General features: G+C 42.7%; 3 protein-coding genes, 7 long non-coding RNA genes and 1 pseudogene across 18 annotated transcripts; 6 read left to right on the top strand and 5 right to left on the bottom strand.

Moving 5' to 3' along the window:
* The first annotated feature begins 426 nt into the window (after window positions 1-426).
* IGSF5 (immunoglobulin superfamily member 5) lies at window positions 427-44,321 on the top strand. 4 transcript variants are annotated; one of them, XM_038581527.1, is made up of 9 exons: window positions 440-813; window positions 4,160-4,238; window positions 10,660-10,977; window positions 15,810-16,109; window positions 26,627-26,767; window positions 29,489-29,513; window positions 33,019-33,119; window positions 34,353-34,426; window positions 43,499-44,321. In XM_038581527.1, exons 2-9 carry the CDS (start codon window positions 4,181-4,183, stop codon window positions 43,592-43,594), a joined length of 1,113 nt encoding a protein of 370 aa, XP_038437455.1. In that variant the 5' UTR covers window positions 440-813; window positions 4,160-4,180; the 3' UTR covers window positions 43,595-44,321. The 4 variants fall into 4 exon arrangements, with proteins under 4 accessions (XP_038437456.1, XP_038437457.1, XP_038437455.1 ...); XM_038581526.1 differs by having other exon boundaries at window positions 450-920; XM_038581528.1 differs by lacking the exon at window positions 26,627-26,767 and having other exon boundaries at window positions 427-920.
* Window positions 44,322-91,255: 46,934 nt separating this feature from the next.
* Window positions 91,256-145,959, top strand: PCP4 (Purkinje cell protein 4). Its single transcript, XM_038581530.1, has 3 exons — window positions 91,256-91,402; window positions 118,242-118,293; window positions 145,554-145,959. Exons 1-3 carry the CDS (start codon window positions 91,394-91,396, stop codon window positions 145,679-145,681), a joined length of 189 nt encoding a protein of 62 aa, XP_038437458.1. The 5' UTR covers window positions 91,256-91,393; the 3' UTR covers window positions 145,682-145,959.
* Window positions 145,960-192,872: 46,913 nt separating this feature from the next.
* Window positions 192,873-198,222, bottom strand: LOC119867024. The gene is made up of 3 exons (XR_005382019.1): window positions 197,016-198,222; window positions 193,326-193,434; window positions 192,873-193,233 (listed from the first exon to the last, which is right to left on the bottom strand). It is a non-coding gene; the product is annotated as an uncharacterized LOC119867024 (long non-coding RNA).
* A 1,277-nt stretch (window positions 198,223-199,499) lies between these two features.
* Window positions 199,500-233,697, top strand: LOC119867072. 2 transcript variants are annotated; one of them, XR_005382414.1, is made up of 4 exons: window positions 199,500-200,014; window positions 207,344-207,491; window positions 224,051-224,194; window positions 232,688-233,697. It is a non-coding gene; the product is annotated as an uncharacterized LOC119867072 (long non-coding RNA). The 2 variants fall into 2 exon arrangements; XR_005382413.1 differs by lacking the exon at window positions 224,051-224,194 and having other exon boundaries at window positions 199,588-200,014; window positions 232,688-233,691.
* DSCAM (DS cell adhesion molecule) lies at window positions 230,049-959,507 on the bottom strand. 3 transcript variants are annotated; one of them, XM_038581531.1, is made up of 33 exons: window positions 959,394-959,507; window positions 841,400-841,717; window positions 823,516-823,662; window positions 535,337-535,483; window positions 527,478-527,756; window positions 523,396-523,671; window positions 515,646-515,942; window positions 514,614-514,889; window positions 491,756-492,034; window positions 468,054-468,173; window positions 448,433-448,606; window positions 367,252-367,448; window positions 366,140-366,236; window positions 365,328-365,456; window positions 355,669-355,836; window positions 347,723-347,793; window positions 329,564-329,804; window positions 327,844-327,990; window positions 321,453-321,608; window positions 310,198-310,331; window positions 291,817-291,970; window positions 289,228-289,345; window positions 287,764-287,927; window positions 286,031-286,129; window positions 282,301-282,489; window positions 280,792-281,082; window positions 277,190-277,366; window positions 265,080-265,110; window positions 257,916-258,031; window positions 254,242-254,391; window positions 245,958-246,155; window positions 244,337-244,639; window positions 230,049-231,011 (listed from the first exon to the last, which is right to left on the bottom strand). In XM_038581531.1, exons 1-33 carry the CDS (start codon window positions 959,434-959,436, stop codon window positions 230,659-230,661), a joined length of 6,039 nt encoding a protein of 2,012 aa, XP_038437459.1. In that variant the 5' UTR covers window positions 959,437-959,507; the 3' UTR covers window positions 230,049-230,658. The 3 variants fall into 3 exon arrangements, with proteins under 3 accessions (XP_038437459.1, XP_038437460.1, XP_038437461.1); XM_038581532.1 differs by lacking the exons at window positions 230,049-231,011; window positions 244,337-244,639; window positions 245,958-246,155; ... (5 more) ...; window positions 282,301-282,489; window positions 286,031-286,129 and having other exon boundaries at window positions 287,794-287,931; XM_038581533.1 differs by lacking the exons at window positions 230,049-231,011; window positions 244,337-244,639; window positions 245,958-246,155; ... (11 more) ...; window positions 321,453-321,608; window positions 327,844-327,990 and having other exon boundaries at window positions 329,629-329,804; window positions 355,669-355,745.
* Window positions 238,719-253,236, top strand: LOC111093435. Of its 2 annotated transcripts, XR_005382416.1 has the most exons (4): window positions 238,719-238,826; window positions 241,743-241,933; window positions 249,712-249,830; window positions 251,654-253,236. It is a non-coding gene; the product is annotated as an uncharacterized LOC111093435 (long non-coding RNA). The 2 variants fall into 2 exon arrangements; XR_005382415.1 differs by lacking the exons at window positions 238,719-238,826; window positions 241,743-241,933 and adding an exon at window positions 246,585-249,198.
* Window positions 643,020-659,316, bottom strand: LOC111093436. Its single transcript, XR_005382420.1, has 3 exons — window positions 659,248-659,316; window positions 657,261-657,411; window positions 643,020-643,372 (listed from the first exon to the last, which is right to left on the bottom strand). It is a non-coding gene; the product is annotated as an uncharacterized LOC111093436 (long non-coding RNA).
* LOC111093434 lies at window positions 887,501-924,521 on the bottom strand. The gene is made up of 3 exons (XR_005382418.1): window positions 924,429-924,521; window positions 888,690-888,844; window positions 887,501-888,042 (listed from the first exon to the last, which is right to left on the bottom strand). It is a non-coding gene; the product is annotated as an uncharacterized LOC111093434 (long non-coding RNA).
* LOC111093536 lies at window positions 924,603-934,861 on the top strand. Its single transcript, XR_005382419.1, has 3 exons — window positions 924,603-924,726; window positions 927,559-927,688; window positions 934,075-934,861. It is a non-coding gene; the product is annotated as an uncharacterized LOC111093536 (long non-coding RNA).
* An 88,975-nt stretch (window positions 959,508-1,048,482) lies between the features above and the next one.
* Window positions 1,048,483-1,080,084, bottom strand: LOC106558093. 2 transcript variants are annotated; one of them, XR_005382422.1, is made up of 4 exons: window positions 1,079,993-1,080,084; window positions 1,067,717-1,067,907; window positions 1,066,887-1,067,111; window positions 1,048,483-1,048,882 (listed from the first exon to the last, which is right to left on the bottom strand). It is a non-coding gene; the product is annotated as an uncharacterized LOC106558093 (long non-coding RNA). The 2 variants fall into 2 exon arrangements; XR_005382421.1 differs by lacking the exon at window positions 1,048,483-1,048,882 and adding an exon at window positions 1,058,594-1,058,949.
* Window positions 1,080,085-1,149,776: 69,692 nt separating this feature from the next.
* On the top strand, window positions 1,149,777-1,150,248 carry LOC119867026 (annotated as a pseudogene).
* Window positions 1,150,249-1,153,433: the final 3,185 nt, after the last annotated feature.

The raw sequence follows: 1,153,433 nt of genomic DNA on the forward strand, positions 1-1,153,433 counted from the left end.
TGTTCTTGACCCCGAGTCCCCTGACAAGCTGAGAACGCAGTGCGGGGAGAGAATCCAGATGCTCCGAGAGAACCCCACGAGAGCACACAGTTCCGCGCCGGGCTGCGCGGTCCCATTCTGGGCGGTGGTCTTTTCCAGAAACTGCCACAGCGCTCCGAGAGGCCAAGGTCCTCTGTTCACGGGAGCGGCCGGGTGTGGGCGTGGGAGGCCGAGGAAACCTCTCGGAGGTCATCCTACAAACGCTCCCCCGGGGAGGTGAGGCCGCATTCCAGAGGGCTTCATCATCAGGGCTTCTGGCCTTTCAGGGAAGCACCTGCGCTTGGGGATGTGCAGGTGCCTGGCCCGAGAAGGAACCGGCTGGGCCGGACCCAGGCCTGCGCTGACGCCAGAGGGCGGCGAGGCTGTCCAGGCCCATGTCTGCAGCTGGGAAGCCCCCACCCCCACCCCTGGCCCGGCCAGACGACCACTGGCCAGGCCAGCAGGGCCCAGGCGGGGCTTGGCTCTGTGGGACCGGGAGAGAGGCCCAGAGGAGGAGCCGGGTGGAGGCTGGGGGAAGCGGTGGTGGCCCTGTGGCCCGGTGGCCCTGCCATCCTCAGCCCCACCACCCTGCCCCGGCTGCTGTTTGGGGCTGGCTAATGATTAGCAGGAAAAAACCATCACTCCGGGGCGCGCACACCTTCCGGGAGCCAGGGGCCGGTGCAGGCAGAGGCCACCCCTGTGTTGATGGCCCGGCCTGTGACGTGCCACAGCCATTTCGCGAGGAACTTCCTGTTGACTGGTGACGTGGGTCGGGATTCTTGGGCGGCCACACAGGTTTGTGTCTGCGTCTGCGTGGGGCGAGGCGGAGGACGGTGGGCCAGATGCCTCTGGGATCAGAGGACCTTCTCTGAAGCCCCAGGGCGGGGGCTGTCGTGCTGCAGGTGAGCCTGCTCGGGCCGCGGCCGGGCGTCTGTCCAGCGGGCTTGTCCCCAGGCACCTGTCTCGGGCGAGGGGCGGGCCGCCTGGCCGCAGGCCTCGAGCTGCTCTCCCAGGAGAAGCGGCTCGGGATCAGACACATACTCTTTGTTTCCCAACTCCCACAAAGTTAAACATTAAAAAAGGAGGCTGCTCTGGGAGTTGAGGAACTCAAGATGGTTTTAAGAGAGCCCCCTTTCACGGGGCGCTGCGCTCCGGGGTGCGGGGGAACCCGAGACCCCGCTGGAGTTTGGGAGGTCAGGGTTGCAGGGCTGGAAAATCACCGTGGCCCCGTTGCTCATTCCGTGCACCTGCCAACGCCGTGTGTCCTCCCCCGTGGGAAGGAGAGCTGCTCCTGAAGCCTCCGGAAGCCCTCCGAGGGCCCTGAGTCGGGCAGGCAGGGCAGCCCTTCCGGAGGTCGGGGTGCAGGGGCGGGTGTGTCCGAGGGGAGCTGTGCTGGTGCCCATTTATATCTGCGCACAGACGTGTGCAGGCAGCCCCTGGCATGGGTTTGGCTGCAGCTAATTCTCACCCACCCTGACACGCACTCGTCCTTCCTTTTGGGATTCGGCTTCGTGGCGCGGCCTGTAACAACGGGACGTTTGCAGGCGCCTTCGGATCTTAGGATATCACGCTATTTCCAGGAACCCAGAAATGTGCGTGTGAGTAATTAAGGGAGATGATCACATCAGCCATCTCCTTCCTGAGATCCCTCCTCCTGTTTAACCCTTGTAAGGAATTGGTTGGTGGTTAAATCCCATCTATTTAATACAATTTAATAAGGTGTCAGGTTTTAAGACTTTGCAGTTTTTCTACTAGAAGCAGGCACTTCCAGTCTCCAAGAACAAAATGAATGAGAAGTCAGTTCCATCTCAGGGATGACCTCAGACCACTCTCTAGGGGTACTAACTTGCAAATTACCTGCCACAGGTCCTCATTTGATTAAAACAAAGGGTCTGATTTCAGTGAGAACCTGGAATCGGCTTTCTGACAGCTCTTTCCTGCGTGCACCCTTCACACCCGGCCCGGCACACATGTGCGTTCGCAGCAATCCTGGCACGGGGCTCCTGCAGCTCTCGGGGTGCTCCTACCCCGTCTGCCCTGTGGGTTCCGCTGGGCTCTTTGGAAACCGAGTCCCTTCTTCTACGGAGAATAAGCCCGACGGCGGCACAACCGAGCCCGTCGTAAATGCAGCACTCTGGCCCCTGTCCCAGGCCTGACTCAGCTCCGTTATCAGGATTCCCCAGGGGACCTCAAGCTGCCCCGGCAGTTTCAATAGCGCTGGCTGCGCAATTGTCATTTATTGCTTTGGGGAGAAGGTGCAAGCTTCGGCTTCTCCTCCAGCCGCGCCCGGGGAGCAGCACGCTGGGGGCCCGGTGCAGGGCCTGGTCAGCCGAGCTGCTGAGTCGTGCTCGTCGAACCCTGAAATCAGTAAATGATTCATTCGGTGCTTCCTGGCTCGGGGTCTGGAACGGGGCTGGGAAGGAAGGCTGAGATTTCAGTTTGGTTCGTGTGCGGCTGCTGAGGCCCATTTGTGGGGGTCTCTGGCCTGTTTTAGATTCCTGCAGGGCTGACCCCCCCCACCCCCCCACTGAAGACCCCCGCGCCGGGCAGGTGGCTGCAGCACACATATTGTGAACCTTACCTTATGCACATGAGTGGCTACAGTTTTGCACACATGCTGCTTTTTGCTTTCCCGGCACATCAGAGAAACAAAGGGGTGGGAAGCCCGTGTTCCTCCTCACGAGCTCTGAACACCCAGTATCTCACCTGAATGGGAAACGGGTTACAGGCCCGAGCATTTTCCCGATGCTTCACACCGTCACTCAGTTTTATTCAGCCACCGGGATGCTGTGTGCTCCGCAGACCAGACCGAGGCGTGGCGGTTATTTATCGGTGCCCTGCTTCACGTCTTGTGTTTCTGCGTGTGTGTTGCCGTGGGGTCCGCCTCTTTCGGCCTGAATGAGAAGAAAGGAGAATGAAGCTCCGCGTAGGTGCCAGCTCGTTACAAAATCCCAGGGTGGGGGTAGGGGGCGGTCTCTGGTGGAACCGCTGCCCCACATCTTGGAGGGTCCGGGTGGCTCCCTCTCCACCTGCTGATGGGGCTGGGACATCTGTGCGGATGCCAAAGCCACAGAAAACCATCCCCTGGTTAGGGCGCCGTGTTCCACACGGCGGTGGTGAAGCACATGTGAAAGAAAAAGAGCCTTTTTCTGAGGCTAAAGGGCTGTCATTTTTGTGGCCAGTTCCCAGCATGGCCAGTGAGTGACTTTCCGCGACGGCATCGCATAGGTTGGGCGCGGGGAGAAGGAGAAAATAAAAAGACAACATGCGGGGCTGGAAGGTGAGCAAGAGGCTTATCCAAGAACAAGGGATTGGCAGGAAGGGCCAAGACGTGTACAGGACAGGACCCCTGCCAGGGGGCCAGCAAGGCTTTACTGCATCTACCCTGACCTCCCCTAGCTCTGACCTGTGCTGCTCTCCCTCGCCCTGCCCTAGCTGCAGAGCCCTCTCAATCGCATTAGCACGGTCCCACCCCAGGGCCTTTGCACCTGCTGCTCCTCTGCAGATACCTATGCGGCTGCCCACCTCCCTCCCCCACTGTTCACAGAGCACCTTCTCGGGAGCCTCTCTCTGACTTCCCTAGAGGTAGTCATAGCCAGCCCACTCCACACGCACAACCACTTGCACACGCGCTGCTGTTCTATGTTCCTCTGTATGTTTGGCAACTTCTAATAAGCTTATGTTCTAGTTCTTCATTTTATTGCCCGTTTTCCCTTTTGTTCATGTGAACCTGTTGCGGGCAGGATTTATTTTTTTCCTCTGATGAAAACATCACGTTTGAAAGGGTGGGCAGTAGGCCCCTGCCCCTATGGCGCAGGGAGGGCTTCCGTGGAAACGTTGTGCCATCTGCAGTCCATGATTTACATATGGACTTGGGAGTAAGATCATTTAATACGGCGATTCTCGATCTTGAGCACGTGCCAGAAGTGGCTCCTTATTTTATTGCTTAGACAGATTTCTGGGCTCATCCCTGGATTTTCTGATCCAGTGTTTGGGGGAAGGAGCCTGGTGCTGCTGACCCACACTGAGTGGCTCTGACTAATCCATCCACAGGCACCCACAGGCTGGTAGGGGCCCCGCGTCCTCTGAACAGCGAATGCTCATCATGATGGGCTGTTACCTGCCTGCTTTATTTTCCCAGGACTGAAGGAAACGTGTGGAGATGGACAGTAGCTGGAAAGGCATCCCGGCCGTGCTTGTCGTCCTGGCTGGGCTGGCAGGTAGGGCTCCTGCGAGCTTGGTGGAACGAGCCTGGGCATCTGCTTGAAGTGGGCGGAAGGGAGCCCAGCGAGGTGGCCTGGACATGTGGCTGCCAGAAGCTTCTTCCTCGGGCCCTGCTCACAGCGGAGTCTCCTCTATGGGGCCCATTTCCTGCTCTGCTGAGTGGTGGGGGTGGCCCTGCCTGTGCCCTTCATGTGCCTGCAGCCCACCACTCCTGTTCCTTGGTTTGTCCCTGTTGTGGGCATTTGCCCCCCCGCCCCCCGCCCCCGTCTTTCCCTATTACTCATGGCTCTTGTTGAAATGTCCCATCATCTGCCCAGTTTTCTCTTCTTCTGTTTATATCCGGCCTTCAAGGACGGTCTGATCCTGGCATCACTGCCTCCCTGAAGCCCTCCTGACCTGGTAGTTTTCAGGGTCATAATCCCAGCTCCCATTTATTGACAGGGAACAGGTCCACTGCCTGTGAGGCCTGCCATTCCTCCCATCAGCTTCTCCTTGACCCTCATCTCCCCCCAGGGAGCCAGTCGGAAAGGACTCCAGGGTGTCCAAGGCCAGGGTCTCCGGATCAGACTCTGCTTTACAGGAGATGGAGCGAGCAGATGGCAGGGTCCTTGGGGCGGCCAGAGTTGGCTTCCCCAGATTACGTCTTGTCTAGATTTCTTTGCTTCAGGTGTATTTATCTTGTTTTCCCAACTAGGCTTTATTTTTTTTTTTAATTTTTCATTTTTTAAAGATTTTATTTATTCATGAGAGACAGAGAGAGAGAGAGAGACAGAGAGAGAGGCACAAACACAGGCAGAGGGAGAAGCAGGTTCCACACAGGGAGCCCGACGTGGGACTCGATCCCGGGTCTCCAGGATCACCCCCTGGGCTGAAGGTGGTGCTAAACCACTGAGCCACCGGGGCTGCCCCCAACTAGGCTTTAAACCCTAGAGGGTACCTGTCCTGTATTCCTCATGCAGCAATTTTAAGGCACTGCACTGAAGCATAACAAACATATAGAGAAGTGCACAAGTCATAGAGGTCGAGCTTGATGAATTTTCACAGATGGAACACCTTCTTGTATCAACAGTGAGACCAAACACCTTCCACAAATGCCCCCTTTTGGTCACCCTGATATCCTCTCCCCCAATATTCAATATTTATTGAGAAACTAAAAAGGCAAAAAAAAAAAATAGGATAGGGACTATCAGAGTGTGTTATGGGCTGTAAGGACTGTTCTGTAAGTTTTGGTTGGGGTACACGTGGCCACAGTAAGCCCAGGGGCCCAGGCTGTGGTGTGAACATGTATTTTGGGGGCAAAGATGTTCGGAAAGGCCGGCTTACGGCACGTGCAGTGAGAGGTGTTTAGTAGGTTGCTGCATAAACGTTTGTGTGCAGAGTGGACAGCGAAACACCGTCCCTGCTCGTGGAGCGTAAGGACTTGTTGTGGGGCCAGCAGGCCACGCTCAGCACACATTTTAGGGGCAAGGCTCCAACGCGGCTATTTCAGCCACAGTGGCAAAAAGTCTCCTAGCAGCTCAGCGGGAAAGGGATGTGCTATGGGGCCTACCATTTTCCTGAGATGTTTTTCCTGAAGCTCTGTTTTGAATGAAGGGATGGCTCTGGTTGAGGCCCGGGGATGGCTGTTCCAGGAGGGGAGAGGGTTACGGGCTGCTTCCAATGCCCCCCCCGGGGGCTGGGGTCCATCACAAAAGCCTGGGCCCCTGGATGTTTCATCTTGGAAAGTCTTGGGGCAGGGACTCCTTCATTTGTAGTCTTGGCTTTGAATTAGCTGTGAGCAACCTTCATAAGCATCCAAAGGGTCCCTGCCAGCTCTCTCCTCTCCACCTTGTCCCCACGTAATGGTTTATTTAGAATCTGACACCCTTATTTATTTACTCAGTGAATATTTCATGTAGGACCTATTATGTGCTATTTAGTTGCAGGCACTGGGATGTGGTGATGGGCAAAGCCAGGCATAGTCCCTGCTAACAAAGAGCTAAGAGCCTAGCTGGGGAATCAAGTGTTAGTTGAAAAATCAGTATAAAATCACTATTGTGATGATTGCTTCGATGCTTTGAAAGCCTGTTATAGGATAATAGGATAATTCAACCTAAAGTGGAAGTCTGGGGAGGCTTCCTCGGGGAGGAGACAATAAGACTGGGAGCTGAGGAAGGAGACTGGCGTGCCAGGCTGATCACTGCCTGTGCAAAGGCCCTGGGGCCAGAAAGAGTTGATGAGTTGGGTAAATTTAGGAATAGCCTGGTAACTGGAGGGTGGAGTTTGGGGCAAAAGGAAGTTGATGCAATACTAAGTAGGGTTCTAAGATGTGATAATGTTAGGGGCTATCTGGTCTTTATCCCAAATGGATGTGTTTAAAATATTTAAACAAAGACTGAGTGTGGGGGTGGGAGGTATCTGCTCACACCGGTTTGCTGAGAAGGTCCCCCTGGGTGGTGGTTGGCGCAGGGGTGATGCTGGGGCCTCCTGCCATCATCAGTGGGACCTGCAGGGGCCTCAGGATCCTTCCCTCCCTTCTCAGTTTGCTTCTGACGGTCCCAACCCCTGACGTGTTCTGATTCCCGTTTTCTTCCTCAGAGCAGCCACACTAAACCGTTTCTCTGCTGCCAAACCCCTTGCACTTCCCTTTCTCCCTTCTGCTTTTCATGGTCTGCCTATTTCTTTCCTGTGCTAAGTGAGAGATTGGCGATGGTGAGAGTTGTGCAGGTGCAGCGAGAGTGGCCAGAGGAGAGTGTCTAACCCTCTGCCAAGAGGGACAGCCAGCTGCTACTCCAGGGAGCTGAGAAAGAACCTCGGTAGAGGGGTGACAGGGTCCGCCTTTGGGATCAATTTATGGACGGCTCGCAGGAGGCCCAGGAGCAGGCAGAGGAGCGACTATCTGAGTGATCCCCATTTTGCAGATGAGAGGGTGCAGCGAGTCGAAGAGACACTTTTCGGTCCCAGCTGCAGCCAGTGGTTCATGGAGATGCCTGGTGGGCTGGGATCCTAGGCAGGGGAGGAAGCGAGAGGGTGGCGCGGGACCCTGAGTTGGGTGGTCACCACAGCCGGCCGCCGGGGGACACTGGGAGGGGGACGCTGATCTTTCCCGTGGCTCTGCCCCGATTGGTCTGTTTGCTCTGCAGAGTGAAAGGGGCAGCAGAGGGAAAGGGAGGATTTGTGTTTGATGAAAGGTCTTATTTACCATTTTCTCCTATTTGCTCTGTGCAGGGCAGGGTTGCACACACCACAGCCGATAGGATTGAGGGAGAGGAAGGAGGCCCCGGGACCTCACACTATCAGGATCCAGCTTCTGAGTCATGAGGCAGGGCTGAAGGCCAGTTGACTCATGGTGGGAGCCGAGACCGCAGGTGATGCTGTCAGGGGAGCAGAGGGCTCGGGACGGGGTGCCTCCCGTTTGATGCAGGGGTCAGCTTCAAATGCAAAGAGCTCCCACTTGGCCTCCCGCTGCCTCATCTCCCACCTGTAAGGTAGGGTGTGTGCTCTGCACGTCTTCTTGGTCACACACGCAGTCTGCTGGCTTGGGGCAAACAGGGCCTGCAGCGAGAGGCTCTCCCCACCTTGCACCAGGGTTTCAGGTGGGTTTGCGTGTCCTGCAGGAGCTGCCTAGATGGGGCTCCTGGCGGAGAAGCCTGGGTCTTGGTCATCCCGGCACTGGCCACATCCCCGCCGCTGGGCTCCGTCCACGGGACCCCCACCGAGCTGCACCCCGAGTGGGGGCAGAGCGCTCTCGACACCCTGCCGTGGGGAGAGCCGTCTCTCCTCGGGGTGGAGATTTGGCTATTTCTCTTCTTTTGTCCTTCCTCGTAAGATGCAACTCGGGGCTCGTGGAAAGAGCCAAGTTGGCACAGCGGCTGTGGCTTCCCTGGGGAATCATTTCTGACTTCCCTCCTCAGGCCTCTTTTTTTTTTTCTTTTTCTAAAATCCCAAATCAGAGGGATCCTTGGATCAGAAAAACTGGTCCAGGGATAAGGGAGGATTCCCAGTAGGAGCCTCCCTGTCCCTCTTTTCCTGCCATGCCCAGACACAGGAGTAGTCTTAGCTGTTTCTGACTTTTCCCCAGTCCTGCCTCCTTGACCCAGGCCCTGGCTGCCTCTCCCCTGCTCCTGCTGCCTCTGGGGCACTGTCCATGCAGCAGTTCCTCGTCTCCCATCAGCCTGCCTCTGTGGCAGACAGTGCATTCTGGGTACTCAGGTGGCGTGTTAGTGTGTGACCACGGTGTGGTCTTTCCCCAGAAAACTTTAGGGCTGTAATGAGATTCCTTTGGGACCTGTCTTACAAGTTGACCTTATAAGGTTGGAAGGAGAGGGGGCTGCAGTGATTTGGGGGCATCAGTGCATATGGCAGGCTACCTCCTGGTGACCTGCTAGAGTCGTAAGGCTCCAGAAGGTAAGAGGAGCCTGTTGTAGTCTTATCGACATGGGAGGCAGGGCTGAGGAGGAACCACGGATGTGGTCCACCAGGAGGTCTTTTTGCTGTCAACTGAGTGAAATCAGAGGGAAAAGTAGGAAAAAGTGGGAAGGTCTGAGTTTGGGTCCCAGCTCACCACTGTGACCCCAGGTCCTGAGGCTCTTCTGCTTTTCATTTCTTCATTGTTAGACAAGAGGCGGTAAAAAATGAGTGTAAGAGATTTCGAAGACCATCCTTTGCTGTGCAAGTTCTACTTTGGGTCATTATTACAAACGTGGGAAGGTCTTGAAAACTTTGGCCGCCAACTGGCTCCTCTAAGATGACTAGAACATCAGTCCTAGATGGCCAACAGATTTCTTGGGCTCTTCGGGTGTAGAGCATGCTCCACCTCAGGTGATCATGACTGAGTTCGCGGGAGCTGGAGAGGCCCTTGAGGTATATCATGTGGAAGACCAGTCAGAGGTGTCACTCCAGTTAAAACCAGTGTCAGGGTGCATCTGGTGAGTGGAGGGTTGAAATGTTGTGAGAAGTGTGAAGGAAACAGTTTTACTTAAGTCTGTGGCATTCTTGGCTTGTTTTTATAAATCAACGCATCCCATCTTGCAGGTCAACACAATCCCTTCCTTTTTTTTTTAATGATTTATCAATTTACTGTTTTTATTTTTATCTATATATTTTTATAGAAGTTCAATTTGCCAACATATAGTATAACACCCAGTGCTCATCCCATTCTTCTCAAGTGCACATAGAATTTTCTCCAGAATAGACCACATACTGGGTCACAAGTCAGGTCTCAACCGATACCAAAAGATTGGGATTTTCCCCTGCGTATCTTCAGACCACAGTGCTTTGAAACTAGAACTCAATCACAAGAAGAAATTTGGAAGAAACTCAAAAACACTGTCTCTTCTTGCACATCACATAGTGGGGAATGTTTACTGTGTGCTTGAGGGTCATGTGAAGGGCTCTCCGTGGATGATCATATCTGGTTTTTGAAACAAATCACGGTGGTACTAGAGTCCCTGCTTTGTAACTGAGAGGAGTGGGGCATGGAGAAGTTGAGACAATGTGTCCAATGAGCCAGGAGCCTCACCTGAGAGTCCCTGGCCTTAGGCTTGTGAGCCACCTGCCTGTCTGCTGGAGCTTTAAACCCAGCACTAGATGTGGTGAGACTTGCACCAAGCTTCCTTCCAGAAGCATCGCTTGATGGTTCTCATGAAGAGAGTCTGCTCTCCTACCTCCTTCTACCTGTTTTCTCTCTCTTTATATCTCTCCCACTCATGTCCCTTCTTGTCCTTAAGAGGAGAGGCATGGCCTCAATGACAGTACAGTTCTCATGATACTTGGCGTCTGACTTTCCTATCACTCCATGACCGCGTACTCAGAATACAACTGTTGTCTCTCTCCAGCTGGATTCCTTCTCTATCAACCTTGTTTATCCACCAGCCCCAGACATTGTCCTAAGTATCCCATTTGGGGGCTCTAAGGGTGCAGGGGCGTGCAGTGGGCTGTGATTACTGTATGCTGGTGTCCGTCCCCATTCTCTTTGTGAAGAGAAGCTACTTTCCACCTTTGCCTCTGAGCCTTGGGATTTCCATACAGGTGGGAATCAAAGATCCTTCTCATTTTACTGGGAAGATAACTCTCATGTCATAACGAGGGTGAAAAATTGCCTTAAATAACACAGCTGGGTTAGGGAAGTGCTCTCAGGGCCAGGCTGGGATCAAGTATTCAAGGTATCATTCTTCTGGAGATAGAAGAACAGCACTTTTTTTTTCTTTTGGCCCCCAATTTTGCCGGGAGTGCTGAGAACTGTGGAAGGAGGGATTGGACATGAGGGATGGTTGGCTTCCTGTCCACTGGGGAGGCAAGGTGAGGGACTAAGAAGACATAGAGTCTGATCCCTGGCTATCCAGAGGTCACAGCTGGTGAACACAGAAGAGTTAAACTGTGTGGTTGACTCACGTAGGTCCATTCACTTACTGCCTTGAAAAACTGGTTGCCTTCCAGCTTCTGGATCCAGCTATCAAATCATAGAAGGTCCCAAGAATGCAACGGTGCTGGAGGGCTCGGAGGCTCGCTTCAACTGCACCGTCTCACAGGGCTGGAGGCTCATCATGTGGTCGCTGAATGGCACGGTGGTGCTGAGCATCACTCCCACGGAGCCCATCATCACCAACGACCGCTTTACCTCTGCCAGCTATGAAGAGGGCGGCAACTCCATCTCGGAGATGATAATCCATGACGTTCAGCTCGGTGACGCGGGGATTATTAAGTGCAGCCTCCAGAACAGTGACCGGGATGCCTCTGCTTTCCTTTCTGTCCAAGGTGGGTACACAGGTGCCTCTGAGGGGAGCAAGTGGAATCCTCTGGGCAAGACCAGAGCAAAGGAAGGACCCTCAGAGTTCATGTCATGTGTGACGATGGGTCTGCCCTCAACTGGAGCTATTAGAATTATTCCAAACCAACGAATACCTGTTGTTTTGCTATTTGTGATTTCTCACCCCCCCTTCCTCATTGATTCCCTTCCTACTTCCCTTCTTTCTGCTTCTCCTATCTCTCTTCCCCTTTCCCTTTTCTCTTTTTAAAATTTCTTTTAAAAAGATTTTATTTATTTATTTATTTATTCATGAGAGACACACAGAGAGAGAGGCAGAGACACAGGCAGAGGGAGAAGCAGGCTCCATGCAGGGAGCCCGATGTGGGACTCGATCCCGGGTCTCCAGGATCAGGACCTGGACTGAAGGCAGCGCTAAACCGCTGAGCCACCTGGGCTTCCCTCTCACTAAAATTCTTCAAGACAGGTCTTACAACTTTCCCATCTGGTCCATGTCCGTACTGGTAGCTTTTGTGGCATATACTCTACATTCTCCCCTGGCCAGTTGCGGTCACTGCTCTTTGATTTAGGGAGAGTTGCCAATCTTTGCCTTTCCTCTAGTTTTTTTTATACACTTGACCCTGTTTCTTTGCCTTACGTCATGTATGCACTTTGAATCATGCTTTACCCTTTACCTCTTTCCAGCTGAACTCGCTCAATCTTTTTTTTTTCTTTTCTGCCCTTAGCTGTTCTTAGAGTCAAAGATGTGTGTTCACTAAATATACCACCTATTTTAGAGAAAAGAGCAAATGAAATTTGTCATAATGGGTAACTTATTTTTCATTCTTAGAGGTAATTGTGAAGTGCTCCCAAAATGCTATATAGTGAAAAAAAATAAAAGGATGCTTTACAAGAATTCAGAATATCTTTATCAAAGATAAAGATATTTATCTTTATCTTTATCTTTTAATCACTTTGCATTCCTTATATAATTATATGGTATTTATAGATGCATTGGAGCTGATTTCTATGGCAGCATTCCTTACAGCAGACTGCGTCATATTTTTGAAATTTTTTTTTTATCTATTTATTTGCTTGTCTAGGAGAAATTTCCAAACTTTTGATTTGTGTTAATGTTGCATCAAATCTAGCTTGATAACATTTGGTAGACATGCATGTCTACTTACTTCTACTTTTTTTTTCTTCTTCTTTTTTTTTCTTAGCCAAATTGTTGTCATTTTACTCTTACGTGTCTTTAATTTTATGAGGTTTAATGATATTTTCTAAATAGTGATTTTATGAGACTTCCTGGATTATTGGCTTAGTTTGCATGACTAGATTCTTATTTTAATAATTTGTGGTATATGGGAAAGAACACAGGAAAAATAGAGTCAAAGACATGAGTTCTGGTTTTGCTTTTATCGGTTACCAACCTGGTGACCCCCAGATTGTCTCAACGTCTTCATCTCTTAAATGGGGATAAGGGTCCCCTGCCCACCTCACAGGTTTTCTGTGAGGATCAGATGAAACAATAACTGAGGATGGTTTGAAGACTCCAAAGTCCTGTCTGTTTCAATTCATCACACATGCAATTGGGAGCCAGAGTGGTCTAGTGGTTCATGATGCAGGCTTGGGAGCCTGAATGCAAGGTTCAGATTCCGGCTTTATCACTTACTGTGTATGTGACCTTGGCCATGTTATTGAATGACCTCATGCCCTAGTTTCCTCTCAGAGGGTTACTGTGGGATCACATGAGTAGGTTCATGTAAAGCCTTTAAAACAGCACCTGGGTCCTAGCAGTCTCCATACAGCCAATTGCTATTATTTATTGCATTCCTAATAGAAGCACACCTTTGTGTCAAGCATCTGAAAGGGGGACTCAATGATGAATAGAATAAGACAGAGTCCTGTCCTCAAGAGCCTTACATGAAGAGTAGATAATGCATGAATGATGTTCATGCCTTAGAGAGACTGGCAAATACCCTGAGATGGAGACAAGCTCAGGTTTGACTTGGGAAGGGAGAAGGGACAATGAAAAAAGCCTTCATGGACAACTCCATGGTGAGATGCCCTTATGTGCTCTCAAGGTCTGGGAATGATAGGCAAAATGGAGAAGCAAGAAAGGAAGAGGGACCCCTGAATCAAAGAAACAGATTCAAAGGCATGACTTACTGATATGTCTATAACATTTCAAATTCATAAACCCATGTGGTTTTATAGCAGCTTTTCTCAAAGCTATACATTTATAAAATTGTCTGAATATGCCTAAAAATGCTTTTTAATATGTTGATAATTACTATAACTTTTGATTTTAATATGGATGGAAGAATAAGCATCTAGAGGTGTTAAATTCTTTCCCAAGGTCATGCAGAACGAACCCATAGGGCAGGGACTAAACTTTGTCATATTACCAGGTTGCAATGGTCTGAATGGCACTTTGTTCCTAGAGGAACAAATGTTCTCTAAGCAGCAGGATCTCTTTCAAGGGAAAAGAATTTTGAAAAAAAGAGGAAACATTCATTTTATTTTTAAAGTGAATTATCCAAAGATTTATTTTTTCCTCCTGGTGTATCAGCAAGAAAAATAAAGACAGCTTACATAAGTCCCATAGTGAGTCATCCAAAATCTATGTGAATGTTCTAGTCATCACCCTTGTATAGAGTGTTTGTCGTGCTACTCAACAAGATTTGTGAAAGCCAATGTGAAAAGTTGAAGCATAAATATATATAGAAAAAGGAAATGCTTCAGACTGCTTCACTAGTCCATCCATCATCCAATCTACCAATGAATCATATACCAAACTCTAGACCTCTTGTGTTTGTGGGCCACTAGACTTGAGTTCAAGATCATCCATTATTAATTGAGGCAATTCCATTACTTCCAGTTTCTATCATCTGAAAGCCCTGCACCAAAATGAAACAACGGATGGAGAAAAAGGAATAAGGACAAAACCCTTTAGCTTTGAGGGACAAATCCATTCCCCTCTCATTGTTGAGTTTACAATAATCCTTGCTTTAGCAAAGGTACTTTATTTATTCCAAGAGACTATTGAGGAAAGGAATAATTGAGAATGCAATATTTCAGAGAAAGAAGAGCTTTCAGAGCTGATCCAGTTCCATCTAGTTTGGGAACTCTTGGGCATCCCCTACCCTAGATCCTTTCAGAGTCTGTGAGGTCACAACTGTTCCCATAATAATACTAAGATGTGAGTTGCCTTTCCTACTCTCATTTAAGTAGTGCACAGAGAGTCTTCTACTGTATTTTAGGAAGGTCTGTGTAGCTTAGTGGACCTGCATTTCTTAAATGACCAATGTGTGATGATACAAAGTCTTGCAAGAGTGAAAGATCAATCAAAGATAGAGTGATGGATTTTAACGTAAAAGAGAATGAAAATTCCTTTATATACTTTCAGTTTCCACAGTGCAACTAACCTGTAAGAAACCACTACTGGCCCAGTTTGGGAAATCAGAGTATCCTTGATTATCTGAAAAGCCTTCTCATTCTTCCACCTGCATATCCATGCGGGGTCAGATTTTTTTGTATACTCCAAATAAAGCAATATATTGTAACAGATTGAATGCAGAAGCTGATATGAGAATCCAGCTGGGTATTAAAGAGATTTGCATAATTATAAAGCAATGATGTTTTTCTTGATAATTTATTTTGGTTTAAAAATATAGGTATTTCCTCATAAACATATGTTAACTTGTAATGGGTTATCATTGTTATTATAAAATAAATATTTAAAAATAAACGAATACTTAATTCTAATTTCAAGTTTGGTAAATATTGGTAGATAGAATCCACATAAACAAAAGGTCTTTGGAGTCCTCATGATTTTTAAGATTGTAAAAGGTCTTGAAACCTAAACATTTGAAAACCCCAATTTAGTCAAACTGTTTCATTTGACCAATGAAAAACAGAGAGCCTGAAAATGTCAATGACTTGCTCCAGGTGATGGCAATTTTTGTAGGAAATCCAAGATTGAGAACAGAGTTTTTGATTCTTGGTCCAGTGTTCTTCCCATTATATTATGCAGCAGGGAGGATATTTTAACTTGGATGTTCCAACGTTTATATGTTTCACTAAGGCTATGTCTTTATTGGAGCCAATCCTCAGGTTATTTTATTAATATTAGCAGACACAAGGACTATTTTCATATGGGTTTTTTACAATGTTCATACTGGCATATGCCAATATATTAAGGTGGGTCCTTAATAAAAACTTTAAAATAATTTATCTGAGTATTCTATTCTGATACATGATTTAGGGCAAATATTTTTATAATTAGATTTTATTTTGATTTAATTTATAATTGGAAAAGTATTTTAAGGAAATATCATAGGAAGTTATGTTTAAAAATATGTGACCCATAAAATAAATAAAATGAATTGGACTGACCAAAGGCCAGGAAAGACTTGCTTTCCATAAGACCTTGAGATGTCTTCCTACAATGGAAAGAACGCAAAGGTTTTTCCCTTTTTGCTTTGGCTCCCAGAACAGCCCAGGACAACTTTGTAACTCCACTTCAGTGGTTGTGTAGCCTATTATGGCAGGCGCATTTACCTTCTCCTTCCCATATAATTTATACTTTCCTGGACCCTGATTTTTATTTATTCATTTTTTTCTGGAATTATAGATTTTCTGGTGAGCAACCTCACCTTCTTTCAGGAAACTGGCAGATAAAATAAATAAAGACACAGATAAAACCTGAGTTAAGACTCTCGATATAGACATAGCCAGTTAGCACTCATGAAATGTGATTTGAAGGAAAAATTAAAGAAAATTTGGAACCAAGAGACGCATGGTCAGTCCTTCAGAACATTTCTCTTTTCTTCTTTAGTTATGGGGGAGTTGCTCATTCCCAGAGGCAACCTTGTAGTCACTGAAGATGAACCCTGTAATGTGACTTGCTGTGCATTGGGCTGGATCCCACTCCCAGATATTTCCTGGAATATCGGGGTTCTGGTGAGCCAGTCAAGCCATTATTCTGGTCCGGAGCCCAACAACCTGCAAAGTGCAGTGAGTGTCCTGACTCTTACGCCTCAGGGCAATGGGACTTTGACTTGTGTGGCTAACATGAAGGGGTTGCTTGCCCACAAGTCTGTAACTGTCAATCTTACTGTGGTTCAGCCTTCTATGGGTAAGTGAAGACATTTTACTTTATATAAAAAAAAAATTATTGTTGCATGCTTATATTTTATATGTGGTGCTCTTAATCAAGAATGCCTAGGAAAATTGTTTGGTGACCTTGACTTTGGATGGGGATGGTAATGGAGACAAATCAGCATCTGTTTAATGACCCTGTGATTCCACTTTCTTTTAAATTTCATCTTCAAGTGTCTTTCTTATCTACTTACTTATGGAAACCATTAAGAACCTTGACAATTATTTATCTCAAAACACCATCAAGATCAGTGATAGGGATCCCTGGGTGGCGCAGCGGTTTGGCGCCTGCCTTTGGCCCAGGGCACGATCCTGGAGACCCGGGATTGAATCCCATGTCAGGCTCCCGGTGCATGGAGCCTGCTTCTCCCTCTGCCTATGTCTCTGCCTCTCTCTCTCTCTGTGACTATCATAAAAAAAAAATATCAGTGATAAATACCTGAAGTCAATGTTCCTCTGTAGCTTTTATCTGTTGTTCCAGTTTGATCCCATACCCTGGGCCAGTATGAGACAAGTTCTTCTAATATTTGAGGAGGGTGTACAGGTGCTCTTGGATTTCTTCCAACCTTAGTAGAATTATAGTTTCATTTTTTTAATCTGGCAAATCCACAATGTATTTGAAAGTACCTAACTAAGTGACATAAATAAGATGAAGTTGGAGAGGGAGATAAACCATAAGAGACTCTTAACTCTGGGAAACAGTCTGAAAGTTGCTGGAAGGTGGGGGAGGGGTAACTGGGTGATGGGCATTAAGGAGGGCACCTGATATGATGAGCACTGGGTGTTATATGCAACTGATGAATCACTGAACTCTACCTCTGAAACTAATAATACACTGTATGTCAATTAATTGATTTTAAATAAAAAAAATAAAGTTTTCATCCCCAAGAGAACCTACTGTAGGGTCCTTGGCATATTCAAACCTCAAACTACACAACCTGCAGGGCTGCAGAGCCTACTTAAGCTCTGAGTCAGCCCAGGCCAATGAGAAAACATGGGGCCCAGAGCTAGAGATTGACTGACTCCTTAATTTTACAAACTAGGACAGAAAAGGAGGCCCAGAGAGGTGCTGTGCTCTATTTCAGGACATGCATCAGGTTGGGGTGGAACTGGGCCCAGAAGTCAAGAAATGGTTCTCTCTTGACACAAAGATTTTCCCTTTATTCAAACAGCTTTATTTAAAGTTCAGAACAGGGGCACCTGGGTGGCCCGGTTGGTTAAGCACCTGCCTTCGGCTCAGGTCATGATCCCAGGGCCCTGGTATTAAGCTCCAGGTTGGGCTCCCTGCTCAGTGAGGTGTCTGCTTCTCCCTCTTCCTCTGCCTCTCACTCTGCTTGTGCTATGTCTCTGTCAAATAAATAAAAAGTCTTAAAAATAATAAATTTCAGAACAAAACTGCAGCCAGAGCAAGACTGATGAGGAGGAAGGAAGATGTGGCAAAGGAGGAAGAGGAGAAAGCTGAAGGAGGAAGAGGGGGGGAGGGAGATGGAGTAGAGGAAGAAACAATGCTTCACAGAATTTGCCAAGTAAAGGGTCTATTTTAAGTGCTTCTCTGATATTAACCAAATTAACGTGCACAACAGGTCCCTGAGTGGATCCTCATCCAACTGGATGTCTGAGATCAAGATGTTGGTAGAGTTGGTTCCTTCAGAAGACTATAGGGGAACAATCTCTAGGCCTCTCTCTTAGCTTCTGGTATTTGCTGGCAGTCTGGTGTTTCTTGGCTTGTAGAAGCATCAGCCTGAGCTCTGTTTTCATCTTAATATGGTGCTCTCTCTGAGTGCTTGCCTGTATCCAAATTTCCCCTATTTATTTATTTTAAAGATTTTATTTATTTGACAGAGAGAGTGAGAGAGCATGAGCAGGGGGAAGGGCAGAAGGAGAGGAAGCAGGGAGCCCCATGTGGAACTCAGTCCCAGAACCCTCAGATCATGACTTGAACCGAAGGCAGATGTTTAACTGACTGAGCCACCCAGGCATCCCCAAATTTCCCTTTTTTTTAAACTAAGGACTCAGGTCATATTGGATTAGAGGGCCCATCCCATCCAGTATAAACTCATTTTAATAAAATTATGTCTGCAATACTTTATTTCCAAATAAAGTCACATTCTGGGAGTACTGGAGGTTAGTACTTTAATGTATGAATTTTAGGGGGGAACAAAAGTCAACCCATGATAATGTCTCCACGAGCCTGTAAAAAGCCATTCAGAGTCTACCTTGTGGTCAGTACAATGATTCTGTGCTTTGCACTATAGTGATTGGTCCTCAGTGCAGTCAGCCCAAGCTTGCTCCCCTGTTGTTAGGATTTTGCCTCCTGTCTCTGACTCAGATGCCCCCAGAGACCAGGCAGACAACAGAAATGAAAGCATGAGTGAATACATGTGTCAGGTAGGAGGGGAGTGGAGGGGCCCATTGGGAACCAGACCTAATGCTCCATCCACATGGAGCAGCCATACCAGCACCAGGTGGTTGTTGCCAACAGGAAAGGGGATCCAGGACTGCCAGATTTTTGATGTGGATCTGGTGAATATCAATACTTTTGAGGGCGAAGGACACAGAAATCTGTATTTCTTTTTTTTTTTTATTTCTTTGGTTTTAAGTCAAGATCAATTTATTTTAGTTAATTAAATTTGGAGGAATTCAGCTTATTCTCTATTAAGACTATATAAGAAGAAAAAGCTAGAATTCAAACCCAGCTTACTTTTCTTGCCTCCAGTTTATTATTATTATTATTATCATTATTATTTAAAGATTTTATTTGAGAGAGAGAGAGAGAGAAAAAGAGAGAGAGAGAGAACACAAGCAGGGGGGAGCAGTGGAGGAGGAAGGAGAAGCAGACTCCCCACTGAGCAGGGAGCCCGATGTGGAGTTTGATCCCAGGACCCCAGGATCATGACCTGACCTGAAGTCAGATACTTAACCAGCTGAGTCACAAAGGCACCCCTCCAGTTTATTATTTTTAACAACAAAAACCTTTAGAAAAGTTGCAAGACAAGTGCAATGAATATCCATGTACCTTTGCCTAGATACAACAAATATTAATATTTTGTCATCTTTGCCTCTTTCTCTCTCATTTTTTTTTCTGAACCATTTGAGAGTTGATGACACTTTATCCCTAAATACCTCCGATATGTATCATAAGAATGAAGGCATTCTATTTAACCACACCCGATGTAGTTGGCAATCAGGAAACGTACTGCTGACACAAGACTGTTATATAATATACACTGCATATTCAAGTTTCACCAAGTATCCTTTATAGCGATTTTCTTCTCCAAACCAGTATCCAGTCAAAGGCCATGCCTTGCCTTTGGCTGTCAGGCGTTGCAGTCTCTTTCCCTTACTCTTGAATGGTTCCCTTACCTTTCCTGTCTTTGCTGATTATAAACATTTTTGAAGGGTCCAGGCCATTTTTGCAAGATGCTCTTCAATTTGGATTTGTCTGAGGTTTTCCAACATCCTTTGATTTGAGGCTGTCTATTCTAGGCAAGTCAAGGGTAATGTCACATGGGCTCATGATGTCAATTTTCTCTATCAATGGTAATAAGTTTGATCATCTGGTTAATGATTTCTCCATTGTAAAGGTCCCTTTCTCCATTATAATTAATATGTAATCAATGAATACTGTATGAATATCTTATTTCCCAGCGGGCTTTCACCTAATAGCTTTTGCGTTCATCAATAAGTCATTGCCTGACTCTGTTGTTTCTATGGCGGTTGTAAAAGAATGATTTTTCTGGCTCCATCATAATTTTATCTTTGTTAGTTGGTAGTCTTCTGTAAAGAAGAGCCTTCTTTCACTTTTTCTTTTTCTTTTTTTTTAAAAAACAGTTCAAATATGAACTCATTTTTATTCAATACTATAATCTACTCCTGTCATTATTCATCTTGATGCTCCAGATTGCTCCAGGTTTGGCTAGTGGGAATCCCTTCCAGCTGGCTCTGGTGTCCTTTTGACATGGCCCTATTAATTTTTGAGCACTTGGCCCAATAAAATGTTCTGAACTCCCTTTGCATTTTCCTTATTCTATCCTGGAATCAGCCATTTCTCCAAGGAGCCAATCCAGCTGGCTTTGAAGCTATTTAAGTATGATAAAGAGGGATCCCTGGGTGGCTCAGCAGTTTAGCACCTGCCTTCGGCCCAGGGCGTGATCCTGGAGTCTTGGGATCAATTCCCACATCGGGCTGCTCCCTGCATGGAGCCTGCTTCTCCCTCTGCCTGTGTCTCTGCCTCTCTCTCTGCGTGTCTCTCATGAATGAATAAATAAAATCTTAAAATAAATAAATAAATATGATAAAGTATGGTCCAAGCTTTGAAATGGAAGATTTTTTTAAGAAGTCCTATTAGCACCAAATAGAATGAAATCGACTATTTAAAGCACACATCTTAACAAGGTAACAGTGCAACAAGGAGCTCTGGTCTGACTGATGATGCCCCATATAAATGGATTTTAGAGATTCACTTGCCTGCAAAGTTTCTCTTTTGTAGGGGAAGGGCAAGGGACACATAATTTCCCTTGATCGGGTTTAATTCCGTGGAGTGCTTCCCTCGTCAGCTAGGACTAGGGAAGTTAGCGGCCTTAATTATGGCAGCTGGAGTCCCTGCAGCCTCAAAGGGAAGCACAGTGGGTGCCTTGCAATGAGTCTTACTTTATTGGACTCATTTGGAAAAGGGTAATTTGTTCCTAAATTATTCATCAAGATTCAGAGCAGCTGGTGGCTGGCTGCATGTTGTGTATTTTATGCAAGTTTTAGTAGCTGAAGGCCTCATTACAGCCCCGGCTGCTGGTGTCTGGGAGGCTTCTAGGAGCACAGCCAGGAGTGTGGAACACCCAGAATGCACCCTCCTGTGCGCTGTGCAGGCTTCTCCAGGAATCGATAAGCATCATCATGTCCCGCCAACCCATTTCCTCCTAAAAGTGCAAGGAGTCTCTGTTCATTGTGCTCATTTCTGGAGCAGTCCCTGTGAGTCGTTGCAGGAATGACAATGGCAGTTTAGGAAGGCTAATTAGTTCAAGCCAAACAATCATTGAAAGAAAAGCAGGCTGAAAAGGGTACTGCTCATGTTTCTTTTTTTTTTTTTTAAAGTTCAATGTTCTTGATTCCAGAAGCAACGCAGCCTTCAAGCATTGCAGACAGGTGTTCAACTGGCAGGTGGAAGCACCTCTCATGCACGCCTTGAGATAAGCACTGTCCACCCCCTGGGCATCCAGCTGCGTGGCTTTCTCTGTTTTCTCGTTCAAGTGTACAGACTGCGAAGCATTAGAGCAAAGCGACATTTTTAGGACAGAGGTGCACCTGCTAGAGTGTAGTGACTCCAGGTTATAGCCTTAGTTTTGTGAGGAGTGGCAACTTTGAGCACAGACCGAGGGGGGGCAGTGACAGTCCTGGGTCACAGTGCTGGCTCTGGCTGTGAGTCTCTGGGCAAGTCACTGACCTCTTGGGCTCAGTTTTCTTGCTTATAAAAAGAGAGAGGGAGAAGAATAGGACAGGACCTCTCTCTCCCGGGTTGCCCGTTAGTCTCCAGGAGCTTTAACGCACAGGATGATGCTCAGGCCCCACGCCAGAGGTTCTGATTGAATTGCCTGGAAATTTGACATTCTTAGGGAAGCTCCCAGATTCCTGGGCAGTCAGACCGGGGACTACAGAAGAGGGAAATCCCGAAGAAGGCCTTGTCGCCTGACCCAGCCTCATCAGGGGGCCACTATCCACACAGATTGCCTCTTCCTTGCTGTGTGGCTTTGGGCAAGTTACTTAGCCTCTCTGTGTCTCAGTTTTCTCATCTGTAAAACTAAGATAATGATAATATCTACCTCACGGGCTTGTGGTTGGTGTAATCAGGAAGCGGGTTACCATGTCTGAAGCACTCAGGACAGTCCCTGCTGCAAAGCCCGCAGGGTGGGAGAGGAGGCAGTGGCTGTCACTTGTTTCACTGATTCAGAGGTCTCCTGTGTCCCATCCAGTCTGCACAGGAGCACACTTTGCACATGACGCTGATGACATTTTGTTTCGAGAAATTCTATGTGGCCTTTTAAAACTCTGAGCATTTCTGTGAGAGCATCTGGGAAGTACTAGCTTCCTTTTCTGCACAGATGGGAGAAGGACAATCTGGAAGTTGTGATGAAAAGTCGTGCAGTAAACTCGGTAATGTGGTCCTGTGTGAGGGAGCGCAGGGAGGAAGGCCAGTGGGGTTGAGCTCGGAAATCCTCTTCCTGGGTCGCCTCATGCACAGACGAATCCCTTCCAGCAACTCTGCTGTTTGCCTTGAACCATTATGGCCACAGCCTTCGCTAGGGCCCAAGTCAGGGACCAACGCCCAGCGGGACTCCCCATTTCCAGTAAGACCTGGGCTATATCTTCCCAGAAGATATTCCAGGTCGGACACACAACATGAGTTTGAAAGACGAGAGTCTCAGCCCTGGGTTGTTGTTGTTTTTTTTTTTTTCTTTTCCCTGTTCTGAGTGCCCTTGTCCAGTTCACTGAGCCTCTTTGTCCTGTGTCTTATCCACACAATGAAGTGGTTGGATTGTGGACAAGGTCATTTCAAGATTCTGGGCTTTCTGTCCACTGTCATGCTTTTTATCAATATATGACCATTATTTATTTTTCTTTCAGTCCACTATAAATGTGCTTATTTAAAGATTAGGGATGGCTGCATGGTGTGGTGGCTGAGTTGTCTGCCTTTGGCTTGGGTTGTGATCCTGGGGTCTTGGGATTGAGTCCCACATCAGGCTCCCTGTGGGGAGCCTGCTTCTCCCTCTGCCTGTGTCTCTGCTGCTGTTTCTGTGTCTCTCATGAATAAATAAATGAAAATCTAAAAAAAAAGAGAAAAATAAACATTAGTATCACATTGAAGTGTTTATAATAAATACGCATGTATGTTTTCATATATATGTCATATGTGATAAATTAAAAATCATTATTAAAATAAGGAAGGTTCTTTTTTTAAAATAGATTTTATTTATTTATTCATGAGAGACGTAGAGAGAGGCAGAGACATAGGCGGAGGGAGAAGCAGGCGCCCTGCAGGGAGCCCGATATGGGACTCAATCCCAGGACCCTGGAATCACAACCGGAGCCAAAGGCAGATAGATGCTCAACCACTGAGCCACACAGGTGCCCCAAGGAAGGTTCTTCTGTGCAGCTCCAGTAGCAAATTACACCTCCTCATGGTGCATACACCATGCTATTTTGGGGAGCCCTACTGAAGTAGAGAGAGAAGGTTAAGTCTTCCCCCGGTGTGGAACTCTGGGGGAGATTTGACCCCCAGTAGACTGTGATCACAGCATATAGGAAGCAAAAGAAAGAGCCTTGTGGCTTCTGAGAGCAGTTGCTGTTTTGATGAGAGTTTGGGGCTTTTAGGTGAGAGCAGGCATCAATTTGCTAAACTTGGTGGTTAAATTAAGAGACAAGAGAGTGAGTGAGGTCACAATATCACCTGCTCTCTTCCTTGGTTTGGTCACCGAATCCGGTGAGGTAGCTGGTCCCTTCCTTTAAAGAGCTCCTCCCTGAGGATAAGCAGATGTTTCTGTGCTTCATCAGAGGAAAGGTTGTCACGTCAAGATTTGATAGACAGAAGCTTGGCACACTGAACATTTTCTTCAGCAGGGGAAGAAAATGCCCTGATAGAGAATGTTTAAGTCAACAATGTGTGTTGACTTTTTCCAGTACAAACTCCAAGCCCATCTCTTGAATCCTGAGTCAGACCTTAATGTTTAACCCCAGCTGTCTCCCCTATTAAGAAAGCTGCTAATATTTGCAAACTTCAATTTGTAAAAAGTTCATCAGACTGACTTAGGGTGACGTCAGCAATCTTGAACGCGTGTGTTGTACCCTACGGTGTTCTCAGCACTTTCACATACATCCCGAGTCTCTGAACACCTTAGGGGAGGGAACGGGGCAGGAATCCTTGCAGATGAGTGAGCCAGTGGCCAGAGGGAGCACAAGGAAAACAGTGCCCTTGAGCTTTCACTGGATCCATTGACATGAAGCCCAAAGCTTCTTGTCAGTCGCAAAGCTTCCGCATGGTGATCTGAGTTTAAACTCCAGATTGTGATTATCATAAATGTGGTTTTGGACTTAATTTTTTTTAATCATATCCATAAGAGGAAGGTTATGGGAACATTCTGTAATGTGGCAGTTTGCTTAGGAAGTGTTTCCATTTTGGGCGTTTTCAATGTGTGGATCACCAACCACCTGTGTCAGGATCACCTGGGTGCCATTCCACACCCGCTGACCTGGCACCACTGGGGATGGGCTTGGGATCTGCATGTGTAACAGGCATTCCAGGTGATGCTGGGATTTTGCTCTCTGTGTAGCAGCGGATAACTTGTATCACTCTCTGGATGTGTGAAGACATTGGCTTGTTTTAAAGCTTGACTTCTGGGGGTGCTTGAGTGGTTCAGTTAGTTAAGCATCCAACTCTTGGTTTTGGCTCAGGTCATGATCTCAGGGTTGTGAGATCCAACCCTACCCCAGACTCTGTGCTCAGCATGGAGTCTCCCCATCCCTCTCCCTCTGCTTCTTCCCCCATGTGTGTGTGCTCTCTTTCTCTTTCTCTCTCTTTCAAATTGATAAATAAATAAATAAAAAGAAAATATTAAAACTCCAATTCTGGGGCTGAGGAGGGGTGTTATGAGGAGAGTAGAATCCTGTCCCTACCACCTCCACCTTTCTCGGAGAATTCTTTTCCTATTTCTGTCTGTCACAAATTATCTCACAAAAATGGTGGGTGATGTGAAGCTCCATCCATACATCCTCCCTCCCTCCCTCCCTTCCTCCCTCTGTCCCTCCCTCCATTCCTCTGATGTACCCAATATGTGCTAGGTGCTTGGAATATAAGAAAAATAAGACACAGTCCTTGACCTTGAGGGGACTAAGTTTAGTTTAGATAGTAGCAGATGTGTAAGAAGAACTGGAAGTGACAGCCATCAATTTCACAAACATTTAAGGTGGCAATGAACAGGAGATGTTTTCAAAAAATGAAATAAAAAAGAAACATTGCAGGGAATGCAAAAGCTTTGCATGAAGAGCAGAAGACAAGTATCTTTTTATATTACATAATTCTTCAAAGCACAGAGGTCTCTGAATTTTGGCACATGCTCTGAGATCAGTCCATGTATTATTTTTCAGTGTGATCCTTACTTGCCCACGAGTCAGAATCCAGGTGGTTGATGATTGTAGAAACCAGAGCATTAGTGATCATCTCTAACCATTCCTGCAAGGTACTCTGAACATTTAACTTTGACCCAGTATTATCAAATTATGATTTCAAGGTCAATTTTCATGGATGACTTTAAGGAATAACACCCAAGAACTGTTTTTCCCACTATAACCTATGGTTCCAAAAAGCTGGAAAGGCTGTTGTTTTATAAACTCTATCTTCCTTCATAGAAAGTCTACTGTTTCAGTATTTTCTGATGACTCGCATTTAATAAAATAGCATTTGTTCACAATGAGAGTCCAACCAAGCACTCAGGACTGAGTGACAGATTTTATTGAGTAGCAATTCACATTTGAACAGATCAACTTAAATGTGGTTTGACCTCAGCCTTGTTCAGGAGGGGAAGTGCGATGGTGGGTAAGAGCTCCCTCCAAGACCTTCTGGTAGTTCCCACAAACCCTTGGCTGGGCAGTGCTGTCCAACAGGGCAATGCTGTGATGAGGGCAATGCTCTACACCTGTTGGAATCAAGCACTTGAAACGTGATCAGTGCAACTGAGGAGCTGAGTATTTAATGGTATATAATTTTGGTTAATTTAATTTCAATTTAGATAACCGTGTAAAGTGTGCTGGACAGCTCTTCCTAAGACAGGATTGCCCTACCTGGTATAGCTTTCTCTTCTCCCTTTCACTCCCTGCTGGCACTTGCCTATCTGTTCTCTTTCCCAACTCCATGACTACTGGATACAACAAGAGGGCAAAGCGGATCCTAAGGCTGGTGGCTCTTGAGAACCATGGAAAGCAGCAATTATCAGATGATAAATGAGTTCTGTGGGTGTGGTGTGAATTGGCCTGACACTTCTTCAGTGTGTCCTCAGTTTTTCTGGACTCTGGACCCTTGATGGGTGGGAACATGGGAGGGAGAACCAAATGCTAGTCTTTGCAGTCTTGACCAGCAGTAGCTGCTCAGTAAGTATTCTTTGGCTCAATAAAGCATGTTAGAGTGTGGTAATTTCTACTGCAACCGGGGAGCTGTTGCCCCTTGCTGTCTACTCCCCCTCTAGGAATGATAGAGGTGCTAACCAATGAATACTGGGGCTGTGTTGCTCAGTGGTATTTATTGGCAGCAGTAAGTATTGTAATGGAAGATCCTATAGAGTACTGGACATCTGTACATATTGAAGAGAAGTTGGCCTATGACACCCAGCTGTAATGGGTGGAATTGTTATAATATTATCAGAAAATAAAATATAACTGAATTTTGATTACGTGCCCTACACAGTAGCAAGCACCACTAACTACAATTTTTTTTTTCTTCTTTCAACCTTATAGGTAGCATTGATAAACCAGGTACATCATTGCCTACCTGGGCCATAGTTCTGCTTGCAGTATCATTGTCATTGCTTTTGATCCTGATAATTATTCTGATTATAATATTCTGTTGTTGTTATATCTCCGGGAAGGAGAAAAAAGGTAATTTTTTTTGTTCATATAGATTCATATATATTTTTGAACTTTTGGCACAAGCACTTGAATTTCATTAGTTCCTCAGCTCTTCCGTAAGGTGCATTGGCCTTCAGAGTGTACTTTACTTGAAACTGGACATGTGAGCTTCAGAGAATGAAAGGACTTCCTAAAGAAGGGATACATTCCTTTTGGGGGCATACTGAGATCTTCACACTTTTGGGAAGGTGAAGAGACAGCACCTTTCTCAGCGAAGACACTGACTGTTTGAGTTTTGTGCATATTTGTGAGGTTGTAAGGGCATTGTAATCTGCCATTCAGATACTATGCTTTTTTTCTAGAATAATGACTACCTATCTGAGCACATTAAAACAATATCTCCTATTTTGTGTAATTCCAAATTGCCTTTTGTAGGCAAAATGTTGTAGAGGTAGGAAAAAAAGAAGGTCTTCTGTCAGTAAAAATAGAATAGATAAATTAATAAAGACGATTACACATTTCTTCTGAATGATGTCTTTAGAGATACTCAAAAGCAGTGGCCTTGTTTGGGAGCCAGGCTCAACATTGGGGTGGGCTTGTTGTAGAATTGAGCCGTTTGTGACTCTAAAAACCAAGGATCTTTGTCATGTAGTTGGCTCAGGACTTTCCAAGTGCTGAATGTGTGCCCAGCCTTACTTTTCTTTGTCTCATAAAACCTCACTTATGCCTATTTGAATATTTTCTACAGTTAATTTTTCTTAAAATCAGACTTCTGATATTAGGCTACATGTCAGTTTAATTGCATTTAAAATTTTATTAATACTAATTGCCCTTTGATGAGCACTTTTTGTGGATGTGCCAGGCACCGTGTTTATTATCCTACAGGGAATATCTCTCTTAGTGAGATATTCTGTGTAAAGTGCATAGTTAAGCCGTATCTAGGCTAATTGTCTAGCCTTAGCCCCTGCATGGATTTGGTTTGGGATTGGGAATTAATTCCATGATACAACTTTATTCCCTAGGCAACAGCACATGAAAAGTAGTAAGCTTCTGTTGGCCCAGATTTGGTGGGAATTTGCTTTTACCTGGGAGTTACCCTATATGCCACAGATGGGTTACTCAAACAAAATACACTGGATTTTAAATGAAAACTATTGGATAATTTAAATTTTAATTTAGAAGTGACTAGGATTGTTCAGTGCCTTCAGATTAATTGTTTTCAATATTATCTGTTGTGGTGTCATTGGAGGACATTCTGGTTATTTGGATTTCTGCTTCTCTAGCCTGGTAAGAAGACTTGATGGTTGGTGGTCCATGTAAGATGTACACCAGGGTGACTCTGATTCTTAGCATCCTCATTTACAAGATGAGAATAAGTACCATCCTATAGATTGGTTGTGAGGATAAAATACATTGATATGTGAAACTTCCACCGTAGATTTTATCCTCTATTTAACTTTGAGATGAAAAGAGTACGCTGTTTTTATTGCCCTGGTTTGTAACAGGCCCAGGTAGGTGCTATGAGCAGGGCCTGTGACACCTCTCTCACAAATGCTACCCCATTAGGTGGAATTCACAATGGACACTGCACTTCACCCTGACATAAATGTAAAGGATGCAGAGTGGTCCTAGATTTCCCCATGACAATTATTTCCATGCTTAAAGATAATGCACATCAAGTTTCTTCAGAAGTACTTTCTGGCACTTTGCTTTACTGGTGCCTGGAAAATTCTCAGTGCTCTGACCGGTTAACTGGGCACTGACCCCACTCAGTGTGGCCTGAGGGCCTTGGGATTGCTTGTGCTAATAGAACAGAGAAACCAAGCTCCCATCTTCTGGAGTCCATCTTTTATGGGAACACTAGTGACATATCAGACTTTCAATTCAAGTAAGATTGCTTCTGAGGTTCAATTTGGGATGTGAATTGGCAGATGTTACTACAACTGAAAGTAAGTGAGAACATTATCTAAAGATAAGGAAGGTGAAAACCTTTTAGATCTCAGTAAAGCTGGATGAATAGAAGGCCTTGACAGGACAGCAGAGTTGCAAAGTGTTCTTTTGAGACAGATGATTGGAGACTGGTTTGTGGCTCTGTTACTATTTCAGGTTCTAAGTTCCTTTTAGTCTAAGAATCCACTGATTAAAAACATTAGTACTTTAATGACAGCTTCTGGGGGTGAATGCAACTCTGCATTGATACCATCGCTACATGTTGATTGAAAAGGTATCTTAGAATTAAGGAAATGCAGAGCTTAAGCGATGTAATTCCTTATTTGTTAAAGTATAGTAATAAAATATAATAATGTCTAGTTTGTTAAAAATATGATGACACTAACACCTACCTCTTGGGTGGTTGTAATGATTAAATGAAATAATATTTTGCACTGTGCTGGCACACAGTGAATACTGAGTGAATGGCAGTAGGGACTGGGAATGCAGAATGCCTCCTCCTGGTGAATGGAGTCTTTGTATCTCGCTAGTCAAATTCAATACTCATTAAATACTTATTAGGTACCTGCTATACTTCAGGTATAGTAATGATATGATAGTTAATAGTGAATTCTACTTTCCTTATGCTTGAAAGTCATTTGGTAATTCAGTATGGGGGAATTTAATAATACTGAACGGTCACAAATACTCAGCAATGTATTTAAAATGAGGGGGTCTATAAAATTGATTAGATTTTATTTTCAGAATAATTATCCTCATTTTGCTAATGTGATTTTGTTCCCCTTCCCCCCTTTTTTTCAGAATCTAGTTATCAAAGTCAAATAAGGTAAGTTTGAAATCACATCAATTTTCTGAAAACAAAACCAAAAAACTGAAAAACAACCAAGCAACACCAACCCTACCACCATTAACACACACAACTGTGGGGTTTCAGAATTGTGTTAATCAAAATTAAGTACTGAAAATGGACAGCTCCGAAAAACACGTATGCCAAATGCAAACTCATATGGTAAAATTAATTGTAAAATAAAATAGGGGATGGAGCTCCTGCCTACATTTGACTTGCCCTGGCTCACTTAGGAAAATAGATTTTCTGCTTGGTGTCTGGCATTTGCAACTCTTTCCACAAGAGGACAGTATGCACCGTGACTGTTGTCCCTCCTGTTTTGAGTCCATCTAGGGGACTTGAGGACCATTTTAAGAATAATAAAGAACCAGGCGGAGGTCCTGCTGGAATTTCTGGGGCAGTGGAGAGCAGTGAGGAAGCCAGCTGGATGGCTGCCGGCACACGAAAGCTGACCAGGCAGACAAATTAGGTAGCGTTTACTGCCTGTACCACTAATGGGGGAGGGGACAGAAAAATCCTTGCCATTCCCACAGCTGTCCAGAAGTAGCTGCAAGCAATTTTAAGGTAGCTACTATGTCAAGGACCTACAATAATACAATAACCAGCTGAAATGTCTGCAATATTTACACAAGTATAAATGCACTAAAAGGAGGGATTTTTAGATAGCAGTGACTTTGCTGGAGGTGTTATAACAAAACCATATCTAATTTTCAGTATTTTATTAGACAATTATAGTTTTTGAAATGCTGTGATTTTAAAATACCCTTTGGCTACACGTGGTGAATGAAGATGTGTGTCATCATTGTGTAACAGACACTGGCTATTTTCCCTTTGACCCCAATCGCTCAATGGTGATAATGTGGTGTTAGGAGAGGTGGCTGTGGTCTCTCTGAGGACACCATGAAGCAGCAGTCTGAAACTACACCTCCTTTGGGGCCTGACTTAGGGCAAGAGGAGAGGAAGGCAAATGGACTCCAGTAATTGTTCTGGCATTTCTCTTGATTGCTGTCATCAGAAGGAAGGCAGCTTGGATTCTTCTATTCACCATTATTGACTTCACAACATCTTTTATTTCTATTTTCTAGGATCTTAGATGATTTCAAAACATAGTACAGTGGTCAACAGCTATTTGGAGTCAAGTAGAGAATAAGAGGAATAATGACAAGAGCAGCAATAAAATGACAGTAGTGATGACAATAGCTAGTATCCGCTGGGTGCCGAACATACATTAGGCCTGGGAAGGAAAGACAGGGTGACTCACTGGGACCCCTGTACCCTACCTGCTTTCCCTGCACTGTGCTGGCTGTGCAAACTCCAGCTGCTCGCAGGTTCCTTCTGCAGTAAAATGACATGCATATGTCTTCCTATAGAATCAATGCATGTTTATTATAGAAAAAAATTAAAAATATGCTTTTAGGAAATGATTTTGAGGGACCTCTGGGTGGTACAGTCAATTGTGCCCAACTCTTGATTTCTGCTCAAGTTGTGATCTTAGGGTCTTGAGTAAGCCTCAGATTGGGCTCTGTGCTCTGTGAGGAGTTTGCTTGTTACTCTCTCTCCCTCTATCCCACCTCCCCTAAAAATAAATGGATAAATCTTTAAGAAAAATAGAAATGATTTTGAAATCTCCCCCTAATTCTATTGTTTAGAAGCAGGTATTATTATCAAAGTATGTGTCTGCTCACACACATATGCATTTACATAGATACACACATATGCATTTTGTGTCACATAGATACACACACATGGATTTTGTGAAATTTGGATCATAGTAAATGTTATTTCACAGCTTGCTTTCTCATTTGGCACTATTCTGAAGATTATTTCTGTTAACAAATTTCTATAATAAATAAATTTCTTTTAATGAAACAAAATATTTGTTTCATTAGCGTAATAAAAATACCTTATTGAAGTATAATGTAAATCCAGAGAAGTACACAAATCATAGGTGTATAGCTTGATTGCTTTTCACAAAGCATATGGACCTTGAGTGGGGACATGCAGAACTAGAACATTCCTAGCACCCCAATCTCCTCATGCCTCTCAAATCCTGTCTGCCCCTTCCTTAGGGTCATGTCTTTTTAAAGTTTTTTTTATTATTGTTATTTAAAAAATTTTTTTAGAGGGAGATTGAGAGAGAGGGACCAGGGAGGGGCAGAGAAAGAGGGAGAGAGAGACTCTTAAGCAGGCTCCATGCCCAACACAGAGCCAAACTCAGGATCTCACAACCCTGAGCCCAAATCAGGAGTCGGATGCTTAAGTGACTGATCACCCAGGCATCCCAAAGGTTATGTCTTCTGACCTCTGTCTCTCCCCACATCCCCAGAGATTAGATTTTAGATTAATACAAACTTTATATAAATGGAATCATATCATATATACTCATTCATTTTGGTTTTCTTAAGTGTCACACTGTGAGATTGGTCCATATTGTTCAATGAAGATGTAGATGGTTTATCATATAATACCACACTCTGGGTATATATGCAACTTATTTTTCCCTTACATGGGCATTTTGGATAGTTTTGGGGGTCATTATGAATTCTCTGGCACTAAGCAATTTGATATGGATCTTTGGAGACAAGTTCATAAGTACTCCTTCCTGTTTGTAGTAGGTTGGGTTTATATCTACCAGTGAGATCTGGGTAGTAGAGTCAGAGTAGGTAGGGCAGACAGCATTGCCATACAGTTTTCTGAAGTGGGTGTGTTAGTTTATACTTTCACCAGCAGTGCATGAGAGCTCTCACCTGTAATAATTCTTACAGGTGGCATGGAATTTCATTTTGAAGATGTATTGTCATGTATTTCACTAGTCCTCAGTGGTGAGGCACTAGGCCATTTGCAGTATTTGCTGTTATCAATAGTATGAATGAACATTCTTTCAAGTAAATCTTTGCACATACCTTTGGTTATTTCCCTATAATAAGTTCTTAGTGGTCATGCATGAATATTATTAAATCTTTGGATATCCATTGTCAAGTTTTCTTCCCCTGGGGTGTTGCACACATTTTTATTGTATTTCAGAGATTGGCACACATTTTCTATAAAGGGCCAGATAGTAAATATTTTGCTTTTGCAAGCCACGCACTCTCTATCACAATGACTCAGTTCTGTTGATAGCTATAAATAATATGGAAGCAGACGGGTGTGGCTGTGTTCCAATAAAACTTTATTTATAAAAATAGGTGGTGTATTTGCCATGTAGGTCTTAGTTTGCCAACCCTGTTTAATTTGGTCACTGGCTTCTGAGGATTGATTATCGACTGGGGAATGGAGTCCATGGGGCTATCATGATGAAGTTCCATCTCTCCCCACCTCAATGGGAGCATGAGAGACAGATCAATCACACAGTCTGCTGGTGGCTCTGAGTGTCTTTCCTGATGCTGTGGTAAGTTCAGCAGGCACGAATGCTCTGGGTGGAGCAGTGTGAACTGAACGTCCACTGCTGATTAACATTTGGCTTTTTAAAATGGTCTAATTCCAGGAACTCTGCAAGTATGAAGACAAACAAAGAAACTTCTGAGATAAACTTAAAAAGTGGGAGTGAAAACAGTGCCTATAGCCCAGATGAACCGAGGACAGCAAGTGAGTGGGCATGTGGGGCAGTCAGAAGACCTGGGCATGTGCAAGAGGGGCTGGCTGCACCATGCAGGGGACTCAGCCCTTGTGGGTCATTATTTTTTGAGTAACTTTCAGAAGAAGGAAAAATTTCAGGACTAGAAGTATTCTAGGAGCAGAGAAACAGTAAAAAAAACCCACCCATTTGTCCAAAGTTTAAAGTAAAGTGGGATGAAAATTTAAAGGCTTTTAAAATAAATTTTCTGGTTTCTTTTTTTTTTCATGCTTTCTCTTTTGTAAAAGCCTTCTATCTTTAGTAAAGCATGTGAGGAGGCATTTTAATACATTGAGGGTCACTTGCCCCAAATGTCAAATAAAACTGAAACTCAAGGAGAAATCTGTTCCTACTGAGCTCTAGAGGGTGTGGGAGAATCAAAAAAGGAAACCCAACTTTGAAAAGTCTTTGTAGCACCTGAACATCTTCCCTTTCGAGGACACAGTCCTCGTGGGGGCATCTTGGATGGCTTGGCCACCAGCAAGCGGCAGGGGTAGGATTTGATCTAAGATCCTTCTGGAAGGCAGATGAGAGAGGAAGGGAGTACACATGGGTAGGAGAGGGAGACCCGGCCATTACAAGTTGCCTGGCAAAACAAATTCCATGGAAAGGTGTTTGGTTAGTTAGTTCTTGCTGAGAGGCTCTCCCTCAAATTGTTCTTACTAAGATTGGGGCTGCCCTCCATGGTCATCTCTCCCCCTTCACCATGGGCACCTCCCATGTCCATTCCAAATGGCTCACTTCAGCTTCCACAAAGCATGACCGTGTCCTTTCACATTCTGACCACAGCTTACAAAATATCCTATGGGCAAATGTTTATTTATTAGTGTTTCGAGCAATTAATCAAGTAGCTTGACCAGAATCATGGCCCAAACCAAACCTCTTTGTCTTTTTTATCCTCTTGTGTTCTGTATTTATTTTCCCTTTATTTATTAAAGCTACGGATTCACCTTGTCTCTGGATGAGGCTAATGAGTCAAGGAAGGACTTGACTGTGAGTTTGGCATATTTTTATTTCATTAGAAAGATAAGATTTGAAAAGTATATGACCTCAAGGGAATGCTAAAAACAAGTCTGTCTGTGGTTAAGGATTACTTTATGCTAGGGCTACTACCTAAGAGCCAATGTGTTTCTTTATAAATCAGAATTGCTTGGATGTTATTTGGGTTTTGTCACTCACACTCTAAAATCATTCTTCTCTTGCAGAGCTTGCTTCTCTCTCACCAGAGTCCTCCGAATCCAGTGCTCTGGAACAACACAGAAACAGGCAACCACATCAGGTGATTGAGACTATTTTCCCTATTTGGAGATTTTTATTTTTAGCCATTTAAAAACCCTTGCCTGTTGGTAGGTGATTATAAAATAGTACTTGCTTTATGTTCAGGTTGGAAGAATGAGGCCTTTGCTCACTGGTCAACCTGCTAGCATGGAGGACATGTAGTGCCTCTTGCACAGAAGTGTAGGTGAGAGCTTGTAGATCTTGGGGTATCTCTTACACGCCCACATAGAGATGCTGAGTGGGCAGTTAGATGTGAAGTCTGGAGTTCCAGCTAAGGAACACTAGTTGTAGATATTTTTGGTTGTTAGGCAAACTCTGGTGGGTTCCATCCTTCCAAAGAACATGAAGAACACAATCACCCGGGACCTATGAGGACACGGTATGTTACTTTTGTGACACAAAGCAGTGTTGGTTGCCACAGATGAGTGAACTGCAGTGCATACACAGAAAATGTGATTCTTTATATCCACCATTGTATTAGGCAAAATATGTATTTTCTGACCTCCACAATGGTACCTTCTAATGAGAAGCACTTTGATATGACTCTGTGATGCTGTCCCGATGTTTATGGATATCCTCCTCTTTAGCTCTTGGAAAAGGCTCACTTGCAGATTGGGTTCCTGACAGGACGTGAGATCTGTGGTCTTGGCTGTGTTCTGCCTATGAGTCCCTATTAGTCTGAGGTGCTGCTGTGGGGAGTGTCTTCACAGACCATCATTCTTTCTTGGGGGCAGATATTGACTTGGGTTGCTGGGCAGCTCCAGGCCATAATATTACTCCCCATGGTTGGGATTGAGCTTAATCCATATATCTTGTCAGTGATGTGTGCCTCCCAGGCCTTTGTTGGGGAGGCGAGCTTTGATTGATGCTCAGCCATGTATCGGGGGATCTAACTGATGCCATTAGTGGAAAACAAGTGGTAGCCAGATAGTAAGACATATGAGGGGTCTATGGCACAAGAGAACATTGGCATAAGTGACAAATTGTTGGGTTCCTGGTACAAATTCAGGCTATGTCCTTAGGCTGGGTGTCAGGAAAATGGAGAGGTAAATTTCTTTCCATCACGGCTGCTCTCTTTGGCACATAAATCTTCTGATGCATTCAATCTGGCCCAGGGAGAGATAGCTAGGGAGGTATAACAGGTTCTCTTTCAAGGGGCCATCTCTTGAGTAAGGTGTGACTGGCAAAAGGGAGTAATCACCAGGCTGTGAAGGATGTTTCCTGTCAAACCTCCACAACTGGACCTGAGTGGGAGCTGTGGGCTGATGGAAGAGTTCTTTTCACCCAGAACAAAGCATGGTCACCCAAGAACAAATTTCCTCCAGCCCTTATTTCTGCGACTTTTCTATAGTTACCTTTTACTGTCACCTGTCTTTCCACCAGACAAGCCAAAATGCTTATGTCTGGAATCGGGGGCATGAGGTAGGCAGGGAGGGAGTCAGAAAATATTATGTCAAATGATCCCCCCACTGAAGTAGAAATGAAGACAAAGGGGAACTCTAGATGCATTTGGATACAGGAATGGAGAATGATGTTTTGGAGCTAGGAGTAGATGCTTCTTAGGCTTGAATGTTTTGAAAATATGCAGGGAGAGAAACTTAAGAAGTCTTTGCTACTTAAATATGTAACCAACTAAATAATCTATTGGTGGAAAAAGAACAGTGGCCTGAAGGTGCTGGGCCCTGGGGGATGGTCACCTGTGTTTCTTGAAGTGTCTGTCAGGCTTCTAGGGGAAGGTGCATCTCAGCCCAGAGCATTAGGGTCCCTATGAAACCAAACAGAATGTAAGGAAGAGGAGCTGCTTTTGCCTGGGCTAGAAACTGGCAGAGAGCTATTTAATCAGCTGTATTCTTCTACTTAGAGTGTGAGAGCTTTAGTGCAAGCACAGTTTTGAAGAGTTCCATCTCCGATCATTAACCAAAGAGTGCCTCTCAGGTATGGGCTTAGGCCCTGTCTGCAGGTTGCCAGACAATCCGGACTCAAGATGTGGTCTACGCTTTCCATGAGCATGTAGTGAACGGAGGGAGCAAGACAGATGGCAGAGGGAGTGGTCTGGCCTTGGAGGATACAGGCCTGCATGTGGGCAACTGGCCACTTGAGAGCTGCCAAGTGGCCAAGCCACTTCTTATAGAAGCAGGTCAAGGTGACCTGTGGCACAAAAGTCCCTTTTAGAACTTCTCAATGCCAGCCCTGCAGCCCTGCCTGGTCCATGGGGCCATGTTCTTGATGTACAGGTGGAGGAGGACCTTCCTCAGAGCTTGTTAGGACTTGGGGCAGGAATACTTGAACCTGTGCTTTCTTGTCTCCTAGCCTTTCTCCATTCTGTAGTGAGCTTTGACAGTTAACAGCCCGGGAGAGGCAGCTGGGAGCTTCTCAGACCCTCTTCATCTTTCTTTCATCTGGGCCTCCTCCCCACAGGCCTCAGTATGACTCTGGCCCATGACAGAGCCACCCATGCTGTTATGGGGTGTTTCCATTCCCAGGGGCTCCTCTGGGACTCCTGCCCAAAAAGCTGGCTTGTTGGGAGTTTAGGACTGTTAACTCCAGACTACACAATTGTGCAGAAAATCTGTACTAGCCTCGGGTCCTGAAAAATCCTTAGCTCCAGCTGAGAGATTTCCAGCTGGGAGTCAGCCTGCAGCAAAGGCTTTTCCCATTCCCCATCACCATGGAGCTGGTGGGGGCAGATGCACATCTTATCCATGGAGGCATGGCGTACACATCAGCAGCCAAGGCTCCCATTTTGTATTAATAGATCTCACAGTGGGGTGATCTTGGCTTTGCCGACAGCACAGCTACTGTTGAGTACATGCTCTTGTTTTCTCTTCATGCTGGCTTTCTCGTCTGCTCAACCCGCTGGTCTTATTTTCGCTCAGCATTTTCAGATCTTAACTAATGGGTGGCCATGGACCACATGCAGTCCAGCACAGCATTCCCAGGTGCTCATTAAAAGTTATTTGTTGGGATCCCTGGGTGGCGCAGCGGTTTGGCGCCTGCCTTTGGCCCAGGGCGCGATCCTGGAGACCCGGGATCGAATCCCACGTCGGGCTCCCGGTGCATGGAGCCTGCTTCTCCCTCTGCCTCTGTCTCTGCCTCTCTCTCTCTCTCTCTCTCTGTGACTATCATAAATAAATTAAAAAAAAAATTAAAAGTTATTTGTTGAAGTGCAGAATGTCTTCCATGTCTCGCATTCTGGTGTCACAAGCAAGGAGATACAAGGAATGTATGTACAGTAGAGATGGTCCCCATGTGGATAATCACAATCTGGTCATGACAAGCTATATTATTACACTGGTATAAATTAGTATGCTTTGTAAAAATATTGTGTTTTGAGTCATTGAATAAAAGTGAATAATTCCATGTCAGATTGCCACTTTAATACTTTGCAGTCTTGGGCACTTTGGTTTTCAAGGGTATCCTGTTCAAACACCAACCAAAGAAGGGGAAGCCTGAAAGGCTAAGGGCTGCATATAGGAATTGTTAATGTGGCCTTTAGGATGACCAGATTTTTTGGTCCTACCTGTGGACCACCTGGCTCAGTGGACTTGGGGAGCAGCCTGAGTGCATCTGAGTTTTAAGACAACACGAGGTAGTTGTCTAGGTGGCTGGGTCTAAGGGCAATTAGCTACCTTATAGCAAGATGGAAATGGGTGGCTGCTGGAAGGGACAGTGGGACATTGCCACCAACCAACTTGCCTATCTGCAAGTTGTATCTGCAAACCACCCATGGTTATGATTTGCTAGTGTCCCAGAGCATTCATAATACTCATGTTAAGTACACTGGGTAGGGGTTGTACTGGACTCTTTTCAGGGGTGGAGGGTGCTGTGCCCTTATTGGAATCATGCGGATCCCTTGCAAGTAGAGGAGGGGCCAGCCCTGAGCCTTGAGTGTATATCTGGCTTAGGGACCAGTGAAGTGCTCTGAGGAGCAGTCATTGTGTCAGGGTCATTCACATCTTCACCTTCAAGATCACAACTTTCAGCTCCACCCAGAGTCCCATGTCTGATCTCCAGGTTGTGGTGAGCCTCCATGCATTGCATCCTCAACATGCAGCACCAGCCATGATTTTAATTACATCCTACACCCAACAGTTACTAAGACAGGAAGCTGGAATTTTAATACTTAGGATGTGCTACAAACCCCATTTGTTGCTGTACCAGCTTCCATAATCAATATCCTTCTGATTGAGGTCCAGAACGCCAGAGACCCACTGGCCTTGGAGAAGATCAGCCTGAGATGTCTTGAGAATCCTCTTTTTCATATCTCTTATTATGTCCAGATGCTTTCAGTACTGACAGCCCTGAGAAAGCTTTGGAGGGGGGAGGGCTCTGCTCAGGGACAGGCTGACATGAGTCAGGTGTGTTGGTAACTCTGGGCTGTAAACACAGGAAAAGGTACCTGCTGTCTGCCTGGAGCTCTCCCCCTTGCTCATCCCCACCTCTAAGCCCACTCCCCTATTAGGATCTCCCTTGAACATGGGACTTTTCACTAGAGGTTGAGAGATGGGGGCAGTCCTTGTTCCTACCATCAACTGGCAGAAAGGAAGGATGTGCCCAGTATCCTGGATCCTAAGAAATTCTTGCTGAGGAAGGAGGTTCATCCAGCACCTGTAAGTTCCTGCATCTTGGTACCTTGCTGCTCCCTTGGTAAATCTCAGTGGAGCAGTATACCAGAAGCTCTTTGGGTGTTTGTTAAAATGCCAAGTCCTGAGTCTCTTCCAGCCTTTCTTGATCAGAATTTCCAGGAGATAGGGTCAAAGAATGGGTGTTTTAACCATGTTCTTCAGGTGATCTGCTTCAAGGATGATATTTTAATGACTCAACATAAAAATGTAATGGACGTGTATAGCGCTGTTCCTAAGGGCAAGTCATCACGGAGTCCTGGGGTTTTCCTTACAATCATGCGCTGGGAATGACTTCAACTTACCAAAAAGCATGGAGAGGAATTGAGGTGCTGTGTGATGCTGTGATGAGTGTCAGACGGAAGGGTCTCGATGCTGAGGTTCTTGACAATCGAAGTTCTTCACAATCATGGGGGAACACTTTTTTTTTTTGGGGGGGGGAACACTTTTTAAACCTCCTGTAGTTTAGGTGGGTCCTAAAGCATACTGCATTCACTCTACGTGAAAGAAAAACAAGATTTTAGGTTGTAGAGCCCCCAGAGCATGTATTAAATTGTAGGAAGGATCAGAAAGGAAAACAAGAAAGTGATGTTCAAAACTGACGTATACCAAAATGTGATGCTTCTCTCCACTGATGATCCCTATCCAGGCTAGACTTAGAGTTGGGATACATCATTCCGACTTTATTTTCTAGAAAGGAGTTTCTGTTGGTGAAGTACAGTAAACTCAGGCACAACTGCCCATAAAACATGTGAAGACAAAACTAATCAATAAAATTAGAAATTTTGACTAACAATTATAGCTAATGGGAAGGGTAAACACCCTTTATTTATTTATTTATTTATTTATTTATTTATTTATTTATAATAATAAATTTATTTTTTATTGGTGTTCAATTTGCCAACATACAGAATAACACCCAGTGCTCATCCTGTCAAGTGCCCCCCTCAGTGCCCGTCACCCATTCACCCCCACCTCCCACCCTCCTCCCCTTCCACCATCCCTAGTTCATTTCCCAGAGTTAGGAGTCTTTATGTTCTGTCTCCCTTTCTGACATTTCCCACACATTTTCTCTCCCTTCCCTTATATTCCCTTTCACTATTATTTATATTCCCCAAATGAATGAGACCATATCATGTTTATCCTTCTCCGACTGACTTACTTCACTCAGCATAATACCCTCCAGTTCCATCCACGTTGAAGCAAATGGTGGGTATTTGTCCTTTCTAATGGCTGAGTAATATTCCATTGTATACATAAACCACATCTTCTTTATCCATTCATTTTTTGATGGACACCGAGTCTCCTTCCACAGTGTGGCTATTGTGGACATTGCTGCTATAAACATCGGGGTGCAGGTGTCCCGGCGTTTCATTGCATCTGTATCTTTGGGGTAAATCCCCAACAGTGCAATTGCTGGGTCGTAGGGCAGGTCTATGTTTAACTCTTTGAGGAACCTCCACACAGTTTTCCAGAGTGGCTGCACCAGTTCACATTCCCACCAACAGTGTAAGAGGATTCCCTTTTCTCCACATCCTCTCCAACATTTGTGGTTTCCTGCCTTGTTAATTTTCCTCATTCTCACTGGTGTGAGGTGGTATCTCATTGTGGTTTTGATTTGTATTTCTCTGATGGCAAGTGATGCAGAGCATTTTCTCATGTGCTTGTTGGCCATGTCTATGTCTTCCTCTGTGAGATTTCTCTTCATGTCTATGCCCATTTCATGATTGGATTGTTTGTTTCTTTGGTGTTGAGTTTAATAAGTTCTTTATAGATCTTGGAAACTAGCCCTTTATCTGATACGTCATTTGCAAATATCTTCTCCCATTCTGTAGGTTGTCTTTTAGTTTTGTTGACTGTATCCTTTGCTGTGCAGAAGCTTCTTATCTTGATGAAGTCCCAATAGTTCATTTTTGCTTTTGTTTCTTTTGCCTTCGTGGATGTATCTTGCAAGAAGTTACTAGCCAATAGGATCCAATAGTACATTAAGAAAATTATTCACCATGACAAGTAGGATTTATTCCCGGGACACAAGGCTGGTTCAACACTCGTAAAACAATCAATGTGATTCATCGTATCAGCAAGAGAAAAACCAAGAACCATATGATCCTCTCATTAGATGCAGAGAAAGCATTTGACAAAATACAGCATCCATTCCTGATCAAAACACTTCAGAGTGTAGGGATAGAGGGAACATTCCTCAACATCTACAAAAAGCCCACAGCAAATATCATTCTCAATGGGAAAGCACTGGGAGCCTTTCCCCTAAGATCAGGAACAAGACAGGGATGTCCACTCTCACCACTGCTGTTCAACATAGTACTGGAAGTCCTAGCCTCAGCAATCAGACAACAAAAAGACATTAAAGGCATTCAAATTGGCAAAGAAGAAGTCAAATTCTCCCTCTTCGCCGATGACATGATACTCTACATAGAAAACCCAAAGGCCTCCACCCCAAGATTGCTAGAACTCATACAGCAATTCAGTAGCGTGGCAGGATACAAAATCAATTCCCAGAAATCAGTGGCATTTCTATACACTAACAATGAGACTGAAGAAAGAGAAATTAAGGAGTCAATCCCATTTACAATTGCACCCAAAAGCATAAGATACCTAGGAATAAACCTAACCAAAGAGGTAAAGGATCTATACGCTAAAAACTATAGAACACTTCTGAATGAAATTGAGGAAGACACAAAGAGATGGAAAAATATTCCATGCTCATGGATTGGCAGAATTAATATTGTGAAAATGTCAATGTTACCCAGGGCAATTTACACGTTTAATGCAATCCCTATCAAAATACCGTGAACTTTCTTCAGAGAGTTAGAACAAATTATTTTAAGATTTGTGTGGAATCAGAAAAGACCCCGAATAGCCAGGGGAATTTTAAAAAAGAAAACCATATCTGGGGGCATCACGATGCCAGATTTCAGGTTGTACTAGAAAGCTGTGGTCATCAAGACAGTGTGGTACTGGCACAAAAACAGACACATAGATCAATGGAACAGAATAGAGAACCCAGAGGTGGACCCTGAAGTTTATGGTCAACTAATAATCGATAAAGGAGGAAAGACTATCCATTGGAAGAAAGACAGTCTCTTCAATAGATGGTGCTGGGAAAATTGGACATCCACATGCAGAAGAATGAAACTAGACCACTCTCTTTCACCATACACAAAGATAAACTCAAAATGGATGAAAGATCTAAATGTGAGACAAGAGTCCATCAAAATCCTAGAGGAGAACCCAGGCAACACCCTTTTTGAACTCAGCCACAGTAACTTCTTGCACCCTTTGTTCTTATATAAACTCATGGGCTTTGCAAATGTTTTGCATCTTGATGAATAGTTAACACAAAGAACCCTCCTTCTCGTCTCCTCTTTCCAGGCCTCAACTCACTGCCAGTCCATTTTTCTGTTTATTTTGGGAAACTCTGTTTCTTTCTCTCCTGAGTCTGTCAGTTTTGAAGGGTGTGCGCATGAACGACTTGAAATGTGGATCAAGTCTTCCCCGCTAATCACCACCCTCCTGAGATAAACAGAAATACACTCTTGGTAAATTTAGAAAACGGCAATGCTTTTGTGCAGCCCAGCCGGGCAAACAAAAGGCAAACAACAACTGCAAAAATGTCAAGCATATTCACAGTGGAAGCCCAGTTCTTAAAGCATGTTGCTGAGGTGGCTCCACCAGCTTCCTGTTCTCCCTGTAGGACTGGGAGTCACTAAGTTAAGACCATGTACCAGAGTGATTCTATCCTCAAGACTTATTGACATTCTATTGCAACTTAAATAATGCATGGTGCCCAGTTACATTATTTAGGGTGTGCAATGCAGCTGCAGTGCTCTGGAATCTGAGCCGACAGTCTCAGGACTGGCAGGAAAACATATTGCATGTTTTGCAATATGGCAATACTCTTCAGCAGGCATTAGCCCCTCTGGAGGAGTATGTGATTTGCTTGGGATCACATTTCCCAATGAGAATGGCAAAGACTACATTTCTGAGAGGAGACAGCAGCACGGCTGCCTGGGGGGACAGTGGGGTGACCTGTACAGGGGGTTGTTCAAATTTGTCCCTTGCCTTTAGAAGGAAAGTATGGTTTTAAAGAAGGTTAGAAATATTTTATATTTTCATACAGAAGTTAGAATTTCCATAGGAAGAGTTAAAAAAAAAAGAAAACAAATTGGAACAATGCATCTTTGCTATTAATTTGCCTTCATACAAACAAATATTGGGTTCTTTGAACTGCATTGCTCATTAGGCCCTGAACTCAGAAACTTCTAGAGTGTGTGGTCATTGAAAATAATGAAATAAAGGAAGGACGTGTGTTGACATTTTGGTTCCTCTCTGGGCCCTCACATTTCATCTTATCTGATGAGTGGAGCTTTCTGCTCAGGTGTGCCTTTTACATTCATCTCCATTGATTAAATCCATCTTCTCTTTGTCACCAGGGACATGACCATCAGCGGCCAGGCCCGGTAGGTCGCCCACAGGTTTCCTTCATCATGACCAGTCCTAGGACTGTCAGGAACGTGACTTTGGTCTAGTGAAGATGTCCCTTCAGTTCCATTTTGCACGAGGCTGATGACCTGCATCAACAAATATAGTCCTTCCTCTCTGCCCCAAGCGTGGGCTCCCGCTCTGCCAGTGGTACGAGGAAACAGTGAAGCCGGAGTAATCTGAATGGACACTTCATAGTGAGAAAAGGATCTATTTCCTCACCTTCCAAAGTAGAATTTGGCTTTCAAAAATGTTTCAAGATTTTAGTGAATTCCACCAAGTAACTAAGTAAAAGCTGCAAATTCATCATCTTAATTTACTTATCACTCAACACTCCTTGCTAATCCAATAAATGCAGATAAGCCTATATCCTACCATGACTTTTAAAATATTTTTTTATTTTAAATCATATAAAGATGATATTTATGTATGTTTAATATATGGGGCATTATTGTATATTATCCATGAAAAAAGAGCATACACATTAGGATCAAACAGAAATCTAGGATTGCCTGGAAAATCAGAACTTATGGGTTAGGAGTAAGATTAAAATCAAAGCCGATACGCATATTGTGAAATATTTCATCATTGGATATTTATATGAAGACATTCACTTTTATCTGCTCCTTATCAGTCTTGCTCTCGTGTTGTCCGATGGGTTAGATGTGGATTATACTTTGTGGGGGATGTACCTTACATGTTACAAATGCTGTGAAAAAACTGGAAGTGGATAACATGTTCTTTAAGAAATAAAAGAGAAAACACTAAGCCGTATGTATTGCCTTTCTTAATTCCTTACTATTCAGGTAATAGTTTAAGGAATCATGATATTTAGGAATCAAGCAATTCTAAGAAGTGAAACCAGAGATGTCTGTAAATAAAATCATATCTTCATGTTAGTCTTTGATTACATTTGCCTCATAAAGTTAATATGAACGTAGTTATGAAGAATAAAATTACTGCATTTTCTACATATTTATTTTGTGTGTAGATATTGTCAGTGCATCTCCTGCCCATCTCTTCATGTTTACCCCAGAGGCAGGACTATTATTTGGCTGAGTGCTATGCCAGTTGGTACAGATTTCTATGATGCTTAGTAATTAGAGACAGTAATTAACAACACGCCCAATATGGTCCTGCTAACATGGAATGTGACTTTTAAAATGTGTTGAGATTTTAGTGTTGCTTTATTTATTTATTTATTTATTTATTTATTTATTTATTTATTTATTTATTTTTAGTGCTGCTTTAGAGTTAGTATTTTAAGTTTTTTAAAAAATTTTTTTATTTATTTATGATAGTCATACACACACACACACACAGAGAGAGAGAGAGAGAGAGAGAAAGGCAGAGACATCGGCAGAGGGAGAAGCAGGCTCCATGCACCGGGAGCCCAACGTGGGATTCGATCCTGGGTCTCCAGGATCGCGCCCTGGGCCAAAGGCAGGCGCTAAACCGCTGTGCCACCCAGGGGTCCCTAGAGTTAGTAAGTATTGATGACAAGAGCTAGTATATGCTGGGTGCTGAACAAACATTAGGTCTGGGGAGGAAAGGCGGGGTGGCTCATCAGGACCCACATACCCTACCTGCTTTCCCTGCGCTGTGCTGGCTCTACAAAAACTCCAGCTGCTCCCAGGCTCCTTCTACAGTAAAATAATATACATATTTCCTTCCTTAGAATCAATGTTGTTTATTATAAAAAATTAAAAACACAGTTTTAAAAAATGGTTTTGAAAGCACCCCTAATTCTATTGTTCAGAATTAGGTGTTGTTAGGTAAGTATGTGTCTGTTCACACACACGTGTTTGCATAGATGCATACACATGTGCATTTTGTGAGATTTGGATCATCATAAACCTTATTTCATAGATTGCTCTTCTCATTTGACGTAATCCTGAAGATTTATAATTGCCTATGACATTTTAGCTTTATTTGCTTAATAAAAATATTTGATTGAAGCATAAGTCCAGAAAAGCACACAAATTGTAGGTAATATAGCCTGGTTACTTTTCACAAAGTATATGAGCCTTGAGTGGGGACATGCAGAACTAGAGCCCCTTAGAACCCCGGCCTCCCCATCCCCCTCAAATCACTATCTGCCCCTTCCTCACAGGTCACCTTTTGCCTCCAGATGTGTTAAGATTTTAGTGATTCCTTAAATGATGTGAATTCATCAGGGTGATGTTTCTTATCACTTAACACTCCTGCTTGCTAATCCACTCAATGATTAACAAAACTATGTACCACCATGATTTAGAAAATATTTTTATGATCTTATACATGCTGCCTCTACCCTGAGCCCCCTCTTGGAATTGGTTATTACTAATTCCAGGGCTAATTGCTGGCACAAATGGGGCTGTGGCTGGTATCTCTTCTGACCCACGGTGCTCATAAGTATCTGTTCTGAGTGGCTATTGTTCATGTTGTACTGGTTGTCAGATATTTTGAATATCACCACTGCTTGGAGGATCCTGAAAAAAATGTCATGTCTTCTAGGACTATGTCCCTAAAGTGAGGGAATTGGCTGCCTATTTTCTCTGAAGTAGAGCTAAAATACAAAATTTCTAAAACCCATGATTATTGCTGAGTCACTTTCTTAAGGTAATTTATATGGAAAAAATTGCTAATTCACTTGCTTAAGAATGAGTCTCTTGCTTAATATAGCTTCTTCTTTACTCTTTTGTCTCCCACCACTATCCTGAATGGGTACAAGTCAAGAGGAAAGACAAGGGTCCTGAGACCCTTTGGGCAGTTCAATGAGTGAACACCATACTTTTCACTTCATGGTTTGCTCTCCTTAAACCACCACAGAGCCTAGATCCCAAGACAAGGCAAATATCATGTCATCCATGACTTTTGTAACCTTTACAGAAGCTAGCATTCTGTAGGCATTTCGTAAATATTCAGATCAAACAGGTCAATATTGAGAAAGACAGTATATCGAAGTGTAACGAATATTCGCCTGCTATAAGAATCATATTTCTGTGGTTATTTTAGGAGTCAGCGGGAGTTGCATGTAGAATATGCTTGAACTTTAAGTTTTGAACTCTGCAGACCGGTGCCAAATGAGTTTCATGGAATTGTCTCCGACTTGGTTTGTGCGTGTTGAATCACCCTCAAAATATTTATCAGACTCTGGGAAGTTTTTCTGTGTTTTTCTACTTTCCTACAGTAGCTTGTTCTGGAGTAAGGCTTCTTAAAGGGATCCCCAGCCAGTGCTTACTGCACAAGAGGTGGCAAGTTATTTGAACAGAGCTATCTGTAGCTCCGCTGTCCAAAACCTTAGCATGTGTGGTTATTTACATTTAAGTTATTTGAAAGTAAATAAAAGACAAGATCCATTTTCTTGCCACAGGTGAAGTACTCAGTCGCCGTGCATGGCCAGTGGCTACTGGGTTGGACAGTGTAGATAGAAGGTTTCACTGCTGCAGAAAATTCTATAGGACTGTGCTGACCTGGAGTTAGCTACTTAGAAATGACCTTGATGGGCCAAGGGTGGCCTCTTTTTACACAAACACTCAATCGGTGTTTTCTGTTAGTGTTATGTCTGTATACTTGCCAGCTTCTATTTAGGAACCCTGTAAACCCCAAGGCAGCTCTCAACTGAAAATGGTATTTTGCTGATGTGGTAAATTCATCTCTTACTTCTGCACTGCTGAGAGCTGAAGCAAGCTCAGGGGGATGAGGTGAGAGGGGTCCGTCACAGCAAAATGTCACGGCCAAGGGTGTTCCTCAGAAAGGCAGATGGGGTGACTGCTAAGGGGTGGCTATGAGGTGCAGGTTTACTTTAACTAGTATCTCTCACAGGTGTGTGTCATAAATCCTAGCAGTGCAAAAACACTGTCCATCCTCCCAGGCATCTTTGACCTTGGTCCCTCTGTCAGATTCCAAGCCTGCCCCTGAACTCAGGGACCTTCCACAGTTTACTTAGAGTAGGGCCTAAGTGGTAACATCAACACATGGAAAGTGATTGGAGGGATTGAATAGATGCACTTCCTTCGCTCTGTGTGGCCCTGACCTTGGACACCGTTAGAGTTGCTGAAGTTGCCTTGCCAGACCCTGAGAGTCTGATGACCAAAAGGGTGAATGGGTGCTGCCAAGCATATAGGAGATGCTGTGTCAGCAACTGAATCATGCCATGTAAGTGCTCAGGATGTCATGAAGGGGGATGTCGCTCCATCCTGTGTGAAGGGGGAGGACGGCTCTCCCTGTGAGAACTTGCAGCAGAGATGAAAGGGATAGGGGGGACAGGATGGTAGGAAGGGTTGGGGTCAGTAGAATGGAATAGACAGGGTGTCAAGCAGGACTGGAGACAGAACATGAGACTCCTAACTCTGGGAAACGAACGAGGGGTGGTGGAAAGGGAGGTGGGCGGGGGGGTGGGGGTGACTGGGTGTTGGGCACTGAGGGGGGCACTTGATGGGATGAGCACTGGGTGTTATGCTATATGTTGGCAAATTGAAGTCCAGTAAAAAAAAAAAAAAAGGACTGGGGCAGGACCTGAGGAGCTGTTATTATCCATGGGGCTGACAGGACAGGGAGAGGTGGCTAGACTGGTCTAGAGAAGGCCTCTGCCAGTTGCTGGGCCTTAGATACAGGGTTGCTGCCAATTAGGAAACTTGGCAGTGGAGAGTGAGGTGACCAAGACTCCTTCTCCTCACTCTCCTGCTCATGCCTCCCATTGACCAAGCACAACCAGAGCCGGAGGTCCATGGGGTCAGCTGATGTCATCCATACAGGATGGAGAAGGGCAGGAAATGAATGTGGATGGAAGGCAGGTAGGAGATACCCTGCCTGGAGCATCTGGCAACATTTATGAAACAGAGATCAAGGAATGGAGAATGTGTTTGTAGAGTCATGGGCAAAGACCCACGGCTGAGCAACATTCCACTTTTTCCTTTCCGTAACACTGAATCCATTTACCAAGAGAGGACACCACTGGGGGGAAAGAGAGGAATTTGGCTGCACTAAACCTGAGAGGGTCACGGCTTTGATGACACATCAGTAGAACAAAGGGATTGATGGGCTCCTGAAGTCTCTTCCTGGTGCCTACCTTCAGAGAGGTGCTCACACACGCATGCACACACACGCACATACACACCTGCCCCGTCCTCACCTGACATGGCCCAGCTGTTGGGACCAAAGCTCCTCTCATGTGAGTGTGTGCAGACATCCCCCGTCCCTGCTGCCTGGGGAGAGAGCTGTGCTCATCTGCAGATGGTAAGTATTTAACTCTCACCCAGTTCGGCCTGTAAATCACACCACGGCCCATGGCCTCGGGTGAGGCACACCCTCCAACATTTATGAAGCAGGCGCTCCAGTGTCTCCCCGGACCTGGGCGAAATGCAGAGTGGGAAGCGGCAGGCTGGGTCCTGGGCTGCAAGCCACCTCACATTTGCCTTCCTTCCTTCGTTGGTGGAGGCATGTTATTTCTAGCAACACAATGGGATTTGGAACCCACGGACTGGTGGGAGGATTTGTGAGAATTACTGCCCAGCCAGTGGCTTCAGACTGAGAGATTCATGACCGGCGTCTAATCCTACTGGGCTGACAGAGCAGAAAATGAGTGATTCCAGTAACGCCTGGGGGGAGAAATACAGCGCAGAATGTATTGATTATATTTATGTTCAGGAAACTTAAGAAAGTATGGTATTTTATAGGGTAACTTAATTTGAGAACAATTGGTAATATTATGCTTCAATTTCATGGCTAATAAAATCTGAGGTAGTTCAAATAATAGCAAATTATTGTCTAAGTCAAAAACTGATTCTAAACATTATAGTTGGTCTAGTTTTTTTCCTTAGAAAATGCAAATAGAGTGGGAATAGGTGAAATGTGGTTAGCCTGAAGGCTTGTAACCTGACAGTAGCAGGTGTTGGAAGAATGTGCCCATCCCTTCTGCATCTTCACAGTTGTGTGGTGCGTGTGTGTGATGTACATGCGTGTGTGTGATATACATGCATGTGTGTGTGCTATGGTTGTGTTTGCATCTCTCTGTGTGTGGTATGTGTATGTGGTGTGCATGTGTGGGTATGTAGTGTGGATGTGTGTGTATGCATGTATGTGGTGTGCATGCATGTGTATGCTTTGTCTGTGTGTGTTTGCAGCTCTGTGTGTGTGGTATGTGTGTGTGTGTTGTGCATATGCATGTGTGTGTATGCATATATGTGCTGTGTCTGTGTGTTTCCGCAGGTGCCTGTGTCATGGGGGTTAGGAGAGCTGGGAGAAAGGCAGGGGTCCCAGTTTTTCTTCGCAGGTCCAAGTTTGCATCCCTGCGGTCCCAACTCTTCTTGCTGATGGCAATGACTACAGGCCCATCCTGGATGCAGAGGCAGGAGCTTGCCATGGACTCCTCGTGGGCTTCGCCTCATAGTCCCTGGTTAGTGATTCTCCTGATCCTCTCACCTTCCCCTTCTGGGCCTTTACTTCCCCAGCGTCTCCTATGATTGGGTGAAGTTGAGTCCCTATAATGAATCCCTTACTCTGTGTTACTTGGAGTGTTGTGCTTCCCTGATGCAACTCTAACAAACCTACTCCCTGTTGGGTTGATGCCTGGACTGCGTTAACACATCACCTTAGATGTCTTCATTGTGCTACCTGGTGACATAATTGTTTGTATAACGATTTGCTGAATGCCTCCTTTCCCATTAGATTCTGTGAGGGTGGGCAGCTCCACATCTGCCTTGCTCCCTTGCAGCCCGGGCACTAATTCCACCAGGGCAGGCACATTCCATGGGGGTCCATAAATACCTGCCGAATGAATGATTTATTCCAAAAGCAGTGAGGGCACATGAACCTTGATTTTGTTTTTAGGCAATTGTTCACATGTTTTTGAAATCCCTAGGCTGTCAAGGTCCATGAACTGATGCACGTTAGCAGCCACTTTCCACTCACTGTCTCACCTGATGCCACAAACGAAGGAGGCACAAGCATCCACCTACTGCTAGAGACACACACTGTTAAGGTAATCACCATGAGTTTTCTTGGTCAGAGGGTCATTGTTGAGTGGGATTTTTTCTTTTGGAGGCCTGGAGGCTCCTAGCAGCACGATCCAGGTGAAACAGCTAGAGAGAAGCTTGCTGCGCAGGTGACTTTGGGAATGTCACCTGACTCGTGTGAGCTAAATCCCATTGGTAAAAAGTGTGAGCATGGTTGGGTGCTTGAAGTTCTTAATGATTGACAGGTCCAGTGGCTTCCAGTTGAGGGCAGGTTTCTTTAAAATGATAGTGATAGATCTGTTTATATGAGCTTATGTTTCGCTGTAAATGTGTCACAAGAAGTAAAAGCATAGAATGTGTTTGTTGTGCATCTAAGGAACCAAATTTTCCACAAATGCAATGACCTTGGAAAGACTGTGGTTGGCTTTGTGAGGAGCTTCATCCAGGGCGGTTTGCCATTTTGGCAAACTGCATCACCAGCAGCACCACCACCTGCACTATCTGAGCTGCTGTCATGAGACCCAGCGATCGCTCTAGAGTTATAGCTGCCGCATTCTGGTGATTCGCAGTGTGGAGGCAGGGATTTGACTGTCTCTTGTGTCCTACATGGAGTTCCACTGAGCATTGCATTTTGCTGTCTTATAAACAGCTTCCCTGTTAAACCTCTTTTATACCATATACAGGGCGTTATGTTGGAGTTTTATTTAATCTTGAAATTTAGGTATACAGGTAAGTTATCTATGAATTTAATTTCAGAATGGTAAAACAGGCATTGCAGAATAATTGTTATCAAACTGGTGTTGCATTCGAAAGGGCAAGAGCTTTTCCACTATCTGTCAATGTCCTTCTAGCTTCACGGTATCTCTGCATCTCCCCCATTCCCATAGCATCACATTTGACTTCCGGAGGAGGTTTGGCAAAAGCCAAGAAGAGGAAGCCTCCAAGTTAGCATGTTCAGGTATGGATTTCTTCTCTTTCCAGCTGTGTTCCTTTTACCTGGATATTTACACATTTTTTGAAAATGTTTTGAGCGTTGGAGAATTATCAGTGACATCAGAGTTTCACGGGAGACCTTTATAGCACTGCGCTTGACATTGTCTATTCGCAACTTCTGGTGCTGAATTCAGTATTTATATGCAGCAAACTGGCTGCTTAACATTGGAGAGGGGCTCTACTTTTGCCTGGGGTGTAGACAGCTGGAAAGAACGTCACTCAGACTTCAGTGAGAACATGCTGGAGAAAGTACCAAATTGTAGCTTTTCCTGGAGCCATCAGAAGTCAGAGAGCTCAGGGCAACTGAGTAGCCTGAAACCCAAAGGGACAGAGCCCTTCCCCTCCAGCAAAGGCAGGACATAGCAGTTGGCAGAGCATAGGAGGAAGCCCCCTCTACTAGAGAAGTGTTTCAAAGAAATCAGCTAAAATTTTAAGTAACTACACCTGGCCCCAGGATGGACTCCAGCGTGTCAGCCCAGAGACCCTGGGAGCAGCAGATGCAAGAGGATTCACATGCACTCACAGACTCTGTTCCTTGTACCTCCATCAGGAACTCTCCAGAAAGACCAGGGTGGGAGGCTGGAGAGACCTTGAGAGGCCACCTTCTCCTTGCATCCTCACATGGTTGTGCCTCTGTGCATATGCATTCTTGGTGTCTCTTTCTCTTCTTATAAGGACACCAGTCAGATTGGATTAGAGTACACTCCTTATGACCTCATTTTACCCTCATCATTTCTGTAAAGGTCGTGTCACCAAATACAGTCACATTCTGAAGTGCTGGGGTAGGGCTTCAACACATATACTCTTGGGGGGAAATAATTCAGTCCATAATGATACCAAGAACTAAAACAGCCCAAACCCAGTTCCATCTTAACTAGATTTACTCAAGCCTCCCCACTTAAAAAAAAAAAATCACCTCTCATCCTATTATAAGTGTTTCTCCATTGCTGCAGTCACTATGGTTGCCATGGTTAAAGATTACATAATAATTCTTAGACTGGATTTGTCATTCTTATGTCTTTTCCTGCTGTTGCACATTTTAGGTTAGTTCCCCTATTTGTTTTTTTTTTTTGCAAGGAAGATTTTTTTATGCATGTATTTTCGATAGTTGAGAACAGGACATTAGGATAGATTCTAAAAAGAGAAATTAGTGCATGGAAGGGGATGACCTTTTTCATGTGCCGAATTGTATTTCCTGCAAATTCATGTATTGAATGGCATTTGGAGGTGGGGATTTGGGGAGATAATTAGGGTTAAACAGGGCCATGAGGGTGGGCCCCTAACCCTACAGTGTTCTTGTAGGAGGAGAAGGAGGCGCCAGCTCCTTCTCCCCACCCTCATCCCCAGCGTGTGCCCACAGAAAGGCCATGTGAGCGCACAGCCAGAGCAGACCACTACAACCCCTTTTACACATTACACATACATTAATTATCCATAAATGCTCTTGCCCGTAATGAAGTCACCTACATTTTCTTCTGGCCATTTACACAAACTTCTCTGTATGACTCCCTCTGAATGACTTTTCTGTCATCTATAAACAGGATATTCAAATGCACTCCTTCATGTAGATAATTTATGCAGATATATGTCGGATTTTAGCACTGATATCCTACAATTAAAATTCATGATTTTTGTATCTTTAAGCTTATCAATAACAAAGCAGTAACTGAATTCAGACATTTCCTTCTTTTTTCTTTTAGATCAGCCCTTTCATGTACATATGACCACATGACTAAAACCAAACTGAAACCCAAGAAAGCCCAAAACCCCTCAAACTAAAAAACCCCTGGAGTTATAAGAATTTGTGACTAAACCCTATAAATATTTTAGCAGACATTTTCCCAAAGTATATTTTTCTGTGTCTTTAATACACAAGGAGTATTCTCTGAATACTTATTGCTTTCACTAGATTTGCATTAGTTTAAAACACAGAGAGGAAAACCTCAATGCAACACTTTTCTGTCATGTGTGTTGGCAAATATGAGGAGTGAAAATTATGTAAATATTAAAAATGAATAGCCAAGGAGAGATTGGCTATCATTAGATGATCCGACTTTGAAGATGAACCCTTGGTTCCCCCTGCGATATGGCTGCTCTGGGACCACGGGAGTATCACTTGGATGGAGGGTCAGATTTTGCTTCAGAGCCTTTGTTGCTGTCTTCAATCGAAGCTACAGTCAGTCAATGAACATTTATTGATTTTCCAAGGTTTCTTAGGATGCAAAGAATAAGGTACTGTCTGCATGGACTTTTTGAATCATTGGTTTTGTCAAAGTGCTGTTCTAAGGCTGACTACTGCTCATGATGGTACACTAGGGACTTGCCCCTGGGTTCTCACATGAGTTACATCATCTGAAAGAGAAATACATCTCTGCTTCTCAGGTTTGTCGATGTTTCCTCAAAGACTGGCTATATTGCAGTCAATGTACAGATCAGGACTTTTAGAGGGAATAGGGAAATTTTCAGATGATCCAAAATTGTCATTTAATGTTAAATTGGCTCATGAATCCAGTTACCTCCTTGCCCAATTTCCTGACATATGCACATAGCAGAATTGATGGGGGGGGGAGGGTTTTAGTTCACCTGTAAAGAAGGTGATTTCAGGAAGCAGAATTTAGGGAGTAGGGAAGTGAGGTAGGGAGGGGGAAGGTAGAGGGTATGAATGTTATCCATAATACACACAAGCCAAAAGGGCTTGCAATTGTGACGTGAGGGCCCAGGCCCAGGCTGCTCCTGCAAGGAGCATGGGTACCCCCAGAAAGATTCACCTGAAGGACAGCAGGTTTATTCATGCGCTCCATTCCCACTGACTGGGGACATTAACGTCTTCCTCCCTTCCTCCCAGCTGCCAAGAAAATGCTGGGGTGCAAATAGGGGAGGCTCAGGTGCCTGCCTGAGATGGGGTGCTGCACAGTGCAGGATGAGTTTGAGTGCACTGGGAACTCTTCACTACATCTGTGACACTGCTTCAGGGAGACAAGATTTGCAGTACCAGGAGCATTGGCCTCAAGTGACTTTGTCTCCCCCTTCCTTTTCCTATCCGACTCCATAGCCAAACAAGCCAAGATCAGAAGAGAGTAGAGGGAGGACTCAAGCTTCTGATCTCAAGACTCCCATAGGACTCCCATAGTCTAAGTCTTGCTTTTTTTTTTTTTTTTTTTTTTTTTTGGTAAACTGTTGAGAAAGTGTGCAGTCCTTGCAGCTGCACTTAGATCATGATAATTATAAGGAAACAAATTAATGAAGAAGCCTGGGGGCATTGACGAGCATTCTTCCATTGTCATGGCTATGCAAGCAGTTCTCTTAAAGACCTATAGGACTAACTAGACTTAAAAAGTAATGAGGGTAACATGTTTTAACTCATATGTCTTTTCAGAGAAAACAAGGGCAGGTGCAACCGCAACCTGAAAAATGCAAAATTTAGATCCATTCTCTGGAAAATGCACAATTCTGAGTTTCAAAGACCAATGGCCAATTGTGGTGGAGGGCATCTGCATGGCTACTGTTGGTCATGGCTTAGGATAGCACCAACATACCCTTGACTTTTTATTTCATCATCAAGATAAAAATAGTAACATCTGTCTGAATGTGATACTACATAATATAAAGCTATGATATGTGGCTTCTAAAAGCTTAAATATAGAAGACACTACTGAGGGGAGAGGTTAAGTAATGTAGAGTCAACCAGGAAAACAGTTAAATGAATGTTTAAAAGAGTGAGCTATTAGTGTCATTACCAAGTGGTAAGGTTGTGAGTGTGGTTACGAATTCATGTTTAGGGGAGGGTGGCTGGGAGATTTTGCTGTTGTTTTCCTGTAATGGTGAATTCCTGGGTTTCAAGGACTTCTTGCTTTTAGGAAGAGATGATGATAAGGGAGAGCATCCATGGCTAGAGTGGGACTCCAGAGATGACTTGGAGATGGAACCATGGCCAACGCTACACTGAATATGTTTTCTAGAGAAGAACACACATTTTAGGCAGCTTGAAAGATTTGTTGTTGGAAGGCAGGATTTTAGCCATGTTGGAGGAATGGATAAAGAGACATAGTGTGTGATGTGCATAAGCAGAAGGGAAGGATGGAAGACAACAGCAAAGTGGTGGGTTTGTACTGATTTACTGTGCAAGAGAGGAAGGGCACCATGGGAAAGGAGTCACTGGAAGAGGAAGTAACATTCCCAGGGGTCAGAGGACAGTCCAAGAGAAGTCTAAGCAGCAGACAGTGGACCAGTGAAGAGCAGGTGTCAGTGAGGAGCAGGGTGGAACCCAGAGTGGGGAAGGTGGGAAACGTTAGGAAGGACCTACCCTTGGCTGGTTCTTCCATAATTAGTGTGTGATGGTTCCTGGGGATCTTCTGAGGGAGGCTTTCTGAATGGCCAGATCCTCTTTGGAGAACTTTGACCATGAATCATCTTCCATTGTGTAATCAAAGTGCTGAGTTTCATTCGCCTTTCATTCTCCTGGTGGTTAAGAGCAGGTTGCTGGTGACTTGGACTGAGTCTGATGGAAACAGGCCACCTGGTAGGAGCCCCTCAGTCCTGGCCAAGTGCTTAGCCAGCGATTTCTGCAAGTGACACTACATGTCTCTGCCACACATCTCATTGCAGCAATTAAGGGGGAGGGGCGCACAGGGCATGGCAATCCTAGCAAGACCTCCCCTCCCCCAGCCTCCCTGCTTGAGATGAAATGAGAGCTGTTTACCAAATTTCTCCTAAAAGACCAACAGAAACAATCTTATCACTCAGTATGCATATCTCTCTTTAGGTCATTCTCCACCAGAGCCCCAAGACTTTTAGTGATCTTTTCCTATCCTGATTTGTGCCTCACAAGATTCTTTATATCTTTTGAGAGGACTCAGTCTCCCACCCCTTCCCTACCACTCAAAACATTCTACTGTGTCCTCTGCAATGTGATCTGGCACAGCAAGATTTCCTGGACCTTCAAGCTCTCAGGAAGTTTCCTTCTTTCTCAGAATGAGATCTGCTCTCCCCCGGGGACACTGTAGTCCTTTTTATCGTTGGCTATTTCTTCTCATTCTCCGTGGAGCACAGGACTGGGAGGAGGGTGGACATCCTTTCTGTTTCTCATGGCCTCTTCCTACCATTTTCTTCCTACTTTCCTCAAAAATTCTGGCCTTGTCAGATAGCTTCCATTACCATATGTATTAGGCTGGGTTTTCCAGAGAAACAGAACCAACCTCCTCTAATAGAAAATATTATTATGTCATATTAGAAAAAAAATATGTGATACATTGTCTACATATTTGCAGTAAGGAACTGGCTCACATGATTACGGAGGAGTCTAAAATCTGTAATGGGCCAGTGAAGACCCAGGAGAGCTAAGGGTGTAGTTCTAGTTTGAGTTCAAAGACTTGAGAACTAGGAGAGCAAATTTGTGTAAAATCCTGTCTGAATCGGAGACTGAAGTCAGGAGAAGACAAACGTCTCAGCTCAAAGACCACGAGGCAGAGAGAAAAGATTCTTTCTTATTCTGTCTTTCGTTCTATCTGAACCCTCAACGATTGGATGCAGCCTCCTCTAATGGGAGACGGCATTCTGTTTTACTCAGCCTACTGATCCAGATGTTAATCTCATCCAGAAACCCCCTTACAGACATACCTAGAAGAAAGTTTAACCAAATATTGGGATGCCCTGTAACATGTACAACCAGTCATCACACCATACTGTCCTGTCACGGTCCTCTGCTCGTCTTCTGGTCACTTTTTTTTATGGAAACTTGGACACTCCATCGTTATTATTATCTGGGGAACTGTAGAGAAAATATTTTTATGTTTCTGCACAGTTAGAGCATTCTGAGCAAATTTTATTAAACTTGAAGCCTGGGCTAAAAGAACGAGCCTTGAAGTTGAAGTGTGATTAGACAAGGAGAACTTTCCGGAGAGATTTGCCTCCCTGGAAGTGTATGTTTACAGTTCAAGGTGGGGATGAGACCCAGGGCCATCCATGGGTTCTGAAGCCGGAGACACTAATCTCTTCCTCTTGGAATCATTTATTTACATTCCACAGGGTAAGAACTCAGGATCCTTTCCAAGGAGAATTTATTTACACTAGGGAGTGACAAAGATTCTTTGCTTGACCAAACGTTAGTCAGGCTCCTGAACCTTCTCCCAGACCAGTCTGTATACTTCCTTGTAAAATCTAGTTTTAGCAAGAACCCTGCCAAGTCAGTTTAATCACAGCACCCACCCTCGATGTCTCCTCAGGTTCCTCATCCTCACCTCCCACCCCAGGTGGAGTCTGATCACCTGACCTGCTTTCAGCAAGAATCCTGTCAGGTCAGTTTTGCCAGAATCTGCTTTAGCCCTGAAAATTTTTTATCTACTCTGCTTAGACATGTTTTATCCACTGCCTCACAACCTGCTCCTTGACTATAATTTCCACTTGTCTATGCTGTATCAGAGTTAAGCCTGGTGTATAGTAAAGTATTTTTCCCCCCATCCTAATAGTTCTGAATAAAATCTGTTTTTACTATTATAACTACTGTCCAACTCTGGTTTTTCTTAGGCAGGAAATAAATTTTATTTTCCTTTTTCAGAACAGGAGGAGGACTGGGACACAAGCCATTCTATGTAGCCACTCAGATTTATATTTTTATTTGTGGACCACAGTGTGTGTGTGGGGACATCTGACGTAGCTCTAATTGCATCTCATTGTATTACCGCAGGGGCAACTGGGGGATGTGAGGAAGGAGGGTGGTTATTAGAAGTAATAATTAGTCTGTCTTTGTTCTGGAAACTCACATCAACTTCAACTGAATGTGAGCAGCCATGGATTCTGAACACAGAACATTGTCTTCAACACTGCTCCGGTTCTTGGTGATTGAACACTCCTGTCAAACCACCACACTCAGGCTTCTTGGGTCCTTCATTTCCTCACTGTGCATACACATTTCTTCTCTACTCTACTCCCTACCCATTGCTTTGATCATTTCTTAGACGTCCAAAATTTAAACTCTGAACATATTCTGCTCAGACTCCCCACTTCTTTCTTTCTTCTTTCTTTCTTCTTTCTTTCTTTCTTTCTTTCTTTCTTTCTTTCTTTCTTTCTTTCTTCTTTCTTTCTTTCTTTCTTTCTTTCTTTTTCTTTCTTTCTTCTTTCTTTTCTTTTCTTTTTTTTTTTTTGAAGGAGGGGCAGAAGGGGAGGGGCAGAGAGAATCTCAAGCAGACTGCCTGCTGAACAGGGAGTCTGACATGGGGCTTGATCTTATGACCCTAAAATCATTATCTGAGCTGAAACCAAGAATTGGATGCTTAACCGACTGAGCCACCCAGGCTCCCCTCTTATCTTCACTTATTGTAGTCCTTCTGCTCCCATGATCCTTAGTCTTCATTGGGACCGCCAATGTATTAGCAGTCCTTCTTCACTCCTCATGACTCCTTTTTTCCACCCAGTTTAGAGTTCATGGACCTTAAATATAACCATTCCCTTACACACACCCTCAGCTCCTTGACCTTCCTGACATTGCTCGGCAAAACTTCAGCCTTCACTACGGTAGATTTTCTGAGTATTTCACACCTGCTTCCATTGGCAGCATGTGGTGCTAATTGTTTCTGTTTTGAATTCATCACACAACCTCACATAGCTCTTCAGCACTGCCCAGCTATCCTGCTACTTTCTCTTGTCATTTTTTCCCCTCACCTATACAGAGATAATTATTTCATACTTTCTCTTCTCTCCTTAAAATTGCTCATACCCTTATGTATTAGACAGTTTTTGCTCTGTAACAAACAAGTACAAAATCCCAGTGGCTAGGAATTTGTGACCATACTTATAGGTCTGATCAGCCAGGCTGCTTGTTCCATGTGTCCCTCCATGTGTCCTACCATTATCCTGGTAGTAATTGGTGGCCAGGGGCCACATTCTTCTCATGGCAATAGCAGAAGCAAAGGGGCCAAGACCAGGTGGACTAGGTCATTTTGTTTCTCTGTTCACCTCACATTCATTCACATTCCATTGGCCAAATTAAGTCACAAAGCCAAACCCCCCCTCTCTGTGATGGGAAAGTCTACTCCTCAGATGGAGATATTGGGAGAAGGGAATGATTATTGTTGAACAATAAATGCCCCCAGGCGATGATATTGTTTTATTTCACTGAGTAATGAAAGGAGAACCACCTTATGTTTCCCCTGCCAAATTGTCAGCCCAACATCAGCCTTGGTCTGGCTCATGCACCCTACTTCTCTTGTGATAAAAAGCCTACTTTCGCTGTGCCAACTGCTCCAGTGTGACTTGGATCCTGTCTTCTTTGGCCATGCCAGTTGGCTTCCCTGCGTGGTTGGCTTTTCCTTCTCTCCTGAATCATTCTCATTAGCTAGCACCACTCTATTGCCTGCACTGAAACATCATCCTTGTTTGTTTGACCCTCTAGTCACTAACCCCATCTGCTATTCTCTATAGTAAAACTCTTCACAAGAGTTGCTCCAAATAACAGTTCCCATTATCTCATTTCCCAAGTCCAATCAAGATTTTGTCCTCCACATTGAGATCATGCCAGTCAAGGCCACCCTTGACTACCATCTTGTCCAACCCAGTGGACATTTGGCACTCTCCATCATGCTTGACCCATTGGTGGTATTTGACATGGTTGATTGCTTCCTCCTTGAAATCTCCATGGTTTCCCTGAAGCTCCATTCTCCCCTTCTACCGTATTAACTTCTTCTATGTTTTTTTTTTTTTTTTTTTTGTTCGTTCTTTGGGATTCTCCTCTTCCTGTGATGTTTAAATCTTGGTTCATTCTGAACTGAGTTTTAGATTCTCAAGGTACAGTCTCTTTCCAGATGGCTTCACATTTCACATTTCATTAATCTCATGGCTGATAGTTCCACATTTTATATTTATCCTTGACCTCCCCCTGAATGCCACACTTGTTATCCAATTTACTATGTGGCATCTCACTGGGATGTTGATCACATCAAATCTGCATATCAATACTAGATTTCTCTCTGACCTCAATGCTCCACATGTCAGAAATGATACAACCTATTGTCTGGGCACATGGCTTTGGTACTCTTCTTCACATCTTTCATCCAGTGTCTTATTGGAAATATCCTTTAGACACATCTGGAATTCACTTGTCACCACTTCTATGTTAGGCAGAATAGTGATCCCCCTCAAAGATGTCAATTATGTAATCTCCAGAACCTATGAATGTCACTTTACATGGGAACAGGGGCTAAGCAGATGGGACTTGATCACAGAGTGTGAGGGGGAGATTATCCTAGATTATCTGGGTCACAAAAGTCCCTAAAATGGAAGAGGGAAGCAGAAAGATGGCGTCAGAGAGATATGATGTGGGTATGAGTCAAATGCTGCTGTTGGCTTTGAATATGAAGAAAAGGAGGCCATGAGCCTAGGAATGTAGCACCTTCTGGAAGCTGGGACAGCCTTTACTTCACAGCCTACAAGGACACAGAATCCTTTGCTCTATAGCCACAAGGAACTGAGTTCTGACATCTTAAATGAACAGGAAACAGTTTCTTTCCTGGAGCCTCCAGAGAGGAATGCCACCCTGCCAACACTTTGATTTTAGCATCGTGAAACTCTTCTGGACTACTGACCTACAGAGTTGTAAGCTAATAAATTAATGTTTCAAGGCACTAAGTTTGAGGTAACTTGTCACAGCAGCAGTAGGAAACTAAAATACAGCCTCTGTTACTATCACCTTGTGGAAGGCGCTATCATCACTCATTGGCAATAGTTTCCTATTTATTTCTACTCCACAAGATAACCAAAGTGATATTTTATTTTTTAAAGATTTACTTATTTATTTTAGATGGGGAGGAGGGGAGAGAGCAAGAGTGTGCAAGTAAGAGGAGGGGCAGAGAGAGAGGGACATGGGGTTTGATTCCAGAACCTTGAGATCATGACCTGAGCTGAAATCAAGAGTCGGGTGCTCAACAAACTGAGCCACCCAGTCACCCCTTAAAGTGATATTTTAATATATAAATCAGATCATGTCATTCTCCTGTTCCTCTAAAAGCCTCTCAACACATTTTGAAAAAAGCCCATTTTTAGGGATCCCTGGGTGGCACAGTGGTTTGGCGCCTGCCTTTGGCCCAGGGCGTGATCCTGGAGACCCGGGATGGAATCCCACATCGGGCTCCCTGCATGGAGCCTGCTTCTCCCTCTGCCTGTGTCTCTGCCTCTCTCTCTCTCTGTATGACTATCATGAATAAATAAATAAAATCTTTAAAAAAAAAAAAAGAAAGAAAAAAGTCCATTTTTTAAAAAAATCTGGGTCCTCACATCTCTTCATGCCTAATGCCTGTGTAACTTTATGATCTTGAATTCTTCCAGGCTCACTCCTTCCTTCTCATTTTGCTCCAACCACACTTTCTAAATTGTTCCACTGCAATTTCTAAAATACACCAAGCTCATCCCTGTATCAGAGCTTTATCCTCGCAGTGCTCTTTTTCTTGAATCCTTGCTTTTCTCCCAGATATTCACCAGGTTATCTCCCTGATTTCATCAGGTCATGCTAACATGGTATCCCTAGGGGCAGGACCACTCTGTCAGCCGTATTTATAATTGGCCCCTGTCCTACTACTACCTTTATTGCTTTGCCACTGTATTATTCTTGGTAGTATTATTACTAGAACTTGAAATGAGTATTATAGACTCATTCCTTTGCTAATTTGCTGTTTGTCTCTGCCACTGGACAATAAACTTCTTGAGAGCCCCTAAAAGTATATCTTGTATATTACTGTTTTGTGTGTTGCTGGTTAGAATAGATTCTGGTATATACTAAGGTTCAATATATTTTTGTTGAATGAGTAAGTGAGAGACAGTATCTGAGTCTTTGATTTTATAAATCCATTTCTTCTATACCTTAAGCACTAGGAGAAGGAGTGGAGAAAGATATTCTCAATTTTCTGTGTAATTAATTCTTTACCAGACAGAGTAACATGTCATCAGGCTCCCTGGGTGAAGGGTCTTTGTATGGCCATGGAAGGCAATGGTGCTGGATTGGGCTGGCATGTTGCACATCTCCCAACACAGCAGAATCAGAGCCCAAGGGGCAGATCAAACAAGGGAGCATTTGATGGAGCTAGTCAGCTGCTGCCTCAGGGTGCTGGGGCTCAGAGGGGCAAGAGGTCACAGCATTTTGCTTGCTCCTTTGGTTTTCTGCTGAACTTACAGAGTTTTTGAGGATAATGATGGCTGGAAGAGGGTTCTCTCCTCCTCCTGTGTACAAAATGAGCTGGTACCATGCTGTCACAGCCTACAGGAAAGGTCACTGAGCATGACCTTCCAATTAAGTAACACATCTAGCATCTCTCATTTCTGATGACATCGCTGAAGTGCTGAGACATCAGGGCATGAGATATTTTAAAAAAAAATCCCAACTTATTCATGGAACAACTCCTTCACATGGGGAGGAAATTCTGGCAGGCGTGTCCTTGGGTCTATGTGACCAGCAGAACTCCTATATGTCACCATCCACTTCCTTCCATCTATGCTTTGGGACCCAGTGACACAGCAGGGCTCAAGTTTCTGTAGCCTTCTTTGTGTACATCATGAGTTTTCTTATAGTTTTGGCCATTTTAAAATTACAGTTGCAAAATAGAAATTTACCTTTATCTATTAAAAATAGTTATTTTGTCCTGGTCAAGTTACTCTGCTATTTACTCTTTTTCCTGGATGAAGTAGCAATTTGGCATGAGTGTTGATTTTCATATTTCTATCGGTAGCAATCTACAACTTCAGAGTCACGTGGGGCTGCACAGGAGACATGCCTTATAATGGATAATGATATGTGATGACATTTAGTAGAGCTTACGATGTGCCAGGCTCTGTAGTAAGAGCTGCACTTTATATGTATAGTCCCTCATGTTCTATTCTTCTCACTTCAATCCAGCTTCTATCCCTAGGACAGCAAGGAATCAGTTCATGTCAAGGTCATCAATGACTGCCATCTTGTTAAGACCCAAGAGAGCCACACCAGTTCTCTCACTGGTGCCTCTTGGCAGCATTTGAACCCACTGACCACTTTCTTCTTCTGAAACATTTTTCTCTTTGGCTTGCATGTTGTTTCATTCTCTTGATTTTCCTTCTCCTTTAACTGCTTTCTTTATTGTTTGTTATTACCAGGTTTCATGTTGGAGAAACCTGGTCCATGGTCTTTTTTCTTCTGCTGCTTACATTTTCTCTTTAGGTGGTTTATTATGGTTCTACGCCTTTACGCACCATCTATATCCTGATGATTTATACATTTATCTTCACCCCTGACTTCTTCCCTGAGCTCTAGTTTCATATACACAACTGTCCCCTTGGCATCTCTGTTTAGATGTCTATTATGCCTCTCAAACCCAAAAGCCCCAAATAGAACTTTTAGTGATCCCTGCCATAAAATGAAAAAAAAATCTAGAAGCAATTCTTGATGCATCTCTTTGCATTATTGTAACATCTGAATACATTAGCAGGTGCTGCCATCTCTATCTCCATAATATACTTCCCCAACTCGTCCACTTGGCCCATGCTTATGGCTGTCACCATGGCCCAAGCCACTATTACCTCTTGTCTAGATAACTACCCTAGCCTCTTACTGGTTTTCTTAGATAAATAAGGAGGAAGTGAGCCCAAGATCATTTTTGGCAATAGCAGCAGAGCCCAGTAACAGAACAACTAGATGCTGAATAAAATGAAGAGGGAGTCTGTGAAATTTGCTATGCAGGCAAGAATAAGACCTTACATCATTATACACAGATGACAAGATCAGGACTGCAAAGTTAACCTGTTCTCCTCAGCTAGGAAGGTATTGTGTGTTTCCTAAGGGCATAATATGGACGTGAGAACCTAACACATACTTGTATATGTGGTTAGCACATACACTTGATTTAACAGCTTAGCAAATACCCCTCAACCATTTGTCACAGTGTGATTGTGATTCTCAAGTAATTCCTTTAATTTGACATCACCATTAAAATAATCCCAGTGGGTATTGGCTGAAGTAGAAATACTTGAAACTGGTGAACAACATTGTCACAGGACTGGAACCAGAAAAGACAATGGGACTAATAATAGAAAGAGTGAGTGTATCAGCTCTTCCATTAGGTTGCTTAGATGTTCCTTTTGGGTGATCTCTACCTCAACCTTCTTGGGAGAGAGAAAGACAGAAGATCCTTATGAGGTGGCCCAAGAAAGAGGTTTCTTACATAAATGCACTCAGATATCAGCATAATCTTTTAGAGCATGTACTGAGTTTAATAGCTTCCTCCCTGAACTTATGTCCATCTAGAACCTGTGTATGGGACTTGATTTGGAAGTAGGGTCTTTGCAGATATATCCAAGTTAAGATGAAGTCATTAGGATGGGCCGTAAGTCTGCAATACCTAATGTCTTTACAAAGGTAGGAATTGAACACAGAGATGCAGATGCACAGGGAAAACGGTCAGTGAAGACAAGCAGAGACAAGAGTAATGGAGCTAAAAGCCAAGCTACTCCAAGGACTGCCAGCAACAACCAGAACTGGAAGAGACAAGTAAGGACTTTCTGCTAGTGTCTGCAGAGGAATCATGGCCCTGTTGATGCTTTGACCTCAGACGTCTGGTCTCTAGAACTGTGAGAGAATACATCTCTGTTTTTATAAACCATCTACTTTGTGGGTACTTGTTAATGGTAGCCCCAGGAAATGAATACAGAGCATCTGAATTGGTCACTTTCAGATGCTCAAAATAAGTAAAAATTCCCCATAAAACAGCTTATTTTTATTTTGAAAGTGGTTTCTAAAGATCTACATGGAGAGACAGTATATTTACATGGTGCTCAAATGAAAAATCAATCTGAGAATGTGTGAAAAGCACCCCTTCCTTCCTCTGCTCCCACTTCCCCTCTTCATAGGCAACAATTTTTATTAGTTTCTTGGGTATTTCTCCAGGACAATCTTGTGCATATACAAGCAATTCAAGGACACTATTTTCCCCCTATTTAAAAAAACAAATCATAGCATACTATACACTCTGCTTTGCACCTTGCTTTTTTTTCACTCAATTATTTATCTTGGAAAACTTTCCATATGAATATATAAAGAGCATCTTGATCCATTTTTATAGTTGCAAAATTTTCCATTGTGTGCTTGGAATGATAATTTACTTAGCTGCTCCTCTCATGATTGCTTTCCAATATTTTACCTCCCCTTCTCCAGACCCTGGAAACCACCATTGTATTTCCATCTCTATGAATTTGACCACTCTAAGGGCCTCATATAAGTAGATTCATATAATACTGTATATACTGTGTCTGGTGTATTTCATGAGCATGAAGTCTTCAAGGTTTTTCCATTTTGGAGCAGGTGTCAGAATTTTCTTCCTTTTTAAGACTGAAGAATATCGCACATGTATGCACAGACCACATTTTGTTTATCCATACGTCCGTGAATAGATGTTTGGGCTGTTTCCAGCTTTTGGTTCTTGTGGATAATGCTAGTATGAACATGGGGGTACAATATATGTTGAAATCTCTTATTACAGTTCTTTTGGGTAGATAATCAGAAATGAAATTGTTGGATCATTTGGTAATTCCATGTTTTTTTTTTTGAGAAAACTCTCACAGTGGCTGTGCCATTTTACATGCCCACCTATAGTGCACCAGTGTTCTAATTTCCCTACATTGCCACCAATACTTATTTTCTTATTTTTTGATATCAGTCATCTTAATGGATATGAAGTGTATCTCATTATGATTTTGATTTATTTTTCTCTAATGGTTAGTGATATTGAGCATAGTTTCATGTGCTTATTGGCCATTTGTATATAATCGTTGGAGAAATATCTATTCAAGCTCTTTGCTCATTTTTAAACTGGGTTCTTTTTGTTGCTGTTAAGTTCTCCATAATTGCTTTTTATGTATTTAAACACCACCATACTTTGTGTTGTTTTTGATAAAAAATGTATAACAGGCAGTAGTTGCAACATAACTACTTTTCTGCTTCACATTGAACAGAATTTATCTTTTCCTTTCCAACTCAGAGATGTCTTGCCTCAGTGACTCCATTGGTTGGAGTACAGGGAAAACTGGAGGTGTCAGCCATGATACAAACTTCCAGATTGTAGAGCCAAAACTTCTGACTTCTTGGTGTAAGATTTTTAGTTCACATATTTAACATTTAATAAGGACTTGCTATAGTGAGCACTGTTCTTGCAGTGGACAAAACAAAAACAAACTAGAAATTATCACTGTCTTTGCAGAACTTGCAGATAGATAAACACATGATTGTAAGAGAGGGTGGAAGAGCTGTAGGTCTTGGGCATCTAATTAGGAATGTCTTTGGCTCTATCTATCTATGTGTCAGAAGACTAAGAGAACTGTTTCTTTATCAGATAATCATAAATTTGAACCAAAGTCTCTTTGCAATGTCTCCATCCGAAACTCATCGCATTCTCATAGGCTCTTCAACTACAAAATGGGACAAAGGTAGGGCATGAATTCATAAAGTGAATGTTATGAGAGTAGAGGCTAGTTGATCTAATTAAATTTTTCTTGAGCACCTACTGGATGCCCAATATTGTACAAAGGCAGGGTCAGAAAATACTTCTCTGATCTTCTTCATGTCAGCCCTGTAGTAAGTCCATCTCCTAGGGTGAGACTGACAAAAATATGGCATATGGCCCTTATGGTAGACATCACTAATTGTGGGTTTTTTCTCACTTAGCCCAGTGATGGCTTCCCAACCCATGCCCACCATTCAATAGGGTCTCCATTTGGGTCTCCCAAATTTAGGGGTCTGTATTAATGTCTGCTCCTTAGAGGAGAGGAAACTTTGGTGCTTCAGGGAATGAAGCCAGAGAGGCTGCTCCCCTCTGGGCCTAGATCCTGGTGAGTCAAGTTTGCTACCTCTTTTTTCCTCTTCAGTTTATAATTTCTCTTAAAAAATATTGTGTTTAAGAGAAAAAGCTGAAATATACTGGTCCCTGAAAAGAAACAGTCATTGTAGGCTTTCATTTGACTGATGTGCTCACACATTTGTTTGCATCCTGTTCGTCTGTGTATCCTTGGCTCCTGCTGTAGCACTTGGGACATGATGGGGATCAGAGAACATTAGCTGGATGGATGACTGAATTTACAAGAAGCCAAAGACTATAGGACCATACCAAGTTACTGCTTCCCAGGTAAGCAAGGAAGCCTTCAGATAGTAAGTCCTATCTGAGGGCTATAGGATTACTACTTGGGAGCCATGTATTCAGGTACTCACTCATGCATTTATTCACTGTGTATGTGTTCGCCTCAGGTACTTGGGAGAGACCAGGAGCATGATCCCCAACCTCATGGGACACCCAGTCTAGTTGAGGTGACACACTTTAGACAAATAGAGAACTAGAAACTGATAAATACTAGGAGAGAGAATGCAGGAAAGATGTAGTTTAGATGGGGTATAAGAGTTGGCTGGTGAAGAGGGGGATCGAGCTTGGCACTCAGTCTTTCACCTGGAGGTCTTCTGTGACTTGACATATGCCCCCAGTATGAATGACCAAGAGGCACGGTGATCTGCTGCTCTTGTTGCATCAGGGGCACCTGGTTCTTAGAGCAAACTATTCTCCTCCACAAGTACACAGTCTGTTATCCAACATGCTCTACTGGTGGTGGGATCCGAGTGTGCTTTCCAACATCATTAAAATTTTAGCTTCTCAGACTTTGATTCCAAAGAAGCAATAAACTAAATATTTAAGAGGCCCAGGATTAGTAGACAACCCCCCAAAAGTACCCTACTTTGTAATTATAAAAATTAGCATAGTTTCCACTTCATAAAAATGTGCTCTTGCAGAGTTTATTGGTTTTCACTTTATGGTGGCTTAACTAAATCTGAGCCCTCAGAGCTTGGATTTTTAAAAAATATTCCATAAAAATAGAGACTTTATTCTGTTCTATTTAAAGCTTTAATTTCTTTTCTCTATTTTATGAAACAATTTTAATTTTATGTCAGATTTCAAATCCTGGTAAGACTTTGGAATGCTTATTCTATTTGATGGCTTCATTCCTGCCTCCCTTTTTCCCTCCTCTCTCTCTTCCTATCTTTCTTCTTTCTTCTCTCCTTCCTTCCTCCAATCCTTCCTTCCTTTGTGTTCTCTATCTTTGAAAAATATAGAATTTGAGCTTAAAGCCCCCCTAAAATTAAGCCTTAAAAAAGGTTAAAACCCATCTTCTCTTTATTAATACATTCTACAAAGTTTTCTAGTTATCTCTAGGGTAAGATAAAGGAGAGCATTTTAGAACCATCTCTACCAATAAGGATATTATAAGAAACAAAATCTTTAAAAATTAATTGTTAATAATGCTCCCTTCATGTGACCATATTCAGGGATTTTTCCATTCGCTTGTGTATAATCAAGTCTTCCCACTATCTATTTTTCCTCCCTGGTGTCTGATGTTTGGGGCCACTCTCTACTTCCTTGGCTGGCATAGTGCTTCCTGAATGTCCCTGTAGCAGTGATCTTTGTAGCAGAGGGACAAGATGCATGTCCTTGGGGTTTTGGGGATAGCCCAAGATGGCTTGCCAAAAGCGCAAGGCTTTTGTGTGATCTCATATTTTGTTTCGTATTTTCCCTACATTTGCATTTTTGTTATATTCCTACTTGTTTTAAAAATGTTTATCTCTCCAAACCTTCAAGTAACTTTGATGCTTTTGGATGCTGTCTCAAGCATATGTGTCCTACAGCTGTGTGTCTGAGGAATAAGGGCTACTTGGCCCAGATGAGCTTCACGGTGTCTGGGTATGGGACTCATCACAAGGTTTGTTGAATGCTCCAGGCAGTAGATGAAGACCGAACCTGGCCTTCTCATGTTGCCCCAGGAACCAGCAACCTGCAGTCCTGACTAGTTCTGCTCCCACATCTCCCCTATGTGGCTTCTGGAGTGTGTCCACATGAGCCAGCAAGAAACTGGAGAGAGCAGGACCATCTACTCCTGGCCTAGACAGGGCACAATTTGCATTTTTAGGGAATATCTCTTTCCTGATAGAAGGCACCAAATGCAGCTTTTTCAATATCCTTCCATGTCTCCAAAGGCCATCTCCTGCCTGAGGCTTCCTTCATTACCCCTAGCTAGAGTTGGGATCCTCTCCTTCAAATTCACATAGCAAAAGAAAAGTGGAACAAAACAAAAGGAGGAGAAAGAGTTAAAGGGAAAGTGATGAAATTAGAGAATCATTATTTTGTCATTGTCATTAATTGAGTTAGGTGAAAACCATGGGAAGAAAAGTTGGGGAACAGGGACCTCACACTGCCTCAGAGTAGCACTCCTGCAGGCTATTCATTAATCACAAGGGGAAACTTCCCTGTCCAGCCCAGCCACCTGTCAGCATCAGGGTCACAGGAGAAGCTGACATCATGGGCTCTTGCTCTGATGGAGGGAGAAGGGCACGACATCAAATATTTAGCATTCCGGTCCAACACGTCAAACCTGAATCTAATAATGAAGACATACTCAGACAAAATCAGACTGTTCAACATTCTACAAAACAACTGGCCTGGACTCTTAAAACATATGTTGCTAATGAAAATAAAAACAGAGGATCTATCTGTTCTAGGTAAAAGGAAACAAAAGAGGCATGAAGATTAAATACATTGGTCCCTGTTAGGGTCTTGGATGACTGGGACATTTGTGTACAGACTGTATATTTGATAATATTATTTATCAATGTTAAATTTCTCAGGTGTGACAATGGTATTCAAGTTATGTAGGAAAAATATCTTTTTTTTAGAAGAAATGCTTGGGGAAGAAACTTGAATTCACTTCCAAATAAATAGATAAGGATAGAGTGGGGGTGGGTGGGCAAGCTAATGTTGGAGGGATGTTCATAGTTGGTGAATTGGTGTCAAAGGTATGGGAACGTTGTTTGTATTCTTTGGTAGGTTTGAAGTTTTTAAAACTTTTGCAGGAAAACAAAATCCACACAGAAGCATACCTATCTACAACTCTCATTTGGCAAATTTTATTTTATTTATTTTTAAATTTATTTATTTGGGAGAGAGCAAGAACACAAGCAGGAGGAGGAGCAGAGGGAGAAGGAGAGAGAATCTTAAGTGGTCTCCATGCTGAGAATAGAGCCTGATGTGGGGCTTGACCCCAGGACCCTGAGATCATGACCTGAGCTGAAACCAAGAGTCAGGTGCTCAATGAACTGAGTCACCCAAATGTTCTTCATGTGGCAAATTTTAAATTTTGTGCTCCAGTTGTTTGTGGGTATTCTACTCTCCTGATGAGATGTTGACTCTTCTCTCTCCTACATTCCATGAGCACTAATGGGGATAATTTATGGCTTTACACACAATACATGTTAAAAAAATACATGTTCAATGAACATCACTTGCATGAATGCTGTGTATTAATACTTTGAATGAATGAATGAGCTTCTCTCCTCTACTCAGCCTGGGACAATGAAAGGGCTCAGTCTCTGTTGCAAAAGGTAGAGAATTTTCACCTTTGTGAGTCATGAGGATTTTGTGTGTCCTTCCAGCATGCAAGTCCCAGGTTAAAGATGCTGGACTTCATGACCTTGAAGGCCTCACCTTCATCTATAGAAGATGATGGGAGATTTTGTGCGTAGTGGCTTGTATGTGGGAGCTATCCAAATAACCTGAAAGTAATGTAATAATAAGGCTTTTATAATAGAGGAGAGATGAGGCACCAAGTTTCAGATGATAAAGTTTTTATGAAGTTATGTTTTAAGGTCAGAAGCATGGATAATAGAAAGGAAAAGTACATTTAAGTCAGAGCAGTCAATTTTTTTCTGAATAATATATTTATTCAAGGATCAGGAACCTTGTATTTTTTTTCTTATTCTCACGTGCCTAGGGAAGCATTGGTTCATTTTATAAAGGGGCTCAGTGATAGTGAGGAGGGGCTCTTAACCTTCACATCAGATCTCAACAAGTCTTGGGACTTTCATAATATTTTTCTTGAGTACTCCATAGTTTGTCGCTTTTCTGAACCCATCCTGGATGGAGATGGAAGCAAAGAGCTTCTTTACTGAAGAGTCAGGTTGATAGTGGGGGACTACTTCTCTGCTCTTAGGAAGAAGGGGTTTTCTCCAGTGGGGTCCCCATTGAGTCTTGAATTCTGAGGACCTCCAGGTTAGGATCGATACTAATGGGGAGACTCTTACTGCTGCCGAGGCTCCAGGTGGAAGGGTCAGCATTATTCCTGGGGTGCACAAGAAAGCAGACGCCCATCAATAGTTCAGCCCTATTATCAGTCAGAGGGCCAGCTGACTGCCTTCCTAGCTCACTGGCAAAGCAGGCACACCTCGCCAAAGTAAGTGCTATTTCTTCTTGGAGACAACACAGTTGGTCTCACCCAACAAGAGGGATGTTGCTCCTATTACATGACCTCGTTGTTGCCTCCTTGCAAAGCAGTAAACCCTGGCATCACTGTGCCCAGGAGTGTTTGGCTTCTTCCCAGGACCAGCTTCCATTACAGGAGCCTCCTTGCTGGCTATGAGTGGATTTGTCTTTGTCTGTAGGGAGGAGGACACTATTCTAATGAGATTGTTTTGCCTCGAAATCTTTCCCAATGATTGAAACAGTGGCAGTGGTTCCCAATTCACAGGCTTGTAAGCTATTGGGGATATAGTAAAATGAGACCATAACTTCACACTAAATCCTATACATACATACATATATATATATATATGAATTTTGATTTCATATGAATTTTTTGATTCTAGTCTGGGACATGGAGAGATTCCCCACTTATCTCCCAGTTTCATGGACCAGTGGAGGAGATGTGCTGGTGGGTGTATTCACAGGGCACACTGTTGTCTCTCTTATCCTGGGTCCCCTTGTGTCCCAATGATTGACCTATTTGAATGTTTGCATTTTACCTCATATTAATTTTTTGAATAGGAAATACATTTGAGGGATGCCTGGGTGGCTCAGCAGTTGAGCGTCTGCCTTTGGCTCAGGGCATGATCCTGGGATCCTGGATCAAGTCCCACATCGGGCTCCTTGCATGGAGCCTGCTTCTCCCTCTGCCTGTGTCTCTACCTCTCTCTCTCTCTGTGTCTCATGAATAAATAAATAAAATCTTTTAAAAAGGGAATACATTTGCAAGGCTTGAAGTTCAAAGCAATGTGAAAAGTGCACACAGAGATGTTTCCATCCATCCCATCTCCCACCCACCTGGAGCTGTGATTCTTCACTTGCCCTCAATGTCCCTTCTATGCTCTCTTCTCCCCACTGAGCCCAGAAACTGCCCTATGAAGTGCACTGATTAAGCTTCTTGGCCATCAGCCAGGGGGAAACGTTGACAGGGGGTCGTGCAGAGAGCTGTAAGGAGCCTGGGAGGCATATGCATATAAAGTATTACTCCCCTTCTTAGAAAAAAGGCAGCACACTTTTCACTGGACAGCATATCCTGGAAGTTACAGTATATCAGTGCATAAAGAGACTCCTTCATCTGTTCTCCCTCCTTCTTTTTCTTTTCCTTCCCTCCCCCTCTCTCTCCTTTTTCGCTTTCTTTCCTGCTTCAGTCCTGCCTGAATTAATGAAGTTTTTGTTCACACCTGCTGTGTGTGTGTTGGGGTGGGGGTTGGGGAAGGTGTGTTGGGTTGGGGAATGGGTGCATATCCCATGGTGTGGTCCCACTGAGTGGGAGAGGGAATCTGTAGTTGGGTTTCAGTGTCACCAAATCCACCTTTAGCACCAGGCTATTTGAGAGCCAGAAATTAAAAAAAAGATTTGGGGAGGGGGGGCGGAATTCCTGGGTGGCTCAGTGGTTGAGTATCTGCCTTTGGCTCAGGGTGTGATCCTAGGGTCCTGGAATTGAGTCCTCCATCAGGCTTCCTGCGAGGAGCCTGCTTCTCCCTCTGCCTATATCTCTGCCTCCCTCTGTGTCTCATGAATAAAGAAATAAAAATCTTAAAAAAAAAAAAGAAAAGGAGAAAGATTGTGGGAATTTCAGGGGGGCTAAAAGTTGGGGGGCAGGAAGGGTAAAGTGTCTTTGACCACAGTGGGTCAGCACTTCTGCTTCACCTTTGCAAATCTTCCTCCTTAGCCCTTTGGTCTATAAGGTGTGAACCCTGGGGAGTCCTCAGTTCTGTGACCTCAATAGGTGCTTGTGGTCCAAAGGAGGAGCTAAAAAGCAACCTGCATTAGGGTCTATCAGATGAAAAAAATGTTTTAGCTATATTTGACTCAGGTTTTAATTTATTCATGGGGCTGAAGGCCTCCCAGCATGTTGCCCATCTGGCATCACTATCTGGGAGCACTATTTAATCTGAGGAGCTGAAAGCCTTTGACCTCTTTCTATTTTCCATTCCCAGTGGCTGACTTACTTACTCTTATCAAGTAAGCGTTACCAGTTCAATTTCCCTTCCAAGGAAGGAAGGAAAGAAAATGGCCATCCTGGAAAAAAGTGGGAGGCTATCCTAGAAGAAGGTTTTGGAGAAGAAGTCACAAACAACTCAACAAGAGCAGTGGAAAAGCATTATATTTCACAGGGAAGCTCTGCCAACACAAGAACTGTAAGGTCACGAGAGAGGAGAACCCCCTTGTTTTCCCACCTGGGAATGTTTTTCTTTCAGCCTTTTGAGTGTGCAGAAAATCCATGTTGACTTGGAAATTAGCAGCACAGCCATTCCTCTCTGCTTTTGGAGAGCGAGGCTCTGTCAGGGACAAAGCAGACACCAGCTTTGGGAAAAAAACAGTATAGAAGGGGTTCTTGGGCAGGATCCAACTCCCCAAGGTGACCAGCTAGCTTGCTAGCAGCTTCCTTTTCCCCTGGGGTTAGGTGCCTTTCCTCCTTGAAGTTATTTGGAATGAAGGCCCCTAAATCTAGAGCCCTGGCAAACAGGTGTTGGGAATGGCTGCCCTTGCACCAAGTGTCTTGAAACCAGAAAAGAAGAGTGGAGGCAGAGGTATACTTTTATCATCATCCTTTCTAAACTGCAAGAAATAATTATCGAGGCCTTTTTTAAACACATTAATTCCCTTGTCTGAATAGAGATTGAAATTTGTTAACTGATAATTTTTTTTTTTTTTTTTTTTTTTTTTTTTTTTTTTTTTTAAATTTTTTTTTTTTTTTAAATTTTTTTTTTTTTATTATTTATTTATGATAGGCACACAGAGAGAGAGAGAGGCAGAGACACAGGCAGAGGGAGAAGCAGGCTCCATGCACCGGGAGCCCGATGTGGGATTCGATCCTGGGTCTCCAGGATCGCGCCCTGGGCCAAAGGCAGGCGCTAAACCGCTGCGCCACCCAGGGATCCCCCTGTTAACTGATAATTAATGTCTTTTTTACCTTTTAATTAAAAGTTAACTGCCAGTGGAAAGTGCCAAGGAAAATTCTTGTGCTGTACCCAGTCAGTTAATGCTTCTGTGCTTTCCTGACCTGTGGCCAGTTGGAGGGCCAGAGGGTGGCATCTGTTTGCAAGTGACAGGTTAGGGACTTGGGGAGCTTGAAATTAAAGTTATTTCTTTTATGCAAAATTATGCAAAAGGTAAGGCTGAAATAATTAAAAATGAAAGGCATGTCCAAGTCCATAACCCCTTGAGCTACCAATCCCAGCCTGGCTTCCTGCTTGCTGGAGAGGAGAGGAAAGCTTTGTTTTGTCTTCCTGAGGATGACTGATGAGTCATCGTGGATAATAGCTTTCTCCAGTATCTTCCGTAAGTGGAGGACAGTTGGCCACCATACTCTGAGTCTCCATTGGGATGATAGCTCCTTTTTGCCCTTCCAATTGTCATGAGCTGTCACAGATGGTGTTTAAAATTTCCCCAAAGGGTACTTTCTTTCCACCATTGTTTATACCTTAGTTAATGGCACGTGTTATGTTCTGTCCAAGGTCTGGGGTGAGGGGGGGGGGGCACAATGTTCTTATCTAGAAGTTATTATTCTTACTGTATTTTGCACAATCCAAGCTTAACTTACATCCTTGTAGGGTTCATATTTACCATTTTTATTGGCTCTTGTTATGTGACCATCACCATGCTAATGTCCTGAAATGTTGGTTCGAACCCTGTGAAATTGCAGATATTGAAGTTTTTGATCTATAAAACTGGGCATTTCCTATATGGTTGCACCAAATACTTGATTTCATCTAATCCTCACAATCAGTCTAAGGGAGAGGTATCATTTAATTCACCTTTTGGATGGTGAAGAACCCCTGCTTGAGGGAGGTTATGGTATTTGCTTCAGGCCATGTGGCTAGTAGGCTGGCAGAGCCAGCTGTCTTATTCTAAATAGCTTGTGCTGTTTTCACCTTGCTCTGGGCCTTGGGACCCACACCTGTATGTTTCAGAAAGATTGGATGAAGATTCAAGGCTTTTCAGCAAGATGCAGTGCTATTCTCTGAAGAGACATTTAAAGGGGGCTGGTTTTGTGTTGCAATGATTGGAGAGGGGGCCCTTTTGGCATTTACTGGGTAGAACAAGGGTACTAAGTATCCTCCAAAGTGTGGGAGGTCCTGAATAATGATCAGTCATTCTGCTCCAATGCCAATTGCTTTCTTTTTAGAAACATGGCCCAAATGAATGCCAGGTTTCTTCAGAAAATAGAATCTGAGCCTTCAAAGCTGAGAATTTCTGTGTGTTAGCTGATAGACTGGCTATCTGACCAGTCCCTTTCTGAGGATGTGCCGGGTCTACCAGTGTCAGGGCTAGCCCCTGGGGCCATGTTTCTTTCATGTGTCCATTTTTTCCAGGCATAGTCAAGCCATCCAGGGGTGGGCACTTAGCCAAGCAAGGCTAATTTCTGGGAAATATGACCACATGTACACAAAGAAATCCTATGTGGCAGGAACCACACATGTGAACTTTGGCTTGTGGGGGGGTCATTTCTAGTCATATGTGATCTTGAGTAGCTGGGAAGGTCACTCTGTGAAGAAAGAGGGTAGAAGCCAATCATCAGTACCTCCTGGATCCCTAGGGGCCTCCAGGTCCTGGGTCCAGCCTTCCTTGTTGATCACCTGCCTTCTTGTCCTTGGGTCCTAGGAAGGAGGCTGCTTCCCTACAATCAGTCATTTTCTTTGGCTTAAGCCAGTTGGAAATGTCTGCTAGTTGTGAAACTAAGATAAGCCTAAGCCAGAGAATGGTATCTGCCCTACCTTTGCACACACATGATAGGATGTGTAAGATGAGCCATGCTGCAGAGTCCCTCTTTAGAAAATAAAGTCATACTTCATGCAAATGAGAAGATGCTCATCTTAATTTGACTCCACAGGAGGTTAATATTTTTGGAGTAGAAAAACTTAGCTTTCATTGTTCAAGGTGAATTTTCCATAATGAAAAAGGCAAATTACCTGTGAAACTGGCAGCTGTTATTAATTAAACAATTTCCAAAGGAAAATTTCCTGGTTTCCCTACTTAAAAACCTTTTTTTCCCTTGAAATCCTTCTTTGAAATTGGTCTCTCTATTTGTCTGGAAATTTATCCAATATTCAGGTATTTATTGTGTAGCTAATTTTCATCAAATGGAAATGCATTATAATAATTGAACTTCATTTCAAAGTGAGAACATGGGTACTTGCCACATCAAATAACTATTGCCTATAAATTCTGTTCTGTGGGGTTTTTGTGGGCAATAAGAACAGCTATATTGCTTGTGTTCAGCTCATCACTGCTTAAATATTCCAGCTTAATTATCTTGAAAGTTTTATCTTCATCAAAGTCACTGAGCTACTTGGAAATAATAGTTCCAACATTGGCTAATAGAATTATGTGTGAAAAAATCCCATCCTTAGATGTTGAAAGGAACCATGACAGCAGTAGACTTCTATACTGCTCTTTTATGTTTATAATTACAAGTGTTAGATCCCATCATTATGGAAAAAGAATATACTTCATTTTATTAAAAAAAAAAAGGGGAATGTGCCTGTTACATAATAGAAGTGATTTTCAGCATCCCAGGCTTGGGGAAATTCTTTATCTGAGAATTTCCTGGATTTCTTTTCTTTCACTAGAGTCCACTGTCCAGGTGACTCATCAGGGTCCTAGCTAATTTCTAATATTTTGGACTATAGTCCAACTCCTGAAAATCCCCTGGATGCACCCCAGGCTTCAGTTTGGATTATTTGTGTTTGAACCCACTTCACTCATGTATCTTTGTTCACGCCTTAGGGGGTGAGAGGGCAACCTGTTGAGTAAAGTCAGAATTTCTCATGGCTCAAAGGTTCATGATGGCAGTGTGTGTGTGTGTGTGTGTGTGTGTGTGTGTGTGTGTGTAAAAGAAAGAGAGAGAAAGAGAGGGACAGAAAGAGAGAGAGTTCAACAGAATAATGACTTCTGCAAGTGTGTCTGTGTCTTAATTACTAGGACATGTGAATATGTTACCTTGCATGGCAAAGGGACTTTGCAGATGTAAATTAAAGATTTTGAGGTGGGAAGATTTTCCTAGATTATCTCCATGGGCCCAACGTGATCACAAGAGTCCCCCAAGATCTCACTAAGACAATTCATGGAGAAGATGGTGAGACTCTGGAGATGATGGTATAACTTGTGGAGAAGATGGTGAGGCTCATGGAGATGGTGAGACTCATGGAGAAGATAATGCAGTTCACTGAGAAGACTATGTGGCTTAGGGAGAGGATGGCGAGGCTCATGGAGAAGATGGTGCCGCATGACAAAGATGGTCTCCATGATCAAACTCTAGTTAGGCCCTCTGAGCCCTCTTTTCAACTAAGCCTCAATATTGACTAAAAAAAACTACAGACTTTCAGCACAGATGATTTCGCTTCCCACCCCACACTAAGAGACTTAAACAAACACTAACATAGTTTCTAACAGCTCAAGGCTATGTCCCTAGGTTGGATTAAGTGTCCCTAGGATGATGACTGCACTCTCTTCAGTCCTGTTCAGGAAAACTCAAGGCTGCCAAAACCTAGTGATAGGCAAATAGGCCTCTGTACTACTCATAGAGCTGTTACTTTAGAAAGCTTGCCATTATAAATTCTTCCCCTGCCCCTTTGAGATATAAATCTTCTATCACACAGAGCTATCTTCTCAAGGGCCCCAAAACTGTCCTGGAGCAATGTTCAAGGGATAACTCTTTGCTTGCTCTTATTCCCACTTCCTGTGAGAAGGTAAGGGCCTAACTTTAGTGGATACCATGCTCTAACGTGTACCAAGGCCCTCGGTCCCAAAGACATGTGAAATTTGTTTCTCTGTGAATAAGCACCAATGAAAAAATCCAAATGGCCTAGTCACATGAACCAACCCCACTTAATACTCTTCCTTTTAGCATATCCAGGCCTTTAAAAAGTCTCCTGATTTTTGTCTTGGTGAAGTTGAGTTCAGTTCTTGCTAGATCCTCTTCTCTGTTGCAATAATTATTACTGAATAAAACCTATCCTTACCACTTCTAGTGTCTAGCTTGTGTACCTCTGACAAGCACATGGCAAAGACAGTGCAGTTCTTTTTACAGCCCTCAGGCCTCTAGACCATCAGAGATCCATTGCACCAGAGAGGGACAGATTCACACCACTTTTCCATCCAGCTACCATCTTTCCTCAGCCCCTCCTCATTGCATGAAATATGAAGCCAAAGCCCCTTCACAGATGGATGAGGTGAACAAACTTAGCCACTGTTGAAGGGAGGCAGTGATGAATGCAACCAGGCAAAACCTCTTAGTTGCCCATGCCTCTGGGTCCAGACTTAGAGAAATACTTCTTGTCTTCTCTGGGAACTGTACTATGGTTTTCCTGACTTCTTGAGGTGAATGACCCCCTGATGTCCTGGTCCAATACAATAAGCACACTGTGCATTCACCAGGAAAGGCACAATGGCCAGTAACAGAAGGTGCATTCCTGGCAGATGTCCCTTGGGTTAGCTCTTAGTCAGCCAGTACTAGTACCCACGGATTCCCTCCCAGTTAACCTACCTGTTAGTTCAGCTCAGTTTCCATCTGTAAGAATTCTCCATGTGTAACAAGTCAACCAGGGTCTCATAAGATGCAGCTCTTCCTCGCCAGCCAATGTCCAGAATTACCTCCCTTCTGTACCTCGAGATGCAGCCTGGCCTCCTGGCTCCATGATGCTGACCCAGCTGGCCCTGAGTACCTCCACTCACTTGAAACGTGATTCACTTACTCATCATCTCAGGCCATTTTGATTCCCTGGCTCTGGACCTCTCTGTCTCCTACACTCGGAGATTCTTTGGGAGACCTCCAGGAGAACTTCCACTGGGCCCTCCCTTCCTGTGTTTTGACTCCATTCTCTCCTGTGTCCTCTGGTCTTTGGTCCTCCCATGCCAAACTGCATGTGGTGAGTGTCACTGGCCTGCCACGGAGCCACTATCCCTCCCTACTGTTGGGCCCCTCCCTTCTCCCAGGGGTAAAGCTCCTTGCTGTAGCTATTCACCTATTCCCTGTATCTCTACCCCCCTAGGCTGGTATTCTTACATGTTTCTGGCTGTTCTTCCAATAGTTCAAATGCCTTATGTAGTTCTAGGTATCTTTCTATGGCACCAGAGATCAAAGGATACACAGGACCCTGAAGAATTACTTTTCTCCAAGGATCTTATTAAAGGTATTACTGGGATGCTTGGGTGGCTCAGTGGTTGAGCGTCTGCCTTTGGCTCAGGGCATGACCCCTGGGTACTGGGATCAAGTCCCACATCAGGGTCCCCACAGAGAGCCTGGTTCTCCCAATGCCTGTGTCTCTGCCTTTCTCTGTGTCTCTCATCAATAAATAAATAAACACTTTTTAAAAAAAAATGCATTACTATATATAGGGGAAGGGAGAAGAAATGTGTGGGAAATATCAGAAAGGGAGACAGACTTAAAGACTCCTAACTCTGGGAAACGAACTGGGGGTGGTGGAAGGGGAGGAGGGCGGGGGGTGGGGGTGAGTGGGTGACGGGCACTGAGGGGGACACTTGACGGGATGAGCACTGGGTGTTATTCTGTATGTTGGTAAATTGAACACCAATAAAAATTATTTTATTAAAAAAATAAAAAAATAAAAAATGCATTACTATTATAGCTAAGGGCTATGTGTTCATGCAGGAGTGGGCAGTGATCTTGTCCATACTACAATGTTTTGTGTAAAGATGTTACTGTAGATGACATTCTGGCTCTTAAACTGTTCAGGTGAAAATTGGGCCACTGAATGGGATGTTATCACCCAAAATGTTTTTGACTTGTAGATACATGGTTGCAGAAGCTATATTATTTTATTATTATTATTTTTAGAGAGAAAGAAGTAGGAGAGGGCCAGAGGGAGAGAGAGAGAATCTCAAGCAGAGTCCCCACTGAGTTGGAGCCTGACACAGGGCTTGATCTCAAGACCTTGAGATCATGACTGGAGCCGAAATCAAGAGTCAGACACTTAACCAACTGAGCCACCCAGGTGCCTCTGTAGAAGCCATTTCTCAGAGGGGAGTAAAGGCTCTTTCTGGTTAATTTCTCTATATGATGAAAATGGCCTTGCTTTTTGAGATCCTAGTATATGATGGCATTTATGCATTTTTAAACTTCATTCGCCACAATTATGCTTTTGTCAAAATATCTCATTATGAGGCTAGTAAGTCAGGCTGCTCTGGTGCAACATTGTGCTTGCTGCCCCCACCCCTCAGCTGCTTAATTAGGGAATTAAATTTTTCTAAAGACTTTTAGTTCCCTGAGTTTAATTGACTGAGATTTTTCCTAATTTTACAATATTGGTAATAAGTTTTTCAGCATGATTTAGCATTTGGAATTATTTAAAGCAAGCACTCATATTAAATGGAATGAACTTATCACTTTCTATGCTAATGTTTCATAGTCTTGAAAGAACCAAAATGACATGAAGGTTTTGCAGATTAATCTTGTGCATCATTTTTGCTTTCATTTGGAAAGATATTAGCACAATTTCCCAGCACGCTGTTGACACATGCATTAGGTCCAGATAGCGGTGACATTATATAAATTTTTTCTTTGTTACTCATTTAAATGCTGTACAATTCAGTGCAGCAGAGGGTGCCACTGGGAATATATTGTGGCTGTTTACTTTTTGTCTAGCCCTCTCCCTAGCTTCCACCTGACACACACACACACACACACAAACACACACACACACACACACACACACACACACACACTCCGTATCTTGGTCCTATTTGTGCGGCATAACTCCTAGTACAGGGAAGACTAATAAAAAGCAAGAAGAAGAAGAGTGACATCTACTGTGTTAATACACCCCCCCCCAAAAAAAAACACTGGGATGAAATTTTATTTTATTTTATTATTTTTAAATTTTTTAAAGATCTTATTTACTTATTCACAAGAGACAGAGAGGCAGAGACACAAGCAGAGGGAGAAGCAGGCTCTCTGTGGGAGCCCGAGGTGGGACTCGATCCCAGGACCCTGGGATCATGCCCTGAGCCAAAGGCAGATGCTCAACCGCTGAGCCACCCAGGTGCCTCACCAGGATCAAATTTTAAAGTTTGATCACCATACAAACTATTTTTATTAAGGGAAAAGAGTTGGGACTGTCTGAATTCAGGGACCTGGAAGTCAATACTGTGGGTAACAATAGCTACATTACCCATTTCTCTGGTATTTTAATTTCCAGATCACTTGGAGATTCTCGCGTAGACAGTGAGATGCGAGACTCATTTCCTTCAGTAGGACCCACGTAGCCTTTTCTGGGACACTCATGAGATCACGGACTGACACTGATCTTTATGAACGCTACTAGTCCCTCTATAGTCTCTGAATGGACAGTTCCTTTGATATCAGTGAGTCCAAGCATATTATCAGACATGCTGCCATGCAGTCAAGCACACAAATTTTGCAGCCAGACTGCTTCTTTCTAAAAATAAGACTTCACAGTTACTAGCGGTGGGACTTGGGGCAAATTACTAACTTCTCTGAACTGCATGTTCTTTGAAAAAACAAGATTAATAAAATTGCCTATCTTGTTCAATTTTATGAGAATGAAATGTAATAAGGCACCTACATCAGGGTCTAGGGAGGTAGGGTCATTAGGAGGCAGAAACCACACTGGTTTTTGTCCAGATGAGAGTTCATAGAACAGTTAATAATGAGCTATAAAACTGCTAAATGGCTGACCAAAGGGGCAAAAAGAGGTGTCACAGAAGTGGCAGTTGAAGGCGGCTATCCCCCTCCTCCCCGGGGCCTGGGGAACAAAGGGAAAAATTGGAGATTATTAAAATTCAGAAGCTTAAAGGAAGGACCTCTGGGAGTTGAAGTTCAGACCTCTGGTGTGTCTGTGGGGAGTGTGGTGAGGCTGATCCTGCAAATTTTGGGAAAACCATAAACTAGATCCAGAGGAAGTGCCCCTCTCAAGGTAAGAAGCACTGCCACCAATGGGAATGGGGATCAAACAGGAAGGAACAAGAAGAAAACAGGAAGGAACACACTGGTCCTTCCTCCTCCTTCCTCCTCCAGCCTTGCAGAATCCTGACCTACCCTGCTCTCTCTTGGCTGGTCCAGAAAGGAATGGCTGGCCAACCTGAAATGTGGTTTGCAGAATCCTGAATACAGATCATAGACTGGGGATTTATAAAAGAGACATTACCAACTCCATCATCTCTGCATTTCGTTTACACGAAATGAACAGATCATATTTTCCTGCTTTTTTGGATGCCTGGCAATTTTTGGAGGCCCAACATTATGAATGCCATATTGTGGGGCACTAGATTTGACCGTATTCTTTTAAAGAGTGTTGGACTGTTTTCCTGGCCTATAATTAAGTAAACTGTGGGTCACTTTGAGTCTTTTGAGGCTTGGTGTTAGGCTCTGCTGTGGCGAGCCAAGAGCAGCCTTCATTCTGGGACTAACTGAGCTCTGTTCCTAAGACAAGGCTTCAGTCCAACACCTGTATATTTTAAAGGTGGCTCCAGGAATGATCCCGACAGGAATGATTGCCAATTCCGTGGGATCTCCGGGAATTGTCCAGGGGCCCTTTCGCCAGCATTGAGAAGTTTCCTCCACTTTGGCTTCAGAGAGTACCTTTTGCACAGATCAGTATTCAGTCAAAGGCACAGGGGAACCTTCTGGGGTGCTCTCACTGCAGTAACCTCTCTTCCCGCAGGTCTTGCAAACCTTAGTCTCCCTGGCGCCCCCTGGTTAAAAGCAATGCCCTCCTTGTGCTTTTCTGACTTCCAAGGTCTATCTACTCCAGCCCTTTATCAATGAATGAGAATATAAATAATAGTGAAAGGGAATATAAGGGAAGGGAGAAGAAATGTGTGGGAAATATCAGAAAGGGAGACAGAACGTAAAGACTGCTAACTCTGGGAAACGAACTAGGGGTGGTAGAAGGGGAGGAGGGCGGGGGGTGGGAGTGAATGGGTGACGGACACTGGGGGTTATTCTGTATGTTAGTAAATTGAACACCAATAAAAAATAAATTAAAAAAATTAAAAAAAAATAAAAAAAAAGAAGGAAGAGGACACATTTGCCAGATCAATGACCACATACCATCAACCTGAGGCTACATTAATCTCCTCTGGTAGAGATATCATGTCTGGCACAATAGTTGCAACCTTGGTCTTAGCTGGTTGGGATTGTGCAACTCTACTGACATCTTCCAGGGTCTGTCTGGCTTCTGTAGTGACCAGACTGGTGAACTAAGTAAAGATAAATTGGAAGCCACCAACGTGCCACCCTTTCACTCTTTAAGGGTGGCACTGACCTCTGCTATTCCATCGGAATGTGATATTGTCTTCTATGATCATCTTGGCTGAGGTGGGAATAGCATCAGAGCTTTTACTTGGCTTTCCCCACAAAGGAAGCTCTTGCGCCACAGGCCATGGATCCGTTGTGGCAATTCTGCCCAATATGTCTATTTCCGGTGGACCCACTCTGGGTTGCATCTACGCCAGGATCCATGTACAGTCAGCTTCCTTATACTCCCACTCAGGCAGAGAGGCTGGTGCTTTGAGTTCCTAGTTTCCACTTGCACCTGTATTTGATAGTCCTTAAAATTTCCAGAGATTCTCTTTTTCATAGTACAGTCACTCAAGAAAATGGCCATGGACCCTTCTGAGGAATAACTGGGATGATTAGCACTATACCCTACGGCTATGATGTTGGTGGGTCCTTTTCTCGGGAGACCTGGCCACCTTTTCACGTGATTGCTTCTGAGCCTGAAAGCTGGTTCAGATTGAAAACTGGGCAAGGAATCCTGACTTTTTTATTGGGATGTCTGCCCTCAGCCTCTTGATTATTCACCTTCCGTTTCTCGTGCAGAATTGTGTAGATCCTCATCTAGATGTGTTTATATAGATTCAGGTTTCTCATCCTCAGCACATTTTCTCCCAGGTGATTCTTTGTTGCAGGAGACTGTTCATAATATTGTAGGAAATTTAGCAACAACTCTGGTCTCTGTATACTAGGTGTTGTAAGACTATCCCTGACCCAATCACAAATATTTCCTCCCAGCTGCTATATCCCGAAAAGTCTGCAGACATTGCCAGTGTTTCTTGGGTGTGGAGGGGTGCCCTTACCCCCCTTTGAGAACCACTAGTATAGACTGAGCAAGGCCCTCCCTTTTGATGCCCCTCTATGGATATGTGTTCTATTAATATCAACACAGTGCTCTGTGAGTCAAGCCCACTGGCTGCCCTCAGACTTTTCCATTCATTTTGATTATTGCACCCACATGCTTTCAATGATTGAGTGTTGCCACTTGTTATCTATTATTTCTGGATCCCTGTTGCTATCAGGAAGCCTGATTCTGTATTGGCTTTCCCTTCCACCAATCCTGGCTTGAGAAGGATAGAACCACTGAGCCACTCAGTGATGCTGTCGTCCCTCTCATCAGCACATTCCTTGTTGCTTTGGTGAAGGCAATGTCCTCATTGCGTGTTTGTTCAGAATTACATGGTATATCCACTCTAGCATGGCCTCATCTCTGAGCCTTTTGATCCCCTCTTCCACTTTTTTTTTACCATAGCAATTCTGGCATTTCTACTTCAATCTGTGAACCACCACTTTCTGCAAGGTTCCAAAGCAATCCTAGCAGCTTATTGGAACCATCTCTTGGGGTCTTGCCTGGAAAGTGTTATGGCATAGGTAGGTTTCCCATTATCAAGAAACTTTCTCTTGTCCAACTTTATTTTCTGCCCCCCACCTGTGGCTTTCGTCCTGGATCCAACACTCGGAACCCAGCCACATGGTTGGGCTGGGTTCTGCCAGTACATGTTGGCCAAGCCCTGTAGCTCCTTTGGGCTCTTCCCTTACCAGGCTTGACGCTTGTGCCAGCTTTTACAATGATTCAAACGTAAGTATGAATCTGACAATCAGGAGGGGAGGTGGGCAGATCTGGGATAGGCATGCAGTGTCCTGCAAGACGGAAGCCTCTGTACCATCTTCAAGTACTGAGTGCACCCAGCCTTCAGCAGGTAGGAGGAGGTCAGTTCTGTAGGCCTGGAATGATCCAAGGGATCTGGGACTTCAAGATATTCATGTGCATCTACCATGACTTAGGATCTTTTCCCCTCCCAACCAGACCCTGGCTTTGGCATTGATTAGGAGAAATTGCCTTCTCTGGGATTTGGCAACATATGGTCAGTCTTGGGTCTGTTCTTCAGCTTTTTCTGCTGCAGCCATAAGACATGAAAATTTCTGCATGTTGCTCAAGAGGGCCTGGGTTTCACACTTAGTCTTTAGTTCCTAATCACTCTCAGCCTTGCCTTATTTTCCCCCAGCAACAGCTCAAGTAATGGAAGCCGAAGACATTCCATTGTCCTTATAATGGTTTTTTCCTGGGCTGGTTTCCTCTGGGGCCTCTCTCCTTGGCTTGTAGATGCTGCTTACTCCCCGTATCCTCACATGGCTTTTTCTCTTGGACGTGTATCCCTAGTGTCTCCTCTTTTTATAAAAGTACCAGCCCTATTGGAGTAGGGTCCCACCCTTAGGGCCTCATTGAACTTCAATAACTTCATTAAAGGCCCCATCCCCCCATATGGTCACACTGGGGGGTTAGCACTTTGAGGTGTGAATTTGGAGAGGCATTATCAGCCTATAATACCAGTCTGGCTTTGCAGAATCATTGATTTGAAATTTTGGGAGGAGTTGCTGAAGAGTGAATTGGAGTTCACCCGTGTAGGGAGTAAGCATAGGGGAAATAATTAAAATCTCAATAAAGCAAAATTCTGAGAGCTATCAAGGCTGCTGAGAGCGGAGAGCCCTTCAGCGATGGGTCTGGAATTGAGGCGTCCGAGACTCTGAATGCAAACACTGCTGACCTTTTCATCAAAAGGGGGATCTGCAGAGGGTGACACGTGGCTCTGGAAGCTCTCTAGGCAGACCTTATCCCCAGGACAGCCTTGGACCTTTAATTGAGCTAAAAGGGACTGCAGATTCTAAGATGACCTTTCCATCCATAAACAGGGAGTAATTTAAACCTACAGAACAGTAGCAGCTTCTGGTGAGACTGTAGCATTTGACGTTGGAAGATGAGACGAGACAGGTGCCCAGAACCATGGCAGAGAGATTGGACCTGCCCGTGTCCATCTCCCACACCATTCTCTCTTCTCTTCTAGTGCCTGGTGAGTTTTTAAAGAAAAGGTGACCTCACAGAGTGCCAAGATGGGATGGAAATTGCACGCTGTTTTAGGAGAGTGTGAGACATGGAGGGGGAGGAGAGAGAGCACTCGAGAAAAACGAATTTTCAATACCTCTGAGAAGTAATAAAATGTACACATCTGTTATGCAGAGTACCCAGTTAAGGGTGACGGAAGAAATGGGGGAAACACGTGTGTGGGATGGGAATGAAGAGGCGGCCGCAGAACAGCAGCTGTATAATCTTATTTGCTAAAACCCTGAGAGGCCATAGCCTAATATTTCTGTTAATCTATTTTCTCCTTAAAAAAGTCAAAAAAACACAGTCATCTAGGTTTAAAATAGGTCTATTTTTCCCAAAATTTTAAAAGTTCTTTTAAAAAGCTGGTTTAAAATCCGACTACCTGGAGATTGTTGAAATATCCTTTTTTCTCATTTTTAAAAGAGAAAATTCTTCTACGTTGGCTTTTTTTTTTTTTTAAATAGAAAAAAGACAAAGAGTTTTCCTTATACAGCAGCCTCCACACTCGGTGGCCGGTAGGAAACTTTCTTGTTTGGAAGTGGTTTTGAGAGCTAACGTGGTGCCCACACAGGAGATGGGGGAGAGAACAGGATGGGATGGCCTCACCCTCTTTCATGAGCCTTAAAGTCCAAGAGGGGAGAGGCAAGCCTTGTGCAAGCCAGCTCACACCTGAATCAGTCATTGGAATAAACAGATGCTACTGGGAGAGGTCTCTAGAATCATGTTACATTTCTACATCTGTAGAGTGGCTTCCTGGCTCTGGGCCACGTGGCATCCAGAGGTTGTCAGAGAGCTAGAATCTGTAAAGGGGATTAAAATTAATTAATTAAAGGCAGTAGGAAGCAGGGTGGGGAATCAGAGGCAGGAAATTATTAGGTCCACCCTTTAGGGTGAGGAATGCTGAGCCTTTGGGGTAGGGCTGCCCAGGGACTTCAGGGGTCTTCTGAAGGGTGACAGTGAAGGCAGAAGGGAGGCAGGGTCTAGCCACTGATGTTGGGTCATGAAGACTCCATCCTGGGAGAAGGACCACATCCTCCCTTGGGCCAAACCTTCGAAGTTCAGGGATGAGGCCTGAGCTGTGCATGCACATGGCAGCTCATGAAGCATTAGAGAAGCAAAGATGGGAAAATGCAGCAGGAGGTGAATTTTTAAAAAGCCTCCACATCCCCTGAAATTATAGGTAAATGATGCATTTGGTATAAAAGTCTGATGAAAAGCCTCAGGTCATCAATATATAGTGGCCCTATAAATAACCCTAAAGGAGGATTTTGAAAGATTGCTTGGCTCATGTCTGCACCTTTGGGCAGGATCACATCCCCAAGAAGTTGAAAATAATCTATCCACATTACATATATTTTTTTCATAAATTATAGAACCCCATGTCTGTATCTTAATTCAGCAAGGTTGAAGTATTCCCCAGCATCTAATATATGAAGCTATAGATCTAATTCTCCTGAAGTTCTTTCAAAATTTATTTCTCAGCTCAATATATTTGTTGTGTATATTCTTGCTTAGGCTGGCAGATGCAAGATTTTACTATTTCTATATCACCAGCAGAGGAGATGAGATACTGAGGAATGGAAAGGCTTTGCCAAGGTCACATGGAAAACCATAGTTCATATCAAGGACTCAAGTCCTAAGCTTCTGGTTCATGACTCCATCTACCATATAATAGAGTGTTTGGGTGCTATGAGTCATATGATAGGGCCACACGGATTCTAAAAGGAGCTAGAGAAAGGAGAATCGGCAGGAGTCAGGAGGAGGCCTGGAAAGCTTGGAAGGAGTGAGTGAGGTGTGTATGTGTGTGTGTGTTTTATCGCTGTTCAAGCAACGACTCTCAAACTTGACTGCTTATCAGAACCAACTGAAAAGGTTTACCATCTTTGTCCACTTATCATCCTTGTCCCTTGGGATCCCAAGATGAGGTTCAGGGAGTCCTTGCAATCCTTGACCTGATGGCTGGTCTTGTGGGGGCACCACTCCCCCAAGATGAGGGATGGGGCTGGGAGCTGTGTACCACAGGCCCACCTTCTGAGAAATTATGGGAGTAACACCCAGTACCCTGGTGTCCATGCAGCTGGCTCCCAAGCAGACATGGAACCAGAACTATGTGGCATGCACCCCCAGATGCATCCCGTGTAACCTAAGGGTACTGAGTTCCCATGGCTGCTCAGTTCTCTCTCTGTGGCCATGCTCACCTTTGCTTTGTGTTTGAGGCAGATAGCTCCCTGACTCATTAATAGCAGATAATGGTGTTATAAAAAGTATCCTGGGGAAATTAACGGGGTTAGTTGCATGTCACATGGCAGATACTAATCACATTTGCTTTAAGATCTTTCTATGCTTCCCCTAAAAGTCTTCTTTGGCACTTGCTATGGCACCTGTATTAGTTTGCTGGGGTCACCATAATTAAGTGCCTCATGCCAGGTGGTTCAAACAATGGAAATTAATTCTCTCACAGTTCTGGAGGCTGGAAGCTGGAAGATCAAGGTTTGGTTTCTTCCAAGGCCTTTCTCCTTGGCTTGTAGATGGCCATCCTCTCCCTGTGTCTTCACAGGGTCGTCCTTCTGTCATAGTTCTGTGTCCTAATCTATTAATCTGTGCCAGTCCTATTGGATTAGGGTCTACCCATATGATCTCATTTTAGCTTATGTACCTCTTTTAAGACCTCATCTCTAAAAGCAGTTGTGTGCTCAACTGGATGCTCAAAATCCCCAACTAGGCAGGCTTTTGCTGAGAAAGGAGTCGTTTTGCTCTTCACACAGAGAAGTGAACCCTGCTCCCTTTCCTCTGGTCTGAATAATAAATAAATAAATAAATAAATAAATAAATAAATAAATAAATATTCAATTCAATATATATTCAATATATATATTCAATTTCTGTTTTTCTGTGAAATATTATAACGAATACATCTATCCTTCCATTGAAAGGAATATTTCTCTACAGACATTCCCATGTAAAGTGGCTATAAATTAAGACGATTGGTTCCCACAAGTCTTAGGAGTCTTATGCTTCTGGCTGCCTCGTGTTGGTGCTTGCTCATGTGTGCAAGCAGAGACCAGGGGCCCCTCCATGGGCAGCCTGTACTCGCTGGTACCAATTTGGGGATATATGGCCTTCCACTCATGAGGTAGACCCAAGAAGGGAGTTGAAAGGAGAAGCCACCATAGCAGTGGCTGGATAGAAGCCAACGGAAGGAATGAGAGTTGCGTCTGAGCTTAGCGTTGGTTTGTCACACAGCTGTTGACTGAGTCTCCCCACGTGGAGTCATGGGTGAGGCCTCCCAGGGGGGCATCTGAGTAGCAACTACCCACTTTCTCATGTGTTTATCCATGTGAGCTACTTGGTAGCTGTCACTTGGATATGTTTATATCTCCGGTAGGTCCTTTGAGGAGTTGTCAGTCATCGTTTGTAGTAGCCAGGATGGGGCCTCACCGTTCTCCAGCTGAGGCTCCTGCTTGAACCTGGCGCCGAGCTGAAGCTGGTGAGATGTAGAAGGGCGTCCTGACCATCCTTGGGCCAAGCAGATGGGCAGTGACATGTACCTCATTCTCTGCATCGATCACGATCCCGGCTGTGAAAGTCAAGGCTTCACTTGGCTGCTGGGAAAACCCTTCAGCGTCTCCTTAGTCCAGGTGAAAGGACCAGACCTCTTTACAGAGAGACAGCACTGGCTGCAGCAATGAAACCGCTGGCAGGTTCCAGGGTCCAGCCCACATCCTCTTCCTGCTGCTGGTGAGGTTGTGACGTCACAGATAGGGCTGGGGCCCTTCTGTCTCATTACAGTGGGGCTCTCCAAGCCCATGTCCCAGACCTCCGATGCCCTCCCGCCAAGGGAGGAAGTTCCCGGGGTACAAGCAGCCTAGCAGATTTGGGGGCAGGGTGGGGGACAGTGGAAAATGTTCCCCTGAAAGCCTGAGATTTGTGCCATGGAGAACAGGGGAGGAGGCTGCAGCTCTTGGGAAAACCAGCCGGGAGGAGAGCTCGGGCTGCTGTTCCCAGAACTGGCCTTGCTTCAAAAAAACAAACCTTCTTTCCATTGATATGGAACACGAATCTAAATCCTGCGCCCTTGAACTAATAAACAATGGCCAACCCGTGGGGGATCTCTGTACCTCTGACTTTGACCTTTCAAAAAAAAAATTAAAAAGAAAAATATCTAGCCTTTCAGTCTCTGTCCCTGGTGGAATCTGGAGCAGAGAGCCAGCAGCTTCCTGCTGCCTTCCGCTAGGTGGCACCTCGTGCTCTCAGATGCCCGCGCGGCGTGTGGACAGGTGAATGAATCTCATTGGCTTACGGGAGGCATGATGCCACCGGGCAGCCCTTTTTAAGAGAAAAGCCAGGACCGGTGGAAGAGCCACCCCTGAGCAGAGGTTTGGGTGCTGAGCACGGTGCCGAGCACAGGGATCCCGGAGCTGCAGTGTCAGAGCAACATGAGTGAGGTGAGTGGCGCTGCTGCTTGCAGACGGACACTTGGGGTGAGAAGGGACCTGGCCACAGTTGGGCTTGGGGAAAAAAAAATGTGAAGGGTTTCCGAGTGGTGATGAAGAGCAGATCAGCCCCGTAACTATTTTCTCTGAGGGTTGACACTCTCGACAGCTTGGCTGGCACAGCAGGTGCAGACACCTGACAGGTTAAGTCTGCAACTTTTAGAAATCTGCCTTAGAAAGAGAAAGGGGATTAACCGTCTGCTTCCGATGTCATTGGGACTTTGGAAAGTGCTCTGGGTTTGAGACCTCCGGAGAGAAACCGATTGGCTCAGTGTCTTGGGAGGTTTGCACTGCTTCCCGCTTGTCCTCACGTGTCCGCTTCGGGGGCCCTGGCAGCAGGTTGGCAGGCAGGCCCGCTGGTGACAGTCAGCCCTGGGAGAGAAGCGGGGGCAGGATCTCACGGCCCAAACTCTACCTGCAGTTCATCAGGGCACTGGCGAAAGGGGCAAATGGTGTGAACCGTGCCAGCCCTGTGTGCGCGGCTCGGCCTGGAAGACGCTTGGACAGGAGAGCAGCGACAACGCTCGGCTGCAAGTCCCTTCTCTGAATATGTTCATATAGAAGATACCTTGCTGGGGCAAACTGAGAGCTCATTTTATTTTAAGACAATCATGTTCTCTTGCTTTCTTTTAAATGAAGCAGGTTTGGGGTTGGTGTACAAACCACCCCCTAACTCAGCTCAGTAATTGGGACAAATCCATTTTCATGTCTTTTCTGGTCGGCACGTAAATAATGACTTTTAAAGATCTTTTATCTTCTCTGTCTTTTTTTTTTTTTTTTTTGACAGATGGGGGATCCTTTTTTTTGGAAGTCTAGAGTAAAATTAACTTCAGAAATAAGTTGCACCTTCACTGCGTTTCTCTCTCTCTGATGGGTGACTTTTGACATACACAGGACAGGAAGGAGGGGGCCAAGAATGTAGGGTTTAGGGATGGGGCTTGGGACGGAGCCAGGGGTTCGAGTGAGGGTAAGGGAGTGCGGGAGGAAGATGGGAGGGCTGGAAGCCTCCCCGCCACCCACCGAGAAGGCTGGGGGGGCTCCAGTAACACCCCGAGCTTGCCTGTTCTCGGCCCTCAGCTCTGCGGCCCCGCGCTCCACTTGTGTTGTCTCATTTGCCTTCCCAAGTGCTGTGAGGTAGGTGCTAGTGTTATTCCCAGTTGACAGATGGGGAAACTGAGGCACACTGAAGTTCAAGGTGAGCTGGTTCCATGTGGGTGGCTGGTGAAGGGCAGGACTCAGGCTGTGGGGCTGGCAGCCGGCCGCCCAGTGATCTCAGGGTCCGAGAGCACATGGAGGTCTCTGAGCCTTGGGTGCCAGAGAAGGAGGAGGGGGAGGAGGAGGAGGAAAAGCAGCTTGGGCCTGAAGCAGAGACGGGGCAAGAAGGACCAGGCCCCTGGGCTTTCTGCTGGAGCCCACGAGACTTCGGGGGCCTCTACCCTGTGGCAGCTCACCCTGTTCACCACGAGAAGCGCAGGCTTTGGGGTTGGAGGTCTGTAAATATACAAATTAACAGTCTCATAGAGAAGGAGTCAGGACACAGTAGAGCCCCCGGGGCCCTTCTTCCACACTTAGCTACCCTGGGTTTTTCTGGAGTGGTGGGGCTCCTGCTGGCTCCCCTCGGGCTGTCACCCCATCTCCAGCCGGGGCGGTGGCCAGCATCACACACGTGAGCTCTCCAGAATGCCTCACCTCCGCGGTGTTCACCTAACTGTGGGTCCCCAGGGAGAGAGCAAACGTCCCAGAGCTCAGCCCATGATTAGGGTCACAACCTCGTTTCTGCCAAACGTGAAATTAGGGCAGCTGTGCAGCTGCGCCCTGCCCCATCTCTCCCCCCCCCCCCCCCCCGACCTGTTCCCCATTCCCTCAGACCCTAGCAGGCCACTGCAAGGGCTTCCTGTGGTGCTGAGAACATCCTGCAGGATGCACATCTGGCTCCTTTGCCGCCCTGTGCCCCCACCACACCGCTTCCAGCTCCCTCCTCCACCTTTGCCCCTCCTGTCCCTCCTGCACCCAGGCCCCCCTCAATCAATCACCTGCAGCGCCAGTCTTCTGGCCACCAGCTGGGTGACCAGCTCTCTGGCTGGTCCCCAAGTTTCCGGTTGTGTGTCCCTCAGAGGGTGGGAATTTGTCCTTTCACTAAAACTTAAATCTGCTTAAAACATTTAATAAAGTTGAACAGAAGCTCCTTTCTGGGTAGAGAACTGAACCTCTCCCCACCCCAAAGCCTTTCCTTAGTTGGATGAATTACATGTGGTTTCTTGTTTTAATAGCTCTCAGGCAGGGATGGATTTCAGATGATCGTTTACTTACTCATGTAACTAATGACTGCAGAGGGCCGAAGCAATGGATTTTATCAGGCTTTCCTCTGACTTCGGGATTTGTTTGAGTCTGGTGGGCAAACAGGGCCTGCTCCAGCTGGCAGGGTTTAGGGCTCGCTGAGCTTACAGCTGCTCCCTTGGGCTGTGCTGGAGCTGGGCTGGGGGGAGAGGCTCCCAAAGGGCCATGTGCTCCCCAGGTGGGCACAGGGGTACAGCCCCGGGGACTGAGCTGGCTTTCAACTGGATGGCGCCACGACACAGTATCTTCTCCATCCCCTGTGACAATGCTTTTGGTGGAGGGGGCATGAGGTGATTGAAAAGAGCAGCTCAAGTAAAGCAAGGAAAGTCAAGTCCAATTTTAGGGCACCGAGAGAGTGGAGGTGGTTTGTGGGGGTGTCTCATTTACATTTCAGGATTAGAGTATGTCAGATGGGCCTGGAGATAATTTAATAGGAATCTAAGTGCAGGGTAAGGTGTATTAGCTGCCTTAGAAATCCTAGCCACCAAGGCTGAAGTGTACAAAGTCATTCCCTTCTCTCTTCAACTGGACCCCCACACAGGAGAAGAAAAAGACCTCTTTTGAGCCACCATACAGGAGTCCAATGAACAATAACAGTCAATCCCATTTTCCCCATGCAGGTTTGCATTTTTAAGTTGCTCTTCAAAAGAACTTATTTAGGAGGGCCAGGAGCAAGATTTTAATGCCATTAAGGCAAACATTTGGAGAAGCAATTTAAAAAATGACACCCACCCTCACCCTATTTGCAGGGGGTGGGGAGAGCTCCCGTTGCATAATGCATCAGTTGACAGTTATTAATTAGACCCGGGACCCCTTTGAGAAGGCATCCTCCCGTCTCCACTCTTTTCTTGCATAAGCTTGGATGGGATGTTGCAACTTGGCACCAGAGCTATGAGCCTTTCTTTCATCCAGACACTGCCGACAAAAGGATCATGCCTCTCAGAGGCATGGTGGGAACACACTGAGGACATTTAAGGGCAAATCTTTAGACCCACATGCCTGTCCTTAGCACAGAATCAGAAGCTACTGGCTCTGCAGCAAATCTCTAAAGAAGGAAGAGGACAGTGAACAACATTGTCTGGAGAGAGATTTGCAAGGGGAGGGTAAGCTCACTTAAATCCTGAGGTGGGTCATAGAAAGGACGGGATTTTTTTTTTTTTTTTTTTCAAAAGTAGCTGTTGGTTAAAAAATATCATAGGACACTTGCTTGGGACTTACCTGGTCAGCCATCAGGGTAACCCACTGCTGAGACAAATAGTAGGAAACAGAACTGGAATGAGATTTATCATAGTCGTGTGCCTCATATGACGTCATGGTGAGCTACAGCAAATGCTCACGGACAGATGATCGGGTTTGCAGAGAACTGTGTGGTTTAGACCAGTTAAGCACAGATGCTGGGGGTACTTGCATAAAATGGATTTTAAAATTGGCCCCGGAGGCCTAGCAACAGAAGGCCAAATGGCAATTCAGTTTTTTTCTGTAATGTTAACCTCATTTGGGGGGGCGGGTACCAGCAGCAGGGACACAGAAAGATCCAGAAAGATCCACATGGTTTTGCTGGATCACAGCAGGGTAGGCACTCTTTCTCTCCTCTCACTGGGGATATTAGGTCTAGAAAGATACCAGTTTCAACCTTGGGTTCTAAGTTCAAGTTTTCTGGAGTGGGAAGAGGTCACAGTTCAGCCTGGAAATGTGTTTGCTGGGCTGATGATTGTAATGGATTGCCATAAAACTCATTCCCCCGATCCTGCATTTCATTAACAAATGACGTGTGATTAAGAAGCCTCACTGTTTTCCTCTTTAGAATTCTAAGAATGACAGAATGCAAGATGTATTTTTTTTTTCAGAAAGAAAAATTGAAGAAATGACTCACACTCGGTTTTATTAAGGGTTCAGTTGAATAGTGTGATCGAGATGAAAAGGAAATACAATTTTCTGTCAGGGGAAGTGCCTTGAATTTATGATGAATACGTTGTTTGCATTATTATTTTTTTTAATTATAATTTTTACCTCGGTTTTTCATTAGAGGTGTTGTCACAGGAGGAAGGTGTTCACCATTTGTCTTTGGTCCTCTGTCCTCGGTGTACTGGGTGCATGGTGCTACTTGAACCCCTGAATAATATCATAAGCTCAAGTCCGGGGCTTTTCACTAATTTAGAATGGCTTTCTAGAACGGGCTTCTTGCTGGAGGGGGCAGAAAGAAGGACTTTAATTTGCACTGATTTATGTTATATTTGGCTGATGGTTTTCTAAGACACAGCGTCAAAGCTCATGCTATTGTCTTCATCTGTTTGGGCTACTGTAAGAAAGTGCCACAGATTGCGTGCGTGCCTTATAAACCTTGGAAATTTATTGCTCACGGCTCTGAAAGCTGTAAATCCGAGATCAGGGAGCTGGGTTGGTCGGGTGAGAACCTTCCTCCTGGTTCATAGACACCTGTCTCCTTTCTGAGTCCTCACATGGTGGAAGAAGGGACAGGGATCTCTGGGGTCTCTTCCCTTGGGGTCTCTTATGCGAGGTCACGAGTCTCATTCATGGAGCGCCCCCCAACATGGCCTAATCGCTTCCCAAAGGCTCAATGCCTTCAGCTTGCGGGTTAGGATCTCAGCACATGAATTTTGAAGAAACACAAACGTCCAGACCCTAACAAGTACTACGGGTTGCATTTTATTTATTGGGATTATCCCACCTGGACCATAAGCTTCCTGAGGATAGGAACAACTTTACACTGTCCCCAGGACCTGGCTCCTGGTCTGGCACTTGGTAATGCCCCCTTACTGGATGAATAAATGGATTTCGGGGTGTGAGTTTATCGGTTAAAGTGACCAACAGACCTGACACCCTCTTTTCTAAATGTTGAGATTTGGGGTCCAGACAGGTTTGGAGAAGTAAAGTTCTATCTTTTTTTTTTTTTTTTTTTTTACTCTGGGTTTGAAATCTGGGTTTGTCATTTGAATCTTTTAAGTTGGAAAGGATACATTTATATGCTTTCAGGACAGGCAAAGAAATAAGAGAAACTGGAGAGAATCTGGACAGAAAGAACTCTTGACATTTGGAAAAATGTCAAGGAAACCAAGGGAGCAGAAGGAGGGACAGAGAATTCTAATATCCTATAGTTCGGGGGTAGTCTCCACTGGGACTATTTCACTTCAGATAAGCTCTATGAAATTCAAACAAAAGGAGCCGTAGCCAGAGAGGCAGAGCCCGTGAATGCCCTACAAAACGGTTTGCTGTATTGAAATAGAAAACCAATTTGACTGTGCTTAGGGGGGGATCAGAGGGAGCCTGAGCAGATCTTTAGTGAGATAACTTCTGGTGCCGAATCACGGTCCACCAGCCTGCAAATCCGGGCATATTGTTGGAGGCAGAATGGATCTCTCACACAGGAAACGAAATTGCATATATTCGAATATTTTAATTCATATCGAAAAATTAGCCATTGATGTTTATAGTAATTAACCAAGTGTTGTAACTTCTGGTTGCATATTTAAATATTTTCAGTTAATTGGTATTTAAAATAGGAATATACGACAATTCATACACAGAAAGATGCATTTGCCTGTGTTCTCCTGGGAAGTCAGACACTGAATTGTGTGACCGTGCCCCCATGCAGCCCAGCAGGCTCTGACTCTATATTCCTAACACCCCCAGGTATCCACTGTTTGCCATTCTTCATCCGATCCTTGGAACGAAGTGAGGTCTAAGTAATGAGGAGGAAATATTTTCCATTCTGTTTGGTACAGGTGCCTTTCGAGCATGGATATGAGAATGTTCTACAGATCATTGTTTTGTGCCATTAAGCCAAGCAAGCTTGCCACACCTGCCAGTGGCCCAAACCTATAAATCCTACATCCATTTCTGGGCTGTTTTACATGAACAATTCAGCGTAAGGTACACATTCCAGGCATCAATCTGCTTGAATATTGTTAGTGCCTTGCAAATAGCCCGAAATTTATGCTTCGGAATCTCACTGAATTACTTCTCATTCCATCCCTGAAAGGGAAACGCTTGGCCATATTTATAACGTTGCCGGTGGAAAAATCAATCACCCACTAAATGCCATTATTTTACATTTTACTCTTAAACTGCCACCTTATAAATAAAAGGAAGACAAATTAGAATCATAAAGCAGGAAGGTAATCACCCACAAATTGAAAAAAACTCCTCTGCAGAACATCTAAGGGAAAAGAAGCCAAAAAGTGTGAATTGATAAGAAGTATTGAAATGAGGCAATTTTCATATCACAATGGAACTAGAATAGAGAACAGGAGAATCCTTTTTCCTGGAAGGTCTCTGCTCCCAGTCTGAGGAGAGTCAGGGCTTTGCCAAGACGGAAGTATCTCAAGTCCTCCGTATTTTGATCCTTCACCCAATGGTCTAGAGTGTCTTTTGAATGTTAGTTTTTAAATATTTGTTTCTGACTATTTGAAAGCTGTTTGATAGCTGAGGTTGTAGCTGGATTGGCTTGAGATTATGCTTTCCCCGCTATCACAATCCCAAACTGTGGAGGAGCAGCAGGACGAAGGAAATGGTCATCTGATCCTCATAACCCCACACCTGTGGCTTGGCCGAGGTTCTAACAAAGTGATCAGTTATTTTAATTTTATACAGTGCCTGAAAAGAGGACCCCGGGGGTTGACAATACTCATTAACGTTTGTCTTAACCAAGCAAGACAGTAAAATGTAACAAGGAAATGTCTTTATCCTCAAGATTTTTAATTTTTTTTTGCCAATATACTTTTATGTCCATCAGGTACTAAGTCTAACTATTTAAAAATTAATTAATATATTACATCTGTTTTTATCTTATTTTATTATTATTATTTTAATCCTTAAGCAATCTGTCTGCCCGACAGGGAGCTTGAATCACAACCCTGAGATCAGGAATCAGTCACACGCTCTGCCGACTGAGCCCGCCAGGGTCCCCATACCTGTCTTTACATGGAAGATTCTTTTTTTTTTTTTTCATGGAAGATTCTAACATATATAATTTCCTTATTAAGTAACATCCTTCTTTCATCAGGGATTATTAGGGAAGCATCACTTTTCTTTTCCCGAGCTTGGCAAAATGACACAGTGTACCTGTGCTTTTCTTTTTCACATTTCCCGACAGTTGTTTGATCTGCAGAGAAATCCCCGACGCCATGAATTGGTCCAGCAGGTTCGGTAGCTGTGCTTCTCCAGCCTAATCTGATGGCCGTGGGTTCGGAGCTCGCATGGGTGCTCGTGAAGATACTCTAGCAGTCGCAGGGGGGGTTGGTGCCCTCCGTGCTTCCTTGTTACTTTTGCTGACGGCGTTAGCATTCTTTTCAATCTGTGAAATTGTATGCACAATGTTTAAAAATTGGGGTAAAACGCATATCATCAAATTTGCCATCTTACCCATTTTTAAGTATATAACTCAGCAATGTTCAGTTCTTTTACCTTATTATGAAATAGCCCTGCAGAACTGTTTCATCTTGTCAAACTGGAATTCTAAAACAAAACAAAACAAAACAAAACAAAGACAAAAAACTAGAATTCTATACCTATTAAACAAGTGCCCTCCCTTTTCCCCTCACCTGGTGACCGCTTTTCAACTCATTGTCCCTATGCATCTGACTACTCCAGGGACCTCGTATATGTGCACTCAGACAGTATTTGTCCTTTTGTGCCTGGCTGAGTATAGTCAGGATGATATCCTCAAGGTTCCCCCATGTTGTGGCAGGTCACTATGTAAGACAAGTTCACCTACACGTAGATCCATAAATCGATAAATGGATTTATGGATCATCGATGATCCATAAATCGCCCTCCCAGAGCTCAAGCAACTGCCGCACAGCACACGGTGATATTCTGAGAGCAAGTGAAGAGTCGTGGGATTCCCACTCTTTCCCACTCACCCAGATGACAATGTCGGTATCAATCCTGTTATTAGCTACTGATAAAACCTTATTTTGTTCCTATTGATCTTTGATCTCAGAGAGACATAAAAAGAAATTGTAGAGTTTCCTTCCCTGTGCGTGGTTATGACAGTGAAGCACCTTACATCCCCAGAGATGCCATTCTTTTCCATAGTCTATATCACTGGTGATCCCTGGGGTTGTGCTGTGTGCAACCTGTGCAGCTGAACGTGGTGGCCTTGCCCTTTCCTGGAGTGTAGTCACCCTGCTCAAAGACCGCTGACCTAGAGAAAGACTGTCATTTCCATGGTCCTACTTAGAATTCAGAGAATTGAAGCAGACCACTGTTGTCATTTCATTCGAAGTAGTCATTTGAAAATAGGGAGCTGAGTGCCTGAAGGCAAATCTTGCTCAGAATCACAGAGCTTCTTGAGGAAAATCCAGTGTCGGTTTCCCTTACACATTTCCTATTCTATTAAATTTCTCACTTTCTGTCATATCCTAGATACAACCCACTTTCTTTTACACCTGCCCCAGTTCCACTTAGGACTTGGATGTGAAATACTTGAAAAACAATATTGTCCTGGATTTTTTTTTATTAGCCTGAGTAAAAAAAAAAAAAGCAGCAACAGAAATCTTGACAAAGTCATTCCTTCCTCCCCCAGGTCTTCCACTTTGATTCTAGAGGTTCAAGTGTACTCTCTGAGCCTCACCCCCATCCCAATAACACAAGGAGGGATTGGTGAGGTGAGCGTCAGGGAATGGCTGCCGTGAAATCTCACTGAGATCACAGTTGACAAAGTCTTTGCCTCACCTGGCGGTTTCCTTGACTTTGACTTTATTTACACCAATCCACCGTCATTTCTTGCCTTATTCCCCAAACCCTGGCTCTGTTTGAGTAAGAAGAGCATTCTGGACCCCTCAAATAAAACTTTTTTAATTTTTTAAACCTTTGCTCAGGGAATGGCAGCATTTTGAGTGGCCAGATCCACTACGTGTATAATCAGTAATCACATATCTTGTTGGCCACGTTTCCTTCTGCCTTCTAGATTAGGGAACTTTGAAAGACGGAGACTGGCTCTTCTACACTGGCACATGCCCTTCAATGCACATTGATGGGGAATCCATTGCATGCTGTACGTTGTACTAGGTGAAGGAATAAGATGTGGTCCCCACCCCTCCAAGAGTTTAGAGGCTAGTTGGGGAGACAGAGTCACATAAAATTAACCTGACTTAAGGTCTATTCACTGTACAAACGGATGGAAGCACTTGACGAATGTCATTGTTGCAGGCCTGGAAAGGAGAAGAAGGGTGTTCTCAGGGAACCTTCCTCATGGAGTCAATGCTTCCAGAAGTAGGGTCTCAGGGGATCCCTGGGTGGCTCAGCAGTTTGGTGCCTGCCTTTGGCCCAGGGCGCGATCCTGGAGTCCCGGGATCGAGTCCCATGTCGGGCTCCCGGCGTGGAGCCTGCTTCTCCCTCTGCCTGTGTCTCTGCCTCTCTCCCCCTCTCTCTCTCTATATATATATCATAAATAAATAAATAAATAAATAAATAAATAAATAAATCTTTAAAAAAAAGAAAAAGAGGTAGGGTCTCAGTACACATTGACTGAGGAATATCGACCATGACTAATAGATATTCAGTCTAAAAAATCATGAATTTCAGAACCACATGACAATTTAGCCATCTTCATGTCCAAGGGACAGGTACATATCTATGATGATACTACAGTTGATTTCTGCCCCTCGCTTAGTGATACAGATTGCTTCAAATGTGTCAGACATCTTCCCATCCTTATCAATGAATATTTGGGTTCTATTAAATTATCATGTCTTCTTTAAAAGTGCCAAGTGAATAAAGTCTCTTTAGTACATTGGAAGCTGATGACATGAGTACGGTCAATAAGACTTTTGGAATTGTGCAGATTGTCTCATTTTGAAAGTTCCACGTTCTACTTGTGAGAAATGCCTGAGTGAACTCAGATATGCCCGTAGCCGTCCTTCTGTGCGAGTATTAGCGTTTGTCCAGGATGAGCCCTCCCTGCTCATGTTGTGTCCCAGAGCCCCGGGTGGCTTCCTCACCATTGTTGGTAATTTCTTCTCTTTGGAGTTTGTTCAAGGCATGGGCTCATCCCTGTATTTATAACTCTGTTCTCACATATGCATAAATCCTGTCAAAATATAGAGATAACACAGCGCCACATCGCAAATATTATTTCTGGCAATGTTCTATACCTCAGAAATGTGGGCTATTTTACCTATTCTGGAAGATGACTTCTTAAAATAGATGTAACAATGTGTCAAGTCCCTCCACCAAGTACCTCATGCGAGTTTACTGTTGTCTTTTCATCTAGATTTAATCCATCCCATCTTCAAAGCGGATTCATTCTGGGGGCACTTTTTAGTGAATTTCCATGCCTTTTTTTGTTTTGTTTTGTTTTGTTTTGTTTTGTTTTTTGCCCAATTCTTGCTGAGAGCCAGATTTGGCTGAAATTCAGGTGAGAGCTCCCTGATAATTGAACGTTGGATGAAGATTTTGAATTCTCACAAGACGAACGCATAAAGGCAGCGTCGTGTAACTTTAGCGCTACAAGCAGTGCCCTCAGGGGACCCCACTCTCGCTCTTGTGTCCCTTGCGTATTTCAACAAGGAAGCAAGAGGGGGACTGAAGAGACAAGCAGATCTCCATCAGAAATGCGGTGGTTCCAAGACAAGCAGCAGCTCTGTAATTGTTGGCTCCTGCCCGCCTCTGCACGAAATGTCTTTTAAGGTGATGGTTGCTCACATGGAGCTGGAAAGTCCTGGGAAAGCCCGTGTTTGGATGGTGGGGCAGGACATGTGTGGGGCCCAGTGAAAAACAGGCATGTGGGGCTCCGTGGAAAACATTATTAAGAATTTCAAGACTGTGATGACAAAGCATTAAACCAAACTTGGGGCTTTTCTGAGCCAGAGGCCCCTGTGTGACTGCGTGGGTCATGTGGCCATGAGGCTGGTCCTGCGTGGAACTGGAAGTGGCCTGATTGCTTTTTAGTGGAGAGAAACAGAGAGAGAGCGAGAGAGCAACAGTGCCCTGATGAAACATTGCTATCCCTTTGCAATGTCAGGGGCCTTATATATATATTTTTCCCTCACCCAGAGGAGGTTTTCAGAATGGCCCATGCCTGACCATGGGAGCAGGTGGCTTGAGGGTCTTCCCTCTGAATCAGATGGAGCATCGAGGTGGCTCTGAGGAAGTCCACCTAGCAGCTCGCTTATGCAAGAAATCAGATGACACTGGCTGACCCTGCAGGGCTGCTCTGAGGTTGGGGTGACAAAATTGATTAAAAAGCACTTGGAAAGCATTTTTAAAAGGCCATATACATGCTAACTTGTGACCCCAATGTGACAAATTCCCTTCATTCTGATTCAATGATGAGCACTGGGTGTTATTCTGTATGTTGGTAAATTGAACACCAATAACAAATAAATTTATTATAAAAAAAAACACATAAAACGACCTTACCCAGTGTGGGCTGTTGATTCAGATGAACATTGCAGGCAGCCTGCTGGCACCGAGGTACCTCCTACATTCTCGTGTTCTTCCCTGGAGGGCACCCTACCAAGAGACAGGGAGAGCAGGTGTATGAGGCTTGTTCAATCCGCCTGGGTGGCTCAGTGGTTTAAGCGCCTTCCTTCATCCCAGGGCATGATCCTGGAATCCTGGGATCGAGTCCCACATTGGGCTCCCTACATGGGGCCTGCTTCTCCCTCTGCCTGTGTCTCTCCCTCTCTCTGTGTCTATCATGAATAAATAAATAAATAAAATCTTAAAAAAAAAAAAAACAAAGAAAGAAACGTTTCCTGCTTGGGAAGTACAGGGTTCTCATCAGAGCAGGAACCAGGGTCAGTATGGACAGGTACAAGGCTGGCATGAGTGTCAGCCCTTCGGATCAACCCTGACCCAAGAAGGCGACCTTGACCGACGTTACAGCTGGGTTTGTTTTCCAGCAGATTACATGGGTCTGGATCTTGGAGGGATTTGAAAATAAGATAGAGAGCGAATGAATATCCACCGTGAAGGAGGCAGAGCGTGAGACGGAGCTGGTAGCGGGTGCTGGTGCTGGTGGTGGGCATGCGTGCATTTTGTTTGCAGTGGGGAGATTGCTGGAGTTTACACCTCCCCAGGGTGCAGCTGATCAGATGGCCCATACAGCTTCATCTGGTCTCCTAATCTGTCTCAATTCACCCCTTCAGCCGTGACAGCTGATTTATGACAAAGCAGTCAGTCCCCTTGCTTCCAGAAGTATACAACCTCAGACTTCTACGTGTTCCGAAGCTATTTTCGTTTTAGTCGAGTGGGGGAGAAAAGCTGGCTGCTTCCTTATTACCAAAAAAGAAAGTCTCCAGCTTCTGAAGCCTCGGAACACCCCCCTTGGGGAGAAGCACTCTGAGCAGCGCGGTGCCAGGTTAACATCTGAGCTTTATCACAAGGAGCCAGCACACGAGCACGGAGCTTCAGCTTCCCTAGGAGGGGCGCATGCAGAAGAGCCCACAAAACTAGTTTAACGTGTGAAAAATAAATCGGGACACTCGGGCGGAGGGGATTACCGAGCAAGATCCCCACTCTGGTACCAGATGGGTCGAGGCATAAAATATCTGTGCGGTCGATGGCAGAGGAGCCATCAAAACCATCAAAGACAGGTCTTCTGTCTTCCAAAGCCAATACCTTCCCCTCTAGACAGGCAAGATGAGGTGGCAGGTGTGCAGACTTCCAAACCAGTCTGCCGACCTTCAAACGCCAATCCCTTCCACTTAGCAGCTGTGAATCCTTGGGCAAGTCACTCAATCTCTACCCCAGTGTCTCAAATTTTATATCCATCAGATGAGGGTGATTGTCCTATCCGCTTCACAGGACGGTTGGTTGCTACAGACGTGTTACCCTGTCGCTTTGCAGGGACGGAGCCTGCTGCCTTGGTGCAGAGAAAGGAAGCCCTTGCCAAACTTGGAAGCAAGATCATTCACTCGGCCCTCAAAGTGGCTTCTCTTGGGGAACAGTGGATTTGGCTGATGTTCTTTCCTCTCCTGCACACTGTCTTGTTCACTTGATGAGGAAGTTGAGCGCAGCAGTAGATCATGATCGGCTCAACCATTAGAGGAGCCGTGTGGCCGCGGTGAGCGACCATTCAGTGCCCGGGATGGGTGGCTGTGTAAGGCCCAGCAGGGCAAAATTCCCTCAGCTATGGGGGCATTTTCATTCTGTGGTTTTTGGCCACCCTTTGCCTTTCACTTGATGACACCTGGCACTGCATTTTATTAGCCATACTGGGGAAGGGATGGGGGAATGAAATGCCGGTGTTACTGCTGAAAACAAAGCAAAGAGGTCTTTTCCTGTGGCCTCTGTAATCTGGGGGAACGGGGACCTTCTGGCCTCACATCAGCTTCTCTGGCCTTTGAAATATAAAAGTGCCCTAAAAATAACATGACTATAGGAGGGACAGGCAGGCTTGGTGTTTTCACAGTGATACCAGTATAGGTCTCATTTCGTTCCAGAAAACTGGCCATGCCTGTTGGTTTATCCCCATCATCTGTACAAGGTCGATTTGTCCTTTAATGAGTTAGTTTATAGGTTCATCTCAGTGTCTGCCTTTACATTTATCTTTTATGGACGCTTTTCCACCTCCCTTCTTTGTCGTGGCTTTGGGTTGACTGGCTGTATCTCCCGGGATGGGGAGCAGAGCAAATCTCTGAGGTCCCTTTCTGCTCTGCGTGGCTCTGGCATCTTCTGTTACACTGAGAAATAATACACGTTTGGGTCTCTGTGTCTTTGTCTGAGAGCCTACTGTTGTCTGGTCACGGCAGCTGTCGGAGAAAGCATCTGCTCTTTACGCCGACAACCTTTATTCTGAGGATATTCTAAGGAACCTACAGAACTTTAGGAGGGCAGAGAAGGAAGCGGGGCAGACGGAGAAGCATTTCTTTGGGTGCAGTTCAGATGTGGAGGGTGGATGATGACATCTGCATTCAGGGGTCGTGCTGGCACCTTACAGATCCATGGGGCTTCTAAGGACAGCTCAAGGCAGGCTTGTTCTACTCTTGCTGGGGTCCGTGGAGGGGGGTGTGTATTGACTCAGGCTTCTTTTTCATCTTCAGCTGTGCGGGGTCTCTGCAGATGGGTCAGCTGGACACACACTGCCCCAGGGCCACTCCGGTGTCCCCTCTTCCTTCCCCACTCTTCCCTTGGTCACCATTCTACCCTCTTCCTGTGTCTTCTCTTTCTGGAAAAAAATACAGGCTGTCATTTGTATCGACACACAAAATAATCCACCTTGGGATGAGAGGCCCAACTGAAATTCGTAATAACTGATAGGTAGAGACTACCTACTTTGTGAAAAAAATAATCACAAATCCCAATATTCTCTCTTTAGATTCTCATAATAGCCACGTGAGCTATAGGTTTAATAATTTAATTTAATTTAATTTAATTTAATTTAATCCTTCATGGAGAAGAAACTGAGCAGCAGAAGAAGCCAAACTCTGAGGACTGAAATCACTTATTTGGGGTCATTTTGCTGCATGTCAGAGCTGGGGTTTCTCCTGGTCCCCAAGCTGCTGAGCACAATGTGCTTTCAGTATCTTAACTTACTGCAAATCGAACACAATGGAAGCAATACAGGCAGACTTCTTTTGAAGCCTGTTTTCCCATTACTTTGCCGTCTGGTTCCTTTTAGGGACCAGATCTGTGCACTGAGACCATTTTCATCATGTGTAATTCTCACAGCCTGATGAAGCAGGTGCCTTGTCCTAGCTTTAGAGAAGCAGAAACTGAGGCCCCAGAGAAGCCAAGTGACCTGTGCAGGGTCACACAGCTGCTAAGTGGCAGGGCTGGGAGGGTCTGGACAGTCTGAACCCAGGATTGCAGGAGACTGTCCTTACTTCTCTGTTTTCTTTCTTTCTTTCTTTTTTGGTCATATTTATAAAGGTATAATTTGTGTATAGTAAAAGTTACCTTGCTTAGTTGTATAGTTGATGAGTTTTGACATGATCAGTCTTATAATTGAGACACAGACTATTCAATCACTGCATAAATTCTTTGTGTGCCTTTAGCGTCAGCTCTTTTCTCTGCCCTTAGCTCCAGAGCCTACATTCTTTGCCATCACATCCTAAATTAAAATAATCCCAATTTATGATGTAAGCTATTCACACTGCCTTGAGAATACCGTGATCACCGAGGCCTGCACAGGTGCTTCGTAACTGACAACTGAAGCATTAGAAATGTAGGAAAACAATCAGGAGAGTGAGGACAGTTCTGGTCCTCGTATAAATCACTCCCAAATCTCAAACTGCAGAAGGGACGTTCAGTGATGGGGGCTCTTTTGCTTTTTTTTTTTTTTTTTTGGCTTAAACAACAAGCATTTATTCCTCATAGTTCTGAAGGCAAGGAAGGCGCAGATTCAGTGTCTGGTGAGAACTCACTCCCGAGTTCATAGATAGCCATTTTCTTGCTGTGTCCTCACATGGTGAAAGGAACCAGAAAGCACTGTGGGGTCTCCTTTATAAAAGCACTAATCCCATTCATGAGAGGTTCACTCTCATTACCTAATCCCCTCCCAAAGGCCCTACTTCCTAATACTATCACATTGGAAGTTAGGATTTCAACATATGAATTTGGGAGTTGGGGGAACACAACTCTTCAGTCCATAATAGAGGCATACAACATCAGATCATCCCATGATTAATTATTTGATTGTCAGGTTTAGGTGGTGACCTCCAGCTATCATTAAGGTACAGTTATGCTATATGTTGGCAAATTGAACTCCAATAAAAAATTAATTAATTAATTAATTAATTAAAACAAAACAAAACAAAACAAAAAAACCCAAAAGACTATGGGAGACAACTTGAAGAGAACCCTCTGGTCAAATTTGGAAGAATTTGAGCATCAAAACAAGAATGAGTATAATTGTTTATAACACATCGATTTCTTAAAAATCTGTGAGTCCATTGTGATATCTCTATCACATATATATCTCTCATTTATCTAGCTACCTCTCATCATCAGTTGTAATCTATATTTATATAAAGGAATAGCAGAGAAAAGAAAAGCTCTTCTTCATAGTAGAATGTCAAAGAATATAGAATTAGAGATATCACTATTTTATAACAGTTGATGTAATAATTGCTGACTAGGTCAGGCAGCAATCAACGGTGTATTTTAAAAACATCAGATAAAAGGTTGTTAGGAAAAAGGCATATTCATATGGTGCTGAAGAATCACTCCACAGTTTACTTAGTAATTGCAAAAGGAAAACTGTACCTTTGCTTCTTTTAAATGGGTTTCTGTTCTGCTCCCTAAATGGACACCCCACCACCTGCTCACGGGGACTCTTCAAGCCTATCAGGCAGAGAGGCAGAGAGGGCAGGGAGGCTTCCTTGCCAGCTAGCAAAGAAGTGAGTGCCTCCGGGCCAACACAGGTCCCTACTGTAGTCCCGTGATCTGCTCTGCATCTCTTCCCCCCACCCCATCCTTGCTGGTGGCTGGGAAACCCATGGCTCTGGGCTGGACACGTGGTTTAAAGAGGACACTTATCTTCCCTCTGGCCCAGGGATAGCATCCTGCCTCTGCACATTGAGGTTCAGGAGGGAATTCAGCCCATACCCATAGAATCAGACGCCCCATGGAGAGCAGCTACCCCAAGTGGTGTGGAAGGAGGACACCCTCCTGTGTGCTCTCAGCAGCGGAGGCTGGGGGTGCCGGCGTTTTGCTCTGAGACCAGAGTTGGGGGCATCCTGGACGAGGCCAGTGGCAGAGCTTGCTCTGTGTGCATCTAGGTTTCGGCCCAAGTGCAGAACCTGTGCTTTCACATGTTGCTGTTGGCATCACTGGTCTTCCAGAGATGCCCTAACAAGTCACCATGGTCCAGTTGGCTTAAACAACAGAAATATATTGTTCCACAGTTCTGGAAGCTGCAAGTCCAAGGTCAAGGCATCAGTAGGCTGGTTCCTTTGGAGGCTGTGCATGAGAATCTGCTCCAGGCTCTCTCCTTCACTTACAGATGGCCGTCTTCTCCTTAAATCTTTCCCTCCGTGCATGTCTGCATCCACTTTTCCCCTTTTATAAGGCCTTCAGTCTTATCGAATCAAGGTCCGTCCTAAGGACCTCATTTGAACTTGATTACCTCTGTCCAGACCTGGTGTCCTAATAAGGTCACTTTCTGAAGTACACTCAATTGCAGGAGCACGTGGTTCAACAAGTAACACTGCAAATGTTGTGGTGAATTCCCTCCGATTTGAAGGACCATCCAGAACCTTCCCTGCCACCCATTTTTAAGGAGGATTGACATTAACTCACATCTTATCATGACTCCTTTTTTTTTTTAAGATTTTATTTATTTATTCATGAGAGATATGCAGAGAGAGGCAGAGACACAGGCAGAGGGAGAAGCAGGCTCCCTGGGGGGAGCCTGACATGGGACACGATCCCAGGACCCCGGGATCACGACCTGAGCCAAAGGCAGATACTCAACCACTGAGCCACCCAGGTGTCCCTCTGACTCCTTTTTGAGCTGAGTTGAATAAACAAAGCAAAGTGATTTTCTTGACATAACTTGAGATACGTGGATTTGAAAATTTAGAGGTATTTTCTGTAGATAAATTTAATAGGACATGAACTCATCCTACTTTGAACTCATAAGATAAAGCAAATCTATAAACTTAGAGGATCCACACAAGAGCCGTTAAAGTGTTCTTACATTTCTAGCATATACCAGTTATGGAATTGTATGTGTGGTATGAGGCGATTTTTGTAAAATGGAGACTATATGCATCTCCACACAGAAAAATGATGTGTAAGAAATATTCTAGGCTATTTCATGAAATATTAACGAAGTTTAACCCTGATTAGTTGGAGTATATGTAGTCTCATGCTTTCCTCCTTGTACATGTATTTTCTGAAATTTTCATAATGACCATATCCTAGTTTTATAAATAAAAAAAGTGTTATTTTAAAAAATAAATTGGCACAGGAAAGGTTTTTAAGGGTGAAAAATACTAATTAAAAAATATGGCTGTAGGGGCGCCTGGGTGGCTCAGTCGGTTAAGCATCTGCCTTTGGCTTAGGTCGTGATCTCAGGGTCCTGGGATTGAGCCCCATGTCAGGCTCCCTGCTCAGTGGGGAGCCCGCTTCTCTCTATCCCTCTGCCTTTCCTTCTGCTCATGCTCTTTCTCACTCTCTCTCTTCCTCTAATGAATAAATAAAATCTTAAAAAAATATAGGCGTAGGACAAAGCATAATGGGAATTTCGGTAAGACAAAGCACGCATGGATCCCTAAAAATGAGGATCCTTTTATAAATGGTCTGCCCTAAGCACAGCAATGCTAATTATTTCTATTACCATAAAGGTCAGGATAACAAGGGTAGGGGAAGAACTTAGCCTCTAGGGTGGGATTTCGGCCTTTGGGTCTTTCTGGGGTGAGGGCAAGCACAAGGAGGGGAATGAGGATGAGTTTCAAAGGTTAGAGCCCTTGTCTGTGAAGATCCCACCACTTTTTCATTTAACCAACTTTTTTTTTTTTTAAACCCTTCCAGCTGAAGTTCTCTTTGACATTAGTTTCTACACCTTTAGGGATTAAATTAGCAGCATTTTTAATGCTCCATTTTCGGAATGGAGAATTATAGGTGATTTAAAGTATCAGTGGCATGAAATTAAATCTATTCTATCCTTATCACATAATGTTGGCATGAAAGTCTCTTCCGCGCTTCAGACAAATTCAGGAACTTTGATTTGGGAGAGGCTTTTAATGATGTACCTTTGATGTTCCCAAGAAGCCACCTGTTCAGTTGATCTTGGTGGCCCCAAGCAATCATCAACTGCCTGCTGGCTCACCCAGCCACCCAGCCCACTGCACCATGCCGTGGCTGTGGTTTTGCTCCACTGTACATTTTAAGTCTGATATTTCGGGTTGCCTGGGTGGCTCAGTGGTTGAGCATCTGCCTTCAGCTCAGGTCGTGATCCTGGGGTCCTGGGATCGAGTCCCACAAAGGGTCCCCCACAGGGAGCCTGCTTCTCCCTCTCCCTACGTCTCTGCCTCTCTCTCTCGGTGTCTCTCATGAATAAATAAATAAAATCTAAAAAAAAATGAAGTCTGATATTTCATCCAAGAGACTTGCGAAACTCTGTCAATAAAGTGTTAAATACCATGGAAACACACATTTGTTTCTTTATAAACACGGTAAACAAAAGAAAACACAGAAAAGGTGCTGGGTGGGAAGGTGAGATCTTCGGGGACAACTCTCATCTTGACATCTCTCCTGTGCAAGGCACTGATTCTGGGAAGAATCTGCAATATTCGAAACATCATGGTCCCTGAGCGCAGCCCACACCACAGACAGGCAGATTCGTGTTTTTCCGCTTATTTAGGACCCATCTGAGAAACTGCTCGTCACGATGCTACCATTTCAGGCAAGCTGGAAACCCTGAAACCATTGGAAATATGAATATCAAGAACACTACAAAAGGAAGATAGCACCGAAGAGAAAAATTGCTTGGGAGCAAGTGTATCACCAGGGGATAGACGGCGTTAAGTAGCACTTGCTAGCAAGAGATTCCAAGCCATTATGGGAATAAGATGGATTTTTCTTTCCTTCTTTTGCCAGATCTCTGCAACTACTTGGTAGACAGAATCCAAGAGAGGCTAGATGTTGGAAACTGAGAGCAAAGTGCTTTTTAAACAAAACAAAACAAAACAAAACAAAAAAACAAAAAAACCACAACACCTTGAAACAAGTACTTTCCCTTCTTTTGATATAGAAATGCCAACCACTTGATATCGCCGGGTAGCATGGTCTCTGGACTACATGATAGTTGATGGGCAGGAGAAGCACGCTGACCCCCTGCCAGGTCCCAACGTGTGGCCAGCAGGAGCCAGAGGTTATGATCTTTCCTTCTCAGAGGCGGGAACAGAGACTCCAGGAAGGGCTGTCCCCAGCGACGCAAGGCTGGTGGGGGCGCTGTGACTTGCACTGATCCGCAAGGGGAACAGCCTCCTTGATTCCCAGTCCTGGTCCCTCACCTGTGCCCCCGATCTTAGTCATCGTCGGGGAAGCTCTTAACCAGCTCGTCGAGATGATCAGGTCGTGAGCCAAACAAAGTCAGAGAATGTGTCCTTCTCCCAGGGACCCTCAGGGCCCAGCCCAGTGCCTGGCTCACTGGAGAAAGTGAACAGTCCAGCAAGGAGTCTCTCCCCGGGGCTGAGTGCTGGCCTCTGACCCTCAAACCATAGCCTTCACTGCAGATGGTCTTGCACATTGGTGAATGTGCCTAATTTTGACAATCTGTTTTTGTAAAGAATCTTTATTTCTTAGCCTGGGAGAGATCAACATTCTTTAAGTATTTTTCTCCTACAGCAGCAGTGAGAGGCTGATGCCAAGGCAGTGAATCTCTTGTTTCCCTTCCTCCTGGATGGTTCGATAACAGGACTGAGAAGCTTATGCCTTTCTGAGCCATAGGCTTCTGTGGAGCCCCTCTGTCCTTTGTCCCCCGTGGACCTAGCTCCATGAGGCTTGTTGACTTTTCTCCAGCGTTGCCAAAGCAAATGCATTGGCATGGAAATCTTTCCATTATTTGGTGGCAAAATGGATGATGCTTTTTGGGAGACTGGGGAAGAAGGGGTGGAGAGTGGGTAGGACCCTGGGGACTCTGGGGATGGCCTGGGACATTTACTTGAGGAGGCTCTTTGTTCCCCAAGCCTTTGGGAGTGGTGACCCTCTAGTCAAATCATATGTCACTAAGTTAAGTATCAAGCCAGTACAGATGCAATACAGATTTATACATTTATTTTTATTTATTCATTTAACTTTTAGTTTCGGGGGTAGAATTTAGTGATTCATCAGTTGCATATAACACCTCATTACATCAAGTGCCCTCCTTAATGCTCATTGTTGTTACCCCCTCCCTCCATCCTCCTCCCTTCCAGCAACCCTCAGTTTGTTTCCTAGAGTTCAATGTCTCTTAGGGTTTGCTTCCTTCTCAATTTTCATCTTACTCTATTTTTCCTTCCCTTCCCCTGTGTTCATCTATTTTGTTTCTTAAATTCCACATATGAGTGAGATCATACGATATTTGTCTTTCCCTGACTGACTTGTTTCGCTCAGCATAATACCCTCTAGTTCCATTCACATTGTGGCAAATGGCAAGATTTCCTTCTTTTTGATGGCTGAGTAATATTCCATTTAAATGCTACAGGTGTAGCTTCAGAAAATATTCTCGGACTGTCACTTGGACCTTAAATTTAACCTGCTCAAATTCATTTCACTTTCCATTTTCTTCAAACGTCTGAAGTGAAGAGTAAATATCTTATAACGGGAACCTGTGTCTTATCCTGAAGATGAAACTCTGTGCACTGACTGAACCATTTTCAAAGGAGACATAATCTGTCTGGTGTTCTGAGTTTGCACTGATGAGGAAGGACATTTTGGTAATTCAGTCTTATCTACAACATATGATTAACATAGTCAACGTTATAGGTATTGATGGCAAAGTACGAAAGTCGAGGCCCCCCCCCCCCCCCCCGCCACTTCAGTATTCTGGAAGTTGCATAATAAGAACTCATAGAATGATAGCCCAAACTCATAACTTATAGTCATGGCCCATGAAAAAGCTGCAAATGGAAGTTGTCAAAGACTTTATTAAAATAATTTTCCAAATCCTTGAAATTACTTAATTTCTTGAAATTTTCACTTACTTTGGAGGAACGCTGGACCGGTGCCTGGTGGAGCTGCATGGAGCCTGAGGCAAAAGGAAATGTCAGTAATACTGGTCGATTTTGTCTTTGTGGACCATGTTGACATCTTGTTTATCATGACTTTTTACAGTAATTTGATTTTCTAAAATAGTGCCTTAAAACATTTTTTTTAGTTGTATTGAGGTATGATTGACAAAATTGTAACATACAATTTTGATGATGGTTTGATATATGTGCACATCGTCAAGGATTCCCATCATTGGGTTAATTTCCACATCCCTCACCTCACATACTTACCTTTGTTTTTTGGTGGGAGCATGTTAGTTCTACTCTCTTAGCAAATTTCAGTTATATAACATTGTGTTACTAATACAGTCATCATGTTGTACATTAGATCCTTGGACTTTATTCATCTCACAGCTGAAAGTCTGTACCTTTTTACCAACCGCTCCCTAATCCCCCACCCAGTGCCTCGCAGTCACATTCTACTGTTTCTATGAGTTTGTCTCCGCTTCTCCAGCTTTCCCTCCCTCCCTTCCTTTCTCTCCCTCTCTCCCTTTTGCTTGCTTTCTTTCAGATCCCACATATAAGTGGATCCCATGCAGTGTTGGTCTTAATCAATGACTTTTTTGGTGCCCACTTAAATTTTGTGTCTGAGGTGAATGCCTCACTCACATTATTACCCAACGGTGGCTACTTCAAGAACACCAAGATTCTGTAGTAGATCGCATGAGGAAGCCTAGAGGACTGAGGAGTAATGTCGTCGCTCATTCTCAGAGAAAGAGTGAATTTTGCAATGAGCATGCAGTAAGGTGGTTTCTGAGGATTGGGACAGCACCACCTATTCTGTTTAGCTGGCACTCTGAGGACATAGGTACTAGTGATATGTGCACGCCCCTAGATGTAGCATACAGATGGCCAGGCATATCTTAATCTCCATGCTGAGCTCAAAGTGTAGGAAGAAATGGATCCAAAGTCACTTATTTACCAGAAAGTAGGTATGACCTATTCTATCGTGGAGTATCTAATATGAACGGGTTGCCCCTGATTGTGCAACTTGGTTGAAAGAGTCACCCAGACAAATTGATGTGCTGAGTCAGACACCTTTTCAGATGTCACTTTAGACTCTCTCAGTGAGGACCTCGTGGGTGGCCAGCTTTGCGTGGGCTCCACAGGCTTCAGGCAGGTATGGATTGACAGCATGCACCTCCTGGCCACACCACGTGTCTCCACCTCTGCATCTCCTGCCCTGACACTTCCTGGTAGATGCCAGCTGTGAGACATTGCCCAGTCTGGAGGCATCAGGAACTGAACTGGTGAGTGACAGCAGCTGGTGGCTTATCGCTGATCTTTTCCCATGGGGGTCCACTGGATTGCACCCCTCCTAGAGGGGGCGAGGTCAGTGTCACCCGGTAAGCCGGCTTGGCGATGAGTCCCTCTTTGCTCTTTTGTCCCTCATCCCAGGCGCCCTCTCTAACAAGGTTGTAGCACAAACAGCATTTGCCTCTGTGTTCTGGGAAACCAAATGAAGACATATTCTTTATTTTCCTGTAGCCCTTGGTGCCATGGGACTGTCAGAAAATTACTTCAAAATTTATACCTTTAAATACCAATCCTGCCTTTTTATGGATACATGGCATGTACTAGATTTTCAGAAAGAACTGTATATACCACTCTTTATTTGGGCTCCTTTTATTTGGAAGCTTATTAAATTCTGGAATGCTGCCTTTTTATTACTTAACATCACCGGGGAAGGGCGCCTCTCTTCTGAGACCCATGTGAGTTGCTTGGCAAGTGTTCAGGGGTTGAGGACAGTCCTCTCTGGCAGCCGTTCTACCTTGTTCCCTCCCATGTCCTCCCTGCTTGTCTGCAGCCTCCACAGCAGGTGTGCTTGCTCACCACCAGCTCATGCTGGAAGAGGCTCCTTCAGTGCTGCAATCGGAACTTCTCGTGTTGTATCCTTGGATGGCTATTTAGCATTTCCTAATGGCAAATGAGGACAATATAGAAAGAGATAATTTTCAAGAAAATGCATCCATGTTCTAATAAGCTGAGTAGCTTTTGTATTTGTGATCGTAAATAGAGCAGAATGCGCTTTCCCACATGAGACCGTCTGCCCCCTGAAGAGGTCTTGGGGATGGTGACAGGGATGCTGTCTTGACATGTTGGAAAAGAGAATGCCATTGTGCCCGAGGAGGATGGACACAGAGCTGGCTTGAGCAGCAGGATGCTGTTTTCAGATGGCTGAAGAAGGAAGGGACTGTTATTCCTCCAGACACTTAGGAAAGCTTGGGAGAAGGACTGGGTCTGTAGTGGGACGAGGTGTAGTGGAGGGTCCCAAACAGGAGTGTCATATGAACGTGAAGCTGTTCAGGTGGGGCTGGAGCTGACCAGGAGAGGACCTGACTGAGAACATGTGCCAAGGGCCTTGACAAAGGCAGACGGCAAGAATCATGGTGATGAAACAATCAGGGGTGATGACCACTATAGACCCCCAGAATAGGGACACTCTCTCTCCCACTGCACTCAGACTTCCCTTAAAAATGCTGCAAGATCTCAGAGAAGTTTGAAATGGGAGACTCACAGTGAATAGTTCTTTTTTGCCAGGATCATTTTTCTGATCTGAGACGCCGTCTCCTTGTGACATCTCTCAGTGTTATTTTGCCTCCCTCAAATAAGACCTGACACAAAAACCCTGTCTTAGAAATCCTGAAAAAATGAGCTCCTTTTCCCCTCTGTGCACATTTCATGTTGGATTTCCTCGGGTTTCTAAAATGTGATATTTTACGGAACGAGGTATTCATGACATTTGAAAGGTGTCACTGTTTAAGGTTGTTAAAGACAGTGAGGGTTGAATGCGCTCCTATTTTGCATTTGTATTCTGCTTAATTTTGACTTTATTCAACTCTACAACCCTGTCCTTTTATTCTCTGAAATTCGCTTTCTTCCTCTGACCCGTCTGTGGATTATATGGGGGAAGGATGGAGGGTGTAAACACTGGAGTGTCTAACAGCTGCCATGCAGCTGGCTGGATCCTCTGTCATGCTGGTCTGATTCTCTTCAGTGCAGCCCACTTAACCAGCCCTACAGTGGAAGAGGGAGACTCAAAACAAGCACGAGAAGAGAAGGGTGTTTCACTTGCAAATCTACTATATTTAAGAAGTGTGCAATTTATTTAAATGGAGATGATGTGTATTCCTGGTTGACTGCTTAGGTAATGATGCCATGACACAGGATCTAAATGAAGTTTGTAGAGCAGTTGATGTCTGGCTAAGAACTGCAGATGCTCTCTGTGGGAACACATGGGCAGATCTAGTGCTCCAAAAATTCAGGATGTTCCAAATTAGATGTGAAGAAAGGGCCCACATTCATACAATCTTTCTAAGTGGCCTCTCCTTCCACTTCCACTAGCCCACAGAGAACTGGGTTATCCTCCCAGAACAGGACAGAGCACCTCTGAGCAACATTTGCACTTCATGTTGACTGGGATGGGGTGTGTGGTGGGCTTGGAGAGCACCGGGACACTTGGCTTTGTCACATTCTCTTGAGTTATCATCTGCACAAGGCAACAAGAGTACACGGGGATCATTAACTTGGTTAACATGAGTCTTTATCATTCACTCTATTTATTCATACTAATCAGAACCTGAATTTCTCATGACAAAACCGAACACTAATGGGAACTGATAATTAAGTGATACTGTTTTTATTTTTTATTTATTTTTATTTTTTAATTTTTTAAATGATACTGTTTTTAGGCTGCAGTCCTGGACACAAATTAAATTTTGAGGACATCTTTAACCCTTCCTGAGAGTCACCTATAGTGATTCCCTCCTTGTTCAGAGCTCTGCCTCTCTTCCCAGGATCCTATTCGAATAGTTAGGTGACCAAGACAATCCCTGCAAGTCTCTAACCTCTGGACACAGAAGTCCTGTGAAGACTAGAGGTCTAGTCTTGACTGTGTCACCAACTAGTTCCTGACCTTGGACAAATCAGACTCACTCCTGGCTGCATTTTCTTCACCTGGAAGTTAGATACTTCATAATCTCTTCAATCTTTTTCAACAGGATGCATATTTTCAATAACAACCAGAAAGTTGGATTGGCAATAATACTTCTCTCTCCATGAACTAGAACAATTCTGAGCATCATATTGTTTTTGTTTTGTTTTTTGTTTGTTTTTGTTTTGTTTTGAGCATCATGTTCTCTTAAAGATAGTAGTTGGATAAGCTTTGAGGAAACATGCTTGAATGTTGACATGTATAATGTGTTTCACATAGCTCCCCAGACCTCACAGCCAGAGAATCTTGCCCAGTGATCCAAGATGAACCATAAAATTCTCATATTTTGGTCAATCTGGTGAAATGAAAATGTACAGCATAGGGTTACACAATGACAGACACAATGACTCAATAATAGGAGAAACTCTGACTACAACATAATATTTTTTTAGTTGATTAAAATTATTTTAATCTGGACATTGTGATTGGCATGAGAATACAATGGTATAGTGGCCATCGTTGACAAAATGACGATTCTCATCTTCCCACTGAAAACTATGACTGTTTTCCTCATATTTCAGATGGGGTTTTGGTCTGTCAACAATAGCTTCCCATCTGGTGTTCCTTGGATGTGGGTGAGGGGGGCAGTCTGTGCAACTTGAACGGATCCTTTCTGGGGTTGACCCTTCTTCCTTGGCCTCATGAGCACCATGCTTTTGCCATCTGAGCTCAAGTAACATGATATAATGAAACATGATATAATGCAACAGATATTTAAAACACTAGAAGAGTTAAAAATAATCCTGAATATATCTGATAACAATTTCTTTCCTTTTTTTTTTTATGCATTTAGCGACAAGGTGCTGGGGCAACCAATGGAAAAGACAAGACATCTGGCGAAAATGGTAAGATGACACGAGTAGTCCAGATATTTACTTGTATCATGTCTACAGCCTCGCACATGTGGCAGGCATGGGTAACGCCTTCTGTGCAAACCTGCTTACTATACGTGTTTATGCTTCGGGTTAGAGTGGATTTGAGCAATTCACAGTGAGCACCATGGTCTGGTGTTACAAAGAAAACCAAGCTCGCTAAATGCAGTGATAAGAACAGTTTCCTTCCCAAAGGAGGACTCCCATTTTGGGCAACACGATAATTACAATGCAAATATAGTTCTGTGCTTTCTTCATTAGGGTTGGTGAGAATCATCAGAGTTGTTGTGAGGATATAATGAGATCAAATGAGATAAGCGCTTGGAAAGCTGTGAAGTGCTCAACTCCTGATGGGAGGCTCTACAGTCTGCTTCAGCCCTCCCGAGGACAGGACCCAGAGCACAGCACTGGAGGTCTGGATCAGGGAGTGTTGACAGCGTGGTTGCCAGCGAAAATGTGGTAGAGGCCAGAGCATGGGCATCCTGGCAGCAGTCTCCACGCTGGCCTTGAATTGTAGGAGCATCATCATCATGGTCTTTGTGGATGGGGCCTGAGGCTCGGAGAGGGGCTGCTGGCTGTGACCACGAATGGGAAGAGGGTGGACTTGCGGGGAGGCCCAGCTAAGTGTAAGCCTGGCCCCCCAACTTTAGCAGCACAAAGGGGAGGATGCAGATTAATGAGGAGTAAAATATGCTCCTGGGGAAGTTCGATTCTCAGCCTTCTTACTTTTTTGTTGATTATGAAATGAACTCACTTTTGTGGGAAATGGGCCCTATGTCCTCCTGGGTGGGGTTCAGGCTGTGCCTTCTCCTCCCATCGTGGGTAATTCCACTGCAAAAAACCCTGTGGAGGCCTTCAGGGTGCTCTGCTGGGTCTGTGCTAGGGCCTGAGCAAGACTCAGGTCCTGGAATGTTCCTCGGTGCCATACTCCTGGGGAGCCTGCTGACTCATCCACCTGTTTTGGGGCATCCTATTGGGCAGAGTCATTGTGTGAATGAGCAGAGTGTGTCCTGATCAGAGCTGGGGGCTCTTCCTATCTTCTCCATGTGAGTCGGGGGTGGGCTGTTAGCAGGGAGATGGGGTGGGGACAGGCAACAGGAAGCTGAGCAAGCACAGTGGAGTGGAGGGCCCCCCAGCAGCTTGCCCATCTCCCTGGTTCGTGGGTTCATAGCCATCTCCTTCCTGGCACCTTCTGCTGGCCTCACAGCCTTAGGATCCCAGGGTTTTACAGTCAAAAGACTTCTCAGTGACCCACCAGCACCCAAGCACAGTAGTTGTGCTTTTGTTCTCACAGCTACTTTCCATTCGTAAAAATGCTCCAAGACCCCAAAGAGCTTTGTTTTTGTTAGTTAGATCTGTGGTTGGTTCTCATAGAAGAAATTAAAAAGGAGGAATTATTTTTTTTTAAGATTTTACCTATTTGTTCATGAGAGACAGAGAGAGAGAGAAAGAGAGAGAGAGGCAGAGACACAGGCAGAGGGAGAAGCAGGCTCCCTGCAGGGAGCCCGATGTGGGACTTGATCCCGGGACCCCGGGATCATGACCTGAGCCAAAGGCAGACGCTCAACCACAGAGCCACCCAGGTGTCCCTAAAGGGAGGAATTCTTAAAAATGTTTACGTATCAATTCAGTAAACTTAAAGCAATAAACCCATGACATGTTCATGTAAGTAACATTTTCAAATTCAAAGTAATTACATTTTCCAAAACAGAAAAAAAAAAATACTATTTAGCAAAAGAATAGCAATGTCCTACATTTTGGCAAATCTCTTTAATGTCTGGGTTTAATAGAAGGCAGCGAGCTGCCTCTGCATTCCATCCTGTGGCATCGCACCTCGTCTCGGCTCAGGGATATTCCACTGTGAGCTCCTGAGGGAACGAGATTTTAAAAAGCAAGTCATAACCTAGTACTACAAAAAATAATTCTGATCTGAGCGCTTTCTCAGAGGAGGGCTGCACCTCCCATCCCGAGTACCTGGTCCACACTCTGAGCACTGCTGCTCCTCTGTGATTCCCCGTGTCATGTGTGAGGGGCCTGGACTCTGAAGATAAGGGGGTCATTGCCCAGACAGGCCCAGGTGCCTCGTGTTCACTGCCCCTGCCCGTTGGCTTTCCCCTGGCCTCCGTCCCATCCATCCTCTGAAGCATATCTACACCCTCAATACTTTGCACCAAAGAGCTGCTGCTGAAGACATGACTTTCTGCCATTCTGAGGCATGAAATTTCTTTCAGCCAAAATCCGATTTCTTCTAGTGAAAACCAAATGTGTCTTTACTGGAAGTATGGAAGTCAATGGAAAGAAAAATTCAAGATGCTATGGATAAAGCTTTCCTTTCCATAATTCTAGATATTAGAGGATAGTCACTTCTGAGTAGAAAAAGGGATGTTTAGAATTAGAGATCATTCAATAATCGTAGAACAAAGGTGCTGTATAAATTTAAACCATTAACACGCTGCACTTTGATTTCAGACAAAACGGCTCACACATGCTACATGTCCATGACATTTTATTATAATTTGAGTTTGTGCTTTGCCTCTAAAAATGAACAAAGACAAAAGTCAGTAACAAGCCAACAATGATTGGGGTAAAGACTTGGTCTAAAAGATGTTTTCCTAAAAGTCTAAGCCACTTAATTCCTTGTTCTTAAATTTGTCATGCGAGAATATCATCTTGGAATTTGTTTTAACCTATTATTACATCCCATTGAAATTCAAATTATTTTACTCTGTCATCACAGGTGTCTCGAGAGATCTTTTATCTGAATGTGTATTTCCTGTTACCACAAATGAAGCTGCCCACATGTGTTGAAGGAGTAGGGACCCATGGGAATGGACGTGTGGGGCAAAGGGCATCAAACTGTTAGGAGAGTTAGATAGTAGTCAATTAATCATGAAATGATCATTCCCAAATTTCATTAGATGTCTACAAGTTGAAGGTGTTCTTATTTCAAATATTATAAATTTACTTTAGGTCTCTAACATTTAAAGCAATGAGGACTGTGGCAGTGAGTTATGAGTCCTTCCAAATTCTAATTCGGATCATAGAAGACACATCTTGGATACATTAAGACTCCAGAGGGATCTAAATCATTAGCTCCGCTGGAATTTTGTTACGTTAAAAATTATCTCTAGAGGGCCATTGATAGAGAATCCGGATTCTTGTTATTCCAAGATTATTTTTACTGACAGTGTTGTTGCTGTGGTATTTATGGATATGAAATATGATATTTATCCACTCCACACCCAGAATGCCCCTGAAATCTTCCTCAGTCAGTGGGATGCCAACCTCTGGTTATACAACCCAGCAAACCCACATCTGTAGTATGGAGACAGATTTTTTTTTTTTTTGAGATAGATTTTTTCAGAAATTTTAAGGTTATTATTTTTTTTTTCATTAAAGAATGAATTCATTGGGATCTTGTTAGTTCAGACATTTTCATTCTTGTAGGAACCAAGTACCTTTGTTGTTTGATTGGTTTAGGCCAAGAACTTCATTTGTTTCCCTCCTTGAGTGAAACAATAGTTCATAGCTCCAGTTACAACTCATCTATTGTGTTAAACTCAGATACGATTTTTCGCCTCCAATCACCAGTATGGACACAAACAGAAGGTGTTTTGTTTTTTTTCAAGATAGTAATTTTCCTCGATGTCTTGATCTGTATCTTGATACTTGTCATCAAGAGAGTCTCCAAGAGTTAAAATTTTTAGTGACATAGAAAGTAGGAAAATACTGGAAGGAGAGTGGCCACTGGGAGGCTTCCAACATGAAGGAAAGATTTACGAATAATAAACCTCTGGCAGAGCTTACTTTCAGAGCCTGGAGGCTTACCCAAGCTAAATTGAATTTCCAAAACTGGAATGGATTTCTCTGGATTTAGTGAGCTGTGATACATTTGTTTCCAGAAAGCTCTGTCTTTGGAGGTGGAGGGCATGGATACACTTGATCTAAGAAGAAGATCCTCTCCCATCTAGGTTGTGGGTAAATGCCCAGAAGGGAGGTATTATTCTGCACCACCTGTGGAGCTCACTGCAGTTGTAATTTCTGAGCAAGAACTCGGCATCATGGTTGAATATGTGTGCCCTTCTTTGGGAAAGAGTTTGTGGCTTGAGAAACTTCTAGTAGGTGTGGGGATATGCTAGGACCAATAATGTTCAGTTTGCATTGATACGATTATATGATTGCTAACAATGAATAAGATAAGACATTGTCTTGGGTGTTCTCCTCTCCTTGTTTCAAAGAAAACCTAGACCAGGGCAATTTAAGTTTATCTCTCCTTTGGATTTGAGAAAACACACACACACACACACACACACACACACACACTGAAATTTTGTTTTTTCTGCTATCAGGTAGGTGGAGGGAGATTGAGAAGGATTTGTGCTCATAGATAGACATACAGACTACCATTAATCTGCGTGTGATTGTTCAAATAAGACATGAAATTCAAATATTTATCCCCAAAGCAGCCCCCTGTCAGCTCCAGATCGCTTAGTAGAGAGCAGCATTTTTCCTTTTGGTGTTCTCTTAGGGTATGATCATCTTTCAGTACCTATAAATAGACATGGGCAGGTGTTGCCTGGGACACATCTAACTTGCCAGCTCTCCTGGTTTGTGGAGATGTGTAGAGTGAGGCCTGGTGTTCGAGGGGGGATGGTGAACCGGGAATAGGATGGGTCCAGGAACAAAGGATGACCCAGTACTCAGTAGAGAAAAGGTCAGTCTGGCAGGAGGTGCTGCCGGCGGGTCCTGCTTTTGTGCAACAGGACGTTTGGACAGAAGGCAAGATGAAGAAATGCAATTTCTAGAAAGGCTACAGAGACATCGCACCATGCAACCCCTAAAGCAGGGAGGTGACCTGGTTCTTCTTCAGATGCAGAGTACAATAGACCAGAGTTCAGGGCCCACAAGGAGAAGGCCCCAGCCCATAGCCTTTGAGATTTGCGGTGTTCCTATAGGCTGGTGTGTGCAAGCATTTGGAAGCCGGGGAATTGTGAAGCTCTGCTCCGCACGGAGATCTAATATGCCAACTCTGCATAAATCTCAATGGGAGTTTAGGTGGGAACTTGCCATCCTCTGCAAAACCTCTTTGAAAAGGGGAAAAAGAGAATTCAGAATGCCGAGCAGCAACATGTATCAGAAATACACTGTTTAAAAATTTTATAGCCCGCACCTGGCTGTGGGAAAAGCACCTCCCCAAAGTTATCAATCTCTAAGGTGTGCAACGATTACCAGGCCAGAAAGCTCTAAATCTGTCTCCGGCTAGTGTAATCAAGCCTCGAGCTGCATGAAGCCCAGAATTCGCCTGTGCTGACATACTGCGAGCGCTGCCATGAGCACCACAGACACATGAAGCTTTCAAGGAGAAAAATCAAATGCCTCTGGTCTCCATCTGGGGCCTCTTGGCCCTTTCTCTTTCTTTTTCCATACTCGGAGCAACCAGAGGGGGAAATAAAAATCAAATCAAGGGTGATAAAGCACTAACACGGGTTTCAAATATTATAGCAGGATATGCCCTTCTTTGCTGTCAGCGTGCAACACTCTGAAGATCTATATTCCAGGAGGAAGGTAATGGGCACACAAGGTTGCTTCTGATATTGATCCAGAAGGAGAAAGAATGAAATTGGAATTGCTGATTAAGCCAGGCCTTTCGACCGCCAGAGTTTTCACACAAACCTGGTCAGTGGGTAATATTGTTCAACAAGTGAGTTGATTCTGTGTGAAGGTTATTTCAGGGATTAATGCTGATGGGAAATTTATTACTGCTAATCTTAGCTTTACCCTTGATTTTTTTTTTTTTTTTTTTTTGGCCTTCAGATTGAGCATTATAATGACTTCAGTGTACAGGTCCTACCTTGGATAGATAATGGTGCTTCAAATCCACTGTCTTTGGGGTAAACATACCTGAAGGGTCGTCAATGGGAGAGGAGATTTGTATCTGTGCCCAGTCTCTACATCCGTATGCATTTGCATCGCTTAAAATGCTCTCATGCATGACCTTCTGTTTGATTCCCTGGCAGCCTTGGGAGGTGGGTGAGGAGGCTGTGTCAGGCGAAACTCCTTGTGTTGGTGATTTGTCCAAGGTCACATGAATCACAAGAGGAAAGTTTTGGTCCTCTGGCCAGCAGCTCAGACACGCATGTCTGCATGGACACTCGGTCCTGGGAAGCTCATTACGTGGACAGCCACATTAATTTTTAAAATTAACACATTGAGGCAATATGCTAATTTACCTCTTCCTTCCTTCTTTCCTTGTGAGATTGAACATTGGATAACTTTAGACCAGCCGAAGATAGAATTCTGTTTCATATCATATGGAGAAGGCCCATATGCCTCAGTGGAAACCTGAGGGTATAAATAAGGTTGAAAGAATTGTCATTTAAGATCTTTTTAAGCCCATGAAGCAGCTCGGACCAGGAAAATTGGCGATCCTTCTTTTCTTTGGAATCCTGCCTTAACCAGGACACAGGAACACCTCCCTTTCTGCTAATCAATTATTCGTATGGAAATAACATTTCTCAAGTGCTTGAAAACATTTTGCTCTTTTAAGCATGTGAAACACTCCTAATTTTACTTATAGAATTAATTTGCACAGCAAGCAGCTTTTCGGAAGACAGAACCGACTTGAATCTCAGCCTGGGCTCTCTGATAAGATGGTTTAAATTTGTAGGTTTCGTATTAGTGAGTTTGTCTGTGATTACAGACGCATGTGGCAACGCTAATGTTCCTGCTTGAGAAAGGGTGTTCTTGGTAGATAGTGGGCTGAACTGTCTTCAGAAACTGAGCTCCCGCTCAGGCTGGCCCAGCCCTCCCAGCCGCAGGAAGAGGAAGCCTTGGTATCCCCTGTACCTGTGTCCCTGCACCGGGCATCCTTACAGCCAACCCAGATCTTGCTTCAGACCCAAGGGCAGACGTCGCCCTGGGTCTCCCAAGAAAGCCCTCTGCCACGGGTTCTAGAACACAGCTCTGGGGAGAGCCCCTGGGGCCTGTTGTGAGCTCATGTAAATTCTACTCAACACTAATTGATGGTTTCTTCCAGCATTCTTCATCAGTAACGAGTGGGAGTTTCTGATCAATACTAATTAATTGTGATGATTTGGTCTAATTTGAGCCATTCAATCAAGAAACAGCACTATTTTGTCCCACGTACGACTTTTATTCTCTCCTTAGTGGGCTTTTCCTTGTTTTCAGGAACTGACCGGTTTTCATGAAGTTAGGCAAGCTGAGAACAGATTTGGCTCTGAATGCTCTTTTTAAGAGTTACTTCAAAATGTGATAATGGTTTTTCTGTTTTGCTTTGTTTTTGGCTTTGGTTTTTTTTTTTATTTTTTTATTTTTTTTTTTTTGGTCCTCCACTAAAATTTAGGATAGCAGACTGGCCAAGCACTAAGGTAGAGGGCAGGTGGTTTTGGCCTTGCTTTTTTGAGGAGTCAGGAGAGCAAACGTGACCAGCTGTTGCACACCAGTTCATGAGCCACCCGGCTCTGGAAGACAAGATCTAGCAATCTCTTTCCTGATTGTTTTATGATTGACACCTCCTTGCCTTTTTTTCATTCTCTGTGAAGGATGGGGCCGCCACTCTCAGGGTCTAGGGAAAAATGAAAACATGGCCTCCTTGTTAAAAAATTGTTAAGCAGAACATAAATCACCCTGCTGAGTGTGGGGCCTTACGCATGTTGCCTGGCTGTGAAACCAGCCTCTAAAGGTGCTGGATGCAAACCTTTTTTCTTTAAAAGTATTAAATATATACCATTCACTTTATAACACATTTTCTATCTGACACTTTCTAAACTGCTGTCCTGGCTGAAGCACAGCAGATAGATAATTGGAAACTTTTTAGGGTGTGAAAAATTAATTTGAATTTATAAGGAGCACAAAACATCCCTGCTCTTTATACTTTCCTTACTGTTTAATGGACTTGGCGAATGAATCCTCCTGGATCACTTTGTATGCTGGTTGTAATTTTGTATGAATTCTGGTTTTGCATCCTATTTTGTAGAGGAGTACAGATAACTCCAAGGTCTTTGGCCCATGGAGAAGGAGTTCTAAGTCCCCTTCTCTAACATCGGGGCAAGTGCGACTTCTCAGACCAGCAACACACAGCACAGGGGGTGCGTGGGGCTTCTGGGCCCAGACCTAAAGGAACCTGCAGCTTCCACTTTTTCTCTCTGGGAATGTTTGCTGTGGGAGAAGCCCATTGCCCCGTGAGAAATCTGATACCCTGTACCCATCCTGTTGTGAGGAAGCCCGAGCTAGCTGTGTGGAGCAGAGGCTTGGTGAGAAGCTTGACCAGCCAGCGGCGGTGCCGCCTCTCCCAGCCCCACTGCCAGATGTGCGGTGAAGATCCCCTGGGTGACTCCAGTTCCAGGACCATCTGGCTGCCACACAGGGAAGGCTCCATGCAAGAAGTGCCCGGCTGAGCTCATCCACCTGTAGGACCAGTAGGCAAAATAATCACTTCCTGCATTGAGGCTATTACAGTTTGGAACAACAGTTACCTGTTACATACCTAAACCTCTTGTCTTTACTAACCTGTCGGTTGGTTCCCTTCTCACTCCATCCCTCCTTCAAGTGCATCCTGGAACATCCTGAACATTCTGTTCTTGCTGGTAGGAATGTAATGTTTAGGTTCTTAAAAACCAGGAAAGGGATGTTACGAAACAGTATCAACTCTAGCATTTTTTGCTCTTTCATTTAAAAAGTATTTGCTCAGCACCGACTCTGTGCTAGGGATTGAAATCAGAATGGAGAGTGGGGCCGGATGTCCTCAGTGACAAATATGTGGGCCATGGTCCTGGGAGGGATTGGAGGGCACACCCCATCCCTGAATAACTTGAAGAGTTAACTACAATGGGACTGTTTGCAAAGATGTGTGTAGGGCTTAGGGAAGCCCACGTAGAACATCAAGGCACCTCAGACTAGCGATGGCAGGGCCTGATGGGAGGCACCATCCACAGAGGATGCTGTCTGGAGAGATAGCCCGATGGGGGCTATGTTCTTTGTTGATGGATATACCCGAGCTGCAGCAACTGTGCAGATTTGTAAGGTTGTCAGATTTAGGAAATAAAAAATACAGGATGTCCAGTTAAATTTCAGCATCAGATAAGTAATAATAATAATAATAATAATAATATTTTAAAAAAAAGTTTAAGTATGTCCCATGCAATATTTGGGACATACTTATAATAACTATTTTTTTTCATTGTTTTTCTGAATTTGAATTTATGGGCAGTTGTATTTTATCTGCAACCCTAGCAGAGAAGAAGGCAAGGGAATCAATACCCGGATCTCTCTCATTCTGTTTTCTGATTGCCTGTGGTAACCCATTGGAGGAACACAACCAAAGCCACAAAACAATGGTTAGGAGAAGCAGGAAAGATATGGACAGCAAATCTGAGCAGCAAAGGTTGAGAAATGGCACTGTGTCTTGCCCATGCACTTTCCTCACTGAATCTTGGGGCCAGGTCATCCACTACCCCTCTCAATCTTCACTGATTAAAAAATGTAGCTTATTGTACTGTAAGCAATTGCAGCCTTACACAGACAAAGCCGGCAGGAATTTTGCATCCAAATTCTGGATTGGTTTCAGAAAAAAGCACAAGAGAAAGAAAGAAATGCCATTTATGAATATTATCCTGTTCTTTTACCTGTGTAGTGTCATTGGTTGGTTTAATATTTTTAAAGGAAGGAAACCTGTCAGATCTTCTTTTGAAAGAGCAATTAGGCTGTCCGTGAAGGTTTGTGTGTCTCCCAGGCAGTCAGTTTAAGGCCCCCAGACACTCTTAGGTGTCATTCAGGAGCAAAGGGAGGTGGGCGAAGGCTGGGGAGGGGTATTTAATAGGAATGCAGCCAGGCTGGTGTGTGTGTATATGTCTGTGTGCGTGCATGCGTGCACATGCAGAGTGGTGCACATCTCAACCTGGTCTTTAGGGAAACCCTGATGGAAGCCCAGGCCAACTGGGAAATGGGTGTGTGTGTGTCTGTGTGTGTGTGTGTGTGTGTGCAGAGCGGGCACCGTCACTCCCTCCCAAAGTCAGGTTTGTCAGGGCAGGAGGGAGGGCCTGCAGTCTCAGCCTCCTGGGATTTGGGGTTACCAGAGACCAAACAGAGCTGGGGCATGGTGGTCCGGCACCCTCTAGTGATCTGGGTCTGGAAGCCACCAACTGAAGGCTTCCAGAAAAGCTGCCTTCTGGTGGCCCACTGCACTTGTGGACGATGCACCCAGCTCTCCTGAGCCACAGGAAGAGTGAGGAGAATGAGGGCTACCAGTGACCCCATGTGATGCCCTGGAGGGCTGCCAGCCTAGGGCTTAGGGGTCGGTCTGGGAGGGATACAGCACTGGGCTCTCCCCGGACAGCATTTCAGACAGGAGATGCTGAAATTTGCCTTCACGGTCCTGGAGAGGGATTAGGTTGTAGATTGGAGTCCTTCGTTTCAGAACCTTGAATTAAACTTCAAACTTGTGACTGCAAGATCAGCTGCTTAAGACATACGAGAAACAACCATCTCTTTCTTTTCATGAAGTGCAAACCAGAACCAAAATCTTCATCCCTCTCCTTCCCTACACAGCCAGGGGAATTGTTCATGTGGGCATGTTGGGGAAGATAATTTCCCACAGAAATGAGGGAAAGTTCAAGAGGAAAGAAGGATAACCATAACCAATATTAGGGGATCACTGAATTTGCAGTGTAATTATTTGTAGACTTAGCTTTTTCCAAAATTAATTTGAAGGTGTATTTATTATTATTATTTTTTAAAGATTTATTTATTTATTTGATAGAGATAGAGTGCATACAAGCAGGGGGAGCTGCAGGCAGAGAGAGAGGGAGAAATAGGCCCTCCGCTGAGCAGGGAGCTTGACTTGGGACTTGATCCTAGGATCCTGGGATCATGACCTGAGCTGAAGGCATACAGTCCACCGACTGAGCCACCCAGGTGCCCATATTTTTAACAGAAATTGTTGCTTGTCATGATTGAGAAGACTAATTATTTGCATATCACTAGATTTAATTTACTGAGACATTTAAAAACAAATTCGATTTCCCTTGAACGTTCGTTACCTGCCTCTGCCAGAAAACGAACTGGCTAGTAGAAGCTCCAAATCTGGGATTCCTCTGAGTTCTTGACAGAGTGCTCTTGTGCCAGGTGCCACTTTCCTTTTTCCTGTTGGGATCATGGACTCGAGTAGACCAGTGATTGGCTGAAAGATGTATTGATTTCATAGACCCAGCCGGTGGAGGGTGGAGGGGAGGGTGGAGGTGGGAAGTGGGAAGTTAGAGACACGGCCTCCTTCACGTTTATGAGAATACTCCTTCCCGTAATTTACGATTACTCGAAATGGAAGCTTGCTGCCATTTTCGTTTTTGGCAAGTGGCCTCTTCAATATTTCTAAAATGCATTCTTCTTTTGCACCTGTCCCAGACCCTGAAGATAATTGAAAATTGAACTGTGCTCCAGCATTCATTTAGAAAGCAAAGTGTCCTTGGATGTCAGAGAGAAGCTTTCCTGGCTAGGTGCTGATGTGAGCAAAAGTAATTTCCACTTTAGACTCCTCTTCCCATCATAATTAGCTCCCAGGCCTAAGTGCAACAGGATCGACCTTTGAACATGGCAGATCTCATTACCCGCAGCACAGAATTGCTAATTGCGCTGATCACAATGGAAACCCTGAGTCTTCTTGCCTCTGACCTTTCTTAGGTCTGGAGTTGCAATGCAAACGTAAACCTTTTGGCAGTTTGAATTGATATGCACTCACCCAAATTCAATTTCCCACCGGTCCATAAAGCAAGCATTTTTACAGCGTGCATTGCAAATGGGCTGGGTCGTCAGAAACAGCCCTGAAAACATGCGTTGTAGATTATAATGCATTTTCTGGCCACAAACAAGTTCTCCAAATGTTCCTCCCAGGTAGTGGCTCTCCGTAATTATTTCATAGGAGTTTCAGAAGAAAATTAAAAAAAAATGTTTAGCATCAAATTTTTGCTGTGTTCATTCACAGCAATAATTTCCCACAGAAATGAGAACTTGAGGCCCTTTAACATAAACCATACTTCGAAAGTTCAAGAGGAAAGAAGGATAACCAATATTATGGGATCATTGAATTTGCAAGGTAATTATTTGTAGATTTAGCTCTTTCCAAAATTAATTTGAAGGTGTATTTATTATTATTATTTTTAAAGACTTTATTTATTTATTTGATAGAGATAGAGTGAAATAGCTGCCACCTACATTGCCACCTCTGCAGTTATTTTGACATTTTTAGCTAGTTGTTTTAGGATTTTCTTTGCTTTTCGGCTTTTGCCCTGATTGCAGTACCACTGAACCTGCTCCGCTGGCTGTATGGTCTGGCAAGAAAACCATGTCTGAGTCTCTGTTTGCTCACGAAGAGGCAGGTGAAGAGTAGATCCTGTTTCTCATCCCTTGCCCTTAGTGGCTTGCCATTGGCTGCTCATTCACCTGTGGTCAATCATTTCCTGTCTTTGGGGCCCCATTCCTCACCACGGAGCAATGTCGCATCTCGGCTTTTGCTGAATTTTGATGCTTTATGATCCCGTGGCTGTCTCTTTCTGGCACACTATAGGATGTTTGACTTCTTTGGATTCAATCTTCTGCACCTATCGAGGGAATATTGCCTGTGAGTCTGAAGGAGAAATATGATGCTATTTCTTGGTGGAGGGAATGGAGGGGAAAGAAAGTACAACTTGTAGAATCTGAAAAGGATTGTCACCGGCTGTGTTAACAGATATAACCATTTCAACAAATTGGAAAATTTGTTCCTTTAGTTGGATGGACTGCATTTCCCGTAGCTGCCTGCAGAACACGGGCAGGGGCTTATTGCCCTGGGCTTTCCGTGGTATGCATTCGGGTGTGTAGCAGGGCTTCCTGACCAGTGACTGGCCTCCTGGTGTGGACAGGTGTCGGCAACAGCAGTCCACTCATCACAGGAACACAAAAGAAGTGGGCAGCCTGGTAGGGCTGAAATGTGCACACCTGCGCACATAAAGAGGCTGCTGTCAGCCCTCCTGCTACCCCTGAAATTAAGTTGTTACTGCAATTTTGCAGCCAGAAAATATCCCAATTTTCTTTTCTTTTCTTTTCTTTTTTTTATATCCCAATTTTCTTTTGAAACTTTGTAACCGTGGGTTTGGGCAATGCTGCCCCCGGGGTGCCATGCTCTCCTGGAATCATGCAAGGGGTTGCCAACGAGGGCCCCTCCAGATCCTGGCAATTGAATCCTGAGTTATAGCTACTTGTTGAAAAATGTCTCGCTTGCATTCTTTTATAGACCCAGCCCATGGGTACTTTAAATTATGGAAATATGTGGGGGAGTCGAACTATAATTTTGAAATTATGAGCCAGATTAGTTGGTGGAAGGTTCGAACAGGGCCTTAAAAGACTCAGCGAGCTACCTGCAGATAAAATGAGCAGTCTTACTCTGTTCACACATCTCAGAGTCGAACAAAACCGTGACATCCTGCCAATTACATATCTGGGATGGAGGTAGACTGTTAGGTCACCCCGGCCATCTGCAGCTGGCAAAATATATCCCTGGTGTGCATTTCCTCAGTTGAGCTTAAAATGGCTTTAGTGAAAGGTCGGATGCCACAGCTCCGGGGAACACTTCCATTCTCTAACAGAGCGATGTTAGACATTTTCCCCTAACGTCCTACCTAAATTGGTTTTTCATATCAGTTTCTTAATATCAGCCTCTATTCATGTTCCCTTGAGCTCCTGCAACCAAAAATGGATATTTTATCACTGCTTAAATTTTTGATCTAGACGGAAATGCTTCTATTACGTCTGTTGATCATCATAATGCTTCAAGGGATGCTATTTCAATGCTGGTCCTTTGAAAAATGATTTTTTTTTTTTTGAAAAAAAGCTATTTAGAAACAGAATACATTTGGATCATGTTGCCTGACACTGGAAATTTCTCTGTTTTTAGAATTCTTAAGATAAAAATACGCTGCTTTATTTTTGATCTGTAAGGACTTCTGTGTGTGTGGGTGGGTGGGGTGGGGGAAAGGGCTTTGATGGCTCTCCTGTCAAAGTGTCAGATAAAAAGCCTAGCTTAAACAGTGGGATGGCTCTTCAGACCAAGCACAGTTCACATCTGAGTTTTTCCCAGGCGCTGGCCCACCTTAACCAGTAGGACAGACGTCTGAAGACTCAGAACTTCATCACTACCTGGGAAAGTACTTCTTACTCCATTTCTTCTTGAGATTAGTTGTGGAAACATTATTACTAAGTAGTGCTTTAAACTAAAACAGAAGCTCTACCATTGGCTAGTCCTTCTGGGTCTAGGTACTAGATGTGGTTCACCTACCGAGTCCAGAAACCCCATAACCTCATTCCTTCCTGAGCATTTGATTTTAGTCTCTTTTAACAATACGTGAACCCATCTTCCTGGTAAGTAGGATAACTATTCCAAAGCTTAAAATGACTCCCCTTTAGGAAGCTATTTCTAACAAATCAGTGCGTACTTGACCATGAGCTCTTAAGACAGTGCCATTTTAAAAAAGCAAATGGAAGCGATGTGCCAAACATGGGCAGAGAAACGTGGAAGCAGAGGCTTGTGGGGTCAGGACAGCAGCCTGCATGGAATTTAAACCCACGGCTGGCAGTTCCTGGAACCTAATGCATCTCTTTGTTTACACATTTACAACAGAGGCACACACCTGTGTGCAAAGGTCCTCCCTGTCCTTGGGATATTCCAACATGGAACACATGGTCACGTTCAGGAGGTTTGAAGGGTATTTAAAATACCGGGAAAGTCGTGGACACGAGCAGTCTCTCTACTTCTGCTTCTCTTTTTCTTCTTGCTGTGAATGAGAGGTGCAGGTGCAGAGGGTGAACGGAAGGCACCTGATGCGTGACCAGGTTTGGTGGCAGCGTCACGTTTGGGATTTTAAGCAGCAGCAGTGCTCATCAGCCCTGACTGCAGCTGGACCTGGCACACACCTGACTCTGGCTTCGCTTCACAGACCCCCTTTCCAGGTGTCACCCAGAGCGTGACCCCCAAAGTCAAAATCTGTATACACAATGGATGCATCTGCCCAATAGACCTGCGCATCTAAGGAAGCTTGTAATCCCTGAAAATCCACATAGGAAAATGCTTGTCCGCCGGGATTAGAGGCGCGGGGCAGAGAGCCAGAGTGGGAATGTGTCCATAAGATAGTGCAGCCCCCCTGCTGGGCCGCAGGGGTCCAGGAGGAACACAGAAACGTCTGCCAGGGCAGATGGCACAGGGCCGGGGGAAGGCGTCCCTCGCCAGGCAGCGCCGCAGAGCAGAGGGAAGGAGAAGAGGTCTGCAGCCCAAAGTCTGAACACAGCCTCAGTCCCTTTCTGGTGCACACGTAATGCTTTTTCTATCCACACTGCTGCTTCCCCCCAGCCCGGGGATCCTCTGGTCTGTAGGCCTAGGAGCCTTTCCCTTCCTCCCCCATGGAGTCTGGAAGGCAGTGCACTTGCCTCTGCTCCTCCATCCCTCCTAAAGGCAAGTTTTCTGGAATGATGAGCAAGGGGAGCTACAACCCTCCCTGGGCTCAAGTCAGGTTTCTGTATTAATGACTGGAGCTTGTGCTCCTTGGAGGCTCCTGGATGATGGCCTGTCATTACGATCGCATTTTCTTTCACTTTAAAACTGGAGAACTTTACAAAATTCTCCACGGTGCTGAAGTCTTCCGAGTTTAATCCTTCAGAACTTTGAAGGTTGGCAGCTAGGGGCAAGTAAGTCCGGGAAGATTTCACCCTTCTGAAACCTTGTGAAACGGTAAAACCAGGTAAAGCATAAGAGGAAGGGAAAACCGCTAATATCCCAAAGCTCTGAAAGAAGAGAAAACGAACGAAGGGCAGAATGAAGGGAGGATGCTGAGCCCTGATTAAAGAGAACTCATATTCCTTTCCTGTATTTTCAAGCATTTCAAGCTTCAGACTTTCAAAAGCTGGAAGGGGAAGGCTGTGGGGGCAGAAACCCCAGTAGGGAAGCCGGAGAGAAATGCTTGCAAAGGTTACCGAATATACAGGAGATATTTCTATCAAAAACCTGAGGTTTTAAAAGTATTAAGTGTTATAAACAAACGGCCATCGATATCAGATGTACATATCGGAATAAATGTGTGGGAAATATCAGAAAGGGAGACAGAACATGAAGACTCCTAACTCTGGGAAATGAACTAGGGGTGGTGGAAGGGGAGGAGGGCAGGGGGTGGGGGTGAATGGGTGATGGGCACTGAGGGGGGCACTTGACAGGATGAGCACTGGGTGTTATTCTGTATGTTGGCAAATTGAACACCAATAAAAAATAAATTTATTATATATAAAAAAGAAAAAAGCTCATGTAGTTAAGGGAGGAAAATATAGCCATGCCCTGTATGGTGATAGATGTTTGAATTTATGTTATCAGGCTGATATGAATTCAAATGAATTATATGCTTATTGTAATTTATGTGTAAATAGATGAGGTTCATCTACAAGAAGCTGAAACTTTAAAAAAAAACAAAGCTTAAACAATAAAGTTATTTCTTTCTCATATAAAAAGTAGGTCATTGAGGGCAGTCAGGATAGTGCTAAGGAGCATCCGGCATCCGTATTCCTTTGTGCCCCCCACAGCATAAGACTCTTAACTTAAGGCCCAAACCGGCTGCTTGAGCACGAGCCATTGCATCTGCATTCTGACTAGCAGGAAGCAGATAGGAATAAGGAAAAAAGGACAGAGTGCCAGCTTACGTTTAAGGAGATTTCTTTTAAGGAGATTTCTTTGATCCTACCCACGTCATAGAACCTAGTTGTGTAACCACACCCAACAGCAAGGAGGCTGGAAACCTAGTTCTGGGTTTGTAACTAAGGAAAAGAGACCAGGAGCAGATGCGGCCACCATCCATTTCTGCTCATGGAGTTTCTCGAGCGCTTACGTACCTGGCTGGCTTGCGTGGAGAGGGCTGGTCGAAGGTGATGGATGACTCCTTTGTTCTCTGTCCTCCTCACCAGCCTGAAGTCGTTTTTCTTTGTCAGCACGTGAGGGAAGGCAAACTGTGGCTTCTCTGAGGGGTGTGCTGTTAGGGAAGTTAGCTGCTGATTTGGGGTGTGCTTCGAAGAGGGAAAGAAACCTTCGGTGTATTATCCTCACCTCTGAAAGGGTTCTCCTTTGTCTACTTTTATTCACTCTGTTCTCCACTAAGTACGAAAGAATTCTCTATGCACGTAAAGTGAAAGCCTGCTCTCTGATCCCCAGACACACGGGGGGGGGATGACCCCCTTTCCTTACATAACAGCCCTGTCCCTCCCCTGCACCCCCTCCCATATAAGCTAGGCGTGCCTGCAGCTGATGGGGGCATGGACAACACAATCCATGCACGCTTGCTGGATTCCATGGAAGGGAGTTATTATAGGGTTATCTGTGCCTTACAGAATTTCTGAGAGGCAGAGAGCCCAGCCTGGACCATGCACAGCCGGGATCAACGCATCCAGAATCACCTGACCACGCACAGGTTGTTCTAGCAGAAGCTCCACTGCTGCTGCTGCTGCTGCTGTGTGGCTGTAGCACCGGGCAAGGCCAGTCCATGTCCCTACAGCTGCCCCAGAGAAGCCTGATGCCTCGGCCCCTGTGCTTTTGCCAGAGACGGAGTCTTCCTGTGTTTGCTGACCACCCCCAGGGCTCACTTCTGCTTCCTCAGGTCCTGCCACGTTGCACCTGCCTGGCTGGCCCTAAACCTGAGAAGCAGGATCCTCCTTCCAGGACATCTGGGAATGGGTTTCCTCCAGCCTGTCAGCAGCATGATGGAGCGAGCTGGTGGAAGGAGAGGCCATGGGGTGAGCCGGTCTGCGTGCCCCCGTCTCGGGTAGCATGCATTTGTAATCGCTCTGGATGCGCCTCAGAGCCGGCTGGCGCACACCCTCTCCTCGGCCCTCTAAAGTTCTTGAGAGGCAAACGAGTCTCGATTCCTTAGCATCCCCCATTTCAAACACAGCAGAGCATTTGAACCTCAGAAAAGCAAATCTGACCACACTCGATCAGTTGGAACTTGAATTTGAGCTTTCCCTAGTGAAGCTGCTTCTTCATGCCTCATTGCCCTGTCTTCATTTTTTTTTTTCCTCTAAAAGGAAAAAAGACATTTCCTCAAAATGTAGGCATTTTGGCTAGTGCTATGGGCTGAATTGTATCCCTAAACCCAACATTTGTATGTTGAAGACCCAAAGTACTTCAAAATGGGACTGTATTTGGAGACATAGTCTTCAAAGAAATGATTGAGGTCAAATGAGGTCATTAATGTGGGCCCTAATCCAAGACGGCCGGTGTTCTTATATAGAGACCCATATATTATAATAATATATTATAATATTATTATATATAATAATAATAATTAATATATATAATAATATATTATATTATTTGGTGTTAATATATAGAGGAGATCAGGACCCAGATGTGTACAAAGGATGACCGTGGGAGGACACAGGTAGAGGAGGGTGTCTGCATGCCCAGGAGACGGGCCTCAGAGGAACCAACATGCCAACACCTTGATCCCAGACTGTGAGCAAATACATTTCTGTCATTTAAGCACCCTGCTGGTGGTACTTTGTTACCAGCCTTTGCTGACTAATAAAACTGCGAACAATTTTGCCTTTCCAATAGAAAAATTAGTTTTTTCTTTTTTCTTTCTCTCTCTCTCTCTTTTTAAAGATTTTATTATTTATTCATTAGAGACACAGAGAGAAAGAGGAGCAGAGACACAGGCAGAGGGAGAAACAGGCTCCCCATGGGGAGCCAGATGCAGGACTCGATCCCAGGACCCCAGGATTGCAACCTGAGCCAAAGGCAGATGCTCAACCCCTGAGCTACCCAGAAGCCCCCCAAAATTGTTTTTTTCAATGATATTTATATCTCTTGTTAACATGGTCTCTTCCCGTGCTTAATGAATTTGGGGGAAAATATGATCTCAGCAGCACATATGTGCACCCATTTGGTTACCTAAACGGCCCAGCCCAATGGTCTTTTTTATATGAGGAAGGTGCATGTAGAAAGGGGCCAGAGCAGCAGCATAATGGAAGCAGAGGACTCAGGAGCTGCAAGTAAGCCGTTGCGTTCGGGAGACCAAATTAGGCCCTGGCATTAACAACAACCCATTTTGAACAATGGAGACTGGGGGTTCAGAACGCCTCTATTTTATGACAACAGAGAATTTCTCTCTCTTTGGAGAAGCTGTAAGAACCAGAAAAGTGCAAACTTGGTGTGTGTGTGTGTGGAAAGTTAGAAGAAGTGGGAAATGTGTGTTTATCTAGCATGAGGACACAGGAGAGGCAGAAAGGCCCCTCGCCTGCTGCCGCTAATGCCCGGCCTTGCTCATTAATCTCCGCCCGCCGCTTAGCCAAGACCTGGAAAATTGCAATTCTCCGCACCAGCAGCCCCCATTCAATAAACCCTGAGCCAGTGGGCAGGAACGAGAAACCGGTTGGAGCTCAGAGCTCGGAGGCCAGCTTGTTGGAATTCCATACTCCTGCCCAGCCTTGGGGGAATGCTCTAACTCACCACCAACTGGGCTTTCCCCGGCTTTTTATTTTTATTTTATTTCATTTTAATTTTTTTTATTGGAGTTCAATTTGCCAACATATAGCATAACCCCCAGTGCTCATCCTGTCAAGTGCCCCCCTCAGTGCCCGTCACCCAGTCACCCTGTCCCCCTTGCCCACCTCCCCTTCCGCTACCCCTTGTTCATTTCTCAGAGTTAGGAGTCTCTCATGTTTTGTCACCCTCACTAATATTTTCACTCATTTTCTCTCCTTTCCCTTTATTCCTTTCACTAATTTTTATATTCCCCAAATGAATGAGACCCCAGCTTTTTAAAGAACGGGCAGTCATTACTTTTCCTAATTAGCATTTTATAAGATAGATGCTTGATGCCTAGCATTTTTTGGAACAAGGCATACAAATTTATCTTTATTATTTCTAGGGTGAGGGCAGCGGACGGGGGGTGGGGTGGGGAGGACACGACCTCATCCCTAACACTAGGTGCCTTGTTCTCTGGGTATATTTTGATTCAGTTTGAGGCTTAAGAAATAAAAATGCCAATCTTTGCTTGTTTTTCTTGCTTGTCTCTTTGCTTTCCCTGCCTTAAGGGTCTGGGTTTGGGTCCTTATGAAGAAAGCCACGCTGCTGGCCTTGGCCAATAGGTGGCCCTGGCGCGCTAGAGGGCGGAGAGCCAGCAACGAGGCCCCAGGGAGCCCCAGGTTGCCCTGTAGCAATTAGCTTAAGTATATCAAGGGCAACACGATGGACAGATGTTAATTTTTTCCAAGCTAGTATTATACTCTGAAGGCAGGTCGGGCATTCTAAGGACTTCAGTATTATAATACCCCATTTGCAAGGCATACTTAAGTTAAATGATTGCTATTTCTTTATGGTGTGCTAAAATTTAGGTCTTTATGATAGGCTCTGTGCTGTGCCTCCGAATCAAGGCAAACTCCTACTCAGGACAATTATATCCCAATTTACTGCTTATGCACAAATTTCTGATCTACAGGATTAGGACTTAGGAGGTAATTTTGTTTCTATAAAATAACTCTTTAACGTATGGAGAGTTGTAAGTATGTAAAGGGGGTGTGTGTGCATGTGCATGAGTGTGCACGTGTGTGTGTGTGCAAGCCCCTATATTCATGACTTATTGCCAGTACCTCTAGGCCATGACCCTATATCATCATAAAAGCAAATATATCTAAGAGTTCCTTCCATCAGGCATGGGGGTTAATATGATGTATTTTTGAATGATGCTGAGTCTCAAACTTTTTATCAGATCTTGGGCTTCACAGGCCTCCAGGAATAGCTCTGTTATGCTCTGGATGACTACATGTCTGTTAATTTCTAAAGGATTTATGCTAATTATTTGAAGTCTGCTACTTAGATTGTGAATGCACGGATGGAGAATAGTTTCTCAAAACGTGTTGTTTCTCAGCAGCGGAAGGCCCCTGTGTCCTTCTCCCCCGGGCAGATGGGTCTTAAGCTGGTTTTGGGGATAGGCCTCCTCTCCTGACCCTGTCTCCCTCCCAGAGCCCTTACCTGACTTCATAACACACACACACACACACACACACACACACACACTTTATTTTGGGAACTTATGAAATTCCATTACTTATTTGCATTTGCTTATTTATTTATTTATTTTCCCTGGAGAGAAGGGGGCTTTGGGCTTGTTCTTCCCTCTCTCTCAGCCTCTAGGACAGGGATGGATCCGTACTAGGCATTCTTGACCATTTGCTGAATGATCGCATTTGGTGTAGGTTCTCCTGGACTGCCCAGTAGACCAGCAGATTTTGCAAGCTGGTCGACTGTCTCATGTGTTTAATTTGGGCCATTTAAGATTTTCTTTTCCCCTAAGCAACATTAACCGGTCCATAGGAAAAACTGTCATTTCGGCCTCTAAGGATCTGAAAGCAACCCAACAATGTTGATTAAAATCCAGATTTCGAGCAAAGCTGGGCTTCCGACTCAGCCCTTGGCCAGCGCTCACCAGATGATCTCAAGCAAGGCATATCATGGTGTCTGTGCCTTTGTAAAATGGGAACAGTGGGCATTTCCTGCCGCTCTCGAGAATGCAGAAGCCAGACAAGGGACAGAATACAAAGCTACTTTGAAACCTATAGAGCCCAAAGTTAGTTTAGGTTGAATTGTGTCCCTCCAAATTCGTATACTGAAGCCCTGATCCCCAGTGTCTCAGAATGAGGCTATATTTGAAGATAAGGACTTTAATGAGGTGACTGAGTTAAATCGAGGTTTCTTTGCGGTGTCTGACCAGTGTCCTTATAAGAAGAGGAAGAGGCACCAGACCATGTGAGGACACAGTGGGGAGGCGGCTGTCTGCAAGCCAAGGAGAGAGGTCTCAGAACAAAAACCAAACCTGCTGCTCTGTTGGTCTTGAACTTCCAGCTTCCAGAACTGAGGGAGAACAAGTGTCTGTCATCCAAGCTGTCTGGCCGGGGTACTTTGTAATGGCAGCCCTGCAGATCCACACAGGGGCCCAGTAAGAACCTGTTGATGGGCTGTGTAGCCCTGATTTGATGACCACCACTCTAGCGCCAGCTCCGTGTTTGTCAGAATAGATACACGCAGACAGTATTCTAATATGTCAAGCCATTTTCCTATACGATAGATTTTCATGAAAGCATCAGAGACTTGCAATATTCACCTGGGATTAGCCTGAGCTGGTGGTAGTAGCTCCTTCCTTTCATATTTATGATTCTCTATTTTACATTTGCCATCAAATGATCTGTAAAAGAAAATCCACTTAAATCTACGAGGGAGGACCTATTTAATGCTCAGTGAAGGGTGGCTCTTATTACAATGACATCTTTAAGAACGGCTACCTGAACATCTCTCTTATGGCGTAATAAAATCCAAAGCAGCAGGGCTACTTCCCATCTCAGTGCCTGCAAGGCAAGGGCAATATTTCAGGAAAGCAGCACAAGAGATGTCTACAGGAGCTCGGAGTATAAATCTGAATCGCACCGGCTTCCTTCCAGGGGGGCAGGTCACGGCAGCACTGAATCACCAGCCTCCCGGGCCTGGGGGAGCGTCGTGGCTCCCGTGCTGCTGGCCCGCAGCGGAGCTCTGGGTTGCGTCTCGGTTGTCTGATGGAGTTTCTGCCTGGGGAGAAAAGTCTAATTGCTTGGGACTGTTTTGCAGCTGTCCTGCTGGTTCTGAGAGCGCAGTGGGGGAGAGAGGATAGGATTGCGGGGGGGTGGTGGCAAATAGAAGGCAGGTGGATGATGTAGTAGCTGGTAATGGCTCAGACTGCCCTGTGCCTTCGAGAGCAGGCCTGCTAGGTAAGGGACCCACAAAGCTGGGTGCCATCTGAGGGACTCGTGGGGGCTCCCAGCCGACCCGGGCTCCTTGGACATTGCAGTTACGGGGGTGCCCCTTACACCCCCGGAGCTACACGGTCGGGAAGCCGGGCTCCTTCCCGTTCTCCAGGGGACTTGGCAATCGCTAGCTTTTTATGACTTTTTTATAATTGGTATGAATAGCATCTTGACAGTTGTCCTGGTCGGCTGCAGAATTTCTTCACAGAGGGATGCTCAGAAATGATCAAATTCCTGTGCTCCAGAGAGATGTGAATAATAACAACGGCCTGTGCAGCAACGGGCAGGTTATAAAGTGCTCGCTTAGGCTGGTGGAACCAGGTCTCTATGCCCTTTGGCTCCTGGGATCCAGGATACAAATGTCAGGTAGAGAGCCCACCCTGCCCGGCTGCAGGCCCGCAGGCCCGCACGCACCTTTATGAAGTGACAAGTAGAAGAATCTGGGGAACGGCTAGGCGGGGTCTGGAAGTGAGAACAGCTCACGATTTCCCTCTGCTCATTTAGATCTACTGTCCCTCCTGAGACAGAAGCCACCTGGACACAGGGCCCCAGGCGCCTTTAGTGCCTCCTAGCGACCGTGCCTGGGGACTGCCTGGTTTATTTTCACATGACCTGTGAGGCCTCGTCTGCACCTGTCTTTGGGTGTAGCCTCTGGGCCTTGTGCTGCTGAGCAAGGATGTGAAGTCACAAGCCCAGCAAACGCCACCTGCCATCCCAAAGGCTGGGGAGGGCCTGACCCCTCAGCGCTGCTGATGGCCGTGTGGCTGGCCCTGCTGGAAAGCAGTCATTTCCTTCCCCCACACAGCAGGCCCCAAGCACCTGAGAGTCTGAGCAGGTGCAGGGCCCGGGGGCTGGGGAGCCATGGGACTGCTCACACCCCCTTCCACCTGCTTTGCCGCTATGGCGTGTCTTGCTCAACACCACGGGGCCAGTGGTTCGATTTACAGCATGGCCTAGAGCTGCACATCACACTGGTATCTAGGTGGAACCGGCTTTTGAAAATAATTTTGCCTCTCCATTTTTGAGACGAGCACACTGAGACCCAGAGACGCTCCGAACCTTCAGGAGAGTCACAGAGCAGTAGGACACTCCCCCAAACCACTGTACCTGGTCTCACAACCCCTGCTTCTGCCAGCTGCCTCACTGGGACCAGGAGGGAGTCAGCCTTAGCCCCGAGAAGGCTGGAGGATGCTTGCCTGCCGGATGTGAGGCTGCCTTTCCTTTATTCCTGGCCACGTGCTGATACCAGGCACTGTTCTAGGCACAGAAGGGCTTAAAAGCCCACCCAGAGCTCACCATCAGGAGCTGTGTATCTGAAGGTGCCTACCTTTGGACGCCTGTGAGTCCTTCCTCTCTACCCAGGCCCTGACCTTTCCCTGTGGCACGCCCCCCTCCCCATTAAATGATGCTTCCTTATATCACTCCAACGTCGCCACATTTTGTATTGTGTTCACCAAGTTGTCTGTGGATAGTGCCCCTTGGCTGGCCCCACAGAGGCTTTGCCATGACCCCCAGCCTCCTCCTGCTGAGTCTGGGGTGCCTCGAGCCCTGCTTTCCTACTCTTAGGACCACACCCTGAGCCATCTGCAGACCCTTGCATCATTTGCGGTGGACCCTGTGCCACCAATTTGGTTTTTTTTTTTTTTTTTTGAAACATATATATATATATTTTTTTGGAGTTCAATTTGCCAACATATAGCTGTGTCACCAATTTGAATAGTTGTCTCTTCTCTACCACATTCTGGGTCCCTCTCCTCTGCTTTACAAATCCCAGTGAGAGGAGTCACAGGGTCAGATCTTCCCCAGGCAATGCTGGACTCTGCCAAGTAAACAGAAGGTAACGATTCCTGAACTATTAGTGCATTCTTTTTTAAACATTGTAATATTTTTTCAACGAGGGAGGAATGTAGAAATCACTTTTGTCTGGAGATATTAGTTCCAAATATGACTGTAAAATTGTTTTTTATGACCCATCCTTACAATCTCATATATTTCTGAAATCTACATAGTTTTCTAAGCCCTCTTGAATCATTTGTCAAAAAATAATATTGCTGTTTTCTTCATTATTATTAAGGGGAAAGATGAATCAGGCCATTGAAAGCCTTCAGGTTGCAGCAATATTTTACATCTAAGAGAAGTTTTCTGTGTCTCCTTGAATGACAGATGGCCTCCCCTTTTGCAATCGGATGCAGCTGGGCCTAGCTCAGGCTTGCTAGACACTGTCCTATCCCTGTCTCGCACAATAATGCTAATGAAACATGTTTGAGGTCCTGACCCGGGAGTGTCCGGGAGCTCCTGCCCCACCCAGTGGCCCTATTCCTTATTGATTCCCTGCAGTGCCATGTAAAATGTGAATGGCTACCGGATGCAGTACGAGACAAACCCAATGTGTTCTCCATATCACCTGGGCTCTCAAGGGTTAGGAAAAGATGGCCCTCAAATATTCCCCGGACATTGGGACATTCAAACTTCACTATTCTTATGGGCATCCACAGCTCATATCCAGGATAGAGGAAAATAGTTCTACTGATTTAGGTCACAGACGCGTCAGTCTGGCAAGGCTTGCCGAGCCAGTGTCCTCTCCTCCCAGATGGAGGTGTGTTTGGAGGGATCTAGGTGGAACCAGCTTAGTCTCTGGGAAAATTGATAGGAGCCTCCTTAAGGGTCTGCAAAGGGAATGCCATGCCAGCAGATGCACCTGAAGGAAGGGGCAACTCACATATATTTATATTCTTATCTCTGTATCATCTCTCTATGTATCTACATCATTTATATGTATCTATTTACCTATCATCTATCAATCTACTATCATCTATCAATCAATCATCAATCTATCATCTAATATCTATCTATCTATATTTATCATCTATCAATCAATCATCTATCATCTATTATGTATCTATCTATCTATGTATCTATGTATCTATCTATCTATGAAAGAACAGAGAAGGCAGGAGAGAACAAGCCTGCCTCACTTGAAAGTGATCCATGGTCTCCACCTTCTTTGTGAGGGTTGCAGCTGAACATTATCACCCAAAGTCTCTGAGAGAGGAAGTGAGTGAGTGACTAACTCAGGCAGCTTGGTGACAAAGTCAGGTGTAGAGACCTGTCCCTGCCTCAAATGTCCCTGACATTCCCATCCTGGGCTCGATATGCCTTGCACACTTCTGGGCTCCAGGGCACACTGCTGGGCTCCAGGTTCAAGTCTGGGTTGCAGTGAGGCAGTGAGGTCTCAGCCCAAGTGCTCCAGGGTGGGTCCTGTTCCCAGGTGTGCTTTGAGCTAACTCTAGGGTCTTATTTGGTGCCTTTTCCATAGACAAAGTAGCTGAGTCTCAACTCTGGCTGCATCTTGGCATCATCTGAAAGCCTTTTATGAAAACAGGGCTGTCTGGTGCTGCCCCCAGGGCTGCTGATTCATCTGACCTGCTCTTGCTACCAGGAGCCCTTCCCAGGGCAGCCCTAAGCCTGGATTGGGGCCCTGGGCCTGTATGTTTTTTTAAAAAGATGCTTCGGTGATTATGAGGATTAGCGTTCACTGGACTGAAGGAGCTGTAAAGATGCTTCCCTTTTAAGACTAGAGGATTTTACTTATTTATTCATTTTAATATTTGACGAGAAGTCAGCTGATGCTCAGTGAAGAGGGACACTGAGCACGTGCTTTCACTTTGGCTTATATTCTATTTTCTATAATCGTTACAGTGTGAATTAGTTAAATACTTCCAGTATAGCAAACATATTGCTAAGCCTCCCTCATCGGAACAGACGTGTGGAAGTTTAGCCAAATTGTGAAGGTCAAATGGGGTCATCCATTGGTGACAATGATAAACAGAAACCCTGATCCAATCAGCAATCTCGCTGGCAATAAAGAATACGTGGAAACCCAGTGACTCCCCCCCCCAACTCTTGTGAATATCAGTCCCCCATTGGGTCAGTATCTGTAGCACTATTTAAATTGTATCTCTATGAGGAAAAAGTCAAAGCACAGCTAGTATTATTTTTTTTAAATTGGAGTTCAATTTGCCAATATATAGCATAACACCCAGTGCTCATCCCATCAAGTGCCCCCCTCAGTGCCTGTCACAGCTAGTATTTTTAATACCATGTGATACATGACCATGAGACATAGAAAATTATGTACGGAAAGTATCTGAGTGGTTGGGGCTATGTCCTTGAGTTTCATGGTCTCTTGCAAGTGTACAGTTTAGGCAGCCAGAGAACAACCCATTCTGGGCTCTCGTGGGGGGTCAGGACATGCTCTACTCTGCACACCAGGTCCTGTGCTGGGGGTGGTGAGTGCGCGCTGCCTGGCGGACTGGCGGCTGTCTGTGTTTTTGCTCTCAGCTCAGTGACAGCTTCATGGGTGTGTTTTTCTTTTGTTACAGATGGGCAGAAGAAAGTTCAAGAAGAATTCGACATTGACATGGATGCGCCAGAGACAGAACGCGCAGCCGTGGCCATTCAGTCTCAGTTCAGAAAATTCCAGAAGAAAAAGGCTGGGTCCCAGTCCTAGCGGGCGAGCCCCTTCATAGTCTTCCAGGAGACACCGGATTCAACCATCATCTGTCAAGAAATTAAAAGAACAACACCCTAGAGAGAATTCATTTGCACATGATACACACATGCACACCTGTCCTGCAATGCATGTACAGAGACCCATGATATTTATTCCCTGCTAGGAAGGTGTAGACACTGCAACTGTGGGTGGCTTAATCTCTGTTTATCTCTAGTATCATTCCTCCTGCAACTATTTTCCTTGATGTTGTAATAAAATGGAGTTACGATGCGTGATTCAAGCGTCTGCTTTGTCTCTCCCTTTAGATTAACCTGGGAAGTGACCAGTGTCAGAGATGACTACAGGTCAGGTGTGTTTTTTCTCCTTCCCTTAAGAGTTAGAGCTGAAACATGGTGCTTCTATGAGAAGCCTTTCTGCTACGAATGAGAGATCTACTCCTTGCCATGCCTGTCTCATTTGAAGAGTATTAACTGCCAACCGGCAATGCATTTTTCTCTTATGATGGGAGTAGAGCCCTGTATCCTGGGATGTCAAAGAACCAGAAGCTTCCCAGAGGAATTATGACTCACTCAGGAGAACAAGAAGGGGGAGGGCGGTGCATGGATGTTTGGCGCATGTCACTCAGATGTGCTCAGCAGGTGCATTTCATGACTCCAGGGGGACGCCCCCACCGCTGAGGCCATTCTCTACACCTGTATGGCTCTAGCGGGAAGGTAGCTCTATGGTCCTTCCCCTCCCACCTCCCTGAGCTCCTCACACTATGATTTGCTACTTGCTGAGATCATTCACCACAACCTGCAATTCGAAGAAGCTGTTTGGCTTACCTTTCATCACATACCTTGAAGGTATGTGGTTTCACAGACTCCGAAGGGGCTCCACAGACTGGGAGGAGAGATTGCCATGTGGAAAGGATGCCTCACTGAGTAAGGGGCAGGGGGATTGGGTGCTTGCCTTGGGACCCCAGGTGGCAGGAGCCCTGAACCACTAAATCTTGCTGGTTTTGAGCTTTGCCACTTGAGAAGCTGATATGGAAGTTACATCTTGTCTTCAGCATCCTGAGGTGCTCTGTGACAGCACAGTGGTCCACTGAGGGGTACTTGATTTCTTTCCTTAACTAAGTATTGAGGTGGAGCATGAAGAATGGTGGAAGGAGGAGAGACAGGGCTCTGTGTGTGTGTGCTCACACTTGTGCTTGGGAGTGCAGGTATAAAGTAAGGTGGAAGTGGGCCAGGTGATGGCTGGGGTGGAGCTCACGGTGCTCCTCTGGTGGGGGTCCCATGTGGTGCCACAAGGGTACGGACCAAGAAAGATTGGCATCCTTGGAAAGATTAACTGTTTCAAAAAGTCCATTTGAAAATGTGTCTAATGTGTTTTGTGGGGAAATCCCTCCTACTGAATAATTCTCATGGGATGGGCTCTGGGGCTCCTCTAAAGGGTTTCTAATCAGAGAAGTACTCAATAGGATCGCTTCAGTACCAGCAAACAGCCAGGGCTTCCTAGGGGTCCTGGCATCTGTGGACCACTGCAAACAGGACATCAGGTTGAGGGGACACTCCAGAGCAGGCTTCCTGAGACAGTAGAGCAAATGCCACTAAAGTCAGATGGGCTGCTCTGTAGTCTCTTCATGGAGGTAAAGAGAGTTGGGAACATAATTCAGATGAATTCCCTCTACATCTGATCCTTTTGGTGACTCCTTTGTCCTTTCATTCTCTGAATATTGTCACACAGAGGTAGTGGCCTCCTTACTGAATGTGTCTGGCCCTGATGGCCTGTGTGTAGATCTCCTCCAGCTCCGACTCACCTGAAAGCAAATCTGGTTTTACAGTGAGGATTCTCCCCTTACCAAGGACTCTACATGCAAAGCAGAAGAATCTGGGGAATGTTCTTCCCCAGTGTTCCAAAGGGATGGGAAGCCATCCTCAGGAATAATGCCTATTGATGCAGAAGGAGGAGAGGGGGCTGAGGGCTGTCATGTTTGGAGAGGTCCCTCAACAGCTCTGATATACCTCCCTCATCCTGATCACAAGACAAGGGTATGTCTGGCCTCCTTTGAGCCACAGGAATAAATTTAACTTTTTATTTCCCAGGTAGATTCATAAGAGCGTCAAACTCTAGGTAACAGCAAGGGAAAGACTCTAAATGTGCCTCCCTTTGCATGGGATTTGGGTATGTTGAGTTTATGACCTCATGGAGACAGAGGAATGAGAAGGGACTTATGGCTCCAGGCTTTCTTTTTCTGTGGCCTGCAGTGTTCATCCCAGAGGGCAGAAGGGAACTCCCCCAGGGTGTGCCCAAGCAGGGATGCATAGAGTGTCAGCAAGCTGGACCATCATCAATTCAATTCCATTTCACACATATTTATTGAACTCCTACTATGTGTAGGTACCAGTGCTCTGGCCATCCCTTGTCAACGTGCTGGCAGGCTGGTGGAGAAGAGGCTCAGATAAACAGAAGATAAGATGGAGAGATTTGTGCTTGGGTGCAGTTTATCCAGGTTTGGAGAATCACTCAAATCTCCCCGAGGAACTGCCACCCCAGCAATGATGGGAAAGATGATGGGGGTCACTAGTTATATAAGATGGGTGGTTGGGGTTGGTTGGTTAAGAAGGGTCTGGGTGAGGCAGACAGGATGCACCTACCCAGCCTAGGGCACGTAGTTTGTCACCCACACTTGGGCAAGCCAGGAGGCAGGACTCAATGCTTGAGACTTGGAATTGGATTTATCTTTGACTGCAGAGAAGTTACCTACTGGAGCAGCAGTTTTTCTTACCATCAAGGTGATGAGAAGGTGTACTTCGGTGGATGGGAAAATGTTAGGAATTTAAAATGAGGTAAAATACTTGAGTGTCTTGCTCAGTGTAGGTATCCAATACATGAAAGGCAAGAATGGCAGACCCATGTGGCAAAGAATCTATCATTACTTCCAGCAGCAACAACCTTTTTTCCTGACTCAACCCAATGTAGAGTTCCATGGGACTCTGCTTCTCTTGGTGACAGCCAGTTGGGCCAGTGGTGGGTTCCTGGCCCAAGGGGTGGGCCCAACTAATCAGAATCCTTCTCTCTTGAGTCTAGACTAATGGTCATGGTCACAGAGCTAGTTAATGGGAAAGAGATGTTGAGTTGGGATCAAGGCTGGTATTATGGCAGATAAAATCTGCAAAAAAGCTCTTCACAAAAAAAGCAACCCCCCTCCTTTATTTATTTTTTAAAAAAAGATTATTTATTCATGGGAGACACAGAGGCAGACACATAAGTGGAGGGAGAAGCAGGTTCCCTGTGGGGAGCCCAATGCAGGACTCAAGCCCAGGACCCCTGGGTCATGACCTGAGCCAAAGGCAGATGCCCAACCACTGAGTCACTCAGGTGCCCCCCGCCCCCACCTCCTTTTTTAAAAAAATAAGTAACAAAAACTCATTTGGAAAGAGCTGTAGGGGGGTGCCAAGAGGATTTGAGAGCCAAGATATATGGGCCCAGAAGAGACAAAGGGTAGCTTAGGTTGAGTTAGTCATTTTGTTGCAATGAGCAGAAATCCATTCACATGAACTAAAAACAGAATTATTCAGGTCTCACAGACATCTAAGAACAGAACATCTTAAGACATCTGACAAAAGAATAGGATCCCATAGGCAGATAGAATTACATTAAATTTATAAATAAACAGGGGATGTGGTGGAGGAAGAATTGACATCTTTATATTACTAACTTTATAGCATTTTATGACTTTCAGTGAAGTTTTATAGTTTTCTTCATAAACGTCTTCTTGTTCTATTTCTAGGTATTTCCTGGTTATTTTTGTTCTTCTAAATAGAATCTTTCACCAAAGCTTTTCTGGTTGGTTTTGCTATTATCTAGGAAAACTGATATCTGTGTATTTAAGCTTGCAACCACTCATATTACTGAACTAGATAACATCTGATGGTTTTTCAGTGGATTCTTCCGAATTTCCCCGTAGACAGTCCTATCATCTGCAAAGAACAATAATTTTTCTCTTCTTTCCCCCTATTTTTAGCTCCTTTCTTTTTCCTTGCCTTCCTGATACTTTGTCCTTGCACTCTGGGGGAGCCTCGGGGGTTGCATCAGCCTTGGGTGACAGTGACAGACCATCTCTAGAGGTGTTTTCCTCACAGCTCATCTATTTTGGGTTGACAGAATTGAACATCAGAGGGTCATGTATTCTCAAGTCCTGCAGTCTTCTTGTCATACCTCTGAGGGAAGAAATTTTGTACACACTGAAGATTAGCTTGGATAATTTAGCAGAATTGTAAGGGAAGAGTGAAGAGGAGAAAGAGTTTAGGCTTGGAACTTATATAGGGTTTGTGTTTAAGGTGAGGATTCACATGGAAGGCATGTTTAGGAGATTTCACTTGATTCTGATTCAAAGCACATAGATCATTGAGGTGGGGTCCTTTGGTCAGTCTGCAACATCCAGTCTTAGTCCACTCGGGCTTCTGTAACAAAATACCACAGACTGGGTCGGGGTACAACAGACATTTATTTCTCACAGTTCTGGAGTAGGGAAATCCATTATCAAGGTGTTGGCTAATTCCTGGTGAGAGCCCTCTCTCTGGTTTGTAGGTGGTCTCCTTTTTGCTGACTCTTCATATGGTGTAAGAGAAAGAGAGCCTGTGATGTCTCTTCTACTTCTAAGGGCACCAAGCCCACCAGGAGGATCTACCCTCATGACCTCACCTAAACCCAATTATCTCTCAAAGGCCCCATCTCCTAATACCATCATATTAGGAGTTAGGACTTCACCATATGAATTCTTTTTTTAAAAAAAGATTTTATTTATTTATTCATGAGAGACAAAGAGAGAGAGAGAGAGAGAGAGAGAGAGAGAGCCAGAGACATAGGCAAAGGGAGAAGCAGGCTCCCTGTGGGGAGCCAATGCAGGACTCCATCCCAGGATCCGGGGATCATGCCCTGAGCTGAAGGCAGATGCTCAACCACTGAGCCACCCAGGTGTCCCCACAATACGAATTCTGGGGGGACACAGATATGCAGTCCATGACATCTGCCTTGCAGGAGTAGGAATGGTCATTGACATAGATGTCATTGACTGTAATGTGATCAGACTTACACGTTGGACTTTATTCACAGACCTACTGATTTACTGCAGGGCTGGGATTTGTAGCCACTGCCTGATTCTGTGTTGGCTCTCTTTCCCTGATGGCTGTGACAGTGGACTCTGTTCAGTGCCACATTGCCCTTTCGGAAGTAGTTTGTTCTTTTGCTAACAGATGCTTAATTGAATAAGAAGTAAGGCTGAGTGAGATGCTGCTATGTTTTCTGTGACCTCCCCGGGAGGTAGGGGTCCATAAGGCAGGGATAATGATGGGTTTGGCAGGGCCCTACCAGGCTTCCTGAATAAAACAATCAGAGGATTGTCAAAAAGCAGAACCACTAACCTTGTTCTCTGTCTGCTCTTTGCCCTGTAAAGCTGATCTGAATATGGAGATTTTGACCGCCTCCCCTTCCCCCGAAGCTAATCATTCTCATTATTTCTGCATGCCTCTGCGGTGGGGCCTCTGCCACCTGAGTGTTTTAAAAGCTGTCATCACATGAGTCATGATAGTTCACAAAGGATGGAGAAGTGCTTCTCTGTTAGAGGTTCTTGAGCTTTGGTTGGGGGTCTTCTTCCAGCCCCCACAACTCAAGACCCATTTCCTAGCTCACCTGCAAGACATAGAAGACCTTCAATTAGATGATTGTTTTGTCCAAAGCCAGGCTGAGTCCTTGACTAGTGAGATGGATTCCTGCACAGAAACACCCAGCACAGGTGAGACCACCATGCAGTGCTCCATGAGACTGGGAGGGGCCTTAGCTTCCCTGCTGGGTTTCTCATGTGTGACTGCATGTTTCCCTCTGGTGCAGCCACAGCCACTGGTGTCCCCAGCCTTTAACCAATTACTGTGGTTACAGCTGTCACAGGGCATGCATCTAGCCTGAGAGAGGACAGCTTTGGCTGACTTGTTAAGTGGTGACTGGTGGATAGAGCTAATTGTAGGGAGAGCCTGTGTCTTTCCACACTAGGATCATTTCAGCAGTCACTCTTCCGATTTCTCTACTCTGTACCCACTTTCTTCTTTCTAGTGCATTCCTCTGTGTTGGTCGATCATTTAAGAATGCAAATTGAATCATGTCATCTTTTCCATGTCTTCCCACCTCCAAACTTAAAAATCCTTTGAGGATTTCACTGTGTCTCAAGAGAAAGTCAACCAATTTCCTTGACATGCATGGCCTGTGACGACCTGCGTGGTGCCCTGTCCCCTCACTTTCTCAACCTTGAGCCTGCTCCTCTGTCTTTGCATCTTTTAGTTCTGAGCTGGTATGCTACTTCCTGGAGCAGCTGAGATAAAACTACCTACCAGGAAAATCTCTAAATTCTGGAGGCTGCACCCCATAAATTTTATTACTCACTCACAGCCCAGCTTGATGCATGTGTTCTCAGTCATGGCCATTCTCCACGTGGAAGATGGCATTAAAGGTTTGTAATGGCCTAGACCTAGAGGTGACCTAGATCAATTATACTGGCCAAAATGCAGGCACACATGAGGTCCTGTTCTTAATGGCACTTATTACAGCTTTAATCTCACATGTGCTTATGTGATTCTTTGGTTAAGGCTGGCCTTCTCCACTCAGCTCCATGAGGTCAGTAACAATCATTTTATAGGCAATTTAGTTGCCCAGGAAATACTCAACTTGAGCATTAATGAATACACGTGTCCAAGTTTGTTGCATGTGCTTTACAGAAAATGTCTCCCCCAACATATTTGAGGGCAGAGGGACATAGATAAATCCTGTACTTTCATTTAGTGAACAGCCAAGAAAGATCATGATTTGGTCAGAGTTCAAAGTCAGCTTGTAGTCTTTGGCTTTACATTTTGCTTTTGAAAGAGGGTCTCAGAAAGCCAGCCTGTGATGGATTTTCTTGTCACCCCAGTTTATGATGGATAGACACACACTGGAGTCCAGCACAGATGGACACTGAGACATAGGTACGTTTCTATCTGTCTTATAGAAAAAAAACAAACTATTCCCCAAGCTTGTGATGGCCTCAAAGGGCAACAGTATTCTGAATACTGCAAATCCAGGATCCTATTTATCATGTATATATTTTTCATGTCATTCCTTCCATATGGAACATAGCCCTTTCTTTCCACTCACCCTTCCTAGGAGAGGAGATGTCCTTGGACTATGGTCAGTGGAGCCAGGCTTTGGCCTGGACCCAGTCACTATTGGTGTTATACTGTAAGCACTATAACTTCATCCTGCCTCAGTCTACCCCTCCATAAAGTGAGTATAATAATCCCCCAGTGTTCTAGGGAAGGAATGGAGTCTTTTCCATGTGTCAGCCTGAAGCAAGATACTGAGCACTGTAATCTTAGCAATATTAGAAAGTAGGTACTTTATACCCATTTTACAGACAAAGATATTGAGTCTAGGAGAGGATAAGGAAATGCTCAAGGTTGTGCAGATAGTGAGGGGTGAAATGGAATTTCTTATCCAGGTCTGACTTGAAAGCCTGTGGTCTTTGACACCTACATCACTCAATGTGAGGCACTGAATACCAATGTACCTTGTAACTAATGATATTTCTTATCCACATAGGGCATCATTCAAGTTCTATAGTCCTCAGTGATGCTCATGGTGTCTTCCTCATCCATTATATTCTTAGGGGTCCTCTTGATTCTGAATTCTGACAGTGGTGGTGGCAGGTAGAACAATGGCCCCCAGAGGTACCCACGGTCTGGTCCCTGGGACCTGTGACTACATTGCCTTATATATAGTGAGTTAAGTCAAGGATTTTGAGATGGGGAGGAAGGTTATTCTGCTTGTCTGGGTGGGCCAATGCCATCATGGAGTCCTTATAACAGGAAGACAGGAAGGTTGTATCAGAAAACATAAGACTACCAAGCTACATTGGAGAGATGGCCTTAGAAGGTGGGAGGAGGGGGTGGGAGCCAAGGAATGTGGTGGCTTCTAGAAGCTGGAAAAAAGTAAGGAAGCAGATCCTCCCTTGGGCTTCCAGAAAGAACTCAGCCCAGCCAAAACTTTGACTTTATTCCATAAAACTCATTTTGGAATTCTGATTTCCACAACAGTTACCATAAATTTGTGTTGTGTAAGCTACTAGATTTTGGTAATTTGTTGCAGCCACAATAGGAAACTAATACGGTGGTATTTTCTTATACCTTAACACTTGGTATGATCTTGTAACTAACTATTATCCATGTGTTAATTATTATCACCCTGGCTGTGAAACTAGGACAGGGGAGACCATCCTCTCTGTAAGGTTAGTACAGACACAAAAGAGGGCTTGTGAAAAAATTTGTTGGGTCCCAAACCAAGGCCCAGTGTTGAGGCCATTGAGAAGGTCAGCAGATCACGGTGTCACTGGGCCTTGTCTCTGGGGTGGAAACTGTACAACTTCATCACCCCATGGTCTCTGTAGGACCCCCTCAGACAGGGATGTGTTGATGGTTGAAAGGAGCCAGCAGTATTATGGGGTCTGCAACTTCCAGGACCAGACCACTGTGGCTGAACTCAACACATGGTGGTGCCCTGCTTTGGAGGTGGGCCAGTGTTGGCTGTCACTAACAGTTCACTCATGGTTCAAGTATAGCTCAGGATCTTCTGTGTGATTTGTTTGCAACCAAGCCAGCAGCCTCTGCAGCACCAGGTCCCCAAGCCAAGCTGATGAACATAGTGGCCACAGAATGGCTTTGCTACTGCAGTGCTTTGAGCAGAGATGGAGCAATGCAGGCTCTGCACCACTTGTAATATTCCTCTGGTGTTCCATCCTCCCACAGCAGTGAAGCTCTGAGCAAAGGAAGATGTATATCTCCACCGTCCTCCTGGCGTAGGTTAACAGCAGGGTGAGATAGCTTTATTAATTTGATAACCTCCTAGGTGGGCATTCAGTAGTGAGGGACCTCCATGGAGCTGTTCATGAAAGGGTTGGGTTTGGCTTTTATGATTATCTGGGGCTAAATGAACAAAGGCATTCTCCAGCTCTCTAGGGTATCACTGGGCTTTCAATCTACTTCTTACTTATTCACGACAACCCCTTATGTGCTTTGTGCTCATAAATCAAAGAGCGTTCAGTGCTGCAAATCACTGTAGGGATGTCATCCTCCCTGAATTTTATAAACAAATAAAGCAAAGCTTGGATAAATGGAGTGTCTTGTCCATGGCCACATTGCCAGGCCCTGGACCAGAGTCCTTCAGGGATGGTGTGTCATCTCCTGGAAAGCATAGACCACAAACAGAGCTGATGCAGCCCATCCCACCTTCCCATCAAACATGGGAAGCTGCACTTGTCCATACCCTGGCCCTTAGAATCTCCTTGCTGGCCAGGTTACAAAATCTTCTGCTAACATTCCCTGGGAATGGAAGTGGGGGGAAGATCAGAAGCAAGCAAATAGTGGGCTACCCCACAGCTATTTTAGTACAAACCCTGGAAGAGTGGTGAGGAGGAAGTGTGGTTGTCAGGATAAACCCACTGCTTTCACTAACATCTCAAATAATAATGGCTCCAACAAGAGCGTTGTCTCACCTGAGACAGTCTTCATTAAGCATTCCGGGGCCGTGTAGCACCTCCTGATATCAGGAGCAATGTTTCTACCAACTTGCTCTTCCACCATCCTCAGGTCCTACCCTTTCCCCCCTGGTCACTTGGGTCCACATTCCAGTTCTAGGAAGGAGATACGAAGACGGATGCCTGGGAGGATGGATATAGAGGGACAGCACATGGTCTGTGCCACATGGGTCATCTTGTGGTCTAGACTATGGAGATGGATATGTATATGCCCCAAGTTCTTCAGACAGTTGGCATCTGTCCACTTCTCTTGGCAAGTGTGTGACTGGGGATGTGTGACTGATATGGTTGGTGTACCAGATGTTCTTAGTGCCTGCCCAGTGCTCCCCAATTAATGTGACAGCCTCCTTTTCTGAACCTCTGTGACTCCCCTAGGGCTTCTCCCAGCCTGCATGCAGGGCAACTAGGGGTGACAGGGTGTCATTGCCACTCAGTGCAGTCCCCAGCCAATGCCTGATAAGGGCTGGAGGACAACCATTATGGTTCTCTCGCTCCTTGGGCGAGCTCACTCCAGCACTGTTCCCTGCACACAGAGCAACCTGCTTGATGCTGCACTCTTGGTTAGCTTTGCTCCTTCCTATGTCATGTCCTCACTTCCCTCTCCATGCTCCCTCAGATAACCTCCTAGATAAACCACTTGCATTTCAGTCCTTGCCTCAAAGTTTACTTCTGGGGGAAGCCAACCCTAGACATATGGTGAGGGAGATGTGTGGGCATTTTTAGCTAAAACTCCAGGTTTAAGGATTCTGGACCATATGTTTTGTTTACATCCTATTTTTCATAATCTCTTTTTATTAAGAAATCAGCCTCTTTGGATTAAAGTGGGCAAGAATTGGTTTAGTGTTTATACATCAAGAGTTGTTTTGTCCCTTTCCTTGAAGAAAAAAACCTGTCGGGGAGAAGGAAGGTGGAATGGGATGGTGTAACCAATCTGCTTTGTGTTGGGCTCTGGATGAATCTCATAATACAAAAATGAAGGATACGTGGCCTCTCCATCCCCCACAAGTCTTCCTCCAGTAGAAGATTGAAGATGTAAGAATGTGAGGAAGCAAGTAAGGCAGAGCATACAAACATGTCACGTGGAGCTCATGTTTATGAGAGAGAGAGTGTGTGTCCTCGAGCAATGGAGGGGTCTCCATGGCCAGGTTCAGAGGCAGAAACTTCTCGAACTGGAGAGATAGAAATGGGAGAGAGGATGTCTGTGATAAGACCACATGTTCTTGCATCCACTTCACCTATTTGATCACATGAACTTCAGCCAGGAAAATCTCCCTCTGTTCCTTGGGAATTGCAGATTAACTTACTCTTGGCTTTTCCAGCTTAACTGAATATGCATTTCAGGTCACTTCAAGGATGCTTCTTTCTTCATTGATTCCTTATGACTTGATGCTTACATCTCTGGGATATGCTGACATCTTGGGTCTGCTTCTGCATCACAGGTTCAAACAGGGATGGTGTTCTCTACTTGTGTACCCCCATCCCTTCCCCTAGTGTTGTTATCCACTGCCCACTCTCTCTGTTCTTCCCAGATGTTCACTCACTTGTTCTTTGTCAAAGCCCCCTTGACCCCCTTATCCTCTGGACCATTTTCAAGAAGGTCCTTGCTCCCCCAAGAATAACTTCTTGTGTTTGGTCCCATCTTAGTTTCCTCAAGGCTCTCTGCCTGAGGGATAATTGCTTCCCAGGAGGATCCCTGATGCCTCTTGACATCACTTCTCTGATGGACACAAACTCTCAGTGGTCCTGGCTGCAGAGAAGCTTGAGTTGGTAGCTTGCAGAGAACTGAGCCTCTCTCCTGGTACCAATGCTATTCTAGAACTATGAAAAGCTACTCTAGTTAAAATCAGTTCAGTTTGGGATGAGACTGATTGCACTGTGGTCCCTCAAGATTTTCTGAGTCCCGTCTCTTCACTTTTTTTCTGTTATTTCTAAGCCCCAGGCTATGGCCTTCCAGTTTTCTTAATGGGAAAACTAACACAATTGTCTTCCAGACAGATTGTAACATCTCTATCTTGCTTTAAACTAGATGCCTGACCTGGATTGAATCAGTCCTGTGTACATCTTTTGGCTTCCCCTGGCCTGGGACCACACTGATTCCCAATGTGAGAGCTCCCTAGGAAATCATGTCAGTGTCTCTATGTGGGGTTTTTGTAGTTTAAAACATGGCTTTCTATTAAGTGGTCTGACTTGGTTCTCTGAGTTAAAAGTGACTCTAGTAGGTTTCAGGGATAAGGTCTGACTAGCATGGAGTTGTGTGCGTTTCTATTGTGTCAGTCATTCTATCCTGGGCCCATATACACATGAAAGATCCATAACTCAATATACCATCATGGATGAGGATGTGGACTACTTCTCTCCTCTTCTTCTCACCATTCCTGCTATCCAGGTTGCTCTTCTTTGCTGTCTCATCTAGATTTCCACTTTAGATCCCTTAATAATAATAGCTATTACTTAGGATAATTAATGCTAGCTGCTGTAATGAACAACCCCACATCTCAATGATTTATTGCACAAGAGGTGAGTATCTACCTCCTATGAAGTCTGATGAGCATTGTGTAGCTCTTTGGGGCAGTTCTCCACCCAGGGGGTGACTCAGGGACTCAGGATCCATCTCTTGGGTGACTGCTATCTTGGGTCATTTGTTTCTGAGAGGAAGAGCTTAAGGGATTATATGGTATATTGATTTTCTAGGCCTTCCATAGCAAATTGCCACAAACTGGGGGCAGATGACAATAGAAGTTAATTGTCCACAGTTTTGGAGGCCAGAATCCAAAATCAAGGTATTGACAGGGTTGTTTTCTTCTGGAGATATGGTGGGAGAATCTGTTCTATGCCTCTCTCCTAGTGTCTCATGCTTCTGGAAACGCTTGAGTTTCCTTGGCTTGTAGACATACAACTTCAATCTCTGCCTTAACTTGTACCTCTCTGTTTCTTTTTATAAGGACACCTGTCATTTAATAAGGTCACCTTCATAGGCTCCAGGGGTTAGGATTTGGATGTATCTTTTAGATGAACACTACTCAAGCTAGCACACACAGTTTGTTTTATTGTCAGTCCTAGAGAGGCAGACAAATCTACCCACATTCCAGTGGCCAGAACTAATCACACAGTACAGCCCTAGTTGTGGGGGAGGATGGGAAAGATAGTCTTCTAGTGTGTCTAGAGAAAAGAAATGGAGGATGTAGACACTTGGCCAGTCTCTGACATTGGCTAACACTCAAGGGGCACTTACTCTGTGTCAGATGTCCTGCTAAGGACTTTGCAAGGATAATTGCATTTTAATCATTTTCATCCTCACAAGAAACCTTTGAGGTAAATACTCTCAAGTTAGTAAACAGAGGCAGAGAGTCCTTTGAATGATTTCTCAAGGTTATTTGTAGGTGGTGGAAGCACTGTTTTTGTCTAAGCAGACTGTTTTCAAAGCCTGTCCCTTTGGCTCCTGTATGAGATGGCCCCTAACTACACTGACCTGTGGCTATTTGTCCCTGTGGGACACAATTGTTATCCTTCCTTACATGTCCTCAAGCTTGTTCTCTGACTTTCCTTTACTCATCACTGGGAAACCACCTGGGTGGAGCCAAGTGCTTTTTTTTGGGTGCTGCCTTTCCTAGGAAATGCTCATCCCTTCACCCTTAGAAGTCTTTCAGCTTTCTTTCCCTCACAGTGACTTGTTCAAGGACACCTCAATGGACACCAATGAAGCAGCCAAAGTAGTCACCTGCCAGCCCAGTAACCGGATGGAACCTACTGGCAGGAAGGACAATGCGGATGTCCCAGATTGATTGAAGTAATGCCGACAAGTTCATCTGCCAAAGAAGAGGAACTGGCAAGTAGAGCCTGATGAGTGGCCCACAAGCACAATTATTGACTTTTGAGCTAGAGGATACTGCACATTTATTTCTGTTTTGGCCGCCCACAGGACTGCATTTCGGCAGCTCTAGCATAACCTACATCAAGCTACACAACATCAATTGGCTGCTTGTTTGAAGTGGATCCAAACTACCTTGTCTGAATAGAGAACACAGCATATTTGTAAGCAAGAAGGCCTTGGATTCATGGTGTGTGAGGAGGAGGAGATCAGGGTTACTTTCCTTCTCCTGCTGCCCCTTCTGTTCTGGAAAATTTTCTGCTGGCTCTCAGAAGTCCAAGAAGGAAAAGATGCTTGTGTAATTTTGGATTTCATTACTGATTTTTGATCCAGATCTGGGTGGTACACACAGTAGAAAACAATATTTTTGTGAAGAAATGAAGTCCAGGAGAGGACTGAGGTTGGTGGAGGGGTAAGACAAAGGAAGAAAGGAATCAAGAAAAGGGAGAGGAGCAGGAAGGGGGGAAAAAAGGAACAAATAAGCAGGAGGAAAGATTTCCCTCTAGCTTGGTTTTGAGGTAAGAAAAAATGTTTCTCACCGTGCCCCTGGCAAGTGCATAGTCAGGGTATATACATGCCTGCTAAAAGTTCTGTGAATTCTCTGTCTGCAGATGCAGTAGGCTCCATTATGGGAGCTGGAGACCCGTGTCCAGGCCGTGGATGTGGGGAGCACCTGAGAGCATGATCTGGCACCAGTTCACTTTGCACTTGCTGTGTAAAAGGCATTGTATCAATTCTGCAGGGACACAGAGTGAACGATGCAATTAGTTCTCACAGTTTGCTTTGGTTAGGCACAATGTTAAGGCATGACCATATATCTGCAAGGAGCTTGCTTTTTAATGGAGGTGATAGAAATACTCACAAATAAGATAAAATGTCAAGCTTTTTGGCAGATAGATGAAGAATGGAAGGGAGTTAGATCAATTTCAACAAGAGAATGCTTCATGGAGAAATACGAATCTTGAAAAAAGCATAGAGCTTAAACATGTGGGGATAGGGAAAGGGACATTCCTGGAAGGTCAGATACAGAGGCAAGAAAACACTTGTTTGGGAGAATAGTAGCTGTTACAATTTGGGAAAAGCACAGGATCTTGGAGTGGTATGGTGGAACCAAAACTTAGAGAGATAGGTTAAGGCCAGGCCAGATTACAGATGGCCACTGTGGCAGAGATGGCTAGTAGTATACCAGCCTGTCTCCGGCTTGTCTTGGAAACGCAACCATTTTACACTTCTCAGCTTTTTTCACAGTTATATGTGACCATGTGACATGTGAACCCCAACCAATGAGACAGGGACAGAAGCCATTTACCAGAAAAGATGAGTAGACACCATGGGTGGGTGGAGGGTGAATCTGTTCAACTGCACCCCCACTTCTTACCATTCCAGTTGCCACCACCACCACCATTACTATTACTACCATCATCACCACTGCCATTACCATCACCACCATTAATACAACCATCAACCCCCCCACTAACACCACTACCAATACCACTTCTACTATCACCATTACCGCCACCGCCACCATCGCCACTACTGCTACCTCCACCACTATCACCACCACTGCCACCGTCAATGCCACCATGACCATCACTATCACCGCCACCGCCACTGCCAGATCCACCATTATCACCACTACCATCATAATGCCATTACCCCTGACAGGAGAATCAAGTACACATGCTTATGCCAGGTGTTGTTCTAAATATTCCCACATCTTACCTATCTCATTTAACCTTGACGTTGACCCTATGAAGGGGTCATTATGATAAACTCCATTTTGAATATATCTTTTAAACCACTGGTTGTGTTCTAAATTTCAAGAATTTGAGCCCATCTATGCTTTTGATTTTCTTTTTTTGAAGTCAATTCTTAAATCATAGTGTTTAGGTCACACATGTTTTAGGCTTTGTTTTCTTAATCATGCTCACCATGAGTCTTATAGTCTTTTAGTTAAATTTGAATAGTAGACCAGGGTTTTTAAATACAAGCACATTCAGTGGCAGATGGAAGAGTTTCCAGCAAAGTACTATAGCATATAAACGTTTAGTGTTATATTACTCCTTAAAAATTGGGTAGCAACAGCCATTGCCTTGATAACTGTCCTTCACTCTTATTACTCTTGCTCTGTTGATGAAATTATATAAAACAAATAAAATTAGGTGTTTAGAAATTTAACCTACAGTGGAACAGAAAAGTGATGAAGATGGGTTTTGAAACAAAATGGCCTGATCTGAGTGCTTAATCCCTCTGCTACCTCCATTGATTCCTTCCACCTCTCTACAGCTGCCATTATTTACTGATTTTGCTCTTTATCCATGTCATCATCCATGCTTCTAATTGTTCTACTTTCCTTCCAGCCACCTCCATCTCACATTTTTTTTTTTTTAGCCTTCACCTGGATCTCAGCCATTTCTCAGAGTACACATTCCCTCCTCTCTTTATGTGTTACCTGTGGTTTTTAGTTAAATTTTACCTTTAAAAACATTGCATAGTCTTGCAGTCGTTTTTTTTTTTTAAGGATTTTATTTATTTATTTATGAGAGACACAGAGAGAGGCAGAGACATAGGGAGAGGGAGAAGCAGGCTCCATGCAGAGAGCCTGATGTGGGACTCAATCTCAGACTACAGGAACACGCCTTGGGCAGGTGCTAAACCACTGAGCCACCCAGGCATCCCAGTTATACAAGTCTTATAACAAAAGCAGCATGTTCTATTTCCCAAAGGAAACTCTTTCAACTTCTTCAGATGTTTCTTTGAGGATTTACCTCTGTATTTCTAAAACATGCTTAACATAACTCTTACTATTTCAGTTTCAGATGTTATATGTGACTTTCTAAATCAAATACAAGGATTTACCACCCTCTCAATCTTCCCCTTCTATTCTTCCAATAGAATTATGTTTAAATCAGGTTTGGTATTGTCATTATTATGTCTATGTTAATATAATCTTAGCTGAATCATTTAATGTACCCTCCACTGAATTTTCTTTCCCCAGAGTTAATAATTGTCTTTTTTTCTTCTTAGGTTTTAAGTTCTTACTCCTATTTTAATCTCAAGTTTTCCACCCTCAATGTATCTGTCCCCAATACATTCAAATACTTCAAGTAATCTGTAGTTTCCTTCATTCTTGACATATTCCTCCATCCTCTTGCTTCACTAGGACTGCAGCACAGCTTTCATACTGGACTGTGACACTGGAGTGTCTTTCTGTCTATCCCTCAAGCAGTCACTTAATTTGTCTCCTGAGTTAAAGTTCTGAACTTCTGACTCTCATATGGCCCTGTTTCTTGGTTAACTCCTTCATGTTGATGGGACATATCTTTGGGTTATAAGAAAGAGTATCTGGAAGGTGTTTTTTTGAGATTGTGCATTTTTGAAGATGTGTTTTTCTTAACATTTGCAATTGAGTGACAGTTTGGCTAGGTATAAAAATGTAGGTTGTGAATAATTATTTTCAGATTTCTTATACTGCATTTTCCCCAGCTTTACTGATGCATAATTTACAGATAAAATTTATTTCTGAAAAGTGTGTATTTTTTTTATAATTTTGGTAATATATATAATTGTGTAGCCACAACTACAATTAAGATTTGGATAGTTCTATCATTCTAAAAAGTTATCCTTCTACAGTCAGTCCTCAGACAACTACTTCCCTGTTTTGTGTCACTATAGTTTTATCTCTTCCAAAATTTCATATAAATAGTATCATACAGTTTACAGACTTTCGTGTTTCTCATTTTTCACTTAGCATGATGTTTTTGAGACTATGTTGCATTAATATTTTATTCATTTTTTATGGCTGAGATGTATTCTACAGTATATATGTACTGCAATTTGTCCCTTCACTATTTGGTTTGTATCAGTTTTAGGATTTTATTTATTTATTTATTTATATTTTTAAATATTCATTTATTTATTCATGAGAGACACACACACACACAGAGAGGGAGAGAGAGAGAGAGAAAGAGAGAGAGAGAGAGAGAGAGGCAGAGACACAGGCAGAGGGAGAAGCAGGATTCTTGCAGGGAGCCTGATGTGGGACTTGATCCTGGATCCTGGGATCATGCCCTGAGCCAGAGGCAGATGCTCAACTGCTGAGCCACCCAGGCATCCTTGGTTTTAGGATTTTATTAATCATCCTACAACAAACATTTGCATGTAAGTCTTTGTGTGTACATATATTTCTATTTCATTTCTTTCTCTGTGAGTGGGTGAGATTTCTGGGTCACATGGTAGGTTTGTGTTTTGATTGGTAAGCAATGGCCGACCTGTTTTCCAAAGTGGTTGTGCTATTTTACATTCCCACCAGCAATGTATGGGAGTTAGACTAATCTCATCTTTGTAAATGCCTGGTATTGTTTCCTAAGGTTTTTAAGGGAGATTTTTATTATGTACCATCTCCACTGTGGCTGAAGAGAAATTACATATCATTCGGATGTTCAATCTTTTTTTTTTTTTGATGTTCAATCTTTTATCTGTGCCTTAATTTTTTGGTTATGTATTAAGCTTTTATTCTGATTCCAGTATAGTTAACGTATAGTGTTATATTAGTTTCAGGTGCACCATATAGTGATTCAACACTTCCATACAACACCTGGTGTGCATCACAACAAATGCCCTCCTGACTCCCCATCACCTATTTCCTCCATCCCTCACCCACATGACCTCTGCTGACCATCAGTTTTTTGTTAAGAGTCTTTTTCTTTATTTCTTTCTCTCTTCCCTTTTCTTATTTGTTTTATTTCTTATATTCCACAAATGAGTTAAATAATATGGAATTTGTCTTTCTCTGACTTATTTTGCTCAGAATAATACTCTCTAGCTCCATCCATGTCATTGCAATAGGTAAGATTTGCTCTGGAAACGTCAAGGTTCTTCTTGGCATCCCAGTTTTCTAAAAATTTATGGTGATGTGCTTTGAGATAAGTGTCTTTCATTATTCTGTACTGATTATTTGAAGCAGACTTTCCAACTAGAGCCTCATGTCTTTTAGTTCTTGGAAATTTTCCTAAATTATTATTTTTTTTTGTAATTTATTCCCTTCTATTTTTCTCTGAACACAGTTTTTAAAACCTCTATTGTTTGGATGTTGGCTTTCAAGATCAAATCCTTCCATTTTATTTACTTTTCTTTCCTACTTTCCATTTCTCTATCATTTTATCTTACTAGCTAGAAGACTTTTTTCAGTTTTGTCTTTCAATACTTCTATTGTGCTTTCCATTTTGCTCTCATACTTTAAGTTTCCAAGATTTAATTTTGTTGCTTGAATGTAATTTTTTAAAATCATACTCTATTGTTGATTTCTTAAAACACTACCTACCCATATCTATCAGGATATTAATTGTAGTTTCTCCCCCTAAAGATAGATTACTATATTTGCTTCATACTTGCTTCCTTTTCTCTATTTGTTTTGGAATTTGTTTTTCTTTTCCTGTTAGATCATGATTCTCGACAGGGCAGGTGTGGGCAGAGGAGAATGTGAAGAGGCAGGAGAGGGAGGTGAAAAAGGAGGAGGATGATTTTACTTTCAGGACATATTTGGCAATATCTGAAGATATTTTTGGTTGTCACAGCTAGGGTGGGGGAACCACACCTTCTAGTGAATAGAAGCCAGGGATGTTGCTAAGCATTTTACAGTGCACAGGATGCCCACCTTCTTCTCTGTGACAAACAATTATCCAGCCCCAAATGTCCATGACACAGAGATTGAGATCCCCTGTGCTACTGAATGCTTTTGTCAAATATCTGCTGGTCCTTGGCTGTCAGTTCATATTTAAAGTGCAATGCAATAAAAAGTATCTATTGGCAGAGCTTGTTGACTGATGGATCCAACATAGAGAAAAGTGGCTGGGTCTTTTCATTGCGTGTAGATCATTGGCAGAGTTGAAGAGAAATCCTTAACTCTCCCCAGTATGAATGTGTAGGAGGCAGAGTAAGGAAGGCAACCCATGTGCTCCCCACTGAGGAGGGAGAGGGGCCCAGGGGTCTCAGCACTATGTGTGTGAACTTATTTAGAATTAAATAATTCTCATGTTTCTATTTATTCCCTGACCCCAGCTCTGTATACCCTACCTCTGTCTCAATCTCTCCAGAGAATAAACCTCAGCCTTCTGCTGGGTCCAGGAGGATCACTCAGGACTCACACAGACTTCTGAACCATGTTTTGCTTTAGGTGACATCTGGAGACTCTCATTGCTTCCCTGAGCTCTACCCTTGGTCCAGCCTCCCTTGGGCTCATTTGCTCTGAAAGCAGAGTTGCCACCTGCTGCTTTTCCATAGCAGCTGCCCTATATCCTGAGAGCTCTGCATAAATGTCCACCCTACTGCCAGCTGTTCCCTGAATTCTTAGTGGATAATCCCACTCCCCACCTGACTTCTCAAACTGAAGCTGTTCTGATGTTAACCCTTGATTCCATGCCCCTTATGGGCAACATTTCTAAGTTTCACCATGTCTCTTCCTTCTGTTTAGAAGAAATATGTATTTCCTTGAAAAGATCCACCATTGTCCCTGGGTGGAATCAGCCCCTTCTGGTCCTTGGGAAAGATGCCCCACACTTCCATTCTTCCTTGAATCCTTAGTTTCTCCCTCATCATAGCTTCCCTTTTCTCTGAGATAATATGGTTAGGAGTTTAAAAATGAAATCACCCCATGACCCTGGTATTTCCTAAGACTCCTATCCTTCCCTCCACAACCAAATTTATTTTTACAAGTTGTCTACACTTCTTGAAAGCACTTAGCCAACTGGCATGTGTGGACTGGCCCTGACTTCCATCACTCCACATCCCTGGTGATAGTCTTGCCTTGTACCCTCTGAGATAGCCCCATGTTTCTCCTTCTTCTTGCCATTGCTCCTTCTTTTTTTCTGGATTCTTGCCATTGCTCCTTCTTTTTTTCTGGATTCTTCTATCCTCTCTACTGGGTCTTCTTCTTGCACTAGCACTAACCAACATGTACGGTAACACTAAAAGTAACCCTAGGACAATCTTATTTGTACCCATGGCTTCTGTTAGTTGGCTTTCAGATCTCCATCACCAGCTCAGACTCTATATAAAGTACATTCGAGGGACGCCTAGGTGCCTCAGCGGTTGAGCGTCTGCCTTTGGCTCAGGGCGTGATCTCGCAATTCTGGAATTGAGTCCCACATGGGGCTCCCTGCATGGAGCCTGCTTCTCCCTCTGCCTGTGTCTTTGCCTCTTTCTGTGTGTCTCTCATGAATAAATAAATAAAATCTTTTTTTTAAAGGGCACATTTGAGAGAAATAACCCTTTTGTTCTATATTATCTTGGGGGGAAGAAAGATGGTAGCCAAAATATTGCTGTAATAGCTCTATACATCTGGGCAGAGGACAGCAGGCCATCAACCTGCTGGGCTCACTCTAACATGGGTGGAAGTAGCCTCCCACCTCAGCTAAAAAGCCGGTATTTCTGCTTTTCTTCTACATTAAATCCTTACTTATCCTGCCTTAACTTGGGACCATTTTAACACCTAAACTATTCATACTTCTGTTTTCCAAATTATCCTGAAATGACTTTTTGTAGTACCTTCTGTAGCTAGACCAAAGAACTATGGTCTTTCATTCTTTTTAAGTTCAAAATGAAAGCATAATTTTGTTTATTCTGTGACTTGGAGCAGAAAGGAGTAAGGCGAACCACCTCTGAAACCTACACTCACTCACACACTCATTATGCTGACCCTGGATTGAATCTTGCTGCTTAGGTTCTTGGCCCTGGCTCACACTGTAAACGCCTGGGGAGCTTGTGAAGAATGCCATTGTTCAAGCTCTACCCTAGACCAATTATGGGCCTCAGGCATCAGTACTTTTACAAAGCTTTTCATGTGATTCAAATGTGCTGCCAGAGCTGGGAGCCACAGTTTCGGTTGTTTTTTTTTTTTTTTTTTTTTTTTTTTTTGCCCAGCTTTTATTCTCTTTTGGCCAACACTCAAATCTTACTTTTGTGGCTCTCAAACTTTTTTTTTTTTTTAAATTTTTATTTATTTATGATAGGCACACAGTGAGAGAGAGAGAGGCAGAGACACAGGCAGAGGGAGAAGCAGGCTCCATGCACCGGGAGCCTGATGTGGGATTTGATCCTGGGTCTCCAGGATCGCGCCCTGGGCCAAAGGCAGGCGCTAAACCGCTGCGCCACACAGGGATCCCTGTGGCTCTCAAACTTTAGTGGATGTTAGAATCACCTGGAGTGCTTTTTAAGCCAGATTTTAAAAATTATTTTATTTATTTATTCATGAGAGGCAGAGAGAGAAGCAGTTTACCTGCGGGGAACCCAGTGAGGGACTCGATCCCAGGACCCTGGGATTATGATCTGAGCCGAAGGCAGACACTCAACCACTGAGCCACCAGATGTCCCTAAGCCAGGTTTATGAGCCTTACCCTCAGAGTTTCTGATTCAGTAGGTCTGGCTGGGGCTCAATAACTTGCATTTCTAACAAATTCCCAGGTGATCATAGTGCTGATCTGAGGACCACACTTTGAGAACTACTTCCTTACTCTGCCTAAGAGCATTAGTCTTTTAGAGTCTGCTTCTCAGAGTTAGGGTAACCTGTAGTCTCCATGTTGGCACTAAAAGTCCCACATCATGGGAAGTGCCTCTGTCCCAGTTTTCCAAAAAGATATGTCCCCATCCTAAACCCCAGAATCTGTAAATGTGATCTTATTTTGGGGGGAAACATGATCTTTTTTAAAAAAAGATTTTCAAAATTTATTTATTCAAGAGAGACATGGAGAGAGAGGCAGAGACATAGGCAGAAGGAGAAGCAGGCTCTCTGCAAGGACCCCGATGCGGGACCTATCTGGACTCTGCAATCATGACCTGAGCCAGAGGCAGATGCTCAACTACTGTGTCACCCAGGCATCCTGAAAAAGGGTCTTTATAGATGTAATTAAGAAGAATCTTGAGATGAAGAAATAATACTGGACCATCTGGTTGGGCCCCAAAGCCAATAACAAGTTTCTTTAAAATAATGAGATGGAGGAAGATTACAGACTGAAGAGAAGACCATGTGGCCACAGCAGCAGAGACTGGAGCAATTGGCCACGAGCTAAGGGATGTCTGGGGCTACTGGAAGCTGGAGGAAGCATGGAATAGATTCTTCCCTAGAACTTTCTCTAGAAGGACTGAGTGTGAACCTGTTGATTCCTTAATTTTGGACTTTTCTGGAACTGTGAGAGAATACATTTCTCTTGTTCTTAAGCTACGAAGTTTGTGGTAAATTATTACCGTATCCACAGGAAATTGATAGAGTGGCTCTAGCCACTGCTCTTCTACTGGGTGGTGTTTCTTGTCACTTGTGCTTATGAAAAGTGAGCTATTCTGAAAAATAGATTGCCTCCACAAAGACTGGCTGATTGACTAATGAGTCTGTAAAAATGCTTCCCAGAAAGAATAGGCTAGAAGCCAGTGGATTGCAGCTAATCTGATATATTAAAAAGTTCTGAAGATTATCTATAGTAGGTCATTAAACAGCAAATGATGTAAATAGAAAATCTATTAATATTAAATGTGCCACTTTGTTATGCAAGATATGGCAGCCCAACATTGTAGGCGTCCTGTCAGAAATGTTCTGGAGCAATTGTGCCTGGGAACAAAAAAGAGAGCACGTGGAGAGACCTGGAGAGTGCCAGCATGTCCTCAGCCAGTGGGAAAGTACTTCAAGCCCAGTCAGAGACAGAAGGGTTTTCTGTGTTTGAGAAGGTATTGGCACCTTTATATCATCAGGCCACACAGAGACAGAGCCCAGGTGAGAGATCTAGGCCACTCCCAGGTCATATCTTGTCAACTCCAGGTCACTTCTGGGGCTTTGTCCAAAATGCTTGGAAGAGGAAGGCTAAGATATACCTAGAAATCTCCAGGAATGGCAGGTTTTCTTGCAACCATCTTTGCATCCCATGCCCTGGGCTGGTTCTTCCTGGGAAACCAAGTGTGGATCTGTGTGGGGCCCCCTGGCTGGTCTACTCTGTTTTCTTCATTTCTTCTAGGTGTCCACTGGCTGCTTCTGAGGGGTATTTGGCTCCTACATCCTTGCTAAGGTCTGCGACATGGTTTTCCTGATATTTGACTTCTGGACTATTCTGTGAACCTTACCACTGTATGAACTACCTTGTCTGGGTTGCCCATACTAGTGTATGTCTAGCATATACATACTTTTTCTTGATTTTTTAAAGATATCCATCAGTTGTCTCATGTATACTCTTTTGCACGCTGTGATTACTAATTATTTAAGAACAATCAGGCCATCTGCTTTTACTTACTTTTGAAGCACCCAGATTTGGCACCAGCACACAGTGGGATCTTACCTGACATAGATGCATTCATAGTCCCTGCTATTTTTAAATTATTATTACTGAATCTGGCTCAGCTGTGAAATAAATGGGGGCCCCTGGGATGGGCCTCAAAATGTGGCTAAATGATCTAAAACACAGGGAGAAAGGATCAACACAGCAGGCGGGGGAGAGGATGATGGAGCTAGGGGCACAGCTTAACGCCCAGCATCTTTGCAAACATTCAGTGACTATTTATTGAATGAATGCAGCCTGAGGGAATTAACAGTGTCTAACATATTGTAACAGAATACTTTGTGGGTGTTTTTGCATCAAGAGAGAATCTGTTTGGAAACTCTGCAATGCCTGTTCTTACGGGACTGACTTATTTTCTAAGACCGCAGAGGAGAAACTCTGTTATATTTAGCGTCATGTTCAGCCCAAGACATAACCAGCCCAAAGGCCCAAAGTCTGTTTGAAAGCTGGTATTCTAGCCTAAAAATTCACAGGAACATCCATTCTAGTCTCCAGTGTTTGCACTGTAAATTGTACACTGAGGAATATAACCCATCTTTAAGGAAGATGTGTCCTGTGTTACTCCATTTCCAGATCCTTCTGAATCCTGAGGGTTAGGGTCCTCCTGCACCAACCCTTGAATATGACTGGCCCAGGACACAACTGTAAGGAATTGTGTTAAAATAGTGATTTTATTTTATTTTATTTTTTTAAAGATTTTATTTATTTATTCATGAGAGACACACAGAGAGAGAGGCAGAGACACAGGCAGAAGGAGAAGCAGGCTCCATGCAGGGAGCCTGATGCGCTACTCTATCCTGGGACTCCAGGATCACGCTCTGGGCCAAAGACAGGTGCTAAACCACTGAGCCACCCAGGGATCCCTAAAATAGTGATTTTAAAGAGGAAGTGATTAACACAGTTTGTAACATGGAAAGATGTAAGATCCAATACGTAGCTCTCCCAGCCAACTCTACAGCTAGTTTTGCAGCATGAGCTCACAGAAAACATAAAGTGCTTCTTGCTAAAAATAGAAGCAATTTGTCCAGATACAATAGGCTAGTATGACAGGCTTTGCAACCTTTCTTCCTTTTTTAACAACAACAAAAAATTGTTAGTAAGCTACAAGACTGTGGGTTTTTAATTTGTAGGTTTGCTATTGAAGTTTTTAATTTGGGAAGGCTGACATAAAAAAAAATGCTTGGCTTGCAAAGCTTTCAGAAATTTAGGTGATGTTTTCTTTGGGATTTATTTACTGATTTCATTGAGAGTTTGGAGTACAGGGAAGTGAGGGTAACTGGTTTTGAGTGTGGTTGAAATTATACTACACAAAGGCTCTAAACTGGAGAAATAGAACAAATTATCTCCTGTCAATGGGAAGATAATTATTTCAAATACTAACAATCTTGTATTAGTCGCTTTGGGAAAAAGTTAGAACAATTTTTATGTCAGTTCCTTGTAAATTTTAACTGGAATTGTTATGGGACTTTATCACTAGGTCCCAAATCCAAAGTGAATTTTGTAAAATGAACTTACTTATGCTAAAAAAGAAAAAAAAATGTATCCAAGGATAGTCAGGCGTCCTGCTGATGAACACTGGCCATGTTCTCTTAGCTATTGTTCTGTACTTCTGAGCTACTTCTATAAGCTTACTAATGTCTTTGAAACTTGGAAGCACAAACCAATGTCATGTAAATGAAATTCACCCCAGGAAAAAGTTTCATTCTGGTTTGAGCACTCTCCATAAACACTGAAAAATGGATTTTTAAAAATAAGTTCTGACCTTGAGGAGTTATGGTATGTGGTAGGATAAAACCAAACAGAAACAGTATAAAAATTATGTGATCCTGCTAACTCTGTTCTGGGTTTCAACACACAGCATGTTTAACCATCAAGTCCAGGTCAAGGGATGCCTTGACACAAGTACCCCTTTTGCATTTTCTAAGTCACCCTTTCTCCAAGTCATCCCCCCAAACTTGCTTCTATCAGTGCTCTTGTTTTATGGATAAGCTGAGCTGTCAAGTTATGTTGGATGTTCTTACTTGCTTCTTTTTTTGAAACATGCTGACCTGATGTTTTCCACCTTGAATTTCAAGAGCCAGGTGGATTTTTTTTGGGGGGTGGGGGGAGTTCAAATTCTGTAAGTGTGTATGTTATCTTTAGCTGGGGCTCAAAAAGAAAATAGGAAAGCGTTTATAAAAGGGAGACTTTTCAAAGAGTATTATTTCTATACTTTTATTTTTAACAGTTTGAGGTAGACATTTAAAAAGACTGTTTCATGTCAGCAAGGAAGCTTACAGAATAAAACTTTTCTTAAAAATCAGAACTTTGCCAAAAATCCTGGAAAAAAAACAAAACCAAACCAAACCCATTTTCACTTAGGGCAGGAAATGGAGGAGTGGAGATGAAGTATGGGAGAAAGGGAATGGATCTGACTGGATTCTTTCTTCAGATCTAGAGAAATCAAGTAATTTTTGGCTTTGATTTTCAACCTTTTTGTTGACTGTTTCTTTGGCTGTGCAGAAGCTTTTTATCTTGATGAAGTCCCAATAGTTCATTTCTGCTTTTGTTTCCCTTGCCTTCATAGATGTATCTTGCAAGAAGCTGCTGTAGCCAAGTTCAAAAATGGTGTTGCCTGTATTATCCTCTAGGATTTTGATGGATTCTTGTCTCACCTTTAGATCTTTCATCCACTTTGAGTTTATCTTTGTGTATAGTGTAAGATAATGGTCTAGTTTCATTCTTCTGCATGTGGCTGTCCAATTTTCCCAGCATCATTAATTGAAGAGACTGTCCTTTTTCCAGTGGATAGTCTTTCCTGCTTTGTTGAATATTAGTTGACCATGGAGGTGAGGGCCCATTTCTGGGTTCTCTATTCTGTTCCATTGATCTATGTGTCTGTTTTTGTGCCAGAACCATACTGTCTTGATGACCACAGCTTTGTAATACAGTTTGAAATCTGGCATTGTGATGTCCCCGGCATTGGTTTTCTTATTCAATATTCCTCTGGCTGTTCAGGATCTTTTCTGATTCCATACAAATCGTAAGATTATTTGTCCGAACTTTCTGAAGAAAGTCCATGATATTTTGATAGGGATTGCATTGAATGTGTAAACTGCTCTGGGTGGCATTGACATCTTCACAATATTTATTCTTCCAATCCATGAGCATGGAATGCTTTTCCATCTCTTTACGTCTTCCTCAATTTCTTTCAGAAGTGTTTTGTAGTGTTTAGGGTATAGATCCTTTACCTCTTTGGTTAGGTTTATTCCTAGGTATTTTTTTGTTTTGGGTGCAATTATAAATGGGACTGATTCCTTAATTTCTCTTTCTTCAGTCTCATTGTTAGTGTACAGAAATGCCACTGATTTCTGTGCATTGATTTTGTATCTGGCCACATTGCTGAATTGCTGTATGAGTTCTAGCAATCTTGGGATGGAGTCTTTTGAGCTATCTATATACAGTATCATGTCATCTACGAAGAGGGAGAGTTTGACTTCTTCTTTGCTAATTTGAATGCCTTTTATTTCTTTTTGTTGTCTGATTGCTGAGGCCAGGACTTCTAGACTATGTTGAATAGCAGTGGTGAGAGTGGACATCCTTGTTGTGTTCCAGATCTTAGGGGAAAGGCTCCCAGTGTTTCCCCATTGAGAATGATATTTGCTGTGGGCTTTTCACAGATGGCTTTTAAGATGCTGAGGAATGTTCCCTCTATCCCTAAACTTTGAAGGGTTTTAATCAGGAATGGATGCTGTATTTTGTCAAATGCTTTCTTTGCATCTATTGAAAGGATGATATGGTTCTTGGTTTTTCTCTTATTGATGTGATCTATCACGTTGATTGTGATTTTCAACCTTCTTAACATCAGCAATTTTTATTTTCATTTCAGAAACTGTCACTCATGGATCTCCTTCTGGATCTTACAACCTTAAAGAGGGAAAATTCTTCACCATGGCTACAACCTTTGGTCTTTCCCACTGCTTCCCTTGGAATGTTCTTTTTCTACCAAACCAGTAGTCCTGTAACTAGCAGACTGCTTTTCTCCCCAGCCATCTCTCACCCAGTTCTCCCTGTTGGTCTGGGTTAGATGACCAAACATTCCAACTGTTCTTTCACTAGCATTGTCAGTTTCAGTATCTGCTTGAATTTCCTCATCACTTATGTAATTTTTGCTTAACATGGATCAAATTCTTGTGTGTATGTATGTGTCTCTATGAGCATGTGCAGGTGTGTGTGTGTGCCTGTGAACATGCACGTGTTTTTATAGCCTTGATGTTATAATTTCAGATGCTACTGGAGAAAGATACTCATTATTCTCACTACAAAATTGTTTTATATAACCCCAACTGAAGCCTTCTGGCTACTTTATATTTCTTTTTTTTGTTTGTTTTTTTTAATATTTCTTATTATTTATCTATTGTATTTTTTCAAAGATTTATTTATTTTTAATTTAATTTTTTGAAGCTTATTTATTTATTTATTTGTGAGAGAAAGAGAGAGAGAAAGAGAGACTGTGTGTATGTATGTATGTGTATAAGTGGGGTGGGAGAAAGGCAGAGGGAGAAGCAGATTCCCAGCTGAACAGGGAGCTGGATATGGGCCTGGATTCCAGGACCCCAAGATCATGACCTGAGGTGAAGGCAGATGCTTAAGCAACTGAGTTACCCAGGCACCCCTTGTTTATTTTTTTAGAGAGAGCGAGAGAGATTGAGAGAGAGAGAGAGACAAGAGCACATGTGTGAGTTGTGGGGTGGAGAGAGAGAATCTTAAGCTGATTCTCTGCTGAGAGTGGAGCCCTATATGGGGCTTGGTTTCCCAACCCTGAGATCATGACCTGAGCCAAAACCAAGAGTCGCTTAGCTCACTATGCCACCCAGGCACTCCTTATCATTTTTTTTTTGGGGGGGGGGTTAATTCCCTAAAGAATTGCTCACAGTGGCTAATCTATCTCTTTTCTATTGTATTATTCGAGTCTCAAACTTATTCCTTAAAATTCGTTCTCTGATGGTGAATATGTCCCGCCCTTCTAAGAAGGTAAGGTTGTATAAACCTTCTGTCACTCTTGGCTCCTCACACCTGGATATCAGAGTTGTTTCATCTTCTACTGCCTTCTCTTCTGCTAATATTCCAGAAGATGAAATAAATCTCCTCCTTTTTCACTATTAGAAAATTCGTAGCCATTGTCACTTTGATAATGACTTCTGCTCACTTCCCCTCTTCCTTCTCCTCTTGGGGACACAAGCACAGGAATGGTGGGATTTCTGAGAGTATCCCATGTGTCATTTAGCTTCCTGACTGTTTTTCCCACAATTTTTTTTTTCTTTCCAAATTTGGGTGGATTCTACTAGCTCTTTTTCCAATGTGCTGATGCTATGCTCTGTGTGTCCAGTCTGCCATTAAACCTGTCCACTATTATCCCAACCTCAGATATTATACTTTTTTCAATTTTAGATGTTCATCTGTTAATTGATGAACTTAAGGTCTTCTGCAAAATTCTCCACCTTTTGGTCTATATTATGATTATTTTCTTCATTTAAAGGAACATATTAATCAAATTAAATCCTTTTTTCTATCTCTAATATGTAGCTTATCTGTTTCTATTTCTATTGAATACTTTTTCTACTGATTATTGGTCATTCAGTCTCCCCTCTTTGCATATCTAACTTTTAAATTCATACCATATATATTATCTTCCACAAAAAAGACTTGTTCTTTCTTTTCTTGGGCAGAGAGAATAAGAGACTGATCACCTTTTACAGTCAGGATTGAATGAATTGTTTATTAAGTGGAAATTGTAGCAAGACTCAGTTTACATCTGATTTATCACTGTTTCAGGCTTTGATTGAGAGCCTACTTGGTCTTTATCACAGCCTTGAAAGATAAGAAAGTTCAGTTTTGCCCTTCAGAGATTTTTTCAATTTAGCTTTTTAACCTCACATATATATTAGTTATCTCTTTCTGCAAAACACATCACCTCAAACATAGAAGCTTAAAACAACAGACATTGTTATCTGAGTTTCTATGAGTCAAGAATTTGAGAGCAGCTTAGCTGGGCAGTTTGGCTGAGGATTTCTCATGAAGTTGCAGTCAAAATGTTGGCTGGGGCAGCCATTGGGACAAAGACTGAACTGGGGCTGGAAGATTCTCTTGCAAGCTTAGTTACATGGCTGCTGTGTCCTTTCCTCCTCTCTGGCTGTTGACCAAAAGCTTCATTTCCTTACCTGTGTGGCCTCTCAATGGGGCACTTGTGTGTCATTATGACATTGCAAGTGGTTTCCCCCAGAATGAGTGATTCAACAGAAAGAACAAGTTGGAAGTCACATGTCTTTATAATCTGGGCACAAAAGCCATTCTCCATCACATCTACCTCATTCCATTGCTTGGAAGTGAGTCATAAGTGGATCCCACACTCAAGGAGAGGGAATTAGCTCCTGAAAGGGAGGGTATGAAAGCATTTGTGAACATATTTTAAACCACTACACCTCCACAAGCATCTTTCAAAATCTGGCACATGTCTTGAGGGAAGATCTGCCTTGTGTTTGAGGTAGACTCTAAAACTCCTTGCTTTTTAAACATCAAGAGAATGCAAGAAAATTCATATTGTTGTCTAGAGTTTGTGCCCTGCTTCCACAGTCTCCCACAGGGTCCAGAACTCAGACGATGTCCCGAGGCCCCTCTCTGTTCCTGTTTGTCATTACCACAGACTTGTGTGCTGCTGGAAGCTCTGCTGTTTCTCTTTCTCCTGATGGAAGCCCCCTCTGTGGGTCCTGACCCTCCGCGGCCCCTAGGAATGAGGAGTCCCCTGGGGGGAATAATGGACATCACTGTCACATCATCTCAGAGTGGCTCCCCTGTGTTTAGAATCTTTGTTCATTAGTCTATCATATTGCTTCCACGGTTCTCTGATGCTTTCAAAACATAATTTTCTAATTTATTCACTTTTTTTGTGGTTGTTGCATTAGAAGCATTGGCCTGCTGTGACTGCTACATCCTACCCTAAGGCAGAAGCTGATCTCTTTCTTTAAAAGAAAATGTCTCCATTTGTTTTCTTGTTTCTGAGTCCTCTGGGGTCCTGCTCCATGAAGTGCATGTTCTTTCCCTGGAATCTCTCTTTGCTCCTGTTGTTTGCCAACAGCATCTTTATGTCTTTGCTCTCTTGAATAAGTCTAGTGTTTTCAACACTGGTACCTCTTCCAAAACAGCCTCCTGTTCCCCTTCCACTCCAGCGTTGGAGTCACCTTCTTCTGGTCTCCTACTTGGGTCCTTATTCTCTGATTTCTGAAAATCCCCTGTAAGGTCCTGTAGTGACTGGCCTAGTGACCTTGTGACAAAGCCCAGAGGCTTCTTCTCAGTTGACCCTGTACCCAAACATGCAGCAGCTTCCGTTGAAACCTCTGTTATTCTTTAGCATTTCCATTGAGGCACCCTGTTTTGGTACATGTGTTGCCACTTGCTGTGCTCTTTTCTCTCATTACTAGATGTTTCCTCTTAATTACACTAAAATCCAGGGCTTTACCTTCCATTTCTATTTGAGTGATCCCCAAATTTTCTTCTGTAATCTCTTACCTTCCCTTGGGCAACAAGCCAGTTTTCAAGTGCTTATTGGACATCTCCTCATGAATGGACCATTATTACCCTAAAAACAGTATTTTGACTTGAAATTTTGTTTTCATAATCTCTGTTTATTCTCCAAGACTCAGATCACACTGCCCATCTGCCTGTATCTGCCTGTGATCCCATAGACTGCATGATGGTGTGGGATGGGATGGGTTTCTCTGTGCTCCTCGTGAGTCTCTGGCGTGGCATTTACACTCTGCACCACATCAACTGCTAGCTGTCTCTATTGCCTCCCTAGAGCACTGGTTCTCAACTGGGATGGGGGGCTCATGCTATTCCCCCAACCCCAAAGAAATTTGACAATGTCTGGAGATGTTTCATGTTGTGACTATTCAGACACTGCTACTGGCATCTAATGAGTAAAGGTCGGGGATGCTGCTGAGCATCTTATAATGCATAGGCCAGCCCCACAGTAAAGAAATCCACTGTGTAGTACTGAGCAGCTGCGTGACACTTTCAGCCTTTCAGAAAATAGTGATGGGTTTTCCTGCCTGTGAACCTACAGTGCTCAATGCACTGTGTGTGCTGAATAAATGTCTATTAAATGTCTGAAAGAAAACAAACTCATTTAATACCTCTGCTGCCTTATCTTCTTTTCTAGATTGGGTAATACCTTATTCTCCTTTTGTTTACTAAATCTTTTTTTTCTACTAAAATCTTATGCATGATTCAGCTCAGATACTAGGAGCATTCCACAGGGTCTGCCCCAGCCCCTTGAGAGCTTCTCTCTCTCTCTCTCTCTCTCTCTCTCTCTCCCTCTCTCTCTCTCTCTCTCTCTCGTGCACCCACAGCAATGCACCTGTGGCATTCATCCCTCTTCTGGAGAAGTACATTTATTTGCTTTCATTGTCACCTCCCTCAGTGATTCCTAAGTCTCCTGGGAATACTATTGGCTAACTGCTGTTTTTAGAATTCTCCCAGGGTCCAGCACTGTGGTCTGGAGAGTGGGGCTGTGTTTCATCGTGAATAAATTGACTCGTGCTGCCAAATGGCCCTCAGACTCTCCCAATCCAGATCCTTCTGGGGTACCAAGCTGCATCCCCTAAAATGATGCAGAAACCAATGGATTATTTGAATCTCCTCTGTTTTCTGTTAATAAATGCCTAATTGGGAACTGATAGGCTGGTAATGCCTGATAGTATTTATTAAATAAATTCCAATAAAAGGACTCCCCATAACATCTTAACAACAGCATCATTGGATTATTCTATAATGATGGACAATTTTCATTTTAGTATATAAATATCAGTATGTTTGCAAAAAAAAAATAATCAAGCAAATCACTAAACAGTCATACCTGGATTACAGCACTGAAGGGTAGCAGAATATTGCCACCCCAAAATATGTTACTTTGGTGTAAGAATTATTTTGAACTGAAGACAGAACAGATATAAGAAAAGCTCTCTGACCTTGCCCAGTTGTGTAAAAGCAGGGCATACATTTGTAAAGATGTCTCCTTCTGCACTTGCTATGAGGAAGGACAGAGGTCAATTCCTGGAGACAGCTCTGGACCTTTACTGGCCCTGAGACAGCCTCAGAGGAATCTACGTAGCAAGTTTTACAAGCTAGCCCTATTGTCCTTTGGTTTCTCAGTATGTTTACTGTCCCAGAATTTTCCACCTCCAGAAGCTCAAGTCCTTTTCCTGTGTCTTATCACTTCTCTGAGAATGTGTTGTTCTTTTGTTAAGATGCCATATATACCCAAGTTCTAACGATCCCATCAACTTACTCATCACTGGGCACCCCATGTGTAAATATGTGGCACATGTTAATAAGCTTCTGTCTCTTTCTCTCCTGTTAATCTGTTGTTTTTTTTTTTTGTTTTTTTTTTTTGTCAGTCTAATTTACAAAATTCCAGCCAAGGAACCAGAGGAAAAGGTGCCCCTATGGTACCTCCAAACCTTCATGTACAAGTTTGGAAGTATGGCCATTTATTCAATAAGCTCTATGGGCTGGCACTAGGCATAGAGTAGTGAGCAAGATGCTTTTTCAAAGACAGACTCATCCTCACTGTTGCCAAATTCTCGCTCTTTGATGGTGGGTTTGAATTTCTGAAATTGTCTGAAATCAATCAGAATTGAGAATGAAGAGCAAAGAGGGGTATCCCTGTGCCCTCTCTAACTTGCCTTTCAAGTTAGAAACAGGGCTTAGATAAAACATTGAAACCTGTATTTCTGAAAATCACTTATAAACAAGTTCAGAAAGTTCCAGAGACACCAGGTGGCTACTCAGAGGGGCTCAAACTCATGTCGACATACAAATTCTGTCATGGTCTCATTATCTGTTAATCACACCTTGTTTTGAAACTGTGTTTAAAGACCTTGTGAAGAGACAATGGGTCCTACTCTATTAGAAAAGAATAGAATATTCAGAAGTTTGGAGGAAAAATAACATTCAACATCCTTCTTGTGAATGATTCCTTGAAATACTCTTATAACTTTAAATCATGTTGTCTCTGTTCCTGCCGTTGGCTAGGAAACTTCCAGAAATCTTAGATTAGGTTTTCTGTGCTTCCAACAGAAGCATATCATTGGGGAGCTAAATTACATTTAGAAGCTGCGTTTTTATTTTGATGATATATAGTTGATTGACTTTGCACTCAATTTAATAGAGTAATCATCTCGCTCCCGAGTGGCTATGACATGCTCAGTGCCCGAGGCCACAAGCCAGAATCTAGATCTGTTATAAGAAAGTCATCAAACTCTTTAATAGAGAAAAGAAAGAGAATAGATTCTCTGCTCCACACCCTCCAGCCCCACCAGCTGTTTTGAACTCATTTTCACTGGGATTCCAAAATGTTTTTTGAAAGATTTTATTTATTTATTCATGAACACACACACACACACACACACACAGAAAGAGAGAGAGAGAGAGAGAGAGAGGTAGAGACACAGGCAGAGGGAGAAGCAGGCTCCATGAAGGGAGCCTGATGTGGGACTTAATCCTGGGACTCTAGGATCACGCCCTAGGCCAAAGGCAGGCGCTAAACCATTGAGCCACCCAGGGATCCCCTAGGATTCCAAAATTAATGAATTGTCTTTTCTAAAACAGTAATACCAGTTTGTACAAACTGATGTGTCCTGAGTGGACAAAATAGGTGCGTGTTTGTTTTGAAGTGGGCAAGGTAGGGACTGTAATGTTGCATACTTGGTTTCATCTTCCTTTTCACAATACACATACACATATAAGACAAATCACAATGAAAAATTCTGGAACATCGAATTCCACAGTTCTAGGATTGGATTACAGTGGACATTATGGTTCTGCCTGGACTCATCATTTACAACCCACATCTTGCATTTTATTTAATTTTCAAACCAATCACCAAAGAGGAAGTAACTCACCAGAAATGAGAATGTGACAGGCTGGGCTTGAGAACCAGTCTTTGAGTCAGGTCTTCTACCTGCTTCATTATGAGAGTGTTGCTCAAACTCAAGTATTGGACAGACCCTTGTACATATCATTGTGTAATTGTGAGGACTAGCAAGTCTGAAATCTGTAGGTCAGGCCAACGGACTAGACATTCAGGTGAGTTGATGTTACAGTCCTGAGTTCAAGTCGAATAGCGCAGCAGGCTGAAGTCTCAGGCAGGACGCCTATGATACAGTCTCAAATTTGATTTCCTTCCTCTCTGGGACAGCCCAACATTTGCTTAAAAAGCATTCAACTGATTATATGAGACACATTATAATCTACTTTATTCAAAGTCTACTATTTAAATGTTATTCATATCTACAAAATATTTTCACAGCAGCATCTAGGCTAGTGTTTGACCACAGAACTAGGCACCACAGTCCAGTCAAGTTCATACATAACATTAACTGTCACACCACTCCCTGCATGACTTGGCTCCATAGGACAGGCCACCCTGAGTCTGGAGTGTCTTTTCAGGACACCTACTGACTTCTAATTATCAAGCATCCTTTCTTGCGTTCCTTTACTCCAGTCTGGGAAGATTTAATAATTCTCTCATGGGAAAAACTATGACAGGAAAAACTGGCTCTCACTTTATCCCATGTTCTTCCAAATCTATTGTCTGTGGTGTAAAATATGTTTCCTTGGGTCCTTCAGGATTTTGGTTTCTGATAGTCAAGTGGCTTTTTGTGTCAACTCTAGTTTCTTCAGTGAGTTGCAAAGGTTGTTTTTAGACTCAAAAGCAGAGCTGATGCCCTGGTTCTGCTGTGTCATCACAGTAGGAAGGGGTCACATAGCAAAGCACTCTGTGATATCCCCCTGCTGCCTGACCCAGGTAGCAACACAGGGCAGGAACAGAGTCTCAGGGGTGGGAATGCTAAAGCCAGACCATCAACACGTCGGCAGCTGCATTTCTACCACATTGCCTGACGGACCATGTATGTTGATGAGATCATGTTTATGTTAAGTGCACCCGGACCAGAACCTTCTTGGTGGCCACCTCTGCAGGTCATTCATCCCACACCTACCCTGGAGTTGAATGGAATGGAAAGAAGCTTCCAATTTTTTCTTGTACCGGATGACTATCTGAGACAGGCCAGGGAGCTGAGCAAGTTTAGGTTTCTTTAAAAGAGAACTGGGATCTCTTCATCCTCCCTGGCGGGTGCTGTTCTTTAAAATTGTTGAACGTTTTCCACAACCACTGAGACCTAGGGCTTCATGAATTTGTGCCTCCTGCGGTTAGATTACAAGGCCAAGCCCATCTGTTTTGTCACTTTGGTCAATTATTATAATTGCATTTTGGAAAGTAAGACTTTTGAAGAGCAGACATACAAGGAAGATCTAACCACATCATTTATAGCTAGTCCTCTGTGTCCTTGAATGTGTTTCTAGTTTGTCGCAGAAAAAGCTGGCTCTGTGAAATATGGCATATCTTTTAATTGCTGATTAAGACCTACATAAATCTAAGGCTATATTTCTCTGTTCAAAGGCATACTACCTTATATAACTAGCACAGAGGAGGCTCTCAGTATTATTTGTGGAACAAACAAATACATGTTAGTAATATAGATGTTCATATAGAATGTAAACTAATCATTGAGTCACAGGAGGGACACCTGTCCATGGCCTTGAGCTACCTGACATTGTTGGCCAAGGTATTACCACGTCCATTTCCCATTTTGAGGGCCATTATGTCAGTGAGTTAATTGTCAAGACCTCTAGGGTGAACCAGGGAGGAATTCACTGGAAGTTTTCAGAACCGAAGGAAAGCCTGGAGAATCTGGCTCAGAAAAGGGCAGTGTTGGAGTCCAGAGGTCTCCAGTCTGGATGTTAATGCTGATGCTGTCACCACTCCTAGATATCTAATGTCAGACCTGACATGGCCCAGGGGCAGAGGCTGCGCTGGACATCTGTCTCTGCGTGGCAGGCACCATGAGCAATTTTTCCTCCATCCCAGCATCTTTGGGTCACCCTCCTCAGGCAGGAGCTTCTTGTTGGTTGAGTGGAAGTCACAAACCCACTTGGTAGCACTCAGGGTGGCATGCCTGGCCCTGCCATCTACCAAAATTAATGCAATGTGGGAATTTCCCCCAAAGAGGACTGTGTTCAAAAGCCTGGTGAGCAAACCCCCCCAATGATGTTCATTGCTGTGTTGCAATGACTGTTGAGCAAATGTAGTTTTACAGGAATGAAATCAGCTTAATACCAAAGAAAGCAAGATTATGTTTGTATGGAGCCACTTAGCAGAGAGTTGGGCTCATGACAGACATCATTATTAATAATAGGGATTTGCTTATATTTTTAAAATAGTAGGTAATAACCATCCGTGAAATTGAGTGTAGCAGGGGAATTTTGTCTCAGATACCCCCAACTCCCTGCATTTTCAACTCTCTCCCATCCACCTCCTTTCCATCCCCAGTCTTTCTGTGCTGCTTGATTCTCTTTCCCTATGCCTCAGGGTCGTCTTTGTTGCTGGTGGTCAACTAATTTTTTTTGAAGATTTATTTATTTATTCATGAGAGACACACAGAGAGATCAGAGACATAGGCAGAGGGAGAAGCAGGACTCCTCCTCTTCGCAGGAGCCCAGTGCAGGACTCAATCCTGGATCCTGGGATCACGACCTGAACCAAAGGCAGCTGCCCAACCGCTGAGCCACCCAGGTATCCCAACAAATGTTTGTTAAAGTAGTTTACACTGAGAAGGGCTTAAATGCAGGACTATTTATATTTATACCATGAGCTTGTGAAGATCTTAAAGTTTGCAAGGCCCAGTGAATGAATCTTTAATGGTGACACTTACTGCCATTCAATAAAGTAAGCACACGTTACAGGAGTACATGTTGAGTGCAGACCAAAATGCTTTGAATGGACTATCTCCTCTATGCATGTCACAGTCTTTGAGGCAGCTATTACTGTTATTATCCTCCTGATTTTCAAGTGGGAAAACCAAGGTTCAGAGTCAACTAACCCACAGCTCATGCTGGGGGCTATGGATCAAACTAATGAACCTTCCATCTAATAGCACATTCTTCCAGTGCTGGTTCTTGAGACTCCTGCCCACTCAATGATAAGGAAAATAACTTGAAGACTGTCGAGGAGTCCTGTGTTAATCAAGATTCTCCAAGGAAACAGAACTATTAGGATGTGTATATGATTGGCTTATGTCATTATGGAGGCTGACAAGTCCAAGATCTATAGTCCTCAGGCTGAGCACCCAGGAAAGCTGATGGTATTGTTCTACTCCGAGTTCAAGTGTGAAGACAGAAGACTAGTGTCCCAGGTGCAGTCAGGAAGACAGAGATGTTCTCTCTAATGTAGTCTTTTTGTTCTATGTAGGCCTTTAACTGGCTGGAGCAGACCCACCCATATGGGCCAGGACAATGGGTGATACTCGGTCTACCAATTCAAGTGTTGATCTCATCCAGAGGCATCCTCACAGGTACACCCAAAATAATGTTTGACCAAATGCTGGGTACTCGTGCCCCAGTCAAGTTGACCCATAAAATTAACCATCAGAAATCTTAATCTAAAGTGTTTTGAGTTCCATGAGGCCAAGAACTGTTTTTATTTTTTATTTTTTATTTTTTTTTAATTTTTTTACCTGTGACTATTCAGTGCCCAACTAATTAGGCTGAACTGAATAAATCTTTACAAGACCTTAGTTTCAATACGTGGTGGGAGGGACAATCTGAGGGGTTATAGTAAGGATTAAGTGCCCAGTAAGCACAAGGTGTAGGAGACAGAAAAGCCTGATTTCAAGTCTTGTGTCTGCGAATAAGCAAGTGATTCAAGGTCTACAAGTCTGCAGATGGGAGATCACAACATCCTGCTTCCTGGAGATTGGAGAGAGGGCAGGGGACGTGCCAGGCACATAGTGGGCCCACCATACACAAGTGTCATTGTATTAATAGTGGAAGAAAACAAAATCAATTTTCTTGGCAAGGATCAAAGATGGCAGCTATCTACTGGCTGTGCCCAGTAGATAAGAAGTTTTGGAAGAAAGAAGTTCTTCCAAAAGAAGTTTCAGGAGATGATCCTCCCCAAGCCAACAGCCATCAACTGGCCATTTAAAGATTTTCTCACAATCTCTCCTGAATTGCTTCATTTAAAAGACACCCAGCATGCCTCCTTTTAAAAGATAAATCACTGAAAATGTGACCTTTGTGTTCTAAAGCAGCTTTTATCTGGTGCAAACAAAAATCTCTGAAATGCCGAGAAAGCCTTTTAAGTGAAGACATTTGCTGAAGACTGGCATCATCAGGGTAGATGACCTTTTAATTGATGGTTTAATGAGCTCTCAGAAATCAAGTTCAAAGTTAATTTGTCGAACACTGTTTCTTTAAGGAACTGAGAGCCATGACTTCTTTCTTTCTAATGACACAGCATAGGGGTTTTATTTTTTTAGCAAAGTATTTGCTCCCTTTTTTAACATCTACCCTCTTCCCCCAGCATCTCTGGGGCTTGGACAGAGAAGTTAATTCTCAGTGGGTTAGGGCCTCTGTTGAGATAACTCAGAGAAAAGGAGTAGCCTCCAAGACTCCACAAAGACTTACGAAGGGTTCCCAAAGAACTAGAAGGATAAATGTTGGGTCTGATGTTGCAGGTTATTTTGGAATTATGGTGCTGTTGAGACTGCTGATTCTGCTGAATTCCCTTTTGGTGTCTTCATGGAATGCAACGGTAAGTTATGGCTGTTAGTGGAAATGCTTGCCCCTGGGGGGAGTGGGTCTAGGTACCTTCTTGGACTTGAAATAGCCTTTAACTCTCTTACATTATTTGGTCAAGCCATCCCTTTCAACCTGATATTCTTTCATTTTGCCCTTTCCCCTTTGGACATCCTGGGTGCCATGGCTCCCCTCAGCCATGCCTGTGAGCTGATTCACAAATCTCTCTCCTGATGGGGTAATTTCTATTCCTTTCCATCACCAATATCTTTGCAAAGATTCAAATTTGCTTAGTTATGTAGCCTGTGCTTAAAAAAATATCCAACATTAGTTTGGATGTGTGTATTTCTAGAATGTTCTATGTACTCTTGAGTTTGTTATCTACTCCCACTTTCTGGGAGTCCTCATTTGCCTCAAATACATCAATGTCGCGAGGACAGCTGGCTTGAGGTTTGGCCAGCAACCTCATGTCTGTCCAAAGGGTAAATCCTAAAATGTTTGCCATTCAAGGCTACCTATATAGCCTGGAGCCACACCTTTGATAAACCCCAGACCACATCCATCTCTCTGAGGAGAGGGTCAGCTTCTCTTCAGCCCTGTAGCTCCCTCCCTTTGAGCTGACCCACTGAGTCAGGAAACACAAATGCTCTTGCCTTTGTACCTCCCCCGCCTCCCCACTAAATGCTCCTGACCAGAAAGCCATTCCTGAGGGTTCCACCACCATTTGAAAACATGCACAGTCAACCTCAGGCAGAAGGAAACTGCTGCAACCTAGCATACTTTCAGCTCAGGGTAGCTAAGAGCCGTGGAATGCTGATTTATTTTTCATTTTTTGCCAGCAGCACGTAACTGCCTCTTTAAATTATTTCAGCTAACTTCCATTGATGGTCTATGGATAAACAAAAGTGCCAGTTGCACTGAATTTGTGGGGTGGTTGATTTCACATAAAAGAGGCATGTGCTAAGTGGGAGATCTGTGCTCTAGAGCATCTAATTAGGAAAACCCAACAACAGCCTCAGTAAATGTCTCCCATTTACTTGCATCTGGGCTCGGTGCATCAATTGCAAATTAAAGATTCATAGATTTTGTGAATCATTAAAAACTATGTCACAATCATAAGGCACATTCAGCTCTCGGGGAAAATTGAAGGCACCATCATGGATTTAAAAGTCATTTTTCATCTCACGTATGTGTATATGAGTGTGTGTGTGACGCAAACATGTCCAGTGGGTGACCTTCATTTCATATGCCTCCTGTCTTGGCCTCCACCAGGCACCTGGCCTCCACCCTGTACTCTGTATTTCCCCTACAGGCACTTATATGGGATTTCATGTCTATGAGTTATTATTTTGCTGGCTGTCATGTTGGAAGACTAATATCCACTAAGCTTTTTAGCATCTTAAGCGATTTTTAAAATATGTAGCTTCTGAAAACTGAAAAACTTTCAAAACACACAAGGACTCGTGTCAAGTAATGGCATGTAGGTTTCCTGAAGAGTAGATGGAAAGATGGTTGTGGTCAGAGGTGTCTTCTGGCTCCGTCTGCTAGTGTCCTGGGGCTGCTGTAACAAAGGATCTCCAGCTGGGTGGTTTACACCTGCAGCACTGTATCCTCTTGGTTCTGGGGAAGAAGTCCAAAGTCAAGGTGTCAGCACAGCCATACTCCCTCTGAGGCTGTAGGGGAGGATCCTTCCATACCTTCTCCGGCTCCCGGTGGCCTCAGTGTTCCTTGGCTTGTGGCCATGTACCACCAGTTTCTGTCTTTACGGTCACATAGAGTCATATGCATTTTATTAGTCCACACATTGACCATAAAAGATGGGGCAAATTCTTCATACTGGGCCAGAGGGGAAAGTTCATCATGGTTAACCCATGCGTATGCTCTAACTGCCTCAGAGACCCCTTCCCTTGGTCTTTTTCCCTACCTTCCCTGGACAGGCTCTTCCTGGAATAAGGTAGCCAGATGGCATCCGACAAAGGGAATATGACAAGAAATCAGTGGTGATGGCATGACAACCCACTTAAGAAATCTGTGTCTTTTCTCCAAGGGTTTCTGAGTTTCATGTTTCTTATTCAATCTTTCTATGTTCTGAACTTGCTGACATGCAGTGACTTTCCTTTGAAATCGCCGCAGCATGGAGCTTCTCTGGGCAAAAGTCATCTTTTGGAGCTATAAAAATCTCGGCAGAATCCAACAAACTCACTGGTGGTCCCAGTGCATCTCTAGGTGATTGCTCTACTGAGTTATAGGAAACAAACAATTTGGTCCAAGCTCCACTGACTGCTATTACGGAGTTGGGATATTATAGAGTTCAGAAGTCTAAAGACCCTGGGAAATCAGGGAGAAAGAGTAATTCCCAGATCTTCAGCGTAACAACTCCAGTAAATGGATACAATCCTGCCTCTTATTGTGAGCTCAAAAGATTAACTTCAGAGATCTAGAAGTTTCTGTTGTTGATGCTACTTAAAAGTGGCTGGTTCCAAAATCCTCAAGTGCTCTGTTTGTAGAACAAATGAAGTTTTAATGGCCTGCAGTGCCATTTGAATATTCATGCTAATAGGTATTTTCCATTTAGGAAATAAGTAGAGTAACCAAGAATTAATTTCAACGGCTGGCAGTTGTTAAAGGCAACTAATTTACGCTGATTCTTGACTAGAAGAAGCAAATTGCCACATCCATTAAGGACATTAAAGAAAGCTATTCTTTTTTCTTTCACCTGCACCAGCCTGAGGGCACCCTACATATGCCCAGCATCCAAATGTCTCCCAAATGTGTTTACCACTTTTATTCCAACCATTAAGTGCTCTGTTTTCTATTTACTGCTATTCAGTTAACAACAGAGGAACCCAATATGAAAACCTAGGCTAGATTTGAAGAGTCAATACTTACAGCACATTAGGTCCTTTAGATAAGAAGCCCTGCAGGTGGCCAGAAAATCTTGTAGGTCATGGTTCTGCAGATCAGAACTGTGGATGCTGCTTCCAGTGAAATATGTAGATTTCAAAATGTATAGAACTGATGGGGTGAAAGCACTTAGATATTCTCCTTTGCATAATCAGACCAGCTAAAAAGAAAGTGTTCTCAAGAAAGGACAGGATGGTCTATTTATTTTCCAGTCTTCAATCAGGACTGTAAGGATCATTCTTGATCTACCAGCCTTCTCTCAAAATCAACATGATAGATGTCAGAGCCTCTGCTTATATATACAGCTTGTCTGAAAATAGTAATTTTTCTTTCTTTGGAGAAGCATCCCTTGAGTGTTCCCTGCTTTCTGTTTTTCTTTTCTCTTTCTTTCTTTCTTTCTTTCTTTCTTTCTTTCTTTCTTTCTTTCTTTCTATCTTTCTTTCTTTCTTTCTTAAAGATTTTATTTATTTATTCATGAGACACATACACACCGCAGAGAGAGAGAGAGAGAGAGAGAGAGAGAGAGAGGGGCAGAGACACAAGCAGAGGGAGAAGCAGTCTCCATGCAGGGAGCCTGATGTGGGACTCGATCCCGGGACTCCAGATCACACCCTGGGCCAAAGGCAGGTGCTAAACCATTGAGCCACCCAGGGATCCCCTGTTTTTCTTTTCAACCAAGACTTATAGTCTTAACTAAGACATCCTGGACTGAGAATCAGCCTATCTGGCTCTTAGATCTGGTTCTGCCTCTAACTAGTTGGTGAACTGCTGAAAGTCCTCTAATTATGCTGAGCCACAGTGTCCTCATATCTGTGGTACAGACATTAAACCAGATCGTTTTCAGGGTGTGTTTCTAGCTATTTATTTATTTTAAAATATTTATTTATTTGTTTATTTATTTATTTGAGAAAGCAAGCGAGCAAGAGCACAGATGGAGGTGAGGGGCAGAGGGAGAGGGAGAGAGAATCCCAAGCAGACTCCTCCCTGAGCATAGTGCCTGATTCCAGGCTCAATCCCACAACCCTGAGATCACAACTTGAGCTGAAACCAAGAATTGGATGCCTAGCTGACTGAGCCACTCAGGCGCCCCTGTCTGTTTCTATTTAATACTCATTTAGACCATGGAATTCCCCATTAGTGGAAGCTCATACCACACCAAGCTCAAAAAGACCCTTTGAGTACCCTAATAAAAGAAAACCAAAAAAGAGCAAGGTTCTAGGATCTTAAAGGGGAACTGAAATATCCTAGACATAGAAGTATACTTTATACACTTTAGCACAGAAAATTTCCCCCAGGGGTCTTCCCTATGTAAGGTTCTGTTATATGGAGAGCCACCTCTGCCTACTTTGCCTATAAATGCACAACTTTGGGATAGATGCACATGAATTACTCCAAAATGTTTGAATTGTTTTTACTAACTGCACTCTGACACCAAATCTGTGGGGGTTTTCCACACCATGCAATTCTTCAGTTTTCTGAGAAAGCCAGCAAGGTGTCCTAAATTCAATTCAGTTCTGACACTAACTATCCAGAGTTAGGGTTAAACCCTAAAACTAAGAGTTCAGCACCACAAGACTGCCTCTATTTCAGACTTTGGTTCCAAGTCCAGGCCACTGGTACTTCTTACTGACCAGCTGTAAATCAGGGGTTCCTTTGACTCCTGAATTAGATCTGTCATTTGCTAGAAGGGCTCACAGAACTCAGGAAAACATTTCACTTCCATTTATTAGTTTATTATAAAGGATACAGTTCAGGAACAGCCAAGTGGAAGCCATGGACAGGGCTAGGTATGGGAAGCTTGTGTGAAGCTTCCAAGCCTTCTCCGGTTTTGCCACTCCCTAAGCACCTCCATGTGGATTGTACTCACATACCCAGATGCTCATCACCTCATTCATGAGTTCTTACAGAGCTTAATGTCCAACGCTTCAATCCCTTTCCCAGAAATCTATGTATGGAACTATAAGTTCCAACCCTCGAATCACTTTCTGGTGACCAGCCCCTCACAGGCTATTGAGGGTGCCTGACATAAGTCACCCCTTTAGCATAAATTCTGCTGTGATCAAAAGGGCCTTATTATGAATGAAAAAAGATTCTTTTCACTCAGGAAATTCCAAGTGTTTGGGGAGCCCTGTGCCAAGAATAGGGGCAAAGACCAAATATATTTCTTATTATGCTGTATCTATACTTCTTGGCTACAAAGTTGAGGGTTCCTATAATTCCCTGTCCCTTTCCAGTTCAGTGATTTGCTAGAATGAGTCACAGAAGTCATGAAAACACTTTTCTTACAATTAATAATTTATTATAGAGGATACCACTCAGTCAAATTAAAGAGATACATAGATATGAGGAGTGTATGAGGACACAAGATATGAGGAATGGGGTATGTGAAGCTTCTATGTCCTCTCTGGGCATCTTACCTTTCTAACACCGAGATGTGTTCCTCAACTTGGAAGTTCTCTGAACCCCATTGTTTAGGGGCTTTTATGAAGGTTTTCTTACATAAGCATGATTGATTATGTCACAGGCTATTGGTGATCAAACTCAACCTCCAGACCCTTTCCCTTCTCTTAAGGTAGGAGTGGGATGGGGCTGAAAGTTGCAACCCTCTAATCATGTCTTGGTCTTTCTGCTGCACAGACCTGGAGCTGTTGTGGGTCCTCCAACCACCAGTCATCTCCATAGCACACAAAAGACACTCTTATCACTTGGTAGATTGCAAAATTTCAGGAGCTGTGTGCCTGGAACTGGGGACAGAGACCAAATATTTATGTTTTATTACATCACAGTGATCTCATATTATTTATGAGAAGACATCTTCATATTGCATGGATCATGATCAGTGAGATGATTAGTCACGTTTAGGTTCTATTTCATAAATGTATCTTCTCTCTAAAATACATGTGTTGGGTGTATAACCATTGTTCACTGCTATATTGTTACTGCCTGCATGTGGCAGGTAGTGAACAAATATTTATTGAATGTGTAAGTAAATGAATGAATATGGTTTTCCTGTATGCCATGTGTTGTTGGGCACAAAATATTTAAGAGTAGTCCCCTGATCTGCCATTCCTGGGGAGGGAGATTAAGATGATTCTGACATTATGACACAGGAATATGCACATTTTCATCTTACATCCTAGAAGTAAGTAACTCTTTCAACTGAAGGGTGTTTACAGAATGACCTCCAGTGCCACCAAGGATAATGATGCCAATTCCAGTGGATGCCTCCAAAGATACCATTCCATCAGAGAGCTTTGTTGTCACACATTGTTCCCATTCCCTGGAAATATAAGCAGGTTGGATTTTGTGCATGAAGAAAAGCATTTCATAAGATTTGGTTGATGAGACTCAGATCATTCTTCCATTTAATAGATCTTTTTAAAAATGTGTCTATGGGGCAACCCTGGTGGCTCAGCAGTTTAGTGCCACCTTCAGCCCAGGGCCTGATCCTGGAGACCTGGGATCGAGTCCCACGTCAGGCTCCCTGCAAGGAGCCTGCTTCTCCCTCTGCCTGTCTCTCTCTCTCTCTCTCTTTCTCTCTGTGCCTCTCATGAGTAAATTTAAAAAAATCTTTTTTTTTTTTTTTAAATTTTAAAAAATCTTATAAAAAATGTGTCTATGTGTCAGGGACTACCACTGTACTCTGGGGGTAAAACATGATTAAGACAGGGTTCCTGTTCTCAAGGTGGGAGGAGGCCACCCATTACACACCCTGTTTAGAGTGTCATGACACAACTATCCAGCTATATTGTGGGAGTTTATCCTCAACTTCAGATTGAGATTTGGGGCCTAAGTCTTCTTTTTTTCTTAGTCATCAGTATCTGTTTTTTAATACCACATGCCCTCTGTGCCAGTGGTGATGCAGTAGATCTGCTAAGAGTGATCAGCAACTGTCTCCAGATTTTCTGCGAGTTTTAATGCTATGCTTACCAGGATGGGTCATGGAAAAATTTCTAACTAACAATGGTACTTACTTCCATCACCAAATTATCCTTAACAAGTTTATTGGATAAAACATCAAAGAGAAAGAAGAGGGCATTACTTTGGAAATTCCCTAATTTCCTCATAGGACCATACAGAAGAACTAGGACAACAAAACTAAAAGCCCATGGACACCAACTACCATGGAACTTGGTGACAAGATAGTCCTACAAATTCCAGCATCTAAGTAAGTCTGAAGTCCACGTCAACAGGTACAATCACCTCACTCCTTCTGCATTATATGCTCTTCATGACTTGTCATGATCTTTGTATTCCTTCTCTCCTCCCTCCCTCCCTCCCTCCTTCCTTCCTTCCTTCCTTCCTTCCTTTCCTTCCTTCCTTCCTTCCTTCCTTCCTTCCTTCCTTCCTTCCTTCCTTCCTTCCTCTTTGTTTTCTGAAACTGAAGTCAAAAAGAGAGAAGAGAAGCTAATATGTATTGGACTACTACTCTCTGCCCACCAGGGGTACACACTGGACTCTTCCCAAATCTCCCCAAACACACATGTTATTTTCCAGAATCCTTATGTTTTCACATAATTTTGTTCATTTCAATAAAGTCAATTTGCTAAATATACATGACTAAATGCTATTTTTGTATGCTTGTAAAACTTCTCATAAATAAATTCATAAATCATAAAAAATTCTTGTTTCTAAATGCGTGCCATGATTTTGCTTTGGGAAATACAATTTTTAGAGATGACACAAAGGGACAAATTTAAATTGAACAGCTGGGGAAACAAGCTAGAAAAAAATTTCAGCCTCTAAGTAAGACAGAAGGATATTATGGTGAAATGCAGTTCAATGAAAGTTGAAATAACTGCATATGAGATTTCATCATGTTGATTTGTGTTCCTGAGACATGATCCAACTATGGTTAAAATTTACTGTGTGCAATGCACACGCAATGCTATTGGGTGCTGCTTCTGTGTTTTGCTGGCCCCTTCTTCGATGGCCCCACTTGCCTGTGGAATACACACTTTCTTCCAGGTTCCTGCCACAGCCTGCTGTACTTCCTTCTCCCTCCCATTCCTGGGGGATGTCTTTAGTGCTCACAATTTGTGCAATTCTGGGCACTCCCAAGTGCTCTTCTCCAGTCCTGGACTAGCCTCTGGAATTCAGACTAGAATTTTTCAGCCTGGATCCATAGGTATTTATGGATCCATAGGAGTCCAGGGATGATGACAGGATGTCTGTGTGCACTTTTCTGAGAAGAAAGTATGTAGGTTTTATCAGACTTTCAAAGTGGTCCCCAGTGCCCCCTTCTGTCATCACAGCTAATGTTTAGTGAGTGCTTACCTTGTGCCTGGCATTGTTGCAAGTACTTTGCTTGAATTGTTGCTCATCATTATTGCAGTGGTCTGCTGAGGTGGGATGTGTTAACATCTCCCATTTCTGTGTGCAAGAACTGGAATAATAGTGAGGTTGGTAAGTAGCCAAGCTTATATCTAATGGATGTCAGAGATGAGGTCCAAATCCTGACACCCCCATCCTCTGCCCACCAAAGGTAAGAATTCTAAGCCTAAAACCATGTTCTCCACTGGACATGGTTTCCTATCACTATCACCTACCTAGTCCTCTAAACTCCCCTCTCTTTCACCTTTGCCCAGGCCTGGATTTCGTTGTTGTGTTTTTGTTTTCTTGTAATCTGTCTCCCAGATGTCTCTTATAGCACCTACATGATGCTATGAGATGTATCAGGCCCCAAACCTGATGTCTGAGTTAAGGCACTCCTCACCAAAGATGGGATTATCATCCCCTTGACCTTCATCCCTCCCCCTTCCACCCATCTACCACCTGCTGCCCTCATTGTTCTCAGAAGTATTGATTGGCTTGATAGGATCACATTCATCTGCTCAGACATGTTTGTGGCCCCCTAAGATAAAATCCAGCTTTTTAGCAGGAAGTCATACTTCATGATCATGGTCACTCTGACCTTTTCAGTTACAGCTCTGACTGGTTCCTACACGAAGTACTTACACACACACACACACACACACACACACGCCGTGAAGACATACACATTACACATACACATCATACACATTACACCACACAGACACACACCCAGACACACACACCCTACACTGTGCAGACACAAAACATCACACCACATAGATACATACATCCCACAGGTAGATACGGACATCATATGCCTCATACCACACAGACACATGCCCACTCATACACCCTACACCATGCACACACATGACACCACAAACACAGATATAGACATTCCATGTGTGGATATGCATATCACATACATCATACCACACAGACACACATACCATACATGCTGCATCTGACCCAGGCCCTTGAATGACCTCTCCACTTGGAATGTGAACTTTTTTTAGATGGCCAAATCTTTTAAGTGATTTAAAAGATTGGTTGGTGGGGTGGGTGGGGAAGGAGTGCTGAGGGGGATTTGTGCTGATAGAAAGTTTGGGAACTCTGTCTGAGAAAGCAGAAACTCTACCACTCCTGTCAGGTCCACGGAGGGAGGAAAGCATTAGAAAGAGGAGGGAGGGAGCTGGGCAGCCCCATTCATGAACCACCCCATGTGGAATGTGGCACCCTCATCTTCCTTGCCCTCAGAACCAGGCAGTGATTGGCTCCATCCACCCCTTGAATGCTAGCCCAGGAAGCATGTGGTGGTAACCCGACTACCTGTACTGGGTCTCAGCACGTCTGAGATTCTCACAGACAAGCAGGAGAACATCACCACCTCGTCTTGCTTTTTGGTGACAGTGGGTAATGGAGATGTTGCCTCTCTTGCTCCTCCATGCCCCAGGGAGACCTGGGCACCACCTGACTGTGTCCCTTTGCCATCTTGTACTCCACTTTATGTCAATTCCCCCTTCTGTTGCTTGCTACAGCACTGCCGTTTGTTTCTGAGAGGTATTTTCCCTGGATGGGCTCCAGGGAAGCAGGTATGAGGCAGAGGGAATGGTGGACCTATGTGATCCACAGGGAGTCATAGGGCCTGGGGTGGTACTCAACTTGACAACCTGAGGCAGGGAGTCTGGACCTTAACAACACCCTGCAGTGACCTATCATTGGATGTTAACTGTCCCTGGGGAGGTACAGAACAGCCAATGAGAGGGTACTCATCAGCTAGATGCTTTTGAGATCTTCAGCCACCAACACTCTCAGCAGCTGGGAGAAAGAAATCCTCTGTCCTGAAAAGGGTTCTGGGCAACCCATAGGTCATCTACCACACCTTTATATTTAAAACCCTTTGACATTCCAAATACAAGAATCTCACAGCATCAGTAAGGGAATGAGAGACTCCCTAGTCCAAATGCCTTACTTCATATGTCAGAAAAAAAGAGGTACAAGGAGAGGTAAAATGTCTACCCAAGTCTGTGGTGACATAGCTCCTCAGTGGCTTAGCTAGGACTGGAACCCACTGAATCTGCTTGTGAGTCCAGTACCCTATCTACATGTAACAGTGAACTTCCCTGCTCTCCTTCTCCGAATGGACACCTCAGTTGCCTCTGGATGATGGGGAGTATGCTCACATTGACCAACCACTGGCAGCCAGTTTGCAAGTTCCTTGCTATGTCTCTGCAAAGGCAACCATAGGAAAGACTACAGAATGTCTCCACAAGAAATGCCAGGCAGGCCAGAAGTGTTTGTGGGATGAGCAGAAGAATTTTGAGCTACCTCCTAATCTCTGACAGTGATGCCCAATGGCCTATAAAGTCCTGGAGGACAAGATCCCCTCACCCCATCATGGGTCCCCCTAACTCAGCACAGACTTGACACAAAGCAGGGAACACCACGGCCTCTCTGAACCAATAAGCCACTTTACAATGGCTCGCTTGCTCATCCAACCTGCTGAGATAGTTTTCCTTCTCCAAAATTTCCTCAGAAATTAGCATTATCTTCTCAATTCTTATCTATACCTGGTCTTTTGAAAAAAAAAAATCTCTAAAATGAATGTTATGATCCCATTGTAACCCAATTTGCCAATCTGCTGTCTTCCCACTGGGAATATCATGATTTAGCATCTAAGGAGTTCCTCGGCAAGCAGGTCTAATGGAGACAGTGTGCAGAAGACTTCCTGGGGCATGTCCTGGGGAGCGGCACCTGCAAGGGAGTGGGCAGCAGGCCTACGCAGAGGGAGATGATGAGCTGAAGTGAAGTTGCAAGAGGCCTCAGCCAGACTCACAGGGGGTTCCTGAGTGAGGCTGCCTTCAGAGTCCTCCCGAGTGAAGGCTGAAGGACCTTGACTTGGATGCCAGCACGGACCAGTCCTTGGATGCCAGCTGGCGAGAGAAGGGGTGTCATCACAGGCCAGGCAGCTCCTGCCCCAACTACGGCCAATCCTGGAGAGTATCTCAGCTGTGAGCCATGGCTTTAGTTCTCAAGGGGGATCGGCGGCACACAGTGTCCTTTACATTCTATAGTTGGTTAATCTCTCTAGATATGGCAGATAGACTCACCATGGTCCCAGCAGCCATCAGACAAAGGATTGATATTCCCAGCCTGTGTTGGGAGTTGTGGTGTGGCCCATTCTATGGATGTCCTGTGCTGCCTCTGCTCTCAGCCCACCCTCAATCTTTCCCTCATTCTCTTGGATATTTTCCAAGATTCTGTTTGAAAGTTCAAGACTCCTGGACCTTTAAAAAAAATCCCTTTCCTGATGTCCATCACTCTGTAGCAAATTTCTCTCCCTCTCATCTCATCCAAACTCCCTTCAGCAGTAGCCTGTGTTTCTTGATGCCACTGCAGCACAGACTCTCCCTTTAACCATGAGAAGAGCCATAGGATGAAGAGGACTAGGTGGGAGGGGCCTCTTACCCCAGACACAGAAGGTCACAGTAGAAACTCAGAGCCATAACAAGTTGCCAAATCATCTATGGAGATTTTGAAACATGGGTCAGGATCCAATTTCATGCTATTTTTCCCCCAAAAATGACATAGTTTTCATTGAGATAGGAAGTGCACACCTAGCATACCTGCAGTATTGGGGTCACATCATACCTGTGTCTCAGCCCACTGCCATCTGGCTTCTTGGTCTTCCATCAACTGAGTCAGGTTCTCCAGTGGTCCCTGGGGTGCTGTACCCCATGGATAGTCCCCTCCATTTCCTCTCAGTCCATTTGCTGGAATCTTCTTGCTCCTATGGAAGCTCCCCATAGCTATTGGAGGCTAGACTTTGGTTCCCCTCATACCTCATCTACCATTCTGTCTTTTGCCCTCAGATCCCTCTTTTCTGGTTGCCTATGAAAACATTACTTCTTCCCTCCTCACTTCATGTTTTTCTTCAGGATGGTTCCATCCACCCCTATGGCTTCAAATGCTATCTCCACATTGTTGAGGCTCAAACTCTCTAGCCTGGATTTCTTAGCTCCAAACCCTGGATCTAGAGGCATGTGGGGCCTCAGACAAATATACCCAAATGCAAACATTCTGTTGCTAAAAATCAGCTCCATCCTTTGACCAGTGCTCTAATCTAAGGCATCGACATGTGTAGCTCTTGCACCTGGACAAGGGCCCAGCCCATGAGGAGCTGCACAAACACTCAACTGGGAATTGCCAAGGCTCATGTCACTGTGCTCTGGCACAGGCTGCAGAACTGGCCTCACACTGCTATCCACACACCCTCACAAGCTTATGCACACTCTCAAGGGCATGCAGTCCTAATGTGGCAAGTGTGGAAGATCAGCGTGTTTGCTGAAGGTTTCTTGGGAGGACAAGAAGGACGCATGTCACACATCACCCAACACAACTTCCTTCATGTTCTCTTTAAATGCCTCCTTCTCTTCCTCATTGGCTCCTCTCCTGGGACACCCCACATCCCTTTCCTCCTCCTTGTTGGTCTCTCTCATCCTTGTTCTTCCAGCCTCTTTCAGGTGTTCCCCATTTTTGCCAGGTAGAGACATCTGGTCTTTTCTTGTCTCCTGAATTTCTCCTCTGCCCATCACCTCCTTCAGGGACACAGCACGAGTGAGAAAAGCAAAGAACTGCTCCTGTTTAGTAAATGCATTTGCTTCCTGGGGCGGCTGTCACAGAGTCTCACAGAAGTACCATCTCACAGTCCTGGAAACCAGAGTCTGAAATTGGAATTTCTGCAGGTCAGCTCCCTCTGAGGGCTGTGGAGAAAAATCAGCTCCAGGCCTCTCCCATAGCTTCTGGAGGTTTGCAGGTAGCCTTTGGCACTCCTGGGCTTGTAGAAGCAATACCTGGACCTCTTACTTCATCTTCACATGGCGGTGTCCCTGAGTACCTGTCAGTGTCCAAATTCCCCCCTTTATAAGGACACCAGTCATATTGGATTGGGGTCATTTTACTCTGGTGTGACCTCATTTTAACTAATTATATCCTCAATGACCCTATTTCCAAATAAGGTCACATTGTGAGGTTCTAGGGGGCTAGCCCTTCAACAGAGGCACACAACTCAATCCATAGCAAGTAGAGAGGGGAAAAGGGATTGTAAATATTGTCATATTTACAATTTCATATATTTTCTTCCATTTCCTGCTCGAGTAAGTCTTAGAATCCTCACTGACCCTGTATATAAGTGATGTAAGAGGGTAGATAGAGATTCTTGGTGGTGGCCTCATGGTCCCTGGGCCAAAACGGGCTTTCCAGCTTCTGTAATGAAATAAGTCCTGGAAACTTCTTTAAAGGGCAGAACTCTGTGAAGCAGACAGAGGTTGGTCCCTTGGTCTCTGGAGGAGTGTCTGCTTTTTCAGTAGAGCATGTGATGGCCTGAAGGTCAAAGGCTGGTGAGGGGCACCTGTAGCTGTGGCAGCTGATACAGTTTATAATTCTTTATTATTAGTAATCAGTCATCATAATACCGATTCTAACATTTATTGCACTTTCCTACGTGCCAGGCGCTAAGCCAAGCATTTAACATGTATTAGTTCACTTTTGTTAGTTGAGGAATGCAAGGCTCAGGGAGGTTAGGACATGTGCCCCAGCGGTGCAGCCAGTAAATGCACTGAGCATCAGTTGAACAGTAGCAGGAGGGGGTTTCCAGAAAGACCAGGCTCACCATGTGTGTGGAGGAGCTGCCTGCAGAGAAGCGAAAAATGGAATCTGCCTCTGTTCTATGCACACTGCCCTTGGGTGTCTTCACAGGTGTCCTTGACCTGCTCCCAAGGGGACACCATTCCTATTTCCTCCCTCTGCCACTACTATCCAAACCAGTGGTTCTCAAGGCATTATGAGCATGGAGTGCATGGGTAAGCAGTTTCCACATCAGCTCTTGTTAGCAATGCAGGGTCTCGGGGCCTACCCTAGATATTCTGAACCAGTTGCTCTGGATTCAGAAATGTGTGTGTGTGTGTGTGTGTGTGTGTGTGTGTGTGTGTGTGTATGTGTTTAAGCCCTCCAGGTGATTCTGATCTACTAAGTCTGAGAATCACTGAACTTGACCATTTTCAAGGGTTTATAAACCCTCTACCAAATGTCAGTTGAGAGGAGTTGGGTTTTTGATGGGAACGGACTTCACCTTGAGCAGAGACCACCTGCTTTGCCCCATGGCCACAGACACTCCTGGGGAGGGGCAGCCCTGACCTGGGGTCCCACACCCCATCCAAACCCTCTCTGCCCTCTTGTCTCACTTCTCCTGTAGTCCATGCTTCCACAATCTTACAGCCTGCCTGTTCAACAAACAGTTTTACTTTCCATCTGCAACCACATTTTAATTTTAGCAGTGAAATTAATTTTAATGAATGGAAACCCCCGAACGCCTTGTTATATGCGCGCTCATGTTCCCAGATAAGTGTCAAGTAGGAATGCTTATGGTGGGTGAGTCAGTTAACATTTCACAGTTAATCCAGGAAGCCCAGATTCTAAACCCCTGACTCCCCAGGGTGCTGAACACATCCCTTTCTGTAATTTATCTAGAGGGAAGGGAAAACAATTTCGACATGTGTATTTTATTTTGCCACATGAGGAGTACCTCCCCAGCCTGTAGAGTGGCCTCAACCAGCTGCAGCCCACTGGGGAGCCCCAGACCACCCGAGCAGGTAAGAGGTGGCATTCAGGGGTGAGCACTGGCAGGGGTGCAGCCCGGTTCTGCATCCCAACAGAAGCTGTTTCTAGTTCTCAGCCCACTCTGTACTTTGTTGAGTAGGAAAGGAGAGAGCCAGGGTGTCAAGCTCCTGCCCTACTGTGACGTTGCCAGCCCACTATGCTGGGGAAAAGGGTCAAAGTTAAGGGCTGCCCAGCGTTGGATACTGGTGGCAATAATTTCATTTTGAAACCAGATGCAGTCAATTTAACTGCACTATTTGATTGGATTAAATGCGCTTTTGTCCAGCAGGGGGGGGGGGGGGGGGCGGGGGGCTTTTGTTTGAGTGACATGAGGTCTTATATTTCCCCAAACCCTCAAGCTGAATGTTGGAACCTGTGCAGGGCAGGACTAGAGCCATCAGAGGGTGGTGTGTCGATTGCCAGAAGGAGGGGAGTTTAGGACAGGCAGGGTCACACATTGGTCAAGGGCATTGACGCTGGCCCCGCTCTTGTGTGTACATGCCGTGTCCTTGTCTCTGGGCGCGCTCCTTCCCCCTCTACGATTTGGTTTCCTCATTCACACACTACAGGTGATGACAGTGATCCTGCCTCACAGAGGAGTCCTGGGGAATGCATGGCTTAATTTTCATAAAGTGTTTAGAACAGTGCTGGGTAGAACAAGCCTTATGGGTAAAAATAAAGGGTGAATCAAGGCTACTGATGTGTTTTCATATATATTTTCCCCCTAAAAACATAAGATGGAAAAATCATTCTGGTTAATAGAAGCATTGGAGGGTTTTGGAGATGACCATTTATATCAGCTTCCTGGGGCCACTGTAGCAAAGTACCACCAACTTTTCTGGTCTCACAATTTGAGGGGGCCAGGAGGCTGTGAGGGAGGATCTGCTCCAGGCTTCACGCCTTGGCTTGCAGATGGCTTTTTGTCACATCCTCTTTCCTCTATGAGTCTCTGTGTCCAAATATCCCCTTCTGCAAGGACACCATCAGATTGGATTAGGGTTACCATAGTGGCCTCATTTAACTCAATTTTCTCTCCGCAGACCCAATCTCCTAGTAAGGTTCATCCTGAGGTACTGGGGACTAGGACTCACACATGTCTTTTTGGGAGAGCCCACAATTCAACACACAACAACATTTAACTGTTGTTCTGGTTTCTGTGCTCATCTCAGACGATTTGGAATTAGCCCAAAAGGGTCTTCCTTTAGCCAGCTCTTCCTTCTCCAGTGTGGGCCATTTACATTCACGTCTGTGCTTGGAACCCCTTTGGCCTCCTGTAATCAGGAATCCTCAATGCAATCAGCTGCTGCTCACTGGTTTTTACAGGACAGCTGTACTTTGAGTTTTGAGGTCGTCTCAGAGAGGTTGTGCTTTATTTGCTTTATTTTTGCTTGTCTGGCCAGAGTGCTACAAGTGCTTGGCCTTCTGGATGCAGTTTTGGGATGCTCAGATGTACGCAGCAGGCCAGGATCTGGCCCGTGTGCAGGATGTTACAGGTTTGGAGATCAAGCCTGTCTATTAATAACAATTATCACAGGGTGACTGCTCAGAGTCAATGTCATCTCCAGAATCGTTATTCTCTCCAGCATCTGTTCGCTTGAAATACAGGCGTGGGATTTTAAAAAACCAAATATTCAGAATATGCTTCTCTTCTCCCGGTTCTGAGGAGCTCAAGTTATTATTATTTGCTAGATGTAATGTGACTCCTTGCTTCTCATGTGATTTCACGATAATGTGGTAATCTGATGTACTGGGAAATCAGGTGTAGGTATATTGGGGCTCCGGGGGCCTGGATCGACTGGTTCATGGGCAGATGCTCTGCAGAGCAGTGACGATCTAGAAAGAGGGATGCCAACATTTCTGACTCTTGGCCCTGTGTTCCAACTTTTAGCCCTACTCTGTCTAGGTTGACCAAATTTGGAGACACCTGTCACTGCAATTTCAGCGTGTCCGTGTTTTCTCTGCCTGTCTTGCATGAGGCCTTCAAGGAATTTCACTTGGTGTGCTTTATATTATCCATTGCTGCCCTGGAGCACACACACACTGGGTTTTCAAAACCTTGACATTTTGGGATTGGCCCTGCTGTTGAACAAGTTGATTCCAGGGATGCCTTGTATCCAAGATCTAGATGTGCAGCGGGCATGGTGGGTCTGGAGGTCGTTTCTCATTCCAGATAAGACCCACTGTAGCCTTGAACTAAAGAAGACAAGACATGGAGCTGCTGGGAGAGGCTCATGGGATGGCGGTTTTCCTACTTATGAGCTTCTGCAAGTGAGACACAGATATGACAGTGAGGTCTGCAAACCTCTTAAATATGTGCTTTTTAATGAGCAAAGTTTAAAAAAAATGAACAGAAAATAACCTAGAACCTACGTAATGCTGTGTTAGTTTCCTTGGGCTGCTGACACAATGTACTACAAGCTGGGTGGTTTAAACAACAGATAGTGATTCTGCCCCAGTTCTGGAGGCCGGAAGCTTGAGATCAAGGTCCTGAAGGGGCTCTTCTCCCTCTGAGACTCTCAGGGCAGGGATGGGCCACTCCTTTTGCCTCTTCCTAGCTCCTGATGCTGGTCGTTGCTCTTTGGCATTGCTTGGTTTGTACCTGTGTCACTCCCCATCTCTGCCTCTGTCATTACATGGTGCTCTCCCCGTGTTTAAATTCTGCTTTCCTTGTAAGGACACCAGTCATTGCCCACCTGCCCCCCCCCCCATCCAGTATGACCTCATGTTGCCTTGATCACATCTGCAGAGACCCTATGTCCAAATGAGGTCACCTTCACAGGTATGGGGGTTGTGACCTCAATGTCTCTTTTTGGAAGTAGCCATTCAACCCAGGCCATGCTCGCACGTGCTCATCTGTCTGCTTGGTTTTCAGAAACTTTATCCGAAGAATGTTAAGTTCTAGGATATATTGAAAATGATCCACCTTGGGATATTGAAGTTAGGTTTGCAGTGACCACTTGTCTTCATTGATAGGGGGATAAGAAAATAAAATTTGCAACAATCTTTGGTTTTTAGGGATCAGGCTAGCTGCCCAAAAGACACCTTCAAGCTGATTTATCTTACTGTTGCCATCAGATCTGGTAACGCTAACTTCCTTGGTCCGGACCCACTTAGATCCATGGCCATGTATTATGGCAGTGGTGTAAACAGATTCCCTGTGCTTCTGTGTGTGATGAGAGAGCATGGGCAGGACCAGCACTCAAGTTAAACAGTCAAGCAAAAAGCACTGATGTTTTGTTACCAACATACTTTAGCTTTCATTGGGAGTTGGGAAATTTTATACAGAAAAAACAGAATAACTTGCATGGTGCTTCACATCTACCATTTTCAGGAAGTGACTGTCTATTGTCCAGAGTCACAGCCCAAGGCCAGGCTGCAGAGTTTCTCTATGCTCTTTACATTGGAGAAGTAAGGGTGATGGCCCCTCATGACCTCACTGTGTTAAGAAGTCCTCCGTGTGGATGCTAACCTGGCAAGACCACCAAGAACATATCCATTTCATCCTTTGAAGTACCTGCTTTGTGACCTTGGGCAAAGCAATTGGACTCCCTCTGATTTGCTTCCCTTGTTGTGAAGGGGAGCTCACACATGAGAAGGAAACTCACACAAGAAAGGCTTTGCTGAAAACAAAACAAAACAAAACAAAACAAAACAAAACAAAGAAAGACCTTGCTGTATGTCAAAAATAAATAACAGGACCTTAGAGCAGCTTATTGGGGTCTAATGTGAATGACACTATAGGTACTTCTCACAGTGAACCTTTGAGCATACTCATTAATGTTTTAATGCCAAGGTGCCAAAGCATTATGGAGTAAATTGCAACTTAGTCATAAAAAATGAAATATAACCGAAAAAATTATATAGATCATCACGTTTTTTTTTTGGTGAACTTTTTTTTCTACAGGTAATTGGGACTTTTTGAATATGTGGGCCATAATGATTCCCCCATTCAAGTAATTCTCCCATGATTAAAGTACCTAAAATGGCAAGTCCTGAAACCTGCCTTGTAGCTAGTGGTTGAGTTTAGAGGATTCTTATTTATATAAATACAGATTTTTGCATATATATTTAATGTCTTTGTAAGGTAAAAGCCATGTTCACCAAAACGACCATTGTTTGAGAATTTTCTCTCAACTGAAATTGAGGTTGCTGTGAATGAAAGAAAATAACCCTTTTTGGGTCATTTTAGACTAGATCGGGTGCGTTCAGGGTGGTATGGCCGTAGACTTGGGTCATTTTGGAACTTAGAGACACAACAGGGGAAGGGGAAGAAGATAGCATTATGAATTATATATCTTAGGCTCTTATTACCAAGCCAGTGACTCGTTACTTGTTCTGTCTTATTCCATGATAAGACCCACCTGTGATAATATTGACTAAGTTTGAGCCATGGGTTTATCTACAAATTCAAAATTCTAACTTTCTGAAATGTGAACACATCCATTTGCTCACATTTGCAGTGGAATTGGTCTCTTGTGAAGTGTCAGTGTGTTGGGATGATGAACAGGAAACCTGTAGTTTTATTTTTCCCATTAGGCACCTTCTGAACTCTCCTTTTCTCCAAGCACAGCTCTCTGAATACAATTTGCATGTCTGTGTCAGCCCCTTTGGTTCTTAGAACAGTCTCAAGGCTCAGTGTTGTTCCTTTGCAGACATTGCTCTCAAGATGTATTTATGCCTCTCTTCTCCCCACAAAGCAGGTCACACATCCTCCTCACATTCCTCCCCTTCATCTTCCTCCTCCTCCCTCTTTCACCTCTAGGCACTGGATTCTCTGAGGATGGGCAAGAGGTTGGGAGAAAAAGGCAAATTTCTCCTGGTTTGAGTAGGCGAAAGGGCAGTCTGTTCTGCCGGCTATTGTTGCCTCTCTGGCTGACACTGATGACCTTTTGTGTTCTTCTTCATCTGAGAATTCAAATGCTTGGGCTCTCATGGGGTAGACACTCAGGTGTCCTCAGGTGGTTCTTTGGAGGACCCTATGGATCTCTCTCTCTCTTCAGCCCCTACTTCAGGAAGTTTCATCCTCAGACTGTCACTGCTCCAGGGGCAGATCCTCTCTTGATTAGATCTCCACAAGTCATTATAATGTTGAGGTGTTTGCTCAACCCTCAGGGAACTCCTGGATTCTTGCAACATCAGATGCTACAGGTTCAGATTGCTCCAAGTGCCCCATCTTGAACAGTCCTCCATGGTCATCATAGAGGAATGGTGATGTTCTGCTTGAGTTGGGAAGAGTGAGAGGAGGTGACACAGTAGCTGTGCTCATGAAAGAGCTCATGGACTCATCTTCTCACCCTGAGGAAAGCCTATGAGGGAGCAGTGGGTAGAGTTGGGATGGTGAAGCCAGCAGGCTGCTCAAGAAAGAGATGGAGGCTTCCAGGTGAATCTCCTGACTGGTTGCGGATAGTCATTCTCATGTGAACTACATGGTTTTTGTGTCCATCATCAGCCTTGAATAGAAATATGCTATCTACCTAAAATTGCTTCTCACAGATATCCCAATAAGACTGAGAGGGTTGATGTCCTCAAGGTAAAGATGAGAGAACATCCCACACATTTGTGTATCTTTACACACTTTCTACCTGTCCTCCTACTGAGACAGAAATAACAACCTCTTGAAACTTCCCATGATTAGCCTGACCTTTATGGTCTTTCCTCCTGGATACTTAATTTGGCACCTGGTTTAATCTGTTTTCATCCTATTTTATCTATCAAGTATATTTGTCTTTTTTCCCTCACACGATGGTGAATTATTTGAAGATGAGAATCACATCTTCTGAGACTTACACTCTCTTTTTAATTGACTAAAAAATGCTAGACGTTTAGTAGGTACCTTAAAAATATTTCTTGATTGACCCAAAAAGGCAGCCTGCACTAGTTTTGGAAGCTTGGATTACTCACGTAATTCCTTTAACTCCTTTTTATGGACAACTCTAATGGCCTTGAAGAGACCCATGATGGATGGATCCTCCCATCACCTTCTTATCATTCTATTGATAAATGAATGACCTTTGGCAGATTGAACCAAAGTGAGGCCCCATTCAAATGCACAAGAGGAGATTCCCTGGCCCATGTATTCTGAGATCCAGAACCTGCAAATCATAGCTGGATGTTTTGTTCTACAACTCCTTAATCTCCCTGGAAAAGGCTCTCTCATCAGTACCTTATAGAGAAATCCAAGGGTATGGTTGAGAGGAACCAACACCATAGTATGGAAAATGTATATTTACATTTATATATTAATAAGCAGGAAATGTCAGCTCTGATATGTGTATAAAACCCTATGTAGTCATAAGAACAATCCCTTTCTTGTTACTAAGCACAAACGTAGTCTCCCCTAAGCATTGGGGGAACGTGAGTGACTTCACCTCCATCCCATTCTTGCTGCTACTTCCCTACATTCAGCTCTGTGGTGACCCTGCTCCTCTTTCTGGCCCTTCACTGAACTACATTGGATGGGCAAATACTTGTAGTCTGGCTGATATAAAAATGGCAGCAAGGCCTTCATCTAGCCAGGAATTATGGCTTAAGATACTGACTTTAAAATATAGAGTTTTCATGAATTAAACGCCCACCACCATTTGTGCTAAGGTAGAGGTCCCTTGAAGAAACTGGAAGAGGCATAAATCCCCCAAAGTTCCGCACAAGGTCCTGACTGCTCCTTCCCAGGAATGGCTCTAGTTTTCTCCTCATGATTTAAGTGGCTGAGTTCTATAATCCACTCTGGTTTTGGGACAGACAAAGGCAAAAATTGGGATCAGCTAGACATGGATTTCCCATCTCTATGATTGCTTATTAATGGTGGGTCAAGTCATCTTTGGCCAACTCATCTGATCTCACAATGTCTTCATACAATTTCTGCCATTGATATCTTTGCATACATGCAGAGGGGATATGGGTGCTGGAGTGCTGACTTATCAAAGGTTCTCCAGCCTGCAGCAGCCCAAGAGTGGGTGAGGGGAAAAAGACTGCTGTTGTTTATGTTTTGTGCCCTCTTATGGTGACTCACATTTGCACAAGAAATCAAAAAGTTGTGTTGCTCCATCTGATGCACACATCAAAATATTGATGCTGATGATAAGAAAACCTGACTAAACGAACAAACAAACAAACAAACAAAACCCTGGCATTTGTATGCACAATATTTTCCCATGTACCATTAATTGGATTCTTTTTTATTATTGCTGAGTTTTTCTGAGCGTGTTTGAAAATGTTTCCACAAAAGCATTCTGATTGACATTTATGAACTTAAACTTACTCCTCACTTGAGTTTGTAGGGAGACCGGAATGTAGTATCCCCGTGACCTCTCATTGTACTCCAGATGCCATGAGCCCTGCCTTTGTGGTGAATCTGGTGTGGAGACTAATTGCGTTGCCTTGAATGCAGAGCACAGAGAGTACCCAGTCGTTAGAAAAGGAAACTGAAGGCATGCCAGCTGTTAGAAGAGCTTAAGCCATCCAAGGCCCAAGGTAAAAAGGGGGGGAAAAAGTAAAACCATTTAAAAAGAACTCATTAAACCAGAGGCATTTAAACAAAGAAAATCTTAATCTTTCACAAATTGCTCATTTGAGTCTCAACTTAAGTGCATCCTTTGGCTGAAAATATCAACTTGAATAGTTACTTGAAAGTCATGAAACATTAGCAGAGAAACTTTAATTAAAAATAGCCATTGCTTACTGCTTTGAGAGAATTTTCCTCTTAGGGGAGGGTCTTTAAACTGCTTGCAGTGTCAGATTTGCTTTCATTCTAATGATAAGCCTTGACAACTGAGAACAATAGCCACGTGAAATACTTTATTGGCATGCAAGGCTGTGCCCACAGAATAATCTCTTCTGCAAAGGGACCTGTCACCCCAAGAAGCACTGCATCTCTGCAAAGTGAGGAGCGGAGTGGCGTCTCTGTAGTGCATCAGCCCCATTTCTGTGAAATCTTTGATCATATATTCCTCCCTCAGTAAAATGGGTATGAATATCCTTTTGATTAACTGTGCACTGCTTTTCCTTGTGCATTAAGTTATTGACCCTCTTCAAGGTTGAAGAGACCCCCTTGAGTTCATAAACAGACTTAAGTCTTGCTGGCTAATTTCTATCACTCAAATCCTGAAAATGATCCCTCGGTAAATAACACCCTGCTGTCTTCAAAGAGCCTTTGAGGAGCTTGTTTTAGGTGAGTTAACCCTGACTTTGCAATGGATCTTATTGCCTAGCTTCCCATCTGGAGCAGGTCCTGGCAGCCTGCTCCAGCCCCTGCATGTCAGCTCAGCAACTGGTATCGTGGCCAGAATCCAAGCTGTGCAGTCACACTTCCTGCCCTCTGCCACTTGTCAGCGGTGTTAGAGAAGTTGCAGCAACTTTCCACACCTCTGTTTCAATATCTGTAAATCAAAGATTCCTGTCTCATAGGGTTGTCAGGAGGATCACAGGAAGTAATGCCTAGGAAGGGCTTTCTAGGTGCCTGGCACACAAGAGGGACTCAATCCACAATAACTGTTTTATTGTTATTTTTATTCCACAAATCTTTGCTGAGATCCTACTATGCTTCAGGTGTCAGTCTAGGCCACTTGGGATATCAAGAGGAAATGATGAGTCCCTTGGTCCTAGAAGCTCACAGTCTGAAAGGAGTAGACAAATATGTGCACCATGAGAGATCAGAGTGATCCCGACCTTGATGGAGGATTCCTGGGATATTTGGGAGCATCTGCCCAGATGTGGGCTCTGAGGGAGACACCTGCAAGGAATTCTGAAGGCTGGGTGAGAGGTGGACATAACAAAATGTTTCCCTTGACAGGGAGAGCTTGAGCAGAGGCCCTGAGGTTTGGAGGGGCATGGAGGGGTCTGGAGTCACTGACGCTAGGTAGGCAGTGAATGTGTCCAATCAGAGATGGTGTCCAGGGATAATGGGAAGTCACCAAAAAATGTAAGGAGAGGAACTATTTTGATGATATTTTTGTCTCAGGAGGATAGGTTTTCCACAAGTATGAGGAAGAGACTGGCTTCCATTGTGAATTTGGGAGGAACACCCCATGGAGAGAGTGAGAACCTCTTGTTTTTGTGAAAAATGGGCTCCCACAGGGGGGTGGGGGCTGGGCACGTAGGAAGAGACCACAGTGATAGGAGGTTGGTGTGGACAGAGCTAATAGCACTGAAGGTGGGGGCGGAGGTGTCCAGAGGAGAGAAGGGGGAGGACAGGAACATTGGAATTGGTGGGCATGGGCACTCTCATTGTGCAGCATGGAGTGAAGCCCTCCACCTGTAATGGTGATTAGGAGAAAGAACAACTCTGAGGGGGTTGAGGTGTCTGGCTGCCTGAAATCCCACCTTCCACTCTTTATAGTCTCTGACCTTGACCAAGTGACTATCTGCAAGCCTTGGTTTTCTCACACTGAACTGGGACTAGTAGCACCTTCCCCTGGGCCATGTGGGCATCTAACAAGGGAATGAGTTTGCAGAACAAGGCACCAGGAGCCTGAGGTTTGGTCAGGTGGCCCAGACTCAGCCTGTGGCAAGGGTCATCAGAATAGTGTGAGGCCATGTAAATCAGGAGGGGTCCTATTTGAGGTTTTGCCATTTGTAGTTCTGGGTCCTATGAAAAGAGATGCTGGGCTTTGCAGCCAGGAAGAGGATTTGAATAGATCCTAAGGGCATTCTGATCCTATCCAAGCTGCAGAACTAGTTGCTATGAAAGTCACCCAGATAAAGCTCAGTCCCTTGGCTCAGGGACCTGACAACTGGGGAAGGAGCCCAAGGTAGAATCCGAGAAGTCTGGCTACAACACTCACCCTGCTGCTCCTTCCTACGTCACCACCTTAGGCAAGTTTCTCACCTTCCCTGAATTGTGGTTGCTCACCTACAAAATGGGGATGATGATGCTTACTTTCTGGGGCACTAGAGGAGGTTTAGGGGTGACACATGGCAAGAGGTTGCAGGCAGTGGCTTAATTATCATCAGGGGAGGTGCAAAATAATTTCAAATAGTTGTGTAGCACAGAATCAGGAGCACTATTGGGGAAGGATAAGGTGTTAAGGATAAGGTTCCCAGGAGGAAGGGATCATTTTCAGCTGAGATAATTAGGAGAGCCTTCCCCTGTAGGACATGGGACTTGCTCTGGACCTGGGGGAAAGGCGGGGGTTGTATGGTGGCTTCACCACTCTGACATGGCCAAGTGGCAGCTGTTTCCCAGGATCCAGCTCCATGTGTACAGTCGAGTTAAACTGGGCCATGGGGCATTTCCATGAAATTTTGAAGGTAAAGAAGAAGCAACAACCATGTTATTTCAGCCTTTGGGAGGTCAGTAAAGTATCCAGGCACCACTTGTTTACATTGTCCTTATCTGCTGGCTTAGCTGAGGTGGCTTCCACTGAATGTCCACTCTGCTTTTCCAGCTCCTAGATGGGAGTGGGCTTGGCTCCATCACAAAAAGTGCCACCTTTTTCTGCAGGATACCCTGCCACCTGTTACAGACAGGGACAGGGCCTATCTCTCACCCCTGGGAAAACACAGGAGGGCCTCCAATGGCGTAACTGCAAACCTGCCTCCCCATTGTGCTCCTGTGGATAAGGTCCCCTAGCTAAACCACTCTCTTTATCATGGGGACCAGGCAGAGAGCCTGCTCATTGCTGGCAGCAGGATTTAGTTCCCTGCCAGCCTGCAGAATTACTCAAACAAGCCAACCATGTCCTCCTGATCCTACAAAGCCTGCTCACACAGCCCTGGTTGTTCACTCTGTTCTTGAGTGTAACCCTCACGTGGCCCTGCATGGTGTGTCGTGTCATCCTCCCCTGGCTGTGAGGGTGCGTGACTAACAAGCTGCTGCCAGTCTTACCTGTCTAGTGTCAGGTGCTATGTGTTTGATCATCCCATAACCCTGCGGTTGTATTCCTCCCCTCACCAGTGAGGTAAAGAAGCCGTGTTCAAAACAGAGATCCACACAGGTTCCCATGTTCTCATGGATTCAGGTTCTAGCATGTGGGTTCCACTTGTCCTTGCTCTCTCCCATCTGATACCAATCCTTCCTTCCCCACTCACGGTCTTCTTCCTTGTGGATGTTAAGGACCAGCATCAGACCAAAACCCATAGCTTTTCAGGGATCAGTTTCCAGAACTGCGTGGATCAATGCATGGGTCATATAACTTACTTTGTCTCCCTGGAGGCCCTTTTCTGCCAGTAGCAAAAACATAATCTCCCTAATTCACAGTAAACACAGTGAATATTCAGGTTCCTTTCCTCTCCAGTCAATCAGGAGTGGGGGTTCTGTGAGCTGACCCTGTGCTCTTAGGCTCAGCATTCCATGCAGATGGGCCCCCACGTCTCCTCAACTCTCTGATCCCCATCACATCAGAGGCTACCTTCTCCCCTTGGGGCTAGTTCTGGGGTGGGTTCATGACTCCTTCTCAGACATCTTGTACACATCTAATTATTTTCCTTTCCCATCTCTTTTCTGGTTTAAAGACTACTTTTCTCTCAGGAAAAGCAAGTATTTTTAAAATCACTTCGTTTTTTTCCTGGAGCTATTGCTTAAAAAAAAAAAAAAATCGCTCTCAGATGTTAAGAACTTGACATCTTTCTTATTTCTTTCCGAATGACCTGTGACTTTGTTTTGAAGCAATGGCATCCTCTAGTTCCAACTGCAGACGGCTATGGAGCCAGTGGGGAAGGAGGGCACACATCACATTCTAAAATCCCAGATGGAGGTCAAGAGAGATGCAGAACCTAGTGTTATGAACTAAATATCTGTGTGTCCTCAAATCCATATGTCAAATCCCTAAGTTCCAATATGACGATATTTGGAGATGGGGTTTTGGGAAGATAATTAGGTTTAGATGAGATCATGAGGGTGGAAACCCATGGTGGGATTAGCACCCTTATCAGATTAAGAATGGAAACCAGAGGTCCTCATGCCTGTGTCTACTCACTGAGGAAAGGCCATGAGAGGACACAGCAAGAAGGAAGCCAGGAAAGGAGGCCTCACCAAGTATCCAATCTGTGGGCCCCTTGGTCTGGGACTTTCTGCCTCCAGAACTGTGAGAAACAAGTGTCATTTAAGCCACTCCATCTGTGGCATTTGCATGGCAGCTCAAACATACCAAGACAACAGGTGAACCATGGGTGAGAGCTGATTCCAAAGGAGAGTCAGGGACAGGTGCCCCTCTCCAGGTGGTCAGGAAGGCTGGGCCTTGGGAAGGCCATTTGATGCCACACTCAGGGATATTTCCTGACCTTCAAGAGAGTGTTTTGGGGAGGATGTAGAAAGAAAACAAGATTGTAAAGGGCTGGGAAGTAAGCAAGGATCAGGAATATGGGAGTGCTGAGTGTCAGCCACTTCTACGAGATCTTACTAAATAGAAGTGGGGACAGATGACAGAAGCTTTAGGGCCTACGGGGGACATTCAGAATCTAGCAGCAGGAGGGAAAGATATGTTTAGGCCAGGGAAACTTGAGCGTTTTGGAACACAGAGGAGAAAGACCCAAATAAAGGGAGAGATTTCCACACTCAGAAATGAGAAACCTATTTTGGAATATTGGCTATACTTTTTGGTAACATGGTGATCTTGGACAAGATACCAAATCTCTCTGAGCTTCATTTTCTTCATTGTGTAACTTCTGAGAATGATAAGTGTATCTCGCAGGCTTGCTTTGAAAGGTTTTACTATTAACTTAAAAGGACTTTGCATGATATACAGCTACTTCTGTAAGTAGGGACACATATATGGTACTTACTGTTTGTCAGGTCTTACTCTCCACTTAAATGCATATTAACTTACTGAGGTGCATGTACTAAATGCCTTTCAACTTAATTCTCAAAGCAACACTGTGAGGTGATTAGTTTTATTATTTTCATTTTACAAATGAGGCTCAGAGATGCTAATAACTCACCCAAGAACACAGAGCTAACGGTTGGCTGGGAGACTGGCTCCTAATCACCATGCAACCCTGTCCAATGCCAAATGAGTTTTCAGGATTAAAATTGATTATGTGGTTGACTGATTAGGTGGACAGAGAAAAAAGAAAGGATAATTACTGGAAGTCAATAGTAAAGAAGGAATGAAAGGATGGGATCAATAGCCCAAGTGGAAAGGCTGACCTTTGAAGGATGAGGGACAAGAGGAGAAAAAGACAAAGTTGCAAGGTGATACTAAGTGTTTGAGAACCTGTACCCAGGCTCTCCTAAAGCTGATCGGATCCATTCTCCAAATCTTGACTTGAGCTAACGAATCTTTTTGTCACTTAAATCAGGATATGTTTGTTGCGTGTTCACTTACTTGAGTCTGAAGGATGATAACTGAACATTCATGGAATTTGGAGTCTGGTGGTGGAGAAGAGAGGTGGAGCAGGCTGTCACTGTGTGGTAGTGACCAGACCCTGTCCAGCTGTGTATATTGGTGTCCTCAGGTTGCCCTAATAAGTTGCACCAACTGGGTGGCTTACATCAACAGAAATTTATTCTCTCAAAGTTCTGGAGGCAAGAAGTCTGAAATCAAGGTGTTGGTAGGGCCATGTTCCCTCTGAAGGCTCTGAGGGAGAATCTATTGCTTGCTCTTGATGATTTTGGTAATCCTTGGTGTTCTGTGGCTTATAGATGCAGCACCCCAATCTTCCTCCAGCATCACATGGTTGTTTCTCTGTGTGTCAGTGTCTAAGGAGAACAATCATATTACACTAGGGCCCACTCTAGTGGATTATGACTTCAATTAAATTTGAGTCTGTTTTGAAATAAGGTCACATTTAGGTACCAGAGTTAGGACTTCAACATATATATATTTTTTGACTTCAACATATTTTGAGGGGGACATAATCTTCCCACTCTACACTTACACGTGGCCATATGTGGCATAATATGATTATCTTGATATTGTCCTCTCCATTCCTCCTGTCTTTCCACAAGTGTTCAGGCAACTTTATGTCTCTCAGATTTCAAGGGAGGAGGTGACGCTGTCTAGCATAAAGGCCAAATTTTTTTTTTTAAGGCCAAATTTTTTACTTGGAGTTTCAAAAGTGGTTCTTGAAATTCACTGTAAAGATAATATCTTTACAAACCAAGGGATTTTTGATATGTAAGAGTTGGGCTTTGTTGAAAAACAAAAGGATTTGTGAGTTTGGGCAGGAAAGCTTGGAGGACCGAGTACAGAGAGAATAAAATAAGCCTGATTTCTGTAGAAGACAACAGAATGTAATGCAAAGGCCACTCCTTGCAAAGGAAAGTAAGCATTCAACAAGCAAGGTGCTTTGGAGGCAACGAGATTAGAACAGAGCTGTTTGTAGCTGTCTGAGAAGACTCCTGGAGGCAATTTTAAACTCTAAAGAGGCAAGAATCATGCACAGGGGTTTGAGGATCCCGATAAGAACAATCTGGAAACACTGCAAACAGATCCTAAATAGATGACCTAAGGTTGATGCAGGTATTTAGCCAGATAGGTCCCAAGGCAATCTCAAGGTCCCGCACATTCCAGGGAGGGGCAGGCCCCCAGGGGGACCAGAGTGCCCACCAAGTCAGAACAGGGGAACATAGTGGCTGTCGCAGGGACCATGGGCCTTAGCACTCACTGGCTGTCAGCATAGAACACCGAAAGACCATGAGGGGCAGCTTCACCGAGATCTAGGTTGTAGCAGGGGCTGGAAGCCAACCCTCACCCCTGCTAGCCTGTCCTGAACTTCCTCTCCCAGAACTTAGGTCACCACAAAGACACAAAGAAGGGGCAGGAAGGAGTCCTTCATTTGGATAACTACTTACCCCCAACAGGCTGAGTCCTAAATTGGAAGTGGCTAATTTCCTTGGAATGAGTTTTAATTTTTTAAAGATTTTATTTATTTATTTATTTATTTATTTATTTATTTATTTGAGAGAGAGAGAGAGAGAGAGAGAGAGAGAGGGAGAGGGAGAGGGAGAGGAAGAGGGAGAGGGAGAGGGAGAGGGAGAGGGAGAGGGAGACTCCCCACTGAGCAGAGAGCACAACATGGGGCTCGATCCCAGGACCCTGGGATCATGACCTGAGCCAAAGGCAGATGCTTAACTGACTGAGCACCCCAGGCACCCCCAGTTTTAATTTTTAATCACCAATTTAAATGGAAGCTGAGCTCAGTTATGGAGGAACAAGATAGTTACATCTGTACATAGCTGAGGCTTCTTAATATGTGTATTAGTTACCTCTCACTGTGTAACTTAAGCGGCTGAGGACAATGCAGAGTCATAGTCTCATGGTTTTTGTTAGTGAGAGTTTGGGGTGGGAGGTAGCTGGGTTCCCAGCTTCAGGGTCTCACCAAGCTGTAATGAAGGGACTGACAGGACCTAAGATCTCATACAAATGTTCTTTGGGAGAAGAAAGCATTTCCAAGTTTGTTCAAGTTTTTGGCAGAACACATTTCCTTGTACCTACAAGACTGAGGACCAACTGTTGGCTGGAGGCTGCCCTCAGCTTGCAGGGCCTCCCCACAGTCCCCTGTCATGCAGTCCTCCCCATGGGTAGTTCACAGCATGGCATCTACCTCCTAAAGGCTGACAGGAAAGTGAAAGCGAGGTGGTGAGCAAGGTCAAGTCTTAAATGACCTAATCATGGGAGTGACCAATGATCACCTTTGCCACATTCTGTTGGTAGAAAGAACATCACAGGTGCTGGCTACACTCAGAGGAAGGGGATTGCACAAAGACATAATAAATAGCAGAAGGCAAGGGTCAAGGGAGGTGGGGCACCTAAGGGTCTGTCTGTGACTATATGCAAATCTTCAAATTTGCTATACATGCACCATTGGCTGCATACAGCTTTCCTTCTAGTGTATGAGGTCAGTAACCACTGACCAATGACTTCAGTGAAGTCTTGCCAGTTTTGTAAAGTTCTTTTAAAGGTTATAGGAGTTATAGAAGCTCTCTGTGGAACTTCACATGGAAGCCCCGTAAATCCTACCTCACTGCTGAAAGATGGGAAAGGAAGCAGGACTCTGAGGAGGCTGCAAGAAGGAACGAGTTCCAAGTGGGTGTGCTGTGACCGTTTCATATGCCGCCAGGGTCCAAATGGATGCTTATATGTGTTTAGTCAAGCATTACTCAATATAATTTGGCTATTAAAGGAAAGATATAACATTTGAGAAACAAGAACTTGTTTTTGCTACTTTTATTAAGAGTGATAAATAAGAAAATACAGGAGAACACATAGCTACATGACATTAATGACTACTTAAAATTTTTAAGCATGCTTCTTTTAGAGTGATAGTGGAACAGTTTCTTTTGAAGTTTAACCCCATAAATGCTGCCGTTTATACATTTTTGGTAGACAACCTTTAAGAAGTGGCTTTAATTAGCTTCTCTTTGTATCCCTCTCCAGCCCCTCTACAGCCTTCTCCCCTCCTCCTTCTTCCTTAATATATGTTGATATAATTAGTTTTATGAACCAAACTGGCTCACATCACCAGAAGACATGATATAAAATTGAAAAGGCACTGCATAATTAAACATTTAAACATGATTAAGCACACTTACATATATGCTCTTGGGCTAAGAACTGATTTCAGTACCATGGACATTCACCAAATAGAAAGCTCCTGGGAGTGTTTGCCTTATGCTGTGTATATATATATACACAAATATAACAAAATGACCCTTCTCAGTCCAAATGTTGAAATAGTGTTTGGAAATGAGTGGGATGCTTGTTGGGACGTTCTCCATTGACAGATGTTACTCGGCATCCATGGTCTTATATACGTGGGTCAAAGGAATAATTAACCACAATTGTAAACACTTATTAATCACCTATACATGCCAAACACTTGTTCTGAGCCTTTTAGATGTGTTAAATCATTCCATACTCCAACATCCCTGAAAGAAGTTGGTATTATTTTCCATGCTTTACATATAATGAAATTGAAACATGGGAAGAAACTGCCCAAAGGTTACAAGCTTATCCATGGTTACAAGCTGCCCAAAGGTTACAAGCTTATCCATGGTAGAGTCCAGAATCAAATCCAGTAATATGACTATAGATCTCATACCCTTAATCACTATGTTTTAAGATTCCAGGAGGGTTAGTGCACGTGTGCAAGTCAGTGCAAACTCAGTCTTTGGAATGACCTAAAGAAAAGTAAGACCTCTTTGAGCTATTTCATTAAGTCTCAAGATTAACTGCTTGATGTAAAGACCCTGGTGTGCTGTGCGCTCAAGCTTTAGTGGTTTCCATATGTATAATGGGGCAGGTTCTAATGAAGCCCATTTTCCTATATTTACTATTTTTGGCCCAAAGCCTAGCTCATGATAACGTTGTGTGAAGTGGCATCTTTTTTGGCCCTTTTTAAAAATATTGTGCTCAACTCAAGTCAACAATCTCTTGCCCCATGTGTTAGCAATATTGAGTTTCTCTTAGCAGGGAGCTGGAAGGATGAATCAGCCACAAAGTGGGGTATTACAAAAGAAGCCTTAAAAAAAAACCAAAGTCAGATTTCTGGAAATGATGTTAAAGGTTCCACATGTATTGCAAGACCTATAAATATCTCATCTTCTGTATTTGAAAACCTTTACTGTTGGTCCAAATGTTAATCCTCATTAGGTTATAAACCTGGAAAGGATTTTGTTGTCAAAGATAAAAGACAAACTATAAAATTGGATGCTTCCTAGCTGAGTCCAACCCTGCTGAAGAAACCAATGACTTCTCCTTGACTTCAAAGCCCTGACTGATTTACCTATTCCTCAAGCCTATCAATCCAAATGAAAAATATCCTTTGTGGAGTTTCTGCTTTAGCAGTGTCTTATCAGTTCTTCATCTGTGAGAAGGCCTGGGCCAGGGTGGTGGGGGGGTGGTGAGGGGTGATGGTGGTGGTGGCAAGATTAATGCAGAACAAGCTTCCACCTAACTTTCTATTAGAGACAACATCATTGGGCTCTCACACTGGTTCCCATTTGCCTGCCCCAGGCTCTCAGGTCAGCTTCGGAGCAGATTCTCCAAAGCTGACTTCTGTCACCTTAAGAATGCAGAAGAGCATTTTACATTTCAGAGAGTAAATATGGTGGCTACTAGGGAGTGAAGGGTAGGAGTTAAGATTGATGACCTTTGGGCAGCCCAGGTGGCTCAGCGGTTTAGCGCCCTCTTCAGCCCAGGGCCTGATCCTGAAGACCCAGGATTGAGTCGTGGGGCTCCCTGCATGGAGCTGCTTCTCCCTCTGCCTGTGTCTCTGCCTCTCTCTCTCTCATGAATAAATAAATAAAATCTTAAAAAAAAAAAGATTGATGACCTTTAAGGGTGCAAACTTGTAACAAGTACTCAATAAGCCATATACTCAATAAGCCATAAAGAACTAATGTATGGTATACCGAATATAGATAGTAATATTGTACTAGAAGTACATAATGTGACAAATATTACAATGGCAATGGAATGTATCAAATGTACAAGACATAAATGTATCACATGCTGTACATCTTAAATTTACACAATGTTACATGTAAAATTTATTTAATTAAAAAAAGAAAAGAAGGTAAAAATAAAAGAAAATAAAAGGATTTGAGCTTATGCTTTGTCCTTTACTTTTGGCCAAGATTTACTTGCATCACATGTGGAAAAGTTCAGAAAGCAATCAGCAAACTTCTCCCAGGAAAAATCATAATAAGATTAATCATAATCATAATTATAATTATAATAATATTCCTTAATGAAAATAATAAGAAAAAAGGTATTAACATCTGTGATGCTACCTATTCATTTATTTATTTTTTTTTAAAATTTTTATTTATTTATGATAGTCACACAGAGAAAGAGAGAGAGAGAGAGAGAGAGGGGCAGAGACACAGGCAGAGGGAGAAGCAGGCTCCATGCACCGGGAGCCCGACGTGGGACTCGATCCCGGGTCTCCAGGATCGCGCCCTGGGCCAAAGGCAGGCGCCAAACCACTGCGCCACCCAGGGATCCCCTACCTATTCATTTATATCTTTATTGCCCAATATTTATTGAACATGGACGCTTGGGTGGCTTGGCGGTTGGGGTGTGCCTTCGGCTTGGGGCATTAACCCTGGGGTCCAGGATCGAGTCCCGCTTTGGGCTCCCTGCATGGAGCCTGCTTCTCCCTCTGCCTGTGTCTCTGCCTCTCTCTCTCTCTCTCTCTCTCTCTGTGTGTCTCTCTCATGAATGAATAAATAAATAGAATCATTGAGTATTGAGTATACTTGAGTATACTATACCATTGAGTATTTTTGACTCCCTTGTCAAATATTATTATTATTTAAAAGATTTTATTTATTTATTTATTTATTTATTTATTTATTTATTTATTAGACACACACACACACACACACAGAGGCAGAGACACAGGCAGAGGGAGAAGCAGGCTCTATGCAGGGAGCCCAATGCAGGACTCGATCCTGGGACTCCAGGATTGCTCCCTGGGCCGAAGGCAGGCACTAAACCACTGAGCCATGCAGGGATCCCCCCCAAAAATATTATTGAGCATGTAATACATACTAGGCACTAGGATAGGTACTGGGGTAGAACGAAATATGAGACCCGGCATTAGGTATGCCTTCCTAGCAATAGAACTTGGGATGTAAATTTATATGCAAAAAATTTATTACAATGCTACCAGAAGAAAGCAAAGCAAGAGTGGGGGAAGGAAGTTGGAAGAAGAAGCAGTGATATCTGGCAAAGTCCCAGTTTAGATGGTTTCATGGAGTTTTGGAGCATAAACTGCAGTTTGGATTTTGCTTCATATGGAGGCAAGGGAGCTGGACTTCCATAGTCCTGTGCTTGTTGATCACTGGCTAAATTCTTTCTAGGAAATGTTAATTTCCAGGCATGTTGATTCTCTGTGCTTGTAGGAAAGGTAATCCCAGGAGCTCAAGAGCAGTGCACTGATAGAAGTTGTAGGGGCTGCCTCTAGGAGAGCAGCCCACCAAAGCTGATGTGTGGGCACTTGGAAAGATTAAGAAGATATTTGAGGAGTCTAGGTGAAGCGCCAACATGTCCGTATAGTCCAGCCCATATTCTGTCTAGATTTACTTCCTTTTCACGTTACATTCCCTCCAGCCTATCATGGCTTCTTCAAGACTGGGACTGAGTTCAATTTCTGTGGGAAACCCTATAAGAAGAGAGTTAGTGGGACAAAATGTAGCCCCTGCTGCTGTAGGTGATCCCAAAGCAGTATCTGATGTTTGTTATCTATTTCCTCTGGCATCCATTCTAGATAACCTTTGCCATTGGCTATCACTTCTGCTGGACTGGGTGGTTTGTTTAGCGAAGTCACCAAGACACTCATCCCTGAGGATGGAGCCTCTGGTGACTATCGCTGTGGTTGTTGTAACTGCCCAAGCACAGTTAAAAATGGGCACGGGAGCACCAAGAGATGCCCTAGTGAATCAACTGCATGGTGAATACATCCCTTTCTGCACTTGGGACATGAAAACCCTGCCTCCTTATGATGATCAAGGTCAAGTACTGCTGATCTGCTGTTAGAGAGAACCTCAAATGACTAGGTAGCAGCTATGGCTTTAAGTTTAACATGGCTTTTACTATGTCTCCTGTTGGAAAGAGCTCTCCTCTGGTAAGTGGCCTCTAGATCTGTAGAACCTAAAGTTTTGGGGATAAAATCACAAATTCCCTTGTGAGTTGCTGGAGGTGATGGTCAGTAAGGTCATTCCTTCCAAATTTTGGTTTCTGGATCCATGTCTTTTACCACTGGGATCTTAGTACCATATAATGACTGTTGGTTTAAGATATGTACTACATCCTGGAGGACCACAGTACCCCCAACTTCATAGGGTGTTGTCTCCATTCTAAAATCTTAGCCACATCTTCAAAATACCATTGTCATGCTCTATTATTACTTATACACATTGTAGGACCAGTAGACCCATCATCATGTGCCCAGTGTCACACTTTCTTTGCCATTAGTGGTCCCTTCTTTCTATATGTTTATTTTTTTAAGATTTTATTTATTTATTTATTTGAGAGAGAGAGAGAGAGACAGAGAGACAGAGAGAGACAGAGAGAGAGAGAATGAACATAAGTAGGGGGAGCAGCAGGCAGAGGGAAAAGGAGAAGCAGGCTCCCCTCTGAGCAAGGAGCCCAATGTGAGTCTCAATCCCAGGACCCCAGGACCATGACCTAGGCTGAAGGCAGACACTTAACCAACTGAGCCACCCAGGCACCCCAGTAGTCCCTTTGTTCTAGACAATATTTTGTTACTTGGGACCCCATGTTGGTACATTTGTTACTCCGGCTCTCTGATCTGTGGACCTCAGCATTGGGGCAGGAAGAGCAAAATGATGTATGTGAATCTTGATCATGATTCACTGCCCTTTCCAAGCTAGAAAAGAATAAGGAAGATGTGAAACACATTATACTTCAAAGTCCTGCGCTCAGACTTTCATCTCAGAGAGAACTGAAGGGTAAGGTACAGCTTAGCAGGGTAGTTGTCCTGCTCATAAGCAAGGCACTTTGGATTCCACACCCTATGCCAGTCAATCACTGGTAAGGTCTCTTCATCCCAGAACATAAACTCCCAGGCACCTCTTGCTCTCTTCACTTGTATGTAAAAAGTGGCTCCAGCAACTAAAGAGAGTTCTTCCAAAATGAGTCACATGTACAGATATTTGAAGCCAGAAGATGGGCAGAGGACTTGAGTAAAAGAGATGTGAGGAGTCATAGATGAAGTGCAGACAGTGTTTGCTCATGGCTGAGAAGAGACACAAACCCTAAGCAAACTGTTATAATTCAGAGTGGTAAGTGCCATAACAGAGGCAAAGGCAGGCAATTCCAGGGTCAGTGAGCCTGTCTCTTCCTTGGGCTCAAGAGTGTGAGAAGAAAAAGGAATAATTATGTACCAGGAGGTGACCTCTGAGTTGAGCTGAGCTCATAAAGATGGGCAAGGATTATTCAGACAAATGGAAAAGGGGATAGACAGGTTCCAGGTAGACAAACAGGCATGTGTAAAGTCATGAGGATGAGAGACTCATTTCAAGTATTTAAGAAACTGAAAGAAAAGTGTGTGTGTGTACGTGTAGGTGTAGAGTATGGTGGGAGATAAAGGGGGTGTTGATAGAGATGAAAGAGTAGTCTAGTTTAGGCAGACTACACTAGATGAGAACCAGATGATGAATGGTCTTAAATGCCATACTGAAGAGTTTGGATATTTTATTCAAGGCAATAGAAAATAATTAAAAAATATTAAGCAATAAATTTCTCAATGAAAATTGCATGCTAAGAAGGCTAGTATGGCACTGGTATAGAGGGTGAGATCCGATAGTGTATAATATTGGAGATACTAAGACCTATTCCAGGAAGTCATCGCGATAATCCATGTGAAGAAGAACAGAGCAGTTGTGGAGAGATTAAGAAGCATGGGGGAAGTATGAGAGGATAAGAGACATGGTTAGTAGCTGTGGAGGTGAAGGAGAGTCCTGGATTGGATGGTAAAGCTATAACTGGGATAGGGACTCAGGATGAAGGGAGCCAGGAGGAGTGAGGTCATACATAGTCATCAGTGTTGAGTAGACTGATTTTGAGTTTTGCATGCTACGTCTAAATGGAGATGTCCAGGAGGCTGCTGGATGTGGACTGACAACTCAGTGTAGAAGTTCAAGCTGGAGAAATAAATTAGGAATCAGTAGAATGCAGATGATAATTAAAGCTATGATTGCAGATGGGATACTAAAATTGTCAAGGGTGAAAAAATAAAATAAAATAAAATAAAATAGTCAAGGGTGAGAAATAAATGCACAAGGGTGAGGGTGGACATCTGGGAAAATACACTTTTGAAAGGAGCTTTGGAGAATGAGAACCTCATCAATAAAATTGAGAAGACTTATCCCAAAATGCAGAAGAACCAGAAATCAGGAAGAAATTTCTCCAGTGCTATGGAGGAAGTTGACCAAACTGAGGGGCCATGGGACCAGGGCTCAAGGAAGTCTTCTATGTTTTTGAGGAAGTCAACTTCAGGGTACGAAAATAGGTGGTGAGGGCACGTGACGTTGGTGCACACTTCAAGGTGCTTCATTGACAAGGAGAATGGGGACAGGCAGTGCCTATAGTGAGTGGAGAATTGAAGGAGAGATTTTTTTTTCTTGATGTGAAAGACTTGAATATTTTTACATATGAAAACGAGAAGAGATAGGACTGAACAGGGGAGTGTGGGTCTTATAAAGGTGGGAGAGTTTGAGATCCAGACTACAGATGGATAGATGAGCTGCAGGTAGGAGGGGGACACTTTTCCTACTGCCCTAGGAAGGCAAGAGTAAGGGTGGGTGTAGGCTCAGAAGAGTTTGGCGGTGTGTGTAGGAAAAGGAAGCTTTTTCTTGGTTGCTGTCTGCTAGAAGTGAGGGCAGGAGATGGGATAGGGGTTTGGAGAAGGTCCTGATGGTTTGGCCTGACCCAGGTGGAACTGGGGTAGCATCAGAAGTGCTGGCCTTCTAGGAGCCTCAGTTACAGAACACTGGTGTACATTTCCAAGAGTGAGAAATGTGACGTCCTGGCAAATATGAGTCACTGGGGCTGTACCCACCAAGGACATACAGACACCAGCCTTGTTACCAATGGTGGCAACAACAACAAAAGTCAATTTTCTGTGACTCTCACAAAAGGGTTACCAGCACAAACTTAGAAATCTGCTAAATGTAAAAAGAAACTTATTTAGAAGGACCTGAGGGAAGGTCAATCTCTTCAACATCAGTATGCGAGATTTTATGCAACATGCAGTGAAGTCGCTGTTACCTGAAACCTTCAGAAGTGGAAGTTTTGATGAAACAGTCATATTCTCTTGTCACGTGGCCAGGAAGTCAGAATCAGGCTTCTTTACTTTCCCCTCCCCTCAGGATAGAGAGCACACACACACAATAATTAGCTGAATTTAGGAGTTTATTAAAAAGGTTAAAATCTGCCTTATACCCTGGGCTTACACATATTTAGAGCACCCTTTTTGAATTTTACAAAACATCTGCACATCTACATTCACTTCATAAACATCATTTAAAAACATTTACTGGTATTGGCTGATGCCTGGGCTGGATGTAGGAGTTAAAAAAAAAATAAAAAGAATGTAATGCAGCCCTCACCTCTCATACACAGTTCCAAAGAGCTCAGATATTTACCCAATGAGATTGACACCAAGAAGGATCATCTCCTTGTTGAGCTGGAAGGGCCCTGGAGAGCTGATCCAATCAGGTCTGTTTGCAGATGTCTAAACCAGATGGCCAAGCACAAGATCTCACGGTGAGTTCCTGGACTTGTTGGTGCTACAGCTGAGTCTCTCTGCACAATGTTCTTGTTATTATACCACGTGCCTTGCCAGCCCCAAATCCTCCTATGACTCAATACCATTAAACATACAAAATTTTCATGTTCAGCAGAATGGACACATAGGGAGGCAAAGTGACAAAGGCATCTTGAGAACAATTTTTGGCTAGAATGGATGCTGGAGGGTTTCCGGTTAGCTCTATAGCCGCTAGAATGTCCCCTTGCTGCTTGCTCTGGTAACCCTTATTGGAAGCATCTTCATTATGCTTGGTTTGACACAAAAGACTCTTAACTACTCTTAAAGGAAACATAATCTCCTTGATGTTGAAGGTTAGTTCTTGCCACATGATTGAGCTGAATGTCTTCACCAAGGTCCACCATGCTGAAGATTATGAGAAAAGTTAAGTGGAAGTTTTAGTAGAACAGGAATGTTCTTTTGCCATGTGGCCAAGCAGAAAAATAGGTAGTGTTGGCCTAACAGTATGTCTTTACTTAACTTGTGCTTTGCTCTGCATGTGCAGAGTGCATCTGTTTGGACTGTCAGCAGATTCCTTTCCTGGTCAATGGCAGGGCAAGTTCCCACCTTGACGGGAACATAGATGTTGGAGTTTGCTGACATGGTGTGTGTGATATGTTTTATCTGTGTGTTATTGGGTGTGGGCACAGTGGTTGCATGGAAGACTGTGCTCTCGCTCAGGTCAAGGGTTGAGTGCTAGATCAGCATGCTGGCACCATTATTGCTCCATCTCAGAAGCTGAACTTTGTAAGACACTTAAAATTTTGGATCTGGAAACAGGAAGTGTCTTTTTAATAGATTGCTAAATATTTCTTCCTGGTGTGGCAAAAGGAGGTCCCATCTTTTTACTAAGGCATTCAGCCCTTAGGGAAACCTCAGAGAATGACAAATTAAGACAAATACTGAATTAATAACTCTTTGAGAACCTAACTTTGTGCCCACATTCAGCATGAATGGAAATGCTGCCTTCCCTCTGATTGTGATGCCCAGGTGGTCTTGGTAACCCCTCTGTGGTAGCATAGCCTTGGGCCCTGTCATCTCAAGGACATTTCTGAGCACCTTCCCTTTATTACACACAGGATTGTATATCTCAGTTGTTTCTCTCTCTGTGGTAGGGTTTTCTTTGAAGCAGAACACAACCCTCTCTGGGGAGGCACAAAGCCAGCGACAATAAACATTGCCTTTTCTTCTTACAGTTGGCTTGAAGTTTCTGGAACACAAAGAGCTTTCCAGCTTTGCCAAGCTTGTCTTGGGAGATGAAACAGACACTCCTTGCCATGTGCTCAAAGTTACTTTTCCCTAGCTTTCCCCCTTTCTGAAAGTGAGATATTGAGAAAAGCAAAACAACAATAACAACAACATTCTCATCAAATTGCAAAAAAAAGTTGTGACTGAGTGGATCACACCCAGAAGCCTAAGCTGCAGGAATTCTGTTAGGGAGTAGAGGAGGCGGGCACTCTCCATGTCTAGTTTGCCATTGTCAGGGATCTGTAGAGGGTACCATACTCAAAAACTAACAGGTTGGCTCGCCACAGTTCCATGGATGCTGGAAGAGGACATGAGTCTCCTGTCAGAGACCCAATGTAGTATTACAGCACAGTGATTGGCAAGAGTGCCACACTCTCATCAGTTCCCTTGTGCCCTCAAGGCCCACAGGGTAACGCAGAGGTGCTAGGTAGACTCTGTGCACACAGTAAGTTTGTGTCACAGTTGATGAACCATGAAGTTGAGAAAAATTGAGCATCTTTTCCATTTCAACAAATATTTGTAGGGTGCCTACTGTGGACCAGGTGCTGATCTAGGAATGGAGGACACAATGAGAAAAATGGAGTTCTGTCCTTGCGTGGCTGACTTTTTTTTTTAAAGATTTTATTTATTTATTTATTTGAAAAATCCAAGGACTTCTTGGATTTGGATGAGAGATCCAAGGATTTGGATTTGGATCCATTTGGATTTGGAGAGAGAGAGAGAATGAAAGAGAGAGAGAGAGAGAGAGAGAGAGAGAGAGAATAAGCAGGGAGAGCAGAAGGCAGAGGGAGAGGGAGAAGCAGACTTCCTGCTGAGCAAGGAACCTTAGGATCATGCCTTGAGCTGAAGGCAGATACTTAACTGACTGAGCCACCCAGGCACCTCTGTAGTTAAACTTCTTGTTGGAAAAGACAGATAGTGAAAAAGAACCATTATAAATAAGTAAATTACATAGTAAATCAGAAGATGAGAAGGGTATGGACTGAGAGATACAGAAGATGTGGGAGCAGGAATGCTGGGAGGGGGCTGGATACAGTATAAATAGGGTGTTCAGAGAGGGCTTCGCTGAGAAGATGAAATTGGAGTGAAGATGGAAGAACATGAAGGAACCTGCCTGAGGCCATGCAGACGATCAGGGAAGCTTGAGGATGTGAATGCCTATGTTTAATGCCTAGGAAACTTTAAACTTAAGAAAGAATTTGCTGGCAAACCTGTCAAATTTTGCCTTGGAGGGAGACATTGTTTTTATTATCTCAGTCAGCACACAGATCTGCCTTTTGCCCAGCAGGGAGATATAGCTCTATCTTCTGAAGCTATCCTTTATGCAGATAGTATCCTTGAAAAGATACTACAGAACAGAATCTATTAATACCTCTACTCAGAAGACATGCACAAATGCAAGAGAATCATGAAAGATTGTTTCTCAGCAATTATTCTCCACTCTCATGCTTGATGATACTTGAGTGACCCAGCTAACTAACTGAGGTCCCTCCAATCCTCAGTCCCAGTTTGTAGAGGGGAGAGGGGCTCAGTCAGGACCCCGTCCTTAGTTACTATCTAACTCCATCCTAGCCCTGGCTGGCAGGCTCAGAAATTCCTGCTGAGAACTCAAGAGCTCTACTATCACAAATCTTCTCCTCAAATAACATACAAGAGCAAACAGACACAGTTCTACATAAACCTGAAGATGCCTTGACTCATACCCTAGTTAAGATTGCAACAGCCTGGTTTCCAAGAGCTGAAGAAGACTTTTCTTTCACTCCAGCTTCATTCCTCTGACTCTGCTGTTTGACAGGTCACTTTGAGCCAATGGGTGGAATAGCATCATGGGGCTCAAGGACCTTGGGATATTAAATTGTTGATAATCTTCCCAAGAGACCTTTGGAGAGCTGATGATACCCTCCAGACCACATTCTTTAGGTAACTGAGAGAGGCTTTTGAACATGAACATACCATCAGCATCCATCAAACTTTCCAGGGCAGGTGAGTATAATCAGCTAGTCCTTGGATTTCCAATCCTAGTCCTTGAAGGCTGTCCACCTTTGCTAGAAATAGATTTATAGAGTTCACATTTTTTTTGGAAGGCTTCAGTCATTTCCTTAAAAATCACACGAAGCTTTTGGCTTATGGAGAATCAAGGTCCCAAATCAGAGAGACCTTAAGTGAGTGTTATCTCCTGCTTAAGAACAATTGAAGCAACCGTATGTTTTTTTTTTTTTTATGTCTTTAAGTATTATCAAGATTCTCTGTGGTATGTGTACAATGATGATGGGATGAGAGCTTATCCAGTCTGACCTGTGATAAGCTTTGTATCATTTTACTCCTCCATCTTTCCCCACCTCCGTTTCTCCGCTTCCTTCTCCTCATGGGTGGTCATGGCAGATGTGGATACAAGAAAGTGAGCTGACGTACATGTGAACTGAATGGAAGAACCAGGGTTTCTGTAGGTGTATGAGTACTGAGGGCTGTGTGATTTACTGGGAATTTATTACAAAAAGGCCTTGCTTGCTTTAGGAAAGTGGGCATTTTTCAGACTGTTAGCTGAGGGATGCCTTAGAGGAAACTCAGCCCATTGACCCAATAGTATTGTTCATTGACTCTGTACCTATTCTCCATCAGCCTGCCAACTATCATGCATTGACCCCATAACTATTCTCCATTGACCCCAATGGCTATTGTTCATTGACCCTCTAGTTATTGGCAGAGGATAAAGAACTTATCAGAGTTCCAGTGCTCTAAGATACCGCAGTCTGGTTTCAGACTTAGCCTAATAAAATGACCTCTCAGAAACATTTTAAATCAGGTTAGAGACAGGCAAAGGTCCAGAGGAAAATTAATCATTATCACTCAATAATGGTTGTTTTACTACACAGTGCCCCCTTTAATCTATAAATCTGGATCTCTTTGTGGTCATCAATACTGGACCTCTTCCTGAGAGGTAGGGAATTGGACTTTTTGATACAAGGCTTGTGTGTCGAACTCATTTTAATGAACATCACGAAAGCAGAGTTATTGAAAGTAATCCATTACAGAGGCAAGCATTATGTAGAATCTTTATTTTTGCACAGCTTGAGAAAAAAAGAAAATATGGTAAACTTCTAAGTTTGGGAAATATAGGAGTTTTAAACTGATGAAAGATAGTTTTAATTTTTCCCAGAAAGTAGCATTTAATTTCTTTTGCATACAAAAGCAGTCTGTGAGGATCTGTGAGGGTGCAGACAATAAGCTGTCGACATGTTTCAAATTCTGAAACCATGGCAAGAAAACACACACACACACACACACACACACACACACACACACTTCAGAAGCATAGAGTCATCTACTATTCATGCCAGCAGGTGGTCTTGACAGAGTCCTGGCCCTGTTCTGCAGGTGCTCAGTATCACTGCATCTATGTAGGCAAATGTGCCTGCCTGGAAAACAAATGGAAAGAAGCAGTGATAGGAAAGAAGGAGGTAGGAGGGAAGCAGGCAGGGAGAGAGGAGGGGAGAACAGGAAATACGTTTCTGAACATGTTCCCATATGGTAATAACTGGCACCCGTCTATGCTGGTGACTTAAATGGGAGCCTGTAGAGAATATTAAGAGAGAGGAAAGTACTCGGGTAGTCTGTTACCTGGGCCACTGAGCTGCTATGGGCATTTGATCAAATTTTCTGGTGAATTTCAAACTTCTGTGGTGGAGACCTAAGAAAGTCTGCAATGGGGTGCAGGTGCCATGGGAGGATGATGTGGTCTTTCTAAAACACACTGTGTAAAGGTCATGGGGCAGAAGAATGCAGTCCAGGGTACTTAAGAGTACGTTCTCTGTTAGGATAAGCCACATGATAAATAATTTAAACTTGAAAGAAGAAGAAAAATTTAGATTTCAGAGGACATCACTTACTGTTGGCTGGTTTCCCTCCTGGTACAGAGAAGTGAACCAGAGGCAACATATACTAAGATGGTCTATTGCAAATTTAGATACCAGTCATGGCAGTGACAGGACAGGTCTTAGAGGGTAAGAGGCATGGAATTCCCTGGTCCTCTCTTCTTTTCTCCAGAAAGCTGATGCTAACTGTGAGACTCTAGAGTAGGGGTCTGCAAACTTTTTCTGTATCGGGCCAGATGGTAAATATTTTCTGCTTTGCAGGCTATACCATTTCGGTTGTAACTATTCAACTCTGTTGTCATAGCACGGAATAGCCATAGGCAAAATGCAAATGGTGCACATGGCTGTTTTCCAATAAAATATTATTTATAAAAGCAGCGAGTGGGCTGGATTTGGCTCATGGGCCATGGTTTGCTGACCCCTGGTCTAGCTAGAGAGTGAGGTGCTGTGGAGAGGCAAGGAAGGAGCAGAACATCTGGGAGGCTTCGAGTACCTGGCCAGCCCCTGGTTATGGTCACGACCAGCTGCATCATCTGTGCTCTTCCCAGCCATTCCTGAGGAGCTTGGAGTGTTGGTGTCCTCTCTGGTTTATTCAACTGGGCTCTGGGTTCAGCCCTCGTGTTTGCAAACACAAGCATCGGGAGGAAGGAGGACCCAGCAATCAGTGGGAGACGAGAGAGGTAGACATCGAAATAAAGGCAGACCACCTTTTCTTTTTTATTTCGCTTAGACAAAATGCAAAGAGTGTCTCATTAAATTAAAAAATAAACAGAAAAGAAAATCAAATTGATTCCCCCCCCACCCCTTCACTGACGGCACTCATCCTAATTCACAACAGAAGGAGGTCAAATTGAGGACCCAGTTTCTAATGGGAAAGAAAGGTGTGCAAACATGACTAAAGTCTCCCCCCTGCCCCCAAATCAATGTTCCTTTTAAATTCACAAAGAGGGTGATTTTTTCCCCATTTTCATTCTTAAATCTTGTGTGATAGAACTTCCAGTCAGAAGGTTTAGTTAGTCCCCCATGCACTTTGTAGAAAATCAGTAAAAATGCAATAACCTGTGAAGATCATAAAACTGGACTTCTTTCCCAAAAAATCAGATGCCCAGGCAGATGGAGCTCACACTCAGACAGAAAAAAAGCAGGAGAGTCTTTGCACTGTCTGTGGTTTCAGTATTTTCTCTTTTTTTAATATATTTTGGCAATTTTCTTTAATTATAAATATTGGAATTCCGTAAAAAAAAGGTAGCTTTGATTGAATTTTTTAAATTGTATTTACAACTGCTGTCCAGTCATGCTGTTTGTTATACCAGGGTGTAGGATTTTGCGTAGGGATTGTTTCCTTTCAAATGGCCCCGAGAGTCGAGCAGGGATTCTTGGGAGCTGCTCATCTTAGCTGCCTGTCCCAGCTCTGCTCCCTCTCGCTGAGGTAATGTGGCCACAGTCCCTTGCTGCCACTGCTGTCCCTCTCTTGTGGAGGACGTGGAGGAGGAGGCCTCCATGGGGATTGGCTCAAGGACCGTGGGGCGCTTCAGGGTCCGACTTTTCTGAGGTTCCAAGCACGCTTGCCCTAAACTCAGGTCCCTGCTGGTGCCTGCACCGCTTCGGTTTAACAAAAAGTCCATTCTAAGGTATGGAGGCAAATGTATGAGGTCACCTGCAAAGAAACACAGAGCAGTTAGTTGGCTTCCTCACTTGCTCAGCAGGTGCCGAGTGCCCTTTGGGGTTCAGAGCTGGAGATGTCACTGTACCTGGCTGTGCTTTGTGAGACCCCTTGTCAGAGCTCACCGCAAAGGCAGGTGGAACCCTCCTCACACCCGTCCCACCAGGCATAAGATGAGCTGGCTTTCCTACGGCACATTAACTTAGGCTTTTAAGGGTCATACTTCAGCCAGAGAAAGAGCAGTAACAAGATCCTTCAAAACCTCACAATGGAAAGAAAAGCATACATCAAAGGCAACAGTGCACCCCCAGGTATAAAGGGTGATGGACCAGACCCCGTATGTGATCGGAAGTGCTCAGGGGAGCATAGGGCTCGAGGAGGAAGGCAAGGATGCCAAGGAAGCAAGGGTCAAGCTCATTGGCTAGCTCAGTGCTTCCAGTCTTCTCCACCCCAAGACACATGCAGACAAGGGAGCGTTTGTGTAGCAGCAAGCTGGGTGAATGCAGGGGGCTCTTCCCAGCCATCTGGGGATTGAGGAACTCACTATTTTGGCTCACTTGTAACTCCTGGGTGGACAGCTCTGGCTAAGAAATGGGCTGCGGGTGTGCCGTCCTCAAGCCAAGAGACCAGGAAGGAGGATGTGCAGGTTGGGGGAGGCATGGTGATGGCCTGAGCTCAGAAGACATCCACAGAATGTCAGAGGGAATGTAATGGTGAGGCCTAAAAAGGGGCCCAAGGATCATGGTTTCCGAATGGAGGATAGTGGGAGGGTGACAGGGAAGGATGTGTGGCTTTTTATATATCCAGGTTCCTAAAAGTGATGACCTGACCTTATTCTAAAAACTTTAATAAGCAAATTATATTAATTTGCTCTTTTATTTACTCACATGGCTATTAGTCTTTAATTGTTTTTTTTTTCTTTTTCACATACCCGAGAAAACGTGGAATTCATTTACCTCTAAGGTTATTTTAAAATGTAGGTCAAGAGTGCCTCATGCTGTTTCTGAGACCCAACTAAATCTTGAAACTTGACATATTTGTAATGTGTTGTAACAGATTTGGGAATGAGTCTCTATCCCAGCAACTCCCCACTGAATGAGCAGGGCTTATTAAGCCTTCAAAAATCTATAGCCTTTTGGTCCCAGCTGGATTACAGGATGCTCAGGTCCTAGATTAGGAGGAACAAATGTGTTTGAAATCAAAAGACAAAACCCATGATAGCTGCCCTCTGCCTGCAGGGGCTCTCACATTAGATTTAGTGATCAGGAGGGTGAGGGTAGCTGAGAAAGGTGGGTGAAAATGGAAAATCCTTAATAACGGAAACAGTCCGGCGCCCACATCTTCATATAGCAGGGCTACTTGCACTTGCATACTGCAGGTCTGCCAACTATCTCTGAATATCCAATGTCTCCGGGCGATCCAGTTTTTCAGGCAAAGCTGAATTAAGTTGCATGATGCTCTAATTAGCCCTTTTGACAGTGCGAATGCTGCAAATGTGTCCTCTTAATAATTCATGCACTTATGTGGAAGAAAGCACCAGAGTAATCGGTGGTGAACTTGGTTTATTAAAGGCACTTTATGTCCATTAAAATCCCACCCCATGTGCTGATCCAAGTACCACTTGGGAAACTGGGCTATCTAATCATCCATGCATTTTCTATGTTCTTCAGATGCCTACAGATCCAAGGCAACTTGTGTGCTTATTACTCCAGCGAGAAAGAAGAGGAATGGAAACCGTGGTGACAGTCTGGATGTTGGCACAGCTGCTTTTCTCAGCCTCCCGCCTTCCATCTGCCTATTCCCACGGAGAACCTAAACAAGGATTCTACTGGTGGGGATTAGGAGTAGAGGTCTGGAAGGCATTGCCTGCCTTTAATCTAGGCTCAAGTCTCCTCACTCATAAAAATGGAAATAATACTAGAATCTACCACATAGAGTTGAAGGTGAGGATTTAATTAGGTAATGCATGTGAAATGTTTACTGTCAGACACCTCCCTTCTCAGAAGGTCCATTGTTAGGAGCTGGACCAGCCAGGGGAATGAGCCTGGGAACTCTTCTTTCTACATTGGTTTCTATCTTCGGTGGGTTGATTACAGTCCACCCCTTCCAAAAGATATGTCTGTGTCTCAACCCTCAGGACCTGTGAACATGACCTTAGTTGGAGAAATAATTAAGGATCTTGAGACGAAATCATTAGGACTCAAGGTAGCAGGTGTCCTTATAGGAAAAGAGAGAAGGAGGCTGGAGACAGAGCAGAGGGGAGAAGCCATGTGAGGATGGAGAGATGCAGCCACAAGCCACAAAATGCATCCACAAAAGGATGGAGCTGGAGGAGGCATGGAAGGGATTGTTTCCTAGAGTTCCTGGAAGGACCACAGCCCTGTTGACACTGGATTTTGGAATTCTTCCCTTAGAACTGTGAGAATAAATTCGTGTTGTTTTGAGCACCCAGTTTGAGGTACTTTGTTATGCCAGCCACAGGACACTCACACAGATGTCCTTTCTTCTTGGCTGGGATGCCCTGGGTACTTCATGTGAAGCCTCTCTGAATACTCCTACTGTCTGGGAACAGTCTCTGCTTATACCAATTACAGGAAAGGAGGGAATTTCTCTTTAGAGACCAGTAACAGCAGCCGACATAGTTGTGGTTTGCGGTGTTCCCACCCTGTGCTCTGACCCGTCACCCACCTTTCCTCCTTACAGAGACCAAGGCAACACCTCTTCCCCCAGTTCCCCTGCTCTCTGGGAAAGCACACACCTGTCCAGCTGGCTCTCAAAGCCCCCGCTCAGGGAGGCTGGCTTTCCTGGGGTCTCCCTCACAAGGGAGCGGAAGCCTCTATGAAGGCCTCTGTCTCCACAGGGAGCAGGTCTCTTGGTTCCTCATAGTCCAGCCCTCCCCAGCCGACCCACCCCTGGCCACCTAACCCTCTCCATGCTCTGTGGAGCAACATGCCCTGAAGCTAATCCACCAGGAACCCCTGGAGTTATCCCATGTGTGAGAAAGTAGCAGTGATCCAGGAGTCATTCAAGGATCTTTTTCACTTTGAGCTCTACGGTCACCTCTGTCGGCACACACGGCCTTGGTCTCCTTGTGCGTAAACCCACCATTGCCACAAATATGGGCAGAGCCAAAACCTGGCCTTAGTGCATTTCCAGTAAAACCAGTTACAGTGGAGTTCACCTCCAATTCCAGCAAGGATTTAATCATTTAGGTTCCCTCTTTTTGCTTTACTCTGCGTTACCTCTGCCCTTTCTGTCTTTCTCCTTGTTTTGTTTTCCTTCTGCTGACTCTCTCCTATGTGGAATACAAGGTGGAGGAAAGAGATGAAACAGACAGTGTGGGTTGGAGAGGGGGTAAGGAGATGACAGGCAGCAACCAGGGCATGATGTCAAGGAGAGTGTGGTATGTGTGTGTGCGAGTATATTCATATGTCCCTGTGTATGTGTATTTGTTCATGTGTGTATGTGTGTCTGTGTGCATGTGTGCACATGTATTTGTGCATATGTGCGTGTAAATGTCTGTGTGTGCACATATATTTATATTTGTTCATGTGTGTATATGTGTGTGTGCATGTGCACATGTGTTTGTGTATATGTGTTTATGTGTATGTGTGTACATTTATGTGTGTGTGTGTGTGACACAAAGACAGACGGAAGGAAAACCCACAGGTTGGGGGAGAAGCAGACCCCACAAGGAGAAGACAAGGTGCGCAGGAGAAAGGCACAGGTGTCAGGAGGACCTGGGCTCACATTCAGATGCTGGAAGGGAAAGGATCTGGGGACTCCCTTCCATGCCTTCCTTTTGCTCTGCTTACCTTATTTCTCACATTTCTAGCACTTTCCTAGTTAGCTAAACCCATTAGCTACTTTCCCAAATCCAGCATGAGTGAAACATGGTGACAAGGGGCTAAGAGTCCTGATAGGCCTTAGGGGCACACTCCACTTGCTGATTCTTGTGGTGCTTATTCACACAATTGTGTGTCATGAACAGTCACCCGCTGTGCTCTGCCCCTGAGGCCTTGAGTCAGAAACATGGGGTGAGGGCGAGGGTGGAGGGGCTGAGACACCCACAGGAAGAAGGGGCTCTGAGAAGCTGAGCTTAGGGGCTGAGGTGCTGGACTAAACCCGAGGCAGAGGGGCTGAGATGGGTGGTCAGGGAGGGGCGAGTGGGAATGGGGCTGAGAAGGGCAGAGAGATGGACAGGGAGACAAGAGAGATTAGAGAGACAGAGAGAGACACAGAGACAGAGAAAGAGATGTCAGAGACAGAGAGAAATGGGGAGAGGTGGAAAGACATAGAGAGATGGAGAGACAGAGAGACAGAGAAAGAGATAAAGACAGAGACTGAAAGAGACAGCTGTGAGACACACACAAAGACAGAAATGGGAGAGACAGAGATGAGAGAGATGGAGGGAAACAGAGATAAAGAGATGAGAGAGAGAGAAACAGAGAGGGATAGAGAGATGAGAGACAGATCTGAGAGACACAGAAAGAGACAGAGATGAGACAGAGAGAGAGACAGAGTATGATGGAGAGACAGAGACAGAGGGGAGATGAGAGAGATGGAAACACCTACACGGGGAAGCGGAGGGAAGCAACACAAGACATAGGACTGGGGGCGAGGTTGAAAGAGGGAGGAAATCTCCCATGAAAATGGGAAACAAAGAGTCATAAAGAGAGAAAAGCAGATAGGACTCAGCAGAGGAGTGTGGGGAGGATACTGCCACGGGACCCCCAGGGTGTGGATCATGAGTAAGGATATGGCCCTGTCCCCTTACCTGGCCACCACCCCCGTGGTCTCTGAGTCCTGAGTATTTCTCCCTCTTTGCCTCCTCAGCCTGCAGCCCCCAGATCACAGGCTGGCCCTCCCCTGTGACTCCCACCTGGAGGCACCATGGAAGGTCATTATTCAATATTATTGAAATCACGGCCCATTCCTTATTTTCCTGTCACCGCCCCTGGGACTTTGGTGCCCCTAGTATCTCTGAAAGTTCACACTAAACAAGTGTCATCAGTTTCTCCATCTGTCCCTAACCACCTTGCTCACTGGTGCCCTCACAATTCCTCGCCCCCAGACTCCCTGATCCACCAGCAGACATCCACCAGCAGGTGGGTGCTCAAAGCTTGCCATCCTCACCAACAGGGACCTGCAAGCCATGGTTGGCCCAACTGTGTCAAAACTGCTCTAGTAAGAGCACCTCCTGCAGGAGATGCACCTTCCTATTAGGAAAGCAAAGTTTCCCGAACTTTCTCAGTATACTCAGAAGCACACAAAGTTTGAATGCACTTTAGGCTCGAAGAAGGATGGCAAAAATCGATATTAAAGAAGAGCAAGAATGCATCCATTCAGAAAATCTATAATAGATGTGCATCCATGAATCTATTCTCAGACGATGCTTCCTGCCATTTGGTGTGCACACCCTTGGGGAGGAAGCATCTAGAGTTTAGCAGTAGTTCTCAGCAAAGAGTGATTCCGCCCCCAGGAGGCATGTGTCAATGTCTAAAGACTATTCAGGTGTTACAGTTGGAGGGTAGCTGCTCAGTAGCCACCAGTAGCCTTTACTGGACACAGGCTAAGGATGCTGCCCAACATCCTATTAAACACAGAACCCCACAGACCCTCCTCCCCTGCCTCCAATCCTTCAATGCTCATTGTGTTGCTACTGAGAAACCATAGCTTAAAGGGGCCAATGTTCACTATTCCAAGTGGGCCTTTATTCTACTTTAAGGAACAAGAAACTATTGCCCAGCTTCTTCTAGTCCACCAGGAGTTATGACCTCAGATCCTGGGAGAATGTGAAAGATGTATCCCATGGAGCAGTGGTCATAAGGTCTTCTTCCAAGTTGGTCTGATGAGGTTGGAGCTTAGGATGGGGTAAGAGCATGAGTTAGAGTCTTCTAGGCTTCCTGAAAAAATTCTGCTTTTACCTCTAAATGGTTCTGTGACCCCTTCAAATTTTGCATCTTTATCAAGTGAAGGGGGCAAGGTTATTTCTAAGGGCATCTTCAAGTTTGAAAGAGTCTTTCTTATGCTCTTTACCATCTCACCTGTGAAAACTGGAGGAGCACAATGTATTAGGAATTTGAGGATAAGTATGAAACGAATGCATTTTTAGGAGCCTAAAATTCTGAGGCATATTGTAATAGCCTTCTTCCCCCTCTTATGTAATACTTCATTAGCACCTGTGAAACCGTGCATATGCTTTCACAACAAAGTCCTGGAGAGAAAGCTAATCAGAGTCCCTGGGGATTAGCTCTCCTCTGGGGCCATATAAAAAGGAACTTTCATCAATTTCTAATAAGGCTTCACATCTATGCTTGGATGGAGCTGGGTATTGATGCAAAGGTAAGAAGCAAAGGATGCTTACCTTGACTTCTAGCAATTTCAATAAGAACCACACAGATCAGACTTGTAATGATGGTTACAGCATCAAAGAGCTAGTTACAAAGCGAGAGTATAGAGTCTGCCCATTCTGGAGGCAAATGAGATCTAACACTTTTTTAGTTTAATATTAATGCTGAAGCAAGGTAATGAAACCTTGTAAATGAACCTCTTTTGGTAAATGAATCTTCACTCCCAAATGGCCACCAGGAAAACCCCTAAATAAATAATGTGAGATTGATACCAGAGGTCTGTGTATGCGGATTCTATTACCATTCTTGGCTTGTACTTAGGAGGCTTCATGCATTTTTAAGAGCGCATCAATATTGTCATCCTCCTACTCACTGGTGAACTTTAGCAACTACACTGAGGTATGAAGTGGGGCTTTGAGTTTGTTGCTGCTCACAATTCTTCTGAAATAAAATAGTTCTGTGTGAGAAACAGGATTGGAAAACCCAGCACTTAGGCCAGGGTGGAATCACTTGGCAAGGCATTTGGAGCACTCAGTGAGGAAAGGTCCATGAGGCTCAAAGAACCTCCAGCTCCCACATAAGACTGACAAGGACACACACACTGGGGACCACTGAGGAGGAAGTGTGGTTGGGTGCCTGTACCTGTTCCCTTGTGGGGCTGGCAGACCTTTCTCAACAACCCTGTGCATCTTGACTCATCTCGTAGAAGGACTTAGTTAATCTGGAAACGAGAAGATTCTAGGCAGAAGGAATATACATTTGTGGACTTTAGGAACCCAGAGAGCAAGGGTCATGACCAGTAAGGAGACAGGGCTGGCTTCTTGAAGCCCTATGAGTCTCTATCCTGAGCAGTGGGCATCTTCACAAGGGATTTCAACATGAGAGCGTCAACTACACCACTTGAATTTAAAGTTTGTTGGTTCCCAGTTTGGGATATAGGATGCATTAGAAGTTGGTGCCAGCTGTGTTCACACAGGACCCCATTGAAATATGATGGTCTTTGCTGTCTTTTTACCTTTTTGCATATTCCTAGCACCGTCGGGTTGGTCATGGCTTCATGACATCTTACTGGGGTTTGTGTGTGTGTTGGGGAGGCCTCTGTCTTCCAGAGCTGGATTTTTTTTTTGCCTTGTTTCCTGGATTTCCTCATTTATCTGTCTTGTGTCTTTAGTGCCGTTTATGATACTACATGGTATTCTGATGAATTAAGGAGCCTATGGGAAGTGTTGGTTTAATATATTAACAGTTTTAAGTCTTAGGATAATACCTGGTATTTTTTTTTTTTTACAGAGAAGATATTCAATAACTATGGGTTAAATAAGTGAGTGCAATAGATTTGTGTTTTCACAGGGTCTTTCTGGAGATGCAGTGAACTTTCACTATGATGAGCCTTTTTGCTCATCACCCTTTGCACTGGAATCTAGAAACTTCCTTCTGGCCACTCAACAGGACACAGGTGGGCTTCCTACTGCTCCCTTACAAGTTATCAGGCACAGACCTCTTCCCTACCTTGTACCACCCATGAGCTCCCCAGCAACTAAAGCTGAAGTCCAATAAGCCAACCAAGGAAAACAGTGAGTTAAGGGGATAGGAGTCAGAGAAAAGGCAGTCAGAGCAAAAGAATGCACTTAGGAATTGGGGGACACACATAACAGCAGCATCTTTGAAAAATCCTTAAGAACACTTGGAAAGGTAAGAAGACTCAGGCACCTGGAATCAATGACAGAAAGTCACTGTCAGAGACAGAAAGGAGAGGAAGTTGGTGCAAAAGTCAAGTGGGCTTTGAATTCCAAGTTTGGGACTCTTTGTAATAAGTCCTACCATCCACTTCATGTGTCCTAGAGAGATCAGATAAAATAACAAGACGGTCTTTAAGAAGATGAAATCACAAATGTATGTCAAAGAGATCAGTTTCCGAGCAGTGAGCCAGGACAAGCATGGTGAAATCTTTAGGTTTACTCAGGGCAGGTGCATAGCAATATGTGGAGGTGCTGTTAATGGCCTCTGGGTCCTTCAAACTTTATTTATTGATTTTTCCCAAAGATTTCATTCATTTATTTGAGAGAGAGAGAGAGAGCAAGTGTGCATGAGTGGGCAGGGGTGAGGCAGAGGGAGAGGGAAGAGCAGACTCCTCACTGAGCAGGGAATCTAACACAGGGATCCATCCCAGGACCCTGGGATCATGACCTGAGCTGAAGGCAGATGCTTAATCCACTGAGCCACCCAGGTACCTCTCTAACTTTAATTACTATGGGAATATTTGAAAGTTAGTCAGTTCAGAGTGAGCTCTTGCTCCATGTGGTGAATGTGAGGCTGATTCCAATCTCCTGACTTTGCTCTCCCCTCTCCCCACACCACTGTGCCTTTAGGATGTCTACCAGGCTTTCTGCCCCATCTACCACTTAGATCTCAGCCCACATCTCATTGCTTCAAGAGGCTTTCCTTGACCATTCTCCCCAACTCCCAATCTCTGCCAGACTTGATCACCTTCTCCAATTACTTCTCTTCCCAGAACTTACCATAATCTGAAACTGTGTTATTTGCTTATTTTCTCCCATCAGGAATATAAACTCCCTTAAGATGGGGTCTTTGTGGGTCTCATCTACCATTGCATCTCTAGCTGTGAGATACAATGGGAGTGGGATCTCAAAAAAGACATGCTGATATTAGAAAGCAAGCTGGGAGGCTGGGAGGCTGGGAGGCTGGGAGGGAAGAATCAGGAGCATCTCTAGAAGGATGGAGGCCAGAGAAACTCAGTGTGCATGTGTGTGTGCGTGTGCATGGTGTACACATGTTCTTGTGCATATGGAAGTATCAAAGATACTTGTGCTTTAAAGGAGACAATTTCTATAGCTCTTAGAATAACACTCATGATAGAAATTTCAAAATCTAATTGTAATGAGTGCAAAAAAGAGGAGAAGGATGCAAACCTGAGGCATGCGGCCCCCATCACCGACCCTAAGAAGTGAGGGGAAGAAGGACACAGAACTGCTTGAGAGGAACCAAGTGTGGTGCCTTGGGTCAGGAGGAGAGAGTCTATGTCAGGTGACCTGCTGGGAACAGAACTCATGTCCTCAGGTGGTGAGGGAGATGCAAGTAGAACACAGCTGTGGAGGGGGATTCTGGACAGTGAAAACCTCCAGAGTCTAATTCTGATTCAAGAGCCAGCATGAAAACCACATGGGCTTCAGGGGAAGCAGTATGTTCAGAGTGATAGCTGAGAACAGGAAGAACAGACTTCACTTGAGGGCACCACCAGAGCAGAGGTCAGCAGGTCCTTCAGGTAAGCACCTCTCACTCCACGCTCTTCTCTTTGGTTAAATGCTCACATCCAGGAGGGCACGAGGGATGGCATGAATGGATCCGAAAGCCAAAAACTGCTTTATGTAGCTGATTGTTCAGAGAACCAACAAGTTGACAGTAGGCAGTGACCATTGCCAGCTGGAAAACTTCAAGTGTGTTCATCACGAGAGGGGCTGATGTGTGTGTATTTAAGGCTGGTGTCCCAGAGTGTGAGTGCAGGAATCTAAAGGGGCTGACCCTTCTCCTACTCTTCATGGGGCCAGGATGCACTAGGCTGCATATGTGAAGTTTTAAGTAGCTTTGTGCGAAAGCATTTCTTGATTGCATAGGATAAACTCATGAATAAAGGAGGAGCAACAGTCCGAGAAGGTTAAAAATCAGTTCAGAATGCTACCTGAATCCAAGAACAGGTATTGTAATCAAAGTATTGGAAATTGCTTTGACCAAGAGGGAAAGAAGTTGTTAAATCTTCCCTCTATTTCTCAGAGGAAGATAGAGTTTTATTTGTTTGGTTTGTCATTTGTTTCTAAAGATGGAAATAACCATCCCTTATTGGAGAAAATAAAACCATAGCACAACTGGCATTTTATTTAAAATCAAAAAGCCCTAAAAATTCAGTACATTCAAAAGTCAAGTATTATTAAACATCTAAAGCGAGATTCTGATGTTTGCCTTACGTGCGAGCCATTACAGTTCATGAGGAGCTCCCCTTTATCTGTGGAAGAGATTGCTTTTTGATTTGTTGAGAGCAAGAATAGAAAATGAATCACTGCTGGAAGATGGGGTAGACTTAAGTGTTCTCTTATGTTTTACTGACAACTTCTAATAATAGTAATATTTTAACCAATTGGTCAGTCTTATCATTATCACAGCTATGATATGTACATTCATTCAATATATTTATTAAGCACCTACTATATGTGTCAGACACAATGGTAGGAGCATATATTCATTCACTAAATCATTTAAAATATTTCTTGAGCACTTACTGTGCTGCCAGTTATCTGTTAGACACTAGGAGAGAAGTATGAAGGCAATGAAGACATATTTTCTATCTTCCTGGAGCCAGGATCTGGCCTAGTTGGTTTAACTGGATCCTGACTTGAATCTATGGAGTGTTTAAAAGGTTTGGATCACAAGTGGAGGAAAGACCATCAAACAAGAAGACCCGATAGTAAGGAGAAATATGTACAGAGACTTGGAAGACTTCATGGAGACACACATTGATTGACCGACACCCTCTAGAGCTACGCGACACAGGTTAAGAATGAGGTTTGAAAGGCACAGCTCCAGGAACTGATGATTTTGACACAGCCTCCAGTCAGCAAAATACTAAATTGTCACCTTGGTTTTTGTGCCTGGTCTTGAATTTAGTTTCATTATAAAGGGACAAGAGAAAGGTTTTCCTAAAAGCATATCAAATATTCAATAATAATAATGCAGCCATCCAGGGTGGACAAAACAAAGTTTATATGCATTAGGACTTGTGTTGATTTAAAAAGTTACTCATACTTAAAGTCATAAAATCATTTTAGTCTTTTTTTTAAATCATTTTAGTCTTAATAGCATTTTAAGACTATACTACTTCACTTAGTTGTGATCTTTCAGTTGTTCTGATGGATGCAGGCAACGATGTCAACGATGTCATAACAAAAGTTCAAACTTTTTTTTTTAATACGAGCCTAACAATAGGAACAACAAGACATCAGAAAGAAACTCAAGCCTTTAATTAATTCAAAGCTTGCATAAATAGGACCATTACTTCACCAGGAACTCCTGTATGCAAGGGAAGATGGTTGCCAATGGAAGCATGGCGTACTTAACTAGGTGATATGCAAAGAGGCAGATGCTTCCTGGGGGGGGGGGGGGTCCATGGCCACTGAAGGGAAATAAAAGAGGGAAGGAGAGGAGCCAGCGCTCATCTGGAGACCACATTGGAGTCACTATGAGAATCCCAACAACAGCGTCAACAAGGCAACGACAGAAGCAACTGCTAACCACTTCACCCAAATTATGCTACACACATCTTATACCAATGTCAGGTCCATTTCAAAGATGGGGCACCTGAAGGCTTCAGCAAGGTTAAACAACATGCCCAGAGGCACATTTTCTCCTTTCCCATCTTCCTTCCTCTCAGGCTTAACAGCCACAAAGAGCTTATGTTTTGATCCTATGTTTTTCTGCATTCGCTTTGCAAATAAATGCCAACAAGAAATGCTTGAAATAAAAACACCCACAAATAACAGCTCATCTTCTCCCCGAGGAGGTAGACAGAATGAAAATAAATGAAGCCATCATTCTTTATTGTATGCTGGCATGAGTCTTGACTCAGTTTGGAAGATTAGTTGCTGGATAGACAATTCTTATTTTATATATTTTTATGCATTTATAAGGCTCATTTCAGCTGGGCTATACGCCATAAAACCCAAGGGAATTGCAGTAATTTAACAGTGAAGATAAATTTTTGAAATAGGGCTAGTATACTGGTTCGGAAAATGGGAAAAAAGGAAATAAAACTGGATTCGACAAGAATGGAGGGGCTGGTCCGCAAAGGAAAGTCTACAGGCAGCTATTTAAGGGTGAAGAAGAAGAAGAAGAAGTGATTCTTCACATGAGAAGTACCACTCGTCGCCATGGCCGGATTCAGTATATAGAGTGTTTGTTTGCCCTTGTACAGTGGTTTGCAAATATCTGACCCAACACTTGAAAACTGTGAGTCTTCATAGAAAACCAAGATTTCTGGCTTCTCTTGAAAGTCGCTCATACTGGCCCCCCATTTCCACTTGGGATTAGTTGGTGGGAACATGCTGGCGTCTCTCCCCTCTAGATAGTCTTTGAACCCTTAAATTGTTCATCCTGCATCATCTCCCTGCTCTGCAACCTCTTCACTAATGCATGCCATCTGCCAGGCCCTGAGGCCTTAAAACCCAGAGCTGCCATCCACATACCCAGTCCACTCTCACACGCTCAAGGCAAAGCCCAAACCAGTGGCTGACCAAACCCAAGCCAGTCATTGTCACTTTGGGTAGCTCAATGAAACCAAGGCCCAAGCACTGGCCCACCAGTAAGACTTCTCTCCTTTGGAAAACCCTCGGTACAGCAGCTTTAAAACATAAGCCCCCTGTCTTTGAGCCTCCTCTCCTCATGTGTTGGGGTCTCCATCTCCAATCTGAGCTCCTTGGGCTCTTTGACGATTGCACAACAGAATATAGTAAGCGATGTGTCACTTTCCAGGCCCACTCTTAATAGACCAGATATTTCTGTTTGCCTGCTGGGAAGCTTGCTTAGAACCAAACTGCCATGATATGAAGAAGCCCAAGAACCTGGTGGAGAAACCCACCCCAGGGAAGGACATGGCTAGTGCCAAGCTGCCAGGTGAGGGAGCCATCTGGGAAGGCTCCTCCAGACCTAAGGGAGCCTCCTCAGCTGACCCAGCTGGAGAAGAGAGGAGCTGTCCTCACTAAGCCTTGACTAGATTTCAGATTTGTAAATAAGTTAAGTGATTGTCACTGTTGGAAACCAATAAGCTCCAGAGTGGTTCATTACACAGCAACCTGTAAACAGAGCACCGAGTCCAAACACCAGGATGGGCTTTCTTAGGGCACGGGTGTGCCTCAGGAAGACGAGTCTCCTAAACAGTGGCCCAAGCATTGCTTTCCTCACCTGGCCGGTGTGCCTTTGGAACCGCCATGTTCATCACTCGACCTCCATCCTGAGGTTTGGGGGGAGATGCAGTGAACCTGCAGATCCCCGATTCTGAAGGGGTGCTGGAGGTCAGACTGTCTGTGTACTCGTTTGTCCCTGCCGTCAACTGTTCAGATGATGTGTCTGATATGAAGCACTCTGTGATGGTGAACTTGGCGTGCCTCAGCTGCTCTTCCATCTTGGCGTGCTCGTAGGCCCTGGCCAGTTCTTCGTAAGTGGAGGAGGCACTTTCTGTGGAGACCATGCTGCTTCGCGCTCGATCTGCAGTGTGAAAGAGAACAAGATGGATAAATGATTGCCTTGGGCATGCACCCAGAGAATGGCCATCTCTGGCTTGTGGCTGTCTCTCCCAGATCCTTATGCAACCCGTCAGGGGTCCTGGGTCTTTGACTGAGAACTGCCTTTGTCACTATGGGGCCCTATTTCTGCACCTCTGTAAGGTGGGCTCAGGGAACTTTGTTTCAGCTGAATTGTTCACAGCCTGGGACACTTTGGTAAATCAGCAGTGCTGAAGAAGTCTGTGTTTAGTTAAAATGATCGGGAACACAGTGAAAATGGACAGCAGTGTCTACCCCCTGCTCTGACTTGTCAGTCAGTCTGTTCCGTAGAGACTCTAATTGGCACGAATGATTTGAGCTCTGCATTCAGCTTCCTCCAGCCCTAGCTTGGCAATGAGGTTGTGACAGCGGCTGGAAATGAAGCTGCAACGTTGCATGAAATTGGCCAGTAGGAAGAATGGCCCCTGGTCCTTCGGACTTATCTTTTTGTGACTGCCATCCTTTATGGGTCCCAGAGAGTAGCCAGGACAAAAGGAGAAGCATCTTGGTCAGAGGAATCTCTATTTTACACACTAAAAAGTTTTGAATCACCTCTGTGGAACTCTGAGACTCTTCTAAGAGAAATAACAGCCATAAAAATAAATGTACAGGGTAACACTCCACCTTTAGAACACTATTTTTAAAGTATATCATCCAGAACAAAAGAAAATGAGTATTAAAATTTCCTACAGCTATTAGATTCAGATATAATTTCTTTTCAAAAGTTAAGGTGGGGGGATGGGGCAACCTGGTGCTATTCATAGGCCCTGTCTTCTCTCAGAAATGAAATCTAAGTGGTTGATGGCACAGAGTAGATGACTTACCTTATAATCAACTCCTGTTTAATTGTCAAAAGGATCAGCCTATGCTCCCTATAGAGGGTGCTATGACCTTGTCATGAAATTTCAAGTGTAGCATCTTAAACCCAGAGATGATAGTGGGTCATGTGCCCTCAGAGTATAATCAGGAACTACTGCAATCGTGTGGGTAAAAATTTTGAAGTATCTGTGTTTCTCTCAGCGGGGTAGGAACTAAAACAAGAGAGGAGCATGAGTATGAGATTCAGGACACCTGCAAAATAGATGCCTTTCAGTTCTGCTTTACAAAAATCATTGGGCCCTGGATATCATCATATTGGTACCTGTTAGATAAATGCCTGAAAATTTGAAAGTGACCTTGAAGGAGCATGAGTAGAAGCCTCTGAGGCCCATCTGTGGGCCACACTTGTCCCCAGGGTTGAGGAGGAGGCGTGCAGACCCTACCTGTGTCTTGTGAAGGGCTGACACTGTAGCTGTCACTCTCCTTGTCCATTGATCCTGCAGCCCTGGGCGTCGGCAGCCTCCAGTCTGTGGTGAGGGTGTGTGCTGAAATGGTGGGGTGGGGTCTGTTGAGGGTCCACTGGCTGGCATACCGATTTCTTGCTGTGGGTCCTGCCTTTGCATTCCTCCTGGTGGTAGGATCTGTGAAGAGCCAAGAATAATGTTTGTCTTAGTCCCTAGGGGTATGGCTAGTTATGATCAAAGTGTTGAGAGTGGTTCTCTCCACCCAGTCCTAAGACTCCATCCTGCAGGACTCATACTTCCAGGAAGCCTTCCCAGAGTGCCCCTATCCAGAGCATTCATTTCCTTCCTCTTATGGCCTGAGATATTTATGTGATACTTAAGCATTTTAAAAAGTCCTGTGAGAGGGATCCCTGGGTGGCGCAGCGGTTTAGCGCCTGCCTTTGGCCCAGGGCGTGATCCTGGAGACCCGGGATCGAATCCCACGTCGGGCTCCCAGTGCATGGAGCCTGCTTCTCCCTCTGCCTATGTCTCTGCCTCTCTCTCTCACTGTGCCTATCATAAATAAATAAAATAAAATAATTAAAAAAAAAAGTCCTGTGAGAGAAAGAACATTAGATTTGGACTCAGGGATTATGGACTCAAACCTTGCCGTTTGTCCTTAAATGTTTCTGTGAATCAACACATATCACTTAAGCTTCCAGAGAATAACCACCATCTTCCATGCTTGGCCAAATATACTCTAACATGGCCTCTTTTTTATAGGTCTCCTATCTTAAGGTGTTATTATGGGTTAGATCATGTCCCTTCCAAAGATATGTCCACATCCTAACCCCGAGTACCTCAGAATGTGACCTTACTTGGAAATAGGGTCACAGCAAATGTCATTAGTTATGATAAAGTCAGATGGGAGTAGGGTGGCCTTCAATCTAACGTGACTAGTGTTCTTATAAGAACAGGAGACAGACACACAGAGGGAAGACAGCCCTGGACCAATGGAGGTAGAGATTGAGGTGCTGCAGGTGTAAGCCCAGGAATGTCAAAGATCGTCAGCAGCAACCACCAGAAACTAGGAAGAAGTGAGGAGGGATCCTTCTCTACAGGTTTCAGAAAGAATGTGACCCTGCTCATATCTTGAATTTGGACTTCTGGGCCCCAGAACTAAAATTCTGTTAGGCCACTGTAGTTTATGGTATATTGTTATAGCAGTTGTAGGAAACAATAAGTGTTATGGTGGTTTTGTATTTACTCGTTTCCTTGAGTATGACTGTTTTACTCATCAACTAAATTGTATGTTCTTAGACCAGAAGGATGATTTTTTTTTTGTCTAAAGACTCTCTTAGTCCTTTGCATATGGTAACATATCTTTTCAGTAGGATTGTCTGAACTTTGTCAAAGACACAGGTCATTCAATGCGGAGTACACACAGTTAATGATATCTGGATTTTATATGTCTGCTGTCCTCAAGAATACAGAAATTTACATACATAGAGGCCGGTGCCAGGTGGGTTTCATTTTTTTCTAAATCTGGAACCAAAAGCAGCAGGTCAATGGGGTAGGCAGAGTTCTTGGTTCAGCTCTTTGGCTGGACACTGGAGTGGATCACAAAACTGTCTTTTCTGGAATTCTGTGGAATAGGGGAGAGGCTCAGTGACCTGGAGTGATTTTTCTCGGGCTCAAGCCTGAAGGCAACACAAGGTCCTAGATGGGCCTCATCCACCATTGAATTCTCTGCTTCTCAAAAAGGAATTTTAGGCAGTTATATTTCATAGTGGCCTGGCCCTTTCTAAACACTGCAGTCTATATTTATGGCTCAGGACTAATGAAGCAGTATTAAAAGATCAACACTGAGAGGGCCAATCCTTGGCATTGTGACAATGACTTACTTATGTGCTTCTGTAGGCCTGGAAGTCTCTCTAAGGAAAGGGTAAGGGTAAGGGCAAGAGTGTTCATCCTTGGGTTCATTCATGGGGTCTACAATAATTTCTGGTACACATAGTCCCCTGGATGAATACAGATAGCCCAGGGTCACTTTATGGATGAAGCAATGGAAACTCAGAGAGGATAAGTGGTAAAAATGGAGCCCAAGACTCCATGGATTGGTTCAGAGATTGCCCAGCACTTGACCACCCTGGATATCTAAGTATCTAATACAGTGTCCCACGACACTGGCTCCTTTTTAATGCCAGGTTGGATCATTTGAAAGTGGCGAAATGAGTTTCTTTTTAAATGGAGGATTTTCCTCTTTGCAAATTCTAGTTATTGGACTTTGAGCCTAATCCATCATTCTACAATGCTGGAGAGAAGCATTAAGATGGCAACCAAATCGATATGTTTTAAGATTTCCTGGGTCATCAAAATGCTTCATCTTGGTACATATTCTTTGGGGCATTGATTTTTAAGACACATTTTATCCCTACTTGCAAATTCCACAGCAGACTTTGTCGGAAGATATATTTTTTTGGCCTTAATTAGAATGTAAATGTGTTATGCTCGAGTGCCAACCCCTCTGGACAGCAAGGTGTGAATGATAATTGTGTTTCTCCACTGAAATGCTAGGAGAGAGGTCCTCAAAGAGATAGAAAACTATTCTCACAGGTAGGAGGCTAAATATCTTCCAGGTATGATGGACTTCCTAAATAGAGCTTCAATAAATGGAGCTTGTTATTATTTTTTTTGGAGCTTGTTATTTAAATGCTAATGAAACCTTTCCCCCCAAAAATGACCCTGTCCCTTACATAAGATTTGAGGGTTCTTATTTAAAAAAATTCTTCAAGGTTCTCATTTTTATTCTTTATGTTTCTTGCAACTACAACTATGGATCAGATTTACTCCTGGCATGGATGCTTGGGCAGGGGTGGAGGGTGGGTATCAGTTTGATCTTCCCACTTCAAGGATCACAATTTCTTCAAATATCCAACTGCTCCCCTGTGTTTCCTCCCACTGACTTGCCCACCCACAGTGGGGCAAAGCTGTAACCCCTTTCTCACTGAGATCACCCCAATGTGGAAAATTTCATGGTCACGTTGTGCATATCAGCCTCTATTCAAAGCCAGAACTCTTTTCAAGTTAATTTTGTTCATTATCCTTTTTTTTAGATGAGGACAGTTTTACCAGTGGCCTGATAATGTTAGAAATATAGGTCATGATATTACTTTCCTTGAACCACATCCTGCAATTCTGTTCTGCTCTAAGCAAGCATCCTAGAGGCAAAATTATCTCGGTAGGTAGAATATTGGGGTGGTTGACACATTTTTTAAATAATCAGGTTTTGGGAGCTGTTTTGTACCTGAGTTGAACTCTTCTGTATGATAGCTCCTAAGATGGCAGCTAAAATAAAAACTTGACTTGGATTCCAATTGGTAGCCTCCTTGGTAGTCCTTACCAGGTAATCTACTAAGGAAATAAATGTTGAGATTTACTGCCCCTGCATGGAAAGCATTTTATTTGACTCTCCAACATTCTGATATATATACAACTGAGTGACGAGCCATCACACTTGCTAAACAGCTAACAAATTACAAGGTAAGTGATACAAATCACTCTTGGCCTTTCAACACCGAGTCTGAACCTAAATTAAGCTTTTCTGCCCATTGAATCAAATTATTTTAATCATCCTGAACTCAGAATAAGAGAGGATTTTTGTGGCTAATAGGGTTATAAAACATGTCATGTGCACTGTGATCTGGGTATTAATCTATTTTTATTCTCTGGCATTCGATGTCCTATCTTGTAGGTGCTGTGGCCTTAGCTTCACGTGGTGATGATGCTGTGGGGCCTGAACATTCCCATCACATAAGGAGCATACATTTATCAAGGGCTCATTGTACACAGGACACTCCTCGCCTCCATCAGGTATTTTCCTGCAGTGTGATGTCGAATACAATTCTGGGTGATGGAATGTGAATTTGTTTTCAAAGTCCCAACAAAAAAAAGTCAGTCCATGTTATAAACTTTTCAGTCCATGTTATGAACTTTATATATATAAAGTCTGCTCCGTCCCTAGATGTCCTCTAAGAAGCATCATCTCCACTTAACAGCAACATGGAGTGGTTGAGTTACGTTGCCTGCCTTTGACCCAGTTCCACTACTTGCTGGCTGTGAGCTCACCAGACGTGTCCATTTCCCTCATCTCTGAGAGTGGGGTTATCACCTCACCCACCTGTACGGTTGTTGTGACATGTTGGGGGGCTCAATAGATTTCAGGGCCTGGCCTGTAATTCCTGAGTGACAAACACCTGGTAAGAGTTGGAACACATTGTGCTTATTGGAAAGAGGATTGTGGAGATTTAGTAGATTGATCAGGAAGGCTAGAAATTTAGACAATTTGTCAGAAAAAAAATACCGTAAAGCATATACCATTTGGTATTTTTTAAATACCAAAAAAATACCATTAAATATCATAAAACTGGATCCTGGAGAGTTCCCACACTGCAGAAAAGAGCTGAAGAATTGAGCTGGTAAGGATAGGTGTGCATCGTATTCATGCCCAGTCTAGCCTGCTCTCATCAAGGGCTCTTGTAATGCTCTTGGCCCAGGTGGGTATATGGTGACAAAGGAATGGCTTCCAGGTAAATACAACCCAAGAACCCAGGTCAAGTCTAACATTGTTTGCTTCATTTGTCCTCATACCTTTGTACAAGAAATTTGATTTAAGTTCTCCTGTGACAATCTCATTGGTACGTCTCCAAAAAGTGTCCTGGGGAGAGACCGTGTACATACTTACAAACCTCTAATCAGCTGGCATCCAGACACCCAGCCTATGAGATGTTGCAGAAAATGGAGAACAAGGAGAGGTGCCAAGTGGACTGCCCAAGTCCTGTCCAAAATGCTAAACATTCTTTCTTTTCCACTCCTTTTACTGTGATTTCAGAACTTGGCGTGGATTGATATTTAAGTGTATTTACTGAGTGCCTACTGTGTGTCAGACCCTGTGGCTAGAGCCAGGGGTTGGGGAATACAGACACAGACACCAACAGAGGCCCCAATTTCAAGTGTACCCTAATTCACAGGAGAGACAGGGAAGCAAACAGAGCTGTAGACACAACCAAGGCATCTGTTTCCTCTGGTTGAAGAGCTAAATAGCCAATTATTGGTATTTCTCCCATCCTCATAATGAATCTTTGCTGCAACTCTGGAAAATTAAACAAAGAAAAAATGTGCCTAGAAACATAGCTTCTGTGATGCAGCCATGATAGTGTGCAAACAATATATCATAGATGCTCTTCTTAAAACTGAAGAGCGCCCACACTGAGGACATGGTCCTAGCATCATTAGGACAGAGTAGCAATGCCATTTGCAGTTGAGGAAACAGACTGTCTCTGCAAATGCACCATGCTACAGTGTGGAGAACCCACCACATGGGCCTGAGATGACACAGGTGCCCCATGTGTGCACCAATGATAAACTCTGGGGTGCAGGACCCAAGCAGAGAGTTGGGCTTTGGAAAGTTCCCAGAAAGACTTCTGCGGGGGGTCATCTGCTGGGGTGGGGGGCAGATGTTCATTGTTTCTACTTCTAAATGAAAAACAAGATTTCTTAGTCCCTCATAATGTGGTTCTAGAAGGAATATTTAATAATGAAAAAATTATCCCAAAGATCTTTTACTAATAGAGAATGTTGTGCAGATGCTAAATGAATCTCTCTCTCTCTCTCTCTCTCTCTCTCTTTGGAACTAGAGACTGATGCATGTATTTGAGTAGATTTGCCTAATGTTTGTAAACAACTGTTGGATGAAGTTCATCACAAATGAAAGAAGCTGCGTTCTGGAAGCTGTGGTTGCTTCAGTGTGATGTGATCATCAGGCTGAACCCTGGTGGAGCATCCCAACATTCTCAGGATGAAGCACAAACTCATGAGGCTGGCCCAGGAGGTTGGCCAGCTCTTTCTCTGGCTCTCCCCCTCCCCCTTTCCCTGTCACCCACTGCATTCTGTGATGCTTCTGCCTCAACAGGCCTTAGGAGGTTTTCCTTCCTCTTTACTCGGCCTGGCAGGCCAGCTCCTGACCACAACTCAGGTTTTCTCCTCAATGGTGGTCTCCCCAGACTGGCATCTGAAGGGTCCCTCCCATCATCCCTCTCAGACCCCTGACTCACCATCTCATCACTGTGTCCTATTTTTCCCTAGTTCTTTTAGATAAAGAAAAATGCTTGAGTTCTTTGTTTGCTGTATGATTCCTGCACTAAGATGAAATGAAAGTCTTTTTGCATCTTAGGATGTACCCCCATCACTGGGCCATATGTAAAGCAAAATCTTAGTAAATATTTCTGAGTCTGAAAGCACGAATCCTTAAATTTCCCCAGTTATGCTTCCAGTATTCCAGGTGTGAGAGACATGGACCTGCTGCTCCCACTTGCCTCTTGCTGGTTCTAGTTTATGCTTGTGATGGACATTCACATCTCTGCTGATATTCTGAATGTCATTGAATCAATGCTTCCATGAGTCGGGGGGTGATCATGCAGTTGGGAGGTTCCCAGGGCTTTGGTCTAACTATTCCCTCTCCCCTATTTAAGGCTGGCCTCTTTGCATCTCTCTGCCAGTTGAACATTGAAAAGGAGGTAGGAATGCTTGCTTGTTTTACTTGGCAGAAAAAAGTTATGTGCTGTGAGTGTGGCAAGGTTGAGAGGTCCTGTCCCACTGCACTAAAGGGCAGGGACATAAAACCTAACAACTGGGGAAGTATTTGTCAGTGAGGGCTCCAGACAATCAGCATCAGAATTCCCCACAATGCTTGTTTACAATGCAGGTTCCTGGGGCTCTTCCCTAGGCCAAGTGAATCAGAACCTCTGGGGATGGAGCCCTGGATGGGTGTTTTGAACAGACATCCTGAGTGATCCTGATGCACATGAAAGTCTGCGAACTACTACCTGGATATCTGTCCTCTGCCTCTTTCTTATTTTCCTGCTAATGTTTCCATGTTTCCTGGTGATGGGAGGAACTCTGAGGTCAAGGATCCATCCATTTCAGTCCCCCTGGGTCTACAGTCTTTCCTTCACTGAATAGCAATCAGTGGCTTAGAAACCCATCAATACAGTGTCCTGAAGTATCCAGAAGCTCAACCAGGCAGATGATGATGGGGAAACCAGTAGCTAGAGAGAATATCAAGGACCATGAAGCAGTTTCTAAGAGCAAGGCTCTTGCTCCAACACCCTTGTGAAAAGTTAACTCTCACTCATGGCTCGTTTGTATCTTCAGTGTATGCTAATGTCATCAAGGAAGGAAGGGGTTGAGGTTACACAAAAGCGAGAATAAAAGATTTCTTGAGCATACATTTTTTTCAAATGAATTTCAGTAACACTTGAAATTATTTTCCCTCAAATGACAATGTTATTAGGAATCAACTGGTTTGCTTCATAACGCTCGGTGCATTTCACAAGTGCCTTTTGAGTCAGAACTTATGAAAAACAGCTCCTAACGTTGTAATATTTTTCTAATTATAACACTCCGAGAATGTAAATTTTTGCAAAGTTGTTAGAGATTTAAAAGCTAGACATCAAAGCTTCCAAAAAGATAATAATCAGGACATCAATTTCTCAGTCTTTAAAGAGATTTAGAAACCATTTCAATTATGAAGAAATGAGAATATCTAATTAATAAGCTCTAGATACATATTAGGGGATTTAATTTCATTGCAGTAATTAATTCCCATATATTATGGATGCAGATATTAATAACCAAATCACACATAATCCCCAGATTAGCCAGGACTACAATTTTTCTCAAACAGCGTGTACAGGAGAAGAGCATAAGCTCCAAGGATGGACAGATCTATGACTAAATCTTGGCTTCACTACACATTGTGTGTGCGACTTTGTGCTGTTTACCTAACTTCTCTGAGAACCCATTTTTTTTTAACCTGTAGAGGCTACATATCTTTTCAAACCTATTATAAGTAGGTATCTGGCAGGGTTGCCTTACAGATAACATACATGACATTACCTTTTTATCCTAATCCTGGCACAGAGTAGATACTCACTAAAGTCAATTACCTTCCTCTTTTCCTGAGTCATCCAAATTAAAAAAAAATACCTTGACCTGAAATTTCTAGCCCTTTCATAGTGAATCAATACCAAGGGCTTCAACTGACACAATTTTAATACCAGCTTAGCTCAAACACTAAAAACTCAATGTCCCAATGAAAGATCCTATCATATTGGCCCCTTAGGCACGGGGCCAATGAGCCCCACTTCTGTTTGATGGGGACAGAGCATCAGTGTTTTGTCAGCATTGATAACAGCCACACAGTTTGTGTTGTTTGACTACTTACTTGTTCCCGGTCGAGCGTCCGAAACATCTACCAGGGGTCCGGTGGCCTGTGACACCGACTGGTAGTGTACCGTGTGTGTCACTGTCAGGGACTTCTGTTTTGCTGCCTCCCCAAAGTCAGCATCCGTTAACAGGACCGTGGAGCGATCATCTGCAGAACAGTAGGAACACAGGCAACCAGACACGTTTACCCGCTTTCAATGGCTCCCTTGCCTTCTCTTCCCTAGGTCCCTGTGTTATTGTTGATTACAACAATTACGACTTCATCTAAAGAAGCAAGAACAACTAGAAATTCAAGCACTGTGTTAGAACCACTGTAGGATGCTGAAAGTAGATTATCTTTAATGGTTGGCTTTCAGAGCATGAATGAAAGAGAGTGACCACAGAGAGAGGTCTTCTCAAGAAGCAAATGCTGGGATGCCTGGGTGGCTCAGTGGTTGAGCATCTGCCTTCGGCTCAGGGCATGATCCTGGGGTCCCAGGATTGAGTCCTGCATCGGGCTCCCTGCATGGAGCCTGCTTCTCCTTCTGCCTGTGTCTCTGCCTCTGTCTCTCTCCTCTCTGTGTATTCTCATGAATAAATAAATAAAAATAAAAAAAAAACAAATTCATAAAAAAGAAGCAAATGCTGATTTGGGGAGACTTGTTGCAGCTACCTGTTTATAATAGAGTTTGGGAATTCTGTGTTTGTCAAAAGCTCACCTGAGATGTCACCAGAGATGCCAGCATCACTCAGCGATGGGGCTGTCATTGCAAATAAGCTTGGTGTGCAGTACTAGAAAAGCTCTGCCACAGCTGTCTACACTTGAGTGTCTCTCATGCTGAACTTGGCAAATGTTTGGGGTTGGGGTGAAGGGAGGGGAAGAGGGAGCTGGTCTTCAGAGTTTATTGATTCTTCTATTTTAAAGGTTCTGAGGTACGTTCCTTTTCTTCCCACCTCTTCTGAGCTTTAATTACTCTAGAACATCCTTTAATTGATTTTTCAAAATGACTCACTTGTCAGATTTCCAAGCCCAATTGGCGTTTGAAGATTGGAGAAGCAGGAGCCTGGGTTCAGATGAATTTAGAGCATTTTAGTGCTTGGAAAGGAAGCACTTGGTTGAGCTGTGTGTCATTATTTGGTTGTCTCAAGGTTTTCATTACTTTGTTGTGATACTTTTCACACTTCCTTAAGAGCTTTTTTACTCCAAGGGAAACTTCCGTTAGGATATATGGATAGATTCATACATTTTCAAGCACCGCAGCCTGGGATGCTGTTCATATGAGTTTATCAGTCAGCCGGGACCACGTTACAGCGTGCCTTGACACGGAACGGTGATGTGAAAGTCATAAACAACACAGCTAGACTTCTGTGCCCAAAAAAGGCTCTGAACAGAATGAACCTTACAAAATCCAATTACTCAGGCTCTGGCAGGAGAGGAAAGCCTCTTGAAGTTAGAATAAAATTTCTTGGCAGAGAAATAGAGGAAAGACTGCCAAGGTGTCTGCTGGCATCCCAGCGTGTGATGCAGTGCGGGTTGCTACCGCAGCAGGAGCTGGGGTTCGGCCTGGGGGTCAGTCGCAGCCTTCGCTGGCCCCCAGATTGGGCGGCCTTTATGCAGAAACAGATTCTTACAATTGGACCTGGTATCCGAAGCCTGACACTGACGTGTTGTGGTTTCTAACATGTAGCCCCGCTGAGAGCACTCCAGATAATCTTTGGGGCTATGCTACGATCTGTGGGGCTAGGTCACAAATTTTTAATGGGAAATTTCAGGTGCCTGTCAGTTTGTGAGCTTAATCATTCATTCTGGCTAGAAACTAATGGCACTCTCATATTGCATTGTTTTAAAGCATCACATTTCTACTTCCCCCAAATTAGAAAATGCCATCGACCAGCTGTCAGGCATCACCAGGAGGTAAACGATTCCTGGTGATAGATGATCCTGTGTAGAATAAGATGCACCTTTGACTAAGGGCAGTGACTATGGACAGAGGATGGGCAGACCTTTCTCTGGTCTTAGGTCAACAACGACTACCTATTTATTTTAACCACTGGAGGTACAATGATGAACAAGCCTGATGAGGAATGTTTACTAAATGTTGAAACTATATTATAAGGGCAAATTATGTTTTTATTTTTGAAGTAGTATTTCAAAGGAAGTTTTGGTTTTAATGCCCAACCTATTGAGTTTAATAAAAGAGATGCCAGCTATACTACTGAAAGATAATGATTATTAAAAATGAAGCATGGTGTTTTTGTCCTGATGTGAGCCAGCTAATAAAATCTTGTATATTTTAGGAGTGAGCCCTCGGACAACACGGGTAGTATTTAACCGAATTTGGTTGATCGAGGGCCACACTGGGCTTGACCAACCTTCTCCAAGTGCTATTATGCTTGGACCAAATTTGAATCCAGCAAGACCATCCCAGGCCTTAGGACTTTGAAGCCTTTAAGTCAAGATGTCTCTGCTGTTCCATTAGAACATAATCATGCAGGGTGGGGGCAAGGAGCAATGCAGATGTTTTGCCAATTTGGCCATTTACCACTTTTTTTCTGGCAGGAGGTTTCTAGTTGCCAGTGTAGTTGCCAGAAGTTGGGTAGTTTTAGCCAAACCACAGGATAGGGTTGCCCTGGGACCAAGTGCCAGCAAACACCTTCCAGAACAAATGCAGAGCAAAGTTTGTAAAGGGCCAAATTGGCAACCTGCCTCAGATTCTGTTTCCATGGATACTGGAAAGCTGAGTGGTATTTCTAAGGTGAGGGCTTCTGGGAAGTAGCTTATTGATATGGAAGCAAGTGGTGACAGTTACAGGAAACTAAGCTGGTGGCTGGGTGGGGGCCCTACCTTGGTTCTGCTCTAGTCTATGTGACCTGCAAGCTATGTAACTTCTCAATGCCCCAATTACAAAGTAGTATCTTTTTCCTATGTTGCTTGGGTGGGTTGAATGAAATGATGCACATAATGTGCTTTAAAAAGTAGGTGACATTAAAGAGCCCTCAGTAAACATTAGCTATTCTTCTGATCATTATCACAATGGAAATATAAAGTATCTGATTCTGGAATAAATAGACCTGTGTCAGAAGGCAGTGTGGAATGGTGGATTTTGAATGGAAAGGGCTGAAAGGAATTAAGACAATGGGATTCTGGATAAACCAGCCAAAAAGCTCTCTGGGTAGAACAGGGATCTTGGTGTTTCCCAAAGCACTGCCAAGGAACCCATTCCAGGGTGTCTATAGGATGCTGGGGGATGCAGAAAAGGCAGCCCGTGCAAAGACACTTGTTTGTTAACTGCTAGGTAGAGTTTAAATGTTTGCTTTAATGAAGGCCTTTCTGGAGCTGAAGAAGAAAGCACTGAGTGGATTTCCAAGATGGGGCTTTAGTGTATGGCCCTTCTAGGTTTATTTGATTACAGGTGTTTGTTCTTTGGAGAGGCACCAATAATCTCCCCAGAAAAGATCCAGCATGGATCAAAGTTGGGGAACTCCTGTCTCAGGTGACCTTGGAGGTACATATAATTTCATTCTCCCCCCACCCCACATTTGCTGGTATTCATTATTCTCCTCAATAACAATTATCTACCTTCTACCTTTGCTTGTGTAGCACTCAAGATGTTCCCATGTCTAAAGGGGTTTGGGCTGAGAGGACATGGCTGTAGCAGCCACATTGTGTGAAGCCATAACAGGGTACCTTACCTATGGTCTCCATTGTGTCTCTCTCTTCAATCAAAAGCTGAGCCCTGGGTATGTCAATGTGCATTCTCAAGGTTTGTTGTTGCTTGCTCAAGGTATCCGAAGTCCGAGTATTCTTACTGGGAATAAAATAGAGGGGATGCATGAGCAAATGCAGTTCAGAGTCACATTATGCCAACACGTGCTTGTATATCAACTGGGTTTAGTACCTAATTATTTGAATGCCTTGTGAGCAGGCAAGGGGGAAAAAGCAATGAAGGAAAAGGGGAAAAGGAAAAGAAAAAATATTTTTCCTTCATTCAAATGATATTTACTAATATTAGGTTTCAGTAGTTAGTTGTGAGGTTCACAGAAAAAAATTGTCTATAGACATTGGTTCCATATTGATAGAACCTTTGGAATTTCCCCTTTTCTGTGTAAAGCTAAGTAAAACAAAAAAAAAAAGTGGTTTCTAAACCCAACAACACTTTTGTTTGTCAGATATGAGATATTCCAGTGATGGCAAGGGAGGAAGCATGTGTGCTGGCTGCTAAATGGGTGGGGTTTCTACTAATGGATTTGTATTTATATCTGGTGTCATTTTATTTTTGTTCTGGTAACAAATCATAAACCTTGTTAACTTTCTTGACACTAGTTTATCCTGATATCACATTTTAGAATTAAAAGAAAAACCCAACTACTGTAAGAATTTGTGTACCAGAAAATTACTCTTAGAGCAAGCTGTCTTCTAGAAGTAAATGAAAATAGGTAGTAAAACGGCATGGGATCATCAAACTCAGTTACAGCTGATAGCAAATAAAAAAAATCTGTGTATTTCACAAAAACTCAAAAAAAGTCAATAAAGGCTTTAATTAGAAATCTACATTGCAGAAGTGATTGTTCAGTCTTTGCACAGTTGTAAGAACTTAGATGATTTCAAAATATGTACAGTTGACCCTTGAACATCAAGGGTTTGAACTGTATGGGTCCATTTACATGTGGATTTTCCTTGATAAATACAGTCTAGTACTGTAATATTTTCCCTTCCGTATGATCTTCTTCTTTTTTTTCCCGTATGATCTTAATAAGGTTTTCTTTTCTCTAGCTTATTATATTGTAAGAATACAGCATATAAATCATAGAATATGCAAAATATGTGTTCATTGATTGTTTATGTTAAGGGTCAGGCTTCTGGGCAACAGTATACTATTAGCAGTGGAATTTTGGGGAAATCAAAAGTTGCATGTGGATTTTCGACTGTATGTAGAGCTCAGTATCCTTAATGATTACATTGTTCAATGTAAGTTCTATTGTTCAAAGGTCAGCTTTATATGAAAATAACTTCTAATGAGCAACAAAGATTCAGAATAATACATCAATGTGATAAACTATGGCATCCATAAATCCAGCTCAATAATTGACAAAATCTACTTTGAGAAAGATTTCTGGAGCCTACTTCACTCAATGATTTTCCTCTGTGTTTGTTACTTTTAGTAGAGAACAACAAAGAGGGTATCTATTCTGGATCTTAAATATTTTTCTTCCCAACTAAGCATTCACTAAGAGTCCTAGATCCTTTCTTGTTGATGAGGATTCATCTACTCTTGAACCCTGTAGCTGACAGAATGTTAATAATCTGAAGGTCAAGTTCACTCAAGAACCCCTGTAGATATTTGCATGTTGAAGTCTGTGTTAATATTCTGAATATTTTGTAATTGCCCTTCCTTCATTTGAGTATAAACAAAACAACCTACAAAAACAACAGCTTCTGAAAGGTGCACCATTCCTACTTAGGACTTGATCTTGAACCAGATTTCTTGCTCTGCAGATGAGTAACTGGGTTATGTAGCTAGATCATGCTAATTATGCAGAGCCCAAATTCAAACATTTGGCCTGAATTTTTCACATGAACTGCATACTTTAAAAAATTATTTACTTATCTATGTTTTCACTTTATTTGTGTGTGTTTTTTAAAGCAAAAATTCAAATACTTGTATAAAGTGAAGAACATTTTGGTGACTTGGGGGGCTGCAGTTATGTCATGTTTAGACAAGCTCTATTTCCTCAAAAACAGATGGGGAACTACTCCTCTGTGAGTATCCTGAAAGGTCTGTTTAGAAACTCCACTAGGGACTTGAGCTTGTCCTTGCACCAAAAATAGAAATGTGAGCTAGTTCCTTCTGCTCATCATGAATAGTTATGAGGCAGTCAGCGGCTGCTCTATTAAACACTATGAACCCAAGTGCAAACTATACTTAACAATAAGGGGTCCACTGTCAGACTGACACAGGAAGCATGCTAAATAGCTACTGTGCACCACTGCCATTGGCATGAGGACTTAGAATATGATGGAACTTCATTAACAAAGGACAATGAAAGCTGGAGGTAAAACTTTACTTCCTCCTTGAAGGATTGCATGCTGTCAAGCCCTACAGTGGGAAGGCGAGAATGTGGCCCAACAAACCTTGAGATTCAGGAGCTAATTGTTCCCTTCTCCCTTGGAACTTGCTGTTCTCTTTGCTTAGAAGAATGTTCCCTAGCCCTATCCCAGTGGCCATGTGACTGGCTCCCTCCCTGGCTTCAGGGCTTGATGCAGGTGGAGTCTTTTCAATGGAGCCAGGTTGGCCCAGCTATGGGCACTGCTGATGTTCCCCTCCCCATCCTCTGGTGAATTTTGTTTCCTCAGCACTTAATACTCAAGCACATGTTTAATGGACTTATCTTGTTTGTGATCGGTCTCTTCCACTGGAATAGGAATTATATAAGGAATAGTTCCTTCTGTTTTGTACCCTCTATATCCCTGGAATTAGAGCAGTATGTGACTGAAGTAGGAGCTAAATAAATATTTGTTAAAGCTTGTTGAATAAATCATGTTGTTTTGGGGGTACAGTGGTAGTGAGTGACATGTCCCAGAGGCACTAATACTCTTCTCATTTTAAAAGATTACTAGGTCTCAACTTTCTTAATGAGGCTGCCATATTCTATAATCTATTGTTATAGGAAGGCTGATTCTCTAAAATTATAACAATTGGTCATTAAAGCAGCAGCCATCCTTCAAAAAAAAAAACTAGTTGAAGAAACCTCTTTTGTGAAAAGGTTCTGTATATTTCACCATACAAAATTGCATCTTTTATATGATATGGGAGCATGTTAAATATGTTAGTTATTATTGAAATATAATCTTCCGCCATCCATTTGCCATTTGGTTGTCTGATTATAATGACAGAGAGCTGACCCTCATTCACAGAGGATGGTATTTCCCAGCTTAGTCAATAAATTACTTGCAGTTGTTAAAACTCCTTAAAGTCTTAGTATTTTCTTAAGCTTTGTGGGGAGAAAAAACTAATGAAAAAGTGTGTACACTATCTATCTTCCGAAATGTGCTATGAAGCATTCTATAAGTTCAGAATAATTGTAGGGTTATCAGGACCATATTTCATTATAATAGCTGAGTGGGTTTTTTTTCTATATGTCTAAAGATATGAACATCAAAAAAAGCTAAACTTATCTAAATTCTCAATTTGACCCTTCTTCATTCTTTTCCACTTATAGCTAGCTCTAAATAATATTGGTCTTTGGATATTAACCATGCATTGGCTAGTGCCTTAAAGCAGGCTAGTTTTACTCTTATATAGCTGGTATATTTTTAAAAATTATTTTCACCTAATCATAAAAAAGGAAAATCCTTTCTATCTGGTCATGGTGAGTGAGGTCTCTTTTCTCTCTCTCTCTCTCTGTGGGGGGTGATTTGCTTGGGTAAGATAGATGAGTGGGCAGAAGCACGAAGCCCAGCGAAGGGAGATGACACCGTGTGGGGGTACCCTGGCACCAGCTTATCTGTGTTTGTCCTACAGTAGCATCTGCCTTTCTGGCCCTAGAACAGCTAATCCCAGTAAAGTATGCAGATACTTTTTTGTGGAATGTGGTTGGAAAATAACGTTACCTTCACTAAGATCACAGAATGATAAATCTAGGAACAATTTCAAATTATTATTTTTAAATGAGAAAAGTAGGGGAGTGCTTGGGTGTTTAGCTGCTTAAGCACCTGACTCTTGATATCAGCTCCGGTCATGATCTCAGGATTCTGAGATCAAGCCCCCATCAGTCTCTGTACTTAGCATGGAGTCTGCTTAAGACACTCTCTCCTCCCTTGGCCTCTGATCCCACTCAGGCTCGAGAGCGTGCAATCTCTCTTTCAAAAATAAGTAAATAAATCTAAAAAAAAATGAGAAAAGTAGGGAATACAGAGGGAAAATGACTTGCCCAAGATCACAAAACCAGCTGGGGGCAACTTGAAGCCTACAACATAGACTTGCAGTTCTCTATGCTCTTACTGCACCAGGCTGCTAAGTCCTCAACTTCCCTTGCAAGCAGCAGCGAAGGTGAGAGATAGTGGTTCTGTAGCCTTCTCTGTACCAGTGGATATATGACTTGCCTAGGTTTTCCAAGCCACATTTGAAATATGGTTGGCCCTTAGATCTCCAGGAAGGTGACAGAGTCTTTGGTTGTTAGGCTTTGTTAACCAAACTCAGATTGAACTGACCCTTCATGATAAAAGCATTGCTTTTATTTCTAAATTAATCCATAAAAATCCACCTATTTGAGAAGCTTGGAAATTCTCTTCCTTTTCAATCACTGTATCCTCTGGAGGAAAACCACCTCAACTACCTTAAGTGGGAGTAATTACTAGCTTTAATGTTCCTAATTTCATGTTGGCAACTGTTAACCTCAAATACCACTATTAATGCCTGCTTTCCTCAACAGGTGGTTTTTCAAGCACAGTGATTGGCCTATTAATGTAGAAGATATTTTTGATGTCTCGCTTGGGGCTAATGAGAAGGGGGAGGGATGCATTCTAGGACATCAGAGAAGCTAATAGAACTCATCCTAACCGAACAAATGTTGAATATGTCAGAAAACACAGATTCCAGTGTCACGAGCTTTGAGCAGAGGCATAATCTCTGAAGGAAGTAGCCAGAAGATCTCTGAGATGGCTGCGGGACCCAGGCTGGGTACAAACCAGTGAAGCAGACTGGAGTGGGGATGGGGATGGTGACTTTTTATACAGAGCAAAAAAACCTACCATTTACTTTGATGTGGATGGAACTGGAGGGTATTATGCTGAGTGAAATAAGTCAGTCAGAGAAAGACAATTATCATATGGTTTCACTCATGTGCGGAATATAAGAAAGAGTGTAGAGGACCATAAAGAGGGAGAGGAAACTGAATGGGAAAAAATCAGAGAAGGAGCCAAACCATGAGAGACTCTTAATTCTGGAGTTGCTGAAGGAGCGATGGGTGGGGAGATGGGGTAACTGGGTGATGACATTAAGGAGGGCATGTGATGGGATGAGCACTGGGTGTTCATCACACAACTGTGAATTATTGAAAACTACATCTGAAACTAATGATGTACTATATATTGGTTAAATGAATTTAAATTAAAAAAAATTCACACCCAGTCTAAAGGGAGCACTTCATGTAGCTCCAGACAGCCATAATCTCTAGACTGTGCCCAGTACGGTCAGAGCATTTTCAAGAGAAGAAAGCAAGCCACAATCTTATATGAAATCTCTTGATTTCATGAATCATATGAATTCATATTTTTAAGTCAACATTAGAAAATTCATTTTGTTTCGAAGTTATTATAAATTGAAAGACTCTGGTTTGTTTTTTGTTTTCTAAATATTTGCCAGATTTGCTCTGCACAGGTGCACATGTGTCTGGATACCTTCCATGACCACAGAAATGTCCTAATACTTGCTTAGCAAATAAGTACAGATTTGCATTAGAGCATGGATTCAATCTTCTATAAAAATATAGATTTTTATATTCTTCTCATGCAAGTTTGACCTAGAAGGATGTGGCTAAGTTCCTATTATGGAAGATATATTTTACAGGCCATTTGCATTTCTGAGTTCTCTCTTGGCTCTAGATTCCTGCTACCAGCTATTCGACACTTGGAAAGCATCCCAAATTCAACATGACCCATACAAGTCTTTTCATTTCCATCAACATTCCCTTTTCCCTGTCCTCCAAAAAAAAAATAATAATAAAAGTCTGTACCCTGCATCTACCCTCCTAATTCCTAATCCTAGCAAATGACACTTATGTTTATTTAATTGCTCACTCCAAATTTTTTAGAGTAATCTTGAGTTCTCCATATCCATTACTTATAGTACACATAGTTTTAACACATACTATTGCAAACAAAGATGTCTGTGGAAAATGTAATTCATGGGCCAATGGCAATTGATCTCTGTCTTAGGTCTTCAAAGATACTGGTGATATGGGTTATGGGCTCTTTGTGAATAATAAATGAGCACCAATTTTATATGCAAAGATGGGGAAGGAAGTTAAATCCAACTGTGGTGGGGTGGGGAGTAGGCCCCATACCCATCTTCTTTTTCCCCTACAGTAAATATCCTAAAATGGCAATACTGTCAGGATTCTTGACATTTATCTTAATCTGATTTCCAGACTCTGATTATCCTTTTTCACTTCTGGTTTAATCATTACAATATAAAAGGCTTAAACTGCAAATACTGAGGTGTCTTCTACAGCCTTGAAAATTACACTTACTCATTCAACTACCACAACTTACTTATTCATCTACTATAGTTCTGGTATTTTTAACATGAGGACAACATATCAGGCTATGACCTCTAAGACCAGACAGTGAATAGATAATTGTAGCAGAAATTGGTGAGTGCTCTAGTGGAGGGGTGCTCAGGATGCCATGGCTGCTGAGGACAAGGGGAATCTTTCTTGATCATCCCATCTCTTTGGAAGGGCACAGTGCACAGTGCATTTCCTTTTCAGGTTTTCTTTTCACTTGCCTAACTCTGCTAAAGTGAAAGTCTCAACCTCAAAAGTGGTATATTTGGGTGGAAACAAAACCAAAGCTATTTACTTATAATGTGCTTTTGTATTCCCAGCTTTATGGGAAACATTCCACTGGTTGAGTCTGATCGACAAGAAAACAATCTATGGCATGTACAGAAGTATATTATTTGCTATCTATATATCCTATTAGGCATAACATGGATATTTGGTACACAGAATGAAATTTATGTGTCAAAAATAAAATGTGCTATCAATTTCAGACAATCATTTAAAAAAACATCAAAGCAAGTTGGAAATTATCCTTTTAAACATGATATATAAGATAGTAGGTTTTGTTCTTACCTCATGAGCATTTCAGCTAAACTCTTTGCATCTGGGGAAAAAAAGTTAATATTAGTACATGATAAACAACTCATTAACATTCACTTAGGCATTTATGACCAATATTCTACAGAGTCAGATGACAATAACCACTTTAAAATGTAACTATCATTCCACATATCACTACTAATAACCAAAAGTTTAGTGGATTCCTTATTTCTTCTACACATATGTATGTGATATTCATGCAATAATGTTGTATATATGCAATCATATGTCATATATATATATATGGTGTGTGTGTGTGTGTGTGTGTGTGTGTGCATATATATATTACAAAAAGAGCATAACTCTCTGGGACCATAACATTTATCAGACATCTGTTAAAGTCTTCTTACAGTGTATTTATTTGCCAATTTTTGAAAACCCAATTTTATTTTCAGTAGTCAGAAAATTAACATTTTGAAAGTAGTTTATTTATGTAGTATATATTCTACTTGTTTTATCAAAATATCAAAATTTAAAAACTTATGACACATAGATGACTTTAAGAAAGCATTATTACAGAGCTCTGAGTCCCCTAGGTTGATCAAAGAATTGTATAAATGACATATCATTGTGTCTCGAAACTCAGATGCTTGTTTCAAACCCCAAAGTAAAAATTTTCTTTATATTTTTTTTTGTCTCTGAAAACATTGTTTATCAAGTCTTGGTTACCACTCCTGACAAAAGAAATTCTGCCTAAAAATGATGTAGAAAAGAAGTCTACATTTTTGGTGACATTGCTTTGAAATTCTCATCTCCCTTAAAACATAATTTGTTTTTCTTTTTACACATTTTGTCCTGGCAAAAAAAAAAAAATGAATGTTTTTTTTTCTTAGAATACAAAAGCCTTCTTCTTGCTTCCCCCCCTCCCCACACTGCTTTCTAAAAAAATCTAGATGTTAAATGTAGTATTCAATGAACAGAAATTTCTGGAAATGGATTCAGCTATGTGGCTGGCTCTATAGTGGAGAAAAGAGTATGTTGAAGCATTTTCATCTCATCTTTCATCTTTTAGAGGCTGACATTTAAGTGCAATCATTGTCAAGCCGGGGAGCAGCATGGTATTATTGAGGTGCTCGGGCAGTCACAGGGATAACCACCCATGGGCTGGCATCTCTGTAAGCCGAAGTTCAGTTATTCAAATCAGCCACGCCAGCTCCTACTGGTAACCTCACACATTCTGTGCACAGATGGGTTCAGTCTGGGAAACGAAAACAGCTCCTTTCTACCCCACTCATATGGTGAAGCAAAGAAAGCAAAACAACATTTAACTTCCTAGTTCATGTCTTTCTCTCCAAAGACCAAGCAGATATGAATTTCTTCTCTTCCTGAATGATTTAACACTTGCAAAGTAAATATATATATAAAGTCAAAAGCGTGGGATTAATTAGCTCTATGTAACAGCCAAGCAGTGGCTAACTCAACGGTCTAAAAAAGAGGGGGAAATTTAAGGAGTACACACTGTACTTCAGCTCATGATTGGAAGGTAACTCAGTCCCCAATGTCTTCAGAATGGACCTGGTTTCCTCGTTTTGCTCATTATCATCACACTTTTTCTGTTCCTGAAGTCAGCACAGTTTTCTGTTCTGTGATTTTTTTTTTCATATCCATGTGCTAAGGAATTGTGGCATCCAACAAGTGAGAACAGAGTTCCCCTCAAATATCGGCATGCTCTAACAGCAAGTTCTCTTCATCTACAATTAGCAGGCATCTTTGCTGTGGTTAAGCTGGTCTACAGCTGTGGGCACCCTGAGCCATTTTGGTCCACACTTCCCTATGCTTATCATCTTACAATAGATCCTTTTCTCTTTCTATCTAGTTACTATGTCCTCCTCCTGATGTCATCTGAAATTGTGAGAAAAATGATATTAATTGAAATTCACTTCTGTGAATTCTCCTTTGAGAATCGCTGGTGGAGTTTTACAGCACAAGTGGCACCAGGGACTGTGTGTGAATGTCTTCTGGGAGCAGACACAAGGTGGGCTGCAGTCACAATGGAACATGTACTAGGAATCTGGATTGTGCCAGTCTCTACCTGGGAATTATTATGTCTTCTTTCAGAAATCAGGAAATTGGGACCCAGATATGTTCAGTAATTTCTTACAGCTGAGCAGGAATTCATAACCAATGTCAGTTGGTTCAAACTTCTTTTCCATTACTACTTTTAAGGTTCTGTATACATAGAGTGGGATTTGTGTCATAACTTCAGGGACATAGGGGTACAGACACCTGGTACCTGCTGACTGAGGGAGATGATCCCAGGATCACCTGTTTCAGGCTGAGTCAATCTGGGAAATATCCAAGACTGCCCTCACCTTAAAAGGAGCATGGGACTTGGAGAGCATAGACTCCAATGGTAAGAGAGCTCCATGACACAAAATTAGTGTGTCCTGTAATTTGAGCTCCTTTAGGAAGTATGGAGTAGGTCAGTTTGACTGGAGAGAGGTTTCCAGGAAAGGTTGTGAATTAGGGTTGGTCAAGGCATACAGAGCTAAGAAGGTGTGACTTTGGGTTACTGGCCATAATATGGACCAAGAGGAGAGGAGGAGGGCAGAGGTAGTGGTGGGTGGGTGTAGGTGTTGTGTACTAGCATCAATCCATCCGGAGTACATGGAATGGGGGCTGGGGACAAGGAGTTGGTGGTGAAGGTGAGAGGCTGGGATGGTTGGCTGCAGTGAACAGGGGGACAGAGAGTGTTTGATGCTATAACAGATTGATGGTATCTGCAAGAATCAGGACCCACTGGGTATGGAGGGTCTGAAGGGAGTCCAGAAAAATGACAAGATTTAGGATATTCAGGGCTGGGTATGGTAACACAAATGACAGGAGTCTGGAAGGACACAGAAGCAGCAATGTGGGTGGAGCCAAGGTGCTTGGCTTCAAACCTACTGCGGTACTCCACCATATTAATATAGGCTGGGGGACATGAGGTGAGGCTGTTCAAGGCAGATTTGGAATCAAGTTTAAGAGAGATGTCAGGACTGAGATGGGGTCCAGGGTCTTCTTCATATTCATGTAGGGACAGTGAAAAGAGATGACAAAATCTCGGATATACTTTTGTTTAGTGGTGAGAAGAAAATCTGGGGCAAGTGAAGAACATTTTTAAAATCATGAAATCATAGAATCTTAAGAGCATTAAAGACTCTTCAAATCATCCCTGCAGTAAATGTTTGTCTCCATGCTACAGTGTCTTGGGCAGATGTTAAAATGAGCTGGGCTACTTAGCACTCTGGGGAGAGGGGGGTCCATGCTGTCGCTACCACATAGCACCTCTCACTCTCAGGTCTGATTTGATGTCAAGTCTGTTGATATGTCACCTCAACACGTCCCCATGGGACCTTTGCTTTTTTCTTTCTCCTCAGTTCGAATCAAATTACCAGGCAGCAGCCCCCTCCCTGGCCTCCCCACCTCCAATGTGTCAGTCCTGTAAGTGACATCCACCTGCGGGAAGGGTGATGGATCTGAAACACACCCCTCACTGTGTCACAACTGTGCTTTGAAACTCTCGGAGGGACCTCCCTGCCAACAGGACTCAGCACAAAGCAAGAGCCTGCTCATGCTGGTCCCAAGCTGTCTTTCCAGCCCTCCTGCCCCTCATGTCTTGCCTCCAGCCCTCTCTGAGGTTCTTGCTATTGCATTCTCTGTAGACCCCATGATATGGCTCCTTTGTCGCTTCAGTGTACGCAGATGCGACTTGCCCTGTGCACTCTCCCAAGCCCCGCCAGGTGAAGTTGGTGCTTTGGTTCTCTGGACTTCGCACACCTCTGCACAGCATCCAGCATACCCTTTCCCACTTCCCATGGTGGTTTCCTGTCCCCATGTCCTCTCTCCACTGGCCTGAGTCATCTGCCTCCCCAGCTTCAGCCCAATCTCTGCTCCATATGGAGGTCGCACAAGCTTTTCTTGGGGATACATTTAATTGTGGGAAACATCTCTCTGCTCTTGTGCTGAAATCCCTTGCTGTAATTTCTACCTGGACATAACGAGGACACCTGGAGTCATTCATAGGCCATGAGAATATCTCCATGCAGCTGCCTGCCACCTGTTTCTTTTCCAAGTTGAAGTTTCTAATTTTCTCAATCCCTCCTCAGATGGCATAATTTCTAGGTAATTCTCTATCTGGGACTCTTCTATGAAAGACCTGTGATTTCTTATTGTCCTTTATTAAATGAGGCCGAGCACAGAAACTGGTCATTTTTTGATATTCTCTTTCTTGCACACCCGTGAGGACACAATGCTCATTATGTGTGTTGTAAATGAATTTTTACAACTTATATAGAAGATCTTACAGTTTTCCCTATTACATTTTATCTCTTTGGTTCCAGCCTTTCAAAAGCTCTTCAAATTTGGATTCTTCCCACTAATACATTAGCTTTCACCCTTGGAGTTGTGCCACTTCCAAAATGGCTCAGCCTGCTCTGACTTTAGCCTCAGCCTGGTATCCCATAATCAGTCAGCCCTGTCCAAAGGGAAGTGAGATTTGTCTGGGCCTTTGCTCATCCCTATAATTTCCCGATTGCTGGCAAAGCATCCTTTCTATAACCTAAACTACTTTATCTCAATCTGTAACTTCTAGAATTTATTGTTTTTGAAAATGGGTATGGAGTGTAACTATTTTCCTATACCTTTGATTGTTCAAAGATTATCCACAATTATTTTTGGGATTATATCCAGAACATCTTTGTCCAGAATCCTAAGACATCATCATTTGGGGTCTAGGAACCAGTACCATGTGATATCCTTCCTAATATTTCCTGTGGGGGGGAAACAAAATCTTCCCCTTTAGTGTATTATCGTAGCATTTATTGGTGCCCATAGTATGGTGCTTATCATTTAGAATTTGTGTAATAGTTAGTTGTAAATATGCCTTCCTCCTCACTAGCAAGATATCAGAACTATTATTTTATGCGACATCCCATCTTTTGCTCCCATAATGACTGGAACATAGTAGGCTTTGAAAGAATAAGTAAATTTAAATGATCAAGGGCTCTGGTTATTTTCTTAAGCTCTTCCTTCCTTCCTTCCTTCCTTCCTTCCTTCCTTCCTTCCTTCCTTCCTTCCTTCCATCCTCCCTTCTTTCCTTCTATCCCTGCTTTCTTTCCCTCCCTCCCTCTCTCCCCTCTCCTATCCTCCTTCCTGCTCCCTCTCTGTCCTTTCCTTCCGTTTTTATAATTCTTGTTCCACATTTTATGATTTGAATAGCACTTCTCCTGGTGCACATCAAAGCAAAGCAGACATTGAGTCGTTCTTTCTACCTGCCATCTGTTAATATGAGAACATCATCTCAAGGCTTGTTCTTGCTAAACAGCCTCTTGTGTTGCCTGTCACATTTTTTTCCCCACAAATTTCAGCTCAATCTGAGATTTAGACTTTGTGACACCTTTCCTAAAGCCCTTTGCTACACCTACATATACATCCCTGGCTCTGTGTTTCCCCGTTAATCTTGGGAGTGATAGAGAAATAGTGCCAGGATATTTGGAAAGAAGGGGTTTCAAAAAATAACATTTGCTAACACACTGAATTGTAAAGTGTCCTAGAAAATGGTAACTGGAAGGAGAATTTGGTGATCAGAAGGTAACTGGTCATCTGCCTTCAGGAGAGCATTTGGTGGGTGGGGGTGGAAGTGAGACTGTGAGGATTCAGGAGCCAGTGAGAACTGATGCAGCTGAGTATGGAAGTCTTTCAATAATCCAGTGAGGAGAAGCAGTAGAGAAAAGGGTGGTAGGTAGAAAATATGCAAACAAGAAAGAATCTATATTTTTTAATATTATGGGGAAGGTAGATATATCAAATATAGAGATAAAAATGAATAAACCAAACATTTTCCATTGGAAAAAAATAAAATTATGAAGTAGTTATTGATTCTGTGTTAATATATTCTTCTGACTCCATGCTTCATTGACAACCCTTTCAAAGCCAACAATATTGATGGGATGTCCTGTTTCTTTATCTGGGAGTCCCAAGTCTTAGGCAGTTTCATGGAAAGAGAACAGGGTATGGCAGCAGTGATCAGAGCTCTTTCTCTAGCCTTGTCTTGATATGTGATTTTTGGACAAGTTCCCTTAAGGTTTCATGTCAGCAAAATAGGGTATAATATATATCAAGTTTATAATCTACCTGTTTGCATGGCTATGGAGAGACTAAGACAAGGCAGCATAGAGTAAAGCATTATGAAAGACAAGGGCAGTGCAAAAGTAGAAGATATGAGTCCTCTGTTGATTACTGCATGATACAGTGGGCTCTTGGGAAGAGGCACCCCTGTTGGGTAACTAATATTATAGCGTGGTCTCGCCCAGTTCCCATGTTCTTTTTGTAGATCACTTCCCATCCTGGAAGAGTCTCATCCACCAGGCAGTGCTATCACGGTGTGTCAGGGGAGCACAAGGCAAATCTCAAGAACAGCAGCTGTGCCAACTGAGAATCTGAGCTGTTTCCCATTTTGCGTGCCCAAATGTTTCATTAAAAAAGAGAAATCTCATTCATAGCCACATGACTACACTTTCATTTCTGAAGTTTCTAGTTAGGTAAAATGGAATATGTTTAGGTTAATACTTCTGTTGGGCAGCTACCTGCACATACCCACAAAAACAAACGAACGAACAAACAAACAAAAAAACAGTTTGGGAGTAGCAGATTTTGCCTAGCTTTACTATCTATCAAGTGTTCTTTGCAAGCTGCCTCACAACAATCCCTGCTTTTCTGTGGAATTGAAATGGGACTCGTAAAGTAGCTATTTTTGTGAGGGTTATGAGCCTGCATTTATGTTTTTACCAGATGACAAATAGGACTTCCAATCATCAGCATGCTATGAAAGCTGATCCGAAAACTATGACTAAATAAATAGTCAAAAAAGAAAATCTATAACCTTATCCAGGAGTCCAGAAGTCACATTTTGCTTGTAATCATGCCCTGATTTTTCTGAGAAAATCTGAGAAAACTGCAAGTACAAATATGGACCAAGTAGAACACCCAGGCAGGGCAAAGCACCAGGGCTGACGCCAACTCTCTCCCTCCGGACTCTTTGTCCTCACTCTTTGTCCTTTGCTCCACTGGCTGCCCTTGGCTTGGCCCTGCCACCATCCTAATGTTCCTTTGCTCTCCACTCTTTGATATGGAGGCCACTTTTACTCAATCCTTCCATTGCAAATTTGGAATTTTAAAAGAATAGTTTTATTAAGAAATTAAGGTTTGAAAAAGAAAAAAAAGGAGGGAAGGAAAGAGGAAGGGAAAGAAGGAAAGAAAGAAGGAAGGAAACAAAGTATAGAAATGAAGTTTCAGAGCATATGCTTATGATCTCCTATTGGAGGAGATCCACAACTGGGCATTTATTAGCTTAATTAAGAAGTCTCTACACTATTCTTCCTTTAGATTATTAAAAACCAAGCTAATATTTAGTCCTACAAATAAGGAAAGCTTTTAGCTCATTTGCAGAAGAGATGAATGGATGTTAGAGCTCAGTAGATGATGATCATCCCTCATAGCCTGCCCCTTCTTCTGTGCCCTTGTAGAACCATGAGGCCACATACTCTCTGGGAATGGCCTTCTGTAACTGATTTGTTTTTATAATATTAACACATTTCAAAGCATGCTTAAAATAACCTTGCTTCTGTTCACGGGAAGAAAGGCATTTTGCCACAGAAGCATGGTCAAATTTTATATCATCCATTGATTTTTATCTTTAGCTTATTTGAAGTGCCAGAAGTAGCTTTTAGGCTTGGCATGCCAGTTGACCCAACTGGCTGGTGCCAACATTGCACCTTCTTGGGTAGACTCACACTAAAGAAGGAAGTTTTTAGTGATACTGGCATTGATTACTTGACATGGGAATCAAATTTTGTGGTTTTTATAAGGTTGGGGCTCCTGAGATCATGGACCCAGCCAGGGATTTGTTCTGTAACCTTGCACTTTAAAGGATTTAGAAGTGGAGAAAAATCAGGGCATGATTACAAGCAAAATGTGACTTCTGGACTCCTGGATAAGGTTATAGATTTTTTAAAAAACATACCACTTGCAGACAATTTAGACTTTAGGAGGTCGCTATGCTCTAAAATTAGTAAAGTTCTCAGGAAGGAAGAAATATAAGTTGCTAAATTGCTTGAGTCTCATATTCTTTCCTTCCTTCTTTTCTTCTTTCCTCCCTCCCTCCTTCCCTCCCTCCTTTTTCCTTCTTTTCTTAATTTTTACATAAAAGAATGTTATGTTATATTCACCTAACTAGATTGCTTGTCTACATGGTAAAACATATCTTGCTTATAAACATTTAGTAGTTTCTAGCAATCAAACAAGGTCAACAATACGAAATTGACCTTAAATAGCAACTCTAACAGTATCCATTAGAACCCTCACAATGTTTTTCTATAATCCAAATTTTATTTCCAGTTTTGATCCTCATTGGTGGTTGTTCAAGCAACATTGACATATTATTAGAAAGGTCCTTATTTGGGGCAATAAAAATATTGTATGAAGCAACTCTTCCTGTTGAATCTGTAAATATATTTGAACTCATTTTAATCCAGGCACAGGATCTGTATCTTATGTGGGTCAGGTTGTAACTAGGTGATTCTACTGCTGAGTTCTGTTTAATAGGTAGGCACCTACTACATTAAGCTCTGGCTACAGTTTTCCTCTATGAGTGAGTTGTAAACACTTTTTTGTCATTAACTAACATTTTGGGGGCTCTGCTGGACTACAAGAGAAAGATGTTTTGGGGGCAAGATTTGGCCTTGTGTGGAGGTTCCTCAAAGAGTTAAAACTAGAACTGCCCTACAACCCAGGAATTGCATTGCTGGGGATTTACCCCAAAGAAACAGATGCAGTGAAACAGCAGGACGCCTGCACCCCAATGTTTATAGCAGCAAAGTCCACAATAGCCAAACTGTGGAAGGAGCCTCGGTGTCCCTCAACAGATGGATAAAGAAGATGTGGTCTATGTATACAGTGGAATATTCCTCAGCCATTAGAAATGACAAATACCCACCATTTGCTTTGACGTGGATAGAACTGGAGGGTATTATGCTGAGTGAAGTAAGTCAGTCATAGAAGGACAAACATTATATGGTCTCTTTCATTTGGGGAATATAAAAATAGTGAAAGGGATTATAGGGGAAAGGAGAGAAAATGAGTGGGAAATATCATAGAGGGAGACAGAACATGAGAGACTCCTAACTCTGGGAAATGAACGAGGGGTAGTGGAAGGGGAGGTAGGCAGGGGGATGGGGTGACTGAGTGATGGGCACTGAGGGGGCACTTGATGGGATGAGCACTGGGTGTTACGCTATATGTTGGCAAATTGAACTCCAATAAAAAAAATATATAATTAAAAAAAACTGTTATACCCAGCACATGGCAGGTGATCAACAATGGCTTGTTGAATTAAATTTACTTCTGTGATCCATACACATTAAAACTTATAGTGAAAGGGAATATAAGGGAAGGGAGAAGAAATGTGTGGGAAATATCAGAAAGGGAGACAGAACGTAAAGACTGCTAACTCTGGGAAATGAACTAGGGGTGGTAGAAGGGGAGGAGGGCGGGGGGTGGGAGTGAATGGGTGACGGGCACTGGGGGTTATTCTGTATGTTAGTAAATTGAACACCAATAAAAAGTAAATTAAAAAAAAACTTGCTGTTAGAAAGAGGGTGGAATTGGGTTCATGGTCCTTTGCATTCTTGCTGCATTTGTCCAACCTTTACAAAGCACGTACAAAATGCAAGACTGCAGACACTACTGTACTCCGGCAAGGTACTTCCCTGGAACTCTTTGCTCCCTGACATCTTGCGTAAATATGCCCCCTTTCTCACAGTACTTGTTTTCTTCCTGCTGAAACCTTTGTGCCGGATCTGTCTTTCCTCATGCACAAAGAAAACAAAACCGTTTCTGGGGAGGGAAAGGCCCTGCTCTCTGATGTGATGTATTGCTTTCTTTATCAAGATTCACCCTGAAATACTGGTGACTAGGAGTAGAGATGCCCACAGTGATAATGCCAGTCCCAGGATATTTTCTGGCCAGAGCGCTTGCAAAGCAACCACTGAATCACCCGACATGGTTAAGAACGACAAGAAAGGGTCCATGGGCCCGCCATTGGTCCAGCGCATTATGTTGGTAAGAACAGCATCTTTAGCATCTTTAGAGGCTGAGGTGCTTAAGTTGTAAGTAGAGTAGGGCAAATCAAACAATAGCTGGGAAGGAAGGAGTAAGCAATAGGGCCAGGGTGAGGGGAGGAACGGTGAATTTGGCAGAAGGTAGTAGAATGCTAGGAAGAGTGCCTTCATGTTTAATGCATTTGCTGCCAAACCCTTGTGATCAAATGGAAATTATTAATAAAAAATTACTGCTGATTTTATACGATGTTTTATGAACAACTGGATAGCCTTTGAAATGCAGCTAGTTAGATCTGGCTGTCTAAACGCAATAAGGACAGACCCTTGCTGGGTCTGTCAGTTATTGGCTCCTCAATAAAATTGCCCCTTGCCCCTAAAGACCTGGATGTGGGATTTTGTTGTCCCTGAAAGAGTTATAAGGACATCCTTTGGTCCTTATAGTGATGAGCACTTGTGGATGTAATCCAACACAATTCACTTTATGTTGGATTTCTCAACTTATTAAGCAATATGTTGCTTTTTCATAGCTCTTAGACGGCCTCCCCTTCTCTCCACAGTTTGGATTAATTGCTCCCTCCTTTGTGCTTATGTAGGATTTGTTTGAAGCCCTATTTTAGCATTCATGACATTTTTGTTCTTTTCCTGGTAGATGCTCATGTGTCTGCCTCCTACACTAAACCTAAAGTTCAGAAGGTTCTTTCTCTTCATTTTGATACATCAAGCACTAAGCATAATGCTTAGAATATATAGGATTTACTAAGGTAAGTCTGCAAAACTAAATAAGTGGTTAATGTGATTTAGGAAGGATATTTCAATGAGATCGATGGCTCATATGAATTATGGGGCTGCAGGAGATTTGAATGGAAGCGCTATTAACGTGTACAGATGGAACATGATGTACTTCAAATATTTTAATTTGTCAGCGAAGTGGAAGCAAATTGATAGGAAAATGTGTTAGGGCCACATAAAGAGAAATGCTTCCCATAAGTGCAGACAGGAGAAAGTATCAGCATGTTCTGCTGCTCTAATCAGATTATAGCCAACTGAAGTGTTTGTAGAAGATGCCAATGTTTCAATATCCCCACAATGTCTGGGGTATATCCCAGATAAGTACTGGGGACAGGGCTTTCAAACTTGTCCCTAAGATGTAACTCTGAGGAATATGCAGGATGCTGCATGACATTACTCCACACTGGACTGATTAAATGCGAACATTGTGTTCGTGCATTTTATCAAAAATGTGGCTTGGTTAAATATCCTGACGGTGAAAAGCAAAAGACTTAAAAATACTCTTCCTGCGTTGAGTTTCATGTTGGAAAGAGCTCATTTTCCTCACACTGCAGGGCAAGGGCAAAGGCAAGGAAAGGCTCTAGCCAGAAGCTGGAAATAGCTTTGTCACCAGGACCTCACAGAGCTGGACATTATAATAATGGTGTCTGCTCACAATGGCTCTCGTCTGGCCTAGGCTCTTGTCTTCCATGGTTTTTTTTATGGTTTGAGTGAAACTCTTACACTGGGCTTCAGCTCAAACTTCTAATTTGGGAAAGTGTGTGTTTTCTGTCTCACAATGCTTTACCATAAGCCCTCAATTTCCGCTTCCCGGCAATAAAATAGTTCTCATTGCCACAGCAAATGTGATAGATCTTTTTAAAGGAAGTCGTAATTGATGGCACTGCTGGAATGGTTAGAATTAAAGAGAGGGGGGTTGAAAACCCATGAGAAAATCATTTTCTTTGCCTACGATGTCTAGGATTTAGGAGACCTGTGTGAGGTTGACCCTCACTCAATTTCTGATGGTGTTGAGTAGTAGCATCTGTGTGACTCTTCCCCTAATGCTCTGTGACCCTGATGAAGGCACAGCACAGAGTCAGGCAGCTGGAAGACCTGGCCTGGAGAGTAAAAGCCCTTCTCTTGGGGGTTAGCTCCCACCAGGCTGGCTGTCCAGCAATGGTGGCACGAGCAGTTGACTGTGGGGCCACCACTCACCTCTCAGCCTCTTCAGTCTCTGCTCCCGCCTCCTCCTCCGTACCACGAGCAGGAGCACAAACAGCAGCAAGACCCCCACCAGGATGCAGGAGATGGTCACCAGCATCTTGAGCCCTTCGTTGGTTGTCAGCCCTTCTTCACTTTGGACAACTGACTTAATGAGTGGAGGGATTGTACCTGAAAGCAGGGTCCGTGGTGTTAGATGACTATTAATGAAGACAGCATGGCGGAGGTTTTAGGGATGACGGTTACAAGAGGCACATTGTGTGATCCAAGGGTGTCCAGGGTGATGAGCAATGAGAGGAGTTCTTTATCTAGGTCCTTGCTAATTTATTTATTTTCTCACACCCCTCCTCTGCCCAACTTGCAACTTACTTGACAGCACATCAAATCACGATCTGCACAAAGGGTGAAGCCCATTTCTTTGAAAGGGACTCATTTTGCAATGTACTGCTGGGTGCAGGCACTTGAAAGCACAATGTCCAGGCTAGTGCTTAAAAAAGCCACATGCATTTAGCTGGAATTGTCACCTATAGTACAACTTATAGAGGCTACTTGAAAAACCTGCACATCAAAGAAGGAACAGTAGGTCTGGCAAGTGGACAGGAGTCTGCAGGGAGACTGTTCCAGATACACTGGTTTAAAGAAGCCTAACGTCCCTTTCTGTTTGGTTATTCACTTGCTTTTTATCTACTTTAGAAACTCTCATTTTAGGGTGTAAAGACTGAAGATAAATTTTCAAAAAGGAAACATCTAGGTCTCCAAAGCACACTCCTTAACGATCAAGCATTATTATACAGTGTTATGAAATTCAGATTATTTAGAATCATAAGGAAACACCTAAGTAGACTGGACTCTGAGCTATATTTGAAGCTGCTGTCTATGCAGAGGCTGAATATAATGGGCACAGAGATTCAAACATGCATCCACACTTTTATGGGGCACGCATATTGGCACCTTCCATTATGTAAGAAGCTCCATCTCACTATATTTTTCATGTAAAACAAGGGCCAGGAAGTCAGTGGTTTAGGAAAAATAATGCAAAAATAATACAATTTCCCCCCTGAGCAAAAATGGTCTTTATCCTGCAGTTAGTAAGTAGAGCAGGGATAATAGAATCCCAGTGCCCTATGTTATCTGCCCAGGCCAAGAAAAGTGTTCTTTGAACTGTGCAGTGTTTTCAGCTGGAAACCATGTCTGTGGTTGCTCAGAACCCACATAAGGAGATGCAGGTGAAGCTGGTCTGCAAAACCAAGGCAACACAAGGATGCATGCAAACATTTTGCCAAGGAAATGGCAGAAGAAAGAGTCAAAGACACAGAAGAATCTGAGACCTGACTGGTATAGGTGTGAGGCTGTCAATGTTTGTTTCTCCCAAAATGAAAGAAAAATCTTCAGTCAGATATGATAAAAGAGATATTAAAGCTATATATCTATGAGATCAGTTCCAAGAAATCCACAATCCTTTTCAATGAAAATGCAAATATGTATTTTTATATCCTAGTGTAATAAAATCATTTCAGATTTCAGAAATTTAAATGTAGCTCACAAAACTTTTGCATGATTATAACCTAAGATCCAGGATAAAATGAGAGCATCATTTTTTTCTTTTTTCCTTTTTTTTTTAGAAGACAAGCACTTAAATTCTGCAGAGTGCTTTGTAAGTTTGAATTACAGTTTCAAATTTTGCCTGTGAGTGATTTCTCATTAAAAGATTAGCATGACCATATCATCAATATGCACAGTGAAGCCCAGTGCTCTGGCACCTACACAGATTATAGAGAAGCTACATGCCAGCATGTGATTATTGTAAGTCAATTAATGTAAGCCAATAAGCTAAAGTAAGAAATATGCTTTCTGCCCGAATATGTACCTGCTAGCAGAGGACTTTGGGGGAACTCTTAAATGCAAAGTAAAGTTTGGTAAATCAAAGTCCTTTATTTCATAAGATCAAAGAATTAAATCATGTTGGAGGAGAAAGCCACGGGGAAGGGCTACTCTGACTATGGTTGGTACTTGGGGTTGGGACACCCTTGAATGACATTACTTGCAACTGAGGGCTAGAAAGTTAGAGGTGGCCCACGAAGAGCATCAGCTCTTGAGCAGAAGGGTTACAATCCAGTTGCTGAGCTAGCCATTCCAGAGCCATGGCGCAGAGTACACTGCAGTTGCAGAACCCCAGGCTGGAGTAACCAATACCAGGAAGGCTTCCACCTAAGGCCCTTCCTACTTTCATGTGCCCCAGGCCTGAAATGCTGGAGGCCAGATAGGGTGTTGGCTGGGGAAGACTTTGTGGTGACATGGCCCTGGACAGGAAACTTAGGAGTGGGTTTCCAGTGTGCCAGAGCAGAAAGAACTCATTCTGGGTCATCCATGACAGTCTAGGAGAAAATGACCAAATGAGGATCCCAGTCAACATCACCTGGTTAGCTTCCTTTAGTTGTTTATGAGAGTTCTTGGGTTCATGGATATTCTTGTTAGGATTGTAAAACCTGTGCTCCAAGGAGGTTCTTGCTGGAGCTTTAATTAAGCAAGATCCCAAATACATACAGGCAGAAGAGGGAAGACCCTTTAGCCTGCCTACTGATGATGAATAAAGTATGGGTGGTGTTTGCTCAGGTACACACTTCCTGGGCTAAAGCCATCCAACACTGTGGTCTGACCTGATCAATGGCATTGGCCAGAAGACTCGGAGGGGTGGGGGATGCTAACTAAGCCAGGCGCTCCCAATATCCTGATGAACTGTAGTGGGTCTTACCTTGTGTTTGAGCAGCTAACTCAATCACTGCTTTTCCCTGAGTCAAAGTCACTGCAAAGCTGTAGAAATCAGCACCAACATGCTGTTTGAGACTTTCTAAAGTTCCCTAACTGCATAACCATCAATGACCCACTATCTTTCACCTCACTGGGCTGGACATTTGTTCAGATATCAATAAATAGCCTTTGATACAAGTTGTAGAAAAAAAAAGGATAAAAATCTGTATCATTTATTTTTGGTTCACCAACCATCACAAGATACCTTGCCTGGTTTTCAGAAAGTCCATGCAAATTGCATGTGCATGTGTGTGTGGGGTGGGACACATGCTAATATCCTATGATATACCGCTTTCATCAGTGCCTGCATTTCTGCTTAGGGACTGCCATAAGCTCCTTTACCATGAAGACTGTTTTGGCACATGCAGTCTAAGGGCTAAATGAGAGCAAAGGCAGAGTTATGTGGGTTGGGATGGGGTGGGGAATGGGTAGGGAGACAACAAAAGCAGTGTTAGCACATAGTCATTGACAAATGCACAGAAGCACATGTTTGGTAAGTGAAGGTAAAGAATCCTTCAGCCCAAAGAGAAACCACTTCTGCACCAAGAATCCCTAAGGAGATTCCCATTAGCCCTCAGTTCCGTATTTCTGGAACAGAGCCATGGTCTCGGGAACACCGTGAACTAGGGAGCCCCACAGGGAGCCGACTGAATGGCCCCGAAGCCTAAAGGGATCTGTGAGCACTGGTCACTCTGTGCCAAGGATGAATGTTGCATGGGAAAGGGACAGTAAGCACATGCACATGTCCTGTGACACAAAGAGGAGGGCCATAAAGCCAGCCAGCTTACTGCCATCGTAGTTCAGCGTGGCGAAGTTGGCCTGCTTCTCTGCACAGCCGGCACTGTTGCACACCCTCATCTGTAGCTCATACCACGTGGCTTCTTGCAGGTCGTACAAAATGTACGACTTGGAAAGAGAGGTCCGCTGAGCTGTGGTCCAGACTGTGGTCCCAAAGGGTCTGTACTCCAGTGTGAAGGAGGTGATGGGACAGCCGCCATCATTCCAGCCAATGAGGTTCAGCCTCACGCGCGTGGTGTTGATGCTGGCAAAGAGTTCTTGCTCCTTTGAAAATTGGGGCTCTGTAGGAGAGTGCACAGTGGAGGTCAGCTCATGGGATACACAAATGAAGGCCATCTGCATAGTCACACATTTCCTCTTTGGCTGCTTTCCCCACCTGGGTAAGGAGCTCAGTCCAAGTCTTGGTCATAGACAACTCCCAATTTGTCCACTATTTATTGGGACCTATAAACCAATGGGCAATCTCCAACTATCTCCCTACGTAGGTACTAGAGGGAAAACTGGGTGGGTAGAGGCTATCTTTGTGTATGTCAGAGCTCTTGAAGAACAGTGCTACTTTCATGTATGCATTTCCTTGAGTGGTTCTGAAGGAACCAGTGCTGTGTGCTGAGCTGACCTGTTTCCACTCTGGGGTGGATGGACCTGACTCAAGAATAGCCTAGTTGGATTTGGGAAGTACCAACGGGTGTCCCTTGCTATCTAAACAATTCCTACTGGAACCCAGGGATCTAGTGGACATACTTCTGCATAAATAAATCCCTCATCCTCTGAAGCCTTGCTGCATCTTATCCAAAACTCAGGTGCCAGGTCCAGGTAGCACCTTTGCCTTCCCATCTCTCACTCTTTGCTGCTATCCAGTGTGGCTCCATGCACTCGATGAGAGTCAGACATGAGAAGGAAGTTCCAAAGACCCTCTCTTCACTGCCTCACTCACTCTTCTGTGCCACTGTGCTCCTCCCCTTATTGGTGTCCCCAGACTACAATTTCACTGCTGAGCACCTGATCCCTCCATCCCCAGTGGTTCATCTCCTCAAATATTCATGTTTCAGATTAAAAATCAATTCACATTAAAAGTCAACAGTCTATATCAGTCACTTCTCACCTGAAAAGTGGGGCCTTGGAGGCAAAATGCGAGTTATGGATAGAGGGGGCATCGGGCGACGGAGAGGGGGAAGATCACAGTAGAAGAAGGTGAGGGGTAAATGTCATATTTCATGGTGACCCAGCTGGGGCACTTTATGTTGGCACTGAAACCCTTGATTTGCAAATGGCACTTGTCTTTTTCACAGCAGGTGAGATAACGAAGGAAGGGAATCAGGATATTCTGTGAAGATGGGCCATTCCTCTCATTGCACCGCAACACTTCTAAACCCGTTTTGGGAATAACAAAGTTCAAACTCACAAACAAACATGCAAATATAATGACATCTTCTGTGGTTCCAGTCCCCAAATTAAATCTGGAAAGTAGAGGAAATGTAGACACCAGGAAGCACACATACCTTTCCCCAATGTTTTTGCTTCTATGATTTCACTTATGCGTCCCGGTCCCACTCCATTTTGGGCAGTAAGAGTGAACTTATACCAAGTACCACACTTCAGATTTTCCAAGCGGTAAGAACGTTCACTTGGGCTGATTGGAAAACTTCCCCACTGCTCACTGTTATCCTCGGAGTACTGCAATATGTATCCTACAGAGCACAAGACATATTTGAAAGAGTCTTATTTCCTTTCTACTAAAAGTTGGTGGACGTTTGTATTTTGTAGGGGATGAGAGTTCTCAGCACTCATGCATCTTTGGAAGAAAACAGTTAAAGTCTCCCTGATGCCAGGAAATTGAACCCAGGCTGGGAGGAGGGCTATGATGATGTTTTGATTAGTATTTAGGCCACACCAGACATTACTATGGTGTATTGCTAATTGGTGTGGTGAAAATAAAACCACTTTCTCCCCATTTCCTTTTAAAGGGTGTAGCAAGCAGCAGGGAATGGACACTAGGTCTCTAGATATTGGCCCTCAGGGAACACATGCCTGAATCCTTGGGTATCAGCATGCTCTGAAGCTGACTTACATTTAAGAGAACTAAAGCTCCAGAAAAGGGGTATGTTATCAAGGGGGTAGGAATCTCCTCAACAACCCCCCACCCAGGCCATAATCACCAAGGGAACTGGCTCTAAATCCTGTATTCATTCCAACATTTCCATGGTGACCTGGCCTCTCCTTTGTCTGAAAAATCCCTCCAAAAATTCATTTCTGTACATGACCACTACCACCTGTACTTCCACTAGCATGAACATTAACTGTCCATTTCCTGAGTGTTCACCATGTGCCAAGCACCGTCCTCAGCCCACTAGGTTCATTACTTCACATAACCCTAGAAGATAGTGATTTTTATCCCCACAGCACAGAGCAAGACACTGAGGTCCAGAGAGGTTAGGTGACCATTTGACGGCCCGCTAAAGTAAGTGAGATTCAAACCCCACCTTCAGAAACTGAAGCCAGCACTCTTGGCCCTTGTGATCATTGAGACATTCCTCCTTGTTATGGCCATCATCCTGTTACCCCAATCACTTCCTGGGGGGCAAACAGGTCCTGTTTTCTCCGTCCCTGTCTCCTCCACATTCACACCCAGGCAATCAAGGACCAGCCTGCCTGGTGCATGGTGTCCTCAACCCCCCCCCCCCACCCCTGAGTGGACTGCTATCCTCCGGGCTCCATTTTTGACATGGGCAAAGCACTGCAGAGACTCCCAAGCCCACACAGGCAGCATCAAGTGTTTTGCGGACCTCTCACATGGAGGTCATCTGTCCTTGATTCCTCTTCTGTGGTCAGGGTCCACATCTTCCCTACTCTTTACTCCTTCCCTCCCCTCTGGGCCTCTGCTGCCTTGGGGTCCCTCCTCCTTTCCGAGACTCATTTTCTCTTTGAGCATTCCTGATCTGCACGTCTCAAAGCTCCTACAGCACCTGACAGATGGGTGACGGATCTGTGTTCTCCATGCTCCCATGTCATCTCCTGGCTTCAACTCCAGCTCTGCCCAAACCACCTCCCTGCTGCTCTGAATGTCATGGGGAAGAACACTTTCCTTCTAATTTCCTCCACCCAAATCACATCTGGGAAGCTCCTCTAACCCTTGGCAATAGGAGACCCCATGCCAACAGCTTTGGCTACCATTGTGTTTCAGGGACAATCAGGGGATTGTCTTTGCTTAGAAACCCTTCATTACTAAAATTGGCTTCACCTTCATGACCTTCTGCTCTGACACTTCCTGTACCACCTCTCCCAGGCTCTCATACTTACAGAACCAAAACTTTATTTCATTTGAGCCTGAAGTCCTAGAGTCCCTCTAACTCTCCCCTCAATGCCCCATTTTTTTTTTTTTCCATAACGATGTTCTCTAACCAGCCTAGAACCTTCTGTAAACCATTTCCACCAGGAGCCTATTTTCACTCACTCCTCTGACTTTGGCCACACTTATTCTTCCAGTCACCGGCTCTGGTAACCTGTGATTCACTTTTTCTTCCAGGTGTCTGGCACTACTTGACAAAGTCATTAAACTGGGAAAACTGTGACCACAATTTAGGCAATTTATATGCAGCTGGGGCCTCGCTCCCTCTTGGCAATGACTTTTTTCCTCTATTAATGACTCCCTGTGCATTTCACACGGTAGCTGTTACAAATCTTCCCCATATTCCTCAAAACTACAAGCATAATTTCACCTCAAGTCAGCCAATTATTTAAAAATATAATCTCGCCTTTTTCTCTCCCCCTTCCCAAAAAGGGAACATCCTCCCATTTACTCAGTGAAGGGTAATAAATATTCACCAACTGATTGTTAAAAAAAAAAAAAAAGTAGAGAGGTGCCTGGGTGGCTTAGTTAGTTAAGTGTCTGCCTTCAGGTCAGGTCATGATCTCAGGGTTCTGGGATTGAATCCTCCATTGGGCTCCCTGCTCAGAGGGGAGTCTGCTTCTCCCTTTTCCTCTGCTTCTCCTCCCTGCTTTCTCTCTCTCTCCCTCTTAAGTAAATAAATAAATAAATAAATAAATAAATAAATAAATAAAATCTTAAATAAAAAAGAGCCCTGACCAGTAGCATTTCTGATTTTTGGTGTGTGTGACAATCCCTAGCCTGGGTGCAGTCACTGAGTTTAAGGCGGGGAAGAGATAGGACAGTTTGCTCTCATGAGCTGGAAGGAGCTGGCTCCAGCACACTGCTGGCTTCACCCTGAAATGGCTCGCTATTTCTGGTTGTCTATCACCCTCCTCACTCAGAAGAAGGAATGTCCTCTCTCTTTGGAATTCCCCGCCCATGCTCTAGGACCAAGCCCCCATCCCCAACTCTTTTTTTTTTTTAATTTATTTTACTTTTTTAAATTGGAGTTCAATTTGCCAACATATAGCATAACACCCAGTGCTCATCCTGCCCAGTGCTCATCCTGCCCAGTGCCCCCCTCAGTGTCCATCACCCAGTCATCCCAACCCCCCACCCACTTCCCCTTGCACTACCCCTTGCTCATTTCCCAGAGTTAGGTGTCTCTCATGCTTTGTCACCCTCACTGATATTTTCACTCATTTCCTCTCCTTTCCCTTTACTTCCTTTCACTATTTTTATATTCCCCAAATGAATGAGACCATATAATGTGCATCTTTTGTCTGTTGCTCTGGATTCTCTCCCTTTCCTGTGGCCACAGCTTGCTCCAACTCTATGCAGAATTATCATGCTATCTCATTCCTCAGAACAGACTTCCTTTATTCTTTTCTGCTATGGACTACTTTCAAAAGCTTTGTACAAATGGATCATTTCTCACCTAAACTCTAGGTTCTCCATCTTTTTGTGCTTTAAAAATTATAACAGTAACTGCTTAATTACTAATTAAATTAGTAATTATTAATTATTCAAATGAGTGATTGAGTAAAGGAGTGAATGAATGATGGAGTGTTGACAACATGGGGAAGAAGAATCTTGGGGGAGGGAGGTTACCAAATTCTTTCTTTCCTGCCTTCATTAATCTTCCTCTCGGGTTGGATGCACAATGGTAATTTTGTGAATGGGATGCCTTGGATGAATGATGGGTTTCGGTAAAATACCATAAAAATAGACGCGTGGCTTGCTGTTTAGGTGGTGGGACCATTAATTATAATTGACACATAACAATTACTTGATGGAGATGTGTCACTTCTCAGCCTGAGGATAGTGACAATCAACTACTGTGGGCACCTATTGCTCATTACCTCTGATAGAACTGCCCCCGTTGTCTCCAGGGAGCCATGAGAGCGTGATGGAAGAAGATGTTGTTTTGGACACTGTAAGCCGAGGCTGATCGGGTGGAACTAGATAGGAAACAGTTTTTAGAAAACAAGAATTAGTTTTTCACATCTTTAATCTGCCTTAACAGCCATTTACCAAATCATTTTTAACAGCCATTTATTAAATAAGTGTTTTAGGTTGCCAAAATATGCAATTCACTTCTGTCAAAATGTCTATTTAGTTGAGGTCCTTGGTTAAAGAGACAGAGCAGAGTGAGTCTATTATTTAATGAAAATTCAACTGCATTTCTCCTTGGATTTATGTCTAACTCATTTCCTCACTGATTCCTTGAATTTCTGAGTCGTTCATCACTGATTGAAATCTTCTTTACGCTTACTGAGGATGTGTGCATTGCTCTGAATTTCAGCCATGATCCAAGGGAAAAAGATAAATGGCATCCACTTAGCTGTTCTGTTCCCAGGGATGCGAAGGGGGAGGAGAGAGTAGGGGAGGGAAGACTGGGTGAGGGAAATTTAAGGGAGGGGGAGTGGGGGAGGGCACAGTGGCTAGTGGGAAAAAGAATAGCAAAAATTTTCACTTTTTAAGCTACTCCCCCAAGATGCAACACATACACACACACACCTACACACAGCTCTGAAAATCAAAGGTGTGCCATTGGGTGTCTGCACGTGAACTTGCACACTCATATGAGGTTTTGAAGAATACATACTTCTAACTAATGGGGCTCAATATTATTTTGGATCAGAACCGAGGACAGAAACATTGAAGGATTTCAGAATCAGGTTATCCAAATTGTATAGAAACTTCCCATAAAATGCTCATCTCTTTTCCTCTGAGAAAGGCCCATATATATTAACCCAAAGGTGGGAAAACCTGACCTGTCTGTTAGAGTCACAATATCATGCCAATTTTCTGAAACACAATGGAATTCCCTCGACTCCAATTTACTTGGAATTTCAGACCAATATTGCATTATTTTTTAAAAAATATGGTTGTTCTCCTCCTCTTCCCTCGCAATACCAATTTTATTTTTACTCTCTCTGATTTATTAATGTGACAACACTTAAGTCCAAAGAAGCATACATACCCTTTGATTTTTCTACTAATAAAATATGGCTGTGCACCCAAACATGAACCCGCTCAATGGTCATTTGGGATTTTAGGTACAATTTTAATTTAATTATCTTGAATTTGTCACGTGCTTTTTCTGTTTGATATCAAGAAAAAACCACATATGCTGTATTAAAGATTCAACTAATTGTTATAGCAATATGCTTAGATTTTCATCTGATGACCTCTTAATGTACATTACATATAAAAGTTTAGTTACTCAGCAGATAACAGACTTCAGTTCAGACTAATTTTTTTTGTGTGTGTGTTTTCTGGGTTCTACTGACACATATGTAGACTAAACCGTGCAATTAGCTGAAATTATCAAGAACTTAGCGATGCACACATAAAGAAAAATGAGACTAGGCTCTCTATGCACAAAAATATGAATAGTGTTATCTTTCGGATTATGAATGTTTTTTGATTTGCTGCGTTACATTTTCTGAAATGAACATGTTTTTTTTTGTAATATGAAAATAGCAATTAGCTCTTTAGAAAGGCTGATTTTTAAATTTGTTCAATTTTACTCTTTGCATATAGGCATGCATATAAAAATATCATTAAGAAGAGTCCCCAATTATTGTACCTTGTACTTGTAAATTTAAAATAATTTCATCAGATCCCCAGTTGTTATTGGCAATGCAGCTATAATAGCCAGAATCTTCCGCCTTCACTGTACGGATAATGAAGCTCCCGTTGCTGAAGATGCTCCTCCGCCCATCAATCGTTACTAGGCTGGGTGTCCCGTTACTACCTCACAGGAAGAAAAGGGCACAGATTAAAGAAATTACAATCCAAATTAGCTGAGGCTGGGGAAAAGCATAAAGACTCTCTCTGAGGTAAACAACACATTTGGAACTAAATTGTGATTACATGACAAAAACAATCAAATAGCTGAATTTCATTCATTGTAAAACACGCCATGTGGAGGGTAGATTTGTGCCAGGGGCTTGGATTCTGGCTCTCACATATGGCAATGTTCGTCACATGCTGAATGGGCCTCTCCCTCCTCCACCATATAGGCACCAACCACTTCCTCTTGGGAATTCCTTCTGGGACAGAAGTGCCATTTTGACACAATCACATAGGGACAACTAAATGTGGGAATCTCCTGTAGACTTGCTTAGATCTACAGTTGTTAATGATTTTGACCCCATGAACCATGGTCTCTCAAGAGGGTGATGAGTTGGTCCTAGAATAAAAAGAGTTCCCTCGCCATTGTAACTGCAGCCATGGTGGCAACTGTCCAGCCATCCCCACATTAGGCAGGATGCCTGACCTTGGGAGCTTATTTATTTCTTTGGATAAACTGATTTTAAAAGAGGAGAAAAGTGGTCCCTGGACCAAGACTGTTATTTCAATAGTTTATGTCTTTTAAGGGCTTTTGTTTAAAATAGGCACTCCTCTGAAACCATTTTATATCAAATCTCCATGCTCATTAGTGAATTGTCAGCCCTTAATTTATATCCTAATTTCTTCCTCTGAACATAGAGAAAGCACTTAGAAAAGTTATAGGACAGAATACATCTCACCCACTTTCTGCCTCCTATCTTGGCTGCGATTATTCTAATAATTACTATTGAGTATGCAAAACCAGATTTTATGTTAGCAAAGTCCTAATGCATTCCATTTCTTGACATTATTTCTCAGAGCATTTGAGGTAGGGTTGGTTGAACCATTATCTTAGAAGGAGAAAGATAGTTGTCAGGTCTCAGGTGACATTGGCCTTCTTTATCTCAGTTATATGGGAAATTCACATGATAAAGTACAGAGATGATTGGATTGGTCAGACTATTTTCCTTGCAAGCGTTCTGTTGAACTTAAAGGATCTGAATTTATGGAAGATTGACACAAAATGCCAGACCTTTTTAGTGCTAAAGTCAAGATCCTACTCCATGCCCACACCTCCTCTTCCATCTCAGAAGATTTGGTGTTTCCTGGAATTTTCATGAGTGTCAATGGATAGAAAATTAGACCACTAGACCCAACTTGGTATGTCTGATGTAATCTCTAGAGTTTCACTAAAGGCATACATTAGGTTACTGGTTACCTGTCTTTCATCCACTTTACTGCAGGAGAAGGGTCCCCAACAGCTTTACAAGGCAAGGCGATGTCCTTCATCCATGGAGTAGTCACTGTGCCACTGAAGGTCAGGATTCGTGCAGGAGCTGGGGCACCAAACACAGCAGAAACCCAATTATGCCACAGCCTCATCTATACAAAAGCCAAAATGACCTTCCCCCATATAGTAACACTCCCAAAAAGGGTGAATGCAGCATAGCCAAATAATGATATATGTAAAAGAGGTTTATTTGTTAAGAACATACAAATAGCTGAAAATTTCTATTGTGGCATTTCCCCCATCTTTTGACTAAACTTGAGGAGCCCAAATTAAATATTTGGGTTTTCATAAGCCTAGCAGCCCCAAGCTGTGTTTTCTATGAGCCCAATTATTTGTCAGAGCACTTTATTAAGCAATTTATCTTAACTCCAAAAATCACACATTAAAATATACTTTTAATATCTGAGAGAATAGACTACACAAAGTATAAAGCCCCAAAAGATGGAGAAGTAAAACAGGAACAGCTTCTATTTATCAATTTTGTGGAACTTTCCTGACTTTATTGAATTAACTTGATCTTCAGCACAAATGTTAAGAAAAAATGAATGTTTTCTGAACAGCTTCTTCTGAAGCAACTGTTTGCTTGGGATAGAGATTCAGATACTCCAACAGGAGCATTGGCCTGAGACATGTGACATCAGCACAGTCCCAAAGTAGCAGGAGCAGAGAGGAAAAAGCCCAGGTGGACCTTTGTCAGCAGGGTTCTCCTTGAAGACTGAGAGGCCTGGAACTGACAGGTTCTTAGAGCTACCTTCTTAAGGGAGACATAAAAGCTGACACCAAGACACAAGTCCTCCAGAGGCAAAGCAATGTGCCCCACCTTTGCCATACATTGGGATACTGTCTTCTGGGACATTCCCTCTGAAAGCGTAGCCAGGCCAGATGCAGTCATAGACATCACATTCCAAGATTGCAATTTTACCTCTAAGAGATCTTGATAACATGCTTATTAATGTGATAATTAAGAAAAGGTCAGAATACAATAGTGAGGGGGGAAAAGAGAATGCTGTCACAGTTTTAAACACAAATGCAGATAAAAAGTAAATATATTGTTGGCAAGTTAAATAAATTCACGGATCTTTTTTTGTTTATTGGACTCTTTGATTATGATATCCAGCCACCCTGAACACACACTCTCACATTTAGAAAGCAATGATTATCAATGAGCATAAGGATTGTATCATGGGATCAAAGCAAACCAGCAACATGTGCTTCTCCCTCCCCAGAGCAAGCTGATACTCCTCAAAACTACTCAAGGACTTGACTCTATTTCCCAGGTGGGTTCTTCCCAGATGGGTATCTGGGTGCTGACCCCTCTCCATATCTGACTCCTGCTGGAGGTCTCTTGAGAAAAATGACTTTCCCAACTGCCTGCCTGACACTCAACACACAGAAGTAGAGACGAGGTAAAGCTATTGCCTAACCCTGCATCTCATGCTGCTGGTTTGCTTTGATCCCATGATACAATCCTTATACTCATTGATAATCACTGCTTTCTAAATGTGAGAGTGTGTGTTCAGGGTGGCTGGATATCATAATCAAAGAGCCCCAATAAACAAAAAAAAAATCCATGAATTTGTTTTCCTTGCCAACAACATATTTACTTTTTATCTGCAATTTTGTAAAAAAAATGTGACAGCATTCTCTTTTTCTCCCTCACTATTGTATTCTGACCTTTTCATAATTATCACATTAATAAGCATGTTATCAAGATCTCTTAGAGGTAAAATTGCAATCTTGGAATGTTCTCTTTTCTCTTTTAGGCACCTAGCAGCCTTGTTAGTAACCAATTGCCAATGTGGTGTATTCCAAAATCAGGAGGCATCTCCTGCTGGCCTGGAATTATGATGTTAGTATATTTACTAGTGAAAACTGGTAATTTAGTGGTACCCTAAACACTGGGTGGTAGCAATTAACAGAAGTAGAATAAGAATATTCTGTGCCTATACGTGCTTTTTAGGACCAGTATAACATTTCAGTGTGCTGATTCAACATTAATTTTTGGGAACTTTTATTCTTTGGTGACTTTGACTTCCCACTGTTAATTAAGGTCTTTTTTTTTATAGCATTCCATCAATGGAAGAAGAGCCAAAGATTTTCTTATATTCATAAATTTCCAAATTCCACAGACCCTAAAATAAGCACTTCCTCTTTAAGAAGTATGATGATTGCTTTTGATGAAAGTAGAATTTCCTTGGGAAGTTGGTATGTAGTGATTTTCACCCACCCAAGGGGTGAGTGGAGGCTCTTTTTCCTCACTTTCCTTAAGACACTTTGAGTTGTAAAGCCACTCACTCTCAGTGCTATGTTCACTTCTAGAAGGATTCTTTTCTGATTTGCATAAAAGCCCAGTGCTAACTAGCAGCAACCTTATTTCTTAAGCTGAAATGTGATAACACGTGATGTTCTGATTTTCTAGTGATTTTTAGGGCATTGTAAGCTTTATTTCTGGTAGAATAGGGATTTAAACACAGTCCAATTAGAGTGGGAAATGAGGTCTTTACTACAGTGGCACACCTTTAGCTAATGGCTCCACCATGATGATTTCACTGCTGTTGCCTCTCCCAGCCGAAGTCACAGCTACCACCCAGACGCTGTACTGACGGTTCCGACTCAGGTTGGGAATTCTGTAGGAAAATGAGTCAGGAGAGGCTTCAAACTCGCTGATCACCTGTGAGAGGAGACATAAATGTTCCCACATTCAAGGAGGTAAATGGCACACATGGATTTCCTAAAGGCACAGTTATTAACATATTATCTACCAAAAGAAACAAAAGACACAGCTAATCTTTTTCCAAAATGCAGGAATATATCAATATCAATATCGACATCTCATATATAGAGATGTCATATGTAGAAAGTTTATATTTCTCTGTGCAGCAGCTTTGACAGCTACCATGAAGTAGCTTAACCTTTTTAATTATGGGTCATGGTACATCTGTTTTCTGTTGAAATAGAGTCACAAAAACAAATTTACCCTCCTACCCAAAATGACCTAAGAACACATGGAGTATATGAAACCACAGTCTCAAAGGCATTGTACATCAGGTTATGAAGTACAAGGCCCTCTGAAATATGGGAGACAAATGAAATAAGCTTATTATTGCAGGGCTTTTACATTTTTTTGTGAGAGTCTCCAGGCCCTGGCACAGAGAGGGAGCCCAGGAGGAGGCCAGCAGCTTCCCTGAGTTGAGGATTCACACCTGAGAGACTGGGAAGAAGCTGGAGCTCATAGGACAGAGTTGAGAATTCACACCCAAGAGACTGGAAAGAAGCTGGAGTTCGTAGGACAGAGCTACACACAGAGAGAATGCTGGGGATCTGAAGAGCATCTCACATGGGTATTTAGCCAAGCAGATCTGTGCACGCATGGTGGGAAGCTAACAGAAACTAGAGAAAGAACTAACTGAATGGATAGGAAGTCACAGTGCCCAACATTTACACAGGGCTGGGGATAGTGCCTGTCCTACCAACCAGAGTGGAAGACCTCAAGATTCATGGAGCATTGGATACAGTACATCAGGGTCTTACCTTGGTGGTGGGGAATAACTAGGCCTAGATTGAACACCACAGTGGTATTGCCTAACAAATATTAAAAGCAAAATTCATATAGATGAAATTTTCACTAAGGAACTGCACCCCAGAACAGAAGTCAGAATATTTACAGGAGTAAAAATATCCAGTACTCAATAAGGTAAAGTTCATAATGTTCTACATCCAATAAAAATTTCCCAGATAAGAACAACCCAAATATCCATCAACTGGTGAATGGATAAACAAAATGTGTTGTATCCATACCAGAGAGTATTATTCAACAATAGAAAGAAATGGAGTATAATACATTTTTAACTTGGATAAATCTTGAAAGTATTATACTAAGTGAAAGAAGCCAATCATAAAAGATTACATACTTATTCCCTTTTCATGAAATTTCCAGAATAGGCAAATCCAGAATCAGAAAGTAGACTAGTGTTTCCAGGGGGCAGGGTGGGGTTGGGACAGAATGGATAATGACTGCAATGGGGTATAAGGATTTTTTGGGTGATGATGATGAATGTTCTAAAATTAGATAATGGTGGTGGTTGTGTAACTCTATGAATATACTAAAAGCCATTGAATTGCACACATTAAAAGCATGAATTTTATCGTATGTAAATTAAACTTCAAAAAAACTGTTAGAAAAAAAATTTCAAGAATGCAAAAAAAAAAAGCCCAGAGAAGCATTTCTTTCATAAAGAAAATATAATTCAATCAATCATATTTGACCTATAATTGACACAGATATTAAATTTAGCAAATATGGGCATTGTAATAGTTATTATAATTGTATTATAGCTGTTTATAACTATAGATCTTCAAGAATTTAAATAGATACATGAATGATATAAAAAGACCCAAGTCAAACTTGAGGTGAAATTACAATATGTGAAATGAAATATACACTGGATTAGATTAATAGTAGACTAGATTTTCAGAAATAAAAGGTCAGTGAGGGCAGCCCGGGTGGCTCAGTGGTTTAGCGTTGCCTTCCAGTCTAGGGCGTGATCCTGGAGACCTGGGATCGAGTCCCATGTCGGGCTCCCTGCATGGAGCCTGCTTCTCCCTCTGCCTGTGTCTCTGCCTCTCTCTCTCTCTCTCTGTGTCTCTCATGAATAAATAAATAAATAAATCTTTAAAAAAAAGGTCAGTGAACTTGAAGATATATTAATAAATGAATCACAGGGAGAAAAGAGAGTACAAAATTTAACAAAGCTTTAGTGAGCTAAAGGACGACATGGAGCAGCCTCGTACACATGTAATTAGAATTGCTAAAAGAGGGAAAGGAGGCACAATAGAAAAATGTTTGATGAAATAGTGGCTGAAATTTTTCCAAATTTGATGAAAACTATAAACACAGAGAGCCAAGAATCTTAATGAATTTGAGCCACAAAAATATGAAGAAAACCATACTAAAGCATATCATAATCAAATTGCTCAAAACCAGTGATAGAAAATCTTAAAAGTAGTCAGAGAAAGGACATGTTATATGTGGAGAAACAAAAGAAATGATGTTAGCAGACTTCTTGTTAAAAACAATCCAAATGCTAATGAATGTTTCACCATAATTTGTACACTGAAACCTAATCCCCAAGGTGAGAGTATTAGGAGGTGGGGCCTTTGGGAGGTGATTAGGTCATGGAATTAGTGTTCTTATAAAAGAGACCCCAGAGAGCTCTCTTGCCCCCTTCCACCATGTGAGGACACAATGAGAAATCTGCAGCCCAGAAGAGGTCTCTCACCATAACCCCACCATGATGGCACCAATGTCTCAGATATCCAGTATCTAGAACTGTGAGAAATACATCTCTGTTATTTATGAGCTACCGAATCTATCATATTTTTGTTATTGCAGCCTAAGCTAAGATACTAAGTAAGAAGAGAGTACAACAGCATTTTTAAAGCATTGAAAGAAAAAAAAAGTCAACCTAGATTTCTACACTCAACAAACAAATATTTCAAAACTAAGAAATAAAGACTTTTTCAAAATATAAACAGCTAAAAGAATTAATCATCAGTAGAACCACATGTGCTATAAGAAATGTTAAGGAAAGTCCTTCAGTCAGAAGGGAAATGATACCAGATAGAAATATAAATGTCCATAGAGGGATGTAAAGTACCAGAATTGGTAACTACATAGGTAAATATATGGTTTTTTCTTCTTCTCTAAATCCCATCAAATTATTCCATTGATAATCAAAAGATAATGACGTAGTGTGAGATTTGTAACATATAAAAGTATGTTACAAAAGTATAAAATGTATGACAATAATTGCACAAATATTGAGAAGGGAAAAAAAACAGGCATAATATTATAAGGTCCTTATACTATATGCACAGTAAAAAATATCACTAGAAAAAGTGGAAAGTGGTAAGTTAGATATATATGCTTTTAATCCTAAAGAAATCACTGAAATTACAAAATAAGGAGTAAAATGAATCTAATGGGCCAGCCAAACAAATAAAATGGAATTATTGGGAAAAAATGTTCAATTAATCCAAAAGAGGCAAAAAAAAAAAAAAATAGAAAGGAAACAAATAGGACAATAAAAAACCAAGTAGCAAGATTACAGATTTAAACCTGTATCAATATATCAGTAACTATAATAAGTGTAAATGACCTAAAATCCTCATTAACAGCATAGATTGTAAGAATGAATATAAAAGCAATACACAGCTATATGCTGCCTATTATAAATCTTTTTCAAATATAAAAATACAAGTAGGTTAGAAATAAAAGGACAGAAAAGTTATCCCACACTAATATTAATCACAAGGAAGCTCGAGTGGCTATATTCATATCAGACAAAATAGATTTTTGAGGAAAGAATATTGTCAGTGATAAAGAAGGTAATTTCATAATGATAAAAGATCAATTCATCTTGAGGACATAACATTCCTTAACATTTATGAGCTTAGTGACAAAACTTCACAATACATGAGGCAAGAACTGTGGAACTTCAGGAGATGTAGATTCAGACAGGTCACACCTCTTAAGGAAGCCATATGATATTGGTAGGCTGGTATCAGATCCATTTTACAAATGAGGAGTATTATGGGTTGAATATTTGTTCCCCAAAACTTCATATGTTGAAGTACTAACCTCTAGTGTAATGGTATTTGGAAGTGGAGTCTTTAGGGGATTAGATTAGGCCATGAGGGTAGGGCTCTCATGATAGAATTAATGCCATTCCTTATTAAAAAAAAAAAAAAGGAAGAGACACAAGAACTTTCCCTCTCTACCATGTGAAGACACAGCAAGAAGGTGGCCATCTGTAAGCCAGGAAGACAACAGACACTGGATCTATTGGACCTTGATCTTGTACTTCCGGCCTTCTGAGCTGTGAGAAATAAGTGTCAATTATTTAAGCCAACCAGTGTGGTATTTCATTACAGCAACTAGAGCAGACAAATACAAAACTTAGTACTGAGAAGTAGGGTGTTGCTGTAACAAGCACCAAACATGTGGAAGTGGCTTTGAACTGGGTAGAAGTAGGGAGAGTTTTGAAGTTGATCGCAAAAAAGTTGAGATCCCATGAAAGAACTGTTACAGGTGATTCTGATGAGGGCTTAGGAAGTAGGGGAGAGCTGGAGGGAAAGCCTCCCTTTCCTGAAGAAAACATATAAATGACTACTTATAGAATGTCACTAGAAATATGGGTGGTAAGAGCCATTTTAGTGAGGCCTCAGATGGAAATTGGGAACATGGCATTGGATAATGGGAAAAGGCAATCCATGCCAGAAGGTGGTAAAGAGCTTGCTTGAACTGTCTTTATGTTCTAGTGTTTTGTGGAAAGTAGAATATGCAAGCGATGAAATTAAACATTTTAGCTAAGATTTCTAAGTGAAGTGTAAGAGTGGCACTGTGGTTCCTCCTGAATGCCTATGGTAAAATGCAAAAAGAGAGAAGTAAATTGAAGAAGGAATTGTTAAACAAAGAGAAACCAGAACTTGAAGATTTGGGAAATTCTCAGCCCGTCCATTGCAAAAACAGGAGAAAGTGTGTCTGAATCAGCCACACCAGCAGGAGCATTGCCAGTTTGCACTGAAGGACACTGAGATGGGATAGAGTTAAATGGGGTTCTCTGAGTCCTTAGATTCTATAGGACAGGATGACTGAGCTATTTGGCCCTGAACTCGTGCTGTTCTTCAAGAAAAGGGAAGAATGGCTCTGAAGGATATTGAGATCATCAGGGTCACCACCACCAGGGTTTCAACAGGTCAGACAGCCTCCACTTGAAGCCCTGAGGGTAGGACCTCCGGAAGCTGAGTCATGGAGACCCCTGCTTGGTAGAGCCCTGGGGATTCTACTCTGCCCTTCAGAGTTGCAAAATGGACAAAGCCTCTGTAGAGAGCTGTGGGGTGGGCTGACTCAGTAGTCTGGAATACACTGCAATCCCGAGGGGTCTTGAGGGCAGAGCATTGAACCAAAGAGGATTATTCCTGTGCCTTAAGATCCAGTGGGATTTGTCTTGCTACGTTTTGGATTTACACGGGAGCCATCAATCCTTCCTTCTTTTCTATTTCTTCCCTTTGGAATGGGAATGTCTCTCCTATGTGTGTCCCACCCTTGTATTTTGGAAACATAACTTTTGTGGGTTCACAGCTGCAGAGTATTTTGCCTCTGGATGAATGTACCTGGAGTCTCACCCATACCTAATTCAGCTGGTACATAGATAAGACTTTGGGCTTTGGAGTAGCTGGCGCAATGAGTTAACACTTATGGGGCTATAGGGATGGAGTGAATGTATTTTGCACTTCAGAAGAAAATGGATCTTGTGGGGCTAGGGACAGAATGGACTGAATGTCTGTGCCCCCCCCCCCCAATGAATGCATATGTTGAAATCCTAACCTCTAATGTGATGACATTAGGAGGTAATTGGGTCATGAGGGTGGAGCCCTCATGAATGGGATTTGTGCCCTTATAAGGGGATGAAAAGACCGGAGGTCTCTCTCTCTCTCTGCCATATGAGGATACAATGAAAATCCAGGAAAAGGGTCCCCACCAGCCACTGGGTCTGAGGATGCCTTGATCTTGGACCTAATTTCCTGAACTATTAGAAATAAAGATCTGTTGTTTAAGCCACCCAGTGTGGTATTTTGTTATACAAGTGGACCCACACAAGGAAACTAAGGTATAGACTATGTGACTCACTGGGGTCAGAGTGGCAGGCGGGTGAGTAGAGGCTCAAGCTCAGTGCCTCTGGTTGGAGTCCAGCACTGCTCCCTCACACTTCATGCTGGCAGTTACAAGCAACCAAATGCACAAAAGGCTTACTTTTACCCTTCCAAGCTGTTAAATAAACCTTGTGTAGGTCAGTAGGCTGCATGGGCTGCAACACCAGCTCTACAATTAATCAGGGGGTGCAAATGTAAACTATATCCCTTTGTTGTCACAGATCCCATATTCCCTAAGTAAAAAATAAAATCAGAAAATTTCCCATTGTCAAATATCCAACTTCTGTATACACAGTGTCAGATGATTAAAGGGAGACCATAGGGCCCTTGCACAGATTCCCCAGGTGTGCATATATGCTTTAGAGTTCATGAGCTCTTGTCACCGTACTGCCCCTTTGCCACCTCCACCCTCACTTATACCAGTCCTGTCCTGTGTTCAGAAAATCATGGGAAAATCTAATCCTTCTAGAATTTCAGAGGGAATTTGGCTTGCTTCCTAGCAATCTGAGGAGACAATCCCAAGACTGTGTATATTTGTATTCTGTAATGTTCCAAGGCTGTGTTGTTGCCAAATTAATTTTACAAAGCTTAATGATGTGCAAATTATAACAATTGCTCCTATTGAACATTAAGCATCAACAGAGCATTAAAATATATTTACAAACTAAGGATTTTCTGTGAAGAGTACATAGCTTTTTGTTAAAACTTAATAAGCATCCTGTCTATTAGGTACAATTGGTCTTTGACTACCTCCAAAATAAGCATTTTATGTAATTTTTACCTGCCACCCAAGGCATGCTAAAATCAATGATAAAAATATAATTTCTTCTGCAGCAACCAACATTTGTTTCACTGTTTATATACGAGATCAACCAAAAGCCAAAGTTTTTGTTTATAGAAACTTACTCTTTTTGGAATGACATTTCTCTATAGATTAGGATGAGAAATAATAGTCAAGCTGTCTAGGGGTTCCTGTTGGTTATTTGGGAAATTTAGTTGCCCTGGTGTTATCACCCTCTGATGCCACTCTAGTCCCCTGATGACTGCCATAATTAGGCACCATTTTTTGGCTCCTGGAAGTGTAATCAGAAGGTTGCCAACCAAACAACTTAAACAATAGAAGAGTTTATTTGTTCTCTTCATAATATATGTAACTGGATATTAAATGTGACTTTTTTGTCTTAAAGTTTTGGCAATGGGTTTAATAAGTGAGAATAGTCCCAATGATGCTGGTACCTTCCTTCCTAATAAAAAATGTGAGACCACCTATGCAGGGCTTTCTGATGTTTTGTCCATCATCCATCTCTGGGCCCCATAAGAGGCTAAGTCAGGAATAGGATATTCTTGTTGAGAGCAGTCTGTGTGCATTTCCACATAGGGATGCTAGGGAGTTCTGAGCTCTAAGAAAACCACTGGAAGAGCCTGAAGTCTGGAAGAACATAGTGAGTCATAGAGTTGGTGAGGAAGCCAAAGGCTCTGCAGAGTGGCAAAGGCTAGCCCTGCTCCCAGCAGGAGAGCAGGCTGTGTTGGGGCTGGCTGTCACTTCTAGTGTGGTAGGTTAGGAAAGCTTACACGTAGGTGCTACAGAGGAGGGCATGATTGGATGTCTCCAGAGGTGTGAGATGCCTCCTACAGAGGCGTGTACTGTGAATCCCATAATCACTTATCCATAGATGGTGCCTAATTCAAACATTATTAACAAGTTCAAGAGGTGGAAATGGTAAGAGAAAAAGAGATAAATGGGAAAAAAGATAATCAGAAGTTCATGTGAGGTAGTGAAGCAAATCCATTTCTTTAAAGCTTTCCCCTTAATGCTCAGCCAAAAACGCCTGTTCTCAGAAAGAGGATGAATATTGCTTCCTTATGAAACATTTTCCTCAATATTTTATATGAGCTACAATAACTGACTATATTTACTTTTCATCAATTGTCAATTGCCTTTTTATTGGATACCAGATTCTCCAATACAATGATCTAATCCTGTTTGAGCTGACTTGCTAATTTCTATGTGCACCCTATTATGTGTCACTCCCTCCCAAACCCTGGTCAGTGAGAAGGGATCGATTTTATTTCCAGGTTTCTCCTGATACTTCAGCTGCACTGGCGCATCAGAGTCTCAGAAACGTTGAGAATATGTAGAAAAGAACAGGAAAATTCCTCCTTAAAGGGCAGCAAGACAGAAAATGATAGCCTGAGGAAAAACACACACCAAATGTGGGTTCCTAGGATGAATGAATCCTAGGGAAAGTGGCAAAAGAAGACATTGGTAGGGAGGAGAGAGAGACACTTTTCTCAATATTTAAATATTTAAATCTCTAAATATTTAATTTTCTGCAGGCAGATCTATAACTCTGTCGTCTCATCTTCAAAGTTAAGACAGGGATATTAGCCACTCAAGAAGATTTGATTATGCCTACGACGTGAATTAATCTTGAATGGATGGCTATAACTAGGCTGATAAGGGATGGCCAGAGGAAGAGGGCACGTGGGGACAGCCATATAATCTCATTGGACTACAGATTTCTCCTTTGGGTCTTGCAAAGAAAATGTATGCGAGGGCTCTTAGCACCATGCCCATAATGAGAAACAGTCATAAATAGTTGTTGTGTTTGAATTCATAGGCATTTACTGAGTTCCAGTCCAGTGCATAGACCATAAGGTAAGGTCCTGCCCCCAAGGGAACAAGAAATGATCATAGCTTGGCAAATAGAGGATTAATTAAATGAGGCAGAGTAAAATTCTGACAAGTTCTGCTAAAATCTAGAAATAAAAATCATTTGAATTCCATTTCTAAAACGACTCCAGTTGTAGTTGAGGACATGATTAATATTTACAAGACACCTAGGAAAATAAATAAAGACTTCATGTATTTCGTTTAAAAAATATGTATTGCAAGTTTCTTTAATAAAACTTCAGACAGGGAAACGAACTAGGGGTGGTAGAAGGGGAGGAGGGCGGGGGGTGGGAGTGAATGGGTGACAGGTACTGGGGGTTATTCTGTATGTTAGTAAATTGAACACCAATAAAAAATAAATAAAAAAAAAACAAACTTCAGACATGTTGGCTTCCTGAAAATTGTACCAAGAGTAGAAAAAACAGCTCATGATATAAACCCTGCAATGCTCAGACCAGAAAGCTCACATTCACCTCTTCTGCCTTTCTTACTAGTGCTTTAGGTCTGGGTGGCATAACGGATTTCTGAGGAAGTCAACAGTATACTCCTCAAAAGAATGTAGAGGTTGCTGGAAGGTTGGCTTTCTCTTGGTGCTTCAGTGTCACCCCCCAAAAAGCCTGAGAACAGGGTCTGCTAGATCTACTTTCACCACATAACTATTTTTCCTTGTGGTCTTGATGCAATCATCTTCCTTTCATGTTTAAGACACTTTGTAAGAGTAAATAAGATAAAATTAATCACAATGAATTACTTTCAATGCTCTTTAATGATTTCTATAAAACTGGATTTTCCCCATTATTTTCTGGATTCATTCCCAAACCCCTCATCCTATTTAGCTCCATGGGTGACTTGCAAAGCCTTGTAGCCTTCTTTCAGCCCCTCCCCGTTGGGTCCCACATCTGCCCTTGGTTTACAGTCCTGATCTTTATCCCCCTTTGGATTACGGTCTTGCATGTCCTTATCACCTCTCCCATGCTGGATGGAGTTCAGGCTCTCTAAGGACTCCCTCTCTGATTCCCCGGGGATCTTAGGTCCCAGCATTAGAGTCAGGACCCAATCGCCACTAACCAGAACACCTGTTGCATTAAGTTGACTAATGACCTAGAAATTATTTGAATACAATCGAGAATAACTATGTAGAGAATGACTATGGATTCACAGGCTGCTCAGATCAAATTATTCAGTGTATCTCATGGTTATAAAAAGAATTCCACTTAAAAAATTTCAATTAACTTTTTAATGAAAAACTAATTCTGTTAAAGAGGTATCATGCTTTAAAAAGCTCTAATATCTAATTATTTAAAAAAAAAGCCTCGAATGTTCTGATTTTATAGATAGCATGTTCACAGCAGTGATTTAAAAAACCTCCCCCAGAGCAGAATAAGCAAAATAGGCAGCTCTTTTAATTATGGGATAACGACACTTTGAGGACATATAAAACCTTTCTGTTTAGTGGCAGAGAAATGACCTGGATTACGTTAAGAATAAGGAGTTAGCTGGATCAATTTAAGATTTGTCTTTGTTCTTTAAATTCTTACTTATAATACATTATGATCTGGTTTTCATTTTATTTCACTATTTTCACTTCTAAAAGAAGATAATGGGGCAGCCTCGGTGGCCCAGTGGTTTAGCACCACCTTCGGCCCAGGGCGTGATCCTGGAGTCCCGTCGGGCTCCCTGCATGGAGCCTGCTTCTCCCTCTGCCTGTGTCTCTGCCTCTTTCACTCTCTGTGTCTCTCATGAATAAATGAGTAAAATCTTTAAAGAAAAATAAAAGAAGACAATGGATGGCGAAGATCACCCTGCAGGGATAGACTGGGATGGTCAGCGTCCTGAGTGGGAAGAGCATATTCAATCTACTTGCTTTATCCAAGTCAATTTTGGTGGTTTCCTTTGTACTTTCCTGAGATGACTGTAACTGCTGTTGTATTTATGCCTGTTGGCTACTTTTAAAAAAGTCTTCTAAACAAAATATTTTGGCTTTCCAAATATAAAAATTATTATTTTGCAAGCACATGTAAGTTGATATCCAGAAAAGGTACAGAAAAAGCTAGTGTCTCCATATTACTGTTTAGAATCAGCACTGTCCAGTTAGCCAGACTGGCATCACAGGGTCGGTCCTTACTTTTCCCAACCTTTTTTTTTTTTTTAAAACAAAATTGCCTCTATTCACTACAATTTTGCCTCATTTCTTCTCTGCTTTCATCCATCTGCTGTGCAAATGATCTATCTGTAAAAGTGCTTTATTAATCTGGCTGATTGCTATCACTTATTTGATGATGGACAAGTAATTCATTGTACATGTGCAAATGGAACAAGCCCATGCATTCTTAGCCAACTTTTGGCTGCTCCATAATTTCTAGCTTTGCCATCACAGTAAAGAGAGATCCACCATCAGGCCTTTTGGATGGAACTATGGGAGGATGATTTCCATGTGAGTGATTTAAAAGCACAGGCATTTTATCTAATTCCTTGTGAGATCAAAAGCATCCCCAAGTATATAAGATACTTTCCTGCCTCATGAACCAGAAATTTCATTATACAGTTTAACCTCTATTGGATGACTCACAGCCACTATCCATAAAATTTAATTTAGACAACATTTGCTGAACATCCACTATTTCAGCATAATACCAGGCTTTCTAAAGTCCGAACAGTGACTAACTGGGTGGCCTGCACTTAAGCTGACAAGCCACCATGGGGGCCCAACTATGTCCTCATCTGACAATAATGCAAGAGGTTGTAGTTATGCCAAAGCAAGGCTTAAAACCAGTTCTGGGGCCTTTGAGATGAGATGGGAGCCAACTTCCCAGGAAAGACTGCAGGATGTCAGGGTAAAAGGCCTGGGCTCTGAGCTCAGACAAGTGGGATGCAGCCCCTGCTTTTACCTTGCAAACTGCATGGTCCTTGTCAGACAGCACATGCTGCTCCATTTCAGTACCACTACTGTGAGGTCATAATAACCCCACCTGCATACGGTAATCAAGAGGATTAACTGATAAAAGCCAGTATTTTTAAAGTGGTGCGTCATAGAAGCAATTTTGTGAGTTATGACAATCATTTACAAAATAAAATGGAAGAGAAAAAAACCTAACAGAATGGGAAATATCAGAGTGCATCATGTGGAACAAGTGTAAATGTTATGAAGCTTTTATTGTGTGGGTCCTGGATTATGATTGTAAGATATATTCCCTATTGTGAGTCATGAAAAAAAAGTTTGGAAACCATAGTCATAAAATGTTTAACAAATGGTGGCTAGAATTTGGCCAATGTTCAAAAATGGTGGAATAAACAATAGAGCATTTAAGTTGAACCTTTAGAATAAAGACTTTAAGTGGGAAAAGGATGAGAGAGAAAAGGCAAGGAGGACCCAGACACACGAGACGTGATATGGTTAAAGAGCTAGCTGGGTAGGGTAATAGAACAGGAGATAGGAGACTGGACAGGAGTTGGAGCTGGATGGTGGAGATCTGCTTAGGTCATCTTGAGGATTTTGAACTTTGTTTCAGGTTAAAAAGGGAGAAGTCATCCAAGAATTTGCCCAAGTGAGTGATATGGTCAGATCTAGAATGTGAAAGAATGATTATGACAGCAATGCAGACACTGGACTGGCCCTTAAGACTGGCAGTGGGAAGGCTTCTGACCTAGTTTGGTTCCCCAGCTGAAGACCTGAACCAATGCAGTGGTGGTGGGTGTGAAAAGAAGGAAGAGGGTTAAAAAGATATTGTGGAGACAGAATTCTCATGACACAATGTCACTTCACAGATGCTGTTTCCTCTGGTCATAATACCCTCGTGTCCGGTAAAACTTCTCCACCTATAAGGCAGGGCTGTGTGTACATCCCAAGAAATGGTCTCTGACCCTCTGTTTGAGTGACACCCCCTTGCCTGTGCTCCATGTCATTCTGTACTCTACATACCCCGGCTGTGTCCCTCACCCATCGCAAGAACAATGACAATCTCTGGTATTTTCTTCCCTCCCTAGAACCAGGAACTTCTCAAGAAAGGCAGACCCTCTATCCTTTATCACTGCAGTCCTGTGGTGGCCAGGAGAGCTCTTCCCCAAGTTGCTCTGGTTTTCCTGTCTACCAGGTATGTGTTGGAATTCTGCTTTCTGGTTCCCCTGTGGTTGGGGGAGGCCAGGTTATGGGTGTGTCACACCCTCCGGAGAGGCACAGAGGGTATTGTTAGATCATTAGCTTGGCTGGGAAACAGGGAGAGAAGAGGAACAGGAATGAATTTGGTTCTGGATACACTAGATGCAGTGGAGTCTCCATGGACATGGATGGAAGAAGTTGTAAATACGGGTCTGATTGGTCCTCTAAGATGGTTGGGTTTGGAGAAACACATTTGACCTTTGTAACCTCAGGTATACTTAAATTATAAAAACAGATTCAATGATTCATGGAGATAATAAAGAACAGGAAAAGAGGATGCAGGGAGAGTGTTGAGGAAGGCGTACATTTAAGGGTGGGTGTCGAGCTGGAGGAGACAACAGAAGAGAAAGACTAAAGAGAAGGGAGGTTGAGACAGAAAGAATATTAATGCAGATAGCAGTATGACAGCATGCTACGTGGCAGCAGAACCAGGGAGAGTGCTGCTTCCCTCGGAGGCCATGGCCTCGTACATCCAGGGGGTCCACGGTGGCTTCAGAGACAGGAGCCGAGGCCAGTGAGATGGACAGCATTATAAATATGGATGTTCAGGTTGACCACACTTGATGATTCCATCACAGCACCATTGTTTGACCTGAGACTACTCAACACTTCTGGATTTCTGAAGCCGCTCTCCCTCGTCCTCTGGCCCGTGATTTATTGAGTATAGGCCCCCGGGTCAGGTGGGTGGATATGGGGCAAACGCACACTTGCTACCTTGGCTTGGAAGTTACCCAGACCTGGCCAAGATTACTTTCCTTGTTTCTCTGCAGACTTGCTTACTTCTAAATTGTGGGCTACACTGTGGGGAGTCTAGTTGCTGAAAGTCACCCTCCGGAGAAGAAGAGTACTGGAACATTCTCATTTGCTCATTCAGCACCATCGACCGAATACCTGTCACATGCAGGGACTGGATCACAGTATCATCAGAAACTGGGATGTTTGATGTGGGTCATAGCTCATTGATACCATTATTGTAGGCCTTCTGATTTTGCTCCTAATTGCTGAGAAGTCTGTGCTGTCTTAATTTCACATTTCTGAGTCCTGTCTCAATCAGCTTAGCGCTGGAAAAGGGACACACGTTCCTTCTCCATCCTCGTGCTTCGTTAACATATGGCATTTCCCACGGGCTGGGCTGTGTTTACACAGGGAGGAGCGCTAGAGAGGAGATCCAGCCTTGCTCCTTTCTCCCTGGGACCGTACAAGTGTGTGAATTGATTGTTCAAATCATCACATGTGAAAATTAATAGCCACGGCCCAAGCATTATATGGATGAGCTCCTGAATCAAATGATTTTTAAGATTTTGCTGTTAGAATCTCTGTCTGGGGAGGTTGACATCTCAGGGCATCTGCTGGACCTTTATAGGGAGACTCGTGTTTATCCAGCACCACCAGACTTTAGATGAACTTGCAGTTTCTTGTCTGGCCCAACATGTGAAATTTCCAATTAATATCTTTGACTAAGCTAACTCAAGAGAACACAATGAAATAAGTACCTATTATTAGAAAATGGGCTTTACCCATTAGAGGGAAGAGCCTGGGGCTTATAACAGGTCCTTTCATGGGGGTCTAAGGGGAAATTTATATCAGCGAGGAAGTCAGCCAAGGGACTCCCATACAGAGCAACAAATTACAGAGTGTGTTGTGTCCTCATTTATCCTCCTATGTTCTACATTCAACTATGAAATCATTTCAAAGAAAAGAAAAAGTTAGATAGCGGAGCAGCAAAAATATACAGAGCTTGCACTGCCCTCTGGTGTTTATTTGGCCGCATAGGCAGAAATGTAAAAGCCTCACAAAAGGGGACAGTCTCGTCTTGTGACTTAACGTCAAATTACAGAAAATCGAGATGGAAACAAAGTTCCTCTTTCCAGTAATTTGTACTCCCTTACTAATTCCATGTGAAAAAAACCCCAAAATAATAGGTGGTATTTTCAAGTGTTTCCCTCCAAAGGGAAATATATTAATTAGTCCTTTCTGATCTTTACCTAAAACGGTATTATTTTATTTAAAAAAATAGCCCTTGTATGGGAAATCTCTGTACCTCCCACTCCGCTTTCTGTCACCCTAAAACTGCTTTTAAAATAAGGTCTATTAAAAAATCTTGGCCTCGTGGTCTTAAGTGATCTTTGAAGTAGATGAGCAGCAATGGAATGAGCCTAATTCTAGAGATGGAATAAGCCTAATTCTGGTTCACTTCACTTTATTGAGGACAGCTCTGGGATTCTGGACCTTCCTTGCAAAACTCCCATGGTGCTGCCCTGAAGACCACTGGCACCTTGTAATGATCATATTTCTGAATCTATATGCTTTTCAATATAGTCAAAGGCAGCACAGAGACACCCAGGTAGTGGCAGTCAGACAGTAAGTAGGTGAAAATTTTGGTTCTTAATTCCCATCTTTTCTGGTTAGTTTGATAATAGGATTGTCATTTTTGGAAGGGTCTTGTTGGGGAGGTACTAGGTGGTCAAACCTCATTGTCCTGTGCATGGAGACGCCGTGGAAATCCCTGGGCACATCTTCTCTTCTCCATCCTGCAGATGGTTTGATCACAAGTTCAGGATTGTAACTCCCTCTGTTCTATTGTGTGTAATTCATGGGCTGGGAGGACGGGAACCATCCTGGCCTACAGCATCCACAAGTGGGGCTGTCTTACTCAAGTATGGATCTGTTAGGACCAATTGCAAATAAATAATCCAGGCTGGTGTTTGTGGGGTTTTTTTGTTTTGTTTTTGTTTTAGCTTAGAGACAAAGAGCAGATTGAGGGGAACTGCTGGCGTTCTGGGTACCCTGCTAGTCTCTTCCTAGGTTGCTGCAGTCAGAACAGCAAATGTGAGTCCTCCAGCAGATAGATGGATGAATGAGTGAGTAAAAACAAAGAAACATTTCAAATCCCAGTGGAACACAGGTATTTTTTACTTTAGCGGTGATTTTGTCTCTCTTTGGAGGACTGGCTATATGTTGGGGCTAATGAGAGAATCAGGGGCCACACAGGGGTCCTCCGTGAATCCCCTCTCTGAGTAGCAGAATATGACTGTCTAGAGCATCATCCCGGCACTGTGTAGCATGTCTACACTTCGACGGTAGGATTTGGCAGGTGAGAATTAACAGCATGGGTGACGGGCACTGAGGGGGGCACTTGACGGGATGAGCACTGGGTGTTATTCTATATGTTGGCAAATTGAACAACAATAAAAAATAAATTTATTTATTTTTTTTATGGGACAAGTTTACTAGAGATTTATATATTTTTTTAATTTACTTAACCATTTTATTATAAAGTTAATACAATGGGCTGTTGTATTACTATGATTACTTTTGTTTTTTTTTTTAATTTATTTTTTATTGGTGTTCAATTTACTAACATACAGAATAACCCCCAGTGCCCATCACCCATTCACTCCCACCCCCCGCCCTCCTCCCCTTCCACCACCCCTAGTTCGTTTCCCAGAGTTAGCAGTCTTTACGTTCTGTCTCCCTTTCTGATATTTCCCACACATTTCTTCCCCCTTCCCTTATATTCCCTTTCACTATTATTTATATTCCCCAAATGAATGAGAACATATAATGTTTGTCCTTCTCCGACTGGCTTACTTCACTCAGCAAAAATAAATTTATCATTAAAAAAAAAAAGACTTAACAGCATGTTTGAAACCAAAGAAGGAACCCACAAGAAAGTTCTGGAGCTTGACTCTGACCATTTACGTGTAAATCTTCACTTCAGCTCCAGAGGGGCGGCTGTTGACATTCTCCAGCAGGGAGGCAGACCTCCGTGAGCTGAACACGTGCTCTCTCCTGTCTCTCCACCTGCCACTGTTAATCATGCTCACTGCCTGGGGCACTATAAGGCCTGGGGGTTCCCTACAGACTCTAGACTTTGGAAAATGTATCACTTTAATTAGATAATTAATTAATAAATAGTTGGAGAATATTCTTCAGCCTTCAAAAGGAAGGAAATCGGGCAGCCCAGGTGGCTCAGTGATTTAGTGCGGCCTTCAGCCCAGGGCGTGATCCTGGAGTCCTAGGATCGAGTCCCATGTCGGGCTCCCTGCGTGGAGCCTGCTTCTCCATCTGCCTGTGTCTGTCTTTCTGTCTCTGTCTCTGTCTCTCATGAATAAATAAATAAAATCTTTTTTTTTTTTAAAGGAAGGAAATCCTGACACCTGCTACAACATGATGACCCTTGAGGACATTATGCTCAGTGAAGTAAGCCACATGCAGAACAACAGAAGCTGTATGATTCCACTTATAAGAGGTCCCTAGAGCAAGTCAGATCCACAGAGGCAGACAGAAGAATGGTGGCTGATAGTGCTGGAAGGATGGGGAATGGGAAGTTTCAGTTTGGGAGGATGAGAATGTTCTGGAGGTGGCCGGTGGGGATGGTTGCAGGACAGTGTGAATGTACTTAATGTCACTGACCTGGACACTTAGAAATGATTAAAATGGTAAATTTTATGTGAAGGTATTTTACGATAAAAACCAACATTAGTCCATGTACTCATGTCACAGATACTTCCAGAATGACTATGCATGACTATGCATGTCTCGTTCTATGCCCAGCTGGGGCACAGAAAGAGGGCTACGACACGGTGCCAACCTCAGAAAATGCCTTATATGTTCCTGTGAAGATATCGCGAATTTTGCTGTATCACTTTAGCTTTCTTTTCTCTCATATTTCCCTTCTGGATCTGCTTTTGTATCTGGTCTAAGGAACAGTGTAGCTCTATAATTATGACTTGGTAGTAATAATATTAATGAAAATAAATACAGCATTTGGAAGTATTAATTACCCTAACTTTTAATTTTGTCACAATGAACAAGGCGGACCACGTAATTGTCAGGGTCACAGATCCTCAGTAGAGGTCCTCGTGTCCGGCCCCACAGGGGCTTGCCTCCTCTCCCTCAGTGGAGGATGGGGCCTGGCAGGAAGAAAGGGTGGGAAGTAGGAGCACAGGAGGGAGGGCGGAGGGAAGGAGGGAGGCAGGGAGGGCCTGGGGTGCATACAATGACGCGTCCAACAGCAAAATCAATAGGTGTTGTCCACTGACTACCAATTAAGGCACAATTAAGAGCTCTGGGTTTTGGTTTTGAGAAGGCTGCTGGCAGTTTTGTGGGAAGTCATCACCCCATAAACAATAATTCTAGACAATTGTGTACCTTACAATGATTCAGATGGGTACTTTCAGATGAGGTATAAATGAGGATGTAGCTTTGTGGCGGAGACAACGGGAGAAAAATAAAACCACTGGAAAGACCCAAGTAGGTGGGAAACAAAGGAACAAAACTGTCCCAAATGAGCACTCGCAGCTCATTTCTCGAAGGTGCTTGAAAGGCACTTGGTTATTTACCAACTTACTGTGGGGTAGGGGTGGGAGCAGAATACAGTGTACTTTCGGATGATGCCGTTCAGCTTGAGAGGGGGAAGCCAGGAGACGAAGACCATGGAGGCTGAGGCCGCAGCTGCCTTCACTCCTGCAGGAGGACCTGGAACTAGAAGAGCCGTGCATTTAGTCACAGAGACGGGGCTTCCGACCAGGCGTGTAGGCCCACGCTGAGCAACATAGCTCAGCCCCTCACCCCCTTCGCTGGGCCCAGCCACTGTCTTGGGTCCGTTCCTCAAGTATTGGGGCTGACTGGAGATAGGGCTCACCTGAGTCCCCTCAGAATCTGCATGTTGAAGCCCCAACCCCCAGAAGCTCAGATTGTGACCTTGTTCGGAGAAGGGGTCTCTATAGAGATGACCGAGTTAAGCTGTGGTCATTTTTAAGTTTTTTTTTTTTAATTTTTATTTATTTATGATAGTCACAGAGAGAGAGAGAGAGAGAGAGAGAGAGGCAGAGACATAGGCAGAGGGAGAAGCAGGCTCCATGCACCGGGAGCCCGACATGGGATTCGATCCCGGGTCTCCAGGATCGCGCCCTGGGCCAAAGGCAGGCGCTAAACCGCTGCGCCACCCAGGGATCCCAGCTGTGGTCATTTTTGACTGGCATCCTTATGAAACAAGGAGCAATGTGGACACAGAGAAGTGCTTAGAGAGAAGACAATGTGAGGACACGGGGAGCAGGTGGCTGTCTATAAGCCAAGAACAGAAGTCTGGAACAGACTCTCCCTCACAGCCCTCAGAGCGAACCAACTTGGCCCACACCTTGATTTTGGATGTCTGGCCTCCAAACCATGAGGCAATGCATTTCTGTTCTTGGAGCCCGCCCCCGTCTGTGGTACCCTGTTGTAGTAGCCCTAGGAACTGACAGAGTGACAGAGTCTGTCTTGGACGAGTGACCTGCGAACCCCACCAGCCCTGTCCTAGGCATGTCCTCTAAGGGCCCAATTTTAGCAAGAATCCTGCTAAGTCAGTTCAGCCAGAGTCGCCTCAATAATTGGTCACCCCTCATACATAATCAATGTCTTCATTCTCTACCATACCCCACGTAATATCCGATCATCCTAGTGTGCCTTTAGCAAAAGTCTTGTTCGATTGATTGAGTCAGAGTGCCCCTCATCCCTGATGTCTCCTTTTCAAAATTTTCCACCCAGGGACCCCACTCCGTTCCCTCCACTCCTTGGCTATACATTCCCACTTTCATTTGTTGTATTTGAAGTGGAGCCTAGTCTCTCTCCCTTACCGCAACCCCCCACTGAGGTGGTCCCCACACATACACCTCACAGCAGGCCCCCTGAATAAAGTCTGCGTTGCTGCTCTTTAATGAGTGCCATGAATAACCGTTTCTGCAACAGAACTCATACATTCAGTTCAAGTCCCTGTCTTCCTGGGAGCCTTCCCTACCCATTTCTGTCCCTCGTGATTTCCTGCCTCTGAACAGTTGGAGAATTGAGCTTCTTGTGCTGTTCTAGTGTCTGGCTTTGAACAGGCTGGGGATGTACATCTCGCCTTGGAAGAATGAGAGCAAACTTCCACAGCCTTCAGGGACCACTCTTCCTTGCCTGCAACACTTTATAATGGCACCCTTTTTGGCTGAGGGGAGGTAGAGAAACACTTTTTTTTTTTTTTTTTTTAGAGAAACACTTTTTATGAGAATGGGTTTTTGTGTCAATGATTCACAGCTCGTGTGGACAAAAACACTCTTCTATATAAACCAACTAGGAAGGCAGGAAATGCTAACAGCATTAAGCATAATTTGGGAGTGAGACTGCATGTACTCTCTCCCTGTCTTTCTGATTTCCAGGTTGAAGAGGGAGGATGGAGTGAGGTAGGAAGACTACACGGAGAAGGGAAAAGAGCATTAATGTTGCTACTCAGTAAGCTTTGAGGATCTTGTTTTGTTTCTCTTTGTTCTGACTGTCCACGTGGAGGATGGTTCCCACCTTGATAGAGGTCTTCAAATTCTAACCAACATTAAATCCCTTGTGAGCCCCCTGGAGGTATCTTTGAGTGTCTTCTGGTTCCAATAACAACAGAACCGCTCAGTAAATATTTTTGGAGTTGAATGTGTGTCTCACAATTGCCATCTGAACTCTTCTAGGTCAAAACGACAAAGCCAGCAGCCACGGTGAGAGCTAATGTGGGTTGGACATCATCAGCACTTGAAAATATGAAATCTTGGGATCAGTTTTTGGCAAGTCCCCCTGGCAGCAGAGGGTCTAGAGAAGGGGGCACACGTAAGCGATGACACCTGAATTTCTAAGTCCTTAGGAAAAAGGCACTGTTGTCCCAAGCATGGAGGGCATTTATTTTCCATCGGTGAGGGTTTCAGTCAAGACATTCACTGACCTGCAACCTGGTTCAGACCCATAAGTGTTCCTCCTGAACACCAAGGGTAGAGTGGACATTTGCTTAACCTTTACATCCTAACGGATGCTCCACATTTGCCAACACTTTCCATTCTTTCTGTAAGGCAACCACCTGGCTGGTGTTCACCACACCCAATACTCCCTCTGGACAGCTTCCTTCTAGAAGCCCAAGTGCTTGGGCAGCAACTACCCGAGTGGCTGCTTAGCAAAAGTCAGTCATGCTTGTTTCTACTTTGTTTGTGATAATTATACTTGTCATGGTAATACGATTTAATTCATTATGTAAACCATTCAACTATGAGTGCCGAAGAAAGCTGTTTCCATGACAGTTAATGGGACTTCTTTGGCAAAGCTTTCTCGAAGGTAAGTTAAAAAAAAAAAAAAAAAGTTTGGCTAGGTTCAGGCCAAAACCATAGAGAAAAATGATACACATGGGGAAAAATCAAGACAAATAGATTTAAAAAAATCTAGCAAAGAGATTATCAGCAAATGGCAACAGGCTTTACCCCACTATCAGGAAACGAAAGCTGGAAATGGCAGAGGATCCATGATGGAAACAGTTCATGGAACCGATGACATAGAGATCTCTTCATCCAAGACTTAAGGAAATGAGACTACATTATTTACTTAAAGAATGAATAGAGAATCAATCTCTATTTGTAAATTTTAACTTAAAATGCAATATTTAAGGTACATCTGTTGGTCACTATAAACCTTAGTGACTCCTTGCTTTATTTGGTTATTTCCATTAATTTGTCTTTTTTTTTTAAGATCTGATTTTTTTTATTCATGAGAGATATACAGAGAGAGGCAGAGACACAGGCAGAGGGAGAAGCAGGCTCCCTACGGGAAGGGGAACCTGATGCAGGACTCGATTCCAGGACCCCGAGGTCATGACCTGAGCCGGAGGCAGACGCTCAACCACTGAGCCACCCAGGGGCCCCTCATTAACTTGACTTGATTATATCAGATCAAAGGGCTTTCACTGCTTTTACTGTGTAAATTCCCATCTGACTCCTCACACACTGATGTATGATCTATCTTGTGCAGTCTTTTCTTCTAAATTGGGATTTTATACAACAAAGGAGTAAGTACACAGAAATTTTGAGGAACAAAACATTCTGGAAAAGTTCTCAATCACTGAGCAGTACCTTAAGATTATAATTTAAGGATGAGCATTGGGTGTTATTCTGTATGTTGGTAAATTGAACACCAATAAAAAATAAATTTATTATAAAAAAAAGGAAACACAAAATGCAGTGATGGAAACACTGAAAATACAGATTTCCTTAACTTGTGTTAAAAAAAAAATTGTAGTGGTTTGGATTATACCCCAGTGGTGGAAGGTGTGAGCCCTGCAGTCCCACTGAGGGCTTTTGTTTAGCTCTACCACTTAGTTCTCTGCCCTGGGCAAATTCATTACCTTCTCCAACAAATCTTAGTCTCCTCATCTATGAAGCTGGAACAATAATTGTACCTGTTTCCGGCTTTGTTGCTAGGATTATGAGTGATAATTCATCTAAAGAATATATATGGAGTTTTGCATACAACAGGCATCAAATAAATTCTAGCTATCATTTTTAAGGGCAATCTTCATTTTCTTACATTTCACATCACTCAGGGATCCTAGCCTTTCCTTTGTGACCCAGCATTGAACTATAAACACCAGATGTTGAGAGTTGCAGAAAACAGATGGCATAGGATGGTCTGTCTAGAACATATTTTCTTAAAACATTCTTAGTCATCAGATTACATTTTGGTAATCTGATTCTTTTTTTTTTTAATGAAAATACAGGCAAGTTTAGGTTATTTTCATGAATTCCTACCAATGTGGAGTGAATTTCTGACTTCAGATCTGATTGGTTGAAGTAAAGAACACAGCATAGAATCATCTCTTCTACGGTTCCAATTTGCCCACACCTCCTTACTGTATTGCAGAAGCTCTTAGAGATCACATATCCAATTGTCAGAGATCTCCACTCTGTCTGAGATCTCCACTCTGTCTGAGATCTCCACTCAGATTCACGGGTGCCTTAGACCAACCATGTCCCAAACTGGGATCATCATCTTCCCTTCCAAACTTCCCCATCCTTCTGTACCCATTATAGGTAAAGGGACAGCTATGGCCTTGGTTGCAAAAGCCAGAACCTAGAATTCTCTCCCTGCAGCTACCACCCCACAGGGGATGTGTAAGGTTAGTGAGCCTTTTAGACCTCCACATAGACACAGTTAGTAGTTGGCCTCTCCTTCTAGCTTAGTGTTGTTCTATAACATCAGACCACTTTTTAGGTCTCTGGAAGTGGCATGCTTGTCCCACTCCAGGACCTTGACACAGGATGACCTAGGGTCCTTAGGTTCCTTTTGTTTGAATCTTTTCCTACTCTCTTTCTTTTCGTTGGCAACTCTTACTCATCTATCAGTTTCTATTAAATATCACTGAGGGGGGCACTTGACGGGATGAGCACTGGGTGTTATTCTGTATGTTGGCAAATTGAACACCAATAAAAAATAAATTTATTATTAAAAAAAATCACTCCTTGAGAAAATCTTCCCTGACCACTAGCCTAGATTAAGTCAGGGCTCCCATGTTCTTTTTTAAGACCCTTCTCCTTCATGGCAGGATGCACTTAAATATCTGTCTTCTCCATCAGCCTACAAGCCTCACCAGGCCCATCCTGTTCTCTACTGTATCCCCAGTGGCTGGAGCAGTATCTGGAACATACTAATCCTCAATGCAGATTTTCTAAGTGCATAGAAAAATGAGTTTATCAGCTATTGTGTAGTAGGAAGAATTCTAAGATGGTGCCCAAGATTCTCATCTTTTGGTATACATACCTGTATAACTCCTTCCCATTGAATACAGGTGGTAACTGTCACTATAGATGGACGGATTATTCTCATGATCAGGTTATGTTATGTGACAAAGGTAAAGGGATTTTGCAGATATAATTAATGTTCTAATTAGTTGAATTTAAGTTAACCAAGAGAGGGGCAGCCCAGGTGGCTCAGTGGTTTAGCACCGCCTTCAGCCCAGGGTGTGATCCTGGAGACCCAGGATCTCGTCCCACGTCAGGCTCCCTGCATGGAGCCTGCTTCTCCCTCTGCCTGTGTCTGTGCCTCTCTCTGTGTCTCTCATGAATAAATAAATAAAATCTTTTTTTTATTTTATTTTTTTAAAATTTTTATTTATTTATGATAGTCACAGAGAGAGAGAGAGAGAGAGAGAGGCAAAGACACAGGCAGAGGGAGAAGCAGGCTCCATGCACCGGGAGCCCGATGTGGGATTCGATCCCGGGTCTCCAGGATCGCGCCCTGGGCCAAAGGCAGGCGCTAAACCGCGGCACCACCCAGGGATCCCGTAAATAAATAAAATCTTAAAAAAAAAAAAAAAGTTAACCAAGAGAGGAGTATTCTGGTTGGGCCTGACCTAAACAGAGGAGCCCTTTAACAAGAGGGTCTAGGAGGGTCAGAGAGGCAATAAGTCAGAGAGATTTGAAGCAGTAGAGATGCTCTCCCATTGGTCTTGAAGAAGCAAACCATCTTGCTGCTATAGAGAGGCTATATGGCAGGTAATGGCAGGTGGCCTCTGGGAACTGAGGAGATGGTCACCAGTCCTACACACACAAGGAACCCAACCCTGCTGACAACCAGTGAGCTTAGGAGAGGACTTGACCTCAAACGAGCCCGCTGCCCCAGCCAACACCTTGATTTCAGCCTGTGAGACCCCCAGCAGAGGGCCCAACGGACCTATACCTGGACCTCTAAACCATGGAGATGGTGAGAGAATAAATTTTTGTTAATTGAAGGTGCTAAGTTTGAGGTGATTTGTCATGTAGCATAGAAAGTAGAAAATGAGTCCATACAGTTGAGGCCTCTAATGATATATCGTTTTTTTTGTTTGTTTGTTTTGTTTTGTTTTGCAATCTAATGATATATCTTAATGTAAAACATCAAAGTCAGTGCTTTGAAAAAATACTGCTTTGGTTTGAATTATAAGCCTGACCAGGCACACACACAGATACTTCATCCAACTTCACTATTGTCATGATCATTTCTCTGGTCTTCGGTGATGAGGTATAGGCAGGGGTATGCATGTGTGTGCATGCGTGTGCATGCGAGCCTGTGCCTATGTGATCTGCCATGGTAGCCAGACCTACCTGAGCCTAATGCTGCCCCTGAGGCCCCCCTAAGACATGTGCAGACCACATGGTATTAGAAGGAACTGTCCACAACTGTCATCACGTTCATACAAAGCACACGTCTTCCCCATTTCCACAAGATGCTGATACATCTGGCCTTTGCTCTTACAAGAGAGGTATTTTTTAGACATTCTTTAAAGTAGACAATTCACTATGGCATCATGCGGTGAACCAACAGACAAGCACAAGGGGATGTGGAGTGGACTCCTCTTGAAGTCCAGTGGGCAGTGTGGAGCCCCCCACGAGGCATCTCTGAGGCCCTGCCTGAGAATCACTGCAGGGGACGGAGCCCTGACATCCTCATGGTGGGAGGCCTTCTGGGATACTCTGGTCTGTGTGCCGTTGGTGTACCTGCTACCACACAGAGCCCAGCACCACCATGTGCTCAGTAGCTGTTGGGCTGAGGAGGCTGAGGAGGCTAACAACCACTTTTGGTGGTTAGGCAAATAGACATGCACATGGAGTCCATTGCTTTTACAGCACGCTGAGGTGTGGTCACACAACCATCTGAGAACAGATAATCCGTGCCTTCAAGAGAATGTATGGCTCAAGATTTGGAGGGTCTGAGGGTTCAGAGACAGCCTGATGTCTGTTCACTGTTCCCTTGCTCTTAGCTATGCTTTCAGACGCACATCCCCCTCCCCTCAAAGACAGTGCTAATCACGGGGCAGGTGGAGCAAAGTTCATACCCTGCACCTCCCCCTGGCCGCCTTCCCATATAAAATGATTTACAGAGTTATGTGCCTTAGTAATGCACTCAGCAAATATTTGAATTTAAACACAACCATCAATATTTATACATATACAATGTTGACTTTTGCAGAAAAGGGCCAGGGTTGTAACTACGCTACGCCTGCAGAATATAAATAGCAATCGAAAAATTAATAGATTGTGTTTTGTTTGTGTTCTCTTTCCCCCAGGCCTTGCTCAGATTACAGTCTCAGCAAACAAAATGGCATTAGGATCTCACAAACCTTTTCGAATTCAGAATTAGTTGTCTTGTGTTCAAGAACAGAAAGCCAGATCAGCAAATAATCTTTTGCGTTCTTGCAGAGTAACAAAGGTACACGTTCTGATTGACGGAGCAGTCCTGGGAAGAGAATCTGAAGCCTGAGCAATTCTTGAGGACCCCAAGAATATGTCCACGGACCTGGGACGATGTCTGCGGGTCCAAGATTGTGTAGTTTATGGACCCAAGACTATGTCTACGGATTTAAGAATCTTTCTCCTGGCCCAAGATTCTTTATGGAGGCTGAGAAACTGCTGAAAGGCACAGAAAACTTGTTCTCTGAGCAAACATTTCAATTGCAAATTATCTCTGGCAGAAGTAAACTTCTACAAAATGTCTTAACTTTTGATTTGATGTATTTATTGTATTTATTTCTAGTTACTATTTTATTCTATTGTTGTGTGTTTTATTAGCAGCTGATACATTTTCCCTTCTTAAGATGACCAGTGACCAAACAACACTGCTTAAACTCTAGACCTCCTGACACTGGGGGTTTTAGGATCTTGTTTAAGAAATGTACTGGGCGGGGCATTGGGTGGCTCAGTGGGTTAAGTGTCTGCCTTCAGCTCAGGTCATGATCTCAGGATCCTGGGAATGAGCCCCTGTCCGGCTCCCTGCTCAGGGGAGAGTCTCCTTCTCTCTCTGCCCAGTCTCTACTCATGCTTTTTCTCTCTTTCTCTCTCAAATATAAAAATCTTTTTTTTTAAATTTATTTTTTATTGGTGTTCAATTTACTAACATACAGAATAACACCCAGTGCCCGTCACCCATTCACTCCCACCCCCCGCCCTCCTCCCCTTCTACCACCCCTAGTTCGTTTCACTGTTGGTGGGACTGTGAACTGGTGCAGCCACTCTCAAATATAAAAATCTTAAAAAAAAAAGAAATATATTGGGCATAGAGGACCAGATTGAATGCTTGGTGTCAATGCACTAATTAATATTTCTTTCCCCATGAGAATATCAATAAACTCTGAAACTTCAATCTGTGCCTAGACTAGTGCTTTCCTGAGGAAGAATTTAGTGAATGTTGGCAATTAGTATTTTACTTGAATTTCATCCACAACCTTACATCATTTAATTGAATCTGGCAAGTTAATCCAAACTTGCAAACCGTAAGATTTTGCAGAAGTTCAAACAGGATCTATATTCTCAATTTGAGTAAGCACTCCTTCTATGATAATTAGCCTTGCCCCTTCTTCCAATTAGAGACAAACTTGCATTCAGTTCTCTAAACTGTTCAAATGCCTATTTGCATTTGGTATTGAGTTTAGAAAAGTGGCTAGCACAATTCTTCACTGTCTCATATTGGTGAATTTTTCATGTGGATCTGGGAGATAAGCTCATTATTATACCAGTTTTTCTCTACTTCCCCCTAATCTCCACTCTGCTTCTTTTTGAAAATGCTGATGATTTATCCCAAGTAAATACTGACTTTCGGTTCTGCACCGCTCTTTGTGATGCACACCAGCATAAGTGGGATTCTCCACCTCCTTCCCAGGGAAACTGTTAAGACCTAAGGTGGGGTCATTCACCATCAGTGGCATCTCCATATATCATCAGCATTGGATAGGAAAGCAGAGAATAATTGATTGACAAATTAGACTTTAGGCCTCAGGGTCAAGTTTTGAGGGAGAACCCCAGGATTTCTAAAAGTGGAGGATTAATTAAAAATTGATCCCAAATCACCAGTCAATAAGCTGTGGAGAGCCTTCCCTTCTTCATGGATTTCTGTACATTCATCTGAAAACTGCAGGTGTCAAAATTTATGTTGCGGATCAATTTGCTCTTTAAATAATAATTCTAGTGACATTTGTGTTATTGCTTAGCAATGCAAAAGAATGTGCCACCCCCACTCTGAAGGAGTGGAGATCAAATAATCAAATATCTAGTGTCAGGAACCAACCCACTATGTGTCAAGTTAGGTGTTTGCACACATCACTTGACTTTTTATATCTTAACTCTGTGCAGTCTGATTATGATGGCACTTTTGTACGTGAGTTCAGTTCAGAGGTTAGGTAAGGTGCCCAAAGTACCCTGGGCAGCAAGTAACAGAGCCAGCATCTCGACATGGCTCGTTGTTTATGGCATTTTTAGAAACTAAATTATGACCACCTTCACTTAGGGCATAAATTTGTAGGTCTCTCCATACTTTTTAATGGCATTTCATTTTGCCTTTAGATTTCCCTAAATAGCCTAATTTCTTTGATCAGAATGGGCCGATACCTGCACATTCCTGGGAAGAATTAATTGTGTGTTCTGGAAAAGCTAAAGCCAATGAGGATGAATTTGTGTGCACCCCCAATGAAGCAAGAAGGGCTCCAGAGACAAGGAGAATAATGTGTGAGAGTAGATGGAAGAGACCGGTTGGGGGAGGAGGGAGGGCTGGGTCTGCAGAGGTGAGGGCAGAGAGTAGGATGGGACATAGTATGCTATGGGTGTCAGAGAAGCCTTGTCAGGGGTCAGATCTCTGAGCCTGGATCCCCAGCTTTGCTTCCAGAGGATGGATATGGGTGGAACCATTGTGTGTTTGGTACTCTGTGTAGTGAAGGAGGTTGCATAAGCAATGGGAGGTCATAAGAATGGGTAGCACTTCCCCCCACTGTGCTCTGCCCAGCTTCCTGGGAGCAGAATCCTAGAAAGAAGACAGAAGGTGTGGAGCCAAAATCTGCACAGAATTTAGGGGCACTGTTATCTCATCTCAACCCAATTTTGTATAATTCTGTGCTCTGATTTGGAGAGTCCCACATGGGTATCATTTAATACCAGTTGTTTAAGGTGGAGACGGCTTTTCTCACTTTGCTATATTTATCAGAACTTAACAGGTTCAGGGAGGCAGGTGGGGGCATGGGGTGACTGGGTGATGGGCATTGAGGAGCACTGGGTGTGATACTATATGTTGGCAAATTGAACTTCAATAAAAAATATATATATAAAATGTAAAAAAAAATTAACAGACTCAGATATGGCACCTCAGAGTTTCCCTTAGAATAATACAACACCTCCCCCCCCCAACACTTGCCATATAGTTTTTGCAGGTTTGGGAAATAGTCGTACAACCAAGTTGTACAACCATTTTGCTGACATGGCACAGCAAAAATTAATGGTCTGAACCAAAGTGAGCTGCAATTTAAAATGTTACTAAGTTGTTATGAATTCCTCTAAGAAATTTTAAAAAATCAACATGAAGCCCTCAAACTAAGGTGATTCTAAAGCTGGTGTAGAATAACATGACTTAGACCGTTAGGTAATTTTACAGTGGAGGATGGAACTACTCTGAGCCTATATACTGACAGCTGGAGTCACTGGGATTATTCTGATGGTAGGATGTGTTACACCTCTGCCATAAAAGGCATTTTCAGTTAAATAATACTCTGCCAAAAAAAATTTTAAAAAGAAGAAAAATTCTGGGAGGGAGGATGGACGATGGATACATCGAGCAAAAGCGACATGGGGTAGATGGTCTCAGTTGTGCTGGAATATTTTGGGAGGACAGCAGATGGTTTGCCCGGAGTGAAGTCAAGGTCAGCCCGATGAAGGGACATCAGGCCCTAGGACCCGGCCCTCCCAACAATAGCTTCTGCCCCAGGTGCTGTCGCTCGGTGGGGCCCTGCAGGTCCCCTGGCATCCGCCCCACATTTGCCCCGTCCCTCACCATCCTCTTTGGTCCGAGTGAAGATCTGCTCACTCCTGACGCCGTCCCCGGCGCGGGTGAAGGCCAGCACCTGGATGCTGTAGTTGGTGTACTTCTCCAGCCCGTCCAGCTCTAGAGAAGGCTGCGTCGTGGTGACATTTTTAATCTCGCCCAGTTCTGGAGGGAGGACAAGAGAACACGATCTGGTGACTGGCTGTGAGCACCCTGTGCCCGCTGTCCATCCCTGAGGCTCACTCTTCAGCCTCCACACCCTGAAGTCCCTCGAAGGGACTCATTCACACTGAATGGCCACAGGACACCGGGCAGAAGGTTGGTCTGAAAAGCAGAGCAATTCACTCCGAGTTAGGTGTGAAAACCCAACACCAACTACTGGGACCCAAGTCCCCCAGCCGCCAATCCAGCGTGCCCCCCACCACACACTCCGCTGCTGGACCCGGGGAGCTTGGGACTGCAGGGCTCATTCTGCGGTGCATTTCTTCCTTTTTTTTTTTTTAAGGTTTTATTTATTTATTCATGAGAGACACACAGAGAGAGGCAGAGACACAGGCAGAGGGAGAAGCAGGGTCCCTGTGGGGAGCCTGATGCAGGACTTGATCCCATGACCCCGGGGTCACACTCTGAGCCAAAGGCAGATGCTCCGCCACTGAGCCAGCCAGGCATCCCTGCAGGTGCATCTTTAATTGCTGATCAAGAAATGACTGGAAGGAGCCAAGATGCCCATCAGCAGATGAATGGATAAAGAGGATGTGGTCTATATATAAAATATTACTCAGCCATCAGAAAGGATGAATACCTACCATTTACACAAATGTGGATAGGACTGGAGGGTATTATGCTGAGTGAAATAAGTCAATCGGAGAAAGACAATTATCATATGGTTTCACTCATATGGGGACTATAAGAAATAGTGAAAGGGGTTATAAGGGAAAGGAGGGGAATTGAGTGGGCAAAATTAGAGGGAGGGGAAACATGAGAGACGCCTAACTCTAGGAAACAAACAAAGGGATGCAGAAGGGGAGGTGGGTGGGGGGATGAGGTGACTGGGTGATCGGCACTGAGGGGGGCACTTGATGGGATGAGCACTGGGTGTTATAACCAACTGATGAATAACTGAAGACTACATCTGAAACTAATGATGTAGTATTTGTTGGCTAATTGAATTTAAATTAAAAAAAATGAAACTTCTGCAAGTTGAGTTTTGTTTTTCTGTTAAAAATAACAAACCCTAATGTCCGTGTATTTCTAAAGTACCTAGGCTCTTGGGTATCTGAACTGAGATGAGGTGGCTCAGCAAACTGCTCCTCTTACCTGGAGTGAACCCCTCCCCCCCCCCCAGCATCCTTGCTGAAGTGACATGCTGATGTGTCAGAAACTTGGCATTAGCTAAAAATGCTTCAATTTCTGGAGTGGGATCAGCTAATAATATTCAAAGACGGAATGTTATGCTCTCCCATCTTAGGCATATGAGACAGGGCAATTTGAGAAAACTTACAGTGAGGTGTTAAATGCCTCCATGGGTGTTCTGGATTTTGAAATGAGCCACCTACAGAGCAGCTGGAGCAGGAGAGAGAGGCGTGAGGACTGCTCACCTCCGGGCACAACTATCCGCAGAGTGTTGACACTGCCTGCAAGCCTGTGTGCCCAGTTACTAAGGGGACTGACAGGGAGCAGGTCCAGGAGGGATTCCTCATTGGGTGGCTGGCTATAGTAAAGGCCACCTGTGCATACAGTTAGCGAGAGGTAGGGCTGTCTGTCAGTTTCTCTCCCTCTTGCCTTGGTACAGACAGCCACTTGCATGCTCACTTAAGGGTCAGCATCGTTCTGGGCTCAAATGCTAACTTATTTAACCAGCACACCAAGCCTACAGGCTTCAGGCAAGGAAGGTGGTCCCCAGAAGGTGTCTTTGGCCTGGGGTCAAAGGGTGAAGACTTTTTGGGGCCACAATTTGGAAGCCTCAAGAGATGGCTTTCGAAAGTAAAAACACATTTGCTCATGTGTGGGGTCGCTGCACGTTTAGAAGGTGGACAGTCATCAGGCCTGATGGGTTAGGAAGTCTCCCTTCTGAAGTGGGGGGGGGGGTCCACCACTGACCACCAGGGCTCTTTGCATTATATTATCTGCTTATGATGTTCATTTTCCTGAATAGATCTAATATGGATCAAGTGGATTAGGATAAAAAACTCAAGTGAAAATAGAAGAAATTTAAGTATAGATCTCAGCAAGATCTTCTCATATTTAGGAATTTCTACATTGGGTCAAAGATCACACACACACACACACACACACACACACGCACACCAGGGAAAACAGGGTTCCACAGGGCTGCGTGCCAGCAGCTAGTTATGATGCTTTGTCTAAATCATTTGACCTCTGGGGACTCTGGGTTTTTGCTTTTGTTTTTAAGTATTTATCTTTAAGAAGGGCCCAGAGATCTCTCCCTCCAGGAGAAAGTAGGCGCCAGTCCTTTGCTGCAGGAGGAAATGGTGCTGATTCATCAGGGCAGTTCCTGGATAAGACACAGTGATGAGGAAGAGGGTGGCTACAAGGGACAAAAGGAAGTGGACCATCCCCTCTGTTTAAAGAAAACAACAATCAACGCAGAAGAATTCCATCTACTCATGAAGCCCGATACGGATCAGAATGAACACTTGGATGTTTACTCATCTTGGGGTTCATATTGCTTTGATGAGCTGATTTATTCATGAACCAGGAATACCACTGGAGTCAGAACCCCCACTCATGATTACCCCCCAGAGCTTCCTGATGGTCCAGGCAGCTCTTGTGCACTCTGCTCTTACTGATGGAGGGGCATTTTCCTGGCTGGCAGATACTTGATGCTTAGCAGATATGGAGAAAATAGAAAAGAAAATAGAAAAATTATGACAAAAAGCCCAATCAAAACATCATGCTTCATTTGCCATTCTTTAGGGCTTTTTTTTTTTTTTTATGGCTTAAGCAGGATTTCTATCATCTACCTTTTACAGCCTCCATGGGGTTATTAAAAAAAAAAAAACAGGAACTAAAGAATGATGTTCAGTTGAAACCATGAATAAAATAATGTGAAATGAATATATAAAGTAAATTTAGACATATTACTTCTACTACAAATTTTTTAACTTTCTGTTTTGAAACAAATTATTTTACATATTCATACCTTTCCTCATTCTCAAAGGGTCTCAAGGCAAAAAAGAGGGGTGCAAATGACATTTCTAAAGTACTGCCAACTGGCCCACCACCAAAGCAAACATCCAGTTAGCACTAAATGCTGACTCGCTTCAGAGGCACCGCGTCATCTTGGGGAAACACAGAAGAAATGATGAATAGTTCAGATTCAGATGGTGATGTGCCTTCAAAGTAGACAATAGTCTAGCAATCACGGATGAATGGCTTTGTCAGGCCTTGAAAAGTATTGACCTTTCAGATTATGATAAAATTCTCAGAAATTTCATCAAGATATTGTATGGTGAGCCTGCCCTATTAGCCACTTTTATAGACCCCATTAATAATGACAAAACGCTTTGCTACATACGTATTTGAGGCAATTGCTAATCATAGTGGTAGTAACAATCTGTGTCTCTCAGGCTGTGAGTGTGTGCCTGTGAAAGTGAGTGGATGTGCGTGTAGGGTTGTGTGTGACTCTGTGAGTGTGTGTGCCTATGAGTGTGCATGAGCAGATGTATGTGTGAGTCTGAGCATGTGTGTCTGTGAGAGTGACTGTATGCATGTGTGAGGGTTGTATGTGAATCTGGATGTGTATGCCTGTGAGTGTGTACCTATGAGCATGAGAGGATGCATGTGTGAGGGTTGTATATAAGTCTGTGAGCGTGAGGGGATGTATGTGTGAGGATTGTGTATAAGTCTGTGAGCCTGAGGGGATGTATGTGTGAGGGTTGTATGTGGATCTGTGAGCGTAAGGGGATGCATGTGTGATGGTTGTGTGTGGGTCTGTGAGCATGAGGGGATGTATGTGTAAAGGTTGTGTGTAAGTGTGAGCATGAGGGGATGCATGTGTGAAGGTTCTGTGTGGGTCTGTGAGCGTAAGGGGATGCATGTGTGAGGGTTGCATGTGGGTCTGTGAGCGTGAGGGGATTATGTGTGAGGGTGTGTGAGTCTGTGTGTGTGTGTCCTTGAATGCGTGTCTGAATGTGTGTGTGTGTCAGTGTGAGAGTGTATGTGTGGTGTTTTCTCGGGATCAGTGGGTCCAGTCCTTTACACAGTCACATGTTTTCCGTCGGTGGGAACCTCAGGGTGGCAGCCTGTGGAGTCTCCGTGGAAGCTTCCAGTAATCCCATGGAATTACCTGCTAATTCATACCTGTCACTTTTTATAAGTAGCAGGTGAGGCGAGAGCGTTCATAGCAGGCTTATGTCTCCACGGGTTTCTTTCTCACCGTTTAGAGACTACATGTAGGACTCCTGCACCAGGCATTAAGCACATCACTCGGATCTTCCTACAGTGAGCAGAGGATCTTTAGGAACTGTATGCATTTCTGAGCAGCCTTATGTGAAGACTTCCGTGTTTTTGAATATTCAAGTTTTTAAAGCTTTGAAAGCATCGAGTCCGAAGAACTGCATTAACCACGTTACCCTCCGTACAGCTCAGGTGTTGGTGGGCAGCATTAGCAAGTATGAGTGATGTGTGAAGGTACGGATGACACAGATGAGGAGCCGCCACTGGATTCGGGAAATATTTCCAACAAGAACAACAGAACAATTTCAGTGTCACGTTGCCTCTAGGTGAGTGAGCTAAGTAAGGTGTTTGGTTTCACCTCATTCAAGACGCGGAGGAGAAACCAGAATAAAACACACACGGTGATATAGCCTGGTATCGGGTCAATAAGAGGGACATTTTACCAATTTTCATTGCTGCAGTCTTTATGTCTCTGGGGTGTGTACAGGCTTTTGGGGGGCACAAGAGGGTGGAGCTGCCAAAGAATTGTCTATGTAGGTCTGTCCGTCTCTGGGGCTGGCTGTGCGTTATTGGGCTTGCGGCTCTACATTCACGTGATTGTCCCTCGCTCACTGGTCTCAAACACCCAAGAGGGCAGACGCTGCATCCTCTGTGTCCAGCATGAGCCCAGCACAGGGTAGGTGCTCAGTTAACGTGTCTGCCTCGGGTCAAGCCAGTGAATCTTTACAGAATGGCTCTAGTTGCTGGGTGCTGGGTGAGGAGCTACACTCAGCATCAAGAGGAACCAGGTCTGGTCCTCAGCCTTGAGAAGCAGGTGGAAGCCTCCAAAAACTGCTCTTTGTTTAGCAGATGAAGCTTATTTAGCTAAGTGTCTTTCTTCCTTTGTTCTGGCCATTATTAGAGCCCTATGTGTTCTGTTTACCTGGGTGGGGACAGCCACCTGCTTGGAGGGCAGACTCAAGTGGCCCGAACAGGGGTGGGACATACCTGGGCCTCTGGCTGTGTTTGCCCAAACTCAGAAGTGAGCATGCACCAGGAGGCCACATGCAGTCAGAGGGGTTGAAAGAAAGCCCAGGCGGGAGGTGAGGCACGGCCCCCGGAGCAGGGGTGCAGGAGGTACCTGGGGACAGGAAAGGGGGTGTGGGCTATGCAGGTGTTGGGATGCAGGCAGTGAGCCGACCTCCACAGCTTCCCTGTGCAGGCCGCAGTAGGGGGGGTGTTCCTATCCTGCTCACAGAGGGGGGCTCAGTCTGGTTCAGGAGCACCCACCACCTGAAAGGCATCACCACCCTCAGACACACTCTCCCTGAGAAACTTCTGGCCCCAATCTCTCCACGAACTGAGAGGATGACACTCTCACTCATTCTTGCCCAAACAGACAGAAAGATTTTGTCCTATAACTTGAAACAAACAAACAAACAGAGAAGCAAGAAGGAAGAAAGAGAAACAGAAAGAGGGGACGGAGGAGAACAAGACAGAAGGAGACAAAACAGAGGGTCTGGGATTGAATGGCTCCTCTCGAGGAATAACAATACTCCTGGCGAGGTGCTCCTGAACCCTCTCATGGGTCAACTCCAGGGACTGAGCAAGTTTCCCTGCTGAGTTTTATCAGGAAATTGGAAGAGGTCAACCTTTTAGGATACACATCACATAGAACTTTCTAGATCTTGGTGTGGCCTGCAGAGGCTCTGCATAGATACTCCTCTAGGAAAGCACATCTATGCCTACATATCTCAAATGCCACCCCTCTCCGATGCCTCAAATTGCTTTTTTGAGGATACATGATGCTTCAAGCAGCTGAATACACCTGTGAGCACATAACATGACAGGTAAGAAGAGAGAGACATGGGGAGAGTGGGCAATTGTCCATTGATAAAGATGTGCCCTCCACACCCTGAAACCCATATTAGGAGCGGGGCTCTGCTAATCCCACCAGGCATCCTTTGGGGCAAACTCATATGCCTTGTTTTCATCCTCTTACCTCCATCCATCAGGTTGGCCCAGTAAATGACTCTGAACCCCTGGAGAATTCCATTCAAGGCTTCCTTGGAAAGCGTGGACCAGGATATGGATATGCTCTCTGGCGATGTTGCTATGGCTTGGACATTTTCAGGGGGGTAACTCGGCACTGAAATTAAATAATTAGAGTCTGTAATAACTGCGGGTGGTTTAAGTGGCAAAGCAATACCGAATAGGCAATATTAGTTTAACACGTCGATATGCAAGCAAAAGAAAAAAGTCATACTCAATCCACAAAATTAGGGAGAAAAGGTGAGTTCCACTTCCCTATACAAATAGTATGATAACTCTATAAGGTAACATGAGTTTGCACATCTGTCCTAGTCTCTCTTTCCAGTTTAACTGGCTCATGTTGAAGAAGGCTGTCCCGGGACTGAGTGGAGAACACTTCTGATCTCAGGGCAGGCGTAAAAGGCCTTTACCACTCTTGTGACTGTTGGAAGTTACATTTGCTTTATGGAGGACTATGCCCTCTGTATTTCGTGCTATCCGGCACATAAATCGGAAGCCTAGCTATTGAAAGGTGTTGAAAAGCAGACAAGAAGTCGTAGCTTACTCACCACCCCCACCCCGGTCAGCCCCTCTTGCAAAACTGTCACCCTCTGCTGGAGGAAAGAGAGCAAATGGGCACAATGGGGGCTGCTTGTTTTTCACATCGAGTTTATGCAGATCTTGAATGCTGGGGCTCAGAGAAGAGACCAAATAACAGCAGAACCACACACACCAATGAAGAATGAGCACTGAGGTGAAAACCAAGGCAGATGTGATCATGATGGCAGAGATCATGATGCTGGACAGAAAACCCAGTGTTCAGGTTTCTGGTTTTCTAAGGCTTCTCTCCCTGTAAAAATGGTCACAGATTATGGAGGCAAGTCACCCTGTGCCCCCTCAAACCTATGATCACCTGGCTAACGGCACACGAGGTCATTGTGGTGCAAACTGGCTGCCTTAAAATCTACACGCAGTGCTGCAATGAAGCAGGTATCTTATCTCTGCCCCTAACGTGGGGTCTCTGGACACAGGGCTCTCCTTTGCTTTTCAAGCACAGGATCCTGCACGTCATGGGAGAAGGTGAATTAATTCCTCGTGGTCACTAGGCGGCGCTCGGTCACTGTGAGATTTGCTCCAGGAAACCTGCTCATTCCTTGCTCTTCTCCAGAGTGCTTGAAAATAGAAAGCATTGGAAAGAAAGGAAGGATGGAAGGAAGGAAAAAAGGAAAAAAGGAAAAAAGGAAGGAAGGAAGGAAGGAAGGAAGGAAGGAAGGAAGGAAGGAAGGAAGGAAGGAAGGAAGGAAGGAAGGAAGGGAGGAAAGGTTGGTTCTCCTCCTTAACATGATTTGGAGAAATTCTTAGAAAATCAGATTTCCACATTCTGGTCAGGCTTCTGCAGTCCTAGGGAGAGACTTGGATGCACTCGGAGAAAAGCCCAAATCTCGTGCTTGGAATAAATGAGATGCTGCAGAGGGAACGGATTTGGGCTTTGCAATCAAGCTCTGTCAAAGGCGAGGCCCACTCTGTGCAGCCGGCGAGGGAATTAAGACACACTTTCCTGGAACCCCCATCCCCCAGGCCTGGCACTTTTGTCACTGCACAGCCAGCACGAGCCAGGCTGTGGGGGGCCAGAGGGACATCAGCAAACCTCTGAGGAAGGAGAGGCGCGAGCGGCGGCCACCAGAACCTACCATCCTCGAGGGTGGTGGTGATGATTTCCTGAGAAGAAGGTCCCGTCCCGGCCCGGTTGCAGGCCTGCACCACCAGGCCGTACTGGGTGAACTTATTGAGGTTGTCGAGGGTGTAGATCTCACTGTCCCCAGTGGTGTCAATACTGATAATGTTGAATTGGAAGTTGCCCCCAGTGCTGTACTCGCGGTAACCTATTTGGTAGCCACGGATAATCCCATTTTGCAAATGTTTCTTGGGAGCCTAAGGAGGAAAAGAAAAGCAGACAGTAAGGAATTCTCGAGCAACACCAGGACGGGAAGCAGCACCCACTGCCTCTCAGGGAAGCAGAATAAAGTGAGATGGTCATGGAAATAGTAGCAGGAGGTGTCCTAGTGGGCGTAGAGTCAGGGCTGCTAGCCATGAACCCAGGCACAGCTTGCTGTTGGCCAGGTGCTCTCCCTTGGGAAGACTGAAACACCGGGGGCATTCATGTTGCCTCAGGGACACCGGCCATCATCCAGGGACACTGCTCTTCACACCTCACCAGCAAAATCTCCTGAGTTAGAGCTACTCTGCCAGCTTGTTCGAGGTGAGGGGGGAGCAGGAATGATTTTTTACAAAAGGGTCCCTGCCCTTGTGGAGCTTACACTCTAATGGAACGTTCCAGAATAGAGTTGTTTCCAGTTGAAAGCTGCATGTGGAAGGAGTCTGCCACTGACATGAAGGCAGAAATGATTTTGGAATCATTTCATGGTGATCTAAATGGGGCAGGGGTGAGGCTATAGTCAGCTGCTCTCTGCTAAGGACAAAGGGTCTTCTCAGTCAAAGACAGAATACTTTAGCCGGTATCTTGGACTTTTAAAAGAAACTTTTCAAGTATAACACAGCAGCAATGCTCTAAAGTTAATAAATGTTTTGTAGACTTTCAGGCAGTCAAGAGGTATGTGTGTGTGCAAGTGTGAATGCATGAGTGTGTTATGGCTGTGTGCGAGTGCATGTATGTATGTGTGTGAGCAAGTGTGTTGTGTCTGTGCATTTGTGAGTACATGTGCAGATGTGTATGTGTGTGTTATGTCTGTGACATGGGTGTATGTGTGTGAGCAAGTGTGTATGTGTGTTCTGTCTCTGTGTGCATGTGTGTGAGTACATATATATGTATGTGTGTAATGTGTTATGTCTGTGTGTGCATTTGTGAGTACATGTGTATATGTATATGAGTGTGTGAGCATGTGTATATGTGTGTCGTATCTGTGTGCATGTGTGTATGTGAGTGTATGAACATGTGTATGTGTGTTGTGTCTGTGTGTATGCGACTAAGCAAGTGTGCATGTGTGAATACGTGTGTATGTGTGTATGAGCACGTGTATATGTGTGCTGTCTGTGTGTGCATGTGTGTAATACGTGAGTGGGTGAGCAAGTGTGCATAGGTCTTATGTCTGTGTGTGGATGTGTGAGTACATGAGTGTATGTATGCAAGTGTGCATGTGTTACGTCTGTGTGTGCATGTGTATGAGTACGTGAGTGTATGTATGCAAGTGTGCATGTGTGTTACATCTGTGTGTGCATGTGTGTGAGTACATGAGTGTACTATGCAAGTGTGCATGTGTGTTACATCCGTGTGTGCATGTGTGTGAGCATGTGAGTGTACGTATGCAAGTGTGCATGTGTGTTATGTCTGTGTGCATGTGTGCGAGTATGTGAGTGTATGTATGCAAGTGTGCATGTGTGTTACATCTGTGTGTGCATGTGTGTGAGTACGTGAGTGTATGTATGCACGTGTGCATGTGAGTACGTGAGTATATGTATGCAAGTGTGCATGTGTGTTATGTCTGTGTGCATGTGTGCGAGTATGTGAGTATATGTATGCAAGTGTGCATGTGTGTTACGTCTGTGTGTGCATGTGTGTGAGTATGTGAGTGTATGTATGCAAGTGTGCATGTGAGTACGTGAGTGTATGTATGCAAGTGTGCATGTGTGTTACATCTGTGTGTGCATGTGTGTGAGCACATGAGTGTACTATGCAAGTGTGCATGTGTGTTGTCTGTGTGCATGTGTGTGAGCACATGTGTGTATGGACGTGTGTGTCTGTGTTTCACCGCAAACCATGGATTTGGATCTCTCAGAGCCATGAAAGGCTTCCTCTGCCCGGGAAGCGCCAGGCGCCCATCTGGAAGGGGGTTAACCCCTAGGAAACCACAGAGAGTCTCGAGTGTGCAAGCGTCCGGCTCCGGGCAGTGAAGGCGCGGACAGCCAGGCAGTGGCAAACTCAGCGGTTGGAAGAGGCTGCCCCGTGGGCTTGGAAGCGTGGCCAGGGCCGGCGACTGGGAGGTGGGCAGGGCGCGGGGGGCCTGCAGAAACAGCGGGGGGAGTGGAGGGTGCCCGGCACACAGCCCTGAGGATCGGGAGCGGCTAACAGACAGGGCAGGGCTGCCGGATGGGCACGATTCGAGCCAGCGGGTCCACACAGGGGGCAGCAGAAGGAGGCTCCAGGCAGCACTAATGAATTTCAGCCAATATTTATGCATTGCCTAATATGCCCCCCGCCCACCCCCGGGGATCAGATGGCGCCCGCTGTGTTTGGGTGTTTGTTGGTCTGAGCTGTACAGGAGCAGGAAACTCACATTCTTAAAAGCAAGCTTCTTCATTTCTGGTTTTCTTGGATTGGAACTGCTTTCAACAACCAGTCTGACTTCACGCATGTACACGGGTCCAGTGGGGATCCATGAAACAGTCCCGTAAATCATTACTTTCTGCGTCAAGTTGGCACTGTTACACCCTGACATGACGGCTTTTCTCTTTTTTACAAGCAAATCTCTATGCAATCTTGTTTTTCCAGTGATGAGTTATGACTTTTCACTTTGTATGAAATCAGATCTAAAGATCTTAGATTTGGGGGGTACCTGGGTGGCTCGGTGGTTGAGCACCTGCCTTGGGCCCAGGGCGTGGTCCTGGTGTCCTGGGATCAAGTTCCATATCAGGCTCCCCGCAGGGAGCCTGCTTCTCCTTCTGCCTGTGTCTCTGTCTCTCTCTGTGTCTCTCATGAATAAATAAATAAAATCTTTAAAAATTAACAAAAAAATTTCAAAAAATATCTCAGATTTTGAAAATTTGAATTCCGAGGAAATTGTTTTACCACAACCACTGAATTTGCATTTATGCCATATAATTAATAAAATTTATTTCCCTGCAAGACTTATCTATAAGTCAAATTTAAAACAGATATTTTTATGTATTTAGTTTTAAAGATTTTCTTTATTTATTTGTGAGACACAGAGAGAGAGAAGCAGAGACACAGGTAGAGGGAGAAGCAGGCTCCCTGTGGGGAGGGGAACCTGATGCAGGACTCCATCCCAGGACCCTGGGATCACGACCTGAGCCAAAGGCAGATGCTCAACCACTAAGTCACCCAGGTATCATGACATTTTTCTTATTTCACATAGTTTTTAAAATTTAAATACAGTGACCCAAATATAAATGCTATATCTTTTTTAAGATTAGTTTATGCCCATTAAATATTCTAGTTTTTCAACTGGCTCCCTGTATAGCGTTAAGATCCTACTAAGGATCACAGTGTGGTGGTTATGGCATCAGGTCAAGAAGCAAGTGAAGGGGGTAGATGCAAATGCCCATCAGAAAATGTTCACATAAAAAAATTAAAAAAAAAAGAAAATGTTCACATAGAGCAGCAGCTAATGTAGTTAAATCTTCCACAAGGAGAGGGACTGCTTGCTGACTCCTAGCATCTTGGGTTTGGGGGATTAATGATTTGATCTGGTTGCACACGTAGGGTGGAGAAGACTTCTTTTTTCCCCTCCCACGGGTGAGAATACATTCTAACTGGCTTAATTATGATGGACATTTTTAACCAAAGAAACATTTAACAAATCACATGAAGAGAAAGTATTGTTTTTGTGCACAAAAACAAGTCAAAATTCTAACTATGTCAGGCAAAGTTTAAGTTTTATTATTATTTTGTCGGCTGGACAGATTTCTACTTAGGGATGTGTTTACATTAAAGAAATCCTTGAGAACATACTGAAAACTCAGATTTCTTTTTAAAAGTACATAAATAGAGGAGTTTTATACATTCAGTATAGGGAATTTTAGGGACTGTGGCACAAATTGCAAAGGGTTTTGAGAGTGACCCTGGAGACTGTCTCTGACTTGAATGGACAAGAAACCAGCGGTGACAGGGTGTATGGAGTAGTCTGGCAATGGGCCTCATGTCATCCCATGGGTATCTTTTACTTAAAACGGGTTTTAGATGATGCTTTAAACATCTGTGCCTTGGAGTACGCACTTACCTGGGATAAAGGTAGGTGTGTGTAAGGGAGAGATCCTAGTGGGGAAGACAGTTTTAGAATACAATTCTCTAGCCGTTAAACAACATCAAATTGTGACTGACACAATGGGTCAAAAATAATTATTTGTTTCATGAAACTAAATGAATGAAATTAATAGTGGAGTAGGAAGAAAAGAAAAAGAGGAAATCTGGTAGAGATCCTGAAGATACTTTGAATCTGGGTTGCAGATACCGGAGACGGCTAATGTCCTAAGAAACCACTTCAATCACGCCCCCTTCTCCCCACATCTCAGCAGTAACCATTGTGAGATTTAAGCCTGGCCGCAGTCTTTCCAGGGAAATGTCCCTTGGATGTTCCCTGGTGACCTAGGATTCTCTCTGGCTGCTTCAACAAGCATGGAAGTCCCAACTTTCTTGTGTTTTCCCATCTCATGAAAGGCCTCATCAGAGACTGCCTTTCTTCCTCCTCTATCAAAGCCCAACGCATTCTTCATAGCCAGCTCAACTTCCAGCTCATCTGCTTCCTTCAACTGCCTGCATCCAAGGAGTTCTCTATCCTCCAGGACTCCGCCTGCACTCACTGATTCACCATCAGCTCGGCAACAACTGACCACTTCCATCCTTTCCTGTCGCCACTATTCCATATTGAATGTCTGCTTTCCGAGGACTTGATTGCAAGCTCCAAGTGCCTAAGGATTCTCACAGATAGGTTTGAAATCTCACCCACTCACTTGTCCAAAACAGGCCTTCAGCACAGTGGGCATTCTCAGAAAATGTTACTGTAGATGCAGAAAAGAATGGTTTTGAGCATATATGGGGCACAAAAATAGTGATGGGTAGAAATGACATCAGTTGCAGGTTTATAATCTGGGTACAGGGCTAATGAGAACAGTTTGAAGATAGAAGAGATGCCCAGACTCCAGGCCCATGATGTAGCTGTTGGTCAGAGGCCTGGACTAGCCAATACAGAAGGATCTCTCAGGGGTACCGTGCGACTCAGACCCAAATTGAGAGCTGGCTTCCATGTGGTCGCTCAGCATGGCGGCTCATGTGTCAGGATGAGAGACACAGGCACGACTTAGAGGGGTCCAGCTTCATTTCTCAGACCCCATCAAGGGAAGAAAATAACACCTGGAGAGCCAACTTACTTGGACAATGTCATCCTTTTTCTTTTCCTTTTTAAAACAGTGATTCTAGAGTTTGTTCACTTGTTCCGGGCAGCTCATGGGTTACATGTTTTTTAGAATAAGGATCATTTAAGCCAGACTCACAGATTGACAGCAAATCTCACTTGGCAACCAGTCCTCTTAATACTTAATAAAGGAAGACTTTGGAGGGTAAGTGAATGGAAAAAAGAAAAAAAGAAAAAAAGAAAAAAAGAAGGAAAGTCTAAAGTTCACTGTGTGTCACTGAATTCAACAATCTGAGGCCCTTTCTTTGCTGGAAGATGCTGTTATTTACAGACCACTCTGATTCACGCATGTTCTGTTTCTATCTTCTCTCAAGCCCCTTCGAGGGGACTACAGTTCTGAGAAAAGCCCTTCTCTATCCACTATTGTGTTTCCCATGTAGGGGTTAATTATTTTTCTGTGTTGAATACTACTCTTCCTTTCATTTACCTTTGGATCCGGTAATGAGCCTGGTTTCTTTCCATTTGTCTCATTGATCTGCCATCTGGGGTGCTCTCTCCCCTGTCTAGCCCTGGCATTTTTTTTTCCTCCTGTAGTCTCTCTAAACAGCCTTCTTTCATCCCTTCCAAATGTCCTTCCACCAGCCTCTGCCCCCCACCCCCCAACTCCCACTCCCTTTAAGAAACTGTCTCTTTTGATCTCCATGACAACAGCAGCACCACATCAGTGTATGTGCGTGGTGTGCCATTGCCTGCATTGCATGTGTCCGTCCAAATGAGCCTTGGAGCTGCCTGTGGTGGATACAGAGGTCTTTAAAAAGTTGGTAAAAACAGGGGTGTGGGAACGCTCACAGCACCATCAAGGACCTGAGTGATTAGAACAGGCCATCTCTTCTTTAGGAAGCCACCGGCCAGGTCCTGTTTCTGGCACACTTCCCTCCCCCCTGCCCAGCACAGGTGAATGGACTGTGCTCAATACCAGGATTTGCCCGCTGACCAACCGGGAGAGCACAAACCTCGACTGCAGGTTCCTGCACTCCAAGAACACCCACCATATTACTCGGTCATGTTGAGTAACTCAGGTGAAAAATGAATTGAACATTTTCCTCTCAGGTTCCTCCAAATTCACTTAAAATGTAACCTGTCCTCATTCCCCTTTTATTACAGGGGGTTGTGGACTGTCTTTCTTATCTCTGTGTACTCCCTCCACCCCCGTCCCTGTTCCCCAACATAAATAGCAGCTACTTGGTAAGCCGGCTCAGGGAACAGGATGCGTTCAAGTGAGCAGTATGCACAGGTGCCTGTCCTCTGCAAGGGGAGGCCTGAAAGTGAACCTGTGATGAAAGTAGAACACGGCGCTTGCAGGGCGGAGGGCTGGCACAGGGTAGCATGGAAGGGGAAAGGGGCAGGTGCCTTTTCCCCTTGTGGCAGAAAGATTCCCAGAGAAGGGGCACTTCATCTGAGCCTCTAGGAAGAGCAGCCGTTGCTGCGGAGGGACAGCCTCACAGGCATGCAATCAGCCTGCCCCACAGCACTCGGGCGAGATAACTGGAGATGCCACTAGAAGGAATAGCTCCAAGTGAGCCTTCAGAAGGTTTCAGCGGTGACCGTGGGGGTGGGCATAGAAGGTGGTGGGTGGTGGTGTGCAGGAAGCTAGGGAAACCCCCGGGGGATTCTGGTGCACGCTCAAGTCTGAGAACCACGGTTACCATCTTGGGGCGTCATTACAAGGTTGAGTATCGGCCTCACTTAGGATGGATGACGTAGTCCAAAGCAACAATTGCACGTTTCCAATTTTTCAGGTCACTAATAACCCGTCTTCCTGGTCTTTTTTTTTTCAGAACAAAAAGGAACAAATGCAATGACTAACAGACCTTCATGGTCCTATGAGTGGCACAGCAGTGAAGGGGCTGTGCTGCGGGGGGGGCCCGGTTGGGGGACGAACAGCTGCCTTGCTGGATGGAGCCCTGGTGGAGCAGCTGCTGCAGGTGCATGGATGGTGGGTTCTGAGGAAGCGGCGCCGGAGTGGAGGGTGCTCCCATCATTGCGCTGGAGCATGTTTGCACTCCTGGACCTGCCCTTCGGGCTGCACTAAATACAAAGGCCACACCATAGGTCTCCTCTGAGGGGCATGCACGGCGACTGTCCACTGAGCGGCCAGGACAGAGTGAGGGGCCACATGTTATGAAATAAAGTGGACGGATGATCTGACCATGAGACGTGCTCAGAACACAGCAGCTACTGAGCCCAGGTCTGAGAAATTAAGGAGGAATGATGGAGCTTTGAAAGATGCACACTAGTGAGAGGCCAAGAAGTTGACTCAAAGCTGGTAGTCACTGTGTTCTAGTCAGATCTGGCAGCTGGGGTGGAGGCGGCGGCCAAGCGTGTGCTTGGAAAACACATGTAGAATTATAGAAACAGGCTCTCACAATTTTATGGGATGAAATTGAGGTTAACTATTACATAACAGGACTTTATTTAATTTCTAAAGTGTGGGGTGGCTCTCACTTTATTCATTCATTCATTCATTCATTCATCCAACCAACCAACCAGCCAACCAACCAACATGTGGAAGAGCTACTCTTGCTGGGCGTCCTCTTGTTTCTGAATTTCTCTGTTCTTTGCATCCCACACTGTCTGGTAACCACACACCAGCATTTCTCAGCAGCCTTAAAGCCTTATCCAGTGGTTTCTGCCAAAGACCTAACAAAGGAATTCATAGCACATACATAGACCCTACCTGGTGTTATATGTAGCAGCTCTGAGAGCTGGTCTCCTGAATATCTCATATTTAATGTTCAGAGCCTCTAGATGTCTCGATGTTTCTGAGAGACAGAGTTGGCCAGAAGAGTGATGGCCCATAGTGTCCCAGAGTCTGGGGGTGGAGTACAATGGAGAGAAGTAATGCAGAGAGTGGAGGTGCCCAGGTTCGGGGCAAGGAAAGAGCAGGGAGACAGTGGGAGGAAGACCTTTCCACAGGCCAACAAGAGGTGTAGGCAGGGCCCAGCCAGGAAAGAATGCACCTGGAGACTGTGTAGTTTTGGGAGACAGTCTCACCTGTATGTCTAGACACTGTGCAGGCAATAGGGATGTGGAGGGAAAGCGGTTTGGGTTAGGATGCCAAGAAGGATGTATACTAGTCTGTGAGCATAAGGCTGGGATCCCAACTGTTTAGTGGTAGCTGAGTGATCTGAAAAGACTTGGTGCCTCCTATGCAGACTGAAGGACACAACCTACAGTAGCTTTTACTACGTGGGGGATGGCAGGGTGGCCATGGAGATCTGGGGGGCACAGCTGGTCCAGATCTGCTAACCAAGTGCAAAAGGCAGTGTTTTCAAAAGTATTAGAGTCTTTGTAAAGGAATGGCCTGCCTCAGTGGTATGAAGAGTTGCTGCTGTCATTGTCTTTGTAACTTCTGAAGGGTAAGGTCTGTCCTGAAGGACCGAAGAAGATCTGAAGTTCAGAAGGAACTGCTGAATGAAAGGAAGGCTTTAACTTCACGCCTGGAAAGAGCCCGTTGGTGCTTTAACTCTCTGTTCAAAGAGCCAAGTAACAGGAAGCTCTTTGTGACGTATTCCAATTGCCCGTGGCCGCTTCCCGGGTGTTGTCGTGTTCAGTAAAGCATGGTTGACAAACTTATGGTCCCAGGGCCAAGTCTATTTGGCCATGTCTTCTATATGGCCCTTAGCTAAGGAGGTAGGACACAGTGTTGTAGACTGAATCAACGAGTAGGGTGCAGGGTAGAAATTCCTGGGGCGGGCTGGGGTTGGAGGTGGGGTAGGTGGGAGGTCAGCAAAGGTGGAAGGCGAGGCACCTCCATGAGCGCAGAGTCAGATGGAGGCCAGGGTTTGGGCTGGGTGCTTGATGGCTGTAGTGCAATTCTTGCTGGGATGGCAAAGTTCTAACCCCTGTTCTATCAGAAGAAGACCCGCAAGGCCTGCATCAACGGCAGACTTTTGGTCATGGATTTACTATCTACCATGTACACTTTATGTCATGATTGAAGCCGAGAGTGGCATTGTTTCCATGGAGCTATTTACCTTTGTCTCTTATCTGTGCTTGGGTAATGAAAAGCTTTAGCCCCAACTGAAGGGATTTCAGGCGTGAACACTCATGAATGGATAATGGAGGAGAAGAGCATTGAGGGAATGTCCAATAGGATAGGTTCTTCTGTCAGAAACATGCTATCCTGGACATGAGATACCCCAGGGAGCACTCTGGTTCTCAGAGAGGGGATGTGCCTGACACAAGCCCAAATGCAGAGAGAGCCTCAGGTCCTGTACAGAGCCCCGGGGGTGACACTGCTCATTCTCTGCCCTCATACCTTCCTCTCTTGGATGACTTCCAGACATTCATAGCAATATGCCTCCTGATTTCTTCTGTTATTTATATAAAAAATGGGGCTCATTGCCAGCTTCAGATTGTAACTTTCAGGGAAAAACAAAAATGACAATATATCTTTAAAAGGTAGAATTGTTTAGTTTCCTATATTCCTACGATTACCCTAAGCACACGGCACTTTTATTTCACAGCAGAAGTTAAAATTTTCAAAAGAATGTGCTCACGGGAGGAATGCATCGCAAGAGTCACAAGAATGTAAAACTAGTTTTCAAAGATTTTAATACAAAGAGGAGCTGGCTTTTAAAAAAATTATGGGGGACACCTGGGTGGCTCAGTGGTTGAGCATCTGCCTTCGGCTCAGGGCGTGACCCTGGGGTCCTGGGATCGAGTTCCGCATTGGGCTCCCTGCATGGAGCCTGCTTCTCCCTCTGCCTGTATCTCTGCCTCTCTCTCTGTGTCTGTCATGAATGAATAAATAAAATCTTAAAAAAATAAAATAAAAAAATTATGGGAGGTTACCCTGAGGTAGAGTTAGTTCATTACATCTTAGTGCATTAAGTTAAATGCATTTGTATTGGTGAAATGAATCTGAAAGCATACGTTGTGTTTTTTCTGTTCTGTTTCATGTTACCATGAAAACAGAATGTGGAAACTAGATGCAGAGAAGTGTCCTACAGCAACTGGCTCATGCTGTCCTGGCTGGAGTTCTTCCTGAAACAGACCACAAAGAACTTTGTCCAGCCTGGTTTTAAATGATAAAGGCAACATCAGATTTCTTCCTTTGCCTTAGGAGACAGGTCCATGATGTAACAGGTGTCATCTGAGGTCTATGACATTCTTGGTTGGACATGTTTTCCTTTATTCGTTTGATTTTTCCTTCTAACACCTGTGCTCATTTACTAACTTATCTACCTTATTTGATTTCTTTGATGAGAAATGTGTTATCAGCAAAATGGCTTAATGAGTGCTCTCTAGGAAAAGGAGGCACATAAAATATTGTGTTTCTACTCACTTGCTCACTTGATGGATGCCAATCAGCTCATTTATAATACTTCGCTCCAAATTCACTATAACTTGAATTTCTGGTTTGTTCTGTTTAAAATGGAGTTAGCATTTCATGAGAATGAGTAAAACTACACCTGAGACAGTTTTATGAGTATTTTTCTTAAAATCACTACCTGCCCATCAACTATTAGGAATTAATCAATTATTTAAAATAAAATTTTTATTTATTTATTTATTTTTTGTCAGACAAATTTCACAATATTTACATTTACTGGGGTGTACTGTTAGCAGGAAGGGCTGTGTCATCCAGAGCCACCAGGGTGCCAGCATCCAGGATGAAGATCAAAATGAAGACTGTCATTCAAGGGCCCAACCTAGAGATGCTACAGTGCCCTGATGTCCTTCATCCTCTCTGTTACCCAGTCAGTGCTGAGAGATGAGTGGGGAACATAATACTCAGGCATTTTTGGAACAGAACTAGTGTAAAAGGGTTTGAGTTTCAGTAAAGACTAACTTGCTTGGGGTCATTTCTATTAGGTGTAGAAATGGGAGTAATATCTAATTTTCCTAAAGTCTAGGGGCACCTGAGTGGCTCAGTAGGTTAAGCATCTGCCTTCAGCTCAGGTCACAATCCCATGGTCCTGGGATCAAGCCCTATGTCAGGTTCCCTGGTCAGCAAGGAGCCTGTTTCTCCTTCTCCCTCTGACCCTCCACCTGATTGTGCTCTCTCATTCTCTGCCAAATAAATAAATAAAATCGCAAAAAAATTTTTTTCCTGAAGTCTACTCCAGTACTTTTTATATTATTTTATATATTATATTATATATTCTTATTATGTGTAACTTGTAGATACTTTTAACTTATGTTGATCCTACTCAATGCATAATGAAGTGTTGTCCAGTGATATTTTTGTATATACTCTTCATTTTTCACTGAAAGTATTATATATTCATATATATATATATCCCCATAAGATTTCATAGCAAAAATTATGCACAGTGTACTTAATAAGTAATCTTCAATATTATTCAATCATGAGCAACTTTTTTCCTGATGTCCCAACTTTAGGATGTAATTCACTTGTAAAATGTGATGTTGATGTATCAGACAAAGAAAGACCCATGACTGGTTACCAGTAAACGTCCAGAATGCTCTTTTAGTTATGACCTCACAATTCTTACGCATTGTTCTTATTTGCATTTTGACAATATGTTCTCTGTCAAGGCAAAAATACCATCCATGCCTCCTGACTCATTGTAGCCTAGCAGTTTAGAATCTAACAGCTCTGAAACAGAATCACGGAAGTGCCTGCTCTCTGACGTCTTGCATTGTCAGCTTCATCCAGGCTCAGTGTGAAGCTTTCAGAACAAACCATCTGAAAGGACTTCCAGCTGATGGATAGAGATGGCCTGGGTCCTAGTCCTTAGTCCAAGCCCAATTTGTGTCCTGTCAGGGTCAATTAGCTGGAGCGCTACACTGGGATGTGCCTCCTATGCTGAGTCCAAGCCAACCTCTCCAGCATGCCTGGTGTCAGACCTGGACCCACACTCCTGGCGGCTGAGCAGCCTTTGGAAAGGTGGCCAGCATCCTTTTTTCTGTCCTCAGGGGTTGGGAACCAGGAGAATTGCCTGCTTAGGTTGGGAGGCCAGCCAGGACCCTTTGGGCAGGCTGGCTCTGCTCTGGGAGAGATAACTAGGGTCACTGGTGAAAGCCAGTCACATGGCTAAACCAGGAGGGCTAATCCAAGGGATAGATGGAGAGAGATGAGGAATATATGTCAAATGAGGCAAATAAGCAATGAATGCTTTTATTAAAGGGATTTGTATATTTTATACATGCACAAAAAAGATGGGAATTGAATCGGAGGGTTTCCAAAAGAAAAGGTAGCCCCTCTTGATATGAATATTTTAACATGAATGTAAACAAAATAAATACCTCGTGTATTCATTTAACAAATATTTAAATATACTTCTGGGGATATAGTGACCAAACAAAAACAAAACAAACAAAATAAAAATATGCCCTCTACTCTCATAGAGCTAGTCAACTGTCAGGAGAGAGAATACTCCTCGGATATGTGGATGACCAAGAGGTTTTGAAATCAGTTTGAATTTTTCTTCTCTTGTTAGAGGGGAAAGAGGCTGCCGTGTTAATATGAGAAGGTCTGACGGTTCCTTAAATATTTGTAAGACATGTTGGTCACTGGGATTTTTTAATAAAGCTGCTGTAAATCCAGCCCTAGAACAAATTGATTAAGAAATGTAAATTTTGTAATTTTTCCTAGCCTGAGGATTAAAGTGAGAGTCAAGGAATGAAATAAAATTAATTTCAAGCCAACCCTTTTGAGTTTCAACGGCTGTTGGAAAAAGGGATGTTGACCTACTACTCCAGCTATGCCAAGGTTAAGTTTACATTTGGAAAGAAAGAGAGAGGAGGGAGAAATTACATTTTTTTCCTATTTTCTCTAATATTAAAGTTGAGTAAAATTTATAACATGAAGTTAGAAGGAACAGGACAAGATACTAATATTGGTTGAACTTACTAAGCGCAAGCCACAATCTTGGCACTTCATGTACCTTAGCTTATCGGTTGCTTAGAAACTGGTCAGAAAACCTCGGAGGGTCCTCAGTCTGACAGTCCGAAGCCCCCAGATTTCAGGAAAATCCCTCCAATGTCAGGAGTTTGTACAAAACCCGGTATACCCAGTGCACAGATCTAATGGCATAATGTATGCAAAGTTGAGTACCATGCCTGGCTGGGGGCAAAAACTCAGAAAGACTGCTTTCCCAGGGATCCCAGCCAGGAAATACTATTCTAGAAGACAGTCCTCTTCCAATGTGGCATGCCATTTCCTGGGTAGAGGGATTTATTTATTTATTTTTATTTATTTATTTTTATTTTTATTTTTATTTATTTATTTTTTGGGGGGTAGAGGGATTTAGATGCAGGAGTCAAGAGGAGCCTGCAGTTTATTAAATCATTATGATGAAGGTCACTGGCAATAACGCAGTTCTGTTTTTAAATGACAAGCTAAGCCACTTTCCCACTGTAAGAGCTCATCTGGGAAACATAACATATTGCAATGATGCCTCAATTAGCTGGAATTACTGGGGATTGTGCAGATGTGGTGTTTTAGTTAAAAGTAATCTTTGGATTACTTAAATTTAATTAAATCCCTAAATATGCAATGTTCAAATTTTATGGAAATAGGTATCCTTTGGCAACATTGCTCATTTTAAATAAAATCCAGCCAGACGGTTTGATATAGAGCGGCCAGAAAGTGGCAAAATCATTTTCAGGACTTTCTCCGGAGTCATCAGTCGGACAACCATTTTTAGCACTGGAATATTTAAACAATTGAGAATTTCATAGTTTTGGGATAGTGTATGGCTCTAAAAAAGACTCCTTATCTAAAACAAAAGGAAATATTTACATCAATAGGAAAAAAAAATCTCTGCCTTAAATTGCATCCTCTTTAGAAATGTTTTGAGATACTTAGTAATGTTAAATATTTCGGATACTTAAGGTTTTATGTTATGACCACATGCAAATAGCAAGCAAACTGCCCTTCATTTGTAATAAAATGGGATACATTGATTCTGAGACTGAGCAGAAGAGAAAGTGGCAGACACTGTTCAAAAGAGGCTTGTTCTATCAATATTTTGACACTTAAGGAAATAGACCATAATTTTCTGAAAAATCAAAGAATTCTCCTTTAGTTTTACAATTTACATGTATGTAAACAGATATATCATCAATAATCAGTAACTTTAAGTATTGTTGCTGATTTTTTAAGATTTTGTTTATTTATCTGAGATGAGAAGCAGGGAGCAGAGGGAAAGGGATGAGCAGACTCTCCACTGAGCGCCAAGCCCAACACGGGGCTCGATCTCACAACCCTGAGATCATGACTTCAGATGAAATCAGGAGTCAGACACCTAACTGACTGAGCCACCCAGGCACCCCCATATTCTTTCTGATTCTGAAATAATCCCTACAAAAACGACAAGAAATTGTATTTGCTTATGCAAACCCTTCTATTTTTCAAAGAGGAGGAACAAGAGCTAGAACATGAATCTTTATTATTATTTACTTCCTTTTTATTTATTTAGAACCACTTATGTTATCTCTCAAGTTCCTGTCAAGGCACTGTTCAGCATTTTTATTTCACTCCAAAGGCATAAAAGGTATTAAAAGCCCAATTTAATATGGCACTGGATCTTGGACGTCCTCCTGAAGGCTGACATTTGATGTGACATGCAGAGGGCCATTTCCTCTGACACTTATCACAAATTTTTTGAACCATTACTGTCATTTATTTTTCGATAAATTACAGTAGAAAGCCATATGTAAAGTGGTTCATCTGTGTGCTCGCCTGAGTGGTGATCACAGCTTTGGGCACCCACCAGAGTAGGCTCCGGGGAACTTCACTGGAGGATGAGAGAATATTACAGCCTGGGGTTCAGAGTTCCTCAAAGCTGGGTACCTTCTCTATAGCCGTGTCTGAAAGACCTAATGCTTCAGAGGCTACTGTGATTTGGAACACTTGTGCTGTGGACCTCATCATTCTCAACTCGCAGATGTCCTCACCCGATCATTTGTTCCCTCATTCATTCATTCTTTCATTTATGCCAACATGCCAGCTATTGGGGACCAGAGATGAACAATACTCCCTGATCTTAAGCAGGTCACAGAACAACAGAAGAGGTGCAGGCAAACAGAAGATAGAACCCATGTGATGGGGGCCTCACTGAGCTGTCCCCAAGAGTGAGGGTCCCACAGAGGCTCAGACAATTACTTACATTTTGGAGATGCAGCACACATCTTCACTGAGAGTCATGCAGCACAGGACAAGGGGGGAGTGTTACCAATGGTGTTGGCAATGACAGCAAAGGAGGAGGGGGACGCCAGCTGTGGGCACGTGAATGGCCTGTTGTAACAGGGGCAAGGTGGGGGTGACAGCCTGCAGCCAATACTGAATGGCCTCATGAGACCTATGGCTCTTGGTCTACATTCAGTGGGCCACAGGGAACCTTCACTAGACTTGAAACTTTAAAAATTTGAATCTTTTCTATGGTGAAGGGTACGGCTAACATAAAAAGGTAAAGTTGTGTTGTTTATTTTATTCAACAGAAGGGGAATGTCATAGAAGTGTTGTTTATACAATAATTAGGCAAACAATATCCAGGTCCAGTAGGTCACCAACATGCCCCAGACCTTTAAGAGTTTGAGAGTCTAAAACGGCTGTCTTGCCACCAAAGCCCCAGCACTGTTCTCCCCACTGTCTCCTCTCTCCACTTAGTGCACATTTTACTTCTGTCAGTTGTCCTGTGACCCTGAATGAGTTTCCAGCTCCGTCCTCCCACAGCTCCCGTATTTCTATCCTGCTGACGGGGTGCGGGGCTCCCTCTCTGGGTTAATGTGATTTCTCTTTCTTTCTTTATTTCCTTCTCTCTTGCCCTTTCTGGTCAGTCTCCTTACACAAAATGTAAATCTGGGACTTTAACACCATAAAATCAAGACATATTTCATGCAACATATTGTCCTTTGCAGATCCTTTGGGTTGTAGATAAAAGCATACAGTTTAGTTGAATCAGTGACGTACTTCCATTACATAATCAGGCCAATGTGAAATGATGAGCCAGCAAACGGCGGTCCTTACCTCATTCAGTCTGTTAAATCACCTGTACACCTGTCTGCACACTGACAGGCCACACAACATCTGCCCGCTGCTCCGAGAAAAACCACTGCTCCATGAACCATGCATTACAATTGGCTCATGATCTAATGGAAGCAAGGCTTTCTTTTAATAGCCCACAACATGTTCATTCTTTTGGCAGTAAGAAGAGATTTAACTGCAATTTACTGACTTTTGCTTTCCTCCCCCCCCCCTCTGGAGACAGAAAGGACGTCATGCCTCTAAAGTCTGGAAAGTTTCCATTTTGAGTTGTAAGGCCTCTGTGAATAGATACCTTTCTCATGCAGAACCCAGAAAGCTTTAGGGGCCACCGGCATAGCTGGCCTTTTTCAGTGGCAACATGTGAGACTGTGCAGAGCCAGTGGATAAAGCTCACAGAGCCTTTAATTTGAGACAGAGTGAGTCAGCATTCCGTCTGTAGAGTGGCCGGGATATGTGCAGGGTTATGGCTTGCTGCGTGCCTTTTATGATACAGTGTGTGATGCTCTCAGCTGGTGGATGTGCTCACAAAGGCGAACGCCACCCCTCCCACACTGCTTGGCCTGCACTGTCTGTGCGGCTAAACAGTCCCAGCCTGCTGTCCGCCGCAGCCGCTGCACCGGCTGGGGTATAGGAGCGCACACGTAGGGGCTAAGGCATTGAAGAGGGTAGCCACCCCGACAACGAGGATCCTTTTTTTGTTACAGATGCAGTTCACTTTACAAAAGAGCTGGAACCCGAAGAAAAGCACCAGTAACGGGTGTGATGAGTTAAGTCTCTAATGGTTTTATAGGCAGGCCACTTGAGGACCCCACAGAGGTTGTTGACTTCTCCTCTGAGTGAGAATGTAGGGAAAGGGTGAGAAGAGAGGAGAGGGAAACCCAGAACTGGAAGAACCAGTGCAACGTGCACAAGTTTGGACCCAAGAAGAGCATTCTAGGTAAAAGGGATTGGGCCTCTTATCATCAACTGCAAGAGCACATCCAAGGATGACTAATTCTCAAGACAGTTTCCGCCACCTGGGTTAGTGACCTCAAGATCCCTGGGACGATGGCACCTGACCTGCTGCTTGTGACCAGCTTGCTCCAGCACGTAAACCAACACTGCTTCCCTCACCAATGGCTTTGCTAGGAAAAACATGGCAGCTGGAAGAAGCTGTGCCGTGTAGTTGCCTTGTAGCTCAAGGGGTCTCTCCCAGTGACTGGCAGCAAGCCCTTGGCTGACCAGCGGCCAGTCCACATTTGTGGCCACATGCGAGCACCACTGCCTGGGATGGTAGCTGGCTCCAAAGGCCACCTCACTGAGGAGGAAATGAAGGGCGTTCTCCAGGACACTGCTGGCTGGTGGCACAGGGAGGGCGACAGTCCTTTCTGGCAGCTCAGTGGACTATCTTCCATACTCAGACTTGCAGTTAGAAAAAGCTTCAAATGTGCCCGGTGCGTCTGTTTCCACCATTTGTACAAAAACCAGCTCTCAGGACTCAATCAAATGCAAAGAATGAAAACAAGACCTAACAACTTCGCTCTCTGCGCATATCGAATTTGCTGTCAACGGATTCACAATGTGGACACATATACCGGATTTTAAGAAAGGGGCTTTTAATCTAATTTTGCAAAACAAAAGCTTCACCAGGTGTTAGTGCCTTGGCATCATGACTCTTAACCTGAGTGATGTGCTCACCCCATGAGAATAGCGCCAGGAATACAAGCGTTGGTTTGGTTTACCTTCCAGGTGACTCTGATGCTCTGAGATGAGAGGGGCTCCAGGTGGACTTCCTGAGGTGGGCCGTCAGGAGCTGTGAAGACCAAAACCCACAGGCCGGTTAGCACCGAGTTCCAGAGCAGACTGAAGTCTACACAACACACAGGCCCAGAAGGCAGTCCCCCAGCAGTGCAGAGAAGCGTGTTAGCCACTTCAGGGAACAGACCATGTTGGCCGCATCGCTGTGGACTGCATTTACCCTGTGCAGGGTACTCAGGGTACCCTGAGGTACCCTGCACATATTTACTCCCTCCCGGTAAATACGAGCCTTGAGGACCTGTCCTTGTGTTCTTCTTCACCATCCCTTTGACAACGTGATTAACAAAGTTCAAGTCTGAGCAACTTCATAGGTAAAGTGGGAAGGAGAAAGACAACATTTCTTTTGTGAAACCCTGCGATGGCTGTCAAAGACCCTTCCCTTTTCCTTGGAAGTCATGCTTAGTGACCTGGCATTAGGGTCACTCAGGTTGCTCGGGGTTATTGGGGCAAAAAAAAAAAAAAATCAGGATTCTTCTGCTTTTGAGTCCCTTTGATGGCTTTGGGTTTTCACACTTTCTGATGTAAAACTCTCAATACCCAGGGGCTATAGCCTCAGAAGGCAGAAGCAAAGAAGAGTCAAAGCATACAACTCACACCACCCTATTTCCAATGCTTGTAGAGATTCCAATTATGTTCCAGTTCCAGTTGCTAGCCCTAGACACGCAGTGTAGAAGTGGGGGGAAAATGTTTCTGCCCACCCAGAGTGCACGTGTTCACCAGAAAGCACAATGCACGCGCCGGGAGAAAGACCAGCCTACTGCGTGGCGGTTACTCAAACATCTTCCGAGAAGTGGAAGCACCTGGGAACTCAGGATTCAGAAGGAGAGACCCCTCTGGGTGAAAATATGCTGTGGGATTGACACTTGTGTGACACCCATTTCTGTGGATGCGGAGATGCCAGCTGCAGAAGGGGGAGGGGCACACGGCAGATGAGAAAGCCGAAGTGGTGAACGTGAACTAGTTCGAAGGGTCTGGAAGTCAATGGAAGGGTAAATAAAGCTAAAGGTCGGATTAGGGGAAGAGGCAAGGTCAAGGGAAACGTGATCTCCTCGGTTCAGGAGAAGAAGTTTTGAGCAATACCTGTTGGTGATGTGGCTAAGTTGATGGGTGTTTCAGTCTTTCTGCCTGAGTTCAAAATTCTGGCTCTCTCACTTAGCAAGCTGTGTGGTTAACTTCATTTCCCTGGGTCTCAGTTTTTTATATAACAGGACAATAAAATGCATGCCACAGGATTGTAATGAAAATAATATACTTGGTAAACACAAGTAATAACAATTATTATCATTGGGTGTTTGATGTAAGGGGAGGTAAAAGAGGAAATTCATACAATGACAAGAAAAGGTACCCTTGAAATAACGATGTCTGAGCACAGATGCAAGGGCACTAATAGGAACAGAGGTGATGGAGACCAGAGACATCCGAGCAACCATCTCTGGGGTGGGAGGAGGGAGGAAATGATGGGGGAGTTTCTGGTGGACTTGCTGGTTGAGGGAAGCAGGCTCAAACCTGTTTGTGTTTTCTTAGCAAAATAATAAGAGGCAAGGTCAGGGGCACCAGGGTGGCTCAGTCAGTGAAGTGTCTGCCTTTGTCTCAGGTCATGATCCTGGGGTCCTGGGATGGAGCCCCGTGTCGGGCTCCCCGCTCAGCAGGGTTCTACTTCTCCCTCTCCCACTGCCCTCCTCCTCCTCATGTGTGCTCTCTCTCTCTCTTAAATAAATAAAATCTTAAATTAAAAAAATAAGAGGCAAAGTCAGGAAGTCAGAATGGGAGAAGGAAGGAGGGCCATGGCTTTAGGAACACAAGGGCTTGGGGAATGGCAGTGGCCTATGGAAAAGTGTGCCTCGCCCAGCAGAGAGGAGCACGGAGCCCCGGCTTGGCATGTGAACATAACATGGGGAGAGGCCCGCGTGTGGGCCTTCGTGAAGGCACCGACAGGTGTAGGCAGAGTACGCAGGGGGACTGGGGTGAGCATTGATGCTGGGCAGGAAGAAGCAGGTGCCCAACTTCTACTGGAGGAGGGGCAATGGGATCCCCTGGTTCCCTACATGAGGAAGAAGGCAGGGATGGGGGTGTGGGGCTGACTCCAGAGGCCAGGGATGGCGGGGCCAGGGGAGAATGAGAATGCTAAGAGAGGAAGCCGAATTGCCTGGGAAACATGGTTCATTATGTTTTACGAATATGAACTCGAAGGGACTCGATATTGGAGCTGGAAATGTTTACAAGGGCTGGGAGAGCAAGAGGAGAGTCGAGTGTGCAGTTGGCTCCCTTCTCCACGCCTCGTTCCATCCTGCTAACACCGGCCCTGACATCTAGTCTGCAAGTCCCGTGCTTGGCCTGCTGCTGTGCCCACCGAGGTTCTCAGCCTCCCCCGACAGCCTGCTCCAGCCCCGCATCAGTGGCTCATGCCGGTTTTCATTTGGTTCCTAAACACTGATTCTGGTCTCCACTTTACCCCTCTTAAAGGGGACATGGGCCCAGAGCACCTTTCAAACTGCTCACTTATCATACTAATTCCCCTGTGTTTGGTGTTCTGTGTCCTGCCTCCCTCTGTACGCTTCTGTTCTGCACCCTGACCCCCCCATGCACCCCCTGCCCCAGCCGTGGCCAACATCTCAGTGGAACCCAAGCACACGTGAGGAGATCTGACCTTTTCCCTCCATCGGCATTGCCTGCCTCCACCGTCTACCCGTTGGTAGCATGGGGACCGTGGGGACCCCGACAATCACAGTGGTGCTGGGCACTTGTGCAGAGCTACCTTTGCACCGGGCTGTCTTCCCCCAGCTGACCCTGAGCTGCATGGCCTCCCAATCTGGGTCTGGAGCAAGTGCCCACTTTGAAGGGTAAAGCAATGTGCCGACTGAAACGCAGAGCACACCTCTCTCAGCCCGGCAGGTCTGGGGACAGCTGGCTTGCTGTGGGTGCTGCAGCCTCTTGCACCCATCCATGATTCCCCAAGTGAAAAGGCTTGTCAGCACTGAAGCCGTCTCCAGAGCAGGGACCAGGGGAGGGGCTGGCATCCAGCTACCTGCTGTAATGGACTTAGATCTCTGTACCTAATTTCTGCTCACAGGATCATGCCCTTAATGTGGGGGCCTTTTGATACAAGCTCCAAAGAAAACCCATGTAGCAGATTTCTCTCACCCTGATAATTCTGTGGTCATCAAGAAGTATGTGGTTCATCCACGAAAATCCATCTTGAAAAAATGATTCTGTGGTCTGACAGCTATATTGGTCCTTAATTATTTTAATTGTGATAAATGAAAGATCCTGTGTGTGAGGAACAGGAGGCAATGTGGGGGCAGGACCTCACCCTGCATCCTCTGGGTGTGTCTGGGCTGTGGCCTTTGGTGCTGCCTTCTGGGCAGGGGGGAGGCAAGCTATAAGTATAGCTTTCGCATCCTTGGTGAGATATAGTCAGGCTTGAAAACAAAGATATGAAGATAGTGTTTACACAATGGCCTTGATTCTATCAGAAAACATGAAACCAATGATGTAGTCATGAATTGGGGAGAATTTGTTTTTCCCATCCGGTCTGGTATTTCTTGAAGGCCGCCAGTCCCTATCTCCAGGACAGACCTGACCATGTTTACACAAATGGCACTTTCTTTTTTTTAAGATTTTATTTATTTATTCATGAGACACACAGAGAGAGGCAGAGACACAGGCAGAGGGAGAAGCATGATGTGGGACTCGATCCCAGGACCCTGGGATCACGACCTGAGCTGAAGGCAGATGCTCAATGGCTGAGCCACCCAGGTGCCCCAACACGGCACCTTTTTTACTTGGCCTATCAATACTTCAGTAGTTTGCTAGTAATTAATTTATTGGTCTGCGTGTTCTCTGAAGTGAGTGGATTCAGATCTCTCTCTTAAGAATAAAGTGATAGAAACAATGTCAAAGACAAACGCCAAAAGGATATAATCTATGCTCACACACGAGAGTCATGCCCAATATAATTAGGAAGTGTTTTTGTTTGTTTGGGCACTGAATTTTCCACTCTAAATTTTCTAATGCATTATAGGAAGAACCTTTTAAAACTATATATCTAAAAAAAAAAAAAAAAGAGTCTGCTTTCACAGCTATCATGCTTCCCATAAAAAGCTCCTGAGCCATAATTATTCCATAGGTCCTCGTATCATAGCAAACAGACAATTTCTGTAAAATTTAACCTAAGGCAGACTGAATTCTCAAGAGCTGAAAGTCTTCAAGATCAACCATTAAGTACTCATTTATTTAACTAATTTTGAAAATTGTATTGACACTTGACATTTAAGAATATATTTACATGCTCTTGAACTAAAGCTATACTACACATAGAAAGCATAGTTTCTTCTTCCGTTTTTAAACCAGAATATTTTGCTTTTTCTTGCAAGAGGAGAAGGCTAGGAGGTAAGGATTGATAATGAATGTGATTTTCTGAAATAAATAATCTCTGCGTTTCTCCAGAAGCCAAAACTGTTCAATCTGCAAAACAGTAGTAGTTGAAGATGATATTTACAGTTCCTAATACTCTTCCTAATTCTGTTTGGCTCAAGACACAGTGATCCTAACTGCCAAATGTGCAGACCTCTGCTCTTGCTTTTTTCTTCTGGGCACCAGGGCTGGCTCTGCATCCCTACCTCCTAAGCTGGCTCCTCTCCTGCTCCCTGCTTCCCTGACAGTCACTGTCAATGGATCGTCTCTATGGATGGCCCTGTCTCTCACTTCCAATAGGTGAACACAAGACTCCAGCCTCAGCACTTCCCTCTGTGCTCTCGAAATATCCTCTCCTCCAGGAAGCCATCTCCTGGCTTTATGCCACAGCATCACCCAGGACACCGGGGTCCATGGAGAAAGGAGGCCATGCCTCAAAGGCAGTTGTCTTAGTGCTACTTAGTGCTGGGGGAGAGGCACTAATGTCATCCGTGGAGATAGGAAACTTGGGAGGGTCTTCCAGACACAGGATGCAGCACACATGCAAAGGACTGGGGCCAGGGAAGGGCTGTAGGAAGTCAAGTGTAGCTTCAAGTGGAGAAGGTGGGAGAAGACCCAGACCTAACCATTCCAGAGACACATTTCCAGTTGAGTGCTGAGAGATGTTCCCTGATGCTCGAGATCTGGACACTGTATTATACCCATAAAAGTGAATGGGTCTACACCTTCCAGAAGCTTCCATCTGAGAGAGATGGCCTGCTTGAGAGTTAGTGTCTTTTTTCCTTAGGCAAAGTGGCCAATAAGGATGGAAAAAGGTCACCTTGAGATGATAGCCGTTCTCAAAAGACATGCCTTTGGGTATCCCTGCTGGGAAGCGGCAGTGGCAATCCAAGGCCACTGTAGGCAATTCTAACGAGAGGATCTTTGGTCAGGACAACTGCTCTTCATTCTACATGAGTCACGTTGTAAGAAAACCTGATTTTTTTCATTGCAGCCATAAAACCTATGCACCAGGGCAAAGACAAATTCTGTTTTGGAGCTTCACTTTGCTCTACTTGTTCCCTTCCTTGCATTTTCCCCTAGCTCCTCTGAATAGTAAATCAGAGAGGTGCTGTGGGGCCACCAGCAGCCAGCGTGCAGGTAAAATCCAGGGGTCCAGCCCCAGCAGCCCAGAAGGTGGCTTCTGCATCAGACTGTCTACAGAGATGCCAGGGAGCGGCACTGCAGGCCAGCGACCGGGAGTGGCTGTTCACCTGGCCTCCTGGCTGGGAGAGAGACGCTGCCATGGCAACTGCCAGCTGCAGAGGAGGCCACAGAAAGCCAAAGAAATAGCAACAGCAGCAGGAGTCATCGTGGCAGTCGGGAAAGCAGCCACCAAATGCACCACCAGAAAATACAGTGGTCCTGAGAAGGATGTGTGGATGGGGCACAGTTAGAGCAAGGGTTAAGAAGGAGAAGTTTGAGTAGCGCGTCAAAGATTATATTTTGGGGGCAGCGTATCCTCCCTGAATATACAACGTAATGAAATTCCAGGAAGTTAGTGGGTTGTTTAAATATTTAAATAAGATTCTATTTCTGCAGGAGCATGTTGACACTCATTTCTCACTTGTTTCTGAGAAATACAAAGTACTTTTAGAGCTTGCATTTTTTCCCCTCAATTATCCAATGTGTTTGTGACAAGGAGGGGAAAGGCATCCTTATGTCCATTTTGCAGATGAGAAATCACGTCACTTCTAAGCAACAGAAATGGCTCATCCTCAGACACTTAAGCGTATCCTATCACCTGTCCTTAAAAATAATTTTCAAGAGCCGTTGTGTTCCCGGGTGGAGAATTAAGTGCTCATCCCCAGTGCAGGAAGGATTGTCGGTTTCATCCTATTTCCTTGTGGTCAGTATTGACTATACACATATCAGAAGAGTTAAGTGTTTGCATTTGTTTTGCTCTAGCAATCTTACTGCTTGGAATTTAACCCAAGAGAACAATCCAAAGTGGCGAAAGATAGGCCACAAAGGATACTCATCACTGTGGCATTTATAGTAATAAAAAATGGAAAACCACAGACATGTCTAATAGATTGTGGATTTGTTAAATAGATTGTGGAAGGTACATTATGAATCACAGACAAGTACTTAAGGGGTATATAAGAGTGATGTGTTTTTGGAATGCCGTTCATGAGGGTCGAAGAGAGGTGGGTGGAGGGAAGGAAGTCAACAACAACTCTAATTCCTTAGCTGAAAGCTGAAACAAACCTCCTGTGGACTCTCACTCATTTGGGGATGATCACCTTTAAGCCTGGTTGAAGAAGGGATCTGAGACTAAGTTCCCAATTTCACCTTTGCAGTAGATAAATGGCTGATTAGCTCTGATTTCTGGCAGGGAAAGAAAAGCTGGGTTTGGAGCAGGACACTCCTCCCAAGAGATGAGCCAGGCTGCTGCCTTCCTTCTCTCCTGCCAGGAGGTGGATTGACAGCCAGCCTTCCCTGGCACTGCCTAGGCTCAGACCTCTACAAACCAGTCAATTCACCCCCGGTAGCCATGCGTGCATGTGTGTGTGTGCATGGGTGCATGTGCATGCATGTGTGTGTGTGTGTTCCTGCGTGATGAATGATTCAGTAGGTGATATCACCGTGCCCACAGGTAGCTCCAGGTGGTGGGATTATGGAAACAGTTTTGCCTTTTCCCTTCTTCAAAATGCGTATCTCTATCTTCTAAATTTTCAACTGAATATGAAACTCTTTGTAATAGGAAGGAGAACAATAAAGTTTACTATAGAAGTATTGACATTTCGGGGGATCCCTGGGTGGCGCAGCGGTTTGGCGCCTGCCTTTGGCCCAGGGCGCGATCCTGGAGATCCGGGATCGAATCCCACGTCAGGCTCCCGGTGCATGGAGCCTGCTTCTCCCTCTGCCTGTGTCTCTGCCTCTCTCTCTCTCTCTCTCTCTCTGTGTGACTGTCATAAATAAATAAAAAAAAATATATTAGAAGTATTGACATTTCTAGTCAATAAAATATCCTTGCCCATTGTCCCCCCAGCTCCTCACACAGAATATTCTTGACATTTCCTAGCATCATTTGATGCTCCTACAACTGGACTGCTTAGGGCTTGGGCAAGACCTACACTAGTGGTTTTCCTGTCCATGTGGATTCCAGGCATCCAAACAAAGGAATTGAAAAAATGGCCCAGCTCCTTCAATATCACCAGATTGGTAGTTTCCTAGGTCTGCCTTTTAATTCTTATATATGAGAACCCTAAATGAAGTCCTATTTGAATAACAATGCCCTCAAAGTAGGAGGCGGAGTGCTGTCTGCATCCCTAACAGGGCATGGCACAGTGGAAGGTGCTCTTCAAACAGCCTCCACCAGGTGCAGGCAGTGGCCTGATTCTATGTTAGCCATCTGAGCCCTGAGGGCCAGCTCCGGGGCTCTGGGATGGGGGCCTCGCCCGCTCACACGCACCTGCCTCATCCGCGGTGATGGAGAGCTCGTTGCTGGGCTCGCTCTTGCCAATCCGGTTCTTGGCGTACATGCGGATGCTGTAGGTGGAGGAAGGGTGGATATCAATGATGGTGGCCGAGTTCAGCTGAGGGGAAACATCTTTGGTTCTCTGAGCGGAATCCCAGGAGTCTTTTGGGTTTTGTTTTTCAAAAAAGAAGAGATAGAGACGTGAGTTTTTTTTCTCTGCCTCTGAAAGTTCACAAGTGGAATTAAACACACACACATACACACACACACACAGAGGAAGGAAGAGGAAATAAAAGAATAGTTATAACTCAAAGTGAATTCTCAGAGCGGTGCTCCCAGTGTGCCAGTGGGCTGGCTATCAGAGGGGGACATCACACACTCATTACCCATGCTGAGGGGGATGAGGGCTGCATATAGTTGAGGTCCAAGGGGACATCTGAGGCAATGCAATGGGTGCACTGATGGACGTGTCACTGAAGGACATCGTGTCAGTGAGGTGTGAAACAGCCACATCGAGGCACTCATTGTACGAGACAGTTAAAGGAATTTTGGTTTGGATGCTCCCCCCACCCCCTACAACCACCTCTGATTCTAAAAGGTACTTGAAGACCAGCTGAACCTCTAGCTATGTCCGATCCTTCCTTCTCCAGGAGCATATTGATAAACATACTTACATAAAAACATTTAGTCTCAAATGTTTTATTGTAAGAATTATCTTCAACCACAGCTACTTAACAAGAGCACATGCCTCATATGAAGAGATATCATTGAATATGTGACAATGTATACCGGCCGAGTTTAGAGCTTCAATCAATGAGGAATAAGTGGTTCTTATTTCAGAAAGAGGGTGGGTGGTGGCTAATCAGGGGTGAGGGGCCAAGAGATGATGTCAGTTGTGGGAGCACAAGAAACTAAGGTGGTGGACAGAGATGATGGTTCTACACTCCCACAGTCCCCCATGTCCTCATAGGTGGCATTCACCATGCCTGTAGGAATCTCACTGAGATTCTGTGTTCCTTGCTAGATTCTGAGCTCTATGGCAGCAGACAGCATGCTTGCAAGTGCCTCGTCCGTAGCAGACAACACATAAGAAATGCATGTTTAACATATGAATACACAAATGACAAATACACAGGCCTCTGAGGCCTGGGAAGGGTTCCCTTCCCTTTCCACATTAACCATGAACATGAAGCTTAGAGGGCTGGTCTGCCTAAAAGTAACCATAAATATAAGAGGTCTTCTGGACTTGTACAAAAATATGTCTCTTCAAGGCTGCCTTGGAATGCTGTGACTAATCAGGGAACAGGGCATAATAAAGACTGACAATGAATATTCCATCAGAAAGGAAAAGTATCCCTTGAGTCAAGAAGATTGAAGGTTGAAGAACACTGACATAGAAAGAGAAGATGCTGGGATGCTGGGTGCCTCAGCGGTTGAGCGTCTGCCTTCAGCCCAGGGCGTGATCCTAGAGTTCCGAGATCGAGTCCTACATTGGGTTCCCCACAGGGAGCTTGCTTCTCCCTCTGCCTGTGTCTCTGCCTCTCTCAATGTGTCTCTCATGAATAAATAAATAAAATCTTCAAAAAAAAAAAAAAAGAAAGAGAAGATGCTGCAAAATCACATGGTGGAAGAGGAGAAGAATGGGATCCAAAGTGGTGGGGGATTTAGTACCAATTGACTGACACATAAATATGGACCCTGTCCCACAGGAGAAGGCCAATACTTCTGGAGAAGACATCTAGGACAAGAGAGGAATTCTGCGGCACTGCAAGGTGCAGAGAAAGTGGTTAACCCGTCCCAGGTGGAAGCAGGTACTTGTAGTGGTTGATGGCTCTGCCCAGCGCCATGGGGACGTTTCTGGAACTGCCAGGTCCATGAAGACGTGGCCATCTTCATTGAGTGTGTCTGGGAGGCAGCAAAGGGGCCCAAGGAGGCATATTAATATCCACTGACCAGCTCTTCCTCCTGTCAATCAACTCAGGACTAGCCCATGGGGGCGTGGCCAAGGCAGGGGTGTGGCCAAGGTGGGGTGGGGATGGGGGAGGGGGTAGGTTGGGGGAACAGTCAGGAAGGACAAGGTGCTCCAAGAAGGAGCCGTGTTTTTAGCTTCTTTCCTACAGTTATCACACTTTGATAGAAAAAGATGATGTCAATGATCATGATTATTAGAATAAGGTTCAAAACAACACAGGATGGATTTTGAGCTAAAGGTCAAGAAGATGAGAAAGAATGTTTTATCCCGGAGGATTTGAAAGTAACTGAACGGAGAAGAAAGTCGAGTTAAATCCCCAGACACCCTCTGGCAAATGATAGAGCATCAAAGGAGGAATAAAAACAAGGAGGTGACTACCCAGGAGAAAAGAGTCGGGACAGGAATTGGAAATACTGCTTCTGATCTCAGATGCTGATGTGCAGACAGACAGGTAGGACGTGGATTATTAGCAAAATGTGCTGGAAAATATAACACCGGGCATTATGTGCAAACAATTATAGAGCGATCCTGACACTTGAGAGGATGCAAATACAGATTGAAACGCAAGTACGCCTGGGAAGGGCATACCACAGACAAAATAAAGAAACTTAGGCATATGTCCCAAACAGAAATGCATGTTTGGGAATCTGAGGGCTGGAGCACACATGGAGAGTGCTGCAAAGGGGGAAGAAATGAAGTTGTTGGGGAATTTATCACAGGTCCCCTTGCCCCATGTTGGAGGGAGAGGGTGCTTTCCAGATGCAGAGAACGAATGAAAAAAGTGTCAAGGAGGGTTTATAAGTCACACCTGGAAGATCCTTCACAAGGGGACTATTTACTGAGGTGTGGGCTGGGTTAGAGGAACTTGCAGGGGATGCTGAGGCTCTGGGCATCTAGCAAGAGTGGGGAGATGCTCCCTCTGGGGTCAGCAGGGCTGAAGGGAAGGAAGGGACAGTGTTGCCAGAGTCCAGACAGGGCTGGGACCTCAGAAGAGGAACCCTTGACGAAGCCACACACACAGAACCCAGCCGCTGCCAGGATCCTTGATCCTGATTCTGATTCATTTTGCATGTCTGCTGCTGCGCGAGCCCAAGGGGAGGTCAGACGGGAAAAAAGTCTGTGTGTTGCAGGAGATGTCAGAAGCGGAGTTCAGCCTCCCAGAGAAAGGCAGACCATGGATGGGTTTGCGGGGTAGGTCAAGGCAGCAGCCAGAGAAAACCCCGCAGCAGAGGGAACTCACGCTTGTGGAGTGGCGTCTGCTCACCCGGTGCCGTGCTAGGCATTTTGCAAGCACGACTCCTGCAGTCCCCAAATGTGTGGGCACATTAGAAACACCCCGGAGCCTTTCGATAACGGCATTTTCAGATCTACTGAATCAGAATCACTGTGTACTGGGGCCCAGAAACCGGCGCTTTTAAAAAGCCTCTCTCTGGGTCATTCTGATGCACAGCTAGAGTTTGGAGCGCTTTATCTGATTGAATTATTACAACATCCTGGTGAAGTAGGGATTTTTATTATCATCGCGAAGGTCAAGAAACTCAGGCATGTTACCTGGCCAGCGTGGAGTGGGGCTGAGGTCTCACCTCACCTGTGTTGTCCCGGAGTTCCAGGTCATTCTCCTGTAGCATGTGACCTCTACATAGTCTCCGCAGGACACCTAATGAGACTGGATTTCCCTTTTCCAGATATCTCATATGTTCAGATGCAGACTTTCAGACAAGTGCTTGACTCGGCTAAACTCGACCAGGAGTTTAGCCAAGTGCAAGGGAGGGGAACTATGGCCAAGAATGATTGTAACACCTATGAGCATGTAGGAACGGAAGTGGGGAGAGCTGTGCGTGCTCAGACTTGGACCCTGGTTTAGAAAGGAGATGTCAGAAGCATTCCCTGAAACAGTTGGCAGGGTTCTCCGACGTGCCCCAGAGCGACAAAGGTGGTGGGAGAGGATAGAAAAGTTCAGACTCTCATTCATGCCTCTGAAATGCCAAATAACCTCGTGGGAAAGGACTGAGGGAGCCGTTGGGGGCCAGGGTGGTTGTAGTGGGAGCCCTGCTTGGGGGTCTGACACCCCAAGTCAAGGGGAGGGCAGATCGCCAAGGACAAACATGAAATTTTGATCTGAATTTGATCTGAAGAAGCAGTTAGATGCCAAAGACCAGGAGGAGTGAGGGTGACCAGATGGGTGTCCTGGAGGCAAAATGACTCTAAAAGTTTAAAAACTAAGAGGCAGCTCAGAGAAGGACCAGTTTTTACGGCACTGGCTACTAGAAGGGAGACAGAAGGGCACGGGGAAAGCCCCTTCTGCTCTGTGTGCTCCATGGAGGAGATGGCGAAGGGAGGCTGGGGAAAGAAGGCTCTGGAAGACAGCACCCACCTGCATAAGAGAGGCTGTGCTTCCTGGCTGGATGGTTACGTTCCGGGACTAGAGGGTGTGCCGAGGCCCTGGAGCCCACTCGGCGATCTGTGGGGTCCTAAGGAGGAGACAGGTGCCCGGGAGGGGGACGTGGGCACAAGGCCGGCTGTCCTCCAGAGAGGGGAAGGAGGCGGATGAAGCAAAGTGCGGGATGGAGCCAGCGGCACAGACAGGGTGGGATGTGGAATAGGATGGCAAAGGGGGTTTTGTGTCCATCTGGAGGAGAAGCAGTGGGCGCCAGGAACAAAGCTACATGGCAGCCAGAGCAGCCCATGGAGCCATGGGCCACAAGAAGGGAAGTCGATGACACTGGCAGGGCCAGGTCGAGAGGGCCAGGGGGTGGGCATAGGAGATACAAATAAAGGGACTTGGGGTGTCACATATTTCCTGGAAAACAGGGAGCCGGGAGAGTCCTCTGTCTTCAAATCCTGGGAGGAGGGTCATAGGACCAAAGGTCTTGGGGGTGGGGAAAGGGACCGCCAGATTCAGGAAGGTCTGTTTCAGGGCGAGAAACGTTGTGACAGTCATGGTCGGCCCAGGGCAGAGTTGTGCTTTCCTGGGGCCAGTGAGTTTGCATCGCAGGGATAGTTCAAGCACGGACCAATGACCCCTTGCAGGGACCCCGTCGGTTAAGAACGCCAAGTACAGCAATACCTTACGCTCTTGGCAAACGAACAAAGAGTAGATGGATGTGTCTTTGGGGCACGATTTCGTGGCTTAACAAGTTCACAGATGTGCATTACGGTGTCCGGTGTGTGCTGCTTACTGGGGGATGCAGGGTCATTGCATAGGGCTCCTCAGGCACGGTCCCTGCCCCGAGTGGTCACTAGAGCTTCCCAGTAGGGGAGACAGATATTGACCATCTTCCCAGTAGAGGATCCGGGTTATTGAATAAGCAGTCACAAGCCCACCAAATGTTCCAGGGAGGGGCAGGATGCCAGATGCACAGAGGAAGGGGCACGCCCTGAAAAGGGTGGTCAGGGAAGGCTTCCTGGAGGAAGTGACATTTAAGCTGTGATTTCAAGGATCGGTTTTCTATGTATACAGCCTATAAGCTGCACTAGCTTAAATTATAGTTGTCTTTTTTACCCACCCAAAACTTATTGAGGAAGCAGCTAATACATGAACAGACTGACCCAATTTTTATGGCAGTGAATACAATGACTGCCTGCTACCAGCGTAGCTCCTGCTGCCCAGGCCTTCCAAACCAAAAGCTGTGGAGGGGCTGGAGGGCCCTGCTGGAGACCTGAGGTCATGGACTCAGGCCCGCCTGTCCCATGGGCTCTTCCCCAGTGACTCTCCTGGAACTCATTCTAACTCCAACTGGGTTGGACTCGCGGGTCGTGCAGAGCCCGATCAATTTAGAGTTAGGCAATGCTGTGGAGATGATTCTTAGGTGTTTTTTTTTTTTTTTTTTTTGATTCTCAGGTTTGGATCGCAGGTACATTCAATGCCACAAGTAGTTAGTGAGGTGCTCCTAACTCGGCAGGCACTGTGCTAGGTGCTGGGATCCAGGGCCACACGACAGCAGAGTTCCTGCCTTTGGGGAGCCCACAGGCAGTGCTGGGGGGTACTGAGGATTCTCCAGTGGGGGATGCAGATGGTTTTCGAAGCATTTTATTTATAAGCACTGTGCACACCAGAGTGATCCTCAGAGCTGTCATTTAGTAGATATTTGCCCCAGACCCTGGGGGAAGCGCTTCAAAGCAACTCTCTTGTTAAAGAGTACCCACCCAGTCGGAGAAGGACAAACATTATATGTTCTCATTCATTTGGGGAATATAAATAATAGTGAAAGGGAATATAAGGGAAGGGGGAAGAAATGTGTGGGAAATATCAGAAAGGGAGACAGAACGTAAAGACTCCTAACTCTGGGAAACGAACTAGGGGTGGTGGAAGGGGAGGAGGGCGGGGGGTGGGAGTGAATGGGTGACGGGCACTGGGGGTTATTCTGTATGTTAGTAAATTGAACACCAATAAAAAATAAATTAAAAAAAAATAAAAGGCAAAAAAAAAAAAAAAAAAAGAGTACCCACCAAGCGCACATTGTGTGCCCACAGAGTGCTGGGTGCTATGCTGGGTGCTATGCTGGGTGCTGGGGGTTGGGGAAAAGTAGACCTGATAACACAGGAACGTTCTACCCAGTGGAGATGACGCGTCGATCAGAAGTCACAAGCGCCGTGGCCCTATTTTCCCCAAAACGGTCACATTCTGTGGAGCCAGGGCTTAGAAACTTCAACGTACCTTCCCGGCGGACACAATTCAACCCACGACAACGTCACAAAGATGTCAGCTCTCCCTAAGTTCATTAACAAATTTGACGCAATCCCAATAAATAAAAAAAAAAGCCAAGAGTGTTTTTATGGAGTTAGACCAGTCGCTCCTAAGGATCGCGTGTGGAAAGCTACAAAAATACGGAAAGGAAAAGTGGGAAGGGCAGACGAGCCCTACAGGAAGCTGGAACATGATGAGCGCAGGCTGGTGCTGAGGCGGTCACAGACAGACAAAACGATGGAATAGACTGGAACGTCCAGAAATAGAGGAGCACATAGGAAGCTGATCGGTGATAGAGGTGGCATCTGACACCCCCGGGGAGAGGTGGACTTTTTTAATGAGTCACGTGAGGGCAGCAGGATTTCCGTCTGGGAAAAGATCGGACTGGATCCCTACCTCCCAGCACACACAAGAATCAAGTCCAAATGGATCAGAGAGCTAAAGGCAAGAGCGAGATAGAAATACAAATAGAAAGCAGGGGGGATTCCTTTACAGCCTGGCGGCAGAGAACAGCTTTCCTAACTTGACTCAAAATCCAGATGCGATAAAAGAAAATGTTGAAAAAAAAAAAAAAAAAGAAAATGTTGATAACTTTGGAAAGAAAAAAAAAAAAAAAACCCCAATCACAAGCGCAGGAGTAGCTCTACGATCGCCCGTGATGGTCCAGCCGGGAAGGAAGGGAGGTGATGCTGTAGGAGCACGTGATGGGAGGCCTGGCCTTGGGTGTGGGCCAGGAATATGATGACAGGAAAGGTGACATCTAAGGACCAGGTGGTGGTAAGCACAGGAACCGGGTGGCCCAGGGAAAGGGGGGCTTCTCCAGCCTATGGGCAGCTTGTGGCCTTTGAGGGATTCCTGTCACAGGGAGATGCTATGGTACCCCATTTCACAGAGGGGAATGCTGAGGGCGGGGGGCCGATGAGGGCACACGGCTAGTTAGAGCAGGGCCAGCACAGGGTCGGGACGGGTTGTGCAACCAATGGATCATCACCAGCACCCGGAAACGATCGATGGCCCCTGAAGACAGGGAGGCACTGAACTGTTCCCCTGAGAGGCCCCCCTGACCGCCCACCCCCGTGGGCACAGAAGCCACAGGTCCTGCAGTCCGTGCTCAGCCAGGGACGGTCAGGGCCACCCGTCCTGGGGCCTCTGGGGACTGTCCCCATGATGCGCGTCTGCATTTCTCTGGGGTTCTCCTGGTCGCCACCGGTTCCGGGCCATTCCCGGCCAGCACGTGCTTGCCTCGCCTAAGAAGCACTTCCTCCACTTCATGACGCACGTCTCCGAACTTGGAATTCTTTGGCTCCTTCCCCACCTACGTCTTTAGAACAAAGGCAGGTGTCCTCTCTTCCCTTTGGCCCTGGGGAAGCCCGTCTGTCCTAGTTCCCAAAAGAGCCCTGTTTGGGCCCGCACTATCTTCAGCTTGTCACGGTGCACCCTGCCCCCAGGCTGCCCAGCTGTCCCATCCCCTGGTGGCCTTGCCACTGGCAGCCACTGCACTCCTGGTTCCAAGCCCCGGGCCCTGGGCACGCATCCTCGCCTCGCTGCTGGGCCTGTCCTGACTCTGGGCGAACCAGCCTCTTTTTTTTTTTTTTTTCTGAACCAGCCTCTCTTACGTGCATTCCCAGTGCAGCTGCGTATTGCAAGTCTCACATGCTATTTCTTCTTTCTTTCTTTCTTTCTTTCTTTCTTTCTTTCTTTCTTTCTTTCTTTCTTTCTTTCTTTTCTTTCTTTCTTTCTTTCTTTCTTTCTTTCTTATTTTATTTATTTATTCATGAGAGACACAGAGAGAGAGGCAGAGACACAGGCAGAGGGAGAAGCAGGCTCCATGCAGGGAGCCCGATGCGGGACTCGATCCCAGGACCCCGGGGTCACAATGCCCTGGGCTGAAAGCGGCTAAACCGCTGAGCCACCCAGGCTGCCCATCACATGCTATTTCTAAAGCCACGATTCTGGGTGTGAAGCGTATTCCTTCGGGTTCACGCTATGCTCCTGGGACACTCCACCCTCCGCAGTCCCGTCCAGCTCCTGCCACTCTCTTGTCCTGCCCCTTGCACGCTTGTCCCGAACCACGCCCTCACTCAGGGCCTGCCTCCAGCTGCCTAGAGCTTCGTTGTCACTATGGCCTCAGCTCAAATATCCTGAATAGGTCACCGCTGTGTAACCTGAGTAAAGAAAGTATGGTGCCCAGGAGGTGAAAAATAAGGCTACACGCATGGTCCCTACACATCCTGGTGCTGCTCTGATTCCTCATCTCTTTTATGAGACACAGTCCAAGTCCCGACCAGAGGCCACAGGGGTGGCTTTCTACCCTCAGCCCGACGGATCCTAAAGTTCCAAGCAATGCTGGCATTGCCACCTTAAGGGGACAAACAGACACACCTGCCGTGATCCTGACTCCTGGGTCTATTTATGGTGCCTCTGCTGACCTGGCCACCTGTGGGCCCTGGGGAAACAGGTGATGCTCCGAGCGGGAGCAAGTGCCTCTGGCTCGGCCCTGGGGCACTTCCAGGACTTCGCTGAAGGGTCAGTGCCCGTCTCCACAAGGAGCAGCTCTCCTGTCTCTGCACAAACTCGCCCTACAGACTCTGAACACAGCTGAAGTCCAGGCTCTAGACAGAAGTCCCTGTCTAGAGCAGCCACCTGGCTGGGGAAATGGGACACGAGGGACAGGGTGGGGGGCAGAAAGCATAACACCGCTGGCCAGGTGCTGCCAGGAGCTGCCCACCTGCTGCTTGGTGGCAAGAAGACCAGCGTGGCGGGTGGACAGCAAGCCTAGGGGCTGGAGGGAAAGGAAGGAGGGCTGAGGCAGAGACAGACCCCACCCCACAAAGGACCCATGCTCTGAGCAAGAAAGGAGAAGCTGGTAGAAAGAGCCCCCTCTGAGTCTCGGGGAGCCCAGGTTTACTCTTACAGGTAGTCATGAATAACAGAGGAAAACAATGAAAGGGCTTTTTGAAGTGAGAATAAAGCTGGGGGAAATAAAAGACTTACCTGATTTATTTTTGCATTCAATATCGTAGCCCGTGATGGGGCTGTTGCCGTCAAACCCCATGGTCCACCTGAGGGTGATTGTGCGTGCTTTCACGTCTTTGATCTCAATTTCGGGAGGGTCTGGGGGCTCTGTGCAATCGACAGGAAAACCCGGGCTTAGTTCAAACACGGCTCAAACAGAAAACGCAGGTGGAAATGCTGAGTATGGCTCAGAAGAGCTTTGTCAGCCTTCAACGGTGGCGGACGCGTTTGCCGGGAAGCATTTTTTAAAAATTTTTTATTATTTTTTTTTTTTCATTTTTTTTTTCCTAATCGCATTTCAGGGAGTAAAATTGCACTTTCCCAAACTGCAGGTGTTTACAGCAGGGGCATATGACAGGCTTTTGTTGTGGGCCTGGGCCAAAGAGGGATATGGATTAAATGTCACTCTTCTGGTTTGGAATCCATAACTCCAAAACTATTTTGGCTTCAGAGGTTAAATTTCTCTTCTCATTGGGATGGACCAGCATAAGGATTCCTACCATTCAGCTAACTAAGCAGGTGCACTCCTCCACTTGGTACAGTCTCTGGGTCTGCGGGGTCATCTGACCCCATTCCCTTCAGGACTCTGTTGCCTGTGTTGTCGGGCTGCCCAGTGACACAATCATGCACACTGCAAAATACAGTTTTAACACCAACTTTGAACATATTCAAAGTTTTCTGGGCATCGGGAGGTGTTACATAGCAAGCTTAGCGCACACAGAGGTCCGAGCCTGGGCATACACTTACTGTCCTAAAAGCCGTGTTTTCCCCCAGTTTGGTCTCCTTCCTACCTTGCACTGTGAGCTGAATTATTCCACGGTCCTCCCCATAAGAATTGATAGCATGACAGGAGAAGAAGCCAGAATCTTCTCTAACAGTTGGCAAAATCTATGTGCAAAGCAGAAAGAAATCCATCTTATCCAGTAGCATGGAGCGAGAATAACTAAAAGGGCTTTTGTCTGTAAACACATCTCTCCACTCCCACCCTTCCTACACCCCCAGCGCGCGTGCACACACACACCCCTGAGAGCAAATTATTTCAGTGCGATTGTAAGGGTGTGGATGGACAGGTTCGATGTACGTTATCACTGTCAGCTGCCAGGTCATTAAGTTGGATGTGTAATTTATGTAGGATGCCATGGTCAGGTTGATGTATATTCCACATACACATTTTTTTTTTCCTCATGGTGTGCCCTTAGAGCATCCAAAGCAACCCTGCCCAAAGAAGATCTATAAATCCTGCAGTAAATGCTTGGTCCTGCAGGACCCTCATTAGAGCTCTCTCTAGAAGGACCCCAGGATTGGACCTGCATGTGAATCAATACCGGTGTTTCAAACACAGGGACTGTTTTCCCATGTGTGCTGCAGCATCATTTCTCCCCCACTAAAAACACCACTCAGTTAACTACCAATAGTACTAAAAAAAATATGGGGCTATAATAAATTTTTTTCTAGCTTTTGTGATCCTATATGAAGGACAAAAGCTTTTATGTTGGTTGGATTTTTCCAAAAAAAAAAAAAAAAAAGCCAGACATTTTCCCTTCTAAAGCCCATCTAATTTTTCTTTCTGCAGGATGTTAAAACAGGTGCATGGCATAGGATGTTATTCCTCCGGGATTAACTGTCATTAAGACATTCGATTCCTCCCATTTTTTTCTATTAGAGTTGTGTTCCCTAGCATGTTCATCATCATTTTATTCTTAATAACACTTAATATCAAGCACTATTTTTGCCGGCTACTCAGTAACATTGTTGTAAAGAGCCAGAGAGAAATGGTTGTTCATAAATAAGTTCTGAAACATTATTTGCTGTTTATCACCCACATGCACCCACTTAGGTGAAAGGACAGGGTTATGCTGCCAATGAAGTTAGATTCTGATCTTCTGTGTTCACCGCGTTTTACCTGCAGAGTAGAGATCACCTCCTCTCCCACCTCCTTGGTGGACACGAGGTAACGGGCCATCTCGGGGTTAATGATCCGGTCCTCCTTCTCCCAGCGGACTATGATGGGCTTCTCGCCATGGGCTGCACAGCTCATTTCTTTCTTCTGACCCTGAGTGGCCAGGGTTGTGTTTGGATAGGACGTGATCATCGCAGGAACTGAAAACCCAAAAGGGACACGACTTATTTGGCAAAGCAGCATTCTTGACTTCCCCACCATAATGCTTAAAGAGGTGTTTCTCTGAAATAAAATGTATTCAAGGGACTGCTGAGTGGGAATCATGAACAAAGTAGAGGGAAGGTGGCAGAAAAGTGAAACCTGATGCAATGAGCCCTCAGCTCACTCACTCAGAAGTTGCTGCAGGATTTCATATCTGGTGTGTGTGTGTGTGTGTGTGTGTGTGTGTGTGTGTGTGTGTGAGTGTTTATGTGTTCCCAGCCCACTGCGGGCATACGTGGGTCACGGAGCATAGCCCATGTCCCCCAGGACACATAGGAAAATGATTTTTCTTCTGAATAGACTGGAGAGGGAGCTCCCATTAAATGACAGTTTCTAACTATCATTTTCAATTGTGGGGCTCTGAAACCTTACTAATCAACTTAGGTTGGGGCTCTGATCTCTGCTGATGACTCTTTGAGGTGACTTCGAGATATGCCCATCTTCCACAGTTGTTACAAACTATCACAGTCAACTGAAGACCTCAGACCCACCCTTCTCCCATAACGTATGGCAAGGAACCTCAACCCCAATTTACCAAGAAAACAGAAAGCTTTATTTGTGAACTTCTCAAGTTCCTGCTCTTCCACTTCAAAATTAATTCAAAGACTTCCATTCTTGGCATTATGCTGGATGACATAAGGTCCTGCTCCATTCCACACACCACGTAGAAATGCAGGGCAGCACAGAACGAGCATCTTTTTAAACGCACACTGAGCTTATAAGAAAGTGAGGGAAATCCCAGGAGCCAGAAACAGAAGTGGATGTTCAAAGACCAGAGGTATTAGGATATTGGTGCCCTGACTACCTGAGAGGCAGGGAGTTAAAAGTGGGCCCTTCAAACCAGGCTCCTCAAAAAGCTCCATCTCCAGAGCAAGTACTTGCAACAATTACAACAAAATCCACACTGGCAAAGGGAGAAGCAAACTGCCTTGACTTGTGTTATGAGCGAAGAAGAAAAGGTCTCCCCTGAGAATCCATAGCTGGGCTGACTCTACATAGATTTGGACTTGGTGTCCTGCTAAAGGTTCAAGATGCTGGTGATCCTACTTTGGCCACAGGCCTGAAGATCCTAGCAAAACAAACACAAACACTCTCCGGAGGGAGGCAAACTCCATCCAGGCTCATTGGAATTCTCCAAGATAAACATCTGCTGAACATGAGCTAACAAACCAAAAGTGTAAAACACACGAGAAGACAACCCACTGTGACTGGGAATCAGCCCAAGCACTTCAAATGCTAGAATCATCAGACAGAGACCATAAAATAATTATGCGCAAAATGTTTAAAGAGTTTCAAAAAACACGAGAAGAGAATAAGATGCTCTCAAAAAGGACCGAGGGGATTTGAAAAATAACCAGAATCAATCTATATGTTTTACCTGTTTTGTGCCTCATGTCCACCATCATGGGAAGAAAGGCCCTGCCTGATTTCTAAATCAAGCTCACACTTGTGTGCTCTCCACTGCTCCTTGGGCAGGTGACCAGAGAAACACCATGAAATCTTTTAAGACTGGCATGCACTGGGTCCTGTCTTCCCCTACAGAGGAGTGGAATGGTTTGAGACATGCCATAACGAGTAAAAACATCTCCTAGCTCTGTAGCCTGGACACCCACAGGAGAACCCACACCGTCAGCAGGTCTGTGGCAGAGAGGAGGAGGCACAGAGAGAACAAACTGGGGGAAAGCAGCACTGTGAGTCCCATGTTTTATCTATCTGTGGTATGATTCCTCTTTCAGAACAACTGAGAGGCAGCCAGGCTGGCACCAGTGAGACCAGTGAGCCCCAGCCTTTGGTCCTGATGACTCACTTCCTCTAGCTGCTTTGAGAATAAGTTTAATTTTGATCAACAGATTTATTGAGGTCTCATTTACATACCATAAAATACACCTGTTTTAAGTATATAGAGCTGAATAGATTTTAATATTGTGTTAGTTTCCTAGGGCGGTCATAACAGACCAGGGTGAGCTGGGTGGCTTTCAACAACAGAAATCTGTTCTCTCACACTCCTGGAGGCCAGTCCAAAATCAAGATGATGGCAGGGCTGTGCTCCCTCTGAAGTTCTAGGGAAGAATCTTTCCTTGCCTCTTCTGGCTTTTGGTGGCTCTGCTGCTGCTCCTTGGCTTGTGGCTGCATCAATCCCATCCCTGCCCCTACTTCATATCATGTTCTTCCGTGAGGGTTTTACTGTCTTCATATGGATTTCTTATAAGGATACTAGTCATTGGACTTAGAACCTACCCTCATGCATTATGACTTCATGTTAACTAGTTATAGCTGCAAATAACTTATTTCTACATGAAGTCATGTTCTGAGGTTCAGGTGGGCATGAATTAGGGGGGGCAACACAAGCATATTTACATTATCCAACACACATGCATGCATACACACACTATTACAACCCAACCCAAGTGTATAGAGTTGTATGATTACCACCACATCAGGTTTTAGAGCATTTACATTACCCCAAAAGGATTCCCCTGCCCCTTCATAGTCCTTTCCCACTCCTGTCCCAGGCAACCACTGATGGACATTCTCTCCTTTTTGATTGGCATTTTCTAGACATTTTCTATAAATGGGATCCTGCAGTAGGTATTCTTTTGTGTCTGTCTAGCTTTTTCTCACTGAGCATATTTTCCAGGTTCATCCATACTGCAGCGTGTATCAGCTCTTTGTTTTGTTGCTGAGTCATGGGATTTCCACGTTTTGCTTACTCATCCATCAGTTGGTGCACACTGGTATTGTTTCTGTTTTGGGGATATTATGGATAATGTTGCTAGCAATATCTGGGTGTGGATTCTTGCAAGGACCTATGGTTTCACTTTCTCTGGGTAGATCCCTAAGGGAGGAACTTCTGTGTCACATGGAGATTTTATGTTTCACATTTTGAGAAACTACCACACGGTCTTCCCAAGTGGCTTCACCATTTTTACAATCTCTGTGTCAGAAGACTGAGCACAGAAGAGGAAAGGGGAGGAGTGGTTAGGATTCAGAGTTTATGGTGCGGGAGAGGAATGTTCCCCTACAACCACATGTAGGGTAAAGCTGTGAGGTGGGCACCAGCTTGATACCCCATGAAGTAGAAACCCCATGGCCACCACAGTGCTGCCCCTGCAGAGGAGCGGAATGGTGGTGAGGAAGGTTCCAGGAGAGGTTGACACGTGTCATCTTAGAGGATTAAGCAAACACAGGGGCTGAAGCCCTTCCTTCTCTGAGATTGAACAGAAGACTTCTTGTGGCAACTGAGGAGCAGCACGAGAAGGGTCCATTGAGCTGTGAGCCTGGGATGTCAGATGGGGACTTTTGCAATGTATTCTTATCCCCCACCCCACTGGGGGAAGGGACTAAAGCCCCCCGGAGTTCAAGAGCCCCATTAGCTGCTCCTGATAGTCACCCAGAGAGAAGGCTGAACGGGCACTCCATTGGGGGGGGCAAAGGGAGACATGGTGTCCCTCTCCAAGGGCACCCTTTGTAGGAGAGGAGGCCGGGGAGTCTCCGAGGGAGCAGGGAGCAGAGTAGACCACTCCCCCTCATCTGATACTCTCACCTGCAACTTTGCACCATCCACCATCAAAGGGTTCTAAATGCTGCTGAAAACCTTTGAACAGGAGGTGTGGGGTGCGAACATCCCATGTGTGGAAGGGACAGCTGAAAGAGAAGCTCACACCTTGACCAAAGGGGGGGTAGACAGGAGCACTGAATACTTGTGCCCTGGGGTAGTGGTGGAACATTTGCTTTCTTGCATGGAGCCTTGTGTGTCATCCCCCCCTGTCCATTTCACTGTGATGCACACTCATTATGGCCCTGGGAACCACATTCCTGAACACAGTTATGGGGAGAGGCCAGACCAACCTGTGAGGCTCTTCTGATACATCTCCTTATCACTTTCCCTTTAAACATAAAGTGAAAATTTTCTTTAGAGTGGCATTTCTTTCCTGAGTAACCTCAACTGTAGGAAACATAATTATGGGAATTTCTCTGTGGGAAAGATGAAGCAATCATAAACTATGTCTAAGAAATCCAAAGGAGCCCTAAAATATCTACCAAATGCAAACATTTTAGCAGTAGGAGAAAGCTTTAGATGCTCTCTCAAAGTTGCTTCCTGTTTATATGCAGGACAGATGAATATGGTTAAATTGCTTCCCCGCCAATGGCAGATTAAAACCTACCCTGGAGAGAGCAGCAGGCTGCCACAGTGGAGCCACCAAGAAAAGCAGAAATGCCAGAGAGCCCAACATGGGAGAAGATGAGGGAACAATACACACCTCAAGATCATAGTGGCCAGGACCGCTTGGGGCTGGCAAACACAGAGTCCCTCTTCTCCTCACCCTGCACTCATCATTCTCCACACCCAGAAGACCATCATCATGGGTTTTCAAATGATGATCCTTAACCACTGAGAAAATGTTAAACTGTCCTGGTGTGGTTTGTTTAATAAGAGATAGAACCTATTTCAAGTACTTGAGAAGATCTCTTTCCAAAATGGCTAATAGAAAAAAAAAACACATTTTATGTGTCCAAGAGGGTAAGAGAAGTTGGTTGTGTGGACATTTTATTCATGTGAAGGTGTGTGATGAACTCACATCTCTCCATTGTCTTCTCTTAAAAAATATCCAAGTAAGGAAGGTGGTAGTGCCGCTTTCCCCCAAGAGATTTGGAGAAAGAATCAGGGGCACCTGTTGAATCCTGGCAGGGCTAGCAGTACATGGACTCTTGGCATGATGTCCTCAGGGGTGGGGTACTGGCTACTTAGAATGTATTCAGGTATGCTCAATGCATTAAGTTCATCGAAAGGCAATTAAAGTCTTTTATGAGAAGGAATTGGCTCTATGGAATTGATGATGCTGAGTATATTTTATTATTTGTACATTTTTTTGGAGATCTGGTGGTTAAACATTTCCTAGCATATGGTTGGATGTATCCAGAAAAACCTGCAGACCAGAAATTAAAACAAAACAAAACAAAACAAAAAACAAAAAAAACAACAGGAACATCATTAAAAAAAAAAGTGAGGTCCTAGCAGTCAAAATGGGCAGGTGATTTTGGGAAGAAATGCCCCCTGCTTCTTATGCTTCCATGTGGGGGGATCTTCTATTAAAGCAACACTCCTGACCCCTCTCTTGAATGGAGGGGCAGTGGCTAATCTTATTTGGGAGTTGGGGAGGAACTGGTAAGTGTGGCAAGTCCCTCCCAGTTATCTGTTGGCCGAAGGCACATATTCTGATCTATAAACTTCTTGTAGTGGAAGAGGATGCCCCCAAGCAAGAGATGTGTGTGTCTCCAGCTCTGGCAGAGACTGGGTGGCTAAGCTTCCTTAATTATAGAGTATAGCATCTGCAAACACACAGTCTCCAGAAAGATAAGATCAAACCATCCTTCTCCTGTGTCTATCTCTTGCTTGATTCTGAATTCAGGGTTATTATTTATTGGACCCTTTGAAATGCAGACAGTAGGTATGGATTGTTGTCTGAGCAGAAATCTCCAGTTGCCTCTGGAAGCCCATTTTCCATTTTCCCCCAGTTTTTAAGAAGAGACATTATTAAAAATATACCTGAATAAAGGAATGTGTTTCCTAGTTTTTCTTATAGTTGACTATTGACAGCAAGGCAATAATGCATCTACGTCTCCTGGGAGGCAAGCTCTGCTAGTTGGAATCCCTTTGGGCTTTCTCTAAATTCCTCCTGTGCCAGCCTGACATCAGATCTAATACCTGAGTGCTAGCTGTCATCTCCGAATATGAGATGACTCTGGAGATGGGAGTCTGGGTCCTTGGTGACACCACGAAGCTATCATGTACAAACTGGCCTGCCTCACTCCAGAAAACATTTATGTGAGAAGGAAGTAAACCATTATGTTTCTTTATTATTATGTTTGCTTTTTCTATACTAGGAGAGTAAGAATTGTTTTCAGCTGACCTTAATCATAGGTCTTGGCTCTTTGGGAGAATATGGCAGATGGTCTATATTGGAAAAAGAAAAAAGATTTCTACTGGATGGCTTTGCAGAAAAAGATATAATGTAAAGCACATCTAGTTTCCAAAGTGATCCCCAGTTGCAAAATTGTTGTTGTAGGTTGGGTTATCATCAGCCTATATAACATGCTAGTTGCCTGAGTGTGAATCTTAGACATGCTGCTTGCTCACTATGTGACCCTAGTCACTTAACCACTCTGTGCCTCCATTTTGTTCTTTGTCACAGGGAGATAATGATTGTTGAGAGATTAACGAAGCCAGCCGACAGCACAAAGGCAGGGCCATTAAGCATATACTGATGGCATCTCCATATCTCTGATGGCAGGGACTTATCTCTTCATGGCCTGAAGGTAGGTGGCATCTTCAGATGAGGAACAAATGTGGACTTTAGTTTGGGGTCTGTGGTCTGCTCAGGATTTGGGGCACATCTCCTTCATAAAGCTTCTTTACTAAAAACATTTTCAGTTTGGGCTCAAATCCATTAACCAAGATTTTTTTTTCTCACAAGAGCCAAGTACTAAATCATGATAATTAAAGATCCCACAGCCACCAAACGTGACCTTGCAAAACTGTGAATAAATCTGCTGTGGGTCCAAGAAGAAAAATATACTTACTTCTCATTTGTCCTCTCAGAGCTGGGGAACATGAGTTAGAAACTGTGAAACTCACATATAATTGAGCTTTGAAACATGACCCCCCTATTCCCATCAGTTAGGAGCCTGATTCCTGCTGCCTCCTGAGAAGAACACAGAATGGAGGAACTCTGGTGGCAGAGATGGGTTCTAGAGACCAGTTCATGCTAGCAAATCATAGTGTCTTGGGTGTGTAAGGGCTACAATGGGGAGAGTTTGCTGCCAGGCAGGAAAAAGAAGTTGGTAAATTGGCAGAGAATGAAAACAGAGAAGGAAACAGTCGACAAATCTAAAAGGCAACCTACAAAATGGGAGAAGAAATTTGTAAATGACATGTCAGATAAAGGGCTAGTATCCAAGATCTATAAAGAACTTATCAAACTCAACACCCAAAAAACAAATAATCTAGTCAAGAAATGGGCAGAAGAGAAGAAGAGACATTTCTCCAAAGAAGACCTACAAATGGCCAATAGATACACGAAAAAATGCTCTATACCACTTGTCGCCAGGGAAATACAAATCAAAACCACAATGAGATACCAATTTACACCAGTGAGAATGACTAAAATTAATGAGTCAGGAAACAACAGATGTTGGTGAAGATGCAGAGAAAGAGGAACCCTCTTGCACTGTGGGTGGGAATGCAAACTGGTGCAGCCACTGTGGAAAACAGTGGAGGTTCCTCAAGAAGTTAAAAATTGAGCTACCCTACAACCCTGTATTTGCACTACTGGGTCTTTATGCCAAAGATACAGATGTAGTGAAACGAACGAGCACCTGCACCCGAATGTTTATACCAGCAATGTCCACAATAGCCAAACTGTGGAAGGAGCTGAGATGTCCTTTGACAGATGAATGGATAAAGAAGATGTGGTCTATATATACAATGGAACATTACTCAGCCATCAGAAAGGATGAATACCCACCATTTGCACTGATGTGGATGGAATTGGAGGGTATTATGCTGAGTGAAATAAGTCAATCAGAGAAAGACAATAATCATATGGTTTTACTCATATATGAAATATAAAGAATAGTGAAAAGGACCATAAGGAAAGGATGGGAAAACTAAATGTGAAAAAATCAGAGAAGGGGACAAACCATGAGAGACTTTTAACTCTTGGAAACAAACTGAGGGTCACTGGAGAGGAGGTAGGTGGGGGGGTGGGGTAACTGGGTGATAGGTGTGAAGGAGGGCACATGATGAGATGGGCACTGGGTGTTATACACAGTGATGAATTATTGAAAACTACATCTGAAACTAATGGTGTACTATATATTGACTAATTGAACTTAAATAAAAAAAATAAAACAGAGAAATTTCCCATGAGGACTTGGCAAGTCCATGGTATTTTATCATTTCTTCTTCTGAGAGTGAACCCATTCTGAAATAATGGGTTTTTGCCCTACCTTATACTACGTGAGGGAGCAAATCACTATGTACTATGAAGGATGCTGTTGGCCCAGAGGTAACTTCCTACTTCTTTGAAAACAATCCACTGGAAGAATATGTTATTGCTCCCTAAGAAAAATGCAGTGTTACTCTGAGGACTTTTTTCCTGTTCTTTCCTTTTCCTCATAAGGAAAAGCTTAATTGCATTCCATATGGGAACCATGCCATGAAATAGTCAACCTCTGGCTTGTTCGTGGTTTGCCCATCTTACACTGCAAAAGATGCTTCTCTTCCTACTCACATTTCTCCTTTGGAAGAGTGTCCCACCAAAATAGGTCTGGTGAAAAAACTCAGCATTTGGTCAGAAATGTGCTGACCGGCCCTTGTTCTATCCCACCCAAATCTTTTCAGCCCTGTAAAGAAATGGTCGAAAAGGCTTTTTAAAAATGGATCATTATCATGGCTCCTTGCAATGTTAATGTTTGACGGTATGACTTTTCCACTTGTCATGGTCATGGGTGCTGAGAGATGACATATCAGCAAGCAGGGCTTTTTGCAAGGATTTTGGAAGCATGACAAATGGATGGGGTAATTTAACAGGGATTGGTACCATGCAGAGGCTGTGGGCAAACCCTGCTGGTGGGGGCAAAGGAAATCTAGACCAAGAGAGCTTTGTTCAGAGACTGTGTGCTGTGTGCTTCCCCTGCAAAATTACCCGCTAAGGAAGGTGCCATTTTATATCACGATAACACTGGTTTATAAATTTCCTTCATAAACCATGATTATCATTTAACAGTATCTCAATGTTCAGGAAATCTGCGTTCTTATGGCTCAAGGGAGCATCACCTGACCTACTTTCTGCAAAGTAGAAAGATACAGGGGTGTAGTGCAGCCACTGCCACAGGCCAGGGAAAGCTATGAACACTGCAGCTCAACACACACTCATGGGATGTGACCTATTTAGCATGAAATTGGCAACTGTGGAAGGATTTACACCATAGACATTGGCAAACACTGCAAGTCAGGGCTCTCTTCCCTCTCTCCACCCCCCAACAGGTTTTGCTGTTTAACACTGATCAGAAGACAGCATAGGGGAGTGTGTCACCATATGGATGCTTTTAAGGAGTGTTGTCATAATACAGGGACACTGAGAAGGTGGTGAGTTCACCTGAGAGCCATAACCACTTTAATGCATAACAGTAAACTCTATGAGTGTGAACAGCACATCACTGTGTGTTTCAGTAGGTGATTTGGTGAAGAGGGGATGCATATGTTGCTTTCTCAACTCAGGGATATTGGAGGGTGGACATTTATATTAATAAACCACTGATATTCAAGATTAGTTCCAAATATTACTCTTGTCTTTTAATGGCACAAAACCGATTCTAATACATTTTTTCTTTTTTAAAAAAAATTATTCATAAGAGCACAGAGAGAGGCAGAGACAGAAGCAGAGGGAGAAGCAAGCTCTCTGCGGGGAGTCCGTTGTGGGACTTGATCCTGGGACTTGATCCCGGGACTCTGGGATCACTACTTGAGCCAAAGGCAGGAGGAGCTCAACCACCGAGCCACCTAGGGGCCCTTATTTTTTTATTTCTTTTTTCCCTCCCCAGCTGTGCTGAACTAGCATAGAAAAAGAAGCAAAACAAAATACCAAGCGGCCTGGATAATCTCTAACTAGACAACCTGCCCATCATGATCACCTGTTTCAATTCCTTCATTTTAAGAAGAGAAAACCCAAATAGAGAAGTGGGTGTCAAAGCCCTTGGAAATGTAGTCAACCAGGATCTGACTTAGATTTGAATCCTATCCTAAAACCACCATTACCATCATCAATATTGATCCTAATAGAGAATGGCTAACCTTCCCGATGGCCTAGGACTTCCCATGTTTGAGCAGGCAAGCACTGCCTCCTGGGGAAGGGGGAGTCCCTCAGTCTTTCACTCTGTCCAAACAGAGGCAGCAGAAGAGGGTGTGGTCCAAGGATAAAGCAACAAGGTTGCCCCAAAGCCCAAGCTGGAAAACAGAGGCAGGGGCAAAGGGCTTATGGTTGGGGGGGGCCAGGGAGGTAGATGTTCTCAGACATGAACACATGTTTCAAACCTACTTTTTCAAATATTTCTTTTTTCTTTTCTTTTTTTTTTTGAGAGAGAGGTGGGGAAAGGGCAGAGGGAGAGAGAATCTTAAGCAGATTCAGTGCTAGAGGTGGAACTGCCTATTGTGGGGCTCAATCCCCAAACCCTGAGATCATAACCTGAGCCTAAATCAAGAGTTGGATGCTCAACCGACTGAGCCACCCAGGTACTATTTTCAAGTACTTTTTCCTACAACTCGCCCCCTACATTTGACTGGAAAAAATTTCAACCATATGGAAAATTGAACAGCCATATACCCACTGCCTGGATTCCACAATGAATATTTCATGCACAGATTTGAGTCTAAATTTATTTCAGTGTTTCTCATCAGCCAATCAAAATGTACTGAATGCAGAATCTTCATTATTTTATCTTAAAATAGACTGGCTGAAAACATGAATCAGTGAGCATCCCGAAGCTCTCTAAGATACTAAGGCACTAATATGGCAGCCCTCTTCCTGAATTCCGCTGCTCGGGGTGGAGACCCACTGCATGTGCTTTCCTGTGGACTCTGCGGATACAACTTGGGGTCTGGTGCCACTCTCACACATATCATATCAGAGGGCGACATGTGAGGGGACTCGGAGCAAGGAGCCTGGACCCCAACCTCACACCATCCAGGACATGCTATGAGTGGGAAGACCACTGACTGCCCTGGGCCTCTGTTCTTTCCTGACTCCCTAGAGGGGGCTGAATGGGACCAGACACTCTCAACCTGGGCTGTATCTCAGGAGTAGGAATCACTTGAGTAGTTTTAAAAATAGACTAGTGCCCAGGTCCTACCCCAGACCAACTGAGTCAGAGTCTCTGGGGGGTGGGGTTCAGGAATTGGTTTATTTGAAGCTCTCCAAGTGATCCTAATATACAGCCTGGGCTGCAACAATTCTGTGGGGTCAGCTCTCGAGCCTTTGAGAGCTCTCATGCTCCTCTGCATTCCCTGTCTCTTTCCTTCCCATTCTGCCTCATTATTCCCCTTTCCACCTTCCTTCCTTAATTTTCTCACTTTTTTTCTCTCTCTCTTTCTCTAGCAACAACAACAACAACAACAACAACAACAACAACAATAGCTAACCTGTGTGAGTGCTGACCTTGTGCCGGAAACTTTCTCATAAGCCCCACATGTATTTAACCCATGTAACAACCTGATGGGATAGACATTCTGGCCATAGAAATGACCCAAGATCTATTTGTAAGTTTCATTTTAAGTAGATTCTAAATTTTGCTATAAATATGTGTGAGAGATGTAGAAATAATATTTTTAGCATGTTCATTGGATTTAAATTTATATTAACAGATGCCCATGCAGATGATCCAAGAGAACCATACACAAATACCTATCTTGAATTGGGAGAAAATAAAGTGGAAGCAAATGCTAAGATTCATTTAATACCTAGCATCTTCTCCCCTTTATATTTATAAGCAAGGACACAGAGAACCAGAGGGTTTAAGGCTGATTACACTGGAATACATGCCCTTTGCACTCCTTTCCTACCCATAATCCAATGATCTATTTCATCTTGTAGGATTTTTTTTTTCTTAGAAAGCATCTTCAAGTTTTTTTTATTTAAACTCAATTTATTTAACATACATGCACCCCGATGTTTATAGCAGCAATGTCCACATCTTGTAAGATTTTTAAAACATCAGTTTCACCATGAAAGTAATGCAGCAAAGTTATCTTCTTAATATCTAGCATAAACAGTTTTCCCCACCCTGCCCTCCCTGGAATTCTTAATTCCATTTACCCATACTAAAAGAGGATTGGGCAAGGGACGTAATAAGCCTAGAGCCATGCAACTAGGAAGTAAGTGGGAAATCCAAAAGAGGACCCTAGATCTCCTGAATCCAAGTGCAAGGTCTCTCTGTCCAGCCATAGTGGAGAACCAGAGGCTGGCCCTCTTCAGAACACAAGGTATGAGGCAGCCAGAGCATCCTTGGAAGCCCCTGGATCTGGGAGATCCAGATTGGGGGAGATTCATTTGGGGGAGACTCTCCATTTGGGAGAAACTCTCCATGATATCTTTGATGGTTCCAGTTCCTCAGCTGTAAAATAACATCCCTCCGGTAAGCCTACTGTATTTTTGAGACTGCTTGGCAGGACTGGCTACATGATTTCTGGACTCAGAGCAAAATGAAAATGTGGGGCCCTTTGTTCAAAAAGCAGGAAAAAGGTGGCATTCAAGTTCTAAAATATAAAGCTTTTTTCATTCTTGTGTGGTCTCTCTCTCCCACATGTCATAATGGTTTACGTTTTCTATTTAATGTTGTGTTCCCTTGGGCTTGGGGCTGGCTGAGTGCCGGCCTTCCCAGGCATCTGGATAAAGCCTGGGACTTGGCATGCATATGTGTGCACCAGACCAGCTGCCAGGTCTACCTTCCACCAGAATGACCATCATACTTGGATCTGGGAAGCGTGATCCTGACGGTATTCTGAGTCACCTTCTGAAAGCTCCTTGTTGCCACCTCCAGGCAGGGAGGGAATGGAGATGCTCTAAGGAGCCTGACCTTGATCTTCCAACACACCCTAAGGTCTCCGGGTGAGGAGGACATTGGGGATTGTTAATGGGTGATAGTAGGAAGGGATAGCCTGAGGCTCAGAGAATGGGAGAACCAGGAGATAGGTGGCAGTGGGAGGTGGATGATCCTGGAGCTGAGGTTCTAAGTCCCCAGTTCAAGCTCCAGTGTTCCATCAGACTTCACATACAAACACAAATGTAAAGACAAAGTATTAAGAATCTCAAGAGGGCAGCTGAAGAACATTAAACCCCAAGTATAAGGCTCTTGAGAGCTCATGGGCTCATGCCACTGAACTTATCAACGTACCCAAGATGCTGGCCCTGCAAGCTGATGTGTACTCAGCCTTTTAGGCAGCCGCTGCTGTTCTCTAGTCACCTGATGGGAGAAAAGAAGCTGGAAGGAGGCAGTCTCTTGGGCAAGATTTGGGCATAACCAGCCACAGTTTGGAAGATGTGCAGCCAGCAGCCTTCTTTTTTCTCTATTGCTATGATGAAGGGCATGCACACAGGGCAAAGCCTAACGAGAAAAGTGGTTAATCCCTTCTGATACAATACAACCCGACAACATTATCTTTCACTGTAATTTGTGTAATTATGGTTCCTGTCCTGGCATCACCTGGAGCCATCAAGGAGCCCACAGTCACACTTTCCAGCCACAGCAAGCACATGTCCTCCCAGCACACCTAACATCAAAGTTACCATCTTTTTTTTTTTTTTAAGATTTTATTATTTATTCATGAGAGATACAGAAAGAGAGGCAGAGACACAAGCAGAGGGAGAAGCAGGCTCCCTGCGGGGAGCCCAATGTGGGACTTGATCCCAGAACTCCAGGGTCACGACCTGAGTCAAAGGCAGACGCTCAACCACTGAGCCACCCAGGTCCCCCAAAGTTACCATCTTAACCACTTCTAAGTGTACAGGTCAGTGAGGTTAAGTACACTCACAGTGTTGTGCAACCATCACCAACGCCTGTCTCCAGAACTTTTCCATCTTCCCAAACTAAAAGTGGGTCCCCTTTAAAAACTAACTCCTATTCCCCCCTTTACAGCCCCTGGCACCCACCATTCTCCTTTCCATTTCCATGGATCTGACTCCTGAAGGGACCTCACAGAAGTGGAATCCTGCAGTATTTGTCCTTCTGTGACTGGCTTATTTCATTTAGCATAATGTGATCATGGTTCATCCATGTCATAGCGTGTGTCAGAATGTCCTTCCTTTTATAGTCTGAGTAACATCCTATTGTGTGTTTATGCCACATTTTGTTTATCCGTTCATCCATCCATGGACCCTTGCACGGCTTTCACCTTTTGACCATTGCGAATAATACTTCTGTGGTCATTATTCTTGAAAACACCTACAGCACTTTGCAAGAGAAAATGGTTTCCAATTCTGTGCCCGTTTCTTCTCAAGGCTTTCAAAGGCTGAGTGGCTTTTTCTCTGTCTGGGGTCCCTGCCTCTCAGCTTCATCTCCATTTCTTCATCTGTAAGAACAATGAGACCTCCAGCCTCCTGAGGCTGTGATCAGGATTAATGAGATTATGTTAGTGGAACCCACTGAGTGTGTCAGAAGAAAGGCCCCGCAGAAACACAAAGTGCTATTATCACTGCTGCAGAATCAAAAATTCCTCCTGTCCAAATACTTATTGTTCATAAAAGTTTTAGCAAGTAAGGCTACCTACTGGGCAGCTCTAATCCCCATAAAGAAAATGATTTCTCCAGCCAGGAATTAATAAGTTCTTAGCACATACTAAAATATCTTCTTGGCTGGGTTATTACGCTTACATAATGAAGTTACTTTGATTATAACCATTAATCAAATCCGTGTTTCCAAGCTACAGTGGGCTGTATTTGATGTTAAACTTTAACAAGAGTGGCAACAGCTCTACTTCCTGGCAGCTTGGCCAGGGCCTCATGACATGATTAAATGTGTCAGGGCAAAGATAGAAAACATTTAGGATTCATATTATAGTCACTCTGAACTTGTTTCAAGTGACATTATTAGAAGAAAGTTGATTTACTTTGCATGACAAGTGTGAATATTAACCAAAAGATATTAAAAACAGTATTCCTCCCCACCCCCCCACCAATTCACAGAGAGATAGGCAGGACATTTCTTCCCTTTTTTTCCCTCCTGTCTGGCCATGTACACAGATGGTACATTCTACCTAACAAAACTTCCTAGTAATTAGGTAAGAAGAAGGACAATAGTAAATCGACTTTGATTTCCTGCTGACAGTGATGGTATAAAGTAAATCTAAAAACGTAAGAAAATAGGTTGTGTTGCCATGCAAAATGGGATGAGGTCTAGAATATTCATGAGAAAAAAAAATCAGTGGTGTTGGGTATCCGCCAAGGTGATTCCCAGGGATCCTCACATTCTGGTTTGCAAACGCTTGAATAGTCTTTCCCATATTTTACCAGGGTCCTTGGTCCACGTGAGCAGTGGTATCTGGCAGTAGGACTGGTAAATAACTCAGATTAGATTATAGATGGAAGCTTCCATCTTGGGCACTGGAGCACCTGTGTATATGTGTGTGTGTGTGTGTGTGTGTGTGATCACTTGCTCCAGGGAAGCTTGCCATCACATCACCAGGACACACAGGTGGCTGCAGAGGACCACGAGGAATGGAAGTTTCTGGCCAACAGCCTGAAAAGATCCTAGGCCGGTCAACAACCTGGGTGGGAGCTGGCAAACAGATTCTCCACCACTCAAGCCTTTCCTCTTCTTACATATTTGGACACGGTTCTTGGAAGGCAAGATGTCTCCATGGAAACAGAACCAGCTGCTTCCGGTGGCTTGGGGATGGATACACAGAATAGTTGGGTCCAAAGCCATGTTCTAACTTTTGAGCAAATGTTTTATGTTCAGCTGTTTTTCATGGAGACAGAGAGGCACAGAGAGAGAAGATAAGCCATTATTCCCACCAACACTCTTGGTGGTGGCCTCAGCCACATTCTGCCGCTATCAGCTGCAACAGCATATTGCCTTGTGGCTCCCTGGAGTGCCGGCCAGTGTCCCCTGGCAGTGGAGATCACACCTCCTCCCTCTCGAGGGCACCCCAGGGGCTTCTTTCACCTAAAGATTCTTGTCTGAGACAGGCCAATGCCCAGGACCTCAGTCTTGCCTGTTGACCCTGCAATCCCCACCCTGTTTTCAATTTGTGATGTTTTGCCTTTTCCTTGAAGCCATTTTCTCTTGTTTTTCTTTTTAAAGATTTTATTTATTTATTCATGAGAGACACAGAGAGAGAGAGGCAGAGACACAGGCAGAGGGAGAAGCAGGCTCCGTGAGGAGCCCGATGTAGGGCTTGATCCCAGGATCCAGGGATCATGACCTGAGCCCAAGGCAGACGCTCAACCGCTGAGCCATCCAAGTGACCCCCTTGAAGCCATTTTGACCACTTGCTCTTCATCCTGTGTCAATGTCCATTCCCACAGAACCCTCTTAATTGGCTCCTAATGTATGTTTTCATTTGCTTGCACAAATAGATATGTGTTTTTGTTAACTTGATTATCTGGATTTGGTTATAACATTTTTTTTTTCTTTTGGTTATACTTTTTTTCCCTGTGTGTCTTTTTCACTTGTTGTGTTAGTATCAAGGACATAAAATGCCCTTTGAAAAACATCTGGTGTAATAAAGATGATGATAATTATAGCTAACATAGATTAAGCCCTATGTTGAGAATTTTATCTGCTTTTCACTTTTACTGCAACCCTAGGAGGTAGGTGCTATTTTTACCCTGATTTTTACATGTGCAGAAACTGAGGCAAAGACAGGCTGAATGACTCATTCAAGGCCACACAGGTAGTAAGCAGTGGAACTAGAATTACAACACAGGCAGCTTAGACTATTCCCACCTGGTTATGTATCCAGGAACAACTGAATTAATCTTGCTTGTTCTTGAATTGTCTATACAATAGGATCACACCATCTGTACTGTTTTGTGTCTCCCTTCTTTTATTCTGTGTTAGTTTATCTGGTATCTACAACATATAGAGAGAGCCTGCAGGTGTTTTCATTACTGTATAATATTTCTTTGTATGAATATTCTATGGTTTATTTATTTCAGAAGTTTCAGATTCTACATGACTGTGAACATTTCTGTATATGAACCCTGGAAATCTATGCATGAATTTCTTTAGGGAATGTATACAGAAAGCTAAGGTATGCGTATTTCTCTAGGTTTATGAGACAATACAAAAATAGCTATACACATTTGCAGTCTCACTATCAATCTTTGTGATTAATTTGTCGACAACGGTGGTTCTTCAAGAGTGACTCCTGAACCAGCGGCAAGAACAGCACCTGGGAACTTTCTAGAATTGCAACCCTAGGGCTGGCAGCCTGAACAACTGTCCATGAGATCTGGCTACATGCCAGAGTGTGAGAACCACGATTTTAGAGCTGTCCTTGGCATGGCCCCTGAACCTCCATCACCCAGAGCCTTACTGTAAGGTCTTGTGAGAGTGTCGTGCAGAAATAGCACAGGATTTGGAATCAGAAGAGCTGACTGAGTTCTGGCTCTGCCAATTTGTGAACTATAAACTTCCATGCATGTTTATACTCTGAGCCTGATTCCTCAGTGGGTACCATGGTGATGCCTCCTCCGTACAGAGGAGCTGCAGAGATCAAACACACGGGAAGTCCTTTGTAGATTGTAAGGGCTTATAATGTTAGTTATTTTTTCTCTAGCTAATATTTGCATTCGTGACTCGTTTTCCTGCCTAGATTTACATTCCACCAAGGCTGAAGAGCAGTTCATATATACGTATATAGGCAAGGACCAGAAGGAAAAGCAAAGCAAAACAAATCCCCATTAGGGTGCTGGGATTATAGAGATTTTAAAGAGCCAGCCATGTCAACGTGGTTTTCGTAATGTCTGAGCAATAAATGAAACATGTTTAAAAATAAATTTCACTTGTATAGGTTCTAAATGAAATATTAATGGATTTGGTAAATAATATAATGGCTGTGTCCATCACATTATCTAGAAATTTGACAGCATAGGTTAAAAAAAAAAAAAAGGAAAAGGAAAGTGTTTTCTCAGTGCTAAATTCTGATCCCTTGATAGGAAGAGAATGGGATTGATGGCTTGCTTCCTTTCCAAGAAGAAGGTTTTGAGTGTTATTCTCAAGGGGATTACTGCCATAGGTGGCTAGAAGGGTCTATATTTGTGTATATGTGTGCATTCACGTGTACTTGAGTGTGCCTGTGTGATTGTGTGCATGTGTGTGCATTCTTCTACAGGTGCACAGTGTGCATACATGTGTACGCACACGTGTGTGTATATGCACACCTGTATGTGTGTGTGTTGGAGGCATGCAGGGCAATTCCTCAGCCACCGGAGAATTTGAATTACCTTAACATTCTTTCACCCAAATTTTCTATGAGAGCCAAACTCACAAGCATTTTTCATAATGTTGATTAGAAAATAAATATGCCATTATATAGTCCTCTCTTAAGAGCTTTCTCTTTCATAAAGAAAAAAAAAATAAAGGGCCCAGATGGTCTCTTGCCCTCTTTTTATAGGTTTGCTAAAGCAATGTCTGCTTGGAAAAAAGCAGAATAGCACCAATGACTTTGCAGACAGAAAAAAACACCTTTTCTGAAGGAACCAGCAGCAGCGCTAAACACGGCCTTGTGGGGACCTGCACCCGCCACCTTTCTTTCTTTCCTTCACTCAAGGCAAGGAAAATTCTCTCCACGTACTGAACTATAGGGTCGATGATGCTGAAGGGTGGAGGTCACGTCCTAGCTCACGAGCCAATTCTAGGATACGCGAGTGCACACGCACACACACGCACATACACAGCTCACATCAGTGCTTTTCCTTGTTCTCTTGCTGTGGACTTGGGAGTCCGATCCAGGCACAAAATCAGCCAGCCCTCACCCGGCTCGCGGCTCGAGGGGGGGATATTTTCAGCGTCACTGCTGGCAGGCGGCACCTCTTGGTGTCTTCTGTTTATGGCAGTTGATAAATCTTACAAAGGAAGAAATGGAAAGGAGCAAGGGATGCTTGGCAAACAGCGCTGTTAATCAGGAGGTATTTTATGACCGAGCAGCTCTCAGGGGGTTTTTAGATTTCAGAGGCCTGTGAAGTGAAATGTGTAACCGTCCCTCCCAGGGCCGGCGAGCAGGCTCTAATTGAGGTATTGACGGCTCTAAATGAAGCAGAAACCCGCTAGGAAGGCTCAGCTCCAGCGAAATGAGTGCTGCCAGCGGTGCAGGCCAGGACGTGAGTGGTTTTCACTCACTGCTTGTTCATGCAAGCAAGTGTGCGCTGCGGCCCGCAGACCCGGTCTCTAGCAGCCCCCGCCCTGGGCTCCAAGGCCACAAGGTCACCAAGGTGCTAACAAAGCTCTCCTTTAGGGTTTCCCCAATGTGCTGTCCTTGCAGAAGGATATTTATACTGTGTGTTTCCCCCAATTCATGTAGAAAACAGGTACAGGAAGTATTTCAGCCCGTCACAAGATACCCAGGCATGTTCAAGAGCATTTGATAGCTCCCCATGAAGGAAGAGTATAGCGGCATTCTCTGCATCCCATCCTGCTGGGAGAGCATTCCCGCAACAGGTGCAGGGGGTTACCTCCGTTGACTTCTTATATTTAAGGCGGGAGCATCATGTCTGCAGACGCTTCTTGGTGCTGGCAGAGGCACCTGCTTCCTCCTCCATCCAGAGAGCCCTGGATGCCCCAGGAGGAGGGATTGTGGGTTCTGGCTCAACATTCAACCTTGTCTTTCTGAAATCCGCTCAGAATAAGTAATGTCAGTGCACGTATGTAACGAGCGCTTTCAAGCATGTGTGTGTTTGTCTGTGCATATGTCAATAGCAAATGAGCCACAAGGAAAAGCCCTCATTCAAGTGGATGTGTCCCTAATGTCAGGGATAGAACTGGAAGGTTTTAAACCACTGGGTGCTGCCTGGGAATGCACATGAAGTCCCAGGGAGGCTCTGTCTGCAGCAGCCAGAGCAGCGGTGTTCAGGCTGGAACCTGCTTCTGAGTCAATGGCAGGTGTGTAGAAGCACAGATGACCTGGCCTCGCTGAGTGTCTGATCCTGCAGGTGTAGAGAGGAGTCCGCATGTCCCACACATTCCCAGTGACCCCACGTGGGGATCCACTGGCCCAGAGGATTGGGTGACTCTAGCACCAAACAAATCCTACGCACTTTGGCATGGCTAATTGGACGTGCTACATCAAAAAGTATAAATACTGTTGTTGTTTTTTAATTCCAAATAATGGTGTAGCAAACATCCTTAACCCCTCCATTCCCCTTGATATTTACTCAGAAGAAATTTAGGTGAATTTTTTGAGAAGAAGAAGAAAAACATGTGTGCATGATATCCAAGCCAGAAACTGTGCCAGTAAAGCTTAGTAGATCCCAGGACACAACGATTTAAGAATTCTTTCTACTGATAAGCAAGCAAACCACTGAGCAAAACAAAATGAAAGGAAAAACGGCAAATGGGAAGAGATACCGTAACATATACCAGAGAAAGGATCCTCCCTTGATAAATATCGAGACACAGAACATTGGAAAAAAAGTGAAAATCATTTACAAAGAGAAATCACTTACAAAGTAGAAATGAAAATTTCAGTAAGCAGATATCCAGATACTCAACTTCTTTTGTTATGAAATTAAATGATCGCTTTTGCCGACAGATGCAGAGCAGGTTAGAGACTCAAAGTGTCTGGTTGACTAGGAGGTAGGGGCGCTAGTACTTAAACCCTGCAAACGGAGATGCTGGTTGGCGTTGCCTTTTGGGAATCCAGTCTGGCCACGTGTGACACAATTTCTCAAGAACACATCTTTTGACCCTGCAACTCCACTTCTCATATTTTACCCTGTAAAAGGATTTGGTATATGTATACGTACACGGATGTTTCTTGCGACCTTGCTTATAATAAAAACCTTCAGGCACAATGTAAATATTCACGATTGTTTAAATAAGAGGTTACATAGCCATAGAACAGAATACGATCCAGCCCTTAAAACAGTGAAAAGATGCCTCTAGTAGTTTGTTTGGGCTGCCAGGACAGTATACCACAGACTGGGTGACTTAAATCACAAAAATGACTTTCTCACAGTTCTAGAGGCTGGAAGTCCAAGACCAAGGTGCCTGCAGGTTTGGTTGCTCCTTGGCTTGCCAATGGCTACCTTCTTGCTGTGTCTTCATAAGACCTCTGTGCTACATCCCATGGGCCTCCCCCTCTTCTTAAAATAACACGAGCCCTACTGCATTAGAGCCTCACTCTTTATGACATCGTTTAACCTTAGTTACCTTTTTAAAGGTCTTATGCCAAATGCAGTCACATTGCGGGTGGGAGGGGGGGGAGCGGTGATTAGGACTTCAAAATAAGAATGTTTTTTTGGAGAGGTGTACAATTCAGTCCATAACAATCCATTATCTATTGAATAAAAAAGCCTATAAGCCATAACTACTTTTGTTCTTAAAAATGTATTTAGGGGCACCTAGGTAGCTCAATTGGTTAAGCATCTGACTCTTGATTTTTTTTAATGATTTTATTTATTTATTCATAGAGACACAGAGAGGGGGTGGGGAGAGAGAGAGAGGCAGAGGCACAGGCAGAGGGAGAAACAAGCTCCATGCAGGGAGCCTGATGTGGGACTCGATCCAGGGTCCCCAGGATCAAACCCCGGGCTGCAGGCGGCGCTAAACCGCTGTGCTACCGGGGCTGCCCTGACTCTTGATTTTGGCTCAGGTCGTGATCTCAGGGCCATGAGATTGAGCCCCGTGTCAGGCTCCATGCTCAGAGGGGAGTCTGCTCGAGGTTCTCTCTCTCCCCCTTCCCCTGCCCCTCACCCCACTTGCATACTCTCTCTCTTTCTAAAATAAGTAAATACATAAAATCTTTTAAAACTGTATTTAAGAACCTCTCTCTCTTTCTCATTCTCTCCTCTCCCCTCTTTGTATGCAAACAAATCTATATATAGGAATAAAAAGTTAAATGTCCTAAAAAATCGTAAATATATTAATGAGAGGAATGTTAGGTATATTCACTACATTTATTTCTTTATTATCGCATTATTAATATATTTCTTTGAATCATTTCTAATAAACATATTTACTTTTATGAGCAGAAAACATTTTATTTTTTTTATATTATGAGCTTAATGGCTTGAGTTTAAGGTCCCATTACAATATCCCAGATTCAAATGTGGGCAGCACAGAGATCATCTGGAAAAAAAAAAGTGCATCAAAATGTCTTTAAGCCCTGGCTGAAGACTCTTCCAGAGGCAGCACTGCTGGGCTGAATCAGGCCACATCCATTGTCAGACAAATGGCAGAAAATATCAAGAGGTCTCTGGGTGGACACACAGACTCTCCCACTGAGCTCGTGCCTTGTGCCTTTTTTCCAAGGAGCTCAAACATGCCCTCATGTTCCTAAAAGGTCAGGAGTTCTCATCCAGCTGGGAAAAAGGAGCAATGTTTCCTTTCCATCTTGCATATGAAGGAGCATTTTGAGCATGGTGAGAACACGTAGAAAGTTATCCTGAGATGACCACTCTCTATAGGCAGGTCCAATTTAGCACCAGCTGAAATTCTCTTGGGTCACACAGCCCAGATATAGGGAGGCAGCTGCAGCCTCCCATTTGGAAACTTTCCTATGTGTCCCCTTCCTCCTTCCTCTTCTCACCCTCTTATTAAAAAACAAACAGCAACATAAAACGGGCTGCCCTGATCTTCTAGGGAGACCTGAGAAATGTTTGCTATTGATGGGAAGCATCCCTCCACCTCCAATGAAGGAAAAAGCCCTCAAAACAAACAGCCCCCCAAACAAGGTCTGAGCTATTGTGATTTCTTTCTGGAAGCTCTAAGTGCAAGGGAGCTGGCAGCTAAATGAGGGGGTACAATTCTGAGAACTTGCAATCAGGATTAATTGTGGAGACGAGGTTCTGTGGGTTTAGAGAGGCTGCCTGTAGCCACTTGGACAAAGAGCGATTTTCCCCTCGTCTCTGGCATCGGGGACGCGCAGGGCTGGTTGCTATGGCTGATGAAATGCACCTGACAACAGCCTGTGGCAGGAGCTTGTTAAGGAAGTGGTGGGGGCGAGTGAGCGGGTTATTCAGGGGATGCAGCCAAGCCTGGACCTGTCTAGGATGATGGCAGGCTTTGAACAAAATGACAGAAGAAGAAGAAGAAGAAGGTGAAGTGAAGAAGGGTTTATTTATTTTCTAGACTCTGTAGGGGGATGTCTGCATGTGCAGGGGCTTCCACCCCTCTCTCCTACGCTGTCCCCTCTCCTGTCCAGGCTCACCCTTGCAGATCCCACCTGCGTGGGCTCTTGCGATGAGTTATTCTGAAGCAGTGACGCACCTGTTTTCAGCTTCCATCTCACGACTCTGAAGTCATCCAGACATTTGCAAATGGATGGCACGGTACCCCCTCCACACGGACAAAACAAAATGTGGCAACTCTCCCCCCCGAATCCTTCCCTCTCTCTATTACTGCATCCCAGGCTCAACCTTGGACTGGCTTTAGGTCCCCACGCTCATCGGTGACCTGATTCTGTGTGGCGAATGTTCATAGCATCTTTCACACCAGATGTGTCCTTGGTGGTCTCCCAACTGCCACCTTGGTCCAAGCCTTAATCTGGAAGCCTGCGCTGGGCTGTGGCAAGTGTCCTAGTCCCTTTGCCTGCCCCTCTCTATCTCGCCCCACTCCGATCTACTCCAAACCTCTGCCCAGTTCAGCTCTGCAAATGCCACTTCTAGTATGACAGTGATTTCTCACTATCTGCTCTGTTTCCACAGCTTCAAGTCTAAGACATTTGGAATCTTGTTGAAGCCTGTGTTTCCACCTACCAGTTAATTCCCCCTTTAACCAAACATCCTGCTCTTGCACTCAAATTCACTTTATGCGTTCCTCTACCTCTCTGATCCCATATGGGAACATCCTTTCCCTTCTTCCAGCACAGCTGGCTGGCACTGCTCTGCCTTTCCCCAAGTCACCTCCGTGTCTCCAACCTGACTGCCACCCATCCTCCCTCGTTAACTCACATTCCATCTCCCACCCCAAAACCTGCCCTGACCTCACTTCCCCAAGATGATCTGTCTTCTCCTGAACATCGTCACATCTATATCCCATATATTCCACACATCCACCTTCTGTCTTTCTGTATTTGGTATTATGTATTGAGGGGTATTACTTATCAAAAACTACTTATTTTGAGATACAGACTCACAGAGATTTGTAAAAATGGTATTGAGTCTTATGTGCCCTTCACCCAGCTTCCACCAATGTTGAGATTTTACGTAACTGTGGCACAATATTAAAACCAGAAAACTGGCACCGGAACATTTCTGTTCACTGAAATATATACCTTATTTGGTTTTCACCATTGTTAAACCCACGTGAGTGTGTGTGTGTGTGTTTGTGTGTGTGTATAGCTCTATGTAACTTTATCTAATTAGAGATCCACGTACTTATCACCACAGTCAGGACAAGATACAGGATGGTTCCCTCACCACAAAAGAAGTCCCTGTTGCTACCTTTTTGTATTTGTATCTGGCCACACCCCAACCTATTTCTCTGTCTCCTAATAAATTATTCTCTATCTCTGTAGTTTCATTCTTTGGGAATATTATGTAGATAGAACCTTTGAAGACCAACTATTTTCATTAAGCTTAATTAAACTTACCTACTTCTTTTCCCCTACTCATCCTATGGTACAGAAGGACCTCCAGTGGAAGTGCTCCATCAGACTTTAATGTGTCTGAATCCTAGCAGTTGACGTAGTAGGTCAAAGTGACCTCCTGTTATTCTGATTATCAGTGAAGTCCTCACAGTTCTTGGTATACCAGATGTCCATCTGTAAGCTCACAGCTCTCCTACAGACCAGGTAGGCTTCCTCCCTCTGACTTGTTATGGTGGGAATGTGAATGATCACATTTTCCAGTAACAGCACAAACACTCAATTTTTTATATTGAATGCTGTTATATGTACTCTTATAATTTATTAGGAAATATTTCATTCCAACAAAGAAAAACAGAGAATAATGAATGAATTTCTGTATGCCTTCATGGATAAACATTGCCATCACGTGGCCCCAGGTCACTGCTCATCTCTACTCTCCTGACCCTCGGTTCCTACTGGGACATCAGGGCCATTCAGTCTGGAGGCTATCCAGTGACAGGCAACTGCAAAATTTATTTATTATTGTAATATTGTCATATGCTAAGTTTTAAAAAGAGATTTTATTTTTTAGAGCGGTTTTAGGTTTACAATATAATTGAGATCAAGGTACAGAGATTTCCCACATACCTCTTGCCCTACAGTTGCCTAGTCTCCCCCATTATCAACATTACTCACCAGAATGGTACATTTTTTTTTTTAGCAAGGGGGAACCTGCATTGGCACATTGTAATCACCCAAAGTCCATAGTTTACCTACAGGTTTACACTTGGTGTCGATGAGTTTGAACTAATGTGTCATGACATCCATTCATCATTATAACGTCACACAGAACATTTTTTCTGCCCCCAAAATCCTCCGTGTTCTCTCTGTTCATCTCTCGCCCTGCCCACCCCTGGCAACCTCTGAATTTTTTACTGTCTCCAGTAGTTTTGCCTTTTCCAGAATGTCATAGAGTTGGAATCATATAGTATGAAGTCTTCTCATATTGGCTTCATTCACTTTTAAGGTTTTTCCATGTCTCTTCAGAGCTTCATAGCTCATTTCTTTGCAGCACTGAATCATATTCCCTTGTCTGGTTGCACCACAGTGCATTTATCTGTTCACCTACTGAAAGACATCTTGGTTGCCTTCAAGTTTCGGCAATTATGAATAAAGCTTAACTACACATCCAAGTACAGTTTTGTGTGAACATAAAATTTTCAGCTCCCATGGGTAAATACAAAGGAGAGATATTGCTGGGTGGCATGGTTAAGGATATTTTTAGTTTTGTATGAATATCTCATATAATATATGGATGTTTCCATTCCTCCACATCTCTGTCAGCATTTGGTATTGTCAGTTTTCTGGATTTTGTCCATTCTAATAGGTGTGTAGTAAGTAGTATCTTGTTTTAACCTGATGACACATGATGTAGAACATCTTTCTATGGGTTTTATTACCATGCGTAGATATTCTTTGGTGAAGTATCTGGTAAGATATTTGGCCCATTTTCAAATTGGGTTGTTTGTTTTCTCATTTTTAGGTTTTAAAAATTCTTTGTAGGGACACCTGGGTGGCTTAGTCAGTTAAGCATCTGACTCTCAGTTTCAGCTCTGGTCATGATCTCACAGTGGTGCGATCAAGTTCCATATCAGGCTCTGAGCTTAGTGTAGAGTCTGTTTCAGATTCTCCCTCTCCCTCCTGCTTACACTCTCTATCAAATAAATAAATAAATAAATAAATAAATAAATAAATAAATAAAATCTTCTAAAAATTATTCTTTGTATATTTTGGATAACAGTTCTTTATCAAACGTGACTTTTGCAAATACTTTCTTGTGGCTTGTCTTTTAATCCTATTTATATTGTTTATAACAAGTTTTTAACTTTAATGAAGTCTAGCTTATTAATTAATCACTTCCATGGATCATGTCCTTGCTGTTGTTATCGAAAATGTCATCACCATACCCAAGATCATGTAGGTCTTCCTCTATGTTATCTTCTAGAATTTTATAGCTTTGAATTTTACATTTAGCTCTATGACTCATTTTGAGGTAATTTTTGTGAAGGGTATAAGATTTGTGTCTAGATTCCTTTTTTATACATGTTATACCTCCAGTGGTTGTAGCACCATTTGTTAAAGAGGCTATCTTTGCTCCCTTGTATTGCCTTTGCTCCTTTGTCAAAGATCAGTTGGCTGTATTCATGTGGATCTATTTCTGTGTTTTCTATTCTGTTCCAGTGATCTATTTGTCTGTCTTTTGCCAATATCACACTGTCTTGATTACTGTAACTTTATAGTAAGCCTTGAAGCCAGGGAGCATTAGTCCTGCAACTTTCTTCTTCTATAATCTTATGTTAACTATTCTGGGTCTTTTGCCTCTCCATATAAATTTTGGAATCAGTTTGTCGATATCCATAAAAGGACTTGTTGAGATTTATATTGGATTGCACTGAATCTGTAAATCAACCTGAGAAGAACTGACATTGCATCTTCCTATCCATGAACATAAAATATCTCTCCATTTATCTAATTATTTGATTTTGCTCATCAGAGTTTTATAATTTTCCTCATTATACATGTTGTATATATTTTGGGATATTCATATCTAAGTATTTCATTTTTTGCATAGTAATGTTAATGACATTATGTTTTTAATTATAAATTCTGGTTGTTAATTATTTGTATATGGGAAGGTAATGACTGTTGTATAATAACCTAGTATTTTGAAGCCCTGCTTTAAACACTTATTAGTTTCAGGAATCTTTTTGTCCATTCTTTGAGATTTTCTACAGAGATGAACATGACACCTACACACAAGGACAAATTTATTTTCCTTCCCAATCTATATTCCTTCGTTTTCCTTTTCTTACTTTATTGCATTATCAAGGACTCCCAGGACAGTGTTGAAAAGGAGTAGTGAGAAAGGGCATCCTTACCTTGTTCCTGATCTTAGGAGGAAAGCTTCATGTTTCTCACCATTGAGTATGATGTTAGCTGAAAGCTTATTTTATAGTCTTTATCAAGTTGAAAACATTCCCCTCTGTTCCTAGCTTACTGATTTACTGAGAGTGTTATCATTACTTCATGTTGAATTTTGTCAATTTTTTTCTCTGCATCTGTCCATATGATCATGTGATTTTTCTTTTGTAGCCTGCTGAAATGATGGATTACATTAATTAATCTTCAAATGTTGAACCAGGGATAAATTTCATTTGGTCATGGAGTATAATTATTTTCTTTTAAACTTATTAAGATTCAATTTGCTAATATTTGTTGATGACTTTTGTATGTATTTCGCGAGTCTCAGTTTTCTTTCCCTGGAATATCTTTATCTGATTTTGGTATTAGGGTAATGCTGGTCGCATAGAATGAGTTAAGAACTATTCCCTCTGCTTCTAGTCTCTGAAAGATATCGTAGAGAACTGGTATAATTTACTCTTTAAATGTTTGATGTAATTCACCAGGGAATCCCTCTGGGCCTGGTACTTTCTGTTTTGGAAGGTTATTATTGATTCAACGCCTTTAATAGATACAGTCCTATTCAGATCGTCTATTTCTTCTTAAGTGAGTTTTGGCAGATTGTATTTTTTAAGAAAATGGTCCATTCCATCTGGCTTGTCCAGAGAGAGCTAAACTAGAGTGGGCAGGAGCAGAGAGAACTGATGCTACTTTATGGCATATGCTCAAATCTCATGGCCAGTCTACATGATGAACATGTATTGCACATTGATGGTGAGTACAGTAATGAAGTGTCCATACTTATCTATTTAGAACTCTGTGAAAGGTTCATGTTTCCACAATGTTCTTTCCTAAAATTATACCTAGGTCTTGCACTATCCTCTCGAAAAAAGAATTTAAGCTTCCTTTCTTCTATCTCCCACACTCCAAAGTAAACTGTAAGTTTATTAAAGTAAAGTAAGTTTATTACTTATACAAGTAAGTAATAAAGTAAGTTTATTAAATGTAATAATTTACATTTAATTAGTAAGTTTATTAAAGTAAACAAGTAAGTTTATTAAATGTAATTTATTTTAATTTATATATCTAACAGTCAAAGGGGAACTACCATTTATAGTTCTTCGTCTTTGTCTACTTGTAGAGGGAGTATATAGGGCCAAACATAAAGGGTCCCAAGAACCAAAGAGATAAGGCACTTGTACAGCAGTCTGTGCTGGCCTAGAGCAGAGATACTTATGGTAGGAATTCTTAGTCAGGGTTCCATGGGTCCTTAGGGGATCATAAATGGAACTCCAGTTTGTATATACATGTATGATTTTTCTATGACAAGAAGCCAGAGCTATCTTCTGATGTTTAAAGAGGTCCACGATTCCCAAATTTCCAAATGTTTGCTTTAAAGGCAAAGATTACCCCAGAGCAGCAAGATTTGGCTATGACCTAACTATACCTATAAGGAAATCTAGAGAAAGAAGATGTCAGTATGAGGGTGTTCACAGCTATGGAGGCAAAGAAAAAAGAGCAAATGGAAGCATGGAAGGGGCTTTCTATGTTCCTTCTAGAACAGAGGAAGGAACAGAGGAAAGCTTGACCCCAAAACGTCAAGCATTAGGGTTGGATTCGCAGAGCACCCAAAGTGTAAGGCAATGGAGAGCAGCTCTGCTGGCCAGCAGTATATTTCTGGGATGTCTGGGTGGCTCAGTGGTTGAGCATCTGCCTTCAGGGTGTGATCCCAGGGTCCTGGGATCATGTCCCATGTCAGGCTCCCCACAGGAAGCCTACGTCTCCCTCTACCTATGTCTCTGACTCTCTCTATGTGTCTCTCGTGAATAAATAAAATTTGAAAGAAATAAATATATGTCTCTGTTTCTAGTGTCCCCTATTTTGATTCTAGTCATGCCAAGCCCTTTCTGGCAATCCTTTGGCTTCTCATGTGCCTCCATCTACTGGAAGGGGGGACAGCTCCAGTTCTAATTAGTCTCGTGTATTGGGCTGATTTGAGGACAAACCCATTATAAATGCCCAAATGCAGTTCCGAGCTGAGTAGCAAGTACCATGGCAATCTCACCAGGGCATTGGATGATGCCCTGTGGGATTTCTTGTGAGGAGACACTATCTACAGTACTTGGATCACTGTGGAGTGAGCACCTTTTCTAGAAACTTCAGTGACTGTGTAACAGCCATGGGTGCTATATGGTGATGGTAATCTATTACTGTTCATAGACCTGACATTCACAGGGATCTTGTAATACATGACAATGTATTTCTGGAGATCAGAAACAGAGATGCCTCCATAAATGCACTGCAAGCCCTTCTGTCATGCTCTCCCAACAGTATCCTAAAGGCAAATCAATCCTGCTCATTTTTCCAATGAACCTAATGCAGTTAAATTGCTCAGACAGTCATCACGGTGCTAGAAGGGAATAGACAGTGAACTAGGAAATAAGGCTTGAAAATATCCCCCTTGTTCCAGCATTCTGAGTTGGGTTTTTAGGATGCCATCCTTGCTGGGAAATGCTTTTAGAATGGCTACTGTTGCTTTTCTTCATAAGCCATGCGAATGTGTATCACTCATGGTAATGAGATAACACATTACTTTGCACATCCCAAGCTGCTTCTCTGCTTTCCCACCATTCTCACACACCTGCTTTGTGAGTCCTCCCTTGGATACTGTGACACTGAGACATTTATACATGCTTGGCAATAAAACAATTCTTCTGGAGGGTCAGTATTCTCCATTTTAATTTTCATCCTTGCAGTGGGTTGAGTTGTGAGCCCCAAAATATATGTCTATATCCTCAACCCTGGATCCCCCGAATGTGGTTTTATTTGGTATAAGGGTTTTTGCAAATGTAAATAAGGTATGGCTCTCCAGATGAGAGCATCTGGGATTAGGGTAGGTCCTAAATCCAATGAAGAGTGTCTTCATAAGAGACAGAAGAGGAAAAAGACACAAGCGATGCAGGAAAGAAAGCCACACATGGTCAGAGACATACTGAAGTGATGCGTCTATGGGCCGAAGACCACCAAGGATTGCCAGCAGATGCCAGAAGCTAGGAGAGAGGTAAAAATGAATTCTCCTTTGGACACTCCAGAAGAAACCAACTCTGGTGACATCTTGATTTCAGACTTCTGAATGGGAAGTCTGAATAAATATATTGGAGACTATATACAGAGAATAAATACATCTCTGTTTTTTTAAGCCACCCACTTGTGGGAATTTGTTCTGGCAGCCCTATGGGATGAATGCAATCCCTAAATTTAAATAACACATGAAATTTCATGTCATGAAAGCTTTACTTACTATTTCATGTTTTTTAAATTTCATATTATATATATTTATTTTGTGTATCAAGGTTTGTGAGATATATTTTTCTCAACCTAGGATCATGAGCATTAGCAGATGGGCTAAATAGTGTACCCTGAGCCAGCAATGAAGTGAAGAGTCCTACTGCTTCTTCACAGCCTCTGCTTCCCCGTGTACTTCCCCAGGTTAGAGTCAGGCGTTGCTGTTAGTTGGCTAATGAAAGTGCATGAACAAGGAAGCTTTAGAAACAGCTTTTAAGTTGCCACCAAAATACATCTTAAGATGTTTGTTTCCACCATACATTTCTACTCATGTACATATCTATCTATCATCCATTATCTATCTATCTCCATATAGATACATACTATGTACAGACATATCTAGCTAGCTAGCTAGCTGTATCTACCTATCTAGGAGGCATCTTACAAGGCCATTACAAATCATTTCTAGAAGCTAAGAGACACTGATAGGTCTCTGGAGACAGAGGGGAGGAGAAGGTAGGACAGAACCAGTTAAAGAAGAAATGGAAGGATAGACTCCTTGTCCTGAACATACGCTGAGACAAAGGATGGGCATAAGGAGGCCATCTCCAGGAATGGTGCAGGGTTTCTCCCCTGAAGGGATAACCTCTGGGTCCCTACCTTTCAGCTTCTGTTCTCTAGGGGCACCTCAGGGCCTTCACCTGGTCATTAGGGGTCATTGCAACCTGCAGCTAAGGGAGGGCAGTGTTGGAAGACAAAGTCTCCTTAGCAAACTCTGACACTGCAAGCACCCAGCCCCAGCAACTCCAGCCTTCAACAATAGGGCACAATGCTCTTTCTTTTCCACTTTCTTTCCAGAACCTTCCTTTAGGCAGAGATAGATGGAGGGGACAGAGGGAAGCACCCCATGCTTCCAATTAACCTCCAATCCTTTCTTTCTGTGACTCACCACACATGAGCCAGGAGGGTTTGGACACTGGGCTTGCTTTTGACTTTAGTCTGAGTTTCTTGGTCCTATATCTACTTTGCCCCAACAGTCCAGCTACAACGTTCATCCCAATCCTGATGCGGGAGTCATCTTCCTCTTACTTTTCTCATAATTAGCACTGATGGGCAGGGTAGTCCCTCTACAAACTTCCTTTGAGACTGGACTTCAGATATGCAGATGTCATATGGGCCAAAAAGATATTCTTGTCTCCATTAAGCCACTATTGATAAAGATTGTTTTAATAGCTACCAAACCTGTGTCCTAGTTTTTGTGCTACTACCTGTCTTCATCTTGGTTTTGCCCCAGTTTTTCCAGGGTAAGAGCAGAGAAGCTTCTCCTCTGAATACCTCGCCCCTGCCTCTGGGGGCCTCCTGCATGTGTCTTTCCCTTATAATGTGCCAGAGCTCTGACCCTTCTCTTCACACTGCCCCCTGTAGATGTTCTAGTTTTTTATTTTGGTTTGGGTTCAAATGCTTCTCTGGGCAGCTGCTTGGCCTCCGCCAGCACGCATGTGCTGGTGTGCATGGGCTCACTACTGGTCATGCCCTCCCTCATTTTTAGCTAGTTAACTCATTCACTCACTCATTCATTCCTTCAATTTTACAAATATTTATCAAGTGCCCACTGTGTCAGGCACTGTACCAGGTGTTGGCACCAGGGCAGTGATCAGGATCATCAGAGTTACTATCTCTCTACAGCTTCCCTCTCTAGACAGACGATAAAACAACCAACACGCACAGGGTAAGGTGTAGAGCAGTCAGTGATACCTGGGTTTCTAAAACAAAGCCTCCCTTCCTCTCCTGCTCATAATGCTTTTCAGATAGTTTTCTGCCCAGCCCACTTTGGCTGAATAAACACTGCCTTCTCTCCAGCCAGTCACAACCATCAGCCAGCCTGGCCACCTCACAGCCATCTCCCTGCAGGGACTCCTAATTTAAATACTTTTAGCACCGTCTTTTGCTATAGATTTTTAAATAGACCATAAACCACACTTCATATCTTATCTTATCTACATATCCACTCTCTTAAGTCTTGCCTTTTGGCAAGACTTTTGGAGCAAGAGCATCCTCAGAACCATGAGTAAACTCATTTAAATAGTTTATCAGAGGATCACAGAATTTTGTGACAGGCAGAGAGGGCTTGGCTTATGGCACATCATGGATGATGCCCAGCAGTGCAGCCAGGGGGCCATTCGTACAGATGACCAGAACAGCCCCAGCCCGTGGACGAGAAGGCGGCATGATGCCTGATGTCTCACCTGGAGCTGCTGCCCTGCACCTCGGCAGGGCTAAATGACAAATGACTCTTCCTGGCTGAGAATTTAATGTCATTTGCCTTATTCTTTAAAAGCCAGTTTCCGTTAGTGGAAAACAAAGATCACTGGATCTGAAAAATTGAACAGAACTAATGACCCCCCTTTGTGTGGAGAAAGGCCCAGTGGATAGATTTTTCTCATCTGACTATAAAAAGCATGCTGACTTTCTACAAGAGAACATTTCTTCTCCCTTTCTCAAAAATTTTATGAGAAAATTTTTTATCATTTTATAATTTCAAGATTATTTCATTTCCAATGATCTGGAGGACAATGCATATTTCATAATATTTTATTACATTTCTTGACTAATTTTCCCTGATGGCCGACTAGAAGTTTGATTTAGAAAATTTGGAAAATGCAGAAAAATATAAAGAAGTATGGCCTACTTTGGTTTGCCATAAAAACAATACCATAGGCTGGGGGGATCCCTGGGTGGCGCAGTGGTTTAGCGCCTGCCTTTGGCCCAGGGCGCGATCCTGGAGACCCGGGATCGAATCCCACGTCAGGCTCCCGGTGCATGGAGCCTGCTTCTCCCTCTGCCTGTGTCTCTGCCTCTCTCTCTCTCTGTGACTATCATAAATAAATAAAAATTAAAAAAAATTAAAAAAAAAAAGAATACCATAGGCTGGGTATTTTAAACATCAGAAAATTATTTCTTACAGTTCTGGAGGCTGGGAGTCTGAGATCAGGGGCCAGCAGGTTTGAGTTCTGGTGAGGACTCCCTTCCTGACTTGCAGAGGGCCACCTTCTCATCACAATCCCCCCTGGAAGACAGGGGGAGCTCTGGTCTCTTCCTCATCTTATAGACCTGTATTCTATTGTGGGGATCCCACCCTCCTGACCTCCTCTAAACCTAATTACCTCCCACAGGCCTCACTTCCACATACCATCAGGCAGAGCTTCAACACATGAATTTAGGGGGGCACATTCAGCACAAAAATATATCATCCATAGTTGTGATCCATAGAAATGACCATTTTTAACACTGGCATTTCCTGCTCATCTTTCTCCTGTACTTTTCCTCCCACTGTCAAGATTATACTGTTTATATATTCTAGATCCTGCTTTTTAATAATTTAGCGGTATCATATGACTTTCCCCTACATTAAGGAACCTTTTAGAAGCATCATGTAAAATTATCACATACTATTCAATTAGGTTGAGGCACTATAAAATTCACACATGCATTCACTTAATTGGCTATGCAAAGAGAAGTTTTTTATTATATTATTATAAGGGGCGATGTTGACTCGTTTTGCATAAATCTTTGACTGCACACTTTATTTCTTTGGTATGGATAATTAAAGTTGAAATTAGTGGATCAAGAGAGATGAAAGTTTTTATGGCTTTTGATATATGTTGTCAAATGTCTTAGAGAGTTTGCTACCAAATGGCATATCAGAATGCACATCTTTATTCATCTCTGCCAGCATTCTATTTCACCAATGTTTTGTTTCCCTATATGTTTAGTAATAAAGCCAATGCTCAGTAAGTTGTGAAGTAAAATTCATTTTTAGATAGTACTCAACTTTTTAGATAGTATTCAACTTCATAAACAATTCATCTTTTGAGAATTAATATGTATCAATATGTTTAAATCTGGCATTTGTTTTATTTTGTTATATATGCCAAATAATATTATTTTGGATATGCTGGATACAAATCAGACATAAATTTTCTTTTTCTCCATAAAAGATCTGTATAGTTCTGGGGAAATTAGCTTTAAGCATCTATGAAACAAAAATCTCTTATAAAATCACTATAGTATTAATGCATTATGATCTCAGTTATGGGTAGCAATGAGACAGAGCAAATTAGAATCACCTGAATCTAAGGAGTTAATGAACTTTTCTAACATCTGTAAACTGTTTATGTTTGGCAGGTTTAGATTCTGTCTTCATCATCTTCTTCTTTTTTTTTTTTTAACTCTCGCATGAAAGACTGAGCAACATTAATTTGCCTTTCAGTTTTGCCTCATTTCTTCAGTCCCACCCACTGGACTCCTGTGGGCAGGTACTGGAAAATGTGGACATCATGTGTTTAAGCAAGGGTGGACTAGTGTTTCTGTGCAGCCAGCTATCTTCTTTCTCTGTAACTAACCCCGGGTGGCTATTTTCCAAACATAGCAGGACTCCTGTGGGCAGGTACTGGAAAATGTGGACATCGTGTGTTTAAGCAAGGGTGGACTAGTGTTTCTGTGCAGCCAGCTATCTTCTTTCTCTGTAACTAACCCCGGGTGGCTATTTTCCAAACATAGCCAAGAATCAGAGAAGTTTAGAGTGAATTTAATTTAAATTTATTTAATTTAAAAAATGTAAAATAAAGATGCTGAATTGAGTGCAAAATAAAATGTGAACTCAAATCATCATTTTCTCTTCTCTAAAAGTATTGTGTATTTGTAAGCATGGTCTTAGCCTGAGTTTTGAGGTTAAGGTGTTTGGTATTCAAGAGAGAAATTAGCTAGTTCTACCTGTTAATTAAGATTGTTTTTTCCATGATATTTAAATTGAATTATAAAGGAACTTGATGCCTTGCAAGCTCTCCTGTGATAAACTCTAATACTTCAGAATCCTATTTATGAAAAATCTCCATAATCTTGGTGTCATGCAATGGTGAGAAAGTATGACACTCTCCCCAAGGAAAGAGGTGAAGCACCCAATTCCTCATTCACACACCAAAGTTGACAGGGGTGTTTGTGCATAGAGCGAAAGCTGAAGAAAATGGAGCATCCCTCACTTATGGGCCTACACCATCATCTAACTAAAAGGTGACCATCTGCCTATGTTCCTTTCTGGGCTCACTGGACCATGGGGCTAGAGAAGACAACTTTTATAATATGTCTTCTGAAGACTCTCCATCAGAGGATTTTATATCTCATTCATCTTCAAACAGTCCTAGGAGTTAACTATATTATCTCCATTCCACAGATACAGAAACTGAAAGGTCCAGACACATGCTACATACAAATCACACAGCTGGTGAGAAGCCAAATCAGGATTTCAATGCATTTTTGTTTGATTCCAAAGCCTCTATTCATTATTATGCAAAAGGATGCAATCTCATTAGTGTCACAAGAATAATAGATAGATCCCTTCAGCACTACACTACCTGCCTATGGCACCCCCACCCTATACCCTGCAGGGAAACCTGAAATCCAATCTGGTTGGAATACTCAGATTTGAGATCTGTATAAACTGAAAAAATATTAAAATATATATATATAGGATGCCTGGGTGGCTTAGTCAGTTGGGCATCTGCCTCTGGCTCAGGTTGTGATCCCAGGGTCCTGGGATGGAGCCCCAGGTTGGGCTCTCTACATGGTGGGGAGCCTGCTTCTCCCTCTTCCCTCTGCCTCCCACTCCCCCTGCTTGTGCTCTCTCTCTCTGTCAAATAAATAAATAAAATATTTTAAAAAGTTAAAAATTTTATCTCTATAAACACACACACATAAAGTAATCATAGGATTACTATGATTACTGTTACTATCAATTGTTCTCAGATGACTTTGGGTATACTCAGCACATACCGGGCATCCCCAAGAATCTTTCAGGGGACTTGTGAGATTAAAAGCTATTTTCAGAATAATACTAGACAGTATTTATTAAAATGGACAGTGGTTTCTTCAACATGGATGGAACTGGAGGGTATTATGCTGAGTGAAATAAGTCAGAGAAGAACAATCATCCTATGGTTTCAATTGTGTGTGGACTATAAGAAATAGTGAAAGGGATTATAAGGAAAAGGAAGAAAACGGAGTAGGGAAAAATTAGAAAGGAAGACAAACCATGAGAGACTCCTGACTCAGGGAAACTAACAAAGGGTTGTGGAAGGGGAGGTGGGCAGGGGGTTGGGGTAACTGGCTGATGGGCACTAAGGAGGGCACTTGATGGGATGATCACTGGGGATTATACTATATGTTGGCAAATTGAATTTAAATTTTAATTTGTTTAAAAATTAAACAAATAATAAAAAGAACAGTGGCCAGGCTGTTGGAGTGTTGGTGTGATTCGGGTGGTGGTGGTCACCTGCGCTGATGGCCTGTGTCCTCACCATCATGCACTCACAGCAAAAACAAGCACATCAGTTGCCAGCTCCACTTAAGTATGACCTTGACAGAGTAGTAAAAACCATTTCGTGTCGTTCTGTTTTGACTCTTGAGGACATGTCCCTTTAATATTTCATGTGACAGAGTGGCAAGCATGTATAAAGTGCATACATATGGGTGATCAAGAGAAAGTACTGTTGTGTGACTCGTTAGCTGCTTTCTTCATGCAACACCATTTTTACTGAAGGAAAACTGGTAAGTCATTTCTGTTTGGTTATTTGACAAACATTTTCTCGAAATGAATGAAGTGAGCCGTCACTTCAAGGAAAAACAGTGATGTGTTTGTTACCGATGAGAAAATCTGAGCTCTCACGTCAAAATTTGATTCTGAAAAACTAGTACTCTCCATCATGCACATAATACAACTTCCTAACACTTAAAAGACTTTTGGATGATTTTAGTGGTGATATTAAAAACTGTGCTTTAAAAAATATTGTGTAATGAAATAGATCAATGTCTGGAATACCCACACAACTAAATCAATGTTTTTCAAAAGCTCAGTGCTGGGTGTTGCAAAACCATGCATGTGCAAAAGATCCATTCAACATGAAAAATAGCCAACAGATTTTAATGTAACAATATAAATAAGGCCATTGTTACGGTTTCTGAATCAGTGCAATTAACCGTTAAAGACTGCCTCCTGTCAAATTTTGGTGTAGTATTAGGAGGAGAAGCCACAACCATCTTACGAGGCAATTATTGCCCCTTCCTTTTCCAGCTACATCTTGCTGTGCAGCTGTTTTCTCTTAACATACATAACATAACTCCAATCAAAATAACATGTCACAGCAAATTGGATTCAGAAGCATCTATGCTGCCCAGCTGCAAGCCAGACATTTAAAGAGACTTCCAAAAATGTAAAATAATACCTCCCTTCTCATTAAACTTGTTTCATTTTGGACAATAGAGGATTTTTCTTCTTTAGTGATTTATTTATTTTTTAAAATTTTTTAGAGAGAGTGTGTTCATGAGCAGGGGTGGTGGGGGAGGAGCAGAGGAAGAGGAAGAGAGAATCCCAAGCAAGCTTCACATCCAGTGCACAGAGCCCACGCCGGGCTCAATCTCATGATTGTGAGATCAGGACCTGAGATGAAACCAAGAGTCCATTGCTTAACTGACTGAACCATCTAGGTGCTCTTTTAGACAATCTAGTTAGTTTTCATTAAAAAGTGGAATTTATAGTAACACGTCTGTTTATTGCTGTCATTTAAGGGTTTTAAAAAATTCCTAGTTGAATTTCTACTACAATAAATATAGATAGATATTTATATATGATAGATAAAACTCACATAAATAAAAGCACTTGGGGTGGAGTCCTCAGCAATTTTTAAAAGTATAAAGCCATCCTGAGACCAAAACATTTGAGAAGTGCCCTTCTATATAATTGAGAAAGTTTAAAAATTCAAAGTCTGTTTTGATGTGCTTCCAGGGCTTAAAGTCTGGTGGATGTTTTTCCAACTCAACTTTAATCCCTGGGAATGTTCTTTGTTCTCTCCAAGCAGGCCACCTCCCCTCCCCTGTCTCCAGGTCCCCACCCCCTGTAGCTTTGTTAGTCATGTTCTCCATGCTATGTGTGTTAGCTGCAACCTCTCTGCTAGGGCCTCCAAGTCTTTCTCATGCCTCTCCAGTGTCCTTAACTCTGGCTAAGAGTCCAGGGCCATACTGCTTGTCCCTGTTCCCCAGGTAGCACCTGGGTATTGTCCTTTATCCTGAGGCCCAGAGCCCTGCCCATCATCAGGGCCTGATAGCCTCCTCAGCCATACCACACCAGCTACCACCAGTTTCCAGCCAGCTGCTCCTATTGGAACTGATATTTTTAGCTCTTAGAGACTTTTCCACCTTTCTTGCCTTGTGACATCTTGGTTTCACAGAAACAGGTCAAAAACTCAAATCAGCAAGGACATCTAAGCTCAGACCAGAAGGACATTTAAAAAAAAAGCTTCAACCAACATCCAAATCACCTATATTATTGTCACATCACACTTGCATGTTATAATCAGAAACGCATTTGCAGATACATCCATACATCTATTAGCATGGATTGTATTCCTATCTTTGACACCTTCAAGAGTGGTTGTCAGCGTGACTTAATAAAGTGCCTAGGCAAAGTCTTTTAACAGGAAATTTTAAAAAGTGACATTAGGAAAAGGTTACACTTATGTGTGAAGATCAGAAGGGTTTCTGGCTAAGAACATGACAATGGGTGAACACACATAGAGACCTCTCTGCAACAGGTGAGCCTCAGAAAAGCCACACTTCCCACCTGTTCAGACCAGCTGTGGGCATGAAGGATGGTAAGTTTCAAGATGAACCTCCCCAACACACACACACACACACACACACACACACACACACACACACATATGCTGGGGATCCCTGTGCATATCCTAGATTTCAGGTTAAAGAAGAAAGAATGACATCAAGAGGAAGCATTCATGGACCTTTGTATATTATATTATATTATATTATATATTATATTATATTATATTATATATACTGTGGGTCACTTAAATATTTGATCTCAAGCATAGTTGAACATGTACTCTTGATAACATAAATCGGATTGACTCAAAGCTGCAGGGTACATGCTATCATGTGCTGGTACGTGACACACATGTATCATACATACATGACACACTCAGTTGGCTTATTGAAAAATGATGAGAACTCCCAGCCCAAGGGGGTCTGGACAGGTCAACTGCATGAAAGACACTGCCCATTCTCTAACTCAGACCTTCCTTCACATGCTGCCCATAAGAAATCTAAGTGCATATATGTACATATATGTTTTTCTCTTTTATTTACTGTCTTTTGTCCTGTTTGTTTGGTCCCTGACTACCTGGCCTTCATCACCACTCGGTGGCCCTTTGGGGTAAGCCAGAGAAGCCTTCGTTGGTTTGGTAGCTCATCTCCATTCAAACCTCTTCCCTCCAGTCACCCCTAGGCAAAGTCCCTCAACATCTCACAGCCACTCCCAGTGTTATTCCCCAACACCTCACAAGTCCTCATTTTCCTACCTTCCACTTTCTCACCCACACACCACCTTCTCATATCTTCAAAATGTCAAAGACCTACCACATGGGAGGGAAGCTGTGGCACCTTCTTTCCTGCTGTTGTTTGTGTGTGAGCTTGAAAGCCACCTCCCACGTCCCTCAATTAAGAGACCACACATCAGCTCTGATAAAATGCAGAACTTGGGGGTAAAATCTCTGCTGCTCAGGAGGCAAGCTGCTTCTTCCTCCCCGATCCCTATGCCGGTGGGGTCCTCCTCATCTTCACTTGGACAATGGAGAGAGACAGAGATAGTGGACCCTTTCATCGACCTCCAGAGGCTCTACCTGTGCCAACACCTTTTTTGGAATCAGAGACAAGTATGCTGGTGCCACTCCATCAGCCATGAAACCTCAGCCCCATTTCATCATATTGATGTATTCCAAATTTGAATGATGCTCATCTCAACATGAAAGCACATCCTTTCTTACATGGGTGTGACAATAACCTCTCACATGTCAGTAGAACCTATCTGCTAAGTGCTTCATGTATATTTTCTCTCGTATATCCACCCATCAATCCAATGAGGTAGGTTCTCACTATTCCTGTTGTAGAGTAGAGGGAACTGAGGCCGGAAAAGTTAATACATAATAGACGTGGTATCCAGAACCCAGGCACTTTGGTTCCTAGGATCTGTTCCCTTGGCCATATCTCAAAATGATGGTTACCTGTGAAATTAGGCATGCAGGTAAGATTTACAGAGAATTGGGGAACAGAATATCAATAAAAATGTGGAACACGTTATTTTGCTTACTATTTGGTAAATAATCCTTTGTAATTTAGTGGGTTGTCCATACTTTCTTGGGCTGAAACAGAAATTTCTGTCTTGAATACTGACTTTACGATAGCTCAGTTCACTGTCTCACATTTCTTTAGGGAGCCATATTTCACTGCTGAGAGAGGTAATAAGCAGCAAAAAAGATGTGATATTAAAATGGTACTGATTATTCCACTTTGCTATAAAATGAAAGAAAAACAGCTGCATGCTGAATGTAGGAAGCCTGCAGGCAACAAAATGTTCCAAACCCATGCAGCCATCCACAAAGATCCAACTGTGCCAAGTTGTAACACATGAACCCAAATCATACTCAAATGTTGGGAAGCTTCTGTGAAATGCAGAATATATTTTAAAAGGTGGACTTAGTATCTTTCATGTTTATGTAATCTCTCAGGCTTTTTGGAAGGGAAGAAATCACTTAGGAATCAAGGACTCATGTTTACATGAGTTGGGGGTAATGAGCAGAGGCTCCATCCCTGAAGACTCAGTACTCAAGTGAGTGGGGGCTTCCAAGCTTTTAGAGAAGACTGACAACCACAGTGCATGGTCCCCAATTCCCGCTTTCCTGAAGACAGTGGAAGGCAGCTCAGAACGTTTCAACCAGGTCTTTGGCAAAAGGTCATCTTTGTGGCTCCTCAGAAACCTGAAGTTTATAGGAGGGGCTGCTTTATAATACTAGACACATCTAGGGCAAACTTTTCCTAAATGCCCAATATTTGTGCCCAGGTCATTGTCATTCTCTCAGAATCTGAAATGCCCCAGCTCTATCCTGAGATCAGAGAGATGTTTTAAAAACTGTAGCTAAAAGCGCTTCTGTTCTCCCCACTCCCACCTGCCTCATCCACTTGGGGAGAATTCCTCCTCTTTACTGACTTTTTTTTTTTAGGTAGGCTCCATGCCTAGCATAGAACTCAACATGGGGCTTGAACTCATAACTATGAGATCAAGATCTGAGCCAAGATTAAGAGACAGACATTCAACCAACTAAGCCACTAAAGTGCCCCTTTGTGCTGGCTTTTTAAAAAATAGGGATGTCTGGGTGGCTCAGTGGTTTAGTATCTGCCTAACATAACAGGGCATGATCCTAGGATCATGGGATCCTAGGATCGAGTCCCGCATCGAGCTACCTACCCTCAGGGAGCCTGCTTGTCCCTCTGCCTGGGTCTCTGCCTCTCTCTGTGTCTCTCATGAATAATAAAATCTTTAAAAAATAAACTTTACATTTTAGAATGTACTTAGATTTACAGACAAGTTGTGAAGATAATACATGCAATTGCTCATATACATAACACCCAGCTTTTCCTGTTATATACATCTTACATTATTTAATGATTAAATGGCTCTTGACACATGGTTAACTAATGTTCATATTTTATTCAGATTTCCTTAATTTTAATTCACCTTTTCTGTTTCAATATCTCATCCATGAGCCACATTATATCTAGTCATCCTGTCTCCTTGTGCTCCTCTTGGTTGTTAACAGTTTCTCAGATTTTCCTTGTTTTTAATCACTAACAATTTTAAAGAGTGCTGGTCAAGTATTTTGTAGAATGTCCCTCAGTTGGGGTTTGTCTAATGTTTTTCTCATTATCAGACTGGGATTTTGAGGTTTTTGAGTAGGAGGCAGCAGAGGCACAGTGCCATTGTCACCACTGCATGTCACGTGTCCATACTATCAATGTAATTCATCACTCTTGGTATTGACCTGGGTCACCTGGCTGAGGTCATATGGGTTGGGTTTGCCCACTGTGAAGTTACTGTGCCCACTCCATTTCCCATCTTGTGCACTTTGGGAGAACTCACCATGCACAGAACACTAGAGTGAGAATCATGCAATGTCTTTGAGGCGGTGTGTCTACATAAATTATCGGGAATTCTTCTGCCAAAGAAACTTGTTTATTTATTTACCCATTCAATCATTTATTTACATCAGTGTGGACTCACAGATATTTATTTTACACTTTGGATTATAATCCAACACAACTTTAGTTCCTTGCTCAAATTGTTCCAGAGTTAGCCACTGAGCACTCTCTAGGTTGACTCCTATGTCCCTCTAACATACTAACATTATTATCTTCCCTTTGTCCTTTATCTTTTCTCTCCTTCCTTCCTTTGATGGTTTATGATAGCACGTGTTTATAGAATGATTGAATTTCCCCTCTTTGTATCTGCAACCTATACACTGGGAGTCAGACAAAGTCATGCACTATGCACTAGACATTGAATTATACTTGTTAAGACCCTAAAGACAGAAGGTATATGAAAATAATTCAAATGTAATAATAGAGTCAAAATGCATTTGTTGAATCAAATCAAGTTAGCAACCTAAGGGTTAGAGACCTAAGGAGTGGAGCCATGGAATCAGACAATGAGTTACATGACTTTAGGGAGCACGGAGTATGGCAAATCCCATTTGAGAAGCCATGATGCAGCAACCATAGAACAAGGTGAGATTTAGTTTCAAAACTAGAACCAGCCACTGTCTTTACAAGGGGCTTCCCTGTTTAAGAAAGTTTAGTCCACAGGGGCACCTAGTTGGCACAGTTGATTGAATATCCAACTCTTGATTTTGGCCCAGGTCATGATCTCGGGGTTGTGAGATTGAGCCTCAGGTCAGTCTCTGTGCTCAGTGCAAAGTCTGCCTGAGATTCTTTCTCTCTCTCCCTCTTTCTCTCCCTTCCCCCTGCACATGCTCTCTCTCTTTCTCAAATAAATAAATAAATCTTAAAAAAGAGAAAGTTTAGTCCACTGAGATAATATGTGTGAAGATGCTCAAGAAGCTGCCCTCTCAAATTTTTGACATGTTTCCTCAGCAGATAAATATCTCTGGCTCCAGAAAGATTTAGAATACAGTAATGTTTTAGAGAAGAAAATGCAAATATTATTATTTTTACAATACAAGTGCAGTTTAAATGTTTATGAGATGTATTAGTGTTCCATACCAGATTTGTAATTCCGATTATAATGTATAATGGAGTAATTGATTTAGATAGTTAATAGTAGGTGTAACTAACTCCTACTGAGGTTGGATATAATAACATTTAAGCAATTATAAGACTAACTAAATTTACTTGTAAGTTTAATATACTTGATTTATAAAAGCTATTTATAAAAGTTATTTATTAAATACTTTTGTTAGATAATTGGAGTACTTAAAAGGAAATCAAGTGTATTTAATTTATAAATATAGTTTAGTCCACAAAGATGAAAAATGAACTAAGTTTGTACATGGAACACATATAACATTAATCAAAAGTAGCTTAAAAGTACTTGTTCAAATTTGCTAGATATATACACAGCAAGATTTTTCAGTTGAACTAAAAGTGAAAGGAAGATAGAGAGGCTTTGCATTTATACTTTAATAAATGGCCACATTAATTATTAAAGGCAAAGTAATAATTTAAATGGTTTTTTCTTTATTCAAGCTCCCAGGTGAGACACACCTGCAGTCCATAATCATGTAGTACCTGAAGACTGTCTAACATATGGTTTCACTCATAGGTAGAGTTTAAGAAACAAAATAGAGGATCATAGAGGAAGGGAGGGAAAAATAAAAAAATTTAAATCGGAGAGGGAGACAAACTCTAAGAGACTCTGAACTCTAGGAAACAAATTGAGGGTGGCTGGAGAGATGGGGGCAGGGGAATGGGGTACTTGGGTGATGGGAATTAAGAGGGCACTTGATGTGATGAGCACTGGGTGTTGTATACAACTGATGAATCACTGAAACAGTTGTTTCCTGTGTTATTAATATTAGCTGTTGGTGGGAATGCAGACTGGTACAGCCACTCTTGAAAATAGTCTGGAGGTTCCTCAAAAAGTTAAAACTAGAACTACCGTACAACTCAGCAATCGCACTACTAGGTATTTACCCAAAGGATAAAAAAGTACAGATTCAGAGGGATACATGCACCTGAATGTTTATAGCAGCAATGTCCGCAGTAGCCAAACTATGGAAAAAGTCCAAATGTCCATCAACAGATGAATGGATAAAGAAGATGTAGTCTATATACACAATAGAATATTACTCAGCCATCAGAAAGAATAAAATCTTGCCATTTGCAACAACATGAATAGAACTAGAGAGTATTATGCTAAGCCAAACAAATCACTCAGAGAAAGACAAATACCATATTATTTCACTCATATGTGGAATATAAGAAACAAAAAAGATAAAGATAGGGGAAGGAAAAAAAGAGGAAAACCAAAAGAGACTCTTTAACCATAGAGAACAAACTGAGGGCTGATGGAGGGAGGTGGATGTGGTGGGGAGGATGAGCTAAATAGGGGATGGGCATTAAGCAGGGCATCTGTTGTGATGAGCACTGGCTGTCGTATGTATGTGATAAATCACTAAATGTACACCTGAAGCTAATATTATGTTATATGTTAACTAACTGGATTTTAAATAAAAACTAAATAAACTAAACTAAAATTCAATCACCTTGAAACATTACTGTCAAAGTTTGGGGGATCATACTTTTACAGCCCTCTTTATATATATATATAGGCACACATGTGCACACACACATTTATAGAACTTGTATAACATACAAGTTGTGCCTTGTTTGCTGTTTATCTAATGATGGGCATTTCATTTCTCTCTCTCCCTTCCACAGGGACACACTCTCTCTCACCTCTGCCCTCGGGAGACTCTGTTATGACTTCAAGTGCATCCTTCTATATTTTTCTCTGTATTCGTACAATCCTCCCGCCAAACGCGTTCACAACACATATGTGCACAGTGCATAGATTTTTGATCATAGTTCATTTGATAAAAGGGTATCTACTATACATATTTCTCTGCATATTAATTTTCTTACACAGCAATAGCCCCTGGCGATTCCACTTAGCCTGGTACAGTTCTGATTCCCTTTTATTCACTGCTGTGTAATATCCCTTACAGGTTAAGATGCCTCCAAATGGGCCAACAACTGACAGCCTCAGGGAAAGACTGCAGAATCCTCTCTACCTCACCCTGGATGCTGTATGATCTATTCTTGCCTGTCCACCTCTTCATGCCTCCTATCTCAGCTCTCAAGCGAAACATACCCAAACTCCATAACCAGAAGGCCCATCCTTAAATATCCAGAAGCACAAAACAGCCCTTGCACAAAGTCAGCCTGCAGAGCGGGGGAGACCTAAATGTGGCTGTGCTCCCATAGCCTCATATTTGTCTCATGATCTCGATTTTTATTTATTTTTCCATTTTAGGCATAAAGTAAATTTTGTTGTTGTTGTTGACTTAAGTGTTAGGGGTCAGGGCAAATGAGGTTATCCTGCTGATTGGAATCCAGTCAAGTTAAGTTGTCCAGGTGAGTGGTATAGAGGGTAGGCTTTGGTGTCAAATCCAGTCTGCAGTACAGAACAGCTCCATGGCTTTGGTCAGCTTGCTCATCATCTCTGAACCAGTTTCTTCATCCATAAAACGGAGGTCATGGGCACATCCCACCTCAGAGGCTGATGGAAGGATGCACAGGTTAGATGAGCAGAGCAGTTCCCACTGGGCCCGGCTCTTAGTGGACAATTAGTAAATCAAGCTATTATGTGCTTTTCCATTCTTGGTAATTTTGGTGTAAGATGTGGCTTGGTAATTTTGGTGTAAGATGTGGATGTGTTATGGCTATCTTTAACTCCTGTTTGTTGTGGCCTTATTCCTTCTTTTCCTGCTTCCTTTCATTGTTCCTTGCTATTCCATGATATTGTCCATGATCTGGCTCACTGCTACACTTTTCTCTCAATTTTCTTTTTTTTTTTTTTAAGATTTTATTTATTTATTCATGAGAGACACAGAAAGAGAGGCAGAGACACAGGCAGAGGGAGAAGCAGGCTCCATGCAGGGAGCCTGATGTGGGACTTGATCCCAGGACTCCAGGATTATGCCCTAGACTGAGGGCAGGCTCTAAACCGCTGAACCACCCAGGGATCCCTTCGCTCAATTTCCTGCAATGTCATGGTCCCTGTCATTTTCCTGGCACTTTTAAAAGCATTCAACTGGCAATTCTTCAAGTATATATGTGTTTTTATTTTTATGTGACACTACCTCTTATATCCTGAACCACACCCCTGAGTTGTTTTTTCCTAAAATGCAATGAGAATAAGATGTGTCCATAAAGCCCAGGATTGGAGGCAGGTTGCTAACCCCAAGTGCAGGTCTTCTCCTCCTGTCTCAAACAACAGGCTTCAATCTGCTCAACTTCTCCATCCCCTTCCAGCTCCAAACCTTTATGTGGACACCAGGGATATGATGACTTCATTGTCTTAAGTCTACAACAATGGTAAACTTTGTTAATATAATCACCATCACCTGCCCATAGTCATATGAAACTGGCTTTTTCAGAAATGTGATAGTGTTAGGGGTAATATACATGCCTGTGTGGCTGGAGAACCTCTGACAGACTACGCACAGCAGGTTGGGTATTTTCATATTGCTCTGTGGCAGGGGTGACCCATTACTATGCAACTGTTCCCCTTCTGCAGGACACATTTGGAAGCCAACAGTGGCCACAGAACCAAGACATACATGAAATCCCAAAACAGCAGCCTTATGTTCCACAATTAACCATCTGTAAGAGCCACCACAAAGAAATGCATCCACTTATGATGCAGGAAGACACAAGAGAGAAAAGTGGCAGGTTTGAAAAAATATGATGTATTTTCTCTCATATTTAATTTGGACAATGTTACAGAAATGCCAATAATTATGACTGAAAGACCTACCACTTAAAACTATGTAAGGAACCTTCTAAAAAGAAAAAGGAACCTTCTGATCTCTTCGTTCATCTTTCCTTTTCAGCCAGAGAGCTCAGTCAATGAGATGGGAAATAGAATTCAAACTGGAGGGAGGAAATGGTACCACCTCCAAGAGGGTCCACCACTGTCTTCCCTCAAATATCTTTTCTTCCCCTGCTTACAGACCCCCTCATCTGTCACTTCTTCAAATATGTTCATTCACAAGCAAATGTAGTTTCACTCTGGATAACAGTGCAACAAAAAAAACTAATGATAATGCATCAGGCTTGCATTTCTTTTCAGGAAAACAAAAATCAGATTTACACCACCCTAGAGGCCATCATTATTATATATAAGAGCTCTATCACTTTAGATAGTCTAAATGAATGTTTGTATCATGAATGGAACTAAAAAAAAAAAAAGCTCACTATTGCATGGGTAATTTTTCCATTACTCAAAAGGAAGGTTGTTTTGCTCAAATAAAAATTAACAAAGCTCTGGGTAATGAAGTACCATGGGGGCTTTATTACCAAGCACAATACTGGGAATGAAACAGCGCTATTCCTCTGTACATCTACTCTGATCTGCACACCAAGGTAGAAAATGACTTGTTTCTTCCTACACAACTGCATATGTTACAAGGAGATTCTAAGCCTTGATCTTGGCTGCCATGTTTCCTGCCCACGTTCTAGAAACAGCTTCCTCTTCTCTATGTATTGTACGCATAGAGCCCAGGGGTTGGCTCAAGTGGAGACTCAACCAATACCTGATAAGTGGATAAATCAAAATGTGCTTCCCCAAGTGTCTATTCTGAAGAGCACCAGAGCATCTGGCATCTTCCATCATGTTATAAGATCACCTGAGCTAATGGCTTTCTGGCCCTTTTCTATTCTGATGATTATCTGTGGGTGTAGGGTAGTTTATCATTCCACACTTTTGCAGAACTCCCAGTTATGTAGGGTATTATTCCAGTGGGACAAAGATGGGGAGTAAGAACCTAGACCTTCTCAGTCCCTGTGGCTCAAGGAAGGAAATGCCTGAGCCTAGCAGGGATGTAGCAAATGAGGGTTCAGATTGAGACCCCCGAGAATGTGCTGCTCAGACATGCATACTGGCTCTGCTTCATACAAGCCTAGTGGTCTTAGGTAAGTTCTCTGGGTCTCAGTTTCCTCATTTTTAAAGTGGGAGTTAATTGTAACTACAACATCATGATGGAATAGTGATTCAACAAGTTATATTGTTAAAGGGCTTGAGAGAATGGTACACAGGAGGCATCAAATAAGTGTCCACTGAATTATTCTCAGATCAGTGAGTCACAGATGCTCCATCTTAGCAATGTCTGAAAGGAGACAACGGCCACCAATGCCACTGGGCTAGGCATCTGGGAGACCTGAATGGGAAGCCATGGGGCAGCTTTATTGTAGCAGTGCCATCAAATATCTCACAACAACTGAATGTCCAACCCCCGTCTCAACACCTGGAGTCCGGGAGCCCCAGTGCCCGTCATTCACTCCCAGAGCTTGCATATTGTCTGTTGCATGAAGATATTCATTGGGCTTTGCTAGAAATAATGTTGCAAAAGTGCTACAGTGTTGTATTAGTTTTTTACTGCTGATGTGAGGTTATCACAAATATAGTGACTTAAATCAAATGTATTCTCTTACGGTTCTGGGGGTACGAAGTCTAAAATCAGGATGTCAGCAGGGCTGTGTTCCTTCTGGAAGTTCTAAGGGAAAATCTGTGTCCTTGTTTCCTCCAGGTTCTAGAGGCACCTGCATTCCTTGGGTCATGACCCCTCCTCCACCTTCAAAATCCCCAACTCCAAATTTGCTTCCATTGTAACATCTCTTTCTTTGACTTTGATCCTTCTACCTCTCTCTTAGAAACACCCCTGTGATGGGACACCTGAGTGGCTCAGCAGTTAAAGCGTCTGCCTTTGGCTCAGGGCATGATCCTAGAGTCTCGGGATCGAGTCCCACATTGGGATCCCTGCATGGAGCCTGCTTCTCCCTCTGCCTGTGTTTCTGCCTCTCTCTCTCTCTCTCTCTCTCTGTGTCTCTCATGAATAAATAAATAAATAAATCTTAAAAAAAAAGACCCCTGTGACTACATTGGGCCTACATCGGGCCCCCCAGATAATCCTGGGATTTCTCCATATCAAGACCCTTAACTTAATCACAGTCATGCGAGGTGACATATTCATAGGTTCCATGGATTAGAGCATAGACATCTTTGTGCAGGTCGTTACTCTGTCTACAACAGAGGTTTTGGAAGTTTGAGAGAAAAAAATCAATTCAGATGTGGGTCTCTGTGTGAGTAAGCAATGGAAAGATGAGGTTTTGGGACAGAACTAACTCAGTGAGTTAGTTCTGTCCCAAAACCTCAATACAGAAAAAGCACCAATTATTGGTGCATCTGCAGGTAAAGGTCAACATGGGCACAAGACTCCTTGATTAACTCAAAGTCAATATGATGACTGAGAGCCAAGGTCCAGACTTCTTCCCTAGGAACAGAGGAATTGAAAGATTAGAGAAAATGAAGGAACTAGGGTCAAATTAGTAAAAACTGGCAGTGACCTCAAGGGTCAGGTTCAATAGAGAAGCCAAACAATGAGAAGAAAGGAGTGAGAAGGAGCACCCAGGAGACATTCATGACTGTTTGAGCAATATAAATCTGTACACCTTTCATTAACCCAATCTGGGTATGTATGGTCAGCAGTCCCTGGAATTTCTCTTATGGTATTAAATAATTTGGTAACTTGCTTTATTTTGTATGTTGTAAATGTGGCAGGCCCATCCTAGAAGGGAGGTCACAGCTCCTCACTGTAGCAAACCAGGAGATTAATGGGAAAAAAAATGGATCAGGAGCTTGGCACAGCGCAGTATAGTGGGTGGGGAGCCCATATGTCAAACCATACTTTTGTTCAGGAGTAATTATTAAGAATTGGGGTCAAGACCTCAAAGGAATACTAAATTGATTCAAATACATAGCTTCTCTAGGAACAAGAGGACCTTGAGCAGTTGATAGGATGATCATCATGGAATCTCCGTCAACAAACCTGGCATGGAAATCTGACTTTGCCTCGTGGACTGAGTGACTGGGAAAATCACATCATCTCTCTGAAACCTGGTTTCAGAGGTAATGCACTCAAGATAAGCCTTATCATATAATTTCTGTGGGTTATTTTAAAATATATATATGAGGATAAAATGCCATCAGCTTATAAAGCCTTATCTTAAAGATCCATTGGGAAGTGACAACTGCTCCTCTCCTGTGTTTTATGTTCATTTGACCTTAGGGATACCTCAGTGGTTTGGAGCTGTAGGCCTCTCAACACCATCATCTTCTAGAGACTGACCCTCAGGGGATCCTCCTGCTTAAGTGGTACCCCACAGTCCCTGCCTCTGGGGTTTAGAATCAGGTCGGTGGGAGAGCTGGATAGCTTCTGGGGACATTGGGTCTAACACTGAGCAGGCAAGAGGGTAAAGGTGTTTAACCCCCAAACTCCACCTGCAGCTGGGATAAACCTGAAACAGGTGAGCCTGGCCTGGTTGGCCCCTAGGAAGAAGAATGAGTGAAGTGCTCCAAGTGGATAAATTTTAGTTGTTTCTCCTCCACTCCATGGGGTGCTTTTGTGGCAGCAGGAAGACAGGAAAATCAACTCATTTTTCTATTGTCTAAATTAACAATGACATGGGTAGCATGTCCTTCCTTTTCCATGCCCTAACTAAATATAACCTGTGGCTTTGCGTGTACTTAATGGAGAGATATTGTTCTTTTTTATGAGAGCCACCAGAGGTGACAGTACAGTGTCTGGGAAGAAATGGAAGCACTTCCATGATTTTCTAGAACCTTACCCCATTCTTTCTTTTATTTTTCTCTTCTCTTCTCTTCTCTTCTCTTCTCTTCTCTTCTCTTCTCTTCTCTTCTCTTTTCTTTTTTCTTTTCTTTTCGAGCATAGTTGACACACAATGGTACATTGGTTTCAGGTGTCCACCAGCAATATGACAAGTCTATATATCATGCAACACTCACCACAAGTGCAACTGCTCTCTAGCACCATACATGCTCTTACAATACCATAGACTATATCCCCAATGCCAGACTTTTCATCCCTGTGACTTAAGCATTCCATAATCGGAAGCCTGTATCTCCATCACTCATCATCAGGGAAATGCAAATCAAAACCACAATGGGCTATCACTTCACACCTGTCAGAATGGCTAAAATAAAGAAAACAAGAAATAACAAGTGTTGATGAAGATGTGGGGTAAAAAGGAATCCTCATGAACTTTTGGTGGGAATGCAAACTGGCGCAGCCACTGTGGAAAACAGTATGGACGTTCCTCAAAAAATTAAATGTAGAATTACCATATGATATAGTAATTCCACTCCTGGGTATTTACCCAAAGATATAGAACTATACCACCTTCAAGTGGGGGGAATTACTGTCATTCTCACCTGAGCCTCTGGCAGTGAAATAAGCCCCCATACCAGGTGATTTACCCACTTCCCTTGATGTGAGAGGAGCAGCCATACATTTTCCAAAAAAAGAGTGAGTTTTAATGTGCTCATTACATGTGCCATTCACTGTCTAACTTATAATCCTTTAAATTCTCCCTAAGCATGACCTCAGATGTGGAGAACAGTTGTGTGTCCAGAGGGCAGTCAAGCAAGTATGATGGGTTTTCACTGATTTCTACATCTCTAGAAGGTCTATTTCAAACGTCTTATCTGGAGAATTGCAACCTTTCAAGAAGTCAAAATCCTAAATGCTAATAAGATAGTTAAGATACTGAAAGATCATTTTGGCTCTAGTAGAGGAGAGAGAAATTAGCCTTTTTCCCAAAGTGAGGAGAAATAACAACAATATATATTGGAAACAGAATTTTTGACATCACAAATCTCTCAGGAAGAGAGCCAATAATGCTTTTGCTTTAGATCAAAAGGTGAAGAAGGGAGCCTGTTTCATATGAGTGTTGGAGGTACACTTTCTTAAGTATGACTTAGTCAACTTTTCTGCAGGATGAAACCAGCAAATAGCAAATCTGAACTAAAGGACACCATCTAAGTTTTTAAAGGAAATAAACTATGGAGAAGAAACAAAATGTAATGCTTTTTTTCAGCCTCAGGTGGATTGTATTGTTTAGATTAGGTAGCTGTCCTCTGCTGGTAAGAAGTTACATAACTGAGCATAAGTGCCTAAATTCTTACAGGAAACTTCCAAAGGCACTTAATTTGGGGCAATATGACTGCTTCCCTTGGAAGTGGCATAGTCAACGAGTGTATTAGGTAATGCAGCTCTGAGAGAGTCCACAAGCATCTAAAAGTTGGTAATTGCAAATGGAGAAGGACTTAGATACTTGAGATATTTTAATAGTGACCTTGAGTGCTCTTATACTGGCCACTTTTTATGTGTTTGGTACTTGCCTAATCTCTGTCAATTTCAGGGGCCCATCTGCAGGGCTCTGGTTGTACTTCCCCAGGTTGATTGTATTAGGGCTCTCCGGAGCTAAGGAAGGTTAAATGCAGTCATAAAGGTGGGCTCCAAATTGATAGCATGGTGGCCCTATATGAAGAGGAAGAGGAAGAGAGCTCTCTTTCTCTGCACACATGTACACACAAACATGCACTGAAAGCCATGTGAGGACAAAGTAAGAAGATAGCTATGTGTGAACCCAAAAGAAAGCCCTTACCAGGAATTGAATTGGCCAATGCCTTGATCTTGGACTTCTAGCCTCCAGAACTAAGAGAAATAAATGCCTATAGTTTAAACCTTGTCTACAGTATTTTGTTCTGGCGCACTCAGCACACTAACACACCCTAGCTTCCCAGACTTCGATGCACCCACAAATTGCCCAGGGACCTTGAGAGAGCACAAACTCCTGAGCTCCACTCCAGGATAATTTGCAGAGCCCAGTGACACTGATGCTGTGGATCCTCAGACCACATCAGGATTAAGGCTCAACCTGAAGAGGTAAAAGTTAGCCACCTCCTATCCTGTGAGATGTGCCTATACCACAGGGACCTCTACCTCCCCAAGGTCTGTATCTCCATTGACACTCCTACCTCCAAGGAGACGTTTATCTCCTGTGATGGTTAGTCAACTTGGACCAGATTAAACATCACCCAGATTAAACATTATTTCTGAGTGTACCAATGAAGTTTTTTCCAAATGAGATTAGCATTTGAATCAGTGGATTTAGGAAACTAGATTGCTTTCCCCAAAGTAGGGGGCATCATGCAATCCAGTGAGGGCCTAAAGAGAACAAAAAGTTGGAGGAAGAAGGAATCTGCTCCTTTTGCCTCTCAGACTGGAATTGGGTTTCTTGGGTCTCTGGCTTGCAGATGTCAGATAGTGGGACTTCTCAGACTCCATTATGTGAATCAACTTTGCATTATCTATCTATCTATCTATCTATCTATCTATCTATCTATCTATCTATCTATCATCTATCGATACAGATATCCTATTACATATAGCTATTCCATATATCTACATCTACATCTATATATCCTAGTGATTCTGTTTCTTGGGAACTCAGACTAAACATGCAGGTGATCACCTTCTAATGATTGCTGTGTTTTGTGAAGTTCCACACTACCTGTAACTCCTCCCTCCCTCTTTCTTTCTTTTTTTTTTTCTATTTCCTTCCTCCCTCTTTCTAAAATTGAATAGGCCAGTTGGTGCTTAGAGTCTGGACCCAGGCCAGATCTAGAGCTGCCCTCCATGGGTGCTACCTGTTTCCCTTCCCCCCTTCTTGACTGATCACTCTCATTCCTGCTGACCTCCCCTCCTGAAAGCTCTTTTTACAGCTAAAATAGCTTGTTTTCTAGCATCTACATTTTTGTTCAGGCTACTCTCAATGTTAGAAATGCCTTCCCCATCCTCCTTATCTCTGCTTATTGCAACTGCATACATTCTTAATATGCAGCTTTGATGCCACTTCTGTGAAGCACCCACTGATGTCACAAAGAAAATATATTGGCTTCCTCCTCTCAACTCCCATAGAAAATTGCCTTCATGATAGACATGACATTTGTGACACACGTCATGGCTCTCCTCCTCACAACGTATGTGTGGCTCCCCCAACAAACATGAACTCTGGGTGCAGAGATTCTGAAGATTCCATCAAGATTTAGCATGACATCCTACACACAGAAAAAGACTTTGTTAGAGGGACTCCTGGAATTGGGGATGGAGGGAATAGGAGGATGGAGGGAGGGATGGAGGGATGGAAGGATGGACAGAGTAATGGATGGATAGATGGTCAAAACAAGCAAGTAAAAAAGTTGTACTTTAGGCTTTGCAGGGGTCATGAATGCTGTTCACCACAGGCTTCAGGTTTTCTATCTTCTGAGCACCTAGAAGATATGCTTTTCTTGGTCCCTTGTGGTTGGCAGTGGCAGGAAGAGATTAGTAGGTGACTAGATATGGCCAATGAGTTGTGAGCAAAAGTAACACGTATGGCTTCCAGGTGGGACTATCTACTTGCTAGGACAAAACCACTGAGAACACACTTGCCCAATGACATTGTGAGAGGCAACTCTAAGACAGTGCCTGCTTCATTGTCTGGGAGCTTGAGAGAGCCCCACTACAATAAGCAGGCCCCCACATTCTCCCTACTGTGTGCATGAGAAATCAAGAATTCTGTGGTAAGCTGCTGAGAATTGCAGGCTGCTTGTTACTAGGGCATAACCCCTCTATACTCACTGGTATGGGCCCCCAGGCCTCTCTTCCACCCTGCTTGTTTCCATCTCTTGGTTAACCCTTCCAGCCATAACCATATCCCTTTCTTCCACCTCTTACCTTGATGATGATCCCTCATCACCATCCTAGTTTTGTAACCTAACAGCACTGTCCCGTGTCTAAAGCTTTACATCTTATTTTCTGTTTACAGCTAATGACCTCTGGGCCCACAGCTCACAGCTGGGTCATCTGTGGGCCCCAACTCTGGGATTACCTCTAATTTGAATGTGCTACATATGGCTAATGTTCTCAAATGTTCATGCCAACTTTGGAACACTGGAGCTCAGGAGGAAAGGTCTTTCTGCAAGAGTCCTTGCTACATTTTATAGTTTAGAACTAAAGCAAGTGAACAAATCATAGAGAAAGAGAAAAAAAGTAATGGAGTGTTTTTTTCAGAAAGGAAAATAAATCTTTGGAGGAAGAGATTTTGAGGGGTGGAGGACACTGGGTTGGTTGGCTTATTTTGTTCTAGTAAAGAAGACCCAAGGCTTCTTTTTATTTTTTAACTAGTGAAAGGCAGTGAAGGAAGAAAGAAATTAATATCTTTAAAAATGCTAGTTTCATATCTGTTAGCTATAAATGTGAAATTTACAGGGCTCAATGCAAAATGAAAATGTGGACTCCCTTTTTCAAAAATTACTAAGAATGTCCGAGCAGTCTTTTTGATGGCTAAGTAATATTCCATTATATATATAGATATATATGTATATATACCCCAATATAAACCAATTGGTATATATATATATACCCCAATATTATATATATAAATATCCCACATCTTTATTCATTCATCTGTCAATGGACATCTGGGTTCTTTTCATATTTTGGCTATGGTGGACTTGCCATTTGCAACAACATGGATGGGACTAGAGGGTATTATTGCTAAGTGAAATTTAGTCAGAGAAAGACAAATACCATATGATTTCACACAAATGTGAAATTTAAGAAACAAAACAGATAGAATTTAAGAAACAAAACATAGGCAGGAAAAATAAAATAAGATAAAAACAGAGAAGGAGGCAAACTGTGAGGTGCTGAAGTCTAGGAAACAAACTGAGGGTTGCTGGAGGAGAGGGGGTTGGGGGGATGGGGTAACTGGGTGACAGGCATGAAGGAGGGTATGTGATGTAATGAGCACTGGGTGTTATATGCAACTAATGAATCACTAAATTCTACCTCTGAAACCAATAATACATTATATGTTAGCTAAATTGATTTAACTAAAAAAATAAAATAAAACATAAAAAGATAAAAGCCTTAGACCTATTCTGTCCAATATAGTAAATACTACTAGCCACTTGAGGCTCCTAAGCAATTGAAATACAGCTACTTCAAATGAAGATGTGCCATAAGTATAAAATACATGTAAAATTTTAAAGAATTAGGACCTCCAAAATATAAATATCTCTGAAATAATGTTATTTCTGATCGCATATTTATTTATTTATTTATTTATTTATTTATTTTAAAAGATTTTATTTATTTATTCATGATAGTCACAGAGAGAGAGAGAGGCAGAGACACAGGCAGAGGGAGAAGCAGGCTCCATGCAGGGAGCCCGACGTGGGATTCGATCCCGAGTCTCCAGGATTGTGCCCTGGGCCAAAGGCAGGCACCAAACCACTGCGCCACCCAGGGATCCCTCTGATTGCATATTTAAAAGACAGTATTTGGAATATATTGAGTTAAATGATATATAATTTTGCCTATTTACTTTTTTTTTATATCACTACTGAAGTGTTTAAATTATATACGTGATTCACATTGTGTTTCTTTTGGACAGCGCTGCCCTAGAACATGAATGATATTATGGAGTCACTGCACCACTCTTGCTTGTGAAAAAACATAGATCTTTATTAAGTTACTGTCAGATTATCAGTTTCTTGCAACCAAAAGCACTCCTGGCATTACACAAGAATCCTGAAAGTGGAGTTTCAGGATGGGTGGATATTTAAGAACTCCGTTTAACTTTGGGGGAGCCAAGAACAGAGATCTCAAAGTCGAGTGTATGCTGAGGGGGTGTAGAAGCTCCCGACAGCCTCATGGAGTAACAATCATAGAGAAGAGAGAAACATCTACATATGTGACCCTGGATCTCCATGGTCCCCAGATTGCTATTGCTATGCAAGAGTATCCAAAACCTTCCCAGAGCCCAAATGGTGCTCAAACGTAAGCTGAGAGAGGAAAGGAACTGCCTGGACTATAAGATCATCCTTCAGCCCAGACAAGAAATGACTACAATGAAAGATCTGACACGGACCTGCTGTACTCCAGGACTGTTGAGGATGAGGCCCCATCTCTAAAGAGGGGAAAGTAAAAAAAATAAATAAATAAAAATAAAAAATAAAGAGGGGAAAGTAGCTGGAGCCAAGTCAGGGCCTTAAGGCCAGCGTGTAGGCAGGGAGACCTCTGATGTAGAATGTCATGCACAAGATGAAAAAGCGGGCACCCCCTTTGCAGTGCTGCCAAAGTGGCATTTACACAAGCTTCAGCTAAATTCATTAAAAAAGCAGGCCATTAGACTGATGTGACTTTAAACCCATGATGTACCTACAGAAGCAAACCAGAATCTGAGCCTGAAAATGTGCCAAGGTTACAAAATCAAAATGCTAAGGGCAATCAAACACAAACAGCCATCCGGACTTTAAGCTGCGGTCAATCAAATGACTTCCTTTCTTTGCTTCTGCACCTTCTCTATATATGTCTTTCCCCTGGTTCCTTGTCCACAGAGCACTCCTAACCACTTCTGGTTTGGCACTGCCCCCATTGGAATAAATTTTTGCTCAAATAAACTCTTAAAATGTTTTTTAAAATTAATTTAATTTAATTAAAAAAAAAAGAATTTCCAAACAGTGACAGCAAAGCTTTGACTCAAGCATGAGACCTTTCAGGGCTCCGGGCACTTCCCTTGCATTTAAAAACCAGCCCTGCTAATAACAGAGAAGCCTTGCAAGACTCTAGAATACCTCTGACTCTCGCACACTTTGTTCCGTATTATAGTCCATAACCACGGAGAGTGTGGAGTTGCAGCACCCGAGTTAGACCAGCATCTCTGGAGGAGAAAGGGATGCTGCAAAGAAAGTGAGGAATCCTCCAGCCCATCAGCCACCATTCCTTGTCATCCCATTCATGCCCTGCAGTGTCACAGAGAAGGCCTGCAGTGACAGGGGTCCACGCAGGCAGCAGAGGGAGGGACCTCTCAGGGGTCCACCTCGCAGTTCCCATCTGGGACATGCATTGCAACCCTGTCTACCCCAGAACACACAGCTAAAGGAAAGCAGGAAATAAATGTACCTCTGTGCCCAAATGGATTCTCCTTTCCACGTTGAGACAACACGGTGGGGGATTGGGTGTGGAGGCCATTCCTATACGGTACTCAGCCGTAGTGCTCTAATACCCCGCATCTTTTATCACATGGGCAGCAGCTGAATAGCTGTTATAATTCACAACCGTGCTGCCATTGGCTATTCTGTGCTTAATCATTTTCTTAAGACCTTGTGCCTGTTTTGCATCTCATTTTTCATGATGCAGACCCAAGAGGTCTCAGAGATAAATTCCCAAGGGATGGTGGGGGGGCTGCAGGAAAGCTGCTGGAGGTGTGCTCTGTCAAAGCTCGATAAGCAGGAGCCTGGGCTACCAAGGAGCACCTAGAGGTAGGTGCCTTACTCAGGTGGGGGTGCCCTTAGGTGGGAAAAGCCAGGCAGGGAAGCCCCATAGTCAGCAGACATGCAGTTTGTAACAAGCCTCATTTTCCCCCAGCAGCCAGCAGTGGGGTGGATGAAGGCAGGGTCATAAAAAGCAAGAAAGCTCAGTGCTGTCATAATTTGCATGCAGAAGTGCTTGAAATTCTGTCCTGGCAATTATTTAACAAAACAGTGCTCATTTCTGCTAATTGCTAGCTTGACCTCCCGAGAGTGCAGCCCAGAGGAAGGAAGCCAAGAGAGAGAAAGAGGGCTACTTCTTTCCATGGGCTCCCTTGAACCCACCCCCTTCCCCCGCCGCTGCAAAAGTCGCTGTGTTGTCTTGACAATGGCCGAGCTGGTTGCTCCAGCGACTTTCAGCGCGATTTATTGGCGCCTATGTCTTGCGGCTGCTGCCGCCTGTCGGGCTAATGACACATGATGGGTGATTAAAGTGCACGTCCTTGAATCAAAGCTGTGCTGATGGTCAGAAAAGGCAGCAAACAGCCCTGGGAGCTTGCTCACCCCTCTGAGTGGGGGGACCATTAGGAAAAAAAAAAAGAAAAGAAAAGAAAAGAAAAGAAAAGAAAAGAAAAGAAAAGAAAAGAAAAGAAAAGAAAAGCCTGCTATCCTAACAAGAGCGAGTCCTGTACCTGGAAACCTTCTTGGGTTTGTAGATTTACCTGAGCTCCTGGCCTGTGCATGAGAGAAAGGGAGGAGAGTCAGCCACAGCTTGCTGGGCATTAGCATGGCTTTGCAGACCCCCTCCTTTACCCCCACCCCGCAGAGAGGCCCCCAGGGGAGAGGGGACACAGGACAGGAGCAGGTAGGGAAATTTCCTGGGGGCCGAAGCAGTGGCTGAAGCAGTGAAAGCAGTGTCCCCTTCTCTGTTTCCCTCCCTTTCAGGTTGGTGCTGCCAGGGAGGGTGGCTTGAACAGGTGGAGCTCATCACGTCCCCTTTCCCTTCATCCCAGGGCTCAGTGAGTGAGGAAGTCATCTTCTGCAGGTCCCTCTGAGCCAGGTTAGGGAACATCTAGTGAGCTGCAGGCTCTAAGCTTTGTGGCATTCTAAAACTGGACCGACCACTGAGGCTTTCTGCTGCCATGCTGGTGTAGCCAGGGGGAGGGACTGGGGCAGCAGAGGAAGGACAGTCTCCAGGTTCCTGATCCTTAAAGTCTCATCAAGAAGCATGTCCAGGGGGCTTGAGTGAGCATGAGCAAGGATCCCTGACCACTTCCCAAATGCCTAGCAAAGACAGGGATGGCCAAAACAGTGGCCCCAGCAAAACAGGACTCTGCAGTGGGTGACATGTCCTACTCAAGATGGAGCGGCAATGGAGTCAGCACAGAGGGAAAGCGGAACAGTGAGCAAGACAGTAAAGAACAGAATTAGAACAGGCCATACATTCATGGTATGTGGCCTGGACGAGCAAAGGTTCACATCTCAGCTCCTGAACTTCCTCTTGTGAGGAATCCCCAAGATGCTAGATTTTTCACGCTAAAACTGAGAGTCCCAGGCAAACCAGGACGGTTACCCTATATGTGACCTTGAGTCCATCTTTAACCTTGATGGACACCAGTTATATCATCTGAATCATGGCAAATGCCGTGACCCAAAGTGCAGTGTTGTTGTGTATTAGCATGTAAGTGTATCGTAAGTGTCTGGTGTGTTTCCTAGAGCAACACATGGGTTCAGTAATAGTATTATAAAAATAGTTCATGATACTTCAATTAGAATAAGATGCCTCTAAAAGTAGTAAGCTCTCTGTCAATAGACACATACAAGCCAAGGCCAGATGAGACCCTTCCTGTGTTGCTGAAGGGAGTTGAAGCCTCATGTTAGACCAGGGGACCAGCTGAGGTCCTTTCCCTCTGGAGAGTCCAGGACTTCCAGGAAGGAAGTTCTGCAGCACTATGAACAAGGACATGTATGAATATTCCAAAAGGTTCAAGGATGTTGTTGGTGATGGCAGCTGTTGCTCTGAAGTATGAGATGAGCAAGGTTTCCAGGCATGGGGTTAGATAGAAACACTCTTTGTAGCCTGGATGCTGGGGTTTAAGTTTAGGGGAGCACAGACTTGAGGTGATCATGATCCCTGACATGGGAAAACCAGTGGTTGTGTGCAGCCAGGAAAGAACAGAACCATCTCCTCCACAATACATGATGGAGGTGGGATGGGGGCAAGCAGCTCCAGGAAATGGGGGGCTTTGAGGCCTATTGTCTGCTGTGGTGAGTGAGCCCCAGGATGGCCTTGGCTGGTGCGCAAGAGATTCCTATGCCTCTGGAGGCTGCATCCAGGGACTGTCTTCTCGGAGACAGACCGTGCTGGACTAGGCCACTTGAGTGAGAGGCCCTCACGCCAACCTGGGTCTCAGTTGGGAAGAAAGGTTTTGAATAAATGCCGTTGACTTTTAAGCCCAGTACATCATCGCCTTGTGCTGCTTTTGAAGAGGTTCTGCTCACAGTGACCTTGACTTCACAACCTTTGAATTTAAATCCAAGAGTGTTCATGTACTTGGCTGGGTCCTGCAGTTCCAGAGTTCGGGTGGATAGACCCATAGAAGCCTGGGGATTCATGGGCCCCGTGGCAAGCTTAATCCATGCAGCACCTTATAATATCTGCAAAATATTCCTGCAAGAGTAAGGAGTTTTACAGAGAAGTCAGGGGCGTGGGTCAGGTGCGTGGGGAAAGGGGACAAAGGCTATTACATTGGAAGATGTCAGGGGGAGGGATGGGTAGGAATATGGTGCTGTGTGGGAACTGGGAACTGAAATTTTAGGCTAACTTGATGCATCTTCTGTTGTTTGCTTGAAATTGTTTTATTTTTTTGTTTTTTTTTTTTAATTGTTTTAATATCCCATGTTCACAGTGGACATACGCGATGCTGTGTACACACGCCTGCTAACGTAGTGCAAAATGCAGCTATTTTCCATTTCCTCCAGAAGGCTCAACCCTGAATTCCTGAATCCCCGGACAGCCTCGCTACAGCCTCCTTTTATCTCTGTGGCTAATCAGTAAAAGGGCAACACTCACGTGATGACACTGCTGAAGTGCCCTCGCCGGCCTGGTGACGGCCACCATGCTGCACTGGGTGCGGCTGACGTGTCCAGCCTCACTGCTAATGAGACTATTTGAAAGATTACTGACATGCCGTGTCCACAGAGGCTGCCAGAAGTAATTAGGTGCTGCTTCAATGAAGGGTTACAAGAGTACATCTAAGACCTGAATGGTGAAAGGGTGAGGGTGGGGCCATGGGCACTGTTATCTGCCCCAATGTCTCTGAGACCTTCTCCTTCCAGGCACCCTTCCCTGCCCATCATGCCAGTTCCAGGGGCTGCCGTGGCCACTGAGCACCAGCTCGCTCTCCATCTCGTGACATCCTGAAAGGTAGTACATTCTGAGCTCCCATGTCCTTGTTCTGGAGTGTGTGATCAGTGGAATATGTGCAGGCTGCCATGTTGTTGAGGCGGCTTGGAAATGGTATGAAGCCACAACCAAACTGGCTGCCAAACACAGGTCCAAATAGACACAGGGCTAGCATGTGATGGAGAGTGGACATGACTATGAACCGCATATCAGAAGAATGCTGAATGGCAGAAAAAAATGATGGCCTCCAGTGACACTGCCTCTAGTTAAGTCTGTGCATCACTACATGAGGAATAAGGTGTCCATAAAACAAAGAACTTTTAAATGCCCAAACAGTAACAAATAAATAACTTTTCTTGCTGAACTTACATAACTTACAGAATAGACTCCATCTGGTAAAATGCAACTGACTCGGGTTTTTTCGCATGCAAATCCTGCAGGTGGCAATTTTTCAGACTGCTTTGCTATGAAGAGCTATGTTGCCTGCATAAAACCTCAATGGAGAAGGCTTTGCATTCAGTGCCTGTCAGCTGATGTTCATATCAAAGAAGTGAGAAACAGGATTTGACAGTGAAGAATGTCCTAAACTGACAACCACTGGCCAGCATTCCTATTGGAAGCATTTCTTTCTCGTGATCCCTTTTCAATACCCCCATGGAATCCCTCCCTCTTGAGCATGGGCAGGGCCTGCTACTCTAACCAACAGAGCATGGCAAATGTCATGGGATGTTGCTTCTGTGCGTAGGTTACATGAGACTCTAACTTCCATCTTATGACTCTCTTGCATGTTTTGGTAAAGCAAACAGCCATGATGGAGACATCTTCATTGCAAGGAATGGAGGGCAGGCTCTGGCCAATAGCCAAGAAGGAACTGAGGTCCTCAGTCCAATATCTGGGGAGGAATGAATCCTGACACCAACTACATGAAGTTGGAAGCGGGGCCTTCTCTAGGTGAACCTTCAGATGAGACCTCAGCCATGTCTCACACCTTGATTCCAGCCTTGAGAGACAAGACTCAGGTAAGCTGTGCCTGGACTCCTGACCCATGGACACTGGGAGATGATAAATGTGTGTTGTTTCAAGTTGCTAAGTCTGGGATAATTTGTCACAAAGCCATAGAAATGAATATACACTTCCGTGCTGTAAGGTACGCATGGTGGGTCTATGCTTTGGTGAGGCACAAAAGCTGTCAGGAGTCTACTCTTGCTTAGGACTGCCTGGGTGAGTCTATTGAATTCCTGGCTCAAGTTAGGAAGTTCATTTGCCCCCAGATGTAAACATCCCTGTCTCAAATCAGTTTTATCAGCAATGAATGATATGCTAATATTTGATTCCTTTTCTTTTTCACATTTTTCAGATCTTAGGCAGGAAAAAGAGAAATACTTCTAAAGGGCCTCCTTTAAAACACTCTATTTGAAAGTTGGGATCAGGGAAGATTTTTCTACCTTTTCTCTTATCACACAAATTTCAAAAGATCTAGGAACATATGTAATCATTATAAACAGAATTTTTTTTTTTTACCTAAAGGGCCAGCTAGGTTGCCAAGAAAGTACAAGTGGGTGCTGAGAAGGACTTTTACTATTACCTCAGATTTCATTTCTATGACTCGAGGTTGAGGATTAAGATGTCCTGTCCTTCAATTTTCAAAAGAATACCAGGACCAGATTCCCACTAAGGACTTACTAAACTTTGCTACTTACAACCATTACGTCAGGCCCCATTCTTTCCTACTGCAGAAAATAAAGTTGGGGGAGAGAGAGAAGAGAAAACTGTCCTAAGTTATGAGAGAGTGTTATGGCTTGTATCACTTGCCCCCCTGCTCTGAATCCAATGGAAGGAACCTACAAGAGAGACTCAGAGGTTGGGAGTGCCAAACCAGTGGGAGAAGGCAATTCATACTCCCCAGGTGCTACTTTCTTTCTTTCTTTCTTTCTTTTTTTTTTTTGCTACTTTCTTCCCCATTCTGCCATATGTGAGTTTATGCTAATGAGGTGACCCCTGGTGAGCTCTCAGGTAGCTTGAGGTAGAGACTGGCCATGCCAGAAGGACAGAGTGTAATTAGAGGGTCCAAACTCTCACCCCCTGACCCCCAAGGAAGAGAGGGCTGGAGATTGAGTTCCATCATGCTCTGACCAATCATGCCTCAGCAATGGAACTTATTTAAAAATCCTTAACAGCAAGGCTTGGAGAACTTCCTGATTTTGAACACCTCAATGTACTGGGATGGTGATGTGCCTCAGCTCTACAGGGAGAGAAGCTCCTGCACTTAGGACTCCTCTCAATCTTGTCTATGTACTCATTCACCTGGCTGTTCATTCCTATCCTTTTCAATAAAACAGTAATTTTTAAGCACAGCGCTTTTGTGAGTTCTGTGAGTCATTCCAGAGAACTCCTGAAATGGAGCAGGTTAGTCATAAGAAACCCCTAATTTGTAGCTGGCCATGCAAAAGTATGTGGCCTGGGGACTACACTCAGTGCTGGTATCTGAAGCTAGGACAGTGAAGGACTGAGTCCTTTAATTTCTGGGATCAGACACTAACTGTGGGTAGTTAGCATTAGAATAGAATTGAATTATAGGACACCCAATTGGGGTCAGAGAAAGGTACTGGAATGTAGGCTACAGACTTTGATGGTCTCCAGTCTAGATGTGGCTGTGAAGGTATTTCTTAGATGTGACTGACATTAAAATCCATGGTCTTTGAGTAAGTCAGATTTCCCTCCATAATGTGGGTGGGCCTCACCCAATCAGTTAAAAACCTTCAGAGGGAAAAGATTGGGTTTTCTGCAGCAAGAAAGGATACTGCCCCCAGGCAACCTTCAAACTTGAGCTATAACATCGACTCTCCCCTGGACCTCCAACCTGCCCTGCAGATTTTGGACTTGCCAGTCCCCATGATTGAGTGAGCCTGCTCCTAAGGTAAATCTCTCTATCCATGTATCTATCCCATCGGTTCTGTTTCCCTGGAGGCCCCTGACTGATACAGACTTTGAAGCAGGTGGCCTGGATGCTCAGGAAGGATTGTATTTCCACACACATGCCTTGCAGTGCTTACAACCTAAACATCTCCCCCCACAAAATCATGTATCTTAACATGCCACGGAAATTCCATATTGTTTACTACGAGTTGGAACTGAGAATGTTCTCTCTATGAATACTCAGGGTCTGCTGCCTTTTAATTTGACAATACCCAGTTTTAAAAATTCAAGTCAGAAATATCTACTGGATACCTACTGTCTTTGTTCTCTCTGGCAACCATAACAAATTACCAAAAACTAGACACAATGGGACACCACTGCCTAGCCAAGTTGACATGTAACATTAATCATCAAAGTCCACCCCTTGTCAATGGCACTCACACACATTCCTTAAACCATACTTCATCCCCAAATAAAGGTGACAGCAAAGTCATACTTTCACCTAACATGATGCAACTATCCTGTGTAAGAATAAGAACACTAATCCCTCCTCTAAAAGAGAATGTCAAGACCCTGGAGGATGTTCACTCTTCTCTTTGCTATCCCATAGATGACACACTATGATATTAACTCAATGCATCCTATGTCGTATGATGAGGGGGTAAGAGAGGGAAGAAAACAAAGGTCATTGCTGTGTGTGTGTAGACGAATAGATATGTGTATATATGTGCTCTGTGTGTGCACGTGCACATGTGCCAAACTCACTGCCTGGCCCCTGCCTCTCCTGGGGAGATGAGCCTGCATGAACCAAAGGAACTCATTAGATAACACTTAACACACTAACACCAATACCCTGTGAGGTAATTATTACAGCAGTTTTTATAGCTGTAGGCACGTGGGAGAGGCAGGTTCATAGGAAGTGTCAGGAAGTAATCCTGGGGACACTCAGGAAGCATAAATTTTCTTAATGGTCATATATGTCCCCAACATTGCTAAGGCAACATGGCACTGGCGGCATGGTGTGATGATGGTGACAACAAGCGGGGTACTTACTAAAGCATTTTAGAGTCAGAGAATGCCTCATTCTCCTCTTTCTCTTCACAGAGGGACGAGTCCACCTCTTGGAGCTGATCAGTAGGCTTTACCTCAAAGTGCCTTCCCTCCCCTCTCCTGCTCAGAATGAAAGGCTACAGACTCAGAATGCAAGTCACTTTCTGGAGACTCTGTTTCCATTTCCCAGCCAAGGGCCTTTTCTGTATCATATCTATAAATGAGCCACAGAAGATGAGGCATTTGTGCTGCATGTCTGGGGGAAATACTGTTCTCTAATAGCACTCAACAGTATGCAAAATGTGCAGAAAACCTGAAAACACATATTCTGAAACTCCCCCCAAGGGTCTTCCAAGCTCTGGTTTCAGCTCCCCTGCTCCCTCTATCCTGCACCCTTCCTGCTGCAAGGAGTGGTGAGAACCTACCACCTAGGGCCTGGAGTAGGTCATTCTCAAAGGACCTGAACCCATGAAGTTGTTTCCATGCTGAATGTCCACTAAGAGATAAATTGAGCCACACAGTGAATCAGGGCGCACCATTAGAAGGAATAAACAGGAGCTATGTGTAGCTATCTCGAAAGACAACTGGGATATGTTATTAACTTAAAAAATTGAATCAACCAACATATGTTGTGTGCTTTAATTTTTTTTCAAAGAGGAAGCTGACACATACAGATGCACCCACTAGAAGAAAGAGCAGAAGAGGCTGTGCCGCTAACCCAGACTGCAATGTCATACCCTTGATGCTCTGTTGTAAGGGCTTTGTCCCCTCTCTGCTGAACTCTGTTCTTTCCACCAGCAGCATCACTGAAAGGACACACCAAGTTCTCTCCCACCTCAGGGCCTTTGCACTGGCTGTGACTTTTTCCCAGAATATACACAACTTCTTCCCTATTCACTAAAGACACCACTCTGAGCAAATACAGAAGCTAAGTAATAAAAAGCAGGAAGCACGATGCGGACTTCTCAGTACAGACCAGATCCCACAGCACTGCCCAGCAATAAGAATCAGGTCACACCAGCAGGAAGTGGTGCCTCTGGCTCCTAAGCTAAGGGTTCTCTCTATTTCCTTAAGGCGAAGACTCAAATTAGAATTAGATGAATACTATTTACCTTAGAGTTCTCTTTGGAGAGAATAAGAGTACAGAGACAGCTATTCTCAACCAATGCATCTGAGTCTGCCATGTGTATAAGTTACGTATGGTCCTTTGGTGTATAACCTACAACACTGATAATTACAGTCATGCTCTGGGGCCCAGAATGAGTTAAAAATCAGGTGACCTTTTCTGATGAGGTGATTCCTTTTGACCTGTGTGTATATGGGCTGTACTCCTCCAAAATGGGCCTTAATGTCAGTAGGCAGATGCACACACGTGGATACCTAGCTTGCAGCGTTAGAAACAATCGGCTAGGCATGTGGGAATTTAAATGAATAGGTGGGGGAAATAGTATATTCAGAGACCCACTGCCAACCTGGCTCCATATTTCTGCTGCAGCCCTAGCTGGAACTGCAAAGAGCAGATGGCTGGTCACTGCCCTGGTGGTCATGGGCATCCTGCCATGACCTACCATTGCATTACAAGCATTCATCAGCAAACTCTTCTCTAGGGCTGTTGTCCTTTGGATGCGTCCTAACATGAGTAGTTCAGATTGCCCCCGCAGAGGGTCAAACCTGGAGTCCTCAAGAGAAAAGTGAGCATCAGAGCCCAGACACCATACTCCACGTAGAATAAATTATCAGAGGGAAGTCTTCAAGCCTCACATTTCTGTAAGCTCATTTCCATGTACCTGTTCACAAGGTCCATGGCAGATCAGATGATTTCTGAGCTCATTGCAGCTGAGCTTGCAAAAAAACTGGCCCGTAGCTCTTGAGGACATTTATCTGTAGCTGCTTTCCTTTAGGTGTGCTTAAACAAAACTACCCATTACCTTCTGAGTCCTTTTCGAGATGAATTACATTAAAACCAATGAAGTGATAGCAATGAGGAAGAGAAATGAGGAACAGAAAAGCAGTCCCTGATGTCCAGGAGCTGGCTAGGAACTCCCAGGTGGGCCTTAGTGTTCTCTTCTTAAGAGTAACAATTTCACAAAATATTGACATCAGACCAAACCACTCTGTGGCTGAGGTGGATCAAGATAAACCACACCCACTCTATTGTGTTTGAACACAGTCAATAGCATGAATGCTGTTGAAATAAACCAAGACATGGCTAAACAACCACTACCCTGATGAATATGAGTGGCTGCTACATCTTTATTAAGCTTTGGCCTGGTTTCATCCCTCCCCACTTAGAGATAAGATTCATTAAAATACCTAATCATAGAACTGCCCCTACTCCCCACAGCAACCAGTCTAGAGCCAAATTCTGCTTCCTTGACCCTTTGCCCAAATCACCTAACAGAGACCCAGACATATGATACATCCTTTCTGGTACCATCTTATGGAGACACCCCACTGGCACCCTGTGTTGTGCATCCTCTCCTATGTCAAGAATAAACCCAACATGTTCCTCTACCTGTGGCTGGTTGGCTATGGCTGCAGGGCATTGATAGAAAGGAGGTGGGAGTGCAGAGGTTTGGGAATGTAGATCAGATGCTTGACTGATTCCCTAGCACCTGGCAGGAACTCAGCAAATGTTTGCTAAATGAATGAAAGCAATGACTTTAACTATACAAATAATAGGGGGAGGCTAAATAGTGCTTTAAATGAGCAATGGCTTTAACTCTACAAATAATAGGGGAAGGATATATATATCATATGGACTTCAAAATTTTGTGGGGAAAAATATTAAAGTATGCCTTGGTCCCAAATGGGAAAAAAATTGTGCACCTCCAGTAAGGGACCTACAACCAGAGAGAAGGAAGGGAAGTTTCATGTTTCTTTCTTGGGAGGCCTCAACATTAAACAGATGTGGGTTCCCCACCCTACGGAAGAATGCACACGAGAGCAGAACAAAGACAATTTCAAGTAATGGCAAAGGGAGAGGGCTGTAAGTGGAGGGGTCAGAGAGAAACAGGGCTTGTGCTATCACACATTTAAAATATTATTAAGATACAATTATGTAACCATACGACGTGGATATGGGCATAAAAAAACAACAACAGAGCTACAGGTGCCTGGGTAGTGCAGTCAATTGAGCATCTGACTCTTGGTTTTGGCTCAGGTCATGATCTCAGGGTCCTTAGATTGAACCCCCTGTTGGGCTCTGGGCTCAGTGTGGATTCCACTTGAGATTTTCTCTCCCTCTGACCCTCCCACTCATGCACTCTTTCTTTAAAAAAATAGATAAATCTTTATTTAAAACAACCACAAAAATCTATGTACACATATCAAACCATACATTTTAAAACATGACTTTCATGTATGTGAATTATACCTCAATAAAGGTATAATTTTTTAAAAAAGCCAGAATATCTAGCAACTTCTAATGGGCCTGCGTAACAGTTGTTAAGAGTCTGGGTTTTGAACTTAGGCAAATTAGAAATTCAGCAAAGAAACAGAATATATGAAGAAAGGAGCTAAATAAAATCCTAGAACTGAAGAGTGCAGTAACTTGAATAAGGACTTGAGGGCATGGGCTTAATACGCACTGTAGAGAGCTGGAGAAAGGATCAGTAATGAAAAAAAAAAAAGATTTAAAAATAGGCAATCTGGGGGCACCTGCAGGGCTCAGTCAGTTAAACACCCAACTCTTGGTTTCAGCTCACGTTGTGATCTCCGGGTCATGAAATCAAACCCCGTGATGGGCTCAGCACAGAGTCTGCTTAAGATTCTCTCTCACCCTCTGTGCCTCCCCATCCTTCCTCACAATAAATAAATAATTTAAAAAAAAAGCAATCTGGGGGATCCCTGGGTGGTTCAGCAGTTTGGCACCTGCCTTCAGCCCAAGGCATGATCCTGGAGTCCCGGGATCAAGTCCCATGTCGGGCTCCCTGCATGGGGCCTGCTTCTCCCTCTGCCTGTGTCTCTGCCTCTCTCTCTGTATATCTCTTAGGAATAAATAAATGAAATCTTTTAAAAAATAGGCAATCTGATGACAGAGGCAAAAGAATGAAGAAAAATTGTCTAAGTATCAGAAACCTTAGTCCTGGGGCAATATCAAGTAGACTAACATATGTGTCCTGGAGTGGCAGCCAAGAGAGAACAAAACAACAACAAAAAATCACATGAAGAAGTAATAGTTGAAGACTTTTCAAAGATCCAAGCAACTTCTCAATTCAAATCAACATAAATACAAAAGAAACAACATATAGGTGCATCACAGTCAAACTCTGAAATCCCAAGAGAAAGAAAATCTTAAAAGCAGCCAGAGAAAAGGGCCCCATCAAGTGTAGGGATGATAACCCTGGATGGACGCTGATTCTTGGAAAACCAAAACACTACCCTGGTTCTCCAGTCAGGGGCTTATATAGGTCAGGGGGCAATGCATATTGGCTCAGGTCACGTTTACAGAGGACCTGGTGAGTCTTCAAATCCATTCTGTGGTTATTCCCGCAGTTCCAGAATGTGGCACTTGGTAACTGGTAAAATGGCCACATGGTTCTCAAACCATTGAGTGAGGGCTGTGATGACAGGAAAGGCCAAGTGGAAGTCAGGAGAACTGCCTCCAAAACAAAGCTACATTCCTGGAAGGACTGCAGAGATCAGTGCTTTGGGGAAATGGGTGGTGGTGGAGGTGGAGACGAAGAACAGCAGGGAGCTAGTCACTGAGGAGGGTCCCATAAAGGAGCCCTGGGCTTCACAGGTTCAACATGGGGGCTGGAGGGATCCTTTCTAAAAGGCAGCCTTTCTAACCACAGACCATGAGAAGCAGAATCCAAGTAAATCCTGGAGCCACAGGGGCAGATGCAATCCCCCCAGTCTCCTGGGACTGCCCCAAGACTGCCACCTGCTCTGCTGGCCAGCTCTCCTGCCTCCCTGAGCACCTCCCAATAAGTCAGATGTAATAGAAAGTTTGGAGTGTGTCAGAATTAGACAATACTCTTGTTTACAGCAAATTGCAGCTATCACTGTCATAACACTTTTCCTCTGCTCAAAATCCTCCAATGGTGTCTCATCATAACTGAAATAAAGTTCAAAGGTTGACCATGGATCTAGCCCCTTCCTAGCTCTCTTGGCTTCATTGCGTACCTTGCGCTTCAAGCACATGGCCTCCTTGGGGCTCCTCAAACGTAATCGGTTTCTACCTGGAGCCTTTGCACTTGCTATTCCGTTTGCCTGGAATGCTCTCTCCAAGCATATGTTCACCTTATTTCCTCCCTTCATTCTGTTCTCTGCTGGGCATTACATTATATACCGATGCACCTGCCGTTCTCTCTATGGAAATGCATGCTCCATGACAGTTAACCAATTCTGTCTTGTTCGATCAATACAGAGTGTCTAGAACTATCCTGGATGCTAGTGGACTTCAGTGGATACTGCTGACTGGTGAGTGGACAGATACCACAATGGTAGCCTGAGGACCAAAGGGGGGGGCCTCTAGGCAGTGGCCCCACAGACAGGAACCAGATAGGAATGCAAGCATCTCAGTAAGTGCCAGCGTGGAGGGTGACAGCTAACCAGACTCAGAACACTGATGCCAACACCCACAGAAGGCCGTGGGGGAGGAAGGTTCTTAAATCAACGGAGAAACCCTGAAATAGCTGAGATTACCCCTAAAAAGCAAAAAATAACTTTTCAGCTGCTGGGTAGAAGGGAGCCTTCAAGCAGAAGGAGGAGAAAGAAGAATCAAATAAGCAAAAGAAAAAAATACACTTTCTTTTTCTTGGAGGAGTGCCAACCATCCCAAAAAACATTTAAAAAAATTTTTTTAATTTAAATTTAATTTGTCAACATATAGGATAATACCCAGTGCTTATCACATCATGGGCCCTCCTTAATGTCCATCATTCAGTTACCCCATATGCTATCTCCTCCCCTTCTGAAACCCTGTATTTGTTTCCCAGAGTCAGAAGTCTCACAGGGTTTTCTTCTCTAATTTTTCCCCACTCAGTTTCCCCTCCTTCCCTTAGGGTCATCTGCACTATTTCTTATATTCCACATATGAGTGAAACCATATGATAATTGTCTTTCTTTGAATTATTTTAAAACTCATTCAAAACTTATTTCAAACTCAATAGCCTCCCGCTCCATCCATGTCAATGCAAATGGTGGGTATTCACCCTTTCTGATGGCTGAGTAATATCCCATGGTATACATAGACCACATCTTCTTCATCCATTCATCTGTCAAAGTACATCTCCGCTCTTTCCACAGTTTGGCTATTGTGGACATTCCTGCAATGAACATCAGGGTGCAGGTGCCCCTTCCTTTCACTACATCTGTATCTTTGGGGTAAATAGTAGCGCAATTGCTGGGTCATAGGGTAGCTCTATTTTTAACTTCTTGAAGAACCTCCATACTGTTTTCCAGAGTAGCCGCACCAGCTTGCATTCTCACCAACAGTGCATGAGGGTTCTTCTTTCTCCACATCCTCACCAACATTTGTTGTTTATTGCCTTGTTAATTTTAGCCGTTCTCACTGGTGTAAAGGAACATTTTTTAAAAACGCTGTTTGAATCTGTCATCCTTCCTCCACCAGTCACTCCCTGCTCTGGGACACCAGACATTCTCCAGGCCTGCACATTGTCATTGACTCTCAAACGCCCTTCCTCTCACAGACCTGTACTACCCCCAGCCTAAAGCATCATGCTTTATGAATCTCTGTAAGGGATGAAGGAGATTCTAATGGCTGAGTAATATTCCATTGTATACATATACCATATCTTCTTTATCCATTCACCGTGGATGGAACTAGAGGGTATTATGCTGAGTGAAATAAGTCAATTGGAGAAGGACAAACATTATATGGTCTCATTCATTTGGGGAATATAAAAAATAGTGAAAGGGAATAAAGGGGAAAGGAGAAAAAATGAATGGGAAATATCAGAAAGGGAGACAGAACGTGAGAGACTCCTAACTTTGGGAAACGAACAAGGGGTGGTAGAAAGGGAGGTGGGCAGGGGTGGGGGTGAGTAGGTGACGGGCACTGGGGGGGGGCACTTGATGGGATGAGCACTGGGTGTTATGCTATATGTTGGCAAATGGAACTCCAATAATAAAAAAAAAAAGACTTAAATAAAAAAAAAAAAAAGAGATGAAGGAGATTGAAACCGGAGTTGCCAACAAATTACAGCTGCTCAATTCATCTTCCCATTTTACAAATTCCTTATTAACCTCAAAGAATCTTCAGCTCATATAACTTCAGGTTTATTTATTATTTTTTTCAGGTTCATTTAAGAAGTAAAATGTAAATGTTTATGTGGAATACAAGATGCTCTACCTGGAAGGAGCCACCATCCACCATCAGCATTATAGCCATGGGGGTCCTCCAATGGCTAACAGTTGCCCCCCACACCGTGTTTCCATTTTTACATTCCCATGATTCTTCCCATCCTCTGCTTTTGCACCCAGACATTCCCATGAAAACTGTAGATATGTTTGACAGTTGGACTCCAGAGGTGAAGAGTGGGGGATATAAGTGTGTACATATGTGTTAGAATAAATTGGAGTGGAGGCTGGTATATGCTAAAGCCATGAAAATGTGTCAACTGGGTGTTTTTGAGTCAGGGACACCTCATATTCTATCACCGACACTAATTTGTCTTGTTTGGGGTTAGTCATAGACTGTAACTCAGAAATGATGATGATTGTAACAACAGTACTGACATCAACTACAACAGGGGCCACCATTGCTCTGCATCAACTGGATGTCAGGAGTGATGGCTCATGTTAGCCTAACAGCAACCCCATGAGAGAGGTATTTTCACTGTCTCTAGTCTACAGAGGCCTGGTGAGAGGATAAGTTGCTTGCTCTGGGTAACACAGCTGGGAGGGGATAGAGCCCAGACATCGTGAGTCTGAAGCCTGACTACAACCTGAGTTACATCATTTTCACTCATTTATGTCACATGTGGCATAGGACTGTAGTAAGAGTGCGATCATGAAGGGAAGGTAGTGCAATATCAAAACCTAGTCTTCAACAGAGTCCAGTCTGCTGCCTGATTTATGGTTATTTACCACTCCTTATCCCCTTGTATCCTCTCATTTTGTGCCTGATTTCTTCCAGTCCAGTGCTCTGATGGGTGGGGGCAGGTGGGTTACAAGGAAAACACAATAAGGACATCCAGGGTATGATTTTCCAGAACAGTAGTTCTTGGCCTTCTTTCCATCATAGAACCCTTCGAGGATATATGAAGGCCAGTATTTTCTCTCAGAAAAAAAATATTTTTGCACATGATATCAAGAACCCTCATGGGATAACCACAGCCCACAGGAGCCCATGAGTCAAAGCTTGATCCAGAAGCTCCTGAATTAAAATATCGGGTAAAATAGCATCGGTGTAAGACTCACTCCATTATCTTGGTAGTTTAGGAAATAAAACAATTTAAATTTAGTAATGCTCATATTCAAACTCTCTTTCCAGGCAGCCCCTGGTGGCACAGCGGTTTAGAGCCGCCTGCAGCCCAGGGCGTGATCCTGGAGACCCGGGATCGAGTCCCACGTCGGGCTCCCTGCGTGGAGCCTACTTCTCCCTCTGCCTGTGTCTCTGCGTCTCATTCTCTCTCTGTGTCTCTATGAATAGATAAAATCTTAAAAAAAAAAAAACAACAACTCTCTTTCCCCCTCTCTGTAAGAGCAAAACCAGCCTTCATCTTGTTCTTAGAGGAAAGGGTATCCTGTAAGAGGGACCATGAGGAGACCAAAAAGCCTCTGTGGGTCTGATTAAGGCCATCAAAGCTTCATGGAGCAGCAGCATGGGTCTGTGCTCCTTCCTTCTAGGTGTCTCACAGAACAGCCACCAGGACTAGAGGAGATTTTTATTGAGATAACTAGGTGTGGAGTAAAGGTTTGTGGGTCTCAGGAGCAGAGTATGAAGGCAGGAAGTCCTGAAGGTTGAATTGAATATCTAGGGGTAGATTCTCAAAGGTGGTGGTAGATTAACTGATGCCATCTCCAATATATTCTCCCTGGAAATGGCAAGACTCGAGTGGCCTGAGGTTCCATCCCATCACCAATGTCTGTCCAGAAATGGCCAAGGTCCTGGGACCTGACCAAAGCTGACAAGGCCTGTGTGCCTGAATCCTGGCCGCAAAGAGAGGTGGGGCTGGCACCCAGGGACCTGCCCAGGATGAGCCTGACAGAGGGAGGCCCGGAGACCACGGCCCCACTGGAGCCTGTGGGGTGGTTCTGGGAGGCAGGGGTGTTCACTGGATTCTGAAAGTACCACCTCTCCAGGGACATTCCTACTCCTGTTTGATAAGGGATGCTCTTTTCATACTGTATGCAGTGACAGGAGAGGAGCTGCCTATGCACTGGGGCCTCAGATCCATTTGGAATTCAGTGTTCCTGGGAGCACACAGGCCTGGAGGCAGAAGGCTGTGAGGGGAGGGTGTAATTTTGGCACCTAGGAGAAACATTAGGGATGACAGCTCATCGTTTGAGAGACCTAGCAGTTTGGGGGAGCTCTTTTCTTATCACAATGACCAGATGCCCCAGAACCCTCATGGTCTGGGTATGGAGGGAAGAGTCTCTGTAGCCCCTGGTGGCCCTGGGGTGGGGGGCTGCAGTGTTGTCCCAGAGGCCAAATAAGATAAAAAATAGAGCTTGGTCTCTGTCTTTTCTGCCAAAGTCTTTAACAACCTCTGAGGTTTTGAGTCTCTATGCCAGGGATGAGTTTTGGTAAAAGCTAAACTATAATTGAGATGATATTCACATATGAGTGAAATCATATGCTAATTGTCTTTCTCTGATTGATTTATTTCACTTAGCATAACACTCTCCAATTCCATCCATGTCGATGTAAATGGTAGGTATTCATCCTTTCTGATGGCTGAGGAATATTCTATCATATGAAGAATCAGAAGCAGCAAGACCAACAAAATCGAAAGGATTTGCTCTAGTTATTTTCCTATCCCACTGATTGCTGCCCCTGATCACTCGTCCCAACTTGATTGCCTCATCTCTGCCCACAGACTCCTCACATCTGATTTTGAAGATGTGTGTGTGTGTGTGTGTGTGTGTGTGTGTGTGTGTGTTGGGAGGCTTCGCTGTCCAATCACTCTACTATTGCAAGAGGCTCAGCCCACAATAGATGGTTCCCCGCATCTCCAGTGAGCCCCCGACAGCATGCCCAGTTGAGAGAGTTCAGGTAATTAAAATGTGTATAAAACCCAGCACCAGCCATCCTGGGAATCCAGATCCCTCACCTGAGAACCTGCATCCATTTCCTGACATCACTTAATCGGGCAAAGTTCTCTCCTATTAAATTCAGAAATATTTGCTGCCCACTTCTTTTGTATGATTTACAGAAATGAGAGAATTATCATATTTTTATTTAAAGCCATGAAATTTCCTTTCTATCAAAATATTTTTCTTTCAGTTTGAAATATCTATCTATCTATCTATCTATCTATCTATCTATCTATCTATCTATCTATCTATCATTGATTTGTAAACAAGTGGAGTTAGGAAAAAGATGCTGGCTGTCTGAGTTTCTGAAGGCGCCACTCCCATGGATCAATATCACATGGACAGTGAAGCTTCTTCCCCCTGGATCTTGGAAGTCATGTTTCCTCTTCTTTCTTATGACCCTACAAACTTTTAATTTTCTCCTTCAGAGTGATTTTTTGGAAATACTCCAGCACGCACCACCATCAGCACCTTTGATTTCTTTTTCTCTCCAAACAACGGGATCACCTATTATTTGTATGTACTGGAATAGACACATACACGGAGTGCTTTCCGTTTTATGGTGAATCTTCACAGATTTTGTCCCATTTAATTTTCTTCCCCCGAGGAAGGTGTGATTCTTCCTATTTTGCAGGTTCAGAGAAGTAAAGCATTTTGTCCCAGATCGCTAATGAGAAGTGGAAAACCAGAAGAACCAGGCTGCTGTGGGGTGCAACCCCAGGAGTCTTTTCACCAAACCCTGGGCTCCCTGTTGATTATACTGTGCTTCATTCTCTACCCTCATGTCCATCTCACATAGGCTTTGATGAATTTACTAATTTTGACCCAGAACTTAGGGTTCCCTGCTTTTCCCCAATGGGGTTTTCAGTTAGGGGCTACTGCGTGAGGGTAGTCAAAATAGTGATTACCACCTCAAAGTAGACTTGCTACCAGTTTTATGTAATAAATTCCAACAATACTGAGAAATTCTTTAGTGTCTGAAAGATTGTAATCAACTGTTTGGGGAAAGGGGGAGGAAACTTTGTTTTTTCTTTAGTGATCCCATGCAATGGTTTTCCCGGGGGTTGGCCAGTGGTGTCCCTTGGAATAGATAGTTTTAGTTCATTTGGGATGATTTTTCCATGTTTATATAGAATTCTGTGTGTGTGTGTGTGTGTGTGTGTGTGTGTTCATGAGTGTGGGTATATGCCATATTTAGGGCCTTATTAAGAGATTAAAATAAAGGGTGCCTGCGTGGCTCATTGGTTAAGCATCTAACTCTTGATTTTGGCTCAGGTCATGATTTCAGGGTTGTGGGATCCAGCCCCTGCATCAGGCTCCATGCTGGGTGTGGACCCTACTTAAGATTCTCTCTCTCCCTCTCCCTCTGCCATCACTCATTCTCTCTCTCTCAAAAAAAAAAAAAAAGGAAGAGAGAGAGAGAGAGAGAGAGAGATTGATTAAAATACAAGATAATGGGATGATGGTTTCTTCCACTTCTTCTACCTGAAAGGCATCTGGGTTTGGTGTGTACACACTGTAAATTGACATGAGCATGTGGATGTGTGTCTGCGTTTTAGTGTGCCCCTTCTCTCATCTACAGACGTTAACAATAAAACACTAAAGAAAGTGCCTGATGAAAGTCTGGTTACTGTCAGATGAGAAGAGCCCAGAACCTGCCTTGCTGTGGTACCAGGTATAATCTTGTTCCCATTCAGAGGGGCATTAAATCATCCGGGTATGCTCTATGCTTCAACTTCCTTCCTATTTTCTTAGTAAAATAGCTGTACACCAAGCAGGAGGATCTCCCATTACTATTTGTGCTGCCTCCATTCATCCACTTTAACCCATTTAATGGTCTGGTCAAACAAATACAGGCAAAAAAGCAAAGTCATTCCCCTGTTTACTGCTGTTGTTTGAATGCTATCATTTGAGAGATAGACCTATTTACCATATATCTCCTGTCTTTGTGCTTCTATATCTCTGTCTCAAATCTTTTTTTCCCCCCCCCAGAATTTAAATATTATGATTATAAAGGGCTAAAAAATACCAGGGATTTGACGCTGAACTAATTGTAAAAGCACCAAGGGTTATTAAAAATTGGTAAAATTGACTCTTCTATAAATGCCCGTCTCTGCTAATAGATGGTATGGTTTGAGGGAATCTAAAATTGGCCAACTCTAAAAACCATTTCCCTTTGATGTGTGCTCACTTTAACCATTTCCCTATCTAACTTCCTCCTCCATGTATGAGGTACAACATTCAGACAAAATTACCAACAGGTAAACAGCCTTGGGAGTTTTATTTTTATGTATGTAGGTAGGTAGCTATTTTAAGTATGGTCCATGCACAGCATGGAGCCCAATACGGGGCTTGAACTCATGACCCTGAGATCAAGACCTAAGCTGAGAGAGTCAGATGCTTCACTGATTGCACACCCACGTGCCCTGCCTTGGAATTTTGGTTTCTTCTATCTGCTCTCTGTTCCCTCTCCCTCATGCTCCTGTATTTACCCTCAGAGACTGTACCTATTGAAATCCACTGTATCCTCTAGGACTATGTTTTCACTCTTCAGTCTCTGATCCTATACACGAACATAAATCACACATTTGTCTGTGCACCTTAGTGTTCTGTACTTTTTTCTAGTGGATTCTACTAGATAGGAGTTGTACACAATCATTCCTGATCATCCCACAAGAAAGGAAGTTCACTAAGGGCAGAGAGACATCTTTGTGGTCCCCCTCCATGCTCTACTAGTAGCACTAAGAGTGTGGGGAGAGGAAATATAGGGAAAGTCAGCTTCTGCATTTTTTAAAATTCCACCCACTTGTAAAGGATTTTTTTCCCATGAAGCTCTCCTTAATCCCTTCAAAATGACAGTTCTATCTTCCTCTGAAAGGCACATCTATGGCACATATTATATTATTTTCCATTTTGCATTAATATTAGTAAGCTCTATATTCTTCCTTGTTATCTCCTCTTCTAAAACCTAAGCTCTTTCATTCATGAGGGTAAAGCCCATGGATGATGTTTTTACATCCTTTATAGGGTCTTGAATCTATTAGAGCACACCTAGGTACTTATGGAATGGAAGGATTTTTATAATTTAAAAATACATCAAAGTTACAAAAATATAATCAAATTTATAAATCAAATAAATGGATTAAATATAATCAAATTAAAAAATAGATTTACTGTGGGAAAGATGGATCAATATTGGTTACCATTGGCTCTCACCTCTTGATTTCCCTTAATATTTCATTAATTTGTTATTTTTTAAATTACTATTTCAACTTTGGACTTAAATAATATGATATGATAATTTGTCTTTAGATTCTTGCAAATCAGTTCCTCCAGACTATAAAATTTAGAAGTCAAATTTATGAGCTGGATATCTACGAAACATATTTTAAAGCAACCCTATACCAGAACTGTGATTTTTTTCATGATGTAAAAGTATAGCAGATAAACAGCTTGATGTTTTCATTGTTATGTTGGAAATAATGGATTAACTAGAATAAATCCTTAGTAAAATAGAATAGATACTAATCTTTGTGCAGCCAGCTTAAATCTCTCTCTCTCTCTCTTTCTCACACACACACCTATACACACCACTGAGTTTCACTTTTAAATTCAATACCCCTAAAAAGTGAAATGGTAGAGGTCCTTTCCAGCCTATCAATAATACAATTAAAATAAAAAAGAGAAAGGTTGATCAAAGCCTTGTCAGTAAGAAATTACAATTTTTCCAACAAAATTATGTACATGGACAAAGACAAGTCATTCGCTGAAAACTAGATGCACACCCATTTGCTAAAAAGCAGTACCCAGTAAAAGTTGGCCCACTCTATGTCCCTTCTTTGGTGGTTCAGTTCCCAAAGTATAAAAATAATTTCATTATATGTTGCCCTCTCCTACAAAATGGGTCAGTAATATGGACCCTAGGTATAGAGTTACGTGTTTCTGTTTTATTGTAGTTATGTTTCTTTGGTAATAAGGTTTCCGGTTGCTTGATTTCATAAGGATCTTTAAAAGGAAACCTACGGACAAGCCAGCTTGCAAATAATAAAATGCATGGAAACAGACCTTGGGAAAGAGCACATTTTAGAACACATGTTAGGCTTTTCCACAATAAAAACAGAGTAGGAATGCGGGTGCTAAAGGCAGAGGCCCACTCACCTGCTAGGTTGCCCAGAGCCTGTACCTGACCATAGGACCCAAAAGAGGAGGAGCACGTGGCCCCAGATACTGGGACACAAGGTCAGGCTATTGCAACTGGCTGGATTTTTGCCCTCGCCTTCAGCTGTGTTCCTGGGAGAGCAAAACCTCAAACCTCAGCTATAGCGAACCAATGTTTTGTTTTGTTTTTAAACAAGTGTGTATGGAGACAATTGCAAATTTAACCACAAAAAGACCTATTTAGGTAAAACAAAGCATTCTTCTTCCTTACTTTTCACCGTGAGGTACATGGACTTGCTGACGTCCGCGCCCACATCGTTGCTGACCTTGCACAGGTAGTAGCCGCTGTCTTCCTCCACGACATGCTTGATCAACAAGGACCCGTTGCTCAGGACCTGAATTCGGCCATTGAGGGCAATTGGTTGGAACTGGGGAACCCCAGCACCTGGAGTACAATAGAAAGGAGGGAGAATTATGCAATGTGAGCAAATATGGGGAGACGGTGAGCTCAAGTTCACCAGACTAGTAAAGAGAAAGGAGAGGTATTTAGCAAACAGAGGGCAATCATGAGATCCACCAATTTTTTTTCCAATGTGGAAATTCCTGTTTACAGAGAAATACATTTACTTCAAATGTACTATTTCAAACCTGAGAGAAAGTGTAAGAGACCTTACAGGTAGTTTCTACATAAAAAGCCAAGTGTGATGAGTGTTAAGTAGCTGATAAATTATTCAAAGGCATCGCTGTGGAATGAGCACAGAAGTAGATGTCTCTCCTGAGACTAAATAGAAGCCTTGTGTCCCCAGGGAATTAATATGAATGTAAACAAGGAGTACTCCAGGGACACGGCATTTGAAGACTTCACTTGCTGCACACACCTGAGTCTACAGGAGAAATAAGTATTGAAGGTTTCTCTTCTAAGCACAGTCATATATTTCAGTCTAGAAACATATGCATGTTAAGTATCATTTAGAGTTATTTAAATAAATAAGTCAGGTCAGGCCACTAAGATAGCACAGATTTAAAACATCACTTTCCTCTGAGTATTGCACTCAAGGTGATAATTCTGTGGTCATAGATGTGACATGACTCATAGGGGAGATTCTTATGAAACTAAATCTTTTAGAAATAATGAAAAGTAGGACTATGGTCTGGGAAGAGTTCAGGGAAGATGATGGTTTCAATTTACTTATTATGTTGCTTGCCCCTGTGTGAGGGGCATTGGGTGGTACTAGGAGGACATGATCCAAGCCTTGAAGAGCTCACAGAACCTCTCTATTTTGTGACCTGAGTGTGAGGATTTGGGGAGAGGGTGCAGGGCTGAGGACCAATTCTATCTTCCTGGAGAAAACCCATAACATGAGCCAGGCATGTACTCTAGAAATGGCCTGTTGGTCTCCATGGCCCCAGATCCTGCATGGAAGCTAAGCACGTGCCTTATCACCATATTCCTCATGCAGGAAACTTCAGACTTCACATCTGGGGACAGGAGAAGGAGACACTTCCTCCTGCTGTCTCTACACCAAACTGACCACTTACCTATTGGTATGTCTCAGTTCACAGTGGCAGAGACTATGGCTGTGATTTCCCTTCCCTCATTTCTACACAAGGAATCCCAGCCCCAACAAAGAGTCAGGGGAATTTATAATGTATCAAGGGGACATTTTTTTCACTAAATAAGGACAAGTAGAATCCCTATGACAGGTGGTTTCTATCAAAACAGAACTGCTACAGAGGACATATGAAAACTTGAATTAAAAAAAAAGAAAGAGTTCCACTACTGCTAAGTATAGAGAAAGACACAAAAGAATGTCACATCCATTCTAACAACAAAGAAGAGAGCCTGTTAATCTACAAAATCATTCTTTGAAGAACACAGAAAATTGAAGTCACTGGTGACTAGGTCAACTCAACTCTTGCAAAGAGTTAAAAGCCCTGCAAGGAGATGTGGAGTACATAAAAAATTCCATCTTTGGCATAAAACAGACAAGAAGTGAAGAACTGGAAATAAACATAACCTGCCACAATCTCTACTTTTCTTTTATGCACCAGTGCCAGAATTCAATAAAATATTAAGAGACACACAAAAAAGCAAGAAAGAAGAACCAGAGAAAAAAGTATCAACAGAACTTTGGCATGGAGCTCTCAGACAGGGACTTTATAATATAATAATTATGATTAACATCCATAAACAGGTGAGGGTTCAGAAAGAATCCTAAAACTATAAAAGAGGCAGAGTGATAAAAACAAAAAAAAAACCCCACAATATTAGATGTGAAGAAATGCTTAAACAAGCTAATTGGGAAAAAATAATGAATTTGAAGCTAGGTGGATGGAAAACATCCAAAGTTCAAGAAAAAGTGCAAAAGGGTGAAAAATACAAAATGGATTGTCCTGCAGTTCTAAAAGTATATCAAATGCTCTAACATTGAGAATTATAGTTTCAAAAAGAGAAGAAAGGAGCAAAAGAAGAAAACTTGAAATACAGAGGACTTGAATACCACTATTTATCGATTTGACTTAACCGACATTTACAGAACTCTGCATCCCACAACAGCATAATACATACTGGGTTTTTTTTTTTTATAATTTAAAAAAATTTTTTATTTATTTATGATAGTCACACAGAGAGAGAGAGGCAGAGACACAGGCAGAGGGAGAAGCAGTCTCCATGCACCGGGAGCCCGACGTGGGACTCGATCCCAGGTCTCCAGGATCGCGCCCTGGGCCAAAGGCAGGCGCCAAACCGCTGCGCCACCCAGGGATCCTACATACTGGTTTTGAGGGGACATTTGACACTTATCAAAATAGATGATATTGTTAGTCATAATACAAATCTCAGTAGATGTTATGAGATAAAAATAAAACATGTTAGGTTCTACTTTCATAGCAAAACTAAAATTGAAACCAATAACAAATATATCTGGAAAAAACCCAAATATTTGAAAATCAAACAACACGTTTGTAAATAACTCATGAGTCAAAGAAGAAATTACCAAGTAATTAGAAAAATACATATATTTTGAGTTGAAAAATTATAAAAATACCATAACAAAATTTGCGGTATGTAGCTAAAAGCAATACTTAGATGGAAGATGGTAGTATTAAATTATTGTATTAGAAAAGGAAGGAGATCACAAATCAACTATCTAAGCATCCACCTTACGTTATTCCGAGAAGGACAAGGAAAACCCAAAGTGAGGAGGAGGAAGAAAATAATAAAGAGGAAAATTGAAATTGGCGAAATACAAAACAGAAAAACAATAGAGAAAAATCAATAAAACCAAAAGTCAGTTCTTTGAAAAAATAAAAACAATATAATTAGTGAGCTTCCAGCTGGACAACTGATGAAGAAAAGACACAAGTTACAAATAACCATAATGAAAGAGGCCATCACTACAGCACCTACTTGAATTAAAAGGATGATAGCAGCATATCAGAAATAACTTTGTGCCGGTGAATTTGATAAATTAAACAGATACATTTCTTGAAAGACACAAACTATCAAAGAGCACTCAATAAAAAGTGGGTAAAGTTAATAGTCCTATATCTACAAATAAATTTAACTTATAGTTAAGCCTTCCACAAATAACACCCAAAGCTCTGGCAGCTTTGCTAGTAAATATTACTTAACACTTAGAGAAGAAATACAACCAATTTTACACAAACTCTTACAGAAAATATAAAATCACTTTACAACTGACTTTATGAGGCAAGCATCCTCTTGGTACCAAAGTCAGACAAAAACCTTATGAGAAGAGAGAACTACAGACCAATATTCCTAATGAGCACAGACATAAATATCCTTAGCCAACCATTACCAAATCAGATATATCAACATACACACAATAATGTATCAACCAAATGAGATTTACTCCAAGAATGTAAGGTTGGTTTAAATTCAGAAATTAGTCAATGAAACTCACTATATCAACAGATCAAAAAGAAATACAACGTCACCAATTGAATACACACAAATTTTTTTTTTTACAGAATTCAACATCATAATAAAATCTCATAGCAAACTAGAAAGAAGATGAATTAGCCTGATAAAAGGTTTCTACAGAAAACTTGTAATGAAATCGAACCTACAAATAATTGCTAGAATCATAGTGAGCTTAGCAAAGTCATGGGATATATCAATATACACAATTCAGAATTAATTTTGTTTATACATATATTAGTAACAAGCAGTTGGAAACTGAAATAAAAATAATACATTTGCATAAAAGATTAAGTGTTTAGAGATTCATTTGAAATGGTATGTACAAAACTGGCCCATAAGGATTACAAATGTTCTTGCCAACAATATATTTTTTTAAGGATTTTATTTATTCATTTATGAGAGACACACAGAGAGAGGCAGAGACACAGGCAAAGAGAGAAGCAGGCTCCATGCAAGGAGCCCGATGTGGGACTCAAATCCTGGGAATCCAGGATCATGCCCTGAGCCAAAGGCAGCTCAACAGCTGAGCCACCCAGGCATCCCATTGCCAACATTTTTAATTTAAATTCAAATAGACAACATATAGTACATCATTCATTTCAGATGTAGTGTTCAATAATTTCTCAGTTGCCTATAATACCCAGTGCTCATCCCATCACGTGCCCCCCTTCATGCCCATCACCCAGTTACCCCATCCCCCCACCCACCTCCCCTCCAGCAACCCTCAGTTTGTTCCCTAGGCTAAGAGTCTCTCATGGTTTTTCTCCCTCTCTGATGACTTCCCATTCAGTTTTCCCTCTCTCCCCCTATGATCCTCTGCACTGTTTCTTATATTCCACGTATGAGTGAAACCATTTGATAATTGTCTTTCTCTGATTGACTTATTTTGCTCAACATAATACCCTCCAGTTCCATCCACATTGTTGCAAAGGGCAGGATTTCATGCCATTTCAGCCATTTTTTTAATGGCTGAGTAGCATTCCATTGTGTATAATATATATATATACCACATCTTCTTTATCAATTCTTCTATTGATGGACATCTGGGCTCTTTTCATACTTTGTCTTGTGGATATTGCTGTTATAAACATTGGGGTGCAGGTGACCCTTCAGATCAATACATTTGTATCTTTGTACATCTGTACAATTATCCAGCGGTGTAATTGCTGATCATTGGGTAGATCTATTTTTAACTTCTTTAGGAACCTCTCTACTGTTTTCGAGAACGGAAAGTAATGAAGACCCAATCAATGAAGCATGACACCATGCTCATGGATAAAAATTCTCAATATAAACAATAGGAGCAAATCTTTTTCCAGAAAGGGCCAAATAGTAAATATTTTAGGCTTTATAGGCCACACTACTACAATTACATACCTCTGCCACTAGAATACAAGAGTAGCTGCAGAAAATATACAAACAAAATAGTGTAATTGGGCTCCAATAACATCTATTTAGAAAGACTGCTTGTGGGCAGGATTTGACTCATACCCTTTATCTAGCTGACATGTGGTTTCAAGGTGTGTAAGGAACACACAGCTGTAAGATAATTGTAAAGTTGGAACTTGGAACATTATAAAAATAATATATATGGATTAGTTTTGTATCACATATCTGATGTATGAAATATCATAACAAACATAACTTAAGTGGAAAAAAATTTAAATTTATATTGCTCTTAAAGAATTCAAAATTAGGGATGAGAAGTTCTAAAGACATAATAGTATTTTTCTTTTATAATTCCAACATGTTGCTTTCTATAGTATCAGCTACTGAATATTTTCCGAAGTGAGACAAAATGAACAAAACCAATCTTAATCCATTCACCCTTTGGGAATGGAGAAGTTGTCAAAATGTAGAAAATGTAAACTTAGAAACATGTATAAGATGTATCCTTTAAAATTAATTCACATAAAATTCACAGAAGATTTTAACAAATATTTCATGAATTATGAACATGTCAGTAAACCAATGATTGCTTTTGAAAAAAAATAATTAATGAAAGCTACCTGCCAGCTTACCTAGTATGGTATAAAACACGAGAATCCCATATTAGGGATCTGAGAATTTTTGGTCAAAAATTCAAACAGTAAAAAGTAAATGTCCCTTTTTACTTCCTCATGTCCCCAATCTCATAATTTTTCTTTCCTAGCATTTAGTAAGCCCATATAAAAATATGCTATGTTTTTACATAAATAGGATTTATTGTTCAATTACTGAGCACCTTCTGTGGAGCAGATACTGAGTGTAGCTATTCTCACAAAAGACTGTTTCCTCTATTTCAATCCTTCTCTCTCTCTGAGGCTAGTGGCCTCACTTTGGGGAATGTGAGCTACCCTATGGAGAGAATCCAATAAGGGTGTCCTCTAACCAACAGTCTTTGAGGACCTGAATCCTGCCACACAGCTCAACAACCACATGAGTGGGCTTGGGGGGAGACTCTTCCCAGGTTGAACTTTGACATGACTGCCTCCCTGACCAACACTTTAATTGCAGTGGTGGGAGAGACCTTGAACCAGAGGACTCAGTTAAGTCATACACAGATTCCAGATCCACAGAACATATGGAGAGAATAAATGTGCTTTATTTCAAGCCACTAATTTTGGGGGTAATTCGTTATAGAGCAACAGATCATCAATACACTGAGAAACTAGATAATAAGGTAACCTTTTGGTTGCTCAGTGTTCTCACCTGTAGAAGTGGAGATAATACAGAAACTCCTTCAAGGACCCTTTCTACTTATCAGTCAATCCACCAATAGAATGGTAGGTGATCTCTTGGGTTAAGGACCTGGAGTGGAAACTCGCTTGTTTATGGTTGAAATACATGGCTAAGGTACTTACTGAAAGATACATCAGTTTCATTTCCATCAGTGCTGGCTGAAGGTTCATTTTTTCCTCATGCATGTACATGATTGATCTTTTTGATCTTCAACAATAAAGTATATATCTCATTTTAATTTGCACATTTTGACTATTTTAATATTTTTCTTTGTTTTTGAACATCTTTTCATGAATGTATTGGCAATTTGTACTTCTTTTTTTTTTTTTTTTGTGAACAGTCCATCCACAGTCTTGGCCTAGGTATCTACTGGACTTTCTTTTTCTTCTTTATTTGCCAAAGCACTTTGGATCTTAAAAAGTGTTTCTATGTTCCTATTTTACATAAATGTATTGTTATTCTTTTTAAAATCAGAATTAGATGTCAAATATTATCATCTATCTTTTATTATCTATTGAAATGATCATGTGCTTTTTATCCAATAAAAGTTGATTGTATGTTTTAAAAATTTGGTTTTATAAATTGTAAAATTCCTTCTTATGGATAACATTTTCTTTAGGGTCAGTATAAAAGGATATATTAGAACTTAGAATCAAAGAAAAACCCCGTAATGTTTATTTAAGAGCTTAAATTTGGTCCACATTTTGAAAATCTGTAATGGCTATTGATGCCTTTCCCAAAGTTAACTGTAAGAAGAGAGCTAGATCTAGTTCAAAACATGCAGCCTAAAAATTCAGCCAAATGTAGGATTTAAAGAATATATCCATAAGACAGAAAACCAGGAAATCTGAAGATGCAATGGGATTTGTAAATTATGTAAAACTATGTACAAGACCCTAAAAAATCTAATGAAATGCTGATAGAGAGTATGAGCTGGTTATAGGATCATTCATGTAAAAAACGTTAGTTTTCCTTTCCTTGAAGAATTTTCAACAGAAAAATACTTGTTATATTTGACACATTTATACCAAAGAATTACAATATAGGATTTAACTATGTTGCTAAGATGTCTAAATTAAATAGCGGACAAGGATTATCTATTAATTCCTATCTAGACTGAAAGAAGCCTCTTCATTACTAAAAGGTCTTAACAAAGACAGAAATAAAATATAAATGCATTTGGAAAAACATTAAATGTTTTTTTCATGAGGAAATGAACCTCACTTGAAGGGTCACACAATTTATAAATCTGATCATACTTACTAAACAGAATAATAGTGAACCAATTCATCTACCATAAGTACAGCAGTCCAAGGGTTAGTATTTGTTTAATTTGAGGGAAGTAGACTTTGTCACAGTTTGATACAATTATTGGTCATCCACTTTAGGTTTATCATTATTTTATAAAGAGCAAAATTTTACACAGTGCATACAATTTTCAAAATTCTGTAATCTTGTTGGCATGAGGCAAGCACTCTGGATAATTAGCTAGAAGATACACTATAGCAGCCAGAAGTCATTAATTAAAAAGCTGTCAATTTTCTGTGGATAGCTGGGGTCAAGTGGGGACAATTTTAATGCTCTATTACACGAAAGGAAAATGTTAAAGCATTATGTAAGGCACATACTGAATTACTGGGGGTGTTAATGCTGTGTGACCTTACTTATTTATGGAAAGATATGCTTAGCAGTGTTTCCAAGGACTGAGGGAGTGGGCACAGGGTGAAGAGAACCCACTTTGTCACCAAGGGAACCCACTTTGAAGACAACAGTGAAGATGGTGATTGAGTCACCTTTTCTTCCACTCTTGAGTTGTTGCTGGTCTGTAACAAGAGCACTTGACTAAGAGTCAAAAGAACTGGAAATTTACAAACAGTGCCCCTGAGAAAGTAGCTTACTCTTTCTGCACCCTTAATTTCATCTCATATGAAACGAAGAACAATGCATTTCCATGCTCTATAGATTGTTGTTCACCAAAGAAGGCAAGGGTCTATGAATGTGAATATAAATACCCACACAAGAACCAAAGAAGTTCGTCAAAGACCACATGCAGAGAGTCTCTCCAGAAGGGCCGAATAACATTGATTTGAAGTCAAACTGAACCATGGATGGAAGGAGATCTCTCTACATTCCCTGGTCTGTAAGGCTAGGAGCACAGCCCTCTCTACACCAGGGAATCAAAAACATAATCTCTTTTATCCTTATGGAGAGGATGGTGTTTCCCGGAGGAATGAGTTTGCTTTGCTTGCACAAGGAGGTTTTCCTTGTCTGGGAAGAGTTGGTGGGTTGCAGGAATGAGTAGCTATGAAGACAGATGTGGTGATGGGAGGGGGAAGGGGAAGTAGCAACAGCAGCAGCATCATACCTGCTCCAGGGTGAGCAGCTGCAAAAGGAACCACTGCTCAGTGACTGGGTGCTGAGTTCTGGTGTCTTGTTCTGGAGAAGCCCCCAGAAGTGGGCAGAGGCAAACTCCAGAGGCACTGCTCCAAGGTTCTGGCTGGAGAGCTATTTCCAAGCCCAGAGAAAGAAGCTTTTGGGCTGTACAGTGTAGGCATGTGACATTTTGCCCACATGCTTGTCTCTATGTCCATATCAGATACTGTCTTTCTATCCTCAGCCTCCTGGTTCCCTTCTCATCACTTCCCTAAATTACAGGGACTGGAAGCCAGAAAAAAACCATTTCCTGCTGAATTGTCACCAGGCTCTGGTTTCTGTTTCACCAGTGAGAGACACTGGAATACAGTTTGGAAGGTGCAGGGAAGGAAAAAAAACCCACCATCCTCCTTCAGAAGCAATAAGCTGGGGAACAGGTGGATACCGAACATTACTTCCGGGAGAACCTATCACTGCTCACCTGCCAGATGCAGCTCTAGCCACAGATGGGAGCAGCTTCTCACAATCCCCATATTTCTCGAGTTCCTTAAAGGTAGCTGGGTTTATCCCACACTTCCCAAAATTTTGGATGAATCTAATTCCCGGTATTAAATCATTTCTTGATAAAGCATCTGAAGTGGGACAGCATTAAGGTTACCTGTTTTGTAGATCTGCATATAATTGTGCTCACTGTGCAGCAGTCCCGTTCCCTTCATCGCTTTATGTCTCTACTGAAGGCGGCTCTCTAGGAGAAACCACCTCACTTAGGTGGACTAGCTTCGTACCTGCCCAGGTCTTAACGAGACCCACTAGCTTGGCATGCCAACTGCACGACTTTAACTCTATACCTAACTGGCAAGGATTCCATCAGTAAGATGGAACACCTGGCCCCTCATGTGCATATTAAAAAAATAGAACCATGAACTGACAATGAGTTAGCACTTGCTGACAGGATGTGTGACCCTGCCTGGAGTTTAAGTGGCTGCATGATGCTGATGCCACCATGGCTTTGCATTGGAATTGTGGGCTGGCAGGAGCCTCTGCAGCTGCATCGAGCACACAAGGCCTTCAGCTACCTCTTCCCTGGAGCAAGAGCTCCCCTGACACTTGCTCCTGGTGTGGCTGCCTCCATCGATAGGAGCAACAAGGAAGAGGGCAGAGGAAGGAACAGAGAGAAAGAAGGGAAGGGAAGGCAAGATGGGCCTGGGGCCTGTTGTCCTGGTGACGCTACTACGTCTCAGGGAAACTGCAGCTTCTGTGGGTTGGGGTGGGGAGCAATACATATCTTAGAGCACCTCTCAGGGCCCTGAGGCTCTACTCATTTTTGCACAGACGAAGGCAGAAGATTTTCATCCCTGGTGAGTTTTACTCTACCATCAAAGGAAGAAAACAAAACAGTATGTTGAGTACTGAACCCCTCTCTTCTACACACAATTCTTTTCCAAGAACTCACTATGCTCAGCGAGACTCATTGTCCCCATGTGGGGACCATATAAGTGGGGCTGCTTTTTCCTCATACAGGGAGCCCTACATTAGGCCTTGAAGCTGTGGGTTTATTTTCACCACTATGTCCTGGGGAGAGGCTGTCTTCTTCTTAGATGCTTTGAGCTCTTTCCCTGTATTAATTTCAGATTCTTGTCACATATTTATGGGCTAGTAGGAACAGGAACTCTGGCTAGCAGTTGGGCCTGGCTGTGCCTAGTCCACAAGCTTGAAGTAGATATTACTGGAAAGACATAGGAAGTTTGCTGTTGGTCCAGCAAACCAAAGGCAGAGGAGAGGTTGAACCCATGGGGTTAGAGACTCTGGGCACTCTGCCCACACAAAGAGCAGGATAAGTGGTGAGCCCAGGAGCACCTGAGGGACTTGTCCCATGCTGCATGTTCTTCATGTCACCCTGAGACATAGGCCTTGGGGGGCTCTGAATGGCCCTGGGATGTCACCTTGACCTTGGGAGGGAAGGGGTGAGCAGAACCAAGGGGAGGCGTCCAGGGACAAGCCCCTGAAGTAGGAGGGGGCTCCAGAGAGGTCACTTGAGCAGTTTGACCAAATACTAAGCATAGCATTTGTTTCTCAGTCCGGAATTGAGCAGAGTGAATGGCAACACCCAGAGAACTGTTCCAAGTGTCAGCTTTTATTTCTATGGATTTAAAAAATTAACTTATTTTATTTAAATTTAGTTATCATATAGTATATTATTAGTTTAAGAGGTGATTTATCAGTCTCATATAACACCTAGTCAAGTGCCTTCCTTAATGCCCATCCTCCAGTTACCCAATCCCCCACCCACCCCTCCCCTCCAGCAACCCTCAGTTTGTTTCCTAGAGTTAAAAGTATCTTGTGGTTTCCCCCCCTCTCTGATTTCATCTTATTTTATTTTTCCTCCCTTCCCTTATGATCGTCTCTTTTGTTTCTTGAAATTCCACAGATGAGTGAGATTGTGTGATGATTGTCTTTTTCCGATTGACTTATTTTGCTCAGCATTTCTGTGGATTTCTAACCATAGAGTCAAGTCCCTGTTGGCCTCTATAAAGAGTCTACAACAAGAGAGGAGGGTTAGGGCAAGGGGTTTGACATCAAGCAGAAGAGGACACTCCTGGGACCTTGGTGGTGAGGGACAGCCAGGCCCTCTGACAGATGGCACCTGTGAATGGCTCTCTGGGTACAGTGGCGATGACTGAACACAAGCAAAACTGCCTTGCACCAAGCAGCGGTGGATGCTCTGAAGTCTCCAGGGAAAACTGCTGCTGGGGAAGCTTCGCTCCCATGTGAATGTGCCTTTGCTGAGGGAGAAAAGGACACAGGTAGAGGCGGGGAGAGAAGCAATCTGAGAGTGACGGGCAAGTGAAGCAGGGCCCCACCCCAACTGCAGGCTTCCGTGTGCCCTAGAGAGTGGAAGAAAATAGGAAATCTTCCAAATTAGGGGCAACCTTTCCTTCCCTGGGAGAAGAGACACGGGTGGCCCAGATGCCACCCAGAAAACTGAAAAGGACCAAAGACACTTTTTGACAGAAGCTTACAAAGACTCACTGCCAGAGGCACACGGAGAGAAAGCAATTACATTATAATGGACATTTTAAAAAAGATTTAAATAACTAGTGTCCATGATATTGGCTGGGAAGGCTAGATATTTCAATGAGGCCCTTCTTCTCCACATAAACCTTTAAATTTACTACAATCTCCCAAAGTTTTCAGAATAACTTTTCCTGGAACTTGATAAGATTATCCTAACATTCATCTAGAAAAAAAAAAAAAAAACTTCATGTGAGAAACACAGAACATTTTTAGAAAGCAAATGAGGAGAGTATCATTGTACTGGATGACAAAACGTATTTGGAAGAGATAACCCTCTAAGACACATGGTCCTGATGCCAGAATGGACAGAGTAAAAGAGAGGATCAAAAACAGATGTCAGTGGAGACATTTTTTCCCCCCATAGGCTACAAAGCAGTTCATGTTAGTGGGGGAAAGGTTGGGCTATTCAATATATGGTTTTAGGACAACTGGCTACCCATGTGAGCTAAGGATGATGACAGATGATGTTATTGACTAATTGCTATGTGCCAGGCAGCAGCATAAATGCTTTCTATGAATCATCTTACTAAATCATTGCATTAATCCCCTTATTTCATCTGCCAGACACAACGAGGAAGCTGTGGTTCACACAGGTTAAGTAATTTTCTTGCAGTGACACAGCCAGACTGCGTGGTGTCTGGAGGGGTCTGAACTCAGGTGAGTCTCTTAACTGATGAGTTCTTAACCGCTTCTCCTAGATTCCCGCTTCACTGATTTTTCTAAAAGAAAGCCCAAATTTAATACAGCTTAGAATATAAACAATAGGGTTTAGGGTTTACAGAAGGCAGCATAAAACAAGCATTTCCTCTCTTCCTGGAAATCATACAAGCACAAGTAGGAGAAAGAGGGATGGAATATCTCAACCACAAAGTAGGTAAATGGTCAACCAAAAGTGTACCTCAGAAAAAAAACCAAAAAAAACCAAAAAACAAACAAAAAAAAAAACACAAAAAAACAAAAAAAGTGTACCTCGAGCAGAGCTGTGTGCAGAAAGGCAAGGACAGGGGCACCCGGGTGTATTCAGGGGTTGAAGGTCTGCCTTTGGCCCAGGTCGTGATTCTGGGGTCCCGGGATCAAGTTCTACATTGGGCTCCCTGCAGAGAGCCTGTTTCTCCCGCTGCCTATGTCTCTGCCTCCCTCCCTGTTTCTCGTGAATAAATAAATAAAATCTTAAAAAAAAAAAAAAAAAAAGGACAGGGACAGAGAGCCATGGCTGTGAATCTGAGCAAGCATCAGCAAAGGATGCGTTGTCAGAGTTGGGGGCACCTCTAGGGGGCACTCCGGGCACCAGGGACCACAGTGTGCCCAGTCTGGGTGGGGCAGGAGCTTCCCTGCACCTGCTGTGGCTCTTAGAATCAGAGAGGCAGAATTAAACGAGCAACCAGATATTTGCACAAAGCAATCTCTTTCTGGGGGATATGAGTATTTCTCAAATGGGAGTTCTCAAAAGGAAGTCAGGATCTAGCAAAGATACTATGATAGAGAAAGGTGGGGGTAGTGGGGGGAAAGTCAGGTAATGAGATCGCACCAGAAAAATGTTGCCAGGAGTTAGATGAAAGCTGTGAACAAAACAGCCGTTTGTTTTGTTCAGAAGCAAGAGCTCAAGCAAGAGTGAAGTATGAACCAGCAGGAGTGCAGGAAGGAGGAGGGAACATCAAATCACAAACGTGAAGGAAAAATTGGAGAGAGTGCAAAGAAGAACAGACTTGGCTGGGGTAAGAGGCGTGGAGAATAAACATTAAAATATCAAATTCGAGTCAATGGCTAAAAAAAAAATCAGAGAAAATGGCCCCTCTAGCAGATAGATGAAGGGAGCCGTATGATGCCACAGTGGGGACCCTGCAGAAGAAAATGAAAGGCAGGGGAGAGAACAAATATTTACAGATGTAATTTAAGAATTGTTTTCTTAAACAAAGATGCTTAGCATCTACGTATTGAATAGCACACCACAGCTGTGGGAAAACTGACCCCAAATGAGCAACATCAAGGCACCAACTTCTACATTGGCCAGACTCCGAAGTCAGCTCTTTGGTACATGCAGTAAAGTGATTCAGTCCCCTCCACCAGGAAGTCGGGCAGCCTCTGTTCCCTCCCGGAAAATAATGTGAGCCACCAGTCTCCTACCGGCCAAACTGGCTTTATGTGTGAGAAAGGAGCAGACACGCCATTGTGAACAAAGCGGAGCGTGGAATAGTGCTCACTGGAAAAAATAGTCCTCACTGGTGGCTGAGGACTAGTGATGGCACAGGGTCAATGTCACAGAACGGAAGCAAATCTAAAGTTGGGCCAATGGCGGTAGACCAGAAGGTGGAAGGTACGAGCTCCGACAGTGGAGAAAGCATTAATAAAAAAATGTTTTTTGAGTCTTCTTGTAAGATTCCTCATTGCTTATTCTGGGACTTGAGGGCTATGTCTACAGAAAGAGGGGCACACACTGACCACAGCCCACTGGGAGTGCTCCAGCTCTTCTCAAAGATGCCTCCCCTTTGCTCATTCCCACGGCCAGCCCATCAGCCTAGCGGGTTCTGAACTGCTGCCCCTCCTGCACTGCTGTCACCCCAATCCAATCCATGTCACAGCTCGGGCCTCCTCACAGGCTCCAGCTGCAAGTCCTGCCTCCATATAGTCTGTGTTCAACACACAGAGCCAATGCACGGACCCCACCACCCCTCCTGGATTGTTCCAACAGCCTCCTAGCTCTGGGGTCAGCATGGCAGTGGAAGAAAGGGGAGAGCGTCATCACCACTATACTGACCCCCACTCACCCCCACCTCGATAGATGGGAAATCTGACCTCCTGGAACCTCTCTAGGATCTTCTTTCATTCTGCCTAAGATTTAGAGGCTTGCTCAGTGTTTCCAGAACATTCCAGGCATAAACACTTCTGCCCCTGGCTTTGGTACCAGTTGCCCCCTTGACCTTTGGTGATTTCCTTGTTGATGTGCACAAAGCTCATCTCCTGCTTCTTTCAGGCTTTGCTAATATTACCTTTTCCTGGGCCTTCCCAGGAAATGCAAACTTCTCCCCATTTCTCTCTGCCCCTGACACACCTAGGCGTGTGTCTCTGACACTTGCCCTCGAACGTTTCCATGACGAAGCTTCCCTGGAGGTCAGAAGTAGCCTTGTCCATGGGCAGCCATGGAGCAAAGGTCGCCACAGGAGGCCATGGGCCAGAGCACTGGCCGTTTCTTACCATGGCAGGCCCTCCTTGGGGATGGTCCCCAGGACAGCAACTGAAACCCGTTCCTGCTTCTATACATCTCTGGGAGCACAGATGAGGCCCACTATGATATTCAGCCCTGATTTAAAAAATTCTCTTTAGACGAGAGGCCTTGTTTGTGCATATCAAAGGACAAAAAAAAAAAAATCAGGAGATAGAATTGGATGTTTCAGACTTGGCGCAAGACTCAAGGTCAAAGATGTAAGGATGTTATTGTCCCACAAAGATTGTTTCCTTCCGACACCAGCTACCTTTAAGTCACTGCATTTACTCTGGAATTCTTCAGCCTCAGGATTAAACCAAACAACCCAAGTCTATTTTGTTTATATCTTTTTTTGTCACATGTAAGGAAGGTGCCCTTATGCCCCTAGTGAATATTTGATTACTGGAAGCATGCTCCATAAACAAGCTTAAATTTTTCTTAAGAAATGTCTTTATTAGTTGTATAATTAAAATAATACTTTACAATCTCCCCATTTTCTCTTGGAAGATATTTAAAAATAAGCATTGGGGCACCTGAGTGGCTCAGTTGGTTACATGCCCAACTCTTGATTTCAACTCAGGTCATGATCTCCAGGTCGTGGGTTTGAACCCCACATTGGGCTTCGTGTTCAGCATAGATTTGATTTGAGAATTCTCTCTCTCTTCCCCTATCCATCCCCCAACTTATGTGCTGTCCCTTCCCTCACCTCTCAAATCTTTAAAAATAAAGTAGTAGACCACTTATTTAAAAAAAAATAATAAAAATAAGCATAACACCTGGTATTATTTTCATTGTAAGAAACAGACAAGACTGTAAACTCTGGAAGGTTGTAAACAGGAATACAATTACTGGCTGGTGGCCAAGGCGTATTGAAAGCTATAGAAATTGCTTACTCTGAGCCAGCAATTTACTCATAGAAATTTATCCCTGGAAAAAATGGACACGCACAAGGATCGATGAGATAGAATCACTGGGACCTTTTTATGATAGTGAGAACTCAGAAAAAAGCTAACATACACCATCTAACAATAGTGTTGGACACACCTAAGTGCCAAGTGTCCCTTCTTCGTGAAATAGCCCAAATTGTAGGATGGTGGCTGTGCGAGTAGCTACAAAGCATCTAGCAGACCCCTATGGGGTTTCTGTTTGCTTGTTTGCTTTGATGCTTATTACTCAATTTATTAGAGGGATCTCTCTTCAGAGTAAAAAGAAGGAAGTGCAGTGGGGATGGGGAGCAGGGGTGGGGCTGCATATGTTATTTGGGACCAGTGGTGGCCACACAGTTAAACAGGTGCCCAGGCTCTGGGTTTGACCAAGACAGAGTTCTGTGCCAGGTGAAGCTGTTCTTGGCATTATCACAAGCCAGACAAAGGGGGCTGAGCGCAGAGAACCTCTGGAGAGAATTAAGACACATATGGTTTACAGTTTCATTGTTTTGCAATCAGTTTGACCATAAAAATGAGATTGGAGTGGGGGAACTAGGGATGCAACAGAGCCAGCAGAGAAGGCCAGGTGCTGGTAGGGGTGGGAGGTGGGGTGACCCAGGGTACAGACCAGCAGAACTGATTTATGCATATTCTGGAGAGGTCCTTGTGGGCAGATGACTCAGGTCCAGTAGAACTCTCTCCCTTTGCTCTTCCTCTTCCATGGAAAAGTAGAAGTGGCCATGGAGCTCAGTGGTGGGAGCTGTTTGCCAACAGGGGCAGAACAAAGATATGAGCAGTTTGGGTTCCTGATACCCTAGAGGAAAAAACAAACTGGTCCTGAACTATCTGCCCAGACTCCTCACAGGAGAAAGAGTAAACCCTGTAGCTTTAAGGCACTGAGCCCAATCCTAACAAAGGCAAAGAGATAGTTAGATGGACGTAAGGAAGTATTAATGTGAACTCTAGACAGGTATTCAAAAGTCATAGTGAACACCCATGTTTATTGACATGGAGAGACATTCCCAACATATTGGTAACTAAAGAAAGGAGATTATAAGTCAGAAAGAATCATATGATCAATTTACAAAGCTCACAAAATTACACACATAGCTGCGGATATATATATTTTCTGGGGGACAGGCCTGAAAGGCTAGCCAAACACACTGAGAATAGTTATCTTTGTTTATCTCTGAATGATGCTATCTGGGGGGAATGTAACTTTATAAAAATTTGTTGCAATTTCTATTTGTTTCTTTGATGATTTCATATCGCACATAAAACTTAAAAATAAAAAAAGGCTACTGTGACTTAATTCACACGTCAGTGATGGGAAGGAATAAAATGTCTATCAGATCCATGACAGATGAAACACAATTTCATTTATGAAAAACACTCTTACAAATAAATAAGACATGGAGAGAAGCATGTAAAATAACATGAATAAGAAATTCCCCTTGGGGGCAGCTCAGCAGTTTAGCGCCTGGCTTCAGCACAGGGCGTGATCCTGGAGACCCGGGATCGAGTCCCATGTCGGGCTCCCTGCACGGAGCCTGCTTCTCCCTCTGCCTGTGTCTCTGCCTCTCTCTCTCTGTATCTCTCATGAATAAATAAATAAAAATCTTAAAAAAAAAAAAAGAAATTTTCCCAAAAGGGAAGAAGTGGTCAGTAACCATAGGACAATTGAATTTAAATTAAAAAAAAATGTTTAACATTGTTAGTAATCCAAGTATACAAATTAAAACAGAAAGCCATTTCTTCAACCATCACATTTTAAAGATTAAGAATAAAAAGATCCTTTTGAATTGGTGACGATGCAGGGACCCACACAACCTCAAACTGCTCATAGGCATGCAAATTGCTGCAATATTTTCCAAAGGACCCTGGGCTAGTACAGACCAAAAGCCTTAAATGTGATCATGCTACTAAGCCTGGGTGGCTCAGTTGGTTAAGTGCCTGCATTTGGCTCAGGTCATGATCTCAGGGTCCTGGGATAGAGCCCAAGTCAGGCTCTCTGTTCAGCAGGGAGGCCACAGGCCGCTTCTCCTTCGCCCTCTGTGCCTCCCCACCGTTCACACTCTCTCTCGCTCTCTCTCTAAATAAATAAAATCTCTTTTTTTTTTTTTTTTTTTTTTAAGAATTGACCTGAAGAAAACAATCACACATATGCACATCACATCCAAGGATGTTCACCCTGTGGAGTTTATATTAGTGAGAAACTGAAAACAATCTCAAGGAGAAAGAGGGAGCCTAGCACAATGCCAAATACAAGAAATAATTCTGAAGAAGGCAAGTGTTGTGGAAAATGTTCATAATATCATATATGAACATGTATATAAACTAAGTTAAATGCATGCTATTTGTTTTCATGTAATACAACACGAGGCTTCAAATACAGCCTAAAGTAAAAAGTAAAAAAATAAAGTAAAAAGGCATGTGGGCAGATACTCTGAATAACAGGCTTTAGCTTTCTGAATAAAGTGCTTTCACATGGACAATGTTTGCGGCAGGCTACAGGGGAGTAGCCTCAGGGAATTCTTAAAAATTTAATTGAGTCCCTCCTGCAATGAAGTGGTTTCTCACACCCTCTTCCCTCCCTCTTCTCTTCCCCCCCTGGAAGGAAATATAGCAGGAAAGAGGAGGAAGTGACCCATTTGTTTTTGCTCTTGTTTCACTGTTATTTTCATAATAAGAAAATGCAACATGTTACTTTAAGAAGCAACATCTGGAATACAAATCGTAATAGAGCAAACAAATAATACACTCAGAACAATTAAGCACACGTAGTAGGCCTTAGATTGTTAGGAAAAGAGACAATGATTTATTTGTTTGTTTATCCCACCCACATGCTTTTGACCTTCAACCATTTGATAAATAAATTACTGAGTGAAAATGAGGCAATGAGAAAAGAGAAAGAACTCCAATATGTTGATAAGCACAGTTAAGAATCCTTCCCTAGAGAAGATGATAATATGGACAAAATGATCTTCATGGTGTCTAGAATATTCCCAAAGACATGTTTCTATTCCTGCAAGGTTTACAGCGTTACTTTAAAACTGAGGAAGCTGCTTCACCTTTGCAGAGAAAGCATGATTAGGAGTGAAGACAAAGAACACTGGATGCTCAAAATAAGGCATGGATGTATGTGCTTTTAAAAGAATATACCAGGCGGATGATATGGAATTTGTGTATTCTAAGATAACCAGGTATATAAATCCATCAAAAATTTTATTTTCTTAACCTTCTAAACCCACTTAATGTCATATGTACAAATCCTGGGGAAATGCTTTTCAAACAATTAGCAATTCTGACAATTAGTTCTTGTGCCTGCACATGTAGGGATGTGCCATGCTCTCCAAGAGGATCACGGTTATGCCTACACAGGTAGGAGATGCAGAGCTTTCCCGGTACTGAAATAAATTCCATCGAATCACCTGCCTCATCCATGATCTTTCCCAGAGCATGCTCTACAGGACCAGTTTCCTGGTCCAAATAAAAACACTTAGGTTGGGCCAGAAGGTGAGAGGACAGACTTGGTATAGGTGGGAACATATCTACTTGCCAGAAACATGTCTGGACAGACTCAAAATGCTCATCTAATTCTTTCGATTACATGTTTGGCAGACAACAAGCAAACCAAGTAACTTCATACCTTTAGAGAATTTCCACACTATGGTGGGTACAGGATAGCCCTCAGCTGAGCAATTGAGGATGACAGCCTTGCCATAAATCCCATCCTGGTCCCGTGGCTGAACCACAAACTTGGGAGGAACTGAAAAGAGAGAAATATCACCCTTAATTAACACAAGAACACAACTTATTTTAATACCTTTAGGTATGATTTTAAGGATTCCAAGAATTTTAATGAACATGGAAATATATTAAAAAAACATGTGACATATATGGAAAATTGAAACACAGTATTTGTGTGAGCTGGAACACATTAGGAAAGCAACCTCAGTGTAAGAAATTTTTCTTATTTAGACCAATGAGATTCTGCACACTGAAGTTTACTCTGCCCTGGGGAAAAACTGAGCTCATGTGTGGGAGTTTGAATTAACCAAACGAATATGACATTCTGTTTTTTATTTGGTTATGGAAGATCTTCAGCAATCCACTCCATGGAAAACAGAATCAGGACCACAACTTAACAAAGAGTAATTATTAAGAGTAACTATTCCCCTTGGGTGTGCACTGCCCAAAGCAGTTGGTATCTATTCTTCTTCTTCTAACAGGAGATGAAGGGAAAATTAATAGGCAACCCCTAAAGGCAATAAAGAACACAGCATGATATTGAACTTTTCCCAAAAATCTGATGAAGACACATAGACCATTATTCCTGATGTTAGCACTCTTCTGAGCCAATGGGACACAATGGAGGCTAACTGAAGTCAGGTACCATGATGGCTTTAAAGTGCGCCTATTAAAAAACAGATTAACTGAGTTTTTGGTGAGTTTTGTGAAATGCTGAAAAAAATGCTTCTTAACTTGAAACATATACATGCATTTTGTTTAGAACATACCTGCCAAGAGAAAGCAAATGCTTTGAGTTAAGTTATTGTGATTCTAGGAGTATTTGAGTCTTCTCTTATTTATTTTTATTATTTTTTGATATATTTTTTATTGGAGTTCAATTAGCCAACATATAGCATATCACCCTGTGCTCATCCCGCCAAGTGCTCCCTCAGTGCCTGTCATCCAGTCACCCCATCCCCCTACCCACCACCCTTTCCACTACCCCTTGTTCATTTCCCAGAGTTAGGAGTCTCTCATGTTCTGTCTTGCTCTCTGATATTTCCCACTCATTTTCTCTCCTTTCTCCTATAATCCCTTTCACTATTTTTTATATTCCCGAAATGAATGAGACCATATAATGTTTGTCCTTCTATGACTGACTTACTTCACTCAGCATAATACCCTCCCATTCCATCCATGTTGAAGCAAATGGTGGGTATTCGTTGTTTATAATGGCTAATATTCCACTGTTTACATAGACCACAGCTTCTCTATCCATCATCTGTCGATGGACACCAAGGTTCCTTCCACAGTTTGGCTATTGTGGACATTGCTGCTAGAAACATCGGGGTGCAGGTGTCCTGCTGTTTCATTGCATCTATATCTTTGGGGTAAATCCCCAGCAGTGCAATTGCTGGGTCATAGGGCAGATCTATTTTTAACTCTTGGAGAAACCTCCACACGGTTTTCCAGAGAGGCTGCACCAGTTCACATTCCCACCAACAAGGTAAGAGGGTCCCCTTTTCTCCACATCCTCTCCAACATTTGTGGTTTCCTGCCTTGTTAATTTTCCCCATTCTCACTGGTGTCAGGTGGGATCTCATTGTGGTTTTGATTTGTATTTCCCTGACGGCAAGTGATGCAGAGCATTTTCTCATGTGCATGTTGGCCATGTCTATGTCTTCCTCCGTGAGATTTCTGTTCCTGTCTTTTCCCATTTCATGATTGGATTGTTTGTTTCTTTGCTGTTGAGTTTAATTAGTTCTTTATAGATCTTGGATACTAGCCCTTTGTCTAATAGGTCATTTGCAAATATCTTCTCCCATTCTGTAGGTTGTCTCTACGTTTTGTTGACTGTTTCTTTGGCTATGCAGAAGATTTGTACCTTGATGAAGTCCCAATAACTCATTTTTGCTTTTGTTTCCCTTGCCTTCATAGATGTGTCTTGCAAGAAGTTGCTGTGGCCAAGTTCAAAAAGGGTGTTGCCTGTGTTCTCCTCTAGGATTTTGGTGGATTCTTGTCTCATATTTAGATCTTTCATCCATTTTGACTTTATCTTTGTGTATGGTGTAAGAGAATGGTCTAGTTTCATTCTTCTGCACATGGCTGTCCAATTTTCCTACCACCATTTGTTGAAGAGACTGTCCTTTTTCCAGTGGATAGTCTTTCCTGCTTTGTCAAATATTAGTTGACCATGGAGTTGAGGGCTCATTTCTGGGTTCTCTATTCTGCTCCATTGATCTATGTGTCTGTTTTTGTGCCAGCACCACACTGTCTTGATGACCACAGCTTTGTAGTACAACCTGAAGTCTGGTATTGTGATGTCCCCAGCTATGGTTTTCTTTATCAATATTCCTCTGGCTATTTGGGGTCTTTTCTGATTCCACACAACTCTTAAGATTATTTGTTCCAACTCTCTGAAGAAAATCCATGGTATTTTGGTAGGGATTGCATTAAATGTGTAAATTTCCCTGGGTAGCGTTGACATTGTCACAATGTTAATTCTTCCAATCCATGAGCATGGAACATTTTTCCATCTCTTTATGTCTTCCTCAATTTCTTTCAGAAGTGTTCTGTAGTTTTTAGGGTATAGATGCTTTACCTCTTTGGTTAGGTTTATTCCTAGGTATCTTATGCTTTTGGGTGCCATTGTAAATGGGATTGACTCCTTAATTTCTCTTTCTTCAGTCTCATTGTTAGTGTATAGAAATGCCACTGATTTCTGGGCATTGATTTTTGTATCCTGCCACATTGTCGAACTGCTGTATGAGTTCTAGCAATCTTGGTGTGGAGTCTTTTGGGTTTTCTATGTACAGTATCATGTCATCCGAAAAGAGGGAGAGTTTGACTTCTTCTTTGCCAATTTGAATGCTTTTTATTTCTTTTTGTTGCCTGATTGCTGAGAATAGGACTTCTAGTACTATGTTGAATAGCAGTGGTGAGAGTGGACATTCTTGTCGTGTTCCTGATCTTAGGGAAAAGGCTCCCAGTGTTTCCCCATTGAGAATGATATTTGCTGTGGGCTTTTTGTAGATGGATTTTAAGATGTTGAGGAATGTTCCCTCTATCCCTACACTCTGAAGAGTTTTGATCAGGAATGGGTGCTGTATTTTGTCAAATGCTTTCTCTGCATCTATTGAGAGGATCATATGGTTCTTTTTTTAAAGATTTTTTATTTATTCATAGAGACAGAGAGAGAGAGAGGCAGAGACACAAGCAGAGGGAGAAGCAGGCTTCATTCTGGGAGCCCGACATGGGACTCGATCCAGGGTCTCCAGGATCACGCCCTAGGCTGCAGGTGGTGCTAAACCGCTGCACCACCTGGGCTGCCCGGATCATATGGTTCTTGTTTTTTCTCTTATTGATATGATCTATCACATTGATTGCTTTACGAGTGTTGAACCAGCCTTGCATCCTGGGGATAAATCCCACTTGGTCATGGTGAATAATCTTCTTAATGTACTGTTCAATCCTATTGACTATATCTTGTTGAGATTTTTGCATCTGTGTTCATCAGGGATATAGGTCTTTACTTCTCCTTTTGGTGGGGTATTTGTCTGGTTCTGGAATTAAAGTGATGCTGGCCTCATAGAACAAGTTTGGGAGTATTCCATCCCTTTCTATCTTTCAGAACAGCTTTAGTAGAATAGGTATTGTTTCTTCTTTAAATGTTTGATAGAATTCCCCCTGGGAAGCCATCTGGCCCTGGACTTTTGTGTCTTGGGAGGTTTTTGATGACTGCTTCAATTTCTTGCCTGGTTATTGGCCTGTTCAGGTTTTCTATTTCTTCCTGTTCCAGTTTTGGTAGTTTGTGGTTTTCCAGAAATGCATCCATTTCTTTTAGATTACCTAATTTATTGGCATATTGCTCATAATATGTTTTTAAAATCGTTTGTATTTCCTTGGTATTGGTTGTGATTTTTCATTCGTGATTTTATTAATTAGAGTTTTTTCTCTCTTCTTTTTAAAAAGGCTGGCTAATGGTTTATCTATCTTATTAATTCTTTCAAAGAACCAACTCCTGGTTTTGTTGATCTGTTCTACAGTTCTTTTGGTCTCTATTTCATTGAATTCTGCTCAAATCTTTATTAAATCTCTTTAATAGGTGTAGGTTTTATTTGCTGTTCTTTATCCAGTTCCTTTAGGTGCAAGGCTAGCTTGTGTATTTGAGTTTTTTCCAGTTTTTTGAGGGATGCTTGTATTGCTATGTATTTCCCTCTCAGGACTACTTTTGCTGTATCCCAAAGATTTTTGAACGGTTGTATCTTCATTCTGATTAGTTTCCATGAATCTTTTTAATTCTTCTCTAATTTCCTGGTTGACCCTTTCATCTCTTAGCAGGATGGTATTTAACCTCCATGTGTTTGAGTTTCTTTCACATTTCTTCTTGTAATTGAGTTCGAGTTTCAAAGCATTATGGTCTGAAAATATGCAGGGTACAATCCCAATCTTTTGCTATCTGTTAAGACCTGATTTGTGACCCAGTATGTGGTCTATTCTGGAGAAAGTTCCATGTACACTTGATAATAATGTGTATTCATGTGCGTTTGGACATAAAGTTCTGTAAATATCTGTGAAATCCATCTGATCCAGTGTATCATTTAAAGCTCTTGTTTCTTTAGAGATGTTGTGCTTAGAAGATCTGTCATTTTCAGGAAGTGCTATGTTGAGGTCTCCCAGTATAAATGTATTATTATTTAAGTATGTCTTTACTTTGGTTATTAATTGATATACTTGGCAGCTCCCACATTAGGGGCATAAATATTCATGATTGTTAGGTCCTCTTGTTGGATAGATCCTTTAAGTATGATATAGTGTCCCTCTTCATCTCTTACTACAGTCTTTGGGATAAACTGTAATTTATCTGATATGAGGATTGGTACCCTTGCTTTCTTTTGAGGACCATCTGAATGGTAAATTGTTCTCCAACCTTTTATTTTCAGGCTGTAGGTGTCCTTATGTCTAAAATGAGTCTTTTGTAGACAGTAAATAGATGGGTCTTGCTTTTTTATCCAGTCTGAAACCCTGCGTCTTTTGATAGGATCATTAAGCCCATTTGCGTTCAGAGTTACTATTGAAAGATATGAATTTAGTGTCATCATAATACCTATTCAGTCCCTGTTTGTGTGGATTATTTCTTTGGACTTCCTCTTTCTTTTACAGAGTCCCCCTTAACATTTCTTGCAGAGCTGGTTTGGTGGTCACATATTCTTTCAGTTTCTGCCTATCTTGGAAGGTCTTTATCTCTCCTTCTGTTCTGAATGAGAGCCTTGCTGGATAGGGTATTCTTGGCTGCATGTTCTTCTCACTTAGGACCCTGAATATATCCTGCCAGCCCTTTCTGGCCTGCCATGTCTCTGTGGAGAGGTCTACTGTTACTCTAATATTTCTCCACATATAAGTTAGGGATCTCTTGTCTCTTGCTGCTTTAAGGATTTTCTCTTTATCTGTGGAATTTGCAAGTTTCACTATTAAATGTCGAGGTGTTGAATGTTTTTTATTGATTTTAGGGGGGATCTCTCTATCTCCTGGATCTGAATGCCTGTTTCCCTCCCCAAGTTAGGGAAATTCTCAGCTATTATTTGTTCAAATACACTTTCTGGTCCTCTGTTTCTTTTTTTTTTTTTTTTTATGATAGTCACAGAGAGAGAGAGAGAGAGGCAGAGACACAGGCAGAGGGAGAAGCAGGCTCCATGCACCGGGAGCCCGACGTGGGACTCGATCCCGGGTCTCCAGGATCGCGCCCTGGGCCAAAGGCAGGCGCCAAACCGCTGCGCTACCCAGGGATCCCTGGTCCTCTGTTTCTTTTGGCGCCCTCTGGAACCCCAATTAAATGTAGACTTTTTTCTTCTGAGTCTGTCATTCATTTCCCTTAATGATTCCTCATGATCTTTTAATTGTTTTTCTCTTTTTTCCTCAGCTTCTTTCCTTGCCATCAACTTGTCTTCTATGTCATTCACTCTTTCTTCTATATCATTAACCCTCATCGTTAGGACCTCCAGTTTGGATTGCATCTCATTTAATTGATTTTTAATTTCGGCCTGATTAGATCTAAATTCTGCAGTCATGAAGTCTCTTGAATCCTTTATGCTTTTTTTTCCAGAGCCACCAATAGCTTTATAATTGTGCTTCTGAATTGGCTTTCTGACACTGAATTGTAATCCAAATTCTGTAACTCTGTGGCAGAGAGTACTGTTTCTGATTCTTTCTTTTGTGGTAAGTTCTTCTTTCTAGTCATTTTGCTCAGTGCAGAGTGGCTAAAAACAAGTTGTACATGCTAGAAGTGCAAACTCTTCTCTCTGTAGCGTTTCAGCTGTTCTCTCTTTAAACCTCAGGCCAAATTCATAGGTTTTCAGGATGATTTGAAAATTATCTAGGTAAGTTTGTGGGGACAGGTGACTCGGGGACCCTACTCTTCCACCATCTTGCCCTGCCCCCCCTTGAGTGTTCTCTTAAAGAGAAGATACAGATACTTCTAGAAAAGGCAGCATTGGAAGGTTTTAGAATCTCAGAACGTTTTCCATAAAAGTCAATGATTAATTATGGGATGAACTTCCAAAAAGACAGTCACAGGATTATGTGAGAGGAGATGTATTGTGTCCATGCTATGTCAGACATCTAGCAAATGTGAGCATTCTTCCCCTCCTTTCCATAGTTCCTGGTAAAGCGACTCTTGTCTGACTTGCAATTTTCAGAATTATTATTTTGAGACAGAAACATGGGTCTATGTGGTACAGATCAATAGAGATTATAACCATCACATGAATGGACTGGGAGTAAGATCAAAGTCTAGGTTAGCTAGAAGCTTAGAAGCATGTTGAAATGATTTGAACCATAGTGAATATTGTTTTTGTCATAAACAGCCAAGGAGGAGGGAATGACAGCAAAACACAAGAAGCAGCTAGAGATGGAACTCACTGCTATGTTTCTGAAAGAGACAAGTGATGGCTAGGAGTATGGAGCCAAGGACTAAACACCAGGGTTTGAGCTACAGCCCTGCTTCTTCTAGTTGGATGATCTGGTGCAAGTTATCAAATGACTCTTGGCTTCAATTTCCTTATCTGCAAATTAGGGATAATTACAGCACTTATTTTATAGGATTGGTATCAGGATCAAATGAATTAAGATTACAGATGTTCTCAGAACAGTGCCTGGAGGATATTAACTGTCCTAGGAGTACTGGTTAATTTAATAAATGTAGGTATGTCCAGCTTTAACATATCCTTAACAAACACAATTCCCAACTTGCAAATTAAATAATTTATATAACCAATGGGTCTGTTCAGTATTGCTTAACCAGTAAGCAATTTTACTTCATTTAGATGGTGTTCTGAGACATACATATTCAATAAAATGTAAATATATTTAAAATTAGGTGATAAAGGAGGACTATCTCATGCCAAGAAAAGTATTTCTAGGAAAAATTCTGGAGATCATATAGAGCAAAGTTTTCTGGTAAAAGTAATCAACATTGAGGATAGATTGCAAAGTTTAAGACACCATGCCAAAATCACTCTTGTCAGGTGGAAGGTAAATATGCAGTCATCTGTAGTCTATGCTCTATTTGGCTAAAATCTGCTAAGAGAAGGAAACCCCTTGTCAAATGAACGGGGTAACTAATCTCCTGTATTTCCTCTGGAAGTACATCTAATTATAATTGATCTATGACCCCTCCCCTCAATTTGATTCTAATCCAAAGGGACATTACTTAAAAACTTATCAAAGAGGTTTACATGGGAAATAACCATTGACATATTGCAAGTGTAAGGTAATTACAGATGGAAATGGCCCATAAAACTGAGAATCATCTTTCATATCTTCCTCTTTCAACTACTTGTATCAGGTACTGATGGTTCTTCCTTGAAAATCTATCACATGTCCTCAAATTATCTTCATCTTCACTGCCAGACTCTAGTCACAATGGGTAGACATGGTGTGTGGTAAAATGCCATGTATCTTCTATCCATATGGTTTCAGCACACCAATGGCTGGACACTTCCATGTACTTGCCAGGATATGACACCAAGAGCATGATGAGTCTCTCTTTGCTGTCTCAGGACCTTCTCCAGAGTCACAAGTGCTTACTCACTTTCACTGGTGCAACCCAGAAATGTGGGAGGCAAACATGTAACAATGAAAGATGGTGGAGGGAGCATCCCCCTCCTCTCCATTCTCCAATCCCATGGAATGGTTCTGAGGCACATTCTGTGTCTGTGTTTCTCAAACATTAAAGGGCATTAGAATCACCTGACTAAAACACAAGTTCTGAACCCTATCTTGCAAAGTTTTAACTCAGTAGATCTGAGAAGGGATCCAGGACACTATGTTTCTTGAAGTAAGAAAGCTACCAGTGATGCTGAGGCTGCTGGTCCAAAGACAACACTTTGAGAATCATTGTTTTGTGTGATTCCTCAGAGGATTCCCAGTACAAATGAGCCCCAACTGCCCACAGCATCAACAATCCCACTAAAGCAACTTTAATTGATTTTTCCTCCCTTTCTGATCTCATTCTCCTCTTCCCCATTTCTCAATCCGGAATCCAGGAATCACATCTCAAACAAGTGACTGGCAGCCAATCATATACCTCAAACTCTGCTTTCAGAGGAACTCCCCTTGAGACTAGGCCAGTAGTGTTCTTGGCTGGATTCTCAAGTAGCATCCTCACTTGTCTACCTGGAACCTACTGCCCAACTTGAATCTGTTCTCCACTCAGTGGCTTGAAGAATGCAAGACACTAACTGCATGAAGTGACTTCCTACTTAAAATCACCAGTGCATTCCCATTATCCCTTGATAAAGTCCAGACTATTTTGAAGGATTTTTATGAGGGTTCCTGGTCTCCAGCTTCATCTCTCAACATTCCCCTCTTGCAGGCTTTTCTCTAGTGTGCTAAAACTCTATTATCCAGCTCCTAAGATTGCTCTTGCTTCTGGGTTTTCACACGAACTTCTGAATTTCTTTAACAGTTTTTCTCTTATTTACATCTCAGCTCAAAGCCCATTTTGTCTGAAATACTCTTTCTGATCCTATTGACGAGATTAAGTATCCCCACAGAACCATGTTACCCTGCTATTGCCTTTATCAAGCATGTCTGGTATTGCTGGTTTCATTGCCCGTGTCCTCCATCATGCTTTACACCATATGAGAATAAGAACCATTCATTTCCCACAGACCATTGTATCCCCAGCATGCAGCACAGCAATGGAACACAGAAAGTACTCTGAAAATATCTGTTGAACAAACAACTAATAGGTATTATTGTTACAGTTTTATGGAATAGGAAAATAGACTTTGTCCAAAGTAGCATGGCTAAGTTAATACTACACATCAGAGTGACCTCAATGCCCAAAGGCTTTGAGTAGGATAGCCCTACTTTCTTCTCAGGGAGGAGAGTATTAAGCATTATAGGAGGATTCTGGCCAAGGAGATACAGACTAGAGGTAGAACTGTTCCAATTTTAGCTAAAACTCACGATACGACCCAAAGACTTAATACTCAGTATTGTCTGGCTTATAATTACCCTAAATTGTTTGTTTATTTATTTATTTATTTTTAAATATTTTATTTATTTATTCATCACACACACACACACACACACACACACACACACACACACACACAGAGGCAGAGACAGGTAGAGGGAAAAGCAGTTTCCATGCAGGGAACCTGATGTGGGACTCGATCCCAGGACTCCAGGATCATGCCCTGAGCCAAAGGCAGATGCTCAACCTCTGATCTACCCAGGTGTCCCTGTTTCCTTTTTTTAAAATTATATTTTGGGGGTATCTGAGTGGCGTAGTTAGTTAAATGGCCAACTCTTGGTCTTGGCTGTGGTCACAATCTTGAGGTTGTGAGATCAAGCCTCATGTCCATCTCTGTGCTTAGCATAAAATCTACTTCAGATTATCTTTCCCTCTTCTTCTGCACTCTGGCCCTCCCTCCAGCTTGTGCTCTCTCTCTCTCTCTCTCTCAAATAAATAAATAAATAAATAAATAAATAAATAAATAAATAAAATCTTTGAAAAAATAAAATTATATTTTGGTTTCCTTTTATTTGTGTAAGACTTTATGTTGTAGTGAGCATGTTTGCTGATATAGTTGGTTTTCCAATAGAAAGGCTTTTCAGTGGGGAGAAGGGTGATTAAGAAAATGAAAAGGATAGATTCAAGCAAATAACTATGTCACATCCCCTAAAGGCAACATAAACCATTCTTACCATTCACTTGTGTGAATGATAACTGCATGAACATTACCTCTATCCCCCCAAAAAGAGTAATTTGAGATACATATCTCCCAAAATACCCAAATCATGTCATAGGACCCATGGGGTCTGACGGTATCTGAAGACCCCAGGGATTCCTTGGAGGGTGTTTTCTGCTCACCTTGTCTAAAATGGGGGCCGTTCAAAATAGTGATCTTTGGCTTGGTCTGTTTTTTTTTGTTTGTTTTTTACAAGGAAGAAATATTTTGTAGCTTTTAAGAGAAGAATAGTAGTATGCTTATAATAGGACAGGTCTTTTTCAATCTTAGATATAGTCCTTTTTTTTTTATGTTTGGACTTCATGGCCTCCAGGAAACTATATATTTCCAAAGAATGGATGTAAACTTCCCTAAGCTGTCAAAATGGACAGGGATTCAGTTTTACTGAACGTAAAACTGGGAGTTATTTGGTGGTGGGGAGGAAGAGAGGGGGGGCATGCTCATAAATCTTGCCATTCTCTACTGGATGGCATTTAGTCAAGATGGTAATTGGTCAAAGTCTAGGTAAGACTTAATTTATGACAGTGGAAACTAAAATCCAATGGCTTCCTGTCACAGCCAGAAAGATGGCCTGGCCCTTGCCCCCCAACCTTTCCCTCCTCCCTTAGGCAACACGGAGCCCGCTGGCCTCTTTGCTGCTCTTTGAACACACAAAGCACACTCCGATCTGGGGTCTTCATGCTTGGTCCTTCTGCCTGGAGCTCCCTGAGACTTGTCCTCTCATCTTAGTCATGTCTGCTCAAAAGTCATCAGAAAGGCTTTCCCTGTCCATCTGACCTGACATACTTTTCCTATCCCTATCACTCTCAATCCTCCTATGGAGTTTTGATTTCATAGTGCATACAGATACCTAACATTGTTTGTTTATTGTCTCTGTCTTTCATTGGAATATAAGTTTTATGGGGCAAGAACTTGGTATCTCTGCTTTGATCACCACTCTACCCCACACTCAGAATATCTGAATAAAACACATGCTTAATAAATATTTGTTGGAAGCATCAATGGATGACGTAAAAGGATAGTACATATATGGTATCAAAAATTGGGTCACTGAACATAGCAATAAGATAGTGGCCTCATATAACTTATTTTCCTTGCTAAATAAAGGCTAACTAGATGTCTTTTGTGTAGCATTTGTTTTCCTTGTGGCAGCTCATCATTAAGAGCCAGAAACAACAGATACTTCATTGGACATAAACAAGTATGAGAACACTGACCTCCTTTAGAATCACAGAAAACCATCAGGTCGGCAGCTTTCCTCTTGGTGATGCAGAGTCAATAACAGGAAGCAAAGGGCAGGTATGTTCTGTCATTAAGTCTAGTGCTTTTCCTCCAAATGGCTTCATTAATGCCAAGGTCACTCGATTGAGCATGACATTGGGGAGATCATTGGTCCACAGCCAGTGTAAGCCATGGGGCACGCACATAAGAGCTAAGGATTGTTTTGTTTTCTTTTTTCTTTTAATTTCCCCTATGATAACAGCTAATGTATTTTACATTAAGTCTCTATAAATCTTGCCAATGACCCAGACAATCAAAAACTGAGCTAAGATCTATAATGACCCTAGGTCATAGGACTGTAATAGAAGGAATAACTAGGAATCAGCCTCCAAACTCCATTGCTGTCATACCCATTTATTTTACACCTCAGCTGAATTATCTTAGTTGTCACCTTTACCTCTTGAATGCAATTTACCCCAACTGCTGTGGTTTCTTCAAAAACATATTCTACTTTTCCCTTAGACTATATTCCCAATGCCTTCATTCTAATGAATTGCCTAATGCTTGGATTGCCCCATGGCCTCTTCTATGTAGTGTGTCCTCAATCATGTTCCAAAACTGTGTGGATATGAATGGCAGGAAGGGACAGACAGAGGGACAAGGGTAGAGGGGTATCATCATCCACCGAGTGCTTATTCTATGCCAAGCATTGTGATAAACGCACTATTTTATTTCCCTCAGAAATCTCAATTAGAAAAAAAAAAAGAAATCTCAATTAGGTATTATTCCATTTTATGAGTAAGAGAATGGAGGTAAAGAGGGGCTAAGGATTTTTTTTTTTAGACTTACACAACTAACAGTTTTCCAGGGCTGAAAACAAGAAAAGAAGAAAGAAGGGAGGCAGAGAAGAGGTCTGGGGAGGCAGGCTTGCAGGCCAAGCAGCCTTGGCTCTCCTGTCCACACAGCACAGCCAATCAACTGTTACCAGACTGGTCTTTCTTTCTTAAGGTAATCCATTCAAGGACATTTGTAGTTCCCCATCACTTCTTCCATCAAGTACATACTTGCTGATAACAATAGGCCGATGGGCAAACTCTATGGCACAGCCTCTATGTCTTGGCTGGTGCTATCTCTCTCTGACCTCAAAACATATGCCTGGATACCTGTGTCCCCTCTACTTAACCATGGAAAGTAATCCGAGAGCTCTGCTGCCAGCCAGGTGCCAAGGTCATACCAATTGTTACCTAGTTAAATTATCTCAGGAACTCCAAGAGGTAAGCCTCATTGTTCCTATTTTACATATTAGGAAATTGAAGATCAGAAAGATTCAATCACATTCTCAAAGTCACATAGAAAATGCACAAGTAGAAATGTGGACCTTGATTTTCTTACAGAGAGACCAACTGTTGAATTTTTTTTTTACCCAAGCTGAATTTTCTTTTATTATTTATTATTATTATTTCTTTTATTATTATTATTTCTATGATACAGAGAGAAGGGGTATTTGGTGGAGAAGCAAGACTCCATTATAACATTTTAGTGAATTATTTAGATGAAAGATGCTAATGATAAAGTTGTATGGGAGCCAGACAGTAGCTCAGATTGTTGCATTTTTATTCTCCATCTAACTCCTACTCACATCAAGGCTGATGGAGCTCATTCCTTCCATGAAGCCTTCTTTGAACATATCAAGCACTGGTCTTTCCCTTATTAGAGTTCATTTTGCTCTTGTAATTAATAGTCTATCACTTGAAGGCTCCCAAACCACCCTTGCTGTGACAAGGCAATTTCAAGGTCTCTAAGCTTCTCAATTCTAGTTCTGTTTTTTCCAAGCTGCATCTTGGACCTAAAACTTAAAGCCATCAAAAGAAAAACATTTCTTAACTCAAAGATTTAACTAAAGACCTATATAATTATCCTCTAATGCTTTTTGCTATTTTCACATGGGTTGTTTCCCCAACTATACCTTTGCATTTTTTTCATGAACCAACTGTGTTCCAAAGTTAATCGGTAAGTCCACACTTTGCAATGTGAATAGTCTTTCATTCTAAATGGCAATAAAATGATAAGATTTTTCATCTTCATCTTACCAAAAATGTCTATTTAGCTGATTCAGAATATGATCCAGCTGAAGTGATGATGAACTTCAACTACTTGGCCATTCAAATTAAAGGCTGAAATTTGAGCAGCTGCCTAATTTCTAGCAATCGAAGGCAAGAGGCTGTCACTCACAGCAGGCCTGAGCCATCCACAGAGAAAGTTCCCTGTCCCAATTATTCTGTATTGTGGGCAGATAGAGAATGGAGGAGACAATGAGATATCCCAAGTTCCACTCCAACACCCACCATAGTCCTTGGCCAGGTACTCTTGGGGAGAACGTCTGTCATCAAGGCCTCTCAAACATTTTTCTCAACGATTGGCCACCAATTCCTACAAAATATCTTCTGAATTAACCCCACGTTTGCCATCCCTGCTACTATCACCTTAGCTTCAACCATCACCACTTTTCATGTGGACCATGGAGGCCTTCCCCTCTGGGCTTCTGACCTCCTGGTCTCACTTTATTCTGTATGACTCCTTTTTTTTTTTTTTTTTTTTTTGCTTTAGATCATTAGCTCTGAGTTTCACCCTTCATCCTATTGCTCTCCAGCCACACCATTCTACCACACTAGGGAAATAAGCGCATCTGCTGTCTCAAGCCACCCTGCCATTGCAGATGACTGACCTTCTTCCAGGAACATATTGCCTTCCTTTCTTTTGTAACTCCCTGCTGTATTTTTTAATGCCTCAGGGTCCCTCCCGTCCCCCAGAAACCTGCCTCACATGTCTCCTAACCTAAATTTTGTAACTTTCCTCTTCTTTCATAGTTTTCTGCAGCTTGTTACATCACCATGTGAGGATGTCACCTGTCTCTCTCCCACTAGATGGGGGCTCTCACTGGGAAGAAATGACCATTCATCATCCTAGTGACTATTCTAGAGCCTAGCAATTACAAGTATCTGCTGAATACACTGCTGTTTCATGATGAAATAAGAGAAGGATGAAGGGGGGTGCCTGGGTGGCTCAGTAGTTGAGCCTCTGCCTTTGGCTCAGGGTGTGATCCCAGAGTTCCAGGATGGAGTCCCACATCTGGCTCCCTGCAGGGAGCTTGCTTCTCCTCCCTCTGCTATGTCTCTGCCTCTGTGTGTGTGTCTTTCTCTCATGAATAAATAAATAAAATCTGTAAAAGAAAACAAAAATAGGAGCACCAGGTAGCTCAGTCAGCTAAGCATCTGCCTTCAGCTCAGGTCACGATCCCAGAGTCCTGGGATGAAGCCCTATGTCAGGCTCCCCACTCAGCAGAGAGTTTGCTTCTCCCTCTCCCTCTGCCCCTTCCCCAGCTTGTGCTTTCTCTCCCTCTCTCTCAAATAATAAAATCTTTTAAAAAGAATTAACAAAAATAGATTTACTAAAAGTCATGTTGAAGCTAGATTATTTTCTACATGTGTTATAAAAGATGATACAGCCTGTGAGGAAGAGAATGCTTAAATAATAGCCTTTCATTTTAAATCATTGAGCACTAGAGCCAGAAGGGAGGCTCTATTTATTGAGGACAGTCACTAACTTGTGACATCTATTTCTATTATACAGTTCCTTTCAAAACACAATCCCATTTTTAACAAACCTCTTTTGGTAGGAAAGTTGTTATTTTAGAAAGTAAGTTAGTTAATTATTTCATTTTCAAAGAGTTTTGAACCTTAGGAATATTATCTTTTAATATTTTAAAAATTGAAGTACAATTTATATATAAACAGCTTTAAAGTGTACAGTTTGATAGGTTTTGACAAATGCATAAATCCACAAAACCCATACCCCATAAAGATTTAGAATATCTCCATTGCCTCCCAAAAGTTTCCTCATATCCATTCCTTGTCAGTTCCAAATTTTTCTTCCCAGTGGCAACCATTCTGATTTTTACCTCTGTTGATTAGTTTTCTATGCTGGAGTGTCTTATAAATGGATACAAATAGAATATGTTATGATATGTTATGTGTAGAATATGTTACTCTTTTTACGTGTCTGGCTTCTTTTACTCAGTATATTGTTCTTCAGAGTCATCTATGTTTTATGGGTATCAGTAGTCTATTCTATTTACATTTAAAGTAATTATTGATAGGGGAGGACTGACTTGTTATGGGCATTTACAAATACATTTATATTTGTCTTGTTTTTTTTTTTTTGTCTCTTACTTCCTCTGTTACAGTCTTCCTTTGTGTTTCATTGTGTTTTAATATTGATGTACTTCGACTCCTTTCTCTTTTTCTTTTGTATTGGTATATTTGTTAACATTTTTCTGTACACAGCCATGTCATCAGCACATGTAGGTACATTTGTGCCTTTTATCACAAATGCTATGCCTTGTATTTCTTTTTCTTGTCTAAGCGCAAAGGCTATAACCACTAAAGTACTGATAGAAATATTGAGAGTAGACATTCTTATCTCTTTTTTAATCATAAGGATAAAGAGTACGAAACATGGATTTTTCATAGGTACCTTTTATTCTAGTGAGACAGTTACTATTGTTTGTTAATTGAGAGTGTTTTTTAAAAATCTAGAATGGATATTGAATTGCAGTAAGTTCCTTTCATCTATCTTATTTATATCTGTGATTTTTCCTTTTTATTTTGTTAATATGGTAAATTCAATGGATTAGTTTTTGAATATTAAACCAAGCTTTTATTCCTGTGATAAAGCCCACTTTGTCATAATATGCTATCCTTTCTTTACATTACTGTAATTTTTTTGCACCTATATTTACGATCAATAACAGTTTGTAAAATTTTTTGCATGCAATGTCTTTATTAACTTTTATCTTAGGGTTATGTGGTGTCTAAAAATTTGGGAACTCTTCCCTTTTCCTGGATTATCTGAAGGAGTTTGCATAAAGGTGCTATTATTTCTTTCTTTAATTCTTGCTAAAACTTACAAATTAGGCTCTCTCAGCCTTCAGTTTTTGTGAGAAAGTTTTCTTATAATAAATTCAAACTTTTAACAGACATGGGGCTAATCAAATTTTCTTTTTTGTATCTAATTGGATAGTTTATGTCTTTGAAATCATTGATCATTTGATCTAAATTGTCAAATATACTGATATAAAATTATCCAAAACATTTATTATCCTTTTAATTAATGTCTGCAGGAACTATAGTGATGTTTGTCTTTGCATTAGTTTTCTATAGCTGCTGCAATAAATCACAACAAACTTAATAGCTTTAAACAACAAAATTTACATTCTTATGTTCAGGTGATCAGAATTCTAGAATGTGTATTCTGTAGTTGTTGGATATAATTCATAAATATCAATTAGGTTATATGGGTTGATAGTGTAGTCTAAATCTCTATTCTTACTGATTTTTTTTCCTTCTGATCCTAATAATTATTGAGAAAGGAGAGCTGAAATTCCTAATTGTCATTATTTATTTGTCTGTTATTCCTTTCAGTTTTCTTTTGTAATCATGTGTTTGGATTTCTGTTATTAGGTGCATCTGTATTTCTTTTTTTTTTTTTTTGTATGTTGAATATTTATTATTTTTTAAAATTTTTTATTGGTGTTCAATTTACTAACATACAGAATAACCCCCAGTGTATTTCAGATTTATATGTCTTATGGATGAACTAACCATTTTATTATTTTAACATGTCCTTATTTGCTTATAGTAATATTCCTTACCTGAGATTTAATTTAATATTAATACATCCAATCATGCTTTTTATGATTTGTCTTTTATGCCATTTTATATTTCACTATTTATGTTTTTATATTTACCATGGCATACCATGTACTTGAATCTTGCTTTTTAATTAGATTGGTAATCTTTGCTTTTTAACTGACATGTTTAGTACATTTATACCTAATAAAGTATTGATATAGTTGTATCAAAGTTTTCCATCTATTTTCCATCTGTTCTTTTTATTTTGTCTCTCTTTTCCTACCTTTTTCCCATAGCTAATTGGGGATATTTTAATGTTCTTTTACTTATTCTGTTGGATTAATATCTATACTTATTTGTTTCATTCTTGATAATTGCTCAAGAGTTTGCATTGGACATATTTAACTAGCAGCATCTATGTTCAAATCATATAACACTTCATGTATAACAGAATGAATTTTACAGCAGTACAATTCCACTTTCCTTCTTCCTGTTCTTTGTGATATTATTGCATATTTTATTTTTGCATGTTATAAATTATTACTGTTTAAACCTCTAAATATTTTTAAAGGAAATGAACTCTGGGAATCAAACTAGGGGTGGTGGAAGGGGAGGTGGGCGGGGGGTGGGGGTGACTGGGTGATGGGCACTGAGGGGGGCACTTGATGGGATGAGCACTGGGCGTTATTCTATATGTTGGCAAATTGAACACCAATAAAAAATAAATTTATAAAAAAACAAAATATAAAAAAACAAAACAAAACAAAAAAGAAACAAAAATGGTAATAAGGTGTATGTTATCTTTAGCCATAAATTTATCATACCAAGCAATCCTCATTCCTCCTATAGATCAGTTTACATGGAATTCTTTTCTTTTAGTTCAAAGAGCATTCTTTAATATTTATTGCAGTAAATATATAGTTAGTGATTCTTTAAACCTTTATTTGTCTAAAAATGTATTTATTTCACCTCCATTTTTGAAGAATATGTTTTGCAGGTTATAGAATCCTAGACTGATAAATGTTCCTCCTCTACCCCTCCTTTCAGCACTTTAAAGATATTGTTTCATTCTGTTCTGGCTTGAATTGTTTCTGATGAGTAGTCTATAGTTTTATTACTGGCCATTTTGATGTAACAAGTCAAATTTCTCTGGTTACTTTTAGTACTTTATTATTATTTTTTAATAATTTAATTAGAATGTGCCATGGCATGGTTTTTCTTTGTGCTTATTTTTTGAGGGTTTCTTTGGTCATTTTGATGTATAGATTTATATTTTTCTTAACATTTGGAAAATTTCCAATCATTACTATTCAAATAAATTTTTCCCTCCACCTCTTTCTGAGATTCTAACTATGTATACATCAGAGTGTTTGATATTTTCCCAAATTCAGTGAGTCAGTGTTTACTGTGTTTTCCATCTTTTACCTCTCCATGAAAATATCTGAATAATTTCTCTTACCCTCTTTTCAAGTTCAGTAATCCTCTACTCTGCAGTATCTAGTATTTTATATATAAATGAATCCAGTGAATTTCTCATTTCAGATATGTCTTTCAGATCTAGAATTTCTTTCTAATTCTTAAAAAAATGTTTTACAAAAAAAAAAGTTTTACATATCCCTTATTTCATTCCCTATGTATTCACTTATTGCACATATCTTTTCATTTGAATCATTGAAATAAGATGATAGCTGCTTGAAAAATTTCCTGCTAATTCCAACCTCTGTATGCCCATTAGTCTGGCTTTTTAATTGTTTTTCCTTCTGTTTTTGGCTCACATTTTCCTCCTTCACATATCTAGTAACTATGTGTAACACATTGTGAATATGCGATTGAGAGTATGCATTTTGTTTACTTCCTTTTAAGAGTGTTGAATGTTGGGATCCCTGGGTGGCGCAGTGGTTTGGCGCCTGCCTTTGGCCCAGGGCGCGATCCTGGAGACCCGGGATCGAATCCCACGTCAGGCTCCCGGTGCATGGAGCCTGCTTCTCCCTCTGCCTGTGTCTCTGCCTCTCTCTCTCTCTCTCTCTCTCTCTCTGTGACTATCATAAATAAATAAAAATTAAAAAAAATTCTTGTAAAAAAGAGTGTTGAATGTTATTCTTGCAGACATTTAATTTACTGGTGAAGTTTTATTTTGTCAAGGCCTCTCTCAAGGCCTTTTTAAGCCTTTGTATAGAGTAGTCCTTCTTTTAGAGATGGATTAGCCCTCCTCTTATTGACCTCTTTGAGATTTTACCTGAATTCCCATGTGTTCTCTACTCTGGCTATTCAGAACTCCAATATATCCCAGCACTGTGTAACCTCTGAAGTCTTTATTCATTTCACATCTACCTGGTAGCTGTTCTGTAGCTGACTTCATGAAGTCTCATCTATGCATGTGAAGTGTAGTATTCAGCTGAAGACTCAAAAGGAAATTTTTAGAAATCTTTCTCTGAAGAGCTCACCACTCCCCAGTATTCTGTCCTGAAAAATCCCACACCTCAATAGTTATAAATTTCTATCTGTATTCTCCACCCAGCAAGATCACTGTTATCTGCTTGGGCTCTGTATCCCTCTGCCATGGTTTGGAATGTGCCCCATGCAGAAATTTGGGGTAAATTGGGGTAAATTTTGGAGCTCAATTCATATACTTCCATTTTTTCAAGGATCACGACCCTCTGCCTCCTGTTCCACTGCCTGGAAATGGTTGTTTTATAAAATTTTCCCCCAGTTTTATAGATTATTTTTAATGGTGGGAGGACAGATCCATTACCTGTTACTCTTTGATGGCCCCATTCAATAGATTTTCTAATTTGTGTTTCACGGTACATGAACCAAAATCTGCCTCCCTGAAATTTCCAACCATTTCAGTTGATTCTATCTTTTGGAATACCACCACAATAGTTCTTACTATACTGCTTTTAACATATTCTATTGGTGCAAAGAATCCAATCTCCATTCACTAACTCAAGGATTTGATCCTATAATTATCTCATTATCTTTGCCACATACTTCTTTCCTCTCTACTAATTCCCATTAGCATGTAAACTTCTCTTGTCTCATGTCCTCTTCAATTTCCTCTCCATTTTTCTGCTTCCCATGATAGCAATGTTTCTGCAAATATTAAAATAATCATATTTTCTTGAATTTCCACACATTTATTCACCTCCCTTTGTGTTCATTAGCCCTACTAATCAGGGCTAGTTTATAACCATGAACAACTCTTCATGGTTATAAACAAGTCCATCTGTCTATGTCCAGTGACCAATCCCCCCACCCCTGCCCATGACCAATTCTTGGATATCCTTTTTCTATTTCCAGTGGGATTTTACATACATTATTACCTGTGTTTCTTGATATACTTCCTAATTTGTTTACAGGGCCCCACAGTCTGCTGGACTTCTCTTACTTCACTGGCTTCTCCTTTTCCTTTTCTGTTTCCTGGAATCTCAAATGCTGGAATGCCTTGGGTCGGGACCCTCTTGCTTCTCCCATGTCATTGTTCCCTATGTTACACTACTATTCTTTGCTGCTTCCCCACTTCTGTTAAAGAGTTCTATTTACCTTATTAAGCAATACCTGTGCTTCCTCTCATTCACAACATTCACTTTATAAACATGTTTTGTTTGCTTTGCCTTCAAAATGTATTGCAAATTCAACTGCTTCTCATTACTTTAACTATTACCACCTTCATTCAGGGCACTTTTCATCTTACCTAAACTTCCAAAATAGACTCTTAACTCTTACCCTTACTTCCTGGACCAGTCCATTCTTCAAACAACTGCTAGTGTTATAATTAAAAAGCTAAATCAGGCCATGTCACTGACCTGGTTAAAGTCACTAATGACATCTCTTCACATTTATAAAGTCCAGGCTTCTAAAATAGCTCCATATTCAACACTTGATCTTAGCCAAAAGGCCAAGAAATGATTAGCTCCACATTTAAATTACCTGGGGTGATAGGACTTGACTTTGCTGTATACTAAGTCAGTTTGGGGATTTTACAAATTACTGATCCCTGGGCCCCACCTCCAAAGATGGCTATTTAATTAGTATGGGCTGCAACTTAGACATCAGGACTTTTAAAGCTCCTCATGTAATTCTAATGTGTGACAAAATGTAAGAACCACCAACAGGTGATTTTGGGGGGGGGGGTAGAAGGAGGGAATACCCCAGAGATATGAAAGGTGGATCTACTCTTAAAGATTATTCTTTAATTGGGATTAATTGGGGCCAGAAAATAGTTATCAGCATTTTCTTAAGACTCTTAAGAGATTCTATGGTTAAGTCTAGACTGAGATTACTGTCCCAACATCTTGTCCTTGGCTACTTACCCAACCACTGACCTACTTGTGAAGCACATTCCTTTTTTCAGAACTATCTTCACTCATTGGTGATTTACAGAAGCTTATTTGACATATTTGAAGAACAACCACATGAAGCCACTAATCAGATTGTGATCAACCACATCACCCCAGATGGGTAGGTTCAACTTCAGTTAATCTGAGCTCTGCCTTTGGTCAAAAAAATCTGGTTACCTTCCCTGTAAGGGCAAGTGATACAAACAGCATGCATGTCCATTTTTGTCTAACAATTCTTTTCCCTGACTTGCAGCCTTCAGAGCAGATTATTCAGGAAATAGGCTGATGTACTGCTTTGCCCTTCACAAATAACGGTAAGAGTCAATTCCTCTTATAAGAAAACATTTGGGAAATGGATACTACATTGGCTCCCATTTTTATTTGTCTTCAAAAAATGAGAAACAGATTCATGCATTCCTATTCTTATACTCAAAAGCACAAGGTAGAAAGAGAAAAAATGTCACTTGTATTTTTAGTTTGTATGCGACTGAAAATATATTTTCTTACTCAGGGAAAATCTTTTTTACAAATACAAAGTTGGTTTCTTTATATAAACTCTAAGTATGCTTCAGTTTCTTTTGTTGGCAAGTCCACAGAAAGTACATTACTCATCATCCAGAAGAGATGTCATGAGGACAAGGTCCAAAGATTGAGAAAGGACATAGGAATCTGCTGCCCAAGAAAGAATCTGCTCAGATCTATCAACTACCTGGAAAATAATGGAAATCAACCTCTCCCAAAAATTACTCTGAGAGTCCAATTATGGAGATTTTAAAATGCAAATAATCAACATTAACATAAGAATTTAATTTAATACAATTATTTTTGCAATGCAGGTGAGAACTATAGTAGGAGATGAACACATACAGCTCTTACAGAATCATAAAATCACATGTGTGTAGCCAAGAGACTTTACAGAATAGCAGCAGCTCATTTTGCAGATAAGTAGAACCTTCATGGGAATTTGATGACTAGACTAAAGATTTGAAATGAGACCAATACTTACATTTTAGATGCATCAAGTTCCCTGACAATTTTATCTACAAGCTACACCACCCTATTTTAATTTCTAAATGAGTGGTACCCCACTTTGTTTAATTTAATAAATGTTGTTATAGCCTCCTAAATTAATGAGAGGTCTAATACTTAACAGAAGGGCAGAGCAAAACATATTTCTAAACTGAAGCTAACTTCACAGTTCTAAACTAAAAAAACACAATAAGCTACTATTTGCTATGTGTCAACTGTACTTCAGTAAAACAAATTTAAAAAAATAAAAAGTTACTATTTTATGAATCATCAGAAAAAGTGTGATTGAGGGAGCACCTGAGTGGCTCAGTTGATTAAGCATATGCCTTTGGCTCAGATCATGATCCTGGGGTTCTGGGATTCAGCCCAGCGTCGGGCTCCCTGCTCAGCAGAGAGTCTGCTTCTCCTTCCACCCCTCCCCCTGCTCATGCTTGCTCTCTCAAATAAGTAAATTTTAATTAAAAACAAATAAAAATTGTGATCTGACAAAAAATATTTGATAAACATTTGTAAAACCATCAATCTAAATAATAATATTATAAAAAGTGCTAAATAGAGTAAATATAATACAGTAGGAGCTCATGAACTTTATGGGTTAATGTAGGGAAAGCCTAGTTATTAATTAAGTCCTACTCACACTTCTTCTAGCACACATTTCTTAGGTGCTAATTATTTGAGGCTTCATGTTTTAGGTAAATAAAATCTTGGTTTTGGTGTTAGTGGAGTTTGTAGTTGGTTCTACACTTGTGGGGTTTATTTTAATGGGATTTCAGCAAATTCTATGAATTCTAATTATTTTCAAAAATTTTTTAAAAAGATTTTATTTATTTATTCATGAGACACACACACACAGAGACAGAGAGAGAGAGAGAGAGAGAGAGAGAGAGGCAGAGGGAGAAGCAGGCTCCACGCAGGGAGCCTGATGTGGGACTCGAGGATCAGGCCCTGGGCTTAAGGCAGCGCTAAACGGCTGAGCCACCCAGGCTGCCCTATTTTCAAATTTTTTCAAGTGAACACTCTCTGTGAGCATTGTTGAATTTAACCACATCAATGCCACGCATCCTGTGTCCCTCTCCTTACCTCTCACAATCAGCTGGCTTTGGTGCTCCACAGCCGCTGCCTCATTCCGGGCTATGCAGGTATAATTCCCATTGTGCATGAGGGAGAGATTGGAAATCCGTAAGGAGCTCGTGAAGTCAATGTTGTCGATGGTCACCCCAAGGCTTGCTGGGATTGGCCGGCCATCCTTCTGCCAGGTGATTGTGATGGGTAAGTCCCCTGAGACCACAACACATGGGATAAAGACACGCTGTCCAATGGAGAATCTTGGAAACTCAAAAGGCTGGATAAAAGGTGGAACTGAAAGAAAGAAGAGAAAACATAATAAAGATGGCAACAAACTGCCCACATGCTTTACATTCTCTTTTCCTTCAGACCTCATGCATGACATTGAAAGGGGAATACAGTCACTGCTATAGCATGTAAATACATGAACTAGAAGATTTGAAATTGCACTATCCTGTTACTTGATTTTTCTCATCGTTCTAAATGAAAATCATGGCTTAATTTGTACTTCAGCAAACATGCTTAATTTATTTCAATAGACTTTTTAAAAATAATCATTTTTGAATGAAAATATTTCAGGCTCTGCACTCTTCATGTAAATACTGTGAAAGAGACATTTGGATTTGATTTTCTCTTAGATGCTTTTGAAAATGATGTATATAAAAAAAGATTTCTTTCCTGCTCTGCGAGTACTAGCACAATAATTTCCATTCCCCCTTTAATGCATTCCATGGCTTGCTAATAGGCATACTTTAAGCCTGTTCAAAAAAGAGATTCTAGTTTCACCATTAAACATTTTTTTGTAGGACTAACATCCAACTAATAGCAAATGTTAATGGAAAAAGACTTATTTTATGTTAGGATAATCACATCTTTACTCTGTACCCCTCAATTTTACACAGTCCATGTGCATGACCTTAAGTTATGAACTGATCCATGGCCAGTTTTCTGAGTTGCTGAGATGTGTTGCTAATGAGGACAAGGTCACAGCTTTCAACTTGGCCAGCCATGGACACAGCCAAGCTCAGTCTGGAAAGCTCTTTTCTGATTTAATTTTCCTGATAAACTCCTGTTTACCCTCTTGCCTCAGGACCACTCTTCCTCAATAACTTCCTAGATGTTTTCACAGGTTTTCAGAGTCATAAACTGTTAAATTGGAGCCAGAGAAGCCAACTTTGAATCCTACCTTTGTTACTTATTGGTTGTGGGGTCATGGGACAACTTTGAATCCTACCTTTGTTACTTATTGGTTGTGGGGTCATGTGTGGGTCAAGAGTATCAATATGCTCTTCCTATCAGCCCTAGAGGGTTATTATGCACAGTGTCACTTTGCAGATGGAGAAAGTAATTCTCAAAGATATTACTTTGCCTTTGGCCATAAAACTAGTCCAGAGTAAGAGCTCAGACCTTCCCAATTTTATTTCATAGACTTGGAAATGTGCAAGGTTGTAAACTGAGATTATTAACCATGCAATAACTTAATATGAACCAATTATTATACCAGCTGATTTTATAGAAGGAAATTATTAAATAGAAGGATATCTACAGAATTTGTTCACTATATCAATTGTAAGTACATTTCAATTATCAACTTGGGGGAGATGTAAGCGATCAACCTGAGACACATCTGAATGGAAACCATTCATTGAGCTCCTGGTACGTGCTTGATGACACTGTGTGTGCTAGGCACACAGCAATGAACATAATATATCAGTCTCTGCCCAGTGGAGCTTTCATACATAGTCATAGGCAGCAGCAGATGTCAACAGAGCAGAGCTGTGGCTATTCTGCTATTTAATATTATTATTACTACTACTATATGCTTTCAAGAGCATAGGATCTAGGACACAGAATTGCAAATACAGCCAGTTGGAAGGACTAGTGAATAGATGGCTCAAGTCAGGTCTTACCAAAGAAACCAACAAGCCAACCAACAAAAAAAAGTTTAAGGTGCCAGTGCATTCAATGTCAAAACTGCTGACAGCGATTCTCCATGTAAACTTAGAGCTTTGAATCTGCAGTGCATTGATCTGACACTGGGAAAAAAAGATCTTGGGTTGTGGTGCTACCTGGTGCTAGTAGAAAAGATCAGGTTGGATTAGGCCGTGGTTATTCATAGTTGATATTAGGCAGGGAAAGTGACAATTTGTAGCAAAGTGCTTGGGTTTCTCTAAATGTTGCTCCAAATGGCATAAATGTTTACTACTGGTATACATATTATTAACACTGAATAAACTATCTTTTTTAAAATAAAAAAGTAACTATATTTCCTCTTGTTTGGTTCCTTACTTATCAAAACTTATTGTCAGTCTCCTCAGACAAACCTAAGAACTTACTGGCTATCTGAGTTGTAAATCATATTTCTTTTAAGATAAGAACTTCGGACCCAGACTACCTGGGTTAAGTCCAGCTATGCCACTAACTAAAGTCTTTAACTCCCCTCTGTGCCTCCATTTCCTTATTGGTAGAAGAAAGGGGTTTCTGTGAGGTGTGAATGAGTTAGCAGGGAGTTCAGGAACTTCCAAGGACACTTGCAAGCAACAAATCCATTGCTTAGTGATGGCTTTATTTTATGAGGCTTTAAGGTGAGGAAAAAAACAAAACAGTTAAGTTGAAAGATGAATTGGCAAGGGAAAGGACTCCATTTCTACCAGTTATAATAGGGAGAAGACAAATATAAGGACATACTTTCTATTTCCCAGCTCAAGAAAGAAAGACATAGCATATTCTCAATCTATTTAATAAGAACACAATATGTAGGATGTACACTGATTATTAATTATAAAACTGTCTACTTTTAGAGTGAAAGAAAGTTCTAGAATAGGGAGATCAGGTGCATGTTACTTTCAAGAACAGAAACAAGAAGTAGCTACCAGGATTGATTGATTGATTGATTATTATTTATTTATTTATTTATTTAGTGGGTGCACATGAGTTACGGGGAGGGGCAGAAAGAGAGAGACAGAGGGAGAATCTTAAGCAGGCTCCATGCTCAGCATGGAGCCAACCATGGGGCTCAGTCTCAGAACCCTGAAATCATGACCTCAGTCAAAGTCAAGAGTTGGATGCTTAACCGACTGAGCCACCCAGACACCCCAAAAATAATCGTGATTTAAAAAGAAAACAAAAACAAATTCTATCATTTCAAAATTTCTGGACTTCATTGGTTTATAGAACTGTAAGGGATATAACTGTAGTCCCACGAGTACGTTTCAAAAACTTGAAACATAGAAAAACACTCCTGAAGAGCCATGTCTAAAGACGCCATCTCCAAGGCAGTGAAAACAAACACTAGAAAGCCCATGTGCCTACTTACTCTCACTTGTGCTGCTCAAAGCACAGTCCTTCCATTCAACACTGTGTTTTAAACTATCACAACACTCAGCTGTCTCATTCTTAGCCTAGACCAGATGCCAAGAATGCAGACATACTCAGGCAGGCTCAGTGAGAAGGCACAGTTAGCAAACAAGAGGGCAAGTGACCAGGCGTAAACCTTATAAAGAGTAGACCCAAGAACACAACATGCACAGCAGCTGGGGGACACTGCCCTTAACCACCAGCATGTTCACAATTAATACATAATCACAGTATGTAATTAAGTGTCTAGTTACATACTCCAAATCATAAGTTATAGTGAATGTATTATATAGTGAAAAATATATATCTGAAATATTTTAAAATATAGCCAGCCAAAAGGCACATGCATATCTGAGTCAGTTAAGCATCTGCCTTTGGCTCAGGTCATGATCTCAAAGTCCTGGGATCCAGCCCCATGTTGTATCTGGCTCCCTGCTCAGCTTTTCCCTCTCCTTTTGCTGCTCCCTTGCTTTTGTTCTCTCTCTCTCTCTCAAATAAATAAATAAAATCTTTTAATAAAAGTTAATAGAAGAAAATGCAGCCAGTCAAGAATGCTGCACCCAGCAAAACTGTAATTCAAAAATTGAGAAGAGACAGATTTTCATAGATAAACAAAACAGAGGGAGTTCACCACTGGGGCTGCCCTATAAGAGATGCTAAAGGAACTATTTCAAGTTGAAATGAAAGGACACTAGGCTATAACACAAGGCCATGTGAAAGTATGCGGTTCTCTGGTGAGAGTAAATATATGAGCAAATATAGAATACTATATTATTGCAATTTTCATGTGTAAATCCACTTTTAATTCCTGTATGGAATTTCTCTTATTTAATTTCAACTAGGCAACATATAGTACATCATTCATTTCAAATGTAGTGTTTAATAATTTCTTAGTTGCATGTAACACCTAGTGCTCATTGCATCAACTGTCCTCCTTCACGCCCATCACCCAGTGACCCCATCTCCCCACCCACCTCCCCTCCACCAATCGTCAGTTTGTTTCCTAGAGTTAAGAGTCTCTCATGGTTTTTCTCCTTCTCTGATGACTTCCCATTCAGTTTTCCTTCCCTTCCCTCTATGGTCCTCTGCCCAGTTTCTTTTATTCCACATATGACCATAAAATCTATGAAACTCTTTTAATGGCTATATATCATGCAGAAATGTAATTTAACATTAGTAACATAAAACATTGAGGGGTGTCACTATAAAGGAAAAATAATAAAATATTTTAAAATATATTTAAGGAAAAAAAAACTATCCAAAATAACTAAAGATTTCCATGATTAAAAAAAGAGGATTCAGTTAGAGGGAAAAGTCATTTTCCCAGGATAACGTCAGAAGTCAAGTTTATTATTTGTTGTTTTACTTGCCACATTACATCAGGATGCACCTTTTAAAATGGAGATTAAGCCATCAGACAGATTTGTGGATTATATCACTTTTCATCTCACTATCTCCAGCACTTTAGCCATAAACACATGTCTGGTGTATACATTGATTATATATATATTTTTTTTGATTATATTTTTTAAAAAATATTTAATTAATTTATTTATTTGAGAGGGACAGATAGCAGGAGCAAGGGGGAAGGGCAGAGGGAGACTCCCTGCTGAGCAAGAAACCCTATATGGGGGTGGACCCAGAACCTTGAGATTATGACCTGAGTGGAAGGCAGATGCTTAAACCACTGAGCCACCCTACCTGCCCCTTAAGTTTTCTTAAAGGTCCCCAAATTGTATATTTTACATTCGTAAGTTATAGAATTGAAGGCAAAAAGTAAACCAAGTGATTCAAAAAACGCTTGTAAAAACTTTGGTAAAGTCACACTGCTCGCTTTATATGGTTCATTAGTACACCTCTTAAGGTAAATCCTCTGAATCTTGTTGACAGCGAAGGCTTGTAATATCACAGGAGCAGAAATCTGGAATGTGACCTACAACAGGTTGGGACTTAACCTTCCTACATGAAGCATGTAAATATCTGCTAAATGTCACTAATGACCAGGTTTGCTATTTCATTTCCCTTTGCTTGTGGGGCTCCTCTCTCCTAGGCAGTTGGGAACTATGAATGCAGCCAAACGTTAGTTTCTACTCTATCTCTTTCTAAACCCTGAACAAGAATGTTAACTCAGGGTAATACATTTCTATGTGTTGTCTCTCAAGAATTAACTGTATATTCTTCTTCACAGGGAAAAAAAAAAAAGAGCTTTTATTTCTTCCCAGGGGGAAGTATGACATAGAAAAGAAACATGGGTTGGGTGTCAGCCAAACTTGGGTAATTTGCAGTGTTTACCTCATCCACTTTCTCTAAGTCCGCAATTTGATTTCTTCCTGCATAAAGTGATGACAAGGAATATAATTAATGAGTGTTGGTGGGGGCTTCACATAACACTCAGGCATAGGGCCTAGGGGTGCACAGAAGATGCTCAGTTTGCATTGCTCTCTTTCCTCTTTCTACCTTTTTTTTTTTTGTCCCAGAGCCCACTGGGAAAAGTCAAATACATTACATGGATGTTGACACACACAGGGGCTGTGTTTGTACCACTATATATAATTTTATTAACTCCACATTTGTCATCTCTTCTCTGATGGTACTTCAATGCCTTGGGGCTCCACACAGTCCTCAGGTTGATAGCTCCTGATCTCAGACTGCTCAAGGAGCCTGCCTCAAGCCAGTCTTCTGGGTTACAGCAATGGGTATTCTCATCTTCCCAATTCCCCTTCCCCATTCCATCCAGCAACCTCTCTCTTTTTATCCTTCAAGAAGTTTTCCTGTTTTATATCTTGCCTGCTTCCCAAAGTCTCCAAAAATTGTATCTGTAAATACTATCCATTATGGGAATGCAAATCCCATGGCTGATTTCTCAGAGTTCAGTTCCAATTACACATGCATCTTCGGTGCCTGTCCTCCACTAGATATACCCAGGACCCTCACAGGCTTACAGCCCTATTCTGTCCACTGAAATGGAAGCTGTGCTCTAAAATCATCAGGCTGATGAGCATGTGTGGCTTGTGAGTTGAGCACATCATTCATCTGTCTCTCCACCCATAAGACCAGTTATTTGTCCAATTCTGCTACTTTACAACATGCTTTAGATTCCCAAATTGTCAATTACTAGCCCTATGCTGTATAGTTCTCTACTCTGTTATCACAACATGATTAAACTCTCTTCTACCCATTCCAAGAGGCCTGCTATTCAAGATTGTACAGTGGAAAGTATCACAGGATGGATGGCATGTGAGTATGAGTATAGCAGTCTGTGCACATGCCTATTTCCTTACGTAGAGTGACCAAAGAGGCAGAAGATGTATTGAGTCTACCTATACTTCCCACAATTAGTGGAAAGAATAGTGCCTTGTATATCTTAACCTGCATAACAGGTTTTGAAAATACCTTTTAGAGGTGACAATGAACTTGTGTTTATACTCTGAACATTAGACAAGACTGAATTTGTGAATAGAAAGGGAAATATATCCAGGACATAATAATAACAAGATGATAAGGACAAAGGTGAGGCTCTGTTTCATAGTCTGATTAGTGTAAGAGCTCAGGACTTCTAACTTGAAGTCCCACTGAGCCATCTCTCCTCCTACTGGCAGGGTGAGTTGGGTAGATAAAGTTAGACCTAGCCTTGCTTATTTAGGCATGGCCATCTGGGCCAGTTGAGAACTGCTATGTGAGCTTGATCTTCTGAGCCAGAGCAGCTCCCGAATCACCATGAATTATGTTGCTGGTCCTAAACCTGTGTCTGCTGGAGAAGGACAGGCATGAGGCAAGAGAGACAGATACATCTGTATAGAATTAGAATTAGGTTTATTCAATTATTGGTATGATAAATATAATTTGAAATTATTTTTAAGCAAATTAAATGAACCAGTAATATATTCTCAGGAATAATAAATGTTGCCACAACCTCTGCCTCTTATGGGTGTTTATAAACAGGTGAGTGTTTTATAAAAGTTTACGAGTTCACAGATCCCACGGCAAAATGACGTGAGGGTGGGTGCCTCATTCATTGGAAAAATTCATACAACAAACCAGAAAGGAGGTTAAAAACCTGAAGTAAGTAGTTCAGCCATGTTCCCCCTACTGATTCTATGCTGGTAGAAACCTCATTTCTTGATGCCCCATCCTGGCCTTCGTTCCTATTTCCCTGATGACTACCTACCCCTCCACTCCGATGTCAGCTCCATACCACTGATTCCCCAATCTACCAATCAACCAAAAACTCCTTCTCAAGCTTCATGCCTGCTTGTTTAGTTGTCTGCTACTCTCTTCATCTTGATGTCCCATAAGCATCTCAAATTCCCAACCAAACATACGAGTTTTCCATTAATCTAAGCTTCATCTTTCACATTCTCTTTCTGTCTAAAAACCTCCTAACTGCAAGAAGCTCAGAAAAAATAAAAGCCTTGCTAGTTGTGCATTTGTCTTCTCTCCAGCCACTAGCAGTGGGCTGCTATGTCTCTTCTACTTCATTTCTCAATATCTCCTGCTCTGGCTCCTTTTCTTCCAAACACACAACCTCCACCTTTTATTAAAACTTTTTCAATTGAGCCTAATGAAGCTTCCTATTTTTTCATCTTTCTGCATTCCAATCCATCTTATGTACATACTTCAACAATATTAATATCTTGAAACACAGCTGTATGTCCCTCTGCTCACGTCCCTCTGACTCCATTATGTCACCACTTTTAGGTGGTGAAAGCAAGCAGAGGTAACAAACACCGCAAGATCTGAAGCCTGTCTCTATACTGACTCATCCTGCTTGCCTCCACTGGGGATTCTTTGTTTCAGTCTTATTGACTCTGAATGTAAGGAACTCCACCCTTCCCCGATTACTGCCTCTTCCCCATCTGGACCTCATTCCCACCCCTACCATCTTGTGGCATGAACACTCAACTCATAGGTTAGCTACTTTGTAGACCTCTTCAGGCTCCTTTGAGACTCAACTCAGTTTCTCTTGAAAAAGGAAACCTTTTCTTGACTCCAGACTTCCCATCCCACCTCACTAGCAGAATGGTAGATGTCATCATCTCTATTTCTAAAAGATCTCATGCATACATATTTATTTGATGGTGTTATGTTGAAATCAGTGCTTTCCTTATTCATCTACCCACTGCTCTCTCACAGTGAGCTGAAATATTTCTCATCCTGTGCTGCTTCCTTTTCAAGACATCTACTACCTGCTGCTATGAAGTAGTTATTTATCTGTAGGTTCTCCTACTAATTCCAGCCCATTAACAGTAAATGCACAGATATTACCTGAATAAATTAAAGAAATCACAGGAATCAAAGAACTGAAGAGGTTCTCTGGCTTACAAATTGTTTTGATGACAAAAGTCTACTTCAGTTAGGTGACCATCATACACTGTGATCCTTTTCATTTCTCTATTTTAAAAAGATTTTACTAATTTATTTATAGAGAGAGTGAGAGCATGGAGGGAAGGGCAGAAGGAGAGGAAGAAGATGGCTCCCCACTGAGCAGAGAGCCAGACACATGACTAGATCCCAGAACCCAAGATCATGACCTGAGCTGAAGGCAGACAGATGTCCATCCAACTGAGCCACCCAGGTGCCCCCCTTTCCATTTCTTGTTTGAAATATTGAATTAATGTCATTATAGAAAGTGGGAGCAATTTAAGGAAAACATTTTTAGGGAAAGTGTTTAAGATGCATATCTCTAGCTGTTTGGCATCTATGTAAGTGGTAGGAGTTGATGCATATGGAGACATGTAGCTCAGATTCTTTTTCAAGAAAAGATGTGTGCCCCAGAGTCTGGGAATGATGTCAGGTAGTACCCTTCAGTTATCAGCTACTCTGAAGACTGTTCCAGCTGCAGAGATCCACTTCACGAGGGACATGCTCTTTCTGGGGTGACTACCTCCAATGACTGATCAAGGAGGGCAATTCTGTCCCAACGCAACAGCTCTGAAGGACTCTTCTTTCTCCAGAGCTCCCTGCAGGGATGCTAAGTCTGTCACCAGCCTGTACCACAGCTCATCTCCTCCCTGTGCCCAGTCCCTCTTCTTTGCTTTCCTTCCACAGCATTGATTGTTGGAGTACTCCTTGATAAACACCTTATACACTAAACTCTCTCTTAGAGGGAGAGAGTTTGCTTCCTGGAGAACCAAACCTACAAGAATTTGCTTCACCAAAAGTGAAAATTGATCTACTGTCAATAACAAAGCCAAATCTATTTGTAAAACTGCCCATATATAGTCCATCCAACCATCCATCTATCCAACCAAGCAACCATCCATCCATCCATCCATCCATCCATCCACCCACCCATCCATGTTGTTTTTACTCATTTCAGATTATGACCAGAGGATAATCATTGTGTGTGCTGGGTTCTCCTTTATTAAGACCCTTATGTATTTGATTGACAATATCTTCCTATTCTCCTACAGAACAGAAATATTCTGTCATTGATAGAAGCAAGGAAAAAATTGTTTGAAAGTATAATTTTAAGATTCTGGGGCATCTGAGTGGCTCAGTCAGTTGAGCACCCAACTCTTGGTTTCGGCTCAAGTCGTGATCTCAGGGGTTGTGAGAATGAGCCCCACATTGGGCTCCATGGCCAGCGGGGAATCTGCTTCTCTCTCTTTCTTTCTCTCTCTCTCTCTTGCTCTGCTTCTCCTTGCTCATGCTCTCTCTCTCTCTAAAATAAATAATTAAATCTTAAAAATATTTACTGCTCATTACCTTTAAAAAGTCTGTGTTTATTTGTTGGTTGGTTGGTTAGTTTGTACTTATTTAGGTGTCCCAGGTTCAGCCAGTGTCCAGAACTGAAATTTTGTCTTTCACACGGGGTTATGCATATTCATAAGCTCACTAATATACATCAAACAGAACTAAAGTGAGTAAGAATTCAGTGCTAATATTGGAGTCAGAGCTCAAGGACTCCCAAAAGGCTCAATTCAGAAATACAAGAGAGCACGACAAATATAAAAAATAACACACATATGCACGAGTGCCAAGCATATACACACCCTGCTTGCACCAGAGAAAGGGTTCCTAGCAGGTGGAGGCCTAAAGTATAAGGTCCCTAAGCTGAATACTAGCCAACAGAGTAGTCAGTTGACATAAAACATGGTGTAACTTTGGAATAAATCAAAGACAATAGTAACTATCTCTTCTATAGTGATTTTTGAAACAAAGTGTTTTGGATGATCAGATTGTGAGACCCACAGAACCATAAATATGACAACATAAGTAGATAGGTAAGAAAAATAACTTTTTCTCCCCAAATTGTTTAAAATTACAAATTAAGCCCATGGGAGAAAATACAATTAAAGCATTCCTAGGAAGAAAAAAATCCTTAAGGCACAATGTAGAATTATAATGAAGAGAAAAAGGAACTGTTGTTCCCATCAGCTGGAAAGTTACAAATTGCACATAAAGAAGAGGAAAGACAAATTGCTTAGAATTTGTGGGGGTAAAACACTAAAACTAACTCTGATAAGGTGACAGCATTTCCTTCAAAAGCACTTTCAAAAAGCACGGGTCACTTCTGCTATTGTCAACCAATGGTTGTCAACCATGCTGTGGTGTAAGGACCTGGATGGTTTCCAGAAGAGATTCTCATCCCTAGTCATGAGAGATGTTTCTTCATGGAAGGTATTCATGGCCATAGCCATATCATGCTGAAATGAATCACTTCTTTAACATTTAAAAAATGATAAACAACTTGAGAATTCATGAGAATTTATGCATTTAACTATTAGAGTCACCTTGGACTGAGGAGGATGCCAGGTTACTTTCCCCTTTCCCCCACGCAATAATGTGTTTATACAGAACACTTAGTATAAAACTGAGCCATCTTCTGACATATCCAGACTAACTGGCATCTCTAATATTTAAAAGAAAAGCTATTTAAATCATCATGGCATCAAGAAAATGCAACCTACAATATCATAGAGGGAGACAAACCATAAGAGACTCTTAAATCTAGGAAACAAACTGAGGATTGATGGAGGGGAGAGGGGTAGGGGGAGGAAGTAACAGGGTGATGGGCATTAAGGAGGGCACGTGATGGAATGACACTGGGTGTTATATGCAACTGATGAGTTATTGAACTCTACATCTGAGACTAATGATATACTATATACCGGTTAATTGAACTTAAATAAAATGAGTATAAAAAAAAAGGAAAATGAAACATAGCTCAGGTCTTGCTAATCCAGGTGGAGAAAAGACTCATCCAAATGGGCTTCAATTACTTTGTGTTTATATCGATGGAAGCAAAGCCATGCGACTCTAACCAGCGGGGATGACAGTGAAGCTACATGACAGGGATAAGAAAGATTCGTAAAAGCACTGGCATTCATTTTAAAACTTAGCTCATTTTTCCAAGTAGCTTTTTTTTTTTTTTTCTGTTCATTTATTTTTTTTTTTATTTTTTTTTTATTGGTGTTCAATTTACTAACATACAGAATAACACCCAGTGCCCGTCACCCATTCACTCCCACCCCCGCCCTCCTCCCCTTCTACCACCCCTAGTTCGTTTCCCAGAGTTAGCAGTCTTTACGTTCTGTCTCCCTTTCTGATATTTCCCACCCATTTCTTCTCCCTTCCCTTATTTTCCCTTTCACTATTATTTATATTCCCCAAATGAATGAGAACATATAATGTTTGTCCTTCTCCGACTGACTTACTTCACTCAGCATAATACCCTCCAGTTCCATCCACGTTGAAGCAAATGGTGGGTATTTGTCATTTCTAATAGCTGAGTAATATTCCATTGTACTACAAAGCTGTGGTCATCAAGACAGTGTGGTACTGGCACAAAAACAGACGCATAGATCAGTGGAACAGAATAGAGAATCCAGAAGTGGACCCTGAACTTTATGGTCAACTAATATTCGATAAAGGAGGAAAGACTATCCATTGGAAGAAAGACAGTCTCTTCAATAAATGGTGCTGGGAAAATTGGACATCCACATGCAGAAGAATGAAACTAGACCACTCTCTTTCACCATACACAAAGATAAACTCAAAATGGATGAAAGATCTAAATGTGAGACAAGATTCCATCAAAATCCTAGAGAAGAACACAGGCAACACCCTTTTTGAACTCGGCCATAGTAACTTCTTGCAAGATATATCCACGAAGGCAAAAGAAACAAAAGCAAAAATGAACTATTGGGACTTCACCAAGTAGCTTTTTTACAAGGATTGTCAGTAATAGCATGTTATTTACTTGAGAAGTATTTTCCATGACACTGACTGAGAAAAGGTCACCCTTCTTTAGAAGCTTGGTTATTAATTATAACTGACTTCAAGTTGCTGCATTTCTTGAGCAAAATGCTGAGATACAGGGTGCCTGGGTGGCTCAGTCAGTTAAATATCTGACTCTTGATTTTGGCTCAGGTCATGATCTCAGGGTTTGCGAGATGGAGTCCCAACCACACCAGCCTCTGCACTGAGCATGGAGGCTGCTTGGGATACTCTCTCCCGCCCTCTAAAAAAAAAAATACTGAAATACGTCATAGTGAAACAAGGGTATAAAAAGGCAGTTACACTATTTTAATTAAGCCCTAGGTCAATTAAGTTAGTTTGATAAATTTCAGGGCACTGAATTAGCGATGTAATGAAGGAGCAATATCATTAATTGCCTAAAAGAGAGAAATAGTATATTTGTCCCTCTGTATTCCATCCACACAATATTCATATCAGTATAAATTTGCAGAACTGATTACATAGACTGCTGTCCGTGCAGTCAGGCCAGCTATGCAACTGTGCACTCTCTGCAACTTTTTCAATTTCTTCATGGTGAGGATTCAGACTAGATGAGTTTTAGCACTAACATGTTCTGAGTCTTTGAGTGAATGATGCGGAGGTGTTGTTATCATTCCTAGACACCTTGAAAAACTCAGGTCTGTAGAACCAGGATACTTTGTCCCCATGCTTAGATTAATACACATAACAAGCAACTAGTTCTTTCTTGAATAAATTAACAAATTCTGTGACTGAACTGAATAATTAGGACAAAGAACCTCATGTGTGTGGAAATATGATGAGAAATATATTAATGACCATTTAGTATAAACACATATTGTAAACCTAACTATTAGTCCTTGAATGAGTCTATCTGGTACAGAGGGAAGGTAGAGAACAGGAAATAGAGAATAAATGGAAACCTATGGGACTATCGATATAACTAATATCTAAAATAACTTCTGACTAATCTTTAATAATATTAATCTTTAATAAGATTAATTAAAATAAACACACAAGTGTTTGAAACATGTAGACATGTTTCAAAAGTCATATACATACACTAATAACAATTGGATTCATTCAGCATTGTAAAACAAAAGGCTACAGAAAACCAAGAGTTGAAGAAATGGGGAAAAAAATCTACCATGCACCATTAGGTATTTATCCAAAGGATACAAACATAGTGATTCGAAGGAACATACACCCCAATGTACACAGCAGCAAAGTCCACGATAGCCAAACTATGGAAAGAGCCCAGATGTCCCTTGACAGATGAATGGATAAAGATGATGTTGTATATTTATATAATGTAATATCACTCAGCCATCAGAAAGAATGAAATCTTTCCATTTGCAATGATGTGGATAGAAATAGAGGGTATCATGCTGAGGGAAATAAGTCAATAAGAGGAAGACAATTATCATATGACTTCACACAGATGCGGAATTTAAGAAACAAAACAGATGAACATAAGGGATGGAAAGGAAAAATAAAATAAGATGAAAACAGAGAGGGAGGCAAACCATAAGAGACTCTGAACTCTAGGTAATAAACTGATGGTCACTGGATAGGAGTGTGGTGGGGAGATGGGGTAACTGGGTGCTGGGCATGAAGGAAGGCACTTGATTCAATGAGCACTGGGTGTTAACATGCAACTGATGAATAACTAAGCTCTACCTCTGAAACTAATAATACACTATATGTTAATTAAAATGAATTTAAGTAAATTTTTTTTAAAAGAAAAAAAGGCCTAGAAAGATGGGTTTCTCTGAAAGGAAACAGACACACCTGTCTTCTCTCCCAGGGATGTGAGAGATGGTTAGCTGGAAGACAATGACTCACTGTTCTACTCCTTTGGGAGCTTAATGGAAAAAGAGGAGAGTTGTCCAGTGCTGCCCTGGAGGGAGTAATGTGACCAGGGAGAAAGGGGATAGCTAGAGAAGGCAGATTTGCATCCAACAAGTGGAAGAACTGTGTGGTGATCATGAATCAGGATGGGCTCAGAGCTTGGAGTGGGATATGCACAGACCGTGTGCAGACAGAGTCTAGAAAAATTCAGGTAAGTCTAGGGCAAGGCAAGTATTACATGGTAGTCTCATGTATGTGATCTCTACATTCATTTATACCCTCTGGCTCTATCTTTGTACCGTCTATTCATGCTATGTTGGCATCTCTCATATATTCATTTATGTCTATCTATATATGAATATAATGCACATAAATATTTATTTACACATGACTTTAACCCATGCATATATTTTACAGTTACATGTAAGTAAAATACACAAATAGCATTTATGTCATATATCACATGTGCACAAACATGTATAGTTGTGTTATATGCCAATCTACATAAAAGATCCTACTGTATGATTTTGGATCATTGAAAAAAGGTTTTTTTTTTCTAACTTAGAATATCATCAGAACATTATTGCTTAAGCACTCCCTGAGGGTCTTTATCTATGCGTGTGTGCATGGGTATGCGCACAAGTGTGCATATTTGCAAAGAGACTGATTATGGGTTAGGCAGCAGAAGTGCAATAATTTTTGTCATTCTTTTTTTTCTCATCTCTACTTAATTATTTCCCTCTTCTAGTTCCCATGTTTAACAAGCACAAGTATTGCAAAATGTGATTTCTCCTACTATCATAATTTTAACTGAGTAAAAACCAGCATTCCTTTCACTTCAAAACAAATCCAATACACAATCTTCCTCTTTTCCTCTACCTAGAGAAAAACAATGTGGGGTAGTTTTTCCTAAAAAAAAAAAAAATTAATGAAGGGTTTCCTTGAAGAAAGGTACCAGCTTAATTTTCCAGAATTAGGGGGAAATTACAAGGCCTTCTACCTCCAGGACAAACCCATCTGAAGAAGACACTCAAGTGGATTTCGGAGCTCAATTCTGACATCCTAATGAAAGCAAAGCAGTTCTCTCTTGTAGGAGCTCGAGAGCGAGAGCATGAATACTCAGCCAGGGGAGTAAATGCAGCCATTGGGCCCATCAGTCAGCAAGGAAGGGTGGTAGTTCAGCAAGCAAGGGTGGTGCAAGTCCTCCATCTCATCAGCCTTCCTCTGTCACATTGGGATATTAAATTAACCTAGAGACTCTAAATTCCCAGTTGAAATCATAAAGTCCCACAAAAGGATTACACATTTAACGTCTTCCCCTACGTTCCTTTACTAGATCTGTTTCCTCCCATATTATTCATAATAGGAACGATACCTTCCCTACGTAGTTGTTGAAAGTCAATACAACATTTTGTGAGTGACTACAGTTCATGGCCACACAAGACCCAGCAAACAGGACCCTAAGTTAAATACTGCTCAACTTTAAGGTGGCACTTGAAGGAGAAAACTAGCTTGAAACACCACGTTTTCTACAAACAGTACTATCAGTGACTGCAGGAACAGGTGTAAGGGACCAAGAGAGAGGAACATCATCCCGGTCAGAGGGAGGTTCTGGGCCTAGTTGGAACAGCAGGGAGGCTGGTGGTGCTCTAGCTGGTACAGCAAAGGAGCAAGAGTCGGCAATGGGAAGGGGAATTGGGTGGCGCTGCCAGAGTTGTCTCTGTGCACAGAGCTCTGTCTCTGCCCAGGCCAAGAGACATCAGCTGTCAGGAGCTCCTGAAGAATGATATCGTTAGCAGGCAATGCTCCTGGCCACTCACTGAGAAAAGGGCGCGGAGCCCTATTTTTAATTTAGCATTCACCTCCCCAGCTGCAGCCACGGCCACACTGCCAGGCCGCCTACGATCACAGAGCAGGTGCAGCGTTCGATAAAGAGCCACACCGGAGGCAGGATCTGCATGTCAGATTGTGCAGAGGCTCATCCCTGTCAGGCAGCAGAACACAAAGGGTCCCTACGGTTTAGTCGGAAACGCTGCCAATGACACCTAATTCTTCCCTCGGTTTGGAATCAGGCATGAGAAAGCTGCATGTTAAATCAGGAAGGGAAAACACTACAAGTACTGTGCTGAAATGAAATATGAAGGAGCTAATGTTTGTGATCGCTCTTGCTGTGTTTCGAGCATCATCATCTCATCTCATTACTGGCAAACATTTATTTAAAAAACTCATGAAAAATAATTCCGAAAGCTTGATGCTTCTCAGACACTCTTGACTACCTATAGTGTCGACTGCCTCTCTCTACTAATGTGATCCCTCCAAGTCTGTATTTCAGAGTTTTCATGGTCTGGATCCAGAACGCTGGTCCTGATGTTTTCAACCAAACCCTACCTTCCATACACCTCATCCAAGCCACTAACACCATAGGTTCCCTGTCTCAGGCTCTCTGTCACCCAGACCAGGACTTCTGAAGTGGCCCTGGGTCCTCCCCCACCCTCATTTTCCAAATCCATTTCCCCTTTTACTTCTCATCAGTGTCACTAGGTCTCATTCCCTTTCTTAAATGAAGCTCTCAGTAGCCTCACACCTTTTCTTTTCACATAATCCTTTTTTTCTTAACTTTTTAAGCAGCCTGCTTCCTGTGTTCTTTGCCTTAATTTCTCCTCACTTTCCTCCTGGCTTCCCACTGCAATGCAGATTGCTTTTCTAAAACACACTACAGGGTGGTATTGGAATCCAAAGATGTGTATTTGAATCCTGAATCCTGGACATCTCTGAGCAAGCCTCCTGCTTGCTCTTAATTCTGTTTTCCTGCTTATCCTTTATCTACATTGCAGAGTCACTGTGAGCATTAATTAAGGTCACACATATGAAAGTGTTTGTAAACTATAAAGTTTTATATAAATATAAATAGAAGGTGACATTTTTATGTAGCAGCCAATTAACTTTCCTGGCAGTGCTGGTCCCTAGCAATTAAAACACTCAATTAGGCACCACTCAAGTTCAATATGGCACCTAAAATGAGGGAAAAAATGCTCTGAAATGTGTTAAATATAACCCTGCTTGTTAAATTGAAATGAAATTAAAAAAGGGGGGGGTATTTTGACTTTCATTTCTCCCAACTGGTTTGAAAGCAGCACAATTGTGCTTCTGATTGGTTAATATAACTCAGAACTGCTTAAGGTTTAGGCATTATCAATAATTAACAGGGTATTTAAATCGATCTTTGAAGGTTTTTTTCTTTTTTTTTCAAATTTCCTAAGTCAATGCTACAAAATAAGCAAAGGGCCAAGACTATTAGCAAAAAAGACACAACTGGAAAATAGAATTGTTTCCAAATATAATCTAATATATACACACTCACACATACTTACATATAAACTCACACACAAACAGCGCAGCATTTAGTGTTAACAGAGAACCCCCGGTCAGGTCACGAGATGAAAAGGGTGTCCCCCCGCCCTTTGTGGCATTACTGAGGGAAACGAGTGAGTCCACTTTGCAAGGAAGCCAAATTATGAGCCATCGTATTTACTATTCTGAAATTATCTAAATAAAATATTCACTGCACAGTTTCACAAGAAAAGTAATCGAGCTCTATTTATATAAATATTATAAGAACAGACTGCTTTCCCACTCTGATTCGCAGAGAAAGGAAAAAAAAATCCGTCTTCTCCTCTAATTCAGTTGATTTCTTATCTCTTCCCTTATCATAATCTTTATCATAATTGAAATCAGTAAGGGTTATTAATTTTTTAAAAGCATGGATAGACTACAATCCCGACCACCGGAGTGTGGCTTAATTTGCATATTTCATCTCAAAACATTTTAAAATTCAAATGTACATGTTCAGAAGTCATTCTGGTTACAACCTTTCTAACGACATCTGAGTAAAGGCTAAAATTATTCATAGTGTATAAGTTAAAAGTTAAAAGTCATCTGAAGCAAGAAATGGAAGTGGTATCTTAAGCTGAATTACTCGATTATCTAGGGGGCAAAGCTGGGAAACTATGACCGATGAATCAGTAAATAAAGGTGATGTCAGGTGATATACAGGAACCCAGACTGTAATTTTTGTCACCTGGGAAGTCCCACACATGCTTACACAGGGTTAATGCTGCCCATTTAGCCTGCAATTTCCTCTTTAGGTGTCTACAGTTTCATCTGTCAACACAGAAAAGATGAAATTAAATAAATATAAGATAGAATACTCTGGAGTACTGAGAGCCAACAACTGTATTTAGTTTAGAAAATGTTCCTTTAAAAAAAAGATGATTTATTTATTTATGAGAGACACAGAGAGAGAGAGGCAGAGACACAGGCAGAGGGAGAAGCAGGCTCCCTGTGGGGAGCCCGATGTGGGACTCGATCCCAGGACTCCAGGATCATGCCCTGAGCCAAAGGCAAATGCTCAACCACTGAGCCACCCAGGAACCCCCAGAAAATGCTCCTTTTAAAACATTTTTTGAAGCAAAGATTTTCCAAAAGGATATGCTCTCTCCTCTGCCCAGATATCTGCAGAAAAAACTTATAGACATCTCATCAACACCAACTGAACACAGTTTTTCGCAAGTTCAGTATTCCAGGCTTCTTGGCAAACCCACCGTTAAAGTCTTTCCAATCAAATTTTTGTTAGTGTGTGGTATTCCCATAAGGTGGGCTCCATGGAAAGATGTAACCTGTCACCTAGAAGGCTACTGCTAGAGACTTCCAGGGATGTCTCTAGCTTTGCTCCTTTGGTCATTGTAGGTTTCATAGGGATCTGCTCGGTTTCAATGTCATCTTGCATTTAGAGGGCTTTCTACTTGTCTGTCTGATTTGGTTGATTCACCTGACATCCTCCTTCCATCTGGCCCTTTCCTTCACATTTTCTTTCTTTCTTTTTTTTTTTTTCCTTTAGAGATTTTATTTATTTGAGACAGAAAGAGAACACAAGTGGTGAGGAGGGGCAGAAGGAGAGGGAGATACTGATGCCCCACTGAGCAGGGAGCCTGATGCAGGGCTCGATCCCAGGACCCTGAGATCATGACCTGAGCCAAGGGCAGATGCTTCACCAAGTGAGCTCCCCAGGCCGCCTCCCTCACACTTTCTATCAGTGGTCTCTGCTTGGCCTTCCACAGTCTAACATGAGTCTTCTGATCCCTGGATTTGGTTTATTTGGATAGAATTTATTTTCTGAGGTGCTGATCGGCTTGGGGACCTTTCTTTATTGAGTACATTTTACTATGTAAAATGAATACACATTTAGAAGTTTTGAAAACAAAACTATCTGATTAAATTGTTCCCTAAAATGATGGATACTTCAGTTATAAGAGCCAATAAATTCTCCTTTTGGGTGTAAGCTAGTTGGAGTTGGTTTCTGCCACTTAAAATCAAAAGGATCAAGGTTAATACACTGATTTATGCCGGTCTAGAAGATTTTTAAAATAAAAGTGAATGATTCAAATGATTTTTGTTTGAATTCATTTTTTTTTCTAAAATTTAAAGTATTTGTATCCATTTATCTAACAATCATAACTTCTGGCAACTTTTCCTGAAAGAAATAATCTTACAAGTAGATAAAGAGAAATGCATGGAGAAATTCATTTGACACATCATCCAAAATCGTTAAACCTTAGAAATAATTGAAATGTTTAGCACTGGAATAGATATTTTCTAAATGTAGTCTGAGACCCTTAAGAGCTTCTGAAAATATTTTCAGGGGTTTGTAAGAAGATAACCATTTTCATTGTAACACTGAGATATTATTTACTTTTCTCATTGGCTTGACATCTGGATAGATACTCAAAAATAACAATGGGTAAAATTGCTGGGGCCTTAGCACAAATCATGGCAAGTCATCACCGTGTTTTTTTACCATCACACAATTCTAATTTTTTTTAAACCAGTTTCATTTAAAAACACTTGATGAAGCCATAAAAATAATAATTTTAAATAAAACTTAAACTCTGAGTTCACATCATTTTCAGTGTTCTATGCTCTGTGTAACAAAATGGGAAGAACGCCCAAAACACTTCTGTTTGCTGTCTTGAAGCAAAATACCTGTGTACTTGTTTGAGTTACAAGCTTAACTAGCCACTCTTTTCATGGAATTCTCTTGTATCTTGAAAGAATGGCTACCTAAAAACGATAGGTATTCAGGCTTGTGCAGCTGGCAGACATTGTCCTGGGGGGAAAAAAGGGTACAAGCCTTCCTCTCCTATGATCACAACTATGTTTGTTGCAAATAATGAAATTCACACTTTCAAGCACAAAAGTAGAATTTTGTAAAACTTGTATCTGTTGTTATGAGCCTCTCAGCTTCTCAATGCTTAAAGACTTTTCTGATGAGACTATGGTGATACTTTGATTTTACTCAATAAATTCTGTCAATGTTTTAAAGATCCACGTAACTCAGCAAACCAGTAATTTCCAAATGATCAACTTATCCTGTTACAAAACAAAGTATGGATATGACATTCATTCTAAGGGCATTATAGACTGATGAATTTTAAGGTAGCAGAGTAACAAACATTTTTTAATACAGCTTCTAATTTTCCAGTGCAGCTAATCTTTAAGATATCACCATGTTTAAAATCTTTGCATAGTACTGAATAGTAGAAAATATTTTCTGATTTATTCACTTGTTTTGTTTGTTTACTGTTTGTCTCTCTTGATTGGAATGAAAGCTCCACAGGGAAAGAAGCTTGTCTACCTTCTTCATCCTTTTTCCTCAATGCCTAGAGTAAAACCTAGCATCAAACAGATGTTTCATAAATGGTACAGAAATAAATACAACCACAAAATGAACTTTTATATAGCTATTATGGTCTGATTTACCTAGAAATTCTAATGATTTGAGGAAATTCTTAAGATATGTAACTGTTTTTAAAAGACTCAAAAATATTTATGCGCAAGTGTATCTAATACATTATACATGTTATATGACATATAATACATATTACATAGATTGTATGTATGCATGCATGCGTGTGTGTGCATGCATGTGTGTGTGTCTTTATATGCATCCTAAAAAGGTAAACTAAAGAAGTTTGTGGGGAGAAAAAGTTTGGGGAAGACCGTGGAAAACCTATGCAACTTTGCACACATGACATTAAAAGACAATTATTGGTATGTAGGGACAGCCCAGACAGCTTAGCATGCAGAAAGCTATTGCTACATAATTTTGAAATTGTTTCATAATATTTTAGAGTTATTTTCATTACCTGCTTCATGTAATTACCTACATAATTGAAAATTTTCATTTTATGTTCAGCTCAAGAAACTGACTTGGGGGACAGAAGAGACGCCTTCTCATAAGGGTCTTCCACTACAAAGCTGTGTGTCCTGGGGTGGGTCTTGTCATATTACTAGTTTTTACTGATAAGGAAATTGTGGTTGAGCTTCATGACCTCTAAAGTTCATCCTGATGGTTAGATTCCATGATGTAAAGAATCACTTAGAAGTCAAGAAATTTTTCTGTGGGTTCCTTTAATCATACAATTCCTATATTGTTTTGACCTATTCAACTATTCATGATGAGAAGATTCTTTGAAGCCCTCATCTGTTACAGAAAATCTCTTCTGGTTGGATTCTAAAGGAACTTACTTTAGGAGTTTTTAGGGAAAGAAAGATTCAGATGGTGCCCAAATTAGAATGCATTAGCTTCTATTTTTTCCACTTCATGATGGTGTGGAAGATGTGTGCACTCTGTAGAAACTGTACTTTGAATTTTAGATCTAGCTTTTCCCCCAGAACTGATGATATGCAGTAAATACTCTGTCAGGATGCCGGGCAGCAACAGCGAATGAACCACAGCTCCCAGTCAGCCAGTGGTCAGGAGGGTAAACAATAAAAAATGACAACCATTCTTAACCCATACAACCCCCCCCCCCGTTCTTCATTTTCAGTACAGTATTCAATAAATTACATGATCTACTCAACACTTTGTTATACAGTTGGATTTCCATTGGATGGTTTTGCCCAACTGTAGACTAATGTTAAGTATTCTGAGCGTATTTCAGGTATGCTAGACTAAGCTACGATGTTTGTTAAGAGAGATATATTACATTTTTGACTTACTGTATATATAACTTATAGTGAGTTTATTGGGACATTTCCCCATCACAAGTGGAGGAACATCTGTATGTGTTTTAAAATGATGTGTCAGACAACTAGGTAACCAAGCCAGTGACGTCTATTTTTTCTATGGTGATACTGACCACGCATATCCTCTGGAGAACAAACCAAATATCCATATGAAGAGAAAATTACATCAACCACAGGTCTTGTGCAGATGCAGGAGTAAAGGGCTCAGAACACCTGACGTGCTCTATCATTCTTGTCTTTGTAACTGTCCTCCTGAAGATATGCAGCTTCTTAGCCCCCCCCCCCCCCCCCAATTCGTGGCTCTGGGGAAAGAGCTGAATAATGGCAAGCTGCGTGAGGATAGGAAGAGCAGCCTTACCTTTGACTGTCACGTGGACACTCTGGCTGGTGGAGAGCTGTGGTTGAACCAGCACATTGCACGTGTACTCTCCCTCATCCACTTCCTTTTGCACATCCGAGAGTTTTAGAGTGCCATTGTTCTCAAATGCCACTTGGCGATGGTTGAAAGGAAGCAGATTAGAGTTCTTGTACCATTTGATGGAGTAATACGGATAGCCAATCACACGACAGTGGATGTACGTGTCCCGTCCTGCTATTGCTGTGATATTTTTCATTGGTCGAATGCTTGCAGGCCCTAGAGAGACACAAAGAAACTCTTGAAAATAATTTAACGGTACATCTCATGTGTGGAAATGGGTACACTTTTCCTTGAGTTAAAAAAAATGTAGATTATTTTCATGTAAAAACATCATTTTCAATTAAACAATTTTTTCTGCATTTGGATTTTTCTACTAAGACGTTCTTTTTTTTTTCCTTTTAGCTTCATTACTTTCAAATGAATTGAATGAGTGTTTTAAATACTTTCATTACCAACTACTTCTATTAGAACATTTTGAATTACAAGATAAGAGGCAATTTAATCAACAAAAAGTAACTAGTCTGCACTGAACCATCATGCTGTTTTTGGGAAAACAGTGGTAGCAATTCAGTTTTTAAACTCTCTGTAAAATAGGTTATGAAGATGGAGGTTATGCCATGTTGCACTATGAATGTAAGTTAAAATACCATGTACATGAAGGCTTACCATGAATGTGGAAGAACAGAAGAAGAGGAGGAAGGAGAGAGCATGCAGAGCATAAACCGGGAAAGGACAGATCAAGTGGACAAATCTCAGAGTGACAAAGAGAACAAGCTGACTAAAGAAACCAAAATGCCATTTTTCACATTAACCCAATCAGGGCCATTCTGGAGTCAGAAGGAAAGGGCAGGGAATGGGAAGCAACAGTTAATCTGTTTTGGCATTCCAAGACTCAGCTCGGTGCATGCAGAAACCTTCTTCTCCACTACATGAGTTATGTGTGTTTTTTTGAGGAGCTGATTTGACAAGCACCTCTTACGTTTATTCGAGCCTGGTACAGGACGACTCCCGCCGAGTTGTTGGCAGTACAGCGGTAGACTCCCCCATCCCGGACCTGAGAGCTGGAGATGTTCAGGTAGCTGACCACGTTTCCCTCTGACGTGATCATCTGGCTGATGCGGTGACTGCCACCCTTGAGGATCGGGTCATCGTCCAGGGTCCACGTGATGGTGGGCAATGGAGTTCCCTTCACATTGCACATGAGGGAAACTGGTTCTGCTGGACTCACCACTTTTTCACTAAAGGCAGAAATAATTTTGGGAGTTCCATCTGCGGGAAGACAAATTATGGAAGGAAGTGGCACATACAAATAATTAAACAACTTCCAAGTCCATTATTTAACGATTAAGAGGTAGATGTGGTGGTGATTAAACAGTACAAAGAAAGACTGGTTTTAGCGGTAAAGCTAAATTCCAAGCAGAACAAGATTTTATTTTCAAAATAGGCAAATACGCATTAGCAAGCTTTAATAAATTACTTATATATTTCCTGGTTGGCATAAGAAGAACAATCATGCAACCCAGATGCTCATGTTAGACAACGTCAGCTACCAACAAGTCTATAATCCGGGACTGTCATGTCCTCACCAGAAGTTATAGACACAGAGGAAATTCACCCTTCTAAATGGTCACATTGGCTTTCCACTTCTGAGATAATTAGGGCTTGCTCACCAGGGAATAAAGGAAAGACTCAGGGATTGATTATCTCACCTTATTCATTTTCTCCTAAGAAATCATCCTTTAATTATTGAACTCTACATCTGAAACTAATGACGTACTGTATACTGGCCAATTGAATTTAAATTAAAAAAGAAATCATCCTTTATAGTTTTAATGATAAATAGTAAGTCCAGGTAAATGTCCATGAAAGCTCTGAGAATGGGTAAAAGCCAAAGTTTGACCCCTCCAGTGTACATTAAGTATCTTTCTAAATATCTTAAGTTGGTGGCTGTATAATTTATCATCCAACCTGCAACACTTTTTAGGATGAAACAGATACTAGGAGTAATTATGCTAGGAGACAGGCGCAACCTCAGACTGTCCCAGGCAAAGTAGGATCTAGGTAAGATCTAGGTCTTAGGAAATTTTCCATAGGAACTTCCAATATTTTCAATAAAGATAAAATGTTTATACTCCATTGTTTTTCTATCACATATATGGACCATTTCCCTCATACTGTATGGTAGTAATCACAAATGCATTGCTGACAAATTGGAAAGCAAAACAAATGGAGGGGGTACACCTGAAGCTAGCTTGCAGTGCCATCACAGAAATATAACTGTTAACACTTCCAAGTAGTCCTGAATAATTTCTCATCCCCAACAGCCTACTGGAAAACCTGGAAGCCTACTTCTGTAGCCAACGAGGCCAGCCGTGTAGGGTTCTCCTGATGGGGGTGCTGCGCCGAACCCTCTATCATCCTTCCTCTTGCAAATTCCTGAGTGTCAACTCCATTCCCACTCCTGGGTGACTGGAGTTTTTCCCCCCCACACAATCATAAGTGACATATCCCAGTGTTCACGGATTGCAAGCATCTTGCTTTAATATGAAAGATGAAAAAAAAAGGACTTCATAATATTGAAGTGAGGAACTGTGCCTTTGCGCTTAGGATCCTGCAGACACTGCTTCAGTGTGCTCTGCCTTTATTTCCAAAGAAGTTGGACGTCACAGTGATTGTTATTCTTTGTACATAATTGGCTGTCGATGCTTAGGAATGTGATTTTATTTAATCTTATGATTCACCTTTTAGTCAGGACGTGCTGAGCTGCAAATTTCTTTGCACTGATTTTTACGCTACACATTGAAAATTTGTCTTTTTTAAAATCTATTTCAGAAAGTTTTCTTCAGTTATACCTTTTTTGTAGGTAAAGTTTACATACAGTGAAATGTACAGATCTTAAGTGTACTAACAGAATGAGTTTGTTAAATATGTACAATGCATAACCACTCAAGTGAGCATGATGTAAGGCATGTCATTACCCTGCAACATTCCTAGGGCTCCTTTCAATCAATCCTCTCCCATCAGAGGCAGTCACTTTCCTGATTTCCTTTACCATGACCTAGTTTGCCAGTTATTGAGCTTCAAAACCATGTAGTCATAGAATGTGTGCTCTCTATATGGCAGATATACCACCATCGCCTTAACACAGTCAGTGAAATTAAGAAATATAACATGGGAACAGTACCATCACCTAAGCTGAAGTCCATATTGGAAGTCTGCCAGCTGATTGATCCTGTCCCTCACAGCTATTTTCCCCAGCCCAACCAGTATCACACATCCCATTTACATGTCATGTTTCTTTAGTTTCCTTCAATCTGGATCATTCTTTCATCTCTTTTGTATTTCTTGACTTTGACATTTCAAATAATTATTCCATAGCTAGTTGCTCAAACTGGTTTTTTCCTTCTATTTCCACATAATTAGATGCAAATTATGGATTTTTGGCAGGAGTATCACAGAAGTAATGTCTTTATGTGCTTATTGGCCATTTGTGTATCTCCTTTTAATCGCTTCTCGGCCTTTTGGCTAAGATCAAGTGTGTATCTCCTTTTATGAAATATCTACTCAAATCTTTTGTCCATTGTTATGTTAGACTACCTTTTAATTGACTTGTAGGAGTTCTGTATGCTGATATAAGCATTTACCAGATCCAGCTATTTTCTAATGGCCAAATATATTTTTCAGGTATATTTTTTTTGTTTTTTTTGTTTTTTTTTATTTTTCAGGTATATTAAGTACATATAATGTGTGCTAGACATATATATATAGCACATAGTATAGCTGTGTGTGTTTGAATGTGTAAAATGATTTCTTTTAGTTTGTAGTTGCCTTTTAGTTTCTTAATGATGCATTTGCCTTTGACTTTTAGTGCTTTCTATATCCTAAGAAAGCTTTGCCTACTCTCCAAATGATGAATTCTTCTATGTGTCCTTTTAGAGACTTCATAGTTTTGGATTTTTATAGCCCAGTCTATAATTTATGCAAATAAAATATTCATAAGGTATAAGGTGTGAGGTAGGAGTTGATATTAATTTTTGTGTGTTCCATTCATTAAGTAGTTTCAGTGTTGTTTGTCAAAAAAGACTTTCTTTTAGCTTTGGAATATTATGGACTCTCTTGCAAATCCATATATCGTATATGTGTGGACATATCTCTAGACCATCCAGTATGTTCTATTGAGCTATGTATCGATCTCATTGAATGTAGCTAGTATATGATTTGTCCAACTTTATTCTCTTTTTTTTTAAGATTATTTCCACAACTCCCAGTCCTTTACTTTCCCATACATGTTTTAAAAATCAACTTAGACTATAGGACTTAAACATTTCTACATAAATTAAAAAGTCATTCTATAAAAGCTGTTGAGATTTTCATTGAGATTACATTGATCATGTTACAGAAAATTGTCACCTTAAGAATATTTAGTTTTTTGGTCCTTGCATATGGTATATTTTCCAGTATTTTACATTAGAAATTTATAGTTGTACAGTTTACATGTTGAAATCTTTCACATCTGTTGTTATATTTATTTCTGTGTCAGTTGTTTAATGCTAATGTAAATGGAATTTTAAAATATTATTTTCCAATTTTTGGTTCCTACTATATAAAAGTAAAACAAATTTTATGTTTTTATATCCTACTAGTTTTTAAACCCACTTATGCATCTAGAAATTATTTTATAGATTTCTTGAGATTTTCTATGTAAACAACAAAGTTTCTGTTTAAAGACAGCTGAAATCTTTTCTTTCCAAAATTTATGTATTTTATTTCTTATTCATACCTGCCTATGACTTATAGTATAGTGTTAAACAGAAGTAGTGATTGTGAACATCCTTGCCTTGGTCCAAATAGTAAATGAAAAATATTTAGGGTTCAACCATTAAACATGGTTTTCACTATAGAATATTCATAAATGCCATTTATCAGGTCAAGGAAGTTCCTTATATTTCTAGTTTGCTGAGAATATTTTATTTTGAGTGGATGTTGAATTTTGTCAAATAGTATTTTTCTGGATATCCTGAAGTCATCAGTTGGCTTTTCTCCTATATTCTATTAATATGATGCCTTACACACACATAGATAAATTTTGTTTTTTAATGTTTTGCCAATATTACGTGTATGGGACAAACTCCAACTAAGTTTTACACTGATATAGATACAGTTGGATAGAGCAACATATACATATTTATGTAGATATACATAAACATATAAATATTTATGTGTATATCAATACTGACATATATTTGTGCATGTGAATATTATGCTACGTCATGTGAAATGTAAAATACCTGGTACAAATAATTTAAAGTAATTTAATTTATATTCTCCTTTGTGTTATTACATCTGTTTATGTCCAAACTCTATAATACAGTGTCAAAATTTTATAATTGTCTATTATTATCTAAAGATATTAAAAGAAAAAAACTTTTTCTAAATATTTATTAATGTATTTCCTGCCTTTCCACATGGCTTTTATGTCTATAGATCTGAATTTCCATTTTAGGTCATTTCCCTTCACCTTCAATGATTTCATGTGTCATTTCTTCTGGTGTCACTTTCTTTCATCTTTTGTTTACTGGAAATATCTTTACTCTTGTTGATTTTTAAAGACTATTTTTTACTAGATATGGGAGCCTAGGTGGACAGGGATTTTTTAAAATCCTTTTTAACATTTTAAAGATGTTGCTACATTGTCTTCTGTCCTCCAAAATATTTGATGAGAAGTCATCCATCACCCAAATTGATATCTCCATTCACTTAATATTTCTCCTCCCTCAGAATTACAAGACTTTTTATTTATCTTTGGTTTTCAGCAACGGGACTCTAATGTGCCTACAAGTGATTTTCTTTGTATTTATTCTCTTGGGGTCTACTGCTTCTTCACTCTGTAACTTTATTTTTTATAACAAAACTGTAGCTATTATTTCTTCAAATATTTTTTCTTCCCCAGTGCCAGTCTCCTATTTTTCTGAGCCTCTAATTATATGTGGATTTGGCCATCTGATGAATGTCCCAAGTCACTGAGGCTCTAGTCATTTCCTTTGTAGTCTTCTTTCTCTCTGTGCTTCAAATGAGATACTTGATTTTAATTTATCTTTAGGTTCACTGATCCTTTCTTTTTTCTCCAATCTTCTGTTAAAGCCAATACACTGAATTTTTATATTGCTCCAGGTTCCTTTTTAAAGTTTTCATTTTCTCTTCTGATCTTTCCCAGATATCTATTCATTATGATCTTATTTTCCTTTAAGGTATTGAATATATTTTAAATAAAAGCTTTTAAACTTTTTTGTCTGCTCATTCATCTGGGTTCTCTCAAGGTCTATCTCTATTGCCTACTTTGTCTTTTGACTTCAGCTAGCAGTATCCAATTTTTTTTTTTTTGTATGTCTAGCTGGGTTTTTCTTTAATTCAATCAATTAGACCTATTTGTTTTATTTATTTTTTTATTTTTATTGGATTATCCTCCACATTTTCCAGTTCAGGTGTCAAATAAGTTTTTCAAGGATGTTTATTTTTAGAGTTTAGTACTCTCCACTGTTAGGGATTTAGGATAACTTTCCTTCCTGTAATTTCAATGCATCTCCCTCAACTGCAGGTGATTCAACAGTATGGACTTTTGTTCTTCTATACTTCAATCCCATAAGACTATAGCTTTCTGTTTTTCTTCTAGTATTCTACGCGCCCCCCCTCCCCCCGCATCTCACAATAAAGACTGGAGAATGTCCTCAAGGGAAAAGCGGTACCATGACATCTATAACCCAACCCCTTCCTCTTCTTTTCTTTCTGCTTTGAGTGTCTCTCCCAAGTTTTGTTTTTCCTCAAGTTCATAATTTTTATCTGCTTGTAGTTTAGTCTGATACATGCTATTCTATCATTTCCCAAAATAGGACATGTTCTTATTCTTTTCTATTATTCCATTTTCTGGTTACTGTGGTTTCATCTTGAACCTATAATTATTAGATTTCAGTTTCCTTAGACTTCTATTCCAGTTTCTTTGGCCTCACAGAAAATATTCCCAGAATCTGCACTATATCAATGGCAATTCTTAGCTCATAGTATTGTGAGTTTTTATAATTTACATCAATCTAAAGCCATTTCAATGGGAATAATAGGAGCCTATATCCAAGGATACTAGTTAGACACCATTTTAAGGCAAATACTAGATATGCATTTATAATTACACTTCTGCTCTCTTTTGCTACATTAGCACTGTCATCTCTCAGAAGAGAAAAAAATAAAGTGAAGCTTCTTGTCCTGAATGGAAACTGACATGCAACAAATAAATCGGTGAGTATGCTCAGTATGCTCCTCTGCCCCCCTTTTTTATTCAAGTGACAGGCTTTTTTGGAGATGAAAGCAGACATTATTTTCCCAGTGAGACCTAAATGTCTTTGAAATCTTTCTTGCTGTCACTCTCTGATAACCTGAAATCTTTCGACATCATTATGGATTATCAATATGCTCTTTAGGTTTTCTTAGTCACACAAGATAGTTGCCAAGGTAACTAGGCCTAGACAGGTATTCTCTCCCTCTTCCACAAAGAATCTAAAAATAGTGATGTGTAAGGACTATAGTGCAGCAGCAGCAAACCGACTCTGTACAAATTGATTACTTTCTGCACTTAATTATTATGGGGATCGCAGTGTCAGGCATTTAATATGGGTTCCATGCCTTCAGCTAATTTCATCTCTGCTTTAAGAAAGGAAATGCTTGAATCAAAATAAGACCCTCATTGCTAAGCCTCCTTCTTCCTAAACATTAGCTAATGTTAAAAAAATTAATAGGAATATCCTCTAAGAGCATCAAGACATATTTCAACTTATTTTCATATGTAAATATTTATTCCTGTCTTTAGACTATATGAAAGTCATGTAATTATTTTAATCAATTTATACCAAGTGAATTTTAAATTATATGTTAAGACACAATTTCCAACAAGATGCACAAATATACAGATAAAAGCCAGTTCAATTATCTGGTGATAAACATATGTCTCTCTTGAATGTTACCTTGATAGTTTTTGTTCCCTGGCTGATGAATAAGCTTGAAAATGTAAGCAGGCCACTAAGAAAAGAAAACATACCTATGACCTATTGTGACAACCTGAGGTCATTACTCACAAATCCCACTCACCTATATTTATGAATATCTGGACCCAACCAGGGACAACTATACAAATCAAATGCCACTTTTTCCTTTCCACTGAGGATCATATTGGAATTTTGCCCTACATTTTGCCTGTCAAATTGTATTTCTCAGCTGGAGTCTATTACCCCCACCAGGAAATTCGGCAATATTTGGAGGTATTTTTGGTCATCACAATTTGGAGAGGGAGTGCTGGGCAGAGGCCAGAGATGCTGTTAAACACCCATAGCACATAAATTGGCCCTTCACACAAAGCATCACTGAGAAAATCCAGTCTACCAAACTTGGTTTCAAGTTTCTGAGGTCTGTATCTTGATAAGTCACTAAACACATGGGTGGGGAACATTTATATTACTTAACTTTATGTGAAATTACTTTTGTTATTTCTACCACTTACAATTTTGCCAGCACTTGTTCTTTCATTAGCCCGATTTTTTCCTGAAAAATTAGGGCAGAGTTATTAGCTAATCAGATAGAAATCATAACACTGGGAGTTATCAGCACTGCTTCATTATCCTTCTGAGTGCTCTGGGTTTGGGTTCTTTTGCAGCTGAACCCTATAACGAGGCCCACTGACCTTCAAGGACCACCTGCACATAGTCTTGAGCGGACAGCTTATCCTTGCGCACAAAGCACTGGTATGCGCCCCCGTCACTTTTGACCATGTGATCCATTATAAGGTTTTCGTGGTTGATCCCTGTGATCCTCACATTTTTTCCAGGGTTGAGGATTTCACCGTTTCGGTACCAGGAGAGTTCCTGGTCCTCACTGCCTGTCACGCTGCAGGACAAGGAAACCTGGCTACCCACGCTGCTTTTAACTTTCCTGGGGCTGATGGTAGCTTTCAGTGGCTCTGGAAATATTGGTAAGAGAAAAAAAAAAAAGAAGAAGGTAAAAACATCACATAGGTAGACATCATTTCAACAACACGCTAAGCTTTCGACAAGGCACATGCATCATAGTAAGCATACTCTATATAGTTCTCATGTTCAGCATTATGTCATAGTGCACCATTTTGTTCAGGAGCACCATCTTCACTGTCTTTCCTGGCCTTCCTTCTCTGTGTAGTGGCATTGGTCAAGCTGCTTTCTCACAGAGTAAATGTGAGGATTAACCCACTGACAATAAGAAACGCCCTGTTCTGGTTACCAGTAAGAACAGAGGTATTGAATATTTAAAACCCATCTGCTTGTCCCAAGGTAGCACTGATGGGTTTCTCTGGGACATTCTCACACACTCATACACTTGTTCACACACCCTGTGTGGTTTAATCAGGGCCCGTAACACACAGCTGTAAGAAAACAAGTTGATGTTTGAATTTGTGGCCACGTAACAGGGTTGTTATTTAACATGAGGCTAACTGATTTGTACACAGCTGGAACTCTCCTATTTGACATTCAACATTTTAATTCAATAAATCCAATTTTATGTAGCAAGTTCATTTATTGAGCATTTACTCAATGCCAAAAGTGGGGTTAAACTTACAAGTAAGACAAAGATGAATTAAAATTGTGGCATAATTGGCATGGCCATACAATTACTGAATGTCTTTTGTACATTATTTAAGTCAGTTTTCCCACAGTCCTGCATGTTTTATCATATCCATTTTACAGAAGAGGAAGTGCTTATTCAGAGAGATTAGTTTAACCAAATCCACTCAACAGGCAAATGGCAAAATACATTTTTTTTGTTTTGTTTTGCTTACCCCCAAGTATTCCTGACATCTCATGCTACAACACCAAAGAGTCCACCTCCAAGGAGTTCAGTCTTTTTGTGAATGAGACAAATATGAGAGTAGATATAGTAGCCAAGTAGTAGTACAGGGTTCATCAGAGACATATAAATGTGGAAAGGGATCCATAGAACTTAGGACTTTCCAAAGATCAGGAAAGTCCTTAGATATCAAGGATGGATAGAACTGAGCCCAGCTGGAATGAAGGAACATTTTGGGAATTAGGGCATAAAGCAAGGCCACGTCACAGGAAGAGCGTGTCTGCTCAGTTTGGATGCAACACAGCATCTCTGTAGGAAATTTATGGATTTTCCTTTGTAAATTACAAAGGCAATCTGGAACAAGATTGAAAAAGGCCTCAAGATTTTGGAATTAAATCAGAGGGGACTAAAGGAAGCATACAAAAATTTTTAGCAAGTGAGAATATAGTCAAACACATTTTTAGGAAGAATTGTTTGTGTTGTATTGGAAAGCCTAGAGTAGGGTAATTAGTAAGGGTACATTGCAAATGTCTAGTTGAGGTACAATTAAGACTCAGTTTAGGATAGGATGGGTTTGGGGAGTGTGGCTGAGAAACACTATGAGTTACAATCTCTAAAACTTGGCAGGATTTGGACTCAGAAAGAAAAGACCTAAGGAATATCTAAGATTTAAAGCCTGACGTTGGGGAGCTCAAGGTGGGAAGACATCTCGAATAAGAAAAGCCATTGACAAGGTAGAAATGGTGGGGAGTTTGGTTTGCAATACTGTTGTTTTGAAGTGCCAGAAAAACATCTGATCTAAAATTGGGAGATAGACTCATCTAACTCTCAAGATGGAAGCTGAGGCTAAGCATGCAGATCTAGGGCTTGTTCTCAGAGGAGAAGAATCTGGAGCCATACAAATAAAAAAAGCACCAGGAGGGAAGAGATGGATAAGAATTGGGTTTTGAAAAAAAAAAAAAAAAGAATTGGGTTTTGGATTTGGAACCCAAGAGAATGCTTTCTATCTAGAGAGGAAAGACAAAAATGAAGTCAGAGGGAGGTGGGAAACATTCAAGAGGCATTTGAGGACTTGTCCAGACATGGCAGAAGAACACAGTAATGAAAATAAGCACAGTCAGAATTAAAATTTTTCCACAAATAACTTTTAAAATGTAGATAGTGACAAATGCCTTTACAGAGAAAGCAATACATTAAACCCTGAGAGCTTAGCATGAGATGCTTAGGGGTGGGGATGTTTCTGGGGAGGGCACTGCACCGAGCTTTGAAAGATGGGAAGTGTTAGACCTTCAAGTATTTGAAAACCATCTTCCATGCGGAGGGAGCAGCATGGCCTGTGATCAGGATAGGGATGGGCTTGTACAGGGAATAGGCAGAAATTAGATTTCATGAGAGTAGCTTTTTCTTTGAAGCAAAACTATGGGCAATAGGACCAGGCAGGCTTATTTGGGATGATTTTGATACCATCCTAAAATATAAACTCATTCAGCAGGAAATGTGAAGCCATGAAAGGTGTTTTAACATAGAGATTTTTGAGCTTGTGGGGATATGTTTTACTTGCTGTCCAGTGCTGCATCATTGCATCTAGAAGGTCCTTTGGCTACAGATATAGAGCTTATCTTCCATTTCTCCCTAAGCCCAGCCTAAGCATGTTTGCATGATATTTGCAGGACCCACCCTGGGCTAGCTGGTTCTAGGCAGTACCGGGGATATCTACTGTCATGCGTTTTGTTGGGATGGTATTGTGCTAGAACAGTCCACACTCAAGATGACATGGAAATGACAGTTCCACAAACAGGTATGAGATTGGAAACACACACACACACACACACACACACACACACAATAAGAAGAGAATGCCTCCCCTTTGTTTTTTTTTTTAAGATTTTATTTATTATTTGTTTACTCATTCATTCATTTGAGACACACAGAGAGAGGCAGAGACATAGGCAGAGGGAGAAGCAGGCTCCCTGTGGGGAGCCCGATGCAGGACTCGATCCCAGGACCCCAGGATCATGACCTGAGCCAAAAGTAGGCGCTCAACCACTGAGCCACCCAGGTGCCCAGAGAATGCCTCCCCTTTCGATGTTCACTCTTGTGATTTAGCTTGTTCACTCACGTATTTCATCAAATTTTAAAAATGCATATTTTATCTCATGTAATATGTAATAATATTATATATGATGAAAAGAACATTTCATTCACTTCTAATAGCCACCTATTTTGACCAAAATTCTGTCAGTCAATCATGGCCATGTGCTCTTGTGTAACTCACTTTAATTTGGTTTCTACATGAGTAAAATTGAGGGTGTCTGACCAAAGTGTTTCCCACTGCAGTCACACCTCTCCCTCCTCTGCGGTTGGCTTCAGCATCCTCCTCGACACCTTCCTCAAGACAGTCACTACAAATAAATTGGAGATGAAATATACCCACCATATTTGAACTAAATGATATGTAATAATGAGTCCAAGCCCAATATTTTGAGAATTTAGAGCCCTATATTTATCCTGGTAAGAGCCCCATTCAAGAACATAAAGTAGTATCTGAAAGCCAGCAAAGGACACCCACTGTGATCTGACTACCGTCACTTGTGCTAACATCACAAGCCTGGCCCTCTTCCTCTGTCAGCATTCAGACAAGGTGGCCATTATTGATTCAACAGCTAGATGATGTGATCTCAGATATGTATCTTGTAGCCTAATGGAAATCTTGGAGGTTCAGACAGACCTGAATTCAAAATCTAAGTCCCAAACTCCTCAGCTGTGTAATCTTGAGCAACCCACCTGGGCATTCATTTCCTCATCTGCAAAATGGGGTAATACTGGTCTCAGCAGGACTGTTGTGAGGATTAATAAAAGGCTATAATGAGAGCCTGGAAGTCATCTTGTAACAAGAGGTCCACCAATGGTGGTCAACATCACCATTCCAAGCTACCGCCAACTTACGTTTCACGTACAGGCGGCCTATCACCTTAGCAGTGCCGTATCTGTTGGAAACTTCACACACATAGCTGCCTGAGTCTGAAGGACGAGTGTTCTCGATGAGCAGCCCTGTCACGGTCTTCTGGAATCTTCCAGAAAGTTCCAGGGGCATATTGTCCTTCAGCCAGCGATAATCTGGCTCAGGATGTCCAAGCGCTTTGCAAGGCAACTCCACACGCTGCCCTGCCATGGCTTTGCGATGATCAAACCCATCCAGTATGGATGGGGCTGAGTTCGCTGGGTCTGAGGAAGAAAAAAAAAAACTCTTAGACATGGTCAATGAGTTGAAGTGGTAATTTAGAATCATAGGACCTCATATACAGGTTAAATTCTATATACATCATGCTAACTATTGACAATAGATCTTTAAGATTTCATTAATGAACAGAAAGAAAAACCCTACTGGTAGAGATTTCTTCTGCTCAGAATTTTCCAAAGGCTGAAGCAGAAAAGGTTCTGCTTTTCATTTCCCACTAAATAACTAATAGCTCCAGAATCAGCATGCTTCTGCAGGAGTTTCCAGCCTAGGACAAGAACTGGATTGTCTTGTGACCAGAGAATGTCAGACTTCCCCTTTAAAAAGAACAACAGTAGTGGAGATAGTTGTTTGAGATTAGTAAAATTTATTTCATACACTCGAAGAGTCTTATAGTCACTGAATTTGAAAGTATTTTATTTATTTATTTCACAATATTGTTTGAGCCTCATGTCCAAGGACAGCATACAGTCAGGAATTGGAGACACGGTGGCCAATGAGACAGGAAATGATGAGGCCCTCATGGAACTTACATCCAATTGCACGAGTGGGGGTGGTGGGCAATGTGCAAATACAGAAATACATAAAGACAGTGTGGCTTGAAGTAGGTGCAACAAAGAACAGAAAAGCCTGACACAATAGAGTGTGTGCAAGTGGTTGTGTTGGAGGATGAGGGGGACTTAAGGGCAATCTTCATGGATGTCCTTCACAATCGCTGAGGACAGATGAAGAAACGAAGACAATTAAGGTGTGGCAAAAATAAAATGGTTATTACTTACCACACAGCCTTGCTTTTAAAATGCAACAGCGTATAATTCACCTGTTCTCTCAGATGATGTTTAGCTGGTATTATGTTCTCAAGCCCAACGAGGAAAAGAACTAAATGCTCTCAAGATCTGGGTCAGTGGAAACCATTACGGCTCAATGATCAAGCTTACTTTGAGGAATCAATGTTCTCAGGGAATATTATGAAGAATGTAAAAATAGAGGTCCCCTTTTGGATGTCCAACATAAAAGTCAGTGACCTTCCCTTGCCCTCTCTTACCCTTTTTCTATTCAGAACTTGCACTAACCACATACATGAGCGGTCACACTGGTCTCCACACAGATATACAGAAGAGATATGGGCTCCTGGCTCCTGAACTCTATTTTTGCCTTAGTTAGAAAAGCACCATAGCTGTTGCGATCTGCCTGCAGTAAACTCAAAGCAAAGGACTGGATATCTTCTATCCTATTAAAGAACTCTCTGGAATGGCTTTTTAAAGTGAGGTGATTCCTTCAGTCAGCCACTGGGGGCAGTCAGTAGACCCGAGTGAAAGTGGCAAACCCCTTGAGCAGAAGCTGCTTATGCCAGGGCTTTCCTTTGCGACCATTGGAGATAAAATCCATGACAAACTCCCTGCTCTTCTCGCCTCCCTGGCGCTTTATGAGAACAATGTGAATCTTCTCATGGGATATAATGAATGAACTTAATAATCTCTTAAAGAATATGTAACCGACCGAGTTTCTTTGACTCTTCTGCAGGTCTATCATCCACTTTAATGAAAGAATTCCATAGCCCATAATTATGCTCACTCACATGTCTGGGTGGGGGACTCCAGAGGATTACAGATAATAGGCTCACAAAAGCAGGTGCATAGCCCTTGCTAGCAGAGTCCTCATTGCTTCAATCTCCTGAAGGAAGTTAGATGGACCTTGGAAAGTGTTGAAGAGCAAGTAACTTCCTTATGGACTACGTAGTTACAAGATATGTTGCTTTGCTTAGAGTAGGAATTAAGGTTGGTGCTGGAGAAGGTGACACAATGAAGGTATCACTCCTTTGTTGGGTGTGGTTAAATTTTTTTTTTTTTTTTTGCAAAACAAGTCCACAACCCAGGAAACAAAAGGGGCCCACTTCTAACAGCAGTCACAGAAAGCAATACCTGATGATTGCACTTAAATTTTTGTTCTGCAACTAATTATTAATAGAAATTTCTCAAATATCCTTAAGATAGTTCTGTGTAAGTCTGACTTTTTTAAAAAGTAGGGATGGGGCAACTGGATATCCATATCAAAAAGAAGAATTTAGAAACCTGACCTCACACCACCTACAAAAATTAAAAATGGATCATAGATCTAAATGTAGGAGTTAAATCCATAAGACTTTTAGATGAAAAGGTAGGAAAACGATCTTTATGACCTTGGGTCTGGAAGAGTTCTAAGACAGGACACCAACAACCTAAGTGGCAAAAATCAATATGCTATGCTTCATGACAATTAAAATATTTTAACTTTCCAAGATATCATTAAGGGAAAAAATGTAAGGAGCAACCTACTGGGAGGACATATTTGCAAATAATATTTCTGGTAAAGGACTTCTCTTCAAAAAATATAAAGAACCTGGACATCTCTATGATAAGAAAGAAAATTTTAAAATGGACAAATGATCTGAATAGATATATCACCAAAGAAGATATAAATGACTAATAAGCATTTAGGAAGATGCTCAGTGTCATTAGCCACTAGGGAAACGCCAATTAAAACTACAATGAGATACTACTTCACACCTGCTAGGATGGTTAAAATAAAAAACATGAATATGAACAAGTGCTCATGAGGAAGTGAAGAAATTAGAACTCCCATTCACTCGTGATAAAAAGTAAAATGGTACAACCATTTTGGAAAACAGTTAGGCAGTTTCTCAAAATGCTCAACTTCAATTTTCCATAGGGTCCACTCCTAGGGATCTATCCTAGACAAATGAAGCCTGTGTTTATTCAAATACTTGTATACAGATGTTCCTGGCAGGAGTTTCCAAAACAGCTAATAAGCAGAAAACACCCAAATGTCCCCCAGTTAGTAAAGGGATAAGTGAGATGTGTATGTACATGCAATGGAATGTTCTTCAGCAAAGAGTGAACTCAACTGATACACCTTACAACATGGATGAACCACAAAAGATTATGCTAAATAAAAGAAGCCTGATACAAAGCCATATGTTATGAGTATGGTTTATAGGAAATATTCAGAAAGCGCACAATTGTAGAAATAGGCAGTGGATTAGTGGTTGCCTGGGGCTGGAGATGGGAATTAGAATTGACTTCAAATAGGTCACAGGGAGTTTTCTGGGTGGTGGAAATATTCTAAAATTGGATGACACTCATGTTGCACCACTTTCTATATTTACTAAAATCACTGGCTTGGATACTTAATATCAGTGAGGTTTATGGATGGTAAATTAAATCTCAATAAAACCACTTTACAAAGAAGGAGTGTGGCACATTTCTCCGATAGTTTAAGCACACAATTTCAGCAATGCTTGAGACAGGCTCTCTGGGTAATAGTTGGTCATGTATAAGATTAGTACAACCAAGGAGCACTGTATTTAATGTTTATCCTCTCATCTTTCATCTGTTTATCTAAATTTAAAAATATTTTTTTTACCAGAAGAACTTGCAAACTCTCACAAGAGTAGAAAAAATAATATAACGCATCTCATATATTCATCACCTAGATGCAAGAGGCATCAACATTTTTTATCATCTGTTTATTTCTTTGTAGTCTTTGCTTTTGGTGCTATCATATTGAGTCAAATCATAGAACCAGTCATCTTATCACTCTATCATAAGTATGTTTTTCTAATAAGAATAAAATTTTTCTTATAAAACCTCAATGTCAGTAACATACAAGAGTCATAATAACCTGGTCGTACCATCTAGTATCTATTCCATAATCACTTTCTCCTGATGAACTAAAATCACATCATTATTATTTACAATTGTGCTAATTAAATCAGCATTATTCTATAATTAACAGCTGTCTTTTGATTTTCTTTTAATCCAAAGCAGGCTCCTCCTTCTTTTCTCTCTCATGTCTTTGACTTGTCAAAGAAGCCAGGTGAATTGTTTTGTAAAGAACCCCATGGTCTGAATTTCTTTCTTGATGGTGACATTTAACATGTTCCTCTGGATATTTTTCTCATAAACTAGAATCTATTTCTCATGAGCAGATTAGATCAAATTCAACCTTTTTCCTTTCTCTCTGTATGCATTTAACATGCAGCTTTCCCATACTCAGTGAGGCTGAATTGATCAGCAAGTTCAGGTTATCAAGTTTGTCTGAATTAGTTATTTTATTAAGGGTTTAAATGATTTTCTAATTGTCATAGCACCTTCACATTCAGTAGATGTAACTATTCCACAAATAAGAACTTTCCTTCTTGAACTAGGATTTTTTTGTTATTTTGAAATACAGTAGTCATAGGAAAGACGGGGAGGAGAATTGTGATTCTTTTTAATCTCCAAGTATCAAAATCAAGAATTGGTGCCCTAGTTTCCTCTACATAGGCCAATGAGATTCTTACTATTGCTTTGGTTATTATTAAATATTATTTGTGTGTGTATCTAAGTATATACGAACGTAAGTATGTGTGTGTGTGTGTGTGTGTGTGTACACACATGTGTATATTCATAATGAACTCAAAGTTTTTAAATGTTTAATGGTTAATAATCAAATGCAATCATTATTTTTGAAATTCAACTCCTCACACTCTCAGCCAACAAGAGCCTCTTCAGAAGTTGTCCCCGGTATCATTTTGACAAGACCTCATTAATGTTTCGGGCTCATCTTCTACATTCCTATCCCAGACACTATAATCTACCATCCTTCCAAGGAGCCATGGTCCCCTTTAGGAGGAGTATTTAAAAGACACTAGTATTTAGATATTAGAGGTCATTGTTGTCCATTGCCTATCGCTTCTGGGCCTTTTCAGTGTAAAGACCTTGGGGACACATTCATAAGAATATAGCAAGTGTGTACTGATAGCATCTATTGGACATTTCAAGGATTTTATATTTTTATCTTTTCTTACACTGAAAATCTTGGTCCCAAATAAAAGTAGCATAAGCATAATTAACCTCTCTCTATCCCCTACTTTGTTACACATTACAGTATTTTACAGGATGGCATTCCTCTAGGGCCTCCCATGCCACCTGAGCTTCCCCTATCACCCTTAGTAATGCGGAGTCACTCTGAGCCACTCTGACTCAAGTTGATTCCTAAAGCTAGCAGTTCTGTTGGGGTAACTCTGCTCTTCTGAAAGGAGTATTTGATGGATACTTGTGAGATCTTTGAGGAGCCAGGCCACCACTGAGCAACGTGGTCATCACTGACTGCTCTCATGGCCATTTGCACTCATCAACTCATCACTCATTCAACTCCAAACTCAGGCAGGTCTCTCTAAGTGTGGATAATACTCCCAGACACTTTTCCCCAGGATCCATGCAAGAGTTGATCATCTGTTTTGGAGAATTTGCTGACTATTTTGCTGTTCTGTGACTGACTCTGTGGAGTCCCCCTGTTGTGCCCCTTTGCTGCCCACCACTGCCGCGACACTGCTGCCATTCCTGCATGCCCTCACTGCTGTCAGCACTCTGTCCACACCAACCCACGTTCAGGTTCCACAGAGAGCTACTGAAGGCCTTGTCCATGTGCTTTTTCTTCTGTCATTATACGGGGTCTGTTTTAGTTTCAGGAGGAGTTTAAGATCAGTAAAAACTTGGTCACTAACATGCCCCACGTGACCCAAGCCCATGTGTGTATTTTTAAAGACATTTAAATCTAAAGTAAATGAATTTTTCTTTTTCTTTCAAAGCTTAGACTTCTAGAATAGTCATCTGCACTCAGTGTTTATGGTCTCATTTTCTAGCATTAACAATTTCCTCCCTAAACTATGTTATTAACATTTCTGTGACAAAAAGTCCTAACAGTTATGTGCTACATCCAGAGACTCTCTCAAGAGCCTTTCCATGACTTGACTCTGTTGAGCCTAGAGCTCCCCCTATAACCCCAAACATTCAATGTCTCTAATGTGAGACATTCATTCATGAGACTGTGCCTTGAGGCTCCTAAATTCCCATCACAAATGCTCACTAGGTGACCTCATGGACCCCACTTACTTCCACGGTGACCAAGTGCTCATGGGTTCTGCTGTCAATGTTTCAAACATTAGTAAAACTTTCTATAAAAACAAAACAACAACAACAACAAAAAACTTGGAATTAAGAAAAGTAAATTTGCCTCTCCAATCCAAAGAGTTAAATTTGAAAATAAAAACTTAATAATTTAGAGTAGAGACAAAGAAGCCCACATTTCAGGATTCTCTCTCTTTTTTTCCTCAGTCTTCTTTTCAGATTTTCTTTTTAGGTTTTTCTTTCAAGAAAGATGGGCTTTCAGGTTACCATCCGTTAATTCACTTTTTGGGATGGAGAAATGCTTTTTGCTTCTTTTGCTAAAATTCAATTTAATCTTGGATCCAGATCCACTTTCCAATCCTTCCCTCTTCTTGTCCCAATGCTGTTATGACATTCCTCTTGACTGCACACAAGATCTTTTCTAGGATATGCTGAGCAAGTGGAATACTGTGCTGTCGTTAAAGTCACCATGGACTAAGATGTCATTCACTTTATCATTTGTATTTCTCCAATCTTTTTTTTAATGGAGTATAATTTTACTGTACTGATTGTTCTTGCCCTTAACAGAAGCAACAATGAGGAGCTAAAAACAAAGCGTAAAGTAAATTGACATGAAAAAGAAGAGGTAAAGAAAAAATATTTTTGTGTGCAAAGGAGAAATCACTTAATTCTGACTTCTGTTTGTGACACCCTTGGCAACACAGGTGGGCTCAGGCTGTTTTAGGGACACGAATGCGAAAGAGGAACCCAGATAGAATGAAAGGGCAATAAGTGAGTGTTGGGGCAACAATGTTTTTAATTACCCCAATGGTCAAGAGCTTTCCAACACTTCTCCCTCACAAAGCATCAGATACTCACGTCACGGAGCAGTTTTACCTTCTAAAGCTGAAAGGGCAAAGGTCCGATATTTTGCACTAGATTTCTAGGACCGGGATGGACATCTCACATTCTAATTGGCTCTGTGAAGAGCTAGCACATCGCAGTATGAGCGGATTGTTTACTTATTTGACAAATGGACCAGTAACAAGCCAGTTGTGAAGATTATGCAAAAGGTTGGTATTCTCTCGAAGTATAAATGCCATAGAAAAAGGCACAAAACTGACATATTTACAGCAGAAAGGAATCAACTGCCTTCAGGCTTTCTTCCCTTGAGAATGATCCTGGAAGGAGGTGGGAGGGAGTGACTAGCCCTTTAACTTTAGAAGTGGGTGATTTCCCCAATATTGTCAGACACCATATGGGGAGCAAGAGGTGTGTTCTCTGTGCTCCCGCCCTTCTCCATTGGAGTTATGCATCACAGGAAGCCTCATGGTGCTGATGGACAGAACACAAATACACTGGGCAAGAAGGCCTTATCTTCCAAACAGAAGCCATACTGGTTCAAGGGAATGTGCAATATTATAAAACCTGAAATGACTTCACTTGGAATATCTATATTTGTAGCATATAGCATATGTAGTATTAGTATTTTTTTTAAAGAAACTTTAGTTGCTAAAATATTTTTTGGGGAAAAAAAGAAGTCTTTATCTAAATCATGAATTCTACAAGTCTGGTTGACTCAGGACACTAACATATGAATAACAGAAATGATAAACACAGTCTTGATGGGTTTTTACCTGATACAAAAAGTCTAGCGCTGTTACTGTGCCTGCTTTCCCCAGTATATCTGTGCCGCGTGATACAGCGGTAGTTATACAATCCATCTTCATTCTGTACATCTTTAATATACAAGGCTCCCGTGGATGTGATGAGAAATCTAGATCCTGAAATAGAAGAAAATGATTTCCTGATTAAAATAGAACAAAGGCAACTCAAATCACATAAACAAAGACATTGAATATTTTTCTTCCCACTTGAAGGAAGCTTAGGCAAAGGCCAATGATAGGAGTGTGCTGGTTACTTTTATGGTCCAGGCTATTTTAATTTTTCAATTACCCTAAATTAGGAGTTTCAAGTAAGTACACTACACAATAAATATATACTTAGAAAATCTAGTCTCATGAATTAAGTTTTCAGGTCATGTATTTATCTTTAGAGCAACAGAATTGGCATATAACGCATGGGCAGCTAATTTAGCAGATTTTCTCTGATGACTGTTTCTCTCTTATTTAGCATGTGACAAATCCTTCAAGGGAGTATTAACTTTCTTTAGTGAACTTCTACCTTACAGGAAGGACCATGAACTTTTGCTTCAGCCTGAAGTGTTTCAAACCCACAAATGTTAGGCCATAAAGCGATAAAATATCTACAAACTTCCCAGGAAGGACTGTCTTACCTCCTCATAATAATAACCAACACTTAACACTCGATTCTAAGACTAAGATCAATTCCCCTGTCATCACTGTTCTGGAGGACTCTGCGGGTTCTTAATCACTACTCCAACAATTGTCAATCACCACTTTCCCTCCTGGGGTGTGTGCCTGTACAGAACTGTCCGCATTAAAAGAGCAAATGTCAGGGCTGCTTTAAGAAGTGTAAAGACAATTTTTCCTTTGAAAATGTAAATGTCTGAAGATAATTTTTACTGTTCAGTTATAATTTGATGATAAAGCAAATGAAGGCAAAGGAACAAACCCCAAAGCAAGCTGTGGCGCTCCTATGGTGAATAACCCAGGACACCACTCTCTGACACTGTTAGACTCTCTTACAGTGAGAGAATTCTAGTAGCAGGATAATGCGATTTTCTCTCTTTAGGGAAAGACTAAAATGCCAATAATTAACTTTTTTTTTATTGTTTGTTGTCTTTAGGTTCATTTGAAATTTTTCTTAAAGATTTATTTATTTATGAGACACACACAGAGAGAGAGAGAGAGAGAGAGAGAGAGAGAGAGAGAGAGAGAGGCAGAGGCATACATAAGCAGAGGGAGAAGCAGGCTCTTCTCAGAAGCCCAATGAGGGACTCGATCCCAGATCTTGGGATCACGACCTGAGCCAAAGGCAGCCACCCAACCGCTGAGCCACCCAGGCATCCCTCATTTGGAACTTCCTTTGGTTTATTTGAACCAGAACTTACCAGGAATTTTAGCTCTCAAATATTTAAGTTATAAACACAATTCCTATAGCCCTTGATTATTTCTTGTAAAGACCATAATTTATTCATAGGTCAGTTGTTCACATAAAATAAAAATGGCTAATGATTTCTTATGCAAATAAGAGCAATTCAAAAGGGCATGAAAAAGTAAGAAAAAAAAATCACAAAACAGACGAATCTAGAATAAGCTTTTTAAAAGAATGCCAATTAAACAAACAAAAAAGCACAAAAATCTTGAAGGCAAAAATTCACTTTTTAAACTGTTTCAATTTATTTAAAAAATATATTATAAATATGCTAAATATTAGGACAGCTAGTTCTAAAAATATATTTTAGAACTTATTTACTTATTTAAAAAATTTATTATAAATTTAAAAAATAAAATTATTTAAAAATATATTTAAAAATATATTATAAATATGCTAAATATTAGAACAGCTAGAAAAACAAGTTATGTATATTTCTAGATATTTTTGCGTTATCCTCTCCCAAAGAGAGACCAACTAAAAATACCTTTTACCACTTGTCATATGTCATTGTCATATGTCATATTTCCTACCAATAAATATTGTGTATACTCAAAATATTTTTTTTCTTTCAACGTATTTTGCATACTTACATAATGTCTTAATAACCAGCTCCTTTAAAGGACTGAACAGTAGAAAAGAGGAACAAAAAGATAATGTATGTAATTCCTGTCACCTTTCTAACACAGAGCAGTTTCATTAGAATTGACAGGCCATCAGCAGTGGTGAAATGTAAGTGGAAAGCACTCTGTGTACCGCTGCTCAGAAGTGTTGGGAAATGCACGAGGATGGGGCAGCCGTGTGCATTCATTAGGCTGCCGATTCCTGAGAGGGCTCTATTCTCCAGGCACATTTAATTTAATCACTCACTTGCTCCTATAATATCTCACTTTTTTTTTTTTGTTACTCACTTAGCATGCCAAATACAACCCTTAAGACACGTTGTTTCAGAAGAACTTGAACCTTATTTGTTTTAAACATTCCTGAGATGTTCACAGGACGAAGGGATTGACCCAATTACTGCACCTCATTTAAACCGGCTCCATCTAGCCCCTCATTTCCCAGAAACCCATTTCAAAATCGATCAACATTTTAAAACAAAATAAAGATGAAGAACAAAAGCCCTCAACTAAGAGATGACCTTGGAGACCCTACGATCCTGGGGTTCAGTCTGAACTCCCAAGATGTGTGGAATTTTCAGGGGCAACGAGGGCATACAGAGTCTTTAGAGCACCAGATGTCTTGTCTCCATGGTGATAAAAAATCATCTCAACTGCTCCTTAACTTGCCACCACATGCCACTTCCTGCCTTACACCATCGGAGCCTTTTGTATCATATAGAATAAATGGTTTGTTCACATCCTGAAATGGGATTAGCGAATGTGCTTCTGTTAAAATAAGCAAACATGAAGAAACAAAATGTTGATATCAATAAACTGCACGCACACACACACACACACACACACACCCTTTGCTACTCACTCCTGTCTGGTAACATACAACTGTGCAAAAAGCCAAAATTTTATTTTTTTTTTATTTTATTTATTTATTTTTTTTAAAAGCCAAAATTTTATAAGTGACTTTATTTTCCTTGGAAAACACAGTGCATGCTTTGTGTCATGTTAAGCACCTGCACATCAGTCAACTGAACAACAGTGAATGATTGTGGGGTTCATCGTGGACATCATTTACTGAGCTACACTGCTGAGTTATTAGAGGGGTGTCTCAGAGCCTATCTTGGCTTCTCAACACTCACTAAATGGCTCTCAGATGTTTAAGCCCCAGTTCTGTTTTTAATAATGTATCTGTTCCTTCCTTTGCTACCAGGCAAACCAAGAATGATTACTTCTCTCTGCCCTCCCGTGTCCCCATCAATACATTCACAAGGTGATGCATTCGGTCTGCAGAGAGGTAGAAACTAGAGATATCACAGCTGTTAGAGCTCTCCATTAACTAAGAGTTAGTGAGGCACGAGTAAGTGCCAGTGTGGTTCTCCAACATATGGACGTGAACTTGTATGTCAGCGCCACTAACAAACCCACAGTTTGGTACCAGGTCAGACAGCTCAGCACAGAGACTAGAGGGATATTTCCATCTAGAGACATAAAACCAGCAAATCTGCAAAATTGGGAGTATTATAGGAACACTCAGAGTAGAAGCCCTACAGCCACACTCCTGCTGCTGCTGCCATGCTGAGCAGTGGAGAAGGCCCAGAGAGCACAGGCTCCTGAGGCTCAGACCTAGTGCCTTTGCAAGTTTTCTGTGCCATAGCATCAGGGGCAGAAATTAAAACAGCAATGGTTCTAGACACTCATTTGCCCAGTTACGTATAGCTGAAGATCTGAGCTGCAGAAATCAGGCATCAGAGACCTCCAGAAGCAAGCACATGGATATTGATTCTAGGAAAACCAGAGTCGAATGGTACACCATTCACTGCGCCAGCACTCTCCTGGGCTCTGGGGATCCAGAAAGGAATGCGACACAGTCTCTGTCTTCAGGGAGCTTATGATCTAAACAGCTTTAAGTATTAGGGTTGGAGACATGGCATCAATGTGAGAAAACAGGATGGGAGGGAAAAAATTGGGGTGCAATCAGGATACCTCATCTCACCTGGATGGAGGTAACTATTGCTACCCAGAGAGGAAAGCTGTATTATTAGCAAACCTGCCTATACCCTTGCAGATTGCTCTGACATAAATAATTAACTTTATAAGTTTTTTTTTTTAAGATTTTACTTATTTATTCATGAGAGACACACAGAAAGGGGCAGAGACACAGGCAGAGGGAGAAGCAGGCTCCTTGCAGGGAGCCCGATGTGGGACTTGATCCCAGGACTCCGGGATCACGACCTGAGCCGAAGGCAGATGCTCAACCACTGAGCCACCCAGGCATCCCTTAATTTCATATGTTAAAACTTCATCAATCATCTTGTTCAATCTACTCAGCGAATTTTTTTTTTCTCATTCTTTGAAAGAATCAAGCTAAAAAGATCTTTTCCTTGGTACCAGATAGAACAAGCTCACCCACCTGGAAAGATTTCTCATTGCGGAAGAGAAGCGCTGGGTTTTGGAATCCGGTGGCTCCGAATTCCAAACCTGTCAAAGTCACTTTCCAGCTGCGTGACCTCAGACAAGACATTCAGCCTCTTTAAACTTTTGCATGTTCATCTATGAAAGACAGATGGTGAATAGCATCCTCTTTGTTCAGGTGTTGAAGCTTAGACTGATGCCTGGACATCATCGCACAGATAGTCCTGCATTACGTAGGGTATCTATAAAAGCAAGCGTCATGTTTGCTATCCTGCTGTTCTGACGGGATAGATCAGTCATCAGTCTACCTACAGGATGTACACACAAAGCTGCCCAGGGCCATCAGCTGCCTGAGCCAGGAAGGCAGGAGCCCAGGTGCACGGACTTAATATATGATTATTCATTTACTTGCTAACTTCTGTGAAGCCAGCCTCATGGATCAGAAAAAGCACCAAAGTGGAAATAACATGGCTAAGTTTTGTATCCCACTCCTGCCACGTGGAGCTGTGTCGCCACGGACAAACTACTTCCTGAATCCCGGTGAGCCAGGATCACACAACAGGGTACTTAGTACCAGGGTGAAGAGACACAGAACAAGGCCCACGGAGTTGCTTCCTACATCCAGTGTGGGGCTGTGGGGCAGCAGAGGGCTGTACAGACATCCTGGGAAAGCCTTCCTACCACAAACGGGGACATTCATGGAAACTCAAGGTTTTCCTCTCATCGTTAACGTGATTGGGATGAGAATCCCAATTTCTGGCACGAATCATGGCAATTCTATGGCATGTTTGTCAGTATCTAAACGTAAGATACGTACTCTGAAGTTTTCTAAATTAACCGTTCCTTACCCCTCATATCTCAGCCAACACAAGGTCCTTCTGTTCCTTCTTCTAAAATATATCCAGAATGGTCCATTTCCCCATCTCCATAACACAGTCAGATCTGGGGGGCCCAGTCTTCTCTCACTCTGTTTCCAGTCCTGCTCCTCATCAGCCATGGTCATTCAGCACAGTACATCAGGCAGGTCATTACTGTCAGTTAGGTCCCACTAGACTGAATTGTTCATGGTGGCCTACGATGGTTCAGGCTTTGATGGTATTTCCAAAAGCCATTCATCCCCTCTCTCCCTCTGCCACCAGGCCCCAGCCACCCTGGCCTCTTACTGGCTCTACCTGCAAGACCCTGTGTAATGAAACCTGGCTGGCTCCTTCTTATCTTTCTGGCCTCAGGTCCTAAATCAACTTCCCACATTAACTTATCCATGGTCACTCCTGCTCACAAGAGCTTGATTACATCAATGTGAGGTTGCCTTGTGTGTGCTTAAGATGGCCTTAACATTTCTCTCCTCTAACCAGAACAGCAGAAACATGATTTGTCTTGCTCAATTTTTCATCTCCATTACACAGAGCAGTGCCTAGCTATGCTATCTGGAAATATTTGTTCAAGAGATGGGCGGATGAAACAGTCTATCATTGCTTGTATACAAAACGTCTCCTCTTAAGTCTGGGTAAAAAAGAAAGCAAGCTGAAATACCTCTTTTTAGGTTTCAGCATGAAACTTCCTCATGCATAATACATAAAAACAGTATTTTTCCTCTCTAGGAGTGACTTTAACATATTCTTATATGAAAATGAGCATATTTTAAGATTTTGATGTTAATTATTCTTTATGCTCTCTGGCTTTTTCCTGTGCAGCTGAGCTGTTAGATCTTCAATTAGGACAATACTATTTTCAGGAAGATTTTAAAAGCATATTTGATTTTTCACTTAGTCAGAAATATATCTTAGGGTCTTTTTTTTTTTTTTTTGCTACTGCAATCTGAACTGAGTTAATAGTAATTAAAAGAACAGATGGTTCTTCTAATAAGATGCCAAATGGTAGCATAACACAATGAAACTTTTATCAGCTGTGCCTGCCACCTCCAATTGACAGCCAACTGTATAATAAAACTGAGCTTTGTCCCGGGCAGTTTCCATAACAGCCTCTGATAAATAAGAGGAAGACTGAAATCTGAGTTTGAAGTATATGGCAGTAGAAACAAGAGGAGCCTCCAAAGGAATATCTTAACTTTTTTTAGTTTGAAAGTTGAATTAGCATTAACTAAAATAGAAGTGGAACCAGAAAACAGATATAGATAGATATAGATAGTATATTTATATAATCTATGATAATCTTAAAGTTATGACCTTCCTTAATTGAGATGTAGACGAGAATAGAATTGAACTCTTCACTTGGTTCTGAGGTAGGTCTGTGGTGTGATGTGATGGGTGGGTGCCGAGCCATAATTAGATGCAGGTGTGAAGGAGCTGCAGCCATTTCTTGGGCAACTGAGTGGACTGGTGAAAATGATCATTCAAAGAAAATTATGCTGAAAGCTACCTATAAGGGAAAGTAGTAGCCCCTTAAGATGAGATTTCTAATCTGGTATTATAGGTTGAAGTGTGTTCCCTCCAAAATTTAGAAGTTAAGGCCTAACCCCCAAGACCTCAGAATATGGCCTTATTCGGAAACAGGCTCATTACAGATGTAATTCCTTAAGATGAGGTCATGTTGGAGCAGAGTGCATCCCTAATCGAATGTGATAGTTGTCATAAAAAGTAGAAATTTGGACCCAGAGACACCTGGATATTGATACCAACCCTAATCAGAGCCAGCAGGTATTGCATGCTTAGTATGAACATCCTATGTTCTCACAACGACCCCACGAGGCTGGTGCTATTACTATTCCCACTTGACAGATGAGAAAAGTAAGGAACGGAGATTTAGTGACTTGCCCGTGTTCATACAACTTGTGGTATCCCTGCCTGCGTGATGCCCTGGAATTGTGGCCGGAAGCCCACACCCTCAGCCACCACACTCCCTGGCTCTGGGTTGTGGCCCTGGTGGGACAGCAGAGCACAGGAACAGGGTAGTGGAACAGAAGTGACACACCCAGAATTATTTAAACTAAGGAATCAACAGAACAGGGATGCATGAGTGTCTACCTTTGGCTTAAGGAGTGATCCTGAGGTCCTGGGATCGAATCCTGTATCAGCCTCCCCTCAGGGTTTCTGCTTCTCCCTCTGTCTGTGTCTCTGCCCCTCTCTCTGTATCTCTCATTAATAAATAAATAAAATCTTAAAAAAAAAAGAAACCACAGAACTGATTAGGACAAAAAGTGCTCCAAATGCTCAGTCTGAGAGACCCACAGGATGATGGTGGTATTGGCAGGTGGAGAAGCCAGGCAAGGTGTCTATTTTTATAGGGAAGACACGCTGGGTCACTTAGGGTGTGTGATGAGAGTCAAGCCAGAGGCAGAGCTTTAGGATCAAGCTCCACACACTGCGAAGCCCTTTATGTGAGCTCATGCCCAGGAACACCCCCCACACTGGGTCAGGAGTAGACGAATAGGGCCAGGAAGACACGGCAAGAGAAAGGACGGACAGAAATCCAGAAGGATGTGGGATTATGAAACCGGGGGTGGGGAAACTTCTAAAAAGGATGGTGCAGACGTCAGCTCTGCGTCTCCCTGTTAGCATAAACTAGAATACACATGCAATCTGAAAGAGCCTCTATGTCCTCTTCTGTACAACGGGGCAATACAACCCCCAGAATATTGTGATGTTCAATAAAAATGTCCATGTAAGTGCCTGCTGGAGAAAGGTGCTCTAAAGTCATTGTAATCTGCAATAAAATATCATGATAAAGTATCCCACTTGGCTGGATCAATAAAAATATTAAATATCTACCTGTAAACAGCTAGTCATACAAACGATGACCTTAAAGAACACTGCAAATCATTACCAAAGAGCTTATCAGAATAAGACTTGGGTAAATGGAGAGGTGTGAATCCCAGGATTAGACAGCTTGATACTGCAAAAATGTCAGTCTTCCACAAATGAAATTAATTGCATGTTGATTGATTTTGGAACAGAATTTATCTAGAACTTGACAAAATCAATGCAGATTAAAACAAGATGTGATTTTTTTTTGAAAAAAAAAAGATTTTTATTTATTTATTCATGAGGGACACACACACAGAGAGAGAGAGAGAGAGAGAGAGGCAGAGACACAGGCAGAGGGAGAAGCAGCCTCCACACAGGGAGCCTGACGTAGGACTCAATCCTGGGACTCCAGGATTATGCCCTGGGCTGCAGGCGGTGCTAAACCGCTGAGCCAGCGGGGCTGCGCAAGATGTGATTCTTCATCCAGGAGAATAGAAAAAGAAACTTAAAATATTTGATAATATGTAGTCCTTGCAGGGCATGGGGGAAGGCACACCTACAAGTAGGAGTGTAAATTGGTGAAATCTCGTTTTTTTTGGTGGGCACTCCGGTAACCTATTTCAAATGTGAGAACTGCATGCACTTCACTGCAGCTTGACCCTTCTAAGGGCCTGCCCTATGGAAACCCCCATACACATGCACACACTGATGCACGCATAAGAGGTGCACTGCAGCCTGGTTTAGAAATGAGAAACTGTCGGCAAACCTAAATGCCAATCAAAGGGTGAATAAATGACCTGAGGGTGTATCCACGCTATGCAGCCCTTTATTTATTTATTTTTTTTATGCAGCCCTTTAAAAGACAGTAGGGTAAACGTATGCAGACGGCATGTGAAGATCTGCAAGACATCAAATGAGTATAGAACAATACCGAATGTTCCGTACGAAAGGCAAGGAATGCGTGCCTATCCGTGTGGATTTGTGTATGTAAATGTACAGAGAGGAAGGTGTCAGAAGATGCACCAAAATGTTAGCTGTAGCGGCCTCTGAAGTCACCACTGGATTAGGGGAAGGGGAGGGGGAATTATAGGTTCTACTTTGTAGTCTCATGTATTTGAATATCTTAAAAGAAGACTCTATTAGTAGACTACTTGCACCGTTGAAATTTATTTTGAAGAAGGTGTCAGTGGGTGGTGAGCATATGGACGCAGCAGGCGTAGACCAAACTCATTTGAGCAGCACGGCAGAGGGGAAGAAGAGAAACCCAGGATAATATTTATGTTGGGAGTAAATGTGTCAAAAGATGGCCTTTTGTTTAGGTTGGTTTTCAATCTGATTGCACCGACGCATACATAAAAGCATAAGGGGGGCTTTCAATATTTACGCTGGTCTTTGTAATCCTCCCCCTCCAAACACCCAACCCCAGCGTCTCAGCCAGCAGGTAGCGGATTTCCTAATCCTCGGCCTTACTCAGTAACACGGGACTTCACACCCTAATTGCATCCCATCTAGTCTGTTTGCGTGGCTAGTCCTGCCTCCCCCAGTGACAGCAGCCTCTCCGGGGCAGGCTAATCCTCCTGTTTGCCTTACTTACTGCTGTTTGCCTCTGCCTCGCACAGTGTTGAATTAAATGCTCATTGGAATACTGATGACATACTTATTTTGGATTTTTCCCGGAAAAACAGGCTCTGTACAGAGGGCATCATAACTGTCGGGATCTGCAATGCTTACAAAAGTATCACCAAGATATTCAAGGGAATCGCGAAGCACCAACTTGGACCTTGGGCCACCTGGAAGAAATCGCTTGGGCAGAAAGGCTGAAATGATCCCTACAACACATGGCGTGAAGAAGAAACTAGGAATCCTGGGCTGGATTCGAGGAGTGAGGAGCGATTTGGCATATATATGTTTAAATTCTCTCAGAGCAATCGAAGACATTTTTCTTATGTAAATAAAATTCTCTTGGTGAAATTCTCCTGCAGTTAAATGAGGCTCAATTATACACTACTAATTTCAGCCCGCACACAGCATTCCAACTGTATACCTAATTACCCTATTTAGTCTGTTAATGATCAGATCTTCGTTCTTGAGCAGATAGCTCAGTCTGCCATTAATCTTTCCTCTAGTTAGATTCCTAGTTATTTAAAAGAATAAATCCTTGGAAAGAATAGAATTTGATTTTTAAAGGAATTATTTTAAGTATTTTTTTTTAAAGAGCCAAAGAAGCTTATAAAACTTGAATTGTAGGTCTTCGTTTATATGATGAACAAAAAAAATGCATTGGGGTCCTGACATCTAGGAACAAGTATTTCGGCTTTCAGGGGGGCGGAGGGGAGAATCAAAGCAAGTAAATAGACAAAGAAAATAATTACAAAATGTGATAAGCTCTCTTAAGAGAATGAAGGCACAGCATTTGAATCCATGTAAAAAGAACTGTTGTTTAGACAGAGCTGGGGAGGAAGGGTTTCTGTGGAGGGTGCTTTTCAGAGGAGGCATGTGGATGGGAGAGTAGGGCCAAGAAGGAAGTAGGAAAGCATGTGCAAGAGTCCTGGGGTGCGGAAATGGTGGCATGTTCAAGGAGCTTTTGAAATAAGATATGCTTTGAAAATAGAATTGACTGGACACGGATTTGGCCTAGAGGCTCGGGTGAGGTCAAAAGCAATTTGTAGTTTTGGGGAGGGATTCCAGATGCCTGGAGAGGAAAGCCTTTGCTGGAAAGGTGAAGCCTGGAGACATGGTGCTGCTTGTCCATGGGTGACTTATTTTGAACTTCTGGGCTTTAACAGATTATGGCAAAGGTTAAGAAAAAGAAAACCATGAGGTGTGCTTGCTGTCTCATGGTAACTCGCATTTGGAAAGATGCATCAACAGTATTCCCTGTCCCGCCCGATTTCTGACTCTGAGGCTGAAAGAGAATGCATATTTCATGGTGATCACCTGTTCCAGGCTGCATGCTATGGTGCTCATTTTTTTTAAAGATTTTATTTTTTGATTCATGAGAGACACACAGAGAGGCAGAGACACAGGCAGAGGGAGAAGCAGGCTCCATGCAGGGAGCTTAATGCGGGACTTGATCCCAGGACCCCAGGATCACACTCTGAGCCGAAGGCAGATGGCTCAACCACTGAGCCACCCAGGCATCCCGATATGGTGCTCATTAAAAAGCAACATGTTCAGAAAGGAAAAGAAAGAGAAAGAAGAACAAAGCACAAAGCTTGGGTCTGCAATGATTGCACTTACATGGTCTCACCACACCGTGGACTCAAGAGGAACGGAAGTGCCTGTGCTTATGGGTGAGACACAGTGAAAATTAATCATAAAGTTAGTCTGCCTCATGCATATGACATATGGTTACGGGGAGGAATTTAGGAAAATAGGAACCGTTAGGTCCGAAAATAGACACAGTGGCCACTTAATATTACAGGGTAATGGCTCTTCCCACGGTGGGCAGTGACCTATTAATGGGCTGTGAAATCAATTTCATGGACTGTAACTTTGTTTTTTAAAAAATAAAATAGAGGAGCTAGAACGAATTGGCATGCATCACAAATAGGAGGGGTATTTTATGAAAGCTTTGTCTGAGTTCACAGGTGCCCATAGAGGATTGCAGACGTGTCAACGTCTGTGCACACGTGTGTCCATCTAGACAGACGTGCGCCCCGGGTTCCGATGCAAAATGTCTTTCTCACTGTGTGTTTCTTGCTGTGAGTCGAGTAAAAAGTGTATGAAGGGCACAGCTCAGCACCTGGAGATCAGGCTGTTTTTTTTGTCACTAGGTCTCCCACGTCCAGGAAAGTCACCGCTGAGGTTGTGAATGGTCTACACTAGGGCTTCCTGGAGGTCCAGGCAATGGTGCCAGGAGAGTGGCAGATGCTTTCAGATCGTAAGGCAAGAGGTAAACCCAAATGAAGCCGATGTCAAATTGTGGTTGAAGAGGGAACAGGGCCCGGGAGATGTAAAGGATGTTGTCAAAGCCAGGCAGTGGGACAGAGTGGACGGCTCAGCTTCATGACCAGGGGTCACTGGTCCAGAAGGGACCCATCCTTTAAAGGAGGCTCTGGCCTCACAGTGACCTATTTCTTCTGACCCGCCCTCCTCCTGTGTCCTCAATCCCTCATCCTCTTCCCATTTCCCACATAATTGAAGAAGTACAAGCCACCCGCAGACACAAAATGCTCATCTGTGTGCCCATCACTCAGAATTGATCACTGTTAACACTATTATGAGCTTCTCTTTATTTTAATGAAAGAAATGACACTTTACAGAAAAAAAGTAAATTCCTCTCTTTGTTCCCTCTCCTGTCCTATCTTTTCCTCTTAAAAAGCCATTGTTATCAGGAGTTGATCACATGTATTCTGTTCAGCTTTTATTCCATCACACACACCTATATGCATCCATGAAGTGGACATCTATTGTTCTGTATTTTCTTTTTTTTTTAAATTTACATAAATAGCTTACTGTTTATCATGGAAAATTTTGCTTTTTCCACCCAATGTTATGCTTTTTAAGCTCTCTCCATGTGGATACAGGGAAATCTAATTCATTCTTTTTAATATAAATATAGCATCATATTGTATAAATGTAAGTCATGCAAACCACTGCAATGGAGCTCACTGGAGGCATGTGTCTTTTGGGTTTTGTTTTTTTTTTCGTTGCTGTTGTCTCAGCACCTAGAACAATGCAACACACACACATACACACATACACACAGTAGTTGATCACTAAGTATATGTCCAAAAATGAATGGATCCTTTCGTTCCATTAATCATGGACTTTGGGATGTCAATAGTCCAGTCTTCCAAAGAGTCTCCTCAGACAAGTTTAACAAGATTTCTCTGGCACACATTGAATGTCCCACTGACATATCTTCCTACATATGTAATTATTGGGTCGAGAGGTTGTGTTTTCAATTTTCCTGGATCCTCTGCAGTGCTGTGTGACTTCTGAAAGGCCTGACATTTCATACTGTGGGGCACTGCTTTGGCTGAGGAGACTGGTTTTGTGAACCCTCCGAGGGCAGGGTCAGAGTGCACGCTGCTGGGGTTGCAATGCCTCTTTCTCCCCAGTATACATTTTTAAATTGATCAATCTTGAGGGCACCTGGGTGGTTCAATCAGTTAAGCATCTGACTCTTGGTTTTGGCTAAGGTCATGATCTCAGGATTGTGAGATGGAGCCCCGCATCAGGCTCCATGCTCAGTGCAGAGTCTGCTTGAAACTCACTCTCTCCCTCTCCCTCGGCCCCTCCCCATCCCAAGTGTTCTCTTTGTCTTTAAAATGAACCTTTAAAAATCGATAAACCTTTATGAGAAAGGAGAGGTGGAATTATTCCAAGTAATGAAATAATCCTAAATATAAAATAAGTGGGTATAACGATTCACAGCCAGGGACAGGGATCCTCTTTGGGCCAATGAAGTATTGTCAATATAGCCTTAAAGCAGGATCTCTGTTTAACCAGGGTTGTCAGTGGTAACAACAAGCTCAGGGTGGAACTAGCCCTTACCATCATGCCAGGAGTGTACTGGATAAACGTCACATCACCATGTAAAAGCAATATCATGCTCCATTAATTACACCCGTGGCCATGTACTAACCTTGTAGATCCTAACACAGTACTTTTATTTCCTTTTTCCTTAGGCCACTTCCCAGGCAAATATAAATGAAATGAGGCTTTTGAAAAGGAAGGAACACTTGAATAAAACATACTGATTTTTCGCTGCAAAACAACTCTTAATGAGCTTTGTAACCTCTTTGGAGCAATTAAAAGGAAAACATATACAAGATCCTAAGTCTCTGCAAATATTTTCAAATTCTGAGCCTTCAGTCGTAGGCAATTGTGGAAGTACAAGGCTTTTGCCAAGACTTGTTTTGAGCATGCATGGGTGTCATTTGCTGCACAGGGACTGGTGTGATGTGGAGTCTCCTTGGCCAAGCATCTGAGCTGCTGCCCAAGCCCCGCCACTAGGTGGAGAGGACCTAGCACCCCTGCTGGCCTATCTGGGGCCCACAGGCTCACTCTGGGGAAAGGATTGAACCCATATGTGGTAGGAAACACAGTGTGAGAAACACTCGCAGAAACAAAATAGCAAATTCCTTTGGATTTGCATGACCTCGATACTTCCTCATAATGATAGCTGATTTCTACTTTATTAATCTCTAACCAATTCCTGTTCATTCCCTCTTGGGCTCTGATAGAAACTAGTGGTCAGCAGAATTCTATTTTTTAATGGTACCCTGTCAGATTACTTTTCAGTTTAAAGCATGAGCAATCATGATTCTCAATTCCACATATATTTTTTAACTATTGTTGTTATTATTTTAGGCTAGTCAAGCGAAACAGTGGGAGTGGAGAAGGAGCAAAGAAATCTGTAACTGGATGTGATCAATTAATTGTAAACACCACTGCGCTCAGACCAGCCTCTTAATCATTACTTTTAATTTCATTTTTGCTATACAACCATCTAATGAATTTTCCTTTAGAATATTTAGATAACATCCCTCCTTGGGTTCCTTTTGGTCATTTATGTCATGAAAATATGGTATATTATTTAGAATATTATCTTACTGTTTTTCTTTCAAATAGTTTAATACGGTCAACAAGTCAAATGTGAGTTGTAGCAACGTTCATTTCTGACAACGTAAAAGATTAATTATTATGATATGTTTGTGTAGAAGAAACTAGAGATGGTGGGTCAATATAATAAACATCCATTTAAATGAGCAGCAGAGCTGTAAGGTAAGGAAAACTCTCAGGGATCTATAAGTGAGGAATAAACCGAACACTCTAGAGCAAAGAAAAAAGAAGGCTTTAGTCCGACACGAGGTGAGGAAGCCTCTGCAGAAAGTCAAAACCTCCTCCAAGGGGCAGACCAGAAAAGAACAATTCTCAGTGAGCACTCTTGCTTGTTCCTGCCTGAGCTTTGGGTAGGAAACACGTCTCACCACAACACGAGGCTTGCTCAGGTTTAGGGTTTAGATTTACACTATCTGCAGGCCCCTAAGAAGCTTTATGCCCAGAAATTAGCATAGAGTGACCTAGTTTCCATGGGCAAGGGAGAGAAACAAAGGTCGGTCTTCCCTGAAGAACCAAGCTACCAGAGTTGCTTAAACCTCACTCCTTCGTTCTAATCCTGAGTTCCCAATCCAAAACCACAGAACGTATCAAAGAACAAATTACTCTAAGAAAAGCCAGAAAAAACAACAGAGACCCCAGATAATGGAATAACTGGATACAGATTACTCATTAGTATTTTTGAAATGTTTGCAGAACTATAAAATTGAATCAAGGATAAGAAAAAGAGGGATGTCTGGGTGCCTCAGCAGTTGAGCATCTGCTTTCAGCTCAGGGCATGATCCCGGGGTCCTGAGATCAAGTCCTACATAGGGTTCCCCACAGGGAGCCTGCTTCTCCCTCTGCCTATGTCTCTGCCTCTTTCTTTGTGTCTCTCATGAATAAATAAAATCTTAAAAAAAAAGAATAAGGAAAAGAAAGCACGAAAAAAGATAAGTTAGATAAAGAAAACAATGATTAAAAATAAAAAGTAATCTTTGATATAAATACTTAGCTAAGACACAGAGAGATTCATGTAGAGTAAAATAAATCTAAAGAAATTACCCAAAATATCGCTTAAAGAGAAAAAGAAACATAAATATGAATGAGAGGTTAAGACACTTGGAAGAAAGGTGTCAATGTTGAAGTCCAGGAAGGAGAAGTAGAAAACACGGCAGACAAGCAACATTTGGAGAAAAGGACCAGACAACGTCCCAGAATTTATAAGAACAGAAGGAGTTTGCCAGTAATTCATACTCTCCTGGGATTCCAGGATGAGCTCCCAGGAAAGCCAGGTACTCAAAGAGGGAGGGCCCAAGGGAGTGATGAGCAAAGGCACTGCTATGAATGGGTAACTCTAAACAAATAATGCCTGTATAAAGTGATCATCATAACAACTTAAAAGATAGATGAAAAACCAAGATTCACCTAAAACACTGGAGGGAACTCCATATTGGAGTGTTCATATTGGCTTATATGAACATTTCTCACAGTAACATTTCTCACATTTCCAACCTAAGATGGAAGGGATGTCACAGGAGTTAGGGTGTTCAGAAATCCTGTGTTCCTCAGCATGAGGGAGGCCAGTGGCATTACATCTACAACCAGAGGGAAGCAATCACTGTAGGATGATACCGATCCACAAACGCCATTCCACTCATGTCTTCACCTGGCAGGCATCTACTGACTATTTGAGAAACCCAACCATGTGCTTTGCAGTTTACAAAGTTTTATTAGCCATTACAATATTGAATCTTCATAACAAAACCATGAAAATAAAAGCCATTTTAAGACACAAACCCCTATTCTCCATTGATTACTCAGACTGTGTTCTTTGAAAATATTTGATACGATTCTAAGATATGCCAACATTACATTTTGAGAAGTGTGTCCAATCTTACTAAAGCCTATTAGAATGCATTCCAATGCAAATGGGGTATGGTTACATGAATTTATTGCTCTTGGGTAAGCAAATCTTTCTTTTTCTTTTTTCTTAAATTCCGTACATTTTCTCCCCTAGTAATTCCTTACAAATTCCACGTGGAACACGTTCATTTCATATTGGCTTATATGAACATTTCTCACAGTAAATACAGCGTACAGTGTAACCATCCTGTATCATTCAAACACTGGTGGAGTACAACATGATAAATTTACCCTCTCCTTCAATCTAATTCAACATGTATTTAATCAGAGCAGGGTAATCCTCTATGAAGGATGAATAAAAATTCCTTGCATTTTAAGATGATTTGCTCTCTTCTTGAGAGAGAGTACAAAAGGGCTTTTTCCAACATACATTTTACTCATTTTGATACCTTCTGATAAATTATTCTCATGTCATGCTGAGAAAACTTCAACTTGTCATTTGAGCGAGGATATAATAAAGTCGTTATAAATGTCTAGCATTGAAGCCATCTTTCTTTCATTTCTTGATATTAAATTTTAATTACAGAATATCCCCTTAAATAACCAATATTTTACAGAGAGAAATAGCATAAATGAAGACCATGAGGAAGAAGCTAGTGCTATAAAAAAGACATCTGACTGGAGGGTACTACTTCTTTCCTGACTCATTCTAAAGTTATCTACTGTATATAACAAATACCACAAAGGATTATACAAAAACAGAGATGAAATTCCATCACAGATATATTAACAGTAATTCTTTCTAGGCATATTTACTATCTTCTTTGTTAAATTCCCCAATTTTTTTAACCATATGAATCAAGTTGACAAGGGTCTTACCATCAAAACCATAGGTAACATGTTACCTTTATATAATGAAATTTTTGAATGAATAAAATAAAAATATTGATTTCACTTAAAAAAAAAAAACAGAACAAAAACAGGAGCTAAAGTGCAACAAAAATCTGGATTCAGTTGATGTGGATTAATGAAAGGGATTAGAAAAGAGTATCCTTAACTCTTGCTCTAAGAAGAAAATAGAACATGTTATGATCATTGGATGGATAAGAACTCCCCAGAAAATCACCTTCATGTACCCTCACCAACTTTTTTTTTGCCAGATTTCCTACTCAAGTGCCACCCTACACCTTATGGCACACAGAGTTCACTCATCGTGTAGAGGAAAACTTGAGAGCAGAATTTTTGTAAGAATGTGGAAGTGATAGGACATGTATGCAGTTGAGGGGGGAATAAATGAGAGAAAATGTACCTTTCAAGGAAGGCAGATTATGTGGTCAGAGACATGAGCCTGGGAGTTCACCATCTTGAGGATCACTGTTATGTATTATTGAGAATAAATCCCAATTGTTGCCTGTTCATCAGCTGGCTCTATCTTCTGTCCCTGTGGAAACCTCTTGGGGAGGGGAGTTGCAAGCAGATGTGGGAGGGAGAGCCTGATGGTATCTCTGGTTGCTTAACCATATTTCTTCTGATGTCTCTAGCCTAGTATCAAATTCAGAGTTTTGCAGGAAGCAAGTGAGCCTAATTTAAATATTCAGTCAAAGCTCAATTTTTGTTCATTTTTTTCTCTGCTGCATGGAAGCAAAGAACATGGAGTCTATCAGTCATCTGTTAGACAGCAACAATTTTAGAAGGATCTGTAATAGCCAACCAAGAGATGACAATCTTCGTTTTCAAACTGACAGGTGCAAAAAGGAGATCTGAATAATTCATGGCAGGAAGACGGAAGCCTTTGATGGTTGTTTGCCAGAGCAACTTGTTTTGTGTCTTGCCTTTGGCTTCATCTTTCAATATGGCATCTGTGTTAGTTTCTTTGGGCAGCCATAACAAAGTACCACCAACTGTGTGGTTTAAACCACACAGATTTCTTCTCTCACATTTCTGGAGACCAAGAGTATGAATTCAAGTTGCCGGCAGGGCCATACTCCCCCCACTCCCCACAAAGCCTCTAGACTGAGATGCTTCTCTACCTCCACCAGGTTCTGGTAGCTCTGTGCATTGCTTGGCTTGTGTCCATATAATTCCAGTCTCTACCTCTGTCCTCACATGACCATTTTCCCTATGTCTGTGCCCTGTTTTCCCCCTTCTTACAAGGACACCAGCCATGTTGGATCAAGGGCCACACAACTTCAGTCTGACCTCTTCTTAACGGATTACATCTGAAATTATCTATTTTCAAATACAGTCACATTCTGGGCTACTGGCAGGTGAGGGCTTCAACATATAATTTTGGAGGACACAATTTAACCTATAGTGGCATCTCAAAGCAGCTCACCTCTGTCTATCTCATGTATAACAAGGTTAAAACAAGAGGGAAAAAACTATACCCATAGTTTTTTGCAAAGGAGGGAAGGAGAGAGAGTTTCTCCTAAGAGAATAGCTTTATCATGGAAAACAATTTCAAGATATATAACAATTCCTATCAGATGGATCAAGTTGCATGAAATCTCTGTAGTCTTGAACACATTCCATGGAGCTTGGGTCACCTCAGCAGTAACTGCCATATGATAAGTGTGTGTACACACAGGCGCTCTTACCCTAGAATGAGCATCAATGTTTATTTACTCATTCCAGTGAGTTTTAGACAAAAAGCCAAGGCTATATTAAAAAGTCTGTGGGTGCATAAACACAAAACACAGAAAGCTTGACGGATGCTGAATTTTAGACAACGTGCCCACTTCCTCTGTGAGAAAAGAACACTGTAGTTCTTAATACAAATTAAAGGCAAGAAGTGCAGAACATCAAAGAACCCCTGGCTCAGTTTAATCAAATGAAATAATGTACCCGCGAGTGATTTCAAAGTACAGCTACAAAGTATTCTAATTTTCTTTCTTTGGGGAGGAATACTTAATTTTTTCAGCTCATACTGAGATTTAGCCCTCTCTTCAATGTTCATGCTCACCATGGAGTTTTTCTCTAGGCAAGTGTGAGAGTGAGTGCAATGTCAATGCAGGACATCCCCAGAATGCATGCTCCTTATAGAACTGGTGCAAGCTGATATCCCTCCCAGTACCTCACAGAGGATGGCACATATTCATTCAATAAATACTTGCTTATCAACAGTGTTTAGAGAATGTATCATTCCATTGATTTTACTGGAAGTTCTTATCACACACACACACAAAAAATGAAGAATTGCTAACTCCATAATACTTGGGTGGAGTATGTTAGGGTTTGCATATACTAGGACTCAGAATGTGCCCTGAGTCATCTCGGATGAAAGGAATTATAGCCAGTCCCTTCCTTCTTCCCCTCTGAGGGGTGGCAGATGTTCTGAGAAGGGAGTCTGGGCTGTGGGGACCTATATTTACCAAACCACTACCAGAGGATGAAAACCCACTTCTTCATCACTCCTTTCTAAAGTACTTTCTAATTACCCTCTTCTCCATGATTATTCTACATTCTGTCTCAAACAATCCATACATTTTTCAAATCTCATACTTGAATAGGGAATAACAAATAGGAATTCCTGATAACTAGTGCCCCATGCTTCCCAAACACGTAATCCTATTAATCCAATAATTCTATTGATGCCATAAAATGCCGTAAGTAGTAAATAATTACATATATTTATCAAGATCCTAAGAGTTATTTATTATCCCAGTGAGGGTTAAAGAGAAATGGGATTTGGTAAGTAATCAAAAAGCACAAACACCTATGAAACAACCCTAAATGACTAGATCAAAGTCATCTATTGGCCATAACCTTTCTAAAATGAAATACATTTAAAATAGTTACAAGATGAGAATGGATTAGAAAGTAATAGTCCTATACAGTAGATGCTTGAACTATTTTTCTAAGAAATGATCCCAAGAAGACTTAGAAAGGAATAATCCCATGAATTTATCCCTCTAAGTCACAGAAGAGAATAGCATTACAAGTTCCTGTAACACCCCCAATTCTAGGATGGAGAATGTGTTCTGCATCATGACTCAAGGGAAAGGAGCAGCCATGTGTGGGTCGGAGAAACCTCTGAGGCTACACCAAACACAGAGATTCTTCCCTTGGCTCTCACCAGACTCCATGAAATGCAGCTGTAGAGATGCTTCCCACAAAGGACCAAACAGCAACCTCACAGCGATCACAACCTCAGAAGCAATGGTTCTGACTCCGTCAGATTCTTAAAAACGTGTCACAGGTGAAAAGCAAAGTAAGTACACACACAATGAGCACTGCCAGAAGCTTCTACTCCTTCGAGAGTATCAATGTTAGGTGAGCCACCAGGTCAATTTCTAATAATGAAAAATATATTTTAAAAGTAAGAGACGCTGAAGTCTAAGAAACAAACTGAGGGTTGCTGAAGGGGAGGTGGGTGGGTGGGACAGGGTAACTAGGTGACCAGCATTAAGGAGGGCATGTAATATGAGTGCTGGGTGTTATATGCAACTGATGAATCACTAAATTTTACCCCTGAAATTAATAATATAGTTACTATATAGTTTACTATATATTAAATAAATTGAATTTAAATCAAGAATTACAAAAAAGTACATTCAAAAGATAATAAAATCTGCCACCCCAAAACCAAGTATTACAAAGAGCCATGAGATGATAAAAATGTACAGAAATGAACTTTAGTGCATCAGTTAGGTACACGTCACTCAAACTCTGCTTCCTTTAGGTCAAAAGTAAGACCATATTTAAAGCATTAAATGTGTGGTTCTCTAATACCAACTTCAGACTGTGACCATTAAAGTCTTCTTGGATGAAAGGTTTAGAATGGCCTAGAATCAAGTTCAAAGTCAGAGAACTACAATGTAGTGAATAAACTGACTTGTCAAATTCACCCACTACTGGAAGTCACACCCCAAAAACCCCCTCACATCTAAGAATTTCTCAGGACACAAGCACACAGCATCTGGCACAGTGGCAGTCCATAAATATGAGTTGCAGGAAAAGTGAAAAATGAATGAATTTCCCCCAAGAAGTGAGCTGGGATTTAAGCATAAAATGACATATTCCCAGCCCTTGGGAGTTTATATTTTATAGGCAAAAACACAAAGAAAATTCTAGCTTGAGATAAACTATCAAATTTATATTTTTATCGGCATGTATTTAAAAACCAAGGTTTATAGAAGTCCATTTCTTCATGTTTATAAGGTTTTTAAATTACATTTTTTTCTGATTACAAATATAATAGAAGCACACTGTGAAAAATCTGAAAAATAAAGAAACATTAAGGAATAAAATATGAATCCCTCACAATTCCATTACCAACTGGCCACTACAGCAGGCCAAGAGCTCACTTCTATCAACATTTTTGCATATTCCTTCTATATATTTTCTACATATATATGTAGGTATATTCGGATAATTGAGATCATATTGTTATTTAAATAGCTTTGCCTTCAGTTTATTTAATTGATATTTTTATCACAATATGTACGAATGTTACAAAATGGATGGATATTGTATGAATGTTACAAAATAATGATTTCCTGTCACTGAAAGGTTTTAATACATCATTTTAATACTGTGTACTAATCCACTGGGTGGATATACAATAATTTAATTAACCTATCTACTCTTGGGTGCTTCTAACATTTCACCGTTATAATTAAAATAAAATAAAACTCTCCACATAGATCTTTATCTGTATTTCTAATTATTTCCTTAATTAGCTCCTCAAAGTAAAGTTTCCAGGGCCAAACCTATACTTTTTTTAAAGAAAGACATTAAATTGGTGAAGTTTTAGAAGAGTTAATGAAAAAAATTCTACCGTACAATTGTTGAGTGGTTCAACACAAGGGCCTTAACCCAGGTCTTCCTAACTCTCAGTGCCACTTTCTTTCCACTACACCAAACCAGATGGCTTTCATGTAGTTAAGGTGAAAAAATGATGGAACATGGACCCGCCTCACTCCCTATGCCTCTGACAGTATCCTAATCCCTCCCAGAGCCCTGGAAACAAAGGAACTGAGGAAGGTCGCTTTTTGCTTTCCTGAGCCTCACCCCAGCTGACAAACCAGAAGGAGGTGGGAATGCATGCTGAGCAATCCAAGCCCTTGTTCAGGCAGAAATATTTACAGAAGAGAGAGCACAGAGGATGGCAAAGCCATCTCTTTCCTTGAGGAGGACAGATTGGGAAAGCCTCTGTCTTGTGCTGAAAGTTTTGAAAAGATGGATGAATTTCACTCAAAGGACAACGAGAGGAGGATTTTCAACACAGAATTGTAGGACCAAAGGCATGTGTGGGAACAAATTTTGCCACCCCAAGCTTTGCTTCTTTGGCATATTTATTATTTTAAGCTGGTTGTTTTTGAGAAACTGCAAATATAAGGGGCACCTGGGTAGCTCAGTCCATTAAGCATCCAACTCTTGATTTTGGATCAGGTCATGATCTGGGGGTTGTGAGATCTTGCCCCATGTCTGGAACTGCACTCAGCAGGGAGTCTGCTTGGGATTCTCTACCATCCCCTGCCATGCCCTCTCTCTCTATTCTCTCTAATGAATAGATGAACCTTAAAAAAAAAAAAAAAAGAAAGAAAGAAAAAAGAAAGAAAGAAACTGCAGACACAAGAGAAGCTCTGAAAACTGAGTAAAAGTTACCCTTTTGTAAGAGACATTTACATGTATAAAGTAAATCTCTGCATATAAGGTATCTCCCTCCCAGTATCAGGAAAAGGGGAATAACTAAATCTCTAGAAACTGTTATCAATAGAGTCAGCAGAGACTCAAATCTGCATAACAACCTTAGTAACCTTTTCATTGTACTTTTCCTGGTCAGTTCTCATAACTAACTGACCTCCCCATTCCCGGAATCTTTTGTCTTTAGTTGAAGATGGAATATAAGGCGATGACCTCAGCCATCCAGCAAATCTTACTCAGTTTTCCTGGGTCTCTCCCATCTAACCAGGAGGAATGCATGCTATCAAACTTCTGTTTGATTTTCTCCTGTTCGTCCGTCTCATGTCAATTTGATTATTAGACCAGCCAAAGAACCTGGAAGGGTAGAGGGAAATTTTCCCATGCCAACCCACACAAGTTCACACTTGGGGGTTTTGTGTGTAATTGGGGAACATAAGAGAGATTATGATAGAGAGATAGGCAGTCCTAAGTGGGAGTGGGCTTTAAAAATCAGTGAACTCCAGATCTTTAATATGTGTTACTTATTTCCCAAGGGCACTATAAGACAGATTTAAAAGAAGGGAAAGATAGAATTAGATGTCATGCATAAACTGGGAATGAGGGGTCAAAGGATCCTTATTACTACAGGTGATACAACTATACTGAGTCGAGGTAGTTTCATTTGCCAAAAAACTTGCAAGATTTTTATGAAAACTAACTCCCATATGAAATGGAAATACATTATATTCGAACTTCCTCCTCCTTTTCCTTTCTTGGCTGGTTCCAAAAATAATGTAATGCGGCTCCATACTTTTAATTTGACAAGAGGCTATTCTGGGACATTCTTTTTTATTTTATGTTTATTTTCATTTTTATTGGAAAAAATGAAAGTCATTTTTGAAGGCAAGAAATTTCTCTCTTCAAAGGTCAGGTTTATTTTTACTTCCAGATTTTTTTTTTTTTTTTTGGATCAAAAATTCAGTCTCTTTGGTATCCAGCTTTAAGATGAAGCAAGGTTTTTTTTTTTTAACCTGGAGATTGTAACATTTGCCTCTATTTTAGGTTGGAAGGGTTGAGAGCAATTTTTAAGTTCATATTTTAGGATCACTAAATTAGTGACAATTGGTTTAATGATACAATTTGGAGACTTCTGTGTAGATGCCATAGTTGTCTTTGCAAGGAATTTTTCTTAAATCATAAAACTTAAAAAAAAAAAACCCCACAGAAATACTGAGACCTTGCTATTAGTTTTATCTCCAATGAACATGAAGAAACTGGACAATAAAGCAGTTTTATGAAAGAATCACTCTCTGTAAACAAAATTCTATTAAAGATTCTTTGTGTTTGTGGTTCGTTTTTACTTTATTTTACTATTTTTGTTTTATTTTAAATTAATTTTATTTTTTGCTCAGGGGCCACCTTAAGAAATAGATTGGGGGGGGGGTGTGGTATTGGCTTTTGCTGTATGATTGACTGTGTGTCCTGATTATTTGCCAAGTCTTATTAAAAGTCCCTGAGATCACTCAGTACCTTGGCCCTTACACCCCATCATCCATCAATTCAGAATGTCAAACCTGATTACCAGGACTCTCTCTGAAGCCCCTTCTAAGCCATTAGTGAGGGAAAGCTGTGTCTTGGTGCCTGCATGATGTAAATGCACCTCATCAAGGCTTCCAACTCCAGGGCAACTCATTATGCTTCAGAATAGCATTGACAATGTTAACCTCCTAAACCAAGGGGACATTTGCAATTTTAAATTTGAACTTATTAGGGGGATTTTGTTTACTTTTGTCTTCATTGTTACTACATCCTACCAAAAGGCAACTTCAATTCAAATTCTAAATTATATACTTAGTTCACAAAAACAGGTTAAATGATGTTTAAACAGCAAACAAGAATGTAACTGAATCTCAATGAAAATCACTCAAAACAGAAACTACATAAAAGGGATTCTTCACAATTTGCCTACTTTCCAAAAAATTTCTAACCTTGGGAATTAGCTAAATTTAGTTACATCAGATTCAGTTCTCACTAATCCACTATAATAAGGATGACTTGCAAACACAAGGATGGTGTTGATTGGTTTTGGTAGTTTCATTGAGTGATGAGGGGGATTACAGGTGAAAATACACTGCTTAGGAGCAACTCACATCTGTGTCCGTTGATATGCTCCAGAATTGAGTGTGTACTATCAGTAAAATACCTAACTTGAAATGGCTGTGGCTCTTCATGTGAAGAAAATATGGTAAATAAAGGTACTTAAATCTCTCTACTACCCCTTACAAGCCCCTTTAGATCTGCTACTTCCATAGCAACAGTAGCAGCATTAGCAATGCAATATATCTTTAAAAAATTCAGTTTACTGTGATGTCATTTACAACACCTACTGAGGATATTTGTACTCAGTTGGCTGTTACTGAAAACACCTACCTAAATTCCCTGGTACAGGGCCACAGGCGGCCTATAAAATCCTTGACCTCTGGGGACTTGCATGCTCTTTGGGGACCTGCCACTTTCATTCAGATATTTTTTAAAAGTGACCAGTTTTAATGGTCCTTCAGTGCTTCTGAGCAAAGTGCAAATGGTTGTCCTGAAAGTTCAAGATCACATTAAACTTGACCTTATCTCAAATCCTAACCTTTTGCAGCTGACTCCAAATGGCTCCCCAACATACTCTGCACTTTTTTTGCCCTAAGCTAAAACTTTCATTCTCATTACTCATTTTCTTTTCCTGAAAAGTCAGAAGCTACCAATTCCCCATCTTGTGTTTAAATGATAAATAAGTTGCTCCTGGTAGCCAAGCTAAGAAATCCTTAGAGCTGGACTTTAGTACGTCTCTCTAGGGCTCTACAGTTGCAACCTCCATGCTCTGTCTGCCACGTTCATTTTGAACATATGCATGCATATTGAAATCTGCACTATGAGATCAGGACTTTCTTTCAAGAAAAGGCAGTGTTCTGTTTTGTTTTGTATCACCCATAGTAAACATTCATTGTTGGAGAAGTGAATGACTCAGTCAGATTGGAAGCCAAAGATCCCACAGCCAGTAGGTGTTTCACACTGCTTTAGGGGGTAGGGGTGGAGAGCTCTATTGGAAGCTGAGTTTCTCTTAGTTTCTAAACAGAATTAGGGCTCTGGGAGGACCAGCCCACTTAAATTGGACAATCGGGGTTGCTAATTCCTTATGTGCCTGGTAGTTGATCAACGTAGCCTTTTATGCTCTTTATATGTCACCATGTTTATAAGAGAATATCTATTGGAACTCAAACATCTAAAGATGTTCTCCCTGAACCTTCCTGGCTTGGACAAACTTCCTGAATCCCAGGGTTCAAGAGTGAACCTAGTTACCTTCCTAGTGATATGACTGGCAAATATGTCATCACTTGATGACAGAAACTGATGTTAGAAGCTGTTTGTTTATTAATTCATTTTTATTCAACAAATATATAAATTTAGTAGTGTCATGTTCTAAGTGCATCACTAACACTAACTCACATAAACTCCGTGCTGCCCTTAGAAGTATTTGAAATAATTACTCATTTTTTGGGTAGACAAACAGGTAAAATTAAGTGATGATTTTTTTTCTGTCTCAGATTTCTTTGTTCCAGAGAATATATTTCTAAATTTTACATAGATGTGTTATGGGTTCTACCAGTGGGGTTTTACATAAAATCCCAGATGAAAAACAGTCACTAGTGAATCTGCTGATTGAAGCAGGGATCGTGGGCCAAGGTTACTCCGATTTCAGAGGCATCTTCCTCTGTACCTCATGCAGCATGTCTAAGGACCTCTTTATAGATGCTTACAAATTACTGAGGACCTCAATGAGCCTTTGATTATGTGATTTGTCAATATTTAGTGGGGCAGAAATCTTTAAAGTTGGAGAATATTTGTTAACTCTTTAAAAAAATGAATAGTAATCCATTACATGTTAATATAATAATTAACATTAATGTTAATATAAACATTCTTTTAATGAAAATAACTATATTTTCTGAAATTAAAAAATGGGGGAAACAGTGACATTGTTCCATTTTTGTAAGTCTTTGTAATGTTTCTCTTAATAGAAGACTGCAATTCTCATATCTGCTTCTGCATTCACTCTCTCCTGCAGTAAGTTGGTTTGGCGGAAGTCTATCCAGATGAACCAGTCTCACACATGGGTAGCTGGAAAAGAAAGGACTGCATTCATAACTTATACAGATCCCTGTGGATATTCTTTGGTAGTTTCTGAAAGGTTAGTTGCAATGGTCTTCTCATGTTCTATTAAACTTCATCGCTCAAAGTTCTTCTTCAAATCTGAGTGGATCTACTATGGATGCATGACTCCTATCATCTTGCGTTAGTCACTGATAGAGTATTATTCACTGAATTATGCAGATCTTCTAGATGTTGACAGACTTCAGTATGCAATATCAAAAAGTCATATTTGTGAATATCATCACCAATCTTATCGGAAAAGTCTTTCTGATATTGGGAGACTGTCAAGCATACAGTAGGGGATAAAGGTTTTTCAAAATTTTAATTTTTATTTGAAAGGTCAAATTTTACCGCTGGACCAAATTCTGTCAGTTATCTTCCTTGAAGTGACAGGCTTACCTTGAATCGTTTTTAAGAAAACATCTGCTAAATATCTATAGTCTCAATAATCAGTTTTACTATTCATTGCCCTTTAAAGTAAAAGTAGTGTTCCATTAAAAACAAACACAAAATAAAACCCAATAATTCAGCTTACAACTCAACTGCACAGTGCTCTTCCTTGACACACTCATCCTATTTGTGAATGCTCCCAAATTATTTTGTGTGAACTTCCCATTTCTTCACATAGAGTATTAAGAAGACATGTGTTTAAGGATGGAGATTTAATAAAATTAATAGTCTTATGGCTGCATAAGGGACATTCTCAAGTTGCTTTTTCCTATGTGTGTGTGACAGTGGAGAATACATTATAACACTTGTGCAATACGAGTGTGACTGGGTCCCAGGTCCCTATTTGTGCTAAGGCACCAGTAGTTTACCCATCATTGCAAATGTCAAAGTAGTGAAGCAGGCAAAGAACATGTTAGTATTATTGTGAAAATACTTTTGACATTGCATGTCCCTACAAGAATCTGGGAGACCCTCAGGGGTCTCGGGCTACATGTTGAGAATGGTTGCTCTTTGGCATTAGGATTCAAAGTTTGTTATGGGTTCACATCATGTTAGAAGACAAGAGAAGTTTAGACAGAATGGTTCCATCAGGGTCGCATGCAGAGAGCAAAGTCCAGAACTTCCAAAGCTCTGCCTTCCAGACCCACCCCATCTCCATCTCTGGTGACCCACCAAGCACCAGTCTTGCTAACTTTCCTAGGTCTTTTTACAGAGGGCCATCTAACTGACCTTGCTGTCAGCATCTCACACAAAGTACAACAGTGCTGGAAAAGAAACAAATGGTTCACCTTTTTAAAACTCCCAGTGTATGGGACTCCTGGGTGGCTCAGTGTTTGAGCATCTCCCTCTGGCTCAGGGCGTGATCCTGGGGTCCTGGGATGGAGTCCCACATCAGGCTCCCAGAAGGGAGCCTACTTCTCCTTCTGTTTCTCTCTCTGCTCCTCATCCCACCTGTGCTCACTCACTGTCATGCTCACTCTCTCAAATAAATAAATAAGATCTTAAAAAAAAAAAAAACCTCCCAGTGTGGGTGACAGGAAACCATCATAACTTCTAAGTGGTTATGTGAGTTTTATTCTTTTTTTGGATAGACGACATTTGGTTCTGAACAAGTAATTTTAGATATCTCAGATTATTATAAAAAGTACCTGCTTAGTGAAAAAGAAAACGTCTGGAGAATTTAAATATGAAATAGTTTCTAAATGGAGAAAAGACTATTTTTCCTAAGAGAGTAAAACATCTGTGTATTTCCAAAGCATACTGGTTTTCTTTACCTGAGGTTAGGCAACTATGGCTCCCTGCAGGCAAACAAGATAAACGATGGAACTACTTCAACATTACCATTAGATTTGTCCATTTATGTTTAATAACTATTTCTTAAGGGAAAAGTTCTAAGTTCAATTGATTCAAATATATGCATATATTTGAATTTTGATTTTAGGAAAACAGGTCCTCACTATATTAACTTTTCTTTTTACCTTCTCAAATACAAAAATATAAGGCTTGATTTTAATAAAATGCTAAAACTCAGCAACATAATAGCAAGTAATAAATCATCTCTTCATATCACCTGAGAGCCATAAGTTGAGGAAAAGATGAATTAACAAATTGGAGAATATATTATGCCTCTGTCTCCCTATCATGGCCCTTCCCTATCATGGCCCATTTAATTATCTGTCTATCTCCTCCACCAGCCACTGAAACAAGGCATATCCTATAACGTGCCCACCACTGTGTCATTTCCATCAAGCACACACCTGACACGTGGTGGGTAGATATGTAGTCGACAAAGTGCTCAGTGACGCAGAATCATAAGAATGGACATAATTATATGTCTGTATATATAAAATGACATATAAAATCACCATTACATATTAGCAATGATCCTTTAAAATACCACAAAGGAAAATGTATCAATAAACTAGCATGCTCTAAGGGAACATGCACATGCATGTATACAGCATACAACAACAGATAATCATTTTAAAAGTACAAGTGGTTAGTAAATCTCTTTTCCAAAAGAACAAATTAAAGACAATGCTCACTGGAATTAGCTTAAAAATTAGACCTGTACTCATTCATTTGGGGAATATAAATAATAGTGAAAGGGAATAGAAGGGAAGGGAGAAGAAATGGGCAGGAAATATCAGAAAGGGAGACAGAACATAGAGACTCCTAACTCTGGGAAACGAACTAGGGGTGGTGGAAGGGGAGGAGGGCAGGGGGGTGGGGTGAATGGGTGACGGGCACTGAGGGGGGCACTTGACGGGATGAGCACTGGGTGTTATTCTGTATGTTGGCAAATTGAACGCCAATAAAAAATAAATTTATTATTAAAAAAATAAAAAATATTAGACCTGTAGTTTACCAGCACGTCCTATACAGTCCTGTTCTTACATAGATGGTTTGCCAGTCTGATGTTAATACACTGGCAGCTTTAGATAGAAGATGTCTGCCTGAAAGAAAACAGGGAGAGGCACTCCAGGTATGACCTGCATTCCACAGCGACATCCACTCATTGCTGTGACACCAACATCATTCTTATCATCAATGTACACACACACACAGCATACACACACGTACACATATACTTCTTTCTCCTACCAGGATCCCACATTTTGTCATGACAACACTAATCACAAATCAAGTAGAATCCACTAGAGCCTAAAATGTTGAGAGGGGACCCTAGATCTGATGGTTGATAAACATATTAAGTTTCTCACCAAAGCTTGAGAATTGGTTGTTCTCTTAAATATTTCTCAAGAAAACAGCAGTTATGGTTTTAAATGCTCAGGAAATTTGACTAAGAAAATATTTTAGAAGATAATATGAAATTCAGGCATTTTTGTTTTATAACATTAACCATCATCATCGTCATCATGGCCACAATTTATTGAACTGCATGATAAGCTCTGTGCTGAGTAATGCGCATAGATGATCTAATTTAATTCACCAATGTCTCAGTCTATTCAGGCTGCTGTGACAAAACTCTCACTCACTAGCTGGCTCATAAACAACATTAATTTATTTCTTACAGTTCGGGAGGCTGAAAGTCCAAGATCAAGGCATTTACAGACTGTGTCTGGTGAGGACCTGCTTCCTGGTTCATAGATGGCCATCTTCTCACTGTGTCCTCATAAGGCAGGGGGATTAGGGAAATTTCTGGGGTTTCTTTTATAAGGGCAATGATCGCATTCATGAGAGTTCCCCCTCATCATCCAGTTGTCTCCCAAAGGCTCCACCTTCAAAGACTATCATACTGAGGGTTAGGTTCTAGTATATGAATATGAGAGGCCACAAACATTTGGTGTGCAATATCTCACCACCCTAAATGAAAAAGCTCAGAGATGGATTTCAGTTTCTCATGTTGACTCTCTTATATCGACTTCTATCTGACACCTCTCTTGTCTTCTGTGTATACAACTTCCTTACACATCACTTGACAACTGTCTCACTGAGGGTTAATTTCAAAGGGATCATTCTGTGACATAAACAAAATGCTGCTGCAAAAACACTTCACGTTTGCAAAATGTTCTGGAAAATGTACATGAATAGCAGAAGGGTAAGGATTTAGATACCCATACTCACCTTCGTCTTTCAGATTCTGTTAACAAAGAAAAGGTTGAAGATCTGTTAAATCAAAGGCTTAGAGGAAGTTTGTGACGTTGGGTAAAATTTTGCAAATGAGCACCTCAGACCCAGTCTCTCAACTAGAGACTATTGTGTTCTCATGTGGCCTCTCAAGACTGGAGGCCAAAGGTTGAGCACAAGGCTAAGAGTGTTTCCTTGGAAACAAGATGCTTCTTCAATACAGCGTCCCCTTTGGATGTCACATGTTTTCCATGTGCCTGCTGTGTGTCTAGAAATCTGCTCTATGAATTGTACTTCATTTAAAAAAAATAAACATGGGGAAGAATTCAACTTTTAGATATTCTCTTTAGAAAGTTCTAAGATTGCTTAACCTCCATTTTACAACCAGGGTCCCCCTCATCCACCAGGCTCTACACCAGCAGCTGGGAATAGGATGAGCAGAAGAGGGTTTGGTCTCTTCTTGACTAGAGGTTATCACGTTGTCACTGTCTAGGAAAGGCTCTTCAGCTGGTACTCCTGACATTGTTTGTTTTGTATTCATTTCCATTTTGATTCAATGAATGGGTCCTCTTCCCTTGAATGACTGATATTTATGAGGTCGGCAGGCATACCTAGCACATATTATCATGCTTATTTTATATGGAAGAATAAAATGATTGAATGAAATTCTATTTCAGCTTCGACTGTCACTTAGACCAAGGGAAGCCTTGTAAGAGCCTTCTGAGTCATAAGAGACAAGCCACATTCTATGCAGTATGGGGAATACAGAACAGAATCTTATCTGTGTTTAAAATATTTTTAGGGACACTTGGGTGGCTCAGTCAGGTAAGCATCTGCCTTCAGTTTAGGTCAAATCTCAGGGCCCTGGGATCAAGCCCAGCATCAGGGTCTCTGCTCAGTGGGAAGTCTGCTTCTTCCTCCATGATTTCTCTCTCACTCTCCCTCAAATAAATAAATAAAATCCTTAAAAAAATAAAATAAAACATTATTTTTCATTCAAGTCTTAGATTACTAGATGTAAGATCTAAGATATATGAAAAATAACCTAATCTGGGGACAATAAGGATTTTAATTTAGTTCCATGCCAAACACATATTATTTAAGTACAGTCATTTTTCATCCAGCCAACAAATAGTTCCTATATAAAGAGTGTCTTGCCAACTTCTGGAGAGTCAAAGGAGAACAGGACATGGCCTATGGCCCCCGGAACTGAGTCTAGTGGAGACAGTCAAGTAAAAAGACAATTCTCTGACCGAATGATACTGATATTCTGGGGGCACTAAGCACAAGGCACTCTGGGAAAACGTAACAGGGCCCTCTGCCCATCTAAGTGGGACCAGAGAAGCTATCTGATCATCTTATCCTTCTGAGACCATACGTGTATAATAGTTACATTTAAATTTAGAAGTTGTGCTATTTATCGTGACCTAGAATTATAATCACTGGTGCAGTCTTGGGGATAAGCTTTCGTGATACATGTTCAAAATGGTCCCCAATAAATCAGGCTTCTGTGTCAACACTCCCTCTGTGATGTGTCTATGCCTTGAATCCCAGATTCAAGGGGGAAGTCTATGTCCCCTCCTCTCCCCTGAATCTGGGATGGTCTTGTAACTTCCTTTGACTAAAATAGTGCCTCATGGATGACATCATGGGAGTTTCAAGGCCATCCATTTAGAGATCTTACAGCTTTCTCTTTGTCCAGGTAGAACCTAGCAGCCATATGAAGGAGTCGAAGCTACCCTGATGGAAAGAGGCCACATGGAAGGGAGACCCTGTAGGACAAGCCACCCCATATAAAGAGAAAGGTTGCATGAAAGGAAAGCAGGTGAGCCAGAAGTTTGAGCCATGTAAGCTAAGGCTTAGGCAGGTGGGAAGGCTGCCTTTGAAACCCCAGCCTGAATCTAGCAGACACCACAAGGCGCAGAGAACGTGTCCTGTTCAGTTCCCTATCCCAAAAATCCTGAGCCATTGAATAATGTTCTTCTTAGGCACTAAGTTTCAGAGTAATTAGTAAGCCTCTATTAATAACTCGCATGACCCTTCTGTACATTAACCAGATCCAAATGAGCCACTTGACAGTACAATGCTGCCTTTTAAGGATCCGATTAAAGGAACCCTGTTCTTTATAAGGCCCTTTGACTACTTGGTGGGTTCATGCCCACCGAGTTATTAACAACATAGATAAAAGAGTTTGCACATCATGCCTGGCAGTAAGCTTGTACTGGTACTAAGGGACATGGAACATTTTGAGCACTGGGCCATTTTACTGCCCCAAAATAGAGTATAAATAGTAAAAACAAAACAAAAAAAATTAAGGAAATGTTAATAAGGAATATATTAAATGAGAGAAATAATAAAGGAAATGTTAATAAGGAATATATTAATAAAGGGAATGTTAATAAAGGAAATGTTAATAAGGAATATATTAGATGAGAGAAATAATAAAGGTTTCAGAGATTGCAAAGGATTTACAAATAATACAAAGGAAAATGCTAGTTATGCAATATTTAACAGAAAATGCTCTGGGACTCAGAGTGAAGGAGGACAGAAGGTCACTCCTGGGCATCACATCCCAGTTTTGAAGACGTGTATAATGAGAGACACTGGCAATCTGGATGCTGAATATTTTGTAGTTCTAACTTAACAGCAGATGTTCAATGATTTTAAAGTAGTATCTGCTCTTTTTGGACATTTCTTTTATACTAAGGTTCAGCTAAACAATTTATTAAAAGGGGTATTTAGTAGGTTTTGCTTTTGCTTGTCAGATTGCTCTGTGTTTTCCTTTCCTGGGTCTATTTACTCACACAGGATGATTTGTATGGGACTGGCTCTGTAACACATGCAGAGTGAGGACCAATAGATGTGCTCACTCATGCATACAGCACAGTACGCCAGGTGCCCCATGATGGCACTCATCATCTTCAATGACATTCCTGGTGTGCTTAGGCTGATGTCATTTTGATTAATGAAGTATTTGTTCTCTATCAGATAGCAACTTAAAATAGTGCATTTTCTGTGACTTATGAATGGGATTTGAATATTACCTGTCTAGGTGTTTAGGTGATTTGTGGCTATTTTTTTCACTAAGAAATCACTTAATATTTCTTTAAATAGCAGTGTTATGGCCCAATATTAATGCTTATGGAGGAAAAGAAAACATGGCAACCATAAATGGAATTTAAATACTTTACTAAATACTATTAAATACTATTTCCAGATGTCCATTTTAGAGTAGATACTGACAATACTTTCAATTCTTGGATATTGAGAACTTTAGAATTAAAAATTTTATTAGATAGTTATTTGGATATTAAGTGCAAAAGTGTATAATAATCACTTCCATATTCAGCCACGACTGAGTAACAAATTCCATATTTACCCTCTCATCTTAAACAATCTTAATCAATGGACCAGATCTAGGAAATAATGGTTTACAGGGATGAAAAGCAAGCAGCACAGTGCAGTGAGCCCCTGGAGAAGGAAATCCAATGAAGACATCACTACGACTGCCATGGACTGCTGACCAAAAAGAGGTCCCTAGCCACAATGCGCAACCTGATGGATTCTCCCCTAAGTTGCAAGAATATAGTTCCAAGTTTGAGGAGGGCAAGACTGCTAGAATTTATAGGGAAAACACCGGAGGAGGACCCTGTAGTGATGTAGTGTAAGTACCTAACAATTAGCTTTTCTGATTGCAATATAAGTGCCTGACATTGAGCTTTTAATTGCCAAAGCATCCACTTCAAAGACACACTATTGAATAAGCATATTTCCAGCTCACAACTAGATAAAGAACCAGGCCACCCCGCCCACAAATTTTTCCTTTTAGAGAGCTGTGGATGACCTAGATAGCTGGCCTCTTGAGTGGACTGGACCTGCTTTTCTCTTCTTGTGCTTTAATCCCTGCTGTTATGTTTGAAATTTAAAAATGAATCCCAAGCCCCTATGTACCCTATCCAACCCCAATAAAGGCTGAACCCCAAGTCTCCACTGTCTCTGTCTCTCTCCCCAGGATCTTGCTTTATGGACCCAGGCATGCTGTGTATCTTCCAGGTTTGTGAGTAATAAACCTTGTTCTTCAAAGTCCTCTGATGGTTGTTGCTGAGGCGTATCTTGCAATCATAAGAAGCAGAAGAGCCAGTCCAGCCATAGCACTGGTTCTGGGTAGGGAAATGTTTATGGAAACTCACCATGAGGACAGGTGCGAGTGAGTATTCCTGGGCATTTCTAGTTCATAGCATCACTCTATCAGCTCTAGACTGAAGTCATGCAAAGATGACTTAAAAATCAAGGTTTAATGAGAGCATAGTGACGCCAAGTAACTCAATTGCATTCCAGGAAACTGTCCAACAATCTTGAAAGAAAACAAAAGTATCTAAACATAAAGTTTAAGATGTCTGGCATCCAATGAAAAATGTCCGAACATGCCGAAAATAGAAATTTTAACAGCCCAGGAAGTGAAACATATGACAGAATTGACATATGAAGAAATTAAAACAATTACAAATGTATACCATTTATTCAAGAAGGTAAAGGAAAGAGGAGGAGAGAAATGGAATATATAACTGAGACTCACATGAGATTTCAGGATATATAATTTTTGAAATAAAAAAATGATTACTGGATGAGATTAAGAGAACATTGGACAATGTCAAAGAAACCATCAATGTACTTGAAAACATAGCAGTAGAAACTATCTAAAGTGAATTATGAACAGAAAAAAAAAGACTGAAAAATAAATGAACAAAGCCTCAATGACCTGTGGGACAATATCAAGCAGTATAGAATATGTACAACTGAAGATCCAGAAAGTGAGGAAAATCAGAAACAGAACAGAAAAAAAAATTATATAATTGAAGAAAATAGAAAAAGGAAAGAAATAGAACCAAATTTCACAAAATTATATAACCATAACTTCAAAACACTCAATGAATCTTAAGCCAAGGACCCATGAAGAAAATAAGATTAAAACACAACCCTATCAAATTGCTGAAATCCAGTGATAAAAAGTACAAGAGTCAGAGTTTGCAGTATACTCAGGTGACTGTAAGGATGACAACAGGCTTACCACACAAGCCAGAGACAATGGAGTCACATCTGTAAAGTTCTGAAAGAAAAACTGTCAATGTAGAATTCCCTACCCATAAAAAAAATCTCAGAAAAGATAAAATAAATATTTATTAAGACTAACAAAAGGGGAGATAACTCACTGCCAGCAGACCTACAGAATTAAGACTCTTTCTGGCACAAGGAAAAGGGAACCAGATGAAGACTTGAATCTACATGAATGAATGAAGTGCACCAGAAATGAAAAATATGAGGTTAAATATAAAATCTTTTTTTCTCAGTTTTAAAATTTCTTTCAAAGATACATGGCCATTTAAAATAGAAACCAGAAGATATTGTGGAGTTTATACCATATATAGAAATAAAATGCAGAGCAACAATAATGAAGAAGCTCAGGAGGGAAAAAAACTGAACTTATTTTTTTGTCATTATATTCTTTTAAAAATTTTAAATTTATTTATTTGACAGAGAGAGAGAGAGAGTAAGAACACATGAATGGGGGGGGAGGGGCAGAGGGAAAGAGAGAAGCAGAACCCCCTGCTGAGCAGGGAGCCCGTTACTGGGCTCAATCCCAGGACCCTGGGATCATGACCTTAGCCAAAAGCTTAACTGACTGAACTACCCCAGGTGCCCCTGTCATATTCTTATAACATATATGACAAGGTATAATATTAGTCGAAGATACATTGTAGTCTGTTCAACAGATATATTTAGTTCATAAAGAAAACACAAAATAACAAAATAATAAAAACAAATACACAACAACAAAACAGAATAAGCTTAAAGTAAAGAATATAAAACATTATGTAGTTAATAAATATATATACACCTAATCCAAAATATTGTAATAAAAGAGGAAAGCACAAAGAATAAATGGGACAAACGGAAAACAAATAGCAAAATGATAGATTTAAACCTAACATTGTCAATAATCACGTTAAGTAAAGACAATGTAAATGTTTCAATTAAAAGGCAGATATTGTGAGATTGCACAAAAAAACAAGACCCAGACATATGCTGCATAAAAGAAATGTACTTTAAATCTTAAGTCACACAGAGATTGGAAGCAAAGAGATAGTCTAAAAATAAGCATGTAAATAGTACTCATCAGAAAGCTAGCCTGGCCCCAAACATTGATATACAACTAATATAAAATAAAATTAATAAACTTATTGCAAGATTGACAAAGTGATTAATAGAGGAGACACAAATTATTCAATATCAGAAATAAAAAGGGCTATATTGCTCAGACCTCCTAGATATCATTAGGATAGTAAAGGATTAATATGGACATTATCATGCACATAAATTCATGAACTTAAATGAGTCACTTTCTCAAAGAGCTACAAACTAATATTTACCCACAGAATCCTATAACTATTAAAGTACTTGAATTTACAATTAAAAACTTTTCCTCAAAATCCCTAGGCAATGATTGTTTAACTGGCAAATTCTACGAAACCTTTCAGAAAGACATAACACAATGCTATTTCATATCTTCCAGAAAACAGAAGAGGAGGAAACATCTCTGAACTCATTTTATAAGTCCGATATTAATTTTATTCCCAAACCAAAAACATTACAGGGGGAAAAGTCCCCCAACAAAATATTAGCAGGTTGAATCCAATGATATATGTTCCAAGATAATACACCATAGCCAAGTGATATTTATCTTGGTTAGGGAAAAATTGGTTTAACATGTGAAAATCAACCGGTGTAATTTGCCAGATTTGCAGAGTCTGACAGAATTAGTGATGAGACATGCCAGTCTGATATCTTTCCAAGAGAATCCACTGTGGGTGATGCAGTTCACTGACCGCCACCACCTGAGATGACTTCAGATAACATTATAGCAGTAATGCTGAAGCCACACTGTACTCAGGCTGCTCCCAGCAAAGATATCAGAAAGGGAGACAGAACGTAAAGACTGCTAACTCTGGGAAACGAACTAGGGGTGGTGGAAGGGGAGGAGGGCGGGGGGTGGGAGTGAATGGGTGACGGGCACTGGGGGTTATTCTGTATGTTAGTAAATTGAACACCAATAAAAAATAAATTAAAAAAAAAGAAATAGGGATGGGGGCACTAAATGTGTCATTTCTGCTAGATGTAGGACACTTCTGCCAAGCAATATTTGTTCTGGGGTTCCTCATCAGCCTGGCCGAGAATTTCCCAGATATGCACAGCCATCTGCAGCTCTTTCTACTCCATCTATCCATTCACAGGTGTCAGACTAGCACTGTGGTTTTGAAAGCCTCCCCTCCTCCTCCTGTTAATGATGCCCTATTTCTTTAACAAGCCTTTCCCCTAATACATTTTTTTTGCAACTTGCTTCTGTTTTGGCAGCCTCTTAGGAGACCCCAGAAAAACCATATGATCATCTCAACACAATGCAAAAAAAAAAAAAAAAAAAGCTGAATGTATTTCCCCTGAGATCAGGAGCAACAAGGATGTCTGCTGTCAGCACTTCCATTCAACATTGTAATAGAGGTCCTAGCTAGTGCAGTAAAACAAAGCAAAGAAATAAAATGCATGCAGATTGGCAAGCAAAAAATAAAACTATATATTCATAGGTGACATAATGGTTAACCTAAAAACTTAAGTAATATGCCTGAGGAAATACCAGAACTACCAAGTGAGAATCAATATACCAATATACCAGAAAGTAAAAATGTATTTCTGTGTACTAGCAATGAACATCCAAACAAGACCATTTATAATAGGATGAATAATATGACATAAAAAATTTAAGTACACAAGTTCTATGCACTAAAATCTATACATTATTGATGAGAGAAATGAAAATAAACTTAAATAAATGGAGGGAGAAATCACAATCATGGGTAAGAAGACACAATATTATTAAGATGTCAATTCTTCCTAAATTTATCTTTAGATTTAACACAATTCCAATCATAATCTTGGAAGACAAATGAATTCTAAAATTTGTAAAGACATTCAAAAGATAGAGAATAGCTAAAATGACTTTTAGTAAGAATACAGTTGAAAGACTTGGACTAGCTGGTTACAGACTATTTTAGAATTGCACAATCAAGACAGTATATTATTGCCATTAAAGTAAACATATAGGCCGGTGGAACTGAATAAAAGCCAGGACATCTGATATACATGGTCTGTTGATTTTTGACTGATTTCATAGGTAAATCAATGGGGAAAGAAAAGATGTGTTCAGAAAAACAGTGCTAAAAGATCTAGGTATGGATATGCAAAATAGGTTAGATGTCTATATGCCAAAAATGGGCCTAAATATTTACTTCAAACCATACGTAGAACTAACTTGAAGTTGATCACAGACCCAAAAGGAAGAGCTGAAACTGTAGCACTTCTAGAAGAAGACATTGAAGACAACTGAAATGACCTTGGGCTAACAGATGTTTCGTTACAGACACGAAATAATTAGAAAAGAACAAATATTGATGAAACAAATTTCCTCACAATTTCCAAATCTACTCTTCAAAATCACTATTTAAAAAATGAGAAGTCCAACCACAGATTAAAAGAAAATCTTTGCAAAGCATCTCTCTGGTAAAGGACTTGAATCTACAATAATAGAGAATTCTTAGAATCAACAGTAGGAAGGCAAATATTTCAATTAAACCTGCAGTGTGAAATATATGGATCCAGTGAGCAATATAGGCATGTGTTGAAAATCACAGGTTACTATAAATAATCACAGTGCAGGGAAGATCTCAAACAAGTCACTCACCTGCTAACACAAACCTGCCTGAGGCTACAAAGTGTTCGGATAAGGTACCAGGTAAATGGCAAGGCCTCAAAGCTAAAGAGATTTATCAAGGCATAGGAGAAAGGAAGGAAGAAATATTTAATACTCAGCATATAGATATTCTTGAGTAACTGAGAGAAAATTTCCTCATGCTCAATAAAATATATATCCACAATTACATATAGCAGGATTTGTGATATACACCTGAAACTTTTCCAGGATCGTGTCTATAGACACAACATATGACTAGTGGAAGGAAATGAAAAAGTTACTCAGGAGAAAGAGAAAAATACCTAGAATTTGATTTGTACATGTTTTGCCCATGTTAGACACTCAACAATAATTTATTAAGCTAATACTAAGGATTGTTATAAAAAATTGATTTTTTTCCAACCAAATCCTTTTTATAATTAAAACTAAATGAGAGTCATGATTTTTAATAGTTATTGTAAGAAAGATGACAACTCACATTCTAGTACAAAATAGCAATGAAAATCGCTGAATGCCAAAGGATATTTTCATCTATGGTCGGTCTCCTACTAGAGCTCTCTCCAAGAGGTGGTAGCCCCACTATTTCTGTTTACACTGTAGATGAAGTTGCTATATGAAATTTCTAGACCTATCTAAAGAGGAAGTGGAGAACAGGTGAAGCAATCAAAGAACTTCCCGGGGATGGAAGACTACTTGCAGGATGCTAGGGGGACAGACCAGATGTTTGCAAGGAGCACATGTGTTAGAGTGTGTTGATTAGGAGACTGTGTGGAATACCAGAACAAAGGTCTAGGGTCCTGGGGGGACAAGAAAATTGGCCCACACCTGGACAGGGAAGTTGTCCAGAGGCCAGAAAAAGAAATGAGCTCTGATCTGCACCAGAGCCCATATCCTTGTAATCACTAAGAGGTACCCTTCACAGATGTTCTCTAGCAGGCACCTGAGACGCACTTGGGAGGTCTTCTCACACTCAATAGGCCACTTCCTTTCTCTAGGCTCTCCTCACCCTCACCATCATCCCTACACACACCTCCACCCTACCTCAACCCCAGGAGGGCACAACCATGTCATGCAACCCTGCCATGATATCCACTTCCTGCCATCATCAACTTTATTGAGGTTTAAGCAAGGAATAAAATTGTATATATATTTAAGTCATTAGGACCATTCAGTTTTATTAGTGACATGTGTCTGTTAATAGCTTGGATTTTTGGGATCCCTGGGTGGCGCAGCGGTTTGGCGCCTGCCTTTGGCCCAGGGTGCGATCCTGGAGACCCGGGATCGAATCCCACGTCGGGCTCCCGGTGCATGGAGCCTGCTTCTCCCTCTGCCTGTGTCTCTGTCTCATTCTCTCTCTCTCTCTGTGACTATCACAAATAAATAAAAATTTAAAAAAAAAATAGCTTGGATTTTTTTTAATAAATTTTATTTATTTATGATAGTCTCACAGAGAGAGAGAGAGAGAGGCAGAGACACAGGCAGAGGGAGAAGCAGGCTCCATGCACCGGGAGCCTGACGTGGGATTCGATCCCGGGTCTCCAGGATTGCGACCTGGGCCAAAGGCAGGCGCCAAACCGCTGCGCCACCCAGGGATCCCTAGCTTGGATTTTTTTTAGGTGGAAAAAAAGTTACAACCTTATGGCACAAAGGATTGTATTCAAATTCCTAAAGCTGACATGAGAGGCAGTTCATAATCCACACATCATCAGACTGGGTGGGCAAACATTTTCTTTCAATGAGATGACCTGCACACTCTATTTCACTTATAGGCTGAAAAGCCCTGCATTGCCTGAATATTAGGATCATTCTTTTTCTGTATTATGCTTCTTTGATGTAACTTTTTTTATTCCTACCTGTTGTTCTAAGGTGGGTTCCCTCTTCTCTGTATTTTCTGTGGTATCTTCCTAACCTCCCTACTGTGCTAGCTTCTTCCCCATCCCCAAATCCCTGGTTCCCCTCTTCTGTGTCAATCTCTTAACCTGACTCACTTAGCCCTACTCACAGTAGCCCCTGATGTAACAGCATCTTTGCTATCACTTCCATGAACACACAGAGGTTAAATGAGACCAGACAATCAAGTGTGTTTGGCAGATTCTACATTGTTTACCTCACATCCTGGCAAATTGTCCAGTTGTGAAGACAGTGATGTATGTTGGCCAGAGCAAAAGATTCCATGAAATTCAACTTTTGCATGCTACCTAGCAAAACATCTTGTATAAAAGATCAAGATCATGTCTTTATTCATCTCCATGTGCTTTACCAACCAAGGAGAAGCCTTGTAATTATTTGTAGACACACCAGTAGGCAATGCCTTGTGCATGGTAGGTTCTTAGGGATTAATGGATGCCTGTTGAATTTACATCTCATAAACAAAAGAGACATCCCTCTGATCATTTCTCATGTAAATATTGTTTTGCTAAAATAAGTAGGCAAATAGTATGGGGGCAGGACCAAAACACAAACTTTCTATTTTAAGACAAAGAGAGATCAAAATGAAAGATAACAATTTGGCAAACTATTTCAGGATTTTTTTTGGGGGGAGGGGCAGGATATTTTCAGCTATTTGCAAAGAAAATCATGGGGACTGATATCAAGGTTAACTTAATTTGAATTTGTAAAATAAAATAAGGAAGATACTATATTGAAGAATTAAAATAATATTTCATGACTGACAGTGTCTAGGTATTACAGTACTCTCTAGTGGTCGGATTTAGAGCAAGACACTTTGCAGAACAAATGTAGGATTTTTTAGAAAGGCAAAGAGTGTAAGGGTACATAACATTCAAATATCAATATATCAATTGATATATCAAAATATCAATAATGAACATTCGTGAAAATGCTGTATGATTTGAAAACTTGAGAACTTCTTATATAACTAATACTACTGTATGTGAAAATCAAAGGATGCTGCAATGCTTAATATTCCTTCAGGATTTTTTGATCCAATACTCGGTCACCTGAAAAGGTGACATTGGTCAGACGTGGTTGAGGCATCTGATTATATGTAATGCTGGTGTCTATATTTTCTTCCCTATATAACCATTCCTAATTAAGTAGAAAGCTTCCTAAAATAACCATTTTAATAGCATTATAGAGTTGTAAGAACTGAGTGGCTATCTATACGTGTTTCATGTTTGCTTTTATTTTTATTGATCATATATATTTCACACAGATTTTGTTCCTTTGGTTTAAAAGCCATTTTTTACGACATAAGACATAAGTGATTTCTAAATGATATTTTGCAAAGAAATATTAAATTTGAGTACAGTAGAAAACACACTAGAATTCATTTCAGAAACATGACACAAGTTAATTATTGCATCTAATATCGGATTTGATATTTGATAAAGACAATAGAAATAAAGAGATATACAGAGCCATATATTATGTCCATATCAGACAGTAAAAAACTCAAATTTTATCTTACTGTTGTAGAGTGAAATTTAGCTACAATCACCACTCAGAGATTTTTGGTACGGTTCTAATATATGAGGCATTTAATTCTGTGTAACTCAGTAAATAATAATCACTGTGCTTAATAAATGTTAGTCACAAGAATATGAAAATTTTTAAAGAAAAATCCCAGTCAGACAATAAGTCACCCTAGGTCATGGACAAGGATGATCAGAATATTAAAAGATAAACTTTGTCACATATATTATGTTATTTATTCTTAAGAAAAAATCCTGTTCTCCATTATGATCCCTACATACAAATGAAGTAAAAGGCTCCAAATGAGAAAATCTCTTGCCTAAAGTCACTCAATGAATCCATGGCTCATACACACTGAAAATTAGATGTTTTGCTTGACTGTGTGCTTTTTCCGCACAAATGTTTCTCAATAAAAGATGAGAAAACTCCCTTGGGAGTAGCCCCTGATGTAACAGCATCTTTGCTATCACTTCCATGAACACACAGAGGTTAAATGAGACCAGACAATCAAGTGTGTTGGGCAGATTCTACATTGTTTACCTCACATCCTGGCAAATTGTCCAGTTGTGAAGACATTGATGTAAGTTGGCCAGAGCAAAAGATTCCATGAAATTCAACTTTTGCATGCTACCTAGCAAAACATGTTGTATAAAAATAGCTCATGTTTAATCCACCAGTAAGGTTTGATTATAGCTCAGAGTCAAGATGAAGAGGCTCAAATAAACAAGCTCTGTGAATCCAATTCTTATAGTTCCATAGCTGGGCATAGAATTTTGTACCATCCCAGGGAAGGTCAAGTGGGATTCTGGCCATAAGAAAATGGGATTTATTTTCAGTGAAGACAAGCTCTATCTTGATAAGGACTGCCAGGACTAGACAGCAAAGTATGAATGTTTTAGTAGAAAGTACACATGGAACACAGCTTTAGAAAATGTGTTACTAGTCCCAATATAAATAAAAAAGGCATTGCATATACAAAACTAGAACAATCTGCTAAAATAAAAGGACAAGCTGGGATAAAAGCAAATTGATTTGGTGGGGATGAAAAAAAATTGTTTCCTGAATTAAACACCATATAAAGAAGATGAGATATTGCATAAAATGGAATTGGTGGGGTAAAGGAAGAAAACTAAATTCCACTGACAATAAAGAATGAAAAATTAGGGATCCCTGGGTGGCGCAGCGGTTTAGCGCCTGCCTTTGGCCCAGGGCGCGATCCTGGAGACCCAGGATCGAATCCCACGTCAGGCTCCCGGTGCATGGAGCCTGCTTCTCCCTCTGCCTGTGTCTCTGCCTCTCTCTCTCTCTCTGTGACTATCATAAATAAATAAAAATTTATTAAAAAAAAAAAAGAATGAAAAATTAAAACACTGATGTAATTTAAAAACTAAGAAAATGGTTTAAAAAGCTATTCAGGACCTCACAAAATCCTACACTTTCAGATAGAAAGAGCTCATGAATTATCAGGCAAGTGTATCAAAAATAGAAGATTTTTAAACATACTTTGAAGACATTTTTTGAAAAATAAGGGAATAGAAAGTCTTCTAACTACTCAGGCAGATAAAACACATTATCTTTAAGTGGAGCAGAATGTACAGCTCTGCAAGCAAACTTCTATACCCAGCCGTATTGTCTTCCATCATCTGCATTCAGGATCACATTAGCTACACCACTTATGTCCTTCTCCCGGAAAAATCACTATCATATTCCAGCTTATCAAAAGATGGAAGGAAGAACTCAATAGCATATGGCATGACTTACAATAATTCAGTTAAATATAAACTAGGTCCAAATATGTGTTACTGATACTCTCGTAAAACAATAAAATGGCAACAATCAATTCTGTTGCTGTCACTATCAACATGATAGGAAGTTTCAGACTGTTACTATTGAAATAAAGCCCTGGCTTAAAAGTATACTAAATTACTCACCTAATACTCAAGAGGCACACAGACACTTAAAAATTTGGGGGGCATTTATAACTAGAAAGATATGTTTGAATGACTCTATATAAAATTTGTGAGTAATAATTAGTAAACTAAATACTGAATGCATGCCTTTCAAATTTCTAGAGAAAAGCCATATATAGAAAAACGGGGAAAAAAGGGACAAATGAAGGAGATGGAAACAGAATATAATGAAATGTTCAGCAGAACTTGCAGAAACCACACTTTTCATGTTTTCCAAACAAAGCAGCTACAAAACCAAAATCTCATTGCTGCAGGTTTTTCCAATAGTTAAAGGTGTTGCAGGAAAAGCAACCTTTCAAATATGCCATCAAAATTATATATAATAAACCTCAATAAAACATTCATCTATCGACATAGACTACTGCTGTCTAATAAGGTCTTTTACTAAGTAATTATAATGACACAATTTTATCAGTAAAGGTTAAGTATATTTATCTGAGCAGAATCCGATGAAATTAGTCCTGATGTAATAAGTACCATTTGTCACTATTAGAGCAAGAGCTGTTGACAGGACTTGGGTGTCTCCGTGGCAACCCCAGTGTTCCATTTCTTTTTTCTGTAACCTTAGACACTAACAAGGCATACAAGTCCAGAGGGCATAGAAGGTATTTCCTGGGTAATTTATTTACCCTTTTCTGACTTTGCAGGGCAGTGGCATATACGAGATTCTGGAGGCATTTTATATCAAGTGGGTATCTATTCTCAATATTGATTCTGTTGATGAATATTTTGAATAGAAATACTGTACACTAGTTTTCATTAACAAGACAAATCACTAATTTTTAATTGATTCATCATCCATAAGGCATAAGAGACAGAGAGAGAAAAAAAGAAAACACATATGTAAACAATATAGATTTCTCTATTTCAGAAACTTACAAGAATCAATATCCCTAAGCAATGCTACATGTTCCACTATAATTAAGCAATTTTAATGAAGTGCTAGGTACAGCTCGTGTCTCAAATAACTACATTTTTGGAATAGAGCATCCCAACGGGTCATATTTACAGCTATGCTTGAAATGGCAGGAATTTGCTATTAAGACCAGAGCTAGTACAAAGGCACTGGGCTCTTGTATTACAGAAAACCCCTCCCCTTCAGCTTCAAAATCAGCTGGAGACTCCGTTTCCATCCAGAGTCATACCTGAAAACATGCACACACAATTTGACAGACTGCATTTGGGCCAAACTGGATAGTAAAATAAAATTAATAAAAACACTTTATAAATGTTCCTACTATCAATCTTATGGGTAAAAATCTAAGAGTGGAGGTGGGATGTTGGGATGAAAATTTAGAGTAATGCTATAAACAAAATTTCATATTTCATTTCTTTTCCAGTGTTCTTTATCTTCTTAGAAATAGCAAACACATTTTTCCACTTTAAAAAATCAAATAACATGAAAAATAATAATTTATTTTTTAAAATGTAAAGTTAAAAGTGTAATTAGTCTATTTTTCAAATTTGTAGACATAGATAACCAGACTTGGAATCTTGTTCATGTGCAGATATTAGCAACATGACATTTCTTTTAAAATATATTTCTCTTGGGACACCTGGGTGGCTCAGTTGTTGAACATCTATCTTCCTTTGGCTCAGGGAGTGATCCCGGGGTCCTAAGATCAAGTCCTGCACTGGGCTCCCCACAGGGAGCCTGCTTCTACCTCTGCCTATGTCTCTGCCTCTTTCTATTTGTCTCTCATGAATAAATAAATAAAATCTTTAAAAAAGATTATATATATATTTTATCTTATTTTTTCCTTTTAGAATTTTTGTTATGGGTTAAATTGTGTTCCTCCCTCCAAAAATATATTGAAGTGCTAACACCAGAACCTTAGAATGTATCCTACTGGGACACAAGAGTCTTTATTGTGGTTATTAAGTAGAGGTGTAGCTCTAATCCATAGGACTGAAGTCTTTGTTTTTATAAAAATAAATAATAATAATAATAATGGGAAACTTGGACCCAGAGACAGACACACAGGGATGCCAAGACTGAGGAAGAAGCCTGTCACATGATCAGAGCACCCAATCTTCAAGGCAAGGATTGCTGAGAGCTACTGGCAACACCAGGCACTGAAGAGGCAGGAAGGACCCCCTCCCCTGCCCCAGAGCAATGAGGGGGGTGGCCCTGCAGACACCTAGATTTCAGACTTCTGGACTCCAGAAGACAGAGAATAAATTCCTGCTGTTTTAAACCATGCAGGTTTTGGTAACTTGTTTTGGCAGCCAAATAAGGATGCTAATACAATTTACCGTGAATTAAAGATAAAATACCTATTTCCAGAATATAATGCCAGTTAAGGCTTCAACAACGATGTCATCCTACCATGTAGGATCTGACAGTGGGTCATTTAAATGAATATTAGGGTCACAAAGTTAATGTTGTAGCTGAGATTAAAGTTCTCTTTCCCAAAGTTTCTCGTTCAATCATAAACTTAGTTGGAGTACAACATCTTTTTTACTAAATTCTAAGATATGTATTTACTTTAAACTTTATAGTTCCTGGGGATCCCTGAGTGGCTCAGTGGTTTAGCGCCTGCCTTCTGCCCAGGGTGTGATCCTGGAGACCAGGGATCGAGTCCCACATCGGGCTCCCTGCATAGGCCTGCTTCTCCCTCTGCCTGTGTCTCTGCCTCTCTCTCTCTCTCTCTCTCTCTGTCTCTCATGAATAAATAAATAAAATCTTAAAAAATAAATAAATTTTATAGTTCCTAATCAACCTTGTGTGTGTATACATATAGACACACAAACACACACATAGATGCATACATAGGAACAGTATGTCTATATAGCATGTGTATAGGGTATATGTATATATGTTAAGCATATATTTGTTATATATCAGATATATTATGTATGTGTACATATGTATACACATATTATATACATATAAATATATGCATGCCACATACGGACATAGTTTTCAGCAAAAGAAAGGATAAAAAAGTTAAATTTTTCAAATAATTTGAAGTCTTCAGAAAGATCACTTTGCCTGCTGGTGAAAAAAACAGCTTCTCTGAACCTTACGGTTGATTTTTACATTTGTTGGCAGTTGTGGGCCTAAGTGCAGGAATGGGGCAAGGCCAGTTTTACACAGTTGGCACACTGAAGGAATGCACAGCCCAAGAGTGCGTCTAGCAAAGCTTGTGCAGAGACTGGGGCTCGTGGCTGGGGGCTAGTCCTCAGGAGCCAGAGTTGCAGTCATGGTTTCTACAAGCTGAACACATTTGCATACAAAAGTCACATGTGTTCCTACCTCATAAGACCAATGGGCAGTTTTCTAGGAAACCTTTGACCCTTCCTTTTCTCTATTCACCCTCGCAGTGATCACTCAGTATGTGGCCAGGTAGTTCCTGAGGGGACTTTCCCAGATGGAAACTGCATATGGTAGAAATGAGAGCATGAGAGCATTACTCCTTGTTACTACTTGTCAAAATATTTAGGGACTCAGCATTTTCTAATGTATTGTAAATATTTAAAGAATAATAATGTAAATAGCATCATTGACATTGTCAAGGACCATGTTTCACAATCTAGTTTTTAAATGTGGATACCATTAAAGGTCATTGTTTGTTTTTTTTAAGATTTTTGTATTTGTTTATTCATGAAAGACACAGAGAGAGAGGCAGAGACACAGGCAGAGGGAAAAGCAGGCCCCCTGCGGGGAGCCAGATGCAAGACTCGATCCCAGGATCACATCTTGAGCCAAAGGTAGATGCTCAACTACTGAGCCCCCCAGGCGTCCCCATAAAGATCATTGTTGTAGAGAATACCATGACATGAGTGATCATGTGGAGAACCAGATACACTCCCACAGGCATGAACTCAAAGGGCTGGCCTCTGGAAGACACCCAGAGCTTTCCTCTCTGCTTCCTGGGAACCTAGCTCATCACCACCGTCAACGTGACACCCAAAATGGCACCAGTGTGGGAGTCCAAAGGAGTGCACAGTTGTTTCCTTAGACCACCACGAACTGCTGTCTTAGCTCACATTGGTCTTCCTTCACCAGGGCTTGGTTAATTAACCATTTGAAAGAAATCCATTATGCAAGGTCATAGTTATATTTGGTGGGAAAAAAAAAAATCACCGAGTCATCCCTGGGTGTGGTCTTAGAATCTGGGGTCATCAACCCTTTGAGAGAACAAGCAAGCTCACCGAGCAGCCTTCTGGCCAGGCATCTTCCATGCCATGAGCCTCCCTGAAGAGCACAAGTGGGCTTCTCTGTCTCACCTGACCCCCAGCCTCGGACCCAGCCATTCACTCACTGGTGTGCTGGAGGACTCAGAGCTCCTATCAGCTTTGCTAATGTGAGGCAAAATTCCCAAATCTCTTCAAACCTGGGCAGTATCAGGAAGGCTTCCCTGATCCTCCAAGCAGGAGAGCAAGGCCTCAGGTATGAGAGGTTTGCCAAATGTGCCAGGACCCTCCAGCCCTCCTTATGGGGACTGAGACCACTGCCCCCTCAGAATATCCTGTTCCAAATCTCTGCAGTGCAGGAGACACAGGCAAAGGAGGGAGGAGAACATCAACCACCCCATATCTGCTCCATCCCTGAAAGAATGTCACAGATTCTTGTTCCTATGCATCAGAACAAACAAGACTAAAACCCACAAAGCTAGTCTCGATTTTTGGCTGCTATCTGCTGCCCTAACTGCTGTTATTTTTCCATGAGATTTGATTGGTGATGTGATTAAGTCTACCAAGCTACTGTGTCCAGGCAAATATCGGTGCTCTGGACAGGAAGCCCCATTCTTCCATGGGAATTCTCCAAATGATACTGATGGATCTGCTCAGTCTTGCTTCTAAATGGTTCTAGTCTTCTACCAGTGATGCCTCAAACCATGCTGTCTCATCCATGCAGAGAGAAGCATCTGCCTCAATCTAATGGATTGATTTCTGGTTCAATCTGATTCATTATGAAGGCACATTATCCTCCTCAATTCCTGAAATTCCACCTGAATTTCATTCTCTAGAGAGTGGGCTTGGTGTGTTCCTCCCGTCTTACTCCCCAAATACATATCTGCCCACAGATTTACTTATTCTCTGTTCTCTCTACAGCTGGGACAACAAAGAGCACAAATATTACCTTTTGATCAATTATTAGGGTGTGGGTGAGTCTTTATAGAGAATCTAAGACAACTCAGGACTGAACAGGAAAACCAAACTATTTCCAAATGTGATATGCAAATGTAAATTCTCTTTAGAGTGAATACCCCTATTTTGCTGTTAGGAATATTATGACACTTCCCTTTTTGTTCAATGGCCCAATACACACACAGACACACACACACACCCACACACATCTACACATGTGCACATGCACAGAGACATAATCTGTACCATGTGAATCCTTTCATTAGAAAGATAAAATATAAACCAGAAATTGCCTCAGTGTGTTTGAAAACTTATTCTTAGACACTTTTACAAATATTGTTGGAATCCCTTGTAACATGATGATTTTTAAGGCCAACACACATTTATTGAGCAGATACTATATACTGGGTTCTAGGCTTACTAGATAAACCAGTTAACCAGACAAAATCTTTACTCCCATGGAGCTTGCTGTTGTACCCAAACTTTATGTGCTATTATATGGCATCAGAGGAGAATTATTTCATTGCAAACAAAACTACAGCTTTGCAAATTTTTGCATTTGCAAAGTATCATGTAAAGTGCTCTATTTATAGACTTTAGAAAGGTGATGTTGTATCCAGTTTAAAAGTGCAAACTGTGGATGCAGGCAGCCTGGGCTCCCATCCCAAGCCTGCCACCTGCAATCTAAAGAGTAACTAACTCCCTCTCCCCCAGTACTTGGACCCTCATGATGTTGACTGAAGGATCAGAAAGTTAATACAAGAACTGCACCTGGTCTCCTGGCTGGTACACAGTAAGGGCTCAGCTGGCTACCCTGAAGTACCACAAGGTATGTTACCTATTTTAGTTATTTGATAAACACTTTCTGGGCTTTTCCATGCTGGGCACTGCTCTGGATGCTGAAATACAGAAGACAGTGAGGCATGGGCTCTGCCCCTAATGGAACTTCACCCTGTAAGAATTAAACCCACAAATACCTAGCTAAGAATTGATAAACTCGAACCAAAGTCATTAAGTGCCTGAGCAAAAAAACACAAATGAACAAAAATTAATGTTTCCATAATGCTTAGAGTTTAAAGAATGCTTTCCTATGCTTGGGGGAATGGCTACTGAAGCCCCACCTGTTACCCAAATCAGCGCCGACACAAGGAAACAACTCCATGCACATGTATTTGATGGGGAACTGGCCTTTTTCATTTAGCCTAGCTCAGAGCTTCTAGGGACACTTCCAGCTAGACCACATTGTTTGGAATGGATGTTGAGGCAGCTTGGAATGGTTTCCAGGGCTCAAGCTCATCTTCATTCCCGGGAGCATTAGTGTCTGCTTGGCCCCCATGGACCTCAGTTTCGTAATCTGTAAATAGGTTCAGAACAGCTTCCTCCTCAAGAGGTTGCTGCAGGGTTAAGTGAGATGAAGCATGTGACATGCTTAGGCTGAGCTCAAGGCAAGTACATGCTCCCTGTTATTACTACTTATTACCCAGTTGTGCATCCATCGGAGATGATAGGGTGGGATGGTGGTAAGTAGAGGCAGGCCTGACATGGTAGGGGAAGAACTATAGCTGGAAGGCCTTCCAAGGCAGAACCACCAGCCAAAATGCAAAACAACCCGAATGTCTCTGTCACACAGAATCTGTGCAGAGGGAAATAGAACAGAAGTAGCTACCCTGCTATGCCTTCATCATTGTTTCTTTGAAAAGGCTAATATTATGCAATAACTTTCAGAAAAACCTCCATCCCTACTAACTGAAATCAGATGAAATAGGGTGTATTAGTTTTCTCTTGCTGCTATAACAAATCACCACATAAAAGCTTGAAACAATAGCAATTCATTCTCTTTCAGTTCTGAAGAATGGAAGCCTAAAGTTAACATGTCGGCAGGGCTGGTTCCTGCTAGATGCCAGGGGAGAAGCTGCCCCTGGCCTCTTCCCCCTGGGAGGCTATGGCATTTCTTGGCTCCTTGGCCATCATCCATCTGTTTCCCTCCTGCAAACACTTTCTCTCTCACTGATCTTCCCCGCCCCACTCCCATAATCCAAGACCAACTTCTCACACCTCAAGATCCTTAACTTAAACATATCTGCAACATTTCCTTTGCCATACAAGGTAATATTTCACAGATTCCTGGAATTTAAGACCTGGACATATTCTGGGAACCATTACTCAGCCTACGAGGTTAGGCAAAGCTAGTAGTCATCTTACCCTGAAGCAGAATGCTTTTGTTCACCACAAAGCCAGAAAATGAGCCCTCAGTAGGTATAAATAAATAAATAAATAAATAAATAAATAAATAAATGCATGCAGGCACGCATGCATGCATGCATGCAAGCATGCATGCAAGCAAATAACTTCCATTTGCTGTACGTCTACTCAAAGCAACCCCATGGTCTAGGTGTAGTCATCTCTGTCATTTAGGTGAAAAACCAACACCCAGATGATTAAGTCATTTGCCCAGGTTCCAGGGCTGCTGGGCTGGGTTTTGCACCCAGGTCACATGAGTGCGAAGCTTATTCTCATAACCAGGACCACAAGCTGCCCCTCTTATTTATTCTTTGTTCTGGATTGTGAAAAGCATAATTTCTGCCATAACTGCTACACATTTTTTATTTGTCTCAAGTCACCAGCACCTTACAGGTACAACAAAAACCACCTTTCTCCTTCGTTAATGCATCCATCAAAAACTAAATGAGCACCTATGGCATACAAGGCAGTGGCCTCTCAAGGTGCTGTGTGGGACTGACAAAGCTTGGCACCTGCTGGCTCACCTGCTGCTCCTGCTTGGACTGCCCATAATCCATGCACGAAATTTTTATTTTCTTGGGAAAACCATTTTCCGAAAATCTAATGATCAGTGAAAGAAAATAAAAGCTGGTTGTTAATGCTGCCAGCTGGTGGAAGAACCAGGACTCATCTTTCTTACCTTTCCTCAGTCTAGGCTAATGGTTAGTGAAGACTGGACAGTATCACCCAAGTCAAAGCCGCACAGTTCCAGAGGGGCCAGTGACGTCAGGGCATATCTAGAGTGTCTTTCTACTTTCTGACTCGGCCTGTTTGTTCCAGCCTTCCCTTGGGTTCCTGTCCTAGCTACTATGTTAATCAGCCCATGCAATTCCAAAACATTCCAACCACTTCATCATTATTTTCCTTCTTAAGAGGGTTTACACACGCAGAATTTAGAGACACGACACACCTATCCTCAAACACCAATGCTGCACAAAATCCACCAGGAGATAATATATTTACAGTAACAGTGATGAACAAGTACAGGAAAAAATAACCCTTGCAGCTCTTTTGGCCAGAGCACACGTGAACAAACAACTTGAAGGCAGGGAGAATGTCAACACATCCAACACTGGGATGCAAAAGATGGGAACCCATCAGCAAATGCAAAATAGTGGATCAGCTTCCCAGTGTCTTGGACTTCAAAATACCTAGTTTGAAAACCAGAGTATTTAGGGCAGCCTGGGTGGCTCAGCGGTTTAGCGCCGTCTTCAGCCCAGGGTGTGATCCTGGAAGCCCTGGGATCGAGTCCCACATTGGGCTCCCTGCATGGAGCCTGCTTCTCCCTTTGCCTGTGTCTCTGCCTCTCTCTCTCTCTCATGAATAAATAAATAAAATCTTAAAAAAAAAAAAAAAGAAAACCAGAGTATTTGAATTGAGAGTCTTGAAATCAAGTGATTGAACTCAAAAATCCTTCGGGATACTGGCAACGCCGAGCTCACTTTGGGATGGTTGCTCAGCTGGGGGTTTGGGACACAGGCTCTTCAGTAATTGCTCCTCATAATGGCGCATTATGCAAGGAAAACAGTGTGAGCAATTTTGCTAATCAGGCCATCAAGTGGAAATAATTAAACAAACTAACGTGGCGGCACCCCAATTATAATTACAAAAAGCAATTGTAATATACCCCGCGTATGGAGACATAAAAGGATTTTTGGATTTGTGTAATTAGTTATTATTCTCAATAAACTTATATTGATCATCAGCAATACACCAAGTCTCACAAGGAACACCTGACTAGATGCCATATCAAAATCTTCTGGGGAGGATAATCATAAAAACTATCTGCAAGTCCCATTCTGGCTATCAATCACTGGTTTATTTTTTCTCATAATGTTGAAAAGAAGCCACAATTCTGTTCACTTGCAGATTGGGGCTAGTAGGAGATTTAAAAAAAGGGGGTCTGACCCTAGGATTACCTGTCTCTAAAGACTCACATTTTCCCCCATAATGTTCTAGAAAGCCTTCCAATAATGGGATGGATCAGCAATAATAGAATATCAAGGGCACAGGGAACTTTCCATTAGGCAGGAGATGGAGCAAGACTACTCCAGAATCCATATTCTCCAGTTCTTAGATTTAGTGGCTGAGGAGCAAGGTGACATGGCATACTGGTGGCCTTGCTTTACAGATGCCGAGCTCAAACCCTGGCGGACAGAAGGTCCCATAAGCCCACAGCTCCTTGTTTGTAACTGCTGGGGTCACAGGAAAAGCTCCTTGCTGGATAATTTGTAAAGTTTGCTCAGGCTGTCAAATTCCACATTTTTGTTTGATTTAGTTGGGAATATGCATTTGTGCTTTATAGTTAAGCCTATGACCCAGTTTGAGGTAATTTTTGTATAAGGTTAGGATGTATGAGGTTTAGGTTAAGGTCAATTTTTTTTCCTATAGATGTCTAATTGCTCTAGGAACATTTTTTTTTTTAAAAGACAATCTTTCCTCCATAGAGCTGGTTTTGCAACCTTTGTCAGAAATCAGTTGGGCACATATGTCTGGGTCTGTTTCCAGGTTCTGTTCCGCTGATCTGTATGTACATCCAGCCCTCCATCAGCTTGTAGAAAATTTAAACTTACCTTTGTGCCAATTTAAAGTGTTTCAATATCAATTACAATGTATTTCTTCATCTAAAAATAGTATTATAACTCAGCAACTACGTAAAGATGAATTTGGGGAACAGCCCCCTTAAAGTGCTTAGCTTATAAGTCATATTTTCCTGGTTTAAGTGACCAGTTATTGTCCTTTGGGGAAGAACCTGAACTTTGGTTATCAAAACAAGGTTAAGCTAAATCCTATCCAGCAAAGCATTCAGTACCTTGGCTGGCATGCAGGCATTTAGTAGCAAGTGCATATATGTTTTAGATTTGGAAATCTGGTGTGTATTTTTAACAATCAAGGTAGAGTCCTGGCTCTTCATTGAGTTTTTCTCCCACTGTCCCAGATGACAGGGAAGCAATATGTACCTTGGGACCAGACAGTGCCCCCAAAGAGAGGCAGGCACTGAGGGTCTCACCAGAGACAATTTGGAAGAATGCCATCTCTTTGGAATATGAATGAGGATGTCAAGAAGAGCTGCTTAACTTGCAAGATTCTGTGGAAAATAAAAATGAATATCTCCTTGTTTAAAATTACTAAGAAAATAAAATAAGATGAAAATTGAGAGAGAGGCAAACCATAAGAGATGTTAAACTCTAGGAAACAAACTGAAGATTGCTGGGGTGAGGGTGCAGTGGAGCATGGGGTAACTGGATGACAGGCATTAAGGAGGGCATGTGATGTGATGAGCACTGGATATTATATGCAACTTATGAATCACTAAATTCTACCTCTGAAACTAATTAAAAAAATTACTAAGAATTTCAAGACGACAACAACAGAGCATTAAGTCAAGCACTGGATCCTTTTAGGAGCATGGTCCATGTGACTGTATAAGTCACATGCCTACTGGAGCTGACCCTGAGGTGTTCTGTGCTCAAATAAGCTGTAGAATTCAGCTTTTGTAACCTTTTGTACTTTGCAGAGTTTTTAATAAGCTGTCATAATTTTGATTTCCAGGAAGGGGCTGCGCTGTTTTTCAGATGGATTTGGTTATGTATGTGTGCATGTGTGTGTTGTCACTGTATTTTGGGAAACCTGCATCACAATTGTTATAGATGCACCCTGTACCTATGATAAGATATCGTACCTAAAAGACACAGAAAGTGGATTACATTTGAGTAAAAATGTAGGAATTTATTTTCAGCATTCCTGAAAATGGTCAAAATCAAGAATATAGACTGAAATAATTATTTTCATGAATGCTCTTCAAATAGAGGTCTCTGGCGTGGCCACCAGTCAGTTCATATTTAGGATGGTTTTTTAAAAGATTTTATTTATTTACTCATAGAGATTTTATTTATTTACTCATAGACACACACACACACACACACACACACACACACAGAGACAGAGACAGAGACAGAGAGAGAAAGAGGCAGAGACACAGGCTGAGGGGAGAAGCAGGCTCCATGCAGGGAGCCTGACATGGGACTCGATCCCAGGTCTCCAGGATCAGGCCCTGAGCTGCAGGCGGCGCTAAACCACTGGGGCTGCCCTAGGATGGGTTTCAAACAAGGGCAGGTCTATGGGGGGAAACTTCTGCCCTGAGAATCCCCAGAAGGAAGACCTTAAGCTCTAGACCATGTGATGAAGTTCATATAACCACAGGAGTGATAATAATAATAATGGCCAAAATTTATCAAGTTCTAGCCATGGGACAGGCATAAGGCTTCCCAGAAACAATCTCAAAATCTGGGCGAGAATCTTGCAGCAAGCTCTATCATCACCCCTTCTTCACAAGTGAGGAACTGAAGCACAGAGAGGCTAAGTAACCTTCCCAAGTTCAACACCTAGGAAGAAAGGCCCAGGCAGTCTGGCTCCCAAGCCCAGGACCTGATTAAAGTCCAATCTTTGGCAGTAGTAACAAGCCCAAGACCAGGAGCCTGAGAACACAGGGTCTGATCTGGGTTATGTCTCGGACTAACTCGGTGACCCTAAGGAAACCACTCTATTACTGAGTTTAAAATGAGGATGGCAGGGGCTCCTGGATGGCTCAGTAGGTTAGGTGTCCAACTTCAGATTTCAGCTCAGGTTGTAATCTCAAGGTTGCAAGATTCTGCTTGGGATTCTCTCTCTCCCTCTTCCTCTTCTCCTCCCCCCACTTGTGCATGTGTGTGTGCGCGCGCACGTGCACACTCACTCATTTTCTTTCTCCCTCAAATAAATAAATAAATTTTTTTTGAATGAGGATAAAATAGTATCTCCAGTCCTTTTCAACTCTAAAATGATTGAACACAATAAGATATAGTTTATGATTGTATCCAAAGCAAAATAAATCTAGAATATACATTTCCTAAGGGTAAAGATCATGTCTTGTGTGTATCCTGGTATCTTGACAGTTTAGAACAGTGCCTGACACACAGTAGGTTCTCAACCATTTATGAGTTGAATGAATGAATGGTAAGTTAAACAAATGAGAGAATTCCATAATCCAACACAGAGCAAATGAACATTACATATTTTTAGAAGCCTCACAAATCATGACACCAAATAGAATCCTGCAATTTTACTTGGTCTTGGTCAACTTCAATGTCAAAAGTCCTACCAGCCTTCAGTCATTGGACATATCGCTGGTCACAGGAACTCATGAGCAGGATCCACACAGTCTCTGAGGTGAAAGCTTTCACGTCAGTCTAAGGGAAAGCTTCACTTGGCCTTCATTTGGTGTCAACAACCTAAGAAGTGGGGACTGAGTGAGATGACATATTTCGGTTTTCAAAAATCAGTGTATCTTCAGGCACCTTTTGACAACATGCAGACCTTTGCTCTCTCATGAGGCACATAATGTGTGTGGGGCCAGTGGAGTTAAACTTCATAACTCTAACCCCTATGCACTGAGAATATTGACCTCCTAATACACGTTTTTAAAACCTTTTTTTCTGGAAGATAGCGAAAGTGCAGTAGGTTCTAATAAAATCAGTATATTCTGATAACTCTGCATCTGATGAAAGGAAGATCTCATGAAGAAGAAACACCTTTGTACATGTGGGTCCCCCAACAGAATTACCCCTGAGTTCCCTGGCAATCCATCCTGAGCTTCCATTCACCACCCATCCCCACTCTGCCAGTGTTCTCTCTCATTGTTCGCTCATTATTTTGCTTCATAACATTTACCACCGCTTGTAATTATGCGCTATTTGTTTACTCATCAGCGAATGTCTTTTCCTTGAGACTGCAGGTCCAGAAGATAGCGATTATGAACACAGATGAATAGTCTCACCAGGTAGGGGGGCATACTAAAAGGGACCAAAAAATATTTGCAGAAAGAGTGAATCGATAAACAAGTATATTCATTAATAAGAGAAAAGGAGTTCATAATATATTGTTGAGTAAGCGCATTATAAAAGTGCATTAGATACTATGTGATCCCTCTTAAAAGATATTTGTAAGATACCCACGTGTAGAATTTTACAGACAGTTATATACACATGTGAAAAAAACAAATCTAGATGTAGAAACTGAGATGCTCACATTATTCATCTTAGTTTGCTGGCATGGAGTGATTTTATTTTTTAAATTTACTAATTTGTACCTCTTCATTTTTCAGTAATGGATATGTACTACTTATGTTTAAATATTTTTTAAAGAACATAATGCAATTTAAAATCCCCGAGTTACTTAAGTTTATGATTAATGTCTAGACTCCTCAAATGGAATATATATTTTTTAATGAAAGAAACCACACATGATACATCTATGAACCCCTCCACTTCCCCCCATGTATGTGCATAAGCATGAAACAAAAGCTCATAAAACAGCAGGGATAGCTCATAAGTCCTATTGTAAGCCAGGAGATGGAGAAATGCTCAGACATATAAATCAGGGCTACAGACTTCTCATTTCCTACTTTGTGTCTGCTTACACATGTGTGGGTCGAAGTGCTGTCGAAGACAGGAATCGTACGAGGAGCAGGAAGACTGCGTGGCTCTTCTGAGCATTGGCTAATTTATGTACTTTATTTAATCAACTTCTTATGCTGCTATAAAATGCTAACTCATTCCAAAATAAAAAATTTAAACAAGGTTTTAATTAAAACTTGTATTGCTATGGGCATAAATCCACACGATGTTCCTTTCTTGGTCAATGGATTTATACTGTACTAGATTGGTAAAGCTGTTGAGAATCCTTTATTTTGGTAATATTTCATATCTGGCAATACCTTAACATCATCTGATTAACATGAATTTTCATACCACCTCAATGTAGAGAGTCAAAGCCACCGGTGGATTACAGGACTCCACTCACACGGGGTCTGTGTTTGCATCTGTGTCCCTGCGGGGGGAGCCAGCTCCCCATGGCTCCACTCCCCCATCCTGAGGCTACTTCATTATCACAATAAAATCCAGCTTTATGTCACCACCTGCATGTCCAAATGGAGTCCAACATTATCTCGATAAAGTAAAATCACATTGGCAATCTATGGCTTTTTCTTTGGGTCAACATAATTCCACTGACAGAATCAAGAACAAGGAAATGTAATATCCTCATCACAAATACTGGTGGAGGAAATGTGGGTACTCTGGCCTTATATCGCTCCTACTGTTGTAGCCATTACGGGTGACAACAGCATGAAATACTTTAACATTTTAATAATTCTGCTGAAATTACAGTGGCTCCACATCATGCTTATATTCCTAGTCACTTTACAAAGTTGATAAACAGGCATTTGTGTCAAGCTCTCTGACTATTAACCCAATATTTTTATTGAGAATTTATTTTTTTAAAGATTTTATTTATTGAGAGAGAGAGAATGAGCAGGAGAGAGTAGGAGAAGAGGCTCCCTGCTGAGCTGGGAGCCTGACAAGGGGCTCGATCCTGGGATCATGACCTGAGCTGAAGGCCAACACTTAACTGACTAAGCCACCCAGGGGCTCAGAATTGAGAATTTAAAAGTAGGTGAAGGGAAAACGCGTAAATACTTGACTTTGTGTAGACTGAAGATTTCTTTCAGAGAAGAGATCATGTACAGTACTAGAAAAAAAAATGTTTTTCCCCCTCTTGCCTTTATAATATCAACAGAAGCTACTCTTTCTTTCTCAACTTTAAAACATGCCAAAACACGCTCATGGGTGGATAAATAGCTAACCTGGGAGAGTCAGGATACTAGATTGTGGTTGATCCTTTATTGTTCCCTTCAATGGCCAGCCTCATGTGGGAGGAAGCATGCATTTCTTAGTGCCTCTAGAGTGAGGCATGGATATGTGACTTACAGCCAAGATCATGTCAGCAAAGTGTCTGGAACAGCGGCTCTTGAGTGTTTGCATGGTTTGCCATGCTTCTGATGCTACTGTGACCTGCCCTGAGCAAAACAAATCCCACAATCCTGTTGGTCCAGAGAGGAACAGAATCAAGTGGAGCTGACCTGGCCCCATCTGGTACCTTGGAGACAAGTCCATTCCAGCCTGACCTAGCTGAGGTCAGCCAATACCCAGCCAACTAGGAATTCAAGGGAAAGAGAGATAAATGGTTCTAGATTCAGGGGGGACTATTTGTTATACTGCATTATTCCAGAAGTAGCTGACTAATACACAATCTGTTAAAAACAGAGTTGTAGCATAATATGTTCAAAGACTGAACAGGAACTAAAGTGACCATCTGGACCGGCTCCTCTCTTTTGGTAGATGAGGACACTGAGGCTCAAAACTTGCAACTTGCTCCAAAGTATAGAAGAGAGTAGGAACCAGGTCTCCTGATACTCCGTGCTTTTCCCCGACTGAGCATGGCAGATTCCAGACTGGCATGGATTTTTGTTAAGAGCCCTGGATTATACGGTCTACCTCCCTGCTTCAAGTGTGCCTCATTCTTGTCTGCCCACTCTCTCCTCCTTCCCTCCCCCAGGCTTCCCCATCTTGGATTGATCTATATTGTCCTCAGAGTTTGCTACGATATCCACTTGGCAACCCCATAAGCCTCTGCTGTATGCTGGACTCTGGGCTGACTCGGGTGACTCAGCTCACTCTGGGATAACGCAAAGATGCGTCTGTTTCAGGGCTACGACTTAATTGGACATCTCTTTCCATCACATTCTTTTTCATTTGTTTGTTGTTATCCTATATAACTTTCCAGATCTCAGAGTTAATTTTTAGAATTACAGGATCTCACAGTTCCATGGAGTCTTGAGGGTACATCATCCCACACCTTCCCCATTATTTTAAGGGAGAGGGAGAGAAAGAGAGTTCTTAACATATCTGAGGCCCAAGTCAAAATGTCTAGAAGTTGGTAAAAATCCAACACAAATAGATTTTTCTTTTGTAACTATAGTGGTAGTGAGACTATTCACACCAGAACCACTTCTCTCTCCATTGCTTTGAAAGCTCAGTCCATTGAACATTTTTCTATCTCCTGAACAGCTTCTCTTTGATCACCTCATTACTCTCTCTAGGGCTGAAGCTTATAGTTCAAGACCTTCAAGAATCTCCTCAGTGGGCTCCCCAAAATAAGTATTACTTCTCTTTAAAAATGTACTCAGTGCCGCCAAAGTTTTACTCTGCACGTGGTGCCCCTGCTCATAAAATGCCTTGTGAAAGCTCCTCTGACCTGTGCATGAACAAAGCCACACAATCCGTTGCATCTCTCAGGTCAGCTCACGTCCCTTGAGTTGACCGACCCAGGTAGGCTGACCCCCCAACAGATTCACCCAGTGATCTCATCAGTGAAGGATTCCACATTAGTTCCTAACCCGTTTCTCCAACTTCGTTCTGCACATGGATCTTTTTCCCTTTCTTGGTTTCACGAGTGTGTCCACTACCACTTTCAACTCGAAGCAGTCCCCACGCAAAAGAGAAACAACAGCACACACTGCATTCCTTCCTTCCTACCTAAACACTTATTTTACTACATTTATTTTTTCATCGGCAGCCTTCAGATTTACCCATGTTGAGGGTTCCCAAGTATGAAAAGCAGCCAGACAGAGAGGGCAGGAAGTCTAGTCTTTCCCTCTCTTGTAACAGCAATACAATCTGGAGAAATTTATTTAACATTAGTTTCCTCCCAGTAACTGGATAGGTGTCTGACAGTATTCCTGGAGAATTATCAGAGATATGAGATTGCACATGACAGCCCCTAAGCAGTGCTGTATTTATGAGAGTGATTACGATGTCAAATCCTCACAATTGTTCAAAATAAATGTCTTTCTTGTACAGTCTCCCCACCTATGTTGAGCAGTTTTAGGAAGCACCCAGACCAGGTAGCCTCCTTGTGATGCCAGTCACTAGTGGGCACTCTTCCCCACTGGAAGTTGGCAACCAGAAGCTCATGGTCCATACTGAAACACTCAGCACCAGCTTCCTTCCTTCTGTCCCCAGCATCCGGGTTGGTCCACTCCGCTGTGCCTCACTTCTCTGAAATACTATAAGGTTAAAAGACTGCCTAATTTCACATCTTTGCCTTTCTAAATGCGAATTCCCTTCTATCTTCTTCTTCTGGAAATCCTTCTCCAAGTTATCTGATTTGCCACTGGCCTCCACATTATTTAAAAGGCAAAAAGGAACACCTTCTTTGATAAGCAATTAATAGCACTGGCAGGAAGTCTTTGTTAAACCCTTTGGGGTATGTAAGCTGCAAAGCCTGGAACCAGTCATTGTATACAGCATTACTAGACAGCTGAATTTATATTTTGGGTTGAATCTACAGTTTAGTACAAAAGTCTTTTCTTAAACAGGTGCCTCCCCTCATTTCCTCAACTCATTTCTAGTGAAAAGAGAGAACAACACTCAAGTATGTAGGTTTGGCACACAAGGTCATATACAAAATCTGCTGCCCCTGAGCGTCCTCCAGAAATCCAGTTAGGATTTAGAACTGTGATGGGCTGCTTTCTAGATGGCAGTTAACTTAACCTTTACTTTGAAGAATCTGCATCTCCTCCACATAACCTTCACTACACAATAACTACGATACTTTGCAACTAAGAATATATCAAACACGCTCAATTTTCTTGGAAAGGGAAATGTAGTCATGTTTTCTCTAATGATTCAGGTTGTGCAGTTCATGCTGAATGGATATCACCAGGCTCTATTATTAACTTTCTTTTTCTCTCTTTTTTTTTCGATTGAGGTATCATTAACATACAGTGTTGTGTTAGTTTCAGATGTACATTATAATGATGTAGCAATTCTATACATGACTCAGTGATCACCATGGTAAATGTAGTCACCATCTGTTCCCAGGCAACATTATTACCATATTATTGAATATATTCCCTATGCTTTACTTTCCGTCTCTGTGACTTATTTATTTTGTAAGCACAAAGTGATATCACCTTATACCTGTAAGAATGGCTGGAATCTAAAACACAAAAAATAACAAATTTCGGCAAGGACATGGAGAAAAAGGAACCCTTATATGCTTTTGGTGGGGATGTAAGATGATGCAACCATTGTGGAAAACAGGATGGAAGTGCCTTAAAAAACAGAATTACCATATGATGCAGGAATAGCACTACTGGGTATTTACCCAAATAAAACAAAAATGCTAATTTGAAAAAATATATGCAAAATTGGAAAAGATATATGCCCCAATTTTTATTGCAGCATTTATAATAGCTAAGAAATTAGAGCAACTGAAGTGTCCATTGATAGATAAATGTGGATAAAAATGATGTGATACATATATTTTTGCCAAAAGCTCTTGCCAGATTCTATTACTTTAAGTGCAAAGATGTCCAATTAGTCTAAGAAATTCATTTCTGTATGAGAGAAAAGATATAAAAACATATTAAATATATATGATATATTCATATATGTTAAGATTAATACATTACTTAATGAAGAATCAACTTGCCTGTATATTAATGTCTCAGCAAAACATCTTTAGCCCGGGAAAGAAAGGTTAAACAGAATAGTTAGCTTTGTATTCCTGTCTGGGATCTTATTACCCAACAGGCACAGAGAAGTGACACCAAGTATACTTCCAAGCTGAATACAGCTTTTTGCAACCCTCCTGAAAGATTATTCAATCGTTCAAATAATAGATCCTGATATTAAAAAATAAGTTTATCAGGGTTCGTTAGTATCATTTATGTGAATATTTTGAGGTCCAGCCCTTTAGCTTCCTTACACTACATTAATTATGACAGTCTTTTTAATCTTTAGTAGAAGATTTTAAAAATCTTCATGTTCTTGCAAATGGCAAGATTTCATTCTTTCCGATGGCTGAGTAGTATTCCACTGTGCATATACACCACGTCTTCTTTATTCATTCATCAGTCAATGGACATCTGGGCTCTTTGCATACTTTGGCTATTGTGGACCTTGCTGCTATAAACATTGGGGTGCATGGGCCTCTTCGAATCACTATGTTTGTAACCTTTTGATAAATATCTAGTAGTGCAATTGCTGGGTTGTAGGGTAGTTCTATTTTATATGCAACTGATGAACCACTAAATTCTATGCCCGAAACTAATAATACAATATATGTTAACTAAATTGAATTTAAATTAAAAGTTTTAAAATGTTTTCATGTCTTGGCTCTGTGTGAACTTTTCTCAAGAAAATGTATAGTGTACTATTCTTATGTGGGGAGGGCAGAACTTACTTAAAGACTCCTGGGGGGGCGGGGGAAGTGGCCAAGGAGCAAGGCTGGAAGCTCCTGCAAATGTGGACTGCTCAGACACCACCACTTTGGGGTCCTCTGGAAGGGGCTCAGTACCAAGGAGCACCAAGAGTGTGTTTAGAGCTGATTTCACCCCATATCTTACATGTATCAAGCACTGTGACAAATAACAGCAAGCATTTGCTTCTTTGATTTTATACCTGACTCTCTGCCAGCCTTTTCCTTTTGTCTCTTAACAAACCCCATGTCCTATACGATGTTAAGAGTCTTAATTTACTGGAGGAAAGGAGAAGACCATGGATGAAGAAGAAGAGCCTAAGTACACTGGTGCCTGCAGGACCCTCTGTTTAGCTGTGTGTCTCCCCAGGTAGATGCCAGCTCTCTGAGCAACAGGATCCTTGGCAGATAAGGTCAGCACAGCCATTCAGGCACATGCTGGGCTATTGGAAAAAAGGGGGATAGACGTGGATCTGCCTTCATGGAGTGTAGCATCTAATAAAAAAATCATAATGTAAACATGCACTCATGTAAATCACTACATAATTAAAGGTCATGATACTGGCAAGAGGAAAATGCTGGGCTCCAGCTGTCAGGGAAGACCTTTCTCTTTGAGACCTCCAGGCTGAGTAGAACAGTCAGTTAGACAAAGGTCTTGGAAGGGAAGAGGTGGGGGCACACTTTTGAAGACTAAGTCAAGGAAGAGGCTGGTGATTTGGAGACCCGAGAGTCAGTGAGGGAGGTTGGAGAGAGACTGCAGACACAGCCAGGGCCAAATCAGGGGACTGATGGATTCAGTTAGGATAAACTGGATAAACTGGGTAAATTCTAGTTTACCCTTCAACAGGGGAGGTGCCCATACCATCTGCTTTTGGTCAAAGACAAATGAATAATGAGAAAATGAGTGACCCTGGCAATATGCCAAGGAGTCAAATCAATTGGAGAAAATGGAACACCAGCAACAGCTGGGGAATCTCCCTCTATCCAGACCACTGCTTACACCCACTCCTGGAGCATCTGTCCTCCCACCAACCTTGTTGGGGCCATCCCTCCCCACTCTATCTTTTCAGTAGGCCATCTAGAAATGGTGGTAAAAGATACTGGGACTTCTGTGCATTGTGTGATTTACTTAGTCACAGAAAGGGTGGTCAAAGTCACTGGTTTATACAAATTAGGGAACTCAAGTCTACTTCAGAGAGTCATGCCTCGTTGACAGCTCACACTGCAATGACATGCCTGCCTTTCTGCCCTACTTCATTGTCAGTCAGGGCAACACTGGACTCTGTGAAGGCCATGGCATGGGATCTGATGGGAGGCTCAATTCTAAGGGCACCAGGTCAGGGAATGTTGGTGGGTCTTGGATGTTTCAGAGGAAATCTTTCCTACACACAGTGCCTCACTGGTTCTCATATACAACCCAGCATCCTCCTGGTTATCCTTCATTAAGCATCCTGGGCCCCTGTGCAACATAGTGCTCAGCTGCATTAAGAAGAAGTCATTCCTAGTCAGCATGCTGCTGAGAAACAGCCAAATCACAAATCACTCAGTATGTGGTTTCCAATGGCCAGAATGGACTCTGACCAAGTTGCAAAGTGAATCTCATTTAAGAATCATTCTTAGCAACTCATGGATATGGCTTTTCCCCAAAGGAAATAATTCTGCTGACTACCTCACAATGAATAATGTTTAGTTCCAACCAATGAAGCAGAGTAGTTTCCACCTAAGACACCTGGAATTCTCATATTGGAAATTGTATTTGAGAATGAAAATTTAAATCCTTATTATGCTGAAGGTGCTGTTGGGAAATTCTGGTGACAGTAGTAGCTCTGCATGGTACTGCACATCAGCACATGGCAAGGACTCAATGCTGCAGAAGACCTGGTGTCTTGTCCTCTGCCAACTAGAAAGCCCATCCGTCAGGAATGCCCTTCCTTTCATGTCATCTCCTGTGTTCCTATGTTACACTGGTTTCTTCATGCTCTGGGAGGGCTGGTGCAGAATGCTCATGGGATCTCTTCCCAGCACCCTTACCACTCACTATACAGAACCCCTAATGACATTTCTTCCTTGGAATGGAGGATTACTCATCCTGTTAAAGTTGGGTAGGTGGGTGAATGAAGTACTATCCCTTCAATGACCAGGGCTCTCACACCCAAGTGGGGGTCTCATTGTGGAAAGCATAGTAGGCCATATTACCAACACAGAACCAAAGATCCACAATTTCCTTCTAAAATCCCTAGTTCCATTTTGGTTCTAAATGGTCTAGGACAAAGACCAAGAACAACTAAAAATACATAGTTTTTTTTTTTTTTTCCACAGACCAGTGAAACATTTGTTCTTTCCTTACTGGGAACTGATACTTCTCCATGTACTTTATGGTTTAAAAACCATAAGCAACTTCTGTGTAGAGTAGAAGTGAGTAAGGAGTAACCCATGATTAGGAAAATACTGCTCAAATTGGGAAAAAAAATATTTGAGACATTCCTAGAACCTACACAGCCAAATTCTATGGCCAACTGTCCCCTCTTTGCTTTCCAAACAAGTCCATACTCTTCATACAACACATCACTGTGTTCATTGTACACTCAGAATGTGATATATTTGTACTTCCAGGGGCAATAATCATCCTTGAAAGAATAACCACATTTATGTTGGTATTAATATATTTTTTATCCTAACAACTTATTTATGAATAAGTATTTTCTCACATAAGATATTGCACAAAGTACAACTGCGTCTTAACAAGCAAGGGTGTGATATATGTATCAACCAACCTCAACCTACTTGAAATTTTTATAGGAAAAAAAAACCCTCAACACTGAAATTTTATGTGATTGCTCTACTCTTAAAAACCTATCTGCTTTACCTGAGAGAATTCCTGATCATGCAGACTTTCATTCCTCTGGTTTCTGGAATATTGGCCTAATAAAACAAATGTTTCTTGTGTCTCTCAGACAAAAGACAATATGAAGGTTGAGTTCCTTTATTCTCTCAACATGGAAGTAACTGTGCTATGGTCTATTTACTCTGCAAACATAAAACCTGTTCCTCTCATTCCAAGGGGTTATATTGCCCCACCTCACCCCCATAACAACTTTAAAATATAGCTCTTAGAGTTTTATCTTAGGGTTGAGGGAGAGAATGCTAAATCTTACTCACATCAGTATAGATTTCCTGTTGCTTCTGTAACTCATTACCACATACTTCTTGGCTTAAAACAGCACAAGTTCATTATCTTACTCTTGTAGAACTTAGAAATTGGACATGAGTCTTACTGAGTTAAAACTGAGGTGGGTGGGCCTGTGTCCATTCTGGGGGTTTTGCCTTTTCCAGCTTTTAGGGACGACTTGAACTTCTTGGCTGTGGTCTCTTCTTGAATTTCCAAGTTCAGTCCCATTGCCTTTCTCTGACCCTTCTGTGGTCACATCTTCCTCTGACCACACCTGGGAGAGGTCTTCTGCTTGTAAGGTCTTGTGTGATTAGATTGGGCCCATCTGGATAATCAATCTAAAATAATCTCTCCATCTCAAGGTTATTTAATTGCATCTGTAACCCCTTATGCCATGTAATGCTCCATATTCACAAGTTTAGGGGATGTAGGTGCCTTTGGGAGGTCATTTTTCTGCCTACCACAGTATCTTTATGTATATAATTACTTTTCTGAAATAATGCCCCACCTATAAAAACTGTATCTCACAATGCCAAATATAAGCTCATTATACCAATCTGTATTCTCACAGTCTCAGAAGTCAGAGATGGGAAAGAAGACATCATCAAATCATTTTTTAGGAATCAAAACAAAGTTTCACCTGCCACAGATTTTCATGTGTAGCAATAATAACTGATTTCATAAGTCATCTATGGCATATTCTTTAATGCTATATTCTAAATAGTAATTGAGCAGATTTTTAAAAAGGAATTATTACTGGAGAAGATATTTACAAGTGACATATATGATAAAGGGTTAGTATTCAAAATATATGAAGAACTTATAAAACTCAATACCAAAAATTGAATAATCCGATTAAAAATGGGCAGAAGACATGAATAGATATTTTTCCAAAGAAGACATCCAGATGGCCAACAGACACATGAAAAGGTATTCAACAACACTCATCATCAGGAAGATATAAATGAAAACCACAATAATATAACACCTTGCACCAATCAGAATAGCTAAGATCAACAACACAAGAAACAAGTGTTGGTGAGGATGTGGAGAATGCTCATGCACTGTTGGTGGGAATGCAAACTAATGCAACCACTTTGGAAAACAGTATGGAGGTTACTCAAAAAGTTAGAATTACCCTGCCATTCAGCAACTCCACTACTTGGTATTTACCCAAAGAACACAAAAACACTAATTCAAAGGGATACATGCACTCCAATGCTTATAGCAGCATTATCAACAATAGCCAAGCTCTGGAAACAGGCCAACTGTCCAACCACTGATGAATGGGTAAAGAAGTTGTGGTATATATACACAATGGAATATTACTCAATCATAAAAAGCAATGAAATCTTGCATTTTCAATGACATAGATGGCGCTAGAGGATATTATGCTAGGCAAAATAAGTCAGTCAGAGAAAGATAAATACCATGTGATCTCATTCATATGTGGAATTTAAGAAACAAAACAAATGAGCAAAAAAAGAGAGAGAGAGAGAGACAAATCAAGAAACAGACTCTTAAATATAGAGTACAAAGGGATGGTCACTGGAGAGGATGTGGGTAAGAGAATGGGAGACATATTGGGGATTAAGGAGGGCACTTGTAGTGATGGGCACCAGGTATTGTATGGAAGTGATGAATCACTATATTGTACACCTGAAACGAATATTACATTGTATGTTAACTAATGGGAATTTAAATAAAAACTTAAAAAAATAAATAAAAGGAAGAAACGGTAAAAAAAAAAAAAAGGTACTATTTACTGACTCACAGTCACTTACTCACAGTAAGCTTATGTCCATATTCTTCTGCTGGCATTTTTCATCGGAGAAACAAAGACACAAAGCCTTTGAGTTAAAATAATCAGTGTAGCTAAAATCTAATGACTTCTTTACTGCCCAAAGTTCCCAAATAAAAGGAACCTTGATTTTTAATAAAGGTTAGGCTTCTGGAGCACCTGGGTGGCTCAGTTGGTTAAGCGTCAGATTCAAGGCGTGTTCTCAGGATCAGGGTATCAGGCCCTGTACTGGGCTGTGCTGGGGTTTCTCTCTTCTTCTCTCTTAGGCCCTTCCCCCACTTGTGTTCTCTTTCTCTCTCAGAAAAAAATAAATAAAGGTTGGGCTTTCCTTTCCTAGTGAGACTTCTCACTATTAGATATTTGACTTAAGCCTATTTTTATTAACCCTGTAAATCAACACAGTTTTAAATAAAATGGCTACATCTACAGTATCTACAGCAATTAGAATAATCCTGAAAAAGTTTTTCAGTTTTGAGTTTTTCTCTGTTTGTTTAAGAAAGCTCTGATTGAGATATACAGAATAACAAGTCCATGAAATGGTTAATGACATTTCTAAATGGATATCAACATAAATGTCAGTAAATATGAGAAAGTTTTAGAATGCTATACAGGAACTGGTTAACAAGTTACTTTGACAGTCTTCCTTGGATTTTTTTTTTCTTGGTACACATGGGACTCAGCACCTTTATAAACCAAGCCAAACCACATAACATATATGTGTGGGGATTTCTCCTTGACTTGAATACTGGGAAAGCCAGAACAAACCAGATGTGCTTTGCTAAAGACTGTGTAGAATCTGAAACTTTTGGCTTTCCTGAACCCAGGCAAGCACTTGAAAATGGACTCCAGGGTGCCTGGGTGGTTCAGCAGTCAAGCGTCTGCCTTCGGCTCAGGTCGTGATCCCAGAATCCTGGGATCGAGTTCTGCATCAGGCTCCCTGTGGGAAGCCTACTTCTCCCTCTGCCTAAGTCTCTGCCTCTCTCTGTGTGTCTTAAATAAATAAATAAATAAATAAATCATAAATAAATAATAATAAATAATAAATAAATAAATAAATAAATAAATTCTTTTAAAAAAGAAAGAAAATGGACCCCAAATGTCTTTGATACACTACTGTTTCATATTCTAGCCAAAATCTCATTTATTCACTTACAGCTATATGAAGATACTCAGTATCTTGCTTTTGGTAATACAATAAATGTCATTTTCCATAACATTGTTATTTACCATAAAGGCAAGCCTAATGACCTTGAGAAAGAGTATATTCAAGGATACAGCTCTGGATTTAACATTCCATGTGGTTTTAACCCATAATGACTTCCAAATATTTGATTAATTGCCCATATTTTTATCTAATTCAAGAATGAAGCTTATTTTAAAAAGAAAATGATATAAGAAATGAAGTGTATTTGTAAAGTTTTGAGCTTCTGTCTTTCACATGCATTAGGTTTATCAAAGGTATCAGGACTCGCAAGTTCAGGTTATTCACAGTTTTTATGAAGCATATTGAGACTTGACAGATGGTATGTTTTATTGCTGACATCATTTGAGCTTCGAAAAAAAGTGTTTAGGAGGCTGCTTATTCATATAGAGTTCATATGGAAATTTCTGGCAAAAACTGGACTATAGTTGTATTTCTATATCTATCTGTTGATTGATCTTTCATGTTTGGGTTTTGGTTTTGGTTTTGTTTTTTTTGCACCTTAGGATTTCATTATTTTTTTGTAAATCTGTTAATCTCTTATAGTTCACTTGCCTCCTGCTAAAGATTTTGTCCTGTTGGTGGGTGTTCTAACCAGTTGGCTGAGTTGGGCCATTCCAGGATATACCAAAGTCTGTAGCCTTGCTCTCAAGGCCAGGTCTATAAATAATCCTTCAGTTTTCACATAGCACAGTGAATATGGTGAAGGAGGCAGGAAGGTGGAAGATTTCTGAGATGTTCAGCAAGCCATCCTTGGGCATTCAGCCTCATCTAAAAACTTCCCCATTGGAATCTGGGCCTCCCATTGAGTAGTTGAGGTTAAACTGTTCAGACTCCTAGCCATGGTGAAAGAGAAGGCCGGGTTCCAGGGTTTGTAAAAGGAACCAGATGTTATTTTAATGAAAGGAGAGAATTATAGTCCAGCTCCCCGTGATGGTTTCTACTAGCCTTGATATCATTTCTTGTTGAAAGAAATGGAAATCTTCATAACAGATTAGGAGAGCTGCTTCAGTGGTATATCAAAGCAGCAGATTTGGGGCAGTGAAGGAATTTCCACACCAAATGCATGAGACACTGAGTGTTTCTTGGTCCATGTCCATATCCATGTGGTATATTTATAAGAATCATGTGTGAATGTGCACGCTTGCCTCGAATCGTATGAAGTCTGTACCCAGTATATACAGTTGTCAGAATAAATTAAAATTGCTTTCTCAATTACATCAAACATCAGTGTGGTAAAGCACAATAATGATAGCAATTTAGCCACAAATGTTTCCAGCAGACCACACGCTGGACTTCTTTCAAGTGTACAAATAAATCAAATCACTACAGTAGAGTTTAGGGATAGCTACACTATTTGTGTGTACCAGAAACTATTTGGAAGATTATTACAAATGTGGTATTTAACAAAGGATTACTCCTTCACTGTGGATACTGGTTAGGACAGCCAGGTTCCTCCATAGTTAGTGTTGCAGCTGAAAGATACCAATTATATTACCTCCTAAGATGTTGATGTACCAAGAGGCTCCTCAACTTGGTAAAACTTCAAAACTAAAATTTATTCATGTTTCTTGCCCATTTAACTGGATTATTTGTTTCTTGTGTGTTGAGTTCTTTCAGTTCTTTATATATTTTGGATATTAACGTTTTATCAGATATGTCATTTGCAAATATCTCCTCCCATTCCATAGGTTGCCTTTTAGTTTTGTTGATTATTTCCTTCTCTGTCCAGAAGCTTTTTAATTTTGATGAAGTCCCAACAGTTTATTTTTGCTTTTATTTCCCCTACCTGAGGAGATGTATCTAAAAAAATGTTGCTATGGCCAATGTCAGAGACTTCATTGCTGGTGCTCTCTTCTAGAGTTTTTATGGTTTCAGGTCTCACATTTAGGTTCTTAATCCATTTTTAGATTATTTTTGTAATCTAAAATAAGTCAAAGAAAGCGGTCCAGTTTCATTCTTTCATACGTAGCTGTCCTATTCCCAACATTTGTTGAAAAGACTGTCTTTTTCCCATCATATATATTCTTTACTCCTTTGTTGAAGATTAATTTACCATATAATTGTGGGTTTATTTCCGGGTCTTCTATCCTGTTCCATTGATCCACGTACCTATTTTTGTGTCAGTACCATACTGTTTTCATTACTACAGCTTTGTAACATAACTTGAAATCTGGAATTGTAACACTTTCAGTTTTGTTTTTCAAGATTGCTTTGGTTAGTTAGGGTATTTTGTGGTTTAATACAAGTTTTAGAATTATTTGTTCAAAATATTCAGATGGCCAAAAGACACATGAAAAGATGCTCAACATCACTCAATACCAGGGAAATGTAATAATAATAAAAATGAGATATAACCTCACATTTCTCAGAATGGCTAAAATCAACAATATCAGAAACATCAGGTGTTGGTAAAGTTGTGGAGAAAGGGGAATTCTCTTCACTGCTAGTGGAAATGCAAACTGATGCAGCCACTCTGGAGGACAGTATGGAGGTTCCTCAAAAGGTTAAAAATAGAACTATCCTACAATCCAACAATCACACTACTGGGTATTTACCCAAAAAATACAAAAACACCAATTCAGTGGTGCACTGAATATATGCACTCCAATGTTTATTGCAGTATTATTTATAATAGCCAAACTATGGAAGCAGTCCTAGTGTCTATTCATAGATGTATGGATGAATAAAGAAGATGTGCCATATGTATATATATGTATATATGTATATATATACATACACACACATATATGTATATATATACACATATATGTATATATACACACACATTTATAATTATTCCATTATACAATTGAATATTTCATTATATATGTATATATCATTGTATGCACATTATACATATATGAATATTATTCAGCCAAAGAAAGAAATGAAATCACGCTATTTGCAACAACATCAATGGAACTAGTGTATATTATCCTAAGTGAAATAAGTCAGTCAGAGAAAGACAAACACCTTATGATCTCACTCATGTGGAATTTAAGAAACAACACAAATGAGGAAAGCAAAAAAGAGAGAGGCAAATCAAGAAACAGACTCTTAACTATTGAGAACACACGGATGGGCACCAGAGGGGAAGTGGGTGGGGGTATGGGTGAAATAGGTAACGGGGATAAAGGAGAACACCTGTTGTGTTGAGCACTGGGTGTTGTATGGAAGTGTTGGATCATTATATTGTACATCTGAAACTAATATTACACTGTATGTTAACTAACTGGAATTAAAATTTTAAGACTTAATGAAATAAAAATAAATAAAATGTAGCTATCTACACAAAATCAAGATGATTAAAATAACAGAGAAAAATGCATGAGAGATGTAGATACAGAGCACTAAATAAATATGCCAAGGAAAGGTTATTCTGGAAAATACCCTGTAAATGCATCAATCTAACTTGTGAAGTAAATTTAATATTCAAAATGGATTTGAGCACAATTATTATCTTATACTAGTTGGTTTCAGAGATGTCTGTACATAGACATGAATACATTTAAGATATTTTAGTGATGTTAAAATATGAAATGAATGAAATTGAATAAAGAGCAATATCACTTGTAGTCCTTGTTTTACTGTGCAAATATACTTTATGTTAAAAAGTGACTTCGTTATTCTAACAACCTATTACTATGATCCAAAGTATGAAATATATTTTCTGATTTTGGTAAGAGCAAGACCATATTTTGTCGACATAAAGCTCACAACATGGCATTCACGGCTCAGGTAAGCAGTGGGATACTACTAGGTTATGGGGTATCATTGTGTATGAGAGCTCTCTACCAGCAGAAAAGAAGAAACTGGATCTGTAAGGACATTTTTCCTGAGGCATGACGCAAATAATTCTCTATCAAGCCTAATATTTAGTTATGCAGCTGCAGAGAAGATCTGATCTAGGATTTGTGCCAAATGTTATATTCTATATAGGAAAATGGGACAAATCTGCAAAATTCTAGCTGGGGCTGAAATTAGTAATTTATTTCTCAATTATTCAATTAGATTTAATTTGATAATTCCTATTAAATTCAGAATGACATTTAAAAAGAGTTTTGGTACTTCCAATCTTTTTTTTTTTCTAATGTGAGGCAGAAAGATGGCTGCCTATGTTTCTGAACTTGATGGACTTGATGGACACAAGTACCATCACACACTCATGCATAGAACTGCATAAAACAAAGTTTAATTAACATGTACTTTCCCTTTGTTTCCTGAGCTCATGGGGTTGATATGGGATGAATATGTGCCTTTTCTCTTTCAGTAGATATTCCTTCTTGAGAGGATAAGGAGAATGGGTAGACTTACTGAAAGAGTAATGCACGGTCTTCTGTTGTATTATCTTTGTGTGACATAAAACCCCATGGCATGTGACACTAGAAAAGGTCATGATGACAAGCTGATCGCTGCAGTTCTGGAGGATTCTGTATTATGACTGTGCATGACTCTACCTTCTCACTGCAAAATGCCTGCAACAACAAAATGTATGTGTTCCTTTGCATTTTCAGAAACACTTCAGAAAAGTTTCACTTGCCCCCAAACTTCTTTCAGCCATTCTTGGGGACCATTGCTCATTTCTTGATTGAGTACATTTGAACAAGAAATTTACCATCCATCTGAGCACTGGTTAGTACAACATCAATAATTATGTATTATTGATAATGATGAAAGATAAAGAAAAGTAAAACACTAAAAGTGCCACAGCTCTTTCCTTCAGAATAGATAACATTCAATTACAAAACATTTATACAGCAGTTAAAATGCTTAAAGCACTGAGGCATATCAAAAGCAAACAGATTTTGCCCTCCTGTAGAGTTATCTTAATGGAAAAGATCAGGGGACAACTGATCACTCACCAATACGACTGAAAGAGAAGTAAAAGCCTTGGCCCCTGGATTAGCAAAGGTACTCATTGTGTCTAAGCACAGAAAGGGGGAGTCCTTGGCTGGGACTTTTCGTGTCACACAAAAGCCAATGCACTTTCTAAGGGGGCCCTAGTCCGGAAACAAGGTCCATAAGTGCCCTCGGATCCCTGCCCAGTGGGGATGGAGAGGATTGCATACTAATGAGTGGAATCATATACTGAAATGGAAAGATATAGATGAGCCAATTAGACAGTCTGTCACCATGGCAAAGTCTGCTCATGATAAATAAGAGCAATTTTCTATTTTCTCTAATCTATCTCAAATGTCAAAGCTCTCACCAAGTTCTGAGGGCTGTTTCTTGTGTTTGTGTTCAGTTCCCGGCTTAGAGGGGTGGTGTGCTGAAATGAAGAGGGCTATCTGAAGCTCACTCTGCTATGTATTAGCGGTGTGACATTGGCCATGGCATGTGCTTTATCAGAGGTTCTTCTGTTCATCTATAAAATGAGGACGGGTATGCCCACTTTGAAGGATGGTTGAAAAGATGAAAGCAAACTATATATGTAGAAGTTTTATGTCAGGACTACTCTGAAGGAAACACGTTCAATAATTTTCAATTATCCAAATTTCCTGCCTTTAAAAATGCAGGAATAAAACTGAAAAGGCAGTACAAAAACTTTAAAGACACTACACAGAACGGAGGAGCTCTACCAAAAAGAAGTGGAAGGATGGCATGTACATATTTCTAGCAAGGAGGAGCATTTCCAAATGGAAGAAATTCACTAAAAGGTTGTTTCCACATACAATTTGTCTTCAAAAAAAAAAAACCAAAGATATTTCTATTAACTCAAATGATCTTCTAAAAGCAGGGGGAAAGAGAGGAAACTATGAAAAGTGATCACAAAAAAGTTATCTGTAGCAATTCAGGCAGAGCCAACAAAGCATCCTTCTCAAAGTGTGGGAATTACACTATAGGAATATCTAATGGCTTAATTAATCACAAACTTCAGTAATATGATGGTGGGCTGCTAATGGGAGCTTCTCCAGAGCTTATCTGGCATGTTGGAACAACAAGAGAGGTAGGGCTGGGTAATTTCTATCCCCATCTCCAAAGGATATTCAGCATTAGGAGCAGCCCAGGATCTGACTTCTGTTGGCTGGAGAAAAGTGAAGACAAAATAACTCACACATGAAAATAAGCCCATGTCAGAAGTTGCTTCACTATGAAGTGGAAATAATTCTTGCTAATCTGGTTATGGTTTCACTCCTGAATAAACCTTTTTACAAGTACCTGATCTAGAAAGGTCTTCTATCAAAGGGTATGACATAAATCAAAAAGTTCCCAGCATGGAACTGTTTATATAATTATAACACAAGACAAGGTTATGGAAAATATTGGAAAAACAAGTGAAACATCAACACTTAACCAGAAAAGGTAGTTACTGAGCCAAAGAATCATTTAAACAAAATACACAACAATGAATAAAAATAATGAAAGGAAACATGTAGAGAACTTCGAGCAGGTAAAGGCTCAGTGCAGACAAGGAGATGGAATACAAGCTATTTAAAAGCAAAGAAAAGGAAGGGATATTTTTTTTAAATCACAAACTGTCATGTTGTAAATAGCACAAGGGAAGTAGACATTGTCCTTAACATGTAGGATTAGATTAGGAAAATAGTCTAAGTAAGTAGGTAGGTAGATAGATAGATAGATAGACAGACAGACAGATAATTAAAAAGGACTCAGAGCAGATAAGGAAGAAAAGAAGATCCAAAATCCACATAACTGGTGTGGATCTTTTGGAAGATCCAAAATCCACATAACTGGTGTGCCTGAGTAAGAAAAACATATGAATGAACTAAAAAGTATTAAATATGTTATTTAGGATGTAATGCAGAAATATCAGGATAAGAAGACTTGAATATACACATTAAAATGGTTATATTGTACCAAGAATATTTGAGAGAAAAGTCAAGAACCTTATCTCTATTAAGATTTTACACGACTTTTGAAGATAAATATTTTTTCTTTGTAATTGGGTGAAAAAAAGGAATACCAGAAAGTCACTTAAAAGAGGAAAGTAAATCACAATTATACTCATCTTCATTTCACAATGACATCCCACATTTGAAGATAGTGGGACAATGTAAAATATTCATGGAAATAAAATGTTATACCCAAGCAAAATAGCATTAAATTATAAAGACTTCAGAGCACATTTTCAAATGGAAACATAGTCAGAAATTACAGTTGCTGTGAAATTGTTCTGACAATTAGGAAAAAAATAGCTAATGGAAAAACTGAATGAAGACTATTAATATTGAACTCTACTTAATGATGTGTTGGCTGAACTGCTTAAGAATCTACTGAAACCTGCAAATTATTCTGAAATGCATCAAGAAATAAGATGGATAGATGGTAGAGGAATCGCTAAAGGGATAGTCAGATGATTAAGCATAGATAGCAAATATCAATTGTAGAATCTAGATAATGGTTAAAATGTGTTCACTATACAACTATTTTAATTTTTCTATATGTTTAAAAATGTTCATAATAAAATGATGGGAAGATGAATCAAGAAATTGAGGGAAAAGCATTGGCTTGGTATTAGTTCATTTATGGGATTAAGAGTAAAGCTGGGAATTATAGAAATCAATGTTTTACATCATGGCAATTTAAAATTGCTATAACAAAAAATAATAGGAGAGAGGAGATAGGAAGTAGAGTGATGTTTATAATCAGGGATCAAATACAGATCCTTTAATGGTGATATATTAATCAAGATATAAATGTAAACACTCGAGGAACCAGGATAAATATAATCAAGTAAAATTGATGGATGGAATTCTTAAGATACTTCATAATTTCTTCACAAGTCATTGTGGAGGGGTGATACTGTCTTTAGACACACAAACAAAGACCAAGTACATCTCATAAATGTATAATTACAGAGTTAGCCATTGTAAGAACTAAAAACAGTTCATCAGGATTCTGTAACTAAAAAGAACTAAACACACACCAAAAACAAAGGGGGAAGGTGGATAAAAGAAACCATATAAAGAAAAGCCTAACATGCAATATGATAGAATACAAAATGTAGATTTGCTAACCTTACTCCCATATTGGATCACAAATTTAATTATGTACTATTTTGGTGAATTTTAAAGTGATTGAAAGTACTGAATATTAAAAATATGGAAAGGCATATCAGGCAAATGCAAAAAAGGGAAAATAACTGGTCATATTCTCAAGTAACAGACAAAATAGGGTAGTGAGCGTTACTGTGACAAAGAATGGCCCTTTATGATGGCAAAGGATATAATCTGCAACAAACATATAGAGGTATGAATATCAATACATCGTGTAAATATCACAGTCAAATTCATGTAAGAAAAAAAGACAGCAATGTTAGTAGCAGATTTTAATTTACCTTTCTCAGCCCATGATTGATCAAATATACATAAAATGATAATGAAGTTTCACACAACACAGTGAATAAGTTAGATCTTATTCACTTAGAATAAGTATGTAATTTATTGAATCCCATAACCTGAAGATAGATAATCTGTCCTCCTCTCCATCATCCACAGAAAAACACTGCCAATTTTGAAGACACATCAGACATTAAATTTCCGCAAGTAGAAATGGTATAGAAGAGAGTAGTCTCAGAACTTGGTACAGAACTGCAACTAAATAGGATTTCCCAGTTTTAATTTTAAGTTACCACAGAAACCAAAGCAGACATTGGAGAACATCCAAAAAACAAGGACACTTGTGATAAGCCCTGGGTGTCAGATATAAGGGATGAATCACTGAATTCTATTCTTGAAACCAAAGTTACCCTATTGGTTAACTAACTTAAATTTAAATAAAAACTTGAAATAAAACAGAAACCCAAACAGTTAAGAAAAAGTAATGGTAATGGGTATCGTTCATTTTGGAACCTACGTGATATACCAAAAACACTTGGAAGAAATTTTAAAACCTTGCACACTTAAATCAATAACAAGAAAGAAAGGAAATAAATGAGTTAAGAATCCAATGAAAAAGTCAGAAAAAAAGATGAATAAAATACAGATAAAGCAAAAAAGAGAAAGCTAGCGAAAAATAAATACTCAAGAATCAATGTATTCAAAGCACACTGATGTTAGGACTATTGCACAGATCTAAAGTTTTAAAATAATTAATAAAATAGAAAAAATGGTTCAGCTAATCGGGAAAAGAAGGACAAGACACACAAAATTAACAATGGCAGTGGGGAATGAGCTACAGAGAGTGGCAAGATCGAATGTGTCCAATGTGTTGAGAGAAGGACATTAGAACAACGTCTACTAAAATGGAGAAGGGGCTTAGCATTGCTCGCACCCAGAATAATTGCACAACTGAAAAATCCATGAGAATCAATTGAAAAACCATTACAAACGGTAAAGATACTCTGTGGAGTTAAATAAAAAAAGGGGGGGTGGGGGTGCGGTGACAGGGTGACAGGAGGCTGCCTAAGTACATACAACCACTCCTCTGAAGCCAGGATCCTATTCACATTCACGACAGGGACAAGAACAAAGGTAACGAATATGTATGAACCCCCAAAGACATACTGAATTGCTTCTCAGATATTCAAGAGGACATTTGGATAAGTAGAATGGCAGGCCCTAGTTTAGATGAGAACACAATATCCCAAGAGGGGCAATTCTTGAATGAATCTATACATTGCAGACCACACTAACAAAATACCAAACACATTTTTTTTTTCCAGACAGATAGAAGATCTAATTTTAAAACAATCATGCAAAAACAGCCAGGAAAAAATCTTCAAAAAATGAGTAAATAAGGCAGAAATAAATCTGCCAGATATATAAATGCGTTTCAAGGGTGTAGCAGGGTCTGTGAATAAAGAGAAACATGGAACAAAAAGGGGAGGCCAGGAAAAAATATATATATATAAATTTGTAACATGTGATAAAAATGGTGCTGTCTGTCATTAGAAAGAAAAAAATCAGTCAATAAATGGTGTTGAGGCCCCATTTTTTTTCCATACAAAAAATGGAAACCATATCCCTACCTTAACTCATCGAATCAAAACAAGTTTCAGAGATTTAAACACCACAAATAACATAATTATTATAGGAAAAATAAGACATTTTTTGTCTTATGTTACCTAAGATAGGAAACAGTTTTCTAAGTATAATACAAAACTGTAATGTTATAAACAATACATAAATGCAACCACATAAAAATCAAATATTTCTGTGAGGCAAAAATGAAAAGCAAACTAAGTGAGAAAAATTTTTGTAGTTTCTATCATGGAAAAAAAAAATAGTTCCTAAACTGTGATGAAATTCTATCAATCCATAAGGAACAAAATCCAAGATTCAAAAGAAATGTGGATGAGAGACATAAATTGATGATGGTTAATTGGGAAAATAATAGGACTGCAAAGGAATATATGAAAAGATGCTAGTCTCACTCATAATGAATGATGTTAATGTAATGCATGGTAGTGTTTTCACCTGTCACTGTGAAATAAAGATCCTTCATGACATGAGCCAGCCGGGAATGTGGACACACACACACACACACACACACTGTGTTGATGTGAATGAAAATGGAGAAGAGATCTCGAGACCCTCAAATTTTTAAAGCACGTTATTACCTTTGATTCAGAAGATTCACTTCCAGGATATAACAGATACACGGACCATGTACGAACTGGTTCATTTATAAGAATATTAGTTACAGCCTTGTTCCTAATTGCAAAGAACGGAACACTCCATGTTCGTCAATAAAGGACTGGCTGAGTAAATTGAAGTACATTCATAAAATAGAAACTATATGAAAAAAAAATAGAAACTATATGGCTGTTCAAAGAGTGAGGGAGGTGATGTTAACTGAATTAGTATTCAGAAAAGTGCATTACAGTCTACCACTTGCACAGATAAATTAGATATTTGCCTATGTTTGTACCCGCAGACAACATCTCTGAAAGGTTGCCCCAAGAACTAGTAATAGTATTTGTCTACAAATTCTGGGTGACTGTAGTTCACTGTAAAATTCTTTTTTTTTTTAATTTTTTTTTAAGATTTTATTTATTTATTCATGATAGTCACAGAGAGAGAGAGAGAGAGGCAGAGACACAGGCAGAGGGAGAAGCAGGCTCCATGCACCGGGATCCCGATGTGGGATTCGATCCCGGGTCTCCAGGATCGCGCCCTGGGCCAAAGGCAGGTGCCAAACCGCTGCGCCACCCAGGGATCCCAGTTCACTGTAAAATTCTTAATAAAAATGATGATGATGATGATGATTTAAAAAAATAAAAGAATAGCTAAGGTTTCTAACATCCCTTTGCCAGCATCACATATTTATTTCTACTTGCCTGCCACCTATCTAATTAAAATATCCACATATTCACCAGTGTCTCAATATTGGGAGGTAAGCACTTTAATTCTTTGACATCCAGAAATTTAGAGAAGTTCAATATCTTGCCCTGGGCACCCCACCCAGCTTTGAAGCCATAGAGCTGGTTTAATGATTTGACACTAAAGCTGCCTCTGGAGTCAGGCAATCCAGAGGTCAGGGATGGCAACAGAATAATGGTCTCCAAAGGTGTTCACATTCCAATCCCCAGAACCTGTGAATCAATCAGCTGATCTTTTTTTTTTTTAATTTTATTTATTTATTCATGAGAGACACAGAGAGAGAGAGAGGTAGAGACACAGGCAGAGGGAGAAGCAGGTTCCCTCCGGGGAGCCTGTTGTGGGACTAGATCCCAGGACCCCAGGATCAGGACCCGAGCCAAAGACAGAGGCTCAACCACTGAGCCACCCAGGCATCCTCAGTCAGCTGATCTTAAAGGAGGAAGATTATTCTGAGTTATCCCAGTTTACCCAGCGCAATCACAAGTGGTCTCAAAAGTGGAAGTGAAGAGGGTTCAGAATGATGCAATGTCAGAAAGACTTTACCAGCACTGCTGGATTTGAAGATAGAGGGAGAGGTGAGTCAAGGAATGCAGGTGGTCTATGGGAGCTGCAAAAGGCAAGGACATCAATCCTTTGGGGACTCCAGAAGGAAGCACAGCTCTGCCAACCCCTTGATGCTGGCCCATTTGAGACTCACTTAGCCCACATCCAGAACTGTAAGATAATAACTTTGTGTTGTCTTAAGCAACTGAGATCTATGCTAATTTGTTAAAGCAACAGGAAATTAATACAGTGGATAAGAAGAGAAGAATGATCACAGGAACATAGGAAGGCGGTAGGGGGCAGATAGGATTTAAACCCACTTCTCTCCTCTAGGAAGTCCCTTCCTGCAAGTTGCTCTAAGATTTCATGCAGGGCATATATGAGCTTCTGGCCAGACCACCTGCAAGCAGACACATGTGCTTCTATCAGCTGAGCATGGTAGCTGGTGTGGTCCCCAGACCAGCAGTGGCAGGGTCACCCCAGAACTGGTTACAAAAGCAACTTCTTGGATCCCTCATCAGATGTCTCCAATCAGATATTCTAAAAGTGGAAGCCAATAATCTGGGTTAACAAGCCCTTGGGGTAATTTGGGTGTGATGAATGTTGGAGAACCACTCGCTTAAGGTAGCTGTTGGTTTAGGCTGAGCCCTGACTCCCAAACTTCACAGGACATTGGAATTGCTTTGGGCTTTCGATGAATTCTCAATGGCCTGGTTCCCCTTCAGACCAACTGAATTAGAACGACTCAATTCGTAAGGTAGGTATCTGTAAAATAAGCTATTCAAATTGATATAGATTAACTTTAGAAACTGCGTCCAATTAAAATAACGTGTGGAGTTCACTCATCCCCCCCTTCTAGAGAATGGAATTATGTTCTCTCTTCAAAGGGCATTACGGCTAACTCTTGAGATAGTTAAGGAAGGAACAATGACCCCTTGCTGTAACAACTTGTTGGATTACAAACACAGTTGGTGAAAAATATTTTCTGCAAGCTTGTCAAATTCTAAGGTCTGTTTGTTTTTGAAAGCATAAAAATAAAAGAGGAGCATATCCTTGCTGTTTTGGGTGACAAAATCATGCCTACAAGGATCTCAAAAAGACTGTGAAATATGCAGATGTGGTCACAAGGAGTGCAATATAATTGGAACTGTTGCTCAGAAAGGAATGCCAGCATCCCACAGACATATGCATGATCCCATCTGTGATTCTAAATTCATGGCTCCTGAACAGCTAGAGAGTTCCCAGAGATCAGGAGTGATCTGTGCTGGTTACCCTTTCAGAAATAAGGCAACACATAGCCTAGATACATCTACTCTCCTGGAACTGGAGACAAACGACATTCACCCCTGCTGAGACCCACTTCATGCACTAATACTGCCTTGCATTCCTGAAACTCCCATAAACAGAAAGCCTCCGATGCCTTCAGCTGCTCCCACATGGCTATTGATTATTAACCCACGTAGGACTAGGGTCGGAGAGTCAGAAAGGATCACAGAGCCCAGGACAATCCCTGAAAGCCTGAATCCCTGCAAGGCCCCTCTGACAAGCAGGTCTCCATCCTCTGCTTGAATACTCACAGTCATGGGGAACTCGCTACTTTCCCAAGGCAGCCCATTCCCAGTTTTTTGAAATATTCTTTTTTCATAGTAAGTTGTTCCTTATAGGGACTGGAAACTGTTACCTCCCACCCAGCTTCTACTTCCGTCTTCACTGGCCAGGTGAGGAGAGGAGTCACATGGCAAATATGGCCCCTGTGACCATGGCGATAACTAACACAATTCCTCTTTACTGCAGCTTACATACCTTACTTCTTTCAAGGCCACTCAGTAGCAATTTCTTGGGCCCATCTCAAGGCCTCTGAACTGCTGAGAGTAGACAGCAAGGCCCCAAGGACATTGGGGCTCCTCTGTGACCCAACATAGAATTGGGTTCCAGTTCCATTGGCTTCCAAGAGTAGTCATAAGAACTTGGTTGAACTCAGCTGATCACCCCCTTTAAAAGTCATATTTTTTTCCTAGTGCAGTTATATTCAAAAGTTTGTAAAGTTTTAGTTAGTTTTGTTCATTTTTAAAATTTAATTTATTTCTACATTTTCAGGAATTTTAAAATAACTAGATCTCATGAACCTAGAATTTAAGCCTAAGGATGAATGAATATGTTAGTCTGAATCTAAACATATTTTCACCACCAACCACCACCAGAGGGCTCCCATATTTTGGTCATCAGTACTTCGCCTATATTTAAAGAATTAAGAAAATAAAGGCAATTTGTGGAAATAGTCATCAAATTGAAACATAAGCTGTTACACAAAGAGACCTCAAAATTTTTTTAAATGATTTGTCTTTGTTTCCTATCCTCAACACACTGTGTCCTTACATCTATGAACACACACAGAGATTTAATCCAAAAAGGGACAGAATAGTTAATTGCTCCTTATCCATACATTTATTTAAGATTATATGATATGTGGTCTATATCTGTAGAAACTGCCATGTGACTATTTTATGTGAAAGAGTGAATGCTCTATTTTCAGAAACACGTGCCTACCTGGAGGCATATTCAGCAGTACAAGTGATGACAATTCGATGAAATTAATTTACCTATCAAGCCAAAGATGACAAAAGAGGAGCTAGTGCTCTTTCTTCCATTTGGGAAGAGAAGAGCAAAGTGAATGCTCTTGTACATACTGGCTATATGCAAAATTCATATATTTAAGAAAGTAGTTTTATAAATGCAAGTTTGCAATTCCTTGGGGAGGGCGGGAGAGCCACAGAAGGACGAGGAGATGAAGAAGAGGAAGGGAGGGCATCCCGCTGCAGAGACATTGAATCCTGCAGAGCTAGAGTGAAATATCCACACACACTGGCTCCACTCTCCAGGGCCAGGGGTAGATGGAAGAGCAGCAGGTGTGTACATGGAAGGATGGGGGAGGAAGGCTATCTGGGGACACCCTTTCCTTGCACACATAGAACCTTTGAACACCTCAGGAACTGGAGACACCAGATCCTTCTGAGATGTGGAGTGAGTAGGGGCTGAACCAGAAGATACTGCCTGAAAATGCCTGGGTCCTCCTCCCCTACCCTATATTCTGTGACCGCCCCTGTCTCACCCACTCTGAAGCCTAAAGGTTTGTTCTCTGGCTAATAAGCAGAAACAGAATTTGGGGGTGATTAGAAGCTAAGTGGATTTTTTTTAACTTAATATAACAACAAGAAGAAAAAAAGTTGGGAGAAATTTGTAGGCTCTCCAACAACAAGGATGATAAAATCTGGACAACAAAAGAATAAAGACTTAAGACATCATCATCTCCATCCGGGAGGTCTAACACCCGAATGGCAGGAGTCCCAGTGTGGCAGAAGGTGGACTGAGTGGGGAGGGAAACACCCAAGAAGCCACGTAAGGCAGTCACCCCACCGTGAAGGACAGGAGTGTGTCTGCAAGAGCCTGCTCAAAGATTAGCACCATGAGTGAAACAAGGGAGCAGCCAAACACATCCTCATAACATTACAGGAATCTCAGGGATTAAGAGAAGGGCCTAGTTGGTTCCAAAGAGAAAACAGAAAGCAAATTTATACCCAAAGGTCAGGAATCAGAATAGCAACTACCCTGGAAGCCAAAAGACAATGGGGAAATGATTTCGTATAAAATTATTTTACATTTCTGAAAGACAAAGTATCCTGGAACTTAAATTCTTTTTGCAAACATACGTTCTTCAAAATGCACTTCTCATGCAGCCTTTCTCCGAAATGATTGGCTGGAGGCTGTGTCCCACTGAAAGGAGAGAGAAAGAGGATTCAGAGGAAGATTCAGGACTTAGGAAATCAGGAAGCAGGTTCTGGAGAGGTGGGGAGAACACAGCACAGGCAGAACACACAAAGCCGGGTCTGCCCACGGATAGAGGCTCAGCCTGGAAGCCAGGAGGGGGTGCCAGGAGACCCCTCTGCTGAGAAAACAAGCCAGGACCGACCACCCACCTGCCAGACCTGACCAGGTACAAAACAGAGCTATGCTCTGGAGTGTGGGAGGCATCACCGTGCAAAGAAAGCATGGTGCTCTACCTGCCTCAATCATTAATAACATTTCCATGGTTATAATGGATTGGCTGTAGGAGAAAGTGGTTGCCTCTATGGACAAAAATGGGGGGGGGAAGCTGTATACAAGCTCTTTATAATGAGGTGACCCTGCAATTATTTACATGTGGTGTCTGATTCAGAATATACCAGTGAGGGGAGCCTGGGTGGTTCAGTTGGTTGACCATTTGACTCAATTTCAGCCCTGGTCATGATCTCAGGGTCATGAGACAGAGCCCCACATTGGGCTCCACACTCAGCAGGAAGTCTGCTTGGGGTTCTCTTTCTCCCTCTGCCCCCCAGAGAGTTGCACATTAAATGAATGAATAAATAAATGAATGAATGGATGGATAAATAAATAAATAAATAAATAAATAAATAAATAAAATCAATCTCTTTGAATAAATAAAAATCTTAAAAAAAGAAAAGACAGAAAATGCCAGTGAGGCATATGTACTCTAATGGAAAAGTGTTTTTAATAGGTCCTGTAGGAAAAGCAAAAGTTGTAAAATGACATAATTTCACATATTATCTTAGGAAGAAAGCTGGATAAATCTACTCCAACATGTTTGAAAATGTTCACTTCTGGGGCACAGGATGACAGGGGTTCCTCATTTTTTAACAGTCATTCCTGTTTCTAAATATTTTGCAGTACATCTTTGGTTTTTTTTTTTCCCCTAAAAGTGATAGAATTAATATAAGTGTTACTGAATAAAAATAATAAAACCGATATATTTTATTTATCTCAGATTTGGCTGCAAAAGGAAAAGCTCTGTCACCTGATGCAGTACAGAGAGCTTTCCAACCAATGAGAGTTTAGTATATACGACAAACATCAAGGGCTCTACTAGGCAATGAGTTTCATGTTTCTACCTCATAAAACACACACACACACACACACACACACACGCGCGCGGATGCTGAATATCCAAGAGCCTTGAACTCTACAATTTATGCCAGGGATAGGCTTACAGTAATGTCCCACCAAAGAGATCAGCACTGTTCGGTGCTTCCTGCCACAGACAAGGTTTGCTTGCTAAATGAAGGTGGCTCTTGGGATTCCAGAGCTTTCTGCACCTGGTCTCCAACGGGGTCAACTGTGAAGTAACACAGAAGAACATCAGTGTCCCGTTGGCCCTTCATAGGGGTCCCACATTTTAAGCCCAGCACTACGGTTACTCCGAGTCATAAAGCCTGAAGAGTTTTGGTTTTCTTTTAATTGACAAGATTAATTCAAGGCTAACAAAGAGCTCATAATCTTAAACTAGCAGCCTCAGAAAGCCGCATACATAAGAAAAATCATTGTGAATTATTTTGGTTTTGTTTAGCAACTTTACTCTCATTATGGACATTTCATGGTTTTCCTTCCCTAGACTCCGGTTGTCATATTCAATTTTAGTTAGCCGTTTCATTTTTGGTATTTTTTCCTTTTAACGCATCAGAGGGGGTAACATGTAATTGGTAAAGCTCTATAAATGGCAACTTTCTTTTCCAAGGTTTAGCTGAATCAACATGAACTCTGACCAATTAGTGCCAAATTATCCCAGCAATTTACGCTCCTTGCTGAAATTCTGACCTCACGCACACAAAAAGCGTTTTGTTCGTGTGCCAGAGAACCGAGCTCACGTCAACACTGCCAAGCCACTTTACACTGCAGGCGGAGACCAGTTGACTTAATGGGGTCAAGGCCATGAACCGCTCCCTGTGACACAGCTGGGGAGAATCTGCCCTCTTGCCATCAGCTGCTCAGTGGCAGATCTCAGCTACCGTGATTTTTAACCCACTGCTTGTAGAACAACAACCACGGCAACTGTGTTGGAGTGACACCAGGGTCCCAATCCTGATGTAGGTGTTTCACGGGGATTAAATAATTCAATCCTCCACGGCAAGCTGATGAGCTGGGGACTACTTTTTGTTCTTGCTTTTTGGATGGAGAAACTGAGAATGTGCACACCACCTGCCCAAGGCCGCACAGCTTCACTTCTAGGTCGTCCAGCTGCACAGCCCACGAAGCTACTATCACATCAGATCCTGGGCTTCGAGGGACAAACGTCCTGCTCCATCATTTTCCCAAGAGGGAAAGCCCAGAGGAGCAGAGATGGCCCAAGTACCCAATTACCCATGGCCCAGAGATAAAGCTGGACGACAACTTGCTTTTCTGACCCTTACTCTCCGAGGCAGCTTTTAGTGCTGTGATGTCACCTAGATGTGTCAAGGAAAGGAGTGCTTCTGTGCATAAGTACGGGAACGCGGACGCTTCACCCTTCACTTCTTAGATTTAGAACACAGGCTTACACCGCATTTCAAAACGTATGTTCCTGAGGAGAAGGCTGTGAAGTTTTTTTTTTGTTTTTTTTTTTCTCACATTGAATCATATTTTACATTCACGGAGAGCTATTTAAAGCAATCCTGAAGTAAATCACTTTTTCAGCTAAAGAAAACTTTTGGGAAATAATCATCTTCTAAGCTATCCGTGTATCCGTTCTAATTTTCATAAATGTGTCTTAGCTAACTGGAGACACGCACGCATCTTGTTGTATTGGGCATATTGTTCCTGAAACAGAAAAACAAAAGAATGGTAAAACTTCATTTTGGAATGATTTTCTCTCAGATTTTGAAATGCGGGGTCTGGGGGAATTTGAGGGCAGTTCCAAATCAAACACAAGAATGGTTGATTAGGTTTGAATCATTTGTCTGTTTGTTCTGGAAGGGGTGGCTTCTTTGAGGGGATGGTTAAGTTTTGTGTGTTAATGTGTTTTTGAATTGTTTCCCTTATTTTTATATCTTTTATATTTAAATTCAAATTGCCAAAATATAGTATAACACCCAGTGTTTTTGAATTTAAGACCAAGAGCCCCTATTACTCATTTCACAAGACAATTACATGTTGCGCCTCCTATCCTGTCCCCATCTAGAACACGAACTGTCCCTGAACGTGTGCGTGATACAGAAGTTGTGTGCAGGCTAACGTACACCCCCAGGAAGGGACATGAGAAGGGAGCACACACAGCTTCCCACTGCTTGTCAGCACAAACACGGCAGGACCTTGGTATTTTTGTTGCAAAGGTCATACCGGTCAGCCCTCACAGTGGGCTATGAATATTTCCCAGCAAACAACACAGTCCATAGGGGGCACTAATATTGTTGAGCAGAAGTATCAATGTCGTTCAAGGAGAACAAAGAGGCAGGTCACCAAACTGGCAGAGACCTTGTTTAAAAAGCAGCCAGTCACTCAGTTTACCCGCTGGCAAGAACCACCAGCTGACTTCAGTTCATGGACAGAACCTGTCAGACAGACTGACTCAGAAACACAGAACGACCTGCACTCGTGGCAGAGAGGCGCGTTCTTTTGGGCCTACAGGTGATGAAAGTTATATCAAATGCACAGTTTTAATATAATGAGACAAATATTGGGATTTGCTGTGAAACTTAGGGAGGATCTCCCACTGAAATATGCAGTAACTGAATGAAGGTGAGGATGAGTAAGAAGTCATTAGACAACAAAGCAGGCCGACGAAGGCAACCAGGCTGTCTGACACACTGGAATCAATAGAATGTGACCAAAAAGAGGACTCTGAAATGGGGTAGAGGCCACCCACGGGCAGAACCCATAGACTCTGTGATCACAAAACCCATAGACAACTTTTTCAGACAATGGGCTGAATCTCCCCCAAAATCAAATGTTGAAGTCCTAATTCTCAATACCTCGGAGTATTTGGAGATGGGGTCCCTTTTTTTTTTTTTTTCTTTACAATTTTATTTACTTATTCATGAGAGAAGCAGAGACACAGGCAGAGGGAGAAGCAGGTTCCCTGCAGGGAGCCAGATGCGGGACTCGATCCCAGGACTCCAGAATCACACAACCCAAGCCAAAGGCAGATATGCTCAATCACTGAGCCACCCAGGTGTCCCTGGAGATGGGGTCTTTAAAGAGGTGCTAAAAACAAGGTCTCTGGTGTGGGCCTCAATCCAAAGGCTAGTGTCCTTCTAAGAAGAGGACATCAGGACACAGACACACACAGAGGGACGACCATGTGAGGACACAGGGAGAAATGGTGTCTATCAGCCAAGCAGAGAAGTCTCTTGAGAAACCAACCCTGTAGACCCCTTGACTATGGACTTCTGGCCTCTAGAACTATGAGAAAATAAACTTCTGTTGTTTGAGCCCCAGCCTGTGGTCCTTTGTCATGGGGCCCCAAGCAAACAAATATAGATGATCTCCAAACAGACACACACCCACAAAGGTCTAGAAGATTCTAGAGAACAGTCCAAGCATTCCCTTGGGATGTTTCTTTGCAGCATAATATAATATTCCATGCCATTGTCTCCAAACTTTTTTTATTTTTGTAGACAGTGCTTACTTTTCTTGATCCAAAATATTAACAAACAGTTATAAACAAATAAACACATAAAATTGCTAAACATGGAGCAGCAGCCAGGGGAGCCTCCACCCCCCACCCCTTCCACCGGGAGCCAGTGCAGGCCCTGGGGCTCCAGCAGAGCAGTGCTTGAAAAATGCTGCTCCCATTCTGGTGCCTCACAAAGATCTAATATGTCAGCAAATTACCTCAGGTTTGCACATTATCATTAATCACAGTTGTCACGGGGGACAGTAGCATTCCCTCAGACATAATAAATAATGATGACCTCAAGGCTTGTGCAGCCAGAATGACGTGTGTGTGTGTGTGTGTGTGTGTGTGTACATGCATGTGTGGGAAGGAGGGTCTGAGTCCATAGAGACAGAGGGAGAAGTTGCTCTTGATGTGTCCACTGAGGGTCCCTGCAGGGAGACCCCTCTCCCCCACGTAGGAAGCCTGCCCTGAAAATACCCAGCGGAGGTAGATGAACAATCCCGAGTCCTGCAACCTCCAGCTTCGCTCTGCAGACTCTCAAGGGCATCTGCAGCTCTGCATCACCACGGGGAAAGATGCCCATCACCCCACCCATAACAAGGCTTGCGGCTCCCTCACCTGCCCTGGATTCTGAAGAGCACCTGGAAGTTTCAGAAGCTCCTCCAGCAGTGAGGCGCTCTGCATCCCTCCTCCAGCCAGCCATGCACAATTAATGACACACTTTCATTTCTTAGGGCATTAGCACTTCAGTCGGCTCTCCTGGGATGCTCCTGAGTTTACTCTGTGTTTAAACCCTCCAACTCGGCTTTGATTTAGGTCTTAACATTCAGACCGGTGTCCTTCAGAAGGACAGTAGGGCAGCGCATTGCATCTTTGAGGGCTAACTGGCCCTGCAAGATTCCTCCCCTTGTAAAGCTCTTAATTCGATGTGGCAGGGAAAGCTCCTCTCAGAATAGGACTGGGGCCTTTCTTGTGATTGCAGGCTAGAGTCAGGGGCTCCTTCCGTCGCCCTCCTGCTGGTCCACTTAGTATATTTGGAGCAGGTTACCCTCAGTTGCATTATCGATGTGTTCATTCGTGAGCGTGCTCACCTTCACGTACAAAATGGTCCTACCCGTTCAATCTGGGTCGTTCAAAGGTTCCTTGGTTTTTCATTTTCATCCCCTTGATTTTGTAGCATCATCGCATTATTCGTTGTTGATTGATTATCCAATACTACAGGCTGCTGTAGTCTATATTATGTTTTATCTTTGGGTCGATGCTGCTTCACTCCACAGCTGGACTAGGACCATCAGGGGAGAAGGAACAGTCTTTGAGACTTCTTTTTATTTCTGTTGAAGTGTCCCCACTAGAAGGGACTTAGTTAAGATACACTGATAAATTGGAGAAAAACAAGATCATATGGGGAAAGCACAGTCAGCTGTGAGTGTGAATGTCCAGCTCAGCTATTCATTAGTGATGTGACGTTGGACCATTTCTTAACTTTAAGTCCCTTATGACTTAGTTTCCTTCTCTGTTAGATGGGGCTAATAACACCCATTGGGTTGTCACAATATAATTAATGTATTAATTATATTTTTAAAGTCATTTTTTTTGTAATAAGCACTGGAGTGTGTGAGATCCAAAAACAGAACTTCTCAGACTCTAAACACCTATCCACCTATGTACTCATACAACAATGAAACAATTTCATTTGTGTATTAAGTCAGCAACTGAGTTAGTATCTGATACATACAGAAATTGCTTTTCTTTTATCAGTTGATATATGTATCAACATATATATATGTTTATATATATGTTTATATATGTTTATATATATGTTTATATATATGTTTATATATGTCTTATATATATTTACATATATATAAAAAAACAAATGGAAAGTTTTCTTTTTAGAGCTATTTTATATTTAGATAATGGAAGCAAAATGCACAGCTAAGTACCTAGCACAGAGTAATTAAGTTATAATGATAATATTGGTGAAGATAGTAATAATGATGACTGCAAACATTTAATAAAATGTGGGTTTAAACAGAGTTTGCTCACAACTTTGTCCGCTAAAGTATGTGTGGCCTGGGGCACCTCGGTGGCTCAGTTGGTAGAGCATCTGCCTTCAGCTCAGGTCATGATCTTAGGGTCCTGGGATCAAGCCCCATGTCAGGCTCCCTGCTCAGTGGGGAGTCTGCTTCACCCTCTCCCTCTGCCTCTCCTCCTGCTTGTGCTTTCTCTCACTCTCTCTCTCTCAAATAAATAAATAAAATATTTTAAAAAATAAAATCAAGTGTGTGTGGCCTAAACAACTAAATAGTTTTTGAGTGTTTATGAAGGCCAAATCTATATGATCAAGGCAATTAACCATGAACTGGGAAGTAAACTTGACAGGAAGTTCAGAGGGGGCAGTGAGAAAGTTTATTCCATCTCCTTCATCCAGAGACCACTGTTTTGACAAACCTAGACCTCATAAAAAATTATTTCTAATTTTATCTAACCTATTTTTAAGTTCAAACCATATTTATTTCTAATTTTATCTAACGTATCTTTAAGTTCAAATCAAAAAGCAATCATTTTCATTGCATGAAATTGAGATATGTGGAAAAGTCCAAAGACCAAAAGTTCTAGATCTTCTTAAAAAGTTTGTGTGTTTATATTTTTTATGCATTGTTGGCACAAAAGCTAATGTTACATTAGCTTCAAGTGTACAATCTAATTAATCTACTGATTTGACAAACTTATACATTATTCTGTGCTTTCCACAAGTGGGTTAAAAAGCATTTTAATGAGGACTAAAGCCATCCTACATGCATTTAGGATCTCAATGTAGAAAAATATGAGATGTAATGCAATTTATAAGTAAATTTTCAAAATATATTTGTTCAAACCTCATTGACACATACTTCCAAATTAAAAGGAACATGAAAATAATTCCTTTTGACTTAACAGTCTAGAAAAATAAAAATGACTATCTGCCTGGAAAGCTCCAACCTGATGTAATGAAAGATAAGAACCAGAAAAGGGAATGGGGGAGAAAGGAGATCCCATACAAGGAGAGGAGGGGGTGAAAAAGAAGAAAAGAAGGAGGAAAGGGAGGAAGAAGAAGAGGAAGAGGAGGGAGAGGAGAAGGAGAAGAAAGTTAAAAAAACAAAACAAAACAAAACATGATAATGGCTAAAACAGTATTGATCTGCTCGTCTTCTCTACAGTAGAACTTTGTATTCTTCTGGTATTCAACACTGGAATTCCAAAGGAATGTTTGATTTCCATTAATGCTTATGAATGGCCTACAATTATTTCCAACACGTGTATTTACATCTTCTCCAACAAACCTACCCACTAGAATGTTTCACTTCTCTCTGTTTTGGAAGGAAGTGATAACCCACCGTACTTGGTGTGCTCTGTTAAGGATAGTGTCTATCAAAATTGAGAGGCATGCTTTTAATTTGAGCACAAATTTATAACCATTTAGAATTTTATCAAAATTATATAATTAACTTAAAACCCAAATACACATTTCCATTTAAACTGTTAAAACCATATTCAGTAATTCAAAAAAAATTTTTTTAGTAGGCTCCATGCTGGGATGGAGCCCAATGTGGGGTTTGAACTCATGAACCTGAGATCAAGACCTGAGGTGAGATCAAGAGTCAGACACAACCAACTGAGCCATTCTGGTACCCCTGTATTCAGTATTTTAAAAAATACAAATGATCTAGTTTCTGTATTGATATTTTTCTGCATTATTTTTTAAACTTGCTAGTAAAGTGTAATATACTTAAAAAAGAGTACATTTATTTTAAATGAACAGTTCATTGAATTTTCCCCAACTGACCTCAGCAGTAAGAAATGCTTAGGTCAAGAAACAATAAATGACCAGCATTCCTGAGGACCCCCTCCCCCAGTGGAATGCCTTTGTGGTGATCACCCTCCAAGGTCACCATTTCCTGACTTCTAACAACATTAGGTTGGTTTTGCCTGGTTTTGAACTTTATATAAATAGAAACACATAATACATATCCTTTTTTGTCTGGTTCCCTTCACTCAATATTGCCTTTGTAAGACTCATCCACATGTGTGTAGCTGGTGGCCATTCATCCTTGTTTCTTTGTTAAGTATCATGTATTGTGTGAAAGTATCTTGATTCCTCTCCATTTAGCTTTTTGGGGAATTTAGGTGGCTTCCTGTTTGGGGCTCTTATGAAGAATGCTGCTAAGAACATTCTAGCCCATGCGCATTGTAAGCAAAAGTGAGTACTTCCATTAGAGACAGATTTGGGTTTGGAATGGCTTTGTCATAGGGCAGCATATGATTAGCTTTATAAGATATTGATAGTTTTGCATAGTTGTTGTATCTGTTTTACTTTTTATCTGCCAACTAAATGAGTCAACGATATTGCAATAAAAATGTTTTAAGAGGATGCATTTTAGCCATTATAGAAAATCCTTATCTCTCGCATACATCCTGTATTAAAACATGTCTAGTTATGTTTTTTTTTTAAAGATTTTATTTATTTATGAGAAAGAGAGAGAGAGAAGCAGAGACACAGGCAGAGGGAGAAAGCAGGCTCCATGCAGGGAGCCTGACTTGGGACTCCATCCTGGGTCTTCAGGATCATGCCCTGGGCTGAAGGTGGCGCTAAACTGCTGAGCCACCCGGGCTGCTCTCTAGTTATGTTTTGATAGCAGAAATACATACAGCTTTGGCAGAAATTTGGTACTGTTGAACTCATCCACAGTAACTTCTTGCAAGATACATCCACGAAGGCAAAAGAAACAAAAGCAAAAATGAACTATTGGGACTTCATCAAGATGAGAAGCTTTTGCACAGCAAAGGATACAGTCAACAAAACTAAAAGACAACCTACAGAATGGGAGAAGATATTTGCAAATGACGTATCAGATAAAGGGCTAGTTTTTGGTACTGTTTTTGCTGAAAGCCAGTAAATTGGGGCCAATGCTAGACTGTGTTATTATCACAGAGCAATGTGCCATACAGTTTGTTTTTTTTTTTAATTTATTTTTTATTGGTGTTCAATTTACTAACATACAGAATAACCCCCAGTGCCCGTCACCCATTCACTCCCACCCCCCGCCCTCCTCCCCTTCTACCACCCCTAGTTCGTTTCCCAGAGTTAGCAGTCTTTACGTTCTGTCTCCCTTTCTCATATTTTACAGCAACACATACAGAAGTGTGTACTGTAGGAAGGCCACCAGTAATCCCTACTAAAACTTTGATTAATTGGACCTTGAAGATTATATTGGTTCAAGGACAGAGGACATTCCAGATATTAATATTCGTATATATTTTCTCTAATGTAATTGGAAAACATTTTAGTCAACCTACCATATACATTGATTTGGAAAAGAGATAACAATGTCTATTCATCAAGTGGGAATAAAAACTATGTTAAAGCTATTAAATTCTCTTTTAACAAGAGCCTTGCTCAGGAATACTGAGATATACTCAAATATCCAACATTATTCAGTATTGGTGACAATGACCAAAATAATTCAACGAAACTACAAGAGTATGATTTCCTTCCATTTTTAAAAAGGTACAATAAAACCAGAACCACGCTCTGTGGTGCAAAGAGCAAATTATGACAAGCAGCAGCACTGTCTTAATTCACATGCAATGCCCAGTCACTTTGTTAGAATTTGGGCATGGGGCCACCATAACTGACTACTCCAAGAGGCCAACAGGATGGGTCTCAGGTTCCCTTGGAGGGAGGCAGCTGAGTGATGGATGAGCAATTTCATTAAGCTGCAAACAAATGAATGACAGATAAGAGCTGGGAGCCACTGCACTGGCTACTGATCCAAAAAGCTGGGCTCTCACCCCAGCAGGTCCATTCCTGGTCCCCAGTCGAGCAGGAAACAAGAACTCTCCAAAGTTGCTGAAATCACTCTAATTATTATTAGAGCAACACAACTCGAAGAACCAGAGTGCTCTCTCTCATGCCTGTGAGCTACTGCTCATTTATTCATACATGGAAATGGCTCACCACCACCACCACCCCTCTATGGCCACACTTTCATATAAGTGAAGATCATTCCTGGCCTCTTCATTCACATATGTAAATTTCTTCCTATTACCTCAGAATTTCTTAATGTGGCCATTTTAACCAATATTCTAAACATCACTACTGTATACATGTCTACTCTACTCTACAAAGCACCTTTTCTAATAGATTCTGAATTTTATGTATTTAGAGCTATAGGGGAGCACAATTAAATTGGGCCTGTTTTCTTTGAACACATTTAAAGCACACTTAACCCCCAAATAATAAAACTAGCAATTGCTTCTGTCACGTGTAGATGTTTCACACTGCCCTTTCCTCCCTATCTTCTCCAGGCTCAATAGTTTTTTTTTCTCTTCTTTTTAATTTTAAAGTAGAGAATTGCTCAGAATTGTTTCTCACTACAGCTCCAGCATTGTGTGAAAGAATTTCATGTTTTTGAAATTGGACTAAAGGAAAACTTCATTGGTTCTGAGCAAGACCAGAGAAATCACTACATTTCCCCATTTTCTGAAGCCATGTCAGAAAGAATTAGTGCAAAAGGTAGCCCGCAGTCCCTGAGGTTGGGCCTGACAGGAGGGCAATCCATCCTCTGATCCTAGAATTTTTTATTCCCTTTGTTTATATCCTGCGTAAGGCTCCTGTGTTTTTTCCCAAAGCATTTTAGCAAGACAATTTGTAAGTCTCAGCACTGCCACGCACTTCACAGAAGTGTGAAGCAGAGAAGAATAAAGTGTGTGGGGTGGCTTGCCTCCAACAGATGTGTGCTTGAAAATGAGGTGATGATATGCGGGATGCTATCAGGGAGACTAATGACATGCAGCCAGCCTAATTGTGAAAATATAATTAAAGTAGTGCTGCTGTCCTGTGGATGGGATTATTTTCAAAAATATATCTGACTGGCTTGTTATATATTGATCGACTCTGCCAGTGAAAGACATCTCATAAAATTTGACAATGATTTAGTTGTGACTAATTAAAAAAAAAAAAAAAAACCATGACTCTTCTTTGTTTCTAGATTAGAAACATAATGAAATATAGTTTTGTGGAAAAGCAAACACACATGTGCAGACACACATAAGGAAGAATTCCACAAGATTTTACATAACATAAAAAAATAACAATTATCTATCTAAACATTTCCAAAAGTGTTTCAGCATTCTAAGATTATATTTTAATTGCATTTTCATTCTATTTGCAAAGTAAGGAAGGCAGAACAAACATTTACAAGAAACCTGTTACACATAAGCATGGTCTTAGTCATTTAAAAAATTATCATTTTTTTAAGAGAAAATCAAGCTAAATGGGCAGCAATGATTTAAGAGTTAAGTTGGTTTGGTTTTAATGTCATTGACCTAAGCCTTTGGCCAGAAATTTCAATGGGAATTATATCTTTATCAGCTAATTTTCATAAAAATTTTATTGTGTGGATTGACAAGACATGATGACTTCATCAAATTAAGTAGCTATGAAAAATTTATTCTTAATAGCATGTTATTTTCCTACATAATAGAGGGATATTATAATCAAACATATACAGTTAAGACTGCTTAAGCTGTTTATCAGACACATTATTATATAGTTCATTTAGCAACTATGAATATCTGTGAATAAACGTGGATTGCTATTTTTCCATTGAAAGTCTCATCTCCAGGTTGGGTATGAAAGCTTGCCTGCTTTCCTTATTATTTTAATAATAGAGCTGAAACATGCCTCAGTCACTCTGCGGTAGACTTCTCTTGAGTACTGGTAAGCTTCCCTGAAAAGGAGTTCATGACTGTGTTTCTTTTAAAATTTGAATGGGAAGTTCAAACATTTGGTATTTAAGCATGCTATTCCTTTCCCTATCATGGCCCCAAGCAAGGACTTTATTTTTCCAGGGATCAGGCTATTTTAATCTCAATATTTCCAAAATTGCCCAATATTTATAGATTATTAATTCTATGGAGTAGGAAGGGTCCTGATGGATGGAAGACTGGGCATGGTTCTTGCTTTCAAGAATGTCCCAACCCTACAATGTCTTCTGATCTTCAGCAGGCATCCTACCTGTAGACAGACCAAATCTAAGGACTGTGAGTGGTCAGATCCAATATTTCACCACCTCAAATATGTTGTCAGGAAACACTGTGAAGGATTAAAATGGGCAAGAAATGATTAAGTGGCCTTTGGGTGTCTTTCCTCGTTCACCCATCTTGGCTGTCCATACCTTTGTTTGCCTGTGATTGGGCTTTTACAACTCCACAAAGGAAGACGTTAATAGAAGACAGGTTACAATATGAACATTTCTGTCTGTTCAGGGAGGTGCAGGAGAGTTTTCCTGCAGATAATACAAATCTGGTGGGTCAAATCCTCAACTGAACCAGTTTACACCTTACCAGTTCGCTCATTAGTAAATACATACGTTAAATAAAAATCTTTGATTCACAATCGTGCTTGTGTGAGTGCCATGATTTTAACTCCTAAAAAGAAAAATCCTTTAATGGAGTTTGTGAGTAGCTTTTTGCTCTCGTTTCCTGCTGGCTATGTCATCTTTGTAGCTGCTGACCTTTCCCCATCTGGTATGACACCAAGTGTGACGCACAAATTTCCCAAAACACTACTGACAGAAGGCTACTGTGGTTACCTGGCTTTATTTTGGGGCCTGGGGTCGTAGAATAAAAAGGGGCCCACACTGTGCTAGAGGATATTTTAAAGTTTATGTTTTCGCCTTGAAATGCATACAGATCTTGTGCTCTGGCCCATAATACAGCAGTGTTTTAGCATTACAATGAACGCTTGCATTTCCATGGAGTAAACCAGGTATACCAGGAGACCAGGCAATACTTCCTTTCCAGCTCCTTTTTTTTTTTTAATATTTTATTTATTTATTTGAGAGAGAGAGAGAGAGGGTGAACAGGGGGAGCAGCAGAGGGAGAGGGAGAAGCAGACTCTCTGCTGAATAGGGATCCTTAGACAGGGCTCGATCCCAGGACTCCGACATCATGACCTGAGCCAAAGGCAGATGCTTCATCAACTGAGCATGCAGGCACCCCCTCTGGCATCTCATATCCCCTGAGCTGCACAAGCCTGCAGTCCTTGTGCTCAGTAGCAGTCATCAAACACCACTTGCAATAAGCTAACATCACAGCACACACTTGCACACTTGTGGAGCAGTTGCACTCCCGTGAGCTCCTCTGAGCTCCTGCTCTGCTCCTTATTGGGCTTCTACTCCTTCTGAGGCACCTGCCCCTGGCTTGGTGGCACTGGCACCTGCTTTAGCTCATTTTCTGTTCCTGGGGGCGGGGGCCGGCAGCACCAGGAGGCGAGGAGGTAACACCCACATGCAGCATGATATGATAAAGTGGACCATTTTCTGGATAATGTCAGGGTGAGGAAGATCTCTGTGTCTCCCCCTTTTTCTTTCTCTCTCTCCTTTCCTCAATTTCTCTTGTTCGCTTGCTCACTTTCTGTCTACAGGTGCAAGGTAAGCATGCCAGGTAGCCATAAGACTTACCTGGTAAAGTGCCTTTGTCTAACTCAGGCAGGTGTGGGTGTTTGGGGTGTTGCGTGAGGCAAGGCTGGAGGGGAATGACATCCCTTGGATCTTGGAAGCCACCCAGGCAGTGTGGATTTTCTTTGAGAGCAATGGGAAGGCAATTCAAGCTCTTTAAGCAGAGCTTGAACAGATTTGAATTTTAGCAAAATCAGCATGACTGCAGAGTGGGGGAATCCACTGGTAGGGAGTCAGAGTGGAGGCAAAAAACAAACAAACAAACAAACAAACAAAACAAAAACAAAACAAACAAACAAACAAAAAAACTATGCAAAGGTTAGTGATCTGAGCCAGGGAACCAAAGTAGTGGCTGTGAGGCTGGGCAGCTTCTGGAGATCATCTGGAGGGACACTGCAGAGTAGCAGTGAGGGAGGTGACAGTGGTTTTTAGAGAGCCACTCAGGCTCTGGGGACTGGGATAAAGGGATGCTTTTCATGGCAAGAGAACTATGGGGGAACAGGGCTGTGGCAAGCAGAGGGGCTGCTGCAGCAAATGTGGTCAAAGCCCGAAGTTCTAGCTTCTGTGCATGCTGGACCAGCACTTCTCAACCCCCGGCCAAATGCACACTCGAATCCCCTGCTCATCTTATTAAACACAGACTCTGATTCAGGATGTCTGGAAGTTTCTGCCTCTTGAACTAGCTCCCAGGTGATGCCTATGCTGTTGGTCCAGGGACCAGATTTGTATTAAGGCTCCAGATTCATCCAAACCTTCCTCTGTAGGCACCAGTCCTCAACAAACCTATCCTGTACCCCATGAGAGCGTTTGCGCTCCATGCCTCACACCTGGAACAGTAATGGTGGCCTGCAGTAGATACACATAACTTTGTTGAGAAAACCAGCACCCAGAGCAAAGCCCTCCCCTCCCTGTGCTCCCATTTCCAAAGATAGGGATGCTGCTGCTGCTGCTGCTGCTGCTGCTGCAGAGCCAATGGGTCTGAGAGGTCTCCATGGAGACCATGGCTCTTCCCCATCCTGGGGACTAGGGGGAAAAGGCTTTGGCCTCTGTTAACTATTATTTGGATACTCAGTCATGTCCGAGGTTCTCTGTCAGTTTGGAAAAAAAAAAGACAAAAAACACTTGGCTCTCAGGTTTGACTCTGTTACATAGGAGGAGGAGGGATAAGCTTTTTAATCCTTTTCTGGCTTCATGGACACTGAACAACAGGTGCACATCATAAAGAAAAGACAGCCTTCCAGCCAAAGAAGAGAGGAAGGATAAATTATCCCACAACGGACACCATTCTGATGAGAGTTCTCTTCGAAGATTATTGGCAAAAACCTCTAACCTGGAAGGGAGGGAGAATTATCCCGATTGTAGCTTCAGCAGAGAAAGGAAAACCCTAATTTTATTATTCTCTGCTCCAACTCTCACGCACATCCAAGGATTAATAAAATGGTTTGTTTTCCCTTGGTTTCATTTCCAGAATCATCCTCAGCAAACACAATTTAAATTCTAGATACCTCCCCACCGAAAGGCAACAAAGACGTGTTCAGGAGAGTTCACAGAGATTTGAAAGAAAATTCACAGAGATCCGCCAGCTATGTGCAAAGAATATTATATGAGTTCCTACCACACTGTGCTATATTCATATGTAACTGGATAGGCAAAAACCATGGGCCACTCTTCTCTAGAAATATGCTTTGAAAAAAAAATAATGCTATAAAATATGCATAAAGAAAAAAATCTTTTATCTCCTAAATTTTGGAAATGTAAATAAAGATAAAAGATATAGTGTTTCAACCAGGATATATTGGGAGATTCTGTGGGTGTGTCTGATTTGCTAAGAGCAGTGTTGTGCATGATAAATGTAGCTTGTTTTTTTTTTAAATCTAGATCTATAATTGGAATCCAGATATTTTTATTTTTTACTTAATCAAATCCACAATCATGCTTCCATTACATGGATCTCAATACCATGACTTCCCACTTTGGGGCCACTGGTGCACCACCTGGCTCCTGATCAGGGCGTATCAGGAACAATGAGTAAGGAGGGAGGAAGGGAAGGGCAGGGGTGTCCTTAGGGCCCCTCCTCCCTCTTTCCCCCACTCACACTTTACCGCCCCCACATTGGTGAGAAAAGATCTGAGCTCTGCCTGGAATTCCTTGTATCCAGACTAGAGTAATAATCCTATGTGGATGCCCCAGAGGAACTGGACAGGTGGACTAGTATTGGCAAAGTCGCTGGCATGCAGCAGGACTTGGATCTGCCATTAATCTCCTTTCTTTGCTTTCCTTTTGGCCCCATACTCTTGGCCATACTGCCCTGGGATTATGTACATTTCAAATGTAATTCTCTTCACAAGAATAAATATTTTCTAGTGAAAAATCTGTTTTTCTACTTGACTGTAAATGATCCAAAGCACTGGGGAGTCATTGTTAATTGAGCTCTTTTTCTCACATCTCATATCCAGGTCATCAGCAAATCCCATTCATTCGAAGTACACCAGAGTGTGATCCCTTCTGCCCACCTCATTGCTGTCACTGCCATGCTGTCTTTTACTGCCAGGACTCCTGCTCATGGTCCCCTGTTTCTAGTCTTGACCATGCCCATCCCTACCACTGTCTTTTTCAACTCAGTTGCCACAGTAGTTTCTAAAACAGATGTCAACCCTCTGCTCAAATTCCCAGTGGCTCCCCATGCTGCAAAGGTCCTGGACACCTAGAACAGTGATTAGTGTTTAATATGCACTCAATAATCTCTTTTGAATAAATCAAGTATTTTTTTTTCATTATTTTAAGGGGAATAATGTTATTCCAGGCTCCAGAGTCATTGGTAAATTCCATTTAAAGGATACATAAATTATTAGGTATATATTACACATAATGAAGATCAGTTCCATTTAAATTAAAAACTTGGTTTGCTTTGTATCTGAATGCCTTGAAGAGTCATGCAGGTCAGGGGAGGACAATTATATAAAAATAAGAACGGGGAAATAATTGAGCATAAGGCTCACTTCCCACGCCCAGAACAGAGGGCTCCCGCCTGCTCTGACCCCCTCACCTTTGCTTGCATGTCTTTCAGTGGCAGGCTGTATCTTTCCTTCAAGCTCTGCCGTCAGACATCAGTGAGGATCTGCCTTGACACCCACACAGGATATAGAAGCTCAAACAGGCACAGCACAGAGTGCCCAAGTCAGCTGGTTTGAGATCCAAACTGTGGGGCATACAGCGTCCAGAAGATAATAGTAATGTTCCAATTAGAAGGCAATCATTCTCTTTACATGAGAGCACATTTGAATGGTGTACTTCTAACTCATCTTTCTGCAGCAAGCATTTAACTAATTTACTCTTCATGACTGAATAAACATAAACAATTCAAACCACGCTTTCAAAATTTGCCACAGTTAGCACTTATTATATATGTCACTCTTCTCTCTCTCAACAAAAATTCAACATTGCACACTTGTGCTCCAAGGAACTCCAATCTAACGTTAATTAGGATATTTGCTCCCAATAAAAATCAGGTATATACATTTGCCTTTGCACAGCTCTATGTCACTAAAGAGCAGCTTATTTCTAACATAGATCTCCAACTAATGTTGGGAAATGCCACCACGCTCTGTTGAAGTGCAATTTTCGAACTACTGCAATTGTGAAATACGAATAGAATTTCAAGGAGAGAATCCTTGGTGTGTCATCCGATGTATTCATAAAAGATGAGCACAAGGTAGGACACATAACATAGGGTCAAGAACATGTGCAGGGGCAGCCCGGGTTTAGCACTGCCTTCAGCCCAGGGTATGATCCTGGAGACCCAGGATTGAGTCCCATGTCGGGGTCCCTGCATGGAGCCTGCTTCTCTCTCTGCCTGTGTCTCTACCTCTCTTTCTCTCTCTGTGTGTCTCTCATGAATAAATAAATAAATAAAATCTTAAAAAAAAAAGAGCTGAATGTAGTGAACGGCCAGTAAAGGGTTCAGGTTTTGACTTCCCTTCCCTTTACACAAGGTTTTTTTGGACATAATTTCTGTAGGACCAGAGGAAAATTGGTAGAAATTAATTGATATGATCAAGAAACAGCTGACTACCATTGTTCAGAATTTATAAGATCTCTAAGAAATTATATTTTAAGATTATGCATACCTATATCATAATACAAAATATTTTATTTGTGTATCCATCACCAGTATTGAGAAAAGATAACAAATATTAAAAGGAGAATAAATAAACACTATAGAAATTCTCAAATAGAATTTAAGAATCCACACAATGACCAAAGCCATCTTAAAAGGGGAGATTAATTAGAACATTAAGAGAGTTTCTCATTACGACAATATGATACACCGCCCATCCTGTACCAAGTAAGAGAGCTGGGGCTCTCTAGAACATCATTAAGATGGGTAATAGTTACAGGAAAAATTAGCTGGGAATAAAACAGATCAACTCAGTTAAATGAGATCAACTAAATTTACCTAAGCTAGAAAACAGACTACACTGAAATTCATGTATAGATACTTGCAAACTATGAAAGATTGAGAAGAAACTCTTATATCTGTTTATGTAATCATATGGCATGAGAGAGGAAAACACAATATGGCAGATATGGAGAAAGCTGCCGAGGAATCCCGACCCAACAATGCAGCAATTCTAGCCCACAAATTTATCAGGGCTGAAGAATTGTGACAAGACCAATCAATCTCTTCACTGATTGCTAGGACTCTTGCCCTTTCGACCACCTTGCTTGAATACTCAAAGTAAAACCAAATGAAACCAAACAAACTCTTGGAACTCTCCTACATGTATGAACGATAGTAGCTAGAATTTGGGCCAGCCTCTAAATAAAAGATCCCTGCTCTTAATTAAGAATCCGCCCACTGGCCTGGTGTGTCTTTTCTACTGTGTGGGATCAGCCATGCTTCAATATGTCTGCGAATTCACTGAGAAAGTTTCAGAGAAATAATTAGGGGATTTAGCTATTTCTCTGCTGCTTTTCTCCCAACCACATTTGAGACAATTGGGTCAAAGGAATAGAAATGCAATTAAAATTAACAAATATTTCTTGAAAACCTACTAGGTTCATTGAAAAGTGTCATCCAAGTTCTGAGTCAGAAGTGAAGTCATTAGCACCCTTTTTGGGGAATAGAAAGAACTCAGTAGCACAGTGAAGGACAGGCAGGAAGGAGGGGCTGTAGGAAAGAATGGTACAAGACAAGATGTGACTTGCCTGTTAGTTTTTCCTTTTCATTTACTAAACATTTTGATTTCTGGATTTTCTGAAGAAATCCTCTTAAAAACACAGGTTCTATAAATACAGGATTTATGATCTTGTTCTATGGAGGACATGGGCATTCTAGTGATAAATTACTTTTTTCCCACAGAGCTTTTTTCTTCTTCTTCTCCCCCCCTGCCCCCTGCCCCTGCTGATTAAGGTTCCCATTTCTATTCATTCCTCCAGAACTTTTTAGGAGCAGATATCCATTTTATACTGGAGATTAAGTGCCCACCAGGACCTCACCATCTGAATGGCACAGCCAAAATGCTAACTTTGCTGTTTCCTTCCCAAATCTTTGTTTTTTTCTTTCTAATTCATGCTTCCATGATCACAGATCATACACTTGACCTTGTATATCTATTGAACAGCCTATACTGTGTTAAGGTTCCAGTAGAGAGGAGATGGCACCCTAGGCTCAGTAATTTGAGGGGAATCTACAAAGGGACACTTTACAAAGTTAGTGCAGTGCCCAGGGGCTGAGAGCAACTCAAAGCTGCTACCTGCCCTGGGACTGAAGAGTGAATGGGAACCGAGCAGGAGTCTCAACAACCTGGCAGGGAGGGAGCTGGTGGAAATAAAATAAATACGCTGTCAGCACTCTTCTCCCCATCTCCTTCCGGTGCCTCCCATTAGCTGAGCCCAATGGGAAGCCAGTGACCAGGGAGCCCATTGATGTACACAGCCACTTGGGACCCAAAGCAAGACAGAGACAGGTGATATAGTGGACGTGGAGAGGCATAGGGAAGGTGTGCAGCCCAGGATGCACTTCCTAAGCCAGAACAAAGTCAAAAAGATTGGTGGTTGCAAGGAGTCCCAACACAACCTCTTGCTACTACTGCAGCAATGATTCTTCATAGTCTAGAGATAATGAATCAATAGCCTCTTCTTTGTAGGATTGCCAGAGTTAGCTAAAAAAAAATGCAGGACACCAATTAAATCTGAATTTCTGAGAACGTGTAATTTTGAGTATATTTGATATTTGCTTACACTCACGTTATTTACTATTTGTCAGAAACTCAAATTTAACTCAGTACCCCATATTTAATCTGAGAACCCTATGCCTTTGTATAAAGTTATGACTTCTGTCCCAGAGGATGAGGGCAAATGATGAATTTCCATCAAGTGTGTTATATTTAGTATTAATCTTGTGAGTTTCATATTTTTGCTACCCTTTCCAATTTAATTCTCGGATTCTCCCTTTTAAAAAATTATGCTCTCTATTTTTACTCATTGTGATATATAAAGACTATCTCCATTGAGAATGTACCAATTTTATTCTCATTGAGGTCATCCGTGAATTGCTTCTATTCTCATGAGAATACATTTTTTTAAAAAGGCATTAAACTTAGTGTTCTCCTGCATGGTAGTGAAGTTTTGTTACATGTCTTCTGTGTGCAAGTGGGAAATACGGATTTTAAAAATGAGTCCTCATTCAGGGATCTTCAGTATGCTTCCAGAGATAAGAAACATATGAATCTATAGAAACTCATATAAGAGCAGGCAAGACAGTGGTCCACAGCTCCAGAGGCTTCCAGGGGTTTAGTAAAGGAAAGACCATCTTCAGGAGGGATTAGAGCTTGACCATTCTAGAAACTTTATTTTCATGGTGCCAACAGTGCTTCTCACTTGTCCACGGAGATGCTGAGGGAGAAGAGGAGACCCCATGGCCAAGGCTGGGTGAAGAGGGAGAAGCCAGTAAGTGGAAGGACACACAGAAGGTGTCTCCTTCTCCCTCCCATTTACCTCTCGATAGCTCCCCAGTTGAATTCCATCTCTCTAGTAAAGCCCTAAGTCCTCACAGGACTTCTCATGACTTGGCCCTGTATCCTCATATCTCAACTCTTCTGTCTTCATTTTCCTACCTGTTCTCCTTCAGCCACACTGATCTTCTAAGGGGTCCTGAATTTTATAGGTACACAACCATGACAGGGCTCCTGACCTGCTGTTTTTTACTCCCTGCTCCCTCATTTTGACAGGGTCCATTTCCTTGCTCCCTCATTTTTTATGGCCTTCCCTAATCAGCCCCTTTAAAATAGCACCACTTCCACTATTCTCTAACCCTTTACCTATTTTATTTTTCTTCTACACATAGACCATCACCTCCCTGTGAGGTGATCATTTGTCTATCTTCCTCTCTATAGAATATAAGCTTCATGAGACCAGGTTTTTTTGTCTTCTTTTTAAATCTACTGCTATATAGCTAGTGTCTCCTCACAGCACATGAAGATCACAAATTGGTGTAAGGTCTCCATCCTGAGAGATATCACACCGCATACTTACTCAAAAGATATAAACTGTAAGCTGTGTTCACCTTCTGGCTTTGCAAGTATCCATCACTTGAAGAGTGCACCTCCAGATAACTAATAGAACCACACCACCTGCCCTCTTCTTTTTCTTTTCTTTCTTCTTTTTTTTTTTTTTGGTTTTTAATAATCATTAAAATCAAAATGAATTGGAATTGGGTGCCAACATCATCAAAGTCTGGTATCTAACCATGCAGACAAGTAATCAGTTCATCCAATATTTTTGTTGTTTATTTAATTTCACCTTTAACACACAGTATTACCCCATTTGAGTTTTGTTAATGGTCTTGCTGGTACTTCAACAATACAAACTCACTGTCTTCTTCAGAAGACATACCACCCAATATTAAAAAGTGTATTTAATATTTGTTGACCCTTTTACCAATAGGTCTCTAAACTTCTTCAGTCTTAGAGTCACTCTTATTTTCCCTGAAAATGTTTACATTAATTGAAGCCTTGAGATGCTCGTTCTCTGTCTCATCCTCCTTGGTTAAGTTCATCATAGACTAAACGGTCCTGAGCACAAGGCGTATCAGCCCTGCTGGCAACCCCATTAACGTCTTCTGGGTCTATTTAAAAATGCACAAAATTCCTGACAGCCATGCAGCCCTTTAAATTTTATAAAAAGGACTGGATATATATTATTGTATTTAGTTTTCACAGTAGACCCAAAATGAATTGTTTCCCCAATTTCAAAGATGAGGAAACTTGCCAAGTTGAGAGGGGTTTCGGCAGAGCCCATTGCAAAGCCCAGCTCCATGGGGAGCTCCTCCCTTCCTGTGAGTGTGAGGCTGTGCGTGATGACTCTGGTTTTAAGTGATTTTATCACAAATTACTTCTGTGGAAAAGGCAATGGCATATGATTACTGAATCTAATTTGAGGCATTTTTCCCAACTGTCCTAATTTCCTATACACAAAATGAACAGATTCCTTAAGCAATTTGCCATGATCAAAGTGCCTTACTGTGGAGCCACCCAGCAGAAACATACTTAGGCACATACTTTTTACATGAGCCAGTGAAATAGTTTCAATGAGCGGTATTTTAATTTTATATTAATTAATTCTGAAAGTGTGTATTTGGGGATCCACAAAGACAAAGATGGACTCATCTGGAGGTCTCACACACAGAGACATAATCTGATATTTAATGATGCAAGCCATATATGAACAGTCCCTGGAGTCCAGGGTTTTAGGGCTAGAAGGACCACAGATAGCATAGACCCACTGTTCCCAAACAGTCCCAATAACAGAGACATGTGATAGTGTGTAAAGGAATATGAATCTCGGGTATAAGCACAGTTCATAAGACTAATGCTTCAATGGTAAGCAATTTCAAATATCACTTAATATTAAACCAAACACATATAATGTGGAAAAGAATTAAATCCACACAAATCTTCAAGACTTAATACAGTTTTCACAGATGGTTTAAGCTGGTAGTGGGCTACTTTGGGCAAATCCCAAACTCTCTGGGGTTTATGTTATATCGCCCTCAGGGCAGGCAAATGGGAGGATTTCAGAAAAACTAAGCCTCCTCAATTAACAGATGAATAAAACTTGAGCCCTAGACAAATTAAATGATTAATAAAGATGTTAAAATTAGCTATTGCATGAGATGCCATGCCTTTCCTGTCTTTTTTTATGGGATAATGTGCCTAGTGTCTGAACTGCTTGTACACGTGTGGGTTAAATTTGGCTGGAGTGTGCTGAAAGGGTTGATATTGGTTTTCTAGAGATGTCACAACTAACTACTGTAAATGAAGTAGCCTAACCCTAGCTCTGGAGGCTAGAAGTCAGAGATCAAGGGTCACAGGGCCATGCTTCCTCTGAAGACTCCAAGGAAGGATCTGTTCCAGGCTCCTCTCCTAAGTTGTGGTAGTTCCTTGGCTTGTGGCAGCGTAACTCATCTTGACATGACTTTCTCTGTGTACATGTGTGTTCATATTTCCCCTTTTATAAGGACGTGAGTCATTCTAGATTAGGGGCCCACCCTACCCCCGATATGCCCCATCTTAATTTAGCTAATTACATTTACAGTGACCCTATTTCCAAATAAGGTCACATTCTCAGGTGCTGAGGGTCAGGACTTGGATAACTGAATTCGGTGCAGGGAATAGGACTCAACCCATACCCATACCAGTCCATTATGGCCCAAACTTAATGAACCAGGTGGTTCTGAAAAATGGTAGCCAAGCTCAAAGGTCAAGATGAGCCTTTTTAGTGCCTACCACTTAGGCTTTCTTAAGCTCAAAATAAAAAATTATCCTCATTTCCAGAATTCACTGCAACCACACAGTCTAAGATTTTCAACTTGGTACCCTATGTGTGCAGCACTAAAGATAATGTAATTGTTGAACTTTTGCTGATCTTAGGTCAAGATACACAGGAAGGAAAGCAATGGAAGTTTGAGTCAGCTACCTTTGAGAAAGCAGAAATCTACCTGCTGGCACTATGTTATCAAGGAAGACCTCTTTGAGATCCCCAAATATTCATTAAGTGATAATAAAGAGATGGAAACATCTGTCACTTTTGAGTTAATTCATCTTTTATTTTAGTGGTCAATATTTAGATTTATTCTCCTGTCTGTGTATTTCTGCATTCTTGTTGATGGGTCAGGTAAATCATGATTGAATACTTATGCCCTGGTCTGGGGGAAGCATTCAGAGATATGCTCCGTGTTCTAGCTTCACTGACATTTCAGCTTCTGCTCATCTTTGTGTGTGTAACGCTCCATGCCCCCCCCCCCCCCGCTTTTTTTTTTTTTTTAGATTTTATTTATTTATTTGAGAGAAAAAGAGCATGTGCATGAGGAGTGCCAGGGGCAGAGGGAGATGCAGACCCTCTGCTGAGGAGGGAGCTTGACCTGGGGCTCAATCCCAGGATCCCGAGATCATGACCTGAGCCATAGGCAGATGCTTAACTAACTGAGCCAGTCAGGTGCCCCACCCCCACAGCCCACCTTGACTATTTTCTAGCCCCAAAGTAATGGAGGTCATCTAACAATTATTACTTGTGAATCTTTCATGAAACTTTTCTCCTTTTATTGAAAGGGCAACTGATTAGCAACCTTAATTCCAACTGCAACCTTCAACCCCCCTTGCCATGTAACTTAGCATACTCACAGGTAGGTCCTGGAGTAGAACCTAGGCATCTTTGGGAGTCATGATTCTGTGTGTGTGTATGTGTGTGTGTATGTGTATACACACACAAACTTGATAAATGACTTCCTTTATAACACTATGGAGTTTGTTTTATACACTTAGAACACTATCCTGAGGAGGGTTCTACAGGCTTCGTCAGACCTCTGAGGAGCTCCATGACACCAAAAGATTAAGAACACTTGAATCTACAGACAGTGAAGCTGACAACTCTGACCACCACTTCCTCTAATGAAGCATCTGCTCAAAGGCACTTTTCACGTATTCTCTTTAACGCCTACCTCCCAGCAACTTTCCACAATTAGATGCTTTATTAAGTATTTTTTTAGCTGAGGAAACTAGGGTGGCAGAGAGCGATTTGCTCCTGGCCACATTGCTGATGAGTTGCAGAGCTGAATTCAAAGCGCTCTGCTATCCCATGAGCTGAGAATTCTCCTTTAAGTCTTTTTACATCGCAATATATCCACTTACCAACTAAGACGGATTAGTATTGATATCAGCGACTGGTGTTTTCCCCCCTCTTCCTAATTTATCTGACCAGTGTTGAAAAAAATATTTGAAAAACAAATGCCAATCACTTCTGTTGCTAGCTTTCTCTCATATCAAAGAAGAACTTATTAACATGAATTTATGACAAGGCAGTACTGTCTCCCTAGCTGAGTGCCTCACCAACAAATACACACTGAGATCTGGAGCCCAACTTTTTGTCACTGATGACTGGTCTCTTTAATTGGAGTATTTCATCAGGATTCTATTTCCTCTGGATTGTTCAAGCCACAGAGATTAAGATCTGACTCTGTGCTGCCTTAATGCTGGAAAGCATCTTCACCATGTCACTTGGAACCTGGTGGATACACTGAGACTCCGCTCTGAGTTCAGCATTGACTTATTGCCATTGTGGACTGATTATCATTCAGTTACCACTGCTATTGATCATCACCCCTGGGTCATCGACTAGCAGAACTTCTCTTTGAGGCTGACCCCCCCCCAAAAAAAAGGTGTTATTGCGTAATAGCTCAAACTTCTCAGTAACAGCTCTAATGAGTGTTGGAAGAACCAGGCTTGGGACACAAACATCTCATGCTCACTGTCTCCTCTAGCTAGTTTTAGAGGCTCACATACTGCATGCCTAGAACAGGGAAGGAAGGAAAAAGAAGAGGTGAGGATAGAACAGAAGAGGAATGAGGATAGAGGAGGGAGGAGGAGAGGAATTTCTTTATAGTTTTTTTTTAATTTATTTTTTATTGGTGTTCAATTTACTAACATACAGAATAACCCCCAGTGCCCGTCACCCATTCACTCCCACCCCCCGCCCTCCTCCCCTTCTACCACCCCTAGTTCGTTTCCCAGAGTTAGCAGTCTTTACGTTCTGTCTCCCTTTCTGATATTTCCCACACATTTCTTCTCCCTTCCCTTATATTCCCTTTCACTACTATTTATATTCCCCAAATGAATGAGAACATATAATGTTTGTCCTTCTCCGGCTGACTTATTTCATTCAGCATAATACCCTCCAGTACCATCCATGTTGAAGCAAATGGTGGGTATTTGTCATTTCTAATAGCTGAGTAATATTCCATTGTATATATAAACCACATCTTCTTTATCCATTCATCTTTCGTTGGACACCGAGGCTCCTTCCACAGTTTGGCTATCGTGGCCATTGCTGCTATAAACATCGGGGTGCAGGTGTCCCGGCGTTTCATTGCATTTGTATCTTTGGGGTAAATCCCCAACAGTGCAATTGCTGGGTCGTAGGGCAGGTCTATTTTTAACTGTTTGAGGAACCTCCACACAGTTTTCCAGAGTGGCTGCACCAGTTCACATTCCCACCAACAGTGTAAGAGGGTTCCCTTTTCTCCGCATCCTCTCCAACATCTTTATAGTTTTTAACGTTCCAAAGGACACATGTATTATTTTGTAATCAAACAAAAATTATTTAAGTTATTTTTTAAAGAAATACAAGGATGAAAAAAAAAGATCCTATTATATATAAAAAAGAGAAAAAGACGTAGTGGAAGATATATGCTACACCAGCTCTCACGTTCTCCTCTGCATAACAGGAGATGAGGCTCTGTTCATGATTTGGCTTTGGGGTTGCAACCGTGCCCCACAACCTGCTTCCCTTTACATGGGTGGTGGATACACTGCAAAGGCTTTGAGACACCTGGAGAAGAAAGTGTTTGAGGATCAGTGGAAACGGATTTAGCCTATCATGCATGAAGTACAGGGAGACCCAATCCATACGGGCAGGTGAATCCAGAATCTGTCAGAATTTCAGCCCCATTATAAAACTGTAATGCTGAGCCATTCTACCTCGCAAAAGCAGACAGCGGGGATAGAGCTATTTCTGTGTAGGCAGGTATTCTCACATGCTAAAACTTTCTTCCAGTTATTTTTAACAGGTTTATTTGCTATTTGATTAGAATAGGGAACTCTAGAGATCTTGTAATATTCATTCATACCATTCTGAGAAAAAGTCAGACAAATTCTAAGAAAGATTCTATTTTTCAGACCTTTCTCAATTGCTTTACAACTGCTTGTTGCTTCCTTCAACTCTCCCTTACAGATCTCAGAGAACACCTGAAGTGGCACATGCTATCGTGAGTTTTCTCCACTTCATGAACACTGGAGTCCCTTAATCTCTCCACCTGTTTACAGGAATACCCATATTACCGAGAGACTAGTCTGTTGCTAAGGTAGAAGGTAGCCGTCAGAACTTTCTAGCTCGAGCTATGCTGATTAAATTGCTCTTTGGGGATCTCAGCTCATCACATAAAGTCACACAGGGAGTTGTTTAATGATTGTGATATGCAGCATTCCTCTCGTGAAATCCCACCACAGTTCGCAGATCCAGTCCCTCTGTGTGTGATGGTAACAGCATCCTTGACTTTTAGCACTTCGCCAATAACTATTAATCAAAGTGTGTATCTTTGAAATGAGCAAAGTAGCTATATTCAGCTCTTTTTCATTCAGGAAGATGCTTAAAATGATGCAAAGAACCATTAAAAAAAGAGACAAATTGCCAACTGTACAGTAAAAATTGAATATAGTACTCTTGAACCAACTTGTACTTCCTTTGAGATTCTTAAAGGCTTACCGCAGAAGCTTTGTTGTTAATGCACTGCATGTTTGCATTTAAAAAATATGTAACCCATTTTATAAGCTACCCTGTTAATCTCAAAGACAAATGAGCATTGTCAAGGCTTTCTCACCACGGATCTCGACTGTCAAGCTTGCATGCCTGGACAGCAGCAATGCCTATGGCATCTGGTTTTCAGATACAGAATAAAAAATGTGTATTCCAATGAGAGACTCCTAACTCTGGGAAAGGAACAAAGGGTTGCAGAAGGGGAGGTGGGTGAGGGGTTGGGGTAACTGAGTGAAGGGCACTGAGAAGGGCACTTGACAGGATGAGGACTGGAGATTATACTATATGTTGGCAAAACGAACTTCAATAAAAACAAAAAACAAACAAACAAACCAAGAATGAGTATTCCAGCAAATCAGATCTTTCATTTGAAGGTTTGATACCATTTCCCGGAACCCACAACTGCCCATGGCTTCCCTGATATACACAGAAAATGCCAATGGGAACTTCTGACCCACTAACCTCACAGAGAAAAGATGAAAGAAACTGAGGTTGTTGGACCACCTATTTGCTAATCTTGCTTAATTAGAAAAACCACGTGGTTCAAAATCTGCTTAATTCAAATATGAAGCAATAAACCATATTTGAAAAACAATCACTAACTGAAGGCAGCAAATTTGGGAGAATTAGTAGCCCTTTCTACACATCTGACATCATGCTTACTCACCAAAATGTCATGTCCATATATATGGCCAAAGGAAAGGGTGACTTTCTAGGAGGAAAAATATATTTTTGATCTTACTGTATCAGCAAAATATTAACCCCAAAAATAACATAGAAGGTACTGATCTAGTCATAGTCAAAACAGGGGAAGAAAACATATTTTGCCCCACTGTCACTAAAACATTAACAACAAATATAAAGCATCAGAGAAGCTACACTTTAATTTGATAATAGACTTCCCTTGTTAAAATGCCATCAATCTTTATTAAATACCAGGGTCTGATTTTAGACAATAGTCTTATCATTCTTCTATTTGACTTATGGATGACAAACACCACGTTCACATATTTACATATACTCTGCTGTTTTTACGTAGCAAAATCATGCATTTCTAATGTGTGCTTCCTATTGATTAAAATACCTTGCATTTATAGGAGCTGGTCAGGACTGTTCCATGACTCCTTATAGAACTGCTGTACAAAAGCACTAATCTGTAGATCTTCATGGCCAGAAATTCACAGATATTTACTAAAGGTAGTTGTGGAAAATGGGCAAAGGGGCACCTGGGTGGCTCAGTCTGTTAAGCATCTGCCTTCAGCTCAGGTCATGATCCCGAGGTTCTGGAATCAAGCCCCATGGAGCCTGCTTCTCTCTCTCACTCTGCCCCTCCCTCTACTCATGCACACACTTGCTCATGTGCACGCTCTTTCTCTCTCTCAAATAAATAAATAAAATCTTTTTAAAGAAATGGGCAGGGATGAATGTGTTGCTTATTTTTTTTCCCTAAAGTGGAACAACCTTCAATTGAGAAGGCATATTTAATCTGGATATAGGGAAGTGTGTGTTGGGATCGCACTACCAGAAATGGAAGGAGAGTCTTCACTTTGGGTACTCACTATTCCGAATTGTTTGACTCGGAAAGCAAAGGGACATTCACTTTGTAACTTTTAGAAAATAAATAAATCAATAATGGAATGGATAGAATGGAATATGTTGAGATTCATACTTTATCCACACTTTAAATGGGAATTCACACTTTAAATGCTATTTATAACCCAACGGAGAAAGTAAAAGATCCAAAGAGCTGGTTATGATTATCAGAATAACTTATTTATAATCGTTAAAATGCAAACTAGTAATGGTAAAAGGATCCCAAGCATAGATAAATTTAAATCAATTTTAAAATATGCTAACTAAATCACTTGGCGTATAAACATACAGGAAAACAACAGTCCAATAGAAGGAATAATGGCAGAATGATGCATTTCAGACATAAACCTTTGGTTGCTGAGTAGTAAGAATCTGGCAAAAAACATTTTTCAGTGGGAGTTGTGTGTTACACAGGAAAGGGAAAGGCTTTTTTGTTCAGCCCTCTGTTTCCAAGAGCACAGCCATCGGTAGCCATAGAAGCCAAGAAAATAAACCATTAAGTAGAATTTAAAAGGAGTATGGACAGTGAGCCCAGACGCCCGAGATGATGTCAAACCTTGCCACCATTCCCCAGTAACCTACTGATTAGCAAAGGGTCCTTTTCTAAGATTGCTTCTCTTTTACACTTAAGCATAAAGAAATAGCTGGCAGATCCCTGCCAACATTCAATGGCCTAGAGATTTGATTTTCTGTTCTTCACTGGAGGGCATTGAGGAAGGAAAGATGTCTCCCCTTTGTTCATTTCACTAAAAGCCAGGGGGCTGTCTCTGATTTCCCAGGGGCATTTCACATGCTCACCCCAAGGGCAAATGTCAACACGCAGTGGGTGCAGATTGACAAGGAGATCGGACACGGACAAGGACCCGGTCAATACATAGAGCTTTACACATACAGCAGCTGGCCAGTGAAAATTCTGTTAAACAGTCATAGAGAATCACACTCAAAAGCAGGAATAAAAGCTCCAGCACAATGACTTCACACTTTGTGAAGTTAAAAAAATTGCATATGTGCATTTTGAAGAAAAACAAAAAACCCCAACTAAACCAGAAAATGAATTCGATAAGAAATGTTCGAAAGTTTTTTTTTTCCCCCCTGAGGGACTCCAAAATTAACCCCTGAACATAACAGAAATTAAAAAACAAAAATTCACTGTGAAATCACTAAAGGGCATGGCTAAATCTAATACAGAAACAAACTCTGGAGGGGCTATACTTCAATGACAGGCAATCAAATTTAGAAGGATATTTATTAATTTCAGTGGAGCTAGTGCTTTTATCACTAATATTCCAGCTGTGTAGACAGACATGACTAGGTATTGCCTTATAATTAATCTCCCTTGTCTGAACTAAGAAATAGCTTAATTTTTAAATAGTAAGTTGTTCAGGAATTAGTACCATGCTTATTTACATATTAGAATAGAAGCAAGAAATTTTTAAAAAAGATTTTATTTATTTTTTTCCTGAGAGACCCAGAGAGAGGCAGAGACACAGGCAAAGGGAGAAGCGGTTCCAGGCAGGGAGCCTGATATGGGACTCCATCCTGGGACTCTGGGATCACACCCTGAGCCACCCAGACGTTCCTAGAAATTTTTTTTTTTTTTGCGAAAAATCACATCATGTTTGTTCTACAGTCCAAAAACTCCATAAAATCCTCATTTAAAAAAATTTATCAGAATAATTTTGTATTGTGCACACATCTGTTAATATTACAGATTGGATTTATTTGGTGGATAGTAAAATCCTATTAATTTCTGTGACTCTGTATGTGGTATATTGCTTTATAGTTTATAAAGTGTTTTCACCGGTTCTCAGTTATTCTTAAGAAAGGAGAACAGAACAAATATTCCTGTATCCATTTTACAGATAAAGAAATTGATATTTTCTAACAGCTCCCAAGAAAACACAGCTGTTAAGAACCAATGTTAAAAATATATTCATATAAATACAACTAAGAATAAAAGGAATTAAGCTTTATATAAGTTATCACATGAATTTATCAGAGTAACATGAGAGTTCCCTTTGAAAAAGAAGTTCCGTAAATTCAGTGCATGTTACTTAAAAATAACTGAACATGATCTTGGTTGGGAAACTTAGCTCTTCTTCAAAAAGAAAGCCTTCTTCAACTACAAAAGAAGTGAAAAGGATTGACCCCAAATCAAATCATTAATGTCCCATTCAGCTCAAACATCCCATGATTCTATGAACTTTGTACTCTTATGAATAAAGTCAGGGTCCTGAGCTTCCACCAAAGCCAGCCCCTTCCACCTTTGGCTGAACATCAGCCGCCATTTTGTCACCTAGCAGGTATCAGATTGAGGTCTTGTTTCCATAGAAATGACCTGTGCACAGAAAGAAGTTGAACAGAACGAGAACAGAGAGGGAGACAGGCCACACGGTTTTGCAATAAGAGGGTGAGTGTGTTTGAATCAATCTAACAATGATCTCCTTCTACCTGAACTCCATTCAGTGACTGCCAAGGAGAAGAAAGGCATTTGTCCATCCTACCCTGAATGAGCCCTGTTCTTTCCCACTCACAAAAATGATGGAGTCTATTTTCTTTCTTATCTATCCGTTCACCAATGTTAATTTAACATTTACTTGTGGTGGTCCCCCTGCTGCCCATTGGGGATACAACGGCAAATAGACAGGCATTCTCATTGTCCTTCCCAATCTTACATCTATTACTTCCAGCTGTTGGAAATATGGGCCTCTTGTGATGTTCTGGAGTCTAAATTGTCAGAGACAGTAAAATTCAATAGTAGTCAAAGCTTGTAAAAGAAGGGGCAGAGGAGAGCATGCGAAGCTTCCTTCACACCACATTATTCCATGCCATCGATCGCCAGGAACAAGTAGATCTCAGAAGGGTTCCTGTAACTGGACAGTGTTTGGGAAGCATCAGCTTTGGACTACCTGGTTATCAGTAATGGAAATACACCTCCATTTGCACCCTTGCACATAATATTTAAATCTCACTGCATATTTTACCTTTTTATAGTGAATTTATATCATTTCATCCTTATAGGCCTTGGGAGTAGTAGTCTCTAGCCTCTTCTGCTCACATCTGGACAGGCCCCCTCCATTAGCGCTGTTAACAGCACCACTGTGTCCTTGGTGGCTGCCCTTTAGACCTGCTGAGAGGGGACAGCAGATCTGTCCAGTTTTCAGTAATTCCTCCAAAACTTCTCTCTGACCACAGGGCTCAGTTAGGCATCATGTTCCTCTCCCCTACCTTTTCTTATTATTTCTTTTTTTTTTTTTTTTTCCTCACTGGTACTTGTCTGTCTTCTTGCATCCTCCTATCTTTTGTTACCTATTCTACTTCACTCAACCTGCCTTCTCTTCCTGTCTTTTCCTCCTTGCCATGAATGCCACTGAGTCTCACCCTGTGCAGAGAGGTAATTCTCAACCACAGGGAATACACATCATAGCAGGAGACAGTGATGTTTCCTCACTCAGGTCATGCATCATCTCTAAGGAGATGTAATTTGCCCCTGGAAGGAAAGAGGTGGGCGATTCAGGGCATCTTGCCAAGACAGGATGGAAATTACCACCCCAAAACATATGTGCACACTATTTACATCAGCATGCAGGAGCCACGGTGGTTGAAAGAATAAACTCCATCTTGGGAACAAACAAAAATCTAAGAGCAAAAACACGCATATGGGTGTTGAATAAATGGAGAGATTACAAGAAAAATAACATTTTTAGAAGGAGACTTTAAAAGCTGGAAAATGTATGTAACAATGAAGAAAACATAAGTTCAGTTGAAAATAGTCAAACTATTTTCTGGAAACCAGATCATAGATTGGATGAGGAAACAGAAAGGCACTTCATAAACGGTTGACACTCTAGTCTCAGGACTGCTAGGTAAACGATGTGGTGATAGATGGTATACAGAACCCACATGGAAAAATCCAAGGCTGCTTGTGCAAGCGCGGGCAGGCATCAGCTGGGCAGGAACTAGCAGGCATACATTTGTTTTCAAAAATTTGCCTTTGCCTCCTGAGTGCCTCAGTCTGTTAAGCGTCTGCCTTCAGCTCAGGTAGTGATCTCAGGGTCCTGGGATCAAGCCCCACCTTGGGCTCCCCAAAAGCAGGGACTCTGCTTCTCCCTCTTCCTCTGCCCAGCCTCCTGCTTGTTCTCTCTCTCTCATTCTGATAAATAAAATTAAACACACACACACACACACACACACACAAAATTTGCCTTTCAAAAAATGAAAGCAACCTTCTGAAATAATTTAAGAAAAGCAGGGCATGTACAAAGAAAATCTGACAAATATGGGCAAACCATACTCCTTGTTTCTAAAGAATTACAGGAAAGCTCTTCCCTCAGTCCTCTGTGCTCCATTTACAATTCCAGAATCACCTTTTCTCTCACTATATGTTGTCACTGGACCAGGAAGTCATGCAGTGCTTCATCATCCCAGGGAACATGAACAAGGTTCCCTGATTAATTTGAGTGATACATACTTATTCCTCTTAAAATGTAGTTCACTGCTAAAACTCTGGATTATTAAGAAAACATCCTAAGCTCCAGCTCAATACATCAAAATATAAGAGACTGTCTCCTTACTCAAAATGAACCACGGAACCCCTGGACCTTTATTTTTCCTCTTAATATTGCATAAAACCTATAAGAATTTTCCAAAAACAATAGTCAGACAACACAGGCTGCACCAGTGTACATCCTAATGCTCTGTGGCCATATCCAGTGGTAAGATGAAAAATGCCAACATGTGTTTAGATGTTAAAGTTTTTTTTTTTTATTTTATGGAGCATGGTGATAGGATACAAAAATGGACTCTGCAGAAGAATTTGCTTTTGTTCCTTGTTCTCTCTCTCATTTAGTAAATGTAATATGTAATATTGTCACATAAATATGTAAATATGTGTTGGGGCACCTGCGTGGCTCAGTCGGTTGAGCATCTGACTCTTGATCTCAGCTCAGGTCTTGACCTTAGTGTTATGGGTTCAAGCCCTGCATTGGGCTCCATGCTGAGCATAGAGACTATTTAAAAACTAAATTAATAAAAAATTTTAGAAAATACGTAATGTGTTAAATAATAGTAGTTGTTAAACCATGACTAAAACAGGTTTATCAACAGAGCTTGTGAAATCCCAGGTATTTTTTCCAAAGGGCCTTCTGAAGGGAATAACCCAACTTAGATATGAAAGTGCTAAGTGAATCATCTGATCGTTTGATCCTAAAACACTGGCAAGGGTGAGGTCAAGGACTGCATGGGGGAAGAGATGGTGAAATTTCGTTTCTAAGAAGAGGCAGTGTGCCCAAGCGATTTCTATTTTTCCTTAAAGAGCGAGCTCCCAGTATTAAAATCTAGAACATTAATACTTACAAGTTCATCACTTCTACAGTTTTCAGAACACAGCAGAAACTACTCTGCTGTTCCTCCAAAATAGGAAAAAAGCTTTTGCTGAATGCATCCCATTTTCTGAGGTAGCACCATTTCCAAAGCAATGGTTTTCTTAAACTTTGTTTCTGAAAATCTGAAAAAGGTCACTTCATCAAAAGCTATATACTCCATTAGTTTTCAACTTATAATTTTGAAAAGTTACAAAGGGTCAGTTACTAAAAAACCGTAGGGCGACCTGAAGCATCTCTTTCACTAATCTGGCCACTCAATGACAATTTGCCACCTGCTGCCACCACTGACACTTTTTAAAAGAGAGACACTCGGATAAACCTCATTGGCTACGATACTGCCACGGAAATATCAGAAAGGGAGACAGAACGTAAAGACTGCTAACTCTGGGAAACGAACTAGGGGCGGTAGAAGGGGAGGAGGGCGGGGGGTGGGAGTGAATGGGTGACGGGCACTGGGTGTTATTCTGTATGTTAGTAAATTGAACACCAATAAAAAAAAATGAAAATAAAAAAAAATAATAATAATAATAAAAAAAAATAAATAAAAGAGAGACAATAACCATTGTTGCCACTGAACAATTTACAAACATGTTGCAAGGGTGTCTGAGTGGCTCAGTCAGTTAAGTGTCTGCCTTTGGCTCAGGTCATGATCCCAGGGTCCTGGGATCGAGCCCCAGGTCAGGCTCCCTGCTCAGCAGGGAGTCTGCTTGTCCCTCTACTCCTCCACACCACCCCTCTGCTCATGCTGTCTCTCTCTCTCGAATAAATAAATAAATAAATAAATAAATAAATAAATAAATAAATAAATAAATAAATAAATAAAATCTTTAAAAGAAAAATAAAAAAAAATTAAAAGTATGTTGCATACCTGATGCCCTTTTACCTCAAACACTTCAACATTATCTTCCAAGTAAAAACAGGCTTTTATATAAGCATAGAATAATGAACAATTTCAGGAAATTAAGATTTTACTGTGACTGTCTTTGGTCTTAAGTGGTAGAGTCACTGAACTCCAATCAAAAGTAAAAATACTTTTCCTTCATTATAAACCAGTATTTTTCTGACTCCTCATGCCAAGGAACTAAGCAGAGTAAAATTCCTGAGGGCAATGATTTGCCTTCCTTATTCTTCCCAGGTGTCGAGAAGCCCCCGGGGAACATGCAAAGACAGTATTTGCTGACTGCCTGACACCGTGTGATGCCTGTTGAGTACCTTGTGTGCCTAGAACAGACATGGGAGCTGATTCTCCACTATGCTTATGTTTCAACGTTGATATAACTCATCATTTGGGAAATTACTTGCTTTTTTAAAGGATGATTACAAAACATTCTTTTCCTACAGATCCCGCAAACATGACCAGAAGTCTTGGGTCTTGATTTATTTTTTTTTAAGTATGCTGGGCCTGTGTGCCATTGGTTTGGATGTTTAATATCCAGTGAAAGTTACCACTGGTAATAACTATCCCATTGTTACCACTGGTAACGCTGGGGGCGGAGGGGAGAGAAGGGAGTTATTAGTTTAGGTTGATCATGGGATTATGAAATCCTGTTATCCTCTTACTCCCTCCCCCCACTGTCATTCATTCATAAACAAAAGAATAAATCTAGCCTTCAAAGGAAAAGCAAGACTCTCCAAACTGAACTTCTATAAAAATTAATTTTTTAATAACAGCTTGGTTTTATCACTACTTCCCCAAATGCTAATTAATTCTAACTCTAAGCTATGTAATTATAATACTTCTGCTGAAATACTAAGTATCTGGTGCCCCTGGGGTGAGGCAGGGAGAAGGTATCTCACGTTCCACCCAGCTCTTCCCAGAGTGGAAACAGTGGAGCAGCCCCCGCGCCCTGCACCTGCTGGTGCACCTGCAAGCCCTGCCCCTCATCTCCAGCTGGGGGGGGGGGGTTTGCTGACAGATGGCACCCCTCTCCGTGGGGCTGGGAGGAACCGAGGCATACCGAGTTATTTTTGGCCAGAACCTTCAGGAGCCTTCACTGAGTCCGTGGCCTAAGTGGCCGCGATATACCTGCAGAATGTGAATTGATGTTGCCATGGAAATAGGACAACTCTTCCTGGTTCTGTCAAAATCCATCTCTCTCTGCCACCAGGCAGGGGTCAGAAAGGGAAGAAACGGAGCAGGGGGGCTTCGGTGGCGCCCTGCACCCGGTAGGGTCGCACAATCCGGTCTGCTTTCTAGGTGGAGACATGCACATTCACACACAGGGCCATTGGGGGCCAAATCTCTCCCTCTCCTCCCTCCTCTCCTCTCCCTCTTGCCTGCTCTCTCTTCCCCTCTCTTCTCCCTCCTCCTCCGTCTCTCCTCCTCCCTCCTCTCTGCATTCTCTCTCTCTCTCCTCCTATCTCTTCCCCTCTCCTCTCCTCTTTCTCTCCCTCCCTCTCTCCCTCTCCTCTCTCTTCCCCTCTCTTCTCTCTTCTCCCCCTTCCTCTCTCTCTCTCCTTCTCCTCCCTCCTCTCTGCATTCTCTCTCCCTCTCTTCCCCTCTCTTCTCTCCCTCTCTCCCTCTTTCTCTCCTCTCTCTCCTCCCTCTCCCTCTTCTCTCTCTTCCCCTCTCTCTCCTTCTCCTTCCTCTCTGCATTCTCTCTCCTCCCCCTTTCCCTTCTCTCCTCTCTCTCTCCCTCTTTCTCTCCTCTCTCCTCCCTCTTCTCTCTCCCTCTCCTCCTTCCTTTTCTCTCTCCTTTCTCTCTCTGTCCTCTATCTTCCCTCTCTTTCTCTCTCCTCTCTTTCTCTCTCTTCTCCCCCCTCTTTTCTTTCCTCTCTCTCTTTCTCTTTTCTTTCTAGACAGTAGTGAATTCAAGCATTTTCCACCCTGGATCCTAAAACCAGCCTTTGCTGGCCTGCTACCTAACATCTTCAGGGGTCCGTTTCCCTTGCTGTCACTTGAGGAAGGTGACCCAGGTGATCACTAAACCATCCCCGTTGAAGATTTCCATGAGGCTATTTAACATTCTGCTTTCAGTGTTAATAGGTATTAGCCCGTTCTGCCCAGACCTAAACTGAAATGTCATGATTTAAGTCCATGGAAACAGGGCCATGGATGTAAGAATAGCAAACCAGTAGAAGATGACTCCCTCTTCCTTTCCCCTGCTTTCGGGCTGTAGTGTGGTACTGGTGCTGGGGCCTGTGGCTCTTAGCTCCTGGGACAACAGCAGGAAGGCCGACCATGGGATGGCCAGGCAACAGGGCCCTCTATTCCCCTGCCTGTGGGAACCAGGAGGGGCAGCCTGCTGCTATTTTCCTGGATCCAGCCCACTGCTCTCACCTTGAATCACTGCTTTGGCACAGCAGCTGGGCCTGACCTTCAGCTACTCTGGTTTGCAGAGATACTTGTACTTAATGCAGAGGGAGGGCATACCCAGGATCTGGTGGTGCAGGTGTGTATGTACATGTACACACACACACACACAGATCCTATTGGTTCTATTCCTCTAGAGAACCCTCATACGATAGATTTTTGCCTAATGTTTGAACAATGAAACCTAAACACCACCACCACACAGGCCCCTTTGAAGCTCACATCATTCACCTGGGTAATTCAGATCACAAAACAGGTGCCTTACCTTCTTGCATCCTCTGGACTGCAACACTTACAGCCCCGGACCCCTAATATCAGTGAACACTCCCATTATTTCAGACATCTCATCTATTAGAAGACATCTAACTACTCTGATCCAATATGTTGCCTGAGAGGCCTTAGTCATTGGCCCTACATGAGGCATGAATGTAGGGATATATTTCCATTGGAAGAAACTCTATGAGCCATAGACCTATATAAGTTGAATTTCAGGGGTACTGGGAAATGCCCACACATATGTCAGGTTTGCATGTCAGTAGGCCTGCCTTACTTTTTAATAACCCTCCTTCTTTTAGAAGAAATGAATCTCTATAAGCATAGCAAGTCAAATGGGGGGCGAGGTTAAATGCAATGCTACCATATTCCAGCAAATATGTTTCCCATGAAAGTGTTTCAAAATCAAAGATTGCCATCAAAGATCTAAATGTCTTAAGCGTGTTTATACTTGTATAAGTTCTTAAGGGCACAAAACAAACATACCCCACTAAGACTGAATAAAGAAATACATGGCGTGTATATATCAAACATCCTAAATGATTAAATTCGAGTTAGCACCTGATAGCTAAATTGAAACAGTCCTTATCTGCAAAGCTTCTAACAGATTTAATAAAATAAGATTGCAAGAGACTCCTGAAACACCTTCTGTCTCTGGGGTCTTACAATAATCCTACAACACCTACTCTACCTACAACATTGGTTCTCAACTGGGAGCCACTTTGCACTCCAGAGGATACTTGGGTGAATATCTGGAAATACTTTTGGTCATAACTGGGAGTGGGAGGATGGGTGATACTGACATCTAGTGGGTAGAAGCCAGGGATGCTGCTCACTATCTTAAAATGCCCAGGATAGCTGGCTCCCCTTCCCCTAGAGCAAAGAATCATCTGGCCCAGAATGTCAACAGTGCTGAGGTTGACAAGCACTCTAGAACAAAATTCAGCATAAAGTATGTGCTTCCCACTGGCATGTGTTATAATTAAACTGAAGAGGGAGACAGAACTCTAGATTAAATTGAGGGCAGTAAGTACCAGGCAGTTAGTAGATCAAAAACTGGTATAAACTCCAAGCGCAAAACGCATGCAGTTGTCCTGAGGAAGGGAGCTAAGCAAACAAAGACCATTTCAGCTCGGTTATCATGTGTTAGCTCAGATCCACAAGAAGGGATAATAGCAATGCGATTTGTTCCACTTGATTATAGTTCATTTTGCTCAACAGGGAAGTCAGATTTGATGTTCATGATCATCAAGCACGAATCCTACAAAATGTATTTAATAAGAATGCGATGTAGTTTCCAATGCCTTCATTAATTTGATTTTTCCCCCTTTCAAAACAATAAATATTGATAACTAAATCAAGGTCACGTTATCTCTTTGGGTTTCAACTCCTCAGTTTTGAAACTGGAGTGTTCTACTTGGTGAGTCTTTTTGAACCGGAGTACACAAAATTCACCAGCCGGTGTCTATAGTCGGTCATGAGCAAAACAAAATTCATTTTAGGAAGCTATTACATCTCTATATCTACAGGGGGCTGTTTGAAAAAAAATATATGCACCCCTGTGTTTATTGCAGCATATTTACAGTAGCCAAGATATGGAAGCAGCCCAAGTGCTCATCAATAGATGGATGGATAAAGAAGATGAGGGATATCTATGTACAATGGAATATCCTCAGCTATAAAAAAGAATGAAATCTTGCCATTTGTGACAACATGGATAGACCTAGAGGGTATTATAAAATAAGTTAGAGAATGACAAATATATCATTTCACTTAATGCGTAGAATAGAAAGACCAAACCAACCAAACAACAACAAAAAACGGAAACAGACTCATAAGTACAAAGAACAAACAGAGGGGATGGGCAAAATAGGTGATGAAGATAAAGAGGCACAAACATCCAATTATAAAATAAATAAATCATAGGGATAAAAAATACAGCATAGGGAATAGAGTCCAATGATATCAAGACTGTCTCAAGAACTTGAATAAATATGAGAGGCTGATGAAAAGAATTCGTTTTTTTTTTTAATGCCATGTCTACCTTTATTTTTTTTTATTTTTTTATTTTTTATTTTTTTTAAAGATTTTATTTATTTATTCATGATAGTCACACAGAGAGAGAGAGAGAGGCAGAGACACAGGCAGAGGGAGAAGCAGGCTCCATGCAGGGAGCCCGATGTGGGATTCGATCCCGGGTCTCCAGGATCGCGCCCTGGGCCAAAGGCAGGCGCCAAACCGCTGCGCCACCCAGGGATCCCCCATGTCTACCTTTAAAAATAAACTGGTAGCAGCAGTTTTGATACCTAAGAAAATTTAGATCATGAGCAACTTAAAAGCTAGAATTTTCATCAACAAACTCTCCCAAATTAAGCTTTTTAAAAATTTGGTATTTTCCAACATTTTTTTTCCAAAAAATATAAAATTTGGAAAAGTAAAAACAGATATTCAGAAATCCGTATCATTAGTATTCAGAAATCCGTATCAATGGGAGAACTGTCTTTCTCCTTTCCTTTTCCGTGTCTTTATTTTTAAACTTTTCCACCAGTTTTACTAGTACAAAGATGCTAAATGCACAGAAGTAACATAATAACTATTTGTAAAGTCTTTCCCTCCTTTTGTTGCTCGTGATTGATAAAAAATTCAACATATTAGATTTTTAAAATTGTACATAATTGTAAAAATTTTATTACATAAATATCACATATACATATACATTTTAATTAGCTTCTCTTAATATAAAAATCCTAATTCTATGTAAAATGTTTATACATATACATATATAAATATAAACAATAAAAATATATATAAATATCTTATGTGGATTTAAGCTTTTCCAGCATTTTTGTGGGTGTCTTGCCATGAATTAACAATCAGGACAAGCTCTTAGTATACAATATGTCCGCTACACACGTTATTTGGGCTAGCAAAACTAATTCATTTTTTTCCTTAAGTTTTCTGGTGAAAGGTGCCTTATTTGGCTCAGGGGAGAAAAATTCATAGATACTTGTAAAATTCAAGTACATTATGTTAATTTACATGATAGTGATACCAGTAATATGCTAGAGAGACCTTAGAAAAATTTATCATAACTTCACAAATAAGCATGCTCAATTCATATGATTTGTGTTATAGATACTATTCCCAAAGTGGATCTTTATTTGTGGTGTATTTATCTCATGCAAGTATATACAAATCATAGGACATCATATAAATATACCCGGGGATGCAAAATTAAAGATTGACGCCATGCCAGCAGACATGAACAGACATATCTCCAAAGAAGACCTACACATGGCCAACATGCACATGAAAAAATGCACTGCATCACTTGCCATCAGGGAAATACAAATCAAAACCACAATGGGATCCCACCTCACACCGGTGATCATGGCAAAAATTGACAAGACAGGAAACAACAAATATTGGAGAGGATGCAGAGAAGGGGAACCCTCTTACACTGTTGGGGGGAACGCAAGCTGCTGCAGCCACTCTAGAAAACAGTGTAGAGGTTCCTCAAGAAGTTAAAAACAGAGCTACCCTATAAGCCATCAATTGCACTACTGGGGATTTACCCCAAAGATATAGATGTAGTGAAAGGAAGGAGCGCCGATGTTCATAGCAGCAACGTCCACAACAGCCAAACTGTGGAAGAAGCCATGATGTCCTTCGATGGATGGATAAAGAAGATGTGGTCTATATACACAATGGAACATTACTCAGCCATCAGAAAGGATGAATACCTATGATCTGCTTCTACATGGATGGAATTGGAGGGTATTATGCTGAGTGAAAGAAGCCAATCGGAGAAGGACAATAATCATATGGTTTCACTCATATGTGGAATATAAGAAATAGTGAAAGGGAATACAAGGGAAAAGGGGAAACTGAGTGGGGAAAAATTAGAGAGGGAGACAAACCATGAGAGACTCCTAACTCTGGGAAACAAATAAAGGGTTGCAGAAGGGGAGGTGGGTGGGGGGATGGAGTGACTGGGTGACGGGCACTGACGAGGGTACTTGATGGGATGAGCACTGGGTGTTATACTATATGTTGGCAAATTGAATTTAAGTAAAAAAAAAAAAGTTATATAAAAGAAAAAAAAGTGACGCCATGCCTCCAGATTTTGGAGGAGCAGTGTCCCTGTTTTTGTCTAGCAGTAGGCAGGGGTGCAGTTAGAAAAGATCAGAATAGATCACCACAGAATGTGGGGCTTCATGCTCTAGGCCTCAGACTGCCATGAAACAAACATGGTTTGGGTAAGAAGAACAATTACACACTCCTGTAAACCCTTCTCTGAATGTATCAGTGGTTTGCTAAGATATTAAAACAGTCACTTTTCAGAATGAGTTTGGTTTTCGTCACCAAGCCTTCTGCACACCCAGGGACTCCCATGGATCCCTAACCACAGGCGTATCATTAATTCTTCTCTCCTACTCTTTTCTGGCTTGCTGACTTGCTCTCCATTTCCACAACATCAGTTCTTCCATCCTTAGGGCCCTCAGCCCTGCCAGGCTCTCTGCCCAGCAGGGAAGGATTGCAGAGTGGATTCCAGAGTGTGCAAAGGCCTAGCACACTCAGTTGCTCTGGTCTTTTTTTCCCCTTTGGGGGCATTGCATTCTGTGGTTGGAATGGTGCCTAGTGCAGTAAGAAAGAGCAAGGACTTTAAAGTCAGACTTGGTTCCTGGCTGTGTGGCCTCATGAAGTTCGCTTAATGCTTTGAGGCAACCATGTTCCAGTTTCAGCCCAGAGGGGTCCCACTGCACACAGCTGCACCCTATACCTCGGAGCCTTCTCTAGCCAGCAAGCAGGACAGGCAGTGCTGGGGGCCAAAGTCCCCAGGAACAACCCTCAACCATAGATAAGGCAGGTTTGTTGTACCTCAGGTGTGATCCTTCCTTAAGGAAGGACCAGGTTTCTCAGCATCCCAGGTGGGGCTGAGCCACCAATCTCAGATGTCCAGTAACCCACTGGACAACAATCGCTTTACTATCTTCTTTCTTTTCTTGTCCTAATTCCCTGCCTCTGAAATAAACTGCTCACACTCAATTTCTTGTCTTGGGGTTTCAGGGAGGCTGCATCAGCTCTTTAAATGGAAAATGACACCAGATGCAGAACTATGATGTCCCTAGGGCTAGGTGGTACTCACCTAGATGCCCCTGAGCAGTTGGAGGGGACTAGATTTTTTCTGAGGGAGCCCTGAGTATAGAGGAGAGCTGTATGTGACTTAGCATAAGGTCAAGCCTTCCAGGAAAGCTCAAATTACCTTTACCCTTTTTTTGGCTTGTTCAGGCTAGGGAGATGGGGGCTTCTCAGGGAGTCCTGGCCTTAAGGATGCTGGTCCTGTGATGAGAATATTAAGCACAATTGTTCTATTGTGTTCTTCTTTTTAGCTATGTAGATAGAAGGCCTCTTTCAGGAAAGAGTTGGGCTGAGGGTCGGCATGGCCGGTGGGTGGGACTTGGGGGTACTGAAGACAATGAAAGCAGTCTAAGCACCTGCCAGAGAGCCAGGAACTTTGCTGACCAGACACTGAGACAGTTTGGAGAGAACCACATGCAGGGACATTGCATGTGACATCAACCTATATAATGAGGAAGAAGTTACTGTGTGCCGGCACCCAGCTAGGGTGTTAGGAGACCTTAAGCACTCTCTCTCTCCCTGAACTCTGCTGAGATACCCCATGAACAAGCCCAGGTTAGGCTGCTGCTAACAAGAGGCAATTGGCTCCATTCCTCCCATCATCCAGATGCACAGCTGGGCAACCCCAACCCAAAAACAGAGCCATCTTCCCAACAAGAAGCTGTCACAGCCTCATGCCCAAGCCCAGCTGAGCCTAGCCCAAACTGCCAACTTAGAGAAGCATGAACTAAATAAATAGCTCTTATCTGAAGACACTGAGTTCTGAGGTGGTTTATTTCACAGCGATGGATAACTGAAATATCCTGGGACAAATCCAGCAGTGCCTTTTTTTGGCTGTCACAGCTACTGGTTCAAAGGAAATCTGAAGCCACTCTCGCCTCCCAAGGAGGAATCTTGGGTGGAAGTCTGAGACAGGAGCCCTACACCCTGCTCCCCCTCCTCTCTGAAGAATGCATTCCTCAGAGGAATGAGAACACGGGAGCAAGCCTCTCATCCGGACTTCCCTGAGATTTCCATGGTGTAAAGTGACACGAGTGGGCAACCATCTTTGTGTCCCAAAATATCAGGGCCCCATTTCAAAACTCTAAGCCAAAAAAGCAATCCTTCAGCACTGGGGTGAAGTATTCCTTGAAGTGCTCAGGATGACTTGATAAATTACCACTGATTTCACTTCACAGAGATCTCCATGATGTGGACACGGCCACAGCCACAAGTCCTGGGACACACTGAATGGTGAATTCCAGAATTCCATTCCATTCCTGCATGGGGCTCAAATAAGACATAAGAGACACAAAGCAAGACTCATCACACTGATTTTAGGACTAAAGTCTAAAAACATCATGGAATCATTCTGCTATATTAACTCCTGGCCTCTGATATTTTATTATACACATTTAGGAAGTGTAAAAAATAAAAACTTTTTTTTTTACAAGCAGAATATGCATCAACATTTGCTCTGGATTTTCTAGGACAGCCCTGATTTAAAATATCCCTTCCCAATATATACTGGATAATGTTCTTCCTTGAACTAAAAGAAAGAATTGTTTTATAATCTTCGTGTTGGGACATTGTCGGCACCACTGTCTCACATTACTGATAAATTGTGTGTGACTGTGCCTCATCTTTCTAATTAAATGCTCGGTTTCTTAAGGCCACAGGCTTGAGAAATACCCTCTTATGTCTCTCCTCCCCTGCTGAGGGACACTGATTGTGTTTTTTGTCTTTGCTGAGTTGGTGTCAATAAATCACCTTGTAAAGCAATGTCTCTGATTTCAGAATCTCCGAAGATAGAGAGTGAGTAGTAGTCAGAGAATCATCATGGGTGTGATTAAAGACATAGTTTGTCCTTAGCAATGTCAAGGCTTTCCATTTTTGGACTCTTCTCTTTCTCAAAGTTTGCCATGGCACTTACCTTCGGGAAGGTTCTTGAGTGAGTCACCAGAAAGCATTCATCACACCCTTCAGTGCTAAAAGGCACTGACATACATCTATCATGAGTTTTGCATGTTTCTATCACAGAACATGGTGGGGTTTCTTGGTGGCTGTTAAAATAGTTTTTTCTCTTGAATAGGAATATGTTTGCAGAGATTTCACTCCAAGCTCTAATATTTGCTTGTGTTGATTAGGAGTAACCTTATCTTAAAAGTCTTGGATCCTTTCAAAGCCTTTCAAAGCCATATAGATCTCCTTAATACTAAGTATCTAGCCAATCAAAGGTCCACATCCTGATCCTCAGAGACTGGTGGTCATTTCTGTCTGTCAGTGGATATTTTACAATCATCTCTCTCACATCAGCTCCTATCCGACCCTAATCTGGTGCGATGAGAAACACTTGAGGTAAATTCCTAAGCTTCTTAGCCATTTAGGTATAAAAGAGCTTTAAGAATGTTGCAGATATGTCTTTGGATTTGGAATAATGTTCATAACTGCCTTGGAAATATAGCTTACTTCTTAGAGGAATTTTTTTTCACTATAAAATATCAGAGGATTAGAAGAACCCTTGGGCAGCTCTCCCTTTGGCCATCTCTCCTCTTTCTTAATGCAGAAAAAAAAAAAACAAAACAAAACTAGGAATTTTTATTTACCTAGAAAGCACAGTTATGGGAGATAATAAAGTTTATAGAAACAGGTTTGATATCTTTTTTATTTCCCACTGCCTCCAGCAATACTTTGAAGAGACAATTTATGTATTGGGGATGTACTGTCTTAACTCCAAGGGTACTATTTCCAAGGGGTACCGTACTGCAAAGATGAAATAACACACACGAAACCTTTCACAATTGCCCCAGGTCTACTTCTCAGCTCCACACTGCCCTTGAAAGGGGCTGGATCAAACAAAATGCACAAGAACGTGGAAATTGTGAGATACAAATTCAGTTCTAAGAAAAAAAGCACCATCAGTTCTCCCAATAACTCCCAATAACTCCCCCCCCCCCTCCAAATAGCTTATGCTGGGCTTGATCCTCCTCTTCTGCTCTTCAGAGACACATACAGACTTGACCAGCTGTTTTCTCCATCTTAGCCTTGTTGGAAAAATAGAGTGTGGGCCAGAACATACTTTCATATCATCAAGAGGAGAAAAAATTCCTATCACTTTAGTTGACCAGTTGTCTACGATTTATTCATTAGGAGTTTTGATTTCAGGTGGTAGTTCTTTTGCACTGAAAGTAAATCCTCTGCCCCATTTTATGTCACATTAGGAAATTTCTGAATTATCTCACAACCACCCTATGAAAGGACTCAAGTTCCTGATATATAACAGCAAATAGCCTATTTTCCTAAAGAAGATATGCTTTCTCATATACAGTCTCCTCTCTATGGAGAAATCCTGGAGAAACTTCAAAATCAAACCCTCTGATAACCAAACTCCTCTTTCTCCACCCAAAGCCCACACTTCACCTGGTTCCCTCCATGTGAGTCAAACTTTCCACCACTCACCCTGTACCTAAGTAAGGAGGTCACTTCACTTGCCCTCTTTTTTTCTCCCTGCCATTATCCACCATGTCACCAAGTCCATTCCACTCCATGCCACGTCATCCCTCAGCTCGGCCAGAGTCCTATCCTCTGAGTCAAGCTCTCCCTAACTCTCACCGGGATTATGACCCAAGCATGCCCCACATCTGGAGCAGGTCAGCCCCTTTCCCCAACCACCTGCTATACTGCAGGCAGAGTGAACATTTATATTGCAAAGGCGATTGCACCTCCTCAGCAATGAAGTCTCTGTGTCTTCTCAACACTAACAGGACCATTACCATGGCTCACAGGACATCATCACAGGGTAAGTGCTTGCTTGCATCTGCAGCCTCACCTTCTGCACCTGATCAGTCCCCTTGCCCAGGCCTTTCCCCACCTCCAGCACACCACACTCTCTCTCTCTCCTCCAGGTCCCCTCTGTCTGACACATTGCCTCTGCCACCACATTTGTCTCGCTTCAAATCTTCCCCTGTGTGCTTGCCTTTTCCTACAGGTGACATGCTCATGAGTCCTGACCATTTCTTCTCCTGGCACCAAGCACATCTGTCTCACTGGAGCCTTGTGGGTGTCACCCCCTGCACCACAGACGGAGGAGAAGGGCCAATGTTGGTGTCTCCTACCCTTGGGCCCCATGCCTGGCAATTTCTGGCTCACAGGGGGGATGCTCAGTAAGCCTGGGGCAAGCAAAGGACAAGGTGAATTCCTCCAGGGAATTCCAACCCAAAATTCCAGGGAGGCCACAGAAGCAAATAGAGTTGTCCACCCTGATCCCTGAGCCTCCTCCACCAGAGGTGGAGGGAACAGGGCTCTAGCCATCAGAACCCAAGCCACATGGTAGACAATGCTGGTCCTGCCCCTTCCCTGCCTTCATTTCAGACAGAAATTCAATGAAACCGATGAACCAACAACAAGGAAATGCATTTCAACACCCTACTTTTGGTCCTCTGCACCAGTGACTGATGTGGGTGTCACTCGAAGGTGGGCCACTGGGCTGGAGAAGGATAAATGTGGAGTCCAGGACAATGGGTCACCAGGAGGCAGAGCTGGGGTCTGACCACCCTGGATGCCAAAGCCTAGCAACTGAAAAATCTGTAATATAATTGAAGGTGAACATTCCCAAATACTCAAGAGTTTTTACTTTATGTTTTAGTAAATTCTTTTATACTGTCATTACTGTCTTTTTTTTTAAAGGTCATATAAATCAAGTGGCTCCAAATCAACATTGTTATATAAAAGAGGTTGTTGTAAATACATAAAGAAATTCCTTCAGAATTCACATTGGTGGGCAACATGGAGAATGAACAATGAAGCTGAAATACCAATAAATCTCAGATAAGACAGCTTCAGGTTCTAGTAAAGCTAATGGTTAATCGTACCTCACCCCCACTCCCAAATCCCATCAACTGTTATGAGGCTCTATTCCAGGGACTGGGGATATGTCACTGAATGGGCAGGTGACATGCGTGCCTGGACAAGAGTGACACAGGCACTAAACAAGATAAAGGACTGTGTGGGGTGGCATGAATGCCTGGTAGAGAGAAAGAGAAACAGAAGTGAGAAGAAATGTCCTATTCACTCATGATTGTAAATACAGTGGTCAGATGGGTTACATGGAGGGGCCAAGGAGGCTCTGGACCAAAAAAGAATCAGGGAAGGGAGATTGAGGATTGAGGGTGGTGGGTGTGCAGTGATATGAGATGGTTAGGGCCATAAGGTGACCCAGGGCACAGACTCAAAGAGAGGGAGGGAGAGAGGGAAGGAGAGAGGGAGAGAGGGAAAGAAGGAGAGAGGGGGAGAGAGAGAGAGAGAAACAGTGGTCATCTGGGGAGAGAGCATCCCTGGCAGAAACACCTACAAATAGAAGGACACTGAGGCAGACGTGTATACAGAGTGTTTGGAAACATCTAAAAGATGTTGTGGAGTGAGTCAAGAAGACAGGAACAGAAGGCAAAGTCCAAGGGCAAAAGGACATCTCACGGTGCCCTAGGGAGCACTGAGAAAGCCTGAGTTTGTGATGATGGTTGGGCCTAAGCCTAGATGTGTGTATGTGTTAACAGAAAGAATACCATTCGATTTGACTGACTTTACCAGTAGGACAGAAAAATATCCCACTTGTAACTGGTCGGCAAGGGCAGGGAAGCTGAGTAAAAAATAAAAAAATGATTTTAAGGATCCCTAGATTGTTTCAGGATACTTTCAACACAATACTATTTAATTACCAAAGCTTATGAATGATCAAAACTGCCCTTATCTCCTGCCTGCAAGTGTGATTATATCTATGCATGTGTAAATGCACGTGAAAATCATTTCTTTGTAGTGCGCTATAAATATACAGGCATATGACATTTTAAATATCCCAAACCTATCTAAAAATTGCTCTCTTTCTCCACATTCCTAACTAGAGAAAGAGGCACAATGTTTAACCAATGTATAAGCATTGTTCAAATAAACCAATCCACCTATCTATTCATTTCACTCATCCACGTACCCTCCCAACCTTCCATTCATCCACCCCTCCAACCACCCACTTACCCATCTACATCCATTCACCCACCACCCACCTATCCATCTACCCATATACCCGTCTACACATCCGTGATTCAAAGCATTGAATCATTATTTTAAAATTTACTTGAGTGACTTTGTTTTGACTTTATTCCTATAGAAGATCAGAAGCTTATAAAATAGCTGATAAACTCTTATCACCAATGCTCTATATTAAAAGAAAAATGTAAATAGGCAACGATATGCTTTTTTAATCCATCAAAATTAAGATATTCCCAAGTTACTGTATATGAATTTTTTTTTATGAAAACTGACTTTAGTAACGAGAATAGAAAATTTCACCCCAGGTGGCAAAATCAATTCAGATTCTTTTTGACATTTTCTAACCTTCGGATTTCTCTAGAAGCAAAGTAGTTGTATAAAGATTATATTCTTGGATATTAATTATTTTGAGTGGTTTCCGCAGGGAAAAAAGTAAATGTCATTTGTGACAGTTCAGAAGAAAGTCAAGGTTTTACTTTCTCTCGTTTATGAGAAAAAGAAAAAAGAGGAAGATCAACGAGAAAACACATGCATCTCAACTGTAGCCCAAGGGGCCTCTGGCATCTTGACAGTATTCACCTGCATTGAGCGCATAGGCCCTGCTTGCAGATGCCAACCTGAACTCCGCAGGCATGGATCTGCTTTGCCCTCTCACTTGCAGGCCAATGGCATTCACTCCCCAAAAGCTTGCTTTCACGGACATATTTCTTGACCAACATTATTTTCATTTGAAGAGTAGTTAATAAACAATATTATCCAAAACAATTATTTAGGAGTGGTGTTTTTTTAATTTATTCATCATTTTACTCAATATTTTTCTATAGGATATTTAGCCCATATAATTTTCTGTATTATTTTAGCTATTTTTTATTACCCTCTGATTTGGAAATAATGTATAGAATGGTATCAAATAGTGGGTGGCCATAATGATCTCTGCCAGTGTTACCTCTACAGCCATAATAGCATTATAATCAAGTCTCTGAACTTATGTGGAGTCATCTAATATAGGTCAAGAAAAATAGAATATTCTAGTTTGGGGGAAGCAGATGGACTTCTATGACAGACATGCGTGGGTTAGACCTGGTTCCCTAAGAGGTGGTGAGGGTTAAGAGTGTGACCTTTGATACCATGACACTGGAGTTTGTTCATGTTCATGATCCACCACTTATTCTAGTCTAATCTGCATCTGTACTTATATCCTCTGTGTCTAAATTGGCCTTATTTGTAAAGTGAATGCAATGATACTCCTATCCTAAAGGTTTGGGAGAGAATTACATGAGATAACACAGGTCAGAAGGTTTAGAAGTGTGCCTCCTGTAGAGTAAGCACTAAAAAGAAATGTTTACTCTTATTTTAACATGTAGGAACATGGGCAAATAATGTACCCTAGACCCCTGTCCTCATCCATCATCAGGCAAAACCAGGACCAGAGTTAGGGTGAGGATCAGCTGTAGTAATAGCTCATGATTTGTTCCCAGCAAACACCTGCCAATCCTAGTTCCATCTCCATCAGCGTTAGCTTCCTTTATAACCTTCCTCTGCATTTGCTAATTAGGACATGATATTTATGATATACGATAGGGTCAAAAAATAAATTATTACCATCATAAATTCCATGGAAATTCAATGACTTTAGATAGGAGAATATATTTTTAAAAACTATATTTGTCTCAATTCTTAAAACACATTAATTGAACATATACTACGTGCTTGACAGTGAGTATGTGGATTTTTAAGAGCCTGGTTTCTGTTCTTGAGAAGCTTGAAGTCTAATAGGAATGACTGGCAGATAAATATGTAATGCACCTGGAGCCTGTGGGTGTGAGCTGGATAAGTTAGTGGATCACATGGGTGTTGGATAGGACACCTCGATTAGGGCAAAGCACAAATTCTCATCTGTTTCACATATGCTTCGCAGGCTTGTTTGGAACAGAATACCACTTTGGCAGGCCTGGACACAACCCATTTGTTTGTGTGGCAACGGAAAAAAAATTAAAATTGGATTTTTTTTTGAGAATATAACTTTAACTTTAATGGACCTTACACTTATTCCTAAAACTCTTCCTGATGTCAAAGTTCAAAAAGGTCATTAGATTTTATAAAAGACATCAAAATTGTCTTCCAAACATCCTAACTCCCTCATACTATTCTGACTGGGGAGACTTTTTAAAAAATTATTTGGACATGGTTTTAAAGAGATTTATCAGAAAGAGGAATTATGGCCAGAAAGGAGGCAGCTTTGAGCAAGAGAACAATAATTGAAGTTGGACCACTTGGTATTTATTTCGGGCATCTTCTAGTGATATGATTTGGGGCAAAAATCTGAGCCTCCAATTCCTATGTTATTAAAAAAAAAGGTTTATTTTCCCTATGGGATTGCTTTGAGGATCAAGAGGATAATACATGCTATTTAGATCTTTCACATTGGAAAATATAATAAGAGGGACCTCTATGCAGGCAGTGTAATCTGTTGCCATAAAGCATATTGTTAACTGGGGTGGGGTAGGGGGGGAGAGCCATAGGGGACTTAGGAGCTCTGGCCTCTCCATAGTTGTCTTTGGCAACAAAGTCCCCTGGTGCAAACCTGAACTTAGAACAATGCTCTTAGGCACCAACGTTTAAACCAGACATTATATGATCATTGCATTGCCTTTGGTTTTTTTTTTTTAATGCAGCTTTTTAGAATTCTGATCATAAAAGCAATTCATGTTCATCAGAGAAAACTTCAAAAGAAACAGAAAGGGAATAAAGATGTGAAAATTTATTAAGTTGGCTGTTTTCACCTAACACAAGCAGTGACTTAGAACTTCACAATTTGTGCTACTGAACCCTCTGATGACCCAAGGGGCTGGTACAACTGGTGTCTCCATTTTTCAGATGGAGAAACCGAAGCCCAGAGAAATCAGTATGCCCATCACACAGGTGAGAGAAATATGCTCTGCAAGGTAGGATGACCTGGGTAAAATCCTCTCTGTGCAACCCATCTCACAAAGGGTGGTCACGGTCCACCTGGTGTTGACATGTGTCCCTCTAGCTTCCAAGTCCTAGGTCCACTCACTGACACAGCAGCTACTTTTGAGAAAGTGCTCACCCAGGGCAGGCACTGCCCCATATGCTAGGGCCAGAGCAGCCAACCGACCAGTGGACAGAACAGCGGGTGGCCGCTGGGTGGGGAGGCAGGAAGGGAGAAGAAGGTGCATGTGGGGTCACACAGTGTTAGGGTTATGGGGAGTCAGAGGTGAGGGACAGAGCTGAGGAAGAACTTTCTAGAACTTTGGCTTCTCTCATGAAACAGAATGTCATCAGAGAGTGTGAGCAGAGAGTATGCCCTAGCTTTTATTTTCATAAAATCATTCCATCCACTATCCATCAGTTCTGCTGGAGGAGATACCTAGGAGAGGGAGGAGGCAGAGGGAATCATTCTCAACATGTGGATTTGGGAGCCACAGTTTAGTCTTTCCCTTCATTAATTTATGCTTGTAACATTAGATCTGCCCCAAGGAAAAGAACAATTTTGGTTTTCTCATAGTTTTTTTTTTTTTTTTTGAAAGTACTGCCCATTTCTGGAAATGTTTGCAAGGACAGAGGCAATAATCACCCATTCATAAGTCAGTCCCCCTCCCTCTTCTCCCCTCCCTCTCTCACCATCCACTTCCCTTTTTCAAACCCCTAATGACCAAATCATGTTGAGCAAATATGGTATTTCTAATCTCTAGTACTTCAGACCGTGATTTGGAAATAGGAGTGCTGATAGGATCGCCAAAAATATCATCAGACACGAGATCCTCTGGATTAGGGTGGACCCTGACTCCTGTGAGGATGCTGACAGAGATGGGGTGGTGTGGCTACAAGCCAAGGAATGCTAAAGAATACACCAAAAGCCAGGGGAGACGATGGAGTAGATGCTCCCTCTCTGCCCTCAGGAGGAATCAGCCCTTCCGCACCTTGATCTTGGACTTCCGGTCTCCAGAACCGTGACACGAGACATTTGTTGTGTAAGCCATCAGTGTGTGGGACTTTGTCACAGCTGCCTTAGCAAACTGATGCACTTCCCAAGCACTTTTGCATGATATAAAGTATCTGTCTTTCTTCTGTAGGGCTTTAGAGGTCCTTGGAGAGGAGCTCAGGGGTATTCAACTTTGGGCCTCAGAGAGTGTTGAGTCAATGCCGACTACTAGGTGAGTGAGCTGATGAGGCAGGGAATGGCTCCAGGGACAGATGCAGGGCTTACCTAACATTGGAGCAGAGCAGGGGCTACTCCACTGGGTAAAGAAAAGTCTGCCTGCCCATTAAATAATGAAGGTAACCCCTCCACCCTCAGGTCACTTACCTGAGAACCCTCTGCTTTCTACACAGAGAAGCCACAGTTTTGATAGCAAGCAGCATTTTAGTGTCCCTTCTTTTCTAGCCCATAGGGACAATGGAATCCTTACTGAATGCAAAGCAAATCACAAGGAATGATGGAAGAGAGGAGGAGTATAAATGCCATCGGATCTCTTGCATCCATCCAGTGCTGTAGTATGGGAATGGGAGCTGGTGCCTACGCCACAATATGCAAGCTCCTCATGCACGATACTTATTATCACAGCTCCAGACTATAAAATACTCACGTTTTAAATCATTCTTGGGAAAAAAATTCCACCTTAATAAAAGATTCTGATTTCTCCCTTGTGGTGACAAGTAGATTTTGGATCAAACCTAAAAGGGAACAATCCCTAAGTATGAAAAGAAAACTCATTTTGATAACTGTGCTTCCTCTCTGTTTGCCATCCTATGAACCCCCAGTGATGATCTTATTTTTTTTTTTATTTTTCTGTTTGTTTGTTTTTTCTCCTAAGTAATCTCTGGACCACCTGCTATTAAAATCACCAGGGGGGGATCCCTGGGTGGCGCAGCGGTTTAGCGCCTGCCTTTGGCCCAGGGCGCGATCCTGGAGACCCGGGATCGAATCCCACATCAGGCTCCCGGTGCATGGAGCCTGCTTCTCCCTCTGCCTGTGTCTCTGCCTCTCTCTCTCATTCTGTGACTATCATAAATAAATAAAAATTTAAAAAAAAATAAAAAAAATAAAAAAAATAAAAATCACCAGGGATGTTGTTTTCAAATCAGATCTATGGCCTCTCAGCCAGACTTGCTCAATAAGACTGGGAAGCAGGGCATACAGAGGGAGAAACAGGATAGCACCTTGCATTCCAATGAACTATTCAAGTGGTTCTACACAATAAAGATTGAGATCTGTTTCTCTGGGTTCCATCTTTCTTACACAGGCAAAGGTGGTGGAGGATAAAGATAGCATTAAGGTAAATTAACTCATATACAGAAGAGAAACACTTGCCCTGTATGGGATAAAAAGAAATCCAGACACAGACTTCTTATAGATCAGGATTTAGTGCTAGGGAGGAACCTCATGATTGTAGTCTAGTGGCTATTTGGGGAGCCCCACACACCAGGAGCCCCCAGAGAAAGAACAAGGTGGGGGTGGGGTGGGGGTAGAGGGGCAGCGGCTGAGCAGAGTGGACTCTGGATCTCTAGATATTCACAAGGCTCAACCAGAGCATCAGCTAGAGATTGTCTGTTAGAAATACTGAGATATTATGTGAGAACAAGACTTCATTGCTTAATGACAAGTCTGCAATCCTATCACCATTTGTAAATTAAATAAATAGAATCACAGCAAGATGGAATATAGCTAAAATCACCTAGAATTAGTGGCCAAGCTGGAGCAAGAACTCTGTTTTCTTTCCTGTGTATATGCTTTTCACAGGATGAGAAACATTATTGTAGTAGGTAAATTTATAAAAATCAATTTGGAAGTTTTTGAAAAATGGAAACATGGCATAGGTATCTTCATTTAGATTAAGGCATATTCTCTGTATGTGGACATAATCCAGAGCATTCCCGGTGTGTCTCACTTTACCTAAGGTCTTTATTAGTATTTATTTTTTCTTCATGCTATGGGAAAAATATGATAAAGAAGACACCGTCTTTAGGCTCAAGGTAACTAACTATAATTTTAGTATGGATAACTTTTCGCAAATATTTTTAACACTGAGTTGCATTATTCATTTAAGGATGCCTTATTTTCATGTATGACCCATCCTCAACATCCTTATTAGAATTCATGAATTCTTAACAAATATTGACTAATTATCAGCTGTCAGGCTTATGTGCTGTTCCTTCTACATCTGAAGCCTGCTCACCTCCCCTTTCCATGAACAACCAAAACACAGAAAAACAAAGCACTCTCTATTCATTAATTCATTCACTAAACATTAATTAAGGCATATTTAGATTCTCGAGAAGGTAGAGATCAAACAGCAATTCTTCTAAGAAGCCTCCATTGATTGCCCAGATAGAACCAATCTCTCTCTCTCCTTCTCCCCTGGGACTCAGAGATTCCACTCTAACACAAGATACAATCTGCTTCCTGTCGATCTTCATTACCAAGTCTGTCCTTCCCATTGTCCCACATGGGACTGAGCCGGAGTACTAGAACCATGGTTTATTTTCTTTGTGTGTTCCGCTCTCATTATATATGGCCTTCATTCTTCCAAATTGTAAGAAGCTTGGTAAAGGAGCCAACAAGTACAATTTTCTAGGATACAAAAACTGAAAAATGTTAGTCAGAAAAAGACTGATAATAAACAAGTACTTATAAAAAGAAACCATCTACCCTTTGGTCTACCCCTCCCCTTGTAGTCCCTCCTCTTTTTTTTTTTTTTTTTTTTTTTTACTTTTTTTTTTTTTTTTTTTTTTTTAGTCCCTCCTCTTCATGCCAAAATGTCCTAAAAGGGTCCTGCTCCTTTTCTGCTTCCTTGGATGTACTCCTGTCTGGTTTCAGCCACATTAACTCCACCAACAAGTAATACTGAGAGAACCACTGAACCACTGAGAGAACATACTCTATTAAAAGAAATCATAAATATATGTTAAAAATTAAACATGAATGTTCTGGAAGAAAATGCAGTTGCATGTCAATATCATCTTGGCAGGGAGAGGCCTTTCTATACATCAAAATATTAACAAGTGTCATTATTTTTACAGGCCACCGTTATGTTTTATTTTTGCTTATCTATGTCTTCTATACATTATAGGAAGAACACATACAAACCTTCGCTAAGAGAAAATCATTCACATTACTATAGTCTAACAAATTCGGAAGTTTCTGCAGCGAAGTCCATTTCAGCATCTACTCCATGCTTTCAACATTTCAGGTGGAGGGTGAACTTATAAACAGTATAAGGCATGTAAAATAAGCATCAGATAATAAATGTTCTAAATACACAAGAATAAACAGGAAAGCTCAAATGCAAGGATTTTAAGAGAGGAATCTTAACAATCTCTTCACAAACCATTGTTTTTGCCATTCTTTTGGTCCACTTTCTTCACAAATTAAAGATTGTTTTCTTGCGAACTAAATGAATAGAGGTATTTTCCAGAGTTGAACTTTTAAACACACTCGCTAAAAATTTTTGAAATGTGTGCTTATCATTATTAGGCAGTGGGTTTATGTAATGTATAGGGATGGATTTTCCTTTCTGATAGGGTCTTAAGTCTGAGGCACACCACATATATGAATTTTGAAAAGTATTGAAAAAAGAATACAGGGAGCCAGAAATAATAAAGAAAATCAAGACATAGTTAAGAAGAAAATCCTTGGGGCTAACATCTACAGTCCTGTGGGTTTTCAGATATAGGTATGCATAGATATATGTATGCACAGAGATATATGCATTATAAGACCTATGGCCAACTTTTTGAAAGTTGTAATATTATTAAATCTATCAAAATGAATTTTAACAAGTAAAACAGTAGGACTATTCTTAACAAAGAACCATCTGTCCAGCATATTGATGTCCAGAAAGACTCTGGAGAAATGCATCAAAATTCTGCAACATTTACTGCCCCGAACAGAGTAGAATATAGAATAGGCATTTGGGGTAAATCTAGTTATATTTGCTTTGGACATGGGAGATATCACAATGAACAGCAACTGTGTTTGGTTATGCAAACCTCTTAAAACAAGAGAAGTCAGTTTGAGTAACATGGTAACCCTGATGCTCAAGAAGAATTCCACCTGCATAGGTCAGAAGCTAGAAACAAAGAAAGAGCAAAGCACACAAAGAAGAAGGTGGAGAAAAAGTCACAGTGGCTCAAAGGTTTAACGAGAGAAACCGCTTTTCTAAAAAACACATTTCATTTCTACTTCCCTTCTTTCTCACTGAGGCCACCTTTCTCGTGTTCTCTAATTGATTTTGGAAGAGGTGCTTGATTATTCAACATCTATAGAACCGTTCAAAAATAAATATTTAATCTTGAAAGATGAAAGCTAAAATGATATTTGTAGACATGGGTAGAAGTGCTCTATTCACTGTAAATTTGAACCTGTGAATTTGTAATAAAAGAAAATGTTTAGGGGTAAGCATGTCACAAGGAACACATCTGCTGGCCTGGTGCCTTCTCTCACACAACGCAGAAGTTGTACCGATGGTTTCCAAATTGTGCTCCCAGGAGTCTCAGGAAAATGAGGAGGGTCTCTGAATGTGGGGACTGTGTCAGGGAAAGTTCACTATGATTCAGCCAGAGCAGCTCTTGTACATTTTATATGGCATGCACGTGGGAAGAACAGAAAGCTTCAAATAGCTTTTGGTTTGTGGGTTTTTATTCCTTTGGTTGGAGGCTTTTCATTTTTCTTTAAACTGATTAATTTTTTAAAAAGATCTTTATTTTTAAAGATTTTATTCATTTATTCAGGAGACACAGAGAGAGAGAGAGAGAGAGAGAGAGAGAGGCAGACACACAGGCAGAGGGAGAAGCAGGCTCCATGCAAGGAGCCCGACGTGGGACTCAATCCCAGGACCCTGGGGTCATGGCTGAAGGCAGGCACCAAACCGCTGAGCCACCCAGGGATCCCCTAAAAAAGATCTTTATGAGAAATAAAGACACAGAGAGACACAGACAAGAGGGCCAGGTGATGACAGAGGAGATATGGTGCAACATGTCTCCAAGCCAAAAAATGACGATGATTCTGCAGACATTAGAACTTGCACAGGACAGAAAGGATCCTCCCCTCGAGCTTTTAGAGGGAGGCTGGCACCTTGATTTTGGATTCTGGACTTCACAACTGTGAGAGAACACATTTCTGCTCTTTTAAGCGACCAGTTCATGCTAATGTGTTAGGCCAGCCATGGGAAACTCATATAGTGGCCATTATCATCATGGCTGTCGACAGATCAGTTGAACCTTTCCAGATGAAAATTATCTCTCTATGTGCATTGATAGTCAAAGTGCACTTGGGAGGCAGGTATCTTTTTTTTTTTTTTTCCCAAATAAGGAAAGTAAGACATGTGTTCATGATCATTTAATTAAAAGCATGCAAAGCAAAGTGGACAAGGGGTCAGCATTCCAAACTGAAGGACCAACCCAATGATTATCCATCTTCACAGATCAGGAAAAATATTTCTTCCCTGAGATCCTCCACTGGAGATACCAGGCCCTGTGATTTCTCAAATTTCCCTCTAGCAAACAAAAAAGCCTTGGTTGCAAGTCCCACCCCTGTTCCACCAAGACTTTACAAAAGACAGAAAATGCCATTTGCAGCCATAGAGGCTGCAGAGCAGTGACCAGAAGCATGGTCTGTGCACCTGCCACCCACTCCAGGGAGCCTGGGGCTCCTCAGCCGGGAGGCCTTGCTGGGGATGTGAGCAAGTGTGACACAACGTGCAGGTGCACAGCCCACCCAGCATGGCAGGCAGGGCTGCAGAGTTGGGGGAGCGACCTCAGGCATCAGCTAGCCACAGTTACTGCTTGCAGGGGTGAGGAAGGCATGCGTCAGAGAGCTGACTCAGTCCGTAACTTCCCAAATGACACCAGAAGCAATTTGGAGGCAGGACATGTGTCTCCAGCCATCCGTGGCATTTCTGAATGTTGTCCCCATTTGTCCACTGCAGTGGCCTCAGATCCCCCAACCCCTCATGTGGCAGGGTGAGCCTGTTATGGAGGAAAGCAAACCTATGGCCTCGGTGGCAAGCCAATGGCTTTAGGGGCAGAGAGTCGGCTCCAGTCTGGGCCTCCCATGTGGGCACATGACCTTGGGAGGTTTTCCTCGCTTTGCTAAGCCTTCACCCCTTCTCTGCTAATGAGGATCATGATAATGCCCAATAAGAGGGGTTATCTTCAAACTTAAATGAGGCAATACAGTGCCGGGGGCCTGTATGGGAGTGAGTCACTTCCATCTTCCCTTCCAACACTCCCTGCATAAAACTCAGACTGGAGCTTTACGGGTCCCCTTCCTCAGTCTATTCACAGGCCTCAAATCGCCTTCAGTGTGTATGTTAGTTTTATTCCTTTGAGATCCTCCTTTTTCTAAGACACAGGCATTTTAAGAGGGCTAGTGTGGAGAAAGAGTCCATGTCCTGGGTGAAATGAATTTCACGTGTCTACAGGGCAGAGATTTAGGGTAAGAAACCATGGAGGGGTACAGCGTGTAGCTTCCAGGAGGCCACACTTCACTGGGTCAAGGGGGATTTCTGGTGCAAGGCCCCCGCCAAGTTAGCAATGTCACTATCGTAAGCTGGGCAAGCTCTGGCCAAAAGGGAAATGAATGTGACCAAGGGACTATGGGCTCTGGGTGGGACAGATCTGGCTTTGAATGACAGCCACCTCCCTGCCTCTTGACCTTGGACAAGTCGCTGAGACTTTTCTGGGCCTCAGTTTGCACAAGCAGATATGGGATGATAACACCTACACCACAGGGCCCACTCCTCATGAGCACAGCTCCCGGCTGAGGGAGGGCAGTAAATCAATGGGGTCCCCTTCCCCAGTCTATTCACAGGCCTCAAATGGCCTTCAGTGTGTATGTTAGTTTTATTCCTTTGAGATGCAGCCTATTGACTTAAAAAATAAGTTCAATTTTTTTAAATCTATAGGTGACATTTCCTAATGTTGGGTTTGTGACTCATGTAATATTTATTGGGATCAAGTCACTGCCAGCCTTGCCCCAAAACCCATCTAGAAAAAAAGAAAAATGTGAGTCTTTCTAAGGAAAGTCACATCTTGTACTCTCCCAAAGTACCTTTTCAGGAGAACACTAGTGAGTCGGTGGCTTTGCTCTGGTGACTGGAGCTGGGGTGGGGTCTGGAGGATATTTTATGAAGACTGACACCTAGTTATGGGGGAGAAGCATCACTGGTGAACATTTCTTCTCAAGCCTAACACAGCCCCTGCTACAAACTTCCAAAAGGCCATGCAGAACCACCAAAATGGTGCCCAAGAACAGCCAGCTCTTGGTCAGAGAGGAGTCTTACCATCTGCTCCTCGGAGGACCCCCACCCATCCTCAGGAAGATATGACCTCACTGTCCCCAGGGTGAAGGGCCAGTGGGGCAGGAAGGTGGCCTCTGCTGTCTCCTGTGTGCCTTTGCCCCTCACACGCCCACCCTACAGCTCCCTTCCCTTTCTCAAGCGCCTGCTGTTAGAAGGGTCTTGATCCGGGTGATAGAAGGAAGCATGAAAAGGCAGCTTCAAATCGAATCAAGCCCAGAAACCACCGTGCACCCAAACCTATCACCTGGAGGGACCTGAAAGGGAATTCCTCAAAAGCCAAATGCACTCATCTCCCTTTCAAAGCCCTGGGATCCAGCTGTCAGGCCGCATAAAAACCATTCTCCTCAAGGTTAAAATTTTAATGCACTGTTTACACATCGAAGCAAAAGAGGTTTGCATAATTAATAGAGCACAGAAAATTGAGAGCCAATGCACAAAAATATGTTTTAGAGAAAGACTGTCTGTGAAGGAGAAAAGATGCCCTCCTGACGTGTCCTGCACAGCTGCAAAGAAACCACGGGAATCAAAGTCAGGTGCCTCTTGCTTCTAACGGTCACAGGGGACCCCGATCCCAATGCTGCCACCCTCAGTGGCGCAGGGAGCCTGGCAGGTTTAAGAGTAAAGCTTGGGGATTCCCAGGTGGCTCAGCAGTTTGGCACCTGCCTTTGGCCCAGGGCATGATCCCGAGGTCCTGGGATCGAGTCCTGCATCGGGCTCCCTGCATGGAGCCTGCTTCTCCCTCTGCCTGTGTCTCTGCCCCTCTCTCTCTCTCTCTCTCTCTCTCTCATGAATAAATAAATAAAATCTTTAAAAAAGTAAAGCTTCCTGGTCCTTCAAATGTGCACCAGATGGGTTAAGCAAACTCCCCAGGTTCCCCACCACATTCCGGGGAACAATGGGCCTTCCTCAGGAAAGGCAGGGAGGGAAGGGGGCGCAGGGGCAGACTTTGCCAGGGGCTCCCAGGGCGCCATGAGCTGGGGAGGAATCCCTCCACGTGTCGTCAGAAGGGGCGCCCGGCAGAGGCAGCCTGGCATATGGCATCTCCAATTTTTTAGTGACAAGTGGCACGCTAGCAGAGCCGTGGAGGAAGAGGCAGAGAGCCGGTTGGCTAATCACTCCCCGTTGCCTGCACCCTCAGGCACAATCATATTGCTTTATGCAGATGAGCTCATAACAGTTTCTTCAATTTGGCTTTTATATAAAAAAGTGCCAGCTCCTCACACTGTGTCAACAGCCACCCGAGGGCCTACCACTTTACAACGCAAGTGTATTACTATTTAAAGACAAGCTTTTAGCTGAACATCAGTGCTGCCTTCAGAGTTTAATTACCGCCCTCCCCATGGGGCTCAATGAGCCAGCGACTCTTCCCAAGGGGTTTCTGCTTGGTGATGATCTTTAACTAAGTAAGTAAATGCCAAACCAGCTTGGCTTAAAGCGCCTGCGTCTGATTTCCGGCTCTGCTGCAAGATTGTAGGTGACTGGTAATGAGCCATGAGCAATTTAGAATCCTGGGGTAATTAATTTCCAATTGAAAAAAAAAAAAAAGAACTAGTACAATGTGTGTATATATGTATGTGTGTATATACGTACATATATATATATATATAAAGTACACTAGTAGAATATATGTCACATTAAAAATATATATTATTTATGATTTATGTTAAAATATGTATTATATTTTTATTTCCTCTTCTGAAGTACCAAGAAAAGAGCTCAATAGCAGAAGCTAGCTCCCAAAACCACTTCCAATGTTATTAGGGCAGTCATTTGATTCCGGTGCCAAAAAGGAGGTTCTTCTCCTCTTAAAATCCTTTCTCAATTTACTGAGTCGAATGAAGAGGGTTTGAAAGGGTGAGGTCAGGGCTCCTTCACTTCCCCTACAGTGATCATTAAATTAAGTCCTTTCTTCCAAATACCATTAAATAGGCACAACTTTGACATACACGATTGTCTTTTATCAGGTAAATTAACATGTCAAGAGTAGTACACATTGAAATTTTATCTGAAAGTGGTCCAGGGAATTAAAAACCAAATGCATTTTCCAAAAGCCATCTAAGAGTTGAAATAAGGCAAACCAGAAAGAACTGCTTTTATCTTGTTTTGAGAAAATACAAAAAAAAAAAAAATTGATGATGAATCAAGGCACAAACTCAATTTTTCACTAAACCAAGCTTGATAAAACATTCCCAAGGGACTGACTGAGCTCCAAACAGGTCAAGGTATTAAGTGTTCATTCTAGAAAATTCCAGCAGGTTCTTCAGTCCCCTACTTGGAGATCACAAAATGCACACAAGGTTGGGAAGCTGTGCTGATGAACAGACAGCAGCTGAGAAGGATAACAGTGGTCCTTATGGGACTCTCTCTCTAAATAAAATAAAGCTCCTCACAAGGAATGTTTGTGGTGCCAAGTAAAATAAGCCACACATTTATTCTGATGGGATTGAGGTGGTGTGGCATCATAAGGGGGCTCACCCCTGGGATGGGAAGACCCAGGTGCCAGCCCCGTCCCTTCCATAGGTGTGAAATTTGGCAAGGAGTCACCTGGACGGTCCCCCTTATTTAACAAAGAGACTGTATCTGTCATATGGAGGTTCTGACCCTCCAGCCACACCAGTGGAGACAAGAGTGGGCTGACGTGGGGGATGAGAGACAAAGCACCAGGAGGAGTGCTGCACAAGACACTGCTGACAGATACCGAACTCCAGGCTGACAAAGGTACCCGCTAAGTCAAGACATGACTACATCCTCCATGTTCCACCACGCACACAAGTTAATGAACAAAGTGTTGAGGTGGATGAAATGATAAGAGCCTGGCTTTATGGGATGTCTAGGAAGTACCAAGCACCCTGCTTGGTCTTTTGTTCTTCTCATTGACTTGAAGCTAATGAGGCTGGTCCTCTGTTGTTCATCTCATTGGCCTGTGAACACAACCCCATCAGAGTGCCTACCCTGTGGCCAGGAAATGTCCACCATCAACCACGTGGTAATTGGACATTTGGACTCCCGCTCTAGACCAACTCGTAAGCCCAAGCTTGACACTCAGCTTGACTCCATATCCTTTCTCAGAGCCGTCCTCCCTGTGACATCTACCTCTTATACACTGCATTAAAAAATATTTCACTAAAAAAAAATATTTTACTGAGATGCTTAATAAAAGTTTGCACAGCGTTTGTAGATCCCTTTGCTTGTAAAATCGCTTTTTCATAAAGATCCTTGCCAAGTAACTAACACTAGACACCTTCTACTCCCCCTTCTTCCCCTTGGAGGAGACCTTCCCAACAAACACACCACTCTCTTTGGGGAGCACTTTTGTAGAGTACTACTTTCCAGGATGCTTGGCCACTGCAGCTACACCTCAAAGATGCGCTGGGAGGATTCTTCTAAGCCAGCAGATCCTGGGCCTGAGGTTCATGAGAAAGGGTCATGCAAGGTGATGGATGACAGACTGGCTGGGACGGGTAGGCAAGGCCGCACTGCAGCCTCATGCTCCACCACCCCTGCCATCACCTGGACCTCAGATTTCTTACTCAGGCTTTCATTGATGAGAGGGGAAATAGCTGAAGTCCCCCCCCCCCAATCAGGACCACCCCAGAGTGTTCATCAGAGTCTACACTTCTGAAACAGAGGGTGTTTCCAAAGATACTCATGTGCAGGGTGCCTGGGTGGCTCAGCTGATTAGGTGTCTGTCTTTGGCTCAGGTCATGATTTAAGGGTCCTGGGACTCAGCTCCATGTCAGGCTCCCTGCTCAGCAGGGAGTCTGCTTCTCCCTCTGCCTCTGCCCTCCTCCCCCACCCCGCTTAAGCACTCTCTCTTTCTCTCTCAAATAAATAAAATCTTTAATAAAACAAAAATACTCATCCTTTGACAGGAGGGCCAGCCACTCCAGGGGAATTGGAAGTCAGTTGACTGGGAAAAGGATGTGCTCCTTGGGCTCACAGCACATAGGTTGTTTCCTTACTACCTTATAGGGGTTTGCTTATAGACTCCTTACCCCCAAACACCTGTCCATTCCCCCCGACTTTCTCTGGGATGGCTGCATTTGTCATCAGACTATGAAAACATGTTGCATGGGGTGGCAGCTGAGGGAGTGAGATCCAGAAGTATCAAAGCCCCTCTCTTCAAAAGGGAGCTAGGGTAGTCACCATGAGGTTTTGTAGCCCTGATTCCTGGCCACTTCATGTAGACTCAATAAGACAGTGAAGAGCGTATCGGTGAGGGTCAAGTCAGGACCATGAAAACCCCTTCTGTTATCCTCACAGGAAGACTTTAATACAATGAACTGTTAACCAGGTGCTAGAGAGCAGAAAGGCACGGAGGAGGCCTTGCAGCTTCAGAGAGTTGGTGACTTCAGGGCCCCTAAAGAACAGACATGAACAGCTGGAGTCACTAGAAGGTGGAGGCCTGGGGAAAGGGTCCCCAGAACTGGACTCCAGCCTCCAAGGGACTCATGAGTTAACCTCTTGGTGGCTGGCAGATGATCAAACCTTAGGAACTCAGAAGAGGGACCTTGTAAATTCAGACCTAGAAGTAAATGATGCTCCCTGCTGGCATCTGCATCTCCGAGGGAGTGCCATAAGGTGCAGAAATGATAACCCTGCAAACTGAAACTGAATGTGACCCCCAGGAGCCCAGTGCCATTGCTAGATCAAGTTCAGCTGCTACTGAGATAAACAGAAGTCAGTAAGCGGGAACTCACCCTCCCCTCTCTGCCAGCCTCCACACCCAGGGGTCCCGACTGGCAGAGCTGGGAAGCACAGCTGGTGAAGGAGAAGATAGATTTGCAAAATCCCAGCCTTGGGACCAGCACATAGAGTAGAGAGGGTCAGTCAGAGCCAAAATTCTTAACCCAAGATATGAAATGGTCCCATTGACTAGACTTGTGGCTGTGTGTTAGTGTTCTATTGTGGCGGACAAAGCCCCATGTGCTCAGCAGCTTACAATAATGACCACTTATTGGTTCACAGTTGTGCACAAGAGATGCTCGCTGGGGCATGGCTGGCTGGGTTGTCCGTTCAGGATGTCACAAGCCTGAAATCAAGGTGTGAGCCAGGTGAGGTTTTCATCAGGAGGCTCTGGGGAAAAAAATCTACTTCCAAGATCATTCTTGTTTTCAGAATTCAGTCAGTCCCTTGTGGTTTGGGGACAGAGAACCCTGTTTTCTTGCTGGCTGCCCCCTGGAGGCTGGCGATTCTCAGCTCCTATTGAGGGGAGGACCTCAATTTCCTCTCATGCTCTGACCTCTGACTCTGACTCAAAGGGAGCATATGTTTAGGCCAGGCCCACCCTGATAATCTCCCTAGCTTGAGGTCAGCTTATGTGGGACTTTAATCACATCCACAAAATCCCTTTTGCCACAGAATATAACATCATCACCTGTAGGTTTCCCGACTTCCAATGGGAAGAAGTTCTGCAAGGGCAAGGGTCTTTGGAGGTCATCAAGAACTCTGCCTACCACAACCAGCATGTAGGAAATTCCTTCCGCTCTTTTAAGGAATCTTGAGAATTCCCAGGGAATTTTGTCAGGCTTGCAAGAAAGGCCCAAGCTAAGTCTTGATAAAACTAAATTCTTAGAAGAATCACACTCAGATCAAAACTTCAACCTCTTGGAATATTTTGAAGACAAAATTAAATTGTGGAGGCAGGGAGGCTCTCTCGGCCTATATCATGGCTTCCCCAGTAACCCCAGCAGGGTCTGTGATGTACAAGCCTGATCCGTGTGTGCAAGAGGCAAGAGCTGAGCGGACCACATCTGTTTCCTCTCTACATGTGAAAACTGCACTGTGAAAGCTGATCTCAGACCAGGTTCTAAAGCATGATTCTTCTTGTTTAGCTGGATCGAGAGGCAAAGCTGAATAGATGAGGACCAGCAGACACAGCTCTAGAAGCAAGCTGTCACATCCTGTCCTCAGAGAGGCACCAGGGCTCCCAAAGTGGAAAGAGAAACAACCAAAACAAAAATGGAAGTTCCAAGTGAGAAAAGCAGAAAAAATCACCGGGCCCACCCCCACATCCATCCCATCTTAAGATCTACAATCAGAATCGGGTTGGGTGGGCTTCTGCGCATTATATTTCTCAACTCCAACTCAACCTGAAACTCACATCTCTGTGAAACGAAAGTTCACTGAGGAGCCTGTGTGTATCTACCCACTGCTCCCAGCTTGGGCAGCACTGAGAACCCGCCACCTTGTCCTGCCATCCTCTGTGTTAAAAATGTTTCCATCTTCCTCAATCACCTGGTAATCAAATCTCAGCAGTCACACCAGCACGTTTCTGCCAAAGATCAACTGCTCCATCCACTTTCCATTGGACCCAAGAGCTCAACCTACATTTAAATCTATTCTGGTGAGGATCCCTGGGTGGCTCAGCAGTTAAGCACCTGCCTTCAGCCCGGGGCGTGATCCTGGAGTCCCAGGATCGAGTCCCACGTCGGGCTCCATGCATAGAGCCTGCTTCTCCCTCTGTCGGTGTCTCTGCCTCTCTCTCTCTCTCTTTCTCTCTCTCTCTCTCTCCCTCTGTCTCTTATGAATAAATAAATAAAATCTTTTTTTAAAAATCTATTCTCGCTGACCAGATTTGCATGGAAAATTCTTTCACTCCTTCTTATCTAGAGAAATTGGCACTTGCACACCCTGGATGCGTCTTACATTTTTACCTACGTCGTGAACTAATTTTGTGATGATTTATGCCACACGGTGCTGAGCCTGCGATCATATCAGTATTCTTTTCACCCAACACCTTATGGGCATTATTTCCCATGCTCAAGGACTTCTGAAGCTAATGTTGCAAAAGAACATTACAGATCATCTGGAAACAGTTTTCTAATTTTTTTTAGTCTAGGATTAGGATGTAAATCCAACCCGGAAATTGAACCATCCCTAAACCGCATCGTTGTTTATCTGATTACTGCTCGAAACCATCTGCACTTAATTGCAAGACAACAAATCGTGTAACCATCAGCAAGGATTAAAGGACAAACCCTCTTAGCAATAGTCTCTATTGGTGGAACTTAAAAATTAAAAAAAAAAAAAAAGAGCACATAACCCAACATTTCTTTACTGATTTTAAAAGTCCATTGAGGCTTTTTGTTGCTATATTCGAGTGGTATTTTTATTAAAAGTACTGAAGGGCTTATCTTTTATATCTCAGAAAGGGCATGTGCACTGTCTGCAATCAACTCCTCCCTTCTGAGAATTTCCAGTGAATTCCAGAGACCCGGGTGATAACAGCATCTCTTTTGATCAGCATTTCATGTGGAACGGCTCATGGAGATGAGCCACTCCACCAGGGCTCCTAAGAGATCATTCTATGTGAAAGGGCCTCCTGGCGCTGAATGAGTGGGGAGCCCCTGCATTATAACACCTAACAGAGGAACATGCAGGTATTTCTTTTTCTTAAACTTTTTCAAACAGATAAGATATATTTTTGTTATTCCTAAACCAAACCCACATTCACCTCTTCTCTAACCAGTCCCTCCTCTCTCAAGCAAGATGTGCTAATATATGGAAACCCTTCTCATTCTTAATTCTCAAGATGGCACGCCAATGTGAACCCAAAAGTATACTGCACACATGTGCCAGAGATTCTTACTGCAATTTTCAAATCCAGTTTCACCTGTAATTTTTTTCTTAGGAGTTATTTCTTTTTAGCATTGTAAGGCAGATTCATAGTATTACTAAAGCATGACTTAGCAGTGGAAGTTTCCCAGGAGAATGACTTAGTTCATTTCCTCTTCTAACATATGATAAAACTGAGTCCCAAGAGGTTACTTGAGTTGTCTGGGTCTCAGCAAGTAGCAGAGTCAAGTTGAGAGGAAACCAAAAAAATCCCAAATCCCACAGTAGGGTGCTTGCATCTTCACATGTGTAGAACTTAAGTTTATGGTAATATTTCTTTTTTATTATTTATTTATGAGAGACAGAGAGAGAGAGAGAGAGAGAGAGAGAGAGAGGCAGAGACACAGGCAGAGGGAGAAGCAGGCTCCATGCAGGGAGCCCGATGTGAGACTCGATCCCTGGTCTCCAGGATCAGGCCCCGGGCTGATGGCGATGCTAAACTACTGAGCCACCTGGGCTGTCCCTGTGGTAATGTTTCTTAATGTGATTGTTTTTTTTTTTTTTAATGATACTTCAAAATGTTATATTGAACTAATTTAAGAAGTTCTAGAACATAACTTCAAGCTGAACAAAATTGGATCATTTTCTGCTGAAGTGTTATTTAGGTGGAAGACCCAAGGTAGCTATCACTCTTACATAAGTGAAAACAAGATGGCTTAAAGCACCTTGGAAATGTCTGTTTCCAGCTACAGGAATTTTTGCTGCCAGTGGGTTCCCTGGGTTCCCTGGAGGATGCTGCTGTGTGATCCCAGCCACTAAGGCCCCTGGGGCCATGTGAGAAATGTTGGGGAAATCAGACAAATTTTGAGTCACTTGACCAGTGATAAATGGGATTTCACTGTGTCCTGAATGTGGTATTGAGTTAAGAATATGAATTGTAATCCCCATTCAGAAAATTATAGAGAGATAGTTATTCTACTCACATATGTGCGCTTATCGTAGGGTGTATTCCACTGAATTATGTTTTTAATAATTGCACAACTTATTCCTATTTTTATGTATTCTTAAAAGATGGCAGACTCAACTATATGTGAGGTATGAAATGTATTTTTGTAAACTTCAGTAGGATACCAAGCGTGATTCCCCTACTCCTATGATATATCACGGCTTTTCCATAACTGCTGACACACTGTATTGGAATTATCACTCAGCACATTGTGTTGGGATTGTGTATTACTTCCCCGTCCCTTCCATGATACTCAAAGCTTTTTACAGACAACATCTTATTTGTTTTTTAGTACCTAAAAGCAAGCCCAGATCCTAGCACACAGAAGGCATTCAATAAATGGTTGACATATGAATCAATGAATCCATTAATGAATCCATGAATGAGTGTGAATGAAATAATATCTTATATTCTAAAACACTATAAATTATTGACATACATATTTTAAAATTCAATATTCAGGCCTTGCTATCTCCATTTTTCAGACAGGTGATGAAGTTGAGTCACTAGCTCAGATTTGTACAGGCTCCACATGAGAAAACCAAAGCTGGAATCCAGGTAACACTCCATCTGCTCAGGGAACCCCACAAACATAAAAAGTACACATGATCTTGAGTGTTTAAAATACAGATGCCTTTGCTCAAGCTTGTATTTTGTAAATGTACAGAAAAACGTTTTGATGGCAAAATCCAAAAAGCAAAGGTCTTTGCTCCACTACCAGAGACCTATCACACCTCATCTCTACAGTACTGAGTTACCAAAGGCAGTATTTAATTGGAAATCTGCTTAAAAATCAAGATTTAGTCATACTAATGAATACTTTACTGACAACAAAATCAGAATAAAAATTTGATCATCAACCCCTGAAATATTTTAAGTTACAGGAAGATAAAATATTAATTTAAGTTTCTTATATAAAATGATTATTCTAGATGTGAATGCAGGACACTTTAACCAATTTTATACCAAGTTTTGTCCTGATAGTAGAAAATTGGTTGGGTGAAAGAGGTACCAATTGGATAATACTGTTAGATACTGAAGAAACAATTCTGTCAGTAAGAAAAAAAAAGAATATATAAAACAAAAGGTGATATATAATACTTCCTTCAAATATTTGCTTCAGAGCAGCCCAGGTGGCTCAGTGGTTTAGCACCACCTTCAGCCCAGGGCGGACATAAGACTATATACACATGGACAGCTTACTGGAATGTGTCTGAAAGATCCAACATGGGTCAATATACTTTGACTACAAGTATTAGGGGTACCTGCTTTGTGATCTGACAATATTTTGATTTATAGCTGCATTTAATATATATGCTGTGGGGCATATACTCAAGGACAATGTTTAAAAAAAATCTTGTGTCTTTGTATAGATGAGTCTACCTAAATTAAATGACTAGTATCCAAGGATCATTAGATAAATGAATATCTATCCCTTTCTTCAGCCTCAGAAACTTTCCACTGTACATTTATATCAATAAAGAAATGATGTCAGCACCTGGTTGTACCTTTATCATTTGTCACTAAAATGATCTCAGTTAATTATATTGAAAAAGTCTTGATTCCTATTCAGGAAGGCAACCTGCAGGAGGAGATGGTGACTGTGTTCGGAAACACAGAGAAGCCAGATCACAAGCTGATGACCAAGTGGTCCAGGTCCCATCAGACAGACCTCACTGCCCGACAGAAACACTGATGGTTCTCTTTGTAGCTTCATTTAGATAAAAATGGATATTGGGACATTTCATTGCTACCTTCTAAAAGAGCTGGTCTTTCTCACTCTATATTGTGAGGTACTTAATGCTACTTTTTATCAAGTTTCCATCCCTTTTCACAAACCATCTTGGTTATTTTATCACCTCCGAAAATGATTTTAAACCTTGATTATTCTTGGCAGCACATGGAGAAATGTCCTTCACTAGGGACACCAGGATGAAGTGAATTTATGAGCCCATACATAGATCTGATAAGCTGGCAGAAATCATTTTTATTATGTACATAAAACAGTACCCGATTAAAGGACAGCCACATTGTCCCCTGACAACCTGTCCTATGTCACTCCAGAAAATAGGCTTTCTTTCTTAAGGTAACCTTATAAGAAACTTAAAGTTTAAAATGGAAATCCTTGAGGGGCACCTGAGTGTCTCAATGGTTGAGTATCTGCCTTTGGGTCAGGTCCTGGGGTCCTAGGATAGAGTCCCGCATCAGGCTTTCCTCAGGGAACCTGCTTTTCCCTTTGCCTGTGTCTCCGCCTCTCTTTGTCTCTCATGAATAAATAAATAAATAAAATATTAAAAAAAAAACATAAAAAATAAAATGGAAATCCTTGAAACATCAAGAGATGAAATTAAGTAAAGCCACGAACACACCAATGGGAATATTTGGAGAATAAACCTGCCAGGTTAAGGACAGTACAAGTGCAGACAAATGATTATAAGCAGAATAAGAAACTGAGAGAAACATCCTGTCATATTCTGAGTACCTTATGGGGTCCACAATCTTGTCAATTTGTAAGAGTGACTCCATACTCTCCCAAGTTAAACCAAATGTCAGTAGATCTGGAATCCAAAATCATATTCAGAATTTGAGGCTTATCATAAACAAATACCTACAGTAAGACCATACCCTACTAGAGATTAAGAGTAAGAGTAAGACCATACCCTATTAGAGAAGGCCAAGGTGAGTATCTCCCTCAGTACTTTCTATGTGGGAGAGGAAAAAAGAGAGAAAGAGAACACGTATTACATTGTATTTCATTTCTTTTAGGAATTAAGAAAACCTATTAATAGAAAAATCTATTTTAAAACCAACAATTAACAAGAAAAAGGAAAAAATATAGCATTTAGAGCACTACATAGCACAAGAATATGAGTGAGAAGAAATGATTTACTCAGATAGTAATGGCAACTGTGTGAATAAATGCATTGCATGTTTTTGGTTATATTTTTAAAAATCAGGTAGAGCTATTTTACTGCATGAATGCTCTCCAAATCCTATACCTGCATCTTTTAAAAAGACGTATGTGTACGTATATAAATGCGCATAAATATACATGTGAGTTAATTTTTTAAATGCTCAATGAGATGACATGAGAAAAAAGAAATCAAGTCCTAACCAGCAGGCAGGATCAAGGGCAGAGTCTCAAAGTTTCAGTGGGGAACCCAAATCCATATTCCTAATCCTTTCCTAAGATTGATTCTGTGTGTGTGTGTTATATGTATGTGTGTGCATGTGTGAATGTGATGGGAGAGCAGATCTAGGCATCTGCATTTCTAGAGATCTCTAAATTATTGTTACTCACTTTGAAAAATCAATGTTTCAAAGATGTCCACAGCTCAGCCTGAACTTTGCCAAGACCCTTACACCCAGCAACTTTTCACTTTAGAAAAGCACCAAGTTCCCCACCTCAGGCAGGTCAGGTCACCTCACAGTAATGGGAGCTCCATTCCAGGCAGCCCTACAAATGTCCTCCTTGTTTCCAGTGAGAATAATGCACCATCTGACCATGAGTTCCTGGCAATGTAATTCCTGCAAGTGACATTGGGAAGGATTGCCCACATGGACAAGTGAATGTTAGCTGCCCGCTGAGCAGACATGAGCTTGGGGATGTCAGTTACAGAGCACCGTCTGCTCAGAGCTTAGTGATGCTTCCTGATGTCCTCTTCAGCTCTTCTGGGGCCCAGAGTATAAAAGTCTCCTGGTTTCTGAATTTCCCAGCAGCCATTCTGAGGATTCCCAGTGTGATTTTTTTCTCAGGGCGGGGCGGGAGGGTTCCCAGTGGGAACATAAACTGGGTATCATAGAGAGCCTCCCTCTTGTTTTCTCTTTCTGCCAATTAATTAAGGCAAATCAAATATTAGAATGGGTTGTATTTTCTTCGACATAAAGGCAACAACAAGCAATTTGTTACCCTTTATCTCCTGGATATCAGCATATGGTCAAGAAGAGATTATTATTTATTGTCTACCTGACACAGCCAAAACAAATTAGAATTGCTTTGAACTACCAGTTTTGAGAACTCATACTAAAAGATTGTTTTTAGTTATTATTTTTTCTTTGTTTCTTCTGGGGCACATTTGACAAATTAGTTCATTGCTAACAGAATGAATGTGTGTGCATGTGTATAAAATAATTCATCATTGAAATTGTCTTGTTTTTTCCATTTTGCACTAAAGTGTAGGTGGCATTGTAAGTTGATACCTTTTTCTTTATGGGCATCAGTAGGAAGTAGAAAGGAAATGATGAGTTTCCCCCACGTGTGTAGAAACAGAACTCATTAGAAGTTCATTAGAAGCTCATGTTGTAGTTCTGGGGCCTGATGGTCTCATTTACATAGCAGACAAAAATCTGCAAGCATAAAATATGATTCAGGACATACAAGTCATGCAAAAGTCATTATGGAATCTATCGAAATGGAGCAGTACAACGATATATAAGTACTTTGTTGCCTACTTAATTAAGGTCTTTTGTGCTTTCAAAATTTTCTGTGTTTTAAACTCAACAACCGTCATCCTCCACTGCTGTTAGAAGAGTAAGATGAAAAGATGTCAGAGTCGAGTAGCAGAATTCCCAGGTTGTCCTCCCATGTTGTCCCAATACAAGGAAGGAGTGTCTGTCACTCAATGGAATGAGTCCCTTATGTAATAAGATGTGCCTAGAAGATCTCAGAGCATGAGTAGAAGACAGTCAGGGAGACAAATGGTCCTTGGGGAGACTCCTGCATTGGGCAGGGATTTGGAAGACATGACCTAGAAATTCCTGGCCAGCTTCAGATTCTTGACGCCGTGTTCCTGAGACTATCCACAACCACCTTGACGCTGACAACACTGAACCAGGTGAGGACAAGAGTGTTTTTGGTCAATCCATTGTTAATATTATACTAAGTCCTCCTTGTTGATGGGAACCACACTTGGGGTCATGAGTTAATGAACATTAAGGGGTTAGCTTTTCGATTGATGAAGCAGCTGGGCCAGATCCTGGGTGGTGTCATCTCCATCCCCACACCTGTCCACTGACCTGGGCTAAAGGTGGTAACCAATCTTCAATGGAAATCCAGTGAGGAATGATGCACACAGTCAGTGCCCCCTGGTGGCAACATATCCCACATGCAATGGACCTCTTCAGAGGAACATAAGTCCTGTGAAAGTATAACTGACAAGAATATGTCCAGGTGTGTGTTTTGCATACATGTTGTTCCGCCATTTTCTCATGGGCAGAGTGTCTTAGGAAGAACCTAAACCACCTTGTTTTCATCTAAGTCTGTTTCTGCTAACTCCGTTCCCACAGTGACAGATCACTGCTTTCTGGGCTGCCATTTGAGACAATTTACATGGTCACCCTTCAGCTTTTGTTTGGTGGGATGACACCTCATTTCCTCTCTTTTCCTCTGACTTCTCTTCAAATTGTTTATTTACATTGTAATGAAATAGGGGCTTTGTCATAATGAGAAGTTTTTCTCTTCTCTCTCTCTCTCTCATTTGTTTTTTGGTTTCAATATTAGCTCATAAACAAATCCTCCAGCAATCATGATATCCTTTTATGAAACACAATAATGACAAAAGCAACTAGACAAAGTAGTTGTTTTTATTTTTGGAGATGGGGAGGCATGTACAGGGAGTTTCTGATATTGCTTAGAGGGAAGCAGAACCAGTGGCAATAGCATGAAGTGAGCCTGGATTTGGAGGCCCTTTGTGTACACTTCAATTTTTATCACATCCAGACATAGCTCACTTTTGATATTTCAATTCACATATTTTTTCATTATTAAACTTCAATCATAATTGCCAAAACTTGGAAGCAAACAAGATGTCCTTTAGTGCTGAATGGAGAGAGAAACTGGTACACCAGACAGTGGGATAGAATTTTGCACTAACAAGAAATAAACAACTAAGCTAGGAAGAGACATGAAGGAATCTTACACACATACTACTAGGCAAAAGAAGCCAATGAGAAGTGTCCATACTGTATGATTTCAACTCTATGACATTCTGGAAAAGACAAAATTATGGAACAGTAAAAAGATCAGTGATGGCCAACATTTGGAGTAGAGGGATGGATGTAAAGAGAGATTACAGAGGATATTTAAGGCAATGAAACTACTCAGTGTGATACTATAATTGTGAACACTGGTCATTACCTCTTTCTCCAAACCCATAGAATGCACAACACCAAGAATGAACTTGATGTAAACTATGGACTCATGGTGATGATGATAATATCAGTGCACGTTCATCACTGGTAAGAAATGTACCTTCTGGTGGGTTTGATAGTAGGGGAGGCTGGGTACAAGTAGGGGCAGGGAGATATAAGAAATTTCTACATCTTCCCCTTAATTTTGGTATGAACCTAAAACTGCTCTAAAAAACTAAAGTCTTCAAAAGACTTCTTAAAAAGAACAATGACTTTGCTGACTTTTTCAAAGACTGAACAAACCCAGCCATCTGTCCATTTTTCTAACTTTCCCCACATATTAGCCTCTCTTTGTAAATGATGCTCAGCTCCTATATAATCTTGTGCTTTTCAATGTCCTCCAACATCATACAGCCTGCCCCTCCCCGGTCGCAGCCCTTGCTCAGAGAAAACACATTCCCCTTTACCAGTCCCTTCTCACATCATCCTCTCCTCCTGAACTGATTTTTCTACTACCTCTGAAAATAACAGCTCATTAGAAAGTGATCAGAGAGTGAGTGAGCAATTGAATACAATCACACAAAATTATACAGACCTTCAACCAGGTGCTAGCTCTGTCTCTGAGTGTGGGAAGCTGAAGCCCTGTATTCTCCAACACAGTGCTGTTGGAGGTCACCTTGATGGCCTTTAAAGGGAAAAAGGGAAATGCTCCCTCGCTGCAATACACACAGAACCTCATTTTTTACTGCACAGTGCCCTAGAAAAGGGACCATCAGAGGTCCCAGTGGTGGGACTTCTGCAGCCCACATGCTGAAAATCAACAGACGGGAGAGAGTTGCTAAAATAAAGCATGTCAAGAATCTGGCATATGGAGGCAGTGGCCAGTGGATGTCAAGCAGGCTGACTTCTCTCTAAGAAAAGCTTACATGGAAGTGGAAGAGAGTCTGACATCAGTGGCGGGGGAAGAAGGGGCACGATGTCTTAAAATGACAAAATTTCCAGGATACTCTTGCTCACTGACCCCATTTTGAATGTGACCAACTGTCCAGGTTTGCCCAGAATTGTTCAAGTTTTTGCACTGAAAGGCATGCACCCTGGTTATCCCCTTTGTCCCTGCCTAACCAGGATGGTTAGTCATCCTGTTTAAAGTCACTTGAGACCATGAGACCGAGGGACACATGCTAGAAAAGCAATAGGGACCATTCCAGGAATTGGCAAATTTCCACTAGATCAATGATATTCCCTAAATTGGGGAGGGGGGGGACAGGAATATAACAAAGATGTATTATAAAATTTCTTAGTGGACGCCTCCAGCTGTTTTAGTAACTCAAGGTTTTCAGTTGCATGCTTAGAAGCAGACCTTTAAAAATGGGGAAACCAACCAAACAAACAAACAAACAAACAAACAAAAAAAGCCTCCAATTAAAGCGCATCCCAATGGAGAAGCCAGAAGTTGGAATGAAAAGCTGAAGCTATGACTTCAAGGCCCAGACATAGCATGAGGCAATGAATGGCTAGACTTCCCTGATTCTCAGTTTTCCATCTACCAAAATCTGTCCTCCTGTTTTTTGTTTTTTTTTTTTGTCCTCCTGTTTTTAAATACCAAGCATTTAATGACTACCACAATAAATATATTTGATTAGGCTTCCCAAAGATGGAAAAAGAAATCACCCTAAAACAACTTTGATGGTGTTTCCCCCTTGAAAACTTGTGTCACTGTTGACCATTATCAGAGCCTAGACTCTAACTCTATGGGGCTTACAAACATGAGTATTTTGTACCTAGTTCTAATTTGTCATGAATTTTTCAAGAATGTGATCACCGTGTAAACTAAAGGAAGTATGTTTTTCAATTCAGAACTTTCTAAAGGGTCTTTCGACCTTTTAAAGACACCAGTGGCACTTTTAAAAAGTAATAAATAATATTACCTTCTTACTCATGTAATGTTTAAACACTTGCAAAAACTTGTGTACAAGTGTTCATAGGATCATCATTTATAACTTGTGAAGGAATAACTGAAATGTAATATATCCACACAGTGTAATAATATTTTATAATAAAAAAGAACAAAGTATTGATAGCTCCTCAAAAACATTATGGAAAGTGAAAAATAAGACATAAAAGATCTCAGGTATGATATAATTCCATTTGCGTGAAAAGTCAAAGAAGACAAGTCTATGGGATAAGAAGTAGATCGGTGGTTGCCTAAGGCTGGACATGGAATGGGGAGAGATGGTTAATGCATAAGGAATTTCTTTTTGGGTTGATGGGAATCTTCTAAAATTATATTCTGGTATGGTTTCATAAATCTGTAAATATAAACACTATTGACTTGAACATGTAGAAGGAAGTGAAATGATAGGAAAATCATACCTAAATAAAACTATTAAAAACTCAATATAATGAATTAATTATAATCTAAAGAGAAGATAAAATAAATATTATTTAACAAAAGGTATATTTCACTATGCAGATGCTCAGACACAAGAGGCCAGAGGTTTGCCCCCCTCATCGAATGCCTATTCATGTGAGGTCTACGAACTCAGACCTGATATGTGGGTAGGTAGATAATATTACAAATTTCTTGCCAGGAAGTAAAGTGTTATTCTAAAATATTTGTCATCAAAAGGGAAGTTGGACTTGATGGTGTTAGGATCTACTGGTGGTGTTAAGTCTTTTAATCATCACACACATTCTGGCCTATGATATTGCCTCTTAGATATAACCTCAGAGAGGTTGAATAAACTACCCAAGCTCATGCCCATGGTGCAAGGCAGACATGGATCCATTCCTGGGTTATCTGCCTCTAAGGAGAGACTCAGCACTGGGCTGTCCTCAGCTTCCCACGTCACCCCACTCAAGGTCACATCTTAAAGCTCGCATGCTTCCTAAAGCATGGAACTTTCCTGGTTTTCTTGTGGGACAAAGGTACTTGGCCCTCAAGGTTTATTCAAGGGTGAGATTCACAGCCTATGTTAGCAGGTGGAAGTAGGAATGATGCTAAAAACAGCACATAGCACACAGAGAGAAATAGCCCCTGACAGGGGACAAGGAGGGAACTGGGTGGAATCCAAAGCCATAGCAGTCAAACTATGCAGCGGAGCCTATAGCTCCTTGGCCCCAACAGAGAAATTCAGAAAGGCTCCCTGATCTCCTCAGACTCCAGCATTTCCTTCGAGAAGGTCAGACCTTGCACTATGGGACTCAGCTCCTTGGCCGTGGCTGTTTGGACCTGAGACAAGCCAGTGGGGAGGGCTGTGCCCTGTGTGGCATGTTGAATAGCAGACCCTCTGCCCGGGGAGGCTAAGTGGTTGACCTACAAAGACTATCAGCAGACATGGATGAGGTAGGAGCTGAAAGGCAGCCAGATAGAGGCCTGAGGTAGTAGAAGCCCTGACAGGAGAGGAAAGGAGAAAGCTGGCTCTGGCAGGAAGAGAAGAGAGAGGCATAAGGAGTGTGAAGCACCATGATGGGCTCAAACAGCTCCCACACAAGGATGGGAACTGCCAAAGACAGAGCCTCCAGTGTCTTATCATGGGTACCAAATTTCTTGAAGTTTTGTGTCTTGACTTAAAAATGCAGGAGCCCACATTTTGTGCATAATATATGCAAGCTTACTGTGACACAGAATTGGGGTGAGAAATGATGTGGTATGAAGATGTGCCATGTTGATTCTGTTCATTCCCAGGCCTCCAGGATGGGTACCTGGAAACTGGAAGTGAAGGAGGCAGGGGTGTGGCAAGCAAGGGCAGAGTACAAGGTGAATGCTGCTTCCCTAAAGCATGTTACAGTAGAGTAGCCCCTTTCCATTAATACTTAAGGTCATATGTTGTTAAGATTACGACATGACACAAGATGGGAGACAAGGAATGTAGCCTTTGTACCTGCTTAGCTCCTGCCAGCCAAGGTATGGGCTTCTCTTCTTGTGACACCTGTTCTCATGTCCCAGGGCTGCTAGGCATCTATGGCTGAATGACCAGTGTACCCAATGAGGTTTATATCACCTGAGAGTTTAGCAGTCATCTGAGGCAGTTAGATGAAAAGACACACCACTTGGAGAAGAGAACAAAAGAGAAGAGGGCCTATTCTCAAAGGAAGGAGAAGACGCCATTTGTAAGCTCTGTAATAATAAACTCTTGGTGGTGGGAGGGGGGCGACCATGGGTCTTTGAATTGACTCTACACTATCCAAGATACCAGTCACCTGGCTGATGACAATTCCCACAAACGAATGCTAAGATGCTAATATGTTCATAGAGAAGCCTTGTGATACTTGCCATAGAGATAAGCATCACATAAGGAACATTCTGGGAGAAGAAACATACCCGATTTAAATTGGAATTTATTTCCACGAAGCTCAACTGCTGTCCCTACCTTGTAAACGGCTTCTGAATTACCATCAACAGCCATATGTTTGCAATCAGTGCCTTGGGGTCTCTAAGATGTATAAAAACACCAGCCAGATTTCCTTATCTGTGGAAGGGCTCATGGTTCCTTCACACCGTTATTTAACGTTATATAAAAAGGCAAGATTTAACTTTAAGAAAGGGAAAATACATTCTAATGAATCACTTTCATCCACATTTAGGTCTTCCTCCAAACCTTCAGGCTCCGACCTAGAAAATTGGACTATTTATAACCCCTGTCAACTCCACACATGCATGTGCCCACCCCCAGCGTACACACCTACAACATGTGTCCTTGTAGATAAACTTGACACACCAGCTAATACGAAGCTTCTAGGGAGGAGCGGGGGGAAGGCACATAAATAAAGCAAAAATATGAATTCTCAAAACACAATGGTAGATATCAAAGTCCAGATTTAAACCCCGTTCCATTTCCTCCCTTGAATGGGTCCTTTAGCTTTCATTCTGTTCCCATCCCGTTTCATCTTGCATGTTATTATCATCCTGAATATCATGGCTCAGGGTTTTCTAATAAGCCTACCATAAGCATGTGCTTCCAGGGCTGGCACAGAAGCATGGGTTGCTGTTGGAGCCAGGAGAGCGCCGTGTTGGGGAGGACCTCCTAAGATGGTAGCAGGGCGCCATAGCCTAACACCCAGAGGAGGAAAGAAGATCCATAGTAATACAATGAAATCTTTTTTTTTTTATTTTTTTTATTTATTCATGATAGTCACAGAGAGAGAGAGAGAGAGGCAGAGACACAGGCAGAGAGAGAAGCAGGCTCCATGCACCGGGAGCCTGATGTGGGATTCGATCCCGGGTCTCCAGGATCGCGCCCTGGGCCAAAGGCAGGCGCCAAACCGCTGCGCCACCCAGGGATCCCTACAATGAAATCTTAATAACACAACCATGGCAAGTCCATGTAACCTGGTCTAAGTGAAAAGACATAAATGACTCAACTTTTGACCCTCAATGGCTCCTAAATTGTTTAAAATTATCTAGCTACTTATTGGTCTAGGTACTGACTGGTCAGGCATGGGTGCATCAAAATTTGGCTTTCAGCACAGCTGCTCACCATTCATTCTTCACTGCTCAAAAGTAATTTGAATTTATCATGGACTGGATTTAGTACATTTATTTTGAACTGAGTTCCAAATGATTTCTTTCTCCTTTTAGTTCAAGGCAGTATGCATTATGTGCCACAGAAGGCTTTTAAAATCACGTCATTGTCCAAAACATTCAGTGAGTGGGTGCTACATTCCTCCGAAAAAAAAGTTAGCTAGGGAAAAAAAGAAGTACCATCACCCCCGCCACCAACCCTGGCATTGCAATTTTCACTCACATTCACATTCATGCATTAATTCACGTACTTATTCATTCACTCATTGATTTATGCATTCATTCATCCATCCAAGCATTTATTCATTCATTCATTTATTCATCCAAGCATTCATTCGTCTGTTTACTCACCCATTTATTTTTAATTTTTAAATATTTTTTTAAAAAATACTTATTTATTTGAGAGAGACTGTAAGCATGAGTGGGAGAAGAGGCAGAGGGAAAGAATCTCAAGCAGACTCCCCACTGAGCATGGAGCCAAATGAGGGGCTCGAACATGATCTGAGCTGAAATGAAGAGTCAGACACTCAGCCGACTGAGCCACCCAGGCACCCCCTCACCTTTTTAACAGATAGACATCACAGGACTACCTAGTGCTGGGCAGTATGCACTGTGACTGTGTTGGTTGGCCTCATTGCTCCTCTGTAGACATCCTTCTATGGCACACAAGGAAGGTGGGCATGGGCATGGGTTGAAGATGACCCCATTCCAAACACATAAGCATCTTTTATTCAATGTAAAGAAGAAATACCAAACAGCAACAAAACAGAAGGAAGAAGTGTTGGCCATCAATCTATGAAAGACATGGGGTTCTGGGCCATGCCATATTAGGACATTCATGGGTCCTTCTTCCATAAAAAGTTGTTAGGAGATTACATTTTATGACTGCATCAGTATAAAGACAAACAAGATCTTGGGGGAATGGTTTATGTTCAACCTTTCTTGCTGGTTTTAAAAGAGATTAAGATATTTTCATTGACTCTTAAAATTACCAGGGCCCTAGATGCTGTGCATACTGTGCTTGGGAATAAGTAGGCTCTGACTTTTTGGTCACTCACACCTGCATCTCAGTCTTCCAACACCATTCACCATAATGCCCTTGCACACAATAGCTCACTTCTTTGCACCTCCTGTCTCTACTACTGAGTTATAAAATGGCAATGAAACCATGTATCTTAGTGCCTGGGACATAGCTAGGACTCTGTGCCTGCTTCTCCTTGCCCCGCAAATAACCACAAAAATAATAATTGACCCTGGAAGCTACCAAATACTAAGGGTGGCAAGGTCACAGACGTCTCTCCTTTGGAGCTCAGGAGACATGAGAGCATTGAGATTGAGTAAATCCTATGAGAATGGAGTTGTTTTCATCAGTCACTCACTGTTCAGTACACAAACCACCAGGACTACATTCAAGGAATGTAGTAAATAGGATCTTTATTCCCCCCCTGAAATAATTATTTTACACCAAACTTCACACCTCCCCAGCTTTTATCGCCCTTATTTCTTTAAAAATATTTTATAATCAATTTGTTCATTCTGCTCATCATCTGTCTCTCCTCACTGGTGCATTAGCTCTGTAAGGGCAAGTGTTGGTATATTTTGTTTACTGCTATATTATTATTCCTGACACTTAGATCAGTGTCAGTCACAACATACACATTCAGTGAATACTACCTGTTAAACTGAATTGATTTGAAAATTATCAGAAGCACTAGTTTCAAAAGCATTAAAATCCAGCCTTTAGAATATTTTTGTTACTTTCTATGAAAATTTCTTCTCTACAAACTGTAATTCTTGATAAAGTAATTCTAATAATGTAGGATATTTTTTTCTGTCTATTCCTCTTTCCATATCTCATATATAAACTATTTTTGACTGAAAAGTTCAGCAAAGGGGGTGGCTCAGCCAGTTAAGTGTCTGCCTTCAGCAAAGGGCATGATCTCTGGATCATGGGATTGAGCCCCACATCAGGCTTTCTGCTCATCAGGGAGTCTGCTTCTCTCTGTCAATCTCTCTCTCTCTCTGCCCCTTCCCATTACTTGTTCTCTCTCAAAAAATAAAATCTTAAAAAAATGTTCAGCAAAGGATGCAGAATGCATGTATACCACTCCCTTCTTCCCCTGCCAAATTCTTTTTTATGTGCTAGAATTTCTTATTGAAACATTATGATAATTTGACAGTTTTCCATAGAGCAAGAAGGACAAAGAGATCACATCAGCAAAATTAATAGGGTTAACTTATTAAAGCACAAGGTATTTGAGAATATGGTTCAAATATATATATATTTTTCCTTTTAGAACTGCTGCTCTACTTGAAAAAAAAGACAATAACTTCGGATTAATTATTTCTAATATCCTGAGCACAGAAACTGCCCCATTTCCCACATAGGGGACTCTCTCAAGGTTTAGGATGTCCTTTGTCATCCCCATGAACCACTGCTACCACAAGGCATTGTACATTCAAATGTTGCTTATGGTAATTATTGGTGGAGACTTACCGAAAAAGAAAAATATTAAGAATCTCATTTTCTTCCTTATAGAATGCAAACTCATTTCCTTGTTTATTCAAAATGTTAATAGTTGTATTTACTTAATTATAAAATTAAAATATTTACACTGTAAAAACTTTATTAAACATGGAAAGGTAGAAAAAATGACCCATTATCACATAATGACATCTTGAAGAAACAAAATGCCTTCTGTTAACATTTTGATGTACACCTCATCGACTGGGTGCAATGAGCAGAAGGATCTGAGGTGGCCCTGGGAGTTCACTTGGGCTAGCCTGGATGGTAAGCCAACTGGAAACAGGAACGCCCTTTCTGCTGCCATAGAGGCTGCATCTGAACGAGACTTCTTTTCCCCTGACAGAAGGGATAGCACCTTCCCTTGGGCCTCTGAGTCTCTAGGTGCTAGGCAGCTGGCTCTCCCAGACGACTCCAGTAGCAGCTGATGCTTAAACCCAGATGGTATGCCTGTCCCCCTGTTTACTAGGATTTCTCTCAGGTTCATAAAAAGGAGAATCAGAGGGTATAGAGGGGCCCCTAACTGAACATAGACCAACCCACTGTCCAGGATACCCAACCCCAGCATACCTCCCTTGGGATGATGACTGAATTAAGAAACCTTTCATTTTCTTGCTTACATTTATTTTCTTCCTTAAAAATTATTGTTTAGCACGTGCTGTACCATATTGTGCAATATGCCTTTAACCACCATAATAAGTCGATTTCGTGAATCAACGTATAGCTAGGTGGTAGCACCAAGTTGTTTAGTCAAAGGCTAATCTAGATATTGCTGTGGAGGTACTCTGCAGATATGGTTAACATCAACAACCAATCTTATGTAAAGGAGATGACCTTGGATAATCTGAGTTGACATTATCTAATCAGTTGCAGGGCCTTAAGAATAGAACCGTCATTTCCCTGCAGAAGAGGAAATTCTACATGTGAACCACAACGTGGTCTCTGGAGTTTTGAGTCAGTCCTTGGCCTTCACTACAGATTTCAAGCTTGTTCATCTCAACTCTATTTTTTTTCCATGAGCCAATACCTTGAAATCCACCCATCTATCTATCTGTTCTATTCTGTTCCTCTGGAAGACCTTGATTGGTACACCTGCTTTGCATCAAAGCTATATAATGTTTTTCATAAGCTTAAGTTCTATATAAATGATACATGACCTCTTTGGATAAAGTTTATGAAACTTTTCTATCCACCCACCACACATTCATTTGCTTCTTTGTTATTTTATGTCCCCCTTTCCAATTTGGATTTAGGATATCAACATAGCAAGGTATCATAAATTGAAAATATAAAAATAACGCATGGAATCTTTATTAATAATTTAAAAATATCAAAAATAAGTTAATAGTAAGAAAGCAAAAAGGCAAGAATACATTTAACAAACAAAAAAAATGCCAAAAGCTGGGAGAAGGGCTGAGGGGACAGAGATAAATCCTGCAAAGATCCCTGTACACATACCAAGTACGCTGACGTGGCTCTGTAAAGACTGAGGACAGGGCTACAAGGGAAAAAGAGATGCCTTCATATGCACAAAGCTAGGAATGGATCCAGAGAGTAAAGAGAAAGCTCCAGAAACTCAAAAAGTTGGCAGGTAGGCTATAAAGCAGAAAGAGAATTCCCATAGTTTAGAAAGCTGGTGCTGGCCCTGCAAAGCATGAAGAGATCTAAAGAATCTGGCTGGTGTTCAGATCCCAGACCCTTCTGAAGGCAGAGTTTCAGCCCCACCTTCACAACAGGTGAACTGAATCACCTAAAGACTCTAACTCTGCTGCAGAGTCCAGGAGCAGCTCAGCTACTGTTGTTCTGGCTCAGTCTCACACCATCAGCCTGACAGAGCAGCAAGTCTTTCTCAGGAGGTAACTATACCTTATCCCCCAAACAATGTTCAACATAAAATAAAAATCACAAGATACACAAAGTGAGAAAATGGGGCCTGAATTTAAGAGGAAAAGTTCATAGTAGCAAATGTGGCAATGGCCCAGATGTCTAAATTACAATTCAGGGACTTTAAAGTAATTATGATGAAGGATCTAGAGGAACATGTTGACAAGTGTGAACAAGGTAAGGAATTCCAGCACAGAAGGGGAAACAGAAAAGATAAAGATCAAATGGAACTCTTAAAGTGAAATAATATAATACCAGAGAGGAAGAGATGGATTTACTAGCAGAATGGGTACAGTAGAGGAAAGAACAGTGAAATCAAAGGTGGGCCAACAGACACCATGTAAATTGAAACAAAAGGAGAATAAAAAATGAAAAAAAAAAGCAAAGCATCCAGACCTGTAATATACTATAAACAATATAAATAATTGGAATATAAAATGGAGAGGAGAGAGATATAGAAGAAAAAATATTTTCAGAAACAATTGTTTAATAATTTTTAAATTGATGAAATACACCAGCATACATATCCAAGAAGCTCAGGAAACCATAAATACAATTCTTTTAAAAATATTCTTAAAATTACACCTAGTACATCAGAGGCAAATTGGAAAATGGAAAGGAACTCTTAATAGTAGCCCCCAAAACAACCCATGTCATCTGCAGAGGAAGCATGAAAAGAACGATGGTTGAATTTCTCACCATGAAATGGAATTTGCAAAGTGCCAAAAGAAAAAAAAAATGCTGCCAATATAGAATTCTATATATAGCCAAAAGTATGCATCAAACACAAGAACTAAATAAAGCCATTTTTGGCCATAGAAAAACTCAGATTTTTACAGCAAGAAGACCTGTGCTACAAAAGTACTAAAGAACTAAAGAATTTCTTCAGGGTGAAGAGATGTGATACCAGACATAAGCACTATTCTGTAGGAAAAAATGAAAATATAGGAAATGCAATACATGGGTAAAAATAAAGGACCCATTTATTATTTCTAAAATGTGTGTTCATATGTATACATATGTATATTTATATATATGTTCATAGAACACAGAGGAATAAAAGCACAGAGGTAAGAGGGAGGAATGGAATTATACAACCATGAGGTTTTTACTTTTTAAAAAGAGTTTAATATAATTGGAAATTAGATGATGCTAAGTTAAAGATATGTACTGTAATTTCTATAAACATCTAATAATAAAATAATGAATATTTTTAAAAATACCAATCTCTAGCTGATTTGACACAAAATAATGATATCTACAAATATAACACATGATTCATGTCACTATAAGGACATTAGCAAAAATTGAGTATTTAAAATGAGTTGCTGCACAAGGAAATCTTGAAATGCCCTGAAATGTGATGGCTCACTTATGAAAAAAAAAAAAGATAGAATTTATGTCACATTTGATCACCATTCTAACCACTCGCTTGAAATTACATTAATTTAATTGTAAATTGAAACTTTTTCTGATATCTTCAGTAGGAAAAAATACATTTTGATTAATTACTCTAAAACAACAACCCCCAAAAGTAAATAGAGTTAAATAATTTCTTTCTCATTCAAAATAAGGCAGGAAATGAGAGAAACATATACCAAAGTGAAAGACTTAAACACAATTGAAGTGATAGTTACATTAAGTATAAATGGACTAACGTCACTTAAAGGTTAGACAAAAAAGCCAAACCCAAATTTATGCCTCTTATAAGAAATACACTTAGAACACACACACACACACACACACACACACAATGATTGAATATAAAATGTTGAAAAGCAACCAACTACTCAATCACTATGCATCATAAATCTAGATGGCTATGTTTATGTAAGACATAAGATAACTTAAGAAAACAGTAATAGATATAAAAAATTATTTCTTATTGCTAAGAGTCACTCTGTCAAGAATAAATAACAACCCTAAATTTGGATGCACTTAACAAAAGAGCTTCAAAACATAAAATGCAATAATCAACAGAACTAAGAAAAGGACTGCTTTTTAAGCTTATTTTCATAGTGGGAGAAATTAACATGCTCTCCTTATGCCTAATGAAACAAGTAGACCAAAAATTCAAAAAATGTAGAAATATATATATAAATCATATTATTTTTATTAAACATTTTATTTTCAAAACCCTCAAATTATAGTAATCCAAAGTATGTTCTCTGACAACAAAGCCTTAAAATTAAAATCAATAATAATAATAAAATAGCTCTAGAAATATTTGTAAGATAAGCATTTCTAAATGAGTGATGACTAATGGAAAACCACAGGGATACAATGGAATATTACTCAGCCATTAGAAATGACAAATACCCACCATTTGCTTCGACATTGATAGAATTGGAGGGTATTATTGCTGAGTGAAGTAAGTAAATCAGAGAAGGACAAACATTATATTGTCTCATTCATCTGGGGAATATAAAAAATAGTGAAAGGGAATAAAGGGAAAAGGAGAGAAAATGAGTGAAAATATCTGAGAGGGAGACAGAACATGAGAGACTCCTAACTCTGGGAAATGAACAAGGGGTAGTGGCAAGGGAGGTGGGAGGGGGCTTGGGGTGACTGGGTGATGGGCACTGAGGGGGGCACTTGACGGGATGAACACTGGGTGTTATGCTATATGTTGGCAAATTGAACTCCAATAAAAAAATGAATAAAAAAAAGGAAAACCACAGGGAAAAACAGAAAATATTTTAAATTGAATGGTAATAAGTACAATATATCAAAATATATGGAACGTAATGAAAGCAGTGCTTAGAGGGAGATATACAGTTTTAATCACCTATTCAAATATGAAAAACGTGTTATAAAATAAAAAGCTTAGGCTGCTAGCTTAACAAGCAACAACAAAAAAATAAAGCAGAGGTTAGAGAATGATAAAAGCAATAGGGTAGATATTAAAATAAAAATACATTATAAACAAAAAAGAAAATCAACAATATGGAAAGTTGGTTTCCTGAAAAGATTAATAAAACTGATATGACTAGCAAAACTGTTCAAGGAAAAAAAGAAAGAAAATGCAAATTATCCATATTAAGAATAAAAGAGATACACATCTCTCTAGCTCCTACAGGTATTTAATAATACAAAGATACTATAAACAACTTATGCCAATAAATTCCACACTTATATTTGTGGATGAGTACCTTGAGAAACACATAACAACTGATACAAGAATTAAAAAAAAAATCTAAGTAGTTCAATACCTGCTAAAGAAATGAAACTTGCAATTAGAAGGAAGGAATGACACCAACCCTTCACAAATTTCTTTTAGACATTAGAGGAAGAAGGAACATTTCCCAAATAATTTTCTGAGGCTGCATAAGTTTTTCATTAAAAACTAATGAAAAACTGTGTGGAGGTTCCTCAAAGAGTTAAAAATAGACCTGCCCTACGACCCAGCAATTGCACTGCTGGGGATTTACCCCAAAGATACAGATGCAATGAAACGCCGGGACACCTGCACCACAATGTTTATAGCAGCGATGGCCACAATAGCCAAACTGTGGAAGGAGCCTCGGTGTCCATCGAAAGATGAGTGGATAAAGAAGATGTGGTCTATGTATACAATGGAATATTACTCAGCTATTAGAAATGACAAATACCCACCATTTGCTTCAACGTGGATGGAACTGGAGGGTATTATGCTGAGTGAAGTAAGTCAGTCGGAGAAGGACAAACATTATATGTTCTCATTCATGTGGGGAATATAAATAATAGTGAAAGGGAATATAAGGGAAGGGAGAAGAAATGTGTGGGAAATATCAGAAAGGGAGACATAACGTAAAGACTGCTAACTCTGGGAAACGAACTAGGGGTGGTAGAAGGGGAGGAGGGCGGGGGGTGGGAGTGATTGGGTGATGGGCACTGGGGGTTATTCTGTATGTTGGTAAATTGAACACCAATAAAAAAATAAAATTAAAATAAAATAAAATAATAAAATAAAATAAAATAAAATAAAATAAAATAAAATAAAAACTAATGAAGACAGTATAAGATAAAAAATAATAAGCAATATCCATCATGAACATATATCCAAAAATTAAAATATTAGCAATTACATGCTATAAACATAAAAAAATATAATACATCTTGACCAGGCAGAGTTTATCCTAAAAATACAAAATTGGCTTAACATTTAAAAACCAATAAAAATAATTGATTATAACAGAATAAAGAAGAATTTCATATACAGAAAAGTCATAGGACAAAATTTAACCCCATTCATGAGAGAACCCTCAGAAAACCAAGAACAGAAAACAACTTCCACAATATATTTTGTGGAAAATATATAAATAACTTTGTATCTAATGCTGAAGTAATATTGAATACTTTCAACCCTTAGGATTGGAAAGTGCAAAGGAATCCATCCTTATTAGTTTTAGTCATTTCTAACCAACATTTAACATTGTACTAGAAATCCTAGCTAGTGTAATAAATCAAGAAAATAAAATTCAAAAAGCCAAAATAATCTCAAAAATATCACTTATAGTACCTGATTTTTATGATTGCAATCATTATCATCTTTAGCAATCAAGAGAGTATAGGCAAAACCACCTCCAAAAAATTGCATGGCTTGATTTTTTAGACTAACCATATATAATTAAAACTGTGGAATTGGCATGAATATTAACAAAGTGATCAGTGAAAAAGAATAAAGATACATCACATATATGATTAATTGATTTTTTAAACCAAGGTACAAAATCAATCAAATGGGAGTGGGGGGTGGGAAGAAAGTCTTTTGCACAAATATTGTTGTAAGAATAAGATAAACAGATGGAAAAAGAAATGATCCTGGAGACCTACCTCACTCTTTATGTAAAAATTAATTGAAAAGAAATCTTAAGATTTAAATGTAAAAGCTTGAACTACATGTTTATAAAAGAAGGCCTTGGAGAATATCTTTACAACTTTGGAATAAGAAAATACTTTTTTTAGGCAGTAACCATAAAAAAATTATAAATTCAACTTTATCAAGTTTTCTTAATTTGTTCATTGAAAAGCACCACTGATAAAATGCATATACTACAAAAAACAAAATATTATACCACACAAATGATTCATATCCTAAATATATGAAGAAAATCCTACAACTCAATTATAAAAAAAATAACCCAATTAAAGTTAGTCACTAAAAAAAAAAAAAAAAAAAAAAGTTAGTCACTTCACAAAAGAAGATATATGATGGCAAATGAGCACTTGAAACAGTTATCATTAAATGATCAGGTAAATGTAAATTAAAACCATAATAAATATTATTTCATATAATTGAAAGTATTAAAATAGCGTCATAACAAAAGTTGGGGAAAATGTAAAGAAATGAGAACTATCATACATTTCTAGCAGTACTTTAAATGGTGTCTTTTGGAAGTTTCTTATAAAGTTAAAAACACACAACCCCACTCCAACTATTTACCCCCCTCCCCAAAATACTAAAATATGTCCACAAAAAGACTGTTACAAAAATTTTCAACCAGTCTTTCTCATATTAGTCAAGGACTAGAAATAGAACAAAAGTCTAGCAACAGAAGAATGAAAACAATGTATTTTAATAAAGGAACAAACTTCTGAAACAGAAACAATATCTGTGAATTTCATAATTATTATGCTGAGAAAAAGAAGCCCAGTATCAAAGAATGCATACAACTTGATTCTATTTATATAAAGTCCAGGAATAGGTAAAACTACCTTGTTGGAAGAATCCAAAGAGGGGTTGCATTTGGAGACTTGATTGGTAATGGAAACAAGCAAACTTTCCATGATGATACTTAATTGAAATGTTCTACATCTTATTTTGTTTGGATGGTGATAATGAATATAAGTTCATTCAAATGAGAAAACACATTAAGCTGAAAAATTGTCATTAGTGCATTTGATTGTACATAGATTACAACACAAAAATAAAGTAAGAAAAAGTATGAGTATCTGTTTAATGCATGGACAAAGTTAAAACAGTAACAGAATGAAATAAGATATTTTCAGCATCTAAAGTTAACAAAACCTAATGCTTAAATATACATAGAACTCCTGAAAATCAAAAAGAAAAAGACACTCCACTGGGAACATAGGATGTGAATGGGCAATTTTTTGAAAAGAAAACCCATAAGGTTCAAATGAATGTTTTTTAAAATCCTAAAATTAATTAGTAATCAGAAAAAAATAAAAATTAAGATGAAATATTATTTTAATGCTTTTTCAGCTATCAAAAATTAGAAAACCAAATATATCCAAGAGTTGGCAAGAATAGGGGAACACGGGAACTCTCATGCCTTGTAAGAAAGAATGCAGACTAATAACGTAGCCATGGCACAGAGCAATCTGGTGATATTTGGTTAAATCATCCTGTGTATATCTCCCCAAGAAACTCTGGTCACGGTCCAGAAGGGAGAAATAAAAGGATATTCACTGTAGTAAAATTTGTGGTGGGAAGGCTTAAAGATATATTGGGTATCCATGTCTGCAGAAATAGATAAATAAAATGTGGTGGTTACCAAACCACAGGATGCAATGCATCTGTAAGGTGCAAGAAATTCAATTTATACATAGCAACATGGAATAATTCCAAACTTGTAGCAATGATTGAAATTAAAAGATGTATTACACTTTCAGGGGACACCTGAGTGGTTCAGTCAGTTAAGTGTCTGATTCGTGATTTCAGATCAAGTCATGATTTCATAGGTCATGAGACTGAGCCCTACATCGGACTCCATGCTCAGTCAGGAGTCTACTTGATGATACTGTCCTTCTGCCACTTCCACCATTCTCTCTTTTTCTCAAATAAATAAATACATCTTTAAGAAACTCTTTGTAAAAATAAAGATGTATTATATCTTTTGATTACACAAACTAAAACCAACATTTGCACACAGTAACCTTGCACAGTGTACAGAAATACATACAAAAAGATGCATTTTAAGAATATTAGCACATTTCAAATGAGGGGGGAGCCTAGAAGGAAGTGGGTGATGGGAATAAATAAAAGGAAATAAACAGTAGAAGGGATGAGACTCTCATTGAGTCCAGACCACAGTGTGTCACAGAACGACAGCAGAGTAGCTGAGTCCTCACAAACCAAATCCAAACAGACAAAATTAAACAAAACTTAACAAAAACATAGAAGAGGGGACAATGGAGAAAAAAGTTGATATGATAAAATCACCCAGGGTACAACCCGTAGAGGTAAAGATTGAACACTGTGAAAGAGGAGCTAAATTGGAAAAGAGTAACAAATTCTAAAGCATCTTTAATAGGAATCTTGGAAGAAGAAAACAGGAGGGACGATATTCCTGAAGAAAATTCCACAAATCTTCAAATTCCAGAAATATTACAAGCCAAGCAGAACAAATATTTTTATGAGTTTTTTATTTAAATTCAATTAATTAACATATAGTGTATTATTAGTTTCAGAGGTAGAGCTCAGTGATTCATCAGTTGTATATAACACCCAGTGCTCATGACATCACATGCTGTCCTCAATAACCATCACTCAGTTACTCCAATCCCCATTCCCTCCCCTTCAGCAACCTCAGTTTGTTTCCTATGATTAAGAGTCTTTTATGGTTTGTCTCTCTCTTTGAATTTGTCATATTTTATTTCTCCCTACCTTCCCCAATGATCCTCTGTTATGTTCCTTAAATTCCACATATGAGTGAAATGATATAATTGTCTTTCTCTGACTGACTTATTTCACTCAGCATAACACTCTCTAGTTCCAGCTACATCATTACGAATGGTAAGATTTCATTCTTTTTGATGGCTGAGTAATATTCCATTGTACATATACATAATAAATGTGTATACACACACACACACACACACCACATCTTCTCTTTTTAAGAGTTTATTTATTTATTCATGAGAGACAGAGAGAGAGGCAGAGAAACAGGCAGAGGGAGAAGGAGGCTTCCTGTGGGGACCCTGATGCGGGACTCAAACCTGGGAATCCAGGATCATGCCCTGAGCCAAAGGCAGGTGTTCAACCCACCACATCTTCTTTATTCATTAATCTGCCGATGAACATCTGGGCCCTTTCCATATTGGCTGTTGTGGAATAATTTTTTTTTCTAAATCCCTGTCTTAACTATATGAAACTATATATCATCACAGAGCCAGGTAAAAATATTAAATCCCATCAGAGAAGAAAATATTACCAGCAAATTAAGGACAGATACACTGACAACAGACTGCTTATCAGCAATAAAATAGGTAAGAAAATCATGAGAAGATATCACAAAAATTCTGAAGGAAAGTAGATGCCAATATAAAATTCAATACCCAGCTATATTATCAGCCCAAAATGAAGCAAAACAAAAATCTTTTGAGACATAAAAGAATGCCAGAACTTCTTACTCTCAGATTGTCACTGAAGAAACTATTGAAGATTATACCTCACCAAGAAGGAAATGATTCCTGCAGCAACAGGGGGGTTTTCTGGGGTAGCCCCAATGGCTTAGCAGTTTAGTGCCACCTTCAGCCCAGGGTATGATCCTGGAGGTCCAGGATCGAGTCCCATGTCAGGCTCCCTGTATGGAGCCTGCTTCTCTCTCTGCCTGTGTCTCTGCCTCTCTCTCTCTCTCTCTCTGTTTCTATTAAGTAAACTCTATCCCCCAACATGAGACTTGAACTCATGACCCCGGGATCAAGAGTTGTGTGCTCTACTGACTGAGCCAGCCAGGCACCCTCTCCCTGTTTCTAATAATCAATAAAATCTTAAAAAAAAAGAAACACCATATCTTTGGGGCAGCCACAGTGGCCCAGCGGTTTAGCACCACCTTCAGCCCAGGGTGTGATCCTGGAGACCCAGGATCGAGTCCCACATTGGGCTCCCTGCATGGAGCCTGCTCCTCCCTCTGCCTCTCCTCTCTCTCTGTGTACTTCATGAATAAATAAATAAAATCTTAAAAAGGGGGGGGGGTTCTGCAACTATGCCCAACCTACTGATCCATGCCTGCTCTGACTGGTCAGGCCTCTATCCCAACTGGCTAGACAACATACAAGATCTCAATTATTCAGACCATCCCACCAGAAGCAATGATGAATAAAGAACTCCATGAATATGATGGTGAATTTAAATAAGGGTTCACTTTTAAAAAGACAAATGGGTGTTCTGTATGTTGGCAAATTGAACACCAATAAAAAATAAATTTATTATTAAAAAAAGAAAAAGACAAATGAGCATGTTAAAAAAAAGGTAGAATTATAATTCTAGACAAAACAACATGAAAAGTAGGAGAAAGAGATCAGAATGAACAAAGTCAAGTTCAGGAGAAAAATATGCTCATTGACTGCAAGCTTTGTAAGTGAGATATAGATGTCAAAGTCACTAGACCAATAAATACTAGACATGGACTTACAACTTTCTTACCAATAGAAGAAATAGGAAGAATGCTAGCAACCTAACAGCAACAGGAAAGTTCCAGAAGGTAGGAGGAGAATCAAGAACGAAGTGTGATACATGGAAAATGCCAAGTGTATCATAAATTCAAGAAAATATAAATGTATTTAAGGAGGTTTACTAAAAACGACATATTAAAAAAATCTTGTGAAGTGCAGCTGTAGTGTTCATTGGAGAGATTTATATCTTTATGTATTTCTTTTTAAAAGAAAGACGAGAAACAAATTAGCTAAATATTCATTCTATAAGCTAGAAAAATAAGGAAAACCCAAAGAAATTAGAAGATACAAAACACAAAATGAGATATTAAATTAAAACAAAAGCTATGTTTTTAAAGAGATTAATAATAGAGAAAACTATTTCAACAAGGCACAAGTAATAAACAGGGATGAAGAAGGAGACTATGGGTCAACCAGGTCCTTTTCAATCATAAGCAAATAATTCAAAGGAAAAGATTACTCTTTGGTCCTCTCTTAAAATTCAGTGCATGCCCTGCAGTGCCAGGAAGTACGGTTTTCTTCTTAATGCACAGGGGCACCTTTTGCCAGTGATGAACACTGCTACTACTTGAACACTGCTCCAGTATCTGGGCTCTGTATCTAGTAATGAGGCTCTGTAACACCGAGCCAGAAGTGTCCACTCATCACCTTTTTAAATCTTCAGCAGCAATGAGGTCAGCACTATCACCCCTGTTTTGCAGGTGAGGACACAGGGGCCTTCGGACAGAGATAACACATCCATACTTGCTCAGCTAGTTAGCGAAGAAGCCAGGTTCCAAACTCAGGATTGTCTCATTGTAATTTCTACAAGCCTCTAAAGAATGACAAATTAATTAATATTAAAAATATACCAATTTCTAGCTGATTTGACACAAAATGATATCCACAAACACACAACTCTCACTATAAGCACATTAGCAAAAAAAGAGTATTTAAAATTAGTTGTTGCACAAGAAAATCTTAAAATGCCCTGAAATGCGATGGCTCAGTTATGAAAAAAAAAAAGCTTGATAGAATTTATGGTCAAATTTGATTACCACCCTGTCTCATAATCCTAAAACTACAGCACCTTTCACAGTTTCTCCCAGGGGTAAGTGTAGGGAAGCTGGGATAGGGAGAGAAACAGGGAGGAAACATAAGGTCATGCTTTAAGTTTTCCTTCACTTTTGATAAAATGTGACCTTCCGGTGTTGTCAGCCTGTTGCAGGATATTTTCCCACTGTTAGGTGGGCCCACACACATCCAAGGCCTTCCAGGATTCACTAGAATCCGAAGCTGGTAATATATAGCTAATGAATGTAGTCTGTCTTTTAAAGCTTAATAATGACACCTTCATATTAGTAGAATTCGTTTATTTTTAGTCTTTAAAAAATTATAAACAAATAACTCAGTCAAATATATTTTCACTTCCGGAGTCTCACAGTATTCTCTAAGGAAGCTGTAAAATGTAATTTATTTCCTCTGCGTCATATTTTTAATTCCCTGATCCCATATGCTGGTGAGAAGAGCAAAATCATAGTGAACTGTGGTTGAGTCATAGGTAATTACTTTAGATAAATGTCATTCTGTGGTTTAGGATTCTGGTCCTGAGTCCAGTTTTTAACGATGTCCGATTCAGACCTCCTTGGATTGGCCATATAGTCCTGGGGGCTGTATGTAACAAAACCCAACAAAATGACTCATTCATCAGTCAGTTCTGATGCATCATCTATCCCAGGGGATGATTTCATATCTAAATCCAAACATTTATGTCAGACACCAGCAAGAGCAGAACCAGTAGACATAGTTGCATTTAAGTAATGAGAATGCATACTTGAAAGGCATATATCAATATGCACCTGAATCAAATATTGTCACTTTGACTTTCAGTTTGTAGGTCTTCTATTTTCTTTCAAAGCCAAAATGGGACAAAACACACAAGGAAACACACACTCCAGATTCAGAAAGCAAGATAACATCCCTAACAAAGAGCAAAAAAGAAAACATTGCTAGGTTATATGCTCTAAACATATATACGGTAAATACAGCCTTGGTGACAATTCTCACAGAGTATTTTTAAAATGCGCCAGTAAGCAGAGGAAGAGAGACAGCAATTTGGAGGAACAGATACAAACACACAGAATAAATATTTCAGGGATTTCCAGTCATTGGGATTCTGTATATAGCCCAGGCACATGAAGATAAAATTCAAAGAAATTGAAACTCTGGTTAACACATGGCCTTACTCATAAATCCTTGCTAGAAATTGAAATGGTGTCCTGAATATAGCCTAACTAAAAACAAAATGCCAGTATTTAGGTCAAAGTATTCCAGGTTCAGAAGGAAGCATAAGTGAGAGGAGCCTGTACCCTGTACCCTGTTCTACAACAGGTAGAATAAATAAAAGACCATCCATAAATCAGCAAAAGTATTATCTTCATAGAGACTACACATGGACCATCAAGCAATAGGAAAGGAATGCAATATTTGGAACACACTGCCAAAGTCATGACTAGATGAGAGAACTGAATTATATGTACCACAAAACTGTAGAAAGCAATTAAAAAAAAAAAGACCAAGGACAACTGACTGCATATAAACTATTGAAGAAAGACCACTTAAGACCTTGGAAAAATACAAGATGAAATCATAAAAATATGTTTATAAAACCAGTCCTGTATATTTCAAGAAACTCATTTCATAAACAGAAAGCAGTGGTAGGTAATGTGCCCTACCCCAAATAGAGGGCTACTTGAGGCAAACACACATTATATCACCCAAAGCAGTTGCTGGGTTTCCAGGTTGGAGACAGATCATATTAACAATTCCAGGCTGGATTTGATTTCCATCGACTTAATGTTTGATCACTCAACATCCAGAGAGTCACATTTGTGGCATATCAGTTTTCAGAACTCAAGGCCACAAATGAACCCACAGACACAAACGTACTTGTGGGTATGAATGGCAAAGGGAATGTGAGCTCCCCTTCTGTCTTCCTTTCTTCCCTCACACCCCAACACCTGTCTCAGCTGACATTACCCCAACTCTGGGCGCAGGGAAATGAGTAGGAGAAAACAGAAATGTGCAAAGAGCAAGAAAATATCCAGGTTAAAAAAATGTAAATTTCCTTTTGCCTGGCCAACTATCTCCATAGGAAATCCTCGAGTCTTTCCAAAACTTTCAATGAAGCCAATGTAATAATCAGTCTCAGAAGTACATTGAAGAACTGTGCTCTTGTGCCGGCATCATGAATGAGTTCTCCTATAGACCCTGGAGAGCAGAATGTAGAACATTCTGGTTGTGAGCATCCTCTTGTATTATAGATGATGGAGTTAAATCCTGGAGGTATTGGCTGACTCCGGCATGATTTTCTTAGTGTGTTGTTGCATAGCCCACGAGCATGGTCAGTGATGAAGGAAATCTTTCTTTTATATGGAAGAAAATCACACGCTTTTAAAAAGGAAAATCACAAATTTAAAAAATTCCCCAGTATCCTCATCACTTCACGGTCTCAACTCCATTCCGTTCTTGAAGACATCTAGTAGCCCAGGGAGCCTGGGAACCATGCACTCTTAATAGTGAGGTAATGTTTGGGGCTCACATCAGCAAGGTCAGTTCACTGAGTTCATGGATTCATGTTCAAAGTGAATGTTCAAAGTCCCAAGCATCTCAGTTTGACCATTGGACATCACTCAGAGCATGGTAGATAGATTAGATAGATAGATGATAGATAGATAGATAGATAGATAGATAGATAGATAGATAGATAGATTAGATAGATGTAGTAAGGATCAAAAGGAGTAAAATTCAGTGATGAAGGGTCTTTCTGTGTTTTGAAGGGAATGACTATTATGCATTAAGGAATAAAGCAAAATTGCTGGTGTGGATGGAATTTTGCCTCAAGAAAACTAAAAGGGAAAATAATTCTGTATTAATCAGAGGAAGACTCATAACTTGATATCCACTGCCCACGTGTGTCATGGAGAAATCTGTAAGAAAAGCACCACAGGAAATGTGATATGCCTCCCATAAGCCTTCTATGGGCTCCTTTCCTTGATGCCATGTCGGGGTTTTAGCATAGCTCAACAGAAGACCTGATGGTCCTAGCTTCTAAGCCCTGGATGTGAGTTCCCTGGTGGTAGACATCAGTGAGTCAGGGCTGAGGGATAAATGAATTACATATATTTTTGCAAATTCATCTGCAGTCAGATGAAAGACGATTTGGGATTGGCTCAAGGCACAAAGCCAGAGTGTTGTTATAACGACAAGGACTGAAGTTAACTGCCATCTCGCACGTGTCAGCAATGGGGTAGGGGAGGTACTGGGAAGAGCGGAGACCTATGAACTTGGCCAGAGTTGCAGAATGGCAGGAAAAAGCAAAGGGTACCTGTGCCAATGGGAGGAAGCACGGGCAGTTTGTGAAGCGCTCTCACAGTCATCACCGTAACTGGTATTCACTCTGCACTCATCACTCCAAGAAGAAACAGAGGCTCTGCAAGTCAGGTCAGTAGGCTCCCAACAGGGCCGACCACCAGAAACCCCTGCAGAAGTTTGCCACAACTACCAGTGTCTGGGGCTCTGTGGTCCAAAGGAAGCTCTGGGGGTGTGGATTGTGAAACTGGAATGGTCAAATCCTATCTTGGTGATTCTGAGGATCCACAGATAGAAGAACACAAAAAAGGGTCAGAGAGATGGGACTTATCAGAGCGCATTAGATCCATGAGCAAAAAATTATATGTTTTTAAAATGCTAAAAAAAGACCTATATTAAAAGTTATATTCTTAAAAGACCTAAGTATTAATATGTCTATAAGGTTATTTTTCTTTTCAGTGTATCAATGCAACAGCAAGAAACAGGTGATTTGGGGAATAGTTTATTTTCCCCCTATTTAGTGCTAAAAGGAGAATAACCTCACGCACGTCCAATCAGTGGAGGCCAATGAAATGAGAGGGTTGTGTTGGATTGTTCAGTGTCCCAGAGCAGACCTGATTAAGAATGGAAAACTGCACAGTAGGAGGGAGCATTCAGAAAAGCCCAGCCCAAGGTTAACTCGAAAGACAAGGACATCTTAGCTCCATGCTTCTCAGACTCCAGTGTCTGAGAATCACCTGAGGATTTGCTAACATGCACATCCAGGTTCAGGAGCTCTGGGGCAGGGCCTGAGACTTTGCACTTCTGACCAGCTTCTGGGTGATGCTGACGACCCCAAACACCCTTTCAGGGACTGAGATGTTTCTGGCAGCACAGCAGCAAATACCTGCAAAGAAGGCAGGAGGAGTGTGGACAAAACCAGTGGGCAAAAATCCATGAACTACTGCAGAAAGGGGTGCTGATTCCTCAATGTGTATGCAACCTTCAATTCATTTCCAAAGCAAATTTCTGTGCCTACTAATACACTTCCAAATTCCAATCACGAAAGCATAAAATTGAACCATAATGCTAGACCCCAAATGGCAGCAAAGATGACATCTGGGGCCACATTACATGGCATTCAGAAAAAAAGAACAAGGCACTAATTCCTTCATGCAAAATTAAAAAGTAGGTGATTCAAAGGGTTCACAGAGGATACAATCTTTTCCAAAAATTAAAAAGAAATTTAATAATTTTACTTAAAAAGTATACCAAATACTAACAAAACATACAAAAAGGAGAATGATTGCTTTTGTGAGCAAATTAGTAATAGTAACATGAGTGATAACCCCGTCCACATCAGACTGCAGACTTCCAACTGTAAATTACCTTGAAATCATGGAATTTTTGATAACCCATATTATTTCTGACCAGAAAACTAGGGCCATGGCTGGGGCTAGAGCTTATGATTCTAATGACAAAATTTGGGCTATAGCTCACCTAACTACATATTTTTACCAACATAAATGTTAGTCTACTTACATCCTGATTTTTTTAATGAGGCACTCACAATTTTAAGTTCACCATAACACGTATTCACGTCAGAAAACGTTTGCTGTGTTTATTAAGTTTTATACAATATTCATTAGCATCAGTTAATTAAAGGAAAAAGATAATGTGTAGTCCATAACTGGCTGCATTACCAGAAGAATGAGAATGTTTGGTCTTTATCACAAAAGGTTAAATTTGCCATATGGTAAACACTTCCTTTCCAAATTTTAATAAAACCAGAAATAACATTATCTCCACTTCATAAATATCTACCATTGAAATAGTATTAAAAGAATGTTCAGCTCCATAACAACTAAAACAAATTTTTAAGGATTCCACAATTTCCATTTTAATTTATTCATGTTGGAATATGTTGTAAAAAAAATCAACATTTTCTGATTTACAAACCAGGGTGTTCTTTTCATGTACTTGCAAAGCCTTTGGGCAAGAGGTTGAGTTGAAAGTTAAACATCTATTTGCATTTGGCTTAGGAAATCCTTGTCACTTTCCCATGAAATTTCAGCCGTCTCAGTGGATTTGGGGAAGATCAAAGCCCCACGCTCAGGGAGCCTCGGTTTTAATCCCTGCCAACAGCCAATCATTTGATTCTTGAGTACAAAGAGCTCCTCCTGGCTCAGTGCTGCCCACACGGTTATGACTTCATACAGCCCTGTTTCCACCTGCCTGGGAGGTGTTAGGTTCCAGGTATTTCAGGGATTTTGCAAAATTGATACAAGGGGAATCTAAAATGCGACCCGTGCTCAAAATTCAGTGATAGAAAATACTGATGAAAGCCTTCCCCTCTCGTCCTGCCTAGTGAGCAAGTGACATGATGTGGAGCTGTTAGGGGTGGGCTCACAACGTGGATGAGCCATGGACCTTGGGTTTCTACTTGGCCTCTCCAGGAAGAAGTGGGGTCCATCAGATCTCAGAGTCCACTTTCTTTCAACCACACTGTGTAACCTCGTGATATTATACATGCTCTGGAAAAACTACTCTGTGACTGTCACTTGGTTAATATCAATATTGGTCAGGACATATTTATTTTTTTTATAAATTTATTTTTTATTGGTGTTCAATTTGCCAACATACAGAATAACACCCAGTGCTCATCCCGTCAAGTGCCCCCCTCAGTGCCCGTCACCCAGTCACCCTCACCCCCCACCCTCCTCCCCTTCCACCACCCCTAGTTCGTTTCCCAGAGTTAGGAGTCTCTCATGTTCTGTCTCCCTTTCTGATATTTCCCACTCATTTTTTCTCCTTTCCCCTTTATTCCCTTTCACTATTTTTTATATTCCCCAAATGAATGAGACCATATAATGTTTGTCCTTCTCTGATTGACTTATTTCACTCAGCGTAATACCCTCCAGTTCCATTCACGTCGAAGCAAATGGTGGGTATTTGTCGTTTCTAATGGCTGAGGAATATTCCATTGTATACATAGACCACATCTTCTTTATCCATTCATCTTTCGATGGACACCGAGGCTCCTTCCACAGTGTGGCTATCGTGGCCATTGCTGCTAGAAACATCGGGGTGCAGGTGTCCCGGCGTTTCATTGCATCTGTATCTTTGGAGTAAATCCCCAGCAGGGCAATTGCTGGGTCGTAGGGCAGGTCTACTTTTAGCTCTTTGAGGAACCTCCACACAGTTTTCCAGAGTGGCTGCACCAGTTCACATTCCCACCCACAGTGTAAGAGGGTTCCCTTTTCTCCGCATCCTCTCCAACATTTGTGGTTTCCTGCCTTGTTAATCTTCCCCATTCTCACTGGTGTGAGGTGGGATCTCATTGTGGTTTTGATTTGTATTTCCCTGATGGCAAGTGATGCGGAGCATTTTCTCATGTGCGTGTTGGCCATGTCTATGTCTTTCAGGACATGTTTAAATAGGAGGATATACTTATAATTAATCTCAGATGGGAACCAGGATGATAAAAGATTTTGTAAGCATCAATGGATGCCATAAGTTTCAGCTAGTGGTGGCGGGGGAAACTATATTGAAATTACCATTTTCAGAGCAATGGACTCTCCTTGTTGAAATCACAGAGGCTGAATCTTTGTTTTATGACAAATTCATTATAAATGATTGATAAAAATGATTGATTACACAAGTTATAAATAATGATCATTTAATATATATAATTATAGTATTACATGTTCATAAATATTCTAGTCTTTCACTCTCCCATGACTTAGACAAAAGAAAATAAAAGGATTTTCTTTTTCTGGGTGTTCTATTCAGTTGGTGCTATTCCACATGTGGAAAAATGTTTAACAAGGAAAATAACTGAATAAGAACAAAGGAAATTATTTTGACTGAGGAAAAAGGAAGAAAATCTTCATTCTCATAGAAAAGAAAGTGAAGCAATTGATGTGAAGAAAAAGAAATCGCAGTCAATTATCATTATTCTATAGTAGTTGTATTTTCAAGAGCTGAATTTTCCATCTTACTAATTAGGAACTCAGGACTGTATTTGTGTGGAAAAAAGAAGACCCAGGCAAGTGATACCATGTGACCCATCACAGCTCTGCTAAGTGCAGCCCTTTCTACTCTTCTGCATTGTTTCTCAAAGACCATGAAAGAAACAATTATTCACAACAGAATTGCAATCTATCAACAAGTCACTTTTTCCATAGAAATAATCAGTGAAGAAACAGCAACAGGGCCTGCAGCTCTTGCCTCCAAAATACGATTTATAAACTTTGGATTAATGTTTTATTCATGCTTCCTTGCCAAAAGAAGAAAAAAGAAAGAAGACAAAACAAAACAAGAAACAAAAAAAGAAAAACAAACAAAAAAAGAAAAAGAAAGAAAGAAAGAAAGAGGAAAAAAACAGAAATGAATTACCATTCTTTTAAGATAGAGGTATTTCACATAAGTAAAAAAAAAAAAGAAACTTGTAATTTTTGAAATCATCTTTAGCAGTGAGTATGACATCAAATGTGTACCAATGATGGAAGTACGGAGCTTGGAACCTAGCGCCTATAATCACCACAAACCATTCTCATCACTAAACTTCTGAATACAAGCTATTTTTAAAAATAATAGATACATTGTATTCATTCATCCTCTGGTGGCTGATGTCTGGATAATGCAGCCAAAAATTCTATACAAATGAATTGGCTTCTCCTTTAATCTATTATTATAAATTAGCCCCTTTCCCTTCACTGGCCAGGGCCAGGTTTTTTTAAGGATGCAAAAAATAAATCTAAAGAGATAATTCCTCTTCCCCAGAACTGAATTAATAGAGGCTGACAGGTGATTTCTGACAACTCATAAGGGAGTTCACACACTTGAACTGAAGCTTCGGTATACCTAAGAAATAGACCCAAAAGGAAACAGTATTCATACCCAAAGCCTGCAGTCAAAACCCTAGCTTCATATGTGTAGTCTTCAGCTTACTCAGAAGTATGTAAATTAGAATATCAACATAATGTAGGAAAACTCACAATTTGAAAAATGGGAGTTTCTTATATCCCTATTTAGTGCTCTACCATTATGTTCACTTTTTTTTTTCACCCAGGCAAAGGCATGTCCACCATTCATGCAGGCCCTATAGGGCTTCCACCCAATGCACTGAGACCCAGCATCAAATCCCACTTTGCAAACTGTGTGAACACTAAGGAGTTAACTAAACCCTCAGACTTCAGATTTCTCATAGATACAAGGGTGGGGGGGAACAGCCTACTGCTTGCAATAGCAGTAATATCACTTAATGTTACCTCGTGAAATATGTTCCAAAGTCAAAAATACTGAAACACTAGCAAGAGACTATCTCTGGCGTCTTCCTTTGTAAATAGGAGTCTTTGGATGATTTTTCACTAGTAAAAGTCCTGTGCAATACAGTCAGCCTCACTTCTCAGACCAGAAATCACCTTAGAGGGTTCACATCTTGCCTCTGAGCAGTGTGATCAGGACATCCTTTCACAAAGAGGTGGCGATGAGGTGAATCCCTCACCTAGCCTTCATGCATCTGACATAACTGAGTGTGTGCTCTATCCAACCGCTCTCCTGGGAGTTAGGGACACCGTGGTGCACTAAGCGCAGCACATCTCCACCCTTGGGGAGCTTCCCTTCTAGAGAGGATAAATAAATACACAGAGAGATGTGGGGTGTCCCACTCAGTAGTGATCACTCTGCAACAGGCAGAGTGGCAAAATGAAGAATGGTGGGGTGCTGGCAGCCAGGGCAGTGAGTAGGGAGCTTCCAGGAGGAGGCAACCAATGACAGAGGGAGATGGGAATAAAGCAATGGCTTTACCCCGTGTGATGGAAAAGCGTGGGGAAATTTTTCAGGTGTTTTTCTTTTTTCAATATCCTCTTATACACACAGAGTTTTCTAACTTCACCGGTTCTTAAACACCGTCTTCAATTTGGAAAGTGTGATGCGAAGAAACAGAATCTCAGGGTTGACAAGCAGTACTATCATTTGGGAAGGAAAACGACATGGCCACCTTCCAGCCATGGTGACTTCACACATAGAGAAGTCGAGTCACTGCACATCTGCTGGGGCCCAAACACACCTGGGCCTGGATGCAGGGGTCAGGGCTCAAGTCAGCTGCACTTTCCTTTCCCATCCGGTTCATTCTACATCTTGTCCCATTAAGGTCACGGTTTTCTCACCACTGAAACCTCACAAAGGCAAGAAAAGAAGACATTTGTGACATGTGGATTTCTCACACCCTCAGGGGGAACCTGCTGAAAGCCCAGTTTCAACAAACAGGATTTTCACAGGAAAAAAAACACAACTATAAATATTAAAGAAGGCAAATGTCAACAGGGTCAGGACTTTAGCTGACTGAATTCATATGCATTAGATCCTAATTAGGGGAAGTTCCTTACCAACTTTACTAAGTTTTGAAAGCTTTCCATCAGGTAGCCCTGGTAAAAGTGACAGAAAAGAAATCACAGATCTTCCATAGTAAAATCTGTATTTCTGGTGTCCATGAATAAGCAACGGCCATTGCCATTGTCTGGGGAAGAACAGAACCACCACATGCCACCTAGACACAAAACTATTTGCGTATAATGCCATTTGATAGAAGCCCCCTTGTCATTTGGGGCTATACATTCAATTTGGGTAAAGTTGGAAAATATTATTTAGCTTAGATTCTGTGACAGTATTACAGACACTTGAGACTCCTGGGGGTCGGAGGGATGTACCAGGAGTGAGAAGCCAAGTGACCACCAGGTGAAGAGTCCTGGGGTAATTCTTGTTCAGATGAGTTCTGAAAGAACCAGGCTGGCTAAAAGAGTGTGAACATACATAAACTCGAGAGTCATTCTGCAGAGGTGTTCGTAGCTACGGTGGTAGGGACGTATTGAGTTCTGATTTAATAATTTCCATCTCAATCCCTTAATCATATACCACGTACGTGTTGACAATATGAATGGTCCAGGATAACTGGAGAAGATGCCTTGGATTTGTATGTCATTTAACAGCTTGCCCATCATTTCCCCATGTATCAGATTGCAGTAAATGCATGAACCAGATCTTAGCCCCGCTGTACAAATGAAGGAATCACATGGCAGAGAAATTACATGATCTGCCCAAGAAAAACACAGGAAGCGGCAGGACTTACTAAGACCTCACTCAGTCAGGGACATTCATCACAGCCTAGCTGCCCAGCAGTATTCAGAATTGCTACAAGTGCCACATTCAAGAAGATCTACGCCTTCCAGGAAGGGGATGATAGATATCCCAGGAGAGTGTTAGCAAAAAATGTAATTTTTTAAAAATCTGACTAAAAGTGTACATTGATGTTATATTTTTCAGGCAAAGAATCACCCTTAAAATATGATTGTTCCCCAAGGAATTCTGATGTTTCTCCTAAGTCAATGTACTGATAAGGATATTTCAAAATCTAGAAAACACCCTCTGGACAGGAAAAGAAACTCCGTTAGCTGAAGGTCTATCCAATATCACACGGTTGCATGGTCTTGTGTATCTCAACAACATTTGTAATAAGCTGAAGAGACTCCCATTGTCAATAGAGGGGCAAACTGTTACCTGGTTTTGGTCAATGGTTTCCTGTTATGATTACAATAAGATGTGAATGCCCCTGTTCAACCCACAAAGCTCAGTTTGATCTCACCCCCAAGGTCTCTCACACTTCACCTTAAACCATCCTCCTGCTCAACTGGTCTTTCCAAAACAAACATTCTCTCTGTCTTCCAGGACACCCAGCCTCTCCCTGCTTCTGTGCATTTGCTGATGCTGTTCCCTTTGCCTGGCTGGAAAGAAATATCCCTTCCATTTGGGTCTTGACGAAGGTGCCACTTGCTCAGGGAACCCTTAGAGAATTCTTGGTGACTGTCCCTTCTATCAGGCCACCCCAGGTCCTCCCTAGCCCCACACCCTGGGTCATCTCCTACAGTACAATGTTGGCATCCCCGCTGATGGTATATTAACACCATTCTCACAGAACGGAAGCCCCATGAAGGCACACACCTTGTTCTAATACACTGCTGTCCATAACCCCTAGAAGAGTTCATAGGAACTCATCACAAGCACTCAATATTTGTTGCATCAACAAACCATGGATACTTCATTAGCAGTTAAGCTGAAATAAGAAAATATGCAAAACAAAACACGTTTGACTAATTTAAACGTGTGAAGAACCACAACAGGTCCTGAATTGTTGTTTAGAATTAGAACAAAAAAAATATTCTCTGCTCACAGTTGAAGTTTAGAACTGCCTTAAAACCTTTTAGTTAACTTAAAACCACACTGGATAATTATGAGGTAAAGTATATGTTTTATATATCAGAACTTCATAAAGTTACTTGTAATTTTAAGTCTTATTAATAACTTTTTAAAAGATTTTATTTATTAGTCATTAGAGACACAGAGAGAGAGGCAGAGACACAGGCAGAGGGAGAAGCAGGCTCCCTGCGGGGAGCCCAATGCGGGATTTGATCCCAGGACCCTGGGGTCATGCCCTGAGCCAAAAACAGATGCTCAACTGCTGAGCCACCCAGGCGCCCCCTTATTAATAACTTTAGAAACTACTGACCCATGGAATAAAGTTTGAGCTCCTAGACTTACATCATGATTTGGCAATCTCACCTGTTGGCCTCCAATCTCCACCTTTGCATGAGACGCTTCAATATTACAAAACTATTTGAAATGACCTGAAAACATCATTCAGTGCCATGCCTCTAGGAGAGCTCCAACCGATTAACATCGAGGGCTATGTTTTATTCAAGATCACGGATTAGTGGACATAGAGCCAGGAGGACAACCCTAGTCTGGGGTGACCACACAAAGCAGGAATGCCCACTCTCCAGGGTTTCACTGGAGCGTCATGCAATGCCAGGGAGGAAGCCAGTGACCACGAAAGGAGGGCTCACAGGCATTTCAAAAAATGAAAATGATGATTCAGAATAGCTGTCACCTGCAGGCTCTGCCAGGGAAAATGTGTGAAAACTGAGGGGAAGGAGCAATAATGGGGTTAGCGTAGCAAGTTGTTCACATGTTTAATATGAAGGGAGAGAAAGGGGCACAGGTGAGGCACGTGGCTTCTGGGCTGTTCCAGCTGCCCTGGGAACTTCAAGCAGGTGAGGTCCTACACTCACTCAACTTGCTCAGCTTGCCTCACGACTACACGTGCACATGGGGGTTAATAATCGTCATTGAACTATTCTGAGCTAGAACCCCTGGGTAGAGCAATCTGAGCCCGTTCAGCACCTCTGAACAGCTGACCAGGAAGGCTGAATTCCAAGTTGACCCTTTTCTGACGTTCAATGGGAAGCTAGGTGTAGATCTCATGTCTCTGCTAACATCCAGTAGCTAAGCTGCAATGTTTTCCACTGTATCTGACATTCCAAAACAGAATCCTAAATCCGCTCCGTGAACACGAGTTAAAAGGTATGATATTATTTCTTGTTTTGTTTTTAGAAAAGTGCTTCAGTTCTTGTGTACATAACACAACATTCGATACAAAACTGTCACTTCTCACAAGTCCCCTTTCAGTTGAACACAGGTGCTATGGCACTGAAATTTGCACAGTTTCACATGTAAAGCCTACAGGAAGATGCCCCCCCCTGCCCGCGTCCCCCCGTAACATTACTGGAATAAGGATAATAAGGGGTTATGTGCTGAAAGGTAAACCAGGAAAATAGGAACCAATACTAGATTTAAAACAATCTGCAGTACGCAATGGAGTTTGGAAATATGTTGCTGGCAGAGACTCTACAGAGCCACGAGTCCCTGGAAGGTGACCAGGACGTGTACAGAGGGGTGTAGATTAATGGGACATCGTGATAGGTGGAACCTGGGATTGGAGTCAGCTCACATGGGTGTTATTCCCAGTTCTGTCCTATCCAGAGTACGACCGTGGGAAGACACTTAAGTCTGGGAGACTCACTTCTTATCGTCTGAAAAAGAAAAACACTAGTGATGGTCTCTTAAGGTTGTTAGGAGCATTAGGTGAAATGCCATTTTGTAAGGCTGTGGGCACAATATTTGGCACTGGATGGGGGGGTGGGTGAATGCATGCTAGCTTCTCTGTCCATACTGGGGAAGAGACTGTGAAGAGGCCGTCGGAACACAGCTAGTCGCCACCAAGGAGTGTCATAACCGGGCTGTCCGCCATACAAAGGATGTGGTCTCTCCACTGGGCGCTGCAATGGAAACCAAGGGGTGAGAAGAAATCATGTGACGGTGGTGCTTTTGGGAGCTGATGCCAAGAAGGCAACCACAGCCCTTCTGCAGGGGTCTACATACGCTCAAGGATACCACTGAAGAATGCTTCACACTCTTGGTTCTAACTCTGTGCCCTCTCTGCTGAGACTGGGTTAGGTGAGGTGGTCTGCGTTCACTTGCACCTTCTCACCGGGCCCTTGTTGGACTTGTCCTGGTCCCAGGCAGCACCGATCATGCCTTGTTTGGTGCCACCACGTATCTCTGTGTTCACCTCTTACTTTACCATATCCCCCTCCTTATTTATTTCTTCCCATAACCACTCATCCACCTTGTAGGTGTCAGAAATTGCTTCTCTTTAAAATTTAATCTGAAACAACACCTAGGCTATGATAGGTGTGTCACAACAGATGAATGGATAATTATATATACCTTCTCTGCATTCTTCCTGGGAAGGGAACATACTGAGGTTCTTTTTTTTTTTTAAAGATTTTATTTATTTATGAGAGAGAGAGAGAGAGAGAGAGAGAGAGAAGCAGAGACACAGGCAGAGGGAGAAGCAGGCTCCTTGCAGGGAGTCCGACGTGGGACTCGATCCTGGGTCTCCAGGAACACACCCTGGGCTGAAGGTGGTGCTAAACTGCTGAACCACCAGGGCCGCCCCATACTGAGGTTCTAAAGAACCATCTCCATTTAAAGGTGTGTTGCAAGTTCACACTTGCAACGTGCCCTGCAGCACAGAGCTAGGAAGTTCTGCTTGGCTAAGGAATATGAATGTGCCCTTCTTACTCGAAAGTCAATAAATTCGTCAGAAACCCCCCACATAATTAACTCTTCCTGATAATCTATTTCCTTTTACCATAAACAAAAGCTACTTTTTTTTTAATCTCTCAGAATTCAGCATAAACTTTTTTTTAGGGGGGGGTGGGTAGCCCGAATATGTTGATGAACATCTGTGAAACTGCTGCCAAAGATCCCTGTCTTTAACTGAATTTCCTTACAAAATAATGGCACAGTGTTACTTTGATATATTGGGAAATAGATTGAGTTGTTGAAAAGATCAAAACTACACAGATGCACACCCCGATGCGTGCATGTATTTATTCACATAGCATACACTCTAGCAGCATACACTTGCTAGAAAACCTTTCTGACCCAGGAAAAAAAACATTGATTTGTTCACTTCCATTTAATCTACACCGACTGTAAATTTGATAGGCGCATCTTAAGTGGAATGACTCCTTTCTTTGAGGGAAAAGCTTTCAATATTTGGCTTATCGGATCAGCTAATGTTTAATTCATGGCTTCTGGCAATTCAATCGAAAGAAGGAATGTTTATCAACAGAAAAGAAAAGGCAAAAGTCAACCCTGTTAGGGTTCCAGTTTATAAGGATTTGGACCAGATCCAAATTCTGTTTAATGTTACACTGAAAGGAATGTTTGACCACACAACATGAAGGAAGGAAGGAAGGAAGGAAGGAAGGAAGGAAGGAAGGAAGGAAGGAAGGAAGGAAGGAAGGAAGGAAGGAAGGAAATCCCACATTTTTAATGGTCCTAGGACATAAACAACACTAATGATAAATTCTTCCAGCAAAGTAAAATTTATGAGCTTGAGTGTCCTAGCCTGTAATGTCACCCCTACTGCTAATAGGATATAGGTTGCAGCAAAGTGTGTCTTCTTTGTTCCGGGTGTGTGTGCATCTGGTCTTATGCTTATATCCCAGCTCCCCTCTGGTTTTACTTTTGGACAAAGACTAACAAGGCAGGGCACTCTGAGAAACCCATTTCCCTGCAGTGGTTCACTGAGCATAAGCACTAGCACAGGCCTTAAAAATGGTGGAGCGTAGAGCTAGAAACCCCCTAATATTGTCATATGAACACAGCTGACTCACTTGTTCTATGAGAATACATACCCACTACCTATAAAAGAGTATGTTTTAGAAAAATGACCAAAATAACTCTATATCCACAGGACTGGTTACAATATCCAACTTTCAGAAATTTTCAAATACAAAAATGCTGTCCCTGGGGACGCCTGGGTGGCTCAGTGGTTGAGCGTCTGCCTTTGGCTCAGGTCCTGGGATCGAGTCCCATATCAGGATCCCCGCGGGTAGCCTGCTTCTCCCTCTGCCTGTGTCTCTGCCTCTCTCTGTGTCTCTCACAAATAAATAAAATCTGAAAAAAAAAAAAACACTCCCTCCGAATGATAACCTTTTAAGGATGTACTGCTTTAAAAGCACAGCAGAGCCAACACTGATTATTCACTGAAGGTGGGAGCTGGAGACTCAGAAGCCCTTGATGCTCATTCTTTGTTCAAGAGTTTCCTGAAATTTTCCACCAATTTTTTTTGGTTTGGATAAAAAGAAGAAATCTCTATTGTATGTCAGAACTCTACAACACAAGGAAACTGAGTCTTTACTAGAGAGGTGGGAAGACCAAACATGCTGTGTGCTTGGCAGGTAGGTATCTTAGGAAGAAAGATGACCACACAAGAAAACAGAGTATATAATTGTGGTAATTCCTCACCACAAGAAAACATTCTCCAACATCCGCCCTCCAAAACAATCTGGGTGATACTAAAAGTACACACTCAGAAAAATGGCTGAACTCTATTCACGTCATTTTTAAGGGAAATATAATGCTTTTTACTGTGATTTAAGGCCTGGCTCCCATGACAGTTTCATAGCTAAAAATCACTCTTGAGGGAAAATGAAATAGCTCATATGTGCCTCATTTCTTGAATATATCATATGAATATAAATTATATGTATAAATATATATAAATATGAATATATACGTATGCTCATGTTGGTCCATGTTCCGGAATCCATCACAATAGGTAAGTCAATGTGAGGCTACATTAAAAATAAAATATATGTGCCTGGGTGGCTCAGTTGGTTAAGCCTCTGAGTCCTGATTTTGGCTCAGGTCATGGTCTCGGGGATCGTGGGATCAAGTCCCGCATGGGCTCCATGGTCAGCGCTGAATCTGCTTGATATCCTCTCTCTCCCTCTGCCCCCCCCTCACTCTGTCTCTCTCTAAAATAAATAAATACATTTTTAATTAATTGATTGATTGAACAACATTGTATTCTGGATTTGTCCTTGTACTGAAAACATTTTACAATTTTCTTTGCACTGAAGGTTCTGTGGAGGGTTTTTTTTTTTCATGTTTTTTACTAGCTTTTTTAACCAATCTAAATATTTTAACATATTTTAAGAATCCACAATCAAATACCGCAATGCTCCTTTAATAAATTGTAAGCACTCATAACACATAGAATATATTTATGCTCTCATGTCTAAGCCAGTTTGGCTGTTGCTGGCTTAAACTAGCTTCTGCCTGTTAAGATATCACCATTAGGTGTCAAGTGCAAATAGCATATACGGCAAATCAAAATAACCTACTTTCCCAAAGTACAAATGACCTTGTATATTTTACACTGAAGTTTGATCTCGTGGAAAAATGTCTTCTTCAAACAAATTAAAGATCTCCTCTGTGGGTGTGATTACAGGAATGGGTACCAAGCATCTCACTGAGTTTTAGGACAGGAAGGTTCATGGCTCCAGACAAAAACTGGTAAAAAAAATTTTTTTCCACTTTTCTTTTGATAATTAGATTTCATTTTTTTAGAACAGTTGTAAATTTATAGAAAAATTGAGCAGATAGCACAGAGAGTTTCCATATACTGCTCCCCATATAAGATTCCCCTCTTGTTAAAATCTTGAATCAGGGGATCCCTGGGTGGCGCAGTGGTTTGGTGCCTGCCTTTGGCCCAGGGCACGATCCTGGAGACCCGGGATCGAATCCAACATCGGGGTCCTGGTGCATGGAGCCTGCTTCTCCCTCTGCCTGTGTCTCTGCCTCTCTCTCTCTCTCTCTCTCTCTCTCTCTCTGTGACTATCATAAATAAATAAAAAAAATTAAAAAAAAAATCTTGAATCAGTGTGGCGAATTCATTATAATGGAAGAAGCTCTACTGATAAACTATTAACTGCAGAACACAGTTTATATTAAACTTCACTCTGTCTTTTACACTTGATAGGTTTTTAAAAATACATAACGCCATGTATTCACCATTATGGTATCACACAGAATAGTTTTACTGCCCTAAAGATCCTCCATACTTCACCTATTTATCTTTTTATGGCCCATACTCTGAAACCCCTGATCCTTTCTACGGTCTCTATAGCTTGAATTTTCCAGAATATCATTGGAATCATACAGTATATAACCTTTTCAGACAGGGTATCTTCATTTAGCAATATGCATTTAAGGTTCCTCCAAGTCTTTTCATAGTTTGATAGCTCATTTCTTTTTATTGCTATATAGTATTCCATTGTCTAGATACACCACGGGATGCTTATCCTTTCCATTTTTTTTTTTTATCCTTTCCATTTTGAAGGACATTTTGGTTTCTGCCAGTTTTGGGGCAATTATAAATAAAGTTTCTATAAACATTGTTTGCAGATTTTTGTTTAGACATAAGTTTTCCACTCGTTGAGTAAATACCTAGGAACGTGATTAATGGATTGTGCAGTAAGATTTCACATAGTTTAAAAGAAACTGACAGCCTATCTTTGAAAGTAGCTCTACCGTTTCAGATTTCTACCAGAGATGAAAGAAAGTTTCCTATCGCTCCATCTCCTCATCAGCATTTGGTATCATCAGGGTTTTGGATTCTAGCCATTTTAACAGACACATACCAGTACCTCACTGTTGTTTTAATTTGCAATTCCTTGATGATGTATGATGATGAGTATCTTTTCATACGCTTATTCACTATGTATATCGTCTTTAGTGAAGTGTCTATTCATACCTTTTGTCCTTTTTAAAACTGGATTGTTGGGCATCTGGGTGGCTCAGTAGTTTAGTGCCTGCCTATGGCTCAGGTCGTGATCCCAGGATCCTGGGGTTGAGTCCTGCATTAGGCTCCCCGCAGGGAGCCTGCTTCTGTCTCTGCCTCTCTCTGCACCTCTCATGAATAAATAAATAAAAATAAAAATAGATAAATAAACCTGGATTGTTTTTCTTATTGCTGAATTTTAAGGGTTCTTTACATATTTTGGATACAAGTCTTTTTCAGATGTATGTTTTGCAAAGGTTTTCTCCCAGTTGATGGCTTGTCCTTTGATGCTCATAACAGTGTCTTTTGCAGAGCAGGACTTTTTAATTTTAATAAAGCCTGACAGTTTTTTTTTTCTTTCATGGACTGTGCCTCTGTGCTTGTATCTAAGAAGTCATAGCCAAATCCAAAGTCATTTAGATTTTCTTCTGCATTCCAGACATTATATAATTTTGCATTTTATATTTAATTTTATAATCCACTTTGAGTTAATTTTTATGAAAGCAAACTGTAATATTATTGTAAAAGTTTATGTCTAGTTTTTGGTTTTGGGGTTTGTTGTTGTTGTTATTGTTGCATATGGATGGATGTCCATTGTGTTCAGCACCATTGGTTGTAAAGACTGTATTTTCCCATTGAATTGCCTTTGCTCATTTGTCAGAACTCAGTTGAATGTATTTGTGTGGATCTACTTCTTAGCTCCTAATTCTGTTCCATTAATGTATTTGACTATCCCTCTGCCAACAGCATGCTGTCATGATCAAGGAAGTCTTAAAGTCCAGGAGTCGTAGTGCTCTAACTCTATTCTTCTATGAGTCTTTTGACTCTCCAAATAAGCTTCAGAATCAATTAGCTGATATGCAAAAATTGACTTGCTAAGATTTTAATTGGGATTGCACTGAATCTATGGGTCAAGTTGGGAGGAAATGACATCTTTGCAATATTGAATCTTCCCATTCATGAACATGGAATATCTTTCCATTTATGAGACCTTAGATTTCTTTCATTAGAGTTTTACAGTTTTCATCAGATAGATCTTGCAGTTTGCATCAGATAGATCCTATTAGATTAATATCTAAGTCTTTTTATTTTAATTTGGATGCTCTAATGCAAATGATCTGTTTTTAATTTCAAATTTCAATTGCTTATTGCTGATACAAAGTAAAGGAGTTGACTTTGTATATTAGTCTTATACCCTGAAACCTTGTCATAACTGCTTATTACTTTCAGGAGTTTCATTATTGATTTTTTTGAGTTTTCAATTATGTTATCTGTGAACAAAGATAGTGTTATTTCTTCTTGCCTATTATGTGTACCTTTTATTTCCTCTGCTTTTCGTTTTAGGAAAAGATTGTAGAGAATTGGTATCATTTCTTCTGTAAATGGTTGGAAAAATTCACCAGTGAAACCATCTGGACCTGCTACTGTCTTTTTTGGAAGGTTCTTAATTACTTATTCAATTTCTTTAATATATATAACCCCATTAAGATCTATTTTTCCTTCCATGAATTTTGGTAGTTTGTGTCCTCCAGGAAATTAGGGTTTGTTTTTTTTTTTTCATTTAAGTTATCAAATTTGTGGGCATTGGGTTTTTCATAATACTCCTTTATTACCATTTTAAGGTTCATGGAATCATTAGTGATGACCTCTCTTTCATTTCTAATATTAGTTATTTGCATCTTCTCTCCTTTTTTCTTGGCAATGTAGCTGGAGCCAATTTTATTGATCTTTTCATAGAACTAGATTTTAGTTTTGTTGATTTTTCGTACTGGCTTCCCACTTTCAATGTAATTGATTTCTTCCCTGATTTTTTCAATACTTTTTTTTTTCTTGTGCTTGCTTTAGGCTTATATTGTACTTCCTTCTCTAGTTTCCAAAGTTGGAAGTTTATATGATTGACTTCAGATATTCCTTCTTTTCTAATATACACATTAAATGCTGTAAGTTTTTGTTGAGCAATGGTCTCATTGAATCCCACACAGTCCAAAGTTGTATTTTCATTTTTATTTAGTTCAAAATGTTTTAAAATTTCCTTTGCAACTTTTCCTTTGACTCATGTGTTATTTAGAAGTGTTTTAACTCTCCAAATATTCAGAGATTTTTTCTACGTTTCTGCTATTGAATTAAATTTAATTCCCTTGTAGTTTAATTCTGTTGTAGTGTGAGACCATATTTTCTGTGATTCAATGATCTTAAATTTATTGAAGTGTGCTTTATGGCCCAGAATGTGAACTGGGTGAATATACCACTTGAAAAGAATGTGTATTCTGCTGCTAATGAAGTATTCTATAAATGTCAATTAGATTCAGTTGTTTGATGGTAGTGTTCAGGTCAACTATATCCTTACTCATTTTCTGCCTGCTAGCTCTGTCAATTACTGATAGTGTTAACGTCTGTATAATGGTGGATTTGTCCATTATTTTCTTGCAAATATTATTTTACTATCATTTATTCCATCCGTGATGTGCCTCTTTTCCGTATATAGATCTGAGTTTCTGACTAGTTATTTTCCTTCTCTCTGAAGAATATCTTTTAACATTTCTTACAAGGTGGGTCTACTGTTGACAAATCCTCAGTTTTTATTTGTCTAAGAAAATATTTATCTTTCATTTTTGAAGAATAATTATATTGGATATACAATTCTATGTTCACAGCTTTTGTTTTTTCTCTCAGCACATTACATATTTCTTTCCACTCTCTTGCTTGTGTTGTTTGTAGCAAAAAGGACAATATAGTTCTTGTCCTAGTTCCTTTACAGGTAAGATGCCCCCCCCCCCACTCCCAAGGACTTTTAATATTTTATCTTTTTCTTTGGTTTCTGCTGTTTGGATATAATATGCTTAAAGTGTAGAATTTGGGGGTATTTATCACACTTGGTGTTCTCTGAGCTTCTTGGATCTCTGATTTTAAGTCCATCAATTTCAGACAATTCTTAGCTATCATTTCTTGAGATGTTTCTTCTGAATCTTTTTTTCCTCTGGCATTCACATTATGCATATGTTATATCTTTTGTAATTAATTTTCCCACAATTCTTAGACATTCTGTTCCTTTTTATTTTTTTCTTTGCATTTCAGTTTGAGACATTTCTAAGGACATATCTTCAGGCTTACTATTCTTTCTTGATTGTGCCCAGTCTAGCAGTGAGCCCCTTAAAGGCATTCTTCATTTCTGTTACACTGTTTTTTGTTTTAGCATTTCTTTTGATTCTTCTTTAGAGTTTTCATCTCTCTGTTTATCTTACCTATCTACTCTTGCATGTTGCCTACCTTTTCCACTGGATGCCTCAGCATATTAATCAAAGCTATTTTACATTCCAAGTCTGATCATTCTAACATCTGTGTCATACCTGACTCTGGTTCTGAGGTTTACTTTGTCTCTTCATATATGTCTTTTCTTGTATTTCATTCCTTGTAAAATTTTTATTGAAAGTCTGACATGATCTATAGAGTTATAGGAACTGAGCTAATTAGGATTTTATTGTGACATTTTATGTGAATCTGGGCAGCAGTTGGACTATATTTAATACTGAGATAGTTACAGGGACCAGAGACTTCAGCTGCCTCTAGCTTTCTTATTTTACTTTATTTTCTCTTCTGTTCTCTGTGTCTCTGTAGGAATTCTTTGGAGTGTGTCTTACAGCTCTCCTATTTGTAATATACTGCTATTATGTTGGACCCCTGTTGACATGGTGGAAAGGGGCTGAGAAGGGGAAGCTTTCTATAATCTTCGGATTAAATCTCAGTTTTTAGCAACCCTGAGTCCCTGGGTTGTAACTTTCAGGTTTTGTTTGTTTGTTTAATATTTTCTCGCTTTATGTGAGATAAGAAAGCTAGAGGGGGCTGCTGTTGGCTAAGTGCTCTTCCCTAGGCTGGGTAGGGTACGAGCAAAATAATTTCCCTCAGAAAACAGGGCTTCATTATAGATAATGTACTGGGCTTATTTCAAATGGTTGGTTTTTCCACTCCCCATGTTCAAAACAAAAAGGGGGTTTTCTCTGATGTGCATGTGAGAACTTGATGAGGCTCCTAGAGGTAAAATGAAGGAAAGTATATGGGAGCCTCCAAGAAATGTTACCTCTTTAGGTATCCACACTTGCTGTCAGCAATTTGTCAAAATTACCATTTAAATGTTCCAACCAGCTCTGCTCCTGGTAAACTGACCTTAGATGCCATTCTCTGTTTTGGGCAGTCCCTCCAGATTTTAGAATGGCTCTTTGCCCTATGACTTCAATTCTCTGGTGGATCTAAGAAAAGCCATCAATTTTCAGTTTGTTCAGCTTTCTTCTTGTTGTAAGAAGTTGAGTGATGACTCCCAATTTCTATACATGTCAGAGCTGAAGTTTCAAAACAAAAAGTCATCAAGCTTTTTCTATAAAGGGTCAAATAATAAATGTTTTTGGCTTTGTCAGATATATAGTCTTTATTGTGGGTACTCAAGTCTGTAACTAGAATGTGAAAGCAATCATAGACAATATGCAAATGAATAAGTATATCATGTCCCAATAAAACTTTATTTACAAAAACAGGCGAAAGAAGACCACAGTTTACCAACCCCAGCTTTAGACTAAAGGCCACAAACTGAAATGTCATCTGGGGCCAAGATGGTAGCAAACCTGAGCAAAGTTGGATGGGTTATCAACAAAAAATACTATACACTTTGTTTATATATTAAATACATACTCTTTATTTATACAAAGTAATAGGGCAGGGCAGCCTGGGTGGCTCAGCGGTTTAGCGCCACCTTCAGCCCAGGGTGTGATCCTGGAGACCTGGGATGGAGTCCCACATCGGGCTCCCTGCATGGAGCCTGCTTCTCCCTCTGCCTGTGTCTCTGCCTCTCTCTCTCTCTCTCTCTCTCTCTCATGAATAAATAAATAAAAATTTAAAAAGGTAATAGGGTATATCTAATTTTTCTTGAAAAAATATTTTATTTTGGATAGAAATGTGGGTACCACCAATCATTTAATAATTCTAAAAGACTATAAGCAAACAGCACACATTGTGAATATAATTGGCAACTAGCAGTTTGTCTCAGTTCCAGGGACATAGGAGGTGGTGGGGACTTTTCTGAACTGGGAAGCAGGACACTGCAGCCACAGACAGCTCCTGACCCATAGAAATATGAGTCTGTAATGCCAGAATTAGTTTTTCAAGAGAAGCTGGAAATCTGGATTTTATAGCACCCGTACCATTTTAAACGTTGCCAATTATTCAAAATAAACTTTCAAGTATCATACAGGCCAACAGTGTGTACACAAAATACAAATATTCTAGCTGGTTGAAGTTGTCTCTGGGTTGAATTTGTCCTCCCATCTAGGACAACTCCAAGTTTTGCCAAAGGGGGTCTAGGAGCCAAGAACTTTCCCAAGGTCATTCAGCCTTGAGATGGCCGGGTGTGATATGTGCTTTAGCTGCTGAGTAGACCACATCTCTGAGTCTGTTCATATGTCACATTAAATACACCTTCAGCCTCCACAGGATTAACATCCCCTCCTCTGTTTTTGGTCTGGCCACTGTGTCACTTTCTTCCACTCACAATATCAATAATTTCCATGCTTACATTCCTAAGTAGCTTTTTAAATTAACCAACTGCATAATTTTTTTCATTTTTTTTCAGAGTACAATTATATTTCACTTAAATCAGCAAAGAACAACAATCACAATTATGTTTGTGCTGTGAAATCACAGCAAGATAAATGATTCCAATCAGTTACAGGAAGTCTGCAAAGAACATCTTACTCAAAAAATGTGTTTCAATTTATTCATATCTTAATTCCCCGTGCAACAGAGTCTTGCTTATTTCTGAACTGCTCTAAAAAACTTTAATCTTTCTATGGATTTCAAGGGCAAAACAAGAACAGAATAATGGTTAGAATGTCCCCACCCACTGCACACTACCCCAGATGGAGTAGGAAGTTGGCCCAAAGTCGTAGGGACAACATGGCTTCATGGAGGCTGACAGTGGTGGGTAGACAGACAGGGAAGAGGGTAGAGGGTAGAGCTTTCACAGGAGGACTTACAGACAGTCCAGGCTTGCATTCCTTGTTGCCCTCTACTTAGAGCTTTAGATTGGGAGCTTTTCAAAAGAGAGAAGTATCAACTCTAAAAGGCACTACAACTGGTAGAAATTGACTGATTATGACATACAAACAATCATTATGAGCTTAATGGAAAGATTTTCATATCAAAAGCAGAAAAATAATTATCCTAAAAATCTGCTGACATCATATTATGTTTCATTACTATAATTTTGGATTGCCATAGAAGTACTTTTTAATGGGGTTAGGTATAAGGACTGGATATTTAAAAATATATTTTTAAGCTAGAAAAAACAAGAAAATATTGTAATCCAATGCATTCAATAAAATTAGAAATAGCTTGGCCTACTGCAGAATAACAAAAAAGAGACCAACCCATCACACACACCCATGTGTGCATCCACTCATGTGTGCGCACGTGCACATACACACATACCCCATAACTGAGTATTTTAGCATTTCCCAAATTGCTATTCTAAGGAAAAATAAGAGATGTGGCTCAAAACAAATTGTTTTGTGCCCAAACAGGTTGTGAAAATGCAGTTAGATAAAGTTAAACATAAAAATAAAAATTTTATTACAAAATCTCTTATCACTTTTACTATGCTTGATGCATTGCACCCGCAACAAGAGAATTCTGCTATGAAATATTTTTCAAATCTGTTGACCATCAAAGCCCGTAGTCAAGTGCACAAAGTATAAATTCTCCCAAAGAAGTATTTAATAGAACATCATAATTTGGGAAATGCTGATTTATTTTATTTGTTGGCAAACTGAAATAACAACTTCATATATGAAGAATTTAAATTTGCTATTTTCTTAAATTATGCAGCCATTTTGGTTATAACAGCACCAGGTCACCTTTTCTTCCCTCCTTCCTTAAATAGAAGGTACCAGTTCTAGGAGCCACCACTGATTTTATACCTGGTCAAATTCTCATGTTCTTTCTGTGTAAAATATTTTGAATGTGATAAACTGCTTTGTATTTCCAAATCAGTGTTTTCTTTGCAGGTGGGTCTAGAAAGAGTTAAAATGTGCACCTCATATGTAATTTTCAATGCCAGAAGAAGCAATTAACACAAAATTGTTGTCATAAAATTTATACTGAAGCGAGATAGAACACCTGGTTAGTTATCAATTAATACCTTTTTATGTTCTGTTCTGGCCTTCTTCATTCTTATGTGAGATGATACTTGTGTGAAGGTTATTTATGATTTATAGGAACAATGGCAATTAAGATTTATGCTTATAGGAAATGCTTTGCATCTCTGCTGCAAGTAGAATAACACAGTGCAATGTTCCTTTTAATCACACAGTGGGGAGGAAAGCTGAACCTCCACAAGAACAAGAAAAATCTTGGAAAAGTAGATGAAAATGACATTGGAGAGGCTGATTAAAGAGGATAGCTCTAAAAGGGAAATATTTTATTGAAATTGGGTGGAAATGGGAGGTCAGTACTGGCTCTGGCAAAGGGCGGGTGGGCCCTTACTAGGAAAAGCTAATCCCAGGATGGGCAGAAAGGGGTGAGATTGTCAAGACTGTCTCAAGCTCTGGTTAGAATTCTTCTCACTCTGTGCTCTTACATCAAGATCATTCTAGTAGCAGCCCATCAAAGAGTGTCATGGTGCTCTGGGGATTAATTTCTAAGATGCTTCCTTATGGGGAGATGGATGGTTTCCCAGATTCAGAGAGCTGCAGAACACAATTGCATGAGGCCTAAATACCTTTGAAACAAAAACAAGGCACAGGACACAGTTCAAGTGGCAATCTTGAGGATTCTGTGTCGAGAAATGGCACATTTACATCTCTTGCCTCTCCCATCAAGATCAAAATGTGGAATGCCCAGTGAGAAAATATCCATCATTGATGGTTGAATAAAATGCCCACATTTCCGGCAGCCAGTTCAAGGAAACTGCAGGACAATATGGCACTTTGACCATGACACAGTCTACATCTATTCTCTCTCCACCCCATCCCTTGGACACACCTCTCCATACACATTGTATAGCAGAAATAGTATGCTACATCTTGAGTTTGCCTCTTCAGCAAACTAAAACAAACTAGGTAAACAAAGTAAACTAAAGAAAAAAAATGGCCCAGACTTCTGCCAAGAGCCCAGTGTGGGCTATTCAGAACTCTGAGGCTGATGAGGCTCTGTCTGTCCAAGTGAACATAACTTCCAGCACCCAGGGAAACGGTCATTTTATGTGACTCTATGTGAGATATTTTGTGATTCTGAGAGAGTCCCCAAATCTGGCTTTCTATTGAACATCCCCCCATTCCACCTCCTACCACAAATGAGGAGGCACACAGTAGTAGATTTGGCTTCTAATTTTTGTAATGAGAGTCAGTATTATATGAACCACATCCATGACTCTAGAATCAGGCATTCTGGTAACAGGTACCTAACCATGTTTCCCGAAGTGTGTTTCATGGAAGATAAATATACTAAAAAGAATGGATCCCATGCATGGTCAAATCACTTCCAAAAACATTGGCCTAAAGTAAACAGGTGTCTCCTTGCAGGACTTCTCAGCACCTTAGATACATTCATTATAAACCTTCTAAAAGAGAAGACTTCTTGTAGCATTAATTCTAACATATTTTACCAAAGAACCTTCTGTCTAGGGCAGAATTGTTCAATGGAAATATAACATGACCCCCAAATGATAGCCATGCATGTGATTTTAGGTAGAAAGTAAAAATATAAAAAGCAGGTGGAATTAATTTTAATATACTTCATTAACCCAGTATATCAAAATTATTATTGTTTCAACATGTAGTCTGTATAAAATTTTATTAATGAGAACATTTACATTCTTTTTTTTTTTTTCTTTTGTGGAATGCAGTATGTAGTTCACTCTTTCAACACTCTCAGTTCAGACCAGCCACATGTCTGGGATCTAGCACAGCATCAAGTACAGCCATGGCTACCTCACTGGACGGTGCAGGTCCATAATATCTTAGGAGAAAACTGTTTCATGAAATTGGTGTGATTTGGGAAGTACATGTAAGCACTACTTCTGGATTTAGGCTCATAGGATGTTGACTCAATAAATATTTATTAGATGCGTACTGTATGCAAGACACTGGGCTAGCTGCTATAGAAATAGCGTGGAACAGCATTAAAAACCCTCTTGCTTAATGAGGCTTTCATTCCAGTGAGGTATGCAAGCACTGGATCACACAATTAACATTCAATACTGAGTGCTAAGAAAGGACACTGCAGAGCCAGGAGTCAGTGAAAGCTTCCCCAACCACGTGACATTTAAGCCAATGCTGGAAGCTACTTGGGCTTTGCCAGACAACGTACAAAGAGAACATGAGGTGGGAAAAACCACTGTAGTTCAAAGAAATGGAAGGAAAGCTGAGTTATTAAAATGGAGAGAGCAGAGCCTGGGAGAGCCATGGTTAGATGGCTAGTCCACAGAAACACTCAGGATGCTCCAAACCAATACCAGATCTTATCTGAAAAGCACTGGGAAGCCTTAGCGGGGGGTTTAAGCTAGACTGGAAAGATCCATCATGTTTTTGTGAAGAATTAAAAATAGATGCAAATTCTTTACTACAGTTCTCATCAAGAGTTGGAGTCTAATTCCTCTCTTTTAATCCACGTTGACCTTAATGATCTGCTTAGCCAAGAGAATTTGGTAGATGTCACGTTCTGGGATTTCCAAGACCAAGTTATAAGAAGCCTTGCAGCCTCAGCCTAGTCACTGGGCTCACTCTCCCTAGGAAACCCGAACCACTGTATAAGAAACCTAACTACTGCAAGAGAACCAAATCAAGAGCTGTACCATGGGGAAAGGACTGAAGGCAATGAGCTAAAGAAAGAGCTAAATGCTCATCCTGTGCATGAGAAAAGTTTCTGCTACTCTCCAAATCAGCCTTGCCCCAAGGAAAGAACAGATTTTCATCCTGCTGGTCATTCATGCCATCACAGCTGAGGTCCACGCATCCCAGAGGAGAGGTGAACCGTTCTACTGAGCTCTGCTCAAAATCTCCTGCCCATGAAGGAAGCAAATAGTAGTTATTTTAAGCTACCAAGTTTGGAAATGTTTGTTTCGCAACAATGTATATTTTGAATAGTTTCTGATAATCTTTTGGCTGCAGTGTGGAGGTAGCCTACAAGGGAACAGGGCATGTGGAAAATAGTCACTGAGCCAGAACTTTGCAGTAGATAAGGAGGGAAGTGGTCAGCAACATACATTATTGTCTTCATTTTAGCTTTCTCATTTGTAATTTTTTTCCGAAAGAATTATTTATTTAATTTGAGGAACAAAGGGAGAGAGAATCTTAAGCAGACTCCTCACTGAGCATAGAGCCCAATGTGGGGCTCAATGCCAGGACCCTGCTGAGATCATGACCTGAGCTGAAATCAAGAGTCCGATGCTTAATGGACTGAGTCACCCAGGCTCCCCTCATCCATAATCTTACTTACAGCATTGGAGAACAAAGATAAGGATCATTAATTTTAATCCCCTTTCTTTTGCTACCTTTCTCATATGTTTTTGGGGGGCTCAAGAGTGTCTGTATCCACACAGCTATAAAAATAACTTAGATGTCACAATGGATAAAATGCCTGTCGATTCATCCTTGGGAAGAGGATGCTTGGATTTACTGGAAACTGTGCTTCCATGGTCAGGTGGTTTAAGAAATAATAAAATTTATCTAAGAAAAAATTGAAAACATCCTACCCTAATCAAAAACCATTACAGTGTCTCTAAGTAGGAAATAAGTATTACTAGTGGTCAAGTTGCAAGAGGAACAAGTTCCAGTAACTGGCATCCCATTGGTTAAGTTTGCCGGGGGTTGGTGCACCAATGCAGCACCCCCTCCTAGCACCATTTTGGGGAAAAAAAATGTAGTGGAATCTTGTTTAATTGGGTCATTTAACAGGTATATTTTCATTTGTATTTATCTATAGTAGTTTTATAGTCTCAATTCTTAAAGCAGTTTTTTTTTAAACTGTGAAATCTAAGGCTAATGTAAACAAGAGATTTCTCAGAAGTCTCTAAGAAAGCCTTCTGTGCATCAATGAAGGCCACAGTTTTTAATTCATCAGTGTATTGCAAATTAATTGCGATCACATTTTTAAAGGGAAATTGTTAGAATAGAGATTGGGATGTATAACTTGCCCTAGCATGCACACCGCTGAGAAGAGATATTACGGCCCACTTTTCCACTTCACATTTGGGGGATCCGTAGCTATTATTTCTTATTTAGGAAGTAAAATTGGCTGCACCTGGGCATATTATTAGCTGTTCACCACAGGGAACCTCATGCTGATGGGCTATAATTTAGCAGAGAAGAAAAAAAAAGCAAGCCAATTAAAATGAAGCACATCACTTGGTGCCCATCCACTGATTGTTTGTCAGAATTTATTATCTTATATTGAACAAATAAGGGATAATTAGAAAAGGAATAAGTGTGACATAATCAAAATCTGGAGAACAAATTACTTCTTCTACACATGAAGAAAATGTCTCTGTGAGTCCTGAAAATCAGTCCCTGCCCAGGGAGAAAAGCATACCAACCAAGATGGCCCCCTGAGATTCAGAGATAAATTGAGAGGTGCCCCATAAACCAGAACCCAACCCCAGCTCCAGGATCTGGCCCTGTAGACCCTGCCTGTGGTGGAGCCCACACCTGGCTTACTCAGTGCCCATAGAACCAAAGCTTCCAGCAGGAGTAACTGGGCCCTGGTCGCGAAAGTCTGGGAAGTCAGGTGATCATGTATGCCAATTGCTTCTTTAGGGTCAAGAAACTATTTTGTTTACTTCTTCACATTATTTGGTAAATTTGAACAGGCTGACATCTTGGTTAAAAGAGAAAACAATGAAGTTCATTTAAAGGCTTTCTGGCAGTTCCTTACTGATCAAAATTATTTTACATTTAATTATAATGGGAGTCACTTCACACCAAGTATACATATACACACATGCGCTAATCACTAAAAATCGGTAAATTTATGAGAAAACAGGCCCTCTGTGAAATTTGGAACAACTTCTATGCAGGAGAACTGGCTGTAAGTTTTAATTGGAAAAATGTGCATATCCTTTCATTCAGAAATCCCACCAGTAAGAACCTTGAGGGAAAGTCATACGTGCACTGAGATTTGATGGTAGATTGTCATCACAGCATGACATTTGACATAACACATGGAAATAGCTGTATGTCCAATACCAGAACTTCTAACTATGGCATAGCTCATGAGGCCAGGTAACATTCTTCAACAATTTGGATGAATATGTAATGTTGATATAGTTAGCATCAATAAGACAAATGAAAAGCAGGTCATAGAAGGACATCAACAGGATCCAAATGCTATAAATTATATGTAAGTTACAACTCTATGGGTGCATATTCCTAGGAGTACGTGTGTGTGTACATACATACACACACACCACACATATATCATCCCCATCTATATGCCTTCAAAGTAGATGGGACAATTATACACCAAAATCTTAGCAATTCTCTGAATAATAGAATTATGAGTTATTTTTATGATCCACTTCATACCTTCCTGTGTTTTTATATTTTTAATAATAATTCTGAATTACTTTTATAATCTGAAAAGAAGAGGGGAAAAGTATCTTAAGAGTAGTGTCCTCATCCTCTTCAATGTCTTAGGAAGAGAGAGAGAAGAGACTCTTGTGGGAGAAAATTGGACAAATATACCCCAACCATGGTCTAACATCTCAGACTGAATTTTGTCATTATTGAGAGTGGTAATATTGCTTTCCTCAGAGATTATGATCTGCACTATACACATACATTCAGTACACACATAAGAAAAGCAGGATGCCTCAGACCACAGCAATGGCGGACCCCTGGAGTAGTCTGGGACATGCACAGACACACCCAGACACAAGTGCTAAAGGCGCCCTGAGGCACAGAGCTGCACATCAACAAAGGTCTAAATGTGATATGGGCAATGCCTGTGCAGGTCTGCTGGATCTAGTCTATTTTTAAAAAGAGAGGGAAAAAAAAAGAGAAAATATTGGGCACTTGGAGGGCTCGGTTGGTTAAGCATCCTACTCTTGGTTTCGGCTCAGGTCATGATCTCAGGGTCATGAGATCGAGCCCCACATCAGGCTCTGTGCTCAGTGGGGAGGCTGCTTGAGATTCTCTCTCCCTCAGCTCCTCGCCCCTGTGTGTGTTCTCTGTCTCTCTCTCTTTCTAAAAAAAGGGGGGAATCAGAAAGGATGAATGCCCACGATTTGCTTTGACATGGATGGAACTGGAGGCTATTATGCTGAGTGAAATAAGTCAATCGGAGAAGGACAAACATCATATGGTTTCACTTATATGTGGAATATAAGAAATAGTGAAAGAGACTATAAGGGAAAGGAAGGGAACTGAGTGGGGAAAATTAGAGAGGAAGACGAACCATGAGTGACTCCTAACTGAGAAATGAACAAAGGGTTGTGGAAGGGGAGGAGGCTGGAGCAATAGGGTGATTGGGGGACAGGCACGAAGGTGGGCATGTGAAGAGATGAACACTGGGTGTTATACTATATGTTGGCAAATTGAATTTAAATAATTTTTTTAAATAAAAAAATTTTAAACGTATTTTATTTATTTTTTAAAAAGGTATTTTAAATACAAATTTTTAAGAGCCACAAGGAAGTCAGTGGAATTCCCTATTACACTCTCTCCATTGACTCATGTATGGTCTCCAGCGGAGCCTTCAAAGACCTCACCTTTGATAGAAAAGATAAAGATATCAGTTTGAAATAACACACAATCGATGCAAAGCCCAAAATTGGCCTTGGTTGTTATTTTTGAATGACATCGTGCATGTGCCAGCACCTGCTTGTTGGATACAAGCACCAGGAACCAAACCTGTCTGATTTAAACACGAAGGCTTGATAGAGAGGAGCTGATGACCCCACTGTGTGGGAAACAAAAGGTGATGTCACTCATCTCCTGAGTTTCGGGGGCCTGCTTGCATAACTGACCATGGCCTTAGCCCTTGAAATCTTCCCTATGCTGCTCATTAATAAGGCTGTTTTGTACACCAGGGGCCAGAAATATGCTGCACTAGCTTACCTGGCCTGCCTGTACCATGAGTGTGATCAATGGTGTTCACCAGCTTGCCTCTGGCTGTGTGTGCCTAAGTGACCACACCTCCAAAAAGCTGTGGCCTCTGAAACTCAAGTGTGCTTCCCTGGCCTTGGAACCCTGCATATCTGTCACACAGATCATGAATGAGTGGGATAAGTGTGTCCTGAACAATTACATGGGGAGGACTCTGGAAGCCGGTGCCTGGTGTCCTCCAGATTTTTCCTGGTCTTCTCCCTTCAGTGACTGGGCTGGATATATTTCCAATGTAACAAACTGCCTCTGAGTCCTAAGCCCTTCCCATGAGTCCCTACATTTGAGGGATGTCATAGGATGCCAGACACAGAAGAAGCAGGCCCAACAGAAGTCAAGGACCAGGGCAGAGTGGACACCACTGCCAGTATCCCTGGACACCAGAGGCCACAGCCTGCTCCCTCCAGTCCCAACTACCACCAGAACCAGGCCCTGGAGACCCCTGTGGCCCTGATTCCATGACTGTCTTGGATGTCCAATGATCTGCTGTCACAATGGACCTGAGATCCCCTACTTCTTGACTTCACTGGCTCCCAGGTACCACAGGGTTTCTTAATCTCAGCACTGTAGACGTGGAGGGCCACATAGCTCTTCGTTGTGGGGACATTCTGAGCATCGTAAGGTGTCAACAGTCCTCCTGTCCTCTACACACTAGATATGCCAGTAGCTCCCTCCAGATCATGACCATCAAGTGTCTGCTGACACTGTCAAATCACCTCTGGTTGGGAACTACTGACTTAGAAGAAGCTAAGTCAGGGGGCCAGTGGTAGCTACAAGCACATCTGGAAACTGAGACTCTGCTGACTCAGCCTCTACTATTTCCTCTCTCCACCAAAACTCCTATGGTTTGGGCAGACAAATCCTCAGCCAGAGGAAGTGTATTCAGATGGGCGGCATCGTCCACCTTGAAACCCCCTCAGGGTCTTCATCGGTGTGGCTGCCTTTGTTGCAGGGAACAGGTGAAAGCAATAGAAATGTTATGTCTGCTTTCCAAAGGGTATTTTCCTTACTTTCTGCCTCCTGAATTCAGAGCTGTGTGGCACTGATTAAAATATGGTTTGCTTTAAGAAATTAAAGCATCATGTTTCAATAAACATCTTTGATAAGAAGAAAATTGCTAGTTAGTGCACGTAAAATCAATAAGCTTCTCAATGCCTCTCAAAATGTGTGCTCCTTTTTCATAAAATCTAAACAGAGAGTGAATAAATGCATTTTAAAATGTTGCCTCATGAAATCCACAGATAAACTCTGTGGTCTCTGCCCTTAAAACAATGCACATTGGACGTGGTCTAAGGAAGGATGGAAGGAGCATGGCAGGTTGGCAGCAGCCGTCCTATGAGCAGGATGAAGACGGGCTGTACCTTATAGTTCTCCTCCCAGCACATACCACCCCTACCTTCACATTGGTGGCCTGGGGAGGGGCGGTGGAGGGAGGACCATAAATCCACCCTCTGAACGTCTGGGTTCATTCTGCCGAAGGCTTTGCTGCACACGTAGGCCCTGTCACATATAATCTACGCGGCACTTAATTCTAGATGACTTAATTTGAATATTACAGATGAGTAAGTTACATTGGATCAAGAACATCCCTCCAGGTGGACAGACTCAAAAAAGAAAAAATCAATATCTTAGGGTAATATTATTTCAATCAAAATACAATTCACTCTAATCTTAATGTTATGCAGCCCACATTTCTCCATTTTGTTCACAAGTCTGAAATACAATGTTATATCTATGAAATTATTTTAATATACAATTTAATTAACTCATCAGAAAGGAAGGAAATCAGGTCCCTCTGGCATATTTCATTTTTAGGGAAGGCTTCTGTTGATTACGACTTTATTTAATATCTACTCCTAAAGGATCTACAAAATAATCTGTCCTAGAAGTTTGCTTTCCCATCACGTCCACGGGCCTTGTAAATACGCCAATCCATAGTTGCTAGACTCGATGCATTTTTGTCTTGTGAAAGATAAAATTTGAATGGGAAAACTCTTTTTGGAAAAGCCCAGTCAGAAGGTTTGAATAGATGCTTCCGTAAAGAAAATATACAAATAGTAAGTAAGCAAAGGGGTAGGTTTGGGGGGGAAGCTCCAATGTATTAGTTTCAAGGAAATGCCATTTAAATCATATGAGACAATACTACACGTCCACAAGGATGGCAAAGAGAGAAGGAAGGGAGGCCAGAGAGGAGGGAGGGAAGATAATCTGACAGTTTCAAGTACTGGTGAAGATATGAAGACAGGGGAGCAAGTGGGATTCTCATCGGTTGCTGGTGGGAATTCAAAATGAATTAGCCGTTCTGGAAAACATTTGACAGTTTTTTACAAAGTTAAACATTCACCGACACTACAACTCAGAAAGGCTGCTCCCAGGTATTCACCCAAGTGAAATAACAACCTATGTTCACATAAAAGCCTGTAAATGAATGTTCATAACGGCTCTATTCATAATCCCCCATAACTAAAAAACAAAACAAAAACAAAACCCAAATGTCCTTCCACAGGTGAGATAATAAAAAGCCTGTATATCCCTACAATGGACTACCTCTCAGCAATGTATAATTCTATTCAGCATGCACTGATGTATGTAGTAATGAGGACAAACCTCAGGTGAAAGAAGCCAGGCTCAGAGGCCACCAGAGTTGGCACCTGAGGGGACAGGGCGGGGGTGCAGAAATGAGTACTGACTATGAGGTGGCCCCAGACGACTTGGATCTGACGTCAGTGCTCTCTGATTGTGGCCGTGGCTTTATGACTCGATGCATTTGTCAAAACCTGCAGAAGTGTACATTTGAAAGGATGAAATTTTTTATAATGTAATTATATCTTCATAAAAAGAAAAAGGAAAACTGGCCCGTGTGCGATCACAAAATCAGCAATTTCGAGGTGAGTTGAGCTTAGGAATAGTGACGTGGGGTGTTCTCCTCATGCCAGATGTTCTTCTGGACCTCCTGTCCCACATTTCAGCCTTTGGGGGATCACAACAGGACTCCCAAGGAGCCTGTCATAAACCCGTCATGGAGGTCACGTCAACATTCTACTGCCTGGAGTGATATTTCATTTGGGCCCCACAAGAAAAGAGCAAGAAAATGAACATCTCAGGAGAGTGTATCAGTGGGACATCTGGGTGGCCCAGTGGTTGAGCATCTGCCTTCAGCTCAGGTCGCGATCCCGGGATCCTGGGATCGAGTCCCACGTCAGGCTCCCCGCAGGGAGCCTGCTTCTCCCTCTGCCTGTGTCTCTGCCTCTCCCTGTGTCTCTCATAAATAAATAAATAAAATCTTTAAAAAAGTGGGGGGGATGTGTATCATCCCCACAACACAGCTGGGAGAGGCATAAGGAACTCTGAACCAGAAGCTCTAATTTACAGAATAATGATCCCTGGATCCCTGACCAGCAGGTGCCAGGCCTTGGCTACTGAGCGCTCTTTGTATCTTTTAAGCTGCTGGGGAGGGATGGCGATTTTGCACCAAGGGTATTTGGTAAATCTAACTGCAGGCAGGGCATAGAGATGGCCCCGGATGCCCATCCAGCTGTGAGACTAGGGACTGCTTTTACGAAGCGTCGGCCTCACAGAGAAGGATCAGAGTGTGAGTGAGGGCAGGTACTGAGTCATGGACCAGCCGCATGAACAGTACAAGAGGCAGGAGTGAGGAAGGGGAGAGCCACCCTAAAAAAAAAAATCCTCTAAGAGACAAAAGATGTTTAAATACCAAGTTGATGACGGGCAGCCCTGGTGGCTCAGTGGTTTAGTGCCACCTTTGGCCCAGGGCGTAATCCTAGAGACCCAGGATCGAGTCCTGTGTTGGGCTCCCTGCATGGAGCCTGCTTCTCCCTCTGCCTGTGTCTCTGACTCTCTCTCTCTCTCTCCTGTCTCTCATGAATAAATAAATAAAATCTTTAAAAAATACCAAGTTGATGGGCTTCTAATTTTAGGCTGAATTTCTTCTGCTCCCCACATTATCACCTTCCTGCTCTCTTCTTACTCCTTGACCTTCAGCGAGTGCTCCTGACTCAAGAGCTTTCCTAGTTTTCTTTTTTTAAAGATTTTATTTATTTATTTATTTATTTATTTATTATTTATTTATTTATTTATTTATTTATGAGAGACAGAGAGAGAGAGAGAGAGAGAGAGAGAGAGGCAGAGATCCAGGCAGAAGCAGTTTCCATGAAGGGAGCCGATGTGGGACTTGATCCCAGATCTCCAAGATCATGCCCTGGATCGAAGGCAGGCACTAAACTGTTGAGCCACCCGGGCGTCCCCACTTTCCTAGTTTTTTAAGCCAAATAAAGGATTTGAATATCAGCCAGTTCTTCGGAGGTGCAGCAAGGGAAATAAAAAAAAATAATAATTAAAAAAAAAAAGCCAAACCTGTGCTCAATGAAAAGCTGCAAAATGTGCGGAGTATTCTGGGCCTTCATTACCTTTGAGCTATTTCACAATTCTGTAGTTTTGGAGGTAACTGATGGACACAAGTTCTGTCTCAACTGGTGAGGGTTGAAGTGACTCCCTCTCCCCCGCCCCGGCCATCCCCGGCACCCCCACACAGAAAAGGCACACTCATCCCAATATTCCCGAGGACTGTTAGAACCAGTCAGGACATCTTCTCTGCTCCCTTATTAAATAAATTACATAAAATCTTTAACACGTGTTCACTTCTATACCTGCAGGAGGGGTCTTTCACGGACAGGTGTGTGGCAGCTGCCTACCCTAAGCTGCCACCTGGGCCTGCCTCTGTTTGGAGGACTCGAGAGGTTCCTGGTGCTGTAAGCCTCCTTTTCTATAAACTCCGGGGACTGGACCAAACCCCGCTCTGCCCTCCTAGTAGTGCTTGTCCCTGAGCTGGTTCCCAAGGCTGCCCTCGGGAAATATTTGTTTTGAATTAAAAGCACTTAATACAGATTGGTGTGTACCCCTGACCAAAAAAAAAAAAAAAAAAAAAAGTGATACTGTGCTCACCGCTGATCATATAATTGGACCTAATAAAGAAACATCACATGAGTTACCTAAATAAATTTCAATTTATTACTGAATTAACAGCTGTCCTCACATACATCAAATATTGTCAACACTTTCCTGGAAGCTGGTGCCACCCACAAATGTAACCAATTAAATAATTAATTGAAGTGAAATGACTCTTGTCCAACAGAAGGGACATGAAATGCGTTTCCTTGCTCTCTGAAATTCCTCTTTCTCTACGTGGCACCATTTTCTGAGAAGCAGGTTGGAGGGTGGACTCTGGTTTCACCAAAGACCGCATGAAATATTCTGAAGGACCGCATTAAAAACAACTTTTGTACTGGAGGTTAAGTGGCAGGAGTCTTTACAGAGACAAGTCCCTCTGTGTTGTAAGCTACTTCCCGAATGCAGTGAACTTATTAAGCACTTTGATGTAGCAAAAATTGTGATGTGCATATGTACAAATGATCCAAACATAGCAAAAAGCAGCTAAAAAAAATCAATAAAGCAGCTTTTTAACAAATGCATTCCGAACTGGATCAAAGGGATAGCCTCGCAGCTACATGCTACTGATCTAACATTCTTTACATTTTCATTTCAAGGAGACATCTTTGGCAACAGAAAGGTGAAGTCTATCTGTAATGAGCTTCTTCTGAGGCAAGAGGAAAGCTTCTTTTCAAATAAGGGGCTAAATAAATATAGGGCCGATTGAGGCTCTGCAAACACAAGGCTGCAGAGGGCTCACCCTGGAAAAGCAGGCCTTTTGAAAGAACTGCAGGTTCTGAGGGCAGCTCTGTAATCATTTGCTGCTTTCTTCCTCCCCTAGGATAGACTCGTCCATATGAATATGGATGTGGTCCAGAGAACACACTGGCCAAGGCACAGTGGTTGTTTGGGTTTTGCGTTGTTGTTGTTGTTGAAGGTTTGATGACACTGCAGCTTTGTCTGCGAAGAACCCACCTCCAACTGGTTTGATCACGACCTTCACCACTCACTAGTAGTCCTACAGCCCAAGGGATGGGCTCCTCTTGGAATATTTAAGGCATAGGATTTTTCCAATGAGTTCACTCTTAAAGGGTTGGTTTGTTTCCAGTATTCGTGTGGGGCTAGACCTTGACACTGATTTGGGGCCATGTTCTGAACACATCCATACACCCATCCCAAGTGGGTGCCCACCTACCCCGGCAGCACAGCACGTCAACAGAATGCGGGACTCGCTGGCCCTCCGTCCAGACCCCGCTTTGGCCCTCAGCCTCCCTACTCATTGTCTGCCTCGCTATGGACAGACATGGAAACATGGAAACTTGCCTTTTGCCTCCACCATTGCGCTCATGTGGAATAAAACAAAACTGGCTCTCAATTAACTTCCAGTAATACAAGTTAGAAGTAGGTGAATAAAGCACAGAGATCCAGAATCGTTTTTTCAGCTCTGTCTTATGTGAGCACCTATCTAGAATAATATGTTCCCAGCATTGCTGGGAAGTAATCAAATTTTTTAAAAACCCACAAGGTTTTTCATTTCCTCCCCCAGATCCCTAGAATGGAGGCCAAGGTTTACAGAAAGTAGGCAAATAAAGCAGCCTTGTCTCCAGATGAGGTGATGGGCATCTGAACAGTGTGGTGTGGCATCTTATAGATACACAGAGCAGGGTCTGCAGCACACACTTCCAGAGAAAGGAGAGAAACACAGAGGCAGATGATCATCAATGCTGGTGCCTCTTGTGTTATTAAACATTGGCTTTTATTGACTCTAACAGATATTTATTTATTCCAAGGAAATGTCAGAGGAGATCTTGGTGCATGCAGACACACACAGACACACACACACACACGCATGCATGCCATCTTTACAGGCAAATCCAAATTATAAAATATTTCAAATATACTTTGAAAAAAATGTGACAGTATAATTAACGGAACAATTTTCCAAATGGCTTGTTCATTGCACTCATTGCTTAAGCAACATAAAGGAAAACAACCTTTGTTTATACAAATTGAAATGAGCTTTCATAATCTAAGAGTACGTTTATTGTGGTAGTTGTTCATGTTTTGATATATATTGTTCAAATATATTCGTATTATAAAAGATGCAAATAAAATATGCGTCTTGAAGTCGGGTAAAGTTCTATGTTAAATCTTTATTTTGGAGGTGTCCCAATTTGGAAAAATGAACATTTATGCAATGTCTGAAAGAGAAATGAGTGACCTGGAAAAATGAGAGGCATTTATGAAATTCAACAGATACAAAACCCAAAATGCAATTAACCTAGGAGTGGGGACACCAGTGAGATAAACATGGAGACCAATTTGTCCAGGTTCTCTGAAGGAAAATAAAAAATCTTGGGGAATAAGAGAAGGATTTTACATAAAGATGCACTATAATGCATAATCCAGTTACATTTAAATCCTCCCGAAACCAGCTGTCCCAAAGCGTTCCTCATCTGAAGCAGTCGCTCAACAGGGGTCTACAACCCTGTATCTAGCAGGCTTCTTTCCATCTCCCTGAGACAGGATTTTCAGTTTCTCATCCCTGCCTTCTCTACTAAAAGCTCTCCCAAGGCCTTTCCCCACCTTTTCTCTGAACAGAAACCTCATCTTAAACTTCCTGAGTTAGAATCTCCCACAACTCTGTACCCATCTCCAGTTTATCCCAAGCCAGATCCTCCTGCTGGAGCTCTGAAAAGCCCCCACCTTGTGGGTTTCTTGAGGACCTCAGTCCTGTGTTCTTCCTTTGTTTCTCAGTATCCTCATCTCTATGGGATTACTGTGATTATGCAAACATGCTTGCTATTTGTTTTAAGAAAAACACATAAACAAGTAACAACAATAAAATCAAATTCCCTTTACTAGACTTTCTCCTTTACTCTCTACTATCCGCTCCCCCTTTTTTTTGCTCCTCATACACAACCATGTTTTTCAAAGGAGTAGATCAAACATTCATCTTCACATCGTCTCTGGCCATTTACCTTCAACTTCTTCAATATAGCTTCTGCCCTCCAAGATGCTCTTGTCTAGGACTCTGATGATTTTGATGGGGCTAAATTGAGTGAATACTTCACAGATCTCATCTTGACCTCTCAGCAGCATCTAATACAGCCTCCGTATCATTATTCTATTGATTGATGTCCATGATATCCCACATTCTCACATTTCATCCCAATCCATTGGGTGCTCCACTGAGGTCTCTTCCCTCTTTGTCTGATCTCTAATTGTTAGCGTTCTTCAGGAATTCATCATGGGCTCTCTTTTCTCCCCTCATAGAGCATCACATTCATCCAATGACTTTAGATACAATTATATAGCTGAAGACTCACAGATTTATGTGGTCACATAATCAACATATCCAACTGCCAACTTGGCTCTTCTACATGAGTGTCATTTATATTTAAAACATGATCTGGGGATGCCTGGGTGGCTCAGTGGTTGAGCGCCTGCCGTCAGCTCAGGGTGTGATCCTGGGGTCTGTGGATTGAGTCCCATATCGGGCTCCCTGCATGGATCCTGCTTCTCCCTCTGCCTGTGTCTCTGCCTCTCTCTGTCTCTCATGAATAAATAAATAAAATCTTTTCAAAAAACATAATCGGTTTAAAAGCGTTCTTAATTTTCCCCCTCCAACCTCTCTCACATTTCTTCTTCTTAGGGAAATGGACCACCATTCACCCAACCCCTCAGCCCAGGAATCATTCTTGATTTCACCATCTTCCTGCCTTTGTGTTTCTTCCTTCCTCTCATCCTACCTCAACATCTCCTATAACAGATATGATTCTTTCCATTTCCAAAATAAATTTCGGATCTCAGTCCATGTGCCTCTACTTCCAGTTCAGGTCATCATCTTCTCTTAGGTCGACATTTGCAATAGCTCCCTAACTAGTCTGTCTGCATTCACACTTTCTCTTCTATAATTTATTTCTCCTTATCTTCATTAGTGAGAGTAACCTCTTTAACCCAACATCAAATCACATCATGCTCTTTGTCAAAATCCTTCACTGACTTCCCATTGAACTTAAAATAAAATCAAAACTTTTCCCATTGCCTCCCAGCCTCTGGTAACCCAAGCACCTCTCTCTGTGAGCTTGTCTCCTTTCTGGTCTCACTCAATTCCAGCCACAATGTCTCCTCGCATCCCTCATTAATGCCACCCTCTGCTCTTCAAGTGGCCAATCATTTCCCATTCTTCAGAACATGGACGACCCTTCCTGTCAACTCACTCAAAATAGATGCTCTCCCACCCTGTGCCACTATTCTATCTCTCTTCCATGTTTGTTATCTTTGGAACATTTACAAAAATCCCTAATTATTGCAATTATTTTCCTGAAATAGCTTTTCTGACTGCGAAGTAATGCCTTTCACCTTTGTATTTGGAAAATTGTATGATTTCTATTTAGTTTTCCTTAGCTACGATGACTCTTGGGGTAATCCCCTTGCCTTGCCTTGTCTCTCTCTCCTCCAACTCATCCTGCACATTGATGGCACTATTTTCATTTATTGTATGTTTCAGTTATTGGATTCCCCCCATTTTTGCTATTGGAATATAAGCTTCTTGAAGGCAGTAGTTCATGATGAGAATTTGCCATTGGTTTCCCAGAGTGACCAGATGCTAAATAAGTATTTGCTGCTGAAACGATATGGAATTTGGAGACTAGTGGAAATAAAACTTCTCAGTGAGGTCATAACAGGTAATACAAAGCCAATCCTATCAAACTCAAAAACTTTATTCATAAAAAATACCTTGAGTTCTTAGATTCTTGCTTTATATACCAGGAAAATAATAACAAAAATAAATTGGATCCTCAGTAAAACAGGAAAGTACCTGTTGTGCAAGTCTTTCCAATTTTCACTGGGGGGAGAGAGAGAGAGGTACTGAGGACAGGAGACACTTCTATTTCATATTTCACTGCCTTTGCTTTCTCAGCAGCTAGCAGGTTGCCTAACCTGTAGCAGTCAACTTCGTATTTGTTGAATGAATGAACAAACAAAAGTAACCTCTCGTAAATAAAGGTAGCCTCTCGTAAACAAAAGTAACCCGATAACCCCTCATAAATAGAGGTAAATACAAAGAACCAGGTAGGGACAGAAGAATCAGTGACAGACATACTTGGAGATCATAATAACAACTGAGCAAGCCAAGTCTTAAAAGTTACGTAGTACCAGAACAAGCAGAAAATGTAAAGAAAGCTGTCCACACAAGAGAATCCACAGGAGCGAAGCTGACAGCTTCCACCATTACTTAAAAGAAAATATGCTCTAGAGATCCTGAACATTCTGATTCTTCCAGAAAATCGCTTGAGATTTAGAGTTCATTGTCTTCCTTAAACAAGTATGAGCAATTCAAACTTAAATGACTCATTTGCACTCAGTACTTGTTTGAAGCCTTCCCTCTATAAATGTGATCAACCGAGAAATACAACAAAAGTAAAACTGTACCATGAAGGCAACCAAGGTGGTGAGGATTCCTTACATGTCTGGGAGTGTTCTAACTCACCCAACACTTGCATTTACCTACACTCCTCAAGTATTCATAGCATATCTATAGGTAAATATCTTAGCTCAATTTTTAGAAGAGAAAACTTCAGTTATTGAAGTACCAGGCTTTGTGCATGACCCCACCACAGAAACTACTAATGGACACTCACATTCAGCCCCTCCAACCTCAGCTGCCTCCCACACCGACTCTTCCTCACTCCTGGATGGAGTTCTTCTGTGGTGGTTTTGCCTTTTATTCCACCCTTGTGGAGAGGCACCACAAAGAAACCTGAAGGTCCCCTCAGCTGTGTGTACGTGAATGGTGGAAAACACTCAGATGGCACATTGCTACCACTTTGTATATTTTCCAGTTTTGTGCCTAGTGTGCTTGTGTTAACCAGGGCATGCAACCCCAGCATGAGGGAAGCTTGAATAACTTGTGTCTTTGTGTAGATAGCAAGAGGATCACCAAAAAAAGACCAAACTATTAAATACCTGGCAAACCAAGCCCTCTTTATCTGATCTACTCTTCAACGGCCTATCTGAACACACCAGAGCAATATCACAGAGAAGCTGTGTGTCCCAATGGTCAGGAACATGGGTCATTGCCAGGCAGCCTTATCTAAACCTGCTCCCCCCAACTTACTAGCTGGGTGACCTCTTATAAGCTACTGCACCTCTATGAGCCTCAGTTTCTTTTTCTACAAAATGAGAATAACAATGAGGTGGTCATAAGGAAAAACTAAGCAAATACAGGGGTGGACAAATGACCACTCAGGAGTCAAACCAGCTCACTGTCTGCTTTTGTGAACAAATTTGTATTGGAACACAGCCATGCTCATCTGTTTACAGAGTATTCATAGTTGCTTTTGCTCTATGATGCCAGAGTTATGTAGTTAAGACATAGATCTCATGGCCCCAAAGACTAAAATAAAATATTTAGTATCTGTCCCTTCACAGAAAAAGTGTGTTAACTCTTGAGTTAATATATGTTTAGCACTTAGAACAGTCACTGGCATCTCATAAGCATCTATGTATCTATGTGTCTATCCATCTATTTATCTATCCATTTACTTATCATCTTTTATCTATTATCTATCTGCCTGCCTGCCTGTCTATCATTGTGTGTGTGAGTGTGAGTGTGTGTGTGTGTGTGTGTGTGTGTGTGTGATGGTTGTCAGTCTATGGGAAGTACTAGGGTATATGCAGAACTGCTTGCTCTCTGATATTATTCAGTCCCTGGCCCCTGACAGAGGCCCAGAGTTTGGGAACTGTGGGTCAAACAGTCCTGGAATTGGATGACATTATCCTAATAAATTTCCTCGAGCACTCTTATTTGGGAAATGAAAATTACAATGAAATTGACTTCTTCAGGGGGAACCAGGGTGGCTCAGCTGGTTGAGCACCTGACTTTAGCTCAGGTCATGATCCCAGGATCCTGAGAATGAGTCCTGTATCAGGTACCCTGCTCAGCGGGAAGCCTGCTTCTCCCTCTCCCCCTGACACTTCCCTACTTGTGCATGTGCTCTCTCTCTCTCTCTCTCTCTCTCCATTAAATATTTTTTTTAAATTGACTTCTTCAAAAAGATTAAGTCTCGTGAAAATATATAATTATGAGTCTTTTGTATGCAGACTATATATCGAGCTCAATGACTTCCATTCAAACTCCTTTGAGGAAAGTCACATATCTACTGACATCAGGACTGGCCATATGACTTGCTTTGCCCAATTCCGTGTTATAAAAGTGGACAGATAATCACAACACAATTTGATGTTTAACCAGGGCTCTTGAAGACATTCAATTGAGAAATATGGAGGACATAATCCTTGGTCTCCAACCAACTGATGGAAGAGGAGGAGGAGGAGCTTATGGGCCTGGGGGAGGCAGGATGCCCAGAAAGTCAGACAAGAGTGGCTTTTTGAGGCTGACCAGGGAAAGAAGACCCCACAGAGAACTCAGGTCAAGCAGCTGACCAAGGAAAAATCCTGGAAGTAGGAACATCTTTGTAATAAATCTGAAAAGTGAAAGGACTATCATTTTCTAAAATTAGATAACATAACTTCTTCCCCATGCTTTTAAGCAGTTACAAACCATTAAATATGCTGCATTATTAAGTAGAAATTTTGTGTCAGTATTGAATTGAACCCTACCCTCTGCACTTACATATTTGTGCCAAGTCACCTGGAATTATTTTATAGGCATAGCTTTCTAGGGGCACCCCGTGCCTTCTCCACATGGCTCAGAAGGCTCTCACCCTCACTTTCATGGGTCTGCAGGTCAGCTCAACCATGCCACACTTCCTGCACTCCCTCATTTGTCTTCTTGGTTCTTAAGTGACTCTTCTTGGCAAACTAATATTTAAACCAGTTACTTACCTGCTCTAATAGCTCACCTTCCCTTCCCCAGCTTTCAGATCGGTTCCAGTAAATTGTTCCTTCCCACATCTAACTCATCGACCATGTGTCATTTATTCTAAAGAAAAATTTTTAGTTTTCCTGGGCATGGCTTTTGGGTGGGATTCTGGGCTCAAGTGATGGTCAGGTTGCTCATACAGTTTTCCTCTGACTCTGCACCTTTGTGACCCCAAAATAACTTTGCAGAATCGTTTCTTTCCTTGTCCCCTCTCACACCCCATAATAAAGGCAATTATGAGAAGGAGCTGAGACACTGGAATCTGTCATGTAAAGAGATAATCTCTGTTCACTTGGGAACAACACAGGTGGTTTTCCATATTGCCCAAATGAAATGATGATAGACTCTTAGAGCTGGGAGAGCTAGGTAAGTCTCGATGATTGTCTCTGCTCTAAACTAGGGATTTATGACAACATGTGATCATTCAGTCTCTGTGAACCTCACTGTCCATGAGGCTTCCCAGTGTAACATGAGATACAGGCTTATACTGCAGAAGGAGGAAAAGAACTAATAGTAACAGGAGCCCCGGGCTGGAAACCAGGACATGACACCAGCCTGGGAACTGTGAGCAGGTGCCTCAAACTCTCTCATCTCAAGGCTTTCCTTATAAAATAGAAACAGTGGCAATGCCTGCCTCCCTGCACACTGGAAGGTTCTATAAGTGTGGGCCTTTGGAAGCATGTGTTCATGCAGTGGAAGCAGGCGTCCCTTTACAGTTTTGAGTTTGCAAGAGCAGCTCCAGCCGTGCGTGAGGCCTCCAAGGAGCTGTGCCAGCTTCTAGAACTGCTGATCCCAGTGCTTATGGAAGCACTCCTGGGTGAGGCCCTGTGACTGCAATAACCAGGTTTCAGAGGCCTTTTGGACATAGGAGGGGCAGAAGTAATAATTGAAATCACCCCCAAACGAGTCCAGCTACCATAGCCCACTGTAGAATTTGGCTATGCCTGGTTGTATCAGTATCTATTGTTCTCTATATAAATGAAGATGTAGAGAAAGCAGTTTACCACAAGATCAAAAGCAAGTCAGGGCTGGGGAGAGAGAGAGATTGGAAGGAAGGCCGAAAGGAGGAAGAGGGAGAAAGGGATGGAAAGAAAGAGAGAGGCTGCCAGTGGGAGTGGGACCCCAGATGTCAGGGCTCCCTCAAGGAGGTTGTACAAGAAGGGGAGGAAAGCCAGAAGCAGCTAAGTAGGCAGACTTAGCAAGGAACCCATCAAAGGGCATGATTCAGATGTCTGGGAATGGTATGTCTTCCCATACTTGGGAACATGTGAAGCTCATGCCCAAGGCCCACCCAGGGATCAGCTTCTCCTCCCAGTGCTCAAAGAGGGTTTCATTTATCAGCACCCCCCACAGCAGCCATCCGCTGGCCCAGAAGAAAGGCACTCTGTGCCACCTAACTGAGTCAGCACATCTGGGTGTCCCTGTGAGCACCTCCTCACCTGAGATGAGATGCTTCTCCCACTGCAGCTGCTCCCTGTCCACTTGTAGCCATCCTGAGCCACTTGAGAGCACTGATGGACACCTCAGTGGCACTTTGGTCCACTAGGCTCTCCTTGATTTGTCCCTGGCTATAAAACTTGGCTGCTTTGCCTCAAAGCTGGAAGCTTCTTGATGATCTTTGTTTTTCTTTCAGTAGCGCTTATTAGGCAGTCTATTCACCACATCGCTTTTATTAATCTCAGTGCACCCCATAGCAGGCACGGCAGCAAAGAGGGGCCCGGCCTGGCTTTCTACATTCCTGTGTAGCAAGGTCTCCACTAAGTGTTCCCTCACTCTCTGCACCACTGCTAACCTTGTGACAAAGAAAGGGAAAGAAAAAAGGTGTGCAACAGTGCTGCTGCTGGTCTGAACAAAAAACTGAAGTTGGTGTTCTCTTCCAAAAGAGCACACTTTGATACACTTCAGAGATTTCTAAATACCCCAGCCCTAACTCAGATATACTTTAAACAAACATATTTAAATATTAAATTAGTAGTTTATATAAAAACCAAGAGGCATACATAAAGGTAAATGGCTCCTACAACGTCTGAGATTCAATACGCTTGAATCAAAATGCTTTTTAGAAGCACATTGGTTAAAGCAAATTCTGATGTGACTTGTGAAAATGAATAAAGGGAAACCTCACTAAAATGGAGTTAGAAGGCCAGAAGGGGAGCCCAGAGGGAAAGCTTCACCACTCCACATCAATTACAGGAAGAGCTGTCAATTACAGACTCAACAGAAGAATCCTCAAAAGGAAAGAATCATCCATTACAGGCCCCAACCAGGAACCACATCTCCTACAAGCAGTCAGCTACCCCTGCAACTCAGCCAACAAGAAACCACCATCACCCTGAACACCTGCTTTTCTCCAAACGAGTATCACTCAAAGCAGCTTCCTTCTTCTTCTCCACAAAACAACATTCCTCTCCTTTATCTGTTGGACTTGTTTATGGTTTTGTCATAGTTTGCATGTACCAAATTACAATCCTTTGCTATTCCTGCATAAACTCATTTTGCTGGTAAGATAACGGGCTGTTTCATTTTTTAAGGTTAACAGAACCAATACTTCATTCGACAGACAAGCAGCGTCAGGGTCTGGAGGTGAATGAATAAGGCAAAGTTCTAACAGAATTCATTTATACTAAAAATGTCAAGTTGTGATGAGAATGGAACCCAGAAAGTGAGACAGAGCAAGACTGTTACAAAGTTGTGGCAAAGAACAGAGATGTCAGAATCTGGGAGCAGGATTGTGGCAGAGATAAAAGGCCCGTAGTAATATAGCATTTTTTTCTCTCCTTTTTAGCTTATTTTATTTAAACTCAATTAGTTAACATATAATGTATCAATAGTTTCAAATGTAGAGTTCAGTTATTCATCCATTGCATATAATACCCAGTGCTCACATGTTCCCTTAATACCCATCATCTAGTTATCCTATCCCTCCACCAACCTCCCCTCCACCAACCGCACAGTATTTTCTGATACCTTCCCTGTCTCCTCATGGGGGTGGGAGTGTGGTATCTCAACTCCCCTAGTGGTTTACTGTCCTCCCCTACCATACAATTGACTTTGTGCTTTATTTTATAGTTAGTGGGATGCATCTGTTTTCCTGTCTACCTAATTCTGATCTCCTTGAAGATAGTGACTTAGTTGTGCTTGACTTTGTTATAGCAGTGACAAATGGCCATGTGGACCAGTGACAGGACCAGTGGATTCATCACTGTGTGGCTGGAAGCCATTTATTTATCTCTTAAACAGTAAGATCTATGAGGCCTCCCTCTCTGGACCCTGGCACAGACTGTCATGTAGCAGGCATTCAGTAAATGTTTACCCAGAGACACTGAATAGAATATGGAAGGGCAGAAGAGTTTACAGCTGTTTGTGGTTGAGTCAAAAAAATCACATTAAATATAGTATCTTTTAAATCTTATTTGGTTTACTGACTTTATCACAAAAACATGATGAGTAATAGACTGAGGACTGGAACTATTAACCAAAGGATAGCCCTGAATCTCTTTCAGGAAGTAAATAAAGGCCATCCTCGAGGTCCTGACATGGGGCACAGTACACGAGGCTGAGTGGCTGGAGGAGGTGGAAACATGGCTCTTCTTTCTATCTCTTCATCAGGACCATCTTGGGAATGCGTCTCAGCATTGATTAGAGAGATGGCCACATTTAATCAGATACCTATAAAGCATAATTGAAGAGAAAAATCTACCCACTTACATAGTGGCCCATCAGAGTTGTCCACAGAGAGTGATGAAGTACGGCCCCTACAGGCTAGGAATCCCTGATGGTCCCACAAGTGGGCCCCCCAGCAAGTGGAGTTCCCATCTGTAAAATGGGAAGAGTAACAGTGGCTATTTAGCATGATCACTTCACATATACACACAGACTCCCTTACATGCATGTACGCATATACATGCTTGTATACACATATGTACATATATGCATGCAAACATAAGTGCACACATATGTGCATATATACATAACACTGGGTGATTATATATGTACACACATAGAAAACACGTGTACACACACATACATAGTAGAGTTGTCTTATATACACACATATACCAAGGGTTGTTTCACACACACAAATACATACACTAAAGATGTAAGACATATAAACTGTCTAACAGTCCCTGTGAGTGTACTACAAACATGGGATAATCTAACCGCCCATAGTGTATCAAATTCCAAGTCCCAAATGAAATCAGGCGCTATGCCTATTGGGAGGACACGATCATATTACAGCATTGAAACTGCTCGCGTGGAATATGCAAGTGCTTTCACTCTCACTCACTCTTTATCTCTAAACCTATTGTTTTTATTCAACATTGACTTTGGACAGTGGTTTTAGAAAGAAGGAGCACAACACTGCACTGGACCAACACAAAGTCCAGAAGCTTTGAAATTTAAAACAAGAATGTGACCAAGTGTGAACCCCCTTCAAGGAGGTGTGAATTCCATTTACACACTCTGCTCCATTTGTACCTCAATGATTCAGATCATTTGAGGTACAAATACTTACATCATTTGCTTAAGGTTTTCACCTGCATCATTTTTCCCTTTTATTTGTCCTAAGAGAATTTATTCCCAGGGATTTTGTAAAATAGCACGTACGTGAGTTAATTATCCATTTCCTAGTATTGTCTACATTCATTGTTCCACATTGATTTGTTATTCAAAACAGCCTTTTAAATTGTTTATTGGTATCTTTCCAGTCTGTGGTTCTCCCTTATTTAATATATCGTCACTAGAGAATTTTTAAAAAATATTGAACGACAATTACTTTAATAGATTACACTTCTGAATGTGATACTTGGTTTTGGAAGGAAAGAGCAACAGCCTGAAATGATTTTTTTGATAGCATCCCTCACGGGGTCATGGAGGAATGCACAGCCCTCACCATCAAATGGTGGTCACCCTGGGGGTAGGGGACACACAATGACTCGGCAAGATGAGACAGCCACACCTCCCTTCACATCACTGCTGTGAGCATGGAGACCCACAGCTCAGATGCAACAGGGTCACCATGATTTCAAACATGTCACCCGTTATTCACTATCAGTAGTTTCTGGAAATAAAATAGCATTTAAATAAATTATATAAGCCCTCAATAAAATAAAAGATGCATAAGTCAAATCAATAAATCCAAAATAATTCTTTTGAAAATCTCAGTGGCAAGTAATGTGTTCATTTCACTCTATTAGGTTGAAATCTTTATGTCCATCTTTATGTACTTAGCAAGTACTCATACAGATTCTTCCATTTGGGCCAATAAGGGAATGGGAAGAAAAGGAGACTAAACAGAAATTGTGGATATGATCATTGCCCATAAAGGGCCTCAGTTAGGATTTTGGTTAAGAACAATTTGATGGGGACACGTAGAGAAAAACCATGAGGGCTGAGTGAGTTGTGGGAAGGAATGTTCAACAGCAGGAGACCTTTGCACATGTGTACCTTGGAGGGAATCACATACAGAAAATACAAGTTTACATTCTCCAAAGAAAGGACATGATGGATTTGCCTTCTCCTTGACTCAGGAACATAGACTAATTTCTTTAAAAAGAAAAATTCAGCAACCATTTCTTTTCAAATACGTTGGGACACGTTCCTTTAAAAAAGTCTCAAAGATGCAAAATGTAAGGTTCTCTATTTAAAGATGACTGAGGAATGGTTGTCCTCTTGGTCCAGGCACCAGCTAAGGTGCTAGCACTTCACACTGTGCACAGAGCTGTCCCCCATCTCTCTCCATGTGTGCAGTGGGACCTTGTGACTCCAGTGCGATGCTCTCCCAGTCTTTGCTCTACAGACTCAGGGCCCTCTGTAGCCACAGAGAATGCTCCAGAATGTAACAGCACTAATTATCCACTTTCTCCCTGCCTGGGAGGCTCTTTCTCCAAATACACTCCCATCCTTTCCCCTCATGTCTATCTAGACACCTGCCTCTGCAAGAGGCTTCACCCTCCATCCTACTGCAGGTGTTAGTCCACACCTCTGATCATGCTCCCCCAGTTTGCTTCTACGGCCCTTCTCAGCAAGCATGCCGTGGTCTATGTGGTCTTCCTCATGGTGCTGGGGCTTCTTCCCTCCCTGGAGGGCAAGCGCCTGGAGGACAGGAACTTCCTCCTTGTGGTTCTCTATTCTATAGAATAGAGAGATGGGGCCCTATTGCATCTGAGCTGTGGGTCTCCGTGCTCACAGCAGTGATGTGAAGGGAGGTGTGGCTGTCTCATCTTGCAGACCTTGGAACGGCCCCTGGCACATGCAAGGGACTCTGTGCACATTTGAGGAATGAAAGAATGAGTGCACTGGGGATGGTGTCTACAGAAGTCAGAGTTTGATGAGGACAGGACACAGATGGGGGCACCCAGGGCTGGAGAAAGGAGAGGAACTCCGTCAAAGAAAGTGGCAATAGGGAAAATCAAGAGAGAGGATGGGGGTGAGCTGTGACGGGAAGGCTCTTGGAAGGAGAAGGTGAGACAGCAAACAAGGCCAATGGCCTGAGTGAGGTCCGGCAGTGCAGCCATGACCCAATGACACAATTAAGCAGGGATTAGCGACCGTCAAGAGAGTAGTTTGGGCACAATGAGCCAACCAGACGGCAAATTGCTAAGAAGTTAAAGGAAAGATTTAGAAAATAGTCTTATTTAATAAAAATAATCTGAGAAGAGCTAGGCGGGAGCAGGCTGGCCAGCAGTCTTAGCAGCCCAGCATCTAGAAAGAAGGTTTATTGTGCTCAGAGTTGTATGTTGGTGTGTGTGTCTGCCTGTCTGCTTCGCTGTGTGTATCTGCCAATGTGTGTGCATCTGTATGTCTTGAGTGAGCATGCGTATCTGAGCGAGTGTGTGTCGGTGTGTATGCACGGGTGTGTGCATCTGAGTGTGTGTGTCGGTGAGGGGGCAGGTGTCTGTGTGTTTGTGTGTCTGACCAACAGGATGGTGGAAAATCCAGGAGTAGTCCTTTCAATTCCAGAAGAACTAACCTCACCACATGTTCCTTTAAGGAAATGGGAGAAATTAACCGTTGACACAGTGAATTTTGGTTTCTCTATTTCAATTCTAGGAGATAACATATCACAGTGTCCACACTTCAATTTATTTAGAACCTTTTTAGATAATAATTTTAAGATAGCTCAGAACTAAGTCTCCAGGTCAAAAGAATTGACCTACATGCGCTGGCAACTCAAACAAAGAATAGTAGGAACAAAGGAAAAAAAAATACCCTGCATAAAAAATTAAAACAAATGAAAAAGCCCTATAGGACCAAAGACAGAGGCAAAATGAATTCTCTGAAGAGGCAAATACACTTTGTTCTAATATTCTCTTAATAGATTTTTTTTAAAACATGATAAGAAGATGGAAAGAAAGCTGAGAAACTCTGATAGATTATGCAAATACTCATCTCATTTCTCCGCTTTTGGGTGAAGTATCAGCACCATTTTAAAGCTGTAAACCCCCAACATTCCCTATCTCTGCTCCCCAGCTGGCGAGCACAACCAAAGGATTATGCGTAATGCACTCCCGATCCAGCAGCAAAGACGTTTATGCGGAGCTCAGAAGGATCTGGATACTGCAGGTCTCGGGGGCTTAGAATGAAGATTGTTAAAATACAGTTCCATGATTTTCACCAGCTTATCTCAACCAAGAGGTTAAATAGTCTCTCTCTTCTGCAGAAAGAGGTGGAGGGTGGGGGGGTGGGGGGGTGGGATTTGCTGCTCCTGCAGCCAGGAATGGAAATGACTTTGATTCTTTGATTTTAGGTTTTCTAATAACCACTAAGGCCCTTCCTCATCTTCCCTCCCTCTGAAAGTGTGAGGTTTACACCAGGGAATATTCCACACCAAATTTTACCCTAGCTGTTATTTTTTTTTTTTTTTTTTCAGCTTTGTATCTCTAACACAGAAAAATATGCTCTGCTATCGTATTAGGCTAAGGGGAATGAAATGAACACAATGTGCTAGATTTCCATTGTCTCTTCCCCTGTAACTTGAATGACCTGCTGAGACAAGAAATACCACTGGAGTCTGAAGATTTTCGTCTAGGAATCTCATGGCTTCTTTGCATAGCATCTCATTCAACAAACACCCCATGGCTTGAGACTCTGCCCCTCAAATAAATGTTCCTGTCATCCCTGTTCTCAGAATTGCACTGCAAGTCAGCTCTCATTAAGAAGGCCCCAAGACCCCAGTGATCAATATAGATGGAGCCTATCTTCATCACTCAAACACAGTCTTTGTCCGAAGGGAACAACAGTGAAGTGTGGACCGAAAGAGGGACCCGGATAGACTGAACCCAGAAAAATCCACTCTTGCTACAACTGTCACAGGCAAAGGTATCTACAGACTTCCCTTTTCTGATGAGAACATAATTGAGCTTAGTCTTTCATTATGTGACCCTCAGAGATAAGACAATGTATGAGAAGAAATTCGCAGCGATGTTTGCCTTCGTGCTCCAATTTGTACTAAAACAGAAATGATCAAGGAAGAGTCTTCCTTTCTGTATGTGCCCCGCTATGTAATCTGTACTGTCAGGTGTTACCACCCACGTGTAATCCTGAACTTCCAAACGGAATTTCCTCAATAACACGATGTGCTTATAACCCCATAACATAAATAAACTGTATAACTGTAACACTTACGATGCAAAGGGGGAAGTCGGCTTGGATCATTTCTAGCGACAATAACCTCATGAGTTTGTCCCTGGAAATGGATTCAAGACGATTGGCCAAAAATAAATTGTAATTTGAAACAGAACGACAAGCACTGCGGTTGAATATTTGGGTGGCAAAGAAAACGGGAGTTTATCAAATTCAAATTAAACTGACAGTCACAATGCTATGCAAGCGCTCAGGGTTAATTCAGGTCGTTTTCTCGGCTCTTGTGTTCCCTGATTTGAAGCTCGGCAAAGCTGGGGTGTAATTAGGGAATGGGTAGTACTCACTGTACACCAGTTGGGTGTAAGCTTTAAACTAATAACTCAGCAATTACGAGAAAAATGAGCAGTAATTACACCCATTTTACTCGCGGCTAGACAGATGGAACATTCTCTCCTCGTTATTGGCAAACTGTCACCACATTTATTTCATTTTTACTGTTTACTATTTGTTGTGCTTTGATTAAGAGTAATTACAGCCTAGAAAAATATGAAAAATATGAATGTTGGGTATGTTTTAAAAATAGAAGGAGGCCCTTCCTTCCGATCTATACGGATAGAACTCTCATTTTAGATCCTATTGAAACGATGTGAGTCTTCTTAAAATACTTTGAGGCAGTTTTCATTTCCGTGCTGGCTCTTCAGAAGGGGATTTTTGTGGGTACTAATTATTTGGGTCATCACAGGCGCCACCTCCCGCAAGCGCCCTTCTTGTGTATCCAGTGAACAAGTAAAGCAGAAATTCACCTGTGTCTGCAGCAAAGCAAGTAATGCAAAATTCACCATGGCTATTGTTTTCATGGATTTTAGGGCTCAAAGTCTACTTCCCTCCCATCCTTGTAGAATAACTTAATAGACATTGTCCAGTAAACAATAATATGGAGTTCCTTACTCAAATCTCTCTCTAAAAGCCGTTCGGCATAGGCGACATCAATTTTAAGATCCTATGATATTTCCATTGTAGTTCCTGACAAAGCATCAGCAGTATTGATTACACCAGTGGGGAAATCCACTTGAATTCATTTTCAGCAACCTTGTTTCTAGCTGGTATTATTAATTTATGTGGGCTAAAAAAAAAAAAATCATACTATTTTAAAAGAAATGTTAATGACAGAAGGGCCCAGGCTGAACTATCACTCCTTGAGCGCAGATTTTAGCTAATCTTAAACATGGTACCTCTTTCAGAATAAGTCCCCCTGTGTAAAATAACGTGCTCTCCATTTGTACAGTTTTTGTGTGTGCATGGGATGCTTTAAAGACATTTTGTGGCTCATGACTACCGAGGGTGCAACTCCAAATTCCAAGGCCTGGATGATCCAGTCCCAGGAGAAATAAAAGCCATCATGGTCCACGACTGGCCCCCACAAAAGCATGATTTTGCAAGAAAAAAAAAACAATGCTTTCCCCTTCCTACAAGGCCTACTTGAAAACACCTGAAAAGTTGTTTCTGGCATCAGTTTTTCTTAATGGGAGAAAAAACACACCCACGGCTTGTTGTACATGGGCTCCATATTGATTCACGGCCATGCCATGTGTTAATGCACCGACTTGCTAATGGCTCTGCCTGTGTGGTGATCTGCTGTGCTAGGGTACTGCACGGAATTGATTAGTTCCCTTAATGAGCCTCCGATTGTGCTGTTACCAATATGCAGAATGTAAAGCAGGGCTAAGTGTGCGACTGGAGGAAACCTGCCTCGTAGCAGCCATCAAGAAGGAAGCCGAGAAATGCAAGTGGCAGAAAAATGTGGGAGGCGTGGAACCGAGAGCCAAGCTGGAAGCAGAGGCATCTTTTCTCTTTTAGGAGCTGTTGCAGCTTTGTTAGAGCCCGGGCTTCCTCCCCGGATGATGGGAGGACGGGGCAGGGCGACGTGGAGACCCAGTCGCCAGCATGAGTGGTCCCGAACCAGCTGGGGTCAGATCAGATCCGGAGTCCATCCCCTATACATATCACACCCTCCTCATACCACACACACACTGCTTCTAGAAGAAGAAATGTGGGATAAGCTGCTAAAAAATTCTACACCCCATTTGTGTAATCCTAAGCCTCCCCTCCCGATGCACAGCTTCCCGCAAAGGAGGGAGAGGGGGAAATGATGCAGCCATCCCCGTCTTCATTGTGCGTAAAGTGCATCACCCAGTTTTTGCTAGAAATGTGCTCGAGGAGGTAAATCACATGAAGCCATTGAGAGAGTGAGTTCGGTTCCCGGGGAGCCAGTGGCCGATGATGCACAAGTGGGAGGGACGGGGCTGGGTCTCCAGGAGGCCAGCCGTTAAGGCAAAGGGGAGCACAGGAAAGAAAGAAGAGGAGGTGTGGGTGCAGGAGACTGGGGAGACCCTTGGGCCTGGAAGGACCCGATCTGCCCTCAGTCGTTGGTAGAAGTATCCAGAAAGTGATACAGAGAAAGGAAGGAGGCAGAAAAAGAATGGATCGGAGAGCTCCCCCTTTACTCTGGGCCTGCTTCCCCTGCCTTTGCCACCACAAAACACACCCCACACACACCGCACGCCACACACGCAAATACACAAGTACACACACTCACAAAAGCCACACACACATCGCACACACCACACATGCCATGCAAACAAATACACACACAAATCACGTGCAAAAAAACCATACATACTATACACACCAGGTATACATACACCATACACACAACACACACAAAAAACCATATGCACTACACACATACCGCAAACATACCACACCACACACATCTCACACTCTGCACACACAACATACACAAAAACACACACATACCATACCACATACATACACGCTGTACATACCACATAGAAAACACACATACTGCACACACACAAATATACATACATCACACACATCTTACCACACTATATGCACATCACACATTACACACAACACAAAAAATACACACCACAGTCACCCACGTCATAAACACAAAAAGCACATACACATCACAATACTACACACACATAACTCACACAACCACACACATCTCTCACAAACATATCTCACATTGCATCCCCTATACATATCACACCCTCCTCATACCACACACACACTCTAGAAGAAGAGATCTTGGATAAGCTGCTAAAAAATTCTATAATGTTTTCAAACAGTACGTGAAAGCAATTTAGGAAAACATTTCCACTTTCTGAAAGAAATATAAACAGGCACTGTTACCCACTGCACTGTGTTCAGGTCGGAAGAGCATAAGTGTGGGAAGCCCTATGGCTTGTGGAGGAGAAAGATCTCATCCTCACCTCAAACACTTGCTCCCTGTGATACATAAGGGGACACATGGCATAAAGTTTTATATGTGTAAGTTAGTGTTTATTTATCTTCTTGCCTTATTAAACATGAAAGGGCCTTCCTAATGAGATGAATGGAGTGTGTGGCCTGTGGATAAGATGCATCCAGGAAGCCACATTATGGTCTTGGTGGCTGCATCAGTGTGGTCTATGTACGTCACCACAATGCTCCTAGTGCTGAACACGGAAAAGCAAAGACAGGAAAGACACAGGAGCTACTGGTAGGAAAAGGCATCTTGATTAAGTATTCAGAGATGCTTCCTCTTCATCTAGATGGTCAAAAGGGAGTTCATGTTTCATGCATTAATGCCCATCGAACAGGTCATATTTAAGTCAAGGAGATGGTCGTCACTCAATGGAAACATCCAGAATGCTTCTCTCATTTTAGGAGTTTCACTTTAGTCATTAGAGGCCACTGGCTTCCCTTACCTTCTTTTAAATATGTATCACAAAAAACGTAATACAATATCTAGAAGTGAAGTTCTAGAATAATCTTAAAGCTTCGGATAAGAATTTATTTGGTTCCAGGGTTCCTGAATGGGAGGTTCAGTGGCCAACTCTTGATTTCATCTCAGGTCATGATCTCAGGGTCATGAGATTGAGCCCCACATGGGTCTCTGCACTCAGCATAGAGTCTGCTGGGGAATCTTTCCCCCTCTCCTTTTCCCTCCCCCTCTGCTCCTCCCTCCATTTGCACTCTCTATCTAAAATAAGTAAATAAATAGTTTTTTAAAAAATTATTTATGTCCAATTCAGCAGATTTTTCTTTTCTGAAACAGCTACTTACAGATTGGTAAAAGCCCAGATAATATTTGTTTTGAAGCAAAAGATAATAAAATAGTTGAATCACTACTATGACCATTGACAATTATACATAATGGTATCATTTTTCAGAGCATACCCATATATTATATGGCATCAAGTGATAAAGGATGTTGTACAAAGTTAAATTGGAGAGAGGTGAGCACAACCTCAGAGATGTACATTCCCAATGCTAGCACTCATGTCAGACTCATTACTGTTTCCTTTCAGGGTGAGTCCCTTTGATAGTATACACTAAACATCTATAATGTGCCAAATGCTTTGCCAGACACTGTGAGAACAGAATCAAGTAAAGTGCAAAGTTGTTCCTCTGAATGAAGCTATAATATACTAGGAGTAAAAAAGACCAGCATTTTGTAGGGTTTTTTTAATGGTTCCCCTTCTTTCCAACTCCTTTTTTATTAATTTTTGTCATTGTTATTATAAATCTTTTGACCCAGAGAATAACAAAAGGCAGCAAAATCCAATGCTGGCACAAACCACAGGAGGATGTACCATTTCCTGTGGGCCTACTATGTGCCAATATTGCACAGGACGATTGACAGATGTCCTCTCATTTATCTTTATGGTGTCTTTACAATGTAACTATCATTATTCACACTTGGGCTCTTGGATACAAAAGTGGAGGTTCAGAGACGTAAAGTAATTTGCCCAGGGCCACTTAATCTTGGAATGACACAGCTGAGCCCTGGCTGTTGAACTCCACAACCCAGAAGGAACTCAGAGATGAAAATCTCTATATTGACTTTAGCCCCTAAGTGGGCTTCACAGTAGAAAAGAGGCCACTGCTGGTCTACGGGATGAAGAGATGCCCAGGGGAAGAGCACTGCAGTGGAGGTAGAAGTCAGGAAGGACTGCCCCAGGCCATGGTGGAAAGCTCCTGTTAAAAGCCATGAGAGTTGAAATTGCAGACATTCACATTTAGAAACAGTCTCTACTCTCACTCATAGGAGACGCTCGTTCTGGAGAAAAATGATGAGTCCCAGAGGAAGCCTTTTTACAAGCTCTCCTGTGATCATGGTACACCTGCCATGAGCCTAGGGATCATGATGCTAGAAGCCCCCCCGGAGAGCCATGAGGGGGTTGTATTTACTCTGATAAGAGCACGGAACCTGGACTCTGGGCTCTGTAAGTGCATAGATTAGGGCTTTGTGTTTCTAGCATGTAGCAAAATCTAGCAAATTATTGAAAACTACATCTGAAACTAATGATGTGCTATATGTTGGCAAATTGAATTTAAATAAATAAAAGAAAATCTTGAGTAGAAGAAAATGCTTTCAAGTGGATGGTGAGTAGGTGGATGGTAGGTGAAGGACATGTAGGGATGAATATAATACAATTCTTAAATGCAGCTCATATCTACAGAAGTTGGATGTGCCTGATGGCTACTGTGTATGAAGAGATACTTAATATTTTTCAATATCTTAAATTAAGTAAAACTAGTTGCTCTTCTCACCCCTGACTCACACCTGGGTGGCCTCCAGTCAGAGGCCTTCTTGTTTCATTTTCTCTAACTCAGAGAGACAACCTATCTTCCAAGTGATCAATGTGTTATCAATAGCAAGTGTGCAAACACTGGAGCCTGGTGATCCAATAGCTTGAGATACTCTGTGTTCAATTTACAAGCCTCCCTGGGAGGAACTCTGAGAGCCTTAACATCTCAGTGTCCTGCTCTGCCTTGCTCCAAAGAGCAGACTGGAACACCAGCTAGGAACACAGCCAATTCAGCCAAGGGCAGATGCTTTTGCCCTGCCATGGGCTGACCTGCCTCCACAATCCCCCATTCACACATTGACATCTTGACCCCAGCAATACAGAATGTGACCATAGGCAGAGACGGGGTCTTCAAAGAGTTTAGATAAAACGAGGCCTTAGAGCTCATCCTAATACAATCCGACCATGTCCTTGTGAGAGGTAATTTGAGCACACGGATGCCAGGGGTGTGCACACAGAGGAAGAGGCATCAGGAAGGCAGCCATCTACAAGCCAAGGAGAGAGCCCTCAGGAAGAACCAGCCCAGCCAACAACCTGATCTTGAACCTCCAGCCTTGAGACCATGAGACAATACACCTCGGTTGTTTAAGTCACCAAGTCTGTGCAATTTGGTGTGACAGCCCAAGCAAACTCCAACACGCTCCCTTTGGTCCACCTCTACTCCACTGAGACTGTTAGGCTCACTGTGCACATGAATCATTGTGGAGGTGAGGAAAGGGAGAGCTGGAGGGAGGTGGTCCACAGGTACAAACTTATGGTTATGACATAAATAATGTGCTGGGGACACAACGCACAACATCATGACTAGACTGCAGCTAACACTGCTGCAGAACACACAAGAAAGTCATGGAGACAGCCGAAGAGTTACCATCACAAGGCAACATCTTTCTTTTCTTTTTATTGTATCTGTGTGAGGTGATGGATGTTCACTAAACCTATTTTGGTGATCACTTCACAATATACATAATCAAACCAACACGCGGTCCACCTGAAACCAATACAATGTTGTATGTCAATGATTGCTTAATCAAAGTAGAAAAAAATATTGAGTAAAAAGATAAAATCATTGTGGACTTTGGACTTTGTTCAACTCCCAATTTCTCAAGGCTCAGCCCGGAGGCCCGGAGGTTCTGATTCAGCTGGTCCAAGACAGAGAACGTGGGTGGTTTCAGAGCTGTGCTGAGATCTCACAGCCTGACAGTGAGAACACCACAGAGGACATGCTCCGTGAATACTTCCAGGATGAATGAACGAATGAACGCTTTCTGATAAGAGTACAAAGCCAAACTCATATTTCATGGCATTTCTCACCGCAGCAATTAGTGGGTAAGCTAAGACTGAGGTAACCTGTGTGTAGTGAAGACCCTCACGAGCACACGGACAAACATGAAAATCTTGGAACAAAGGGATGGGATACACAACCTACAATCTGAGAGAGTCTAGGATATTTTTTTACTTAAAAATAGATTTTCTTAAAACCTCAAGATTTATAAAATTGTTTTCAAAGTAACTAAAAGTCAATCACTCACATTGTTTTTATTACATTTTACATATAGGGATACTCGGGGGTTGGGGGGAGCTTCATTTTATTCCAGGTTTGGCCACACAAACACATGGGGAGGGGGGAGCTGTCAAACCAATGGCATTTTCCTGGTGTAACAGTATAATGGAGCCTTTCGTGAAGAATTTATATACTCTCTTTCTACAACTTTTCTCCCTAATATCTCCCACTTTCTTCCTTCTCCACTGGTGGTTTGATGTCCTAGAAGCTGCAGCAATTAAGGAAACCATTGAGCATAGCACTCACAATCCACATGGTTTCTCGTGGTTTTGGTGACTTAATACGCTACACAGGCATTCAGAGCCACAAAGACACAGTAACTGAACACAGAGTCCCTGATAAGGAGCCATGTAAACCAAGAACCAAGAGCAAAAGATTTTATTAGTGATGATGACACACAAAGATGAAATTCGGCTGCAGTGTAGAAGGCTGTCAGCTGGATGATGAGAAACAGCGAAGACAGAAGCAGATCCATATTTATGGAATCCTGTGATGCCTCGATGCCGTCCTATCCTGGGGCACTCATTCGTTAGTTTATGTCCACCAGTAAAGTGAGAACAAGCAGGGAGAAGGAGCCCCCATAGCCCCACAGTCATTCGGCAAGACCACAGAGTGCCCCCGCTTCCTCTTTGGTGTGATCTGGGCAAAATAGGGTCATGTGTGGTGGTATTGGGTCAAGGGCCTAAACACCATGTAGTTATTACACAGGCCATTTATCCCACTCACTTTTACATCTGACTCAATTTAAAAGAGAAAGAAAGAAAAGAAAAGAAAGAAAAGAAAAGAAAAGAAAAGAAAAGAAAAGAGAAAAGAAAGAAAAGAAAAGAAAGAAAAGAAAAGAAAAGAAAAGAAAAGAAAAGAAAAGAAAAGAAAAGAAAAGAAAAGAAAAGAAAAAAGAAAGGGAAGGGAAGGGAAGGGAAGGGGGAAGGAAGGAAGGAAGGAAGGAAGGAAGGAAGGAAGGAAGGAAGGAAGGAAGGAAGGAAGGAAAACCATTTAAGAAGAGTGTATTTATCATGGTTTCTTGGTAAACTAAAGGCAAGTCATGGGCAAGGAGGAGGGTGGAAGGAGGAAGGAAAGCAAATGCCACTTCGATTGAAAGAAAAGTGTGTCGTTTGGTACAAGGGCTATTCCAAAGCAATGGATTGTTTGAGCAGCCTCGTGACACCGAAGATCTATCCTCCATAGAGGGTAACAGGTACAGGGAGGATGACATGGAATGAAAACTACACATCTGCTATAACCCTGTATGCTCCGGGCCATGAAACTCACTGTGTCCACCACGGCGAGACCCTTGTCAGGGAGGAGGCCAGGGATTGAGTGCCACCTCGGCATCCCAGCCATGGAAGGAAGTCACAACCGAAGAGAGAGACATGTGGCTGAAGAATAAAGCCAGACCTTAACCACCTTGCAAATCACTGAAAGAAGCACGTGTTCACATGGTAACCCTGATTTCTTGTTCCCAAAGAGAAATAATGAGTCATGGGCTTGGTCCAGAGTCGGTGCTGCACCCACTGAACTTCCTCCCAACAACACTTCCCTCCTTTGACTTCATCTTAGCTTTCTCCCTTGGATGAAATATTTAGACATGACAGCAGTCGTGACCTCAAACATAAAATATCTATGAGAAAAGATGAGCAAGGAGAAAGGATGATGGGGAGAAGGAAACATGGAATAAGTACAATATGTGAAGAACTGGCAGGGGGTTGGATCTCAGGGGGCTACTGTGCTTGCTCCGAAGGCCAGGGATGTCTCCAGGGAGAACTCAGCTGTCCCCCAAGCACCCCCAGAGCTTCTGAGTGGCTCAGTGCCCCCTTCCCTCCACCCCAGCGTGTGCAGGCACCCCTCCAGGCGTGTGCAACAGATAGGAAGCTGCACTCCCGCCCAGTCCCTGGGTCTTCTTCCAAAGCTTCTCTTTGCTCTTAGCCATGTGCATTCTCCCTGAGAATCTCTAACCCCTGAAACACACAAAGTTGCTTAAATTTTACTCTGGCTTTTTCAGGGAGGAAAAGTTCAGGCCATGAATATTCACTTGGGCGATGCTAATTTATCATTGTGAAGGTAAGTTTTCAAATCCTATAATTATCACTTTATTGGTTTCTGCACTGTAGGAGTTGTTAAAATTCACAAGACTCACATCAGCCAAATGTTACTGTAAAGACCTATACCTATAATTATAGCTTGGAAAGGCCAATCAGTTTGCTCCTAAATTATAAATGCAACGATCTTTCCCTTAGCCCCTATGCGTATGCGTACTGTTTCTGATAATCATACCCCCACTTCTGCAAAGTGATCTTGAATCTTCTTTGTATATCAGACATATTTAAGAAAATAGCTATAAGTAGCCCATCAAATGTTTCCAGTCCTAAGGGTTCAAAAAAAAAAATCGGATCAAACATCAGTTTTAGGTTAATAATACAAAAGTGACATTTGATGGATTATGGTGAATTTTATGTAAGTTTTTGTTACCACTAAATAAATTTGACTGCCCTCCAAGAAATCCCATCCCATTATCCAAAGGCTGGTTTCCTTACCTAAAATGGTAAAATCGTGAGGGACAGGACAAAGAATTAACAGCACCTGCCTAGTTATAAGACAGTACCTTTGGTATAGTTAGAATGTAAACTATATGTCACTTAACAAATCATGCCCATTGGAAATATTCCTTCTGAAACTTTTTATCTTTGAAACTCAGCAGATTACGCTAAGTGACAGTTATTTTTCATTTCATGACTCAGAAACCCCAGGATTTGGGACCCCTGGGTGGCTCAGCGGTTGAGAGTGCCTGCCTTTGGCCCGGGGAGTGATCCCGGAGTCCTGGGATCGAGTCCCACATCAGGCTCCCTACATGAAGCCTGCTTCTCTCTTTGCCTCTTTCTCTGTGTCTCTCATGAATAAATAAATAAAATCTTAAAAAAAAACAAACAGGACTTTCAACACATCCAAAAATGTGGCTGGTTTATATAGTATCACACATCTGCACGAAAAGAAAGATAAGGACAATCATTATATGGTCTCACTCATACGGGGAATATAAGAAATAGTGAAAGGGATTATAGGGGAAAGGAGGGGAACTGAGTGGGGTAGAGAGGGAGATAAAACATGAGAGATGCATGACTCTGGGAAATGAACAAAGGGTTGTGGAAGGGGACTTGGGTGGGGGGATGGAATGACGGGGTGACAGGCACTGAGGAGGGCACTTGATGGGATGAGCACTGGGTGTTATACTATATGTTGGCAAATCGAACTTCAATAAAAAAATAACAACAACAACAACAAAAGACACTGCGTATCATCCAGGAGTATGTAAAGGTCCAGATGCTCTGGACTGTTGGACCCATGTGTCTTGCACATTGAAAGGTGCTAAATAGTGATGGCGAGTGAGCACCAACATCCTACATAAGGGGAGGAAAAGACGTCAATGTTCCGAGAGAAATAATGTGAGTTAAGTTGGCACATGCAAGAGAGCATGTACAGACTGAGACAAAAAACATATGGAAAACCAAAAATGTCAAAAGTGGCATATTTTGCATTCTTGCAACAATTTATTTTTCTTATTTTTTTTAAAGATTTTATTTATTTATTCATCAGAGAGAGAGAGAGGCAGAGACACAGGCAGAGGGAGAAGCAGGCTCCATGCAGGGAGCCCGACGGGGGACTCGATCCCGGGTCTCCAGGATCACACCCTGGGCTGAAGGTGGTGCCTAAACCACTGAGCCATCCAGGCTGCCCTTCTCACGACAATTTAAAAAAATAGGATTTTGAAATAGTAGAGCAGAAGAGTAACTACCACACCGCACATATTCCCATGAGTAGTAGTAACATATCCAACCACCTGTACAATTACATAAATCATTAGTTAAGTGACATCATTAAACATTTTCCTTCACCTTTTTTTTCCTGACTTTGTATGTCTGCACACCCTGGCACGCACACTACAACCACTCAGCAGGTGACCGAAGCTGTAGCACCAACTGTTTACCAAATGATTCCGATACTTCTGATTTTGGAAATTGCCGGTGTGATAGTTTGTTCGCTGCCTCTGCCCCAGCTGGCTGATGAGCCGGGATTTGGCACCAGACACTGTCATGACCTCCCCTGGTTGCAGGCGAGGTATCTGGGTGGGATGTGCCCTGGGTGCCAGCAGTTTCCACGTGGCCTGGGCCAGTCTCTTGACCCCAATCCCAGTTCCCCTCCACTGCCTTCAGCCCCTCACTCATTCACGGTCTCCACCTTCTCGAGCGGCAAGGGCATCACATGTCCCCCTGCCTCTAACCTCCATCTCTGTCCACATCTAAAATATCCCCACTCCCACGTCCTCACCACCTCCATGGCCCCCACAGGGCAATGCCACTAGAACCCTAGAAGTCCTAATAAGCGGACAATTTCTGTTTACCAAATGGTACAGAAGAATTTTTAAAAATATATTAAGGGGTGTCTGGGTGGCTCAGTTGGTTAAGCATCTGACTTTTGATCTCAGCTCAGGTTTCGATCTCAGGATAGTGAAACCAAATTCTTCATTGGGCTCCACACTGGGCATGGAGCCTGCTTTAAAAAAAAAAAAAGTAAATAAAACAAATTTTAAAAGTTAAATATAGGGCAGCCTGGGTGGCTCAGCGGGTTAGCGCCGCCTTCAGCCCAGGGAGTGATCCCGGAGTCCCTGGGATCAAGTCCCACGTCAGGCTCTCTGCGTGGAGCTTGCTTCTCCCTCTGCCTGTGTCTCTGCCTCTCTCACTCTCTCTGTGTCTCTCATGAATAAATAAATAAAATCTTTAAAAAAGTTAAATATAAATATATATATTTAACAACAGATAATGTCACGTGGTTGTGTATCAGCTGCATGCTTACTCTGAATATAAGGTCCCTTTGTCCCTGGCAATGAAACCCCAATAGAACCACCTGGAAATGAGAATGATGGCATGCAAACAATGCTCAGTAGTGTAGAAAAACATGTGGCCTGGAAGCTGCATGAGAGAGGTGGTCACCAAAGAGAGATGCTATTGCGCCCAGAGCACTGCAGGCCAGTCTGGACGTTCTCAGGATGAGCAGGCACCAGTGTCACTTTGCGCTTCACGATGCCTCACCTGCTCTGCCTCGTGGCACTGCCTCCTGGAAAGAGACCCGGAGAGGGAGACGGCGCTGGCTCCAGGTGCACACCCGGGGACCCCAGAGGTGGGCTTTTCCACTTCCAGGCTCCTACGGGAGGGGCGAGCAGCCCAGAGGAGAAAGAACACAACTCACCAGGGTCTCGGAGAAGGGGAGGGGTAAAGTAGCATTTCATGTGGTGCCACCGAATCATGGCTGGGGACTTGTTCTTCTTCCGCCTGGAACTGCTTCCAGAGGTCAAATGTTGAAAACAAGCCTTTCATTTGGGGTAGACCATATTGTCATGTGAGCATCTCTGAGCACTTACTGCCCACCTGTCACGTTTTGCATTATGCTAGACGCAACATTTCCTCTCATTACCCAAGTGCTTTGGCTACATGAGATGGGGAGGCTTATCACCTTGTTGGAGTGAAAGTGCTCAGGCAACAATTACCTATGCCGTCATGCCCTGCCCCCCAAGGAGGAAGTCCTGAATATGCCAGAAAGACTCGGGTCACACATAAAGAGATGGTAATTCCTTGACCCAGTCACCAATACAATAATCCTAAGGTTGGTGAAGATCTTTTCGTTTTTCCCTACAAATTGCGTAGGCTATCCGGAGACAAACACCAGACATTCAAGAAAAAGCCCCTGTTAACAACTGCAAAAGAGACAGGTTTCTAGATGGAAATGTTTCCAGCGGTTTCTAGATGGATGCCTTTCCAGCATTTGTGCAGGGTTGGGGCATGGCTTCGCTCCCGGCATGCGTCCCAGGTCGTGCGCAGCAAGGGATCCGTTCCATTTTGGTTGCTTACTGTGTTTATCAGTTTCCTATGGTGGCTGCAACAAATTATCACAAACTTGGTGGCTGACAAAACCACAGATTTATTACCTTATGGAATTACAGATCAGGTGCATGTGTAAATGGGTCTCGCTGGCTAACATCAGGTGTTGGCCGGGTTGCTCCTTCTGGAAGCTCCTAGGGAAAGCCTGCTCCCTGCCTTTCCCAGCCTCAAGAGGCTGTCCACATTCCCTGGCTCGTGGCCCTTTCCTCCACCATCAGAGCTAGCGAGGGTGAGCAGAGTCTTTCTCACCTTGGATCCCTCTGAGTCTGACCCTCCCGCCTCCTCTTTCCCTGGACCCTAGTGATTCCATGGGACCCACTAGATAATCCAGGGTGTGCTCCCCATCTCACACAAGTCTTTTTTTTAAATAACAAATTTATTTTTTGTGGTGTGCAATTTGCCAACATACAGAATAACACCCAATGCTCATCCCGTCAAGTGCCCCCCTCAGTGCCCATCACCAAGTCGCCCCCACCCCCTGCCCTCCTCCCCTTCTACCACCCCTAGTTCATTTCCCAGAGTTAGGAGTCTCTATGTTCTGTCTCCCTTTCTGATACCTCCCACACATTTCTTCTCCCTTCTCTTATATTCCCTTTCACTATTATTTATATTCCCCAAATGAACGAGACCATATAATGTTTGTCCTTCTCCGATTGACTTACTTCACTCAGCATAATACCCTCCAGTTCCATCCATGTTGAAGCAAATGGTGGGTATTTGTTGTTTCTATTGGCTGAGGAATATTCCATTGTATACATAGACCACATCTTCTTTATCCATCATCTTTTGATGGACACCGAGGCTCCTTCCACAGTGTGGCTATTGTGGACATTGCTGCTATAAACATCGGGTGCAGGTGTCCTGGCGTTTCATTGCATCTGTATCTTTGGGGTAAATCCCCAACAGTGCAATTGCTGGTCATAGGGCAGGTCTATTTTTAACTCTTTGAGGAACCTCCACACAATTTTCCAGAGTGGCTGCACCAGTTCACATTTCCACCCACAGTGCAGGAGGGTTCCCTTTTCTCCGCATCCTCTCCAACATTTGTTGTTTCCTGCCTTGTTAATTTGCCCCATTCTCACTGGTGTGAGGTGGGATCTCATTGTGGTTTTGATTTGTATTTCCCTGATGGCAAGTGATGCAGAGCATTTTCTCAAGAAACAAAAGCAAAAATGAACTATTGGGACTTCATCAAGATAAGAAGCTTTTGCACAGCAAAGGATACAGACAACAAAACTAAAAGACAACCTACAGAATGGGAGAAGATATTTGCAAATGACGTATCAGATAAAGGGCTAGTTTCCAAGATCTATAAAGAACTTATTAAACTCAACAGCAAAGAAACAAACAATCCAATCATGAAATGGGCAAAAGACATGAACAGAAATCTCACAGAGGAAGACATAGACATGGCCAACATGCTCACACAAGTCTTAATCACATCTGCAAAGCCCTTTTCACTGTGTAAGCTAACACTGTCCCAGGTCCTGGAAATGAGGACGTGGGCATCTCTGGGACCAATTACTCTGCTGACCACATTTAGTAAGTATGAGAATCTGGTCCAGGGGTTAAAACACGACCTTACGAATGAAATCATCATCTCTGCCATCAAGGTGCTCAGTCCAGACAGGGACATAACCAAGGAAATACGTGCTTGTACTATGGGATCACTGGTTTACTCGGGCTCTGAGGCAGCCAGAGGAGGACAGACTCTGACTCTCCCATTTATGCAGGACACAGTCCCAGACACGCCACACGCACGTCGACATCCTGCCAGAAACTGGATGCTTAAGGATTATGCCTCTCGCTCGTTCCCTTCATCAGGAAGCTAAAATATCACTCTCATTTCACTTGTCCTCTTTACCCCCTTTTAAAGGTTACAGTCAATCTTTTTTTTTTTTTTTTAGAGTTTCTATTTATTTTCACGCATAAATGCTAATGACTTCCAGGTTCCTCCCAAGTCCTCTCCTAGATCCTAACGTGAAAAAATTTCATCTGTCTTTGCAAACCTCACAGCCAAGCCCTGTTGTGCCTGAGCAAAAGCTCTTGTCACTTGCTCCATGAGAGGCTGCACGGTCAAATGGTTTCTCTGTGTTATTTCTTCGCTTGGGCCTCAAGTTGACAGGGGAAGCGGAACGCACAGCTAGATGCTTCCATACAAAGAGTGTTTGTCGGCACAAGCCTGAAATGGAACAGGATGGATCATTTTGTGCACTATCAATGCCACAATTCTGCACCACTTTCATTGTGGCTTCCACCTCAAGACAATGAATTGCAATAATATAATTTTTCTTCCTAGCTGTCTTTGCTGTTGGCAATTTAAAGGCTGGAGTTTAATTACATATGACACAGGGACAAAACAGCCAGGCCTGGTCACTCCACACCCATGGTGAGGAAAGCAAGCAATAGAAACCAACAGGATCCTTTCAGCTCACTTTACACAAGGGTGAGAGGGTGGGATGTCCCTTATTTTTTTTTTAATTTTTTTTTAATTTTTATTTATTTATGATAGTCACAGAGAGAGAGAGAGAGAGAGAGGCAGAGACATAGGCAGAGGGAGAAGCAGGCTCCATGCACCGGGAGCCTGATGTGGGATTCGATCCCGGGTCTCCAGGATCGTGCCCTGGGCCAAAGGCAGGCGCCAAACCGCTGCGCCACCCAGGGATCCCGGGATGTCCCTTATTTTATCTTCCATCCATCCATCTGTCTGTCTGTCTATCTATTTATTTTATTGGAGTTCAATTTGCCAACATACAGCGTAACACTCAGTGCTCGTCCCATCAAGTGCCCCCCTCAGTGTCCATCACCCAGTCACCCCTTCCCCCCGCCCACCTCCCTTTCCACCACCCCTTGTTCGTTTCCCAGAGTTAGGAGTCTGTTTTCTTAACTAATATAGATCTGAGTTGAAAAGACTACGTGCCAGCTGCATAGGAAGTGTTGTTCTATGTACCCTCTTAATGTAAGGGTGCTAACTGCCCCCCAAACTTTATGTCTATCAAAAAAATAGAAGCAACTATTTTTAAAATTAAATAAATAAGGTACACCTGGGTGGCTCAGTGGTTGAGCGTCTGCCTTTGGCTTAGGTTGTGATCCTGGGGTCCTGGATCGAGTCCCGCATCAGGCTCCCCACAGAAACCTGTTTCTCCCTCTGCCTGTGTCTCTGCCTGTGTGTCTCTAATGAATAAATAAATAAAAACTTTTAAAAAATTAAATAAATATTCAATACAATCTTATGAATAAAAAATTGTATTGCTTAATAAAACATTTTAAGGCTTTCAAATACCTCTGTTTTAGCCAAATCTTGCCTTAAAGGAAGTTTTGGGCAGGAGTGAGTTGATTTGCTGTCTACACGCACCACATGGTTGGTGGCCATCTTTCTAAACCACAGTGGAAAGTATAAATCACCTTTGCATGATCCTGGATGGACCAAAGCTTACAGAGTTATGAGAAGTGTTTGTTCGTGGGCAGGGATGCTCCATCTAATCTTCCATCCCCAGAGGTTAGTGTAGGGCTGACATGAGGAATACATCAATAATTAGCCCTTAAGATGCAATTCTCTGTTGGCCTAATTATTCGGGCCATTTTCACAGACAATAAAAGCAAATAAACTGGAGTACAACTCTTTTCAAAATGTAAAAGATGTTAAAAGCAACATCAGGGGGCTACTTCAAGTGCCTTTCAAACTGCAAGGAAAAAAAAAAGTGAAATGGATGAAGTCCAGGGTTTTACTTGCAGCTGATAACAGGAGAGCCACAAAGCAGCAGCTGAGGACTCGTGCTGAAACAACACAGCCAGTACACTTCCTGGAGATCCTCCATGGACAGTCAGAAATATGCCTTCCAGAATGTGGCAGTTAGATTTGGGAGTGCTCCGCTGGAAGGCCAATGCCATGCCGATAGGTGGGACAAAGCAATACATTTTCATTTGTTTATATATGCACAGAGAATTTCTGAAAGGACAGGAAACAAGCGAATGGGCATGACAATAGGTACCTCCTTGAGGGTAGGGGATGCATACCTGGGAGTTACTGTGAGGCTCTGCCTTGGGACTCGAATTCCCTCTATATTTGTTTTTATTTTTTTTTTAATTTTTATTTATTTATGATAGTCACACACAGAGAGAGAGAGAGGCAGAGACACAGGCAGAGGGAGAAGCAGGCTCCATGCACCGGGAGCCCGACGTGGGATTCGATCCCGGATCTCCAGGATCACGCCCTGGGCCAAAGGCAGGTGCCAAACCGCTGCGCCACCCAGGGATCCCTATATTTGTTTTTAAATAACTTTTTTGAGTTTTGGATTATGAACAGTATCACCTATTTACAGAGTAAATAGACTACCCAGAGCAAGCCAACAGTGATCTCCAATTCACAAGACGCTCCTTGGGGGAGGGGGGAACGAATTGGCCGGGTGATGCTTCCCTGTCCAGAGCTGTCACCAAACAGCCATCCTCGAGGAAGAAGCTCATTTCAAACACAGAGAAGTCGGCTCATTTCTTAGATTTTGCAGGGACACATCCAGTCACAGCAGAAGGAAACGTCACACAAGCCATTCCACAAATGTCACCTCTTCCCAGGTCCATAACATTAGAATTTAATATCTGAATATCCCCAGATCTGTGAAGACACTGACCTTCTCTGGTTTTTATGTGTTTTTTTTTTTTTTTTTTTTTTGTCAAGCCCTCTGAACAAACGTGCCTCTCAGGCTGCTTCTGCCAAGGTTTAAAAATGATCTGATATGTGGTGTGCCCTTCCTAGGAGCAAACATCAGGCTGCAACTGAGCCAAACTGACACTCTAATAGGGCACAGTGAGCTGAGAAGGAATTTTATTGCAAATCCTCACCATGGGGCATCGTGGGAATTCTACAAGAATCTTCATATTCATGAAGCTTAATTATAGCAAAATTGCCAATCTGTAAAATACGGCTGCATTTGAATACTACTTTCAAGTCTGAAACGTGAACAAGGAGATGCCGGTCCTCTTGAGATCCCCCGGCAGTGTGTGCAGAGAAGCACAAGTGAAAGGGAACTCGGGGGGGAAAAGGAAAGATAACTAAAAACATATCAAGAGGCACTCTACTTACCCAGAAAAATGAAAGCGCCAATCACAGAAAGGGGCTTATTATGTACTTGTAATCAACCATAACATTCAAATTGGTGAATAAAGAAGCAAATAAAATCACACATTTAAGACATTAGTCCTAAAGATAATACAGATTTTAGTTACAGAGATGACTACGAAGTCGCCAAGGCTGCACGCACATCCCATCTGTTCAATAATAGGGCCAAATGAGGTTCTGTCTTTAAGCCCCTGCAAATAACCAACTTGAAATCCTAAGTGCTCCTCCAGAGAGGAAGGGAAGCATCTTGAAAGAATAGAGACTGGGGAGACTTGAGCAACAGAGCTTTCGGCAGCAGCGCCTGTGCCTGCAGAGATGTGCCAACGTGTCCTCCAGGATCAAAACTGCATGTGTGTGTCTAACCATTTGATAAAAATGGAGGTAATTTACTCTGGTGGGCTGTGATTTCCAAGCAAAGAAACAACCTCCAGCAATATGAATTCTTCCTTTTCCCCTTTTAGAAAGATTCTCCAGTGTGCTCTCGTTCATAGTAAATATAGAATCCCAGAGTATGTCCTGGCATTTCCTGTTCCCAACCACTGGAGGTTCAGATGAATATCTACTCATCTATCCATCCGCCCATCATCCATTTATCATCCATCTTTATCTATCTATCTATCTATCTCCTACCTACCTCTCTATCTATCCATCTATCCACTCAACCACACACTCATCAATTATCCCATACTTATTATCCATATCTATCTACTATCTATTGACCTACTTATCTATCCATCTATCCACTCAACCACCCACTCATCAATTATTCCATCACTTATTTTTTATCCATATCTATCCATCCATCTACCCACTCATCAATTATTTATTATTCCATGACTTATCATTTATCCATATCTATCTATATATCTATAGATCCATCCATCCATCCATTCATCTATAATGCACAGGTTGTAGCAGCTGTACATCCTTACATGGTCAGGCATGGCTATTTGCAATAGACCCTCACATAACATTTAAATCTAAGGCTGATGAAGATAACCATTATGGATAATATTTTCATATAATATTTTCAGAATAACTTACATGTCAGCAAAAACCAAAATCATTTCACAATAAAAAAAAAACCTAAATGTGAGCAAACTCATTGCTTAGAAGAACAAATGTGGAGTGATGCTGCATGGCATGATAACTACAGTCGTTATTCACTGAGCACCAGCTATATGCTAGGAAGTGTTTTAAGTATTTTCACACCCTTCATCTTGTGTCTTCACAGAATCCACAAGGAGGTAGATGCAATGGTTATCTCAGGAAACAAGTCCCAGGAGTTACATGGAACAGTGTTCATATAGGCAATGAGTAACAGAAACAGAATCGGACCACAGATCTGTGACTTTAAAACCCGGGTCCTTAAAGACCATACGCGCTGCTGCCTATCTCCAAATCTTGATGAAATAACCAGAGAAGGAAGGAAGGAAGGATGGAAGGAAGGGAGGGAGGAAGGGAGGAAGGAAGGGAGGGATGGAGAGGAGGAGATAGATGGGAGGGAAGGAGAATCTGAGTCCGTGCCAGAAATCAGGGCACGATGCCATCAACTGGCCAGAAAGTGTGTGAATTTATAATGAAATAATCATAATTACAATCACAAACATCTCCAATCTCTTATCTGCAATCCTACAATGGAAAGATACCCGAAAACTGAGAAAGAATGTTCATGATTCACCTGTCAGCAAAACCTGGCCTGAATTGACAAGAGACTCCACTTGGTCCTTATTTATCCCACTCAGAATGAAAACTCCAAAGTCCTGCTGCAGAGAAATACTGGAGCGGTCGTGCCCATGCTCCACCGGTGGGTGTAGGAAACACCCAGGGTGTGCACAATATCAGCTGCCTGAAATCCAAGAAATTCTGAGACATATTTAGCCTCCAAGGTTTGGACAGGGGCTGAGAACACGTAGCATCCAGTGACCCAAAGCACCCCCTGCCATGAAATGTCCTTCACAATCAGAGCAACAAGCAAATGACTTCTGGTCAAAGCCAAATCAGCAATGACAGAAACTTAATGACAAAAGGAACATACATCTCAATAACTGATGGATGGGGGTGGGGGTGAGGGGGAAAAAAAAAGCATCCTTCTCTGTTGTCAGGAGGACTCATGGCAATGTTATCACATTAGGATCTGACATCATCCTTTCTCCCCTCCAGGCTAATTTCATAACCCAGTTTAGTTTGAGCCCAAGGACAGCCACTTCTGGACCCTGATTACATTGTGTCCCTCAGGCTCACCAACCCTCGACTGGGAAGCACAATATTTTGGTGCACAGTTTCTGTGCAAAAATAGAGAGGTTTCAGAGAAATGATTTATAAGAAACCTAAGGGTGAATCTTGATGTGTGTGTGTGTGTGTGTGTGTGTGTGTGTGTTAGCAATTCTACACATTTTCAAACCCAACAAGTAATAGCGACTGTGGTTGACGGAGTCATAAATATATTGTGAAGTATCAAAATACGCATAAAAATATCAGTGGGACCCTACTTCTCACATTATTATTTATGAGAAGAATGAATAAAATGTGACATAGTAGGAATCTCTGTCTCTGTGTTGGGCTGAAACACCTGCTTCTATCATTCTCTTTTTCTGTTTAGTTGGAATGCATTTGTTCATTCAGCATTTGTCTCAACAAAAATCATCCTCACTGAATGCCAGCCCTGTGCCAGACATGGAGCAGATTGAGGGAGAAAACAGACAAAAATCCCTATTTGAAAGGTTTTACAGTTCATAAGAAAAAATTATATGAATTGACTGTGTCTTCTTAGGTCTAGAAAACAAAGTCACTTTTCTCTGCATAGATGGGAACGATGCTGATTTGCTTATTTGTTTTTAGTAGAGTGTAAACTGATAAAATAATTAATGATAATAGATTTCCCTTACAAAATGGACATATCTTCAAACTGACCAGAAATGTCAGGGGCTACCAGGCAGGAAGGGTGGGAGGGAAGGAGGGACAGGCAAGGTGGGCATTTCTGCTGTGAGCAGGATCTCCACTCTGGATGTCCTCAAAGGGACACAATGCAGCATAAAAACAGACCATGTCCAATTCCATTTTCCAAAACTGGGCCAATTCTCTGAACAAAGGTTTTTGCCTGGTAAATAAGTGTAAACAATATAGGAAGTACTTAGAATATTCCTATGAAGATAAACTTATTTTTTCAAAGTACTCATACACACAGGGTTAGAGTGTAAAAGCAGATAGTCACTCTCTTGGGAGCCCCTGGGAATTAGTGTTTGGTCAGTGTTATGGAGATATTCTAAAAATGTAAACCTGATGGCATTAAGTTGTAAAAAAAAAAAAAAAAAAAGCTTTGTAAAGAAACAAAAGCAGGCATTAGAAATGACAAATACCCACCATTTGCTTCAACATGGATGGAACTGGAGGGTATTATGCTGAGTGAAATAAGTCAGTCGGAGAAGGACAAACATTATATGGTCTCATTATTCATTTGGGGAATATAAATAATAGTGAAAGGGAATAGAAGGGAAGGGAGAAGAAATGGGTAGGAAATATCAGAAAGGGAGACGGAACATAAAGACTCCTAACTCTGGGAAACGAACTAGGGGTGGTGGAAGGGGAGGAGGGCGGGGGTTGGGGGTGACTGGGTGGCAGGCACTGAGGGGGGCACTTGACGGGATGAGCACTGGGTGTTATTCTGTATGTTGGCAAATTGAACACGAATAAAAAATAAATTTATTATTAAAAATAAAAAAAATAAAAAAAAACAGGGGTGCCTGAGTGGTTCAGTCGGCTGAGGTCCCAGGATCCTGGAATTGGGTCTTATATCAGGCTCCCTGCTCAGTGCTCAGCATGGAGTCTGCTTCTCCCTCTCCCTCTGCTCCTCCCCCTCCTCCTGTGTTCTCTCGCTCTCTCTCTCAAATAGTCTTTTTTTTTAAGAGACAAAAGCAGTAGAATTTATGAGCATCTATAATTTTATAAGAAACTAACATCCAAAGGAAGTTCACTGCTATTTCTTCTTAAAAGCTATAATCTTGGCTATCTTTTTTTTTAATATTTTATTTATGTATTTGACAGAGTGAAAGAGAGAGAGAGAGAGAGAGAGAGAGAGAGAGACTTACCTCCAAAGGTGTACCTGGAGAATGGGGATCAGGTACAGCCCTCCCCAAGTTTTGCTTTACCCCAAAAGATACCACTAGGATTGACTTAGCTCCCTTTCAAGGCACTTAATAAAAGAATAGGAAAAGAAACGGAAGCAGCAGAGTGCCAAGGTGCTCATCAGAAATCCAACTTTAGGGGTTCAGAACACACAAGGGCTTGCTCTGGTTGTCAATGATGGGGGGGCAGGTCAATACGAGTGCCCAGGGCCACCTGGCCATGCATGGGCCATCCCACACATCATGGCACCATCCACATGGCCAACACTCTTCTTCTGACCCTTAAATATTGGTTCATGGGCATTTGTAATTTTTGTTCAAGGCATCCACCTCCCCCTCTCAAGGTAAGAGCACCTGGGTCTTATGAGGTGCCCTCCATCACTGATATGGGACCAATGTCACCACCATGACATCCCTATACATAGGGAGTAGTTCATAGATGGGCACATGACATGAGTCTATCTCAGGGACTGGAGAAAGAGGACTTTGTCTCTCCTCAGGTGCCGAGCTGCTGCTGGTAACGAGTGTCCTTCACCTGCCTGCCAAGGGGCCAGTCTAACCCAGAGGAAATCCAAGCACAGTGAGGCCAACAGCAAGAGGCTCCCATCAGTGTTGCTTGAACACCTTGATCCAGCTGGACCAGAAGGTGGTTACTGTTGGACTTTTTCAGCTGTGTGAGCCCATAACATCCTTTTGGGTTCTTATTTGTCATCTGTGATCAAAACAGCCCTAATACAAATGATTGCCCAGATCCTGAACTCCATTTATTGCTGCAAAAACAAATACTTTTGAAGAATAAGCTCATATTATGCTGTAAAAATGTATTCAGATGTCAACCTGCCCAAATATTGTCTGACTACAACATATGCTCAAATTATATATTTGGATTTACAAAGCCAGTGTTCCTCTTCTTTGGAAGTCTGGCTCCATCTGCAAATGACCTTTTGGCCACAGCCTGGGATAAGAGAAGTGGATTCTTCTAAAGGGCTAAGAAATGCCTCCCAATGCCACCCAGCATACATAGAACCAGCTGTGAAGAATATAGAAGAATCTGTACTTTCATGGAAGGAGGGAGTAGAGAGTGGGGTCCTTCCACCAGGACTGACAGGATTTCTCATCATATTAGTGGATATCATCATCAAGACTGGAGTATGCTTCCCTGCATCATTAAAATCACTCGTGAAGAAGGTTGCCAGGTTTCCCCATGGATGGAAGTGTGGATTATGGGGACTGCAATTCTGCTTCTGAAAAATTGACGAAAACCATGAGTTTGGGTCTGGTGGGAACAGAGCAACAGACTCCTTGAGAGAAGGGGACCCTCTTCCTGACAACGGTGTCCTCTGGAGAGACCTTCTTCTCATGGTAAGCTGGCCAAGGGCCCACCAGGCCGGGAGGAAGGCACGCCTGGTTGCGAACACCTGAGGGTTATAAATGTGCTCTAAGAGAAACACGGATTGCAAGCAGGCTGAGAGAGCAAGCCTCACCCTCTCTTCCCTATTGCTTGGCAGGCTCAAGGTCCCCAAAGAAGTGACCTGGACCAGCCAAGCAGCCACAGTGAGTCAGCCATGCCCAGAACTTCAATGCAAACTCACTCCGTGTATTTGCCCTATGAGTGGAGGCATTTTTATGCTGCTGTGTTTCTGGAACTTTGGCCATGCTAGAAACCCTCCTCCGTTGTTGCATAAACAGTGAGTGCCTACTGTGTGCCAGGCACTGTTTTATTTTATTATTTTTTTTAGTAGTAATATGAAGGAAACTTTATTTGAAGGATAAGTTTATTGCTTAATTATTATTTTGTGAAGCATATACACCATAAACATTCCACCTGATATCAAAGGATATTTTTGCTAGACCATAGTAGTATAGTAAACACAATGCAAAATAAAAGAATCAGTGTGGATTTTTTTCAACATTTTTATAGCTGTCGAACTTCAAGTAAAGCATATCTGTTGTAAAACATTTAAACAACATAGAAATATTAAGAGTGAAAAATAAAAGTCCTCCTTCAATTCCCTCTCAACTCAAAAATATTGACTTCCTTCCTGAGATGTATCTAAAATATAGACATTTCATTCTTACATACAGGCATTGTTTTAAACACCAGGAAGAGCACCAGACATGACAAAGGGCCTACTTCCAGAGGCTTTCATTTAGAAGAGGAGCAAGCAAAGAAGTAAGTGAACAACAGAACTTCCCAGGGTAGTAACTTCTATGAAGAAGAGGCAGTGAGTGGCTGGGTGGTGGGAATGGCAGGTGTACAATGAAAGTGTGTTCCTCACTATGATTTGAAGGGCAAGAAGGGACCAAACAGACCCTGTGACTCTCTGGGGACAGAATGTCCTGGTGGTAGACTGCATGAGAAAAAAATCCCAAAGCAGGACCAAGCTGACAAGACTGGACTCAGTGACCAGGGAACGGCTGTCCCCTCCTCCTTCAAACCTCCTACCTCAGGGGCCCCACACATGCCATTCCCTGCCCAAATGCTCCCTTCCCACCTTGCCTTCTACCCAGCTAAATGACTACTTGCCACTATCTATGGGGCACATCCCTCATGTCCCACAGGAATAACTGGAGAGCCATTTGCATGACGGTTTGAGGCCTCCCCAGGACCACAGGCCAATGAGACCAGGATGCCCCACACTTCTGCTCACTGTTCCACCCTATGCACCACCCATGCAACACCTGACTTGTGGCCACACCCAATGAACACTCCTCCAATGAGTCACTGACTGAGCTTTAACTAATACGTTCAGCCCTGTCTCTAAAAGATAGAGAATTCTTGTGGCCATGACATTGGATGGAAAGATGTCAGGACAGTGGTCAGACCTGTTGCCCTGCACCTCTGAATGTCTCTTGTCCACTGTCCCCGTGGCTTCGAAGATGAGTCGGATGCAGTGTCTGCTTTCCCCCAGCTTGCACTTGGCAAGCTTCTCTCCTGCTTCTCACCTGCCCAAGGGCCAGCCCAGGACAGTAGGTGCTGGTATCATTGGCTGCTTCTTCCCTCTAGGGACCTTCTGTCATCAAAGATGACCTGAAGGGACCAACCACACCTCAAACCTACCAAGTAAGGGAGCAAGAAACTTTTCTCCCATCCCCATCCCTGCACCCACATCCTGGCGGCGGATGAGCTTGGTAGGTAGAGCACTCTAACCATGAGGATGATGATGGCCATGCACATCATGCATCCCAAGCCCTGACAGTACTTTCCAGCCAGTATCCCACTGAATCCATAAAACAACCCTAGAAGAAGAGTGGTAGCAGCATCCTCATGTTGCGGAGGAGGAAACCGAGGTGCAGAGGTGCTGAGTAACTTGCCCAGGATCACGAGAGGGGAAGTGGCACAGCCCGGATCCCGGGTGGCTAGACGGCAGATCATAGCTGCCCTCCCTGAGTACGCTGCCTTGCCTGGACCGGGCTTCCATGCATTCTCACCTGCTCATCCCCTCCCTGCACGGACAGGGGCCCCTTCTGTCCTCCATCATGACAGCCAGCCTTCCCTTTAGGATGGTGCATTCTGATGAGTATGGGATGTCCCCGGCGGCTGTCTTCCTGTCCCTGTGGTCCTTGAAGTGGTGAAGCCATCAGCACTCATGGCCCGGCCCTGCTGTCTCAGTCTGCAGAGCCACTCACTGAGAGACACAAAGCCCAGGCTCCAGGCACCCGAGCAAGGCCTCTACGGATTGGCTCAAAGTGAGGTGCAGCAAGGCATTTCGAGAATTGCCAAAAGCCACTGTGGTCAGTGAATTCTCGTTTAACATCATGTTCTCCTGTTAGCCGGCTTCCTCGGTCGGCCTCATGCTGTAACCCTTGCAGGAAAGAACAGCAGGTGTTTTGCGAGACGGACACTGCAAAGCTCCTGGAGTGGCCTTCCTGTCTGTAGGGGCCACCTGCTGGGGTCACCCTCAAAACCACGTAGGCCGTGCATTATCTCACTGACCCTGCGCCTCCTGAAGAAGCAGGCCTGCTGAGGAAAATGTTCCTTTTTTTTTTTTTTTAAGATTTTATTTATTTATTCATGAGAGACACACAGAGAGAGGCAGAGACACAGGCAGAGGGAGAAGCAGGCTCCGTGCAGGGAGCCCGATGTGGGACTCGATCCTGGGACTCCGGGATCATGACCTGAGCAGAAGGCAGACGCTCAAACGCTGAGCCACCCAGGCACCCCAGGAAAACGTTTCCTAACAGGTACATCAGGAGCATAGTCAGGAAGGTAAAACCACACGGAAGCTACTTCCTGTGTGGATCTGAGAACACAATAAAAGTAGTATCTCAGGAAACAGCCAGAAAGTGCTTTCTGCTCAGATGGAAAAACACATGTCCCCGCCCCCACCCTGCACTTGAGGTCATGCTTCTTGAGACAGTGTCATGTCTGAGAAGCAAATGGACGGTACCTGAAAAGGAGTCCTTAGCAAGAGAAACTTATCTTTACCCAGAAGCAACTTTTTAAGGCTTGGTTTCTACTTTTATTTAAACATGCTACCAAGAGAGAAATGCTCGTTTATATTGCTGAGTGTTTGTTGAAATGACGCGCCCAGAGTGTCTGTCTGTCCCCCTGACTTCAGTGCCTGGCAAGCTACTGTGGATTTATGCCTCTCCATTCTGTACTGTTGATCTTCGTTTCATTTATTTCCTGTTTTATTTTATCTATAATCTATCTATCCATCCATCATCCACCCATCTATTCATCATTCATCTGCCACAGATATAAACTTATTTTTCCACCACTTTCTTTCCAGTTTCCCTCCCAACTTTTATCCAGAGCACAAGACCTCCTTCCTCCATGAAGTCAGGGCCGGGAGCACCAGACCACAGTCATGGGATCAAGTCACTCACCAGTTGTCTACAATGTCTGAAAATGATCACTCACTTGCCCTGCAAACGTATTCCTATACACTAGTCCCTGTGCCGGCAGCTGGCTTATGATAATTCCCCCACCTTCCTCAGACCACAGGCAACATTGGTCTACACCAGGTCTCATCAGTGGATTCGGTTACACAGGGTGACGGCCAAGTGGCAGCTGGGCTTGTCCATGGCAGTGGTCTTCAGGGCCAGCAGTTCATTCAAATTACCTGGCGAGCTTTTAAAATAATGGGTGCTAGGGCCCTGCACCTTAAGGTGAGTCTGTAAGCACAGGGCATCAGTATTTATAAAAATCCACCCAGGTGGTTCTAATGTGCAGGTAGGGCTGAGACCTACAGTTTTGCCGCTCACAGTGTGGCCCCGGGGCTAGCCGAGTCAGCAGCACCCAGGAGCTCGTTAGAAAATCACAGTCCCAGACCCTGCCCTGAACACCTGAATGAGAATCCATGTTAACAAGATGTCCCGGTGATCCACATGCACATAACAGTTTAAGAAACATGGTTCTAGGATAGTACCTTAGATAAAACTTTACCGAATTAATAGATCACCCTACAGGAGGCCGCCTGTCATATCCTTGTCAGAAATGAACAACCATATAACAACGTGTAAGATGTAGGTCACTCCAGACCACACAGAGATGATGCAGGCCCCTACTCTCTCTCTTGAGGGATGCTCCCACCAAAAGACTGTAATTAGGGGAAAAAAATCAAGTACAAATATTGGTGGTAACACGAGGCAGTACAGGCAGAACCTCAGAAAGTAGTTATATCCCCCTCCACACACACATCAGATCACACATTCCTTATCTCTTTATTCACAGTGACATTTGCAAAGCCACACACGGGGCTTGCACACGATAGGTGCTCACTAAACATGGTTTGTCTGATTTAGTGTCGTGAGCAGAGGGTGCCTCTGTTACTCATCTATTATGAGATAATGGACAAATCTCTCTGCCCCTCTGCTTTTCAGTGTTTTCATCTATACAATCTGCTTAAATTACTTACCGTGAGATATAAGATACTTAGCAACTAAATGCTCACTGGTAAGTAATTATGTGCTGGATGCAAGGAAGGCTCCTCATCTCTGAAGTTCTGTACGACTGGTTTAGGAACCTACTATTTTTACACCACACACTCAAGTGGCAACTAGTACACAGATCCCCCAAGCAACTTGTTGAACAAATACTCATTGAGTTTGTACCCTGTGCCAGCTACCGTTCTACACATTAACAAAACAGATCAAAATCCCTGCTTTCTTGCAGCTTATAACCCAGTTATATACCATTCAGATAACCATAGGGTTAAAGACAATAAAATTACGACCGTATTTTTCAATTGTTATTACAATTTTGAAGTCTATCATTTACTTTTTTTTTATCATTTTCTAAGGGCATTTTCCAATATACAGCTATAATTTTTAAAAAAAATCTAAATTCAACATCATCAACCACATTCTTTTACAAAATACTAGGACAAAATAATTCTTATGATGGTTTTTGAAGTAGTTTGTAAAATACAGTGTTACACATACAATCCTATTTAGTCACCTAGGTCTTATCTATGAACAAAATCAGTTTTCCCATTTTTCCATGCAATTATTTAAAAGGGGGAGATTCAATAATTTGCTTTTTAAATTTTTTAATTGTGGTCAAATATGTATAATATAAAATTTGCCATCTTAACCATTTTTAAGAGTACAGTTCAGTAGTGTCAAATACATTTTTGTTATTGTGCAATCATCACCACTATCCATTTCCAGGGATTTTCATCTTGAAAACCTGAAGCTCTATCCCCTTTAAACAACAGCTCCCCACTTCCCCCCATTCCCCAGTCTTTGGCACCCCCATTCTACTTTCTGTGTCTATGAGAATTTGACTTCTTTAGGGAGCACACATAAGTAGAATCATACAGTCTTTGTCATGTTGTGACTGCCCTATTCCATTCAAAAGCATGTCCTCAACACCTATCCATGCTGTAGCATGGGTCAGAATTGTCTTTTTATTTTCCCCCAGGCTCAATAATATTCTCTTGTATGTATCACATTGCATTTCTCCAATCATCTGTCAATGGGCACTTAGGCTGCTCCCACTGTTTGGCTGTTGTGAACAGTGCTGTTATGAACATGGGTTGCAAGTATCTCCTCCACAATTTATTTTTAAAAACCAGTCTCTAATTGCTTTTGCACAAGTGACAGCATTTCTCCTTAAACCACCATCAGTTAGAACAAAGGGAAGACAAGTCAAATGTGTGTTTTTCATGTAACTTGTACCAGAGAAAATGCTTGGTGTTCACCAAGTAACTCTGCTATCCCGTTAGGAAGGAGCACACCCTGGTATTTTGTTAAGATTTTATTTACTCATAAGAGACACACAGAGAGAGGGAGAGACACAGGCAGAGGGAGAAGCAGGGACCCTAAGGGGAGCCCGAGGTGGGACTCAATCCCAGGACCCCAAGATCTTGACCTGAGCCAAAGGCAGACGCTCAACCACTTAGCCACCCAGGTGCCCCCAAGCTCACCCCAATTTAAAGCAGAAGCTGAGAAGGTCTCACGCAGGACAAGGCATGAAACAAGTTGAAAGGACATGATTTAGATTAATGTTCTAATTAGAAGCATGACCCCATAAAGTTTCTGCAAAGAAACTCCATGATAGCCTTTCACCACTTTTACTTTCTTACAAAGATATAAAACTTTATTTTCCTCTCCGCATGAGTCTAGAAGAAAACTTATGCACTGTTCTTAACGAAGTAATATTCAGAGGAAGATCACAGGCATTGAAGAAAATGATCTGAAGTTTGGAAATTATAAAACTTAGAAGTTAAAATAATGTCTCCTAAAGAAGATAAGCTAATACAGTAGCCTGGGGAAGAAAACAATTTCTGCACATACTAAACAAGAATAGAGAAGCAGATGACTATGGACAAAGCAGAAAAATAGTTTGAAATTGTGAAGATGAATCAGGGCCAGATGATGTGGAAGCTCCATGGAAGCTGAGCACAGTGGGCAAGGGGACATAGCACAGCTCTTCCCTGAGAAACTACATCCACACAGTCACACCGAAGAGCAGAAAGGTGCCTGTGGTGTTTTTACTTTGAGCTCAAATCTATGTAGTGAAATTAAACAGTGAGTGATCACCACCATGAGTGCTCGGCTGTTGTCCCTGGGGTCTGGAGCAGGGCAGCTGAGAAGAGAAGCCCATCACCTCCCTTCTTATCTCAGATGCCTGAACTGTCCACTGGCCTTTATTTGGACCAACCTGAATCAGTCAAGAACAGGGTGAAGTCAGTGGTGGGATGGAGGCTCCAGAAGTCAGGTGAAGCCTACGGTGACACAGAATAAAGACCACAGGATGATCAAAACAAAGAAGCAAGAGAACCACATCCTGAGCCAGCTTCCCATAGATATTTTTGGTGATCATACAGGGCTTACAGGCCTTCTCTCCCACCCCCCACAAGAAGAGCATCCCTAAGGGGCTTTCCCTATTACTCAAGCTGACCAATTTCTTTTTAAGGGTTTTTTTAATTTATTCATTTGAGAGAGAGAGAGTGATTGAGTGAGAGCATGAGCAGTAGGGAGGGTCAGAGTGAAGGAAAAGCAGGCTCCCTGCTGAGCAGGGAGCCGGATGCGGGGTTCAGACCCAGAACCCTGGGATCATGACCTGAGCCAAAGGCAGATGCTTAACCAACTAGGACATCCTGGTGCCCCTAAAGCTGATCGATTTCTGACTGATGAAATTAAATAATAAGGTTTCCCCCACTTGTTCACAGTACTACCATCTGCTAAATTCCCTACACCAACAACCTGAGTCGTCCTTGAGGACTTTGCTCTGTCACCTGTCACACCCACTCTATCAGCCAACATCCCAAATCTTCCCCAAACATCTCCCAGATCCGTCCTCTTCTCTCTGTCCCCATGTCTGCTGATCTGATCAAGTCTCCAACATGCCTCGTACTCACTCATCCAGTGACCCATTCACTCCCCACGCCCCACTGTTGTCCATACAGCAGCCACAGTCACATCATCACCCTACCCACATTATAACAGTTTTGCCTTCATCCCTACAAAAAAATCCAAACTCCTTGACTGTGCAAAGAAGGCTGTTCATGCATTGGGCCTGCCCACCTCCCAGCCTCACTTCCCACAACTTGTCCCTCTTGGGTACCTTTGCCTCACTTGAGGAACCCATATTGCTGGTGCCCTCTTGCTATTCCAGCTCAGCATAAACACATACCCCTTCCCTCTCCATACCAGACTGTTCTGGAGCTGGCCATGATGGTGTCTTGGTTTACAGTACAAAGGAGAAAAATGATGTCTAGAGAGGTACAAAATAGAACCCAAATCTGATAAAATCTGAGACACCTCTATGTTAGGCTCTAGAAAAACAGAATTTTCAGATTTGTTCTACCCATAGGTGGCATTTGGTCCTATGACATCATCTGGACCATACTTAACCATTAATCATCATTAATCATTTAAACCTAAGGTTTAAAGGAACACCACTTTTTTTTTTTTTTTTTTTTTTTTTTTACAAATTAGCTTTAGTGACCTTAAGTTCTAACACACCACTTCCCAAATTGTAGCCTCAGAATGTCATGAATGGTCTTGGAAGATAAAAGTAAATAAAAATAAAAATTGCCATGATCACGAGGATTTGTGGTGCCGGCCCAATTAAACAATAGGAACTTGTTCCTGTATGTGGTGTCCAGTCCTATTAAACAGAGTTCCTATTGTTTAATATATACTTTCCTAATTCTTTAAAGCCCAGAATCAACATGAACATTTTCTAGCCTCTTAACCTTTCCATGGACACAGCTGAGAAAATGCTGGTTGAAAATATCTCATTAACTGAGAAGGAACACTATCAATTTGGAGAAGCATCACTAATTTTAAAGGACATTTTTTTTTATGGTTCTAGTGTTGTCCCAGAATTTCAGAGCTCATAACCAGCAGGAATACAACACTTCACTTAATGTATCATTAATTTTTAAAATATGACATTCATAATCTGCCTATTTCTGGCTTGATGATGTGCCAATTGTTCATGTTTAACCATGTACTCTGAAGGTTCAAATATAAAGTATTATGGTTTGTTATCCAGGGTTTTTTTCCTTCAACTTCTCATTATAGGTATTTCAACATACACAAAAGATAAATATGATCATAATGAGTATCCATGTACCCGCCACTCATTTCAGCAATGGTCCCCTCCTGCCACACCCAGCCTCAACTACCCCACATACCTGGATTAATTTGAAATAAATCCTAGGTATTAAAAAGGTATTTTTTAAGAACTAAATCTTGGCTAATGTTTGTTACTAAGGGTGAGAGAGCCACTGCTCTTGCTCTATCATACAGCCACACATAAGTGCACATATAAATACACACACACTTTGCACATTTACTACGACAAGTAGTTCCAGCTGCTTCCAATTGTAAGCTGCTGTCTCCGAATTCACGACATGGCACAGGAAGGTGTGTTAATGGACCTCTCTCTTACTGCTGATGAGGTATGAAATATTTGTCCCAGACCACAGGGACTAATCCAGTAGCACAGTTTGGACTGTCAGCTCGGTTTGATGCACACAAACCTGTCAACAAAGCAGGTTAGCAGGCTAGTGCAGAGAAGAAAAAAATCAATAAGCCTTTGAATGAATCACACAGCCGTCAGGGAGAATATGGGGGCGCAGGAGGAGACCCATACAGACGGCTAACGTGCCTTCTGCTCTCCCAGCACTTCCCTCATTTCAGCCTGGTGTGCACACCCTCGCAGGGACACCCACTCCAATAACTGAGTGCAGGTAACTGTCCCTAATTTATAGTTTCTATCCCACCTGATTCTTTTAGGAAAGGATTTGAGCCTGGAGACAAATGAGCCAAATTTAAATGAAAGGAAAAAACGCACCATCCTAAATTGCTTTACATTCTGGTCACATATGATATAGTCGATAACAAGCAAACACACTTCTCTGTAAAATGGGATTTACATCTCATGTAATAGCCTTATGTACACAAAGAACTTTACTGAACCTTTACATAGGTTCAAAGCCCCCTCACCCTAAACATCCTGCTCTTACATGTGGGGTTTAGGAGCATTGACACTCATGCTGTCACAATTTAACAATCCTCCAAAACAGACATACCCTAAATCACAATCCCTAGGCCTTCAGATCCTACTTCTAAATAACTATCTCCCAGAGGTACGTATCAAAGATCTATAAAAACATTAACCACTATTAGTTAAGAAGTAATTCAATCTTAGATTCTAAATTGAAAACTGAGGCAACTATAGATATATTTTTGCCACGTACAGCAAACAGGTATAAAATTAGAGATTATCAGTGATGAATGCACAGTACGTGTATGTTTTAAGTACCTAGAACGGCTTGTCCTGCTTCATTACTTTTCCTTGAAAGATAATAATTGGGCATCCCCTCGCCATCTACACAGGATTTCTTTTTGAAACCTCAACATAAAATTAAAGACAATTAAAATAAACGTTCTGGTAATTTTGATAATGGAAGAGAGGAGCATATATGCATTCATCTTTTGTAGCAACAAATCAAATCCGGTAAACAAAGAGCCAAAGATTCAGGAAAATACACCTGGGTTCACATGTTCAGGACCGCAAATATATTATGCAAGGAAGCCCATGAAAATCACTCATCACTAAGGAAATCAGAGGCTCTGTGCATCTCGCATATAAAATCGACTTTGGAGCTCTGTGGAAACCTTTTGCTGGAGAGCCGCTGAGCACATGGCCAGTGATGGTGTGTTCAGGCTTCCTTCACTAGCTGATGGGATGGCACACAATTCTGCAGAAGAGGAAATGGGTGAAACATGCACTGGTATATCTCCTCACTTAATGGCAGGAGATAAAGTGGAAGTCAGCAGAAGAGGGACATAGTTGGGACACGGATGGGACAAGCATGACAGGAAATGGAGACAAAGCAAAGTGTATAGGCCCTGAATAAATTTTGTGGATCATTTAAAGGCTCTCTGCAAGGCTGAGATACTGTTTTCCTTCAACATTTGATTATTTGCGGTGGGAATCTGCAATATAGACTTTTTTTTTTTAAATCCAGAATCCAGTAATTTTTTTAAAAACTATTACTTGAAACTCAGAACCCGGAGCCACAGACACGTGTCACGTGCACCCAGATGGTGTGTTGCTTTGGCTTTCTGCAGAGGGCTCAAGTCTGGCTGCATTCCCTTTTGGGAAATGGCCCTCCTCAATTTCAAGTTCATTTGGCTTTTTCAATAATAGGGTTTCAATTCAAATGGATAACAATGCCAAGAACTAAAAATTTCACCATCTAATTAGGGAGGGGGAAACTCAGTACAGCCCTTCTTTCCTAATATCATCTGTAGTTTGAAAATGACTTGATGAAGGCTTTTTATAAAAGCCCCTCACTTTTCCCTGCACAAGAACAATTGCAGTGAAAGCTACTGGTACAATGAAGTGGGCACAGCAGTGGAGGAAATGTATGCATAACAAAGGGAGCAGAAGGAGCAGGGACAAATAAAAGATCAGAAAAAGGATCAGGCTGAAGATTTCAAGGTCAAACTTATTAAAAGAAAGAAAAGAAAAGAAAAGAAAAGAAAAGAAAAGAAAAGAAAAGAAAAGAAAAGAAAAGAAAAGAAAAGAAAAGAAAAGAAAAGAAAAGAAAAAGAAAAAGAAAAAGAAAAAGAAAAAGGAACTAAAGAAAAGAAAAGAAAGAAAAAAAGAAAAGAAAGAAAAGAAGAAAAGAAAAGAAAAGAAAAGAAAAGAAAAGAAAAGAAAAGAAAAGAAAAGAAAGAAGAAAAGAAAAGAAAAGAAAAGAAAAGAAAAGAAAAGAAAAGAAAAGAAAAGAGAAAAACACACCACCTGATGTGTCTATCAGAGGGTTTCACCTGGGATAAACACCCAGTTAGTCTGGGTGAGGACAGGTAAGGATGGTGTTGGGAGAGTTAGACGAGTAGCAAATCTGAAGAGAAGCAGAGAGGTTTCAGAATTCATGCAGGTTTGGGTGCTTATGTGCTACCTGGGGATCCACTGTCCTATAGTTTGCATTACTTCCTCAGCTGGTCCCTGATCCAAAAAAAAAAAAAAAGTCTAGAAACATCTATCTAAGGACACTTCTGCCTCAAAAGGAATATATTTATATTTTAGAAGCTACCAGCACACATTCCAAGCTCTGCAACATCTTGTTTGCATCAAAATGCATTTGAGATATTTGATATTGAAATAAAACTCAGAAGCTCAGGATTGTAAGTCTATTTCAAAATGACTTATGTTGAGAAGCACTATTTTCAATGAGCTTCTTTTAAATCAACAGTTCCAAGCCGGAAGTAGTGAGGGCAGCTCCTTCAACTACTGTAAGCTCATTGACTTGAAATAAGCCCTGATCGGGTACTTTTATCTCGCCTGTGCATCTCTTACAAGAGTCATATAATCACAAATGGTGACTTTGAAAACAATGCCTTGGGGTGCCTGGGTGGCTCAGTCAGTTAAGTATCTGCCTTTGGCTCAGGTCATGATCTCAGGGTCCTGGGATAGAGCCCTGAGCAGGCTCCCCACTCCCTCCCTGCTTGTGCTCTCTCTCCTTCCTTCTCTAATAAATAAATGAAATCTTAAAAAAATAAATACAATGCCTTATGTAAGTAATAAAAGATCTTTAAGTTACTAGGGCAAAACAATCACACACACACAAAGAAAATCCCAGGTTTGAGTCTCCACTTTGCCATCCACTCCCCAGATGACTCCTTTTTGCATTAAATAACTTTTCAACACAAATCTGATCCTGTGATAGAGATAAACGATGCTCTAGGCAACATTACCATCATCACCTGGACTCACACGGGTGAGCCCACCAGCTAGACAGCCACTACTCCTGCTGCTGGTCATGTGACCTTCTTTCTAAGGCTCCCTCATCCACATCAGAAAGATGTTCTGACGCTCCTCCACACAGAAATTCTAAAGTTTTCATATGTGGCAACAGAAATTGGTGAAGCATGCTGATCCACGTTTGAAACAGGCACTCCTCCCACAAAAGCCAGACAGAAGAGTTGACTGGGTTTACTGAGGGATGATGTGTGTGTAGCTCCCTTTAGAGAAATTAGTAAAATAAAACATGAGGAATGATGGTTTGGCGGTGGACTTGGTGCATTAGGAAATGCTCTAAAAGGCCCCTAAATGTCTTGGCATGTAAGAATCTCCTTTGTCTTGTACACTCACCCATCAATGCTATATTTTAATAAATGTCACAGCATGGAACTGTAAGTTCACAAAAATAATTTCATGAAAATAATGGGGGACAGCTTTTGCTTTGGGAATAATAAATATTGGGGATTTGGGAATATCTGTTTCCCTTAAAACATCATCATTTTGTGAAAGTCTGCTGTGAAACCAGGTTGCATGAGATTTGGCCTGCCCAGACATTTCTTCATACTGGGAGAAGAAGCTGATGTGAAACTGAGCTTCAGAGTAGTAAATATATATACGTGAAAGTAAAAGCTCTTCTTAAAGCATTAAGAATAATTTGAAAGAAAATACCATAATTTTAAGGGAACAGTTGCTCATTGAAGATTCAATTTGATAAATATTTATCAAGCTACTATTATATGCCAGGTATCCTAATGTTATACTTGAGGACGAAGGGACGATTTTATTTTATTTTATTTTATTTTATTTTATTTATTTTATTTTTATTTTAAAGATTTTATATATTTATTCATGAGAGACACAGAGAGAGAGGCAGAGACACAGGCAGAAGGAGAAGCAGGCTTCCCGCGGGGAGCCCGATGTGAGACTTGATCCCGGGACTATGGGATCGTACCCTGAGCAGAAGGCAGATGCTCAACTGCTGAACCCCCCAGGCAGCCCAAGGAAGGAACAATTTTAAACTGAAATTAAGAAAATTATTTTTATCCTAGACAGTTTCTCTATTTGGATTTTTCTCTAGTTGCAGAATATTGCTTTAAAAAACATTAAGCATATTGTCTCCAAACCACATGAAATGTCCTAGATATGTCAACTATCCAGAATCATACCATATTGGAAAATGTTTTTCTTGTTTAAATAAGTCCCTGTTCTCAAGTTATAGCTATTAGAAGTTGTTTGTCATTCAACTGACAACCTTTGTTGACTCACACACACTTGGGTGCTATAGAAAACCAAAAGACTTTTCAAAAGACAAAATCTCTACTTTCTAGAGAAGGAGAACTACAAGGTAAGGGTGTGGGTGAGGCTCAGTATTCTTATCTGAGAAGTGGGGTTGCTGAGAATAACCACCTATGGGGCAATTAGAAATTGTTCAATAGAACCTGACATATATCATCAGCCATTTATTAACCCCAAAAGTGTTGCAAGTGTTTTAAATAAGCTCAAACCTTTCCTCAAACAGGTCTTCTAATTTCTCTCTGAGGGTAAGGTAAAAAGTAAAGAGACTCTCATTCTAGTTCATTGCTCATTTTACATTACCTGATTTCTGTTTAAGAAAAGTAAACATTTAAAAAAGCAAGTGTTGTTTATTTTGATAAAACCAATAGATTATTAGTTCAGTAGCATTCTAATGCCTTCATGTTGAAACTGCAGGATTTCAGATCATTTGGCATACCTGGCATTTTAATAATTCCTCTTAAATAGAATTATGTCTGCTTTTAGTCCATAATAAGCTCATACAAGCAGTTTCTTATTGTTTGGAAACCACGTAGTCCTGAGCACCTGCTTTCTGGAGCAGGGATACTTTAGACAGAAGATAAGTAACAACAACATTTATGTCAAACACTGCTCTAAGCATTATACGTAAAGTAACTCATTTAATCATTACAACCATCTGATGATATAGTTATTGCTGTTGCTGTCATTTTCCAATTGAGGAAACTGAGGCATAGAAAATTATGTGATTAGCCCAAGGCCACAGTGTGGGCTGTGGTGGATTGGGAATGTGTACCTATACATCAGCTTTAGAGACCATCCTCATGCCTTCCGACTAGATAGACAAATGCATAGCTAGAGACCAGGAATTGGCTAGGTACTTATAATTCATAGAGCACCTCCCTTGGCATTTCTCATCTGTATCAAAACACTGTCCAATTCCACAGAAAGGTAATTAATTGTTGAAGCTCTCACAGCTGTGAAGTTGGGACCCAAAGCCAGATCTCTCTAAGTTCCAACCCAAGATGTCACACAGACTGTTGGTAAAATGAAAGGTGAGGAGCCTGAAGCTTTCCCTGGAAGAGTATTTTAAAAACAGTCTTTGTTTATTTACTGTATCTGCTTATTAGCTTCTCCACAAAGAACATCTTGACTGTGCTCACACAGAGCAGCTGGAAATTTTCAATTCTTTAAACAGGCCCAATTCTGGATGGTTAATAGTATGCATCATCACTATGTTTCCAGAAACTAAACAGACAAAAATATTCTCTAAAAATCCCCTTTTTAAAAGTAAGCTCTGTGCTCATTGTGGGGCTTGAAGTCATGACCCTGAGATCAAGAATCACATGTTCTATCAACTGAGCCAGTCAAGGACTTATGTAAATATTCTCATTAGTTCCCCACACATGGACACAGCAAGGTCAGTACAAATCAAGCTTAGTTGTAGATGTTTCAATCCTAAATAATTATTTATACAATAGAAATAGTTATTTTGGGATTGACTTGAATTTGGGTACTTTGGGGGAAATTTTTAATTTTTTTAATTTGAATATAGTTGACAACAAGGTTACATTGGTTTTAGGTGTACAATAAATACCATATGATTTTACTCGCATGGGAAATTTGGTATTGCATATAAGTTTTCAGATGACTAGCCATTTGGGAAATTTATTATTCATTTTTCCATTAATAAATGTCTCCTTTTCCCTTAGGGGAGGGAAGCGTAGAACTTTAAATTACAAAAATATCCACTGCACTTGAAAATAGAATCATTTATCAAAAGCATGAGAGCTGTTTCATTTATGTTATTTATTAATGTTCAGTGTTATCCAGAAAACCAGGTGGGGGAGCAATGTTAACATGCAGAGTTCCAAAGTGGCAGAAGTAGACTGAGAAAGTGAATGTATATGCATATTATCTACATGAGTCGGCTCAGGCTGCCATAACAAAGTACCATAGACTTTAAGCCATAGACTGGTTTAAACAACTGGAATGTACTTTTCACAGTTCTGGAGGCTGGGAATCAGAGATTAGGGTGCTGGTTGGGCGAGTTTCTGGTAAGAGCCCTTTTTCCTTCTCACTTTGTGTTCACAAGTCTCTTTCTTTTTCTAAGGCCATAGTCCTACTGGATTAGAGCTCAATCCTTAAAACCTCATTTACTCTTAATTACCATTTAAAGACCCTATCTCCAAATATCAGGGGTTAGGGCTTATGAGTGTGGGGACACAATTCAGTCCATAGAATGATCTGAAAATACAAGTCAAGCAGTTTGCCTATAGTCCCTGGTGTCTTGGCATGGAACATCTTGATTCTGTCCCCATCCTGGCTCCAGCCCAGTCTGACACAAGGGCAGGCTACACACAGCTGAGGGAGAAGCAGCTGATGGTGTGTCTGCCAGCTGGCATTCTAACACAGCTGAGCCAGGGCAAAGGAGCCAGCACGGGTACGGTCATTCAGGTATGGGCACTTCGCACTGAAAGTCTCTGTTCTTTGTTTCCTTCCTTTTGAGATTGTTTTTATTTCAAGATCTTACCTGATACACATTTGTTAGCTGTCAAGCATGTGATAGCAAGATGTAAAACAGGTGTGAGAGAGGGTCAAAAGAAACCAGAAGGATTTATTAACACACAGGGTTGCAGAGCATCCTCCCCAAATTCATGTCCTTCCTGGAACCTCAAAGTATGACCTCATTTGGAAAGATGGTCGTCATGAATGTGATTAGTTAAGACGAGATCATACCGGAGTAGGGTGTGCCCTTAATCCAACCTGACTGGTGTACTCATAAGAAGGGAAGAGACACAGGGACATACCCAGGACAAAAGCTAGGTGACAAAAGAGGCAGACAGTGCAGTGATGCAAAGATCTGTAAGCTGAGGAATGCCAAGGACTGGCTGAACTGCCAGAAGAAATGCATAGAATGGATTGTTCCCTAGAGACTTCAGAGAGACCATGGCTCTGCTGATAGTTTGATCTTGCACTTCTAGCCTCCAGAACCATGATAGTATACACTTCTTTCGTTTTAAGGTGTGTTATTTATCACTAGTTTGTGAAACTTTGGAAGCGAATAGTTAAAATCCAGGGGGATAAAAAAGAAAGGAGTAATTCAAAGACAAATTCATTAGTGGTTAGAATGAATGCTGAATTCTGCTTCAGTTATGCTCTGTTGGAGGGGGCAAGAAGGGAGCAAGAGGGGAGCAGACAGTTGGGAATAAGCAAGCCCAGGAGAGAAGACAGGCCCAAAGTTAGGATCATCTACATAGACATGATGGATAAAGCCCTGGGGAAAAAAAATGAAATGACTGATAAAGTGAATATTGGAAGGAGCTGGGAGTGAAGATTGGATTTGGGGGTCTATTCACATTTCTGAGCAGAGGAAAAGATAAGTTAGGAAATAGTTCAGAAATAATCAGAGAGGAGAAAGTCAACCAGGACAACGTAGTACAGTTCACCAATCAAAGGAGGGCAACCAATGGAAGAGGAGGGTCAACAGTGTAGATTCTTCAAGGAAGTCAGAGAGAACTTGCCATTGGGATTTGACATTAGGAAGTCATGGATGACCTTGAAAATCTAAGTGTCAACAGCATGCAAGTGGTAGAGCCTAGACCACACAAGATTAGGAAGAGTAGTGAGTTCAGCCTCTCCTTTCAACAAATTTTCCAGGAAAAAAAAAAAATAACACATGCATGGAAAGTTGAGAAAGGAAAAGATTTCTTTAAAATTGGAGAGCCTAAACATCTGTGTCATAAGAAATATGATAATCACTAAAGAGATGATGGCAGAAGCCCCAGAGGAGAGCACTGGTAAAAACAGGTCCGAGACAAGCAAGAGGTGTCATGACAACAGCATGTGATCAAGGAACAGACCACAAGGAAGGAGGATCATCTGTGACGGGAAACATGAAGACAACATCTGGGATAGGAGGAGCTGTCTGAGAGAGCGGGGTTCAGATTCCAGAAACAGAAAGAGACTACCTCTTGAGGACTGGAGAATGGATCCATGAGCGATTGTGAGTGTCAATTTTCAGATACCTGAGGAAAAGCTTGGGAAATCCACCAGCAGCAACACAAGAGCAATCAACAGAAACCTCCAAAGATCTGGGAACTGGAAAAGGACCAGTGAAAACTAACTGGTGTAAATGGCCAGTGTACCTGGGATCTCATGATGCCCAGAAGGCCTGAGGTCAGAAAACAAAACGGTGGCAACCGTGTGGGCTGGGGATTCTCCTGGTCATGTGGCTACTGAGGACAGAGGAAGTCTAGGGAGCTGGGAGCTTTGCGGTCCTGTCTTATCTGCCCAGAACTGAAGCCACAATGGGCTGACAGGCCCTGTGACACCACCTGGTAGTTTTCTGGGGCCCCTGCCACCTGTCCACCTAGGGAGGGACTCTCCTCCACTTGGGCTGGCCCAGCACAAGGGAAACAGCACCAAAAGCCCCATATGATACAGTCCACGCTTAACTCAGGTCTTCACCTTGAATTCATGTTGATCTCTTATCCTGAGTCAAAAATGATGTCTACAAATCTTGAATCCTGCTTTCTTACACGGTCGTATGCTGCCTAAACATACTTTGATGCATGACATCATGCTTTGATGCTTTGATGCAGCATCAGCTGGACGATAGTAATATTAATGACCGTATGATTGTCTTCATTGCCTTCAACGTTCCTGAAATAAAATCTCACAGATGAACAAGAGACCAGAAAGTGCACTTGGGTCCAAATCATAACTGACTGACATGGGTGACCATCTGTGTCATGTCTAGAGAGAACCAAACCCCATAGAGAGAGCAGACAGGAGGTCCCTAAAAGCCAGAGACCAAATGAAACTCCGTTTACATTTAGGTAGAGAGAGGAAGACTCTGGATCTATATGTTTTGGGATATTAAAAAAAAATGGGAGTGAGAGCAACCTAAAGGCTTGGAGAAACATGGATGTGATGAGGCGATAAAACCCTTAGAGTATAGACAATGTTACTCATGTGCTTTCTCCAGCATTTGGTGCTGGGCACATCCAAAAAGTGACTGTTGAATGGGTGACGAGCAATGAGCCACCATCACCGAGAAAACTGCCCTGTGTAGAAAGGAGTTAACATGATAGGTCTGGAATTGCTTTTCCCTAACAGACCTGTTTGCAAGGCTGACGCTGGGCTGGTGTCCAGGAACTGGAATTTCAGGAGGGTTCCCACCACCTCACTGTGTCTAAACTATACAAATGATATGGTTTCTTGAACACCTAAACACCTGCTTTCCTCCTGGGACTCTGGAATTTTGGTACCTGCCAGGCAGAGGGTGCCCACGTGACCTGCCTCCAGTAAAATCCTTGGACGCTGATTCTCTAATGAGTTCCCTAGTAGATAGTATTTCATGTTCGTTGTCATTGTTCCCTGCTACGGGGATTAAGTGACTATGTGACTCCTGGAAGCCTGTGCCTGGTTTCCTTCAGACAACTCTCCACACGCCTTTTCCCTTTGCTGATTTTGCTCTGTATCCTCTTCCTGTAATAAATCACAGAGGTGAGTAAAAATATCTGCTGCATCCTGGGAGTCCTCCTAGGAAACCACTGAACCTCCAACAAATGCATAAAGTAAATATTCTGTGAGGTTCAATCTAAGATAGAAAAAAAAAAAGTTGACTTGAGAAATGAAACATTCAATTTTGAATTTTAATAATCTGTTATTTTATTAGGAGGGGGACCAGGAAAGCCATCTTTTCTCCACATAAGGGAGCTGAGGCAGGGAAAAAAAAAAAAAAAAAAAAAAACGCTCGCTCCCTAGTCACCAGCTAATCTGTGGGAGCTGCAATCAGCAGCCCTAGTCCCCTGGTGGTTCTTGGTGGGAAACCAAGCAGTGTTAGGCTGACCTAACAACCCAGTACTTTCCTGGAAGAAGGGGTGTTTCACACACACACCACACACACACACACACACACACACACAGACACACACACATCCTGAGATGCTCTGGGATAAATTTGCTACCACCCTTGCCTTTGTTTTGTTTTCTTTCTCTTTCTTTCTTTCTTTCTTTCTTTCTTTCTTTCTTTCTTTCTTTCTTTCTTTCTTTCTTTCTTTCTTTCTTTCTTTCTTTCTTTCTTTCTTTCTTTCTTTCTTTCTTTCTTTCTTTCTTTCTTTCTTATATTATGTTAACATGTCTTTAGCCATGTGTCTACTTGTCCCAGAAGTTCAAAAGTCAAAAACTTTTTTTGTTGTTGTTTTGAGCTATAACCTTCAATACAATTTCCAATTTTCAGAACGGGAATGCGTCTTCTCTCTGAAGGCTGACACTTAGTAGACCTTCTGTTCACTCTGGGCCTTCCAGGATCTCACCAGTGGTTTATTTCCGGACTGCCAGACCTGAGCCACTCATCTAACATGATCTTCGTTCCCAGGGTCAGGAGGGTTTCCTCTGCACCGCAAAGTTTTTAATTACTTTCAGGTGGCAGTGGAGTAACATGCAAAGACTAATTTAGTGAAAATAGACTTAAGTGGAGAAAGGACAATCAATTAATGGCTGTAACAAAGAAAGAGACCAGGCACTTCCCTTCCTGTGCACTTGCCCAAAATACAGCACAGTGAAAATATTACACCTCTGCATCTTCCGAATTCTAGTCTGCTACATCCCTCCTGTGCTAATATCCAGTGTTTGCAATGAGGCTCCTACTTGCTGAAAATCAAGATAGATGATAGATAGATAGATAGATAGATAGATAGATAGATAGATAGATAGATAGATAAAGAAAGAAAAAGAAGAAAGAAGAAAGAAAGAGAAAGAAAGAAAGAAAGAAAGAAAGAAAGAAAGAAAGAAGAAAGAAAGAAAAAAGAAAGAAAGGAAAGAATAAGAAAGAAAGAAAGGAAAAAGAAGAAAAAGAAAAAGAAAAAGAAAAAGAAAAAGAAAAAGAAAAAGAAAGAAGATAGATACATTGATAGATGTTAGATAGATATTGGTGCATGGATGAATGAATGGGAGGAAGGCAGGCAGGATGAAAGGATGGAAGGAAGAAAAGAAAGAAAAGGAAAAGGAAAGGAAAAGAAAGAAAAGAAAAGAGAAAAGAAAAGAAAAGAAAAAGAAAGTTCCTTTAACAGCTTCCATTTGGACCTACAAATTTCTTTTTCAGCAAACGAGAAAGCAATCTTTCTTTGTTCCTGCAACTCCCTGGTACTTTTATTTTTATTTATCTAAATTAAATTAGCCAACAAAGTCCACGTCATTAGTTTCAGATGTAGACTTTAGTAATTCCTCAGTTGCATACAACACCCAGTGCTCATCACATCCCTGGTACCTTTAAAATTATGCTGAGTGAAGTAAGTCAGTCGGAGAAGGACAAACATTATATGTTCTCATTCATTTGGGGAATATAAATAATAGTGAAAGGGAAAATAAGGGAAGGGGGAAGAAATGTGTGGGAAATATCAGAAAGGGAGACAGAACGTAAAGACTGCTAACTCTGGGAAACGAACTAGGGGTGGTAGAAGGGGAGAAGGGTGGGGGGTGGGAGTGAATGGGTGACGGGCACTGGGTGTTATTCTGTATGTTAGTAAATTGAACACCAATAAAAAAAATAAATTAAAAAAAAACAAAAACAAAAACAAAAACAAAAACAAAAAAAATCAAAGACCCGGCTTTCAGGCCACGGAACGGCCTGTCCCCTTAATCATTCTGATCTCATTCCCTTCACTCAGAAGCACCTTGAGGGCAGAACTGGGTCTTATCACCATGGCAACTTGAGCAGCTTTGTCTCAGATTGCCTTGAAAATGCTCGGTGACTAGTAAAGGGAAAATCCGAGTGTCTTAGAAGGCGGGCGAGATCACACATGGTCTTATGGTTGCAGGAGCACGACCACAGAGACACCCGGCCACATGACAGCTGTCCTTGCCCCCGGCAGCTGTGTCCCCACCGCACTCCAGAAGACAACAGAGCACATCAAACCTGCTCTTCGTTTACATTTGCTGAAACATGAAAACCTTGCCTAACTGGGGTGACTGGATCTATGATGTAGTTAGTCTCTGCATCCTAAAATGCACACCAACATTTTCTTAAAAGGACCACCACTTCTGTGAAAACTTCCGTACCTCCCCAGGCAAAAACGCTGAAGGTGTGTGTCCCCCTGCCCGTCACCAAGCTCACACCACACTCAACTGGGTAATCTCACCCTTCAAATCCCTGAGAGCAGAAGCCACCCCCGGGGGAGGGGGGGCACAGATCCTGCCTTATCTACGCTGACCAGACCCAAATACTGCATCCATAAACTGCAGCGAGGGTTTCATGTCAAGTGCTGGGCTAATGTCCTCTGATATTTAATGTGGGCAGAAAATTGCTCACTTTTGCCCAAAACACAGGAAAAAGATCATCATCCGTGGACTTGAACTCATTGATCCTAAGAGATAAAATTCTCCTTGAGTCATCGCTAATAAAGGTGTTCATATGGGAAATAGCGCAGCAGAAAATTGGGCCAGTGCTAAAGAGGGAGGCAGAGTCTCAGGGAATAGTAATATGTTCACTGTTTCCATTTTCCAAATCTGGTTACCCTTGGGCTGTGTCTTTGATGTTAATGTAGCTAAACCCCCAGTGAGATTCTCAGAATTTTATCAGAGGAAACAGACACAGAATGCTGGGCTCTCTCGTCGCCAGCCTCCCTAATCGGTTAGAAACTCACAACAGGCCACTGAGCGAAAACCCAAATATGAAGCTGTCGATATTGTTCTTTGCCGAGCTGGGCTCTTAGGTATCTCCCCATCAGCACTACCTCCCAAGGCACATCACTATCCAAGCTACTACATTTGTATTGGGCTGCATTAATATTCTGAAATTTAAAAGTCTCTCATTTGTGCTTAGAGAAAGAGAAGCAATAAGGACGTTTGAAAATGCACATGGACATCACCGCCCTTGCTTCTCCTGGCTCTTTTGTTAGGTAAGAAGGATCCATCCTGTTCGTTGAGGACATTCGATGCACAGTGTGCACCTGTCCCTGAGGTGCATTCCCTCCATACAGTCACCAGTTCCTATCATCCATTTGCCAGAGGATGAGTGTGAAGGTTGACCATGTGCTACCCTGTGGCCAGGTGAAGAGCCCAGGAAGATAACAAAGCAGAGGGCACAGCAGTATCATTATGTGATACTCATAATGTGCCTCTCCTTCCCCTGGGGGAATTATAGGATTGCTACTTTCAGCTCCGGCTACCATTTTATATCTATATTTACATATAGATAAAATATAAATATTTTATATATAATATATGAATATATTATATATAAAATATAAATATATTTATATTTTAAATATAAATATTTAAAATATTATATATAAAATATAAATATATATTTATATATTTTTATATATATATAAATTCATATACACACACACACCCCCACAGACTGGGTGGCTTCAACAAGAAGCATTTGTTTTTTAAAGATTTTATTTATTTATTCATGAGAGACAGAGAGAGAGAGGCAGAGAGAAGCAGGCCTCCTGCAAGAAGCCCCATGCGGGACTCCATCCCGGATCCCGGGATCACACCCTTAGCCAAAGGCAGATACTCAACTGCTGAGCCACCCAGGCATCCCAACAAGAAGCATTTATTTTGTACAGTTCTGGAGGCTGGGAGTCCAAGATCAGGCTGCCTGAAAGGTCGGGGTGTGGGAAGAGCCTTCTTCTGAGATTTAGATGGCCACTTGCTCACTGTCCTCATACGGTGGACAGGGAGAGTCCTAGTGTCTCTTCTTTTAAGGACACTAATCCCATAGGGAGGGCCCCACCCTCATGACCTCCTCAAACCCTAATCCCCTCCAAAGGCTCCACCTCCAAATACCATCACAATGGAGGTTGGGACCTCAACATATGGATTTTAAGGAGACATGAACATTCAGTCCATAACAAGACCATTGGAGGATTCTTTCCAAAGATCGTTTAAAAGAAGTGAACTCATTTAGGTGCTTAATACAGTGATCTAATGACCTTATCTGACAAAGAGGCACAGCTTGATTCCTGAGTCTAGAGTCAGGCCAACCGAAAACTCCCCAGAAAGAAATCAGTGCATGACTTCATGTGTAAGAAGCTAATGAACACAACTGTCGGAACAGCTGATGAATCCATGCAGCTCACGTTGAAGCCCAGACAGACATGACTGGTGCTTCTGACTCCGGCAAGAACATAGCCCAGCCATTGATTTGCTCAACCAAAGTAAAGGGCAAAAATTAGTGAGACGTACCCAGAGAAGCCATTCCTTTCTTTTTATAAGAATACACCGATATTTAATTTTTTTTCATTGGTAGGATTTCCTAGGTGGTAGATACCCACTTACCTTGGCCTAGATTCCAAAGAGCCCTGGCTTAGAAGGTCTGCAGAAGCCATATGCTCACCGACCGAGAGCAGGCCTTTCCGCTCTGGCCTTCCCCTGGGGTGCCCTAGACCCAAGAGGCTGAGTAGTAGGACCCACGCTGATGGGACAAGAGTGGACCCCCAGCGGGCAGGCCTCTCCCTGTGCAGGCAACTTTCTGCTGCAAGCCCCAGGCATGCAGGGACACTGGCCAAGGCCTTGTGTGGCCTGTGGGAGCTCTGGCTTTCTTGGATCAGCCCCGCTCCCAGTCTTCTCTTCCCACTCTACCCACTGTGGTGGGATATTCACACAGCCTCGTTTCCATGGTGGATTTAGTTCCTGCCCTTCCTCCATTGAAGGAAGCGATGTGTGTAGAGCAGGCATGTTTCCTGGGAGCTTTCCCAGCCAGATTCACTGTCGGCTGGGCTGTCCCTGGAATCCCAGAAAGACTGACCTGGGGTGATCGCCCTGCCAACCACCAAATCTAACCAGTTCAGCAAGGAGGCACCAGGGTCATGAGTTTATTTACAAATCACAGACAAATTAAACTTTTGCAGACCACCTGCCGTGCATACACTCGGGATATCTTTGCTGGAGTTGAGCACTAACTCAGAAAAGCTGCTGGATCCCTGGGACCTCTGCACTGTGCCAGGCTGCCCCTACTGCTGAGAATCCCTGGCACTCCCTCACCACTTAGTGCCTGCTGCCTACAGGAGGGAGGCCCCAGGCTCATCCTCTAAACCTCCCTGTCTCCTTTATGTGGTTATCTGTGCCCTGCCCCACTCAGGGCTCTGGCCACCTGGGAGAAATGTAATCCTACTCCACCAAAACCATCCAAAACTAGTTTATTAATTAAGATTCCCCCCCACCACCATGTTTTAAACCATATTATCACCTCCAGTGGCATCATAACCTCCTTCCCTGGGCATTTTTTGGCAGCTCCGATGGGTTGAGCTCAGGCGCTGGAAACAGGGTCCAACAGTAAGCTACGGCAAGTTGCATTACAGGGTTAATTTCCAGACTAGGTTCCTACTTACAGATCATAACACTGCTCCGGAGCCCTGTTCTCAGGTTGAACTCCCTGAGAATGAAAACAACTCTGACTCACTCTCTTTCTGCATGTGTCTCAGTCTCTCTCTCTCTCTCTCTACACACACACACACACACACACACACACACACACACGTGCACACAGACACCATCGGAGCCACGTGGAGGATCGTGGGACTACCTTGTGTTTGATTAAACGGCTTCCTGAAAAACAAACAAAAACTTGCTACTGAAGTATTCCTTAATGAGATAAAAAGCCTATAGGATATTGGTTTTCTGGACATTTTTGTGAGAAAAAAGAAAAGCCAAGTGCTCATCCATGGTACACACATCGTTTTCTAAATTTTTGCCAAAGGGTAAAGCATGATTGAGGAGATGTGGGTATCCTCAGAACCTATCAGCAAGACACCAACTCTGCATTTGCATATCAGCACCCTCTCCCCGCTCACCAGATATACAATTCTTTTTATTTTATTTAGTTAGGTTCATGTTTGAAGAAAAATTGTCTTCATATCCATTGCACCAAGATGAAACCTGAAGAGCTATAAAACTAATTAAAGATGCCAACGAAACATAAGGATGCACACAGAACATTTTATAAATATAACCTATATTATGAACATATAAAACATATCTATAGATATGGATAGCCACATCGATAGGCATATAAAGCCTTCGGTAGATATTTCTAGTTCTCACCCACATCTCCAGCTGTTCTCTCCTTCCAGGCACATCTCACTGAAGTCAGATATGCCATGTGACTTGCTTGGGCCAATCAAATATTAACAGAAATGGCATATGTGTCCTCAATTAGAAGCACAGGGAGGCAGTTTATAACCCTCCCTCCTGACACTCCCTCCACAGCAAATCCTGGAGGCTGTTTGATGGCTGTGCTGTGATGGTCCAGACTCCATCCACCCAGATTCTTGAGTGTGGGAGATCACAAATACTGTCCCACATCTTGCCCCTCGGCACACCCACAAGCCCTCACTATGTGAGTGGGAGTACCCTTCACTCTGAGCCTGGGCTCAGCCAGAGGGACTTGTCATCGAATCTCTCCATCTGCTATTAAAAAACTAAAATGACCTCAAAAGAGAAGCCATTAAGACCATTAATCTAAAACAACAAATACGGGCATCTGGCTGCCTCAGTCAGGAAAGCACAACGCTTGGTCATGAGTTCAAACCCCATGTTTGGTTTAGCGATTACCAAAAATAAATAAATACAATTTTAAAAAACCACACAACAACTACAAGTGTACAAGTGAGTCTATTATGATTATTTGCAATCACATGCAGCCATTAAGCTCAGTATTTTCTCAATACTTTAAGTTAAATTATGATGATTAATCAACACAACAGCAAGGCATATATTCAGTGAAGTTCAAGGGACTCTGACTTGAGAGTGTTGAGTAAAACCTGCAAACATCCGTTACACGCTAGTTTGCTGGATATACTTTAAAGCCCAAAGATTTAATTTTTTCTCATGGTTTAATGATTGTTTTAATGGTCCTTGTATGGTAACCGACACTGTCTAGAAAATCAATAAGCTGAAAAACAGAAGTGCTAAGTCACTGTGAGAGTTTAGTTCCAATCTCTTATTCTATAAATGAGCAAAATTTTGGTGGTATTTAAGAACTGCATGAAAGCAGCGTGTGCGCACTTGCACACACATTCACACAGACATGTAAAGAAAAGCCAGCATTTATAACCTCTTACAACATATCAGATGCTCATCACCACTGTTCTCCAAAAACCAGCCCACAGTCACTTATGATCCAAAGATGAGCAAAACAGGAGCAGTGAACCCTGCCTACAAGGCCTTTCCAGATCAATAGCCAAGGAGGCCAGAAATCAACTTAAACACCATAAGAAAGGAACCATAACATCTTAGAAGCAAAATTTCAGTTGCATCATTTCCAGGTTCTGAAAATAAACCAATAAATTACATAGATCTATATCTATCTATATATAGATATATCTGTGCTGAATACATATTCTGAATTGAATCTTCAAGAAGTCAAAGGCATCACATAGATCTTAAGATATCTGAAAGGGTCACAATAGTCGAAACCAGAGCTTCTATTTTCAGATTATAGTTTCAGGATATTAGCCATAAGCATATCACTGAGGAGTCTCACAGGTGCAAAAACCCTACTGCCCTATTTTCAGGAGAAATAAGCCAAAGTTGCCTCAGAGAAGTAACACGATGGCTAGATGTACGGTAACTAATTTCCACCCATCAGTCAATTCACTGGAGAATATCTGACTCATGCCACAAAACCAATATAAAGCACTGATGGCACACAATCATCAGACACCCACCAACCATCCATACGCTGATTCACAGTTAGGATGGATACATAGCCAGAGACCCAGTTCAGTACCTGAAACAGCCTCTAAGAAGGTCAGCCCCGCACTCTGCATCCCGGACATGCCCCACCTACCTGAGATGAGTGACACGGTGTCTTTCTCCCAGGAGACGACGGTGACGTACGCCTCCACCGAGGAGGGGATAATGCACTTGAAGACCGCAACATTGCCTCTCATGGTTTTCTGGTCCTCCACACGGACTGTATAGGGCTCCCGTAAAACTGGAAGGCAAGGAGAGGACCCTTGGTAAGACACCTTGGCTCATTTGGGGAGAACCTCATTCAAATATATGCATTGTAGCTCACATAGAGTAATTGCACCGAATACAGTTAGGGAGGTGGGGGGGATTGAAGAAACCTGCAGTTCGTGTCTTAAAAATTTTCATCCCATTCATAAACTACACCGTTCTCTCTCTTTTTTTAATTGAAATTCGATTTGCCAACATATAATATAACAGCCAGTGCCCTCAGTGCCTGTCACACTGTTTTCTAAAGGGCAAGAGCATGCCTAAAAATGGCTCATCTGCTCCCTAAATGCACCTGGCAGTGGAAAGTAGGAGCTTCTTAATGAAGTTCTGATCATATGGGACACTGCTCCCCTGTCATCTGAGGACAAAGGAAGAATTTTTGGACTATAAAGAAAAAGAATTCAAAAAATCAAGAGAGGTTTGGACGCCTGGGTGGCTCAGCGGTTGAGCGCCTGCCTTCGGCCCAGAGCGTGATCCTGGAGTCCTGGGATCAAGTCCTACATTGGGCTCCCAGCATGGAGCCTGCTTCTTTCTCTGCCTGTGTCTCTGCCTCTCTCTGTGTGTCTCTTATGAATAAATAAATAAAATCTTAAAAAAAAAAAAAAAACAAGAGAGGCAACCTCTCCCGGGAATTCTTAAAAACTATGTGACAATTAAAGCAACTCTGCATAGGTAATTTTTTTTTTTTTGACAGTTGGACTCTTGGAAGCAACTATTTCCCTCATCCCAACTCATTAAGTATGGGGGCATGCCTCGTTTCTCCTGAGCTTTATTTTCTTCAAACTTAAAGTTAGGCAGTTGGGACAGGAAGATTCTCAGAGTCTGAGTTTTAGAAATCTCTGTGGTTTTCTAAGAGAGCTGCAGACACAACCTCTCGCATCATCTATTCAGCTGTCTTAATGTTCCAGTCATTTACTGGACCAATATGTGTCAAGAAAACTGGCCATGGGACTACTTTTTCACGAAATTGGCATACCAACAAAAATGGGAATGAGTTTCTAAAGGGAAATCTCTTAATAGGCAGTGTTGAATGCTTTAGAAGAAGCATTATTGAGATTGGCAGTAGTGGGATGCCTGGGTGGCTCAGTGGTTGAGTGTCTGCCTTCAGCTCAGGTCCTGATCCTGGGGTCCTGGGATCGAGTCCCACATCGGGTTCCCCGCAGGGAGCCTGCTTCTCTCTCTGCCTATATCTCTGCCTCTCTCTCTCTCTCGTGTGTGTGTGTGTCTTTCATGAATAAATAAAATCTTAAAAAAAAAAGATCAGCGCTAGTTCTATGATATGCTGAGTATTTTAGTATTAGAGTATGTCATTTTATTCAGAGTATTGCTCCCCAAGCCCCACTTTTAACGTTAGTATTTAATATTTTCCCAACTTGGAGAATTTTTTCATTCCTGTCTCCAACCAAAGAGATTTTCAGAAGTTTGGGACTCTTCTGAGACCCCCATCCCTGCATGCCATAGAGGTCCAATGCAACGTGCCAGGTGGCAATTCCACATCACTTGTCAAAAAGTCCCCAGGGCAAAGGTTCAGGGTGCCCAAGAGCCTGGCCTCAGAAACATAATCATCATACACAGGAGCAAGAACCTTTGTACGGGAAATTCCCTGATGTGTAAAACTGGGGAGAGTAGGGGTCCACAGTCATAGGTCAGAAAGGCACAACAAAGAGGTAAAAGTAACCAAACTCATTAATAAACGAGAATTTGAGTGTGGTGGAGAGAAGAAGACAGACGAGAAGGAAGGGGTCAAGAACAGAAGATGAAAGGATTGGACAAGGCGACCCAGGGCCAAAGGGTCTGTTAGCACAAGGATAGGGTCAGCGGAGCAGGTGCAGGAGACTAATGTAAGTCTGTGTATTTGTGCGATGCTGGCTGTAAACTATAAAGTCACTTCATGTCCCCAAACTTCCAGTGAACTCCACTTCACACACAAATGGCTCAGGTTAAGGAATTTCTAATGGAAACCAACATCAGGGAGCCTATTTCTCTGTCCCGGCCAGGGAAGAGCAGGGACAAGAGAAGATGCCCATAAGGAGCAGAGGAAGTGCTTTCCCAGCGGGCATGCAGTCATGTGCCAGGCCTGGTCTCCGGAGCCACATAGAGGGACCCAGTAGGGGATTTCCCCTGTTTGCACCCAAAGTCTGCACCCTCAGAACTCCTCAGGCCTGGCCTGTCACACATATACCATGGGGCACCCTCTCCCCTTCAGCACTGCAGCCCTCAGTATAAAAACTCTATGACTTTTGCTCCCTCTAGGCCCCAAGTCAGCCCCAAAGAGCCCAGAACATTCTAGAAGCAGGAACATAACCTGGGTGCACCACACTCCACTCAGCGCAGAAAGAATGGGACATGGAAAGAAATGCTCCACTCCCTCATTAGGTTCTTCTTTGGACAAAGATTGATCATACATGGAGCCTTTAAAAAAAGAAATTACCATGGGACTTTCTAACAATGCTTGGCACACAGTAGGTGCTCAATGAATGCTTAGAGAATGAATGAATAAAAATCACAGAGCTTCCCTGTTGCAAGTACTTCTAACCCTGTTGTAGAACATAATCATCGTCGATTGTTTTAAAAAGCAACTTGGGTTTTCATTACCGATCTCCACCCCATCAATGAAAATGTTTCCTCCTGAGCCCCCCACCACCCTAACTTGAGAAGCCAACACTGCTCTCTATGGGAATATACCTCTCACAGTACAAGTCTCCCAGGATCACGGTGAGCTTCCCCAAGATACCTGGGGACCTCTAGCCCCTACTACCACTACTCAGGGGAACAGAGACCGAGCTACAAACCTAAGATGCAGGCAAAAACTAAATGTTATTTTAAATACAATTGGCATTTGCATTACAGGAGGTGTGACCCTTGCACCATGTGTCCTAAGCTGGGCTCTCCCTAGAAGCAGGCTGGAGCCGAGGAACTGGGTGAGAGTGACTGATTGAAGACTTGATCCTAGGAGAACCAGGATCCCATGAGGACCAAGGAGGGAGAGGCTGGGGAAGCCTTGCAGGGCAGGGCCAGCAGCAAAGCCAGGGTGTGATTTCAGGGCAGTCCCAGCCTCCACTGATCCCAAGGGGAGCTGTGAATAAGAGTCACACCTCAGAGCTCCTCTCACTCCTTGCCTGGAGATGGAACTTTATCCTTAGGGCATTTTGGCCCTGGCTTGGGGCTGGTCCCAGGGACTTCCCCGTGTGTGTGTGTGTGTGTGTGTGTGTGTGCAACGATCCGCTGAAGGCTCTCCATGAGGGTTCTTAGCAACCAGCCTGCAAAGCCAGGGGATCTGACTCAAGGAGCTGCCAACAGTGGCCATGACAGTCAACTTCATCCTCCTTAGTCAAATTTACAAGCTTTGAAGCCTTTCCGTAAGATCGAGTATGGTTAAGAGGATCAGAAATGAGAATCCACAGGGATGTGGCTTTGGGGCGAAGTCAGGTGCGTAGACTGAGCGGGGATCACACAGCTGCTGTGTGTTTGCAGAGCCCACCCCTCTCTTAGACTTCATCCTTCCAAATGGAAAGACCCTTGAACATGTTAAATAGTAGTAAATGAGGAATAGTCTCATTTCATATTCTACTATGAAAATGAATTTAACCGAGAGAGGCCAAGCACGTAACTCATGGGGCTCGGAGCAAAGTGAAAATCCAGGACCTCTTATTTACAAAGGAGGGGGGAGTGCCACGAAGATAATAAAATTATTTTTTCTTCTGTGGTCTTTCTCTCAACCTGTCATAACATTTTTCAGTTTTTGCTCACTGTCACAGTCACTGGGACACAGGGCAATCACAGAACAGGTGCAGGCCCTCACAGGCACTCTGGACCACACTCCACTGGGCACGCACAGCCCACCAGCTACAGGTGGAGGCTCCTGCCAGTGTCTGGGCTCATGCATCATGCCCCAGCTGGGAATGGGAAAGGCAATCTCCTTTCTCCTTTACCCCTCCCACGGGGGACAGGTGACCTCTAAGGAATTACAGCCTCCAATTACAGCTCCCTTGAGGGAGGGGTTGCTTCCGCCATGCCCCGTGTCAGAGTGTGTGTGCACCCACTCGTGCCCACACTCCTGCCCCAGCCCTGTGGTTGCTGAACAGGGGCAGGGAAGAGAGGCCAGGCAGGGCCAGAGCACCGGGATGGGAGAGGCAGCAGTGGTCGTACTGGGGTTAGGGAGGTGGAAGCTAAGTGGAGCTCTGGGCATTCAGAAACTAGAGAGGACCACTGAGAACCCTCCGAGGGAGGTGGCATGAGGCGGGACCCTGCAAGAACTGAGGTACCAAGCGCCCAGAGCATGTTCCATTGTCCCACTGCACTTCACTTATGAAACACAAATGGAAAGATAAAAGCATTATAATGTTTCAAGATGGCAACAGGAGAGCATGCAGCCTGAACTCTGGGACCTTCTTGACGCTGGGCCGTATGTGATGGCTCCCATCCTGTGAGGTCGGTCCTGATTCAAACTCTGTCCATGCAGCAATCAGATGATGGACAGAAGTCAGGGGAAAGTCTGAAGAATTGGGCACCACAGGGGATGAGGATCTGGGTGGCCCCCTCTCCTGATGGGTTGGATTTGGATTGTTCCCACCCCTTTGATTCTTACATCTAAAGTGATAAAACATAAGCAAATGCTCATGTGCTGGATTTCTCTGGAACATCAGAGGACTTAGGGCTGGGAAGAGGGTTGACGCTTGTCTTTCCTGTTTAGGAAATGGTAATCTGAGGCACCAGGTGACCTCAAGGCACATTAGGTTTGTAGAAGTTGGTTTCTGTTCCATTATATTTTGTAGCAGATTGCTTAATCAATTGAGATGTGCCTCAAAGAATTAATTACATCTTGAACACATCCTCATGTCAAGCACGATCTCAGGGACTATGGAGATCCTTAGACTTATGGAATGATGAGCTAAAGCAAGACAATTCAGACAGCAGAACGACTAGAAGAAAACAATCAAAGATTGATGGGCACAGGTGAGAGTCACCACAGGTAATAAAAATCTATGGAAGGGGGCACATTGGGTGGCTCAGTCGGTTGAATGTCTGCCTTCAGCTCAGGTCATAATCTCAGGGTCCTGGGATTGAGCCCGGCATTGGGCTCCCTACTTAGTAGGAAACCTGATTCTCCTCTCCCTTCCCTCTGCTTATGATCACTCTCTCTCATTCTAATAAATAAATAAGATTTAAAAAAAAAAAAAGAATTCTAGAGAAAGACAGAACCAGTGAGCCTGGTGAGTGGTGAGTAGCTGGTGGGGAAGGAGGCACTTGAGCTGGCCCAAAACACAGGAGGACCTAGACATGGAGGGGGAAAAGGGAGAAAGCTGAGGGTCACATGAGCAGGGCATATCCAAGAGACTATGAGGCACTGAACCAGCACCTTTTAGCTAAACGGGCTTCCAACCACAACTCCTATGAACAGGCAACAAGAGGCTCACAGCAACCTCCCTTCCTTCGTCTGAAAATGAAAATAAGATCTACCTCGCATGGTTGTGCAGATCGAAACAGAGAACACCTTAATGTACTTGGCACAATGTCCAGCCCATAACTGCTTTATTCAGAGTCTCTCTGATTGCTGGCAAGAGGAGCTGATCTGAGCTACCTGAAGCTGAAAGTGGAGCACCTCTGAAGACACGATTGCTTTGCAACCACAACTGGGCCCTGGGAAGGGCCCTACAACCTCTTTCTCTTTGATTCTGACTTCACCCTTCTCTTTTTCCATGGGCAGGCTTCCTCTGTGTTTCTGGTCCGTGTGCTCAACCCACACAGTTCCCAAGCATCCAGAGAATAGATAGACGCTCTCTCAAGATTTCCATTTCAAAACCAGAAAGCAGGGGCAGCCCGGGTGGCTCAGCGGTTTAGTGCCACCTTTGGCCCAGGGAGTGATCCTGGAGACCCGGGATCAAGTCCTGCGTTGGGCTCCCGGGATGGAGCCTGCTTCTCCCTCTGCCTGTGTCTCTGCCTCTCTGTGTCTCTCATGAATAAATAAAATCTTAAAAAAAAAAAAAAAAACCAGAAAGCAGAGAAACCGATGGAGCAGCCTGGTTAGCTGCTCTTCCTCAGTAGGATCACCTATGACCAGAGGTTCCCAACTATTTTGTGTGATATGTATGCAAGAGACAGCTCGGGGGCTGACCGTGCACTGGGCAGAGAGGCATAGAGACACACAGCTACTAATAGCTACTATTACTCTATGAACGTCAAGACAACTCCTAAGTAAATAGGTCAGCCAAGTATTATTACTTGCTTTTATCTTAAAACAACTTTATCAAGATACAATTGAAATACACTAGAACGTGTTTACTGGTAAGTTCTGACATATGTACACACCCATGAGGTCACCGCCACAATCAAGATAATGACCAGACCCATCACCTGAAAAGTGAACTTGTCCTTTGTGAGCTGTCCTTTCCACTCCCTTTCACAGGCAACTGCTGATGCCCTTTCCATAATTACAGATTAATTCACACATTTTAGTCTTATGTAAATGGAATCACACAGTACAAACATTTTTATCTGGCTTTTTTCACTAAGTATAGTTATTTTGAGACTTCTCCCTCCTACTGTATTTATCAATACAGTACTCCCTCCTTATCTTTCCTTTTCGTGGTTTCAGTTACCTGTGGTCAACCCCCAGTCTGGAAGCACATGATCCTGTTTCTGACATATCATCAGAAGCGCAATGGTAGTCTCACGCCACATCACAATGTGTATATCATTCATCTCACTTCGTCTCATCACAGAGGCATTTTAACACCTCACATCATCACAAGAAGGGTGAGTCCAGCACAATAAGATATCTTGAGACAGAGCACATTCACATAACTTTTATTATAGCACATTGTTTTAATTGGCCGATTTTAGGATTGTTGTTGCTAATGTCTTACTGTGCCTAATCTATACGTTAAACTGTATAGGAAAACACATGGTATATATAGACCTTGTTACTATCCATGGTTTCAGGCATGCACTGGGCACCTTGGAACACATCCCCAGTGCATAAGGAGTGTGGGAGGCTCTGTAATCAATTCCTTTACTTCAGTTTTATGGATAAATCACAATTTGTTTACTCGTTCATCTGTTGATTGACTTTAACCCATTTCTGGCTATTACAAATAAAGCTGCTATGAACATCCCTGTAAGAGTCTTTGTATGGGCATATGCTTTGGTTAAATATCTAAGACTGAAACGATTGGAATATATGGCAGGTTTTAATATTCATCTTTTAAAGAAAATGCCAAAATATTTTCCAAAGAGGCTGTACCATCTTACATGATCACCAGAAGTGCATGAGGGTCCCAGTCAATGCATCTCCTCACTAACACTTGGTCCGGCCATTGTGTTTACTTTTAGATTTGTAGAGTAATCTACAAATCTGCAGTTGTAATCTGCATTTCCTCGAAGGTTGATGATGTTAAACATATTTTCATGAGGCTGCTAGCCATTGCATATTGCCTCTGTTGCCGTGTCTCTCCAGAACTTTTAACTCATTTTTAAATAGGTCGTTTGTTTTCAAATGATGGAGTTTTTAGATTTCATTGTATTTCTGGATAAAGGCCCTTTAACAGATATATGTTTTGGAAGTATTTCCTGCTAGGCTGTGACCTACCTTTTTATTCTCCTAGCAATGATTTTAGAGGAGCAAAAGTTTTAAATTTTGATAAAATCCAAAATAGCAATTTGTTCTTTTATGGATTGTGCTTTGGGTGTCCTATCTAAGAAAGTGTTATATAACACAAGATGGCAAAGATTTTTCTCCCATTTTCTTCAAAAAGTTGATAGGTTTATATTTGGATCTACGATCCATGTCAGGTTTTGTATTTGATGCAAAGTATGGATTGAAACGCACAATATTTATTTATTTATTTTGCAAATGGATATACAGTTTTTCCAGCATCATTTGTTGAAACTATTCTTCTTTCACTGAACTGATTTGCACTTTTGTCAGATTTAAGGTGTCCCTACATGTACTGGTCAATTTCTGTACTCTTTTATATTATTTAGGTTTATAATAAGTCTTAAAAGTCAAGTAGTGTTAGCCTTCTTAAATTACTATTCTCTTTTCAGGGTTCTTTTGGCTAGTCTAGGTCCCTTGTATTTCTACATAAATTTTAGAATAAACTCATCAGTTTCTGTTTGTTTTTAAAGGCTGCTGGGGTTTTCATTTAGATTGTGTTGAATCTGTAGACCATTTGAGGGGGAACTAACATCTTAATAATACTGAATCCTCCACATAATGAAAACAATATTTTTTTCTCCTTTTACTTACCTCTTCTTTAATTTCTCTTAGCAATGCTTTACAATTTTCAATGTAAAGGTTTTTTCACATTTGAGGTCAAATATACACATAAGTATTTCTTATTTTTGATGCTATTTTAAGTAGCATTTTAAAAATTATCGACCAATTGTGTGTGTGTTGATCTTACATACTGCTGTTTTGATAAACTCACTTATTAGTTCCAGTAGATTTTTTGTAGATTCCATCAGATTTTCTAACATATATATGATTGTCATCTACAAATAAAGATAGGTGAACTTGTTTCTTTGCAATCACAATGCCTTTTACTTCTTGTTCTTGCCATATTGCAGTGGTCACCACCTCCAGTACAATGTTGAAAAGTGGTGAAAGCACACAGCACACATCCTTGTATTCTTCATCTTTAGAGGAAAAGCAATCTTTCATCATTAAGATGTTAGCTATAGTAGGATTCCTATAAGTGCTTTTTATTAGCATGAGGAAGTTCACCTCTACTCCCAATTTTCTGAGAATTTTTATAAGTGAATGCTGTATTTTGTAAATGCTTTTTTGTATTGATTGAAATGATGACATGGGTTTTTTTTAACTATGTTAATAGGGTAAATTACCTGGATTAATTTTCAAATGTGAAACTAACCTTACATTCTGGAGGTAAGGCCTACATAATCAGGATGCACATCCTTTTTCTTTGTTGTTGAATTTACTTTGCTAAAATTTTGTTTAGATTTTTTACATCTATACTCGTGAGAGATATTTATGCTTCTATTTTCCTCTTGTAATGCCTTTATGCTGTTTTATTAGCAAGGTAGCAATGATCGCATAAAATGATTTCAGTATTTTCTCCTTGTCAGTTTTCTGGAAGAGTTTGTGTACAATTTTTATTATTTCCTCCCTGCGTTTGGTAGAATTCAATAGTAAATCCATTTGAGCTTAGAATATCATTGTAGAAAAATTTTTTATTATAAATTTGAATTCTTTAAAAGATACAGGGCTTTTCACTTTATTTCTTCTTGAAAAAGTTTTGGTATTTTATGTCTTTTTTTGTCTTTTTATTTTATTTATTTTAATAATAAATTTATTTTTTATTGGTGTTCAATTTGCCAACATACAGAATAACACCCAATCGGAGAAGGACAAACATTATATGTTCTCATTCATTTGGGAAATATAAATAATAGTGAAAGGGAATAGAAGGGAAGGGGGGAGAAATGAGTAGGAAATATCAGAAAGGGAGACAGAACATAAAGACTCCTAACTCTGGGAAACGAACTAGGGGTGATGGAAGGGGAGGAGGGCAGGGGGTGGGGGTGAATGGGTGACGGGCACTGAGGGGTATTTTATGTCTTTCAAGGAGTTTCTCATTTCATCTGAGTTGCTGAATTTATTGACATACACCTGTCCTTAATAGTTTATTATAATCTTAATATCTGTAGAATATGTATTGATATAATCTTTCTCATTCTTGACATTGGTCATTTGTCTGCTTTATTTTACTTTATAGCCAGGCCAGAAGTTTCTCAACTTGCTGATTTTTTTCCCAGAAAACTAAGTTTTGGTTTCACAAACTTTATATGTTTGATAATTCACTGATTTTGGCTCTGAATTTTATTCTTTCCTTTCTATCTATATTGGTTTTAATTTGTTCTTCTTTCCTAGTTTTAAGATGGAAGCTGAGACCAGTATTTCAGACCATTATTTTATTTCTAATCAGGGTTTTTAAAACTATAAATGTCTCCCCAAGCACTGTTTTAGTGCCATCCCCAAAATTCTTTCTTAGATATTGTGTTTTCATTTTCATTCCATTCAAAATAACTTCTAATTTTCCTTCTGCCTTTTCTTTTGCACAGACTATTTAGAAGTGTGTTATTTTGTATCCTAATATTTGGGGATTTCCTGGAGTTGGTGATTGCTATTTTAATTCCCTTGCAGGTAAAGAACATATTTTATATAATTCTATTTTAAAAAACTCACCCGAGACTCTCTTCATTCATATAACATGGTTTATATTGGTAAATTTCTGTGTGATCTTGAAAATAATGTGTATTGTGCTATTATTGGATTCAGTGTTCTCTATTTAAATGTTGATATTATCAAATATATAATAGTGTTGTTCAAATAGTCTTTATCCTTGTCAATTCTGCCTACTGCTAATTAATAAAGAGGGGTGTTGAAATCTCTAATGATAAATTTTGATTTGTCTGCTTCTCCTTGAAGTTCTAACCATTTTTACTTCACATATTTTGAAGTGCTGTTATTGAGGGCTTAAACATTTGGAATAGTCATATCTTCTGAATTAAATGACTCCTTTATATTATGAAATGAACGTTAGCCCCAGTAATATTCTTTGCTCTGAAATATACTTCGATATTAACGTACTTACTCCAATTTTTAAATACTTTTTGATTAGATTTATTTGATTTGATGAGCATAGTACATATTTTCCCATCCTATTACCTTTACCATATCTGTATCTTTATATTTAAAGTACATTTCTTTTAAGCAGTATTTGAAACTAATCTAGCAATTTCTGTCTTTTAAATCAGATAATTGGAGCATTTATATTTAATGTGAATATTGGTATGGTTAAGTTTAAGTCCATCATCTTGGGTTTTTTATTTCTATTTTTGCCATTTATTCTTTCTTTCCTTTTTCCTATTTTTTTATTCTATGTTTAGAATTGAGGATTTTCTTAAAGATTCCATTTTTTCTCTCCTTTATGATAAAGCTTATTAGCTATAACTCTGTTTTGCTATAGTGATTGCTTTACATTTTATAGCATACCTCTGTAACTTACCATAATCTATATTTAGATAATATTATATAAGCTCACATATAAGACAAGCCTTATGATATTAAACTTCGCATCTTTACTCCAGGCCTTAATGCTATTATTACCATACACTTTACTTATACATACATTGCAAACCCCACAAAACATTACAATTACTTTTGTTTAAATAGTCAATTGTCTTCTAAAAGATTTTAAATACCAAAAAATTATGATATAATGCAATGTAGAGATTTGATGTGAACCCAGCAAAATACCAATGGCATTTTTCACAGAACTAATGACATTTTTTACACAACCCTAAACTTTTTGTGGAACCACAAAAGACCATGAATCGCCAAAGCAATCTTGAGAAAGACAAAGCCAGAGGTTATCATGCTCCCTGATTTCAAACTATACTACAAAGCTATAGTAATCCAAAAAGTATGGCACTGACACAAAAACAGACACCTAGATCAATGAAAAAAAAAATAAGGAGCCCAGAAATAAACTCATTCATATATGGTCAGTTAATCTATGACAAAGAAGGCAAGAATATACAATGGGGGAAAAGACAGTCTCTTCAATAAATGGAACTGGGAAAACTGGACAGCCACATGCAAAAGAATGAAATTGGACCACTTTCTTACAGCATACCAACACACTAGTTCAACTCAAAATGGGTTAAAGCCTTAAATGTATGACCTGAAACCATAAAACTCCTAGAAGAAAACATGGACAGTACTCCTAGAGAAAAACATAGGCAGTAAGCTCTTTGACATTTGTCTTAGCAGTATTTTTTTAGACCAGTCTCCTCATACAAGGAAGAAAAAAACTAAAATAAACAAATGGAACTCCATTGAGGTTTTCACACAAAGAAACCATTAACGAAATGAAAAAGCAACCCACTGAATGCGAGAAGATATTTGCAAATCAAACATCTTAAAAAGGTTAATATTCAAAATATATAAAGAACTCACACAACTTAATATCACAACCATAACAACAAACACAAAAACATAATCTGTTATAGATTGGGCAAAGGACTGGAACATACATTTTTCCAAAGACATCCAGATGACCAACAGGTACATGAAAGGATCATTCATAACATTGATCATCAGGGAAATGAGGTTTTATCTCACACTGCTCAGATTTCCTATTGTCTAAAAGACAAGAAATAACAAGTCCTGATGAGGATGTAGAGAAAAGGGAGCCCTTGTGCACTGTTGGTGGGAATGTAAAGTGGAAAACAGTATGGAGCTTCCTCAAAAAATTCAAAATAGAACTACCCTAGAATCCAGCACTTCTACTTCTGGGTATTTATCTGAAACATAAACAAAAACACCAATTCAAAGAGATACATGCACCCCATGTGTCCTGTGGTGATATTTACAATAGCCAAGATATGGAAATAACCTAAGTTTCCATAGATAAGTGGATGAAGAATATATGAGGTGTGTGTGTGTGTGTGTGTGTGTGTGTGTGTAAAACAATATTACTCAGATATAAGAAAATGAAATGTTGCCATTTGTGACAACATGGATGGACCTATAGGGTGTTATGCTAAGTGAAATAAATCAAAGAAAGACAGACACTATATGATTTCACTCATATATAGAATCTAAAAAAAAAAAAAAAAAAACAGAGCAAATGAGCAAAAAAATAAAATAGGAGTAGACTCAGAGATACAGAGGACAAACTGTTGGTTACCAGAGCAGGGTGGAGAACTAGGTGAAGGGGATTCAGAGGTACAAACTTTTAGTCATAAAATAAATATGTTATGGGGATGTACATTACATCATATAGCATAGGGAATTAGGCAATAATGTTATAATAACGCTTTCTGGTGATAGATGGTAACTATACTTACCAGGAGGATAATTTTTTTAATATATAAAAATATTAAATCACTATGATGAACACCTGAAAGTAATAGAATATTGTACATCGGTTCACTTTTAGAAAAATCTAATTTACCCACATTGGTTACTTTTTCACTGTTCTTTTTTTTTAAAAAAAACAACACACATTTATTATCTCATAATTTCTGTGGATCAGGAATCTTTTTTCTTTTAAGATTTTATTTATTTTTATTCATGAGAGAAACAGAGAGAGAGAGGCAGAGACACAGGCAGAGGGAGAAGCAGGCTCCATGCAGGAAGCCTGACATGGGACTTGACCCCGGGTCTCCAGGATCACACCCTGGGCTGAAGGCGGTGCTAAACCCTGAGCCACCTGGGCTGCCCCTATTTTCACTGTTCTTCCCTCTAAGTAGATCTAAGTAGATCTGAGATCCCACTGTCATTTGTCTTCTGACTGGAGGATTTCCTTTAAGATTTCTACTGGTGCAGGTCAGCTGCTGATAAATTCTTTCAGCTTTTGTGTGCCCAATAAAAAGTCTTTATTTTGAAATAAAAATATTCTACTAGATATAGATCTAGATTTCTAGATTTACAAATTATATTTCCTTTCGATACTTTTTTTTAAAACATTTTATTTATTTACTCATGAAGAGACAGAGAGAGAGAAGTAGAGTCACAGGCAGAGGGAGAAGAAGGCTCCCTGAGGGGAGCCCGATGCGGGACTTGATCCCAGGAGCCCGAGATCATGCCCTGAACCAAAGGCAGACGCTCAACCACTGAGCCACCCAGGCACCCTCCTTCCAGTACTTTAAAGATATTGCTTCTCTGTTCTTTTACGTTGATTCTGAAGGGTAATCTGTTGGTTGTCATCCTTGTTTTTGTTCCACTAACGTATTTTCCCTCCTGGTTGTTTTTAACATTTTATCTGTAGACTGGTCCTGAGAAATCTGATTATCATACACTTTGGTGTATTTTTCTTCTGATATCTTGTACTTGGGGTTTGTAGAGCTCCTTGGATCTGTAAGTTTATAGTTTCCATCAAATGTGAAAAGAATTGACCAGTATTTCAACTATGTATTTGTTTTGCTCATTTCTCTCACCGTCCATTCCTTTGGGGGACTCTATTTGTGTATCAAACTACGTGAAATATTTTTTTCCAATTTTCTTTGGGATAGATTTTATTTTTTAGGGTGGTTTTAGGTTTACAGAAAATTTTCAAAGTACAGAAAGTACAGAGCGTTCCCATACACTGCCTTTACCCACCCAGGCCAGTCTCTCTAGTCTCTCTCATTATTAGCAGGTTGCATTAATGTTATACTTTTGTTGCATTCATGAACCAGTATTAATAATAATAATAATGTTATTATTAAGTAAAGCCCATAGTTTACATGAAGCTTCCTTCTGTGCTGTACAGCTCTATGAAGAATGTCCTGGATCCACCACTAAGGTATCATCCAGAAGTTTCCTTGCTTAAAAATGTCCTGTGATCTACTTACTCATCCCTCTTCTCCTACCTGGCAGCCCCTGGAAATCACTGATCTTTTCACTGTCTCTATAGTTTTGCCCTTCCCAGAACGTCATATACTTGGGACCATATATTTCATAGCCTTTTCAGATTGGCTTCTTTCTCTTAGTAATATGCATCTATGGTTCCTCCTATCTTTTTCATGGCTGCATGGCTTGTTTCTTTACCTTGCTAAGTGATGCTCCATTGTATGGATTTACCCTAGTTTGTTTATTATTAAAGAAAAAATTATTCTGATGCTTGCTAAAATGTGACGGAGGACTTTAAGGCTATTGTAGTAGGACTCATGACTACTCCAATAAGGGAGAGAGATTTTTCTCACCTCCAAATAGAGCAAGGACAAGTGGGGATTTCCAGCCAAATGGCAGAGGCAGTGAGGGGATCAGTTCATAGATTACCCAGAGGAGACCTAAAAGCTAAAGGCAAGACTGACTCACACATCAAAGTAAGATGAGGAGCTTGATCAGATATCAGAGTAGCTGGATGTCAAAGGGAGGGGATGACTGAGAAGGAGTCTTCCTAAAACTAGGCTGGGGGAGGACAGAGGTTCAAGGTCAAAGACTAGTCAAGAAGAGGGCTCACATGCAGCCTGACTCCAGCTTAGGCAAGGAGAGTGTCTTTGTTATTACCCACTCGCATACTGAAGGACTTCTTTGTTGCTTCCAAGTGTCAGCAATTACGCATAAAGCTGCTATAAAAATTCGTGTGTAGGTTTTGTGTCTTCCATCTGGAAACTCAAGGCAGTGCATGGGAGCACTCAAAGAGCTCACCTGCTTCTTACAGCTTCCCAAGGATCACTTTCCTCTATTGCCCGGTGGCCAGTCTTGACAACTGTGGCTCTCTCGGTCTTGTGTGCATGTTATTATTTCAGAGAAAAGGGTAAATTTGACCCCTGCCATTCTATCCTGGCCAGGAGCAAAAGTCTCAGTCAGATTCTATTAATCACAGTAAATGAAAGAGGAAACAATCACTAGATTTTTTTTTTTTTTATTTGCCAAGGTCATACTGCTTATTACTATTTGCTAGGGGCCAGGGACGGTACTGCTTCAAGAGGTCTGTCTGCATTCCGGTCCTTGCAACAAAAAGCGGAAGAAGGTATTTGAGTGCTGATGTGTATGTGCATGCAAGGTGACCTAGCTTTGCGAATTCCTAAGACGTGACAGATGAAAAATCCCACTTTTGCAGACACCCAGGCCTGAGTCAAAGTTGCTGAAAACTGTGAAGAATGAAAATGTCCTGTCCTGCCAAAGGACAGCTTCTGAGGCCATTTCCCCTAATGGATTATTCCAGGAAAACCCCAACACCAAGTCGAGAGGGACAAGGAGACGCTTAGGGCACACCTGATGTGTAGGTGCCACCCTGTGAGCCAGTTGTCACTCTGCTCAGATCTTGCACTACAGCTGGCACTGGGTAGTGTAGACAGGACACCCCACACACACCCACGCACACCTGCCCTTCTGCACAGCCATTCCAGTTCTATAGTAGCATCTACATAAAAATGGTGAAGCCAGATTTTCAAGCATCCATAAAAAACTCTAAAAGACTGTTGCAGTCATAAACATCTCCACGACAAGAAGTCCAATTAAATGCGAAAAGAGATTCCATGCGGGCAAACGTGAGTGTCCGTCTTGTAAGCTCACGCTGATGCAGCAATCACGTGTTTGTTGGACATGTACGCAGGAGGCCCCGGGTGTCGGGAATGCCAGCACCAGGCCAGGAACGCACTTAGGCGGGAGTGGAGAGGGGCACGGCCGCCAGACCAGGTGATGCCATTTCCACCCCCCTAAAAACACATTCAGTGGCGCGCAAAAGTAATCAATTCCAGGACAGGTTTCAAAAATGGCAGGTAAAACAGGAGGAAGCGTTTAATTCCTTGATCTGACAGGAAACCCAAGAAAGAGAGAGTGGATTCACACGTACAAGCAGAGCTGTCTGAAGTTCCAGGTTTTTCGATAAGTGGCACTTTGTAGATTACAAATATGTTTCTATAACGCCTCATTAACATTTTCCGCCTGCCAAGTAAAAGGTGCTCGCTCTCTCCTCCTGTTTGTCAAGTGTAGAGGTCTCTGTGCAAATTTCATTTGCTTCATTTTAATTATTTGGGGTACCGACTTTTCATATCTCTTGATTAAAGGCAATCTTTTTCTTGCTCTCCTAAGCGTGCTCTTGCTCAGGTGCTGGAATTCACGAGCATGTCACGGAGATCAAAATACAGTCGGGAAGACGACTAGCTAGCAGAAGGAACCGTAGTCTAATGTTTGATTGCTTACATCAAAGAGATCATATGCAGGAATTCAGAAACATTTCGTAATTTGCTCATGCGGTGCAGACTTCCAGCAGCACCTCCTTGCTTGCTGCGGAAATTATTACAAAGCTCCCCCAGCTACCTGGTGCGTAAGACAACAATCAAAGTCACCTTCTCTTTGCCCCGACATTACATCGTGTCGGTGTGCCGTAGTATTTGTGAGGTGAAGTTTAAAAAAAAGTTAAAACACTGCTTGCTAACTAGAGTCTAGCTGTGAGTCTGTTTCTGGGGGCCTCTGTTAAATCTATAATGTGACACGCACGATATGTTCTGTTATGTACACCTTTTTCATGTCTGTGAATCTCAGACCGTATTCCCAGGTTGACATACAAGAATGTCATTTTTTAAGGTATATATTGTTAAAAGGGACACAACCAACTCAGGATTTATTCACCGGCAACATCCTGGCAACATGTGACCCAGTCAAAAAAGAAAAAAAAAGAAAAAAACGTGGAAAAGGATGTGTTTTTTTTTGTTTGTTTGTTTTTTGTTTGTTTGTTTTTAATTTCACAGGGAATACAAGGATATTTGGTTCTGTTGCAGTTATAGGATAGGTTTTACTGGACTCACAACTGTGTGTCCTCCCTCCGTCCTCCCCACTCCCCGACTGCCTGCCTCTAGGCCTCTAGGCCTCCATATGGGGAGGGCGGATGGGGAGTCGAAGCTGGACGCAGACACACTGGGTTTGAGACCCTGAGAGTCTGAGTCAGAGCATCCATCAGCCAAAGTACAATACAATTTGGGTTACACTTTACACCTGCCCCACTGCCATCACGAATTTCACGTCTTAGTTTCAGGGACACAGAGCATTTGGAAACTCAGTCAAAGGATGCTTGAACATATTAAAGAAGAAGTCACGGGCAGTGTCAGAATGAACAGAGGACAGGGATTTCACTTTAGGTTTTCTCAGCTGATGGCACCTTACTGTTCATCACACACACACACCCCACCACGACCACCACCGCCACCACCTCCCCAACCACAGAAGGAAAACGCAGAGGAACCGTACTCACCAGCCTTGATGTGGACATCCTGACTTCTAATTTTCCCTGAAGGATTTTCAGCTGTGCAATAATAAGTATTATCATGGATTAAGGTACTAAAGCTTGAAGGAGGGAAGGGAAAAATTTGGAGAGTGCCGTTGGGGTGGACGTGGCGGATCCCGGGGACATCGTAGATCTCCTCGCCCGTCGCTAGGTACCATCTGAGAGACACAGGAGGGACGCCTGCAGCGGGACAGGGCACCAGGGTCCCCGTGGTGCTCGCGAACACTACCTCTTGCAGAGATGCATTGACAAAGTAGAGGCTGGAGTGAAGGTCCTCACTGAAAACTACAAAAAGACAACACAAGAATCGGTCAGTCGGGCGCATGTTCCGAACTTGGCCTTCAAGTCAGCCTGGCCTCAGGAGGTTGTTCTGGGAAACAATCGCCAGGCTTGGCTAAAATGAAACACTTCAAAATGGGCAGAGGGGCTGGTACTAAAGAGCTACTGTCCTCACTCCATACCTTGTGCATAAGCTGATAGGTTATCCTGGATTGTAACCTTTTTTTAATATTTTCATTTATTTATTCACGAGTGACACAGAGAGGCAGGCGCACAGGCAGAGGGAGAAGGAGGCTCTCTGTTGGGAGCCCAATGTGGGACTTGATCCCAGGACCCCGGGATCATGACCTGAGCCAAAGGCAAGACACTCAACCACTGAGCCACCTAGGGGCCCCTGGATTGTTGGCTTTTAATAGATCATTTACCACCCCGTTCCCGACACCCTGCTCGGCCTCCACAGTACTGTCTGGCTGCTACTGAGATTCATGCTATGGATTTTGTATTCACTACTGCTGGTCTCTACCTCTAGAACATGAGCCACATGAGAACGATGTCACCATTTGTTCATGCTCTTCCCCAGAGGGCACAGCCTAACACCCAACAGGTGCTGGATGAACAGAAGCTAAAAGGATGAATGATGAGGTCCAGTCTCTCTGACCAGATTGCTCTGGTTGGGAGGTACGTGGAGAGATACTCTTGAATGAAATCAGTCACACTGTTTTTAAAAATTAAAATCTATATTTACAGGTAAAACATTTTAAAAAGCACAATTGGTTTCCTAAAAATAGTGTCCAATCAACGATGCCCTTTTCTTTTTTATTGAAAAGGTGCAGCAATAATATAAAGAACTTTGACCGAAGCATCAGTCAATTCCACCAGCCTGTGACAATTTCTGTTTTGATTTTCATATTTCCTCTTCAGGTTCATCGGCCTACATGGTGTGCCTACATGATTACTCTGTGTAATAATGTGTATACGTAAAATAATGCACTTGTGGTAGGCTACGCTTCATTCTCTGTTATTTCATATACAAAAACTCCATACTTCTTATACAGGCCTTACAAGTAAATAGTGGATGTACGTTTTTATCTAATAGGATTTTCTAAATTATTTTCCTGGTCTTAGTTATTTAAATTGTTTCTGTGTTCATTGCTACAAACAAAATGTATACAAACCAGTTCACACATATTTGGTTTTTTAATTCATTTACTAGGGCTTATGTTGCACTCGGGAACAAACAGTCACACAGTGTCATTTACGCGAACAGAGGAAACAACTTCTAGAATTCAAAAATTAACTGGAAGATTTTAAAATGCCACAAAGATCCACTTCTCAGATGTTTGTGCTTATATATGACTTCTCAGAAACAAATGCACACCTCGGCACATATTCACAAGAGAGAAAAGAAGCCCTTGATACTTGGAATTAATCTCACTAAGCAGAGGTGTGAATATGAGTTATGGAGCACCTGTACTGTATCAGATGATGTTACGATACTCAAGATGTAATTCTAGTCTTGTGAACAGCATCTGTGCCAGATGAGTGTAGCCTCCACTCTGCAGAAGAAGATGTGGAGATTCAGAAGGGTTGTTGCTTGACCAAGGATTCGGGGCCAGGAGGTCACAGATGCAGGATTCAGTCTTTCTGATGAAGATTTAATCTCATTATATGGCTGCCTTTACTCTATAAAGCCAACTAATTCCCAGGGAAGCTGTGTCTATGAGACTCAGCATCCCCTGGACATCTCACCTGAACATCCACCCACTTCCCCTTCATCTCTCTTCCGGGCAGTGCCCACCAGCTTGCCCACTGGGCCCAGTGCTGACTGTCTCTGAACAGACAAACAGAGGGAATGCCATGTATCAAAAGATGGCAGGGGGGAAAAAATCCACTTTGTAAAAGCGATAGATTTACTCAAAAAGAAGACAGCCAGGGGTGTTCATCAAGTAGTAACTGTTTGATGGCTTTCTCTCCCAACCATAACTAAAGACTTTAGCAATGCTCCATAAATCAGAATATGAAAATTATTGCCAACTAAGAAATTGGCTCAGATCGGAAGCACAGTTAATAGTTAAACATTACAGCTTTCAACTCAAATAAAAATGCTGATAGTGGCACTGTGATTTTACATTTGAGCTTTCTAGGAAACTGACATCACCCCAAACACATTGTTAGGAGTGAGGTAACTGTCACTCTTCGAGCTAATTAATTCCACCCAGATTCCTTTTTGTTCCCTCCCCACATGACTCTTCTGTCAACTGGATTTGGGTAATTTAAACTAAATAAAATTTAGTCATATCTGAATTCATTCTCGTGTCTCATAAAAGTAGCCTTGTTAAGAATAGCAGGTCTTTGAAAACTGAATGTATGTAAGAAATATTTCATACATAAATGCGAAATTATTTAAATGACTGTGAGAAAAATGCAAAATAAATGTTTAATCCTAGCAGTTAAGGAGATAAGTGACCCACAGGGGATTACTGTCACTTCTCCTTACATTTTTTTAAAGGTATTTTGCATTAGTCTCTCTATTTCACACCACCGGGTTTAATAATGTAACATAAACTCATTCTCTAAGATACACATCATATGGCCACAGGCAAGAGAAAACCCAAACTACATTCCAGCAGCTTCTGTTTCTTCCATCTAAGGGGCCATCCATCTGCTTAAATAATAGTACTTCATTTTATGGCATGCTGCATGCACTTTGAATACAGCAACATTTGCTCCCTCCAGTAAGGGCATGGGCAATCTCGCTGTGAATTACGTGTGTGTGAAATTTCCCTGAAACTAACTGCAGTTTAATAACTGAAAGCTAAACAAAACATTTGGCATAATCTTGCTGCAAAATTAAGGCATATAAAATCCTGGGGTACGGACACTAAGGACGCTGAAGTAAGGGGCTTTGGAGGATTGTTCTTTCATCTGCAGATTTCTTCTCACTTTATATCGTTATAACAGATGGTATAAGCAGGGCTCCAGTGACAACATAAAGAAGAATGTTACGCTAAAAAGAAAAATAAGTCTACATTGCTTTCCTTAAAAACCAGATCTGGCGAGGTGAAGACACATGAAGGAAATGTTATAGGAAGCAATGACACGAATGCTCCTGCTTGCAGTGGTATTTATGGAGCACCTGCCCTGTTCCAGGCTTCATGCAAGGGCCCAGGAATGCAAATTCACGTGAGTCAGGGTACAGATCACAAGGATTTGTTTGCTCTAGAGGGGGCCCTGGTCAGTAAAGAGGTTGGTGCTAATTCTTTGCTGAGTACTGTGGAGGAATTATTCACAAAATGATACAGGAGCAGAAATGAGAGCTACTACCCCAAACTGGGGAAGATGAGGGAAACTGTCCAGAAGAAAAGAGGAAAGTAGATTTTAGGCAGAGGACGTAAAAATGTTAGGACACTGAGTCATCCCAGATGGAGAGAAGTGAGAAGATATAGGATAACAGGAACTTCAGGGCTGAACCAACAGTGATGCAGAATTTAGGAGAGAGAGCCTGGGAGTCTTTATATCCACTTATGCTGTACATACGTGCTCATCACCTGCTAACGACCTGGCGCTGTGCTAAGGCCTGGGGACACCCTACCAACCAAAGCTCGGAGGTTGATCTCAGGAAGTTTCCATTTCAGACGCTTATTATAAAGTCTGGGCCATAAGTGGTATCTGATCTCATGCTAAAAGGCATGTGCTTACTTCTGTGGGCAACAGGAAGTCCCATTCGAGGGTATATAGCCAAGAGAAATGAATACACATGTCCATGCAAAGACCTGTCCTCAAGTGTTAAAAGGAGCATCATTTCCAATAGCCAAACGTAGGAGCAATTGCAGCGTCCATCAACTGAAGAACAGATAAATAATAGCTGGTGTGTCCATCCAGTGGAATTGTATTCAGCAGCGATGAGAAAGGAAATACTGACGCATGCGACAGGTGTGGATGATCCTTGATAATATCACGCTAAATGAAAAAGCCAACCACAAAAGGCCACACACTGTATGAGGACATTCCCATGAAACATTCAGAAGAGACAACTCTACAGGGATGGAGAGGAGTGGTTTCCTTAGAGCTGTGGGTGAGGGCGAGAGGGGGAGAGCATGGTAGCTAAGGGATGCAGAGTTCCTTTGTGAGGTGATGAAAATGGTCTAAACTTGACCGCAGTGAAAGTCACACATACCTGTAAACTTATGAAAAATTACTGAATTGTACACATGGATTTTATTCTCTGTAACTGATACCTCGATATAGCTGTCTAAAAAAAAATCATAGAGAATCTGAAAGTTCTGAGGCAGAACAAGCACTTTCCCTAATTGTAGTTTTAGAAAGTAAAAACTCAGTTTACAAGGAGTGGAGACTAGAGGCAGGAAGTCCGATTAGGCTGCTGTGGGGGCATCCAAGACCTGCCCACTCATTGGTGGGATCAAGATAGAGGGAATTCTAAACTATATGAACACATCTGATGTGAACCTGCCAGAATTTGTGGGCAGGGCCTTGGGAGGAATGAGCAGGAGGAAGAAGAAAAAGTCATTATGGTCAAATTCAATAGTTTGCACACCTGGCCACATCATTGCACTGTGAACAAAAATAGACAACATATAAGGCAGAGCTAGTTGGGTAGAGCAAACAATGACATCAGACTCATTCAGGTTAGGGGGGGCACTGCCTTTGGACCACTCACTAGTGAGGTGGGTATAGGGGTCTAAGATCCCAGAGAGAGATGCCACAATCAGAGAAACTGAGCCCACCATTGGGTGAGGTGTACCAAGGAGAGTGTAAAGAACCAGAAGACACAAAAGTCAGAAATGAGGTGGGGTGGGGGAGCTGGGTGAAATAGGTGAAGTGGATTAAGAGTATACTTATCTCTTTTTAAAGATTTTATTTATTTCTTCATGAGAGACAGAGAGAGAGAGGCAGAGACACAGGCAGAGGGAGAAGCAGGCTCCCTGTGGGGAGCTTGACATGGGACCTGATCCCAGAACCCCGGGATCATGACCTGAGCCAAAGGCAGATGCTCAACCACTGAGCCACCCAGGCGTCCCGTGGAGTACACTTATCTTGATGAGAACGAACATATTGTGATATCACTACATTGCATATCTGAAATTAGTATAATACTGTACATTGACTATGCTGGAATTAAACATTTAAAAATAAAAGTTAAAAAAACAGAGATGGATCCTCAGGGATACTTAATATATAAAAGGTGAGCAAAGGCTATCTGACCTAGGACTGGCATGCAAAATCCATAACTAACTCCTACAAATCAATAAGAAAAAGAGAATCTGATAAAAAAAAATGTACAAAAGACTTAGTCACTTCACAAAAGCCATTTTACAAATAGCCACTACCCAAATGAAAAAGTACTGAATGTAACTAGTTATCAGAAAAGTAAAATTAAAAGCAAGAAGAGGGGCACCTGGGTGGCTCAGTGAAGCGTCTACCTTCAGCTCATATCATGATCCCAGGGTCCTGGGGTCAAGCCCCGTGTCGGGCTCCCTGCTCAATGGGGAGTCTGCTTCACCCTCTCCCTCTGCCTCTGCCTCCCCCCACCCAGTTTGTGCTCATGCTCTCTTGCAAATAGATAAAATATTCTTTATTTTAAAAAAGCATAAGGAATTACCACTATACTACCTTCTGAATGATTAAAGTTGAAAAGATAGGATATACTGAGTGTCAAGAATAAGGAGCAAAAGGAATCGCAGATGCTGTAGGTGAGAGTATAATCTGATAAAATCAATGTGTAAAACTGCTCACTGATATCTACTAAAGCAGAACATATGCATATCCTATGACTCAACAATTCACCTGCAAGGTATTTATCCAACCAAAATGTATGCATACTCTCACCAAAAAAAAAAAAAAGTGTATATATATATATATATATAGGAATATATACATACAGGAATATTCATAGCAGTGCTATTTGTAAAAGCCCCAAACTGGAAATAACTCAAATATCCATCAATAGTGAATAGTATGATGCATTTGTACACTGAATTACTATATAACAGTAGGAATAAATAATCTATAATTACAAAAAATATAAATCTCACAGCTATAATGTTGAACCAAAGCAAATAGACACAACAAGAGTAAATAATGTATTATTCCATTTATACCAAGCATAAAAACAGAAAACACTAATCTTTGATGTTAAGAATCACAGGTTGGTCTGGGTATAGAGAATAAAAAGATATAGGGGCATTCAGGCTGCTGGCTGTGTTCATTTCCTGGATCTGAGTACTGGGTACACTGATGTGCTAAACTAATGAAAATTTCACTGAGCTATTCACTATGATATGTACACTTTCATGTATATATTCTATACTTAAGTTAAATATTTTAAAGAAATTGAAAAATAAAAATCCATCCTGATGATTAAGAAGAAATTATGAAATTGGGAGTCCAAATCCCAGAGAGTGATACCTTAGAAAGAAAAGGATAGCATTTTGGGAAGTCAACCCATGGTTTCCAACCGTGTCAACTGCTTCAGAGCAATCAGAAAACATGAGAACCAAAACAGAGCATTCGATTTGCAAATTGGGTATATTCATTTTGAATGGAAATGCCATTTAGGACTAAAATACTTGTATTGATTTTATAAGAATATGTGAGCGGATGTGCTTAGTAAAATGAACTACTTCTGTAAAGGTCTTACAAAATGAAAAGGGATATAACTTAGCCTTAGGTAAATATTATCTAGAAAGCAGAACCCTTCACTGGTTCAGACTCCAAAATGTTTTTATGTTTGAATAACTGCTTTGAAATTTAGTGTCATTTTGATCAGATGATCTGGAAGCAGATAAAGGAATGGTCTCATAATGACTTGGAAAGCATTCCAAACTTCTATAAAATAATTCCACGGCAAGCTATAAAAGTATTCTCATATGTTATGCATTTAACTCTAATATATTTCAATTATTCTATCTATTCCCCAGCACTAAAGCAATGGTGCAACTGTTCTCCTGAATAAGAAATGGATAAAACTTCACAATGGTATAAAACACTGAAATATGAAATTCCATTTCTGTCCACAATAAAATAAAACAAACAAAAAGCCAGGAACTGGATTTACCCTCCAACAAGTAAACATTTCAGGGAATATGGAACTGTAAACCATGAAAAAGAGGAGACAAATGTACTGGGCCCTACAAGTTCCCAGCTTACTGCCTGGAGAGAGTTCCCAAATCCTTTCAAAAAGAGGAAACCTAAGTAGATGTTGGTGGAATTTCTGAGCTGAGGAGACCAAACGTGAGGTGTGGGGAAGCCAAGACCACTAAATTTACAGCCAGAGAGAAGGAAGTTGCATAGATGGGGAGTTCGGAGACCCAAAGAAGGTTCCCTTCAATGAGTCTTTAGCTATTTGCATGTATGTGAGGAAATTATGGATAAGGAACACCAGAAAGGAACAAGTAGAAAATCCCTGAAGCTCATGTGGAGGAGAAACAGGTTCATATTCCAGCTGGCCAGAGTGGAAAGAACTAATACATGGGGTATCAGATAGAGAACTCAGAAGTGTATCAGCACAACATTGAAGGTATCTCAGAAGGAATTAAATTGATTCCAAGTAACTTCACTGCCAGAAAACATATTTCAATACTAGTTCATGGAAAGGAACAAAATCTGGTAATCAATAATGTAACATTTTCAAGGTCTGGTATTCAATTAAAAAAGTGGACCCAAGCAGGAAAATATGATCTATTATCAAGAATAGATTCATTCAATAGAAACAGACACAAAAAAGAGAAATGATATAACTAGCAGTCATGGACATGGACTATAAAGTAGCTGTTATAAATAATCTCCCAATACCTCCAAAATAGCAGGAAAAAGCAAAGGCATACTGATGAAAGAAATGGAGACCATATAAATAGCTAAGATAGAATTTCTTGAGATTAAAAATACAATATATGAAATGAAAACATGCAAATGAAATTAACAGCAGATTAGATCTTACAGAAGAAAACGTCAGTGAATGAAGATGGAACAGTTGAAACTATACAAATCAAAAAGCAAAGAAAAAAGGTCTAAAGACAACAAACAAAAAAAAATAGTGAGGGGTACCTGGGTAGCTCAGTTAAGCATCTGATTTGGGATTTTGGCTCAAGTCCTGATCTCAGTGACATGGGAGTGATCCCCATATTGGGCTCCATGCTCAGCGGGGAGTCTGCTTGAGATTCTCTCTCCCTTTTCCCCTTCCCCCCAACTCATACACATGTGCAAACTCTCTTGCTTCCTCTCTCAAAAAAAAATTTAGTGAGATGAGGGGCTAACTCACATGGCCCAATATATGTAAAATTGGAGTTCCAGAAGGGAAAAGTAATATAGAAAAATTTTAACATCCAACATTTTCAACATTTAATGAGTACTGGAACTCCAAATATCCCATAAATCAATGAACACCAAACAGAAGAAACATGAAAAGAAATCACACCATGAAACATCATCATTATATTTCTGAAGGCCAATGATGAAGAGAAAAATCTTAAAGGCAGCCAGATAGCTAAGTAAAATACACACTATAGACAGAGAAATAAAATAAGAATGATGGCTGACTTCTCAGAAACAATGCAAACCAGAAGACAGTGGAGGAAAAAAAAAATTAAAACATTATTTTAAAAGAATAGAGAAAAAAAACCTGCTAATCTAAAAATCTATACACAGCTTAAAATACTTTCATAAATGAAGGTGAAATAATAATGACTTTTCAGGGACACCTGGGTGGCTCAGTGGTTAAGCGTCTGCCTTCAGCTCAGGGTGTGATCCCAGAATCCAGGATTGAGTCCCACATCAGGCTCCCTGCGAGGAGTCTTCTTCTCCCTCTGCCTATGTCTCTGCCTCTCTCTCTCTCTCTGTCTGTCACTCATGAATAAATAAGTAAATCTTAAAAAAAATAATGACTTTTCACATATCCATAAGCTAAGAGAACTCAGGGACAGTAGGTCACAAATATAAGAAATGTTAAAGGAAGTCTTTGGGGCAGAAGGAAAATACCAGATAAATATTATGATCTCCCGAAAGAAATGAAGTGTGCCAAAAGATGATATGTATGTAACTAAATATTTAAGAAATGTATTTACTCACTTAAAAACCTCATCAAAAGAAAAATTTACTGTTTACAGCAAAAATGATAGTAATGTATTAGGGGTTTACAACATATATGGAGATAAAATGAATGACAGTATTAGGACAAAGGCTAGTGGGAGGAGGGAAATGACAATCTACTGCTATAAGTTTCTCCCACTACACATTAAATGCTATAATATCACTTGGAAGTAGGCCATGTTAATTTAAAGACATATATTACAAACTCTAAAGCAACCACTTAAAAAAGAAACAAAAAAAGTAAAGCAAAACAAAACTTAGATATTAATCCATTAGCTAGATGAAATTGATCATTAAAAAAATACTCCACTAATCCAAAAGGAGACAAGAAAAAAGACCAGAAAATAGATAAATAGGAAGCAAGTATCAAGATGGTAGATTTCAATCTAAACTGATGTTCACATTACATGTAAATCGCTGAACATTACAAGTAAAAGGCAGAAACTGTCAGATTGGATGAAAAAACTCAAGACCTAACTATATATTATCTAGGAGAAATTCATTTTAAAATACAAAGAAATAAGTAAATTAAAAGTAAAAGGATAAAAATATCTCATGCTAATACTACTTAAAAAAAAAAACTGGAACAACAGGTGTTGGCAAGGATATGGAGAAAGGGGAACCCTTGTGTACTGTTGGTAGGAATGCAAACTGGTGCAGCCACTCTGGAAAACAGTATGGAGAATCCTTAGAAAGTTAAAAATAGAGGTGCCTGGCTGGCTCAGTCAGCAGAGCATATGACTCTTGATCTTAGGGTCATAGGTTTGAGCCCCAGGTTGGGGGTAGAGTTTATTCTAAAAACTAAAATTTTTTAAAAAGTTAAAAGAAAAAAAAAGTAAACACTAGAGCTACTCTACAACCCAGCAATCGCACTACTGGGTATTTACCCAAAGAACAAAAAAAGTGCTAATTCAAAGGGAGATACATGCACCCCAATGTTTATAGTGGCATTATATTTTGAAACATCTCTGGGAGCCCTCTCTCTGCACCAGGCTGGACTAATTTCCACACTGGGCTTCCCAGTGCCTTGGGTCCCCAATTCTCTTCCCACATCAGGGTCTCACAGATCCTGCACCCTTTGCTGAAATACTTCACCATCCTTTGCTCCAAGAGATACTACTCATTCTTTGAATCTTGGCTTACCCATCGATTTCTTAGAAATGTACTCCTGGTCTTCCACCTCCCAGACTAGACTCTGTGTCCTACCTCTCAGCTTCCTGCACGATTCATTCATAACTCTTTTCTTTGTTGTTTGGTGTGGTCCTCCCACAAAAACTGTAATCTACAAGAGGGGCACTGCATAGAGATGACACAACCGTATTCCTGGTACTTGGTACCCTGACTCATACCTAATGGAGGCTCTCAAATTCCTAGTGAATAAATGCACAAAAAATATTATGATTTTCATAGTGTACATGGCCAAAAAATATCCTTTTAAGGAACAATATTTAATCTGTATTTCATATGCATCATCTATTATAATCAAAATTCCATTATATAGATGTCAAGGGACAGTAACAGAGAAAACGAATTTCTCAGATATTATAAGAAGAACACATTTATGAGATTTAGCTACCGTGTGTAGAAAATGTTCTTTTCATCCAATATTTGTACTGATTTTTCAACAAAGGGGAAAAAAGCTCAATTTTGCTATGTGTTTTACAAATCTCTGGAGGAAAAAAATAAGAAAAATGTTAATGTTTTTGCTCAGAAAATGTCTAAGTATTGTTTGCAATATCCTTCTAGAGAATTATTTCCATATGTGTACAGGGAATTCATTTTAGAGATAAAGTCTCACTGTCCCTTTGGATGGATGAAAGTCACTCACAGTAACACTGCTGGCGGTTAAGTGTATATTTTTAGAGAATACAGACACTATAATGAATAATATGTATGTCCTTTGCTATGTTCCAACATTTACATTTTAGGCTCAAAGCTTTCCAATGTCATGAAAGTAGCTAGTGATTTGGAAAGAGCAGAAAGCACTCTGGAAATTATGACCATAAGCAATGAAGCATATGAATAAACCAAACTGATGTCAATGACTCCTTAGCATTTGGCAGCATTTGGGAAGAAATCTGGGAACAAAAATAGGATAAATTAATGAAAAAAGCATGACTGCAGATGTACACGGGGAAGTATAAATTTAAAAAAATCACTTGACAGGATGAACACTGGGTGTTATTCTGTATGTTGGCAAATTGAACACCAATAAAAAATAAATTTATTATTAAAAAAATCATCAGGAAAGGAGAGTGGGAAATAAAGCTAACATCATAACTATGTTGACAAAATTGTTTCCTAAAGATGAAAAGACTTGGGAAGAGAGAAAATATTATGTCCAAAAACATAGCACTGTGAACCAGAAACAAACAGAAAAGCAAAGCAATAAAATGAGACTATTGAAGCGAGGAATGGAATGAAATTAACTGAAGCCAACTGAATCACCTGTCCTATGATTAAAGAACAAAATAAATTAAAGCCAGAGATTGCAATGAGACCCCAACAGAAAGATGTAAAATCTAATTCAGAAGTGAAATCGTGGCTCTAGTGTTAAGTGAAAGCACTGAAGTATAATGATTAAAAAAAAACACACACACACACATACTTCTTGATCTCATTGTACAGCATCATTCTCGTTTGCTAGAACTCAGAAGTACTCAATTTTCCATTTTGCTCTGGCCTAAGGACTTCCATAAGCCTCCTTTTTAAAGTAATTTATTTTTCCAGGTAATGCACAGATTTACCTTTGTGTTTCAGTAACAAAATGAATGACCATTCGGATAACTGCAAGGGTGCCTAAGTGGTAAGTAACAACAAACTTTTCAACTAGAAAGACTCTCAGAGGATTGACTCTAGTCTCAGCTGGCTCCTTTGGTTCACCAGCCTGAGTTAGAGACCTGCTCTTGGGCTTTCTCTTGTGTCACTTTCTTCAGCTTTCTCCAGTATGTTCAATCATGGGCAACTCATCTAGCACCATTGCCAACTCATGGCTGCCACCACCTTAACCTCCCATCTTCTTTGTCCTTAGGATCACATATAAATGCCTTTATTACCATTTGAATGGAGTTTCAGGGGCAGAATGAATGAACAATGACAGAGTCTAGATGTTGGGTTGTCTTGTCTTACCAGCAAGGCCTACTATCTCCAAAGCAGTGACATGAAGAACCTGTGTCTGGGTTCCAGGTATGATATACCCCTCCGTCTTCCCATGGAACACTGGGGAGCATTGCATAGAACTCACCCGTGTCCACCATCATCTGAACTTTCACACCAGCTGATCTAGCCTTTCACTTTTTTGCCCTTGTTTCATCAAGATAAGGTTCATTTATGTGACTTCATTCATTGATCAAACATTTGTACCATGGATGCAGCACAGGGGACATTACACCCTTGCATGTCATCTGCTTGCACAGGACTGAGTACATAGGTAATGCAGTGGACACTTAAATAGAACTCAAGCCAGGTCTCCATTGATGGAGAAAGGCATTTCTTTGGACAAAAGGTGGCATCTTCCTTGGGCCTCTCCATAGTTCAAACCTGCTGTCTGACATACAACAGTAGGAAGGCCGAAGACCTGATCTTTCACCTCTGAACCCCGATTATAAAAGTCATGGGACCGACCTAGAATTCTATACCCACAGTATCGAGCAAGCAAACAAAGACATTTTTAAATAATGCAAACCCCAAAATTTTACCTCTTGTGCATCCTATTCAGAAAGCTACTGGAATGTATAAAAAGGATGGCAAACCAAAAAACAAACAAACAAACAAACAAAAAAGATGGCAAACCAAGGGAGGGGAGTTTATGACATAGAGAGGAGATAGAGACTCAGATGCAGGTAAGGAGTTACACAAAAGGAATTTCCAGAGTCCTGAAAAGTTCCAAGAAAGCAGCTGTAGAGTGGAAATTAGTCCAGCCTGGTGCAGAGAGAGGGCTCCCAGAGATGTTCCAAAAAATAAAAATAAAAAAACATTTGAAGACCCTGATGTATCTGAATGTATTAAAAAGGAGTACTTAGTCCTGTCAGAGAATTTGGGGGATGACTTAGTTACACATGCAGTGAAGACTAAGTAAACAAAAAAGTCAGTGATTATTAATCCCAGGGAAAACACAAAGCTGTAATAGAAAAGGAAAGCATTCATAATGTGCTAGGTGGCTCAGCAGTAGCTAATATTTACATGGTTATAATAATGTAAACCCTAAATATTGATTTAACCCAAAACGGTAATATCGTTGTATGAAAAAAAGTAGAAGATAAGGAGGGCCGGCATTCAGAGTCCATAAAATTGAGTAGATATCTAACCCTCAAAAATGAAGTACTTCAGTGTAAACAGAGAATTTGAAAATACAGAGGTGAATCCTAGGAGAAAAACTTAAAAAGGAAAAAAGATATAGAAAGCAAAGTCAGTAGGTGAATGTGTTGCTAGAGAGCGCTCCATTCCAATCATGCTAAGCAGCCCTAAGCAACCCTTATGTACAACAATGCCCCCCATGTGTATGAATCACAGGGTGACTGGTGCTCACCCCTCATCAGCCAGCATGGGGCCTAATGGCACCCCACAGGCTCTGGAAGGTGGACCATAGGATGTAGAAATCCCACCTACACAGCCTTATTTGAGAATCTCAAACATTTAACACTTTAAGGGGGAAAATCGGTTGATTGCAACCCTGGTAAACTGTTGCTCTTGTTTCCTGGACCCCCCCCACACACACACAACCACCATTACAACCCATTTTCTGGGATCCAGCATTGTGAACATATTCACATTCATGAATTTCTTTTACCTTCCTGCTCTCTTCCATGTGATTCTTTCACATATTTATTAATATTTCAGAAGGAGATCAATTACATCCACACAAGTTACATACAAAAATATTCCATCCGTGAAATATCCATTTTTGAACAGAAGAGCTAAAGGCCATCTGTTCTTACAGTCGCTCAGTCCAAACACTTGGGGTCCCCCTTGACACCCCTCTTTTTCTCATCCCTTACACTCACTGCATGAGGGGGTCCATTGGCTACACCTCCAAAATATGATCAGAATCAGCTACCTGCCGTCTCTTCTACCATTTCTCTCGTCCAAAGCACCACCTCTCTCCCCTGGATTGTCACAGTGATGCCCCATGGCTCTCTGGCACCCACTTGTACACGTGCACTAATCCACCAGCCAGTGCCATCCAGGCGAACGTGTCAGGTTGTCTCTCCCCCCCGCTGAGAACCCCCCAGGGTCCCCATTCTCTGGCATAAAAGCCGCCATTTTCCTAGGGGGACCCATGCTCCCTGTTCCTTGTCTGCTGTCACCTCCTACTCCTCCCCTTTGCTCCTTCCCCTCCAGCCAGGAGACCTTCTGGAAGTGCCTACAGCATCCCACAGGCTCCTCCCTCTGCCTGGAATGCTCCTCTTCCAGAAAGCATGTGGCTGGTTCCCCCACCTTCTCTAGTCTTTGCTGAGTGCCCTCGTTCTCCACGAGGCTTACTCTCACCCCTCCATCCACCACTGTGCATACTCCCGATTGCCCTCATCCAATGTCTCCACAATGGCAATCACTTTTTGGCATACTGTATAATTTGCTTTTTTGATTATCTCTCTCGCTCCTAAAAATTTGTGTTCCTAAACGATAGACATTTGATTGGTTGAATTCCCTGACAGATCGCCAATCCCTCCAACAGTTTCTAGCATGCAATAGAATTCCAAGAAATGCTTCTTAAATACATGGCTGCTTGACTGAAGTCAACCAAATACAAATAAATAAATCTCAGTGAAATAAAACATTCTAAAATTAGCTTTCATGAGAAATGATTAATTATTCCACCTATACATTGATAGACCATTTTATCCCATACCAATGCATTTCCTTCCAGCCCTGCTCCCTTAAATCACCAGAGAGTTTATTGGTACACACTGTACAAGATCAGAAGACAAAGGCCAGAGAGAAGGAAGAGGGTTAGTTATCCCAGATCTCACATTTGTGTCCTGGGCAGTACAAAGATGAGAGTGTGTCCCCTTCACTTAGTGGCTGAATCCATGTATGACATTACTATCATCTTAACTTTTGTGGCTTGCTGGCCTCACTTCTACCAAGACAGTAACACCAAGTACATAACTAAACTTTAAATTTAGTTAAATCTTCCACTACTACTTTCATTTTTGGGTGTAGTTGAATGACTATTTATTGAATATGTTATTACGTTCAGTATTTTAACATAAAACAAATCCTTAAGGGTGCCCAGGTGGCTCAGTCAGTTAAGCATCTGCCTTTGGCTCAGGCCATGATTTCCAGATCCTGGGACTGAGCCCCACATTGGGCTCCCTGTTCAGGAGGGAGCCTGCTTGTCCCTCTGCCTCTCCCCCTACTCGTCCTCTCTCTCTCAAATAAAATCCTAAAAAAAAAAAAAAATCCTCAAAACCAATCTTACAGGCAGCTTTCGTTTCTACTTTCATGTTAGAGATGAGAAACCTTATGAAGTTTGAACTCCACAGACATGGAACTCGCTCTCAGGAGTCATCTCAGTGGGGACTGTGTTTGGACCCAGGCTCCTCCAAGAATGAGGGGCACATGCTGAGTGTGCTCTCAGAAGGGGGGCAAAAGCACCCACCAGTCCATGTTCAGCCCCTTAAAAGGACATCTATTTACTTATTTATTTATTTATTTATTTTATTTTATTTTTTTAGGACACCTTTTTAAATCCCTAAGTTGGACACCTTTGATCTAAATATCACTGCAGAATAATGATATAAAATTCTCACAATCGAGTGAGGCTCACTCCAAAGCCTTGCCACCCTCGTCTGGGTCACCCACCATCTGTGTAGGCCCTTTCCTTCAGCAATGACAGCTTTAACCTAGAGCTGCACAAAAACCCAAACAAACAAATCTTGGCCATTGAAATATCTTTGTCAGTAGTTCTTCGTCCTTTTCTTTCAGTTCTAGAAAATTTGGATTATCTACCTCAGTGTACTTCTCCCCCGAATTTAAACTATGATTAAGGTTGAAACAACCAAACCAGAAAACACAATTTTCAGAGTGCTTTCCTCTAAAGACATCCACTAGGCCTGAATCCGTGGTGAAAATGCAGCATGTTCAAAATACGTGGGGGCATTAATGTTAATTTACAACCACAACAGGTTTCTCCCTGTAGGGACCAAATCTCACTCGGCACTCATTAATTTTGACAGTTTGCCTATCGCACTAGAATGGGCTTGCTGAGTCACAGAAACTTCCCTAAAAAGAGAAGAATCACATTCTCCTTGCTATTAAGTATTCATAACAGAATGGAATTTGAGCATTCTCGGGGAAATCAGGCACACCGTTAATAACCCCAGAACCTGTGAAATGTGGCTTGGGCTTCACCAAGTAAAGAGCCCACAGCCACTCAAGTCCCTCTGCTAATATACCTAATATATACCAACCAGCTGTGTAATGGGCCCAAGGACCCCCTGGGGCACAGAAGAAAGTCATAAAATAGAGTCCATTATCCTGCACTGAAAATTTGACTTGATTTGGATTTGACACTTCATTTAGAGAAATGTCCTGGAGGCATATCTTTTCTAGAAGGTTGGGGTTGGACTAGGTGGCTGGCTGTTGCCACATTAATTCTGCAGAGCATTTTTAAACTTAAAGGAGTAAGACTTTTAAAATATTCCCTTCATGATGACTTCAGAAAATCAAATTGAGTTGTAACGTCTGAAAGTTATTACTGGAACGTTTTAAATTAAACCAACCCAGCCTCATTCATTTCCAAGAGGGAGCATGAGGACAGTGCCAGTCATAGCATTTCCTAGTGTTGGATAAAAATCAAATCTTATGTGTAAAGACAAAATAGTTCTAACCTCAGATGGTATACTTCTGAGTATATATTTTCTTCCTTAAGAAAGGAAGAAATAGTACCCATACAGCCTATCAAAGGATGCCCAAGGACCACAGGCCTGGCATGCTCATGATCCTATTACATCTGTCTCCACATGAGAATAAACTGATGTGAGATGCAAGGTTTCCAAAGCAATGCAAAGTGCAAGAGAGGAGGAGAGATGGAGGTAGAAAGAACCCAGACTCTGGCTTCTAAGTCAGTAATGTCTTTGTTTATGTATTTGGGCATGGCTATGGTATATTAACAACATGGTGCAAGTAACTCATTCATGGTTATCGAAGCCCAATGTGGATACCATTGGGAAATATTATAATGTGAGACTATTACTATTAGGAAAATTTAAGCCAATGGAAAGTAAGCCCATGATCTGAAGTAACCATCACAAGAATAATTTTCATGTTTGTACATTTGGGCCAACTCCACACACTTAAAAACAAAATAACTTAAATGTTGCTAATCACTTCTTTAAAACATAAGAGTCCAGTAAACTGGGAAAACATCAGAGGCCACGAACCTAAATTTCAATCAGGAATGTATGGAAACAAGGACGGCAATTGAAAGTATAAATATCTGAGGAAGTATTTAGGAATGGGTCAAAGTGAACCTTACAGAAATTCTGAAGTATCATGGCATTTAGATTTGACCTATCCACGTCTTATTTAATATTTTTATTACTTAAGCAAATATAATGTAACGCTATAACAATAGGAATGATCATGTTAACAAGAAGTAACATTCATCCAATACTGTGCCAGATGCTATTCATTATCTCCAGTAATCTCCCGCCAGCCCCAGGGGGAAGGTGCTATTGCTGACTTTATTACACAGAGAGAAGGGGATACAGGACACTAACAGGTCACACTCACAGTCAGGGGTAGAGCGTGTATAAGTCAGCTCCAGCAGCCATAACAAGATACAGACTTGGTGGCTTAAATAACACACATCTATTCTCTCAGAGTCTGGAGATCCAAGATGAAGGCACCAGCAGGCTTGTTTTCTCCTGAGGCCTCTCTCTGTGGCTCACACATGGCCAGCTTCTCCATGTCCTCACATGGCCTTCCCCCTGTGCATGCACATCCCCAACATCCCTCTGAAGGTCCAAATTTCCTCTTCTTACAAGGACACCAGTCAGATTGGATTAAGGCATCATGTCAACTTAATCGCCTCTTCCAAGGCTGTATGTCCAACATAGCCACACTCTGAGAAGTGAGCGTGAATGGGGGGAGGAGGAGACACAATTCATCCCATAATAGCTGGAGGCATGAGGAGAGACAATTTGGGACAATGTGACAAAAGAATCCTGAGCATTTTGCAACCTTTGCTATGAACAAGAGCATGAGATGTTCTCTGTGGCCCCAGGACCCTCCAGAAGGAAGTCCAAGGCAGGCAGAGTTTGTCTCCATGTAAGTAGAATGTTCTGACAATTAGAGAACTGCCTACTACTGAGGCTAGTGTTGCAATATTTTGGCGGCAGGGTGGGGGGCAGTGGGCAGGATTTATTGGTGCAGTGGGGTGCCCTGAATGTTGATTAGACAATGATTAGTTATTTCACACCTTCTGTTAAGATGCATGAAATAACTAAAGAGATGCATATTTCTCTGCCTTGGAAAAGAGATGTTGATTCTATAACTTTGTCCCTGTGGAAAAGAAAACCACAGCCCCAAAATGCAGTCACTTAGGCCAAGTCACCATACCAGGGCTTCATCCCTAACCTAACTGCAGTTCCAACATCCCCCAGGAACGTAGTCGTAACTGGCCAGTGAGGAATCTTCAGTGGGGACCAAAGAGATCATCTGTCCCCATGGGTCCTCCTCCCTCCCCCAAAGGAGGAAGAGGGAATCTGCAGGATCAAACCCCTGCTCTTCCCTCTGAAGGAAGGTGACCTTCCCTGAAACAATCCTTTCCTTTGCTAATAATTTCCTCCTCACCCCCCTTCCTATAAAAACCTTCCATACTATACATCTCTGAGCTCCCCTTGTACATGCTGGATGGGAGGGCTGCCCATTTCATGGATCAATGAATAAAACCAGTTAGATCTTCAAATTTACTCAGTTTATTTTTGTTATTTTAATCTCTCAGAAGCTCCCTTTCTGAGTGATGTGAACAAGTCCTGCAATTAATTACATATTAGCCCTCATTCCTAAAATAGTTCATAGAATCATTGAGACAATTTTCAAGTGAACATGCTTTGCAAAGTAAGTTGCTTTTTTGCCCCCAAACTAGTCCTAATTAGCTACATGTATCATATAACGAGAAGATTATAGCTTGAATCCAAGATAAAAGCCTAAGAATGATGAATAAAAAACACTTTTTTGAGAGGAATCACATGTGAGGAAGGTAATCTATGTGACTATTATCACTATTTAATGGTACACTGTGCCAGCGAGGACTGGGCTTGGAGCCAGCACCACGGATATGACTTGCTATTCTTTCCACTGTTTCAAGAGTCTCTGCTTTTTGTGCTGGGTAAGATCCGTGTATCTGGCAGGTCAGATGAATGCATAAAATGATTAGGAGGAATAACACTGACAGCTAAGTATTTATATGGGAAAATGTTCACATCCATTTTTCTTCCAATAGCTGAAAAACATTCTCTAAAATCAATACCACCATCCACACAAGGCCACATGATACCAAGGGCTATGGGGGCCCTGGGAGGGTATAGAGGTGCATGAAAGCCCTCGAGGGACACAAAGTCGGGTTGCTGCTGTCTTTGCAATAATCCACAGGTGACAGTAATTACAAGGGGGAGATGTAGAAATGGGAGGGAAGAGGCATACTCAGGGAGCTTGGATGGAACAGAAGAGGCAGTGGATCCTGCCTGTTGGGATTGGGAGGAGTCCTGGGGAGGATACTTCTGCTTTTTCCTCCATTTGGAAGGAAAAAGGGTCCCTATATTGGAGGAGCACTTTTCCACTGAGGCAATTTTGCCCCCAGAGAACATTGGCCAATGCCAGGAGACACCAATGATCATCACAGCTGGGAGCAGCGAGGTGTTAAGGTATCTAGACAGTAGAGGCTGGGGTGCTGCTGAACATCCCACAATGCACAGAACAGGCCCCCACACAGTTATGCAGCTCCAAATATCAGTGGTCCACAGTTGAAGAAGCCTGCACTCAAGTGTAATATCCATGCACTTTCGGACGCTCCCTCCCTCAGACAAGAGGTGAGTTTGGGAAAAGGAAAGAGCACATCTCCTTTTCTTACCTCACCCACTGGCACCCATCTCCCTGCAGGAAGCACCTCCTCTGGTCTGCCCTCACTCATGTGGTAAACTGAGTGGTCCTGGGATTGAGTCCTGCATTGGGCTCCCTGCATGAAACCTGCTTCTCCCTCTTCCTCTGTCTCTACCCTTCTCTCTGTGTCTCTCATGAATAAATAAATAAAATCTTAAAAAAAAAAAAAAAGAAAAAGGAAGAGAAAAGGCCACTTTAGGAGACGATGGCCCAAGCCTGGAGTCAAACTATGAACAAGTGCAAAAGCACCCTGCCTAAAAAAAAAAAAAAAAAAAAAAAAGCACCCTGCCTCTGAGGATGAGGATGGCACTCATGTAAATCACTGCACTTCCCTTCCGCCCACAGAAGCAGGCATCTGATCTGCCTCTCTCAATGTAAATGGAACTGTTCACAAAATAGGAAAATAATGTATGGCAGCCTTGGCTCTAAAAATTCAATGAAGTCCTTCATTCCACTTGTTTCGATACGAGTGGTTCACTCTTAATTTTCCAGGGCTTTCTTTTCAGTGAATATCCCCTTTCCTCGTGAACGTCATGTGAAAATGCAGACCACAGAGGTGGCTTTTCTGCTTGCTTCACCTATGCAGCCTCCTCTGTCCCTGCAGCTTCAGCAGCTCCACCTCCCAGGCCGTGAGGCATTACCACGTGTCTAGGGAGGAGGAAGAGAACAAGCAGACAAAGTATGAGGATCTGGGGTACGGACTCCTCATCTTCGTTTGCATCCATGAGGCAAAAGAGAAATGCTCATTGGTTTGAAATGTAAACTGATCAACTCTTCACAAATCAATTTTAAAATCCAGGATGGCCCCCAGAAGTAAATCAGCAAGGGAATGACGCACTGTCACCCTACATGCCCGCTATTCTGTGGATGGCACTACTGATTCCTGGGCTCGTCTTCCTCCCCCAAGAGACTGATCAGTCCAGAGAGGCAAGGACGATATGCCATTCACCCCTGCATTACCAACATGTAGCCAAGTGCCAACACAGATACTCCAATATTGTTTTTTTGTTTTTTTTTTAATTTTATTTATTTATGATAGTCACACAGAGAGAGAGAGAGAGAGAGAGGCAGAGACACAGGCAGAGGGAGAAGCAGGCTCCATGCACCATGGAGCCTGACGTGGGATTCGATCCCGGGTCTCCAGGATCGCGCCCTGGGCCAAAGGCAGGCACCAAACCGCTGCGCCACCCAGGGATCCCTCCAATATTGTTTACTAGGAATTAAATCCAAGTCAAAGGATGGAGGAACAGACAAATCACAGAAGAGGAAATACAACTACTTCAGGGACATAGAGAATTTCTAGCAATTAAAGAAATACCACATAGAGCCATGGCAATTTAAAATGGATCTGCACTCATTTGAGATGGAAGTGGGTGCACATTCTAGAAAGCAATTTGGTAATAGGGATCAATATCTTGAAATTTTTCCAATATTTCTGCTTTCAGGAATCTTTTATAATACTATTTCACCACTAGTGAAGGACCTTGTTACAACTGTGATGAGATTCTTCAAATGTCTTTGATCCTCAAAAGGTGATGACCACAACAACCTCATGGGTAGGCAGTAGTCCCATCTGAAGAATGAGAAAGCAGAGGTTCTCAGACATTAGCTACAATACAGAAGGCAGGCCCTGAGAGCCTTGTGGCTGGAGAGGCAGAGCCATGATTCAAAACCAGATCTGTGGGCATTTTCTTCTATATTGTAGTTCCAAGGTTATAATATTAAATAACATATTTTCTAAGATTTTATTTATTTATTTGAATGAGGGAGACAGAGAGCAGGGGGGAAGGGCAGAGACAAATAGGTTCCCCATTGCAGGGAGCCTGACATGGGGCTTGATCCCAGGACCCTGGGATCTTGACCTGAACCAAAGGCAGACACAACCCACTGAGCCACCCAGATGCCCCTAACATATATTTTTTCTTCACCAGCTTATTCGTTTCAATCTTATTTAAAATTCTGCAAAGTTGGAAATTATCTAAATAAACCACAGAAGAAAACAATTAATTGTGAAACATTAGTTTAATGGAATATGATGGGTCAAAACTTCTATTTTAAAAAGACCACAAAAGGGATCCCTGGGTGGCGCAGTGGTTTGGCGCCTGCCTTTGGCCCAGGGCGCGATCCTGGAGACCCGGGATCGAGTCCCACGTCAGGCTCCCGGTGCGTGGAGCCTGCTTCTCCCTCTGCCTGTGTCTCTGCCTCTCTCTCTCTCTCTCTCTCTGTGACTATCATAAATAAATAATAAAAAAAAATTTTTTAAAAAAAAAGACCACAAAACACCATAGAAAAATATGTGAGATACCATGCTAAGCAGAAAGCAAAATTGTGATTGCACTGCGATTTCAATTAGAAAAATAAGTTTGTAGAAAAAGGACTGTAAGGAACATTCTAGAATTATGAGAATTAAGACGATAAAAGATTTCCCCTTATTCCAATGTCTTGTTTTCACTAATGGATTTCTTGAATCTTGACTGTTATAAAGGCAGGTTTTGATTTCATCGTAAGGCAGAAATGATGCATATTATAGGATTATAGGATGCTTGTGAAAAAGAGAGACAGAGCTTGATAAGGAAATACCACTTTGCCCCTGTTATTGGAGACGTTTGCACCTAAAACTCAGCAGTCTCTCTGAGCGGCAGTTGATTCGTATGTCGTGGATCAACACCTAATTATAGGGTATGGCAATAAGCTATAAGGAGGGAGGAACCATCCCGGCTCAATCCTGCCTCAGCATCACCTTGGTCTCCCCTTCTGATGAATCGTAGGCCAGGACTTACCAGGAAGAGAGAGAGCCTGAGGCAGCTGCTTCCCAACTGTATGTTTGCCTCAGGGGACATGTATGGCCCTTACCAAACTTCTTGCTAGAGTTTTTTTTTTTTTTATTTGGACCATTCTATTTTTTTTGGGGGGGGGGGGCAGCTCTGTATGATCTGTTTAGCCTAACAGCCATGGGACTGTAGGGCAGATTAATTTATCCAAGCCTCAATTTATTTTTCACTAAAATGGGACTCATTGTAACTGGCTTATATTTATTTTAGGCACTTAGTGTTATTTATGGCTAATAAATGTTTAATGAAGGGTAGTCACTATTATTAGCACTAACTCAGTGGCAATGATAGAGAACCCAATGCTGATAATACCGCCACCTGATTAAAAATTAGTACATTTCAGGGGGCCGAGGTCTACTGATGGATGTTGTTTACCAGCAGGAGTTGGCTTCCAGCTCTTTGTCCCTCCCTCCCTTTGTTTGGAAAGTGGGGCATCTTTCCACCCATCTGCTCCTATCTTTGGCCACCCAAACACACACTCACTGACACACCTGATTCCTTCCTCCTACAAGATCTCAGACAGGTGGTTAGGAACACTCTAGAATTTTTTTTTTTTTTTTTTTTTTTTTTTTTTTTTTTTTTATTCATGATAGGCACACAGTGAGAGAGAGAGAGGCAGAGACACAGGCAGAGGGAGAAGCAGGCTCCATGCACCGGGAGCCTGACGTGGGATTCGATCCCGGATCTCCGGGATCGCGCCCTGGGCCAAAGGCAGGCGCCAAACCGCTGCGCCACCCAGGGATCCCGGAACACTCTAGAATTAAACTACCTAGCATCTTGCTCTCCTACGTTCCAAACATGTGACTTCCTGTAACTTAAGGATCTTTCGGCTGCCTCCCTTGCTGTGTCTTGAGGACTGAGACAACAGCAGAGCTGACTTTGCGATCAGTAAAGCGGGTTGCACGGGGGAGCGTTCGGCATTGGCAGGCGGCACGTGGTGACCCAGGGCTGTCCTTTGTTTTCTGTCAAGATGCTGATTGTTTATAACAGGGAGACAGGCTGCAGCTATGAGAGAGGTGTCACTTAATCACCTTGACAACAAAAAAGGGAACAGAAATAAAAAGAATACAAGGAGCTTGAGAGGACTCATTTTCCATGTCAACTTGGCTGGGCCACAGTACACATATTCGGTTAGGCATTATTCTAGAAGTTTCTGTTCCGATAAGGGTGTTTTTTGTTTGTTTGTTTGTTTGTTTTGTTTGTTTTTGTTTTTGTTTTGATGAGGTTAACATTTGAGTCTGTGGACTCTGAATCAAGCAGATCACCCTCCCTAATATGAATGGGCCTCATCCAATCAGTTGAAGGATTTAATCAACCAAAAAGGCTAACCCACCATAAGCAAGAGGGAATTCCATCAGCAAATGACCTTTGGACTGGAGCCACAACTCTCCTCTGACCTCCAGCCTACCCTGCAGATGGCCTGAGCAAGCCTCCACCATCACATGAACCAGTTCCTTAGAACAAACCCTTCTCTGTGTGCACACACATCACATACACACATGTTGCTGGTTCTGTTTCTCTGCATACATCTAATACAAACTCAAAACCAGCATGGCTTACAAAGGACAGGTGGGTTCTTGTCTGGTCCTGGCATGCAGACTCTGGGCTCACAGACTCACCCTCCTACACCTTGTCTCAGGAGAACAATCCTCAAGGATTAGCACCTTGAAGGCAGCAACAGTGTCTCACTCTCTTCAGGCTCTCTAGAATTTTCCTGGTGTTTCCTCATTCCTTAAGACATCGGTTCTCAAACTAGGGGATGATCAGAATCTCTGGGGGGGAGGGGGCTTGATAAGAGACTGCTGAGCCCCACCTAAGAGTATCTGATTCAGTGGATCAGGAGCAGGCACTGAGCCCCTGAGTGATGCTGATGCAGCTGGCCGGGAAACAGTGCCATGAGTCCAGCCAGTGGAGAAGCAACAGAGCACAGAGAAATACTCCTCCTACTTCACTGAGGTTCAGGAGTGACTTCAGTTCAATTTGGTTCTGCAGGGGCTAGTCACAGGGACCCCCAGCCCCGCCCCAAGGGACAGTGCCAAGTCCATCAGATGGCAGGAGTCCTGGTGGGGAGGGGGTCACCTCTGCCAGGGGCTGGTCTGTCTTCACAGAACTAGTGTCCTTGTTATGAATCCTTCCAGAAAGCTGTGCTCCCTTTCTCCAGATCTTAAACAAACAGCAATTGCTTTGCACACTGAGGCTGAAGAGGACATTCCCTCTGGTCACTTTCCCTTATCTGACCCACTGACAAAGGGAAAGAAGGGGTGCACCAAATCCAGGCAGGTGGCAGAGGGAGGGCCATGGTCTACAGGAACAACGGGAAGGGAAGACTCAGGGTCTGGCCACAGAGGACCCTGACAGAGAAACTCCACCTGCGGGCAGGGCAGTAACTGGCAGAAGCAGGCATGGGAAGGGCTGTGTTCACTAGCAACTTCTCCTTCTCTTGCATTAATTACATCTGGGGTTATTGGTTTGTTGGGCCACCACGACAAAGCACCACAGACCAGGGGCTTAACCAACAGAAACTTACAGTTCTGGAGGCCAGAAATCTGACAGCAAGGGGTCATCAAGGTGTTGGCGGGTTTGGTGGTTCCTGAGGCCTCTCCCCTTGGCATATGGATGACATCTTCTCCCCATGTCCCACATGGCCGATCCTCTGTGTGTGTCTGTGTCCTATTCCCCTTGACCTAGAAGGACGCTAATCACATTGGATTCAAGCCCAGCCTTGTGACATCGTTTTAACTTAATGACCTCTTTAAAGGCCCTATCTCCAAATCCAGTCACATTTTCAGGTGCTGGGGATTGGGACTTCCATGTAAGAGTCTGGGGCGGGACACAACCCAGCCCATAACGCTGAGGATAAGATGCAGCCTGTACCTCCCATAGTCAGTGCGTCCCAGCATGTAGATTAGAGTTTTTCCAGCAAAGAAACTCAAAATCTGGCAAGCAGGTGAGCCTCAGTTGCTCACTTTGCCTCAGTTTACAGTTTTCAGACCCAATCTGCAACAGCCAGCCCATGGTCACAGGTGGAAACACTCATTAGGCAGACCAGCCCTGGGAGAGATGGGTGAGGTGCTCTCTGGCCATCATTTAAAGCAAGAGCCACAGCCACGATGGGGCCCCCGGGTGGCTTGGTCAGTTGAGCATCTGACTCTTAGTTTCAGCTCAGGTCAGGATCCAAGGATCAAGACCTGCATCAGGCTCCATGCTCAGTGGGGAATCTGCTTCCCTCTTTCTTTCCCTCTGCCCCTCCCCTGCTTGTTCTCTCTCTCTGAAAAATACATAAATAAATCTTTAAAAATAAATAAAGCAAGAGCCACAGCAAGCCTTGACAAGCAAACGTACACCAATCTCTAATTCGAGAACTACAGCAACAGGTGTACATAAGCAGAGGCAAACTCTGCAGCTGATAACTCTTTAAGCCTCTGCTTGAAGCACCTAAAACAGTACTCTGTAAACGTTGCTATCGATGAAACTCAAGCCACTGTGGGGAGGAACAAACGAATACAGAGGCCTCCTTCCAGATTTGAGATGTCAAGCATGGCTTAAGCAAAATCATTCACCTCCTTAGTTTTTTAATTTGTCAGCTAAAAGACAAATTTAAAAAAAAATACCGAAGATTAAAAATGCCTACCTCAACAGGGTGTTGGATAGAAGGAATGATATTATTTTAAATTCAGAGAGTAGGTGCTCAATACATCTAACATCTGCATAAACCACACACACACAAACACACACATTTTCAGATTGATGCCACCAACTATTTTGCTTCTGTGCATACCAAAGGGACTTACCTTCTCAATTGCCTTCCAAAGCAGTGAGGCTCAAAGTGTAGTTCCACGGACCATCTGCATCAGCCTTACCCACAGGCCTGTTGGAAACCTTTATCTCAGCCCCTCACTCCAGAAAACTGTGTCCCAACTAGCTCCCCAGTAGTTCTAATGCACACTAACATTTAGAGAACCACAATGCCAGACAGCTGGTTAACTACCTGGCTGCACAGTAGATTCACCTGGGATCTTTTTAAAATGAGTTGTAATACCAAGGCCCCACCCAGACCAAAAAAAATCAGAATCTCTGTGAATAGGAACAAGGTCCAGAACTTTCTGTTTAAGATCTCCCTCAGGTTAATGTAATGTGCAACCAATGCTGAGAAACCATTGTTCTGGGCACATCATGGATGAGGAGTTACTTGGTGGTTCTCACACAGAAAACCCACCTGTTCATTTCTTTGTTTCCCTAAATATGAATGCCTACTCTATGCCCAGCACTATAGTAGGTAGTGGGGTTACAAGATAGACACAGACCAGATGTTTCTGGAGATTAGGGTCTGCTGGGCATCACAAAAAGCCCACCATTTACAACCACACAAGTTGTACACTGCACAACTCTAGTGGGAACCGCTCACATCTTTATATACAACCTGTCAGGCCACACACACTATCCAGGGTCAAAGCCCAAGGTAATCTTGGCACCATAAGATGTAGGATATGTAAATTCAAACCAGGTTTACCCTCAACTCTTGGCATCGCTGAAGTCTTCACAGGAATCCTCCTGGGGACCAAAGCCAGTGAATTGATTTCTTATCACTCTGCTGTGTAGAACTCCTATATTTACTAGTGGATGAGGGATACTGTGTGAAATATGACTTTGCTGAGCATGATAGTTTTATTTTGTAGTAAACTGGCACCAATATGAAGTGTTTTCATTTTGAATTTACTTTATTCTTACTGTGGTAGACTAAATAGTGGCCCCCCAAAGTTATCTAGGCCTTAATCCCTGGAACTGGTAAACATTTTCTTATATGATGATAAGCCTTCATAGATGTGATTAAGTTAAAGGCTTGAATGGGGAAATTATTGGGTGGACCATAAATGTAATCACACATGTCCTTGTAAGAGAGAGACAGAGGTATATTTGATACAGAAGAATAAAACAACGTCATCACTGAAACAAGATGCTACACTGGAGGACAGAGCTGGGAGCCAAAGAACAGACTCTAGAGCAAGCGAAGACAAAGCAATGGATTCTCTTCCTACAGCCTCTGGAGAGAACATGGTGTTCCCAACAAACCAATTCCAGCCCAGTGAATCTGATTTCAGACCTCTGACCTCCAGACTACAAGAAAAGCAAATATATATTGCTTTAAGTAATCAAATGTATAATTATTTGATATAGCAACAATATAAAACTGATATATTTCTATGTACCCAAATAAAGAAAATCCAGAAGAACAGAACAGAAAGCTTGGAAAGAAGTTCAGAGCAGCTGAAATTTAATGTATCAACTTTAGTGGGCCAGGACTCTGTGCTGGTTATTTTACATGGATTAGGTCTCAAGCTCACAAGAGCCACGAGAAAGGTGATATTATCACCATTACTGTCATCAACTCCATCTTCATTATCACCATCATCTTCATCACCATCTTCATCTTATCACTACCACCATCATAACTATCACCATCATCATCACCATCCTCATCATCATTATTGTCATCTTCATCACCACCATCTTCATCATCGCCATCATTAATATTTATCAATATTTTTATTTTATATTTTTGCATTCAGCTATAAGATTTTACTCCAATTAGAACAAACATATCAGGGAACCAATTAATGGTCTTTATGGCCTGAAAGCAAAGTGAAGCAACTTTTGAAGAGCAACAGAGTAGGTTTTATGGTAGAAACCTGCAAAGAACAGCACACAGATAAACGTGATGGGTGGTCCCACCGACACTGTTCATACAGAAATTAACATGTTTAAATGCTATTAATAACTCCCCATTCAGTACCACCCTGCCTAAAAGAAATTGTTTCTACATCATCAACTCCTGGCAGCAACTTTGCTATACTTGAGTTGCCATTTCTCACAATAATGTCCTTTTATCCCACTCGGGACCTGTCACCTGGAACAAATAAGGTCTTTACGAGTCCCAGAAAATGAGAGAATTTTCTTCACAAACTATATTTTCCTGTACTTGTTCCCTACCCTGACATAATACAAGAGGTTAACCTACTAGAGAGATTGAATTTCACCTCCTCCAAAAAACAAATTTGCTCATATCAGTAGGGAAAAATCCAACGTATACAAAAAAAGTAAGATATGGGATTCATTTTAAAATAAATAAGTCTCTATGAATTTTATTTCAGGATTTATGCTTTCATAAATAAGTGATCTTCAATGACATAGATGGATACTCAGATATGATGTTTCTATCTGGTCAAAAGTTCTCAAGATCTCTCACAAGTCCTGGATCCAATGAGTCCTCCCAGTCACTCCTCAACATTTGTATTTGTCTTTGTGATATAAAGAGGTCAGAGTTCTCTAAATGGATCAATAGGTTAAAAATAAGTCCAAATAAAATAGCAACAATTATGACACCTTACACTTACTTAGCAATTCCCATATACCAGGCAATATTCCAGGGCTTCACAGATGGCAACTCTTTACTCTTCCCATTATGAGGAAATATTTCTATCATCTCTGTTCTGCAGATGATGGATCTGAAGCACAGAGCTACTAAGAGGTAGAATTCTATGCTAAGGATTTTGACCCCAGAGTCTTCTAAAACACAATATTTTAATGTCTCAACAAAGTTCTAAAAGGAATTTCAGAGAAGTATGGATATCTCAATTCACAATTTACACAAAAGCCTAAAGAGCCAAGAGAAGCAGACTACTCATAAAGCCAGGGTCACGGAGCCAGTGAGGTGCTGATGCAGGGCCACATCAGTGGGCCTCTAGAACAAACAGAAGATGCCAGTAAAGACTTGCACATATGTGGAAACCCACACGCATGAGGGAGGTGTGTGGCACAATAGGAAGAAATGCCCACTGAACAATTCTGGGACTGTTTGTTCTCTTGATGGAGGCAAATGAAATCCAATTTCTGTCTCTCACCATACAAAAATTGACCCCATTAAGGACTTACAGAAATGAAAGCCAACACAAACTATTCTAGAAAAAAAATAGGAAAACTTATGATAGGAAGCCATTTTTTTTTAAGGCATGAAACACTAACAAAAGATTGTGAAATGAATCTAAGATCACCGTTTCATCAAAGAAAGAACCAAGAAGGTGAAATAAAAACCACAAATGGAAAAATGAAGCACTTATAACCATGTAACTAACAGAGGATTAGCATAAACAATATATAATTAACTCCAAAAACAAAAAGAGAGAGAGAGGAAGAAAGTAAACCCTCCATTAACAATAACAAATGGGCAGAAGGCACCAGCTGGCATCTCACAGAACTAGCAACATGTAAGGTCCATACACATGAAAAGATACTCAACCTTATTAGTTAAAAGAGAAATGTAGATTTCATGTGAAATTGGTACAAATTAGGAAGTCTGACAATACCAAGTGCTGGCCAGGACCTGGAGTAACGGAAAAGAAAATATGCTTATGTTGCTAGTATATATTTGCACAAAAACCCAAAATTGATGGGATATCCAAAAGCCTGTCAACAACAGAATATAATTACCAATTATCTACTCATTAGCTAGCTAGCTAGCTATCCATCCATCAATCATCTACCTAACTATGGATACTATATAGAGCAATTTTTCCTTTTCTTTTTTAAATAACCAAATTCCCCTTCTCTGCTAGGTCATTCCTAAGTGCATATACACACGTGAAGTATTGTCGTTCCTCCACTTTTCCCTCCAGCCTCCTATTCTCCCACTCTGAGTGGATTTGTGTCCCCACCACTCGACCAGCACTGTTATAGAAGTCACCAGTGACCGCACGTCACCCTAGCAGGGGTATTGGGCACTGCCGATGATGCCTGGTTCACGCTCCTTTCCTGACTCAGAACTTGAGTGTCCCAGCACTCCGCCTGGGGACCTTTCTCCGCCCTCTGTACACCTGCTCCCTTGATGCTTACACACACTCTCAGGGTTTCAGTAGTGTCTCTAGATTGGTGACTCCTACATATTCAGTTCTAGCCTGGACCTCTCCTGTGAAGCCCCCTCCATGCTGCCCCCACCTCCACCGGGCATGTGGAATTCACATAACAAGCCGAACAGGCTCCCAGCTGAGCCCTGGTCTTTCCCTCCTCCCTCCACCTGCTTCTCTCTCTGTGCTCCTCCGCTCAGCACCTGCCCCTCTGCCATCCTATTGCTCAGCCTTCAGCAATCAGAAGTGGGAATAGAATTAAGTTGCTTTCTCTGTCAGCCCAAACCCAACCATCAGAGCAAGCCAGCACATGGCCTTTATATGCATACACCAACAAGGTGACCCCCTTTCACAGGGTCGTGCCATCTCTCATTAGTGGTAAGGGAGTCCTACCTGGGGGCTGGCTCCATGTCCTCCCATGTCTCTTCTCGCTGCAACCACAGACATGGTGTCAAAACGCCAGTCCGCAACATCACACAACGTCACTGCTCACACCCTTCTGGTGGTATCCATCTCCCACTTCCTCTCTGTCCTCACCTCCTCCTCCTGCACCCCCGCAACTTACCCTGCTCCCCTTTACAGCACTTCAAACTCCAGACACAAGACTGCTGCAGGGCTTTGCCACTTGCCATTTTGCTCCACCTGGAGTGCTCTCCCCAGCATCTCTAACCTCTCTCCCTTGCCACTCCAGATTTTCACTCAGAAGTCCCCCTCTTAGCCTCCCTCCCTGAAACACCACATCTCCCCTAAAATGACTCTTCTTCATGGCTTCAGTTTTCTCCTTATATCAACCAAGTGCTACAAATTCTATTTATCTTGTGGACTGGCCCCTTGTTCCCTTAGAATGAAGCTATGTTAGGACATGGGGTTTGCCTATTTTGTTCACTCTGTTTCCCCAGCACCTAGAGTCAATGTGCAGCACTTGTTAATTGCCCAGAAAATTATTTGTTAAATGGATGGACAAATGACAAACATTATCCTGGGTAAATCTCAAAGCAAGAACGTAGAGAACAAAGCCAGTCCCAGAAGAACACCCCCTCTGTCACAGTAATGGCACCAAGAGCATACACATCATAGCAAGATACCACTTAGGGCCGTAAGTACGTGTGGAGAGAAAAGCAGGGGTGAACTAACACTGAATTCAGGAGGGGTTCCCTCCTTGGGAAGGGATGTGGTTGGAGAGGGGCACACAGGGGCTTTTCAAGGACACTCCTATTTCTTAACACAGGGAGGTTCTCTGCATGTTTATATTGTTAGCACAATGAATTTTTAAGTTGCATTTTAAAGACAAGAAAAGTCATTTAGAGCACATCCAACCACATCACTTCTTTGGAACCCGACATTCATAATACAAATGGCCCCGCCACCGATCTGTGCTCTGCTCTATTTATGTGGCTGTATCACCAACTCACTGTGCAGCGGAACCTGGCTACCTGTACTTTGTCCCATAGTCCAACAGGATGGCAAAAACCCATCCCAGATGACTGACCCCCAAGAACAGTCAAGGTAAAAAAATGAAGGCTGCCTCTCATTTTGAATCCTCTGACAACACTTTGTACGTGGCAATGATAAAAAACAGTGTCTAATGATTAATTATACAAACCACAGATTTGACTTAGTAGCATAAGGGTTTGTACCCAGAAAGGAGAATGGGTTCCCAAAGACTTTGTCAAGAGTGGGTGCTTCCTTTCTTCTGTATCCCCCACCTTTTCTCAAAAGCCAGCTCAACTTCCTCTTGCCTGAAAGCAGCTGGGCCCCTCTCCCACACATATTCACATAGCCAAAAAACTGTTTCCTGAGGCAGAGACTCCCTCAATATCCTTCCTTAGGAAAATGACCTGTAGCTCCACTAATATCTGACAATTCAGGATGAAGACCAAGAAGTTTAGAGGCAATATGTGAGCAAACATGCAGTTATTGTTAAAACACTATTGTGACACTGAATAAGAACCCAGACATTCAAATAAATCCCTGTGAATAAAGCTCAAGGAAATAAACAAATGATAGATGATAGCTGATCAATAGATAGACACATAGCTGATAGATAAATGATAGATGAAAGCTAGACAGGGAATAAATAGATGGATAAATGATGGATGGATGGATGGATGGATGGATGATGGTTGGATGATGGATGGATGATGGATGGATGGATTGATGATGGATGGATGGATGGATGGATGGATGGATGGATGGATGGATGGATGGATGGATGGATGATGAATGGATAGATGATGGATGGATGATAGATGATAGATAGATAGATAGATAGATAGATAGATAGATAGATAGATAGATAGATAGATAATAGATGAAATGGAGTCTGTTTTGGTCACTAGTGTATCCCCAGCAATTATGAAATAATAGACATTCTAGAAATATCTATCAAATGAATGAATGAAATAATGGATGTTGAACAACATGATAAAATATGGTCCAAAATCTTTAACATCTTGTTATCCTACACATGTATCTATACAGATGGCCCTTCAGTTTCCACTATGTGGCAAAGCTCAGGTGAACATGCATTTTGCATCTGTCTCCTAAATGCTGGGCCTATTCTCTTCTGGAAGCCAGCCTATCTGTGCTCCTGCTCCAAGGCAGGTGCTTGAGAAACAATGTTTTACTTAATCAATATATGTTTTGGGAGGGTATCTACAGAGATCTATCTGGATCCCAGAAAATGACCACATTGCATGAAAGACCTAGCTGTCCCTGGTGAGTCCAAAGTGGTGATGCTAAGACCGATATCTCTGGACTACAAAGAGTGTGAGTTGGTCAAAACCTTCCATAGCTCAGCCACAACAGTTCTTGGTCCTCCAGAACTGTGCTCTCTGATATGGCAACCATTGGCCATGTATGATCATTAAATTCAAAATCACTGAAATTAAACGAAATTAATAATGCCACTCCTCACCCGTTCTATCCACATTTCAAGTGCTCCATCATCAAATCTGCCTAATGGCTACCAGGCACTATATGGCTTAATGTTCTAAAACATTTCTATCATCACAGAAAGTTGCATTGGATGGCACTGGGTTAGCATGTGATTTGATACTAACAGTATCACCTTCTCCTGGGATCACTGAGAATAAGCCAGCTAGAAAACCTTAAAACTACAGAAAGGGCTAAAATGATTTAATAAGGATCAAGGAATAAATACATGAACTGGAGTTTAGGAAGCAAAAATATAAAGGAGTTAACACTCGATGGGGGAGGGAACGAGTAAATCCTCTACCTAAAAATGAAACAATACATCTATACAAAGGATAAACAGATAAAACTGACCCTCTTTAGACCTATATTGTACTGAATTTAGGCAAATGCATTGGTCAAGAAACTGACTAATCCATTTACAAACTAATTGGATTGTTAGGTGCACATTCCTATCAGAGTAGCCTGAGGTAGCACTTCCCACTAATGGTAGTAATTGCTTTTAAATAACCTTAAGATGAGTACAGTCATCTCAAATGTCCCATTAACTCCCTTTTCCATTGTAGAAATTATGCTATAGATCAACCTAATGGGAGACACACGCCTAATATGAATACAAAGGACAACTGGAAGAGTCAAGAAGTGAAAAGTAAAAAAAATAAAAATAAAAAATAAAAAAAAATAAGCTCTGTAGAATGAATTAAGACAAGCAAAAATCTGAACTGCCCTTGAAGCAAAGCTGGCCCTAGTCACCATCTTATGGTTCATGGTTCTGCAGCTTGCTACCCTTATGACCTTGAGCTTGCCACTCCGTCTCCCCACACTTCAAATATCTACCTGCAAATCGAAAGGAATTGTGGGAGTGTGTGACATTTCTTTCCATTGCTATGGGCAGCACATGCATGAACATGGCAGGGACAAGAATGGAAAGAACAGCGGCCAAGACTTTCTTGCCATCAGGCCAGCTCCACCCTGCCAAGCTCAGCTCCACTGGAGGGACCAACATGCTCCCAATCACCTCACCTGACTCCTAAGACTCATGTCCCATCCTCCTGCTGCCCTGCCAATATCCTGTCCTCCTGATGTCATGACCACCCCCCGGGACACACAGGACCAGCAGAACCACAAAGCCTCCTCTTCATCACTTCGCCCTCCACTGTGCTAACAGGTGCTACTGCTGTGAGAGAAACACATCTGACACGTTATATTGTTTTACCCCTGGGTCCCCTCAGAAGACCCTGAGACAGGGATTCAAGTGAAAGCAGTCTTTAGGAGGTGTCTTCAGGAATCACTGAATGGGGCAAGGGTGTCAGAAGACAGAAGATGGCCAGTGAAGGGTGAGTTTGCAAACAAGTCACCACTATGAGCAACTGTAACTTAATCTTCAGAACACTGTGAGACCCAGTGTAGAACCATACCACGGTTAGCCTGCCTGAGAGGCTCAGGTACGTGTCATTAACTCCTACAGTCACTGGTTGAAGGCGACTCCTGAGAGTCAATCCCCCAGCCCTCCAGCTGGAGCCCTCAGGCAAAGTGTAGCTCTACCACCTACCAGGAAAAGCTAAAGACTGAGAGGGTCTGGGCAGCCACCAATACCATCTGTGACAAAACCATGTATTTTCATTTACTAATTGTCCTTTGGTTCCTTTGTCCACCAAGGAGATGGTGGCCTTTGGGTTAGAGAGGACAGGTACACCCAGATTCAGCTCTGGGCTCTTGATTTTGTTTCTTGAATGAGAGATAAGAGTTTGAAATCCAGCCTTTATGGAACTCCTGAGAGGGAAAAAAGAATCTTCTAAATCCTAAAATTTTCATCCTAAATTAAGGTTTGGAGGTCTGGTGATGGAGTCCAGCTATTGGACATGGTATGGGGAAGACCAAAGATATGCCCTCAGGATGGAGATCCTGCATCCTGAAGAGAGGTGAGGATGACAGTATGCAGGATGCAGAGAGATGTGGGAGGATAAAATGAAGTTCTTGAGAGGGAGCTTAGCCCTGGGCAGGAGAGGAACAGTTTGAGATTGGGACAACCAAAAGGAAAGGGAAACTTCCCCCTCCCCTGAGAGGCCACAACAGGGTGGAAATGGTAAATGGAAGGACACAGCAGAGCAGGGTCGAGGTAGCCCCATGATTTGCCATGGCCTGGGTGGGGTGTATAGGGGATCCCCCAACACATATGCATGTGCACACATGCGCACACACTCATGCACCATACACACATAAAGTGACATGTGAGTCCAAGAGCAAAATGAAATAGTAATTAAAACAAATAGCATCTGTGCAATAGCTGCAATATGCTAGATACTGTGATAAACGCCTTCCGTATTTTCACTCATTTGATCCTTACCAACCACATCCCTAGGAAGGAAGTATTACCACTTCCATTTGGCAGATAAAGAAACTGAGGCACAGAAAGTTGATCAAAGGCCATACAGTCTGTGTGTCTTGGAGCCAGAATTACAACCCAGGCGATGTAGCTCACAAGCTTGTGCAACTAATTTCTAGAATATTCTAGAGTTCTGTAAGAAAAGTTACCAAGAGCTGATATAAACATTATTTTTACTCCACTACAAATACATAAGATCATGTCACTCAACTTCTGTGATAGATTATTTGTGAAAAATGGCTGTAGTAAATTCTCCCATTGCGCTGTGGACGTCCGATGCCATATGACTTTTTTGGTTCCATTCCTTGAATCTGGGCTTGGCTATGGGACTTGCTTTAACCAATGGGACACTGACAAGTGTAACAGGGGAAAGGTCTGAAAAATCCACGCGCGCTGGCGCTTGCTGGAGACGTGGGATGGCCACCATGTGGACAAGCTATGCTAGCCTCTGGGGGATAGGAAAGACATGGAGAAGCCCAGTGGTCCCAGCCACCCCCGCTGAAGCCCAGACATGCAATGAGTCCAACTCCCCAGCAGAACCTGCCCTGACTGCAAGGACTGCCTGGCCACCCCATAAAACCATGAATTCATCATGATGGCTGCCTTAAGTCACTAAGTCCTGGCATGGTTTGTTCCCAACCATGAATATCTGATACATCTCTTTGAAACTTTTCAGTGACCACTGCCCCCTCTGCCTTAACCTCCCTCTCTGGCCTCAGCCTGGCATTCAAGACCCTGCACAGATCAGCTCTACTTTTCTGCTTTGTCTCCCCCTCCCTCCCTCCTCATGCTCTACCCACTGGACATAGCTTCACCGCTGCTTCCCAAATATACCTTGTACTTCCAGCCTTCTCTCCTGGCTCAGGCTTATCTCCAAGCCTAGAAATCTCCTTTGCCTAAACAACCCTACCCATCTGTGGCTGGAAGAATAATGGCTCCCCTAAAGATGCCCACGCCTGAACTTATAGGACCTGGGAATACGTGACCTGGCACAGCCAAAAGGACCTTGCAGGTGTGATTCAGTTAAGCATTTTGAGGTGGAAGATCATCCTGGATTGTGCAGGTGGGTCCTTTTAAGAGGGAAGCAGGAAGGTCAGTGCTGGAGGAGGAGCTGTGACAGCAGAAGCAGAGGCCAGACTGGAATGATTACCAGGAGGCCACCGGCTAGGGGATGCAGGCGGCCTGCAGAGGCTGGAAAAGGTCAGGGACACATTCTCTCCAGAGTGCCTCCAGGCCTTGCTGAAACCCTGGTTCTGACCCAATGCAATCTATGTTCAGATGTCTGACCTGCAGAACTGCAAGATGGTACATTTGGGTTGTTTCCAGTTCTAAGTACAAGAAACAGATATATGTACCACCTGCCCATGAAGCCCCCTCTGGTTCCGGGGATGGGAACCCACAGCTCTCGCTTTGCACCCACCCCGTACCCTGCTTACACTTCAGCTTGATTACCTTGATTCAGGTGAGGAATATTCTTGTCACTTCTTTCTACCCAGTATCTCCTTGGTAAGGTCTTACTCGTGCTTGTATCAGTTTACCCCACCCCACTACAAAACTACTCCAAACACACACACACAACACACACATGAATCTGAGCCCTCTCCACCAGCCCCACAGCCCTGAGTGCTGGGATCTCCTGTCCACAGACAGGAAACCCATCGTGCCTTAGTGACAGAGAGCACTCATGATCCCTTTATTTGAATAAAGTGGATCAAGAATGACCTGCGACATTTGCTTTCTATTGCCTGGTCTTTTGGGTGGATTCATGCGGTCCTCCCTATGTGCCTGGCACTGTGTGTGTGAAGTAGACACAGCACTGGGGGGAGAACAGGGTCCCCCAACAAGGTTTGAACAAGTCCCAATCTCAATCCCTGTGAACATGTCCTTACACAGAACGAGGGTCTTTGCAGATGTAATCCCAGATCCAGAGATGTGGGAACGGAGACACCAGGAGGACCCCCTGTGATAACAGAGGCACAGACTGGAGTGAGGTGGCCACAAGCTACGGGTGGCCGTCGACCACAGGAGCTGGGACACGGGGAGCAGATTCTCCCTTGGATTCTCCAGAAGGAACCAACCCTGCCAACACCTCAACTCAGACTTCTGGCCACCAGAACTGTGAGACCGTCAATTTATTTTGTGCTAAGCCACTCTGAGGTACTCTGTGACAGCCCCAGGACATTAATACATACATCTGGGCCGGAGAAAAAGAAAAACACAGAGGAACCAAAAAGAAAAACACAGAGGAACCAACCAACCACAGAGGTAAAAGATGCTTTACCCCAAGCCCGTACATCCCAAGTTGTCTTGTCTTCCTTCCAGGCAAGACACATCTGGCAGAAATTCAGGAGAAACAGGCTTCTTTCACAGGTCCTGCCTGGGATGCTCCCCCGCCCCAGCAGGTGACGGTAAGGAAAACTTTTGCTCTGTAGCTCTCCACCTGGCTCGCTTCCAAATGCTTATCCTAGTGGATAAACTACCCATGAAGAACCAGAATGTGCACTTGGGACATTCCTCAGAGGAGAGAGGTCTAGGCCGCATAGGGCTGCCAAAGCGGTGTTGGGTATGGATGGGAGATAGAGCCCTGTAGGGGAGAGAAGGGAGCAAAGGAACAGAGAGAGGGATGGGAAGAGGAAGATATGGCTTCTCTCGGTCCTACGTCCTGCATGTTTAATCTTCCCAGAAGGGAATGAAAACCAAAAATCCAGAAGGGAGCATAGGCTCCCTCAGGCTCAATACCACACTCCTCAGGCTTTCAAACTCTTCCATGCCCTCACCCCATCCTCTATGTCCCACCTCAGCCCCACCGCTATCTAAAACCCAATCAATCAGGTATCCCTACTGCTCCTAAGTCCTGCAACGTCATGGCAGCCCAGGAGCCAGCTCTACTCTGGCTTCCTCTTCATCCTTTCAAGTCTCTATGGATTGGATTACATTTTTTTTTTTGAAATCTGAGTAAAATAACCAGCAGGACAACCTGTAGAGCCCCCCTTTTTTACATTTTTTATTTAAATTATATTTGCTGGGCAGCCCTGGAGGCTCAGTGGTTTAGTGCCGCCATCAGCCCAGGGCGTGATCCTGGAGACCCAGGATCGAGTCCCACGTCAGGCTCCCTGCATGGAGCCTGCTTCTCCCTCTGCCTGTGTCTCTGCCTCTCTGTCTGTCTCTCTCTACTCTCTGTGTCTCTCATGAATAAATAAATAAAATCTTTATAAATAAATAAATAAATAAATAAATAAATAAATAAATAAATAAATAAAATTTGCCAACATATAGTATAACACCCAGTGCTCATCCCATCAAGTGCCCTCCTCAGTGCCCGTCACCCAGTTACCCCAACCTGCCACCTACCTCCCTCCCCTTCTGCAACCCTTTGTTTCTCAGAGTTGAGAATCTCTCATGATTTGTCTCCCTCTACAATTTTTCCCACTCAGTTCCCCTCCTTCCCCTTATAATCCTTTTCACTATATTCTTTAGAGCCCTTTAAACTGTAAGTCTCCTCTCTGCCCTGCCAGTGGCTGGCAAATGCCCATGTTCTTGAGAGCAGCCCCCTGGCCAACCTGTCTCATCCTCTTCCTCCTCTAGTCAAAAGACACCAGGGGACACAGAGTCTTCTTAAAAAAAAATTTTTTGTTTATTTATTTGAGTGAGTGAGAGAGCATGAGCAGGGGAAGGGGCAGAGGCAGAGGGAGAAGCAGCCTCCCCACTGAGCAGGGAGCCTGATGCGGGGCACGATCCCAGGACCCTGAGATTATGACCTGAGCTGAAGGCAGATGCTTCACTGACTGAGCCCCCCAGGACCCCAGCACAGACCCTTCTATGCTGCCTTCAGCACAGACCCAGTCCTATTCTCATATTGCTGGGCTGGTTGGTGGGACTCAGGACCCCAGGCCACTTGGTAAATGAGCATGACAACCAGCTAACCCTGCCTCAAATACCAGCAGCCCAAACTAGCCCATTCCCTCTCCCCGGCATCTCTGTGAGCCCGCTCCCTGGTGGAAGTCAGCAAGGTGCCCGGGGTGGCAACCCCACCTTCAGCACCGCCCTTCCCACCACCACCTCAGCATCACTACCACAGCCACCGCCCTCTGCACCCATAGGAGGGACGTGCCGGAAAGTAGCATCCGCCTCCGAGAACCCCGCAGAAAATCAGGCGTCGCATTTGGTAAGTTCACACCCATCCATCCTGTTGGTCCTTGCCGCAGTCCTGCTCCAGACATTACAGGAGCATTCCCATTGCTCAGATAGGAAAACTGAGGCCGAGAGGGGTGCTGACCTTGCAGGAAATCCGCAGATCACTTAGAGCAGAATTTGGAGATGCTCCAGATGTTCAGCGTCACATGCAGCACGGAGGCTTTGCCATGGTGGGGCAGGGAACTGCCGGGAAGCCCATGCAGCTGTGGCGCCCATGCCCCACCTGACTGTCCTCTGTCGCTGGGAAGCTGGATGTGACTCTCCCAGGGGCCTCTGGGAACAGAGCACCCTGGCCCTCCTGCACCTCCATCTGCCTGCCTGACCCCAAAGTGCCCTTCCATCCATCCCTACCTCCTCCCAGCTGGAGCTCCCACGTAATTAGAACAGGACTCCCCAAGTCACCGCTGCGAGTCAACCCACTCACGCCCCACGGTGGGCATACGTGTGCATATGGTGTGTGTGTGTGTGTGTGTGTGTATGTATACATGGGCTGTGCTCCAAAAGGGAAGCTTTGGGCTTAGGACTCAGAATCTCGAGATTCCTGCATCATTGCTCAACGTGCACCTCTTCTCCTAGCTCCTCGTGCCTCACAGGACTCACTGCCGAGCCTCCCCGTGCCCCTGGGGTGCCTCCATCCTGTCGGCGACCCGCTAACTTCCTATGGAACAAGGAGACCTGGAATCTGAATTGGATGGAACTGGGGGGGGGGGGCTTGAATGTTGCTAGTGAGGGTCCCTAAGCCGAGCCGTCAGTGCTGTCCTTGCTTTTCCAGAATAGTGGATGTCACCACCTTTCCTCGCAGCCCCCCAGCTCAGTACCTGCAGTAGCTTCCCATTGCTGTTGTAACCACAAACTCAGTGGCTTAAAATAACACAGATGTATCTTACAGTTCTCGAGGTCAGAAACCCAATGGGTTGGCAGGGCTCTGTTCCTTCCAAAGGCTACAGAGAAGCAGGTGTTTTCAGGTCTTTGCGGGCTTGTAAAGCCACCTGCAGTGCTGGGCTGTGGCCCCTCCCTCCACCTTCTCTCTCCTTTCTCTCTTTGCCTTCATCCCTCTCTCCCTTCTGCTTTCCTCTTGCAGGGACCCAGATGATCTCCCCATCCCAAGATTCTTAACTTAGCTGCACCTGCAAAGTTCTCATTGCCCCGTGAGGTGGCATTATGCACAGGTCCCAGGATCAGGACCTTTTGGGGCCCATTACTTGGCCTACAATAGTCTCCACCTGTGCCATGACCCAGGCCCCATGGAGAGCTGGGCAGACTCACGGGGTAGGAGCTAGGGATCCTGACCTATCTTGAAAGGCCTTCCTTGTGCTTCTGGCCACTTGACATGCAGTTCTTGGATAAATGAATGGACGGTGTAGTGTCCCTTAAAAATTCATATATATTGAAACCCTAACCCCCACTGACTCAGAATGTGACCTTATTTGGAGACCACCATCTTTACAAAAGTAATCACATAAAATAAGGTCATAGGGTGTGTTGTCATCCAAAAAGACTGGTGTATCTTTGGGCATAAAAAGGGGGCATTTGGACCCAGACACACACACAGGGAGAGAGCCATGTGAAGATGAAGATGGCCATTGACGAGTCAAGGGGAGAGGCCTGGACCATATTCTTCCCTTGCAGCCCAGAGCGAACTGACACCGGGAACATTTGCTACTGAAGGTGGCTGGTTTGTGGGGCCCCGTTGCAACATAAGGGAAGGGAGAAGAAATGTGTGGGAAATATCAGAAAGGGAGACATAACGTAAAGACTGCTAACTCTGGGAAACGAACTAGGGGTGGTAGAAGGGGAGGAGGGCGGGGGGTGGGAGTGAATGGGTGACGGGCACTGGGTGTTATTCTGTATGTTAGTAAATTGAACACCAATAAAAAAAAAAAAAAAACAGTCCCAGCAAACTAATACAGAGAGTGAATCTGCTAATTAGAGAATGTCCTGGTACACTGCAAATAAGATATTTTTTGAAGATTTTATCTACCTATCATCATCCTCATTATTATTATCATCATCATTGTTATCTATCATCATTATTATTATTATCATTATTATTATTATCTGAATGAGAGAGCATAAGCCGCCATCATCATCATCATCATCATTATTATTATTATTATATCATTATTATTATCTATCTGAATTAGAAAGAGAGCATGAGCCAGGGAGGAACAGAGGGAGAAGGACAAGCAGACTCTGCACCTAGCACCGAACCGACACCAGGCTCTAACCCACGACCCTGAGATCACAACCTGGGCCGAAATCAAGAGTCAGACGCTCAACCAGCTGAGCCACCCAGGCGCCCTGCAAATAAGATGTCAGGAGGTTCTGTGCCAGCAAAAACGTTTTGGTCCTTGGAGAGGCAGAGACAGAGGGGCAGGTGGCGTGGGAGTGCTCCGGGTGCCACTTCCCACCAGCGTCCTGGCCACCTCTCAGTGCACGGAGATGGAAGCGAAGACTGACCGTCCCGCCGTGAGGTGTCTGGCACCTGCAGAGGATGCTGCCCTTAGGATGGCGCAGCTCCTCCCTGCACAGAGCACGGCCAGGGGCAAACTCTGAAGGGACAGCAAGGCCCCTTCCTTGTCCCTGGTCTGTCCCTGGTCCCCATCATGTCCCACATGACACCTTTATTATAAGAAGCATATTGTCCAGGGTGTCTGTGGTCACATGCGATACCTCCAATTAAGAGCAACTATGAAAATGTCCCCCGAGAAAGAAATTGGAGGCACTGGAGAGGCGGGCATGGGGAGAGGACTTGAGTGCATCAGGACACTGCAGGTAAGATACGGCCCGTTACAACATCGCCCTTGACATCTTGTGAGACTTGCAAGAAGGCATTTTCTACAAGAAAAAAAAATAATAATAATTTGGGGCCATTTTGCTAGAAATGTCTAGCCAAGTGTCTGCTGGAAGCCCCCATGAGCTAGGTGTTTATGTGTTTTGAGGTCCACCCCCAAAGCTGACCCCTCTCACTGCCCCGCCAGCGTATTTTACTAAAGGCAGCCAAGGGTCTTAATCTCTGGCTCTGCAATCTCTTCTCCAGATGCCACTCATCTCTCGTCTTACACACCACTGGTCAATTGTGGGGGGTTGGGGGAGAGAAATAATTAGCTTCCCTCTACCCAGTGCTAATTATGGAAAGCATCATTTACCCAGGCCCGCGCCCGCACTCGGGGCAGCCTACCTCCACCCTGCTTCCCGGGCCGCGGGGAGGCAGACAACGAGCGCGTTCCGGTGACAGCTGGCAAGCCAGCCTCTGGGAATAAAACATTTTAGCACTTCATAAATTTCTAACAAGGTTTCAAATTGCTGCCGCTTCCCTCCTCTCAGCTCTGTCAACTAGCAAAAGGGAGGGGGAGAAAAAAAAAAGACTAATTAAATCTACGATGGGAAAGTACTGTGGGTAAGATCGCTACTTATTAAAAATAATGAACTGGTAGGGCCAAATCGCCAAGTCAGGTGAAATTCTCCCCATTTCTCCCCACCACCACCCCGCCCTGTATATCAAAATACAAAATATACTCTTCCCACTTCCCACTTTATATGTGTTTGGCATTTCTGGATATGTATCAAAGAACTCAAAACGTAGCCGAACAGGGTGTACGTGCGGTTCGACATCCTTACACTCGACGGAAGGTGAGGCGGTAGGTAGCAACATTGAATATGAACATGAAGCCTTGATTTCATTGATAAAGTAGGTCATCTCGAATTCTTTTCCCATATGATTTTTACTGCAAGTAAATGATTGCTGGTGAGGCATCAAATGGAGAGAACCATAACCTTGGAAACCTCTCGGAAATGACAATTTCCGAGTTTTAATCACTATGGCTCATAAAAATATATATATATATATATATTTTGTCATATATTTTGACATATATATATATGTCAACAACAATAAAAGCCTCTTAATTCTCTTGCAGGCTGTTTTCAAAACACAGATGCTCAATAGAGAAGATAAGACTTACAGGAAGGGACGCTGGAGAGAGGGGAGAGCCATCGGAATTCACAGCCGGGTTTCACTGTCACCTCGAACCTAGCCCCAGCCCGATGGGAGGGATGGAGTCAGGCAAAACTAGGGTGCTGCTAGTAACTTGGGGTTCAAATCCCTTGGATCCAGCTCACAGCCAGGCACAAAGTGGCTGCTGGACACTCAGCAGCGGCCGGGCATGGAGGGGGCTCCCTGCACCCACCGAGGCCTGCCTGACACTCGCCTGCCTCACCTGATGGCCTGTTTTCTTTCTCCACCCAGAAAAGTTGACCTTTAGGATGACATATATACCGAAGCTTCTGCAGCAAGGACAATGCACAGAAGGGCATGTGCCCTCTCAACCTCTGGGATTATAAACACTCTCTCAAGGGTCAGCCCAGCCCGTGTTGGGAACCGCGACCCCAGGACTGGCTATCTCCTGATGGCTCCTGAGCACATTTCAAATGCAAATGATCGCTTGGTAATTAATTCCAGCCTTGCTACTATTTGGTCCTGGACATCACAAGTAATTGACAGGATGAACCGCCAGTTGTGCTGCCGGTGGCCCCCATGGGACATTTGGGATCTTATGAGCGATACACTCTACGGTGACTTGGGATCTTATGAGCGATACACTCTACGGTGACTTGACGTTGCCGGTTTGCCGATTAGGATCCTCGGTTTATGTATACAATGGAATATTACTCAGCTATTAGAAATGACAAATACCCACCATTTGCTTCAACGTGGATGGAACTGGAGGATATTATGCTGAGTGAAGTAAGTCAATCGGAGAAGGACAAACATTATATGTTCTCATTCTTTTGGGGAATATAAATAATAGTGAAAGGGACTATAAGGGAAGGGAGAAGAAATGTGTGGGAAATATCAGAAAGGGAGACAGAACGTAAAGACTGCTAACTCTGGGAAACGAACTAGGGGTGGTAGAAGGGGAGGAGGGCGGGGGGTGGGAGTGAATGGGTGACGGGCACTGGGTGTTATTCTGTATGTTAGTAAATTGAACACCAATAAAAAATAAATTAAAAAAAAAAAAGGATCCTCGGTACGTTGCTCACCATTGTCTCTCCCTCTCTCCCCCTCTCCCCAACCCCCTGCTCTCTCTTGCTTGCTCTCTCTCTCTCTCTCTCATTTCACCAAGAGATATACCAAATGTTATGTTTCCTACATATGCAGAGGTTTGGTGACAGGGAGAAAATGAAAAAAAAAAACAAAAACACAAGAATAACAAAGAATGTGGCTAAGGACAAACAACGTATAAAACACTGATGTTGACTAATAATGGTAGGCCACGGAAAGGTGGGTTTCAGAAATTCATCCAGGCTTTTTGCATGTAGGCTGTGACACCACTAAAGGAAACAAGGTCACCCCGGGTCTACTCTGCACCCCAGATGGAAGCTCTGAGCCGCTAGACAGGACGTGTCCACCTGCCCCATCAGTTTACGGCATCTTGATATATATTTGTCCTGTGTTTATATGGAAGTTTCCCCATGATTTTATGGCATTGTCTGATCCAACACTGGTCACCATGACATCATGGAGTGGAAATGATTGCTCTCCATCCCTCCCAGCTATTCCTGCAGCGCAAACCCAATGGGACAAGACCAGTGGCCAGCCAATATCTTGGGCTTAATAAACAAACCCGACCGGAGTGTATTCTTGTCATACAACAGTTTCCACCTCCAGGTGTTTTCCAGGTTCAGTGAACATCATGGGACAGCCTTTCCCTGGTAAATTTAGAAATCCATCTGCTGCTAGCAGCTCCCATGCACTTTGATCGCCCAGTCTGGAAGTGCTTCAAGGTAAAAGCAGGCTTCCCGAGGAACGAGGAACCATGCTAATTGTAATGAGAGTGAAGCCAGCAGCTTCCAGGGACAGCAGTTGAGCACAGCCTGGGGATGGAGGAGGGTTGGTTAATGGCGAAGAAGAGTAAAACTGCTTTTCTTTGGAAGGGAAGGTTGGAGCTTCATGGGATATGTCTGAAGTTTCTCCAAATGGGCAGGTTTATCAGAGGGACTGATATTAAATATGGAAGTTAGAGACCTCTTTCAATGTCAGGGTGATGTATTTAGGGGCTAAAACAATTAGACCCATCTCCAGAGGGCAACTGGGGGATGTTTGCTCATATTAAAGCACTGGAGTCAACATCTTAGAATCTTTGGGGTCCTGCCTCCGTCCTCTGCAATCTCCTCCGAGGCTCTAAGTGGCCCTTTGGTGTCAGATCCCTCCCCTCCCCAGGAACATTCCAGAAACAGAGGGATATTTACACCTCTGTGATATACTGCTTGTTGCCCTATAAATAAATATTCTTAATAGTTTAGATTTTTCTGAGCAGCCTTCTAGAAAAGATGGTGTAGCACCTTATATGTTCACATCCTATTTTCCAGTTGGGAAGCATGGGGGGTCCTGACCAGAGACTTAAAGATGACCTCAGGAACTGAGACTGGCCCATTGTGCTGTATCCACAGGGCAAAGGAGGTAAGCATCACCCCCCCACCCCCCACCGCCAACACCCACCCCAGCACAGGGTGAGCATTACCAGCAGTGATGTCATCATTGCAAGAGCCCTGCAGAGAGCCCTGAATCCCAGGCCAGTTCCCCTTCAAGCACAGTCGGGCATCCTGTGTTCAGTTCCAGAGAACCCTGAGCTCTTCCCCAAGTCAAACCAAGGAACATCTTCTAAATTACATCCTCCTAAAAATAAAAAGGAGGTATTACATAACCGGTCTTCATTATCCCTGGGATACAAGAAGTCGCCTTTCATATTTTTTTAAAGGAGTCTTTTCCCTCAATTGTTTTGGTGTCACCTCACATTCACTGACGTATGAAAACTAAATCTGGAATCAGTTCCGAACACTTTTCAACACATTTTCCTCTACTGGCACGTGACAGTCAGTGTCAGGGTAGCATGTTGGGGCTCACAACTCAGAGCCCGAGGGACTGGTGAAGTCACCTGCAAGCATCCAACCTGCGTCCAGGACCCAGGAATACAGGAGAGGTTGTGCATCAACACAGAGCCTTGCCCATAAGTAGTCCTTCCTTGAGTTTTCTCCATGAAATCAGAGTGTAAGACAGTCAGAGTCACTGGTGTGGCCAATTGAGGTCGTGCAGCCCTCTGCATCGTCTCAGAGGAGGAACAAGGAGAGCATTCACCACCTACAATTGGCCAGGCACCACTGTAAACCTTTTTATAGGGCACAAACCTACAGCAATCCTACGGGAGGCAGATGTTCTTACCAACCCCCACTTTCCAGATGAGAAAACGGAGGCACAAAACAGGTAAGCTGCCAGAGCCATAGAGCTGGCATGAGGAGGAATGGAGCTTCCAACCCTGAGATATTTATAGCCCAATGAGGAAACCTTTTAGCAGTTCCTAAGCAAAAGCAAAAGCATGTTGAGGACATAAACAGAGTGTGAAAAATGAAAGAAGAGGTCAAAAGTTGCCAAGGTGAGGAGCACATGAGGATCTAGGGAGTCTTTTCTTCTGCAAACTTGCAAAAAGATTCAGGACGTCTAGAAAGAAAAAAAAAAGCAGATATGGAAGATGAGGGCATAGGTTGAAAAATGTCGAGGGGCATAAGGCAGCTTGGGAGCAAGCATGGATGTGAACATGACATACAGTCCCGGGCTGGGCAGCCTCAGATGCACCTGCTGGAGGGTGGGGGCTGCAGAGCATCAGTGGTAAGTAGGGCTGGACAGACATCCAGGTTTAGCTAAGCTCCATATGGGAAGAAAAGGGCTGGCTTGGTGCACTGAGCGCAGGAGGGACAGACGGACTGTGTAAGGAAAAGAGCCTTCAGGACAAGGACCGCGCAGCTCATGCCACCAGGCATCCTCTTTGAGTGGGCACCAGGCTGGGTGTCCTCCACGGGCTTCGGTCATGCTCAGGCTGCTGAGATGGAGGGAACCGGATGCAGGGAGGTAGGACCAGGAATGGAAAACCACGAAAGTCATCTCAAAGAGCACTGTGCCTTTGGAAGCTTTTTTTAAACGCCACATTTTGAAAGCAGAACTCTTTGAAAACATGGACTGCGTGTGCCACTCCCTAGGACTGTGAGCACATTATCTCTTGACACCTGCACCAGATGAGACAGGGCAGTCCCTCGACCCCATCTCCGCGCGGCGCACTTGCGTGGTGAATGCAAGCCAAGGCCAGAACCTGCTCAGTCTACCTTCTCTGTCTCTGAGAGTGGGGCTCGTTACCACCCAAACTGCCACCCCTAAGCAAATCAGGTGCAGTGAAAGGAAGTATGAAGGTATAATGCTTTCGTTACTCTCGATTACTGTAGGCAAAATGTTGAAGCCGATCTGTTTGATCTGTGATGCTGTTGTTACTGCCTCAAGAACCATTTTTGATTTGGAAAGGCAGCCCGAGTGGGTACACTGGAGATGCCACCTAAAATTGTCAAGTAATTTAATTTTACATGCATGTTTTATGTGCAGGGAAAATACACATGTTGCACACAGTGGAGAAGAGAAAAAAATTGGAGACCAGCGTTTACGATGCCGTCTTTATGGGAGCGTTCTTGGTTATTGTGTAAAATGTGACCCCGTTCATGGGAAAGAAGCCATGAAAAATGGTCACTTCTGCTGCACGTGCTGATAACGGCAAAATAAGATGGACAGGAATTGACATAGAATTTTCGTAATAAAGACTGATGCAATGTCCTGCTGCATCAACGCAAATCCAATTCCTGAGTTTTTGTTATTAAATGTCTTGTGAGTAACAGATGAAGAAGCAATTTGGTGATCACAGCCTCTATCTCTCTCTCTCCTTTGTGCTAATGGTGTTTCAGACCCCAGCCCCCAGCTGCTCCTGCCTCTGCAGGTTGCTCAGGCAGTTTTAGGAGATGCCCCAGCCCTGCCCCCCGCAGGAGACCCATCCACCTCCATGTCTCCCTCTAGGCTCTTGAGCCTCTGCAACCACACTCCTGGCACCTGGTACCTCTCCATAGCAGGTGATGTCCCCCTCCCAACTACAGACAGCAGGAAGAATGGGGAGCACCTGCTGTGCTGTGCAACACGGTATCCTTTGGGGGTGTCTCCTGCCAGGCAAAGTGATTGCCACTTGTCACACATCAGGATTTAGATAAATAATTATTGGCATGGTCGAAGCAGTGGTAACCAGGCACAGAGCCCGCGTAGCCATCTTCCAGCTGAGTGTTAGCAGCTAAGACCTCAACTTCACCTAGACGCCCCTCACCCCAGAGAAGTGTCTCCACCAAATGAGAACCAGCACCTCCCACGCCTCTCTGGCAGCCCACGGTCCATATCTGGCTGACCTAGGTAGGGTTCAAGGGGTTGGCCCAATTGCCACAGCTGAACAAATGCTGCGGACACTTTGTGCTTCCAGGGCACCCCGGCAAGGTCAGGCTGAGTCCAGCTGGAACCCCACTCCTGGCTTACCTGGCTCCTCGTGCTGCCCTTCCTCCACCAATCCCTCAGTATCCTGCCCAAGAAGCTCCTGCTCAGTTTCTGCTTCTTGGAAACCCTGCGGCAGCCGTAACAAATCCCCACAAACAGAGTGGCTTAAAACATCCAGAATTTATTCTCTCTCAGTTCTGGAGGCCAGAAGTCTGAAACTGAGGTATAGGTGGAGTTGGGATTTGGAAGACGCTGAGGAAGGGACCATCCCATGCCTTCCTAGCTTCTGGTTCTGTCAGCAATCCTGAGCAAACCCTGGCCTGCTGATACGTCATTCCAATCGCTGCCCCCACCTTCACACGGCCTTCTCCCTGTATCTCTGTCTAAATCCCCCTCCACTTTCTCTTATAAGGACACCAGTTATTGAATTTAGAGGCCCACCCCTAAATCCACCTGATTCTCTTTCTCAATCATCACTCGATCTGGAGACCTTATTTACAGAAGTCACATCCTGAGATTCCAAGTGAACACAAAATTTTGGGGAGAGAGGACAATTTTTAACCCATTATAGCAAACTAAGACAACTGAGCAAAGTACCTACAAGCTAGAGTCAGCCAGAGGAGGCAGAGGTCCTCTGATCTCTGCTCTGACCCCATAGCAAGTTACACAGGGCCAAACCCCATGATGGACAGGCAGCATGGCCGTGGCTTTCAGGGGCCTTCCCCTCCACTACGCTGCTCTCCTTCACAAGGATGACAAGTATGACAGAAATCTTGTGAGCAAGGGAAAAGTCAGGCTACTGGGGCACAGGAGTGTGGGTTTAGATGCCTGCTGTTTGCAGCAGTTGTTTGGGAAGGTTGGATACCCAGCATGTAGGAGCCTAGGGGGCTGTAGAAAGCTGGGTTCAGGTGCACCCTCAGGAGGCAGGAAGCCACTGGTCCCATGGGAAGCTGAAATTGGTTTGAACCCCCCACCACTGGCAATAAGGGAAAACAGCAGTAGAGACACCATCCAGAACAAGGGAGGGAGAACCCAGAGCTCCTTCAGACAGCTATGCTTTTTGTACCACTTCCTACAAGGACGGTCAGTCTGGGACCTGCTTACTGTGACCACTTTGCCATAAGATCCATCTTTTCATTCTGAAAGTCTCATAAAATACAGAGGCATGAAGTAGGGGTGGTGGAAGGGGAGGTGGGCGTAGGGTGGGGGTGACTGGGTGACAGGCACTGAGGTGGGCACTTGACGGGATGAGCACTGGGTGTTATTCTATATGTTGGCAAATTGAACACCAATAAAAAATAAATTTATAAAAAAAAATACAGAGGCAAAGAGCACCAAAACGATAAAGGAGGAGAACATGCAGACTCCACAGCGGGCAGTGAAATAAGAGACACAGCAGGTAAAAGCAGCTATGCCCAGAGCCTGACCAAAGTTAATGGTGGGAACCTGAGGGAAGACCCATGAGTTGCACATGGAGGGTCAAGGAAACAACATGGTCTCCAGAGTTGTCGGGGAACCTCAGTCCCCTTCCAGTTCTGGAAAGTCCACCTGGGCAACTGTTCCTTTTCCTCTTTGATACCTGGTCAGGTAGCTGAGGCTCCTAGCATCCTCATATCCAAATGCCTCCTTTACAACCAACTTCCATTACTTGCCATTGATCTGAGTCCAGCATGCACCAGAGCATTATAAGGAACCGACAGAGAACCCCACAAAGCTATGAGGATCTGTGACACTATATTAAGAACCTTAGATATAAATAAAGCATCTTTACACTGGAAGCCACATGGATCATTACTTGGTCTCACTTGTTTTTCAGATGAGTCTAAGATTCTTGAAACATCTTGCCATGATCACAATCAATGGTCATGAGTGATGAGCTACATCTCTTAAGTAGCCTCAAAAAACAGGTTGAGATAGACCATCCAAAGTCCCTCATTGCTATTACTCATCTACATTCCTTCATGTGTTTGCTCACTCGACAGAGACTGGAGAAGAGGCTGGTAAGCAAAGTCAGATATGATTACTCTCCTTACAGCGCTGAGAGTGAGACAGGTTTGATCAAATGATCATTGAAACAGAAGTGGAATTACACTTCTGAGAAGTGCCACGAAGGATAAATGATGCTATGAGGCTATTTACAAGGGTGATTTTATTTATTTGGGGGCTATGGTGGAAAGAGTCAGGGGCTGAGAGGGCCCGAGGGAGAAGGCTCTTCAGACAGAGGGAATGGGATGTGTGCAGATCCCTGAGATGCCACAGGAAGCAAAAACAGCACTGGCATCAGGACAGAGAGTGATTTAAGAGAAGGCTGAGGGACACCTGGGTGCTCAATGGTTGAACATCTACCTTTGGCTCAGGTCGTGATCCTGGGGTCCCAGGATTGGGTCCCACATCGGGCTCCCTGAATGGAGCTTGCTTCTCTCTCTGCCTGTGTCTCTGCCTCTCTCTCTCTGTCTCTCATGAATGGATAAATAAAATAATTTTTAAAAATAAGGTAAGGCTGAAAATCCATGTGGGGAGAAAGTGACCAAGAACCTTGGAGACCAAAGCAAGCATCCTGGTCTCTGTTCTCTGGGTAACTAGCATGCTTCCAGCAAGAGGTTAATGTGATGAGAATGCTCTTTCAAAAACAAGCAGACTGGGCAGTGCTTCATGGAGGAGTTAGGTGATTCTTTAAGCGTAGGTGTCACTATTCTATATGCACATATAGAATTCCAAGGTGACATTTAAACATAGAGAAATAGAAAACATAAATCCTAAACATGCAGAGAAAGAAAGAAAGGAAAAAAAAATCATCACACAAAGAAAGACAGGAGAAAGTCTGAATACAACAAAGTCGAAAAAAAGTAAGGTAGGAAAAGGAAGTTCAATATGTCATCATGACAATGAATGGATATGGACAAAGTTAGAGTTTGTGCAGGCCTCTCTAGAAGGGCCCAGGAGAAATGGGACAGCAAACCAATGGTTTCCAGTCCACCGGGCTTTACCTTTTTAACCAGGATCATTTTTGTCAAAACAAAACAAAAAATGTTTTAAAGGGGAATAAAATATTCTTGGGTTAAGTATGAGAAAAGAGAATGGGGGGACCCAGGCTGGATATCAGAATGTCATTACAGCAGCCTATGCAGGTGATGACTAATACACTTAGAGTCACCTTTTCCAGGACATCCTCAACTGTGTCCACAGAACAAATTCTGAGGAAGAAAAATTGAGGTCAAAGAGTTTCTCATTTTCAGTAGGAATTGCTCAAGGTTCTCTCTTGGAAGTCGGCCCCCTTCAGTGCTATCACATTATTTATAAATAGTCTTGTTAAATTCTTATTGCATTTGAACCAAGTGCAGGCACTGTTCTAGATCACAAGAGGGAATGACACAGACAAAAGCCACATCCTTGCGGATCTACCATTCCACGCCAGTTGGGGAGGAAGGCAAACCACACGAAAACTACATCAAGAAATAATCATTTCAGGGGCAGCCCGGGTGGCTCAGTGGTTTAGCGCCACCTTCAGCCCAGGGCATGATCCTGGAGACCCCGGATGGAGTCCCGCATCGGGCTCCTAGCATGGAGCCTGCTTCTCCCTCCTCCTGTGTCTCTGCCTCTCTCTCTCTCTCTCTCTCTGTCTCTCTCATGAATAAATAAATAAAATATTTAAAAAAAAATAAAAGAAATAATCATTTCAGACAACAAAATGTTATGGGAAGATAAAATAGCTGCACTGATGAGCTGGGACTTCGAGGTCTGAGTCAATGAAGGTCTCCTGAGCCAGGACTTGAGTGACCGGGAGGAAGAGCCTTCCTGGCAGAGGGGTGGCAGTGGGTAGGCTGTGAAGCAGAATTCCCGGGGCACAGCTCCAGGAAAGAAGTGTCCATGTGGCCGGTGTATGATGACTGACAGGTTGAGTGGGCTCCTTCCAACGAGATGACCAAGATTCACATACACACCCATGTCTATGGGGAAGGGCAGGGGGCAAGAAAGATACTGATGAGCATGTCAAACCCTAATTGTGTCTTCCTTCCCAAGAGTCAGGGATCTTGATGGGATGAGCACTGGGTGTTATACTATATGTTGGCAAATTGAACTCCATTAAAAAAATATATACAAAAAAATGAGTCAGGGATCTCAACTTTAGTGTTATTATGTGCTCTTGGAGTTCATATACAACATCTCTTCAATCATGACAACAAACAGCAGACGCAGACAACATCACCTCCATTGTCATGTTAGGAAGCAGAATCTGAGCAAGACAAGTCACACAGCTTCCAAGAAGCAGAGTCTAGCTTTAAACCCACATTGCACTGACTTTCAAAGTTCATGTTCTTGCTACCGTGAGCCAAGGGACACTGGCTTGTACACTGACATTGGGATGAGGCTTTAGAAACCAACAAGCAGGGGATCCCTGGGTGGCACAGCGGTTTAGTGCCTGCCTTTGGCCCAGGGCGCGACCCTGGAGACCCGGGATCGAATCCCACGTCGGGCTCCTGGTGCATGGAGCCTGCTTCTCCCTCTGCCTGTATCTCTGCCTCTCTCTCTATCATAAATAAATAAAATTTAAAAAAAAAAAGAAACCAACAAGCAACGCCTCAAGCAAGCTTGTAAAACTCATAAAGGGGACATGGTTTTCATGACTTCATTAACCACAGGATTTGAGGAGTCACCTACTTCCAAATTATATGTATATTATGATCATACATCTGACATATCAACAAAAAATAATTGTTAGGAGAAAATGAGAGAGCAAGGAAAATGTCATATGGGGGCACCTGGGGGGCTCAGGGGTTGAGTGTCTGCCTTCAGCTCAGGGTGTGATCCTGGGGTCCTGGGATCGAGTCCCGCATGGGGCTCCCCACAGGGAACCTGCTTCTTCCTCTGCCTGTGTCTCTGCCTCTCTCTCTCTCTCTCTCTCTCTCCCTCTCTTTCATGAATAAATAGAATATTTTTAAAAAGAAAAGAAAACTTCGTATGGCAGCATCCTATGGTGAAGTAGCCATTGCAGGTAAGAATTACATTTTAATTAATTAATTGCTACTACGTCTATTCTCACACTAGAAATGGTTGTTTCTGACAGTCTTGCTTCCCCTTGTAATAATAAACTCTGATTCTACTAATTACCAACTCCTCTTTAAATTCAGAATGATAATATTTGTCATGACTATTTCACAGTAAGTTTTTAAGGCAGAAATGAGGCTTATAAAAGGACTTTGGGGGTCTGTCCTGGATACACAAGCCAAAAGTGGGTGACTGCAATGGCTTTCGAACATTTTCAAATGAACTGGAAAGAAGGAATCGAACAGTGACCACTGGTGCATGGGAGTCTGAAGGATCCTCACCCAACACAGAGGTCATAAAAGACACAGAGGTCTTTTGAAAAGAAAACTTGAGAAAAAATTTGAAAGGAAACTCCAACCAGCAATGGGTATGCGATGTCAGGCAGTGCAAGGGTTTCCGTTTTGAATGCCGAGTTGACTACATTGGGAGATCACATTAAAGGAATAATGTTTGCATAATTAAGCAGAGGAAAAAGTTCAACAAAGATCTGGGCCCATCATTCTCTAGAATTAGCAAATTTCAGTGAAAAGAAATCTCCTGAGCCTTTGTCTTTGGCTGTAGGAGATGGATTTGAATTTTAGACTCTGCAGGATCACAGAAGCACAGCTGGAGATTATTCTGGGCAGATGAGCAGAGGTAGAGCCTTTTTTTTATAGATAAATTTATTTTTTATTGGTGTTCAATTTACCAACATACAGAATAACACCCAATGCTCATCCCGTCAAGTGCCCCCATCTTTACCCCAAAGATACAGAGGTAGAGCCTTGATGGGACACATACTGCCTTTCCCCTTCCCTATCAGCACCAGGACATACTCCCCAGAAGCTACTTCAGAGTCAGGATCACCCTCAACATGCACAGATGAACTCAAAACCTCTTACTAGCAGCCATTAAAATGGCTTCATTCATTTTTTTGAAAGTTATGATTTGCTTTTTTTTTTTAAGATTTTATTTATTTATTCATGAGAATACACAGAGAGGAGAGAGAGAGAGAGAGGCAGAGACACAGGCAGAGGGAGAAGCAGGCTCCATGGAGGGAGCCGGACGTGGGACTTGATCCAGGATCACACCCTGGGCTGCAGGCGGCACTAAACCGCTGAGCCACCGGCGCTGCCCATGATTTGCTTTTTTAACGTCCACGGTAAAACATGTTTTAAAGTACAGAAATATATAAATTAGGAGCAAAACATTACCTTTACAACTCCCAACTTCAAGTACAAAAGGAGAAAACCATAGGTAACATTTTCCTATGAATTCTTTCAGAAGTATATATGTATGTTAAAAGTACATAATCTGTATGTACTTTTGAAATACACAAATAAGATAAAAATATGCATGCTACTGTAATGGCACCCCATTTTTGTTATTTGATAATCTACTGTTTTGGTCAGTGCACATGGATCTACCTCATTCCATTAATTTTAATGGAAGTTTATTTTACTTTACTGTATCGCCGCTTCCTATTTTTATTGCTACCAATACTGCTGCATGAATAATGTTGTACACATCTCTTGTGTGATGAGAATATCACAGAGTATTCCAAGCAGAGAGCATGCTGGGTGCTTCCATACAACACTGCAGGGCCTGTCCCCATATCCATGCTAATGCAATGGCAAATTTCCATTTTTACCCATCTGGTTAATAAAAAAAGGCATGGTGCTGATTTAATTTGCAATTCTTTAACCATGAGAGTTGGGCCATTTTCATGTCTGTACTGGACATTCCCATTTCATTTGGGGCTGTCTGCCCATTCATATGCTTTGCTCATTTTTCTATCATCGCTTTATTCATTTGAAGCATTCTTGATAAAAGAAGAAAGTTAGTTCTTTGTTACATCTCTTTCTTGTCACTATTACAAGTATTTTTTCAGAACTGCCACCGCTCCTCCATTCCTGAGTTCCATTCTTGGATTCTAGCTTGGTTGACTGGATTTCACCATCAGTCTGATTCTCTCCAAATTTGGTGGGGATGTGTCTACTCTTGAGGTTTTTCAGAAAACATTGTCCATTCTCCTTTCCTGGCCCTTCTGCCCACAGCCGTGAAGGCTGCGGTCAAGAGTTACTTCCAGAGATGGCCTGCCTTCCCTTACCTGGAGAGGACCCACCTGAAGGTCAGACCGTCACCCCCTGTCCCATTGTTAGCTTCTGCACGCATACACTTTGCTATTCTTTATTTAGTGTGTTAAAGTTTAGGGGCAAGATGTTCTATGACTCAGCCTCACATCTTATGCTGATCTCCTCTCCGGTTCAACTACCCTGTTAGTGAACTTTAATAAGCATAAGTGTGCACACACAGAGTTGGAACTGAGCTCTGGCTTTATTCTTCTAATGTGTTTCAAAAAGTCTTCCTTTAAAAAAATTATTTAATTAAATTAAATTTTTAAAAAGTCTTCCCAGCTGTGTTCATCCAGACAAGGGATAAAGATGCCAGTCCCCTACACGTACAGACTCAGTGACAAAGATTCATTAGTTGTACGGTATAAAATCCCAAAAGGTGATCCTCGCAAGTCAGGAAACAAGAAATTATTCTTTCTTGGAGGCCTTGTCACACATTATCTATATGAGGACTAGAATGTTCTGGAAATTCTGGGCATCAAGGTGAGGCATGACGCCAACAGACAACAGTAATAGTGGCCAATATTTATGTATTTCTTACTATGTGCCAGGTACCATTCTACCATTTATATATTCACTCATTCGATAATCACAAGCAGCCCTTTTGAGGAGTATTATTACTATCATTAACTTCCTTTTGCAGATGGGGTCCTGAGGCAGAGAGACTCAGTAACATGCCCAGGGTCATCTAGCTCCTCAGCAACCCAGCCAAGATTTGAAGCCAGGGGCCCTGCTCTCTACCCCTATGCTGTAATGCCTCCTGAGTAATTTTGGGGGGTGGCACATTACAAGAATGACCTCAGCTGCATTCTGCAGCTGCCACTGTCATCCACCTCAAGTCCGAAGTGTGCCCATCCATTGAATGATTATGGAATACTGTCTCATTTGCCACAGGATCAGACTGGGAAGACTTCCAAGTGTCTTCCGTCACCCATCTGCGTTTCTTATGTAAAAAATCAGAGGCCTCGGTTTAAATTTGCATCATGCATTATTTATACCAAATGTCCACATTAACCCAATAGAGCTGTAGAAGAGCAAAGTGGGGGGAGATCAAATCACCAAATTTGCTACCATCTCCCTGTGCACAGGCAAGGGATTTATCTTTCCTCTGACACCACTTGGGCTGCTTGGAAGAAAAAGGCACCAAAGATTAGAGTATTCTATTTTATAATCTTTTGGATAGATGGCTTCCCTTACTTGGAAAGACTGAGCTCAGAAAATGTTCTTTAGCCTTGCAAAAAATGAAACACTGGTTTCTATCTTCAAATGTTAATATTGCAGGCTGAAACGAGAGATGCACAGTCATTTTTTTTTTTCTCTCTTTAAAAGGAGATTAAGGAGCAGAGCTGAGTAGAGGAAGAATGGAGAAAGGGGGGAATCTAAATGCATGGCTTGAGTTTATAACAATACGGTTTTCCTATGCATTTGCTCTTCACTATGGAACCAGCTTCCCAGGGGTAACAACAAGGAGAGAGGAGGTGGTAATCAATCACAACCGAACGGCTATGTCCGAAGCAGCCTGGAGATGGATGACTGGGGCTGGGATCTCTGATTGAATAGAAAGCTGGGTAAACTATTTCTAGCTTCAGGTGGCCCTTTAAGAGTTCCACCAGAAGAAGAAATCACAATCAAAAAGTCAAAGGATGGGGCACCTGGGTGTCTCAAAGGTTGAGCATCTGCCTGTGGCTCAGGGCATGATCCCGGGGTCCTGGAATCGAGCCCTACATCAGGCTCCCCACAGGGAGCCTGCCTCCCCCTCTGCCTATGTCTCTGCTTTCTCTTTGTGTCTCTCATGAATAAATAAATAAATATTTTTTAAAAAATCAAGGGATTATTTCCATGATCCCAAAGAAGGAGCAACCATGTCACCTTAAAGTACAGAATGAATCTCAGATGCCCATCTTTGGACGATGACCTTCACAGAGAAAACTCTTTCCTGAGATGACTACTGTGAATTTGATAGCCACAGTCCAGGCCAACAGGAGGCAAGGTCCACCACTCCAACTGCTCCTTTGTAGCCACAGCCTCTTCTTCTGCCTTAACATTTCAAGCAATGGAAAGCCATGTGTGTGCAGTGTCATGGACTGATCTGTGTCCTCCCAAAATGTCTATGTTGAAGTCTTGACCCTCAGGACCTTTGGTTTTAACTGTATTTGTAGATATGGCCTTGAAAGAGGCAATTAAGGTGAAAGGAAGTCACTAGACACCTTGACCTCAGACTTCCAGCCTCTAGTACTATGAGGAAATAAATGTTGACAAAGCCCCCACAACCCCTGTCGTGGTACTTTGTCATGGCAGCCAAGCAAACTAATCCATGGAGCACTTAAATATATATCAATGCTATATTGAATATTGAAATATTTCTGAGGCCATGTATGGTGATTTATTGAATTAAATCCTACAAAAAGAAAATGGGTTGTTAAACATTTATCTCTTGAATTATCATCAGTTGTGTTTAAAATAACTCATCAGTAACATTTTCCACTTATTTTTCGTATGGTGTGCTTTAGTTGAGGCTGACTACAACAGCCATCCAATCCCTGCCTCCATGGCATATGTGTGAAAGGTTCAGACCATGGATCTCACACCTTGAACCTATCAGAAAGGCACCCAGTGTATATATTGGTATTGTGCTTCATCCTCCAGACAAACCAAATTACTTGGAGGGAAGAGAGAGGAGACGATAAAGATGGGACTGAGAGAAAGCCCAATCAAATCAAAATATTCTTGTGAAGGAGTCAGAATTTGCTCAGGTGTACACCTAGTTATCTCTCCAGGAGGCAACTCCCTGAAGCCCAGGGTCAATTCCAGCATAAGAGGAGGGGTCGCAGCCCTTCCCCTATTGACCAGCAGCAACACGTGTCACTTCACGGATGACCTGATGTGTTTATTGGTCATTTCCAAGCTGTACTCACGCATTTGTAAAGAAATGGGTGGGGTGTGATTGGCTACTGTACATGTATGTAGCTTTAAACCTACCACTGTGTGTGTGTGTGTGTGTGTGTGTGTGTGTGTGTGTGTAAAACAGCAAACCACAAGAAGTCCTCAATTCTGCTCTTAGAGACGGGCATTCTTTGAGGGAACTTCAAATGGAAAAGCAATTCTCCAGTGTTGGAAACAAAGGAGGGACATTCATAGAGTCACATGGAACACAAAAAAAACAAACTGCCAAAAATCTCTGCAATTGTCGTACAGCAAGCCAGAGCAATGGACTGCCTTGTCTGACTAGTACGACACAACTCCTTGATGGCATTTTTAACTCCCCACACTTATACTTGCCTAAAACTGTCTGTCCTGTGTCCATGAGCACAAAACTGTTAAGAGCAAATGATCATTACACTTTGACAATACCTACTTTGAAGAGCCTATTGCATTCCACACACATCTGTTTGGGGTCACATCCCAAAGTAGCTGCCAAAACTGCTTTCCTTCTTTCTTCTTACATATGCCTTTAAAATATTAAAAAAGTCAAATTTGATTTTGTATATAATCTAATGAACATGCAGTGTTTGGGGAGGTAAGGAAAATTTTGTCTTAAGGCAAGTGTTTTGTTTTTTTCTTATAACTCAAGTGCTGCATTTTATTAGAGAATATACAAAACATCTTCAGATTCATTTCTAGAAATAAGTCAATATTCATTAGCATCAGTTTTGTGTAACATATTCATTCTAGACATACCATGGCATATTTTATTAACATTGTGCTTTTGGTTACCCGCTTAAAATACACCAGCTAATCCTCTAGCTCACGAAGTCTCGAAACACAGTTTCCAAATAAACTGAATGATTCCACAGGAAAATTTTTTTTAGAAGTAAAGACCAATACAATCAAAACAGAAATAAAAAAAAAACAAATAAATTTACATTTGGGCAAAGCCATTTATTTTGAACTACAAACATCAGCTATTTCTGGTGAGGTTCAAAGCTGTACACAGGAACCAGCACATATGTCCAGACAAATCTGTGGGACACCTCAACTCCATGACTTTTCCAAATGAGCATTTATTTACTGCTCTCCTCTATGTGTGTGATGCCAAGAGAAGCTGTAAGCACTGGGGCACAGTGGTGAGAAAATCAACACGAACCTCTCCACAGGGAGCTTAGTGGAAAGGGCAAGACAGTCATATCATCCACGCCTCGCCTAAACCGTACACTAGGTGTATCTCTCCTCTGTGCGCATTCCTCAGTGTCTTCCACTGAGATGACACTCTGTCCCTACTGCCTATATAAGATTATTTCATCTAAAAAAAACCACTAAGATGAAAACTGCAAAGACACAGTTACAAGTCCTTGTTCCTGTGCAATTATAATAAGAATGAAAACTAATATTCATACAGTTACTTACTATAGGCTATGTTCTAGATATAGCTATAAATAGGAATAGAGAGAATTGTATTACTCTTCAGAGGAACCTAAAAATTAGGTGTTATTGTTCTCGTTGTTCAAATTAGAAATCTGAAGCTCAGAGAGGCTGAGTAATTTTTTCAAGATGACACAACCAGCAAATCACCAACTAGGATTAGAACCTAGCCCCACCTGATTCTAAAGCCCAAAGGCCCAATTAGAAACTTATGGCTGTTTATATTCAATCACTAATTTTCTCCCAACATGGATGTAGTTTTTTTCTATTTTATCAAAATCATATAGGACTAGTCCATAAAACACAGTTTGGGAAGCTCTTTCTCAGAAACAAGATCTTCCATAGTGCATCAGACCTATACTCCAGAGGCAGAAGGCCCCAGCAGTGTGAAGCCAGGGTACCACCAAATGTGATGTCAATTTTGAATGTGAGATTTACCTCCCAGCCATTCAGTGGGTCACAAAACAATTTAAGGGTTTCCTCCAGGCCCAGCACACTGGTTACATCTTGTTCAATTATCTCTGTTTTTATGGGCATGCCACTATCATATACGATGTAAAGACTGTATGAGGCCTAATCAAGACACACAGTGCAGCCTTCTGTGACCTCCTTCCATTGTCCCTAAATAGCTGGTACAGACGGAGTCATCACGTGCTCATAACATGCTTGGGACTTCCATCCCACACCTTTTCTCAAGTACAGATTCACTGTTCTTAATGTCAAAATTCTTGGGTTGTCTCGGATTGTTTAAACTTGAATTTAGAATCCACACAGTCATGGTATTTTCATATGCCTTCACTGTTATCCATCCATCCTGAACCTATCCACTGAGTCCCAACTAAGTGCCAAGAAACCGTTCACTGTCATATGAAGCTCTTCACATTTATAATTACGATCTTCCCAAACCAAAATTAATGTGACCCAGCCATGGCAGCCATTCAAGCATATTCTAATACAACATTCTATCCATGGCCAGCCTGAGGGAGCGGAAGGATCAGAATTCAAGGTCAAAAAAAAAAAAAGAATTCAAGGTCAGACTCAGAAGATATGGGAGAAAACAGGCTATGGATTTTCATCTTCTCCACTGTACCACCAATTTTCTACTGAGGAAATCAGTAATAAATGATCATTAACAGCCAACCCCAAGTAGGAAAAGAAGCCACAGAAATATGGACACTACTGCGTGAACAGGAATGAAGATTCCCTCCGCCAGCTGGCAAAGTTGACCCAGAGTGAAGGATTTGGTTTGCTGTAGAGAAAGCTGACTGTCCATCTGTGTGTAACACCAAGCAAAGTGACACCAGAATCAGAAATGCCTTCTACTTCCCTCACCTCTCGTCCAAGAATTCCTAAAATATTCACAATAAGCTAACCGTGTTTAACTCTCACATGAATATAGGCTCTATCCTAGCAAATGTCATTCCATAAGTTGATCCTAATTTTTTTCTACATCTGCATTTCTGTGTTCTGAATAAAATTAAATGTGTAACCGGCACACATTTCTTTTTCACCCAAAAGAACATTATGAAAATTCAGGCAATAGGGGCGTGACACTGCCTATCTGATGTGTTTGTAAATAAAATTGGTTCCCCCCAAGTGTAACTTTGGGGTAGAGGACAAAGAACTTTCATTTCATGGCTTTGCTGGAGAACATACTGTAGCTCGGCAGTCCCCAGCAAAACAGAAGCGTAAGCATGGCCTCATAAACTTAGCACATCTCTCATCCACGTCAGTCCACTTCTGCTTCATTTTGAATTGGGATCACTGGTTCTGGTCTCCAACTTCCCTGCCCCAGAGCTCATCACATCAAGTGATTTCTGGCAATGGTTATTTTTAACCGCTTTCTCCAAACTCCAGTGTCCTATAAATTCAGTGATTTGGACACAATATAGTATACCTAAGTCCCTAAAGAAGATCACATGTGGATTTTGTTTTAATACCAGAATCCTTTACTGTAAAGACATATGGAGGGGAATCTATGATGATTTAAATCTAAATCCATAATCCAACTTTTATTTTAAAGTAGATTATTGAGGAAGGCATGAGTCATCAATCAAAAAGATTAATTTAGCATTGTATCTTCTTTACACTGTTTCATGGTGCGATGTAACAATACAACAGCCCCATAGTTTTAGATTTTCCCTTTAAAAGGATTGTTTTCTACTCAGCAATCAGAATCTAGGATCTAGAATTTCTAACAGCAAAATATTAATACTTTTAGGTCACTGCTTGGCACACAGTTGCACTCATTATATTTGAAACAACAATATATTGCGAAGAACCCACAGAAAGCATTTTACTATAAATGCTTCATCTTATCCTTGGCAATCATTAGGGAATAGTGCACACCCACACCTGCTGTAAGTATAATGACAGAGGAGCTGAGGTTGCAGATACTTTCAGAGGACAGAATGATACCAGAGAAGCATCGAGACAACCCAGAACATGAGGGAAGATAACCGATAGCAGGAGAAGACACTTGAGATAAAAATGAATCACACTTTTAGAGAATAAGTCAAATCTTAATCCTTTGACTCCAAAAAAAAAAAAAAAGCAATGGAATAATTATCTGAGTTGGACAATAAATCAGGCTTAACACCTACTCAGAACCCAACATGCTAGATGTGACAACAGCGACATTTAAGTGGCTGTGTTGCTTTGTAAATAATTGGGACAAAATTCCATAATCATAGCAGCTGCTTCATTATGTCCTGATAAGCTGCCTAGGTAATTAAAATGTCACACATGATGCAGAAGAGTAGATTGATTTTTTCTGCTCTACTTCTTAAAGTCAGACGTTCCCTCCCAGCCTCTGTGCTGGGAGCCTGGACCGTCCACACACCATCTGCATGGCTCTGATGGGCGCTTCAGCCAACCTGGCATCCGTGGCACCTGTCTGTGCCTCCCAACTGGAGCTGAGCCTTTGCTTTTAAGGCTTGGTACCAGGATGCATGATTCATATTTTTTCCCAATATCAGAGGTTCTCAAGTCACTGTCCAGAACTCACAAGACCTTCAAACATTTCTGTTAAAAAGTTCCCCCATAATGTGAATGTTTACCTCAATAAAGCCTGTTGTAAGTAACCTTGTCCAGAGGCTCTGATTAAAATTAATTTTTTTAATTTTTAATTTTTTAATTAAAATTAAATTTATCTCAAGTGTGAAAAAACCCGTACTGGTCGTAACAACTTGTTTTGCCCTCTTTCACAATTCCTCACCCTTCCAAATGCTTGAAATTTAAAGAACACTAGATTGGATAAATTTATCTAAATGATTTCCATCATGGCCTTTCGAGGCTCATATTCGCATCACCCTATTATATGAAATCACTTGAATAGACCACTGGGGTTGGTTGACTCTTGAAGAAAATCGTGTGTGTGTGTGCACACACGCGTGCATGTGTGCGTGCACACATGTGAGTATGTTGATTCTAGTGTAAAAAAGCACTGAAGATATTTGAGATGCTATAGGATGGAGTATAACAGGGGCACTTGGGTGGTTCAGTTGGTTAAGCACCTGCTTTTGGCTCAGGTCATGATCTCAGGGCCCTGGAATCAGGCCCTGCATTGGGTTCCCTGCTCAGTGGGGAACCTGCTTCTTCCTACCCCTCCCCCCCGTTCGTGTTCTCTCTCTCTCACTCACTCTCCCTCTCAAATAAATAAATAAATAAAATATTTTTATTAAAAAAGGTAGAGTATAACAAATAAATGAGAATTTGTAAATTTTCTAGCATCATATAATAAATAGCAAATATACCACTTATACTTGTCATTAGCCCAGAATGCACACTTGATGCTTCATGTAATGGCAAAAAAATATCTTTATGGAAATATCTTTAGCACCGACTGGCTGATGGAAGCAGAGCCTTTATGTGCACTCACATAGATGGATGGAGGGTAGGATGCATTTATCTTCTAAGAGGCCTGAATAAATCAAGGAGGAAAACAGATAGCTTGCAGGACTGTGACAATACCCTCTTAAGTAGTCATAGTCTTGCTGGTTATTTGTATAATAAATAAAATAATAAAGTATCGACAGATGCCATTTTCATTCTTAGAGTCGGGATCGAGTGAGACGGTTTCTCATCCTGTTCCTAAGGGACTACATAACTATTTGAACTACAAAGAGATATGCTTCTGCTCACGTTGTCTTAATCCCAAGCTCAGGAATCATGGTCACGAAACCCAAAACTGCAGGCATCTCCTCAAGCTCACAAAGTGATCCAGGCATGCTTCCCAAGTGTGCCCTGCCCCTTCTCTCCTCACACTGCTCAGCTAAGGAAGCTGAATTATGCATCCTTCAAGAACACAAATCAGAAAGGAAAAAGAAATGCTCATTATTTTGCTGGAGCTCTATTAGATCTTCTTTCATAGTATAGAAAATCGTCATTTGATAGTTGTTAGGTACATAGCTTAGCTTGTGCTGTGGGTTGAATTATGCCCCCAAAAAAACATTATGTTGAAGTCCTGACCCCCAAGACTTCAAAATATGACCTTGTTTGGAAATAGAATTATTGCAAACATAATTAGTCTGGAGCAGGGTGGGCCCCTAACACAAAATGACTGGTGTCCCTACGAAAAGTGAAAATTTGGACATGGACACATGAAAACAGGGAGAAAGACATGAAACGATAAGCCAATGATCCCAGAATTTGCCAGCAAACCACCAAAAGTTAGAGAGAGGGGTTTGAAACAGATCGTCCCTCCCAGCCTAAAAAAGAACCAGCACCACTGGCACCTGGATCTCAGACTTCTGGCCTCCAGGACTGGGAGACAGTGTCTGAGGTGTAGGCTCCAGCCTGTGGTGCTTTGCTAGGGCAACCCTGGCAAACTCACATGACACTATAAGCCAAAAACATTTTAATTTTATGTATAGGCACTTACAAACACATATGTATGTGTGTATATATGTGTGTGCATTAACATGTATACATAGATACACATGTAGATCCTGCTAAGACACCACCACCCATGACATTAGGTAAAGAAATACCAAAAAACATTTTAGGCTGACTTAACTATGTGGGGTATTGAATATCCATATAAATGGATTTGTTCAGCCATTAACATTAATGAGCATTTAAATGCAACAGATATAATTTCAGGTGACTTAACATGAATGAATTAAAGTCAGTCTATTTGGGGAAAAAAAATCAGAAAGAAAAAAAAACACACAAGGCTGACAAGCTAAGACAATTTGAGTAAAATTAAAGTGTTAAGAAATGTCTGGGAGCAAGCCAAAGGGCAACTGTGCTCATTATGCAAAGTCAAAAAGACTTAGAGTCTTCATTCTCCCCAGCAGAGACACATACACGTGCACACATGCACACACAGACACTCATGTACACACATATACATGTCTGTGCACACACAGGCACACACACAGGCACACACACATGCACATAGGCTGACCAGCCAGATTACTCTCCCATCACCTTCAAGCTCCTCAAATACAAGGTCTCTAACTGGGCCACAGTCTCTGACTGGGCCCCACTCTGTTTCTCCCTCCGTTTCCTACAGGGATTCTCCTCAACCAACGGCTCTCTGCCCTCCCCACTGTAAAACACCTGAGTTGTCTGGGGTCTCTAACTTTTGCTTCACTCGACCATGGGTCCCTAGGAAGTCACTAGCTTCCTGTCCAACACAGGTGTCTCCTCAGCAGGTGGGGTGGAGGAGGAGGGGGGTACAGAGAAAGAGTGCAACCAATTTTAATGCCCTATCTTTTCCTCTGACATCGCCAAATATCAAAGTAAAATGATATCACTCTTTTTTTAAAAAATCCAGTTTCTTGCAAGAAGCCTCGAGGTCTTTTGGACTTTCCATTGAGTCCCTGCTTGCTCTGGAATCAAGGTGGTTCTTTAGACCCTCAGAGAAAGAGAGAAACATAAAGAGTTCTGAGGGGTTCTCTGGGGGCAGAGTGTCCTGACATGGGCACCGTCTCAGCCCTGGGCAGAGATTATTGCAGTTCTACCCATACTTTGAGGAGTAGGAGAGGTGTCTTGGCTTGATCCAATGAACAGAGCAGGTGGCTTCAACAGTTCGAGAGCCCAGACATCCAAGACGGAGGTGCCAGCAGGTTTGGTTCCCACCATTCTGACTGGTGTGAAGTGACTCCTCATCGTGGTTTTGATTTGTATTTCCCTGAAGATTAGTGATGTTGAGAATCTTTTCATGTGTCTGTTGACCATCTGTGTTTTCTTTGTAAAAATGTCTTTTTGGGTCCTCTGCCCATTTTTCAATCAGATTATTTTTTTGACACCAAGTTTTATGAGTTTTTTATATATTTTGGATGCTAACCCCTTACTTAATATATCATTTGAGAATAATTTCTCCCATTCAATGGGTTGCCCTTTAGTTTGGATGATGGTTTCCTTCACTGTGCAAAAAGCCTTTCCATTTGATGTAGTCCTATGTGTTTATTTTTTCCTTATACTGCCCGTGCCAAAAAAAAAAAAAAATCAGTAAAACCAATGTCAAATAGTTTACTGCCTATAGTATTCTCCTAGACTTTTTACTGTTTCTGGTCTTACATTTGAGTCTTTAATCCATTTTGATTATGATATTATACAACTTGTATATAGTATAAGAAAGTGGTCCAATTTCATTCTTTGGCACAGAGCTGTCCAGTATTCCCAGCACCATTTATTGAAGAGACAGTCTTTTCCCTTTGTACGTTATTGCCTCCTTTGTCATAGATTAAATGACCATATAAGTGTGAATTTATTTCTAGGTTCTCTATTCTGTTCCACAGACCCACGTGTCTATTTCATGCCAGCACTATACTGTTTTGAATACTGTAGCTTTGTAGTATAGTTTAAAATCTGGAGGCCTGATACCCCCAGCTTTATTCTTTCTCAAGATTGCTTTGGTTATTTGGGTGTCTTTTGTGGTTCCATACAAATTTTAGAATTATTTTTTCTAGATCTGTGAAAAAAAAATGCCATTGATATTTTGACAGGAATTGCACTGAATCTGTAGATTTCTTTGGGTAGTATGAACATTCAACATTACTTTTTCCAATCCATGAGAATAGTGTATCTTTCCACTTATTCAGAGGCCATCTTCAATTACTCTCATCAAGGTCTCATAATTTCCAGAGTACAGGTCTTTAACCCCCCCGGTTAAATTTATTCCTAACTTTTTTATTCTTTTTGATGCAATTATAAATGGGATTGCTTTAATTTCTCTCTAATAGTTCATTATTAGTGTATAGAAATGCATCTATTTTTCCATGTTCATTTTTTTTATCTTGTGATTTTCTGAATTCATTTATCAGTTCTAATAGTTTTTTTTTTGTGGAGGTTTTAGAGTTTTCTAGATGCAAAGAGTAATAGTTTTACTTCTTTCTTTTCAATTTAGACACACTTTATTTATTTGTCTTACCTAATTGCTATGGCTAGGACTCCTAATATGATGTTGAGTGAAAATGGCAATAGTGGGCATCCTTGTTCTTATTCCTACTCTTAGGGGGGAAAAAGGCTTTCAATTTTTACCATTAAGTACAATGTTAGCTGTGGGTTTGTCATATATGGCCTTTATTATGTTAAATTACATTTCCAATATACCCATTTTGTTGATAATTTTTATCACAAATGTTGAATTTTGTCAAATGCTTTTTCTGCATCTATTGAGATGATAATGTGATTTTGTCCATTGTTTTGTTGATGGAGTGCATCATGTTGATTAATCTGTGGATACTAAACCATCCTTGGAAAAAATCCCACTTGATGATGGTGTATTATCACTTTAAGGTATTGTTGAACATATTGTTCAAATATTTTGCTAATATTGAGGATTTTCCAGGATTTTTGCATCACTGTTCATCAAGGATATTGGCCTGTAATTTTCTTTCTTTGTAGTATCTTTGGTTTAGTTATCAGAGTAATGCTGGCTTCACAGAATGAGCTTGGAAGCATGCCTTCCTCTTCAAATTTTTGTAATATTTTGAGAGGAATAGGTATTAACTTCTTTAAATGTTTGATAGAATTCACTTTTGAAGCTGACTGGTACTAGGCTTTTGTCTATGTGGAGTTTTGTTTTATTTTGTTTGGAGGGGTTTAACTACTGATTCAACTCATTACTAGCAATTGATCTGTTCAGATTTTCTATTTATTCCTGATTCCATTTTGGAAAATTGTATGATTTTGAGAATTTATCCACTTTTTTCTAGATTGTCCAATTTGTTGGCATATAATTATTTATAGCAGTCCTTTATGATCCTTCACATTTCTGTGGTATTAATTATAACTTCTCCTCTTCCATTTCTGATTTGAGTCTTCTTTTTTCCTTGGCAAGTCTTACTGAAGGTTCATTGATTTTGTTTATCTTTTCAAAGAAGCAGTTCTTGGTTTCACTGATAATTTCTGATTTTTTTCTCTTCTATTTCATTTATTTCCATTCTTATTCTTTATTATTTTCTTCCTCCTCCTAACTTTAAGTGTTGTTTGTTCATCTTTTTCTAGTTCCTTTAGGTGTAAGGTTAGATTATTTGAGATTTTTCTTGTTACTTCAGGTGGGTCTGTATCATTATGAACTTCCCTTTTAGGACCTCTTTCACTGTGTCTCAAAGATTTTGGAATATTTGTTTTCATATTCATTTGTCTCCATGTATTTTTTTTATTTCCTCTTTGAATTCTTTGTTGACCCATTGCTTGTTTAGTAGCATGTTGTTTAGTCTTCATGTGTTTTGGGGCTTTTTTTCCAATTTTCTTCCTGAAATGGATATCTGGTTTCATACAATTGTAGCTGGAAAGGATGCCTGATATGATTTCAATCTTCTTAAATTTATCAAGATTTGTTTTGTGGGCCAGCATGTGATCCATCCTGGAGAACGTTTCACATGCACTTGAGAAGAATGTATATTCTGCTGTTTTTTGATGGAATGTTATCTATCTGTTGAGTCATCTGGTCTAATATGTCATTTAAGGCCAATGTTTCCATATTGATTTGCTGTCTGGATGGCATATCCATTGATGTAACTAGGGTGTTAATGTATCCTACTATTGTTGTATTACTTTAAATTTCTACCTTTAGGTATGTTAATATTTGCTTTACATGTTTAGCTGCTCCTATGTTGACAGCCTAAATATTTATAAGTGTTATACCTTTTTGTTGGATTGGTCCTTTTATTATTATGTAATGCCCTTCTTTTTCTCTCATCACAGGCTTTTGGTTCTTTTGTTTTAGTTTTGTGGATTTTTTGTGTTGTTCTTTTTTGCTGTTATTTTGCTTTTGCTGTTTCTTGGGGGTTTGTTTCTTTGCTTTCTTTTTTTCAAATTTTTATTTAAATTCTAGTTAGTTAGCATATAATGTAATATTGGTTTCAGGAGTAGAAGTTAGTGATTCATCAGTTACATATAACACCCCATGCTCAACACAAGTGCCTTTATTAATACTCATTCCCCTTTTAAAGCATCCCCCACCCATCTTCCTTCATCAACTCTCAGTTTGTTCTCTATCATTAAGGGCCTCTCTTTTTTCCTCTTCCCATATATCCATTTTATTTCTTAAATTCCTCATTTGAGTGAAATCATAGGATATTTGTCTTCCTCTGACTTATTTCGCTTAGCATAATACACTCTAGCTCAATTCACATCATTATAAATGGGAAGATTTCATTCCCTTTGATGGCTGAATAATATATATTACATACACACATATATTTGTCTTTACCAGTGAGTTTTTCCCTCTTTCTTCATGTATCTTCTCATTTCTAGTTATAGTCTTTTCTTTATTACTAAAAGAAGCCCCTTTAATATTTCTTGTAATGCTGGTTTAGTGGTGATGAACTCCTTTGTTTGTCTGAGGATGCTTTACCTCTCCTTCAATTCTAAATAATAACTTTTCTGGGTAAGAGTATTCTTAGTTGTTTCTTCCTTTTAGCACTCTGAATACATCATCATGTCCTTCTGTCCTGCAAAGTTTCTGGGGGGAAAATCCATTCATAGTCTTACAAGCATTCCCTTATATGTAATTAATTGCTTTTATCTTGCTACTTTTAAGATTCATTGTTTATTTTTAAATTTTGGCATTTCAATTATAATGTTTCTTGCTATGGTTCTCTTTGGGTTGACCTTATTTGGGATTCTCTGTGCTTCCTGGACCTGGATATCTGTTTCCTTCCCCAGATTTGGGAAATTTTCAACTATTATTTCTTCAAATAAGTTTTCTACCTTTTCTATCTCCGTTCTCCTTCGGTGACCATTATAATGTCAATGTTAGTAGCTTGATTTTGTCACTTAAGTTATCATTTTAAAAAATTCTCCTTCCGGGATCCCTGGGTGGCGCAGCGGTTTGGCGCCTGCCTTTGGCCCAGGGCGCGATCCTGGAGACCCGGAATCGAGTCCCATGTCGGGCTCCCGGTGCATGGAGCCTCCTTCTCCCTCTGCCTGTATCTCTGCCTCTCTCTCTCTCTGTATGACTATCATAAATAAATAAATAAATAAATAAATAAATAAATAAATAAATAATTCTCCTTCCTTTTTACTGCTTAGTCTGAGTGATTTCCATTACCTTATCTTCCAGATCACTGATGTTTTTTTTTTCCTGTATCACCTAATCTGCTGTTTATTCCCTCTAGTGTATTTTTCATTTCTGTTCTTGTATTCTTCAACTCTGGCTAGTACTTTCTTATTTTTTCTATCCCTTTGATACAGTTCTGTGTTCATCCAGTCTTCACACAAGCTCAATAAGCATCTATATGACTATTACTTTGAACCCTTTATAATGTAGATTGCTTATATGTGTTTAATTTGGTTCTTTTTCTGAGATGTTGTCTTCTTCTTTCATTTGGGACATATTCCTCTTTCTCTTTATTGTGTTTAACTCTGTTTGCTTCTATGTACTGGTAGTTCAGCTATATCTCCCAGTCCTGAAGGAGTGGTCTTATGAAGGAGATGTCTTGTGGGATCCAGAAGCACAATCTCCCCTGACCACCATGGCCAGGTGCTTGAGAGGTGTCCCCTGTGTGGCTGTATGTGTCTCCTGTTGTGGCAGGGCATGACTTCTGTGGTCAGCTGTGAAGCCCAGCTGAGGTGTAGAGTTGTGCTGGGCTCTCAATGAGAAACACTCCCTGGCATGAACATCCATCCTAGAGGGAGGATTCTTCAAGACCAGCTGGCAGAAAGAGGTGGCAAAAATGGCTGCTACCAGTCTTAGTCCCTAGTCAGAGGCCTGGATGCCTCCTACTTCTCTGGCAGGCACTCCAAGAGTAGGTCTCCTTAACCTATGGTCTATGCACTTTTTGTTCTGGTGTTTTGTGCTGGTTTCCAGTTTGACTGAGTCTGCACTGAGCCCTCTAAAAGTGTGTTTTCCTTTCTCTATAGTTGTATACTTGGATGTATTCCTTGTTGACTTCCAAAGCCAGGTGTTTTGGGGCTCATCCCTCCAACACAGGATCTAGAGATTGGGGTGCCTAGGGTCAAATCTCTTGCTCCTCATTGAAAATTTCCATACCTTTGAGATCCCTCCCAACCATAGGATGCCATGCCTGGAGTGTACTTTCTCCCTTAGTAGGACTGTATCTCTGACTCTTTTTATCTGTTTCATTGCTGTCCCCTGTCATAATGGCTCTGTTCATCCAGTTCCTACACCCCCGTCAGAGATAATTACTCCACATGTAGTTGTAGATTTGTTGGGCCCATGGAAGGAGGCAAGTTCAGGATCTTCCTACACTGCCATCTTCAACTTTCTGGCAACTTTCAAAATCAGTTGAAAACTGTCTGGACTAGCACTGGTGACCCAGTGGGTGTTCATTTGTTTTGTGTTTATTTTGTCAGGTAATGAGTATTCCATTTCCTATGGGATGAGGAGTGGAGGGGAAGATGATTCTTACCACATATTTAGTTCCCTCAGATGTATATGTAGGTACAAAAGATAAAGTACATATATCATTTAATTGCCTTAAAAATTTACTGCTAGTCTTTACTGTCCATATATGAAAAGGACTCATTTCTACAGGATGAACTAAAACATAAGGCAATAGATGTTTGTACATAGTTAACAAATCAGACAAATTGTTAATATTCCAGACAAATATTATCAAATTTAGATCCTCAGACAGATGGCAGGTAGGTTTTATGTCACAAGCCTACTCTGATCAACTAAAAGTAACTGCCTTGAGTCTTGTGATGGTAAGGATTCTGAGGATCAAACATACAAAAGATAGTGCTCTCATCAATTAACCATATCTATCAGGGATGGTGGAAGGAGAGCTTTGCAGCACCAGAACATGGAAGCATAGAGATCAAACCAACTTTCTAGGATATTCTCATCTTGCAAACTACCCAGTATGGCTTCAGTCAGACAAATCCCTAACTTTGCTGGTGCAACAAATGAAAGCATGCTCTGCTGTGCTTTATGAAACCAACAAACACAGAGAGAGAATGAATTGTTTCCTTGGGCATAGAAGAAAATTAAGATCATGTGTAATATAAGTAGTACATGCCTTCTATGATGTTAATATGAAAACCAAAGAAACAAATGTTTATTGGTTTTGTTGTGAGGTTGGTGCTTAGAATTTTGTAGTTTTTGTTTTTCTTTTTTAAATCTCTGTAATAAGCTTATTGATTTTTTTTCCTCTTAAAATAAGCAATATTCTGTAGGGAAAAATCCAACCTTTCTTGGCACTACCTCTTTTTTCTGGAGATTATTAATTTCTTTTTAATAGACCTCATACTGAAAATCAAATTTTTATATCACAAAAGGATTTGCATTTATCTTGAGCTGCACACTCTTCATCGTCTATCAAACTGAGTTTAAGTTTCTAATTGAAATAATTTTTCAAGTGTTGAGCAATAAAGAGGCAATAAGTGATATATTTAAATTATTTATTCATCTTATTTATAATTAATTCGGTTTTGTTCCTTGCTGCACAGTGAGGCTAACCCAATGCCTTTGATTTTCAATCTTCTCTATCATTAGGGCAACAATAGAAGTGGCTGCTTTTCCCACCCCGCTTGTGTTTCATTGGTCTCTGGAGACTCAGGCAACGTCAATTAAAATCACAGTTAAATTTAACACATTAACTTTGTTTTGCAACATGCTGCTCCAAAAACAGAGAGTCGCAAATACAGGGTGCCTATTATTCTTAGTCAAACTGGGGAAAAAATTACCCACCTGGTAAGATGAGTCATTGCATTAACAAAGATCTTACCCTTCAGCATTAAGTACTACATATGCTTTGGGCTACACTCTTCCTTCTATACATTGAGGTTGAGAGAGAGAGCATGAGCATGCGGAGGGGCAAAAGGAGAAGCAGACTCCCTGCTGAGCAAGGAGCTTGTCACAGGGCTCGGTCCCAGGAACCTGGGATCATGACCTGAACCAAAGACGCTTAACTGACTGAGCCACCCAAGTGCCCCACAATTCCTCTTTCTGACTATGATTGTTACTACCAAAAACTCAGCAATTGCAGAGCCAGGATTCATGCTCAGAGCCTACACAGTTATCCCCCTATGCATCCTAAACCTACTTTAGTGGGGTTCTCTGTCCAGCAAAGTGGAATGAGCATACTATTCAGTGTAGTCTGTCTGCAACAACAGACATAAACGATACCTGGGTGTTGGTCAAAAAATGTAGGATCTTAACCTCTCACTCCAGAATCTGCATTGTAACAAAATCCTCAGGTGATGTATGTTAACACTAAAGTATACAAAGTGCTAGCTTAATACACCCGCATGAATGTCATACTTCGTGAAAGGGCAAGATCAAAGGGCCACAAATTGGAAATGAAAAGGCAGAACCATCACCTTATTTCACTCTCCAATTAGAGATCAAGGAGGAGGGATCTGTGCAGTAACTACCATGGCAGCACTCAAATACAGTCTGGTACTTGCTCCAGCCACCAAATAATGCTCTTTGATGGAGCAGCTCACACCTCACGGCTGGCTATGCTGACCTCTTGTTCACAACTCAATGGCTTGTTTACTGAACAAATAAACATGAGGGCCTATTAGTCCTCATTAGGGACTGTTAGCATATGAAAAAAAAGATACATTGTGCTTATCTTACTCTCCTGTTCCAAAATCTCATTATTGGTTTATCACTCTTTTGATGAGTGACATTGACCACTAACCATAACAGTACACACCACAGCTTCCCAAGCACAAGTTATTATAATAATCAGAAGAGGAATATACTCCTTACCAGGTGCTACACAGCTGAAAATTCAGCCATGATCTCTTCTCCACACGTCCTAAAATCCAGTGGCAGTGAGCCAGAACATCCAAGTGGTAATGGAAATGAGTAATGATCTTTCAAGATGGCGGATGACAGAGGCAGAACAAGTACCCATGCATCTAAGACACGTTCTCCCCAGTGAAAGCTAAGGGTTTTGACAGGCTGGTTTATGAATAAATTCATGACATGAGACATTTCCAAAATGTCTGTTAAGAACCGTTTCAAAATGAAGTCATCAAAATTACTGCAAAATGTATACTTTAAATTCAAACAGCCGGGGGAAAGAGTGTGCTTGTTATGTAGAATTCATTATCAGTATTTCAGAGTGCAGCCTCTATAAACATTTGTTTAGGATTGCTTTTATGCAATTGTTTGGAACATAAGCAGAGAAAGAGCTGAATGGGAAATTCCAGAAGCCCAGAGCTTATTCAGCTTGGGGTTTTTTTCCTGCCTTGTTAGAAAGAAATCATTTCTTTTTCTTCAAATTTTAAATGCAATTGGAAGGATCTGATTTTTTTTTCTAATTTATCAGTTTATGTTGTTTAGAGTAGGGACATCACTTCAATGTGGAAAATAGAAGCCATATACTAGGTATTTTCTTTTTCATTATCATCTTGGGGGAAAAAGGCTCTTCATTAGATGCAAATTACTTTTCATAGGTATTTAACTCACAATATAAATATAAGTATGTGCACTTTCAGATTCACATAATACTGATTCCTGTATATTCTGAATTCAGCCTGGAGCTGCTAAGGGATGAGATTATATGGTCAAGCAATCAAATTAGCCAACAGAGGAAATTAAGAGTCAAAATATGCTAAAGGAAAAAAAAAGCTATTTTTAACATTGAACTAAGTGGTTGGTTAAGGGTTAGAAACATCACTGGTCTACCATGAACAAGGAAAGTTGCATTTGCTCTAAAAGGAAAAGCTAGTTAAGATCTGGCATGCCATTATAACTGAAGAAAATCAGTCTGTAAATAATAGAGAATAGAAATTATCACAGACATGCCCAAAAAGGAAAAGCCAAATAGTTTAGAGTATATAAAAATTTAAGACGTATATGTCCAAAAAAAGATCACTATAAACAAAATTAAAATGCAAATGATGACCTTCAAAGTTGTACATATTTGTTTAAAACATTAATAACCCTAACATACAACAACAAAAAGCTTGCAAATCTATTTTTTGAATAACATACCAAAAAAGAAATGGGCAATGCACATGAACAGGCAGCACTAAAACTGGAGGGACAACATAAATGCACATTAGGGGGTGCATGTAAACTGGCTAAGTAAACTGTGAAAGATATATATCATAAAATGAGATGCTGCTATTATAAAACCACACTACAAAGGAATATATATTGACATGGAGAAATATTCAGGGAGCAGAACAATCAGACAAGCACCTGATTATTAGTATCTGACAAAAGTATTTTACAGGTTAACAGTATCTATCTCCACATTGTAGAACTACAAGTGTTTTCTGCCTTTTTGGCTTGCATTCAAGTGTTTTACAAATTTTACCCATTCAGTATATATTGGTTTTCAGTTAGAAAAAATAATAAGCATCAAAAAATCAAAAGAATTTAAAATGGAAGCAAATTAAACATTTTAGCATAAAAATTCTTCCCAATCCTATCAAATTATCTAAACCATTGATATATCTTACTTGTAAGCATACACTGGCATATTTTAGACAAATATCTTTCACCCATATGGACATTTTTAGATATCAGAAGCTATATTGAGGACAATGCTGAGTCACATGCCACGTGACTCCAAGGTAAGGTATCTCCAAGATAAAGATATATCTTGGACCAAAAGGAAATCCATTACCTAAATTCAGTGTCTGTGTTTTCAAAATGACTCTCCTGCCAGGATACCTGCTGCATCCTGGAGCGTGCTGGGTTGACAGGATCAGACTGCTGGTGTTTTATGTTGGAGGTGCCTCCTCACTACTTCTGCATCTACATCTACAGGGGCTGCCAATAGGTTAAGACAGAAACTATCACATCAACCCGAGTTCGCTGCTTGCATCACTTCCTCTGATCCAGGAAAACCAATCATGTAAATTCACCAGGGTAACTGATTGGTGAAACATAAGGGGGAAAAAAACTCATAATGAATTATTCTACAGTATTATTTTGTTACCAGTGTGATACACCAACACACATTTGGTGGCTTCAAACACCACAACTTTATTCTGTTATACTTCTGGAGGCCAGAAGTCCAAGATCAGTTTCACAGGGCTAAAGAGAGGGTTATCAGCAGACCTGTACCTCTCTGGAGGCTCCAGGGGAGAATATCTTTCCTTGACCTCTCCAGTGCCTTGAGACCACCTGTATATCTTGGTTAGCGATCCCTACTCACATCCCTCCACCCTTTTATTCCACCATCACATCTCCCCCTGTCCCTCTGATTACCTGCCTCCCTCCTAGAAGGATCCTTGTGAATATATCAAGCCTTCCTGATTATCTAATCCAGCATACTCTCCCCATGTCCAGAACCTGAATTTAAATTCTCTCGCAAAATCTCTTTGGCCGAGTCCTATCCACAGGATCCAGGGGTTAACACATGGCCATCCTGGGGGATGTGGCCACGTAATTCAGGCCACACCTGCTAGTCAGCTAGGCAAGGTCCAAACTACAGAATCCCTCTTCTTGGTACCTCTTTGTCAATATGCTAGAATTACGACAAACCAGGATTCTCTTCAGAAGCACTACATTGAAGGTAGGTCACGTGAGTGGGTTTCTAAGAGGGAAAAGAATACTCATTCTTAAATTCCTTGCTCTTTCCCCAAGTCTCTGCTGAGTGCTGCACAGCTGAAAACTCGGGTTTTAAAAACAATTACGGCACGTGTGCCATATGGCAGATACAGATGTGAGCAGCGGCTTTTTCTTCACAAATGCAAATGATGCTTTTGACTTTCTGATGGCCTCTCTGCTGAGAAGGCAGGGAGACGATAAGAACACACTCTGCCATGTGAACACACGCGTGCCACCCCTGGCACCCACCCCGGGCCTGAGAAAACAAGGCCAACCACAGCAATCAATGAAGGAAGCTCAAAGTCCAGTAAAGAAGAATAGAAAATGTTTGGGTTCTTTGCTGTGGCGGGGCCACCATGCAGAGGATGCCCATTCATGAGATACTTGCGCCTTCACAACACTCCCCCGTAAACTAACCTCAGGCCTCTGCTTTTCCCTTATCTTTCTCTTCATGAGCTCATGTGTCTCTATGCTCACCAAATCTCTGAGTTGTTTGGTGAGTTGGTAATCACTACTGGTAATCACCCTTTGGACAGCATAGGAAGGAACAAAGGGCGAGAGAACGGGGAAAAGCCACTCTCTTGCCTGTTTCTGGACCCTGAATGTTGCTGGAGAAAAATCACACAGTTGGAAAAACTTGTGTCATAACAAACATGTGGTCACTAACCTACACAGGCCCCTCCCTCTGTGTCCCCAAGGAGAGGTCTCTCTCCCACTCTCCAAAATGGCCCCTTTACCTTCCATAACCTCTCAAGCCTCAAATTCCTTATTCTCAGGAACCAGTCTTCCCTCCCTCTTTAAAGAGAAACGTGGGAAATAGTTTTTAAAAAATCCCTTTCACTGCCTCGCCACACCCTCCTCTACAGATGCTGCAGGGTCTCATCCACTCTTCCCTCACAAGGGTTGGAATGGACATGCTGACCTGGCCAGTACAAGGCACCCTCTCTCCACGGTGTCCATAGGGAGATGGGTGACTAGCTCCCACAGTTCTGAGAGTGGGCGTGGCCTTGCTGATGCTGGGTTTGGTTCAGAATTGGGAGAGCCCCAAGTCTGCAAACCTTCCTTCACATGGAAGTGTAGAAGCTGTGCTCCAGAGGGTGAGGAAGCCTGGAGATGGAAGCTCTGCAGGGTGGTAAGGCTTTGGCGTTAGTGTCTCCCTTTCTCTCGAACTTTCTGGCTCCTCCTTGCCTCTCCATCGTCACTGGCTCTCTGCTCACTCATGTCACCATCTAGTATGCTCAGGTCCTCTCATGGAGTAGAGCTCTCCCTCTGCCCCCACCACCCTCCACTACTAACTGCCCATGATTGCTCTCACTCCCATTCCCTGGGAAGATGCAAACATCCCAGGCTCCATGTCTTCATTTCTCTGATGCTCCACCACCCAGCCTGACACCCTGCCCATCCCAGGCCTCAATTTTCTGCCATCCATGGACACTGCCTCTCAGTCTTCTTTGCTGGGTCACCTTTCTCTGCCCAATCCCCAAATGTTGGTACTTTCAGGCATTCTAACCTGGGACCTCTTCTCAGTTCACCCTACATTTGCTCTTTAGAGACCTCAGGCACACCCAGTGCCTCAATTACCATCTACAGGTCAACTCTCCACTCAGGCCACACCCATCCTGCACCTCCAACTGCTACTGGACAGTCCACTTGCATGAACTTGTAGGCATGTGAACTGACCAGGACCACACTGGAACTCATGTGCTCTCCTTCCTCACTCCCCAAACTGCTCCAGCTCCAATGTTCCCTGCATCAGTGACAGACACATCCACCCAGCTGCCCAAACTAGACTCCCCTAAATGCATTTCAAATTGACTCACTTCTCCCCAGCCACATGGCTCAGCTAGTCCAAGACCCCACTGTCTCTCCTAATGAGCTGTAATCACCTCCTAAATGGCCTTCCAGAATCCATTCTTGCATCTTACAAATCTATCCTCTACTCTGCTACTTCATTATCTTCCTGTAATACCTGGTCACAATACTCCCTTGCTTAAATGCTTGAGAGCATTTGACTGACACTTAACCTTTGACATGAGCCAACCATCTCTTTACAGTTTGGCCACTGTCCTTGCCTCCATTCCAATCTGTGTCTCTCTCCCTCTTGGGAAGATCCCTTTCTGTTTGTTCATCCTCTTCTCCTCCTCACCTGGTCCTCTGACCGGTACTGACTACATCAATGAGCTGCCCATGCCATCTGGCTTTTGGTGGACTCAGGGTGGCAGAAGCCTTCACAGGAGATCAGAGGTGAGTAGGAGAGTGGAGTCACTTATTAACTCCCTGATGAGTCTCCTTATCTTGTTGCACCCATCAACCAAAGGTCACACATCCTGTAAAAGTAGTCCTCTCCTTCCAGGTTTTAGAAACCAGTCCATCATGCTCTGACCCCACCAGGCATACAGACAGTGACAAGATGGCCATCACAGGACCTGAGCCACTGCAACACCCTTTGTGCTTTCCTGACACCCAGCCTACACCCTCATAAATGGTTCCTTTATTAGACATTCCTGGTGCTTTCCCCTCTTTGAGCGCCATCATTTTCCTGTAGGAATCTTGTCTGGTATACCTTCATAGTCTGCTCTCCAACCCTGATGACCTTTCCTCAGATCCACCAGCATGCCATGTTTTATATCCCTGGAGGCCATGTCACAACCAAGGCTGGGCTTTCTGCCCTGCCTGATCCACAGGGTAAATTAAGTCCCCCACTACATGCTCCCAATGTGTGGTCTACTTTGGTGCTGATGTCATCTGAAATGCTGCCAAAGTAGCTCTTTAGCATTATGCCCACAAGGTCAGGGACCATTTGGGTAGCACCCAATTCCCTCAGCACCTGGTGCCCTGTAGGAACTCAATAAATAGTGTTGCCCAACAATATCATCTCTCCAAGTTTACAGTCTCCTGGTGAATATCTGATACTATTTAAAGTTCCATTCTAGCTCTTGTATAATATATGTAGCAATGCTACACAAATAGCTTTGGGTAGCCTGAGGTAAAGTGACATTGTTTACTTCTAAATCCTAGAGGTATTCAAAATTCATCCTTCATTTTGGACTCAGTCATGAGGTCCAAAAAACTTATGAAAGCTCAATATGTACAGACACATTTAAGGGCTGGATCCCATTTGTTTCATCATCCTATGAAATTAGTTTTGCATAGCAGACTCCAGGTAATATACAATGAAATGCAACATAAATATATGATGAGTGGTTCACTATTATTGAACTCGGTTGCTGGCTGACCACCGGTGCCCCTTGGCTTCATGTCCACTGAGCTGAGGGGCTTTGGCTGTTGTTATCTGTAGCGGATGCTGTAACCTGCTGCAGATTCCCACTTCCAGTTTTGGGTACTCAGCCCCTACTTCCCAGGCATGTTGCCTGCTGACAGCTCACAGCAGAGTCCTTTCAGGGAATTGACCTCAACCAGAAGAAGACATCACTTATCTGATGATTGGTCAAAGGCAGTGCAGGAGCCTAACCCAATCCCGGACAACGCTGAGGGTCATGTCAGCTATAGGGTTACTGACGGGATCAGCTCAGGCTTCTCTTTTGCCCAATATTTGTGGCTTAATTTCCTCACAGGTGTGGCTCCTGAGAGCATTTCCCCAAAATTTACTGCATGCAGATCTTCCCATGATCTGTCTCCCTGGATCTGACCTAAAACATAAACACTCCCTACTAAAATATTGAAGCAATGGAGGCTTCATCCTTATTGTCCTTTAATTACCAAGCCTCAGGGAGACCAGCAGGCCCAAAAATGCCCACTAAAGCTGATCTTTGACCTGGGGATCATAGCAGGCCTGCCCTTTATACAAGAACCCTTATAATATTAGAGTTGAAAAAGACTTTGGGGGTCCCATATTCACCAGTTGTTCAGTGTGGGTTGGAATCAAGCCCAGAGCACGTGCCAGCCACAGATGGCTGGCCCTCTGACTTGTATAGTGGTATTACCCATCTAAACCATCAAATTCACCCTCCTCAAGCTTTGTCTAGCCTCTTTCATCCCAGAGACTGCTCTACACCCCCTCCACCGACCATTCCCCATGCCACCTGACCATCCCTGAACAATCTCTGATGTTTCTTTTCTCACTGGATGAGAGCCCTGCCCCACCCTAACAGTCAGTTTGCATCTACTAGCTCAGGTTATTTGGGATCCATACCAAAATGCTCAGGGTGTCCCAGGACAACACAATCGCTATCACAGCAGAGGCAAGAGGAAGCATTTGCCACCCTATCCGAGGGCAGGACCAGCAGCCCATAATTCTAGACAAGGGTCAATGTTGGTATGGGTTCTCCAGAGGCAGATCCTAATTCAAGAGTTCAAGCGCAACATATCTACTGTCTCTGTCCCCCAGGGAGGGTACATTGTCAAGTCTTCAGTCTGACTGCACCTGGAGCTTCATCCTGCAGGAAAGCTCTGAGAAAATAGTACAAAACATACACCCCATTATTCTTACTTGTGGTTGGAGAGTCAGGTTATTTATAGACCCACTGCCATGGACTGAATATTTGTGCTGCCTCTCCCCCCAACTCATATGTTGAAATCCTAGACCCTATTGTGATGGTATTAGGAGGTAGGGACTTTGGGAGGTGATTAGGTCATAAAGGTAGGACTCTCATGAATGGGATGAGTGCCCTAATACAAGAGACCCCCAGAGAGCTGTCTCTCCCTATTTTTCTGCCATGTGAGAACCTGACCATCCTGATCTTAGACTTCCAACCTCCAGAACTGTGAGAAATACCTTCTTCCTGTTGGTAAGTCACTATGTGAATACTTCCTTGTTATAGAAACCTGAACTAAGGCCTACCACCAATCATTGGTTGTTGGTTAAGAGCTGCTATGAGGGTGTTCATTCTCTGAAACTTCCAGCCTGCCCTATATGGACAGACCAACCTTGTGGGCAAGGTGCCATGGGCAGTAGCAGGCAGATGCTGACAGTTGGAAATCTTCAGACAACACTGACGCAGTAAGATCTGGATACCTAGGTGGTTGTCAGTCCAGCATCTGCTAGGGCCGGTAGCATGTTAGATGACCAGCACACTCCATATCCTCTCCACTGTCTCCCCACTCCTGCCATGATATAGACTGATTAAGTCTGCCACCCTGCTGTGGTTGTTGAAGTGGATTATGGATTTCAACAACAAGATGGATGATGATGGATTTCAACAACAAGAAAGAATAAGCCAGAATGTAGGGCAAGTAGTATTGGTGGTACTTTCTACATCTGACCACCTACACCTGGGGACTTCTACATTGCTCAACTTTCTCCACACTTTCCTTTAAAAAAAGCAACAGGAAACAATGAGCAAATGGTTTGAGTGGACATTTCACCTAAAATGTACACACAAACAGCCAGTAAGCATATGAAAAGATGCTTCATGTTATGCCTTTAGGGAAATGTAAAATAACACCACCATGAGATACCACTTCGCACCCAGGAAAATCGCACAATAAAAAAAGATAAACAAAACCAGAGCTGACAAAGAGGTGGAGAAGCTTGAACCCTCACACGGTGCTGGTGGGAATGTAGAGTGGTGCACCCGTTTAGGAAAAAACAGCTTGGTAGTTTCTTAAAAAGTTCAACAGAAGTTTACCACATGACCCAGATATCCCGCTCCCAGTATACACCCGAGAGAAACGAAGACATATGTCCACACAAAAGCTGCCACATGAATTTTCATAGCACCACATTCTTCATAGTAGCCAAAAAGCACAAGCAACCCAAATGTCCATCAACTGGAGAATGGATAAACAAAATGTGGTCCATCCATATGATAGAATATTATTTGGCGATAAAAAGGAACAAAGCACTGATAACATGGCCAACAACATGGATGAATCTCAAAAACATGATGGTAAGTGAAAGACGCCAGTCAGCAGACTGTAGATTACACGATTCCACTGAGACAAAATGTGCAGAAAAAGCCAGTCTATACATAAGATGGAGTAGAGATTGTTGCCTGACGCTAGGGGTAAGGGTGGGAATGGCAAATGCCTGCAAATAGGCATGAAATGTATTTTCGGGTGATGCAGGAATATTTTGGGGTGATTCTAAAATTAGATTGTGGTGCTATCTATACAACCCTGTAAACTTACTAAAAGTCAGTGAATCATACACCAAAAACAAGCACATCATACGCCATGTAAGTTATACCTCAGTAAAAATGTTAAAAATATAAAAATAAAATTAAGAAGTAGGTAAGTAGTAAATAAACTGAGCCTGTGATCACCCAGCACAGACCCCACCCCACCTCGGCCTAAGAGTTGGTATGTGTCTGTATCCCCAGTGAGATTTTAGGCTGTCAACTGCCATTTCATCTTTGTTATATTCAGAGCAGAGTTCCTTGCCTATAGCTATCATTCAACAATTATTTGTTCAACTGAACCCTAGTAGAGGGGAGAAAGAGGTTTTTTCTTCTGGACATAAGAATAATGCTTTTTTAAAAAAAGGTTTCAGAAACCCTTTCCCCAAATGACCCCTTGTAAGTGACTCGCTCTGTGGAGGAAAAGTGCAATGATGTGGGTGTGAGAAGATGACATTTAGCTAAAGACCCAGCAAATCAGTCTTTCGGGGGGGGGGGGGGGGACAAACAACCATCAGCAGTGAATATGGTGTTGTGTCCTGATTTCAGGCCAGCTGACAGTGGCGCTCCAGAAGGGGCAGCCATCCGGCCGCTGCTGCACAATGCCAGGGGCTGCTGGCTCCTCTGCTGAAACCATCAGATTACAGCCCATGTGGCTGAACTTGTGGACAGGAAACACAGCTGAAGCTGTTTTGCATTTTTGTCTAAAGCTTGCTGTGCATGTCCTTGCAGACAACAGTGATGCATGGGAGCCTCTATCCGGGTGAAATCTGTCACTGGACCCCCCCACACACACACACACACCCGCACCCCCTGCAGAAGCTCTGCACCCTGGAAACTGCACATGGCAGGGATGGTGCAAAAATATTCTGAAGGGAGTTCTCCCCAGGGGAATGTAAGTTGTTGGTTTTCTCTGCAAAGGGACTTATATCAAAAGAGGATTAAAATAAAATAAAATATAAAATAAAATGTTTATATTTATATATTAAAAGAGACAGAGACTTATATCAAGAGAGGATTAAAATAAAATAAAATAAAATGTTTATATTTATATATTAAAAGAGAGAGAGGACTCATTTGTGAGCTCTCTGTGGCCAGGAGGCCCAGCCTACTCCTGATGGGGAATTTCTGAGCCAGGGATGTAGGTGGGTGGGTACAGTGTCCAGGCTGTGGGGTCTGAGACCTGGGCTCGGGTCCCAGCCCCCTCAGTTACTAGCTGCCCACCTGTAGCCTGCCTGGACCTGTTTTCCCCCTCATGCACAAGGTCATTACTGGTTTGCAAGGAGCATACCATGACACAATGATGGCATCATGTGGGAAACACTCAGCTAGGTGCTGGGAGCCCCCACAGAAAAGCAAGTCATTACATTAAATGAATGAGACACTGGTGCAGCCAGTCATCAAAGGTGTGTCCTTGGTTGGGGTTTCAAACGACCTTTCCAGGGTGTGTCTGCCAGAGAGGAGAGAGTCTGATTCATCCTCTTTGCATGCTTGAACACGCAGACTCAGAAAGGAAGAAAAAGAGCCTCGTATGATATTGGAACTCAGACTGACTTTTTGAGGTAATTGTGTTTTAGCCAGAACCCCAGCATCAGTATCGGCGGCTCTGTGTTTTAGAGAACCATCACTTCGAGTGAGTATGTCTTCTTCAAACTTTTACCCTCCAAGAATAAATCCTGACTTCACTTGGCCAAGTGTTTGATATCTTCCAAATGCTCAATACTGCTCATTGAATTTTAATTAACTTAATTATTCCCATAAGTTCACCAACATGAATCATAAAGAGGAAACTGTATTATAAAAAGATTATTTCACCCAAAAGATAGACTTAAAACAAGGATAGGTTCTTTCCACCAGGCACTAGAAAAGGAGCCCTGGGACTACAGAACCAGTGGCCCAGGCTCAAGAAGCAGATAAAGAAAATCTTCAGACAGGGGATGAATCCAACACTCCAGGAGAAACAGGGTAAAACACTGTGAGCCTGGAGACCAGTTCTGGGTCACTTTTTGGGTCTGGCCTTACTTTCTCATTTTGAGAAATCCACCCTTGAGATATCTGTAGCTCCTGCTTAACCTCCCTTAGGGTTGAGCCAAGCAGAGTAGATTTTTCGAAGACTCATGTGGGATCTCACATAGGACAGGTACCTGGATCATCACAAGTCCAGCTTGGTTTTGGTTCTGGTCTTTCTCACTTCTACCCCCTTTGGATTGAAATTCACAATCACTATGTTCTCCGTCTGAGGCACTGGTGCTCCAGTGTAAAGATAATATTCTTTCTCTATCCTCTAACCTCCTGGTATTAGGGTGCAGAGGGATGGCTTATAAGGACAGGTACAAATTTAGATGGGGAAAACAACCAAGGAGGGGCAGAACCAGAGTAATATAACAAATAGATGGTAGCCAGAAATCCCTAGAATTTGACCCACAAACTCCTCACCCTAAACAGCCTTTTGTAATAAGAAACCAACCTTTTTACTTGCACTGTAGTGTCTCAGGGCAAACACCATCATTCCCAGGTAATCTTCTCGTACCCAAGTCGTCAGCTCAGAAGCCCATGTACTACACCTGGAACTGTCCCCTAACACCCAGACAACCATCCCTACCACCACGGCGCTCAAAGACAATCACTCCTGGAGCCCCCAAGACCCCTAACTTCCCTCCCATGTCCTATGCTCTCTTTATAGATACACCTGAACCATCTTTACCCACATCTTATGGCTATTTGTGGGTGGGGGTCAGAGAGAGGAAACAGTATTTGGCTGGGACTATTGATGACTTGCTTTAGAAATGACTCTGAATTCAAGGGGACATGTCTTGACAACTGAGCATACAGGTCTGAGAGTCAGAGGAAAGCAGGAAATAGTAAGTTGTGTGCATGCATTTCATCATCCACGAAAGAGAGGAGAGGATGAAGACAGAGGGGTAGAGTGGGGTGGAGGGTCTAATGCCAAAAGACCAGGCATGAGCTGGCAAAGATGACTGGAGAGATAAGAGAAAGCAAGACAGTGAAGGAGTTTGGGAGCCAAGGAAGAGGTTGTCCCAGTGAGGAAGGGGGACTTGCCCATTTTGAAAAGGACTGTGAAGACTGCATGTGAACCAGCATCCGAATCTGGCAAGGTGGAAGTCCCTGCTGACCTGGGAGCAGTCTTCATGGAGGGAAAGGGCTGCATGGAGCTGACAGATGGGATGTTGAGTGAGTACAACATGGGAGCAGTGAGTGTAGACGTGTTTAGAGAAATTCCACTTCTAGTACACCAAGAGGGCAGTAGCAAGTGGAGTAAACAACAAAGAGCAAATTTGCATGAAAATGCAGCCAAATATACACTAAAGAGTATAAGAAGTATGGTTTCCATTCCACAAGAGGCTAAGGGATGAGCTGATTGAATATGAAGCCACGTTGCTTTGACAAAAAGACCACGGTTGGCAAAAGAATGGAAGCCGATGAGACCAAACATATGGTTATTAATCTGAAATATGAAGCAGGCCTGATTCACTAGCTCTTTTGGTCACTTGCGATTTTTCAGTGGTCACATAGACACAGCTGAAATTCAGTGCTCCAGCCCAGCGACCACAGAATACCCAAGAGGAAGCGGAAAGCAGAGGCACTAATAAGCATATGTGATCAGAATGCAACTGAAACATTCTGAAAAACAGCTTTTCTTGTGCCCCAAACAAGGGGCTGGGTGTGCCAACTGCACAGTTTTCCTGCACATGGAGAGCCACAGAACCATGACGCCTCTCCAGCTGCATCCATGGCCAGGTGCACCTCTCAGAGCCCCTTTAGAAAACATGTTCAGTGTTCAACTGAAGCTACCATGCTTGAAGCTTTATCCATGTTATCGCTGAAATCTTAAGAATGATCCGTGTGGGAGCCCCGCCTCCTAGCGTAGTAGAAAAAGGATCAAAGTTAAAAGTGCTGGAATCTCCCGTGAAAAGACTCGCTGTGAAAAGAAATACTGCTTTTGCTCAGTTACATCTAAGAGCTATTTTAAAAGCTCACACAAAGATGTGCACTGATGAGCAAGGGCACTGTTTATCTCTACTGTGTTGGTGCTGAAGGCTTAGCAGCAACACTGACAAACAGCCCACTGACGTCAGGAGATTTTAGTTAGTTTTAGGGTAGAGGGAGAAAAGGATATAATGGAAGAACAAGATGAAATGTTGACTGGAGACTGATTGACTTGGAGCCACAGCCTTGCTGTCAAACAGGCAGACATAAAAATACTAGGACCATGCACAAGAAGCAACTAGGCCACCCAGTGAACAGGAGGTAGACCAGATAACTGAAATGCCCAGGTGCTTCATACATTGACCTTCAGCCATATAATGGCATAACGAAGCACTGTGAGGGCCTATTTATCTCGTATTTTTAGGAGAATACACCAATGGCAATATTTAAAAACACGATTGCAATTTACAAGTTTAAAATAAGCACATGTTAAAAACCAGCACTTGAGAAGAGCCACATATCAAATCCTCAAAACATGAACCAACCTGTCCCTGCAGGAAAAGCTCAAATGCTACCCTAGTGTGAGGGGACAGGAGGTTAGAGCTGAATGGAGGAAAGAGGCCAATGGTCACCAATTTCGACCTTCTTACTGCTGCCATGTTATTTCTAGTTGCCAAGACAAAAGAAGTCCACATCTTACAAAGCAATCTCCATCTGAACCGTTTGTAGACCGTGAGGGGCCCATCGCTTGGTGCTTGGTGACTTCCTCGGGACAAACAGGAATGCACAGATTACCACAAGATAAAGCTCTCCCCTCCACACTTTGACAAACAAAGCTCACTGATTTCAGCCCGCAGCTCCACTCCTGGAGCCCACAACCCGGGATGACACAGATAAGGCCTCCAAGGCAGGCCACTGCCTCGCTGAGACTCAAGAATGTATTCAGTGAATATGAGCAAATGGAGGTCCCTTTATCTCCCAGGATAATGCTGGCACCAACCTCTGCTGGAAAAATTAAAAGACAACATTTTCCAACACTAATCAATTCTCTTCCACTTAATGAGCACCAATGTCTTCCAGGGCAGCTGCGATTGTGTCTGCTTCACAGATGAGAAAGTAGTAATAAGAGCAGCGTGACAGACGCCAGGATAACATCTTTTTTTCAGGGTATTTTCACATGCATTATGACCATTTGGTTTGAGGCTCACAATGACTTCGTGCAGTACACGCGAAAGGCAGGATGAGCCACAACTTCCGGAGGGGGTTAATAACACTGGTCCTGAGTTGGGAGATCTGGGTTCAACCTGACCTTGAGCAACTTTCTCAGCCTTCCTGAGATTCAGTTTGCTCGCCGTAAAGAGCAGAGAGCTAGGAAAGAAAGGGCTGCCAGTGAGAAGTAAACGTGAGCGTCCTAGTGCAGTGCCTGGCATTGAGCAAGTGCTCGGCAGACGGTCGCTGTCAATACTATATCTGTCATTGGTGTTATTGCCACAGATGAGGAAACTTGCTGAGGTCCCACTAGATCCCAGAGACAAAGACTCAACCAGAAACAGAAGAAGCCCAAAGTTAGAGACACAACCATGGCTCCTACACCTGGTCTAGCACCTCTTCTGATCTACCATGGAAACAACTTAAAAAAAAAAAGTCTTATTAAAGGGTGGGAGCTTGTGTTACATGTGTATTTAAATAAAGAGAAGTCAAAGTCCCATAGAAAGAGAAGTATGGTTTGAAGCTTGGGCAAAGGCTAAAAAAACATGGTAGTGGTTTGTGCTTAGCTCTGTCCCCTGACTGTATCAGGATGAAGTCAAGATTCTGCAGTGCTGGAAGCCTTCCAGCCTCCCTAGTGGAAAGGGGGGCTGATGACCTGCATCAAGAGGTGAGTGACAGGAGAAAACACGGTCGCCCTCTGCATCAGAGACCGTCAGCACCTCCACAGAAACCAAAGTCCCAGGGGGCCACATTTTACAATTTTTTTTAAAGATTTTATTTATTCACTCATGAGAGACACAGAGAGGCAGAGACACAGGCAGAGGGAGAAGCTCCCTGCAGGGAGCCCGATGTGGGACTCGATCCCAGGGCCCCAGGATCATGCCCAGAGCCGAAGGCAGATGCTCAACCACTGAGCCACCCGGGTGCCCCACATTTTACAATTTTTAAAGCAACATAAGAGGGTTGCCTTCAAAACAAACCTATTTTCTTGAGAATATACACCTTGACTCTCAGGAATATGGACCCCTACTTGTATTATTTTTCTGATATTCAAATAACATTGCAGAGAGCTTGAATGCACTAAAATTATCGCCGGATACAACTAGAACGCTTCCCGGAGAAGAAAACTCAGAACCCAAATCTGCACACACTTCCCAGCTCTGCTCTCTCTCTCTCTCTCTCTCTCAGTGCGTCTGTGACATCGGATGCTCAGCATCGGAGGCGCACTCCACAGCCTGTAAGTCATGCCCTTTGCCTACGCAATAGGTGAGGCTTGAAATCTCACACGGCCAAGGAACGGGTTCCCCTTATTTAAAGATATGCGGTAAATTAGATTTTTTTCACGGTGCCAACAATTAGGAATACATACTTCCCGTTTCTAAGCAATTTGAGGTTTAATTAGGATTCTCTAAGCCCCATTTGTCTTAACAATGTGACAGCTCCCTTCCCCTTGCACACCCACCCTCTCCCTTCTTTTACAATTCTTCCCGTTTGTAGCATTTTACTCTGTAGAAATGCGAGGAGGGAAAAGGGAAGCAAGCATAAGTGCAAATGAGAGCACTTGTTTCCTCTCTGAACACGCCACTTTCAAGGCACCTTTGATAAAAGGTTATTTTCCCCTGACTGACAATTATCTCTAAGCTAATTATTAAAGTGTCTTATTAAAATGGGCATGTTTGAGGGGCTTCCATGGGAGGCATCGATGAAACCCCTTGGAAGGAGAATATGACATCACAGGAATAATGTGAAGGAGAGCGCCCTGTTTGTCCATTTAAATTAGTTTCATCATCCATAACAAGTGTTTAAAAAGCAGAAAAGCAAGGGCGATGCATAATGCATTGTGTCATGATGCATAATAATTAGGCCTGCTCCCAGCCACCCCAGCTCCCAATACCTAAAAATCTCTCTGAGTAAGCATTTTGTTATAAAGGCTTTGACAAAAATGCCATTTAGGGACTTTCAAATTTACAGGGAGGCAATTTGTCATCATTTATAGGAAAAGGAAGAAGGTAAGAAGAGTATAATGCCACACACCTCATCACTTCACAAACCTCCTGGTGACGAAAGCTCCCCAGGCCTCAAATTGGAAGAGGCAACAGCCAGCCGGTCCCCGCAGGCTCGCAGGCCCATGGACCTCCCCAGGCCACGCGTGGCTCTTCTGCTAACAAAACGACAGAGCCACAGCAGGCGTTTCCTCCGGGCTCACACAGGAGCAGAATGATTTGCTCTTGGAAGAGCCACAGTCAACTCAAAGTTTAGAGATCCCTGACATCCTATCTGCTTTTCCAGTTCTCCACAAAGATGGACTGAGGATGGAACAGCATCGAAAACATCCTTTATTCTAAAACTTCGTTTTTAGAAGATATGATAATCCCTAAAAGAACGCCAAATTCATGTAACAACTCAACTTCCTTGGAAACAAGAGATGGATGCACAAAAAAAGAAAACAGATGTTTTGGGGTTTTGTGTTTCTTTGGAATGAGACATTGTTCCTTTAAAATGACCGATTATTTCATAAGAAAGAGCTTCTTCTGGATTTAAAATAAAACTTGGATCTGAAGTGCACCTGTGATATTTTCCCACTGAAGTAGGAAAAGAAACCAGAATGTGGGATCTGATACACTGCACGCGGCATATTTTTGCTTCCACCCATTCGCTCGACACTGAGCACCTTAATGTGCGGGGGATTCTTTTCCACGGCCCAGGGTTACTTGTCCACAAAGCCTGAGTGAGAAACACAGAACAGTAAGCCTCCCGGTTATTTTCAGACTACTGAGAAAGAGTTAATGTAAATGATTTAATGAGCAAATAATTAATGAAGTCCAAAACTCAACTCAAGTAACCAGAAAATTTCTCTTTCAGCTAATTTAATGTCTTCCCAGAACTGAACGCAGATCTCCTTGAGCCACAGCGCTGTGCGGGGCCTCACCCAGAGATGGACACCTTGCGTCCCCATGTTAATTCCTCCCACACAACGGGGGGAGTGTCCCTGTCACTAGAACATTTTTCTGGACTTTGACAAAAGACATTCAGTCCTGGAGGAAAAATGCAGGGACCAAACCACGTACCGGCTGTGGATGTTTCCAACCATAACCATATTTAGCATTAGGCCACGAATTTAGGAACACAGGGCTGACGCCATGTAACTACTAATCCTGACAAACTTCTGGTATAGAGAAACCATCTCAGCCGACCAAGGAGAGCATCATGAGCCAAGCTGTTAGGAGACATCAGGCGCACATATTGATCCACCCTGGCCTCTGTGTGACTTTCCAGTTTCTTCTAATATCTGTCCCCTTCATGCATTCAGCATGATGAAAATTATCTGCAAATGGGAGGCAGCTCAGTCGGGGGAGTCCTAGCTCTGTCCAAATCATAATGTGTCTTATGAAAGAAGTCTGCTACATTTGGTCCCCTCCCCTCTGGCCTCTCAAACAGAAGTTGGAAAGCTGGCTGCCAGGGTCCCTTCCACCTCCCATTGTCCATGGCTCTAAGGACTTTGAGGTGTTACGCCTCAAAAAGTAGGGTGCCGGGGCACCTGGGTGGCTCAGTTGGTTAAGCATCTGCTTTCAGCTCGGGTCATGATCACAGGGTCCTGGGATCAAGTCCCGTATCAGGCTCCCTGCTCAGTAAGGAGTCTGCTTCTCTCTCTCCCTCTTGCCCCACCCCCACTTGCACTCTCATTCTCTCTCTCTCTCTCTCTCTCAAATGAATAAATAAAATCATTTTTTAAAAAAAAGGAGGGTGTTGCTGTCAGGAACGTGATGAAGTGGGAAGGTGAAGATCTGTGGGGGAAGACCCTATACATTGAGACATATATGAATGAAGGCTTTCTGCAGGTGAGAAGCAAGGTAAAAAGACCACCTGGGTAAAAGGTGAGAGCCACATGTGTATATTGAGGAAAAAAACAAAACAAAACATTACCTTAAAGTTGAAGTCCACAGGCACGAAAAAGATCATGGAAAGACAGACAAGAGGGAGGGTCTTCGGATGAGGAGCCCAGCTTAACATGAGGGACCTCACGGGTTTGGTGTGCAAATTAATATTCATTCCCTCATGAAAGCAGTCACTTCTCTAAAGCCTAATAACAAGCCATAATCTATGTCTTTCACGTAGTGAATGGCTTTAAACTCCACCATCCATAATCAGGGAAGTACCTTGACCCCAGCGTGGCACACACATTTACTTTCTCAAAACATCTCTGTATTTTGATTTTGCCAAGCGGTCATTGTTTTTACTCTTCCCACCCTAGAAGTCACGATGTTGTCAATGTCATCCTGCAACCTCCCTCCAGGGCTTGCCCCTCACCCAGGATCCCCACTTTTCACGCCCAGCTCCCTGTCCCCTTCAAGGCTCCCCAAGCTCTGCCGCTCCTGTGTGTCACTTGTGGGATGTCCTTCCAAGGACACCATTCAATGAGTCACTGAAGTAGAAATTTAGAGAATAGAATCACTCTTTCTGGACTTTGACCTTTGACAAAAGACACTCAGTCCTGGAGGAAAAAATACCTATTCCTCCTTGTAAAAAATGTAAGTCTGTCTTTAGGAAGGGCATCTAAATACAGGAAAAATATAGCAAACGAGCTGGACACTCAGACATGCTGATGGGGAAGGTAGGGGACACCATGAACAAAAGGAGAGCCAGAGATGTAAAATATAAATCCAATTTATGTCTGAAAGCTGAAGGAGAAGGTCTCCAATAAGACTAAATTTGACTAGGTTATAATTTGGATGAATAATTAAAGATCAATTTTTTTCCCCCTAACACTCCTCAAGCAGGGTGTTAGAGACCCTCTTCTGGGCAAATCCTCTCAGCACAGACTTTGCCTTTACTCGTTCTGTCTACTGTGTAAACCCTCTGTGTGTACAGACATCAAGAGAAGATATTTTAGGTAATTACGGGATCATAAAACATGGCTGATGTTAGCATACAGAGAGGTCATAAATTTTACCTTTTGTAAAGCTCTTCATTTGTAAGTGACGGGGGATTCACTACATCTTCTTATTTTATTTTATTTTATTTCCTCCATTCATCTTCTCCTGCCTTAAACTAAAACCCTTTCCTTTCCATGTTGTAAAAACTTGGTGCCAATTCTGGGGATTTTTGAAAGAGCTGCAGTCATTGCTACCTTCATACCATGGCTGTTTGCCACAAGTCTGGGTCCAGTGCATGTGCTTCTGACCCTCTCTAAGTGCCTTGAATTTTGCTTCTCAGCCTGCTGCAAAACCATGGATCAGTCTCCTGATTTATAATGCTCAGCCCTGTTTTCAAGCTTATAAGCTGCACGTACACACGCTCATGCATACACTTGTGTTCACAAATACACAAATGTACACACACACCATTGCCGCTAATGCTCAGCCCATTCTCAAATTGCTGTTCCAGCCCTGATCCAAACCCCATAGGATTCTGCTGAAGCTGTTCTTTCATGAAGCCTTCCCTGACTTCACCTTGCAAAGCTTGCTTCCTCATCTTTTTTCTTAAGTTTACTGTCTTATCTGAACCATCAGCAAATCATTTTTCAACGTAACTAAATTAGATAACCCAGTTGATCTTATCAGTTTATACTTTAGTTTTAAAAAGATCTTCTTTCAAAAACCAAAAATAAATAAATAAAATAAAATAAGATCTTGTTTCCCTGTACTTACATTATGTCATGATTTCCCAATGAAATGGCCAATTCTTTAAGGACAGAAATCTCTACTGTTCTTCTCTTATTCCATATTCCCAATGGGCATAAAATATGCACAGTAAATATTTTATGGTTAATTAAGAAATCCTCTCCTAAGAAAACCCATTGGTGAGTTTATGTTGGTTCCATGATCAGCCATTAGTAACACTGTGCTACCAATGATCGGTCCCTTGAGATCATCACAATTTATCACAATCTGTATCATGAATCAAATACACGTATGATTTTCGGTTTTGAAAACTTGAGTTTTTCAATTTTCGGCTTTGAAAACACAACTCTTTTTCAGTAACTACAAAAGCAAAGGAGTTTCTGATAAATGCATTGTAAGAAATAATGCTTACTCTGAGGACACATAGTGTGTGAGTGAGTGTGAATACGTGTAGAAGGCAAGGAGAGAAAGGAAAGAGGAAAGAAGTTGACGAAAGAGATAAATCATAAAAGACACTCTGTAAGTCTCACAACAAGAAATGAGACCACGAATGCAAATTATGAACTTAGCCGCAAATTATTTTGAGGTTGAAGCTATACTAAGTTGAATTCTGCTGGATCTAAATTTGAGTTAAGAATGGAGAGATTTGGGATGCCTGGGTGGCTCAGTAACTGAGCATCTGCCTTTGGCTCAGGTCGTGATCCTGGAGACCTGGGATCGAGTCCCACATTGGGCTCCCTGCAGGGAGCCTGCTTCTCCCTCTGCCTCATGAATAAATAAATAAAATCTTTTAAAAATAAAAAAAAAACGGAGAGATTTCGGGAAACTCACAATATGGAATAAAGTTTTTAACTTCACAATTTTTTAACCATACCATAGATTTCTGTGGAGCACAGTTTACAAATCAGAGAAAATGGATGTTTGGGTGCCGACAACACAAACTGGTGCCTCTTAAGGTTCATCTAGTTACAGTCCATGACAGAAATTCTAAATCTTCATGCCTCTGCTTGACCCTTCATCTTCTGGTGTCTACAGAACCCAAACAGGTTCACATGAAAAGAAACCAAAATGTTGCTCAATTACTGACAAATAATAGATGGTGGTTGCCACCATGGAACTGTAATCCAAACTCAGTCAATATTAAACTTTTGGATGCTTTAATTTCAAGAGAAATAGGAAAACTAAAAGAAATGAAGATTGCTGGTTTCCCATTGGTTCGAATGCATTAGTTCATCACTCAGACTGTGCTCCTGACCTGTACAATCTGCTGTCCAGTTTCCAGCCCCTCTCACGTTATGCTGGGATAACCAAATCATGGAATGGCTCTCACCGAGCATTGTAAAACCCCGTCAGTGGCATACAGTGTTCAGGTGGGCTGATTCCATATAGTCTCAAAAAAAAAAAAAATTCAAGAGGAGGAGTCTGGGCAGTAATGCCTGTACAAGGCTGCAAACCTATCCATTTATTCACATCTTTAGTTTACCAGCAACTCTACATAGTGAGATGGTCCACGGGGATCATCTAGACCCCACATCACCAGGAGTCAGGCTTAGATTCTCACCATTACTTTCCTCTTGGTCAGCACCCAGCCACCCACCACCATCCCAATGCAGGCTCTCCCCTTCCTGCACAGCAACCTAGCACCGCTTGGCCACCCTTCCACCAATGTCCTCAGCTCTGCTTTGCTCTGCACCCCAGGCAAGATACAGCACCGATCACTCATATGACCTAGACTATGATCCTAACACAAAAACCTTAGATACAAATTGAATTTGAATTCGAATTCGAATTCCCCGTATTCTGCTCCCTGTCCCATGTTAGATGTATCTCCCCCTCTGACACTGCATAGTCCCCCTCTGACGTTGCACAGAAGCTGAATGGAGCTACTGCCTCCCCCTCCACATCTGGGACTTCCCTGCTTTTTCCCTCTGCTCCCACCATCGCTTTAGTGTGCTTCTTATCCAGTGAAAATCTGCACCTACTTAAAAGCCAAGTCTTAAAACCACCTTCTCCTTGAAGCACTTTTTAAACAGTCTAATCAGAAGTTGCTTCTGCCTCCACAAACACTGCAGAACCTTCCCAGTGTGTCCAACATGGTGATCATTACCGCCGGCAGGACCTTCTACAGTCGTGAGTCTGTCCTCTCTTCCCTGGGACTTTGCCATGATCTACAGAAGACCTACAAAAATGGTCTTCTTTCTCACACTGTCCTCAGTCTGGTGACCAAAATTGTTTTAATTAAGGTATTTTTTACTGTTATGCCTCTGAGAATGGGTCAGATTGAAAATTGCAGGGCATGATGCTTGCTGACCTTCCTATCAATATGCATGTCCCCATCTTCCATAAGAAGCTTCTGGTATGCAGAGAGATATTATCACTCCATGGGGAAAAGAGATAATAGAATTAAAGACAGCAATGACATCAAGCCCCTAAGAGTTATATCCCTGGAAAGAGCATTCATTGACTTAATCATTCAATGAGCAAGTACTTATGGGCACCTGCAGTGTTTAGTAACCCTCCTGGGGCCAAAGACACAGAGATGGGCACAGAAGACAAGGTCCCTACTTTCCCGGTGGGAAGAGACAGATACCAGACAAACCGCCACATTATTCCAGGCACCTATAACTGCTCTGAAGAAACACAGAGTGCATGCAGCAAAGAGGAACAGAGTTATCAAGAACATGATTAAGGGAGATCTCTCTTAGGAGATCGTATCAGGGCAGAGAACTGAATGAAAAAGCAGACAGTGGAAAGATCCAGGATAGAGCATCCCAGGAAGAAAAAGGAGTGGGTGGAAAGTTGAGTCACCGAGCGTGCCCAAGTTCAGCACATTGGAGGAACATCCAGAAGTCTAGCGTGGCTGAAGAGGAGGCAGCGTGGTGTGGACAACCTGAGCCAGATCCTGGAGGGCCCTCAGGTTATGGTAAGGAATGGCGGGCTTATTTTAGGGCTGATGGGAGACATTCCTACCAGCTTTAAGCAGACGGGTGATATGGTCAGATTTACAACTTAAGCAGGTCCCTGTGGCCACTGTATGGAAACCCAACTGGGAGGTGAGAGTGTCCACAGACAGACTAGTTGGCCAGTTATTGAAGAGCCTGCTAAGAGATAATAGCGTCAAGTGACATGGAAGTGGGAGAAATGGTCATGTTCTGAAAGTAGAGTCACTAGACCTGCTGATGGTTTGCATGAGTCAGGAAGGAAGGAGGAAGTCAGTGATTCCAAGGCTCTGTCCTGAGCAGTGAATGAGCAGGGGACCTAGGACAGGAGCAGATGGTGAGAAAAATCCAGGAGCTCTGTGTTGGGTCAAAATCTGAGATGCCCACAGGATTTCTAAGGGGAGATGTTGAGTAGGCAGTGGGTTGGAAGGTCTGAGTGGAAACCCAGAGGGAAGCCGTGGACAGAGATCTAAATGTGGACATCACCGGCATACAGATATTTCACGCCGCAGCCTAAGTTAAATCACAGAAAGGAAAGATGGGGAGGTGAGGGGAGCCCTGGAGTACTGCAATCCTTCATATTTGACTAGAGAGGAGACCAGCAAAGACAATAGGAAGGAGAAATCAGAGAGGCAGTAGACAAACCCAAAGAGGGTGATACCCATAATCCCGGGGCAAGTGGTTCAAGACGGAAAGTGACCTGTTGCATCAAAAGCTGCTGAGGATCTTGCAAGATGAAGACGGGAAACATGGTGGTCATTGGTGACCCTGACAAAACACTGACAGTGGAGCTGGGCAGCAGACACAGATGGGAATGTGTCTGAGAGACTGAGACACATGGGGTTGTAAGGGGTATGTAGACAGCCTTCAGCGTGCACAGGCCAACAGCTCATCTCTCATCTGCAGTGAGGGGAAGACGAACACGGAGGGGCATGGTCCAGAAGAGTGGATCCATGGCCTCCGTTCTTGGCCACTGGGGTTCAAGTGCTTCAGGGACCGTGGGGCTCGTGTGCAGGTGCCAGGCATGTCCTGCAGGCCTCACACGGATCAGTAGTGCTGATGTCGAAACCCAAATCCTCAGCTCCACTGTGCAAGAAGTATTGCCACGTGCAACTCTGCTGGGTAGGTTTATTTTAAACCATGTCAGAGAAAGGAGGCAGGTGAGGGTGGTGCTGGGAGGAACAGGCTCAGCTGGTAGTGTGTTCTGCGTATCAGTGTGTTGTGTTACTGTGTTCTGCGTGTCAGTGTCCTCCACATTAGCATGTTCGACATTTCAGTGTGTTCTGCATGTTTAGTGTGTTTAAGATGTTAGCCTTTTACCAGCTGGTATGGTCTAGTCTACCTGTTAGTGTATTTACACATTAGTGTGTTCTGAAAGTTAGCAGGCTCTGCACACTAGTGCATTCCACATGTTAACATCTTACATGCTCATATGTTCCACGTGGTAGTGCATTCTACATGCCAGTGTGTTGATGGGAGAGATAATGTCGTGTGGTATGTCACCCGGAAGACAGGGAAACCAGGACATGTCTGCGAGTGGGAACACAGACATGAGGCCAAAGCCCCTGAGTGGATGGAAAGCAGTGAAATTCTGGGTATGGATGGAGGCCTCAGCCTTTGAGGGGATCAAGGCAGTTGCTTCCACTGTCAGGGGCAGAAGGCAGTGTACATGGGTGTTGGGGTGCAGGACCTGAAATGAATGTTGAGTGTTAAGCTCTGCCTCCACACCTGGTAAAATCGGAAGAGCTGGGCCACCTGTCCTCCTCTGCTCCCACAGACAGACCCCCAGCCAATAAGTATCCTTGTCAGGGGACAGGGCACAGCCCCTGCTCACCCCCGAGCAGCAGGTGTCAGCTCCCTGCCAGCCAGTGTGCCCGCAGAGTCATTCCAACAAGCCAACCATGTCCTCCATGTGAACCAGGGTGCACTCACCCTCCACACTGCAAAGTCTCCTCTGTGGCCCACTCTGTTCCCTGGTACCACCGCCACCTTGCACCATGCAGATATCTTCATCCCATGGGCCATGAGCACACATGGCTAAAAACTGGCTGTGGACCTCATGTACTCAGGTGCCTAGTCATCCCTCTAACTGAATCTCTCCTTCACTAATGAGCTGAAGGGAAACCATCACACCAGGCACAAACATGATGCCATGATAAACTGAGGTGAGGAGGAGGGAGTATTCCAAGTAGTTAACTGGCTTCATCTAGGTTCTTGGTAAAAGAATTGAGATCATCAACTGCAAGTAGAAAAGGAAGGAGAGTTTGAGGTTTATGGAAGAAGAAGAAGGTGGAAAATTGTCTTCCCACAGAAACAGGAAGTGACAGGCAGTCAAATGAGGCCGAGGGCAGATCTAAGGGCCCACCGGAGGATGCGGCCTGTAACCGAAGACCTGTCAGAAAATGGCAGTGTGTTCTGGAATTCAGGGTAGGCCTGAACCTCCAAGTGAAAGGGATCAGAAGAAGAGGTGTTAGAGAGAAAACATCAAGGCCAACTGTCAGGTGATGCACCAGATAAGGCTTTGGGCACCATCTGCTGAAATCTGCAGGGTTTAATTTTTTTCCATACACCATGGGAATAGATATGGAAAGATAAGGGACACATGCTACAGGCTGGGACGTGTTGGTGACTGGTCCTTGACAGCATGGGACAGGCACTGTGTGCTTGGTGCTACTTCACCAACTGAGCATCCTAACTTGGCAAAGAGCTGAGATCCTAGAAATGTTGCGATTGAAACAAACCCCGAAAGTCCCATACGGTACCCACGTTGCCACATTCTTCCAGCATCTTCCTCCAAGAAAACTTAAGAAAGCGATGCTTGCTCTCTGGCCCATCCCAACTCTCTGGCATAAGCCATATTTCCACCTCCCCAGATACGTATCGCCACTTCAACTGAGATGTGTGCTCAGGAGCCAGCCCAGATATCCAGAACTCATTCACAGACAAGTATAGGCAGATAGTCAACGTAGGCATTCTGGAACTAGACTGCCCGGGTTCAAAACTTGCCTTCACCACTAGCTTGATATGTGACTTTCAGAAAGCCTCTTCACTTTTACAAGTTTTACAACACTTTTATGACCTTGATTCCCCCCAAGGATAATATGAGTAAATATCTCAAAGACTTGACTGAAGATTCAATGAGATGATACAATCAAGCACTTAGCATAGCCCATGGTCAGTGGCCCATGGTCAGTGTTCTGTAAATATTAGCAATTATTATAAATAGGTTTGGTCAGCACGCCACACCACAGTGACTCTACGGGCATACTCATACCACAAACTTCAGGTTGCTTGGCCCATACAGAGGACGCCCAATATCTCAATATCTTCTCACCTCTCTGTGGTCCGGTCTTGTGTGAGACCAGTACTCAAGGTGTGAGAAGTGGCTGAGTGGATAGAAATAAAGGCAGACCTTGAGACAGGAGTCCACCTGGGGGATCCAGGCCTTGACTCCATGAGCACCTCCTATTGATGAACTCCAAGTGGTGGGTGTAGTGCCAAGAGGCCACCCAGGCAATAAACAGCTACAGCTAAGTGAAGTATGGGCCATTCAATCTCTGAGCACCGACAAGGTTGGGCTATTGTCATCACATCAGAGCATTGGTGTTTCCTATGTTCCATGGAAGGCAAATATATCCTGTGTGAGAAACTGGTTCAAACGTTACACAAGCATCGAATAACAAGAATGTGGCCCTGGCATGGCAGGTGTACGCACATGCATTATCCTTACTTCCCATGAACCTGAACGTCTAGGTAGTATTTGCTCCACTCTTCAGAATACATGTCTCATGGACAAGCTGGTAAAATAATTCAGCTGTGCTGGTAAGATTCAGACTTGTGTGCCCAGAACTAATTTGTGTCTTTCTTCCTAACAGCCCGGTTGATGCTAAGTTCACACTTGATTACCAGTCTTCATAACCCACTTCACAAACTGGTTTTATTCTAACATTTTGACCTGAGAGAACGGACGGTCTATCGAGAACAAACATAATATATTTAAAAAGATACACGATTTAAACTGGGGGGCTGGGGAAGGTCCCACCACGTAACATGAACAGAATATAAATGTCACTCTTAAGCACACTGACAATAGAGCATGATGCCATGAAACAGCTCCACCACCGAAGTGGATAAAAGTTAATTAACCTGTCCCTTACTTGCCTAACTTAGCGCAAGTGCATAAAACCACGGCTGACAAGGAAAAGTAAATGAATTTTACCCATTTATACACTAATTCTTCAGAGATCATATTTCACTTTCTCAAAACAAATTTTTATTGCTCAACTTTTAAAGCAAGATTAATGTCATCATTTTCAAAGTTTAGGGAAAAAAAGTCAAAGGAGTAAAGATGGCTTTGTTTGGAGGATCTCAGGGATGCTCACAATGCAGGATAACGGGGACCTCAAATCAACAGGCCCTAACTGACCACAGCCCACATCCAACATCTGCAAACCCTGGGCTCTTATTGTGCAAAACTGACACTGGGAGTACTTTCTCACTGGGCTGTGTGAGGATGCGTGGAGGCCGTAGACCCCACCTTATGGTGGTAATGGTGGTATTTTTTTAAAAGATTTTATTTATTTATTCATGAGAGACTCAGAGAGAGAGGCAGAGACGCAGGCAGAGGGAGAAGCAGGCTCCCTGCAGGGAACTCGATGAGGGACTCGATCTCTGGACCTCGGGATCATGCCTTGAGCCAAAGGCAGATGCTCAACCACTGAGCCTCCCAGGCACCTCCGTAATATGGTATTAATGCCTACCTCCCAGCTTCGGGCATTACAGGCACTACCATAAACTCTTAAAGTCATACCTCACATCTTAGTAGTAAGTAATGCCAGTGACTGCCAATGACATCATCATCACTCCTATCACTAAGAAGCACAAGTGCACATAAGATAGTAAGCACACTTCAGATGCTCAGCAAATGAGAGTTTCCTCTTACTTTCATTTTTTGTGTGAATAATAACAAGTAGAGCTTCATTCTTCAAAGAAAATCAAAAGATGGCAATCTCTTATAAATGCCATTGCACACGGGACGCCCGCATGGCTCAGTCCGTCAAGTGTCGACTCTTTTTTTTGTATATTTTTTATTAGAGTTTGATTTATCAACATATAGTATAACAGTGTTCATCCCATCAAGTGCCCCCCTCAATGCCCATCCCCCAGTCACCCCATCCCCCACCCACCTCCCTTCCACCACCCCTTGTTCCACTCTTAATTTCAGCTCAGGTCATGCTCTCAAGGTCAGGTGATAGAGCCCTGCATTGGGGTCCATGTTCACCAACGAGTCTGCTTGAGATTCTCCCTCTCTCTCTGTCCCTACCCACCCCCATGCTCTCTTTACACAAATAAATAAAATCCTTTTAAAAATGATACTTCAGGGATCCCTGGGTGGCGCAGCGGTTTGGCGCCTGCCTTTGGCCCAGGACACGATCCTGGAGACCCGGGATCAAATCCCACGTCGGGCTCCCGGTGCATGGAGCCTGCTTCTCCCTCTGCCTGTGTCTCTGCCTCTCTCTCTCTCTCTCTGTGAGTATCATAAATAAATTAAAAATTAAATAAATAAATAAATAAATAAATAAATAAATAAATAAATAAATAAATAAAAATGATACTTCACACTTCTCAGAGTAGGGGAGATATGAAAATCTTAGCAGGTATTTAGTCCCTATATTGTCATTGATTCTGTGGTCCCAGTGGTCCTCAGGACAAGAGATGTGGGACTGATGACTTATGTCTCATCTTCTGGCCTGGTCTTAAATGCAAATGCCGTAAGTTCCAGGCAGATCCAAACACAAGTGCATTCTGATAGAAAAAAGAATACATATCCTAAATACTGATGTTTTAGTAACCAGACGACCCCCACTGCATAAATGTAAAGGGAGAAAATAGGGACAGTGTGTAAACAAAAACCCCACCACTGCCAAGCTCCTGAAACCACAAAATGAGCCACGCAACCTCCCATCCTGGAGGCGAAATCTATTCACAGTGGAACTGCCATCAGTACTTTCCATGCATGCTCTTCCCAACTCATCTCAGATTTCTCCTATCAGGGGGCATGTCACAGGCCTTCATTCAACACAGCTGCGAGGCACCTAGACGAAAGCTCTAGGCGTAGACAAGAGGTCACTACCTAGAAACAGTGGTGAACACCAATGCTTTAAGCTGCACTATTAAACACCCAAACACACCAACACAAAATGGTGGAACACTTTTTTCAGGAAAAACACACTTGAAATAAACACAGAGAACATGCCTCTAGGCCCAGCACGCACTAAAGCAGCTCTCCCCGACGATGACCCCCAGCCCTGGGAGGAAGGTGGCAGGGAAGGTGTCTCCTAGAGCCAAAGGCCCAGCTGGTGGTCTTGGGGGTGGGGCCCAGAGCCTCCTTTGGGTGGGGGAGCTCCCTGCCCTTGCAGCACCTCTCTGCATCTCATTTCTCCAAATAATTGGTGCTTCCTAGCTAGGGTTTCCACATTTCCCAGAGGCCTCCGCAGTCCAGCCTCTGCCTGGGAGAACAGGTTACAGAAATATCCCCTCTCCCTTGTACCACGCAACAAAGGATTTGCAGTGCTTTGAAAACAGAAATCCACATCTTCAGGAAGAGCAAGCCTCCGTCGGCCAGAACAGGGTGCTCCGGGCACAAGGTAACCAGGCGAGAGAAATGCATTCTGAGTGCTGTGCACGCAGGATTAATCGAATTATAATTTAATCATCTGATCAAACACTAATTAGCATAATCACTTGAGGGGGAAAAAGGGCTAGAGGAACAACACCTCGATGCTCCTGCTCTTACTGATTCGGCCAAAAAGGGGATACAGATTTGGTTTTCTTCTTTTTTACTCGTGACAAAAAATCAGAAGTGAGTAGTAAATAAAGCTTCATCAACCACAAGCATTACCAGCTTGGAGTCTGGTAGCCAAGGAATCAGAACTGAGATTCAGAACATCTTCCTTCTTGCTGTCTCTCCGGGGCCGCTGTGGCATCCGCAGAAAAGCACAGACCTGATATTCTATTGTAGGAACTAGGCCTTAAAATGATTTAACTCAGGGTTGCTCAACCTCTGCACTGCTGACATTTTGGATCAGAAAATCATTTTTTGGGTGAGTGGGGGGGTTAGGGGTCGGGTCTGTCCTGTACACTGTGGGGTGTTGAGCAACATCTCTGGCCTCCACCCACTAGATGCCAGTGGCATCCCCTCCCCCATGAGAATCGTGACAACTGAAAATGTTTCCAGATATTGCTCATTATCACTTGGGGGATGAAACTGCCCCTGGTTAGAACCACTGATTTGGCTGAAGACCACATTTTGTCAAGATCATACCACTTTTTTAAATGATCAGATCACAAAAGGGTGGGGAGGGGTGGAAGGGTGTCTTTTATTTCCAGCTGCCAAAAATAATGAGCCTAAAATAATAGCTCCACAGAGTTTACTTTGTGTCTCATGGTTCGTTCAGAGCTTCACAATAACCGAGAATGCCAATGCCTGGATGCTTCAGAAGAATATTTAAATATCAGTTTCCCACCCTTGCAAAGATCTCCAGACTTCCACGGGCACTCCTGAGTGGGTCACCCATCGGCTGAAAGGACACTGTCCCTTGCCCCCAGACTTCATCTGAGGGAAACCGCCCCCCCCCCCCAGGTCCTTCCAGCTGCCTGAGCCAGCAGAGGCCTTGGATCCTGGGGCCATACAGCTCTCTTCTCTCTCTCATGGGTGCACCTAAGTTCTAATATTTGCTCCAGTTTCCAAGGAGAGAGAGAGAAGGTGAAAATAATGACAAGGGACTAAGTGCAGAAAGCCCCTCTGGTCCCCGCAAATCCATCTCCATTGCAGGAGGCTCAGTGCACGGCCCTAAGCCGCTCAGCCCTGAGACACACGGGCCTTGAGGATGCTCATGCCTGCTGCTTGCAGAGGGACGCAGATGCTACCAACCGAAGGGGAAAGCGCTCAACACCTACTACGGCATGTAATAAATATCTTCTATGGGTTAAGGTGATTGGCTCTAAAAATAAATCTGAGTCACACAACCTCTCATTTGTATTTTTTCTAAGGAAAGTGTTTAACCATTTACAATGACTCGTGAGTCCCTTGCAGGTCATTAAACTTGATGATGGAAATATTTATACCCTTCCCACAGGGGAGAGATGAAAAGACAGTGACCTACGCCGGTACGAAATTTTGAAGAGAACAGTCTGTACAGACCGTGGAGGTTTCGAAAGCTCTAGATCAGAGACGGGTTGGGAGCTATTTTAGACCAGATCTTCCACGAACTCTCTCGGTAGAGCTGCTGACTTCCTAGCACAATGCCCCCTTTTTAGAGGAACGTAGGAGTAGGAGACTATTGTTGCAAAGAAACGGGGTCTCCCCTAATTCCTGTAGTTCTGAGTAAGCAGAAATCACATTTCTTCAGCCCGCGATGCCTTTCATACCGTTTTTCTTCTAAAGCTAAGTATCAAAACAGCCGCTCTGAAAGATTATCTCTGCAGTGAATCACAATAAAATCGCCAAAGCATTATAACATCAAACTTGTTTAAGATGCCTAGGAGGGAAAGTTATTTTTAATATTATCTAAAATAAGATCTCAGGACACAAAAGGATATTTTTTAAGGCTCCGAATTTAGGCCTCTCTCCAGCACACGTTCAAGTCTATTTTAGTTCAAAAATCAAGGACACGGTGTTTTGAAAGGATGATTCTGACACTAGTAATTGTCCTCAATTTTATCATACATGCGACAAGGTCTAAAAATGCATATATGTCCTTATATGCCATTTTCTCTTTTTATGAAGACTTGGCATGACGGCACATGCTCCCTTTGATAAATATAGTCAATTTGGGGTGATCTGTCTCAAAGAAGGAGGAAGAGACCAAGAAAACCCAAAAGAGTAAACCATCCCCAAGTCGTTTATATCTGGCTTTGGAAGGAGCTTGAGCACCGATATTTGAATGAAGGCATATGCCGCATTCCCGGGTTGGCACCGAAGCAAAACCTCAAGCTGCAAATAGATTCATTCTCCTGTCCTGTCTCAATCTGCCCTTGATCATCACTCAAAATTGCTCACTACAGTCACCTGCTCGGATTCGCACTATGGGCTTCCTGCTTGGAGCAATGGGGCCACATGTAGGTTTCCAAGGGCTTCTCTTCTCAGACTCCAGCTGCTAGCAAGGAAGGGGTCAGTGCAAAAAATGCAAAGGGAACCAAGCCCATAAGCAAAGCACATGCTAGCAATAAACCTGAACATCCAACAAACTCAATAAGAAAAAAAATGGCCCACATGCCCACATGTATATGCTTAGACGCTAAGGTATATAGATATCAGAGAGACACATAAATGATTCCTGAGCATCCAAATTAGAAGTGCCCCTGATGGGATCACATCGTCCCCCACTCAGGGTCTTCCCTGTTTCCAGCTTTTACTGTCATCTATCCCGAAACCCACCCAAGTCTGTATGGTAGTCAATGACTACCTAACCCCACACGTGTTCAGCCCTGCTGATAAATCACTACTCAATACAGAGTTCCCCAAGAATTGAGGTCCACTTGAAACATCCTTGGGTTGACTTTTAGCCAGTGTCTGGCCCTCATGTCAAACAGGGGCCAACAAGTCCCTTGCCAAGTGTGTGTTACTCCAGAGGGATATTATGGGCCCCCTGGATCAGAAAAATAAGGCCATTTCCTAAACCATGCACATCCCAGAGCTGCAGAACAAGACTTTCTGGTCATGAGAGCCAGGAAACTATACAAACTATTAGCTGAGTCTTCTGCACAAAGTTGAGAACCTACAGGGATGGAGAAAAAGTTGGCAAAGGTACGTGTTGGAAGGAGACCTGAGGAACTTTCCAACTACAGCCCACTCCCAAAATGGTGCTGGCATCAGAATCTCCAAGACTCATAAGGGGAAAATCTCTCTGGGAAGTTTCCTTAACTTCTTCCTCCCTGCCTCAGCCCCTGGGGCAATGAGAACCAGTGGCCTTGATCCACAGCTAAGAAGGTCCAGAAGGAGGCACATTAACTAGAACAGGGCCCAAGGTGTCAAGAGACTATGGCCTGGAGACACCTCGCCTCCTCCTTCCTCCCCTGTCTATTCCATGGTCATGACATGGGGGCTGGTGCAGCCCCTTTCTCCATATCCTTGGTCTTCCCATACCTTTACTCCCACTGCCTCCAAGCACCTGATGCCAGCAAAGCCTACAGCGTACTCTCCCACTCCCATCATCAGCGAGGGCCAAGAGGGAGAACGAGGGGGTCTCTTGTGACCATAAATCACAATCCATAATGTGAGATGCCGCAGACACAAATGAACCGTTAATCAAAGTAGCTGCCCAAGACAAAGACCAACATCACATGTAGGTCAAATTTTGTCTTCCCAGTTTTCTATGTAAATATCCATCAAGTCTATTGTAAACGGTAGCCACCAAAGACTTCATAGGTATTGATTCAGGGGAGTCATAATACGCATGCGCATGTCTGGTAAGTAACCATCCCACTTGCCTTCTGCTCTCACGTCAAGGTGCCAGACAGGAAGTGCTAACTTGGGTTTCCCCAACCTGAATAATTTATGAAAGAATAATTCTTTTCCTTAGAGAGCATTTCACATTTGTTACACATTTCTTGTTCCCTGGCCACCAGAGAGGCAAACGACTACCCTTTGCAGGAACCACGATGACTGGGTCCAGTACGTGTGACAGGTTAACCATGGCGCCCTCTCCATGGTGTCAAGTTGCCCAAGTTGGAGTTGGGGGGGGGGTCTTTGTCTCACCCCCGAAGTCTCACATGTAATATTACAAAGCATTGTTATTTCTACCCTGGCAGCTACAAATCAGTTATTAAAACTGCTCTACAGCCAATATTAAGAAATAAACACTGTAATTAAGCAGGCTGGGATTTGGGGTTTCTAGTGTCCTGCGGGAACCCAAGATCAAATCAGGCCGCAGTGGAGAGAAGAAATGAATCTCGGATCTCTCTAATGAGAAAATATGTTTACTCAAAAGTTTCCACAGCATAAGTCAGGTCCTTTATGCAGAAAAAAAAAAAAAAAAGGAGGGGGAGGGGAATAAAATATAAAAACACACAGAACTGCAGTGGTTCTAATTATCTTCGGACTTTGTTTTTTGTCTTATGACATAATCACAGAAATCTTGCCATCGCCCTGAAGTTCATTCAGCGGGTGAGGGAAGCAGAGATTTCACGAGGGACGTCTATGCTTTATTCAGTATTAAGAAAAGGTGTGAGTGGTGAGGGTCTCCACGGCCATCGGCTATTTCACATGGCCCAGCTCCTCAGTGTGCGTGATGCAGGCCACCTCGGCAAGCATCCTGCCTGCTGGGGGTTCTAGGCCTAGCCTTATGTGCTCCTCACGGAGGTCCCCAGAGGACGCAGAGAGCACCTGGGGACCCTGAGGGCATCAGGATCTTCCCTGGGAATGCCATCACTCCTGTAGTTTTGCAGAAGTATCCAGGAACTTGAGAGTTCAGGTATCTAGAGAACTATAAACGTTCACTGTATTTGCACACAGCGGACAAGAAGAATTGTTTAAATTCTATGTAAAATGAGACTTAAAACTATTTCCTGGTTCCTCATTTCAATATTAAAAGAGGCAAGGCTCTCACACCTCTCAAAATCGGTAATTAGAGAGTTCACATCTCCTTCCAACCACCTCCGCAGACAGGCCCATTCCACAGTCCTGGAGAGGCCGACCACAAAATGGCCCATTGTACAGGTGCTTCCTCCCGGGACAAGAGGCAAATGCTTTTCACAGCATCGTGCCCAAGGGTGGGCCAGGACATGGCCGTGGCTTTTGTTCACATTTCCAACCTGTAAACCAGCAGTATTTCCAAATTCAAGAGTTCTTCTTAATAGGAAATAAGGCCCACTTGAGACCAGTAAAACCAAACTGTTCCAAGGAGCAGATGCAGTCCTAGGAAGGAAGACGATTTTCATTTTTAAGAGCAGGTGTGTTCTTTTCCCTTTGTCCGGTGACATTTATGCCAAGCAAGCAGCTTATGGGGACTTGGCCTGCCCATCTGGACTGACCATTTTGAGGAGCGAATAGCACAATTTAAATCTCCGGAATTTAGTTAAGCGATTAACACAGAGGGTCCTGTGATCATCGAGGGAGCCTAAACCTGAACCCCTCTCTCAGTCATTGCTCTGCTACAAACATGCATGCAGATTCGGCCCTCCCACACTCCTTGGGGCCGACCATCTGCGAGAGAGGCAATGCGCGCTGCCCAGGGAGCACCTGTGGCCACACGGCACACTCCGCGCCCACCCTGCGCTGCCCTGTCCACACCTACCCAGGACCCGTTTCCAAACCATATGTACACTGGCTCCCCACCCCTCCCCCAAGTCAGACACAGACTTCAACCCTGGGAGTTCTAGAACATTCTGCAGCATCTAAAAGCAATTTCTGAATACTCCCGCCAGGGCTGGTATGCCCTTTTGGTCTCCTCCAAAACTCCTGTCCCGTGCCGGGAAGTTAGGAGAAGCTGCTGTTCAGCACAAAGGTGATCTCTGGCGTTTTCAATTCTTTCACTGTCTCAAGCACTGCATTTAAAAACGGCTTTCTATAAATAGGACTGCTTGCTCACTCTTAAATCTTACTCACTGTTGTCTGCGTAAAAATAACTTAAATAGGGATGCAGGCAAGATTTATTAATCTCTGTCATTCTTCCTCTCTGTGCAGAAGCCTCTTCCTTCCTCTTATCCTGACAAACACCTCGCTGACCCCATTTCTCCCCTCTCTGCTAAACCAGGATACATATGATTTACATATTCCACAGGACTTAAAGACCAAAACCTCACCCAGTCAAGTGACTTTTTTTTAAATACCATAAGTTTTTTTAAAGATTTTATTTATTTATTCATGAGAGACAGAGAGAGAGAGAGAGGCTGAGACACAGGCAGAGGGAGAAGCAGGCTCCCTGCAGGGACCCCGATGTGGGACTCGATCCCAGGACCCTGGGGTCACACCCTGAGCTGAAGGCCGGTGCCAAACCGCTGAACCACCCCGGTGCCCCTAAAAATACCATAATTATTGATCAACACAGAACAAATACAGACCTCCAAATATCAAAAGATAGCCAGCATTGCAAACTATGACACCTAATCTGATTCTTGTATTTAAACAAAAGTCAAAACTTTGGTAATGAATAAAACGCATTCCTCTCATGTAACTTTGAAGAAGGGACTAACTTTTACATTTGGTTCTGCTGCAAAACGAAGGGAAAAAAAGAGAGAATGCTGAGAAAGTCCTAAATTAACGGGAGACTTAAGAAAATCGTAATGTGATGTTTGTAAGACAACTAAGGCCTAAGAAACTGAGCTTTGTTTTGATGCCCTGGGTGGCTCTTTGATGAAGAAATGAATTCCCAAGAATCCCGAGGGAAACCTCTGTGTCCATTTCATGCTTCTGACTGGTTTTCAGAACGCGACTGGGCGGTAGACATCGTATGGGATTTCTAAATCATGCACTTAGCAGCCTATGCTTGCGAACGAGGCGGTTGGTGCACGTATGGACATTGGAGCCAATCCTCGTCAAGAAGAGCACCAAAAGCAACCACATCACCATAATGTCCCTGTGATGGAGTCCTGGAGCATATTCCAAAGGCAAATCCATTTCGGAAAAGAGAGGGAAATGCTCTAGAAGTATTTCTAGGGAATAAATCGAGTCCGTGCATCAGATGGAGATGGCAGGAACCAAGGAATCCACACAGTTGCTTAGTACCTTTCGCACCATGGTTTAGGGCCTGGGGCCCAGAAGGAGCCAAGGAAGGGTGAAGAGGATGGGAGACGGGTGGGTGGGAGGGAGAAGGGAAGGGCACGGCAGGGAGAAGGGTTCTCTCATCTGTCCCTTCATTCACTCAGTCAGCCAACATCTATTTCCACCTGCTCCGTGCATGTGCTCCGCACGGTGGGACTAAACGGTGGACCTTACCCTCTAGAGAGTGAGACACAAGCCACCAGCCAAATTAGCACCAAAGAAATAAACAGTATGGACTGCCCTTGATCCTGTCGAGGGAATGGCCAAGGCTCCACGAAAGAGGATGAGGTAGGGACCTACTCTGGGGGAGCAGATCTCTGAATCCAGCCCTGCCCAACATCCTGGCCTCCCAGCCAGAAACCGGTCATCTATTTGCCCCGTGGTACTTCCCTCCTGCCCCCTCGGCGGACAGTGTCACCTGCCGAAGGCGCCCTGCGTGCTACACCCTGGGAGTCCAGAACCGGTACATGTCAGGTTGCAGGAATCTTCCATTCCCACCGTCTTATCTCAATTAACCCATAAATTCAGGGAGGGAAAGGCCACTCTGAATTTTCTCCTATTTTCAAAACATGAACAAGAACACAAATATGGGGGGAGGGAGATGGATGATGAGGATTTCTGGGCCCAGGTCTCTGGGAGGTGAAGAGTTAACAGCAGCCCAGGTGAACAGGTGCTGCCCAGCCTGCCTGGGGGAGCGGCAGGGAGGGGGCTCCTGGCCACCGCCTCCCCCCAGCCCTGCCCCCCCCCACCCGGGGCAGTGAGACAGTCGGACTGCAGAGGCACAGGAGCAGCAGCATCACCCCTGTCACCAGCAGCAGGAGGGGAAGCCAGCAGCGCCTCCTGGAATGACATTGGAAGGTCAGCCAATCAGGCGCGGGGCTGCTCCGGAGCTGCCACCTCCAAGAGGCACGCAAGCCTGGGCCCCCCACCCCACCACCACCCCACCGCCGCCGCCACTTTGGAAGGGGCTATGCAAATGCACCTTCCTCGCTAGGCACCTTCTAGGTTTCGCAACAGGGCTGCGAGCGCGGTGGCCCTTTATATGATCGGAAACAAAGACGGCCGGACACGGCCTCCGTGCCACAGCCCTTGCACTGCTCCCGGGACAAGTGCACCGAGCCGAGGGCGACAGGGCCCAGGAACCGGAGAGATCGGCAGGGAGGGGAGCCTCTGATGGCCCAGCCACCGCGCACGACACTGCTTCCCCGGAGGCGGCGGGTCTGCCCGCTTTGCTGAAGGCTGGCTGCACCAGTCTTGCGAGGTTTGCCGCCCACTAGTGTCCTATGGCAGGGACACAATTGACATGCAGGTAGCACCACCTCTCCATCTCCTAGGCCGGCCGCTGGAGCCGGTCACCAAGAGCGGGCAGGCACTTCCGCCCAGCAGCCAAGAAAATGCCCAGACACGGCGGCCCCTGCCTGGTGTGCCCGCTGCACCCAACACACATGCAAACCCAGGGAACGCTCCTGGACGCCCCGCCGGAGCTAACCCGGAATGTATCATCTTCACTGCCTATTAATTATTGATGAGGCATGTTCATAATCTCACCCGGAGAAGTCAGCTAATTTTGTGAAATTTTGGATGCCGTTGATTTTGTAAATGCATCCCCTGAGATACCCATCCTTTAATTTTCCAAACATTAAGTATCTAGTCTCCTGCAGTGTTGATAGGTCTCTCCTTATAAAATGACCTTCTCCATCTCTCTCTCTCTCTCTCTCTCTCTCTCTCTCTTTCTCTCTCTCAGTCCTTCTACATCAAGTTTCAATGTACACTGCATGAGTCTCTTCAGGAAATCCTCACTGCATCTCATCTCAGACCCATCAGTGATAAAACACTTTGATAGCTACGTGGAGGTCCACTAATTAGGGATTCAGATGGGTCTTTTTTTGTTTTTTGTTTTTTTTTTGACAAAATTATTTCCCCTACCAGAGTGCTGTATGCCGTACCAGCGGGTCCCTGATTCCCCAGGGCAGCAATGAACTGTGGTCACGCCAAAGTGGCATCCAGGAGGGAGTCAAGAAGTAGAGAAGGATGGGCTGGCATTTATTAAAGGTCTGTATGGCATTTTGTTTTCCTACCGAGGGCATCTGGCGGGGGCTCACAGCTTAAGGAACCGAGCAATTTCAGGTGAGCTCTGAAATTCTGAGATAGAATTCGAATCCGTTTAATAAAAACACAGGAGGCCCTGAAATTTTTCACCTAATGACATCGTTTACTTGTGTGTATTTACATGAGCAAAATAAAAGTCACTTTAAAAGCCCCCAAGGCGCATTTGTGCTCACAAAGGTCTACTCCTACATTTAAATACAATGTCCAGTCTGCAGTCTGAGATACCCTGTTGGAGATGAACTCGGGGGGCTGACACCCTACCTCCGCTCTGAAGAGCACCTGTCTCTCTCCCACCACCCACCATCCCTAATCTCCACGAGCCCCACGAAAAGAGCAAAACGGCAAAGGTCAAGCTTCCATGGCCTAAGAAAAGATGTCAGGGACACGTGGGTCCATCAAAAGAGAGGCAAAGATACCGGCAAAAATGTATTATATGTAATGAATATGCTTATTGCTCATCATTCTGCTTATCCGGAGGCCTGTCTATGCCTTTAATGAGAATCTTAAACTAGAATGTGGCTCAGTGGGGTTAAAACCATGAGAAATTGTGCTCAAACACAATGCAGCATGATCCTGTCCTGAAGAGGCAGCCGGGGACGTGTGTGTGGATGTGTGTCTGCACATACGTGGACCTCGATTCCTTGCACTATAACCGAAGGTCTCCCGTGAGTATTTCCAGAACACTGCAGAACAAGTTGACTGCTTTAAACCTGATGACAGCACCTGATCAGGTGAGGTAATTCATTCAAGGGTTTAACCCATGAAGGGACTGCTCTCTCATTTCTGTCACCCAAAACACTGTCGGCAGCCTGTCCAGCCACCGTGCTTTTATTAAGAAATAAATGTACATCCGATTACCTCAGTGGGAAAAAAAAAAATGCTGTTGCCTATTGTGAAAATGCAGATGCCTTGCGCGGTTCTTATTTTGTCAGCACCCCAAAATATCAAACTGCATAATCTGTTACAAATAGATTTTTTTGAAATCATGTCAGACATTTTGCTGTTTGAGGCCTAGCGGTAATCAGCTTGGGTATTAGAATTCATAGATCTCTTATCACCCACGTTCAGGAATTTTTCAAATTTCAGGGAGACCAAGCTATGATAGTTGTTGAAAATTTTTTTTGAAAATTTTTTTCTTTCTTTTTTTTTTTTTTTCCAAGTCTCATTCAGATAGGTAAGAACCATTTGATTTCACATTTTTGAAATGTGGTCCTATGAACGGGCAAGCATTCCAAATTGGACCTTTATTCTATTTTCACATGACCATGTATTTTATGATCCTTTGCACAGTGTGCATTGAACATCATTCATTGAGAAACTCTTTAAAGCTAATTCCTCCTCCACCACCACCACCACCACCCCCCCCTCCAAAAAAAAAAAAAAAATGAAAGAGCCCAAAGCTCTACAGTCGGGTCTTTCTTTTTTTAATTTTTTTTTTTTAATGCTTGGTCATATAAAGAGAGGGCCATTTTTATATAAGAGAGTTCCACAGCCTTTTCCACAGCCTTCTGACAGATAGCATCAGGCCACATAATACGGCCATGTAAAATATTCATTTACATGTACAGGCTTATATTGTGAAATCTACCTGTGTTCATCACAATCCCAATAATGGGGATTATCAATCAACTTTAAAGGTCTCGAAAAAGGTGTAAGAAGATAATGGACATACATATGCACATGCATATTCTTTGCATTTATTTTCTATATAGACTATTGGAGGTTTTACACAATTGTCTCCCTATATAGGAGTCTCTCGTGATGATTTTAGTAGGAAAATTAATTTTTTTTAAGTCACGCACATTCACAGCATCCCTGAACCAGAAATTCGCCCATACTATTTTTGTCACCTCTGTGAAACTGTAAAACACTAATTGACTGCCACTCAGAAGCACAAAGTCTTCCCTCATTCCTGAAACACACACTTCCCAACAGGATGCAGATTTTATCTCATCCTATGATCCTGGCCTTTCCTAGGAGTCCGGAGACGTACACCCTGACAGGTGAGACAGGCCGTCAAGGCTCGGAGGCACCAGCCGACGTATGTGATTTTTCCATTTTCTCTGAGTTCACATTAGCAGAGCAGCATCAAGGGCCGACTTTCCTGATGCATCACCACACATTAGCTACAGCAGATCTCTCCCCCAAGGTAAATTCCCACGAGGCTGCACAAGAGGTAGAGTGCCCTCTGGGAAAGATGGGGTCATGTCAGAACTTGTTGCGATTCTCTCCTGCTGGGAAAGCTCCAAATGAAAGTTTTGAACACTTGGCTTTAGGTTATATTAGAGAGCAAAGCCTCGTTTCCATGTTAATTCCAGGAGCGCCTTGGTTCAGCTCTACCTTTTCTTAGTCATCATTTTTTTTTTTAATTTTACAAAGTTTATGTGTCTCCTCCGGCCTGTCAGTGTGATGATTGCTAGGATGCTATCTAGAGAGGCAAAGAAAATGCACCCCTATGCAGCTAACACTCAGAGCTTCCCTGTGCATCTTCCAAGAAAATCTTAGAGCCTCCCCTTGGCTTCTGGCATTTTCTCACCAGGGCGAGATTTCCTGCCTCCCACCCCCACCCCCTTGCTCTCTCTCTCTCTCTCTTGCTCTCGCTCTCGCTCTCGCTCTCTCTCTCTCCTGGGTAGGGGATTCGGCTTAATGGTTTAATTTTAACTGTCAGCAAGCCATACATTTTATGCAGATTTGTGTTCCAAAATTTGAAATGGGAATTTAGGCTGTAGCTAGCTACTCCCAGGCAATGCCAAATGATGACAATTTCCCCCAGTTCCCAAATGAGAGGAAGCCATTCATACATGTAAGTTCATATTTACGCGGTGACAGGCAACCTAAGGTGCAATCACACTTACTAATTGGGTCTGACTCAGGCAAGAGCAATAGCTTTCCAAATCCCCAGGAAGAAAGCATTTCAAAATGCAATATTGCTGGGCGCGAGGAAAGGAATGCTTATTTACGATATTCACTGATGTCATTTGTACAACTGTACAGGTGTTTCTGAAAAATTTGTCAACATCTCAGATGATGTCATGCTTATGAGTGCATATTTTTACATAGATGACTGTGAGGAATATGTAGTACCCAGAAGGTTGGAGGTGGGGGGTGGGGGGAGTGGAAGGACAGATCTTTCTTAAAGGCTTCATTGCTGCCGGAGAGACGAATTGCAGCTGATTTAAAGCACACCTTTTAAAAGCTGAAAACGCTTTGAATGCGAAAGCAAGTGTTCTTAATTGACCCTCCTCCTGCCCACACTTGGAATGCCGTGTCCCTTTGAGGTTGTAACGTGTCAAAGTGGCGACGGATCTCCGCCAGTCTCTCCTCCTGTCGCCAAACCTGGTTTATTCTGAAACGAGCTAGCTATCTAGTACTGGAGTTAGCTCGGAGCTGTCACTTTGCTAGGTAAGCTCCTTTAAATGATTACAGAGCAATTTTTTTGCAACCCCCCCCCCCCACACACACACACCTCCCGGCCTCCCTACATTGCCTCCTCTCCTCCCAAAAGAAATAAAAATATTAAAAAAAAAAAAGGAAAGAAATGCATGATCATTTAAGCACAGATTGGGGTGGGGGGGGGAGGAGAAGGAGGGAAAGACTTCACCCATGCACCCATGCACCCATGCACCCATGCACCCATGCACCTATGCACCCATGCACCTATGCACCCATGCACCCAATGCCTCCCCGCACCCCGTCTCCACGCTCCGGTCCATCCGAGCAATGAGATTCGCCACAAACCGAAAGGCTCACCATTCGCGAAGCTCTGGAACAAGGAGAGAGCCAGTATCCACATGCCCCTGCTGCTCCCCGGCCTCCCGCGAGCGACGCGCCGGCCTCGCCCCCCGCGCTCCGCCCGGCTCCGCTCGCTCGCCACCTGCCCGGGGGCCGCCGCCCGCCCGCCGCCGCCGCTGCTGCTGCCGCCGAGCCGCCCGGGCACGCGGCGCGGCCGGGCTCCGGGGCGAGGGCTGCGCTCCCCGCGCGCTGCGCTCCTGCACACCTGCTCCCGGGCGCCGCGCCCAACGCTGCGGCCAGAGCGGGCCGGCGGGGCTGCAGCCCAGGTGCGCCGTCAGCTCAGGGGGCCGCCGGCAGGTCTGCAGGTGGAGGTGGACAGAGCCGCAGACGCGGGCGTGAGCTCATCCCGGGCACCCGGCGCCCCCGATGCGCAGCAAGCGGCCTCCCGTGCGCCAGCCCTCAGCCTCCACATCCAGGCAGCAGGCGGGCGGGCAGGCTCATCTTTCCTCTCCCGCGGCCCGAATCGCAGTGCTCCCTCCTAACCTTCCCTGCCTGGGAGGCGGGCGGGCGGGCGCGGAGCGAGCGGGCGGCGCGGAGGCGAGCGGGGACCCCCCTCCCCTGCCTCTGGCCGCTGGGGCGCTCTGCAGTCTTAAAGCAGCAGCGGAGAAGTGGAGCCGGACTGGAGGCAGGATGGAGGAGAGCGCGCAGCCACCGCGGAGTCACGCACCGTCATCTATCAGGATGCATTTCTCAGAGGCTTCAAGAATCATTTCAAGCGGCCGATTATTTTTAGTTATTTCCTTGCAGGTTGCTAATAAGACGCGGCCAGGGGTGACTCTTCCGGAAGGCTGCCAGCCAAGCAGAGGTGACCATGAAATGTTAAGCAGTTTTCATAAAATGTGCAGCTGGGTTCGGATTTCGTGTTTACCCTCATATAAAAGTCCAGCTCGTGTGCCTGCCTGGAGGGGGGAAAAAGCTGCCTCCGGAACCTTCCTGCTCCTGTAAAGATCTCTATGGCTTCACGGGCTAATTTTTAATTATCTCAAAATACACTGTCGCACACAAACAGGCAATCCTGATTTTGCTCTCTGAAGGGTGCAAAAAAAAAAAAAAAAAAAAAGAAAGAAAGAAACTGATTAAAATTGCTGATAATCTGAGTTAATTCCAAACAGGACCCCTTCCACATTACTGTGAAAAGCCAGCATGATTATATTTCCTGAACGTTCTGTATGGTTCTTGAAGTCATAAGCATATTAAAATCAAAGCTTTAACAAGGGCATGCATCCATATTTTATCACTTTGCAACAAAAAATAAAAAAAAAAGCTGGCATGCACCCCCATCTAGGATCCAAGGTAGAAAGCTCAGAGATGGGGCAATCAAGACCAGGAGAGGTGGCTGGGGCCAAGGAGGGAGGTCTCGTGGGAAAGGAGCGGGCCTCCCGGGCACTGGGCGTGTGGCCCAGGCCCCACGTTTCCCTCTATCCACAAAAAGGGGGAAATAAGCACACCTAAAGCAGCTCGCAAAATAACAGGAAAAGCAAATGGTGAGGCAGAAACAAAATGGTGCTTTACCAGAGCTGGGCACAAGATGGCCAGGCCCCGTGTGGGAGGAAGGGCCAGCCAGCCGGTGAGGCTGAGCTCGCCACAGCTCTGCAGCTGCAGGGGGTCACGTGCTGCCACCCACTCAGGACCGCAGGCCCAGCCCTGCCCGACCACACGCCCCGTGTCCTCTGGCTTTGCACGCCTGGGGCTGGCTCCCCGGGCTTCCCCAAAGGCAGTCCAGGAGGACAGGTGATGGCCTGACTGCAGCCCCCGCATCCCGCTCCTGCACCTGCACCTGCACCTGTTCCTTCAGGTCTCAGAATCTCAACGCCCTGCCACGCCTGGGTGCGGCTCTCCGCAGCCTCGGGGGTCAGGTGCCCCGGGGGTCAGACAACCCCGGAGCACAGTCTGGCCACCTACCTGATGTGCAGCCGGCGCCTCCTTAGCCACCTAGAGCAAAAGGGACCACGGTTCCTCGCCCACGTGCTGGTGGAGATGCGACGGCCTATCCCTAGCAGGTGTGGTCACTGTAGTAAGTAGCCCCGTGGCTATTGCTGGGTTGGGGAGCGGGGCTGGCGGCAGGATCCCCTGCAGAATGAAAATGGGGAGCTCCTTTCTCAAAAAGGGAAAAAGTGCTATCAAAGTTACTAAAATACCAAACGTTCCCCTTTCTTTCTCCGTCTCTCTCAACTCGTCATGGTGTTTTTCCTTCCCTACTAAATGCCAGGCTCCCTTAGGCATGAGAACAGTCCCTGGCCAGCGGCTGTGACTCAGGGCAGCACCAAGAGCTCATATCTACCACCTCCACCCCCACTGTGCCCCCTGCAGGGCTTTCCCTTCCCCACAGACCACTGCCCCGTGCACAGTGCACAGGAGATCCTCAAGGGGCTTCCGTCTCCAAGCTGGCAAGTACTTGTATCTGGATCAGAGGCAGTGACAGTCCGGCCCCTGGCAAGTCGCTAGTGGAATAGCTCACGGCAAGGGCAGCCTAGAGTAGGGACAGTGGCTACCCGGCGCTGCCCTCAACCAGCACACGGTGGTGCACGCCCTATCTCAACACTCCCAGAGTGCACACCCGGGCCCCCACCAGGCAGACTGAGGGTGATAGCAGAATCTGGGCCTCCTCTTCCAACATTACCCAGATGCCACCCGATGGCAGAGCAGCAGTGATTGCAGGATGGGGTCGGGAGGAGCCTGGTCAAGACCCCGGGGGGGGCACCATGGAGGGAGGGAGTGGGCAGGCAAGAAGCCCTCCAGAGAGGGTGGCAGGAGGCAGGACAGTGCAGGAGCCAGAAACATAGGAAAGATTTTTCTAGGTAATAAAAGCAATTTTTTAAAGTAATAAATTTTTAAATGTCTAAAAGTAATAAGAATTTTCAAGACAGCAATGGCAGAGCTTCGGAGCCCAAATGCAGGCCCTTCCAGGATGCAGGATCCCAGTGCCAATACACTGGTCCCATACCCCGTGAAACCAGTGGTCTGTGGGGTCTACCAAATGCATCTGCCCCAGACTGACTAAGATAATAGTGATCTCGAATAGGCCTAACACAGCACCCTTGTCACAAAAACTTTTAGAACCTATTTCAATATAAAACCACATGTGGATGCAGAGAACTGCATCTCCATCTTGCCCTCCAGAGCCCTAAAAGTTGATACAGAGGTCTTAAAGAGATTCAGTTCCTGGTACCCTCCAGATGGTCTCAAGTGCACCTTACTCTCTCAAGGTTGTATCCTTGAAGTGGCTTCTGGGGGTGCAGGAGGGGGGACAGGACTCTAGGCCCAGCTCTCCATCTACCAGAGGTCGAGTCCTCTCCATGACTTCTTCCAACAATTCTCCTTTTCTTGTATTCCAACTTAATGGCCAGAAAGCATCTCATAAGGAATCTTCCCCCCACTGCTCCCCAGACTCTGTCCTCCTACCAAGCAGAAGAGAGGCAAAGTCCAGGACGCCACTTTTCACCCACCTGAATCATGCTAAATAAAAAGCAACAGACATTGGGAGAGCACCAGCACCCGAATTTCGCCGTCTACTCCTCCATGTTCTCTTGCAGGATCAAGAAGAGCATCTCTGGAGTGGTGGCATTTGAGCCATGTCCTAAAGGAGGGATTGGGGTTGCACATAGACGCGATGGCTGAGTTGGCACTTTGGGTGGAAATGTCAACGGTGTCCACAGTGGGGAGGCTCTCTCCTTTTTGACCAGGAGGACAAGGCGTTGCCCAAATGGGATGTGTGGTCGTGTCCTCAGGCTGCTAAAATGAGTACCACAAACTGGATGACTTAAAACCACAGAAATTTCCTACCTCATAGTCCTGGAGGACAGAAGTCCAAAGTTATGGTGTTGGTTGGGCTATCTTTTGACATGTAGGAGAACTCTAACTGCCTGTCTCAGCTTCTAGTGGTCAGCAGCACGCAGCGTTCCTTGGTTTGTAGATGCCCCACTCCATCTAGTCCGTAGCTTCACGTGGCCTCTTCCCACTCCGTGTGTCTGTGTCTCTCCTGCTCTTCTTTTTTTTTTTTTTTTTTTAATTTTTATTTATTTATGATAGTCACACACACACAGAGAGAGAGAGGCAGAGACATAGGCAGAGGGAGAAGCAGGCTCCATGCACCGGGAGCCCGATGTGGGATTCGATCCCGGGTCTCCAGGATCGCGCCCTGGGCCAAAGGCAGGCGCCAAACCGCTGCGCCACCCAGGGATCCCTCCTGCTCTTCTTATAAGGACAGCAGCCATATTTGATGAGAGACTCACCCGAATCCAGCATGGCCTCATCTTATTACATCCGCAACTTGTAATGACCTTGCTTCTTAACATGGCCACACTCTGAGATACTGGGTGGGCGTTAGGGTTTCAATATATGCTTTGGGAGAGACACAACTGACCCCATAATAGGACCCAAGAAGCCTGAAATCAAAAAGCAAGACGGATGAGAAGGTTGTCCCCACAGAAATGGGCAATGGGCCTCACACCTCTTGCTTGCACCAGATGCCCCTTTGTGGTGCACGTGCCCAGGAGTTCAGACTATCTGGAGTCTCAGTGCCTTCCCTTGGAAGATGAAATAACCATACCTGCTCTTCTTACCCTACATATTGTTGAGATGATAAAATGAGGTATGGGAGCTGACTTGATGAGAGTTACACAGGGAACCACCATCTGCAGGGACTACTGTCTGCAGCCAGGCCTGTGGAAACATTTTGAATACATTTATTATCGCAGCGACTGGTACTTTGATGAAATTGAAATCAGGCATTATTATATCTCTGGTCTGAGAACTGCAAAGGACAGAGATGGTCAAGAGTGTCAGTGGGCCATCCCTTTCTTCCTCCAGTGAACTGATGGAGACCTTCCACAAATACTCAGAGCATGCCTGCTACCCACAGTGGCTCTCATGGTCCCCAGGCAGCTTAAAGACAAGGAAGTATGGACCAGGCGGTGGAGGGCCTTCGGGAGCCTCTGGGCTGCTTGACATGCTCTCTGTCTGGATCTGGGTGAAAGTCACAAGGATACATACACATATAAAAATTCATCAAGATACACACTTAAGATTAGTGCACTCACACACTCAACGGTGTATTAAAAAAAAAAAAAGGGGGGGATCCCTGGGTGGCGCAGCGGTTTGGCGCCTGCCTTTGGCCCAGGGCGCGATCCTGGAGACCAGGGATCGAATCCCACATCGGGCTCCCTGTGCATGGAGCCTGCTTCTCCCTCTGCCTATGTCTCTGCCTCTCTCTATTTCTCTCTCTGTGACTATCATAAATAAATAAAAATTAAAAAAAAAAAACAGTGGCTGGACAGTCCCCGCTAACCTCACAATTCAGAAGGGATTCAAATAATGGCTGCGATAATTTGATGAAATAAACTCTATCATTGAGGGAGTGGCACATCTAAATCAGCTAGCTGTGTGTGTGTGTGTGTGTGTTGGGAGTACGTGTGCAGAACACGGGACAGAAACAGAAGAATGGGTGCAGGAGGTGTTTGGACTTCATCATGAAGGTGAGAGGAAGCTACTGACATATGGTAAGTAGGAAGTGATATGATGAGATTTATGTTTTGGAAACATTCCCTGCTACGGACCCAGTGGAGAATGGCCTGGGGATTTGAGGAGGTCACAAGGACACTGTCAGAAAATTAGCCTGAGTCCAATGGAAAACGATTGAGACCCGATGAAAGCCATGGTACAGGGATGAAGACATTTACATCTTATAATATCAGGAGACAGTAGGAAGGTGAGACCATGGGAACTTAGAAGTACTGGTAATGGTGATGACAGCCGCTGTCACCGTCAATGCGGTGGTCCTTCAGCTCGGCACTGGCGTTTATTCAGCACTGGCATGTCCAGCTCCATGCTGAGTGAGTGGATGCTTACCAAATTCAATTCTCGTCAGTGAGATAAGTGCTATTACTGTCATCCCCATTCTTCGGATGGGGAGCCTCAGCTCAGAAAGGTCCAGAAACTGCCCTGTAGCAGTGAGCCAGTTAGGTAGTAGCAGAGCCAGAACCCAAGTACAACCCTCGTAGGTCGGGTAAGGATCAGTCTCCTCTGAACAGGGAAGAGATGGCAGGAAGTGGTAAGAGAGAGATAAGGAGGAAGTGGTGAGGGAGAGGAGGGAGAGGTGAAAAAGAGGGAGAGGAAGTGGTGAGAGAGTGGGAGGAAGTATGAGAGAGAAAGGGAGGAAGTGATGAGAGAGAGGGAGGAAGTGGGGAGGAGAAGGGAAGAAGTAGTGAGGGAGAGGGAGAAGGTGGTGAGAGAGGAAGAGGTGAGAGTGAGAGGAAGTAGTGAGAGGGAGAAAGGGAGGAAGTGGTGAGAGAGGGAGGAAGTGGGGAGAGAGCGAGGAAGCAGGGAGGGAGAAGGAGGATGTGGTGAGAGAGGGAGGAAGTGGTGGGGGAGAGGGAGGAAGTGGTGGGTGAGAGGGTGGAAGTGGTGGGGGAGAGGAAGGAAGTGGGGAGGGAGAGGGTGGAAGTGGTGAGGGAGACGGAGGAAGTGGGGAGAGAGGGAAGAAGTGGGGAGAGAGGGAGGAAGTGGGGAGGGAGAAGGAATAAGTGGGGAGAGAGGGAGGAAGTGGTGAGGGAGAGGGAGGAAGTGGTGAGGGAGAGGGAGGAAGTGGGGAGAGAGGGAGGAGGAAGGGTGAGGGAGAGGGAGGAAGTGGGGAGGGAGAAGGAATAAGGGGGGGAGAGAGGGAGGAAGTGGTGAGGGAGAGGGAGGAAGTGGGGAGAGAGAGGGGAGGAAGTGGTGAGGGAGAGGGAGGAAGTGGTGGGAGAGAGGGTGGAAGTGGTGGGGGAGAGGAAGGAAGTGGGGAGGGAGAAGGAGGAAGTGGTGGGTGAGAGGGTGGAAGTGGTGCGGGAGAGGAAGGAAGTGGGGAGGGAGAGGGTGGAAGTGGTGAGGGAGACGGAGGAAGTGGGGAGAGAGGGAAGAAGTGGGGAGAGAGGGAGGAAGTGGGGAGGGAGAAGAATAATGTGGGAGAGAGGGAGGAAGTGGTGAGGAGAGGAGGAAGTGGTGGGAGAGAGGGTGGAAGTGGTGAGGGAGAGGGAGGAAGTGGTGGGAGAGAGGGTGGAAGTGGTGGGGGAGAGGAAGGAAGTGGGGAGGAGAAGGAGGAAGTGGTGAGAGAGGGAGGAAGTGGTGGGTAAGAGGGTGGAAGTGATGAGAGAGGGAGGAAGTGGTGAGGGAGGGGGAGGAAGTGGTGGGGAGAGAGGGAGGGAAGTGGTGAGGAGAGGGAGGAAGTGGTGGGAGAGAGGGTGGAAGTGGTGGGGGAGAGGAAGGAAGTGGGGAGGGAGAAGGAGGAAGTGGTGGGAGAGGGAGGAAGTGGGGAGAGAGGGAAGAAGTGGGGAGGGAGAAGGAATAAGTGGGGGAGAGAGGGAGGAAGTGGTGAGGGAGAGGGAGGAAGATGTGGGAGAGAGGGAGGAAGTGGGGAGGGAGAAGGAGGAAGTGGTGAGAGAGGGAGGAAGTGGTGAGGGAGAGGGAAGGCTCCAAGATGACCCCCATCCTGGATCATTCCATCGGGGATGCCTGTGTGGACAGAGGGCACCTCCCAAAACTAGTTCACCCTCACGTCCGGGCGCTTACTGTTCCTCTTGTCTTCCACCCACAGCCCATCCTCTGTGGGGCAGGCAGCGCAGCCTTGCACACACACACCCCGCGCACACACACTCGCTGCTCCTGACCACAGGAAGCTCTGCGCACCAGCCCCTGCGTCCTGCTCTGACCGAGGCCCCACCAGGCTGCAGGCCCCGACCCGTGGGCACCTCCGCCCTGCTCTGAGGGCAGGTCTCCCGCCGCGGCCCCACTGCCACCCTCCCCACGGGTTCCCTGACCTTCCTCAAGCACAGCAGCACGCCCACCCTCCAGACACCCCCGGTGCCCTCCCACCTCCCACGCCCTCTCCCCCAGGGCCTTTACCTACCCCCCTGCAGTGTGCAGCCCCCGGGGCTCCCCGTAACTGGAGGTATTTACCCCTGGGTGCACCCCCTCGGAGGCAGGGGGACTCCGCACACCAGGCCAAGACTCCGCGAGCACCTGCCATTGAGGAGGTGCCTGGGCTCCCGACAGATACATTACATCGAAACAAATATTTCTCTACTCCCCACCAGGCAGGTGGCTTGCTGATGGAGGCTCTCACGTTATTTTTTTTTTAAGATTTTATTTATTTATTCAAGAGAGACACAGAGAGAGGCAGACACACAGGCAGAGGGAGCAGCAGGCTCCCTGCGGGGAGCCTGACCTGGGGCTCAATCCCGGGACCCTTGGGTCACGCCCTGGGCCGAAGGCAGATGCTGAACCGAAGGCAGATGCTGAACTGCTGAGCCCCCCGGGCGTCCCTCTAACAAGTTGTTTTTCAGAGGCCGTGGCCCGGAGTCTAGGGAGGTGAATTATAAGAGGGGGTGAAGGCAGATGCATACCTGGGGTGTCTGGGGAGCAGGGACCACAGCACCAGGAAGTGTGGGGAGGGTGCCGGCTGGGAGGAGGGCCCACGGGAGAGCAGGACCGGGTCTGCTGGGCCCACTGAGCCCCTGGAAGCCAGCCTGGGTCCACAACCAAGTGTGCAAACTGCCCCCTCATGGGAGCCTCATGTTCACACCAAATTCCCAGAGATGGGAGACGTTGGAGGTGGCGGGGTTTGAACCTCGTTTCGGGGTGTCTCTGTTCTGGACGGGGACAAGAGATCACATGTGGGTTAGCCCACAGCTTTGGCATTGTGTGACCCGGTGTGGCCCTAGGGTGACCCTAGGGGAAGCAGCGCAGGCCATAGGGCGACACCCGCGTCCCCAGCCACAGCTCAGCCCCGTGGCTTCAGCACCCCTGATGCCACCGAACAGATGCTGAGGAGGGCCCAGGGGCCACTGTCGTTACTGGAGGGACAGGACAGAGAGGAGCAGGGGCCAATCACAAGTAGGAAGGGCAGGGGGGACCAGCTTGGCTTCCTGTGGCATGTGTGGCACAGCGGTTAGGATGGGGACTGTGGGGCTGGGCCCCGTGCAGTGCCACTGAGTGTGGGGCCCTGGGTGGTGGCCTCCTGATGCCACGGGGCTGCCGTGACCACGCCGTGAGTTAACACCTGCAGAGCGCCGAGAACGGTGCCTGGCGTGCAGACAGCAAGTCCAGTAAATGTAAGTAAGCACTAGTGATATTGCTGCGGTTGTTGGTGTCCTGAGTGAGGTTTTATAGCTTAAGGCAAAAAATAGCAGAAAAAACAGTAAGTGCCACCAGCAGTGGGACAGAGCGGGAACGTGGAGAAGATAGGGTAAAGGGAGAATCAGAAAGCTTAAGTGGGTGAAGAAGAAAACATTCCAGAGGTTTCCTTTCAATTTACATGAACCAAAGCTGAATGTCTTTTTTTTTTTTTTTTTTTTTAAGATTTATTGATTTCTTTGAGAGGGAGAGAGCAAGGGGAGGGTCAGGCGGAGAGGGAGAGAGAGAGGACTTCAAGCACACTCATCGCTGAGCAGGGAGCTTGACACAGGCCCCATCCCAGGACCCCGGGATCGTGACCTGAGCTGAAATCAAGAGTCACTCAACCGACTGAGGCCCCCCGGTGCCCCAAAATTGAATGTCTTTAGAGAAGTCAAACAGAATAAGGTAAAAGTAGACCTTTACCTCGTTTCAGGCATATTTAAATGCTTGGTTTAAAAAGGAAACAAAGGGGCCCCCGGGTGGGTCAGTGGTTGAGTGTCTGCCTTTGGCTCAGGTCATGGTCCCAGGGTCCTGGGATCATGTCTCCAGATTGGGATCCCCACAGGGAGCCTGATTCTCCCTCTGCCTGTGTTTCTGCCTCTCTCTCTCTCTCTCTCTCTGTCTCTGACAAATAAATAAATAAAATCTTAATAAATAAAATAAAACAAAAATGAAATTAAAAATCCCCACATTTGAAAGATTTAAAAAAAATGATTTTTGAACCAAGCAATTCAGATAGTAGACTGTCCTGGAGAATGTGCAATCCGGGGGCCCGGGAGACACCTGTAAGCACGATAGAAAGCCCAGAAGCTATAAAATAAAAGACCATCGAGTACAAACCTTTGTGGAACAGCAAAATATAGCGACACAGCGGGGAGGACAGATGCAAGGTGGATGGGGGGAACGGGGACCACCTGCAGGACAGCCAAGGCCCTGACATCAACTGTGAAGGATCACTTAAAGGACGGTAACAAAAGGGCCATCAAGCCAATAGAAAAACGGGCACAGGATTTGAATAGGACCCTTCACAGAAGAAAACAACACAGCCAGTAAACCTGAGGAGATGCTCAACCACACTAATAGCCACAAAATGTAAATTCAAATAATTCGATATTGCTTCTCACCACAAAATGAGAAAGAAAACGGGGGGATTGTAATGTTGGCAGGATGCAGGGAAGAAGGGCGCTTTCAGATGTTGCTGGTGGCGGTGTGATGTGTTCGTAGCTTTCTTTACTGTTAACGGATTCTGGCGATTTCTATTAAAAGAAAAAAAACAAAACAAAACAAAACAAAAATACACTTACCTTCAACTTAGCAATCCTACTCTTGGGAATCTCCCCTACTGAGGTGAAAAATAACCGGTACTTAAAGCTATTTGTACAATGCTATCTGCTGCAGCGTTGTTTGCTGAGACAATAGACAGAAAAAAGGAAAGAAAAACGAAAAAGAAAAAAAAAAAACATCATCTGAGTGCCCATCAAGGAAGGATACTGAATACATTTTGGAGCATGCAAACATTGGAACGTCACAGTCAAAAACTAAAATGAATCAGTGATGTGAGGACATTTCGACCACATTTAACTGAGAAAAGGAAGAGGCCGAGGAATACATAATATATTTCATTTCAGGGGCGTCTGGGTGGCTCAGTCGGTTCAGAGACTGCCTTCGGCTCAGGTCATGATCTTGGGGTCCTGGGATCAAGCCCTGCATCAGGCTCCCTGCTCAGCAAGGCGTCCGCTTCTCTCTCGACGTTTCCCCTCACTCCTTCTCCCTCTGTCTCTCTCAAATAAATAAAAATCTTTTTAAAAATTTAAAAAAAAATTTTTAAATAAAATATCTCATTTTTGTAGATCAAACAACAGAAACCCCATATCTGTGTAAGTGTATGTGTTATGTGTGAACAAGCACCTTCCTAAGGGTGGGGAAATGTTGCACACCATGAATAAATATTTGTTATGGGATGGGGCAGAGGATGGAGAGGGGGAGCCCAGGGAGAGAGAAAGAAGAAACTTATGGAAAAAAATAAGGAAAGGTTGATTTAGCACGTATAACAATATATAACCTGAGCACTTTTATGTGAAATATGTCACAATGAAAATATTAATGGTAGTCATCCATGTAGCGGGAGATCCACGTTTTACTGGTTTTATTACCTTTCCTGGGTTGTTTGATCCTTTTTATTTTCTTGATAAGAACATCCAAGGGGCACCTGGGTGACTCGGTCGGTTAAGCAACGACTTCTGGTTTCAGGTCAGGTCATCATCTCAGGGTCCTGGGATCGAGCCCTGTGTTGTACTCCCAGCTCAGTGGGGGATCTGCTTGGCTCTCTCCCTCCCTCTCTGTTCCTCTCCCACTCACATTCTCTCTCTCTCTCTCAAATAAATAATTTTTTTAAAAAAGAATATCTAAAATAACGCCTAGGAGGCTCAGTGGTTGAGTGTCTGCCTTTGGCCCGGGATCATGTCCCACATCAGGCTCCCTGTATGGAGCCTGCTTCTCCCTCTGTCTCTCTCTCTCTGTCTCTCTCTCTCTCTCTCTCTTTCTCTCTCTCTGGAATAAATAAATAAAATCTTAAAAAAAAGAATATCTGAAATGAAAAGACAATAATGAAAGAAAAATAGTTATCCAGGAAGCCTGATGGGGTCTGTGTGCTGTAATACAGGGGTGCATGCAGAGTACGTGTGCTGACCCAAAGGGTCCATCTTCACTGGTCTCCTTTTCTCCTGACCTTTCTGGTCCTGCCTCCCTGAAACTGAAATGTGGAATCAAGAGCCTCTTCTCTCTGTATCGTGTAGTCCTTCTCCTTCTTGTCATCACGGCCTCCAAGGGCCCTGCTGGACTCCAGCCTATGCTTCACTCTGCCGCTCCCAGGACACTGATGATGAGTCAGATGGGAGCTCATTCTGCTTTTCTCTCATTATAAAAATCCTCAAGGGAAGTTCACTTCCCCACTCCCCACAGAGGACTAAGCCACGAGGTAGAGGAGGGGTCAGAAGCCAACCCTCAGAGGAGGTGACAGGAGGAAAGCAGGCCTGTCCCCGGGGCTGACCTGGCACAAGCCCCTGAATAGGTGAGCGGCTCCAGGGAAAGGGAGAGGGGAGCTTAGGTGGTTATGGAAGAAAGGCCAAGAGTGTTCCTGGAGCGCAGTGGTAGGAAAAGCTGGAAAGGAGAAGCCTGATCTTGGAAATCATCCCCATGATCAACCAGACAACCTCAGCTTCCCCTTCTGTGCCACGCTCCCATCCACTGTCTTGCAGAAATGTGGCCTGCGCTGCGCTGCAGTGGCAGCTGGCAGGGCCCTTTCAGCCCAAGAAGACCCAAAGGAGCAGCCCAACAGAACTCATACTCCATAAAATGGGCCATGACATCTTTACCCAATCCAATTTCCAGAGGAACTTTACAAAATTTTAAGCAAACTTTTGAAAAGCAACTCTCCATATTTCATCTTCTTTATTCCTATTTCTCTAGGAACTGTGGGGATGCTATTTCAAGAATGGGTAGGAAGCAATTAAAAAATAAATAATATTTGATTGCCAGAGCTATTGATAGCATTTGCTCTTTATGACAAAGGGAAACCCATCCAATCTTCAGCCGATGTCTTCCAAGGGAGGCGAAAGACCTCAGAGTATGATGTACAACTGGAGCATCTCCTCATCATTTGACAAAGATTTGCTGAGCTTGTGCTGTGGCTAGGACTGTGGGCACAAGCGAACAAAATAGGCAGCCGCTACTTCTCTCATCCACAGAGTCAGTAGGACAGCGTGACAACGTGACAGCCATCACTTGCTCACTCTGGTTTATTTCAGAGAGCAACACAAGGATGATCATTTATTTTTTTTATAATAAATTTATTTTTTATTGGTGTTCAATTTGCCGACATACAGAATAACACCCAGTGCTCATCTATTGAATCCTATTGAATCCTAACTGATTTGTATTCTGGTGTTGTCTGAGAGACTCTACTTCTTATGCAATTCGCTATCATAGAAAAGACCAGCCATACGTGCAAAGATGTAAGTGGATGGATAGTCATTAAATTGATATTTGTAATAGCAACAGGAAGTAAAGATAGATAGATGATAGATGATAGATAGATAGATAGATAGATAGATGATATAGATATAGATAGATATAGATATAGATATAGATATAGATATAGATATAGATAGATATAGATATTTCTCCACCATTGGGGCCAGTTAAATATGATGCAACTAGCAAATCTGGAATATTATGCAGTCATCAAAAAGATGAGGCAGCTTTACAGCCCATACACCAAGATTAGGATGTCTTGAAGTGAGAGAAATAGGGTGGGGAAAAGAGAAGATACTGTATGTTCTCATTACATCATTACATAATGAAATGTATGTACATTTACATATTTATACATGCATAGACAAGTTGGGGACAGAGATAAAAGAAGCTATTATCAATAGTTTCATCTCAGGGGAGACTGGAGGGAAACAGAATACGTAATTTCATGAAATCATCTTTTTTTTATCAAATAGATGTTTTCTTGTTAATCTTCTGTCATTTTGCCATGCATATTTATACTTTTCCAATTAGAAGTCATTAGCCAAAAAAAAAAAAAGATAATGAGCATTAGGAAGCTATGGCCTATAGCTCTGTCCAATACATCACAATCAATATCTCAGCCACTAGCCACATGAGGTTATTTATATTTAAAGGTGAATTAATTAAAATAAAACGAAAATTTAGTTTCTCAGTTGCAGTGCCTGCGTTTCAAGTGCTCAGTGATCATGTGTGCCTAGTGGTTAGCACATTGATGGTGAGTACTTAGAACACTTCCATTATTGACAGTTATATTGGACAGCACTGGATACTCTTCACGGACCTAGAGCCAGAGAATTTTTTCTTGAAATATCTCAACCTTCGCCCTTCCTAGTAGAATGCATGGAAAAGAGAAATATGGAACACATTTTGCCTTATAGAAAAAGACAGGCATTGATGTACATCTCTCCCTCTCTCTCTCACCCCTTGTTAATGAGCCTGAACATGAGAAACTCATCCCTTCCACTTTTTACGGTGTCACAACTTATAGTTCTAAAATATTTTGCATATATTGTAAGTATTACAAAGTCTGGGTACTTTTGCCCCCTGGCAACCTAAATTCATCAATATTTGTGAATGCTTTTTGCAAGCATAAAGTAATAAAAATAAGTGACAGCCCAGAATCATCCTATTTTTTTCCATTACTGTATAAATACTAAAACTTTCTCCCTTTTTTAGATCTCTTAAGCTCTAACTTGTTTAGGCTGATGAGGACTCTCCCAATTCTGAGAAGCCACAAATACAATCCCAGCTAAGAATTCAGCTTGAGTCATGAGGGATCCCTAAAGGTTGTTAGCAAATCTGATTCAACAAACTACAAAGAACCAACAAACCAGTCAAGGATTGCCCACCTATGTCTACTCTGAAAACTGCATTTGTATTTCTTAATCAGCCCAGTAGGAATTTAAATATTTTCCAGTCATTCACACTGAGGTCTTGGTCAGTCAAATGCCAAGAAAGCAACCTCTAAGACGTAGAAGTTTCCTTCTTCCGGTTAGTGAAAAGATAAATGCAGAATCAGTTCTTATCCTTGCCCTTCAGAGAGAGCATAGCTTATTCTAAAATTTTCTCTTCCATGCATAGAGCTGCTTTAGTCCCAGACAATAAAGTATCAGAGCATCAGCTGGCTGGAGAGCTGGCCTCCTAGGAGTCTCTGCAGAGGACACGTGCATATCATCCGTTAATAATAGTATCTTCAACATAGCCCCACACCCAACCATCTGTTAGGTTGGGGGTTTCCATAATCAACCGCTAGAGAAAGAAGTGGGGATGAATACAAAAATGCTCTTTCACTCAGTTTCCTTTTTCTATTCTTGGACTTCCTAGAAGAAACTTCGATGACCTGTCTCAGAGGACAGAACTTGGAAGCTGCAGAGAAAGCACAAAGCTGTGGACTTACCTGCCGGCAGGTATCCAGATGAGCTTCTTGCTACCAGGAGAAGAATGCAAATCTCCCAATGCTGCAAGCTCTCCTTTTTTCTTTCTTTTTTTAAAGATTTTATTTATTTATTCATGAGAAACAGGGAGGGAGAGAGAGAGAGAGGCAGAGACACAGGGAGAGGGAGAAGCAGGCTCCATGCAGGAAGCCCAATGTGGGACACGATCCTGGGACTCCGGGATCACACCCTGAGCCAAAAGCAGACACTCAACGGCTGAGCCACCCCGGAGACCCAAGCTCTCCTTTTTTTCTTATTCAAAGACTTATCTGAGAGAGGCTTATCATAGCAACCTGACCTGAACTTGCCATGCAGACAGTGAGGAAAAAGTGGGGCTAGCCCCGCTGACACAGAGCAACCTGTGCCAGGCAAGGCACTTCACGGGGATAGCCTCAAACAGGCCAGCAGAGGGAAGATGTGGTAAAAGAGCATTCTTCTGCTGCTCAGTGTTACTCAGACTGTGGAAATACAGCAAATACATCCCCAGTGTGGATCTGCTGCAATTTAGAAGCTGCAAAGGAGTGAAACATGATAGTTCTGTTCTTCTATTTATCCACCAAAGTGCTCTGATTATAAATTAAGTATTAAAAATTTCACATTTGTCAACCATTACCCAATCCATCCTATGGGTAATTTTTAAGTAAACATAACAGTGGTTCATTAACACAGTGTTGATAAGTCACAACATGTTCTTCATGAATTAATTTTCTCTCTTTTTTAAAAGATTTTATTTATTTATTTATGAGAGACACACAGGAAGAGGCAGAGACACAGGCAGAGGGTAAAGCAGGCTGCCTGTGAGGAGCTCAATGTGGGACTCGATCCCAGGACCCCAGGATCACGCCCTGAGCTCAACTACTGAGCCACTCAGGTGCCCCAATAAATTACTTTTAACAAATGTGTCTTTTATGTCAACAAAAGGAACTTCTTCAAATAAAAATTAATATCAGCAACTTTAGAGTCAGACAGATAAGGGCTATTCATCCCTCCAGTTACTAGTAAAAGGACTTCAAGCAGCTCAGGCCATCTCTCAAGGCCTCAGCTACCTCATCTGCAAAACAGGGATATCAATGGAACATAATCTGTAAGGCTCTTGTGAGGTTTAAATGAAGCATCCTCTCTGCTCAGAGGTATGCCTAGAATGTCAGAAATGCTCTACACGGCAGGGCTGGTGATGGTGATTTGTTGTGTCCTGACTTCTTAAGGAGCCCATATGATGCTATAATATTTTTCCTGATGACTTAAACCCATCATTATGAGCCTCACAATGAAGGTATAGGTCCCTATACTTAGTGATCCTGTTGCATTTGGGGAACTCTATGCGGTTTGGTATTTGGGACCAGTTTTTAGTAAATCTCCCCTTCCATATTGGTTTATTTCAATCTGCTATAAGACAGGAATCCAGGTGACCAAATAAGTTACTATTCTGCTTAAGACGTCCAGTCGGTGATTCTCATGTTAGAATCACCCAGGAAGATTGGTCTGGAAGGGGATCGGGGCTCCAGAAACTGCAACAGTAGTTGGCCCAGATGAGTCCAGGGGGCCAGTGGAGCCCACCCCGTCAGGGAGAGTCAATTCCCTCATTCTCATTCTCTGCTGGCAGCCCAGGAGGTACAATAGGTGACCCACCAGCAATAAGTGGTGTTGGAGGGCAGCTCAGGACATCCTGTCCAACAGATGGCCCAAGGTCACAGACTGTTTTCTAAATCCAAAGCCAGCCCAGCCTCCCAAGGGAAGCTGAAAGGTAAAAAAATAAAAAATAAAAAAAAAATAAAATAAAAAAAGGCAAAGGTGGTCCTTCATCTAGTGCTAACCAAGGTCATCAGATGCTGGTGGACACTGGGGCATATTAGTGAATAGGACAGATATTGCCTCAATCCCTTGAATGCAAGAGACCCATGTGGAGCAAATAAAACCAATAACTGCACACACACACAAAAAATGAAGTAATTAAATAATTGTACTGAGACCAGTACTTTGGTGAAAAAGCGTAAGCTAGAGATATACCCCAAAGGGTTCCTTAACCAAGGCTGGGAGAGCAGACCAGGCATCACTGAGGAAGGCCAGAAGGGTAGTGTGTCACTCTGCTAGGACTAGTGTAAGAACCTACCACAGACTGGGCAGTCCAGACAACAGAAATGTGTGTTCTTTCCCAGTTCTGGAGACCAGAAGTCAACGATCAAGATGTCAACAGGGTTAGTTCCCTCTGAGGGCCGTGAAGAAGACTCTGTTCTAGGCCTCTCTCCCAGCTTCTGGTAGTTTGCTGGCAATACTCCATGTTCCTTGCCTTGTAGAAGCATCACCCAAATTCTTGCCTTTGTGTTCACACGGTGCTTTCTCTGTATGCATCCCTGTTTCTGTCCAGATTTCCCCATTTTATTGGATTATTGGATTAGGGCCACTCTAATGATCTCATCTTAACATGATCATCTGCAAAGTCCTTATTTCCAATTAAGTCATATTCTCAGATGCTGAGGGTTAGGACTTCAGTATCTTCTGGGGTGGGGGTAGGGGCACATTTCAACCCATTATATGCGGCAAGGAATTTGGCTAGTTGAAGCAGGATGCAGAAGAAAGCATAACTAGAGAGGAAGCTTGTGCCAAAGCCACCAGCCTAGAGGGCTGCTAAGTGATGGAACAGCTGGAAGCCCCTGGTGCAGGCTTGGGGTAAGCAAGGGGAAGAGGTGCAGGGGCGCAGGCAGCAGCCCAATCCCGTAAGGCTCTGGCAGGCTTTAAACAGAATGTGGGAAGCCAAAATGGGGAGTCAGAAACCAGGGTCATGGAGGGTGAGGTGTAGCACAGCCAGCAAGATGGACAATCATCCCCACTGTGTAGGCCTCTATTGTTGCTGATAATCAGCTGTTAATATTGTTGGGGTTCCTTCATATGTGATAAATTGTTTTCTCTTGCTATTTTCAAGATTTATCTTTGTCTTTGGAACTCAAACTCTTCTCTATAACAGATATGGGTTTGGATCTTTTGCATTTATCTGACTTGCAGTTCACTGAACTTCTGAAATATGTAGATTAAAGATTTTCATCAAATCTGAGCAGTTTTCAACCATTGTTTTTGAATATCTTTTGTGTTTCTTTCTCTTCTTCTGATGCACTCATTACCCTTATATTGGTGTGCTTAATAATTTTCCATACTTACTGAGACTCTGTTTATTTTTCTCATTCTTTTTTCTCTGTTCTTCAGATTGTATGATCTCTATTGACCTATGTTTAAGCTCATTGATACTTTCTTCTGCCAACTCATACATACTCTTGAACATCTCTAGTGAGTTTTTTGATTATTATACTTTTCAACTCTAGAATTCTCAGTTGGTTTGTTTCTATGATTTATCTCTCTTTGTTAATATTCTCTATTTGATGAGACACTGTTATCATACCATCATTTAATCCTTTAAGCTTGGCATCCTTTAACTCTTTGAACATATTTACAACATATGCTTTGAAGTTATTACCTGCTAAATCCGAAATCTGGATGGGAAGTGAGAGTATCGTGTTTTGGAATGTACCTGCTTGAAGTTGACCTTCTGTCACACTGAGGTGGGAGTGGAGTGTGGACTGAGCAAATCATGGCAGAGATGCTACAGACATTTACTGTTTTAACCCAGATGTAGTAGATTTTATTAGATAAATGTTTCTTTCATATATGTCGGCTGTAGTCCTTTAGGACAATTTCCAAAAACTAGTTTTAAAAAAAAAATAAGTGAAATAACCTTAATTGGTCAATTCATATTCAATACTTAATTTGCCTTAATTGGCCAATTAAGGTTATTTCACTGGGGAGAGAGTATATGTAGCTCCACATGTCACCATTCCGGGAAGTGTCACTCTATATGTTATTTGTCTATTTTTCTTTAGATTTTTAGATATTCAATTTTTTTCTCAGACTTGTACTAAATTTGAAGAGTCATATTGTTTACAGGGTTTGCTAAAACTCAACTGTTTTTAACTTACTTAAAAAGTTATCTCCTTGTTTAGAAGTAGCATGCTTATACAGAATCTTTAAATAATATTCCAGTTTTATTTACCCAAAGGATACAAACATAGTAATCCAAAGGGACTCTTGTGCCCCAGTGTTTATAGCAGCAGTGTCCACAATAGCCAAAATATGGAAAGACCCCAGATGTGCATTGACAGATGAATGGGTAAAGAAGATGTAGCCCATTTTTAAACATTTTTTCCTTAAAATTCTTTAGAATGAACATTCATTTGGGTCTTTTGTTTGCTTGGTCTCCAATGTGCTTACTTCCAAACCTTCCATTTGTCTAATTCTCCTCTCAGTGGATTCAAACACCCAGATGTTCTACTTGTTTCATCTCTCTGAAGATGTCTCTCCAAGAGCCTCTTATCAGACACTATCTGGCCTCCTTGCCCTCTAGGGTTGTGTTATGGCTGCTTCCTAGGGTTCTCACTATCATCCTAGAGACTGCCTGTATCTCTGTCTTGTTTTAGACCTTGTTTCTTTCCTGTATGTCATGTCTTCTCTCTTGGTTTCCAATTTCAGTTTAGTGGGTCTCATCTGTCAGTACCTCCTTGATAAAGGGTGTAGGGGAAGTATATTTTTTTCAAATGTTATATTATGAAAATGTGTTGGTGCCAATTATTAACAGTTGGTTTACCTGGACTTGGGATTCTAGGTTGGAAATAACTTTGTCTATGATTTTTTTTAAGATTTTATTTATTTATTCATGAAAGACACAGAAAGAGAGGCAGAGATATAGCCAGAAGGAGAAGCAGGCTTCTTGTGGGGAACCCAATGCAGCACTCTATCCCAGGACCCCAGGATCATGACCTGAGCCAAAGGCAGATGCTCAACCACTGAGCCACTCAGGCATCCCTTATCTATGATTTTGTATGACATACTCTTCTGTTTTCTAATTTCTAATATCAGCTTTTTTTCTAAAGATTTTATTGATTTATTCATGAAAGACACACAGAGAGAAAGGCAGAGATGTAGGCAGAGGGAGAAGCAGGCTCCTAGGCAGGGAGCCCGATGTGGGACTCGATCCTGAGACTGCAGATCACGCCCTGAGCCAGGGGCAGGTACCCAACCGCTGAGCCACCCAGGCATCCCTCTAATACCAGTTTTGAGAAATCCAATGCTATGCTGATTCTTAATCCTGTGTATTATATCCACTGTTGTTGGGTTTGTTTTTTTTCTAAGAGTTTCCAGTATCTTTGGTCCATGCTCTAAAATTCTGTGTGCTTAGGTGTAGGTCTGTTTTCATCTGTTTTGCTGGATATTTGAAGGTCCCCTTCAGTGCAGAAATTCAGTTCCTTGTCCTTTGGATCTAAAGAAGTTTCTTGAATTATTTCTTTGATGACTCTCTTCTTTTCACATGATTTTCCTTGTTCTATATCTCCTTTAATTCAGATGTTAGGCTCCATGGACCAGTCTTCTAATTTAAGAAATGTGTGGGAAATATCAGAAAGGGAGACAGAACATAAAGACTGCTAACTCTGGGAAACGAACTAGGGGTGGTAGAAGGGGAGGAGGGCGGGGGGTGGGAGTGAATGGGTGACGGGCACTGGGTGTTATTCTGTATGTTAGTAAATTGAACACCAATAAAAAAATAAATTAAAAAAAAAAAAAAGCAAAAAAAAAAAAAAAAAACAAAAACAAAAAAAAAATAGCTCTTGCTCTCTCTCTAAATTTTTGTTTTACTTTCTACATCATGCTTTCTAGCCCTTCCATTGGATTTTCTAATTCTGCTATCATATTTTTTTAATTTCTAAGAACTTTGGTTTGAGTTTTCCTTTTTTGATTTCATAAATATTTTTAAATTTATTTTAGAGAGAAAGAGGATGCAAGTGAGAGGGTTAGTGTGAGGAGAGAGAATCCCAGGCACACTCCCCACTGAGCATGAAATTGGATGCAAGGCTGGTGGATCCCATGACCAAGATCGGGACCGACCTAAGACAAAACCAAGACTTGAAAGCTCAAACAACCGCACCACTCGGCCGCCTTGACTTTTCCTTTTTAAAAAATAGCATTTGGGGGTGCCTGGATGGCTCAGTTGGTTGAGTGTCTGCCTTGTGATTAACCACCATTTGTATTTAAGAGCAGAATTCTAAAATGTCAGTTGGAAGCTCATGGACTTTCCTTGAGAGCTGTGATTCTCAAAGTGTGGTCCATGTACAAGCAGTGCCAGTATTCCCAGGGGCTTATTAGACATGCAGGTTCTTGAGCCTTTCCTAGACCTTCTGAATCAGAATTTCTGGTGGTGGGGCCCAGGAGTCTATATTTTAATGCCCCTTCCTTCGTAAGTAGTTATTCATGCTGTAGTTTGAGAAGCAGTGAAGGGTGTGGGGTGGTGTGCCTGGATGGTCTCACTAGAGGAATTGTGCATGTCAGTGTCTTTACCCTTCTCCTTAGACTGACCAGAAATCCCAGGGTGATTGTGGCTGCCAAACTTGGGAGAGCCTGAGTAGGGAAGGACTTAGGAAGTCAGCATTCAAGGCACAAAGAGTTCTTTAACCCCCTGTTTCCAGTTTATACCTAGCTCTCAACTGTCTCTGCTGCCACCTAGTCCAGAGACTCTGTATCCTTCTCTAGAATTAAGCCTCCAGGCTTCACTTGTGTGGCAGAGGGGCTCGTCCCTCTTCAAATTGCTAAATTGAAAAAAAAAATACTGTCAACCAAGGATTTTATATCTACCAAGTCTATCTTTGCAAAGTGAAAGTGCTATAATACATTCCTAGGGGGAAAAAAACGATAACAGAAATTTCATTTCAAGCAGATTTGACTTAAAATAAATACTAAAGGAAGTTTCTTAGGAACCTGACACCAGACAGTAATTCAAATTCATACAAAGAAACAAAAAGGACCAATATGATTATATAACTATAATCATATAGTTAATTGTTATTCTAGTTATATATACACATACATATATATTCTGGTTATTTATATATAACATATTATAAATATATATATAGAGAGTTAATCCCATATATCTTCTCCTTTCCTCTCCTAACTAGTTTTAAAAATCATAAAATATTATGCATGTAATTGCATCAATGGTCCTATAACCTATAAAATTGTAATGTATTTGACAATAGCAACACAAAGGAGGCAGGGAGGAATAAAATTGTATGGGAGGAAGAAAATGATACAAGAAGATAACTCAAAGCATAGGAAAAAAATGAAGAAAATCAGAAATGGTGACTAAGAAGGTAAATATAACAAACTTCTAATGTGCAAAAAAAGGGAGGGAGGAATGGAGTTACATTTTAATAATCTCACTTGAATTGAGCTGGTCTAAATCTAAAATAGATTTTAATAAGATGTATATTGTAAGTCTAGAGCTATTGGTAGGAAAAAATTCCCAGATAATATATTGTGGAAGTGATTAAAGAAATTAACATTAGAAAATGTTCGCTTAATGTAAAAGAAATCAGTAAATAAGGAATAAACAAAAAAGACATAAGACAAACAGAAAATAAAGTAAAAGGGCATATAAATTCAACTATATCAATAACACTACTAAAGGTGAATGGATTATGCAATCTAACCAAAAGCAGAGGTTGTCAGTCAGGACAAAACAAAAACAAGGTCTAACTACATGGTATCTACAGAGGACACATTTTAAGTGCAAATATATAAACAGGTTGAAAGTAAAAGGGTGGAAAAGATATACAACAACCATAAAAGAATGGGAGCATATATATATAAATATATGAAATATACTTTAAAATTTAAAAAAAGGAGCACCTACATAACTTGGTTACTTATTTGCCTTTGGCTCAGGTCATGATCTCAGGATCCTGAGATTGAGTCCAATGTAGGGCTCTGCACTCAGCAGGGAGTCTGCTTGAAGATTCTCTCTCCCTTTTCCTGTGCCCCTCGTCCTACTCATGTTCTTTCCCTCTCTCTAAAACAAATAAATAGATCTTTAAAAAAATAAGAGAGATATCATCAAAACTATAGTTAATGGATAAATGCAAGTTCCACAGAATTTCAAAAGAAAAAAGAAGAAGAATGATCTCAAATTAGTCCTAAATCTCTGTGTCCCAAGATGCTGGAGTTAAAAAAAAAAAAAAAAAAAAAAAAACCACTAACTAAGCATAAAGCAAGCATATGGATTAGAGAGAAATTAATGAAACAGAAAATAGAAAAAACAATAGAGAAAGTCAATAAAATAAAAAGTTCCCTGAAATGATAAAAAAGTGACATGCTTTTTAAATCCTTTGATTTTTTTTTTTAAATTTAAGTAATCTCTACACCCAGTATGGGGCTTGAACTCACAATCCTGAGATCGAGTCATATGCTCTACCTATGAGCTAGCCTGATGCTCCAACATGCTTTTTTTTGAAATTAACTAAGAAAAAAAAGACTCCATTTACTAAAATTAAGAAATAAATGGGAAATTATTGATCTGCTATAAAGTATTATGATGGAATAAGTGAACAAATACATACCAATAGATTATATAACTTATACCAAGTGAAAAAATTCCTAGAAAAACAAATTCCTGACACTACTAAAAATAAATGGAAAATGTTAATAGACCCATAACAAGTAAATAGATTGAATTAATAACCAAAAACCCACTAAAAATGCTCAGACTCAGATGGCTTCACTGGCTAATTCTACCAAACACTTAAAGAATAAATAATACTAACTCTTCATAAAACTCTCTTCCAAAAATTAAAGAGAGATTCCCAACTCATATTAGGCCAATATACAATTGATGCTAAAACCAGCCAATATTACAAGATCTTGTAATATTTTACAAGAAAACTACAGATCAATATCAGTTGTGAATATAGATGTAAGAAGATGCAACCAAATGCCACACACTGAATCCAGCAATATGTAAAAAGAACTGTACACCATAACCAAATAGCATTTATGCTAGGAATGCAAGGTTGGTTTAACATCTGAAAATCAGCTAATATAATACATGTCAATAGAATACAGGACCAAAACCACAGGATCACCTCAACAGATGAGAGAAAGCATTTGTCAAAATTCAACACCCTTCCATGATGAAAGCATTTAGCAAACTAGGAACAAAGTGAATTTTCTTAGTCTGATAAAGGACATATACAAAAACCACAGCTTCATATCATAATTAATGGTGAAATAATTAATGCTTTTCCCCCAAGATCAATAACATGGCAAGGATAATATGCTCTTACCTCTGTTAGTCAAGAAAATTTTCTCCACAAAGTTGGGCAAGAAAATAAATAAAAGGCATCCAGATGACAAAGGAAAAAATAAAACTATCTCTATTTGCAATTTACATAAACTTGTATAGAGAAAATCCTAAGGAATCTACTTTAAGTAGATTAAACTATTAGAACTAGTAAACAACTTGAGCAAGTTTGCAGGATATGAGGTCAATTTACAAAAATCCATTGTAGTTCTATACAGTTTCAACAAAAACCTGAACGTGAAATAAGAAAACAATTCTATTTACAATAGCATCAAAAAGAATAAAATACTTGGTAATATATTTAATGCTGGAGTGTCTGGCTGGATCAGTCAGTGAATGAGACTTTTGAGTTTGAGGTTTTGAGTTCAAGTTCCACATTGGCATAGAGTTTACTTTTTAAAAAAGTAAAAAATAAAATGACATTTAAAAAAGAAATGTAGGGGGACACCTGGGTGGCTCAGCAGTTTAGCGCCTGCCTTCAGCCCAGGGCATGATCCTGGAGTCCCAGGATTGAGTTCCACATCGGGGTCCCTGCATGGAGCCTGCTTCTCCCTCTGCTTGTGTCTCTGCCTCTCTTTCTGTGACTCTTATGAATAAATAAATAAAATATTTTAAAAAAAGAAATGTAGGGATCTCTGGGTGGCTCAGCAGTTTGGCACCTACCTTCAGCATGATCCTGGAGTCCCGGGATCGAGTCCCACATCAGGCTCCCTGCATGGAACCTTCTTCTCCCTCTGCCTGTGTCTCTGCCTCTCTTTCTCTCTCTGTATCTCATGAATAAATAAATAAAATCTTTAAAAAATAAAAATAAAAAATAAAAAAGCATGCACTCTGAAAATTATAAAACGTTATTGAAAAATTAAAGAAGAAAAACATCCCATGTTCATAGAAAAGTAGACAATATCATTAAGATGATGATGTTCCCCAAATTTATCTACAGATTCAATGTATTCCCTATCAGTGTACTAGCTGGCTTTCTTGCAGAAATTAGCAAACTAAATTTATAAATAAATTAATAGTCAAGGGATCCCTGGGTGGTGCAGCGGTTTAGCGCCTGCCTTTGGCCCAGGGCGTGATCCTGGAGACCCGGGATCAAATCCCACGTCAGGCTCCCAGTGCATGGAGCCTGCTTCTCCCTCTGCCTATCTCTCTGCCTCTCTCTCTCTCTCTCTGTGTGTGTGTGACTATCATAAATAAATAAAAATTTTTTAAAAATTAATTAATTAATTAATAGTCAAAATTTTACAAGGAAGAATAAAGTTGGAGGATTCACACTTTCAATTCAAAACTTATTACAAAAAGAGTAGATCTTAAAAGTTCTTATCATAAGGGGGAAAACGTAACTATGTAAAGTGACAGAGGTTAACTAAACTTATTGAGGTAATCATTTTTATAATATATACATATTTCATATCATCATTTTGCACACCTTAACTTTCACAATGTTATATGTCAATTATATCTCAATAAAATTGGAAGGAAGAGCTTATGACAAAGCTTCAGTTATGAAGACAGTGTGCTCTGGAAATCCATGGAACAGAATTGAGAGTCCAGAAGCAAATCCTTTCATTTTCACAAAATGCTAAGACAATTCAAGGGGGGAGGAAGAATAATTTTTTCAGCAACTGATGTGAGACAATTTGATATCCCCATACAAAAGAATGAAACTGGACCCCTACCTCACACTATACATAAAAATTAACTCAAAATGATCACAGACCAAAATAACTCTAAGAGCTACAATTATAAAACATAGGCGTAAATCTTGGTGACCTCGCATTAGGCAAAACCTTATTAGGTAGACCACCAAAAGCACAAGGGACAAAAGACAAATGCATGAATCAGACTGTACCAAAAATAAAAGTTTTTGTGCTGCAAATAATACCATCAAAAAACTTAATACACAACCCCTGGAATAGGAGAATATTTCCAAATCATATAGGTGATAAGGTATTTATAGCCAAACTAGGATCCAACAGTACATTAAGAAAATTATTCACCATGACCAAGTAGGATTTATCCCTGGGACACAAGGCTGCTTCAACACCCGTAAAACAATCAATGTGATTCATCATATCAGCAAGAGAAAAACCAAGAACCATATGATCCTCTCATTGGATGCAGAGAAAGCATTTGACAAAATACAGCATCCATTCCTGATTAAAACTCTTCAGAGTGTAGGGATAGAGGGAACATTCCTCGACATCTTAAAAGCCATCTATGAAAAGCCCACAGCAAATATCATTCTCAATGGGGAAGCACTGGGAGCCTTTCCCCTAAGATCAGGAACAAGACAGGGATGTCCACTCTCACCACTGCTATTCAACATAGTACTGGAAGTCCTAGCCTCAGCAATCAGACAACAAAAAGACATTAAAGGCATTCAAATTGGCAAAGAAGAAGTCAAACTCTCTCTCTTCGCCGATGACATGATACTCTACATAGAAAACCCAAAAGTCTCCACCCCAAGATTGCTAGAACTCATACAGCAATTCGGTAGGGTGGCAGGATACAAAATCAATGCCCAGAAGTCAGTGGCATTTCTATACACTAACAATGAGACTGAAGAAAGAGAAATTAAGGAGTCAATCCCATTTACAATTGCACCCAAAAGCATAAGATACCTAGGAATAAACCTCACCAAAGATGTAAAGGATCTATACCCTCAACACTATAGAACACTTCTGAAAGAAATTGAGGAAGACACAAAGAGATGGAAAAATATTCCATGCTCATGGATTGGCAGAATTAATATTGTGAAAATGTCAATGTTACCCAGGGCAATATACACGTTTAATGCAATCCCTATCAAAATACCATGGACTTTTTCAGAGAGTTAGAACAAATTATTTTAAGATTTGTGTGGAATCAGAAAAGACCCCGAATAGCCAGGGGAATTTTAAAAAAGAAAACCATATCTGGGGGCATCACAATGCCAGATTTCAGGTTGTACTACAAAGCTGTGGTCATCAAGACAGTGTGGTACTGGCACAAAAACAGACACATAGATCAATGGAACAGAATAGAGAACCCAGAAGTGGACCCTGAACTTTATGGTCAACTAATATTCGATAAAGGAGGAAAGACTATCCACTGGAAGAAAGACAGTCTCTTCAATAAATGGTGCTGGGAAAATTGGACATCCACATGCAGAAGAATGAAACTAGACCACTCTCTTTCACCATACACAAAGATAAACTCAAAATGGATGAAAGATCTAAATGTGAGACAAGATTCCATCAAAATCCTAGAGAAGAACACAGGCAACACCCTTTTTGAACTCGGCCATAGTAACTTCTTGCAAGATACATCCACGAAGGCAAAAGAAACAAAAGCAAAAATGAACTATTGGGACTTCATCAAGATAAGAAGCTTTTGCACAGCAAAGGATACAGTCAACAAAACTCAAAGACAACCTACAGAATGGGAGAAGATATTTGCAAATGACATATCAGATAAAGGGCTAGTTTCCAAGATCTATAAAGAACTTATTAAACTCAACACCAAAGAAACAAACAATCCAATCATGAAATGGGCAAAAGACATGAACAGAAATCTCACAGAGGAAGACATAGACATGGCCAACATGCATATGAGAAAATGCTCTGCATCACTTGCCATCAGGGAAATACAAATCAAAACTACAATGAGATACCACCTCACACCAGTGAGAATGGGGAAAATTAACAAGGCAGGAAACAACAAATGTTGGAGAGGATGCGGAGAAAAGGGAACCCTCTTACACTGTTGGTGGGAATGTGAACTGGTGCAGCCACTCTGGAAAACTGTGTGGAGGTTCCTCAAACAGTTAAAAATATACCTGCCCTACGACCCAGCAATTGCACTGCTGGGGATTTACCCCAAAGATACAGATGCAATGAAACGCCGGGACACCTGCACCCCGATGTTTCTAGCAGCAATGGCCACTATAGCCAAACTGTGGAAGGAGCCTCGGTGTCCAACGAAAGATGAATGGATAAAGAAGATGTGGTTTATGTATACAATGGAATATTACTCAGCTATTAGAAATGACAAATACCCACCATTTGCTTCAACGTGGATGGAACTGGAGGGTATTATGCTGAGTGAAGTAAGTCAGTCGGAGAAGGACAAACATTATATGTTCTCATTCATTTGGGGAATATAAATAATAGTGAAAGGGAAAATAAGGGAAGGGAGAAGAAATGTGTGGGAAATATCAGAAAGGGAGACAGAACGTAAAGACTGCTAACTCTGGGAAACGAACTAGGGGTGGTAGAAGGGGAGGAGGGCGGGGGGTGGGAGTGAATGGGTGACGGGCACTGGGTGTTATTCTGTATGTTAGTAAATTGAACACCAATAAAAAAATAATAATAAAAAAAAATAAAAAATAAAAAACTCTTACCTCACAATAATTTAAATTAATTAAATTAGAAATAAATAATCCAATTAAATATGAGATCTTAGATATTCTTTCAAAGACAATATTCAAATGGACAATAACACATGAAAATACACTCAACATCATTAGTTATCAGGAAAATACAAATCAAAGCCTCAATGAGAAGACATTTCACTAAGTATCAGAAAGAGATAATAACAAATGTTTGCACATTTGAAGAAACTGAAACCCTCATTCGCTGTTGGTAGAAATATAAAATGATACAGCCACTTTGGAAAACAGTTTGTGAGTTCCCTAAAAAAATAAATAAATAAACAAAGAGTTACCATATGATCTAGAAATTCCACTCCTAGGTATCTATTCAAGAGAAATGAAAACTTACGGCTGCGCAAAAACTTGTACATAAATATTTTAGAGATAATATTCATAATCATTCATAATTATCATGATGACTAGATAAAATATGATATATCCATATGATGAAATATTCAAAAATAAAAAGGTGTGAAGCTCTGATGCATGTTACAACATGGATTAAAAAAACCACTGTGCTAACTGAAAGAGAAGCCTGTCACAAAGGACCATGTACTATATGATTCCATTTATAGCAAGTGTCCAGAAGTTGCAAATTCATAGAGGGAGAGGATAGATTAGTGGTTGCCTTGGGCTGGGGAGGTGCAATAAGGGGAGGGGAATTGACTGATAATGGGTAAATGGTTTCTTTTGGGGGTCGCAAAAAATGTCCTGAAATTGGATTTGTTATGTAATGGATGTACATTTCTGGGAATAGTATAAAAGCCATTGAGTTGTACACCTGAAGTGAGTAAATTGCATGGTATGTGATTTATATCTCATGATGGTTAAAAAAAAAAAAAAACATAAGCAAGAGGCAGATAGAATGTTGCAGACTATATTTACTAAAATTTCTCGGTGAGCATAGATAATCTTTGTTTATTACGTGGTTTTTTTTCACCCCGAAACCAGGATATTCTTCATGTGAGATCAAGTATTTCATAGCAATGGCTCATTACCTCTTAAATATACAAGTTTAACAGGACTTTCTGGCTGGCTCAGTCAGAAGAGCATGTGACTCGATCTTGGGGTCATGACTTTAAGCTTCATGTTGGGTGTTGAGATTACTAGATAATAAATAAATAAATAAATAAATAAATAAATAAATAAATAAATAAATAAACAAACAAACAAACTTTAAAGAAATCATGGGGCACCTGACTGGCTCAGTTAGTAGAGCATGCAACACTTGATCTCGGGGCTATAGGTTCAAGCCTATAGCTTGGGTGTTCAGATTGCCCCCCCCCAAAAAAAAACCTCAAAAAAATACAAGCTTAGAAATATAAATAAAATGTAAGTTTAACTCATTTTTATTTATAACTTTAAGAATACAGTGAGGATGCAGATCTGATGACTTATATTGCAGGTATTGCGTATGCTGGTTGATCTCCATTTAACCCTCCACCTTTTCTGGCACCAGTGCTTCAAGCGTCTGACCTCCATGGACTGCACCATCCAGGCTCCACCAGCTTAGCCAGTAGAGAAGGGAGGTGATCAGAAGGCAGGAAAAGACAGGTCTGATTCAGTATCCCTCATCCTCCCTGCCACACCGTGGTTTGTCAACAGCTGAGTTCCTTGTGACCACAACCTCTGTCCCCCACCATCCTGTCCTCCACAGTTCTGTCTCGGGGTCCTATACTACCTTCCAGCTCCCCTGGTTCCTTCATTCTTAGAGGTGCAAAAGCTTTCTACTGGGACCATGCATGCCTTGGTCACTTCATCATCTCCCACTGGCGCGTCACCTCAGTACCCTGTCCTTCACTGTATCCCCCATCTGCTTCTTGTTGGGGCCTCCATGGAGAACAGGGCATTTCACATGAGTTCCTTCCTCAACATGAACCCCCTGAGGTCAAAGGAAGAATTAGTTCCACCATTCAGACTCATCACATCACATCTGGCCTTGGGCATCTGCGTCCCTGCGAATCCCAAGTAGCCCCTGGCCGTGCAGATTCACGTTGGCAGACCAGGATGTGGTATAACAGGGTCTACTTGGTGGCCTTTCCTTCTAGGTTGTCAGGAGATGATCTTACAAGTGACAGAGTTGTATTTAGAAGCCCAATTCTTCCTCCCAAATGGATTAACTGTAAATGTGGTCTGTGTGCCTCTTTTCCTTCCGGTTGTAATATATCAGATGTCATCATTAACATGCTGGCTGGAGATGTATTTAGAAGCTTTTTGTCTATAGCAACCAAAAGGCTATCAAGAAATATTTTTGGTGTTTCATTTATCATGAGCCTATCTCGTTGTGACCTCCACAAAGGGCGACTTCAAAAGAAATCGGTCATGGGGATGGTGTGATTGAAGGACCTCCAGGCAGAGTCCTTGGATGAGAAGAGCAACCCCTCCCCTGGACACTCTGCTCTGAAAGGGTCATTCCCTTAATCAGGGGTTTCTCTAAATGTGTGTCTACATGTGTATGAGTGTGGAGAAAGACACCAGCCAGCTGTCTACCTTTGTCACCTCAGAGGATGGAACTAGACGGGCAGGGACTTGGCAGGAGATAGACTATTAACATTTTATACGGCATCATTTTACTTATTGCATCAATATGTACTACTTAGGTAGTTTGCTGTAAGAAACTTAATACCAAGCATTTAAACGTAAAAGGCGGTCCTATAGAATTAGTGTTCCAGGAACATATTTTGGGAATTCTACTTTAAACCTGTTTCCCACTGATAAAATTCAGCCTCCTTCCTATAACATAGAAGGCTCTTGGATCGCTCATCCCAGCCTGGACACTCAGCCCGCCCCCCACGTCACTCGGGTGCAGGGACGCTCAGGGCCAGCATCACCAGATATCCAGAACTCCCCAAATTCACCAAATACATCATGCTGGTTTCTCTTGCCAAAAGTTTCCTCCTTTCTTCTGCCTGGGGAGAGCCTACCCTGAGCCCTTCTGGACTCAGTCAAATGTCACCTCCTGTCACCCAGACTGAGATCTAGCCCCCTCCCTGGTCCCCCACATCTTCCACACAGCTGGCTGCTCACCCACCACACATGGGCCATCAAGTACTCACAGGCTTGAATCACATTCAAGAATATCAGCTCTTTACTGAGCACTCTTTGTCCCGCCCATTGAAGCTGTTTACAAGTGTCCTCCTCGTATCCTAGGAGAGAAAGAGAACTCCTTCCCCCATTGTACTGACCAGGAAGCCAAAATGTGGAAAAGTCACAGAACTTGCCCCAAGTTACATGGTGGGGGGTCACTGGAGCCAAGATGCTCACCCTGCCAGGCCAGCTCTGGGTGCCCACACTCATCCTGGGAGGCCAACATTAAATCATATGCTCCTCATGAGGCTGGCAGTGTGAGTCTCTTATCTGTGTACCCCCCAGGGAGCTGGCAGGACTGCTACTTAATTTAATAAAGCTTAATTCCTTACCAGGTTACCTGATATAGCCTCTGTTATCAACCGCATAGCAGGTTGACCAGATGTCAACTTCCTAACAGAGTGCCAGAAACTCAGTAGACTCACACATGCCTTCCTTCTTCCCAAAGTCGGAAGGATGGGGGTTGGATGTGTGAGGTTTGAGTGGGTCAGGGTGTGCCAAGAGGACACTGATGCAGGGACGTCAAGGGTAAGCCTCACCCCTCCACCACTTTGGTTAGCCCCAGGCTGTGCACATTATTAACACGACAGAAAATGTCCAGTCCAGCTTCCATGGGGCACAGCCACGTTTGGTTTAGAGTGAACAAACTGCCTTTCTGGGCACTGCCTCCACAGAGATCCTCAGCAAGCCAGCTCTGGTTGGTAGGTGCAAATAATCAGAACCAACCAGGGTTCGCTCAGGATGAGGACGAGTGGCAATGGGTGAAGATCAGACCGAGGTGTCCCAACCCAGTATGCATCCCCAGCTCTCCACAACACACAGCACCTCCTCTCTGGATAGGAGGCCCATGGCCAGACATGGGTAAGGAACGCAGACATGGTCTAACTTTGCTTGTCTCTTTATAGCTCCAGCCCTCAGTCAGCTGTGAGCTGGGGAAGGGGTTCCTCAGGCTCGGAAATGGGGTAGGGCCAGGAGATTCCACAGGGAGATATTTTACCCAGGAGCACCGGTCTCAGTGTTCTCTCCAATGTTCCATTTGATTTTTAGGAGCCTGAATGCATATATAAACTGAGGACTAGGATTAGAGAGGGGATTTTAAATATAAAGCAATCTCCAGGCATGTGTCATTGGCCATAGGATGGGGGATAAAAAGTCACCTCTTTGCTTTAAAATGATGCAGCCCGGTATGATAAAGCAGGGGAGTGGTGCCCTGGATTTTAGGCTCACTTCAGCAAATTCAGTTGACATAAATCACTTAATCTCTCCAGCTCTTGATATTAAGCACCTGTCAAATGGGAATAATATTGCTCATGCTATTTTTCTCATATATTTTTAAAATTAAAAAAAATAGAATACTTAAACATTATTAAGTTTCTATGAAAGCCTATAGGGATATCAGATTACTGTTATTAACTCCCTACTTTTATTACTATGAATTAAGAAATAGAAAGCAGGGATTATGTTTGGCATATTAATGTTTAAATTCTAAGGATTTACGTTTCCTTCAAATACTAAAGAAGTCTTTTATCCCATGGCATTCCAGCAGCAGTTGTTTGTTTCCTCATTGAACCAAATTAAGGGACAAATAGCAAGGATTAATTATTACCCATTCGTTCATACAAACACAGATTAATATTTTACTCAGGAAAGAATGGTGACAAGTTTTCAGATCTGTACTCCTGTGTCAATAAATCCACAGAATACCTCTCAGATTCCAAAAGGGCAATTTTTTTTTCTGTTCCTCCCTTTTCAGGAGGAGTATTTTTTTCCCAGGCCCTAAATCGCTTACAGTGGTGTCCTTCCTTCCCCCTTATTCTTGCTCCTTTCTCCTCATTTCTCAGGAATGTGTGTATAGGAAAGAACATAGTATACGTAGGACTCGGTACTATCTGCAGTTTCTGTCAGATAAGGGGGAACAGATCCCTGCAGATAACGGGAGGGGGACTCCTGTACATGCAATATGCCCAAGTGATTATGACCCACAGAGCTGATATTTTATATAACAGCATTATTGAAAGATAATTCACAGCTTACACTTGACCCATTTAAGCTATACAATACAGTAATTTGGTATGTATACAGAGTTGTGCAAACATCATCAAATCTAAATTTAGAAGATATTCATCATCCCTAGAAAGAAACCTTGTACCCATGAGCCACCTCTCCCCATCCCCCCCCCCCCCACACACACACACAGCCATAGACAAGCCCCATTCTACTTGCTTTCTCTGTGGATTTGCCTATATGGGCATGCCATATAAATGGAACCATACAGTATGTGCCCTTTTGTGACTGACTTCTTTCACTTAGCACAAGGTTTTCAAGGTCCCTCCAAGGGACACCTGGGTGGTTCAGTGGTTGAGCATCTGCCTTTGGCTCAGGTCATGATCATGGGGTCCTGGGATTGAGTCCTGCAGAGAGCCTGCTTCTCCCTCTGCCTATGTCTCTGCCTCTCTCTGAATAAATACATAAATAATCTTAAAAAAAAAGATAGATCCCTCCGTGCTATAGTAGTGCCAATACTTCATTCCTTTTTATGGCTCCATAATAACCCACTGCATTATATTCCACATTTGATTTATCAGTTGACGGACATTGGAGTTGTTCGCACTTTGGGATGCTCTAAAGAATGCTGCTCTGAATATTCACATATAGGGGTTTGTGTGGAGCCTCCTTTTCATTGCTCTTGGGCAGATACCTAGGAATGGAAGCGTTGGGTCATACGGTAACACAATTTCTAACTTTGTCAGGAACTCCAACAACTTCTGACACCATTGACTACACCATTGTGCATTTCCACCATCAATGTACAAAGGTCAGGGCTGATTTTTGGAGAGCCTCTCTCTTAGATTATGTATGTTGTGAACCTACTGCTGTGTGACTTTGGGCAAGTTACCTGCCAACAGCGGCACTGGGCCTGCACCGTGGGGAGAACAGTGTCTGCCTATTTAGGTCCATGTGTGGATCAACCAAGCTGATACCTACAGGGTAGCAGCCCAGGGCTGAGAGTATACAGCAGGTGCTCAGGCAGTGCTGCAGGCCTGCCATGTGCCTGCTCATCAGTAGGAAGACAACCAAAGTAACCAAAACACATGAATTACAGAACACTCATCATTATTGTGCCCTAAACAGGGCAGGTCCGCTACAGGAGTATCAGTAAGTTAGGGCAGACAGAGAGGAACCAGCTTTTGGATGAGAAGCTACTTCTCTTCTCTGCCCTGAGCACATGCAGGGAACAGCATGAGTCAGTAAGGAATAGCAAGTTTGGTCACAGATACTAGTGAGGGAAAGAGCATTGAGAAGACTGTCCACAGAGGACAACCACACCAGGTGTGGGACCAAAGTGAGAGTATTCGGCCAGACCTTGAAACACCTGGTTCATCAGGACGCCTTTCCCAGACATTGCTTTAGGACAGCAAGGAACCCAAACCTGCAGCATCCTGGGTTCCATAAAAACACCAACCTTAGTGGAGAATGGCCAGAAATAGCCCGTTTCACTTCCTGTCCTGTCCGGGGAACAACTCAGCACTGATGCATGCTCTCAGGCCACCCAAAAAGCAAAAACCAAAAAGTGAGTTAAATTCAGCGATGGGTGGTGGTAGCCCTAACATAAGCCCAAGTGGAGTAAAAACATCACCATGTGGCCCCTGACTGGATTTTTTACCCCGAGCGTTTTCAACAGCATATGATGGAGTGCTTCTACTGAGCACAACCCCAGAATCGGTCCCTATCGAGCCAGTGTGAGGAGGAACCTGGCAGGAAATTGAGGCTGTCCTGCAATATTAGGAAAGGGAGGGGACAGGTGCAGGCGACGTGGGAGGGGACAGGAGCACTGAGAAAATCAAAGGGCCATTCACCGAAAGTTTAGATGGGCTGCTGTGGCTTTGCTAGCGCATCCAGTGTGAAAAGGGGCACCGTGGTTTGCAGGGGAGAGCTGGTCACACAAAAGAGGGCAAATCACTGAAACCTGTTTAGAAGGAGTGGCTTCCCGTGCGTCAGCCCTCAGCCTCCACATCCAGGCAGCAGGCGGGCGGGCAGGCTCATCTCTCCTCTCCCGCGGCCCGAATCACAGTGCTCTCTCCTAACCTTCCCTGCCTGGAAGGTGGCAGGCGGGGACCCCCTGCCCTGCCTCTCTGGCCACCAGGGCGCTCTGCAGCCTTAAAGCAGCAGCGGAGAACCAAGGACTCCAGGGAGGCTGGAACAGCAGGGAGGGAGGATGCTCAATCCAGCAAAATTTATTTTTTTAAGATTTTATTTATTCATTCATGAGATACAGAGAGAGAGAGACAGAGACACAGGCAGAGGGAGAAGCAGGCTCCATGCAGGGAGCCCGACGTGGGACTCAATCCTACGTCTCCTGGATCATGCTCTGGGCTGAAGGCGGCGCTTAACCACTGAGCCACCCAGGCTGCCCCAAAATTTAAAAGTACACCCATCTGCCCCTAGGTATAGTCCGGGTTATGTATCCAAATCTAGCCTGACATCATTGTTCCTAGCAACCATTTTTCCAAAAGGCTAAAGAAATACTGCGTTGTTCTCATAAATGTGCCATCTCTGACTGGTGATCAAAATAGGCTTGCTTATAGTGAAACACGTCTGACTTTCCAGAGAGCATTAACATTCCTGGTTGCTCCTCATACCCCCCCCCCCCCCCCCTGCCTTGGAGTAGCTGAATGATGCAGATATTAGTAGATTAGACTCATTTTCCAGAGGATAAAACAGATTTAGAGAAATGCGACCTGTTCACGAGTAAGCAAGGGGTTGACGAGCCAAGTTCAGTCTTTCCAACTGCTGGCCAGCGTTCTGTGGCTTGCTCACGTTGTCCTCACGTTCCCTAAATTTTTTGGCAAACATTTCCTAAATCCTTGGGGGATCATTCTCTAAAGGCCTAAAAGTATGCAATATATGATAGAAGCTGAGGGATCTCCAGGAACCACAGAGAGCTGGACACAAGCACCCTTCAGGAACCTCACTCAAATGACAGTAGACAAAGAATCCAAAAGGACAAAGTGAGTGGTGGAAAGGAATGGCCGCAGGCAAAAGATGCTCATAGAATTTGAACAGGCATGGAAGAGGAGGTTTGCGTGCTGACTTGGTAGGGGGAGAAGCTGGCTCCTTTTCTGGGGAGGAACGGCCAGCAAGAAGCAAGGGGGTTGCCCCTCTAGGGCCCTGGAATGACCGAGGTGCTTGGAGGCACAGATGCTCTGAGGAGAGAGTCTTCGAGAAGCAGGTGAATCCCAGGTACCCCCTTCTGCAGGCAGCCTGATGCAGGTGTCTCCCAGATGCTGGCAGGCGACTTAGGCAAACCTCTCGAAAGCATCTAGACTCAGTCGCCGGAAACCCCATGGAGAGGAGCGGTCCTTCCCCTAGAAAGAGAAATTCAGTTGAAATCCGCATCCCCAGGTTGGTATCCTCTCCCTTCTGCTGGCTTAGGCTCCAGAATGCAGGTAGCAAAACTTACACTAGTGCTGCCTGCACCCTCCACTCCCTCCACGAGACTCAGACTGCTCTTTGGGGACGTGATCCTCACAGGTGAAAAGACCCACAGACACTGGCATTGCAGCTCCCCCGTGGTCAAGCCAACTAACGCCTCTGGAGAAAAGCCCACCATTGCACAGGCCCCTCCATCCCACCCCACACGCATGATACACAGAGTTCCCTATCAGTACTTTCAATACTGGGATTCTCTTTCTGAAATGTAAATGTACCCGCAAGGATTAACAGACAGTTTTAGGCAAGTTCCAACACAAAAGACAGAGACAAGTGGGAGGAAACACTGAACAAAAAAAATAAAAAATAAAAAATAAAGGAAGCTGAGGAATGTAAAAAACAAAAAAACAAAAGAGTCTACAATGAATGCCCCCAGGGAAATAGCCAAAACATTTTCAACTGTGAAACAAGAACACCATGTTGTGAGAGCATCACTTAAAAAGTAAGAATGAGCTCCTGAGAATTGAAACCTCATGAGGTCAATAGGGTGATTGGAAGGTGAAAAGTTGTGACCAAATCTCCCAAAGAGGAGAGGGATGGAAAACAGGGAGAGAAACAGATACTTAGAAAATGGATCAAGGGTTTCCAATATCTGAATTATATGAATTTCCAAAAGAAGAAAGTAAAGAATTTAGAGATTAAAATATTATCAAGGAGGGATGCCTGGGTGACTCAGTCAGTGAAGCATCTGCCTTCAGTCAGGGCATGATCTCAGGGTCTTGGGATCAAGCCCCACATTGGGGTCCCTGCTCAATGGGGAGTCTGCTTCTCTCTCTCCCTCTGCCCTTCCCCCTGCTCATTCTCTCTCTCTGTCTCTCTCTCTCTCTCTCTCTGAAAAATAATTAAATAAAATCTTTGAAAAATATATCATGAGGGCAGCCTGGGTGGCTCAGAGGTTTAGGGCCACCTTCAGCCCAGGGTGTGACCCTGGAGACCCAGGATCAAGTTCCACATTGGGCTCCCTGCCAGGAGCCTGCTTCTCCCTCTGCCTGTGGCTCTGCCTCTCTTTCTCTCTGTGTCTCTCATGAATAAATAAATTTTAAAAATCTTTATATATATATATATATATATATATATATATATATAATATGAAGGAAATTATGGAAGAAATTGTCCCAGGACTGAAGCATGTGAGCTGTTGGAATAAAAAGGCATACTGAGTACCCTGAACATAAATAAATAAATAAATAAATAAATAAATAAACAAACAAACAAATAAATTCCAAATCACTCAAAAAATTTCTGACCACTAGGGATAAGGAGAATATAATAAAATGCCCTATATTTGTCCATGTTAAAGGATAATGGTTCAGAGGAGCACGGTCTTTCTCAATATCAATCCCAAATGTCCTAACATAGGAGCAATGTCTAAACATCTGAGGAGAGGGGAGCCTGAGTGGCTCAGTTAGTTCTGCACCCAACTCTTGGTTTTGGCTCAGGTCATGATCTCAGGGTCATGGGATCGAGCCCTGCATCAGGCTCTGCATTGGATGTGGAGCCTGCTTGACATTCTCTCTCTCCCCCTGCTGTAAAAAAAAAAAAAAAAAAGAAGAAAGAAAGAAGGAAAGGAAGGAAGGAAGGAAGGAAGGAAGGAAGGAAGGAAGGAACTGAATGAAAGGGAGAAAAACAGAAAGAAGAACGGCAAAGACAAATAAGACCATAAAGAACGACGTAAAGCAAGAAGAACGACCGCCAGAAGACCTCCCTCCCTCACTTCCGGTCTTACCTTCCATTGCCCTGCCTCAGACCAATCCTTCCCGCCTGCCTCACTCCCCCGCCACACCCCCTCCCCCACTCCCTCCCCTCCCTCCAATCCCGCTCCCTCCCCTCCCCATCCCCTCGAAAAAAACTCCCAAGCAAGAAAAGAAAAGAAAAGAAAAAAGAAAAGAAGAATAATCTAAAGAGAAAGAATCAGTAGCCTCGCCCAATCTCCCAGTGCAGGGGTAGAATGAAGATACACCAGAGCTCTGATCTGCTCTGCTACACCACCCCCCTCCATGAATCCTTCTTGGAAGCTCCTGGAAGTCTTCCTCCACCAAAACCAGGGAGTGAAGCATGGAAGGGAGAGACATCCCCTGCACCCTCCCTTCAGGAAGAAGGGATCCCTACAAGAGTAAGGCCAAGGAAAGCCCCAGAAGAACTAATAAGGCGGGTCCCAGGACAAGAGTGTCGAGCACTGGTGAGGACTGGAGCAGGACATAGAGAGCTCCAGAGCGAGGCTCCCGAGCGAGGTTCTAGAGCGAGGCTCCCGGGACAGACAGCTGCTCGCAGGTTCCTGGCGTTTCCGAGTGAATGGAGCGAATTCCTTCTGCTTGAAGGTCTGGGACTGATTAACGGAAGTGAGAGAAAACAAGGCAAAGGGAAGAAATGGAGCACCTGTTACCTCCGGGATTAACAAAACCGCTACAAGAAAGGAAATGTGACCGTGGCACTCGATGGGCTCAACCGTGACCTGTATGGGAACTGTGGGACTGAATTACCCCAAGTCCTCACCCCAGCACCCCGGGAGGAAGCAGGGAAGGCAGGCGGCCTCTCAGGTGGTAGGAGGACGTGTAGGAGAACCAAAACCCCGTTGACCAGAGCAAGGAAGCCGATAGACAGTTTCCTCACCAGAACAAAATGCAGAAATCACAGTGTTTTTAAATCCAAGAAAGCCAGAGTAAAATGACGTTTAAAAAATCATGGTGTTTGAAATAAATCAATGGGGACACCAGGATGGCTCAGTGGGTGAGCGTCTGCCTTCGTCTCAGGGCATGACTCCAGGGTCCTGGGATCGAGTCCCACGTCGGGCTCTCTGCATGGAGCCTGCTTCTCCCTCTGCCTGTGTCTCTGCCTCTCTCTCTCTCTCTCTCTCTTATGAATAAATAAATAAAATCTTAAAAAAAATAAAATGAATCAATTGGTGTCAATGCGGGGTGGCATTCTCTGAGAGCTGATGAATAACCAAGGTGAGCTCACCTGTCCAGGTGTTCTGGGCACGTGGCCAGATCCGGGCTGGTCCTTTGTGCGGTTGGGCACCACCTAGTGGCCGATGCCTACACAGGTCTACCTAGTGACGACAGGTTCGGGGTTTGCAGGGTTCTCCAGGCCTCCCAGAAAAGTAGCAGCAATCCCTGGACTGTCCTGGTGACAGAGCACCTGTTTGATGGGGTTTGATCCGAGCAGCGTAAATAGGGAAATATGGGAACGAGGTGGCCCGTCCTTTATCTTCCCACTTTTTGAGTTGGGATCTCCTGACATTTCCCCTCCTAGTCTCAAACCTTCTCCCCGGGTCCTTCCTCCCCTGGAGAGGGAATCAGAGCTGCCCACCACCCGTGTCATACCTGAATTCTCTAAAATCACTCTCCGTTGCAGGCGCACAGCAGGAGGATGACTGTTTTAACTTTAAATGACTCAGAGTAACTATATTTCTTCTTAAAATAATAAAAATTTTATTTTTTTAAATAATAAAAATTGTAAAACATTTAAGGGACAAGAGGGTCATAAGCCAGAGCAATGCCTAAATCTGAGAAAAAAGAACCACCAACCCAGCCTGGCCCAACCAACCACGCGTCACCTTGTACCGTAGAACAAAAATTAGACCACCAAAGGGTTCCCGTCCATGAATCTTTTCTTTGTTCCCTTCCTACTTTCTACTACTTTCTAGAGTTTTTTGAAGCTACATATGTTCAGCTAAAAAAAAAAAAAAAAAAAAGATTGACAATCTATTTCTTTAGCAGCCCAAGACAAATTGCCTATTTTTTTTTTTTTGTCAGTTCAAAAAGATTTAACAAATCTTTTCTTACAGGAAAAAAAAAAAAAAAAAGTTGTGTCTTTTCTCTTCCCCTAGCTCCCTGTGGCTACAATTTGCTTTCGTTTATTACAATCTAGCGAAATTCTAGAATAGGACTCCTTGTCCCAAAAATGCTCTCAATGACCTTGAGGATAGTGTGAAAGTCGCATCTGGGTCTTCTCCTCAGGTCACACTCCACGTACCCTTTCTTCTCGGATCCTCTCATTTCAGACTTTAGGGATTCTGGTTGATTCCTCTGGCCAGGCTCCAAGCCTGCCCTTGGCCTTTGGGGCTGCCAATGGGCACCTTGGAAATGTTTGCCCTCTACTGGAACGGGTGGCACAGACCCCCACCTGCTGCAGGCCCCGTGGGCAGGAGCCGGCATTTTTGCAGGGTCAGTGCCCTCCCAGACCTCTGCCTGCCGGGCTGGGCCTCCTGTCCCGTCGCATCTGGAATACCAACACCATCCGAGGACGGAATAAACCATTCAACTGCCCCGCGTGTCTGACAACGTTACTGAATTTAACTTTTTCTTCTCAATCTAGCCAAACCATTTGGTATGCGTGGGCACACTAACAGTCTAGCCTTTGCTTCCCTGTTGGTAAAAAAATCAGTATTTTGAACTCAGGCCTTTTCCAGATTTTTTTTCAAATTTCTTTCAAACAGATCTATATCATTTCCTCTTTTTTTTTTTTTTTTTTTTAAGATCCCATTTCTCCTCAATGTGAAAACTTGTTGTATGTGTACAGGGTCATAAGTAACACTTTTTTTTTTGAAGGTGGTATAATCCAGAGTAGGGAAGACTTTGGGGAGCCCCTGGGAGGCCTGGCGAGAGCTCAGGGCTTGCAGAAGGTCCTGGCACCATTATGACTGAAAGCCCGGCCAGAGCTCACTTCCCCAAATTTTCTTTTTTTATATATATAATAAATTTATTTTTTATTGGTGTTCAATTTACCAACATACGGAATAACACCCAGTGCCCCCTTCAGTGCCCGTCACTCATTCACCCTCACTCCCCACCCTCCTCCCCTTCCACCACCCTTAGTTCATTTCCCAGAGTTAGGAGTCTTTATGTTGTCTCCTTTTCTGATATTTCCTACCCATTTCTTCTCCCTTCCCTTATATTCCCTTTCACTATTATTTAATTCCCCAAATGAATGAGACCATATAATGTTTGTCCTTCTCCGATTGACTTACTTCACTCAGCATAATACCCTCCAGTTCCATCCACGTTGAAGCAAATGGTGGGTATTTGTCGTTTCTAATTTTTTTTTGAAGTACTTAGAAAAGTTTATTTTGTGCTTCTAATAGCTGAATAATAGCAGCAATGTCCACAATAGCCAAACTGTGGAAGGAGCCTCGGTGTCCATCGAAAGATGAATGGATAAAGAAGATGTGGTTTATGTATACAATGGAATATTATTCCTCGAATTTTCTGTCCACGTCTCTCTGGGGGGCCCAGTACTCTGGTTACCTGATGTGAGCTGCACTGCTCAGGAGGAAGGAGTCCAGGCCCCCGTCAGGAGAGTGGAGTTTGATCCCACTCCCACTACCCACTAGCTGTGGAACTGTGGCCACCTGGCACAGCTTCTCGGCCTCCATCCCCTCCTCCACAGATGATGGTGGCAGTAGCACCACCGCATAGAGGTGCTTTTAGCGATAAATGAGACGCAGACAAAGCACATCAAACAGTGCTTGACTCAGTACACTCCAGACGCATAGCATTATTATTACCATTATTCACTCATGCCCCAGAAAACTATTTTGTGAGTACAATCAACTATTGAAGGGTCCATACACTTTTTTTTTTAAAGATTTAATTATTTGACAAAGAGAGAAAGAGAGCATGAGCAGCAAGGGAGAGTGAGAAGCAGACTCCTCGCTGAGCAGGAAGCCCGACACAAGGCTCGATCCCAGGACCCTGGGATCAGGACCTGAGCCAAAGGCAGACGTTTAACTGACTGATCCACCAGGTGCCCCCACATATTTTTATCAATTGCTGTGTGTATCCTGATAAACCAGCAGCACTTGTAGATCAAGCACCATGAAGGATCAAGCACCATGAAGGAAAAGACCCTTGACCCCACGTATATGCCAACACCTGAGCCTATTCCTGTTTCTTGAAACTGGCACAAGACACCAGACTCCGGTCCTAGGGTCTGCGGCAGGTGCCTCCCCCAACAAGGTAGACCAACATCAAAGCCGCTAGACACATCATTTTTAAAACCACAAAATAAGTAAATACTATGACTAACAGAATTTAAAATCAAGAATAAATGCTGCTGGTCATTGGGATATTTTATAAAGCCCATAATTCGCTGAGATTTGACCACCATGTTTTACATGAGGCCCACCAGACACGTCCTCAGACACCCACCTCTCTGAGCCTCACGACAAACCTGTGTGAAAACTCTTCTCATGCCCCCCAGTGAGGTTGAGGACTCACCAAGGTCACACAGCTCATCACCGGGGGAGCTAGGATTTGAAATGGGTGTTTCACTTTCACTAAAGGTTCAAGACAGGAGGACAAAGTGGCTGGGATTGTGGTCTCTCGGGCCAGTCGATTTGGTTTCAAAGTCACCCTCCACATCTGGCCAGCTGACCTTTGGAAATCCCTTAACCAGTCTGGGCCTGAGTTTTCTCATCTGTAAAATGGGTGCGATAATACTTTCCACGCAGGGCAGAAGTGATGATAAAATGGAGCAGTTTTACAGAGTCTAGATCATCGGTAGCACTAGGTAAATGCGGCCAGTGTCTGTATTGCTTTGACTACATTTTCCAACATTGAGTCAGATCCCAATAATCCACTCTGAATTATCCATCTTTCTTGGGAATCACTTCTTATGCCTCATATGAACCCAGGCCAAAGCCCATGCTCCCTTTTGTGACAAGGTCAGTAAAAATTCAAGGCATGAACTGAGAGGCTGAAGGCCTGGGGGTGGGGGTGAGGCCTGGCGTAGGGGTCTGCAAAGTCCTTCTGAAAGTACCAGATAGTAAATATGTTAAATTGGTGGTCCACACACAGTCTCAGTCCCCACGACTCAACTCTGCTGACTTAGGAGCACAAAAGCAAACCCACACAACAAAATGAACGCTCGTGAGGCTGCGCCCACAAAACTTCATTCACAGACACAGATCTAAATCTCACAATCTTCACACATCACACATAGGCCTCTTTGGGTTTTCTAACTTTTTAACCATGTTAAAGCCACTCCTGTGGCTGGCTGGATTTGTTGTGGTTTGCAGAGCCCCGCGCTAATGTCTGAAACCAGAAGTGTAATGCTATCAATGGGACTGAGGATGGGGGTGGGCCTCATGTAAAACATGAGGCCGGAGAGGCTGCAAAAGTAAGGTCAGTGAAGGTCAAGGACCCGGCATGCGTCCAGAGGGTGTGTGTGGGGGGGTGCAGTGGTGTCCAGGCAGGTGCGAGAGTTGGCTTACATGAGACAACAAATGTGCAAAGACTCAACACAATGTCTGGCGCTGCATGGATGCAGACTCTTAAAAACATTAATATCTGTATGTTGGCAAATTGAACACCAATAAAAAATAAATTTATAAAAAAATTAATATCCTCTATAAGTGGATTGTGTTTTTTTAAATGCAGAAGGCTGTGCTAAAGTTCCTTGCATCTCAACCACCAGGATACAATTCTGTCCTTATGAGTCCACAGGAGTTTTCAAACAGGACGGCAGTCTCTGTAACATGGCTTCAGGGATGCCAGATTGTATTCCTGGGTCTCCCCCACTAATACGTTTCCTACAATTCAGTGCCTAGAATTTTTTTTTTTTTTTGAGTCACTATTTCATTTCTGTGCCTTGAGCACCTGCTTGCAGGTAGACCTTGGTTACACCTAGAAGCAAGTGCACATCAGACCCCCTTAAGCACATGTACTTATACAAAAGCAGAACTTTACTGGGAGACAAAAAGTTCTTAAATTCTGAGGGAAGGAAAAAAAATAAAAAGAAAAGGAAACATTATCTAGGAGAAGAATCCAGAATGTCAGGCCAGGGCCCTCAAAGTCACACTCAACCGAGTCACCTGTTCCCTTTTCATGGTCATTATTCTGGACATTAATTTTCAGAGTGGATAGATTTTTTTAAAGATTTTATTTATTTATTCATGAGAGACAGAGAGAGAGGCAGAGACACAGGCAGAGGGAGAAGCAGGCTCCATGCAGGGAGCCCGACGCGGAGCGCGATCCTGGGTCCCCAGGATCACGCCCTGGGCCAAAGGCTGCGCTAAACCACTGAGCCACCCGGGCTGCCCTCCCCCCTCCTTTTTTTTTTAGCTAACAGAGAATTCTAGTTAAAAGGGTGTTGTTGCATAGTAAGCTTGTTAGGTTTAAACCACCACTGCTTCGTAAAGCCACGGTTGGAGATATTGGTGTCTCGTGACAAAAAATGTAAAATCCTATCTAAATTAGTTAAAATAATGGATTCATTATTTGTGATTTTCAAACCTAAAAATATTTAGCTCCAAGTACCCGTAATTGGACGTACGGGTGGATTACAGAATTTTATTTTCAGTGACTTAATATTTTAGGCTCCTGAATGACATAATATTAACAGCAAAGATTTTTACCCTGTCCCTACCCAAGCTGATTATGGAAACTATCTTAAACTCATCCAACTCATCCATCGCTAAGTAATTAGTCTTAAATAGATCCTGGAAATAGAGTGCTTAGTGTCTTGCCGTCCCCATCAGTACTCCAGAACCAGCGTCGTGCACCTCCCAGGATCCCATTCCTTTAGGTTCACGGCTCACTCGATCTTGAACGGGTGGGTCTGTCCCCGGGAGGGAGAAAGGGCTGCAGAAAGAATTGCACGTGGCTTCTATTTGATTTGGAAGCAAAATGCACGAAAACCCATAAGCCACAAAGCAACTGTTCTATCACCCTGTTCCACCGGCGCGTCTAACATCAGTGTCCTCGGTGTGCACGTCGTGTGCACCCTTAACCCAGCTTTACGCTTAACCTTTGAAAGTGACTTCTGAGCTGCCATTCCTTCTTGGAGTTTCATGCCTGAGGGTAACGAAATCGAATCCAGCTGTCCCCTGTGGGCTCCATCCCCCACCCCCCGTGGTAGAGCTCCCCAGAGCTCTGTGGGGTGGGAGGCCAGTCGGCACCCCGCCTCCCTGGCTGGTGTGGGAAGGCTGCTTTAGGATCGCGCCCCGACGCTCTCCCTCATGGTCATGCAAGACACTGTTTGCACGTTGCCTCGAAACTTTGTTAATGGCCTGGGGCACAGAATTATGAGCCACTGATACACTTTCATTTGATTTAGTAGTAATTGGTCCATTTTTGCTCTAAGTCAGGAAGTTTTGCCCCAAGACATGAGCCTTTTATGTTCTCTTTTCAGCAGGCGCGTAGATTCACACGTACAAGACCAGATGAAAAAGAAACACAATGAGGTATCTTGATGCTAATAGTTGGCTTTGCACTCAGCTCCTCCGTTCATGGTCCCCATGTTTCATTTTGAAAGTGCGTGCAATTTCGTATTACACTTTTCGTGTTTTCTTACAACTTTTAAGTTGTGGGATTGTTAGCACTCCTGCGTGGTTGCCGTGCTTGGGGGTTCTGTGGGACAAAGTCATGTGATTTCCAGCATTAATGTGATGGGGAGAGAAGCTCAGATATTCTGGAGGCTGGGGGCACTTCCAGTGTAGTGGTTAGTGGTGGTGACAACAGCAATTTGGAGCAAATAGACACGCAAACAGGCAAAATCCTGAAGGCAGAGAAGGGACACGTAGGTTTGCAGGCAGTGGGGTGCTAGGGGCACCCTGAGCTGGCTCAGCAGCGCCGGGGCTGGCTCAACGATGGTGCTGGCATCACTCACCTGCAGAGGCGGCTCTTTTTTTTTTTTTTTTTTTTTTTTTTTTTTTTTTTTTTTTTTCAGAGGCGGCTCTTAATGGCAGCAAGGACTTGACTGGGATCAAGTCCAGCATCGGGCTCCCTGCATGGAGCCTGCTTCTCCCTCTGCCTGTGTCTCTGCCTCTGTGTGTGTGTGTCATGAATAAATAAATAAAATGCTTAAAAAGAAAAAGATTTGACTTGCCAGCTTCCTCTCTGTGCCTCGCAGCATCAGAACTCCCAGTGTAGCGGGTTCCCACCTGGGCACCACCTTGACGGCACTGGCACTGCATCTGCAATGACCGTCTTTCCACTCCCGCACTTCTCACGATTCCTTTCTTCCCCTCGCTGATCACTGGTCCATCCCCCAGGTATTCCTGGCCGCTCAGATCGGTCACGTTGGCCAGGTCCCTCTCATGCCAAGTCATAAAACACCTCTTTAATGCCCTTCTGAATAAATCAACGTCAGATTCGAGCATTAGTGGTTCCTTAGACTTGGATTCTTCACCCAAAATCACAATTAGTGGCTGCTTCGCTGGAGTATTAAGGATTCATTAACTGTACATCAGCTTCCCCGTGAGGACTGATGTACTGGCTTCCACAAGGCGTTATTACGATACCATCGCCAAGTGTCCAGCATCAAGCCAGGAATGAGCTGTCTCGGGAGAGATCAATCAGCTGGAATGACTTCAGGCCGACTCCATCCAGCTTCACGGTGTGAACCCGATGGCTTGTCTGTGTCTCAGGCCAGTCAGCTGAGCTCTAAACCTGTTTTCTCACCTGTAAAATGGGGATAATGCCATCACCCCCCGAGTGTTTTGAGAGGATGGAGACGATGATGTCTGCACAACCAGTACATGGAAAGGGGGGGACCCGGGGTGGGGTAGTCAGGAAACAGTCCTAACTGCTTTCACCGCATCATTGTCTCCAAACCCGCTTCCAGGTCCCTCTTTCCCACAGTTGGATGATGCTCCTGGGAAGCCCACAGCTTCTCCATCCTCTTCAGGCTTAGTTTCCGCAGCCTCACCTAATTCCTAAATCTCAGCACCTTCCTGATTTTCTCACGGTTCAGCTGTGACTTAGGTTTGAAAGTCTGCAAGGAACCTGCAGGACATCGGGTCATCCCTCCTTGATCATCTTTCCGCCACCGCCGCCTCCCGGAGGCCTCCAGGACTGAGCGAGAAGGAAGCAGGAGGATGGGAGACACAAGGCTGACTCTCGAGTCTGAGGGTGAGGTCTGAGGTCCTGCATCAGGGCAGACTCCCCGAGGCCAGCTCCGTGCCTCACACCCTCTGTGATGGGCACCTGCTGTGGCTCACCTGGGCTGCTGCTCAAGGGCAAAAGCCCTTTCTTGGCGACCTCGGCACAGCCTCCTTCTGCAGCGTCAGCCCAGTGCGGGGAAGGACACAGTTGCTGCCAGGAAGCTGCCTGCAGGCTCGGTGAGCCCACGCCTTCAGGTGTGTTTCCTGACCTCTTCCTCGGGGACAGTCACAGGACCTAGCTCCTGCGGTGGGCGCACACCAGCTGCCATGAGCATATGCAGCCAAGTGGTGCGCTGAAGCCCTGGCCACAGCAGCTGTCTCCCGTGGCCTCTAGCAGAAAGACAGCGTGGTCAAGGTGGCTGAGAGTATGGCCCACGGAGCTGATGGCCTGGGTTCGGGTTCCACGTACTAGTCGTACACCCTGGACAAGTGGACATGTCCCAGGTGAGTTGATCTCTCTGTGCCTCAGTTTCCCATCCATACGTGGAGACCACAGCAGTACTGCCCTGTCCTGGGTGTTAGGTGTTGACCTTCAGTACCGGGCTCCCCTCCCTCCCCAGGGATGAAGCCTGGAGACTCGCCCTCCACCGCCTCTGCCCCGGGGTGGGGGGGCTGTTGGATTCTGTCCAGGAGGGGCTCCTGCAGGCTGTTCCCAGGGGGACCAGGGCTCCCGCGATGGCAGCCGTGCAGGCATCGGGGTGGGGGCCTGCCAGGGGCTTCCAAACATCCTCCTGAGGACCCAGCACCTGGCTACTGCAGGCACCTGAGGGCTCCCGACTGTCCCGGCCAAGCCCCACCTGCCGCCTGGCCCCTCGGGGCTGCGGCGAGGATGAAGCCAACCTGCACCCTGAAAGCGCTCGGAGCTGGTGGACGCCACCACTAGGATCTCTTCATTCCGATTCTCAGCCCCGCTGGTCAGGCCATCCACGCACAACATTCCCCCGCAGCCCTGCGCTCGGGGGCGGGGGGAGATGGTCAGGCAGCTCGGCCTCCCCCAGAGGCCTGGACACAGACTGCTGTGCTCACTCGGCTCGCTCGGGAGCGTGGAATCCCAGGAGTGCTAGCCCCGGTGGGGCCTGTTGAGAGCCGTGGCAGGAATGCGCACGCTGGGCACAGATGACGTCCCAGAAATGTCCAGCTGGGATCCAACTTGTCCATCTCTCATTTCAGCAGCTCGAGAGGGAAGGTCAATGACCAAACGCAAGGGGCCACTTCCAAGGACCCCTCACCGATCAGTACCCAGATGGGGCACACGCGTGGGAGGCAAGCTTATGAAATCACCGTGCTGTCGAAATGCATCTGAGATTCCACTGACGTCGCCTTACTTTGGCAAAAGCCGGGATCTCCAGGTGAGATCCGTGAGATCCAGAGCCAAGCTCCGCGAGCTGTTGGAGTTACCGGCTCGGCTAAGTGGTCCAGCCGCACCTGGCCCCGAGGCGGGGACAGGACCCCAGATGTTAACCAGCGCGTGGCTCGCAAAGCCCCAAACCGGTTGCATTGGTTTCTGCTCTGCAGGGAGTCTCCAAAGGCAGTCTATCTGGGCACGGGGGTGATTATATATTTGTTTGCACCTTTAAGAGGATGAACCCACACCAAGGCTAGACTGTAAGAACAAACAATAAAACACAAAAGCCCTTCGTGCCACCTGGATTCGTTCACTTGCAGAGAAGGAAGCCGATCTTTTCGGTAAGGCCCGTCCAGGGTACACCCTCAAACTCTGCATCCCGTTGACGTAATCCGCTCCACCTGGGTGCCCTACAGTGTGCGTGCTTTATGGCTACTTTCCCTGGTGACCCCTACATATTGTTACGGCAGCTTCCCTCCCAACCTCTACAATCAGAATCAAAATCATCCTTTTTTTTATTTTATTTTTGTGCACCCTTATCATCCCTCTAATGTCCTTTCTGTGTTTAAAGTGGTCCCGGGTCATCCCCCCTTCAGCCCCAGGAATGACAAGGGTTCACGGCCACGGGCTGTTCCTTTTCCAGAATGATCATCTCCAGGGAACAGACGCTTCATTGGTCATCAAGCTCAGGTACGCATCGTGTCTTGGGCTTTTCCCACAGGAAAACGCTCAGGTTAACGGTCTCAACAGTTTTGATAGCGGCTGCCCTCCACCCCTCTCTCATCTCTCTAGATTTTTAGGACATGATGAGAAGGAAGCCGATTCACTTTTTGGCATCCTATTTGGATGCTTAAGAAAAGTAACGTAAACATGCACAGTTTTTAAAGGGAAAAAGTAGAATATTTCCGTATATATGCATATGTGTACGTATATATAGATACGACAGAAAGAGATGATTTCCTTTTAAGGAGCCTATGTTGGTTCGGAGATTTCCATTCCACCGTCCAATCAAACTGCATTCAAAGTGCAGGAAACCAGAAAGAAGAAAAGATACCTCTCGTTCTGGGACAGAAGGCCAAGCCCGGAGTAGAGACGAAAGATCTAATCTCCAAAATTTCAAATCCAAGAGCTAGGCCAAAGACAGGCTGCATATATAGGTATAAAGACACTAGCATGGGGATCCCTGGGTGGCTCAGTGGTTTAGCGCCTGCCTTCGGCCCAGGGCGTGATCCCGGGGTCCTGGGATCGAGTCCCACGTCGGACTCCCTGCATGGAGCCTGCTTCTCCCTCTGCCTGTGTCTCTGCCTCTCTCTCTGTGTCTTTCATAAATAAATAAATAAATAAATAAATAAATAAATAAATAAATAATCTTTTTTTAAAAAAGACACTAGCATGGTTTGTCTGCTAAGTTTTGTGTTTCTACTGGTGGGGTGACAGCAATTCCTGCATTTGACTCTGTGGCCGGGTCCCCAAGGAAGACCCTAGGCTGTTGTCACTGGAGGCCTGGCCATTTCAGACCAGGTGGGAAGCACAATGTTTGGAGAGCAACGTGTAACGCAGAACAGAGTGGTCGGGATACAGGTAGACCACAGAAGCCATAATCTGTCAAAAAGTACAAATCAAAAAAGAGTTGACATGACCCTGGCCCCAAACTCCAAGACCGTCAGCAACCTGACCTGCCAAAAATGGGGTTTTGATGCTACAGATCTGTCCCCGTAGCATTTGGGAATCACATGATGTCCGTGGTTGCCCCACTGAATCCAACTGATCACATCAGATTGTCTGAGCAGCTGCTTCCTCGTGAACGGTGGTGACTGGGAAGTTTTTAGGTTTCACACAAATACGTGTTTTTCCACAGTGCATTCATCACTGGGATTGGAAATGGTGTTTCCAGGGAGCGCTTATGAAGACAGCAAAGGAAAGATGCCAGGTTGGAGTCTATCCTGTGCACTGCCCCCCCGGGGACACGGCTTATCTCCTACTGCCAACGGGGCCGGGATTGAACCCTGCCAAGGCACACGGGCATTGCCAAGATCAGTAGCAATAGACCATTCACTATTCACTACATCTGAAAAAGCAGAAGAAGACAAAGTAACCAATGTCCTAAATCATGCTTTGTGCAACCGGGAAATCATGACTTGTGCGTGTTTATAAGAAATATCTCAAAGATGAGTTTTCAAAACGTGTTCATTGTCCCAGGGCCATACAGAACTGTGTCTTAGCACTTTGATGTCTAATACTGGATAAGATAGAAAACGTTTAATATTTAAAACAAAAGAGACAACATGGTGGGGGGGGTGGTGAGAGAGGAAAGTATGATCACTCATACTTATTATGGCTGAATGTCGGGTGCCTGCAATTTTGAGTCATTCCACCCCCTTGGTTCTGCTTCCTTACTGGTAATTCTGCTCCCATTCACCAGGACTCTCCCTCTCCAGCACCTCTCCTGCCTCCCTTTGCAGCGGTTGGCATGATGCCGCCCTCCTTGTTTGGTCTCCAAGCATGGCCTCCATGTCTTCCTCTCTTCTACCTAGAAGAAAAACAGCATCTGCCTTTTTTTTTTTTTTGAGAGTTTATTTATTTATTCACCAGAGACATATACAGAGAGAGGCAGAGACACAGGCAGAGGGAGAAGCAGGCTCCCTGAGGGGACCCCGATGCGAAACTGGATCCCAGGACCACACCCTGAGCTGAAGGCAGACGCTCAACCACTGAGCCACCCAGGCGTCCCAACAGCATCTGCTTTTTACTAAAGAAAATCCAGGGATCCCTCCATGGCGCAGCGGCTTAGCGCCTGCCTTTGGCCCAGGGCGTGATCCTGGAGACACAGGATCGAATCCCACGTCGGGCTCCCGGTGCCTGGGGCCTGCTTCTCCCTCTGCCTGTGTCTCTGCCTCTCTCTCTTTCTCTGTGACTATCATAAACAAATAAAAATTAAAAAAAAAAAAAGAAAATCCAGCAGCCCCCTAGTCAGGCTGAATGCCGTTGGCAGGACCCTGATGCCCATCAGTAGCCCAGCGACTGCAGCATCCAGGGGGTAATTCTGGGAAGGAAGTAGACACCTCAAGAGGTCCAGGCAGATGTCTTCATCCTTGCAGCCCTCAGTTTCCTTTAAAACTCCTCCCCATGAAGGTCACTGCAGGTCATGGTCCAGCACACCTTCTCATGTGTTCCATCCTCCAAGATGAGGGCCTAGTCTCTCCCTCCTCCAGAGCACAGGTGCACACCAGCTCCTCCCAGAGCTTTCCAGTTCAGCCCAGCACAGACCATTACACCCCTCCCCATCAGAGCCCTCCTGACTGACCACTCGCAGTATTGCTCTTGTACCCTAGGGAGTCCACGTCTCACTTCCTGGTCCTTGGGAGCAGTCTCCACACGGGACACGTTTTGTCTCTCCCGCAAGCACTCAACAGCACTGTTCATGTGGTAGGGGCTCGTTTTGTCATACCCGCCAAGTGGCAGGGCCCAAGGGGTAAGGGGATGACACTGACATGCTCTCACTTCTCAAGAAGCTCTGCCCAGTGCTCAACCAAACATTTATCACTAGGCGTTAAAAACCACATCTGCTGCTCCTTGGTATTTGCCCAGCAGAGTTGAAAACTTATGTCCATGCAAAAACCTGCACACTGTGTTTATCGAAGCTGTATTTATGATCGTCACACTTGGAAGCAACCGCCATGTCTTCCAGTAGCTGAAAGGATAAATAAACAGGTAAATACAGACAATGGAAAATGATTCAATGTTAGAAAGAAGTGAGCTATCAAACCATGAAAAAGACATGGGGGAACCTTATCCATGTCACTCAGTGAACGACGCCAGTCTGAAAAGGCTGCATACTGTATGACTCCAACCATAGAACATGCTAGAAAAGGCAAAACTATGGAGACAGTAAAAGATCAGTGGTTGCAGGGGCTGAAGGAAAGAGGGACAATTAGGCAGAGCACAGAGGGTTTTTAGGCCGATGAAACTACTCTGTGTGATGCTGTAGTGGTGGACATGTGTCACTTTTGCATTTCTCAAAACCAAAAGAGGGGGGCACCCAGGTGGCTCAGTGGTTGAGTGTCCATCTGCCTTTGGCTCAGGTCATCATCCTGGAGTCCTGGGATCGAGTCCCGCATCGGGCTCCCTTCAGGGAGCCTGCTTCTCCCACTGCCTGTGTCTCTGCCTCTCTCTCTGTGTCTTTCATGAATAAATAAATAAAATCTTAAAAACAAAAAGAAAAATAAATAAATAAAAATAAAAAAAGAAGGTGCAATGCCAAGAGGGAACCCCAATGTAAGTAACCATGACCTTTGGGTGATAATGATGAGTGGGTTCATTGACTGCAACAAATGCACCCCTCTGGTGTGGTGAGGGGTGCTGCAGCTGGGTGTGGACAGGGGATGTGGGGAAACTTTATAAACTTTCCACTCAAAACTTTTTGGGAACCTAAAAGTGCTCTTAAAAATAGCTTGTTAATGGGGGTGGGGGGAACCCACATCAGTGTGTCTAAGAGAGCTGGGGACAGGGTGAAGGAACACGTGAGCCTAGCCGTCTCTGAATCAAACTACAAAAGAATTGGCGGAACTTGCTTCTGAAAAGCCTGAAACCTAACTTTTTAGGGACAAGTGGAATCAAACACAATAACCCAGAAAGGCAAAGAGGTTAATCCGTGTGGTACACATGGATATTTTGATTCTGGCAGCTTGGAATCGTAGACTATTGATCCAAGAAATGAACTCACAGATCATTCGTTGAAACCTCTGGCCTCGAAAAGGAAGAGACCACATCTGGTAGAGACACATGATTTCCCCCCAAATTATAACGAGAGTTATCTGAGCTCATCAACCCCTCCAGGCCTCCAAGTAAAAATCCTACTTTGGTAGGAGCCCCACAGATGGGTGGGCATCTACAGCCTTAGTTTTTGAATCCTGAAATGGGCAAAGGAACACAACCCCTCCGGGCTGCTGGCAGTGATATGAGAAGATTCGTAATTCATAAAGCTCTGTTCAACAAGAATCTCTTCTGTTCCAGGAATTCTATTCTGCGGGAAGTTCGAGGCAGGTAAACATCCTTCAGGAAGCATCCGTTTATGACAAACCTCACAAAGAGGAAATCAGAAGGGCCACAAGTCTAAGAGTGACTTCTGAGCGTACGAACATGAATAACAAAATATTTAAGCTACTGATGTTATAAAGACAGGAAACCTCTTATCATTAAGAAGTGTCTGGTTTCCTGAAGCTTCGGGTTTTAGCCCATGCTTCCTCAGAGCCAAGAACTATAAGACTTCAGAGGTTTTTTAAAACTCCAGTAATTTCTTTGAACTTACTAAAAATCTCTCTGGCTTGTTGTATTTATGCAGTAAGTACCTAGGTCCATCTTCTTTGTACTTGGATCACTTGTTAAAGAAAGACTGGATTTCAGAGCCTTTTGACTTAAGCAGCCATTTAAACGTATTAGGAGGAAAAATAAATTGCTGATAAAATACACCTGATGTATTTAAGTTAAAATTGTCTTTAGAATCATTTCTGGGGGGAAAAATATTAGGGAGAAGGATAAGGAGCCGTAATTATGCCCCAGCAGCTGCTACAGCTTTGCAAATTAGTTGATAGTTATGGATTATGTCCACAGCAATCCTGCGATGCAGCTCCCTTCCTGCCAGCCTACATCCCAGGTGAACGCGAAGGGTGGACAATGTGAGGTGCTCTAGGCATTATATAAATATCACTTGCAATCTCAGATCAAAGATGTGAATACTTCTCCTTTGGGTCTTGTGACACTTACTGTTGCTTTATTCCTTTCCAAACTCCATATTTAATGGAGGAGATGAAGTTGAGGCCCTCTATGCCCAGCGGACACCTGACTATCTAACTGTCCATGACCTGAGTGTGATTCTACAGTGAAGAGCATGTGGCTGAGGAGCAAAGAGGGGATCCCCTGGAACCAGTCAGAAGAAAGCACCATCTGTATTAGTGTGTGACCACAGCGCCGGGGGTTTCCACCAGGTGAGCATCTGGAGAAAGCCTCATTCATCTAGGTGACAGCATCTACTACATCTTTGGCTTGCCAGCAAGGCTAAAAATTGTATCTCAGAAGACTTAAGAAGAGACGAGGAGACGTTGAATACGAAATCAGCTCAGAACTGGTTTGTTGAGGAGTCCAAGTAGAGCGCAGGCTGGGGCAGGGACACTGGAGCCTCACATGGTGCCAGTTCTTGGGCAGTTGGCTCCTTAGCCTTTCCACGACCAACCCCTCACTTGAAGAGGAAGGCTATAAATAGTACTTAGTCCAAAAGGTTGTTGTGAGGATCGAAAGTTTACAACAATGCTGCCAAGAGGTAGGTTCTGTGAGAATAAGCAGACCTGCAAACCTGGTTGAGAAATGGTGAGTCTGAGCTACCCAGAAAATTCAGAAGGAGCATCATCACAAAAGAAGTGCAGGAGATGGTGGCAGTTGGGAAGGTCCAGAGATGCCTGATGGTCCGGCAGGCAGCCCAGGGGGTGTCAGGCAGTGCCAGGGTATGGAGAGGGCAGCAGGCATCGACAGTGGGGGCATGCATCAGACAGCTCCAGCATACTCGTGAGCGCACCACGCCAGGCAGTGCAGCGCTGGAGGAGGTGACCTGGTCAGACACTGTCTCCAGTAATGAAGATGAGACTGAACCTGTCGTTTTACGGCATGGACAAGTAGGCCCTGACTCCCCGATGAAAACAACTGAGCATGGTGGACATACGGGCCCTGCAGAGGTGTTTATGAGCAAAAGATAGTAATTAAGAGCCAGCGTGGAGTCATAAAGAGGAAGTCCTGCCAAACGCATCTTAAAAAAAAAAAAAAAAAGAAACGACAACAACCAAGATTACGGGTCTGGTTAGATTGGGTGAATCTGTTAGATCTTAGGGGCCAAGATCACAAGGGGAGGTTAGCTTGAGTTCAGCAAGTCCTTTGACAAAGAAGCGACATTCTCCACTTTTGGATAAAGTGTCCAAATGTCACTGGAATGTCACTCCAGTTCAGTGGAGCCCCGTGAGCAGAAAGATACCTTGAATCGTTTGATGGTGGCCGGGTGTGCACCGCCTCCAGACAGCTGGGCTACAAGGTTATTACAGGGACAGGTGGATTCTCTACTGGGATAGTAAAGGACCATAATCTTGACTTCCTGCACTCATATTTCATCAACAAGTTGGATGAGGACAGTGTGCTCATCGACTGTCCCTGTGACACCAACTATTACAGGTGATCCTACCCCAAATGCAGAATCAAGCTTTAAAACCACTGCTGCCCTGGGGTTGAGCTTCAGCAGGGGAACGGGGAAGCTCTGCAGGCGGGTGGTGCTGCTGGTCACACAACAGTGTGCACGTACTGAATGCTACTGACCTGTTCACCCAAAGCAGCTAACACGGCGTATTTCGTATTATGTATATTTTAACACAATAAATAATGCAAGACAAAACCAAAAAAGGTGGTCACAGTCAAGTCAAACAGCCTTATCCCATGAAAATTCGTTTTGGTGGCAATGCTAAACACCAAGGTACAGCGTCTCCCCTCTGGCTGTGTTACGACAAATTTTTGGTGTTAAGTGTCATTCCGCTCGTGATGAGTTTGAAAACAAGAACGCATTTAGAGAAGGTGTGAGGGACATTTCATTTCCTTTTTGTGCTGGTTTCAAGTTCAGGGAAGGGGACCTGTGAAGAGGAAAGCGTAAGCCATCATTTCAGTATAAGCAACACATCCGAGTAAGAACCCAATTTTAGGGCGGGGGGAAAGTATTATCTTTTAATACAAAAGAATGTAAATAAATATCTGTGGTTTAAACCAAAAAGAGAACCCAGTATTAAAAACATTTATGATTGACCAATTTATTTATAAAAATAATCTTTACAAATAAATCACACTAACAAAGCATATGAGTGAAGTCGGCTTACACGTTTGACCATACGTATGGCCCTGTTATGCATGTCTTTCACTGGATATTATATTCTGAATCTGTTTGCTTAACTTTGCATAACAACTTTTATCCAAATGCCTCCATGAGATTTAGAAACACTACCTTGTTATTGGCACACATCACAGAACGAAGTCTGCTACTGTGACAAATGAAGCAGAGTCCTTTGAACAATTTATTTTTTTTAAGATTTTATTTATTTATTTGAGACAGAGAGAGAGAAAGCACAAGTGGGGAGGAGGGTCAGAGGGAGAGGGAGGAGCAGGCTCCTCACAAGCAGGGAGCCTGATGCTGGGCTCAACCCCAGGACCCTGAGATCATGTCCTGAGCCGAAGGCAGACACTTAAGTAAGTTACTGAGCCACCCAGATGCCTTTCCTTTGAACAATTTAATACACAAGTTAAAAGAACTGAAAAAAAAATCCAGAAATAAATGACCAAAGTGACATTCTTGTTCCCACATTTCTGAACTGGAATAAATAGTTCAAGATTTCAAAATGATGCTCCATTTAGCTATGAATGGATATGAAGAAAGTAGGAAATCTCTAGGAGGAAACCGAAGAAAATTCAGGACATGGAAGGATTATAGAGAGAAATATAGGTACGGATGGATGTGGTCTGCAGATTCCGATACCCCAGGTTTCAGCCTCCCCTGCCCATTCTGCCAAATGGCCTCAAAACCCAAGGGGTTGCTGTGAGAAGGAAATAAGATAATGTGTGTAATGCTGAGGTGCTCATGGCTTAGTACCTGATCCATGGCACGGAGAAAGGATTGGCTTTTTTTTTTTTTTTTGGAAGTCCCTCCCCACTGGAGATTAAGGGGGAAAATGTCTTCAGCTTCTCCTAGGTCTCTTGGAAGATAGTTCAATAGAAGAACCATCTTCTGAGAGGCAGCAGCCAAGGAGGATGCCAAGTACCTGGGGATGACCACTGGAAGGCATTTGCAAGTCTCTCTCTCCCCTTCTACCCTCAAGTCCTTTGGCCCACCTCCCACTGGTGACCCCATCAGAAGCCAGAGGGCAAAGGTGCTGGGGGGACGCTCCATGGGGGTCAGCCTCCAGGTGCAGCAGAGCAGAGAACCTGGGATGGGCCAATCTCAGCAGGCACAGGGACTTTCTCATTTTCCCCAACGGGACTTGATCGGAGCAGCAAGTCCCACACCCGAGCTTCTAACAACGTTATGTCCACTTCTTCACTGAATGGTCATGAAGCAAGATATTATAGGAAATGAAACCAATTTGCTGAACAAAATGGCTTTTCCAGCCACCAGCTTTAACTCGGATATGGCCGGCGAGGAAAGTAAGTGGAAGTGGAAGAGTGAAAGAAAGGAAATCGTTTTAATACGTGGTGGGAAAAGAACAACTCTGGCAATGACAGTAAACCTCTGTGTCCAGACAAAATTCATACGCTGCCATCCTGACGCTCAAATGTGGGGACTCCAGGGGCTGGTGCCTCTGAGCATGACCAGGTCAGGGGGGTCAGAGCCTCCGTGAGTGGGATCCATGCTCTCACCAAAGAGGTCCCACAGGCCTCCCTACCTGTCTCCCCCTGTGAGGACACACGAGAAGTCAGCCACCCTCATCCGACCACACATAGGCACCCTGATCGCAGACCTCCAGGCTCCAGCACTGTGAGCAATAAATTTCTGTAGTTTTAGGTCACCCAGTCTGTCACCGCAGCTGAAACGGACTAAGACATAGACTTTAGAAGATGCTCATAAAACAGAAACTCATGCCCAGCACGTGTTAAGCATTTCAAGTCCCGAGAGTCCCCCGCTCGCACTGTACACGCCTCTAGAACATGCATCTTTTCCCGTTAGGCACCACCCCTTATTTTTGGCTGAAAATTCGGGCCGCTGAAACTCCAAATCAAAGGATCAGTGGGCACATCGGATTACAACTCTTTGCATAAAATTATGGCAGAGACACTAATGAGTCACGGGCTATGGCTAGGCTGGCCACCTCTGCTGAAATGCAGCACACCACTTGGAGAATTTATTGTTCATCTTGGAACTAGCAGCCCGGAGGTGTCTGCTTTCATTTCCAGACTCGTTTCTCACCTGCCCCACCTTAATGAACCCTTTGCTTCAACCAAATGGGTCAGAGCGCCACCCTCAGCCACCTGGCACTTCTCGGTGTGGTTCCCTGCCCGGAGTTCCACGTGGCTCCTTGTCACTTCTTCATACCCTCTCCGTCTGGGGAGCCTTTGCCCACAATACTCCACTCAGACACTATCACAGTAATTAGATGCAATGTCTGCTGCATGAGGACAGCAAGAAGCCAGATGTGACATTGCCAGAGACTCTCACCCCTTGCATTGAATTTAATGTTACTGCCTCTCATTTGGCACCTAGTTGGTCTCTATACTTGGTAAGAATTCCTCATGTCTCCTCACTGACCTGGCTAACAGCAACTGGAGGATGAAAATCTTCCTGAAACATTTCCAGTTCCCATTTTTCCCTGGTTACAGAGCCTCCTTGGAGAGGTGTTTCACCAGGGCCCCCGCCCCCATGATTAAACCCCCAGTAGTGGGACTGTAAGAAATGTGCACATCAAAGGTTGATCATGTGATAAACAGTTTACCTGAAACAAACAAAGGGGTGTGAAAGGGGGGGGGGTGGGCACGGGGTAACTGGGTGATGGGCCCTGAGGAGGGCACTTGATGGGATGAGCACCGTGCGTTATACTATATGTTGGCAAATTGAATTTAAATTTTAAAAAATTTTTTAAAAAGAAAATAAAAAAAGAAGATCAAAGAAAAAGAAAACAGTGTTGTGAAAGAAAAAAAACAGTATTTAGGTAATAATCCTAAATAAACTCCTAAGTGACTGTGTTGTGTTTAATAAAAAAGAAAAAAAAAAGAAATATATGCCATCGTTGGGTAAATAAGCATTTTGGTTATAGAATGCTCCCAGGCTCAAACCCTAAGGCCGCCGTAGGAAGCAATCCGAGGCGTATCAGGAAAACCATTGTGCTTGAAACACTCCTAGGAACCAGTGAACATGTCTTAACGTGAAATTATGTTTCGAATGTAAAAGAAGTAAACATCTGATGCTCACTAAGCTTAAATAAATAAATTTGAACCCAATAAATATAAATCTTTAGGTAACTACATAAATGAATACATATTGAATATATCTGTAGGGATCCAGGGGGTCCGTGAACCAGAGCAGAACCAGATGCAAGGTCAAATTCCAGGTGGGAACATAGAGCCCAGCAAGGCCGAATGTAACGGTAACACCCAGGACCCAAAACAGGTGAAAGCCCAGGAGCTAAGAGACAAGGGCAGGGACAGCCCAGAAACGTAAGTGCTGTAGGTTCACCTATCTAGAGCTACCTCCCTTTTCTGGAAAGATGCAGCTGCTGCCATGGCTCTCAGCATGTGTCCTCATGCTTCTCGCTAGAAGGTGCCACCATAGCTGTGACTGCTAATCTCAGCTCAGGCCCCAGCTGCCCAGGGCCCAGGGCAGCAGGGCACAGTGCTCCAGGTTGTGCACTGCATCACGGCAGGAGGAACCGCAGTATAGAGTAGTGGCCTCATCCCAGCTAGCATCGAAAAAGTACCTTTCTGTGCAAGACATTATAAATTTGACCAATGCTCTTGGAAAAGAAAAGCAACCAAAGCTATTAGCCATATATAATGACTCACCCGGCCGCAGCTTTTCAATCATGCCAGCTCTACCCCCCCCAAGCCCCAGGGCTTTGTATCCCCTCCTCTGTGTGTTTCTTTCACCAACCCTACTATGGTTTGTGTCCAAGGACTCACTCTCCCTCAATCACTCGGTTATAGTCTAAGGCCCTTCTCCAGTAACTGTTTGCAAATAATGTCATGATCCTATGCTTTCCTCCGTGGCACCTTCCTGATGACTCTTAAATTAGCCACATCTTCTTCTCACTGTGGCCCCCTCTCTGATTGGTCCTAGGGGAGCCTGGACAGGATCTGCACACAGCCAGGGCCAGCCATATGATGACAGCTCCGGACCAGTCAGAGGGCAGGGAAAGAGGGCCACCCCTGAAGTCCCCCTCCCCGGGGCACCTATGCCTGTGAGGTCATGAAGGCAGCTGCAGGCAGGCCCCAATCAGCTCGCTGTTCAAGAGAAACCAGCCGCAAGGCATATAGTAGGCAGTGCCCAGCCACCGCCTCCCCCCCCCCAATGTGGCTCTGAGGCCACATGCTCACTGGGATGGCCTTGGTTGGGTGCAAGAGCCAGGCCATTTTCGCCCAACACATCGCTGCCCTCAGGCTGTTTCTACACTAAGGTGCTCTGTCAGCCTCGCCAAGACTTTCTTGGTGCCGTGGCTCAGGGTGAGGCCCTCCCCACATGGTCCCCGGTCTTCTCGCTCTGTGTGCAGGAGGGGCAGCCCTGCCCTGCACCCGGGGAGCCCACCCCACCTGCTCGTGCTCCTTCTCCAGTTCATCCCATGCAGATATCCTCCAGTAAGCCTCTTACTCGTCTCATCGCTCTAGACACAGCTTCCTGGAGGATCCTGAACCACACAAGGACCAGGGAAGACTGGAAGCTTTGAGGCACCAAGCTGCGCCAAGCACCCAGCAGGTGGGATCACCTAAAACAGAGAAGCCCCTCTTTCTCTATGTTTGCATCAGGCTTCCAGAAGCCACCCCCACCCCCTCCGCAGGCAATGTGTGAGACTGTCTTCCTTTCTGGCCGCTGTTCCTCTCCTGCTCCCATTCTGATAAATGCGCTCTTTCTTTAGAAGCGCCAATACCACCATTCAAGGCACAGTATGAATTGGAACAAGCGTCTATGTGCATCTGAAAATGGAGCCAGATGCGCGGTCCTCGGCCAGTCCTCATGACCCCTGTGGCTTGGCCAGCCCCTCCGGACAGCTCTACAGGCCACAGGTTTGTCCTCGGAGGGCAAAGCATTTTGTCCTCGTTGGGCAATAAGCATTTCCTGAGCCCCTGCTCTGTGCCAAAGAGCTCCTCAGACATCACAGGAAATGCCCTTAAAACATTAATAAGCTTCCTTGCCTATTCTTCTCCACCGTGTATGCAAGAAGCACTTTCCCAACCGTACTATTCACGAGCATTTGAGCATCCATTGGTAATGATCGGCTCCCATCAGATGAGAAGCTGCTGCCGACAAGACATAAGCAATGGTGAAAGGACAGGAAAAGGCAGTGGGGAGAGAGGGGAAAGCCACCAAGAGAAGGAGCAAACCTGAGGAAGGAGAGCTGAGGCTTCCCAATGCAGGAGCAGACATGGGTCACCCCGTGCCATCAGCCCAGGCAGGGTTGGCGGTGGTTGAGAAGCATCATCCTGAGCCATGCAAAAGGCCTAAGGCAGCTTCGCTTTGCAGCAGCCTGAAGCAAACTTAACCACTATCGTGTGTTTGTTGAACAAACTGCTGTGTGTTCACTGCCTAACCATAGGCCACGTAGTCTTCTAAACCCTGGGAATATTGGGACAACCAAATCCCTGCCCTGCAGAAGCTGAATTAGAGCATATTCACATTAGAAGCAGCCACAAGTGCTCCAGGTCATGGCAGCCAAAGGAGTGAGCTTCTGTTATCTGCAAAATGCACGCAAGCAGCGGCGGTCTCTCCTGAGGATTGCACAACAGACAAGTAAGACTGTGCATGCTCCGATGGAGGGTTGGGGAAGGGGGCAGGACTGGTAACATTGATGTCTTCCTGTGTAGACTGCACCTCACCCTCACTGGTGTGGACAATCAGGCATGGATGGAGAGGACAAGCACCGATCCACGAATGTCAAGTGACCGAGCTCTGACTTTGCCGTCGTTGGCGCTGGTGCAAGATCCTACTCAGACTCGGATGTAATAGGGCCACAGAAATTGCAAATACATGAAAGCCATCAGTGATGCCAGTCACTCCTTGCTGCTCCTCATGGTCCCCATGGGACTAGAGCGGCGGAGGTCAAAGCTTCTGTGGAGGCCAAAGGGATGTGCTCACATGTGAGGTTTCACACGGAGGGCCAGGGAATGGAGGGGAGTCCTGGTGGTGGGGAAACACCAGCAAACTACATGTTCATTGGCTGGAGCTGGTCAGTTAGCTCCACTATATCCATGGGACTGCATGCCATAAAGCCACTAGGATCATATTTCTAAAATTAGACTTTTATGAGTGAATTCACTTGTTCAACAAGCATTTCCTGAGCCCCTGCCCTGTGCCAGGCACCGTTTTCGGGAAAGCTGAGAAGTCTATGAGTGAAACAGGCAAATGTCTGCACTCCCTGGGCTCATCTTCTAGGGGAAGAGGAAAAGAATGAATAAGGAAGAAGAACGTGAGAAGCCTGATGGCACGTGATGGGACACCATGAAGGAAAGGACAGTGAATGGCCTGGTGTCCCTTTCCACAGGGAGTCCAGGGAGGGTCCCAGAGATGAGGATACATGAGGAGGGAAGGGAGAGCCTGAGCTATCTAAACACAAGAAGGCTCCTGACAGAAGAAACATGTGGGAAGGCTCTGAGCTGGATTCACGTGTGCCTAGCCCGAGTAAGGGGTGCTGAGGGTCTAATGAAGGGCCGGAAGGGTGAGCTGGCCAGGAACCAGTGATTCCAGAGTGGTCAGCAGAGAGGTGATGATTAAAATAATAGAAAAGGATGAGATTGTCCAGGAAAGGGGCCTAGGGTCCGAGGCATGGTGGGCAGATGGCACAGATGTGGCACGGCGCATGGTGATCTCAGCTGGGTTGGCCAAAGAGGTAGCTTGCTCACCAGTGGGGCAAAATGAGTGATCATAGGAGCCAAAATAAGAAATCTAGAAGATTTCTGGGTAAATGTGGCTAGAATGAGATGGGGGGGACATAAAATTAGAGTATTTTTTATTGATTAAGGGGACCCCATGGCAAGGATGAAAGCTTCTGGAATCTACCTGCCTGCTCACTAGTGGTTGTCACCAGGTTGACACTGGTGAGCTGCAAGAAGTGGCTCAATGCCAATGGCTTCAGCTCCCAGCATGCGCTGCTGTCTTGACATGATCTCCAGGAAGACCTCTCTTTGGAGCTTCCCCTCAAATTTCCAACTGCACATACGACATCTCCAGGTGGATGTCACACACCCCTGAGACAAGACATGCCCTACATTGAACTTACAATTCTCCCTTCAAACACATCTCTTCCTCTATATTTCATGCAAAGGAGCCTCCAGCCAGTCAGCGAGTGACTCAGTGCAGGAATCAGGGCCCACTCAGACACACACTTCTTCCCACCTACCAGTCTCCATCAGCTGGCCTCCAAACCCTACCAATGATGGCAAAGGGTCTTCTACTCGTGCCCACCCATGCCCAAGTGAAGGAACCCCTTCCTCCCTCATTCTTCCATGACAAAATGAAAGATTGCCTATGCAGAGAGATGCCCCAGGTTGGGGTAGGGTGGAGGACAGTTGAACCATGGACTCTTGCCCTTGACCTTTCAGTGGGGTCTCTCTCTAACAGCCATGGCCACCACTGCACTCTCAAGGGATACAAGAGTTCCCCACCATGCTCCTACTTCAATTGGACGTGGAGTCTTCTGCTTAATTCCACATAGCTCAGTTGATTACTAACTGGAATTTGGCAACAAGAGATAATATGAAGGGACTGCCACACGTGGTGACATGACACCAAATCTATCTTATGAGACAGATCAGCTCCCTGACGCTCAGAGACCTCTCCCATTCTTAGCCCACAGCAAGTAGGCACTGCCCTGCCCTCTGCGCATCTCCTTCTCTGGAAAGGATGCTTCAACACAGATGGGCACCAGGGACCACGTCCGTATTCCATGATCCTATCCCCCACACCTTTGTATTTAAATGATCCATCCAGGGACTACCATCAGACCTAAACAGGGTGAATCAAATTTTTCTCTAGAATTTTTCAAACTGGAGCTATGGAAGCATATTCTAGCATGGCAAGTGATGTGGAGTGTCAGCAGCCACGTGGGCACAGTGTGAAGAAAGCCAACAGGGAAGGAAGACAGGCGGGAGGGTGACACAGGGAGAAGCAGAGAGAACACACAGGCGCCACGGCTGTGTGAAACATCATTTCCATGGCTCCTGGAGACTCAGATGCTCTCTAGCCTTTCCTGGGATTTGGTAAAAGGACAACCCAACATCATCTCAAGAACTTTCTCTCTAATCCAAACCAGGTCTCTTGTAACAGTCCTGGGTGGTACATCCTAGTACCTGGTTTGTCTCCTGGGAGGGACCCTCCACTCTGCAGTCCTGTCCTCACATCCATCTCCCAGGAGTGGTGCCATCCCTTCCCTGTGGGAAGAGATCAGAAGCAGTGGCCTTGCCATACTCACTTACACTGCCACGGGCCCCCGTGCAATATCGTGCACTGGTCATTGGAAAATACTGCTTCGCCAAAGCATGCATGATACAATACCAAAAAAATCACAATTACTAGTATAACGTCAGGAAAGTCTATATATTGGGAGAGTGTTAAGCTCATATTTTTTAAATTCTCACTTTTACTCAAAAAAATGAATTTTGACGGGCACTGAGGTGGGCACTTGACGGGATAAGCACTGGGTGTTATTCTATATGTTGGTAAATTTACACCAATAAAAAATAAATTTATAAAAAAAAAAGAAAAAAAATGAATTTTGTAATTAACAACAAATACTGTCAGTTGTTCTTTGAAATGACAGGCTCGGTATATTCATTTATTTGACAATGTCTGCTGAACACCCAAGTCTGAAGCTGCAGTGTACCTGTCAGGTGTTCCTTCAGGTAGAAGCGGCGTAATAGTAAGAGATGTGAACTCGAGTGTTGGGATTTAATAAAATCAGTTAGTTTTAGTATTTCATCAAGGATATTCTTTTTTTTTTAATTTTTATTTATTTATGATAGTCACAGAGAGAGAGAGAGGCAGAGACATAGGCAGAGGGAGAAGCAGGCTCCATGCACCGGGAGCCTGATGTGGGATTCGATCCCGGGTCTCCAGGATCGCGCTCTGGGCCAAAGGCAGGCGCCAAACCGCTGCACCACCCAGGGATCCCAAGGATATTCTTAAATGAAACTAACTTCCCTTCCTTCTTTTCTTCCTTTTTTCATTTCTTCCTTCCTTCCTTATTTTCTTTCCTTCCTTTCTTTCTTCCTTCCTTTCTTCACTCTTCCCTGGGTCTCCAGCCTGCTGGCCTGCCCTGCAGATTTTGAACATGTTAGTTCCCATAATCATGTGAGCCAATTCCTTAAAATCTCTCTCTCTCTCTCTCTCTCTCTCATTTGTGTATTATCTATACCTATCTATCTAATCTACATTACATATATTTGTATTATCTCACCAAATAACACTGTTTCTCTCTCTCTCTACACACACACACACACACACACACACACACACACACACATCCTATTGGTTCTGTTTCTCTGGAGACTGTAATATATCTATTAATGCATCTGCATCATTAAAGTCAATTCAGAAAAAAAAGGCAAATAGCCTCCTTGTATCACATTAAGAAAATCATTTTGATGATGTGATACTGCACTGTGAAAGTATTTTGAGTTCTGATATTCCCAGAGGCCCGTGGCCCACACCTGGAGAGAACTGCCGTCCTCACACCTTCCCCGGACATTTCTGTAATCTCAAACCTTCATGACAAGGCAAACAAATGGACTCGCTATCAAATCAGGGGGGCCATCCTGGTTGGGCCCCTGAATGCTTTCTTAGGAGAAGCAATCCCCAGAGCCTGGTGCTGCTCAGCCTCAGCTGTCTTCCTGACACCAGTTCCCCCAGGGGTCCCTGGTTCTGAAGCTTTCTCTGATGATGATATCTATGGACAAATTGCTAACGATTCCTGTTCCTTCTCTTCAGGTATAACAGCCATGCATATTTTATTCCCATAAATTATGAGAATTGAGCCATCACAAAACAGGACGTGTTCGTTATCCCCTTTTTGTCTCCTCAAGACTCTGCAGGTACAGGATGAAGCATGGGCCGTGCTGGGAAGAGGCTGTGCAGGTACCGCTCCTGCTGGCTGAGATCTCGGGAGAGCCTGGACCACAGCCAGGCCACCTCAGGACAACGGAAAAAGGGGGAAAATTCCACAGTTGGTGGCAAAACTGTCTCCTCACCCGAGGGAACTTTAGCATTCAAGTTATTAAATAAAGCAGCTCATCTGGCAGTTGGCTATGAGAAGCAATTCACACCACTGTAAATGGATTAGCGCAACGTAACACCTTCCGCATTTCAATTTCAATTATTCCAAATGGGTGCACGATTTTTAACGTTCAGGAATTGTTTTGAATGTCTACAGAAATGCAAAAAAATAAATAAGCTTCTTGCTTTGGGGCTCTGAAGAATGTTTCCCGTTCTCATTATTTTCCCTCTTTGCCTTAACCTACTGTCAGTGGTCAGGTTGACCAGCTGCCTCGTTGTCGTATAAGAAAAGGGATGTAAGTATATGTTTGTTGGGAAGTAAAGATGTAAATGCCAGAAGGAACCAAGGAGGAGGGTCTGTGGCTGTCCTTGCCTGACACTTCCAGCTGGTAAGTACTGAAGGAAGCCTGGTGTGAGAGGGGTGGGAGTCCCTGCCCTTGGATCCGGCACGGTGGATTTCCTGGGGGAAGTATAATTGACATGCACAGCGATAGCTTCAAAGCATGCTTGCACCCTACTTACAGGACTGCCCTGCACACTAGAGATGCCATTTTGCTATGGTGCATTGGTGCAGTTTTATGCACACACCATCCTTTAGCTCAGTGTCTAGGTGACCACATTTGCTGCCTTTTCACACTAGGATGCTTTGAATAGTCAAGTCCATTCTATGAATCAGAACCGAGGGAAGTTGAACTCCCTTCAAATGTGGTATTGGAAAGTGGGAGAGGAATTTCCACTTGCCCCAGGAGATCATGAACTCACAGACTTCATTCATTAGAGGACATAGGAGGCAACAAGAGTTGGGGCATGTGGAAAAAAAAAAAAAAGGAAGACAACAAGAAAAAGATGCTATTCAATCACAAAGGTAGGGAGGAGAGGCAGCAGGCACTGGTGAAGCTTATCCCCATGTGAGGCCAGGGAATGCCATCTGGATCTTACTGAGAAAGGCACGGCAGGTGGGGGAAGGGGCAGCAGCACAGGGGCTGCCCAGAACAAATGATGGAGCTAGACGCTTGACCTGTATGTCTGATGGTTGTTTGTATAAAGAACTGCAAAAAACATTGTCCTGGGGGGGGGGGAGTACCTGAGACCTGCCAACCCCTCTTCACTCACACCTTTATTTATTTATTCCTCTTGCATTTGCCTTGCCATTCCTTGCCACCATATAAATCTAAAATGCCAGAGTTAGACCAATGTATTGGAAATGTTACTGAATGCCAGGGCTTGCACAGAACCTGCAGCCTAAATCTCTTTGGGCTCCTCAAGGAAGGATCTGGCTCTGAGCTTCCTTATAATCATTGAAAATCCCAGATGCTCCACATATAAAGAGATTCACATATGCTTGGACAGAGGCAAGGCCTATGAAAAAGCAATCTCTCTCCAATTCATAGTCTAAGTTTTTTACTTAAACAGAGTTTGTTCTTCTAACCAATTGGGAAGTGTTTCTCCATTTTGGAAGCAGAAAGCAAGATGTTTGTCCCCCTCCCCCATCCCACCCCTGCCCTCGGAATAAAAAAAAGTCACTCTTACTAATTTCTTATCTTCTTACCAAAGGACAAAATGGAAAGAGCAGTATGAGATCCTATTTTTACATTTTTAAAATTCTTATCCATTCTTGAATGAATGCCATGTTGGACAGTAAGGAGGCTCCCACATTCACCTGTGTGGACAGGTAGGGGGACACTCTCTTTTCCTGCATGTGAGACTATTCACAAGCATCTCAGGTGGGGTTCTTGTATTTGCAGTTCAGGATTAGACAAGGGCTTATCTTTCGGAAGAATGAGGAGATGTGCCTGATTCATTTTGTTGTGTGTCAAACCAAACTTCTAAGAAGAAAACCGGTGCCAGAGCAAGAAGATGAGCATTTTAGGGCCAACATAATATTCTTGAGTTGGATTGTAATTTTCTGTGATTTTACGGTAATGCAAATAATAAGCATGAGGGAAGGGAGAATGCGTGATCTTCAGGCATAGAGTAACACACATAAGGACAGTTGCAGGGAAAAAGCCCATAAGATTGTAGGATATCCTATCAATATTACAATATGATAATGATAAAAATAATATAATACAAATATTTATAATAGTAGGATATAAATATTATAAAATACTTTATTTTTACATTCCAGTCACAGCTGACAGTAGGATTCATTGTGTGTTCTTAACTGCTAACAGAATGGGGCTCGCCATAATCATCCTCATAATCACATAATGATAAATTACCTATTCAGGAACAAAAATGATGCAGATTAACCATCTAAACTGCCCAAAGTCACTTTCTTTCCCTTTTTTTCTTTCCCTCTTTGGTGTACTGATTCTGTGTATGTATGTGTGTTTTCTGTGTGTCTGTCTGTCTGCCTATCTGTCTGACAGCAATTCTGTCCCAGGAGTGAACCCAGGCTAAAATCTTTGAGTGCTTTAAAGAAAAAGGCAATTCAGATGCTCCAGAGATCTTTTAAATTTTCTATGCTATTAAGATATTAAACAAATATGTTATACAAATATTCTTGAAAATTGAAAAGAATCTATAACAAATCTGATGTGGCAGGAGAAGGAATTTATCTAATCAAATATTGTGGTTAAGGATGAGTTATCAAATTTACATCCTATAAAGATTATCAACTTCTAGAAAATTCATATAATTTTCCAATAAGGCAAGCATATTAACAGTCAACTGAAACTCCATGAAATCTATCTTTTCCATAATGTTTAGAAGACAAATAAACCCCTCTTTGTCTCTTCTTGGCCTCACTAAATTGATAGTTCTCAACCTTGCTTAGATGTAGGGCCCATTTAAGCTCCTCGTAAATCTATGGACCTTCTTTCCCCATAGACCCAATTCAGACACAAATTTGGAAAGTTTGTGAGTTTGTGAATCCCTTGAAGAAGATCTACTGATAATTTGGAATTAACAAACCTAGATACATTCTTTGAGCAAATATTTATCAAATATGTACTATGTCCCAGCTCATTTCCAGGTGCCAGGTATTTCAAAATCTGCGATACACCAGTCCCTGCCTTCAGGGAGGAGAATAAATAGAGTATTTGAATAAGCAAATAAGAAACAAGATCATTTATGATCATGATGGGTGCTTAAGAAAGTCACCCAATCCAAGGTGACTCATAACCCAGGAACATGTTGTGATATGAGAGTTGTCTAACTTTTATAATTTACAAGAGTTTTGTTGGAAGAAACCAGTGTTTAAATACAGGATTGCCTCCATGCCAGCATGCTATTATTATTCTAGATTAATAAACTCTTTGGACTGAAAATGACCCCATGTCTCCCAAGGTGGGAGACTCTACACTGCTTCTCTCCATTACTCACAAGAGGGTTCAGCCCCTCGAATTCCATCAGAAAAGAACTGAAAAGAGCTGCTCTACATGGCAACCTACACCATTTCAAACACTCCTCATTGTTAGATAAATGTCTTTACTTATGACAACCTGACATTTGACTTTCTATAATTCCAAACAGTTAAATTATTCCTAAATTACCGAACAACTTGAGTCTAATCCATCCTCTTACAGATTCTCCCATAGATCTTTTAAACAGGCTAAACATTCCCAGTTTCCACTGTAACTCCTGAACAATTCACTATTTTTCATGTGCCAGTATATTAACTGAAAGCCCTGGAGACGAACTGAGCAATGTAGGATATTCTATAGCAATCACTGCCTTTCACATACAGCATTTTATTTATATTAAGCTTCAGACTGCCTTTGTTTAATTCAGCCCCCATTAGGGCCATGGAGATTTCCATTAACTAAAACTACCTAGGCTTTCTTATTAATCAAAGCCTTCTCTATTTGACTTCTTTACTTTTTCTCTGTTTTTCTTTATCTAGCTTCTTTAATTGAATGCTCAATTCACATTTGCTAGTCTTATTTTCAATAAAGTAGCTGGGGCTATAAATGTACACCTAAGTACTGCTTTAGCTGCATCCCACAAGTCATATCAAGCAGTGTTCCATTGTTGTTCTAACTACTTCACAATTTCCACTGATATTTTTTCCATTAGCAAAAAAATTATTTAGGAAAAGTATAATGTGTGTTTGCTGTGTTATCGGAGAATATCCAATTCATCTATAAAGAAGACAATCAGAATGCATGTGTGTGTGTGTGTGTGTGTGTTTCTATGAGCAGGAATGAGTCCCTTGGGTCTGTACCCATACTAAAACCTTTGAGTGCTTTGAAGAAAGGGATCATTCAGGCAGTCCAGAGACCATGTGGATTTTCTTACAAAACTCACAAGAAGAGTTAAGCCTAGATCTTAAATAAGCTATTAGTTTTATGATATTTATTAAAATCATAGTGTAAGTTAAATATAGATAATGAATATTTTAAGTAGCTCGTGAAACAGTAAAATTGATAGATATGTTACATAGAGAAAGTTAAGTTAGTGGCCTGTATGACGTATCAAGGTTAGATAGAACAAATCCTTAAAATATGATGTAATAAAGTAGATGCTGGCATAAAGCAGGGAAGGCCTGGAGAACAGGTCATGATGGTGCCACCTCTAGGCAAGTGATGGTGTGTCCCTCAGATTCAGCCAGCCACCAATGACACCCTTTATGGTCTCTCCACAGCCCCGGTGCTCTGCCCAAGAAGCTCAGATGAAAACCACAGCTAATCAGCAGACTACCTAGTGAGCTGTGGCCACGCCAGCCTTCCTTGCCTCTGTGTCTCTCCCATGAGGCAGGTATCAGGTGCTAGTGACCCAGGGAACTTTCTGTTTGTGGAGCTGCTTATTCAAACCTCAGTTCTGTCCTCATAACCACGTCCTCAGGGGGAAGGCTGATCCAGCAGGATGAGAATTCCCATAAGTACCACATACCTAGGATTCAAGGAGTTCACCAGCTCTCAAGTGTGTTAACTTACCCTTCCTCTCTCCCCTTGCTTCCCTCTGTGTGATTCAGGCTGAGTTTAATAAACTACATAACTTGAACTTGAAAAGAATGTCTATCTTCCACTTTTTCAGTGCAGGGATATATTTTTTTTCCAATCAATTGTGCAGAATGGTATTTTTCACCTCTTTCACAACATTGTGATATATTCTTCTGTTCTATCAATTTCTGGTAGAGTTGTATTAAATTTTCTCAGTGAGATTATGCATAGGTCTGCTTCCTCTTGTGCTTTTCTGAGATAGACAGATGATAGATGACAGATGATAGATAGATAGATGATAGATAGATAGATAGATAGATAGATAGATAGATAGATAGATAGATGAGTCAGTGACTTAGGCTTATAGTTTGCCTTCTCTATATACAGTAAGCCACACATTTTTCAGATGTGCACAGGCTTGTGGTTGTGGCACGTTCTCAGGAAAATGTAGGGTTTATTATTACTGCATCTCTGTTCATCCCTAAATGATGCTTTCTGCCTTAAAGTCAATTTCGGTGGCATGATGGCAGCTGCATCAGCTTCATTTTGGTCAGTACTGACTGTGCATCTGTTCCTGAGCTGCGCTTCCAGCCTTTCTCCCGTGGTCTGTTTAAGCACACCTTTTTTTAACATCATGAAGTTGAATTTTTAAAAATCCATTCCCTTATTTGTTGTCTTTTATTCATGAGGAAACACAGTCATGCTTTATAATAGGTTAAGCCATAAGCAATTACTAATATTTAAATATTCTTACTGAAAAAAATGACAATCTCATGACATTCAACCTAATATTTTCTGTGACATAATTTTATTTATTTCTGCCATGTTATGCTTTTTATCCTGCTTTTCCCCTTTGATTATTTTTTTTGCCTTTTGTTGCATTGATTTCTTTAAGTTTTCTTCACCAGCACTTATCCTCTTCAATTAGGAAGTCAAAATTTTTTTCTGTTCTTCGATTGTTGCTCCATAATTGTTATCACCTATGGGCTCTCTGGTGGCTCAGTCGGTTGAGCATCCAACTCTTGATTTTGGCTCAGGTCAAGATCTCAGGGTTGTGAGATCGAGCCTCACATCATGCTCTGTGCTCACATGGAGTTTGCCTGAGGATTCTCTCTCCTTCTTCCTCGGTCCTGCCCCCATTCATGCACTCTCTCCTTCCCTCTCTCTCTCTCAAATAAATAAATAAATCTTGAAGAAAATAAATAAATGAAATTGTTAATACCTAAACTTCATTATAATTCTAACAGGGTATAGAATTAATTTTTCTTATTTCAGTAGCTCAATCCTACCCAATCATATGATGAAGCTGATTTCCTCTTACTATTGTTGCCTAGTTTGAAGTCCATATTGATCAACATAAAATATTTTTATGTTGTTTTTGCAGTTCAGTCTGAATTCGGTGTAGCTGTGCATTTTTGCACTGTGCCCACCATCCTTTCCTTGCACCCATCTCTCCCAGGTCAGTTTTGTTTTTTTCCATATACATTTCACTGCTGACCTTTCAGCCATCCAGGATCCACAGTGGGAGTCAACTCTGCACAGAAGGCTGAGAAATGCAGTCTTTACTCAGGACATGATGCACCCAACTGCCACCGAGGAAGAGGAGGAAAATCCTGGGAGGTGGCCAGCAAAGCTGTCCCACCCCTACCATGTCAATTCAGCTAATAGGAGGACAGTAATTTCCATTCCAGAGAAACAAACCAACATCTTGAAGATTGCTCTCCTGCTCTCCTGAACAAATGAAGCATAAAGTCTGTAAGAGCTGTGCATTTCTCTGGGAACACCAAAGGAGCACTGTATGTGTGTCACAGTACAAGCTACTTGGGCAGCAGAGGAGCATTCACCTCATGGAGCAGAATAGCTCCTGCCCCTGGGTGCATGGACTGCACTCCTTCCCTCAATTTGTTTGTTGAAACCCTAAACCCCAAAATGGCTTCATTTGGAAATGGGGCCTCAGAAGGTAATTAAGGCTGAATGAGGTCACAGAGAAGGCCTTGATTCCATAGGATGAGTGTCCTTATGAGGAAGACACCAGGGATCTCTCTCTCTCTCTTTCTTTCCCTGACATGCATGAGGAAAGGTCATGTGAGGACAAAGTGGGAAGGTGGCCGTCTGCAAGCCAAGAAGAGAGGCCTCGCCAGAAATCTAATCAGCCAGCACCTTGATCTTGCACTTTTAGCCTCCAGCACTCTGATGAAATAAATGTCTGTTGTTTAAGCCCCTAGGCCACAGTGTTTTGTTACGGCAGCCCAAGCAGACTGGCACCTGCCATCACAGCAGCCTTGGCGTGAAGCACCTGGAGAGTACTGGGACCAGGGCCTGATGTCAGAAGTACAGCCAAGAATATCTTCACAAGCAGGCCGTAGCCACGATGCTTCCTATGTGTGTCGGGAGCAATCCAAGTTTCCACGAGCTGGGGGGATAGATCTGGAGGTTCCTTTTGGGACCACATTTTATCTGGTTGGAATTACAGCACACAGCATGGTACCCAATGCTCAAACAACATAATGAATAAATGTTGGAATAGACCAATAATGACTGGCTGAACAGCTCCTGAGGTTGGCAGGAAAGAGATCTCTATCCCCTTGGGATACCTGTGCTTACACAGGTAGCTTCCCCAGGATCACAGAGATGGAGAGCAACTCTTGGGATTAGATTCCAGGCCTCTGTTGACTTCTTCTCTATGCTGTGATGGGGGCCAGAAGTGTCAGGAAGAACAAGTGCCTGGGAAAGTGACACCCAGCCCCTGTGTCCCCTGTTCCCTTGACGAGCTGAGTCACCTTGAGTGAGTCATCTGTCCCTGCACCCATCTGCTCTCGCCTATAGAGAGCAGCATGGCTGCACAGGTGATAGCCAAGGCCCCTTTCAGCAGGGATATTATTGGTCTCTCCCCAAATATAAATCAGTGAATTTCCCTGGGATGCGCTTTCAGAAGTGGATTCTGTTAGCCAAACCCTTCACAGATGGTCGGGTCCATGCACAACTGCACAGGGCTTTGATGTAAAGGAGCATGCATTTTCTGTCATTTATGTAAATTCCATCTTCTTGGCTTGGAAATCAGAGAGTTATTTGAACCGCCAGCTCTTCCTCCTCCACCTGGGATCCGACAAGTATTTGAAATGCTCCCATCATTGAGGAAAGCGTCTCTCGGTGTGCACAGTGGAGATGGGCCAGCAGCTGGTTCTGCATTTGCGTCAGGCTTGGTCCTGTGATGTTAGCAGAGAGGCCACCTGGGGTTTGTCCAAAGTGGAGAGACTAGGAAGGAGTACGTAGTCACAGGAAGATAATTGCAATCTTCTGTTTCTGACTTGCTCTCTCTGCTTACCGCCTCATTAAAATGAAATAAGTAGGCTTTGGCTGGGTGAAGAGGAAAGAAAGTTCCTCTGTTAGACAAAAGCCTTGCAGTAAGGAAGCAAGAAGCAGCATATTTAGGGGATGGAAAGGTGAGTAGCGCAGCATCTGAGTGGCTGCACTCAGGCAGCACACACCCGCGTGGTGAGAAATGGAAGCGGGCCAGGCTCAGCCCCTGCAGCCTGCTCCACAGGACCGGCAGCCAGTCTGCGCCTTATAGGCAGCCTGAGACAGCTGGCAGATTCACATTCAAGAAAAATCACTGGGGCTGCTCTGAGGAGTTTGGGGATCATTTAGGAGACAGTCTGAGGAACAGGAATCATTTAGGAGACGGTTGAGCAATGCCCACCGGAGATGATGAGTTTCAAGGACGAGGGGACACATGGCTTGGGTGAGAGGAGGGCATTGGCAGTGACCACAGGGCTGGCTGGAAAGCTGGGGGATTAGCAGGGTCAGTCATTACCAAGGGGGACTCAAGGCCGGGGAGGTAGGTGGTTCTGTTTTGGAGAAGTTGAGTTGCAGGTGGGGGCAGGACAGGTAAGCAGCACTGTTTAGCAGGGTGGAGGGCCATCCGCAAGCACATGGAGAGATGGTGGGTGATGACACGGAGAGCACGGGAAGCAGAACCAGCAGGTAAAGGAGTAGATGGGAGGTGAACAGGGCGGGGAGGTTGGGGGAGGCACCAAGTGTGCACAAGTTGTCTCTTGAGAGGAAGAGAGACATGTGGACTTGTGGGGTTGGGAAGGTTACTGTTTTGTTTTGGTTTTGCTAATAAAAGACTGGGTTGGTTGAAAAGTTCATGAAAATGGGCCAGCAGACAAGAGTTCCCTTGTGTTCCTGCCCCAATAAAGCCATAGCTTGTCATCAAATATGCATGCCTCAGCAAGGCACTGGGGGGTCTCCACAAACCAGCCTGCTGTGGACTGAATTGTGTCCCCTAAAAAGATATGGTGAGGGCCTGACCCCCCAGTATTTGTGGGTGTGATGTTATTTAGAAATGCACTGTCCCTTGAAAAACCCCCAGACCCCTGGTGCAGCTAAAATTCTATGCATAACTTTTGACTATCCCAAAACCTCTAATAGCCTACTGTTGACCCCACAGATAACATAAAAAGGTAGATTAGCACATATTTTGTATGTCATACATATTATACATGGTGTCCCTACAATAAAGTAAGCTAGAGAAAAGACAATGTTATTAAGAAAATCATAAAAGAAAATACATTTAGAATGTTAAGCCATATTTACCCCAAAATGTAAAAATTATGCATCTAAGTGGATCCATGAATTTTAAACCTGTGCAGTTCATAAGTCAACTTTCCAGATGTCATGCATGTAGGGGGAGGTCAAGACTGGAGCTGGGTGGCCCTGACTCCAATGGCTGGTGTCCTTGTGAGAAGAGGGGGATTTGGGCAAGAACATAGAGACACACCTGCTGGGGGTGACTTGTGACAACCCAGGTAGAGACGGGAGAGAGGCAGCCACAAGCCAGGGGAACCCCGAGTGCTGCCGGCAGCCACCAGAAGCTGGAGAAGCGCTCGGAGCAGAGCAAGCCAGCATCTTCACATGGGACTCTGGCTTTGCAAAATGTGAGACAATAGATTCCTGTTGGTTTAAGCCACCAGTTCAGGTTCGGAGTGACTTACTGCAGCAGCCCCAGGACACTGAGTGACAGCCCTGCGACCTTTCACTACCACTTCCCTCCCACCGTCATCCTCCACCAGGGGTGCGTGCCACACTGGGCTCCCCTCCACTCCCCAGTACCCCTGCCCAGTCCTGCCTCTGGGGTCCTGCCTACCTCCTCCCTCTTCCTGAAACGTCCTACCTCACTTTACTGTCTTGGAATTCTCTCCATCCTCGAAAATCAAGCGCACATTCAGCTTCACGTCTCCAGAAGGGCCCTGTCTCTACGCCCCACAGCGTCCTGTTGATGCAGGATTGTGGCCTCACTCACCCCGATTTGCACAACGCCGTTTGTTCTGTGTCCTTGGCCATACTGTCAACTTCTGGGAGCAAAGGTCAAGCCACTTTGTAGCTCTACCTCCCCCACACCGTGGAAATAGTGCGTCCATCAGGGTCTAGCCAAGAAGCCAAATCCCTACCAGATAAATTAAAGAGAGGGACTGTAACTTGGAGAATTAAATATAAAGGTGCAAAATAAATAAATAAATAAATAAATAAATAAATAAATAATAAATACAAAGGTGCTTAGAAGAATTGAAATAGTACACAGGGCTGTGAGGCATCACAGAGATTAGCAGCACCACGGGGCCAGTGCCACCCCTGGGGTGGAGTCCAAGGGCAGGAGGCAAAGGCAGGGGTGGGTCCACCAGCAGGACGGAAACCGTGGAGGCCATGCAGCTGATGCCAGGAGCTTCACCCACCTAGAGAGATGTGAGATGCCCTGGGCTGTCTCTCCCTCCCCCTGCAGGAAGCCAGCCTGAGACCAGCCCCACTGCAGTGAGGAGCAGAGGGCGGCCAACACGCAGTGTGAGGGCCGGGAACTTCTCAGGCAGATGTCCACTCACTGCTGCTGGAGGAGATAAGACATGCTTTGTGGTGGAGAATTTGGTGAGCCCCGTGGAGGGCAGAGAGATGGCCTCTGATGTTGTCCACATCCTAATCCCAGTGATGAGGCTACCTTCCTTACTGGGGAGGGTGGGGGGAAGACTTGCAGATGTGGTTAAAGTTGTGATGGGGAGCTTATCTTGGGTTATCGGGGTGGGTCCAATGTGAGCACAAGGATTTTTATAAAAAGGAGGCAGTAGAGAGGGGAGCCGAGGTCAGGTCATGTGAAGAAGAGGGCCCGCACCAAAGAAAGGCCAGTGCCTTCCCCAGTTAGGGCTGCTGTGACAGGGCCCCACAGACCAGAGGACCCACACCACAAACATGTATTTCTCACAGGTCTGGAGGCCGGCCCTCTATGATCCGGCACCTGTTTGGTGGGGATCTGGGCCATGTCCTCTTATGGGTTGCAGATGGCAAGTGTCTCCCTGAGACCCCCACCCCATCCACCCTGCCGTGGAAGGGGAGGTGAGAGACCTCGGGGATCCCTTTCATAAGGGCACTGATCCCATCGTGGGGCCCCACACTCATTATTAATCACCTCCCAAAAGCCTACTTCCTCACACCATCACACTGGAGGCTAGGATTTCAGTGTATGAATTTGGAGGGACACAGACACGTAGACCATAAGAGCAGCAAAGGGGTAGAGTCTCCCCCTGGAGTCTCCAGAAGCAACCAGGCCTGGTGCACCTTGATATTAGCCCCATGAGACCCCTCTTGGATGCCTGACTTCCAGAACCACCAGAGAACAAATTCTTGCTGTCTGGAGCTACAACATCTGTAGGCATTCGTTACACCAGCCACAGGAAAACAGTAGAAACGTCAGGCCCATACAGAGAGGACAGGGGTTTTCAGAGTTAACGAGCGCCAAGGACTCATGGTCTTAATGAACATGGGGGCTGCTGGGCCGAGAGGAAAGACAGAAGGTTTGGAAAGAAAAGGGAAGAGGCAAGAGGGAGCCTCGCCGTCAGCGACACTCAGGCTGGAAGAGACAACTGGCCACACGAGCACGGATGTCAGGAGGCTGTTGGGAGAAGAGCAGACCCGCTGTAATGAGCCAGCCTCGCCATCCAGACCTTCCAGGCCCTGTGTGGGATGAGGTGACATCGGGGAGGTCGGTACCCGTAGTTAATCTCCACACTCTGGGCAGAACGACCCCCTTTCTGCTTCCCTATCAGACAGGTTGGGTTTTGTTTCATTTCAGAGAAGTGTTCCTCTTGAGCTGCCTTGTCTAATGCTTGCTTTGACCCACCACTGGAAGACCCGGTGCAAATTCATCTTTGTCTACTGATATTAGGCAATTTCAGTCAAAAGCATTAAACTCCTTTAAACACTCTAGGTATACCCTACACCTGTTCATTTCCCTGGGTCTTAATAAGTCATTTATTATAGTTCTGAGCTGGTTCTGTCTGAGGCCACTCCTTCATCCTATCCCCGGGCAGCCAGCATGGAATTCCAACCTACTGGCATGTTTTGTTTAACTTTTCAAAACTACGGTTGGAGCCTTTCCTGAAGCTAACCTTGTTTCGTCTAAAATTACAGCTAAATCCACCTAATCCACATGGTTCTGGTAAAGCCATTGTCTCTGACTTATTTTAATGTTTTTAAAGTGCATTTGCTTTATTTTGAAAGCACAGGCCCAACCAAATATTTCTCTAAGGGTTCAATTTGGAACCAGGGTGGAAGGAGCCGAATGAAGGATAATTTTCACATCACAACCTTCTGTGTGCCACGAGCACACAATGTCACCATTGTTACCACTGAACCGATGCATGGCTGATGGACGTCAGGTTGGTTCATTACTGCAAACAGGCCCCCATTGTTGGTGGGATGTATTGTTACAACTGCATATGATTTCTTTAAATGTCTCCCTCCAACCATTTATTTTATCCTTTCAAAATCTGAGAGATTTTCTGACAGGCTCCCAAGGTCATTGATGGGCACAATGTACCTGAGTTTTCTATTTTTCTTGTCACATTTAACCCTTTTTATATGCGCGGTTTTAAATCGGTTGGCGTTGAAATTGGCTAGCAAGTTAATATTTTAATATAGTAAATAGGCTTGACCTCCTCTGACTGTGACCATTATTACTACTGCTTTAGAAAAGTGGGAGAAGGGAATTCAGATTTTAACAATATACATCTTGAGCAACAGGAAGCTAAACGAGGCCATGCACCGTGATGAAACACGAGAAACAGCGAGCCCTGAAATACGGATTCAGCTGCCAGAAGCATGAGAAATGACGTGTTGGGTCGACCAGCTCAGCCAAGCTTGGCACACAGTAGGGATTCAAGAAAATTTATTTGCTGAATGAATGAATGAAAACCAACTAAATCAAGGCTAGGAGATAGAAGAAATGACATATCCATGGGATACATTTCTGATTACTATTTTTCCAGGCAACATTTGCTTCCATGGAAAAAAAGAAAATAAAAATAAATAATAGTGAAAGGGAATATAAGGGAAGGGGGAAGAAATGTGTGGGAAATATCAGAAAGGGAGACAGAACGTAAAGACTGCTAACTCTGGGAAACGAACTAGGGGTGTTGGAAGGGGAGGAGGGCGGGGGGTGGGAGTGAATGGGTGACGGGCACTGGGGGTTATTCTGTATGTTAGTAAATTGAACACCAATAAAAAAAAATAAATAAATAAAAAATAAGGATTCATTAAGATATTGTGGTGGATCAAAAAAAAAAAAAAGACAGAGAGAGAAATTGTGGATCCCCAGTCCCATGCAACAAGAGCTTATTATTTGTAATGTAGCTGAAACTGAGATGCGGCTATTCTCTTTGCCAGTCAGGTCATGGCTTTTAAGGCAGGCTCATGCTCTCTGCTCAGTTGCGAACCGGATTTACTGAGGAGGTTTCCAGAAGGGAACCAGAGACCGCCAAACATGGGTGCTCCTCAGAGGAAGATGGAGGATGGAAGCGTGAGTCTTCCAGAAAATGTGTTTCTCCGTATGAAGAGATGCTACCAGGTGTAGCGTGGCAGCCCAGACACAGAGGAAGCAGGGGGAGAATCTTCCTAGCTCAGGCTTTAGGATTCAGTCTCTGGATTATTGGGCAACATCTCTTGACTCCTTGGAATGAACTCTTTCTGGCCTGTAGGAAAAACACACGTAAATCAATACAAGGTTTTTGGACTACTACCCTAAGTGGGGAGTGGATGGGGGGGGACATCGTTTTAGGTCTGCTCCAAATGTAGCTGAATATAAAACCAGGCCCTCTTGCTCCACCTGAAGGACCACTTCTATATAGTGGGGACAGTGTCAAAGAATCCTCAGTCTGGCTACCAGATGATTATTGAAATGCAATTTAAATCTTTCAGCGAGTCTTTAAAACTTGACAAAGGAAGGATCCACTCGTGGTGTGAGGTGCGCAATGTTGATACCTTCAGATCTTCCCTTTCCCTGAGGCTCTTTCTGCATTTCTCACCCCCAGATCTCTCAATATCCTCTCCTCTCTCTCGTCCAGGCTCTCTCAAGCCTGGCACCACTGGACCTGTCCTACACTCCCTCCAGGCCCACCCCCAACAGCTCATTTCCCCCACCCTGTTGAGAAGGCAGGCTGGAGTGGGCATCAGGCCAAACTACTAGGTTCCATTGCTACTCTAACAAAGATTTGCTAACCTCCATTCCTATGAATGTGTACTTATTTTTTTTTTCAAGCTAAGGGTCTTGAGATGAGGTCATCCTGGATTAGGGAGGGCTCTAAATCCAATGATTGGCATCCTATTAAGAAGAGAAGCCAGGTGGACATTCACACAAGGAGGACACCATGTGGAGACGGTGTCCACAATCTAGAGACTAGGCGGTCTCAATCTAGAGACTAGATTGATTCATCTACAAGCTAAGGAACCCCGAGGATGGCCTAGGGCCAGAAACCGGGAGAGATGCCCAGACCTATTCTCTCTCAGAACCCCCAAGAAGGAGCCCACTCTGCCCACACCTTGGTTTCCAACTGCTGGTTGACCTTCCTGGTCTCACCTGACCCTGTGTTCCCAACATTCCTTGTGATCAGGGTCAGTCCTGTGCTTCCCCCACCTGAACATTCTGTATGATGATGTCTCCCTGATGATCCTGGGTTCTCCTCTCCTTGTGCCTATTCCCTGGCGGGGATGCCATCTGCTATGACAACAGAAGACCTATGGCTCTGAGACCATGAACAACAGCCCCCTGGCCCCTGTGGCCTCTAATTCAGTCCCTGCCTTCATCCACCCCTGCTTCCATGCCCCTCACCTGTGCCCTGCTCCCAGTGGATTTCCCAGCTCCCTGCTGGTAACTACATCTATCAGTGATTCCACGGGAGGAAACCAAGCCTTGGTCCCTGCAAGGCTCCTCTCTCTGTCCAGAAAAGACTCAAATTTCTCAAGAAACTGGCTGTCCATGGAGACCAGGATAACTACTAATTCCAGCTAGCAACTCCACAAGAAGTTTCTCAACCCTCCTCAGCTCAGGGATTTGTGTAACACAGTGAAGTTTGGGTTCTCCTTCAGATCCATCTCGTGTGTCCTCTGATGCATTGCCATGACTACCTCGATCTCTTTCGTGGTTTTCTGCTAGCTCCGCTGGGGGACACAAACCTCCACCACTCACCCGTGTCACCCGCCTCACCAGCCCACCACATGGTCGTGCCTGCCTCCAGGCTGCTGGTAACTCAGGGTTGGGGTGTACCTCAAATCCATTCACAGGTGGACCCCCAGAATATACGACTCATGAAGCTGCATATCTTAGTCCTTACCTTAAGATGATGTGACATTTAATAACAAAATGGAAGTGGCTCCTAGGTGGCTCAGTCACTGAAGCATCCCATTTTGATTTCAGCTCAGGTCATGATGTCAGGGTCATGAGATCGAGCCCTGGGTCAGGCTCTGCACTCAGCATGGAGTCTGCTTGAGATTCTCAATCTCTCTCTCTCTCCTCTGCCCCCCTGCACTGCTCAACCTCTCTCCCTTCCCTCCACAAAAATAAACAAAAATAAACAAAAACAACCCAGAACATAAGTTCCAAGAGGGCAAGTTTCTGCACCTATCCCATGAGCTATTAAAATCCAAGTGCCTGGAAGAGTCCCAGGCATCAAGTAGGGACTTCAGAAATATTTATTAAATGAATCTAAACTATTGATAAGGGGATCCCTGGGTGGCGCAGCGGTTTGGTGCCTGCCTTTGGCCCAGGGCGCGATCCTGGAGACCCGGGATCGAATCCCACGTCGGGCTCCCTGTGCATGGAGCCTGCTTCTCCCTCTGCCTGTGTCTCTGCCTCTCTCTCTCTCTCTCTCTCTCTCTCTGTATGACTATCATAAATAAATAAAAAAATTAAAAAAAATAAACTATTGATAAGAAATATACTTACTAAATTCCCATAAAGGATGAAATCTTGGGCAGCCCGGGTGGCTCAACGGTTTAGCACCACTTTCAGTCCAGGGCATGGTCCTGGAGACCCGGGATCGAGTCCCACGTCAGGCTTCCTGCATGGAGCCTGCTTCTCCCTCTGGCATGTCTCTGCCTCTCTCTCTCTCTCTTTCTCTGTGTGTGTGTGTCTCTATGAATAAATGAATAAAATCTTTTTAAAAAAAAGGATGAAATCTCCATTATATGTTTTTTTCTTTCTTCTCCCCCTGCCCGCCTTCCCACTCACTCTCACTCTCTTCCCTGCCCCCACCCCATGGCATCACAATGCATTGGTTTCCAGTAGCTGCCAAAACAATTTACCACAAGCAGGGTGGCTTACCGCAAGAGAAAGGTATCCTCCCACAGTTCTGGAGGGTACAAGTCTGAAATCAAGGTGTGAGTTGGGTTGGTTTCTTCACCGGGCTGTGAGGAGAATCTGTTCCACGACTCCTGCAACTTCCCGTGGCTGCGGCGGCCCATGGTGTTCTTTGATTTGTAGCCAAATCCTTGTCTCTCCTCCTTCATCACCTTCACCATCTTCTCCCTGTCTGTTTTCTCCCTTCTGTTCTCTGATAAGAACACTTGCCACTCATCCGGGGTCCATCCTGAGTCAGGATGATCCTATCCAAGATCCTTAATTACATCTGCAAAGACCCTTTTTCCAAACAAGACCACTCTCACAGGCCTCAGTTGGATGTATCCTTTGGGGGTCACCATGTAACCCCATCACACTTGATATCCATCAGAAAAATAGTGCATGGTCCTGGCGTGTCCCCATGACATCCACCATATTCTTCCTAATGCAGCCCACCCTGATTCTTTTTTTTCTTCTTTTCCTCTTCCCCAACTAATCTCGTTTTCTGTCCTATGTGAATTGATGCAGAGCATCTGGACTCCTAACAATTGCCCCTCTTCTGCAGCAGGCTTAGAAAGAAATCTGATTAACAGGTTAAGGAAAGGAAAAGCAGTGGAAACCCATTCGATGCTATCAGTGGCATTTTTTCCCACATAAACTGATAAATAAGTAATTCAGAAGAGTATCTTTTCTTGTACTGAGGACAGGAAATACTCCTTAGCCCCACTGACACAGTATTTTCCATCTGTTACCAAGACTGGGAACCTCTACATTTGAATATCAGGTTCTTCTTAGGAATTACCATCTTTGGGATGGTCCTAGGGGGTTAATTTGAAAACCTTTCCTGATTCTTGAAATGCAGAGATGAAGGTCAACCTGCTAAATGATGAACTTTCCTGTATTTTGTGGCCATGTTCAGATTTCAGCTCAGGTGCGTTAGAGAAATAACAGAATCAAATATTTGGAGTGTGTGTGTGTGTGTGTGTGTGTGTGTGTGTGTGTGTGTGTGCATCCATATAGAGGTTGCCCCCACCATGCAAAATGATGTAAAGCAAAGGAGCAATTAACATTAGTTTACATGGAAAACTTTTGAGCTTTCCCAGACCCCCAAAAATATCACCTCTTTTAGGTTTTTCTGATTCCCAGAGCACATTTAGCTAATGAATACACAGAAGCAGTTGAGATCATGCCCAGATGCTAACAGACACCGTTCAGAGCCCTGAGGACCAGAAGCTGAGATGCTGCAGGTGGTGTGTGGGGCAGGAAGTCCAGGGGGTCATTGCTCACTGCATGGGGTGCACACTACCTTCCCTGCAACTCACTGCAAACCTGCTGCTGGACACTGTTTTCACTTTTCACCATTTTTATAAAAGTGAAAATCCCCTCTGGATTTCTTTTGAGTAGTGAGGACAGGTACTAATGTAGGTCTTTTGTAAAAGCAAAGTTGTTTAACTTAAGCTTTTGAAAAATGGAAGATACCTGTACACACACACACACACACACACACACACACACAGCATTACCAGAAATCCCAAAGTGTCTTCTTGAATGTTTCCTGTATTTGGGCTTATGTTCTCTTAACCTTCCAATTACTTCATTCTCTAATCCTTTCTACTCTCAGAGAGTCTCATTAAGGGTCACACTGAGGAGTGAGACACTCTTTAAACGCCTTTGCACACACCCCAATCAAGATGCTTCTGTAATGTTTCTCCGATTATTTGTTAAACTTCCTGCTTCCGTATTAATTCTGTTGAATTTTGGTGTTTCATTCTTCTTTTTAGAAATTTTATTTATTTATTCATGAGGGACAGAGAGAGAAGCAAAGACACAGGCAGAGGGAGAATTAGGCTCCCTGCAGGGGGCCCGATGCGGGACTCGATCCCAGGACCCCGGAGTCACGCCCTGAGCCACCCAGGCATCCCTAACACTTCGTTCTTGATAATGACAGTGTGTTTCCTTGATTCCTTGTTTCCTTGATCCTCAATCTGATGTTTCTCATTCACAATATTCTGTGTTTGGTGAATGGCTCGGTGGCTGCCTGTGCCAAATTACTCACCTTTTCAAGGGACAACCATGAATACACCTAAACCATGCCTGTCTAATTTACATATGTGTTATTTTGTTATTTATCTCCAACCAGGTGTTCTCAAAATGCAATTTTGAGTGCTATTTTGTCATATTCTTATTCATGATATGAAATAATCCACAGTTGTAGAAAACAAAAAAACAAATCACCCACAGGGCTCATGGCTGTAGTAGTGCCAAATTCTGTAACCACAAGGTTAAGGAGAACCAAGTTACTTCCCCGCTTTATTACTTTCCTAAAATCAGATTTTCAGAAATCAAGTTCACTTAAAACAAATGAACACTGTGCTCTCATTTCACTCCTTGATTAATTTGCCAAAATTAATGGCAGGTGGGAATGAAGACATCATAAAGAAGAAATTCCATGATGATGATTTTGCGATGACACTGGCATTTTAAGATGAGGGACCCATGAATGAGGCTTTTGTTCCACGGTGTTAACTCTGGGACATTCCCAACAGGCCCACACAGTTCTCGAGAATTTTAGATCAGCGGAAGTGATGCCAGTTTGGACCAGAAGGGACAGAAAGAGGATGAGTTGAGAGGAAGCTGTTGGACCCTAACCACCCCCCCACCCCCACCCAACAACTCTATTGGCAGGAAGCAGGCTGATAAAACTGTTGAGCTAAAAAATATGCTGGCTTTCATAAAAAAGGGAAGGTGACTCAGAGCAAGACAAAGAGCCCAGAGGCAGAGCTGAGAGCCACAGGTTATCCCCAGGCCTGGAAATCTAAGAGACTTCACCTGGTTGGGTTTCAAAATTGCTTTGGACCCAAGACTTCACCTCACCGTCCGTGTTGCACGATTTTGAAGAGGAATATCTGCAACTGTTAACTTGTGCATGTGCCACCACTCTGTGTTGGAGACGCGTAATTTGTCCTCAGTCACTGGCCTGTAGATGGGGAGGAATGTTCCCAGGAGCTGCACCTGATTCAGGTGGTGAATGCTGGTCTCCAGAATCAATGAGATTTAGATGAGATTTTGGACCTTGGGCTGATCCTGTGATGGGGTGGGGACTTTGAGGGCTCTAGGATGCATGAGGTCTTGAGAACCCAAGGCCGACCGGGGTAGGTTGAATTTGATCCCCATGACTTTGACCCCTGGTGCTATGCCCACAAATAACTTGGCAAAAGGGACTTCTCAGATGTAATTAAGGCTACTAATAAGAAGACCTTGAGATAGCAAGATTATGCTGGATTATCCTGGGGGGCCCAATGTCATCACATGAGCCCTTAAAAGAAGAAGAAGAAGAGGGAGAAGAAGCAGAAGGATTTGCATCAGGAGAAGTATTTGATAGACCATCACTGGCTTTGAAGATGGAGGAGCCATAAGCCAAAGAATGTGGAGGCCACCAGCCAGCAAGGGAACAGGGACTTCTGTCTTGCAGATGCATGGAACTGAATTCTTGCAATACCTGAGCAAGCTTGGAAGCTTGGAAGACGATTCTTCCACAGAGCCTCCAGATAAACGCAGCCTATCTGGAGCTCCTGGGTGGCTCAGTGGTTGAGCGTCTGCCTTCAGCTCAGGTCATGATCCCAGGGTCCTGGGATCGAGTCCCACATCAGGTCCCCTCAGGGAGCCTGCTTCTCCCTCTGCCTGTGTCTCTGCCTCTCTCTGTGTGTCTCTCATGAATAAATAAATAAAATCTTAAAAAAAAAAACCAGCCTAGCCAATACCTCGACTCCTCAACTCTGGCCTTGCAAGGCCCTGGGAAGAGAACCAAGCTACACCGTGTTGGGCCTCTGATCCACAGAAATGTGATATATGAAATTTGTGTTATAAGCCACAGAGTTAGTGGTGATTTGTTAGAGCAGCAATAGGAAATGAATGCACTTGCTCAGCCACTGTGAAGGGAGAGTCTCTTCTTCCCACTCAACAAGACAAATACAGGTGCCCTGGCCAGTGTTCCCCATTGACAATAGAGGTAGAGTCCAGAGAGTAAGGCTCATCTGTATAGGACACAGCTTCTGTGACACAGTCTTCCTGCAGTAACAATGCAATTCCACCTCCTTCATTTAAAATATGTGCACTTCCTATGACACATTTGTTCACCCTAGACATTTCCCCTCTAGCAATCACTGTTGGGTAACAAATCATACTTGAAGTAAGAATAAGGCTCCAGATTTTTATTCAAATTCTTATCTCGGGCAAACTCTTAAGCCTGAGGCTTTCACCAGGCAGGCTTCTCAATGGCTCAGTGGGAACAAGGGACTAGGGAAAGCCCCCAATGTGTGGGGCTTGGGGAGAAGGCCATGGAGGCCAAGCAGGATGGTACAGCGGGTTTCAGGGGTGACACTGGGGCAGAGCCCGAGCAGGTCTCTGGATCACTGGTATGCAGCCATATTCTTGTGTGATTCTCATTATTTTTTCTGCAAACCTGCTATGTGCTCTCCCTCATGGCCACCCCTGCTCAATTTGTCTTTATAGCACTTACTAAATTTTAATTTTCTAGAATACAAAATCCATGAGGACAAGGACTGATGTTTATTTTATCCACTGATGGCTAGCCCCTAAAGAAGCACACATAGTAGGCCTTCTTTATATTAAAGAGTATTTTCTCGCAGTACTGACTGCAAGAAAGATGAACGATCACATTCGGATTCCCAGAAGAAGAGGTGGAGCAAAAGTGGCTGCCAGGAGGCCGTGGGGTCAGCACTGTAATTCATCTGAGAGGAGACAGTGATTGGGCTAAGGCAGGGAATTTTATGGTCATAAGAGACTACAGCACACAATTTACAAATAATAACAATGTGCCTAATATTTATTATTGTCAATTCCACATAGTAAAGTGATCTTCACAATATGTTTTATTTATTTTGGCAGAACTCTTAAATCTCGAGAGAACCTATGTTCCAACTGATAAAGTTTCTGATATAAATACTGGTTGCTACTTTCATTTAGAAGAAACACAAAGTGGAATAATGACGATGTAGGTCAGAACTTGCTATCATTGGCCAAAGACCTGACCTAGTTCTTTGCTGGGCAGGCTAGTAATTTTTGAATACTGAAAGCTGGCTTCCTCAAGTGTTTGAGTTATTAGCATCATAATGACTAAAAGGTGTGCCACCCTTCAAAGTGTGATCCACATCATTGACATTTTCTCCAACACCTTAAGTCTGCACAACTAATAAAGCAATAAGTCCAGCTCTGGTTAGTAACATTTACCAATTTCTATGGTGAAAATACTCCCACCATGACATATTTCAGGCCGCCAATGTGACGTCACTGAAGGCAGGATTGAGAAGAGGTGCATGAAGGATATAGGATTCCCACCAGGCAATAATCTCTAGAACAAAGATGATCATAAAATGCAATAAAATAGTTAGGAAGTGATGGTTGCAAATATTTATTACCTTTGTTTCAGTACAATTTGCTTACTTGTAAGTCAGTATCATTTATTTTTAATAATTAATTTTTTGTCACCTGGCTTTTAACAACCAGTTCACAAAATTCTGGAAAATTTAACAATCACTTGTAATGAGTTGAATACAGACCAATTCATCACACAACTAGCACAGAAAGAGTCATTCCAGGAAGGATGCTAGAAACTTTGTTTGCACAATTGGATAGATGGCCTGTCGTTCATTCAGAAAGGGGACACAGCATAGACAGTGGAGGCATGCAGTTGGGATCATGGAATTAGAATCAGGCATGTCAAGTTTGACATGTCAAAAAAACTTCCATGTGGAGATGGCCAATTAGCAACTGGAAACACAAGGCCAGAGCTCAGAGGAACCCCAGGGAAGAAGAAAGAAAGGAAAAGTCATCAGTGGGTGGATAGTAAAAAGTGATGGGCCTCAGATTCTCTGGGGAGAGTAAAAAGTGAAAGAGGAGGAGGAGCTGAGCCCAGGCTTGAGAAGCACCACTGAATGGCCAGAGAAGAACAAGCCTGCAAATGGAATCGAGGACAGTCCACTCAAAGGATGAGTGATGCCATACATGGTGCCACCAAAGAGGCCAAGGTGCAAAAAGCTGTCAGCACCATTGAAAGCTTCTAAGTGATTCAAGTATGATGAGAACCCAAGGCTATTGGTGACTTTAATAAGAACAATTTTAATGTGTCATTGGGTGGAATCACAGAGAACAGAAAAGTAAAGCAAAAGTCAGGAAATTAGAGAGAGAAAATATGAAATTGTTTTCTTTCTGGAAGCTTGGCTATATAAAGTGAAAAAGCATAGATTCCAATGTGGGGTAATGTAGTATTGAGAGGGGCTATTATTTTGTGGGAAATAAACTGCATCCAAATGCAGAAGCCAAGGGATAGAATCCAGTAGAAAGATACAAGATTCAAGAGAGATAGCAAGTGATAATATCATAAGAATTTAGGAGGATTCCAAAAACAGATCCAAATGCACAGGGGATGCTATTACATGTTTAGGGCAGCATGTCATGTCACCAGGACAATTTGATAACCAATCAGAAAAAAAAAATATTATGAATTTGTACTTAAAACCATAAATCTAAACAAATTCCAGGAAAAAGCTTTTAAAAGAAATTATAAAAGCATCATAAATAAGTATGGATGGATTGTGTTTAATTATCTCACAACTCAAAAGGCCCCTGAGTGTGACACAAAACCTAGAAGCCACAAAAGAGAAGACAGATGCATTGGACAACATGAGAAAAAATTTTTAAAAGATCTACAAAGCAGCGGGCCTGGCTGGTTCAATTGGTTAACTGTCTGGCTCTTGGTTTCAGCTAGGTCATGACCTCAGGGTCCTGAGATAGAGCCCCACATTGGAGTCTGCTTGAGATTCTTTCCTTCTCTCTCTGCATGCCCTCCCCCACTGTTCTCTCTCTCTCTCTCTCTCTCTAAAAAAAAACAAAGAAAAAAAGAAAAAGAAAAAAAAATCTACAAAGCAAAACACCATAATTAAAGTAAAAGACAAATAGAAGACTCTGGGGGAAAAATGTGTAATTCATAACACAAAGGGCTAACTTCCTAATATGAGAAAAAAACACCCACAAAACCATATGAAAAGCAACAAGTCAATAGAAAAAATGAGCAAAGAACTTTAATGGCTCTCAGAACAGAAAACTCAAACAGCTCTTAAGTGAAGTTCAACATCACAGATAAGAAAAAAGAGCAAAAATGAAACTACACCATTTTTTCATCTATTAGAAAAAAAATTTTAAGAGCTTGTTTGGATACTAAATTTGAGAAGAAGTGGGCAGTCGGGCATTTTCACACATTCAGGTGTAAATTGGGAGAGCCTCAGTGGTCACAACCAGATATTTAAAGATTACAAATAAATTTACATTTTGACCTTGCAGTTCCACTCCTGGGAGTTTACCCGACAGCCTTGAGTGACAATAGGCTATAGTTTATCGATTTTTAAGATGCATTTTGGAAATTGGGTGAGTTTGACTCTCAATGCTGTGGCATGTTTTAATTAGCGGTGTTTTTTTTCTTTGTCCATGGCACCTAAAATAATAGGATGTCTTAATATCGAGGCATCTTAGTTTAGCCGAACTCAGTTTGTAGAAGACTGTCCATTACAGCAGGTTTTGGGAGAAGCGATGAAAGCAAAGCAGGAAACAATGTGTACTGTTGCTCCAATTCATGTAGAAATATATCATCTCTATCTGTAGTCTACACCACATCTGTGCTAGGGACACATGTGTTATATGCACTTATATGCATATATGTTCACATGCATATCTGTATATCCATGTGTCTGGACTCACTCACACCTAACCATTGGCTGGTTTGTGTGGGTAATTGCTCGGCCAGGATTCTGGAACCTCTGTTGCCTCTAGGGAAGAGAACTGGGTGGCCTGGAAGAAAAATTTCACCTCTTTTCTATTTTGTGACCACTGTGCAAATAAATGTATAATCTAAAAGTTGTAAAAATGTATCATCTAAAATAAAATATTATTAAAAACAGAAACAAGCAGTCATCCCCACTGCAGACCCTGCTCTGCGCTGGCTCACAATCCGCTCCCCTCCTGATTGACTACACCTACTTTAGCCACTGGGCTGTTGAGTCACAAGGAAAGGGAATCAGTGCCACAAAATTATCCTTTATTCTGAGTCCAGCTATCACAGAAAATCCTCAATTCAATAACTGAATGTCCTTTCTATAGTCTCTGTAATATATTTAGTATCATAAAATCCCTTTTAAAAGTATGATTTGGGGCAACTGGGCTTAGAAGTGAGTCTAGTTCTAATAAACTTTAAAAAATCCTTATTACTTTTCTGATCATAAAAGCAATACCTTGTCAAGGAAAAAAAAGAGAGAGAGAGAGAGAAGTACTCTCTAGAAATTGCTACCACAGCAAATGGAAAAAGATTTTGGCGAGGGTGGGAGTTCGGGATGTAGTCAGGCCCAGGAATGGCTGTTTTTTTGTGTGTGTGTTTTTTTTAATATATTTTTTTAATTTATTCATGAGAGACTCAGAGAGAGAGAAAGGCAGAAACACAGGCAGAGGGAGAAGCAGGCTCCCTGCAGGGAGCTCGATGTGGGACTCAATCCTGGGTCCTCTGGATCATAACCTGAGCCAAAGGCAGATGCTCAACCGCTGAGCTGTTGCAAGCAGTGTTTTGGTATTTTAAAGAGCTGTGATTTTACATGTTGACAGAGTCATCATGACCCAACTAATGTCAACCCGTGGCATCAATATGTCCAGCAAGTCAAACGCTTGCCTACCTAGGTCTGCTTCCTACCAGTGGCGGGGCTGCAAGGGGTACCACGTGGGAGGGCAGTCTCCCCAGCTGGTCTGTGAGTTCCTGGAGGCCATCTCTATATTCTCACCGCCAAGCTGGGGGCCTGGCATGCATGGGCACTTAATACTCATGGAACAAATGAAGATGTGGCTTGGGATGGTGGAAATCTTACCCACCGGGACGTGGGACCCACGTCAGACTCAAACCTCAAAGCTTGCAAGAGGAGGGGTCTGAGTATATGTCACCCACCACCCCTGAGTCTTGGCCACCATCCATACAGGGCTGTGATAACATTCTTCTTGCTGCAGAAATCAAAAGCCATCTGTGCAAAGGTGCTCTCATAGCTGCTGGAACCAACTCAGGGCACACTGTATTTGTTTTTCAAACATGGTGATTACTGCTGGGAAGGAATCTGGGCTGATGGGCAGAGTGGGGGTGCAGTGGCCTCCTGGGAGCATGTGGCTGGTGACATCTGTGTTATCAGGGCACAGGGCTGTCAGGCACCGCTCCACCCAGTGTCCCTGCAAATGAGTCCCACCCACCCCAGGGGACATACAATGTTCAGCAAGTAAAGTCCTGCATTCTTGGAGCTTCTGTTTAAAGCCAGGAGGACACTCCTGCACCTTGTCCACTGGGGCTGCTGGGGAAATCACACATCTTTGAGGACTGGTGTCCTATGAATCCTGATGCTGACTGCTTCTGAGACCCCAGCCTGCAGCCCTGTATCCTTCTCTGGTCGCTGGTCAGAGTCCCCATTCATGGCCACAAAAGCTGCTTCAAACCTCATTCCCTCCCTAAGGCTGCTCCCTTGCTGCCTGGCCTGCATTCTTAGAGGAGACAACTTCACTATTTCACAAAGAACTCAGAAATTGCCTCATAGCGATGTGATGCATATACTGCACAATCCTGGTTTGACGTGTCCAGTTCTATGATTTTACTATATTCACGGAATTAGGCAACTGTCAAGTCTGTCAATCACAGGACCTTTCCATCATCCCAAAAGAAACCCTAGGGATCCCTGGGTGGCGCAGCGGTCTGGCGCCTGCCTTTGGCCCAGGGCGCGATCCTGGAGACCCGGGATCGAATCCCACGTCAGGTTCCCGGTGCATGGAGCCTGCTTCTCCCTCTGCCTGTGTCTCTGCCTCTCTCTCTCCCTGTGTGACTATCATAAATAAATAAAAATTAAAAAAAAAAGAAACCCTATACCTGTGAAGCACTCGCTCCCCATTCTCCACTGTCCCCATCCCCAGTCTAAGTGACTACTCATCTACTTTATATCTCTGTATATTTGCCTATTTCATAAAAATAGGATCATATATGTGGCCTTTATGACTGGCTGTTTTTCGCATGACAGAATGTTTTTCAAGGTGCATCCATGTTGCGTCAGGTTCTCAATGACTCCATCACGTGGGTGCACCACACTTTACCCATTCTCAGTTGATAGAAAACATTTGGGTTATTCCACTTTTTGGCTATTATGGGGATGGGCTGCTATAAACATTCTTGTACAAGTTTTTGTGTAGACAGATGTTTTTATTTGTCTTGCATATACACCTAGGAGTGAGATTGTTGGGTCATATGGTGACTGTGTGTTTAGCCATTTGAAAAACAGCCAGACTGTTTTCCAAAGTGGTTGCACCATTTTACATTCCCACCTGCACGGAGAGGCTTCCAGTTTCTCTACATCCTGACCCACACACATTATTGTCTCTCTTTTGGATTCTAGCCATCCTGATTGGGGTGAATCTTCACCTCACTGTGGCTTTGATTAGCAAGGCTTAGTCCTCAGGGACTTGAACCCTCTTACGTCACTACTGATTTCATACAGTCATAGTGCATATAATATGATGATATTTACAGATGTGTATATTGCATAGAGCATAAATAAAAATATAATGGAAATACATAACATATAAAATGCAATACGACTGTAATAGAAGGCTAGTAAACAAACAAACCAAATGCTTATGTTATGAAATGTGTAAATCCATCACGATGCGTTTATTTAGGAACAGCTGTTACAAAGGATGGGGTAGGTCATTGGAGCTGACCTTGAAGCATCTGACCACCAGCCATGCAAATCACGTGCTGATGGCATCGATCCTCACCAGATCCCTCACTTCTTAAAAGAGCAGGGTCCTTCTTTCTGAGCCAGCTCCACCCAGCCTTGAGTCTGGGCCCCATTCACTCACACCTCTGGAAAGGGGCTTCCTTTCCATCCTCTGTAACTAGTGTCACAAGCCAGAGTAAAAACCCCGTTCTACTGGGGTTCCTCCACAAACATCTGATGCAGCAGAGACTCCAAAGCAAATGGCTGGAAGGATCCCAGTGTCACTGTCCCCTGAGCACCGTGCGCCTTGCACTGCATTTATCATCCATTACAACTGCGCTTGCCTCCTGCGGCTGTGAGGCTGGTGTGACCCGAGAAGTCTAAGCCCATCTGAGGGGCACCTGGCCCATGGTGAATGCGTGTGCTTGCTCTTAAAGTTATTGTCTTCAAAATCGTAGTCATGATTTGCATAAATACTATGTGCAAATGACACCAAAGTTAGGATAAACGTGTTATATGGCGGGATGTAGGCTTCTGACCACCAATCCTCTTTCCACAGCCTGGCCCCCGAGGTGAGCACTGCTACCAGCTGTTTGCAGAGCCTCACAGAGGTGGATATCCTGTATTTGGGCAAGACAATCATACGAGTGGAAAATATACACATAATAGCCTGCTCATCACCATATTCCTGAGTTTGCTGTTTTTCACTTCACATTTATTTTGCAGATGTTTCAATGCAAGCACCAAAGACTTCTCTCATCCTTTGTAAGAGCTGCCACTAAATGAATATGTCATCATGGATTTACATACAGGCTTCCTAATAAAGATGTTATACAAATACAAATATAACATAAATATAAAATATTACTAATTATATATGATTGATTAGTAATATTTTATATTTGTGTTATATTTATATTTGTATAATATAGTCATATATAAATATTACATATTTATATATAAATATTTACAATTAGTAAATAATGCTATTGCCGGATCATCAAATATTATAAATGTATCCTGATAAGAAAATGTGATTAATTAAACATAATTAAAATTTATAATAAAAATTTCCAAATTTATCTTCGAGAGATGTACCAAGTGACAATTTCTAGCCACAAAACAAGAGCATGTCCGTCTCCCCCTAACTTCCCCAAGTGCTGTTGTCTCTGGTCCATGTCAACCTGACAGGTGAACAACAGAGTCAGGGTAACATTTAGATATGCATGAATCCTGACTCGTGTGACTCAGAACACATCTCCAAGTGTCTAGGAGCTTTCTATATTGTATTGGGTAAAATGGTGGAAACTATCTGCATATTCCCTCCACTCAATTTCTATTTTATTTTAAATATTTTCTTATTAGTTTGTTAGAAAAACCAACCCTTTGATCATGATATAAACTGCATTTTTTTGCAAGATTGTTGCTTTCGTTTTGAGTTCGTTTGTGATAAAGTTTTTCCCAATTCAGGGCTATATGCAGTCAAATTTATCAGTCTAGTTCTGGTGTAATAGCTGAAGAGAAAATCTTCATTCCTATGCTTTCTTATAGTGCTTTTATGGTTTATATATACATATATATGCATAGACACACTTTATATATATTCTTTATATATATAGTTTGAGCTATTGAAAATTTGTTTTCTACAATTTATTTTTTCCAGATACTATTTAGTTTTTCCAAATACAATCATTATTTAATAATTAATTAATATTTTCCTCTCTAATTTAAAATCACATCTTTAAATTCTTTACCTAATTGGGCCTGTACTGTGTCTCTTTTCCATTTGTCTGTCTTTCCTAATCACACAGCATCACATTGATTTAATTATTGCAATTTTATTTTAAAATTATTTTCAGAAAGGTTGTTTATTCCTCCCTTTAAAAAATGCCATTATATTAAATGTATAGATTCACCAAGGGATAGTTGGTCATTCCAAGAAGCTGAGTCCTGTCCAAGCAGAGTGCTTTCCCATTTATCAAGTCTGTCTTGTCCTTTCATAATGTTTTAATGTTTTCTTCAGCACGATCTTCACCATTTCCTGGTAAGCTCACCCTCAGCTATGTCATGTTTTTTGTCGATGTTATAAATGGATTTCTCTCTGACCGTAACCTCCCTCTGCTGAGTGTAAGACAGCAATTAGTATCTGTATATTAATTGTTCTATTCTGACCCTTTCTGGATTCTCTTGTGTATAATTGCTTTTCAACTGTTTCTTCTTGCTTTTTCCACTTTTTTCCGTAAGGACAACAATACTTCATCCACTCTAATTTCCTTTTCCTTTCTAGTTGTAGTGATGAACCAGATAACATTTCATGTCCTTTTGTCTTACTCTCAACCTGATGGGGATGCTTTCAGTGTTGCCCTACAAAGCATTAAGGTGCCTTTCAGATTGAGATGACTATTTTAAAAATATTTTATCATGAACACTTAAAATATAAATAAAATTAGAAAGTATAGATGTTTACTAGAAAATAAACATGATAAACCAAAGAATCTAGATTCAACGGTTGCTAACATTCTTTCTTACTTGCTTTACACACACACCATGTGTATACACACACATTGCTGACTGATTTCAAGTAAATAACAGAAATCATGAAAATCCAAAAAAGTAAGCTATTCCTCTATATGGACACAAATCATTATTAAACAAAACAAAATTAGTAATTAGTATAATATCTAGCTTTATTATAATAATACCCACATTTTTTCAAATGCGTCCAATTGACCACAAAATGGATTTTATGGCAAGAAACAATCAAAAATCACAAATTTCATTTGGCTTGTTATATCTTGTGTTGAATATATTTCATATTGCTGAGAAAGCAATTCTTACTCTTTTCCATTCATAACTTAGATGTAGCATTATCAGCTGTTTTTCCAGCATCTAATGGGAACCTTTTCTCTTTTGCTCTATTAATGTGGTGAGTTATTACTAAAAGGTTTCCTAATATTGAAGGAAGTTTGTATTCTGAGAACAAAATTCTCTTAATATGATTTTTTCTAATGTGTTACTAGAAACTATTATTCAGTAAGATTTGCCTGTGGTTTTTGTTTCTCACGTTGCTTTTTCTTTTTAACCTTTGATAACAAAGCTGTATTTGCTTCAATTTTTTAAAAGATTTATTTATTTATCTTAGAAAGAGAGAGAGAGAATGAGAAAGCACGAGCAGAAGGGGCAAAGTGAGAGGGAGAGAGAACCTCAAGCAGACTCTGCTCTGAAAGCAGAGCTTGATCTCACGACCCTGAGGTCACACCCTGAACCAAAACCAAGAGTCTGACACTTAACAGTGCCACCTAAGCACCCCGTTTGCTTCAATTTTTTTGAAAAGGAAGATGTTCTTTCTTTTTCTATGTCTTGAAATAGTTTAAATAATGCTGGAGGCAGTTCTGCTAGCAAGAGGGTGAGTGCTCCCCCTACAAACCAGCTCTCCTGCTGTGATACCTGCACACACTGGGGCTGTAACTCAGGTTGCTCTCTGCTCTGCAGGAGAGCAACTTCCATCTTTCACCTTCTCTCTCTCTTAGCTCCCTATCTTAGCTCTCACTCTCTCTAGGTGTTCCCTGAGCTCTTGAATGTCTGGGTTTTTTTCTCTTTCACTTCATGTTGTTTGATGGTGATAGCTTAATTAAGATTTCAAAGATTTTCTGAAGATAGGTTGAGCCTGTTCTATGGTCACTTTCTTCTTGACCTGAAAGTATTGACTGAGTGAGTATTCTTTTTTTTTAATAAATTTATTTTTATTGGTGTTCTATTTGCCAACATATAGAATAACACCCAGTGTTCATCCCATCAAGTACCCCCTCAGTGCCCATCACCCAGTCACCCCCCCCACCCACCTCCCTTTCTACCACCCCTAGTTCGTTTCCCAGAGTTAGGAGTCTCTCATGTTCTGTCTTCCTTTCTGATATTTCCCACTCATTTTTTTCTCCTTTCCCCTTTATTCCCTTTCACTATTTTTTATATTCCCCAAATGAATGAGACCATGTAATGTTTGTTCTTCTCCTATTGACTTATTTCACTCAGCATAATACCCTCCAGTTCCATCCACATCGAAGCAAATGGTGGGTATTTGTCGTTTCTAATGGCTGAGTAATATTCCATTGTATACATAGACCACAGCTTCTTTATCCATTCATCTTTCGATGGACACCGAGGCTCCTTCCACCGTTTGATTATTGTGGACATTGAATCATGAAATAGGCAAAAGACATGAGCAGAAATCTCACCGAGGAAGACATAGACATGGCCAACAAGAACATGAGAAAATGCTCTGCATCACTCGTCATCAGGGAAATACAAATCAAAACCACAATAAGATACCACCTCACACCAGTGAGAATGGGAAAATTAATAAGGCAGGAAACAACAAATGTTGCCGAGTGAGTATTCTTGAACTGCCACGTCTTCTGGCTCTTCCTTGAAGGACCTTTAAATAGATCCTACAGTGGTTTACTTTTGACTAGTCATCCTGAATGAAGTGAGTTCTTCTTGAACCACCTGGGAACTGTCTGTGGAGGAGGGGTCCAGATCATGTTCCAAGCAGGAGGAATGTTCCTTCTTATCTATGAACATGGATTAATTATTTTAGCCTTTGTTTCTCCCCAGCCAACGGAGAACAGAAGCAGTAAGACTGTCGAAAGAAGAGATATATTTATTTTGCTTGTACCTGACCCCTACTAGGCATGTTTCTGAATGTGCCATTGTGATAAATGGATGGTAAGTAAATGCTTCATGAGTTACATCCAATGCTAACTTCCAGCTGAGGAGGGTTTGCTTGCTACTCAGGACAGCAGGGCAGTGGAGAGGGTGGTCTCTACAGGCAGAGTGTCTAGTCTGAATCCCACCAACACCTCTTCCTATCTATGCGAGAATCAGTTTACACAACTATAAAGTTGGAATTAGTCTGTGTATTTGAGATAAGGATTAAGGGAGGTTAATCCCACGATACTCATCATAATGCTGCTCAATGAATGTAAAGCATTATTGTTATTTTGTTTAGTTGGACTCAAGTCAATTAATAGAATTAGAAGTGAAGCCCAAGAAGAATGGCATGTGGACAGACCCCTCTCTCCACCACCAGGTGAGGTCTCTAACCATGCAGGTCCAGAACCTTAACCTTAATGGACTCATTTTCACTAATTAAGTTGGCAGGTGATCAGTTCAAAACCAAGATGTGAAGCTCTTCATCAGCAATGGGGACTAATACTGATGAGCAGATGGCAATGCTTAGTGATGCTGTGTGGAGGATGCTCCAGGCACACCAGCTATTCAGTAGGAATAGCACGAGGCTATTGGGCACGAGGCTGGTGGGACACAGAAGGCTGGCAAGAGAAGAAAGGAAAATGACTTTGGGTCCTTCATTTACCTCCCCAGGCATGCAAATGCTCTGCCTGAAAATTAGGGGACTGAGTTCCCAAAATGCATATCCCTGGCTGGCTCCCATGAGACATGGACCAACCTTCATGAGTTCTTAGCCACCAGTGCTCTCCTCTGTCCAGCACTGCTTTCACAGCCAGGTTTTCATCATTTCATTCCAGTTTTTGGTCATTCACGATAGTTTTGGAATCATTTTGCAGAAGCCTCCAAGAACAGTGCAATTTCCAGGCATCTTGATGTTTAACTGCCCTGCAGGTCCCTCAGATCCACCTTGGTTATAGCAAGAGAAAGACACCCCTTGTTTTTTGACACTCCCGTGTTCTTTCTCTGATTCTTGCACACATCAGTAATTTACTCCCTTTTTTTTTTTCTAAGAACATTTCACAGTATAAATTGTGGCCTGGAAAATGGTGTGTTTCCTCTGCTTCCAGACAAGGAAAGCTGTAAATAATTTAAAGTTCCTGCTGTGCAAAATTACCCAAACAGAAAGTGCATTTTTTATGCTTGGCACTGAGGATGGTAAAATAAGAAATTGTGCCAATTTTCCTACAGGTGAAATTTTAGCTTCTTTATAACATAAGCACTTTGACTCTGAAATCAGTAATGTAATGAGATTTCTTGCCAGGCACGCCAGCATTAATGTGGGGCCATAGGAATAATGGCCCACATTTGCCTTTCTCAAAAAAAGGAAAAAGAGACTTACAAAATTACTGATTGAAAGTCTGAGCCTGGGACCATTAAGTCACACCTCAAGGCTCAAAGATTATGCTCACTAATAGCATTTATGTCACCATAACTGTCCAGGTCAGCACACCTGACGTACATGAAAAGATTATCTTGTGGCACAAAATTCTTATTTGTATGTTATTTGAATTTCCATGAGCCACCATATGTTGAAACATCACTGTGACCTATTTTTCATCCCCTAATTAATGAGTCATGGTGAAATGGGGCCATGTTTTGTTTCACCTGACCCTGATACATTGTGAGCACCTCCAGAGATGCCCTGCTGTCTCTGCAAGGACTGGAGGACTTTCCTCCTTCATATCCAGGAAAGCCCAGAGCCTGGCAAAGCTCCATTCCACAGGCCCAAAGTTCTCAGAGCAAGAAGAAGAAAGAGGCCATCATGCCTGGTTCTTTCTCCCTAGGAAACTCATGCTGGGAGCCTGTAATGGAAAGAAGTCTCCTGGTCTTCCATTAAGGTGCCATTTTGTAATGAAGGCTGTTTCCCTGGACACTGGACCAGTGGCTCTCACACCAGATCCAGTTCTCATTCATCCATCCCATTCTACATGAGCAGGGATGGGCTGCGTCATCAGATTTTATAAAGACAAAGCACGAACATTAACAGAGAAGAGCCAAATATACATCAAAGATCATGAGGCTCCTGGGTGGCTTAGTTGGTTAAGTGTCTGACTCTTGGTTCCAGCTCAGGTCATGATCTCAGGGTATGAGATCGAGCCCTGCATTGGACTCTATACTCAGTGTGGGGTGTCTGCTTGGAATTCTCTCTCTCTCTCTCTCTCTCTCTCTCTCTCTCTCTCTCTCTCCTCTCTCCTCTCTCCTCTCTCCTCTCTCCTCTCTCCTCTCTCTCTCTTTCAGGAATAGATAAATAAATATGTTTTTAATGTTTTATAAAATTGTTTGCCAACAGCTGCTAAGCACCATCAGATATATGCACAACCAGAGTTTGCTTCTGGTGGTCCATCCCTCTCACCTAGTGATTTCATCCTCCAGTGCCAAAATTTCAATCTCTACACCTCTCTACAACCACTTCTCCAGCAGGACATCTGGTTGCTGAGCAGTTCTGAGCAGATGCTGAAACACCACAGAGACATGCCCTCATAGGTATGAATGAGCTTGGCTTATATTTTGTACTGAGAGACAAGAGAGAAGGAATGAGACTGGAGGAAAGGAGGAAGAGAGAAATTAAAAAAAAAAAAAGCAAACAAAAAACAGTGTTTCCTATAACATGGTCTCCACAGTTGCAGCAGGAGAGGTGTGGTGTTTCTCCAATTAGAGGAGACAGAAGAATAAATCTTCAGCTATGTTACCTCAAGAGTCCCTGGTTGCTCAGAACCCTGCACTCTGTGGGGCATGTCCCAGGGCAGCAGCCAGCATTGCAGGCCATCTGCTTGGCAGGGTTGCCCCAGACTCACCCTGCGTTCTGGCACTGCTTCTTTTTTTAATATTTTATTTAAGTTCTATTTGCCAGGGCACCTGGGTGGCTCCCTGATTGAGAGTCTGCCTTTGGCTCAGGGCATGATCCTGGGGTCCTGGAATCAAGCCCCACATCAAGTTCCCTGTGAGGAGTCTGCTTCTCCCTCTGCCTGTGTCTCTACCTCTCTCTGTGTGTCTTTCATGAATAAATAAATAAAATCTTTAAAAAATTAAAATAAAACAAATTCAATTTTCCAACTTATAGTATAACAGCCAGTGCCCATCCCAAAAGTGCCCCCCTTAATGCCTTCCACCTAATTACTCCACTCCCAGCCCTTCTACACCCTCAGTTTGTTTCCCAGAGTTAGGAGTCTATCATGGTTTGTCTCCCTCTAATTTTCTCCACTCAGTTTCCTCCTTTCCCTTATAGTCCCTTACACTATTTCTTATATTCCTCATATGAGTGAAACCACATGATTATTGTCCTTCTCTGATTGACTTATTTCACTCAGCATAATACCCTCCAGTTCATCCATATCGAAGTAAATGGTGAGTATTTGTCCTTTCTGATGGCTGAGTAATATCCCATTGTATATAGACACCACATCTTCTTTATCCATTCATCTGTCAAAGGACATCTCAGCTCCTCCGCCAGGTGGCTATTGTGGACACTGCTGTTACGATCATTGGGGTGCAGGTGCCCCTTCCTTTCACTACATCTGTATCCTTGGGGTAAATCCCCAGCAGTGCAATTGCTGGGCCATAGGGTAGCTCCATTTTTAACTTCTTGAGGAACCTCTACACTGTTTTCCAGAGTGGTTGCACCAACTTGCATTCCCACCAACAGTGTAAGAGGGTTCCCCTTTCTCTGCATCCTCGTCAACATTTGTTGTTTCCTGTCTTGTTAATTTTAGCCATTCTCACTGGTGTGGGGTGGAATCTCATTGTGGCTTTGATTTGTATTTCCCTGATGCCAAATGATATGGAACATTTTCTCATGTGTCTGTTGGCCATGGGTAGGCCTTCTTCTGGCACTGTTTCTTAGGGAGACCTCCCACGACTCCTGAAACAAGCTGGCTCTTTCCCTCAACTACACATTGTGGTTGCCACCCTCTTTCACTTTCACTATTAAATTATAAACTCTGTGGGGAAAAGGATTATATTGGCCATGTTCCTAATCTAATTCCCTGAGCCTCCTGGTCACTAAACAGTTGAATCAGTGAGCTCTGGGTGCCTCATTAAATATTTTCAGGCTCACTTAGATGCAGGTGATGGGTTCTGTGTTCTCCTGAAACCAGAGGATATTGTGCCCTTTCTTACTTTCTTCCTGGGTTGAGCATGTACTGAGATTTTGAAAACATGGCTTGATTGGCTTCTTGAGAAAAGAGCAGTAACCAACCAATCCAGGAAGAGTTTCCTTGGCTTCCTGGCCTCAATGGTCTTCAAAACCCTGGGCTCCAAGTGCCATTTATTTAACTCAGGTAAAATGGAAGAGTCTTGAAACCATCTCATCTAATAGTAACTTCACAGAGGTCCATGTTGATGCTGATCTTGGAGAAATGGAACCTTTAGTCTGTTAAATTTTTCCAGAGAATACACCTCACCCTCCAACCTAAAGCAGGGGAAGATCTCTAGTTGGAGATAAACCCACAGGCAGATGCCCAATTTCCTGTTCAGTAGCTCTTCTCCCCACTATGGATTGGAAGTTCCTAGGAAGCAGGACTCAGGTAGTCTTAACTTGCATCACCCTAGGACAATTACAAGCTGAATGGATACCTTTGGATGGCAACTGGTGTAGGTCCTTCCTGAGTTTTGGTGCTAACTGAGCCTCTTTGAAAATATCTACTTATTACTTAAAAAAAAAAAAAAAAAAAACAGAATGAGTTTCAGAATGATGGGATCACGGAATACAGAGCTCAACAGCTAATATTTACAACTCACTACCATTGTCTCTTGCTCTCTGGGTAAAATGAGGCTTGGCGCACCTCTGGAGTCAGACAGCCTGGTTTGCCACCCACCTCCTGAAATGAACTTGAGCTGAACGGCCCCTCACACTTGGGAGGTCAAGCATGGATGACAGGATCCAAGCTCAGCTTCTGGCTTCTTATCAATTTCTCCCCAGCGAATACTTAAACCTCCAAAACAAAGTGTAAGTAATATACTGAATGTTTCACCTTCAGGCTTTATTTCATAAACGATAAGCACCTGCTTCCTAGTATGTGCTATTCAGTATCTTGTATTCTAGGTATGGAGTAGCAACTTAACAGCATTATTTTTTTCCCTTGGGAATCATTTAGAACACATTTACCCCCAAATAGTGCAATTTGAAGGAATCTTAAAATGACTTTCCCTTCATTTTTAGCACTGTTTCTAAAAATCCCCAAAGGCCAAGAGTGTGTTACGACTGTCCTTGAACAGGCTGCTGACTGTGTGAGCTGTGTGCGTGGCAATGGCTAAAGGAATCCAAAAAATGCCAATCACTTGGGTGCAAATGACAACTCCCTTAGACTATTTTCAGGGGATCTTAGAAGCATTCCCAGCACCAGTTAGTTCCAGGGCCACATTCCTGCCCTGACACAATCTTTGGGTGGAATATTGTCTCCACAAGGCTCCTTCTCAACTGTAAACATACCATCTGCAGAAAGGTCAGTGCTCTACTAATCCAGTAGAGCTTTCTGATCATATTTGTGGAAAGAACCTTCATGGAATGTGGCAAGGGAGGACTCTGCTCAAGGGTGCAGTCTTCTTCATGGCAGGAGAGTTCCTACCCTACTTGGGGCAGCCACAAAAGGAAAAGCAGGTCATCAGTGAGATCCTTAAGTCCTCAGAAGCCCTGGGGATGGCTGGGTGTGAAGAAATATGTGTGTGTTCTGGTGGTGTTGGGGCTTTCTGAATAACTTTGCCTGCAAATGGGGGCTCAGAGAAAGCCTCAGGAAGAAGTTAATGTACAACTGCAGCGAGTAAGAAAACCCCAAAGAGATGTACTAACTCTGTCTGGCTGTTGACGTTTCAAGTCTAGAGACAGAAATATCTCTAGGCCTTCAAAACTAGACTCCAGAGCTCACCTAGCCTTGGAAGGGATGTATTTACACTCTAGATAGAATGAGAACCCAGGATGCTCTAGGGCTCCATCTCTAGGAGCAAAGGTTTTCCTCCCTCCTCCTGGGAGGGGACAGGAGGCAGCTGCCTCTTTCTCCTGTGCATCAGGAGAGAAAATTCATTCTTTGCTCAGATGCAGATTTTGTGTTTATGTCTGTGTATGGCATTGGCCTACTTCTCCCCACCTCACCCCGGGGGTGAGAATCAAGGCACAGGAACCCTGCAGACGTTATTTGCTTTCTAAATGAATAATGATCACCTGTCTCTAATCCAGAATACACATTCTCATGTACACTTTCAGGATAAAGTTAATAAAGATGAATGTTAAATCTTAACAGCAGTTCAAAGCAAAGAAGATAGCCTACTTTATTTCTCTGTGGGCTTCACTTGTGGCTGGTCAAGGGGAGGGAAAAACCGTTCTGAAGGGTAAAAATGGGGTGAGTGGAGGGAATTCTTACTTTATCTGCATTTGTTGCTTTTGCTTTTTTTCTTTGCCACAATATATGGCATTGAATTTGAGTCTGTTAAATCAGGGGTTCCCTACCTCAACCCTGCTATCAAGTTGGGCTAGATAACTCCTTATCTTGGGGACTGTCCTATGCATTGGAGGTGATTTAGCAGCAATCCTGGCCTCTGAAACCCGATACCAGTAGACACATCCCCTCCCCCGGGCTTGTGACAACCAAAAAATGTCCCCAGACATTGCCGAATGTCCAGTAGGGGGCAAAATCGCTCCAGTTGAGAACCACTATTGTAAATGCACACGTGACACCACATATCCATACATTTCACATGGTACTGGTCACAAGTGAGATGATAACTGTTTTTATGCACAAGCCAACCAGATTATTTCCTCCTTGTCTGAAGAGATCTTCCTAGACACCCACATAATTAATCCATTCAAATGATAGCCAACCTCTTTCACCCACAGTGATTAAGCCAAATCTACAAACATCCCTGTGAAAGGTACCACCGCTGTATAGTCTGCTTGGAAGAGACTGCCAGGCTGGATGACTAACACAGCTGGTCCTCTTTTTGAGATCAGCATTTGATAGAAAGGGAAGGATCAGAGTCCTGAAGGAGAAAGAGGAACTAGCGAAAATAGAGGAAAGTTGTAGAAACCGAAGAGCAATGGTGCTAAAGACTACGTTCACCCCATACAAAATTTTGCAAAGAATGAACACCACTGAATATGGAATCACTTAGAAAACAAAACACACAGCATTCAAGAACATCATAAAAGCCCAGTGGGCTCTCCCAAGGGAAGGGAGGCCCACTTGCACCCCCTTTGTTAAGACAGGAAGCAATGGGCAGAAAAGCAGCTCAAATGAGAACATGTGAGCATGGGAGGACTGGCTGCCTAGACAGTGCAACCAAAATGAGGAAGGAAATGCTCAAAGTGGTGGGGTTCATATCTTCCTTACGATTGCCTTATTGCCTGGACAACAGGCATTTATCTCAACACGCCTCTCTTCTACAGGATTCTAGAATTCTGTAGGCAGTTCTGGGCTTCACCATGAATATTTTTGCTGAGGTGCCTGACCCAGGGTCTGACATAATAGGAGGATCATAAAATAGGGGAATCCATGCCAAAGGGAAGCACTGTGTTAATAAAGCTTTGTTTAGCATATCTACCACTGCTGGTGGCTGTGCCTCAAGGTCGAAGATGTGTTTCAGAAGGACATCCAATCACGGAAAGCCATTCCTAGTTGCCAGCGTAGACAGCCAACAGAAGGGGAGGGTTGGGCACCATCACCCAAGACCTCAAGGACTCTCAACATGAAGATGTCAAAATCCCCAGGCAAAATACGGTCTAAGGAGACATAGTCATTTTCTATGGTGCATAACAGATTACCACAACCTTAGTGCTTTAGTGGCTTATCTGTTCACTATCTCAGTTTCTGAAGTTCAGGACTTCCAAGCACAGCTTACCTGGCCCTTTGCTCACGGTCTCACAAGGCTACAATTAAGTAGCCCAATCTGCTGGGCTGTGTTCTCATCTGGAAGTTGAGTGGAGGAGGACTTCACTTCCAAGCTTGCACAGGTTAGCAGAATTCCTCGATGGGTGTTGGCCAGAGGTTGCCCTTAGCCGCTACAGGTGCCCACAATTCTCTCTCCACAGGCAGTCCACAGCATGGTATATTGCTTCTCTGGGGCCTGCAGGAGAGCAACAGTGAGTTTGTTAGTGAGACAGAGTCTTACACAACACAGTACAATCACAGGACACACCTCCTGCCACCTTTGCCATATTCTATTGATTAAAAACAAGGCATGGATCCCACCTAAACTCAGGGAAAGGAGCATTTCACAAAGCCGGGAACACCAGGAGGCAGGGCTCACTGGGGATTACCTTAGTATCTATTCACCACAGGAGGGAAAATCATAATAAAATCTAATTGTAACAACTCTTCCCAGCAGTTGTGCACCAGGAACATGGTTACCATCACTTTGCCACAATTCTGACATTCCCCCCACTTATGGGAAAGATAAGGGGAAAACTGAACTGTGGGATGAGTTTCCTTTTCCATGCAGCAGCTCTTACTGTGATAGGTCTCTGGTCCTATCTCATTCATGACTGTGACCTGCTGCCTAAACAGAGTGGAGTTAGGGGAAGGGGGAGAAAGTCTATCACTACAGAAACCCAGGTTTGGAATGCTGATGAGTAAATGTGTAAACTTTTGGTGCACTGTTTCCTGGCAGGAAAACTGAAATCACACTGACCCTCCCTCTTTCCCATCCCTGGGCAAGACCGAGCCCTTTACCTGAAGCTTTGTCAGAGCCAACATCTTTTTTAATGAAGGGTCACATTCACAATCTTCTGCTCCTGGAAATCTGATTGGTGCTGCCCTCATCCACTCTGGTCAATTTCTCTTAATCCTTATTCTTTCCTGACCTCATTAGAAGTAGGTTTGTTCCATCCCGATGGTGTGTTTTCAGACCCAGTCCTCACCCACTGTTTGACTAAGCACAAAATGTTTCCTTTATCAGGTAAATTAATTAAGAGGCCAGTCACTCAGTGAGCCCAATCACACCTGGGCTGAAGGCTAAAAATAGAAGGAGAGGAAGTCTTTCAAGCCACAGAAGCAAAGATGAATCACATTCTAAACCTCTCTATGGATGACTCCTTGTCAAGGAAGAGGTAGCCCCCCTTTCTCTACCTAGAAGCACTGGGCTCTAAGGAGGGTGATTCAACCAGATTGCACCAGTTGGAATCACTCCTTCTCCCCATCCCCTGCCTCTGATTAATCTCCATTCTTCAGCAAGACCACAAATAAAGATATGTGTGTGGCTTGTACCCCCACAATAACCTCTGCATTGTTTTCCTCTTATTCTCACAGAAGTCATTTATAACTGATTTTATCTCTTCTTGCATATTACACTTATATGCTTCTTATTTTGATCTTTTTAAAAAAAATTACAAGGTATTTCAACTTATGGATCATGGATTTTAGCTTTGAAAAAACTTTCAAAGATATCAACCCCTTGTCCTGCCAATGTGGCTAGTGGGAATGCTGCAGCCGAGTGGCCTGCCAGGGGCCCTGTGGTGACTTTACTGAGAGAAGGATCAGATCACACAGGATCCTGAAATTAGCAGACACTGTAGTGGCTTCATGGGAAGGCAACCATGAAGACACAGTCACATTGTAGGATCCTTGGATTACCAGATTTGTTGTGACCTCATGGAGACAGGCTCACAACTGAACCATAGCTCAGAAGAATCTTGAAACAGGCCAGACTCAGGAAATTGCATCTGGGGCCTTCCCACCTGTGTTTTGCATTTTATCATTTTTATTTCTTGCCTCCCTAGAACTCCTGTTTTCTGATAATATCAGTACCAGAATCCTTCACCCTCTACCTCTGCTCCCCCACCTCTAATCTCCTAGTGACTTCATTTAGGACACAGCCACGACTGTCCCTCCCTCTTAACCTGAAACGTTCCTTCTAGTAATGCCCTTGCCACCTCAACTTGATATTTTCTTCTCCCACATGCACTGCACTGCATACTCACGAGTGGTGTCATTTCTTGGGTGTCTATCTGGTAGTACCTGGCATTATGCTTAGCGTTCACTGTGTATTGCTTAATCACCACAGAAACCCTAGGAAGTAGATGTTATCTCCACTCTACATGTGAAAAGACGAGCTCAGAGAAGTTAATGACCTTCCCATGCTCACTTATTTGTTCAGTGTGGTGTCAGGATTTGCACCTGAGTCTGACTCCAGAATCTACCCTCAGTCTACCACTCCAGTATGGCATCCCAAAGTGCCTTGAGTTTTATAGAACATCATTGATTTTAAATACTGTGTCCCTTGAACCGTAAGTACATGTGCCACTTGTCAGATTGTTTTTCATTTGCGTTTGGAAAGGAGAGTTCTCATATTTATGGGGGAAATTGATGACACACAATTCTTCAGCCTTTACCCTACTGCACACATACACACACCACAAATACATGTGTATAATGCTCCTCTACATTTTGCACAGGCAGACCTTTCAATCTTGGGGAATGCCAAAAACGAACAAAGATCTCTTTGCAGTTGGAAACTTATACCTTCACTAACCTCCACCATCTATCCTGCACTCCAACCAAGTTGAATTCAATATAGATTATTTGTTTCACATTTTCCTAAGGACTTGACAGCTCATATCCTTGCCAGAGACATTGAGAAATTAATGTGGTAGTTTTCTGCAGCACACTGACCTCATTGGCATTATACAATGTTGAAACAGTTTGAGATTTTTTTTTTTGAAGCTCATGTTTCTTTTTTTTTTTCTTTTATTTCTGAGTTTCCCTCCTCTGTTCATCATTTCCAGTATAATTTTTTTGGTATACCTCTAAGTAGTCCTTTGTGAATCTATACCGGATGTTTCCTGTTCTTTGTGTTCTTTCTAAAGAAATTGCAATTTTCTGGGCTTTAATTAAAGTGTCCCTCAGGATACCCCTGTTTTCTTCTGCTTCATGTAATATTGTGCAATTTTGTCTATTATGCTTTCTGCTCCTCTTTACAGATGCAGAACTCTCCTCCACTGGGCTGCCTTGAATTCCCATCAGAACCATAGGTACATGCTTATTATACTTCTCAAAGTTTGAAACACAGATATTGGATGCCTACTCTTGTTGACAGTCCAACACTAAACATGTGGAGATGATTGCAGATATCTAGCTAATTTGTGAGTCAATGGGTAGAATTAGGTAGCTTTGCTGATACCTACTACTAGCATGGTACATACAGGCAAATGCCAATGAAAGAATCCTAATTTTTCCTCTGAAAAAAATGTGATCTATATCATCTGATTCCAAATAGATACTGTAGACATGCAGATCTGTATTACCACTGTAATTTTTTTAATTGGAGAAATTATACATCTCATATTTTTAAAGGATTGGAGAGGTCCAAAAGTGATGAAGACCAAAAGAACTTAAGCCAGAGAGATACAAGAGCTTTTCCTAGAGGAGATGCTAATTGCTGACTGTTTTCTTCTCTTGATGCATTTGCCAATTCTGAATATGAGATGAAGATTAAGCTTGGCCCAAATGGAGGGATGCTTCTGGAAGACTTTGGGTGGACATCTGTGGATGAAGTGATGTATTGAAAGGATATTCCCCAAGAAGCATGTCTTCCCCTTGAGACATTTGCTGAACTCTACTGCACTGCTGGAAACTGAGGACGTAGACAAAAACACAGACTGAAATTTCATACAGTGTTTAAGAAACTAAGTCCCATTAGAGAGAGAAGTTCTGCAGCAAACACAAAGCCAGTCTTCCTTTGCAGTCATTAGCCATACTTGAACTTACGTGAAGCAAGAACTAAGCTAAAAAACTCTGAAGGGTAGAGCATTCTGGTAAGGCTGAAGAGATTAAAAACAAACAAAAAAAAAAAAACTGGGAAGCACCACAACCCAAGAAACAAGGATTTACCAAATATGAACAAATCTTGATAAAATTCCAACCCAGCCCCAACCCAAGATAATCTCAATTGGATTGCAGTCATGAGCTTCTCATTCTATATGCCCACAAGAGGAAAAGGGAACCCTCACTGGCTAAAGATATTATCTAGAGCACACATGATCTATTTATATGCCATGTTTGGGATATAGCAAAAAATATCATTGGATAAATGATTGGATCAACAATCAAGAGAAAAGTTTTTTTAATTAGAGGTATATGATTTTAGCTCAAGCATGCAAAGAATCTGGAAATCATCATTCTATACTTATCACCACCAACAAAAATCTGGACAAACTTAAAATCAATGCTTTTCCTTGAACTGACGAGAAATAGAGGTCACAGGTTAAGCCACTACCACAAAAATCTAGAGAGACGGGCAAATATGAGAATCACAGCTGAAATCTGCTTCTCCGGAGCAGAAGCCACTGGAGCTGCAGACTGCTAGAAATGTTTAATTGGCAATTTTGATGAATTGCTAGAGGCTGAAGTAGAGGCTAGCACAAGACTGAGAAATTCCTGGGGGCCATCGTCTTAGTGTGCATGTGTGTGTGTGTTGGGGTTGAAGGGGATACATTTGTGAGCGTTCCTTCTAGGAACCACACCAGGTTTTCATGGTGAAGATTTGAGAAAGACGTCCTCCTGGCTCTGGTAGAGAAAGGCAATCATTGCAAAATGTGGCAATCTTATCCATAAGACAGGACTACTGTCCAGTGGGAAAGACCTTGTCAGAACTGTAGCTCAGCTGCAGAAGGGTATTCCTTCCAGTCAAGCCCCATGTAGCCTTCCTGTCTCATCTAAGTGGAAAAACCCAGTCATCAAGGCACAAGACTTCAAAGAAGTAGATTGGGAATTGCTGTAGCTACAGAACAGAGCAGGAAGCAAGGGCCAAAGGGAGAAACTAGGCTGCTAGAGAAACACCTGTGAAGGTCACAGCCCCACTAAACAGCGAGACTAAACCATGAGATTATAAAATGCTTCCCATCCCCCATACCTTACCTCCATACTAGCAGGGCTACAGTATGAAAAAACAGTGGGTTAAAGATGAAAGGGCTGCAGAACACAGACTTTATATAGGGAAGAGTAACTAGGGAAGCTCTAAGTCAGTATGGGAGGAGAAAACAATGACACTGAAGGCGTAGGAAGTTTCTGGCACCTAGTGCAACAAGTATCAAGCACTCTTGTCCAGATTAACATAACACCTAGCACCATATACTTTAGTACCTGTTACAGCCAGCTGACATGCTATATCCAGCTCTCCACAATAAATTACCAGGAGTCCAAAAAAAGCAAGAAGAAGCAAAATCTGAAAAGATGGATATTTAAAATATGATTTCTCTGCTAATGTGTATAGGAGAAAAATGCAGACAACATGCAAAAAAACAGATGAGTGATGTAAGCACGGAGTTGGAAACTCTAAGAATAAAAAGACAAATGTTAGGAATAATACTGTAAGAGAAACGAAGGCTATGTGGATGGGCTCATCTGTCGATGCAAGAGAGCCAAGGCACTCGTGAACTTGAAGACAAATCAAGAAAAACTTCCCAAACTGAAATTCAAAAAGAAAAAAAGGAATGAAAGAAAGCAATCCAGAAATAGAATATCCAAAAACTGTGGAATGATTTCAAAGTTGTACCATATGTGCAATTGGTACACCAGAAGAAATAGAGAACATTTGACATAATAATGGCCAAGAATTTTCCAAAATAAATAGCAGATGCTAAGCCACAGACCCAGGAAGGTCAAAGAACACCTAGTGAGATAACACCACCCCTCTCCCCAAAATACCAAACACACTGAATTCAAACCACAAAAAAAAAAAAAGAAAAGAAAAGAAAGAAAGAAAAGAAAAAGAAAGAGAAAAAAATCTTGAAAAAAAGCCAGGGGAAAAGAAATCATCTAACTTACAGTGGAACAAGGATAAAATTACAGCAGGTGTCTCATCAGAAACAGCGTTAAGTAAGAAGAATGTGAAATTAAATATTAAAATTTGGGGAAAAAAAGAATCAACTTATAATTCTATATAAGCAAAATATCCTCTGATATTATACACTTCAAACGAGACGCAAAAAAAATACACATTAGATGTTGTCATGTCTGGAAGGGGCACCTAGGAACCTTATACCATGTCGAATACTTAAGTAGTGCTGGCCTTGATGAAATTCAACATACAGTTTAGTATACGTGGAGTAGCCCTACATTTGGACTTGGTGAAACAATTCTCTCTGATACTGTATTGTTGGATACATGGTACTATGTACTTGCCAAAACCCATTAAACTTTATCACACAAAGAGGGAAACTTAATGTATACAAATTTTAAGTCACTTAGGAGCTCAGTGATCCCAGCATGGAATGTAGAATATAACAAAAGGACCGAGCTATATTAAACTGTATGAAACAAACTCAGTGAAGAGAAGGGTGAAAAAATATACTAACCTAAGCTTTGGGAGTGAGTGAAACTGGTAAGTCTAAAAGTAATCTTGTTCCCCCCCCAGGACTATGGGTTAATTCTGAAGACACTACAGGTGCATACCAGAACTAACACAACTCAGCAAGAGTGGCAGGTGTCCCACTGTTGCAGTGGGAGGTTACAGATAAGCAAGGAGGGGGCTAGAATGATCCAGGTAATAATGGATTAAAGTTAGAGCCACCAGTATAAACTCACATTTAGCTGAATACAGACACAGTTATGTATGGAAATGTTTGTCGATAAGTTGTCAAGTAGCATATCTAGCCCCAAAACTTGGTTTCTAATACCACTTTCTAATCAAAGCAACCAAGACTCCCTGGAGAAATGTCTGATTCTAGGATCAGAGCAGAAAATCCTGAAGATAAGCCTGCAGCTTTTTGTGTTAACAGAATGTAAAGAAATGCTCAAAAAAAAAAAAAAAGAAATTGTAGGATATGTCAAAGGAACTGATGAATCAACTGGTCAAAGCTAGAATAATTTAGGCATAAAAATAAAGTAATATTGGATTATAAAATATAACATATATACCCATTAGTCTATACCAAATATTAACAAATGATTGAAAAGTGAGTAGAGAACAGACAAATCTCCCATGCAGAAGAATCCCAAATAATTTATGTAGATACTTTATCTTTAGGAAAGCAGAGCATAACTCCTACTTAAGCATGGACTGTGCTTAGTATTTTCCTTCCAAAAAAGTGCAATATGGAGGAGTCTGTAGAACACAGCTGAGGACTAAGGTTAACACCAATCATGAAGTCACATTGACGATATGTATCCTAGATATGTGCATGGGAATGGGATGCCTGGGTGGATCAGTTGGTTAAGTGTCTGCCTTTGGCTTCAGGTCATGATCCCAGGGTCCTGGGATGGAGCCCCACATCAGGCTCCTTGCTCAGGGGGCATCTGCTTCTCCCTCTTCCTCTGCTGCTCCTTCCTGCTTGTTCTCTCTCTCTCTCTCTCTCAATCTCTATCTATCTATCTATCTATCTATCTATCTATCTATCTATCTAATAAATAAATAAGTAAAATCTTTCAAGAATTATAATGGTAATAAGGGAAACTGGGTTCAGAACACATAGAAAATCTTGGCATTATTTTCATACCTTTTTGTAACCATAAAACTATTCTAAAATAAAAAGTTTATTTTAAAGAAGATGATAAATATTCAAAAAATAGAGGCACACACACAGAAGATCCAGATATTGAACACAGTTGACAAGGACTTTAAAATAACTATAATTAATATGTTAAGTCATAGAAAGAAAAATATTAGTAAAATTAATGAAAGGATAGAGAGTATTACTGTAAAGTAGGAGTATACAACATAATCAAGTGGACATTCTGGAATTTTTTTTAAATATCTGAGGCTTATGCTGGCAAATTGAATTTAAATAAAAAGAAATTTTTAATAAAATAAAATAGAATGGAAAAAATAAATATCTGAGGTTGTATAGACTTAACAGAAGACTCAACATAGCAGAAAACAGCAGTAATGAATTCAGTGATGGTACACGGAAAATATCTAGACTGAAACACATTAAAAGAATGGAAAAACAATTCAAAGCATGGACAAATCAAGACATAGTTCAAAGTTCTAATAAATGTGTAATTGGAGTTCCAGAAAGCGAGGAGGAGAGAGGGTGGGCAGAAAAATATTTGAAGGGATAATGGCTAAGAATTTCTCAAAACTGATAAAAGGTCTCAATCCACATATTATAGAAACTCAGTAAGACATCAGCAGGATAATTATTCCCTCTAAAAAAAAAAATCATACCAGAACAGGTTTATTTAAAATAGTGAAAACCAGATACAGGAAGAAAATCTTTCCAACAAGAAAAGACATATAACCTTCCAAAAAGCAATATGTGGAAGCCAGAAACAACAGGTGATGTCTTTAAATTGCTGAGGGAAGAAAAAAAGACCTTCCAACCTAGAATTTTATTCCATCATAAATTCATAAGTGTCCTTCAAAAATGCATGAAATAAAGATATATTTAGGAAAGTAAATGCTAAATCAATTTGCTGCCAGAGATTGGAATGATAAATAACAATACTAAAGGCAGTTCTTCAGGCTGAAGGCAAATGAACCTTGATAAAAGAATAGAACTTTGAAGAGTCTTGGCAGGAGTCGATACAAGGGTAAACACAAATGATGTTAACTGTTTAACGAAAATAACTTAATCTTAATAACGAATTAATCCAAAAAGTGATGATAGTATTTTCTGTGGTTTATAGCATATGCAGAAGCACAAATGTATGAGGACAAGCACACAGGTGCTGAGCATGGGTAGAATCATACTGGGATAGGACTCTTCCATTATTCCAGAAGTGGTAAAGGTAAGTATTTATCTGGAATGATCATTAATTTCCTAAAGTACGGCTATAACAATAGTAAGAATATATAAACAAAAATCTAAAAGAGTGAAAAACTTTGAAAAAATCAGGAAAGGATAAATTTTAAAAAACCAACAACAGATGGGATGGATAGAAAACAACGAAAAGATGATAAAATTAAAATCAACTATATTATTAATTACATTCCCTACAAAAGGACTATACAATCTAATTAAATGACAAATAATTTATTAAAAAACAAGCACCAATAATTTAGTGGTTGCAAAAGACAATAATATATGAATATTGTCATGGAAAAGTAAAAAGATGAAAGTGACTACAATGCTCAAACAGAACCAGGAGAGGCTGTTGCGGCCATATTCTATAGTACTAACATTCTTGTTTCAGAGACTAGGAAGGACCTACCATAATAATACAAGGATCCAGTGAGCCAGAAGATAAAACTAATCCTAAATGTGTATGCACTTAATAACACAACTAAAACGTACCTAATACAGACCTTTGCAGAAGTAAAAAGAAAAATAAACAATGTGCTATCAAGATTTTACCAAATCTCAAAAAAAAAAAAAAAAAAAAGATTTTACCAAATCTCTCCTGGTAACTGATAGAATAGACAACAACCGGGGCGGGGGGGAAATAGGCTACAGAAGAATTAAACAAGATGATTAATTGCATTGACCCAATCAACATTATGGAAAACTAATCCTGACATACCAAATACATATGTTTCCAGTTCATATAGAACATTCAGCAAAATAAATGAATAGGGTGGGCCATAAAGTAGATCTCAGCAAATTCCAAAGAGTCAAAATCATACAAAGCCTATTCATTCTCTGCCCCAGTAGGATCAACTTGGACTATCAATGACAGGTAACTAAAATATTCTCAAGCACTTGAAAATTAAACATGTCTAAATAACACTGAGTCAAATAAGGAACCAAAATGGAAATTAGAAAATGTTTTCAACGAAATAATAATGAAGATTTAACATTTCCAATCTTGTAGAATAATGCCAAAGAAGCAGGAGAAAATTTATGGCTTTGAATAAATGTGTTTTAAAATAATTAATTATCTAAAATTGCATCTGAATAAGCTAAAAAAAAAAGAAAAGAAAATTAAACCCAACAAAAGTCAAAAGACAGAAAGAGTAAAATTAAGAACAGAAATCAATTTAATAGAAAGCAAACATTTAATAGAGAAAATCAATAAAGCCAGTAGATACTTTGCAAAGATTAATGGTATTGTTAAACCACCTATAAGACCATCCAAGAAAAATGAAAAAAGACAAAAATAACCAGTATCAATATTTTAAAAAGAACATTACTACAAATCCAATGGGCTTTAAAAAATAAGAAGAAAGTATTATTAATGATTTTATGCCAATTCTTTCAAAAATTAAATGGACAAGATTTTTAAAACACATACTACTAAAACTGTCAGAAAAAATCAGAAAACCTGAAAAATTCAATATTTTCTAAAGAGTTGATCTCATTAAAAATTTTCCACCAAAAATTTCAAACTAAGGTGACCTCATGGGTGAACTCTTCAAAATATTTAAGGAATAAATAAAAGTTTTGTTTTTTTTTTTTTTTACAAACCAGTTTTAGAAAATACAGGACTGAGGAATTCATCCCAAATAATTTTATAAGATTTTTAAAATTATTTATTTATCTTTAGAGAGAAAATGAGCATGTACAGGGTGGGAGCAGAGCGAGAGGGGGAGAGAATCTTAAGCAGACCCTGCACTAAGCCCAACACAAGGCTCACTGCAATACCCTGAGGTCATGACCTAAGCTGAAACCAAGAGTCAGACACTTAACCAACTGGACTAACCAAGTGCCCCAAATCTTGATGATAAAACCAGACATGGTCATTTCAAGGAAGGAAAGTTATGGGCCAACCTCTCTTTTGTCTATAGATGCAAAAGTCTTTTTTAAAATTACCACATTAACACCGAAGCGAAAATTCCACTTTATGTTAAATAACTGGAATTGAAGTATAAACTTGTTGTTAAATAAAATAAAATAAAATCCAGTCCTATATATAAAAGACAAAATATGGTCACAGGAAGGTTATTCTAGGAATAAAAGGATGCGTTAACATTGACAATTGATCTGTTTAATGCACTACGTTAAAAGAATAAAGGAGAAAAATGATATGTTCATCTCGGTGGATGCAGAAAAGCCATCGATAGGATCCAACAACATTCATGATATTAAAAAAAAAAAAAAACTTTCTGCAAACTAGAAATGGAAGGAATCTTCTTTAGTCTGTTGAAGATGTTTACCAAAAAATACCCAACAGCTAATATAATACTTAGTGATGAAATATTAAAATCCTTCTCTAAAATTTAGAAAAAAAAAAAAAAACAAGGATTCCACTGTCATCACTTCCATCCAACATTGTGCTTGAGACCCTACACAGTGCAAAAAAGCAAGATAAAGAATGAAATGTCTAAATGTTAGAAGGAACCAAATAAAACTGTCATTATTCACAGATGACATGATTGTATATTTAAAAAGCAAAGTGAATCTGCAGAAGTAACAGCATTAAAAAGTGAATTTACCAAATTTGCTGAACAAATGATAAATATAGAAGTATCAAATGTTTGTCTAGATACTATCAACAAAGAATCACAACATGAAAAATTTAAATATCATTGCAAATCATATTAGAAAATAACAATGCTTGAGAACAAATCTAACCAATGATATGCATGAACTCTATACTGCAAACCAGACACTACAGAAGTTTTTTAATGAAATATATAACTCAATTGGAATATTTTAAGGTCCCCACATTTTGTAGTAATATCAGTAAAATTCCTGTCAAAATCCCAGCAGATATTTTTGGGAAAAATTAACAATCCGAATTCAAAATTTTAATGGACTGAGAAATTCAAAGGACCTGGAATATTGAAGAAAATCATGAAAAAGAAGAGCAAAGTTGGAAGATGATACTACCAGATTTTAAGCCTCATGATAGAAGTACAGGAATTAAGGCAGTGGGATAGCACCTCATGGGTAGACCAGTTAGACCAGTCGAGTGTCACCCACTGGAATGGAATATACTTGTAGAATTTGTAAATGAGAATTAGTTAGAGGGTAGTTTCCTGGAGCCCATGCAAACTCACAGTTGACCTTCCTTCCCATCTTTCTTCGGATCTCCATTTTAGGATCTCCTACCCCTCTTCTAAACATAATATGGTTGGGGCGCCTGGGTGGCTCAGCTCAGCCGGTTAAGTGTCTGCCTTCAAGTTGGGTCATGGTCTTGGGGTCCTGGGATCCAGCCCCACCTGGGGCTCCCTGGTCAATGTGAAGTCTGCTTCTCCCTCTCCTTCTGTGATCTTTCTCTCTCAAATAAATAAATAAAATCTTTTAAAAACATAAAATAAAAAAATAAGCATAGTAACTCATAAGGTAGCTCTTAATTTGTTGTTTGTATTCAGTAGAATTTGCCTATTCTATTTGAAGTTTTTATAGTGCAACATCAAACACTTTTCTCCAATAAAAACAGACAAAATTGCTTTTTCACTTAAGTGATCCTCCATTGAATGTGTATGTGTCAGTGTTACTTTGTAGAAAAAACTTCTGTGATTACGAGACAATCTGAGTGACCAGCCTTAGTTCAGGAGCAAGAGGAAGACACTGGCACCTTAAGTATTTGGGGGAAAGAGTGCGGGGCTCTGTCGCTATCCTCTGCTCCCTTTCCCAGTGTATATGAGTCATTCCCTTGAAGCCCCCGACCCTCACCTGGGAAGGGCGAGAGTGTAACACACACATGCACATGCACAGACGTACACCACACACATATCGCACAGGTGCACACACACCACACACATCACACACCACACATACATCACACATGCTCACACATGTGCACATACAACACACATTAATACCCAACATACAGTCCATGCAACACACATATCACACACCGCATATGCATCTCACACACGTGCACACACACCGCACACACGTTGCACAGCACCCAGTAGGTGCCTGGGACCCCAGGCCCACCCCCCTTCTGACAGCCAAACCTCTCCCAGGCCCTGTTGCACCCCCCTTCTGACAGCCAAACCTCTCCCAGGCCCTCCCCAATGAAATGGCATCGCCAGGAGTGAGACAGTGTGGGTAGCGGGCTGTTACACATGCATCTGCGTGTGCAGTGCCCACCAGCCTGTCACAGAGCAAACCCGGAGAGGCAGGGGGCCCTGGGAAGCTCTCCACCTGTGAGTAGCGAGGAGCGGGAAGCCTGACTCACCTCCGGAGGGACCGCAATGTGACAACCAAGCGTTTTGTAACTTGTAACAAGGCAGGAATTTGAAGGCCGAGCATTTCTTGAAACCTCACGTGGCCCCTTGGTTGCCAAAGTATTCGGACAGTGAGGTCACAACCATAGGTCAGTGCAAAGGCAAGCAGCCTCCCCCTTCTGGCCCACAGCACCCGCTGACGTCTGGTCTGCTTGGGATGGGGCTGGGCATGAAAACAGACAGAAGGAGGAGACGACAGACAGGACTCTGGGGTGCTGGCCACACCGATGCATGGCGAGAGGCAAGAAAGTGGTTTCTGTCAGGCTCTCATTGCTTTTTTCTTTCTTTCTTTTTTTTTTTTTTTTTTTTTAAGGATTTTCCTTATTTATTCAGGAGACACAGAGAGAGAGAGAGAGAGAGAGAGAGAGAGAGAGAGGCAGAGGAAGAAGCAGGCTCCCTGCAGGTAGCCTGATGCGGGACTCAATCCCAGGACCCTGGGATCACGCCCTGAGCCAAAGGCAGACCCTCAACTGCTGAGCCACCCAGGGGTCCCACTCTCATTGCTTTTCTTAGAAAGCACTTCACTATTCCAGCCCCGCTCGGCTGGGGTCCCAGGGGTCCCAGGGGTCCCCTTGTCCAGGTGAAAGCATCTCTCCCAGCTTGTCACTGACCACGCGTACAGGTAACCCTACCTAAACAGTCACATCATGTACTCCCTGGGGGCTTTTTTATGGGGGGGGAAAGCATGTGTTTCCAGAGCATTATTCCAAACCGGGGGACACAGTGCATGATGCACGTGCGCATCAGAAGATTCAGCTTTTGCACACCTCCCTTAAAAAAAAAACCAACTAATTTTCTTCTAAAAAGAGCCACGCTGGGGAAGTCCTGTATGCCCTGCCTTCTGTGAGGAGCCGATAGAAGGTGCTGAGGCTCATCCACCAGGCCCTCAGATCTTCCTCGGCGGGAAGGAGATGGAAGCTGGCTATGGAACGCACGGATGAAATAGGAACATTTCCCTCCTATTTCACGCCGGTGATATTTTACATAGATGCCTCGTGGCACGGATTGGAATGAAGGGAAAAGTCCAGAAACAGTGTTGTTAGTGTAGGAGAACATAGTGGATAGCGTCATCTACTTTTTTTGCAAGTGAATGACACACTCTCTGTGTGATTAAATGCAATACTGTCAGGGGCGGCTCAGTGCCTTCGGCTCAGGCGTGCTCCCAGGGTCCCAGGATCGAGTCCCGCGTCGGGCTCCCTGCATGGAGCCTGCTTCTCCCTCTGCCTGTGTCTCTGCCTCTCTCTCTGTGTCTCTCATGAATAAGTAAATAAAATCTTAAAAAAGGATAAAAACAATACTGTGATCACAGCTGCTTCATATGAAGGGTGTGGGCCTGCCACACACCTGGCAGTCCTGTTGCACTTTCTCTGCATTATTGCAGCAAATGTAGCCCCCACGGCCTTGGCCGGTGGTCATGTGGCCTCCGGAGAACCAGAAAGATCTCTTCGTCATCAAGAAAACACAGGACCCCTGCTGGCTGAGCGTCCCAGGAAGACGGAGAAATCACCTTTGCTGAGGAGAACGACGCCAGGCCCCGCTCAGGAGCCAAAGAGCCAAACCCAGCACCTTTATCGGCCGCAGCTAAGATTCCCAGCAAGTCTACTCTGTGTCAGGCATGGATTTCATCGTCTTGCCGAAGTCACAGCAATCCTATGACCATCCCCTTCACATTATTTGCAAGCTTCGAAAGGAGGACATACCAGACCAGTGGAGGGGGGGAGCAGAGCAGATCCAGATGTAGAGTGTAAGACGCACACCTGAGGTTTGCTGCCCTGCTGGTGAGTGAAGGCCGAGAGATGACTGCACAGCTGTGTGTGTGGAAGGGAGGACGGTGCTGTCCTGGGATGGGGACCGTGCGGGTCACAGAACCTGCGATCGCAGCCTAGTGTTTGGGTGGACCTGTGATCTTCGCAAGGGTTGCCTAGCTCCTCCCCGCCCTTCTAGGAGACCCAAAAGGCTAAAGGGGATGGATGTTGGAATAAGGTTTTGATTAAGTCTTTCCTGGGACCTGCGTTTTGGGGAACGCCCTCGGCACATTGCAATATAGCTACTTTGCCCCTCCCCTTGCCAGACACCCAAGAGGATCATCGGTGGCTCTTCAATGTGGGGGCCCCAAGGACAGGGTCTCCTGGGACTTTGCTCCCCTCAGACTATCCACACTCAGCCTCCAGCAATTCATCAGAAATACTGTTTAAGTGCTCCTGCCCCCGTGCGGCCGCTGCGGCGATTCTGCTCCAGGTAAGCACACCTCTGTGGCTGTCTCTCTCCCCAAAGGCATCATCTCTCCAGATTCTGCAGTGTCTGGTTTCCCTTCTCTGATGAGGCCAAACAAAGGTGTTGATTCTTAGCTTTTGTCTTGTTGTAAAGATGACTTCCAAGCTCTTTGCATGTTGATGGCAAAAAAAATAAATAAATAAAATACAAAACATCCAGGCTTCCCGTCGGGTTGGATATGGAGGTGACAATAAACTTACTGATGGGAGTGGTGTAGCTAATGATGGCCAAAAGTTGTGTTGTGTTCACCATGTTCAATATGTGTGGCTTGTAAGCATCACCCAGCGTTAGAAGAAAACAGTCAAGAAGAAGACGACGACGACAATCTATTACACGTACCCCTTCACTTGATTTTGAACTCAGAGGCCCCAACCAGTTAGACTGACATGATTTACATTACAAGGTGGTGCAGTCAACATCTCGGGCTTCCAGGCTCGAAATGACTTTGCCCTTCAGGATTACCCAAGGGAAATCTTGAGACAAATACCTTCTAAATGGATAATTTTCACAGCACTGTGTGGTCAACATACCCTTAGCCCCAGGTAAGGTACCCTGCAGCCATCAGCAACTACTGGATCCCTCAGCTGCCCTTTGGAGCCCACTTTCCACATGTCTGACAGCACCTGATAGCCCCAAGGGATGCCAAAGTGTTGGCAAGTTTTTGCAATTAACATGTGGTGAAGGACACTTATGCTCAACCCTATCGCGTTTATCGGGCCATGGGATAAGTGGATCTAGATTTTAATACAGACTCTGGACAAGGATATTGATCTGGGAGAGCTTGGTTCTTGTCTCACAGAGTCGAATTAATCTTGGGGACCCAGGAGAGTGAGTAAAGGGATAGAAGTTTATTAAGCAAAGATACAGAGAAAGCTCTCAGGAGTGAGAGGGGTTCTGACAGGGTTGGCCACTGAGGGTTTGTAGGGTTGGCCTTTCATTGAGAGCCTAATCAGGGAACCTAAATACTTTTAACATCTCCATTGGTATCACCATTGAGCAAGGACTATTGGTAACATCTTTAATGGCTTACTTCTTCTTTAGGGTCTGGTTATTCTTTGTTGGTCTCAAGTAGCTGTTATAACAAGACACCTTCCCCACCCACACCCTAGGGCAGAGCGGTCTGGCTTGTTCATTTATCTCTGCTTTTCTTACACCTCAGCATTTTTAGGATTTTTGTGAGCCTGCTTCTGTGGCCTAGCCCTGCCTAGCCCCGTTTGTCCCTAACTCAATGTGACTCCTCTGCCTGCATTTCGCATCTATAAAATGGGTCTAGTGGACTACTGATGCCCATAGAATTAGCCCTAACGTGTAGCATAAGTGCCCAATCAAAGTGAAATCCCCATTTGGGTTGCTTGGTTTGATAAAATTTCTGCTCCGTGGTTTGGTAAAATTTCTGCCAAGCAGTATAAACATGGGCTGATCTGCTTCTGATTAGTAACCTCTGGGAGATTTCCTGAGTTTAAGTAGGAGGTTTCTGCCTGTGGATCTGATTAGCCGTGTCTTGTGGCCCATGATCAGAAATAATTGCTGGTATAAGGATGGGTTCTGATTGTCTGAGTTCTCAAAGCTCCTTTTCTTGTATATGAAGTTGTTTTCTTTGATGTGAGATGGCCTTAAAACCTCAGTCATATGGTCTATCAATATCTCTCTGTGCTTTGCTGAGCATTGCTGATATAATGCTGCACAAAACCAGACGCGGACCCCCTGTCACAAAGCTCTGCTGGTGGAGGAATATGGATTTGAATCCCCTAATCCCACCGGTATTAACCACAGCAAGTGTTAGGATGGAAAGACGGAAGACTCAGCGCAGGCAGGGGAAGGGGAGGGGATCACAAGAAAATAAAGAATGGGGACCTCCTCAAGTAAACAGGGGTCGAGGGGCTTCCCAGAAGCAATGACAGTGACCCCGAGATGCTGAAGGGTGAGAGAGAAGCTCAGATGACAGGCAGGCGAGGCAAAAACCTTATAGAAAACCCCCACATGAGTGAGGTGCTGGCAAACTCTCTTTACAAAGGACCACCTGGAAAATATCTTCAGCTTTGCAGGCCCTGCCTGTCCCAACGACTCAACTCTGCTGTGATATAGCACAAGCCACGGACAAGTAAACAAATAAGAGAGGATGCACTTCCCCAAAAATTTATTTGTGGATGCTGAAATCTGAACTCCATAGAATTTTCTTGTGTCACAAAGTATTCATCCTTCGACGCTTTTTCTCTGCCAGCTGAAAATGTAGACTCCATTGTCAGCTCACAGGTTATACAGACAGACAGCAGGACAGCAGACCAGATCTGGTCCATGGCCTGGAGTTTACAGACCCTTGGGGTGAACCAAGGAGGTCATGGGCAGTAGTGATCAGTGGGGACCCCCAAGATTGAGGCCTGGATACAGTGAAGTCTCCATGGGAACAGTTTCTCCCCAGGAAAACGTGCTGCAAAATGAAACTGCCCTTTTGTAAATGATGAAACGCTACACAAAGGCATTCTCTTATCGTTGTTTATGGTCTCATCAAATGTTAAGGCTGGGGCCCAGAAAAGGGGATCAACGTGACATCTTTTGCGTGGGAGGTAATTCACAGTTGCCCAAGGTCAAGGGAGCTGTCTAAGATCAAACCGTCCTTAGGAGACCTCGTTTAAGACTAGGAAGGAAAAAAAAAAAAAAGACTAGGAAGGATGTGGTATATACATACAGTGGAGTATTACTCAGCCATCCAAAGAATGAAATCATACCATTTGCATTGACATGGAAGGAACTAGAGGGTATTATGCTGAGCAAAATAAGGCAGTCAGAGAAGGACAATTATCATAGGATTTCAGTCATTTGTGGAATTTAAGAAACAAAACAGAGGATCATAGGGCAAGGGAGGGAAAAATGAAATAAGATGAAACCAGAGAGGGAGATAAACCATGAGAGACTCTGAACTCTAGGAAACAAACTGAGGGTGGCTGGAAGGCAGGGGTTTGGGAGGATGGGGTAACTGGGTGATGGGCATGAAGGAGGGGCACGCAATGTGATGAGCACTGGGTGTTATATGCAACAGATGAATCATTTTACTCTACCTCTAAAACTAATGATACACTATATGTTAATTGATTGAATTTAACTAAATTTTTTAAAAAGAAAAAATAGAAAATAAGAAATAAATAAAAGACTAGGAAGGAGTAATCCCTCCCATCTGGTGATGAATACGTCACCGTATTCAAACTGCTTGAAAATTCATTCCCAGCTGCTAATGAAAATCAGCAAAATATGGAGTATCCCAAGATAGCATTCTTTTCGTAAAGAAGAAAGGCTCAGGAAGTCTGGACACACTTTCATTAAAATGACAGTCAGGTGCCAGGTAATAGGGCTGCGCTTCCTTAATTCCTATATTGTGAGGACGTAATGAGACCACGAGGATGGACCACAAGTAGCTCAGAGGGAAACTGAACAAAATAGACAGGGCTCCTCCTTCATGCTACTTAGAGCTTAGATATTCCAGGATCACACAAAATTAGGTATTTTCGTAACCAAGACAGGCGACATAAAGGAAAAGTATAGGAAACTGTGAAGTGACTGAACAGGGCTCATGGTTCAGGTTGGAAAGTTGGAGGGACCTCCGTGTGGTCTCTGGACAGAAGAACTCCCAAGCTGTAAAGGGTTTCGCATGTATGAAAAACTCGACAATGGTCTTCAGAGAAGACAAACAGTCTAAGTCAAGCCTAAGACACCAACAAGGGGGAATCCCTGAGGACCCCCTTGGCCTTGCTGAGACATCCGGATTTTATTCTCTGTGCAAAACAGAGTCTCTGAGGGGTTTAAAGCACGACAGTATTGTTCTCAGATTTATATTTTCATGAGAAGATAAGTGGAGGACAGGCATTGATAATGAACTTGGGTTTCTAAGGGCAACTACATTCACTGGACTCCATCACATGGACAACGGGGCTTAAACCACCTGATTCTCTGTGCTGCTATTTTGCATCTTGGCATGTTCAGGGCAGTAAGAAAATGAAAGCCAACCTGACTTCATTCATGTCCCACCCAGAAATGAGCGTGCATGTGTGGAGGCCCCGTGCTGTGTGTATGGGACTGTGGTTGGCACCCGAGAGAGGTGGATGTCATCTGTTTGCCCATCCTTGTCCAAAGCCCTAGGATATTCAGGAAGGAACTCCATGTTTGGAGATTTGAACATATATAGGCAGCCTGGAAATACATGTCATGTTCCAGGAGAACCCAGTGGGATGTTTTACAGAAAGGTATTTTCTTTCTCAGATAAAATAAATTAACATGGTGTCACTTGGTTCTTTTTAAAGAAAAAAATCTGTGGGGCACCTGGGTGGCTCAGTCAGTTAAGCGTCCAACTCTTGGTTTCATTTCGGACTGTGATCTCAGGGTCATGAGATCAAACCCCGTGTCTGGCTCTGAGTTCACCAGTTATGCTTGAGATTCTTTCCCTCCTCTTCTCCCTTTCCCTCTGCCCCTCCTCATGCATACTCTCTTTCTAAAATGAATAAATAAATAAAATCTTAGAACACCTGGGTGGCTCAGCGGTTGAGCGTCTACCTTCAACTCAGGGCATGATCCCGGGGTCCCAGGATCGAGTCCCACGTCGGGCTCCCGGCATGGAGCCTGCTTCTCCCTCTGCCTGTGTCTCTGCCTCTCTCTGGATCTCTCATGAATAAATAAATAAAATCTTTTTTAAAAATCTTAAAATATAACAATAAAATAAAAGTAATCTGTGAATGTTAAAGAAATCTTCCTTCTTACTTCAGTTGTCTTCTGTGTACATCTTTCCTGTGGTTAATTCATTCTCAAAAGACAGGAGGTAAGAACAAAAGGTACCAACCAAGGAGCTATTCCCTTTGAATCCAACGAGGATTCTTGTAATTTATTGCCAGAACTCTGAATATCTCTCTTACTTTTTTTTTATAATAAATTTATTTTTTATTGGTGTTCAATTTGCCAACATACAGAATAACACCCAGTGCTCATCCCGTCAAGTGCCCCCCTCAGTGCCCGTCACTCATTCACCCCCACCCCCCGCCCTCCTCCCCTTCCACCACCCCTAGTTCGTTTCCCAGAGTTAAAAAACAAACGAAAGAAAACCGAGAGTGAAAATGCTTAATTAATTAATTAATTAAAAGGAAGTACTATGTTTCTTATTAAAATCATTTATTTAAATGTAATAGTAGTTATGTAATTTGGAGTGTATGGAGTGGATCACTCATTGCAAGAATATCCTGGGTCACTGTGCTATATATACCCTTGTCCCTCCCCTGCTCCCCCTAAAAGTACAGTATCCACCTCAAGTCCCCAGAGTAGAGCAGATGCTTGCTGACAGTTCTGCATTTATTACTCTGCTTACTCAAAGTGAGGGAGAGTCAAAACTGACTTTTGGCCCCTTGCATTTCATGCCTATTTTAGTCTACTCGGGTGGCCACATCGAGGTTTCACACCCTGGTGCCTCAAACTACAGAAACCTACTGTCTCTCTGTCCCGGGGGCTGGAAGTCTGAGGTCAAGGTGTGGACAGAGCCGGTTACTCCTGAGGCCTCCCTCCTGGGCTTGTGGACGGCCGTCTTCCCCGGGTTTCTGCTGTTTTTCTAGAGACACCAGTCCTATTGAATTGGAACCCAGTCTAATGATCTCGTTTTACCTTAATTACCTCTGTAAAGACTCTGGTCTCCAAATACAGTCACTTAAAGGGTTAGAGTTTCAGCATATGCATTTTCAGGGAGATGGGGGACACAATTTGGCACATGAGACTGCCCAACAAAACCAGAGGCATGTGGGCCTGAGAACTGGAGACGCCCAGAAGGATAGATGTTCCCAAGAGAGCCTACGAGAAGGCAGGAGAGGCACAGCACCAGTCTTCTCATCATTGACCTGGGCATCTGGGTGTACCCCAAGAGTGGAAACCCAGCATAGCCTGGGAGATGGGGGGCAAGAGAACCAGAGCCAGGAGAGGAGGCCTCAAGACAGTACAGCCTCTGCAGGGGCTTAGACACCACCCCCGTAATTAAGGAGCAAGTCAGAGACCCCACCCTCTCTGACTGCCTATTCCAGCCATGACTGCCCCAGACAAGACAGAGGATGGGCCACAAAGACTCCTTCATCCCCAGGGGAAGTATGTGTTCACTATAAAAATGAGTGCTGCTTCTCGAAAGTTCTAGCTCCCGCAAATGCAAGGTAATTACCTTGTGGGTAATGAACCTCCAGGTCCGCAGACGTGACGTGCGGGAACTCAGCAGCATTACAATGTACATGCTCGTAATCTGGACGTCTGGGGTTTGTGAAAAATAGGCACCGGGCACAAGCGAAACCTGAGTTCAGTAAAAACAAACCAGAAAAGAAAGGGGGAGGGGGCACTGGCTAATGAAAAAAATGCAACCTGGACACTGATTTTGCAAATGCCTAAAAATTATCAGCTCAGTCTCCCTGCACTTTACCTCATAATTTTCTTTTCTAATTATTCTATAAATGAGGGATATGAAAATGCAGCTTGGGAGGGTGATGTATCATGAGAGGAAAGAAGACTTTGTTTTTTTAACAGAAGCCTAAGTTTTTCGTATGAGTTTCAAAGCTTTGTTTTGTTTTACTTTTGCTTTTTGGTTCTGGTTTCTATAAGAGCTCTTAAGACTGGAGACTCTCCCCGGAGCTGGCAGGCTGGGGGCTCTCCTGAGGCTTTGCTCCCGCCCCCACCTGGGGTCCGCAGCGCTGCTGCTTGGGAGGGCAGAGCTCCCAACTAGGAGAGCACGGGGAGGAGGCACAAATGTCCCCTGAATGAAGGGCAGGAAGGTCTTTCTGCAGCAGGAAAATAAGTCCTGATGCCTGGAGAGAAATAGCCCAAAAGCTATTGTATAGACACAGATAGAAATATGGGTCTAGGGCATAGGTGTATGGGTACAGCTATGTGTGTGAGAGCATGTACCTATGTACAGAAAAGTTAAAGTATATGTATGGGTGTGCCCATGTGCACGCGTATGTGTACACACACATCTATTTGTACCTACATATAAATGTATGTGTAGCCATGTATGTATGTACACATGTGTGGATGGATGGATGATGGATGGATGGATGGATGGATGGATGGATGGATGGATGGATGGATGGATGATGGATAAATTTTTTAAAAAAGTAGGTAGATGAATGGATGGCGGATAGATAGATGGACAGGCCGGAAGACAGACACACACCATAAAACTTGACATTTTCAGAAGCTGGGAATACAGGAGCCTGGTCTACTGAGTCTAAAGGCAAAAACCAACCAAAGCAAACTTAGGTTTAAGCAAAATCAAAATTCATGGTAGGGCCAGGTAAAGACTCATTCCAGAAACCTCCGGGGAGCCCTCCCGCAGCAGGCTAACAGCTAGGGTATATGTGAGGAAGCGGGTGTGAAGCCAGACCCCAAGCCATCAGACTCCGGTGCCAGCCACCAGGGAGGGAGCCTGGCCCAGGGAGGGGGGACTCGGCAGCTCCAGCACTGACGCTGCAGCGCCCGGCCATGCGGGCACACGCGGCCAGGTGCGCCTTTTGTAAAGGGCCTTTTTCATCTATGAAAAACGATAATAGATAATAATAAAATAATAAAAGATTATTATTAATAATCTAATAAAAGATCATTTTAAATGTTGGCCCCAATTGACTAAAAAGGGGGCAAGTAAAACTCATACATGTTGACATGTATCCCCCAAGCGACAGCACTCAATTGATCTCCTTGTGATGTCTTGGCAGAAAATGCTGAAAAGTCATGGTTTCTATTACCACGGAGTTTCTAGAAGCTTCTAGAGCTTCACATCTAGAGGGGAGAGAGAAATGCATCAGTGCAGGAAACCTCAGAGCTGGCTGGGACACCTGGCAGGGCTACAGGTCAGCGTCCCGGAGGAAAGGCAGGAGCTCAGTCCCTGGGGGAGGACAAGCGGTGGGCAGGGGTTTGGAGACATTGAAAGGAGCCCTCGAAGTGAGTAATGATGATTTCCACCATGAGCCCCACTGTGCAAACCTCCTCATGCCTAGTCCTGCTTTGGGACACTCCCTGTCTTATTTCATACACAACCCACCATCCTGTTGCATTGTTCCCTTTTCTCTGTTCATCTTTATAAAACACCAGAGCTTAATGTAGCATCTCCGTTGCAAACATTTTGCCAAATGATTCACTTTTTATTTTATTCATGGCATCTTCCTACCACATGAGTCTGTATATAGAAAATATGAGTATCTTTATTCCATTGCTTTTCCGTTTTCTTGGTTAACAAATGCTCTCTACTCTTAGAATTCCTTCCACGATTTTTGTTGGTTCTTTAAAAAATCATATGTCTTTAATCAATCCGCAGTTTATTTTGGGGTCTGATCTGACTTAACAATGTTACTGTTTTCCAGATGGACAGTCAATAAGTTTCTCCAGAATCATTTTTCGAGTAAGCCAGCTTTTCCAAATAAATATCAATTCTATCTTTATCATAAATTAAATTTTCCTGCATATGAGAATTGACTTCGAGATCCTGTTCTATGACATTAATTCATGTGTTCCCAGGCTAAAACAATATTGATTTGATTATGCTAAATAAATGTAGTATAAATTTCCCCACTACTGTTCTAATTATTTTCCAGGTAATTTTCAGGCTTTTTCTCCCACATGTAATCATTTAATTTTGCTACACCATGGCCACTGTGCATATGTGAGTGCCCCCCATACACACACATACACACACAGGTTGAATCCTGCAATTAAAAATAATCAAGCACCTGTTCCTTTTTTCTTAAAGCTATTGTTCCCTTTTGTTAAGATGAAAATTCTCTGAATGGGCAATATTTCCCAGTGTGTTTTTACACCTGAGTGTGAATGAAATCCTAAGTCCCCATAGTGAGAGGAGCTTTCTAGAGATGTAGAAAGAATCAGGGAGTAAGGGTTCGGGGTCCCTGCAGGATGTCTTAGGCAGAAGCTAGGAGACACCAGCCTGCAGTGTCTGAGACAAATGTACTTCATTTCATGGTTTGAGAGGCTCCATCATGTCCCCTGGATACTTTCCCTCATTTATTGCAACAGTTCTTATAAAACAGAGGTCAAATACTTTTTTTAAAGGGCCAGATAGTAAATACTTTAGGCTTTGAGGGCCAAAAGGGAATATGGAAAATATCAAGTAGGAACTTACGTAACCATTTCAAATTTAACTATTTAAAAAATGTAAAAATCAAAAAAATAAATAAATAAATAAAAATAAAAAATAAAAATGTAAAAATCATTCTTAGTTTGTAGGCCTCAAGGAATTTGGCTCAGAGGCTGCAATTAGATGACTCTTGCTCTAGAAACTTCCCCAAACTTTGTGCGCAAAATTCCAGAATCTAATGCTACTGTCCCACTAAATGTTGATAGGTGGTTATGCACATAAAAATATTGCTTCCATAAACAGTTATGTACACACACTACACATGGAAGTTACACGTGGAAACATGACAATATTGTGTATCTGACCATATTGACCCAGAATGACCAAGACACATCCTATCCTACCAATACATATACCAAGATTACTGAACTTCAGGAAATTAGTTGCTGCACACCACACGGGTGGCTCAGTCGGTTGAGCATCGGACTCTTGGTTCTGGCTCAGGTCGTGATCTCAGTCAGGGTAGTGAGATGAAGCCCTGTGTTGTGCTCTGTGCTCAGCACGGAATCCACCTGAGGTTCATTCATTCCCTCTCCCTCTGCCCCTCCCTTCCCCCAAATAAAAGGTTATTTGGAATGTAGGCAAAAGGAACAAGTGCTTCACAAGGGGGGGAAATAAGATTATTAACGGGCTTTTTGAGAGCGATTGTTTATGCCCTAAGAAAATGACATAACATTTAAGATTTTTTTAATAATAAATTTATTTTTTTATTGGTGTTCAATTTGCCAACATACAGAATAACACCCAGTGCTCATCCCGTCAAGTGCCCCCTCAGTGCCCGTCACCCAGTCACCCCCACCCCCCGCCCTCCTCCCCTTCCACCACCCCTAGTTCGTTTCCCAGAGTTAGGAGTCTTTATGTTCTGTCTCCCTTTCTGATATTTCCCACACATTTCTTCTCCCTTCCCTTATATTCCCTTTCACTATTATTTATATTCCCCAAATGAATGAGAACATATAATATTTGTCCTTCTCCGATTGACTTACTTCACTCAGCATAGTACCCTCAGTTCCATCCACGTCGAAGCAAATGGTGGGTATTTGTCATTTCTAATGGCTGAGGAATATTCCATTGTATACATAAACCACATCTTCTTTATCCATTCATCTTTCGATGGACACTGAGGCTCCTTCCACAGTTTGGCTATTGTGGCCATTGCTGCTAGAAACATAGGGGTGCAGGTGTCCCTGCGTTTCATTCCATCTGAATCTTTGGGGTAAATCCCCAGCAGTGCAATTGCTGGGTCGTAGGGCAGGTCTATTTTTAACTCTTTGAGGAACCTCCACACAGTTTTCCAGAGTGGCTGCACCAGGTCACATTCCCACCAACAGTGTAAGAGGGTTCCCCTTTCTCTGCATCCTCTCCAACATTTGTGGTTTCCTGCCTTGTTAATTTTCCTCATTCTCACTGGTGTGAGGTGGTATCTCATTGTGGTTTGGATTTGTATTTCCCTGATGGCAAGTGATGCAGAGCATTTTCTCATGTGCATGTTGGCCATGTCTATGTCTTCCTCTGTGAGATTTCTCTTCATGTCTTTTGCCCATTTCATGATTGGATTGTTTGTTTCTTTGCTGTTGAGTTTAATAAGTTCTTTATAGATCTTGGAAACTAGCCCTTTATCTGATACGTCATTTGCAAATATCTTCTCCCATTCTGTAGGTTGTCTTTGAGTTTTGTTGACTGTATCCTTTGCTGTGCAAAAGCTTCTTATCTTGATGAAGTCCCAGTAGTTCATTTTTGCTTTTGTTTCTTTTGCCTTCGTGGATGTATCTTGCAAGAAGTTACTGTGGCCAAGTTCAAAAAGGGTGTTGCCTGTGTTTTCCTCTAGGATTTTGATGGAATCTTGTCTCACATTTAGATCTTTCATCCATTTTGAGTTTATCTTTGTGTCTGGTGCAAGAGAGTGGTCCAGTTTCATTCTTCTGCATGTGGATGTCCAATGTTCCCAGCACCATCTATTGAAGAGACTGTCTTTCTTCCAATGGATAGTCTTTCCTCCTTTATCGATTATTAGTTGACCATAAAGTTGAGGGTCCACTTCTGGATTCTCTATTCTGTTCCATTGATCTATGTGTCTGTTTTTGTGCCAGTACCACACTGTCTTGATGACCACAACCTTGTAGTACAATCTGAAATCTGGCATTGTGATGTCCCCAGCTATGGTTTTCTTTTTTAAAATTCCCCTGGCTGTTCGGGGTCTTTTCTGATTCCACACAAATCTTAAAATAATTTGTTCTAACTCTCTGAAGAAAGTCCATGGTATTTTGATAGGGATTGCGTTAAACGTGTACATTGCCCTGGGTAACATTGACATTTTCACAATATTAATTCTGCCAATCCACGAGCATGGAATATTTTTCCATCTCTTTGTGTCTTCCTCAATTTCTTTCAGAAGTGTTCTATAGTTTTTAGGGTATAGATCCTTTGGTTAGGTTTATTCCTAGGTATCTTATGCTTTTGGGTGCAATTGTAAATGGGATTGACTCCTTAATTTCTCTTTCTTCAGTCTCATTGTTAGTATATAGAAATGCCATTGATTTCTGGGCACTGATTTTGTATCCTGCCACGCTACCGAATTGCTGTATGAGTTCTAGCAATCTTGGGGTGGGGCTTTTGGGTTTTCTATGTAGAGTATCATGTCATCAGTGAAGAGGGAGAGTTTGACTTCTTCTTTGCCAATTTGAATGCCTTTAATGTCTTTTTGTTGTCTGATTGCTGAGGCTAGGACTTCCAGTACTATGTTGAATAGCAGTGGTGAGAGTGGACATCCCTGTCTTGTTCCAGATCTTTGGGGAAAGGCTCCCACTACTTCCCCATTGAGAATAATATTTGCTGTGGGCTTTTCGTAGTTGGCTTTTAAGATGTTGAGGAATGTTCCCTCTATCCCTCCACTCTGAAGAGTTTTGATCAGGAATGGATGCTGTATTTTGTCAAATGTTTTCTCTGCATCTAATGAGAGGGTCATATGGTTCTTGGTCTTTCTCTTACTGATATGATGAATCACATTGATTGTTTTACGAGTGTTGAACCAGCCTTGTGTCCCGGGGATAAATCCTACTTGGTCATGGTGAATAATTTTCTTAATGTACTGTTGGATCCTATTGGCTAGTATCTTGTTGAGAATTTTTGCATCCATGTTCATCAGGGATATTGGTCTGTAATTCTCTTTTTTGGTGGGGTCTTTTCTGGTTTTGGAATTAAGGTGATGCTGGCCTCATAGAACGAATTTGGAAGTACTCCATCTCTTTCTATCTTCCCAAACAGCTTTAGGAGAATAGGTATGGTTTCTTCTTTAAACGTTTGATAGAATTCCCCTGGGAAGCCATCTGGCCCTGGACTCTTGTGTCTTGGGAGGTTTTTGATGACTGCTTCAATTTCCTCCCTGGTTATTGGCCATGTACAGGTTTTCTATTTCTTCCTGTTCCAGTTTTGGTAGTTTGTGGCTTTCCAGGAATGCGTCCATTTCTTCTAGATTGCCTAATTTATTGGCATATAGCTGTTCATAGTATGTTTTTAAAATCGTTTGTATTTCCTTGGTGTTGGTAGTGATCTCTCCTTTCTCATTCATGATTTTATTAATTTGAGTCTTCTCTCTCTTCTTTTTAATAAGGCTGGCTAATGGTTTATCTATCTTATTAATTCTTTCAAAGAACCAACTCCTGGTTTTGTTGATCTGTTCCACAGTTCTTCTGGTCTCGATTTTGTTGAGTTCTGCTCAAATCTTAATTAACTCTCTTCTTCTGCTGGGTGTAGTATCTATTTGCTGATTTTTCACATTTAAGATTTAAAAAAAAAAATGTGAGTCCAAGGTTTATAGTCAACAAGCTGATTTCCAAGTATCAAAGGCACAAAAACACTGTTTTCCGCATGCATGAGCTCTTCTTGGGGAACTTGCTAAGAAAACAACTTCAGAAATCAAAATGATTACTTGATGCAACTACTATTGACAAGCATTAAATGTATAATGACTTCTAGAGCGAGGTCTTAACGTGGGTTCGAGGGAGAGAGTGTGGTGTGAATTGGCTGTTCTGACAATGTAGACCTAGTATCAAGGACAAATAGGAAAAAAATGTGCCAACAAGAAGTTTCATGCTTCCAGCAATCATACTGATGGTGACAGTATTTGTATAGGTTTTCTGAGATTTTGTGTGTGCAAAGTGGGATAAACAAACAATTATGGGTGCTCTGAGTCTATCATTCCCCTTGTCATTGGAAACTAGTATTCTTAGTTTGGAAGAAAGGAGATATAGATAGATGTGGTAGAGGAGAGCTTAGGTTGTCTCTTTTTTGTTTATTTATTTGCTTATATTTTTTAATGAGACTTTATTTTTTTGGAGCAGTTTTAGGTTCACATAAAAATTGAGGGGAAGGTACAGAGAGTTCATCTGCCCCCCCCCCCACACACACACACAGCACCCACACACACATAAACATTCTCCACCAGAGTGGTACAATTGTCACAATTAATGAGCCGATGTCTATAGTTTACCTTTACATCACTCTTGATGTTGTACATTTTATAGTTTTTGGATAAATGCCCTAAAAATCCTCTGTAATGTGTCTATTTATTCCTCCCCCTCCCCAACTCCTGGCAACTTTTTACTGTCTCCATAGTTTTTTTCTCAGAATGCCATATAGTTGGAGTCATACAGTACACAGCCTTTTCAGATGGCTTCTTTCACTTAGTAATATGCACTTAAAATCCCTTTATATCTTTTCATGGCTCATTTCTTTCCATCACTGAATAATATGCCACTCTCTTGATGGGCCACAGTTTATTTATCCATTCACCTACTAAAGGACATTCTGATTTCTTCCAAGTTTTGAACAACTATGAATAAAGCTGCTACAAGCATCCATGTGCACGTTTCTGTGTGGATATAAGTTTTCAACTCCTTTGGTAAATACCAAGGAGAATGATAGCTGGATTGTAAGAGCATGTTGTAATTTTATTTTTAATAAAAGTGTCAAATTACATTCATAAGATTATATGTGTGTGTGTGTGTGCGTCCTACACATTTCCACTAAAATGGCTTAAGGCTTGAAACAATGACCAACTCCAGCAGCATCCACATCCCTCAAACCACATTGGTTACTGTGATGAGAAATAACGTTTTCCATTAAAAGAAACAAAGACTTCTAAAAGAAATGGGTGATGGTGGTTTGGCATAGGAAATGCACAAGATGAGCCTAAAATATCTTTTCACATCATAAAGTATAGATCACGTCAAAGAATAACATGAAAAGCTCCCACTGACCAAAGATAGAGCAATTTCAACTTCAATTAAAACAAAAACAAAAGCAAAACAAGAGGCATCTGGATAACTCAGTTGGTTAAGTGGCTCAGGTCATGATCCCAGGGTCCCACATCAGGCTCACTGCGCAGCAGGGAGTCTGCTTTTCCCTCTCCCTCTGTGTGCTCTCTTCACCCTCTAAAATAAATAAAATATTTTTAAGAAACACAAAAGCAATTACCAGGCATCAAAACCTAGTAAATATACTAAAAATCTATTCTTTCCTAATGATATTTCTTATAAAGCTACTTGGTCACCTTTGAACAATGACAAGGAGCCAATTAATTATTTTTATAACTGGTAAAGGAGGAAGATTACAGCATTTATCTTGAAAACTGGCAAACAAGGGAAAAATATAGTATTTATTGCTGTTTATATATATCAACTAAACTATTGGGTAGCCAAATAGCAAAGTAGGAAGTGTCTCTATTAAAGTATCCCAGCTAACAAATGAAAAAGAAATCACCAATTTGCAAACTTCTCCCACCACAAAAGAAAATAAAACAAATGAAAAAGCCCATGAATTAACAGATTGAGGCAATGAGCACCAATGACTACAAACATTCATTTAAAAAAATAAAGAAAAAATAAATAAATAAATAAATAAATAAATAAATAAATAAATAAGGAAAAGATAAGCAGACACCATGTGCCTCCTGATGAAAGAACACTCCACCACTTCTTCCCGTCTTGCCAAAGGGACCAAATCTGAAAGTCTACGTGTAATCAAACCCTAAGATCCAGCTCCCAAAGTGCAGGGAGGGAAGAACATTATGCAGGACCGCACCATGTGTGTACATCCAAGAAAATCAAGACTGGGAAACACCACAGTTCAAAGAGCTCAGTAGTCTCAACAGGTAAATTGGAAGGACAAGAAAGGGGATGGAAGGGTGGAGGAGAAACCTGTGAATAACAAGAGTCTGTCAAACTAGAGAAAAGAAACAGTTGAGATGAAACTCTACTATTTAGGGATTCACAAACTAGAAAGAAATGTAAGAAAGTTATCACCACAAAAGTCAGGATGGTGATTACTTTGGAGGCATTTGGTATGATTGAAATGGGGCACATGGGGAAGCTTCTGGGTTGTTGGCAAAGTGCTGTTTTTGATGTGGGCGTTGGTTATGACTGTGTTCACATCATAGTGATGAATTGGCTATGCATGTGTCCTATGTGGCTTCCTGGATCTCCCATGTTTTATAACACGAGATTTTAAAAAGCAAAAAAAAACAATAAACTGGGTGATCTCCAAAGCTATCTTCCCCCTTCAAAAAGTACATTTGTTTTCATGTACAGGGTTAATTCTTTGGAGGGAAAAAAAAAAGATAAAAGGTCAGGATGTGGCTTGGTGGGGGGGAATATAAAGAGCAAAAATAATTGGTACTATTCATGCAAGGCCATGTCAAGAGAATTTCTTGGAAAATCAATTTCCTGATATCAAGGGTTAAGATGCCTGTTTGGTTAATGAGAGGTGCAAATGGCCAAAGTAGTTAAATTAAGCAGAAAGACTATTAGTGGGGAAACTATGTGTGTTTTCCAACCAAACAGAGGTCATGCATTTCAATATCAGATCATAGCACATTTTGAAAGTCAGACTATATGTTCCAGAAATTTGGACTTTCGACCACAATCACTGATAGCCTTGCAAATCCTTGGCTGGACACTTGCAAATGAGGCCTCATAGAGGTTAGTCTGGCTGGATGAATGAATTAGGTTAGGCGTGGCAAAGGCTCATTTGATGTTCAATACTGCCAGTCCTGGCAATCAATATTTATGTCACATACGTTGCATTTGAAATATTTACATGAGAAGTAATCTTACAATCATATTTTATTCTAAATGTCCATACCCACAGTTAAATATATTTCTCTATTAGTCGAGCAGGTGGTGCACTCATGGCTAAAGCTGAAAGGTTTGCATCATCTGTTGTCCTTTGAGAGAAGCAGGCCAGCAGGACAGGAAGTGTGCTTTAGCTACGAGCAATCCAATTTACTCCATTGTCTCCTTGGATTAAGCGTCAGCTCAGCTAGCCCAGGCACACAGTTGAATTGAATTAACAAGGTTATTCAAAGCCAGAAATCACTATGATAGAGGAATGTTATTCATAGGGTAATCTTATTCTTTATTTTCAATTAGATATTTTTTGTTTTCTTCGAAGGAAAATTAAAATATTTTATTAAAATAAATAAATCTTTCTTAAGAAACTCCTCAGTTTACAAACATATACATGGCAGACCTGACTTGCTGGATGCCTGTCCAAGGCCCAAGCAGAGACAATGGGACATGGATTTCTAGAGTCTTTGCTACTGGGAACAGTCTTGTTGACTCTGAGATTCCAGATCAACTGCACAAGATAATTTGGAGGTGGAAGCGAGGACTCAGAGTTATACGAGGAAGATGTGGAAACAGGCCAGATGAAATTAGATCATCCAGCACAGAGAACAATCCTGAAGACGCTTTAAATAAACCCTTCATATGTTCTAGCCAAAAGATATACAGGACGACGTACTTACTGGATGAGCTTTTCTGACTTTTTAGGCCTGGCTGTAAATAACACTTCTGAAGAGAAGTGGAAAAAGGAAGTAGAGTTGAAGGCTCTTGGAAGTCAGGAGACACGGTGGGGTCACCCAGTGCAGCCCAGCCCCAGTCCACTACTCAAGCAGCACACATAAATTCCTGACACAGCATCTCTGATGAGCTGTCACCAGCCACTGCATAAGGATACAGAGGGAGGGACCCAACACCTGAAGATAACCACTGAGACTGAGCCGGTGCTGGGAAAGAGGCTCAGTGAAATTTATCTTCATGCTCCCAAGCTCCCTGCTCTGCACCTTTTCTCCTCTGCAGGAAATCTCTGTACTCTTTTACCTGCCTAGTATCCACTTGTGTCCTGGCTGGGGAATTTTGCAGTTAATTAGACTTCCAAAATGGGATGTGCTGCCTTGAGTGATAACTAGTTCCGTGTTATGGGAAGCAACCAAGCCAAAGCTGCATGAGCAGAGAAACTATAAAGTGGGCTGAGAGGGTTAGTAAGGAAGTGAGAGCCTCCCCCCACATAAGCTGAGGCCCTTATGACAGCAATTGTATATGCTGATATCACTTCAACGAATCTTGACTTACCTTTTAGGCCAGGCACTGTGTTGGGCTTTACCAGGAAATCACAAGTTCAGTGAGAGAGAGAGAGAGAGAGAGAGAGAGTTAAGAAATAAACCCATGAATATATAGTCAACTGACTTTCCAAAAGGCATCAAGACAACTCACTGAAAAAAGGAGAGTCTTGCAACAATTGGCACCAGAACATTTGGATATCCATGATGGTGGGCGATGGTGGGAGAAGCTCCACTCTTACCAAAAAAAAACAAACAAACAAAAAAAAAATAAAACAAAGAAAACAACAACAACAACAACAACAACAAAACCACCAGGAATGTGCTTGAAATAGATTCTAGATCTAAACCTAAAATTACTATTTTAAATCTTGTAGAAGAATATGGGGTGGGGGTGGGGGGTCAGATTTGTGCTCTTGCAGTGGATTTTTTTTAGCCAAACAGAAAAAGCACAAACAAAAGGAAAAAAAATATATAAATTGGACTTAATCAAATTTAAAATCTTCTGTTCCTAATCAGAAAATGACTAAAGGAAACTGGGTGGCCCAGGTGGTTAAAGCAACTCTTGATTTCAGCTCAGGTCATGATCTCAGGGTCATGAGCCTGGCCTTGGGCTCCAAGCTCAGCCCAGAATCTGCTTGAGATGCTTTCCCTCTCCCTGCCCTGTCACTCGTGTGCTCTCTCTCTCCCAAGTAAATAAACCTAAAAAAAAAAGTAGAAAGAAGAAAGAAAGAAGAAAGAAAGAAAGAAAGAAAGAAAGAAAGAAAGAAAGAAAGAAAGAAAGAAAGAAAGAAAGAAAGAAAAGAAAGAAAGAAAGAGAAGATAAACCATAGTTTGGGAATAAGTTCTCATAACACATGTATATGAGGAAGAATTTATATCCAGAAATATTTTTTAAAAAGTGCACAAATCAATAATAAGGCAAACACCCCAATGAAAACACGAGCATAGGATTTGAACAGCTGTATTACAAAAGCAGATATAGGAATGGCCTCTAAATGTGTTGAAAAATGTTCAAGATCATTAGCCATTAGGAAAATGCGAATAAAACCACACTCAGATACCATTACAGATCCCTTAATGTCCAAAATTAAAAAGACAGACAATGCCAAATTGGCAAGGTTGTAAAGCATTTGGAAGTCTCCTACATTGCTGATGGTAAAGTAAAATGGTTTTACCACTTTTGAAAACAGTTTTGCTATTTCATACAAAGTTAAACATATATTTAGCATACAACCCACAATTCCAATCCTAAGTATTTATCCAGATAAAAATGTGTGTCCACATAAAATCTTATACATGGACGTTTACAGCAGCTTTATTCATAGTAGCTCAAAACTGGAAACAACTCAAATGTCCAAAATAAGTTGAGTAGATAAACCAATTATAGTCTACATACACAATGGATATGACTCAGTAAGAAGGAAGGGAGGGAGAAGAAAGGAATGGAATGGCTTACTGGTACATTCAGCAGCTTGGATGAATCTCAGAGGCATGGTCAGCAAAAGAAGTAAGACCTCAAAGAGTCCATTTCGATAAACCCATACACCTGAGTTTCTAGAAAAGCAAACCTAATTTACAGTGTCAGAAAGCAGGGCATTGCCTACCTGGGCTGCAACAGAAGAAGGGAACTTTCAGAAGTGTTGAAAATGTTCAATGTCAAGATTGTAGTGGCCGTGACATGGCTTAAAAACTTGTCAAATCTCTTGAACTAGGGGTTCTTGGGTGGCTCAGTCAGTTAAGCATCCAACTCTTGATTTCAACTCAGGTCATGATCTCACGGTCATGGGATCAACCCTGGCAGTGGGCTTCACGCTCAGAGAGAAACCTGCTTCTCCTGCTCCCTCTTCCTCTGCCCCTTTCCTCCTAAAAATAAATAAATAAAATCTTTTTAAAAAATCTCTTGAGCTGTATACCTCAAAGAGTGCATTTTACAGACATAAATTACACCGCAGTGTGTGCATCTGCCACATAGCAAATGCCTAAGGAATGAGGAGGAGATGAGGAGGAAAAGAAGAGGAGAAGAAGAAAAAAGAGGAAGAAGAAGTTATGATTATTAAGTTTATTTCATAAAAATGTTTATTTGGTGGTGTGCTTGGCTGGAAGAGCATGTGACTCTTGGGGTTTTGAGTTCGAGCCCCATGCTGGATGTAGAGATGACCTAAATAAATAAAGAGGCTTTTAAAAATATTTATTTGGCAACAAAACTTATTTAATAACAGCTCAATAACATGAGAACATCACAGTTGTTGACATCATCGGACATTGGTATGCTCCCGGTTAAGTTCATAAACAACTAAGGGGAAGAATATCCGATACTGTAGACAGATACACATCTACTGTCCTGCACTAACTGTACTGTACAACACTAACACAGATACACATGCCAAGTGCTTCAGGAATTCCTTCCTAAAGTTTCTCTGGAAATTTATTTTTCCAAATCCCCAAGTTCAGAAAAATTAGGTCAAGAAACAGGAAACCAGAAATAAGTATCAGAATTCTTCTGTGACTATAAGTTGAAAGATCAACAGAAAGATGTGACTGTTTGGGGACCCCTGGGTGGCTCAGTGCTTGAGCATCTGCCTTTGGCTCATGTCATGATCCCGAGGTCCAGGGATGGAGTCTCACATCGGGCTCCCCGCAGGGACCCTGCTTCTCCTTCTGCCTGTGTCTCTGCCTCTCTCTCTGTGTCTCTCATGAATAAATAAATAAAATCTTAAAAAAAAAAAAAAGAGAGAGATGTGACTATTTTGAAGGCATCTGTTGACATCACATTGAAGGCAGGAGCAGGAAACCTTGACACAAGGAGTTGACAGCTAAGATCCACATTTCGGGTAACTGGGGCAGGAGTAGGCGGGAGATAAATGGTCATGTCCTCAGCTGTCCCTCAAGCCTGCACCTGCTGCCATTTTGTAGCAGCATGTGTTCCTGGATGCTAATAGTGAGGCGCTCCTGGAAACTGGTTTATCATATATTTACTTTCTACAAATCTTATAAGTGGTGTGCCAAGGAATAATAAATGCTGAAAGTGAAATAAGTCCTTAAATTATCCATTCTATGAAGCACTATCAATCTGGGTAGGAGTCCAAATTTTCCATAGTTTTACTTATCTTCACTAGCATTTCCTGGGATTTGAATATTTGCTGTAGGCTGCAATTCTTTGAAAATACTGCTGAATTTGATATTTCTTATTTTTTAAAGATTTTATTTATTTATTTATTTACTTACTTACTTACTTACTTACTTAGAGAGAACGATTAGGAGGGTGTGGGGGAGAGGGAGAAGCCTACTCCCCTACCAAGCAGGTAGCCTGACTCTGGGCTCTATCCCAAGACCCTGGGATCCTGACCTGAGCTGAAGGCAGATGCATAACTGACTGTGTCACCCAGGCACCCCGATATTCCTTATTTATGAGAATATTTTAGGTATCGTTAACAGTGAGCAAAGAGTATGAAGAACATTGGAAGTATTTTAAAAGTAACTTATGAGGGATCCCTGGGTGGCTCAGCGGTTTAACACCTGCCTTCGGCCCAGGGTGTGATCCTGGAGACCCAGGGTCGGGTCCCGCATCGGGCTCCCTGCATGGAGCCTGCTTCTCCCTCTGCTATGTCTCTGCCTCTCTCCCTCCCTGTGTCTCTCATGAATAAATAAATAAAATCTTTAAAAAAAATAGCTTATGATCATGGGCATTCCTGAAAATTCCCCCAAATTAAGATTTCTCATTCTCAAACCCCAAAGATTAATATCTATTAGGAAGTTGGGAACAACCACAGATATGGAGAGAACTATGACGTGATTGAACTGCATGGGCTTCATAAAGTGGGTGGTATTTGAGCAAAGTCTTGAGGGATGAGCCTTGGTTATAGCAAGACATGGCTGTTTATATCAAGAACCATGCAGGTGGGAGGGGGATGGACCCAGCAGGAGTGCTCACCACCCCAGCAAGTAGGGAAGGGTGCTGAGGTTTGCTAATTCAGCAGTCAGGGCGGTCCAATCTACCAGGCAAGCCAACTCATAGTCCAACCAATGTGACACTATTCATCAGCCACTCAAGCAAGCTGTTGCCCATGCAGAGTAGAGGTGAACATGAATAGGATACAGTGATGAGGAAACCCTGCCCCCGGCTTGGGATCCATGACTCTTGTCATCAAGGATTTAAGGAACTCATAGGTAGAAGCTCAGCACCCTTGAACTTCTGATTGTTCTGTTGGACCCTGTATCTCCGTTTTATTGGCTAGAGCTTCTGACCAAATTTCCCTCATATGCCTCAGGGCCAGGGTCTGGGTCTCAGTGAGCCCAGTTCCTGCTGGGTCCTACTTCTGGGCACCTGAGCCCAGCCTTCTCCCAACCAACCCTTTCAGGATCTCAAGTCCTGCAGGACCAAGTGCCTGGCCCTAGTGGCTGGCCCTGCCCCACTCATTCTCCTCACTCCACACCACACCATCCTCCCATCCATCAGGGCTGAAACTGCCCACCTGGACCTCTCACATCACAGAGGACCTCTCACATCCTCAGCATCCACAATGTCCATCTTGTAGCAGAATCACCTGAAATGTAAACATGGATTCCACCCCCCCTTTCCCCTCCTCTATTTCAGGAAGATGACTGGTCTTAGTATTTCCTTGTCTCAGTCAGAAGACAGAAGCTACTGAAAGTCACAACTTGTTCTGTCTTAAGTGAGAGAATCTGAGTTCCTCCAAGAGTTCACACAGGGCAACCAGGAGAGAGTGGGAACTTCGTCTCTGTCTCAAGGTTGGAAGCCATGGCTTGGGGCAGATCTAGGAAGAGTGTGGACACTCAAAAAACCCACAGCTGTGTCCAGAAGAGGGAATGTCAGAGAGGAGCACTGGTGGGCCCCTCTCAAGGCTGCCCTGGGGACAAGCGGGGCGCCCCACTCAAAGTTAGGCAGAGACCATACCTGAGGGGTCACATCACAGGGAAGGAAAAAGAGGTCCCTTGACAGAAACCAGAGAGCTTCCCTCTGGCCCCGACCCAAACTTGGAGAGTCTCACTGGGTGGCCTCTCCACATCTGTAGACTACGATTTGTGGTTGAGTCCACGCCTGCGTGGGTCCTTCTATCTCCAGCTCATATTTGCCCTGCCGAGCCCCAGTGCTGACAGCTCTAGGGAGGATATTCAAAATAAATCTCTTTTCTCCCACTCAGTATCTTCTAAAGAGGATTAATTGAGTTTACTGAGTTGGTTGAAATTGTTTTATGCAGCGGAAAACAGCTGTGTTGATTGCCTAGATGGGCCCATTCAGGGAGCCTTCCGTTTCTATTATTTAGCACAGAGGGGCTTCAAGAGGTCTGCACTCATCCTTCTCCCTGGAGGGCATCTGCTCATCTGACAGGCCAGACTCAGCACTCAGCGCTTCCAATTAAGGCCTGATTACATACCTGAGCCCGCTCCTTCCGAAGGCAATCAAACCTCTCTTACTGTTTTGTTGAAAAAGGATTCGAGCCGAGCTGGGGGCGGAAAGGCAACAGCGGACAAGAGCATAGAATCAATGGGGGTGCCTCTGCAGTGACCAGTTCACTGAGTTTCCAGATTAGACCTCTTGATATCAGGGGTGGAATTCTGAAGAGAAAAAACAAAACACAAGCATCACTTGGCTCTCATCAAGACAAATGCACCTCCCTCTGAAGCCAGAAGAGCCTGGAAACTCATGTAAATGTTACCACGGACTGTATTTGGGGGAAGGGGAGGAGTCACCTGTTTTGAGAGCCTTGGTTTTGTTTCTAAAGATCCAATTGCTGTAATATGTAAAGAGCCACGGATAGTACTTAGGATAGAAATTATTTACATTTTAATTACAGAATTAATGCTCTTTAACATATCGTAGGGTTTTCTTTTTTCTTTGTTTTTTTGTTTTTGTTTTTGTTTTTTTTATCATAGGGTTTTCTGTTGCTGTCTTCAAGGTGAAAGTAGGTCATCAGGGCACAATTTCACGGGAGCTCAGCCACTGACGACACAGAACTGGCAACATGTCAGCTGGGCTGCTCAACCGGGCTGGGATCGGGCCGCAGGGGACAATCCCTGCCCCTTGGTGTGGTAGCAGAATGATGGCCCCCTAAGGATGCTCACATCCTAGTCCCTGGGGCCTGGGACGTTGCTACCTTTCATGGCAGAAGTGAATTTGCAGATACGATTAAGAACATTGAGATGGAGACTTTCCTGTGTGATCTGAGTTGGCCCTGATGTAATTAATCACAGCAATGGCTACAAGACGGGGGCAGGAGGGTCAGAGACACAGAGGGATGGGACAATGGGACCAGAGGTCTGAGTCCTAGAGAAGGGAGAGCCTGGAAGATGCTACACAGTGGGCTTTAAAGGTGGAGGGAAAAGCCACGAGACCAAAACAAAGATGATTCCAAAAAGCTGGGAAAGACTGTTAACAGCTCCCCTCTCTCACCCCCACCCCCACTGAGACATGAGAAGGAACCGGCCCTACCGACACCTTGATGCCAGGACTCCTGACCTCCAAAACTGCAAGACAGTCAGTGTGTGTTGTTTGAAGTCACTGGCTTGGTGCTGGTTTGTTACAACAGCTCCAGGAAAATAGCGCATTTGGAGATCCTGAGAAAGCACCAGGGCCCTTGCCACCCCTGTTGGCATCGGCTGCCTCCTCCGTGGGGGCTCGCTGTCCCTGCCACTTGGACACATGAGAGACACTCGCTCCCCCACGTGCTGCCATGGCTGACTCTGCCTTCCCAGACTTTCAGCTTTTCACCCCAAACAATACAATCTTGAAATGTGATTGGTATTCTGGAGGCCTGTGCTCCATTTTTGGCTGCGGTATAACTAGATAGAAACTAAATTTGAGGACAGTTTTAAGCTTCTAACAGACCATATTCTAGACATCACATGTGAGTCTCACTGGGGGAGGTATTTGGCCCTAACTTCCAAGTGTCTGTGCGAACGAGAAGCAAACTTTGAAGCGTGTATAAACCATTTTCATGAGACCAGGCATTTCTCTTGCCAAAGTGAGAGGAGACTTTTTCCTTCCAAGGACTCAAGTTCTAGAACGTATTTTCTTATGACTTGAGGGGATTGTCAAGATGACTAGAAATAAGAAAAAAAAAAACATCTTTTCAGACCCAAGTTTATATATGGACGTTAACAGGGGAGACAGCTTGTTGGTTCCTTTTTTCTCATCATCTGATTTGTCACTACGCCCCAGGACTCAGATGATGTGAGGATGTGTAATGGGGGAAGGGTATTTACACTGTTGTGTGAACAAGAACGCTCCCGTGCCAACGGATCAGAGTCCCTCAACCAGTGTATTTTTATCCCTATCCCCAGGCTTCCTACTGATATTCCACAGTTGGGTTAAAGGAGGGGAACCAGGTAGGTGGCTCACCCATCATCAGCTTCCTTCCCACACACGTGGCAGGTGTCACTACTTGATCACGACACACTTCCCTCCCAGCCTGCCCACGGGCTCATCACTCCTGACACCATAGTCAACAATCAAGGATGGATCTCCACTCCCAAGGAAACCTATTTGCCAATCCCCAGGCGAAGCAGCCTATTAATGCAAGATATTGTTAAGGACATCTCATCGACAACAAATTATTTACCCTCCACGACCTCTGGCATGGTAGTGCCTCCAGGTCAGCACTACCAGTCCTTAAAGAGGTGGCAGAGAAAGAGCCTGTGCCAGGTAAGGAAGGACAGAAAGGATGCTCTGTGACATGCTCCCTGGCTCAGGGGCCAGGTGGAGATCCCCAGGATGCTCCAACAGGGTGGAGCTGAGAGAGGACAAGGGGGCACAGAGGAGATGAGATGCAGGAAGGTGGTGAAGGTGCTGAGACACCCTGTTCTGAGGGCTCGCGTAGCATTTCAGTTGCCGTGGAAACCTCTGGCCTCATCCTGAGATATCATGAAGGTTTTATTGAGCTAAACCGCACAACTGTGTACCTACACCAGCTATAAAGGTTAGGGTATCCCAGGGCTCAAAGTCTCCCCTGAAGTCATGATTTTTCATGAAGATGTGTTTGTTCTGTTCCTGAGGACGGTTGTGCTTGGATTCTGGCTGAGGGGCAGTGTTGACTTAACAGCATCTTAGGTGATGGAAAACCTGACCGTGGGGTTTCTAGAACGTGAACCTGCCAATACAGCCTGATGGGTGCTTCCCTGTGGTGCCCCCTCCAGGTGGGACGAACAGAAGGCAGCCAGGTAACTGGCAATTAGACCAGGTGATGTGAGAAGCGGAACCTCAACCACTTACCCAGAAAAGAGGCTGTGACCTCCACCCCCCACACCCGCACACTACACTAGACTACTTCCATTTTCTTCCCTCCCTCGTTTGAATCGTTAAAGTCAAAGCAGAATTCAGGCTGGATCATTCATAAAACGGTAATAATGCTTATCTAATCCATTTTTCACATTAAGAAAACTAAATATCATACCAAGGAGCTAATTAAACTACGGACTATCCCTAAAATGATTGCAGGTCTCACCACTGTTGTAGCACAACATCCAGGGACACCAGGGTGCCAATTTTAAGTGGAAAAAAAAAAGTCTACAAAACTGTGCAGTGGCATGTAATTTTTTGTGATTTGTTAAATGGATGAAAATTGAGAATTCTATAAACCAGAGTCCCTTGGGGATGCGGGAGGTAACAAGTGTGGTTATTTTACTTTGTTTTTATTTTCTGATTTTTTTTTCTGTTAAAAAATGCATTCTTTTTGTAGAAGGGAAAACATTAAATTCTTTAATGTCCCCCCAAAAATGTAGCACATCTAATCAGCCTGTTTACAATGCTAAGCATGTTAAACTATAATAATAGGCAGGAGAAAAGTGACTGAGCAAGTTGAGCAAGTTCTTGGTTCTCCTATATTTCCCTAATGCCCACTGTGAGGAACGAGAGAAAAATGTACTCCTAGTGGACTCCTTCACCCACTTTATTCAGGTTCCAGCTGGGTAACCGCCATCACCATGGTCATCACGGGCGTCACTACTGTGATGTCCAGGCCCACCCTGGTTAGTTCTCTCAGCAATGGCATTCACTGAGCGCCAACCCACTGCTGGGTGCTCCTGCATCCAGCGGGCTGGCTAACGCACCATGTATTAAACCCAGGCAGCTGGAGAAAATAGGCTTTTCCCAAAAAATGGTAGAGATCATGCTGTTTGGCCCAATCTTGCTCAACCCCCAAGTAGATGAAAAAGCAGTTCTATTTTGTCCCTATGCCTCCCAGCATTTATTGCCTGCATAAAGAGGAGGAGAGGGAAAAGTAAGAGCTGTATCTCCATAAATGATCATGCTCTGAACGTGAGCCACAGACAGACGTCCTCACTCCAGTGACTACAGAACGGGTATGGGCATGCTAGACACTAGGAATAAAATGTGGGGCGTTCTAGGAAGGGTAAGAGTATTTTGGAAATCAAGTGAGCATCTGTCTTGAGCATAATGTATGGTATTTGCACCCCCAAAAGCCCGTCTGAGACCTCAGTATTTAGAGAGCTGATGCCTTTCTTCAGAATTATCTGTGTGTGTATGTAAGTGAAATTCTATTTTAAATGTTTCCAAACTCATCATGTAAACACGCACACACACACACAAGCACACACACACACACACACAGCACAGCCTCCTTCCTTTAAGAAAGCTGATGCAAGGAAATTATTCAGTGTGGTTTGAAGCCTGGGCAGCAGGACAATGAGCCGCCCACAGTGAGGTAACCAGATGTCCCCTTTGGGCACAGCCCCGCACACTGCTGATCGTGGTGGATTGTCGGGATGCCAGCCAGAGCTCAGGAGCGATGGAACACAGCACTGAAGAGCCACACGGGGTGCTGGCAAAGGTAGCTAAGTGGACAGGCAGTCTTCAGCGCGCATGGAGAGAATGTTGGGGACCAGCCACCTTCAGATTTAGACGTGTTTGTCAATGGCAGAAATGCCACAGGACAAAAGAAAAAGGAATTTCAGAACAAGAAGAGCAAACTGTCCAGGGGAGATACACTGACCTTCTGTACGTGGCATTCAAATGTACCTCTGAAGGGTTTGTCATTTTACAATGAACATGCATATTTTGAAAATTAATAGAAAAAAATATATATATATATTTACACGCATATAACGGAGTACAGGCCACACCCTGCCTCTAGTTCAACACACCTTCCACACATCCCTTGTACACCTGCATGTCAGTGCTTGTGCCCAGATGTCAATAAGAGAAAGGGAAGGGTGGGCGCTGCTCCAGGTGCTGGGGGTCCCCCCGAGTTGTGCCATCAGAGGAAGGGGCATGACCCGCATCAGCAAGAGACTGCCCCTCCTCCTGAAGGTCAGACCAAGTGCCACTTAACTGACATCAAGTCTAGGACCTCCTTCTCCCCCCACACTCTTACCATGGTCATGTCCTACGCAGGAAGTTGAACAAACTGAGACAAATCCCCACCTACTACATGGTCTGAATGGATGGATATAGAGATGCCTGTTTCTACTACTTGCAAAAAAACAGAAATATGCACATGATGCTCTGTGCTATAGGCCTATACATGTGTTTAGCCTGGCAAAAGCCAGTTTCAAACACTAAGAAAAAACACTAATAATGCAGATGAATAAAATAAGGAGGCAATAAAACCCAGTCACACCCACCCAGCCCCATTACCACTACAGGAATAATAATTGCATTCATCTAGATTATTGCATACACCTGGATTATCACCTCTTTGAGTCCCACCTTGAATGTGCTGAATCCCAAAGAGAAAGATGATATAGGGGTGCCTGGGTGGCTCATGGTTAGGCATCCGACTCTTGATTTCAGCTTGGGTCATGATCTCTGGGTTGTGAGATTGAGCCCCACGTTGGGTAGTCGGCTTGAGATTCTCTTTCTCCCTCTCCTTCTGCCCCTCCCCCTCTAAAAGACGAGAGAGAGAGAGAGAGAGAGAGAGAGAGAGAGAGAGAGAAGAGAGAAGGATGGTATAAGTGCAGGTGCCTCTATCCTCATTGTGTAACATTCACTGGCACACAATGGAAGCATCTAAGAAAATGCAGGGGTCAGAACACCTTATCTCCTTACTCTGGAATACTCGAGGGGGAAACTTAGAAATACATGATTGATTTTAAATCCAGGTTTACACACTTCCCAGACTTTTAAACTTTTGCTTTTCTCATTGCCAAGGTTAACGCTATATACCTTTTGTTCTATAACCATTCTCGTGATTAGTCTCTGGTCCAATGATTGGTCTTCTAAAAGGTAAAAATCAGTAACGTCAAAAATAACATTATAAGTAATTTCCCCTTTTTGATGGATTTTATTTTTCCTGAAATACTTAATAATCTATTGTCTATCTGTCAATCAACTTAAACATGTCTTGTAATGTCTGCTTTTATCATATCCTTACCATTATCTATCTCAAGGACATTTCCAGATATACAGAACTCTCTTCCTCCACTTATCTTTACTGAGCTCTTTGGCCCTAGACTAATCTCTCCCCAGCTCTGTTGTAGTGTTATCATCCTGGATAAAATCTCTTCCTCTTGGACCTTAAGTCTTCCTCTTTTGGTACAGTGCCTGTTTTGCTGGAGTACATCCTAGAATAGCTTTGTCACAATGTTTCCCTTGGGGGAAAAAATCTGGGTTCTTGCACAATCTGTCTTCACACTTAGTTGATAATTTTGTTGCATATATATAATTCCAGGCTATAAATCCCTTAGAACTGAGAAGACATTCCTCCTTGTCTGGTAACACCGAGCTTGTAAGAAATCCACAGGCAGTCTGACTCTAAGTCTTGGTAAGGAAATAGTTTCATACTCTCTGGAGGCTTTCAGAACCTCGTACTGACTGGTATACTATGACCTTTTGTCAATGTGCCTCAATGTCCCCTTCTGCTGGGGTCAGAGGATGATTTCTGTCCAGGAATGTGTGCTTTCCTCACTTCTAGAAAATCATCTAGTATTATTCCTCTGAAAATTGTGCTTTCTTTTGTCTCTGTTTCTAAAAATTCTCTTGATTACCTTGGACTTTTACACTGGTATTTGTCATCTCGGGCACTTGCACACATTTCTACCCTGTTTTTGTGCTATGTTTTTGTTTTACTTTATAGGAGGCTTTCTGGATTTCATTGTGGAAATTTGTATTGAGTTTTGTAGTTTGAAAATAATTTTTGGCTTTCTAAGAGATCATTCTTGTTCTCTAGGAGTCTTTCTTTGTTAAATCCCATTGATATGTTATGGCTTTTATACCTTCTCAAATTGCTCTCTCAGAGGACACCAATTAGGATTTTTTTTTTTAATTTTTATTTATTTATGATAGTCACAGAGAGAGAGAGAGAGAGGCAGAGACACAGGCAGAGGGAGAAGCAGGCTCCATGCACCGGGAGCCCGACGTGGGACTCGATCCTGGGTCTCCAGGATCGCGCCCTGGGCCAAAGGCAGGCGCCAAACCGCTGCGCCACCCAGGGATCCCCCAATTAGGATTTTTTAAAGTACTCTTTCACCCCTTGAATTATTTGTTTCCTCCTGGATCACTTTCTTCTGGTTGTTTATCTTTGCCTTTTTCCTTTACATTACAGGCTTTCCTTAAATGTCCATGACCCCCTGCTACCCATTTTATTTGTTTACTATTTATTTATTTATTTTAGAGAGAGAGACATGCAAGCATGAGTGGCAGGAGAGGCAGAGAGAGAATCTCAAGCAGATTTCCTGCTGAGCATGAAGCCCAAGATAAGGCTTGATCTCACAACCCTGAAATCATGACCTGAGCCAGAATCAAGAGTCAGAGGCCTACACCACTGAGCCATCCATGCACCCCTATTTATATTTTAAATAAGCAGCAGCTGGTAGCTCAGTGTCTGCAAATGATGCCCCTCATGGAAGGTTTCACTGCAGCCTGAGCAGGATGGGAACAGCCCTACCTCCCAGGTCTCAGAGCACGCTGCTCCTGGCGCCTGCTCGCTCACTGCGCTGCTACTGCTCAATTTGCTGTTTGCTTAGTGGAGAATCCTTTGCTTTTTTGCCTGAGGGGTAAACATCTGCCTGTTGGCTGTTCTGTGCTCAAAGGTGAGGAAGAGACTTGTCAGGACTCAGGTCCTGGTTCATCCCTGCCAAATCTTACTCCCATCCTCCATAGTGTCTCTGAACTGCAGGCCTCCGTGGGGTTCTGCAGGGTGTTGGTAAGGTGTAAAGGGTAGGGTCCCTCCCAGTTACATTTCCCTCTGGACCCTCCACCCCTGATTGATTATTCATCACCACCACTCCACCTGCTTTCACCTGCGGGAAACCCAGAGCTAGCTGTCATTCATCGTCAGCTCCCTTCCAATTCTCTTTATGGTTGTAAGCTAATCCATTTTTCATTCTCTAACTCTCTTTTCCATAGGGTTTTGAGAGTAAGAAAAAAGAATCATATGTGAATTGCCAGGAAAAAAAAAAAAAAAAGAATGGCCAAAGGGCTGTAAAGGAAGAGAAGTGGCCTTCCAGGGGTAGAGACCTTGAACTCTAAGTAAACCAAGAGAATTCACGGCTTTTAAATGAGTCAAACACAGTGTAAGGGAGGTAGTGTGCCTACCTTTAGTTGTGATTTTGCAGCCAAATTAGACTGTTGTGCCAAAACCCATACCTAGGTGCGTTCAGATATGTTTGGTCATTCTTAAAACTTATGTACAATTCAAAGCACATTGTCATCTTCTTCTGTAGAAAATATGCTTTTATAGGTAAAGATCAAAACACAAAAAAAATAGTCTATAACACGAGTTAGGGACCATAATGACTGATGGGGGTACAAACCAGGACTTTGAGTAGCAAATGTTTTCTTTCTTGATCTGGGTGCTATTGACAGAGGTGTTTCTACTTTAGGAAATGTCCCCTTGCTGGATTCATGGGGTTTGTAGTATACAGTTTGATACATATCTATTTTTTAAAAATGAAGAAACAAAAAGAAAAAAGAATACCTCAAAAATCATTCTTTTTAAAGACGTGTCTAATACCATGACATAGACAGCCGTCGATAACAATGCCCCTCCTTCCCCCATAGTGTGGACTTCTTAATGATGGTGGTGTTTCTTCATACCCTACACCCTACACAGTTCTTGAGTAGATAAGTCAGGGAGATGAAATGTACAACACGGGAAATGTAGTCAACAATAGTGTGATAACTGTTTGGTGACAGATAGTGACCACACCGACCACAGGAGCGTCATGTAATGGACACAGAATTGTCGAGTCGCTATGCTGTACACCTGAAGCTAATATAACAATGTGTGTCGATGATACTCCAATTAATAAAATGAAGAAAAGAACAGTTGTTGGTTCATCACAGGTGTTCATCAAATGTATGTTGAGTGACGTCCTGTCTCACCCTCCTGTGCCAAGCAGTGGGGTGTGTACAGCGGGCCCTGAACCCACATGACGGTTGATTGATGGCTGCAGGAAGTGATTGCCAAGAGCCTATAAATGGGACTGACAAATATCGGGGCATTTTCTTACAGTGTTGCTGCAACCCCATGAAAAACATCAGCAAAACTGCTGTGCCTTCCGCACGCATGTGGATGGACCCTCCCCCTCGCACTTTGTCTCCATTTCTCCCCCTTGCAATACGCCCTTGGAGCAAATGCTACCTTGCAAAAACAGAGCCTTTGAGGTCGGGACGATGAGGGGGTAAGACTCCATCAATCCCGTGTGATGAGCTTTCCTCATGCCTCCCAAAAGGAATATGAATTCCACTCTCCCCAGGCTTTCCAAGCCATAGCAACCTCTCTCCTCTGAAGGGCCGGGGGCTGCCTTCCTGCCTGTTCACAGGGAAACCGTGAAGGCCACTCAGAGAATGAGCAGCTGGGATGGTCTCCCTGAGGGGGTAGCATCCTTGGGCCTGCAGAGAATTTTGCAGCTTTTCTTTATGCATTTTTAATCAATTCTAAGCTTCTTACAAATATGTGCAATTACTTTCTGCACTTCGCTTTGTAATAAGATTTAATGACTCTGCTACAATCCTCTGGGTGAACATTGATAATCTGAGTCTACGATTTAAAATTTAGCGTTAGCAAAAAAAGAAAAAAAGAGAGAGTATAAACTGAGATGAAGGGTTTTTTAGGGTTTTTTAAAGGAAATCAGGAGTTGGAGTTATTTTAGCTTTCAAAATATCCCTGATATGAGAGAACAGAGAGTCTCATTTATTTGCCACATAGCATCCGATTAAAATATATATATATTGAAAATCCCTGACAACATAATCTTTCTCTCTCCTTTATCTTTAAAACATTTTACAGATTATCTTAAACAGGGAGACCCATAGAAACCCAGAGCTGCCGTGTAGCCATTTGCAAGCAGTTAGATATGGAATGTCTTCCAGTGTCCTTGACAAAGAGGAGGTCTCCTGACCCTCCGATCAGGTGGAGGACCCCCGTTTCCACCGCCCTGCTATATGCTTGGTCAGCAGAATATAACCAAGCCTTTCTATAACCAAGAATAATAAATACCCCTCATATCTTCCAAGTAAGCCACTGATGAAAGCCATACATCCTTACAAAAACCCAGGGAGCAGGTATTCATGTCATCCCCGTGGTAGATAAAGACCCGGAGGCATAGGCACGAGGAAGCCTTTTATGTCTGCTCTCTTCAGTACACTGGAGAAATTGCAGCAGCACCCCTATTTTTTGAAAAGGGGCCCGTGGATGCACATGGTCCTGTGAATGTTGCTACAAACCCTTTAGCCTAACTTCCTGCAGGCAGCTTAGCTGCCCACCACTGCCCCATGCTGCTGCTAGCAGCAGGGGGGTAGGATGGGGTTGGGGAGCAGTTACTGCTTTTCTATGCAAAGTAAGTGAGCACAAAAGGTGTGCAGATTTGGCTCATGCTGAGCCACCCCTGGATGACTTCCTTCTGTTTGAGACTCTAGGAGGCCCCGTGGCCTAGCTGGCAAAGGGGTGATTGTGGGGAGAAGACCCAAAGCCTAGATGTCATTATTGAACTACTCTGCAACTGGGGAGCCAATCTGAGGCTCTGTTTTTTGTTTTTTGTTTTTTTCAATCTAGAAACTAGCCTCAAAGATCCCCTGTCAGCTCCAGCACATGTGATTTTATTCAACAACCATTTGCTAAGAGTCAACCATGTGCTAGGAATTAAAGATAATCAAGTTGTCTTCTGTGTGCAAAGTCCAAATGTTTCTCAGTGTGTACCGGTGTCCCTGTGACAAAGGATTCAGAGGAGCCCTGAAATAAGGCAGATTTCCTTCTTTCCTATTACACAAAAGAATGAACATTCTACTCCCAGAGGCTCCTCTTCTCACCAAGTATTCCTACTCTGGAGGGAAATTCTGGAGATACTTCTCAGTGAAGGTCCAGATTAGCCATGGGATCCAAAGGAACTGACACAGCTAAAATCTGCCTGAGGTTTATGAGCTGTTGGGACATGCAGGCCTAGGGCACCGTGCATGCCTGAGTGCCTGCATGCCACTAGAGTCATTACCCACCATTAACCGCAGGCTCAAAATATGGGGAAAACTGCATCTGGTTTCTGAAATGGAATGCAAGCCCCCTGCTCCAAGCGTCACAAGCATCCCCAGAACTTTGGTGACTCTAGGTTTTACAAATAACAAGGAACGTTTTCTAAATTTTTTTTTTTCTGGGAATGAGACACAATTTAATGTGATTGACAGTTATATTCTGAGTTGTCAAACTTCAAATTTGAATAATTTACCTTTTCTCCTCTATTTACATCTAGATTTACATCTAGAATGGTGGGACGCTGGATTAACATCTGGAACAGTGTCCATAAAAGGTGCCTGTGTAAGGTGGGATGAAGGCAGTGTGGCAAGGCTCTGATTCTACATGTAGTGGCTGGAGAGGTAGTAAGTAGCATGGAGAGAGAGTAAGGCCAAGGGGAAAAAAGATAATGTGAGACTAGGAATGCTCCATCAAGCCAAAGGCAGAGGGCCCTCTGGCAGTTCCTAAGCTGCCTTCTGGGGGTGGGGATCCGGGGGGACAGGAGCTTCTGTAGCAGAGGGCATCTCCCAGTGGCAGAGTGGGTCTGAGTGTGGACAAGAAAAGAATACTCCTGGAAGGAGGAAAATGTAAGTCTTCATATGGCATCCCCCTAATGAACTGCACATCCCTGAATGGTATACAGGGAAGTTAAAGCCCAAAAGATATGGCAAAGAAAATGGAGGGAACGAGTGAGGGCCCTACCAGACCTGGACAAAAATATGGGTAGTGGGGGATCAAAGTGGCAGCTAAGCTGATGAACCTATTTTCAGGAAGCTTATTTTCCATAATCAACAAGCCACCAGGAAGCACAGCCTCTCGGATAATTTCCCCCTGCTCTGTGAGCAATTGTCCACCAAATGCACACTTTCCAGAAACCCCTTAAGGGATTGGAGTTTCAATTACTATGATCAAAGGAAAACCATCTACTTAGAAAAATAACTCATGCAGAACATTTGCTCGGTAGATTTGGGCATTAAGTATGTTCTAAACGGTGGTCATGAGACAGAATGCTCTGCAGAAGGCCACCAGCGAGCTCTTAAAACGGCATCTTTGAAAGGAATTGCAAAAGTGATAATTCAAGAAAGATACTCTCTCCCCTCGCAAAATTCAAAGGCTTAAAACCAATAGCATGGACTCATTCACGCAGCACTTGGACAGGGCCTCTCCCTCTCTAAAGATTTGACAATTTTATTCTCTCATAGAGAGAGAACCTCTCACTTTACAAGGGGGCATGTAGGAAGGAACTAGTAATTCTTGAGTTTTCCTAAAGCTTGAACCTCAGAAAGGCCCACAACTGACTTGCCCAACATATCTTCTCAGCAGAGCAGGATTTGAGTATCTCTTGGTCTGGCACTGGCATCTTAGCAGATCCTTGTGACAATACAGTATTGGAGAAACTGTTATAACATCTTTATAAGTGGGGAAACTGAGGCAGATAAGGGATTGTGTCCAAAGACACAAAGCTAGTAAATGGGAGCATCCATACTCAACCCTAGGCTTCTAAAGCAAAAAATAATTTTAAAATAAATTTTAAAAAATACTATCTACAATAGCATTCAAAAACATCAAATGCTTAAGAATCAGTCTAGCAAAATCTAGACAAAACCATTGAAATGAAAGCTAAAATAACTACTAAGAAATTAAAGAAGACATAATATGTGGAGAAGTACACTTTGATCACAAACAGGAACGCTTAATGTTGTAAAGATGTCTATTCTCCCCAAACCAATCTACAAATTCAACACAATTCTGGTTAAAATCCCAACAGGTGTGTGCATGCGTATGTGTGTAAGTTGACAAAGTGCTTCCAAAAAGTCTGTGAAAGAGCAAAGGACCAAGAATGGTCTGCATAACCTGGAAAAAGAACAATATCGGAGGACTTCCATGACCAGATTTCAAGACTTTCCACAAAAACTCATCAATTGGAGCATTTTCGTATTGGCCCAAAGAGAGACAAATAGATCAATGGAACAGAATAGAGAGTCCAGAAACTGCCCCACACAGTCTCCTGGTTTACAACACAGGCACCCATGCAATCCAGGGAAGAAATAATGATCTTCTCCATAAATGGTACCAGAGTAATAAGATACCAACGTGGGGGGAAATGAGCCTTGAACTCCTACCTCATATTATACATCAACTTTAATTTGAGATGGGAAATTATGAAAGCAAAACACTAAGGCTTCTAGAAGAAAATCTACAACAAGATCTTCATAACTTTGGCAAAAATTCCTGAAATTTGACCCAATGCGCACAAACTAAAAAAATAAATCATTGGTACATTGGACTTCAATTCAGTCGAGAATTTCAGTTCCACCAAATGACTTCGTTTAAAAAGTGAAAAACACACCACAGAGTCAGAGGCAATATTCATGAGGCATAGGTCCGACAAAGGACCCGTGTCACAAACATTTATGGGTTATCTACAAGTCAATTTTAAAAAGGCAAAATATCAGATTTTAAAAATAGAAAGATGCCTTTTACAGACCCTTCCCATCCATTCGTTGGAATATCATTCCATAAGAAAAAACTAATTTATTGATACACAAAAAAAGCCTGGCGAGATCTCATAGACATTATAGTGAGTTTAAAAAAAAAAAGTCGTAATCAAAAGAGTGGCCACCCCATGATTCCACTTATTTTAAAGTTCACAAACAGATGAACTAATCAATGGGGTTTGAATTCACAGTAGTGGTTATCTCTTGGGAGAGTATTGAGTGGGAAGGATCATTCTGGAGCTTTCTGGGATGATGAGCATATTCTCTATCTCAACCTTGACAGTTTTACACAGTTTACAGATGTGTAAAATTCCATCCAGCTATTCACATAATATTTATGCATTTTACATGCCTCACTATTTGTATTTTTCATCTCAGGTATAAAAACGTGTGGTTTCCAGGGGCTGGGGAGGGGGGAATGGGAAGGTATCGTTTAACAGATACAGAGTTTTCTGTTTGCAGGATGAGAAAGGTTCTGGAGATGGATGATGGGGATGGTTGCACAACAGTGTGAATGTCCTCAATGCCACTGACCTGTATGCTTAAAACAGTTGAAATTGTAAAAATTTATATGTGTATTTTATTTAGCACAATGTAAAAATAATTATTATACAAAAACAAAGGGCTGTCAGATGAGAGGTTACACGGTGTGTGAAGAGGAGACACTCTGGCTGGGGCATGAAATGACACACAAACGCCCTCATGCCAGCCCTGGAAAAGTCACTGCCTGCCTTCTTTCAAGTCACCAGCTCTCCCTACACGGTTCTGTTTCATGTATCCCTACCACGTGCCCTGACACCAGAGGTGTGAAAGGACAGCTGATAGGGACTTCTGCACTCCTTGCACTTCGTGCAACATTATGGTGGACTCAGACATGCACCCAAGTAAATAAAGCACCAGGTAAGTATTGCATTGGGTGCTAAGGAACTTGGGGAGCAATTACGAATGGGGCCATCTTCACCCTCAGAGATGCATTTTGCAGGCTGAGTATGATTCACATCGATTTTACTGAGGAAATTCAGCATGAGTGGCATGTGGCATGCAGGCTCACTTGCCTTGCAAACTCCCCTTTGAGTGTATTTTTGTGACTCGTGTTATTTTCATCTCCTTTTTCAGATGTGGCGGAGGAGTGCCTGGCTCAAAGGCAGTTAGCATGTCCCACAAAACTCCCCTCTCTGCCAACACTCAGGGCCCTGCACATAGTGGGTGCCTTATAAACACTGGCTATATCACATGTCCTGCTGTTCCAGCAACGAACCTTGAGCCCCGAAATACCCTGAGCCACATCCCATCCCAGTGCTGCTGAGCAGGACACCCCCCTGGCACCCAGTCCTGTGCAGAACAGGCCATCCACTCCTTCATTTACCTGTTCATGAATTAATTACACATCTCCTATTAAGCACTCACTACATACCCGGGACTTGGCTCGACATGAGTAATTGCCGAAGTCCCGACATAGGCTGAGAGTCCATAAACCATGTAGCAACGGTTCGAAACATCCGACGACTACCTAGTAAAGCATGCTCAAGATTTCAAAATGATTTGACAAAAATGAGGAGTTATATTGACAAGTTAAATACTGGATCCAAGCTAGGAAGCAGAAAATATCCTTTCTGTGATACCATGGAAACTCACTTAATCCAACACAGCAGTTTTCATGTTCGGGTAAGAAGAAGATCATATTCGTGGGAACTCCCCTTTTTCACAAAGGTCCTACCTGAAAGGGTCATCCCGCTTTCACACCCCTTAGGAGGTATCACAGATGACCTGCTCCGCACTCGCGTTCCAGCAGAAGCGCCGACGGGAAGCTTGGTCACCCCGTTCACTTTTTCCCCAGCACCTGTGATCAGCACAGCCCAGCTCCACAGGCGCGGTCCCACGGGGCTTGTGGAGTTTCCAGACCTGATTCCATCATAAGCCCATATTTTGAATTATTGAAAACCTTCCAACACATTTACCTTTAGACAATAAATTTTTAAGAATCTGGTACTTATCCTAAAGGGACTGTTTCCAAAGTGAATTCAGACAAGAAGAAACTTGATGAAGGCGAACTAACCAAGTCTTACTCCTTACTTAGTCACCCAAGATCACAGATACCTCTGAATTTATTTGCACCAAAGAGGCAAACTTTGTATTCATGGCTCACAGCGCTTCATTATTTTTCTAGCGTATGCTTGTTCACTACAGCTATTAAGGGATACGAAATGTCGTGAGCACAGAGAACAGGGCCTATGAGACACATCACGGCGCCTCAAGATGAGTTGACACAAAAGGATGGAGTCCAAGTTAAGACAGAGCTAATCAATTACAAACTGAACACAAACTTTGTTCCTTAGTGCACAGACTATTCGGAAAATTGCTCTTGCTATTTTGGAGAATTCTCATCAGCTCTTTAAATTAGCCCCCTTTGAACAGCCCCAGATCTGACAGTGACCCAGTTTTAAAATTGGCCAGTGTGTAAGCAAGGATGTTGGGATCACACGTGGGGGGCTATTTTGTTCGGACTGCAACTGGGGAACGCTGTGACCCAGACAGAGATAAAGGCGGTGTGTAAGGGAGGGTGCCTGGGGGCTTCAGTCAGTTAAGCTGCTGTCTTCAGCTCAGGTCATGATCTCGGGGTCCTGGGATCGAGCCCCACACTGGGATCCCTGCTCAGTGGGGAGTCTGCTTCTCCCTCTCCCTTTGTTTCTCTCTTTCTCAAATAAGTAAGATAAAATCTAAAAAAAAAAAATAAAAGATCATAAGGGTCTGCTAGGACATCACTTACTTACACTCATGCACACTATCAGAACAGCAGTGCCTAGGAGGGTGAGGCTCCAGACCTTTCCCAAATAGTCTGACCTGGTGATCCTCAGCTCTGCAGCTTCAAACCACATGGCCACCCAAACCTTCCCCTTTGCTTGCCTTCCAATCCCGTCTCCTCCAGCAGCAAATCCTAATCTCAGGGAGAAACTGCCTGTCAATGTAGGCAGTGAGTAGGACTGATTCCCCCACAAAAAGTTGAACTCCTAACCACCACCACCCTGGTACCTGTGAATATGACCTTACTGGGATATTGGGTCTTTGCAGATGCAATCCAAGTCAGGATGAGGTCACCCTGGGCTATGGTGAGCCCTAAATCCCCAGTGGCTGGTGTCCCTGTAAGAAGGAGCAAATTGGACACAGACACAGAGGGAAGATGATGTAAAGGCACAGAGTCCATCATGTGATCAGAGTATTGCACCTCTAAGCCAAGGAATGCTAGAGATGGCGCCCACCCCCCAAGCTAGGAAAAGACAAGGAAGCTTCCCCACCACACACCCCCAGAGCCTTCAGAGGGAACACTGCTCGGCTGTCACCTTGATTTTGGATTTCTGGCCTGAACTGTAAGAAAATAATATATTATTTTAAGGCATCCGGTTTGCAGTAATCTGATGGCCGCGCTAGGAAACTAAACCCACGTGTCATCACAGGTTGGCTGCAAAGGGTATTTGCTCTGGAAAGATGACAAGGCCCCGTTCCAAAATCATTGCCTTGTCCTGTCCTTCTTGCAGATCACAATCACATGGGCTTGGGAAGGTCCTTCCACCTCTCTGAGCCTTGGTTCCCAGCCCCCCGCCGCCCCCCCCCAGGGTGAATTGGCAATGATAATCCTCATGCACAGGTCTGTGCACGGCATTCAACAAGAAGTTATAAGAAAATGCTCAGGCGCAGTAGATGGTCCATCCTTCTCATCAGAATCCTTCATAAAAGTTTGATCTGGGTTTTAATCATTCGCCGATGATCCCAGATTTTGCTGGTTTTTAAAAATTTGGTAGTTGTGGTGGTTGATTTTACATGTCAGCTTGACTCTCAGCCACAGGGTGCCTGGGTACGTGGACACACGTCCTGGGTGTGTCTGCAAGGACATTTCAGTGGGACACCAACATTGAATGAAGTAGGGTGCCCTCCTCAGTGTGGGTGGTCCCCATCCAAGCGACTGACAACCTGGAGAGAAGGAAGGCTGACCTTCTCCTGGCTGCTCTTGTACTGAAGCATCAGCTCTTCTGGTTCTACAGCAGCTTCCAGCCTTCAGACTCCAACTGGGACACCAGCTCTACAGATTTGGGACTTGTCAGCCTCCACAATCACATGAGCTGATTCCTTATCATCTTTCTCCCTCCCTCCCTCCCTCTCTCTCATCTCATAAACAGATGACTATACACTTAACACAAAACTCTGCTCCAAAGAACTTTTCTTTGTGAGCAACGATTTTGCAATACCGTTGCTCTTTCCTTATCCCACACCCCGTGAGGAAGGGGTGGGACACTCTGTTGTCCTATAGCTTCAGAGCCCAAAGGAGAGCCCCAAGAGGACCTCAGGGATCTTATCGTTTGTCCCTTGACCCAGGGAGCCCAGTGTCTGGGAGCTGGGAGGTGTGTGGGTGGGAGACTCCAGCAGCTGAACAAGTATGGTGGCCACTGTGGGAGCTAATCATGCTTCCACCAAAGAGGAGTGTAGATGTGTCTCCTCTCACATTAAGCATCCTTCAGAGTGGACCCAGAGACACAGGTGTTTATATGAGAGGTGACTGTGGGGAGTGTGTGTAGGAAAGGGAGGAAGGCTGTCAGTAAAAGTGCCAAGGGGAGTTACAGGGAATCTGAACAACTCACTTTTGTAAGTGCCTGCTGAGGATCCTCAGAGACACGGCAAGGAACCCACTTCAACTGCCCACCCGAGGAATGAGAACGCAGGGGCATTTGTCATCTGGCCACCATGGGACAGGGTCACAGGTGTTATTACTAAGATGATGACCCAAAAGACAGGATCTGCTATGCGTTCGCTGCAGCATCTTTTCAAATGGCTTGCCCAAGAGTGCTCCCCAGCCAGGGGTGAGACGAGGTCAGCAGAGGAGGGTGGAGGGGCACCATGGACGCAGAAACTGAGAGAGGTTCATGAGTGAGCCCACATCCCAGGACCAGCACTTTGGTTCCCAGTGGAAAGTCTGAGAAACCCCACAAGAGATGGGGTCCATGATGACCATGGGCAAAGCACAGGGAGCCTCAAACCCATATCTCAATGGCAATCATTTTATTTGCTCTCAATTCTGTGGTCCAGCAGTTCTTCTGCTGGTCTGGTGTGAGGTCACCTGACAGTTCAACAGGGATGGTGGTCCATGAGGAAGGCACCCACAAACTCAGCAGAGGAGCTCTCCAGCTGGCTAGCCCAGGCTTCTGGACATGGCAGTCACTCCTCTCATGGAGTGACAGGAGGAGCTGCAAAGCCCCCCACCCCCTACCCCCCCACCCCGGCCCAGACACGGAACTCCTACAGCATTATTTCTGCTGCTTCCTACTGGTGGAAACAAGTGAAGGGGCCATCCCAGACTCAAGAGTTGAGGGATGGACTCTGCCTCTTAGTGGGGGAGGCTGCAAAGAATCAGTGCACATTTTTTACCTGCACCCACAATTCACTCGTGAGACATACAGCAGATTGAAGTGAGGGCTGGGCAAAGGGCTGGTGGAGTCAGTGCATCAGGGCTACATGATTTCCATGGTATACCCCCTGCCCAGAAGGTTGTCAGACAGAAGTATACTCCTCGTCACCGTGGTGGCAGGGCAGTGGGTACGTCAAATGCTTTATATTTGAGATTCTCTAAAAATATTTCTACTTTAATTATTCATTCTGTAGTACAGGCTTTCCCAAAGAGTAAGAAAGACAATAATGATTTAAAAAATCATTTAAAAAAAAAAAAGCACATAACAAGGACACCTGGGGGGCTCAGTCAGTTCAGCATCCCACTTTTGGTTTCAGCTCAGTTTATGATCTCAGGGTCATGGGATCGAGTTTGTATCAGGCTCCGTGCTCATTGGGGAGTCTGCTTGAGATTCTCTCTCTCTCCCTCTGTCCCTCCTGCTTGTACTCTCTTGCTCTCTCTCTCTAAAATAAATAAATTAATCTTTAAAAAAGTATATACCATTGAAAATACCCCCAATAAGTCCAATATTGGGTTTCCTGTGATACACAGTGATGCTGTATATACATGTAAAGTTTTGATAAGAAAATAAAATTGAAGGTGATATTACACGTGTATGTGTGTACAAGTATAAGCATATATGCACACACATATTTGTGTTAAGCATTGTGTGTCTCTTCCCCCACCCTCCCTTCTTCTTCTGTTTTCTCCCTCTCTTCTTCTTCATTGTCACTATCACTGTCACCACCATCAGCAGAGCAAACATGAAATGAGCATCTATTATGTGCCTGGCACTGAGCTAAAAGCTTTACTCCTATCAGGTCATTTGATCTTCCCAACCACCCCATTTAATGGGTGAGAAGACTGACGCTCATGACAGACTTCTCATTCTGCAAACTATCCTGTCATTGCATCATGTTTATGTGTTTATGGACTGATTAGTTATGAAGGTTAGGTCAATAGTTACATCAGTGTCAAAAGAGAGGGGATTATAACTGGGCAAAAAATATGCAGAGAGGCTCCTGCCAGGAGATACAAATGGACAAGCCATTCAAACGGGTCACATCCCAGGCCCCACACACGTCAGCACAAGGTGTACACTCTGGACCTGAAAAGGAAACCTATGTGCTCTGTCCAATACTCTAGGGTGATCCTATGACCTATGTTCCTCCAGCCTTGCTAGGTCCAGTGTACCCATCCTGATGTTGAGAAACATGTAAATAATGTACAAAGAAAGTAGCAATTCATGTGAACCATGGCCAGAATAAGGACTCTGTCCTTGGTCTCCCCCAGACAGCACATGCTGAGCAGGCCTCCTCTTCCTCTTGTGTTAATATATTTCCCCACGCATGCCAGTTTTGCTCCCACAGTTCAGTAGAAGCATCTCTGAGGGTATGGATCATATTAATCCATGGCCCCTGAGCTGACAGTGATCATCCCAAAAGTCCTCTGTGAAGAGAAATGGCTGGGAAGCCCAACTTGCAGGGTCTACATGCAGATGCACACCAAGGAGCACAGTGCCTGCGAGAAACCCTGCCCAACCTGCTAAGGACCTCACTGCCCCGTTTCTAAGGCACTTTCGTGCTCTGGGAGCCTAGGTTCTTATTAGTTACCTGTCATTACCTGTGTCTGTTTTCTTTCCAGCCACTCCCTTCACTCTTATGCAGCTTTCAAGTTCCTTTTTCCTTATCTTTCCCTTTTATTTTTATTTTTAAAAAGATTTTATTTGTTTATTTGAGAGACAGAGAGAGCATGTGTGCATGCACGGGCATGGAAGAGGGGCAGAAGGAGAAGCAGACTCCCTGTTGAGCAAGGACACTGGGCTCTATTCCAGGATCCTAAGATCATGACCTGAGCTGAAGGCAGATGCTTAGCAGACTGAGCCACCCACGTGCCCCAATTTTTATTTTTAAATAAAATCACCCAGCCTCTCCTCTGTGGAACTTTCCTAAGGCAAGCAGCTCTTTGACCCAAGGGGTACAGTTGCTCAAGAAAGGAAGACATGACTGGTTATAACAGGTAAATACCCAAATAGAGAGAGTTGGCCATTAGTTCTGCCCTGGAGGGTTGGAGAAAGCCTCACAGAGGTGCCATGAACCTACAGTAGGAGTTTACCTAATGGAGAGGTGGAAGGAGCTAAGGAAATACTTCTAGAAGGGATAAGGTATGGGCAGCAAGGCAAAGAGCAGCGGACACAGGTGAAAATAATGTGCAGAAGGAGGCCCACGTGTAGACGAACAAATACAGTGTCTGGAATTTCACAACCAGATTTGTGAGGCTCAGGCATGGAGCCAAATAGAGAAAATACCAGACAAACCACCTGCAGATGGAGAAATAGGGGGCAGGACTCTGATTCCAACAAACTGTGGCCTCAGAGCAGAGGAGAACACAGACAACGACCCACTATCTGCGTATCTCCAGAAATTAAATGTGTTGGGAGAAGGAAGTGGTTGGCTCCTCAAAACATCTAGGCTTATCCCCCAGATTAAAAAATTGTTCATGTCTCCTTACCAGTCCTCTATTTAACAGAGTCAAAAATACTTTAAATCTCCAATGCAGGTCTGACACAAAAAGGAATATGGGAATGGAGTTGAACCTCATACAGAATTCTTTTTTTTAAGACCAATTTCTGCCCATATGGTGAGGCAATTGCATAATCCTAATTGTGCAAACTGTAGCTGTGGTTTGCTTCCTAAGACTCATGGGAGGCAGGGCAGCTGGCAGGAGCTGGAGCAGCGGGTCGTGCAGGAAGAGGCACTTCTCACGAGCATGAGCAATGGGATACATCCGGTAGCATTAACTTTTTAATCATCTTATGCCCCTATTAAAAAAAAGTACTGCCTTTCATCACATGCTTCTAAAAAGACAAATACTAGCATTTAAAAATTAAAGAAACTCCAAAGATCCAAAACTGTGACCAATTACCTCACAGCCCAGAGTGGGTGGCAATGACCAGTTGATGGGGTCAGCCCCTTGAGAAGGGCCATCATAATGGAGCCATGGACAGACCCTAAGTAGGTCAACCCCACGGGGTGCCTTTGCAACAAGGCACATGCTAATTGCTTGTGCTGGCTCAGGGTCTTTTCATAATGATCCCACGACCGCAAGTCAGGTACAAATAAAAACTCAGTCACAACATCTTCCCTCCTAAAGGCAGTTGTGTTATTTTATGGATATTTGATACTCAAATTTTAATGAAGGTAGAAGTAGGATGGAACATGGACAGAGGCAGGGTGAGCAGAAAGAGAACTTATTCTGTTACACACGGGTCGACTGGAAGGAGGGCAGGTTCCAGGGGACAGTGACGGAGCAGGAGAGCCGTGCCTGTGGATGAATGGCCTGGGCCTGGCACGCCCTAGGCCAGGGGCTGGGAGTCAGCGCCCCGAGAACCACCACGGGAGTGAGAGCCTCGCATGAAGTCACCGCACTGCACCGACCCTGGGATAGTCTCTGCATCCCCCCGCAGCTTGCTCTCCAGCAGAGGCACCTCGCTGCTCTCTCTCTCTCTCTGCTCCCTGTATGCAGCAGGAGGGAGCCACACTCCCCTCCCACCTGCTGGCAGGTCCCCACCCCCCCCACCCCCCCACCCCCCACCCCCCCACCCCCGACATGCAGGGCGCACCTGGCCATCCGCAGGGCACCGATGCCCAAATTCCACTTTACTTCCTCTTGTTTGGAAATCAAAATGTGGTACAGAAATGACTCCAAGTCGGGCTAAATGTTTCACATCACATACTTCTCCCTTAAAATTATCTACATCCCTGCAGGTAGTTCTGGGTTGTGTGCTAGAGCGGAGGGTTATGGAATGGATGGTACATATTGCATGACGTCAGTGCTGCAGTGATTTTGAGTGAGATCTCCAACCAAATTCCAGAAATAAACTTCACTTTCTAGAAACAGCAGAAAGTGCTGCTGTTGTCTGGGTCAGGGAATGTTTCGGTGTCCAAAAAGCTCAGTGCTTCGGTCGCTCACAGATTATTCTTGTAACTGGAGGGATCTTACCCAAAGAACGGCCCTCTGGCCATAGCACTAACTCTTGGGGCTAGCAGCTGTATGTTCTAGAAACAGGCAGCAGGACTGGGGGTTGGAGAAGGCAGGAGGGCAGGTTGCCTGCACCTTCTCAGATGCACCAGTGGGCTCCCAGACCTGAGAAGTTAGGCTTGGAGTCTTATCCAATTAACCCGACTAATCTTGTTTGCTGTGTCTTGATCAGCAAGTTGGTGGAATTAGCTGTTGTGAGCAGGAGGGGTACAGCTGGGGGCTCCAGCCTGGGCAGTGGGGGGAGGGCAGCAACTGGGAGACATTGATTGGTTTGTCTCCATCCATCAACACCCTGAATCTGGAAATACAATTTGACAAAATGGGAAATGAAAAGGCAATAATGACCTTTGCTGTTATAGTCCAAGATAAGAGGAAAATTAAATCATTTACATTGACCCAGGAAAGGGATAGTTGGCTAAGAAAGGAGCATCTTCAAGACATACCTAAAGGGGCTCTCTATAAATCAGTAACTGTCAGCCCTCGTCAAGGAGGCAGTAACATTTTGGTGTCATCGGGGAGGCAGTCGCCTCAGAGAGTCAGGATATGGAAAGCCCCCAAGTCCACACGATGGCTGGGTTATGGTGGACACGGTGGTTCTCAAACTGTGGTCCCCAGACCAGTGATATCAGCCTCACCTGGGAACTTGTTAAGAAAGCAGGTTCTTGGGACGCCTAGGTGGCTCAGTGGTTGAGCATCTGCCTTTGGCTCAGGGCGTGATCCTGGAGTCCCGGGATCTAATCCTACATCAGAACTTGCTTCTCCCTCTGCCTGTGTCTCTGCCTCTCTCAGTGTCTCTCATGAATAAATAAATAAAACCTTAAAAAATATAATAAAATGAAGAAAGACAGCAGGTTCTTGAGCCCTACCCCAGACACACTGAATGAGAAGCTCTGGGTGGCGCACAGCCACCTGGGTTTCAACAAGCCCTCCAGGTGACTTGAAGGCCCCCCCAAGTCAGAGAACCACTGAGCATGCACCTGTGCTCTTAGCAAGTGTTACTTTGGGGAAAAACAGCTACTGGATTTCCTTGCCCTGTTCCCACTGTGCGACACTAACACCTACCCACAGAGAAAACAGAGAAGGTGCTCCAAAAACAATCTTTTTGCTCCTCAAGGCGCAAGTCTTTGTCCAGGAGAAATAGCAAGCTAGCTGCCTTGCCCCCGCAGTAGAAAGGCCTCACTTGCTCCCTAAAGGCAGAGGCTAGGATGGCCACATGCATGACAGAGAAGTGAAGGGGTAGGAGGTTCTGTTCCTTGGTCCCACAGGCCCGCTCTGGAGTGCACTTGCCTCCCCCACCACCTGCCACTATCTCCCATCCATCCTTCAGGAAGGGGCTCCCTCTGGGAGGAAGCCTTCCCTGGGAGTCCTGAACCCCGCCGAGGTGGCTGAGGGCTAGTGGAACATCCACAGTGGCCCGAGTAGGCATGGAGGGAGCAGGGTTAGGTGGAAAGGGGGAGCAGCGGGCCCTGCTAGCTTGTGGAGGCAGAGACGCCTGGGAATAGAAGAGGAGCTAGAGATGGAGAGACCAAAGGGAGGGCTGGTACCCGTGCCTGCCCTGAGCAGAGGGGTTGGACTGGGAGTTGATGGCTGTGCTCACCAGGGACCTGTTTGGAGAGACTTTGGGCATGAGGAGCCACTCTTGAGACCCAGGACCAAAACCCTGCTCCTCTGTCTGACTACCCAGTAACCCTCTTGCCCTTCCTATTCAACCTTGGTAACCTCTTCCCAGAAGACAAAAGGGGCACACCTGCTGAGGAGAAGGGGCTGAGAGTCATCATACATCCAACAGCAAGGTCCTCATAGGCACATACCGGCTGGAGGGGCTGGGGCACACAGCCACCCCCTTCCCCGGGAACAAATAATGACAGCCATGCACAGTACTTAGGCACCAGCCACTCCAAATGCTTTATGTGCCGTCACTCATTAAATTCTTGCCACGGCCCAATGAAGGAGGAATGCTATCTCCATTTTATGGATGAGAAAACTGATGCACAAAGAGATGAACCAACCCATGCAATGTGAGGCAGCGACCATGCACTGGGGAGGTGCTCTAGCTGGGCACCGCACACCCAGCTTCTCACTGGTTCACACACGTCTACCTGCAGGCAAGAGTCGTCTCTTGGCCATCTATCTCCCCGTAGTGCCCAGTGAATAACTGGGAGCCAGTAAGCAGTGAATAAATAAATATGAAAAGGTATGTCCAATAGGCCCACTGGCTCCCAACCCATGGGCCACTGCTGCTGTGCTGTGACATGTCCTGGGGTCCATGTTGGCTCACAAATCAAAAACATGATTTTTCGTATATGTATGTGTAACATGTTAAAAATGTATATAGAAACCATTGTGATGAATTCAATAAGATTCATCATAAGAGGTTGTTGAGCATGACAGTGTTTCTTGTATGCTCTGCATCTACCAATGTCGGGGACTACAAGTACGAGAGCCACCAGTGAGGTTCCATGACATTTTGTCACATGAAGATCTGTAATTTTGCAACATGAGACAGAAGGAAGAGAAGGAAAACTGCAGAGGAAGAAGGGTTTGGGGGAGGAGAAGAAAGGAGAGAGAGGCATAGAGAACCCGTATTTGGGGCCAGAGCCATCATGAGGATTTTGTTCCTTCCTCATCCCACTTCTTATGTTTTTACCCCAACAGGGCTCACAGAAGAAAATTTTAATTTGATTCATCTAAGGACCACCACCCTGATGGGCCAAAGCAGAATTTGAACTTGAATTGTGCCAGAAATGTTTGAGAACCACATTCCACATTAAAAAGGATGGGACTTTCCTCAAGTCATTTTTGGACATAACGAATGAATCAGCAAGAATGGAAGCTCACACAACCCGCCACGGGAAAAAACCAGGCAGAAGCAGAAATGCAATTTGCTTCCTGCATTACCAGCAATAAACAATCTTTTATATCATAATGTAAGATCTAAAAATAGTTCACTTTAAATTTTGAGCCCTTGTACATAATGAAAGGAGTCTGTGCATAAAAGCCAGTTATTCATTTATTCTCCACATTAAAGGCTTCAACAGCAAGAGCCCAATTAACAAAAAAGACCGGTGGGAAATTATACACAATACTTTTTGTTTATTACGGAGAGATTTTCATTCATATCTTAGTGAAGGGAAATTTTGTACTGAGTTACATAACTCATCCATGACATTATTCCCTCCGAACATAGGGTTCCCACAAATGACCATGCAGAAAGAAATGAAATGGAAAAATGGTGATTTTGGGAAAGATAATGCCCCTGCGTCATTAAGAGTTGTAGACAGCATTTCCACGGCCATGGGTCAAGCCGATAGCTTTGGACAGATGGCAACGCCATAGCTGCGGCTTGGAAGAAGCACCAGGGTCATGACTCTGGAATTGTGGATTTTAATGCTGATTTAGAAGGGATCATTTCCATCGATTGTCTTATTAATTCCGAGCACATGATGCAAATTAGCTCCAACCCTCTCTGACCATGCCATTGTGCAGGTGGGGGGAATGGACGGTTAGGGAACTGCGGGTTGGGGTTCTCCTACCAGCTCTCTGTGACAACCTCCAGCCCAGAATTCCTCTTCTGCCAAATGAGATGGCTAAGAAGATCATTTTTAAGATACCTTAAGCCTCTGCTACCGTATGACTACTTCTCAAGAAGGCTGAGGACACCTCCAGTTAAGTAAAGGAGAAACAGCAGGGGTCACACTTTCCCTTCCACATTCAAGAATGGCATTCACCGTTCTTTCCCGTCCCCAGAGTCCATGGCATACGGTAACCTGTGACTCTGCTAAGGCTCGGGTCTGGATGCCAGTTAGGGAGCTGGCATGTTGGAGGAAACCATTTGGCTGGGGAAGGAGCCTGCTGACCACCCAGCATCCCCATTTGCAGAAACCCAGGTGGTTCTCTGCTTCCTGTCACAGCGAGTAGCTCTTATGAATTGATGGAACCCTTCCTCTTCCTAGAGGAATAAATGACCCCAAAGGCAAGCCATTGGCTAGGGCTGGTGGTGGGACTGAAGAGAAAGGCAGCCTCAGGAAGCATTCTGTCTCAGAGTGTGGACACAGCACATACTGAGGAGTGAGGTAGCAATTCAGCTATGCTTGGGTCTCTGGCAAGCCCACCATATGCTTTTCCATGGATGGAATTATGTTACTATTGCATTTGAGAACTGGAGTAGGTATTAAGATCTCAAGACATATCTTTTAAGAATATCAAAGGTCTTTCATATCACTTCCCCCATCCTTATCATGCCTAAAATTTCCAGAAATGAGAATGCGATTTTTTAAAAAATAAGCATCTTGATCATGGGGATGGGATATGACTGTGAGTGCTAACATGAATGATTGGCAAAAAAAAAAAAAAAAAAAAAAGAATGATTGGCTGATTGGGGCCACCTTTACAACCATGCGGTGTGTCCAGTTGGCCTTTTAAGTGTTAAGAATAGCTGACCGGGACGTCTAGGTGGCTCAGCAGTTGGGCGTCTGCCTTCGGCTCAGGGCATGGTCCCAGGTCTGGGGATCAAGTCCCCATCGGGCTCCCTACAGGGAGCCTGCTTCTCCCTCTGCCTGTGTCTCTGCCTCTCTCGGTATCTCTCATGAATAAATAAATAAAATCTTTTTAAAAAAATAGCTGACCAAGCCTCCTGCTCATATTCTGGAAACGCTAGGATACGATGTAAGTATCACATTGTACACAGTGGGATGGTCACAGAAGAGGTAAAAAGGTACAGAGGGAGGGATGAAGCCGACTCATCCCCTTGGTACCAGAACACAGGGACTTTCAGTGACCCATAGGGTCTCAAGTCTCTGACGGGGCTGCAGACCCTTGCAGTCCCTGGCAACGGTCTTTAGTAAGAGTTACCCATGATCTGGGATGCCCAGAGCAAGCCACACTATTTTAAATACATGAGTTCCAGGGGATCCCTGGGTGGCTCAGTGGTTTAGCGCCCGCCTTGGGCCCAGGGCATGATCCTGGAGTCCGAGGATCGAGTCCCGCATCAGGCTCCCTGCATGGAGCCTGCAGCTGTCTCTGCCTCTCTCTCTCTCTCTCTCTCTCTTTGTGTCTCTCATAAATAAATAAATTAAAAAAAATATATGAGTTCCAACATGAATATATATTATTATACACTCATATATTACCGTAGTTACATGTGTGTAATTAGATATGTGTGTATATATGCGTGTATATATGTATATGCAGTGGGTAAAAATGATCATACATAGAGGTAAAATACATTACTATAGTTGCATGTGTATAGTTAGTAAATAAATATATACCCATAAATATATCTCCATTAAGGCACAGCACACACTCAAAATTGTTTCCAAATAGTAGTGCATAATCAAAAATGCCCTTGATTATCTCCCTTGATCTGGACACAGTACTTTCTTCAGTTAATTTTAAGATTATGTTGGCAATATTTCCCCATATTCAGTTTGCTGTCTACTAAAAACAAACAAAGAAAAACAAGATATTCAGCACTTAAATTGATGTGAAGCCAAGCCTCCCTAAACTTGTATCTGTAAAAAGTGCTTACTGAACAAAATATCAGAATTTCCATTCATCCGTATTTGAATTTATTTTGTGGGCCTCTGCCCAATATTTTTTGCCTGTGAGGATTAATACCCACATTTTTCTCAACTACCTTAAAAAAAGAAAAAGCATATAAAAACCTGCTGGAAGGAAATACACCAAATCTCAACAGAGCTTGTTCTGAGGTGGTGGGTTTTTGGCATCTCTGCACTTTTTCTACTTTTGAAATATCCTACAATGGACATGTATTTCGATGGTGAAACACAAATAAACATCTATAAAGCAAATGTTTCAATTTCCATTCTCTTCACTGTTCCTCCAGACCCTTTGCCAATGGTACATGCTCTAAGTTCAGGTGTTTTGGGGTTTGTTTGGGATTTTTTAGATTTTATTTGTTTATTTGACAGAGAGAGCAAGAGTACAAGCAGGGGGAGCAAGGAGAGGGAGAAACAGACAGTCCACTGAGCAGGGAGCCTGATGCAGAGCTTGATCCCAGGACCCTGAGATCATGACCCGAGCTAAAAGCAGACGCTTAACCGACTGAGCCACCCAGGCACCCCTAAGTTCATGTTTTAAAGCACAACACAGGATTTGGTTTATAACTTGGCCTTGGTTTTAATTCCTTATTTCCATTAAGTTTTCACAATTTTAAATAGCAATAGCACTTAACAGAAATACGTGCAATGACATTTAACCAAAGTGAACATGGGTTAGGAGGAAGTCTGCAGGACACAGGATGTGGTTTGCATGTTCTGTGCTGAGCTCAGCTAACTGGTCTCCATCTTTGATTTGTATGGAGCAAATCCCTTCAGTTCCTGGGGACAGACACTCCTTTATCAATGTATTTACAAGCCAGCTGTTATCCAGCTCTTATACAAGTTCTTGGCTTTTTCTGATTCATGTCTCATTAGCTTCAAAAAAAAAAAAAAACAGCTAAACTCAGACTTTTTACCTATTATGAGCTCACGGTGGGCTTGTCCAAGCTGTTGTGCTTTTTTTCCTTCAAAGATATCAAGATGTGGGCCACCTGGGTGGCTCAGTTAAGCATCTGCCTGGCTCAGGTCATGATCCTAGGGTCCTGGGATCAAGCTCTGCATCAAGCTCCCTGCTCAGTGGAGAGTCTGTTTCTCCCTCTCCTTGCTCCCTCTGCTTGTACTCTTGCTCTCTCTGTCAAATAAACAAATAAAATCTAAAAAATCCCAAACAAACCCCAAAACACCTGAACTTAGAGCTCTCTGCTCAGTGGGGAGTCTGCTTCTCCCTCTCCCTCTGCCACTCCCCCTGCCTGTGCTCTCTTGCTCTCTCTCTGTCAAATAACTAAATAAAATCTTTTTTAAAAAAAGATATCAAAATTTTATCTTTATAAACATTTTACACCACCTTTGCATAAAACTAAATAGAAACCACAGTTACAATGTTTTGATAAATGACTCAAAGTGTGACTGGTGAGATCAGCAAGTGCAAAGGGGACAAAGCCAGCGGTCCCCCCGCCACCCAAGAGCCAGCCGATCAGCCGTGCTCACCACTACTCTCCTGGATGGAGCCTCGAAAAATCAGAACATGGCTGTTCAGGCCAAATCAGCAGGACGGGCTAGGGCGCCCTCCCAACCCCATGAGCAGGTGTGTCACCTCCTCAGAGCTGAGGGAAAGCACAAGGCATCCTACAAAAAAACAAGCAAACAAACAAAAAAAACTTTAAAGCACTCATAAGCAGGACATGGACTGTTAATTTTTTTATTCCAACAGTTAGAGTCTATAAAATAAAACCAGAGACACTGGAGTGTTCCCTAAATGCAGCAAGTACTGAATCAGTGAATGGACGTCAAGGACATTTGAAGAGACGGAGGCAAAGTGTTGCAGGTGTGCGGGCGAGAGACCAGAGGGGTGTCCCCGGTAGCACTAGTCCGGATGACAACAGCAACAGCAACAAGATGAAATCAGCAGTTGAGAAGAAAATAAGATCATGTGGGGATTCAAAATTGGTATGAGAAATACACTATCGTGTTTCAAAAGATGAAAGCATTCACAGCATGGATTATAAATGCACAGCTATTATCAATGATTCTGCACAAAGTGTGTTATTATCTAGATTATTAAACTAGCAGCTTCGATGCAACCATTATGAAATGATTGTACGGAACGGATATTGCAGGGCTGGAGCCTAATTAGACAGGATACGGGGAGCCCGATGGGTATCCGAAACCAGCAAATGGATCCAGGGAAGGGGTTTGGATTCAGAGTGAAGCCTCATGTCTGGTCCTGTGCTTGACCATAAAACTGCGTGATGAAGACCACATTTTCAAACCCACATACAGTCCCCACTTACGGCTTTGTGCAATCGTAGTAGGTATATTGTGTACATTTCTGAGGGCTGTGTGCAAATTTCTTTTTGGAAAATTGAATTATCCTTTAAAGGTACCCAGGGAGATCATGCATATATGAATGTTCAGAAAATGTTTAAAGCACAAAAATAGCAGTGATTAGTAATAACAAGGTCTGCAAAGCTTATCTGTGACTGTACGTCTACACTGATTTTTTAAAAACTTAATATGTACAATCACAATGATAGTAAAATAAACAATGATTATCTCTTTTATAAGTGAAGAGTGATGCTTTTCCCTTGAGTTTCGTGATTTGCGTGTTTGGGCTATGGAGGATATACCCGGCTGTGTCCAGGAGGTGCTGGCAGTGGCACTGGCCTGACCTAGATTATGAGGCTGTGGGAGCCAAGAGCACACACAGAGACACAGAGCACCACAAAGTAGCAGTGAGCGCATCACCAGGTGGCTGGTTGTATATGGGAGATAAAGACCTCAGGCATCAGAAACCAACAAAAGTGAGCCCGGATGACTTAAAAGATACCACTGTCCTTGAAAAAAAAATGGGTAGTTAGGAAGGGAGGCCTGGTAAGGGTATATATGCAGTGGGACAGGGGACCATAACCAACTCTGTCTCCTTGGAGGAACCCAAGTGCTAGAATCATTGAAATCACCATCTTGGCCTGAGTGCTTACGCATCTACCTTGTGCAGGTTAGCCCCTGTGAGGAAGGTTTCCAAAGGCCTGAGGATCCTCACAGGCTCTGACGAAATTGTGTTTCTAGATCCAGAAGGATGGGCAGCAGAGCTGGGGTGTCCCCACCAGCCTAACTCTCAGCTACGTGCAAGAGGAGACAACCAGGCTTAGCAAAAGGCAAGGCCTCCTACCTAATGCCAACCAGCTGCCCACAGGGAGCTGGGCATGCATGCCAAGCCCAGACACTCCACTTAGAGTGAGCAGCATGCCAGGGTGTAGCCAGAGTGCCCCTCAGCACCCAAACACCCTCTGTAACTTTCTGCTGGAAATCAGGACAGAGGAGGAAAGAAATCCAATTCAAAATAAAACACTTTCCGGGCAGCCCCGGTGGCCCAGCGGTTTAGCACCACCTTCAGCCTGGGGTGTGATCTTGGAGACCCTGGATGGAGTCCCACGTCGGGCTCCCTGCATGGAGCCTGCTTCTCCCTCTGCCTGTGTCTCTGCCTCTCTCTCTCTGTGTATCTCTCGTGAATAAATAAATAAAATCTTTATTAAAAAAAAAGAATTCTAATGGAAAATTGAAGTCTATATTCAGGGGGAAGGGATTTAATCCAGATAGGAACATTTAAAGGTATGGGAAGAGAAATGATATTCTTTTGGTACAAGGGATAGAATATTCCGTGCCATCAAGAATATGCTGGCCTTCCAAGAAGCCGACAAACAGTGTTGAACCTGAACGTGTTTCTCAGAGACAGAAAAATCACACAACCACTCTCAATGTGGATAACTTACTACTGCTTTTCAAGCCCCTTCTGTACATTCTTACGTAAAATTCATCTAAAAACATGACCATATGAGCACTTGGGGGGCTGGGTAAGAAGCCAACAATGTGCCTGATTTCCATGCCACCTCTTCTTTAGACATATGTCTCCCATGTGTAGCTGTCACCGTGACATTACTCATATATTTTCCACAGTAGGGATGACACACACCAGAAGCACTAGATCACTTACATGTTAATTGCAATTACATAGCAAAACATAATGTGCTGCCAAAATATTCACAGGATAATTGCCCTGTGATGACAAGATAATTCTTCCTTTTCTCCCAAAACAGAATGTAGATGCCCCATCTAATTACTTCGCAATCTTCTAGGCAAAAAATTTCACTCGGCCCCAGCCAAGCATGTACCTTTTCACACACAACTCCCCTCCAAGTGTCTCTCATGGTGTCGGAGGAACTGTGTGAACACGCCAAGGATGTGACCGGGGTTCTCAACTGCAGCACCACCGACAGGTAGAGCCAGATGATTTTTTGCTCTGTGTGCGTGTGTGTGCGCCTGTGTATGTGTGTGTGTAGGGACGGAGGGGAAAGCCTTCCCTGAGTCTTGTAGGATCTTTAGAGGCATCCCCGATTTTTACTCACTAGAGGACAAGTGCTCTCATCCACCTACGGTTTTGACAACCAAAATGTTTCTAGACGTTGCCAAATATGCTCCAGGGGGGCAGAATCACTCCCTGTTGGGAGCCACTGGATTAGATGTATTTGCCCAGCTGGTAAAACGGTCCGTTTGCAGCCGTTAACACAGGACACACTGAAGGAAGCAGAGATGCATGACACGCCCCTTGTCCCCACGGTCCTCCTCTGCATGTCTCCTCCCACCTCTCCAGGCCCCCAGCACAGGTTGGCCTCTCTTCATTCAAAGTCCCAACTCCGTGGAACTGCTCAGGCCCTCCTCCCTCCAGAGATTCCACCTCCAAAGTAACTCTGCAATCCTCCTCGTTTCCCACCCTCCCACCACCACATACGCCTCTCACAGCATTTCACAGTGTTACCAACCTCAGACCAGAGGGGAGAGGAAAGCACTTGGACTGAAAAATAAAACAATATTATCCTTAATACTCATGGGGGTGTTTGATGAAATTTTAGGTAGTGTGCACAAGTGAACAAGGAAATAATTTAGGGTCAGAAAGCTGTTTTCAGGATTTCCTGTATAAGACTAGCCCAGATGAACCCTCTCAAGACCTTGGGGGACAGGGAGTCCTTCAGAGTCCAAGGACAGTCCATCTCTGAACAAAGGAAACAGTGTTCATTCTCAGCCCCCAGTGTATCGAGATCAGGCTGTCTCTGATTAGTGGGAATGATAAATTAGGAAAGTTCCAAAAGATTCTCAGTATATCATTGTAATTTGCTTTAAGATACAACCACTAAGGGGCTCCTGGATGGCTTAGTTGGTTAAGCGTCTGCTTTCGACTCAGGTCATAATCCCAGGCTCCTGGGATCCAGCCCAACATCGGGCTCCCTGCTCAGTGGGGAGTCTGCTTTTCTCTCTTCCTCTGTCCCTGATCATGGGCTCTCCCTCACGCTCATTCTGTCTCTCAAGTAAATAAATAAAATCTTAAAAAAAAATAAAAAAAGAAAGCGAGAAAGATACAGTCACTGAGAGAAGATGCAATTACCCAGTGTGGGTCAGTAAACCATTCATGTAAATGGCCAGAAAGCAACGATTTTGGGCATTATGAGTGATAGAGTAGCACCTACCCAAAACTGCCGTTGTAGGGTGCCATGGACAAAATGTAAATGAATGAATGCAGTTGTGTCTCAATAAAACTTTATTTATAAAGTCAAGTTAGAAGCCAGATTTGATCCAAGGCCCAGAGCATATCAACCCCTGACTTAAAGGATCCCCCTTGTTCATGCAAACATTTGCTGAGCATCAACAATGAGCCAGGCATTGGGAGGCACACTGTGGTTATGGGATTTATAACGCATTGACTCAGCTCTTAAGAAGCTTGTCCTCTAATGAGGACAGAGACGTTCAAACAGCAGACCCAGGGAAGTGTGGGAGGGGTACCATGGAAACCCAGAAGCAGTGATCAATTTCTCCTCTGGGATGGGACTGGAGGGTGTTTAAAAAAAAAAAAAAAAAAAAACTTTCACTGAAGAGGTCCCCAAGGTGCTAATCCACTGAAAAACCGTTGTTTTCAGTAGAGGTCACCTCCATGCCCTACCAACAGTCCTGGGGTAGCCCATCCTGTCTCCCACAATTGGGGCTTCCCACCATGGTCATCTCTGGAAGTTGTGCATCCCTCTCTGGAGCTCCTATGCTCATAGACAAAGGAGCTGAAGCTCTGAAATGCCTCATCCTCAATGGCTTGAACCACGAGCTTGACCCCCTTACTCACCAGAGCCTGAAAAACTGAAGAATATGGGTTTAGCTGACCAGAGTTCTTTCCCTCCTCCTTTGTCTCCAAACACCTGACTCTTGAGTTACCCAGAGTCATCTTCAGGTTCTCTCATATTGCATGCATGCTGTTTGTTTTAATTTATAGACTCACTTGAAGCACTCTAGTGTTGCAATTCAGATTGAAAATGTATCTCATTTCATAATATTTAGCGATGTCTCAGGACTGGCTGAGCTGTGATTGGACAATATTTTAATTCTCACTTTAGGACTATAGTTTCCCATCCCGTATGAGTGAGAGAACATGGAATGCTATTGTTTTCCCGTTTCTAACCACAAAGGGCAGCAGCACTGGAAATAGAAAGTTCAAAGGAAGAATGAAAACACCCACTCCCGGAGTATTATGGGAAACATCGCATTGTCTCTGTGGCCAGATCATTCATGCTCCCACTGATGATCACAATACACGTGAATCTCTGGTTTCTAAAATTCCACCCAAGACAAAATCATCCAAGGGTACACACGGAGAAAACAAACACATTAATTTTAGTAATAAAAACATTAGGGAAGGAAGGTGATTAATAACTTAAACTAGTTTAAGAACAGCAGCAGGGACATACAGCCACCCAATGGCAGCCTTCTTGACATGACCTTGGAGAAGTCTCAACTTTATGAATAGAGAAAAATGATGTAAATCCCAATGAGTTGAAGTGGAAGGACATCCATATGCCACCCTGAAGCCTAAGGCATCCACAGACCCCACAGACTTTCTGTTTGTGAAAGTGGCAAGAAAGATAGGATCAGTGTCTTGGCCTCTGGAGCACGGGATAGAGTGCAGAGCTGAGATTGTTCCCTTCCCCTTGTCGTGGCCGCAATGCTACTGAAATGACTCACTTTATTGTGAGCATTGTCAAAGCAGAAGTCACAGATGGGGCCCATGTAGCTATGCCTGTGGCCTGACTAGCCTCTTGATATGATGCATGCCAGAAGCTGTTCACTCACCTTTGCTCTCTTAGCAGCCTGTCTTCATCTCCAAAAGAGGAGTGGCCATCCGTAGGTTCAATGCCTTCACAAAGATTAGCGCACCGTGTGTGTGGGAACAGGGCTCCAAAAGTGCGGATCTCAGACCTGGGTAACTCTCATCAAAGATGGACAAGTGTCCTGTTGCCACTGTAGCACACACCCCCAGACTTAGTGGCTTAAAACAACACAAATCAATTCTCTTTCTGTTGGAGAGGCAGAAGTTTGAAACGAATCTTATAAGACTAAAATCGAGGTTTCTGCAGGGTGGTGTTCCTTCTGGACTATCCAGAAAAAAATCAATTTCCTTGCCTTGTCCAGGGTTCTAGAGTCAGCCTACACTCCTTGGTTTGTGGCCCCGTTCTCAGACCTCAAAGTGCATCTCTCCAACCTCTGCTTCCATTGTCATGTCTTCTTTTATGACTCTGACCCTCCTGCTTGCCTCCTAAAAGGACGCTGTGGGGATTCCTGGGTGGCGCAGCGGTTTGGCGCCTGCCTTTGGCCCAGGGCGCGATCCTGGAGACCCGGGATCGAATCCCACATCGGGCTCCTAGTGTATGGAGCCTGCTTCTCCCTCTGCCTGTGTCTCTGCCTCTCTCTCTCTCTCTGTGACTATCATAAATAAATAAAAATTTTAAAAAATAAAAAAATAAAAAAATAAAAATAAAAGGACGCTGTGTCCGCCCACCCAGATAATCCAGGATAATCTCCCCAATTCAAAATCCTTAACTCAGTTACATCTGCAAAGTCCCTTTTGTCACTTAAAGTAACATTCACGGGTTTTAGGGATTAGGGCACAGACATTTTTGAGTGGCCATTGTTCTGCCTACCATGCACACACCAGCAAGGGCTTTGAATGAAGGGCAAGAATGAAGATTGTCCAGAAATGGAGGCTGGTTAAAAGTCCTACTGGCCTGGAGAAGAAGGAGAGAGGTAGAGGCTCCCCACCTTGGCAATAGAGAGCACTTGAATGAGGAGCACCAGCCTGGAGCCAGGAAAAGCAGGTTGTAGGTGGCTCGGCTGCCACCTTCGGTGTGACCCTGGATGAGTGAGTCTCAGGTCACCTGCCTTTCTGAGCTTGCTGCTGCTCTCTCCTCCAGCCTCCGTGTGCCCTCTCTGCCTCTGTACCCACATACTCGGTCTCCTCTGCCATGAGAGCTGTTTCTGCTCAGACTTGCTCTGGGACTCACCTTGCCTTCTGAGCTCACCTCCCCACCCTGTACATTGTCAAGTCCTCCATCCTCCATGGAGTGATTTCCTTAACCCACAAATGTGCTGCAATACCCTTAAGAAGATCTCCCTAGGCCCCATGCTTACCTCCATCTACCATATCACACCTCTCCTCCTCTTCTCCTCTTCATAGCTAAATTTCCCAAAAGGGTAATGGGTACTGGCTGTTTCCACCACCTCTCTACTATTACTTACTCCTACTCTTAGATTTTTGTTCCCAAACATGCCTCTGAATCCTCATTGTCAAGAATGACAGTGACCTCCATCTTGTCAAACCTAGTGGGTGGTTCACTCATCCTCCTTTGACCTCTCTGTGCATTTCTTTTTTTTTTTTTTTTTTTTTTTAAATTTATTTATGATAGTCACACAGAGAGAGAGAGAGAGAGAGAGAGAGAGGCAGAGAGAGAAGCAGGCTCCATGCACCGGGAGCCCGACGTGGGACTCGATCCCGGGTCTCCAGGATCGCGCCCTGGGCCAAAGGCAGGCGCTAAACCGCTGCGCCACCCAGGGATCCCTCTGTGCATTTCACATAGGTTTTCATCTTCTTCCTTTTGAACACTTCCTTTCCTTGCTTCCCTTGACTTCAAGCCCTCCTAGTTTTCTTCCTATCTCCATGTCTGCCTCTTCTCAGCCTCACTTGCTGATTCTTGCTCTTCCTTCTCTTGCCAGCATGTCAACATAGCAGGCTCCATGTTCAGACTTCAGACCCTTCTCTTCCTTCACCTACTCTCTTGCTGAGCTTATCCAGTCCTGCTGCCATTTAAGCATTACCTAAATGCCTCCTGCATGCTCACAGTTCCCTAATTTATATTCCTGACCCAAACTCCCTCCCCAACTCTAGATTCATGTGTTCAGTGGTCTATCCAATATCTCCATTTTGATGTCAACCAGACATCACAAACACAGCATGTCCAAGAATGAACCCTGGTTCATCAACTCCAACCCCACCACTCCCAAAGTCTCCCCCACTTTAGCAAATCCATTCTTCTGGTGTCTCAAGCCAAAATCCTAGATGCCATCTTTGCCTCCTTCATTCTCTGTCCCCTTCCACCCAACTCAGCATTTGGTGTATATTTAAAACATATCCAGGGCCTTTGTACTTTGTACAGCACCCCACAACCACTCAAACCTAAGCTGCCATCACCCTTCACCCAGAATGCTCTACAGACTGGCATTGTCATCCTCTCTTGATCCTCCTTCAGTCTGGTTTTAATGTGGGAGCCAAAGAGTGGTGCTTTTCTTTAAAAAAAAAAAAAATCACACTTGATGGGATGAGCACTAGGTGTAATACTATATGTTGGCAAATTGAATTTAACTTTTTTAAAAAAAATCAGATCTTGTCTGATCCTTGCACAAAATCTTCCCATGACTTCCTATCCCATGCAAAAACCAAACAAATGAAAAACAACAAATAAAAACCCAAATTCCCTGCAGTGTCCATGTGCCCCACATGCTGATACGCAGCCTCTCTCTGACCTCATTTCTAGTGGCATGTATGCTGGCTCACTGCTCTCCAGCCTCCCCACTCCTCAAGCAAAAGCCTCCTCTGCTTTGGCACTTTTGGATCCCACCTCAGAGACTGGCTCCTTCACACCTCCACAAGATTCATGCCCCGACTTTATGTACATCTCTGCTCAAATGTCACTTTCTTAGAGAAACTTCCAAAGACCATCGTATCCAGCACAACCTTCCTTTCTCCATCCTTTTGTCATCCCCTTGTAGAATATGGCATTGCCGGCAATTGGTGCTCATTTTACTTGTTGACCTGTTTATTTTCTGCCTCTCTACTAAAATAGAAGTACCATTAGGACCAGGATCTTATGAGATTCATTCTTTGCTGTATCTCCATGATTGAGAATAGTGCCCAGCACATAGGAGGCACTTAGCACATTCATAGAATATTTGCAACATGGGTGACTGTGTACTCTTCGAACATCTACTTTTGCTATCATGGTGCCCTGTTGCTATCTATACTCTAATCACTGTGGCCCCACTGCCTCCCTAAATGGGCTGTGAGGTCCTCAAGGGGAGAGGCATGTCTTTTTTTAACCCCAGCATCTAGGTAGTCCATATATATTAGATATTTGGATATCTGGATGGGCAGGTGGATTTATTAGATTAGGAGAATAAGAATTATGCCCATGACTGGCCCTGGGGCCCACATTTTGATAGGTAAGAGGATTTGCTTTTTGGAGTTAATTCCTCAATCATCTCAATATAAATGCCATCCAAGCTGGTCATACAGACAGCAACAAGCAAAATGATGTTTTGAAAAAAAAAATCTATGTGTTGACACTTCCCATCTTCTCCTAAGTTGTAATTAGCAACCTAGGGGTTACATTCACTTTCCTAAAGCTTCATATTAGTGCCCTGGTCCATCACTCTAACGTGTGCCTTAAACAAGAAGGAATGCCCCCTGAGACATTCTTCAAAGGCCACTCTCACCTTCATGCCAGAAAATACAAAGGACCCAAATCAAGCAAACATCCTCCCAAAGCTAATTCTGACATAATGAAAAATAGAGACAAATGTAGATGTTTTCTTGGGGCTCACAACCTAATTTCTCCCAGACCTCAACAGACTCTTCAATGACCCCAACCCAGTACTCATCTATGTGGATAATTTAACTCTCATTGTTATTTTTTTATATATACCTCAAAAGATTTCTTGATAATGCAGGGCTGCCTCACAAAATTTTAGCACTCCTGACTTTTTTTTTTGGTCTAAAGAAGCAAAAAATAATTAACTAGACCAGATAGGTTATTTGAAGAAAGGGAAGGGAGATTATGAAGAAAAGTATTTAAAATATAGATATTTTTAAAGTACGGTTGAGAAAACTAGCATCCAAACCATTCTTATCTGAATTATAGTATTTTCCATTTAGGGAAGTGGGACAAGTTAATTGCATAGTTACCATGAAATAAACTACATGGTAATTACACAGATACGCCTTCAGAAGCCGTAGTAATTACACTGAACTAAAGCATTCTAAAATAGACCAAGAGTTACCAAGTTCACATACAATGAAAAGATGTTTAACCTGGACTCTGGCTCCTTGATGTGAATACAGCACCATCAATGACTCCTGATGCTAGTTTTCAAAGATAATGATTTTTAAATATAGACGTATTTCTAGAAATGGTCCTTGGCACAATATTTCCTTTGGAAAAAAAAATTGGAGAAAAAGCTCAGTTAACTGCCGCCAGGCAGCAAGAAAGTTGACAGTAATTCCCTGCCGAAGAGAGGTGACGATCTTCAAAGAAAAATATGAACATTTTCAGTTTTAGAAAGGAGATTTTGGTTGTTGGCTCACATCTACATACTGTATGTCGGATCTGAAAGGAGGCTGCATCAGAACAAAATGGCTAAGTTGTGAAGTGAATGGTACAATATATTTTGCATAAAACAAGCTATGTTCCTGGGAATTGAAAGGCCCGTTGTGTAGTCCATCCTCCAAAAGGCTCAACACAATCACCTTTTGTACCTCTGTTTTACACCAAATCATTCAGCTGGAGAAAAGAAGCGGGGACAATATAGGATGGTAGGGATTTTCAAGCCCTAAAACATGGTCATGGAAATAGCTTCTGGGATTCTAGGTTCCTAGCACTGGGTGTCTTGAAGCAACTTATTAACCTTCGGCGTGACTTGATGAAAAGACTCTCTCCAGGACTTCTTTACTAAAAACACAAGGATTAGAGTTTTAGAAGAAGGAAACAGGGTTTCCAGTAATGTCCAGAGTTACTCTGTATATCACCTAGCCTCCTGCCACCCTCCCTACCCCCCCAGACAGCGTTCACAGGGAGGTCTACAGATGGGGTGCTGGCCGCCTGCCTCATGTCCTTGTCACCAGGGCCAAAACTATTATCAGGGCTGGGTTCAAAATAAGCTGCCAAGGCCTTTGTGAATTTAATTTCATGAATGTTGTTCTGCTAAGCTGATGCCAGGGTAGATGATGGCCATGAGAGCAAGAAATGGAATTTGATGAGGACAAAGCCAGACAAAGAGGAGGGAAGTTTCTAATTGCACGTAATTCAGATCTTGTTTGTGCTCAGCTCTGGCTTAGCCAGGCCAGCTCCAAAGACATTGGTGAAATGCATTTAGTCCAAAAATGGTTCTATTAAACCCTGACCCGAGCTGCCTCTTAGCCTTACACACACACACACATACACATTGATGAATGGATAAAGATGTGGTCTGTATATACACAACAGAATATTACTCAGCCATCAGAAAGGAATGAAATCTTGCCATTTGCAATGACATGGATGGAACTAGAGGGTATTATGCTGAGCCAAATAAGTCAGTCAGAGAAAGACAAATATCATATGATCTCACTCATATGTGGAATTTAAGAAACAAAACAGATGAGCATAGAGAAAAGGAGGGAAAAATAAAACAAGACAAAATCAGAGAGACAAACCATAAGAGATTCTTAATCATAAGAAACAAACTGAGAGTCACTGGAGGGAAGGAGGGTGGGGAGATGGGATATATGGATGACGGGCATGAAGGAGGGCACATGATGTGTGAACACTGAGTGCTATAGGCAACTGATGAATCCCTGAACTCTACCTCTGAAACTAATAATACACTACATATGCTAACTTTTTGAATTTAAATTTTTAAAAAGAATGAATAAATTAATTAATTAATTAAAAGAGGCCAGAGAGCTGGCTAGCATCTCACGCCGGTCCTAGGAAAGTCCCACGTACAGGAACTCTCCTACAAGAATCAACATCTTAAATGAATTATAAATAGCTCCTCTTGCTATGCCATTTCATTCCCAAGGGCCTCTCCAATGCCACTGACTTTGTAAGCCCCACACATCCCGGTGGGGCGTCCTGTGGCCCATCACCCCACCTTGAAGAGGCAGCACGGCCTAGTGGGGGAGTATGAGCTCTGGAGGCCCCTTCCTGGACCCAGCTCACTGCCCGCAGCTTCGCCAGGTCACTTGACCACTCTGTGCCTCTCTTTTCTCACCTGGAAAATGGGGATGATAACAGAACCTCCCTCTCGGGCTTGGTGTAGGATTAACAGGGACAATGGTTAGCAGGTCTGGAACGTGGTGAGCGCTCAGGGAACCTTGGGTCTCATGTGTATGAATTACGGCCGGAGAGTCTGCCGCAGGAAGGTGGTTGAAATGGGCAAGGTTTCCCGTCTTTAGAGTCTGACTCTTGTGGATAATCCCCTCTGTTTTCTTTTTTTCCTTTTTTTTTTTTTTTGAAGATTTATCTATTTATTCATGAGAGACACACACACACACACACACACACACAGACAGGCAGAGGGAGAAGCAGGCTCCCCACAGGAGCCCGATGCGGGACTCAATCCCGGATCCCAGGATCACAACCTGGACCAAAGGCAGCCGCCCAACCTCTGAGCCACCCCGGCGTCCCTCCCCTCTGTTTTCTAGGCAGTTTGAGTCACTGCTCAAAATAGAGTTTTTTACTTCTCCCCCTGAATAAGTAGATTTATGCGGTAATAACTCATTCTTACAAAGAGAATCCCATTTTTGACAGGAAACCCCTGTCATTACACACACACATTACACACACATTTTGCTCATATAAAAGCAATGTCGACTGTGGGACATTTGAAAAATATAGAAAAGTATACACATAAGTAAGGGTTACTCATGATCCTATAATGTCAACACATTGACATGACATCATCACAGTTGATATCTGGGACATAGCTTTTATGGAAGTTTTTTCTTAAGGAAACACACATTTTCAGACACAGGTACTCTATATACATGACTGCGTGATGCTCTTCTTTTCAGCTCTGTTCTTGATATGCCGCAGTAAGGAGTCACTAGGTTTACGGGACAACATCTTCTGGTGCTGCCCTTCTTCCTTTCAGGGGTTTTGCAGTCGGAATCACAAAACCTGTCATTCAGAAATACCTACCACCACTGCCAGTGCACGGGGTCAGTCCCGAACAGGTGGTGTCTCCTCCCAGCACCAAGCTCTCCGAGCAGCCCTGACACTAAGTGAAATAAGCCAGTCACAGAAGGACAAATACAGCATGATTGCTCTTGTGCACGGTAGCTAAGGTGGTCAAACTCATAGAAGCAGAGAGTACACGGTGGTGGCCAGGAGCTGGGGGAGGGAGAGTGGGGAGCTGCTGTGCAGTGTGCATCCTGTCAGCCGTGCAAGGAAACGTTCCAGAGACATGCCGCACATCACCGTCTTTACAGCAACGATGCTGTACCTGACACTTAAATATTTGTTAAGAGGGTAGATCTCAGGTTCTGTGTGTATGGCATTTGTTATAATAAAATAGGTTAAATGAATCAATAAAAATTCAAAAGGGTTCCCTGAACCCTGCACATGGACTACTGTGTGAAGAGCAGGTAATCAGCTGATGGGCAGGCCGGCATCCTGTCAGAGCCATGCCTGGGGACAGCGGAGGTGACCTGGCCACCTGAGAGTGTCGGCTACCCTGGCAGGAAGATCACCACCCCCATGGCTGGTGGAAGCTCTTCTGGAAGCAGACTCCATCCCTCCACTGAGTCTGCTCAGGACTCTCTGGGTCATACGACTTTTTGTTGCTTGGTAACTAGAGCACCTAATTATTCCACTAGGAGGTCAGAGAAATGTCAGCAACCCCATTACGTGGACCCAAGACAGTCAGACATAGGGCAATAATTTGCATAGAGAACTCCATTTTCCAGGGAGGGATAAGAAAGAAAGAGAGTCGCAACGTTCAGTGCCTGTTTGCTAATTGCAAAGCAAGATGGTCTGGAAAAACAAAATGCAATCCAAACTGGGATGATGAAAAGCAACTCAGAGTGGGTTTTCGGTGTTCGCTGCTTTTTGTTTTGTTTTGTTGCCTTTAACTCTGAAATTGTCCATAGATAAGGCACAGTGAATAGTCAAGGAGGAAAGTACTTCTCCATCTGTAAAATAATGAGGTTTTTCTAGTAAAGGTTCGTCAAGAATTAATGGTTCTTTTTTTTTTTTTTTTTTTTTGCTTGGATTTTTTTGTAGCTTTGTGTTTGAGTTTTCTTCTCAACTAATTCTAAGTGATCAGGTTTAAACAGAATTGAGTTGTCTTCTTTACTTTCTTTGTTGACAATCCCCACCCATTCGTATCTGTCCGTGGCTGTAATCGCCAGGATTCTATTTTCTACCTTGGGTGATCTGCTAAAAAAACGTTCTAGCTGCCTGTGTGGACCGTGGAACGTGGCTGGCCCACATAGACGCTCCGGGCAGATGGACTGGCCTTCTGTTACTCACAGCCAAGTTCACTTCGGGAGCGAGGAGCCAGGGAGTCCTGACTTCTTCGTCTTCTCCAAGGAACATAGTGAGCAGCTGCAGGTGCCACGCGGTGACACTCCGTGGCGGCCCCCGGCGTTCACAGACATGTCCCACACCATTCCAGACACAAGAGACGCCCGCTCCATATCCTCACTTTCCCTTACTCCTTACATTTCACACTGAGATTGGCAGCCCAGCATGGGTCTTTCTCCCCGACTCAGGTGGCACTAGAACACCCAAGATCTGTCCAGTTTAAAATACCCAAGTGGCTCTCATTCGTCTCTGCACCAGGAGCAGCTCTCCTGCTACAGCCCCTCATCCCCTGGAAATGCACACCTGTGCAAAGTTCATCTCCACCCCCTTCTTGGTCCGGAGCACCTCTCAGCTGTTAGGCCCATCCCTGTCTGCAGTGATGCTAAAACCACCGGAGACACGGACAGATTAAGCCTCGGCAGCTGGGCAGCCCCACGTCCCCTGACCTCACTTCTTCCCAGCCGCAGCTTCCAAACCAGCACCATTTCAAGGGACATGGACACAGCAGCCAAGTCCATTGGGGCTGGGGCTGGGGCTGCCACTGTAGGGCCGGCTGTCTCCGGGGCTGGAACTGGGACTGTGTTTGGGAGCCTCCTCATTGGTTATGCCAGGAATCCCTCTCTGAAGCAACAGCCCCTCTCAACGCCATTCTGGGCTTTGCGCTCTCGGAGGCCACGGGGCTCTTTTGCCTGATGGGGGCCTTTCTCATCCTCTTGGCCATGTGAAGGAGTCGTCTCCACCTCCCATAGGTCTTGCTCCCACGTCTTGTCTGCCCCGTGTGTTCCTTTCCCTATACGTCCCCCGGCAGCCTGGGGAAAGTGGTCGGCTCAGGGTTTGACACAAGGAAGACAAATAAATACTGTATTAATAAGAAAAAAAAAATACCCAAGTGATGCTGCTAACTACCCCCTGGGGCAAAAAGCCTGGGAATCCAAGAAAGAAGCCCCCCCCCCCCGCCTTGTTCGTCTTTGATTATTTCTTTAAACGATGAAAATTGGTGGGAAAAGTTGACTTTGAACAACTACAACGTGGCTTGGCTCAGTTTCCCTACACGGTGTGGAGCTTCTGCTGTGGGGGCTGCTGGCCTGGCTCCCAGGCACCTGCCGCCCCGTCTTCCTCCTCCGGGCGGGATGCGCAGGGACTTGGCCCACCGGCCCCCTCTGCTGGCCCTGAGTGGAAGTGACCAGGAGGAATGAGCCTCCCTGCGTTGCACCTGTTTCCTGCAGAGCCATTTTTCCTTAAACCTCATTTTTTATTGAATGCCCCTCACTGTCCAGCTCTGTCCCCGATGACTGACAGAGAGCCAGAAATAATTGGTTAGGACGCAAATGTCAAAAGATGGCACACACACAGGACGGTGTGATGGGGGCGCAACATGAAGGTGCTCAGGGCCCCTGAATTATACATTTAAGAATGGATCAAATAGTGCATTTTATGTTACATGTATTTCATCACAATAAAAAAAAATAACAAACACAAAATGGAGCCAGTGAAAACAAGTGAAATGAAGAGCACATCACAGGCCTCTGAGTATATGTGACCCATGGTCCCTGATCTTCGTGAACGCCTCTTGTGTGCTGCTGGCGGGGTCCCCGGGCCCTGGCCACAGAGGGGATCATAGCTAGCACCCTGGGATGGTCCCTGGCTGGGGAGGGGATGAAGCCAAGAAGAGGAGGCCAGGCCCCAGAGGGGCTGGGGCGGACACGGGGGCTCAGGGGTCCTCCGCTCCATCTAACCCCCTCACCCTCTCCAGAGCATGAGAGAGACTCATGGCATCCCCAAGAATGAAGCCACCAAGGCCTTTAAAGAACTATCTGGGGGCAGCCCGGGTGGCTCAGTGGTTTAGCACCACCTTCAGTCCAGGGCCTGATCCTGGAGACCCAGGATCGAGTCCCACGTCGGGCTCCCTGCATGGAGCCTGCTTCTCCCTCTGCCTGTGTCTCTGCCTCTGTGTGTGTGTGTGTGTGTGTGTGTGTCTCACGAATAAATAAAATCTTTAAAAAAAAAAAAAAGAACCCTCTATATCCAACTCCTTTATCCTCACAGTACATGGGGGGTGGGGTTGGTAGTGGGAGCAAGGAGATTAGGTGAAGGGCTGAGGTGCTCCAAGCAGGGGAGAAGTGAAGCTCGGGAGGGGGGCACAAGTGGCACACCACCTGGGGAAGTTTGCTCCAACAATGGAAACTTCAAACCAGAAGGCTGAGTCCCAAACAGAAAAAAAAACAAAAAAAAAAAAACATGGGTCTGGAACATATCCAGAGAAAAGACAAGCCTGTCCTTTCCTCATGGCTGATTTTAAATGTTTATTTTTAAAAATCATAAAAAGTCTTGAATGATTCCTAAGGTATATTTTGATAACATACTTCAGCCTCCCATTCATGCATCAAATATTTGGAGCACCTGCTATCTGTGCAGGGAGAAAAGAGAATCCCTGACTTCATGGAGGCAGGTAAGAAAAACCTGCAAACGTAGGGTGTGCTCATAAGTATTTTGGAGGAAAATAAAAGGGCAAAGGGAGTGCGGAGTGGGGGAGCACACTGGTCTTACTTTCAGGGCGACACCCCTAGGGAGACCTCACTCTTGAAGTGACATTGCGTAAAGACATGAAGGAAGGTGTGACTGAGCCATGAGATTTGCATCCGATCACCAATGTCATCCATCTCTCAGTTCTTGGGGACACTCCAGATACATCTCCATCTTGTATGTTTATAATTGTCAATCACATAGTAGAAAATACAGGAACACAACAATAAATGATGCCCAGGCCTGCCCTTAAGGAGCTCGGGACGCAGTGGGGAAGGGACAGGGAACAGGTGATCACATCTCAGTGTGCGCGTGCACCCCATGCAGGAGAGCTCTGGGCGCTCCAATGACACACAGGTGGGCGTTCAACCCAGAACAGGTGTGTTCTAGATGCTGGGAGTGCTGCAACGATCGAAGCAGACAAAACTCCCTGGCCTCATAGGGCACAGGCTCTACTGAAGGAGCAATATCTATACCTGTATTTATGTTTATTTCTGTATCTTTTTCTATATTCGTATCTCTCGCCATGTGTCTGTCTATCTTTAGCAGCCATAGTCTTCAAAAATTGTAATTTATCAAGAGCAGTAGGAACGTATCTGTATAGGAACGTATCTATAATTCAAAACGGAAATACGGTCCCTCAAAAGAAAGTTAAGAATGTAGTGAATACACAAAGGGAAGAAAACATGTACTCCGTGAGGACTCTCAGGAAAGACTTCGCAGAATCAGTAGAAAGGGAATGGAAAAATGCAGGAAATGCAAGACTGTGTTTGGAAAAGGCAGGAGGCTCAGCGGCCCCTGACACAGACTTGTGGAATCAGCTGCGTGAACCAGGTGAGGGAGGCTGGGAAGGGTGTAGGGGCCGCAGCCCTGGATCCCCTCTGTCCCTAATGGTCCCGAAACATAACGTCGATGACAAATATTTATAACAGACAAGGTCATGTCTGCGGTGACCACTCCAAGAACTTGAGATAGACTTGCTTAATTTTCTAAGCGAAAAAAATCGGAAGCTATAGAATCCTCAAAAAGACTTAATTTTTCTGCAAGAAAACAAAAATCCATACATACTACTCATGTAGAGTAAGAAAGTGCGAGTTGTTACTAAACTGTGTTTTAAGGTCAACTTAAAATACCATTCTTAGGGCAAAAGTATGAAGTGTTCCATTTTATCCAGAACTAGAGAATTTATCAAATCACTATTGTATTTGTCAATGCCGATTTAACAGTGAATATTATGAACAAAACAAAATCCTAAGAACACCAAGTCATACAAGCACCGTCTCCTCTTAAAATAAACCCTGGAAGTTATTATGCATCTCACTCACCAGCGCTTAGCAGAGTGGGCCTTCCAGAAATGTTTGTTGTAAATGCAATGATCCAATTAGAA

Source organism: Canis lupus, chromosome 31 (genome assembly GCF_011100685.1).
Source record: "Canis lupus familiaris isolate Mischka breed German Shepherd chromosome 31, alternate assembly UU_Cfam_GSD_1.0, whole genome shotgun sequence".
Classification (NCBI taxonomy): domain Eukaryota; kingdom Metazoa; phylum Chordata; class Mammalia; order Carnivora; family Canidae; genus Canis; species Canis lupus.

What these genes read in the sequence shown, in the direction of transcription:
- IGSF5 (XM_038581527.1), top strand. Translation starts at nt 4,181, where the DNA reads ATGGACAGTAGCTGGAAAGGCATCCCGGCCGTGCTTGTCGTCCTGGCT. An exon ending in AGTTATCAAAGTCAAATAAG is followed by an intron (nt 29,514 to 33,018) that starts GTAAGTTTGAAA and finishes GTCTAATTCCAG; the next exon opens with GAACTCTGCAAGTATGAAGA. An exon ending in AGATGAACCGAGGACAGCAA is followed by an intron (nt 33,120 to 34,352) that starts GTGAGTGGGCAT and finishes CTTCTCTTGCAG; the next exon opens with AGCTTGCTTCTCTCTCACCA.
- PCP4 (XM_038581530.1), top strand. An exon ending in CAAGACATCTGGCGAAAATG is followed by an intron (nt 118,294 to 145,553) that starts GTAAGATGACAC and finishes CTTTTGTTACAG; the next exon opens with ATGGGCAGAAGAAAGTTCAA.
- DSCAM (XM_038581531.1), bottom strand. Translation starts at nt 959,436, where the DNA reads ATGTGGATACTGGCTCTCTCCTTGTTCCAGAGCTTCGCGAATG. An exon ending in GCTCCCACCCCTACCCCACA is followed by an intron (nt 291,971 to 310,197) that starts GTAAGTTGGTAA and finishes CTCCTCTCACAG; the next exon opens with GTGATCAGCGAGTTTGAAGC. An exon ending in GGACGCTCGACCGGGAACAA is followed by an intron (nt 246,156 to 254,241) that starts GTAAGTAGTCAA and finishes GGCTCTTCACAG; the next exon opens with ATCCTACCACCAGGAGGAAT.